Here is a 1,089,679-nt window from a genome sequence, read left to right as displayed (position 1 = left end):
CTGCAGGAAGACGCACGTCCCCGGGTGCAGCAGAGTCACTCCCCTCTGGGCTGCCTGGCGTCCTCTTTGTCTGAAGAGAAGCTCGGGGACGTCGCCCTTCTGGGTTTCTCTCGGGCTCTCCAGTCTCCGCTTCGTCGTCCTTAGGATGGTGATCGTGAGGTTAAATAAAGCGAGCGGTGTGAATGATGAAGCGCTTCACACGCTCCCAGGGGCTCGACCGCGGGGCTGTGGGCCACGGCCGCAGCGCATGTCCTCTGCCTCCTGCTCTGACTTTCCCTCCAGTACCAAGAACTGCAGGTAAGTCTGGAAACGTCCTGTAAGTCAGAGGGAAGGGCATTTTGGTTGTGAGAACGGGTGGAGACAGATAGCAGATGGTGTTGGCTGGCCGGCTTGGTGGCCCCGGGGCCGTCAGAAGGGCCATCCGTGGCTCTGCCACATCGTTCTGCAGACGACAGCTACCCACTGAGGCGTTCGACCCTGTCCACGTTGGCCAGGAGAAGCAGTAAAGAAGGTGAATACGAGCCTGCTCACAACCTCACCCTCTGTCTTTCTCCAGCTCCATATATTTTAACAGTATTTTAATTAAAGAGTAATTTAAATAGAGAAAAGGGCACATGAACATTGAGCTTTCTGAATTTTTCACGAAGGAGCACACTCATGTCACAGGCACCCAGCCTCAGGGACAGGACAGCACCAGCACCCCAAAAGTCTGCCTGGGGCCCCTCCTAGCCACTGCTTCCCCAGAAGGGTTACAGCCACCCTGCTTGCCTTTTATCAACTTCACTGAGATGTAATTCACACAGAGTAAGAACCTGCTGAGTGAACAGCTGGATGACTTTCTTCAGACGTGTGCGTCCAGTTCCCCATCAGCCCCCACACCCGCCGAGGCAGCCGCTGGCCTGGTCTCCTGCGCCGTGGATCTGGTCTCACACGCCAGGTTGCTTCTGGAACTGCTGCATGCACTCTTCTGTTTCTGGCTTCTTTGACTCGGTGATGTTTTGGGATATCCGTGTTGTTGCGTCATCAGGATTTGTTCTTCTTTATTTCTGATGATGCTCCGTGGTCTCACAGCCAGGTCACCTGTCACCTGTTGGTGGATGGCACATTTGAGCTGTTCTCAATCTGGTTATTATGAATGAAGCCGCCGTGGACATTTGTGTACAGGTACACGTGTTTCCGTTTCTCGTGGGCGAACAACTATGAGCACGCTTTCTGGAACTTATGGTAAGTGTTCAACTTTATTAAGAACTGCCCAGCCGTTTTCCGATGTAGTTGTACCATTTTACCCTCCAGCCAACAGCACATAAGCCTTCCTGCTGCTCCACATTCTCACCAGTATTCGGCACTGTCAGTCTTTTATAATTTTAGACTTTCTAGTGAATATGTGTTCCGTCTCATTTTGTGTTTCTTAATGTACAGTGATATTGAGTGTCTTTTCCTATACTTACTGGCCATTTATATATCTTTCCTGGGAAATCTCTGCTCACATGTTTTGCCCTGTTTAAAATTGGGCTGTTTGGGAATTCCCTGGCGGTCCAGTGGTTAAGGCTCGGCGCTTCCATTGCCGAGGGCACAGGTTCGATCCCTGGTCAGGGAACTAAGATCCCTCAAGCCATGTGGCATGGCCAAAATAAATTAATTGGTTAATTAATTAAATAAAATAAAATTGGGCTGTTTATCCCTGTGTTGGGTAGATAGGAATTCCCTCTGTGTCCCAGATACTAGTCTTTGTCAGATACTTGTTTCCCACACATTTTCCCCCAGTCTGGGGCATGGCTGTTCATTTTCTTAACTGCACCTCAGTGTAATTTTATCTGAAAAATTGGTGGAGAGATTGTTGTGATTGGAACTTCATTGGCTTTATAGGTCAGTTTGGGGAGAACAAATATCTTCAGAATGTTGAGTCTTAAAAACATGAACTTAATATATCTCTGTTTCTTTATATCTTTAATTTTAGTAATGCCATGCTGTTTTCAGTGTAAATAAGGATCTTAAACATCTTTTGTTAGCTGTATTCCTGTTCTGTGTTTTTGATGCTATTATGTTTTAAATTTTTCTTTTTTAATTTTATTTATTTATCTTTTGCTTAACCTAGGTGTGACATATACTATTTTCTATTCTATTTTTTTAATTGAATTATAGTTGATTTACACTGTTTCAGGGGTACAGCAAAGTGATTCAGTTATATATATGTAAATATATATATTCTTTTTTTACATTCTCTTCCATTATAGGTTATTACAAGATAACGAGTACAGTTCTGTGTGCTCTACAGTAGGTCCTTGTTGTTTATCTATTTTATATATAGCAGTGTGTGTATCTGTTCATCCCAATCTCCTGATTTATCCCCACACACACACACTTTCCCCTTTGGTAACCGTAAATTTGTTTTCTAAGTCTTCATTTTTTTGGATTCCACATGTAGGTGATATCATGTGATACTTTTCTTTATCTGACTTAACTTCACTTAGTACTATAACCTCTAGGTCCATTCATTGCTGCAGATGAAATTGTTCAATTGTTGGTGGCTCAGTACATAGAAATGCAGTCATTTACACTGTGTCCTTGGTGGGTCCAGCCCTTTTCTGTCTCTGTTCACCTGCCCCATCCTGGAGTGATGCACTCCAAACTCCGGCCCCAGCCAGCCCCTCGTGCTGTCCGTTCATGCAGCAGAGGGCAGGACACAGCAGCCGAAACCGAGTGCAGGTGCCGGACACTGTCTGCCACCCTCAGGGCAGTCGGGCTCAGTCTCTCTATTTGGGGCTCCCCTTGCTGGGTGGGGCTGACGGCCATCCTCTCAGCCCAGGTCTGACCAGGTCTGTGTACCAGCAATGAGGGCTGCACATCTTTTAAAACTTTTAAATCATACTTGACTTTAGTTTGTTATCTTGATGAATTTGACAACAAAAACAGTCTTTCCAGTTATTTTCCCCTCTGGGGGAAGAATGTGCTTTAAATTTACCCAGACATTTTTAGGCATTGACTTCTTTTTAAAAATTCGTCTTTTTTTATGGCACAAGTGTGCAAGTGGTGCACATACACTGAAGAACATTAGAAAATACAGCCAAGTCAAAAAAATTTAATTGCCCCAATATTAGGAACAAGACAAAGATGCCAGATTCACCACTTAACATTCAACGTAGGACTGGAAGTTCCTGCCAGAGCAGTTAGGCAAGAAAGTAAATTAAGGGCCTCCACGTTGGAAAGAGAGAAGTAAAGCTACTTCTATTCACAGGTGATGTGATCTTATACATGGAAAATCCTGAAAACTCCAGAAAAACTGTTAAAGATAATTAGGAAATTCAGCAAGTGAATAAACAGAATGTGGTGTGTCCACACCGTGGAATATTATTCAGCCATTAAAAGAAATGAAGTACCGACGCATGCTACAACACGGATGGCCCTTGAAAACATTAGGTTGTGAAACCAGCCAGACACAAAAGGCCACAGATTGTGTGATTCCACGTGGTTTTGTGATTTATAATAAGAAACAGAAATTTGGTGTCCTCCCATTCCTGGTACAGAGCTCTCAGAAACCTTGGGATTTCCTGGGAGACGAGAGAGACACCGGTGTCCTTCGGAATTAGTTCTTAACAAGCTCCTTTCAATGGCACCTGATTTTATGTTAATGAGGAGAGTTTGGGGACTGGGGCTGGTCGCTAGAGGAACTGCCCGTGACTACAGGGTTGGGACTTTGATCAGTCGTGCCTACGCAGTGGTACCTCCATAAAAACCCACACAGACAGGGTCCGAGCTTCCGGGTTGGTGGGCGCGCGTAGGTGCTGGGGCACGCCCGGGGCATGGCCGCTCCACACCCCTTCCCACACGCCTTGCCCTGCACATCTCTTCCTTCTGGATGTCCCTGAGTTCTGTTCTTGTAATAAACTGTTCTTTTAATAATAATGAAATCTAATAAGTTAAATGTTTTCCTGAGTTCTGTGAGCTGCGCTAGCAAATTCATGGGACCTGAGGGGAGGGTCAGTCTATGGCAGCGGTAGCACAGGTGATGGTGCCATTGGCACTGGAGAACAGGACAGCCTGTGGCTGAGCCCTTCGCCTGGGGGGTCTGATGCTGTCTCCTGGTAGATGGGGTCAGGACGGCGTTAAATTGCAGGGTACCAGCTGGTGTTGCAGAATTGCTTGGTGTGGGGAAAACACCCACATGTTGAGAGACCAGAAGTGTCAGAAGGGAAATATTGTGAGTAAAGTGTTGTAAGCAATGTAAAGTAAAACCAAAGTTTTTTCCTTTACATTCTATTTATAGGAAGTGTCCAGAATAGGCACATCCCTAAAGACAGAAAGCAGGTCAGTGGTTGCCAGGGGCTGAGGAGGAAGAGGGAGCGACTGCTTAATGGATGCAGCGTTGCCATCTGGGGTGACGGAAGATTCTGGAACTAGGTAATGATGATGGCTGTACAACATGGTGAATGTACTTAATGCCACTGAACTGTACACTTCAAAAATGGTTGATTTTGTGTTGTGTGTATTTTACCACGATAATAAAAAGTATCAAATGTCTTATTAAAAAACATTAGGTACCTACTTATGTAGGGGGATGAATGGTCACCCACGGTGTCTGCAGGAGTCCAGGGGACATGTAAGTGGGGACAGGTGACAGCAGGTCCTGGGTGGTCTGCACCGCGCAGCTTCATTCCGGCTCTCGGTACCCCTCCTTCTAGGCCCAATCACAAAACTAGCCCCTCCCAACAGCATCTCATCCAGGGCAAAGCCTCACTCTCAGTCCCTCCCCCAGATCCTTCTTTCACCCAAGAAAGAACTGGCGGCTCCGCCCTTGGTTTTCTCTGAAGACATGCGAAGGTCAGCAAACTTTTTCGATAAAAAGCCAGACAGTATTTCAGGCTTTGCAGGTTGGATATGATCCCCGTCGCATTATCTTTTTTTTTCTGTTTTGACAACCCTTTAAAAATGTAAAAACATTCTTAGCTCACTGGCCAGTAGAGTGTGTTTATCTTTTTAAATTATAATCAGACTGTGTCTCTCTCACACACACACACACCACCCCTACCCCGCTCATAACCTCCAAAGGCTTCCTGGCACTTAAAATAAAATATTAGAATTCAGACTCCTCCAGGGCCTGGCATGGCCAGACCTGCCAGCTCCCTACCATGGCTCTCTGTCCCCCTCCACCTCAGCCACACGGGCCTAGAACATTCCGGGTCATCTGAACCTGCCAGCCTTTGCCTTGTGGCCAGCCATCACCACAGCCAACTTCAGAACACTTCATTGCTTCCGAAAGAAACCCTGCACCCCTTACCCATCCCCCTCCACCCCCAGCCCCTGGCAATCACGACTCCACTTTCTGGCTCCAGGGATTTGCCTCTTCTGGATCTTTCCATACAAACGGAATCACACAATGTGTGGTCCTCAGTGTCATAATGTTGTCAGGGGTCGTCCGTGTTGTAGTATGTTTCAGTACTTCTTTCCTTTTTAATTTTTTTTTTTTTAAATTTATGGCTGTGTTGGGTCTTCGTTTCTGTGCGAGGGCTTTCTCTAGTTGCGGCGAGCGGGGGCCACTCTTCATCGCGGTACGCGGGCCTCTCACTATCGCAGCCTCTCTTGTTGCGGAGCACAGGCTCCAGATGGGCAGGCTCAGCGGCCATGGCTCACGGGCCTAGTTGCTCCACAGCATGTGGGATCCTCCCAAACCAGGGCTCGAACCCGTGTCGCCTGCATTAGCAGGCAGACTCTCAACCACTGCGCCACCAGGGAAGCCCCCTACTTCTTTCCTTTTTAAATCACTAAGTAATATTCCATCGTAGAGATAGACCACAAAGTCTCATCAGTTGATGGACATTTGGGTTGTTGCTGCTGTTTGGTTCTATGTATGAATAACGCTCCTATGGAAGTTTGTGTATGAGTTTTTGTGCAGACTTATATTTTTATTTATCTTGGGTATATACCTAGGAATGGAGTTTCTGGGTCATATGCTAATTCCATGTTTAACCATTTGAGAAACTGCCAGAGTACTTTCTGAAGTGGCTGCACTATTTTACATTTTCATTAGCAACGTATAAGCATTCCAGTTTCTCCACAGCCTTGCCAACACTTGCCGTCTTCCCTTTTCCTAGCCCTGTCCTAAGCCCTGGGGGCCCAGGAGTGAGCAAAGCAGGTAAGAAAATAGTACATCTGTGGCCCCTCTGGTCTGCTGTTGGAAAGTCCAGCCAGACCAGAATGTCATAAGCCCAGTTCATTCCAGTTGATAATCAAAATCCAAACTCTTATCCGGTTTGAAATGTTTCTCCTCCCCCAGCTTAGACTGGATGTGGAAGCCTGGAGCAGGGCAGCCCCTGACATCTGGGAGCTGGCGTGGCCCTCACAGCACGGCCTGTGTTCTGCTGAACCCCAGCAATTTCACAGGATGTGGACATCACACAGGTCAGTCTGTGACTGTGATGGACCAAGACAAAAACCATGAGTTGTCCAAACAGCAAAAGTGGCCGACCATTCCCCCCACCTGCCCCCTGCTGACCTGAGCGATTCCTACTGCTTTACCACCCACGGCTGCCCTTCCCTCCCGACAAGACCGATAAGATGCCCAGTCACAAAGCTACCCCCGCTTCCCAAGAGCGTCTAATGCGGAGCAGACCCCACTTGCTCAGCCCTCCCCCAAATGACCTCAGCCCATCCCAGGTTCTCTTGTGCTGGGCTGAGTGACGGCCCCAAAGATGTTCACGTCCTGATCCCTAGAACCTGTGAGTGCTCCCTTTTATGGCAAATGGGACTTTTCGTGCGATCAAGTTAAGGATATTGAGTTGGGGCTATTACCCTGGACTGTCGGGATGGGCCTGGTGTAACTCAGGGGGGCCCTTACAAGAGGGAATGTTTGTCTGCAGAAGGGGAGAAGGCAGTGTGACAATGAAGGCAGACATTGGAGTGATGCACCCACAAGCCAAGGAATGTGGGCCAACTCCAAAAGCTGAAAGAGTCGAGGAGTGAATTCTCTCCTAGAGCCTCCAGAAGGGGCCGGCCCTGCCAGCCTCACCTTTAGTCCAGCAAGACTAAGTTCAGACTTCCGGCTTCAGCTGTAGGAGGAAGCATGTGTGTTGTTCTCAGCCAATGGGGCCAGGACTCTAATGCACACATGTTAAGTCTTTTCTAAAGACGCCCCCTTGGTTCCTCAGGATGTGTGTTCTCCCTCGTTGCAGCGAGCAACAGCCCGACGCGTTCAGCTGCTGCTGTGTTCTTGGTCGTGGGCTGGAGGGCGGCGTCGTGGGCGTGCCCAAGCGGCGTGGGGGGTGGGGCAAGGTGTACTGGTGTCACAGTGTGACCGGGCATTAGTTCTCCCGCACCCGCAGCCCGGCTCCCAGGTGCAGCACAGGTCCAAAGCTAACTCTACTTGGGGGTTACTTTGCAAATTCCAAAGAGCCCCACCTAGCAGGGTCTGGGAGTCCAACTCCCCCGACACAGACCCCTCTCCTCTTCCTCCTCCAGCCGCCTTGTCCCACCTGTGCCATGAGCCCCTCCCCTGGGCTCCTCTGCCCCTCGAGTTGCCCTTGGACCAGCCCTCGCCCTTGGTGAGGGAGAGCGCGGCCCAGCCCTTCCCTCTGTCCCGCCTCCTCCAGGCCCTGCCCCAGAGGGACCAAACCTCTCCTCCCCCAAACCCTCAAGGTCCCCAGTGCTCCTGGGACACTGTATCTGGGACACTCTCAGATACTCTCAAAAGGGACCCCATCTCTGTCCTTCATCTTCCCGTCTCGCCCTCATCTGGCCTCACAGCCCTCCGACAACGTGCCCCGATCCATCAGGGAGGGGCACTGGGCAAGCGGGCCCTCCCTCGGGGGCCTCTGCAGACCCCAGCCTCCCTGGGTCTCTCAGCCGGAGCACCTCTAACTCCCGGTTTCTCTCTTGGACACTGGCTAGTTGGTTGCCCGACCGTGGAAAGTAATCTGGAGAAATCAGCTAATGAGTAACTTCCCAGGAAATTATTACAAATCTGCTGCCACTGAGTGAGTCACAGGAAACAGGGTGGGGGGGATCACCCCCAAACACACACGTGCTTAGTTACTGCAAACCCAGTGCCAGTGGTAAGGCACCAGCAGCTCACCGTCTGTATCTAAGCGGTGCTGTGTTGTACTTGTTGTGTTTTGTTTCTTTTGCACCTTCTCTGCTCCTGATGGAACATTTTATTGGAATTCAAAGTCCCACACGTTTTCTTTTAAGTTCTTTAAGGTCAAAAACAGCATTGATTTTTCTGTTTCCTTATTCTTCCATTACTTTTAGGATATTCCTCAGCTTCAGAACTCCTGCTTGGGATCTTAATTTTTTAAACTCAGTGTGTCAGGTCTTTCCTGGTCTCACTGTGAACATCTTCCCAGAACCCTTCCCTTCCAGTGGTCCTGAGATGCCGTCTCCTGGAGGCTGTGGAGGCTGCTGCCGTGCCTCTCCCCACGCTGGCCCTGCTCCCAGAGGTCTTTCTCTAGGACCCCCCTAAGTGGCGGGCATCTCGGGGCAGGGGAAGGGGCCCTCCTGGGGCCTGTGGGGCACACATTCCCCCCCTCCCCTTCCTCTACTGCTTACAGCTCGTCGTTTCATGTGTGGGGCTCCATCCCTGCCTGGCTTCTGGGGTCCCGCGGGGTCAGGGTCGCGTCTGGAGAGGTGAGTGTCATATGCAGCACACACTGCTCGAAGATGGGGGGCTTAGCCACCTGGAGACTCCAGTGCACTGGGCAGACAGGACCAGACTTGGGTCCCGGCTCCTCCGGGCGAGACCAGGCCAGGCCTAGCCTAACCATGACTGTGGACACAGAGCAGGCCACCCCGCTCTCACTGGGCCTGGGTTCCACTCTCAGAGACGGAAACCTTGCTTTGTAACTTTTTGAGCCACGTCACAGCAGGAACGTCCCTGACGCCTAGCACACCAGGTCTTATTAGTAACCGACACCTTAATAAGAAATGATGGGAATCCCGGCTCCTTGGGCTGAAAGAGACCCAAGCACTCAGCCTGGATTGTTCGCCAATGTTTACCCTCAAGGAGGCCAGAGAGAGAGACCGCAGAGCTGGGGCCCAGCTGGTCCCAGCCCCAGGATGGTGCCCTCGGCCTTGCTGGAGGGGAGAGCCGGAGAGCTGGGTTCCTGGGCTTGTGACAGGGTGATGGGCTTTGGGTGCTGGGACCCACCTTCACTTCTGCCACAGTTGCACCTGGAAGCCAGCAATGGGCATGTTACCCTAGATAAAGGGAACCTCAAAATGCAGGGGATCAAAATTATGCTCAGTGCAAGGAGCCAGACACACAAGGCCACACACTGCATGACTCCATGTGCACGAGCTGTGCCGAGTAGCAAAGCCACAGGCACAGAGCGCAGAGTGGGGGTTGCCGGGGCTGGTGCGGGGAGCTGCCGAGTACAGGCTTTCTGTCTGGGGTGATGACACGTCAAGTCTGGGACTAGAGCAGACGTGATGATAGCGCAACTTTATGAATGTACTGGGATGGCCAAAAAGTTCCTTCGGTTTTAAAGTAAAAGTGAAAGGCACATTTTTCATTTTCACCAAGAACTTTATTGAACAACGTATTCACCATTTTGTTCCACTACCTTCTGCCATTTTCCAGGCAACTTCATAATTCCATCTTCCCCAAACTTTATCTTTTTCAGCAAAGAACTGTTCCAGGTGCCTTTTACAGTCTCCCAGGGAACTGAAATTTTTTCCATTAAGAGAATTTTGTAAAGACGTAAATAAATGGAAATCCGAAGATGCAGTGTCTGGTGAATACGGCAGATGAATCAGAGCTTCCCAGCCAATCTAGCAGTTTTTGCCTGGTCATCAAAGAAACAAGCGATCTTGTGTTATCCTGATGGAAGATTATCGTTTTCTGCTGACTAATTCTGGATGCTTTTTGTCAAGTGCTGCTTTCAGTTGGTCTAATTGGGAGCAGTACTTGTTGGAATTAATTGTTTGGTTTTCCAGAAGGAGCTCATAGTAGAGGACTCCATTCCCACCGTATACACAACATCACCTTCTCTGGATGAAGACGAGCCTTTGATGTGGGTGGTGGTGGTTCATTTTGCTTGCCCCACAAGCTCTTCCGTTCCACATTATTGTACAGTATCCACTTTTCATCGCCCGTCACAATTTGTTTTATTTTATTTTGTATTTATTTATGGCGGCGTTCGGTCTTCGTTGCTGCTCGTGGGCTTTCTCTAGTTTCGACGAGCTGGGGCTACTCTTCATTTCGGTGCGTGGGCTTCTCATTGTGGTGGCTTCTCTTGTTGCGGAGCACGGGCTCTAGGCACACGGGCTTCAGTAGCTGTGGCACGTGGGCTCAGTAGTTGTGGCTCACGGGCTCTAGAGCGCAGGTTCAGTAGTTGTGGCTCATGGGCTCTAGAGTGCAGGCTCAGTAGTTGTGGCACATGGGCTTCGTTGCTCCGCGGCATGTGGGATCTTCCCGGATCAGGGCTCGAACCCGTGTCCCCTGCATCGGCAGGCAGAGTCTTAACCACTGTGCCACCAGGGAAATCCCCACAATTTGTTTTAAAAAAACAAATGTTTCGTTACATTTAAGTAGAGAATCGCATGGGGAAATACAGTCAAGGAGTTTTTTTTGCCACTTATGTGGAACCCAAACATCAAAACGATTAACATAACCAAGCTGGTACAAATGATTTTCAACACTTGATTTGCATATTTTGAGTATGTCGGCTATCTCCCTCGTGGTATAATGTTGACTGTTCTCAATTAATGTCTCTATTTGATGGCTATCAAGTTCAACTGGTCTACCCGACCGTGGAACATCGTCCAGTGAGAAGTCTCCAGCACGAAACTTCACTTTTGACACATTCGATCCGTTACAGCACCTCCTCTATTCACTGCACAAATCTTCTTTTGCGTTTCTGTTGCATTTTTACCTTTCTTGAAATAATAAAGCATAATATGCCAAAAATGTTGCTTTTTTCTTCCACGTTCAATTACACAAAAATTCATCAATTTTGATAAGGTTTTTTAAAATGCATGCTGGTATGACAGCTGTCACATACAATCTAACAAAATTGTTTCGAATAAAGTTAAAGACAACTAAGTGCTGGTAGAGCCATCTTTCAGGAAAAAAACGAACAAACGTTTTGGCCAACCAAATACTTAATGCCACTGAACCACATACTTTAAAGTGGTAGCTTTTATGTTATGTGCGTTGTGTGTTATGTGCATTTTACCACAATGAAAAAGGAAAACAAATGTAGGGGACTGCTGCTAACAATCCTTAGTGTCCCATAGGAACTCATTAGGGAACTGACCCATCTAAGCGGCCCTGACCAGGCCCCTCATCTGTCCTGTACCATCTTGGAACCACTCGGCGTAGCTGTCCCAGCCCTTTCCTATCCTGTGCATAAAGTTATAGGCCGAAACTTACCGTTTACATTTCCCGAGGTGCCAGTCGTTGTAACACACAAGTGCCCTTTCTACGTCTATGTGGAGGACACGGACCACGTTCCCTTCCAGCAGCGATGCAGGAATGGATCAGAAGCCTGCATCTCGCATGCGTGGCTCCGGCGTTTCCTGACTCGGAGCCCCGTCCAGCGTCTCCAGGTCAGTCGGTCTGAGTCCCAGAGCGCGGATGAACCTTGGTCTCCAAGCTGGGGAGGAGCCCCTGGGTCCCCAAATCACCAGGGAGCATGAAGAGCCCCGAGGGTCCCTTTCCAGAGGCCCCACTTCTCCAGATGTTTCTCCCTGTGAGGAAGGAAGGCCCCTCACCTGTCCGAAGTCCACCTCAGTCCTGGACCTGAGCTTGGGAGCTCCATGGCCAGGCCAGGACCGTGTGCCCTGGGGCCCAGGCTCTGGGCGTGTTGGCTGTTGGGATGTTCTGAATTCGGGGAGTGGGGCTGGGGGCGGGGTGACCTAGACTGTTCCCCTTGTGTCCCCAATATGCATCAAAGACAAGAGCGGCCATGGAGTCTCATGAGAGCAAAGCAAAGACGTTGATAAGAAATAGTAAATGCCAAAAATACATTTTTAGATATATGCAGCAATTCTCTTTTTTTGCTAACCTCAGGACTCATCCTGGATGGCCTGTCATTAGGTGGAGAGAGAAAGACCCTTCACAGAGCTGAAACAGTGACGGTGACCATGACAGTTCTGTGAAATCGAACTGGAGTGTTTTCTGGAACTATCCCAGTTTCCAAGCTACATTGGGTAAAACCCAGATGAAACTTCCGCACAGTCTCTTTCACCATGGATGAGCATTAATCAGTGAGGTAGTTAAAACCCATTTTATTAAATCATTTCAAGCACTCTAATTTTGATCAATCCTCATCTTACTTCATCTTCTCAAATGCTTAGTATTTCCCACTCCCAACAACAGAAAGTAAATATGACATGTGAGCTGTCAGAGTGATTGTTTTTAAGCAGTATATGCCTTTCTCTTTAAATTCATTAAGAAAATCCAATTGTGATGTTTAACAAAAATGAGTGGAATTATTTCTGATTTTTATACTTGATTCTCATTTAATTAATCTCAAAAGCCAAAAAACACACATCAGTGCACACATTCACACATATTTACCAAAGGAATACCGTGCTTCCCATCAAGCCCCTTGCTCCATAAGTGCCTTATCATGCTGGGTACATGCTAAACTGTATTATTATAAATTAAGTAATGTTAAAGAGCGTATCTATTTATTTTCTTGCTCTTGAAACACATTGTAATATAGATGCATTAATTACTTTAGACCTTTAGTTTAATTTTGACTGCTTTTAATAATCTGTCTTACAAAATGCATTCCTTGATTTAGTTCTAAGTGGATTCTATAAAATTCCTGGAAACACGTATTCACATTTGAATTGTAAAACGAAGTCACCTTCTGACAGGAGCGTCTCTGGCTGAGAGGTTTGACAAGGAAGAGAGGCTCTACAAATCAGATTCTATGCCATATTTTTGCATAAATTGAATAAACTAAGTCTGTGGCTCTAAGAGTTTGACAAAAAAAATTTATTTAAAGAAGTGATAAAAACTTTCATTTTAAAAACATTTTATTGGCAGAGGTATAAATGAATGAACAATATTTTATACCCCTTAAACCTTGAGTTAAACTTGGTGCCTCTAAGTGAAAGAATATTAGACATCAATCTCAGGGAAGTACTTTTCTGCCCAGACCACACCACCTTGATGACTGTCACTTTATAATCAGTCTTGAAGTTGCCGGTGTGAGTCATCTAACTTTGTTCTTTTTTCAAGATATTTTCTTTTTGGCTCTTCTAACTCATTTGCAGTTATACATAAATTTTGAGGGAATTCCAGTGGTTAGGACTCTGCGCTTTCACTGCTGAGGGTGCCAGTTCAGTTCCTGGTTGGGGAACTAAGATCCCACAAGCCACACGGCCAAGAAAAAGCATAAGTGAAATCAGTTTGTCAATTTCCCTTTTTAAAAAAAGCCCCTTGGGGTTTTGAATCAGCTTTCGCGGTGTAACGTCGCTTACTCATTTCACTGTGCTTCTGTGCACCAGCTGGCAGCCGGCTGACCCAGCTACGCTTGGACTGGAGGCTCCCCGGTCACCCAGGGTCCAGGACGAGGAAGGTTCCTCTCGGTGACATGTGTGGGCCTTGGGGAGGGGGCCAGGTCCCGGGCCCAGCCCCACAACGGCACCTAAGGCCTCTTGGGGCAGCTCTGCTGACATCCTAGTGGCCTACACAAGTCACATGGTTGAGCCCAGCGGGCTTCTTCCAGTGGGAGAAGAGGCAGGAGCCATGACTTTTGGGTAGCGATCGGATCCACCACGCCTTTCTTGCAGACTCTATTGGGGTCATAAAAGATCCTTGTGAAAGCCAGGTGATTTCCAGCATGGGACTTTCCTCACCCTGAAGGCAGAGCTCGTTGAAGGGTCAGCCTTCAGCCTTCAGCCTTCGGTCGTCACACGTAATTGTCAGGGGAGGTCACTATGCGACTTCGGCACGTCACTAGGAAGGGTCAGAGCTGCCGTGCTGCAGTGACACAGCCCCTTCCATTCCCACCACCACTGATGTGAACACGGCCCTCGGCACTGACATCTCCAGAAACCAGCCTTGTCTCAATCCGGCCAGCAGTCCTTCCCGGGCCCCCATTCCTTATTTTAAAAGACGCATTTCTGGGCTTTCCTGGTGGCGCAGTGGTTAAGAATCCGCCTGCCAATGCAGGGGACACGGGTTCGAGCCCTGGTCCGGGAAGATCCCACATGACGTGGAGCAACTGAGCCCATGCTCTGCAACTGCTGAGCCTGCGCTCTAGAGCCTGCGAGCCACAACTACTGAAGCCCGCGTGCCACAACTACTGAAGCCCGCGTGCCACAACTACTGAAGCCCGCGCACCTAGAGCCCGTGCTCCGCAAGGAGAAGCCACCGCAATGGGAAGCCCGTGCACCACAACAAAGAGTAGCCCCCTGATCGCCGCAACTAGAGAAAGCCCGCGCGCAGCGAGGAAGCCCCAACGCAGCCAAAACTAAATAAATAAATTTATTTAAAAAAAGAATGAATATTAAAAGATGCATTTCCAACAGAAGTGTACTTTTCATGGCTGAGAATTATTCCTCCAAATGTGTCATATATTTGTGTTTTGCTCAATTGTGAACTGATAATCATAGTGATAAGTAAATCCAGAAGAATTATTTTTAACACTTAGAGCATTGCAGGAAATAAAACAAATTTTCAAAATTTCAATTTATTTACACATTTTTGTTGTAGGGAAGTATGTTGTAGAGTGATCCATAAAACTTTCAAATGTAAAAATACTATTTTAGGATAAGTACCTGGCAGCAGTCAAAGGAAAAGATGATTTCTGTGGGTAACAGAAAGATGTGTCTAAGCATTAGAGGTTCATCCTGTACTGCTTGTCACGGATCGTGTTGGATATCAAATCGATATGGTATTTATACTCCATCTGGTTACATTTTAAAGTGATATGACAGTTTTATCTTTAAGTGTCAATATTTACAGTATGCCAGAAATTGTATTCTTTGTAGCTATTTAAACTTATGAAATATTTTAGGTGTCAACTTAATGTGTGAGGGAGATAAAACATATTTTAAATTACTTTAGGGAGTATGTGAACAAAACTGGGGACCAGCAATGCCAAGTGCATCAGTGAACTTCACAGAAGAAACCAAGAGATCAGCTGTGGAACCCTTGGTGTGACAGCCCCCCTGCGCCTGTTGGGAGGTGGCTGGTGTCGAGGTTGGGACCAAGCTGCGCGGGTTCAAAGCCGGGCTCTGTGCTCACGGGCTGTGTGGTCCCCTGCCTGTTTCCCATCTGTAGCCTGAGGAATGAATGAGGAAATACACGTGCAGTGCTGAGAACAGGCACTTGGGCCGGAGGAAGCTCACGATGCCAGTGTTCACGGTCCGCACGATCCTGGGGGGGCAGGAGGTTATTCCTCTCCCGGAGCCACTCTCAGCTCTGCCTTTGGAAGAAACATAGCACGAGACTCTTCGCTTCTCAACTTGAGAGCCCAGTAAGAGGATGGAAGCGGCAGCCCCCTCCGCCCCAGATGGATTCACGTCGTTCTCTGCTGTGACTGCACTGGATCCGGATGTGTCCCAGCTCTGATCGCCCTCTGTATGCTCGGCCATGGGGAAAGGACAGGATCTTGAAACAGAGGACCTCGGATGGGTGTTGGGGCACCATTACAGAGCACCCGCTGGAGTACCACACCCCCTAGTAGGAATGAGACGTGTACCCTCACGTCTGACCACACCCAGCCCGGGTTGTCCCAGTGGGGACGGCACGCTAACCCCAGCAGGTGCGGGGGACACAGGACCCATCCCAGAGCAGCGAGGCTCCACCCCCTGCCTCTTCAGAGAAGTGAGGCCATCTAGCTTCACCAGGATGGTGTTTATGGGACAGAAACCCAAGCGCAGCATAAGTGGTAGCTGCCCTTCCTGTCTTCCTCAACGCCCCTCGCGTGATGCCATTCAGAAGGGCAGGTGATGTTCTGGGTGTGGGCAGAAGACAAGCATGTTGGTCTCTGACTCCCTCCAGTGTGGACACCTGGGTTTACCTGTGGGTTTGCTCTCCTAACAGCCCTCAGCCCTAGGCTCAGCAGGGACGGAAGGGCAGGGCTGTTCCCAAGGACGCAGGCCACACCAGGCTGTGTCTCTACCCCACGAGCAACAGGATGGCGGGGACGTTTTTCAAGAAGTGACAGCACCTAACGTGCTTTGAAAAGAGAGGCGAGTAGACTAGAGTGGGCCAAGGGGAGCCAGCTGCAGCAGGAAGGGCAGGGCCTGGGGGAGCTGGACGCTCCAAGGCGCTGGAGAGGCAGTATCCACGGTCATGGGGAAGGGTTGGTAGGTGACGGAGAGGGACTTACACAAAATATTAGGGGAACTTCCTGGAGGTCTGGTGGTTAGGACTTGGTACTTTCACTGCCGCAGCCCGGGTTCAATCCCCGGTTGGGGAACTAAGATCCCGTGAGCCGTGCCGTGTGGCCAACAAAACAAAAGAAGAAAGAAAAAAGATAAGGCCTCCTTTTTTATTGACATAATCGAAACACGATTATCACAGCTTTAAAATTTTAATAATTATCCCTTAATATCATCAAATATCCAGTCAGAATTCAAATTTTCCTAATAATCTCATGGTTTTTTTTAGTTTTTAAAAAATCAATTCCAAATAAGGGGCACGCTTATGGTGTCTTCTGATGAAAAGAAGTGCTTGATTTAATGAAGTTCAATATTTCATCATTTTTCTTCATGGTAGTGTTCTTTTGCCTTATTTAAGAAATCTTTCCCTACCTCAAGGTCATGAAAACAGTCTCCTATATCGTCTCTTTTGTCTTTTTTTTTTGGCTGCGTTGGGTCTTTGTTGCTGCACGCAGGCTTTCTCTACTTGTGGCGAGCGGGGGTACTCTTCGTTGCGGTGTGCAGGCTTCTCATTGTGGTGGCTTCTCGTTGTGAAGCACAGGCTCTAGGCACACGGGCTCAGTAGTTGTGGCACGTGGGCTCAATAGTTGTGGCTCGCGGCTCTAGAGCCCTAGACTCAGTAGTTGCGGCACAGGGGCTTAGTTGCTCTGCGGCATGTGGGATCTTCCCGGACCAGGGCTCAAACCCGCGTCCCCTGCATTGGCAGGCGGATTCTTAACCACTGCGCCACCAGGGGAGCCCTCCTGTCTGTCTTATAAAGTTGTTATTGTTTGCCCTTCCACGTTTAGTCTAGAGTCCCCCTGGAGTTGAGTTTTGAGGCATTTTTCCCATATGGACACCTAATTGTCCCAGCACTACTTAGGAGGAAGCCCGTCCTTTGCCCACTGCTCTGAGGCCCTTCTTCATAAGTCAAGTGCCTGCGTACGTGGGGTCACGTTCTGGCCTCTCTCTTCTCTTCCATTGGTCTCTGTCTACGGACAGGCAGTGCCATTCTGTCTTAATTACCGTGGCTTCATAGTAAGTCCTGATCCGGCAGAGCAAGCTGTGCCACCTGGTTCTGCTTCTCAAGAGCGTCTCGGCTACTTCTGCCCTTTGCATTTCCATACAGATTGTAAAGGAAGCTTGTCGAATCCCATCCCCTGCAGCCACCCCACAAAAACAAACAAATGTATTGGGATTGCGTTGAATCTATGGATCAGTTTGGGGACAAGTGACATCTTTACACTAGTGAGTCTCTTCCTCCATTTATTTAGGCCTTATTAAATTGCTCGGTAATGCCTTACAGATTTCTGATGTGTTTCGCACATCTTTTATTACATGAATTCTTAGATTTTTGATGTTTTACTCTTTACATTTAACTTTTAATTGTCACTAGTATATAGAATTATGGTTAATTTAAAAATATTGACCTTATAGACAAAAACCTTGCTGAATGATAGTTCATCGGTAAATTATTTCAAAGGAACATCATGCTCGATGATAAAAAGGACAGAAAGGGATCATTGTGGAGAGTTAAAAATGAACACTTGTTTACACTTTATATGCTTTATTCCTTTCATAAATAGTATAATGTTTACTTAATGGTTTCTCCCTCTGTGAAAAGTAGCCTTTATTTCTTTTGACTCCAGGAAATGCTACAGGTTGCATACACCACATCCACATTCACCCCCAAGAACTATGAGGAACATATATTTGGATGAGTTTGTAACTCTTGACCTTACAACATAAACAAGTTCTTTGTGGCGTTGGCACGTGCTTGGTGGGGGCTGGATGGTCCTCACCCTGTGCTCCAGAGACCTGGGCTGTCCCCAGGCTGGGAACAGGGGAGGCAAGGCCACCCACACCTTGCAGGTAGGACCCCAGTTCCTTCAAGGAGGAAACGGACCTTGAGTTAAGTTTAAGGGTCATCAAGTAAGTGTGCCAGCCTGAAAGGTGGAGATCAATGCCTGTGTGGAAAATGCAGCAGTTTGAGGAGAAACAGTTAATAAAACCGAAAAGGACTTATCCTTGTCTGGAAAAGCAGAAGGTGTAGCCAGTATTCAGACGAGCTCACAGAGGACAGAATGTGACGTGCAGGCCCCTCTACCCCATCCCGCTAGGGGCCAGGCCATCAGGCTGGTAGAGGATGGTGGTGGCAGATCTGAAAGACGTGGCTGTCACCATGTCACCACAACACCACGTGGTCACCTCCATGGCCTTTCTGATGGCTCACCTCCAGGCTCTGTGGGGTGGATGGAGCTGGGGGCTGGGGGGTGGACAGGGGTCTGGATGGCTCCCGTCACTGCCAACCTTCTCTCCTCTGGTCGGATGAGGAGGATGTCTTTTGGCTGCTTCTGTGGCCCCCTAATAAAGGCAGCAGTCGTGAGAATACAGCCTGCACAGGATACTAACACCGCGTAACACCTTGGGATGCTATGTGTAAAGGCACGTGCCACATGTCACCTGAGTCACCGAGCAACTCGGCTGCTAACTTAGTTCTTCCAGGAGAACACGGCATCCCGGGGGTGTTTCAGCTCTTCTTTTCAGATTACCAACAGTTCGCTTTTGATGGGTAATCCCATGAGATATCCAAAGTGTACATTTACTATTTCAATGACAGATGAAGGAAACAAACAAACAAACAGGTGGCACGTTCCCAGTGCACATCTGTTCCTAATATTTTTTTCTGACGGTCCCTGATGGTGGCAATGGAACTGTCTACTGGAGCGGTGGACGGGGGTGGGATTCACAGAGAACATGGAAAGTACAGGGGTCGCTGGTTGAGCTACAGCCCTCGTGCATGAACCTGAGGGCGACCACACAGGTGAGTCTCCTCACTTACGTAGCTTCAGAGGTAAGTGACCTGGTTGGGAGGTTGGATTGTGTTGTAACTCCCCGGAAAGCAGTTTTGAATGTCCTAGGAACTGTTTCTTAGAGTTTTAAGCCTGGGACCTGACTTCTCCAGGCAGTAAAGAGACATTTCTTGCAAGGTACATTGGCATTAATCTAATAATTCTGTCCTAGGGTGTGTGTGTCTGTTTGGGGGGTGTGGTTCAAAACACACGAGAGTGTTTTGGTTTTTTTTTTTTTTAGTATTATTAACCTGTTTGTTTTGAGATAATTGTAGATTCACATGCAGTTAAGTAAGAAATAAAATGGAGGGATCCCAGGTACCCTTTATCCAGTCTCCCCAATGGCAATATATTGGAAAACTACCATACAATATCACAACCAGGATATCAACATTGATAAGGTCGGGACTTCCCTGGTGGTGCAGTGGTTAAGAATCCGCCTGCCAATGCAAGGGACACGGGTTCGACCCCTGGTCCGGGAAGATCCCACATGCCGCGGAGCAGCTAAGCCTGTGTGCCACAAATACCGAGCCTGCGCTCTAGAGCCCGTGAGCCACAACTACTGAGCCCACGTGCTGCAACTACTGAAGCCCACGCGCCTAGAGCCCATGCTCTGCAACGAGAAGCCACCGCAATGAGAAGCCCACGCACCGCAACGAAGAGTAGCCCCTGCTTGCCGCAACTAGAGAAAGCCCGCGCACAGCAACGAAGACCCAATGCAGCCCCAAATCAATCAATCAATCAATAAAAATTGAAAAAAAACCCCAACAACATTGATAAGGTCAAGATACAGAACTTTTCTACCACCAGGAGGGCCCTTCGTGGCATCTTTTCATAGCCCACCATCTTCCCTCCCATCCACCCCCTTTCAGCCTCTGGCAACCACTAATCTGTTCTTCACTTCTATTACTTTGTCATTTCAGGGGTGGCATATAAATGCAATCACACAATATGTAACCTTTAGGAATTGGCTGCTTCTCCCTCTGCACAATCCTTGAGATTCATCCAAGTGGTTGCGTATCTCAATAGTTTGCTCCTTTTTACTACTGAGGAGTATTCCACGGTGTGGACCAACCCCCGTTGGTTTAACCATTCACCCACTGAAGGACATTTGGGTTGTTTCCAGTTTGGGGTTATACAAATAAAGCTGCTATAAATATTCATGTACAGATTTATGTGTAAACACGAGTCGTCACTTCTCTGGGAGAGATGCCCAGGAGTACGATTGCTGGGTCATGTGGTAGCTATATGTTTGGTGTTTTGAGAAACTCCCAAACTGTTTTCCCTAAAGGCTGTACCATTGGACGTGCCCACCAGCAAAGCAAGAGTGATCTAGTTCCTCCACATTCTCCTTAGCTTTGTTGCTGTCACTGTTTTTTATTTGAGCCATTCTTATAGGTGTGTGTTGTTATTGTGGTTTGAATTTGCGTTTCTCTAATGATCGGTGATGTTGAACATCTTTTCATGTGCCTGTTTGCCATCGGCCTCTTCTCTATAGTGAAACGTCTCTCCGTGTCTATTGCCCATGTTCTGAACAGATTTTTTGCTCTTTTACAGTTGAATTTTGAGAGTTCTTTTTATATTCTAGATACTAGTCCTTTGTCAGATATGCGGTATGCAAATATTTTCTCCTACTCTATAGCTTATCTTTTTATGCATTTAACGGAGGCTTTCACAGAGCAAAAGCTTTAATTTTGATGATGTCCAGGGTATCCACTTTTTTTTTTCCACTTTTATTTTTATGGATTGTCCCTTAGAACTGTTTGCCTAGTAGCCCTAGAACCCAGAGATTTTCTCCTATTATTATTATTATTATTATTTTGTGTTACGCAGGCCTCTCACTGTTGTGGCCTCTCCCGTTGCGGAGCACAGGCTCCGGACGCGCAGGCTCAGCGGCCATGGCTCACGGGCCCAGCCGCTCCGTGGCATGTGGGATCTTCCCGGACCGGGGCACGAACCCGTGCCCCCTGCATCGGCAGGTGGACTCTCAACAACTGAGCCACCAGGGAAGCCCATCTATTATTTTTAGTTTTATAGCTTTATGTTTACATTTAAATCCTTCATACATTTTGAGTTAATTTTTCAGTGTCAGTGGCATATTGGCTATTCTTTCCTTATTATACGGAGGAAGGAACACACCCTAGAGTAAACTATGTCTCCTGGACATACGTTAGATGCCCCCTCCCCTGCACTTCCCTGTTCCAGTGGATGACAGCCTCTGTGCACAGTGGTGTCAACACCTCCAGGGTGGTGCAAGGAGGTGGCCCTGGTTGCTTGCATCTTCAGGATTCTCCACTTAGCCTCTGTTGGGTGTACAAATGACAAAGTTATTTATGTATTCAAACTAAGTGGTTTGCATTTATGTTGGGTTCAGTGTGAAGAAGTTGCTTAGGAGTGTCGTTTGTTCCTGATATGAGAGAACGTATCAGGAACATATGGGCTTTTGTCAACTCACAACCATGCTCTTGAGTTTTTAATTCAGGAAAACAGCCAATATTTTTATTCAGAGAATCTTAGAGCTGGAAGGCATCATAGAAGAGCTCTACCACAGTGTTTCCCAAAGTGTGCTCCACGGAACCTGGAACCTGGAGATACCCTGTGATAAAAGGGTTCTGTGGTCAAGTGGGCTGGGACACAACCAGTCTGTTTCCCTCCTTCCTCTTTGTAGAATCACAACTCTTTTTTTTTTTTTCTTTTTTAAATTTTTTGGCTGCCCACGCAGGTATGGAACCTGAGCTCCCTGCAGTGGAAGCACAGAGTCCTAACCACGGGACCACCAGGGAAGTCACTAGCATCATAACTGTTAATACTGTGTTAAAGGTTCTGAGAAGGTCTGCAGCCAAAAACTGTTCACTGTCGTTTAACTCAATGCTTCCCAGCTTATTTGACCTCCTAACCCCTCGTTTATCACATGCAGAACATGTTTTTGGAAACTGTTTTATTTCAGTGCCCACATTTTAGTCTTGAAGAGACAAAGGGCCCCCAACATTGAGCGCTTTGTGGGCCCGATGACCACAGCAGCGAGCTGTGTGTTTTCCCGAGTGTCCTTTGCCTTTCCTGCAGGGTTACTGCTCTGGATCCGGTGCGCCCGACATGCAAACCTGTGGGGTCCCTGGCTGTGCTTACAGCCCTGCGGGCTTAGCAGAGCAGAGGGACCTGTCTGGGATCCAAATACAGAGCAATGAATTGTATCCGAGAGAAAGACTGGGCCCCAGAAGACCCAGCAGTCCTCCCCATGTGGTCAACACCCAAGTGTTGGATGAAGGCCTGGAGAAGCAGAGCAGTGAAGGGCTGGAGAAGGTTCTAGAGGCATTTCCCAGAGAACTGAGTGGACTGGATTAAGTGGGTTAAGTGAACTCACTCCTTGGGGAAGAGGCACAGGGCAGAGGGGCCTGGGCTTTTCTTCGGTGGATGGTGAATGTGGGCAGTGCTTGGGACACCGGTGAAAGAGCGGGTTGGGAGGAGGGGAGAGGAGACGTACGTGGCTTGACGTGGAGGGCCTGGAGCTCGTGGGGGACAAGGCGGGGCGCGCAGAAAGGGGGCGGGATTCCTCGACACTAGCGGTGGAGGGTGATGCCTGGGAGACGCGGGCGAAGGAGGATCCCTGGTGAGGGAGGGCGGGGAGGCGGGGCTTAGGCTAGAGCTGTCTCTGCAGAGAAGCAACGCAAGGAAGCGCTGGGTAGACAGTATCTGGCCAGACTTGCAAAGGAGCCCTTGCAACAAAGTTACCCAACGCGAGCATCAAAGAAGCAGAAGGCGATCTGAAGGGAGGCGGCAATTAGAGCGCCTTCAGGGCGCTCTCTGAGGCTCGAGATTACAGGAGCACGCAGCAGAGCCGTGAGGCCTCCGAGTGATTCAGTGATTTGGAGCGGAAAATAGCGCGGTGGCTGTGTGAGGGAGGGGGCCGGGCGGACGCAGAGCAGCCCTCGGGCGTGGAGGGTCCTAAACAGAGGGATACCATTTATGATTATGATTTTAAAATGTCTTTATGGTGAAATGTAGCAAAGGTACAGAAAAGTATATTTTTAAAAAATGTGCAGCTTAAGAGACTTGCAGAGGGAACAGCTCTGTCATGGGAAGGAGGCTCGTGCCCCAAAACCCCAGGCCTCTCCGTGGTCACACAGCACCCCTATACCCAGCAGTGCCCACCCACCATTCTGACTGTTAGGTAGCCACCTTTTTTCCTCTTCAGCTTTTTACTACTAAATGATGTCTCCCTAAAAAATGTAGTTCAGTTTTGCCTGTTTTAGAAATTTTATACATGGACTCATGCAGTATGGCTTCCGGCTTCTTTCACTCAACCTTGTAGAGATTCCACGTTGTTGTACTTTGATGAAGGGTGTTCCTTTTCATCGCTAGATTCCACTTTATGGGTATATGTGGCTCTCACCACCTATTCTAAGACTGATGGACATCTGGGTGGTACCCAGTCCCACCCTGGTGTGCCTTCTTCCCGGACTTCCTGGGTTCCTAAACACACATTACGGCTGAGTAGCAGCCTAGGATCAAGTGCGGATTTGTGTTCCCACAGCATGAGTGTAAGGTGGAGAGGTGGTCCAGCCCCCAGTGAGGGTGGAGGTGGGGGGCAGAGAATTGGAGAGGGATGGATGGGCGTCTCTGAGGCTGATGCCATGAGACCAACTCCTGTTCATATCAGTGACTTGGTGAAGATCGAAGTCTTTTTAAGCTTCTCTCTGGAGGACAGGCTGGTTCTCCTGCATTTATTTAAGAATGTCCTTGAGGACTGCAGAGACTAGAAATAAACCTATTGGATGCTTGCAAGCAAGACTCCCGTTCATCCTCCTACCATCCTAGGCCGGAGGAACACAGAGTTACTCGCACCCAGTGTGCAGATAAATACCTGCTTATAGGATGAAGGAATGAGCAGGCAAATATGTTTAAAAGACAATGAGCAATTTTGGATTGTATTTCACCTTCTGGTTGCTAATCGCCCACCAATTAGGGGAGAAAGGAGTTGGCCTCTGGCTCACCTCCCTGGAAAAGGCTCCAGAAAACAGCTGGATCCCAAGGGACTTGATCCATGGAGGAGGATTTGGGCTGGAGGGGGACGTTTCCGCACAAGTGGGGCAAATACCGAGAGTCACGGAGGAGCATGAGGGGGTTGGATAAGGACCCAACGTCAAGAAACTGGGGAGGCCCCGAGGACTGGAATGGGGCGTGTTATTTTGATCTGATCACTGACAGCAGCTAAAATTGACCAAAAACTAAAGTTCTTTAGGTGGATTATCTGGGTTCTCGGCCGGGAGGTGGCGGTGTGGTAGTGAGCGAGGACCGGGGCGCGTTCAAGTTCAAGCTGGGTCGGGAGGAACCTTCGCGACATTCCTGTTTCGTTAATAACTTAAAAAAGCCTGGCGGAGATGCCGGGGCGCCAGGACGCGACACGACCACGTCAACACGGTGCCCAAGTTCACCCGGTCCGGCGGGGGCTAAGGGTGGGGAAGGGTCCGGCCCTCGAGCAGCCAGAACGGGCTCGGCGGCGGGGAAACAAGGGGTGTGTTTTCTTTTCTTTCTTCCCGGCCTCCGGTGGCAGCGCCGCGCGGCCCGCTCCGCCCAGTCGGAGGAGACGTCGCTCTTCTGAGTGGCTGCGAGGGCCGCCCCCAAGGCCCCCCCAACCCCGCGCCCGCACCCGCGCCCCGATCCCCTGCCCGCCCCCCCCCCCACCCCGCCGCCGCCGCCGCCGCCGCCGCCGCCGCCGCCGCGCGGACCCGCCCCGCCTCCCCTCCCCCGGCCCCTCCCTCCTCCCCCGCCCTCCTCCCGGCCTCCCTCCCCCCTCCCCCGCCCGCTCTCCCTCGCCCCTCCCCCGCCCGCCCGCCCGCCCGCCGCCTCCGCCCGCCGCCCCGGCCGCGTCGGGTAAACCTGTTTGGCGGCCGCGCCGGGGCGGATCGTGCGGCCGGCGGCTCCCTCGCGGCTCGCGGCGTCGGGGCCCGTGGCGCGCGCGCGGCCGCCCCTCGGCCCCGGAGCCCCTCGGCGGCACCACCATGTACTCGGGAGCCGGCCCCGGTGAGTCCTCGCGCTCGGGGCGCCGGCCCGGCCGCTCGCGCGCTCCTCCCCGCGGCGCCGGCGGCGGTTGGCGGGCTGGGCGCGAGCGCGGCGCGGGCAGCGGGCGGGCGCCGGGGGATCGGGGCTGGCGGGCCGGGAGGCCGGGGATCGGGGCCGCCGGCCGTTTCCTCGGCCCCGCGGCGGACACGCAGCCCTGGCCTCCTCGGGCCCGAGTCGTCGGGGCGCCCCGCGCGGCCTGGGCCCTCCCCGCGCTGCGTTCCCGCCGCGGTCCGGTGGGCTGGGACCGGGCCGGAGCGGGAACTGGGCCGGGCGGCCCGCGTGTAGGCCCGAGGCCCGGGCGCCCGCCTGGCCCGGCCTCCTGCGCCAGGCGCCTTGGCCCTTGCGCCGCGCGGGGCTGGCAGGGCCGACGGGGCTGGCGGGGCCGGGGGCCGAGGCCCGGGTCGGGCTCTAAGCGCCAGAGGGCGTTGAGGCCCGGGCCGGGGGCGCCGAGCTCTGGGCGCGGGCGGCACGGGGAGGAGCGCTGCTGCTCGGCGCAGATCGAGCCGCGGCGAGCCTGGAGCGCTCTCAGTTTCGTTTTTCTTTTTGCCAGTACTTCTGCGGCCCCTTCTCTGAAGGAAAGTCTGGAAATGCTGAATTTTGGCCAATTCGTGCTGGTAGTTAGGGCCGTAGACTGAGAGGGATAGGAAGCGGCACCCTAAAACTGCGTGCGTCTCATTTTCATTCCAGACCACCGGCTCCTTATTCAAGTACTAATTTGCCTTTTGCAGTTTACTAGAGGAAGGTAAGGAGATGTGCTGATTTCCTTAGCATCCCTTCTTACTAGTCAGCCTCTCTTTCTTTAGAAAAGTTCTAAAAAACTTAAAGCAGTAACACGTTTTTTTTTTAACTTTTTTTTTTTTTGATGTAGAGTGGAAGGGCGATTAACTTGCTGGGCCAAGAAAATGGTGAAGTGTTGTGAAGCTCTCTCCGTTTCCCGCCAGGCACGTGGCTCCTAAATTTCCCGCTGGCCCTGCCACTTGGACAGGGCATTTCCCGTCCCCTTTGTCCACCAGGTTCCAGCGGGCTGCAGGCCCTGCCGGCTCGGCATACTGTTGCCTTCTCCCAGGGGCCCTAAGCCCTCCCTGGCCTCCTGCTGATGGGGCCCTGGCCCGACCTGTTCCGGGCTCTCCTGATCCATTTGGGTCCCTTGACGTTTTCCCCCACTGCTGTGTCTGTTCACAAACAGCTCTCTGCCTTGTGAATACTTTTTTTTGATGTCACTTAGTTAGAAAGGTTCTCCAAGGCTGAGCCTGACCAACTTTTAAATCCTTACGGGCCCTCAGCAGTTTGATGGAAGAATGGTTTTAGGCGTAATGGTTTTAACCGTAATCTGGAAGGTGACTCAGCCCCGGTGGGGAAGGGCCGGGGGCTCTGTAGTCAGGGTCCTGGGAGCGGACTTGGCTCCGGGAAGCCCCGGATGGGCAGCGCCCACCCGTGACATGGCAGGGTCGGCCCTCACCTCCGTGAGTGAGAATCTCCCCGCTGATTCCTGTAGAGGAGCCCAGCAAGTGTTAGCCACTACACTCTACATTTTTTTCACATTTTCAGTTTAAAAGTTGAAGGCCCAGAAAAAGCGAAGAACCTTGAGGAAGGTCAAACCTTTGTGTTGTGTCTGACGTTAACTAATCCATCGGACAGCTTGCTAAGTTGGTGGTGGTCATTTTGAAGATGGACAACAGAGGCTCAGAGAGGTTAAGAGCCTTGCGAAGGTCATATGGCCAGCGAGCATTAGGACGATCTGTCTGATCTCCGCTGACTCTCCATACATTCTCCTTAAAGAAGTGGCTCTCAGTCCTTTTGACCTTGACCCCCAATAAGAAACACCTGTTACATGTAGACTGGACCCATGTCCTCGCGTGTTCGGGTGTAATTGAAACTCGAGCTCAGGAAGCACAGCTAACCCATGCTGTGTGCTCTGCACTGGGATATTTTCTGGTCTATTTCATTTTCAAGAAAGCTTTAGTTCTCTGGATCTCCAGGCTCATTTCAGGTCCTTAACGGCTCTTGGAAAAATCGTGCTCTGATGTGGGCCTCTGCATTGTGGCCTGGTGGGGAGAGGGCCGCTTGTTCTCGATTCACAGATAAACCTGCCCTGAAATCGGACAGCTTTGGTTGAAAAAATAAATGGGTAGTTCTTAACCAATGGCAGGATGGGAATGAAACCAAATTTCAGGCTGTGCACGCGTGCTGTCATTATAAGGCTGTGGTGCTGTTTAATTTTATTCTACACACTAAGGTTTTTAATTTTTAAGAGGAATTTTTGGAATAGAGTCTCTTCAATGAAACTCTTTTTAATGTATTTCCTAATTTAGAATAATAAAAAGACATTTGATCTGGATTGTAGAAAAAATTACAAATAGTTTTGCTACTTCCATTTTAATACAATTATTAAGTGACTTACTAAGTAAGTTAATATAAAAAATAGAGTCCACAGTAAGCCTGCGTTATGCCCGTTACAAATGCTATTACATATGTGAATTGGTATGTGGACTCTAAAGTTAGGTATGTTACTATTTCTTAGGTTTTTTTTTTTTTAACTATTCCAAAGAGTTAGTGGTTTAGAATGGGTGGACTCCCCAGTGACCCTGAACCTTCACAGATGATCAGTCAATTTCTTTTTGTAACCACTTAAAGACCTTAAATGGAGTCTCAATGTTGCATGCTCCAAGGGGGTTGTTTCTGTCGGTTTCACGTGCTCAGACTCCTGTGGGTTCCATTCCTCACAGCTTTGCTACAAAGTAACTTCAGCGACATCTAAGGATTACAACTCTGAGAATGACCAACTTTCACTGTGGTTTCTAGTGTCAGTTAACTCCTCCTGCACCCCGCTTCTTCTCCCTCAGTTATCTCAGTGAAGATATGACCGCTCTTCCAATAACAGTGCACTGTTGCCAAGCAGCAGCCGGCCCTTTGCCCGGGTGAAGCTGTGTCAGGCCGGAGGGCGTGGCTGGGTAGTCTGCTGCCCTCTTGTTTTGTGAACACTCAGAATGTATCACTTGACTTTTAAAATAGTTTCTATTGTGAATTAATTTAAAGTACACATGAGTAGACTGAGTGGTATAATACGGCTCCCATTTCTCCATCACCAGCTTCAACAACTATCAAGATTTTCCACATTTGCTTCAAATCTGCCCCTTTCTCCTTCTTCGCGGAAATACTCTTGAGTGAGTTCCAGATCTGTCGTTTCACCCTGAATACTTAAGTACCATGTCTGAAGGATGGGGACATTTACAACTCAGTGCCATTGTCACACTTAACAGTCCGTAATCAATTTTTCTCATCGCAGAAGTGTGTTTACTTCCCGGTTGTTTTGGATCCTGAATTTTATTAAAAGTTCACACACGGATTTGGTTTTATGCTTTTGAGGCTCTTTAATCTCGACTCTACAGCTAGCCCCCCACCCTCACCCCGTAAGACAATGAGGTCCTTAAGATCTCTTCTTCAGGGCTTGCATATCTTTCCCCCCAGTTTTCTTTAATTGTTCAGGTCCCTGTGTTTCTATGGGGAAGGCTGATGAGATCCAGTTGCTCGTAAGTTTAATTCAGACGCACTTATCTTCAGCGATGTTTTGGGACAGGTAGCTTTGCATCTTTAACTTTCAGTGCAGTGGAATCCACTTTTTACGTGGGGCTCTGTCAGCAGAAGGACCACGGTGTGACGTGGAAAACGAGCCTGGTGCTCGTGCCTCTCGTGCAGCTTCTCTCCTCATCCGACTCGGTGGACCCCTCCTTCCCCAGTGTGTGGTAGGGAGACGGCTCTCATCGCCCTTCTGTTTGCTCCCAGTCATTTCTCTCGACTTTGTGACTCACCCCCAGCTTAGCCGCCTCTGTCGATGGCCCGCTGCCAGCGCCCTTGCCTCCCAGGCCGGGGTTTGGTGCTGGGGTTACAGGCCTGTCCTTTTTCACTCTAGGCAGTGAAAAGGTCATTAAGTATTTACCATTCTAATTTTTTGTCTGCATTTTTTTCCCTCAAAATTTAAAACCCTGAAACGTCCTCACTCTTTGCGGCCAGGCCGCTGCACCGTCCTAAGTTATCTTTGGACAGAGCTGCACCCTTGGCGACGCTACAGTTTATCCTCTAAACTGGGAACTTGTGCGAGTGAAACAGGGCACTCTTAATAGCTTCCCTGGGACGACAGGTGTGCACGGACGGTGGCCAATCAGGGTGGATGTCCCCCTAACAACATTCCTTGAATCTTAGCCTCGTAGACAGGCTCAGAAACAAAGGGCTTCAGCATTGCTCACTTGTCTGACGCCTCAGTGCTTCCCACTTACTACTAAAATCCTCATACAACCTGAAGGTCACAGACGCCATCTCAGAGGGCTGCTGCTTTGTGCCGCAGGGGTGCGCTGCATCCCCCTCCTGTGGTTCACTGCAGGTGGAGGAGACGGCCCAGCCCTGCCTGCTGAGAACTTGAAACCCCACCTTTCTCGCCTTTCTCTCACTTTTCTCAAGGTCATGGCTCGAGCAGTGGACAGGCAGGGAGCCTGGTCATGGGCTCCAGCCCTGTCCCCGTCCTGGGCCTCAGGTTCCTTGTCTGGGCCCGGCTGCCTTAGGTTTCCACGTCTTCGTCCTGTGGTGCATTTGTTCCTCTGTGGACCTCTGATGTGACTGGAGCTGAGGAAGGAGCTAGTGGGCCCTGGGAACAGAGGGTGTGAAGGCCCAGCGGCCGGTGGGCAGGTGGCACGTCCCCCCAGGAAAGGCGCCATCTGCTTTGGTGGCGTGTGGAGTGTCATGTGATCGCACGGGTCCCGGGAAGGTAATTCCAGCAGCCCTGCAGGCGGGAGAGGCGGCCCTGGCAGAGCAGCGTGGGGGCAGGTGTGACCGAAGGGTGGGCAGTCAGGGCCTAAGACAGTGACCCCGTCTGGGTGGGATGGCCGTGGGTACAGGGGTGGGTACCCCGTCAGTATGAGCAGCCAGCGGCCGGCACTCTGGCCCTGGCCAGGCTTTGCATCTCGGTGTCTGCACTTACCAGGTAGACTCCACTTAGCGGCGGCATCCAGTAGTATCTGGACTCCAGACCACGCCTCACCAGCTCCGTGACTTTGGCGGTTGTATATCTTTTCTAAGCCTCGGGCTTTGCACTTCAAAAATGGGGGGCGGGGGAGGGGACGGCACCAACCTCAGGGTTGTTGTGAGCATGAAAAGAGATGTGCTGGACCTTCGTCTCGGCCGAGGGTGGGCGCGAGTCTGCACAGTGGTCTGGTCCTGCCTCCTCGTGGGGAGAATTAGGGGCCTGCCCAGAGCAAGAGCCCACGAGGGGGGAGTGGGGAGCTGGCCGCGTCCTCGCCTTCCTGACCCCACTTGTTGAATGTTTGAACAAGGAGGTGCCGTCGCATCTAGCTTTGTTACCACAGAAGGACCAGCAGGCTCCAGGGAGGGGAATCGTGCGTGGCACGTGGACACGTGGAGTTTGAGGTTCTGGAAGGCTGAGGCGTGCGCTGGAGGTGGAGGACAGGGTCTTGGGCTCAGGGGGACATGGGTTCACGGGCCTGCCCACAGCTGGGGCCCTGGGAGAATGCAGCCTGGCGCCCACCCCCGCAGCTGGTCGCAGAATCACCTGAAGCCTTTTCCGCATCTCTGCCCCTGAAGACCCAGGAAATTACATTTTGCAAATGTCCCAGGTGCTTGCTTTTTAGGAGGAGCTTGAGACCCATTGGTGTTGGGAGAGAGGGCGGGGGGAGGAAGCAGAAAAGAGCGAGTGCAGCCCCAGGGAGCAGCTTATGCTGGAAACACACCTTGGAGGGCAGCCCCCGAGAGAGTGGGGCCGCCGGTGGAGGGGGAGGGGTTCTGGGTGGGAGTGTGGGTGTTCTGAAGAGGCCCTTGCGATGCACTGTAAGAAGTTAACTTTAGTTTACCTCTGGTTCCCTTCCTGAGCGAGCTTAGAGGTCTGATTGAATGAAGACCACTCCTTTTCAGTGGCTGTAGTTACGGTTCCATGTTGCTTTGAATACAACTTGTCTGCAGCTTCACTTAGAATTGGGTCAGAAGGGGACTCCTGGGGACTTAAGTGAATTCTCAGTGAAAATTGTTCTGCATCCATCTTTAAGAACCCACAGCACCAAACGAACAGAGCTGTAGCCGGGCTGACGCCAGCCAGCTCATCACCTGAGTCTGTCTCGTTGCGGCTGAAGCCCATCTTGACGCTCCCTACTGCCTCCTGGGCAGTCACTCGAGGGGCACTATTTTTGTGGTTTTCCACGTTATTTCTGGGTGTCTCAGCTCTGAGCTGTAGTACTTAGAGAGTTGCACATAAAAGGTCAAAATGCCGAGGTTCGTAGGTCTGAGTCATTTGAGATGTTTCGTCAGCTTTGACTCCAAGTTAAATAATACAGCCATTGAGAGTAGATTCTTACGATGCCACATGGATGCCGGTGGAGGAGCTTGAACCCGGCGGGCCCGTTCTCGTGGCCCAGGGGTCGGTGGGTGTGCGTTGTGCCATTCGTGTGTGAACCTGGAGAGTGGGAGGCCCCTGCGCTGGGCACTTGCTCACCAGTTTCTCAAACCCCTGCTTTAACCGAGCTCATGCAAGACGCGACCGTGGCAGGGTGTTTGGCGTGACTGGGGTGCTCTGTAGCTGGTGCTGCCTCTGAGTCTCAGGGACCGTGACCGAGGCTCCTGTCCCAGCGGCACTTGTGTTCTCAGAGTCCTTGCCGCTACTCTTGTGGAGCATGGTCCCATCCATGCGGCGGGCTGAGCAGAGCGAGAGAAAACCGAGGACTTCTCCTGGCCTTACGGGTAGCAGGAGGTGGCATCATTTGTTTTTTGTAGGAACAAAGGAACTAACAGAGAAGTACAAGTGAAAAGTGGAGAGAAGGCAAAGGAAGATGCAGAGTGATAAAAAGGATAACATTGGACAAAAACTGGGGTGTCAGAGAGTCTGGAGCTCGCAGGAGCTAGGTGTCGCCGTGACTTGCCAGCAGACCTCCTCTCACTGTGGTGCAAACCCAGACCACGGGCTCCAGGTCAGGCCGACCTCACTTGGATACTGGCTGTGTGGCTGGGCATTCACTCAGCCTCTCTGAACCTCAGGCTCCTTCTCGTACAGAGAATGAACACCTGACGGCGGAGGTGCTCTGATCAGATGATAGAACGCGGGCAGATTGCTGTCGCTTCCCTCTGTGCGTGGCCCCAGGAAGTGCCTATGAGTTATCGTGTCCCTCGGTCACTTTATCTTCGCTCTTTACTCCACACACAGTGCCTTCTCTCCGTCAGATGAGCGCCCCCCTCCTTGACCTCCTGGCTGACCTCTGGCTCTTCACTCTGTAAGCCGTGAGGGATAGAATACATTTCACAGACCACACCCCTGATAAATACCATTTACCAGGTGCTTTGTATCCACGGCTGCCCTGTACGGCTCAGTACCAGGGAAGTGAAAGGTTGGCCTTGATGCTCGGAGCTCACGTTCCTGGCAGAGTCGTTCAGAACAGACCCAGCTGTGCTGTGCAGTGGGGACCCACCTTGCGTGTCACGTGGTGGGAGTGGTGCCGGGGGAGCACCAGATTCTGTCTCCAGGTGATGAGCTGGCACAGCTGGGTGAACCAGGAGACACTTTTCTACCTGCGATTCTACAGGTGCCTGCGGGCGGGGAACATCGCTGGGGACCTTTTGTTCCCGCTGTGGGCTGCTGTTTTAACAAGTGTGCGGTGTGTTCAGTGTGAACACACGTGCCTCACCACAAGAACATCACGTTAGACTTGGAGGGCGTCTCAGTGCCAAGACTGGGAATTACAACTTAACCTTGAGCTGGAGGCATGGAAAGCTTTTGGGGGTGAACAGTCAGAGCATATGCGAGGGGAGATGGAGAATCGAAACAAGTCGTGTACAAGTCACGTGGGCACCTGTGATGGAGAAGCCAGGTGAGCGGGATCGCGGCCCTGCGTGTGGTGGTCAGTGCAGGCGCATTGAGAAGGCACCTTGGAGCAACTTGGACCAGAAGAAGGGGAGGGAGGGAGGTCTTGCTGAGCTTGGAGCCTTTGGCGGGACTTTGAGCCCAGGAGGGGCTGGGCAGAGGAGGGCGTCAGCCGGCAGAGTTTTTACGGCGGAGGGAAGAGCCTGTGTCCTGCCCCCGCCGGTCCCCACAGACAGCCGTGTTTCATCGGGAGCCCCAGGCACAGCCCTGCCCCTCGCGCTTGTCTTTTTTTACGTTTGGCCGCACTGCGCGGCATGAGGAATCTTTTCCCCGACCAGGGGTCGGACCTGCGCCCCTGCCGTGGAAGCGCGGAGTCTTAACTGCTGGACCGCCAGGGCAGTCCCTGCAGCTCATCTTTTTTTTTTTTTTTTTAATATTAACTTACTTATTTTGGCTGCGTCAGGCCTTAGTCGAGGCACATGGGATCTTCGGCACGCGGGATCTTTAGTTGCGACATGCGAACTCTTAGTTGCGGCGTTCATGCGGGATCTAGTTCCCCGACCAGGGATCGAACCTGGGCCCCCTGCGTGGGGAGCTTGGGGTCTTACCCACTGGACCACCAGGGAAGTCCCCCCTGCTCCTTGTCTTGATGCAGACCCCAGTCATCTCATTTAATTTACAGTATGTCTGAAGATACCTCTGTGAGATGAGGATGTCTCTTTTCCTCCCCCTCCCCCCTCACATAGCCCCTAGTTACCAGTGTCCTGGACCACACAGTTAGTCCAGATCTGCTCAGTTTCTCACGTGTCATGGACTGTTAACAACTCATTGAGTCGGGATCCAGGTGAGGCCCACATTGTGATTGGCTGATGTGAGCCTTCAGTATCGTCTTAAAATAAGAGCTTTATTGAGATGTAGCTCACGTACCACACAATTCACCATTTAAAGCGTAAAGCTCCGCGTGCTTTAGTGCCTTCACAGGCTTGTGCAACCATCCCCACAACCTAATTTGGGACATTTTTGTCCCCTCCCCCCAAAGAAAGGCTGTACCCCTTAGCTGTGACTCTTCATCCCTGCTCCCCCACCAGACCTAAACAACCACTCTTTTTTTTTACATCTTTACTGGAGTATAATTGCTTTACAATGGTGTGTTAGTTTCTGCTTCATAACAAAGTGAATCAGCTATACATATGTCCCCATCTCTCCTCCCTCTTGCGTCTCCCTCCCACCCTCCCTATCCCACCCCTCTAGGTGGTCACAGAGCACCGGGCTGGTCTCCCCTAAACAACCTCTCTCTTAATCTCTAGTTTTCGCCGTCTTCTTTCCCACTGCTAACTGTTGGTGGGTTGAAGAAGCTGGCTTGTGTGTGCTGTCTCGTTTGCCCACCAGCTAGATTTCACTGATTGCATCTTCTTGGTGTAATTCAGCGTGTTTGTCTGTCCTGTGTGGATTTCCTGCAAATTAGTGGTCAGACCCAAAGGCTTGATCTGATGCAGGTTCTACTTTTCTGGGCTTTGTTGCTTTTTTTTGGTGTGAATACTAGTCGCTGTCGAGCGGTAATCATTAGGTTCCACTAATTCATTAGGGTTTGTACAGCGCTGATGCTCTGTATCCACAAGAAAAACTTCCCCTGGGCAGCTGTTGGGTCTGGATCTGTCGTGAAGGCAGAGGAATGTTGGTGAACAGCATGAAGGCAGGAGCACCTGTTGAGAAGAGAGGCCGGTCCGGGTAGGCGGGCGCTGAGCGTGATGTCGGGGGTTTGGAGGTGATGCTGTGGGTACCCGGAAGGTGAGCTGAGGGTGGGGCTTTTTTCTCTTCTGCAGGTAACGGGGACCCTCTGAGTATTTGGCAGGTGTGTGACAGGCCGGGGTGGTCTGGCCGGTGACAGGAGTCTTCACCTATGTGTGGTGGGGACGTGGTAGGGTTCCCTGTTGGTGGCAGGTCAGTGCTGAGGGGAGGAGAGTGGAGAGAGCAGGGAGGCCTGTGTCTGGGGCGGGAGGTGAAAACCACTCCCCCCAGCTGACCTGCTGGCGTCAGCGAGGCGGACCCCAGGTAGGGAAGGAGCTGCAGGGGTAAGCTTTCTTTTGTAGATATGCTAAATTTCAGGCGATCCTAAGAAATCCGGGGGGAAAAATCCATGGCATTCACTTTGCATCTTTATAGCACCCAGTGCATTTTGCCTGGTGGGGGCCTGTTTCCTTCATTCTGTTGTAAACCCCATTTGCTTGCCGCCCAGGACCATCTTGGTTATCTTTTGTCTTTCCAGTGTCTACCGTAGTGTTTGCTTTTTACTCGATAAATCCTTATTACGTTTAATTCTTTATTGTTTAAAAGCTAAATCAATTGAGTTGAAACTTGTGTGCGCGTCTGGAAAGCCCTGCCCCCAGCCCGGCGTGGCGCCTCTTCTTGCTTGGCCCTCCCTTACCCCTGGCGCCGTGTGGTTCTCTCCAGCTCCGCCTGGAGTCCAGGGTGCTGACTGTCGGGCAGTGTGGAGGGAAGTGGACCACGAGGCCACTTGCCAACTGACCTACTTAGATAGGTAGTGGATGTCCGTGGGAAGGTAAACGCGTGACCTCTCAAAGGGCCTGCAGTGAAGTCTTCCGCAGCACCCTGCAACCTCTCCACCGCCCTCCTGTGAGTGAATTGGCCCTCAGTGTGGGTAGGTTCAGCGCGGGCAACCCTGAGCCGCACTGCTGCTCTGGCCGTTAGGGGCCAGCTGCCTCCCTCTTGGCTTCCTTAGACCTTGTCCAAAGCTGTGCCCCCAGGAGGCAGGCCTGGAAGGAGGCTGCAGCTAGAAGCTGCCTGGGCACGCGGAGTGGGGAGCCCGAGAGCACCCGCGCCTGTTTGTAGCCAGTGTCTTCACCTGTAAAGTGGGGAGAAGTGCCTCCCTTCCTGTGAGGATAAAGCACATTAATGCATGCAAGTGCACAGGGCAGGGCTGGGCAGGTGTGGTGCTGCGATGGGACTCGGGACCGAGCTGAGAGTTGTGGCCTCACCAGGTGCTGGGGTCCTGTGATACAGGGCTGGCGAGCCACTTTCTCTCAATGATGGCATTCTAGGGGTGAGTTAAGGGAAAAATGCATGTCTTGGGTGAAAATTCTCTGAAAAATAAATGCTGTGGGCTTCCCTGGTGGTGCAGTGGTTAGACTCCACCTGCCAATGCAGGAGACATGGGTTCGATCCCTGGTCTGAGAAGATCCCACATGCCGTGCGGCAGCTAAGCCTGTGCGCCACAACTACTGAGCCCTCATGCCACAACTACCGAAGCCCGCGCGCCTAGAGCCCGTGCTCCATAACAAGAGAAGCCACCGCAATGAGAAGCCCGCGCACCGCAACAAAGAGTAGCCCCTGCTCGCCGCAACTAGAGAAAGCCTGGGTGCAGCAACAAAGACCCAACGCAGCCAAAAATAAATAAGTAAAATAAATACATTTAAATAAACAAATAAATAAATGCTGTGATGTAAATAGATGGTGAGAAATTTGGTTATAAAACTGTAGGAACTCTGGGTGGTAATTTTTTTTTCTTTTGTCTTTAGAAGAGAAACAAAGAACTAGGTTGACTTTTTGAGGGATTTGGATCTCATTCCACCAGGGAAGCATCTCACCGGAGATGGTGGGCGTCCTGGGTGCCTGGAGCCTCGTGTTGAGAAAGAGGCTGAGCCCCAGTCTGGGCTTATCGGACGGAGGAGGGGGAGGGCGCCCAGATGGGTTTATCAGTGTCTGCCACGGGGGCAGTGGGCGCGGGTGGTGCCCTTCTGGCTGGCCGGCGAGTTGCCATCCCAGCACAACGTACTTTAAGGATGAGACACACCCTACTAAGCTATCCGATGGTACCTGGTGTCGTTCCCACAAACATCTATTTGAAGAGCGGTTTATATTTTATTTTTGCATGTTTTTATCAAAATAGGTGTTCTTAAGTCCGTGTCGTAGAATGATGGTTGTTAAAGAATCTTGCAGAGTCATCTTTCAGGTAGGGCATGCTCAGGCTGCTGCTGTGAGGTGGGGTTTTATTCCCCTGGTTCAGGTCCCTGGCCTCCTTTGAGGCAAACCTACAGCGCTTTCCCCTGCTTCTGTTACTTGTGTGGTCTATTCCAAGTGTGTCTGCACGTCAACAAAGGGAGAGAAAAAAGATCGGTGTTTCAGAGAAGGCGGTGTTTTCAAAATGTCACAGCCTCTTTTTTCTTTTTTAATTGAGACGAAATTCACATAACATAAACCATTTTGAAGTGAACAATTCAGTGGCATTTAGTACATTCAGCATCAGGCGACCATCACCTCTATCTAGTGCCAAAACATTTTCATCACCCCAAAAGAAAATCCTGTACCCATTAAGGAGTCACTCCCCGTTCCCCACTCCTTCCCTCCCTCCCTGGCAGCCACCAGTCTGCATTCTGTCTGTGGATTGGCTTCATCTGGATATTTCATGTAAATAGAATCATAAAATATATGACCTTTTACGTCTGGCTTTTTTCACTGAGCATAATGTTTTCAAGATTTGTGTCCTAGTGTGTGTCAGCACTTCATTTTTCTTTATGGTTGAATAACCCATTATGTGGCTATGTCGCAGTTTGTTTATCCATTCATTCTGTTGTTGATGGGCATTTGAGTGGTTTCTACCTTCTGGCTGTTGTGAATAGCGCTGCTGTGAACATTCGTATACCCCATGTTCGTCTATGGTGTGTGGCATATGTCTTCATTTCTCTTGGGCGCATACCTAGGAGTGGAATTGCTGGGTTTCACTCTGTCACTTTGTGAAGAGCTGCTGAACTGTTTCCATGGTGGCTGCACCACTTTACGTTTCTACCAGCAGCGGCTTGTCTCTCCATGCCCTCACCCACACTGATTATTGTCATCACAGCCTTTTAGAAAGCGAAGTTCTTAATGTAATATATCATATCTGGCATATTCTGTTACCAAAGTGGAAAAAGATATTAGATTTAAGCGTGTTTTGCCAAGATCTACCTAATAGCTATAAGGCATATCCATTTCTTTGTGCTAGAGTTTAGAGTACGTTTGGAACCCGGACAATTAGATAAACACAGTAAAGCTAAACAGACTTCAACAGGGTGGGAAAGAATATGAGAGTCCAATACCCAGATCAGGCCTGTGTGTCTAATGTCAAAAATGCTCACTCTGGGGCTTCCTTGGTGGTGCAGTGGTTGAGAGTCCGCCTGCCTATGCAGGGGACGCGGGTTCGTGCCCCGGTCCGGGAAGATCCCACATGCCACGGAGCGGCTGGGCCCGTGAGCCGTGGCCGCTGAGCCTGCGCGTCTGGAGCCTGTGCTCCGCAACGGGAGAGGCCGCAGCAGTGAGAGGCCCGCGTACCGCCAAAAAAAATGCTCACTCTGAGTAAATACTGAGGGCCCACTGTGTGCTAGGCGTCTGCTCAGTGCTTGGGGAACGATGATGGGTGCAAACCCAGGTCGCTCCTGCCCCCGGAGCTCACTGACCGAGTCGTGAACACAGACGTGCGATGCATGGTCACCACAAATCCATGCGAGATGGCGGGTGTTTTAGTGCAGGCGGGAGGGGGCAAATTCCAGAGCGAATGTGGAATGTGGCGGCGGGGACCCTGTCCTGTTGGGGGCCTGGGGTCGGGCTGCACCTGGGATGGGGCTGCATGGGCCCGGGGGCAGAGGCCTCCCTGAGCACAGCGCTTTTAATCCAGTACCCTGGGGAGCAGGTGTGAGAGATGCACGCGTGCCTCATATGTTTCTGAGGAGCCCCTGGCTGCCAGGTGGAGAAGAGATGGGAAGTGGCTTGGAAATGTGCAGCAGTGTCCCGCGGAGGGTGGGGCAGGTGTGGTCTAGGGAGAGCAGGGGGTCCGGAAGGTGTCTGATTTATTTGGGGCTTGGATGGGTGGTGATGCAGCGTACTAGTAGAAGTGGGCAGATTTAAGTTGAGTTTTGCAGACTTTGAAAACAATTTGAAGGGACTTTTTAGTGAAGAAAATCTCAAATGCACATGAAAGCAGAGGGAGCGGTACAGGGAGCCCACGTGCGGCCGTCACTCCGCACAGCCGTCACTCCGCCCGGCTGTTCCGGGCGCCTCGCTCACCTGTCTCTCCTGCTCCCCCACCCTCTGGTACTTGAAGTATCGTGTCATTGCACTCGTAAGGATTCATTTATTTTGAAATAATTTTAGACTTAGAGGAAAGTAGCCAAAAGAGTACTATAAGCGTTCCCGTGCCAGCTCCCCTCAGTGTTATCATCTTATATAATTAGAGGACGGTTACGCAAACCAGGAGGTTGACATTGGCGTAGCACTGTTACATCGCCTAAAGATCTTACACAGATTTGGCTGTTAGTCTGACTAATGTCTGTCTCCCGGACACCCCCTGTCCAGTTCTGGGCCTCTGTCCAGCCTCGGGGGCCTACCGTGCACGTCCCCTCACTTTCTCCAGTCTGTGACACTTCCTCGTTCTTTCCTTGTCTTTTGTGGCCTGGACGTGGAGCTCTTTCAGGCTGGTACTTCCGCCTTTTCAACACACCCCACCATTTTCTAATTATTTCCCTTCTGGACCTACAGGATACTGCAGTCTCTTCTTGTATTTTTCGTGCCCCAGTTCATTGCGTCGAGGAGCCCTGGTTCTTTTTCTTGGAGAAATGGTGTGAGAAGCTGACACCTGCTTGCTGAGTGTGCTCCTAGCCCCCTGGGATGCCCTCGCTTCTGGTTCTCTCAGCGTACACAAGATAATACATGTATTTGTACTCACGTGCGTGTACATACACATCTGTATTTATCTCTCTGTGTATGTATTAGAAGCCATGAGTTCACACTTGCATTTCTGATTCCAATCCAATATCACATGGTTTGTTCTTGCTTTCTTCTTTCCTTATTTATAACTTCTTCATCAGGTAGTGAGAAGTCTGGGTCTCATTATCCACAATGGATTTGCTTATTTGTTCAGACCTAGCATACACAGAAAGTAGTTTTAGAATCACTACCCGGCCCCTGGGAGAAACAAGCCTGCTCACTGGAGAACTGATCTGTGCATGGCCCCCAGCATTTGGCCATGGAGTACTCAGTCAGGATGTTAGCTTCCGAAGTTCCTCCCTCGCTTCTCGTCCACCGCCTTGGGTGGGGTTAGCACGCCGTCTTAGGGCGCCTGCTCTGCTCTGTCCTCCCTTCTCTAACAGTTACTGAGAGCTGTGCAGCATATGCTACATTGCATTAGTGGGTTTTTTATTTTTTATTTATTTATGTTTTTTGCGGTACGCGGGCCTCTCACTGCTGTGGCCTCTCCCGTTGCGGAGCACAGGCTTCAGACGCGCAGGCTCAGCGGCCATGGCTCACAGGCCCAGCCGCTCCACGGCATGTGGGATCTTCCCGGACCGGGGCACGAACCCGCGTCCCCTGCATCGGCAGGCGGACTCTCAACCACTGCGCCACCAGGGAAGCCCTATGTTGTTTCTTTTCACCAATATCTTGAGCATTTCTGAGTGCTATTTATTTGTTGGGGGGGTATGTTTACAACAGTGTTTAAAGTAAATAATGATGGCAGCACGCTTGTGTCAGGTGGTGGTCTCCCACGGGACACAGGTAATGAGCACGGGCAGCTGTGGCCTGATTCCTGGTTAGGTGCCACCCAGCTGTGTGACAGTTCTCATGCCCGTCATACCAAACGGGCATGAGACCGAGGTGCGAGACAGAGAGGACGATGACGTGCCAGTAATTCCCTCAGAGAGTCATTGTGAAGGTTCGGTGGCTTAACTGGCTCGAGCACTCCTGTAGCTGCTGGTTTCACTATCATCCTTACGTGTACTCAGAGCTCACACTCTTCCTTCAGAGCACTTTTTTACTGTCCCCAGTAAAGTGTTGAGGGATGGCTTGGTGTCCTGTCTCTCACTGACCCTAAGCTGCCAGAGGGCAGGACCACATCTCGTGACCGCATGCGCAACACTGTTGCTAGTGGAGATTAGCTTGTCCATTTGGTGGAGGGTGTGTGTGTGTGTGTGTGTGTGTGTGTGTGTCTGTCTGTCTGTCTGTCTGTGTGTGTGTCTGTGTGTGTGTGTGTGTCTGTCTGTGTGTGTGTCTGTGTGTTTGTGTAGGGTGGGGGAGGAGACAGGCTGCTTACTAAAAACACACAGGCACTTAGATAGAAACGGTTAGTGCCAAGGCATGTCTATTCCCTAGGTGTTAATTACACATGCCCTGTGCTAATAAGTCAACTTCATGCATAAGGTGGGCTCCGGGACACCTGCTGAGCACACTCTGGGTGGACGCCGTATCCCAAGGCTGAGAACAGAAAAGAATGGAGCTGCTCCACCCCCTGGGGAGCTCCCCTTCTGGGGGAGCCCAAGGGAACTGGACAGGGGCTCTGCAGCTGCGTCCTGGGTTCACAGCATCACCTCACTCGCCACGTTACTGCTGGTGCCTGTAAAATGGGGGTGGTGATAGTACCAATTTTTATTATAACTAATAACAGTGTCAAATTATGTGTCAGAGGTATCAGGACATTTGTCAGCATGATGTATTTTATATATAATATAGAGATATAATAAATGCTGATTTTACTTATTCATTGTACTTATCAATGTTCTGTGATTGTTAATTACATAATAATTAATATAACTTGTTGTTACAATGATCATATTAACAGTCATTTTATTGTGAAGGTAAAAAATGAGTTAACATGGAAAGTGCCTGCTGATGCCCAGGGTGTGCTCAGTGCATGTTATTATTACAGCGATGATTTTAGCAGGTGGAAGAAATGTTGTGGCTTCTTTAAGGAGTATGCCCTTCTTAGGGGAATCTGAAAATTACACTTCGAGGGACGTTTGTGCCAGTGCTGTCTGGGGCTGGCGAGGGCTGCGTGGGGCAGGTGCGGGCTTGGGGACGTCTTGGGGAGGCTCCTCTCTGGCCTGGGCCACGGGGCAGAGAAGTTGTGCAGGGCTTGGTCACAGGGGTGCCTGTGCAAGGACGTGGACCTCCCGGTGCAAACCCTCTGTAGTGCCCCCAGTACTCCACTGAGCGTGCCCTGCGTGGCAGCACGTCTGTCAGTCCACAGGATCTTCCATTATATTCCAGGAAGGTGCGTCCACTGGGGGTGAGCTTTGGTTTAGAGATTAGAGGCTACAAATTGATATAGATGAGTGATGTAGCATATGTTTCTCGTGAAAAACCCTTCTTCGAATGGGAACAGATTTTTCTTTTTCTTCTAAGTGACCGTCTGGTCTTTGGTCCAAGTTGTTTGCTTGGACATTGTCAAAGTTATTTCTAAACAAAGCCCCAGAAGAAACAAAGCAGACCCGTTAGTGCTGTAACTCAATAGTGTGTTTTAATTTGAAACAGGCAACTGCATGGATGGGATGTGTGGTGCCCGGAAGGGGAACATCTCTGCGTGTAACAAAGCTGTGTGGAGAGCTGGAAAACCGACACTTCCAAGAAGCTCGTCCAGCTTTTTAAACTAGCAAAACCACTCTGAGCGTGTTAAAATTTCATTTAACTTGTGTTTATCTCCCCAAACCATGCCACAGTCCACAGAAACTACTATTTCTGACCTGATGTGTGGCGCCCTTTTATTCTGTCCCTAAAGTGTCAGCTGTTGGCCACTAGTGGAGAGGCCCCCTCTTCATTTTGGCTCTGCCACCACTCAGACGGCTGTTTCAGTTGGTGAAAGCTGGGCCGTGCGCTCGGCAGACTCCCTGGGGCCAGGGCAGCAGCGAAGGGCCACCTGTGGGCCCTGGAGCCTAGGAGCAGGTGTAGACATCTGGTGGCAGCTGACCCCTGGCTGGCTGCTCCTGGGCCAGTAGGACCTGAGTCCTGCGTGGTGCCCTGTCTCCATCCACTTTATTACATTTTTGCTTATTTTGTTTCATTTTTAAACATTTACTTATTTATTTTGGCTGCGCTGGGTCTTTGTTGCGGCACACGGGATCTTTGTTGTGGCACGCGGACTTCTTAGTTGTGGCATGCTGCGTGATCTAACCTGGGTTGTTCCCTGACCCGGGATTGAACGCGGGCCCCCTGCATTGAGAACGCGGAGTCCTACCCACTGGACCGCCAGGGAAGTCCCATTTTTTGCTTACTTTAAAAGTGGTTTGTTTTAAATGTTTGCATTTAGCCAATCAATACCTGTGTCCTTACAGCTAAAAGTGCTATTTACAGCATGATTACAGGACTTAGGAAGCAGTTAATTGTGGACTGTGCTGAAAGCAATGAATGAGTGAATGGCAGTGACCTGCAGGGAGTGGCTACAGGTCCGTGTGTGAGGAGGGCATTAATGAGAATCACACACGTGAAGTTTGAGACTTGGGAAGTGGCTTCAGCTGGCAGGTGTATGAAGACTGCAGGGTGCAGGAGGTCAGTTCAGTGATGGCAGTAGCAGCTCAGTGGGCGTCCTGCTGGCTGCGTGCCACTCTGAGGGTGCTTTTTTTTTTAACATCTTTATTGGAGTATAATTGCTTTACAATGTTGTGTTAGTTTCTGCTGTATAACAAAGTGAATCAGTTATACATATACATGCATCCCCGTATCTCCTCCCTCTTGCGTCTCCCTCCCTATCCCACCCCTCTAGGTGGTCACAAAGCACCGAGCTGATCTCCCTGTGCTATGCGGCTGCTTCCCACTAGCTATCTATTTTACGTTTGGTAGCGTATATATGTCCATGCCACTCTCTCACTTCATCCCAGCTTACCCTTCCCCCTCCCCGTGTCCTCAAGTCCATTCTTTACGTCTGCGTCTTTGTTCCGGTCCTGCAATGGTTCTTCAGAACCATTTTTTTTTTTTTTTAGTTTCCATATATATGTGTTAGCATACGGTATTTGTTTTTCTCTTTCTGACTTCACTCGTACGACAGACTCTAGGTCCATCCACCTCACTACAAATAACTCAATTTCATTTCTTTTTATGGCTGAGTAATATCCCATTGTATATATGTGCCTCATCTTCTTTATCCATTCATCTGTTGATGGACACTTAGGTTGCTTCCATGTCCTGGCTATTGTAAATAGAGCTGCAATGAGCATTGTGGTACATGACTCTTTTTTTTTTTGCGGTACGCGGGCCTCTCACTGTTGTGGCCTCTCCCATTGCGGAGCACAGGCTCCGGACACGCAGGCTCAGCGGCCATGGCTCACAGGCCCAGCCGCTCCGCGGCATGCGGGATCCTCCCGGACCGGTGCACGAACCCGCGTCCCCTGCATCGGCAGGCGGACTCTCAACAACTGCGCCACCAGGGAAGCCCACATGACTCTTTTTGAATTATGGTTTTCTCAGGGTATATGCCCAGTAGTGGGATTGCTGGGTCATATGGTAGTTCTATTTTTAGTTTTATAAGGAACCTCCATACTGTTCTCCATAGTGACTGTATCAATTTACATTCCCACCAACAGTGCAAGAGGGTTCCCTTTTCTCCACACCCTCTCCAGCATTTATTGTTTGTAGATTTTTTGATGATGGCCATTCTGACTGGTGTGAGGTGATACCTCATTGTAGTTTTGATTTGCACTTCTCTAATGATTAATGATGTTGAGCATCCTTTCATGTGTTTGTTGGCAGTCTGTATATCTTCTTTGGAGAAATGTCTATTTAGGTCTTCTGCCCATTTTTGGATTGGGTTTTTGTTTTTTTGATATTGAGTTGCATTAGCTGCTTGTAAATTTTGGAGATTAATCCTTTGTCAGTTGCTTCATTTGCAAATATTTTCTCCCATTCTGAGGGTTGTCTTTTCGTCTTGTTTATGTTTTCCTTTGCTGTGCAAAAGCTTTTAAGTTTTCAGAGGGTGCTTTTCGTATTCGGGCTTGACCTTAGCGGGACCTGTCACACCCCCCATTATGGAAGTGAGGAAACTGAGGCACAGAGTGCAGGGCACACAGCGGGAAGTACTGGATCCCCGATTTGGACCTGGGCAGCCACCTGCCGTCCTAGAACCTGGACCCCCAGTGCCCAGACAAGTGGGTGAAACTTGCTGGGGTTGATGAACGCATGGGAGGGTAGCTGACTGGCTTTGCCATTATTATGCAAATGTGCAGGACTTTGTAAGGGAATTCTTTGTAGTAGCACAAACTTCGTTACGAAATAAAAGGGAAAAATTGACTTAGCTTAAGTGGGTTTGGATTTTCCAGTGTTTTGATTAAAGAACATTCAGTTGATTTTGGTGGGGGGAGGGACGCTGTTTTGAATTAGTGAATACTGACTGAGTTTTACCTTTGCTTTCTTTAAAACCATGGATTTCTGAGTGTTTCGGGCCATGGTGCCCTCCAGTTTGCCCCAGGAGGGGATTTCCATTAACCGTCCTTTGCTGACATCCCAGGCATTTTCTTACCACTCACTGACGTCTGATCATTTTCACATGCTTTTGTGAAGGATGATGACCAGAATGGGGCGATAGGATGAAGGGCCTTGTTAAAGCCCAGCTCCTGGATCCCTGTACCATTTCCCCCCTTTTTACATGAGAATGAAACGGGCTTCACTTGGGGAGGTGGCCCGGGGAGCCACGGCTGTGTGGGTGCTCCCCTTGGCTTGTGAGACGGCCGTCACCGTCACCCCTTAGTCTGTGTAATCGTAGCGTGTCGCCACCTTGAGAGCCGGTTCCATCGTGTGGCGTCTTAGTGCAGCAGTGGGGGAGATGGGGGAGGAGGTGTGGGTTGTTGTTGCTTTTTTTTTTTTTAAGATTAAACTGGAAAATAGGCAAAGGAAAGCATGTTGTGGACTTGGAGAGCCCTCAGGTGATTTCCCCTCTCCTCTTCAGTTTCGTAGCCTATGGAGATCCCAGGGCTGGTGAGGAGTGAGTACCAGTCCGTGACCCTCCAGCATGGTGGCCGTTGATGATGCTGTTTGCTCACTGAAAGTGACGGTGAAGAGCACCTGTTTGCTCACATCTTGTCCCTGGTGAAATTTTATGTATTTTGAAGTGAATGGTGTTTGCTGTCTCTGACTTGAGCACTTGACAAGTAGTTGTTTAAACTGAAGTAACTGGATGCACTTGGAGGTGAAGTGAGGATTTGCCACACCTGCACAGAAGGTGCACGGTACACTCGTCCTTGTATTACAGGGTCCTGAGAGCTCAGTATTTACGCAGACTTTGCGTGCCCACCTTCCTCCGCATCCCTGGTTGTGGGTATCGGGAGAAAACTGTGTTAATGCAAAGACAGTTGGAAATCACTTAACCATTGAGGTCTGCTGTGGATCCGTTCAGTTCCTTTGGAACGAGTGCGGGCTACTGCCATGTTTACTAGGGACTGACTTTGTGTTTATTCTGGTGACATTTTCTGTATGTGTCCGTTTCCCGTTTTGGTGGGTAGTTTCCTAGAGAGAGTGGCTGTGGAGTGCAGTCTTGAATTGCTCACCTCTCGTACCAGCGGGACACAGCACTGGTGGTGAAGCCGTCTCTGGTCGACTGGTCAGGCGAGCCACCAGATGGTGGCAGGAGAGCACGGTCACCGGGGATGGTCAGACCACCCAGCTCCTCCTGTTGCTGTTCTTACCTGTTGGGAACCAGGTCAGAAATGTCTGCAATACCTCCTTTGCTAGTCAGAGTTTCCTTTGGGTCCCTGGCATTTGCCACCCTTGCCCTTATTCCTGGAGAAACGCAAGGCGGAAGCACTCTGGGTGGCCAGCCACACCCATAAAGCCACAGACCAGGCAGCGGTTCTGGAACCTTCTTGTGTCAGGACCTCTTTAGAGTCTCAAATTACCAAGGTCCCCACAGACCCTTTGTTTATGTGGGTTATACACTGTATAAGATCTTAAAATTGAGGGGGTTAAAAAATACTTAATGTGCTGTAATGACGAAGATTTAATGTACTGACAAGAAATCTGATGTCTATTAATATATCATATTCTTATGAAAGAATTGTTTAGAACTAAAAACGCTGTAATGAGAAGAGTGGGTTTCACCTTTTTGTGACTCTCCTTTAGGTTTGGCTTAGTAAAAGCAGCAGTTGGTTTCTGCATTCAGTCTGCTGGGATATGGTGCTTTGGTTGAAGTATACGAAGAAACTGGCCTACGCTGATCTGTGGCTGAAAGGGAGGAGTGTTAGAGGCCTTTGCAGGTTGTGGGTGTTCTTCTTTGCCACCACACCAGAACGCAACAAGTCGTAGTTTCTTACAAGCTAGCTGCCGTGCAGGGTCCGGAACCGCACCCGTTGCGGCGTGAATCGATCTGTAGCCAGGTGACTTTGTGACGTCCCGCGTCGTCATTGGAGGACATTGGTTTGCAGAGTTTTCAGGTCTTTCAAACACAGGGAAGAGTCACACGGGGGGACATCGCATCACTACTGCTCTCGCCACACGTCTAGGTATTTGGAGGCTTTAAGCTCGTGGCGGCGAGCACAAGTTCTCCACAATTCTAATTGTCACGTTAAAGCTTGACTTTTATCAGCGCCACAAATGCTGGCAGCCGTGTCCTTGGAGGGGCAAGCCCACTTGGTTCAGTTTTGAGACGGTGTCTGCCCAACTCCCAGCTCCAGTCTCCAGTTGGAAAAGGAGGTCAGCTCACAGCTCACACTGACACAATCGCTGTTCCTCGGCATTCCATCGTACCTTGGGATACGAACATTTCCTGCTTCTCACACAGGTAGTGAGAAGGCCTGAGAGTCAGTGTTTCATGAACACATTCTACTGCTTTGTTAAGGACATTTCCAGGTAAACTGGGTTTTCCGCATTCTGTGATGGGCCCGGGAAGAGCACAGGTCGGCTCCGCTGCCTTGCTCGGTGCTGAGGCACCTGGCGGTTTTACCTGCCGTTGAACCATCAGTGCAGTTGTCAGCACAGAAAGGGCGAATGACATCTCAGTATTAGATGGACGTAGTTTTGACCTTGGGAATCCCCTCAAAGGGTCTTAGGACCCCCCAGGAGTTCCCAGGACCGCTCGTGGAGAACTGCTGAATCAGGAGAATCCTGAGTTCTGTTCTGTTTCAATCTACCAAACGATCTGTGTGTGAATACTTAATGCCACCATGTGTTAGAAAGATGTTCCACTTTAATTAAATTGTATCATGATTTACAAGCATGTTTTATTAAACTACCCAAGAAGACAGTCCGATTTGGAGTTTGAATTCTTGTTTGTGTGGCCCATCTGGGACTGCAGGAGGGGTTTCGGGCTGGAACAGACCTGGATGGCCTGTTTCTTGGAGCAGGTGTAGGTGGGAAGCCGTAGGATTGACTGTGGGACGGAAAAGGGACCCTCGTCTCTGCTGCGGAAGGAAATGGGGTCAGTGCTTTCTTTTGGGTTCTTGGTGAAGGAGTGTGGCTCTCCCTCAGGTCTCAGAGCTCTTTTTGAAAATAGGCAACTTAAGTGAGTGGCGTCTTTAGTTTGCTGAATTCTATTTGTGCTTTTTGTGAGGTGTTTATAAAAGTTGTCCTGTGAAGAAAGCCTCTGTCTTCGCCAGCAGATGCTGATGGAATTTTCCGATAATCTGAGCACACGTTGAGTTGGGATTTTCTTCTGAGGTTATCAGTCTGGAAGTGCTTCCATTCCTGGCTGGCATCCAGACGGAGTTTAAAACGTTTCTGTGGGCCTAGAGAAAGACCCTGCCCCCTTCCCTGCCACCTGTCCTGCTTGTTCTTTATCACCACTGTATTTAAAAATAAAGTGTGTCCCCCCTCCCTCCCCAGGAAACAGCCTGGGGCCCTCTTGGGGATTTGTTGCCAGGGGTGCTTGTGTGAAGCACCATCGCTTGGCTGCATCTTCGAGTGGTTTTTAGGGGCTTTTGCTCGTAGCTTCTGACCTGCTCTAGAAAAAAATATGAGTGAATGGTGTGACCTACATAGAGGAAGGTATTCTAATTGATTCCTGACGAGCAGGCAAGTCACTTCCCCGTGTGTGAAAAATTGTTGGTAAAGAGTTGTGCTGACTTCCCTGCTGTCTTGTCACAGCCCGGGCCCAGGGACAGGGACAGAAGCCCCATCTATTGTCGGGATCAGCGCCGTGTCCCCCGCTGCCCCCTGCGCTCCTGACCGCTGTCTCTGTACCTGCCTTCCTTCCGTGTGTGGAGTACTGCTCTGGTGCTGGGCCCTGTCCTAGATGCTAAAGAGAAAGTGGGCCAAAGCAGATGGTTCCTACTCTCAGGGAGCTTAGGATCTGGTTGGGGGAGATGGGCAGACAATCAGTGGGTAGCATGTATGCCGCGCTGGGTTAGGGCAGGACTCTGGACAGCGGGTTCCTGCCGGAGCGGGAGCGTGCAGCTGAGGAAGAACCTGCGCGCCGAGGCCTGAGCACGGCGCGGTCCTGCGGGGCTGCGGCCGGGGCCCTGCTGTGGCCACGCTGCCTACCTGGACACAATCAAAGGTTGGCAGCTATTTATAGAACGCGTTCTAAACCCTGGAGCGGGTCAGGACCGGGTCCTTGCCCGCCCCCCTGCCCTGCACTTCTGGCCGCGTGGGTCCCGGCTCCCTTTCCTGTGGGTGGAAGCTCCTTCTTCCCAGGATCTGCTCAAAACGGCTTTCCTGTGAAACCCTGCCGAATAGCTAAGTCAGAATGCCTTGGTGTTCCCCCATGGCCCACAGGCACTCGGCTTGTTCCCCAGCGTCTGTCTCCTTCCCTTCGGGTGGTCCGTGACCAGCCAGCCCATCAGGGAGCTCACGGTCCTGTTGGCCGGCACATGGTTAATAGGGTCTGGTGGGTGTCAGTCCCTGGAGGTGGTGTTGGTGGGACCCGCAGGGAGGTCCCGGTGCAGTGGGAGGTGCCGGGTGGGCAGGAGGGGCACTGGACACTGGATGGATGGACGGGCAGGTGGACGGACAGAGCTGGCAGTGGACAGGGCTCCTCTGCTGTGCTGATCCTGCATGGGGGGACGCTCCTTGAGGCCACTGCAGAGTGCCCGTTTAGGTGTTCAGACGTCAAGAGCCCTCTGTTCTGTGACCCAGCAGGTGACCCTGGTGTCACTCTCTGGAGCGATTGGAGAGCAAAGTCCTGGCAGAGAAGCCCCTCCCTTACTGCTTCCATCTAACCCCTTCAGCATTTAGTGCTCCTGGCGTTTTTTAGGTCTGGTAGATCGCTGGCCCCAAAGCACAGAAGCTCCACTGGCCGAGAGTGCAGGGCTTGGTGGTTTTCCTGGCACCCGTGCCCGCTTGGGTAGCTGCAAGCAGCTCTGCTCGGGTGAGGTTTCCAAATGGCACGCTGTATGCCACCGGCCATGACCTTCCCTCCACCTGTGCTGTGCCCGCCCGGCCTGCGGACGACCTGCCGGACCTGAGCAACTCCCAGGATGGGGGAGAGAGACTGTCTGTTGGGGTCTCCACTGACGATTGTGCAGAGGAGGACGAAAGGGGATACGGCCAGCGTGCCCAGGAGCTGGTGGTGTAGCACTGGAGAGTGGCGGGGCCTTACCAGTGGGCGCGGCTGAGTGAGAACAGAGGTGGTGTATCAGTATTGTCAAAGGAACGTGTCAAAACCCGTGTTCTGATTGGTTGTCTCTGTCTTGTATGACACTAATGTTCAAAAAAACACAACAGCTTTATTTTCTCAAGATATAGCTCATGAAGCCTCAAATTACCACTGTATTTTTATTTTATTTTATTTTTTTACATCTCTATTGGAGTATAATTGCTTTACCATGGTGTGTTAGTTTCTGCTGTATCACAAAGTGAATCAGCTATACGTATACACATATCCCCATATCTCCTCCCTCTTGCGTCTCCCTCCCTCCCTCCCTCCCTATGCCACCCCGCTAGGTGGTCACAGCACCGGGCTGGTCTCCCTGTTCACCACAGTATTTTCGTGTGTTGTTGCTGAAGATCTGAAGAGTCTGCTGGTGCAGTTCATGCAGTGAGTGTGTTCTCCAGAGGAGGCCCCAGTTCCCCTCCATGGGGCTTGGGAGCCCAGTGCCGAGAAGATACATCCGTGAAGTGTGGCGTGTATGTGTATGTATGTATATATTTGTATATATGTAGGTAGGTGCATAAAATACATGTGACATCAAATTTACCATTTTAAAGTCTACTTTTCGGGGCATTAAGTACATTCACGGTGTTTGCAAACCACTACCTCTTACCTAGTTCCAGAACTTTTCATCACCTGAAGAGAACCCTTGTACCCATGGCTGTCCCTGTCCATTCTGCACTCTCCCAGCTGCTGGCAGCCTCCCCTCTTGCTGTCGCAGTGTAGCTGCCTGTTCTGGATGCTTCGTGTGAATGGAATTATACGCGAGGTGGGCTTTTGTATCTGGCCTCCTTCGGCTAACAGTGTTCTCAAGGTTCATCCAGGTTGTAGCGGGTGTCGGTACTGCATTCCTCTTTATGGCTGAATAATATTTCACTGTAGGGATAGACCACATTTCGTTTTATCCATTCATTTGTTGATGGAAACTTGGGGTTGTTTCCAAATATTAAAGTTTTAAATTATAAAATTCTTCATTTGCTGTGCCTTCGAGCCTCACCAGAATTGAAATGTGCGTGACTCTTTTATCAGGGGACACACAGGCCCACCTGGCTCATCTTCCACGCTGTGCTGAGAGCGTTGGCTTTTGGAGAACGTCGCCATTGATCCCCGTTTGCCTTGTGGGAAGGGAGGGCGGCAGTTGGGAGCTACAGGTGCCTGCTTGTGTGTCTCACTGAGCCCCTTCCTTAGGGATTAGAATCTACCTGCTTCCTTCGGGCGAATTAAAATGTAGTTGATGTTCTGAAGAACAGCGTTCTTCCTCTGTGTATATTATTATGGGGAAATCTTACCTAATTTTTAGTAAACCTTTCTGAGCTGTAAGATTTTTGTTTGTTTTTGTTCTGTTCTTTTGGCCGCACTGTGAAGCATGTGGATCTTAGTTCCCCGACCAGGGATTGGACCTGTGCCCCCTGCAGTGGAAGTGCAGAGTCTTAACCACTGGACCGCCAGGGAAGTCCCAGATGTAAGGTTTTTTAAGTCAAACTCAGTGAGCATGACTGAGTTATAAGCATGAAACATATTCTGCATAATTTCTTTATAATATTGGTCATATTTAGTATATTTCACAACTTGAAGGCACGGAGTATTAGACAGAGTGGGGAAGACAGTTATTTTTGACACTCTGCTTCATTTTGCAGGAGTTGATTGACATGTCCCTTTGCTGGGGACTTCTGCAAGCCTGGCGGTTTTCCCTGCACGAGGGCTCTTAACTTGCCCATCCTCGCTTTGCTCCTGGGCTGACTCTGAGGCCTCTGAGCAGGCTTGTAGCTTTCCCCTCCTTTCTGGAAAAGTTCCCTTCACTTAGCTTCGTCAGCCTTGTTTGTGGTCATTCATCTCCCTGGTTGCGCCTGCAGTCAGGAGGAAGCTGCTGGAGGGCCTGTGAGCCTGGACCCGTGTGCAAGGCTGCCGTCAGCCGGTCGGCTGGCCCCGGGGTCACGGCTGACTCAGAGCCCACCGCCCTCACGCAGCAGCTCCGGCACCACCGACGAGCGCTCCTCACCCTTCCCGGGAGAACGCCCGTGTGCTCGCCCACACCATCGCGTGCGGTTCCAGGCACGTGTGCCCTCTGGTTCAGAGCGGTGGCCTGGCCCTCGTGCGTCCCCGCCTGGGAGGGGGTCTTCCCTGCCTGGAGTGCTGCTTCTGCAGCTGGCCTCAGCCCCACTCACTTCTTTCCTCTGGGAATCCCATCCACTGTGATCATCCCCGCATTTGCTGTAATGTCTTTCAAACTTTAAAGGTACTTTTAACTTCTTAACATGTATAAAAGGAAAGTCTAGTGGTCCCTGTGTGTTCATCACTCAGCCTCAAGAAGTACCAACATGTGGCCTGTCTTACTGGTACATTTTGAAAGAAATCCCACATCGCATCATTTATCCACACATCATTCAGTGTGTGTCTCTGAAAGATGGGGACTCCCTCTAGAAACAGGGTCACAACACTGACTCTTGAGGAATGGCCCCTCCTTTGTATCATGACGTATACAGTAAGCGCTCAGATTTCCCAAAGGCACGTTTACTGTTGGTGTGTGTGAATCAGTATTTGTGCACAGAATTAGCTGTTAATTCTACCGTACCTAAACATTTTTGCCTGTGTGATTTTCAGGTTCTTGAGAGTTAACTCCCAGCTACCTGCCCAGCAGAGGCCGAGTCTGCTTCGGACCTTTCCCACAGTGCAGGGCATGCGTTGGCCGCTCACGTTTTAGGGATGTTTTCCATTGTATCATTTGCCTAGCGCTTCCCCAAGCTCTGGCTTCAATTCAAACAGCATCTCCCCTTGGCCTGAGCCTCCAGGCCCGCTGGGTGCGCCTGGGCCACCGCAGGCTGGCTGGACAGCTTTGCCACCTTGGCTGGTCCCCTCATGGGCCTGGACAGCTGGCACCTTCAGCGCTGCTCCCCGCTGCGTCTCATTTCCCCCACCCCACCCCGGAAGGCAGGGTCCTGGAAGAGTGAGTGGCAGAAACACACAAACTCCTTTGAAAGCCCATGTCGTTGTGGAAAGTTGATGGCGGGCCGTGCACCTGAGGTGGGAGGGACCCCAGATACTGGCCATCAGCCCTATCTGCAGAGCTCCTTGTGGAGACGAGCTGCGCCGGGGCTGCTGCGTCCATCTGTAAGAAATGCCGGGGGCAGGGGAAGGGACGGAGGCAGAGCGACCAGTGGTCGCGGGGGCTGAGGGTAGGAGGGAGCGGGGAGGGTTTCTTCTTGGGGTGATGAAAACGTTCTGGAAACACAGTGGCAAAGGTTGCTCAACATTGTGAATGTACTGAAAGCCACTGAATTGTACGCTTTAAAATGGTTAGGATGGTAAATTTTATGTTATGTGAATTTTAATAAGGTAAAAAAAACCAAAAACTGGGCTTTTGATCATTTCATGCGTATTCATGATCCTAGATTTCCAAACTTGGCGTTGAGCTTGAAGGCGGCAGCAGACTTCACTCTGAGGGATGCCTTTTTGGTTGAATCATGACCAACCAAAAGTGACATTTGTGGTTCTACCTGAAGCTCAGTGAGACCCACCAGGGTGCAGGAGACCCCGACTCTTGTCTTCACCAGGCTGCAGAGGGCACTGGGCATGCATAGAGCTCTGGCTAATGGTGGGGCCTGGTGTGGATGGGAAAATGCCACGATTATGTCATTTCAAGATAACAGTCAGCGCTCCGCATCTGGCACCATCCACAATCCAAGATGTGGGCAAGTACCGTTAAATTGTTTTCAGTCTTCTGAAAAACTCAGAAACACATTTCTATTTATTTTCAATTGTGGGCTTGTTTCTCTTATAGAAGAATTGACTGAAGAGGCCCAACAGTCCTGGGGTTTGAGCTGCTTGAGTTTCAAACAATGTGCTCCTGATTAACTATTCTGACTCAAAGAACATTGTACCTCTACGGGATGCCACTCTTTAGAAGTGACGTTTCAAATATCTGGACGTTGTTTGCCCTCCGGTTGTACAGATTTGGGGAATTTTCCGATTTCTGTCGTTTGGTAAATTTGCTTTTAAGTATCCCCTCGGGGAGTTGCTTTCATTCCAAGCGTGGGGATTACAGTCAAATTAATGCTCAGTTGAATTGGATTGAGCCACGGGTATCGGCCACCGGAGCCTTGCTGAAGTGTGCAAGGGAATTTTACGTCTTAAAGCTAAAGCTTATTTTATTTAGTCTTTTCAGGTGTTTGTCTTGGTATGAGGAACATTCTGGGGTCTGTTTGTTTGGTAACAGCACCATGATATTTGCTATTCAATGTGTGCCTTGTGTTATTGACATTTAAAGTAACATCTCTTTTCGAAGTATCATGACTATAGTTAAAAATAAACATGGGAGTATTCTTATAACAAAATCTGAGTTGAAGCGCTTGGTTTCTAAATATATCACTGAGGAGAGGAAGTATTTTTTTCCTTTACAATGGCAGTGTTGCAGACATGACCCTGTAGACATCCAGGCTGGGAATAGTTTGATGTGTAACAAGAAACCGTGTTTATCTCAAAAAAGATATCATAAAGAGAGGCTGAAGTTTTTCCTTTGTAATGTTTATTTTTAACCTCTATTTTATTCTATTAAAAATAAAAAGACTCTGGGGCTTCCCTGGTGGCGCAGTGGTTGAGAGTCCGCCTGCCGATGCAGGGGACACGGGTTCGTGCCCGGTCTGGGAAGATCCCACATGCCGCGGAGCGGCTGGGCCCCTGAGCCATGGCCGCTGAGCCTGCGCGTCAGGAGCCTGTGCTCCGCAACGGGAGAGGCCACAACAGTGAGAGGCCCGCGTACCATTAAAAAAAATATATAAAAAAATAAAAAGACTCGTGTTCATTGTAGAAAAACATAGTGACTACAGAAGGATGCGTTAGTTGGGGCACATGAAGCTCTTAAGTAGATCTAAACCTAACGGCTCCTGTAGGAATCCAAACTCGTGGAGGTTTATTTTTCCTCTGTCTAAATTTCCAGGGGTGGGTGGGGTTCATGCCCTGTTCCGGGAGCATCCTGAGAGCAAGGCTGAGTGCATCTCCACCCTGAAGGCGAGGGGCCTGGAGGGGAGGTTTGTGGGGTCTCCAAGGGTCTGCCCGTAGCCCACCTCCTGCCTACACACACCTAACCCACCATCGCCTGCACAAACCGTGTAGCTGGGCAGCACATGCCCACTTGCCATAGAGGAACAAGCAACCAGACCACGGCAGACAGCCAGCAGACTTTGCCATGGTGAGGGAGCGCAAAGAAAATTAGACTCTACCTGAGCTCGTTCATCACAGCCACTCACACCCGTCAGCGTGCTCTTTGCCGGGTGTTGCTCTAACTGCTGGGGTAGAGCAGTGCACGCTGCCCTCGTCGGGTTTGCCTGGTGCAGGGAGGACTCGATGCGGAACATACCAGGCAGCAGATGCTATGGAGCAGGAGGTGGCGGAAGGGCAGATGCCGTTTTTAACCAGGCGGTCGGCAGTGGTCTCTTCTAAGAAGGTGACACGTAAACAAAGGCCTGAAAGAGGGAAGCAGGCGAGCAAGCCACACGGATCTCTGAGGAAAGAGGGTTTTGAGCAGAAGAAGTGGCAGGTGCAAAGGCCCTGGGGTGGGAGCCTGTCGGGCAAAGAGGGGAGCAGTAGGAGATGCGAGAGAGGTCGGGGCAGTGGCAGGACTCCGCTGTTACTCTGACTGAGATAGCGGGGCCGCCGGGGGTTTGAACAGTGACGTCGTTTGCCCTCCGGTCTCTGGCTGCTGTGTGGACACAGAGGGGTCCCGTTAGGAATTGTGGGGTCACCCACCAGGAGATATGACGGCTTGGACCTGTGTGCCAACGGTGGAGGTGGTGGAGCTGAAGGAGTCTGCACGGTACAGGTGTTGAAAGGCGGAGGGCAGTCGGATTCAGTCGCGGGCTAGGTGTGAGGTGTGAGGGACAGAGTCGGGTGACACCAGCACTTCGGCCTGAGCCGAGGACACCGGCGTGGGAGGCGTCAATGATGCAGGGCCTTGGTGGCCCTGTTACGCGGGTTCAGAGGAGCCAGTGCAGAGGGGCTCGGGGGTCAGCAGAGGGTCCTGGGGAGGGTGGGGCAGGCTGGGATGCGCCGGACCCGGGGTGTCTGTTGGGCGTCCCGGCGGAGGTGTTGAGAGGGCAGCAGGGGGCTCGCGGGACACGTGAGCCAGAGAAGAGCCCCGCGGAGGTCAGGGGGCTGGCAGTGCGCGGCCAGGCTTGATCACCGGGCTGTGCTGTGGCTGGACATGTGGGGCAGAGCTGGCGCGCAGGGCTGAGAGGGCAGGAGGGGAAGGTGGGTGGAACTGGCCGGGGACCGAGGAGGAACAGCTGGGGAGGAGGGAAGGGAAGCTGGAGGAAGCAGAGACTTGATGCGGGAGGAGCGATGGGCTGTGGGGGCAAGCGGGCTGCCTCGGGGCACAGGCCTGACTGGGGAGAATCAGGAGGAAGGAGCAGGCGCAACCGGCTGACGGGTAGCTGGAGGGGGTGGGCGGGAGCCCGAGATTCCTGTGTTCCTCAAGTCTGTTGAGGGCTCGCTGTCTGCGGACAGCTTTGTTCTCATTCTTCAGGGAAAGTTTCTGAGTGCACGTTTACAGGTTGAGGGTTGCTCGCTTTCAGCCAGTCGATATGCTTCCTCTTTTTTGGCCATACATTGTTGCTGTCGAAGTCAGCTGTCTGTGGTTGCTTTATAGCTGATCTGTGTTTTTCTCTCCAGTGCCTTAGAAGATCTTTCCTCTCTCTGTCTTGTTTAAGACGGGAGTCATCGCAGTGTGCGTGTGTGCTGCTGGGAGTGAGCGGGCAGAGGGGGAATCGTGGCGCGGAGAGGAGGAGGGGTTGGGGGGGCGGTGGGCCTCGGGAGCTCCCTCCTGATGGCTGGTATTCCCTCTGCGAAGAGCGGGGAGCTGGGGGCAGGGGGGCAGGAAGGAGGTGGACAGGTGTGGGCGGGAGTGGGCCGTGGGAGTGCGCGGAGGGGTCCTGGGAGGCTGGCGTCACAGAGGGACCGTGGGCCCAATGAGAAGATTTTTTCTGTCCCCCACGGGGCTCCGGTCAGACCAGCGTTGCACAGTCCTGGATCCCAGGAGAACCCGCTTTCTCCGAGATGACCAACTTTGTGGTTTGCTCTGTGCCCTCAGAGACGTCCTTGCCCAGCTCTCAGTCATCGCAAGGCCTGCTGCCTCCAGCCCCTCCTAGTGTCGGGCTGACTGGGCTCTGGGCACCCGGAGCCCAGACTTGTGCCGTTGACCACCATCCCCGCTTCCTTGAACGGGAACATGACCGACAAAGGACCCCCCCCCCCCGCCACCTCGGAACCTGCCTCAGCTCCACGTGTGTTTCTTTGAAGATGCTCGTGTTGCTCGCGCACCACGACAGGACTGAGGAGCGGGTGGCGCTGTTCAGGAATTGGTGTTTGTGCCTGTCGCCTGTTGCTGTCCGTGGACTCGCTGGGTAGGGGTCTGGACCGGGCACGGAGGCTGCAGTGGCTCTGCCCCACGAGGCCGTGGCTGGGAGGGAGCGCGGTGGCTCTGGGCTGGAACCGTCTGGGGACGTCTCCACTCTCGTCTGGCACCTGGGCTGGGGTGACTTGAAGGCCGGCCTCAGCTGGGCTGCCCGCGGGGGCCTCTCACGTGGCCCAGGCTGGGTTCCCCGAGGAAGTGTGTCAGGAGGACGTGTCTGGAGAGCAGACATTTCCAGAGAGGGGGTGGAAGTGCCTGGTCGTTGTGACCCAGCTCACAAGTCCCTGGTGTCATTTCCCCTTCGCACCCCACTGCTGGTCCAAGCCGTCACAAGCCTGTCCGGACTCAAGGGAAGGGGGCGTGGACCCCGTCTCTCAAAATGTTGAAGGATTTGGGCAGTTTGAAAACCACTAATGTGTTGTCCTTCCAAAAAACTTGAAACTCAAGCAGCGTGGCAACAGTTGGCCGTGTTGTTGGAGGTGGCCATCAAATGCCAAGAATTCCTCAGTGACAGCGTGTGGGAACCACTGACCCCATGTGCTCAGCTACACATCAGCCCACGTTGTAGCAGCTAGTAACTCCTCACCCTTCCAGAAGCCCCCTGCCCGGTCCCCACTCAGCCGGGTTGGCTGGAGGAGTCCAGGGCCCGCCTGTGCTGTGTGACCTCGGGCAGGTCACCGCACCTGTCAGTCTCGGCCTCTTCTGCACAGTGGTGATAACCCCTGCCTTGCAGAGGTGTCGTGAGTGTTCTGGAAAAGTGTGAGGTGCCAGTGGTCCAGGCCCTGGAAGGTATTCCCGGGAATAACCTTGTCGTGCTCAGCAGAATTATTCGTAGAGGGTTACACTGGGCACCTGTGTTCGAACGTGAGCCAGCCACCCAGAATCTGGTTTCCTTTTCCTCTGAGCGAGCGCACGCGTCCGGGATCTTTGAGGCGGCTGTGGCGTGTGCCGCAGGGCTCTGAGTGGAGCGGGTGCCTAACCCCGAGGCCCCTGGCGGAGGCGCTTGCCGAGGGCAGTGCTGCTTCGCCGAGCTGTCTTTCAAGTCCGTTTTATACCCGCGCCTCTTTCGTACCTTACAGTTTGATGTTGTTGTTTGTAAGTGGCGTCTTTGTAACCTAACTTTCCTAATTAGTAGTCGCTCACACACGGGGATGCAATGGATATCTGGAATCTTGTTTTCAGCAAGCCTGTCGAGTTCTTTTTAGTTCTGACAGCATGTGTGGATTCCGCCTTAACTTTATGTAGGTGGTCATGTCGTCTGTGCGTGGCAGTTTTGTGTCTTCATTTCCAGTCACGTTGCATATTTTCTTTTTCTTTTGTTACCGCCCTCGCTCAGATCTGTTCAAGTGGTGATTCCAAGCCTTGCTGTTTGGTTCTGTCCTCAGAAGAAATGCTTTGCTGTGTGAGTGATGTTTTCAGAAGGTTTTTATTAGATGATCTTTATCAGGTCCAGGAAGTCCCTTATGCTAAGTTGGAAGGGGCTCTTGTCTGTTTTGTTTGTTTTTATTTTCTAAATCATGAGAGGATCTTGTTTTCAAACAAGTAAAAACTTACAAGCCATATAAAGAACGTCTGTATACGTGCCACCTAGTTTAAAGAAATGGCTCTAAAATGGCTAGAAGCTCTAGGGCCTCTTCTATGTGTGTGTGAAGTGTCTCGGGTCATGGACCTCCAGAGCCCTGGGCAGACGCAGCGCCCCCAGCTGGCTGCACAGCTGCGTCCCCTTTGCTCCTGGCCGGCTTTGGGGGCTGCACTGTCACTGAAGATGCGGAGCCTCAGAGTCCTGCAGGCTTTTGCTTCGAGGCCCAGCACACCTGCCTTCTAACTGCGGGACCCTAATCGTTAATTTCAGCCCACTCTGTCTACGAAATGGAGCCACTGATAGACCACTTTACAGAATTCTTAGCACTGGTTGGGCAAATGAATGCAGTGCACTTGTTCAGATACAGGCTTGCCAGTGGGATTACGGGCATCATTACAGATGCTGAATTACGGTCCAGTTTCAGTGAGCGCTCACCCAGCATTGACGACCTGCCAGGCCCAACAACGTGCTGGGGTGGTGACATGAGTCAGCCTCAGGGTTGTGGGAAGACACATATCTTGGCCTGCGAACTGCCAAAGCACAGGGTAGAACGGACCCTGGCAGTGGGCGCATACACAGTGCGGTAGAAACATCACAAGCGGAGAGGTCAGTTGGGGAAAGTGTTGGATTATTATCGCATTCCTCTAGTTGAGCAAACAGCAACAGCAGAGCCGTGGGGAGACGTTCAGTAAGGCGGGCTCGTGGGTCCAGGAGGTCTGTCTGCAGGATTTCCTGTTTTCAGGGAGGAAGTGAGGAACAACAGCTCACAGAGAGGGTGAGGAACGCTCAGAGCAAGGGAAGCGGAGCTGAGGCCGGGAATGAGGAAGGGCTGAGGCTCGTCTTGGGTGAAATGATTTTAAAAGATAGTAGGTTAAGCAGGAGGAAGTGTAAAGTCACTCCCGTGAAGATTTCAGCAGTTGATTAGAAGGAGCTGCTTTGGAATGTCACACCTCTGGGGACCAACCCACACTTCTGAATGGTTGAGTCCTGCTGCCTTGCTTGGTCCAAGATAGTTCTTTTCGTGCAGCGGCTTCAAAACATCTGGCCATCACCCCCCCGAAGTCATCCTTCAGGCAGGGACGGGCGCTCTGTTCCCATAAGGGTCAGATGTGGAAAGCCTGGAATTCGTCCCTCTCCCGCTGGTGTTGCCGCATGGGGGGCTGAGCTGCGTTGTGGACACCTGGGCCGGTCCGTGCTGCCCCATCTTGTTCCTTCTTCCTCCCCTCGTCGTCTTGTGCTGGGCCACGTAGAATAATTCACTCAGTGGTGGACGGACGCCCTGCAGCCTGGGCCTCCAGGGTCACCTGTCAGTTCCCCAGACGGGCAGATGACATGGCACCTTGATTCTGAGTGACACGGGGTGTGTGTGTGTGTGTGTGTGTGTCAGCGTGTCAGCAGCAGCCCAGCTGGTAGAAATAGACATTTACTCTTTTCAAGGCAGGCGAAAGGCTAAGACTTCCCTCAGCAGCCCTGTGGGACAGAACTAAAATGGTTGTTTCTCATTCTTGATGTCGTTTTTCTTCTTCCTGATTCTCTTTCTCTAAAAATTCATCAGGCCTCACAGGTAATACTGATAGGTCAGGTTTTAGCGGGTTTGCATTAGCTGGAGCTACGTGGATGCTAATTTACCCTTAGTCCGTTACCGAAATTCAACTTACGGCTTGAAGTCAGCAGGTAGTTCCCAGGGAGAAGGCCCTGGCTCGGAAGCCCGTTAGCGGCCAAGCCTTCACCGCCTGAAAAGCTGTTGTGGGGGGGTGGGGGTGGGGCAAGGCCGCCAGCCCCGCTCCTCTGCTGCTCACCTGCGTGTGTGCAGATGGCGCTCAAGTAGTTAACGGAGTAGTACCTGCCCTGAATAGGTGAGGCGCGCCCTCTGTATTGGGTTTTCTTTTCCATTAAAAAAAAAGAGAAAGAAATGCCGTCCATATGTCCACGGGTGGCCCCCTGCCGCTTGGCGTCACTGCCCCAGTGAGTCGTGGGCTTCTCGCGGGGACCTCGCCCAGCATCAGTGCAGACTCGCTCCCCCAGAGTGGGCCCTCCGGCGTCGGGCTCCCCTAGTGCTTGCACGTACAAGGCGGTGGTTTCTTGCCACCTCAGAAGATGATTCGGTGTGTGTGGAGGGAGAAGGGGGACCCCAGCCTGAGTCAGAGCTCTGGGTGGGAGCAGGCCCGCCCCGTGTGCCGAGGGCCACATTCCGAAATGGGCAGAAACAGCGTCTGAGCTGCTTTTTTTCTCGTGTGCAGTTCCAGTATGGGTTCCCCTTATCTGGGCTGTAAAACCCAAACTGTGGCTTTAATCTTGTGTTTCATATAACACGTGTGCAGGCAACAGTGCAGAAGCGCGTGGTGAGCTTGGGGCGAGGACACCTAGGTTTACACCCTGCCCTGGCAGTGGGGTGCCCTTTGGCGGGTCCCCAGGCACTGCCCGGCACCTAGGGTCCTTCCAGCCCTCCTGGCTGCAGAGGGAGGCGGAGGCTGCCCTGTCTTCCAGGAGGTGGAGCTGGGTGCCTGCTGCCTGCCATGGGCGAGGGGCTTGACCTTCTCATCTCACTCTGTTCATCTGTAAAATGCAGACGGAAGTCTTAACAGGCCTGCCACAAATCCTGAATTAGGCAAGTTTTAAAATCAGTGTGGTTATCTATTAAATGGGGGTAATGACTATGCCTGTATCTTGTAGGTTTTTAACAAATCGGCCGTATTATTATTTTTCCAATACTAGATATCATATGCCCACTTGAAAAATACAGAGGCGGAACGAGGACCAGTCATAGCATGACCGTTTGGGAATATTCACTGTTAATATTTTTCTAATCCTTCCTTGAGTTCTCCCATTCATACACCAAGCGTGTGTGTGCGTGTGGACGCGCACGTGTGTAAATAGAGGACAAATGTGATTGCATCAAACGCTGTTTTGGAACTTTCTCCCACTTGGACATCTTTCCATGTAACAATTGTAGATGTGTTGTGTCAGGAAATTACTGTAATGGTTTATTTAACCAGCTGTCTACTGATGGACGTTTTTGTCATTGTCAGTCTTTTATTATGATATACTACGATAAATGCCCTTAGGTATAGGTACCTGGGTATTTTAGGATAAACACCTAGACGTTGAGTTACTAGATCAAAAGGAACATGATTTTAAAAGATTTCTGAAACATACCGTCAAAACCACCTAGTTTGGATAAGAGTGATATTTTCCCCCAAGCTCTTATAAATACCAGATGGGCAAAAAATTACTTACGGTTTTTTTGGGGGGGTGGGGATTTCTTTGTGTAAAGGCTGGATGTATTTTCTACGTTTGTTGGCTACTGGGGTCTCCTACGCACGCTCTCCATTCATAGATGTTGCCCATTTTCCAGTTGGAGTTTTTAACCCTCAGAAATTTAAACTCTGTATCCAGGTTTATATTTTTAGGTTTGTGAGTTTATTATGTCAAAATTTTCTGAGTTTATCCAGTGCTTAGAGAAGTCTTAAAAGATCTCATGTACTCAGGCTCGCCTCTTACGGCCTCTACTTTTGGCTCCCACCCCATAATTATAAAAGTTATTCAATTTTAATATATTTCTTTGGATGTTTTTGTTTCACTTAAAAATGTTTATTTATGGTTTGTATCCATTTGGAATTTTTTTTTAATAAATGTATTTGTTTATTTATTTCTGGCTGCGCTGGGTCTCTGTTGCTGCGCGTGGGCTTTCTCTAGCTGCCGTGAGCTGAGGTTACTCTTGGTTGCGGTGCATGGGCTTCTCGTTGCGGTGGCTTCTCTTGCTGTGGAGCGCGGGCTCTAGGTGCGCGGGCTTCAGTAGTTGTGGCTCGCGGGCTCTAGAGCGCAGGCTCAGTAGTTGTGGTGCGCGGGCTCAATTGCTCCGCGGCATGTGGGATCTTCCTGGACCAGGGCTCGAACCCGTGTCCCCTGTGTTGGCAGGCAGGTTCTTAACCACTGCGCCACCAGGGAAGCCCTGGAATTCATTTTTAATAAAATGTAAGGAAGCTCTCCTTAATTTTTTAATATTCAGAAAGCTGTTCTTGTCCTCCTGTCCCACTCATGGACATGCCACCTTCGCCCACCCTGACCTGTCATAGCGGCCTGCTTCCGGCCTCTCTCTGATGTTTCTGCCCGCCCCCTTCTGAAGGTGGGCACCCCGAGAACAGGGGAGTTGAGGGTACTCAGGTGATGCCCAGTGAGTGAGTCGGAGCCGGTGTGTGGAGGTGCTCGGCGTGGGGCTGGCCATGCGGATCTCGGGGAGGGCACTGAGCGCTGTGCAGTTCGGCTTGCTAGCAAAGCTCTCGTGCCGTGAGGGCAGCAAGACCTGTGTCCGAGTCCCGGCTTTGCCTGTCACTCACCTTCTGGTCACCTTGGTTTTCCGTCTGTAAAGCGGGATCCTGTTTGCCTTACCCAGGGTGAGGACTAGACGAGATGATACACGTGATACACAGCGTACGTGCCTGGTGCACTAGTGGTGGCTGTTACTTCCTGAATTATTATGGGAGCTCAGAATAATAATATACGTATTACAAAGAGAAATCACCCATTTTCTGTAGGTACTGAGAGGTGTTCCAGGTACCTAGGATGAAGTAGTTAATGTAAAAGGGCACTAAATTGGGTTTTCTGAACTTTCCCAGCTGCTTTAGAGGGATGATAGGTTAGATTCCTGAATGTTTGGGGTGATGAAAAGGATCTGGGTTCTTTGGAGAAAAAGACTTTCCTGAAGTATGAGAGATGTCATGTGAACTCTTCCGTAAGGGAGGCTGGAGGAGTCGAGGGATTGCTTTGGCGGAGGGCTCAGCGGGGATTGCTTTGGCGTCGGCACTGCGGTTGGCGGGCATGGTGCCCTCTCTGCCGCCCTGGTTCCTCACCTGTGGAGTGAAGACAGTGTCCGAGAGGGTGGACGTGAGAACGACGAGGAGGCACCTGAAATCTCGTGCCCGGAGCGTAGCAGGTGCTTGGTCAGTGCCGACCTCTTGAGTTGGAAGGGGGCAAGGCTGCTCACCAAAGGCGGAATGGTAGTCCTCGCGAGAATGCCTCATGTTTTTGCCACGAAACACTTGGCATTGAGTTATAAATCAGTAAAGGCATTTCTCCCGACAGTGGGTGTGACACTGAGCTATTCTTTTTTCATCTGTGCACTCGTTTGTTCAGTCATTCATTAAACAGTTGCACCAAACCAGACCTAACCTCTGCCCTGGTGATGCTTATGTTGGTGGGAAAGGCAGTTACTAATCAGAAAGTCACAAGATAACTGTAAAATCAGAACTAGTAAGTGCTGCAGAGAAATGTGTGGGAGAAATGCACGTATGATAGCTTTCCTGTTTTCACGGGGCTTTTTTGTAAAGCGATTCCAAACTTTCTGACAAACGCTTCAAAGAACCCCTAGTCCACAATAATGTCATATCAGCCATTTGGGGGACATTTCTGTAGGAGGTAATTTGTATTTTACAAGTATTTCTTTAATCCTTCCTCGTGTTAATTATAGTATTTCTGATATCGTTGAGTAAAGACAGATGGTGAATCAGAGGGGGCATTTTTAACTTAAGAGGGAAAGTTCATTAAAACATTTTCTATGAGAAAAAAAGTTTTCTGGGGCTTCCCTGGTGGCGCAGTGGTTGAGAGTCCGCCTGCCGTTGCAGGGGACACGGGTTCGTGCCCCGGTCCGGGAAGATCCCACATGCCGTGGAGCGGCTGGGCCCGTGAGCCATGGCCGCTGAGCCTGCACGTCCGGAGCCTGTGCTCCGCAATGGGAGAGGCCACAGCAGTGAGAGGCCCACATACCGCAAGCAAAAAAAAAAAAAAAAAGTTTTCTTTTCACACATCACAGGGGTGGCTTTGGGGACTGTTCCTCAAAGAAGATTGTGTTTTTAATGCTGATGGGAGTTTCAGGTTAACCACAAAAGCCCACTTAAAAACCCACTTAAAAAGCCCACACAAAAGCCCACTTAAAAGCCCACTTAAAAACCCAGACTTCCCTGGTGGCGCAGCAGCTAGGAACCCACCTGCCAATGCAGGGGACACGGGTTCAAGCCCTGGTCTGGGAAGATCCCACATGCCGTGGAGCAACTAAGCCTGTGCGCCACAACTACTGAGCCCACGTGCCACAATTACTGAAGCCCGCGTGCCTAAAGCCCGTGCTCCGCACCCATGCCCCGCAACAAAAGAAGCCACCGCAATGAGAAGCCCGCGCACCGCAACGAAGAGCAGCCCCCGCTCGCCGCAACTAGAAAAAGCACGCACGTAGCAACGAAGACCCAACGCAGCCAAAAATAAATAAATAAATAAGTAAATTTATTTTAAAAAAAGAACAACCAAAAAAACCCCATCGTAGACAAAGTTCTTTGAATTTGCAACAAAAATAGAGACTAATATTAGTCACTGATACGAGGGTAGCTGGGTGCTTGTCTTGTAATGAATCCTCAGTGGTCCGTCTGGCTTGTGGCCTCTTCCCGTGCAAGCTGCATGCTCCCTGGGAGAAGGCTGAATATCTTCAGGGTTTTGGGGCCTTTGGGGCCGGCTCTCACCTGGGCGCATCTGCCCCTGGGGTCACAGCTCCCTGTTCAGGCCGCCTTCGGGGCCCTCTCTTTGCATGTTACCAAGAACCAGGTGGGAATTTCCACCGAGAGCGGAAGACGTGAAAGGCTTACAGGAACGGTGGCCCGCGCGAGGGTGACACATTTACAGAGAACAAGTCTGCAGACCACGGCTGGCTGCCTTCCTTGCAGGGCCTGTCCCTATCCCCTCCCCGGTCTGGGGAGGCTGCCACTGTGTCGCCGGGCTCCGCCCAGCCCGCCCTTCCTCTTCATCTAGAGGAGTTGCTGTGCAAGCCTGCCCGAGGGCACGAGGAGGAAGAAAGTCCTCTGGGCTGCTGTGGGCTTGGGGGATGGGGGCTCACGCCCGGGCTGGGACCTGCAGGCCTGGGGGCGTCAGCGGGCTTGATGGTCAGCCTCGTGCTGTGGGGTGTCCCCAGAGCCCCTGCGCTCTGGGCTGACGTTGACTATCCCATCGGAACGCTGGTGGCACCAGATGCTGCTGAGAGCAAGTCCTCCTGCAGTGACCGGGCCTGGGTCCTCCCTGCCCCGAGCTGACTCTGAGCTCGCGGGGCAGCAGGAGCGAGGTCCGGGCCAGGCGGAGGCGTCTGTGTCTCGGCCTGGGTTCCATCCCAGCTCCACCTGGCAGGGCACTCGGGCCGGACGTGCGTGTGGGCGAGCGTTCCTGGGTCCTTGTGTCTGGTCAGACGGTCCCTTTCTCCGGGAACTCAACTGGGTTTGGTTTGTTTCCCTGCTCACAGTTGGCTGTCGGTCGCCTGGGTCTAACGCTGCGGTCATGTTTGACTTGATCTCCAGCTGACAGCAGGCGTGCCTGTCTGCATTCTTAGTGCTTCGTCCTGACACTGCTTCCACTCACTTCAGCAAAGAGGCTGCTGGGATTGTTTAATGCAGTTCAGTCAGTTTTGGTGGCCACAAGCGAGCCCTGCCTGTGTAGGCAGCAGGTGGATTTGGTCCGTGGTAACCGTGTGTCTTGGTTTCAGCGGGAGAGTGCTGGTCTGTCGGCACCTGCTTTCTGGTCTGTGCCTGACGAGCTCTTCTAGCCTATGAGGAGACACACAGCCCCAGGCCTGGCCCGGGGAGCCTGACACGCCACCCATCCTCCACACAGCGAAGCATCAGGGAGCTGATGTCCACACCGGCTTGGCCCCAGGCGTGGCGTGGAAGGGCTGGACAGCCCTGAGCTGTTTTTATCACTTTCTTTTGCCTTCATAGTTTCTGGCTGTGATACCCAATATAATGAAAACAGAATTCTAAAAGGAGAATAGGGGATGCATGGCTTTGAATACTAACGCTTACTTTGAGATTCTGGAAAGAGCTTTACAATGGCCTCCTGGTATCTGGGTGGCAAATCTTTGATCCCAGCCCCACTGAGACATGGGTGCTGGTGTGCTGGGCTCACTTCCTGGAGGAGTGCCCCACCCTCCAGCCTCCCAGCAAGGCTGTGGCCCAAGTTCAAGCAGCACGGAACAGCCAGTGAGTGCAGACAGGAACGTCATTTGGACTTTTCTTAAGGAACATTTCAGTCACCCAGGAGCGAACAGTCACGCAGATCTTTTTGTTTTTGAACGTCAGATAACTCATAGTGCGATGTGGTGGAAGGGGCGGGGCCGGGGCGGGGCCGGGGCCGGGGCCGGCAGCTCTGGGTAGTAAGATGTGGTGGAAGGGGCGGGGCCGGGCCGGGCCGTGGCCGGCAGGCCTGGGCCCCTTCTGGGCAGTCCTGGTGCTTGCTGCTTGGTACCTTTGTGCTGCTTCCTGGGCCTCCCCGAGACCAGGCCCCCAGACCTGCCCAGATCCGGCTCACAGTTGATGGCTTAGAGCAGATGGGGGTGAGTTGCTGTCTCCTCTGGGTCTCCAAGATTGTCCAAGGTGACTCCAGCCTTCAGGTTCTGTGATTTATTTCAAGTCGACCGTGGTCAGGAATGCTCTTCTCGGCCTGATGGTATAAGCTGGCACCCAGACCTTTGCGTTTGTGCTTGTAACAGCAGGTGCGCCGTGAAAGCTGGAGTGAAGGGGCAGGGGCGGAGGCCAAGCGGATTCCAGATCCGGGTGCCTGACCTAATGTGGTTTGCAGTTTTTTGAAAGTTCAGTTCCATGTGCCTAAGTACTTAGAAAACAGCATTTGGAATGAAGAGCTTCTCTGAACAGCTATGCTTGTCCCCTTGCTCACCCTGGGACAGCTTGATTTCCACACTGGTCATCAGGGAGTTTTTGCCTTGCTTCTTCCCAGGATCCGCTCCCATGGCCCTAGGTGCCCAGCGCGGGTAGAGCCGTGGGCCCTGGGGCACTGCTGTCAGGCCTTATCAGGATGTCTGATTTCTGATTCCCAACTCAGCAGCGTGGTAGGCGGGCCCGTGTGATGAGCAGAAGAAGCCTGGAGAGCCTGTTGTCATGGCAGCCGGTAAATCGTGAGCTCACATCACGTCAGGGATGGGTGATCTCAGGGCAGCCATGGAGACAGAGCCCCTGTGGGCCTGCAGGGCGTGGTGCTGTCTGCAGGGCTGTTCCTGGTGGAGGGACGTCAGACCTGCCCACCCTCCACACCGCCACAGAGACCACGGAGGTTTTGTGACGTTATCAGCAGCCGAAACACTCTCCTCTCTGCTTAGAGATGAGGCCACCCTGTGCCCCTAGAGCAGGTGGTTCCCAAAAGTGTGCAGTCATGAGCCTCTTTGTCAGTCTGGTGACGCTTGTGGATGGATCCCTTTCCAGAATAATGTTTTTTAAAGCAAAGAACAAAATACATAGGATGACAAAGAAAACTGGTTGTATTGAAATAGTTATCAAAATACCAAACCAAAAGGGTGACAGAGTAACAAATGGGTCCTTTACCACCTTTAATAACAAGGTCCAGCAGCAGGTCTAATGAACATCATGATTTTGAAGTAGCTTCAGGTTTTAAACGTACATTGTGGCGTCTGTGACCGCTGCCACGTGACAAGACAGCCCTGTGTTTTCTGCTTGTCTGGTACACAGACCTCAGTAAGTGGCAGCTATGATTATGCTCTGAAATGCTAATTGAATGAACTTGGTGAGGCTAGATTATTATGCACTGTTAGTGCATCTCTCTTATTAATTTTGTTTGTTTTTAAATATTTATTTATTTGGCTGCGTCGGGTCTTAGTTGCGGCACGTGGGATCTTTCGTTGTAGCGCGCAGCTTCTCTAGTTGCGGCGCACGGGCTTCTCTCTAGTTGTGGCGCACGGGCTCCGGAGTGCACAGGCTCAGTAGTTGTGGCACGCGGGCTCAGTAGTTGTGGCGCACGGGCTTAGTTGCTCTGCGGCATGTGGGGATCTTCCCGGACCAGGGCTGGAACCCGTGTCTGCTGCATTGGCAGGTGGGTTCTTAACCACTGCACCACGAGGGAAGTCCCCCGAGTGTATTTTAAAATATATATTTATTTATTTGTTTGGCTGCGTGGGGTCTTAGTTGTGGCGCGCAGGCTCTTTGTCGCAGTGCGCGGGCTTCTCTCTAGCTGTGGTGCATGGGCTCAGTAGTTGCAGCGTGTGGGCTCTCTAGTTGAGGGGAGTGGGCCCTAGAGCGCATGGGCTTAGCTGCTCCGTGGCATGTGGGATCTTAGTTCCCCAACCAGGGATTGAACCTGCGTCCCCTGCATTGGAAAGTGGATTCTTAACCACTGGACCACCAGGGAAGTCCCTTGTTTGATTTAAACCTTGTCTACTCTCTCAGAAGGACTTGAGGCAGCTCCGCTTTGGTGGCAAACCTCACATGCTCTGATGACAACAGGACCTGTGTCTGAGTCCCAGCTTTGCCTGTTAGTCAACTTCTGGCATAACAGATGATTTAAATTTTCTTTGTATTTTTCTACATCTTCTGTAATAAGGGTGATAATCAGAGAGAAGACTGCAGTGTAGGAAAGATTCACCCAGTCGCCCGCGTCCACCATCATGGGTAAGGAAACAAGACGGCTTCCTTGAGTGGAAGTTACCCACAGGTGCTGCTTTAGGGAGGGCCCCATGATCTAGTCGGTGAAGAATGGCCCCGCCGTGAGCTCTTGGGTACCTGGCACATTCGGAAGGAGGCCAAACTTCCTTTTCTTGGAGGGGGTCTTAGCTGCCGTGAGGTCGCCTCGTGTCTTGGGGCCCTGCCCGTGCTGGTGCATGTAGGCAGCGGTCTCAGGGGATCTCCTTGGCTCCTCGGGTGTGTGACCTGCGTCCCCAGTTCCGGGTGGGAGAGAGGAGGGGTGAGTGTGTGGGTTTGCGTCCGTGTGTCTCCATCCCTCGCTCGGTGGGGGGGGGGGGGGCGCTGGGACGGGCGAGCAGCGCTGGCGAGGGGCTGCCAAGAGATGGTGAGGGCAGGTGTCCCACAGCCCTGCTCTGGGACCTTCCTCTTCCTCTGACAGGCCAGCGACAGTCCAGACCTTGGGCGTGGGTTTCTGCAGGACGCCCAGTGCAACGACAGGCTCGCCTCCGTGGAATCTCTTGAAAGCTTGCTGGTTTCTATGAGCCGGTTACTCATACAGGAAGCCGGTTACTCATTCACTACGTGTTTCCCTTGCACTGATTGAGCTGTGGCTCTAACGATGGAAATTTTAAACACACCTCGGCAGCAACTCGGCAAACCCGCGTGCCTGCTTTGTCCCTGACGCTGTGCTGGGTTCTCAGGCTCCGGGACTCCTGCCCGCAGCACTCTGGTCAGGAACAGGGGCTGGTGGCCGAGTCACTGAAGCGCTGGGGCTGTGCTGGTAGTTGCTGTGGACGAGTCCTTGCCCGCCGTGACAGCCAGTGTTGCTGGATGAGAAAGAAGCGTTTGCCTCCCGATCCCAAAGGTCTTGCCCCGTGCAGAGGCAAGCCTAACCGCGGGAAATCCATTCCAAACGAAACTGTTGGACGAGTCGCTGGATGGGAAGTGTGGTGTGCGGGCTGCCTGGGGTTGGGGCAGCGAGGCGGTGGGGCTGCCGCCGTTCTCACAGGAAGGTCAGACCGGAATTTCTCCGTGAAGAGGGGAGGAGATGTGAGAGAGCTCGGAAGCTGGGGGGCGCTCGCTCGGCCTGCCAGCATGGCAGGAGCGGGGGAGATGAGGTGGCACCTGAAGGTGGGTAGGCACTTGGGGCTGGGTCCCCGCTGAGCAGGCGGCCGGCGCCACAGCCAGTTGGCTTAACGCCAGCTCCATGAACTCCTCCCCAGACGCTGCCTCGTCTTGGGCTGGGCCTCGGGCTTCCATTTGCTTGTAGGTGTTGGTGGCACGCGCTCCTGGGAGCCCAGGGTAAGAAGGCCGAGCAGGGAGCTTGTGCTCTGGGCTCTCCCCACGTCCCCTCCTCACCCTTTCCCTCCGACGCCCCGCCCGTCCGGTGCACCTGTGCGTGGCAGCCCCCATTCCTGCTGCAGTGCGAGGGGCCGCGGGCCGTGTGAGGGGAGCCCCTGGAGAGCTCAACTCTAGGTGATGTGGGCTGGATTTTCGGTTCCCCTGTGTCACATGCGCGCGTGTGCCCGTTCGTCCCTCCTTTTAGCCTCGGGGCCAAGAGCTGACACCTCCTCCCTCTCCCCTCCTGTCCCGCGTCCCTTCCCCAGCACGGGTGGAGCTCTGCGCTTCCACTGCTCCACTGCTTCCTCTCCGGAGCTTTGTGTGTGGATCTTCCTGCTTGTTCCGGCAGTTCACACTTGGGACTCCCTACGCGTCAGAAAAACAGATCCAAGGTGTCTCAGGACTGAGGCCTGGCGCAGTTTTCATGACCCTCGGTGGGAGAGTTTCCTTCCCAAAGGTATGAAACACAGGTCCTGGGCTTCCCTGGTGGCGCAGTGGTTAAGAATCCGCCTGCCAATGCAGGGGACACGGGTTCAAGCCCTGGTCCGGGAAGATCCCACATGCCGCGGAGCAACTAAGCCCGTGCGCCACAACTACCGAGCCTGCGCTCTGGAACCCATGCGCCACAACTACTGAAGCCCGCATGCCTAGAGCCCGTGCTCTGCAACAAGAGAAGCCACTGCAATGAGAAGCCCGCTTGCCGCAACTAGAGAAAGCCCACACGCAGCAAGTAAGACCCAATGCAACCTCAATCAATCAATCAATAACTCTATATTAAAAGAAAAAAAAAAGCCACACAGGTCCTCACCCTGTTCCCTCTGCTTAGAGGGCTTTAACTTGTGACTCTATATTCCATACGCTCCCCACGAACTGTCGGTATTTTCATTATTAAAATCTAGAAGCAAGGAAGAAATATCTTATGAAATTATATATTTTATAAATAATTTACCATTGCATTTTCCCCATTGCTTTTATTAATACAGGTTAGTGACGCAAACTGGTGAACTGTTCTCCTTCTTTCCCGCGGCTTATTGTGTCCAAGTGGTGGGTGTTGGGGGTATAGGAGGCGTAGGCTCAGCCTGAGAGGTGGGCCCCAGGCCTGACCCTGCCTTGCTGAGAGGTAGGTAAGGCTGGGGACTGACAGCTGGCGGGCGGGGGCGGGGGCAGCCTGGGGAGTGGGATGGAGTGGGCACGCCAGCTGTGTTACTACTCCCTGGGCCTTGGACAGCTTCACAGTTCACAGGCGACCCCTTTGCTCCGTAGCTGTGAGGCGCAATTAGGAAACGTGAACCAGAAGGGACCTACTGTATAGCACAGGGAACTATACTCAGTATTATATAATAACCTATAAGGGAAAAGATTCTGAAAAAGAACATACATGTGTATAAATATGTGTGTGTGTATAATGTATATATATGTATGTATAAAACTGAACCACTGTGCTTTACACGTGAAGCTTACATGATATTGTAAATCAACGGCAAGAAAGAAAACTGTGAAAGCGCTTTGTAGCTGGGACTCCCTTCAGTGTGGCTCGTGCCCGGTTCTTGGGCCAGATTTCTGTGGCTCTGTGGCTGGACATTTCCTGGGACACGAAGGTCTAACCTTGACTCTACATTCACAAGATTCCTCTTGCCGGGTGGGAGTCCACCTGAGAACAGGGACCTCGTGTCAGTGGGCACTCAGTGCTGAGTGCAGAGAGTCTGCATCTGTCCCCAGGGAGCAAGTGGTGTCCGCTCCTTGGCGTGGTCAGGACCCTCAGTGCGAGGACCCCGTGTGACCAGCTGACTCTGGAGAAGTAGACACGGTAATCCACTGGGTGTCCTGCACTCAGACACTCCTGGGAGGTGATGTGTGAGCTGCTTGAGAACTCTGTTTATTTTTGTATCTCTGGTCTCTGGCACGCTACCCAGCACGTAAAGGGCACCCAGGCGTGCTTGTTGAAGGGATGGGCTGTTGTGAAAGGCTGTGAATATGTCATCTATGAAGTCATAGTAGCTTAGTGGAGAGAGACCCAAAGGTCTCCAGATGGTTTAGCTCAATGAGATTAATAACCTTTAGAGCATGTTTGTTTTCTCATAGAAAGAAACCAAAGTATAAAACAAGTAATTCAAAGACTCCCTGAGTTTTACTATGTCAGAAATACAGTAAGAACAGCTGCTATTATTTTTTGTAGAGTAAGTACTTTTGTTTCCAGTGAATGTCAGTAGGGATTGCAGTACATGGAATTTTTTTTAAAATGAGAACTTTTTTGAAGCAAAGATATTTGAGCGAAAATTAAAGGTATACTGTTAATCGGAAATTTTTTTCGTTGGTTCTTTTCCTAAAACGACTTTGAATTTTATTAATGGAATTACTGAAAATTCGAGTTGGGACAAAGTGTTTTTTCGTTTTGTTTTGTTTTTGTTTTTTTTAACTGTTGGGGGTGGGGGGGAAGCACTCCTAGATTAAGTTAATGGATTTAAGAGTCATGGAGGGGGGACACTGTCATGACATGACGGTCTGGGTCCCTTTAATTCCATATGAGTCTCACCCCTTTGGCTTTGTCTCATTTGCTCACAATTCACACTGCCCCATCTTTAATCTCTCATATGCACAGAAAGAGAACAGAAGTGTACGTGGCAAGCATGGTAACCAAGGAGGTATATTATAAAGCACTTTTAAGTAACGAATTGGCTTTACTGCTGAGACTCCTTTGTGGAAAGGTTGGTCTGTTGCAGAGAAGGGGGTGTTGAGTCTTGGCTTCCAGGAGAGAGATGGCAGGGGTAGTTGACTACCATGTTGACGCAAGCACAGCTGTCGGAAGTCCCTGGAAGAGGGACTGTGGTGTAGGAAGTGGTACTCGGGGGCACAGTGTCAAGGTCCGTGTGTGAGTGTTGGTGTTGGGAGGCTACGCGGGCTTCTCGCTGCTGTGGCCCCTCCCATTGCGGAGCACAGGCTCCGGACGCGCAGGCTCAGCGGCCATGGCTCACGGGCCCAGCCGCTCTGCGGCATGTGGGATCTTCCCGGACCGGGGCACAAACCCGTGTCCCCTGCATCGGCAGGCGGACTCTCAACCACTGCGCCACCAGGGAAGCCCACGTTCTTGACTCTTGATGTTGCACACACCTTCCTGCGTGACTTCGGTGGTCCGCGGCAGAGGACACTTTGTAAGCGACTTTGGCAACCTTCCTTTGCCTGTCCGAGCTTGGGCTTTCCCAAGGCTGGATCCAGTGTTTCTGGGCTCGTGTGCGTCAGGTGCTCGCTTAGACCTTGATCCTCAGGCTGCTCGTGGTCCAGCCAGCCAGGCAGAGAGCCAAGTGTGATGACAGCACGGTGCGGCAGACTCGTCCTGGAAATGCCAATGAAGTGAGCTGGACACGCTACAGGGCTACAGGAGTGAACGGATTCTTCGGGATTCTTGGGCAGGAGCTGGCATGTGCAGGGCTCTGAAGTGTGAGGCTGGTTCTTGGTGGGGAGGGTTCTTAGAGCTGCAGAAGGTAAGGCCGAGACGTGAGTGCCTAAATGTCGGGGCCACGTGCTGGGGGGCCACGAAGGTATCTGGCCAGGGTGAGATCAGAATGTGTGGAAAGTGGGTATGGGGCCTGGAAGCCGAGCCCCCACTAGGATGAAATGGGCACCCGAGCTGAGGCAGAGAGAGATGGATAGGAAAGGAGGAGTTAGAGAGAAAAGCGGGTCAAACGATGAGCACTGTTGAGCAACTGGCCGTGAAGAATGTGTGCGAAGGGTCTTGACAGTGGAGTAGACCACAGCCTCACCGGTGGAGGCGCAGGCCTGGGGGAAGGACTTTGAACTGCGGGTGCAGGGCTGGAACTGTGAGGCTGTCAGAAGTGAAGAGGGTCGGTGAGCGAGGAGGGGACCGGGGAGGGAAACCTTTGAGCAAGGAGGGCGAGGTGCAGTGTCGTGGCCGAGGAGGGGTGTGCTCTGGGGGGCCTTGAGCCTGGCACTGGGGCGCTCTGCGATGAGGTGGCCCGGGCGGGGTGGGGCATCAGTTTCGGGGGGGGGAAGGAGGGGGTGGCAGTGCCGGCGGGCCTGGGATGGCGGGGTCCAGCGGGGTGGGGAGGGCAGCGTGTCGGGGGCAGGCGCCAGCCTCTTCTCAGCGTGGGCCCTGGGTAACAGGGTTCTCTTTGCCGTTTCCAGTGCTTGCCCCTCCTCCACCGCCACCGCCACCCGTCCAAGGGTATGCCTTCAAGCCTCCACCCAGACCCGACTTCGGGACCTCCGGGAGAACGATCAAGTTACAGGCCAACTTCTTTGAAATGGACATTCCAAAAATTGACATCTATCATTATGAATTGGATATCAAGCCAGAGAAATGCCCAAGAAGAGTTAACAGGTATTCTGTTTTGTCCTTTATTTTAAAACGAATCAACCCTCTCCGATTCTCAGCAGATCCTTCTGACCTTTTCTCCCCAGAAAGCTTCCGCTGCATTTTTTTTTAAGTGTTCTTGTATTGAGATACAAAGAAATACGCATTGTAAGTGTGCTGCTCAGTGAGTTTTGACGAATGTTTAGCCACGCCCATCACCCCTGAAAGTTGCCTCGTACCCCCGCCCCCCACCACCAGTGCTGGGATCCGTCCCTGGAGGCTCGTTTCCTGCCTGTGTAGATGGACTCGCACGGCCCACGGGTCCATGAGAGCTGAGAGCTGCCCCTTCATCCTGCTTCTCTCAGCATGTTTTTGAGGTTGACCTGTACCACTGTGTGTGTTAATAGCTTCTCATTTTTGTTGCAGAGGAATGTGTTACGATACAGTTATTTCATGGTTCATTTACTCATTCTCTCATTAGGTGCTTAGGCGCTCTGGGCTTTGCTGTTACGAATGAAGCTGCTGTGAACTACTTGTTCAAGTCTTTTGTGAACACACGTTTTCATTTCTCTTAGATAAATACCTGGGAGTGCAGTAGCTGGATCAGAGGGTAGTGTAGGTTCAGCCGTAGGAGACTCTGCCGAGTGGTTTCCCGGCGCGCTCGTACCGCCTCGCGCTCCCGTTGGCAGCGAGACTTCCCGCTGCTCCACATCCTTGACAGCACTTGATATGGTTCGTCTTGTTGATTTTTGCTGTTTCGGTGAGCGTGTATTGGTTTCTTATTGTGGTTTAATTTCATTTCTTGGTAACCAATGAGTTGAGCACCTTTTCATGCATTATTTCCTTTTTTTTTTTTCCAATGAGTTGTTTGACTTTCTTCTTTTAAATTTGTTTGCTTATTTATTTATTTTTGGCTGCATTGGGTTTTCGTTGCTGCGCACGGACTTTCTCTAGTTGCGGTGAGCGGGGGCTACTCTTCCTCGCTGTGCGTGGGCTTCTCATTGCGGTGTCTTCTCTTGTTGCGGAGCACAGGCTGTAGGCACGCGGGCTTTGGGTAGTTGTGGCACGTGGGCTTCAGCAGTTATGGCTCACGGGCTCCAGAGCGCAGGCTCAGTAGTTGTGGTGCGCAGGCTTAGTTGTTCCACGGCATGTGTGATCTTCCCGGACCAGGGCTCGAACCTGTGTCCCCTGCATTGGCAGGCGGATTCTTAACCACTCCGCCACCAGGGAAGTCCCTGAAAGTGGTTATTATATTGTGTGTTCTAAGAAACCTTTGACTTCCTGAAGGTTACAAAAACACTTGTCAATTTTTTTTTTGAACAATTATAGTTTTAGTATAATTCCTTTTGCTACTGTTGGCATGTGTTTTACTCCTATGTATGTTATAAACCCCATGGTACAGTGCTGTTATTTTAAAGAAATTAAGAAAAGAAAATAGTCTATTTACCCACATATTAACCATATCTAGTTCTCTTTATTTCTTTCTGTTGATCTGTGTTTATACTTGCATCATTTCCCCCTCAGCCTGAAGAATATCTTTTATCCTTTCTCATTGTACAAACCTGCCAGTGATGAATTCTCCCACCATTTTTTAAAATCTGCAAATATGTTTATTTTCTCCTCATTTTTGAAATGTTTTTGCTGGATGTAGAATTTTAAATTGACGGTTTTTTCCCTAGCAACTTAAAGATGTTATTACGTCGTCTTTTAATCCTCATTGTTTCTGATGAAACCTGTTTGTTGTTGTTGTTTGTAGTTCTCCCATATCTATCTTTTTTCTTTCAGTTACTTTCTAGTTAATTTTGCTTTTCACCAGTTTGCCTCTGATATGCCTAGCTGGAGTTTTCTTTGTATTTTTCCTTCTTGGGATCTTAATGTTTATGTCTTTCATGTTATTTGGGTGAAGTGCTGGCAGTCATTTCTTTACCTTTTTTTCCTGTCCCATTCCCTCCTCTACTTCCAGGATTGCAGTTATGTGTATGTTAGACCATTTGATACTGTCTTGTGATTGCGATTTAAAAAAAAAAAATTGTTCTCCCTCTTTCCTCAGTTTGGGTAATCTTTATTGATCTCTCTTTAAGATCACTTTATCTCTCCCGCCCCAGACACACACCTTTTTTTGGTAATATCCAATATTCTGTGGTAACCATCCCCAAATTTTTTCATTTATATAGTGTACTTTTTCTAGAATTGGCATTTGGTTCTTTTTCATAGTTTGCATTTCTGCTGAGATTTCTCATCTGTTCATTCATAGCTGCCTTCTTTTTTCTTGATGCTTTGAATGCATTTACAGTAATAGCATATTTATGATAGCAGCCCGTGTCTGCTAATTACAACAGATGGGTCATTTCAGGGTCTGTTTCTATTGGCAGGTTTTCCCTTAGATCACAGGTCACCTTTCCTTGCTTATTCACATGCATAGTGAATTTTTTGTTCATTGAACATTATGTATGTTAGGTTGAGGGAGTCTGGCTTTTGCTATCTTCTCTGGTACCCTCCCCTACAGATTCCTACCTCTTCTGCCCCCATCTCTGCAGCACAACAAGACTGTTGCTCTCTTATGCTCCTTCTCCATTTTGTGATTTGGAAATTGTTCCCAGCAGAGTGAATGTTTGTTTTCCTTCCCTCGGTAGTCACAGTCCTAAGCTGCCTGTTTTCCACTGTCAAAAACAGCTCTCAGGTTTTCTCTAGTTTCTTTAGTTTTTTTAGGGCAGGAGGAGAAGTCTGCTTACTTTGTCATGGTCAGAAACAGAATTCTGAGTTGCAGTTTGATAATAAGTCAGATTGGTTGCCCAGTTTGTGCTGGTGCCCTATAGAGTGCTCTTCGCTGTAAATTTTTTCCTGATCACAGTCTTGGTATGAGAAGGAATGTTTGGGGAGTCATTTCCCTTATTTGTAAAACTAAACAGTTGGATTCACTCAGTGTGGCCAATATACATTGGTCCAGACTTTTTAGAAGGTGGCTTGGTGTATATGTTAAACTAAAAATAGTATATACCCTTTGACCCACTGATTCTACTTCTGAGTATTTATCCCCAAAAGACATGTCTCCAAAGAAACAGTACTTGACAGTAAAATGGGGTCCTTTAACTACGTGCTTACTAAAAAATGTGTTTGTGAACCAGAACTTTGGGCACAACTGGTTTAAACAGCTTTATTTACTAAAGGTCTTCTGAGATCTTTTAATATGCCTTATATGCTCTGAGACGCTCAGTGAATGGGCTTGTTTGATTTTGAGTTTCCTTGGGACAAAATCCTGTGAGGATCTGTGATTTGGATATACTCTTAGAGCTGGAATGAAGGCATGAAAAAGCACATTTTCTGGGCTTTTGATTGGCATGGTGGCAGTGGGCTCTTATTATGCCATCAACCACAGTGTGCAAGAAGCTTTCTTTTATGAAAATAGGCATGACTAAGGCTTTGTCTTCTGGCAACAGAAAAAGGCTGATGGTGACTAAAATGCGATGTTTTCACCTGACTGTGTTCCCACAGTCCTGTGTAGTTATGACTGTAAGGTTCTAAAGATGCCCAGTGTTTAGGAATTGCCTCGTGAAACAGAAAGGAGCAAAGATGGGCTGTAATCTTTTTTTTCAATTTATTGCTAGAATTTTATTTGGTTGTTACAAACTCTGCAAGGGTATGTATATTAAAAGGGGGGCGCCATGAAAGGCAGCCAGAGAGTAAGTTATCTTCAGGTTACCTGAGGTGCCAGGCTAATTTGATACTCTATTTAAACCTTTGCAAGAAAGTAAAATGGCATAGGTAGGCAAAGGAATTGAGAGAGAGAAACAGAGCGAGAAGCATAGGCCATAATGAGGTAAGCGGACACCTTCATGGGAAAAGACTTCATCCCACTTTAACTAAATTTTCATATTTCTAGAAAAAAAACCAAGGTTAGCCAACACCAAGCTGAACATCATCTAAAGAAAAAAACCCAGCCCTTAAATATTTAAGGGTGTTGAGGTGCATTTTGTGGCAAGGCCAGCCCGCAGACTGGCATGCCGTGCTGCTCCCCTGGGTTTTGAGCCAGCCTGAGAGTTGCTGCGTAGTTAAACGTGTGAACCTTCAGGGTTCTTCATTTGACTATTCTGATGGACTTTGACCTAAGGTCCAATCTCAAAGTTATAATCATTCATAATAGCTTAGAAAAATGTTGGAAGTAAGGTTTTTGTGCTGGCAAAACCCACGTGCTAAAACCTTGACTCAGTCCCTCTCGGCAGCCACACTACCAACCGGCCGACATTTATGAAACCTCCGCTGTGTGATAGGCACTGTGCCGGCGGGCGTACGGTGGGGGACAAGGTAGACATGGTTCCTGTCCCTCGTTGGGAGGGGAGAGTCAGAGCAGTGATTGACAGTATCGGGGCAGAGCTGGAAGAGGGGACCCGGAGGGGAAGGGGAGGCGGAAGAGCAGGCAGCTCCGGCCGCAGACTGTCCCCTGCCACTGACCCTGTCCAGACAGTCCTCTACACCCCGTCTGCTTCCACACTGCAGCCTCTGTTAAAGCAGTGCCTTAATTCTGAGTTCCCAAAACCTTGTGCAGGGCACATGGTAGATATTTAATAAATTCAACCCTGAGGCTTCATTCAAGACTGAGAGGAAAATGCCATCTACGGACGTTCTGATGAGTCGTGAATCCCGGCCCGGTGTGCCCTTAGTCTCGATCACCGTTCTCGGTGGCTTCTGTGGGAGGGGTTCCAGTATAAGGCAAGGTCCCTCTTCTCAGGATGCCTCCAGTACCATCGTGGCTGCAGTTGGTCACACACGACAGCCGGTGCCCAGAGCTGGTCTAGGCTGTGCGGGCCTTACAGCCAGCGCCAGGAAACCTTGCCAACGGGTCAGAAGTAGTGGTGCCGTGCTCGGAAGCGCGGGATGGGCTACCGGAAGGAAGGAGGTGTGCTCCTCACCTTTTCTCTGCACTTTCCCCCTTGTTCCTCCTGCGCTCTGTCAGGTGGCCCTAGGAGGGCACCGCACGCGTGCTCACGCTGTGCTTGGGAAGAGCTGGGCGGGGCAGCACGGCTGTGACATTGGCAGCCTGCTGTTATGGGCACTGTCCACCGGGGGAGATGTACGCTGGTCCAGACTTCTCAGAAGGTGGTTTTGTGTATACATGTAAATACAAATAATGCCCCATATACCTTTGACCCACCAATTCTACTTCTAAGTGTTTATCCCAAAGAGAGATATGTACAAGGATGTCTAATATTGTGATGGCGAAAAGCGAGAGAGAAGAGAAGTCATTTCTGTGTCAGCCAATGAGGATGGTTAAGTAAACATACTGTGGAATACTGTGAAACGATGGACAGCAATGGAATGGAGCTTCACAGTATGAATGCCACGTCCGGAAACATAGACAACTACGTGGCTTGTTAACATCACGTTACAGTACATGATACGATAACATTTCTATTTCTAGACTTGCTGCCACTTTGTATATAGTGTCGAGGAAAGGTGTTAAACACGCATCCTGGGAAAACGGCAAGCTCCAGAGCCATGTGTGTTTAAAACATAATACACTGTATTTATTTTATGTACCTGTGTATTTATATCAATGCATAGGTTTAAAAACAATAAGGGTGCTTCTGAGAAGAGAACTGAAATGAAGAGGAGGTCAGGCGGACTTGGAGCACTATCCGTGTTGGAAATTCACAGTGAGAATGTATTAACGAAAAAAATCTGTGTGATTAGAAATTACCAGAAGAATACATTAAAACATGTTCAGTGACCTATTTATTTTATAACTGGAAGTTTGTATACCTCTTAATCTCCCTCACCTATTTCACTCATCCCCCCTGCAACCACCTGTTTGTTCTCTATGTCTGTGAGTCTCTCTGTTTTGTTATGTTTTTTCGCTTGTTAAGTGAAATCATACAGTATTTGTCTGACTTCTTTCACTTAGCATAATACCTTCTAGGTCCATCCATGTTGTTGAAAATGGCAAGATTTTGTTCATTCTTACGGTTGAGTAATACTGCAGTGTATGTATGTATGTATGTGTGTGCGTGTGCGTGCGTGTATGTATGTGTGTGTGTATATATATATACACACACACACACACACACATACACGCACGCACACGCACACACACACTACATCTTATCCATTCATCTATTAGTGGACACTTAGTTTGCTTTCATATCTTGGCTATTGTAAATAATGCGGCCATTAACATAGGGGTGCACGTATCTTTTATATTGTGTATCTAATTAGTGTTTTTGTTTACTTCAGAAAGATATCCAGAAGTGGAATTGTTAGATTGTATGGTAGTTTTTAACTTTTTGAGGAACCTCCATACTGTTTTCCATAGTGGCTGCACCAATTTACATTCCCCCCAGCAGGGCACAAGGGTTCCCTTTTTTTCCACATCCTTGCCAACACTTTTTATTTGTTGTCAGCCATTCTGATAGGCGTGAGGTTATATCTCATTGTTTTGTTTTGCATTTCCCTTATGATTAGTGATGTTCAGCATCTTTTCATGTGTCTGGCCGTCTGTATATCTTCTTTGGAAAAATGTCTACTCAGGTGCTCTGCCTATTTTTAATCGGGTTGTTTGGCTTTTTGATGTTGAGTTGTATGAGTTCTTTGTATATTTTGGATGTTAACCCTTTATCAGATATATTGTTTGCAAATACCTTCTCCTATTCAGTAGGTGGCCTTTTCATTTTGTTGATAGTTTCCTTTGCTGTGAAAAGTTCTTTCGTTGGAAGTAGTCCCATTTGTTTATTTTTGCTTTTGTTTCCCTTGCTTAAGAAGACAGATCCAAAAAAATACTACTAAGATGATGTCAAAGAGCATACTGCTGATGTTTTCTTCTGGGAGTTTTATGGTTTCAGGTCTTAAATATAAGTTTTTAATCCATTTTGAGTGTATTCTTGTAAAAAAAAGTAGTCCAGTTTGATGATTTTACATGTAGCTGTCCAGTTTTCCTCACATTGTTTTTTGAAGAGGCCGTCTTTTCCCCACTGTATATTCTTGCCTCCCTTGTCATAGATTAATTGATCGTGTAAGTTGGGTTTATTTCTGGGCTCTATTCTGTTCCATTGATCTGTGTGTCTGTTTCTGTGCCAGTGCCATACTGTTTTGATTACTGTAGCTTTGTAGTATAGTTAGAAATCAGGGCGCATGATACCTCCAGCTTTGTTCTTAAGATTGTTTCGACTGTTTGGGGCCTGTTGCATTTTCGTATAAATTTTAGAGTTATTTCTTCTAGTTCTCTGAAAAATGCCATTGGTGTTTTGATAGGGACTGCACTGAATCTGTAGAGTGCCTTGGGTAGTATGGTCATTTTAGCAATATTAATTCTTCCAATCCATGAATGTGTCTTTCCACCTGTTTGTGTCATCTTCAGTTTCTTTCATCAGTGTCTTATAGTTTTCTGAGTACAGGTCTTTTACCTCCTTGGTAAGATTTATTCCTAGGTATTTTACTCTTTTTGATGGGATTGTTTCCTTAATTTCTCTTTGTGATAGTTCGTTTTTAGTGTATAGAAATGCAATAGATTTCTGTATATTAATTTTGTATCCTGCCCCTTTACCTAATTCATGTATTAGTTCTAATAGGTTTTTGGTGGCGTCATTAAGATTTTCTATATATAGTGTCATGTCATCTGCAAACAGTGACAGTTTTACTTCTTCCTTTCCAATTTGCATTCCTTTTGTTTCTTTTTCTCATCTGATTGCTGTGGCTGGGACTTCCAAAACTATGTTGTATCAAAGTGGCAGGAGTGGACATCCTTGTCTTCTTGTTTCTCTTCTCAGAGGAAATGCTTTCAGCTGTTCACCATTGAGTGTGATGCTGGCCGTTTGTCATATTATGGCCTTTGTCATGGTGAGGTATGTTTCCTCTATACCCACTTTGTTGAGAGTTTTTAATCATAAATAGATGTTGAATTTTATCAAACGCTTTTTCTGCATTTATTGAGGTAATGATGATTTTTATTCTTCAGTTCATTAATGTGGTATATCACATTGATTGATTTGCAGATATCGAAACATGCTTGCATCTCTGATACAAATCCCACTTTATGGTGTATGATCTTTCTAATGTATTACTGAATTTGATTTGCTTACATTTTGTTGAGGATTTTTGCATCTATGTTTATCAGATATCGGCCTGTAATTTTCTGTTTTTTGTGATGTCCTTGTCTGGTTTTGGTATCATGGTGATGCCGGCCTCATCAGATGAGTTCGGAAAGCACTCTTTCCTCTTCAGTTTTCTGGAATAGTTTGAAAAGAATAGGTTTAACTTTTCTTCAGATGTTTGGTAGAATTCATCTGTGAAGTCATTTGGTCTTGGACTTTTGTCTGTTGGGGTTTTTTAAATTACAAGAATGCATTTTTTTAAAAGAAAACTTCTCAGAATTTTGGTAACAAGGCAGACAAGCTGCCAGGGAGTGTTTCAGACTCTCTGGATTAGCAGACATGTCCCGTTAACCACGAGGCAGTTTCACATCTGGCCACTGACACTGCAGTGTGTGGCTTGTGCCTCTGTGTCCTTGTGTGTAAAATGGAGGTGGTGTTGACCTCCTAGGTTACTGTGAGGACTGAATGAGTTGTTCCGTGTGCAGCCTGGCAGAGAGTAGGTGCCAACACGTTTGCCATTGTCATCTTCACTCTACGTGTTAATATGTGGATCATTCTGTAAGGTACTGAGCACATAATGAGTCTCTAGAATGTGTACAGATGGTATCTGGGGGCTGTTGCCTTTTGAGTGAGGTCAGGATCATAGCTTGAGAATTAGGTTCAGGAAAGGTGTGTGTCCAGGGAGCCAAACTGATGTAGTACAGGAACTTTGCTTTCCAGTGGTCAAACTTGATATGAAGAAAGAACTAAACACAGACACTTGAGGAATGACATGTGCCCAGGTGGTTCTGCTCAGATATCTCTCAACAGTCGCTGGGGAGAATCTGGTCCAAAAAAGTCCTTGAGCCTAGAAAGGGGTGGGGTGGGGGGGCGTGAGGAGAGTTACTGTTTAATGGGAACGGAGCTTCTCTTGGGGAATAAGAAGTAGTTCTGGGCATGGATGGTGGTAATGATTTTACAGCAATGTGGATGTACTTGATGCCCCTGAACTGTACATGTAAAAATGACTGATGACAAATTTTATGTTATCTGTATTTTACCACAGTTAAAACAGAGAGAGAACGACAGGAAGGCACTGGCCAGCCTCTGGGAGTCCGCCTGGGCTGATAGAGGGAAGGGACCTTCACATTTTAGAATTAGTTGCTATCAGGTCATAAAAATTAAGCAATGATCCCTACTAATGTTTTGCAAAAGATGATACAAGGTGATCAAGCGGGCCATCGAGGCACAGGGACATGGTGTGGGTAATGAGGATGCTTTCTCTTAGTCCATGTGGTGGTCAGGGTTGTGTACCATTAGTCACCCGAGCAGGATTGCTTCGTAGTCCCTCAGGGTAACTCCAGAGGTCATGACTGAACAGCCTCCTTCTTTGAACAAATATTTACTGAGCGCCTGGTGTGCCAAACTGCCAGGTGCTGGATGGTCCTGGGTAAGACGTGACTCCCACCTATAGTTTGGTGTGTACGTGGAGTCACCATGCCAACAGTTGAATTCAGCTGAGAACAGTAAGTGTTAGCGTGGATAAACGTTTTGTGTCGTGTGGGCTCCATTTATTGCTTTGAATACTAGATACCTAGTTGCCTCAGCACAAGGTATTGAGAAGTATTCTTTGTCCTCTCTCTTCTCCTTCTGTCATCAATGGAACGTCTGTATGTCCGTGGGTCTTTTTCTGGGCCCTCGATGCTTTCCTGAGTTCTGCTTGTCTGTTCCTCTAGCACCACACTGTCTCTGTCATGGTAGCTTTTACGTCCACCAGGTACCTTTTCAAGAGTGTGCTTACCAGCCTTTATCCTTCGTTATTTCCAAATACATTTTAGAATTAGTTTATTAAATCCCATCAGATAAAAATTAACCCCTCTGGGTTTTCATTGGGCTTGAAGGAATGGATTTGTTTGCAGAATTGAATATTCCTGTCCATGAATATGGTATATCAGTTGGTTGGTTTGTTTCTTATGGTGTTTCCAACTCCCAAATAAAAGAGTTGTGTATGCCACTTGGAACTAGTTGTCCCCTATCCCTTATTACCTACACACTGAACTGTGGGGAAGTCCGTTTCTCATTGCAATGTACTTTACTGGTCCCTTTAGGAAGGACCACGTTGCTTTGGCTGATCTGCTCCAGTCTTGGGAGAGAGGAGCAGTGGAGGGTGGGGCTTCCTCTTATTTTGTTCTGCATCTGTGTTTATAAGTGAGATTGTCCCGCGATCACCTTGTTGCGTTTTGAGATACAAGTTTTTCTAGCCTCATAAAATGAGTTGGGGCGAGTGCCCTCCTAATTCTGTTCATGATAAATTTGAGTTCAGTTGGCGGATTTGTTCTTTGAATGAGGGCGGGACTCCCCGGTGGAGCCATCTGGAACTTGAGTTGACTGTGAAGTCTTGACCAAGAAGATGGGGTCCTTGAAGCTTGGGGGGGAGTGGTCTGGAGACAGCGTGGAGGAAGGGGCCACCTTGTGTTGGGTGGCCCAGAGTAGTGTGTGCAGCAGCAGGTGAGACTGCACCCTGGCTACTGGTCAGGGGCGGCGGGGATGGAGGTCAGAGCTGCACCTAGGGCTGTCCTTGTCCTGCTAGGGCTGTGACCTCCCAGTTGGTGCCTTCTTGGTGAAGCCAGCAAAGCAGAGGCTCCGTCTGCCCCAGGGGCTCCCCAAGCGGTGGGTGTTGGGGCAGGATTAGCTGGGTTCCCGGAGACCCACCTCCTGCAACTAGCACAGTTGAAAGTCAGCTGGGCAAAGCCAGTTTGAATAAGCAAACCCTTCTTAGGCCTGCTTTTCTCATTCAAGGAAAAGAATGGAATGAATTTCTGGTTCTTGCGTCCTGAAAGATGACCAAGGCTGTGTCCCAGAGAAATACCCTTACGGCAACAAGGCTGAGCTCAGATGTGCGTCCCCCTCCTCTGCCCACCTCCTCTTTCCCTGCTGTCAGAATCCATCTCCCTCTTTACCACATCCCATGAGCTGCTGTTTCCTGATAATGACTGAGATTTTGAGCCTCTAACAGTCTGTTTGCTACCAGTCCTTTGCATGTTTCCCTTACGAGGACCTTTGGGGACCAGGCAGGCACCACAGCTTTTCCTGTGTGTACTTTATCAGAGTCGGGTGAGTTCATGGGACACGCTGACAGGGATGTTCCGGGTGGGGCTCCCTTGAAGCACAGAAGTACGGAGAGGGTGGCCGGTGGGCCTGGCACTCCCCTGGGCCTTGGGGCCCGCAGGAGAGCTGAGCTGTCCCTGGTCATCGTGGTGCGTTTCTCTGCTGAGCCGTGGACAGATAGGCAAAACGGGGCGAGGTAGGGCCACTGGTCTGCTCGGTCCTCGGAGCCCCACAGAGAACAGCTGCTTCGTGCTCGCCGGGTTCCTGCCGCTCCCGTTCACGCCCGAGGAGCAGACAGCCCCAGAATCTTCGTCGCTTACAGTAGCAAACCTCCACTGCACGTTCAGGGTCTTCGTGCTGGAGCCCAGACTGAAAGGGCAGCGGTACCCAGGGCGAGCTGTACAGCGAACCACAGGAGCCTGAGGCCCCGGCCGAGCCAGCCCGCGGTGTCGCGGGGTGGGGGGCACTCTGTGTGCAGGTCGCACGTGGCAGCCTGTCCAGCAGCTTCCGGAGCAGGAGCCCCGTCCGCTAGTCTTCCGTGGATGCAGCGTGCGCAGTGCTGGGCGGGGAGGGGCTTCTCCCATGCTTGAGTCACTAAATGAGTGAGCGTAAACCCACGGAAGGTTCTAGTTTGATTTCTTATACAAGGAAGTTGAAAGTCACGTTTTTAAAAGGAGCCACGGGGCTTATAAAATTGCTTAAAAACCAGTGTCAGAAGAATGTCGTCCTTGTGTGCCATTTCCCTGATTTTATTGATGTTTTGCTCGAATTCTGTCTTGTTTCAGGGAAATAGTGGAACATATGGTTCAGCACTTTAAAACACAGATCTTTGGGGATCGGAAACCAGTGTTTGATGGAAGGAAGAATCTCTACACAGCGATGCCCCTTCCAATTGGGAGGGATAAGGTGAGCTCACAGAGGTGGGTTGGATCGAGCAGTGTGCGAGAAGTAAAGTCCGTTGTCCTCTTGTCACACACTGAACCACTTCACCCAGGAGGAAGGAGCCGCTAATTAGTCGTGTGCTTCATCGTGAGATCCACAGAAACTGCCTTCCGTGTGCCGTGGTTTTCAGTGGCAGAGGGTTAAGTTGTCTAAGTGCAGAGAAAGACGTTGAGAACTTCTTGAAACCACTAAACTTTTAAATGTAAAGCACACACGTGCACGCACATGCCCCAAACCAGCACCAGACAGGAGCCTGGATGACAAGGCGGGGCTCTAAAGACCTACGGAGAAGTATGTTTGCACAGGTGAGTGTGTGTGGGACAAAGGCGGTAAAACACACAGCCTTCGTTCAGCCGTAGCCAGTGATTCATCTGAACTGATGCTCATAATTAGTCAGCCTGGGAGTAGCGGTTGGTTTAAGCCTTTCCTTGTTGTCTTTGTCCTTACCGTGGTTTTATTTAAAAAGCAGTGAAATTTCTGCCCAGAAGCTCTTACTTCTTGGCCTATCTTTCAACCAATGGGCTGCTCTGGGATGATGGGCCTTGTTTATAAGAGAGGAGGACCAAGGACGGCTTGGAAATCATTTTTACCCGTACTTTAAAAAAAAAAACCCAGACTCGTAATTTAACAGTTATCCCAACGAGACTGTAGAATCTGATTCCCTTCAAGAATGACCCACGCAGTCAGCTTCTTAGCCCCAGGGTCCCCGAGAGGGAAGACAGCTCAGAGCTTAGAGGGTCTCCTGCAAGTTCTCCACAGACGTGTGTTTGCTCTTGCATTTTAATGACGATCCGTCTGAATGGCCACAGCAGCAGCGGGGCTGGCTGGGAAGTGTGATGAAGTGTGACGCTCAGATAGGAGGAGTCGTTAGGGCCAAGGGCAGGCCAGTGGTGATAAGGGCTCTGTCCCCGCAGGGCCTTGCTGTGATTCTAGGAGATAACAGTGGTGCTCGGCCCAGCCCTGCCTGGCTGGTGGGGGGGGGGTGGGGATTGACAGGGTTTGAATTTGGAGGAGCCCCAGGACCCAGTGCCTGTCAGCTGAGCAGTCACCCCTTGCTAATTCACATGCTCTCCATTTGAAATGTATGAGTTACAGAGTTTTGTGTTTAATTTGCACATTTGTTTTTGTTTAAAGTTCTATAAGAAAGAGAAGCATAAGGGGTTTATTCACAGTTTTGTCTGTACATGTTTATAATTAGATACTGGGAGGGGCTAAGGAGTATTTTTCTTTCAGAAGGGGTGGGGAGGATGTATGGTGTTCAAATTTGAGACACATCGTTGTGGACGTTAACACGGGTTCTGGGGTAATAATAAGTCTGATCCGAGGCCTGGCTTCGCCCTTAACTCGTGGTGGGACCTTGGGTAAGCTGCTCACCTGCCACCCCTATAAAATGGGGAGATGGTATAGACACTACCTCCCAGGGGCCTTGTGACAATTGAATGGGTGAACACACCCCAAGAAAAGCTTCTCCACCTTCAGCGTGCCTCCTGCAGCCCTGGGGCCTCTGCTAAGTGCTGGTTCTGGTTCAGGGTCTGGGGTGTCTGCATCTCTAAGCCGCTCTCCTGGTGGTGCCCGTAGAACACCTGGGACACAGTCCACACTTAGCAGATGCTAATAGGTGCTGTTGCTGGTCCGAGGGTTCGCATCTATCGTCTTGACCCATGTCCGTGTGGACGCCCTGATGCCCACAGCAGCCCTTCGTGCGTATTGCCAAGACTCAGTGGGCATCAGTGTCTCTTAAATTGAGTCCCACCCATCCTCATCCTTTTTTCAGGTGAGCTCAGAGGACCTAGCCAAGGCCACAGCGTTTGGTTAGCGTGGGTCTCCAGATTCCAGACCCCTCCTTCCAGTTGTCTTTAAGGTTCTGTCAAATATTCGTGAGATGCAGAAATTAATCTCTTCCGTTTGAGAGCTAATGTAAGATGTTAACCTTTTCTATTTCCGTATGTTCACATCTTGGAGCAAAGTGTCATCCTTTTTTTTTTTTTCATTTTACGTTTGCTCTCTTTTCTATACAGTACTTTTCTTTGTGTCATGGGCACTTTTGTAGTAAGAGAAGACATCCTTTAATGTCCCGGAAACCCTGTGTCTGCTAGCGGCTGCCCGGGGGCCGCAGGTGGCTCTGCACAGGTCTGTGCACAGACTGTGGCCCCGGGCCCTTACTCAGGGAAGGCAGCTGTTTGCGATCTACTCCTGCTCTCTCCAACTAGCGACCCCCCCGCCACACGCACACGTGCGCGCACACGCGCGCGCCCCTTGATCCCAGCCCTGTCGTGTCTGGAAGACCCGGTGCACCAGGCCAGCCCTTCCCTCCCCACGCGGAGACCGAGGAGTCTGTGAGGGCCGTTCACGGTCTGGGGTTTCACTTCTGGACCCTCTGCAGCAGGAGCATGACATGAGTTGCAAAGGGGAATGTGTGTCATTTGTTGGCCTTGTTGCTGGGTCCAGCCCTCCCCCAGCGGGTCTGCAGCTTCCTGGACCTACAGCCTCTATGCGTTTATTCAGGGAAGGTGTGAGCGTCTCCTGAGAAGGAAGCGCCCCGTGAGGCCAGGCACGAACTCGGATGGGTAGCAGACCCTGCGTGGAAGGCGTTCCAGCCTTCAGAGTCCACGGCGCCCCTTCTCCCCCTGCACCACGCCCCGGACCGCGAGCCGGGCTGCCTGTGCCCCGCTGGCCACTGCTGACCTGGGGTGACGGGCTGGAGAGTCTGAGCAGGGTGGTGAGGCCTCTGCACTTGGAGGGTCGCAGGTCTGAGGAGGGGCAGGAGGGGAGGGCAGAGGCGGTGGGGGCCAGGGAGCCGTCCTTGGGGCCTCCTTGGCGAGCCCACAGGTGGAGGGTCTGCCCGGCCTCGTTTGCCCCTCAGGCAGTCCTGCTGCCTTCGGACTGAGGGTCCCTCCAGTGAACCTGTGGCAGTTTTTTTTTTTAATAAATTTTATTTATTTATTTGTTTGTTTGTTTATGGCTGCGTTGGGTCTTCGTTGCTGCGCACGGGCTTTCTCTAGCCACGGCAAGCGGGGCTAACTCTTCGTCCTGGTGCGCAGGCTTCTCATTGCGGTGGCTTCTCTTATTGCGGAGCACGGGCTGTAGGCACGTGGGTTTCAGTAGTTGTGGCTGGCAGGCTCTAGAGCACAGGCTCAGTAGTTGTGACGCACGGGCTTAGCTGCTCCGCGGCATGTGGGATCTTCCCGGACCAGGGCTCGAACCCGTGTCCCCTGCATTGGCAGGCGGGTTCCTAGCCGCTGCGCCTCCAGGGGGGCCCGGGCCTGCGGCATCTGTCAGCGAGCTTTGGCCTGTTGGCGGGTCGAGGTGCTCGGCAAGCACGGCTCCTCAGCCGCGCAGCCCCTCCCTGGACCTGTCGTTCTCCTGCCGCCGTCACTGAATTCCCGGCCGTCTCCCAACGCTTTGTCCCGGGTCATCTGAGGACGGGCTGCTCGTTGACGGGATCTGTTGCTGTGCCGGTCACAGAAGACCTGCGCTCCCAGCGCCCTGTGCACATGGAGCCTGGCAACCCCGAGGCCCTGCCAGCACTGTCACTCCTTCCTGAGGGATGGATGGCAGCCACATCTGGACAAGCAAAGCCCGCTGGGCGCCGTGGCTGCCGCTCCCTGGCCGCGCACGCCTCTCCTTGCTCTTGTCGGTGCTGCTTCCGAGCTGCACGGCGGCACCAAGCGGGACTCTTCCTGTCCCAGTTCTCATCTGTCGCCCTGGTGGCGTTCAGACAGAAGGGACTGAGTGTGTGGCTGTGGTCTGCCTGGAGACATTGACTCTCACATCTGCCTCACCGTTTTCCAGGCCTGGGGTGGCGTCCCTGCTAACGTTGTCCATATTCAAAAGCTGGCAGTGGTCGCCTTCCTGTGTCGCAGCTTCTGGGCTGCCGGCATCCTCGGTTGGCACAGGCATCTGTGTGGCGCGTGGGCTGCCCTCCTGTCCCGTATTACAGACGGCACCCAAGGGAGCCACAGAGGTTACAGAGCTGGGAGCCCGCACACTGCCCTTGGGTGCTGCGTGGTTGGGACCAGAGCTACAGGGTGCTCAGAGGTTGGAGTGTCTTGGTGTGTGGAGCGCGTCCAGTGGCCGGCAGCCCAGACGGACATGAGGACTGCTCTTGGGCTCGTGTCACAGCTGAAGCCCGGTGCCACCCTGCCCCTGGAGTGACATTTCTGTTGAAATCTCCATCATCCCTAAGATATTAGATGCCTGTACCAGTTGGCCTCTTGAGACGTGACTGACAGAGCATGTTGTAGAGCCTGGAGCTTGTTCTGTTCCCTTTTTATGGGGGCCAAGAGGAGGCTGGTCTAGAATCTGTTTAAAAATAGAGGACTTTGGGCTTCCCTGGTGGCGCAGTGATTGAGAGTCCGCCTGCCGATGCAGGGGACATGGGTTCGTGCCCCGGTCCGGGAAGATCCCACATGCCGCGGAGCGGCTGGGCCCGTGAGCCATGGCCGCTGAGCCTGTGCGTCCGGGGCCTGTGCTCCACAACGGGAGAGGCCACAACAGTGAGAGAGGCCCACGTACGGCAAAAAAAAAATAAAAAAAAAATAAAAATAGAGGACTTCGTGGTGGTGCAGTGGTTAAGAATCCACCTGCCAATGCAGGGGACACGGGTTCGAACCCTGGTCCAGGAAGATCCCACATGCCACAGAGCAACTAAGCCTGCGCACCACAACTACTTAGCCTGTGCTCTAGAGCCCGCGAGCCACGACTACTGAGCCCACGTGCCACAACTACTGAAGCCCGCGCGCCTAGAGCCCGTGCTCCACAACAAGAGAAGCCACCACAATGAGAGGCCCGCGCACCGCAACGAAGAGTAGCCCCTGCTCGCCACAACTAGAGAAAGCCCGCACACAGCAACGAAGACCCAACGCAGCCAAAAATAAATAAATTACAGAAATAAATAAAGAAAGAAAGAAAGGGTGTTTTAAAATAAATAAAAGAAAAATAGGAGTACCTTTTGCTAAAGGAAAATATGCCCCTCTGAATCCCACTCAGTTGGATTATAGAGGCATTTTTAAAGAATGACATTGACAAGCGTCTAATTAGCTCCGGTTCACAGAATTCTTCTTTAGATGCGCCAGGTGCTGCTGGGTGGAGACGTGTGCGGTAGGCGTGAAGTGCCCACTGTACACGTTGGTGTGTGAGAAGGAAACTAGCGTGCGGTCTCCACCCACCTGTTAGCCGTGTCCTTGGTGCACCATGTCTGAATAGGCGGAAGTGCTTACCCCCTCTGCTGACGCACGAGCAGGTCTCTGCTGGTCCACGCTCAAGCCCTCCCCCGCACCCTCCCCCATGGCCACCATCCTGATGACCTGGGTTAAGTGGACCCTTTCTTGACTGGTTTTATCAGCTGTGTGTGCATCTTTAACATGTTTTGCCCTGAGGCGAGTCATACTGCAGTGTGCCCCTGTGGCTTGCCGCTTTTATTCAGTATTAGATGCTTGAAATCCATCCATTGTGAAGAACGTGTTCCTTTTTCCCTGCTCTGTTCTCCCTTCGATGGACCTCGGGCCGTTTCCATTTTGGGGCCGTCAGGCTTGGTGTGTGGGCCTGTGCTGGAGCACACCTAGGACACAGGTGTGCAGGGGGCTTTGGTGCAGTCTGGTTGCTGCTCTGGTGATGTCTGGATGGGCTGTGGCAAGTGCAGGAGGGAGGGAGCCCCTGCGAGTGCAGAGTGAGCAGAGGAGCTGAGCACAGGCTGTCAGGTGAGAGGGGGAAGGAGGGCGTGAATGAATGAGCAAGGCTGGTGCCAGGACCTCTCGCCCCCGCCCCACCCCGGGTCATCACGTGGTGAGTGGAAGGGCCTTTGACATCAGCCCAGCTGGCTCCCAGTCCCACGTCTGCCCTTTCATGGTTGTGTGGCCTTGGGCTGGACTGTCAGCCTGAGGGTCTGTGTTTTTTGTATAACGCATGGTGAACAAGTCTCCCTTGCTGGGATTTTTGGGTGTTTAAGGATAAAGTATATAGTCTGTGCCCTACCAATAGATGTTCCATAAACACAGGGAAGTATTACCAGCAAATATCAGAATTGCTTCAGTCATCAGCTGTGTGTGTGATGCTCAGGGTGCATTAGTCAGTCGCCAAATAATAAGTTACCGTTTCAGTGGTGGAGTGAAGGCACTGGGTAAAGGTGTGTCTGGGCATCGCATGGAGCAGGGTGGGTGGGCGTGGTGAGGGGGCGAAGGACGTACTGGGAGGTGGGGAGAGAAGTGGATTTGCTGTTCATCGAGGGTTGGCTCCAGAGGGCGCACCTTGGACCATTGTCCTGAACACCCGCCACTGGCTGCACGCGGCTGTGTGCACTCAAATCTACTAGAAGTTAATGAAGCTAGAAGTTTAGTTCTGCAACTCCCACCAGCCACGTTTCAAGTGCTCAGTGGTCACAAGTGGCCCGTGGCTTCTGTCCTGGTCAGCTCAAGAAAAGACTGTTTCCATTACCACAGAAAGTTCTGTTGGAAAGGGCTGTTATAAACACTGAGTGCTACTGTGTAAATATTCTGAGGTCTTGCTGAGAATTTTAATTTCTTCCCAGGGAATTCTGATTGGTCTTGTGGTAGCTGAAGGTACTTTCTCCGCCATCTTGTACCTGGCGATGCTGGTACCGCAGCACTTTCCTGTTGCACAGATGGGCATAGACAGCCCTTGGAACAGCATCAGGGCTTGTTTGCCTGGGGAAGAGCCTGGCTTGTCCCCACTGCCCACACGCTTCATTCAGTGCCTGTGATCTGCCCACGTTTTATTGTAACGTCGAGGGAATTGGGAGACGCACGCCCGTCTAGGCTGTTGTAGCGTCGAGGGAATTGGGGGACGCACGCCCGTCTAGGCTGTTGTAGCGTCGAGGGAATTGGGGGACGCACGCCCGTCTAGGCTGTTGTAGCGTCGAGGGAATTGGGGGACGCACGCCCGTCTAGGCTGTTGTAGCGTCGAGGGAATTGGGGGACGCACGCCCGTCTAGGCTGTTGTAGCGTTTTGTTCCGTTTTACCTCATGTCTGTTCTGAGAAGGCTTTTCTTCATGATTTATTCACTGCAAAACTAGCTTATGGACTCTTAAGGGACCCAGAAAACAGGAACCCCCAGAGCCACTGCGGTTTTCTCAGTCCCACTGGAGAAAGAGTAACTCCCCAGGACCCCCAGTGAGCTGCCCACGCCCCCTTCCTCTGTCCCAGGAGCAGCCTAGGCTTGTGCCTGCGCCCTGCTTTCCTCTTCCTGGGGTGCCCTCCTCAGAGAGGCCGACCCAGACCCCAGCTGAGCAGCTGCCGTGCGGCTTCAGGACGCCTTCTCCCGGCTGCCACCGTGTGCAGGATCGGGCTAGGGAAGCACTAGACACCCGTGGCGGGAAGGACTCCCGTTGCGCTTCAGTCACTGGCTGCTGGAGGAGGGGCTGAGCGTGCCCTCTGCTGGGCTTGGTTGAAGGACCGGCTGAATTCCCCTAACCTCGGGGCTCTGGAAGCTGACCCACCACCCTTGACCTCCCTGTAGCTTCTTCAGAGGGAAGCGTGAGTAACTGTGTGCTCTGGATCCCCTCCCAGGTGGAGCTGGAGGTCACGTTGCCAGGAGAAGGGAAGGACCGCATCTTCAAGGTGTCCATCAAGTGGGTGTCCTGCGTCAGCTTACAGGCATTACACGATGCACTTTCGGGGCGGCTGCCCAGCGTCCCCTTCGAGACGATCCAAGCCCTCGACGTGGTTATGAGGCATCTGCCGTCCATGAGGTGAGGACCGTCCATGAGGTGAGGACCGTCCATGAGGTGGGAACCGAGAAGCCTGAATCCTCTGTCTGAGCAGGTGCCGGTTCTCGGGGACAGGGTGGGGACGGCCGTAGGGGTTTATACGATGAAAGCAGTAGCAACGCCAGCTCGGGAAAAACTGTCACGTAAAAAGAAATGGCCGGAGCTCGCAGCCAAGCACACAGAGGTCCTGCCTGTCTCTCGGTGCAGCGGTCGCTCCACCCGGCGTGCGGGCTCGGTCCTGCTTCTCCGTCGCCCTCGCGCTCAGGAGCCCTGTTCCAGCCTCTGTGCTTGCCTGGCCTCCGCCTCGAGGGGGGGCCGCTCGGGACCGCGGGAGCGCCCACGCCCACACACCTCGGCTTTATTCTGTGGGATTCCTTTCACTGATCACCACACTTGAACTTGTTGAGGCAGAGGGTAGGAGGACACTTTGGTGGCTCGTGATTGACCAGATGAAGGCGCAGGGCCGCACCAGCTCCCCATGTGACAGCTGTGTGCGAGCCACACCCACCGCTCGGGTTTCCAGTGTGGGACGCCTCTTCCTTCCCTGGGTGGCGTGCACAGTAGGGCCTCAGGAACTCTGAACGATTAAGTGAGAGGAGGAGAACCTGAAACTGGAACGAACCTCCGTACTGAACTCTCCCAATACCGACCAGAACTCTAAGGTTTGAGGGGAGGGTGTTTTAAGTGTAAGAGGAATCTCCTTGAAGGGCCGTGTTAGATTTAAAGGGGACCCTGGTGTTCTCGAAACACAGGGCAGGCTGTCACTCCTGGCAGGGTCCCCGGGCCCCTGCATGTAGTCTGTCACTGCTTGGAACTGTTGATGTGAGGAAGGCGGGTGGGTGCAAAAGACCCCAGCTCTTAAGGGTTGTTGCCAAAATGTTGAATCCATTTCTTAAAAGAGTGGCAGGAATTACTATGATTTTTTTTTTCTGAATTCCTTTGCATTAATCACCATGTTACTTTTATAATCAGGAGGAAAGTCTTTCATTTGGGGGAAATAGAGAAAGGCTGGGGGAAGCAGAGTGTGTGTGTCCTGGTTGGCGGCTCGGCCTGTAGGCGACAGGGTCTTCCCTCGGGCACCCTCGGTGATGCTGCGGCCGCTGCCCTGGAGAGTGCGGTGGCCTCCGTCTCTGAGCACCTTCAGTCACTCCCCCTGGGAGGGCATGGGTGTTCCCTCACGTGGACCTCACTGTCCCCCGAGACGAGGTCCGAGCTCTGCAGCTCCCGCTCCCCCCCCCCCCCCCATAGAGGAGCCGGGTGGAAAGGGAACGGGGCCTGGGTGCTTGGTCTCCGCGAGGTCCTCGGCCCTCCGTGCCAGACGCCCCGAGGCCCGGGCGGGACCGGTCTGGCTGGCTGACTGTGGTCGCCTGCACCTGCACCCCTGCCCGCCCCATCCTAGAAGGAGGTGAAGTGCTGTGGGCAGACCCGAGGGCTGCGGGCGAGGCATCGCGGTGGGAGGATCGCGTGGGGAACACGAGGTGTAACCAGACCCCTGTGTCCTCGGCTCGCGGGAGGAAGTTCTCCTGCGTGTGCCCCGCGTGTTGGCCGTGGACACAGGCGGACGGCTTGCGCGTCTGCGGGGTGTGTGCCCGCCGGCCTACCTAGACAAGGCTCCCGTTCCAGGTACACCCCCGTGGGCCGCTCCTTCTTCACGGCGTCCGAGGGCTGCTCCAACCCGCTGGGCGGGGGACGAGAGGTGTGGTTTGGCTTCCATCAGTCCGTCCGGCCTTCTCTTTGGAAGATGATGCTGAATATCGACGGTAAGCAGAGCCCCGGCCACCATCGGGGGGTGAGGGGGGCTGCGAGGCCCCTCCACACGCGCCCGGCGCGCCGCACTGCTCGTGCACGGAGGTAGTGGCGCTCACGCTTGACCGTCAGAGCCTCCGCGGGGCCCCCTCCACAGACACAGCCTGTGGCTCAGGAGGCCGAGAGGGGGTTCCCGGCTGCCCCTCTGTGTTGGACCCCACGTGGGAACAGTAAACTTCAGGGAGCCCGAGACCAGAAGGGGGTCAGAAAGTGCCAGAAAACCCAGGCCTGCGGTTATCACCGGCTGATGGGTTTTGTTTTTACACCGCGGCATTTTCCTCAGAGGGTGACTTCAGCCTCTGCCAACCCCTCCACTGCCCCTCGGAGTCCACAAGCAGGGGCAGCAGGGGGAGCCGGCCGGCTGCGGGGGTGGCCTGGCCAGGCAGGCCCGGTCACGTCTCGGCTTTTGTCTCTTCTCTTCCCGCCTGTAGTCTCGGCAACAGCATTTTATAAGGCACAGCCAGTAATCGAGTTTGTGTGTGAAGTTTTGGATTTTAAAAGTATTGAAGAACAACAAAAACCTCTGACAGATTCCCAAAGGGTCAAGTTTACCAAAGAAATCAAAGGTAACTAGCTGCCCGCCGCGGTGGATGAGGGACGCGACCTGCATGGCCCTGAGTTTCCCAAGTTCTTGTTCATTCGTGTTTCCGAGGGGAAGGGGCAGGGGGCGGCGGAGGAGCCAGCCCTCAGAGACACATCAGCGCAGGACAAGGACGCCCGCTTCCCAGAGCAGGAACCATTTCTAAATGATGACTTTCTGCGTGGGGTGGCCCGGCAGTGTCCGAGTGCAGATATGAGGGCCAGGCAGCTGCAGCACAAGTGTAATCAGTTTTCTCGGGACGTTCCGGAACGTTGATTCCTTGTCATTTAACCGAGCCTGGGTTCCACTCAAGAAAACTCAGCCCAGGGTTCAGTGACCTGGCTGTGTCCTTCTGCCCGTCGTCGGAGAGCTGGCAGGCCCTGTAGGCTCGGCCCCTCTGCACCTGTCCTTCCTGGGGGTGTTCAAAGGCCGGCAGCAGTGCTCATTGCTAAAAATAACCCCGAAGGAAGCACAGAAGGCCGTGTCGGCTGACGCCCCGCCCTCAGCCGAGCCCACGTCGCCCCTCGTCTTTGAGGACACACCCTGCCTCTGGCCCGGGCATCCCTGGGGCAGGGGGCGTCCCTGGGGGTGAGATGGCCCAGCGCGAGGGTCACCCAGAAGGCCCTCGCCGTGGGTCTGTGGGTGAGGTTCCCCTGAAAGCTGATGGGCTGACAGTGGGGTGTGCGCTGCAGGCCCGGGCGAGTCTTGATGCTGAAACCCAGCTGCTGTGTGTTCTCAGGTCTAAAGGTGGAGATAACGCACTGCGGGCAGATGAAGAGGAAGTACCGCGTCTGCAACGTGACCCGGCGGCCCGCCAGCCACCAAACGTAAACGGCCTCCCTGTCAAACGCTTACCAGCTCTGACCTTCACTGTCACTCAGATGTCCAAACTCTGCAGCAATCACTTCTGCAGAGGATTTTCATTCCAGTTATAAAATTCCGAAAGCACACTTCACCTTGTGAAATAAAATAATGAAATTCCCCCTGTATGGGGCGGGGGGAGGGGCTCACCGTCAGTTTTCCTTCTTGAATATGACGGGCGAGGGAAGGTCTTTCTGGTTCATTTTCCAGTCCTCCGTACTGAGTGGGGTCCAGGGAGGGAGTGGGGATCGGTTGGCGCTGCCTGGATCCACAAGCGTGGCCCAGCCCAGGCCAATGCTGCGGCCTCTGTCTTGAGCTCCCGTCACTTCACAGACAGCCTGGGGTCCAGGTCCGTGTAGTAAGCGTCCTGGTGCACGGATGCAGTGCTGTCTGAGGTTGTGTGGCCCCCTCACCCCACCTTGAGGCCTCCTGGGTCCAGTGAGGACTCGTTAGTTTCTCTCGCGGTCGCTCCGTGGGAAGTGCCTGGTGTGTCTCTGGGTACTGGTTATACCAAGACGCCCAGGGTCCTGTGCAGCAGTGGGGGGGGCAAGATGAGCCTCTGTCTTTGTCCCCATGACCTCCTCCCACCGGGCAGAGCGAAGGAGTCGGCAGAGGTCCCCTACCCCTGTGCCCAGCGCCCTCGGCCCCATCCTGCATGGGGGCTGCTCCCCCCATGAGTGCAGGATGCCACTGTGCTCTCCCGCCCCTGCAAGTGGGCCTCTCCTGCCTCAGCCCACCACCCACGTGTCTGCGGAGGCCTGAGCAGCCCCAGCTTGTCCCTTTCACTGTCCTGTTCTGGAAGGCCTCAGGTTTTCTGGGGCGGACACTTGGAGCGCTCAGCCGGTAACCGACTTTCAGAGTCAGTGCGAGGTCAGCTGGAACGTGCGCAGGCTGTTCTTTCTGGATTTGTCTTCGTTTGCCCTGAGTCCTTTCCGTGTACTCCAGGTGTATGTGTCGTTTGTCCTGAGTCCTTTCCGTGTACTCCAGGTGTATGTGTCGTTTGCCCTGAGTCCTTTCCGTGTACTCCAGGTGTGTGTGTCGTTTGCCCTGAGTCCTTTCCGTGTACTCCAGGTGTATGTGTCGTTTGCCCTGAGTCCTTTCCGTGTACTCCAGGTGTATGTGTCGTTTGCCCTGAGTCCTTTCCGTGTACTCCAGGTGTATGTGTCGTTTGCCCTGAGTCCTTTCCGTGTACTCCAGGTGTGTGTGTCGTTTGTCCTGAGTCCTTTCCGTGTACTCCAGGTGTATGTGTCGTTTGCCCTGAGTCCTTTCCGTGTACTCCAGGTGTATGTGTCGTTTGCCCTGAGTCCTTTCCGTGTACTCCAGGTGTATGTGTCGTTTGCCCTGAGTCCTTTCCGTGTACTCCAGGTGTATGTGTCGTTTGCCCTGAGTCCTTTCCGTGTACTCCAGGTGTGTGTGTCGCTTGCCCTGAGTCCTTTCCGTGTACTCCAGGTGTGTGTGTCGTTTGCCCTGAGTCCTTTCCGTGTACTCCAGGTGTATGTGTCGTTTGCCCTGAGTCCTTTCCGTGTACTCCAGGTGTATGTGTCGTTTGCCCTGAGTCCTTTCCGTGTACTCCAGGTGTATGTGTCGTTTGCCCTGAGTCCTTTCCGTGTACTCCAGGTGTATGTGTCGTTTGCCCTGAGTCCTTTCCGTGTACTCCAGGTGTATGTGTCGTTTGCCCTGAGTCCTTTCCGTGTACTCCAGGTGTGTGTGTCGCTTGCCCTGAGTCCTTTCCGTGTACTCCAGGTGTGTGTGTCGTTTGCCCTGAGTCCTTTCCGTGTACTCCAGGTGTGTGTGTCGTTTGCCCTGAGTCCTTTCCGTGTACTCCAGGTGTATGTGTCGTTTGCCCTGAGTCCTTTCCGTGTACTCCAGGTGTATGTGTCGTTTGCCCTGAGTCCTTTCCGTGTACTCCAGGTGTATGTGTCGTTTGCCCTGAGTCCTTTCCGTGTACTCCAGGTGTATGTGTCGTTTGCCCTGAGTCCTTTCCGTGTACTCCAGGTGTATGTGTCGTTTGCCCTGAGTCCTTTCCGTGTACTCCAGGTGTATGTGTCGTTTGTCCTGAGTCCTTTCCGTGTACTCCAGGTGTATGTGTCGTTGGTGATTACTGCATATTGTAATATGTATTGCGTATTGCATATTGTGCGGGTGCTTCTCACTTCCCGACTCCAGAGATAAAACGAAAGTTTAGGGACTTGGGAATGTTCAGATAAGCCAGAGGGCATGATCTGGTTTTGACCCCCAGGGAGGTGCTTTGAATCACCCTCCACCTGCTTCAGCCCTAAGAAGGCAGACCCACAAAAGCATCCCTGTGTGAGCGGGCACGTGGGTCTTGGTCACCCACCCCCTGGGGGCCTGGGAAGCTCGGGGCTGAGCCGCCTCTTTCTTCCCCAGGTTCCCGCTGCAGCAGGAGAGCGGGCAGACGGTGGAGTGCACGGTGGCCCAGTACTTTAAGGATAGGCACAAGCTGGTTCTGCGCTACCCTCACCTCCCATGTTTACAAGTCGGACAGGAGCAGAAACACACCTACCTTCCCCTAGAGGCAAGTCCCCCTCCCTCCATCTCTGTGGGCTGGGAGGAGAACTTCCGGGGCAGGGGTCCCGCTGGCACCCCGGGCCCAAACCTTGTTATTCCTGCCACTGGGGGACCTGGGACAGGTTAACAGATGTGGTCCAGCCTCAGTTTCTGCACTAATAAGATGGGTTTGGTAACTTACAGAATTCGTGTGAAGGTCGAGACCATACGTGTGTGCCCAGCAGGCCCCTGGCACCCAGTAAAACGTGCTCAGGAATCACTTCTGGTTTGAAAAATCCTTGCCTGGGAAAAGATCAAATGCTGAAACTAGGACACAAGTTTTTAAGTCTTTTCTGGTAGTGTTTTAAATTCTCGGTATTTGTCCAGTTACTGGAACACCTGGCCCTCGGTTTGGTTTTGCCTGTGCTGGGTGCAGGAGGCAGACTTCCTTCCCATCCCCCGCAGCTCTGTACTACAGCCCCGTGTCTGAGGACGGGGGTCCGCACAACCCAGGGTGAGGACACAGCCCAACCCCAGCCCGCTGCTGGGTGGTGCTGCTTTCAGCGGCGCGGTTCCCGGCTCGCGCTTCTGTTGTGCTGGGTCTCCTCGGGTGGTTTCTGCCTTGGGCCGGAGGCCCTCCGCCCGTGTGCGGTTCCTAGTGGGTCTCAGGAACAGCCTCCACACTGGCGTCTGTGTGGCGCCTCACAGCTCACCCGTGAGGAACAGGTGTGTCACGGGCAGAGCTGGGCGCCAGCTCTCGCGCTTGGCCTCAGACCCGTGCCCGCTTCCCAGCCCGCTGCTGACACCCGGTTCTTGGCGTTTCTTCATAGGTCTGTAACATAGTGGCGGGACAGAGATGTATAAAAAAGCTGACCGACAATCAGACCTCAACCATGATCAGAGCAACTGCCAGGTCAGCCCCCGATCGGCAGGAAGAGATTAGCAAATTGGTGAGCGTCACATCCTCGGGTGGGGACACCCTGGGGACGCCAGCTCAGGGTGCCCAGGGCAAGGCCCCCCGCTGCTTCGGACAGACTGGGCTTCTGGAAGGAAGCAAAGTCCACCCCTGACTCTGTGCCTTTCCTTCTTCCCTTTTCAAGATGCGAAGTGCCAGCTTTAACACAGACCCGTATGTCCGTGAGTTTGGAATCATGGTGAGAGACGAGATGACCGACGTGACCGGGCGGGTCCTCCAGCCGCCCTCCATCCTCTACGGGGGCCGGGTAGGTGGACGGCTGGGCGGGCTGTCTGTGGGTGTTGGGAGTGTGTGTCTGAACGTCGATGTTGGAGCGGCAGCACCTGACCCACACGCACACATCCTCAGGTGTAGACCATGGTCAAGGTAAAGGATTCTTCCTGACCCAGTGTGAACCTGTAGCAGCCATGGGCCTTCGTAAAGGACTGGTTTCCTTGACCCTTTTAAAGTTTTCTGAATCACCCCTTTTCTTTTCAAAAGGTAAACTTTATTATCTCATCAAAATTTTAAAAGCATCATTCTTTGTATGATGGGTACTCTGCCAGTGACGAGTTGCTCTCCAGAAGTTCGTGCCGCTTTTCTGCTTTCTAACTGTTGTTTTGGAGGTATGTGGGAGCAAGTACATCAGTTTAGTCACGGGTACAGTTCTGTCTGTTGGTTCTTGCCCATTTGACCTCTGGTTCTGGTCAGTACGGTCCTGACCCTTGAGCCCCTTAGAACTCATGAGAAGTTCTTCTCTCCTTTCCTCCTGGCACCTCCCCCGTAGCTGCAGCACAGGTGGTGGGGCTCAGCTTCCAGGGTCACAGCTTTGGGAATCCCCTGGCCGTCCAGTGGTTAGGGCTTGGCGCTTTTACTGCCGGGGCCTGGGTTCAATCCCTGGTCAGGGAACTAAGGTCCTACAAGCCGCGGGGCACAGCCAAGAAAAAGAGCGAGCGAGCGAGCGCGCGCGCACGATAGAGAGTGAGAGAGAGAGAGAGAGAGAGAGAGAACGAGAACAAAGGTCATGGCTTTTGTGGGTCAGTGAGCACCTGTGGGAGCCTGTGTTCTACATGACTTGACACCTTTTTACCTGATGGGGTGGGACTCCAGTCCTCAGCGCCTCTGGCAAGCTTTAGTTTTGTTTTTTTGTTTTGTTTTTTCGGCTGCGTTGGCTCTTCGTTGCTGCGCGCGGGCTTTCTCTAGTTGCGGCGAGTGGAGGGTACTCTTCATTGCGGTGCACAGGCTTCTCATTGCGGTGGCTTCTCTTGTTGCAGAGCACGGGCTCTAGGCACATGGGCTTCAGTAGTTGCAGCATGCGGGCTCAGTAGTTGCGGCATGCAGGCCCTAGAGCATGCAGGCTTCAGTAGTTGTGGCTCGCGGGCTCTAGAGCGCAGGCTCAGTAGTCGTGGCGCACGGGCTTAGTTGCTCTGCGGCATGTGGGATCTTCCCGGACCGGGGCTCGAACCCGTGTCCCCTGCATTGGCAGGAGGATTCTTAACCACTGCACCACCAGGGAAGTCCCTTCAGTTTTTTTTTCTTTTTTTTTGCGGTACGCGGGCCTCTCACTGTTGTGGCCTCTCCCGTTGCGGAGCACAGGCTCCAGACGCGCAGGCTCAGCGGCCATGGCTCACGGGCCCAGCCGCTCCGCGGCATGTGGGATCTTCCCGGACCGGGGCACGAACCCGTGTCCCCTGCATCAGCAGGCGGACTCTCAACCACTGCGCCACCAGGGAAGCCCCCCTTCAGTTTTGTTTGCAGGACTTTTTCCTTTCTTATTTTAAAATATAAGTTCTATTTTTTTAAGCGTTTCAAAGTTCAAAAGATACAAAGAATTATAGGGAGAAAAATCTCTTTCTCCCCAGATCCTGGTTACTTTCCCAGGAGGCAATTCTCCTTGTAAAATCGCTCCAGGGATTATTCACATATTTTTTTCACCCCTTCTTGTGCAGATAGCTGCATATTAAGTACACGTTTGTGCCTTGCCTTTTTTTATTTAATATTTTCTCTTCGATCCCATGGAGATCTTGGAATGTGTGTGACCTCTGGCTTGTCGTTTTTGACCGTTGCATGGTATTCCTTTGTGGGGGGAGCCCCACCCTAGCCAGTGGGCATGGGGGCTGCTCCCCGTTCTCTGCAGGGTGCCTTCTAAGCAAGGCCTCCTGGCTCCTTCTCAGCCCACTTGTGCACCTGGGAGCTCAGACGCTGCAGACACAGCACCTTCTTAACCCTCCCTGTGGCCCTAGGAGGGAGAGGTGGATTCCCTTTCACAGGTCAGTGAGGAGATGCCCGAGGTAGTGAGACTTACATAGTGAAACCAAGATTGCATATCCAGCGTCTTTCCACCTTTTAGTAAAGACAGGAGTCATCTGGAAAACAAAGCAGCTCTTGTAATCTAACCTTGCAAGAATGTTAGAATTGTAAGGATCCAAACTTTAAATGCTTCTAAATGAATGAATTTTTCCAGATGTTTTAAACATTGTAATGGGAGCGAACACTTCTCATCACCTGCCCTACCCATTGTCCTGTTAGACAAAACATTAAATGTCCCCCAGGGACATCCGGCAACGTCTGGACTGGAATCTGATGGGCAGCAGCTGCTGGCACCCTCCAGCGCACAGGACTGCCACACAGCAGCCAGCCAGCCACGTGCCCACTGCAGGGCTGAGGCTGAGAGACGCTCCGATAGTAAGCGTGCACTGCAGTGTAAACTGTGCGTGCGTGTGTGTGTGTGTGTGTGTGTGTTTACTTACTGAGTCTGGAACACTACACTTGGTGGTGGCTCTGTCTTATAGAAGGAGGCTCGCAGGAGCTGGGTAGTGGTTTAGAAAATATAGGAAACAAAAACATTCATTTGTGTAATATTTGATTTTTACAATATGCTTATATTATTTTAGTAGGAAAAAAGTGTTTTTCATTAAAAAACACTTTTGCAGAGTAAATGACAGCAACTCAGACACAGCCCTGTCCTTCAGGGCCTGCTGCCCGCTGGCCTGGGATGGCAGCTCTGCCCCCTCCACCCGGCCCTGGCTAAAAAAGGAGGCCAGTGCCAAAGCCTTCTCTCTGACTCAGGCCCAGCCTGTGGGACTCGCGCTTTCTCTGTAGGGCACACAAGGGTCCAGCCAGCACAGCTCCAGTCACAGCGTCCCTTCTTGACTGTCCCTTGTGCTCCAGGATCACTTGAAGGCAGTTCAGAGATTCCTTCAGCGAGTGTTGAGACCTGGCCGTTTCTGGTTGAGAGATGACACAATTAAGTGGATGCGTCATCTGTTGTTTTCCTTCCGAAATGGGAATGGCGTACACAACTGCAGGCAGCGGCGCGTGGAGCCGGGGAAGCGGTGGGCTCGGTCCCAGCTGGCCTGTCTGCTCCGCGTACAGGACTGGGAAGAAACACCTTGCTTCCCTTCCCTTCCCTTCCTTCCCTTCCTTCCCTGGCTGCCCCGCTGATAACGGATGCGGTAGAACGAACGGAAGCCTGTTTATAAGACAAGAAGCCTTCCCGTAACGTCGTGAAGCACTTCTTTTCCTCCAGGCGACCCGTGACATTGGATGGAGCTCTGGGCCCTCCCTGCTCAGCCTTCCGGGCACCCCCCTGCTCCCCACAATCTACTTCTTCACCCCTCCATCCTCCCTCCACCTCTCACCCCTCCATCCATCCTCTGTCCGTCCATCCATCCATCCATCCTGCACACACCTGTGGGACCCCTGCGGTGCCAGGCGGCTCAGAGATGGGGAGTCTACGCAAAGGTTCCCTTCTCAGCCTCAGGAGCTGCCATCTGGTCAGGGGACCAACAGCAGTAGGGACAGTAACAAAATCCAAGGTCAGAGGAATATGTTTTCCGTTTTCTTCTTACTCTAAACTTCTCGCCGTTTGCAGAATAAAGCGATTGCCACCCCTGTCCAGGGCGTCTGGGACATGAGGAACAAGCAGTTCCACACGGGCATTGAGATCAAGGTGTGGGCCATTGCGTGCTTCGCCCCCCAGCGGCAATGCACGGAGGTGCACCTCAAGTAAGGCCCCCAGGGGCGGGGGGAGGGGGCCACGGGGAAGGCCCGCTGCGTCAGGCTGGGCAGGTCGTGGGCTCCGTTTGGAGGGCAGGGGTTGGCAGCCTTTCCCCGTGGAAGGGCACTGCCTGGGGTGGCCGGGCCGGGAAGTGGGGGACCCCGGTGCTGCTTTGCTTCTCAGACTCGCTGTTGGAGCGAGTGTGAAGAGGTGGGGCAGGTTCTGTAAGAAACAAAACAGCAAGTGAAGAGTAAGTGTGCAAAGTGGAGGCAAGGGAGGAGATTGTCTCAGCCCAGCCGGGCCCAGTGTCAGACCCTTTGAAAGCGGCCCCATAAACATGCTCACGCTTCTGTGCCAAACAGACCCAGCAGGGAGAGGAGGGCTTTTGTCTCCTGCCTCCCTGGGGTGGGAGCAGGGGGCGCCCAGCAGGGAGAGGAGGGCTTTTGTCTCCTGCCTCCCTGGGGTGGGAGCAGGGGCGCCCAGCAGGGAGGGGAGGGCTTTTGTCTCCTGCCTCCCTGGGGTGGGAGCAGGGGCGCCCAGCAGGGAGAGGAGGGCTTTTGTCTCCTGCCTCCCTGGGGTGGGAGCAGGGGCGCCCAGCAGGGAGGGGAGGGCTTTTGTCTCTTGCCTCCCTGGGGTGGGAGCAGGGGCGCCCAGCAGGGAGAGGAGGGCTTTTGTCTCCTGCCTCCCTGGGGTGGGAGCAGGGGCGCCCAGCAGGGAGAGGAGGGCTTTTGTCTCCTGCCTCCCTGGGGTGGGAGCAGGGGCGCCCAGCAGGGAGAGGAGGGCTTTTGTCTCCTGCCTCCCTGGGGTGGGAGCAGGGGCGCCCAGCAGGGAGAGGAGGGCTTTTGTCTCCTGCCTCCCTGGGATGGGAGCAGGGGCGCCTAGCAGGGAGAGGAGGGCTTTTGTCTCCTGCCTCCCTGGGGTGGGAGCAGGGGCGCCCAGCAGGGAGAGGAGGGCTTTTGTCTCCTGCCTCCCTGGGGTGGGAGCAGGGGGCCTGCAAAGCGGGGTAAGGTAGCAGTGGGCGTTGCAGCAGAGAGTGGCTCCAGAGAGCTGTGGCTCTCAGGACTCTGGGGAGGGGCGGGGCCTCTCCTCCACGCCACCAGTGGAGAAGCTGGGAGCGCGGGATGTCGGGGGACAGAGTGGGTTAGGGTCCGACCTCGGGGTGCCTCCCCTCTCCGTGTCCTGTCCATGGCCCCCATTTCACTTTTCCTGGAGCCAGATGGCCCCAGGGTACGTGCACGTGTGGGCGTAGGTGTGTGCTGGAGGTCAAGCGCTAACTGGCTGCAGCGGGTCGGAGTGTCCTGACTTTATGGTAAAAGGCGGTGGTGTTTCTATTCCTGAGCTTAAAATAGGAGCCGTGGCTCTGTCTCCCCAGCCCCGCCTGTGATTTCACAGGGCCTGTCGGCCGCAGCTGTCGGTGCTACTCTAACTGGGGGCTGTTTGGTTTTCTCCCGTGATTATGTCATCCGAGTCCAAGTTGCACACACAGGAATAACTGGGGGGAAATCCAAGGGGACAGCCAGCTTACAGTTTTCCTCACCCTGACAACGCTCGGCATCCGCAGGAAAGTGGGCGGCAGCTGCTCACACACGGCTTTCAAAGGACAGCACTTGTCGCTGCCCTGGGAGTGTCACAGCCGGTGAGGGGGCAGCGTGGCCCCGACTTGAAGTCTCCTGTGTCATCGTGACTTTACAGTAACCTGCACGGTTAGCACGAACGGCCGCCTTTGTTTGTTACCATGTTGAAACGGCCTTGTCCAGGGCTTCAGCTCGGATTTGGATCCGACGAAGACGGTTTGGGGTCTGGAGCTGTTAGGACTGTGCCCTTTCCCCAGGGCTTCCGGTTGGTCGGAATCATCGGCGCTCTCGGTGCTTCACGTAACGAACCTCCTCCTCCTTCAGGTCCTTCACGGAGCAGCTCAGAAAGATCTCGAGAGACGCAGGAATGCCGATCCAGGGCCAGCCGTGCTTCTGTAAATACGCCCAGGGCGCAGATAGCGTGGAGCCCATGTTCAGGCACCTGAAGAACACGTACGCCGGCCTGCAGCTGGTGGTGGTCATCCTGCCCGGAAAAACCCCCGTCTACGGTAGGCCTCGGCGCGCGCACGGCCTCTGGCCGCTGCCGGTGGCGCTGTGGGTGTGCAGTGCCGCCTCAGCCCTCCGTGTCTCTACCGCACCGAGGAGCTGCCTGTCTCTGGCTCACTCGAGAGCTAGGAAAGACTGGGTGGCTTCTGATTGCGGCCGCGCACGTGCCCAGGGCTGCCCTTGGTAGTCTTGTCCGGGGCCGCGGTTCCTGGAGGCCGGCGTCCTGCGGTGGCACAGGACTCGACACGTGTGCGGTTACCTACTGCGCCACCCGACGCAGACGTCAGCTGGATGGAGGAGCAGCCAGGCGGCACACACGCAGTCACCCACTCGGGGCGCCGTCCTCAGCTCCGGCCTGGGACTCACTTCTCCACTTGTGAGCTGTGCCCGCCTCAGAATCCTCTGGAAGCTGATCAGAGTCCTTTCTGCCAGAAGGGCGGTTGCACTTTCACATGGCTGAAAGTTACCAGGCCCCTGTGATGGAGTCCCAGGCCCTGGGTTGGGAAGCTCTGGGGCGCTGGTGGTGTAGACAGGTGGCGGCGGCATGGGGAGGTGGGTGCCGGGTGCGTCTGCCGGAAGCCCTCTGGGGACCAGAGGCCCCAGCACGGGAGGTGTGTGGGTGCCCCAGGGCAAAGGGAACAGGTGTGTCGGTGTCGCTGACTGGATCCCCCGTCCGGGCAGCGACGGAGCACTTGCTCCGTGTCCAGGGAAAGGAGGAAAGAGAAAGCCCTCGGAATTCCCATGCTACGCACGCATCTTCTCCCAGGCCCGCCCAGGGAGCGGCTGACCAGTTGCTTCACGAAAGAACCCGGGAGTAGAGGGGGTGTGGGCCCAGAGAGGTCTTGGATGTCGGATCTGCGTTTGCCGAGGGTGTGAGAATGCCAGTGTTTATATTTTTAACGACTCGGGCATTGGCTTGCTTGCAATCCTGAGCACCGTGACGGAGGGCGGCCTTCGGAATGCAAGCCCTGTCTTCCAGCCTGGCTCTGCCCGCACCGCCCTGCAGGCCTGGATCAGTCGCAGAAACGCTCCTGACAGGACTGGGCTGCACCCGCCCGGCCTCTGAGCGGGACACACGCCCCGCAGCTAGCGCAGGCCTGGGCGGCGTGGAGCAGAGCTGGAACCCGGGCTCTGACCCCTTCTTCCACGGGCTTGGCTGCACGTGGGGCGGGCGGAGGGGAGGCGCCAGGGGAGCCATCCTGAGCGCACCGTTCCCTCCGCAGCCGAGGTCAAGCGTGTAGGGGACACGGTGCTGGGGATGGCCACGCAGTGTGTGCAGATGAAGAACGTGCAGAGGACCACGCCGCAGACCCTGTCCAATCTCTGCCTGAAGATCAACGTCAAACTGGGCGGCGTGAACAACATCCTGCTGCCCCAGGGGAGGTGAGGCCGGCCTTCCGCCGCGTGTGCGCGGGGCAGCTGGTGCGCGACTCCCCAGCTGGGGGTGGGGGTGGGGCCCCGCCGGGGCCGGCGTCCGCTTCCCTGGACAGTGGGGTGAAGGAAGTGAGTAGGACGCGGGTCTCGGATACTCTCGGTCCAGGGGACCAGGGCCATCTGCAGGCCACTGAGGACTGGGTGCAGGGGCCCGAGGAGAAGGGACTTCTTACCCCGTCCAGGGCCGGGGGTCCCACACGTGAGATGTGGTGGCTGCCCTGAGCGGGGGTGGCTCTGCCACGAGGGGTCGTTGGACTCGCTCAGTTCACTCAGCGGCAGGTTCTGTGTTTATTGAGCGCCTACTGTGTGCAGAAGCCCTAGCCTTCCAGCGCAGGCCCCGGTGAGAGGGTCCAGAAACGCACTTCCCAGGTGAGCAACAGTGACACAGCGGAAGGGACAGGAGCTCAGAAGGGTGAGGGTTTCACAGGGGAGGTGGCACTAAGCAGACTGCAGCCACTGGAGGGGGCGGGATCACGTGGGCGCCTGGGAGGAGAGCAGTCCAGAGGGCACAGGCCGTGCAAGGGCCCTGTGGTACAGCCTGCCAGGAGTGCGGCACGTGTTCCACTGAGAGACTGAGGGGCAGAGGGCTGCTGGGGGGCCTGGCCCTCCCTCCGGGGGAGCGCATCCATGGGAGGGAGGTTCACGAGTGGAGGTGTAGCTCCGGTGACCTCGTTCTAAAAGGCGACTCCAGCTCCGGGTGGAGTGGGGACCGGGCCCTCCTGCGTTGTCCCAGGAGAGGTGCTGGGGCACGGCTGGGGCGGGGTGGTCTGTGAATGGAAGAGGAGACTCGAGAGTGAGTCCGAGCCTGCGCCTCTGGGGCGGTTAGGCAGCAGTGGATGAGGAAGCTGGGCTGTGCGTCAGCCTCCCAGGGGAGACACTGGGGGTGGGGGGGGGGAGGGGAAACAGAGGCCTGGTGTTGGTGGGGTTTGTTCAGGGATCCTCACGTGGAGGTGGTATTTAAGGCCTCTAGGCTGGAGAGAAGCCCCAGGGCAGGGTGTAGATAGGAAGGACATCCAAGCCCTCGGCCTGGGGAGTCCGGGGTTGGAAAGGCAGCACTGGGGCCTGGTGGGGTCGGGGGAAGAGCCAGTGCGTGGCCGTGTCACTCGGTGCCAACCGGCCAAGTGCGATGAGGTCCGAGGCTCCACCATGGGACTGGGGGACGTGTGCAGGTCGTCGGTGACCTTGCAAAGAGGAGTCTCGTTGCCATGGCAGCACGAGGCCTGCTTGGGAGGCAGTAAAGGGATCGGCTAATTCCGGGAGCTTTGCCACAAGGCGAGCAAGGGAAGTGAGGGAGCTGTGGGAAGAGAGTGGAGTCCGGAGGCAGGTGTGGTTCTGCTGGTGTAAGGTGTGAGTCATAACTGCATGTGTTGTGCTGCGATGCTCCCGGGACCCATCCAGGATTGGGGGAGGGGGCAGCAGGGAAGAGCCATGGGGTGGGGGTGGGGGTGGGGGGCAGGCGCAGGGTGGACGGGAGAGCACAGGCCGTCAGGGAAAAGAGGCGAGTGAGGCACAGAGAGAGGAAGCTCCAGGGCGCACAGCCGGTGAGACTGGGACCCGCCGGCCGGCTCGAGAGCCGTGCCCCCAACGCTGGCGCTTCAGGGTCGTGACCGCTGGGGTGCAGCCGGCGCTTAGAAGACCCAGGGAGAGAGCTTAGAGCAGTACTTCTCACCTGGGGCGGTGTCGCAGCCCTGGGAGTGTGTGGTCATGTCTGGAGGAGATGTAGGGGTGTCGGGACGGGGGCTGGCCTCTAACGGGTAGAGAACAAGGGTGCTCCTGGGCACCCTGCAGCGCGGCTGCAGGTCCAGGGTTGGGTAACAAACCGTGGGACTCTTTGTATGTATAATTATCTTGGAATTTTCAGCCGTCTACGTGGGTAGAACCCTCATGTCCCTGAGCCCAGCCACAGCAGCTGTCAGCACCTCAGCCCTCTCATTCAGTCTACACTCCACCTACACCCTCTCCCCCACCGCCTTATTCTGAAGCAGATCTCACACCAAGCATCTTTTCACCCGTAAGGTTTCTGTACATGTGACTGAAAGATAAGGAGTCCTTACAGACACGGCCACAGTACCCTTAGCACACAAAGTAATGCTGGTGCCAGTACCCTGAGAGGTCCGGGCAGTGTCCCCGAGCCTTGGCCTCTGACGCTCCCGCATCCCCTCACAGGCCTCCGGTGTTCCAGCAGCCCGTCATCTTTCTGGGGGCGGATGTCACACACCCCCCTGCCGGGGATGGGAAGAAGCCGTCCATCGCCGCCGTGAGTATCACCTCCTGCCGGGTCCCGTTGGTCTGTGTTCCTGCGTGATCGGCATCTCCATGCTTCTTGGCCCTTTCCTTGTCTGAGCAGCATGAACAGTGCAGCAGGGTGGCCCCGTGGGGTCATGTCCCTGGCACTCGCTGTCTGGTTCCCTCTGGGCGGCACCTGCGGGCGATTGGTTTCAGGCCAGCTTGCCTTTGGGACACCCGTCACTCTTAGGGGTCGGAATCTTGGAGTGTCGTGTGTAGAGGTGCACATGGCTTTGGGAAAACAGTGTGCTTGAAGGAATTAGGAACACTGTCACTGTCACTGTCGCCAGGTACCTTCTCTGGGCTGATGTAATTCAGCCACATCTAATCACAAGCAGAATTAGGGGTTCAGAACAATTGTTGATTTTCTTATTAGGTCCCTCGGGAAAACCTTTACTCTTTGGAACACGTTTATAAACGCTACAGCCACACATTCAGAAGAATCGTAAAGGTGGTGGGTTTGCATGTGACGAGCCCTCTCCTGGACCCCCTTCACCCCTAGAGCGGGGGCCCTCGGGGCTCCTGCTGACCCGTGTTGCCCCGCAGGTCGTGGGCAGCATGGACGCCCACCCGAACCGCTACTGCGCCACCGTGCGCGTCCAGCAGCACCGGCAGGAGATCATCCAGGACCTGGCGGCCATGGTGCGTGAGCTTCTCATCCAGTTCTACAAGTCCACACGCTTCAAGCCCACCCGCATCATCTTCTACCGAGACGGTGTCTCCGAGGGGCAGTTCCAGCAGGTCGGCCGTCTCCCCCGCGTTTTCCCTGCCCTCTTCTCGGTGTCTTAAACTCCCCTGTTTCTCAGCAGGACGGCTCCTTGGGTTCGCTAATGAAGACGGTGGGGTGGGTTTTGTTTTGCCCCCGGGTTTACTGGTCCCCGTGTGGGCGGTAGTGATGGACTTGGGGTTGTCAGGGGTCTGCTGCAGGTGGGGCGGAGAGGCCTGTCCAGGCGGACCCGGTCCAGAACACGCCAGCCAGGGGCCCTTCCCGGCTCCAGGTTTTGCCTTGTAGGCTGTGGGGGGTCTCTGTGGGGCAGGGACACCACTGTGGCTTGGGGGTCACCTCTGTCTGCAAAGGAGGGGGCGGGCCGGAGTGAGGAGAGCGCAGAGCAGGGTGAGGAAAGTGGCCGGGCGGAGGGTAGGTGGGAGCCCTTTGGAAATAGTCAGTAGGACGCAGCCACTGTTTGGACGTGGAGGGAGAGGCGGCACCTTAGGTGGCGTGTGGGGCATCGCCTTGAGGAAGCGTCTGGAAGGCAGGGGAGCCTCTTGGACACCGGGGCACTGGAGGAGGGGCAGGTGAGGACCAAAGGGGGTGTGTTGCTGTGCTCCAGGTGAAAGCACCCGCAGCACCTCCAAGTCGAGGGGAGTGTGGGCAGCGGCGGATCCATCTGACCCTGGAACTCGGGGGTTGATGCCCTGCGTGTGTCCATGCTTGGCCAGGGCTAATGCCACCTCCACCCCTGCCGCGTCTCCAGTGCACGCTTCGTCAAGAGACAGTAGCGGGGAAGGCAGAAGTATCCGATGCTGCAGGAGACCCACCCAGACAGAAAGACATCCTAAGAGGCACTCCAGTGTGTCCCAAGGCCCCAGGCCACCCTGCTAGGCAGGTGGGGTGGCACGTGACCAGGCACGGGTGCCAGTGCCTTCCTGGTCCAAAGTAGGAGCAGCTGAGGCCACAGCGGGCGAGGGGGGTGGCTTGAGGTTCCTTGACCGCCTGGTAGCTCTTGGCCAGGGCCCCTGATTCAGAGCTTCTGTGGGAACCTGGGTTGGGGGTTCCTGTGCCGCCTCTCGGGTCCAGATCCAGCTTGTGCCAGCCGGCCTCGAAGCCCCTCTTATACAAAACCGTCTGGTTCCCTCCGTTGGGAGATGTTCTCCCCTCTTCTGAGCACCCGTTCACCCTCTGTCATGGGCATTCTTACTACAGAAGAGGGTTTGTGTCATCCTCCGTTTTCTCTCTCGGTGAATGCACTCCACATCTTACAGAATCACCACAATGGGGTTTCTGGACCCAGAACCCAAGACATATTTTTGAGACACATCGCAGCACAATATTTGACAAGGGCAGTTGCTGAAACCTGAGGTGTGTGGTCCCTGTAGCAGCCATCAGCCCCCGTGCCGGGCTGTGTGCCTGTTCATCTCTGCCACAGGTGGGGGAGCAGAGACAGTACCCTAACTCCTGGCGCTTCGCAGGTGACTTTAGTCTTCACTGCAAGCTTGCAAGGTGGGATGTTCCCATTTTAAAACTGAAAAAACTGGGAATCAGACAGGGTGCATGGCTTTCCAGAGCCACACGGTTGCTTAGTGGTAGAGCTAGGATTTGACCTCAGGTCCAGCTCCTAAGCCAGTGGGTTTTTGGGTTTTTTTGTTTTGTTTTGTTTTGTTTTTTACTAGATTCTCTCCATCTTCTCCAATCCAAAAACAAGCTGTTGGATTGATTTGTTCATGTGTGTGTTTCCCACAGTGCCTCATGTCCACGGTGGGTGGTAGCACTTAGAACATTCCAGAGCCTGCGCTCAGCCTGTTTCTCCGTTATCTAACCTAAAACATTTAACCACGAAACCTGGGTATCGTTTGCTCCATGATATTATTGAAGAAACAGGCTCAGAGAGACAGTATCACACAGGTAACAGCAAGCTAGTGGAACTACAAGCCTTAACGTAAACATGTACCAAACATACACACGATTAAGGGATTCATTCTAAGATAGCGAGAGGCCTGAAAACATAATAATGATCCTCAAAAGTGTTCTCCTTGGGCTCCCCTGGTGGCGCAGTGGTTGAGAGTCCGCCTGCCAACGCAGGGGACGCGGATTCGTGCCCCGGTCCGGGAAGATCCCACATGCCGCGGAGCGCCCGTGAGCCATGGCCGCTGCGCCTGCGCGTCCGGAGCCTGTGCTCCGCAACGGGAGAGACCATGACAGTGAGAGGCCCGCGTACCGCGAAAAAAAAAAAAAGTGTTCTTCTTTCTTTCCATAGGTTCTTCACCACGAGTTACTGGCTATCCGAGAGGCATGCATTAAGCTAGAAAAAGACTACCAGCCGGGGATCACATTCATAGTGGTCCAGAAGAGGCACCACACTCGGCTGTTCTGCACCGACAAGAACGAGCGGGTGAGTGTCCTCGACCCTGGGCTGTGCAGCCTCGAGGGACACGGGTCTCACGCCCTGCACCACCTCCCAGGCTCTTGGGAGACCCGGCCCTTCGTGGCGACGCAGCCTGAGATGTTGGAGAAGGGCTCTCCTCAGTTTGGTGAGAAGTCTGAACCTGCAAACCCCACAGGTCCAGGATAGGTCCAGGCAGCTGTCATTTATCCGATAAGGAAATTACCAAAGGTGAGGTTTCAGGGCCAGTTAGCAACCATGGTCATAGACAGCATAGTGTAAAGAACGCGGGAGAATGCAGTAAAGTGGGGAGCCCACGGGGTGGTTGGAGTGCTGGAAGAGGGCCTGGGGAGCTCACTCAGGGGTCTGGTCTGGAGAACACTGACAGACAGCAGTGTCCAAGCTCCTCATCCCTCTCCTGGCTGCTCCAGAACAAGAACCACGAGCATGCAGGAGACTTAAGACTTGTAGTGGTAACTGCTGAGAATTGTCCACAGTTGGAGAAAGATCAGAACCCTTAGGTTAAAAGGCCTCTCCTGTTCCCAACAGGATAAATAAAAATAAATCCATACCTAGACACATTGTCCTAAAACTGCACAGCGTCAAAGTAACTGCATGAGATAAAAGACCTCCCAGAAGGGAAGGACATTCCATCAGACTGTCCGCCAGCGGGGCTGGAAGCCGGGCGTTAGTGTCCACGTGGTGCAGCCCACTAACGCCACAGTAGCACCACAGCACCGAAAATGCTTCTTGCCTAAATGGAAGACAAAATGCAAATTGAGAGTCAATAGCGAGGAAAAGGGGTACTTTGTCATGATCACCGAGAAGACAGAACAGCTGTGACGTGGATGTACCTCACGCCATGACCTAAAAATATGTAAAGAAAAAAAGTAAAGCAAAAACAGGCAGAATTTTAAGGAGAAATTGACAAACACACCATCAAAGAGGTCTGTTTTAACAGACCACCATCAGAAAGTGAAACAGGGACAAGTTAGTAGAAACTGAAAATGGGAAGAAAGGAATGAGCCAGACCTGACAGACAGAACTCTGCCTGTGACAGCTGAGCTCACGCTGAGGGCTTACAGGAGCTGGCGTTGTCCCAGGTCACAAAAGAGGTCTCAGGAGATTGCCAAACCTCAGTATTCTACAAATCACATTTTTTTTAAAAAAAATAATTTATTTTGGGGGGGGGCTGCACTGGGTCTTTGTTGCTGCACGCAGGCTTTCTCTAGTTGCGGCGAGCGGAGGCTACTCTTTGTTGCGGTGTGCGGGTTTCTCATTGCGGTGGCTTCTCTTGTTGTGGAGCACGGGCCCTAGAGTGCTCAGGCTTCAGTAATTGTGGCATGTGAGCTCAGTAGTTGCAGTGCACGGGCTCTAGGGCACGTGGGCTCGATAGTTGCAGTGCACGGGCTCTAGGGCACGTGGGCTTCAGTAGCTGCGGCGCTTGGGCTCAGTAGTTGTGGCTTGTGGGTTCTAGAGTGTAGGCTCAGTAGTTGTGTTGCATGGGCTTAGTTGCTTGACGGCATGTGGGATCTTCCCGGACCAGGGCTCGAACCCGTGTCCCCTGCATTGGCAGGCAGATTCTTAACCACTGTGCCACCAGGGAAGTCCCCAAACCACATTTTCTGTTCCGTAGGAAAATGCATAAGAAAACTTAAAATTTTGATTTCAAGCCCACTGCAGGGCTTCCCTGGTGGCGCAGTGGTTAAGAATCTGCCTGCCAATGCAGGGGACACGGGTTCGAGCACTGGTCCAGGAAGATCCCACATGCCGCGGAGCAACTGAGCCCACGTGCCACAACTACTGAAGCCCGCATGCCTAGAGCCCGTGCCCCGCAACAAGAGAAGCCACCGCGATGAGAAGCCCTCACACCACAACGAAGAGTAGCCCCCGCTTGCTGCAACTGGAGAAAGCCCACACACAGCAACAAAGACCCAGTGCAGCCAAAAATAAACAAATAAATGTATTTATTTAAAAAAAAAAAAGAAAGAAAGCACTGCATTAAAAATGTAAAGAGAATAATCAATTGTGAAATGATTAGAAATGAACAAAAACGAGAATTTCATATCAAACCTTGTGCAGTGCACTAAAGCAGGCATTTACAGGTAAGAGTATAGACATAGGTGCTTTTGTTGTGAGACAAGAAAGAGAGCCATGAATAAGTCTGAAGCTACAGGAAGGATGTCAGTCCCAGTGGTCAAGGGAAAGCTGAGGAGTTGGTGTGCATAGGCCCCTTGCCACCTCAGCCTGCAGACTTCTCTTGCCAGGAGTCGGGAGGGCTCAAAGTCAGCTTATTCCAGCACCCCACTTTCTCTCTCAGAATAGAAAATCGTGAACTAGAAAATGAAGAAGCAATAGAGCATATTAACGCAAGCAAAAGGTACTTCTCTGAAGATAGATAAACCCAGCAAGACTCAACAAAAAGAACACTTGTAATTACGTTGGGAACAGAAGGGGAACAATGGCTGCAGAGGGAGTGTGTGTTATTTGAATCATAATGGAATGATAACAACTTCATGACAACACATTGGAAAACTGAGAAGAAACAAACACTTGTTTGTAGAATTACATAAGTTACCAAAATCAGCTGAGTAAGATAGTCCAGTCATTGTTCCAAAAGGCATCAGGCCCAGAGAGTTTTACAGGCAAGCTTTACTAAGGCTTCAGGAATAGATTACCTTAAAGTGTGGCAGAGCATAGGAAAAAGGGGGAAACTACTTAGCTTATTTTATGAAGTTAGTCCAGAGATTTTTACAGGCAAGCTTTACCAGACCTTCGAAGAATAATCTTGTATAAAGTATTTCAGAGAACGGGAAAAGTCGGGGGGACTCACATTATGAGGTTAGCCTGATAAATACCAAATTTCAAGGATGTGGGTGCCGTGATGAGGAGCAAAGGGTCTGGAGCCGGATAACCTGGCTCCAATCCACCCCCTCAGCATCCTGGCTATGTGACCACAAGCTGTCAGCCCCTCTACCCCCTGGACCACCTTCTGAGGATGTTGGGAGGGTTCGCGAAGCTAACACGCAGAGCACTTAGCACAGAGTAAAGGCATTATTATGAAGAGGACTCTCCTACACTTCAGATGGGAATACAAATGGGTAACCAACTTGGAACGCTGTTTGGCAATTCTAGAGATCTACCCTGGAGGAACTCACACACTTGTGTACAAGAAGACATGTATTCTGTGAGAATATTCTGGCAGTATTGTTTATAATAGCAAAAAATTAATCTGTTAACAGGAGAAAAGGTGGTAATGTATTTATATATTGGCACTTGTACAGCAATGAAAAATAATAAACTATATCTACCAAATGACTACATCTCAAAATTGTAATACAGAGCAAAAACAGAAAGTAGCAAAACATAGGATACATGTATACAGTTTTGTTTTTTTAATAAATTTATGTATTTATTTTACTTATTTATTTTTGGCTGCACTGGGTCTTCGTTGCTACGCATGGGCTTTCTCTAGTTGCGGTGAGCAAAGGCTACTCCTCGTTTTGGTGCGCCGGCTCCTCATTGCAGTGGCTTCTCCTGTTGCGGAGCACGGGCTCTAGGTGCACGGGCTTCAGTAGTTGTGGCTCGCGGGCTCTAGAGTGCAGGCTCAGTAGTTGTGGCACATGGGCTTCGTTGCTCCGTGGCATGTGGGATCTTCCCAGACCAGCGCTCAAACCCATGTCCCCTGCATTGGCAGGCGGGTTCTTAACCACTGCACCACCAGGGAAGCCCCTACAGTTTTAAAATCTGCAAAGTAACACAATATAGTGCTAACGGAGACCTGAATGTGTAGCAGAATAAAGCATGTGCAGGAGTAATAAAGCCTAGGTTTGAGACCGCAGCGTGGGAGGGGTGCAAACGTGGGCACTCTTTCCAAATATTTTACTTCTTTTAAAAATCTGGGACTTCCCTGGTGGCGCAGTGGTTAAGAATCCTGCCTGCCAATGCAGGGGACACGGGTTCGAGCCCTGGTCCAGGAAGATCCCACATGCCACGGAGCAACTAAGCTCGTGCGCCGCAACTACTGAGCCTGCATGCCTAGGGCCCATGCTCCGCAACAAGAGAAGCCACCGCAGTGAGAAGCCCACGCACCGCAACAAAGAGTAGCCCCCGCTCGCCACAACTAGAGAAAGCCCGCATGCAGCAACAAAGACCCAACGCAGCTATAAATAAATGAACAAATAAATACACAAATAAATAATCTGAAGGTATAAAAAAAGGTTGAGAAGAAGTAAAAACACACACACATCTGCAGGTGCAGAGGGGTTACACTGGAGATTCTCTTTTTTGTATGTATATTTGAAATTGCACGAGTAAAAAAAAAAAAATCAATCAGTGACTTCGTGACTGATTGGGAGTTTTGCTGTTTCAGTAGCGTAGCTGGATGTTTGGTGGTTTTTCGATGCTAGAGTGTAAACTGAGAGTTAAGTGGTTTGGTAGAATTTGTAGTCCCTCCCACACCCCAGCTCCTTGGATGGCCTCTGGTGGAGCAACCCGCCCTCCCTGGTGGTGGTGATTGAACCCCTGGTAGAGTGGGGAAGTTCTTGACAGCTGTCAGGGTTTTCTAGCTCTTCTGCCTTGAGTATTGTGTGTGTGTGTGTGTGTGTGTGTGTGTGTGTGTGTGTGTGCGTGCGCGCACACGCAGGCGCACATGGGCAGGTGACGGCTGTCACGTGTCCGTCGTCTGGCCTTAGATTTGTTATGTCGGTGACAGTTTCCATCTTGGCCTCAACAATAATGAAGACCCTTCACGTGGCCCACGCACATGCTTCAGTGAAGGGAAGACTCTGCATTTCCCTCAGGGGCCTTTATGAGATGGCGAAAAATAACCCCAGCCCAAAGAGAACAGGAATTAATTTGATTTCAGTTGTTAGTATATGTTAAATTTTAATGCCATGGCACTGAGCAAATGTATTGGCCAATTTAAAGACGTCAGAGCAGAAGGCAGTGCGGCTGCGTCTTGCCTGCTTGCCTGCTTGCTTTGCCCTGTTGTCCCCTGGGCGTGTCTAATGGGCTCCTGTGTTGCTGAAGGTGGGGAAGAGCGGAAACATTCCAGCAGGGACGACCGTGGACACAAAAATCACCCACCCGACCGAGTTTGACTTCTACCTGTGTAGTCATGCTGGCATCCAGGTAAGGACAGAGGGTCCACTTTGCACAGTCTTGGTTGGTGTCTCTGGGGTGTCGTCCACACATTCGGCAAACACCTGCAGAGCACAAACCTTGTGCCAGGTGCTCCCGTGGGCACTGGGGATGTGGTGGTGAACAGCACGGATGGGGCGCCAGTCCATCCCAAGGGGACGCAGGCGGTTGACCAGTGAACCGTGGAGGCCGGGAACCATCAGGTGTTGCGGATGGAGGACCCACTGGGGTGCTGTGCTGGGCCGGGAGTGGGTTCCCATTTTAGCCGAGATGAGGTCCAGGAAGAAGGAGCAGTGAGCGTGAGGGCCAGGCAGGCTGGCGGGGACAAGTGGCGTCCCTGTGTGCTTGGAGTTCAGCGAGCTGGATGGGGTATGAGAGGTGACGGAGCGGCGGGGTCAGCCTTGCGTGCCCGCCACGCACGGGCACTGGTGTGCGGGGAAGGTCAGCACGTGGCATTCCTTGTCCCTCCCGGCGAAGAGACCCACAGCTTTGCCACAAGTGATTCTGAGAGGATGCTGCCACCTCAGAGGTGCCACGTCCAGCGCACCTGTTGTCAGAGCTGAGCCACCAGCATCTGCGAGGCGGTGCCCCTTGGGACAGGAGGAACTTAGCTCTGGGTGCCCGTCCTGCTTCACCACAGAGGGGCTTTTGGGTGTTTCAAGTTATAAGTGAGGACTTAGATATCCATCCCCAAGGGATTTGAACTTAAACTTGGAGGGCTTGCCGTAAACTTTGTACTTCTGCCACGGGAAATACACCTGCACGTCCTTCACGTCACCGTGGCTCTAGAACAGGACTTGGCAGACTGGCCCGTGGGCCGCACCCAGCCTGCAGCCTGTCAGGGTGCAGCCTGAGGGCTGAGCCGTGTGTACATTTTTAAAGGTTGTTAAAAAGGAAGAAGAGGAACGTGGCTCAGAGAGGACGGAGGCTTCCGCAGTGTTTCCCGGGCACGTCTGTCCCCGCGATGGCTTCCGTGTCGGGCGGGCGCTTTTTCTGTGCAGGCCAGCCCGGCTTCCCTCCTGGTGGGTGGAGCCCTCTCCCCCCCGCCCCGGGGCCTCTGGTTTGTTTAAGGGGTAAACCTGCCTCCCTGCATTTTCTGCACAGGCACTTTCTAATGGGGGAAATCTCACACTGGAGACGTTTAAGTGCTTTGACAAAATGGGCCTCAAGGGGTCCTGCTCTGCTGTGGTTGCCATGTCCTCGGCACACCCTCTGATACAAAATACCCCACTGCCCGCAGGCCCCCGTGACAGCCACCGATTAAATGCTGAAAGTGGGGCGCAGAATGTGTGCTTCATCAGAGGATAAGAGCGTCTGCCGCTCACCAGTCTCCGGGGGCCTGAACACAGACAGAGAGTCAGGAAGGGCCTGCTTGTTGGCTGGCTTGGGTTGAGTGGCAGGGAAGGCAGGTGGGGAGAAGCCAGAGAAAGGCCCTTCCCTCAAGCGCGCTCCTGGCTGACCGGTCATGGGTGCCCCGGCGAGCAGTGCAGCGGCTCTGCCGGCACCTGAGCCCCGGCAGGCATGGGCCAGGCGACCAACCCCACCTCCTTCAGTTTTGAAAGATTCCACACCGCACAAAATAAATATATGTGCAAACTCCCGTTTTAAAGGCGTTAATATGTAACTTATTAGAGATTTCTTCTTGCCTTTATAAATAAAGCATTGTAGAAAACCTAGTATGTACAAATGACATTATCCTCCAAACAACCATCTCTGTATTATATCTTTCCTATGAGTTTTCTCTACACAAATAATTGTGTGTATAGTCTGTTATTTTACCAGTAGGGGGTCATAGAATATGTGGCTCTGATGCCCGTTTATAATGATACATAGTAGGATAATATAAATACCTTCTTGCCACTGAACGTCCTCCCACTGTATCCTCTGTGAAGGATTCTACCGTGGGGTGGAAGCACAGCTTCTCTCGGCAGCACCCTTTGCAGGTGAGTTCTGGACTTCTCTCTTGCATGTTTACCTCTCTGACCCTCTGATCTGCTTTTAGGGAACAAGCAGGCCTTCCCACTATCACGTGCTTTGGGATGACAATCGTTTCTCTTCCGATGAGCTGCAGATTCTCACCTACCAGCTGTGTCACACCTACGTGCGCTGCACGCGCTCCGTGTCCATCCCGGCGCCAGCATACTATGCTCACCTGGTGGCCTTCCGGGCCAGGTACCACCTGGTGGATAAAGAGCACGATAGGTGAGTGGCACGCCCTTCCTGGCTGGGGTCGTTTCTGCAACAGGCTTTGGCATCTGCTTTTCTGGAATGGGAAGCAGTGGGGTCCCAGTGGCTGGAGCCGACCGTGACACAGACACCCAAAAGCTAGCATCTTCACCGCCATTTGTTAGCTGTGTGGCTGCCTCCCCAGATGGCTGGTGCGTGGTCCTAACTTAGCTATCAGTGTGCTGCCTCATGGTGCGTTAAAGGCTGCGCTCTCTCTCTCTCTCTCTCTCTCCTCTCTCTCTCCCTCCCTATCCCTATCCCTCTATCTCTCTCTCTCTCCCTCCCTCCCTCCCTCCCTCCCTCCCTCTCTCCCTCCCTCCTTCCCTCCCTCCCTCCCTCCCTCCCTCCCTCTCTCTCTCTCTCTTTCTCTCTCTCTCTCTCTCTCTCTCTGTCCCCCACCCCCACAGTGCTGAAGGAAGCCATACCTCCGGGCAGAGTAACGGACGAGACCACCAGGCGTTGGCAAAGGCAGTCCAGGTCCATCAGGACACGCTGCGCACCATGTACTTTGCTTGACATGTTTTAGTGTTTACGATTGTGTACCGAGTTGGATTCACATGAGACCAGCTACACTCAGACCAACAAATGCCCAGCCCTTCCGTGACAGCCAGCATCGAACATGAAACGCCATTGATTTTAGTAGATTCTCCACTTTCCAGAATGCCTTCCGTCCCAGATTTCAAACTTGGATTTTGAACTGCAGACCTGTATGAGACCCCATTGTCGTAGGAAATATGGTTTGCCAAAATCTTATAAGCTGCTTATGAAAATAGAGTCCCGTGTTTCCTAAAAATCTCCTAAAACCAGTCTATGAACTCAGGGCTTTAAAACATTTTTAATTTATTTGGTCGTTCGATTTACTTGTTTTTAACACATGATTCTATATGAAATTGATGGGCTCAAACTAGCTGTGAACGTTCTGTGAGAGTGAAAGCAACATAAAACACATTGTGGTTTTAAAGCCTTGAACATTCTGATGCTGTCACTAAAGTTTATTTCAGAGTGACACCTGTGTGCTCCTGACCTGGCTCCCACCAGCTGTCCGGGATCCGAGGGCAGGGGCCAGGCGAGGCGCCCTGGTGTCTCTCGTTCTGCCACTGCCCGCCTTTCACTCAGCCCGAAGGAAGGAGGGGTGGCAGAAGGTGGGCCGTGTGTGTTTACAACATTTATAGGTCCAGAGGGATTGGCAGACAAGTGCCATTTTAATAAAAATTTATTTAAAAAAAGAAAAAAGACAATATGCCGACAGTCTAATCATAAGATTTGTCCTATAGGACTGTGACATTTATTTTCCAAAGTTTCTAAAGAATACGGGTCTGTGGTGATAAATACAGTACAATCCTTTTTCACTGTTATGTCTTTAATGTAAGAGAAAAGTATATATATCTGGTTTGCAGTATTAATGTGATAGATAGATGCTGTTTTTCATTTTACTGACTACGGGGTGCTTTTGTGATCTGTTTAGCATATCAAGAGTGTTTTGGAGCCTGGAGCCTGGACCACCCTTGTGGTTTCTCAGTGCTTAAGTACAGGAGTATGCAATTGACTCAGTGCCCGCGGCCCACCCCCTCGTGTAGACCGCGCAGCCTGGACCCTCAGGAGGACGGAGTGTGCTTCCAGCAGTCACTCCCCTCCCCGCCTCATCCCCGTGTGTCGCTCAGCCAATTAAGCACAAATGGAATGTATGTATCCTTCCACTCCTGGGAATGAGTCTGCGTATCAGCGTGCACTTCTCTCTGCGTGTGGTTTGTTAGACAAGCGTCATAGGATCTATGCACTGAAACACAGAGAAGGCTGTCGGTGGTGGCGCTCTGCGGGCTGCGAGGCCCGCGTTCCGCGAAGGAGCCCAGCCCTCGGGAGGATGGCTGATGGCGAAGCCAGCAGCAGAGGCAGACCCTTCTGCTAGGATTTGCGTGCTGGGCCCCGGACGTGGGTTTGCCAATCTAGAATCCGTTGCACTAAGAATGATACCGTGGACAGCTCGACAGGGCTGACAGCAGAGGGCTCCGTTTGTGCGCAGTGGGCTTTTTGTCCTTGTAGGCGGTTTTCTGAGAATCCAATCCACGTTCAGTACAGAGATTCTAGGAAGGAGATGAGCCTTTCCCTAGTGCTGCTTCGTGCTCTGTAGGTTTCCTCTGGCCCTGCTGACGGCCCTCCCATCCCGGCCTGACATTACCTCTGGCACTGTGGTGGAGTGAGGGTCCCAACCAGGGTGCCTCGTGCTGGGGTCAGCGCCCGCCTCGGTCTTGTGTGAGGGCTCCGCGGGGGCGGGGAAGCGCTGTCATGGACACTCGGCCTGGATTTTGGCGGCAACGACAAAGGGGTGACTATTATTTGTGACAATATATACTCAAGAGTGGTGTGTGTGTGTGTGTGTGTGTGCGCGCGTGCGTGTGTGCGCGCGCGCGTGTGTGTGCATGTGGGTGTCCTATTAATGGCATTAGTCTCTTCTTGCTGTATCTATTTTTTTTTGTCTTTTTAAATGACAGAAGCCTCTGCTCTAAAAATGTTGCAATTCCCTGTCACTTCGTTAGCAAGTGGCACCTTCTCCTGTTCGGAAGGACACCAGTACACTCGTGGCTTAAGTTACCGGGAGCGTTCAAGCTAAGGAGGGAACCTTTTCACTAATACACTTTTAAAATCTGAACTTAGGTTAGTTTTCAGTCATTTTTAGGATCATCTAGAACCGTGTGTCTCGAAAGTATGTTTATACCACTTGCAACAGGATCTCGGTGGTCGGGGCGTTGGCCGTAAAAACGCTGTGACTCCTGTGCTCGCTGCGGCCTCTGGGGTGGCGGCTGGGCATCTGCGTTTTACACCATCAGCTGGGGGTCCAGGGCTGCCTGGAGTCCGAGAACCTCTAATCTAGAGCCTTCTGGAGAGTGTGCTCCCTCAAGCACTGAGGGCCCAGCAGGGAGGGACTCCCCAGCAATGCAGGGAAACGTTTTCTAAGCGAATACACTGGGCAGGATCACAGGCTGGCAGAAAATGAGACCTAAATTTTTGAAAAATCCTTTTGAAGGAAAAGTTTTCTTTCTAGAGGGCCAGAGTACTTTGAGAAAGGTACTTGTTACAGCCCTGCGCTTGTTTTATAAAACTTTTACTACTTAAAAGCATTCATAAAGCAAATGTCTCCAGCTGGGTTAGCTGCATACCTTTGTACATGTCTGATGGTTCAGAATTCAAATGGCTGTAGTTACAATTTCTCAGGTAAAGAACTGTTTTCCCAAATTTCTACCAATCCCGCCCCCCCCCATTATTAGGATAAATTTTGAGACAGCGTAAAACCTCAAGGTGCAGTAGAATAAGTCCAAGCCCTGTTCGCGTGGAAGCCAAGAGGGGCCCTGCCCGTTCTGTGTGGGTCACGCCCGCCCAGGGCAACCTCGTGGCCGCCGGAGAAGGGCTCCGGGCACCTCCGGCCTCTGCCTGCGTTTGACAGGTTTCCTGAGGCCTGTGCGGGGCTGTGCAAATTGCAGAGGTGTCCACTCGCCGGCTTTGCCTGACCCCACTAAGTAAGGTGTGCCTTGCTTTAAGCAAACTGAATGTGAAAATTATGAAGTAGAAATCTGGATTAATTTCAAAGAAAAACTGGGGTTTATCTCTTCAGAAGAGGTCTCCCAATTAGACCCTTATCCTGGTACTCTTCCTAATATATTTTAAAATATTCACCGTAAGAAAAGTTAACATATTCCCATCCCTTCACCACTTCCTATTACGTTCGACAAGCTCTCACCCTAATAGCTAAGCGATGAAAGAAACCCGGGGGAGCTGCTTCAAGTCGCCGTTTTGTAGGAGAGCCCTTTGGCCCTGCTGAGATTCCATCCTGCTGTTTGTGTACTTATTATAATAAGCTCAGATGTTCCTAGTTCAGATAAATGTTGTAAAGCTGGGCATACCTATACTTTTAGAAAGGGATTGTTTTATTTTGGTTTTGGTTTTCTGTTTTGAGAAGACTTCACATATACACTTGATACTACACTTTAGGGTCTGCTTTCTCTTTTCAAGATTGTGTTGCTTTTTGGTAGTGTCCTCACACTCCCGTGCATGGATGTTTGCACTCTAGAACCACGAGCGATCCCTGGCCACTGCGCTGGCTTCCCCAGGAGGGACTTGTTGGAAGTGGAGTGATTTCCGTGCTGTGTGAGTCTGGCCGTAAGCAGTGCTGTTGTGATGTTTACCCCGGCGTGTGCTCATTAGAAGAGACAGTTGAAGTTCAATTCCTGCAGCAGGGTTGTGGGCGGGTGGGTGTCGATGTTATATTGTATGTTATTTTTATTGTTGTTAAATGCAAATGTTGCTATTTATTGTTTCCTTTCTGCTCTGGTTTCATTTGGCTGATACGGATATTCCAGTGCATGTGGTACCTGATGAATATGATAGAAATTCTTTTCCCCAACTTTTATAAATTACCTAATGTTTACCTGCAAGTTTGCTGGATGATTTATTTTTGAAAGCCACAAATGTAATTTTTCTGGATGAATTGTTTTTTCTTATATACGCAGCAATGTAATTTAACATTGATCTGCAGGGTGACTTAAATTTTATTTTTACAAGGCAGTTTTTCAGTCAGATTATATATTTGATACAATATGTTAAGGGTAGACCGGCCAAGCGTTGTGCAGTTGGGACACCAGACTGTCTCGAGGAGGCCTCTGAAGGCTGGGGCGGCTTCTCTTCGTTGCTTGGCGCCGTGGAAGCACTAGGCTGTTTCATGGAGCCACCCGTCAGGATCTGGATGGAGTCCTTGAGTGGGACTTTGATCTGTTGGGCAGTTCAGAGGATTTTTCATGGGCATTTTCTTACACCTAAGGCAGTTCCATTAGGAGGAGCTTTAGACGTTGACATAATCCAGAGAGTGGACAATCCCAGTGGCCCAGACAAGCCATAGAAATTTCCCTGTGACCTCTCTTTAACTCATCTCTCACGCTCATGAGAAAAGGAATGTACAATGAATAGAAACTTCCTCAGTGTTCATACGCCTCACTTTCAGAATGCAAATACTTTGTATTTTAAGCCCTCCCCCAAAGTAACCAAGAATATTCTCTCTAGCTGCCGTGCCAGCAGTTTCGGCTGCTGTGACGTTTCTCAGTGTAGACACAGTGCACGTGTGACTTCGTAATAGGGCTGTCCGTGTTACACACACATGCTGACTTCTTTTGTAAGGAAAATTTTCAACTCGAAATAATTGCACTGATTTTTTGACAGCTTCCTTTTTATTATGTCCAACTTTGCATCTGCTGTACTTGTTTGAAATGACTGTAAATAGATTTAGGATAGCAGAAATGATGTAATACGATGCGTTGCTTTGTTTTAGTGATCCTGCCACGTTTTTCAGTATTATGTGTTAGAGCCGTGTGGGCTGGCCGCCGCCCTTCCCCCTCTACAGCCATGTGTATGTGTGTGTGTTGACCATTCATGAAGGACAGATTAGCCTCGTTGCTGTCTTTTTCTGGAAGGAAGTTTGCAGTGTATTGGAAGAAGAGTGTGCTCTCTCCTTGCGGTCTGAGATTTAATTCTAAGAGGATTAACTGTAAATCCTTTGAATGCTTCTGGTCTGTTTAATTCCTCGTTATTTGCCATGACTCCCTAAAGCATTTGCTGCTAGCTCCCTCCAGCATTTGACAGCTTGGATAGGAAGCATCTGAACGGCCAATGTTACTAGAGAGTCAGGGCCTCCCTTGCTTCTCTTTGGTCACCCGTCATTTGAAAGCCATGAGGTCGCTGTTATGTCAAAACTGTCATTTGTGGCTTAACCCATAGGTGCCAGGCAGACCTGAAAGGCAGGCTGTTCCTTTAGGCCTCGTGATTTGGCCAGATGAGAAGTGTGTGCTCCAGTCCACAGTGTGTAGTTCTGTCTGTGATCAGGTTACACAGTATCAGACACACAAAGGAGCTTTTCCACCCAAACCAGCCATCTGAGTGTGTGTTAGTGTCGCGTCGATGCCACCTCGGTGCCCTCACTTAGTGCTTTTTTGGATCTTTTGCCATTTTATTGTCTAAAGTGAATGTATTGGCTTAGCCATATCACTACAGAAGGTGGTTTCTAATACCTTTTAGTTTAAAAATAAATAAATAAACGCAGATAAAGGCTACCTCTGAATTCTCAATAGATTCATGTTTGCTTTTAAGTGTAGCTATCCACACTGAAAATAGCCAAAATGTTGCCTGAATCAACTGAATTGTGAACATCTCTCTGTTCAGTTCTGGCTTGAAAATGTGTGTGCCATACTGTGACCCACGGGCAGTCCCCTCCTCCCTCTCTGCGTGTCCAGGGTGGACCAGGGACTCCTCAGGGCTGCCCGGCTCCGAGATGTTAGGACTCTCAGTGGCCAGCAGGAAGGAAACACAAGGGCCTTTCTGCACCGTCCTCAGGTGCAGGGCCGTGTGTGGTGGGACCTGGAAGCGACCCACTGTCCTGGCTTTTCACTTTCCTATTTGACATAAGGAAGCACTTTTTTTTTCTGCTTTACTTATGAATGGGTTGAAAGTGTCTCCTTCTACTCCCTTCTCCCTTTTTGTACACTCTGTAAAATCACAAAGGTGCTTAAACACCGACTCTTGTGCAAATAGTACTTCAGTAGCTGCATGGTTTCAAAATGCAGTGCAGATGTCGTTGACCTTTGACTTGGGAGCCTTGAGTTACTAATCACTCTATACTTTAAAGTGAGCTAAGGTTTGAAAGCAAAAGGTTCTGTTCAAATCCAAGGCCCTTTGCTTGAAAGGAGCACAGGGTCCAGGGCGGCAGCGTCTTGAAGTAGGGGTTCCTGCTGCTGGCGCCCTGGACCAGGATGCCAGCCTGCGGGAAGACTGGCCTGGGAGAGCTCGGCATCACGTGTCATGAACCACTTTGCTGTCAGAAATCTCATCTGCTCGCACGCTGCTGTGGGTTGGTCAGTGTCGCCCCCCTGCTCCTTCACGTCTTTTCTTTAGGTTCCTCGTGTTCTCTCGTCTTCAGAAGGTGAGCTTTTGCTCCCGATCACTTGCGCTGGTTTGCTCCTGAGTTCTGGAGGGACAGTTGGGCGGTGCTGCAGTTGCAGGCGTCTGGGTGTGAGGAGGCGGCTCCGCTCTCTTCTGGGCGCTCATCAGACCTTAACTTTGGCCCAGAGAGGTTCCAGGTGTGCCATTACGAGGAAGTCCTGGCCTTCAACGCCGCGTGCTGCGCTTTAATTCCGAAAGCACCAAGTGTCCTTTGCAGTCTAAGAATGTGTAATTCTGCAGTCGTGCTGTCCTATAGACACAGACCACCCTGAGAAGCGTGGACACTGGGGAGCGTCCGCTACCTCTGCTGACCTGCTTCTGGGGTTGCTGGGCTCCGCTGAAGTGGCCTCATTTTCAGCCAGAAACCCATACAGGGCTTTTCGGGGGCCGCTGCGCGGCGGCTGGCTCCTCGCTTTAGTGATGTCAGCCGTTGACTCAGATCTCCCACCTGCTTTCTGCACTCATGTCCCCAGCGTCCCGACGTGGGCCTCCCCCAGCATCTTTGCGTTCATGAAAGATCATTAAAGATGAGGGAACTGAAGATTACTGGTGCTTTTGTTAATACTTTTCTGTCTTATTGGTTGATGTGAAAAATTCAGGTGCGTTAGATCTTTAAACGCCCTTGGTGGTGTGACTGTAGGCTTGGGTCCTCACCTCACCCCCCTTCTTTAGGCGGTTGGAGGAGGCTGAATGATCTCCTAGTTACAACTTCCTTGGCCTCAAGTAGTTCAGAGTTAAAGCTACAACACCAAATATTGACTCCCCCCCCCCCAAGTGTCTCCAGGAGCTCGATGTTCAGGCCAACCTCATTCGGTACTTCCGGAATCTTCAAGGTCCTCAGAACCATGAGTTGATGCTAGGAATGTGCCCCCTCGCCGCCCACCACCACCTACCGGGCTGGGGGGGGGGTGCGATGCGGATGGGCTGCCCGGCCCCGCTGGACGGAACTGGGGGGCCCAGGGCTCCTCTGGACTCTGGAGATGCTGGGAACGATGCTGCGGGGTGGGAGAGGGCAGCCCCTCTGACCCAGGGGGCAGGCGGTGCCCAGGCCTCCCCTGGCCTCCAGAGGCCAGGGGTGCCAGACTGAACGTGTTCTGGAGACCCCGTCTCAGCCTCCGTGCCTTTCAAGTCCAGTCCTCAGTGTCCTTTCGAAACCACGGTGCGGCTGCGTTGTTGGGAAGGAAGCCTGGCCCGGCGCACGCTCAGGCACCGGCGCTCTGCCTTGGAAGCCGCACCGCTCCTCGGCTCCTGGGCACTGGCTCCTGCGGGAAATCGCCGGGTTCTGGCCGCGTGGCTCCTCCCAGGCCCTGAGCACGTCCGTCCACAGGACCCCGCTCCCAGTCGGGTGCTGACCGTGACCGCCGGCAAACCTGGGGGGTTTGTTCTCAAGGTCACTCAATGAGAATGTCGAGCGTAATGGAACTAGATTGTTTTCAAAAAGGAATTGGAATCGGAGTCCTGTCTTTGTAAAATGCGTGGGAAGTCCTCAGATGTCAGGTGCCATTTCAGTTGTCGGAGTGCCCCGCGTTGTTGTTGTTTTGTGACGTGCTGGGAAACTGCTTCCTCGGGAGTGGTGTCACCTGGAGCTGTGCACGGAGGACTCGGGTTTTGATGTCTCGAAGATGCGGGTTTTAGCTCTGACTTTTCCAAGCCAGGTATTGAGTTGAGCAGTTTTCTTGGCCGACGGTCTAGTTAAAAGCCACCCTTCTCTGTCAGTGGATGGTTTTAAGCGGGGGAAATAGCCCAGTGTTACTTATTTTAAACTGTCTAGAAAAGCCTTCAAGGTGGCAGCTCTTGGCCCTTCCGTCTCCCCCATATCCTCTGTTCTGAAAGGCAGAGGCACCAGGCACCGGGGGGGCTGCGGGCGGCTTTGGGGGGTCGTAACACAGCGATGACGTGGGCTCCTCTTCAAAGCCAAATAGACACGCGACTAAAACCCTGGAAGTCTGCGGTTTAGCACTGAACTGAAATTCGCCTCCTGAGTTTGATAGTGGATTTTACATGTAGTTGTTGAAGGTATAAATTCATGTTTTGTAACTGTAGCGGCAAGTGAGTTTTTACTTTTTAAAAAGTTTTAAGGGAATAATTGTAAGTTTCTGTGCAGCAAAGTGGCTAATTATTCATTAAATACAAGAATGTAGTGTCTAAATCCAGATTTTTTCTTACCTCTGGTACACTTCAGATTACTTACCTAATATGTATTGAGGGGTTTTAACCCTGAGTTTTATCGACTTTTCTAGTTTTATTTTATTTTTATAAAATAATTGAAAAAAACAAAAATGAATTCAAAAGTTCCATAGGTAGATCTTGCCCCTTCTTAATTTTCTCCCACAAAAAAAATTTTAGAAGACATTTTGAATCAAAATGTATTATGACCATTTAAAGTTTACTGTTTTCTAAGAAGCTGAGCAGCTAAAGGGCCTCACTTCAGGTGGTACTGTGCGTACTGTCTGCGGACTCGTTTACCTGTGCGGTGGGTCTACGTGACGATGTCTTGTGCTTGCAGTATAGAAGCCGTGCAGTGCTGTTCCTGTATAAACTAGTTCCTGTATAAACTAGTATTTATGTACATTGGCCTCTCTGTATAACTTTTCATTTGCTTACATGAATTGTAAAATTAAATATAAAATTATAGTACCTGCTAAATACAAATCTGAGGCTTCCTGTCCTTGTCTTTAGTTTAACACCATTCTGTGTGTTTTGAGGATGTCCAATGCTTGCATGATGGTAGGTGGTAATGCCACTTTAAATTAAGCCTTAATCAGATGTTAAATTTGTAAGTTTCACAGTATGCAAAAATATTAGGCAGAATGAGTTTAAACTGTTCAGATCAAGATGCTATATCATAACTCAACAAGTCTTTTCTCCAGAGTTATAAAGGGAAACTTTCAGTGATACAGCTCTGTCTCGCGCTCTCTCTCTCTCTCTCTCTCTCGCGCTCTCTCTCTCTCGCTCTCTCGCTCTCTCGCTCTCTCGCTCTCTCGCTCTCGCTCTGTTTCTGGTCTGGCTTGGCTGTTGCCATTGCTTGATGAAAATGGACCATTGTGCATTTCTGTGGCAGTCAGTCAAAAAGACCTGTTCTGAAAGTCTTGAGACTTTTTCAGGGTTATTTTGAAATGTTTGATTTTTTTTCCCTCCAGTCTGAGATGTATTTATGGCTGATGAAGAGCATGATTTAGGCACAAACCTTTGCAAACCTGCTCATGTTCTAAGCTTTCTTCCGGTAGTGCCACCTGTCATTGCTTCTGCATATGATTAAATGGATTTTTGTTTTTGTAAAAGCATCTTAAATTTAGACATAAAATGGAGGGGACCCAGCTTTCTTTACAATGTGGATCTACCTCAGTTAAACAGTTGGGTGCTATTTACTAAGTCTGTCAAATTGAATTGGAGAAAGTAACAAAACAGTGAACTATAACTCCACACAAAGCTTGAAATCATAATTTCCGTTTATTTAATAATATCTATTTATTTTGTGCCTTTTGTGTTGAATCCTAATGCATTGAAAAAATCAGTATGAAATTAAATATTTTATATTGTACATGGGGAGAAAAAGCCCAATTGGCCATGGAATTTGATAGATCACCCCAGCCAACTAAACACTAACGTATACTGGAATCCCAACTGCCCTCTTGTGAAAAGAAACATAGGATTATGTCCAAGAGCAAACTTGACATTTTACAAGCAAATTCCAGACTCTTCTACGCATATATTTGTAGCTATCACTTCATTTTCTGTGCCAATGAAGGGGCGACCAAAAACAACTCACAAACACTCTTGTCATTGCTTTTTCACCACACGTGCCCTCCCGGCCTTCCTCTGGCGTATTTTATAAGTTTATTTCATAAGCAGCGAATGGACTATTGTTGATTTCATCTCTCCCACCCTCCTGGTGTGGGTGTTGGTGACCATAGACAGAGGAAGGGAGGGCCGCTGGCCGTGGAAGGGGGGGGAGGGGAGGGGTGCTGCCTGCAGCAGCAGCCCCAGGGTTTCTGTAAGTTAGGAAAGCTTTCTGGCAGGTGAGAAAATCGGGTAGATCGATGACTTTCCATGCTTTTATATTTGGCAGTTTACAAGTCTAGACTTTTCCTACTATGGCAATCTTTTTTAACTTAATTCTTTGGAGGTAACACAATATTTTGGAGTCTTAAGAATTTGATTTTATACCAATAAGAAATAAAAATTAGGGATCTTTCCTGTAGTATATAGTTTTACTATTTTAAAGAGATCTCTGAATTTTACAAGAGAACCAACATTCCTTAGTGGCATAACTTTGAAAGTTGATTTGGGAGGCTTTTCGCTTCAGGATCTCAAAAAAATTGGGATGATTCTAGTTAAATGTTTTTAATTTTTAAAATTCCATCAGGTCAATACTTAAGCTATATTTTGTAAAGAGTAAATCATCCTTTAGTATGCTGCATGTAAAGATCAGCGTTGTTGCACTTTCTCAATAATAATAAATGCCCTACAATTGGCTCACCAGTAAGCATTTTGTTTTTTACCTAACAAGAGTACTTTGGGGCAGGTGATTAAATTTATATAGGTACCTCAAGAAAAAGAACCTGAATATGCTGCATTTTGTTTCTTTAGCTTTTATACGTAGCATTTTGTTCTGCTCTTATGATTTTGTTTAGATATATGCTTTTTGGACCCCAGTAGACTGTTAAAAGAGATTTTAAAGTTACTCTTGTAGGGATACAGTATCTTTTTTTTTTTTTTTTTTTAACGTACTGCAATATCTGGTTCAAAGGTTGCCCACCAGGAGGTTAACACTTTACACCCAAATACACCTGAGAAAAAGGATACCATGTGTATAAGCAGACAATAATGTTCCCAATCCTTTCTGTTCATGCTGCTTTCTTAATTCTTTCCTCCATATCATCAAGAGGTTGGACGACTTATTTCTAAGGTCAGACTTAAACATCATAGCATCTTAATGTTTTCAACACAGACCTCACAAAATTGCCATTGAGTAAGTAGCATGATCCTAAAGGTATTGCTGGCACTAGGCAGCCGGATCCATCTGGGCTCTGAAGAGCCGGTCTTCACACTTCTCTGTTCCCCAGCACTCACCCCAGACTGTACAGACGGGGAGTGGTCTTGATTGACAAAGATTAAACTGGTGAAGAAAGCTAAAGGCTGAGACACTGAGCATCTATTGTCGTGTTTAAGCTTAGCTGGGTCCTTTAGAGTTTGTTTTACAGCTTACTAGGTTAAGTAGTTTGCACTATTTTTGCAATAAATTCATGGAAAACCTAACAGTTACTTGTTTTGTTTCTTACTGTGTGTATATAAACTAATACTAAAAAGTTTGGCATAGTGTTTTTTTCACCTCCTTACATAACCCTTAACATGCACAGAATGCTGTAAATCTGATACAATATGATGTGAATGATATTTTATAAAGTTATTTTGTATGGTGTCAATTTTGTTTTGCCTCATAGTATGTCAGCAAAAAATAAAATAAAATTCCTCGTATTTACAGCTGCCTCGCCCAGAGATCTTCTGTTTACTCACATATTTATTTGGGGACTTCCTTCCATACGGGTTAAGGTTCCAGGCTTCTGAGGTGGAAGCACGCCTTTGGTGATAGAAGTCTAGAGCCTTATTCCATACGTTGGGCCCCTGAGAATTCGGGGTCTGGGGATAAAAGCATCAGGAATGAATTGAACAAATGTGGTACCTAGGATGAGCTGGGTGTTCCTACTCTAGCAGCCATAAGAAGAAGAAAAGAAGTCATTGAGCTAAACCCCAATCGAGTGCAAAGCCCTGAGCTCCATGTTGCATGGGAATCAAAGCTGACCATATCTGGGATTCTGGGCCTGGTGACCTCCCTCTGGGCGGTGTTTGACTTCTGTCTGTACTGAAAGAATATGTGGTGTTGGGAAAGGAAAGGAGGGTTGGGTTAAGAAAACCAAAAAAATAGCGGAAAATCCCTAGGATGCACATTGTTGCTAAAGCAGGCCAAAGTTCTTGTTTTGTTTTGAAACAGCCAAAGCTATTTTCTGATTTTTACGCAAAATGTTTTTAAGAAAAGAATAGGGCTTCCCTGGTGGCGCAGTGGTTAAGAATCCGCCTGCCAACGCAGGGGACACAGGTTCAAGCCCTGGTTCGGGAAGATCCCACATGCCGCGGAGCAACTAAGCCCGTGTGCCACAACTGCTGAGCCTGCGCTCTAGAGCCCGTGAGCCACAACTACTGAGCCTGCGTGCCACAACTACTGAAGCCCACGCACCTAGAGCCCGTGCTCTGCTACGAGAAGCCACCACAATGGGAAGCACGCACACCACAACGAAGAGTAGCCCCTGCTCACCGCAACTAGAGAAAGCCCGCGCGCAGCAACAAAGACCCAACGCAGCCAAAGATAAATAAGTAAAATAGAGAATGTGTTCATTACAGACAATGTAAAAATTCAGATAAACATAAAGATAGAAACTGTAAATTATCTGTAATCACAACACTGAGAGGTAGTTACTCTTAGCACTCTGGTGTATTCTGTTCCAGGCTTTTTTTTTCCCCTAATAAAATCAAGATGTAGTTCTCTCTTTTTTTCTTTTCCCCTTAATGTATACAGGACCTAGTACTTCTTACTTCTTGGTATCCAAAACCACAAAGCATCTTGGTGCCCACAGGCCTTGGGACATGCTAGCTGAAACGGAAAGAATACACACAAACTGCTGAGAGACCTACAGTATCCTTACTTAATAAATATGGCCTTACGTTGTTACATTCCCGTTATCTCACTATCATTCAGTGGATGGCCAGAGCAGTCATGATCTGACTGTGAAAACCTAAGTGTAAAAACAGCGTACGATGATGTGACGTTATGTGAATTAGGAAAAGATTTCACAAAAGAAAACAGCTCCTTGATCAGAGGACGTACAAGGGATCTTTACGCGCCACAGAGGACAAGGAGCCCATCTCAGCAGGAATGGAAGGTTAATGTAGGAAAACAGTAGGATACAAAGCAGAGTAAGACCAGTGTCCAGGGCCTCGACTGCCAAGTTAACAATTGACCCCGTTGACAGTGCAGAGAAAACCACACTGTTTAAGCTCCAGTGAAGAGTGTAGTCTGGGATTTGAATCCTAGTTCCACCACTTCCTAGGTGTGCCTTGGACTAGTTCCTTAACCTGAGCTTTCATTCTCTTCTTTGCAAAATATGGATACTTTGCAAGTCGTGAAGTTTAGATGAAAGTGCACAATGCACACAGAAGAGGCTCAGCCCCCAATGGCTACTCCAATATCAGCTGTTATTAACGCTTCTTACCAGGAAAAAAAGATTAATCTTCATAAAATTGTTTTGATGATCTGATAGCAGCATGCACGATGGGAAGAGGAAACAGGCTGTAAAGATGGTGAGGAAACCAGTTAGGAAGCTACTGTACTAGACTAGCATGCGGTTTAAGAAGGAACTGAGAAGGATGAACGCTCCCTACATAATTGGATCTGAAGGGCTTATGACAGGTTAAGGATGTTTCAGCTGGTTACACACAAAAACCATTTTTCCTGGGCATTTCTTAAACAGCATCACGTTATTATAGGCAGAGGTACTGAAGGCAGTTCGGCATTTGAAAGACACTGACACAGGAGATCTTTGTGACTCTGGGTTTGGTGACAAGTTTTTATATACAACAAGAAAAGCATGATCCCCAAAGGAACAAAGTGATAAAATGGACTTCCTCAAAATTAAGAATTTCTCAAAAAAATAATTTCTGTTCTTTGAACAATGCTGTGAAGAGAATGAAAAGACAAGCCACAGGCAGGTAGGAAATATTTGCAAATCACATAATCTAGCAAAGGACTTGTATTCAGAACATATAAAACTCTGAAACCCCAACAAAAAGAAAATAACCCAGTAAAAAGATGAGCAAAAGATCTGGACAGTTCAAAGAAAATATATAGACAGTAAACAAGCAAATGAAAAGATGTTCAACATTATTTGTCATTAGAAAAATGCAAATTAAAACCAACACCCACTAAAATGGCTAAAATTAAAGCAATAAAAACTGATGCCGAGTTTTGCAGAGGATGCAGAGCAGCTGAAGCTCTGGTTCACTGCTGGTGGGAATGCAAAATAGTACAGACGCTTTAGAACACAGTTTGGTGGTTTCTGGTAAAATGAAGTATGCAATTCCACCGAAGTGAAATGAAGTCGTATGGTCACTCAAAACCTGTGCCAAAGGCTTATAGGGCTTTATCTGTAATCATCAAAACCGGAAACAAAAAAAATTTTTGAGATTTTTAAAAGGAAAAAAAGGGAGAAAAAGAAAAAACAGGAAACAACACAAATTGGGAATTATCCATTCACCTGTGGAATGGATAAACAAATGGTATATCCATACAAAGGAATGCTACTCAGCAATAAAAAAGAACAGACTGCCAATACCTGCAACAACATGGATGAATCTCAAATGCACTCTGCTAAATATAAAAAAGTCAGATTCAAAGGCTACTACTATGTGATTCCATTTATATGACGCTTTGGAAAGATGGGTGGGCAAACCATGGTCTGTGGGTCAAATGTGGCCTGCTGTGTTTCTGTATGGCCTATAAGCTAATAATGGCTTTTACATTCTGAAATGGTTGAAAACAAGGCAAAAGATTTCATGACACATTAAAATTATATAAAATTTAAATTTCAGTGTCCAGAAATAAAGTTTTCTTGACGTACAGCCACGCTCATTCCTGTATGTGTTGACTGTGGCTGCTTTTGAACTACAACAGCAGAGTTGACTAGTTGTGACAGAGATTATGTAGCCCATAAAACTTCAAGTATTTTCCACATGGCCCTTTCCAGAAAACGTCTGCTGACTCCTCCTCTGGGGGCAGAGAACAGCTAGATCAGTGGCTGCCAAGGTAAAGGGTAGGAAGGAGTTTAACCATGAGGGAATTTGGGGGAGGTGACAGAACTGTTGTATCTTAATTGTGGTGGTGGTTACATGACTCTGCATCTGTCAAAACTCAGAACTGTACACCAAAAAGTGGATTTTAAAATAAATTTTAAAAACAAGAGGGACAGAAAACATCAGTGATTGATTGCCTGGGGATAAGGGAAGGAACTAACTCCAAGGGTATACAGAGGAATGTTTGGGGTGATGGAACTGTTCTATATATTGACTGCTTACACAACCAACAGAATGGACATTAAAGGGTGATTCTACTGGATGAAAATTCGAACTCAATTGGAAGAAAAAAAAGAAAAGGCAAAAGCCAAAATTTACCCTATGTGAAAAAAAATAGGGCTTATGGTTTTCTCTTGTGGACAGTAAAGACAACTACTATAGGTGTAAAGAAAGGAACAGTAAAACGAGATCTTCAATATACAAAATGCTTTATAATTTTTTAAGAAAAACGTGCTTACACAGAGGTAATATTTCTTACTGTATTTGATCTAATAATTTGACTTGAAATTTTTCTCCAGGAATAAAAGTATTAGAAAGTGCTCAGTTTTGGACCTCCCCGGTGGTCCAGTGTTTAAGACTCTGCGCTTCCACTGCAGGGAGTGTGGGTTCGATCCCTGGTTGGATAGCTAAGATCCCACATGCCTCACGGCGCCGCCAATAAAAAGGAAAAATAAAAAGAAGAAAGTACTCATTTTAAAATTTCACAAATGTTTCCAGATAATAAGAAGGGCATTAGAATAATAGAGGGTTCTAAAACTAGTTTCATAAAACATTTCACTATAAAAATATATACAGCTTTTAAAAAAGAAAAATTTATTTCTTTACAGTTAAAAAAAAATGCAGTATTTGGACATATACAAAGCCATAAATTTTCTTCAAATACGAAAATGCAAATGTAACATACTACCCAGGGACTACACACTTAGCTAAAACAGGATCTAGCTGTTCACAAGGACGAATTTCAAAATATACATATGTGAATTTACACACTGATATTTAGAAGTTCTTCAAAATCTATCTGTAAACTAGAAAGTTAAGCAAAGTTGTCTTTGCCCCTATAGCTTACAGCTGCAGGCTGGCTGTGTCTCACGGTACGCAGCCCCTTCTTGGTCCTCTCCCACTCCAGCTGCAGTGTGGGCCTGGGGAAGAGAAGCTGCTGTCTGTGTTCCTTTCCTTTGGGCTATTTATGGCAGAGGTACATTATGCTTGGTCTCAGCCAGGAAAGAACATCATGTACGTGAAGTCTCCGAAGCGTGAACAGACTAATGCCTGCTCCAGAGCAAAGGTGCTGATCCATGAGGGTCCTCACCAGGCTGATCTCTAAAGCACTTCTTTCTGCTTTAGGATTCTGCTTCATCGTCATCAGTCTCATCGTTGTTGTCATTCTCCTCCTCCTCCTCTTCTTCCCTCTTCTCTTTAAGCGTTTTCAGATATTTACTAGCTAAAATCTTCTTTGGTAATATATCTTAAAAACATAAAGCTAACATCAGCAATGCAAATTTCAAACGTGCTAGTTCCTGCTATGACCTCCAAAACAGGTTCCAAGACAAGTCAAAATTCTGACTACATAGCAGGAAACCAGCACTGCCTCTGGACGAAGGCTCAACACCTGTATCTATTCCAGTGGCTGCAAACCACACTGCTCTGTGCCGGCACCCACTAGGAGCAGCCCTGCCCGACCCACCTGACACAGCGGCTGGCCCCAAGGGTCACCGGACGCTCTTTTTTAGCTGTGGTGCACACAGCCTGTTCCACAGCAACAACTATGGGTTTCTGCTTCCCCAGCCAAGTAAGGACGAGTCTGAGGGGGTGGGCTGCCCGGCTCCCACACCCACCCAGACAGCCCCGTGCAGGTGCCAACTTAATTCCTGCTCTAGGTGAACTGCATTACAAACATGCTCCACTGAACAAAACTAAAACTCTCGCCCCATGCCAGGTAAACTCTGACACCTGGAGACAGCAGCAAAATGTCATTTTCAGTGAAAGCAGAAAAAAAGCAGGGAAAAAGCTGTTTTTTAACCAGAATGTTTCAAAGGCTAAGTACCTGCAAGAAACTGAAACGTTTCCGATTCCTCTGCGGTATCTGATAAATCACTGTAAGTGAGTGCTTTCTTTTCTTTTCCACTGCCGTGTCTGTAGGAATAGGTGGCGAGATATTGAACAAAGAGTTCCTAAAACAAAATGAGAAAGTTAAGATGAAAGGTGTGCTTTGAAAATTTACCACAGACCTTACTTTTTAATTACATTAAGTTAAATGATTTCAGATTATCTTGGTTGATCGAATTGCAGAAAATCATTGGAGAAAGGAGACATACGAGGTCGGAAAGAAAGCAAGGCTGAATTAAAATTGGCAGGGCAGCAGGAATTTCCCGAAAGTTTATTTTATTTTGTTTGTTTGTTTGTTTGCGCTACGCGCGCCTCACTGTTGTGGCCTCTCCCGTTGCGGAGCACAGGCTCCGGACGCGCAGCCTCAGCGGCCATGGCTCACGGGCCCAGCTGTTCCGCGGCATGTGGGATCTTCCCGGACCGGGGCACGAACCCGTGTCCCCTGCATCGGCAGGCGGACTCTCAACCACTGCACCACCAGGGAAGCCCTCGAAAGTTTATTTTAGATTTCTAACTTATGAAAAATATTTAAAAGCCATACAACAAGGAATCGTGTTTGTTTAATGCCCAATCTCTAGTTAGAAGGGTTGGCAAGAGACCATCCAAAAATTCTATGCCAGGAACAGACTTTTAGTCTTGTATTTGACTACACTGTGTCTAAGGTGGCCCGCCGACAACTGTAACAGTCACTAGCTTAAAGGTAAAAAATGGTCAGCTTGCCATTCTGCCCGGACACCTTTCCGAGGGCAGCCCACCTGAGCTGAGCCCCTCTCTGTTCTACTTTAACTCCATCGAAGTTAGTCAAGAAGGGAATAAGAAGTGCCTGCAAATCTCTTAATTCCTTAAGACCTACAGAACGAAACTGTACAGCTATCCCAAGACCACGTGATCCCCCCCTCCCTTAGCTCTGACCAACTCACCGCACCGGACACCGTCTACCGTCTACCGAACTAGCCGGCCTGGGAAACAGACTCGAAGGGAAGTTAAAGCAAGTGAGGGAGACTCTGCAGCAGAAACCTGGCCCAGGATAAGAACAGGAAGGTCTGGCCTACCTAGACCAAATTAAGAGACAAAATCATCTATCTGGACCTAGGAGGGGACTAAAACTGAGGTCCCCGAAATTACTTCAATTCTGGCCCAGGAGACTGGGAGAGGGTGGGCGAGCGGCTGGGCCGGGCCGTACCTCCTGAGGGAGCCGCCGGCCCTCTCAATGAGCCGTTTTGAGGAGCTGGGGCCCAAAGCCGCGAAACAGGCCGGAAGCGACAAAAGGAGAGGCTTTGGGGCCCGGAGTACGGTGACTGGAAAAGGCGGGGGAGACACCAAACAAGGCCCGCGCGCCTCCACGCTACCGCCCAGGCCAAACCCGCGCGAGGAAGGGGGGAGCGGAGTGGGCGTGGCGACCAGCTCGCGAGGGAGGGCGGGAGCGGAGTGGGCGGGGAGACGGGCGCGCGAGGGAGGGCGGGAGCGGGGTGGGCGGGGAGACGGGCGCGCGAGGGAGGGCGGGAGCGGAGTGGGCGGGCGGCAGCGGAGTGGGCGGGGAGACGGGCGCGCGAGGCGCCGGATGGGCGGGGCGAAGAGCGCGCGCGGGAGCTGGGGCGCGCGCGGCGTGGGAGGGGAATGAGACGGCTCTCAAAAGGGCGCGCGCGCGCACGCGAAGGGGACTGGGCAGCTCCGCGGGGCCCGGCGGGGCGCGATGGTTCCGGGTGGGCCCCACCGCCGCCCCACGCTCCTCACTCCTCCCCGCCTCACCGTGGCCTTGGCCGTGAGCACCAGCGCCTCCTGGTTGATGCTGGACACCTCGGGGGAGCTCTTCATGATGACCCGGATGCGGGACAGGGGCAGCGACACCAGCCGCTGCTCGCCGCACTTCTCCTTGCCCACGACCACGTCCGCCATCTCTGCGCCCCGCCCCCGCAGCGGCAGCCCCTACCCGCCGCGAGGTGGCCGGCCTACACGGTCGGTGCGGGAGCGGCGTCCCGCTGCCCCGTGGGAGTTGTAGTGTCGGGAGGCGCGTCCGCGGGACGGACTACAAGCCCCGTGATGCCGCGCGACCCCGAGGCTGTGCAGATGGAGCGGAAGGGCGGCCAGCAGATTCGGCGGGGCGGGGGTGGGGGGCGACCGTGGGTGGGGGTTCTACCTGTGTGATGCTGAGAAGTACCATGAAGGAAAACAAAGCAGTGTAAGAAGATAGAAACCGGGTCAGTAAAGGAGAAGGCTGGGCAGCGAAGAGAGAAAAGAGCCCTGTTTATGAGAAAGCGCTTTGCCGGGGGAAAGGAGCGACAGGCAAAGGCCTTTCAAGAAGCTCAAAATGACCGCTGTGTGGACCAGGTGTGCTAGGTGAAGTCTGAGAGGTAGCCAGGGACTAGGTCCTGTTGGATTTTATTCTAAGAAAAATGGGAAGCATCAGAGGGATGATGGGCTGTGTCTTAAGTTTTCGAAAGATCCCTCTGGCTGCTGAGTGTGAATAGACCAGAGGGGAGTCGTGAGGATAGGGAGGTTGTAAGGGTGGAAGCAAAGAGATTGTAGAGTAGAAGGTGATTGCAGGTGATGAATTGGATGCCACTGTGGCTACGACGAAATGAGCTAGGAGAAGAATGATGAGAAGTAGCCATGGGCCAGACCAGATAGGGCCTTGTACGTCATGGAATTCTTTCCCAGAGAGTTGGGAGGCCTGGGGAAGAGTAAGGTGGTCCCACTTAAGTTTTACAAGGAATACTCAGGTTGCCGTGTGTGAATAGACCGGAGAGGGGTGAGAACGGAGGCGGGCAGAGGGTGCAGTTAGGAAGCTGTAACGGGGATGGAGGCAGACGATGGGTTAGACTACAGTCGAGGTGGTAGAAGTAGGGTAGGATTGGGGATCTAATTTGTAGAGCCAACGGTTGTCGACGAAAATTCAATTAACTATCAAATTAAGAAGAAAAGGGATTTTATTCGAGCCAAACTGAGGATTATCACCTAGGAAGCAGATTCTCAGAAAGTTCTGAGAGCTCTTCCTCCCGTTAGAAGTATAGTCTGTACATTTTTGAGACAAAGGATCGTACATCAAAATGACGTACTGATGTTTCCCTTAAAGTTCACCAAGGATACATAGACCAGGTAAGCACGTACAAAGCGGGCAGCAAGTCACCATGACCCCCTACAGAGCTGGGAAAGAACAATGTTCTTGTAAGAAGTTACGTTGCTAGCGTCAGAAGAAAGAAAAAAAAATTGATCTTTATGGTTGAGCAGGCACTGCCATCTTTGAGGAGCGCTAACGCGTAGCGCTAACGCAGATGCATACAGCACATTAGGGAGAGAGGGACGAGGCCCAAACAAACAGAATTTTATGATGAATTTTTTTTCCTTGTCCTTCCCTAAAACAGAAATTTTATTTAATCAGGGTCTTGCTAATGTGATGTGGAGTATGAGTGAAAGGATGGTAGTGCTGTTACTGAGATGGGGAACCCTGCGGGAGGAGCAAATTTAGCAGAGGCGTAGTTTGGAGCAAGTTAAGTCTCAATTGCCTGTGAACCCTCGTGACAATGTTGAGGAGCGAATTGGCTATTCCAGTCTGCAGTTCAGGCTGGAGCAGTGAATTACAAGCCACCCTTGTCTAGGTGGGAATTAAAACCAAGGACCTGAATGAAAGCACCTGGGAGGAGAGTGTGGCTAAAGTAGAAAGATCTAAGGACCACGAACTGGGGTACTGCAGCATTCTGAGATGGAGAGGAGAAGGAAAATCCAGCAAAAGAAACTGGGAGGAAGTGGCCATTGAGTAAGAGGAAAACCAAGAGATCGTGTGTCCATAAAGTCAGTCGAAGAAAGTTCTTCTGAAAGGAGAAACTGATCAGCTGGATTGAATACTGCTAGGAGGTGGAATAAAATTGTCCCACCATTCACAACAGCGTGACCCCGGGCAAAGCAAGTACTCTCTCTGAACCGCTGTTTCCTCATTTGCAAAGATGAGACAGGAGAGTCGCACCTGTCTCGGGTTTGTTAAAAGGTGTGAACATGCCTGGCACATGAAGATTAAAGTCGTCCCCCCCATCCATCCAGCACTGCCTCCCTCACAGGTCATCAGGGAGCATCAAAGGAGCTGAGAATGAGAAAGCTTTTTGTCAACTGTACAGCACCCTGCAAAAGCCTAAACTACTCTGTAAAGTCTCAGGGTTCCTGCTGCAAGGTCCTGTCACTCCAGTCAACTTTGATTTCAAAGTTCATATGAAAGGAGTCTGGAAAATTAAAAATAGATCTTGTTTAACCTTTCTGATTTCCATTTTGTCCATCACTTAGGTAATGATTACAAAATATAAAATGCATACTTGCACAGCGTGTTTCTGCAAGTTTAGTGGGTTCTGAAAATCACTGCTCTTCAGCCTTCCTGAGGAGAGGAGCAAAGGCCAGAGAGCCCAGATGACCCAGATTGCTGACGTTTGTAGTGCCAGAAAAGTTTTCCCATCTACCTTCAGCCGTGATGCCCCAGTCATCTTAGCGCCTGCTGTGTGCTTTGTCACTAGAAGGTGAAGGCCGAGAACGCAGGGACAGTGTCATCTTCACCGTTGTGACCTCAGGTCTTGGTCCAGTAGCACCCAGTACGTGTCAGGCACTTCTAGGCACAAAGGAAAGGTACAGGCAGCGAGCAAGACAGCTATGGTCCTTGCTGTCACGGAGCGGAGCGTAGATTCAAGTACAAGCGAGACAAGAAAAATAACACCTCCTGTGGTAAGTGCTATGAGGAAACAGACCAGTGTGAGTGATAAGACGGCCTCTCTGAAAAGTGAGATTTAAGGTCAGATCTGGAGGACATGCAGAAGGGCTGGGATAAGATGAGCACTCTGAACAGAATAGCCTGTGGGAAAACACCTGAGAAGGAAGACGCCTGGGCAAATCTGAGGAATAAAAAGGCCAGTGTGTCTGGAGCTTAGTGAGTGAGGCAGAGTGCACTGGAGATGTGATGAGCAAGCTGGGCGCCACCCGCTCGGGCAGGCCGGTGAGAAGCTTGGCTTTCGTTCTGAGAGCAATGGAAAGCCACAAGAGGCTTGAAGCAAGGGAGTGGATCTAACGTAAAAGCTCATCCCGCTTGCCGAGGGATGACTGAATGGCACCATGCCCTGTGCAGAGCGGAGATAGAAGGTGCTGCCTCAGCCTCCAGGATTCAGCTCCAAAGCAAAGGAGTGCCTTTCCTCCATAAGCTAGCTGTGCAACAGGGTCCTTGGGTCCACACGAGAAGCAAGCTGACGTTTTTCAGTCTCTAGATGTTTTGCTTCTCTAGCAGGTTACTGATCAGGTTTGTCATTCTCTTCTGGCATGTTTGAGAGCAGGATGGGTTAAGTTTAGGAAAGAGGACAGAAGAGGAAGGCTCAGAAAAGAGAAGAATTCAAGGAGACAAGGAGGGTGAGAAGCTCAGGTTGTGGAACTGCCAGGGCATCTGGTCACTAATCATTTTGAGAAGTAAGGAGTGCGGCAAAGACAAACCTGCAGAAAAGGGGGGAAATGCTCAGCATTCAAAAAAAGGAAACAAGCTTCGAACCTAAGACAGTGGGAGAATGAAGGAATCTATGATCGTCAGAGCTTCCCTGCACTAGAAAAATCACGGTGAGTTAGCCGATCATCCTGTGGTTGGTGCACCTATCCATCAGCCCACTTACCCTCACGACATCTCAGGTGTGCCCATTGCTTCTGCTGCCTTCCTTGTTCCCTGCTGTATCTGTACCCGGGGTGCTGGGAGGCGGGTATCTACACTTCCCAGAATCTTCCGCCAGCTGGCTTCTGGTTAGATTCTGCCAGTGGGAGACCCAGGTGAGAGAGTGCAGTTGTGGATGGAGGAGGAGACATCGTTTTACGGTTGTGTGAAGGCATTGGCAGCAGGTGGGGGGGAGGTGGGGATGGGGGTGGTGGGGGAGTGTGGCTACAGTGAGTCATCCGCACTGGGTGGGGGGCGTCTGCGGGGAGTGTGGGCCCAGCCCCCAGCCAGGAGTAGTAGCAGCGTCCTGATCTCTGAGCAGCACCTCAGCACCGGCCCCCTCGTGCTCCTGCAGCTCTTCCACACACTTGAAGTCAATTCTCGGCATTAAATCCCTCTCTGTTTGAACTATCTAAAGAAGTTTCTGCTTTCCTGGTTGAATGTTGAAACACATGTACTTGGTCCCAGGAAACAGACCCACGAAAATGGGAATCTGGGGCTGGTTATCTGATCTGATTGTGCTGGTGCAGGGATGACCTCCCTGGCAGCATGCCCTGGCCAAACAGTCACTTAAGTTGTCACCTGCCATTGCCTGGATGGACGGCTCGCTGAAGACAAGGCTGCCCCAAGTCGGTGGAGCCTTGTGGGATGGGCTTCTCGTGAGACTGGGAGAGATTTCAGAAAGAAAATTGAAAGCTCGGACTATAAATTCTCAGATCAAGCCCTAAGCCGTTCCTTATCTTTTGTAGCCTCAGGGCTAATGGGGCTAAAGGTCACACCTGCCTTTAATCCTACCTGAGGCATAATTATGACAGAGCTTGAATTCACAGCTTCACCTGGGCTTTTCTGTGAAGTTAGGCTGTTTATTGGGAAGAGAGGGGTCCTGAGAATTAGAAAAGGGACAGTTGGGAGGATACAAGCAAACATTTAACCCCCCATCCCTCTGAGCCCCTTTGTCAGTGGAAATAGCCCCCTGCCTGCCTGAGATCAGTCTTCTCCTGCTTGAAGTCCTATTAATGAGCTCATCTGTGCTTACCTGGCAACAGGGATGCTGAGTCTTCTCAAGAGTCACCCCCTCATTAACTCCAATCCATAACCGGAGTCAGATCCCAGCATGCCCCAGGGAAGCAACAGCAAAGCCCGATTTAGGAGATGTTCACACAGTGAAAGAATTGCAGCATGTTCATGCATTTATCATCAGAAACTTGGGGAGTGTGAGGTGAATGGATTGTAACGGCACCAGTCTAGGTGGACAGAGTTTAATGTAGGTTTGGGCTGAATTTATCAATATAGCCGATTTACCAGAGATTCTGGATTCGGTGTGTGTTCGCTCCAGCAGCTAGGAGGGGCTTGATCAGCTTGCTTAGCTAAGCCAGTGGAGTGAGGTTTGGAGTGACCTGTGCTGGTGGCTCTCTGACTTTTAAAGACTACTTGAACATCATCTCAGTGTGCTGCTCTGACCCATTCACGAGATAACTGCAGTTCTAGGCCAGGGTGTCTTTGGTAAGAAGTTCTGGCAGATCCCAATAACAGTCATAGCACAGACTCTCAGGGGCTTGGAGCAAAGACATATCTTCTGCAAATAACTATTCTCCATTTGAACCACAGCTCCAGATTTTCTGCTGGACACTGGTAGAGACCAAATGCCAGACTCCACGTGAGTGTGTGAGCTGAGCTGGGTGTGACGTGCTCCACTGAGCCACATGCCACACTCCACCATCGCGGGGAGGTCGATGTGGACGATGCTATCAGCCTTGCGCAGGTCCCAGAAGCACAAGTAAGTCACATGAACAGGTGGCTGAGACTCCCAGGGCACCTGCTCCATCCCCCCACACCCCACAACAATGGCCTCAGTGGACTCTCTGTGGGCAGAAGAGTGAAGAAGGAAGACGCAGACCCAGTTCATAGGCTGCTTTGTAAATATGCTGGCACCACGCAGACGTGGAATGCCGTGCGAAACAGCTTCCCCCAGTGTGCCCGAAAGGCAGAGGTGAAGGGCTTCCCCCAGTGTGCCCGAAAGACAGAGGTGAAGGGCTTCCCCCAGAAGCCCACCTGCCTGGGCGGAGAGAAAGCCAGAGGTCCAGGATCTACAGCAGTGCAGGGGCAGCAGCTATCAGATGGTCTGGGAACTTGGAAAGAACAAGACTGGAGGCTTAAAGACAAAAAGGTCTGGGGAAGGGGCTTGTGGATGAACTTCTCAGAATGAGGAGAGATGTGAGGGGAGGTGTAGCCCATGTCCATACTCACCAAAGGGCTCCTACACAGGAGGCCTTTAATAAACAAGCGGCAGGATGCCTCTCTTGTACACGTCATTTGTTCTCTTTCTCCAGCCACCCTCTGGCACTATCCAGTGCTTGCTCTATTGAGCTTATGTATAGTGGCCATGGCCGCATCTGGTGCTGACGCAGCAAGGATGTCATCAAAGACCTTGGGTCTTTCCATCTTTCTGCTCTGTCATTCTTGGCATGTTGGTTTTAGGCCTCATGCTTATTGCCTCATGGTTCCAAAAAGGCCACTGCTGTTCTGGACTTCATCACTGCATTAGACAGGAGCAAGGGGAAAGGGCCGTAGGCAAAAGGCTCTTTCCTCATTAGGTCTCAAGCCTTTGTCTTTTTACTAAGGAAGGGGAGATCTCCTTAGCAGTCTTCCCCTTACATCTCATTTGTCAGAATTGGGACCTGAGACCAATTACTGGCCAAAGGGAATGAGACTGCTAGGATTGCTTTATACCAATTAAGATTTATCCCCTGGGGCTATCTTCCTGAGATCAAAGGGTATCTGATCCCTACGGACAAAAATTAAGGGGGTGGGAGGTGAGGTTTGAGGCAGGGAATGGTTGTAGGTTAGACAATGACCAGTACCTGCCAAAGTTGCCAACATTTAAAATTCTGGAGATTTCACTTATAAATCTAACTGGAAGAGTGGGAGGGGCAGAAAACATGACCCCACATTGCCTCATGGCAAAGCTGGCTGTCGTAGTTAGATGAGTCACGTGCTCTTGGGTTGGCCACCGTCCCCACCACTCTCTATCACTCACCTGTCTGCTTCACCATTTCCACTGCCTGCTTGGCTCCTGTGAACATTTGAGTTTGTGACCCCCGACTTAGGACGTTGTTTTAGAAAGATCTGTTTACTTGTGTGTTTATCCCACTGGGCTGGCACAGTGTTTAGCATGTAAGATGTAAATAAGGCCAAAAAAAAGAAGCCCTTCCTAATAAGCCAAGCTATCACATTACATGAGAGGAGTGGTAAAGGCTTTGCCATCACAAAGACCTAAATTACTAAATGACTAGCTCCCGCAGTCTGACTCTCTTGTTTCTCATCTGTAAGATGAGGCTAATCACATCTGCTCCCCAGCATCACTGAGAAGCTTATATGGTATAAAGTTTATATGCATATAAAGCCCCAGGCAAAAAACATAGAAGTTCCCTGTTCCTTCTCCAGGAAGGAGGAATAACCAAAGTTGAAATGAATTTGGGATGGAATTCGGAAGGGAGATCTTTAAGAGCTGAGGCTACCTCTTATTAGATTTGCATGGCTAGAAGTGCTTAATAAGTATTTTATAATGATAATAATGATCATTTAGCTCAATAGAATGTAGTTATACAAATTGTAAAAATATAATTATGCCAGGTTGTCATTATAGATAATGGCCGGAATACAGGGATAATGTGGGCAACCCAGAGCCCACCGTGGTGATGGCTGCTGGCAGGCAGGCAGCTTGCAGAGATTTTCATGTGGGGAGTGGAAGGGGAGGGGCTGGCATCTGGTGCGGGGAGCAATCTGGGCCAAGGGGAAAGGTTTCCGGGAGCCACACTGTACAGAGCCTCAGGGTCCAGCTTGGAGTAGTGGGAAGTCATTGGAGAGTTTTCAGTGGAAAAGTGACAGATGAGAGCTGATATATGATTTTTTTGGATAAATTTTTTATTATGGCAAAATATAACAAAATTTATCTTTTGAACCATTTTTAAGTGAACAGTTCAGTAGCATTAAGTACATTCACACTGCAGTGCGGCCATCACCACCATCTACCTCCAGAACTTTTTCATCTTCCCAAAGTGAAACTCTGGCCCCATGAAACACTAACCCCCCCTCCCCTCCCCCAGCCCCGGGCCCCACCCTCCTACCTTCTGTCTCTATGAACTTTACTCCAGGTCGCTCATATAAGTGGAATCACACAGCATTTGTCCTCTTGTGACTGGCTTAGCTCACTGAGCATAATGACCTCAAGGTTCATCATGTTGTAGCACATGTCAGAACTTCCTTCCTTTTTTTTTAGAAGGATTTCTTTTTAATTTATTTAATTAATTAATTTATTTTTGGCCACATTGGGTCTTCGTTGCTACGCACGGGCTTTCTCTAGTTGCAGCGAGTGGGGGCTACTCTTTGTTGCAGTGCAGTGGCTTCTCTTGTTGCGGAGCATGGGCCCTAGGTGTGTGGGCTTCAGGAGCTGTGGCACGTGGCCTCAGCAGTTGTGGCTCACGGGCTCCAGAGCTGCGCTCAGTAGTTGTGGCACACGGGCTTAGTTGCTCCACGGCATGTGGGATCTTCCTGGAGCAGGGCTCAAACCCGTGTCCCCTGCATTGGTAGGCAGAGTCTTAACGACTCCGCCACCAGGGAAGTCCTTCCTTCCTTTTTAAGTCTAAATAATATTCCATTTTATGGATGGACCACATTTGGTTTATCCATCCATCCATGGGTGCTTGGGTTGCTGGTGCCTTTTGACTACTGTGACTAATGCTGCTGTGAACATGGGTGTACAAAGATCTGTTCCACTCTCTGCTTTTAACTGTTGGATATATATACACACACACACACACACACACACACACAGACCCAGAAGTGAAGTTGCTGGATCGTATGGTAATTCTGTGTTTAATTTTTTGAGGAACATCCGTAGTTTTTTCCGCAGTGGCTGCACAATATTCATGTTCCCACCAGCCATGGATAAGGGTTCCAGTTTCTCCACACCCTAGCCAACATTTTTGTTTGTTTGGCTTTGATAATAGCTCTCCTAGTCGGTGTGAAGTAGTATCTCATTGTGGTTTGGATTTGCATTTCCATAATTAGTGAGGTGGAGTATCTTTTCTCCGGCTTATTGGCCATTTGTATATTTTCTTTTTCTTTTTTTAATTTTATTGGAGTATAGTTGCTTTAAAATGTTATGTTAGTTTCCACTGTACAGCAAAGTGAATCAGCTATTTGTATACGTATATCCCCTCATTTGTACATTTTCTTTGGAGAAAAGTCTATTTAAGTCCTTTGCCCATATTTTAATCAGTTGTTTGTTTTTTGTATTTGAGTTGTAGTTCTTTATTCTAGATATTAACCCCTTATCAGATACATGATTTGCAAATATTCTCTCCCATTCCACGCCTGCCTTTTCACTCTTGATTGTGTTCCTTGATGCACACAAATTTTTAAGTTTGATGTAGTCCAACATATTTATTTTTCACTTTTGTCACTTCTGCTTTTGGTGTCATAGCCAATAAATCATTGCCAAATACAATGCTATGAAGCTTTTTCCTGTTTCTTCTAAGAGTTTTATAGTTTTAACTCTTAAGTTGTGGTCTTAGATCCATTTTGAGTTAGTTTTTGTGTATAAGGTGAATTCACCCTCATTCTTTTTGCAGGTGGATGTTCAGTTTTCCCAACATCATTTGCTGAAAAGACTGTCCTTTCACCATTGAGTGGTCTTGGTACTTCTGCTGAAAATCATTTGACCGTGTATGCAAGGGTTTATTCCTGGACTCTCTATTCTATTCTTTTTTTTTTTTGCGGTACGCGGGCTTCTCACTGTTGTGGCCTCTCCCGTTGCGGAGCACAGGCTCGGGACGTGCAGGCTCAGCGGCCATGGCTCACGGGCCCAGCCGCTCCGCGGCATGTGGGATCCTCCCGGACCGGGGCACGAACCCGTGTCCCCTGCATCGGCAGGCGGACTCCCAACCACTGCGCCACCAGGGAAGCCCTGTTCTTCTTTTTAAAGATTATTTTTATTCAGGTCCCTTCAGATTCCATATGAATCGTGGGATGAAGTTTTGTTTCTACAAAAACAAGTCATTGGCTGATGCATGATTTTAACTTGGGGGTGTAGTAATCATGGAAGCAGTTAAGAGGCAGTTCAGACAAGAATTGCTGGTGTTTCTGAATGGCATGGTAGCATTGGACATACAGAAACCTGGAGGGCTTTGGGAAGTGTTTGGATGGTGAAATCAATAGGATTTAGTGGTAGATTGGTTGTGGGTAGGAGGGAAAAAGGAATCAAGAATGATTCCTTGGTTGTGGACTAGAGCAAACGGTGGTGTCCATTTCTGGGATGGAAAGAATGGAGAAAGAACAGCTTTGGGAACCAGGGGTGTCAGGAGTTCCTTCAGGGGCACAGATGGCTGGGAGATGCCAGATGGGAAGACAGGCAGCTATACCACGGACGCCCAAGCTCGGGGCACAGGGGAGACTGCAGGGCTGGGAAGAGAAATATGAGTGTCAGTACTGGATGGATGATGTGTAGAGCCCAGAGGCTGGTCAGGCGACCAAGGAAAGAGAGTAGGTGGAGAAGGGAGGTCCAAGGAGCCAGCCAACCTGGTTATTCAGCGCTTGGGACCCGGAGGAGGAGTCCGCAAAGGTGGCTGTGACCTCCTGGGGAGATTGTGCCCAAGCATGGACACACCCAGGGGCCCACCCAGGGGCCGGCCTCCTCCATGACTCTGCGTCCTGGGCCGGTGCCCTGTGGCTGCACGGAGGCGCACAGCATTTGAGGAGGCAGCGGGGCAGCGGGACCAACCGGGCAGCATCCTTCTTAGCCTTGGGGTTGGGAAGTCCCAGACACCTATGAGCCCACTTCTGGCCACCACTGTCCACCAGGCCCCCCGCATGTCCCTTCTTCATGCCTCTCCACCCCCTTGAAGGTTTTCCTCACTGCCTCCCCTGTGTGCCCCCCTCCTCTGGCTGACCCCATGTGTGGCCCCTGTCCAGGCAGCTGGAGCCTGTGGAACCCCTGCAGACAGTCAGTGTGCTTTATTCATCTTTGTTTTCCCAGTGCCCAATATTGAGCCTGGAACATGGGTCTCTGGATGGAGAGATTAAGGGGTAATTTTAAAATTATTTTTTCACTACTGTTCTAATTTCTATACCCTGAGCATGTATTATTTGTGTAATTATTAAAAATAACAAAAGATTAAAAAACACCCAGCACGAGTGTTTTTTCCCTGGTGGCACAGTGGTTAAGAACCTGCCTGCCAATGCAGGGGACACGGGTTCAAGCCCTGGTCCAGGAAGATCCCACATGCTGGGGAGCAACTAAGCCCGTGAGCCACAACTACTGAAGCCCGTGCACCTAGAGCCCGTGCTCCGCAACAAAAGAAGCCACCGCAATGAGAAGCCCGCGCACCGCAATTAAGAGTAGCCCCCGCTCGCAGCAACTAGAGAAAGCCCGTGCAGCAACGAAGACCTCACGCAGCCAAAAATAAATAAATAAATTTTAAAACCACCCAGAGCAGTGGAATAAACATTGGTTTGAAAATGATAACAAAATAACAAAGCAAAGTGCATTCACTCATGCATTCCGTAGTGATCGATTGAGTCCCCTTGGTGGGCAGCATTGGGCCAGGGGCTGAGGATGTGCACTCTGCATGAGGAGGCCCGGTCGGGTGGTTCCCAGTGTTGGAGAGAATGTTTAGCGACCGCCGCTCCCCCACGATACTGCTGACGAAGTAATATGGTACAGACACTTTGGAAAACAGGTTGGCAGCTCTTAAAAAGTTAGCCATATTATTACACGTGACCCAACAGTTCCAGTCCCAATATTTATCCAAAGAAACAAATGCATATGTCCACACAGATGATTGTTCCTGAATGTCCATATCAGCTTTATTCATAATGACTAAAGATGGAACCGACCCAAATGCCCACAAACAGATGGAGTGTAACAAATGGTGGCTCATCCGTACAAGGGACTCAGCAATAAACAAAGAACCACTGAGCCACGCAGCAACCTGGCTGAAGCTCAAAAGCATTACGCTACAGAAAAGAAGCCAGACCCAGCAGAGGACATACTGCGTGACTCCACCCATGTGAAATTCCAGACCAGGCAAAACGAATTTATAGGGACAGAAAACAGACCCTTGGTTGCCTGCCAGGGTGGGGACAGGGCTGGCCGCAGGGAGCATGGTGGAAACGTTGTGTATCTTGCTTGTGATGGTTGGTTACAAGTGTGTATACGTTTGCCAGAACTCATTAAACTACACTTAAAATAGATGTCTTTTATCATATGAAATTATATCACGATGAAGTTGATTTTTTAAAAAAAGGAAAGACACTGTCCCTGCTCTGATGGAGCCAGTGGGGGTGAGAGACGTCATTCAAGTAACAGCAGAAATGCACGCAGTCACGAACCATGATCAGCCTCCTGAAGAAAAGGCACAGGGGGCCCCGAGAAGTAAGAGGCCGAGACGCCTGGTGGGGCAAGGTGAGTTTCACAGTAGAGATGAATCTGACCTGGGACTTGGCATCCTTTTTTTTTTTGGCTGCCCGGTACCATGCGGGATCTTGGTTTCCCGACTGGGATGGAACCCGTGGCCCCCGCAGTGGAAGCGTGGCATCCTAACCACGGGACCGCCAGGGAAGCCCCACTTGGCATCCTCATCGTCATCATTACAAGTAATCCTTTTCTTCCTCAAAAGCAACACTTCTTGAGTATAGAGGAAAATGAGAGGAAGCAGTTCTGTAAAAGGAAAATGAGGTGAGACCTCGTGTGTACAGCCACCACCCTGCCTCACCCCGATTTCGGCCACTGCCCCTCCAGACCTTCCGCCTGGAGCTGGGCCTTGAAGGACAAGCAGGAAGGAGTTCCCCAGCCACGCAGAGAGGGAAAGGCCCTCTGGGCAGAAGGAACAGCCCATATGAAGGCGGGGGTGCCAAGTAAACTCCAGGCGGAAGATCCAACTAGGAATCGTGCTCCCGAGGCCGGCTGCGCTAGCGCCCACGTTGGAGAGGACAGGCAGGACTTGCAGCTGTGGTTAGGGAGGGAGGGCCCTGAGCCCAGATTCCCGATGGTCGGAGCTGGGAGGCGGTGCAAAAGGGTTCAGGGTCCAGCTCTGGTGTAGAAATCTTACCCTTATCCCCATGGCCCATGCCCTCCCTTGGGCTTACACAATTTACCTCTTGATTCACAAACTATATAACTCTTCATTCCACCCGCCAGCGATTAGGCTCAGAAATAACTGGGGGGAGTCAGGTCCCCCAGGGCACGCATGTGTTGCCCACATGGCCAGATGCCTATCCAGGCGGCCCTGCTCATTCTCTCCTGGGTCACTAACACCCCTTTTGTCTGTCTCCTTTTGTGTTTCTCATCAGAACCCAGCACTTTCCTGGGTCTGGGTTAAGGGCAGGCTGGAAACCTGGAGTAGCTTGGTTTGTAGGCGGGCCCTGGGGGGCCAGGAGGCAGGAGCCTGGGGTCTGTCCCGCTGAGAGCTGGCGCGGGGAGGGGGAGTGTGGGGGGGGTTCTCCCTCAGTGAAGGTTGCGTGGAGCTTTCATGTCACAGATCTGCCTCCACTGTGAGCCTTCCGCCCCAGCTCCCGGGAACTGAACTCTGCCCAGGTGGAGGTGTCTACAAAGCTCTCGGCCTCAGACCCAGCAACCTGTTCCGGGGTCTGCATGCCTCACAGCACAGGGTCCTCAGGGGCCCCGGCCCTGGCTGGGAGCACTTTTTGTCCTGCTGCTCATTTGGGTGCCCAGTTTCATTACTTCCCGGCGGAGGGGCAGGGGTTGCTTGTGTGTGTGGCACTGGGCCAGTTGCTTTGGCTCTCTGCCCACCCCCCTCCCCAGCCGTGAAAGAACAGCCCCCATTTGGCGGCTGGTGTGCGTCTCCAGCGAGCCAGCGTGAAAAGACACCTCCCCCGTGCCTGGCACCGAGCCTGCAGTAGATCAATGTCTAACCAGCCATCCATTCATGCATTTCGCCCTGTGATTAACCAGATGAGTGTTTGCATGTGTCCTGGTTTGCAGCGAAGGTCCTGGTTTACATCTTTTGAGCCAGAGTAGTAATTAACAAACTTTCCTTTCACTCTCAAAAGTGTCCTAACGAGGGTGACAAATAATATTGTTGCCATAGCACGAACCAACCACCTTGACCCTTTCTCATCTAGGAAGGAAAAAGGAACCATCGGAAAGCTTGTTTCATGTCATTTTACAGACTGGGAGTGAGCCAGCATCCCACAACAAGAGACAGATTCCAGATATGTGTCAGGGCTAGATTGGTTTGCCTAGAATGCACGCCAATTAGTTTATGTTTCTTATATGACAAGATGTTTAGCCTTTAGGGGAATCCTTAATTTTTTTTTTTAAGAGGTCTTTTGTCTTTCGAGCAATAAGTTTGTGTGTGTGTGTAAGAAAATCTCTCTTGAGAGATTTTGCCTTAATTTCAAGACACGAGCAAACATTCAGGGAACTCCAGCTGGCATAGCGGGCGCATTCAGGAAAAGCCAGTCTGGGGCAAAGAAGGCACTGTTGCCTCCATGTAGAGTTAGGGAAGGGCCACGTCAGCATCTCGAGCACTTGTGTCATCAGGTTTGCCCATCTTCCCACGGGGTCTGAAGGAGGCTTGAGCTGCAGCACAGGGGCTGTGAACCCCGTGAAATGCCACAGACCTCCCTTCAGCCTGGAATTGTGTCAGCTCAGTGTGGCGACCCTGTGGGAGCTCCTGCTGATCGGAAGCTCTTGGGGCGATTTTCAAAGAGTCTGATTAATAAGGATGATGAGATGAAGCAGTGACTTCTTTTTTTTTTTTTTTTGAAGCAGTGACTTCTTAACGAATGTGGCTTGTATGGAAGGGCTCTCAGACACACACCGCGGAGGGTGCAACTGTGCCGACTTACTGAACCGTTCTCTGGCATATGTATCTGAGGCCTTCGAGGGCCTTTGCCTTTGACCCAAGAATTCTGCCCCTGGGAATGTCTCTAAGGAAATCACCCGAAATTTGGAAAGATCATTATGCACAAAGATGTTCATTGCAGTGTTATTTATAACAGTAAAAATGGGACAATTCAGCTGTCCAATGATAGGCATTTGGTTAAGCACACAGTGGCATAACCCTGATGGGATCAAGTATAGTCATTAAAAATGAGATGCAGGGCTTCCCTGGTGGCGCAGTGGGTGAGAGTCCGCCTGCCAATGCAGGGGACACTTGTTCGAGCCCTGGTCTGGGAAGATCCCACATGCTGAGGAACAGCTAAGTCTGTGCGCCACAACTACTGATCCTGCGCTCTAGAGCCCATGAACCACAACTACTGAGCCTGCATGCCGCAACTACTGAAGCCCACGCATGCTTAGAGCCCATGCTCCGCAACAAGAGAAGGCACCACAATGAGAAGCCCACTCACCACAACGAAGAGTGGCCCCCGCTCACCACAACTAGGGAGAGCCCGCATGCAGCAGCAAAGACCCAGTGCAGCCAAAAATAAATAAGTAAATAAATAAATAAATCTATTTTTTTTTAAATGAGATGCATACACACAGAATGAGGCACACTTGTCCCCTGCCCTCCACTATCTCTTGTCATTAGTCTGGCTGAATTTTCTTTCTAGGGTTGTAAAGTGGGGGAGAGAATGGAGTTATTAATGTCAGGAATAAAAACTTTACATAAAGATTTTGAAAATGATCTTTATACATAACTGGCAACAGCATGAGAAATGCTTTTGTTAAACAAGAGCAGGCTATGACGTCATACACGCACTGTGATTATAACCATATTAGCTGCAAACTTCGGGTAGAAAAAGCTTCGGGGAAATAATTTTCCATGGCTATCCCAAGTTTCTTTGTGAGTTCAATATTAAGGAATCAACAAGACATATTAAAGAAAATGTCTTTACTACTGTATATCACAGAAAATTATATTCAATATCCTATGATAAACCATAATAGAAAAGAATGTTAAAAAATGTATATATATGTATAACTGAATCACTTTGCTGTACAGCAGTAATTAACACAACCTTGTTAACCAACTATACTCCAATTAAAAAATAATAATAATTAATAAAAAAGAAAAATTTGGGGCTTCCCTGGTGGGGCAGTGGTTAAGAATCCACCTGCCAATGCAGGGGTCACAGGTTCGAGCCCTGGTCTGGGAAGATCCCACATGCCGCGGAGCAACTAAGCCCATGCGCAACAACTCCTGAGCCTGCACTCTAGAGACCGCGAGCCACAACTACTGAGCCCAAGTGCCACAACTACTGAAGCACCTAGAGCCCATGCTCCGCAACAAGAGAAGCCACAGCAACGAGGAGCCCGCGCACCGCAATGAAGAGTAGACCCTGCTCGCCGCAACTAGAGAAAGCCCACACGCAGCAACGAAGACCCAATGCAGCCAAGAATAAATTAATTAACTAATTTTAAAAATGATAGTTTAAAATTTTTTTTAAAAAAAGAAAAATTTGGGCTTCCCTGGTGATGCAGTGGTTGAGAGTCCGCCTGCCAATGCAGGGGACACGGGTTCGTGCCCCAGTCCGGGAAGATCCCACATGCCGTGGAGCGGCTGGGCCCGTGAGCCATGGCCACTGAGCCTGCGCATCTGGAGCCTGTGCTCCGCAATGGGAGAGGCCACAACAGTGAGAGGCCCACGTACCGCAAAAAAAAAAAGAAAAATTTGCACATTTACAGTCATGTAATATTAACTTCTAGTAATTTTGCATCATGGCTTAAAAAATATGTTTTTAGGGACTTCCCTGGTGGTCTAGTGGTTAAGACTCTGTGCTCCCAATGCACGGGGCCTGGGCTTGATCCCTGGTCAGGGAACTAGATCCTGCGTGCCGCCACTAAGGATCCTGCACAATGCAACGAAGATCCTGCGTGCCGCAGCTAAGACCCAGCACAGCCAAATAAATATACATGTTTTTAAAAGACAAATGAAATATGTTCCGTGAATTAAAAAAAAAGGTCTTTAAACTGAAACACACATAAGACAAAGTTATGTACGGTGGTTATGAAAATGTGACCAGGGGTTCGCAGGAGCCTAGCCCTGTATGTTCCAGAGGAGCAATGGCCCAGGATTTGCTAATTCAGTGTTAACGGTGACTTAAAAAACTACCACCAGTAATGAGTGTCAACTGTATTATAAAGCAAAAGGAAGCAGTGGTGGTCTGGTAGTGAAGTTGCCAAGCCCTACTCCAGGGCCCTTCTGTGAGATGGTGACGTCTCCCTCACTGCCAAACGGGAGCCACTTGCCTACCCTGCAGCTGGCCATGTCCCGCCACCTCCTTGGGCACGTTCCTTAACTCTGTTGCTTCTGCGTGCTCACCTGTAAAATGAGGATCACACGTAGTTAGTGGAGAGACAGTTGTGTAGCCACCCCCATCCCCCAGGTGCCCAGCACTTACTCATGCTCAGTTGGTGTGCCACCTACCACGGTGTCACCTCCAGAACAACGATCCTCTCTCTCTCTCACCAGCTGTCTCAGCCCTACTTTCTAGATGGTGACACAAAGGCTCAGAGCAGCCCTACAGCTTGCCTGGAGTCATGTAACACAGAAGAGGCGGAGTTAAGTTTCCAATTCAGGGTTCGCTGACTCCGAAGACTGGATTCTTTCTACTAGGTGAGTCTTCTTGTTCTTTCTGCATCTTTTTTTGCTGAAAAAAAAACCTCAACACTGAGACAGAAGAACACAGGGCCCAGGCTTAGCTATTAATTTTCTGTGGAAATAACACTTTTTTGAGTGTTCTCTCCTGAATCTATATTGAAGATATCGACTAAAGTAGATTTATTTCAGGAGTGAAAAAATAAGAGCATAAATCCTCCCAGACCCAGGCTTCGAAGGGCTCCAGCCTAATCCCAGGAACCTGTGAATATGTGAGGTTGTGTGGCAAAGGGCAATTAAAGTTGCAGATTAAATTAGGGTTGCTCATCAACTGACACTAATGTAGGGAGATCATCCTGTATTATCCATGTGCCCAATGTAATCACAAGGGTCTTTAAAGGCGGAAGGAGAACTTAGAGGCAGACCACAGAGATGCTGTGGGTTCAGTTGTGGACCACTGCAATCAGGCAGATATGGCAACAACGCGAGTCACACAAACTTTTTGGTTTCCCGGTGCATGTAAACGTTATGTTTACACTGTACTGTAAAAGTCTATTGAGTGTGCAATAGCATTATGTAAAAAAAAAGGTATATATCTTAATTTAGAAATGCTTTATTGCTAAAAGTGCTAACTATGATCTAAGCCTTCAGCAAGTCATAAACTTTTTTGCTGGTGGAGGGTCTTGCTTGGGTGCTGACGGCTGCTTACTGATCGTGGTGGTGGTTGCTGAAGGCTGGGGTGTGGCCATGACAATTTCTTAAAATAAGACAACAAAGAAGTTCACTGCATTGACTGACTCTTTCACAAATGATTTCTTCGTAGCAAGCAGTGCTGCTTGATAGCTTTTTCCCCACAGAACTTCTTTCAAAATTGGAGTCAGTCCTCTCAGACCCTGCCACTGCTTTATCAACTGAGTTTATGTCATATTCTAAGTTCTTTGTTGTCATTTCAACAACCGACTAAGTTTACCATCTTATATGGGAGTGGTTCGTGGTGCCCCAAAACAATTACGATAGTAACACCAAAGATCACTGATCACAGATCGCCATAACGTATATAGTAATGAAAAAGTTTGAAATATTTCGAGAATTACCAAAATGGGGCACAAAGACACATAGTAAGCAAATGCTGTTGAAAAAAGGGTGCCAATAGACTTGCTCTGTGCAGGGTTGCCCCAAACCTTCAACTTGTAAAAAATGCAACATCTGCAAAGCGTAATAAAGAGAAGCACAATAAAAAAAAAGGTGTGCCTGTCATCAAGATCATAGACACAAGTAGTGGTGTTTGCCAGGGGCTAAGGGGGAGGAGGAATGGGGAGTTATTGTTTAATGAGTATAGAGTTTCAGTATTGCAAGATGAAAAGAGTTCTGGATATGGACGTTGGTGATGGTTGCACAACAGTGTGAATATACTTAGTGCCACTGAATTGTACATTTAGAAACGGTTATATACTAAACACTACTGAACTGTACACTTTAAAATGGTACATTGTATTTATGCGAATCATATCTCCATTTAAAAAAAAGAGGTCCGAGACAGAACAATCCCTTTTTCCTGTCTCTGGGTTTGATACATAAGGGTGTGAGGCCTGGAGCTGCTGCGACCATTCTTGCAGCCATGAGGGACACTGGTCACACAAAGAGAAGCCAAGCACAAAGACGGGAGGCCCCTGAAATAACTGGCCTGCTCCCGACTTCTGTAATGTGACGTAGTGGAGGTCCTGACCGTGCAAGCCAGTTCCTAGGCTTTTCTGTTCTTTGTAGCAGAGAGCATCCCTCCAGAAAGTCCTGAGCACCCTGTACACCATCAGGGGTCTCTCCTACCGGAGAAGCAAGTCTCACTCCCAGTGGCTGGGAGGAAGTAACATGTTCTCTTTGTTTTTGATTTCGTTTATTGGTTTTGGTTTTTTTCTTTGTTTTTTTTTTTTCTGTACGCGGGCCTCTCACCGCTGTGGCCTCTCCCGTTGCGGAGCACAGGCTCCGGACGTGCAGGCTCAGCGGCCATGGCTCACGGGCCCAGCCGCTCCACGGCATGTGGGATCTTCCCGGACCAGGGCACGAACCCGCGTCCCCTGCATCGGCAGGCGGACTCTCAACCACTGCGCCACCAGGGAAGCCCTCTCCTTGTTTTAATGCTGCTGTGTCTTCTCCTCTGTTGCTCCTCCCCCACCCACACTCTTCACCCACCAAGGGCCAACACTGCCTCCTTGGTTGTCCTTTCTGCACCCCCTATGAGCCTCTGTTAAGCCCCCGATACAGCACTGGCCTCAGGGATTAGAGATGACTAAATGTCCCTCTGCTCCCTTCCTGGGCGGCAAGGCCTGGGCCTGATTAATTAGGCCTCCTTGCAGAGCCCAACACAGGCCCCAGCACTTAGTGGATCCCCAGAAATTGCTTACTGTGTTGATCACAGAGGTGAGAGTGACTTAGTCAAAGTGCACGTGATGAGATAAAATCAGCCTTGTTAGCAGGTGGGGAGAAGAAGGTTGGGCAGTAGCAGGAGCCCCTCCTGTTCAGGCCCTAAGGCATGACATCTCCACGCAGCCCCTGAGGTCAGCGTTACACATGAAGCAGGGAGGCTCAGACAGCTGGGGTTACGCGCCCGAGTCACACACGCTAGCGAGCAAGCTGGGATTCAGGCACAGTTCTTGCTGACTCTGAGCTCTAAAAAAATAACAGTAACAGCTAACCCGTACGTAGTCGCCACTACTTGCCAAGCTCTGCTTTCCCTCGTTTGCCCTCCTGACAGCTCTATGAGGCGGTGGTGTCATCAGCTCCGTTGTATGGAGAGTAGAAATCACCCAGCAGGTAGGTGGCAGAGCCAGCACTGGAGGCTGGTGGAGACTCCAGAACCCCTGCTGTCCCCACCTGAAGTGTCCTGGTTCTAGGTCAGGACCTGGAACTTTCAGAGCCTGAGCGGGAGCTGGCCATCAGGTAGCGGTGACAGTGACAGGGACAGGTTGTTGGCCAATCGTACACCCCAGCCCACTGCTGGCTCTGGGGTGGGTTGTGTGGACCTCACTGTCTAACTGTAGGCTGACATAACCCCTCTGGTCCTTGAAACCCGACAGCCCTGGGCTCTGCCTCTAACCGGCTCTGGGACCCTGGGCACACTGCTTCCGACCTCCGAGCACAGCCTCCTGGAGGTAATGTGTGCGTGCAAGGCGGGGTAGGGGTCAGGAGAAAACAGGGACAGTCCAAACAAGCTCCCTGATGGTGGCTGTCATGCTGTCACTGAGTCTGCTTCTTCCTTCGGTGGGCCAAACAATGGTCCCCATTCACATTTGCCTGTGAATACGCTACTTTACACGACAAAAGGGACTTTGCAGCCATGATAAAGTTACAGGTCGTGAGTTGCAGAGATTATCCAGGATTATCCTATCCGGGTGGGCCAATTTTTTTTTGTGTGTGTGGTACACAAGCCTCTCACTGTTGTGGCCTCTCCCATTGCGGAGCACAGGCTCCCAACGCGCAGGCTCAGCGGCCATGGCTCACGGGCCCAGCCGCTCCGTGGCACGTGGGATCCTCCCGGACCGGGCACAAACCCACGTCCCCTGCAGCGGCAGGCGGACTGTCAACCACTGCGCCACCAGGGAAGCCCCGGGTGGGCCAATTATAATCACACTGAGCCCTTAGAAGAGGAAGAAGAAGACAGAGAGTCTGTCGGAGAACCTGGAGGACAGAAGAGGCAGGAGAGACTCACAAGAGAGGGCCTCAAGCAGGCATTGCTGGCTTTGCCGCTGGAGGAAGGAGCCTCTGGAAGTCGGACTTCGGTCCCGGCCAACAGCCCACAAGAAAATGGGGGCCTCAGTCCTATGACCGCAAGGAACTGAATTCTGCCAGCAACTCAGATGAGCTGGGAAAACGGACTGGACTTCCAACTACTGTGAACTGTGAGCTAATAACTTTGTATTAAGCCTGTAAACTTGTTGTAATTCGTTATGGCAGCAATGGAAAATGACACTCTCCTCAAACTCCCTATCCACTGGAGTGAGGGTTGGTTCTCATCTTGGCCTTGAGTTGATCCACAAGCGTGGGGCCGCCAGCCCTGTTCTCCTGAATCAACGTGCAGGATCACTTTCCGTGGTCTCCAGCTGGAAGGCAGGCAGGACGGTAGAGCCCTGCAAAGGCCAACTTCACTTGGCTCTGTGCCCAAAATAAAGCTCTGGATATGTGTACTTGTTTAAAAAGAAAAAAAAAAACAACAAATGCTGACCCACTTTTTCCTGACTGCTCTGGCTCAGACATGTCCCTCTAAAAGGCAATTTATTTCCAGTACACGCTGTTCCCAGGGCTGACATCACAACCTCAGCTGGAAGGAGGAGCAGTACTTACGAGAGCTCTCGGGGGCTGGCATCCAAATCTGATAATGTAGCAAAATTCTGCAAAAAGCTGGTGTTTTTTTAAAAAACTGCATCAGCCTGGCAATGGAGGGGCTGGGAGTTTGGCCCTACTTAGAATCTCCAGCCAGGAGAAATGCTCGAGGCGTCTGTACCCTGGAGCTCCAGCCCTCCTGCACAAACCCTGGCAGACCACAAAGCAGCAGCGTGGCCTGGCTTACAGCAGGGGTGCACCCTTGCAGCCTGACATGGGGGCTGCTTTGAGGGTAGACAGCCTCCCTTGGGAGACCGGGCCTTCCCAGTGGCCACACGTCTCTGAGCCACACAATTGACTAAAACATCATAAATATATTATCTAGGGCTTCTCTGGTGGCGCAGTGGTTGAGAGTCCGCCTGCCGATGCAGGGGACATGGGTTCGTGCCCCAGTCCGGGAGGATCCCACATGCCGCGGAGCGGTTGGGCCCGTGAGCCATGGCCTATGAGCCTGCGCATCTGGAGCCTGTGCTCTGCAACGAGAGAGGCCACAACAGTGAGAGGCCCGCATACCGCAAAAAAAAATTTTTAAATAAATATATTATCTATTTTGATAATTATTAAATTAATATAAAGGTAAATTTTATTGGAAATATATCTCTTATTGAAATAGATATTTTTAAGTTATTTTATGGACCTACAAATATTGATATTTATTGTTTGCTTGAATGGGAGAGATTATGCACCAAACGTATCCTGAGTTTTAGCTCTTGTGTGTAAGTGCTGAGACTCTTGTTCACATTAATGTAGATGGGAATAGAGAAAATTTTGTTATAGCAGTGTCTCTCAATTCTCCAAACTTTTATAACAAAAATCAGATGGTGATATAAGATCAAAAATCATTTTGAGTGATTTTCAACTAACAACTCAGCAGGTCTTCCTTTGATTTTGCTGAAAGAAAGCAACTGAAACAGTTAATTTGCAAAATGATTTGTTACCAAGTTGTTAGAATCATTCATGTTCTTAATTTCTGGGCAGTATGCTAAAAGTTCAAAATTCAAGGCAGTAATACCAAGAATTAGCACATGACGCTTAAATATACTTGTTACTCTTTTGCTTAGAGGCACCTCGTTTAACCCAACATGCTCAGAAGAGGCTGGGAAAATGGAAGTATTGTTAATTCCAGTTTACCTTTGCCAAGGTAAAAAAAATTAGTATACATTTACAATACCCAATGATATTTTGGGAAATGGTAATGAAAATAATCATCTTGTGAATCTGAATAATGGTCTTGAAAATTTTTGTAAGGTAAAAGTATGTATGTCCAAATGTAACATTGATTTGTCAAAAGCAAAAGGAAATCTTTGTTTTTTTCAAAAGGAAACTTTTGATCTCTTCCTCCCTCGTTGAAATCATATAAAATATGCAACTGAGTTATAGACTGAGCTGCAGGAAAGTGAAAATACTCACAAATCCTTTCTCATTGCTGAGAACAGTAAAAACGGAGGAAGAGCTTCATAGAAGATTGTTTTTTCCCAGCATGCTTTTTACACATGTCGAGGATTCTAATTGTAAGGAAAAAATGTGCAAATTTTAGATATGAGGCAGAGAGATTACTGTGTCCTGCTGAGTGTTTTGCAGGGTTAGTCTGGTGGTGTAATCTGGGGGTTTTATAAAGTTGTAAGTGTAGGCATTATATTCTAGAAAACTGATTATGATGCAAGATTCTTGAGCTATAGCAAAGCAAATGAATATTATCCTAGAGAGATGCAAATGAGAAGATTACATTCCAAGACTCATAGCTTTATTTTGTATTCATTTTACAGTCTTATTTCTTTCAGGGAATAATATATTTGCTTCTCTCATAGCTTTTTTTTTTTTTTTTTGGAAACAGCTTTATTAGCCTGCTGTTTCCTTCATTAAGGAGTTGAGTTTAATACGGGTTCATTTTATATATTTGTTATCAATTTTATTGAATACATTATTGCATACACTAACTGCCCATTTTAGAAGCAGAATTCAGTGAGGTTTGCTAAATGTATATACCTGTGAAACCACTGCCACAGTCAGAGTATCAACCCAACCACCGTCGACCACCATCAACCCAACGAATCTCGGTGCCCCTTCCGAGTCAGCTCCCGTCTGGGCCCCAGGCAACACTTGATTAGATTTGCCTTTTCTAGAGCCTCATAGAGATGAAGCCACTTACTCTTCTGTGCCAGACTTTCCTTTACCGGCACGTCTAGGAGAGTGTCAGAGCGGGTCCCTGTTCAGTGCTCTCTAGTATTCCCATCTCTCTGCTGGTGGAAAAAGGGTTATTTCCTCTTTGTGACAATTATGAATGAACCGCTGTGAACATTCATGGACATACAGTTCTGTCCTACTTCCTCAGAGGGGAATTGCTGGGTCATATAGTGCATGGATGTGTGTGGAGTGGGAACTGTCAAACCTTATTCCAGAGTGTTTATCCCATGTGACATTCCCACTAGCAATGTTTCTCTCCTTACTCTGTCTTTTGTTATGTAGAGGGCCCCAGCTGGGGAACCTAACGTGGGTAGAGGAAGATTTTTTTCCCCTCCTTTCCACGTGCACACGTGGGTGGGGAGCCCAGGAGCTCACACACAGCTTTGTGGGTTGGCTGCCTCTGGCTCTCTCCTTTCCATTTCCCGTCCGCTCAACTCAGTGACACTGCTGGTCTTTGAGTGACCTCTCTCTGCCATGGATCAGACCTGGACTCCCGACACAAAGCTCAAGTGGCCCCAGAGCTGTGACCTCATTGGTTTCTCTTCCGTCAGGACACGGTCCTGAGCTGGCTGTTGTCCAATGTCTGAAAACCGTTTTCTTTCTCCTCCCAGTTTTCTAGTTGTTCACGGCAGGAGAACAACCTGGATACTGTTCTTCTCCCTACATTTGTTTTTCACCTTTTCAAAATTATACTTTTACATAATTTTAAGTAGATACATAGTTAAGGCATGGGGCTTTGCCGTGAAATTTGTTGTGTGGTGAAATTAATATCTCCACTTTCGATATTATCTGCAGTTTCCCTCTTGGCTCTCACAGACTCTCCCTTAGGTGGGAAAGGAGATTCTGTGCTTCACTGCATATGGAGTCTGAGGTGGATCAGTTTTAGGAAAGACTACGTTGTGGACATTGGGACTTTCGGTGGGGAAAATGAGTTCCTTAAAGCAATGAGACAGTACGTATAGTCCTTAGAACAGTGTCTGTCATATTTTAAGTGCTCCAGAAATGGTAGCTATTATTAGGACAATGCAATAAAGGAGCTTTACATTAAAGACTGCCTCCTTTGTAGCACGCTACTTATTCCTTGAGGCCCCTGGGATCATTATGTTATCCTTTTTTTTTTTTTTTAATTAATTTATTTATTTTTGGCTGAGTTGGGTCTTCGTTGCTGTGCACGGGCTTTCTCTAGTTGCGGCAAGCGGGCTTCTCATTGCGGTGGCTTCTCTTGTTGCGGAGCACGGGCTCTAGGCATGTGGGCTTCAGTAGTTGTTGCTCCTGGGCTCCAGAGCGCAGGCTTATTAGTTGTGGCGCACGGGCTTAGTTGCTCCGTGGCATGTGGGATCTTCCCGGACCAGGGCTCGAACCTGTGTCCCCTGCATTGGCAGGCGGATTCTTAACCACTGCACTACCAGGGAAGCCCCGTTATGGTATCCTTGCCAGCCCAGGGTTCTGATCCAAGCTTGCTTTCCTGGGCTGCGGCCCATATTCCATTATCATTTCTCTTTTTACTCATATAACAGCCTTCCATTGAAGTCCTTACCCCGTCCCCGTCCCTGTGTTGGAGTTGAAACTCATAGAACCGTGAGTGGGTCAGATACGAGAATGGGGTAGAAAGTCTCAGGACAGAGAGATGCAGAGGGGGTTGAGGAAGCCCCGAGGACAAAGGAAATTCCTCTGCTTGGGGAGTCAGGGTGGCTTCGCAGAAGATGAAGGACTGAAATTAAGATTCGAAGAGTAGAAATTTGCCAGATGGGCATGGTAGGGGAGAGAAAGAGCAGAGTATCTGCAAAACTCAGAGGCATGGGAAGAATGATGTTCAGAAAACGGTAGCAGTGCAGCCAGGCTGAACCACGGCATGAGGGTGGGATCGCAGAGGGTGAGGCTGGGCTGGCAGGCAGGGAGCAATTCTTTTCAACAACTTTATTGAGCTGTGAGTCACATGGCACACATTTCACCCATTTGAAGAGCACAATGCATTGGCTTTTAGTATGTTCAGAGTTGCCTGAAACCATAGGAAGCAATTTTTTTTTTTTTTTTTTGCGATACATGGGCCTCTCAGTGTTGTGGCCTCTCCCGCTGCGGAGCACAGGCTCCAGACACGCAGGCGCAGCTGCCATGGCTCACGGGCCCAGCCGCTCCGCGGCATGTGGGATCTTCCCAGACCGGGGCACGAACCCGTGTCCCCTGCATCGGCAGGCGGACTCTCAACCACTGCGCCACCAGGGAAGCCCATAGGAAGCAATTTTTGAAGCCTCTGTATGCTCCTATTGAAGGTGGCCTTCCCAGGACTTCCCAAAGTGTCTTTTGGGGGTTGTGTGGGTGCATAAAGTCTAGGGGAAGCTGGAGCAGTGATGGATCCAGGCAGAAAAGAAAACAGGCAGCAGTCCTTGTGCTGAGCAGATCAGAGCTCCGTCAGGTTGCCTGTGGGTCATGATGGGGGGGAGGAGGCCCCCTGCAGGTCCCCCACCATGAACCAGAGCTTCTGTAACCTGGGGCTGTGTCTTAATAGTCAGAGCAAAGGGGACTGTAAAATACTGAGAGTGTGGCCCTGGAACAGGCTGAGGCTCCCAGAAGTCCTGCTTTCCTGACAGATACCAAATGGAGGCCAGGTGCCCCAGAGCTGATTTGGGAAGTGCACTGAAATGAACACTTTTCAAGAAGTTCTTAGTTTTCTTGTTAAAGGTAGTCCTTTTTTTTTAATGGGAGACAGGGACTTCCCTCGTGGTGCAGTGGTTAAGAATCCGCCTGCCAATGCAGGGGACACGGGTTCAAGCCCTGGTCCAGGAAGATCCCACAGGCCACGGAGCAACTAAGCCCGTGTGCCACAACTACTGAGCCCACGTGCCACAACTACTGAAGCCCGCGCCTATAAGCCTGTGCTCTGCAACAAGAAAAGCCACCGCAATGAGAAGACCGCGCACCACAACGAAGAGTAGCCCCCGCTCGCCACAACTAGAGAAAGCCCGTACGTAGCAACGAAGACCCAACCCAGCTGAAAATAAATTAATCAATTAATAAAAAAACAAAACAGGGTTTCCCTTGTGGCACAGTGGTTGAGAATCCGCCTGCCAATGCGGGGGACATGGGTTTGGGCCCTGGTCTGGGAAGATCCCACATGCCGTGGAGTGGCTGGGCCCGTGCGCCACAACTGCTGAGCTTGCGCTCTAGCGCCTGCGAGCCACAGCTGCTGAGCCTGTGTGCTGCAACTGCTGAAGCCCGCGCGCCTGGGGCCTGTGCTCTGCAACGGGAGAGGCCACTGCAGTGGGAGGCCCGCTCACTGCAACAAAGAGTATCTCCCTCCTGCCCTCCCGTCGCTGTTCGCCGCAACTAGAGAGAGCCCGCATGCAGCAACAGAGACCCGATGCGGTCAAAAATAAATTTAAAAAAACAACAAAAAGACAAAAAAAAAAAAAACGGGAGAGAGGCTCTAGTTTATTGTCAGGAATGGAAAACAAACAGGTCAGAGATGGGTGGAGGCTGATTTTAACCAGTCAACTTGTGTGGAACAGTTTTTTTATGAGCTGCCCCAGTGACTGTCTGGATGAATGGATGAAAGGAAATTGGTCTGCACATACAGGCTGTTCTTCTTCTTCCCGGGCCGCGGGAGTAGCTGCTTTCCGAATCTGGCTGTGTTTTCACAAACACATTTCAAGGCCACACCTCCAGTGTTCTCATTCAGTACCTTTGAGTCAGGCCAGGAAATCGTGGTGTGTTTTTAACCGGTTTGAATTCTTTTGGAATTCTCTTTTTGATAATTTTTAAACAACTGCAAACTTAATTTTCAAGTACAGTACAAATACTTTATGTTCCTTAACTGCTTTAGCGTAAGTGGCTGCCCCAACACCCCTAGCTGAGTGTGGATTTTCCACAAACGAGGACCTTCCCTTGTAGCCCCACAGGCAGCCATCCAAAGTGGGAAATTAACATCGGTACATTATTACCACCTGATCATCAGGCTCCATTCAACTTTCACAGCTGTTCCAATTTTTTTTTTTTTTTGCCGTACGCGGGCCTCTCACTGTTGTGGCCTCTCCCGTTGTGGAGCACAGGCTCCGGAGGCGCAGGCTCAGCGGCCACGGCTCACGGGCCCAGCCGCTCCGCAGCATGTGGGATCTTCCCGGACCGGGGCACGAATCCGTGTCCCCTGCATCGGCAGGCGGACTCTCAACCACTGCGCCACCAGGGAAGCCCTAAGGCTAATTTTTAAAAGGAAAGACTGAGGGCTTTCTTGGTTGGCGCAGTGCCGCTGAGCCTGCGCGTCCGGAGCCTGTGCTCCGCAACGGGAGAGGCCACAACAGTGAGAGGCCCGCAGGTCATAAAGAATAATATAACTTGGGCTTCCCTGGTGGCGCAGTGGTTGAGAATCCGCCTGCCGATGCAGGGCACACGGGTTCGTGCCCCGGTCCGGGAAGATCCCACATGCCGCGGAGCGGCTGGGCCCGTGAGCCATGGCTGCTGAGCCTGCGCCTCCGGAGCCTGTGCTCCGCAACGGGAGAGGCCACAGCAGTGAGAGGCCCTCGTATCACACACACAAAAAAATAATAATAATATAACTTGAATTATAATTACTTGGTATGTAATATATAACATATTTCCAATTGGATTATTATTTATTACCTTATATGTAACATATAAGGCATACAATGTAGTGTCATATACATAAATTGAATTCTCAAGAATTAAGTCACTGCCAATTTAGCTAAATCTCTTTTGTGAATTCCTTTCTAATATCAGTCTACTCTGAATTTGCCCAGAACTGACTGACCCAGGCTCACCTGACAAAGTGACAAAATCCCAGGTCTTGGTGAGAATTGTTGAGGCCATCCTAATTTACACCAGACACGGATGTTTTCCCATAGTAGCTCCTTAGCTTGTTCCGGCATCTGGTGGTCACACATGGGATTGCAGCTACCCATATGTTACCCTTCTCAGGATTTTTCTTTCCCTTTTTGAATTTTTTTCCCATTTAAACTTAAATTTGAGATGTAAGATCCAATTTTAATAAATTGGATATACTATAACTTACAGTTACAAGTTTCTGGCTCTACAAGTGGCCACAATGCATTGGTGAGAACTTATAATTTTTCAGTCTTTGTTTCTTGGGGTGTTTGTGTGTGTGTGTCTGTGTTTGGGGATGTTTTTCCTTTGTTAATTCTAAAAATTTACTGCTAATATGTGGCAGGCACTGAGGTAGATGCTGGCAGGAAAAGAATAATCTGGATGGCAAATTAACCTAGTGCTTCTGATTATACTCCATGAAACTGGAAACCTCTTGCATGTGCATTGTTTGAAATGTAGTAAATAGTAAGTTACAATCGTGACTAGGCTGTTAGGTAATCATTCTTGAGATATCTGTGGATGTTAAATTCACTGGTGAAAGTTTGATGAAGAATAGGTTATTTATGCAATTTCAAAGTATCTTCAAAAGACCCACAAGTTACTTATTAATTACAATGGGAAAAAATAGTGACTTTATAGTGGAGAAACTCGGCAGACTGCACATTAACCAAGGGAACAAAGTTAACATCACAAACCAGACAAACCAACCTCATGTGTCTCCTGAGATGATACACTAAGGACTTACATCACTTCTGTGGTCTGTTTTGCAAAAAACACATAACCTGAATCTAATCATGAGAAAGCATTAGACAAACTCAGAATGAGGAACGTTCTACAAAATAACTGAACTGTATTCTTCTTACATATTAAAGTCATGAAAGACAAAGACTGAGAAACTGTTCCAGATAAAAGGAAACTAAAAAACATATGACAACTGTAACCTGTAATCCTGGACAGGGGAAAAATAGCTATGACGTGCACAATTGGGAACTATTTACCTAGAGAATGATAAAACCAATGAGGCAAAAATGTAAGTAATTGGTGAACATGGATAAAGTGTGTATAAGAGTTCTTGTTACAGTTCTTCATGCCGTTTTTCTGTGTTTGAAATTACATATAAAAAAGTTAACCCAAAAAAGTGTTTCCAAAAGTAACAAGCTCTTTAATGACAAAGAACTGGTCTCTTTTAAAATGATTTATTATTTTTCATTATGAAATCAATGTATGTATGCTTTTTATTTTATTATTATGATTTTAAAATTAATTTATTTAATTAATTTAGTTTTGGCTGCGTTGGGTCTTCGTTGCTGCACGCGGGCTTTCTCTAGTTGCGGTGAGCGGGGGCTTCTCTTTGTTGTGGTGCGCGGACTTTTCATTGCGGTGGCTTTTGTTGCGGAGCACGGGCTCCAGGGACGCAGGCTTCAGTAGTTGTGGCACGCAGGCTCTAGAGCACAGGCTCAGTAGTTGTGGCGCAGGGGCTTAGCTGCTCCACGGCATGTGGGATCTTCCTGGACCAGGGCTCGAACCCGTGTCCCCTGCATTGGCAGGTGGATTCTTAACCACTGCGCCACCAGGGAAGCCCCTGTATGTTTTTTAAAGGAGAAGAAATATATAGAAAAGTTAAAAGAAGAAAAAGCATTAATCACCCACAGGTCTATCACAGACCAACGCTGCCTAGGAAGATTGTTTGAAAGGAGTGCAGTTTCATGGTGCAGGGATGTGCTAGATGGAGGGCATTCTGGACTGAAGGAACAATATAGAAAAGACAGGAAAGCGTGGAAAGGCACGGCTCAGGGGAAAATGAGAAGACAGCATTTGGTTTGCTTTGAGGTGGGGAAGCTGGGGCTAGAAAACGGAGATGAGTAGGTGCGGTAGGACTTCCCAGGAGGACCAGTGCTGGAGGGGGAGATCGTGCAGGTCCGATTCTCCCCCGGGCCGGGGTCCACTATGCCTGGCACATGGCTGGGGTTAATGAAGGAGTGCGCACGAGGCAGGCCCTAGGTCCCTTCCTGCCCCGTAGCGCCCCCTCGCGGCGACTCCCCCGCCTGCTTGCTGCTCGCCATTTTCACTCCGCCGCCTGCGGGCTGCTGACGCAATCGGGAAGCAGGTGCACGGCTCGGTTTCCAGGGCAACAACAGCCGGGCCTCCATCCTTCCGCTCGCACTCGTGCGTCACTTCCGGCCGCTCGCCGCCAGTCGCCGCCGGCCTGTGGAGTGGTTGAGGTTGGGGCTATTTCTCTTCGTTTAGTTGGGGCGCTGTGCTGGGGATGGTGTTGGCAAAAATTATTTTTCGGTTCTGCGGGAGGAGCTGGTAGGGAGGCAGGTGGAGCTTAGTCTCCGTCCCCCAACCAATCGCTTTCAAATCCCTTCCGTGAGCGCAGCGGGGAGAGGGCGTCTCGTCGCTGCCAGACCTAGAGCATGCGCACTCGCACCGAGGCAGTCTCGGGGATCCTGTGTTCCGGGATTTCAGAGCCGCCGGAGGGAATCGAGGGGGCGGGGCAGCGGGGGGGCGGGGTGGGCGAGCGAAGGCGTTGATTGGTCACTAGGAAGCTCGGCTGTGGAGCCGCCGTGGACCCCTGCGGCGGGCTCTGGGGTTTCATTCATTCACTCACTCATTGAATGGATAGACTCACTGAGCCTTCTCGGAGAGTACGCGGAGTCTGAGCTTGTGCTAAGCGCTGGGGATTCGGATCCCACGATTTGGTTGACACTCTGCGGTGTCCCCTCCTTTCTTCCTGTGCAATCTTATCGCGTCTCCTCTCCATTCAAGCCTAGTGTGGTGTACTTCTTGCACAGGGAGGTGACACCCGGCCTCTCTTACTGCAGGCACCTTTCCTTAAGGGTCCCCATCCCTGAAAGCAGCCGCTGAACACTGGAAGGTCTGAGGTGGAATTCTGGTTAGCCGCTCAATTACTGAGGCACTTCCACCACTTGACATTCACCTCTGAAAGAAGAGTATAGTTATTTTAGGAGGGGTTGTGAGGTTTAAAATGAGCTTTGTTGGTTATCTTGGAGTTGAATCCCTGCTTTGACCCTGATTAACCTGTATGACTCTGGGCCATTGCAGGGAGGCCTGTGTCCAGCACTGGCTGATACTCAGGTCTGGCTAATTTTTTTTTTTTAATTGAAGTACACATAGTTGATTTACAATGTTGTGTTAATTACTGCTGTACAGCAAAGTGATTCAGTTATACATATATACTTAAAAATATTCTTTTCTATTATGGTTTATTATAAGATATTGAATATAGCTCTCTGTGCTATACTGTAGGACTTTGTTGTTTATCCATTCTGTATATAGAAGCTTACATCTGCTAACCCCAACCTCCCACTCCATCCCTCCCCTAAACCCCCTCCCCCTTGGTAACCACCAGTCTGTTCTCTATGTCTGTGATTCTGTTTCTGTTTCATAGATAGGTTCATTTGTGTCACGTTTTAGATTCCACTTATAAGTGATATGGTATTTGTCTTTCTGACTTCACTTAGTATGATCATCTCTAGTTGCATCCATGTTGCTGCAAGTCATGTTATTTCATTCTTTTCTGTGGCTGAGTAATATTCCATTGTATATATGTACCACATCTTCTTTATCCATTCACCTGTTGATGGACATTTAGGTTGTTTCCATGTCTTGGCTATTGTGAATAGTGCTGTTATGAGCATAGGGGTGTGTGTATCTTTTTTTTTTTAATTAATTTATTTTTGGCTGCATTGGGTCTTCGTTGCTGTGCGGGGGCTTTTTCTAGTTGCAGTGAGCAGGGGCTACTCTTCGTTGCGGTGTGCGGGCTTCTCATTGCAGTGGCTTCTCTTATTGCGGAGCATGGGCTCTAGGCGCGCGGGCTTCAGTAGTTGTGGCACGCAGGCTCCGTAGTTGTGGCTCACGGACTCTAGAGCAAAGGCTTAGTAGTTGTGGCATGTTGCAGTTTTCTTATGACAGGGCCGAAAGTAAGCTCATCACACGAGATGAATTGTGCCGAAACACAGCAGTAGAGGGCTGCCGCTCGCTCGGGCAAAACAGCGCCGTCTGTCCTGCTGTGGTAGCTTTTATTTAAGCATTATCTATGTTTACATTTTAAGACTTGTTTTCTTAACATTCCAAAAATGCCAAAGCAGCAACATATGCTTTCTTGAAGACATGCCGTGCTTCGTCCTTGAGCGCAAAAGCAGCACAAGGACATTGCCTTGCGTTCCCACCATTCTGATTATACTGAGGACATCTCATGGATCAGTGCCCAAAGCACTCAATGCTTATTCGCAGGGCCTCGGTTTGCCGGGGGTGGGGTGGGGCGCTAAAGCAATCAGGACTGTTTGCAGTTCCGGCTTATTCGCCAGCCCCCAGTTTGCTGGGGTGGGGATGCGGCTCATGGGTCACGTCTCCTTTCCATGTCCTCAGTTATTCCACTACAGTGGCGCAAGGGCTTAGTTGCTCCGTGGCATGTGGGATCTTCCCGGACCAGGGCTTGAACCCATGTCCCCTGCATCGGCAGGCGTAATCTTAACCACTGCACTACTAGGGAAGCCCTCTTTTTGAATTATAGTTTTGTCTGGATATATGCTCAGGAGTGGGATTGCTAGATCATATGGTAATTCTATTTTTAGTTTTCTGAGGAACCCTCATACTGTTTTCCACAGTGGCTATACCATCTTACATTCCCACCAATGTAGGAGGGTTCTCAAGGCTGGCTAATTCTAAGGTGAAGGATTTAGTAAACCTAAACCAAACTTTTGGCTCCAGATCTAAAGCACCCTCTTCAACTGACATATTGTTAATAAAATTGACTTGTAAATATCCATTGTCTGATTCTTTTGTCTTATTTCTCAATTGCTCCACACTCAGGAAGAGAAAAAAGGAGTGTTACTGCTTAGTCCCCTCCATTAGAACAACCTACCTTATAGGGCCATTGTGAGATTATATGAGAAATTTGTACCAAGCACATTGTACTTTACCTGCTGGGTAAATGGTAGCTACCAGGATTTTGTTATTTTGAGGGAATAGATGTGAAAGCCCTGCTCAAGTGGCTGGCTCTTCATGGTGATAAATAAGCAAATCTGTTCCCTATTGGCTTGGGCACTAGAAAGCCCGGGTGAGACATGGCCCTATGGAGAAGTATCCAAGTGGACTGCATGGTAGAAGAGAGCCCTACAACATGGAAAGGAGTAAGGAAACCTTTATAATACTGTTGGTGGATCAGAAATCCTAAGAAGTGATGGGCTTTGCCCAAAGTGGGGTGATCATATGACCCAACCAGAACACTTTTAGCCAGGACAACAGGCATAAACTGGGATTGTCCGAGGCAAATCAGGATATATGATCACCCTATCCCAAGGCCATACAAGTAGCACTTGAAAGAATTGAAACGGAACTTAGATCTATCCCACTCTGTCTCAAAGTGGTTTCTCATACTTGCTTTTATTAATCCTGAGAGTGACCTTATGAAGTGATTATTCCCATTTTATGTGTGAAGATATTTAAGTTATATAGTTAGTGAGTAATGGAGTTTATGCTCTGACCTGCACTTTTGACTGGTTTCAGCGGTAATTCTCAACCCCACCAAGCCTCTTTGGGCATTGGTCTTCATCTTTGAGATTGCATGCATGATTGGATGTTTCAGGGAAGTAGATTTGCCTTATGAGAGAACTTTCTAACAGGGCTCTGTATCATTGTATGAAACTTTCCACCTCTGTTAGGATTTTTTATAGAGGGGTTCTGGTGTGGGTGTGAGGTTGGACTTGATGATTTTAGATGTTCCTTCCAATCCAACTTTAAGTGTCTAAAACTCCTTGAGAGCAGGTTTGGTATATTCGTTGAATTCTCAGCATTCAGAGGAGATGCTCAGGAAACGTTAAAACTATGTAAGCAACATAAATCCAGAAGCAAGATATACCTGGGACAAGTCTGGACACCTCCCTCTGATGGCTGGGGGGCTGTGGCTAGCCTTTACATTCTCTGAGCCTCAGTTTTCTCATTGGTCAGAATGCAGAGTAGTCTCCTCCCTCCCTCCCCCACAGATTTGCTGGGACAATAAAATAAATTAATGTGAGTACATTGTAAACAGAAATATTGTACAAAAATAACAATGTTTCCTTTTGCCAGCTTTCAATCTTGCTTTCCAAATTGCTTCTCTTATCCATTTATAGAGAGAATGAGAACAAAGGACTATGGAAAGAGCGCAGGCGACACAGTCAGACAGCCTGGGATTTGAATCCTAAATAGCACCAGCCACTTGTGTGCCAAGTGGAGTGTTCCTTCTGGACCTCAGCGCTAAGAATAGCTACCTTGTATCGATCTTATGAAGACATCGTGTGCTAAACAGGGAGCTCTATTCCTGGCACTTAGACCTCCATAAAGGGTGGCATCTTTTAATGTCTGTTTTCTGTGTTCTGTAATTGTCAACCTGTACTCTCAGCGCCATGGAGAAGCCACCTTGGGCGGCTTTTTGTAGGGTCCTGGAAGCGTTCTCTCTTAGCCTCTGGGCACCTGTGTTGAAAATCCTTCCTGGCTGTCTTGTGTGCTGGAAATCCGTTCCACCTGTTTTGCCCTGAAGATGTGTTCTGTTTGTAATTCATTCCTACTCTTTGGAAAACAATTCAATAAAAACTCATTTGCTTTTCCACTGGCCCAGGGCAGGTATGAGGGATAGCGTATTATTATTTTATAAAAAATATATAAATAGTAAAGTCATAAAACACCACTGGTCACAGAGCAGAGAGTCAATAAATGCTGGAGTAAAGTAAAAGTGATGGCTCAGTTTTTTCCATGGCTGCTGTATTGGCCGAACTATTCCTGTCCACCATTACACTTTTTTTTTCTTATTTAGAGAGAAATAACATGCATATGGTAAAAAAATTAAAACAGAACACAAAAATACACAAGGGAAAGAAGGTCTCCCTCATCCTCTGTTCTCTCAACCCTCTCTGGAGATGCCACTGTTGACAATTACTTGTGTATTTTTCAAACATGCTATGCACATTCCAACCTATGTATGTGAATTCCTTTTTAAGTTTTATTTCTTTATTTTTAACCTGGATAACCCCTTCTGCCCCTACCTAGCAAGCTGGGCTCTGGAACTAAGGACAGCTGTCCCACACCAGGGGGCCTATTCGGAGCCCTAGACGGGACCCCCAGAGTCAGGAGTGGGTTTCCAAGGAGGAATGGGGACCAAGCACCAGCCCTCGGGCAGTCTGCTTGGGGCTCAGGCTCTGACCTTCTACTTCCCGGCCCCGCCCAGCCCCTGTGGCCTTGCACATAAGGCATGCCCTGGAGACAGGCGGCCTCAGTTTCTCAGCCTGTAAAAGGGGAACTTATACTCTCCCCAAGGTAGTTCAGAGCACTGGCGACAACGCCTGCGGCTGCGCGACACGAAGCCCGGCTCGGCGCGAGGGCAAGGAGTGTGATCCCGTAGTGGTTTTGCAAAGGCCTGGGCTGGAGGGCTGCACCACGGAGGTGAAATTTGAGCTGCGCGCCTTGAGGGCTTGGAAAGGCGCGCGGAGGCAGGAGTGGCATCTCCTTCGGGGTGCGCGGCCCCAGGAGCCAAAGCTTTTCTTTCCTTCTCAGCGGCTCTCCTTCCCCTTTTCTCCCTCTGGGTCCCTCCATCTCCTTCCTCCTCCCTGTCCCTCCCTGCGACCATCTAGCTCCCTCCACTTTTCATCACTCCTCTCCTCCCCCTCCTCCTTCCCTCGCTTCCCCGGCGTCTCTTCCAAAACCGGGAGCGGATCCCCGGCCCGGGACGGGCCCTGCGCATGCGCAGGGGCAGTGCCGGCTCAGCCGCTGGTCGGAAGCTCCCGCTCTGAGCCGGGGTAGCGTCCGAAGAGGCTACTCGGCCCTGCCGCCCGCCAGGCCGTTGGCTCCGGGCCCGGGGGTCCGGCTGTGTAAGTGCAAGGTGGGGGGCTCCCGGGCAGGCAGGGTGTCGGGTCGGCTGCGGGAGGGCTGTCCGTGTGTCACGGCGCTCGAGGGCGCCAGCCAGCGTGTGTCCCGCCGAGGGGCTCGCCTCTGCCCACACCTGCTCGGGCCACTTGCCCCAGCCCCGTTACCCTGACCGGAGCCCGGCCACACCTGTCCACGGCCGCGTCCGCACCTGCCGAGGGCCCGGCCCGCACCTGCCGCCTCTCGGGCCCGGCTCTGGCTCTCCTTAGCTCTCGGCTGTCGTCCCCTTCCCCTCTTTCGCCCGCGGGCCCCCTCCGCCCGGCCTCCCTCTGCTCGGCCCTTTGACCCCGGGCCAGCGGGTCTCGGGACCCGGCTGGGGCCGGCCTCCGGGCGGCGCTGCAGCCCGCGCCCCCGGCCGCCTTCCCCACCCCGCGGTCCCGGGAGGCCCTCTTCTCCTTTTTCCTTCTCCTCCTCCTCTTTTGGTTTCAAAGTGTCTCAGATCCCGCTCGGCGGCGGCAGGCGCTGATTCCCGGGGATGAGCTCCTCGAATTGCAAAGTCCGGCTTCTCCCGGCCAAGTCTCGGGAAGAGAGAGCACAGTGCCTGCCTTGGTCTCCTCCCCCGGCTCATTTGCCCCACGTGAATGCCCTTTAACACGGAGTTTTCTGGTGTTCGGATGGGGTTCTTATGGATTTCACGTGTTTTTATAGAGAGAGGGATTACAGTGTTGAAAGCAGGGCTCGGTTTAGTTAAAGATGAGTTGAGGGTATGAGGCTGTGACATCCTCCATCCTCTCCCCGCCCCAGTTTAAACGCGACTGGCGATTTTTAAGACGTAGTTAATTGTCGTTTCCTAGTCCAGCCCAGATAGTATTCCTTAACACGAAATAGCAGCACTAGAGGCATGATATTGGAGAACCAGGAATATTGCAGTCCTAAAGATGTCCTGGCAAGGTTTTTTGTTTTGTTTTTCTTAAACTGTGGGACAGTCCAATAGTATAGAGGGAAAAATAGTTGTCAAGAAATATTTTATCAAATAACAGCGTTATTGAGATAATGTTCACATACGATGAAGTCCACCCGTTTAAATTGTACATTTCAGTGGTTTTTAGTATATTCACAGTTGTGCAACCATTATTATTCCAGAACATTTTCCTCACTTCAAAAAGAAATTCCATACCCGTTGGCAGTCTCCCCTCCTGCAGCCCGGGGAGCCACAGATCTACTTTCTGTCTCTAAGGAGTTGCATATTTGGGGCACTTCATGTAAATGGAATCATACAGTATGTGGCCTTTTGTGCCTGGCTTCTTTCATTTAGCATAACGTTTTCACGGTCCACCCATGTTGTAGTAGGGTCAGTACTTTGTTCCTTTTTATGGCTAAGTAATACTCTATTGTTATGGATAGATCACATTTTGTTTATGCATTTATCAGGTGATGGACACTTGCGTTGTTTCCACTTTTTGGCTCTTAGGAATAATACTGCTATGAATGTTCGCATACTAGTTTTTGTGTGGACACGTATTTTCAAATCTCTTTGGTATATACCTAGGAGTAGAATGGCTGTTTATGTGGTAACTCTATGTTTAACTTTTTGAGGAACTACCAAGTTGAAGAAATATATTCTTGATGTTTTAATCTTTGTCTTAGATTAGTCTCAGACACCAGAGGTGGCTCAGTGCCAGGGCTTATTTCATCAGATTCTTTCTCCCTTGAAGAAAGTAGTGGAAAAGCATGGACTCTGGAACCTGGCTCCAGTTTACCCCTTACAGATTAGGAGACCTTGAGCAGCTGACTGAGCCTGGTTCCTCATCTGTAAGGTTGAAAATGGGAATGCTTGTTTCTTAGGATTGTTGTGAAGTCTAACTATGATAAGTTGTAAAGTGCCCAGTGCAGCCCTTTTCCTACCTTATATATGAGACAAATTGCCCCCCGTGGTACTTGCATATTTTGAATCTGGGGCAAAAGTGAACAAGAAGTTTGCTAATACTGAGCTGCCTCAGGGAAAAACCCTTGCCTGAGGTTGTAAGGTTTACTGAGCTGTGGCATGGAGTTGATTGCTGGTCTGCTTTTCAGGGCCTAGTTGGAACTGGAAGGGACCCAGAGGGGTCTTTTAGTCCAGGGTGACTTCATTGTTTAGATTTCATAGATTGGTAAGTGCTAAAAAGCTGGAGGGCCAATCATAGGCTTGTCAATTTTTATTTTTGCCCAGATAGAATAATGGAAGAACAAGCGCCATCTCCCCCGCCCCGCCATTGTTTTATAAAAGCAAGAATGTTTGGGAATTCCCTGGCAGTCCAGTGGTTAGGACTCTGTGCTTTCACTGCGGTGGCCCGGGTTCGGTCCCTGGTCAGGGAACTAAGATCCTACAAGCCGTGGGGCGCAGTCAATTAAAAAAAAAAAAAAAAAAGACTTTTAACAGCAAAAGACGAGACAGTTCATAACCTAAAAATAAATGATAACAATAGTAGTTAATATTTATAAAGCACTTACTAAACTTACTTTAGTTTTATGGGAAGCTTAATATACATTGTTCATATTTTTCTCATTTTACTTCAGAGTAGAGAAATTGAACACCTCCTGTCCTCAACCTGTGTCAGACCCACAGGCCACCTGTGCACCTGTAACACACTTGCCTTTTTTGTGCATCAACTTTTTTGCTTATAGAAGAGGGGTGTTGGCAGGGGCAGTAGCATAATCTCCTGATAGATGAGAAGGGTGGGGGCCGGGCCCTGAAACTAGCCAACCTGCTGAAAAATGCACCGTAATTTTGAAGTTCGACCTTCTTCCTTTTTTTTTTTTTTTTTTTTTGTGGTACGCAGGCCTCTCCCTGCTGTGGCCTCTCCCGTTGCAGAGCACAGGCTCCGGACGCCCAGGCCCAGCGGCCATGGCTCATGGGCCCAGCCGCTCCGCGGCATGTGGGATCTTTCTGGACCGGGGCACGAACCCATGTCCCCTGCATCGGCAGGCGGACTCTCAACCACTGCGCCACCAGGGAAGCCCAATGTGGACCACTTTTAAAGTCTTTATTGAATTTGTTACAATATTGCTTCTGTGTTATGTTTTCGTTCCTTGGCTGCCAGGCATGTGGGATCATAGCTCCCTGACCAGGGATGGAACCCGCACCCCATGCATTGGAAGGTGAAGTCTTAACCGCCAGGGAAGTCCCCCTTCTTCCTTTTTTAACTCTTATGTTAAATGTTTAACATGTATGTACAGTTTAAAGAATGGCAAAACAAGCACCGCTGGATCTACCATCTAGCTTAAGAGACAGAACATAACTACTGCTTCTGAAGCCCACTGCTTCCCTTTCGAACTGCATTCCTCTTTGCCACCCAGGTAACCACTATCCAAATTCACTTTTTCTTTATAATTTTGCCATATGTGTAAACAAGATACTGTTTAAGTGTTGCCTGTTTTTGAACTTTACATGAATGGAATGGTGCTGCTTGTATCAATCCACAACTTGCTTTATTTGCCCATCATGTTTTTGAGATTCATCTTTGTTCCTGCAATGTCTCTCTAGGTCATTCATTTTCACTGTTCTAAAGTATTTCATTGTGTTAAACGACCACAGTTTAGTTACCCATTCTCCTGACGGTGGACATTTGCGTTCTCTTCAGTTCTTGCTTCTGTGCACCTGCCAGCCACATGCCAGAATACGTGCCACCTGTCCAACAGGAGAGTTACCTTTGGTCTGCATCTTTGCAGACACGTGGTGTTTTTATACTTAAAACATTTTATCTTTATACCCATGTTCATAATAGTATTATTCATAGTAGCCAAAGCTAGGAACAACCCAAATGACCTTCAATGAATGAATAAATAAAATGTGGTATATATATATACAATGAAATATTATTCAGCATTAAACAAGAAGGAGATTCTGATACATGCTACAACATGGACGAACCTTGAAGACATTCTGCTAAGTGAAATAAGCCAGCACAAAAGGACAAATAGCATATGATTCCACTTATGTGACGTGTCTAGCGTGGTCAGATTCCTAGAGACAGAAAGTAGATGGGGGCGTGCCAGGGGTGGGGGGATGGGCAGTTAGTGTTTCATGGGGACAGAGCTTCAGTGGTGAAGGTGAAAAAGTTCTGGAGATGATTGCACAGCAGTGTAAGTGTACTTAATGCCATAGAACTCTGCATTTAAAAAGGTAAGTTCTGTGTTATGTATATGTTACCACAATAATTTTTTTTTTTTGGTCAATCTGGTGGGTATGAAATGGTCTATTCCTGTGGTTTTAATTTGCTGTCTCCTGATCGCCATTGAGGTGCAGCATCTTACTGTACACGTCTTGGCTACTTGAGTTTCCTCTTCAAAGATGTCTGTTTGTCCCTTTTCTGATTGGGTTATGCATCTTTTTCTTACTCATGGATTACCCATTGTGCCAGTACTGCTGTTGGACAGTCTGCCCTTTCCTACTGTCCTAGAGTGGCGCCTCAGCTGTATTTCAAATTGCCATGCATGTGTGGGTCTGGTTCTGGGCTTGATGACATTTCCATTTTTCTCTCTATCCCTGTGCCAATACTGTGCTGACTATAGGTGTTTTTTTTTCCCTACAGATTTACTGAAATATAATTCACATGCTATACAGTTCAATCATTTAAATATACAGTTCAGTGGTTTTTAATGTATTCACAGAGCTGTACAACCCTCACCACAATCAATTTTAGAACATTTCATCACCCCACAAAGAAACCCTATGTTCCATTAGCAGTTATGTCTGGTGGGACAAATGCCCTTCCCCATTGGTCGTTCCTCAGGAGTTTCTTGGCTATTGACCATAAACTAACTTGTTACATTCCATGAAAAATCTGATAGTAATTCTAATCAGAATTGTGTTGAATCTATATATCAAAATGGGGAGAATGAACATCTTTATGATATAAACTTTTTCTACCCATGGGTATATCTGGGACCCTACCTTTTCCTCTCTACAGAGCCTGGCACGTGGGAAGTCCTCACTAGATGTTGGGGATGTGAATGATGAGGTTTTATATATCATTAGTTTCAACCATAGCCTTGCACAAAAGAGAAAACTAACCTCAGTGAAGCTACGTGACTCACTTATGGTCACAAAGAGTGACAGCCAGTGCTGGAGCCAACCCGACGCACGTGGTGCTTGCAGTGAGTTCTCCGCCGCCTACTGCTGATGGGAGCAGCATCCTTTTTGCGAATGATACATGCTGGTTGGCCGCTTTCACTTTCATTGGTTCCATCTTATCTGTAGGTGTTTTTCTTCTGGTGGGCCTGTGTGTGATGTGTGACATGTTAATAAAGATCTGTGTCTGGGAGAACTCTGGGCCAGGTGCAGGGAGTGCCCACTGAGCACATGCTTGAATTGGGAAAAGACACAGTAGAGGTTGGAATTTCCATTACGGTTCAAACTTCCTGATTTCTATGACCTATTATACCTTGATTTAGCGCACCTTAATTTTGGATGCACAAATATGGAAAAACTTGATGAAACGTGATTGTACGGTATTGTAGAGAGAGGACCTTGTACGATTTTTCTCTTTCTTTTTTCTAACACTTGTTCTCCTGGGCCGCACAGATCCTGCACCCATTCAGCAGTGTCCAGGGCTTGCTCGGTGCTGCACTGAAGCAAAATTTGTTTATAAGGGCCTTTCCTCATCTACTCTGGGCCTCCGTCTTCTTCTCTGCACAATGAAGGCTTAGACTAGATAAGGGTTTTTCAATATCTTTGCCACCTTTTAGAAACAGAAAACTCTCAAATCTCCCTCCCCACCCACCCCAATGCTTAAGATTTTGATACGTCCCCCAAGGGGTGACATCCCTCTTTGTTGAAAGTTGATGTGCTTTTGGTTCTTTCCAGGAGGTGCAGAAAAGACTCTGCAGAGAATTATTGCAGGGAGGGGCCGGGGGCCAGTGTATCACACTTCGCAGTGTGAGTGCCGGGGCAGGGGCTGGGGTGGGGGGTGCGGGAGCGCCTGCCTTTCAATACTGCAGCTGATGTGGCCTCTCTGTGAGCTTGCACAATGTGACCGACTTCTCTTTCCCTCAGTTTCTTCATGTGTAAAGTTGGGGTGATATTATTTAGAGGTTTTCATGAGATAATATACACATAAGCTTTTTGTGTCCTGGGTAGAAACAAGACCAGTTAGCGGGTCAGAGTTTTCTTAAAAAAAAAAAAAAAATCTTTTTCCTGCTGCTCTGTCCAGGTGTGTTGTGAAGCTCCTGGAGGGTGAGGGTTGACTCTGAAGTCCAGCATGGGGTAGGTGGCCCCAGGATCTGCGTGCCCCAAATTGCTCCCACCTCCCTCCCCAGTCCTCTTCCTCTCAGCCCAGGATGAAATCCCTGCCATTGGACTTACTCAGAGGTCTAGTGGAAATGGCCTTTTATTTTTATTGTTTCATCTGGGAGGGCTGCTGTCATGATCTCTGTAGTCAGGTTCTGGTGAACCGAAGGCTATGCAATTTGGTGTTCCTAGTCAAGAAAAAGAAAACACAATTACAAATACAAAATTAGATATAGGGCCATGGAAGGGGCTCTTGCAAGTGGGGGCCATTAGCTCTGTTAGCTGCACAGTACAGCGGCCTCTGGCCGTGAGTACCCACCCCTGTACTCTGAAGTAGGAGAGACCAGTGAGGTCAGTGGAAAGATTTACTGAGTGTATCTCACGGGCTAGGTGTTTCCCTACTTGTATGGTGTATTCCTTATTTGATACAATGAGCTCATTTAATCTCAATAGCCTTTAAAAAAATTAGACCTTTTATTTTGAGATGTAATGTAGATTCCCATGCAGTTGTAAGGGATAATATTGAGAGAACTTATGGACGCTTTGCCCAGTTTCCCTTAATGGTACTTGCAAAGTTATGGTACCATATTAAAACCAGAATATTGACTCACTAACCCTTTGAGGTTTGTGTTATTATCCACATTTTAATTCATGATAAAACTGGGGTTTAAAGAAGCACACAGGCCTGCCCCAGGTCACTGACATTGTTAGTGTAGAGTCAGGGGTGGAACGTGGGCTTCACATTTCTGGGCAGTGCCATTATGATGGTCTGTGGAAGGGGGCAGCATTCATTTGCTTGTTTGTTCATTCATTCAGCAAACATTTATTAACTCCTACGGGCCAGATGCTTTCCTATGGGTTATCTAATTGAATTCTTCAACAGTACTGAGAATCAGGTAATGTTGTTTTCTTTCTTTCTTTTTAAATTTTTATCGAAGTAGTGTTGATGTTGCTTTCTTTTTATATCTAACAAAATTCACTCAGAGAGGTTATTAAAACTCTCCCAAGGAAGCACAGTTCGTAAAGGAGGGATAGTAACCGTGTAGAGCCTCTCCTTCTACGTCAGGCAGTATGCCTGGCACTTCGCATGTGCAGCCTTCCTCAATCCAGATATCTTCTTAGCAAGCAAGTTTTATTATCGCCATTATTTTTCAGTTCAGGAGCTCAAGTGGACTGGAGTTCAAGTCCAGACCATCTGATTCCACTGTGGTTCTTTTCATTCTGTTCTGCTGAGGGGCTGGGGAAGCAGTTCCTTCCGTTGTTCAGTCATTTATTCAGCTTTCTGAGCACTGATTCCACATCAGTGCCTGGCTCCTGGCCAGGAGTTGGAAACAGAAAACAAGAGATGGCCCCTTTTCTGCAGGAGCTCCAAGCCTGGTCCAAGAGCAGGGGATTGTGATAAGAGCTGTGATAGCCATATGCAGAACTCCGAGGACGAACTGTTCCCCACAGCTTTGCTTGGGGCTTACCCTGCCTTCCAGCTGGTGGACGCCAGCATCTCCGCATCCCCGAGTGCGGTGCGCCTCAAAGCCTCTTTTTCTCTCTGGGCAGGGTCTTCACCATGAGTGTCCCTGACTACATGCAGTGTGCTGAGGACCACCAGACTCTCCTCGTGGTGGTCCAGCCCGTGGGGATCGTCTCGGAGGAGAACTTCTTCAAGATCTACAAGAGGATCTCGTCCGTGAGCCAGATCAGCGTGCGCGACTCGCAGCGCGTGCTCTATATCCGCTATCGGCACCACTACCCGCCCGAGAACAACGAGTGGGGCGACTTCCAGACCCACCGCAAGGTCGTGGGCCTCATCACCATCACAGACTGCTTCTCGGCCAAGGACTGGCCGCAGACTTTCGAGAAGTTCCACGTGCAGAAGGAGATCTACGGCTCCACGCTCTACGACTCGCGGCTCTTCGTCTTCGGGCTGCAGGGGGAGATAGCCGAGCAGCCGCGCACCGACGTGGCCTTCTACCCCGGCTATGAGGACTGCGGGACGGTGGAGAAGAGGATCGAGGACTTCATCGAGTCGCTGTTCATTGTGCTTGAGTCCAAGCGTCTGGACAGGGCCACGGACAAGTCCGGGGACAAGATCCCGCTCCTCTGCGTCCCATTCGAGAAGAAGGACTTCGTGGGACTGGACACGGATAGTAGGTAAGTCTCCCTGGAGCCCAGGCTCCTCGGCGTGGGCTGCTTCCCGACCTCCAGAGAGGGAGAAGCAAGCGGGAGCGTAGAAGCAAGGGAGCGGGGGGAAAAGGGTGCCGTCCACTGGTTTTCAGACTTAAAAATGGGACAGCCTTTGGTTCAGGGAAATCCTTTTAGGGTTCGTGTGGACACTTACTGCCCCTTTTCAGCTGGGAGCCCTGGTGGGCCCCCCGGAGCGCTGTCCAGTAGGGTAGCCACTGTCACTGAGACTGTGGAGGAGGCTGGTCTGAGCTGGGACGTGCTGTAGGTAAAATGCACGTCAGATGCTGAGACCTAGTCTAGGAAAAAGAATGTAAACTATCTCAGTATTTCTTTTTTATTGATTACATGTTGAAATAACACTTTACATGTATTAGATTAAATAAAACACGTTATTCAAATCTGCTGCGAGTGTTTGGTTCTCACTGTTTAAAATGTGCAAACTAGGAGACTTTACTTACGTGGCTCACACTGTCTTCCTGTTGGACGGCGCTGCCCTCCGGCACAGTGTGAAGACTGTTATTCAGCCTCATCCCGTCAATGTGCAGATGAGGTGCTGAATGCAGAGAGGCGGCCCAGTGAGGTGCTAGCTGAGCTGGGGGTCGGGCCGTGCCTCCTGCCTCCCAGTCCCCGGGCGCCTGCAGGGCTCAGGTCCTCCTCCTGCCAGAGGGCCACGCCACGGCAGCGCCGCAGCCCCTGCTTATGCTTAGGGTATCAGAAATGCCATGGGGGCTTCCGAAAGAGCGCCCCACGCAGAGGAAGGTGTGTTCATGGTTTCTGTGTCTCAGGGAGTGTCAGACAGAGCAGGGAAAGTTCAGTCCTCACTTTGTCCCTGTGATTAAGTCACCAGAATTGCAGACGAGCTCTGCTGGGCCGTCTGCTTCCCCTCTCTGCCCTCTGCTCAGTTTCCCTGTGTGGCCAGTGCGGTGTCCCTCCTGCAGGAGAGGACGAGATGCACGCCTTTGCCGAGATGTGGTCCCCTTTGCTGGGGAGAGCGCGGGTAGCTGTGTCACTCCTGGCCTTGGGCCCTGGGCCCTGAGTCTGTCCTCCCCGCTCTGTACAGGTCGCACGATGGTCTCCCAGGTGAGGATGGGGGACATGGTGTGGGTGCCGCAGTGCCCGCTGCAGAGCAGGTGCTCAGGGTTTCCTGAATGTACCTAAGGTCAGACCCGACTTTCTGGTTGTCGATAAGTTAGAGGAGAAGATGTCACAGAATTGAGGGAAAAAGTCCAGGCAGCCCTACGAGTGAGAGGCACAGAGTCCCCGAGCCACTCCTGCAGGTGGTGCCTGGCAGGGTCTGGAGGAATTTTCATTTCCTCACCCAGACACGTCTGCGTGGTCTAAGGAAAGGGCAAGGCATGTCGTACCCACGATCCGTACTTAGCTTTCGCATGACCCTGTGATCTACATGCCAGCACTCCCCTTCTCCCCTTGGAGCCGAGGTGGCAAGGGTTAGGAGCCCAGGCACCGCGGAGGGGCAGAGCTGCCAGCACCAGGCCCGCTCCCGGCCGGCTCCTCACCGCACCTGTTGCCTCCTGCTGAGCCCCGGGCGTCAGGTGGGGTGGATGCCGTGGTGATCATCCCTCACAAGGTGGGGCCTCACGGGCACACAGCATCACAGTGCCTGCGGCATCGGCAGGGACTGCCTGCCCCTCCCTGGACAGACTGGTGGGTGAGTGGCTGAAGCCAGGAACCCTGCCCTGACCCCGTGGCCAGTGCCTTATCCTTGCCAGACGAGGCACTGGTGACATTTCTGCTCATCAGCTTCTTGGCTTTGAGGTTGCAGACCCACCAGGGAATGCCAGTTTGTTTTTGCCTTTTGAAATCTGTGCTCGCAATTGGGCAGGAATAGCTAGTTTCAGGATACTGTGCTCGGTGCATGGTGGCTGACCCTATTGCCAAGGGTTTATGCAGAGTGAATGAAACCTCCCTCCTGGTGGGTCCATTCTGTTCTCGCGGTACCGTAAACACTCAGCCATCATGTGCACTTCAGTGAGATAATGATGCCAGTGACCTCAACTCAAACACATTCTACTCCAGTCACTGTTCATCCCTTGTTGCTTTCACTAGTCTCAGTTATCTAATTTTTAAAACAACAGTTAGGTGCAGGGACAGAGCCTAACTCTCCTGCGGCTCTTGGTAGGGCTGATAAAAAGTGTCCAACCTGAAGTGAGATTGCATTTTGTGGCTCGAAAGGAGACGTCTAGATGTAGGTGGAGGTTTGGTTGGAGGCGCTGACAGGCTCCACGGCAGGTGCTGCCAACCTGAGGCCCCAGCCTTCCCAGGGGCGTAGGTGTGGGTGGGCTTTACTGAACGTCCACGTGTGCCCCTGGCCTCATCAAAGCCCACGTCAATTCTTGACCATGCTGTCAAAGTTATTTTTGTTCTGGTGTGTTTCTAATTTTTGCTTGTTCCTCTTTCTTTTCTTTTCCTTTGTTCTTTTTCTCTCATACCGCCCTGTGAGTATGTTATTGGGTCTGAAAAGGTAGGCTCTGAACACATTACATTGAAAATAGCTAGATTTGCCTCTGTGCTGCCTTCTTACCGCCTTCATCGCTTTAAAAAACAAAAACTTAACTGCTGCTTTGATCCATGTATTATCCTGGTCATCATTTTATTTTCTAATTTTTTCGAATTTTCGCTTTTTTTAGCACATAACCCACTGGTGTTTGATAGCTATTCAAACACTTGCTTTGGGGAACCTGTTTGGTCTTCCTTATATTTGGTGACAAATGAGCCCTTATTAATTTTTGTTTGTTTGTTTTGAGGAAGTGAGTTGCTAATTGATTTAAGCGGCTGCCGGCCGAGGGGTTTTCACGGGATATTTTAACTTGGAAGTCAAAGTCTGCCGCACCTTGCTTGATTCTGGCTTTTAAATGAACGCATTAGGCCTGCGGTTCTTGGCTGTCGCTGGCGATGTGCATGGTGGTGCTTACTGGCCAGTGGGTCACCGGTGAAGAGGTGACCGGCTTGGGGGTCTGCTGGCCGTGGAGGGACGCTGTTGGAGGAGCGGACACCAGATTTACTTTTGCTTTCACCTTGACCATGCCATTTACTTTACTTTGTCTGAGCAACTTTTCGTCATAAAGGGGCAGAGGCTAGTCTAAAATCCATGCCAGTCTTTTGCCCCCTTTCTGAGGGCAGGTTTTCTCGGTATCAGAAAAATATGTCCTTCTCCTAGATAGCTGGTTCGTTTGGATCTGGTGGACACAAGGGCCTCTCTAAGTGACCACGGCTTCCTCTCTGCTTTAGCCAATAAGCGTTCAGAGCCAGGTCTGTGGTTTACCTTAGCAGATGTATAGGCCCTACCTGCACCAGCCTTTACTTTTAACCCATGTTGGCAAGAAATAGCTGATTCTTTATTTGTTGAGGCTAATGTCTGCCACTGATGGGCATGTCATTAGTTTGCAACTCCATCGCCCAAGGTCAGCTGTGAAGGGAGATGCTTTGGCTGACCTAGGACCTCGCGTTCTTCCCCCAGGTTCATCTCACCCCTGGGGAAGGGTTTTGCCACACTACCGTGCTGGCCAGGAGGCCTTGTTTCTCCTTTAATGCTCTGGTCCAAATGTGGACCCTTCATCTTTCATCGAAATAGGCCAGACTTTCTGCAAGGGTCCATCTCATTCTGGGGCGGGGGGACAAAACAGAAGTAAGTGTAGCAAGTGCAAGAAGTTGAGGCCATCTGGGTTGGAAAACACAGGGTGGGATCCTGTGATGGCTGGGCTGTGCCCTGGGTGCAGGGCCTTTCCCATGGCTCCCTAGACTCAGAAGCTGGAGTTGAAGTGGCGTGGGAGTGGGGAGAAGATGGGGTCTTCTTTGAGGGAGGGAGGAAGGCCTGGGATGGTGTGGAGCCCTGCGGTCCAGTGGACTATCTTCCCCACGGACACAAGGCAGATCAGACAGGGGATCTGAGGGCGGAGGGGATGAGCATTGGGAGGAGGGGCTGACGTGTGGAAGGACTGTTGGATAGTTCTGGAATAGTCTTTCCCCTCAAAATAGACTTAAAAAAATCCAAATCTCTTAAGAACATTGATAGTTACTATGCAGGAAGCAGCTCTTTTTTGATCCTTCTAAGGGTAAGGCACTACACTGGTGGATACAAAAAATAGGACAGTCTATCCCAGGGGCTTGATACTTATTAGGGGGAATATGCAAGTTTATAAGGGGAGAAGGGTGGGGGAGGGAAACTAGAAAGGCTCTGTATCAGGCACCTGTCAGCCTCCCCACCTACATATTTCATTCATGCCACATCGATGCCATCTGAGGTGGGTGGTAGCAGCCCCCTTTTCCAGATGGGAAGCCTTCTCAGAGAGGTTAAGTCATTAGCCCAGCATCACCGGGCTAGCAAATGCTGTAGCAGGATTCAAGCATGGCCCCGTCAGGCTTTCAAGGATGTGTTCTCACTACTAATTCTGTTACCTCCCTGTTACATCTGGAATGGTAAAGTGGATCAGTTTTGGAGTCTTTCAGAAAAAGTCTCTGACTTAAGTGCTGCAGGTCTATGTCATGAAGCTCAGACTTGTCTGATGGTTAGGAAGCATCAGCGTGCTTTACATCCCCGTGTTGAAGGTCTTCATTTCACTCCAATGATGACATGCTTGCAAATGACGCACAGGTGCAACATCAGACTTAGAAACTTCCGAACTTGTAATGGAAACTGTCCAGCCCTCCCTTGATCTGCTTTCCTCAGCAGAATGTAACTATGCTGCAGGGTAGGCCTGGGCTTTCTCTATGGAGTGAAGGTTAAATATCCAACGTTAGCATAAAACAGTTCAGATGGAGGAAATCGACATTGATGATTTATTGGAAGATTTCATAAGACAAGGTGCAGAATCAGTTAATGGCCCATATACCATCTGAAATTGAGTACAGAACATTGCATTTCTTATTTTCTATTCAGAGCTGTCTTATAATATAAAGTTGTCTACTTTGGAACTTCAGCTCCACCAAAGGGACGCCTGTCAGCGTTTATGCACGATGCACGTAATCTAGGTTTCCTCAGTCCATAAAATGCTAGTGCAAAATCATGGGCTGTAGCTATCACTTAATTATGCAAATACCTTTAAAACTATATAATACCAAAAAGAAAAAAAAAGAGAGATTACCTTTATCCAAGTTCCTTTGGCTTTTAATTGCAAACTGTTGTTGAGCAGCTCTGGTTTTCCTTTGGATTTGAATATACACATTCTTTGCATGTAAATTGGTTTTTGGATTAGAATATACCAAGCCCTTTTTTCCCACAAGCCACATAAATAGTACCCAAATTGCACACATATGAAACATTTTCTTCTTTTATCTGATCATAAGTCATGAGAATAATACAGCGTATATCTGTAGTTGAATTGTCCTTAGTGTAAAGTGCAGTGTGAACGCCTTCTGTGACAGTGCTTGCGGCTGTGTGTTAGGTGTTTTTGCACAGCTTCTAGAAAGGATGCCTTTCCCTTTATCTGGGGAGGCTGCAGGTCTTTGCCTGTGATTTAGGTATGATTGATTTGAGGCCATTATGACTTAGGGGTTATCGGGTTTTTAATTTTTTTATCAATCCTTATTTCCAGTTCCTTTAACCCAGTGGTTATAACTTGTAAGAATACTGAAATAACTCTTTGAAGTATTTAGAGCATATTCACATTTTTGGCTAAGTTCTATTGCTCATGGCTTTGAAATTCACCATTAGTTTTGAAATTTACAACAAATTATGGCATATTTTGAATATTTACATTTTGTGTTAATGTTACATTTATTTGCCACTGTGGCTTCATGTTGTATTTTTCTTTGTTATACTGTTTGCTCGTATGTTTTTTTTCCTTATCCATAAACATATTCAATGGTCACACAATGTGACTATTCTAATAATGTATATATAAGAACTCTGAACTTTTAGAGAGACTTAAAAAACGTGACATTACCATTTTCAAATGATCCGTGAAAGAAGGATCCATGTCTTTTTGGAAAAAGAATTTTGATGAGAAAGCTTATATTCTAAATTCCAAAATTGGCTTAAAATATTTTAGTTTAAAGTATTTTGTAGTTTAGCTAACTACAAATCGAATTGACTTAATTCCTTTATCTGTTTCTTACTGTGTTTTCAAAGGATTGGAACAGAATTGCTCATAATCTTGAGATGACCCAGTCTTGGGACATATAGTACTTCGAGAGTTAAATACTTTATATAAATCTGTGATAGAATTTTGTTTGTATGGTATTTTGGAGATTTCCTCCCAAGTATTAGGGTTCCTTCTATTTTTATATAATTTCGAATATTTTATATTGTTTGTTGAATCGTGTGACCTTAATATGAAAAACTATGAGCATATTTAGCTGCCTGCTTTTTGTAAAAATCCTGTATTTTCAAAACCAACTGTTTCTGATCACAGTGGTTGCACTTTTTATTTTTGAAAATGTTCTGGGCTATATTTTGCTACAGTAGATGTGCACCTTTGTAAGTTCATACGAAGATGTAATAATTTACTTTTTTTGGAGAGTTAAGACAGGATGCTTTAAAGCAAATTTTAGTCTAACAGGATAGGAGTAGAGTCTACTGAAAAAAAGTCTAATTCAAAATCTATTGAGTCAACATCATGGTGGTATTTGTAAACTGAGCCACGTATTAAAAGTCCACAGTCGTGGTCATGGAGGAAGAAAATGTGCATTTGGACGCTGAATTCTTTTCTGGTTAGAGCAGGAGGACACGGCAAGAAAGCAGGCCAAGCACTGCCCACCTTTGGGAGGGAGAGGCCCACAGGTGCAGAGGTTGGAGGCAGGGAAGGCTTCCATGAGAAACTGAGTTGAAATGAGCCCTAAGGTGGGTGGGAAGTAGCTAGACCGAAGGGTCAGGTGGCCCCTGCGGTCACTGGGGGCCTTGGTACTGTGGTAAGGCAGGGGAACGCAGGGGGCAGTGCGGGGGGGTGGGGCTAGAACTGTACTGGGGAAACTTTGAAGGCTTTGAAGTGAGGGAGTGACCTAATCAGATTTGTGCTTTGGGAAGGCCACTCTGGCTGTGTGTGTGTGTGTGTGTGAGAGAGAGAGAGAGAGAGAGAGAGAGAGAGAGGGAGAGAGAGAGTGTGTGTGTGTGTGTGTGTGTGTGTGTGTGTGTGTGTGTAGCAGGGATGAAGGGGAGGGTGGTACAGGGTGGGCGGGTCATTAGAAGACCATTAGAGGGCTGTTGAGGTGACCAGTGGGGGAGAGATGGCAGGGTGTGCTTGGGGATGGCGGGGCAGTTTAGATGCAGTATTTTCTTACGGGGAGGGCTTGTTGGCGGGGGCCATCCTAGCAGTGCCTTGTGGCTGGGAAGAAAACAGATAGAGGACAAGCCGACTTTCCTCTTCTCTCCTTCTCTGTGTTATGTGATGGTCTTAGTTCAGTGAACATTTGGAACAGAAAAGCTACATTCCAGAGTTAGATCTGATGGGATTTAAGTTTGTATTGAGATCTGTACATTCATTTAGCTAGAAACTTCACATCTTTTGGATTAGCATAGGGGTTTTCTTTCCTGATAAGATTGCTTTCTTGGTTAGAGGAAATTTAATACAGCTGCTGTTTTTCTTGAAAAATCTTATCTTTTAAGAAATTTAATATTCAAAAGAATAGGAATATTTAAAAATGATAAAGCAGGATTTTGGTATAGTTTCTTTGGTTTCTGAGTTGATACAGAGTTAGAAGCTTTTGCATTATTTAATAGCACATCCTTGCCAATATTTAAAGAGCTGTTAGTGAGGGTCCCAGGCCCCACCTCTCAGAGTATCATTAAAGCTTGCTCTGAAATAGTGACGATAAAAGTCTTGTTTGCAAAAGCCAAACAGTTGGCTTATAATACGCAGCATAGCTCTCTTTATAAAATAATAATAGGTTTGAGGTTAAGAAAGTGGAAGATAATTGATTTTTTTAAAAAGCTGAAACATAAACTTTCTTGTGCTAATGTTGTGATTGGAAAATTTGAAAAGAGAAAGGCTGCTCTAATATTATCCATGTGAAATCCGTGTATCCTATTAGGTTTAAAAAATAACTTTGCTCATAAACTGGCAATGATGGTGGCTGGCTTTCAATTGTGGAGCCTAAGGTTGCCTTCTTAGCAATTTTTTTGTAGCGAGGGAATTGAAAAGTGCTTAGCCAGTGTGCTTTTGGGGCAGAAGTCGGGCATTAGCAATGATACATTTCTGTGCATTTTACTTTATAGACATTACAAGAAGCGGTGCCAAGGGCGCATGCGGAAGCATGTGGGGGATTTGTGCCTGCAGGCCGGGATGCTGCAGGACTCCCTGGTCCATTACCATATGTCCGTGGACCTGCTTCGCGCAGTGAATGACTTTCTGTGGCTTGGAGGTAAGGTTATCTGATGAAGATGATCACATATGTAATTACAGCAACTGCTACTTGAAATAAGAGAAAACCTAGAAACAGTGGCTCTAAAAACATATGGAGAGGGAGGGGAAGCCGTCAGCTGAGCTGGTTGCAGTGGGGAGTCTTCCGGGGTAACTGCCTCACCTTATCTCCTGCCACTTTCCCACCCAGCCCTGCACTGCAGTCCTGCTGAAGCAGGCATGCACTTTCCTCAAAAACACACTGAATTGCCTTGTTGCTCTGTTTTTTTTTTTTTTTTGAAAAGCACATCTTGCCCTCTGCTTAGAATGCCATTCCCCATGATAGTCACCTCTTACACTCATTCTTCAAAACCTCATCCATAGGTCAGATGATGAATGGATGAACAAAATGTTTCTCCATATAGTGGAACACTATTCAGACATAAAAACAAATGAGATACTGATACCACTACAACATGGACGAACCCTGATAGCATCATGTCAAGTGAAAGGAATCAGACACAAAAGGCCACATATAATATGATTCTGGTTATCTGAAATGTCCAGAATAGGCAAATCTAGAGGCAAAGAGCAGATTACTGGGGCTGGGCAGAGGGGGGGATGGGGAGGGACTGCTGATGGGCATGGGGTTTCTTTGGGGTGATGAAAAGGTTCTGGAATTAGATAGTGGTAAGGGTTGCACAGCTGTCAATATACAAAAGCTCCCGAATCGTACACTTTTACGGGGGTGGGTTTTGCGGCATGTGAATCATATCTCAATTAAAAAACTTAAAAGAAAACCTGCTTCAAAGGACAGCCTCTTCTGACCCCTCCACGCAGCGGGTGCCCGCAGGTCTTGTACAGAATCCTGTCTGCGTGGAGTTTACCCTCTGTGCTGGAACTGCCTGTTTGCATGTTTTTCTCCTTCAGGGGCTATGTCCTGGAGGTGGGAGTGGGAGGCGTGGTCTGTGTGTGTCCATCATCTAGTATATTGTAGATGTTCTGTGAGTGCTTGTTAAATAAATGTGGCGTGAGTGAGGGCTGAAACAGGGTCCTTTCCCGGAAGAGGTTGACAGCTCAGTCAGAGGGCCCGTCAGCCACTGTGGCAAATACAAGTCAGAATGAAGTAACCAGGTTCTTCAGTGGAAGATCAACAGCGTCCTATAGGACACACAAAATATAAATTCTTAAAATGGACTTAAATTTCATAATTTGGCTTCTTAAAGAGGATAGGGAGATAAAAGTGAGAAAGAGAAGGAATAGATGGAAAGAAACAAGAAACAGATAAAGGGTTAAGTAGGAGGGGAAAGGTGAATAGGAGTTTTACTTTGTTTTCTTGAAGGAGAGGTCTATAATGACTTGCTGTGGACTGGTGGAGTAGAGCTGAAGGTTAGGTGCTTATCCGGGAAGAATGCCACCGGGCACCTGACCCACCCAGTGATAATGGGCAGGTCGGGTTCCTGTGAAGGCTGGGTGGAGTGGGTGGTGCCGGGTGCTGCCAGCTTATTTCACTCTTGGTCCCTCAGAAACGCACAGTGGGGTTTCCGGGGGGCTCCAGGATGTGTGACATCACAGCAGATTGAGGGCAGAAGCAGGTGTGAGAATCCAGTACACTTGTCTCAAGCCAGACATGAAAGAAATTTCATGTAAAATTGTAAAAATGCAAACAGTGCCCCTCTTCCACCATATTGTTGTTGTTCTGAAACGTAGTTGTTGTTCATAAAAATTTAACATGGTCGGGACTTCCCTGGTGGCGCAGTGATTGAGAATACACCTGCCAATGCAGGGAACACGGGTTCGAGCCCTGGTCCGGGAAGATCCCACATGCCATGGAGCAACTAAGCCCGTGCACCACAACTACTGAACCTGCGTTCTAGGGCCCGCGAGCCACAACTACTGAGCCCACGTTCCACAACTGCTGAAGCCCTTGTGCCTAGAGCCTGTGCTCTGCAACAAGAGAAGCCACAGCAATGAGAAGGCTGTGCACCACAATGAAGAGTAGCCCCTGCTTGCCACAACTAGAGAAAAGCCTGCACACAGCAACGAAAACCCAACGCAGCCAAAAAAAAAAAACCAAAAAAACATCCCTTAAAAAATTTAATATGGTCAAGATGGCATACTAGGAGGACGTGGAATTTGCATCTCCTCACAACTTGGGCACCTACCAGGCACCGGTGGGGGACCACGGACACCTAAGGGGACGGGAGGAACCTCTAACAACTGGGTAGGATGTGGGGTGTGGGGGGAGTGAAGGAGGAGGAGAAGTGGAGGTGGGACGGGACTGGAGCCCCTGAGGGGTGGCTGGGGGAGGGGAAGGGATCCCACGCCCGAAGGGGGAAATTGGGGAACCATTGGGAGGGCAGAGGATCAAAAGGGAGCGTGGCCAGGTTTCCCCTGCCCACTTGGGCCCCTGGGAACCTGCTGAGATCCCGGGCCTGATCCTCTGCCCACCAAGGCCCCCTCCAGCCACATGGGTCCTGAGGGAGTGGGAGGGAGGGAAGGGGGAGCAAAAGTAAAGGCCGGACCTCTGGGACAGCACTGCTGAGGGGCGGCTGGGGAAGGGGAGGAGTTCCTACACCCAGTGGGACCCATCCACGGTTAGGGGTCCAGTGGGGACGGGGGAGACCTTTGGGGAGACAGTGGGGAAGGGGCACGAAGGAACGGAAAGGAACGCGGCCAGTGCTCACCCTGTCCATCCGGAAGCCTGTTGGGCTCCCAGGCCCAATCCTCTGCTCTCGGAGCCTCCCTCCTGTGGCGCAGAGCCCAAGCCCCGCCCCTACACCTCCACCCAGGGCCTCACCTCTACACTCGGAGACCCCCTCCAACCGTGCTGGGCCTAATCCCCACCCACACACCCTCACTCAGGGCCCCACCTCCAAACTCCTGGAACCCCAGCTCCAGAGACCTTCCTTTCCACGTGCTGCCGCTCCCCTTCTGGCAGGTCCTAAGCAGAGGCCCTGCCCCACGCTTGAACATCAACCCCCAACCCGCCTAGGTCCCGCCCCACCCTAAACCCCGCCCCTGCCTAAGTTCCACCGCCACCTAAACGCCACCCCCAGAGCCAAGAGTTATTTTTTTTCCTCTTTTAGATTGGGGTTCTGTTTCACCGTGTTGATTCATTGTTGTTGATTCTTTTATATTTTTATTTTTCCAAATCTTTTGTTTTTCTAATTTTATTTTATTCTTTATACTTCGTTATTTTTCTCTCCTTTTGGCTTGTTCCCCCCCTTTTTTTCTTCTTTTTTCTGTGTGTGGTTTCATTTTACCTTGTTGCAGTTGTTTCAATTATAGTTTTATTTTTCCTAATATGTTTTTTATCTTTCTAATTTTATTTTGTTTTTTATTCTTTGATATTGTACTGCTCCTTTTTTTCTTTCTTTCTGTTTTTTTTTTTTAATTGTGCCACGAAAATTGCAGGATCTTGGTTCCCAGGCTGGAGGTTGGGCCCGAGCTCATGTGGTGGGAGCTCCGAGTCCAAACCACTGGGCTAACAGAGAACCTCAGACCCCAGGAAATATCAATTGGAGTGAGGCCTCCTGGAGGTCCTCATCTCAGCACCAGGACCCGGCCCTGTCCAACTGCCTGCAAACTCCAGTGCTGGATGTCTCAGGCCAAACAACCAGGAAGACAGGAATACAGCACCACCCATCAAAAAAAAAAAAGAAACGACAAAAAAATATGTTACAGACCAAGGAGCAAGGTAAAAACCTACAAGACCAAATAAATGAAGATGAAATAGGCAAGCTACCTGAAAAAGAATTCAGACTAATGATAGTAAAGATGATCCAAAATCTTGGAGCAGAATGGAGAAAATACAAGAAACAAATAACAAGAATCTAGAAGAACTAAAGAGCAAACAAACAGTGATGAACAACACAATTACTGAAATTAAAAATACTCTACAAGGAATCAATAGCAGAATAACTGAGGCAGAAGAACGGATAAGTGAGCTGGAAGGTAAAATGGTGGAAATACTGCCAGGGAGCAGAAAAAAGAAAAAAGAATGAAAAGAGGACAGTCTCAGAGACCTCTGGGACAACATTAAACACACCAACATTCGAATTATAGGAGTCCCAGAAGAAGAAGAGAAAAAGAAAGGGTCTGAGAAAATACTTGAAGAGATTATAGTTGAAAACTTCCCTAACATGGGAAAGCAAATAGTGATTCAAGTCCAGGAAGCACAGAGAGTACCATACAGGATAAACCCAAAGAGAAACATGCCAAGACACATATTAATCAAACTATCAAAAATTAAATACAAAGAAAAAATATTAAAAGCAGCAAGGGAAAAGCAACAAATAACATACAAGGGAATCCCCATAACATTAACAGCTGATTTTTCAGCAGAAACTCTGAAAGCCAAAAGGGAGTGGCAGGACATATTTAAAGTGATGAAAGGGAAAAACCTACAACCAAGATTACTCTGCCCAGCAAGGATCTCATTCATATATGACAGAGAAATTAAAACCTTTACAGATAAGCAAAAGCTAAGAGAACTCAGCACCACCAAACCAGCTTTACAACAAATGCTAAAGGAACTTCTCTAGGCAGGAAACACAAGAGAAGGAAAAGACCTACAAAAACAAACCCAAAACAATTAAGAAAATGGTAATAGGAACATACATATAGATAATTACCTTAAATGTAAATGGATTAAATGCTCCAACCAAAAGACATAGACTGGCTGAATGGATACAAGAACAAGACCCATACATATGCTGTCTACAAGAGACCCACTTCAGACCTAGGGACACATACAGACTGAAAGTGAGAGGATGGAAAAAGATACTCTGTGCAAATGGAAATCAAAAGAAAGCTGGAGTAGCAGTTCTCATATCAGACAAAATAGACTTTAAAAGAAAGACTATTACAGGAGATAAAGAGGGACACTACATAACGATCAATCCACGAAGAAGATATAACAATTGTAAATATTTATTCACCCAACATAGGAGCACCTCAATACATAAGGCAAATGCTAACAGCCATAGGGAAATCAACAGTAACACAATCATAGGAGGGGACTTTAACACCCCACTTTCACCAATGGACAGATCATCCAAATGAAAATAAATAAGGAAACACAAGCTTTAAACGACACATTAAACCAGATGGATTTAATTGATATTTATAGGACATTCCATCCAAAAACAGCAAAATACACTTTCTTCTCAAGTGCTCATGGAACATTCTCCAGGATAGACCATATCTTGGGTCATAAATCAAGCCTTGGTAAACTTAAGAAAATTGAAATCATATCAAGTATCTTTTCCAACCACAATGCTATGAGACTAGATATCAATTACAGGAAAAAACTGTAAAAAATACAAACACATGGAGGCTAAATAATATGCTACTAAGTAACCAATAGATCACTGAAGAAATCAAAGAGGAAATCAAAAAGTACCTAGAAACAAATGACAATGAAAACACAACGACCCAAAACCTATGGGATGCAGCAAAATCAGTTCTAAGAGGGAAGTTTATAGCAATACAGTCCTACCTCAGGAAACAAGAAAAATCTCAAACAAACTAACCTTACACCTATAGAATTAGAGAAAGAAGAACAAAAAACCAAAGTTAGCAGAAGGAGAGAAATCATAAAGATCAGATTAGAAATAAATGAAAAAGAAATGAAGGAAACAATAGCAAAGATCAATAAAACTAAAAGCTGGTTCTTAGAGAAGATAAACAAAATTGATAAACCATTAGCCAGACTCATCAAGGAAAAAAGGAAGGAGACTCAAATCAACAGAAATAGAAATGAAAAAGGTGAAGTAACAACTGACACTGCAGAAATACAAAGGATCATGAGAGATTACTACAAGCAACTATACGCCAATAAATGGACAACCTGGAAGAAATGGACACATTCTTAGAAAAGCACAACCTTCCGAGACTGAACCAGGACGAAACAGAAAGTATAAACAGACCAATCACAAACACTGAAATTAAAACTGTGATTAAAAATCTTCCAACAAACAAAAGCTCAGGACCAGACTGCTTCACAGGCTAATTCTATCAAACATTTAGGGAAGAACTAACACCTATCCTTCTCAAACTCTTACAAAATATAGCCGAGGGAGGAACATGTCCATACTCATTCTATGAGGCCACCATCACCCTGGTACCAAAACCAGACAAAGATGTCACACACAAAAAAACTACAGGCCAATGTCTCTGATGAACATAGATGCAAAACTTCTCAACAAAATACCAGGAAAGAGAATCCAACAGCACATTAAAAGGATCATACACCATGATCAAGTGGGGTTTATCCCAGGAATGCAAGGATTCTTCAATACATGCAAATCAATCAATGTGATACACCATATTAACATATTGAAGGATAAAAACCATACGATCATCTCAGTAGATGCAGAAAAAGCTTTTGACAAAATTCAACACCGATTTATTATAAAAGCTCTCCAGAAAGTAGGCATAGGGGGAACCTACCTCAACATAATAGAGGCCGTATATGACAAACCCACAGCCAATATTGTTGTCAATGGTGAAAAACTGAAACCATTTCCTCTAAGATCAGGAACAAGGCAAGGTTACCCACTCTCACCGCTGTTATTCAACATAGTTTTGGAAGTTTTAGCCACAGCAATTAGAGAAGAAAAAGAAAGAAAAGGAATCCAAATTGGAAAAGAAGAAGTAAAACTGTCACTGTTTGCAGATGACATGATACGATACATAGAGAATCCTAAAGATGCTACCAGAAAACTACTAGAGCTAATGAATGAATTTGGTAGAGTAGTAGGATACAAAATTAATGCACAGAAATCATTTGCATTCCTACACACTAATAATGAAATGTCTGAAAGAGAAGTTAAGGAAACACTCCCATTTACCACTGCAACAAGAAGAATAAAATACCTAGGAATAAACCTACCTAAGGAGACAAAAGACCTGCATGCAGAAAACTATAAGACACTGATGAAAGAAATTAAAGATGACACAAACAGATGGAGACATATACCATGTTCTTGGATTGGAAGAATCAACATTGTGAAAATGACTATACATCCCAAAGCAATCTACAGATTCACTGCAATCCCTATCAAACTACCAATGGCATTTGTCACAGAACTAGAACAAAAAATTGCACAATTTGTATGGAAACACGAAAGACCCCGAATAGCCAAAGCAATCTTGAGAAAGGAAAACAGAGCTGGGGGAATCAGGCTCCCAGACCTCAGACTATACTACAAAGCTACATTAATCAAGACAGTATGGTACTGGCACAAAAACAGAAATATAGATCAATGGAACAGGATAGAAAGCCCAGAGGTAAACCCAACACATATGGTCACCTTATCTTTGATAAAGGAGGCAAGAATAAACAGTGGAGAAAAGACAGCCTCTTCAATAAGTGGTGCTGGGAGAACTGGACAGCTACATGTAAAAGGATGAAATTAGAACACTCCCTAACACCATACACAAAAAATAAACTCAAAATGGATTAAAGACCTAAATGTAAGGCCAGATACTATGAAATTCTTAGAGGAAAACACAGGCAGAACACTCTATGACATAATCACAGCAAGATCCTTTTTGGCCCACCTCCTAGAGAAATGGAAATAAAAACAAAAGTAAACAAATGGGACCTAATGAAACTTAAAAGCTTTTGCACAGCAAAGGAAACCATAAAGAAGATGAAAAGACAATCCTCAGAATGGGAGAAAATATTAACAAATGAAGCAACTGACAAAGGATTAATCTCCAAAATATACAAGCAACTCATGCAGCTCAATATCAAAAAAACAAACTACCCCATCCAAAAATGGGCAGAAGACCTAAATAGACATTTCTCCAAAGAAGATATACAGATTGCCAGCAAACACATGAAAGCATGCTCAACATCACTAATCATTAGAGAAATAGGAATCAAAACTACAGTGAGGTATCACCTCACACCCGTCATAATGGCCATCATCAAAAATCTACAAGCAATAAATGCTGGAGAGGGTATGGAGTAAAGGGAACCCTCTTGCACTGTTGGTGGGAATGTAAATTGATGCAGCCACTATGGAGAACAGTATGGAGGTTCCTTAAAGAACTAAAAATGGAACTACCATATGACCCAGCAATCCCACTACTGGGCATATACCCTGAGAAAACCATAATTCAAAAAGAGTCATGTACCACAGTGTTCATTACAGCACTATTTACAATAGCCAGGACATGGAAGCAACCTAACTCTCCATTGACGGATGAATGGATAAAGCAGGTGTGGCACATATATACAATGGAATATTAGTCAACCATAGAAAGAAATGAAATTGAGTTATTTGTAGTGAGGTGGAGGAACCTAGAGTCTGTCATAGACAGTGAAGTAAGTCAGAAAGAGAAAAAGAAATACCATATGTTAATATATATATGGAATCTTAAAAAAAAAAAGGTTCTTATGAACCTAGGGGCAGGACAGGATAAAGGCTCAGACGTAGAGAGTAGACTTGAGGACACGTAGAGGGGGAAGGGTAAGCTGGGGCGAAGTGAGAGAGTAGCATTGACATATATACGCTACCAAATGTAAAATAGACAGCTAGTGGGAAGCAGCCGCATAGCACAGGGAGATCAGCTAGGTGCTCTGTGACCACCTAGAGGGGTGGGGTAGGGAGGGTGGGAGGGAGACGCAAGAGGGAGGGGATATGGGGATATACGTATGCATATAGCCCATTCACTTTGTTAGTCAGCAGAAACTAATGCAACATTGTGAAGCAATTATACTCCAATAAAGATATTAAAAAAAAGTTAACATGTTATGGGCTTATTATTGTTTTAAAAGGAAGGAACACATAAATATTTAAATCCTCTTCTAGTTCTATTTTCGAGCATGGTAAATATCTGTAGATGTAACCTGCACAAAAAAAGCGCTCTTTATTGTGGTCCTTAGTGATTTTTCAGCGTGAAGGAGTTCTAAGACCAAAAAGTTTGAGAACCACTGAGCTACTGGGTAAAGATGAACACTGCAGCACGACTTGTGAGGCGAGTAGCATAGCCCAAGTTTCTTAGGGTTTAACTGCCAGTGATAGAAGAATGAAAAGTTGCCGCAACTCAGTGTGGCTGCCTTTGAGAAGGAGACAGGCCTGCTAGGTGTTTGCTCGAAATGGGATAGATGCATTCCGGGTGAGTGATGGGGATAGGTATTCTGGTCCTTCTTCCAGTGGTATGATTTTAAAAATATTTTCGATCCAGGGCACTGCTTCATCTGTCTGCAGTGTCAGCATCTGGCACAGAGCCTGCCACACAGTGTGAACTAAACTGTTGGTTAAATGAATGAATGAACAGCCTGTCTCACATGTGCTCAGCCCCTCAGAGAAACGTTGAGCGTCGCGAGAGTTTTCTGCGCTGCCAGCTTTGACACGGGCCTGCAAAACATAGTAGGGGCCATGTTCCTGTTTGTAACAAAACCAGTGATCTGTAGGTTTGATCTCTGTTTTGTGGAAAAATTGGCATTTCCACATCATCACGCCGTTCAGATCATTCTTAGTCACTGCAATTTTTGCTAAGGATGGGCCACTAACTTTATTAATTGAACTTTCATTTTAATGCCCAGCTGCCCTTGAAGGGTTATGTTCAGCTTCTGTCATCTATCACTATCCTGGTGGAACTGGTGGTAAAACTGGAGCTCGAAGGGTCCAGGGTAGCTCACTTCCTGCTGAAGCAGCCAACAGACATCGACCAGGTAAGCTCTGCTCTTGCCTCCATCCTAGACTCAGTTACAGTCTTTAAGCAAGCAGGAGTAATCTATTACTGTTCCCTCTGAGTGAAGGTTGAGTAATGTTTAAATAAAATATAAAATCCGTTGAGTCAGAAATCCTGCACATAAAAAAAAAAAAAAATACTGCACGTGAGACATTGTCTTCTGATTCTATTGAATATGTATTGATCTTATTGAGTCTTATCAAATGATATTAATGGATTACAATGATGGGTTGATTTCTGGACCAGTTGCATAAAATTTCATGGTAGGCTGCCTTTGAAGTTCTCTGTCTGGGCCCTTGTCATAATTTCTGTGTGTTTGGTGAAGTTAGTCCCAGATGTCAATTTTAACAGCTAATTCAGGGCCCGGGGAGCTGTTTCTTCTTTTTCTGGTTGATGAAGTTCTCTTAATGCGTGAAGTTTGATTTCCTCATGTTTGTTAGCACCTGTGAAGAGTAAAAATGCATCTTTGGAGGAGCAGAACCACAAATGCTTGTTGAATGAACTTGACCCTTTTGACCCTTAATAAGTGAATTTGCCTTAAATGTTCAGGATGTGGTTGTCATACCGCGTAGGTCACAAAGATAATAGCAAAGAATGCAGAGATCAAGGCTATACACAAAACTACTAGGTGTTTTTTGAACCATGAGATTTTTCCGGATTTTTTCCCCCCAAAGAGAAGGCCCACGGCCGTTGATGTGTATTGGATGCGGAAATGCCTTCAATGTCTTTTTCCCCTGAGTTATACCATCCCCGTCACCAGCAAAGACTGCAGAGACCACCTCTGTGAGCCAGCCAGTGTAGCCACTCAGTCTGAATCTGGGTGCACTCTTTGTAGAACTGCTTAGATGAATCTCTGGTGGTCCTTGAAGATGTTTTATCTTCCTTCAGCAGACCGTTCCTGACGGTTTTAGTGGGGTCTCAGTTATTGGAGAGGAAAGTAAAGCAGGCTGAGAAGTGATAGAGAAAGTCCTCAGACTGGGATATCTCTGCTCCCTGCTTTCCTGGGCTTCAGTTTTGACTTGAGATGCCTCCCGTCGGTGCTCACCACCTGTGTTTATCCCGTGTTGTTGTAACTGCTGTCTCTGCTATGAGATTCCAGCATTTCAAGTCCTCTTGTCCCCTTGCGCCAGCGGCCAAGTGCTAAAATATCCAACACACAGGTGACAGCTGTTTATCTTCTCCTTAGAAGGAAGTCTGCTCTCTCTCTGGGGGCCTTTTGTTGAAGGTTGTTTTGTTTTATTCTTTCCCTGCTACTTGAAGAGTTATAAAATGTTGAGACTGTTCTACTCATGGGCTTAGTGAGACTCTGGAGCCTTTGTAGGGCGATGCTTCACTTTCTGCCCTTGCTGAAGATAGGCAAAGCAAGTTTTAGGCCTGAAAAAGGGCTCCGTCTGCAGTAGAGAAGTGGCTTTATTTAGCTGTGCGTAGTGTGAAACACTTGAGAACTTTTTACTGTTGAAGACAGTCTGTGGAGAAGAACATCCAGTGAAGCTTGGATGAGAGCTGAAAGAGCAGCGCTGATGGCATTTAGATCGGAAATGATTTTACCACCTTTCAGGCATTAAAGGGTCCCGAGCCATGAACGGATTTGCTATCGTGAGTATATATGTTGCTTCATTTTGGATATCAATTTCAAGATTAGTCAGTTTGCAGTGGCAGCCTCATCTCACATCAGGAATTTATGGTATCTACTCTTCGAGGTGAAGACCAGACAAACGGATTATTTAACATTCTCCCTTGAATTTATATCTCAGGTTCCTTTTTCACCAGCAAAATAGCAGGCTACAGATGTCATTTAATGCCCACGTGACCTGGAGCAAGTTTAATCTCTCTGTGCCTCAATTTCCTTATTTGTGAAGTGGGGGAGATAATAACTGTACTTACCTTGGAGGGTTCTTGTGAAGGCTGCATGAGATACACATATAAAGGACCTACAACAGTCCCAGCCGGCGCTGGATAAATGTTAGCAGCCATTACTGTTATCAGTATTATTATTGTTGATTGTCAAGTAGTTTTAAGCCTTGGTAATATGAATTCATGAGTACTGTTAAAAGACTCTAGACATCTCAGATCCCCTTTACATAGTTTTCAAGATTTCCTCTGAAAAAAGGGAATTTTCCCCTCTGTTAAAACTGAATTTAGTTTCAAAAAAGAATTCTGTACTCCCTATGTCTTTTTGCTTTAATTCTCCTTTTGTTTAAATTTTTTTAAAAAAAACTTCACTTTCTTAGTATTCAGAGTATTCAAGGTTATTCAAAACTTGGTTTATTAAAAAATCAATAGGACATTCTGCAATCAATCCAAAAGGAAAGGCTTATTGACTTACAAATGTTTCTCCTTTATGGTTATTGGTACTTTTTGGACTAGCTTAATTTATGAATAGTAAGCGTTATCATCCCTAATTATTGAAATAGCTGTGAATGATTTGGCATCTACCCTAGGCCAGGCTGTGCTAAATGCTTTCCTTACGTTTTACCTCATAGCAGGTGTTTGAGGGTAGTTATCAGTAACTCCTTCTTGCAGGTGAGGGATTGAGGTTTAAAGAGATGGGGTAACTTGCCCCAAATCACGCAACTGGCAGCGGCAGACTCGGGGCTGGAGCCAGGCTGGGGTGACTGCACAGTAGGCATCCTTAATTGCTCCTCTAATCAGCCTCCCGTTGACTGGTTTCCCAAACTCCTGTGAGTTCATAAGTGACTGATTTTAGTGATCTCAACCTGATGAGGCCATAAAAGAAGAGGTATCAGTGAGAATACGAGACAGAGTGGCATAGATTAACATTGTACATTTTCACAAATGTTTTATTCTCAGCTAATGACCTAAAAAGTTAGTATTTTTTATTTTAACTCTGGAAGCACTAAAAAAACCCATAAAAAATGATTACAGTGCAAAAGAGAAGTGAGCTTTGAAGATCCAACCATTGCTAATGACTTACCGCTTGTTCTTCTCTAGTGAGGCTTGTCGAGAGAAAAAGTTACAGAGACTGAACTGCTTTTGTGTAGTCTTTAGTACGGAAGAAAAGATCAAGCCACTGAGAATTGAGAGAAAATACAAATCTCTACTCTCTTCTTTCCTTATGATGAATATGTTAAGTTGGTTTTTATGGTTTAAGTATATATTTCCTCATTTGTGAAATTTGAATAATGTTATTTACCTAGTCTGACTGAGTTAGATACCTTGCACAAAGCACCCAAGAGATTCTCAGTAAAAATTTGCTGTCACAATGACAGATAGTTTAGAAGGATCAGCTCTGAATACTGAAGAGGGTGGTTTATTTATGATGCATATTCAGTGTGTATATACATGTGATATATATGAATATGACTTAAAGCGATAAGGATTCGGTTACTTTTTTTAGTGCAGTATGAAGTTTTGATGAGAGTGTCATCCTAGTAAGATAGGGACTAGCTAAAGTGTCTTCAGCTGAAGAACTTGAAGATTGTTTGTACAGAATGTATATTTTTACAACTCAGAATTCATATTGGCTTGTAATCATCCACTAGAACCTTTAAATTGCTAGGAATTTGACCACAGCCTTTACGTTTAGAAAAATCAGTATTAATTATTTGCAGAGAATAAGCTTATCTCTTTTGTGATTGAAGAAAGTTTTGATTTTTTTCCTGTACCCTTAATAGGTTTTATTTATTTATTTTTTAAGAAAGAAAATGGAAAATTTTATTCAAGCCAAATGTGAGGATTTTATAAAACCCGGGAAGAGCATCTCAGAAAGCTCTGAGAACAATTCTGCCTGTTAGACGTCAAGGCGCAGGTATATGAGTTTTTTGAGACGAGAGAGCTGTACATTTAATGACGTGTTGACAGTTTACACAATCCAGATCTGAGCATCATCATGGCGGTGGGTCATGTGTCCTCTTACGACATAAAGACGGAATGTTCTCTTTTAAGGAATTGCCTTGTTGATGCTAAGAGAATGCTGCTTTTTTTTTGATTGAGGTATTTCTGCTGCTGGGGGAGGTAAATAATCAAAACGATTTGACATCTGTCACTTTTCCTTTATAGAGGGAATAGAAGTGGAGCTCAGGGCTTCCCTGGTGGCGCAGTGGTTGAGTCCACCTGCCGATGCAGGGGACGCGGGTTTGTGCCCCGGTCCGGGAAGATCCCACATGCCACGGAGTGGCTGGGCCTGTGAGCCATGGCCGCTGAGCCTCCGTGTCTGGAGCCTGTGCTCCGCAACGGGAGAGGCCACAACAGTGAGAGGCCTGCATACTGCAAAAAAAAAAAAAAAAAAAAAGTGGAGCTCATGCTATTTTATTTATTTATTATTTTTAAATTACTTTTAAATTTTAAAATTTTTTATTTTTTAACATCTTTATCGGAGTATAATTGCTTTACAAGGTTGTGTTAGTTTCTGCTGCATAACAAAGTGAATCAGCTATATGTATACATATATCGCCATATCCCCTCCCTCTTTATTTTAATATATAAATAAGTGTTTTGTATTTCAAGAAAATTGTGTGATTTGTAGTTAAATGCTCTTTGGGAAGTATTTTGCAAGACACAGATTATCTAATGTTGGAAACATGCAGACATGACTTTTATGAATATAGAGCTAGTACAGCTAGCTAGTGTAAAACAAAAGGACTAGGAGAGCTTTGCTGCTGATTGCTAGAAGGATGGATTCTGGGTCTCAGTCTCCCTGTCTGTAAAATGAAGAGGCTGGACTGGATTCCTTCTTCTAAGATTAGTTTCCATGAGCCTATGTCTTTTGTTTATATTCAGGAGTGTTAACAATTTCAGATTACATACTGAATACCACTCCCTTCCCTGAAGCAGAATTCAGTTATGAGCTAGATAAGCTTTTAGTTATAGGCTCTGAGCATCCTATTTTTAAAAACCTTACTGATTGTTTCTTATACAGGCAGTTTATGTGTTGTGTCTTTTACAGCAACCTGGACAGCCTTTTGGGCCATAGGTGGCGCTGTTGCACCTTTTAAAAGTCTTAATTTTCCTGTTTGTGGAAGACGACTTAGCCCACGTTCCTTTAATTTGACTTCTTTGTTTAGTGCTTCAGGATAGCACAATGTCCATTATGTCTGGATACCTGGACAAATTATTCTAGTTATATCTTATTTTTATTCTGTCATCTCAGTGTGAAAATTTCAGACTTGCTGTGCAAACAATGGTGAAATTGTACTTTTCTTCCAGTATTAGAAACCAGTGAGCCATGATTTTATAAAACAGATAGAAGTGGTCCCTGGAGCACCTTAAAGCTGAAAAACGTATTGAACTCCCTGAGTATTGAACCCACTGCTGTGCGTTAATTAGTGGGAGGTGATTTGGTTGCTGTATGAAGGAGCGTAGTTTTTTGACTTGGCTTTGAATGCACATGCTACCACTTAGCCATGCGAACTTGAGTCAGTTCTTTCTGAGTTTTTCCCTTGTCTGTAAAATAGGGACGCTAACATCTGCTTTGTAGAATTGTGAGAATCAGAAATTATGTAAAGTGTTCAGCACAGTGGTTATCTCAAAAGAGCTCAAACCCTTAGCTATTGTTTTGTATGAAGCCATCATTTTATATAGTCTTTAGCAATTACTAAGGAATTAAAATAGAAAAAGCTGGTTTTATGACAAAAGATCCAATTAAGAAATGAGTAAAATATTTGAAGAGGTTCAGTACTTCCTGTACTCATAATTTAGCAGCAGCCTCAGAATTAGGGCTGGTATACAGTCACCCTGAACGTTAAGCCACAGAATTTTTGGCTAATTAGTATATGTTGGGGCTTAAGTGGGCCCAGTAATTACACTCTTCTTTTCTCCACCAGCCAACTGAGAGATGAGACGAGAGAGTAGGCAGCGGGAGCTAAACGTCTCCTTTGTTACTGGTAAAGCCACATTCTCCGTGAACTTTAGGGCTTCAGGGAAATGGGTGTCTTAATACTCTATCCCGGAACTAGAGAGACTCACGCAGTCGCAGGCAGTTCTGGGCCACAGTGGGCCTTCCTATGAGGGGACCTGTCCCCGTCATGCTCAGGGCTGTCATGTCACAACGCTGAGCATCCTGGGTGCTTCCTGAGGGTGGCCAGCACCCGGGGGGGAAGAATGGTTTCCCGTGCCCCACTTGTCTCCCAGACTCCCTGAGCCCACTCCTCACTCCATTTGTGCGAGGAGGGCTAGCTGTGGGCCAGGGGTCAGGAGTGTTGAGGGAGAAGCCCTCCTCATGGCCCAGAGGAGTGGGGAGGAAGCGTCCCCTCCCTCAGTTTGAACAGGTCGTGGAGTGGAACAGAAGGGTGCTCCCCAGGAGTTTATAAATAGGGAAATAAGGATGTCCTCTGTGACTTAAACTAGCAAGGAAACATTAAAGATGATTAGAAGGGAGACAGGCGGGGCATGCTGCATAGTCAACATTTGTTGGGCACCTGAAATGTGCCGCATACTTTGCTAAGCACTTTGCAGAAACTAACTTAATCCTTTGATCCTCACAACAGCCAAGTGAGGTAGGTTTGATTATTTTCCCAACTTTACAGATGTGGAAATTGAGGCACAGAGAGGGTAAGTAATTTGACCAAGGTCACAGAGCTAGTAAGTGGCAGAGCTGGTATTTAAACCCTGGCAGTCTGGCTTCCAGGCTCTCAGAGGTGGGCTTTGGGTTTTTAGAGGTATCAGCCTGTCTGTGGATCTCTTGTACATCTGTCCATTCGTCGGCCTGGAAAGGGTGGGAAAGGGAGAGTTACACAAGTGTTCACAGCTGTGCCTCGGCCACTGTCCATGCACCGTGACCAGCATTCATTGTGGTCTAGGCAGCAGGTCTGTCCCTGTAACAGAAATTTAGTCCATAAGTTAATCTAGGAAATCCCTCTTGCTCTGCATCTGTCCATGCTTGCCATGTGGCCTCCTGCCCATGATTGGGTCGTTGGAGAGAAAATATGCTGATTGTTGAACTCCGATATTTTAGTCTGATCGATAATTTTATGTCTCCTGTTACATTAATAAGTTAAACCTCTGTTTCTTTTTTCTTTTCTTTTGGTCACACCCTGCGGCATGCATGACCTTAGTTCCCCGACCAGGGATCGAACCCGTGCCCTCTGTATTGGGAGCGTGGAAGGGAAGTCCCAGCCTCTGACTTTCTTACACCAATCTCTTATGAATTTGGTTAATGTGACATCAGTCCATTGGAGGCTGATGATGCTGATGATATCATTTCTGAGCACATTGAGGTACTCCTGTCTGTGGAGACCTGGCTGGAGGGTGCTCCTTTTTCTCACTGTGATTTCTTCAGACAGCACCAATTATTATCTCCCCACCCCCTCACACACACAATGAGGTGAGAAGCCTTCTGAGTAGGCCAGATAATCAGACAGCAAAGTCGACTGGTCAGTAGACTGTTGCGTACCTAGAAGTGGGTTTAATAAAAGGAAAGGGCTTCCAGGGAGTCCAATTAGACGTTAAAGTTCATTTGGTAAAAGCTGTCCATTTGTTGTGGTTGAGCTTGTTCTTTGCTGGTCGAAAAGATTGGATTAGATGGATTAGCTTAAAAGGCAGAAAAGGATCGTTTCAGGTGGTATTAATACATCCACACCAGTGAGAAGTGATAGTTGACCGCCTGTGTGAGGCTTGAGACAGAAAGATTTTTACAAGCTTCATTAAACAACCTTAAAAGCTCTGCAGTCTCAGTGTACTTAGCATGGGGCCCGGTTCATCCCTGGACGCCCTAAGAGGTCGAGTAATTGATGATTGTGATTATGACTCTGAGGCATCGAAAAAGTCTCATTCATGTTCCCTATTCAAAGGACAAGGCACAGTATAACATATTTGACCAGGTTTTTCACTGAACAGGATGTTTTTAGCACTATCTGGAAATCTCACATCCCCCAAGTTTCCACACAGCTCAGTGTCCCCTCAGTGCAGATCCATCAGCACTCGTCGTGGGCATGTTGTGGAGTGTGTGATGGTGCCGCATCCCTGGCTCCGCATCCGCCCCGCAGGCTTTCTCATCCTCATCTACCTCGTAGGGTTGCCCTGACAATCACACATGATGGTTGTCAAGCATTGTGTTTGGCATGTAGTCAGTATCCAGTAGGAAGCACCTGTTCTTTAGTATAATCGTGGCTTCTAGATGGCAGTGAGTTTTAGTCTGCATGTAAAAATGGACATTGCAGTACACAGAGTAGCTCTTAAGTAGCATCATGGGACCTATTCTCTATGGACGATTGAAAACATGCTGTTTCAGTAAGAATATATGTTATTGGGACATACCTTTCTGAATCTTGTTAACATGTTTAAAAATGATCATAGCTGGGCTTCCCAGGTGGCGCAGTGGTTGAGAGTCCGCCTGCCGATGCAGGGGACGTGGGTTCATGCCCCGGTCCGGGAAGATCCCACATGCCGCGGAGCGGCTGGGCCCGTGAGCCATGGCCGCTGAGCCTGCACGTCCGGAGCCTGTGCTCCGCAACGGGAGAGGCCACAACAGTGAGAGGCCCGCGTACCGCAAAAAAAAAAAAAAAAAAATCATAGCTAATGATAAGCAGGACTCTTGAACCCAGTTCCTCTTAGGGTGTGTTTTGCCATCATGGGAAATTACATTCTATAGAGAAGGCTAATTGGGTCTCGTTGATATTTGGATGGTTTAATAGATGATCAAGGCTTTCAAAAGCTTCTTGATAATAATGAAGTTAACTGTTTTGTGTTGTAAGCTAACTACAGAGCTACCTTCTAGAAGTTGGAAATCCTTAGCTTGTGAAATGTCCAGTAAATCAGTGTGTATGTGTGTCTGTGTCTGTGTGAATGTGTGTGTGTGGGTGTGTGTGCGCACGCGCGTGTGATTTTAGGAAGGAGAAATAAGTTCCATATAGCCTTCTGATACCTTTCTTCTTCAGGCTAAGGTGTGGGCGTATATTTATACAAATAAATTGATATTCTTCTGTCACTTGGCTTATTTGTGGGAATAAGAAATTCTCATACTTGTTTCAGAAGAGTTAGGGAGTATAAGCTTGGAAAGTGGGAAGGGAGAGAGATAGGGAAGCACTTTGCAGTTTGTGCAGGATATGAGAAATAGTTTTTCTTCTCTTTTTTTCCTTCTAAAGCATAAAGGCACTGAATTGTAACATACTGTTACTCAGAATTACTTTTCTGATCAGATACAAGTGTCTCATTTTTTGAGGCTATGTGAATTATGAAATGTGATTTAGCAGTTATTTTTAAAAGTAGTTTTGTTTTTCAAATAAAAGACCATAATCTGTTCTTTCTTCCAGGGGCACAAGAAGTTCTCATTGATCCAGGTACATGATCTATGTGCTTAGTTTCTTTTGGTTATTTTTTTAAGTGCTTGTTTCATGGTGGTGTGAATGAATGGTTAAAATTTCCGGATTACGATCTTTGGAACATACTGATTTAAGTAACTTTAAATCAGAACTGTTACAAACCTGATTGTTGTTTGTTCCTTGTTTCATGGGGCACCCTATTGATTTATGTTGTTTGTCGAAGAGGGAAATTCTTCCTCTAGCATGGTTAAGTGGATGATTTGCAGTGTGCTTTTAAAATTCTCTGAATGCACTGAGCATGCCTGTCCAGTTAATTTCGAATTTACTCATAGTAACGACTCTGCTCTGATGCTGTGGCTTATGCTCCTCTCAGTGTGAATTTGAATTCTCTGTTGCATTTTGTATGTGTGTTCTTAACAGGGAAAGACATTTTGCATTTTTCACAGAGGTGGGTTTTCCTTTCCCCTCTTAATGCCTTCTGTAATTCATACAGCAAAAAACTCTTTTATTGCAGTGCTTAATTATATCGTAATGAGCTCTACTGTTTTCTGCCTTAATCGGACAATGACAAAGAATAATAATAAAAATGAAAACCCTCCCTTCCTTTGAAGGATGGACAGCAGATGGTCACATGCTTACACACGCTTTGCGACCAACACATTTACTTTCATCTCGTTGTGTATCTTGAGTTTGAAACGAAATTGCTTCAGGTTTGTAGATTTTTGTTTTAACATTTGTGTTGCATTCTTTCTCTAGGCTGACGTTTCCTGATGGAGCTTGTGGAAAGTGTTTTCCTTCCTAGAGGAAGGAAAACAAATGTTTTGCTTTGTTTTTAGGAGACCTGAGTTGCTGATGAGAAAGCAGTTGAGGGCGGGCTGAGGAACTGAATGATACTCCCTCACCTCCCATCCAAAACTGATAAACGATGAAATCAGTGTTAGATGTATTGGTATTTGAGCAATAGAAGTTAAGGAGCCCAGACTGGCTAGTTATGCCTGATGGAAAGTACGGGATTCCCTTGCAGGAGAATTAGGTGCTTCTACCAAGTAGAAGTAGCTTAGAGCTGTCAGAAAAATCAGTCATATGTTGAGATTAAAAAAAGAATAGAATATTTTTTATTTCTGAAACTTTTCAAAATAAGGGTGTATAGAGCTGAAATTGAGTTTCGAGTGCTGGGAGTGAAGTCAGGGTGGTTCTGTGGGGCTTCTGTTCAGGGAGAGGGTGAGACTGGCAGGAAAGGACGCAGAGCCAGGGTTTGGCATCCCAGGACGCCCTCTATTACGGTTCCAAGTGAGAAGCACGCAAACTCTGTCTTCTTCCCCGAGGGAGAGCAAGGAGAGAGTTGAGATTCTGCCCGCCCGCACCCCCCCCTTCCCCCCCAGTTCACCTGGAGCCCTTCTAGCCTCTGCTCACAGGGCTTGTCCCAGGACTGGCCGCAGCCTTCTCTTCACTTGCCAATGTCTCATCTGCCTTTCAGACGTTAGTCTCTTCTTCTCTGCCCTTTAAACCCTGGCACACGTGTTGGTGGGGAATCACTTCACGACTCCTGGGAGCAGTGTGCTGTGACTCTCCTTAGGCTCTGCTAGTGTTCTCTCGGGGATGGCAAAATTGTTCGGCTCTATAGAAAACCCAGCACGAAATTGTATCACTTTCATTTTATTTTTGAACTTTAAATGGATAAATTATTTGAAGGAAACTGTTTCAGAGTTTTTGCTGCCTGCTTTCCCCACAACCATGTCAAAGGCCGGAAGGAGGAGTTTGACCGTCTCGGGAAGAGCTTCTCCAATCACTTCTAGCAGCTCAGCTTCCGAGCCCTTGATGGGCATTTGAAACAGAATGCTTCTTCGTGTCACACTGTTATTTCTTGTCATTTCTGAATGTTGCATGTACATTCAACAGCTGTTTCAAGTGAAGTGATCTTTTGTCCCATTTCAGTTAACTCAAATTTGCTTTTCCCATTTTAATGTTGACAGGAGTTTCTTCTTCCTATAATGAAAATTAGCAATTTGCACTTACTACGTGAAGGCACTGGTCCGAGGTGCTTTATTTTCTTAACAGTTTTAATACAACTTACCCATTAAAATATACAGAGGTTTTTACTCTATGACCAGAGTTGTGTATCACCATCAGTCTTGGACGTTTTCATCACCCCAGCAGGAAGCCCCGTACAGATTATCAGTCACCACCCATCTCCCCCACCCTCCCCCAGCCCCAGGCAACCACTCTTCTGTCTCTGGATTTGCCTGTTCTGGGCATTTCGTATAAATGGAGTCATACAGCTTGTAGTCTTTTATGACCGACTTCTTTCACTTAGCATAATGTTTTCAAGGTTTGTCCGTGTTGTATCACGGATCAGTACTTCACGTTTTGCTTTTGCTGAATAATATTTCACCATATGGATAGACCACTTTTTGTTTACCCCTTCTTCAGCTGATGGACATTTGGGTTGTTTCTACTTTTTGGCTGTTATGAGTAATGGTGCTGTTAACATTCATATATGTTTTTATGTGGATGTATGTTTTCAGTTCTCTCATGTATATGCCTAGGAATTAGAATTACAGGGTCATACGGTAACTAAATGTTTAACTATTTGAGGAACTGCCAGATTGTTTTCCAAAGCGGTTGTGCTGTTTTACTTCCTCAGCAGCAGTGTATGAGAGTTCCAGTTTCTCTATGTCCTCATCAATGCTTGTTATTCACTTTTCTTTTGTTTTGGCAGTTCTATAACTTTGCTTAACAATCAGCAGTTAGTTCTCATCCACATTAACTGTCTTTAGGTTTTTGATAATGGTGGCAGGTACATGGTAACCAACGTACAGAGCTTGTCTGGTGCATCTTCATCTTCCTTATGTTTCTGGACAGCTGCACATGGATACAATACGGGACATCCCTTATTCCTTTGGCGCAGACAGCTTTGTGGAGCCTGGTGTCGATGCGCACATCTGGAGTTCCCATCTCCTTCATGGCAAATTTCCGGATTTCTTTGAGTGCCCGAGGGGCACGCTTCTTGAAACCCACTCCAGGGATGCTCTTGTGAACGTTGAGAGTGTATTTTCTGGTCGTCACCTCGTTGACGGCAGACTGGCCCTTCTTCTTGCCACCCTTCTTTGCGGGAGCCATCTAAACCCTGTCGGCGAGAAGGCTCAGAGTGGAGTGGGACAAAGCCAGGCCAAGTCTTCCCTCCCAGCCAGCCTCATGCAACCGCCCCCGGGGCTCCTGGAGCCCCAGGTCAGGGTGTTATCATCTTTTTGATTATAGATGTTCCAGTGAGGGTGAAGTGGTTTCTCCTTGTAGTTTTTTTTGTTGTCGTTTAAAATGGAAATAGAATTTTTATTTGTATTTGTGTATATTTACTAATGTTAAAATATCATAAAAGTTTGCCATAATATATATATTTTTTCCTTTTTTTAAAATTTTTATTGGATTATAGTTGATTTACAATGTTGTGTTAGTTTCGGGTGCACAGCAAAGTGAATCAGTTACACATATGCATATACCCACTCTTTTTTTAAGATTCTTTTCCCATATAGGCCATTACGGAGTATTGAGTATAGTTCCCTGTGCTACACAGTAGGTTCTTTTTAGTTATCTATTTTATATATATAGTAGTGTGTATATGTCAATCCCAATCTCCCAATTTATCCCTCCCCCCACATTCCCTGGTAACCATAAGTTTGTTTTCTACATCTGTGACTCTACTTCTGTTTTGTAAATAAGTTCATTTGTACCCTTTTTTTAGATTCCACATATAAGCAATATCATATGATATTTGTCTTTCTGTGTCTGACTTTACTCAGTATCACAGTCTCTAGATCCATCCACGTGGCTGCAAATGGCATTATTACAATCTTTTTTTACGGCTGAGTAATATTCCATTGTCTGTATGTACCATCTCTCTTTTTTTTTTTGCGGTACGCGGGCCTCTCACTGATGTGGCCTCTCCCGTTGTGGAGCACAGGCTCTGGACGTGCAGGCTTAGCGGCCATGGCTCACGGGCCCAGCCGCTCCACGGCATGTGGGATCTTCCCGGACCAGGGCATGAACCCGTGTCCCCTGCATCGGCAGGCGGACTCTCAACCACTGCGCCACCAGGGAAGCCCTGTACCATCTCTTCTTTATCCATTCTCTGTTGAGGGACATTTAGGTTGCTTCCATGTCCGGGCTATTGTAAATACTGCAGCAATGAACATAGGGGTGTGTGTATCTTTTCAAATTATGGTTTTCTCCGCCTCCTTGTAGTTTTGATTTGATTTCCCTTATAGCTATTGATATTGAGCATCTTTTTCTTTTTTTTCTTTTTCTTTTTTTCTGGTACACGAGCCTCTCACTTGTGGCCTCTCCTGTAGCGGAGCACAGGCTCCGGACGTGCAGGCTCAGTGGCCATGGCTCACGGGCCCAGCCACTCTGTGGCAAGTGAGATCTTCCCGGACCGGGGCACGAACCCATGTCCCCTGCATTGGCAGGTGGACTCTCAACCACTGCGCCACCAGGGAAGCCCCCTTTTTCTTTTTTAAAAAATTATTTTATTTATTTATTTATTTCTGGCTGCGTTGGGTCTTCGTTGCTGCCTGTAGGCTTTTTCTAGCTGTGGCGAGAGGGGGCTACTCTTTGTTGCTGTGAGCGAGCTTCTCATTGTGGTGGCTTCTCTTGTTGCAGAGCACGGGCTCTAGGTGTGTGGGCTTCAGTAGTTGTGGCACACAACCTCAGTAGTTGTGGCTCAGGGGCTCCAGAGTGCAGGCTCAGTAGCTGTGGTGCACAGGCTTAGTTGCTCTGCAGCATGTGGAATCTTCCCGGACCAGGGCTTGAACCCGTGTCCCCTGCATTGCCAGGCAGATTCTTAAGCACTGCACCACCACGGAAGCCCTTGAGCATCTTTTTCACTGTGCTTATAGGCCATTTGTACAATTTCCTTGAAAAACGTCTTTTCACATCCTTTATCCATTTTTTAAAAAATATCTTTATTGGAGTATAATTGCTCTACAATGGTGTGTTAGTTTCCTCTGTATAACAAAGGGAATCAGCTAAGTGCATACGTATATCCCCATATCTACTCCGTCTTGTGTCTCCCTCCCACCCTCCCTATCCAACCCCTCTAGTTGGACACAAAGCACTGAGCTGATCTCCCTGTGCTATACAGCTGCTCCCCACTTACGTTTGGTAGTGTATATATGTCAGTGCCACTCTCGTACTTTGTCCCAGCTTACCCTTCCCCCTCCCCGTGTCCTCAAGTCCATTCTCTACATCTGCGTCTTTATTCCTGTCCTGCCCCTAGGTTCTTCAGAACCTTTTTCTGTTTTTTTTTTTTTGATTCCATATATATGTGTTAGCTACAGTATTTCTTTTTCTCTTTCTGACTTACTTCACTCTGTATGACAGACTCTAGGTCCATCCACCTCACTACGGATGACTCAATTTCATTTCTTTTTATGGTTGAGTAATATTCCATTGTATATATGTGCCACACGTTCTTTATCCATTCATCTGTCAATGGACACTTAGGTTGCTTCCATGTCCTGGCTATTGTAAATAGAGCTGCAATGAACATTGTGGTACATGACTCTTTTTGAATTATGGTTTTCTCAGGGTATATGCCCAGTAGTGGGAATGCTGGGTCATAAGGTAGTTCCATTTTTAGTTCTTTAAGGAACCTCCATACTCTTCTCCATAGTGACTGTATCAATTTACATTCCCACCAACAGTGCAAGAGGGTTCCCTTTTCTCCACACCCTCTCCAGCATTTATTGTTTGTAGATTTTTTGATGATGGCCATTCTGACGGTGTGAGGTGCTACCTCATTGTAGTTTTGATTCCCATTACTCTAATGATTAGTGATGTTGAGCATCTGTTCATGTGTTTGTTGACAATCTGTATATCTTCTTTGGAGAAATGTCTATTTAGGTCTTCTTCCCATTTTTGGATGGGGTTGTTTGTTTTTTTGATATTGAGCTGCATGAGCTGCTTGTATATTTTGGCGATTAATCCTTTGTCAGTTGCCTCGTTTGCAAATATTTACACCATTCTGAGGATTGTCTTTTCGTTTTGTTTATGGTTTCCTTTGCTGTGCAAAAGCTTTTAAGTTTCATTAGGTCCCATTTTTTGTTTTTATTTCCATTTCTCTAGGAGGTGGGCCAAAAAGGATCTTGCTGTGATTTATGTCATAGAGTGTTCTGCCTGTGTTTTCCTCTAAGAGTTTTATAGTGTCTGACCTTACACTTAGGTCTTTAATCCATTTTGAATTTATTTTTGTGTATGGTGTTAGGGAATGTTCGAATTTCATTCTTTTACATGTAGCTGTCCAGTTTTCCCAGCACCACTTATTGAAGAGGCTGTATTTTCTCCATTGTATATTCTTGCTTCCTTTATCAAAGATAAGGTGACCATATGTGTGTGGGTTTATCTCTGGGCTTTCTATCCTTTTCCATTGATCTATATTTCTGTTTCTGTGTCAGTAACATACTGTCTTGATTAATGTAGCTTTGTACTATAGTCTGAAGTCTGGGAGCCTGATTCCCCCAGCTCTGTTTTCCTTTCTCAAGATTGCTTTGGCTATTCGGGGTCTTCTGTGTTTCCATACACATTGTGCAATTTTCTGTTCTAGTTCTGTGAGAAATGCCATTGGTAGTTTGATAGGGATTGCAGTGAATCTGTAGATTGCTTTGGGATGTACAGTCATTTTCACAATGTTGATTCTTCCAATTCAAGAACATGGTATATGTCTCCATCTGTTTGTATCATCTTTAATTTCTTTCATCAGTGTCTTATAGTTTTCTGCATGTAGATCTTTTGTCTCCTTAGGTAGGTTTATTCCTAGGTATTTTATTCTTCTTGTTGCAATGGTAAATGGGAGTGTTTCCTTAACTTCTCTTTCAGATTTTTCATCATTAGTGTATAGGAATGCAAATGATTTCTGTGCATTAATTTTGTATCCTACTACTATACCAAATTCATTGATTAGCTCTAGTAGTTTTCTGGTGGCATCTTTATGATTTTCTATGTATAGTATCATGTCATCTGCAAACACTGACAGTTTTACTTCTTTTCTGATTTGGGTTTCTTTTATTTCTTTTTCTTCTCTGATTGCTGTGGCTAAAACTTCCAAAACTATGTTGAATAACAGTGGTGAGAGTGGGCAACCTTGTCTTGTTCCTGATCTTAGAGGAAATGGTTTCAGTTTTTCACCATGGAAAACGGTGTTGGCTGTGGATTTGTCATATATGGCCTCTATTATGTGGAGGTAGGTTCCCTCTATGCCTACTTTCTGGAGAGTTTTTATCATAAATAGGTGTTGAATTTTGTCAAAAGCTTTTTCTGCATCTATTGAGATGATATGGTTTTTATCCTTCAGTCTGTTAATATGGTGTATCACATTGTTTGATTTGCGTGTATTGAAGAATCCTTGCATTCCTTGGATAAACCCCACTTGATCATGGTGTATGTCCTTTTAATGTGCTGTTGGATTCTCTTTCCTGGTATTTTGTTGAGGAGTTTTGCATCTATGTTCATCAGAGATATTGGCCTGTAGTTTTCTTTTTTTGTGACATCTTTGTCTGGTTTTGGTATCAGGGTGATGGTGGCTTCATAGAATGGGTTTGGGCGTGTTCCTCCCTCTGCTATATTTTGTAAGAGTTTGAGAAGGATAGGTGTTAGCTCTTCTCTAAATGTTTGATAGAATTCACCTGTGAAGCCATCTGGTCCTGGGCTTTTTTTTTGGAAGATTTTTCTTTTTTTTGCAGTATGTGGGCCTGTTACTGTTGTGGCTTCTACTGTAGTGGAGCACAGGCTCCGGATGCGCAGGCTCAGCAGCCATGGTTCATGGGCCTCGCTGCTCCGCAGCATGTGGGATCTTCCCAGACCGGGGCACAAACCCGTGTCCCCTGCATCGGCAGGCAGACTCTCAACCACTGTGCCACCAGGGAAGCCCCTTGTTGGAAGATTTTTAATCACAGTTTCAATTTCAGTGCTTGTGATTGGTCTGTTTATATTTTCTATTTCTTCCTGGTTCAGTCTCGGAAGGTTGTGCTTTTCTAAGAATGTGTCCATTTCTTCCAGGTTGTCCATTTTATTGGCATTTAGTTGCTTGTAGTAATCTCTCATGATCCTTTGTATTTCTGCAGTGTCAGTTGTTACTGCTCCTCTTTCATTTCTAATTCTGTTGATTTGAGTCTTCTCCCTTTTTTTCTTGATGAGTCTGGCTAATGGTTTATCAATTTTGTTTTTCTACTCAGAGAACCAGCTTTTAGTTTTATTGATCTTTGCTATTGTTTCCTTCATTTCTTTTTCATTTATTTCTAATCTGATCTTTATGATTTCTTTCCTTCTGCTAACTTTGGGGTTTTTTTGTTCTTCTTTCTGTAATTGCTTTAGGTGTAAGGTTAGTTTGTTTATTTGAGATGTTTCTTGTTTCCTGAGGTAGGATTGTATTGCTATAAACTTCTCTCTTAGAACTGCTTTTGCTGCATCCCATAGGTTTTGGGTCGTCGTGTTTTCATTGTCATTTGTTTCTAGGTATTTTTGGATATCCTCTTTGATTTCTTCAGTGATCTCTTGGTTATTTAGTAGTGTATTGTTTAGCCTCCATGTGTTTTTATTTTTTACAGATTTTTTTTCCTGTAATTGATGTCTAGTGTCATAGTGTTGTGGTTGGAAAAGATACTTGATACGAGTTCAGTTTTCTTAAATTTACCAAGGCTTGATTTGTGACCCAAGATATGATCCAGCCTGGAGAGTTTCCATGAGCACTTGAGAAGAAAGTGTATTTTGTTGTTTTTGGATGGAATGTCCTATAAGTATTAATTAAGTCCATCTTTTTTTTTTTTTTTTTTTTTTGTGGTATGCGGGCCTCTCACTGCCGCGGCCTCTCCTGCTGCGGAGCATAGGCTCCGGACGCGCAGGCCCAACGGCCATGGCTCCCGCACCCAGCCACTCTGTGGCATGTGGGATCCTCCTGGACCGGGGCAGGAACCCGCGTCCCCTGTATCAGCAGGCGGACTCTCAACCACTGTGCCACCAGGAAAGCCCAAGTCCATCTTGTTTAATGTGTCATTTAAAGCTTGTGTTTCCTTATTTATTTTCATTTTGGATGATCTGTCCATTGGTGAAAATGGGGTGCTAAAAGTCCCCTACTGTTGTGTTACTGTTGCTTTCCCCTTTTATGGCTGTTAGCATTTGCCTTATGTATTGAGGTGCTCCTATGTTGGGTGCATAAATATTTACAATTGTTATATCTTCTTCTTGGATTGATCCCTTGATCATTATGCAGTGTTCTTTTTGTCTCTTTTGTAATAGTCTTTCTTTTAAAGTCTGTTTTGTCTGATATGAGAATTGCTACTCCAGCTTTCTTTTTTTTTTTTTTTTTTTTTGTGGTACGTGGGCCTCTCACTGTTGTGGCCTCTCCCGTTGCAGAACACAGGCTCCGGACGCGCAGGCTCAGCGGCCATGGCTCATGGGCCCAGCTGCTCCACGGCATGTGGGATCTTCCTGGACCGGGGCACGAACTCGTGTCCCCTGCATTGGCAGGCGGACTCTCAACCACTGCGCCACCAGGGAAGCCCTCCAACTTTTTTTTGATTTCCAGTTGCATGGAATATCTTTTTCCATCCCCTCACTTTCAGTGTGTATGTGTCCCTAGGTCTGACGTTGGTCTCTTGTAGACAGCATATGTACTGGTCTTGTTTTTGTATCCATTCAGCCAGTCTATGTCTTTTGGTTGGAGCATTTAATCCATTTACATTTAAGGTAATTATCTATATGTATGTTCCTCTTACCATTTTCTTAATTATTTCGGGTTTGTTACTGTAGGTGTTTTCCTTCTTTTGTGTTTCCTGCCTTGAGAAGTTCCTTTAGCATTTATTGTAAAGCTGGTTTGGTGGTGCTGAATTCTCTTAACTTTTGATTGTTTGTAAAGGGTTTAATTTCTCCGTCGAATCTGAATGAGATCCTTTCTGGATCACTGAAAGGTCTTTTTAGATCCTTTATCCATTTTTAATTGAGTTATTTGTCTTTTTATTGTTGAGTTGTAAGATTTCTTTTTATATTGTAGATACAAGTTCCTTATCAGATATATGGTTTACAAAAATTTTCTCCTATTCTGTGTGTTGTTTTTTCACTTTGTTGATGGTGTCCTTTGAAGCATAGAAGTTTTAAGTTTTGATGAAGTCCACTTTATCTAACTTTTCTTCGTTGCCTGTGCTTTTGGTGTCATATCTAAGATCTGAGGTATTTTAAAAGCAATTTAATTCTTACAACAGTTCTAGGAGATAGGTACTGCTGTTATCCCCAGTCTGTAGATGAGGAAACTGAGATGCAGAAAAGTTCATTGACTTGTCATGGGTACAGCTAGTTAGCGGTGATGTGGGAATTCACACCCACACATTTGTCTCCAGGTCTGTTCTCTTAACTACTATAGTCTATTCCTTTCTGTAGGAATGGTTAATTAAAAAGCCTTTACTTCTTTGATTTCTTACTATTTTTTTCTCATTAGGGACCTCATCTCTTCCTTTATAATACTTTCAGAACTCAGTGTAGTTTTATTTTAGGTCTAATGTAGGCGGAAGCATTGCTACCAGTTAATACCGCATTACTTACCTTCCAGTGATGATTGTTGCTAATTGACCTAAAAAAGTCATACTTAACTCTTTTCTGGTCATTACACTAAAAGAAGAGTCATGGCTACCGAATGCTCTAAGAAAGTATATGATTTATTTTATTTTGCTAACCAATGAAAGAAAAACCCCAGTGTTGACATAGGTTGTAAATTTTCCAGAATAGGGTCATTGTCTTCCTTATATTTCATTTTGTTTGGTCACAGTGTCAAGATAGTGCCTTATTATCTGGCAGATTAGTTAGAGCATGATGCTCATGAATCATTATAATGACAGAATTTTGACAACAGTATCTGTTGCTTCACAAGAAAAAAGATAGTATAGAAATACTGCTCAGATTTATTTTAAAAGCCTGGAATTTTGAGAAGAGTTCCACAAACCATACAAAGGTATTTTCATTAATTTTAGCTCCATCTTAGACACGTTATGGTTACATAGCAGAGTAAATTTATGAACTAGATTTGACAGGAGAAGTGTAATATTGATTATTTGTTTTAATTAAAATATTGTGCTTTGGGGCTTCCCTGGTGGCGCAGTGGTTGAGAATCTGCCTGCCAATGCAGGGGACACGGGTTCGAGCCCTGGTCTGGGAAGATCCCACATGCCGTGGAGCAACTAGGCCCGTGAGCCACAACTACTGAGCCTGCGCGTCTGGAGCCTGTGCTCCGCAACAAGAGAGGCCGGGACAGTGAGAGGCCCGCGCACCGCGATGAAGAGTGGCCCCCGCTCGCCGCAACTGGAGAAGGCCCACGCACAGAAACGAAGACCCAACACAGCCAAAAATAAATAAATAAATAAATAAAATAAAAAAATATATATTATGCTTTGGATAAAGTAATTTAGTTCCCATGAATGAACAAAAATAAGTTTGCATTTATATATGACGGGGGGCAGCCTTCCTACATATATATGTTTTGATCTGTTTTTTGGAGTATTTTTACAGCTTTTCAACAATGTTCTAACTTTACAATTCTATTTATCTTTTGTTATTTTTTAATATTAATTAAATTTTTATTTATTTATTTTTGGCCTTGTTGGCTCTTCATTGCTGCTTGAGGGCTTTGTCTAGTTGCAGTGAGTGGGGGCTACCCTTGTTCTTCTCCTCTTTTTATGGTTTTGCCGTTCTTTCTCCTGCATCATTTGTCTCTGTTTTATTCCCTCTTATTTCTTTTTTATTTTTTTAAAATTAATTAATTAATTAAATTTATTTTTGGCTGCATTGGGTCCTGCTGAGTGCGGGCTTTCTCTAAGTTGCGGCGAGCTGAGGCTTCTCATCGCAGTGGCTTCTCCTGTTGTGGAGCACGGGCTCTTAGGTGCGCGGGCTTCAGTAGTTGTGGCTCACGGGCTTAGTTGCTCCGTGGCATGTGGGATATTCCTAGACCAGGGCTTGAACCTGTGCCCCCTGCATTGGCAGACGGATTCCTAACCACTGTGCCACCAGGGAAGTCCCATTCCCTCTTATTTCTGCTTCATTTTACTTTTGTTGACTTTCTGGCTTGTGCCTCCTATACTGTCTTGCACATAATAGGAACTCAGTAACTTTCTCTTGAATGAATTATTAAACTGTTGTTGGACTGATACTGGGGAGCCCTTGTGATGATTTTTTTTTTCCAGCTTTTCCCCACTTCTTAACTATGCTCTTTCTTTTCCTTTCCTCTAGCCTGGGTTTCAGCCTGCCTGTGGCATTGATTTTTCCTGTCTATAGACTCCTTGTTTCACTGGTTCACAATAATGTTACATGTGGACTGTCAAAACTTTATAGGTGTCAAGAAAGATCAAATCCATTGCATACTAGTATTTTTAGAGCGTGTTATTCTTTTATTGAGTGAAATTAAATCAGTCTGACCCACTAAGCTCTCCCGTGAGCTATGCTCTTTTTACCTTCTTACAGGTTATATTCTTCCCGGTTTCTGCATATGCTTTTTCCCCCCGGCCTCTGTACTGGAATTAAGTAAATCATTAAGGGAACGCCCATTATCAGTGGTGTCTTTTTTTTTTTTAAATATGGAGGGAAAATTTGTTCCTTCTCCCTGGTTGGGGGCTTCTTGGATGAGGTGAGGTACCATAGGAAGAATGAAGAGCCCACCTCATTCTGATTCCCACTCTTTCCCTTCCATTCCCCAAGGGAAAAGAGTAAAATTCAACAATATGAAGACAAATTATTAGAGCTAATGAGATAAATCAAGATAACCTATCATCTATTAAATATTATTTCATGCCAGAAACAAAGGTATTGTAAACATGAAAAACACACAAAGCAGGATAGTACTGTGGTTAAAAATACAGGCCCGGGGCTTCCCTGGTGGCGCAGTGGTTGAGAGTCTGCCTGCCGATGCGGGGGACGCGGGTTCGTGCCCCGGTCTGGGAGGATCCCACGTGCCGCAGAGCGGCTGGGCCCGTGAGCCATGGCCGCTGGGCCTGCGCGTCTGGAGCCTGTGCTCCGTGACGGGAGAGGTCACGGCAGTGAGAGGCCTGTGTACCGCAAAAAAAAAAAAAAAAAAAAAAAAAAAAAATACAGGCCTGGGTTCAAATCCTGCTCTGGAGTAAACGGCTCTGTATATCTGTATGTCCAGCTCCTACTACTGGAGAGCTAGTAGGAATGCTCACCCTATTTAGGACCTGTTTCCTCCCCTGCAGAAACGGGGCTCACTAGGAGTCCCCCCCGCCACGTAACGCTGCCATGGATTGTAAATGAGGACACGCGTGGATGTCCCCACGTAGGTTCTGATTCCTCGTTAGTGCAGAATAACATAGTTTTTGCTCTGATGGCCTTATGACCACCCAGTGTAGATTCTCAGTGCTCCAAAGGGTTGCCTTGTGGCTTGGAAGTGGACTTCTCAGTTCTGTAAGGACCCAAGGATTGTGTCATTGGGCCTTGCTGATTTGAATCTATTCTTTAGAAAGTAAATATTTTATTCAGGCATGCATGCCCTTTTCTTTTATTATTTATAGTTCTACCCTCTTATCTCTTGCTGTGATTTTCACAAAATCTGTAGAAACACAAAATCCTAAGCCACCTGTCTCTTCCCAGTTCTCTGTTATGGTTCTTTCTTCCTTGACTAGAAGAGGATTTTGCGTAGGAAATGTTCTTTGTTCCTCTTTGCTTAGAGTCTCTCTGTCCGTCTGCCCATCTTTCACCTGTCCATCTGTCCATTTATCTATCCACTCATTCTTCTGTCCTGTTCCAAAAAGCATTTGAGGCAGCATACAGAATAACAAAATACCAAGAGAGCAGGTGAGAAAATGGGACCAAGTTTAGACAGCAAGGCGAGGCAATGAGCTTGCGTGAAGGTTGTGGGCCGTGTGAGACACACCCTTTGCCCCGTGAGTTATAAGATAACAGCACATGTGTGCCTGAGTCTCCCAGTAGACATGAGGGGAACAGAATTTGTTGGATTTGTTCAGTGTCCCTGAAATAAACAAGTGGCTTAGGAGAAGCCCAGCTTTTCCTGCTATGAGGCTAACGAGAGTATTTTTTGAGTGTTCTCTGAAATCAAAGAGTATTTCATCTTTTTCTTGTCAGAGTTCTATGTGTAGTTGGTTACATTCTATAAACGGACATGTCTCCAGAGCTCTTGCCCCTGTGAGTTTGATGGCTGGGGAATTAGGTGGTTCTGCTTATTGACAGGGGTTGGCCAGAAACAGAAAATGACAGCCTCAGAAAGGACGCCAGTATTTGTAAGCTATGTGTTTTTGTGCTGTATAGTTCAGAAAATACTTTCACATAGTTTATCTCCATTTGAGGGTGCAGTCTGGTTTCTTGTAGCGTTAAGAGAAGAGCTTAGTGCTGGGAGATAATGCACACTGACTGCATTGCTGTCAAGGCAACTAAGCTAGTTATTATAGACATGTTACTTTTATATAATGCATTTCATGTTCTTTAATAAAAAGTTTCAACAGGGAGGAAAACTTATTCTGAGTTAATTAACATTTAATACAATGCTTTGATGGTAAGACTATTATAGGGAGTGTATAAGCTGTGAAGACTTTATGGTTTCATTATTTAAATTTCAGTTGGGAATATTCAAGCTTTATCTTATTTGTGCCCTTCTTTTAAAATAACAAAGAAACAAGATGGAAACAGCAAAAGATTATTTCTTTTCTTTCTCTCGGTTTGCAGGTGCCCTCACCACTAATGGCATCAATCCAGATACCAGCGCTGAGATTGGACGGGCTAAGAACTGCCTTAGCCCTGAAGACATAATTGACAAATACAAGGAGGCCATTTCCTATTACAGCAAGGTGATCTTACTCTGTAGATCCTTTATGTGACTGTGTTGTTTTAATCAGAAGTCCCTGTTTTACATTGTGTAATGCTGCTGCCGTATCTCCTAAGCATTTGTTTCTGTAAGTATTCATGTAGTATTCCCCAATGCATAATACTATATGCCTAAAAATGGTTTTTGTTGATTAAAAATCATGTATATTTAATTTAATAAGTCTGAAAATAGGAGAAAAAGAGGCTATCATAGCCCTGCTACTCAGGGATAACGTTTAAAAAATTTTTTAAAAATTTTTTATTTAAAAACTTTTTAAATTTTTTGGCCATGCCGCACGGCATGCGGAATCCTAATTCCCCGACCAGGAATCGAACCTGCGGCCCCCCATTGCAGTGGAAGCACGGAGTCTCAACCACGGGACTGCCAGGGAAGTCCTCAGAGATAACATTTTAAAAAAAAAATTAATTAATTAATTAATTTATTTATTTTTGTCTGTGTTTGGTCTTCGTTGCTGCATGCAGGCTTTCTCTAGTTGCGGCAAGTGGGGGCTACTCTTCGTTGCAGTGCGTGGGCTTCTCATTGCGGTGGCTTCTCTTGTTGCAGAGCACAGGCTCCAGGCGCGTGGGCTTCAGTGGTTATGGCACACGGGCTCAGTAGTTGTGGCTTGCAGGCTCTAGAGCGTAGGCTCAGTAGTTGTGGCGCATGGGTTTAGTTGCTCCGTGGCATGTGGGATCTTCCCGGACCAGGGCTCGAACCCATGTTCCCTACATTGGTGGGCGGATTCTTAACCACTGCACCACCAGGGAAGCCTGGAGATAACATTTTTAATATCTATTTTCTGTTCTTTTTGTCGATGTATATCATCTATATCATAAAATGGTGAGCATTCTGTACTTCTTTACTGTGTGGAGACCTACATTTTTCATTTGCAAATTATGCGTTTTTCTGCGTTATTGAATCTTCACTTTTTCACTCTTAGAAAAAAATGTTTGAACATTCTTGTACATATATTCTTTTCTTCTTGTATGAGTATTCCTTTAGTTAAGATTTCTGGAAATTTAGTCACTGGATATGACATTTACACTTATCATAGGTTACTTTCAAGTTACTCTCCAAATTCCTTCTCCAACAGGGAATGAAAAGATATAGAATTACTCATTTAACCAATTCTCTATTACTGAATATTATTTTCCTTCAATTTTTCTTTCCACCGTTGTAAACAGTGCTGTGATAAATGCCGTGATGGATAAATCTTTTTGGACTGATTTTTTTTTTTAAAAGGAAACAATTCCCAGAAGTGGACTTGAGTCAAAAAGTGTGCATATATTTTTTAGAGTTTACATATACATTGCTGTATCGTCCTCCAAAAAGCTTTATAACAGTTTGTTCTCCCACAAACAGACACTGTCCTTTTAAAATATTTGCCAATATGATGAGTGAAAGTAATTTTTCGTTGTTTTAGTTTGCATTTGATGACCAGTGAGGTATTGAACATTGTTCATGTATTAGCCAATTGCATTTTTAAAATGAATTATCCGTTTTTGTCCTTTGCATACATTTAAATTAGGGAGCATTTCTTATTGCTTTGTGATAGCTCTTTGTAAATCATGGATATTAGCTTCTTTTCTGTCATTGACATATATTACAAATCTTTTTCCTGATGTTGCTTGCCTTTTGTTTTGTTTATGAGGTTTTTCATTTTGGTTGTGGTCAAAAATGTTTTTAATATAGTAAACCTTTTCCTTATGGGTTTTCTCTTTGGTTTTATTCTTAGAAATACCTTCTTACAGAGCTTTTCTGCTGATCTGCTGACACTTCGTAAATAAGACCTAAGAAATTACTGGCTATAAAATCCTTACTGTCATGGTTTGTCCTCGAGTTCCCTACGTATGGGATGCTAAGGCTATATAAGGCTAGATCTGAACAAAGATAGGAGGGTTGTCTGTGGTGCTGGACCCTTCCTAATGGAATGAGATTTCCACCTTAGTTTTGGAGTCAGACAGACCTGAGTTCAAATCCTGCCTTTACCAATTACTAGCTTTGTGACCTTGGGCAAGAAACTTTACTTTTTGGGACCCTATTTTCTTTATCTGTAAATAAGTTCCGTATTCATTTTAGGGGTTTGTTTTAGAATTGAATGAGATAATTCCCTCATTTATTTCTAAAATATTGATTGCATAGTTCTATTCTGGTGCCTTGGTAGATGATTACTAGGAACTCAGCAGTGAAAATGGGGGCCCCTGCATCAGAGAGCTTATGTTCCAGGAGAATGCTTGTAAAAGACTAGGTATGTAGTAGACTTTTAGTAAATGTCCGTTCTTTTCCTGATTCCCATTGATTCTGTATATCTTTCTACTAATATATGAACAGTTTTTTATGATTGCAATTTAAATTTCATTGTAATATTTAAAATATTTAACTATAACCAAAATATGTGAAAAAAATGAGTTGACTTCTATTTTCGCTTCAGTAGAAGTTATTTTAAGAATTTTGAAGGAAAGGAAATAATTATATTTCAATGAAATCAAGTCCCTGTTAGATTCTTTGTGTTGTGTCGTTAAATGGTATATAAAATTGATAGACTTTGACTTCAGTATTGGTAGTTAGGTAAGTATAGTTTCTTTTTGTGCTGTCTTTGATAAATTACATGTACTATATCACAAATTCTGCGCCTGTTACATATTGGAAATGAGGAAACAGTGGAGACCTGCTCTTTCTGGCACAGTAATTTCTTTTCCCACCTTACAAATAATTTTAGTAAGAAACATGGGCAATTGGATATTTTTGCTTCCTAATAATTGAAAAGTGGGCAGACTGCATTTTCATGAGTGGTTATGCCAGGCAGGCCTTGGGGTCTCAGCAAACACTTGCTGGGGGGTGGCTGACTCCACAGCACGTTTAACGCCTCGGTGAGTGTTGGTGGGGGGGCCTCTCAGCCTCGGGCGCTTATCAGGCACCAGAATACATGGATTTACCTCAGAAGCCTCTTCCCCAGCTGCAGGAAGTCTTTTCAGATACATCAGATGAAAACCACTCCAGCTCAGGGTAATTAGGAAAAAAAAATAAAAAGGGCAGAAGAACAGGGAGCATGGAGGGCTTCGAGTTGGGGCCTCGGGAAAGAGGAAGGCACAGAGCAGGGGGGCCTGGGCTCCAGAGCCAGCTTCTGGGCCTGTCCTCACGTCTGAGCCACACAGCTTTCACGTGGGCAAGGCCAGCTCTCCTGGCTGGATGTCACCTCGTGCAGAACCTTGAGAGGTGAAGATGAGATTGGAGAAGTTCTCGCCGGGATCATTACTGAGTGGCTGTGTGAAGCCCACGGTACCTTTTCTGTTCATGTATCTTCATTTGTCCTTCCTCTCAGGATCTGAGAAGCAGGAACAGGTAACTCAGAGAGATAAGCAGAAAGACATCAAACGTGCCAAGAGAGGACAGATACAGTGATACAAGGAGCTAGAACTTTTGTAACAAAGTAACATGAATTGGCAACTACTGCATCAAAGCTGCAGGTGTGAGAGAGTCTAAGAATGTTTTCGAGCAGGAGATTAAGTGGAAGTGAATAGCAAAGTTTCCATTGATAACATTTTGAAATTTTGTAGAATATCCAGCGACTGTTGGTTGTGTTATTTGAATGAACGCAAACATATCTATATGGGCATTTATAGGTTCACTCAATCCCACCAACCCCTTCTGCCCCCTTAAGGGATAGACTTTCTCAAACACAAAGTCCCCCCCTTGGGTGGGGACGTGCTGCTCAGTGTCACTGAGTCCCTGTGGTACCGCCTGCACGACCTGACACAAACACCTCTCCTCTTCTCTTTTGACCCTGCAGTATAAGAACGCCGGGGTGATTGAGTTAGAAGCGTGTGTCAAGGCCGTCCGTGTCCTCGCCATTCAGAAGCGGAGCATGGAAGCTTCGGAATTTCTCCAGAATGCAGTCTACATCAACCTTCGACAGGTGGGTGTGTGTCCTCCTATGAGTGGAAGAATTAACGCGGTTTTCCTGGAGCTTATTCACCAAAAGACCATCTGATTTTGCTGTGCTAGCATTCAGTATGGCACGGTTAAAACTCTGGAGTCAGAACTTGAAACTTTGATTAAGGGAGTTGTTTTACCTCTTTGTATTATGGTCTTTTACCCTCAAAATTCAGAATTCTGTTTTTTCAAAATTTTTTTTGATTGGAGAAACGACTTTGCTCTCACCAGCTTTGCGACCTTGGACAAGCTTAATGCCTTATCACCTTACATTTGTCACTTGTGAAGCTATTCCATTTGTGACCCTATCTGGGTTGTTCATGTTATAAAACACGAAGTGTGTGAAAGTACTTTGTACAGCTCCTAAGGCATTCCACAAATATTACTTGAATCTGGATGTGTTTTTAATAATGTGTTTTTAATAAGACAAAGCCATTAGAACATTTAGTTGCAGGTTGCTACTGCAAAATCCCCAAATCAATAATCTAGCCAAACGTCTACAATCTTTCTAATCTACCTTGGATTTTTATGGCCAGGGCAACCAAGACTCAAAAGTGAAGCAGTTTGGTTAAGGACCCAGGACTAGGGTTACAATACCGGTTACTGTAATCGAGCAGATCTTTACTGAGCATGGCATTGTGCCGGGAGGGGGCGTAGAGGTGGAGAAGGCAGAGTCTTCTCTCATTAAGCTGACAGTTTCGTGGCAAAGATAGACATTCACCAGGTGAAGAACTTGGAGTTTATTCTAAGAACAGTGGTTTTTAAAAGAAAGGTCTTAAAAGCACAGGAATGATGGGATCCCCTTTGTGTGGAGTAGGGTAAGCATGGTGAGGGAGGCCAGGTGGGAGGCTCTCGAGGAGTCCAGGTGGGCAGTGTAGGCGGCTTCACCTGAGTGGTGGTGGGACGGTCAATGGAAAAAAGTCAACAGATCAAAGACATGTTTAGGGGGTGAAAAGGAAGGGATTAATGTTGTATGTGAGGGCAGACAGAATAACGCCCAGGTTTCTGGCTTGATTAATTAGGTAAATGATGGTCATGCTGTGCTCGGAGAAGGGAAAGCTGCAGAGGGAGTTTGGGGGCAACGCAGGTGGATTCAGTTGTGGATATAATGAAAAGACTGTAAAATATGTGGGTCTGGGAGGCTCAGGTGAGAGAGAGGGTAGTGGGTGGAGGGGAGGGGAGAGAGGCTTTACAATCATTTTGTATTTTGAACATATAAGAGAGAATGAGTAATAAGACACACATGCCTCTATCATCTAGGTTTAACGTATTAACATTTTACCATATTGACTGCAGAGGTTCTTAATTTTTTTTCAAATTAATTTATTTTTGGCTGCGTTGGGTCTTCATCGCTGCACGCGGGCTTTCTCTAGTTGTGGCGAGCAGGGGCTACTCTTCATTGCGTTGCGCGGGCTCCTCATTGCGGTGGCTTCTCTTGTTGCAGAGCACGGGCTCTAGGCATGCGGGCTTCAGTAGTCGTGGCATGCCGGCTCTAGAGCGCAGGCTCAGTAGTTGTGGCGCACAGGCTTAGTTTGCTCTGCGGCACGTGGGATCTTCCTGGACCAGGGCTCGAACCCGTGTCCCCTGCATCGGCAGGCAGACTCTCAACCACTGTGCCAGCAGGGAAGCCCAGAGGTTCTTAATTTTTAAAATAGAAATAAAGCAGTGGCGTTAATGAAGGTCTCAGCGTTGATGTGTATGCTGCTCATACATGTTTTGATACCTCGTATGTTTATAACCACAATCTATAAGAAGTTAGCTATTCTAGCATAAGAGTTTAGCACAGGGACTCGGAATACACACTGCTGGGGCCTGAATCTGGCTTAGCCCCTTGGGTAAGTTAGCCTCTCTGTGCCTTGGTTTCCTCTTCTGTGAAGGTTGTTACTGCACCCCCGGGACACTGGGAGGGGGGCAGCTGAAGGGAGTGAGAAGTGGCAGCTGCCAGCCTAACACTGAAGGGAGAGACAAAAGCAGAATCAAGCGAATAAACCGAGTACAAACAAACCAAAACGAGAAAAAAATCCCACAACATTTGGAGCCATTTAGCGTAAGGGAAACAACACTACGTGGACTGAAAGCTGCTGAGCACGGCGGTGTCACGGATGGGAATGCGCCGTCAGGAAAGGGTTGAGAAAAGGTTTTGGTTTCCCTTGACGTTTCTGGTAAAGATGGGCAGGAAAAGTGAAAACCCACCACTTGACGGTGAAGCTTCAGTTTTATGGGAAACTGAGCGAAGGGTGGAAACCAGCCGTCAGCAGTGCTGGCAAATGCACAGACATCTGGGTTGGATCCATCACTCACCACGATTTCCGGGTGACCTGCTGGGTGTGAGCTCTGGGCTGGGCAGTACGTTTGCAGGGATGACCAGGGCGTAATCCCTGGCTCTTAGGCTGCTGGTCCAAAGAGCAGCCCTGGGCACATGCAGATCTAGTGGGACAGCTCGGGATGCGGCCCGGGGACTACTGTGCTGAGGGTGAGAGGAGGGCTCCCCAGAGGGGTTTCCCTGCAGAGAGCAGAAACAATCCACCTACAGGGGCTGAAGAGCCTCTGAGCAGGGACCAGGTGCGAAGGCGTGACCTGGCTCGAGCACGGAGGGCTTGGGGAGCCGGAAGTCGTTTGGTGGCCTGAGCTGTTTTGTTGCTGAGGGACAGTGGATGGAAAAGGTGCTTAAAAGGCAGACCTGTTATAGGTCGTGAGTCAAAGCAAAGAAACGTGGACCTGTCAGGCACGCACGAGGGAACCCTGTGGATGTGGGGATCCAGCTGGGGCGTCATGCTGGAGTGAGGAGCAGAGTCGTGGGCCTGTGTGCAGACCCCGCTTTGCCACTTATTAGCTGCGTGACCTTGAGCATAATCCTCCATATCTCTCGATATTTTCATCTGTAAAATGATGGAATAACGAACTCATGGTGATCAGGAGTAGTTTAGTTCAGATTCTCTGTGTCTAGTCCTGTCTAGTGTTGCCCTGCAGTTACCCAGTAGCCGCTCTTATACTCAGGCCAGAGGGCGTGGAGGGACATCTGGGGGGCGGGGGGATGCATTTAAAAGCATGCTGAAGAACTGCAGGCAGTTTGGTGGAGGGTTGGGTGTGGGAGGGACTTGGAAGACTCAGTGTCCTAAGACTTGCTCACCCTTACGGACCGGAGTTGGCTTTGCAAATTAATGTTGAACATTTGGGCTTTTGGTGAAGCTGTTTTCACAGGTGGGTATATATACAATGTATTTTATAAGATCAGATGCTTTTATTTAATGTGTGGGAATTTGCAGCTGTTGGGAACAGCCCGTTCTCTGTTGGCCTGGTCTTCGTAGAACACTAGGGGTCAGCAGAGCCGTGCGGAGGGTAAGGGGCCCGCCTTGCTGCAGCGGGTGTGGGCCTTTCGAGTTCTCCTCAACTCGATTTTCTGCTGGAGTTGACTCATCTCCGTGTCTGGTTGCCAGCTGAGCAGACAGCAAAATGAGTTCTGGTGGGATTTTTCTTTTTTTTAATTTTTACATTAAAATTTTTTTTTAATTTTATTATTTTTTAATAGATCTTTTTTTTTTGTGGTACGTGAGCCTCTCACTATTGTGGCCTCTCCCGTTGCGGAGCACAGGCTCTGGACACGCAGGCTCAGCGGCCATGGCTCACGGGCCCAGCCACTCTGCGGCATGTGGGATCTTCCCAGACCGGGGCACGAACCCGCGTCTCCTGCATCGGCAGGCACTCTCTCAACCACTGCGCCACCAGGGAAGCCCTTTAACAGATCTTTATTGGAGTGTAATTGCTCCACAACACTGTGTCAGTTTCTGTTGTACAGCAAAGTGAGTCAGCCATATGTATACATATATCCCCATATCCCCTCCCTCTTGAGCCTCCCTCCCACCCTCCCTATCCCACCCGTCTAGGTCCTCGCAAAGCAGCAAGCTGATCTCCCTGTGCTGTGCTGCTGCTTCCCTCTTCAGTAAGTGGTGCTGGGAAAACTGGAAGCTACATGTGAAAGAATGAAATTAGGACACTCCCTAACACCATACACAAAAATAAACTCAAAATGGATTGAAGACCGGACACTATAAAACTCTTAGAGGAAAACATAGGAAAAACACTCTTTGACATAAACCACAGCAAAATCTTTTTTGACCCACCTCCTAGAGTAATGAAAATAAAAATAAACAAATTAGACCTAATTAAACTTAAAAGCTTTTCCACAGCAAAGGAAACCATAAACAAGACAAAAAGACAGCCCTCAGAATGGGAGAAAATATTTGCAAATGAAACAATGGATAAAGGATTAATCTCCAAAATATACAAACAGCTTATGGAGCTTAATATCGAAAAAACAATCCAATCAGAAAATGAGCAGGGCTTCCCTGGTGGCGCAGTGGTTGAGAGTCCGCCTGCCGATGCAGGGGACACGGGTTCATGCCCTGGTCTGGGAGGATCCCACATGCCGTGGAGCGGCTGGGCCCGTGAGCCATGGCCGCTGAGCCTGCGCATCCAGAGCCTGTGCTCCGCAACGGGAGAGGCCACAACAGTGAGAGGCCCGCGTAACACACACACACACACACACACACACACACACACGCACACACAAAATGGGCAGAAGACCTAAACAGACATTTCACCAAAGAAGACATACAGATAGCCAAGAAGCACATGAAAAGATGCTCAACATCACTCATCATTAGAGAAGTGCAAATCAAAACGACAATGAGATATCACCTCACACTGGTTAGAATGGGCATAATCAGCAAATCTACAAACAACAAATGCTGGAGAGGGTGTGGAGAAAAGGGAACCCTCTTGCACTGTTGGTGGGAATGTAAATTGATACAGCCACTATGGAGAACAGTATGGAGGTTCCTTAAATAACTAAGAATTCCTTAAAAAACTAAGTTCCTTAAAAAACTAACAGTATGGAGGTTCCTTAAAAAACTAAAAATAGGGCTTCCCTGGTGGCGCAGTGGTTGAGAGTCCGCCTGCCGATGCAGGGGACACGGGTTCGTGCCCCGGTCCGGGAAGATCCCACATGCCGTGGAGCGGCTGGGCCCGTGAGCCATGGCCGCTAAGCCTGCGCATCCAGAGCCTGTGCTCTGCAACGGGAGAGGCCACAACAGTGAGAGGCCTGCGTACCGCAAAAAACAAACAAACAAAAAAACTAAAAATAGAATTACCATATGACCCAGCAATCCCACTACTGGGCATATACTCTGAGAAAACCATAATTCAGATAGACACTGGTGGGATTTTATAATGACAGTAAAAAAGAGGGATCTATAGTTTTTCTGAACCAGGACAAGGTTTTGGTTCTTGGTCAAGTGTGTTCCATTGTAGAACTGATGAGTTGTGTCTGTTCTGGGACTGATTTTGGCTAATCTGGAAACTTTGAAAGGAACCAAGATGGAATTATTGCAGGTGGCTTCTGCCTTAAGAAGCCCTGTGCAAATGTAAAAAAATGAAAAAGAATACGTTTGGGTCTAGTGGTATTGGGAAGGGTTTGTGCACGTTGCAGGAGCGTTCAAGGCAGAACTTCTCTTTGTGAGCGGGAACATGGATCACCTGTCTTGTCTTTCGTTGTTTACGAGAGTAGTTTATGGTAATTAGCACTGACAAACGGCTGGGCGCCTTGCATTTAACAGCTGGCTGTCTGCAGATTTGTCTGTCGAACACGTAGATTTCACAGGCACGTAGATTTCACAGGTCAGGTAGAAGTGAGAGAGAAGGAACGCGAACCTTGGCAGCCCAGATTCAGGTTTCAACCGCCACTTCCCCTCCGTGTGACCTTGGACTGGAATGTAACCTCCCTTAGCCTGTTTGTGAATCTGTAAAATGGGAATGATAATGTTCACTTCTTCCTGGATTTGTTGTAAGTTGTATCAATAAATAGTATTATAACACACGCAGAGCACTTCACACACTGCTTGGCACTTAGAAAGCCCCACCGGTGACGTGTCAGAGCAATAAAGGCAGCTCGTGTGTGTTGGACCGCTAGCAGACACTTGACTAGGTTGTGAATTTGGTTATTTCCTTCTACCTTTGTAACTCTGTGTGCTAAGTGCTTCATTCCTGTTGATAGAAGAGGAGCCTCAGGGTAAAGAAGATTTAGTAATTTGTCCCAAGTCAGACCATAATTTCGGGTGCAGGGGCCTCATGAAAGCATGCTTGTTTGGGTTTTCCCCTCTCTACGTTCTGTCCTGGAGGCCGGGTGCTAGGCCCTGGGCCCACTGTCTTGTAGCCCGAGAACATTCAACAATGCAGCCAAACAGACAGGGTCCTGCGCTGCTTGAGCAAAATGTCCGGAGGGGGACACAGGTGCTAAGTAGATAAATGTAAAAACAAATGACTAGAAAATGTGATCAGCTCTGCAGAGGAAAAGAACATGCCTTGCCCTGCAGAGCTGGGGAAGTTTCTAGTCGGTGCTGCTCTGGTGGTGTTAATCTCAGTAAAATACGTTGTTACCACAGACAAAACGGCAAAGCATCTATTCTCAGGTAAACTAAAACCCGCTGATGATACTTACGACTAATTAAGCAGCCAGCTCGTTGCCGGCACTTACCTAGGGGTGAACAGGTTGCGGCCATAATCATCACGGCAACTGTGCTCACTGGTTTTATTGAACCCAGTTTTAGAGGTGAGGAAATCGAGGCTGGGGTGTTTGCTGCGTGCCCGTGATTACCTTGTAAATGCTACCACTGGTCTTCAGACCTAGTTCACCGTGGCTCCAAAGTCTGAGCTCTGTGAACTGCGTCGTGTAGCTTCCCCGCAAACAACCCAGATGACTGAAATTAATTTTCTTCATTAGTAGGAAATGTAAGTGACCATAAGAGAAAGAGGTCGTAAGGAATTGTTTGGAAAACTAGAGAAAAGCCCAGCACTTTACCAGCTGTGGGAGCATGCTCTAGGACCAATGTATATTCAACCCAGCACCCGGCACCTCCTGCAGATCTGATGTTCAGGAATGACTGAGCCATTTGATAACGTTTTGGCTCATGACACACTGTTGGTTAGAACCTGCGGCCTCTTTGTCCCTGGTTAATTTTCTCTTCAAAGCCATTTACATTTCCTGCGGGCTACTCCACTCAGATATAAGAATAGCCTCTTTAAACTTCCTGATGCAGTTCCTTAATGAAGCTTGTTGCTAAGGGAACCTAGCAAAAGCCCGGTAGATATGCACATAATAATGGTAACCTCAGAACTTTGTCGATTTAAACTCAGAATCAGAGGGATGGGAGATTCAGGAAAGGCTTTCTGAGATAGAAGGGGGAAAGTGTAAGGATGCAGCCCAGGTTAGACGGAGACATCTCGGTCCTAGCCGGCAGGGTGCCCGGCTTTCAGGATGGTGTGTGGGGAACGCAGAGCTCTCACAAAGAAAACGGTTGGATGGGGAGGGAGGAAAGTCAGGTTCTTTATTGGAGAAGGAAAAAGAGAGAGGGAACTGAAAACTTGCTGGTTGAACAGGAGTCTGGAATATGGCTTGACGTCCTTGCATTTAGGAGAGAGGAGTTTTGTGGGGACCAGTGTAGGAAGGAATCTCTCTTGGTGGGAAGCCAATGCAGCAGAGAAATGGGCAGATCCAGGGGGCCCCAGCTGGGCGAGCTGCCCGCCAAGCCAAGGTGTGGGGCTGCCTCCGTAATCTGGCGCTTCAGGCCTGGGTTTGCAGCCCAGTACAGTGATGAGAGGGAGAGGGCTGGCGGGAAGGGCAAGGCAGAGGCCGGGGCACGGGCTGCGGGCATGTGCTTGTTGCACTTAACATGAGGGGTCTGAGAAGGATGCTCGATGGTGAGGAGGATGTTTTGGATTTTCCGCATGGGACGTACCAGCAGCTGACACAGATGTTTATCCCACAGGCGTTATGGCTCCTGTAGCTCATCCTCTTCTACTTTTTGCTTCAGCTGCCAGGGATGTTGGAGCTGAATCTATAGTCGGCCTCTGTTAATTACCCCTGCCTCATGGCGTGCATTTTTGTGACTTCGCCTGCCCCTTGTTTCATTTAAGTATTAAATCCCCATTTTTGACCCTCGCTTTTGTTTTTTTGTTGTTATTGTTGTTGTGTTTAAAAAATTGATTTAGATCCTCGTTTAGAATGAAGCCAAAAGGAAATAAATGTGTACACAGACTATATCACAGACACGACTTTTAAAAATTCTGAGCTGTTACCTAGTAGTTACATTGCTGGCCTGTAGTCGTGATTAAACAGAAGTTGTTATTACTACATCATGGGGTGGTTGGGAAAATACGGTTAGGTTGTAGATGAAAGAAAAATTTTTGTAAGCCATGAAGTCTTAATTTAAGTCCAAGTTAGGTGTGGTTATTATTAACAGTTCTTTGTCTAGTTACCTGGTTACCTGGTTCTATATATTTTGTGTTTTGAGAAGTTAATGTATTTGATGAAAATCCCTGCCCAGATTCCAGTGTCTTTCCCTTTCTCTTTCCCTTCTCTGCATCTTATGTGCTAGGTAGCAAATACCTTTGTTCCAGAGAATATGGGCCTTCTTAGCAAAAGGACAGGGTGAGCTTGGAGAGGTGGGGCTCAGAGAAGGCCTTGGAGCTTCCATGTCGGTGCTTCTCTGGATCCTGCCCTGTCAGTGCACTAACTCAGCTTCCCTTTTCCTTCATGTTTCATTGGGCCTCTGTTTTATGAAAAAGCTTTTTTGTGTTTCCTTTTGCACTTGTAAGATTCTTTCACATGCTTTTTACTTTCCTCTGTGTGCTTCAGCTCTCCGAGGAGGAGAAGATCCAGCGGTACAGCATCCTCTCTGAGCTCTACGAGTTGATTGGCTTCCACCGCAAATCCGCCTTCTTCAAGCGTGTGGCTGCCATGCAGTGCGTGGCCCCAAGCATCACAGAGCCTGGCTGGAGGGCCTGCTACAAACTCCTCCTCGAGACGCTTCCTGGCTACAGTCTGTCGCTGGATCCGCAAGACTTCAACAAAGGTACTAGAGCTGAAAGTTGCTTCAGTCCAATTAATGGTGCGTCCAATTAATGGGCCCTGCTCTGCCTGTCGGACACGATGACTGCTGCTGGCATGCAAAGGTGACTAAGCTCTCCTGCACTTGGGTACTTTTGATAGATCACAACAGAACGTAGCGGTGCTCTGCATGCGGGCTGGCATTCTTAAATCTGCATGCCGGTTGGAAATCTCCCCTGAGCTCACTGACGTGTGTCCTCCTTGAAACATCTTAAATACCTAATGAATCCTACTTACCTCATGTGATTTAGCCAATTTGCAAAAATCAACCAACCTAGAATAAGTCCTGGGGTATATGTGTACAAGTACAGGTGTGCATTCGGTGATAAATCCTTATCCTGCAATGTTAATGCAGGGTAGTATGTGTTAAACATAGCTCTGAGTCTAATAACAGGTGCACACAAGTGTGATGCCCAGTGTCAGGCAAAGGGTGATTCGCAGGCGAAAAAAAATGGTTGATGGCCGTTTTAGGCAGGACATGCAGAGCACTTTCCTCCAGCTCACGTCCAGAGCCAGCAGGCCTGGCCTGCTAGACGGGGAGAGAACTGAGGGGCTGTCTACCTTCCTGTCCCACCAGGGCAAAGACAGTCCTCTGGCACGTGTTTTCTGTGGTCATGTGTGCCGGCCTGAGGGGCCCGTGGTCCGAGTGATGAGTCTGTTCTGCTCTTGGGTAGTTGTGATTACTGGGTCTCTCCATGAAAGAATTATGAATCCCCTTCCTGCTTGCCTTACCTCTCGGGGACGGTGTGTCCGCTTTCCCTTTGTGTCCACCTCCTCAGTAATGATTTGTCGTGCTCTTGCCTGGTGCCATGGGATGTGTGAGGTGAGCGAGTGGAGCAGTGGGAAGAGGACAACTCCTGCCCTCCAGCGTACAAACAAGCAGTTCTAGCATGTGTCGACCTTCCAGGTATTTGCAGAGAGCTCTCGGGTCCTTCCAGAGCCTTCCTCTCCTCTGTCTCCGTTGCCTAGGTGGTTCTTGATGAATTACTCTGTCTGGACTTCTCCCCATTCTGACCTTCTCCCCAGAGCATCACTTAACATTTGATAGAATCGTACGCTCAGGATGAATTCTGATTAGCGTAGAGCAAGGAGTTGGCAAACTTTTTCTGTCCAGGGGCCAGGGAGTAAACATTTCCGGCTCTGGGAGCCCTCCGGCCTCTGCTGCAGCTCCTCGGCTCTGCTGCTGAGGTGTGAGAACAGCCAGGGATGAAATGTCCGCCGACAGATCTTTACTTATGGTGCGGGTGGGGCCGGATTTGGTGTGCGGACCGTAGTTTGCCACAGCCCTGGCTCAGAGCACAGCGATATCTGAAATCACTTCAGGGGGCCCAAATTACTTAAAAAATGTTTTCCAGAGTGTTTTCCAAAATCATTTAAAAGGCGGGACCTGGGGTTTGGAAGAGCAGAGGGAGACTGAGTGAGCAGCACGGCAGGTGGCCTTTGAGGAGTGGAGGGAAGCTGAGACAGGACACAGCCCTTCATTAGCCCCCGCCTCCTGTAGAAGCCAGAGACCGGCCGCTGGGGGCTTGGCATGTGAGCACACGTGCTCCGGAGGTGTTGATAGGAGCGGGGCAGCGTGGACTTTGGGCTTTACATGTCCTGCCTCTCTGCAGCCACAGGGGGAGGATTGGTGGGCCCAGTGCTGATAGGAGCGGTCTGCATACTTCTCCTGTTTACGTAGCGTTCCCTTTCTAAAGCCATCTCACATAATAGAGCCTGGTCACATGACCTTGCCTGGTCTTCCTCATCCTGTGCCCTTGCTGTTGATCTTTTTAAAAAGTTAAACAAGGGGCTTGACGTTTGTCTCTGCTGGATAGCATCGGTGATGGGGCTCGTACTGTTGATGGAGTGATTTTGAACCTGAACTCTGTCCCTGTCTTCTGTCCCAGCCGTTGGTGATGGTATTAAGTGCAAGGGGTCAAGGGTAGAACTGGGGACCCTCTCTAGGAGGTCTTGCTATTAGCAAATGTTTCTTGCTTCTTGCTTTGTGCTGGACACCGTGCCACATGGTGAGGGTAAATGCATGGACACTAAGCCACGTCTGAATTCATTCAGTGACACTTTCTTCCAGATCTTTCACCATCTCACCCAAACAGAAATCACGACACATTTTTTTCATCTGCCATGTCATCTGCTCTTCCTTTCTCTAATTCCTTTTTCCTCTGTGTTCCCCCAAGAGATGGGATGGAACGTAAGGTTTGCTGAGCACTTGTTTCACGACTGGCGCTTTTGGGCGGACTGTGAGTTCTGGGTAAATTAATACTGGCGGCCTGTGATTTCAGCCCCAGTGTCTCTCTTCTGCAGCCAAGAACCTCAGGGCAGTGGCAGTCAGGTGCTTCCCAGAGACCATTTTAATTTCTTCCTGGCATCTCTTGTGGGCCTCTAACTGGCCTCTAAGGGCTGCTTCTACTCTCTGGACAGCCTTGCCCCAGCTGTGGTCACAGGACTGTCCTTCGTGTTCTGAAACACCGAGACCATGTGGTGTTTAACTGAAAGTCATCTTGGAGCCTGAGGGCTAAAGGGACTCACAGCCAGAAATGAGAACCTTCTGGTGGGCCCCGTCCCTGCAGATGGGATCCCTTGGCTGGCCTTCTGCGTGACCTGTTTGCCCTGGGCCCCCAGCCTGTCACCTCTTGCGGGGGGCGGGGGGGGGGAGGGTTTGTGCAATGAGGCCCGAGCATATATGTTTGGAAAAGTCTCACATGATTCTGAGAAGACTGATCTAGCTCCTTCCCTCTCTTTACAGACAGGAAACTGAGATCCAGAGGGGAGGGTGGGCTTCACTTGGTGGTGTTTCTGCTGGGAGCTCTCATTGCTAATGGAGTCAGGACAGGGATCCTGAGAGGGAGGCTGTAGGTCCAGGTGACCCTGGAGGACAGAGGACAGTTAGGGAAAGAGAGGACAGGTGTGACGCGTGATTCGGGAGGTGCTGGATTCGGGGCGCCAAGGTCAGGCCGAGCCAGGATGAGGGATTCGGGATGCAGGTCACACTTGCCGTCGCCCTTGCATCTGGTGTTGCACAGGGAGCTCTCCCGGGACGCAGCCAAGTGAGGAAAGCAGTGGAGAGACCACGGGGCTTGCGGGGGAGCTTGGCTCCCGGATCCTCGCTGGTCTGCGTTTACTTTGCTCGTCTCCACGGAGTGAGCGGCCGCGTTCCGGGGAGGCCCTTTCTGAATTCCCGGACTCTGTAGCTGCTCTGCAGTCTAGTTGTGAGCAGCCGTCCGCTTCTTGGAGGAGAGGGCAGAGTGCAAACCGGACAGCGCTCTCAGAGGTGCGCTGCGTGCCTGGGGTTTGCTCTCAGGGTGGAGGTGCCGGGAGCTGAAAGGCTCTTCTGACACAGCTGGTGGCTTCCCTTCTCGTCTCCACTCAGCGCTTAATGACGGAAGATGAACAACAGCAAAGGAGCCCCTGGGTGTCGCGCGGTGGCACTGGCGCGACAGGGTGTCCACGTGTGTCCACACGCGAGTCACGGGAAGTGGTTTCACCAGTTCACCCATTTACCTAGGAGCTCGGACGGTGCTTATTCTTCTTCTAAATGTAAATCATGTGATAATGGATTTTATCACGTCCCTCCTACCACCACACTTTCCCCTGTGTGATCTTATTATTGTTTAAGTAGATTTCATTAGAGCAGTTTTAGGTTCACAGCAAAATTGAGCTTAGCCATTTCCTACATACCCCCGTCCCCCGCATCACCCCCCCCCAGCCTCCTTCCTCATCAGCATCCCCGCCAGGTGGTGCATTTGTTACAACGGATGAATCTGCACTGACACAGCGTCACCCAGAATCCATGGTTTACGTTAGGATTTATTCTTGGTGGTGTCCATTCTGTGTTGTTTGTTCGTTTTTCCGTTACCACACTGTCTTGATTTTTGTAGCTTTACAGTACATTTTGGAGTCAGGGATGTCTTTATTTCTTTAAAAAGTTGTCCTTATATTTCCCAGTGTTTTAAGTGACAAATATAGAGCAGCTTCCTTGCCTGGTAGGGTCAGTGCCTGAGAGTGTTGCCTGCACGAGGACGCTGTCCTGGGTGTGGGCGAGGCCTGGAACCCAGAGCCTGCTGCCCAGGCCCAGCTGTGTCCTGGCCCAGGGCTGGAGGGTCAGGTGATGGAGCGCCCCGTCTGCTCCACACGGTCTCTCTCCCAGCACACCTTGCACTTGCACTTGCCTTACGCTGCTTGTGGCCTCAGGGAGAATGGTTTCATACGTGTACCATCATTTCTCATGGCTTGGTGAGCGGATGCAGTGGGCCCTGTACCGCACTTGAGGGAATAGAGGCTTGGGGAGGTTAAATGCTATTCCTCAGGTCGAACAGCTAGTGAGAGGGTGACACCATTACCGACTGGCTGCATGGCCCCCGTCAAGTCCTCTGTCCCTCATCTGTACAGGGAGGTACTTTTACTGTGTCACGGGAAGGTTGTTATAAGGACTGAGAGAGTCAGTCCCCAGAATGTGCTAGGACAGTGCTCAGCAGATACTGTCAGGTGAGGTCTAATTCCATCTGTCCCTCTGAGGCCACGTGGAGGCTGGAATAAAGTGCCCTGCGGGCCAGCGCTTCAGGCCTGGCCCCATTGGGAAGGAGTGCGTGCTGGTGGGATGGCCCCCTGCCTTGGCCCTGGTACCAGTGGTTGAAGTTAAGGGCGGAATAGCTGGACATGCCCTAGAAGCTTTCGGGGTTTACATTTGAAAGGCTGAGAGTTGCTGGTGTGAGAGACGAGATGAGACCTGCAGGCCTGTGGAGGGGACAATTGAGCGTACAGGCTCCGTTAGGCCGTCTTCGGGACAGATTTCGTGGGGTGAGTTAGTGTCTGGGAAGGGGTTTTTCGAGCGGTCACACTGTTGCTCTGCAGAGAGATGGGAAGGGGGATTGAGTTTCCATGTGCGTGGGACCGGGATCCCTGTTAGTGTGCTTCTGACAGACTTCTGGAGAGATCGCAGGTGCTTTCCAGTGACCCCTTTTGTATCCCTGGAACATAACTGCAGGCTGGCTCCAGAGTAAATGCAAGCCTCCTGGGCTCTATGCAGTTACACTGGGCTGCCTTAGCCTTTTCTTTCCGTGCTGGGCCAGTTGTGCACACGCCATCCAGGTGTCCACTGTCGGGTCTCCTGCTGGCTATTGCTTCCTCAGGAATGCTCTTCCCTGCCATTCACCGCTGCACCCCAGGCATCCTTCAGGTCTCCGCTGAGTGGCAGCTCTTCTAGAGGTCCCCCGTCGTCTCTCCACCTAAATGCAGTCCTGTTATTTCTCTCTTTCACGTACTCCTGTTCTTTCTAAACAGCATTTACCATAATGTGTAAGTACCTTAAAAAAACGGGGCAATGATTTAACACTTCTTCCCCGCCCCCCCCCCCCAGGCTGTGTGCCCCGTGAGAGCAGAGACCCTGCCTGTCCCTGTGTCCCCCTTGCTGGCACACAGCAGGCGTGCCTGTAAATACGTGTAACGTGTGTCCACACCTGATGAGCAGCTACGTGGCATGTGCTCATTGCCATTTATTGAACAGAGTTTGTTTCTTGATCTTAATTTTTAAATCACATGGATGAAACATGTTTCTTTTGAAAAATGAAACAAATAAGCACACCTCCATGTGATTTGATACTTTTTACTTAGCCTTCTGTTTTGGGAGGGGACATTCACCATCATTTTGTGAAAGAGGTGGGGAGGTAAGGTAAGAGATCAAATAAGGTAAAAGTGATAAATGTCAGCTGGCTGTATTTCTAACAAGAAATAAAAGTTACTTTAAACCCCATCTCCACTGTTGCTCTGGACTACTTTCAAGATTTCTCAGAGAATTAAATGGAATTCTACTAAATCCCCATACCTGTGAGTAAAAGGGAAATTGTCTGTATTCTCAGGACCTGAAATGTATTTCTCTCTGTTTCTGGAAGTGAACATTTTCCCTAGCTGATTATGGAAAGTCGAGGTAGGAGCACAGAAGTTCACTGTGTGTATTTGCTAGCGTAACGGGCTGCTTATCATCACTTTAATCTTACTTGTGTTCCTATATATGAAGATTTTTTTATCCTACCTTTTGCTTAGCCTTTTTCTGAATGAGAGATTAAATTTTCGCCAGGAACTCTTATGAAAGAGAGTGGTAAGGCACCTAAGTTTGGTAAAAGGCAGTAGTTGAGGTAATACACTCTCACATTGCTGAACTTTCTGAATACAGGAGTGTTGAAAATTTTATCACCGGCTCATATACTGCAAATCTGTCTTAAGAATAAAAAGATTCAGATTTTATAGGACGAGCAGTTTGAATCGCATAGAAATTATGATTTGTACACTATTTGGTGTTAAGAAAATTTATACTCAGTCTTACCGTAATTGCCTGTGGTAGGAACTGGATCCTTATCTATTAAAAAAAAATCTGCAGAGTGATATGTGCCCCATTCTGGGTATGGTGGGGTGGAGATTAGTTAGGTCAGGTCATTTAGAATTCTGGGCTAGGTTAGTCATGACGTTGATTTCAGCCTTATCATCCTTTTCAGAATCTCTTATTTTGTTTTGGCCTTTGGTCTTTTGACATCGTGGAAATACTGCAGGGACTTGTCATTCCTTCCTCTCCTGTCATTGTATGAAAAGATTTCTGTAAGATAAAACTGGTAGGATATCAAGGTTTTTGTGTGTGGGTAGGTTTGGTCAGCTGTAAGAATTTCAATTCATAATTATTAGTAATTGTTATTCAGTTAACAGTTTAAAAATTATTATGAAATAATTTAAATATACACAAATCAGAGAGAATAGTACGATAGCCCATCACCCAGATGAAGTAATTAATAAGATTTTGCCATATCTGGCTTTATTCAGACCTTTCTTTTTCTTTTATTTGTTCTTTGTTGAAATATTTTACAGCAAATCCCAGAAATCATGTCATTTTACCCTATATGCTTAAGTAGGCATGTCTGAAAAATAGGGGCTTTTTCTTTCGTCATGCTTTCAACTTGACCCACGAGGCTGTTAAGGACCAGCTCTGTATTAGGCATCTTACTAGGTAGTAAGGATATTTGGGTGAATAAGACACCATCCTGGCTCCCAAGGAAATTAAGGACTGATGGAAGAAACAAAGACACAAGCTTACAGGTGCCTCACTGTATGTGCCAGATAATGCCTATGGGACAAGATTTGTGCAGGATTCAGTGGAAATTCACAAAAGGGACTTGCCAGCCTTGTAGGGTAGGCAGTGGGAGAGACGGTCAGTAGGCCTATGAGAGGAGGAATGCTTTGGTCAGAGTCTTAAATCCTTTCCCCCAACCTTTCAACCAACCCCCCGGGGCCCCTGGGCACACAGCACTGGGTGGTAACTGTTTTTGAGCCCTGTTTCCACATCTTCATGAAGAATTTTAAGGTGGAAAATATTTAAAAGCAGTAACTGTTGCCAAAAGGGACTTGGAATAAACAACTCTAAAATCCTGTGATCTTAAAAAAATACTTTTCGATGGCTGTGCAGCCGATTTCCTCCACCTCTAATTTCAGACACGCTGAGTTGTTTTGGAGGGAGCAGCCACAGTTTTGTTGGTAACCTTTCTTCTACCTTAGCTTTCTGCTTTTCTGTTCTTATACTTCAGAGAAATGCTGTGCTTTTTAAGTTTATGGCCTTGGTTGTTGATAATGAAGGCTCATCAAATAGTATTTTCTTGAAAAAAAAAGTATGCTGTAATTCAAATACATGCCACTGAAAACATAATATTTTGTTATAACCTTATTATAAGTATTTCAAAGTGGGTTATTTTAAAAATTGTGTCTTTGCAGAAGAGAGAGAATATTGGGTTGGCCAAAAAGTTCGTTTGGGTTTTTCTCTAACATCTTGTGGAAAAACCCGAACGAACTTTTTGGCCAACCCCATATAATATAAAGCATTTTTTAAAAACATAAAAAACCAAAAAACCATGTGAACAGGTGCATCATGTGAGTGTGCTTCTCCAGGATAAACACAGGGGAAATGCTTTGGTTGTGCTTTGAGCGTGGTGGTTGAGGTGTTATCTTGAAATCACGAGTTTTACACATTAGACATGGCTCCAGCGGGCTCATGTGTCGGCCCGGTTGCCAGTGCGCCCCTGAAGCCGTGCTCTGATGCTCTGTGTCTTCTGTCGCAGGCACGCACCGAGGCTGGGCTGCCGTCCAGATGCGTCTGCTTCACGAGCTGGTCTACGCGTCCCGGAGGATGGGGAACCCTGCTCTCTCTGTCAGGCACTTGTCCTTCCTGCTACAGACCATGCTGGATTTCTTGTCAGATCAAGGTGAGTGGATTCAAACTCCAGTTTTCTCCCAGGAAAGATGAATGAGTGCACTCCTGGTGCTGGCCCTCGTCAACACCGGCCCAGGATCGGGTGGTGATGTCCTCCGTGTCCTCACCTCCCTGGGCCCCTCTCAACACACACTACTGGCCCTTCTCGCTGCTCTCAGCCTCCGGCATGGGCTCCCCTTGCCTTTGCCTATGTTTTATAAAATGTAAGTGTCAACGTGTAACACTTATATGCAGAAATGCACGGTTCACAAGCACACTGCTCAGTGAGTTTTCACGAAGTGACCACGTGGTACCCAGCACCCAGATCGGACACAAGACCAGAACCCCAAACACCTCTGTGCCCCTTTTGGTCACTGCTCCCCTCGCGGGCAGCGTCTGTCTTGACTTTCTGAGGGATCGTGCATGTCTTTGCCCACACATCAGGGCAACGTTCTTCTAGGTCCTTGCCTCCGTCACCTTCTCTTCTCACACAGTTCCTGGGTGTCACGTGTTTCTTGGGTTTCAGTCACAATCCGTTTATCTCCAGCCCAGGCCCCACCCTGAGCCCCAGGTGTTCTCCTGCTGCCTGGGTGCCGCACAGGTCCTTGGAAATCAGCCCTCCGCTGCCTGTGTCCCAGCGCCCTGTCTGCCTGTCCCTCCCGCCGGGTTAGCATGTGCTGTGGGTCCCCTGGGAAGCACTCTTGGATGTGATGCAAGTGCGGGGCGTTTATTAGAAGTGCTCTTGGGATCGACACCCACTGAGGGGAAGAGAAGGAGGCAGGTCTGGTTGGGCAGAGGGAAGCTGGGCCTCGGGGCAGAATCTGCAGGGGCCTGGGCAGCCCCCGGGAGCTCCAGGCTGGGGTGACCCTGGAGCCGTCCTGCATCATCCCGCAGGCCGGCCTTCTGCCCCCTCACCGAAAGGTCGTACAGGTTCTCGTGGCGAGGTCCCTATCTCCCTGTGGAGGGCACTGTCTGGAGAGGACACTGCCCAGAGCCTTGGGGGTGAGGCCTCAGCGGGGCCTCTGGCACTGGGATGGCCGCGCTGTGTGGAGAGGAGCTGGGTCTCTGTAATCACACACCCAGGGGATGACGCAGCTGCTCCCAGGGAGGGGAGCACATCCCTTCCCTGAGCTGCTTCCACCTCCCCCTGCCTCACCTGCCTCGTCCTGGACTTTTTTTCTCGCAAATACACATCTTCTTCCTGCAGCGGGCCTTTGCCCTCACCCCTTGCCTGCACCTTGTCAGCCATCTCCCCTGGGTCTGCACTTCCTCTAGGCTGCCTGTCACAAGTCCCAGGGGACCCGTCGTCCCCCTGCTGTTCGGTCTCTCCCCTCACGCACTTCTCACGTTGCACCGACAGAGCTGGTGCCTGTTTAGTCGGTCTGTCTTCCCTGCAGAAGCCCCAGGAGAGAAGGAACTTGGTGGTTATTTAAGGTCATATTAATTAGTGATCCGAAGACGCTGGGTCTAGAAGGAGAGAAACTTGGGATATTTGACCCTGTTGAACAAACCACTGCCTCATAAGGGCCTGTGTGTAATGGTATTTGGTTAATTGGAGTCTTCTGAGAAGAGGACTGAAGTCAGGAGGACCCAGGGTTCCCTCCACTCACCCCAACCTCTAATTACCATAACCTCAGATCAGTAATTAAGTTCTTCCTGGGCCTTCATTTTCTCATTTGTACAACTAGGATATTACAGATTGTGTGGCAGCTTGTTATTATTTTAATGATAGTATTTTAATTGATTGGGTGACCTTTCTCCTGGGGAGCTCCTGGTACCATTCACAGAGTTGATAACTAACATTTCTAAATATCACTGCATTGAAATGAAATACGGAAGAGAGGAGTAGCCTTGTCCTTGGATGGGAACCCGTCTGGGTGTTTGCAGATGGAGGCAGCACAGTCTGGGGGTTCTTGCCTGCCCCTCCTCATAGGTCCCCCCCGCCCGGTGTGTGCCAGTGCGCGGGAACTCACAAGATGGGTTCTGGGGCCAATTGTTTTTTGTTTTTTTTTATGACGAATTTTATTCCAAAGTGGCTCTAGTAGTATCAGAGACATTGATGTAGGGTTTAAATATTGTTTCAGGTAAAGTGACAATGGATAAAAGCAGTATTTCTAGTTAATATGTTTTTAGATAATGGGATTTTAAATGTGTGAGTTAAAAATGTAATAAATATTAATGAACTTATTTACAAAACAGAAACAGACTCATAGACAATAGAAAACTAACCTACGGTTACCAAAAGGGAAAGGAGAGGGGAATAAATTAGATAGACAACAATGTCCCACTGTATAGCACAGGGCACTATATACTCAATATCTTGTAATAAACTATAATGGAAAAGAAATGTAATAAATGTTAAAAATAGGTGTTTTACTATTTTATCTACTTTGAAAGATTTATCAATTCAGAATTATAGGGGAGATTTTTTTTTAAAGGAGAACTACTTTATTTTGAGTAATAAACAAAACTGCATTTATAACATAATAAACAAACCTTCCTTCAATTTCTTCACAGTTAGTCCAAAGAATAAAACCTCTGACTTAATGAGAATTTACATTTAACCTTAAATATTCTAAAATCCATCCATGTCAACTTTGGAATTTTAGTCTTGCCTGATACTATGAAATAGGGCAAACCTTGATCAATGGGCAAATTCCTAATTTTTGCCGTTCAGCCACTTTTCTGGATCTTGCTCTCTGATTCTGTACATTCCAGAGTGTTCGGTGGATTTGTAATGAACTTCCAAGATGAAGGGGAATTTCTTGCTCATTGTTTGCCTGAAACCTTGGCTTGTGTTCATCTTTTTAAACAAAAAATATGCTCCAAAAATGCCCACAAGTTCAGCTAGTAAAACTCCTTTAAACATCTTCTTTGCCAGTGGATCCAGAGTACAGGCCATCCTGAGGCACGTACTCGCGGGGCTGCTGGGACCAACTGTTTACATGAAAAGAATAGGGTGTGGGGAGGATGCCACGGTTAAGCCTATAGAGGAGTCCATAGTAAATGATGGATATGGGAGCATCATGGGGGAATTGACAGTTCTTTTCAGAGGTGGAAGAATGGTTTGGGTAATGTTCCATGAAGGAGGTGACCTTGACCTTGAAGAACAAATTGGTGTTTGCCAGACAAGACTGAGCAGAAGGAATAGCTTCAGGTAGGAGGACTTTCTCCAGTTCTGGTGGAATTAAGAGGGTTTGGTTTATTTGGGGAATGTTAGATACAGTGATTTGTGTGATTCTGTTGTCTGGGATTTTGGGAAGGAAAGTGGATGATCAACAGTAGTGCAATACGATCCTGCAGTTCCACTCCTAGGTATATACTCAAGAGGTTTGAAGACATACACCCACATAAAAACTTGCACATGAGTGTTCCTAGTGGCATCACGCATAATAGCCAAAAAGTGAAAGCGGCGTCCATCAATGTCCATTCACTGATGGATGGATAAAGAAAGTGTGGTGTGTCCACCTGGATTTCTCATTCTCTTCCTCTCCCTCATCCCTTCTTCCTTTCCACTTTCCTTCCTTCTTTTGGCTAACATTTGTTCATCCTTCAGATCTCAGTGTAGATAACCACTTCTGTTGTTTTCTACAAAGCCTTTCTTGGTCCCTCAAGACTACCTTGTGTTCCTTTGGAACATTCCCACTGGAGTATGTGCTTACCCATCGAGCACTTTCACCCACTATATTTCGATCGCTCAATTGATTGACAGGCTCCGCACTCAGGCTGCAAGCTCTCTGAAGGTGTCTGTCTGACTTGCTGTTTTTCTTGTCCCTGTCCACATAGGGCTGAACGCATTAATAATAAATGCTTTTCCTTTTTTAAAAGTAACTTTATTGAGATTTAGTTCGCAGACCACAGTTTAAAATGTGCCCTTCAGTTTTTTAGTGTATTCACAGATATGTGCACCTGTTAACCACAGTCAATTTAAAACATGCATCACTTTGAAAAGAAACCCTATTAGTGGCTGGTTAAAGCCACTGTGGCTGGTTAGTGGCACACTTCAGTACTCACATCCTGTTGAATGCATTAATAATAAATACTCTTTCTTTTTTTGGTTTATTTTCACTGTTACTGGGAAGGCTATGGTGAGCCTCTTCAGCGCTTTGGCTTTTCGAGCAGGAGAGAGATTTTGTCAGGAGAGGGATTACTGGGTCAGCCATTCTGAACACTTTTATTGCTGTTGAGACATATTGGAAATTGCCTTCTGAAAGGATTGTTCTAATTATACCTCTGGCAGCAGTGCTGCTCATTCAGTCTGTAGAAAACGTTGCCTTATTGTTTTAATTTGTATTTTCTGGGTAAGTTGCAAGTTTGGATATTTGTTCTGTGTTCCTGTTTACTAATTGTATCTCTTTTATGTGAGACTCTTTTACAGTCTTCTGACTGTTTCCCTGTAGCTTGTCTCATTTGTTTCTCATTTCTTGGGAGGCAGATAGCATCAGGCCACTGTGCTGAGGTCTGTCACGCTTTGAGATGCTAATGAAGTCCTTTGCCCAAAGTCTGTCAGTTACTATGAGAGATACTCATACCATGAAATGTATCTGGTGCCCGTAACATACCTGGATGGTGTACAGCGGGTTTGAGAGAGTTAAGACACTTCCTGAAAGTGCTTCACTTGTTTTTGAACTAAAGCTGAAAGTAGCAGGAACATCTGTTTTAAACATTTTATGATAGATCTCTTTAGCATAATACGAAACTTGAAACTGTTGCTGGAACTCTGAGAAATACATTTAACATTACAGAGGATCAGCTCAGACCAACACATGTGAATTTAACAGAGTATGAAGCGCTCTACATTTGACCCACATTGGCCATCCTTTGGTTTCTTGAATATGTCAGGATTTTTGCTTTTTGGTGTTTTCTTGTCTCAGGACGTCGGCTACACTCTTGCCAGCCATCCCGCCTTCAGCTCTGGGGTGGGTTTGTGCAGGTGGCCTCCCCATCCCCGCCCTCACAGCGTCTTCTGGTCATGTCCCGACTTTTCTTCAGGGCGGGCAGTTTTTATGGCTGACCCTCCACTTCCTCTCTTGATAAATCCCCCTCTAAGAGAGTTGGGCCCCTCAGGGACAGCAAGACTAAGTTATGGGACGAGGGGCCGAGCTGCCTGGGAAGAGAGGGGTTTCCTCTTTTCTGCCGGGAGAAGCGTGAAGCCCCAGGAACTGCTGGTGACCACACTGGATCGTGTGGAGAAGAGTCTAGGAGTGGAGCGGACTCTTCCTTGTGTGGTCTTCTCCGTCCCAGCAAGCACACCGTAATCCAATCCCTAGAGCCCTAGGGCCTCCCTAACTAGAACGTGCTTTCTAAGAAAGCAGTGACTCTGCTTGGATCACTGTACCTTTTTTTTTTTGCTGTACGCAGGCCTCTCACTGTTGTGGCTTCTCCCATTGCGGAGCACAGGCTCCGGACGCACAGGCTCAGCGGCCATGGCTCACGGGCCCGGCTGCTCCGCGGCACGTGGGATCCTCCCGGACCGGGGCACGAACCCGTGTCCCCTGCATCGGCAGGCGGACTCTCAACCACTGCGCCACCAGGGAAGCCCCTCACTGTACCTTTGTAGCATCTAAAATAGTCGTAGGTGTGCCGGAAATATTTGTGGAATGAGTGAGTGATGGTGGCAGTGATCAGTGACCGCTCAGGAAGTACTCTGGGAGGGGGGTTTTGGAGGGGACGTTGGAGTGCAGTGCTAGGACACTTGTTTTGAAGGTGCATTTAAGTAACATTTTACCATGGTGTTTGTTCATACTTTAAAAGTGATGTGGAATGGCTGATAGGAATTATGAGGTGATTGATCCCTCCTGCTCACCCACCCGTCACTCCTTGTCGGAACCTCTGGCCAGATGATTTACTTGCATGGATTTAGGGTTAAGGAAAACCCAGAAGAAGGAAGAGATGGAGTCTCCCCGGGAGGGCTGAAGAAGCGCTCATCAGGAGGCAGCAGGTGCTTGAGATGGGCCCTGGAGAGTGAGCAGGTACTCAGCAGGTGTGTGGGACACAGGTGAGGGGGAGGTGAAGGGAAGGAGTGTTTAGGGCAGGGCTTGCATGAATGAAAGAGAAGGTGCCGCTGTGCTTGGGCTGAGGGATGCGGCTCAGTCCAGACCTGGGTCTTCTGCTGCTTCGGGCGTGGCAGTGCCTGTCAGGTAACGCATCTCATCCGTAAAGTGGGAATGGATGCCCGGAGGACGGCGTCCTGGCGTTCCTCCCCGGCACCCCTGCGTTCCCGGGCTGCCCGGCTGCAGAAGGCCACAGCCGCGTGAGGCCCGTTGCAGGGGTGAACACGGAGGTCCTGCCTGGTGAAGTGGCCCGTCCCAGCCCCACAGCCAGTGGCAGAACGAGCCTGGACCCTTAGCCTCTCAGCTCCTAATATGGGGGAAGGGGAGCCACTTGCCCTGACCCCTCTTGACAGAGACGTTTTCGTTTAACTGCCAAATGACTGCCTGCTTCCACGCGGCGTTCGAGCTGCTGATGGCAAATGCATTCCGGCACAGTGCTGCTGCCCCCTGGCAGTGGGATGGTGATATGTGTGTATTTCATCAGAGGGAACAACGCTCGCTGAGCTTGGAAACAGCTTCCAGGCAGCCTTTGGTGCACAGAGGACCTTGTTTATGGAAAAGGAAGAATTACCGCTTTGAAAACAATGACAAAGCTGTGAAAACTGCAGTTCAGTTAGGGTTCTGAACGCACGCATGCATACGTAGTACACGCGTACCATTAAAGAGAAATTGTCCCGACACTTGTTAACATGGCAAGGAAGACTGTTCCAGACAGTTGCAGTAGGGTCAGCTCTGTTGCAGTAGGGGAGAGAGACTGGGCTCCCTCCGAATACAAGGACAAGTGGGGATTCAGAGCCAACAGCAAAGGGAGTGGGGAGTGGACAGAAAATTACTCAGAGGCGACGTCGGGCTGGGGGACTCTGGCGCAGTTGGCCTAACAGGATTCTCGCTGAAGGCAAGCCAAGGACTTAGACGTCGGGGGGTGGGGTGGGGTGGTGTGAGGAACTTGATCAGATATTGAGGGTGATCGGATATCAAGGGTGGGGGGACTCTCGCTCACCCAATTAAGTGGGATCCTTGCTACAGCTGGACAAGGCGGGGCGAGGACAGGGCCTATCAGAGAGGCGGTTGGGAAGGGGAGGTGGGTGGGAAGGAAGCACAGACGAGCAGGAACTTGTGAGGCTGAGCTGGACCCCACCCCACGGGGATGGACAGGAACCGTGCTGGTTTCTCAGCACCTCCCAGCCCCCAGCTTCGATGATGGGAGCCCCTGGAGGAGCGGCCACCTGGCCCAGGAGCTGGAGAAGCTGAAGCAGAGGGCCTGGGGGGGGCTAGAGGAGCTGGGGGAGGGATGCTGCCTCCACCCCCCACCCCAGCAGTGTCGGTGGGCGTGCCTGTGCCTTCCAGGTCCCCATGCACGCTGGCTCAGAGTATGCAGGGAAGGGGCTTCTGGGAAGTGTGGATTCAGCTTAGCTAAACGCACACACTGGTGAAGATTTGACTTCGTGGTTTGAAGTGCACGTCCCCTTTCAGGAAGCGGGAGATGAGTTCCCATTGAGAAAAAGCATTCCTATTTTATTTTTGCTTTCCTTGCTATCATAGTTGCCATTTTACTTCTTGTTTTAGTACCGGGAACAACTTTTTGTTTTGATTTCTCTTTGATGAGCCCGTAGTTATACATTTAGATGGGCTAGACAGGAATAATTCCTCCGTTTCCTCCCCCGCTTCTTCCTTCTCTCTTTGAAAACTGTTCATCTGAGATTACATGATGCTTTTTGAACGAGAGTGGATTGTACTGTGAAGAGAATAAGAAAAAGTAGGATTGCCAATTCCTTTAAAAATTTTGGTTTTTACATGTGAAGTAGATAGGTTTTTGAGTTGTGAGTGCAATTGCAGTAGACCCTTAAGGCTCCTGAAGGTGTATTTTAAGGGTTCTAGGAATACTGTGCAGACGATGAAGGACAAGGGAGGGGTAAACGACGGCGTTGGGGAGCTCTCCTTATCTCCTTCCTGGAAGTGTTTATTGATCATCTCCGTGACTTGGACACAATGCTGGGTCCATGCAGTACCAGAGGTGACTTTTGGGTTGAGCTGGAGGCCGAGGGACAGCGGCGGCAAGGCTGTGGGGCGGGGCATTGCGGCAGCTGTGCCGGCGGGGAGCGAGGTGCGAGGAGTTACGAATGCTCCCGGTATCTTGGCCGAGCAGTGTTTAGTGTAACAGGATGCCCGCAAAGCGTGGGGCTAAGGGATGGCGGGAGATGCAGCCAACAAGAGAGACTGGGCGGGGTGAGGAGGCCCTTGGTGCCAGTCCTGTGGGCGGGGTAAAGGGAGGCTTATCTGCACGGTTGTCACACGTCACCTCCTTCTTCATCTAGGGGAAGGAAAGAAGGAGGGATAGAGGATGGAGGGGTTTCGGGAGGAACTGGAGAAGCTGGGTCGGGTATTTTTGACTCAGAAACCAGCTAAAATGGAAGAAGCCAAAGCTTGTTACCTTCCACCCCAATCCCTAACCCTCACCGAAAACAACCTGCAGGGAGTTTTAGGTTTTGGGGGTTCCTTCAGTAGAATGGTAAATTTATGTTCGCTACCATCTACCTTTTATCTCTGAGCATCATTTTTGGAGGGGGGGAGACCCTGGGTTCAAATGCCAGGATTATCACTTCCTGCTTTTGTTTCCTTTACACTCCCAGCCCCTTCGAGTCCCTTTGGGTTGTCCCTTTGAGTCTGCGCCTCCGCCAGGTGTGCCCAGTGCCCCTGGGCTTCAGCTGCTACCTACTTCGTCTCCCAGAGCACCCTTCATCACTCAGCCTCTGCATCTCGACCTTATCCGAGGTCCAGGCCTGCAGGTCGCCTATCGCCTTCAGACTCCTCTCTGTTGGTGTCTGTACTTCCAATCAGGGCTCGTTTCCCATCCCTTCCTGCTCTCATGACCTTCCGCTGTGACCTCAGGAACTCATGGTCTGTCATAACAAAGGCCCCTGTTTCATCTCAGCCTCATTTTTCCCCTGAATGTTCCATTAACCTTGTACTAAGGTAGTGACTCTTTACCACAGAGTTTGCAAATGTGTGGGAATGTTTCTGGTAGAACCTGGACCGAGGGGTGTCGTGTGTTTCGCAGGAAGGAACGAGGCCGCTAAATGCAGGTCTAACGCAGGTGAATAAAGCACAGAAAGCGCCGTCCTGCTCAGGATGCCGGGGGTGCTCCCCGGAGCCACAGTGGGAGGGGCCAGCTCATTCCCCTAGGCGCTGCTTCCCCGGCCACCCCTCAAGATGCTGCTGTTTTTTCCTGCTGCACCCCAAGTGCCTCGGGGCCTAGAGGTGGCAGAGAAGTCCTTCCCTATTGCTACTTCCAGGCAGTCCTCCTTGGAACCCCCAGCTCCTCACAGCAGGTGTGCTTCTCCTTTGGCTGTGGCCACTGACGCGCTCTGGTCACTTCTCCCCGCTCCTGGCTCACCCTGTCCTGCAGCGCCGCCACTGTCTGTGTCCTGGTGGCTTCATCATCCACTTTGAGGGTCCAGTCAACACCATCCTTATCTTCTCCGTCTGTGTTTGCTCCTGGTGAACTCACAGGCCCACGTCTCCAAGAACTCTCTGCACACATGGCTCTTGTATTTATTTCTTATACGGAGCTCCAGACCGGAACACCTGACTGCCTACCCATCCTTCCCTGCCCCGTCTCAGCACGTGGTACCACTCTCCGTCCAGCTGCTCAGACCACAGACGGTGAAGTCAGTCTCCATCCCCTTTCCCCCCATCAGACCCCATATCTAAGTCCTCCTCAGGCAGTCCTCCGGGTTTTACCTCCCAAACATCCCCATCCGGCCCCTTCTCCCCACCTCTGCGCTTAGAGGGGCAGCCTGAAACCACCCCCGCCCCCATCACTCAGCTGGGTGTGGATTTGGTTCTTTGGTTCAAATAAGGCTTAGCCCTGGGGGAAATACATTTTGAAAGAAAGTAACGCTCAGCCCACAGTTAACTCAGAATTTACAGGCCCAGTTCCAGAGCCCCGTCCTGGACCCAAGAACTTGCATTTCACAAGGACCTGGGGAGGCCAGTGCAGGAGGTGTGCTCCGTGGGCTGAGAAACGGGCTTTGATAAGAACAAGTTGTTGGTGGGGAGTTTTTCACTGGGGCCATTTCAGGGTCTTTGCCTCTTTCTGGAAAGCAGCCTCCCTTCTTCCCCTCCGTAGCCACCATTCACTGGGTTTGGAGTAAAATGCATAGAGTCACCGCTGCGGCCCTGGCTGCGCTCAGAGGGGTTCCTGCCTTCTTTAGTGCCCCTGCTCGTGGGTAGCAGGTCCGTGAGTTGCGGGCCAGTGAGATTTCTTTTGGATTCTACAGTTATTCATGTGAAAGCTCACGTAAAGCGATACAAGTTATGTCACATTTAGTTAGAGATGTGCTGTCACGTTTTTATTGGAAAGAAGGACCCTGAGGCTGACGTGGAATCTGAGGGTGCTGATGCCCTGTGTATCAGCCCGACAGCCACCTATGAGGGCGTTGAGGTGGTGACACAGGGCGGCACAGCGTCGGGCGTGGGACGGACTGGACAGATGGACACACCTCCTCCGCGTGCCCCACCGCCCTGCACTTTCACTTACCGTAGTTCTAGACTATTGTGAATTAAAATTACTTTTCTGGCCATCTTTTATAATCCTGGGTTTTAAAATATCTGTTCTTCACATTTTTTTGAATTTCAGTAAATTGTAAAATGGCATTGAAAATAAGAAAGCATTATTTTACTAGATTTTGGTATCAGACATTATGGGTAAAATAACATGGCTATAAAAATTGAAAGTCTCCTACAATATGGACCAACTTGAAAATATGCAGGGTTTGGGTTTAAAGCCCTGTGTGTTGTGTCTTGTTCCCGCTATGAAGAACATACAGGCCTAGATTTGAACTTTTGTCCTTTGGCTTCATAGCAAAGCATAAAGAGCTGCAACATGAACCCTGCCCAAAGATGAAGGCCATAGTTTTTTTTTTTTTTTTGCTGTACGTGGGCCTCTCACTGTTGTGGCCTCTCCCATTGCGGAGCACAGGCTCCGGATGCTCAGGCTCAGCGGCCATTTCTCACGGGCCCAGCTGCTCCGTGGCATGTGGGATCTTCCCGGACTGGGACACGAACCCGTGTCCCCTGCATCGGCAGGCGGACTCTCAACCACTGCGCCACCAGGGAAGCCCAAGGCCATAGTTTTTATATTGTGAAGGCATATGTATTATTCTGCTTCTTGCTTTCCATTCCAGACATGCTCTTTCCCCATTGCATTTTATCCCCAGGTGGTATACGTTGTTTCTTCTGGAGTTTTGAGTTAATATGTTCCATTTTTCACCTGGGTGGAGGAGGAGGCGGTCTGAGCACATGCATTGTTACCTTGCAGAGTCCTGGTGGGAGCTCTTCAGTAAAGAGCTGTCATTTGTCTCTGTCGCAATTTATACAGTCCCTTTTGTTTGTTCAAAAATAGAAGAGGTTGAACAAAAACCCAGCAGAAATGAAGGGAAGCTTTTGACTTCCTTTAAGTTGTGTGTTGACGAGATGAATGCTGTGTAGGGCAACATAATAAGTACCTGCTAATAAAATGCATTCTCAGTAGAGCAACCACACACGTAAAATAATGAGGTGAAGAAAAACTATCAGTATGTCCAAATCCCCAATATATTAACTGCATTTACTAGTTATGGGAAAATACTAATTTGCCAAGTCGTAGGTGAGCCAAAGTAGAGCATCCTGGGGTGGTATCAAAAGGGGCACTCTGCACCTTCTCGAAGAGTTTAGTCTTGTGGGACACCGTGGTCTAGATGGCGTGCGCTATTCAGCAGTGGAGTGGGGCCTGCTTTGCTGCTCACTTGCCCACCATCTGCTGCACGGAGTGCCAGCCTGCCACTCTCTCGGGCAGGCTGCCATTTCTGGTGCAGGATATGGTGACACATTCTAAGGACGCACCTTGTCTCCCAGGTCGTCCTTTCTCATCTCTCTTCCACACAGACTATAAAGTGATCTTCCCAAAGCAGATATTTACCTATAGCAATCTATGTGTGAAGGCTGGACAGCTGGAATTGAGAAAAAAAATTTTTTTTTACCCCCCAAACCCCAGCCTAGCATAAAGTCTGGCTCATAGGGGCTCAGTACGTGCTTGTTAAATCGAATTGCTTGTTTTCTCTGCATTATTTCCTCATCAGGAAGGTGAGGATTATGTCTACCTTGCTGTGCTGGTGTAGGGAGTTGAGGCGCTGTATGGAAAGAGCCGGAAGCGTAATATATGCTCAACACATTGTAATTCTTATTGTCTATATTGATTTGTTTCTGACTTCCGAAGCGTTTCAACACATGCAGGTCTTAAACTGGAGAACCGTACAGTTTTCTATTTTGATGGTATGTGTATCATTCATGGGGTAGTTGAATGGCCTTGGACAAGATGCCGGTGTCCCTGGCCTGGGCTGCTCTGTGTGTAGGATGGAGACAGTACAATGTTGTTTCAGCAAGGAGAACAGTGCAGAGAAACATATGGGTCATGATCCTTGGATTGAGGCAGACCTGGGTTTGCCTCCTGTGTCTTCTGATTAAATGTAGCCTTTGAGAATTTACTTACTTTACTAAGCCTGCTTTCAACTGTAAGATTAAGAAGATAATGTCTGATAGTGTCTGGAGGATTATCAGAAATAACGTGTAGCAGTCACTTGGCATCCTGCCTGCAATAGTAGAAGCTCGATAAAATTAGCATCTTCCCTTACTTCACCCACTTGAAAAGTCAGTGTTTCTCCCCATAATGCTATACAGTTCTTTCCAGCTTAAAGAGCTTTTGGTGGATGTTATCAGAAGTTTCAGCAGCAGAGTAACCTGTTAAAGTTATAAAAAGAGAGTTTCTCTGCAGGATTTTCATAGTTAGGTGGGAACAGATGGGGAGAACCTTTTGACTGTGTCTGACTCTAATCTTTGACCAATTTCCTCTAAAAAATGGTTATCTTGGCAGGTACTTATTTATTGCTAAGGATGACTAGAATGATTAAAATATAGGTTTCTCTGTATCTGGAATATGTCAGAGTAAGAGAAGAGGAATTTCTGAGTATTAAATTCAAGCCAAAATAGAGCAGTACGGTTTTCACATGGAAGTATTGAGTCTGAAATTTGAAGCAACTGGGAAAGAGTGTGCACACTACCTGGACCAGGACCGTGGGTTTGGCGTAGATTTCCGGATAGGAATCAGCACGAGGAGTGGGGGTGGGGGGGGTGGTTGGGTTTCCCAGGTGTGACCTCGGGCCAGTCACTTCTCTGATCCCTGGCCTTCACTTTCCTCTTTGGTAAAAAATGAAGCAGTGAGACCGAATGACCACTCATACGTGTATATTCATTTATCAAATTAGCTCTGTATTAGGTATTGCATCTCAGAATTGATTGAGAATTTTGAATCTGTTAATACTTTCTGTCATGTCAAGTGAGGAGTTGAAGATGTGCTCCAGTAACTTGCTGAGCACCGGAGAGGACAGCTGACCTGGAGCCCTTACAACAGTGGCCCTCAAACTTCTCGATCATGGCCCATAGTAGGAAGTACACTGCGTGTGAAAAAACACACGTTTCATGAAACGACACCCATTCTCACTGTGTGTGGTGTCCCCTATCGGTCAGCTTGGGCCACCGTAACAAAAATACCACAGCCTGGGGGCCTCAACAACAGACATTTATTGTCTCCCAGTCCTGGAGGCTGGAAGTCTAAGATCAAGGTGTCGGCAGGGCTAGTTCTTCCTGAGGCCTCTCCTTGGCTGGCAGATGACCACCTTCTCCCTGTGTCTTCACGCGGTCGTCCGTCTGTGTGTGTGTTGCTGTGTCCTAATCTCCTTTTCTTATAAGGACACCGGTCATATTGGATCAGGGTCCACGCCTACGAGCTCATTTGACCTTAACTACTTCCTTAAAGGCCGTCTCTCCAGATGTAGTCGTCTTCTGAGGTACCGGGTATTAGGACTTCAACAATATAAGTGTGGGGGGTGGGGAGACACAGTTTAGCCCGTAACGTGGAGTATGATCCATCCCACCCCACCCCACCCCACCCCACCCCACCCCGTCCCGTCCCATCCCGTCCTGTCCCGTCCCATCCTGTGGGATGCTGCTCGCTACCCACTAAACTGATTTTTTTAAAAAAATATTTATTTATCAAGCAACCCATACATTGTTAGTATAGACATCGTGCAAGGTTAAAACTTATTCAAACATCAAGATCCACATTCAGGGCTTCCCTGGTGGTGCAGTGGTTGAGAGTCCACCTGCCGATGCAGGGGACGTGGGTTCGTGCCCCGGTCCGGGAAGATCCCACGTACCGCGGAGCGGCTGGGCCCGTGAGCCATGGCCGCTGGGCCTGCGCGTCCGGAGCCTGCGCTCCTCAACGGGAGAGGCCACGGCAGTGAGAGGCCTGCGTATTTTTCTATAAACTTTAAATGGCAGAGCTGTTTTTGTCTTCTTTGTCCAGTGATAACTTTAGACATATTTTCCATTGACAATATCATAAATGCCATAAAGTTCTAAGCAAGTTCTAGAGGCTGGAAGTCTGGGGTCAAGGTGCCAGCGTGGTTGGGCTCTGGTGAGAGCTCTCTTCTTGGCTTGTTGTGTCCTCACGTAGCAGAGAAAGAGAAAGAGAAAGAAGAAGAGGAAGAGGAAGAGGTGTAAGAGAGAAAGAGAGAGAGAGAGAGAGAGAGACTAAACTGATTTTTATGACCCACGAAAAGGTCAAATAGCTTACAGGCTGCTACACCCTTACTTCTCCTTTAGAATCGGCGGCGATGGGCTCCTTTGAAATGAGCCACTTGCAGACCTCCCCAGTGCCCCTTGTGACCTGTGCTCCGCATTTGTTAGCTTCATTTACATGTGTCGCACGTGGGCGGAATCAAGCTGTTCGCCCGTGCAGCCGTCGTCCTGCTGGTATCCTGCTTCACTGATCTGAGAGAGAGAAAGAAGGCACCAGTTCAGGCTTTTCTGGATCTCATTTTTAAAAAGAGATTGAGATAAATTCACATTAATATTTATCAAGCAGCCTCTCAGTGGCAGAGAACTATTTTAGTGGAAGAAATGGCATATTCCTTAGCAAAATGAATGCAGAGACCCTTGGTAGGACGTGCAGGGTTTAGCTCTTCTCTGGGTGATGACCTCTGCAGATAGCCCCCAGCTTTCAGGGAGGAGACCCTGGATGCAGCCCACAGAATACCGACACCAGGGGACAGAGCGCCAGCCCCCGGCTCCTTGGCTTTTTCTGCCTGTGAGCATCCCCAGGGGTCTGTGTTACGTAGGCAACTTGAAGCTGTGCCGAGGCCGGGCTGTTGGATGGTTGGTGCCCACCTGGGCTCACGTGGCTGACGGCCGACCCTGGCCGACTGTGGCCCCTGCACATCGGTGAGTCTGTGTTCCTCTCTAATTGTCCCTGTGTCCATTCCACGGCTCTCTTGACGTATCAGTCATGTTTTATGCACGTAGCGGGGTCATTTTAGTGGCACCAGCGAAGGTACAGAGGTCCAGGGGCCTGTTTCTCCTGATGTCAAGGCTCTGCTGTCTGCATGAATAACCCCAACAGTGGGAGAAGGGACAGCTCTGTGGGTGTGGGGAGAAGGGTGGTGTTTGATGTGGCTGTAGATGGATTTGGAGGAAATAAAACAACTACACACAGGGAATTCCCTGGCGGTCCAGTGGTTAGGACTTGGCGCTTTCACTGCCGTGGCCTGGGTTCAGTCCCTGGTCGGGAAACTTAAGATGCCGAAAGCTGCGCGGGGGAGGGATGCTCGGCTGTGGCTGGGCTCTCCCACTTGCGGAGAGAAGGCGGGATGGGGCCGGCGTGGCAGCAGAGGGGGCGGCACGAACAGAAACAGCTCCTCACCTGCTCTGAGATTGAGTTTGTTCATCTCTAAAGTGGGGATGATTCAATGACGGAACGAGCCACGCTCCATACCCAGCAGAGCACCTGGCATTACAGGAAGGCAGTTAGTGTTGACTCCTTCCTTATTGCTTATCTCAAGCCCCCTTTGTTCTGATGTTTTAGACTCTAGCGAGACAAGTTAACAGCATCACCAGCAGTGCCCTGCATGTTGGCTGATGACCATGTGCCTCGTGCTCACAGCCCCTCCTGTGCTGCTGAGGAAGCAGGCCCAGGTGCGGGGTGGTGGTGGTGGGGAGGGCGGGTGTCACGGGCACAAACCTGTCCAGCGGGAGGTGGGGCAGAGGGAGGTTCAGATGCAGGTGTGTGAGGCTCCAGTCCACGCGCCCTCCTCTCTTATGTGTTCCCACATCTCTGATGGCCTGATCCCCAGTCTGAGTTCTCAGTTCTGCTTTCCAGATGGAACAGTCCTCATCTTCGCCTTTGAGCTGGCGCTCATATGTCGCGATCCCGGACTTCCAAGGCTAGATTAATTCATTTTCTCACTTGCTCAGCCAGTATTTGTTTTTTTAGTGTGTCTGCCTCTTGTATCTTTCCTCAGTTTCAGCACCTTCAAGGTGCAGACACATGACCGGGCTTTGCTTAACAAGGGTTTCTGGGTCCTGAGAGTGTGTGATAGTCGTGGGCGTGCACTTTCTGTACTCTGTGCCCTTACAGGGGTGAACTGCCCTAATCCTCACAGTTGCCCCAAACGGGAAGCTACTGTTCTTAGGCTTATTTTGCAGTGAGACGACTGATGCATAAGGAAATTAGCTAGAATGCCTAAGGTCTGCTATGCGGTATTTGGAGGAGCTGGGACTTGGACCCTGGCCATCTGGCTCTGGAGTCCGTGCTCTTGTCCGCCGCTGGCCTCGATCACCTTCTGTTGCCTGAGTGCATGCATTGACGGTTGATCTTGCTGCCCTGCACTGTGACAAGGAGCCAGACCCGCCAGAGGTTGCATTGGGACATCAGATATCACACTTCTGGTTTGCCTCTGTACCAGGGTTATCTACCAACTTAGATACAGTTGTCATTTATTTGAAAGACAAAGATTGGATGAGATAGAAAATGTTAGATTTAATTTATTCAGTTTCTCCTTCATTTTATCGCCAGCTCATTACTTTGCTGCTCAGCCCAAAGAAAATGCATTAGAAATTTGCCATTGTCAGTGTCAGAGTAGATTGAGCCTTGGCCTGGGAAAGGTGCTCTCCTGGGCGTTTCATCCTGATGGGATGGACCCTCACACTCTCGCTTCACTGTGTCCTGGAGCCGAGGGAGGGCAGGAAATCCGAGAAGTGATGCATTTTCCAAACACTGCCGGTGCTCCTTGTTGTCGCGTTCCCATTCTCTGCCTGCAGTTCCACATCAGCTCTCGTGTGCTGCAGAGCAGACAGTGGGGAGCCAGAGGAGCCTGGGGCCAGGAGCCTCACTGCCCTGCAGCTGCAGCTGCCAACGTTAGGAGTATCTGTAAAAGGAAGTCTTTTGTTGGGCTGTAACTTGTGACTGGTATGTCATAAGATCAAAAAGGTTTTTTTTTTTTTAGTTTAAATGCTGTGATATGGAAGTGCATTTATTTCATGCACATACTTCTCCTTGGGGAAGAAACCAGAGCAGCTGGAAAAGAAACTTTGGCTTAAAAAATTATGAAATTAATGTTACCCCAAAGGTAATTATTTGAGTTATGAAAAACAAGGTTATTAAAAACTAGAAATTACAAAGTGCATCAATGAGGGTGTACATTTAAAAAAATTCTGTGAAGATTTGTGGTGGGGATTTAAGAGTTAAGCTCTTGTTGTATTCAGTATGTACTTGTATTCAAATAAAAATTTGCTATTGATTTCACACAGTTATACATCCGGTCCTGACTTCTGAGCTTCAATTTCTAAGTGAAGGCTGGATGTGTCCTTTGAATGGCCTAGGACCCTCAGTTGAATTAATTCTTTCCCTTGAGGGTGTTACTGTTTTCTTACTCTTGGAGGCTTGAAGCTTTTGGAGTCACCCTCCAATTGTCCTCCTTCTCCTATATCCTGTGAATCGCTTGGGTGTATTCCATATCCGTTCTAATGCTTGAGCTTTTCTCCCATGGGATTCCTCCTCCCCCTTCCGCCATCACTGTCCTGGTTCAGACTTCCCTCCCTCTTTCCTTCCTTCCTTCCTTCCTTCCCTCCCTCCCTCCCTCCTTTCTTCCTTCCTCCCTCCCTTCCTTTCTTCTTTTTAATTTCTAATGTCCATTTGTTTATTTCTTTTACATCTCTTATTGTTTGGCCTGTACTATTTTTTGTTTTTTGTGTTTTTTTTAGAAAAATAGTTTTAATTGCAGAAAAGTTTTCACATAAAAATAAAATAAGCCTCAGACAGAATAATGGCCATACATGCAAAAATGCTGCCTAGTGAGTAGGTTAGATTTTTTTTTTAACATCTTTATTAAAGTATAATTGCTTTACAATGGTGTGTTAGTTTCTGCTGTATCACAAAGTGAATCAGCTATACGTATACATACATATATCCCCATATCCCCTCCCTCTTGGGTCTCCCTCTCACCCTCCGTATCCCACCCCTCTAGGTGGTTGAGTAGGTTAGATTTTAAGGAGAAAATCATTCGATTCATGCCAAAGGCTACAGAAGTATCTTAAATAAAAATTTAATTAATAGAAATTTTACAACCTTTATCTCCTTGAAAACAGCTCACTTTTCCAAGCTGATTTCAGTAATTCCCTCAATGGTCTAAGATTTACAAGATTTACTGGGATAAACTGAGTTGATTCAGACTCATTCTGAATGGGTCCTTTTCTAAAATAGTATTTATTTACACAAGTCTGCTTTTTTTTTTTCTTTAACATCTTTATTGGAGTATAATTGCTTTACAGTGTTGTGTTAGTTTCTGCCATATAACAAAGTGAATCAGCTATATGCATACATATATCCCCATATCCCCTCCCTCTTGCGTCTCCCTCCCACCCTCCTTATCCCACCGTTCTAGGTGGTCACAAAGCACAGAGCTGATCTCCCTGTGCTATGCGGCTACTTCCCACTAGCTATCTGTTTTACATTTGGTAGTGTATATATGTCAATGACACTGTCTCACTTCGTCCCAGCTTACCCTTCCCCCTCCCCATGTCTTCAAGTCGATTCTCTACGTCTACGTCTTTATTCCTGTCCTGCCCTTAGGTTCATCAGAACCTTTTTTTTTTTTTTTAGATTCCATACATAGGTGTTAGCATACAGTATTTGTTTTTCTCTTTCTGACTTACGTCACTCTGTATGACACACTCTAGGTCTATCCACCTCACTACAAATAAATCAATTTCGTTTCTTTTTATGGCTGAGTAATATTCCATTGTATATATGTGCCACATCTTCTTTATCCATTCCTCTGTCAGTGGACATTTAGCTTGCTTCCATGTCCTGGCAATGGTAAATAGAGCTGCAGTGAACATTTTGGTACATGACTCTTTTTGAATTATGGTTTTCTCAGGGTATATGCCCAGTAGTGGGATTGCTGGGCCATATGGTAGTTCCATCTTTAGTTTTTTAAGGAACCTCTATACTGTTCTCCATAGTGGCTGTATCAATTTACATTCCCATCAACAGTGCAAGAGGGTTCCCTTTTCTCCACACCCTCTCCAGCATTTATTGTTTGTAGATTTTTGATAATGGCCATTCTGAGTGGTGTGAGGTGCTACCTCATTGTAGTTTTGATTTGCATTTCTCTAATGATTAGTGATGTTGAGCATCCTTTCATGTGTTTGTTGGCAATCTGTATATCTTCTTTGGAGGAATGTCTATTTAGGTCTTCTTCCCATTTTTGGATGGGGTTGTTTGTTTTTTTGATATTGAGCTGCATGAGCTGCTTGTATATTTTGGAGATTAATCCTTTGTCAGTTGCTTCTTTTGCAAATATTTTCTCCCATTCTGAGGATTGTCTTTTCATCTTCTTTATGGTTTCCTTTGCTGTGCAAAAGCTTTTAAGTTTCATTAGGTCCCATTTGTTTACTTTTGTTTTTATTTCCATTTCTCTAGAAGGTGGGTCAAAAAGGATCTTGCTGTGATTTATGTCATACAGTGTTCTGCCTATGTTTTCCTCTAAGAGTTTTATAGTGTCTGGCCTTCCATTTAGGTCTTTAATCCATTTTGAGTTTATTTTTTTGTATGGTGTTAGGGAGTGTTCTAATTTCATTCTTTTACATGTAGCTTTCTAGTTTTCCCAGCACCACTTACTGAAGAGGCTATCTTTTCTCCATTGTATATTTTTGCCTACTTTATCAAAGATAAGGTGACCATACGTGCGTGGACTTATCTCTGGGCTTTCTATCTTGTTCCATTGATCTGTATTTCTGTTTTTGTGCCAGTACCATACTGTTTTGATTACTGTAGCTTTGTAGTATAGTCTGAAGTCCAGGAGCCTGATTCCTCCAGCTCCCGTTTTCTTTCTCAAGATTGCTTTGGCTATATGGGGTCTTTTGTGTTTCTGTACAAATTGTGCAATTTTCTCTTCTAGTTCTGTGAGAAATGCCATTGGTAGTTTGATAGGGATTGCACTGAATCTGTAGATTGCTTTGGGTAGTATAGTCATTTCCACAATGTTGATTCTTCCAATCCAAGAACATGGTATATCTCTCCATCTGTTTGTATCATCTTTAATTTCTTTCATCAGTGTCTTATAGTTTTCTGCATACAGGTCTTTTGTCTCTTTAGGTAGGTTTATTCCTAGGTATTTTATTCTTTTTGTTGTAATGGTAAATGGGAGTGTTTCCTTAACTTCTCTTTCAGATTATTCATCATTAGTGTATAGGAATGCAAGCGATTTCTGTGCGTTATTTTTGTATCCTGGTACTCTACCAAATTCATTGATTAGCTGTAGCAGTTTTCTGGTGGCATCTTTAGGATTCCCTAGGTATAGTATCATGTCATCTGCAAACAGTGACAGCTTTACTTCTTCTTTTCCGATTTGGATTCCTTTTCTTTCTTTTTCTTCTCTGATTGCTGTGGCTAAAACTTCCAGAACTATGTTGAATAATAGTGGTGAGAGTGGGCAACCTTGTCTTGTTCCTGATCTCAGAGAAAATGGTTTCAGTTTTTCACCATTGAGAACGATGTTGGCTGTGGGTTTGTCATATATGGCCTCTATTAAGTTGAGGTAAGTTCTCTCTATGCCTACTTTCAGGAGAGTTTTTATCATAAATGGGTGTTGAATTTTGTCAGAAGCTTTATCTGCGTCTATTAAGATGATCATATGGTTTTTGTCCTTCAGTTGTTAACATGGTGTATCACATTGATTGATTTGTGTATATTGAAGAATCCTTGCATTCCTGGGTTAAACCCCACTTGATCATGGTGTATGATCCTTTTAAATTGCTGTTGGATTCTGTTTGCTAGTATTTTGTGGAGGAGTTTTGCATCTATGTTCGTCAGTAATATTGGCCTGTAGTTTTCTTTTTTTGTGACATCTTTGGTTTTGGTATCAGGGTGATGGTGGCTTCATAGAATGAGCTTGGGCATGTTCCTCTCTATGCTATATTTTGGAATGGTTTTAGAAGGATAGGTATTAGCTCTTCTCTAAATGTTTGATAGAATTCACCTGTGAAGCCATCTGGTCCTGGGCTTTTGTTTGTTACAAGATTTTTAATCACAGTTTCAATTTCAGTGTTTGTGATTGGTCTGTTTATATTTTCTGTTTCGTCTTGGTTCAGTCTTGGAAGGTTGTGCTTTTCTAAGAATGTGTCCATTTCTTCCAGGTTGTCCATTTTATTGGCATAGAGTTGCTTGTAGTAATCTCTCATGAGCCTTCGTATTTCTGCAGTGTCAGTTGTTACTTCTCCTTTTTCATTTCTAATTCTGTTGATTTGAGTCTTCTCCCTTTTTTCCTTGATGAGTCTGGCTAATGGTTTATCAATTTTGTTTATCTATTCTAAGAATGAGCTTTTAGTTTTATTGATGTTTGCTATTGTTTCCTTCATTTCTTTTTCATTTATTTCTGATCTGATCTTTATGATTTCTTTCCTTCTGCTAACTTTGGGTTCTTTTTGTTCTTCTTTCTCTAATTGCTTTAGGTATAAGGTTGGGTTGTTTATTTGAGATGTTTCTTGTTTCTTGAAGTAGGATTATATGGCTATAAACTTCCCTCTTAGAACTGTTTTTGCTGCATCCCACAGGTTTTGGGTCGTCATGTTTTCATTGTCATTTGTTTGTAGGTATTTTTTGATTTCCTCTTTGATGTCTTCAGTGATCTCCTGGTTACTTAGTAGTGTATTGTTTAACCTCCATGTGTTTGTATTTTTTTACAGTTTTTTTCCCTGTAATTGATATCTAATCTCATAGACTTGTGGTCAGAAAAGATACTTGATACGATTTCAATTTTCTTAAATTTACCAAGGCTTGATTTATGACCCAAGATATGGTCTATCCTGGAGAATGTTCCATGAGCACTTGAGGAGAAAGTGTAATCTGCTGTTTTTGCATGGGATGTCCTATACATATCAATTAAGTCCATCTTGTTTAATGTGTCATTTAAAGCTTGTGTTTCCTTATATATTTTCAGTTTGGATGATCTGTCCATTGGTGAAAGTGGGATGTTGAAGTCTCCTACTATGATTGTGTTACTGTTGCTTTCCCCTTTTATGGCTGTTAGCATTTGCCTTATGTATTGAGGTGCTCCTATGTTGGGTGCATAAATATTTACAATTGTTATATCTTCTTCTTGGATCGATCCCTTGATCATTATGTAGTGTCCTTCTTTGTCTCTTCTAATAGTATTTATTTTAAAGTATATTTTGTCTGATGAGAATTGCTACCCCAGGTTTCTTTTGATTTCCATTTGCATGGAATATCTTTTTCCATTCCCTCACTTTCAGTCTGTATGTGTCCCTAGGTCTGAAGTGGGTCTCTTGTAGACAGCATATATATGGGTCTTGTTTTTGTATCCGTTCACCCAGTGTATGTCTTTTGGTTGGAGCATTTAATCCATTTACTTTTAAGGTAGTTATTGATATGTATGTTCCCATTACCAGTTTCTTAATTGTTTTGGGTTTGTTATTGTAGGTCTTTTCGTTCCCTTGTGTTTCCAGCCTAGAGAAGTTCCTTTAGCATTTGTTGTAAAGCTGGTTTGGTGGTGCTGAGTTCTCTTAGCTTTTGTTTGTCTGTAAAGGTTTTAATTTCTCCGTCGAATCTGAATGAGATCCTTGCTGGGTAGAGTAACCTTGGTTGTAGATTTTTCCCTTTCATCACTTTAAATATGTCCTTTCACTCCTTTCTGGCTTGCAGAGTTTCTGCTGAAAAATCAGCTGTTAACCTTATGTGTATTCCGTTGTATGTTATTTGTTGCTTTTCCCTTGCTTCTTTTAATTACTTTTTTTTGTTTAATTTTTGATAGTTTGATTAATATGTGTTTTGGCGTGTTTCTTGTTGTGTTTATCCTGTATGGTACTCGCTGTGCTTCCTGGACTTGACTATTTCTTTTCTCATGCTAGGGAAGTTTTCGACTGTAATCTCTTCAAATATTTTCTCAGACCCTTTCTTTTTCTCTTCTTCTTCTGGGACTCCTATAATTCGAATGTTGGTGCATTTAATGTTGTCTCAGAGGTCTCTGAGACTGTCCTCAATTCTTTTCATCCTTTTTTCTTTATTCTGCTCTCTGGCCGTTATTTCCACCATTTTATCTTCCAGCTCACTTATCTGTTCTTCTGCCTCATTTATTCTGTTATTGATTCCTTCTAGAGTATTTTTGATTTCAGTAATTGTGTTGTTCATCATTGTTTGTTTGCTCTTTAGTTCTAGATCCTTGTTAAATGTTTCTTGTATTTTCTCCATTCTTTTTCCGAGATTTTGGATCATCTTCACTATCATTACTGTGAATTCTTTTTCAGGTAGGTTGCCTATTTCATCTTCATTTATTTGGTCTTGTAGGTTTTTTCTTGCTCCTTTGTAATATATTTTTTTGTCGTTCCTTTTTTTTTTTTTTTTTTTCGGATGGGTGGTGCTGTATTCCTGTTGTACTGTTTTTTTTTGCCTGAGACGTCCAGTACTGGAGTTTGCAGGCATTTGGATAGAGCTGGGTCTTGGTGCTGAGATGAGGTCCTCTGGGAGGCCTCACTCCAGTTGATATTCCCTGGGGTCTGAGTTTCCCTGTTAGTCCAGCGGTTTGGACTTGGAGCTCCCACCACAGGAGCTTGGGCCCGACCTCTGGCCTGGGAACCAAGATCCCGCAAGCTTGAAGACAATGTGGGCAGTTGAAGTAAGGACAGGAAATTCCTGTACTGTGTTTTTTAATCAATATTTTTTAAAGTTGAAGTATAGTTGATATACAGTGTTGTGTTAATTTCTGCTGTGCAGCAAAGGGATTCAGTTATACATATATATATGCATTCTTTTTTTAATATTCTTTTCTGTTGTAGTTTATCATAGGATATTGAATGTAGTTCTCTGTGCTCTACAGTAGGACCTTTTTATTTATCCATTCTGTATATAAAAGCTAGATTTTCAACACCTATTTCTTGGATTGGTGCAGTAGACTCCTAACATCATGTCCTATTCCTTCCTTTGCTCTTTTGATCCATTCTTCACACTGGAACCAGAATTATCTCCCTGAAGCACAAACTAAATCACATCCTTCTGCCCCTTAAGAAACTTGCAGTGACTGACTGTCCTCCGTCTAGTAAATTCTCAGCTCCATCTCAAGGATGCTCAGATTTGATTCAAACCATCTTTTTAGCCTAATTTCATACTTTCTCTATCTACATAATCTGTATTTCATATATATTGGGACTTGTAATGTCATATGTTTTTTCATGCTGTTCTATGGTAGCTTGCTCTCTCCTTGTACTTTTCCTGTTTCCCATGTTATTAAGAGGGTAATAATTCTTTCCTCTTCACCTCCTCATTACCTTGCTTAGTTCTCAATTAAGCACCATTACATTATGTCCTGAGATCAATTTCGCCATCTGGTTCCCTCACTAGATTGCAGGCTCCTTGGGGATCAGACTATGTCTTACTTATACACCTTTCATCTTTTGTCATTTGGGACAATGCTTTTACCAAGAAGATAGTCAATAAATGCGGAACTGAATTAACTTAACACTACCTTTCCTAAATTATTTCTTAGTATGTATTTGTTGAGACCCCACCAGTCGTAGAAGGAGGCTGAGGAGTTAGGAGATCTTGTTGTCCTTGAAGATGTGGGGATCCTGCTGAGTGCTTTAAGGCTGGGCTTTTCCTTTTATAGGGCAGATACTCGATATTTGTTAAAGGAATGTTGACTGAAATACGACATAGTTTTAGAAGAAAGGGTGCTGGCTGAGCCTGGCAACTGATTACAAATGAGAGCCTGGTGGAACTGGAAGGCACACTGAGCTAGAATAAAACCTTTCTAAGCTTCAGTTTGCTAACCTGTAAAACAGGGAGAGCAGGGGCACCTCTTCCTTTAGGTTTTCGGATGATTTAATGAGATAAGACGTGGAGGGTGCTGCGCACAGTGCCTGGCGTGTAGTAAGTCCTCGTTAAATGTTGGCCGCTGCTGCTGCTCTGGTTTCTAAGCATTGCCGAGGGCAGCTGTGGGGCTGGGGAGGGCTGTACATGTCCCTACAGTAGACACCTCTGTCAGACTGGGGAACCTCAAAAGCTCCTGATTGATGTTGTAGGGTGCGACTTTCTTCACTCCTGTGTAATGTTGATAAATAAGCCCTGGTTTTTCTTTAGAAAACTTCCTGAAAACTCAATTTTGAGTAGTTTTGGAATAATTGTTATTATACAAATAATGTATGTTCCTTTTAGAAGTCTTGAAATGTGTAAGCAGAAAGGAAAAAATTGTGTATAATCCTACATGGGCAAACACACACACTGTTAACGTTTTAATGTATTTCTTTTGTTTCATTTTCTATTTAAAACAAATTGGATTGATTTTTGAAATTTCATTTATTTCAAAAATATTATCTTGAATTCTGATTTTCCATGTATTGTAAGACATTTTTCATATTACTGCAGACTCTATAAATGCCGTTTTTACTGATTGCATAAATTTGCATTATGTTTCTGCACCATGGCTTATCCAACCATTACTTCATAATTGGATGTGCAGATTCTTTCTAATTATTTATTAAGTGTCTATTCTTCAGATCATTTTCCCTTCTGGGAGTTACATTGAGATCTCTAGAGATATTTAAAATTTTTCTAGGTAGCGTTTTAAATAGATGGTTAAGTAAAAGATGACGGCTTAACGTCATTGCCTGTGGTTTTGGTAGAGCGTGTGTATAGACTTGAAAAGAACGAGGGACAATATTTAGTCTCCTTGTCTACTTGAATGATTGCTTCTCCGGGCCTCCGACCTGTCACTATGTAAATTAAGTGAAAAACAAGTATAAAGCAACACTGATGGGAAGCAGTTACTGTGGCTCGGTGCAGGTTTATCTGATTCAATCAGCCTCCTGTTACGGAGAGGCCTGTTTTCTTGGTACATGACAGGGCTTATTCTGTACCTGCTGGTTTGGCAAGATCATTCATCTTCGTGGTGGTGGCACGTGACTCTTTCAACCTTTGTAGTTGGACCGTTATGCTGCCTGGATGTATTTGCAGAGTGAAGAAAAGCCAGGTTGATTTTTCTTGCTTGTCAGGTGCTCAACTTGCTGGATATGACGTTTCAAGATATCTGTGTTTTCTTCTGTATTTTCACATATTGAGGCAATCTGGGTGGGCAACGCAATGAAATGGAAAAAGCAAAAAGTTTGAGCTCATAGCTCTGAGCATGAATATAATTTAGCCACTTATTACTGGCATGACCCCAGGAGAGTTCACGTGACCATTCCAAGCCTCAAATTCCCTATCTGTAAAATGGGCACAGTGATGCCCAAGGAAGTCACTCTGAATGGTGGAAAGAGAACTAGGTGTGAGGACCCCGGACTTGAAATCTCAGCCTGCTCACTGGCAATGTGACCTCAGAAAAGAGATCTGGGGGACTTCCCTGGTGGTCCAGTAGTTAAGACTCTGCTCCCAATGCAGGGGGCCTGGGTTCGATCCCTGGTCAGGGAACTAGATCCCACACACAGCAACTAAGACCCAGCACAGCTAAATAAGTAAATAAATAAATAACAGAGCCCCCAAAAACCAACACCACTATCACAGAAAGAAATGATAATTCTTTAATAATTCATTAAAACATTAAAAAAAAAAGAGAGGTCTGGGATCTTGGCTCCTAAGTGTTCTTATCCCTACAGTAGGGCTAGGGGTAGCATGTTGCTTACTGGGTAAGTGGTACCGTTGAGTGGGACAATGCAGGGGAAGCCCCCTTGGACACGTACCTGGCTTTTATGCTGCTGCCTGTCGGTGCTTTAACTCACTGCCCAGGGGACCAGCCATCGCCTACTCACTTCCCGCCTGATTCTTAATTTGCTGCTGTTGGGTTCCTGCACCCACTAGTTTCTTTTGAAGGTAGCAGATGAGCATGTAACTCCCACATGTGGCGATGGGTTTTTAGTCTCATCCTAATTGACCTTTCTATCCCTTTCACCTCCATTTCTCTTCTTTCCAGAAAAACTCATCTTTGGGCTTCTTGAGTCTCATCCTGAGCTTCTAGGATTGTTTCTTTTCAAACCCATTTACTAGTTCTTTTCTCACTGCGCTTAACCTCTGTGTTCCCCAGGGCGTTGTCCTCAGACCCTCTGTTTTTCTCCTGTCACCTTTACACTTCACCTGGGAAATGTTATCTTTGCTGATTTTTGTGGTGCTTGGGATTCCGTCTTGTTCTGAGTCTACTTTCCTAATCATCGTCCAACAGCTTTTTGGGTCTTTTCATCCTTCTGGGTAGTACCTGCATGCTTCACATTCGACATGTCTAAACCACTGTCTTCAGATCAGAGGACCCCTGACTTTTCTCTTATCCTGGGTTTGCATCTTGGTCAATGACCCTGTCCTCCACCTGTCACTCCAAGCCCTTCTCTTTCTCCTTTTCTGCCTTTATTTAGGAGAATAAAATCTTTTCTGTGTTCTATTTTGTCTTCTCTATTGACTTTAAAGCCACATCTCTATTTTTTTCTTACTTGCTCTAGAGATTACAGTGTGCATCTCTGACCACAGTCTACCTTCAGGTAATATTATACTACTTCCCTTTTTGTACTTGGTGTATTAAAGAACAGTGGAGAGTGAGGTGAATAATACTGACCCTTAGAGAAAGGCGCTGCCTCTCGTGTCGGCTTCACTGTCGGATCCTTGCCAGTCTGATGTGTAGCTGAGCTGGGGGTAGGCTTTGCTGTGGCTCGCTGATAGCTCATGGCGTTTGGAGGGTGGGGTCAGGATTAGACCTTTTACGGGGCGTGGGCTGTGGGTGCAGGGGAGACTGTGGGGGTCCCCCTGTGCTTTACAGCCAGCTGCCGGCTTTCCCACCACAGGCCATCGTTCTCTGCTCTAAGCCAGGCGGCACGGTTGGTGGGTTTAGTGGGGCTCTCTTTGGTCTCCAGTCCCACCTCTGGCTTTCTGCATTCTGTGTGCTTCCTCTCCGCCCTGCCCCAGCTTTCTGTAGGCCACTTTCTTGCACGCAGTGAACGTCCCTAGTGCCTTGGAGGGATTTCTTTCAGCTTCTCTGTCCTGCTCCGGCCTTTGATGGCCTTGGCCTTGGAGGAAGGGGTCCCTCTCGTTCTCCTGCCCCGGGCTCAGCAGACCTCTCTGCTTTCACTTGGAGAAAGTGCGTTGTGCCTCAGTGCACCTCTCAGCTCTCCTGGCTTGCCCAGATTTCTGCGGGCAGCTGCCTTACATCTGGGGAAGGTTCTGAGAACCTCAGGAGGGGGTCTTCCTCTCAGCCCCCAGCCTGCAGTGTGCTACACCCTCTGCGAAGGCCCAGGGAAAGGATGAGTGTGTAGACTTGCTTGGTGGCTGGGTTCCTGTGAGTTGGAATCCATTGTCCCCACCATGGGCAGTTGGGAGTAGTTTGTGAAAAGTTCAGCTCTTTTCTCCTTCCCTTCCTCTTCGTCTGACTCCCCATTTCCTCCTACTGCTCTGCCAGGGACGAAAGCAGCTGTGGGTCTTCTCTCCTGGGAAGGCTTGCCGCCCTCCAGAATTTAGTTCATTTACGTTCCCCTTCTGATGGATTTTGAAAAGGCCCCTTTTATACCTCATGCAGCTGTCCCCGTGGTGTGGCAAGGCCATCTGGTGTCACCCTTTCCACTTGACCTGCCCTCTCTTCTGAGTCACTTTCGGGTGGATTTGGCAGCCTTCAGGCCTGCAGAGCTGACTGGAAAAAGCCCCAGGGGAACCCGTGCAGCGAGTCCGGGCACCCGGCTCCTCCCGGGCACCTGGCTCTGGGCCCGCTGGCTCGGTGACATGCGGTTGCTCTCCCTGCCCCATGAGGAAGCCGCGGGCTCTCCTGGCTGCTCAGCCTTTTGGCGGTGGTTCTCTCCATGCCTAGAATCCACACACGCTCCCAGGGACAAAGTGGATGCAGGAAGGGGGTTCATCTTCATGAGTGCCCCTTCCCTCTGGACTCTCAAATCTTTGTTGTCTTGACAACTCTCCAGTGCCCCTCCTCTTCTGTAATACTTTTGTTGTGGCTCTTTTAGTTCTTGGTGGCAGTGTTGTTTGCTGTGAGCTACTCCAGGAGTGGAAGTTGTCACAGTGGTGTTTGTAGTGGAGATTAACTTTTTCACTGGCAGTGAGGTGCTGTCGGATGAACAGGTGTAGTGTTACAGAGATCCCGGATTGAGGGTGATCCCCACCTCCCCAGACTACTAGTTTTGTAGCTTTGAGCTAATCACTGCCTCTTCCTGAAGCTCACTTATGTCTTAGTAAAATGGCATCACATATACTATTTGTGAGTGGAGAATCATAATCTTCACAATCCCTAATGTCCCTAATGTCCAGTATGCGTAATTGTGGGTAAGGACTGCAAGTATTTCTGCAGCGCTTTGTGCTAAGAACAGTGCTGGCCCCTGTGGACGTGCTGTAGAAGTGAAAACTGCCTGCAGCAGACCTGAGCTTAGTCTGTCATTCTTTGTCTGAGTGTTTCTACATTTCTTCCCTTGGACACGAAGCCTCCTTTTCTGCCCAGCAACTGTGTATTCATCATCTGTTGTCAGTAGTGAAATTTCTACAGCAACTGTCACAAGCCTCTGAGGAGTCCTGTGTTCCAGAGAAGGTCCCGCATTGTAGACCTGTGTGAAGTATCAAGATTTGACAGTCAGTGTACCGCAAAGCCTGTACCGTCCTCGCCTGCGGCAGTCCCGTCGCCGTTCCCATGCAGGTCCCCGTGCTGCCGCACCATTCAGCCCTTGATGTCCACAGACGTTACCAGCCTTAGCCGATTCCCTCTCGCACGTGCCTCAGACAGCTTCTCCGTCAAGTTCTCTTGTGTATGTACAGCTTATAATGATATGTCATTATTCATCCTCTGTCCGTATTTTTGTCATATTTTCCTTAAAACATAGCAAAACGTCCAAATAACGCACTCATTGTTTTTGCTCTGAGTCCCAGGACCCTTGGCAAAGACCAGATGTTGCCTCTTCTATAAAACCTTCTTTGGCCAAATTACATGTCTCGTGTGCTCTTCTCCCAGACTTTGATCCTGCCTCTGTAAAGTCACTGATAAGGAGCCGTAATGTCCTCTTTTGACATTGTGTGCTCTTTCAACTTGGGACACCCCAAAAGTAGAGCCTGTCGTGCTTCTGTGTCCCTGGTGCTCAATGCTGTGGGCGCCTCGTAGGTGTTTGATGAAAGCTGAGTGGATGAGGGCTTGAATGAGTAAAGTCAGGTAAGGTTAAACGAAGAGGAAGGAAAACAGTAACTTGATGAGTGAAGAAAAAGTGATACGAGTAGTAGTGGGTGGTGGAATGCATCACATGATTATTTCAGCTGCTTGTTGAAGTAGAAAATACCTGGAGAAGAATCACCTCGGTGGGGGCCACGGTCCTTAGTATCGACATGTAGCACCCAGAGCTCCTTTGTGGTTCCCACCGCGGTAAGGTGCACAAAGAAAAGGTGAGGAGGTGGTCAGCCTGCACAGCCTGGCTTCTGTTGGTGAATCAATGGCTGTTTCTCTCATTTTATTATTTTATTTTACTCTTGCCCACAGATTGATTCTGTCCTACCTCTTTGGATAAATGAGGCCAGCCGACTAACACATAGCTCTTTAACACCTTTTGTCATCTAAATACTCTTGACAAATTAGGGGAAAACCAAAAAAGGTGACGAGATGCTTTCCCTTTAAGGAACTTGTAGTCCAATGACCTTGATTTTTAGCTGTCAGAACTTAAACAAAATTTAAAGAAAAAAATCACAGTCTCACCACTTAAAAAATTTGGTAAGTGGACCTGTGTTTTGTCAAGACCTAGAGAGACAAGGAGAATCTGGTGGCGTTGAGCACCCAGCCTCCAGATTCCGATCTCTAAACACTGAAAGGATCCTGCGCTCCTTGGAAAATAGATTCTAGACCTGAGGCTGGAAATGAGCTAGAAAGATAGCAAGCTGTTGACAATCTTGGGCCTTCTCTAAAGACATAGGAACCAACCTGCAAGGGCTGCCGAACATGGGACAGTTTGAACATCAAAAAAGAATGTGATGGAAGCCAACTGAAATACCAAATACATAAAAATCCACCAGTGCATAGTGATACTGAGTCATATACGACTTACTGGTCATCTTTGGAGGTGGTAGGGACACCAGTTCTCTCTCCAGTAAATGAAGGGACAGACTCATTTGTCAGCCCTCCTTTCTGTGTCGTCTGTTTCAGGATCACCAAACGGTTGATGAGGGAAAATCCTTTTTAATTAGAGAATTAAAAAATTACCACTTTAGAATCCTTGATAAAAATAGATCTGGGCAACAACATACAGCAGGTGCTCAGCTCTGTCAGGAGGAAGGTTGATGAGAACTTTCTAACGGATGGACCACACTGACAATTGAACATAAGCATTTAACCCTGGAAACCCCACTAAAGTGACAGTGAAGTTGTCAGGTAGTGGGAAGGCAGGGAAGAGGCCCCAGAAGGCAGCGGTGCTCTGGGGGTGATGTGACGAGGGCCGTGACGGTGGGAGAATTAGCTGTAAAGCATCTCATGAGTTGATTGTGTCCCCAGATCTCCTTCTCTGCTCCGGAAGCAGGTGGCTGTCCCTCTGCCGTCTCCGCAGAAGATTAGTATTTCGCCTGACGGAGTAAAAAGAAAGCATATGAGCTGGAGTCACAGGCACAGCTGGAGAGCAGGGCCCTGTTGAAACCGAGGGGACTAAATGCATATGGGGCGCTGACCGCTTCACCTGGCTTCCACAGCCAGTCTTATACCCCACATGGGAAAGTCTTCCAGGGAACAGTGCCCAGAAGAAGAGGCTAAAGTACAGACACGGGAGATTCTCAGAAGGAGATCCTGCAGTGCGTCCCTGCGTGTCCGTCCTGTTCTGTGCAGCCAGCTGAGCAGAACACCCCGGGTACTGTTCCTTCTTGGGTAACTTTGCAGGTGGCACCGGGCATCATTAATAGGTTCATTCCTTTCTTCATTTCAGCAGGGTTTACTGGGAGGGCATAATTCAGCCTTATAATAAGGTACCTAAACCACGAGTGCTCTACCCAACATTAGGCAAATTAGGTCACTTATATGTTATCAGCGGGAGCCCCTTGGGAGATTTGTCACCTGTAAATTGAAGATGATTTGATTATTTAAAGAATTTTGTTCATGCTGCAAATTAACATTACTGTGTCGTATCTAGATTAATTCTGGTTGCTTTTCTGCCCCCCTGTTCTCTAAGGAATGATGCTTAGACACAGAAAAGCCCTGTGGCACAGTTAACCCATTAATGTATGTGCCTGAGATCTAGTCATTCTCTGCCTGGATCTTGTTTTGTATGGTCGCCGGTCAGTGGAGCCAGCAGCCTCACCGCGCAGCCCTGCACCACTCTCTGTGACGTCCTCGAATTCCCTGCAGGCACCGGTATGACAGTGGTGACAGTGCCATCGTTCCTCTGAGCTCAGTCTCATGTCCACCAGCCACTGTTTTTAATTCACCCTTAGAAATTCTTTAGATGGGAGGTTAAGGTTTCCCATCAGGTGGTCACACCACAGATGGGGAAAGACCAAGCCATGTACTGGAACCTGGTCTAACTTCATGGCCCAGAGTCTCGCCCCCATGGCTGTGCCGCTCTGTCCCTCTTCTCTCCAGGTCCTCCACCCTCCCTGCCAGCAGTGACAGGAAACAGGCCAGGAGTGAACCCCCGATCCCTGACTCCTTAATTCTTCCAAACAGTGTGGGAGTGTGGAGATCACAGGCTGAGGGCCAAACACGGGATTTTTGACACGACTTTAACTTCAGTTGGGCTTGGTTTTCTCGTTTGCAAAATGGGCACAGTGATGCCTGCCTTTCCGAGTTACTTCGAGTTTTCCAGCTGGAAGCGCCCTTGAGCTCCGGAGTGTTACAGAGCCCGTGAGCACGTGTCTAGGGTGCGTCACGGGTGATAAGCAAACATTATTCACTATTACCTGCATCCTCTTCTCCTCCCTCCTAGTGAAAGGGACAGGGATGGGGTGGAGAAAACCAGCCTTATCTCACAAAGCTCTACTTTTACATAAAAATACTGGTTTGTAATTATTTGCTTAAATATCTGTTATACAGATGGACTGTACACTCCTTGGGGACAGGGCCTGGCATTTTGCTTGGTACCTAGTAATTGCTGGAAAAATATTTATTAAGTAATAAAATATTCTCCAGTCCTGCCTGCCCATTGACCTTCTTGGAATTTGATAAGGATTTATTATCTTGGAAAATGAAATCTCCTAGAAGATGGTGACTTAATTTCCCTTTTATCCACAGGCCCTTAAATGGAGCAGCTGCTAGTGATTATTTAAGTAAATTGAATAAAGCTGCTATTTTCTTTTTGTCTCTTTTGGTCACTGCCCCTTTATTTCTCTCAGAAGACTGGACTCACTGGACTGTTAAGTATTTGGGTTAAGAATTTTATTTTTGCTCAAAAAAATAAAATAGAGCAAAACAACCCCCCCCCACTCCCCCTTTTCTTTGGTTTAATTAACCTTTATTTTGTTTTTATTTTCTCATCAGAAAAAAAGGATGTGACGCAAAGCCTGGAGAACTATACCTCCAAGTGTCCCGGAACCATGGAGCTCATCACCCTCCCCGATGGCCTCACACTGCCCCCGGTGCCCTTCACCAAACTTCCCATCGTCAGGTAGGACAGGCTGGCCGGGGTGCGGAAGGTGAGCTTCGCTCCCAGCGTCTGTCTTTGGTCTGATCAGGGATGCAGATCTTTAGAAGAGTTCCTGGTTTGGGTTGGCTGTGTATCTGGTCCGTCATCTCGTTAAGTCGCAGCCATCGCCTGTGAAGTGTGTTTTATAGACCAGAGAATCAGGCCAGGGCCATCGGAGAACTGCCATGGTCATGTGCTTGTCTGCCGGCAGAGCCCCGCAAACCCGTGTCTGCCCGGTTCCATGGCCGAGACGTGGCCCTCTGTGCAGTGGAGGCCAACCAGGCCTTGTGGCGCTCGCACTTACCCGCATCCGGTAGGGCCCACTTTCCTAGACTGTTCACCCCTGCGCACGGGCCCGGGGGGGCGCCTGCACCTCGCTTGCTTTGAGTGGCTTACACGACCATCTGCGGCCTGCTCTGTCTCCAGACTGACTGTGAGCCCCTTCCTGGACCCCCAGCCCTGCACGCCCTTCTGGAATCACTGAGTAGGCAGAATGTGCGGGGGGTTTCATTCCTCTGCTCAGGCTCCACCTTCTGCTTGCAGCGCCTTTCCCTCCCTTGCTCTGCCTGGTGACATTCAGGCATCTTTCAAGATGTAGTTCAAGGATTATCTCCTCCATAAAGCCTTTTTCTAGAGCCACCCAGATAGAAGTAATTACACCTTCTGTATAAATTACCAATTATTTCAGTGCAAAGAGTAGAAAACCTAGCAGTGGATCACAAATAAGAGGTGACTTTTCTTATTTATTAAGAACTTGGAGACAGGTGGCCTCTCTGCAACTCTGTCTTTACCCCCTGATGACCAAATGGCTGCTGCAGCTCCAGATAACACATCAACATCCAAGACAGGATGAAGGAGGAAGGGGCAGGGCCAGGGAACCTATCTTTTGTTTACTAGGAAAGCAAAAATCATCTGGACGGATTCATAGTAGGCTTCTGCCCCAGTTTCCTTGACCAGAAGTGCATCTCGTGGCCACCGCTAGTTGTAAGAGAGGCTGAGGAAATACATGTTTAACTCTCCCAGTCTCTGTACTGTAGGTGGGATAGGGAGAAGGGGGTTAGAAATGGTGCTGGGTTAGCCAGCCAGCAGTATCTCTTATGTCTTTCTTCTGTTTCATTTACAGAACTTGGTTATACGATACATCTTTGTTCTTTTTGACTGAGGGCTACCTGAAGAGGGCTTTGTCTTTGTAGCCCTTGGGTGCTCATGTGTGTTGGGTGAATGAACAGGTCTACCCATCAGAATTCTTTGCATAGCAGTTGGCAGAATACTTGGCCCAGACTATCTTAGGCAAAAGGGAATTTATGGCACACACACCTACAAAGTCCAGGAGAGGGATTCGGGCAGGGCTGGGGCCAGGCTTCAGGCCACCTCATCAGAACCTGTCTTCTCTCCCCTCTCAGCTGTGCCCTCTGCAGTGAGGCTTTAGTCTCAGGCCCCAGGTGGTATCAGGGGGGCAGCCGCAGCTCCTCATCCTGCAGTGTCTGGGAGAAGAGAGAGGCAACACCTGTGGGGGAAAGACGAAGCTTCTTTCTTTCAGGAGCCTCCACAAATGCCCTTTGCTCTCCACTGCCTCTGCTGGGGTTATGGACTCAGATCTGAGTCCCTGCTCCCAGCCCTGTGTTAGCCATTTCTTCCAAGAGCCCTGGTCCTTTCAGTGGAGAACAGAGTCTAAGTTAAGATCTGGGTGCTGTGTGTGCTCCTTACCATTGGGGCGTTGCTGCTCGCAGTGGGTAGAACGAGGCGATATCTATTTACGTACATGCGTTCCTCATTGCATGTTCATGTCCGTGGTTATTTCTGCGTCTATTTCTGTGTATTGGAAACCGTGAGTTCATACTGATACCTCCAGTTCCACCCAACGTCTTAGGGGATCCTTCTACTTTCCTGAAATCTGTAACTCCCTTCTCAGACTGGGGGAAACCTGTCTCCCATTAGCCTCAGTATGGTTACTCATTTGGTCAGTTCCCCTGCTGGTTACCAGTGGTTATCAGGTTGACCTCCCTCCCCATGGGGAGCTCTGATGGCCAGGCTGTGCTGCTGCCCCAGCCCCCCAGGCCCCTCTTGCCCCACTCCGGCCAGCGTGCCCTCTGCCCTGTCGCCTGCTCAGATGCGTACCTGGCTTTGCCCTCCGTAATGGACTCAGGGCTGAATTGCCGGGGCGGGAGAGAAAGGGGAAGGAAGCTTCTTTCCCATCTATTCTCATCAACAAATAAGCTTGCCCTTCAGATCTTAGTCTAGCATGAACTGGGCTCGCCCCAGAATGGTTTCAAGTAATTGTGATGCAGGTACACATTTTGCCGTGTTTTCATAAAACATTTGAGGCAGCTCATAGAAATGTTATGTTAAAAATAAAGTCACCAGAGTGAAAGGTAAGTAAGGGTCCTACATAATGGCTGGAGATGGGGGAAAAGCATGATTCCGTTAATCATATGTCAATAATTAACTAACAATGGGTATAGGAGGAAATGTGATTGGTTACAAAACTCTCTGTCTCATAAGCAGACACAAACCAGTCACACTGGAGAAATACACCTCTTCACAGTAAGGAGGCTTGTGGAAACCCCTCTTGTGGGTTCTCTTAAAGGGAACATATTGAATAATGTCCTCAAAAATATCCCTACAAAAATCTGAAGCAGGTTCTCATGGTTGTTTTGTTCGTGGCATTCCTCAGTGCAAACTACAGGCTTGATGCCAGAGGGGGTTGGGTACATCCAGCTCTCCCAGAGGACAGAGCAGCGTGGTCCAAACATGCAGCTCTGCTGTGGACTGTGTCCCCCCCAAATTCATCTGCCAATGACCTGACCCCAGTGGGATGATATTTGGAGGTGAGGCCTTGGGGGGCTGATTAGGTTTAGGATGGGGCCCCCATGATGGGATTAGTGCCCTTATAAGGAGATGAAGGGACCAGAGCTCTTTCTCTTCTCCACATGAGGATACAGTGACCATGTCTGTGAGCCAGGGAGAGGGCCCTCAGCAGAACCCGATCATGCCGGCACACTGGTCTCAGACTTCAGCCTTCAGACTGTGAGAGATGAGTATTGTTGTTTAAGATGCCTGGACGATGGTATTCTGTTAGAGCAGCCTGAGCTAAGACGAGCAGTCTAATACAGCAGTCTGGACTGTCCCAGCCATACGTAGCGTAACGGACGGACTGTTTATACATCAAGCACTCCTTCATGAAGGTGATTTCTCGTAAGTCAGCTTTTGGCAAGAGTCAGGCAGCAGAGAATTCAAAGTTATATTCTCAGGAGAAAAAAAAGGGTAATGGTAGGTGCTCTGTGATGCTGACTGAGGGTGGCAGACCCATATTACTGGTGTTCAGTCAGGACCTGGAGCAGGGTAGGTGACTTTGTGTGGAATGGTTGTGTTCACACTGCGTGTGGGATTGTTGCTCTGTCACACAATCAGTGTTCCTCGTCTCTCTCTGGAGAGGGCTGACACAGTACCCATGGACCCGGCCAATGTTTTTTCTTAGAAAACTAGTCTGGGACTATTTTAATGTTCTAACCAAATGTTTCAAGGACATATGCCTGGAAAACATGGACTTAATGTTTAAGTCAGTTTAATTCAAAACAAAAATTCAAGTCAGTCATTGCAAGACACCCCCTGTAGCTATAGGAAGGGCTTTGAAGACCGAAGCTCCTGAAAAATGTCCATATTCATGAGTAAATGATCAGACTTGCTGAATAGAATTGTTAGACATGAGCTAATTTAATGTTAGTGGTGCCTCATATTTATACTTCTGGTTTTGGAAGAGATGAGTGGAGCCTTTTTTTCTGGTGAGGACTTTCCTTGTTTTTGACAATAAAGGCATTTCATCAATTTATAGGAAAATATTTACTTGTTCTGTGTAGCATGGGAGCATGAACTGGGTTCACCCAAAAGTTGTGTGCAATTTAATTTAAAAAAGGGCCAATATAGATCCCTGTTTTAATTTTGTTCTGAAATTCAACTAATCAGATATTTATAGAGTACCTAAGATGTGCTTGGCTCAATACTAAGGGCCAGGGACTCAGTGATGGTCAACATGCCAAGATCCCATGTGCCAGGAGACTGCCAAACCCATATCAGTTACTACTGTCCAGAGTTAAAGCAGAGGGAAGTTCACGTTACTCCTTACAGAATTCGCAAAAACAATAATGTACGCAAAAGCCACTAATAATCCTGTAGATTGTTCACACGCTACAAATTGTGAATTATTAAAGAAGAAACTGGGGTAGAGTTTAGATGCCATTTACAGGAAACCAGTGGGTCTTTAATTTGGGGTGAGACGGGGGTGGGGTGGGGATGAACTGATTGTTTCTTTGATGAGCTGACCTTGAGCTTCAGCCTGGCAGAGAGCCAGGGTGGATGAGACTGCTTTAATTGATAAGGATCGAAACCCTCCAGTCAGGATGAGCTTGGAGTCGTTTTGAGTGGCCTTGGTACTTTTAAAACTCCAGCTTTTAAGTTAATTGTATTTGAGGAAGGATTTCAGGTGTTTATTCAAAAAGGGGCTTAGAGGCCATGCTATCAGGGCAGTTTTTCTTGGTTTGTGAAGCAGGGAAGCCTTGCACCACTGCCCTGGCTGGCGTACTGGGTCCTCTCCAGCTGTCTCCGTCATGCCCGGACTTGAGACAGTGGATGACCTCACGTTGTTCCAAATGTGGAAGGTGTGGCCAGTTTTGGCCATTGCCCATCTGTACAGAGATATCCAGGAGGTTCTTTTTTTTTTTTTAATAAATTTATTTATTTTATTTTATTTTATTTTATTTATTTTTGGCTGCATTGGGTCTTCGTCACTGCACGTGGGCTTTCTCTAGTTGTGGCGAGCAGGGGCTACTCTTTGTTGTGGTGTGCGGGCTTCTCATTGCGGTGGCTTCTCTTGTTGCAGAGCGTGGGCTCTAGGCGCGCGGGCTTCAGTAGTTGTGGCGCGTGGGCTCAGTAGTTGTGGCTCGCGGGCTCTAGAGCACAGGCTCAGTAGTTGTGGCGCACGGGCTTAGTTGCTCCACGGCATGTGGGATCTTCCCGGACCAGGGCTCGAACCCGTGTCCCCTGTGTTGGCAGGTGGATTCTTAACCACTGCGCCACCAGGGAAGCCCCGGGAGGTTCTTAGATATGTCTCCCCTGTGAATAAGCTTGAGGAATTAAAAACCAAGAAAGAAAAAGTGAGCTGTTTTTTCCTGTGTCATTCTTCCCACCAATATGTTTTATATCACTTTCCTAATTAGTGTTCCACCACTGCTTTGCATGGTCCTAATTAGCCACGGTATACTGAGAAGTCAGATTTTAAAATGTCAACTGTTTCCAAGTGGAATCCCTAAAAATAATCCTTGGTTTGGACACTTCATCCCTGGAATTCTGCTTTACTGTTGGCAGCTTCATAAACCAGATATAATATTATTAGTTCCACAGAAATTTATGCTAAATGAATTATATTTCCTCTAGGTCAGGTGCCTTGAATGATTGTTTTTCTGGGTACATTTTATAAACAGACATTTGATGCTAGATTTTGAGTTATAAATGAATGCCATGACTGCTTGTCGGGTTACTTTTCTGGCTGACCACGCCCTCAGAATTCCTCTGCATATTTTAGTAAGCTTTTATGTGATCTGGAATTTCTGTGCTTGTGTACATGATTCCTAGAATCACAGATGACATCTCATTTTTAGGTGGCGACGGTGGCACAGAGTAGAATGCTATTTGTGTTGCAAGAAAATGGTATCATTTTACAGATGAGTAAACTTAAAGGCTCGAGTGGACGGTGCTGGTCTAAGGTTCCCAGGCTGCTCTAACATCACTGGGACCAACACTTCGCTTCTTTGTCCCGGTGCGGTGTTGTGACCTTTGCGCAGGGACTTGGCTCTCTGTGCCTGTAAACGAGTGTTGTTTTAGGGAGGAAAGAGAAAGGCTTTTGTGCACCTGCTAGGTGACAGGCACTATTACAGGTGCTTGACGCATGTTAACTCAGTCCTCAAAGTACCCTGCGAAGGTACGAAGGTTTCTGCTTCAGACCACTCCCCTTCTCTGCCTGAGTTTGGAATCAGCAGAAAGAAGCGTCTGTCTCAGGTGGATGGCAGTGGCTCGGGGCTGTCCACCTGTGCCCCAGCCTCTGGCAGAGCCGGGTGACGGTGTGCTTTTTTGTGAGACAGGCTCTGTTCTGTCCGTGCAGAGAGCAGGACTGAATACGTGCTCTCGGCAGGGCCTGAGAGGTGCACACGCTGGTTCTCCTTCCAAATTCACCACCTCCCTTGGGAGGAGTGAGGGTGGGCAAGAGCGAGGTTAGGACCACGACCCTAAGGATGTCCCTCCTCATGGAAACATGGAACCGGGGAAAGGAGGTGTCCTCCTTCTGCAGAGCATTATCAGGTGCCGATTATTTTTCCTATTTCATAAGTGAGAGGGTTGAGGTCCAGGGAGATGAAGCCATCTGTGCCCGTTGCCCAGCTGGTAGGTCCTTCAGACTGCAGTCAGGTCTGTGTCTGTTGAAGCTGCTTCTCAGGAGCAGGCGAATCCCCCTGGGTTGGATGTGGTGGGTGTTAGATGCACATCAGACGTGGCATCTCGGCCAGTGTGAAGGCTTGCCCACCCTCGTCCCAGTGCAGCGCAGCTGGTATTTTTTGAATGTGCACAAAGGGCTGGGATTTGCAACTGTTAGGGATAAACTGCTTAGCCTTAAATATACCGTTTTGGAAGATTTGGAAGCTGAGGTTGAAATCCAGCTTTTGGGAGTTTATTCATGCAACATTTATCGAGAGCTCTGCATTGAAGTATTGCACCAGTACTGGAGAGGCAAATGGGGCCCTGGGTACCCCTGTCCTTGGAAAGCTCACAACTGAACTGCAACAAATAGAAAACAAAGTGATTCTGATCCCGCACGAGAAGAGCATGCCGGAGGGGTCTGCAACGACAAGAAGAGTCAGAGAAGGTGTGCAAGATACAACCCTTGTTGAAGGGCTTTGGTGTGCAAGCACCGTCTGCTTCCTTGCATCGTTGTGGGCATAGGTGGGAGTCACGCGCGTGACCCTCACTCTCCCGGGGCCGGGCTCGGGGAGCTGTCAGTGACGGTTGAGTGAGTTGGGGTTGCCTGTGTGCCGGGTAGGGTTGCCCTAGATGGCTGGGAGTCCTTCAGCTGAGAAAGGCGTGATTTTGTGGATTCCGTGAGGGGGTCTCTATAGGGTATATATATAGATATAGATATAGATATAGGTATAGATGTAGGTATAGATGTAGATATAGATATAGTCAGTTATAGGTTAGCCTGTGCTGTGGCAGAGAAATTATCCCTAAAATCTCAGAAAAATTAGCCCTCACTGGAACCCAGATTTAAGTCCCACTCACACAGAGTCTGATACCATTTGGGCAGTGAGTTCTCCAGGGTGGCTGGCCTCCCTGAGGTTACTCAGTGATCCACGCCACGTCCACCTGCGGCCTTACAGAGGAAGGGAGAGAGCTGGAGGCCAGCGCACCGCTTCAAGTGGTTTGTCTCCCTTGAGGGACGTGCGCTGTTTCCCCTCGCCACCCTCCGGCCTTACCTCCTGCAAAGGGGCTGCAGATGGGGAGGGAGGAGCAGTAAGGGTCCCGCCCACCTTCCAGCCCTTCCCCAACCCTGTCCCTTCAGCCTCAGGGCTTTCCAGACCCTGAGCCCTGTCTTGCCCAGCTGCTCCCAAGGGAGGTCACAGGTGCTGGGGTTGAAGGGTGTACTGTCTCCTGCTGTCACCAGTTTCCAGCGGCCCCTCTGGCCGCAGTGCAGTGGCCCGGGGGCGTGGCTGCTGCCCGGCGTGGACGTCTTCTCTCCCTGGGATGGTCTGGAGCGGTTGTGTGCAGCCTTCTTCCGCTTTGTTCTGTGAAATTGAGTACTTTTCCTCCCCTCAGTTTATCTGCTGCTTGATTTACTGTCGTTCTAACATCCGATACCTGGTAGTATTTACGCTGAACCCAAGCGAACAGGCAGCTGAAGTATTTTTGTTCCCTTTGGAACCACAGGCATGTGAAACTGTTGAACCTTCCTGCCAGCCTCCGGCCACAGAAAATGAAAAGCTTGCTGGGCCAGAGCGTGTCGACCAAGAGCCCCTTCATCTACTCACCGATCATCGCACACAACCGTGGGGAGGAGCGGAACAGGAAAATAGGTAGGCCGCCCATGCTGGCTTGCTGGCTGTGCTCTGCTGCCCAGCTCCTGGTGGCTCGTCTAGATTTTAAAGCTTGAGACTTGACTGCAGTTCATTCGTGCACGTGTGTATATACCCTCATCCAGGTTTATTCAGTTTGCTGCCTTAGCCAGGCCATTGCCTATAGACCTGACTTTTTGATATCTATTTCGTAAAAGGCAGTTTTTGTGGAAGTTCTAGAAACCAGAAGACCTCTGTTATCTGAGACTTATGTAAACTACAGAAGAGAGGTACTAGGAGATTAGGGTGATTTCCCAAGGCCTGGAGTAACTTCGGAATCATCAAAGGAGATTAAAGGTTGACTTATGTTCAGGACTGACTGGGGCATAAGGACCTCGTAGCATTTTCCCCTTTGAACGCTGACAGCGCTTGTTTTGTAGCGCACTAACGATCGCCACTTCCGAGATGCCTGGTGACTCAGCAAGGGGAGATGAGATGGTCTTGGGGTTGACCGGGAGCGGAACACGCGTTCCTGAGAATCTCCAGTGTGCCCTTCTGTGTGCTCGGCTCCCCGGCCATGTCCCAGCCCACGGCCACACCTCTCCTTCCTCACCGCGGACCCCAGGGCTCCCTCCGTGTCCTTCCCAAAGCCTGGCCGTGCTGCAGGCCTCATTTCTGGCCAGCTTTCCCCTCCTCGGGCCCCTCGCATTTTGAGATCGTGGTGCCTGCAAGTCGCAGTGACAGAGTTAAAGGACTGAGAGGCCCGTCACTGGTTGGGGTTTCGGTAGAAGTCGTGCGAAGCTTTTGCAAGTCAGCGCTCGCTTCTCCTTCTGTCCTTTTTCCTCCTTTAACTTCTTAGCCCTGATGTAGGCGAAGGCGTCCTGACCTCATGAGGCCCTTCTTCCCAGGATGCACGTGTCCTGTCACGCCCCGTAGCCGGGCGGCGGGCTCTCCTGACAGCGCCAGCCACGCTCTTTCTGCCTTTCCCGCTCACCTCCCACCTTTCCACTCGTGGCCCTCGGCTCCAGCCACACGGCTGCTTTCTGTTCTTTGGACGTGCTGTCTCGTTCCAGTCTCAGGGCTCGCTGCGCCTCTGCCTAGAGCTCACCCCCTGCCCACCTCGCTCACTCTGCGGGCCCCGCTCAGAGAGGCTGCCTCTGACCCGCACCTCATGGGCCACTTCTCCCCACTCTCCCCTCACTGCCGGTTGCCCTTCACAGCACCTAGATGCGTCCCTCTGTTTATGTTCCTGTCCTCCCCGTCTCCCCCTGCTAGAACAGTGTGGAGTGAATGAAGGAGTGGGGTGGATGGTGTGACCCCATTTTACCGACAAGGAAGCTGAGATTCCGGGTGGGTAACTGGCTGCACAGCAGAGCCTTTGCCCCGTACCGTGGAGCTCAAGGCCAGGCACGACGCACAGCCCATAGCCTCGGTGGAGATTCCTTACACTCACGCCAGCAGGAGAGTTTCTTGGAGTCTATGAAGATCTCATAAAAAACCTCATTCACAAGTATTAAACCCCTGAACACCTTGAAAAATGAGTGTTTCTAAGCTGTTCCCTAAGACAGAGGGCATAGTGAGGGCAGGAGTGCTAAAGCGACCCTGTGCTTTCTGGTAATGCTCACCATTTCTTTGATTCAAGTTGTGCTTTGTATAATGCTGTCACATTTTAGCTCAGTTAGTTTTCCTAGTAGTTTTGGAGGAAGTAATTTTTACCTCCCTTTTCCAGATGAAGAAGCAAACTCAGAGAAATGAGAAACTCCCAATTTTTCAGATCAAGTGTGCTATTCTAACCAGGGCCCTCCAGCTTTCCCTAATGTGTGCAGCACGCCTGGCATGGGCCTCAGTCAATGATAACACACAGCTGCCCACCTCCCGCATCCTCCAGGTCAGCTTCGACAGCAAGGCAGTGTAATACCCGGGAAGTTGAATATCCTACTGCTCTGAAACTAGGTCCGCCGCCAGCAGCACCTGGGACTCACCTGTTGAGTTTGGGGAGATCATATGTATGGGATGAGCTGAGACTTAGGAAGGCCTCCCGGGGGCTCAGGAAGCAGAGCTGGCCCAGACGAGCAGGTGGGCTTCTAAGGTGTGGCTCGGAGGGCTCTAGTTAAAACAAGAAAATAAAGGAAGAAATATGGGGTGATGCCCTTAAAAAATAGCATCTGATTGTAAATTCTGGTACATTTCTGAAAGCAGAAGCCCTAAGCATATAGCACGCTACAGCCTCGATGTGCGTGCGTGCGCGCGTGCGTGTCTCTTGGTTCAGTCCTTCATTGGTTCATTGGTTCCTTCTCTCATCCATCAGTGAACTCCCCGAGTTTCCCTGTGTGTGAGGCATGTGGCAGCCCAGCCCTGTGGGTTCTAACGGTGAGAAGTGCAGGCGTGGTCCTTGCTGTCGTGAGGTGTACGTAGAAGTTAGAGGCAAGTGACAGGTAGTAACTAAATATATTTAAAACGACAGATATTGTTTGAACGTTTTCCATTTGCATCCTGGGAAATGATTTTGCTCTTTTGTTCTCACATCCATCACGTAGGCGTGGCTGCCCCTATCACTTATCAGGCATTGTAAGGGTGAAACAAATCAGTGTACACAGATGTATATCGGAGGTCAGGTACTGCCTCTTAGTCCTCGGACCCCTACCCGCCATTCCCCCGGTGCTGCTTGGGCTGAACGTTTCCCTGACTTCCCTGCCAGCCGGCTGCCATGAGGGTCTCCCCAGTGGGGGTGAAGGTGCAGGAGGGCAGGGGCCATTCCACTCCTGGGGGTCCCCTGGGTGGTGGCGGTGGTGGTGGTGCAGGGTGACCACAGCTGTGGCAGCCTGGGCTGCGGTGGTGGCAGTGGCAGGGGCTGTGGCCCCCTCTCCATGGTCCAGCAAAGGGCGAGCAGTAAATGTCCGTGAAAAAGAACGAGTGACCAGCTGCAACTGTTTCCTGGTTGTCAGGGGGGCAGGCCCGCCCCCCGCAGGCACTCTGTTGTGTGAAGGCAAGTCTTTTTTTTTTTTTTACATCTTTATTGGAGTATAATTGCTTTACAATGGTGCGTTAGTTTCTGCTTTATAACAAAGTGAATCAGTTATACATATACATATGTTCCCATATCTCTTCCCTCTTGCGTCTCCCTCCCTCCCACGCTCCCTATCCCACCCCTCTAGGTGGTCACAAAGCACTGACCTGCTTTGACATTCTCATTTCAGTCTGTCGATTTTGAAAGACAGCCGCAGCCTCCCTACTGTTTCTCTGCTCTGGAGAGCATGCTGGGGAGTCTGGGAGCAGGGGAGCCGGGGGGACATCGTGGTTGAGCAGGGAGGCCGGGTCCCGGGCTGCTCCAGCGCATGTTGGCGAGCAGTGCGCGTCTGCCAGTGCGGGTGCCTCCTTTGATCTCTTTGGAGGTGTGGGGGGCTGGGGCTTGTTCCAGTCCGAGTCTCACTGTTTCTTGATGGTGGGCAGGTCACTTTCTGGGCCCCTTTTCCCCTGGGTGGACCTGGACCTGTCATTACAGAGTTAATGAGGCTTGTCTCTTGGACCTCCTAGGAGTCTCTGGCTGGTCTTTTTGGATCTCGTTAGGGTTGATGATAAGCTTTCTCCCCTAAAGGACATTTTAGGAAACTTTCACCCATTTTGTTTAGAGAAACTTCCAGAGACGATTTGGGGGACTGGAAGAGTGAGACTCCTTCCCAGGACCAGCTGCATGATTTGTGGGGCCGCCTTGTTCAAAAATTATGAGGAAATTGGAGACAGGGACAGCGTTAAGCAGAATGTGGCCCCGAGCCTGGCACAGTGTGGCTGCAGGGTCACTGCCCATGCAGCTGGCCTTTCCTCTTGATTTTCTTCCTCTCTGATCTTCAGAAACTGCTGAGGCTTCCTTTTATGAAAAGAACACCCTGCATCTGCTGCAGAGGGCTTCCACCTTATCCAGCGATTCTCATGACCGTGTGATGCTGCAAGTGTTGTGTTCCCAACTTACAGATGAGAACATTACAACCGAGTGATTGTAAATTCCTGCCCTAGGTCAGGTAGCTAGTAAGGACAGAGCTCAGGCTATGTCCATGGTTTGTGACTCAAAGCCCAGGGACCTTTTCCTTTAAATACGGCTCCTCATAACAGTGAGAAAGAAGCACCTGTTCATCTGGGCTGAGGACAAATCCAGTGGATGATGCAAGACTTCTGGGGATATAACAGAAACTTCAGCCAAGATGCATGTTGTTTGTTGAAGACCCATGGGTACGAACATGTAATTTATATTCTGTGGCTTCTAATATCTTTTTATCAACAGACTCATCAGCGAGAACCTGCCTGGAGGTTTGAAGAATCGCACGTCTTTAACCTAGAATCCCAATCTCTATAAATGAACCTTATAATTGGGGGAGTTATCACAGCAAGGGGCACAGAATATTAGAGAAGAAGAAACCCTTGAGGCAGTTCCTGAGACGACCATTTTCCACGCTATCTTGGAATAATTTATCAGTCTTTCCATCTGTGTGTTGCTAGCATCTCTGTCGTCGGAGTTAGACTCCACGCCGAGGTGATGACTGTACATGTCCTGAGCCTAATTTGTGCCAGGGCTTGGTGGTGGAGCTGGGCTTCTCGCCCGGCTCGACAGCTGCCCCGGAGGAGACTTGGTGGCCTGGCCAGGCCGGAGCTGTCAGATGGCCTTGGGCTGCCGCCGGGCCTCCCTGGGCTGCAGTTGTGCCGTCTACAGAGACCGGGCGCCAGAAGCTCACGAGGATTCTTCTGAGGGTCAAGTGAGATAATGTTCTGAAACATCCAGCAGCCTTTCTCAGAAGGCTGTGAGCAGCGCTGTGTGCACTGTCCAAGGTGCTGGGGACGCCGTGAGGAATCAGGAGCGTCACCCGCCAGATGGGTCCAGCCAGTGTGGTGGAAAGAGAGGAGCTTGTCAACAGAAGCCACCGAAAGATGTTGTTTGTCCACGGCTAAGAACACACATGGGGGCTGTGCAATACAGTGTGCAGAGGGCCCGATACAGAGGGTGTTTCATAGCCTTCGATGCTGTTCCTTCCTGTGGTTTCTGGGACAAAATATCGAGGAAGGGGCCCCACCGTGTGCTTCTTTTTGTTTTTTGGGGTTTTTTTGCAATATGCGGGCCTCTCACTGCTTTGGCCTCTCCCGTTGCGGAGCACAGGCTCCGGACGCACAGGCTCAGCAGCCATGGCTCACGGGCCCAGCCGCTCCGCAGCATGTGGGATCTTCCTGGACCGGGGCATGAATCTGTGTCCCCTGCATCGGCAGGTGGACTCGCAACCACTGCGCCACCAGGGAAGCCCCCACCGTGTGCTTTGACACACTAAGGCTTAGGAAGGAGATGATCTCCTCTCAGACAAATAACTATTCCTGTAATCAGGGATTTATCTTAGGTTTACCTTTAGTGACTAGGACTGTGCAAGTATAAACGATTCCTTTCAGAACCCCAGGAAAATGAATTTTGAAATGATGGTTATTTGACCGTGGTAGAGAAGACAAACAGTTCCTTCGTTATCAGGCATAGCAAGCTGTTAAAACAAATGACATTTTCATTGGCAGTGAGGAAGGGCTGGGGTGCTGGCCGCTGAGGCAGTGATGGGCTCAGTGATGCCGCTGAAGATGGGGGTGGGAGCACCGTGTCTCTGCAGAAGGACTTCTGTGACCCCTCCCTCCCGCAGAGGTTCTCAGCCTGAGGCTGGGTGAAGAGAGGTGGGTTCCTGGAGCCAACGGGGGGAGAGCAGCAGCCTGGGAGCAGCAGAGGCTTTGGGGCCAGGCACACGGAGATTGGACTCGGCTGCCTCATTCATTAGGGCCATCGATGGTGGACGGTTCAGTGTTCCTTGTTGGTGAATGGGGGTGATACGTGCTCTGCTGACTGCTTCACTGTATTGTCAAGAGGCTCAAATGGGTACCTGCTTGTGCAAGCACTTTGAAAACTAACTCACCTGGTGGGCTCCTTCTTCACTGCATGCAATTTCAGGATGCCATAGGTTTGGTGCAACCTGTCTTAGTCTCTGTGCAGGGGACCTGGGGTGAAGTGTTTGGGAAAAATGGTGTCTTTATGAAAGCCTGTGAAAGCTGAAGAATTCTAATCAGTAGATCTTAGCGTCTACTGTAGAAAAAACCCTTTAACCACCACTGTCCAGTCTAGATACTTCTCTGAGTTCAAAGACCTGGGCTTGAATCCCTGCTGCCCCACTTACTGGCTGTCTGATTCCCAGCACGTTTATTAACCTCTTTGGACCTTGAGTACCTGCCTTGTAACAGTGGGATTGTAATATCTACCTCACCAGGTCATTATGAAGAGTAAGAGACAGCCTTCCAAGGGCTGGACAGTACCTCCTGCCCAACACGTGTTACTTGGTTCTGAAGCCCCTTCCAGTTTGCCTAATGGAGACTCTTAAGGGGAGGAGAGGGCAGTGGAGTGGGGATGGGGACCGTATTACTTTTCTTTTGTGTGTAACAGATGACCACCAATTTAGTGGCTTAAAGAACACAAGTTTATTTTCTCACTGTTACTGTCATGAGTCCAGCATGTGTTAGCTAGGTCCTCTGCTCAGAGTCTTGCAGGCTGAAATCCAGGTGTCAGGTGGGGCTGTGTTCTCATCTGGAGGCTCAACTGGGAAGGATCTGTTTCCAGTCTCCCTCAGGTTCTTCATCCGTTCCTTGTGGTTGTAGGACTGACGTCTCTGTTCTCTTGCTGGCTGTCAGCTGGACCACTTTCAGCTCATAGCAGCCGTTCTTGGGTCCTGGCCACATGGCCTCCATCGTGCATCCTCTCATGCTTTGAATCTTTTCACTCAGGATGGGTATGTTCCCTTCCAAGGGCTCACCTGAGTAGGCCAGGCTCTCCTAGGATAATCTCCCATTGATTAAGTCAAAGCCTACTGCTTGGGGGCCTTTATCACATATGGAAGCCCCCTTCCCCTTTGTTATATAACATAGCCTATCGTCATCTCCACACTCAGGGGTAGAGGATGACACAGCATGTACACCAGGGGCCGGGAGTCTTGGGGGTTATCTCAGAATTCTGCCTCCCGTAGATGTTGGACTGCAGCTGACCTGGGAGTGGACAGGGAGGAGAAGCCACCGTCTTCTCTCACAAACTTAGGGAGGGGAAAGAGAAACCACGCTATGTGCCACTTAAAATTGACTACGGTGCCACCTTCCTAAGTACCAGCCTCTGGGCCCGCAAAGGTCTGTGTGACGTATGGCTCTACACCAAGAATAGTGCTGTCTGGATTGATTCCAGTTTCGTGCAGCTGCGCTTGGCACTGAGGGAGGGAAGCATCAGTCACAAGGCATCCAAGTGGCAGGGATGATGTGCTTTGCATTGGAGAAAGGTAGCAGTAAAATAGCTTTAAACTGTGTATCTCAGGATGATCGCAGTGCCCACTGCTTCACTGGAAAAATAAATTGCCAGGGAGTAATCTGAAACCATGTGAAACGTGCAGAAACACCAGCTAAAACGTGGACTCTTCTGTGTGTATGTATTTCTAGATTTCCAGTGGGTTCAAGGAGATGTGTGTGAAGTTCAGCTGATGGTATATAACCCAATGCCATTTGAACTCCGAGTTGAAAACATGGTATGTATCATGAATCATTTGACCCTTTTGGGCTAGACATCAACTTACCATTAAAATAACTTTTTTACTTAATATTTCAGGCATACTGCCTACAATCTATGTCTGTTTTTTTCACTGTTGTGGCCTCTCCCGTTGCGGAGCACAGGCTCTGGACGCGCAGGCTCAGCGGCCATGGCTCACGGGCCCAGCCGCTCCGCAGCATGTGGGATCTTCCCGGACCGGAGCATGAACCCGTGTCCCCTGCATCGGCAGGCGGACTCTCAACCACTGCGCCACCAGGGAAACCCTATGTCTGTTTTTAATATTTGTTTTGCCAAAGATTATAATCTTCTTGTGAGTGAAGACTACATCTTGACATTCCCATGTCTTTAGTGCATGGTACGCAGTGAGACGTGTGAGTCAATGAACAGAGATATCTCGGATTTGAACATACACAGAGCTTAGTTGATTGCATATAAGATTTGAAATAATTATATTGAAATTTACATGAGATTAGCAAGGTTACAAACCCTGTATTGAGCCCACCACTCAATATCACTGTTACTGCACTACTACAAGATGATAAGATGATCAAGGCCTAAGGGAAGAGCGAGCTCTTTATTCGTAAGAGAATAAACGGCTACACTGCTAATGCAAAGTTTCCCTTGGGTTTGAAATCTGATGTTCTGTTTCTGTGTTTGTGTACGGCGTTAGAGGCTCACCTTTTGCAGTGCTGTCCATTGGAACTGCTCCCCTAATTCTGCAGTGAGCGGGAAGGAGATTCATACGGCTCACCAAGCTAGACCTAGTGTTTCCAGAGCGGAGCCCTCCGCCATCGGTGGATTCCAGTCCTCAAGTCTTCTCTATGCTTACTATTGTATAGAACCACTTTGTAAATTTTCAGCATTGTGTGAAGGATGGTGCTGAGCTGGGCGATGCCTTCCTTTGGGGTTTTATGACTCATTTTCAGGGTGGGAGGTGGGCTGTCCGTACAGGTGTCCTGCTGAGGGCCCGTGCCACGCGTCAGGCCTGGCCTCTGCCGTGACCTTGGTCAGAGCCGTGGTGGGGTGCATGAGGGGCTGCAGGAGCTGCGTGGAGAGTTAGGGGAGGCCCCACTGAGGACACAGGGTGAGTGGGAGCTCAGAGGCAGACTGGGAGTTATTGAAGATGATGTTTAGGCCTCCGGCGTGAGACATGGTTTTCCCAAATCTGTTGGAGCTCTTAGAAATTCAGCTGAATATTAAGCTTACCACCCTGAGGTCACTCCAAGAATGACCTGTAAGGATGAGTGTTCCCTCCTCCTCCGGTTGCACAAGAATGTGCCAACCTTAGGGTTTAGCTCTTGGTCAGGCCCTTTAGTGACTTTCTGTCTCTTGGCCTAAACCAGGAATAATAGTTGTTTAGAGAATTTCCCCCAAAGTGCTTAAAGTATCATATGCTTGCTATTCTTTCTTATACATATTTTTAGTCTTAAAAAGAAGCTTTCATTTACATCTGGCTGAAAAGTAATATGTGCTTTTTATAAAAAATGAGGAAGAACAAAGAATAAAATAAGTTACTACTAGGAGATAGCCCACAAATCATGTTCAGAATTTAAAAATTAAATTATGGAATATTTCAAGCATATGAAATGTTACAGGGAATAATAAGCCCTTGTACATCCACCATTCACATTTAGCAAATGCTCACAGTTGGCCGTATTTGCTTTAGCTATTTTAAAAAGAAATCAAATGCCAATATATTTTGCCTGGAGACAATAGCCATCTAATTGGTTTCTCTGCTTCCATTCTTGGCCACTACATCTGTTTCACACATGGTTAGATCATTTCATGCTTTTGCTCAGACTCTGGGCGCAGGTGTGCTCATTGTTATTGGAGAGCCTTTGCTTCTGGATACTTTCTGTAGACAGGGTTAGGAAAAGTCTGCATGCATGCACACATAGACACGTGCTTACACACGTACCTACATGCATACACCTGCACGTGTGTGTACATACATATGCATGTGCCCTTAGACATGCATATACACAATACAGACACAGACTTCACACATCTGACTTCACACATCCCTCCAATTCTAGACCGTCTCCGTAGGGTCCTTCTCGCCTTCCTGCCTTCTACATCAGCGTCCTTCCCTCCAGTGGGAGAACCTGGGCGCACAGCAACATTAGCACGCTTCTCAGCTGCTTGCTCCTGGGATAGACCTAAAAGAGTTTCAGGATTGCTTCGACCATAGCACTGCAGAAGACAAGCCCCCTGGGAAGAATCCAGGATCCCTCCTACATTTAGGTCTTCTTTAATGTATCTCAGCCATCTTCTGTAGATTTCAGCGCGGGAATCTCACAGACCACTCATTAGACTTATTCCAAGATAAGGGATGTTTTTGGTCTCTTGTTAATGGTATTTGTAATATTTTATTTTCTAATATGTTTTGTTTAGTGCTAGATTATAGAAATAATTTTGCTTTTTTAATACTGACTTTGTTACTTGGCTAAGTGCCCTTGTTAGTTCAGTTTTCCTCGTAGGTTCCACAGTTTTTGTGTGTGTGAATAATTGTTTTCATGCCGTTTCTTTCTTCTCTTGGCTGTTGTGCTGGATGGGGCCTCTGTTACAGTGTTGAGGAGAAGGTCCTGAGCGCGGAGAGGTCCTGCAATCATGGGGCAGCTCCTGGAGGCCAGGGAGCCTGTCTCGTTCGCCGTCAAGCATACGGCCGGGTGCTTAGTGAGATGAACTGGTAATTCACAGAGGCACTGGTGGAAGGATATTAACTGATGATCTATTTCCACACTTCATGTTTTTCATTTTGTTTCTAAATAAAATATTTTATTTTTTCTTTTCATTTACATTCCAACTTGGTAAAACAAGAAAGCAGAACAAATATTAAAAATACATCAAGCGGGGCTAATATTAAAGATGGAATTGTTGTTCAGGCACCCACAGTGCTGTCCACTTTGAGATTGTTTTGTGTTCATCGCACTTTGAGGACATCTCTACAATTCCCTGTGGACTTTTATAAGAGCCGCTTATGAGCCTTTTCCTTCTGAGAGTCCCGGGGCTCTCCTGTGGGCGAGGCACGATGCTTGGGGGCCGATCGGGACCGACCAAGAGCGGTGGCTTTGGGATTGGGTTAGGGCCGTGCTCATTGCCGTCCTCTGTCACCTGCTCCAGGGGCTGCTCACGAGTGGAGTTGAGTTTGAATCTCTCCCCGCGGCACTCTCCCTCCCGGCTGAGTCTGGTCTTTACCCAGTGACGCTTGTTGGGGTCCCGCAGACGACGGGGACGATTGCTGTGAATGGTAAGCAGGTTCGGGGGCTGCTGGTTCCTGTGCTGCCCGGCATTCCGGTCTTCGCCCGTTAACAGGTCACGGATGGATGGCGGTGCTTTGGGACACGCCATGAACCGTGTAGAGCGGGCGGGATGTGGAGGGCACCCCCCGCGCTCCTGTCTGTCTTCCCCGGAGCCTGCAAACACGCTCCAAGGTTCTCCCACTGCAGTTAAACCCCCTGCCCCCCCGCACCCCGAGCCCACGATTTCCTCTCTCTGTGGCTTCATCTGCTGTCTCTCCTTCCGAGCAGACCTCTTCAGAGAGCTGTCTGGACACGCTGAATCCACTCTTCCACCTCTGTGCTGGTTCTCTAACCCACCGCATCCTGCACATCCAGCCGTCACCTCACAAAAACTGCTGTCACTGAGGCCACTGGCAGTATTTTTCCGGCTAAATCCAGTGCCTACATTTCAGATTTTGTCCAGCTCCACTGCTCAGCAGCCTTGGGCACCGCTGCCTGCCTCCTTCCTGGGTGCGCTCGCCTGGTCACCCTCGCGTCTCTGCTGCCTCTTCTGCCTGTCATCTGGGGCAGTGTCTTCTGCAGACACTTCTTCTTCAGCCCGACCCTTCAATCTGCACCCAGCTCTGTCCTTCCCTCCCTCCCTCCTGCTTCCCCTTGCCTCTCCTCCCTCCCCCACCCCCTCCCGCCCTTCCTCTCTCCTCCCCTCCTTTCTCCACCTGCTGTCTCTCGGCAGCCCCATCAGAGTCATCTACTTTCCTGGCTTCAGGTCCCATCTCCATGCTGCTGATTCCCAGGGCCACGTCTCCTGTCCAGACCCCTTTCCTGGACCTGCACATCCAGCCACTTCCCACCCATCTTCTTGGCTGTCTCGTGGGCACGTCACATACAGCATGTCCCAGCCGGAGCCCGTCACCTCATCCCCCAAGCTCCCCCTCCTGCCGTGGTCCTGTCCCAGCGAGGGCGTTGCCGTCTGGCCAGTTTCCCTGCCCAGGCACTGGGAGTCATCCTTCCCTTCTCCTGTTCCTCCTCACTGCCCCCTACCACATTGACCGTGTCATCCGCACCCTCTCCACCTCCACAGCCGCGCTGGTCTGACAGAACAGGACCCTCTTCTACAGTTTGTCACAGAAGCATCAGGACTGGTGTTTCTGCCCTCACTCTTTCCATATTGCAGCCACGTGACCTTTCCACAGGGCAAGTGGAAGTCTTAGCACCTTCACCATGCGCTTTCCATCAGGGCTCCATGCCTTACCAGGGCTGTGGAGCCCTGTGTGATTGGGCCCTGCTCATCTCTGCCGGCTCATACGACTCCTGTCCCGGAAACACGCCATGCTTTCCTTCTGTTGGTGTGCCTCCAGACTTGTGACCCTGGTGCTTCTCCAGTGCCTAGCGCAGCCTTCCCTTCCCCCTGGAGATCGTCCTCAGCTCCCCTCCGCTGGCTCGGGCCCTCTCCAGTGCCTAGCCCAGCCTTCCTTTCCCCCTGGAGATCGTCCTCAGCTCCCCTCCGCTGGCTCGGGCCCCTCCTTCACGTCATTGATCGCGGTGGCTTTTTGGCCTTTTCCTTGCCAGCCTGGCTGTATCCTCACACCTGGCACGTAGTGGCTCTTAGCTATTCGGTGGCTGAAAGAACAAACATTCACTGGGAAAGGTGCTCTCTCTCTCGAGCAGAGAGGCAACAGCATCCTAGGTGAGGGTGTGTTGCAGGCAGTGCTGAGATGGGCAGAGCCCTGGCTTGTGGGCAGTGGGGGAGGGGTGACCCAGAACGGGAGGTGGGCGGAGAAGGACTTCTCCTGACGAGTGACCCTGAGGTTTGAAGGCGAACTAGGGGTTATCCGAACGAGTGGGATGGAGAGTAAGGGGGATCCAGGCAGGAAGAACATCTGGTCCAGGCTCTTACCTACCTGGTGGTAAGAGAGAACAGGGTGCAGAGGGAGCTGGAGGGGGGCTCAGAATTAACTGGTCTAAGGCAGAGGGGTGTAGTGATGAGGCTGGGAAGGCAGACAGAGGGCCGACCCAGAGGGCCTCATAAGTCTTGCTGAGGGCAGTGTGGGCTGCTGCATTATTTGAAGAGAGGAGAGATATGGTCTGACGGGCGGTTCAGAGCTGCTCCAGGCTGCTGCGTTGGAGAACGGGCTGCAGGCGGGCAGGACTGGAGAAAGGAGACCAACTAGGAAGCTCCAGCCGTAGCCCAGGGAGAAGATGTCAGACATCGGACCCCAGCTGTGGCTGGGAATAGAGCAGAGGAGACAGATGAGGGAGGAAGTAGCCAGGACCGAAAGGCTTGACTCAGAGTGACACACGGCCGAGGACCAATACGTCCACGGATAAGTAGTGAAGCCTCGGTGACAAGAGGTCGCTGGGACAGACTAGTTGGTGTCCGTTGTTTGGGGAGCCTTATGTGTGAAGTATCACTGGACATAACACACAGGATTGTCATCAGATTTTCAGTTTATTTGCAGTCACCTTCAGCAGTGGGTGAGAAAAGGAAAATGATTGATTTTAATTAAGAAACTGCAAACAAAGGTTGCCTCGTAGACAAAGCCACATCCTCTCAGGTTTCATAGAAAGAACAGTATGACAGGGCGTTGTGCCAGCTGTGGGTTTCTGGGGAGGAAAAGGTTCGCAAGTTAATTTAAAGGGGGCTTAGAAGGAACATACTTAAAAAAAATGAAATGCGGGTGCCGTGAATTGGAGTTATTTTACGTTGAGGGGCCAGTTGGAACTGGTGGGAGGTAAAGGGGAGCATTGGTGAGGCTGTACAGGTGCCAGCTTGCTTCTTGTTGGGTATGTAGCCACTTAGTATGAACGCAGAAAAATTGTCACCCTAGGCATTTAGCCATCGAGTATTATTTGATTTTGTTACACAGTGAATGTTGTTTATAATAATTATCTCAGAATTTCAAAAGCCATTTTAAAGCTTTGCTTAAACAATTTCAAGTGCTTATCTAACCCATGGAGGGTTTTTTTTTCCATGGAAATTTTGCTAATCTTACAGTGTAGTACTTGTACACATCGAGCAGATCTGCCGTATCACGTGACAGCTATAAAAACAGTAACTGACTCTTGAACTTTCGTCTCTCAACAGAAGATTTTGAATCATTTTTTTCAAATACTTATTAAGTTACATTATGTCCTGGAAAGGAATACAAACTATCATTTTCATTTTAGAGATGGATAAATTTGAAAAGCAACTTGGTAAAGGGATGAGACACTAATTATTAAGCTCTGTGAGATCTATAGTTTATACACTGTCGCTTGGACGCAGCCAGCCTTGTGAAGTGGGCACGCAGGTTCTGTTCGCACCTCTGCTCAAGGAAACTGAGGGTCTTGGGGTTGAGCGTGGGAGCTGTGGGCAAGCCTGGCAGGCGACGGGGCCTAAATCTCAACTCTGGTCGGAAAGGGACCCTGCGTTCCTGTCACCCCGGGGCTGCCTTGAGGCGTGGGTGTCTCATGAAGCCTTTTCAGGTGGTGAAGCTTTGCGTTTTGTCCCCAGGTTACCACACCACGGTCTTTGGTGTCTTCAGCGACTGTTTGCTGGACAATCTCCCGGGAATAAAGACCAGCGGCTCCACGGTGGAAGTCATCCCTGCTCTGCCCAGACTGCAGATCAGCACGTCTCTGCCCAGGTAGAGCACGCGCAGCCCTGGGTCTGCTTGCTGACAAGAGGGGCACCTAGGAGTGCTGTTCGGTACACCTTCTGCAGGGGCCCCAAGAGTCTGAGCTAACCTGTGATCGTTACGACCAGAATAGAGGCGAAGAGTTTCTTCGAGTTAACCAGTAGGCAGTGTGCTCTGCTTGCAGCAAACTGGAATATAGTTGAAGTGTTTCTTACCAAGATCAGAACAAAATGTGAAATTAGGCTTTGGAATTGTAATTTTGGTGAGAAACAGTTGAGGTTTTAGAGAACTTAAGAAAAAGTCTTATCTTCTAAAAAATAGTCTTTTTTTTTTTTTTCCTTTAGCATTATAGGAAAGCATAAAGAAGAAAGGGAAACCTCAGAGTGAATTACTATTAATGCTTTCTGGTGTTTCCTTCCACTGTTTATCCATGAAAAAAAATGTTTGAATAGTTGAGATCATACTACATTTTATATACTATCATAGATTACTTCTTGCATAAACGTATAACATTAGCTAAACATTTCTATTTTAATTGCTTAAAAAAATACATCATAAAGGTATCTCAGAATCTCATCACCATTCATTTCTTTGCTTTTGGAATTTGGGATTGTCTCAATTTTTGCTCATATGAAAAATGCTTTAATGTTTATCCTTTGGGCTGTTTTTATAAAATGTATCTTGGTATTTTCTGAAATGTTTCAAAAGCTCAGTCACTTACTTGATGGGCCCCTTCTCAGTGCCAGCCTCGTCTCATCCCAGCTCAGGGCTCTGATGGGTGGGACGCTGTGCTTTGGGACACTCAGCGCCTGTGTCTGGGCCAGGCCTGCGGCCAGGCTGCATGGTTCTCTGCTTTCTCCCTCCTTCTTTTCCCACCGTACCAGAGGGGCTGGCATCCTCTTTGCTTGAGAGGCAGAGTAATTTGTGCAGGCTGTGTTTTAGTTTTCCTAAACACCTTCTCTGCAAATTCAAATTGACTACAAGCAGCTTTCACTTGAGAAGGAGAGAAGGACTGCCTGCTAAACTGTGGGAAGAAGTCATTTATAGTGAGGACGGGAGTCACTCTTCCTTTCTTGACAGAGAAAGTTTATTTCTTGACTCATGAACAACTGTCAGGTATAAAATGCAAAGGGATTCACGTTGATTCTTTACGCTGTTATTTTCGGAAAATGTGGTTTGGATGCGCTTTTTAACCCCACCTCCCGCACACGCACCTGCCTCGTTGTTGGCTGGCTTTCATCCCCACTGTGCCTCTAGAGCCTTTTCCCTGTGGTCACTGGTCCCTCCTTGCCCGGAAGTGGGTTTGCTGCCTGTGGGTTGGGAAGGAGACACCAGGGTAATGAGTGTTGTGGATTGAGTGACAGTCAGTAGGACTGAGGCTGGAGCTTCAGACCAGGGCTGTAGTGCCGGAGCCTCAAGGGAGTGTCAGGCGAGGCTCGGGGCCTCTGGTCCAGGGCCCCAGCTGACCAGTGCCGAGGACCCGCCCGCTGCCCTGGGTCCCGTCAGGAGTTGCCAGCGTTGCTCGTCGATTTTACCTGTGATGTGGAGGCTGTTGTATGTACTTTTCATTTTTCTTCATTTTCCTCCACTTCCCACGTTATCATTTGGAATGGTTCATTTAAGTTTTCTTCTTAAATCAGTGGATTTTCCCAGGCCATTTCTGAGCATGAGATTTAAAAAAAATTTTCAAAGAGTGCAGCATGCTCACGGATCATTTGAATTAATTCATTGTTTCACTTTTGTCCTCACCATAATCCAATCATGAAGAATTTTTTTTGCTTCACACACGCTTGAGAAAGTAAGGCCCAGTGAGAGCGATCACGTGGATGACAGGTCAGTGACCCAGGGCGCGTCTGCATGTAGACAGCGCTTATCACGTGGCAATTTGCCCTTGAGTTCTTGGACGCTGGGTGCTGATTCCATGTTAAAGCCAAGGCTCCCTAGTCCCTGTTTCTGAAATGTTTAAGTGTGGTGATGTGAATAATTCTAAAATGCCATTGGTTTCCTTTGTTTTTTTCTGTGTTTCTAAAATTTATTATAATTATTACTATTATTTCAGGTCTGCACATTCACTGCAACCCTCCTCTGGTGACGAAATATCCACTAACGTGTCAGTCCAGCTTTACAACGGAGAGACTCAGCACCTGGTTGTGAAACTGGAAAATATTGGGATGGAGCCACTGGAGAACCTGGAAGTCACCTCAAAAATTCTCACCTCCAAAGGTAGGGAATTTAAGTAGGTTTGACCCAGAAATGTTTATCTTTTTTATTTGCAGAAGAGACACATTAGATAACAGCGTTCAGAAAGCCTAAAAATTTCTTCCAGTTTTTTTTTTTTTTTGGTACGCGGGCCTCTCACTGTTGTGGCCTCTCCCGTTGCAGAGCACAGGCTCCGGACGCGCAGGCTCAGCGGCCATGGCTCACGGGCCCAGCCGCTCCGCGGCATGTGGGATCTTCCCGGACCAGGGCACGAACCCGTGTCCCCTGCATCGGCAGGCGGACTCTCAACCACTGTGCCACCAGGGAAGCCCTCTTGCACTTTTAATTTGACACCACTGTGAAATTTTTGTCCTAATCACGCGTGAAGAGCACGCAAAGGAAGAGAATGGAGCACAGGATGCACCTTCGTATCCCCTGTGCTCTTAACAACGATCAGATCTCGGGAAGCGTATCCTGGAATGAATGAATGAAGAGAAGCATTTGCAGGTTCAGAAGCATTACCATCTAGGATCCATCCAGCCAGCCCAGTGTCTTCCGTGGGTTCAACACTTAGAGCCTGTGCACTCCCTCTTAAAGACAGATTCTGTTTCCTAGTTCTAAGGCACACGTAGCTTGGGTGTCATAAGACCTGTGTTAAACTTTGGCTTCACTGTTTACTTGCTCTTTGTCCTTCACATGCCTCAGCTTCCTCCTGGGTAAGCAGGGGAGGTGGTCCTTACCATGAAAAGTTGTTCTAAGAATTAAGTGAGGCAGCTTGCGGCAGAGGACCTGGTCTGCTCGTGGTTAGTGAATGGTACTGATCAAAGGGGGGATATATTGTGTGTGTGTGTTGCGGGGAGGGCATCGAGAATAGTAAGTGGAAGTAAAATCAGGTCATTTAATAAAGGTAGAGAAATTATACTGTCTGGGGAGACCAAAGACAAAGACAAAACAGGGAGAGCAAGCTGGTGGGATTTCGGGGTGTTTACATGCCTTTGACATAGGAGCGAGGTGAGCCCGGCATCCAGTGGGAGCTTGGGCGCACCTGGGCGCTGCTGAGGACGCTGCTGTCCCGGGGCTCCTGGCACTGGTGGGCCGAGGCTGCCATCTCCGTGAGGGTCTCCAGGATCGGATGCTGAGCCATGGGGCCACAGGCATTCGGCTTCAGAACTACTTTTCCAAAGTCCATTTACACAGTCATCGTGTGAGAGTGACGGCTGCCCCAAGTCCCCTCTGCCCTGTGGCATTGTAGTCATTTTATCCACGGTAGGGAGGTGGGGTGTAATGCTCTTACACCAGGGTTTAATTTGTATTTCCCTGATGACCAGCGAAGTTGAACACCTTTCACGTGGTTTTGGATACTCAGGTCCTTTGTCGTACCAGCGCTTTGTCCTTTTTTCCCGGTGGGTGTTCTGCCTTCTCTCTGTCTCTGTTTCTCTCTGTCTGTGTGTCTGTCTCTCTCGCTGTCTGTCTGCCCCTCTCTCCTGACTTGCAGGGTGTCTTTGATCCTGAGTGTAAGTTCTTTGCTGGAACTGTGTGGTGTGAATATCCCCTCCTACTCTACCCGCTGCCTTTACACTCTCTCAGCCATGTCCTTGGATAAACACAAGTTCTTCATTTTAGTATGGTTCACCTAATCATTCTTTTCTTTTATGGTCATTGCGTTTGTGTCTCTGAGTCTTTGGGGAATTTTGATGATCCTACCTTAATCACATCCTTTCTTCCCTTTCTCTCCTATTTTCAGGAGCAAACCCATATGGATTAGGTAGAAAATGCCTCCCTGACATGAAATACCTTCATCTGGTATTCTGAAGTCAATTAAGTGGTTAAAGGGGTTGGTTGATGTTTGAACAAGCGAACATTGAATGACAGAAAATTGCAGAGTACATAATGGTAAAAATTTTCACATCTCCTGTGATTTACCTTGCCTTCACAGCTTAGCAACTGGAAAATATCTCTTCCTTTTCTCAAATAAACCCAAATGGTAACCACGTGTCCATTATTCATTACAAACTTGCTTCTTTCCGAAGCACAGCTCCTCAGGGTTCTCCTTTGGAAACCCCTGCTGTCCCTGCGCCCCAGGCCCCGTATCCCTGGCCTCTGCCCCAAGCTTCAGCCTCAGCCACCTCTCCCCTTAAACTCTCATCACGTTGACCGTTAGGAGCTAGTTTCAGTTTCCTGGACGTTCGTGCTGTCTCTCTAAACTTGAGGATAAACCATCTCCTCTCACTAGGAGCCGACTTGCTAACTTCTGTTCCTGCCTTTGCCTCCTCTTCTGCAGTTAACGTATCCTGGGGTTTCTGCTTCGTGGTCACTCTGGGAAGCCTTCCTAGACTGGGTGACTGGGGCCCCCCTTTGTCGTCTCAGAGGCCCGGGTGACTTCTGAGGAGCCCCTTTCATTCCGAGTTGTCATTGCTTGTGGTCTGGTCTCCCTCCAACCAGGTGCGAGTCTCTCAAAGGCAGCGAGTGCGTTCCCCTACCTTTGGTGTTCTTACGCTTTTGAACTCTTACGGAACTTATTCTTTGTATCAGCCATTCCCTCCCTCTCGAACCTTTCATTATAAAAATATTCCAACATACAGAAGAGCGGAGAGAATTTTACAGTGAACACTGCAAACCCACCGTCTATTCTATAATGTTTGGCTATCCAGCCTCCTATCCATCCATTGATCCATCTTGGTTTTTTTGCGTCGTTCAAAATAAGTTGTAGATTTCTGTGCATTTTACCCATTAATACTTTAGCATGCATATCGTTAATTAGACTTCAAGTTTGTTTACTTTTCTTTGGTAAGATGTATATGGGGTGAAATACACAAACCTTAAGTTACCATTTGATAAGTTTTGACAAGTACGTGTGTCTCACCCAAACTCTTATCAAGATATATCACAGACCATTCTCATCACCTCAGAAAATCCTCTCATGGCCCTTTCCAGCCAATCCCTGCCCAACCTGAGAGGTGGCCACTCTCCGTATTTACCTGGTCAGCCCTCGCTCATCCTTTACTGGCAGCGATGTGGGAGGTTGGAAACGCTCATGGGAACCAGGCAGAATCCCTGGAGAAGCCTCTGGGGCTGGGTCCTTCCAACACTGTCAGCAGTCACCTTCTCGCCCAGCTCTCAGTTTAGCCTCTTCGAGGGCAGGGGGTCAAGTATTATTACCCTCACTCTATGGATAGGGAAGGTGAAGGCCGAAGAGGTTAAATGACGTATCTGGGATCACAGCTGGTTCCATCATGTATAGCACGGGCTGGCCATTCAAAACAACACGTTTGCAAGTGAAACATTAAAGCTGTCATTCTTTTTTAATTCTCATCCCGAGCTGCCGTACATTTACATGTGGAATTGAAGTAATGAAAATAAACCATCTGCTTCCAAAATATACAAAGGGAATAATTCCTGTCACTTATATTCTGCAGGACCAAAAAGCTGTCAGAATCAATAAATGATGTACTATGAATGTGAAGACAGGAAAATGTCTTAAACCGGGAACACGAGTGAGCTCCTTGTGAAGCTCTTCCACAGGGAATTAAACGCTGCCTCCTCCGGGGTCCGTATTATTTTCTTTGTAGCGCTGTTGGGGTTATTTTATGTCTCAGCAGTAATAATAACTTTTACTTTCTAGCACTCACCACGTGCCAGCTGAGTGGTATTTCAGGTAGTTTTTTCTCATTAGGTAAAAACGACACCTGTAAGAGGCCTTTCTGGGGTAGGGGTGGTCTGTTTACCTCACTGCTGCAGCACCGGGGCCCGGGAGCTAAGAACAGTGCTTGTCACAGAGGAGGTGCTGAGTGAACCCGGCGAGAGTTCCCGCCACACAGGTTGTTGCGCGGCTGGCGCGTTAATGCAGGACACAGGAGCGCTAAGGACGACCCTGAGCATGAAGTGCCCACGTCTTGCCTGCTCCGAGGGTGCTGACTGCTCTCGGTGTTTCTGCCTGCAGGTGGTCTGCGTGCGCGGGGCCTTGGCCACGTGGGAGGCCTGCCTGCGAGCCCCACGTCTTCCCCTCCTCTTCCTGCCACCTGTCAGGGGCCCTTGCAGGTCTCTGGTCATGCCCTCACTCCCCTCTGATTGACCCCCTTTTCTTCAGATAAAGAAAAGTTTCCTGTTGTGTTTTTTTTTTTTTTTTTAATGATGTTTGCTGTGGGTTTGTCATATATGGCCTTTATTATGTTGAGGTAGGTTCCCTCTATGCCCACTTTCTGGAGAGTTTTTATCATAAATTGGTGTTGAATTTTGTCAAAAGCTTTTTCTGCATCTGTTGAGATGATCATATGGTTTTTATTCTTCAGTTTGTTCATATGGTATATCACATTGATCGGTTTGCGTATATTAAAGAATCCTTGCATCCCTGGGATAAATCCCACTTGATCATGGTGTATGATCCTTTTAATGTGTTGTTGGATTCTGTTTGTTAGTATTTTGTTGAGGATTTTTGCGTCTATATTCATCAGTGATATTGATCTGTAATTTTCTTTTTTTGTAGCATCTTTTTCTGGTTTTGGTATCAGGGTGATGGTGGCCTCATACAATGAGTTTGGGACTGTTCCTTCCTCTGCAGTTTTTTGGAAGGGTTTGAGAAAGATGGGGGTTAGCTCTTCTCTAAATGTTTGATAGAGTTCACCTGTGAAGCCATCTGGTCCTGGACTTTTGTTTGTTGGAAGATTTTTTTTTTTTTGCGGTATGCGGGCCTCTCACTGCTGTGGCCTCTCCCGTTGCGGATCACAGGCTCCGGACGCGCAGGCTCAGCGGCCGTGGCTCACGGGCCCAGCCGCTCCGCGGCATGTGGGATCTTCCCGGACTGGGACACGAACCCGTGTCCCCTGCATCAGCAGGCGGACTCTCAAACACTGCACCACCAGGGAAGACCCTGTTGGAAGATTTTTAATCACAGTTTCAATTTCATTACTTTTGATCCATCTGTTCATATTTTCTGTTTCATCCTGGTTCAGTCTTGGAAGGTTATACCTTTCTAAGAATTTGTCCATTTCTTCCAGGTTGTCCATTTTATTGGCATAGAGTTGCTTGTAGTAGTCTCTTAGGATGCTTTGTATTTCTGCGGTGTCTGTTTTAACTTCTTTTTCATTTCTAATTTTATTGATTTGAGTCCTCTCCCTCTTGATGAGTCTGGCTAATGGTTTATCAATTTTGTTTATCTTGTCAAAGAACCAGCTTTTCGTTTTATTGATCTTTGCTATTGTTTTCTTTGTTTCTATTTCATTTATTTCTTCTCTGATCTTTATGATTTCTTTCCTTCTGCTAACTTTGGATTTTTTTTATTCTTCTTTCTCTAGTTCCTTTAGGTGTAAGGTTAGATTGTTTATTTAAGACTTGTTTCTTGAGGTAGGCTTGTATTGCTATAAACTTCCCTCTTTGAACTGCTTTTGCTGCATCCCATAGGTTTTGGATTGTTGTGTTTTCATTGTCATTTGTCTCTAGGTATTTTCTGATTTCCTCTTTGATTTCTTCAGTGATCTCTTGGTTATTTAGTAACGTATTGTTTAGCCACCATGTGTTTGTGTTTTTTACGTTTTTTTCCCTGTAATTCATTTCTAATCTCATAGCATTGTGGTCAGAAAAGATGCTTGATATGATTTCAATTTTCTTAAATTTACTGAGGCTTGATTTGTGACCCAAGATGTGATCTATCCTGGAGAATATTCTGTGCACACTTGAGAAGAAAGTGTAATCTGCTGTTTTTGGATGGAATGTCCTATAAATATCAATTAGATCTATCTGGTCTATTGTGTCATTTAAAGCTTCTGTTTCCTTATTTATTTTCATTTTGGATGATCTGTCCATTGGTGTAAGTGAGGTGTCAAAGTCCCCCACTATTATTGTGTTACTGTCGATTTCCTCTTTTATAGCTGTTAGCAGTTGCCTTATGTATTGAGGTGCTCCATGTTGGGAGCATATATATTTATAATTGTTATATCTTCTTCTTGGATTGATCCCGTGATCATTATGTAGTGTCCTTCCTTGTCTCTTGTAACATTCTTTATTTTAAAGTCTATTTTATCTGATATGAGTATTGCTACTCCAGCTTTCTTTTGATTTCCATTTGCATGGAATATCTTTTTCCATCCCCTCACTTCCAGTCTGTATGTGTCCCTAGGTGTGAAGTGGGTCTCTTGTAGACAGCATATATATGGCTCTTGTTTTTGTATCCATTCAGCAAGCCTGTGTCTTTTGGTTGGAGCATTTAATCCATTCACGTTTAAGGTAATTACTGATTTGTATGTTCCTATGACCATTTTCTTAATTGTTTTGGGTTTGTTTTCGTAGGTCCTTTTCTTCTCTTGTGTTTCCCACTTAGAGAGTTCCTTTAGCTTTTGTTGTAGAGCTGGTTTGGTGGTGCTGAATTCTCTTAGCTTTTGCTTGTCTGTAAAACTTTTGATTTCTCCATCGAATCTGAATGAGATCCTTGCCGGGTAGAGTAATCTTGGTTGTAGGTTCTTCCATTTCATCACTTTAAATATATCATGCCACTCCCTTCTGGCTTGTAGAGTTTCTGCTGAGGAATCAGCTGTTAACCTTATGGGAGTCCCCTTGTATGTTATTTGTTGTTTTTCCCTTGCTGCTTTCAATAATTTTTCTTTGTCTTTAATTTTTGCCAGTTTGATTACTGTGTGTCTCAGCATGTTTCTCCTTGGGTTCATCCTGTATGGGACTCTGTTTGCTTCCTGGACTTGGGTGACTATTTCCTTTCCCATGTTAGGGAAGTTTTCAACGATAATCTCTTCAAATATTTTCTCGGGTCCTTTCTCTCTCTCTTCTCCTTCTGAGACCCCTATAATGCGAATGTTGTTACGTTTAATGTTGTCCCAGAGGTCTCTTAAGCGGTCTTCATTTCTTTTCATTCATAGCAGTGAATTCCACCATTCTGTCTTCCAGGTCACTTATCCGTTCTTTTGCCTCAGTTATTCTGCTATTGATTTCCTTCTAGTGTATTTTTAATTTCAGTAATTGTATTGTTCATCTCTGTTTGTTTGTTCTTTAATTCTTCTAGGTCTTTGTTAAACATTTCTTGCATCTGCTTGATCTTTGCCTCCATTCTTTTTCCGAGGTCCTGGATCATCTTCACTATCATTCTAAATTCTTTTTCTGGAAGGTTGCCTATCTCCACTTTGTTTGGTTGTTTTTCTGGGGTTTTATCTTGTTCCTTCATCTGGTACATAGCCCTCTGCCTTTTCATCTTGTCTATCTTTCTGTGAATGTGGTTTTTGTTCCACAGGCTGCAGGATTGTAGTTCTTCTTGCTTCTGCTGTCTGCCCTCTGGTGGATGAGGCTGTCTCCCTGTTGTGTTTTTCTCCTCCATCTTCCTTGCTTTCCTGTCTTGTTCTAATCCCTGCTCTTACAGACTCACGGAGTGAAGTAAGTCAGAAAAAGAAAAACAAATACCGTATGCTAACACATATATGTGGAATAATAATAATAAAAAAAGGTTCTGAAGAACCTAGGGGCAGGACAGAGATGCAGATGTAGAGAATGGATTTGAGGACCTGGGAAGGGGGAAGGGGAAGCTGGGACGAAGTGAGAGAGTGGCGTGGGCATATATATACTACCAAATGTAAAATAGATGGCTAGTGGGAAGCAGCCGCATAGCACAGGGAGATCAGCTCGGTGCTTTGTGACCACCTAGAGGAATGGGGTAGGGAGGGTGGGAGGGAGACATAAGAGGGAGGAGATATGGGGATATATGTATACGTATAGCTGATTCACTTTGTTATACAGCAGAAATTAACACACCATTGTAAAGCAATTATATTCCAATAAAGATGTTAAAAAAAAGAGAAAAATAATCCTTTTGCATTTGCAGTATATGGTAGGGATCAGGGACACTTCAGAGACACACAGACCTTTGTGGGCCTCTCAGGGGTCTGAACTGCCATCTGGGCACTTGTGGGGCACGTGTGTTCCCCCATCACAAGCTCCTGATCTGGAGCTGAGTATTTACAATCCACCCCATCAGGACAGGGATCACCCGCCCATGTCATGGAGTGATTCTGATTGCAGTCTCTTTGTGAGCACGTCTCTATTTGTAGGTTGTCACAGAGCCAAACTTCTGCCTTTACTTAAGTAATCATAAATTTTATTATAATTAAGCCCAAATTGACATGAATTTATTGTATTTGCTTTTCAACAAATCTTCTGAGATACCCGTGAGTGTGTGTACAAACACAATATACACATACCTGTGTACATAAATACATATACACATCCCTTAATTTCTTTATACTTCCCGCTTAATTTTTTGACAAAAAGCAACGGCTCCATGTGGGTATAATGAACAGCTCATAAGTGTTTTGACTGAGGTGCCGTTCCCTGCTGCTTCCTGCTCTCATCAGCATTGTGGCAAAGTCTCTGCAATTAGAAGCATACATGAAAGGTCCTCAGATGTTGAAGGTCAGCAGCAGTAATGACTCCTCTGGTAGTGTCAGTGTCACATAACCAGTATGACTTGACTGCATGAAACTAAACTCTAGCATTAAAATGATGACTATTATTTCCGAAACCGAATTCCACAGGGGGGAAAATTAGTGACATATGCTACTCTCTTGGTTTATGTTTATCTTGTTATTCCTGATAGCTTATCATTATATAGGATTTTGAAAAGCCCCTCTGGACTTTCCATTTTGTAGCACAGTAATGAAGGAAAGAAGCAGAAAGGCACACTTTTGAGGCGTAAAAACATATTAAATCCGACAATGAAGCTATTCGGTTTTCTGTCCTGCTGCAGCTGGAGGAGAGTCCGTGCGCTGTGAATTCCTCTAAATACCTTAGTGGTTTGGCTGCAGAAGGTGAATAAGCTGTTCCCCATGGGTGGACTTGCCTGTTGTCTGAATGTGTCACTCTTAAGCCACGGAACTTAACACAGAAATAAGCAGTGCAGCTAGCGCCCTTTCTGAGTATACCCTAAGCTTGGAGGCAGTGGGTTACTGAACGCAGGGCTTTGAACCTTATTTAGCTACTGGCCTTTTCTGGGGCTGGGGGCGGGGGTTGGGTGGCATTTTTCAGGTCTCTTCTTGAGCTGTGCCGTTTGCCTGCGCACGTAGCGGGAGCAGCCAGCGCGGTTCCACGCGGCTTGCGTGCCGCCCTTGACCCTTTCCTGTTGCTCTGCTGTTCCCTCTGTCAGGGCAGGTGGTAGCACGGCCTCTCTTCAGCCGGTGACTTGAGAGATGGGTTTTGAAGTCGGATGGGTTTGGCTCCCAGCCCCTTGCTGTTAGTGACCCCTGCGTGGCTGCCCTGAGCAGGCCGCTGAGTGCTTGTGGGTTAGCGTTGCAGCCTGGGCACCCCTGGCCCAGCCCTGCTCTCATCTGGTGATTCCAGAAGGACTGGTAGTGCCTCTGGGGTGCCCAGCACAGTGCCTGGCACGTGGTGGGTGATGGGTACTTGCTAAGTTCCCTTCCCTTTAAGTGGGGAAATGAGCTGCTGCTTCTGCTTGGTGATAGCTGCACAGTGGGAGTGTCTGTGGGGCTGGGAAGCCAGCACTCAGCGTGGGCGGGGCCGACTTGAAATACACAAACTCCCGCTGCGCCTGAGGCAGGCAGGTGCCTGGGTCCACGTTTCCTGGGTTCATCTCTCCTTGAGCTGTTCAGAAGCCATCTTAGCTTTCTCTTTGCTCTCAACTTTTTCCTGGAATGGTGAAATTTAACGATCCCCAGATGAGCAAGGGTGTTCTGGCATCAAACCCTGCTCATCCCACAGCAAACGAAAGCAGAAGAGGTGAGATGGTGAGAAGCAGCCTGGGAGGCCGTGGGCAGCTCTGACAGTGGGGAGCTTGCTGGCTCCTCTGTCCCTGGCCACCCAGGGGAACCTGTTAGCTGATTGACTGTCAGGACCCAAGGGGCTCGCTAAGGAGCCCGCTGAAGGCCCATGAAGGAGTTAACAGTAAGAGTTACCCTCCCTGCCAAGTTTTCTAGTCTTTTTTCGAGTTGCTTGTGTTATGGCATTTTTATGTAATTCTTAAAAAAACCTCACACACACAAACACTTTGTGGCAATACAGGGCAAAACTTAAAAAATAAATCTCGTAAAAAAGCGTTTTTTTTCCTTCTTAGCACGGTCAAAGTGTACAAGTGTCTTGGGGAAAAAAGACTCAGTTTCTTCAATGTCTCCTGCAGCGTTCATGCCGCGCCCCGCCTGCACGTTTGGGTGAGGACAGAAGCAGAGGAGAGCTGGGAGGAGGTGGCAGCGTCGCATGGGGCTGGTGGGCCAGGCACTCCCGGCAGAAGAGGCAGCACGTGTGCGTGGTAGTAGGGGCGCAGCGGGTGAACGTGGGGAAGGGGAGGAGGAAGGGCAGGGGTGAACCTGGACTGTTCTTCCCAAGGCATTTCAGTCCTGTCAGGACCCACGCATGATGGCGCAGCAGGAGACGCGCTGAGAGCCCTCACCTAGTTTCTGCCCGTCCATGGGAACAGAACTGAATGAGAGCCCGGGTCTTGGCGCCTGGGTTTCAGAAGTGGCCCAATAGAAGCTTTGGGGGGGGGGGCTTTGCGGGGCCTCAGTATCTTGGCCGGTATTGCCATTTCATAGAAAGGTTGGCCAGAGCTGCTGTGGCAGATGGAGAGGCTGTTTAAAGAAGTTAGCACGCACTGCTATAGTCCTGGGGCTTCCAGCAAGCAGGGCCCGAACGGTTTTCTGCCCTGGCTTCATGTCGCCTGGTATGTCATATACCCTTCTATCCCAAGTTAGTCTGTGGGATTGAAAAATAAAGACAAAGAATGTATTAACCTGGTTCACACATACTTATAGAATGTGAGTTACTGGGTCATCGAGAGGATTTTGGTACCATTAGTGCTTTGGGAGGGAAGGCAGTAACTTCCGTTGTGGAGTCGGATGCTGGCAAAATACCCAGAGAGTAACATATCCAGCAGGACTAGAGGTCAGGTCAGTTTGTAAAACTTAATCACACGAGGCTCCTGCCACATACTCAAAATCGTCGCCAGCAAACATCTAGAATCTGTGTGTTCCGTACAGTATTCATTCTATAGGAGGAGGGTGATAAGAGCGTGTATGTGAGGAGTTTTGAGTGTAATGTCCATTAAATGGGTCACATGCACAGGAGGGTGTGTAGACACATACACGCCAAGTCCAGAGTCGACCCCCCGGGTCCCACTGCTCTTTAACCTGCCTGGCCTCTCCTCATCTTCAGGTCTGGTCTGATTAGCAGTCTCTCCCGGAGGTTTTCCCTGGATCTGTGCTTGCTGTCAGGTGCCCAAGTGTCCTGGCCTGCAGTGATTAATCGTTCACGTTGTCCTGAAATCTTACCTCCCAGGAACCAGCACTCTCAGCAGTCCCATCACCCTTTTCCCAGCTGCCCCTCTGTGTTTAGATCATTCTGAAATAATGTAGTAATATCAGTCTACTAAAAAATCTGAACACCCTGTAAACTAGTGGAATTGGTGATGCCGCTGTGCACCGGACACTTAATTGAGCACCTATTGTGTGCCAGGTCCTCTACTTCCCAGCTGGATGACCTCCAGCAAGGACGTGCACTTCCTTGGTTTCCAAGGGGAATAAATGACCACAACTCCGCTGGGTTATTGTGAGGATTAAGTGAGATAACTCACATGTGGAAAGTGTCTGGTGTTCAATGAATAACTAAGTAAATAAATGAATGTGATGTGGTTTCTAAACACCTCTCAAGGACGCCTCCCCTGATCTGTTCCTATTTAAGGATACCCTGAGGATAAGTGTGCTCTATTAGACGTGTTCTGAGTGGAACTCAGCCAGTTCTGGAGGGAGCACACCCTGGACAGGAAGACATGAACTTACTTTGCGTTTATAGCACAGTTTGGCCTCGTGTTCTTGCAGTTAGCAAACCTCACAGGTCTTTCTTCTTCAATATGGACCTCGATCAAGCTCCCTGTCTTCCACTGGACTCTTGCAATGTTGATTTCTGGGTCCCAAGAGGGTGACTTTATTTTCTAACCCCACCTTGATGGGCCTTCATGCAGGAAGTGAATGTCATGGCTCTAGAATCATTTGGATCTAGAACTCTGGCACTGTTCCCTAGTTTTGGACCATGGGCAAGTTACTCTCTCTAGGTGTCCGTTGCCTTATTCCGACGGAGGGGATTTAGCACAGAGAGTCGGTTTGTTTAAAGGGAGGTGGTAAGGTAACCCAGAGGCGGGAACAGCAGCAGGTTGCTCCCCTGTCTGGGACTGAGGGACAGCAGGAGGGGGGATTAGCGAGGCGGATTAGGGGACTGAGAAGTACAGCGGGAAGGCCTCCCGTTCACCTCGCTGGTGTGGAGGGATTCCCGCCCCAGGGCCAGGAGGATGGACACACACGTAGTGCCCGATGCTGGATGGATGGGATCACAGCCCGCCATGCAGGGAACAGAGGGAAACCAGAGGCTGCAGGGAGGCAGGCTTTGTATTGTCAACAAGGTGGGGTGTCCCCTGGTTCCCACAGGGGGCTGTGCTTGGCTGGCAGGGAACTGAAACCCGCCCTCAGGGCTAAGCGGGAGCTTCGTCTGGTCCCCAGGATAGGAGGGTTGTTTGTCAGGGGACCGTATCCCCGGGAGCAGAGTCAGGAGGAGAACTTGCAGTGAGGTTGTTCCAGGCCTTCCTGGTTTCACCACATGTCAAGGCAGTGGTAATATTGGACTTGATCCTAGGCCTTAAACACCCGTTCCTCCCGGTCTGTAATGAAGCAGGGATCGTCTGGCAGGAGGGGGAGCCACACAGGTGACACAGCTGCTTCCATTTGACACAACCGGTGCCCCCCCACCCCCACCCCATCTCCTTCCTGGGCTCCTTCCTCCTCTCAGCACATTTCAGCTTTAGTGTATACAGTGCTTTACAGACACCACTTAGTTTAATCTGTAAAACAGCCATGTGATGTAGGAGTTGTCACCCCTACTTCATACACAAAGAAATGTTGACATGGACGAATCATCACTCCCCATCCAGCTCTAGGTGGTCAGAGTCAAAAAGGCGTCAAACCCAAGGCCGTCTGACTCCGCAGAGCTAAGGATGCCCCCCTGCCCCCCCAAAAGGCCCTTTCTGATTTTGTGTTCCTGTTTCCTGAAGAGTGTCTCTCTCCCACTAAACGTGGATCTGTTTCTCTTTAAGGCGATAGAACATAGAAAGTACTGGTTGAGCTCTGACTCTGTTCATGAGAACAAGAGTGCATGGCTCTTGTTGGGGAGAGAAAGCTGCTTCATGGGGGCAGTGCTCATAGAAACAGGCCTTGGAACAGCTGTGATTCTGGAATTCTCTGGTACTTTGATCCATCACTTTTTTTTCTTTTTTTTTCTTTTTTTTTTTTGCGGTATGCGGGCCTCTCCCGTTGCGGAGCACAGGCTCAGCGGCCATGGCTCACGGGCCCAGCCGCTCCGCGGCATGTAGGATCCTCCTGGACCGGGGCATGAACCCGTGTCCCCTGCACCGGCAGGCGGACTCTCAACCACCGCACCACCAGAGAAGCCCAGATCCATCACATTTTAAATGGTTTGCATCTTTCTTTGCTTCTGAAGGTGCATCCGAATTTTCTCCCGGGATAGTTAAGTCTCCTGCTGCCTCAGTTGCATCCTCATTATCACCTTTATTACTGTCATTGTAGAAAAATTATATGGTGACTTCCTGAGCTGGAAACTAGAAGAAACCCTTGCCCAGTTTCCCTTGCAACCTGGAAAGGTGGCCACTTTCACCGTCAGCATCAAAGTGAAGCTGGATTTCTCTTGCCAAGAGAATCTCCTCCAAGACCTCAGTGACGGTAAGTTCCTCCCCAGTTTTGATCAGCACGTCGCGGTCCCCAGTCACATGGTAGCGATCACCTTGCCTCGAGCCCTGCTGCTCTCTCGGTAGCGTGCTTGTCGTTCATTAGCTCTAGCGGCTTGAGACTTCTCCTGGGCACGTACTTAATGAGTGAGTTACTGTGCACAGGGAAAGTGATAAAAGTACTTTTCAGTTGAACGATTTCTTAATTCACACTCTTTACTATTTTGTGCTCATTTGCCAGGAGGTCATCCTAAATTAGTGGAATGTAGGAATTACTGCATTTTTCTTCAAGCATAACTGCTGTGATCCCTTAGACATCTAATTAGCTGTGATTATGAAGTTCTCCTTCAAAGTCTAATGATTTCTATAAGGAAATGGAGTGTGGAGAAAAATGAGAATTTATTTTTGTTATAACATTAGGACTAGCTGATTAGGGGTAAGATTCCATAGATTAATTATGTCCGATGATACAGCATGCATTCATACTTTCATTGGGAGTCATCGTGGGGTGTGTTAGTTAGCTCAGGCTGCCACAAGAGAATACCACAGACAGTATGGCTACAATTACAAACTTCTTTTCTCATAGTTGTGGAGGCTGGAAGTCTGAGATCAAGGTGCCAGCATGGCCAGGTTCTGGTGAGGGCCCTTTCCTGGCTTGCACACAGCTGCCTTCTCACTGTGTCCTCACGCGGCAGAGCGAGCCTGGTGTCTCTTCCCCTTCTTAGAAGGACGCCAGTTTTATCAGACTAAGGCCCCACCCTGTGGCCTCATTTAACTTTTGTTACCTCCTCACGGGCCCTGTCTTCAATTATAGTCACAGTGGAGGTTAGGGCTTCACCATATGAATTTGGGGGGCCACATTCAGTCAAAGGGTGTTATTGGAGACGGTCAACGGATTCTGTTACTAGAACTTAGCAACTATGTGACTTTGACTTCTTTGTGCCTTAATCTGATAAGATGACAGTAATACCCATTTCTACAGTTGTTGTGAGGATTTGCCCTTCACCTGGAACATGGTAAGGGGTCAACAAGTGTTAGTTATATCCCCCCCCCCACCCCCATCACAGATTTATGACATTACAAGACATTTAACCACCTCTTGTTAGAGACAAGCACTTGACCGGGCTCTTGGAAAACAGAGATGAGTGAGTCAAGGTCTGTCCCCTGGGCAGTAGTAATAACAGCAGCTAACATTTAAGAGGTGTGCATAGATCAACTTGCTGAACCCTCACAGCAGCCCTATGAAATAGGTGTTATTAATAGCTCTGTTTTACAAATAGGGACAGTAAGGCATAGAGAGGTTGTGCAGTTTTTCCAAGGTCACACAGCTAGGAAGTGGCAAAGCTGGGTTGTGAAGCCAGGCAGCCTGACTCCAGAGTCTGTCCTCGTAACTACTCTGTGGCCTGTTGTTGCCCAGAGGGTCAGCCAGAAAAATAAATATGTGATTGGAACACCCTGAGACTCGGGTGTAACTGAGATGCAGCTCACTTTGTCAGTAGGGTCCTGCAGGGAGGGCCTCCCAGAGCTGGTGTGTGACTTGGGCCTGAACTGGGGAGTATCCTAGAAGAAGAAAAAAGCCTGTGCTCCACAGGTCTTTCAAGGAGCAGCAGGTACCGAGGCCCGGAGATCTCTGGCCAGTGATGCAGTGGGATTCACCTCCAGAGACTAGATGGACATACGTGTGGACGCAGACCTGATTATTCAGATCTCATTTCAGTTGTCTCCCTGGTGGAGAGGCTACCCGGACCGCGTCGGCTGGGCCAGCACGCCCTGCCCACTGTCATTCTTGTTGGGTCCCCCCACATTATGGACAGCTCCTGTTCCCTGGAAGTGTCTTGTTTGGTTTTTCCTGTCCTGCTGCCTCCGTCCTTTACCTTAGAAGTTTCACAGGGAGAAGGACCTCATCTGTCTTACTCAGGAGGTCCTGTATTCACATTACCTAGACGGTGTACCTGGAGGGAGGGGAGTGGATGAGCTCCTCTTCCCCTCCCCCCTCGGTGTGGAGGCTCCTCCCTCCTGACCTCGTCTGACCCTAATGACCTCCCAAAGGCCCCGCCTCCTAGTGCTGTCACATTGGGGTTAGGGCTTCAACACAGGGATTCTGGGGGGACACCTACTCTAAGTCCATAGCACGCTCCATGAAATTTCTTCTCCTGTACTCTCTAGAGTGTTTAAATAACCATTAAATTTTTCTTTTATATTATTAATGCAGGTAGGAAAATAAGTTTACTGTTGGACACACTAGAAATGGAAAATATCACGTGGATTTAACATTATACCAGAACTCAAAAAGTATCAGATGAAATGGATATTCTTTTCTGTCTCTAAATGGCTTTGTACCACTGGACTGCATCTTTCTATAAGTAGACAGAGGGTTACAGACGGAGTTTCTGACTTTTCTTTTTCCCAGGAAGGGAGTTGAGCAGAGTCAGTGGTGCCTGACACCTGTCCAGGGAATGCTTGATGAGTTGTTATCCCGGGGGTATGTCTGGGCAAGTGGATGCCTAGCTGAGACCATCTGGACGTGAGACGTGAAGGAAAGCTGATCGTTACTTGTGCTGCTGACGTTTGGGGCAGGCTGCTCCTGAGAGGGAGAAGATGGAAGGCCTCCCGGTGTAGGCTGAAGCTGCTTTTGTTTTGGTGGCTCCTTGAGTCTATGTGTGCAACGTGGACATACTTTGTTATGTTTCTGCCTTTAGTTACAGAGCTCTGGAGGGTTGTCTCTGCCCTCTGTGCTGAAAGTAAAATTGCAACTTGGGATTTATAGTCTGAAAATACCTTCTTCTCTCTTTTAAAATAAAACCAAAGAGAGCTCGAAGTAGGTTTACCAAGTGGTTTGTAAATGTAAGGCTGGCCTAGGTTCCTGTCAGTTAGATATAGCACAGGTGTGCAGTAGAGCATGGTTATAATTAATTAGATGCCCTCTTGGGCTTCCCTGGTGGTGCAGTGGTTAAGAATCTGCCTGCCAATTAAGGGACAGGGATACGAGCCGTGGTTCAGGAAGATCCCACATGCCACAGAGCAACTAAGCCCATGCGCCACAGCTACTGAGCCTGCGCTCTAGAGCCTGTGAGCCGCAACTACGGAAGCCCGCGCACCTAGACCCCATGCTCCACAACAGGAGGAGCCACCGCAATGAGAAGCCCACGCACCGCAACAAAAAGTAGCCCCCGCTCGCTGCAACTAGAGAAAGCCTGCCTGCAGCAACGAAGACCCAATGCAGACAAAAATAAAATAAATAAATAAATAAAAATTAGATGCCCTCTTTATTTATTTTTGTACTGATACATGTGTTTTTATTTTTGTAATACAGTATCATAGTTTATGGCATTTATAGTAGAACAGAATCAGAATATACTTTTTTTTTAGAGTTTTTGTTTTTGTTTTTGATGTGGACCATTTTTTAAAGTCTTTACTCAATTTGTTACAATATTGCTTTTGTTCTATGTTTCGGCTCTTTGGCCACGAGGCATGTGAGATCCTAGCTCCCCAACCAGGGGTCCAGGGATTGAACCCGCCTGCATTGGAAGGCGAAGTTCTAACCACTGGACTGCCAGGGAAGTCCCAGAATATACTTTTTTATAGTGTGTTAAAGTAATAGACTTTTACATAAATTTGCATTAATGTATCTAGTGGTCTGGCAAATACAGTATTCTAAGTGAGACACCCTCTCTATTGATATGGTTAATAGACACTCCGGCTGGTCATTTACGTAGCAAATCGTAGAGATTGAGACACAGAATCTTAATGTCCACACCCGGGCAAGCTCTGTAGAGGAAAGAAAAAGTTGGACACCAAGGCCCACAAAGGACTTCTGGTCGGTGGATAATGAATGCATTGCTCCGTGTAGTTCAGTCTGAGCAACCTGGAGCCTGTGGTTTAGCCCTTATTTGGAGACAGCTGTACACTCAGTGGCAGAGGCTCATTTGTGGCCTCTTGCAACTGGGAGATGCCCCACGGGTGGCACTTGGTCTGACAGTTTCAGAACCTCCAGCCGGGGACCCCTGTGGACCCGATTGGCTTTTTAGGCAGGGACTCACATTAACTATGGTTACTGAAACCAGATGCCATTTAAAAACCTTACAGAAATAAATGTAGCTGTCATGCAAAGCAGGACACTGGATCCAGTGTGGGCTGTAGACAGATGGAAGAGAATTAATATTTGTTGAGCATTGTCAGATGCTGCATATCAGGTCTGGACCAGCGACTTTATTTGCATTATTTCCATTTAACCTTCCCAACAACTCTATAAAGTAGATGATTCCATTTTGTAAAGACAGGTGGGAGGACTATTCTGGATTAGAGGACATGGAAGAGATCTAACAATCAAACGCTATGTGCAATCCTTAATCGTATCCCGGATTAAAAAAAGACCCCGAAGACATTTTTGGGACCTCAGGATCCTGGCTGGGGCAAGAGAGAATCGGGTGTCTCGGTACTCGTCCCGCACAGCTGAGGAAGTACGGTCCTCGCTCCCACGTGCACCGCCCCCTGGGAGGAGCCCTGGGCTGACTCTGTCTCTCTGGGCACTGAGCTGCCGCCTTCGGGGAGGGTGACGTGGGTAGAGTCAGGCGGTGTCCCCGACCCTCTTCAGTGCGTCCAGTCTCAGAGTTTTGTGTGCTGGGCCTTCTCTGTTGGACCCCTGGACCTCCACCGAGGCCCTCTCGTGTGTGGGTGATGGTCCAAATTGGCGTTCTTTGGGGGAGAAGATGGCAGAAAACTCTTATTCTGCCACGATGATGATGCCACTCTCTGCAAAAGCGATTTTAAACTGTTTTCAGTGATTGTTGTGGCAGAGATAGTGTTGGTATGCTGAAACTGTGTGTGAATGTGGAATTAAGTAAATGATCAATTCTGTGATAATCTAATTCTAGCATCCTGAATCTGGTCCTGAACGAGGGTTCTCATTTGGAAGAGATAACTGATGTAAGATGATAGAGATGAAGTAAAAACCTTGTAGTTTGGAATTTAAATAAAAGATATCAGTAAGAAATTATGGGATATTTAAAGATCTATCTGTCTATCTATCTACTCCAAGGCCTGGAAACCCAGCAGCAGTGAGCATTCCTAGCGCCCACATCATGGTGTTGAAAGAAACCAGGGCTTCTTGGAGAAGTGGCCACTTGCAGGTCTGGAGCAGGAACTGTCTGTAGTGAGGTGATCTGGGAACATCCTGTGAAACCTACAGCAGGGAAGCTGTCAGAGTGGATTTACTAAAGCTGTGTTAGGAGGACCCAACGTGAAGAGGCTGCCGCTGGCGGTCTGAGCACCAGCAGGGGCGATACCTGCGTTTCAGCCTTGGGTGCTTAGTGCCGTTAGAAAGAATTGCCAACCTTTGGCGAGTGATGGGGAACCAATTCATTATTTTAAAGATGATAGGTAGTGAGCATTCTGCCTTCCATGTAGATGTGCGGTTGGACAACCTAAGAGCTGGTGAGGACAGCTTCTCTTTATGGAAGTATGCCTGCTAACGCTTGAGAAGGGACGATAGAATTAGAAACCCTCCACTTTGCAGCTCCTAATAGATTATGGGTTGAGACCATGAGCATCTACCCAGCAAAACAAGAGACAGGCAGGCATTATGTCCTTCCTGACGGGAGAACACACACCTCCTGTGAGTTAGTGTTGCCCCCGCATCACACCTGAGTCTGATCAACACTCCAGCTCTCATTGCCAGCTCACAGGAATCCTGTCGACAGAGAAACCCGTGAAGCTACTCCATTTCAGACTGCGGTTAACTCTGCAAACAACGTGGTTTCTTCAACGAGTAAATGACAAGAGAATAAAAGGGATGAAGCCCTGGAGATGGATGGTGGGGATGGTTTCTAGCTGTGGGACGCTGCCACCTCTCACAGCCATTCTGAAACAGTGTTTTGGGCCTGCGACGCTGTTGCTCTCCGCTGGCAGTGTCTGTCCATCCTTCGTGGCCTGCCGATCCCCACCTTATCACTTCCTCTCTTTATCACTTCCTCACGGCCCCTCCCTCGTGCTCGCTCATGGCCCGTGTGTCCCCTCGACACCTCTGAATGCTGTCACAGTTTCACGTCACGTCTCTCTACTCCCAATACCCAGCACAGGGCCTGGCTCAGAGAAGATCCTAGTAAATATTTATGGAGTTGAGGGGATGAAAGGAATGTTGTGAAGACAGATTGAGTGGTCCTGACCCTGAGTTCAGGGAGGGGAGAGCCGTCTGGGTGGGGACAGCCAGGTGCTGGCTGCTGGCTGCGGGGTCCTCGAACAGCGCCTGGCTGCGGCGTGAGCTGAACACAGTGGGCAGGGATGGAGGCGGTGGGGTTGGGTATTCAGGAGAAGGAGGGCAGCCTGGTTAGAATGGTAGGTTCAGGCAGCTGTGGAAGGCCTGAAACTCCAGGGGAGTAACTCAGACTTCATTGGAAGATACTGGAGAGTCCCTGAAAGATTTTTGAAAAAAGGTTGATGTGATGGAGAATGTTGGGAGAAGGTGGGTAGGCAGATTGGAGGGGTAGCCCGAGATTCACCTGGTGCGATAGGTGACAGGTGTGAGGGTTCAAGGGTGAGGCACGCAGGTCTTGAGCAAGAGAGAGCCAGGTGGGCAGGAGAGGAAGGGATTCAGAAGACCGGCCGCTGCGTCTCTACCTGGAGGGCGTCCTTCCCGCTCTTCCCCGCAGCTGTCGCTGGAGGCCTCAGGTGTTTGTAGCACAGGATTTAGGAGCTGGTCCAGCATTTGGTGAGCTATTGGAATTTGTTCTGCTCCCCACGGAAATGCTTCTTGCCTGAAATGTCTCTTGTTTGTTAAGCTAAAGACAAACTCTGCCTGTGGGAAGTTCGAATCATTTCAGTTTCTTTGTCCAGAGTTGGAGATTTGGGTTAAAAAAAGCCATGTTTACAATTGGCATTTCGTTATGTTTTACTTCTTCATAATTTGATGATAAGAGATGCTTCGGCTTATCATTGTGGCCTGGGATTGGTTTTATGTGAGAGTCGTCGCTGTGGAATCTTCTGTGTTCCCTTTCCTACCTTGTCTCTCTCCCCGATGACTGTGCCTGAAACCAGGGCATCGCTGAGTGTCTTTGCCCCGGTCTGCCGCTCTCTTCAAAAGGAAATACTAATTTTTGGGAAACTCCGTCTTACTTTTTAAGGAACAGTGACTCATCCTGAATTACCCAGAAACCAAAGACAAAGGTGGTTGGAATCTTAATGTCAGAAGATTTCTCTTTTTCTTTAGAATTCCTACATGCCTGAGGCTTTCATAAACATGTGATTTTAAAGAAGATTTTCTTGAAACCTGGGTTTTTTTCTGAGGCTACAGAGTATGGAGGCTGGAAGGAGACGAAGCTGTACTGAGTGGCCCCCGTGTTTGGGCATGTGATGGAGGTGCTGAGGTTCTCTCCCTAACCCTGAGAAGTGGCTGGATGGTGACCTCCGAGTTTGGGCTCTGTACCCCCAGCTCTGTGGTTCCCCTCGGCTGTACCAGCTCCTAGCTGCTGAAACTGTCTGCATTTTTGGTCTTTCTCACTATAGCACCCCCATCCTGAGGGCAGGGCCAGGGACATCTTTGTCTTTTTTTTTTTTTTTTTGGCCGCACTGTGTGGCAGGTGGGATTTTAGTTCCCCAGCCGGGGATTGAACCCAGACGCCCTGCACTGGAAGTGCGGAGTCTTAACCACTGGACCGCCAGGGAAGTCCCCATCTTTGTCTTTTAATTCCAGCTCCCAGCCTGGAGGCGGCTCCTCCCTCCTCACCTTGCTTTTCCTTCTTCCTCATGGCAGCTCTTGGTCAGTTCCATTTGCTGCTTCCTCCTTTCCCTCTTGACCATTACAGAGTGGAATTGCTCAGGGCTCCAGCCGAGATCCTCGTCTTCTTTCCCTCTAAGTTCGCTCTCTCACAACTTTCTCATCTTCCACATGGAGTCAGTGACTGTCTCCCGCACCCCACCCCCTGGCCACACCTCTTCTCTGTACTCCTGGTCCGCGGATCCGACCGTGTGCTCCGAAGGCTCTCGGTTCTGGGGAAAAAGCGGCAGGTGAAGCTGGGGGGAGGTTTGCTTGGTGGCCGCCGTTCCCCTCCCCCAGCTGTGGGGGGCTTCCATCCCTGTCCTCGTGCTGCAGTCTGTGCTCTTCCCCTGCAGATGAAGGCTTGGACCCCATAGGGAGAGGGGAGGGGCTGGTGTGGGGCAGTGGCTCTGGTCCCCTCCCAACCGGCCCCAAGAGGAGCCCTCAGGATCCTTTTCCTGGGGGAGAAGCCTGCGTGGCGCGGACAGCAGCCCCCAGGGAGACTTCCTGCTCTCATAGCCGGTGCCAGACGTTTAGCAGTTCATTAACAGCGTCTAGCTGAACCTTTTGCCTGGCTTTCAGAACCCACATAGGCACGTGTGCTGGGGTCCTACTTCTCCCTGTAGGTGCCTGTCCACAGATTTCAGGTTAGTTTCCCCTGTGACTTCACTTCTCTGATCAGTTCAGGAAAAGTTAATTTCCAGTTTATTCAGCTTTTTTCTTAAGGATGGAAGCAGTGCTTTTCTCAAATCTCAGCATTTCTAAGCGGTGATCAGAAGCCCACGTCCTTTATTTTAAATCAGCCCTCCAGTCACTTTTGGACCGTGTTGGCCGTTTGTCAGACTGCACACTGCTCTTGTGTTCAGTGGGTTATCTGCTTTTGTTCTGAAGGAAAGGTTAATGGTGCACCTGCCAGCCTGCCCATCGTTATATTTAGCCTGCATCACCCACCAGCCTTCTGACTCACAGACCGTAATTTCACAGCACGGTGGCTCAGCTGAGGGAAAGGTCAGGCTGCTTCTGCTTCCTGGGGCTCTCGGGAGCATATCTGAGTGAGACAGAAAGCTGAGTTCTTGCCCGGCCATCTAATAACCTGTGGAGGGGCGCTGATCCCGTGGTCCCTGTTAGTCTGCAGGTGGGATGGTTGACTCAGCTCTGATTTAAATTCAGGTTGGAAAATAACTTGCTAAGCCACCAGGAGCGAATGAAAATCCAGGTGTTTGTCATTCATCAGCAACAGGTGATCCTATTGCAGGCAACCAGGGCTGAGGTCTTCTGGATCATTGATCTCACTGGTCGCATCACTGCCTTTCCAGTCAAGCTGGTGGTGACTCACTGGGAAACAAATTAGGTAGGTGTTCAGTTGAGGTGATTTAAGAAGGTTTTCCCGCTGCAGAGAGAAAGGGGTGATTTCTGTGGATCGCCGCAGGCTGGTATACTTCGAGCTCATGCTCGCGATTGCACCAAGTCTTAGCAATTTTGTTTTCTAAGTCTCTACACATCCACCATCACTGCTCGGCTTAAAGCCCTGATCATTTCTCATCCGGACCATATGCTGGGAGCCTTCTGACTGGTCTCCCAGCAGCTCATTTTGCGCCCTCTTCGCCATCTTCCATATTTTCCCTGCAGGCCTCTCTCCAGAGCAGAATCTGTTATGTCCTTCTTCTGCCGTGCACCTTCCAAGGGCTTTCCATCGCCCTCAGATAAAGCCTCAAGTCTGGCTTTTGTGGTCTTGCCCTGGCCCGCCTGTGTGGCCTGCTTGCCCACCCGTCTCTTCTCCCTCATTTGGTTTGTATTCCAGAAATACTGAATGACCTGTATTTCTGACTTGCCATACGCCCTCTTAGGCCTCTTGCCTTTGAGTGTAGGCCGATAGATTCAAACTCTGCTGCACATTGGCATCAGCTGGGGATCTTTAAAAGCTCTGCCTGGCTTCCACCCTAGACCTTGTGATTTCATAGGCATGGGGTGTGACCTGGGTGTCAGGGTGTCCTAAAGTGTCCCAGGTGATTCCTATAAGCATTGGAGTGTGGGAACCACTGACATAGACTGTTTTTCTCCCTAAAAAACGTATTCTCTGAATCTCCTGGCCTTCTTCAGGCAGACACAACGGCTGCTTATTTTCTGTTTCCTCTGAGAAGCTTTGCAATCTGGTGGGATATTGCATCACCCCTTAGATGACTGTTCAGGAGCTGTTTGGATATTTTCTGTCCTTTGGTCTTAAATTTTAGAATCAGTTTGTCATGTTCCTCATGGTAGCCTGTTAGAATATCGACTGGGACTGCATTGAACCTGTGGGTCAATTTGGGAGAAGATGGATACTTTCATGAGACTTAGTATTCATAACTATGAATATTGCCTCTTCATATATTTGTCTTCTTTCATGTCTTTCAATAACATTTTCTAATTTTTCTGTGATGGTCTTATAGTATTCTTCTAGAGTTATTCTTAGGTATGTTTATTATAAATGGTATTTTTGAGTCCTTTTCAATGGAAGTATAACTTACATGCAGTCATGAGCACAGTCATGTACAGCTTGGTGAATTTATTTTTATTTATTTAACAGATCTTTATTGGAGTATAATTGCTTCACAATACTGTGTTAGTTTCTGTTGGACAACAAAGTGAATCAGCCATATGCCTACACATGTCCCCATATGCCCTCCCTCTTGAGCCTCCCTCCCCTCCTCCCTCCCCCACCCCTCTGGGTCATTGCAAAGCACCGAGCTGGTCTCCCTGTGCTGTGCTGCTGCTTCCCACCAGCCAACTATTTTACATTCGGTAGCGTATATATGTTGATGCTACTCTCACTTTGCCCCAGCCTCGCCCTCCCAACCCATGTTCTTAAGTCCATTTTCTATGTCTACCTCTTTATTCCTGCCCTGCAACTACGTTTATCAGTACCATTTTTTTTTCTTTAGATTCCATATATATGTGTTAGCGAACGGTATTTGTTTTTCTCTTTTAGACTTACTTCACTCTGTATGACAGACTCTAGGTCCATCCACCTCACTATAAATAATTCAATTTTGTTTCTTTTTATGGCTGACTAATATTCCACTGTATATATGTGCCACATCTTCTTTATCCATTCATCTGTCAGTGGACATTTAGGTTGGTTCCATGTCCTGGCTATTGTAAATAGAGCTGCAGTGAACATTTTGGTATATGTCTCTTTTTGAATTATGGTTTTCTCAGGGTATATGCCCAGTAGTGGGATTGCTGGATCGTATGGTAGTTCTATTTTTAGTTTTTTAAGTAACCCCCATACTGTTTTCCATAGTGGTTGTATCAATTTACATTCCTACCAACAGTGTAGCAGGGTTCCCTTTTCAGCACACTCTTTCCAGCATTTATTGTTTCTAGATTTTTTGATCATGGCCATTCTGACTGGTGTAAGGTGATACCGCATGGTAGTTTTGATTTGCATTTCTCTAATAATTAGTGATGTTGAGCATCTTTTCATGTGCCTCTTGGCCGTCTGTATGTCTTCCTTGGTGAAATATCTATTTAGGTCTTCTGCCCACTTTTTAACTGGATTGTTTCTTTGTTTTTTGATATTGAGCCCCATGAGCTGTTTGTATGTTTTCGAGATTCATCCTTTGTTGTTTCATTTGCAAATAGTTTCTCCCATTCTGAGGGTTGTCTTTTTTGTCTTGTTTATGGTTTCCTTTGCTGTGTAAAAGCTTTTAAGTTTAATTAAATCCCATTTGTTTATTTTTTGTTTTTATTTCTGTTACTCTAAGAGGTGGGTCAAAGAAGATCTTGCTGTGGTTTATGTCAAAGAGTGTTTTTCCTATTTTTTTGTCTAAAAGTTTTATAGTGTCTGGCCTTACATTTAAGTCTTTAATCCATTTGGAGTTTATTTTTGTGTATGGTGTTAGGAAGTGTTCTAATTTCATTCTTTTACATGTAGCTTCCAGTTTTCCCAGCACCACTTATTGAAGAGGCTGTCTTTTCTCCATTGTAGGTTCTTGCCTCCTTTGTCGTAAATTAGGTTCCCATATGTGTGTGGGTTTATCTCTGGGCATTCTATCCTGTACCGTTGAAGTCAGGGAGCCTGATTTCTCCAACTCCGTTTTTCTTTCTCAAGATTGCTTTCGCTATTTGGAGTCTTCTTTGTTTCCATACAAATTGTAAGATTTTTTGTTCTAATTCTGTGAAGAATGCCATTGCTAGTTTGATAGGGATTGCACTGAATCTGTAGATTGCTTTGGGTAGTAGAGTCATTTTCACAATATTGGTTCTTCCAATCCAAGAACATGGTGTATTTCACCATCTCTTTATGTCATCTTTGATTTCTTTCATTACTGTTTTAGTTTTCTAAGTACAGGTCTTTTGCCTCCTTAGGCAGGTTTATTCCTAGGTATTTTATTCTTTTTGTTTCAATGGTAAATGGGAGTGTTTCCTTAATTTCTCTTTCTGATTTTTCGCTGTTGGTGTATAGGAATGCCAGAGATTTTTGTGCATTAATTTTGTATTAATGCACAAAATGCAGCCTTACGAAATTCATTGATTAGCTCTGGTAGTTTTCTGGTGGCATCTTTAGGATTTTCTGTGTATAGTATCATGTTATCAGCAAACGGTACAGTTTTACTTATTCTTTTCCAATTTGTATTCCTTTTATTTCTTTCTCTTCTCTGATTGCTGTGGCTGGGACTTCCAAAACTATGTTGAATAAGAGTGGTGAGAGTGGACATCCTTGTCTTCTTCCTGATCTTAGTGGAAATGCTTTCAGTTTTTCACCACTGAGTATGATACTTGCTGTGGGTTTGTCATATATGGCCTTTATTATGTTGAGGTAGGTTCCCTCTATCCCCATTTTCTGGAGAGTTTTTATCATAAATAGGTGTTGAATTTTGTCAAAAGATTTTTCTGCATCTATTGAGATGATCATAAGGTTTTTATTCCTTAATTTGTTAATGTGGTGTATCACATTGTTTGATTTGCGTATATTGAAGAATCCTTGCATCCCTGGGATAAATCCCACTTGATCATGGTGTATGATCCTCTTACTGTGCTCTTGGGTTCTGTTTGCTACTGTTTTGTTCAGGATTTTTGCATCTGTGTTCATCAGTGATATTGGTCTGTAACTTTCTTTTTTTGTGGTATCTTTTTCTGGTTTTGGTATCAGGGTGATGGTGGCCTCATAGAATGAATTTGGGAGTGTTCCTCCCTCTGCTATATTTTGGAAGAGTTTGAGAAGGATAGGTGTTAGCTCTTCTCTAAATGTTTGGTAGAATTCACCTGTGAAGCCATCTGGTCCTGGACTTCTGTTTGCTGGAAGATTTTTAATTATGGTTTCAATTTCATTGCTTGTGGTAGGTATGTTTATGTTTTCTAATTCTTCCTGGTTCAGTCTTGGAAAATTGTACCTTTCCAAAATTTTGTCCATTTCTTCATGGTTGTCCATTATATTGGCATATAGTTGTTTTGTAGTAGTCTCTTAAAATCTTTTGTATTTCCGCAGTGTCAGTTGTGATTTCTCCTTTTTTCATTTCTAATTTTATTGATTTGTGTCCTCTCCCTTTTTTTCTTGATGAGTCTGGCTAAGGGTTTATCAATTTCGTTTATCTTCTCAAAGAACCAGCTTTTCGTTTTATTGATCTTTGCCATTGTTCTCTTCATTTCTATTTCATTTATTTCTGCTCTGCTCTTTATGATTTCTTTCCTTCTACTGACTTTGGGTTTTCTTTGTTCTTCTTTCTCTAGTTGTTTTAAGTGTGGGGCTAGACTGTTTATTTGAGATTTTTCTTGTTTCTTGAGGTGAGATTGTACTGCTATAAACTTCCCTCTTAGAACTGCTTTTGCTGCGTGCCATAGGTTTTGGGTCGTTGTGTTTTCATTGTTATTTGTTTCTATGTATATTTTAATTTCTTCTTTGATTTCTTCATTGATCTCTTGGTTATTTAGTAGCACACTGTTTAGCCTCCATGTATTTGTGTTTTCTACAGTTTTCTTTTCCTGTAATTGATTTCCAGTCTCATAGTGCTGTGGTCAGAAAAGATGCTTGATACGATTTCGGTTTTCTTAAATTTTCTGAGGCTTGATTTGTGACCTAAGATGTGATCTATCCTGTAGAATGTTCTGTGCACACTTGAGAAGAAAGTGTATTCTGCCACTTTTGGATGGAATGTTCTATAAATATCAATTAGATCTATCTGGTCTATTGTGTCATTTAAAGCTGGTGTTTCCTTATTTATTTTCTGTTTGGATAATCTGTCCATTGGTGTAAGTGGGGTGTTAAAGTCCCCACTATTATTGTGTTAACTGTTGATTTCTCCTTTCATGGTTGTTAGCATTTGCCTTATGTATTGAGGTGCTCCTATGTTGGGTCCATAAACATTTATAATTGTCATATCTTCTTCTTAGATTGATCCTTTGATCATTATGTAGTATCCCTCCTTATCTCTTGTAACAGTGTTTATTTTAAAGTCTATTTTATCTGATACGAGGATTGCTACTCCAGCTTTCTTTTGATTTCCACTTGCATGCAGTATCTTTTTCCACCCCTTCACTTGCAGTCTGTAAATGTCCCTAGGTCTGAAGTGGGTCTCTTGTAGACAGTATATATATGGGTCTTGTTTTTGTATCCATTCAGCCAGTCTGTCTGTGTCTTTTTGGTTGGGGCATTTAATCCGTTTTCATTCAAGGTTATTACCAATATGTATGTTCCTGTTACCATTTTCTTAATCGTTTTGGTTTTTTTTTTTTTTTGTGGTATGTGGGCCTCTCACTGTTGTGGCCTCTCCCGTTGTGGAGCACAGGCTCCGGACGTGCAGGCCCAGCGGCCATGGCTCACGGGCCCAGCCGCTCCGCAGCATGCGGGATCCTCCCAGACCGGGGCACGAACCCGCGTCCCCTTCATCGGCAGGCGGACCCCCAACCACTGCTCCACCAGGGAAGCCCTTGGGTTTGTTTTTGTGGGTCTTTTTCTTCTCTTGTGTTTGCCTCTTAGAGAAGTTTCTTCAGCATTTGTTGTAAAGCTGGTATGGTGGTGCTGAATTCTCTTAGCTTTTGCTTGTCTGAAAAGCTTTTGACTTCACTGAATCTGAATGAGACCCTTGCTGGGTAGAGTAATCTTGGTTGTATGCTTTTCTCTTTCATTACTTTAAGTATATTCTGCCACTCTCTTCTGGCCTGCAGAGTTTCTGCCGAGAAATCAGCTGATAACCTTATGGGGATTCCTTTGTGTGTTATTTCTTGTTTTTCCCTTGCTGCTTTTAATATGTTTTCTTTGAACTTAATTTTTGTTAGTTTGATTAATATGTGTCTTGATGTGTTTTTCCTAGGGTTTATCCTGTATGGGACTCTCTGTGCTTCCTGGACTTGGGTGACTATTTCCTTTCCCATGTTAGGGAAGTTTTCGAGTATAGTCTCTTCAAATATTTTCTCAGACCCTTTCTTTTTCTCTTCTTCTTCTGGGACCCCTATAATTCTAATGTTGTTGCATTTAATGTTGTTCCCGAGGTCTCTGAGACTGTCCTCAATTCTTTTCATTCTTTTTTCTTTATTCTGCTCCTTTCCACCATTTTGTCTTCCAGCTCACTTATTCGTTCTTCTGCCTCAGTTATTCTGTTATTGATTCCTTATAGTGTATTTTTCATTTCAGTTATTGTGTTGTTCATCTCTGTTTGTTTGTTCTTTAGTTCTTCTAGATCTTTGTTAACATTTCTTGTATTTTCTCAATCCGTGCCTCCACTCTATTTCCGAGATTCTGGATCATCTTTACTATAATTACTCTGAATTCTTTTTCAGGTAAATTGCCTATTTCCTCTTCATTTATTTGGACTTCTAGGTTTTTATCTTACTCCTTCATCTGTGAGAGAATTTTTTGCTGTCTCTCTCTTTTTCTTTTTTTTTTAATGAGTGAGAGTCTGTTCCTGTCTTACTGGTTGTTTGGCCTGAGACTTCCAACCCTGGAGTTGTAGGCTATTGGGTAGAGCTGGGTTTTGGTGGGTAGAAGAGGGTCTTAGTGCTGAGATGAGGAATTCCGTGCGACGTCACTCCAATGAATATTCCCTGCAGCCTGAGGTTCTCTGTTGGTCCAGTGGTTCGGACTTGGAGCTCTCACATGCAGGAGCTTCAGCCTGACCCTGGGTTCGTGAAGCAAGATCCCGCAAGCTGCCTGGGGTGGCAAAAAAAGCAAAAAAAAAAAAAAAATAAATAAAATAACAAAGTAAAAAATAAAATTAGACTAGGAGACTAACAGATATGTTAGGAAGAAAATAAAAATATAGATGAATCAACAACCAGAAGGTACATAAGTACCATAACAGTATAAAAGAGGAGGAGGGAAAAGAAAAAAAAAGCGGGGGTGGGGGGGGCGGAAGTCCTTGGCGGTGGAGGACGGGGCCTAAGCAAGGGTGATGTTTGGGCGGTGGGCGGGGCTAATGCTCAGGACCATTCCACTCCGCCTCCGAATTTATTTGTATATTCATATTCACCCTTGCACCCACCACCCAGACCCAGATGGGGGTGATTTTTCCAGCACCCCACCAGTCCTCTCCTGTCTTCTCACTTTTGATGACCTTGCATCAAGGTAAGTAATTATGACATTGATCATCATAGATTAGTTTTGCCTGTTCGTGTCTTTCATATAGAAGAAATAAATACAGTCTATGCTCTTCTGTGTCTTTTTTTTTTTTCTTTTGCTTTAAACAGCACAAATTCCTTCTCTTACAGTTCTGGAGATCAGAAGTCCTGTGTGTCTTTCTTCCCACCCAGCATTGTACCTGAGATTCATGCACGTTGTTGTGTGTTGCATTTGTTTGTTCCTTTTTATTGGTGGGGGATATTCCACCGTGTGAAAATACCACAGCTTATCCAGTCTACTCGCGATGGACATTTGGGTTGTTTCTGCTTTTTGGCTATTATGAATAATAAACTTTCTTGTACAAGTATTTGGTGGACATCAGCCCACGTTTTCGTTGGGTGTGTGTCCAGAAGTGGCTTTACTGGATCATAGGTTATGTGGTGTATGTTGAGCTCTGATAGCTCTACAGTCATCCAGGTTTTCAACCTGCTCATTTTGATTTACACACACCATCTGCGTGCACACCAGTCCTCTGGTGCTCCAGATCGTCACCACTGATCGGTAGGGTCAGTCTTTAAGTTTTAGCTGTTCTTGTTCATGTGTAACCTCATTGTGTTCGAATTGGCTTTTCCCAGATAACTAATGATGTTGCCCAGTAAAAAATGAAAATATTTTAACAGACCCCTCACAAAAGTGTATATCCAAACAGTAAGAGATGAAAGGTGTGCAGCATCGTTAGTTATCTGTTTTGCAGCTTTATTGAGATAATTGACATAGAACATTGTATAAGTTTAAGGTGTACATTGTGTTTATTTGATAATTTGTATATTGCAAAATGATTATCACCTTAGCTAAGACCACCATCACATCACTTAATTACTGTTGCTTTTTTGTGGTGAAAACACTTAAGGTCTACTCTCTTAGCAACTTTCAAATATATAATACAGTGTTGTTGACTATAATCACAATGTTGTGCACTAGGTCCCCAGAACATGCTCATCTTCTAACTGCAAGTTTGTACACTGTGACCAACATCTCCCCATTTTGCCTGCCTCTCGGCCCCTGGTAACCACCATTCTCTCTCTGTTTCTACAGGTATATCTTTTTTAGATTCCACATATAAGTGATATCATACAGTATTTATCTTTCTCTGACTTATTTCACTTAGCATAATGCCCTCAGGGTCCGTCCATGTTGTTGCAAATGGCAGGATTTTCTTCTTTCTCATGGAATTATATTCCATTGTGTGTATATATGTATATATCACATCTTCTGTGTCTGTTCATCTGTAGAGATATGCTTAGGTTGTTTCCTCATCTTGGCTATTGTGAATAATGCTGTAAAAATATGGAGTGCCGGTATCTCTTTGAGATCCTTTTTTTCATTTCCTTTGGATATGTACTCAGAAGTGGGATTGCTGAATGATATGGTAGTTCTATTTTTTATTTTTTGAGGAATCTCCACACTGCTTCCACAGTGACTGCACCAATTTACATCCCCATCAACAGTGCACAAGGGTGCACTTTTTTCTTTGTCTCCTCATTGTTGCCTACACTTATCTCTTGTCTTTTTGAGAACAGCCATTCTAAAGTATGTGAGATGTTATCTCATTGTGGTTTTGGTTTGCATTTCCCTGATGATTAGTGATGGTTGAGCACCTTTTCATGTAGCTTTTGGCCATTTGTATGTCATCTTTGGAAAAGTATCTTACTCGGTTCCTATGCCTATTTTGAAATCAGATTTTTTTTATTGAGTTGTATGAATTCTTTATACATTTTGATATTAATCCCTTATCAAATAGATGATTTACAAATATTTGCTCCCATTCTGTAGGTTGGCTTTTCATACTCTTGATTGTTTCTTTGGCTGTGCAGAATCATTTCAGTTTGATATAGCCCCACTTGTATTTTTGTTTCTGTTGCTCATGCTTTTGGTGTCAGATCCAAAAAATTGTTGCCAAGACCAGTGTCAAGGAGCTTTTCTCCTACGTTTTCTTCCAGGAGTTTCTCAGTTTCAGGTCCTATGTTTAAGTCTTTAATCTTCTGAGTTAATTTTTGTGAGTGATTTATGATAGGGGTCCAGATTTATTTTTCTGCATGTGGTTATCTAGTTTTCCCAGCACCACTTATTTAAGAGGCTGCCTTTCCCCATTGAATATTCTTGGCTCTCTTGTCAAAGATTAGTTGACCGCATATGCAGCGGTTTATTTATGGGCTCTCTATTTTCCATTGGTCTGTGTGTCTATTTTTATGCTGTTTTGATTACTGTATACTATTTTGATTACTATGGCTTTGTAGTATAATTTGATATCTGGAAGTATTCAGTATGATACCTCCAGCTTTGTCCTTTTGGCTTAGGATTGCTTTGGCTATTGGGGTCTTTGTGACTCCATACGAATTTCAGAATTGCTTTCACTATTTCTGTGAAAAACGCCATTGGAATTTTGATAGGGATTGCATTGAATCTATAGATGGCTTTGGGTAATATGGACATTTTAACAATATTCTTCTGATCCACAAATACAAGATACCTCTCCATTTTTGTGTCTTCTTCAATGTCTTTCATCAAAGTCTTGTAGTTTAGTGTTCAGTTCTTTCATTTCCTTGGTTAAATTCCTAACTACCTTATGTTTTTGATGCTATTGTAATGGGATTGCTTTCTTTATTATGTTTCAGATATTTTGTTGGTGGTGTGTAGGAAAGCAACTGATTTCTGTATGTTAATGTTATATCCTGAAACTTTACTGAATTTATTGATTAGATCGTACAGTTTTTGGTTGAGTCTAGGATTCTGTATAAGATCATATAATCTGCAAATAAAGATAATTTACTTCTTCCTCTCTGATTTGGATACCTTTTAATATCTTTTTCTTGCTTGATTGCTCTGGCTAGGATTTTCAGTACTATGTTGAATAGTGGTAAGAGTGGGCACCCTTGTCTTGTTCCTGATCTTAGAGGAAAAGTTTTCAGCCTTTCACCAATTGAGTATGTTAGCTGTGGGCTTGTCACATATAGCCATTATTATGTTGAGGTATGTTCCTTCAACACCCAATTAGTTGAGGGTTTTTGTCATGAAAAGATTTTGCATTTTGTCAAATGCTTTTTCTGCATCTATCGAGATGACCGTATCATTTTTATCCTTTATTCTGTTAATATGTGTATATCACATTTATTGATTTGTGTATGTTGAGCCATTCTTGCATCCCAGGGGTAAATCCCACTTGATCCTGGTATATGATGCTCTCAGTGTATTGTTGCATTTGATGTGCTGATACTTTGTTGAGGATTTTTGCATCTGTATTCATCAGGGGTATTGATGCGTAGTTTTCTTGTCGTTTCCTTGTCTGGCTTTGGTACTGGGGTAATGCTAACCTGGGAAAATGAGCTTGGGACTGTTCCCTCTTCCTTAATTTCTGGAAGCGTTTGAGAAGGATTGGCGTTAATTTTTTAAACGTTTGGTAGAATTCACCTGTAAAACCATTTTAGTTACCTGTTTTAGTCTATAGTTTTTGAGCTAATTTTGTGTGTGTATATGAGGTACTTGTAAGTATTTGAATGGGAGTGGATATTATAGAATATTTGAAGTTATGTCATACAATTTTAAGTTATGGAAGTGTAACTAATTACTAGTATTCTGTTTTAATCAGGTAACAGGACTTAAATAATTTCTTTCTTCTGGGTTTTACCATGCGGTGTGTGGTGTGGTAGAGTTAGCAGTTACGGTGTGTACTTCCCCCCACACCCCCTTCACAGATACTTATGGACTGTCTGCTTTATTCCAGGTACAGGCATACCTCAGAGATACTGTGGGTTCAGTTCCACACAACCACAATAAAGTGAATATTGCAGTAAATCGAGTCATGATTTTTTGTTTCCCAGTGCTTATAAAAGTTGTTTACACTATACTGTAGTATATTAAGTGTGCAGTAGCATTATGTCTGAAAAAAGCAATGCACATACCTTAATTAAAAATACTTCATCGCTAAAAAATACCAAAACAACTACAATAGTCACATCAAATATCACTGATCACAGATCACCATAACAAATATAATAATCAAAAATACTGAAATACTGTGAGAATTACTGAAATGTGAGACAGAGACACCAAGTGAGCAAATGCTGTTAGAAAAATGGCGCCGATAGACTTGCTTCACACAGGGCTGCCACAAACCTTCAATTTGTAAAAAGTGCAGTATCTGCGAAGTACAGTAAAACGAGGTGTGTCTGTACTGTACTTCTCTTGGGATTGTCCTGAGTAAAATGAGACGCAGTCCCTGCCCTCAAGGAGCTTAGTGTCCAGTGCAGTGCTGTCCATCAGAACTCTGTGATAGGGCAGTTCCTGTTCTGAGCCGTCCAGTAGGGTGACCGTGGGTCACATGTGGCTTTGATCACTTGTGATGTGGATGGTGCATCTAAAGATCAAGTATTATTTGATTTTAATTACTTTAAAGGCGCACTATCTTGCGGCCACTCTGTTAGACCACGCAAGTCTAGTGGGAGAGATGGGCAATTTAATAATTGATAAAATAAGTGAAATGAATTTTTTCACAAATAAATGAAAAAGTACAGCTTTGCTAAGTGCTAGGTAGGAGAGGTACATGATACTATGACTGTATCACAGGGAGTGGGGGAAGGCTTGTCTTTGGAGGTGATGATGGAGGTAAAATTTACAGAAAGAGCAGGACCTTAGAGGATGAAAGAGGGAGGGGTGGGGAAATTTGTTTTTCATGCATGTGTAAAAACCGTGGCAGAAAGCAAGTTCCGGTAACTTAGTTTTTGAAAAGTGTGTGTGTGTGTGTGTGTGTGTGAGAGAGAGAGAGAGAGAGAGAGGGAGAGGGAGAGGGAGAGAGAGGGAGGGAGGGAGAGGGAGAGGGAGAGAGAGGGAGGGAGGGAGAGGGAGAGGGAGAGAGAGGGAGGGAGGGAGATTCTAACAGTTATTCCTTAAGAGAGTTTGCCCCATAAGTATCAACAACGAATTTGTTGGAGAGGAAAGGTTTTGGGGGATGATGCTGGCTTGAACTTTTTCTTTAGATAATTCCTAAAATTAGTGTTCTGACTTGAAACTGTCAGCTCTGTGATTTCTGTGATTTGGCTGACTCTTTAATGAAGAAATAATGACTTTCCCAGTCTTTTAGGGATGTGCAGTGCTTGAGGACAGCTGTGAAGAGGGCTCAGACATTCAGACTGTACTTTGAATTTCTTGTTTCTAAAAGAACAAGCATGTGTCATTACTTGGCCTGGGACCATCGCTCTCCCTTTGTTATCTTGTGGAAAAGGCATCCTATTTCCAGTTTCAAATTGGCAGTACTCTGGTTTTGTTTTCCTGATTTTATCCTAAAATAACATATGCTAATTGAGCTATTTCTGTGGCTTTCTTTGGAGAATTGATGTTCATTTATTTGTGTTTCTCTTTAAGTAGAGATGGAATACTACATGTAAACAAGATATAAAAGATGTGTAAGATCCAGAGTGGAAACGTGAGAGCAGCATTTATCAGCGCTGCTGGGACCTTTCCTGTTGATCAGTGATCAGTCTTTCCCAAGGCTGGGGGCGGGCGGGTGGCAGGGCCAGGCTTTTGTCTCCACGTCCAGTGCTCCTTTAAGCACATCGGTTCTGGACAAAGGGAGCACATCTGGGATTTGAACACATGTCCTCACATCTCTTTTGTTAAAAATTTTTTTATTGAAGTATAGTTGACTTGTTAATTTCTGCTGTACAGCAAGGTGATTCAGTTATACATACATATACATATATATATCTATCTTGTTCATGTTCTTTTCCATCATGGTTTATCACAGGATATTGATACTCCCTGTGCTCTACAGTGTGTCCTCAAGTACCTTAATCCTTCGCTTCCTTTGACGATTTCCAAAGAAAAGAAAGTGCCGCTTTTGGGCTCCCAATTCAGGGCTCTGTCGCCAGGGGTCCCTGAGATCCTTTGGCCAAGTGTCACCTGCTTCGGTTTCACTTGTTTCTTTTTTTCTTACCCATCTTTAGAGGGGGAGAAACTCGGGAATGTCCTGAAGCTAAGAGGACCGTCAGATGGTTTAAAAGTCCACTGTAGTTGGCCTCCCGTGTGGCCAGTGACTCAAATGGTGTCGCTTTTCGGCAAAGGTGATCATCAGTAACAGGCTCCCAAACAAGATCTCACTGGACACTGGCTCCTGTAGCATGTTGAACACCTTGTCTGCTGTGAAAAAGTATGGATTTCACACTTAGCCTTGGAGGTGACAGCTGGACGTGACTGTGAGAAAGTGTGCCTTGTGCGCACAGCGTTGTGGAACTAGACCTTTGTTTCTTCTCTCACCTGGGACACCAGAAGGAGATCCTACTCTCAGATTTTAGGGCTGCAACTTCACAACACTTTGTCTGTGTGATGCTGCCTCATTCATAGTATAGCCTTCATGGCAGAATTTCATTCTTCTTTATGACTGAGTAATATCCCATTGTGTGTATGCACCACATCTTCTTTATCCATTTGTCTGTTGATGGGCACTTGGGTTGCTTCCATGTCTTGGCTGTTGTGAGTATCGCTGCTTAAGAATATCGGGGTGCCTGTATCTTTTTGAATTAGTGTTTTCCTGTCTTCTGGATATATACCCAGGAGAGTGGAATTGCTGGATCATATGGTAGCTGTATTTTTCGGAACCTTGTACTGTTTTCCATAGTGATTGCAGCAATTTACACTCGCACCAACAGTGTGTGAGGGTTGCTTTTCTTGCTGAGTTGCTTTAGTGAGGATGTGTTGGTGGTAGGTTTGCTCAGCTTTTGTTCTGAAATGTCTTCATGTCACCAGTTATGTCTAAGAATAGGAAGTTCTGCTGTGTACGTGTTTCTAGATTAGCAGTTAAATTTTCTTAAATACTTTGCAGATGAATTCATACTGTCGAATGGCTTCCATTGCTGTTGAAGTTAGCTCTTGGTGTAATTATTGTTCCTTTGGATACAATCTCCATTTTTCTTCCCCCCCAAGTGTTTATATCCTTTAATTAAAAAAAATTGATACAATTCACATACCATAAATTCACCCATTTAAAGTGTACAATTTAGTAACTTTTAGTATATTCAGAGTTGTGCAATCAACCAAAATCAAAACATTTTTATCACCCCAGAAAGAAATCCCAAACCCATTAGGAGCCATTCACCATCCTCCCCTCCCCTGGTCACTAGAAATCTACTTTCTGTCTCTGTGGATTTACCTATTCTGAACATTTCATATAAATGGAATCATACAATCTGTGGCCTTTTGTGTCTGGCTTCTTCCGCTTAGCATGATGTTTCAGGGGTCATTGGTGTTGCAACCTGTGTCAGCCCCTCATTCCTTTTTGAGGATGAGTAGTATTCTATTGTATGGACAGACGGTTTTTGTTTATCGGTTCGTCAGTTGACGGATCTTTGAATTGTTTCCATTCTGGCTGCTATGATTAATGCTGTTATGAGAATCTGTGTACACGTTTTTGTGTGGACATGTCCCTGTATGGTTTTTTTTTTAGAATTTTTGAATTTTATTTATTTTTTTATACAGCAGGTTCTTATTAGTTATCTATTTTATACATATTAGTGTATATATGTCAATCCCCTGTATGTTTTCAAAAATAACTTTTTCTTATTTCTCGGTATTCTGCAGGTTTACTGTGTCATTTCTAGGTTTGCGTTTCCTTTTATTGGTCCCGTTGAGCTTTTTTGCGCTTTTTGAATTTGAGGATTCACATTTTTCCATTATGAAAAATGTTCAGTCTGTCTCTCTTCAGATACCAGCTTTCCCCAGTTTACTCTCACCTGCTTCCCTAACCCCTGTTCACCTGTGTAGCCTCTCACTCTTCCATGGCCTCTAATGTTCTTTCACATTCCTCATCTTTCTCCATGTGCCACATTCTAGATAATTTCCACTCCTCTTTTTTCCAATTCACTAACTTTTTCTTTTTGCCTAATTTTCTGTTTGGCTCTTTAAGGAGTGTTTAAATTATCCAGTTTGTTTTTCACTTCAAGAGGTGATATTTTGGGAGTTCCCTGGTGGTCCAGTGGTTAGCACTCAGCTCTTTCACTGCCGTGGCCCAGGTTCAGTCCCTGGTCGGGGAACTAAGATCCCCCAAGCCATGTGATGCTGCCAAACAAAACAAAAAACAACCAAAAACCCCCAAAGAGGTGATATTTGTTCTTAAATTGCCTGCTCAGTTTTTGATAGGCTCATCTTCCTTATTTATTCCTTTGAATTCCTTTTTATTGTTTGCAAGCATATTAACGACTCATTAATAACTTTCTTGGAAAATCAAATATACACTTAGCATATGACCCAGCCAACTTATTCCTGGATATTGAACCAGGAGAACTGACAGCATATGTCCATACAAGGACTTGTACACAGATGTTCAGAGCAGCTTTATTTTTGCAATAACCAGAAACAACCTACGTGTTCATCAGTAGGTGAGTGGAAAAACAAATTGTGTTATATCCACTCACTGGAATACTATTGAGCGATACAAAGGAGTGAACTGTTGATATGCACAGTAACTCAGGATGATTCCGAGATAAGGATGCTGAGTGAAAGAAGCCTGACAGAGGAGCGTAGATTAATGTACAATATGTATAATGTGTTAACTTCTGGAAAACGCACCCTCATGTCTGGTGCCAGCAGTGGGTATCTGGCCAGGAGGGTGGCGGTGAGGATGTGCGAGGGTGCACGGGGAACCTGGCAGTAGGTGGGTATGTTCACCGTCTCAATTGTGTTGCTTGTTTTAAGAATGTCAGAACTCCTCCAGTTGTACAGTTTAAACATCTGCAGGTTATGATATGCTAATTGTGTCTCTGTAACGATGTTAAAGTGAGAAGCCCTGGTACTGGGTGAGGGTGCCTGGAATGAGAATGCGCGGAGGAGGGAGAGGCTGCAGACATCCCGGGAGGCCGTTCGTGGGGCGAGAGCAGTGAGGCACCGATTGGGCCCCGCAGGAGGGGTGCTGCTTCCCCCTACTTTAGCAGGAGGGAAGGCCAGGGGGATGGAGGGAGGGCTGTTTCCGTTTGAATGGTATATGAAGGCCACTGTTTCTACATGAATTATTTTTTCTTCCTAAGCATATCCCAAAGTTTCTGAATGAATAAACACACCACTTTCTCTATGGAAATTGAGGATGAGTATTGTCTAATTTCTGAGCCAAATGCTTCTACTTCTTTGGTTTTCTTGAGGATATGTTATGATAACCAGATGGGCTCTTTGGCACCCAGGGACTTTATGAATAATTGAAAAAACATCTTCAAAATATATTCTACCTGGAGCACCATACCCTGACCGACTCCCACTGGGAGATGGTTGTCTCCTTTGGCCTTTGAAATATATTCTACCTGGAGCACCAGACCCCGACCGACTCCCACTGGGAGATGGTTGTCTCCTTTGGCCTTTGTAAATGCATTTTATTCCAGTTTGGTTTATTTCATATACCTGTCACCAGTGAGAAAAGTGTGTATTCAGCCTTCAGCATTTGTGTCTCTTTTGAAAGTGCACAAAAATGGACACATTTCTGGAGTGGCCCCCTCACCGGAGACAGATGCTAAGCCATCGTGAGGGGCCTCGTGGTAGGTTTCGTGGGATGGTGCACTGCAGAGCAGCCTGGCTGGGGAGGTTTCATAAGCTCACGTCAGGGCTGAAGCATGTTGTTTGTGCCAGCTTTGCTGGGTCATCACAAATCCGACAGTACTGACTTCTAGTTCTGGCTGTGCCTCTGATGAACTACAAGTTACTTACCTTCTCGGGACCTCGGCTTCCTCATCTATAGAACGGATAAAATCGTGCCCGCCTGGCAGGGCGTGACGAGCAGCTACGTGACGTGTCCTAAGCGCCCAGTGCTGTGCTGAGCCCGCAGTGAACACGCAGCCTCCAGCCCTTCTTAGTTGCAGTATTTTTATTGCGACTGTGCTTTTTCTTCCCACCACACACATCCCACTTTCAGCTGTCATTTCTACCAGTTGTCACTGTGGCTGTGATGAAGCTGACTTCGAGAGACACGTACTATTTTAGCATATAAAATTGTATTTCTGAATTGCCCACAGAGATGCTCTTAATAGAAAAATTGAGCACTGTAAACAGCAACTGTGAAATTCTCTCTAAAAGCTCCCTTTGATTCATGATGATCTACCAGGCTCGTCCCATTCTCAAATACCCTCTGTCCTCCTAAATCCACTCAACTCTGCGGTCTTCCTACGAGGCTGCCTTCGTCTGTTTGTAACTTTTTTGGTCTTGTCTTCCTATTGCTTGTCATCCCAATCTGTTCTCTGTTCTATTTGTGGTAGCCTGTGTTGGCAGGAAAATTGGCCGAAATGGTTGAACAGAATTTGCTGCCCTCCATCCGCCCAGCTGGGAGCGGCCTCTTCCCTGCTTGCTCCACTGGCTCCGTCCAGCCTCTCGCCACCCTGTGCGGCGGCCTCCTCCTCTCCAGCCCTGTCCTTATGCAGCTTCCGGCCTTCCCAAGGCTGGCTTCTCCCTCCCACCCCTCTGTCTCCCATGGGGACAGAGCTGCTGATCTTCTGTCCCCATTTATAATTTATACATAGCTTGTCTTTTCCATTCTCAATTGGATTAGGGGGCAGAATTCTTTAATCTATAAAGAAGCCGGAGAGTAGCTGTTTTAATATATATTTTTTCCCTGAGCTTGAAGATTACAGGTTTCTGAGGTTTCTTTGAGGCTTTGAAGTCGATGTCAGAAAAGGAGGCACATTTCCGATGTAGTTTTTAGCCTTTTTTGGTAAGTGCCCACAATCCTAGATCCCTCCAGTTCCAAGACACTGCAGATTTGTGCTTTTCACTGATTCCCTTGAGCGGGTCCCCATTTTAGAGTCAAGAAAACTGAGCTCACAGGGTTGTGACTCACTCACTCTTGCAGTGTGGTGGGAGGATGGCTGCAGGAAGACCCAAACCTCTATCTTGAGAACATATGATTCAAAGGAAGATGCACCCCGCCTGCTCCACCCTTCACAGATCAAATCTCAGAAAGACTCAACGAGACCCTTCTGGGGTCTCACGTTCGTCCTGTGGATCAACCACTGTTGATGGGACATTTCCATCTCTCACCACGGCTGGATTAGAGCCACCCCTGATCCCGCCAGAACAACCTGGGGTGGGGCAGGAGCTGTTCCGCGAGGAAGGAGGACAGACCAAGCCGCTGCTCAGGACATTTCCCACTACAGCCCGGAGCCTCTGGACCCCTGCAGAAAGGAGGCCTTGAGCACTGTTACAAGTGTAAAACAGGATCAGTATTTCCAAGGCACAAAAGGACCTCAGGCCTTTGGGAGCTAGCAGCATTTGCATAATATGCTAATGATGGAAACTTTCTCTAGGGAAGAGTGAAGTACGTGGGGGAACGAGAGGTGGCGCTTAAAATCCGTTGGGCACCTGCCTTAACTCAGCAGGGGTGACCCTGGGGCTCACTTGCAGGCTCCACGTGACCTAGTTTCTAGCTGAAGAGTGTGGAGTTTGTGTTTTGCAAATGTCTGTGTTCATAATACTAGTTCCCTCACAGCAGGTACTGTGGTGTAGTGGAGAGGTTTTACAGATTATGCCCATGATGCTGGGAGAACGAGAAAAGGGAGAGAAAAACCCATTCAAATCTCGCAGCTTTGGACTGACTTTTGCAAATGGGTCTTTGCACAGAGACACATGATGAAAGTTCAGTTAACCGTGAGTGAATTGAGTTGATTATTGAACGTGACTTTGGGGTGATGGAATTTTCGTTGACTGTGGCGTGTAAACTACCAAATCTGACCCTGTGATTTATTCATTTACTTAACGTTTACTGTGGGTTTATGATTTGCTAGAGCCTGTGCCAGCTACTGTGGGGGGGTGTATGAGAGTGACATTGATAAGAATTCTGCCCTCAATGAGTTGATAGTCATGGAAGGAATCTGGGACGTGCATATAGGTTGCTATAATAACAATAGCTGTTTTTGCCGAATGTTTGCCAGGTACCAGGTCTTGTGACAAACACTTAATATTCCCTGACCCGTCTGAGTCCCCACCACGGCCCTGCCTCGCAGCCTGTCTTCCTGGATACGGGGCCAGCTGTAGTGATTGCGGGTCTCAGTGTAGACGAGGTGCCCGGACTCGAAGGAAGGGTGGCTGCATGGTGAAGAATTGGGGATATTAGGATCCACAGAGGTGGTTGTCAGAGGTGCACAATGGTGAGAAGACACAGGACAGAGTAGGCGCGACAGGGAATGTGTTTAGGCAGAAGAATTGCCTCAATCCGGTTGCAGGTACTGACCTGATTCACAGTTGGGCGCCGGTCCCTGGGCGGCCGCTTTATTTCCAGTCTATCCTTCACTTAGTGTGTCGTCCTTTCGGGTTCCACCCAAAGCCTCTAGGGCTTACCATCCACTCTTTTTAGGGGACACAGAATGTCACTGCTTTCCCACCTGAGTGTGAAAGGCTCTGCTCAGATTCTCAGCCTCTTGGTCAGTTCTTCAGGGAGCTGCAGGCACCTCTGGGGAAGTTGAATGGCAGGCCTGTGTCCCTGCATCTCCTTCTTCTGCCGGATCGTGGTCCTGGAGTTCCTCCTGCCTTGTTAGCCCTCCAGTGCCTTGTCTGCGTTCTCGAGTTGTTCTCAGCGGCTGGGTTGGTCTGAATTGTCTACCTGCTGTTGTCAGAAGTAGGAGCTCCTGAAGTGCATTCGCTCGTGGGGCTGTTGGGGGTTTGTACTCCCCTGCTTGCCTGTTCGATGATGCGTGGGTGCCTGGTTTACTTGTAACTGAGTTTTGGTGTGGCCCTCTGCTGCTCGGTTGACTTTCTGTTGGGATTCTGAGGGATGCATAAACTGTCCTCTAGCCACCATCTGGAATTGTATTTTGGGTTTGCATTTTCTCTGCTTAATGCAAGTCATTTAAAAATTAGTTTTTGGGACTTCCCTGGTGGTGCAGTAGATAAGAATCCGCCTGCCAATGCAGGAGATACGGGTTCGAGCCCGGGTCTGGGAAGATCCCACATGCCGCGGAGCAGCTAAGCCCGTGCGCCACAGCTACTGAGCCTGCGCTCTAGAGCCCGTGAGCCACAACTACTGAAGCCCTCACGCCTAGAGCCCGTGCTCCACAACAAGAGAAGCCACCGCAATGAGAAGCCTGCGCACCGCAATGAAGAGTAGCCCCCGCTCGAGGCAACTAGAGAAAGCCCGTGCGCAGCAACGAAGACCCAACACAGCCAAAAATAAATAAACAAATAAATAAAATTAACTTTTCATGGCGATGTTCCTAACAAATGTTTCTTCATAATTGGTGGGCACCTCCATCTAATTTAGAAGTGGTTCTAGTTGATAATTGAGTCAGTTTCTTTTGGGGTGCAGAAGATACTTACTTACACTGTTGTCAGCAGTTTTTACAGTCTGAAAACACATTTTTCTTCAACCTCATGCAGCCATTGTGCTGTGCAAAGGGCCCTTGAGTAACAGGAGGCATCCTGGGAGGGGCGTGACCTGATTTACATTTCTGTGGAGGGAAACGGGCCAGAGCGGCATGTGTGTGGGGGCAGCCAGGAGGCCTTGTTCTTAGTCCTGAGGGGCTGATGGCGACCAGACCAGGCTGGTGGCCTTGAAAGCCATTTCTGGAAATACTCTGAGAGCTAACAAGAGCTCCTTTCGGATTGGATGTGGGGTGTGAGATAAAGGACTTAGGAGGAGTCCTGGATTAGACTGACAGGTGAGATCACCAGGTAAGAAAAAGAACAGGTGGCAGGGAGTGCTCTATAGAGGTTTACATACGGTTCTGGACACAGTAGTGGCCTCCTGAAATTGGAAGACGAATGGGCTTTTAGGCTAAGTTCAAGTGGCACGGTGAAACCACCGCGTGAACGGAGGCTGAGGGAGCAGCTCGTACAAAGGCTGGAAGGTAAAGGCGGCTTGGCGCTGTCTGAGCACAGGAAGCTGGGGGCGGGTGCAGGTGACGTGGTGCTGCGGCTGTGCCTCCTGATGATGGTAGGCACCTGGCATGTTTCAGAAGTGGTACGTCCTCGACTTTGACCTGTGGTAGGTGTGACTACGTTCCCGGGAGATTCACTGGGCGGTTGTAGTTAACACGAGGTAGAGTAGTGAGCACACACGGGAGCATTACTCCAGATATTAGCGATTTTTGAATAAAATCTCCTACATTAAAAAAAAAAATCCGGTTAACTTCTCACTTACAATTTTATTCTCATCTTTCAGACAGCATCAGTGTGAGTGGCTTTCCGCTGTGCAGCCCCTTCCGCCAGGTCGTGAGGCCCCGGGTGGAGAGCAAGCCCGTGAACCCAGCTGAGGGCAGCCGGCCTGGGGACCTGGGTCACGTGAAGGTGAGTCGGCCCCCACGGGGCAGCCCGCCAAGGGGCGTGGCGCTCTGGGTTTCTGCCGAGCCTTTCGGAGGCAAAGTTCTGAGTATTTTTCAGAAAGGAAAGGAAGCGTGTATTTGATAACAGATCTGTGTTTGTGGAAAGCTGGTTTCTCAGTATTTCTCCTTCTGTGTGAGGTTCGGGAAGCAGTTACACTGAAGCTTGAGTGCCTCGTGTGGTGGTGGACTCTTAATTTCCTGAAGTTTCGGGAATTTGTGGGTTGAATCTAGGACTGTACTGATGAAAGTAGAATGTCGCCTGCTTTTTTCTCGTTCATTTAAAAAGTTTATCTATCGCATCATTATTCTCAGTTCAGATGTTTATCCCGTAGACTTGTCTTAATCCTTAGGCGACTCCTTCTACTTGTTGGTCTTTGAGCACCAGGGCAGCCGGAATGAATATATAAGTCACGAGTGAGTGTTGGTGCACAGGTGCCTTGGGCCTGGAGCCTGAGCAGAGATGAGCTGTCTCCTCAGAGCACAAGGGCAGTCGGGGCAGAGCTCTCGGTGGTCAGCGACTTGTCAGCACCTGGAAAGCTTGGCTGGGACGCGCCTGCCCAGGGAGCGTGTGTGGAGCGAGGGGACAAGAGGTCCCAGCAGCTGTGACTGGGGAGCAGGCAGTAAAGTCGCCAAGAATGACTTCAATAGGCGTGTGTTCGGGCCCAGCCTTTTGGGGCACTGCTTACATTCTTGGCGTTTAACAGGGTCACTGACTGATTAGACCCATCAGAAGAGCTTGGCCAAACTGGCTGTGAGTCAGTGAGACAACAAATTGTGAGCCATCGGGGCTGCGCTTGACGCAAACAAGATGACGGTGGAAGGACCTGGACGCCGTCTGCCATGAGGCCGTGGCGGAGGGGACGCGCCAACCTGGGTTGATAGAGGTCGCGTCGGTGGGCTGAAGTGCTGAGGAGCTGGGTTTCGGGGGAGAGTCTTCTCCATCTAGGGCCCTGTGGGAAAGAGGAGGGTGGCATAGCTGGGAGTCTCCGTCACTCAGATACAGAAGCTTGATGGCTGTGCGTCAGGGCTGTAGTGTTGGCCAAGGGCCCTGGGATGTGGAAGAAAAGTCCCACCAGAGGGAGCAAAGGCGTAGAGGTTCCGCAAGCGTAGATGCTGTTGGGGTGATTGTTGGCAGGGAGCCGCGGAGGAGAAGCTGGGAAAGGGGCTTCCTTCCAGGCCCCGGATGGTACTTCCCTGCCGTCTCAGGGGTTCCTCCTCCTGGGTCAGGCCCCTCAGCATCGTTACCTTTGCCTCTGCAGTTGGCCTTGTGGCCTCCCCCTCTCCGTCTGCTGTTGGTGCAGCTGTGGCACGATTTTCTTTTTATTTATGTATTTAATTTATTTATTTTTGGCTGCGTTGGGTCTTCGTTGCTGCACATGGGCTTTCTCTAGTTGTGGCAAGCGGGGGCTACTCTTTGTCGCGGTGTGCGGGCTTCTCACTGTGGTGGCTTCTCTTGTTGCAGAGCATGGGCTCTAGGTGCGTGGGCTCAGTAGTTGTAGCACGTGGGCTCAGTAGTTGTGGCTCGCGGGCTCTAGAGCGCAGGCTCAGTAGTTGTGGCGCACGGGCTTAGTTGCTCCGCGGCATGTGGGATCTTCCCAGACCAGGCCTTGAACCCGTGTCCCGTGCATTGACAGGTGGATTCTTTACCACTGTGCCACTAGGGAAGCCTATGATTCTCTTTTATCCACATCCACACACGCCAGTCTCCTTTTAGAGCCGTCAGGAATGCTGTCGGGTGGATGTGCTGACCTCGTGGGAGCCTTTGTGCCGAGAGGGAGTCACCCAGTTTGTCTGAGGTCTGTTGGTGAGGGGTGCAGTGAGTCCAAACCTGTGAAATGTCGCACCTCTCCCTGGTCGTCCAGATGCGTCCTCGTGGTTCAGTTGAACTTGTGAGGTTCGGCACAGGAGTGGCGTCTGTGAGCGGCTCCTGTGCTTCTGGTGCTGTCATGTGGGAGCCTCCTGGCACTGCTGAGCCTATTACATCAGCCTTCTCCCCAGAGCAGGAACGGCTTTAATTGGGAATGTGCTAAACCTGTAAACCTCGCTGAGGAATGGTGTAGTCATGGAAACAAGTAATTCAGTGAAAGTGGCTTCTGGGGAGCCCCTCAAGAAGTGGGAAAAGATAACATGTGTTTCTTCGGATTTCCCAGAAAGATTCCTTCCCCCGTTTGGTTTGCGGCATGTCTGTCTGCATTTATTCCCGGTTTTTCTGCACACCCTGAAGAATCTTCTAGGATTGAAAACAGATTGTGTGAAGTGAGTGCACATTAGACATAATATTCCTGTAAGTTAGACTCTGCAGTAGGGCCTCTCTGACCCTCAGTTTCTCCATCCGTAAAATGGAGTAATCACGCTCCCTTCATGGGGTTGTTGGGAGGCTTAAATAATAGAAGAGCTGGGCAGGGAGGAGAAACAAAGCTGATCAAATCAAGAACTGGTAATGGACTGGGACTTGATTCCTGTATTTTGGGAGAGAAATGAGACTTGGTGAATGAGCCCCGCTGGCTGTTACGGGGGAGCAGCCCCGGCTAGGATGGACACTGGGTGGCCGATCTTGAGTCTCTCGACCAGTTTCTTGGCGCTGCTGAGCCAGCTCCCCAGTGACAGCAAGGCTCGGCCCTGCCTTCTGAGTTAATACTGTGTGCACGAAATGTGGCCGCGTGCCTGGAACGTGGCAGGGCTGCATTGAGAGCCTGCCCGGGAGGGGCTTAGCTTGGGGACCGCCTGTCCTGGGCTGGGGCTGCAGAAATGGGCACGCATGGACGGACGGGAGGCCTCTCGCCTGTTGGCTGTGCTGTGTCCCGCTCGAGGCTCCCTGCAGCTTTGCCTGGTGGAGGCATCCAATTTACAGCCTCCAGGGCCAGACTACCCAGAAAGATGGGAGCTGCATGGGGCCCTGTCCTATTCGGGCCTGGAGCGTAAAGCACTCAGAGAGGCTGGAGGGCCTGCCCCACAGCCAGAGCTAAACCCAGCCGAGGCCCCCGCCGTGTCCGGCTGCTAAATACACCCCAGTTTCCCTCCATCGACAGCAGTGCTCTGTAAAGGCATCACACCCGCTGGTAGCCTGCTGAGAGGTGCTTGGAAATCCCAGCAAAGCCAAAGTTCACCGGCAGGCGGGGCAGCCGGGCCTGCCCTTGGGCTCTGTGCACATGTGCTTCTGGGGAGCTTGCTGGTATGTGCCCACCCTTGTCAACAACACCTTGCCTTTAAAAACATCAGGGAACAGGCCCAGCAGCCTCGGCCATCAGGGTAACAGCTCTATCCACAGGCACCTCCCTTGGGAACCAGTGTCATGTCGGCCGCTTTCCGGATGGTGGGGGCTCGAGCTGAGGCTGTAGGTGCCCCTGCCTCTGCATGTCCTGCCGTCTCCCTGCTGCTCTGACACCTACACAGTCCATCCAGGGGCCTCAACCACTCACTTAAAACACCCGAGCCCCAGTTTGATCACCTGCAAGTTCGGGAGAAAGTCCTTTCTCACAGGTTGTTAGTGAAGATCTACTGAAATAATACTTGGGCAGGTGTTTTATTAAAAACAATACACAAGCTGGGGAGGAGGAACAGAACTGGGGGTTGCCTGAACAGATGAGTTGCAGGGTGTGGTGAAGGCGTCCCTGGTTACAGAGCAGGCAGAGGCCAGGCCTCGTCTCGCCCAGCCGGTGTTGCCCACCCAGCCTGGACCCTGCCTGCCTGTCCCAGATGCGCCACATGGCTGCCTGCGTCCTGTCGCGTGGCCGTGCCGGGGCTGTCTTCCCTCTCCTGCGTGCCTGTTGTGTCAAAATTATAGTTGATGACTGTGTTCACTAATACATGCACCTATGAAAAAACTCAGGAATCTTCAAAATTAAGTAGTCAGTCTTAAATCCAACAAGACTTCTCTAAGTAGATGTTCAGATTGTCTGTGAATAGAAAGATTTACTTCTTCCTTTCCAAGCAGGCTAACTTATTCCTTTCCCTGCTTTATTGTACTAGCCTTGTTCATGATTGTAGAGATAAACCATTCAGTCTTTCATCATTAAGTGTGATGGTAGCTGTAGAGTTTTTATACCTGCCCTTTATCCTATTAAGGAAGTTCCCTACAACCATTAAAAAAAAAGTTATAGCAAATAAGCCAACGAAGGAGGTAGAAGTTGAAGCATAAATAATATTCAGTTAGTCCAAAAGAAGGAATAAAGGGAGGACAAAGGAAACAAAGGAAAATGGGACAGATAGAAGACATAGCAAGATGATGGGCGATAAACTTAACCATATCAGTAATCAGATCGAAAGTAAGTAGTCTAAGTACTCTAATTGCAGGTAGAGAATGTCAGATTGGACAAGAAAAGCAAGACCCAACTCTAGCTACCTCCAAGTAATGAAATTTAAATATAAAGACAAAAATAGGTTGAAACTAAATGGATGGAGGAAGGTATACCATGCTTACACTAATGAAAAATCTGGAGTGGCCTTATGGAGAACGGAGAAAAGTAAACTTCAGAGCAAAGAATATTACCAAGGATAAAAAGGTCTTTTCATAATGGTAAAGGGCTCAATTCCTCAAGAAAATGTAAGCCATAAATATTTATGTACCTAATAAGAGCTTCAAGATACATGAAGCAAAAACTGGCAGAATGGCACGAAGACATAAATAAATTGAGAGAGATCCATATCCTTCAGTAACTGTTGGAAAAAGTAGACAGAAATGAGGACAGATAGTATTGTTCAGATCTCCTCTGTCAATCAGTTTGACGTAATCAACATTTATAGAGCACTCCGCTCAACAACAGTTAGGTACAGAGTACATGTTCTTTTCAGGTGCGCATAGAACGGTTACCAAAGTAGACCATGTTGGGGCTGTGATGGTTAGATTTTGTGTGTGCTCGGGGCTAGGCTGTGGTGCCCAGTTGTTTGGTCAAACACAAGTTTAGATGTTGCTGTAAAGCGATTTTGGAGATGTGATTAACATTTACCACCAGTTACGTTAAAGAGGTTGTTCTTCATAATATGGGTAGGCCTCATCCAACCAGCTGAAGGCCTTTGAGCAAAAATTGAGAATTTTGGGGGGAGAAATTTCCAAAATCCCTTTCTCCAAAAATGGAGAAGGAATTCTGCCTCAAGGCTGTGACGTAGGTCCTGCCTGAGTTTCCAGCCCATCAGCCTGCCCTGCAAATCTCAAACTTGCACACTGGCTAGTTCCTTAAAATAGATCTCTTTGTACATGTGTCCACACAGATATTGCCAACACACGTGCCCTATTGGTTTGTGGTTCTGTTTCTCTGGAGAGGCCTGACTGATACAGAGGGCCACAAAACAAATCTCAAATTTAAAAGGATTCGCATTTTTTTTTTTTTTTTTTTTGCGGTACGCGGGCATCTCACTGTTGCGGCCTCTCCCGTTGCGGAGCACAGGCTCCGGACGCGCAGGCTCAGCGGCCATGGCTCACGGGCCCAGCCGCTCCGCGGCATGTGGGATCTTCCCAGACCGGGGCACGAACCCGCGTCCCCTGCATCGGCAGGCGGACTCTCAACCACTGCGCCACCAGGGAAGCCCCAGGGATTCTCATTTTATAAAGTATATTCTGACAGTAATAAAATTAAATTAGAAGCCAATAACAAAGATCTTTGAAAAACCCTCAGACATTTGGAAACAAAATGACACTTATAATTAACTCATGGGTCAAAGAAGAAATAAAAAATTAGAAAGAATTTTGCAATGAGTGAAAATGTGAAAGCACAATATATCATTTGTGGGAAGCCACTAAAGCAGTAGTTTGGGGAAATTTATAATACTTAATGCCTATGTCAGAATAGAAGAATAGCCTTCAATCAATAAACCTCAGCTTCAGCTTGAAGAAAGTAGTAGAAAAAAATGTGGACGTTAAACCTAGAGTAGAAAAGGAAATAATAAAGACCAGAACAGAAGTCAGTGAGACTGGAAACAAAAAACCCGATATTGACAAACCAAAAGCTTATTCTTTGAGAAAAAGCAGTGAAGTCTACCAACTTCTAGTCAGATGGATCATAGAGAAAAGACATAAATTAAAAATATTAGGAATGAAAAAGGTGGCATCACTACAGGTTCTACACGTATTAAATGCATAACGGATATATCATGAACAGCTTTATGCCAATAAATTTGAAAACTGAGGTGAAATGGACAAATCCCTTTAAAAAAATTTTTATTGAAGTATAATTGATTTACAGTGTTGTGTTAATTTCTGCTTTATAGCAAAGTGACTCAGTTTTACGTACATAATTTTTCATATTCTTTTCAATTATGGTTAATCACAGAATATTGACTGTAATTCCCTGTGCTCTACAGTAGAACTTTGCTCATCCATCCTATATGTAATGGTTTGCATCTGCTAATCCCACACTCCCAGTCCTTTCTCCCCACCCTCATCCCCTTGGCAACCACAGGTCTGTTCTCTATATCTGTGAGTCTGTTTTTGTTTTGTAGGTATGTTTATTTGTGTCATATTTTAGATTCCACATATAAATGATATCATGGTGTTTGTCTTTCTCTTTCTGACTTACTGAGCTTAATATGATAATCTCTAGATCCATCCATGTTGCTGCAAATGGCATAATTTCATTCTTTTTAATGGCGACAAATTCATTGAAAGACTCAAAGTATTAAAGCTTACTCATAGAAGGAAGTAGATAATCTGAATAGCTTTATATCCATTAAGGAAATGGAATTTTTTGTTAAAACCATCCCATAGAGAAAATCCAGGCCCAGGTGGCTCACCCATGCAGCTTACCAAACATAAAGGGAGGAATAATACAAATTTTATGTAAGCTTTTCTTGCAGGAAACTTGAGAAAGAAGGAATACTGCTAATTCGTTCCATGAGGTCAGCATTACCCTGATATCAAAACCAGACAAAGATTATAAAAACAAAAACAAAGACTCCTGAACATAGATAGGAAAATTTTAACGGAATTTTTTTACCATAATATTGGCTGAGTGGCATTTATCTGAGGAATGCAAGGTTGGTTTAACATTAGAAAACCAGCAAATGTAATTCTTCATATCAACAAACTAAAAAAAGAAAATGGTATAAGCATCTCAGTAGATGAAGAAAAAGCATCTGACAAAGTACAATATCTATGTCTAATAACAACTCAGCAGACTTAGAAATAGAAGGGAACTTCCTCAACCTGATGAAGTGCACCCACAAAACTGCTACAGTCCCCTTTGAACTTAAAGGTGGAAAACAGGTTGTGCTTTCCCTAAGGGCAGCCACACTGGGCCACGCACCCTGGCTCCCCAGGTGTACCCTCTCACTGTACTCTTCATTGGCGCCGGCTGTTCACTTTGATTGGAGGTTCTCTCTCCGTTCCTTTGATTCCTGGCATGTTCTCCGGTCCTCCTCCAGGGCCACGCCCTGATGTTACCTTGTCTGCCAAGCTGTCAGTGGTGGCCCTGTGCTCATGTCCCTGAGTTCTCCATAGCTGTGAGCTCCTCACGGCCGTGGCCTGGTCTGTGCCTCCTGGCACAGTGCTCGGCCTTTGGGAAATCTTTCTGGACCCAGATATTCCAGATAGCTAGGTCAGATATTCCCTTTCCACAGGAATTCTCCTTTCTCTAAAGAGGTTCTCTCCATCAGTGAGGCAAAGCAGGGCAGTGGAGTAAGTTTCTTCTCACTCAGAGTAAAGTCTAGTTTTCAGATTCTTCAGAAGCCCAACAACATTCAGATGCTGTCTTATGCCCTGTCAAATATTTTATTTTACTTTAACCTTTACAGTAAAGAACCGTAGGATATTCATGAAGTTCTTACATGCTTTTACGTTTTAACAGTTGTATTTATAAATGGACTGACTGGAAGAATCTGCTAAGAAAACTTAACAGTAAATGTATTTGAGTTAAAAACAAAAAAACCTATGTCATGGAATAGCATATTTTCTTAATCAAGCTGTGTTATTAGGGGAAAATGGTTTCATGAGCCTTTTGGTGCCTCGGGGCAGCAGAGTGAAGGTTCTCATTAGCTTGGAGGAGAAAATGTATTAGACCATTTGTCCATTGATCATTCACACGCTCAAGGATGGCAAGCAGGTGGGCGGCCCAGGCTGGAGACTGTGCTGGCCAGGGAGGCTTGGAACGTGGCAGCAGAGAGATCGAACTTTTTAAACAGTATTTACAGGTTACGTCCGTCATGACTGCAACTTCCCAGTATTTGGGTGGGAGTTACTGAACAGCTCAGAAAGATTAAGCAACATGCCCAAGGTCAAGCAGTTTCAAAGTAGAAGCTAAAATTCAAACCCAGTTATGGCTAAATCCAAAGCTTGTATTGTTTCCACAATGTCATGCTTCCCCTCTCTATATACTTTATAAGTTTCCAAACTTATTATGGAATACAAAACATCCTCTGTTGATTCAAGCCGTATTTATAGAGCAGCGAATATAAGCTTTTCGCCTATCTGACCCTCAGTTTTCAATCTGTGAAATGCAGATCATAAGCCTTCCTCCTGGGCTATTGTAAGGAGGAAAGCGTCTGCTATTAGCCCTGGTAGATAAGAAAAGCTTACAAAATGGCAAATCCAATTCAGTTCCAAATTATTTCTAATCTGTCCCAGGAATAGTTACAGAGACAGTTTAAACTCTACAAAGTTTAAGCATAAAGGCATCAAAAGAATCCTTTAATCTGCTCAACAATTTCAAAACTTAGTAAGAAATGTAGCAGTAAGAGAAGTGGAGAGTCCACCGCATGTGGAATTCTAAACAGATATCAGGGAGAGGGGCCAGAAGAATGCTCCTTGAGGTTCCATGACACGGTGAAGGCTTTTGTCCACCATGATGGTCACTGTTTACCTGAACCCCTGTAACATTTCATCCACTCCACCCATTCGACAAGCCCCTGGTGAGTAACTGTTCAGCGCCCAGTTCTGGGAGCTGGGGCTGTAACGGAGGGCAGGACGACGTCCTGGAGCTCACCTTCCGGCAGAGGAGACGAACAGTAAGCACACACATGTCAACTGGTGAGAGGTGCTGTGCGGGAAGGTCAAGGAAGGAAGAGGATGGGGCCTGCTTGCCCCATCGGCACAGGCCTTTCTGCAGAGGCACCATGGCAGTCTGAGATGCATGTGCACACACACAGTCTGTGTCAGATGGTTTCCTGTATTGAGGTAGGACATGACTTAGAACATCACCACAGCTGCCATAACTATTATATAAGCCAGTTTTCTTCCCAGTGGGGTGTGAGTTGGTCCAAGCTAAGGATGATACCCTACTAATCTTTGCCTTTTCAGCACTTGGTACCAGGGCAGGCACATCACAGGCTCCCGGTAAGTGCTGAATACTGAACAAGAAAGAAAAGGAAATGGCTTCTAAAGGGTTGCTCTGTGCTCTCATTCCTTTCCTATTAATCATATGCTACGTTTGATCACAGCAGGACCTTATCACGTTGGTTGGTACACAGTAGCATGCATCCGGATCACCTGGGGGCTTGTTGAAACAGCGCGCTGGGCCCCACCCTCGATTTCTAATTCGGCAGGTCTGGGTCGGGGCTGGGAGTGCGTTTCTAACAGGTTTGCAGCTGCTGCAGCTGGCTGTGGGCACCATGCTTTGAGGACCGCTGCCTTAGGGTAGGAGATGTTTTCGATTTGTTTAACGTCTTTTACTGTCTGTAGGACGGCACTGTAAGCAGTTCTGGACCTTCCTGCTGTGCCTCATGCCCTGTGATGTAACTCTTAGGTTAGCACATGGGAAGCTCTCTAAGTAGCTCAGTTTGAGGTACCTCAGTGACTGACTTATAGCACCTGGATTCCTGGGACGGCATTTTCATAAACATTTGTGGTAAAATCTTAACATAAACATACAGTTAAAATTAAATCGAGGCATTCAAACGCATATTTTGGGGAAAGTCAAGAGACACCTGTCTAGGACCCCATAAACCCCGCCAGCCCCGCTGCAGCCCAGGGCCCTTCCATGGGATGAGCCTCATGGTGCCACCGTGTGGGGGTCACAGAAGCCCTCAAACCTTTGAGCACCCTGGCCCGTCATGAGAGTGCCTGTTGGTTCACCAGCAGGACTCACGGATTCCCAGGCAGACAGCAGAGGAAAATGGGTACTTTCATTGCATTCTTGCCAAACAGGAAAATTGAGTTAGATCAGCTTTTCAGAACGACTGACAGAAAGCCAATATGTTTGCTTTGGGTAAGGAAATGGAAATTTCACACCACAGACATACGGGGTCCAAGAGCCATTTTACAAAATGTCCTGCCATACAGATTTAGGTGATCTCATCAGTCCCTAAAAAGCCCCAAACTCTTTAAATAGGGGCCACATTAAACAAAAGAATCCTGCCCCCTCTCCCAACCCGGAAACATCTACACTATTGAAACAAGCAAAATGGGGGAAACAATTACTTGTCATCAAACAGCCATGGATAAACCTCAGCGTTGTCTCAGTGGGTGGGTTACTTCACTTCATCTGTGAACGAGAGGTCATCCTTAGTCCTCAGGGGAGTTCTGAGGGTGAAGCAGGTCACAGAACCCAAGTGTGGAGACCCCCCAGCTCCCTCTGCCCTCTGGTTGGCACATCCCTCTGTCATCTCTACATTGCTTGTATGGCGTTGTCGGCAGTAGGCTTGTCTGTCACCCCATGTGACCCCAAGCTCCACGAAGGCAGAAAACGCTCACGTTTCCTTATCCACGCTCTACAGGATATCTAGCGCATGCTGGGTGCCCAATCGATGACCGTTAGACTGGGAGAAACACAGAAAGCTGTGGAGGAGGCAGGCAGAAGGAGGAGCCTTCTTCTTCTTTATTTTTTAACATCTCTATTGGAGTATAATTGCTTTACAGTGGTGTGTTAGTTTCTGCTGTATAACAAAGTGAATCAGCTCTACATATACAGACATCCTCATATCCCCTCCGTCTTGCGTCTCCCTCCCGTCGTCCCTACCCCACCCCTCTAGGTGGTCACAAAGCACCGAGCTGATCTCCCTGCGCTATGCGGCTGCTTCCCACTAGCTATCTGTTTTACATTTGGTCATATATATATAAGTCCATGCCACTCTCTCACTTCGTCCCAGCTTCCCCTTCCCCCTCCCCCTCCCCGTGTCCTCAAGTCCATCTCTACGTCTGCATCTTTATTCCTGTCCTGCCCCTAGGTTCTTCAGAACCTTTTTTTTTTTAAGATTCCATATATATGTGTTAGCATACGGTATTTGTTTTTCTCTTTCTGACTTACTTCACTCTGTATGACAGTCTCTAGGTCCATCCACCTCACTACAAATAACTCAATTTCGTTTCTTTTTATGGCTGAGTAATATTCCATTGTATATATGTGCCACATCTTCTTTATCCATTCATCTGTCGATGGACACTTAGGTTGTTTCCATATCCTGGCTATTGTAAACAGAGCTGCAATGAACATTGTGGTACATGTCTCTTTTTGAATTATGGTTTTCTCAGGGTATGTGCCCAGTAGTAGGATTGCTAGGTCATATGGTAGTTCTATTTTTAGTTTTTAAGGAACCTCCATACTGTTCTCCATAGTGGCTGTATCCATTTACATTCCCACCAACAGTCTAAGAGGGTTCCCTTTTCTCCACATCCTCTCCAGCATTTATTGTTTGTAGATTTTTTTTTTTTTTTTTTTGCAGTACGCGGGCCTCTCACTGTTGCGGCCTCTCCCGTTGCAGAGCATAGGCTCCGGACGCGCAGGCTCAGCAGCCATGGCTCATGGGCCCAGCCGCTCCACGGCATGTGGGATCTTCCCAGACCGGGGCACGAACCCGTGTCCTCTGCATCGGCAGGTGGACTCTCAACCACTGTGCCACCAGGGAAGCCCATTTGTAGATTTTTAGATGATGGCCATTCTGACCGGTGTGAGGTAATACCTCACTGTAGTTTTGATTCCCATTTCTCTAATGATTAGTGATGTTGAGCATCCTTTCATGTGTTTGTTGGCAGTCTGTATATCTTCTTTGGAGAAATGTCTATTTAGGTCTTCTGCCCATTTTTGGATTGGGTTGTTTATTTTTTTTGATATTGAGCTGCATGAGCTGCTTGTATATTTTGGAGATTAATCCTTTTTCAGTTTCTTTGTTTGCAAATATTTTTTCCCATTCTGAGGGTTGTCTTTTCGTCTTGTTCATGGTTTCCTTTGCTGTGCAAAAGCTTTTAAGTTTCATTAGGTCCCATTTGTTTGTTTTTATTTCCATTTCTCTAGGAGGTGGGTCAAAAGGATCTTGCTGTGATTTATGTCATAGAGTGTAGTGTTCTGCCTATGTTTTCCTCTAAGAGTTTTATAGTGTCTGGCCTTCCATTTAGGTCTTTAATCCATTTTGAGTTTATTTTTGTGTTGCCTATGGTGTTAGGGAGTGTTCTAATTTCATTCTTTTACATGTAGCTGTCCCGTTTTTCCGGCACCACTTATTGAAGAGGCTACCTTTTCTCCATTATGTGTTCTTGCCTCGTTTATCAAATATAAGGGGACCATATGTGCATGGGTTTATCTCTGGGCTCTCTATCCTGTTCCATTGATCTACCTTTCTGTTTTTGTGCCAGTACCATAGTGTCTTGATTACTGTAGCTTTGTAGTATAGTCTGAAGTCAGGGAGTGTGATTCCTCCAGCTCCCTTTTTCTTTCTCAAGATTGCTTTGGCTATTCGGGGTATTTGTGTTTCCATATAGATTGTGAAATTTTTTGTTCTAGTTCTGTGAAAAATGCTACTGGTAGTTTGGTAGGGATTGCAGTGAACCTGTACATTGCTTTGGTAGTATAGTCATTTTCACAATGTTGATTCTTCCCATCCAAGAACATGGTATATCTCTCCATCTATTTCTATCATCTTTAATTTCTTTCAACAGTGTCTTATAATTTTCTGCATACAGGTCTTTTGTCTCCTTAGGTAGGTTTATTCCTAGATATTTTATTCTTTTTGTTGCAGTGGTAAATGAGAGTGTTTTCTTAATTTCACTTTCAGATTTTTCATCATTAGTGTATAGGAATGCAAGAGATTTCTGTGCGTTAACTTTGTATCCTGCTACTGTACCAGGTTCATTGATTAGCTCTAGTAGTTTTCTGGTAGCATCTTTAGAATTCTGTATGTATAGTATCATGTCATCTGCAAACAGTGACAGCTTTACGTCTTCTTTTCCGATTTGGAGTCCTTTTATTTCTTTTTCTTCTCTGATTGCTGTGGCTAAAACTTCCAGAACTATGTTGAATGTGAGTGGTGAGAGTAGGCAACCTTGTCTTGTTCCTGATCTTAGTGGAAATGGTTTCAGTTTTTCACCATTGAGAACGATGTTGGCTGTGGGTTTGTCATATATGGCCTTTATTATGTTGAGGAAAGTTCCCTCTATGCCTGCTTTCTGGAGGGTTTCTATCATAAATGGGTGTTGAATATTGTTGAAAGCTTTTTCTGCATCTATTGAAATGTTCATGTGGTTTTTCTCCTTCAATTTGTTAATATGGTGTATCACATTGACTGATTTGAGTATATTGAAGAATCTTTGCATTCCTGGGTTAAACCCCACTTGATCATGGTGTATGATCCTTTTAATGTGCTGTTGGATTCTGTTAGCTAGTATTGTGTTGAGGATTTTGCATCTATGTTCATCAGTGATATTGGCCTGTAGTTTTCTTTTTTTGTGACATCGTTGTCTGGTTTTGGTATCAGGGTGATGGGTGGCCTCGTAGAGTGAGTTTGGGAGTGTTCCTCCCTCTGTTATATTTGGAAGGGCTTGAGAAGGATAGGTGTTAGGTCTTCTCTAAATGTTAGATAGAATTCGCCTGTGAAGCCATCTGGTCCTGGGCTTTTTTGTTGGAAGATTTTTAGTCACAGTCTCAATTTCAGTGCTTGTGATTGGTCTGTTTATATTTTCTGTTTCTTCCTGGTTCAGTCTCAGAAGGTTGTGCTTCTCTAAGAATTTGACCATTTCTTCCAAGTTGTCCATTTTATTGGCATGTAGTTGCTTGTAGTAATCTCTCATGATCCTTTGTATTTCTGCAGTGTTGGTTGTTACTTCTCCTTTTTCATTTCTAATTCTATTGATTTGAGTCTTCTTCCTTTTTGTCTTGATGAGTCTGGCTAATGGTTTATCAATTTTGTTTATCTTGTCTAAGAACCAGCTTTTAGTTTTATTGATCTTTGCTATTGGTTCCTTCATTTCTTTTTCACTGATTTCCTATCTGATCTTTAAGATTTCTTTCCTTCTGCTAACTTTGGGTTTTTTTATTCATCTTTCTCTAATTGCTTTAGGTATAAGGTTAGGTTGTTTGAGGTGTTTCTTGTTTCTTGAGGTAGGATTGCATTGCTATAAACTTCCCTCTTAGAACTGCTGTTGCTGCATCCCATAGGTTTTGGGTTGTCGTGTTTTCATTGTCATTTGTTTCTAGGTATTTTTTGATTTCCTCTTTGATTTCTTCACTGATGTCTTGATTATTTGGTAGTGTATTGTTTAACCTCCATTTGTTTGTATTTTTTACAGATTTTTTCCTGTAATTGATAACTAGTCTCACAGCCTTGTTGTCAGAAAAGATTCTTGATATGATTTCAATTTTCTTGAATTTACCAAGGCTTGATATGTGACCCAAGATATGAGCTATCCTGGAGAATGTTCCATGAGCACTTGAGAAGAAAGTGTATTCTGTTGTTTTTGGATGGAATGTCCTATAAATAGCAGTTAAGTCCATCTTGTTTAATGTGTCACTTAAAGCTTGTGTTTCCTTATTTATTTTCATTTTTGATGATATGTCCATTGGTGAAAGTGGTGTGTTCGAGTCCCCCACTATGATTGTGTTACTGTTGATTTCCCCTTTTATGGCTGTTAGCATTTGCCTTATGTATTGAGGTGCTCCTATGTTGGGTGCGTAAATATCTACAACTGTTATCTCTTCTTCTTGGATTGATCCCTTGATCATTATGTAGTGTCCTTCCTTGTCTCTTGTAACATTCTTTATTTTAAAGTCTATTTTATCTGATATGAGTATTGCTACTCCAGCTTTCTTCTGATCTCCATTTGCATGGATTATCTTTTTCCATCCCCTCACTTTCAGTCTGTATGTGTCCCTAGGTCTGAAGTGGGTCTCTTGTAGACAGCAGATATACGGGTCTTGATTTTGTATCCATTCAGCCAGTCTATGTCTTTTGGTTGGAACATTTAGTCTATTTACATTTAAGGTAATTATTGGTATGTATGTTCCCATTGCCATTTTCTTATTTGTTTTGCTTTTGTTATTGCAGGTCTTTTTCCTTCTCTTGTGTTTCCTGCCTAGAGAAGTTCCTTTAAGCATTTTTGTAAAGCTGGTTTGGTGGTGGTGAATTCTCTTAGCTTTAGCTTGTCTGTAAAGGTTTTAATTTCTCCGTGGAACCTGAATGAGATCCTTGCTGGGTAGAGTCATCTTGGTTGTAGGTTTTTCCCTTTCATCACTTTAAATATGTCCTGCCACTCCCTTCTGGCTTGCAGAGTTTCTGCTGAAAAAGCAGCTGTTAACCTTATGGGGATTCCCTTGTGTGTTATTTGTTGCTTTTCCATTGCTGCTTTTAATATTTTTTCTTTGTATTTAATTTTTGATAGTTTGATTCATGTGTGTCTTGGCGTGTTTCTCCTTGGATTTATCCTGTATGGGACTCTCTGTGCTTCCTGGACTTGACTCACTACTTCCTTTCTTATATTAGGGAAGTTGTCAACTGTAATCTCTTCAAATATTTTCTCAGTCCCTTTATTTTTCTCTTCTTTTTCTGGGACCCATATAGTTTGAATGTTGGTGCATTTAATGTTGTCCCTGAGGTCTCCGAGACTGTCATCAATTCTTTACATTCTTTTCTCTTTATTCCACTCTGTGGTAATTATTTCCACTATTTTATCTTCCAGGTCACTTATCTGTTCTTCTGCCTCAGTTATTCTGCTATTGACTCCTTCTAGAGAATTTTAAATTTCATTTATTGTGTTGTTCATCATTGTTTGTTTGCTCTTTGGTTTTTCTAGGTCCTTGTTAAACGTATCTTGTATTTTCTCCATTCTATTTCCAAGATTTTGGATCATCTTTACTGTCATTACTCTGAATTCCTTTTCAGGTAGGCTGCCTATTTCCTCTTCATTTGTTAGGTCTGGTGGGTTTTTAGTTTGCTCTTTCATCTGCTGTGTGTTTATCTATCTTCTCATGTTGCTTAACTTACTGTGTTTGGGGTCTCCTTTTTGCAGGCTGCAGGTTCGTAGTTCCCATTGTTTTTGCTGTCTGCCCCCAGTGGGTAAGGTTGGTTCAGTGGGTTGTGTAGGCTTCCTGGTGGAGGGAACTGGTGTCTGTTTTGGTGGATGAGGCTAGATCTTGTCTTTCTGGTGGGCAGGACCATGTCCAGTGGTGTGTTTTGGGGTGTCTGTGACCTTATCATGATTTTAGGCAACCTTTCAGAAATGGGTAGGAGTGTGTTCTTGTCTTGCTAGTTGTTTGGCCTGGCGTGTCCAGCACTGTAGCTTGCTGGTCGTTGAGTGGAGCTGGGTCTTATCGTTGAGATGGAGACCTCTGGGAGAGCTTTTACCATTTGAGCTTTCGTGGAGCTGGGAGGTCTCTGGTGGACCAGTGTACTGAACTCGGCTCTCCCGCCTCAGAGGCTCAGGCCTGATACACGGCCGGAGCACCAAGACCCTGTCAGCCACTCGGCTCAGAAGAAAAGGGAGGAAGATATATGAATGAATGAATGAATGTATGTTATTAAAGTAAAAAAAATATTAAAAATAAAAAGATAAAGTGATAGAAAAGAAAAGAAAGAAGAGAGCAACCAAATCAAAGAACAAATCCCCCAATGATAACAAGTGCTAAAAACTATGCTAAAAAATAAAAAAAGAAAACAAAACAAAAAGAACAGACAGGCAGAACCCTAGGAGAAGTAGTAAAAGTAATGCTATACAAACAAAATCACACAAAGAAGCATACACATACACACTCACAAAAAGAAAATGGAAAAAAAATATATATAAAAGGAAGAGAGCAACCAAATCAATAAAGAAATGTACCAATGATAATAAGCTCTAAATACTAAAGGAAGATAGACATAAAACCAGAAAAAAATAAGATGCAGAAAGCAAACCCCAAGTCTACAGTTGCTCCCGAAGTCCACCACCTCAATTTTGGGATGATTCATTGTCTATTCAGGTATTCCACAGATGCAGAGCACATCAAGTTGATTGTGGAGATTTAATCCGCTGATCCTGAGGCCGCTGGGAGAGATTTCCCTTTCTCTTCTTTGTTCGTACAGCTCCCGGGGTTCAGCTTTGGGTCTGGCCCCTCCTCTGCGTGTAGGTCACCTGAGGTTTTCTGTTCCCGCGCAGACAGGAAGGGGTTAAAGGAGCCGCTGATTAGGGGGCTCTGGCTCACTGAGGCCGGGGGGAGGGAGGGGTACGGAGTGCGGGGCGAGCCTGTGGCGGCAGAGGCCGGCGTCACGTTGCACCAGCCTAAGGCGCGCCGTGCGTTCCGGGGAAGTTGTCCCTGGATCATGGGACCCTGGCAGTGGCGGGCTGCACAGGCTCCCCGGAAGAGAGATGTGGAGAGTGACCTGTGCTCGCACACAGGCTTCTTGGTGGCTGCAGCAGCAGCCTTAGCGTTTCATGCCCATCTCTGGTGTTCACGCTGATAGGTGTGGCTCGCGCCCGTCTCTGGAGATCGTTTAGGCGGTGCTCTGAGTCCCCTCTCCTCGCGCACCCTGAAATAACGGTCTCTTGCCTCTTAGGCAGGTCCAGACTTTTTCCCGGACTCCCTCTTGGCTAGCTGTGGCTCACTAGCCCCCTTCAGGCTGTGTTCGTGCAGCCAACCCCAGTCCTCTCCCTCGAGCATTCTTCTTGAGTGGGAAAAAGGCATTTGAAGCTGAGGGACCAGCCTAGGCAACAGCAAGGAGGAATTAGCTTCTTTTACATGTGTGGAGCAATTCTGCTAAAGTATGGTAATAAAAGATGAGCTAGGAGAAGTTCAGATGAGACGGCGCGGTGAGGAGTCCTGAGGCCTCTTGAAACATCCAGCCTGTCTAACGTCGGCAGTGGGAACCACTTTGAGACCATAAGGGAGCCAGCAGTGTCACTGTGACCGGCCTCAACCTGAAATTGCTGGCTTTGTAAACCAAGACTTGCACGTTCTAGGTTTTGTTCCTTGCTCTGCCAAGGAAGTCAGTGTGTGGAGAATTATCTGATGTCCATCTCAGAATAGGCATAAGGTGTATATATATAAACGTAAATAACAGCCCCTGAAGGAAGTTGTGAGAAAAGGAAGCAATGAGCAGAGTACAAGCCTAGATACTTAAAAATAGTTACGAGATGCCGTAGAAAAGGCCTTGCCTGACATTAAAAGCGGCTCCATAACTGAGAGGACTGTTACTTCACCGTTCTGACCCTTCTTATTCCCGTTTTGTTGAGAGTTTTAAAAAAATCAGGACTTTCTCAAATGCCTCTTTGTATGTGCTTTGAGTTGAACATATGGTTTTTCTTTTATAGTTTGTTAATATAGTGACTTATACCGATAGGATTTAGAATGTTAAAGCAACCTTGTGTTCTTGGGATAAGCCCCACCAGGTCTTACTGTAGCATCCTTTTTAGCCTGGAAACATTTGAAATACTTAAGAATAAATCTGACAGATGATGTGAAGGACCTGCGCCCTGAAATAGTCAATAAGGGAGATGATGAAGGTCTGACATCAGAGGAAGTGGGGGCGTGCAGGAAGGTGCCTGTGTTTCAGAGGCTCCTCCAGGGATGTCAGTGCTACTCTGTGATAAGAATCAGTGTTGAGAGCGTGAGGTGAAATCACAAGACTGGCTGCGAGGTTTGGGTAGAGGGTGACTTCCCACCTGAGATGGAGCATGTAGGAGGAAAGGGAGCATGTTGTCCCGACCTACCAGAACTGCTGGGCAGGATGGCCATCAGCCAGGATTGGTCAGGACTCCTGGGCTGGGCCTCCTTTTACTCATCTGTATTCTCCCAAAGCTGTTGGAGTTGTTCTCTCTGATTTTTAAGATAGGACGTAGAGTGCATTCATGGTTTAAAATCTGTTCTCCAAGTAGGCCGTGAAGTGGCAGTCTTAGAATTTATTTACGTTGAAGTTCTTAATCTTAGACTTCCTCTGATCATGGCGTTTGAACGATATTCTGTATTAATGATACTTACATAGCACTGTCTTTCTAAGTGACGCTTTTAGTGACGAATGTTTCCCCTCTTGCTTGCTCGCACGGTCTGGGTTTGTTTTCTTGCAGGGCTAAAAATAAACGAGCGTATTTGCTGGAGCCTTCAGGCTGTGACTTCGTGTGTTGTGTGATACGGCTTTCGCTTTTCAAGTGACTTACTCATGGTTATGATGAGCGTTGTGTCTTCTGAGTACCAGTGATGTCTGATTTAACCCCTGGTGACACTAAGGATTTCTAGGCCGGATAGTTTCGACATTAGAGTCGTAGGTGACAGACCCCAGGATTGCTCCTCAGTGGGATCTCACTTCTGCCTCTGGTTTGGGTTTCCTGCATACTGACGTCTCTCTTTTCCTTTCTTTCTTTTTTGGTTAAGCTGACATCTCCATAGATGATTTTTGATTTCTTTAAGCAAGCTCTTCCTGTTCATTAGTTTTGTTCAGTTTCTTCTCCCTGAACTTAACCTTCTAGCCTCTGGCTTAAATTCTCAGCATGTTGATGAAATAGCTTTCTTTGGGATTCTCTGAATTTTTTTTCTGTTAATGGAATCTAATTTCTTTTCACTGCCCTCATTCCTCTTCTGTCTTTTCACCAGACTTGACACTACTGGACACTGTAATTTCCTTTGTGTACCTCCTGTCATTTCTACTTTGTGTGTGATAGAGGTCTTCTGATTTTCCTTTTTGTTCTTAGTCTTTGAAGCTTAATACCCTGGCCTTGTAAGTGATGCTTCCATTACCCCCAGTACCCAGTGGCCAGGAAGTCCTACGGAGTCTTCTTGATCAATGTCTCTTAGGCCTGTGTGGTCTTTTCATGACCACAAGCACCCACCACCTTAGCTGAGCCCTTCTTGCCTCCAGCCGAATCCTTTGGTCTTTTCCAAATGGGCTTGTCTGTTCCTTTGACTCTACCTTGCTCTCACCTGGTGGCTCAGCCTTCCCCCAAGCACTGATTGAGAGCCTAACATTCTTCAAACGAAGTCCAAAGTCATTGGCACGATTTGTGAGGGGCCCTCACAGAGGTGTGAGCGTTTAGCACTGTTGCTGTTCTGCAACACAGTGCTGACCAGCGCTGGGAGGTCATTGGAACACGGGGACGTTTCAGACTGACAGATATATGTTATCATTAGAGAAGCAGTACCAGCGAAAACTGATTCAATAATACAGTTTACACAAGCAAAAATGAAAGTGAAATTTCACTTTCCCACTGCCCAGAGGTTACCACCAGGAAACCAGAGTGAATGTTCATTCTGGGTCCCCTAGATCGAAATAGTACTGTAAATATTGTTTTATAACTTGCTTTGTTCAGTTAGTGCTCTTCAATTTTATATTTCAGTAAATTTTTATTGCCTTGAATATGCAGATGATACTAAAATTTCTCCCATTTGACCCCCAAATTCTATTATGACAACTAGTCCGCCTAGAGGGGTGGGATAGGGAGAGTGGGAGACACAAGAGGGAGGGGATATGTGGATATATGTATACGTATAGCTGATTCACTTTGTTATACAGCAGAAACTAACACCATTGTAAAGCAATTATACTCCAATAAAGATGTTAAAAAAAACAAAACAAAAACCAAAACAACCCCCCCCCCCAAAAAAAAACAACAACAAAAAAACCATTTAGTCGGAATCAGTATATGCTCTAGGACCACTCATCGCATCTGGGCAGTGTGCCACTTAAGTTTGTTTTAATCTAGCACCATCCTTTGTTTTTTTTGTGTTTTTGTTTTTTGACTCTAACTTGAGGAGACCAGGCCAGTTGTCCTGTAGAATGTCTTATCTTCTGGATCTCCCTAGTTTCTGCCTCACAGTGTTATTTGTTTCTTCATCCACTGATTTCACTTAAACTGCAGATTGTATGTAAAGACTTGATGGATTCAGATGAAAGGTTTTGGCTGGAATACTTAAGAGATGAAGTTGGTATTCTCGTTTCATCACATTAAAGATGCCTGATGTCTAGCTGTCCCATCATCAGTGAGGTTTAGATTGACTGTTGGATAGGGTGGTGATGGTCTGAGCCCACTGTGCTTTTCCCCTTGCAACTAGAGACGATTCCACATGTCAGTACTTTAGCAGTATTACAGAGGCATCAATAATGCATCTAATGTTTTTTAAATCAGTTGATAATCCGGATTGCCTGATTCAAGTGTCATTAAAATTTTATGAAATGATTTTCTACGTCTATTATGTCTTCTGCCTTTATAAAGTGGCCTTCTCCCGTAAAGTGGCACTTACAGCTCAACTGCTGGGGCTGTTTGATTACCCAGAATTACACCACCTGCTAGAAAAACAGAAACAATGCTCTTTTTCCTTTTAATTTCTAACTTTGCATTAAGGAACTGTTTAAAAACTTCAAATGGTGAGAAATTAGGGCTGTTTTCCCTCTTCTTTTTTGAGTCCCATTATAGTCTCGGGTTTTTATTGATTCGGTGTGTTTTGATCCCTTAAAATCGTTATTCTGGTTGCTCCACTTGTCACAGCTTTGGCCAGTGATAGCTTTCTTGTGCCCTTTTGACATGACTCATAATCATTGAAAGATTGATTGCTTTTTGTTACAGGGAGTTGTCCCAGAGCCGGGGGATTGGACCTGTTTTATTCTTTGGGAAAATGGGACTGAGGGAGTTGAATGACCCCCTGGAGCGGTTCTGTCGGGCGGTGACAGAGGGGACACTCACATCCCAGACTCTGTGCCCAGTGGGCTCTCCACTCAGCCCGTCTGTGTTTAGCCTTGATTGGACTAGTCAGTTGTCACTGCTTCCAGTCTGAATTCGCTCTTTCAATTGGACCAGTTACCTGCTCCCACCTTATTCCACGTCGTTCCCTAAACACGCAAGCAACTGGAGTATCATTTCTTCTCCTTGGCAAGCATGTCTGACACCAAAATCTATGTCTACCTTCCCAGGTGCTGCACTGGCTGCCACAGGGGAAGACAAAGATGATGAGGTGTGTTTCTGGCCCTTTGAGAGCTGACAGTCTTGTAGGGGAGGCAGACAGACACACAGGTCACCAGAATGCAGACCAGAGAAGGGAGGCGGAGGAGAGCTGTGGTATTGGCTGATGGTGGCGTCAGCTTTGAGATTCCAGACCAGAACCCTGAGGTCAAGGGGGGCGTACCTTTCAGATATTAATTAAATTAAATTAATTAAATTTGATAGAGTGGAAAGAGTAGGGTTTTGGGGGTCGAAAGCTGGTATGGGTACAGGTCTTGTTCCTTATGCTTTGTGACCTTAGACATACTACTTTACCTCTCTGTTTCTTTAAACTTCAGTAGGGGAATCATAATATCTTCCCTTCTTTTTTCCTCCTGGTATAGTTTTGAGAATGAAGTGATATGAGAGAACTTTTAGTTTAAGGTCCCACCAAATGTAATTAGTTGTTATTCTATTTGTTATTAATACAAACCTCATTGGGCTACAGAGAAGCAGTGGTTAGGAGCATGGCCTTTGGCTCCATAACTTATTAGCTGTGCCACCTAGGGCAAGTTACTTAATCTCTCTGTGCCTCTGTCTTCTCATCTATAAAAGGGGGACAGCAGTAGCACCAGTCTGGTAGGATGACTGTGAGTTAAATGGAGAGCAGCGCTGAGCCTGGCACTTAGAAGTAGGACGTGCTCAGCCTACTCTTATTACTCTGAAACTCAGTGGCAACTCTGTCTCATATTCAGCCCTATCCCTTTGCTCACCTCACCTCTCTCGGTAATTCCATTTCATTTAAAAACTCTCCCAGAAGACAGCATCCGTGCTCACTCTGCTGGGCAACTCTCGGCGCCCAGAGCACTAGACGGGTGTGTGTGTTTGTGTGTGTGTGAAGAAATGCTGCTCCCACACTAGCAGAGTCTCTCTCAGCTGTGTGGCTCAGGACACCAGTTTGCATCTCACTAGAAGTTAGCTTAAAAGTGAGAATACAAGTGAAATTTAGAATTTCTTATGGCAACAATAGAGAACGGAAGAACCGAGACACGTCAGTGTTTTGGCGTGCTCTGGCAGCCGGTACAAACCAGCTCTCTGACGTTTCCAAACACCTAGGAGCTCAGTGGAGAAAAGGTACCCTCTTTGAAACTTGTTCAAATTGCCGTTTCCCCTGGGGAACTATTAGCTGCTAAGGCTGTGGGAATTTGTTAGGCAGCAGTGGAAATTTAATCCAGCAAAGATGGTGCTACGTGCGTCACACAGAATGCGCTCTTGACATCTTGCCAACAACCTGTAATCTGTCAGTATCTCCATTTGAAATGGGGAAACTGAGGCTTAGAGCACACGCTTCCCAACAGTTGATACAGCTGATAAATCGTGTCAGTGCAGGCTGGTCCACACCAGGCTTGTCTGAGTCCACAGTCTTTACCTCCAGTGTTTTGTCCTCAGTGCCCTCCCCGCTCCACCAGTGGTGTCGTGTTGGGTTAGGTGTGTGGACTCCCACTGGACCCAGAGCTCTGCTGTGGGCCTGCGTGCTGGTGTCCCTGGGGGATGTGTGCCCTCACCACGCGAGGCCATCGTCCCCTGAGTCTCACCCCATCCATGGCTGCTGCCTTTTTTCTCTTCTTCCCCTTGGATAAGCTCTTGAGTGGGAGTCAAATGCAATGAGGAAAAATGTCACCAGCATCCAAATGACTCAAAGCATGACTGTATTTTCACAGTAAATATCAAGACCCGTCATCTGACAGAATGTATAAATGACGAGATACAATGTTTGAAATTAGAACTGTTCTGGGGAATCAGAGATCCTCTGTAACAGTATCCACAGTGGGCATTGAACAAGTGAATGGAAACTAAGTCTGATATGTTTTCTGGAAGAGGTGTAAAATAAGATTTGTCAGATATCAAGTGAGTGTTCATGGGGAAAAAAGAAAATCCACGGGAGGCATCCTTACAGGAATCCAGGAGCAGTTTTGCTTTACGTCAAGCCCGATTGTTGGTCAGCAGTGTTTACCTAGAGAATGGGAGACGGGAGCCTAATGAAACTTAGTCCTCAGTTCTCCTGCAGTTTGTGACCATTTCTCAATCTTTCCTTGTTTTGCATGACCTTGACAGTTTTTTTTTTTTTTTTTTTTGGCTGTACGCGGGCCTCTCACTGCCGTGGCCTCTCCCGTTGCGGAGCACAGGCTCCTGACACGCAGGCTCAGCGGCCATGGCTCACGGGCCCAGCCGCTCCGTGGCATGTGGAATCTTCCCGGACCGGGGCATGAACCCGTGTCCCCTGCATCGGCAGGCAGACTCTTAACCACTGTGCCACCAGGGAAGCCCGACCTTGACAGTTTTGAGGAGTGCTGGTCAGATATTTTGTAGACTGTTCCTTAATTTGGGTTCCTTTGATCTTTTTCTTATAATGAAACAGAGTTGACTGGCCCGTCTCGTTGCATGTGTCACTGATGATGTTGACCTCGGTCGCCTGGCTGCTGTAGCGTTTGCCAGGATAGTCTCCATACTCAGTTCTCTGGAAGCAAGTCACCGAGTGCAGCCGATGATCTAGGGGTGGAGTGGGGGGAAGGCAGGGTGGGAATTAAGCTCCACCTTCTGTTGGGGGAGTCGCTCTAGAAATGATCTGGAATCCTCTGTAAGGAGGATCTCCCCTGGCATGGCCTTGCTTCTAGGCCGCTTCAGCCAACAGAGCAAGGAAATGTGTGTGTGGAGCCACCCACATATCTGCATATGTCCGTAATTACTTATGTATTTATCCAGCTGTTTAAGGTAACATCTATTTAAGTTAAACGAGTTCTTACCAATGTCTGACTTAACCCAGCCCCACTGAGTTTGTTCTAGCTTTCTTCTTGTTTATCTGCAGCTTCCCTCCCCAGCAGTGAAACATCTGGCCACACTACCATTTACTGATTTGTTTGGCGCCAGTATAGGTGTAAAGCAGTTAAAGCAGTTTCAGAATTGTTAACTCATACTCCTGAGAAACAGTACTCCCAGCTAGAGTTCCTGTGCGGTTCCTTCTGTCTGTAGCCCTACAGTTTCCAGTCAGAACAGTGTCTTCCAAAGTTACTGTCTCATCTTTTGAATACTTTTTCTTTGGACATTTAGGTTGTTTCCATGTCCTGGCTGTTGTCAATGGTGCTGCAGTGAACACTGGGATACATGTGTCCTTTTGAAGTATGGTTTTCTCAGGGTATACGCCCAGTAGTGAGATTGCTAGGTCGTATGGTAGTTCTATTTTTAGTTTTTTAAGGACCCTCCATACTGTTCTCCATAGTGGCTGTATCAATTTGAAAGACTTTTAAATAGTCCTGTTTGAAATGAACAGGATGTTATTGGAAGAAATGAAAGCACAAGTATGAAACGAAAGCAGGCAGATTTGCAAAAGAACCAAATACATATTATGAAAATTTTAAAATTAAAAGAACATAACTATTGAAGTAAAAAAAACAAAAAACCAAAGCACAGAGGGGACTAGATGCAACTGAAGGCTGAAGAGAGAATAAGTAAATTGGAAGATAGATCTTAAGGAACCTCCCAGAATGTGTCCCCATAAGAAAAATGGAAAATGTGAAAGAGGAGTTAAGAGTCTCCAATATACATCCAGTAGGAGTTCCAGGAATAGAGAACAGGGAAAAATCCTGGAGAGAAAAATATGCAGAGATTATGAGTGACAATTAGCTTAAGAAGCACTGAGCCCTTGATCGAACAAGTACGTCAAGTTTTTAGTTTTCAGGCTTAATGAGAATGATAAATCCTCAGATCCAAGAAGCTTAACAAACACAGGATAAACACAAAGAAAATCATATCGTAATCAAATTGCTGTAACCTGGTTGTGCTGAGAGGAATCTTTAAGGCAGTTGGAGAAAAAACATACATTCCATGGAAACAAAAGTATGATTGTAGACATTTTGTAGTGTACTTAATGTAGACATTAAGTAATGATCGTCAGAAAAGAATGCAGCCAGAGACAGTGGAATTTTATCTTTCACTTGGCAAAAGAAAATAACTGTTAACTTAGGATTTTATATCCAGCAAAAATATCCTCAAAGAAAGAAGATGAAATAAAGATGCAGAGACAAATGTTGAGAGAGCTTATCTCTATTTAAGACTTGCTCTGCAAGAGTGCTTAAAGGAAGTTCTTAAGGTGGAAGAAATCAATGATTCAGATCTTGAAATGTGTTGGAAAGAGTAGAAATATTGGTAAATGTAACAGTAAATATAAAATGCTTATTCCTAGGAATTTAAAAATTTCCTTAAAAGAATATTAACCATGTTTTAAACAAAAACATCTGTTTCATTGTTTCAAAACATATATAAAATATGACAAATAGAGTGGAAGGGAGAAATGGGAATGTATGGTGGTAAATTCTTACACTGTGTATACAAATACATAATATTATTTGAAGATGGATTATGGTAAGTTCAGGATGCACATTGTAACCATAGAAAAACCACACAGCAAAACTAAACAGTACAAAGGGTTATAGCTAAGTCAATAATGAAGACAAAATAGAACCCTAAGAAAAATATTCAATCCTAAAATATAGCAGGAAAAGAGAAGAAAAGGAACAAAAAAGAGATGAGACAAATAGCAAGATGGTAGAACTAAACCCAATCACATCCATAATTACATTAAATATAAAGAGTCGAAAAATTTCAGTTTAATGGTAGAGACTGCCATATTGGACAACAAAAAAGAGACCAAGCTATGTGCTTCTTACAGAAGATTCATTTAAAATATAAAAACAGAGTAAATATGAAAGGATTGCAGGAGATATACCATGAAAACACTTATAAGAAAGCAGGAACACTATATTAATAAGACAATGTAGACCAAGAATGTTATCAGGAATAAAGAGGGACATTTCATAATGAATGGGTAAATTCTTTAGGAAGATGTAACATTTTTAAACGTGTAGGCACCTAATAACAGAGCTTCTAAATATAGGAAGCAAAGAACTGACAAAATTAAAATGATAAATGGACAAATCCATAATTAAACTTGGAGATTCTACCACTCCTATCTTGGTAACTGATAGATCAACTAGAAAGAACATCAATAAAGATATACAAGACTTCAATAATGCAACCAACTTGATCGAGCTGATGTTTATAGCTCATTCCACGCAGCAACAAAATAATTCACATTCTTTTCAAGTACATGTTGAACATTTAGCAAGGTAGACTTTATGCAGGGCCATAGATCAAGTCTCAAATTTAAAAATATTTAAATCATACAAAGCATGTTCTCTGACAACAAAATTAAATTAGAAATAAATAACAATAAGATGTCTTGATTAACCCCAACATTTGGAAATTAAGTAACACATTTCTAAATAACCCCTGAGTTACATGAAGAAATTACAAGGGCGATTTGAAAACATGGTGAATTGAGTAAAAATAAAAACACAGTATATCATAATTTCTGGATGCACCTAAAGGATTGCCTTTAGGGAAACTTGTAGCCCCCATTAGGAAAGGAAAATTGTTTGATTAATGAACTATACTCTATCTGAAGAAACTAAAAGAGAAGAAAAGAAGAATGAATTAAAGCCAAAGTAACCAGAAGGGAGAAAGTAAAGACTAGAAATCAGTGAAATTAAAGACAAACAATAGAGAAAAACCAATGAAACCAAGAGCTTGTTCTTTGAAAAGATCAATAAAATTCATAAACCTCTAGCCCGACTGATCAAGAAATAGAACATAAATTATCAGTATCGGGAATGAGAGTGGGACATCAGTTTTCCCTACAGACATTACTAGGATAATAAAGGATTTTAATGTATATCTTCATGCAACTGAATTTGATAATTTAGATGAAATGGAAAAATTTCTTGAAAGACACAGTACCAAAACTGGTTCAAGATAAAACAGAATACTTAAATAGGCTCTGCCTATTAAAGAAAGTCAATTCATTGTTTTAAAATATTCCCCCAAAGAAAATGTTGGCCAGGCATCATCACTGGTCAATTTTATCACATTGTAATGAAGAAATAGCAATTTTTCCAAAAACTCTCTCAGAAAATTAGAGGAGGGAACACTTCCCAATTTATTTTATGAGAATAGCATTATCCTGATACCCAAATCAGACAAAGACATTACAAGAAAACTACAGACTAGTACCCTTCGTGAACACACATACAGAACCCTTAAAATTATTAGCGAATAGAATCCAGTGATATACTTATTAAAAGATAAAAAATCCAGCAATATATAAAATAGGTAATCATGATCTGGTGGGATTTATTCTAAGAATGCAAGGTTAGTTACATATCCAAAGTCCAATTAGTTTAATTCACTATATTAACCGAATAAAAACCATGATCATATCAATAGAAATATTAAAAGAGCATTTATAAAAATCACACATTTATGGTACAAAAACACCCAGTAAGCTGGATGTTAAAAAATGATGGACTCTTGTTCAATTTGCTAATGGGCATCCACAGAAAAATCTGTCCTTAATGTGATACAAAATGCTGAATGTTTTCCTCCTCAGGTTAGTAAGGAGGCAGGAATGCTTATTCGTACTGCTTTTATCTAACATTGTACTGAAAAGTCTAGCTTGTGCCATAAAGAGTGAAGAAGAACTAAAAGTCCATAGACTGGAAATGAGGAAATAAAACTCTTTATTTCCCTGAAACATTTTTACGTACACAGAAAATCCTAAGGAATTTATAGAAGGTATACTAGAATAGTTAATTTAACAGGGTAATAGGATACAAAGTCAATATACAAAAATCAATTTTATTTCTATATATTATTAAGCATTCAGAAAATGAAATTAAAAATAGCATACCATTTACAAAAGCCACAAAAAAAATCATATACCTAGGAATGTATTCAAGAAAAGATGTGTAAGAACCGCACATTGAAAATTGTAAGATTTATTTTCTTTCAGAAAAACACTCAAATAGAAAGATATTGAGCTGTGCGTAATCGTGGGTAGTAATACCTAGTATTAAGATCACAGTTCTTTCCAAATTGATCTTTAGAATAAGATCCAGCAGGCTTATTTTACGAAGAAATTGATAACTGGATTCTAAAATCTATGTGGAAGTGCGTTGGACCTGACACACCCCAGACGACAAAGCTGCAATAATCAACACGGTGTGGTGTTGGCATAAGGATAAATGCATAGATTAATGGGAACGAAACGAGTCTAGCAATAGACCTATGTATATATGTAAATTCAATTGATTTTGGATCAGTGTGCCAAGGTAATTGAAAGGGGGAAAGGATAAACTTTTTCAACAAATGATGCTGGAACGATTAATTATCAGTAAGCAAAAAAGTAACTTCCCCCACACATGGATAAAAATTAAATCGAAATGGATCATGGACCTGGAATATAAATGGTAAAGTGGTAAAGTTCATCGAAGAAAACATTGGAGAAAAATCTTGGTCTTGGAGTGTGCAAAAACTTCTTAGGACACAAAGCATGAAATGTAAAGGGCGAAATTATAAATCAGACTTTGTGCAAATCAAAAACTCATACTCTTCAAAGTCACTTTTATGGAAATGGAAACATACGCTTTAGCCTTGGAGTAAGTATTTGCAAAACATACGTCTGTTAAAGCACCTGTATCCAGAATATATTAAAAAACTTTTACAACTCAACAATAAGGAGACAAAGAACCTGATTTTCAAATAGGCAAGAGGCTGACCCGCTAATTCATCAAAGAAGATACATGGATGGCAAATGAGCACACGGGAAGCTCAGTGTCATTTGTCAGTAGGGAAATGCCAACTAGAACCGTGATGAGATACCATTATACACCTATTAGATGGCTGAAATGAAGAAAATTGATTATTCCCAGTGTTGGTGAGGAGGTAGGGGAGCTGGAACTCTCCTCCATTGTTAATGAGAATGTAAACTAGTACAAGTACTTCGGAGAACGATTTAGCCAATTCCTACAAAGTTACCTTTAGGACTCGGCAATTCTACTTCTAGGTATTTACCCTCGAAAAGTGAAAACATAGGTCTGCACAGAGACTTGACTCTGTTCAGAGCAGCTCTATTCATAATAGCCCCAAGCTGGGAAAAACACAGCTGTCCGTGATCAGGTAAATGAATGAACAAACTGACGTATCTGTACAATGGACCTATCACTTGACTACAAGAGGTATAAACTACCGATAGGCCCAACAAGACAGATGAATGTCAGAAACCCTCTGCTGATGAAGCCAAACACAAGGACGCATGCTGTATGATTAGGGAATTCGGAGATGTGGGAAACTAAGCTGTAATGACAGGAAGCGGATCTTTGGTTGCTGGGGACTGTGGGTAGGACAGACCCTGGCATTGACAGGGAGGAGACGAGAGCTTTGAGGAGACGTGGAAATATCCTCCGTGTTACTCGTGCTGGTGGTTACACCAGTGAATTCATTTATTAAAGCTGTAGTTCTGTCTACTTAATGTGGCAGCGTTTTATTGCATGTTAATTATTCTCCGTAAAATTGATTAGAACAACTTTGCTGCGTTCAGAGGAGTCGTCTTTGACTTTGTTTCCTCGCCATTCATCCCGCTGTTATGTTCGGTAGCACCCTGCATTTTTATTTATGGAATCACTCAGCTCACACTGAGTTGTAATTGCCTCCTTTCCTGCCTCCCCCACCAGGCGTTCAGCTTCTTCAGAGCAAGGAATGACTTTTATGCGTGTGCCTCCAGAGCGCAGCCCAACAGTGTTTGGCATAGGTACTCACTGCTTCATTGAAGTGTGTATTTAGTATAATAGTGTTAGTTTATTGAATGCCTCCCATGTGCCAACGATAGTGCTAAATGCCTTTCACTTATTATTTCCCATCTGTAGTATGTTTGTTGTGCAAGTGAAGAATCATCAATACATTCCAGAAGTTATAGTAGCATGGTTGCACACTATCGCGAAGTATATTCTCACTAAAAGGCCGAAGTCAAATGAGTTAAATATTTAAGTTCCTTCAGTTGTTTAATGGCAGTGTCATGATTAAAACCCAGGGAAGTCATTTGATTCTGTTTTTTCACCTATAGATCTTCAACTATTGTCTGCATGTATTAAGACTCCAGTTACCTCTCTGTTTCTTAGAATTGGTCTTACCAGCAAGTGGAATTTACTTTGGAGATGCGAACCTTAAATTTTCTAATCTCTTTAACATCAGTTTCTTCTGTTTGGGTGATGGATTTAAAGTAGGAGATATGCTGGAACCAACTCACCTTCAGAGGCTAGCCAGGCATTTAAGTTGAGCAGCATTATTGCTCGCTTAATTGCATAAGAAATGAATTAATTATGCTTTATAAGCCTAAAAACCACTCGTGACAACTCTGGTGCCAATTTCTGTTTGCTCCCTTTCCCTCAAGGAAAAAAATCCCTTACTCTCAGCATAATAGAAATTCATAATTCAAAAACCAGTTATTTTGGAAACTATTGGATCAGTTTTCTTTGGCACCCTTTGGTTGGCTGGTTCTCGCTAGCCGTGCGCTGTTTTTCCATAGGCGTGTGGAAAGTGGTTATATCTGCTGGAAATTAATCGTGTTGGGTGGACCCTGAGCTTTGATGATTGAAACCAGGCAGCGCTAGAACTACTACTGCCACGTTTTTCTTCTTCTGTTAAATTCTAAAGAGATTTAAAAATGTCACTGACTTTAGATTACAGTCAAAACCAACCCCTAGCTGCACTGGAAAACGGTTTGGCAGTTCCTCAGAAAACCAAACAAAGTTATCGTACGACCCAGCAGTTCCACCCCAAGGTACATGCCCAAGAGAATTGGAAACATGCATCTGCACAGAGACTTGTCCCCAAATGTTCACAGCAGCGTTGTTCATGATAGCCGAATAGTGGAGACAACCCAGATGTCCATCAGCTGATGAGCAGAGAACCGAACTGTTGGGTGTCCGTGCGATGGAATATTACGCAGCCATGAGAGAAATGAAGTTCTGATGCATGCTGTGACATGATGAATCCTGAAAATATTTGCTAAGTGAAAGAAGCTAGTCACAGAAGGTCCCATGTTGCATGATTTCATTTATAGGCAGTATCCAGACTAGGCAAATCCTTAGAGACAGATTTGTGGTTGTCAGGGGTTTGGGGAAGGGAGAGGCAATCTGGGGGGACTGCTTCATGGGTACAGGATTTCTTTTGGGGGTGGTGACAATACCCTGAAATTAGATAGTGGTGATGGTTGCACAATTCTGTGAATACACCAAAAGCCCCTGAATTGTACAGCGATTTTTGTTTTTAGTTGTTTGTACAGCACTTTTGAAGGGCGAATTGTATGGCATGAGAACTAACACCTCAATTTAAAAAAATCCCTGAGCTAAACATTTTCTCCCCTTCTCTTGTCTTGCCCGCCGTTGCACCCCATCCCCACTCACGTCTTTTGAATAATAATTATAACAGCGGGCTGCATTTACTGGGATCCTACCGCGTCATCTGCTGTGCTAGGCGCCTCGTATTTGTCATTGTATCTCATGCTCCCCATAACTCCATCTCACAGATGCTGTTACCATCAGAGGCTCAGAGGTGCTGAGCCCCTTACCAATTTCACATGAGTAAGCAACAGAGCCAGGGTTTGGAGCACGTTCTGTCTTCTGGCCCACCATATACTCTTCTGCCTCAATCAAACGTATCTTCCTCGTGTGTATTCTCAGCAAGTAGCTAGCTGAGTTGAAGGCCTGATCTGCAGACACACCCTGGACCAGAGTTAGCAAATGCTTGCAGACAAGCAGTTCTCCTACTGCAGGTGAGTGGAAGACCAGAAGGTCTGTGCTCTGACTAAGACATTTTAATCACTGATTTTTATAAGACAGGGAGAGGCCTAAACAGGAGATGGCTCTAACCCAAGGGTTCTAGTTCTGTTTCCTCCCACTTCCTTCCTTTCTTGCAATTAATTGTAAAGTATTAATCAAAAGTCTCATCGATTAGCTGATGGTGTAAATATAATAAGACTGCAGACTCCATAGAATGTCGCATTATCCTTGCTTGTCCAGGGTGGGAAGTGACTTCTCAGTGTGTCCCTCTCTGCTCTCTCACACGTCAGGGCCCCATGATCTTTGGCGCTAACAATTGTGAGCCTTTTAGCTGCCCCCAGCCTGGCTCTAGGCTCTCCCTTCTGGTCCATCCTCTGACCCGCTGCCAGCAGGCGTAGTGGCTTGGAGGCAGCCTCTGCAGTCAGATTGCTGGGCCCAGCTACTCTGTAGCTGCTGACCTTGGCCTGCAATGTTAATCTCAGTTTAGTTGTCTGTAGAATTGGGAATGATAGTACTTTCCTTGTAGGTTTTTTAAGGGGATTGGCTGTAACAATGGCAGGAGCTCACTTTGTTGCACGCTTACCATAGGCAGGAGACTTCCTAAACTCATGGAAAACAGCACAGTGCTAAGCATTTAGCTAAGTGCCCAGAAAATGTCAACTGCTGTTATTATTATTGTATCTCTTCTAAAACTAAAATCTGATTAGCTTATTCCTTTCTTAAATCTCCTTCCATTGTCTGCCAAAGATAGTTCAAACTGGCATCAGAGGTCTTTTTTCAATCTGATATGATTCTGGTCTCTCAGCATTATCTCTGGTGGCTGTCTTTTCCTCTCTTCTTCATGGAATCCTCTCATCTCAGAATGCTCTGCTGTGTTTTGCAATTTTTCGGATGGACTCATGCTTCCAGGCCCAGCCCAATGTCACTTCCTCAACTTGCCCTTCCATTCCTGAACAAGGAAACACTTCCTCCTTTGTTTCTCCCACAGCAGTTACCGCATTGAGTTCCCATTATTTGTTCGCTTGCCCTTCAGGGAGTCACCCAGCCTTTCTCTAAGTCTGGATTCGAGCCTTTTCCATCTGGCACCTGCAGCAGTTGTCATTTTTGTTAATTTTCTGTCCTCCCGACTAAAGCAGCCTCCTCTTGAAGACAGAGGCTTTACGTCCTGCATCTTTGATCCTTGGCACGGAGTGTCTTGGTTTGGTGTGGTCGTACTCCACACCAAAATCTCCCTTTTAGTATATTACAAGGTATAGATATTGCTTCCTGCACCAGGACACAGCACAGGTGATGTCCCAGCTTGCGCCTGCAGCTGCTGGGATCCCTCTGTCCCCCCAGACGCACTTCCAGGCATCGCCCGGGTCAGGAGTTTGTGTGAGGGGCATCAGAGGGGGTGGGAGAGCCTTCCTGGCGAGGACTTCAGCTCTTTTATGTGCTGTGACTCTGGGGGTTACTTTTATGTCTGGCTATTTATGGTCCTCGCAATTTATAACTCTTAAACGATTTAACAGGACACAGCTGTAAGCACAGATAATCACAATTACCTTCAATGACTTATGAGTAAAGGTTTTTGGATCTATTCCTCCAGAGGAATTCATCTTCAGCAGTTGCCTACTTAATTTCATATATATATATATAGATGGTAAAAATTCAGTGTTTTCAGTGGATGGATGAATAAATGAGTAATGTTACAGTCTTTAGTAATTTTTCTTTATTCTTTTAAAAGAGTATTTTCCCTCTCCTATATATACTACCAGCTACCTATTTATGTCTACTGTTAGTGATACAATTTTATTTGTTCCTGTAATATTTCTGTGTAAGAATGTTGAGATTGAGGAAGGCATTTTGATTGTATAGCCAGAGGCCCAGAATGCCCAGATGGCCTGCTAATCACCTCTCCCTCCCTGCCTTAGGTCCCGAGCAGGCTGTGTAAGCACGAAGGTCCAGACGGGGCTCAGGGAGCCCACCAGTGGCTGTGGGAAGACCCCGTAAGCCACAGGATTGAACTCTGGTGCAGACAGGCTTGGGGCCCAGAGCCTGGTTAGCTGGAGGCCTCAGTTGGGCTCCCGTCCTTTCTGTGCTTTCCCCACTCCTGTCTGGCCCCAGCTCTGTGGAGGGGCTGGGGAACAAATGCCTGGGTCTGTAGGGTGGACCCTGGTGCGTTCCACTCTCCCAGCTGTGTTCCTGGTGGCAACAGACACACACAAAGAGTAGAAGGATGCAGTGTGACTCACCTGCCAGCACGGCCATCCAGTCCATGCTGCAGATGTGCACCGGTCAGGACAGCTTGTCCTTTAGGAGGTGTAGGGAGGCAGTGTGCGTGCTCCCTCGTGTGTGTGTTTACACCTTGTGTGCCCAGGAGGGGTGTGTGTGTGTGTGTGCCTCGTGTGCCCAGGAGGGGTTTGCTCCCACTGGTCCTGCTCTGTCTGCAGCTGTCTTTCCAGTGGCCGTGTACTCATTCCGAGTCCGGATTTCTGGAGCAGGATTCTTGATGCTGTTGATGGCAGAAACCCAGCTCTAAGTGGTTTTCTCAAGAGGTAATTAATCGGCTCATTGCATGGAAAAGCATTGGTGTAGCTTTATTTTCAAGTTTAGCCTTCATCTCTTAACTCCCTCTTCTGTTTCCTGCAAATTGGCACCATTCTTTGCTTCTATGGGGCAGAAACGTGGCTGACCTCACGCTGGGCCTGTGTCAAGATGAGGGAAAGAACGTGCACTTCGCTTTGTTGGCCGAGAAATCTTGTACCTGCCTCCCGGCACCCAGTCACGTGCCCCAGATTAGCGGAGGCTGGCGTGGGCCACGGCTGGGGACGGGTCCTTCCCAGCAGGGCACGTGCATTCGGCTCCGGGGCTGGATGATTCTCCAAGGAAAAGGGGGCTTCATTTTCAGAAGAGGAATGAATGGATGTTGGGCTGTAAAGCAGCCCGTGTATCCCTGCTGTCCTTCAGAGATTCCTTCTGGGTCTGCTTTTCCAAGGCCCCTGACTGTTAGCAGATTTGTCCCAGGGCTCTTTCCCCCACTCTATGGTGTGTTCCTGGAGCCTCTGTAAACTCATTCTACCGTGCATCAAAGTTTGATGTCTGTAGGTTTCTGTAATTGGATTTTGAGTTCCTGAGGGCGAGGATTTTTCCTACCATTTTCCCACACCCCCTGGCACGTGTCAGATGGTCCGCAAACATTTCAGTGGGTCAGAAAGCAGAGGGCGTGGACTTGGAGCCAGACATGCCTGGCTTCCTGCCGGGGCTATTCTGTTTATTAGCTGAGTCGCTTTAGGTAGGTTATTTTGCTTCTGTGAACTCAGTTTCCTCATCTAGAGGACAGGCGTAACGATGTCTCCTTTCGCAGAGTGACATGATGATACATAGAGCGCCTCGCCTGGCATCGAACAAAAATGAAAGACGATGTGGCTCTGAGACGCGTGAAGTAGAGGACAGTCACGGTGCAGCTCCTACTGTCCCTACCCCACTGCCAAGGGACAAATACCGTGTGATTTCACTTATATGTGGAATCTAAAAAAGAAAACAAGCGAGCAAACAGAACAGAAACAGACTCCTAGATACAGAGAAGAAACAGGTGATTACCAGAGAGGGGCGGTCGGGGAGTGGGCAACATAGGTGAAGGGGTTTAAGAGGTAGAAACTTCTAGCTATAAAATAAATCAGTCATGAGGATGTAATGTATGACATGGGGACTGTAGTCAGTAGTGTTGTAATAACTTTGTGTGTTGACATATGGTTACTAGTCTTATCCTGGCAATCAGTTCGTAATGTCATCAATGTTGAATCACTATACAGTACCCCTGAAACTAATAGAGTTGTACGTCAGCTACACTACAATAAAAAAGAAAAAATCCCAGTATTCTGATAGGGCTTCTATTTGTTAAAACATCAAAGAGAATTCATATAGTAACTTTATTGCTTTCAGGAAAGGCTTGATAAAAAGTTATGTAAGATATTTGAGCCATTTTTGTTTTCAAATCTGTTGGGTTCGTCTCCTTCGTTGCTTTGTTCCCGTGTACTTCCAGAATTATGTTCTTTGCTGCTCCTTTTGTTACTCTGCTGAAAAGGTTTCCCAAGTGCTGATCTTAGCACTCCTTTGCCAGCATGGACATGCACCCATGGGCGGTGCTGTTCACCTCAGACCAGGGGCCCCTGGAAATGCTGCAGGAGCAGCTGCTGCTAAGAGTTCCGAGGGCTCCTTGACGCTCCTCGCTTCCTTCGGGGTGGAGTACGTGTTCCTCTGTGTGGCGTTTCTTGCTCTCATATCTGGTCCTCCCTATAAAGCCGGGACAGATGGATTAAGGACCAGGAGGGGAGGTGCTGCCCGAGGGGAAAGCGTGTGGGGGACCCGGCCTGGGGCCAGGCCAACCGGCCCACGGGTGCGTCTCTCTCCTGCTGCACCCTCTGCCCCCGCATGCTTTTTCTGCAGAGCCCTGGACTCTACCTGTTATCTTGGAACATTTCATCGTGGGTCTCCTTCACCAGAATGTAAGTTTTACCAGGGTGAGGACGAGGTCTTGTTCACTGCTGTGCCCCGAGTGTCTCGAGTGGTGCCTGGAACATTAAAAAGAGGCTTTCAGTCAACACCTGTTGAATGAACTACCAGACACTGGAGATACCCGTGCTCACAGTCCCCGGAGGAGGTGGGCAGGTGAGCCGGCAAAGAAGGAGGGCAGCACGGCGCGAGACACGGCTCAGAGCTGCACGTCCCTGCACAACCTGGGAAAACTCATTCGTTTTTAAGTAAGTAAAAATAGCATTACTTGCGAGTGTTTTAAAGTGAATATTGATGAGACTTGTAATCAAAAATAGTTATTGAGTGCAAATCAAAACCATGGCGAGAGGGACTTCCCTGGTGGCGCAGTGGTTAAGAGTCCGCCTGCCGATGCAGGGGATACGGGTTCGAGTCCTGGTCCGGGAAGATCCCACATGCCAAGGAGCAACTAAGCCCGTGCGCCACAACTACTGAGCCTGCACTCTAGAGCCCACGAGCCACAACTACTGAGCCCGAGTGCCACAACTACTGAAGCCCGTGCGCCTAGAGCCCATGCTCAGCAATAAGACAAGCCACCACAGTGAGAAGCCCGCGCACCGCAACGAAGAGTAGTCCCTGCTCGCCGCAACTAGAGAAAGCCCGCACGCGGCAACGAAAACCCAACACAGCCAAAAATAAAATAAATAAATAAATTTGTAAAAAAAAAAAACCCACAGTGAGGTGCCACCTCATGCCCACTAGTGTGGCTGTTATCAAAACATGGAAAATGATTTTTGGGACTAATTCTTTTTTCCTTCTTCACAATTTCATGGCTACAAGATTCAGCCTTACTGTAGATCTTAGCGGCCTCAGCATATGATTTATTTATAAACAGAGAACTTTCACCTTTTTACTTAAAGGAAGCACTTTACGGCGTCTCTCTGGTGTGTCTGAATTGCCAACATCACCACTCCTGCACTTTGGGGTCATTATTAAGTAAAACAAGGGTCACTTGAACACGAGCACTGCTATAGCGGTGGTCCGTCTGACACCCAGGACGGCTACTAAGCCACTAGCGGGCAAGATGCGCTGGACAAAGGGGTGACACCCGTGGTGGGGCGCAGTGGGGTGTGCGAGGTTTCGCCATGCTCCTCAGAGCAGCGTGTGGTTTAAAACTGATGTATTGTTTATTTCTCGAATTTTCCATTTAATATTTTTGGACTGAGGCTGACCGCGGGTAATTGAAACAACAAATAAATGGGGGTGGGGACTGCTGTATGTGGGTGTGTCATTGCCATTGACGTAAATTTGGTATATTCATCCCCTGAACCTGAGTGTAAGTTTTGTTTTTAAGATGAGGAGCTGTCACTCAGATGAGTCTGTCTTGGGTGACCTGGTATCCTTGTGAAAATAAAGGCAGCTGACGGCCAGTACTTGTGTTTGGTTGGTTCAGTGGCCTGCATTTTTGTCTCAAGTGGAGACAGTGTGTGTGGCTTTTGGGTTCAGATAAGCTTGAATAGCAAGTGTTGTAGCTGGGAGATTAAGCACAAGTGGCTCTCGCTCCGCCTGTTGAGTGGAGGTGATGCCAGCGCCTGGCTGAGTGGGGAGGGGTTTGGGAAGCATGTTAAGCACAGGAGTTGCACCTGGACACCCTGAGGCCTGACCCCTGTGCCTGGAGCACAGAAGCGTGTTGTGCAAACGAGTCCAGGCCTCAGGGGACAGGTCTGAGCCAGAGATGGAGGCCTGGCAGTGAGTGCAGGCGGAGGAAAGGGTGCCGTGGCGTTGCGGCCACCGCTCAGGGTATGACCCTGGGGCAGAAGAGCTGGGCCGTGCCAGGGTCTGCACCAGCAATGTCCTAGGGATGATAAGATGGATGGATGTTCACGGAAGACAATGAAGAGGCAGCAGGAGGAAGGGTGGGTCACAGAAACCAAAGGTCGTCAAAACAGGTGAAACAATTGATAGCAAGGAGGTCTGATAGGAAGAATGTGGAAAATATCCCCTGAATTTGGCAACATGGGCGGTGTGGACAACTTCAGGAAGTGATGGAGAGGTTTCGATAGCGAATGTGGGAAGAAGCCAGCCTGTGAAGGGTCGTGGAGTCACTGGGATGAAGGAAGCAGCAAGTGGAGTTACTTTTATGAAGTTTGGTTGTGAAACTTAATGAGAAATGAGTCAGGACTGAGAAGGGAGTCTTGTGCATCTTGTGTCCCCACTGCCTAGAACCCCGGGCTGGTGGGAGCTGCCTGGTGGTGTCTGCTTTTCCCCACTTGTCTCACATACTCAATGAAAGACACAATGATTTTACTCTTTTCAGTTCTACATATGTTTTTCTGGCTGCATTGGGTCTTAGTTGCTACACTTGCGCTTTCTGTAGTTGCGGCGAGCAGGGGCTACTCTTTGTTGCGGTGCACGGGCTTCTCATTGCGGTGGCTTCTCTTGTTGTGGAGCACGGGCTCTAGGCGAGTGGGCTTCAGTATTTGCAGCGCACGGGAGCAGTAGTTCTGGCTCACGGGCTCTAGAGCGCAGGCTCAGTAGTTGTGGCGCACGGGCTTAGTTCCTCCGCGGCATGTGGGATCTTCTGGGACCAGGGATCAAGCCCGTGTACCCTGCATTGGCAGGAGGATTCTTAACCAGTGCGCCACCAGGGAAGTCCCAGTTCTACATATCTTATCTTCACTCAAGGTTTAAGTTAGCAGCTCTTTTATAATTTGAGATAACTTTATTAGGTGAGATAGTTTTAGTTTCTCAAAAAATTTCTTTTTATTTGTTAATTATTCTGGAATCTTCTTTTAAATATGATTTCTAAGTCCATTCTCTTTTCACAAGTCTCCTCCTGGGTCCGGAGCTAACAGGCTCTTGCATTGACCTATCCATTCCTTGATGTCTGAACTGGTAATTGTATTCTGAGCTCTGTCTCTCTCTCCTTTCCCCATCTCCTTCTCCCTCTACTGTTGATTTTCCCTTTAAGATGCAATTTATCAAAACAGAGGCAATGAATTATTGGAAAATATTGAAGTATTATATAAGAATAGATTGATGTGATTTTAAGACTCGATTCCCAGGGTGTGGGCTTCCATGTAAGACGTGCAGTGCAGCTTTGTAAACCCCTCTGGCCCTGCTGCCGGCCCTCTCCATGTCTTACTGAAGCCATTCATTCAGTGCCTCGTTCATTTGTCGGGTCATGCAGCACTGAGGTGGCATCAGTCTTGGATTTGCTTCTCCTTACTGGGAAACAGCAACAGTAGCGTCCAGGGAACTTGACACGCTGTCTCTGCTCTATGTCTGGGGGCTGCTGTCCTTGACTGAACACTTCCTGGGTGCAGGACTCTGCATGGGGTTAGATTCTGGAATGATTTGATTTTGCCCGTCGTTGTGAAATCGATCCACCTGGTGTGCAGGTGGGAGACGCTACCTGCTGAGGGTCCTGGGTGGGGGGCTGCAGCTCTGGCGGGGACAGCACACCTTCCTTGTCCCTCAGCCCTGTCTCACTGCTGGGAGCAGGCAGCTCTGGTGAGCTGAGAGAGTGCAGAGCATGGACCCTGTTCTTTAATAATAATTATTTAGTTTATAAAATTGTGGTAAAATATATGGAACATAAAATTGACCATTTTAATCCCTTTAAGTGTACAGGTCAGAGGCTTGAGGTACATTCACATTGTTGTACCACCGTCACCCTGTCCAGCCGCAGAACTGCACGCTTTTGATTCTACCCTCCTCCCACAACTGAATTATTTTGAAGTGGTGGCCCCACTACATAGAGTTTATTCTTTTATTCATTCGTTAAATATTTATTGAACACCCGCTGTGCCTTATGCAGTGGGTTAGTACTGGGAAGACAGAGCACGAGATCAGTCCTGTCTCTGTGGAACTCAGACTAAGAAGGAGCCCAGCAATAAAAACCAGTCACAGACTAGGTTGGAGTGCATGGAAAAGCCTTCCACTCGGAGGAAACAGCGTCTGAAAAAGCAGAGGACTGAAAACGGCAGGCTAGTCGGGGAGCTCCGAGGGCTCTCACGCGGCCGGGCTGAGGGCGGGCGATGGATCACTAGAGCCTCGCGTGGTGGCAGGTGAGGCCGGCGGCGGGCTGGGCTGTTCTGCATCTTTCATTTGGGTTTTTCCCGCACCAGCAAACAGAACATTTTGATCACTGTCAATTTCACGTGGATCCTCTAGGTACAGTGGAGAATAATGAGCAGTTTGTACTTAGCGGCAGGCCATGAGCTTGGGGCAGGTAGACAGTGACATACGCTGGGGCTGGCGTCATAACAGAGGGCTAGTGAGGGCTGGTGGGCAGCCCTGTGCAGAGAAGGAGGGCCGCAGTGGTGCAGAGGGCGGCGTCTCCAGGGAAAGGCCCCTCTGAACTCCGTGCTGCCGGAGCTCTCAGATTTGGCCTTGGGAGGCTGTCGTGTCAGGAATCAGGCTTCCTTTGTTGGTGTCTCTGCATTGTGGGGTTGCTCTGGACACCCTGGTGGCCTGTTCCAGCCGGACTCACGTCTGCATCCCCCTTCTCCCTGTCTCTGCCCATCGGCCTTGCTTCTCTCGGGTTTAGAGCTCGAGCCCGCTTTCGAGTCTCTGTTGTGGCTGCATGAAGTAGCTGAATGAACAGTTACGTCTGGAGCAGCGGGACAGGGGTGGGTCCTGACTCTGCTCCTTGCCAGCTGTGTCGTCGTGGGCAAGCCACTTTGCCTCTCACAGCCGCAGCTTCTACGTCTGTGAGATTAGGATGAGACTTACTCTGAGTGTGGTGCAGAGTGGGGATCATGCTTGCAGGGTGCTTGGAGCACAGCCAGGGCTCCGTGAAGCCTGCACACGATACTTTATTCTGTGTCATGAAAGGAAAGAGTGGAGGAAGGGTTAGGCCTGCTGCTTCCGATGAGGCCCATCTGGGTTCCAGGGAACTCTAGGGATCCTCAGTTATTAGCTATGAGACCTTTCAGCAAGTCATTAACTCCTCCGGGCCTCAACTTCCTCACCTGTAAAATGCGATGGTAATAGCCACGTATGACCAAATCAGACAGTGATTTAGGCCCTGGACACATAAAACCGCACATCCTGAGCACTCGGTGATTGATGGCTGCTCCTAACGTGTGTTTGTGGTGATAGTACTTGCTCTTGTTTCAAAGCTCGGGATAGTCTGGTTCCCTGGTATCTGTTCCTCTTCCTTGACTATTAAATAGGGCAGCAGTTTCTAGAACAGAGGCCAGGAAACTCACTTGTTAGAAGTTAACGAGGCCTCTGGGCAATGTACAGCATTGCAATTGCTCTGTCTCACCACACAGGGCTGCCCTTTCTCAGCGAAGTGCTGAGCTGCACTGCTGTCCGTGGGCACCCAGACCTGAAAAGAGGATTATCTTAGAAATAGTATCGATAGTTTGATTTGGGTTTATTTGTTGTTGTTTTTTTAACATGTAATGCTTGATTTTCTTTGGAGTTGCAGAGTGGGAGACCTGATTTCCCTCTTTGCTTGAGCTGAGCGGCTAGGATGAGATTCAGAAGAACTTCTGGCATTATCCATGGAATTCTGCTTTATCTAATGGGCAGACTCTTTTCTCTTGCCTAGTATGCCTTCCTTGTGGACATGATGTGGAGGCTGATAGGAGGCAAACCTTTGCGGGGAAGACATCTGCTGCTTTCTGTGTTAAATAGAGTGGGGTGGGGGACTTGCTCCCCTGCCTCCTGGTGTCACCGCTGGGAAGGCAGCTCCACTGAGGGCAGGGACTCTATGATTCACTTCAGTGCCTGGTGGTAGTAGGTGCTCTCTCAGCATTTGTTGAATAGTTAAATAAATAATGAATGTGGGGAAGTCACTTGACCTTCCTGAGGGGTCGTTGTTGAGCTGTACACTCACATTAAGTAGGTCCCTGCTTCCAAGTTCAGGAGCCCGGGCTCCCTCATTCCCAGCCCCGGTGCTTTTCACCTCTCCACACGTTCCTTGTAGGCCACGAGCAAAGGCATTGCCTGCTGTGGTTTCCAAGGTATGCCCTTGAACTTGCAAAGTGCTGGCTCTCAGATAAGCCATTTTCAAGGCTTGCAAGTATATCCAAAAAAAAAAAAGCGAGATGTCTTTTGTTGTTATTATTAGAACATAGCCCCTGTTCCTGTTAAGCGTTGCCAATCAATTTGGCAACTGTCGCAAGAACCAAAGTATACACTCAATTGGTTTAGCTAGCCTGCTTTTTTGGGCATTGACACTCAGGGGTCACGTGTCAATAGATCCACAGAAATTTATCTATTTGGACGAAGGGTTACTCGTTAAAACAAATTGGACTGTCCTTTTAATTTATTATTATTTTTTGGGCTCCAAGGGCCAGAAGCCGTCTGAACAGTCATCTGCAGGCGCCCTGGGGGTGCTGGGTGGGTCTCCTCTGTATCTGTTTCCCTTGTTCCTAGCATTCATGTAATAGGTGTCCAGCAAATATTTAAAATTAAATTAATTTATTTTAAATTAAATAAATTGAATTAAAAGAAAGAATTTCAGTCCAGTCTCCACCAAGTACAGGGCTTTTTTTCTGCAGCATGTGAACAGTGGCTGTGAGCTCTCTGTGTGGTCACGCCCAGTGGCGGGAGCTCAGGTGCTTCCTTACATTGCCCCCCACAGGTCCCAGCCCCGGCCTTCTGGGGCCTCCACCTTAGAGACTCCTAGCAGGAAAGGGGCTCTCCCTTTTCTGAAGCTTTGTATCCTTGAGCTAAACAGTCCCCATTTGGAAACCCATCTAGATCTCCTTGCCCTCGTGTTACCAATGAGAACTTTTGCCCTTTTAAATCGTAGCACCCAGGTCTACCCGTCCAAGGAGTGAGCCCTTCCATCACGAGATATTTCTTGAGCATCAGTTAAGTGTCAGGGATTGTAATGAAAGAGCTTCCTACCACATGGAACGCACAGTCCAGCAGGGGGAGACACATCAATACAGAATCCTAAGAGCACAGCGGTTTAATAGCCTAGCCCGGTGCTGTGCTAGCCTTCCCACGAGGAACAGGGAGCCTAAAGGCGGGAGGAGGTCATTTCTCCCTGAGGGTTGCGATGAGTAAAGATTTCGTGTACATGTACTCACGTAGCAGATACTCAGTGAGCGCCTTCTCTGAGCCAGTGTGTGCTGGACCACGGGGCATAACGCCACAGTCCTTCTCTCACCAGGTTTATAGTCTGTACAATAGCCCTCCGATTCAAATAACTGACACAAAAGCTATGAAGAAAAGGAATGTGACTCTATGAGGTCATGGACTGACCTAGACAAGGGTGTCGGACGGGATTTCCCGAGGAGGCGCTGAGCTCCAAAGATGAGTGGGCGCTCGGCAGAGGGATGGGGGCGGAGTCAATGTTGAAAGCAGGGGAAACAGGGCGAGGAGGTAGAGTGGTGGTCGGGGGAAGCTGGCCATGCAGCCCGTGGGCCGTGGTGAGGTTTATCAGGGTAGCGGAAGCCTTTGGAGGACTGCAGGAGGGGGAGGGACGGGGGGTGAGGTTTAAGATCTGCACCCCGGCTCAAGCTTGGGGAATGGTGTTGGAGGGGAGGCCAGCGTGGAAACGGGTCAATCAGGACACTGTTAACGCTAGTCCAAGAGAAACACAGTGATGGCTTGGATAAGGTGATGGCGTAGAGCCAGAGAGAAATGGATGGATTTCAGAGATATTTGCAAACAGAAAGGCTGGCACTTGGTGGTGGAGGATATGAAGAGAGGAGATGGGGTTTCTGAGATGGGTGTTGGGACTGACAGTGGAGTTGCGGCCGAGCGGGAAAACGTGGGACAGGAAAGGAGTTCTCTTCCTTGGCAGAGGCAGGGCGGACCTGGTCATGGGTTCACGCTCAGATTCGGGGAGTGTGGGTGCCTTTGAAATAGCCAAGCAAAGTAGACAGCTGTGTAAACAGATCTAGAGCTCGAAGGCGATGTTTGGGCTGACTCTTGAAAAAGGGGTTGGCTGGTTTCCAGGTGAGCAGTGGAGAAGGACATTCAGGGCAGTCCGTGCAGGGTATGACCCGGCAAATGTGGGGAGGCTTGAAAGAGCTCTGGTGTTAGGGGGTCGTGATGGTTTTGGGGGGTTTAGGGAGTGGGGTGTGTAGCGGAAGATAGGAATGGAGAGATGTGGGGCTGGGGCACGTCCAGGAGAATCTTTTATGCCACAGGGAAGTTTGGACTTCATCCTGCCAGGTATCAGCAGCTATTGAAGGGATTTTAGCAAGTGAGTATATGATCAAATTTGCACTTTAGAAAAGCCACTCTGCCAGGAAAGTTGAGGATGGGCTTAATCATTCATTCATTCATTCATCACCCAAGGCTGCACGTTACCCGCCCTGTGCTGAGCTCCGGGTCAGATGCTGGTGGGACAGAGGTCAGTAAGGCAGAGATGGTGCTTTAAAGGGTTGATTGTCTGTTGGGGAAGATAGGCCCATAAACATGCAGCCGTAATGTGGTGGCTGTAAGGATGCACAGGCACATAGAGATTGTCGGCGTGGAATAAAGGGAGCTCTCCTAGGCTCTGCTTACAGAAGGTTTCTAAGATGCAATACAACAAAGTTTTAAAAGAATTGCAGCGGAAATGGGTGGTCATAGAAATTGCATTCCAAACAGAAGGAAGGGAGAGCAAAGTCATGGAGGGAAGAAGCAGCAGAGGGTGTCAGGTAAAATCTCCATCAGCTTGTTGCCGGAGGCAAAGAGCACAGCGCAAGTGGTAAGAAACGAGGGGGAGCCGTGCGGGGCTCGGAGCTCCCGAAAGCGCTGGAGTCTGAGATAGAGGCTGTGATTGGATGAGCTCCGCGTTTTAGGAAGATCACCCTGACCTCTGTGGGGAGAAGGGATGTGCAGATGAGATTGTGAGGAACCCTTCGCCATACGAAACAACAACCCCCCAAACAAAACAGCCCCCATCAGGAAGAGAGTGAGCACCCTCAGGCAGGTGAAGGGTGGCCGTGAAAGCTCACTGCCGGGGCCTTCTTCATGGTGCAAGCCAGGACGCTCCCCGAGACCAGGAAGGAGACGCTCTTGCCGTTCCTGTTCAACGTTGTACAGGAAGCTTGAGCCAGATAATTGGGCTAGGGAATGAAATGCAAGGCCTCCAGTTTAGAAAAGAGGAAGTAAAACTACCTCTGCCGGCAGATGACATGATGCCATGTAAGTCATTCACTAAAACACTATTAGAACTAATAAATGAGTTCAGCAAAGTTGCAGGATATTGAGAAAATAATTCTTTTAATAATGCTATTAAAAATAATAAAATAATTAGGAATAAACTTACCGTAAAGAAGTGTTAAGACTTGTGTACTGAACACTGTAAAACATCATTGAGAGAAGTTACAGAAGACCTAGGTGAGGGGAAAGATGTCCCGTGTTCTTGGATCGGAAGACTTAACTACTGTCTGCGTGTGAACCTGCAGGTGGCCACCTCTGGGCCAAGGAGAGGGCGTGGGAGGAGCCAGCCCTACCCACACCTTGTTCACAGACCTGCAGCCTCCAGAACTGGGAGACAATATATTTCTGCTGTTTCAGTCACACCCGTTTTGTTACTTTATTTTGGCAGCCCTAGCGGACTAGTCCGGAGAGGAAGGAAGGGGGCTCAGTAGGAGGGATTATCCACCAGCTGGTGGAATCCAGCCTGTCCGCCAGCTCCTAGCGCCTGAGATCAACTAGCCCTCTGTGCAGGGGCTCCTGTGTGGGTTAACGTGGCCTGAGGGCGTGTCCATCCCCTGTTGGGTGTCCTGGCCCTCCTCCGTCCCGTCATCCCACGTCAATCTCCACCTCCGCTTATCTGTCCCCGTGCAGTTGATTCCTTGCAGCCTAGATGTGGGAGGTCGATGAACCTTTGCTGCACATCATCTCACTGCTTTTGATGCCATATGTAAGCCACTAGAAGTCGCTTAGAATTTCAGCTCTGCTGTCTCTTGTGTTTGCTCTCCCTAGAGACCGTGGTGTCCAAGGGATTGAGATAAACTTGCTTATTCTGTTCTTACTTAAGTCACTGATGGGAAAAGCCTATAGGAGACAGTGCGGAAGGCGAGGCACCACAGTGCCCCAGCCACGCCCTGGGGCCTTTCTCTTGGCTCCAGGGCCCCACGACAATCTCTGCACCCCTTCTACCCTCTTCTTCCTGTGGGGACGGCTGGGGTTTGGTTACCAGCCAGTCGGTCTCAGTCTCTGTCTTGATGGTCTCCTCTCCTGGTCCCAGTTAGCACCTGTGGCCACTGGTGATTTGGGCACCGGTTCCTTTGATCCGGCTGCATCCACTCCAGGAACTCTTGGGCTTCATTTTCCTCATCTATAAAGTGAGGGCCACGATAATCATCGGTTCACATGAGGTCGTTATGATGATTAAAGTGAGGTAGCAGAATGGAGAGCTTGGCAGTAGTGCCTGCTACACGCTAAGCCGCAGTGTGTGTGCATCACTCCCGCTCTGCCTGGGCACGTCTTCCTCACACACGTCCTGCCACACGTACCGCGTGTCATGGCGTGGTGGGCTCTCCTGCTTCCCCCGGTCATCCAGTTGGAGTCTGTAGCGTTATACATGCATACCTACGTAGATACATGCATACTTATGTGTGTGTGTGTAGTATTATACGTGTGTGTGTGTGTGTGTGTATATATGTGTGTGTGTTACATAGAGTCCTCTCATGTAGTTTCCTCAGGCCTCTCGGGGTTCATATTTGTGCTTCACATACTGGGTCAAGTTGAGCAAAAACTTGGATGAGATGAGCAGGGAATTAATAACTGTTTGCCCAGCACCTTGGAAGAAGATGACTTAGATACATTTTAATCAACCCAGCAACGCTGTGTGTAGATACTTTATCCCCGCTTCACAAATAAGCAATATGAAGCCCAGGCACTAATCTGAGAGAATAATACTCTTAATCCTGTTTAAGAGCCCAAGGAACCTGCACTTGGTCTTGACCTTCCTGGTCTGTTTGGGATTGGCTGGCCGTCTGGGATACACTGACCATGCCGGGGGCCCCCACTAGTCTTCGTTTGCAGGGAGACCAGAGCAGTGGGGACGAGATAAGAGGTTGACGGTACCATTACTCTCAGGAGTGGAATAATAATGATAATAATAGTTCCTGCCTCCTGGGAAGCGTTTTCATATATATTACCTTATTTAGCTTCACCAGACAACTGGTTTAGCCCAGCAAAGTACAGATTGAAAATGTAAAAGACTTACCTGTGCACTTTTTCTGTTTTGGAGACTGTGAACTTAACTAGAAAACCACTCCCAAATGGGTCAGCTCCTTCTGGAAACATGATCAAGAGAACGTGGCTGTAAATTAACAATTTGCAGTCCTCATAAAGCACGATCTGATTGCCACAATGAATAGAAAAACTGAGCTCAAAATGAGAATAACTCTATTCATCTTGCTCGTTCCGTCATTCATCTCGTGCTCAGAACTATGAACATACTGGTTCCCAGAACCTCTCCAGGCCTTCTGTTGCAAGGTGGGCATAAGTATTTTTGGATATGAATCACTCATTGAATTGCCTGAAGTGTTCTCTGAATTGCTGCAAGATTGTTGGAAGGTACAGGCCTGAAAGGAAAGCCTTCTGGAGGAACCCCACGGGGTCTGAGTCAGTGTGGACACAAGGTTTACGGCGAGGCAGGTTGGGACGGCGGGGTGGCAGGCACCCTGTCGTCCTGCCATCCTGAGCCTCCTTGTGGACAGTTTGTGGCATCGTGATACATTGGAAGGAGCCTGGGCAGTATGAAGGAGATGCTAAATGGACCATCCTCAAGTTTCTTCCCAGGTAGCGAGTCCATGACAAAAACTGGGGATTCTTTTCTCTGACAGCAGAAAACTTGTTTTAGAAGAGAATTCAGGGTAATAAAGTGGAGTCCAGAATCCAGGTGTGAAAGTCAAGTGAAAATGCGGTTGATGGCTCTGAATAGAGAAGGGACAGCATCATGACAGCGTCACAAGGGCATCATTTTTATTAAGATGGTCTGAGTGTGTCAGTGCTAAGTGTGCAGGTGTCTCTGACCCCCTCCAGCGGTCTGGTTGTTTTCTCCCCTCCCCGCACACACTCCCCTGGCTCTGGGCCTCACGGCTCGTTTGTACGACCACTTGAGGATAGGCTCCCCTAAGCCAAAGCCCAAGGGCAGGGCTTTGGCTGTCTTGTTCACTGCGTGCCCCTGGGACCTGAGCCAGCACCTGGCACAAAGTAGTATCTCGATAAATATTTCCTGATGAAGTGAATGAATGCATGGCTGCTTTTCTTCTGTATTGAACGTTCTATACGAGAGGCTGTGTGTGCTTCCCTCCTGCAGCCCCTGAGCCCGTGGCGCTGTGCACAAGGCGTGTGTCTGGCCCTGGGGGCCTGGGCACTGACTCCGTGTGCTTTTCCTGGATGATGGTGTCACTGTGCCTGTTCCAGCCTCACTGTCCTCTTCTGGAAATGAGCTCGCTGTGGCTTGAGAATCAAGTGAAATAATACATATGAAATGCTTTTTAAAAGCAGGAGGCGTTGTTGGTGATTGAGCTGTCTTTCTGTCTGTCTCATCGATCATTGTAATTATGCTGATTTAGGCCAGAGCCTCAGAGTGATGTTCACGCTTAAGATAAAAATAACTCTGATAATGTTAGTAAGTTCTGCTTTATTCTTTGATTTCCCATCTTCCTGCCATGAAGTTATCCAGCTATAAATAAATATTATGACTCTTTTACGATGAAGGAAGCGCTGTTTTTCTGACACAGCCAGCTTATCTTGACAGTGTTAGCCCAACCAACTGTGTGCCTCCTCTAATTATTGATTATGCCTTGCTGTCTCAGGCCTAGAGTAAGGCATCAACCAAGACATTAAGACACTGATGAGACGTGGACGTCTGTATGTCTGCTGAGACCATATGTGCTGCCCCCACAAAAGGAAAGAATTCATTTACGAATACAGTGAATAAGAGGGACGTGGCATTGTGGCTGGCGTAGGGGAGGGATTCTGATGTAGACAGCTGTTGCCTGTGGAGCATTTATGCGTTATTGGATTTTCTGCTTAGGTTCATCCTAAAGTGGGCGGTTAGCTGTCCACTGCTGAAGGTAGAGTAAAGCATGGACCCCAGAAAGGGGGACAGGGAGGCAGTCATACAGAGAGAAAAGAGGACGTGGATGTTTGAGTAGAAATGTGAGGAAACTTGTCTTTACTGAGCACCTGTGTTACGTAGTGGGTAATTTCACATACTTTATTGCACTTACTTACCAAAATTATACTGCAACATGAGTGCTTTTATCCCCACTTTTTTTCCTGTAAGAAAACTGAGCCCTGTAGTTATTAAGCAACTTGCCCAAGGTTATGGAGTGTATTAATGACAGGGCAAGTGGTTTCAGAGCCTGCTGTGTGAGAAACTACGAGAAGCTGGTTAGTGACTATTCATTATAAAGTAGAAGAGGCATGTAATGTAGGAGAGAGGCTGGCAAGAGCCATGTTATTAAGGTGGAGGTAACATTTAAAAGCTCAAATTAATGCCACAATGCCACAGGGCTGGTCTTTAAAAAAATAATTTTAAATAGAGTTGGTTTCTAAGAGTGTGCTTTTTAAAATATTTATTTTCCTTTTTTTAAAATTTTTTTGGCTGCATTGGGTCTTAGTTGCGGCACACGGGATCTTTCGTTGCTGTGCGCAGTCTCTTCGTTGCGGCGCTCGTGCTTCTCTCTAATTGTGTCGTGCGGTTTTTCTCTCTCTAGCTGAGGCGCTCGGGATCAGTAGTTGTGGTGCGCAGGCTTAGCTACCCCGCGGCATGTGGGATCTCAGTCCCCCGACCAGGGATTGAACCCGCGCCCCCTGCATTGGAAGGCAGATTCTTTACCACTGGACCACCAGGGAAGTCCCTAGGAGCATGCTTTTTTAATGGGGATCCTTACATTGGCTTGACTATAAGTTGAGGGGGAAAATGTGCATATGTATATATGCACATGAGCACACCTCCCCTCCCCCCGCCCCTGGATGCACAGTGACCATCGACATACATTCTTGGAGGTTGAATGTAGAATTTAGCCCTTCACCAAACCCTTGGAACCTGCTCTGGTAGGGGCGGGCAGACAGGTGCCTGCTGTAGCAAAGGGCACACGCGTCTCGTGCCACACAGCTTCCCCTGTGTGTTCAGCGTTGTGTGAAGCAGAGAAGGGATTTAGGAGGTCCAGCACGTAGAAGAATTGGGTAGCTGGTGAAGAATTTACCAAGTATATCCTCATAAATTCCTTAAATATGTAACATTTCCAAATTCTCTGTTCTTGAAGAAAGTTTGTTTTGAAAGTTCAACTAGTGTATTGAACATTTAGCAATTTATTAATTGGATCGAATCAATTCTGTTATTTGCCAGATACCCTACCAGGACCTTTAATATATTTGTGCCATTTAAGGGAATAAGTACTGAATTTAGGTAAAGGTTTAGCAAAGGAGAGACAGTGAAGATGGACTTGCAGACAGGGAATTGGTGTGGAATTCCAGGTCTGGTCAGGTCCTGCTTTGATTCCTTCTTGCCAGAAAAAGAGCTTAGGCAATAACAGAAAAAAACTGAAAGGAGAAATCAAAAATACCTCTGTGAGTTAAAATATAAGGTAAACATTTTAAAAAATACAAATCAAAAAATACGAAGCAGTTAGGTGCGTTCTGGGTCCCAAAGTTTCATGGGTGGCACAATGCAAAAAACCAAAATAAAACATTAGCAAATCAAATTCTGCCGGGTATAAAAGGAATAAAAAGGGCTTCCCTGGTGGCGCAGTGGCTGAGAGTCCACCTGCCGATGCGGGGGACGCGGGTTCGTGCCCCGGTCCGGGAGGATCCCACATGCCGCGGAGCAGCTGGGTCCGTGAGCCATGGCCGCTGAGCCTGCGTGTCCGGAGCCTGTGCTCCACAACGGGAGAGGCCACAACAGTGAGAGGCCCGTGTACCGCAAAAAAAAAAAAAAAAAAAAAAAGCAGACCTGATGAAACCATGCACTGTGTTCCATGTTCGTGGATGGAAAGACTCAATATTGTGAAGATGTCAACTTACTTCCAGGTTTATCTGTGTTATATATCATCCCTAGAAAAATTCCTAGTTTTAAAATCAACCCGACAAGCTGATGTTAGAATTCCTATGGAGGAAGAATGAGCCAGGAATAGCCAAGACAGTTGAAGCATGTGAGCAAGTCGTGGAATCTTGCCCTGTGAGGTACTAAGGCTTATAAACCAAGAGTAAGTAAAACAGTCTGATAAATTGTGCAGGGACAGGTAGACATGTTTTGTAAAAGGGAATAGAAAGGTCCAAATCAGGTCCATAGGTATAGGGAAAATTGACACACCCAGTTTCATTAATTCTAAGAAGCACCTTTGTTTTATCTCTGAAATACAAATTCGTCTTACAATCTATGATGTTTTATAATTGTTGCCAGCCAGATGGCAGACCTAACACAGTTTTATAAAAACGTTCTGATAAGAATTTTAGAGTTGATGGAATATGGAATGACTGGGGTCATCATAAATCAATGGGAGAAAGTCAGAACATTTTCATAAATGATGCTGGAACGTTGGGTTATCCATGTGGAGAAAGAAAGAGAATTGGAATATGATAAACAAAATTGGCATCAGGTAGGATGAAGACACAAGTATGAAAGAGCAACATGTTTACGACTTTACCATTTTAGGGAGCGTTTCTTAGTCTTGGAATATAAAGCACAGACCATAGAGGAAAAGACTGACCAGTTCGATTATATTAAACTTATACAAAATTCTGTAAAGGAGACTATATGAACAAAATTTAAAGCTAAGTCACATGTCATTACATGTTTTGCATCTTTTAGTATGCATGATATACTGCAAGTAAAGAAAGAGTTAAAAACACAGAGAGGGAAAGGAGCCACAGAAAGGGAGGTGTGACCAGCACACACCACCAACAGAGGAGTGGTCCCCAGACTGGAGGAGGGATTTTCATGGATGTGGGAATCAATAAGAAGCCAGAGAAATGGGCAGTGGGGGTGAGCCGGCCCTTCCCAGGAGAGGAAGCCTGAGCTGGCGAGGGTCATGCTGCCGGTGCCCAACCCTGTGATTAGATTCTTAATGATGCTTTTGTAAATACTAGCCAGGGAAATGCATCAGTAGCAGCTCCCTCACCCTCTACCCTGTGGTCCTGCTTTAGTGTTCTCCGTAGCACTCAGGACCCTCCTGACGTTCCATTCATCATCTCTTTTATTTTTAAATTTATTCTTATTTTATTTATTTTACTCTTGGCTGCATTGGGTCTTCGTTGCTGCACACGGGCTTTCTCTAGTTGCGGCAAGCGGGGGCTACTCTTCATTGTGGTGCGTGGGCTTCTCATTGCGGTGGCTTCTCTTGTGGAGCACGGGCTCTAGGTGCGGGGGCTTCAGTAGTTGTGACTCGCGGGCCCTAGAGCGCAGGCTCAGTAGTTGTGACGCATGGGCTTAGTCGCTCCGTGGCATGTGGGATCCTCCCGGACCAGGGCTTGAACCCGTGTCCCCTGCATCGGCAGGTGGATTCTTAACCACTGCGCCAACAGGGAAGCCCCATCATCTGTTTTATTTCTGTGTATTGCCTGCTCCTCCAAAAGGGCAGTGATTTTGTCTGTCTTTTAACTGTGTCTTCAGTGTTTTCAGCAAAATGCTTGGCGTATGACAGTTTAAATATCTGTTGAGTAAGTGACTGGAGGGACAGATGTATGGGTGGGTGGGACAGCTATAGTTTCACAGTTGTAAAATGTACCCATCAGATTGGGAAAATAAAAACAAATTCTTTAATACCAGAAACTGTAAGGACGTAGCAAAAGAGGAACTCTCATACAGCGTTGGCCAAAGTATAAATCTGTACAACCATTTGGCATTTTTAATGAGGTTGAGGCTACGTATGTTTGTGACCCGTAATCCCCACTCCTTGGACGATACATCAGAGAAGCTCCTGAGCGAGGAGGCAAGCACAGGGTTCCCTGCAGCACTGTCTGAGTAGTGAAAATTAGCAGCCGCCCGAGTGTCCATTGATGGGGGCTGTTAAATAAAATGTGTTAACGTCATGTACTGAGACACCGCGCTGGCGACAATGGGCTGAATCTACACTTATCGGCACGTGTAAGTCTGGGCATGATCATATATTGAGTGAAAACAGGAAGTGTCAGAATAAAGTGAGTATGATTACATTTCCATCATGTTTAAAAACATGCAGAACAGTACTGTACCTACATACATGTAGTAAGCATGTAAAAATATCTGTGCGGAACACACGCCAACTTCAAGGTAGTGGCTACCTCTGAGGAGGAAGGCGGGGCACTGGGGGGCTTCACCTGTAAGCGCATATGGCAAAATGTGAAGATTTCTTGCAGCCCCGTGGGTTTGAATGCATGGATGATGACTGTATAGCCTTTACTATTCCCCTCCGCTCATGGGTTCTTAACATTCTTACCATATTGCCAGTCGGCCTGCCTGCCCGCCCTCCTTCTGACGAAAGCAGACGTAGAGTTAGTACAGAATACAAGAAAACCCCTGACCGCACCCCTGTCCCGCCCCCTCACGGGTGTTTGTCCTTCCAGTGCCTGTTGGGATGGCCGTTTGGTTAGCTTGTTCCGGAGGTACAAATTGGAGGGGCGTGTCTGGGAGTGCATGTGTGCGCGTCCGCGTACGTACACATAAAGCACACCTGTAGGCACAGTATGCACGATCGGGGCCTGTTCACCAGGAGCTACTGCTCAGTGTCACACGTGTGTTCCTGCCAAACTCGACCGCGGCTTCAAGGTGAGCTCTGCAAATCCTACACTCACCTCTGAATTCCCTTAGTGAGTTAGTTTGGTTTTGAGGTTTTAGAAGACTTTCTTCTTTATCGTTTATGTCTCCCCTTAGGATCCCATCATAAAAAGGAAAATGACCAGAACTCACTGTATTTTCTTCCCAGTCAGGGGATTGGGGTTGGTTGAAGGGATTTTAAGATTCTTCTTTTTTATAGAGGAGTAGGGATGGGCAAACTTACACAGAGTTTGTAATTTTCAGAGAGCCCCCCAAATCCTAGACATCTCTCTTCCTCTAAGGGGCAGGCTGTAGGGAAGCAAAGGCCAGCGCCTCTGGGGGTCAGGGTCCTAGGGGGGCAGAGCAACAGGCGGCATCTGTGTGCGGGCAAGGCCCTCAGCAGCTGGCAGCAGTGGGAGCTGCCAGCCCCTCTAGGCCTGTGGGGACCGAATGGTGTAACCAGAGCCTTCTGAGAGCTACAGCCATGGAAGCATGGCTGGACAAGGCTCTGGGCACGGGGGTCCCAGCCCCACTGGGCTAGGGAGACACCCAGGCCCCTCTCTCACTGCCCTTGGGTCTGCGGCCTGTCCTTCTTGGGCTGAGCCCAGCCAGAGAGAAGCGTTCTAGGGGTACAGCCCAAGGAGCGGGGGAAGAAGACCCAGTGCTTTCTGCGCTGCTGTATCTCAGATAGCTTCACCACACCCCTGTGAGGCAGGTCCCGTGTCTCCTTCTGAGAGAGGAGAGAGGGAGGCTTTTGCACAAGGTAAGCCAAACCCGCGAGACGGAGAGTCCTTGCGTGGGTCCCCGTTGGTTGAGGGGCCCGGGGCGTGGGGCCCTCAGGTCTAGAGCTCCCCGCTGGGGCCCGAGTTGCTCTTTGAGGGCAGTGGCATGCGTTGACGCTCCCCTCGTTGTCTAAGTAGATCTTTTCCTAGCCATATGCATTCTGCTGCCCACGTCCTTAGGACTGTAGCTAGAACATGGTCTCACCTCTTCCCTTTGACTGATGGGCGGTTGAGGAGTTGCGACAGGTGGCAGCAGAGGGGAGTTAGCTGGGTGGCGGTGCGATTCTGTGCTTGTGTCCTCGGGGCCAGGACGGAGCTACAGTCACTCGTTCGTTTGCTCCCCAAGCAGCTGTCCCTACACGGGGCACCAGGCCACGTGGATGCAGAGCTGGGGTGACGCGGTCCCTGCCTTCCGGAGGGTTGTGGTCTGTGGGAGTAGGTAAGAGAGTGAGGAACGCAAGAGAAGAACTTGCAAGTTGAGTGCCCCCAGGTGCCGGGCGTCTTTCTTTTGCTCTCTGATTGATTCCTTAAATCCCTGGTTTAGGCATTTCATAATCCCTCTTTATAAATGAAGAAATGAAGGTTTGGAGAGGTTGATTTAGTTATGCAAGTAGACTAACAGTGTGGCTGAGCTGAAATTCAAGCCTGCAGCAGTCTGGCTCTGAGCTCCCTGCTCCTATGTGGAAAATGACCCGTATTTTAGGAGCCATGTGGGTAAGATGTCCCTCCAGATAGAAGTAGCAGAAATTAGAGAAGACTGCATGGACATGGCCTCTGACCTGGGGTGGACTAGGGGTAAGGACGGGATACCCCTATTCACGCTGCCCGTCCTCCTGCGTCGTAGGTCATTGTAGGAACAGCCTTCCCGGTGCGAGTGACCTGTGCGGCCCGCTGGGGAGCCGCCCTGCTGCGCAGGGTGCTTGGGCAGTGCCTCCAGTCAGCTGGTGAAGCTGGAGCCCCCTTTCCGCTTTAGGGGCTGCGTTTTGGAATGTTACAGTGAAAGACAAAGGTCATAAAGTGTCACATAGTCTATTGTGTTCCTCCAGTGTTCACTTCTTGGCACTTGGGAAAAAGAAAATTGAAACTCATTCTGTGCGTGTGTGAATATGTGCACGAGATGCAGTGTTTCTGAGGACACGTCTTCAAATGCGATCGTGTGGAGCTATTTTTAGGTATCCCTTCTCCCAACAGCGCTGCTTAAAGATTCAGCTCAGGCTGCTAATAGGTATATTTATAACCGTTCTGTGGACGGCCCAGCATGAATGCTGCTGCAGATGATGCTGTTCCTGGAGGTGGTCGCCATGGCTACCGTTAACCCTTTAGCTGGGAAGAGTCTGTCAGTGGGTGCGCTTTGTTCCCCAGGGCGCTCAGTAGCCTTTGAATGCATACATGGTCTCTGAAACGGAAACAAAAATTGAGTGCATTTTATGCTTAAGCAGTGAATAAACTCGGTAAATGAATGGGCAGCATGAGTGATCAATATTAGTAGAGGCTCCTCCCTTGCCCTTAAAAAAACTAGAACAATAAAGTTAGCTTTGTAGCTATTGCTGAGCACTGGGGTGCTAAAATCATCTTTTTTTTAGAATTTTTTATTTCTTTTATTTTTGGCTGCACTGGGTCTTTGTTGCAGTGCGCGGGCTTCTCGTTGCGGTGGCTTCTCTTGTCGCGGTGCACGGACTCTAGGCGCGCAGGCTTCACTAGGTGTGGCACGCGGGCTCAGTAGTTATGGCTCACCTGCTCTAGAGCGTAGGCTCAGTAGTTGTGGCTCACGGGCTTAGTGGCTCCGCGGCATGTGGGATCCTCCCGGACCAGGGCTCGAACCCATGTCCCCTGCATCGCCAGGCAGATTCTTAACCACTGTGCCACCAGGGAAGTCCCTAAAATCATCTTTTAAATTTGAATACAGACTCACATGTGTGGAGAAAGAAGACTCAGTCCCTTAAGATACATTGTTCCTGCTTCACTACCTGTCATTTCTCTAACTTTACAACTTATTGGTTTAAACAATGCAAGTATCTCTTTATTACTATTCATTCATCAACTGGAACACCACTACAACAAGCTCTAAGACTGGCATCCATTGGGATATAAGTCCAGTCCTGATTTACCTGAAAGGTTTCATAGGTCACTGGGTTCAAAGTACATAGAGATATAATCCGGTGAGTAGACTTATTCCCCCCATTTTTAACCAACCCTCATTGTGCTGTGTTAGATATGGGGCTGCCTCTCCCACCCACAAGTAGCTTATGGTTGGAAGAGGAAGCAAGCAGTTAGTTACTCCGGAGTGAAGAACAGAATCAGTGTTATAAAAAGGACAGAAAGGCTCCATAGAAACAGAACAGCTGACATTTGGGCTGATCCTCAAGGATTAATTATGATTAGCAGAGGTGGAGAAAAATTCTTGGCTGGGGGGAAATGGGCGACAATTCTTGGCCTGTAGGGGCAGTGGTTGTAGCCTAAGTGAATCTTTGGAAGCAATCTAGTGGGAGTTGAGGCGGGAAAGATACCCTTGGCGGGACCGAGGGAGACAGAGAGTGCCAAGCGGAGGGATTGCTATTGACGGAGGACAGAAGTTGGCTTGGTCTGCCTCCTGCTTTATGAAGACAGCTACGTGAATAATGTGGCACGATTCTGGAGGCAGAAAGATAGTGGGATGTGAGGCATTGCTGCGGAATTCTGAAATGCACTGAATTTTTCTTAATTGGCATATAAGAGCATCGTTTGTGGAAGCGAATTGTCTTTCATTCACATTTCTACGCTCTGGTTAAACGCTGGGCACAGTGGGACGCAAGGTGTTAAGTGGACACAAAGCTACACATACCAATAGGAAAAGAGAGATGATCCTCGCTAGTTAGAACTCACGACTTAATTGGAAGACACGCATCTCTGGAGGGAGCAATTTGGCTGAATAAGTCAAAGGTGAAATGAAATTTGGAAGCCTGGAATAAAACTAAGAAATGACGGACGGTTTTTTGGTGGAGTGGGTTTTAAAAAAATTATTAGGAACTACTTGAGATATACCAAAAGGTATAAAGAGTAACGTAATGAGCAATTGTATATCTACCGTCCAGCCAAGGGGTGGATTGTTTTGATGCCTTTGAAGTCCATGTGCACGAGGACCCAGCCAGAGCCTCCCCGCTTTCATGGAGGGAAACCACAGTCCTATGCATCTCTCTGTACTTCCACTAAAAATGTATCGTTCACTTAACAGTATCTAACATTGATTTGTGTGTTTTACCTTTTCATAAATTGAATTGTGTGTGTTGGAGTGAGACCAGCTTCCAGGGAACGTCGCACACATGTTTGGAGGGGACACACGAGAGGCAGAGAGCTGCGTCTTGGAACCGACAGCTCACTGGCAGGAATGGGCCAGGGAAGGGAGCACAACCCAGTGTGGGTGCCCGGAGCCAGGAGGGAGGTGGCACATGTCCGTGTGGTTTAAATCATGAGGAGCCCCTGACTTGGTGCAGAGACTCTGGGATGTACCAGGCACCTTCACATTCGTTCTCTCTTTTCATCTGTATTTGAGAATAAGCATGACAGATACTATCCTTATTCTCTGGAATGAGGGAACTGAAACTTAGGAATATTAGTAACGCAGGAATTTTCATCAGCCACACCTGAAAGCATCCCAGAAAACTGAATTCCCAGAAGCTGAGGAAACGCTGGGCTTTCCGTGGACACTGACTTTGAAGCATAATGCTGTGGACCCTACTTACTCATTTTTATTTGTAGATCAGTCACACGAGTCAGACTTTGCAGTATGGTTTTTGTTATCCCCAAGAAGAAAGAAGCGTGCTGTCCAGTGTGTCTCATCATTGAACACGCTGGTGGACGGCAGCCATGGATTACAGACCTCTGGAGAAGCTTCTAGAAAATAGAAAACACAGCATGGTCTTCTCAAAAATCTTTTATTTAAAGAAAGAAAGAAAAAAAGCTGTGTGCCCTGAGATGGGTTTCTGTTCTCTCTCTTAAAGGATTTTTCCTAGATTGTTTGGTATCAGTTGCCTAGGAAGTAACCAAAATGTCAAACAAATTTCAGAAACAATCTGGCACTTTCCGACAGTACATACTTGAGAAGTGGATTTCTGAGTAAAGATTCCATTTTAAAAATGCCATATAGTTGGTACAGAGACTACACTATCAATCCTTTCTTGGTGTCAGCTTGACTACCATTTCAAGGTGGATTTAGAATAAGCTCATGTGTGCCTTCCTTGTAGGGTGGTTTGGGGGCTCACCGGTTTACCGGCTTACCTAGTTTGAAGGGAGGTAGCTGGCACCGTTGGTTGGGGCATAAAGAAGCCTTTGTTTATGGCATGTCCTACACTGAACGCCCTCGTGGCTGGCGGGGCTTCTCTGGCATTTAAAGCTTCAAAAGAGGAGAAGGTGGAACCAATTTCTACATTAGTTGAAAATACGCCGTAACAGGGAACTATTCACTGGAGCAAGCAGCAACCCGAGGGTTGAAGCGGCTACAAACTTTGGAAGATGCCCCGGACCACTGTGTTCTCAGGACCGTGGTTATTGCCTGGGGTCCTGGGGAATGCAGGAGCCCTTACATTTCATTCATTCTTTCATTCATACATCCAAGCATATGTGTCTTCACCCCCTGCATTTCATCATCAGTAAAGTTGAGGTGGTATTAGTATTGACGTCAGAGTCATGATGAGGATTAAATGAGATACTCTAGGAAAAGCTCTCAGCACAGTGCCTGCCCCTGACTTAGCGCTCCATCAGTCTTGGCTGTTATGTGGTCCCCACTTCTTCACTGTACCATCTGGCCTGTTCTGGGTACTGAGGACATCACAGAGCAGAACAGTAGGCAGGTTACGGTCTGTCAGAGAACTCATGGTCTAGTTAGTGAGGTCATTGGATAGACAGATGCTTACTGGTGTCCACAGTCTAGTGAAACTATCAAACAGGCTTTACTGTGAAAAATCCCTTGGTTTAAATTTTGGTTGCTGAGTGCTGGAGGCCACCCATCACAGTGGCTCTGAGCTGCAGGTGCCTGTCTGGAAGACGACCATGGCACCGACCTGGCAGGGCTGGTGGCGACGCTCGGTGGGATCATGCACGTGGGCACTCTGCCTGACCCCCCCACTGTTCCATGATATTTGCTCAGTAAATGGTAGTTGGTTTTTTTTTTTTTTTTTTTTTTGCGGTACGCGGGCCTCTCACTGTCATGGCTTCTCCCGTTGCGGAGCACAGGCTCCGGACGCGCAGGCTCAGCGGCCATGGCTCACGGGCCCAGCCGCTCCGCGGCATGTGGGATCTTCCCGGACTGGGGCACGAACCCGTGTCCCCTGCATCGGCAGGCGGACCCTCAACCACTGCGCCACCAGGGAAGCCCTATTTTTTTTTCCCTTGAAGCTTTTATTGAATTAAAACTTAAGGTGAGAAAAATGTACGAATCATAAAGCAGCTTAGTGAAATAGTGAATACCCTTGTATAACTGTGAGTTCAGTGTGGGTAACATTGAATCCTTTCATGTAGCCACTTCTCAGATCAGAAGTGGAAGACCAGCAGCTCCCATGGAGGTCCTTGTCATGGGGCCCCTGCTCAGTCCCCACCCCCTTCTCCCCCAAAGTCACCACTATCCCAGAGCCTCATACCATAGATTGTTCGGCCTGTTTGTGAACTTGACATAAATGACTTGGTACAATACGCGTTTTTTTGGTATCTGGCTTTTCCTCTGCATCATGCTGGTGAGATTCATCCACGTTGCTGTGACAATAGTTTATCCGTTTTTCGCCGGGGTGTAGCATCCTCGTGTATGAATATACCGTGACTTATTCATTCTACCGTTAATGGGCCTTTGGGTTTTTTCCTGTTCGGGGCTATTATGTAAGAATGCTGGATGGATTTTCTTGTGTCTTTTTGGCGCACATAGTTACATGTTTTTTGCTGGATATAAACCTCAGAGTAGAAATGCTGGATTCTAAGCTCTGTAGCTGTTTTTGTGAGAAAATTGTTTGGAGCACAGCGTGGTGTAAAGGTAAAACTGGTACAAGGAGGGGAGAGTACCTACCGTCCCTGGGAGGGTGTTAAGGAAAGCATCACAGAATCTGAATGGGCCTCACGTCTGGGTCGGGGTGCGCCAGGAAAGGCGGGGCCAGACCTCCCCAGTGAGGGAACAGGACCACGGGCACCCACCGAGCCTTGACTTACCATCTTCCCTCAGACCCCTGTGCCTGTTGAATCCAAGAGTTGAGGGATGCTCTAGCTGCGCTGTCCTTTGCTTCTGGAGCCCTTTCTTTGGCTGCCCTCCTCTCTAGAGTGTGTGCGCCATGGACTCCTGTGCCTGACCTCTGTCCCTGACTCCTGTCCCCAGGTGTCCTGCATGGCCGCTCCTGGTCTGTGATGCCATCGAGGCTCTGTCTGGGAGTCAGCACGCTGGGCTCCTGTGTGGTCCAGAAAGGCCTGTGTGCCGACCTGTGCTCTGCATCTTCAGACATTGCACCTGGCCCTGTGCCCTGTGCTACAGCCATCACCACCCACCTGGGTCAGGGTTGACTCTGCTGCTGTGTCTGAAGCCAATACCCCCTCCCACTATTTTTTCTCTGAATTGTTTTGTTTTTTGTTTTATCTTTCTCATTAAGGCAGAGCATACTAGCTACATTCCTGTCATTCTATATTTCTGCTTGTTTAGACTCTTAGTGGACAAGGCAGGATGTACTTATTGTTCTGAGCTGCTGTTCTCATTCAGGGCAGCGTCAGCTACAGGGGAGAAGCTGGTCTCTCACCCTCTGGAATCAATCTGGACCTGAACTGAAAACTACCATTAATTCGAACAAGAGCATAGAGGAGCCTGGAGATGCACTGAGAGAATGTCAGGCAGATAACAGAGCTGGCAAAGGCATGGTTCTAGAAAGGGCCTTTAGGGTGTGTGGCGTCCTTTTGGCCTCTCCCAAGCTTTCTTAAAATAGCAGAGAGAGGTTGTGTGTCCAACTGGAGAAACGGTGCCTCCTGAACTGGTCTGTGCTGCCCAAGCATTAGCCGCTATTTTAACTATTGCCTTAAGAATGTGACAGTAATAGTGCCATGTATATGCCAATATTTCAGGGAGATTTGGTGACACCACGTCATATGCTTAAAGCACAGATTTCAGAATCAGACATATGTGGATTTGAAAGTCAACTTATTTGCTGTCTTGGACAAAATACATAATATCAGTAAGCCTCCATTTTTCATATTCAAAGTGGAGTTGCCAATACCTACTTCACAGGAGCTAAAAGAGATAATGCAGTGAAGCAGGTTCTTCCCAGATGTTACTGAGCATGGATCCTCTGAGGGTCCTGTTCAAAGCAGAAGATTCAGCAGGTCAGGGGTGTGGCCAAGGCTGGAGACTGCATTTCTAACAGGCTCCCAGGGGATCCCGGTGCTTCTGGTGAGTGGACAGCGCTCTGGTAGCCTGGGGTGAGGCAGGTGTGTTTGCAGGAGGCGCCCAGAAGATGTTCCGCTGTGTCTGGATCCGTGTGTGGTCCCCGCATCCATACAGCCACCACCGAGATCCTAGCGTGGACCCTGCACTCTGCACTGCCATACCCCGAATCCGAGTATGGACCCGGTGCTCTGCCACCTCCCTGGCTGTGTGTGTGCTTCCTGCCGCGTATAATGCTCCCTTTCATCTGCACCTCGGGGTCCTACCCACCCTTCTAGACTCAACTCAGATACTACTTCTTCCTGAAGCCCTGGCCGCCCAGACCCTTGGCTTTAAGTTCCTGGAGCCCAGGATTAGAGTTGTGATTCATCTCGGTCCTTCCCAAAGTGCCTCACAGATCCTTGCCCGCAGGCACTGAGCGATCAGTGTACAGTAGGAAGCCGCGATGGAACTCGGCGCAGGCACCGAGCCCAGGGTCCATCCTGCCCAGCCCGCCAGGCAGCCCTGCTTTGCCCTGTCCTCCTGTGTGGGCTCCCGCTGGTCACCTGGTTTTGCGCAGCTTTGCTTTCTCTGGTGGGAACCTGATTTATGCAGACCAGGTCCCTCCCCCTGTTCTCCCTTCCAGCCCTGCCCCGCTGGCCTCCTAGCCACCCACCCCCGTCTCTTTAGGGCCTGATGAGCGTAATTGCCTTCCTCTCCACATTATAGAAACATCACAGATAGGAAGGCAGAGAAAGTGATCTATCTCCTTTTCTTCGCCCCCATCTCCCCCCTGCAGTAATTTATAGTTTTCCTGATTGAAATGTAGTAGTTTGTCACTTTTGTTTTATTATCATGATGTATCTTTCCAAAACAGCCGATTCTGTCACTCTTCTCCTTAAAACCCTTGCTTGCAGAATGAAAGACTCCTCCCCTGCCTTCCCAGACGCCCCACCCTACCCACCGCACTGCTTACCCTGCCTGCCGCTCCCACCCCAAGTGCAGCAGCTATTTAGAATTCTGTTTGAAAAATTGTATTGTGCTGAATGTGTGTGTGTTTATATAGATACATGTTTTTTGAAGTAGTACCAGATTGTTTCCCACATTGGTTGCAGCACTTTAATTCCCACCAGCAGCACACAAGGGTTCCACTTTCTCCGCATCCTCGCCAATGTTTGTTATTGTCATTATCATTTTTTGTTGTTATAGCCATCCTAGTAGGTGTAAAGTGGTATCTCTGTGGTTTTGGTTTGTATTTCCCTAATGGCTAACAATGTTGATCATCTTTTCATGTGCTTGTATCTTCCTTGGAGAAATAGCTAAGTCCTTTGGCCATTTTTTTAATTGGGTTGGCTTTTCTTGAGTTGTAGGAGTTCTTTATATATTCTGAACATTAAGCCCTTATCAGATATGATTTTCAAATATTTTCTCCCATTCTGTAGGTTGTCTTTTCACTTTCTTGGTAAGTCCTTTGATGCACAAGAGCTTTTATTTAGTTAGTTAGTTAGTTTATGCTTTTGATGTCAAATCTCAGACTCCATTGCCAAAGTCCGGGCCATGAGATGCTACTGAACATGTGTGCAGGTGAGTGGTTATCTGTGACCCCTGGAATGTCTGGATGGAGAGGACCATGTGGGCAACTAAGTCTGGGCAACCCAACCTCAAGACTTTGTTCCCTAAAGATTTCTGTGAAGGAGCAGTTCTTGGGTGTGATTGCTGGGAGAAGAAGAAGTCAGTTGGCTAGGAGACAAAGTTGGCTAGGACAAAAGGGCCGCAGGTTTCCACTGTAGAGAGTGCAAGTCCTGCGCAGCTCCAACCCTTGCAAGCTTTGGGGCCTAGACAAAACCACTTGACCCACCGAGCTTGACTTTCTCAATATGTAGTTAGAGGTTAACACTAATTTCTTTCCTTCCTCGGAGCATTGTTGCAGAGGCCAGATGAGCTCTGTGTGTCTAGGAGAAAGCCTTCTAAGTAGCTAAGCGCTGGGCAGATGGTGATTGTGTGAAAATCCAAAGCCGTTTTTAGCAGATGCTGTCAATATACTTTGTGTAGTGTAGCTCAGTATAATGTTTCTGTGGGGCAGTTTGGCGGTCCTCCGTGTATCAAGAGCCTTGAAAAAGTCTATATCCTATTACCCAATGATTCCACTTCTAATATACCCTAAGGAGAAAAAAATCCAATACGCAAAAGGCTTTGCGTGCAAAGAGGGTTATTGCAGTGTTATATTTATAACAAAGGAAAAATTGGAAACAATCTGAGTGTGGTATAATAGAGGATTGATTAAGTGAATTATTGAACGACTTTCTAATGGAAGAATATGCAGCCACTGAGAAAGTTGAAGAAGTATTGGTACATTATAAAATATTTTTACAGTATAATTTCAGTTTATTAAAAAATCTATGCATAGAAAAAAGACTGAAAAGCTGCATATGGAATTCATAGCTGTTACCTTAGTGATGGAATAATAGGCTATTTTAATTTTCTTTCCTGTTTTATAAAATTTTAATGATGAGCATTTACTCTGCTTGACAAATTTTTTGTGTAGTTTTTATTTTGAAACAGTCACAATCTAATAGAAGTTTCTAGTACAAAGAACTTTTTTTTCAGAGTTACTTGTCAACCTGATGCCATCACCCCTAAATTCTTGACTATGTATTTCCCGCAAACAAAGACATTCTTTATATAACCACAGTATAATCATCAGAATAAGGAAACCCCCAGCCCGTCCTTAGACCCCATTCCCATTTTGCCAGCTGTCCCAGTAGTGGCCTTTATGACAGAGGGTCCTGCTTTGGAGCACTTGTGTCTTCAGGGTCTCCTTCCCTCTTGCCGTCTGGGTTGGTTTTCCTTAGACTGTCTTTGAGTTTCATGACCTCGATATTTTAAGAGAGTATAATGCAGTGATTTCGTGGGCTGTCCCTCCATTTGGGTTTGCTGTTTCCTCCTGATTAGATTCAGGTTGTGTGTCTTTGGCAGCAACGTCACAAAAATGGTGCTGTGTTCTCACTGTATCCGTCGGTGGCTCACGATTTCTCTTTGTCCCAATTCTCATGTTGTTCATCACGAATAGTTGGTTCAGGTGATGCCTGCCAGAATTCTCCACTGGGGAGCTACCCTGAAGCTCATGGGTGCTTTGCAGGGAGGTCCTGTGAGTCTGTGTAAGGACCCTGTTCCTCATCTCACCCGATCTACTCCCTCATTTATTCGCACCAGTGTGAGCTCACGGTCTCATTCTGCTCCATGTGGTCTAACCCATTACTGTCACTGTTCAGTTTGATGCCCACATTTTCTCAGATTTGACCAGTGGGAGCCCCTTCGAGATGCCTTTGATTTTTTGACACGTGTCCATCAGTTTTTGAGTGCTTCCTTGCTTTCTGGCATAAGATATTCCAAGCTCATGTTGTTCCAGCTCTGTAATCGACTATTTCTCCAGGAGCCCTGGTTCCTTAGAAGCCAAGATTTGAGAGCAAAGTGTGCCCAAAGCTATTGGCGTGTCACTGCTTTGAGGCCCTCTCAGTGGGCAGGTTATATATGTACACATGTGTGCTTATATACACACTTACGTCTATTATGATTTCTCTCTCTCTATTGAGAAACATGAGTTCTTGGCAGTATTGCTGGCTTTATTCCAGTTTTCTCTCTCCGTATTTGTAACTTCTTTTTCTCTCCGGGAGAAGTCTGGCTCTCGTTGTCCTTTGCATATTTACTCATTGTTCAGTCCCCGTGTGGGATCTCCGCACCCCATTTGGGTTCTTGCGCCCTGTGCCAGGCCGTCCCCGTCCCTCCTGTGGGCATCCTTCTCACCCTGCTCAGGCTCCATCCCCCAGACTGCTTCACACCCAGGTGTGGGGACACCCTTTGTAAACGCCCCCCTCAGCCCCTGTTCAGATGCCCCAGCCCACTTTGCCCTCCACTGGGATCCCCTCCTGTCCCAACATGGCCCTTCACATGGGGCTGCTGGGCTCCACCAACCAGGACAGACCACCCCTCCACCTAGAGCCCCTTGTCCCCGCGGGCCGGCCCCACCCACGGATGTCCTCCTCATCGCCTTTGGGCTCTTACTCCTTGCACTGGGCGCACCTTAGTTGGTGCCACTGAGCTTGCTGCCTTCTTGGGCTCAGTCACCCCACACCCAGTCTCCCTTCCTCACCCGGTAACGTCAGGGCCGTACTGCTCAGAGGGAGACGGGATGCCACTTGCTGCTGCTGCTGCTGCTAATGAAACTGGCTCAAGCAGAGAATTTGAATAAGGTTTAGAGGTGACTTAGGAAGGAGGGCTTTGCCTTCTGTTAACTGAAAATCTACCTTGCTGGCAGAGAGGCGGAGATCTACACAGAGGAGGCTTTCGAATGGGGAGCTAGGTGGCTGTGAAGTTGCCTGCTTCCAGAGCCAGCCAGTCCCCTGGGTGCAGATTTCACAGGACAGCGCTGACTCATCGTCAGAAGGACTTGGTGGAGGCAGCGTGGACGGGGGAAAGGGCGACGAATTTCAGACCTGTCCCCAAATCTGAGCTCTGCCATTTGTTGGCTAAATCATGTTGGCCCCTTTGGTGAGTCACACCATCTCCTTGAGCCTCAGCGTCGTCTTGTGTAAAGTGGAATGCTGATGGCCCCTGCCTCGCAGGGTGGTTCTGAGGGTTCACCGTGTGTGACCGCAGTCACCTTCAGTTAGTGCCAGTTCCCTTCTGTCACCGCTTTCAGAGAAAATGATTTTGCCTCCCCCAACTTTCGAGTTTCTCATCCTTCTGGATGCAGAGGCTCCAGACTTGTGATGAGAGGAGGATGGGTGGAGGCACACGTTCCCTGAGACGCTTCCGTAGCACCCCTCAGCTCTGAGGTTACTAGCCCGTGTGCCCATCCTTGGTGTTCAGCTGTGCAGCCTCAGACCCTTATTCACTGTTTCCTACATCCCAACCACCCATTCTGGGTGGGCTCAGGGTGACAGAAGGCCCACCACGATCACTCTGAGCGCCAGCCGTCTCCTTGTGGATAGCGTGCTAATGCCGGAGCTGTGAGTGGTTTCCGTGAAAACCCTTTTTTTCCCCCGTTTCAAAGTAAATGAAGCCATACTTAGGCCGTCTCAGTATCAAGCATAATCTCAACTGAACTATACTGTGGTGGTTGGAAATAAGCAGTGACTAGAGAGCCATAGGAGAGTAAGATGAGCATTTCTTGCCTTTGATGTTGATAAAAACAAATTAAACAGATGGTGAACTCTAACCTTTTCTGTATGTCATGGTCTGTCCCATCTTTATTTTTGGCTAAAAAGTCAATTTAAATCTTCACTGAATCATTTTAGTATGTCGAGTAGATGCTATCTTTTTTGGTTTATTACTCACCCTGCAAAAAATGCAGCATTGCCTATTCTTTCATCATAAAGGTAAATTTGGGCTTTAGCATTTATGACTTCAGGCTAATCTAGTGAAACTGCCTTATCTCTTATTCAGGGCCTTCATTTTTGGCAAGAATCTGGCGAAGCAACAGACAGATATTTGTAAACTTATACGATCATAGTTTTAGACTTTTGCTAGTTTATGTGTAGGAGCAACACTTGTGGATATGGTGGGTCTTTCCCATGATGGGATTGCCTTTGCCACCAAGAACTGTCTCCTTTAAATGTTCACTGATCAAAGGAAATAATTTCTGGAATATGTTTTTTATCATCAGTGAAATCTGTGGCTTAAAGCCTCACACTGTTAAAATGGCTCTTTAAATTGAGGCCAGAAGACTGTTCAGTTTATTTAGCTCATTGGATGTTTATTGAGTGCCTGCTGTACACCAGGTACTAGTCTGTCTGCTGGGGATACGGTCATGCATAAAACGTGGCCACTGTCCTCGAGAGGTTTACTGTCTGGAGAGAGCTGTGTGATGATGCAGTGATGCCTTGTACAGGGTATGGCATGTCATTACGGAATTGAGCTTTTCCTTCCGGTAGCTAACTCACTGAAAATCATTCTAATCCTGCTTCTTCACTTGTATTATATTTCGTTGTGTATGTGTATGCTCAGGATCCTTTTCATTCGTTTGCTTGTTCGTTGTTAATGCACAAATACACACGTATTGAGCCCCTGTCCAGCACGCCGGGAAGCCAGCCACGCTGACTCAGTACATGCCCTCAAGGAGCTTCTGTCTAGACCCTCGTTTGTTCCGAAGGAAACGACTCTGACATCTGCTTTGAGAAAAGCAGCATACTAAACAGTTGTGGTTTTTTTTTTTTTTTTTTTTTGCACGGTACCATCTTTCATCCTCACAGCCTGTTGGAAAGGGGTGTACCTCTCCCATGGTTTACGAATAAAGGACTGGTGGTTCCAGATGTACTTGTTAGGGAGGCACCAACGCGGCTCTTGGGGAAAGGGGGCTCAGCTGCAGACCCGGCTCGGCCCGCCTGCCATCTGGTCTGTGCGCCGTGTGGCACGGAGCCGGGCCCCCAAGTCTGCAGGGCGTCCCTCACATCCTGGCAGTTGTCGGCTGGGCGACGGGGGTTTGGCAAAGTTAGCCCGGCTGAGCCACTTCTCCTCACCGCTACTGCTCTGGCTAAATGCATTGTCCTAATTAAATGGTGCCTTTTCATTTAAAATTCCACGCTGCTGTAATTCAAACGAGAAGGCTGCTATTTTGACGGATGATGTCATTTAATTTGGGGATCATTGTGCTTCTTGTATTCAACCCCAGACTAAATTGGACCCTATCTTGGAGCTTTTATATATTTATAAAACGTCACGTTTCTATGAGTGTCTGCTTAGCTTGACTTGCGGGGTGCTGGTATTCTCTGAGAGACCCCCCTCCACGCAGGTCGGGGCTTGATTACTTAATGTACTTGTTTGGAACCTGGTGCCTCCCAAGTCCAGTTCTGAAGTAGACTCTGGTAAGTTTTCACTTGCCTGGCGGCCGCAGACTGTGTCTCATGCTTAAAATGCTCCAGCTGGGACCCACTGTTTTCCCTCTTCTGTGAGCCTTCTCCCTTCACCCACCTTCTCCTGGCTCACACCCGACCTGGAGCCCAGGGAGGCTCTCATTTCTCTCCTCTCCCCCCGGCGGATAGCCTCCATGTCTTCCCGGCCGGCTCTTTTAGGTCTCCTTCACTGCGGTGTAATTTACGTACAATACAGTAAAATGCTGGTTGAGGAGTCCAGAGGATGACTTTTGACAGAGGCATACACCCCTGAAACCACCACTGCCACCTAGATTTAGAATAATTTCTCCTGCCCGCAGCCCCGGGTCCCACGGCCCCGCCTGCCACTCGTCACTCTCATCCGCAGACCGTTGCCACCTTTGTGAAGCGCAGGTTACATCTGCCTTCTCTGGAGCTCTGTATGCATGAGGCGTGGTCTCTCTCCAGTCTGTTTGGGTCATCGGGTCTCTGCTGCAGTCCTGGGGGTGGGCTCACTTCGTTTCTTCCTGGGCCAGCGCCCTGATCTCCTGCGCGGCTCCCTCGCCTCCAGTCCGCCCCCTCTCCTGTGCATCCCTCACAGCCTCTAGAGGGAGCTTTCAGAGCAGCAGCCCAGCCCTGTGATCCCCGCTCTGGACCCTCTGGGCGGCTGCCCGTTCAGCCTCAGGGAGCGTGGTGTCCTGCCCTGGGCTCTGCATGGCCTGACCCCCTTGTCAGCACCTGCCCCGACCTCCCACTCCTATTCCTGCTTCACGGCCCTCCCAGCCCCCGTCAGGAACCGGCAAAGGGACACCGTCATCCAGTGGTGCGAGTAACAGTGTCAGGATTTATCTAAGGCCGCCCCGCTGCGGAGCGGCGATGCCTCCACCTTTTATCCAGAGCTGCCTTCAGGGTACTTTTGCTCTAAAAATGACAAGATTCAAACCTGAGGATTCTGAACACCTTCCCTTCCAGCTCTGCAGAATATAAAACTGTGTATTCCCTAGAGCCAAATAACGAGACAGTTTTCTCCAAGAGATCGCCCACCCTGTGGATGGCAGGCTTGGTCCTGGGATTTGTTTTGGCCCGTGTGAATGGAAGGGGCTTTGTGGTAAATGAATAGTGTCTCCACAGAGACACTGTTGCCCATGTCCTAACCCCCAGGCCCTGCGAGGTGCGGCCTCACACAGCAGGGGGCTTGGCACATGTACTTAGTTAGGGAGCCCGAGATGGGGGTTACCCGGGGTTGTCCCGCTGGGCCCTTGTCAGAGGGAGGCGGGAGGCTCAGGAAGACGAGATGTGGCGACGGAAATGAGAGGTCGGGGTAACGCCAAGATGGGGCCCTGAGCCAAGGAGCGCAGGTGGCTCTGGAAGCTGAAACTGGCACGGAGCCAGAGTCCCCCTGGAGCTGCAGAAGGAGTGCAGCCCTGCCAGCACCTTGACCTTGGGACTTCCGACCTCTGCCAGGTTCATTAGTGTGTGTCGTTTCAAGCGCTGTCTGTGGTCATCTGTCACAGCGGTCACAGGAGTCTAGCAGGGCACGCGCTGCTTCTGAGCAGCGGTTGAAAGAGCCATCGTGGGCGTGGCCTCTTGCTTGTGCCTCCGCGTGGGGGCAAGCAGTGTTCTGGGCAGGACAGCGCTTCAGCCAGGGTCCAGCGTGCAGACTGACCAGAGCCTGCCCCGTAGGACACTGTTGGAAGCCCCTGAGGTTTGGGTGGGGGGTGGTCACGGGATGACCTAGCCTCTCCTCATTGACCCACTTTCCCAGGGTACGTTACATCCCTCGCAAGAGCGGACGCCTTCCGTTCAGTTAGCAAATGCCTTTCCATGTCGTTTGGCGGCCAGGCCCTGCATTAGCCCCTGGCATACAGCAGGCAACACACAGACATCATTCTTATTCTTGTGAAGCTTGTGGTCTTGGTGGGAGGACAAAAAGAATACATCAGGAGTAAATGTATGTGGAATTATACTTTTTGATGAGTGATAACGACAGAAGTACGTGAGGAGTGATGACCGAAACAGTGGCGTGGTGGGGTGCGGCGAGGGCCCGTGGGAGGCCACCGTGAGGCGGCCCCGCAGGAGGAGGGCAGCCCAGCTGTGCACAGTGGGGTGGGGGAAGGCACCAAACCTGGGGCGACACGGTGAGGAGGGGTCTGGCTGAGCACTGGGGAGGACAGGGAGAAGCGGATGCCAAGGGTCCAGAGCCAGTGGGACCAGGTCGCACAGGGCCCCGTTGGACGTGGGGTCAGGGGCCTGGGTTTGACTAGGAGACTGTGGACGGCAGGGAAGGGTTTTTAAGCAGGGAAGTCGAATTTACAATTTTACTTAAAAAAAAACAAAATAGCCGCTTTGGCTGTAGCGTGGAGAAGTTGAAGAGGGCAAATGGAGCTGCAGGAAGGCCAGCCTCGGGTTCGGGCAGGGGGTGGGGTGCTTTGGATGGCGCTGTGACGGCAGCAGCGGGGGGACGCGGGGGTCTGCAGTCCATTTCGGGGCAGGCAGCCAGATGTGCGGCGGCACAGGGGTGGGGGTAGGGACTGGGGCTGGCAAGCGGTGACCGGGTGGAGGGGGGCGTGTGTGGGGGGGTCAGAATTCTCGGGAAAATGAAAAAATTCATTTGCGGAGGCCCTAACTTTTAGATACTGGGCTGATGTACAAGGGGAGGTCAGGCCGGTGGTTGCGTAGGTGAGTCTTGCCCGGTATGTAAGACGGAAGAAGAATGCTACAGGGCTCAGGACACCTTTTCCAGGTGTGCGTGCAGGAAGCACGCCGTGCGTGCAGACGGTTGAGTGACGCTGGGCTTGCCTGGCTGCAGAAGGCGGCCGCCGAAACCGGTCCCGTCCTTCCAGGCCAGCTCAGCTGCCCCTCCGCGCGGCTCCAGTAGCGGCTGCGCTTGTGCTGGGCTGTGTGCTGTCCCCGGGGACCGGCCCCCTCCTCTGGCACTTGCGGGGAGGGGCGGTGTTCCGTCTGTCTCTTCCTCCTCAGCACCTGGTCTTGCAGGTACAGGAGAGGCCTGGAGTGATAGTTGATGGAGTTCCTCTTTGTGTCTGCTCTAGTCATACACTTCCTAAAAACTTTAATTCTCACGGAAACCCTAGCACGTAGGCATTATTTCTCCTAGAAAGGAAAGGGAGGCTCAGGGAGCTTAAGTGTCTTGTCCCAAGTTGCAGAGCTGATACGTAGCAGATCTGGGAACTGACTTAGGTCTCCCTAGTTCTAAGATTTTTGTTTATCCATACTGTTTCTATTAGTTACCTCTTACTTGTGACAACATACCACAGACTTAGCGGCTTACAGCAGCATATATTTATCATTACACAGTTTCTGTGGGCCAGGAGTCGGGGCCTGGCTTAGCCAGGTCCCCCCAAGGCTGAAGTCCAGGCGTTGGCCAGAGCTGCAGTCTCATCTGGGGCTCTGCTGGGGTTGGGTCATTTGCACACTCCCTCAGGTGGTTGGCACAGTCCAGTTCCTTGAGGTTGTAGGACAGGGAACTTCCATTTTTAGCTGGCTGTCAGGTGGAGACTACCTTCAGCTTCTAGAGGCCGCCCTGCAGGTCCCTGCCACGTGGGGGTTCTCCAAAGGACTGCCTGCTTCCTCAGAGGCAGCATGGGGGAGGGGGAGGGGGAGAGAGCCTCCAGCAAGACGAGAGCCAGTCTCCTGTGACGTGATCGCACACAGCCTGTCACCTCTGCCGTGTTCCCTCGGCCAGAAGCAGCTCACGGGTCCCACCCCCGTTCATGGGGAGGGGACCGCACGGAGTACGAGCACCAGAAGGTGGGGTCATGGGAGCCACCTGAAGCGTCCCATCTGGGGCTGTCATACCGACAGAGGACCTCGTCTTACTTATTACTTTAGCCCCTGCTGGAGGGAGCACAGAGCTCTACAGAGGAGGCCTGAGTAAGTATTGGCCGAAGTGAAGCCCTTGGTTTTCCATCAGAGGACTTACAGTCGAGTCTACAGGAGGATAGGCACACAGTTTTGCCTTTGGTGATAACTTCACAGTGTGTCTATAAATAGAACATTGGCAAGAAAACTGGGGCATCTCCCTTGAATCCATCCTGTGCTGCCGTTGCTGCTCCTCCCAGGGCCCTGCCACTTCTTCCTGGGCCACTGCGACACCTCCCACGGTGGCCTTCCCTGCCTTTGGTCAGGCCCGGCCAGTTACCAGGGTATCCTCCTTCAATGAAGATCTGCCTGTGGCTTCCCCAGGGCCTCTGGAACAAACCCCGAGCTCCTTGGATAGCCAAGCCGTCTCAATCTTTCCCGTTCTTTCTTCTGCAGCCTGTCTCTCGACACCACTCATCTTGTGTCCCAAGGTCCCACAACACCTTGGGTGCCCTCTGGTGCCCTCCAAGGCGCGAGGCAAGGCTTCCTCCTCAGTGGCAGCCTCCCTGATGTCCTCGGGGACAGCTCACGCTCTTCGCTTTACCATGCAGTGCCATGTAGACCCCTCTTCCAGGATTCCATGTGTTGTGTAGTTATTTGACTTCTAAAAAATTTGCCGCTTTGTACGCTCAGAACCTTGCACAGTATTTGTTAGCGTGTGCTCCATTAATTTTGATCGGATTAATGAAAAGGATGAATGAGTGAGTGATGGAAGAAAAGTAGCGCAGTGAAGCTGGGTAGAACTGAAAATCTTAAAAGCAAAATCTATTTGGCATTCTTTTCTGGGAGAGGCACGCTATATCGTATTAATTAACTCAGAAGCTTGCAAATCAGGGCAGTGCTAACGATCTCTTTTTCCAGTTACTGAAGAGAGGAGCTGGCAGAGTCCCTGCTTCATTCATCACTTTGAGCTTAGGTCTGGCTGTGCTTATTTTTCTGGTAAATAAGGAAAAGACATTACACCACATTTTGAGTTGGAGGGAGCATCTTTGGAGTCCAAATTTGCCTTAATCTCTGTTTTGTGGGTGTGTGTGGATGTTACCCAGTTCAAGGTTGGGCCATGTTGCCTCCTCGTGTGGAACCTGTCGTAGCACCTAGACCAGGGCCGCACATCCACGTACTGAAAACCCGGGGGTTTCCTTGAGAAACAGATTCACGTTGATCTTCACCCACTTCCTGAACGTTTACTGAGTATTCATTACATGAAACGAGGCATCAAGGAGGCTGAATAAGGCTCGAGCCAAGGAATCGTGTCTCCATCCATTCTGATCGGATTAATGAAAAGGATGAACGAGTGAGTGATGGAAGAAAAGCAGTGCAATGAAGCTGGGTGGAACTGAAAATCTCACACAGGTTGCTGAGCTGGGTGTGGGGCAAGAGGTGCAGGGAGAGCCGGCAGGGCAGGTACATCAGTTCTGCGGGAGCCCTGCTGAGAGGAAGGGGGGGAGTTCCCATCCCGCTTAAACGAACATGGAAGGACGTGACATTTGGGAGGCCTCATGGCATGAGGTGAATGGATTTGAAGTCAGAAGACCTGGTTAAACACTGATTTATTTCTCAGCCGAGCTACGCTGGAGAAGTTACTGACCTCTTCTTACTGCAGTTCTTAACATCTAAGACGGGGAATATTCATACCTACCGAGATGTGTCTGTGTGGTGATCAAATGACGTGACAGTACCTGAAGGGATTACGTTCATTTAAGTTACTGTGTTGGAGCTGGACCCTAGGGGTCGGGTGGGACCATACGTGAAGAAGCCAGGGTATGGCGGCCAGCGGGGCGGGCTGGGGGCCGCTCTGGGCGGGGCGCTGAGAGTGCCCAGCCTGGTGGGGACCCAGGGTGGAGAGGGACTGAGGACAGGCATCCTAGGGGTAGATCCTGAAAGGACTCCTGTTTTGCCGTATCACGTTTGCATTTTTGCTCAGCCAATTCATCATCCCGATCAGCTTTCTTAGGCTGTGGATAAAATTAGCCTTGGTTTCCTAAACTCATTCCAAATGACAACCCTCCTGCCACGTGCTCGCAGGCTGCAGGCTGACAGCGCCGGCATTGCTGGGCTGGCCTCCTTTTTGCCCTTGCCCCCCCGCCCCGCCTTTGTGCTCTGGCTCCCCGCTCCTCCCCTGTATCTTCCAACACAGCTGTGCCCCCCTGGGTCTCCTGGAGCCCCTTAAACTTCAGACGGCTTTGGTGTGACTGCACCTGGAAGGGGCTTGTCTAAATCAAGACTCTTGATTGCAGTTAGCATAAATCGCTCTCAAGCCGTTCTGAGCAAAAGAGGGAAAGCACTGGGGGACAGACTTGGTGTCTCCCGGCATCCAGGGCAGGCACACTGCGGAGCTGGGCTGCAGGTGGGACCCCAGGCTGGAAAGCTCTGAGACCAGCCTGCCGGGCTTTCGGCTCCAGCGGGCCCCATCCCTCGCTCTTGCTTTCTCGGTGGTCTCTTGCCCCTCCTTGGTCTTTCTCTCTTCACCAGCTCCTCTGCTTCTCTAAACCCACGGTTCCCCGCAGTAGACGTCTAACACGGCCACAGGTGACAGCAGCAGCCCTGACTGATGATTCTCTCAGCCCCGACTCCGTAATTCTAGGAGGAGGCATCTTCTTGGGCCAGCTTCTCTCACGTGTCTTCCCCTGGTCCTGTCACCTGGGGCCAGTGGGGTGCAAGCCTGTTACTGACAAGCGTGACTACTGGTGGCCTTGCCCATGGACAGGAATACAGATTCCCAAGAAAGGGGCGATGGTGGGCCGGGCAGAGACCGCAGACAGTATTGATGAAGGTATTGGAGGTGATCGAATCCTTGGCCTGCTGAGCTGGGGTCCCAGGACCCCTTCGGAGGCTGTAACAGTTGTAATGAAGGAAATTCATTCACCCACCACTTACTAATCTCCTTCAGTGTCAGGTGCTGCCTGGATTCTGAGGGTAGGATGTGTGTGTTTCTTTGGTCACTCTCCAGAAGCCTGGTAGAAATCTGGCTTTACCTGTACTGAAGCTTTGTGTTGGCTCGACTTTGAACTTCATGTCCGGTGCCCACTCCTGGCTACCCTGCTATTCTGGGGACACTTCAGCCATCAGGGTCCTGCTCCTTGGAAGAGGGGAAGCACCTCAGCGCACCACACAGGGCTTCACCCCCAGCAAATCTTGGTTCCTAATTTGTAAAATGGGATTAATAGTCACCATCTCGTGGAATTTTTGTGGGAAAATAGGTTTTTATGAATTTTGTAAGCACTGAAATTATTATGCAGATGTGATTTCAAATTGCCAGTGATTTCAGGTAAATACTGTAGCTGAGTCACAGAGATGAATTACCCACCAGCGCACGCACAGTTGGCCTTTGTAGATCAAAAGCTTGGGAGGAATCTATTTTTTACTTTGTAGACAATGTGCATTTGATGTTGTATCTCTTAGGACAAATATAGTGCTGAATCAGAATCTATTTTCCAAATTCCTTTTAAGAGGAAAGGTATCAAGCCTACCTTTGCTACTCGCTGAGTCCTGTTAAGCGGCATGTTGGAGGCTGTTTCACTTCCTGTAGGGTTATGCTTTTCGCTGCTCGGCCCTAAATAAAGCTGCCACGGTGTTCCGGCTATATGTGCCAAGCACTTCGTGTGCCTCATCTCATCTGACCCTTATGCCATCTTACAAGAACGCGTTCTCTCTCGCCGCTACAGATGAGAAGACTGAGTCTGAGTGAGTAAGTTAACCTGTGTAAGTTAAGTTAGTAAGACTCTCAGGCTCCAGAGACCCCCTTCTCCCCACGCTGCCTCACAATGTAGAGCGAGGGCACGTTACAGCTTCTGGCAAGAGCACAACCCACCCCCTTCTCCTTATGTGGACTCTGGCAGCATCTGAGTGACGTGGGAGAGCCCAAGCCCCGCCTGCGCAGCCCCCCTCAGCCTGTCCTACCTCCAGGGCACCCCAGGAGCCTTTGAGCACACTCCCCTCCCAGCCCACCAACTCACATTTTGTATCCTGGCAGACTGAGTCCGCATCAGCCAGCAGCCCTTCCCCTGAGAGCCAGCACGCTTGTCACCTGCTGCCAGAAGGGTGCACCCCAGACCTGAGCACAGCCTGGGGTAACTTATCCTCACAGTCACAGCAGGCATTATTGTCTTTAAAGAACAGGAGCGTGATGAATCAATTTTTAGTGCCTGAGAGAGAGCTGCGACTCTGTAATGGCTCCCCAGATTTGTAAATTACAGGCATCGGCGTCAGTAAAGTAATGACAAACGCCAGACCAATGACTCATGGGCTCCCTGGGGTTCAGTACAATTCTGCTCTCAAAGCAAGGAGAATGGGGGTTTAGTTGGCTGCTTAACTGGATTGTCCTGAAATTCGCCCAAGGAGAGAGAGAACACGTCATATGTATTTAGGCTAACCTGCCCCCAGGGGGGTGACATTCACTTTTAGGTGTGAATTACCTGCCTCTGAAAGTTGGCCAGTTTCCTCCGACAGGTGCAGAGTGAACCCTCTCCACTTTGCGTCGTGGCCGGCGTGGTCTTTCTAAAAGGCAGACAGGGCTGTACCTCACCCCCGCTCTAAACCCTTTCATTATTCCTCACGACCCTTGGAACAAAAGCCCACTTCCTTCACCCGGGGTGCGTGCGTTCTGCCTGCCTCTGCCTCTTCACCCGCCCTTGACCACATCCACCGCACAGCGGGCCGTCCCCTAACTCATGGTGTCTTGTCACCGCTCATGGCCTGGCGTGGCCTGGCGCTTCCTGCCGCTCTGCCTGGAACCACCTTCCCCCACCTCGTGCACCCCGGGGGCTCCTTCGGATTCCAGCTCCAGTTCTCCCTGCTCTGTGGTCTTTCCTGCCCCCCAATAATATTCATAATCACACGTTTCATGAACACCCCGTCGGTGCCCGGGGTGGGGTGGCTTGTAGACATGTCCAGGCGCTGCCTCACCCAGCCCCACTGCCCCCGTCCCTCCAAGGGTGTCCTCCGAAGGAGGCGGGGCTGAGGGGGCAGCGCACCCCATGACCCCGCAGCCCAGAAGCGTGGGACTGGTTTTTAAACCCACCTTTGAAAACTTGATGCTCTCCTCTCCAGGCTGCTTTTCTTTCTTTTTTTTTTAATTAAAAATTTTAAAAAAATATTTTATTTATTTATTTATTTTACTGGGGGATGTATAGTCGCTTTACAGTGTTGTGTTAGTTTCTGCTGTACAATGAAGTGAATCAGCTATATGTATACAAATATCCCCTCCCTCTTGGACCTCCCTCCCTCCCCCCCCCCTCCCCGCCCCCCAATCCCAACCTCTAGGTCACCACAGAGCACAGAGCTGAGCTCCCTGTGCTCTACGGCAGGTGCCCACTAGCTGTCTGTTTTACACGTGGTAGTGTATACATGTCAATCCCAACCTCCCAATTCATCCCCACCGCCACCCCCCGCCCCTGCCATGTCCACACGTCCGTTTTCTAGACTCCTTTTCTAAGATGGTTAACTAGTCCCTTCTCTGTGCCGTCCCTGTACTTTTTTTTTTTTAATGGATCTTTATTGGAGTATAGCTGCTTTTTAAGGCTACTATTAGTGCTCCACCGTGTTGTGGTTAGTTACTTTCACATCTGTGCCCTTGGTTAGAGTGTCAGGAGCTAGCCTCTCATTCTTCTCTTTCCCTCCACCCCTCGTGCGAGTCTAGCTCCCAGGAGGCGGTCAGAAGACTCGTGGCTGAGTGTAACCGAGTGGACTACATTCAGTGGATGGATATTGCATCTTTTTCTTCAAGTTCTATGTATATGTGGTCGCCTCGCCTGGAAAACAGCCTTATTTCTGGATCATCAGCAATTCCCTCCCTTCTTCTTGCCTCTTGACTACTTTTACTTCCCTCCTGTTCCAGAAGCTTTTTCTGTATCCACGAAGTCTTTGTGGGGGGCACAGTCCTCCAGTCCCCTCCCGTATGCTTTCCTGTCCCTGCGCCTCTTACTTGCTCTCCTAATCACGACACTTCACCGCTTTCTTCCTCCTTGGTCTTTAAGTCTTGAATGTAATGACCCAGTGTGTAAAAGCAATCATGAAACGATTGCATCGGTGACGGATGGTCCCGTTATGATTGCAGCCTGTGCTGGGATTGAAGAGCTTACCGTGAGTGCCAAGAATGACTGCATTAATGTCATCTTTTTGATCAAGCTTAACTCAGATTTTTGTCAATGAGGATCGTCAAATTAATGACACTATGATAACAGATTTCTACTTTAGGCTATGTGGCCCTAAAGGACCATGTGCCTTTTGCAGTGTCAGCTGCTGGTGTTCAGAATATCTTCTTTTTTGGAAAGAGTTTTTTAATCTTTTCATCACTTTCATCCTTATGAACCCAGTGCTGGGCTCGTTTCGGACACGCATGCTTGCTGGATGCACGACCTGAGGCAGCATTCAGTTTGCTCCACACATGGCCGAGGAGAATGTCCTTCTGAAGCCAATGCTGGGCCAGGTGACGGGATGTGAACAGGAACGAAATGCAGCCCTTGCTCCAAAGGAGGGTGCATTCCGGGGAGGATTCACACGACTTAGCAGCAGTACCAGCGGTGGACCATGAGGGTGCCATGGTGCTCGGGGGAGGGCCTGGGGAGGGATGTCGGAAGGGATGGTTACTGCCCGGAGACTTTAGGGCAACTCCTGTGGTCCATATGCCCAAATCAGCCAGTTTGCAAATGAACCAGCAATTCTGCAGATGAGTGGGCCTGACTTGAGGATGTGGTGGAAAGCATGGGCTCTGGTGTGGGGTCTGGGTTGAAGCGCATTCAAAGGTAGAAATGAGTCAGGAGATGAAGATAGCCCCTACGTTACCAGTAAAGTCGGAAATAGAGGTTTGGCTTGGTCCTGCCAGCAACATGGCCTTGCGAAGCCACCCCGTCCTGAGCTGAACTTATCCTCGAGGCCTCCTCCAAGGACCCTGCCTCTTTGTGACGACTTACGGCACAGAAAACGAATGTGTGCTTCCTACCGTCAGAGCTCCCAGGGGGGCAGTGAGTGGGGTCTGTACCGAACAGGCCAACCTTCCTTCTCCACTCGATGCCCACAGGACTCTCTTGGTGACGAGGGCCCTGCCGGCGTTCCTCTGTGGAGCCGCCGCCACCATTTCTAGGGTGGGATGACTTGTCTGAGAGCCATACACATGTTGGGAAGTTACTTCAAGGTTGAGGGTGGAGAAGCAACAGCTCTTCTCGGCAGCAGGCTCTCAGAGGAGGCGGTGAACGCGCGTGTGGGGCCGGCTCAGCTGCGGACCCCGGCCGCCTGGAGAATCCCCCGACATCCAGGCTCAGCTCAGCGGTCCTCTCTACGGGCACACCCCACACCAGCACTGTTCCGACCCCGTGCGTCCTCAGAGGCCCACCTTCCATGCCGCTCGCCCCTGGCGCTATCCTGATGTCCAGCTGGAAGTGCCCTCCATCCTGCGCAGGCCGGGAGTGGCGTCAGCCTCCACCTGCCACGGCACACGCTGCCCGGGATGCTGCTGCTTTTGCCTCGTTGTTCCTGAGACCAAGCTCCTTCCGGGCAGGGGCCGCGTGCTGTGTGTCGTCATGTCTCCGTGGTTCATAACTCAGTGTCAGGCCGTGGTGTTGCCTTTCCCGTCCTCCTCTCTGCTCCCCAGGTGACACTGGGCTTACTCCCCGTCCTGCAGTGGCCTTGTATATACGTATATAACGTTTACTGGCTGCTCAGTAAATACTGCATGAATAAATGACTAGTAAATGATGAACAGGTGAGTGAAAAATTACGTGGAAGAATATGTTTTATTACATGTCAACACAAGAGGAACATAAACACTGAGGATGTGTCTAAGCTACAGCAGAACGTGGTTTTATTACATGTCAACACAAGAGGAACATAAACACTGAGGATGTGTCTAAGCTACAGCAGAACGTGGTAGAAAAGAGGAGGCCTTAGAGTGAGACACCCCTGGGGGTGAGCTGTGGCTCGGCACCTGCCACGGCGGGGCCTCGAGGCAGGATGTCTGCGCCTGTGAACGGGAGGACTGGGGTAGGGGGGAACAGCTGCACCCCCGCAGCTCTGAGTGCGGTTCCACACGTAAAGACGGGGGCAGCCCAGGGCCTGTTGAGAGGATTAAAGATGATGTGTGGAGGGTGCGTAGCTCAGAGCCGGGCGTGAGGCTGAGTGTGGCAGCTATGCCACCATCCAGAATTCTCCATTCCCTCATGCCTGCGAGGCAGAACCAGCCAGAGCTTCCTGTGGCCACGTCAGTTTTATTATTACTTCTCTGTTTATAAAAATGGCCAACTTGAGGAAGGTAAGGACCACCCACAAATGTTCTTTCTAGAGAAAGCTGTGTGAATGTTTCATGCAGCACCACCGAGTCCCCCGTGCTCTCCGCCCCTGCGGAAGGTACCTTATTAAAGTGTCCCCATGATGAAGTGTCCTGCGTGTGCGCCGGGGGAAGCGTGCTGCTTTTCAGCCACTTAAAGTCATAAATATTTTAAGGAGTCTTGTCTGCTCACTGTTTCTGTGTATCCGTCTGTCAAATGGGTCACTTTCAGGACAGAGCACCTTGCCTTTGTTCTTATCAGGGCTTCACAGATACTATCGTCAGTTTCCTTCCTTCTTCTGTTTTACTGCAGTTTTGAAGTAAGTTTCCATGTTGTCCTCATGCATACGTTTGTGACCTTTAGGGAGTGCCTGTCCCGAGGGAACGTGAACGTGGCTGGTCAGGTGTGTCTCGGGGCCTGTGGCTGTGTTCCTCTCCCGCATCACATCGGGTCAGTTCCGCTGCTGCTGAGGGCCTGTGTATCCTAGGCGCCGCCCTGGGGTTGGGAGGGGGGCAGGCTGTCCTCTAGGCTCCCCCGCGGCCCTCCTCTCTGAAATCTCTGAGGCAGCAGCCGGGCAGGAACGGGGCTGGGACTTGGCCCTGGAGCCCAGCCTGGACTGAGGCAAGCCGGGGGAACGAAGAGCTGGGGCGGCCCTTTTGAAGGCGGTGGCCTCGAGCTTGCTGACCCCTCTGGTGCTCAGTTCCCCACCTGTGCAAGGGACCAGGAGGAGGTCCTGCAGGTCACCTTGCTCACAGGTGCCTGGTGCAGGGTGAGCCCAGACCGGGCCTGATTGTAAATGCAAAGGAAAGGGGCTCCCGACGGATGGATGTGTCCTCAGGGTCCCCACGCGAGGCAGGCGGTACCCTTGGGTAACTGGGGGGGTGGGGGTGGAATAAAGGGAGCCTCTGTGCTCGTGTGAGTGAGTGGCAGGGCAGGGGCCGGCGGCGGCGGGAGCCTTGAACGCTCCAGGCGGAGGGGCCAGGAGAGGAAGCCACAGCGAAGAACTGCCCGCTGCGTGAGGGCTCTGGGCTCTTCCTGCAGGACGGGACGGCAGGAGCCCGGCAGGCAGGGGTCTCTGGCCTCACTCCCTCCGCCCGCTCATCTCCTGCTGGCGCCTCCCATCCCTGAGCCCAGCTGGAAGCTTGGGGCGTGGGGCGGCCGCAGCTGTCGTGTGGACCCACCACGTGGGGCACGGCAGGGTGGGCAGTGGACCTGGAGGCTCCCCAGAGCATTTTGGGCATGAAGGGCTTCTGTATAAGGACTTTCCCAAGGCTCTGACGTCAAGTCCACCCAACCCAGAGAGACCTTCCTCCGTACCTGTGAGACCCGGGGCAGACCGGCAGGGTGGACGTCTGGCTGTGTCTGTCTTCTGCTTCTGTGCCGTCGGGGGAGAGGTTTGGACGGGCTCCCGAGGAGACGCGCTGTGGGGAGCTTGGATCAGTTGCCCCGCCTCCCTCAGGATGTATGATGTGGAGTTGGGGGCCCAGCGGGCCTCTCAGTGGCTTCTCACCATGCCTGCCGCCCTCTGTGCACACAGGCTGGAGTCCAGACGGAGTCCCACCACCTTTTCTTCTATAATCTGTAACCCTGTGAGGGAAGTCGCACCGCCTGGACTCAAGGTCACACCGCGACTAGGTGGCAGGTCTGGAGTTCACACCCGGATGTGTTGGCTCCATTGTACCACGGGGCCTGTTTTCTCAGTAGCAGTTTTCTAGTGGCAGCGCATCTCGCTAGACCCTGACCCGGCCCCTGACCAGGTGATCACCGTCCCCTATGTGGATGCGTGGTAGCTTGTACTGAATGAGCTCCAGCTGGTATTACTAGAGTGACCACACGCCCCAGGTTGTCCGAGACAGGCCCTGTCTACTCCCATTGTCCCCTCGCAGAGCTGGCCTGGAGCCCCTCAGGCCGTCCTCGGGGCTCCCCAGGGAGGGCCCTCAGCCTTGTGTCTGTGCGGCCCTCGGACAGTCAGGGACTTGGCTGACCTCGCCTCCCCTCTGCTGGTGATGTGTCCCTTTCAGCACATAATTTTTGTAAAATTTGAACACATATCTCGAGGCATTTTTGGCATCACATTCGCTTCAGAACTGGAAAGGGAAAGTAAAGTATTTTGGGTTGTTATAAATTACCTCTGTTTTGGTTTTTGGAAACTCCTTTTCTATTGTGCTTTCTTTCAGTAAGTATAAAGGCTTCTGGAAATAAGGAAAAGGAAAGAACCCTACCCTCTCAATAGTTGCTTTAGATGTGTTCTTAGCGGTAGGACGTTGTGTCAAGTGAGAATCCCCGAACACAGAGCAGCTGAAGGTGGAGCTGCTGTGGAGGCAGAAGTCCGCGGAAATCTGGGGCTTCGTTAACTCCACACGTGTTTGTGGAGGGTCTGCTGTGAGCCGGGCGTCGTTCTAGGCCCTGGGGACACAGCAGAACAAAACAGACAAAAGCCACGGCCAGGAAGATGATGTCCTAAGGTGGGGAGAGGCTGAGAACCGCTCTTCCCCCAGGCTTGCTCCCTGAGCCCGCCTTCCTGCACGTGCACTTGGGAAGCTGAGGGGCGGGGCTGGGGGGCCGTGTGTTCTAGGTGGGGGGCGGGATGTGCAAGCGGAAAACGCTGTCGAGTCGAACCCATACATGTGCTGAAGCCCCTTCTCTGGGCCGGCGCTGTCTCTCTCCAGAGGCTCAAGACCAAAATAGCTCATGAAAACTGAGGGAGCACTGCCCATTGACCATGAGAAGCCGTCAGGGATGCAGGCAGAATCCCAGAGGGCTGTGCCCCCGGGAAATTCAGGGCTGGGAATGTGCAGACTGGGTTTGAATTCTGGTTTTGCCAATAACCAAGCATCTAATGTGGTAATTGTATAGTTGGTTATCTCTCCTCTCCAGGGTATGGTCTCCCTGTTTGGAAGTAGAGGGCTGGGCTGGATAAACTCCTTACCCTCCCTTTTCCCGATTCATCCTTGTAGGTTTGTGAATCAGTGATTCATCATTAAGTTCAGAATCTACCCAGACGATGTCTTATTTATACATACATACACACGTACGGGCACATATATGTTTCTTTTTCTTCCTGTTTTGAAAACCGAGTGCCTCACACTGGCCCTTTCTGGCCTAGACTGTGGGCGAGATGAAGAGCTCGGGCGTGTCTCAGTCTTAACTTGTCTGCACAGATTCTGTACCCGCGCTGCCGCGAGGAGCCCGGTCACCCCCCCGCCCCCCGCACACTCTCACGTCTCCTCCGGCCACGTGCTGTACAGTCCACACACTTACCTGTCCGGCAGCACGTCTCACCTGGCGGCTTCATCTCTTCTCCGGGCGACTGCGTGGCCTGGCCGGGATGAAATGATCCCATTTCTCTCGCCTGTGAACTCTGGCGAGCGCTTGCCTCCTGCCTGCGGGGCCCTTCCTCTCCCCGCCGCCCGCCCTTTGCCCTTGGTTCCCTCCTTAATTCTCCAGCGTCAGCCAAGTTGTCAGTTCCCTGAACTGAGAGCCCCTCCCACCATACCGTTGGCCCGACCCCCTGGGTGCTCCGGTAGAACCCGAGCTTCCCTTGTAACGTGTGATCATCACTGGGTTACGGCAAATCACCTTGAGCCCGGGGATGGCGCCGTTCTCCCTGCTGTTGTGGCCTCAGCGGGCAGCACTGTGTGTCCATCGTAGGAGCCACAGAGCCGAGTGGAATATTTGAGTGAAGCTGGGAACGGCCGCCGGAGGGGCCCTCCAGTCCCGCCTCTCTGTGTCTGGGAGTCCGCAGTCACTGAGGACTTGTACAGGCGGGAATTGCTGGGATACTTCAGAGGAGGTGGTTGAACTGAACCCGGGCCTGAGGACTTGAGTAGAGGGAGGAACGACTGCCTGATGGCGGCGTCAGTGCCTGTGTGTGGGGGTCCTTCTCTAGTCCAGGTCAGGGGTGCCTTTGCATCTCTAAGAAAAGCCATGGGTCATTTCCTCAAAAACAAAACAAAACTACACACGAGGAATATCTCCCTTATGATGTCAGGAGGATCTTGGACCCCATGGAGTTCAGGATAACAACTGTTTTGGACAGAGGCACCTATGAAACCGATCAGAACTTTTGCAAGTGTTTATTAAGACTGGACTACGTGCCAGGCAGATGAGTTGCTGGGGAGAGAAAGAGACGTAGCACTCAAGGAGGGAGAGGGGAAAGGGATCTATTTCTTGAGAGTCTCCTTGGAGGCTGGCAGGGTCCAAGCCCTTTATATAGATTATCTCATTTAATTCTTATAACAACCCTTAGGCAGTAGGCATTGTCATCTTTTTTTTCATAGGAGGGAACGGAGTCTCAGAGAGGTGAGATGACTTTTCCGAGGTCATCCAGCTAGTAAGGGGAAAATTGGAGGTCACAGTTTTCTCTTGCTCCAAAGCCTGGGCTCTTCGTTCCATCTCACAACTTCCCAAGGAGGTAGCTCACAGTGATTCTCTGGCTCTTTCCACTTACGGTTGCTTTGAGTAGCGATCCCAGCCCAGCTCGCCCTGCGACTTGAGTCCTGGCATCACTCACCTGTAGGCATCGCGGCGAGGCCTACCTTGGCTGCCTTTCTGCAGGACAGACATGGCGCAAACAGACATGGTGAGGACCCAGAAGCCCCCGTTCAGGCGTCTTGTCTGCTCTTCTAGGTCTGACGGTTGGGAAATTCTTCTGATCTTGTGTCAGATCAATTTCCCAGGCACCTGTCTCTATCAGCAGCTTTTCCAGCCTTCTCTGTGAATACTGCCTGGCCCCCAGATGCAAACCTGGTGCTCACTTTGTGGGAGCCGGAGCCTTGGCTCCGCAGGCAGCTCGACCCTTGTCTGGGGGCCGAGAGGCTCTCATGGAAGCGCCGCTGACCTTGCCTTTGTTCTGAAGGTGGAGTGGAGCCCCGTGTGATTCATCACCCAGAACTTTGTCACGTGTGTTTCTTTTTGATCTGAGCAGGAGACATTAAAAAAACTTCATCGTTACAAAATCTGCATCCCGCTTGGTGACTGAACTCGGCTTGGACTTTCCATTGCTCTTTCCCTTCGTTCCTGCTTCCAAAGGGAGGTGAGGGATGTGCCCTTGTGCCGCACGTGTCTGATGTCACGGGCAACCCAGCCCTCAGGGGATGCCGCCTGCTGGCTCTCTGTCCATGGGGAGATCCCCTCGAGGGGGCCTCTGCCTCAGATCACGTGCCGTCTGGCTCCTTCCTGGCGGGTTATGTGGCTGAGACGGACTGGAGGACAGAGGTGGCATGGGCAAGGCCTGGAGAGAGAGATGAGAGATGAGGAGGGACCGTCGCGGTGAAGTGTTGAAGGAGAATGGTGCATTGCCCAGGTGGGTGGGGAGAGGTGGAGGGAGCAGGTTCCAGGAGGTGGACAGGCATGGAGAGAGCGTGTATGTACCCAGCTCTGTGTCCCTTCCGAGCCTGTATCTCTGTGAAGTGTAGCTTGTTCTCTCTGTAAGCTAGGGAAACCGGATAGTTCCAAAGAAGGAAGAGCTTGTACCCAGAACAGGAAGGACTGGGCTGGTCAGCGTGGGAATCACACGCAGGAACAGGACAGGGAGATGGATTCAGTACAGTTAGCCGACGCCGCAGGGAAAGAGCTGACTGTTGAGAGTGCGTGGCCAGTCTGCGCGACAGTCCACCACGGTCGTAGCTCATTGACTGCACGCCACGCGCTGTTTCAGCACAGCCTTGAGGCGGAGCCTCTGGGTGACCCTGCTAATCATAATGCGGTGCTAGCAAAACAGAGTAAGGGAACAGGAGCCGAAGTCTTGGACTTCGTGGTCTTGAGTTGGCAACGGGGAGGCGCCGGGTAAGGGGTGCAGAGGAGGCAAGGCGGGACTGCGTCTGGGTCCGCGTCAACCTGCGTGGAGCCTCGGGGCGTGGAGCCCTGACCAGGCTGTGCCGCCCTTCGTGTCGCATGGGTGCTGGCCATGCGTGGCGGGCATCAGAGGAACTGTGCACATGCCCATCCAGGCTGAGTCGGAGGCCAGGGAGTTGGAGCCCTGGGGTGTGGGTGTGCACAGGGTACTGGCTTACTAGGTTGGGGCAGAGTCGGCCAGCATGCCCGTGACAGCTCATCACTCTGCCCAAGAGGGTTAGAGACAGGCAGGGAGGCTTCGCTTCTCTGGGGTGACTCTGGGAAGCACGCTAATCACGAGAGAGATGTTTAAGAGGTACCTGTGTCAGGTGGGCTGGGCGGAGGGGACAGCCCCTCTCATGGCACCTGGAGCCAATGCTGTCGTCCTCCGGCCTCAGAAACACTGTGTTTCGGTCACCAGGGCCGAAAACCCTTGGCCTTGTCCCTCTTTTTCCATAGCTGGTTCTTGTCTCCTCCCGTCCTGCTGTCATCCGTCTTGCCTATCCTTGGTGTGACCTATCCTGAGCGCTCATCTGTGTATCCGACTGTCCACTAGGTGGTGAGTGTCTCAGGGATCCCAGGGTCTAAGCCACCTTTGTTCCTGAGGGTCCCCCATGCTGCTTCCTGCTCACCCCCTTCCTGGAGTCTGCTCCCTCCTTTGTCTGCCTAGGAAACTCCTCAGTCTTTGAGACCGGTTCAGAGAGGAAGCTTGGGTCCTTTCTCTGGCCCCCGGGCCCTACGCCTGTATGATTCTAGCTCTGGCATTGCATTTGTATTAGACTGTCATTCTTTGTTTACAGAGCGGCCTTCCCTAGACAACTTCATCCCCGTGTCTCCAGCTCAGTACAGTGCTCGGTACACAGGAGAAGTGCTAAGTAAATGTTGAGAGAAGGAAGGAACCTAATGGAGCGAAGGGATGGTCCAGTGCCGGAATTCAGAGATGCAAAGCTAATACATGATTCACTCAGAGCGCGTCATTCACGTGCTGAAAAGCGCCCATTTCTGCAGCTGAGGAGTCAGATGCTGGCGTGCACCGCCTTCCCCTCCCGGACGGTGTGCACCGCCTTCCCCTCCCGGACGGGGCGCGGAACAGTGGGCAGTGGGCTGGCTCTGCCACTTACTTGGCGAGTCATGGCGCCTTTGGGAGCCTCAGGACCTTCATCTGTAGAAGAAGAGCGGCCGGAGCACATCTCCGGCTGAGCTCGCAGCTCTGGGCGCCCTTAGCAACATTGTGCCGGCTCTTTCTTACTGCTTCCTGGTAGCGGCGAGGCACTGACGCTTCACGTGAGGCTTTCTCCACAGCAGCCCCCTGAGGTTTGCTGCTAGGTGGCTGCAGGGGCCACTTACCAGCGTCCTGTCTTCCACTCTCCACTTGCCGGGAGCCAACCCCGCCAGTCAGTTGTGACAGCCCGATTGTCTCCAGATACGGCCAGACGTCCCCTGGGGAGGGCCCCAGCCTTACTGTGTCCCTCCTGGGCCCTCACAAATCTCTGAGGTGAGTCCTGGTGCCAGTCCTGGTCTACAGAGGGGGAAACCGAGGCACAGGGAGGTGAATAATTGCCCCCATGGTGCCGTTAGCAAAGCCTCTGCAGAAGGAGCGTTCCTAATGGCTCTTCTCGCGGCTCACCCTCCTCTGCCGCTGCTGTGCCGACTCCTTGCCTCTCGTCACCTCGGTCCCTCTCTTCGAGGTGGGCTGGGGCAGCAGGGGCTCGGCCAGGCCCCTTCGGCCGTGGAGCCTGCCTTGCAGCTTTGCTTCATTTCTTTCCTGGCTGTGTATGTGGGGATCGCGCTCCACCCTGGCAAGTCAGATACAGTCCTGGCTCCTGGGACACGTCCAGGACGGTCGCTCCACGAACACGGGAGCCGTGGGCACGTGGAGGCCGCTGTCCAGCCCAGGCCACGTCTGCAGGTGGACAGAGAGGCGCACGGGAGCGAGGGGGTTGGAGATGGCCTCAGAGGAGGACCCGGCCCGGCACCCAGAGTCCTCGCCTGTGCTCTCCGCCCCCTCCCTTTGCAACTGCCCCTAAAAGATGGCTCCACTCGCGCCTCCAGTTCCTCTCCTTCCAGCCTCCCTCGGTGAAGTGGGCAGGAAAGAACCCAAACCGAACCAAGAGTGTGTGTTTGAAAGACAGTGAAGGAGCAGAGAGGGACGGGAGACGCTGGGTCCCCGCTCGACCTTGACCTCTTAGCGTAGGAAAGTTCCAACCCCGTCCCGGTCCTCTGCTCCGTCCACACCCACTCCTTTGGTGACCTCGCCCACACTGCAGACACTCACATTCCCTTGCCTTCTCAGCCCCTCTGCTGGACATCTCCTAGGCATCCTAAACTCCACGTACTTGGAAGTGACCTTCCCTTCAAACCGGCTCTGCACACGTCTTAGCGGATGGCAGCTCCATCCGTCCTGTTGCTCAGACCAAACACTTTGGAGTCTTTCTTGACTTTTTCTCTTGAACTTCATACTTAATCCTTGAGTAAATTCTCTCTCTCTCTCTCTCTCTCTCTCTCTCTCTCTCTCCCCCCCCCTCTCTCCCTCTCCCTCTCCCCCCTCCCCCTCTCTCCCCCGCTCCCTCTCCCTCCCTCTCTCCCTCTCTCTCTCTCTCTCTGTCTCTCTCTCTCTCTCTCTCTCCCCCTCTCCCCCCTCTCTCCCCCTCTCCCTCCCTCTCTCTCTCTCTCTCTCTCCCTCCCTTTCCCCCTCCCCCTCTCTCCCTCTCTCTGTCTCTGTCTCTCTGTCTCTGTTTCTCTCTCTCCCCCCCCGTCTCTGTCTCTCTGTCTCTGTCTCTCTCTCTCTCTCTCCCCCTCTCTCTGTCTCTCTCTCTCTCTCCCCCTCTCCCCCCCCCACCAGTTTCTGGTACTTCCCTCCTATTCCACTGTTGAAAGCACCATTAGCTCTCACTTGCATCGTCACAGTGGTTTCCTAACCTATCTCCGTGTTTCTAGCTTTTCTCCCTGTGGTCTGTCTTGAGGGGTCCTGTCACCTGGTGCCTGAGTGAGGTGCATCACTTCTCTTTAGTGGCTCCCTAGCTTCTCAGAGTAAAATCCAGAGCTCACCATTGCCTGAAAGGTTATCCATGACCTCCTCCCCCCAGCCCCAGCCCAGCTTGTTTTTGCTGTCGAAGGAACGAGGCAGGCACACTTCTGCCTTGCTGCCCTCACACAGGCTGTTCCCTTTTTCTGAAATGCTCTTCCCCTGGGCATCCACATGGCTAATGCCCTCACCTCCTCAAGTCTTTGCTGAAATGTAAGCTTCTCCGTGAACAAGGCGTATCCTGAGCCTTCACGCCCCTCTCCTCCTGCCCCCTGCCCCCGCGGCCCACCCCCTGCTTTGCCCCACTGTCTCTTCCTTCCACGCACTTTCAGTCGCCCATGTGCTGTATGACATGTTTATCTGTTACGTCTGTTGTTCACTGTTTTGCTCTCCTTGCTTGAAGTTACGTTTCTTGGGAATGGGGGGCAGCGAGTCTTCGTTTGGCATATCATACCCTTCCTCCTGATGAGTGTCTGGAAGTTCTTTTGTGTTTGTCTTGTCTTCTTCCATGCCGGGGAAGAAGTGCCGCGGGGTTTCTTGGGGGCCCGTCTGGAGGCCTTAAGGGGACGCCGAGCTCATCAGGAGTGGCCCCCCTCCCTCCTGCCTCTCTCCTTTCCTTTCATCTCTGTTCCCTCTTTCTCTATTTGGAAACTGTTGCTTGATAAAGATTCACCTTTTCATTAATGTAGCTATTTCAGAATGACAGCCAGTCGTCAGATTTCCGACAGGTGCCCTGCAGAGCAGCTGGAAGAGCCTTGCGCTTCTGTCGGCTGCCTTGCTGTTCTCTGCCCTGGCCTCGCCCGTTGTGCCGCACGGCCAATGCGCCTTCCAGGCACGGTGCTCAGAGCTGGAAGAGATGCAGATGTGGTAAAGACCAGGTCTTGTTCTTGAGGAGTTCCCTTCCCTTCCTACACGCCTGTCAGGTCACCAGCACATGCCAGGCGTGGGGACGGAGGGTGCACAGCCGAGCTGGGTGGCTCTGGGCAGGCGTCCGCCGGAGCAGCCCTTCCTTTGCACCTCTCAGATGTGGTCGTGGTGGGAGCTGGGAGGGGAATGCTGGCTCCAGGCCTGGAGTGAGGGCGCGTGGCCTCGGAGCTGGCCTGACCTGCCCATACCGTGTCCTTGCCCGAGCCCTGTCCACTGCTGGTGGAGGCCGAGCCCCGCGTGTCCTCTGTGTAGCAGAGATGACACCCCGGGGCCCGGGCCAGGCCTAGCGGTGCTGGGCGGCCGCCCCCTGCATGTAGCAAACACGCCCAGTCACGGCTCTCGGGTCACCGTGGTCCTCCCAGCTGGACAGTGTGGTGGGGAGTGACAGGCCGGTCCACAGGGTGACCTGGCCCGGAGATGATGGACCAGAACGTGCCCAGTGGTGGGAGCGGGGACGAGCAGCTGGGCTGCGCACGAGGGGCCGCGCGAAGCCAGGGTCAGTGTGGAGCCTGTGCTGGCTGGCTTCGTGGTCTGTACAGACATGGACTCCGGGCTGGGGGGGTGTGGAGGAAAGCCGGCACGGTGAGGATGGCTGAGGGTCTGGACAGGGGGTGGCCGTCCCGGTTGGGACTCCGACTGCAGGCTTCGGGTCACTGCCAGGCCACCTTGGGCAGGCGCCTTTGTCTCTAGAGGGCGCGGCGTCCATGTCTGCCCGATGAGCAGGTGGGGTCGGCCTCCCAAGTCTGTGCGGCTTTAGTTCTTCCGTCCAAAGCCTGGCTACTGGCTGCTGGGCTTGTTCTTCAGGTGACAGTGACGTGCCGGTGAGGAACGTGGGCTGAGCTCACGGGGCCCCGGAGTGACTTCCTGCCCAGACTCTACCTCGGGGAGTGAGAAGGACACGGATCTGTGCCGGGGCGTGCGAGAGGTGCTGCCACAGGGGCAGCGGGGCGCGCTCCTCGCCCAGACTCGGGAGGTTCAGACGGCCGGGGTTTGCAGGGTCTGGGCATGGCTTGCATGTGGGCTGATGAGAGAGAAGGGTGAGCCGGAGGACATTTGGAAAATCTCATCGTCTCCATGATGAAAGCAGCGGTAATCACCCGACAGGTGCCGCACAGGCACTGCAGTGAGTACTGTACGCACACCGCCTAAGTTGATTCCTGATGATCTAAGTGTCCTAATCCCATTTAACAGATTAGGGACATAAGGCTTAGGAGTTTCAGTAATCTACCCAAGTTCCCATGACTGCTAAGTGGCAGAACCAAGAACTTTTGACTCTAAATCCCTTACACTTGATGTTCATATACAAAACCAAAAACATGAAAAATATAGAAATACGTTGCAAAGCCACCATTGTTTCCAGCAACCAGAGATGATCCCATTTTGGGGTATTTGCTCTTCGTCACCCCTCCTTTGCTGAAAGGAAGGCAGTGGTCTCTTTGGGGTGGGGTGGGGTGGGGTGGGGAAGGGACGTGCTCGTGATACCATGGTGGGGGTTGCCCAGCCTCTCGGAGGGTGTGCGGTACTCGCTTGTGGAAGGAGATCGGGATGCTTTAGCGGATCAAGTACTGGATAGTCGGTGGCGGAGGGACTGCTGGTAGCAGGGCCTCTGACACCGGTTAGGTGCTCGATGAACAGTGCTCCCGTTATTAACGTGGTAAAGAAGCATCTGATGAGTCTTGGGGGCAGGAGGCCAGAGCGGGGAGGCCCCACTGGACGGAGGAGAGGGCCGAGCCCTGGCAGGCGGGCTGCGCGGAGGCCGGCTCAGGGTCATGGGTCTGAGTCGTAGGGTAGCTTGTGGGGCTGGCAGGAGGCGGGTCTGTGGGCCAGGACGGGCCAGACCTCCGAAGGCCTTGAAAGCCATGCTGGTGGGGGGTCGGCCTCTGTCCCGAGGCTGTGGAGGGCCACTGACAGAGAAGGAGAGACTGCGGGTCAAGCAGTCCCGGGCTGAGAGCAGTGTGTAATTCTCTGTTATTTTTGTAACTGAACCGCAGCGGGCGGGACAGCAGATCAGAGCCCTTTGAAGCCGACTTCAGAGGCCCCTCGTGCCCTGCTTCGCTGCGTCCTGCCTCACGTCTTTCATCTCTACGCTTATCTACATCACGGCAGTTAATTTTCTCCCCCAATAGTAACTCTGCCCATAACTTTATAATGCGATGTTCCGTCGTCTCCCAAAGGAAGCCTGCTGGTTTCTGCAGGTGACACGGTTGGTAGTAATATTTCGGCGCCCAAAAAGCAGAGGCAGCAGAGTGGCTGCCCAGAGGCGAGTGATGCTAAAAGGGGCCTCCTTTGAGCAAACTCGGTGAGAAGCCCCGGCAGACCGTCTGCCTCTATCTGCTCGGTGCCGCGGGCGCCCTCCGCCCCACTTGGCCTCGCTGGTCCGTGCTGCCGTCTCCCCTTCCACGCCGTTTGTTCAGCATTGGCCCCAGGGTTGTGAAGCCGGCAGGGCTGTCACACGTGACGGGGCGCTGACAAGTGGACAGACTCACAGGGGTTGCAGGGCGAGTGACAGGAGAGGGGGCGCCGGGGCCGAGGGCGGGGGCCGGGCACCTGGGCCGCCACCAGGTGCTTCACCGCGGTGCCTGGTCTTCAGTCCGAAGGAACGTCGGCTCTTACCTGGCATTTCAGCGTTAATGACTTATCCCTGTATATTCACGCTTTGTTCCTTCTCCCTCCGTGCTGTCTTCTGTCCAGCCTTGAAGCCTGGCTCAGCTTCTCAGGCTCCGGGACTCCATCCCCTCAGCACTGGGGGAGCTGGCAGCTCTGGGCAGAGCCTCACCGGCCCGGCTCTCAGAGGCCAGTGGGCTACTGCGCCGCACAAGGGGGTTTTGTGTACACGCGCCCTTCCCCTCCCCACCCACACCGCCTTCAGGGCCCGCCCCCGTGAGCAGCTGGTGGGGAGCAGCCTGGCAGCAGAGCTGGGCCGCTGCAGTGCCGGGCTGTGGGCTCCCTGGGGGGGGCTGTCTGCTGCGCCTCGCTCCGAGCGGACCAGACTGAGACAGGGGGCTGAGACAGGGCTTGGAGGGATGCTGTGGGCTTGGTCCTGGTGGTCGTTCCCTCACTGTGTTTCAGAGGGTCGTCAGCCCCTCTTGGGATTAGCTGTATTAACCTAAAGAAAACCACGGCCCAAGTAGAGTGAAATTGTGTCAGCTTGAGTGCGCTCCCTGTACAGCCTCGTGTGGCTCAGTGCGGGTCCACCCGAGAGGGGGTCTCAGGAGGTCGCCTCATTCCCCCCCTGCTTTGAGGTCGCGGCAGTTTTATCCCCACCGTATCCCTGCAGAGGCGTCAGGAAGGAGCTGAACGCGGGCAGGCTCACGGCCCTTGACCCGCCGCTCCGACACCCAGAAAGGGCGCAGAGAGAGGTGTTTTCGTGCAGAGGGCTCCAACCTATTGGCTAGTGAAACCTGCCCTGAATTCGTGTGAGACCGTTTAACGCCTGTCTTTCCTTCACTCAGTAGCCGACTCTTTGCGGATTTTCCTGCGGACTTATCGTGTCTGGTTACAGGGTGCTGCCTAGTAAGTGGTGTGTGTACCTCATGGCCTTTCTAAACCTGAGAAGTCTCTGCTCTGGAAAGCCCCTGGCCCCAGGGGCCCTGGGCCAGTGCCTTTCTAGCTTCCAACATAGAGAAGCTGGCACGGAAGGAAGGGGGAGCAGAGGAGAGAGACGAGTGATGCGGGCGAAACGCTTCAGGAGGCCACGGGGGCTGACACGCACACGCGGGGAGTGTGGTCTCCAAGAGCCACCGGGATGCCTCTGCCCTCCTAAGAGAGGGCAGGGCAGCTGAGGGTTGCAGTGCAGGGGCAGAGGGGTTATTGGTGGGAAGACACGTCACTCTCAGCCTCTCTGCTCTTCACTCTGTCTCCCTTTGTCTTTCTCCCCCTGTCTTCTCTCCCCCAGCTCTAAGCACTCTCTCTTGCCTTCTCTTCCTCTCTTCTCTCCCACCTTCCCTCCCCCTTGCCCCCCACACTCTGAGCCCCTGTTGCGCTTGCCTGATGCGAGCGCACCTGAGAGTCTGCGTGCCCCCCTCGGCCCCCTTACCAGCTACCTCTCTAACACATCGTCCGTCTAAGCCGTGGTTAGGTCACGGCTGAGTTTGGCTGCATCCGTTTAGTCTAAAAGCAGAGGGGAGCTCTGCAGCCTGGCAGGTCATCTTATGCTTCTGGCAGCGGGGGCGTCATGGGTGAAACTGGAGTCTGAGGGTTGCCCCTGTGAGCCTGGGCGGCCTCCTCTTCCAGACACTGCAGCACTTCCCAGGGCGGTGCGGGGAGGGAGCTGTAATGCAGCAGCTTTGGGAGAGAGTTCTGGTAGCACTTTGAAAAAGAAATGTTTATTTTTAACAGTGAATCAGAGGAATAAAAGGCGGTTCATTGACAGAGACAGGCTGGGCTCCCACGTGGAGAGCGCCAGTCGAGGTCATCGTTACCCAGAGCAGCGCTCTCCTCTCCGCTGTGCGGCTCGGGGTGGGTCTCAGTGGGGCCTCGTGGTGAAGGACCTACCCCTTTCCTCTCTAAGTGGACCGGGAACAGGAGAGAGATGTTTGCTTTGAAACAGAGCAGAGTTGTCACCCAGTGAAATCGGAAGCCCTGTGCTTCCCTGGGCACGTCTGCATCCACGGAGTGCTTGGCCGGGTGAGCCCATGGAGCTGCCCTGGTGCTTGCATTCAAGGGACTCAGTGATTCTCACTTTACAACATAAAGACCTTCTGCGTGGAAGAGAAAGGATGGTTTATTTAAAGAGAGATTTTCTTAGAACGTTGAAGGTAGAAGTTGAAATTTATATTTTGTACTAATGGTACAGTCCTAGTGGGTTTCGTACTTAAAGAAAATCTAAACAGCAGCATCCTTTCTGCAAACAAAATATGCAGAGGGAACCTGAGGTGTACACAGTCACGGCTGGCGTCGCCCACTAGAGGTGGGTGTGCGGGTTGTGGAAGAGGCTTCATCGTGGCCCGATTGTTCTGAGCCAGCACCAGCGCCACCAGACGGGGGAGCCCCGTCTTCTAGAAGTCGCGGGCCTTTAAAGGGAAACATGGCTCAGTCTCTCCGTGTCTCTCTCTGTCCGGTGTCCATATTTTGTGGATGACTCAGCTGCAGGTCCTGCCGATGCAGAGCCAGCGCAGCGAGGAGATCGAGAGCACGGCCTTTAGAGCCCAGCCCGGGCCTGACCCCAGCCCTGTCATCCGGGCAAATGACAGAACCTCTCCAGGTGTCTGTTTCCTGTCTATCAAATAGGAGTAACGACCCTAATGGAGGGCTTAGCACCGCGCTTGGCACTGAAGCATGCTTGGTGAGCGCTCCAAGATGGGGAGGGTATCGCCCAGATCCAGTGTGCTCAGCAGGGGAGCAGGTCGTCTGGCTGAGAACAGGCCAGAGTTCCCTGGACCCTGGGCACCAGCTGGAGCCTTATGGGGACCCAGTCCCGCTGAACAGGCAGGGAGCAGCCCCAGTAGAGCTCAGAAGGCAGGGTCAGCCCTGGTGATGAGATACATCGGATTTTCATGTTGGCCTTTGGGAAAGGTAGGTCGGACCAGGCATTCATGGCTTGGATGCAGTGCTGCAGGCCACTTGGGAGGCTTCTAGACAACAGGAGAGGAGCATGATCTCAGCAAGCTCCCCACCGAGTAGCCACCACACGGGATTAAAGCTGCTAAATCAGAGGGGGTCTGAAAGCAAGGGCACCAACGATACTGCTTTTACCTTATCCATTTAAAGTTTTTAGTGGACAGTTTTATGTTTATGGGGATTTGTTTTCATTATAATAGCATAACAAGTTTACTCTAGAAAATGTTAAAAAGAGTAAAATGTTGGAGGAAAAAATCAATCATGGTTCTACCGCCCAGAGTCAATCACTGTTTTTTTTTTTAAATTAAACTTTTTATCTTGAGACAGCTGTGGATTCACATGCACTTGTAGGAGGTAGTACAAAGCGATCCGTGCATCCTTCACCCAGCCTCCCCCAGGAGTGACGTATTGCAGAACTGTGGTACAGTATCACAACCCGGATACTGGCATCATGGTACAGTCAGGAGACAACAGATCCATCACCCCGAGAATGCCTCATGGTGTCCTTTTAGAGCCACACCCACCAGCTTTTCCTTAACCCCTAGAATCCACTATTCTGTTCTCCATTTCAAGAGTGTCATGTAAATACACCATACAGGCCTCTTGGGTTGGCTTTTTTCACTCACATAATTCTGTGCAGAGTCATCCCAGGTTGCTGGGTTCGTTCAGTAGTTCACTCCTTTTCATGGCTGACTATTATTCCGTAGAATGGATGTACCACTGTTAGTTTAACCATTTACCCACTGAAGGACGTGTAGCTTGTTTCCAGTTTGGGGCTATTATGAATAAAGCTGACAGAAAATTTCATGTACGGGTTTCTGTGTGAGCATAGGTCTTCATTTCTCCGGGGAAAATAAGCAGGAGTGCAATTGCTGGGGAATATGGTCATGGCATGTTTAGTTTACCAGCAAAAAAAAAAACAAAAAAAAAAACTGTCAAAATGTTTTCCAGAGCGGCTGTTCCATTTCATATCCCCCCAGCAATCTCTGAGTGATGCAGTTTTCCCTCATCCTCAGGAAAATTTGATTCCATCACCGTTTTTATTCTCTTTCCTACACACTATTGTAACAATCACAGCCACCATTTATCAAGTGCCTACTATATGACAGATGCTGTTCTAAGCTTTTCATTAGAACAACTCCCAGGGAGGGTTTACTCTTCCGCATTTTACACATGTGGAATCTGACGATCAGATAAGTTTGAGAGGCTGGACACTAAGCTGGCACAGCTAGTAAATGGCAGAGGTCAGATGTGAGCCCCTGCCCGTCAGACGCCGTGGTGCTTGCTCTTTCCATTTGCCAAGGTTTATGGAGGTTTTTGTATCCTGGCTTCTCCACTCAGTTAGTACCTTTCAGTCAACAGCATTGTCATTGTCATTTTAATGGCTATATGATACTCTATTGCACAGTGTTACCAGAATATTCTAAATATTTTTTCCAAGCGTTGGATGTTTAGATACTGACCTTTTTATTGTTAATTTTTTAAATTGAAGTATAATTGGTTTACAATATTGTGTTAGTTTCCGGTGTATAGCAAAGTGATTCAGTTATACATATATATATTCTATTTCAGATTCTTTTCCATTATAGGTTATTACAAGATATTGAGTATAGTTCCCTGTGCTGTCTGTCCAGTAGGACCTTGTTGTTTATCTGTTTTATATGTAGGGGTGTGTATCTGTTAATCCCAAACTTCTAATTTACCCCTCCCTCCCTTTCCCCTTTTGGTAACCGTAAGTTTGCCAAACTTGTGGTTACCTTGTATTGTTAATTTAATAGACACTGTTGTGATAAATATTTATCTCCTTGGAAAGATTTTTTCCGAATTCCAGATCATATTCTTAGGAGAGATTCCCAGAAGTAGAATTGCTTTGTCAAAAGACGTGAACATTTGACAGTCCCTTGTTATCTGCTGTCAAATTGCTTTCCAGCAGGGCTGTCCCACTTTATCAGCACCAGCTGTATGGGAGGCTGCCTACCGTGCCCCATGCTCCGTAGCAGTGGACGTTCTCGTTGTTATGACCTCAGACCAATGTGAGCTTAACTGAAACATATTTTGACCTGCGCTCATGTGATCTCAGAGCAAATCAGAGCATTTTGATTTGTTTAACAAGTGCGTTCTTTCTTTTCCTTTTAACAGTCTTTTGCAAAAGCTTTATTTCTAGCAGAAAAGTTAATTTGAACATCAGACTGGAAAAATATGAAGTTAATAACAGTTTGTCAAGCACTGGCCTATTCAAAGCAGTATGTTCAAGTAGAACAGTTTATAATCCTTAACTTCTTAACCCCCTTTCTTTTGTGTATCTGTCACCACCTTAATGTTAATTAGGTTGTTAAAATGCGTGAAAGCATCAAGCCCTGTAACACTCTCCTCTTGGTCTCACCTGCCTTCATTATTTGGCAAATCAGAATGCTCTCTCTGCCAGAGCTTTCAGGGCATCTTGTCACCACGCAGCCTGGGAGCCGCCTCCATTGAGGCAGCCCTGTGTGGAGGAAAACAGTGATGCCCTGGTTCATTCAGGACGTCTTTCATCCAGAGAAGACACACTGCTGGCTAATGTGACGTGTTAGATTCTTTCTTCCTTTGAATCCTGAGAAAAAGATTGCTCCTGGGACTGGGTCATAGGAACACGTGGTGTTCGTGTAGCTGTTGGGTCTGATAACAGAAACAGGAGGCTTTCATGTGAGCTGGATAAAAACTCAAATTTCAGATAAGGGAGAAATGGGTCACCGGATTTTAAAGCTTTTCCTTCCACTGACAGCATCTTTCCCTTGTTAAGCATTCTTCAGTTTCGTTTAGTTTCTGGGCTCGTTGTAAGGACGTGCTGTGCATTAGAGAAAGCTGGGCCCTGAGCAGTACAGGGTGAACAGTGGCGCCTGTGGTCCCCGGGGAGAGGCAGAGCTGTTGCCGGATACCTGGTAAATTCAGTAAGCGCTGTAAGAAACGTTGATGGAGCTCCTCCTCGGGGCCAGGCCTTGGCTTGGGTGTCAAGGATGGAGAGAAGCAGGGAGATGTGCGCGGACTGGGGGATAGGCAGCTGATCTGGCCGGTCTAATGATACGTTTATGACCCCGACCTCTTAGGATGTTTGTAGTGGACAACTTTACGTTTATTTTCATTATAATAGAACATTGAGTGAACACGTGCGTATGGCCATCTTTCCCAAACCAAAAAAAAAAAAAAAAAAAGGGGTGGAGGCGGGACGCCCAGGAAGGAGTTTTCCCTGATTTGTGTCTTTATGTAGAATATCTTACAGCAGCATCAAGCATGCATTTTTGAACGCGTTGATTTTCTTCTTCACCTTGACCGTGTCGGAGTGAACCCAGAATAGGGGAGAGGAGGTCCGGGCAGTCTTCTCAGAGGAGGGCACTTAAGCGGGCTTTGAGGGAGGAGGATTGAATAGCTGGCCATGTGGGTGTCAGGGGAGCGGCAGGTGGGAGCAGCTGCGCGGGGGGCTGTGCCCCGGGGGAGGCAAGCGGTCCGTCCGTCCGCTGGAGAGGCATTTGGGAACAGACAGCGAGGGGCAGTTCCATCTCGATGTTAATCTTGCTGCGCGGTTACCTTCTCTGAGAAACCCCCAGTCACACCCGCAGAGCCAACAGGTGCCTTCCTGGAGGAAGCGGCTTTCCCGGCTGGAAGCGCACAGGAGTCTGGGATGTGACCGTGGACACAGTGGGCCCATCGCAATACCTTCCCCCTGGCCCAACGTGAGGACCTCAGGAGGTGATGGTTGTGGAGCACCTTGGACTTTCTTGTTTGGTGCCTGTTTTGTGGGGGGACCTAGGACTCCTGGCAGGGTCGACAGTCACACGCACGTAACTCATCTATCTCCGGCCACCGCACCGGAAATCAGTCAGGCTTCCTGGTTGTTTGTATTCTTTTGTATTTTTCAGCCTGTCTGTTCTGAATTGCACGTGGAAGGCAAGTTAACTAGCGTGGTTTCAAATCTCGCCAATGCTGAGTGTGGAGTGACAAGGAGAACTATTACGGGCCCGTGCTTGGCACCACTGAGGGCTGGCTCATTGTCACAACCCTTATTTCGGACCATTTATGTACTTTATTTTCACGGATTGTCCGGCGGCACTTCCATTTCTGGGAATTTGGCCTTTTGGTGAAATAGAATTGATCATTAAGGGAGAGGCTTCTTAAAGCAAAAGTTTGACACGTGCAACAACATCTGACCAGGTGAAAGTGGTACCTTTGTGCTGCGATGTGTGTGTAGGCTTTGTGGTTACCTGTCATGATAAAGGGGCGAGGTGGTGTATCCTCGGTCCCCTGGTCTCGGGGACAGCCTGTGATCTGAGGTCCCCGCACACAGGCTGCCGCCCCCTGGGCTCTCCTTCACTCTGGGTCTCCCTCACTTCTCTGGGGCTCCTGAGGTTAAAGAATTTGCCAAATTCACACGCCTCGTAAGGAGCAGAACCAGGATTTGAATCGGGTTTGGCCACACACAGCCTGAACTCTTCTCGGGTTCTTTTTTGTCACTTTTGGCGTCCAAGGCTGAAGAGCTGGACGGTTGCTCCGGGGACCGTGGCGCTGACTTGAGTGTTTGGAGTGTCCTGAGCGATCGTGGGGCAGGCCTCCTGCTGACTGCCGGGGGCCGGGGTGTGGTAGCTCATCTGGTTTGGGGCCCGGCTTCGGAACCTGGGGCTCTGTCTTGCATGTGCCTGGAGGGCCGTCCTCTCCACTCCTAGACGGGCTCCGTGGGGGGCTGCGCGCTCTCCACCCTGAGCTGCCTCCTCTTAACGGGGGCTCAGTTGCTGGATCACACCACCGTGTCCTGTGATTCGGGGCTTTGCCCAGGTGGCGACCATTCCTGGGGGAATTGCCTCTCCCCACCCAGGAAACTCTTTCCTGTCATTGAAACCTCGCGCCAGCCGCTGTCCCACCTCCAAGCCCTCCGTGACCCCAGCCCTTCCCCCACTGAGACCTCGCCCCCATCCACTGCTGCTGTCACCCCTCCTTCCCCGCCATGGCCGAGATTTGGGGTGCAGGGGTGACAGAGTGCTGGAGGGCCTGGGTGGGGGTCGAACTGGCCAGTTTCGTGCCATGCAGCCTGAGTACGAGTGGCGTCTTCCCCACGCCGTCCAGGGAGCCACTGCCGTGAAGGGTCTAGCACTTTTGCAGTTTTCTTCTTGCCTTTTGCTAAATATGATTGTGAAAAATTGTTTTAAAATTCCATAAAACTTTGTACTTTTGCAAGTGACCATATAGAGAGATTTGAAAGCAGAGAAAGCAATAAGGAAACGCTTTGGAATAGGTTCTTCTTGACTGTAGGCTGATTGCGGGACGGTGTTTTTCTTTCTCTGAGAGCAGTTTCCAATTAAATGGAGAGAAACCGCATGCTTTGAAGACATTCTGTGTCAGTGTTTCGACCAGTGTTTCTGGGTTTTCACATGCTTCGTATCTAGTTATTTTAACTCCATGACAGATGAGGATAAAACATTCACTTTTCTGATGGAAAACTGTGTGTTTCTGTAAGGACCACGATAATTGCACAGGTCGGGCTTTTCTCTCCCCATCCGAGGCTGTCACTGGACTTGTCTCCTGTCTCTCCGGGTTTCCCTTCCCCTGGCCTTCAGTCTTACTGCAGCTCTGCTGCCTCTCAGTTTTCTGCACGGTAATTCCTCTGCCTGCCTTAGGAGTTTTGACAAAATGATACATGTAACCACCACCACCAAAATTAAGGTGAAGAACAGTCCCTTTTCCCTAAAAAGTCCCTCATGCTCCCTTGTAGGCAGGCCTGCTCCCTGTGCCACACCCTTGGCAACCACTGATCGGTTTTGTTTTTCCTGAATGTTTCCTGAGCACACGGAATCATAAAGTATGTAGCCTTTGCCGTCAGGCTTCTTTCACGTGGCGTGATGCGTTTGAGATTCATTCATGGTGTTGAGTGTATTGGTAATCTGGTCCTTTTGCTTGAAGAATAGCGTTCCATTGTCTGGATGTACTACAGTTTGCTTAGCCGTCACCAGCTGAAGAACATTTGGTTTGTTTCCGGTTTCTGGTAGTTATGAATAAAGCTGCTTATAAACTTTCTCTCATAGTTTTTGTGTGAACATGTTTTCATTGCTCTTGGGGAAGTACCTAGGAGTGGGGTTGCTGGGTCACATGGCAAATGCATGTTTATCCTTTATGAGAAATTGCCCACCTGGTTTCCAGCGGCTGCACCATTCTGGCATTCCCGCCAGCAGCAAACGAGAGCTCTCGGGGCTCTGCACCCTTGCCAGCCCTCAGTCTCCCAAGTTCTGTTCGTTTTCCAGCGATTCTAATGGGTGCGTGGTTTTAATTTGTATTTCCCAGTTACTAATAACGTTAAACACGTTTTCATTTGCTTATTTACCACCAGTATGTCTTCTTTGGTAAGAAGTAGGTTGCCTATTTTCATATTATTGAGTTCTGAGAGTTTTTTATGTACTTTTGGACACAAAACCTTTACCAGATGTGTGCTTTATAAATACCATCTTCCCTTCTGTTATTTGGTGTTTTTAATTTTCTTAAGTGTCTTTTAAAGATTAGAAGTCTAATATTTTGATGGAGTAAAATTTACCGATTTTGTTTTCTTTTGTGGATCATGATTTTGGGGCTGAATTCAACAAACCTTTGCCTAATCCAAGGTAACAAACATTTTCTCTCATGTTTTCTTCTGAAACTTTTGGAGTTCTAGGTTTTATGTGAGCACCATGATTAATTTTGGTTTTATTTTCTCTTCTTATGGAAGGGATGAGTTGAGACTGACAGGCCGGTCAGTGTATGAATGTCCAGTCGCTCCAGCAACGTTTGTTTAAAAGGCTTTTCTTTCCCTGTTGAATTGCCTCTACACCTTTGTTGAAAAGCCGTTGGCTGACGGGTGTGGGTCTGTTTCTGGACTCTCTTCTGTTTTGTTGATTTATGTGTCTCTTTCGCCATGTGTCTTGATTATAGCAGCTTTAGAGTAAGTCTGGAAACCAGGTAGTGTGAGTCTTCCAACTCCTTTCTCAAAATGTTTTTCTGTTCTCATTCCTTTGCCTTTCCATATCACTTTTAGAATCAACTCATTGATTCCTACCAAGTATCCCTGCCGGAACTGTGACTGTTGCAGGCATCTATAGATAAATTTGGGGAAAACTGATGTCTTAACTCTACCGAGTGCGTCAGTGAAAAAGGATTCTGCTTTTCCCATTGAATCACTTTGTTGTTCTTTTCAAAAATCATGAGTTGGAATCTGGCTCAATCACTTAGTAACTGTATCAGCTTAGAAAAGCTGCACCATTCATCTGAGCCTCAGTTGCTTCATCTGTCAGCTGGAGGAAAAAATCCTTACTTGCGTTTTAGGATGGTTGTGAGGATTAAGTGGGATCATATGGGCAAGGCAGCTGGTGTGGAAGCTGCGGCCCCGACGGAGCCCGTGCGCTGGGACCTGCTCTGGGGCAGGAGCTCTGTTCACGTTTCTCCAGCGCGTTTGCCACAGAGGCCCGCCCATCTTTTTGAAGTCTCATTGTAATTACTTATTGTTCCGATTATTCAAAGAAAAACTCACATATCTTTGAGCCATCATTACATACGTATGTCTGTGTGTATTATGTATGTGCCTACGTATGTATGATGCATGGATTCTTCATGCATGTGTATATGTATATATCAGGTATGTGCATATGCACACACTTTAGGCGTGTATATGCGTATGCGTGTGTATGTGTATGATGTATGCATTAGGCATGTATATGTATTTTGTATGTATGCACATGTGTATGCATAGTCTTTAAAATGTTAGGTCCAGTGCTGGCAACAGTATGTGGAGACTGGTATATTAACATGTTTCTGTTGTCAGTGTAAGTTGGTACAATCTCTTAAGAAGAAGGCCGCATGTCAGTACATATAGTCTGTGCTATGGTGATGACCCTGTCTTTTGCCTCTCTCTTCATATAATTCAGAACTGTGGGAAAAGGCGTGCACGAAGATGTCGTCCCAAGCTTTATCTGTATTAGCAAATGTGAGAACAACTTGACCGCCCACTGACAGGGGACGTTTTTGGTGGTTTCTGGTCCATTTAGGTAATGGTATATGATATGGGCATTAGAAGGTAGATGCATGTGAGTTACCCAAGTTCACTGAGGTTATGTCCGTTTATAAGTTGTGTGTGTGTGGACACGGCCCAGAGGGGACTAACCACAGGAGAGTAATAGTGAGGCCATTTCAGACCGCTTTGCCGAGGCTGGTGCTCTACCCACGTCCACCAGATATCCTCATCCCAGCCCTTCAAGGTGGGTAGCACGATCCTTTCTTTTCAGAGGAATGGACTGAGGCCTTGAGTTGTGAATGTGCCCTGGCTGTGTGGGCAGTGAACCTTGACTGAGGTCTGACTTTGGATTCTGGGCCCTCTGCACCAGTGCTGTACTGGGTGGTGCTGGTAGAATAGCAAGATTGGGCTGCATTTTTATTTCTTCTGTACAATTAAGTGATTCTGCTGTTATGCTCACATTCTTTAAAAGTTAAGTGAGCCCAGTGGCTTCAGGAGGGGAATCGGGGGCTCTATCTTCATAGGCGTAACTATATTCAAAGCTAGGGGCTGGCAGGCATTCTGTGTGTGCTGGGCCCGGACTCTGCAATGGCCAGTTGCCTTGTGCACTTCAGAAAGGAATATTTTCTGACATCATTTTAAAGTCTTGTTTTCCTTCTAGTGTTTTTTTAATCCTCAATATATTGTGAATGCAAGGGAAATTCAAGGATGAATCACTTAATATAGTAACACAGATAAAATAATCATATTTACATTGACAGTGGAAAGGTTCATGCATAATTCAGGTAGTTAATACTCGCTGATTTAATTTATTAGGCAACGCGGTATTGCTGTGCCAGACGCAGCGTCGCTATTTGTTATGAAGGATCGAACAAGTGTCCAGAGCAGCGCTGTTTGCGGTAAACTGATTAGGCTTTGATGGCTGCCTGCAAAATACAAATGGACTAATTAAGGTGTTTTGATTCAAGAGTTTCATAATACAGCTGATCACCCATTCTCGTTTTATCCATTAGCCTGGTTCCATTAGGTCAGCTGAGGTTGACATGTTCTTTTGAGTGAGGAATATTGTCGATGGAAATGTCCTTGAAAGTGAAAATTATTTAATTTATAATTATGTAAAATCTCCCAGTGAAAGTCTCTTCCAAACATAAAATTTTCTGTCCCTTGTGCACCTGCTCAGCAGGCTTTGCCGTGATGTGCAGTGACCGCAGCATCTCTTGCAGGCCCCGCGGGGGTTTGAGTAGGCTCCTTCTGGTTGCATTTGGTGTCTGTGACTGCAGGGCTGCCCTCAGCCAGCAGAGAACAGGGCACAGGCTGTGTGCCTTCACTTGTGCTGTTTCTCTTGCCTGGAAAGCCACCCGTCCTCTCTCCATCCCCTGAGATGCCACCATTTCTTTCTTAAATGGCTCAAATGTCATTTCTCCGTGAAGGCTTGCCTACTTTTCCAGACAGCTCTGTGCTATGACTGAGTGCCAAGTGCAGCACTGGAGGTTTAAAGATGAATCTGTCACAGTCCTTGCTTGCAAGGAGCTCAGACATAGAAGGAGGCTGACAATTCCCATACAAGGTGGTACACACACACACACACACACACACACACACACACACACACACACACACGTAATATTGGTAAGTGCCAAGTACAGGCAACCAAAAAAATAAATGAAGGAGTGCATAAACACACATTTTACTTGCCTGATGAGAAAGCTCTCCCATATGTGCACACAAATACACCTTCCTAGACATTCTATATGTGGATCCTGGTTCTGCTACTTGGTCAGTGTGATCCACGCCTCCCTCCTCTTTCCACATCCTTGAGAGCTTTGAAGATGGCGACCAAGCTTCCCTGGAATTCCCTCCTTCCTTCGTGTCAGAGTTTCCTGTTATCACATGGCTTCAGGCTTCTCACTGATTCTGTCCTTTCTCTGAATGGGCTCGGATTGGTCTGTGTCAATAGCATCTGCTTATTGAAAGAACAGAGAACTTTTGCATTTGATACTCACCTCCTTTAACGTACTGATACCGTCCATGTACTTACTCTGTGACCTTGGTGAAGACACTTTTTTTTCCCGGATTTTCGTCTGCAAAATGAAGACATTGGGAAGGATGCCCTGCACGCGGCCTTCTAGCTCTTCCCGTTGCTTTACCTTAACCCACAGGCCTTGCCCTGTCCTCACCTCAGTGGACTGCGGACAGTAGTTTTCTTACGGAATTTGAGGGAAATCAGACGGGTGGTCTATTGCCAAGAGCCAAATTTGACAGTGAAAAAACTTAGAAGAAAAAGGTCTTTCCTAAGCCACTGCTTTTTTCTGAATGACTCCTCCATTCTGTTGAAAGGTTGTGAGACTAAAATGCTTCAAGGAGAAGAAATATTTTTACACTATTCAAGGTTCCTCTTACCTGTCCTTCTAGATACATATTCCCCAGACTTCCGCCTGGAGCCGCGAAGAGGGTGCCTGTCACCAGGTGGCTTGGATGGCCCGCGCAGGTGCCTTTCTTTCTCTGATAGCTTTCTTGCAAGCGCTCCATGGAGATGACAGAGCAGCCTGTCATCAGGCAAGCCCGTGTGGGAAGTCGTCGGGTGTCGCCTGCCCCCGTCATGGCTCCCTTAGGTTCTCTGTTCCCTTGTGTCGGTACCAGGGAGTTTTGATCTCTGTCTGCTTTTCACACTTTAAAAAAAACAACAAAGTAACTGTTCCCTAGATGTTGGTCTTACATGGGCTCTGCACATAGTAGGTGTTAAGTAAATCCTTGGTAATTTAGTTGAGAATTGCACCGTGCACATAATGACTCATGGATTCATTCCATTTTCATTGACCACCCGTTCTGGTGGTAATTTTCTCAAGGAGACCACCTGTTTTCGGAAACTCGTGGGTCTTGCCCCAGCCCATACGAGTTCAGCTCAGCTCCCTGCAGGTCAGCATGCGTTCTCTGTGCGACCACGGGGCGTCACACTGAACACAGCGAGGTCACCTCATCGAGGAGCTCACAGCCGTCTGAGACCATTCCTGCCTCTTCAGTCTGTCCTCGCCTAGGCCCAGGTCTCTTGTGGCTTAAAAAATGATCCTGCCTTCCCAGTACACCCAGTTGACTCTGTCTCTGAGCTGCCCCCTGTATCAGACCATCGCTCAATGAGTGCTTTCGTTTTACACTGGCTTTCTCTATTTGAAAAGGAGCCACAAGTTAAGTAATCAAAAAGCAAGGCAAGTGAACCAGGAGGCAAGGAACGTTAATTCAAGGTGTGTTGGCCATCCGCACGTCACTTCTTTCTTTTCATCACAGGGGGACGATATCTAACTGCTGAAATCACCAAGCACTGCCTTGGCACAAGGTTGTGCACATTAGAAGGGAGAGATGACAGTTGTGTAAAGTAATGGGATCATTCCCTCCTGTGTGGGGAAGATGTGCTATCACTTTGGGTTCCACGGCAGACATTTCAGTGGGCTCCTATGGGTACAGGCCTTTACAGCCCTGCAGAAAGCGGGGAGTCTTCCATGTACCAGCAGGCACAACCAGACCATAACCTGATGTCCAAACCAGTCCCACTGAAACACTTTGTATAGATCCTGTTGCCCGGGGTTCAAGTTGTTGCCAAAATACATGGGGCAGTGTTTGCAAAACTGCAGGACAAGCATCTACAGTTTCTCTTCTCACCTAGCTTGCTGCCACCCTTTTAACTGTCCAGTGTTCAGGCCCCTAGGACGTGCACATCAGTTTTCCTGTGATCTTTCAACTCTCTCATTTTGCTGAGACCCTATGCTGAGCACAGAGGAAACTGACAAGTCAGACGTGGCTCTTGGCCTCCAGGAGCTCGGGAAGCCTGCGTGGAGAGCCCTCTGCCACAGGTAGCCTCTCATCCTGTGTCTTGTTTTCTTCACTTTTTTTCATCAACGCAAAAATGTCTTCTTGTCCCTCCGTATTTTTCTGCCCTTACTTCTTATTTTGCCATTATAATTGAAATCTCCAACTCATATTACACAGAATTCTAGGTATAGATCAATAAATGTTGCTTTGTAGAATGGGATAAACTAAAAGAAATGCTGAACATTTCACACAACCCATTATTGTGCAAACACGATGAGATGCTGTCTTTTAGGAAAGGGTCATGTGGTTTAGTGTGTACTTGGCACAGGAATTCGTTACTCCTGCCAGATATATCAGCTGAGTTGGGAAAATGGGCTGTTGGATTATGTCATAGAAAGGTCTGCTGTTAGGATGTGCAGAGTCACAAAACCACACTAGAGAAACGGTGACTGAAATACACAGAGAAACAGGAATTCATTTTCCCCAGGAAAGGCCTCACTGAAGGACTGCCATTTCTCCTCAAAAAAGAGTAGAATTTTGGCTGGTAGAAAAGAAGGACATGGCATTAACAGAGGTGCAGAAGCGTGAACGTGGACCAGGATGCCGGGGTGTGCCTTGAGGGCAGGGCGTGTGAGGGTAACCCAAAGGGTAACACCCCACCCTCCGGTTGCTTCCTCTTACGGAGACGTGAGATAATTCTTTGAAAGCAGACATGTTTTTAGTTATTGTTAGTTCAGCGTCCTGATGAGATAAATCTTTTATGAAGAAAGTATGCACTGAACAGTCTAAATACTACTCAGGCATCATTTTTATCCAGTATCAAAATCTAAGTGTCCTTTATGGCCACTCTGCTTGTTCTGTGTTCATCCACCCATTCAACAGACATTTTTCCTGTACCTCCTCTGGCCGGGTAGGGTAGTTTCCCAGAGTTAAGTCACTGTAACTGACTCATGAAGGGTCTGTCAGAATTTACTAGATGGATATGTGAGGTGAGTGCATGATAAGCCAGAGGGCCGAAAGAGTGTGAGTCAAAAATACCATGTTTGCTGACTTGGAGAAGTACCTTGTTATGTTATGGCTGGGCCGCGGGGCGTACATGAGGCCAGATTAGGAAGAGCCTCGAAGACCCTCCATTCATTCCTCAGATGTTCACTGAGCACCGCTGCGTGCCAGGCACCGTTATGAGTGTTCACTGAGTACCTCTGTGTACTGGGCACCCACGCATGTATGTTGGGGCCGGGGCAGTGCACAGGTGAGGTCCGTGTCCCCATGGCATGGCCCCTGGCCACCGCCCTCTTCCCGGCCCTCCTGCCCTCCCACCCAGGCTCCTGGTCTAGTCAGCCTCGTACTCCTCTCGCTTTAGACTGAGAGCACGTGCCAAACGCTTCCACCTCCTTCATCCTGCTGACGCCACCTGAGCCTTGAGAACCCAGCTCAGACACCCGTCTTCTGGGGCGGCTTCCCAGACTGGCTCCCCAGCGTGTCACCAGCCCCTCTCGGAGCGCCCCAAGCACTGTGCTCATCTGCTGCGTCCGTTTGCTTCTCCGATTCCCCCCACCGACCGCGGGCTCCTTGAGGGCAGAGACCAGCCTTGTCTGTGTCCACAGCCCCAGCTCCTCGGAGGGCGACTGTGTGGACTAGGGGTCAGGATTGAAGCTGCGGCCCAGCGCCGAGAGGGCGGCCGGGAGCCCGCAGGAGCGGCCGAAACAGGCTGTCGGACCGTGTTCCTGTGGGCGACTTGCCCCGTCGCGGAGCTTGGGGACGTTTGTGAATCGTTACACCAACTGCCTGATGCGACCGGATGGTAGCCTCGCGGTTTTTGAAATCTTTCGATGGCTCACCAGTGCCCATAGATCTGGTTCTCAATTCTGGCTTCAAATCAGATCTGAATCATCCGGGGATATTAAAAAAAAAAAAAATGCCCGCGTCTCATGCCAGGCTGACCAAATCAGAATCTGAGGTGGGGTTTGTACAGTCTCCCAGGCAGTTGTAATGTGACTGACAAGCGTTGGCCTGTACCATGCGACCTCTCCCTTGCAAGGCCCTGTTTCTCAGACTGGCTCAACATTGGCACCACCTGGTGACCTTAAAAACTACCGACCCTGGGACCTTCCCGTAAATTCTGATTCAGTTGGTCTGGAATGTGGCCTGTGCGTTGACTTTGTTGTTCCAAAGGCTCGCCAGGTGAACGCCAGCTTCTGCCATGATGGAGTTAATTGGTGGCAGGCTTGCCCTCCTGCTGTAAACCGCTAGGAAATTGGGGAAGAAAGGATTTAAATAACAGTTGTCGGACCACAGAAAGACGACCAAAAACGAGCACAGCGCTGTGTGACCCCTGAAGGAAGAGAAACATGAGGTGAGCCCTCTGATTGCCTTGGCGTCCTGCCAAGGTGTGGGTAGCAGGAACCCAAGCCAGGAATATGGCAGCTTTGCTGAGCTGAGGGGATGCAGGTCAGTGTTTAGGAAGGCTGAGGTGGCTGAAACTGCGGGGCAGAGGACCAGGAAAGGATCTAGCAAAGAGAGAGCTCCAGATCTGCATAGGGGTCACTTTCAGCTCACTGCTGAACCCTAAGCCTTCCCCATGGAGGCAGAGACCCCCGGGAGCCAGGACAAGAACCACCAGGGCTGTGAGCTGCACGGCGCCACGGGCTCACTCTCGCGTGGCTGGGGTCATGGTGAACACCTGCGGCTTCTCAGGCGGAGCCACCGCCAGGTGAGGGCCACCCCTCACGCCTCGGGCCAACCCAGCTCGAGACTTGCCCGAGAGAGCTGAAAAACAAGCCTGGGAAAGAGCAGGCTGAGCTCTTTCACCGCCAGCCGAAACCGGCTCCGACACTCTTGGAAGGAAGACGAGAGAGACGCAGACCTCCGGGTCTCAACACAAAACCCACCAACACCTGAAAAGAAGGAGAAACACAGGAAGCATCACGGGGAGGAGAGTCCGTGCCTTGCAACAGACTCGGAAATGATTAGGCTGTGAGCGTGTCGGCATACCCCGATGTGGCCACAGTTATTAGAGCTGTGCTCAAGGATTTAATGAAACATAGAGACAGAATGAGGAAAGAAACAAGAGAAAAAGAACAAATGGGAACTTTTATTGCTGAAAATACCATTGGAGTTGTTTGTAGAATACATAAATACATTATATAACTTAATAAAACCACCCAGTTAAAAAGGGTGCAAAAATTTGGCCCACCAAAAGAATGTATATGGATGGCCAACACACCTGTGAAAAGGTGAGGACGATCATAAATTTTCGGGGGAATTAAAGGCGAAACCACCATGAGACACACCTGCACAACCGCTGCCCTGGATAGTCAGCGAGGAGTGGAGGAAATGAGACACGTGTGCTGCTGGGGACAGCGTAAAATGGTCCATCCACTTTGCAGGACTGTTGGTGGTTTCTTTGCAAGTTAAACCTGTAGTTCCCGTGCAAGGAAGCAGTCTTCCCACTCGGTACTTACCCAGGAGAAATGAAAGCTTGTATCTCCGCAAGACTTACACGTGAGTGTTCATCGCATTTGTTCAGGACAACCCCAAGCGGGAAATAACCCCTGTGTCCAACAGCACATAAATCGATGGTTGTGGGATTGTGGAGTACTCTTGGCGATAACAAGGAACAAGCTGCAACGCACGTAGAAACAGGAATGGGTTTCATTACGCCGCCAGACACAGAAAGCACATGCTGTGTGATTCCACTTGTGTGAATTCTAGAATAAGCAAACCCATCTAGGGTGGTAGAGAGCAGATCTCTGCTTTCCCGAGGGCTGGGAGCGCTGTGAACTGCCCGACAGGGGCAGAGAGGAACTTTGGAGGGGCGATGATGGACAAGCTTTATCTTTTTTGCTGTGTCAATTATCCGAGTGTATATTTGTCAGAACTCTTTGAACTTGACACTTGGATGGGTATAATCTGTCTTCTGGAGATGGTGCTTCGCCGCCATAGATTTAAGAAACGGCACCACTGCCCGCACAATGTCTGGGAGTATTCGGTCTGCAGCAGAGTTTGAGAGCTACTGCCTCGAAGGCCCTTCGTAATCTGGCCTCCGCCTGCCTCTCCATCTCAGTTCCTCCCTCTTTTTCCGTCTGTCGCTCTTTCTGCTCTGGCCGGAAGCCCGCCCGCTATGATAAGCGACTCCCCGATCGGGGCATCCCATGTTTGCTTGCTTTGCCAAATGCAGTTCCGTTTGCCTGACAAGTCTTTCCCCCACACCGTCTGCTCCCCCCCCAGCCCTTCATGGAGACCCGTTGCCGTCTTGCGTGTTTCCCCAGGGCCCTTCCTGCCTGGCTTGTCTCTGTCTCTGTGGCGTCTTCTCCTACCCTTCTGTGAGAACTTGTGGTTCCAGGCCCTGCCTTTCCATCCCTGTATCCTGGTGCACAGCTGGCCTGGAGCCAGAGGTGTCTAGTGAGCAGGAGATGCTGAATGAATGAATGAACGAACGAACGAATGAATAGACGGATGGATGGATGGATGGATACATGGATGGTTGAAGGGGTGAGGAAGCCTTCATGGAGGAAGCCAGGAAGATGGGGCTCAGAGAGGTGAGGGCAGCGTCCTGATACAGGGAGAGAGGAAAGTCGGGAGGGAGCTGCAAGGAGGTCTCAGCAGTGGGTTAATATTCGCATTTTTATGCCCTTGAGTTGACACTGAGCCCTGCGAATGTTTACAGGGCATTTGGAACGAGCCATAAAGTGACATCAGAGTGCACCAGCCCACCCCTCCCCGGCACCTTATATATTAAAGATTCTGAGAAGTGACGGGGGGAAAGGAAATTAATTTTCCATTGACACTGATTTTGATCTCAGCTCATTTAAGGGCTGACCCAGGAATCTTCTACAGCCAAGCAGGGACAGCATCCCGGAGACTGGACTAGACGTGCCCCGTGAGCTGCCACATTTGCCAAGAATTTCCCGTATGCGCTGTGCTTAGGAAGACAAAAGCTGGCACACAGTGTGATGTGAGGCCGCCCACGGCCTGTGGGCCATGGACGTGGCCGCTCCAGGAGACGCGACGCTGCCCTGGACGCGGAGGGTCGGGGGGAGACTCGCTTGCTGGCTCCCTCCACCCCAGCCCCCTGCCCCGCCTGTGGTTCGCTGCGCTCTTCCCAGGCGCCGGGCTAGGCTTGCTGCTCCCGCACGTGGGCCCCTAGACGTGACGCCGCCGGCCCAGCATGCCAGGCCCACCTCTCCACCAGGGGAAGCGGAGGCCAGAGCGGTTGGGAAGCTGGCGCGCCGCATTCGCGTGGTGTGTGGGTGTGGGGCCCGCCGCCTCTGACCGTATTTAAGTGTCTTGAGTATCTGAGCGGTTGTGCTGCTTTGCTTCTCTGTGCTCCTTCTGACCCAGCCTCCTGCTTGAGATGATGTTTGTACCCGACAGCATTTAGAGAAATTATTTTTTGGTAAGAGAATTCTCTCAGTCTAAATGAGGGGGGCTAGATGTGAGCGCCCAGCAGACGGTTGTGGTTGTTTGTGTGTCCCTAGGGGAAATCTGGTGCAATGGAGACACACCTGGCGCTGCTGGGGCAGAGGTTGTTTCCAGCTCCAGCTGCAAGGACTTCGTGCCTTGACCTTTGCAGATCTCTCTTCTCATCTATAAAAAGCAAATGTAATACAAATCTAGTAAGACTTCATGATAATCAAGTGAAAGCATGTGCGTAACCTTTCAGCAGGTGGGTGGGCTTCACATCACCCAGATGCTCAGGGGGTCGTCTCCTTCCCAGCTCTGCTCTGCCCAGGTCCAGTCTCAGTGTTCTCTGCACTCCTGGGGACCTTAAGCTTTCAGCGTCACTGCGGACTGAATGGATGACTCTTTAGTCATTTTTGTGGCCACATTTGGGCCGGTGCCAGCACTCTCTGGCCGGGGTGAAGAGACCCCCAGGATTCCCTTTGAAGGTGAGAACCGAGAGGCGAGGGGCTCGTGAATGGGCCCAGGCAGGACAGGTGCTCAGGCCTTTCCCTGCCTGCGGCTCCCAGCGCCCTCCCGCCTCCCTCAGGGCACGGCCTCACCTTGGGAAGTGCTCCAGGAGCTTTCCTCCTGAGGGCTGTGCAGGCAGAGGCCCTGGGCCACCGTCATTCACCTGTGACGGCAAAGCCAGCCTGTGGTGTTACTGGTGTGGGCGCCTCTCACCTCCCCGTCCTCCTAACCCCGATCCACCGCTCGGCACCTGTGGGACCTTCCTCCATCTGCCTCAGTCTCCTCATCTGTGAAGTGGGCACAGTAGGCTGCAGGTGGGAGTGCACAGGCTGGCGTGGGCCCCGCCATCCGTGTGTTGTCTGCACTAAGAAGGTGCTCAGTGTATCACAGCTGCTGCCGCAGCTGCTCCCTGCTCACCGTTAACCATTTTCAACTTTGTCTTTTGAACCAATTTCAGATTTACAAAAAAGGTGCCAAAAGAGTACAGAGAATTTATTCCTACCCTTCCCCTGGCTTCTCCAAGTGCTAATGTCCTGCGTAACCACGGTAAAGTTAGCGAAGCCAGGAAAGTAACCTTAATACAATGCTCGCAACTCGTAACCCTGTTGTGGTTTTCCGGCCACTTCTCTAGCTTCCATTTTCTGGGTCAGGATTCGGTGCAGGACGGGGCAGTGCGTCTGGGAGTCAGGCATCCTTCATCCCCTCTCGTCGGGATGGTCCTCAGTCCGTCGTTGTCTCCCCTGGTCTTGACGCGTGAGAAGGGTACCGGCCAGCTATCTTTTAGAGTGTCCCTCAGTTTGGGGCTGCCTGATGTTCCTGGTGATTAAATGGGTGTTACACATTTTGGGCAGGAACAGCTCAGAGCAACGCGTGCCTTTCTCAAGGCATCACCCAGGAGGCACTGGTGCCTTTATGTCTCGTTCCTGACGATGGCAACTTTGATCCCGTGGCTAAGGAGGCACCTGTCAGGTCTCTGCTCAAAAGTTGCTAGTTTTCCTCTTATTGAAAACTAAATATAAATATTGGTGGGAGGTACTCTGAGACTCTAAATATGCTGTGGGGTTCAGTGGCTGTGAGGCATCGGGGAAAGTTCCCTCTCACCCTCCCTGTGAGGAGGAGTGGGGGGCAGCATGGCTCTCAGCCTGCCCACACCCGTCTCTTTAGTCTCCCCTCCCAACCCTGGGGGCTTCTTATCCGGGTGTTCCTTAGGTAGAAGGTGGGCTTGCCTCATAATGCAGTCTGGATCCCGCCCCACATTTCAGGTAAAAACAGTCCCCGAATTCCCTTTGCTTCTCATTGCAATTCTACCATTCTTTTGAAAAGGACAACTCATGTCTGGAAAGCCAGTACTGCTAGAATATTAACTATCAATACATTCAAATCGCCATCTTGGTGATAACTGCTTTTCACTTTTCTTGGTGAAGTAGAATAACACTGAGTCAGAGCGACTATTTGGAGAAAGGAAGGAGTCACGGAACACAGTGGATCTGGGGCTCCTGGCTGTGTGGCGGTTGAGCGGGCGGCGTCCTTGCGCTTGGACCGTTGGTTTCACCTCCCCAAGAGGCCGCGAGTGTCCGCCTTCATCTTTGTCAGGAGGGAGGTGTCCTCCCTGAGGAAGCAGAGGGAGCTGAGGCTTGTTAAACCCACCGCCCTTGTTCGTTTTCTCGCTCATTGCTCACAACCGCCCAGCAGGAAGGGGGCCCTCATGGTGTCATCGCGCAAAGGAGCCCGAAGCTGGAGTGAGGCCGCCTGCCCCGGGCACCCCGCCAGCAAGTGCACGGCGGCGTCCGACCGCGCACGGGCCCTCGGGCTCCCGGCTGCCACCTTTCTCTTCCTCAGCCGTGCCCCCGGCAGGGTGGCCAGAGGCAAGGACTCAAGGGAGGCAGGAAACCAAACGCTTGGCTGCGGCTTGGCTCCCATTTGGGGGGGAAGTTCTCTGCCCTCGTTGTGCATCTGTTTTGTTTTTAATACTAATGATCCTTTGCGATGACTTATTGACTCCTCACTAATCCTGGCTTACCTCTGGCTTAATGTTTTCAGCTGACACAGAACGTTACTCCTTTGTCATTTATATTATTTAGCTATTCTTAGCCTTTAGAGTGAATGTGTCTTAGGTGAGTGTAATTAGAAAGGCATATTTAGCACACAAGGGATAATTTTCTCTTATGCAGCTGTGCATTAAGAAAAAAAAGCATCTGCGGGACTATAAGGTTTCCATTCATAATAGAGATTTATTCTCCCAGAGGCTAGGGAGCCGTAATCCTCTGAAAGCTCTTTATATCAATGCTGAAGGTACTCCTTTCATTCATTTATTTATTTAATTGGTAAGCGATGATTGAACTCCTCCATTGGGCAGCGTGCCAGGCTGTGAGCCAGCCCTGGGGGCACCGCCGTGCCTGGAGGGACTCTCAGGGCTGGGCCTGAATTTAAGTGGGTTATAATGACTGTTTCTACAGCGGTGCCATGGCTGTCTATTACAGGGAGTTAGGAGTTGGGCAGGTGCGGCATTAAATTCTGCCTTGGACAAGCTTTGCGACTGGCTGGACAAATCACAAATCCAAGCCACAGTTTCTTTTTTTTTTTTTTGAACTTTTAAATTGTATTTATTTTTCTATACAGCAGGTTCTTATTAGTCATCCATTTTATACACATCAGTGTCTACACGTCAATCCCAATCTCCCAATTCATCCCACCCCCACCCCACCCCGCCACTTACCCCCTTGGTGCCCATACATTTGTTCTCTACATCTCAAGCCACAGTTGTATTATCAGCATGTGGGAGGCTCTGTCGGCCAATGGCCTTGAGAGGTGAGGTCTTCAGAGTCAGTGGCTAAGTGTAAAGCCACGTCTGGGTCTGTTGTGACTTGTTTCTGTCATTGTGGTTCAGCTGCTTGTGGCCCAGCACTCAGTCCCAGGCCCTGAGGGAGCTCTGGCCAGAGCTCGGCGGCTGGCCTGCCAGGGTGCCCTGCTTGTCTCCACTGGTCCGCGTCCCATCTTTCCTGCCTTCATGCAGCTGGGGTCCAACGTCACACTGGCAAAGGGTCAGCCTGGTTTCCTCTTGTCTCCAGCCTCTTCCGGAACAGTCTGACCCCCTCCTCATGCTCTCGGCAGGGCGTGCGGCATGGTGGACAGCCCGGGACGGGGCTCAGTGGACGTCTCTTGGACAGTCGGGGTGGTGGCTTTCCCTGGCCTGCCGAGGAACCGTGGAAGGTGGGTGGTGTTAGACTGTCAGCCCCAGGCTGTCTTCACACGGGTAACAGGGTTTGAGAGGAGCCCAGCTAGCACCCTGCTTGCACAGTCTAAGTTTGGAACATCAGAGAGGTGTGTGCAGGAGTGGCATGGTCAGCTCACCAACCCGGAGAAGCTAGGTGGGAGGGCCGGCCTGGCTGTGGCCACGTGGGCTCCCCAGCGCCTCACCGTGGAATTAGCGTGTCCACACAATCAAAGGCAGAGCTGAAGTCCATGATTCTCACCCGCAGGGCCGGCTCTAGGACTCGGGCCAGCCTGCAGGGCCAGTGGAGGACAGGGAAGGGGTAGAGCCCACAAGACCCATCCTTTCCCATCTCACCAGTCAGGGAGGCTGTCCTCCTCTCCCCATCTGCACGTGGTGGCTCTCAGAGTGTGGTCTCTGGACCAGTAGCTTCAGCATCCTGGGCTCTCCTTAGAAGTGCAAATTCTCGGGCCCCGTCTGGACCTGCAAATCAGAAACGCTGCTGTGGGGCCCAGCACTGTGTTGAAACGAGCTCTCCTGGGGACTGACACGAGTTCTGGGGTAGAGCTCCTCAGTGAGGAGAGGTGCCGGGCAGAGGTGGGCTATAAAATCCAACCAGAGAACCCCGGTATTGGTCTCTCAGGCCTCAGGGTGGCCAGTGGGAGTTGGGGTAGCCAGTGTTTTCCACGTGAACCAGGGCATGGAAGAGTGAGGGAGAGAGTCCTCGGGGAAAGTCCTTCACGTGGAAACAGGAGAACGGAGAACACGCTCTCTCCGCAGAGGGGTGGTCTGGGACATGCTGCTTAATCTTCCTTAAGCCTCCTTCCCTCACCTGCAAAATGGGGCTAATGAGCTCTTCTCTGAAGGATTTTGAGGCTTAAACTACACGATGCATAAAGAAAGTGGAATTCAATGTATAGTAATAGATGGCCATTAAAATGCAGTTTTATTTCCTTAACCTCTTTTCCTGTTGGCCGAGATGTTCTGGAGGATCTCAAAATGGGAGAGCAGATTATAGACCAGAAGAAGAAATTCTAGGTGCCAGAGTCAGCCTTTGCTGTCGGGGACAGAAGCCCAACAGAGGGCTTACAAGGGCGCCCCTCAGTCTCAGCTGCTCAGCTTTCATCCTGGGCGTGGGACTCCTGAGGTCTGGGCAGGACAGGCGGCTCTGGTCTTGGCCTGTTGTACCAACTGAGCTGGAAAAGAATTCTGTAAAGCAGCTGTTAAATTGCCTCCCACTGTGAAGATAAAGGGTGGAGGTTCCGAGGGGGGTGGGATTTACCAGGGTCACCTGCTCCGGGGACCTAAAAGTGCCATGGCTGGCCAAGCGTCAGAAAGTTTGTCTTCTGTTTAGAGAAGGACGTTTGCTGGAGTGAGAAAGGGGCAAAGGCCACAGGCTAGAAGGGTTGTTGAATAACTGAAAACATCAGCAGAAATAAATTAAATCAGGAGCAGCCCAGTTCCAGGGAAAGCAGAGCCTCGTGACACGCGGGCTTTGCAGTGGTCACTGCCCTGTATCCTGAGTAGCCTCGTCGGGCTTCGGCAGCCTCTGATTCTTGTACGTCTCTGGCGTAAAGCCGTAATTTCATCTCAGCCATCTGAAAGAATGAGTGTCCATGCTTCCAGCCCAGGTTAACAGACCATGTGGGCCCAGGCCTATCAAAGAGGCAGCGCACAGCGAAGGGACCTGACTACGGTTCCACACTCGAGGTTGGAATGCCATTAGGCGCTTAACGAAGGTGCCACGGTGTGAGTCTGATGAGATCAAAGGCAGACCTGTTGTCGCGGATTTAACGTTGGATGGGATCTTATAGTGCACTTGGCATTGGGCCCGGAGTCTTAGGGTGGACTTGAGCTCTCTGTCCCGCCCATACCCATGAAGGGCAGGTGCCAGGTCTAATGGTGGAACGCCGGGAGTCCTCTCCCTGTGGGCCCTCGGCTGAGGTGGGGACAACAGGCACTGACTTGTGTCCTGTGGAGGAGGGTGCACGATGCACCCTACGTTTCTCACATTAGAGAAGGTTGTCACAGGTGTGGGAAAATGAGAATGAATCTTGTGGTGTAAATTTGGAACTTGAGGTATCACTCTCAACTCCCTGTTTATTTCTGTATCATATATATACTTATATCCATATCTATCTACAGCAAGGTGCCAATATATATGTATGTATGTATGTATGTACAGACACATATTTCACAGGTTTGTTCACTGGAAAAGCCTTGAAGCAAGAGCATCTTAGTAGCAAAAGAAAATTGTGTTGTTAGAAAATTGTCAATGGATGCTAAGGCTAGTGAGTGAGAGTTTAATGAGGAATAAGGTATTTATCACCTCTCAAAGCATCTCCACACAAATTGCTTGTTAATTACTAATGGAAAAATAGGAACAGAACTTGCAGACACCATTATCGTCATTATTTCATTATCTATCTATCTATCTATGTATCTATCTATCTTCTGTCTCTATCTGAAGAGAGGGAATTTAAAAATGAGAGAAGATGTGAAAAGTTGTTGAGTTGGGTAACGGGGTGGTTTTTGTACTTTCCTTTCAAATTTTCTGTCACTTTGAGATAATATTGAAGTTAAAAGTTTAAAAGATAAACCTTAAAATCATAGAGGAAAACAGGGGAGAATAATATTTTATAACCTTGGAGTGTGGAGAGTGTTTCTAACCATGATTCAGGAGCCATGAAAAAGGTGCAAGGGACATAAAAAAGAAGACTGATGCATTAACTGCAAAAAAATTAAACATTTCTGCAAGGCGAAGAACATCGTAAATAAACCCAAAGATACTATCCAAATGTGAAAAAATATTTTCAGCTTATATCAGGCAAGGAGTAATTTCCTCAATATATAAAACCTCCTAGATATCTGGAAGAAAAAACCTGACAGGTCAATTAAAAAAAAGAATGGTCAAATGATGTGAACATGTGCTCACAACAAAAAAGATGAAACGGCTGCTTTTCTTGGTACCAGAAATCAGACTTTTGGCCTTTTAACAGTCCCCAGACACATCTTCCTCCATCTGGACCTCATGTCCTGACCCTTCTCAGTCGCCAGGGGACTTCTGGGCTTCTTGAGGAGGAGCTGTTTTGATGGTTGGTGTTGCTCAGATCCATTCCTACTAGAAGGGTGTTTTAGTTTATGAATCCAATGTCTTCACTTAGCAGGAGGCTCTTCAGGTTTTCTATTTCTTGTTGGTTCCGTTGGTAACGTGCCCATTTTACCTGAGTTGTTGAATCTATTGGCACTGAATTGTCTACGCTCTTTCCTTACCGTCTTTTTCATGTGAGCACGATCTGTACAGATACTCGTTTTCATTCCTGATGTTAGTAATTAGTTTCTCACTTCTTTTTTCCTTGATCAGCCTAACTTAGAGGATTGTCACTTTTATTGATATTTTCACAAAATAGGTTTTAGCTTAATTGATTTTTTTCTCCCATTATTTGTCCGATTTCTATTTAATAATTGCCCAGTCCTCCCTTCCTTGCTGGGTTGTTTGCTCTTCCTATCCAACTCTACACCTGACACACACGGGCTTTTTTCCCCTGTATCCTTGTATATACTAGGACGCTCCTCTCTGATGTAATATATCACAACTGTCTTAGATATCTAGGGGCTTGTGTCTTTGACTAGACCTGAGCAAGCCCTCAGGGGTGGCATTGTGTCATCTGCCATAGTCCCTTACACTTAGTAGACATTCATTCGGGGTCAGTGAGTGAATGAGTGGGTGGATGAATGAATGAATGAATGCTGTTCTGAGCAGTTTGCATACATGAAAGAGAGAGGGCTGTGCAGCCATGCAGCTCTGCCTTTGAATCCTGGATGTGCTACTCCCTGGGTGTGTGGCATAGGCCAGTCACCTAACTGCTTGTTTGCGAAAACTGGACTTTCCTTGTAGGGCTCTTAACATTAGAGCCCATGTGTGAAGACAACTTAGCATTGCATTTGGCACTTAGTAGGTGCCCAATAAAAGGTAGCTCTTGAAAGATCTTTCATTTTAGCTCAAATAATAAATTATATTGATAGTATACCTAGAAAGTAACTTTTCTCTAATTCTTTGCCCATTTCTGATTTTTATAATCGTCTTCCCTCAAAGTAAAGACCATCGCATGTTCTAAGAAGGGAAAGTCTTATGGCAGAGTACTGCATTGTTTCTCCTTATGTTTTGATGAAGTAAAGCTTGGACATCCTTTGTCTTTTATCACCCCACTTTATGGCTTTATTAAGATATTCTAATTTTGGGGGACTGAGGTTTTTTTTTTTTTTTTAATCAAGGAAGAAAGGCAGTAATACTCAATTTTAGAAAATCTTTTCTGTGCTTGATTTTCATAAATTACATATTTTCCCCCATAATTATATCTTTTCCTTGCTTCTCTACAGAGTAAATAAACAGCCAATTCCAAGAAGATAGAAACACAGACTATTTCTTCTTTGTTATATGGTACTTGACAGTTCTCTATCTCTGTGTATTTTTTGTTCATTTCCCAGGTGATTTCTACTCTATCACTACCTGGAGACAACTTTTAAGTTTACCTTAAAAAACAAAAAAGACAGTGTGACATTTTTATTACTTCACAGATTTTGGCTTTTCAAGGCCATAATTGAGAACCTGTTTATTTCCTTGACCACCATGCTTGCAATTTGTGGAAGCTGCCATGTATGTGTTGGGTGATGGATTGGTTTTATTTGCTTATTTATCAGATAATTTACTCAGACATTCATTGACTCAACATTTAGTGAGCTTTCTGGGATCAGGGACCAGACTGTATTCATTGTTCTAAGCACAGATCCTGGCACTCAGAAAGTACCCGGGAAGTGACTGAAAAGAGGAATGAAAGAATAGACCAAACAGATGAGAGTCAGCTGGACTGAGAAAGTCGTTCCAGAAAGGTTTATTTGGATGTGTGTATGAGGGGGTCTTACCTTCTGCTCACAAACAAGGGTTTTCAGAAGTATAAGACATAAAATTGGCAATCCTTTTGAGATGACGGTACAGTGCTTTATGCTATGGGAAAATTTGGGACTTTGGTGAAACCAAAATATGATCCTTGAGTATTTTTTAAAAATCTGTATTTCACGGAGTCCTTTTAAAGTAAGGCAGTATAGCCATCTTACTGGAGAAGGCATGGCTTTTGAGAGGCCATGAAGTAGGAGTAACATTTATACAGGTTGAGAGAATTAGTAGGACCAAAGTTCAAGGGACCCTGTAAACATATAGGTCTTGAGGAGTGGTGGGAGGTGAGTTGGAACAATGAGCTTTTAAAATGGGACTGAGGAACTTGAATAGACATTTCTCCAACGAAGATGTACAAATGGCCAGTAAGCATATAAAAAGATACTCAACATCATTAGTCGTTAGGCGAATGCACATCAAAACCAAAATGAGATACCCCTTCACCCCCATTAGGATGGTGATTATTAAAAAACAGACCAAGCAAACAGGAAAAAAAAAACAAGTATTGTTGAGGATGTAGAGAGATTGGAATCCTTGTGCATTGCTGGTAGCAATGTGAAATGGTGCAGCCATTGTGGAAAATGGTATAGTGATTCCTTAAAGAGATTAGATACAGAATTATCATGTGATCTAGCAGTTCCACTTCTGGGGATATGCCCAAAGGAATTGAAAGCAGGGTCTCAAACAGATATTTGTACACCCATGTTCATAGCAGCATTATTCACAATAGCCAAAAAGTAGAAGCAACGTAAGTGCTCGTTGACAGGTGAGTGGATAAACAACATGTGGTATATCCATTCAGTGGAATATTATTCAGCCTTAAAAAGGAATTAAGTTCTGATATAAGCTATAGCACAGATGAACCTTGGAAACACTATGCTGAGGAAATAAGCTAGTCACAACAGGACAAAAATGCAATGATTCCACTTACATGAGGTATCTGGATTAGTCAAATCCATGGAGACAGAAAGTAGATGGTGGGTGCCAGGAGCTGGGGGAGAGGGGAGTAGATTTGTTTTGTGTAATTTGTATAGAGTTTCAGTTTGGGAAGATGAAAAATTCTGGAAATGGATGGTGGTGATGGTTACACAACAATGTGAAAGTACTTAATGCACAAAACCATACGCTTAACAATGGTTAAAATGATAAATTTTATGTTATGAGTATTTTACCACGATACGAAAAATGTTAAATAAAATAAATGGCACTGAGGGCTTCCCTGGTGGCGCAGTGGTTGAGAGTCCTCCTGCCGATGCAGGGGACACGGGTTCGTGCCCCGGTCCGGGAAGATCCCACATGCTGCGGAGCGGCTGGGCCCGTGAGCCATGGCCGCTGAGCCTGCGCGTCCGGAGCCTGTGCTCCGCAACGGGAGAGGCCACAGCAGTGAGAGGTCCGCGTACCACAAAAAATAAATAAATAAAAAATAAATAAATAAACAAATGGCATTGAAACACGTTTCACATTTCCTCCTGTTTTAAGCCGTGTTGCCTTAGGGTGTCAGGTGGTGACGTCGCAGAAGGAGAAAGGAACCTATTTAGTGAGTGCATATATGTCCTGCTACTTCGTTTTCTCACTGAATCTTCATTAAAGTCCAGTGAGATAGGTGTTAATTATTGTCCCCACTTAACACTTGAGAAACCGAGGCTGAGGATGGTGAAACACTAGGCCAGGCTGCCTTGCCTGTCTCTGGAACTTCTGTACTCTGGCCTTCCCAGAGGAAAACCACTCTCCACCTAGGATGGCCTCTGACAGCATGCATACACAGGTGGTTTTCTTTAGTTCTAAATAATTGTGTAGCTGTGGCTGCCTCTCTTCTGGAGAGGGGAAACCGGTCAGTGAAAGCAATGACTGAGGGCTAAATGCCGTGTCTTGCCTGGAAGGCTTATTGAAGTGTGACTCTTGAAGCGTAGGGAGGAGAGCAGGAGGACAGGTGGGCAGGCACCTGCTCTGCCGTTGGCAAGTGTGGCTTCTCTTGGCTCTTGCAGGTGGGAATGTGCTTGAGTCCCCACCTTGAACACGTGGTTTTGAGGTTCCCGTCCAGCACTGTCAGCCCCAGACAATGCTCTGAGCTCACCCTCACTCTTCCCTTTCTGGAAGAGGCTTCCACTAGGGTCATTAGTGACCAGTTCATCGCCATTAGTGTGATGGCCGCTTTCTCAGACCCTTTTTACGTGGATTGGCTGCAGCAATGGGCATTCTGGCCCTTCATCCCAGAGCTCCTCCCTCCTTGGGTTTCCAAGACACCAGCCTGTTGTCTCTTGTTGCTTGTGCTTTTGGTGTCATGTCTGCGAAACCATTCCTAATCCAAGGTCATGGAGATTTCCTCCTGTTTTCTTCTTAGTGTTTTATCGGTAAACTTTTTATGTGAGGGACCGTATAGTAAATATTTTAGCTTTGCTGGCTGCCTAGGGTCTCTGTCGCGTATTCTTCTTTGGTTTTGTCGTTTGTTTTGTTTTACAACCTTTTAAAAATGTGAAAACTGTTCTCAGCTCCAGGGCATACAGAACCAGGCTGCGGGCCAGATCTGGCCCTTGGGCCATAGTGTGCTGACGCCTGTTTTAGGACCTTACCGGGGAAGGCTGAGTCATTTTAGTGAGAAGTTGAGCTGGGTTTGAGATTTCCTGTTGCTATGGTTACCCTTGGTGCAGCACAGGCTCCGAATTGTGCTGGGGGAAGGGGAAGAAAGTCGGGGCTGCTGAGGTAGGTACCAGGGGTTTTTCCCATAATGGTCCTCCATCCTCAGCCCTGAGCCCTCCCTGCCCACCAGCACCTGGCCGGGGTCTCTCCACACCTTCACGCCACCCCCAGAGGCTTCTTACTGGGTGCCTGCTAGGTCTGTGCCAGGAGCAGCTGGGGCCCTCTTGCTGTCCTCGTGCTGCCTCAGTCCTAGGTCGGAGCCGTGCCCCTGGATCCTGTGTGTGGGCTCTCGGCGTTCCTGCCCTTCCCCCAGGAGTAGCCATCCCCTGCCTGGTATAGTGGTGGGCAGTGTGTATGAATGGGTTTCCTGCCTCTGTCTCTAGTGGCATTGCTTTAGGATCCTGGCTTGGGACCGGCTCCTGGCCCTCCCAGCAGCGTCTGCCCTCCCCTCACTAGAACGGATGTTTACCCCTGTCTTTGTGCCCTTGGCATTGGCTCCCCCTCCTCCGGAAGCTCAAGATTTTGCTTTAGAGGAGAGAAGGGTCTGGATGGGGTCGGGATGGGGGTAGGGGATTGGAGCTGGGGTTTCTGTTTCTTGTTCTTCCTATGGTGGCTCCTGACCCCTTCTGCCAGGCCTGTACCACCAGGGAGGCTCCCCTGCACTCCTGCCCCTGCCAGTCCTTTGTGTAAGCCCCCAGGGAGGTCCTCGGAGAAGACCCGGAGTGGGTGGGAACTGTCCTTGGGCCTGGAGAGTCCTCACTATCAATAGAGCCCCTACTCAGCCTTTAGCAATTCATTAACGTCTGAGCTGATTCCTTCCTGCCAGCTTGTATGGTGGCTGCCTCTGCCCCTGGTGAGATGTGTCCCCACCCTGTCCCTCCTGGAAGGACCTTGTTCCTCCTTGGCCTTCTGGCTATGTGGTTGCCCTGTGACCTTATCTCTGTGGGTTCAAGGCAGTGTCATGAGTTTGTAGCTTGTCAGCCTTACTCGCTGTTAGCCTGGGAGCCACGTTCTAGCTCCTTGATGGGAGTCCCTCCTCCCCCCTCAACCTGATCTGTGTGTTTAAGTGATGCTGATTGAAATGTGTTTTTCTCTCCCAAATGCTATATCCCATCACAGAGTAATTCTGGAGCTCCTTTCCATTCGTGTTTCCAGGCTGAGAATTGTAGGTGTTAGATACAGGGCATCATGGGAGGAAAGATGGTACCAGATGTCAGGTGCCAGGTGCCAGCCCTGGGTGAGAGTTGCCCGTGGTAATAACGTTACCAGTTGGGATAATCTTCAGCCTTACCTGAGTGAAGTCCGCTGCCTGGGGGAATGGCGGGCAACAGAGAGTACTAACTTACCATTTTTTACATCTTTTTAGACCCTGGAAGCTATCCTGAATTTCAAATACTCCGGAGGCCCGGGCCACATTGAAGGATATTACAGGAACCTCTCGCTGGGGCTGCACGTAGAGGTTGAGCCATCTGTATTCTTCACACGAGTCAGTACGCTGCCGGCAACCAGGTAAATGCACCTCTGCTCTTTGACTGCCGTGTTCTAGAGTCTGAGGGCGCTATGTTTGGAATTCTGACCTTGGTGTTCGTTGTGGTCCCCCTGTCCACTGTGCTGAGTTATTTAGCCTCCCCAGGTCTTCTTCAGGAAGACAGGCAGTGTAGAGCGATGCCGCTTCATTGAGACGCGAGTGCCTGGACTTCGTACCTTTCACGCGCTGTAGTGATACTGTTGGCGGCGCGGTATGCTTGCCTCTGGTGGTCACCGCGCAGGACAGGGCTCCCGCCCGTTGTCCCGAGGCTGGAGCTCACTCCAGTCTGGTTCAGCTCTCCTGTTAGCAGGGGCTCAGCCGATGGCTCTCTGTCTTGGAGACTTCTGGAGGCGTCCAGCACATCTGTCTGTGTCACTTCGGGCGCCCCAGGAGGACTGTGCAGGCAGGGCCAGGCTGCCCAGCGTCTCAGCCCCATCTTTGCGGAGCTCCCAGCCATCTGGAGCGTGGGGTCATTTCTGCCCAGAGCACCCTACTTGCAAGAGGCTTTCTCTCTTGATTACTTCTCCAGGCCTAGTCTTCCTTTAAGGAGAAAGAAACCAGTTTGTCTACTTCAAACCCAGAAGTGGTCAGAGATACTAGAGGTTATTCCTCCCTTAGGTGGGAGGATGACAGTCCCTCACCCCCGAATTTGACCTGTGATGAACTGGGAGCAGTGGGGTCCGAAGCACTGGGTGGGGCTCCAGCCAAATGGAGACCCTCTGGGGTCAGATTCCTGCCCAGGTGGTGAGCCGCCCTGGAAGGCAGGTCCTGATCACCCCTGGGCATGTCCACATTCTCACGTCCAGGGGCACATTACATCTCGGGGTAGGATAGAGTGGGCTCCTATTAGGATAGAGTGGGCTCCTATTAGGATAGAGTGGGCTCCTATTAGGATAGAGTGGGCTCCTATTACTTTGTTTTCTTTTTTAATAAATGTATTTATTTTTGGCGGCATTGGATCTTTGCCGCTGCGCACGGGCTTTCTCAAGTTTCGGAGAGCGGGGCTACTCTTTGTTGCGGTGCGCGGGCTTCTCATCGCGGTGTCTTCTCTTGTGGCGGAGCACAGGCTCTAGGTGCGTGGGCTTCAGTAGTTGTGGCATGTGGGCTCAGTAGCTGTGGCTCGCGGGCTCTAGAGCTCAGCCTCAGTAGTTGTGGCACACGGGTTTAGTTGCTCCGCGGCCTGTGGGATCTTTCCGGACCAGGGCTCGAACCCGTGTCCCCTGCATTGGCAGGCAGATTCTTAACCACTGTGCCACCAGGGAAGTCCCAGTATTACTTATTTTTAATGGAGTTAAGGCTATACTTACCTGTCTATCCTTGACTGTGGGGGAGAGAACATCACATGCAACATCCCTCTCCCCTCCACCAGTGGGCTCTATAGTCCACAGAGTATAATAGAGGGATGTTACTGTCGATATAAAACTCTCTTTAGAGTGATACAGCCCCCAAAAGTAAGGGTAGGAAAGACTTTCATAGGAAAGACTGCCGTTCTCCCCAGCCATTGGAGAATGGCTTCAGCAGGAATTAATGTCTTTGCTTGGGCTTCTCAGCCCAAGCACATTTTGATCACATTCATCATCTATCACTTTTTCAACCCACAGAGTAATGGTCTTTCTTGCCAACGCTTGCCTCTGTTTTGAATTTGTATAAAGCGTCAAAGCACTTGCCGGCGGGAAGCTTTGGCAAGGATGCCTGCCAGGTACCGTTAGAGTTTTTCAGGCCCTTCCTGTGCTTTGGTCCACTCCTGGTGTGCGTTCTTTTTCATCCCCTCACCTCCTGCTGCCACTGCTCATATAAATAGGTCTTAGAAGCCTCACAGGTTGTCACTGAGTTGGATTATTTTCGCCTTATTGATATCTGGCTTCCATGTCATGGCCCCTGCAGTTCTTAATGACGGTTTAAGATGAGAAAAATGTTGCCTTGTGGTTTGGTGCAAATGTATGCTCAGAAGAGTTGGTGGTTAGCTGACGTGCTGTTTGGCGCCCGGTTACCCGCCTGTTGACCTCACTCTCTTTCTTTTGGATCCCTGCTCTGGGGCTTGAGATTTGATTTCCTCTAATCCTCCCTTTCCTTTCCTGCTAAGTCTAACTGAGCCCCAAATCCTGTGGGTTGAGCTGATGTCCCTGCATTCCACTGCACGTCTTTGCCGTCTTTCCTTGGGGCTCTAGAAATACTCGTCTACTCAGTCCCCCTGCCTCTAACCCTGCTCCGGCATCGTCCTGTAGACACACATGAACGTTCCCACGTCACCGTCCGGCTTAAAGACTTCCCCAGTGCCTGCGGGATAAAGTTCAAAGTCCCCACTCTGATATTCAAGGTACTTAAATTTTTGATCTAGGTGTTCCTCTTCAGCTGTTTGTCCCCAGTCCCTCCACAGTTCATGTGAAAGACACTTTGCTTCTCACCATCACCAGGACGTGTCAGGACAGCTTACTCCAGTGTGCCTTTGCATACCTCCTTTTCTAAAACTGTTCTTTTTCTTAAACTATCATTCCTTCACTTAACCTTTTGGAAAATGTCTGTTTGCCATTGATATATGTTACGTTTTTATAAAATTTTCCTGACCATGACCAGGCAGAGTGGGGGTCCTTCTGTGGGTTCCCCTGTACGTTCTTTGTATGTCTAATAAAGCACTTAGCAGACTGTAAACCTTTATACCAACACCTCCAATGTTTTGGGTGCTATGTGAAGCACCCACTGGGATCAGAGATGGACAGAGAACACAGTCCTCGTGTTTTATCAGCCTGGTAAAAGCTCATCAGGCAGAGATAATACCAGACGGAAACTCAGATCTACATTAAGGACTGATGAATCCCGGAAATAAAGTCAGCAGGTTAGGTATGAGAATTTTTATCCTCGCTTTTTGATTTCTTTAAAAGACTACTGACTGTCTAAGAAAGAAATAATAGCATTTAATTTTGTAGTGCATGTCATATAAAGAAGTAGAATATGTAAAAAAAGAAGTCACAAATGGAAAAAGAGGGAGAAATGGACATTTTTATATGCAAAATGTTATATTATTTGAAGTTAGAATGTGATGTTAGAGACCCATGTTGTAAAGCCTTGAGCAATGACTTAAGGTATGGATAGTATACCAGGAGAGGTAAAACAGAACACTAAAAATAACCCCCCAAAGGGGGAAAGAGGTGGCAAGAAAGGAGGAGAAAAGAACATATAGTTAAATAGAGACAAATAGCAGTGTGGTAGATTTAAACCCACCGTACCAAGAATTACATTAAATGTAACTGAACTAAATGCTACATTTAAAATCTTTGCCCCCCGGAGTTACAGAGATACTCTGCCACTTTTTCTTTGAGGAGGTTTATAGTTAAAGTTTTTCCCAGAATCTGTCTCAAATGAAGTTTTGTGCATGATGTGACATATGGATGAAAGACTTAAATAGTTGGGGAGAGATACCATGTTTATTGATTGGAAGTGTCAGTTACTGCTAGGACACCAGTTTCCCCAAATTTGATTATATAAGTTCAATGCAATCCCAATTAAAATCCCAACAGGACTTTTTTTTGGGGGGGTGGAAGTTGACAAGCTGTTTTTAAAATTATTTCACAGTGGAACAGATTATTGCCAATGGAATAAGCATATGACTTGACAAAAAAACAAAGTTGGAGGACTTAAGCTATACGACTTGAAGACTTAACATAAAGTTACAGTAATCAAGAGAGAATGCTATTGTTGTAAAGATAGAGAATCAACGGACCATAATAGATGGTCCAGAAATAGACTCACTCATGTATGATCGATGGATCATGTGACCAGCAAGGTATGAAAACAATTTTCTGTGGAATGAAAATCTTTCCAACAAATGATGATGGAAGAACTGGATATATATGTGGTGGGGAAAAGCGTGGAAATTGTCATACTGTATAAAAATACAAGAGCCAACTCTCTGTGTTTTCTATAAGAAACTCACATTAAATATGGACAGTTTAAAAGCAAACAGATGGGGGGGGAGGGGGGCATGCCATGTTAACAGGGGTCACAAGAAAGACGGCATGGGCACATGATCAAATAAGGAGACTGTCAGGAGAGAGAGAGAGTAAGCAGACAATTTGTAATGACGGAAGGGTCATCAAGAGTACCCGACAATCCTAAATGCAAATGCACTTAGAAACATAACTTCAAAATAAAACCGACATCTGAAGGGAGAGATGGAAAACAGATAATTATAGTTGGATATTTCAGCACTCGTCTCTCAGTTTTTTTTTTTTTTTTTTTTTTTGCGGTACGCGGGCCTCTCACTCTTATGGCCTCTCCCGTTGCGGAGCACAGGCTCCGGACGCGCAGGCCCAGCGGCCATGGCTCACGGGCCCAGCCGCTCCGCGGCATGTGGGATCCTCCCGGACCGGGGCACGAACCCACGTCCCCTGCATCGGCAGGCGGACTCGCAACCACTGCGCCGCCAGGGAAGCCCTTGTCTCTCAGTTTTTGATAGAACAAGGAAAATATAGAAAGAAACGGAAAGATATAGAAAGCTTGCACAGGACTAGTAAACAACTCCAGCTAACTGATATCATAGAACACTAAATGTTTATGCTAGAGGTTGAATGGCTTAAAATCAGTGGTATAAGTGTCTGTGTAAGATAAAGAAGAGCAAAATGTACCCAGAATAAACTGAAGTAAAAGAAAATAAATAATAAAGAGTGAAGAGTGAAAATAAATAATAAAGAGTGAAGTAAAAGAAAATAATAATAGTGGATAGGAATGAAATAGAAAATGAAAAAATAATATGTAAACTAAATGGAACCCAAAATCGATTCTTTGAAAAGATTAATGAAATTAGTAAACTATAGCCAGGATGGTCAGAATTTTAAAAAAGAGAGTGAACATACAAATTACTAATAATGAGAATGAAAGAGGGGGGCATGGCTAAATTCTGCAGACATTAAAAGAATAATAAGAGTGTACTGTGAGAAATCATAGTCCAATGAATTTGACAACTTAAATGAAATGGAAAAAAGTTTGAAAGACATGAATTACTAAAGTTGGTACAAGAGAAAATAGAATCCCTGAGGTAGTCATCTCAGTTGAAGAGTTTAATTTTTAGTTTTAATTAGTTAATTAGTTTTAATTCTTAATTAAAAGTTTTCCATGAAGCAAAGGTTTCTCAGATGGAGTGAGAAACTACTAACCGTAAAATAAAAAGTTGATAAGAGGGTTTTTATCAAAATTAAAAACTTCAGCTCATCGAAAAGCAAGCTCCATTGGGAGAAGATATTTACGATGTGCTTATGCAACAAAGGTCTGTATCCAACATATACCAGGGAGTCCTAAGAATAAATACCCAGGAGACCAAAAGTGGGTGGGATTTAAACTCCGGAGAGCCCTTTGAAGTCAGCATTGCTGTATGGAGATGTTAAATAACTCACCCTGGTTGCACATTAATGAGAAAGAGAGATTCGATTTGCATTCTGGCCTTCTTGGCACCAAAACCCATGCTTCCTGCCACACATACGCTGAACTGGCATTCCAGAGACCTGGGTTTCCCTTGGCCCCCTGGTCTTTGCAAGCATCTCTGTATCTCTCGCAGCTTCAGCCCTCCTGTCCCTCCCTGGAGTGATCACCGGCTCTGCTCACCTCATAGGGCGTAAGAGAATCAAATTAAACAGTAGAGGGCCCAGGGTTTTCTCAAAGCCAAAGCACAATATAGATGGGAGGTGGAATTCTCATTGCTTTTTTTTTTTTTAACCATTCTCCTTCCTTCAGGGGTGTACCTAGCTTTCAGCTGACTTTTATTTAGGAGATCAATTACCATTAAAATTCACTTTTCACACCAAGCTGCCTGGTAATGTTGTTAGGGACCAGATTGAAATGGATTGGGCCACGCCGCCCTGTCTGAGTGCCTGGCCTCCCTCAGCTCAGGAGCAACTTCTTTCTAGGCTGCTAGGGTAAGTGGTCCGATCTTATACATAGCTACTCTGAGCTCTGTGGAAAATACACTCCCCTGAGCAGGGCGTAAGGTGTGGGAGTTGTCACATTCTGAATAAACATCATACAACCTGACACGCCGTGGCGCTTCTCCCCAGACATTTAGAAGAAAAATTCCGTTTCCCCCCGTGGAGTAGGACCGCTCCACGCCGTAGGGAGCCTCTGCTCACAGACATGTAATAAAGGCAGTTTCAATGTCGGATTTCATCACGGTTGATCCTTTTTACGTTGCTGTGTTGATTTAAATTGGTTTTAAATTTAACAACAATTCAGAATTTTAACGAGCACAGGTTTCAGAGCCCAGTGTACCTGTCCTGTATCCAATTTCAGATTTTGATCCTCCCACTTTTTTGCCCTGTGGTCTTGAGTAAGTCGTTCTTGTTTCTTTAAGCATCATTTTTCTTCATCTTGAAATGGAGAGAACACTGATCTTGCAGGGCTGCAGTAAGGTTTAAAGAATGCAATACACAGAGCGTCTAATACAGTGCCTGACACAGGTAGAAAACTGAGAAACGGCGGTTGTCAAGGGCAAGGTCAGGGACTCCCCCTCTTCCGTGTGGAAGTGGCACAGGGACAGCCCAGCTGGGGACTCACGTCTGGGTGGCTGGTACGAAGACCAGGGCTGTGTTACTCAGAGGGAAGCCCTCGCCCGCCCAGCAGCTTCACCCTCTCCAGAGCCCTCACTGAGGCTGGGCTGTGAGGGGCACCCTGGGGAGGACAGAGGAGGGGATGCGGACGAGACCTGCTTCTGTGATGGGAGGGGACTGGGTCTGCCCCAGGGCTCCCATCTCTCTCTAACCCATTCATCGAATCTCTGGTGGAAGGAGCTTAATGACTTAACGCATTTGCTTCATCCCTTCCTGCTCCTGTTGGCTTGTGTTCCCTGAAATGATGAGCACGCTTTTCATCGTCTTTCCAAGTGTTAACATAGTGTAGATCTGCACAGGCAGGAGCTGGGACCCCACCTCCCATGGCAGGAGCAGCTGGACATGTCATTTAGGTTGACACAGCAGTTAGCACCCTCTGGTCCCCAGTGTCACCAGTTAGGAGCCGCCCAGGCGGTGAATCACCTCCCATTTTTCTGTCTTCACTCACACGGCTGTACCTTGAAGGGACCTATTTTATGTCTCAACCATACATATTATTAAAGTATTACAATCAATAATTTTAAGTGATCTGTATTTTATTTTGAACTATTACATTATTGAATGTTATGTTCATTTAAGAATGCTATCAATATTCATTATTTAAAGACAGATTTAAAGATTGTCCTACTTAACAAGTAATGTACACTAATTATGTTAAGAAGTATGATTTATAAATACCAATTAAAAAGGCCCATGCCATACTTGATTTAGGGATTGACATCGTATGTTAAAAGGTAGATTGTCTATCATCAACAATTGGCCAGAGTTTTTTGTGACCTTCCATTTAGAATTTTTGCATTTGGCATTTTCAAAGTTTTAATCATTATAGAGTTAATTGCAAACGATGCTACATTGAACCATGATTTCAAGTTATTTTTAAGTACTTTTCCGTCCGTTTTGAATTGGGCTTGTCTTCATTCCCAGAAAATGAAAAGCCAAATATGACATAGTTGTCATTTTATGTTACCTTTTTAACCTTGGGTTTTGAGGCACAGGTGTCTTGGTGTTCATTTTTGTGCCCCTTTTAACATGTGGTCTTCGTGGTTCTTTTCTCGTACCTGTGGTCCATTATGAGTGCAAAGTAGACAGTACAACAGAGAGTAAATGATGTGTCCGTCAAGACCACGGTGGTGCTGAGCGCTGCGCCCTGGTGAGGTGACGCGGTGCTGTGGCTGAGCCGGGAGCGTGTTGACCTCACCTCCACCACCCCCGGGCACTCTCGCTGCATGTACACGCAAGCTGTGTGGAAACATTGTTTGCATACCACACAATTCACCCACTTAAGCTGTATAATTTATTGTTTTTAGTATAGTCACAGAGTTGTTGTTTTTAGTATAGTCACAGAGTTGTTCAACCATCGCCACCATCTAATTTTAGAACTTTTCATTCTCCCGGTTGAAGCCCTGTACCCATTAGCAGTCCCCCCTCCGCCTCCCCTACACGGCCACAAATCTACTTTCTGTCTCTAGATTTGCCTGTTCTAGATATTTCCCGTAAGTGGAATCATACAAAATGCGACTGGCTTCTTTCACTTAGCATAATGTTGTCAGTGTTCACCCACAAGGAAGTATCAGTATGGCATTTCTTTTTATGCTGAATAATATTTCACTGTGTGGGTATGCTACATTTTGTTTATCCATTCATTAGTTGATGGGTTGATTCCGCTTTTTGGCTGTTGGGAATAATGCTGTCATGAACATCCACATACCGGTTCTTGTGGGGACCAGCGTTCATTTCTCTTGGGCATATACCTAGGAGTGGAATTATCAGATCATGTGATAACCGTCTAACCATTTAAAGGAGCTGCCTGACCATCTTCCAGCTCGGCTGCACCATCTTACATTCCCGCCCAAACCTTCAAGCAGCGCTTGAAGGTTCCAATTCTGCACATCCTTGCCGATGCTTGTTATCCTGTATGTCTTTAGGATTCTAGCCATTCCAACTTGTTTCATCTAAAGGGAACATTTTAAAACATTATTTTAAAACTTACTCATTAAAATATCAGAAACAGAGGCCCTTCCTGCCTTCATTATGTGCAGCCCCCCAAGACCCGTCAGAGGCCGGGTTGTGTGTCAGCCGTCCACAGGGCACTGTACCCACATTTCAGTCGGTCACCAGATCTGTCCTTTCCACCTCAGTAACTCTGCATTGACTCAGGCGTGTCACCTTTGTCCCTTGGGCCAGCCTCTCCCTCCCTTTCTTGGACAGTTGCTATAGCGTTTCGAAGTCTCTTGCGTTCGTTTTCTCTTTCCAGTTCTTTCCCCCAATAGCTGCTGAAGTGTTTGTTCTAAAACACAAGCATGAGTTTGTCCCTCCTTTAGGGTCCTTCCACGAGTCCCTGTCGTCTGTAAGTCATGTTTCGGTTCCAGAGCTCAGCACACAAGGCTTTGCACAATCTGACCCAGCCTGTCTGCCTTGCCTTTTCTTGTCCCCGCCCCACGCGCCTCCTCACTCCAAGGAGACTCCTGCAAGCTCCCCGCACAGTCCGTGCTGCTCCATGCTCTGCTCCGTCCGCCTGCAGTCCTGCTCTCAAGCCTTTGGCCCCTCAGCGAATGCAGGAGCCACTCCCTTCCAGAAGCCTCCCCTGCTCGTCTTCTGTGTCTCTGTGCCACCGCCGCCCACTTGCCTTTCTCACCAGTAAGACTCAGCTTCTTCCAACCCCCGGCCCGGAGGACACCAGAGCCCTGGCTGTGACACCTCCGAGGCGCTGATCCGTCGTCCCCTGCAGAGCCAGGGGATCTGTTTCAGGTGGTCCTCACATCACACTTTGGGAAACCCAGTTCTAATGGCCAGTAAATCTACTGTCAGAGTCTTCAGTAAGATTTAGAAGCTCCATAACCTGTGTGGCAGAGGTGAAGATGAGATAATATCACCCGAAGAACATTCTGATTGTTTGTTCCATTATTTTTTTGTCATTTTAGATTGAATAAGCTCCCTGGCTTTCTTAAGACTTACAAGAAAGCTCTCCATCCTGAAACTGACTACTAATTTTTCAGGAAAGGAGGCTGATTGATAACAGGCAGGCTTGTGGAACTTTAAAAGACCACACGGGTTTGGCCAAAGGTGTATGTGGCCATCACTACCGGTCTGGCTGTGTCTTCACTCACTTTACCGCGCCCCTAGGATGGATGGAACGGTGATGTTTGGACCCTGCAGGGGCTGGGAGAGTGCGGCCAGACTCGGGGAGAAAGAGCCCCACTTAACTTTCTGGGCATGATGCCATGGTTTTTAGACAGACTCAGACCTTGGCGTGGGAATTCCTCATAGTCACTTTTAGCTGAGTCAGTGTTGAGTAATTAGCTGGGATTGCTTTGTTGGCGGGCTGTGTGCTTTCCCTTTTGCCGCTCCACTGACTGCAACCAAGCTAATAATAATCGCCACCCCTCAGATTTATGTAATATTCCGCTTGTAGTTTTACAAAGCACTTGCACTTTTTTTTCCCATTGGAGCCTCCTAATAATTCCATGACATAGGCATTCTTGTCCTCGTTGGGGAAACTGAGACTCAGAGAAATGAAATGACTTACTTATTATAAGTAAGAGATATTATATACCCATTAAGATGTTATATACCCATTAAGCAAAACTGGTGTTCTGATAAGCAATCTTCAGGCTTGGAATCGTTTCCCTTGTACCAGAGCCTTATTCGCTCAGGCTGCTTTCAGGTGGCTTCTTTCCTCTTGCTTCTGAAAGTTTAGTTTGCTTAGGATGTTTCTGGGCCTAGATTTTTAAAAATTTATACTGCTTGGGGTTTGCTGAGCTTCCTGAATCTGTAAGTTTACGTTATTTGCCAAATTTGGGGAATTTTCAGCCATTATTTCTTCAGCAGCTGTGTGTGCGTTTTATTTTGTGTCTCAAACTCCTATGACATGACTTTCAGAGCCTTTCTTGTCTCAGAAGATTGTTTTCATCCCGTTTTTTTCTCTCAGCTGTTTCCATTGGATCAATTATTAATCTGTCTTCAAATATATTAGTTTAATTCCTGTGTGGTTCAAAAAAATACTTGTGTGATTTTTACTCTTTTAAAGTTGCTAGAGGTTTTCATCATGGCCTAGAAGTGGTTTATTTTGGTAGATGTTGCATATAACTTGGGAAGTATGGATATCCTACTTTTGGGGGAGGTGGAATGTTCACTAAGCATCAGTTGGGTCCAGTTGGTCAATGGTATTGTTTGTTTTATATCCTTCCTCATTTTATGTCTACTCGTTCCCTCAATTACTCAGATAATTCACTACCTGGTGGATTCTTCAGTTTTTTCTTTTCTGAAGTGTCTCTTTGCTTCCTCTTTATATCTTCTATTTCTTTGCTGAGATTTTATCTTTTCATCTGTTTCAAGTGTGTTTGCCCTTACTTTGCGGAACGTATTTAAAGTCTTTTTCTGTTAAGACTTTCATTTGGAGGTTGTTGTCTGTTGATTTTACTTTCCTTTGCAAGTTGGCTTTTTCCTGGGTTCTTCCTATGCTGAGTGGTTATAGACTATATTCTGGACATTTCAACTACAGTGCTGTGAGGTGCTGGGGTCTTGTTTGGATCCTGCGGAGAATGCTGATATTTCTGTTCTGGTGGGTGGTCCACACCATGGTCCCGTAGTGCCTTGTGTGGGCTGTGCTGCAGTTCTGGTTTTAGAGTCTGTGGTTCTCCTTGGATCAGTCCTGTGTGCCGCCCAGTGTTCTTCTTTGGAGCTCAGTTACCGAAGCCCGTGGTTTACTGCTCAGGATCCATCCCCTCGTGCTTGCTCCACAGTGAGCCCAGGTCAGGTACCACTTTAGCAAATGGCGCTCTTCATCTCTCTCCTTTCCATAGTCGCCTCCCTTCGCTGTCTGCCCACAACAAAGCCAAGGTCTGAGTTCTTCCTCTGTGTGTCTCTGTGTGGGACTAATTGGTCAGAGGACAGAGAGGGAAATAAAGTGATGGGGACTGGCCCTGTGCTTATGGGACCTCAGTCCCTTGGGTCAGAGAGATGGTTTCCTGGCCTCGGAGTTGTATATGCTGTGCAGCCATGACCCATCGTGGCACTGTCACATAGCAGTGCTGCCCAGGGGCTGGGCTGGGAGAAACGGAGGAGAAAAAAGAAAAAAAGAAAAAGCCCACAGGACCCCCCAACACACCTTCACGGTGCCCTCTCCCACGCCTTGGACCTGGGACAGAGGCAGCTTGCGGAGCTCTGCCTGTCTGTACCTGATGGGTGCCTCTGAGCCGCCTTTTAGGACAGGGAGGACTGAGGGAAATGGAAACTCGCTCTGAAGTTCAGAGAAACTTCGGTTTCAGATCTCCTTCCCAAATCCACCTTCTATAGTTTACTCTTCGAATCTTCCAATAGCTGCTCCATGCATTATGTGTATGACTTATAGTTGGGTTCAGTAGGGGAGACACAGTGGATTATTGGTACTTACGGCATCTTTCCAGAATAGGAACTCGTCATTTTTTAAAAACATGAACCAATTCATGTCGCTCATCTGCTTAAGACTCTAAAGATAGCTTCCCATCATACTTAGAATAAAATTCAAACTTTCTGTCACGACCTTTCCTCTGTCATTAATTTCATACCACTCTCCTCCTGGCTCGTTCTGTCCCTTGATGACACCATGCCTTAAGATTTGGCCTTAACTGCTTTCTCTGGAAAGCGGTCCTCCAAGACCTTCACATGATTGCCTTCTTGTTGTGTGGGTCTGAAATGAAATGCTGTTTCATCAGAGGCCCTCCTTTGCCGTCACATCTGAAGTCAGTTTTTAATCTCTGTTTATGATTTCAGGAGATGCACTTAATTAAAAAAAAAATTTGTTAGCCACGCGTCTTGTTCTCTGCCTCAAGTCCTAGCCCACGTTTTACACCAGCCATCTCTGTGGCAGCCCGATTTATGCAGGGGTAACTTGACAGCACCTCACCTCAGCTGTGCTGCGTAGCTCTCGAGTTCTGGAATGTCTGAAAGCCTTCTCCGGGGCCGCAGCACAGGTGCACATGCCGCACAGTGTGGGGAGTTGGGGAATTGCCCCCTTTCGGGGGGAGCTTGACCAGGGAGGGCGGGGGCTGGTGGAGAAGTAATCCCCTCTCCTCTGCCTGAGGTGCACACTTCAAGGCACAGTCCGTGACTCTTCAGAGGGACCAGCGGGGTGAGCGCCAGCGGTCCACATGGTAGCCAGCTCAGTAAGGCACCGTGGTACTGCGTTCTCGCCGCACCCCGTGCCCCCGCCCTGCTCCCCTCCGCATCCCCTTCCCAAACACCTGCTCCACTCCAGCCCTCTTCTCAGGCTCTGCTTTCCCGGGGGAACCCCGGCTAAGACAACATTCTAAGTGACTTTAAAAATACCTCTTATAAAACATGTCTTACATCTTATAAGCAGCATATAAAGAAAAGTCAAGGGGATGCTAATCTATTCAGCCACACAGATTTGTCATATTTTTACATTTTGCTGTTTTTGCATCTATTTTTCTAATTTAAAGAAAGAAAAATGAAACTGTTAAAACTCTGTGTGCTCCCCTGTGACCCTATTCTCGTCCTCTCTCAGCAGGAGTGACTACTACCCTACAGTTGATTATTATAAGCAATATAGAGTATTTTTAAATATTTTAAACTTGATATAAATATGTAACTATCTCCTGCAACTTGCTATTCACTCAACCTTATTAACACGAGACTTAACCTGTGCTGAGGTTGGTAGTTCTTAATTCATCTTCGCTTATATCTAGGTTTCCAGTGTATGACGGTTACAGATTTATTTGTCTGCTCTCCAGTTGCCTGCGCTTCGTTAAAAGCAGTTCTTTGATTTTATAAATGAGGCTGCAACGCACATTTTAGGAAGCATCCTTGTGCTGAACTCTGAGAGTTGGTCCAAGATACATGCCTACAGGTTGAGTCATTAGATCAAAGGGTTCTCATCTACCACTTGGCCAGGTTGTGCCAACCCGCCCTGTGAAGGAGTTGTACCAGTTTACACCCTTAGCAGCACTGAATGAGGATTCCCATGATTCTTGCTCATCTACATCTTGGCCAACACTTGGTCTTAGAGCACATTTTAAACATTTCCAATAGGTTGGGTGGGAAGTCATACCTGAGGGTTTTCTCTCCATTTCTCTGACTACTAGTTGTATTGAGACTCTGTCCCTATATATTGGCCATTGGATTTCCTCTGCTTTAAATGGTCCAGTCTTGTTCTTTGCTCAATTTTCCATTGGATCATTTCTTTCTTATTGATTTACAGGAGTTCTTTATTAATTCAGAATTCTAATCCTTTGTCAGGTTTATGTGTTGCAAACACCTTTTCACAGCTAGCTTTTCTTTGCTTTGACTTTGATGTTTTTCCTTGTACAAAAGTGCTTCATTTCAGTGCAGCCAAACATTTCAGTCTTTTCCGTTATATATTTTTCCAGCTTGATTGAGGTAAAATTGTATGTATTTAAGGTGTACAGTGTGATATATACGTTGTGAAATGGTTAACACAGTCATGTCACATTTCATTTCATTTCACATTTCAAGCTCGTTAATGTATCTGTAACCTCTCCTAGTTACCTTGTGAGAACACTTAAGATCTAATCTCTTTGCAAATTTTAAGTATACAACGCAGTATTCTTAACTACAGTCACCATGCTGCATATTAAATCTCCAGGATTTACTCATCCTGCGTAACTGAAACTTTGTATCCTTTGACCAACCTCTCCCCCTTTCCCCCACCCCTCTACCTCTGGTTAACCACCATTCTGCACTCTGCTGTTATGAATTCAACTAATTGAGATTGTACGTGTAAGTGAGATCATGCAGTGTTTGTCTTTCCGTGTCTGGCTCATTTCACTTAGCATAATGTTCTCTGGGTTCATCCATGTCAGAAATGGTGGGATTTTTCTTTTTTCTCATGGCTGAATAATATTATGGTGTGTGTGTGTGTGTGTGTGTGTGTGTGTGTGAAAGGGGGGGGGAGAGAGAGAGAGAGAGAGAGAGAGAGAGAGACGAGTTTTTTTATTCACTCATCTGTCAATGGACACTTAGGTTTTCCCATATTTTGGCTATTATGAATAATGCTGCAGTGAATATGGGAGTGCACTTACCTCTTTGAGATACTTATTTCATTTCCTTTGGATATATACCCAGAAGTGAGGTTGCCGGATCATAGGGTAGTTCTATTACTAATTTTTTGAGGAAGTTATACACTGTTCTGTAATGGCTGCACCAATTTACATTCCCACAGGTGCACGAGAGTTCCCTTTTCTCCACATCCTCACCAACACTTATTGGTCTCTTTAATAGCCATTCTAACAGGTGTGAGGTGATATCTTATTGTGGTTTTGGTTTGTATTTCCACGATGATTAGTGATGTTAAGCACCTTTTCATATAGCTGTTGGCCATCTGCACGTCTTCTCTTGAGAAATGTCTATTCAGGTCTTTTGCCAACTTTTTTTTTTTTTTTTTTTTTTTTTTTTGCGGTACGCAGGCCTCTCACCACTGTGGCCTCTCCTGTTGCGGAGCACAGGCTCCGGACGCTCAGCCTCAGCGGCCATGGCTCACGGGCCCAGCCGCTCCGTGGCATGCGGGATCCTCCCGGACCAGGGCACGAACCCATGTCCCCTGCATCGGCAGGCGGACTCTCAACCACTGCGCCACCAGGGAAGCCCTTGCCAACTTTTTAGTTGGATGATGATGATGATGATTGCTGTTGCTATTGAGTTGTTTGTGTTTCTTATGTATTTGGGGTATTAACCCCTTTTGAGACCTACTGTATCCAAATGTTTTTTCTCATTTTGTAAGTTGCCTTTTCACTCTGTTGATTGTTTCCTTTGCTGTGCAGAAGCTTTTAGTTTGCTACAACCCCCCTTAATCTGTTTTTGCTTTTGTTGCCGGTGCTTTTGGGGTTATTTCCAAAAAGTCGTTGCCCAGACCTATGCCAAGAAGGTTTTCCCCTGTTTTCTTCTAGTCGTTTTACAGTTTCAGATCCTACATTTAAGTCTTTAATCCATTTTGAGTTGATTTTTGTATATGGTGTGCGGTAAGGGTCCAGTTTCATTCCTCTCCATGTGACTATCCATTTTATCCAACATCATTTATTGAGGAGACTGTCCTTTTCTCATTGTGCATTCTGGTGCCCTGGTTGAAGATCTCTTTATATTTTGTATGTCTTGTAGCTCATTTGAGAAATCTTTCTCTCTTTCAGGTCAGAAGTTGTTCACCTGTATTTTCTTCTACAGGATTTTAAATATTGCTTTTTACATTTATCTATTCAGTCTGTTTGGAACTTATTTTTGTTTATGGTGTGATGTAGGGATATCATTTTCTTTCTATCTGCATAACCATTTGTCCAGCACTGTTTATTGAATCTCCTTCTTAATAATCAACACTGCTACTTTGGTCATATATCCATTACCTTATTATATTCATGGATCTGCTTCTGGGCTGTTTTTTCCTTCATTGATGTGTTTATCATTGCCCCACTGCCTTCATTTTTACAGTTTTATGACAACTCTTGATATCTAGCTGGCCAAGTCGCTTCCAAAAATTTTCCTCGTTGTTGTTTTGCATGTTCTTGGCCCTTTGATCTTAGATATAAATTTTAGAATCAGTGTATCAAGTTTGACCAACACCAGAACAATGTTGGGATTTTTTATTGAGTTGCATTAAATTTATATACATTTGGAAAGAAGTGAGTTATTTAAAAATACTGAGTTTTTCTATCCTTGAACATAATACATCTCTGCATTTATTCATCCCCTTTAATATCATTTCATAAAACTTTAGAATTTTTTTCATAAACATCCTGCATATATTTGGTTAGATTTTTTCTAGGTACATTACTATTGTAAATATATTTTCTTAAAAATTGTATTTTGTACTTGTTTTTAGTTGATATATAGGAATTGATTTTGTGTGTGGATGTGTGTCTTAACCCTGTATTTAGCAACCTTTTTGAACCTATTTTTCCTCATTTTACCAAATATGACTAAATTTTTTTCACTTTTAATTCCTCTTATCTTTCCTAGCCCTGTCCCCTCACGAGAGTGTGAGTTCCGTGAAAGCAGAGATCCTGCTTCTCCTGTTCACTTCCATATCCCAAGTGCTTAGAATAGTACCTGCCCCACAACAGGTACTCAGTAGATATTTATATTTGTTACATGAATTAATAAATAAAATTAATTGTCCTAATTCTAGATAGGAAATAGTGCGTACTAACTATATAGACGTGGCTTCACACGCACTGTTCGCTGTGCCTGGGCTGTGCCTCTCCTTTCCACCTGGCGGCCTCATCTCCTCCCTCCAACTTCACTCCAGATTCTTTCCTGCTGCTGGGCACTCCCCGCCCCCCCCCCCTGCTCCCGCCCCCCGACCAGGCAGATGGATCTGAAGCCTTACTCTGATCTCGGTTCTTCTAGGAAGCTTTCCTGGGCTTCCCTGTACTTCAGAAAGATGGATCCAGAAAAACCAAAAAAACCAAAAATAAAACCAAAAAGCAAATAAGAATTAAAAGTAAATTATATGCTTAAACACAGATTAAAACTTAAGAGAATCATCCAAAGAGGTATGGAAAGATAACAGAGTAAATGACACGATGGTGGGCGCACAGTGCTACTGCAGTTTGGGAAAGGGAATTAATTTATGAATAATAGATAGAAAGCAAAGATCCACCAGCATCTCATCCTGCCAGCAATTAGGAGGAACAGAAACACTGGATCAAGCGCCCCATACTCAGACGGTGAGTCAGAAAAAACAGAGGACAAAAAAGTATTACATTCCGACGTTGTTCATTCCTGTGCAGTTTTCTAACAACTATATTCCGTGGGTGAAAACAGCATGTATTTGAATCTTTTCTCTCCTGCTTTTAAATATCACTTCAATTTTCTGCCTCTGATAAATGTTTTATGAATTTCCTTTTCTGATGAGAGGTTTTGCTGTGATTAAAGATTTCATCAAGTTATGACAAAGGCAGAATAGATCTTCATTCTCGAAAGCTCATTTTCCTGTGGGCTGAGTGAAGAGGCCTCTCGGAGGCAGCTGTCAGAGCTAATGAATGTTTTTCCAAGTGCTGAACCTCTGGGGAGGACACCCCGACCCACAGAACCCAGAATCAGCTCAAGACGTGGCGTGCGACGTCTCGTAGTGCGTAGCGGGACGATCAGGCTGCTGCTTCCACCATCTCCCTTGAGAGTAAGCGCACGTGTGTGTTTTGAGAATCTGGTATCTCACAGATGCCCAGTGGCCTTAGGATGCTGTCAGTCTTTGTGTATGTGAGCGCGCGTGTGTGCGTGTGTGAACCCCTGGACACGTCACTGCGCCCTCTCCACCTCGGTTCCCTTCTCTGGAAAGAACAGGGGACGCAGTTTGGGTTGGAATATGCGTCTTCATCCGCTGTGAGCGCTACAGGATTTCTAGCTCGATGTCTTGACTCTCGGTCATCACCAGCACTTTTCGTCATCTCCTGAGCCTCCCTCTCCTCTCCTCTCCTCTCCTCTCCTCTCCTCTCCATCAGTGGGTCTCGGGAGGACAACCTTGCAGGGCTTTTGTATGAAATAAGCAATGCAGGCAGCCGGCACGTGTGGGTGTGAGTCCTGTCTCCCCTTTGCTTAACAACCAGCGAAATCTTCCCTTGTCACACTTTGGGAAACACACCTGAGAATTCAGATGCCCTATGGAAGGTCATGTTTTGAAGAAATGCTCAGCTGAAAGAGACCAGAGCACAGGTCCTTTTCTGAGGCTTTTTTTTTTTTCTTCTCTGAAAATCTCCTTACCCTGTTCCTCCAGGAAGGAGGATGGCTGCTGCCTCTGTTGCTGTCTGCTCCTGTCTTAGGCCCGGTTGTCCCGTTTTGATGAGCGGACGCTTATCCATCAGCTGTCATGAGCCAGCTGCGACACTTGGTGTTTGAGATGCTGTGTTAGTTTTAGGCAAGCACTGGACCGTAATGGGGACCTGACAAATGGCAGCTAGCACAAACGAAGCGTACGTGGCTGGAATTTTGTTTTTCACATGTAGCTAATGGGTCTGTGCTATCATTTCCCAGGGCCCCACTCTGCCCTCCATAGCCATGGCGTTCGTCCCCATCGCCCCCTAGAGTCCCTGAGCTTCTTGGCGTCCTGCTCCTCCCCGGGGAGGAAGCAAAGGGAGTCAGGAGGTGGAAGGGTGGCGCCTTCCCCTCTCAAGGACTTGTCTTCTTGTTTGGGATGAAAAGTCTCCAGAAGCCGGTTATTGGCTGGAACTTTGTTCCATGGCGCTCCCCTTGGGGAAGGGGGCGGCGGGAACTTGGTTACTGCAGTTTTACTGTCTGCGGTAGAGAAGGCCAGGGAAAGGAGGTTTCAGGTGGGTGGTGAGTGACCCCAGGTGTCACCCACAGTTCTGGGGGAGTGAGGGGTGGCCCCCATGAGGACTCTCGGTGGACATGTGCACAGACAGCATGGGCACGGCTCTCTGTGGACCCCTGCCCAGCACCTGGCCTGGCACCCGTAGAAATCCAGGGCCATGACGTGGTCACTTATTGAATGACACTGTATGCCGAGTGCTTTCCCACTGGGTCACGCGTCCTAGTGGTCACACGTGTGAGGCTTGGAGAACTCAAGTTACCTTCCCAAGGTCACTCAGTGTGTAAAGGGCAGAGCTGGGTTGTAAGCATGTGTCCCAGGACCAAGGAGGACCTCCTGTCCAAACCCATTGTGTAGAATTCACAATTAGTTCAGAATGCGTCTTCTTCGTAAGCCTTTGTGTCCCGGGGTACATGACATTTTGATAAATCGTACTTCTCGTGTCCTCCAGTGGTGTAAAATCTTCGGGGGTTGGGGGAAGCGGAGTCACCCTCCTCTTTGGCTGCCAGAAGATGCTGAACTTGGCTTTGTCTTTGCACCGCAGTGCCCGGCAGTGCCACCTGCTCCTGGACGTCTTCAACTCCACGGAGCACGAGCTGACAGTCAGCGCGCGGAGCAATGAAGAGCTCGTCCTGCACGCCGGCGAGTGCCAACGGTGAGTGTCGTCACGGCCCCACGTGCTCCCTGGTCCTGCTCTCATCACCCTGCTTGGGAGGTGCTGAAACAGTCCAGCCTCGAGACCTTAGAGGGTGGGCAGTCTGGTCCCCCTTTCAGAGGCATCACAGCCCTTATTCACGTTCAGTGACAGGATCGGTCGTGGTTGCAAATTGGAGCCAAGTGTACAGTCAAGGTAGAAATGAATGGTGTCCGTCCAAGGAAGCAGCTTTCAGGCACCGTGTCTGAGGACGTCCAGACATCTGGGCGAGGCCTTTCACTTCTAAATTCTTAAGAAAGCTGGGCTCACTGGGTGTTGATCTGAGGGACGCATATCAATGTCAATGGGAAGCTCCTTGGAGAAATTAATGTCACAGGAGACAGGCCAGGCAGAGGTGCCTGGAAGAGGTGCTGTGTCACCCGAGCTCAGCCTTTGGAGGGCAAAGAGAGGTGGCCCCCGTGGGCCCTGGCCAGGGTCAGCCGCAGGACGTGCCCTGGTCCAGCAGAGGCGAGCAGGGAGCCAGGGTGGAAGTAAGAGCTGACCAGGAGCAGAGCCGGGGCCACAGGGGCAGGTCCGGAGGCAGGTCGAGCTCGGTGACTCTGGAAAGAAGCTCTTTGCTGTGGTGGGGATCGCTTCCCCAGGGCCTGGCCCACTCGTACTCCTCTGGGCCTCTCTCCAGACCAGGAGCTGTGCCCCCAAGTGCAGCTTGGATGTTAGGGCCACACCCTTATAGGTGGGGGTATAGCTGGAGTAAGATATAGGTGAAATATCATTTTTATTTGTAATTGCAAAATACTTGAAACATATAGAAAATAATTTAGATACTAGCATACCATATCTCAGGTTTCAGCGTTTTGCTATATTTGCTCGACATCTCTCCCTCTCTGTCTCCCTCTCTGTCTCTGTCTCCTTCTATCTTTCTGTCTTCTCTCTCTCTCTCTCTCTCTCTCCCTCAAGGAAATAAAATGTTAAAAAAAAATAGTGGACGTTAACACCATTGGTCAGTGGGGAGGAGGGAATGCAAATTTAAATCGCAATGAGAGAGCACTACACACTCATGAGAATGCTTAAAATGACAGACTGACAATGTCAGGTGTCCACAAGGAACATGAAGCAGCTGGAAGGTTCATGCCTGGGTGGGAATGTGAAACAGTGCAACCACTTTTGAAGAGGCTGCTGCAGTTTCTTATAAAACTAAACATACACGTACTCTGCCCAGCAGTTCCAACTCTAGTTATTTATTCAAGAAAAATTTAAAAACATATGTTCACAAAAAGACCTATAAAGAATGTTCCAAGCCAAAAAGTAGAGCTCAGGTGTCTGTTACAGGAGAATGAATTAACAAATGGTGGCGTTTTCCTAATGGGATATTACTCAACAACAAAAACTGATAAACTCCTAATACATCACCATGGGAGAATCTCAGGAACCTTATGCTGAGTGCGGGGAGCCTGACCCAAAATAGAATGTACCGTGTGGTTCCCTTCATTTGAGATCCCAGAACCAGCAAAACTCTTCTGTGACGGTGGAAACAGAGAATCGGTTGCTTCTGGAGAGGTTGGGATGGGCTTTGACCAGGAAGGGGCACAAGGGGATTTTCTAGGTGATGGCCATGTTGTATAGCTTGACATTTGGGTGTGGGTTCCACAGGTGCTTGCCAATGTTAAAATTTAGCCAACGTGTACTTAAGATTTGTGCATTTCTCTGAGTCGATTTTATATCAAAAGAAAAACTGTAAGCAGATGTTAAACTCTGCCTGTTGAAGGACTTGGGGGTGGTGTATGATATCTGCACTAGTCTTTGAAATGCCTAAAAAACTAGATTCCTGGATGGGTGGAGGGATGGGAACATGGACAGACTGAGTTGATAAAGCAAATAGAATAAAATGTTAATTATAGAATATACCAGTGGGTATATAGAGTATTCTCCGAGGAATTCTTTCAACTCGTAAGAAAATGTTGGAAAAAAATAAGCAACTGAAAAAGCAGCGAAGGGCTTTCCTGGTGGCGCAGTGGTTGGGAGTCCGCCTGCCGATGCAGGGGACGCAGGTTCGTGCCCTGGTCCGGGAAGATCCTACATGCCGCGGAGCGGCTAGGCCTGTGAGCCATGGCCACTGAGCCTGCACGTCTGGAGCCTGTGCTCCGCAACAAGAGAGGCCACGATAGTGAGAGGCCCGTGCACCGCGATGAAGAGTGGCCCCCGCTTGCCACAACTAGAGAAAACCCTCGCACAGATACGAAGACCCAACACAGCCAAAAATAAATAAATAAATAAATAAAGCAGCGAAGCCTGACAGCCCCGCCCCCGGCCCCCACCCCCACCTTCCTTTCTCTTCCTCCTCCCAGAGTCTGTGTGTCTCGGAGGCCATGGCATCATCCACTCCACACTTTACTGCTTTATTGTATTTATTTATAGGCACAACAAGCACTGTATTCAGTTTTTTTTTTAATGTCATTAGTGGTTCCATATCGTACGTCGTTTTCTGCGTGTCTTTATAACTTTAAATCAGCACTGTGCTCTGGAGTCGACTGTGAATCAGGCTTTTGCCTTCTGACTGCTCTTCGTGATTCGTTCGTGAATGCACCGTTTATCCCTCTCCACGCGGATCCACCGCGAGATTGCTTCCAGGGTGTGGCTGTCTAATGTCATTATCGATGATGATGACATATAAATGCACGGTCGTATTTGCTGTCTGGGGCTGGTGCTGGGAGGGCGTTGATGGCCTAACCCTTGAGAGGAAGGAAACACTCCCTCAAGAGCTCCTTGTTCTAGGGGGTTCTTGCTGTGTGGGCGTGTGCAGGGCTCACGTGCTTGTGCACGGAGGCCGTGGCGGCCGTGCTGAGTGTTCTGGCTCCGGGGCGTGAGGACAGGCTCTTTCCTGGGCTGCTGCTGCGTCCCTGGGCCCCGTGCTGGTCCCCAAGTTGTGAAGGAGACCGTCTGCCCCCTGCCTTGTCTGCCTCGTCTAGGTGTTTTGATGTAGCCCGGGATCCCAGAGGACATCCTTCTGGTCGTCTCGTGACACCAACATAAATCCTGCTTTAAAAAAATTACAAACTGCTGAGCTTGTTCTAGGCTTGACTCACTGTCAGCCACAGAAGTCAGCGATGTTAACAACCCCGTTCGCAACTAAGCACAGTTCAGTCTTGTGCTTCCGGCTTCTTCCTTGCTAAGCTTTTTGCTTAAATTCTCGTTTCTTGATGCATCTAACTCATGCATTCTTTATTCATTCATAAAATATTCATTCGATAAATATTGATGCTTTGAGAACTTGCTCTGCGGTGCCTGCGTCAGGCTCCAGGAGCCACAGGATGAGTAAGCAAGGACCCCTCATGGCCGGGAGTTGACGACACTCCCCGGCCGGGGCGGCCCTGCCACTCCTGCCTGATGGGACCTCCTGCTGTTTTGGGTGGGGGGGTAAACCGGAGGTTGTGATGCTCCGTTCTGTCTGAGGAGTCAACTTTGGCTCTGCTCCCACTGCCCCCGCTAACCCAGGGGTGACCACCGGGCATCCCAGCGTTCGCGGGGATGCAGGGAGTCACTGCACTTCCCTTTCCAGACCTCTCCAGCTTTGCCTGGTTTGGACACACGCTCTGCCTCCGTGGAGAGGGCCCAGGTCTTTGGTCTAACGGAGCAGGTCTGGGGGAGGAAGCTGTGGTGGGTGGACCTTGAGCTCAAGGTGGACTCAAGGTGGAAGCCCCTTGAGTCCTGGGCTGCTGTCCCCGTACCTCCAGGTTCTGTCTCCTTGGAGCCCAGTGCCCTCCCGGAGTCCTGAGCTCAACCCCCGAAGGCTGTCACCCGGCACCCCACACACACACCTCAGGCTTCCCTAGGTGCTCGTGAGGGCTGCCCTCGGCCAGGCTCGGCCACTCTGAGGAGAGCAGGGCGGGCCAGCTCTCCCCGGTGGTGAGGGCAGCGGTGGCCCTCAGACTCTGGCTTTATCTCCCAGTGCATGGCAGGCCACCTTCCCACTGCTCCCTGGGGAGTGGGCAGATGAACCACGGCTTCTGCCAGGGTGACACAGACTCACCCTCAGTGAAAAGCCGTATTCCTGGAATCCACGTAGCTGTGATGCTGCTCTTCTCAGAGCCCTGGCATCCTGGGTCACAAGGCATTTGACATCCTTTTAAGGGTGACCTGCAGTCCAGGAGAGGGACCAACTCCAATTAGACTGTTGGGAGCCTGCATCTGTCTCCCCCTCCCTCCGGGTAGAAAGGCGTGCCAAGTACAAGAGAAACGTGTCCTTGGAGTCACAGTTTCTGAGCCCCATGTGTTTGCAGGTCAGGCACTCACTCCTCCTAGTACCCTCACATAGGAGATTCTGTCCGCATGTTATAGACAAGCAGACTGAGTACAGAGGTCAAAGGCACTTGGTGGGACCCAGGTCTGAATGACGCCACGGCTGAGCTTGGAATGGTGATTTAAGATGGGCTGGAGATGCTAACACCTATGTATGGAATCTAAAAAACAAACAAAAAAAAATGGTCATGAAGAACCTAGGGGCAAGATGGGAACAAAAACACAGACCTACTAGAGAATGGACTTGAGGATACGGGGAGGGGGAAGGGTAAGCTGGGACAAAGAGAGTGGCATGGACATATATACACTACCAAGCGTAAAATAGGTAGCTAGTGGGAAGCAGCCGCATAGCGCAAGGAGATCAGCTCGGTGCTTTATGACCACCTAGGGGGGTGGGATAGGGAGGGTGGGAGGGAGACGCAAGAGGGAGGGGATATGAGGATGTATGTATACGTATAACTGATTCACTTTGTTATAAAGCAGAAACCAACACATCATTGCAAAGCAATTATACTCCAATAAAGATGTTAAAAAAAACAGATGGGCTGGAGGGGGTGGGGGGAAGCAGGTTCTGTTTTCTCCTCTTTCTGCTCTGTGCAGCCTTAGGTAAGCTGTGACTAGCGCTGAAGTCCATTGTCAAGTGTACAGGCCGGCAGGAGTCGGGGAGGCGGGGGAGCAGGCTGGGTGTCCGGCTCAGAAGGCTTTCATTCATTCCTTCAACAAGCACCTCCCGAGTGGCGAGCGAGTACCACGCCCTGCCAGGAGATAGCATAGTGAGTAAGGTCCTCACTGTGTCCTCACTGCACTTACGTTTGGTGTGGAAAAAAGGCAGGGATTGTCGCACAGGCTGAGGAGAATCCAAAGCTGAGAGGAAGAAACCCAGCTTGGGGCTGGGAAGGCTTCCTGGAGGAAGTGGTGCTAATACAGAACAGGACACTGAGTAGGAGTGAGGTGGAGCTGGAGTGCAAGGGAGAGCAGCCCAGGTGAAGGGGCAGCACACCCTGGAAAGGGGCGTGTGCATGGGGTGGCGTGAAGGGCCTCTTCACAGGCTGCACATTCGAGTTTTTAAACTGGAAATACCACTCTTATACCCGTATTTCCTAGGGCTATCTATGTCATCTTATAATTTAAGATACAACGTTTCAGCAAATGGATGTAGCAAGTACCTTTTCACCTTCCTCATCTTTTCTGTGAAAGGTCCTTTGGAAATCGGTGACTCATCTCTCTTTCTGTGGCCTGGTTGATGCATCAGTTCTGTAATTAAGCACCATTAGTTAACTTCACTTTTGCCATACACAATTTGTGACGCTTGGTCTGTGCTGATTGCCTTTCCTGGGGCTCCACGCCATCGGTCGTGACATTGAGAATGTCCTCCAGACTTGCAGCTAGATGCCTGTAGTAACATTCATTTTTACCCGAGGGGTGGTGTAAGGAAGAACCCACTTTCACAAGCATCTCTGCCTTTAATCCTCATCCTCAAGCTGTGGGCATTGTGCCCATCTCTGCTTATGTGTAAGAGAGCTCGAACTTGCCAAGGGCCACGCAGTTCGTTGTAACTGGAACCCAGGGCTGCGCAGTTGCCACCATACCCCTCCACGGGAGTTACCTACACTTCTTTAGGCTATGTCCCCAGAACTGGGCATCCCCCCTCCTCCAGTTTCAAAAGATGACCAGAAACAGTAGAACGCTTTTCTGAGTGAAACAGCATGAACTTCCTTAAGAAAATACAGTGTCGCCAGCAGCAAATGTACTGGGAAAATTAAGGTATGACAATTATTGTGTTTTTGCTTAATTATCAAACCATTAAAATTAAATTTCACGACAACCCTCATTTATGCACAAATCTCTCTTAATTTACAGTAACAGATGCCGTCTCATCCCGTGCTTCAGGCTACCCCGCCTTGTCCCGCCCTCACTCACAAGGAGCCACTGCCTGCTTGGCAGGCCTGGCACGTCTGGTCCAGGCGTCTCCTCGCTGGGGAGCCTCGCCGTTGGCTGACTGAGAACAGGTCAGCCCTGTCCAGTGTCCGGATGGTGCACCGCACGGGTCCTAGAATGGCTGTCACGCCAGAGGGGCAGGGACGGGCTCTAGAGCAAGTACAACTTCGGCGCTCTGAGACTTTCCCCTTGACGCCGTCCAGGCCTTGGGGAGGGCCAGACCCTCACATCTGGAGGATCCTGGCAGGGCTCTGGGGCGGCAGTGGGAAGGCCTGGGTGCCCCACGGCATTGTGGTTGTGTTTCTAGGGTTCTCTTGATGGTCCGAGGGGTCCAGCCTGTGGCGCAGCACTGCATTCAGCCCGCAGTTTATTTCCGGTTTAGCTTTTCTTCTTCTGCCTCCTGAGTGGCTTTAGATAAGCCTTTTCCCTCCTCTAGGTTTTAACCTCTTCCCTGGTCCTTTGAGAGGCTCAGACAATGTTTCCTGTAGGAATGAACGAGCAAAAGAAGTGATCACGTGATAAGCGATGACTTGTGATCGGTTACTTGCTGGGCTGCGTGTTCTGTCTTCAACGTGTCTTTTGAGGTCGCTATCATGACCATCATCCCTATTTAGCAGGTGAAGAAACTGAGGCTCAGAGAGGTGACCAGCCAGGTGACCACTGAGGTCCTGTCCTCCTCTCATTTTGACTTTGGTCTCCTGTAACTCCCCGCAGCGGGGTTTGGGGAGCAGCCTGTGCGTCCTCTACCCCCGCGATTGTTCACCTGTGTGCAGGTGCCCCCCCTGGGAACAGTGAGTGTGTCAGCGGTGATTTCTGCGCAGGCCAACCTCTGGTGTTTACCCGAGCCCAGAACAGCCCCAGCCCTAAATGTCTAGCTCCTCCTACCAACTGTCTCCGTGTCTCTCTCTCGTTTAGTTCTGTCGAACGCTTCACGGAATCATGCAAGGAAGCCCTTGTTAGGAGCCCGGTGTTGTTGCCCTTTGCTGTGTAACCGCAGCTGGAATTTGCGCATGGCCTCCTTCCACGGGTGGCCTGCCCTGTCCCCTGCAGTCAACAAGCCTGTGCCCCCAGCCCGGTGGTCTCTTCTGCAGCCGTTATGAGTCAGAAGACTTTGTGGATTTTCTTTGTTCCTTTTTCAGGCTGGGAGGAAAGTGGGAGAGTCCTTCAGAAAGTAAACTTATGGAAACCAGGAGAAAGCACCGTGGTGTGTTCTTGTCCTTTCAGCTGCCCGATGGGGAAACTGAGGCTCGGGTTTGCTTCACAGGCCCCGGGCAGAATGACGCTGGTGCCGGGCGCCTCGCTCCCTGGCCACAGCGTCTCTGCCACCCCACTCTGCATCCCTTCCAGTTAGCGGTTTTGCAAGTCTCCTAAGAGAAACCCGATGGCGCCAGAATCAGTAGGATCCCCTAATGATTCGTAGGCAGCAAGAAGAGGGGCCAGAGCTCAGCCTGGAGAAGCATCCAGGTGGCAGAGGTTCGATACCTGGAAGGTGCTGCAGTTTGCGGACTCCGATGACAGGAGAGAGTCTCTCCTCTTCGTGAGAGGAGAAAAACCAGGTCACTCGCTTGGGCTCCACACGCCAGGCAGCTCTGTGTGGCCTCTGTTCTCCTGAGCGACTGGAGCCTCCCTGGGGCAGGAGGTGGTGCCCCCTGCACCCACGCCCTGGCTGCAGGCTGGTGTTCAGGCGCCCGCCCCGTGGACACGGGGGGCACAGACCTGGGGCCACACAGAGCCCAGGCCCGGTCTCGCTCGGCCACTGGCTGGCTCGGCGGTCTGGGTAAGTCGCCTGGCCTTGTCGAGCTTTCAAGTAAAGTGGGGATGCCGATGCGTGTCCTGCAGGTCGTTATAAGTCCTAAAGTTAGTCCAGGCTGTGTGCCTAGCACTGCACGTGACCCCCGGCAGGTGCCCCATGACGGGCAGGTCGTGTTATTTTCAGCTGTGAGAACGGCTCCCACCGTCCGAGCCGCCAGGCCTAGGGAAGGGCGTGCGCTGGGGGTCTTGTGCTTCCTTTCTGGGGAGATGACTGCGGAGTTCTGCTCAAGTGCTTAGTTATGACTTGGAGCCGCATTGCCCAGGCTTCTGGGCAGTGACTGACGTGGGGACAGAAGGTCCTCCTCTGTCAGGAGCCAGAGGCCACCCAGCCACTTCACAGGGAGGACTTACTATGAGGACTTGTTAACGAGGCCTGACCAGGGAACTGGTAACCAGGTAACTGGAAGGGTAGAGGGCGACACTGAGGCGTCCGCTGTAGCAGACCTGCCGCCCCTGGGTCTGGGGGCCGAGGTTATGGGCAGGCATCATTGCAGTTGGGAGCTGGGGGTTGGCGGGACGCCCGGGGTCTCGGGGGAGGTGCACCCACAGGAATCTCAGGCAGATGACCACCCCTGGGAAGTGACAGGAAGGCCCGGAGAGAGCAAGGCCGTCCCCCTGTGGTCCCTCGACCTTCGGCACAGATGGGAGAGCAGAACGTGGCCTGCAGGGTCAGCACTGCGGGACTTCAAGCCTTGATAGAGCCGCCCCACCGGGTCCTCCCCGATCTCCCCCTGGAGCCGTGTCTTGCTCCTCTGTGTGTCCGTGTGCCACCTGGGCATCGGGACCTGTAAATCTCGCCTGGCGACTCTAGCGTGTGGCCCTGTGCGGGGACCACGGGGCTCGACTGGGGGTTCTTTGAGGGCAGTGTGTGTGTGTTGCTCAGCTCTGAACATCCCTCTAACACCTTGATCCACTGTCAGGCACACAGCAGGTGCTCAGGTAATGTGCATGAGTGAGGGAGTTAGCAGTGGGCGTGCTGAGTGTCATCACAAGTGTTCCCCTCCTCCTTAGGGGTCCTCCTCAGGGCGCCTCCACTCACAGCCTGACTCAGGCAGGCTTTAAGCTGACCCCATCGGGTCCTCCTGGTTCCGTTCACCAGGAAGAGGTGGCGGGTCGTGACACGGGTCTTGTGTTCTCTTTGGTGCTTATCCCTCACACTCCCAAGCCCAGTCTCCCCCAGCCACGGTGCTCCGGTTGGTCTGGAGCTAGAAATTCTGGGAACTCATCTTTCCCTTCATGGGGATTGGAGTCTGGCCGTGGAGCCCCATGTGCAGACCTCTCAGGGCCCCCAAAGGTGTCTGCCCACATGTTAGGGAAAGGGTCTCATCTTATCCGGTGGGAAGAGGAGAGTGCCCTGGACCAAGCCGAGACGTGCGCTGCAACCCCAGCTCTGCTGGTCCTTGGTCGTGCCCTTGGCTGGTCCTTCACACTCTCTGATGCTAACGCCTCATCTGTCAGATGGGCGGGGGGAAGAAGCCCAGCCATGCCCACCTCGGCACTGGGCCACTTCAGTGAAGGTGCCGAAGGGAAGGGGTGTGTCGTTATTCATTCTTTTACTTAAAAAACTTTATGTGGAGAATTCAGATATATACAAGAGGTGCTGTCACAGTACTTCTCACCCAGCTTCTATAACTAGTGACTCATGGCCAATCTTTTTCATCTCTCCTTCACCAACTGCCCCATTTCCTGTGTTATTTTGAAGCAAATCCAAGACGACGTATCGTTTCATCTGCAAATATTTTAATAGTCAACATTGGAGTTCTTTTAAAAAACATAACTGCAATGCCATATCATGTTTTAAAATGAGCAGTTCCTCAATATCAATGTTTAAATTTCCAGTGATCTCGGTGTCATGTTTTGTTTTTTCTTTTTTCTTTTTTTTTTTTTTTTTTGCGGTACGCGGGCCTCTCACCGCCGCGGCCCCTCCCGTTGCGGAGCACAGGCTCCGGACACGCAGGCTCAGCGGCCATGGCTCACGGGCCCAGCCGCTCCACGGTACGTGGGATCTTCCCGGACCGGGGCACGAACCCGCGTCCCCTGCATCGGCAGGCGGACTCTCAACCACTGCGCCACCAGGGAAGCCCACGGTGCCATGGGAAGCCCACGGTGCCATTCCATTTTTTGGAATCAGAATTCAAGAGGTTGATAAGTCTCACGTCCATTTTTAATCTGTAGGCTCCCTGTGCATCTCTTTTTTCTCACAATTGTTCATTGACTAAATCAGGTCCCCCAGTTGGGGATTTGGCCAGTTGGGTGCCTGTGGTGGTGGTGACCTTGCTCCTCTGACTGACTTCTTTTTCTTTATTCCTTATTAAATTGGTAGTAAGCTCTAGAGGCTTGATCATATTCAGTGATAGTTTTCTCTTTTTTTTGCAAAGAATCTCCATCAGAAGGCACTGGTGTCTGCTTATCTACTTTCTGTGATGGAGCCATGATTATTAGATCTTTTCCTTTCATCTAACCTTACACGCCAAATGCATGCCTTTTCATCCCCAGCGGATGAGTAGACATTAAGAAATTCTCTAACTCTTTTTCATAAGCTCAAAATGAAGCACACAAGCATTTTCTGTCTGAGGTTTGGAAAATGAACAGATGAAGAAGCGAAGCCGCTTCCTGTGTCTCTCCGCTCTAAAGCGTCCGGCCCGTCAGATGATTAAGGTTCATTGTTCTCAGCAGCTGCCCACGGGGAGACATCGGGGTAGCGCTGGTGCCGCTTAGGGCTCTCAGAGGCCCAGCGGGATTGGGAAACCTCGTGTCCACCTCTGGTAGCTGACGCAGCCCTGGAGCTGAGTGGCTCCAGGTCTGGCAGGACCAGGCTGCGGCCCACACGGGAGTGGCAGCATCCTGACTGTCCACGGGAACTGGTTTCAGGGGCTGGTGGGGAGGAGGGGAAGTAGAGTTCAGGACGTCTGGGACTCTGCGGCACACGTTAGCCCGAGCAGCATCTGTGTGTATTTGTCATACGTTATGCTGCTTCCTCTGAAACTAACTTAAGCTTGTAAATGTTTGCGTTTTTCCAGGGCAAGGGTTATTTTTCCCATTTGACGAACAGCTCACTGCAGCTCAGGATGGGAGAGCTGGGTGTTTCCTGTGGCCCGAGTGTAGGGGGAGGTCATGAGTGGACAGTCTGGGCCAGATCTTAGCGGACCTTGGAGGCCAATGAGTCTTAATACATTTTTAATGAGGGATACATTTGAAGATGTCTTTGTCTTTTGGGTTTTCCCCGTTTTCACCTTCAGGATAAATGACAGCTTCACCCTGGGCTGAAATCCTCCTGTGAGAGCCATAGTCAAAGCCACGTCTTTGGAGGGGAAGGGTTGGTCACAAGAGAGCTCGAGGCAGGAGAGTGTCAGCTTGACCTTTTAGGAAGTGTCTGGAAGGGGTGACAGCTGGTGAGAGCCTGGGTGGTCTCAGGTAGGTCATGGTGGCTGCGCCTGGGGGCGCCCTTTGGAGTAGAGAGAAGAGTCGGGATCCGGAGACCCTCAGGAGGGAGGAAGGCTAGAGAGTTGGCGGGTGTGGGTTGTGGAGAAGGAAAGGGAAGTTTCTAGTTTGGGCAGCTGGGGGTGGTGTTGCCATTTGCTTGGCCAGCAGATGCATGGCCAGGGCGGGGTGGGGAGGTTCTGAGGGCACAGAGGCTATGGCCGCAAAGCTGCTGTCCTCGCAGGGGCAGCCCACTTCCTGCTGCACCAGAAATGCCACGCTGTGACCTTGGGCAAAGAGCGCAGCATTGGGAGCCGAAGGTCTGGCTTCTAGTTGCGTCTCTGCCAATGCCTAGCTCGTGCCCTTGGGCTTGTCATTCAGGCTGCCAGCAAACTGGGGTCTCAGTTGGGTCCTGTGAGGAAATAGCAGTGGAGCTGACTGCAAGCTGCAGGACACCTGGAAGACTTCACCGCTTTATTCTCCTCCCTCCCAGGAGCGAGACCTTGGGGAAAAGGTGGGGCAGAGGCGTGCTCTTCCCCGTCTCCCGGGACAGGCGTTCTGTATAACCGGCGCCTTTCTCTGGGGCCCCACAAGGGATCTCAAGCTGCTGGCACCCGGTTCTCCTGGCCCTGATCGGGCTCGTAGCCAGCGAAGCTCAGAGAGCCTGCTTGGGCCCCTGAGGGACTCCGGGGGCTGCCCTCTTGTTTGGGCCCCGCTAGCACCTCTGTTCCCCAGCTTAAGGAAGCTCTTCCCGTTCAACCCCACACACCGCCTTTGGGCCTGGGAATGGGACGCAGATCCCACCGTGGGAGGAGAAGTGAAAGGAGGGTCGGGATCCTCGTCCCGGCCAGCAGTGTGGGGCAGCCTGAAGCTGGGCAGGCTGGTCCCAGGGCCCGAGCCTGCAGGGGTCGGCAGGGCTGAGGCCAGTCCAGGGCCCCTCCTCTGGGCTGGGAGTCTAGTCCACGGCGTGCTTATCAGCAGACTGACCGATGGCCCAGAAGAATCGCTGCGTCCTTTCTCGGACTGCCTTACCTAGCGTCTTTCACAGAAGGGAGCACTTCCGCGGTGAAATTGGGCTGGAACTTGGATAACAAGGCAGCCTCACAGCAGAGTATTAGAACCACTGGTGGCAAAACTGAAAGGAAGTGGGTGTTGACATGATGGAGTCGTTTAATCTGTGTCAGTTCAGAAGGTCTCCACGAAGGTACATTGACTCAAAGGACCCGTTAGCCGCTGGAACCTGCCCACGATGGACACAGTAAAACCCGCGCTGGCAGAGGAGCTCCCCTGGGCTTCCAGCGCGTGAGCCCCTGTGCCCCTGGCCTTGGAGGGAAGGGGGCGTCCGAGGCTTCCTCCTGGACCACTTGCTGACGCCTCTGTATTCTACACGGTCACGCTTTCTAGCCCTCCCCGTCAGCAGGAGGCCTCTGGGCCTCTCGTGTCATCCCCCCACCCTTCTGTCATCTCTGCGTGCTCGTTGAGGAGACAGGCTCAGCGGGATCAGGTGACCCACCCCAGGTGACACTGCCCGTGGGTGTCCGAGCCAGGGTTTGAAGCGGGCTCGTGAGAGGCCTACTGCGGTGAGCTCCCTCCTGTCGGCTCCCTGGCTCATTCTGCCTGTCAGTCGAGAGCTTCCCAGGAGCCTCTCCAGGCACCAGAGAGGCAGTTGTTACAGGACAGTGGCTTGGAGGACCCCAGAGTGTGTTGGGAGGGAAGGGCCAACGACTGGACGATCAGATAGATCAAGGGCAAGGCTACATGACAGACCTGCGCAGGAGGGGCGCCATCACCGCGTATCAGTCCCGAGGCCGTGACGCGGAGCATTTTAGCACAATAGCGGGCATCCGCCCACTCAGGGCCATCTTACCAGTTGCCTTCCCTATCTTTCAACTTAAGAATGAATATATTGCATAGGTATCATATGCACACAGTATGTGCACCGTGCATATACACGTGCTCAGGTGTACTTACACACACCTGCACACACGCATAAAACTATGAACGTTATCCTTACTATATTCAAAATACTGTTACAGCTCCGGGGGTTTGTGTGAAGTGCAGCCGTAGCTGAGAATCTCTCCACTTCAGAACTAGTGGAAAAGCCGTGCCTTCAGGGTTGCAGAGACCTGGGCCAGGTCCTCCCTTCTTGACCTCTGCCTGTGGCGCGATCTCGGGCAAGTTGCTTACCCTGCCTTGGCGTCGGTGTTGACATCGGCACACCTGGGCTGATGGCGGTACCTGCCCGGGGAGGGGTTGAGAAGGCTGAGCGAGTAGCTCTTATGTACCTGCAGCTGCTCCAGACATGCCAGTCCCCTTGTGTCACCTCGGAGGTGCGTGGGGTACCCTGCTGTGTCAGTCACGGGGCATCCTGAAGGGAAAGAGGCAAAGGTCCTGTAAGGTGAGGCTGTACAGGGAGCAGACCACGCCTCCCTTCAGGAATGTATCAGTTGTCCACCAGCTGCCCGATTCCAGAGGCCAAGTCCAGTTGCCTCCTTCTGCTGTGTCCTCCCCCCTGACATCAGGGTCGTCTTGGAAATCCCTGAGATTCACGGAAGGCCGGGCATGCATCGCATCCTGGGAAAGAGCTTAAGACTGCTGATAGTAGGAGCCTGTTTCCAGGGCTTGTTAGTGACCAGGGGGCACATAGTCAGAAAACAGGCACCTGAGAGCTGTGGGAATTGTTAAGGCCATGGGGCAAAGGCTGCGAGTTTCTCCGTTAAATGTATATACATATATTTATAAAAAAAAAAGAGAGCGCGTGTGTATGTCATTGTGTACCCTCCATCCGCCTACACCAGCTTTTTATCAGGGAAAGTGTTTTTTGTTTTCTTTTCATTCTTGCTGTTGTATATTCTGTGGGTTTGGACAATGACGCGTATAGTGACGTGCGTCCATCATCATAAAATCCCCCGTGCTCCGCCTGTGCATCCTTCCCTCACCTCTGGCCCCTGGTCATCAGTGATCGTTTTACTGTCTCCTTAGTTTTGTGTTTTCCAGAATGTCATACAGTTGGAAGCATACAGGATGTAGCCTTTTCAGGCTGACTTCTGTTATTTAGTGATATGCACTGAAGGCTCCTCCGTGTCTTTTCATGGCTTGATAGCTCCTTTCTTTTTAGCACTGAATAATATTCCACTGGAAGTACCACAGTTTATCTGTTTACTTCCTGGCGGATGTCTTGGTTGCTTCCAAGTTTTGGCCGTCGTGAATAAAGCTGCTCTAAGTACCCATGTGCAGGATTTTGTGTGGATGTAAGTTTTCAGCCCCTTTGGGTAAACACCAAGGGGCATGGCAGCTGGGTCGTATGCTAAGAGTTTGTTTAGTTTTACCGGAATCATTGTGCATTTTAAAAAGCCAAAAATAATGCATACTTTTTTTACCTCTTTCATCATCCAGTTTCCAAGTACTGTCCCATAGCAATAGGAAAAAGAAAAAGAGGGAAGAAACAGTGCTGAAGTAAAATGACACATAGCATGGTGCGGGCTTGGGGCGTCCCGTTCTCTGTGTGCAGCACCCCGCCCGACCCCGTCGGCCGCATTATCTCCTGATCCTCGGGGACTTAGGGCTTCCCCACTCCTCCTGCCTTTTATCCACGCGTCCCCTACATCTCATGCTGGGGTGTCCTTATTTGCTTGCGTGTCTCTCTCTGCCCTGGGAGCCCACTCTGGGCAGGGATCATGTTCTCATTATCGCAGTGCTGGCTCCTGGCCTAGTGCCTGGCCCAGTAGGAACTGGATTGAATCACTTTCTCTATCATTCAGTTTGGGCTGAGTTTCTCCGCAGTAACAGAAGCCCCAGAACCTTAGTTACTTAGTGCCGCAGGAAGATTTGTTTCTTGCTCACGTTTTGTGTGTATCACAGGTTGGTTTAGCTCTGCTCCATTTTGCTTTCATTCGTGACCCATGTCCTCTGGAGACATCCTGGTTTGGGGCAGAGGAAAAGGGAAGGGTACAGGCCACATGATCGCTCAGGAGCATCCTGCTTGGGTGGGGCCCGGGTCGCTGCCTGCACATTCTGTTGGTCAGAGAAGTCACAGGGCAGCCCGAGATCAAAGAGGCGAGGGTGGGCAATCCTGTAGGAAGGACACCAAGATGTGGACAGTGCTGGAGTCCAAGTACTTTCTTTGCATTTAAAGGGAAACTACCATACTTCTTTGGGTCTTCATCTTTCACTTTTTGCCATCTTTAGAGGATGGTTGCTTTTTTCCTGTATGAACATATAACGTTACAGTTGACTCTGCATTCTTTTGTTCTTTCCTACAGTCGTTCAGAAGGCATTACTGGAATACCCATCGTGTCCTAAGCACTGTGCTGGTGCTGTGTGGAGGAGGGCTCACGGACATACCCACTTAGCCTGGTGTGATGCACATGTGTGCTAGGCGTGGAAGTGAATCCCTTGTTGTTTTAACTGGGGTTTATTGAGCACCTGTCAGACTCTGGCTGGAAGCCCAATCTCTGCTCTCAGGTTTTGTTACACGAGACCAGAAAGGGACTGATGTGTGTGACACCCGGCACGCGCCGGGCACCGTGCTGCCAGCTTTACAGACTTGCATACTGAGCCTCAGCAATTGGAAGAGTGGGCAGCCTGAACCTATCCAGTAAAGCGCGAGACTGAGACCGTGGCTGCCCCATCCCCCGTCAGAGAGATTCGGGTGGGAGGGGCCAGAGTCCTCAAGTGTCCCACCCCGCACTCCCACGAGGCCGAGTGAGGACTGGAATTCGGGGCACCCGCTCTGGGGTCGCATGGCACGGCCTCTCCCTGTGTCCAGCTCCCCTCTAGGACGAGACAGGACCTCATCCCCCCTGCCCAGGAACCCTCTCCTCTTATGCAGGGTCTAGCCTGGAGGAAGTGCTCCTTGATATTGGTTGAAATCAGCTGTCTTCATCACCTCATACTAGCATCCTGTTTAAAGTTGGTTTCGGGGGTTTTTTTGGTTTTTGGTTTTTTTCAGAATTGATATGTACCAAGGACCTTTTTTCTCTTTAAAAACCTCCCTCGGAGAGAACTCGGGGTGTTGTTCTGGAAAGCCTCATGATGGAGGCTGCACGGCCCCCAGGACACCTGTCTGCCTTGCTTCCTCCATGGCTGTGTATTGCTGGTTAGGTTAGAGGGAATTCTTTTATTTCCAGTTAATTATCTCTTGCGAACCTGTTCTGCATTCAGCACACAGCAGACTCTCTACTTAACATGTATCTTCCTTGCTCCCTCCGGGACTCTTCTCTATTTTTTATAAGTAATTGCATTGTTTGTGTTTGCTTCTTGTGTTTTGGAGATGTTTCTGGAAGAGGGAAGCAGAGGTTATGGCTCCTGAATGCTAATGGACACCTTGAGAGGGGTGTCCTGCGACCAGGAGGTGAAGCTGCTTTGCTTTGGGAACCTTTGTTCTTGATAAGTAGTTCTGACGATAAAAAAGGCACTGTTTCTGCTAAACAGAACCTGAGGACCACCTTGTCAGTCCGTATTCCCAGCTCTGTGCCCAAGAGGTGTGTGCAGACCCCAGTCTGTTCACAGGAGACAGGGTGGCGGGTGGACGAGAGGACCTGATGCTTCCCCCAGGTGTTTTGCCTGACAAAAGGCAATTTTCAAGGGTGTCATGTGGGGAGCATCTGTAACCTCAGGAAGCAGACAAGCCAGTATTGCAACTACAAAAGGCATATTTCAGACCACACAAGAATATTCTTAACAAACCTTTCCAAAGGCCCGAATGTCGGAGGCCCTGTGCTAGGTGCTGAGGGTCTGCAGACGAATAAGCCGTACACTGTGCACTGCAGCTACAGGTGGTGCGGGAGGGAGCCCAGATCTGGGGAATGAAGGTGGACAGACTGACAGTTACCGCCAGCCTGGGCAGCTCAGAACAGACACGGCCCTGGGGGGCAGGGGCGCTGAGCGCCCTCACCCTGCCCTGCTTTCCTTGCATCAGTATGACGTGGTGCTTCCGTCTGTGCTCAGTCCCGGGGAGGAAGTCAGTTGCTGTTGGGATAATTTTGGGACAGCTTTCCTCCGCTGCTTTCACTGAATAGTCTTCTCAGGTGCGCCTATTAATAGCACTGGGGTCAAAGTTCCTTGGTAGAGATGTTTCGTATTTTAGGGAAATTAAAAATCTAGCCTCTGTCAAACATTATTTTTCCCAGAATTTGCTGAGTGCTTGAAGTTACACACTCTTGCCATGTTTGTTTACCTTATTTAATCTCTTCGTGTTTTCTTTAAAAACTATTCTTAATATTATTTTGGAGATGCGGTTCTTCTGAATATTTGTAATGATTGTTTTGAAAAATACCTCTTAACTCCATCAAACTTTGGAACCTTGAAGTTGGAAGGGGGGTCTTTGAGATCGTCAGAGCCCTGACCGCTCATTACCGGTGGGGACCCTGAGGCCAGCAAGAAGGCAAAGTGGCCTTTTCAGGATCTCACAGCTGCCTGGAGGGAGAGCCAGGCTAGACTGGGCGTCCTGGCTTCTAGATCCCAGGCTGTGGCTTCCTAGCAGGGGGTTGAGTCAGGGTGTCTGAGAGAGGAAGCACCCTCAGAATCAAGTGTAGGCCGGTGCTCTGCACTGCGCCCTTTCCCTGAGGGAACAGATTCCTCTCTTCAGTCCACCTGGAGAATGTGTGCATTCTCCCAGACCCAGTCTAGCATCCTCTCTGCCGGAGGCCTGCTGAGACACTTCCTTCTTCTCTGTGTCCCACAGTTCCTGGCACCTGCCCTGCTGTTAGACTCCACTCTGCCATGACTGTGTCTACGGGTGTCTCTCCCCAGTGGGTGGTGACGCTCCACTCACCAGCGGCCATGCATTCCTCATTGTCTCTCTCCCTAGGGTCCAGGGCAGTACCAAGGGGTTAACAAGGGCTGTAGGCAGGACAATGCCCCCCGCCTAAGAGACGTCCACGTTCCAATCCTCGGAACCTGTGGATGTGTTCCCTTACGTGGCAGAAGGAACTCTGCAGATGTGATTGAGTTAAGGACCTTGAGATGGGGAGATTACCCTGGTGTCTTCGGGCTGCCGTAACAAAGTACTACAGACTGGGTAGCTTGGAACGATAGAAATTTCTTTCTCATAGTCCTGGAGGCGGAAGTCTGAGATCAGCTGGTTGCTCTGGGAGGGGGGTTTCACACCCAGGTCTTTGTGGCTCCAAGCACTCCTGGCACCTTCCCGGCATCTGAAGCTTCCAGATGCTTCTGCCGGTCCTCGCATTGCTGGAGGTTGTGCCTCACAAAGTGGGCTTTGAGGACGTTGGTCAGGGTCAGCTTTTTTTCCCATTTCCTCTTTGTCCCCTGGTGGGCATGGCCCCCTGTGGTCCACGGGGATTTATGAGCTTTTAGAGGAATGGGCCTCAGGTCTCGTGGGTCCCTCTCCCTTCCACGTCTGGATCTTCTGCCATGAAGTGTTAGGGTTTCCATGAGCATAAACGCACCTTTGTGCTGCAGCCTCACTGCAGAGCCATTTGAGAATCTATAACAAAGAGCCTTGAAAGCTTTTGAGCCAGTGAGCGAGTCCCTCCTGGGAAGCTGTCCTGATGAAAATAAATCTAAACTACAGAGTGAGGGTTGAACACAAGGGTGTTTATTTCTATGTGATTTTTAGAAACCAATATGTCCGACCATAGGGCATGATTAGTGAATTACGGTGCATTTGTATAATTGACTGTTTGCAGCCATCAGAGATTGTGTTTTTATAGAGTTTGTAATGCCGAGCTCCGTTGTCACAACGAGGATTGTGATGCCAGCAGACACAGGCAAGGGAGACACGCTGCTTAGATGAGAGTAAAGCAAACGCCACGTCTGGAGCAGGTGGCCCTGGCGCCGTGGTCCGCGAGGCTGGGATGTCCCCGAGCTGCTGCTGAGACCCGGGGCGGGGGTGTTGGGGAGCCCCGCCCAGGTGCTTGCCGAAGCTCTTGGGCCGTCCCTTGGGATTGTGGATCCTCCTGGCCCCAGTCACTGTACCTGACCCCCTGGCTCTGTGTCTGCCTGTTCACCAGCTGGTGGGCAGCCACCGATGCTTCCACGAGGCTGGGAGAATCTGAAGTCCATTTCCCAGGATCAGGACCGATCACCCCCGCTCCAGGCCCAGACTGCAGAGGAGCTGAATTTCATGCCTGCAGCGTGGATACATGTCCACCGCTTAATGTGTGGAAGAGACAGGACATAAACTGGTATTTGTAGTGTGATACACAATGTGTACAAATCAGCTAACACGCTTAAGTAAGACAAGCACGGCAAGTTCATGTGACTGGAAGGGAATGCAACAGAGTGTGCACGGGAAGAGAGTCGTGGGGGGATCTTTTCCTTCTGTTTTTCAGTGTTTATGATGTGCATGTAATAATATTATTCGAAATATATACAAGTCATTTTTTTTTAAATCCTCACCACATTGCATGACCAGGTGCGCTTCAGTTTTCCAAAGCCATGGTGTTCGCCTACCCATTTTATTGTTGGGTGTGTGCATTCAGACTGTTCACTTTTTGTCCACCAGGAGCGCTGGGTGTCTCTGGGGACGTGGTGGCCTCGTGCTCTCTGGGGCAGATCTGAACTTGACGCTTGCCCCCTCATCTCAGCCCCCCTTGTCCACCCAGGCACCTTCCGGAGTTCGCCGTCTTGGCGGGGAGGCCAGTTCGCCTCCGCTCTGGGAGTTTTTTTTTTTTTTTGTGGTATGCAGGCCTCTCACTGTTGTGGCCTCTCCCGTTGTGGAGCACAGGCTCCGGACGCACAGGCTCAGCAGCCATGGCTCACGGACCTAGTTGCTCCACGGCATGTGGGATCTTCCCAGACCGGGGCACGAACCCGTGTCCCCTGCATCGGCAGGCGGACTCTCAACCACTGCGCCACCAGGGAAGCCCCGCTCTGGGAGTCTTTGTCGGAGACCCAGGCCGCCCGTTCCCGGCCCCCAAAGAAAATCAAGCGTGTCTAGAGAAACAGCATTGGGGTCAGTGCTCCCTTGAGGGGAGGCTGCAGTGCTGCGATGCGCGCCCCGTGCAGCTGGTGATCTCGCTCTTTCACTCCGCTCCCTCCCCCTCGGCAGCTGTGGAGTCCTTTTCACTTGCGTTTGCAGCCACCGAAGCCGCGTCTCTAGCATCCCAGGGCGTCGTAGCCATGTTGACTGGCTTCCTGTGTGTCATCTCCTGAAGCGTCGAGGGTTGCTTAGCCAGCGGCGGCTCCCGCCAGCCCCTTTGGTGTGCGTAGGCGGCTTTCTTCAGCGGTCTCTGTACGGCCCTGCACCTGGTGGCCAGCACCCTGCCTCACCCCTCGCCACCGCTCTGGCCTCTGGGACGTGCTCTGTCTCCAGCCCTCCGGCCGGACCACACGCTCACCTTCAGCCTCCTTCCTTCTGTTGGCTTCACGGGGTGCTCCTCCGCCGGCTCTGCCCTCCCGTTTCAGGGTCATCGTGTAGAGCCTCTCTGCACGTGCAGTGAAGTCTAAACGCCTTCGTGTGGCTCACGAGCTCCCCACCTTCCTTCCCTCCTGTCTGTTCCTCAGACAGGTGTTAAGAGGATACGAGGTGCTCTTATGGACTCAGTAACAGAAGATCCCGTCTCTGCTCTTGAGAACTTGCCGGCTGCTAGGGGGCGGATCGATGCCAGATGTTGGGGTACAGGCTGGAAGGGTCCCCTGGCTTCATCTCTTACATCATCTTCCTCGATTCTTTCCTTGTTCATTCGTTCGTATACGTGTGTTTGCCCCCTTGCGTTTTGCATCCTAGACACACCACAGTGCATCCTGTTCACACACACGTGCGTGCACGCGCACACACACACACACACACACACACACACACACGTGTGTTCCTTCTGCCCATAGCACATGCCCTCCCCTCACCGGCGAGTTCATCTTCCTTCCTACATTCCATGAAGTCTTTCTTCTGAGGGGCCCTGCCTGACAGTCCCAGACACAGTGCATTACTTCATTCTCCCATAACTTGTGAGCATTTTTGTGTTTTAGATGTAACCTTTTACATTCTATCCATTTGTTTCCATGTTTGCCACCTGTACCAGGCCCTAAACTTCTTGACGTAGGGAATTTGAAAAGTTTTTTGTAATCTTCATATACCTGGAGCTCGCTCAGCACGTATTTGGTCCTCAGTATATGTTTGTTGAATGAATGAAGGAATGAGACATACAGCTTATGCTTTTATACCTCTGTGCTTTTGCTTCTGCTTCTCCAGCTCATGGAACATTTGTAACTTCTGTTAGTGTTAAAATGACAATTTCTTCTGCTCCTGATAGCGAAATGAACCCCGTCGGCCATACAGTCCTTAAGTTCAGAAACTGTTCCCACACCTGCTCCCGGCCCCACACAGCGGGCGCATAGTGGAAGTCTGTGGGCTGCAAGTGTGTGCGCTCCCGTGTTCGTCTGTTCTGGGTTTCAATGTGTTCCTGCTGCTCTGTTACTACTTAAATGTCATCTTAAATTATGTTAGGAAGGAGACGGACATTCACTACTAGAATCTGATGTCCCGTAATCTGCCTTGCTTGTGTTTTTGTTTTTGCTTTTCTTGCTGGTCTCTGACTCAGAAGGGCTTATAAAAGGAGGTGTTTTGCTGCTCTTGGCTTGTTTTATAGAACTTGGTTTTGGGAGCAGTTGGACCCAGAAGGCAGATCTTAAAAAGTTAGGGGTTAAGCCTCCAGGCAGCCTGTGCACCTCCTCCCTCCTGCCCACCTCAGGGCATCACTGGGGATGGGTCCCCTTGCCACTGAGCCCCCGGGACATGCAGTCATGCAGCAGGGACAAGCAGGAGTGACAGGCTGGGCCCCAGGCCCAGGCCAGTGCTGTGGGTCCCGCACCGTTGCCGTCCTCTCCACAGCCCTGCATGGAACCTGGTGTCCTCGACTCCCGGTTGAGGAAGCTGAGGTTCAGGGCCACTGGGCAGTAAGGGAATGCGTTAGAAAGAGGCAGTCAGTTGACACCTGGCTTTTCTGGTGCCGCGGACAGTGGCCGTGACGTCGTCTGGCCTTCGGGGAGGCCACAGACACAGGTGGTGTGTGGAGCTGGCCCGGTCAGGTTTAGAGGCGTATGTGGGATGGGCGGGAGAATCCCAAGGGCAGGAGGCAGGTTCAGAACAGGTGCAGAGGTAGAGGCCTCTGCCCGCAGGATGAAAGTGGGCTCAGGGGCCAAGTTCACCCCTCGGATGGCGTCAGCAGGCAGACTCGCCCTGACGGGAGCCTCATGGAGCGTCTCACCACGTGGGTGTCCAGACCCTCAGGAGCTCGGTGGTGGTCAGAGGGGCCTCCTCAGGGGACGGGGTGGGTCACGGGCCTCCGGTGCCGGCGGCTTGCTCATCACAGGCGACGGGGCCAGCCAGAGTGATATTTGAATCCCAGCCCCGGCGCTCATTTGCCACTGGTCTTGGGCAAGACAGCCCCGGACGTCACGATTTCCACATCTGGAAACAGTTTGTTGTGAGTCGTGCATGAGCTAACGTATATGCGTGTCTGCTGGAGCGCCTTACGTGTGCTCGATCCGGGTCCCCTTCCACCACCATCTCCTCAGCTCCATCACCCCACAGCCCCTGCCCTTCATCCACAGGCGAGGGTCTTGGGTTGTGGCTTAGCTTGGGGCTAGGCTGGGACCCCAGGCCTTGGGGGGTCTGCAGTGATGGCCAGGTGGCCTCGCTGTCCTTTTGAAGCCCCACGTCTTGCTGGGGCGAGATCCACAAGGGGTCCCGAGCCAGCTCCTGCATCCCTTCCCCTCTGCAAGGCAGCCAGTGCGAGTTGGCGATGGGGGACGCCACCTGACGGCCAGTACTTGTTTATTGGCTGGGGGCTGTCTCCACTGCAGTCGTGGCTGTGATTGGGCTCCTCCCGTGAGGTGGGGTTTCTCTCGGTGGTGCTGGTCTGTGGACGCTCTGGTCGGCCTTCCCATTCTCCTTTGTTTGTGCCTGCAGTAAAGCTTGCAGTGCCCAGGGGGCCAGGCGGCCAGGGGTGCTGGCTGTGGGACAACGGCCATTGGTGGTGGCGTCCTGTGAGAGGGCAGGCCGGCTTTACTGCCAGACGGTTCTAGGCTCCAGGCTTGGCTTCACCTCTTGCCAGCTGTGGGGCTTAGAGGAAAATCACTAACTCTCAGACCCTCAGTTTTATCTGCCATGAAATGGGGAAGACGACCTGTTCGCAAGCTCTGCCCAAAGGCCGTGGATGTGTGGAACTCGTGGCAGCCGAGAGTCCCTGACACACAGGAAGCGCTCAACGAACACCGGGGGAAGTGGTGTTTAAAGCCCTTGGCGTGTGTCGGCGTCCTTGGGCCAGGCGTTCCTGGCGGACAGGTCACCCAGCGCTCGTGACAGCCGTGACCGGGACGCCCACCTGGCCTCCTCCTACAGGTGCGGTGATGGCGGCTCAGTGGTTTGCTCCTGGTCACCTACCCAACAGGTGCCTCAGCTGGGAGCCACACCCATCTGTCACTCAGACCCGGCATCTGGCCTGTTGGGGCCCTTACGGGCTGGTCACCCGGGGTCGGCTCGTCTTTTCCGTCAGGCACGTGCTCCCAGGGCAGTGGTCGTGGTGTCCAGACTGCTCCGTGCGTCCTTGCAGAGGGGAGAGGGCCCTTCCTTAGGGATGAGGATGGTTACCCTGCAGCTGCCCACTTCCCGGGAAGGTGAGTCTGTGTGTGGAGCATTCCCTGCCGTCTAGAACCGCCGTCTGTGGCTGTGTGACTGCCCCTTCAGGCACGGGGGCCCGAGAACCCATGTGTCCCTAGTGGGGCAGCACTTTTAAAGAGGGGTCCACATCTCTTTCCTTCAGACGGGTTGAACTGTGGGCTGCGGGGTGCTATCGGGGCTGTCAGAGGTTGTTCAGAAGTTGGCCCTGCCCCCCGTAAAGCCTGCTGTCCAGGAGAGGAGACAAAACGAGACAGAAGCAGCAGAGAGAGTGACAGCTGCCTAGAAACAAGTGTTGGCAGGGACTCTGGGTTCCGCGGGGAGAGCCGTGAAGTGCTGAGAGCGAGGCCCTTGCGGGAGCCGCGTGGCGGCATCTGGGCTCGGACTCGTGGAGTGGCCAGGTTTCACCACGTGGAGGGGGTGCGGGGGAGGGGGTCACGGAGTTTAAACAAAGGGGGCTGCTCAGTCACAGGGCTACACGGGTATCGCACAGGCACGCCCACACCGGCTCAAGAGGTTTACGGGCAGGAAGCGGGCGTCGTGGGGAAGCTTCTGGGACGGGGAGGGAGCCATGCGGGCCGGCGATGGCCACTCTTCCTCCCTCTGCCTCGGGCATCCCGTCTTGGTTGCCTTCCTCCCGCCTGCTCTGTTCTCCCCGTGATGGGGTCCCTGCCAACCTGCGGCTGTTCGTGAGCCGCACTTTGGCCTGCGGGGAGCTTCTGCGGCCACGGGCCTGCTCTACTCCCCACCACAGCTGTCTCGAGTCCGTGGTCGGCCGCCACCTGCCATCGAGGACCTGTGTGTTCATAGGGCTCCCCTGGCAGGGCTGTGGATGGAGCTGGAATATTGGGGAAAGCATCGGGTTCGGCGGGGAAAATAGGTCACTTTGATTGGAACGCAGGGCCTTTGGAGGGGACAATAGGAGGCACTGGGACCTGTGGGTGGCGTGGGTGGCTGGCCCTTGGGTGCCAGGCTGGCTCTGCCTGCAGATGGTTCAGCCCACGAGGGCCAGAGAGGTTTGCGGTGCCTGTCGGGCTTCTCCATCCAGCCTAGAAGGTGCGCGAGGGGGCCGTGTGGCTAGGATTGAGCTGCTCTGAGATGCAGCTGACACCAGGCACCTGACGGTCCCTCTTCGTCTTCTCTCGGAGTGGGCACAGCTGGAGGCTGAGGGGGAGCAGCCCTGCAGGACACGGCCCATGGGCACACGATATGCGTTTGTTTCTGAGGAACCGTCTGCCTAGGCGCTCGCGCTCACTGTGGAGGAGGTCTGTGACCCCGCCCGCCGGGCTCCGAGTGCTTGCTCCCCTACACCCCGTGATCTCCTCAGTTATTTTTAAAAGGAAAGGCTGACTTCGATGTTAAAGCATTAGGTCATATGCTGTTCACCTGGGACAGGTGTCTGGAGGGAGCATCTGTCAAGACAGTCTTAGTGCCCCTCCCCCAGTCCGGCACCTGGGGTGGCCTGAGCCCCTGGGGACCTTGCAGGTAGAGGGGCTGAGCCCTTCTTGCACCGTCCTAGCTGTGCTGTTTCTATGGCAACCAGAGTTGCTGGTTGCTGTTGGGACTAATTGGACTTGTGTGTGCTATTTTTAGCCCCCGTGAGGGGAGTCTTTTGACTTAAATTTGAGTGTCACAGGACGGTGTGTGTGCAGGGCGCACCGGCGCCCTCGGTCGGAGCGAGTTTGCTCTCCGGGAAAGCAGGCTCCCGTTGCCGTCTTCTCACACTCAGAGGCTCGCGCCAGAAGTGCCCTTCCGTTTCCCCTGCGTCCCGTCCACTGGCTCTTTTAGCTCAGAACCCCGCACACCTTTTCTGGGCTGACTAGAAGAGGAGGCGATCCTGCAGTGACTTGGTACAGCCCGCTGTGCCCAGCCTGTGCAGACCTGAAGACAGGGTGCTTTCCTCCCAGGGTGAGGGGCCACCTCCCATGCCCCGACGCCAGCCTCTGAGCCTGGGCCACGTGCGGACATGGCCAGCCTGCAGGTTCCAGTGTGGGGATGTCAGGGCCACCACAGTACCGTGTGACCCCCCTGGCCCCGGGCCCCCTGTCACCGGTGAGCTGGGCACAGAGGGCGGGCCTCAGCTGAATCAGGCACCGGCCCCTGCATTCTGTAGAGAGACCTGGAAGGATGTGAAGGCTGTGCCAGGGGGTGGGGCGATGAGGCTGATGGGGAGGACCACATCTTTGGGGTTTCTTTTCCCCAGCCTATTCAAGAGCAGAATTTATTCTTCCTTGAACAAATAACTTACATTTTCATGTTTCATGTGTTTAAGTAAACCGCAGTTCTCTGTGAGTCCTTTAGGCATGACTGAGAGACTGAAATGGTGTGGTTAGCTTCTTCACTGCCACATGTAACCCAGTTTCTGTGTCCAAAGTGGCTCATGGGAGCCATTGGCGCCGGAGCCCACCAGGGACAGGTTCTGGTGATGCTCGGGCGCCTCCCAGATCATCTGGCTCCGCTCCGGTTTGATGGCCACGATCCAGAGTCCTATCTGTACTTACTGGTCCGACCCTCCTGTGGCCACTGGTGAGAAGGGTTCTCGAGGAAGTACCCTCTTGGGCAGCACAGCACCCTCTGCCCGAGCTCCTGAATAAACTACACCTGTTTCTCGCCAGGCCTCTGTGCCAGTCCCCCTCACCCTGGCCCTGCCCTCGGGCTTCCCTGTGCTGCCCCCAGGGCACTCTCCCATGGCATGACACTTGCCATCCTGGGCAGGTCCTCCACAGCAGGTGACGATGCCCAGAGACCTGTTTCTTCTCTCCTAACCCTGCAGTGCTCTGACATGACCTTTACCTCCCTTGAGATCCCTCTACAGAATGCCCGGAATTCAGACCCTTCCCCTTCCAGGGCTCCTGGAGCATCGGGTAAATGAAGTGATGCTCCCGTCTTCTGCACTGTTCACAAGGTGAGGCTCCAGCGAGCTGAACAGAGCTGCACCAGGCACACGGGTCTTGGTCCTTGTCCACAGAAGGGGCCTGTCCTGACCTCAGGCAATACCTGTGAGGTGCTGGCTGCACGACGCCCCACGGTGGAGGATGGAGACACAGGTCGGGCAGAGACCCTTGGGCCAAGGAGGTTCTGCACAAATACTAGAGTAACAAGAATCCACATGGAGTCAAATATATGAGAAGAAGGCAGGTGCTGGGGCGTGGGGGTGGGTTCGGGATGTGTGTCAAGCAAGGAGAGCCCCTCCCTCGCCTGCTCTCTCCACGTTAACCAGTGCCTTCCCTGGCACCAAGCAACAGGAGAAGCAGATGTGGGGGGGGGGGGTGAGGAGGACTCAGATACGTCCTTTACTCCAGGTGCTCAATGCAGTGATGGAGGAGCACATGGGAGGCCAAGGGACCTGGGGGACCACACACAGAGAAGCAGTGGGACCTTGGCAAGTTAATTGACCTCAACGTTCAGTTTCCTCATCTCCACAGCGTGGTTAGCAACAGAGTGTACTCGTTAGGGTTGACAGAACTGATGTGATATTATATCTGATGCTCTCAGCACAGGGTCTGGTTCACAGGAGGTGCTCAGTGAACAGCAAAGGTGATGTCCTTACTGCCACCATCGCCCTGTGCGGTGGATGTCCACTGCCTCAGCTGCCCACGGCCCCTCTCCAGTGTTCTGGCCTGTCTTGTAACATCTTGTCCTCAATGTAGGCACGCCTGAATGTTCATGACTCTCTTTTTATTTCCTCGTGTTCCATTTTCTTGGCACATTGCTCCCCCCGTTCTGTTACCTTGGCACACTCTTTGTTCACTGTTCCTAGGGAGAGCCCTCACGTAATCCCAGCTGCCGGACGCCTGTAAAGTCTCACCACTTTGGGTCCAGTTGTGTTTATTCTACTTTAGCCTTCCATGATTATGTCACTTATGTAACTGTTTGGCTTGTCAAGTCACTTAAACCCCCTGAGCTGCTGCTGCTGCTTCTGCAGTAAGAAGAAAAATAATGATTTCATGGGATTTTGGTGAAGGCAAGATGAGTCCAGGCATGGCGCTCCTGGCTCAGGAAGGGGAGGGAGATGGTCAGTAATAACTATCAACTGGCTACTAAATGCCGGACATTGAGGTAGGCTTTTCACATCCCTGGTCCCGTTTAGCCCCCAAATAATCCCTCAAGTCGATGCAAGTATTGGCCCCATTTTACAGATGATGAAACTGAGGCTCAGAACGATGAAGTAATTCCACAGTGAGGATTCAGTGGAATTGGAATAAAGATCAGGTCTACCTGACACAAATTTTGGTTGGGCCTATTCTTCTATACCAGTAGAATCTTTGACCTCCTGTTCCCTTGAGATCATCCTTAAAAGGGTATGGGGGGCTTCCCTGGTGGCGCAGTGGTTGGGAGTCTGCCTGCCGATGCAGGGGACACGGGTTGGTGCCCCGGTCCGGGAGGATCCCACATGCCACGGAGCGGCTGGGCCTATGAGCCATGGCCGCTGAGCCTGCACGTCCGGAGCCTGTGCTCCGCAGCAGGAGAGGCCACGACAGTGAGAGGTCTGTGTACCGCAAAAAAAAAAAAAAAAAAAGGGTATGGGGTGGGGGTGGTTCTTGAGATGGATAAGTTGGGGAAATACTACATAGCCATTTCCCCCTCTTAGTGAGTTACAATGTACAGTAGTGTTTTAAGTATTCTGAGACTTCCATTTAAAAAATAATTGAATGTTTTCAATTTTTATCATGAAAAATTTCAAGTATATAGAAAAGTTAAAAGAATTTTACAGTGAGTACTGGTATACCCACCACCTAGATTCTATCATTAATATTTTGCTATACTTTATTGCATATATATTTACATTTTTATCTCTTTACCCATCTGTTAATTCATATTTTGTTCATGCATTTTAAAGTAAATTGCACACATTAGTACATTTTCCCCTAAAAACCTTGGCACATATATCATTAACTAGGGTTTAGTATATACTCTGTGTGATTTCAGTCATTTAAAATATACTGAGACTTGTTTCATGGCTCAACATACGGTTCATCTTGGTGAATGTAGTTGTGCACTTGAAAAAGTGTATATGCTGAATGCATACGCTGAAGTTGTTTGCTGTAGTGTTCTCTAAATACCAGTCAAGTGGTTGATAGTACTGTTCAACTCACTTATTTCTTCACTTATTTTTTTTCTTTTTTTTTTTGTCTAATTGTTTGATCAATTCTGAGAGATCTTAAAATGTCCAGTTATGATCGTGGAATTGTCTGTGACCCCTTTTAATTGTAGACAGTTTTTGTTTCGTGTATTTGGAAGCTCTGTTGTTATGCACACTTATGATGATGATGCACTGCTCATGGATTCACTTCATACCATTATGGACTTTCCTCTTTACCTCTGGTAATACTCTTTGTCTTGAAGTGTATTTTATGTGATAGTAATATAACCACTCCAGTATGGTCATATAACCACACTGTTTGCATGGGGAGGTTTTTCAATCCATTTACTTGGACCTACTATGTATTTATATTTAAATTGCATCCCTCCTAGACAACATACAGTTGGATTTTGTGTTTTTGTCTCCTGTAACAATCTCTGAGTTTTATCTCTCTCTATATATGCACACACACGTATAAATTAAATGGATCTGTGGACATTTTACCTCTACCTCTTTATATTTTTTAGTGTAATCTAGGGATTAAAATATAGAATCTTAATTTTTCATGATCTACTTAAAGTGAAGATTGTATCATTTCATATAAAGTGAACCCGTATGGGTTCATTTGCCCCCCTCTGTCCTTCATGCTATCCTTGTCATTGATATTAGATACACTGTTAACCACATGACATGTTAACATTTTTTTAACTTTAAGAAGTCCTATGTATTTAAAAGAAATAAGAGGAAAAAGTATTTAATAGTTGCCTGAGCATTTAGTATTTCTGATGATGCTCACTTTCCCAGGATAACCAGTTCCATCTGGTACTGTCTCCCTTTAACCTCAAGAACTTGCTTTAGCATCTCTTTTTTCTTTTTCTTTTTTTTTTTTTTTTTTGCGGTACCCGGGCCTCTCACTGTTGCGGCCTCTCCCGCTGCGGAGCACAGGCTCCGGACGTGCAGTCTCAGCGGCCATGGCTCACGGGCCCAGCCGCTCCGCGGCATGTGGCATCTTCCCGGACCGGGGCACGAACCCAGTTCCCTACATTGGCAGGCGGACTCTCAACCACTGCGCCACCAGGGAAGCCCTTGCTTTAGCATTTCTTGCAGAAGAGGTGACAGTTTCTTAGTTTTCCTTCATCTAAAATGTTTTTATTTGTTTCATTCCTGAAGGATATTTTCACTGGGTATAGAACTATGGCTGACAGCTCTTTTCTTTCTGTACTTTAAAAGTGTTGTTCAGCACTGTGTTCTGGCTTCCATAATTTATGATGAGAAACCAGTAGTGGTTTAAATTGGTGTTTCTCTGTATGTTTTTGTGTTGTTTTTCTCTGGCTGATTCTAAGATTCTCTTTATCCTTGCTCTTTAGCTGTTTGGTTACGACACGCTTAGATGTGGGTTTCTTTGCATTTGTCCTGCTTGGGCTTCACTGAGATTCTTGAATCTGTAGATTTATGTATTTTGCCAAATTAGGAAATTTTTTGATCATTATTTCTCTCCCCCTCCCCTCCCCTCCCCTCCCCCTCCCCTCCCCCCTCCCCTCCCCTCCCCCTCCCCTCCCCTCCCCCTCCCCTCCCTTCCCCTCCCCCTCCCCTCCCTTCCCCTCCCCTCCCCCTCCCCTCCCCCTCCCCTCCCTTCCCCCTCCCCCTTCCCCTCCTATACCTTATTCTCTCTTTCTTCTCCCTTTGGGGCTCTAAGAACAAGTATGTTAGAATTTTTGATACTGTTTCAAGGTCCCTGAAGCTCTAGTCTTTTTTTTTTTTCATTCTTTATTTTTCTTCTTAAGATTGGATTGCTTCTTTTTATTAAAGATACTTTTCAGTTTCAGCTTTTCTACTTGGTTCTTTTTTGAAATTTTTATTTCTTTGCTGAGTTTTCCTATCTGTGCATTTATTGCCATGGTATTTTCCTTAATATTCTCAAGTATAATTTTTAAAACTTTTAAAAATCCTTGTCTGTTGATTGCAATATTTGCATCTCAAGATGGATATCAGTTTATTGATTGTGTTTTCTCTTGAGAATGTGTCACACTTTTTGGTTCATCAAAAGCCAACTAATTTTAGATTGTATTCTGGACATTGTAATGTTATGTTTTGGAGTCTCCGGATTCTGTTCTAGTCTCTGAAGAGAATCTCTTGTTTTTATTTTATAGCAAGTGTTTATCTTTGTTGGCCTCAAATTGAAAACTCCATCTTCTGGTCATCTCAAATCTTAGCATTTTCTTTTATAGCTGGCTGGACTGCATTGAGGCTGCTCCATGCACATCTGTTTCAGGAGTCAGCCAAAGATTTGGGCAGAGTCTATATACACTCTTTGGCTTTGTCCTTTCCTGCATCCCCTGCTTCACTTTGCAGTTGCTGTGGTTTCCCTGTACTCTGTCTTCGGATTCGTTGGCCAAGAGAGATGTAGGTTCTCTACCAGAGCTTTAGCTTCTATGTGGTGCTGACCTGGGCTCATCCTCAGGCCAAAAGCCATAAAGAAAGGGTCAAATCCATGTTTTTTCCTTCTTCCAGTGGCTATTCTTCTCAGTGTTTGCCTGTTTTCCTTCACCTTCCAGTGGTTTCAGATTGTTGTCTTTAAAAATATTTTGTCCGGAATTTATAGTTGTTATCTATAGGAGCAGTTGGGGCTTACTGAGACATGCTAGAACTTTTCTCTTCTTTAAAATTTCGTGTTTCCCAATGAACAATTAGTTACCCAAATGCAGTGATCCAAATAGGGTCCTTTTTGGTCACTTTCTAAGCAGTCAATAAATGGTAACTATTGTTTGTTCATCCCTTAATTGACCCCAGGAAGATAGGATGGCATAATGGGGGGAAGCCCCAGAGTTGGGTAAACAGATAGGACCACCCTCTAAGGGCTGGAGGAGGGACGGCCAGCACTGTTGCCACCACGCAGTGTCCTCAGCCCTCTTTACTGTTTACACATCAGGGAGGCTGGTCTTTAATTAATAACAGACGAGGAACCCGAGGCACAGTGTTTAAGTGCCGTGGTGGGGAGTTGGGCTCAAACCCGGGTGTGTCTGCTTCTGAAGCCCCTGCTCTTGGTGCCTCCCACCTGCCCCTGTGCTTCCTGCACGCAGGTCTTCATATTGCTTCCTTGAAGCCAAGGAAATGCGCCTTCAGGTCTGCTCTGGCATTTTCTCCGCTTTGCTTTGGGAAGAAGTTTGCTAAGCGTCTGGCAAACGCACGCCCTGAGCCCAGGTGGGCCAGAGACGCCCACGCCCTGAGCCCGGGTGGGCACAGTCTGGCCTGGTGCTGCAGAGCCGCGTTCTGCCACCATCTGCCTTCCGCTCGGCCAGTCTGCCCTGTGACATTCACGGAAGTGGTCACAGTTGGTCACATTAGGGACCACCAGCCTGATGATCTACCCCTGCTCTGACGCCTCCATCTTCACCCTGCCAGAGACACAGGGTCTCTCTCCCTGGGACCCCAATGCATGTCCTGTCTCAGCTGGCAGCCCCCTGAGCAGGGCTGAGGGACACGGGGGATGCCCCTTTCCACCCCCTGGGGACAAACTGATAGCACCCCCCGCTGCCCCCGGGCACTGTGCTGGCCTCCGCAACCTGTTGCAGTGCCCTCCGGGGCTGAGGCCCAGACAGATGTTCCCTTTCGCTGCTCCCCTGCCAAGTAGGCTGGGCCTGCCAGACAACCAGTGATGTGAGTGCCACCTCTGTCATCTCTTGGTGAGGACAGGGCTGGGAAGTGCCACCCCAGGGCCCCTTCACTTGCTGCCGTGAACACCCTGCCTGCACACTTGCCTTTTGTGGGTGCTTGGGGGCAGCCACGGCCTTGGCCCCTCCGTGGTTCCTTTGGCTGCTCAGCTGGGACTCAGCCTCCGTGGACGTAGCACGGAGCAAGTGCCTCTGAGCACCCCGCAGCCTAGAGGCAAGAGGCTCTCTAGAGCTGTGAGGCTGAGGAGGGGAGGGGGCCTTGTTGAGGTGCTCGCCACGCCCCTGGGCTGGTGTGGTCCTGGCTCCTTGGGTGACAGCGGAGCTGCCTCTCCTGCCCTGGGTGTGGAGGCCTGGATGGAGTGTGGTCCCACTGCGTCTCCTCCAGCCATGCGCCCTGACGCAGCAGGGCAGACCACAGCCCCCTTAGCTCGTCGGAACGCGGGCCCGCAGTTCCTCTGAGTCTGGGCTCTCCTTCTGCATCGTCGGATTCATTCACGTTTTTATTTTTTTATTTTTCCCCCCATTTCATTACAGTGTTTCCTGTCCTTCCATCTGGCGCTATGAGATTTTCACAGTATGGAATGTAAAATGAAGGTGATGAAGGTGATAATATTGGCTGGAGTAGAAAATGGCAGCTCCCCAGTTAAACTTTAGCTTTGGTTTCTTCCCCGTCTCTCTGCCCAGAGAGGTGGCAGAGGAGACGCATTAAGAAAAACACGACTGACAGAGCTGTTCAGAAATGACAGACCTCCGGTCAGTAACCGGGCTCCCCGTGCTTTGGTGGAGCCTGCGGTGGGTCCTCAAAGGGGGTCACCTGCCCACCAAGCACCCCGTCAGAGAGTCCGAGGTGGGGACCAGCAGGCCCAGTCCAGCTCACAGATCCATTTGGCCTGCCTCGTGTTAAAAAATCCCGAGCCACCGTTTAAAAAATATGGACATTTTAGATTCAGTCTAGTTTCTGATTCTCCTGACAAGTCGGGAGATCAGGCAGCACGGCGGGAGCCACGTCTTGAAGGCCACCTGTCGGCCGCTGCCTCGCTCCTGTGACGAGTTTCCTGCCAGCTCCTCGCAGGGGAGGGGGTCATCACCCTCAGTCCGCCCCTTGCTGTGACCCTGCCTCCTGGGCCCTGGGGCATCGTCGTTGCCGCACTGAATTTAGAGGTTTCTTTCCAGTTCCAGGATTTAGGACTTGAAAATATGTTGGCAATGCTGATTGAACAGTTACTAGATGTGATCAGACTGGTCTGGAATCAGAGTGTGTGAGCACTGGCCCGCTAGGGGCCACTGTGGGGACAGTGGCCCCGTAAGGTTGGGGTGACATGGGACAGACGGCTGGGGGCTCCCACACCAGCCCGAGTTAGTGGGCCTCTGTCCTCCCTACCCCTGCAGACCCCGAGCCTGAGGAGAAGCCTCCGGGGGTGGGCAAGGCAGACCCACCCTAGGAAGGGGCCTGGGAAGCTGGGTGAGGGTCCTGGCTGGCACACACTTCCTGGCAGCCCCATCTGGCCTCCTGTTCGGCCCCCTGCTCCTGTGGCCGCCCCCGCCTGGCCCCCTGGCTGTCCTAGCACATCCCTCCCCACTTCCCCCTGGGCTGCACTCACTCAGCAGTGTGTGCTGTCCATCCGCGGTGCCCAGCCCAGGCGTGACCTCTTCCAGGCCTTCATCTGGGCTTTGCTCATTCTCCGGCTCTCAGGACTCATCCCCTCCACAGTGTGGCGTCGTCAACTGCCCGCCTGTCCCTCCGTCTCTCTCCCCAGTCCTTTGAGCATAGAGACCATGTTTGATTGGCCTCTCTTGTCCCAGGGCCCAGAGGATGGGGGATGCTCCTTACCTGTACCTAGAGGCTGGAAGTTGCCAAGGGGTGGGGAGTTTGGGGTGAGCAGACGCAAACTGTTATCTGTAGGATGGACAACAGTGTCCTACTGTGGGTGGGGCACAGGGAGCTGTAGTCAGTATCCTATGATAAACCATCGTGGAAAAGAATATAAAGAAAGAATACATATACGTGTATAACTGAGTCACTTTGCTGTACAGCAGACATTAACACAACACTGTAAATCAACTACACTTCAATAAAATTAAAAAGAAAAGGGGCTTCCCTGGTGGCACAGTGGTTGGGGGTCCGCCTGACGATGCAGGGGACACAGGTTTGTGCCCCGGTCCGGGAAGATCCCCCATGCCGCAGAGCGGCTGGGCCCGTGAGCCATGGCCGCTGAGCCTGCGCGTCCGGAGCCTGTGCTCCGCAACGGGAGGGGCCACAACAGTGAGAGGCCCGCGCACCGCAAAAAAAAAAAAAAAAAAAATTAAAAAGAAAAAAGAGGCTGTGGGGGGAGGGAGGGAGGTCTGGGAGACAGGATCCCTCACTCAACTGTAGTATTTCTCCTTTGGCCTCCAAGAAGTAAGGCGGGACAGCACTACATGTCTCAAGGGATTGCATATTTAAGAGCTCTCCCATAAAAACAGACTGTTTCAAATGACCAGCCCCTCTTTGGCGTTCTCCTAGGATTTCCGTGGAGGGACCACTGGATCGAGGCTTGGGGGGCAGCTTTGCTCAGCTCCCCAGAGAAAGACTTGAAGGCGCGTGAGGTGGGGGAAGGGCTCCTGCTTTACTGTTTTCATTCAGGAATTCCTTTGTTGCCCTAATTGCCAATTCCACATTGTGGAGGACTTTCTCCTTTTCGTTTTTTAAATGGCTGTGGCATTTTCAACCTGCAGCCCGACTGCTGAAAGATATTTCTGGCTGAATCGATCTTCCGCAAGGTTGATTTCTGTTTTCAAATCCCCAAAGATGCACAAAGGCCCAGGAAGCCTACCTTTCTTCACGCATCTTCCGAACGTATCTTCGCCTTGTCTTCTTTCTGATCCGCACGGGCACTGAGTCAGATGCCGGGCCGCAGTGCTGACTGCAGCGCTGGCTCTGTCCCCTGTGGTCAGAGGCTCCATCGCCCCACGCCGTGGTCACTTAGAAAATGTAGCGGCAGTGGGAATAAAATGTGACATTTATGTTAACGTTTCCACCTCACACTCTGCCTTCCGAGTGTTTTCGCCCACAGCCCTTCCCGTCTGCCCGGATCTGTCCCAGCATTGCCTCCTTTTTCTCCTCTCCCAACCCGACCGTGTGCGGTTTCCCACGTGGACGATGCTTGTCCCCGCTCGTTTGCACACAGGGGTCCTGTCTGCTTCGACCGTGGCCCTCATGCAAGCCCCCGGCCTGCACCGTCGCCGTCACCCCGTCACCGCGCTCGGGGGCTCGTCCCCTCTGCTGTCATCCCACCCGCTGCTGCTCTCACCCTGCCGTCCAGCTTCCCGGGAACAGGGTTTTCTTTTGAGATAGCCTCCCTTACCCTTACCCCCTACAAAACGAACACATGTTCATTTTAGAAAAGTCTCAAGAAGATGATCTTTAAATTGCACTCATCCCGCCTCCCAGAGATGACACCCTCACCACCCGCATCCTCGTCCACAGTGATGGTTGTGTCTAGTTTACTGACACAAAACCAGGACTGTGTTGTGGCCGCTCTCTTGTAGCCTCCCCTTCCGCCACAGCATCACAAGGGCTTGTTTTGTTACCCTTCAGGAGCACACGTTTCCTTGGTCTCACAATACCCCTATGCCCAGTGTATTAAAGCAGGCCCCCTGCTGGGCGCACAGCACGGTGTCATCTGAGCCTCTCCCACCTTCCCACCCGAGCGGCCCTGCCGCTCTGCGCTCACGCTGTCACTTGCCGAAGTGCCGTGAGTCCCGTGGGTGCCACAGGCTCGCCTCCCCGAGCTCGTCCTGGGGGTGCCCTGCTCTTCCTGCCGGCCGGGGGCTCCCCTCCACCTCTGGGAGCTGGGGTCTGGCGCTCAGCGCTGTTAGCACATCTGTCGCGCGTCTGCAAGTCCCTGTCTGTCTCCCCACTAACCGTTCGCTCCCGCGTGTGTGGCTGCGTTTCATCTGTCTTCGTGTCCCTGCCGTGTGGTCCAGTGCTGTTTACAGGGCTGGACCTTAGCATACCTTTTACCAACGAGGAAATGTACTGCGTCCTCAACAGTGGCCTAGGAAGCGTTTTGGATTGCACGCCTCCGAATCTTCCTCTAGCAGGACTGGCGAGGCCCGGTGCCAGGTGCCAGGTGGTGTGTTAGCCTGTGGCTCTCCTGGCCTCTGCCGGGTCCAGTCTCAGCAGGGCAGCGTCTGGGGATTCCTGAGTCTTACATGTGAGGGACCTGAGCGTCTTGACAAGCCAGCAGCGTGCGGTGAGTGTCCGCGGTGATGGTTGTGGAGTCCCTGTTTCAGACAGAAGATGTGAGAGTCAGAGCAGTCTTAGCTGGGGCATGTCCTCAGGGAAATTCTCCTACAGCGGGAGAAGGAAACCTGGGTCATGAGAACCGTGATGCAGGGGAAAAAAGTGATAAAGTTCACAGGGGGACAGACGAGGGGCTGGGGGTCTTGAGAGGAGAAAGATGGCTCCTGGCTGGAGAATCAGGAAAGCTTTCCAGGAGTGGTGGCCTTTGCACCGCACCCTGAAACTCGGCGTTCATCTGCTGTGGCAGAGTGCACAGGCGTTCCAGGGAGAAGGGCTGGGCAGCGTTCACGGGATTGTGCTGTGGTAACAAACTACCCCGAAACATCACCGCATCAGAGTCAGGCTTGCCATGTGCTCACATCACACGTGGAGGAGAGATCGGCCGAGGCTCGGGGATGCTGCCTCCCACGCCTTTCCCACTGCAGGAATCAGAGCACCCAGCCTCACCTGTGCTCGTGTTTGGGAAAGAGGACTGGCCGGCCACACCGTGGTCCTCGAAGCCCCTGGCCCAGCATGGATGTGTCATCGTGCACAGGGCCAGTAGCCAGGCCTGGTGGTGTGCAAGGCCCCCTACGAAGGCCCGGGGCCGCCGCCCTTGGACCTGCGCATCTGGCTCCCGTGCCTCTTGCGTGTCCAGGCAGTGCTTCCGAGCTCCAGGCCACTGACTCTGGGGTTGCCCCAGACTCAAGCTGTGCATCCAACCTTCTTCAGCCTTTTCTTTCATTTTGAATCACATCGCTGCTCTTAGGTGCTCCTGTAACGCTTGACAAATTCTCTGTGAAGAAAGGAAAAAATGGAAGCATAAATCATCCGGAGAGTAGCATTTTCTAATTTGGATATGTGGCAAAACAAGTCCGGGTGATTTTTTCCTTTATTTTCAGCAGAGTTTCTCTGACGGGCCATCGTCGTCTGCTGTGGAGCGATAGATCGCAGTCATATTTTCCGGGTGAAGCAGGTTTCAGTTCTCATCGTTGCCTTCATGTTTCCCTTCCTCCTCTGCTTCTTGGGACGTGTAATCCTTAGCAACTCTGTGATGAGACAGGATGGTCAGAGCCTCAGTCTTACCACGGAGGGTAGATGAGCGATAGCGATCTGAGCTCCTTGCGTTGGCGGCCTGTGCTGAGCCCACAGCCCCATCCAGACGAGCAGACTCGGGGCGAGGGCACCACCCGGACCCCGGGGCCCAGGGCTCAGGCCTGGGGCTGTGTGCAGCCTTGTGGAAGCTGGGGCTTGGGTTCATTTAATCTGTGCAGAGAGAGGGATGTGCTTGTCCCCTTTCAGATGTAAAATTCCACACGCTGAAGACGGGGTTCTGGGGGCAGCTGTGTGTTCGAGGGGCGAGCCAGACCCGCAGAGGAGCGTCCATCCTTCTTCCTGGGGTTCAAGCCACACGTGGCTCCACTCGTGAAGCCTCGTGTTTGGAAACTGCCGTTGTGTGCGTTTGCCCTGCCGGTAACCCCCGAGGTCCTCGGCGTCGTCCTTTGTGGAGTGGGGGGCGTGGCTGCCCGGGGCTGTGATGTTTGGGGGCAAAGCTGACCTAGTGCAGCCGGCATCCGGTACGTGGCAGTTAGCCTGTGACCGAAACCCTCACGGTCAGGTCAGAAGGCTGAGCCCACGAGGTCGAGGTGGCTTCCAGTCATCTCATGCTTGTAGTTGTAGACGTGGGCTTCCAACTCTCGCCCTCACCCCGCTGGCGCGGCCCGGGAGGTGGGACGGTGAGGGTCGGGGCCTCGGGCTTGCTTCCTGTGCAGGACAGCGGAGCCGTGGAGGGAGCAGGCTCGGCGCCCCAGGGCTGATTCCAGCAGGGCTTTATCCTGCCCGCGCCTCAGTCTCTGCATCTGTGCAAGGGGGGCATGTGCCTGCCGTCCGGTGAGCACTGCTGCTGTCTCCACAGTGGTTTCATCTCAGCGTCACCCTGTGTGGCCTCCTTCGCTCCTGCTTCCTCTCTGAGCCTCTCCCAGGGATGTCGGGGTCTCTCAGGGGCCGCCACTCACCATGGCTGACTGAAAACGAAATCTAAGTTCCCTCCTCCATGGGGCCAAAGGTGGAAATGCCTCTTACTGAATTTGACGGGTCTAGAAGAGTTGAAATTGTCTTTGAATGTGAATCTTGTCACTGTTACCTTTTTGTCCTTTTAATGTCTTGGCTGGAGAAAGGAGGGTATGAATAGCTCTAGTCTTACCTTTTTGTCCTTTTAATGTCTTGGCTGGAGAAAGGAGGGTGTAAATAGCTCTAGTGCTCCCTTAAAGCCCTGCACTGTGTGTGCTGCTTGAAGGCAAAGCAGGAGCTCTTTCCAAAGCTTCGACCTGGTCATTAGCTGCCTGCTTCCCAGTCTGATTCCAGCCCGCATCCACCCGGCCCGCCGTAGCTGCGGTTGCCGGAGAGAGCTTTGGGGGAGCTCTTAGCTGTTCTCGCCACTACTCACCTGAGCTCCGTCCTGCTCCTGGTGATGTCAGCTCCAGGTGGGCTGCGGCTCCTGCCCCCGCCCCTCATGCCTGGCCCATCCCAGGAGTCGGAGCGGAGGGCGAACGCGTGTTAGGGCAGCAGGCTCTGTGGGGCCCGCCCTCCGTGAGTACCGTCCCTTCCCCTACCACGTCTGTGACGTCCAGGTGATCCTAGAATATAAGGGAAGTGAAGTTGTGCTTGTCCAGCACCTGTTACGTGCCACCCACCATGCTAAGTGTTTGTTCACGTCACCTGTGCGCACTGGAGAGGTGTAGAGACACAGGGGACCGCTCACGGCATCGTTTACCTCCGTGGCCGTCGGAGTCAAGTTCTGCTCCCAGGGCTGGGGAAACCCTCCCCCGTGAGGAGGCCGTTATTACCCCATTTTACAAGTGAGTGTGCTGTGGTTTGGACCCTCGAGGAGGTTGGAGTGGGTGAAGCAGAGAGCGCTAGGCTGGAAATGAGGCTGGAAAGGCGGCGAGAGGGTCCTGGAGCCCCCTGCTTGGCTCGGCGTGCTCTTAAACCCCCTCTGCTGACCCCCGCAGCCTTGCTGGGGCCGCGGTTACAGGAAGGGGCACCTCCGACCCCCGCCTCCTGCTCCCCGCGTGTCAGGCCGTGGCTTTGTGTTCCCGAAGCTGCAGACCACGTGCAGAAGCACGGTTTGAGAAGATCAGCGGAATTATGCAGGGCCGCAGAAACCTGCAAATCTGGAAAGAGAAGCAGGCAGGCTGAGGCTTTAGGAGGAGGAAAGCAGAGCGAGGTCCAGTGGCTGCCCGAGGTGTGGAGGGGCCGAGCAGGTTTTGATTGTTTGTCTTTTCCCTCAAATGTGAGACCAGCACCGTGTTTGAGACTGGCTGTGTCGTGGAGTTATTTAAGGCCCCTTAGCTCCGCTCGTGTCTCAGGTGTCGTGCTGTGTTCCGGTGACTCTAGGTTTTAAGCCTGTCGGCTTGTGGGCGGGTGGCTCTGGCGTGTGGAGTGTCGTGGGCTTGGCATCGCTGGTTCCTGAGGACTGGTTGCACTTCCCTGTTTCTTGCATGGTAGGCATTTTACCTTGCTCTTGGACACTGCGAGCATATTTCTTGTAGACTCTGAGGGTTATTTTTTGAGCCTCTGGAGAGCACTGACGGTTTTGTTTTGGCAGGCAGCCTGTCCAGTGAGGTTCCAGTCGTAAACCCTGCCTCGCCTTCCTGGGCTGGAAGTCGAGATCTCTCTTCCTTCAGCTCAGTTCCCCAAGCCTCTGCTTCACTGGTTTGGGTCTGTCCAGCGTGACCTGCTAGGTTGTTAACAGCTCACCCTGGATTGTAGCGTTTGCCAAATTCTGTGGTGCAGATACTTCCCCTGCGGCCAGAGTCCAGCTCCCGACGTGACCTCACTGGATGTGGGGTTGAGAAGAGAGGCCAGCGGCGGCGCCCTGGGCCGCTCAGGGTCAGGCTGAGGTGCCTGTGTCTGCTTGGGGTCCCAGCCAGGCAGCCCTGCGAGCTGGTGCCTGTCCTGTGCGCCCACAGCTCAGGGGCGAACGGAATCTGAGGCCGGCGTGCGGGTGCGGAGGGTCAAATTCCAGGTCTGTTCTTGGGGCCCGTGCCCTGAGATTCACACACACACACACACACACACACAGACACACACACACGCTCTGCCACCTCCAGGGACCCCCTTTCCTGGCTTTCCTGGCCAGAAAGATGGTGTTTCTATCCGAGTTGCATCCACTGGGGCTGCTGCCTGCTGCTGTCTACTGGGGGCGCCCCAGGCCACTCCATGGAGAAGTGAGACGGGATGTGGAGGCCCAGCCCGCGGGGCGGGGGTTGGGAGCCTAGTCTGAGTTACTCCCGTCCCACCTCCCGCTGTGCTCTCCTCCCAGAGAGCTCAGGGGGCTGCCTTTGTGCGGGTCCAGACTTTTCCTCACGGTCAGTGGGAGGGGTGGGCTGTCACACGGGTACAGAGGGCTCCGCGTGACTTTAGTCCCTCTGTCCTACCCCCTGGGGCCCCACAGAACAAAGCTGGCCCCTCATTCTCATCGCATCACTCAGGTTACCAAAGGCAGTTTTCAGTAATTCATGCAGCCAGGTCTTGTTGAACACCGAAGTTGTAGGTCTGTGAAAGATGGGTAAGAATCCATAGTGAATTCACTCTGAATTCATAGCCGTGTGTGTGTGTGTGTGTGTGTGTGTGCGCGCGTGCGTGTGTGTGTGTGTGTGTGTGTGTGTGTGTGAAGCCACCACGGTCATGAGTGTGGTTAACCACCTATTAAACAGTGGGCACAGTGTTCAGGGCAGGGAGCCTGCACTTCCCGTGGGGCGGAGGCGGGAACAGGCCAGGGTAGCCTTCACAGGGCTGATCCCCGAGGCGGAGTCAAGGCCCAGCAGCCCGAGCGCTGCAGGCCCCGGGGAAGGAGGCACGCGGGTGAGTCGGGACAGCTGAGGCCCGGAGGTGCGCGGGCCCAGGCCTTGGGGGTTCGCGTGCCTCCTAAGGAGTTTGCGTGCTCCGTGCCCGCCTGGTTCCCTTCTGCTCCCTGTGGCCGGATCAGTGCCAGGGTGGGTGATGTCCACGGTGGGATATGATTCCAGGTAGCCCCGCCCTTGGAGTGCATCCTCAGTGCTCAGCACGTGGCCCGAGGCCTTTTAAACCTCACGACTATACTCTGAGGGTAGCCTCCTTATCCTTATTTTTACAGCCAGAAAATGCTGCAGAAAGCCAGATGACTTCCCGAGATGGCCCAGACTTGGGGCAGAGCAAGGACGCGAGACCAGGTCTCTGCGTCTCCGCAGCCCTGGCCCCATCCGTCCCCTGCCCTGACTCCGGGGGGTGAGAGGCTGGGCCGCGCACCCCTGTGCCGCCTCTCCCAAGCTGGGCACGCTCGGGACATCTGACCCCTTCCTGTCCCTGTCTGCTTTCCTCATTGACGTTAGGACGTAGGACATTTAACTTAGAGTTGATGAAATACGCAATTAGGTGTAGAAGCACCTGTTTACTAACGGCAGCTGGCTTAGTGTGATTGGAGCATCTTGTTAATAAAATGGAGGCATTCAGCTGCCTTAAAATCCGTCAGCTCGGGGTTCCTTCCGGGCGGGTGACGCTGCAGTCGCACGAAAGGCTTGTGGGCTGACTCTCAGTTCAGCGTCCACTTTCTTCAGCCCCGACTGCGTGCCAGCCCTTGTGCCAGGCGCCAGGACGGCGAGGGCAGGCAGGCCGCGTCTCTGTCCTCCGAGCACGATCAGGTGGGGCGGGAGGTCTTCAGTGTGTGCTTCACCAGGGCGGCTGCTGGAAACACGGGGGCTGAGGGGAGGTGGGTCGAGGGTGAGCCGAGCTGGGTGAGAGGCTGGAGGTGCAGACTGCTGAGCGCAGCGTGGACGCGGCGTGGGGACAGTAAGGGCTTCGTGGTGCCGGCGGCAGGAGGGCGCTGGAGACGGGCGGGGCGGGTCACGGAGGCTGGTGCGGCCCCATCCACGCGGACTCCCTTCGCTGGTGTCGGGCGGCACGTGGAGGCTGCCGTCTTGGTGAATGGCTCTGGGGCGGTCATGTGAAGAGGTTTATCAGAAGAGACGGTTGTTGACGTGAGGACCCGTGTAGGTACCTCTGGAATGAAGGCCAAGGCCCCCACTTCCTCCCGCCCCCAGCATCCCGCCGACTTCCTCGCACTCGGGGCCTCCACCTTTGCTCCCTGACTGTCCCTCTGGAGCCCGGGGGTGGCTTAGGAGCCTCAGTTTCCCCGTCAGTACAGACGGGAATGACAGGCTACACTCAGGGGCTTCACGGGGGTTAGATGAGAGCTGGGTCTCAGAGTGCTCAGCACAGCAGGCGGCCGCGTCTGCGGTGAGCCCTGAGCGATGATGGGACGGAAAGGCTCGAGCACAGCACCTGGTGCAGGGAAAGGCCTCGTACGCGGTAGGGATTCTCACTGTAAAAACTGACTTCCTCCCTGGCACTTAGGCCTCTTGGAAAGAATTTTGACCTTCTGGAAATGTATTCTAATTTTTATTTTCCAAGGGAATCGCCCTTAATTCTATTTCTGTGCTTATAAGTATATCTGTGTGTATACACTGTTTGCTGATGGTCACACTGATGTTATTCGCACACAGATGGTCATTGGGCAATTTCCAATTTGTAAATCCCTTTGAGAATTCCATACCTTAGAAATTTTCTTCTTCTGATGGTGGTTTTGGTTTGGATTTGGGCCACTGCACTAGCCTTCACACGGGCTTGTCATCGGTCTCTTCCCCCCTCCAGCCTTCCCCCCCGGCTGCTGCCTTCCTTCTGCTAAACCTCCTTGGCCCCTTTGTCTAAAGAAAGCCTAGAAGCTCTAGGAAACCACTTAGCAGGACAGTGAGGTCCCTTGCATTTTGCATCCACTTTTCTTAGGCATCATCACCCTCGGCCCCAGTTCTGTTCTCCGGGCGGCAGGAGCCCTTTAGAACCAGGGCAGTTTGTGTACACTGTGATCGAGTTCTGCACACAGGGTGCAGAGGGCAGAGAGGGGAGAGGCTGGGAGTTAGACTGACGTTGCCATCAGGTGGCCCGCGCAGAAGGGAGCAGGAGGCCTGAACTAGGGCGTGGGGACGGGGTGGGTTCAGTCCACGCAGCCTGCTGCCCAGGCCTGGAGGGCGAAGGGAAGGGGGATCGCAGGCCCGGTGTGTGGGGTGATGCGGGAGTGAGATGGGCCTGGAGGGGAGTAGCTGGGAGGTGGTATGCTTCTGGTTTTGGATGTATGGAGCGCTAGGTGCAGGTGGGAAGATATCGTGTAATAACAATGGCAATGAAAGAACTAGGAGTTCTAAAAGGCTTTCTTATTAAGAATACACTGTCCAAATTAATCCACAGATCACCTTTTTTTAGCTAGATCATGTGCTCATTTTACAGATGACAAACTGAGGTCACAGTGTTCAGGACGCTCTCCGGGGGTTACCCTGTCTGCTGGTGAGAGAACAGAGTCCAGCAGAGGTGACTCACCCGCCTTTGGACTCCACCCTGGAGACTGGTTGGCGTCTGCAGGGCGCCTCTGACCCTTTCTGGACATGCTGTGATGGGAGGAGGCTTTGCTCCAAGGACATAGGGCCACGTCTGCCTTCCAGAGCGCCCCTCTCCTCTGCCCCCCAGGGCCACACATGGCTCTGAGGTTTCCTCTTCTAGAGGATTCGGACACTGATCGTGATAACATTTATCGCCGGGGTGGTTGTGAGAATTAAGAGACGTGATTGTAGAGAACCCAGCAAGGAACCTGGCTGTGAGCAAGGTCTCGGCGAGGGGACCACCCCCAGCAGATGCAGATTCAGTGCCAGATGCCCCGTCCCCTACCTGAGACCCTCCCTTCCTCGATCTCCTAGTTAGGTAGAAGCAGGTACGCGTCCGTGGAAGGTGGGAAATCTGTACCCCAACGTAGAAATATTTCTGTCCAGAAAGACTGATACAACACGGTAATGTTTTGTAGGTTCAGCTCCACTCAACAGGGGCGTTTTTATACAAGGGAACTTTAATTTCTGCGGAGGATAATTGAAGTGTTATTGTCCTTCAGCAAATGCAGGATATTTTCACTTACCTTTGACACTGGCAATGTGCCAGGATCCTTGCCCTCCATTCCGATCGTTTGAACTGTCTGATCCGTCTGTAACTGTTCTACCAAAGCTATTTTCGGGTTATTGAACTCTGTGGGTTCTTTCGCTTCTGATGAGCTTGATGAGGGAAACTGCCGTGGTCTGTCTTAAACCCAGATGTCAAAAACCCTTCCACGCATTTCTCTCACGTCCTTTCTTGAGCAGCATCTGCCAGGAAAAAATCTGCCAGCGATGTTCCAGTTTGCTTCCCTCTGTCTCTTCATCTCCCGGGCCTGGGGTTGAACCTGTGAGCGTCCTGGCTCCGCCCCGTGTTTGCCGAGTGGAGTGGGTTTGAACCCCATCCTCCAAACCGCAGCAGCTCCCTGCCCACCCCCCTTGTGCGACCCCAGGGGATGCAGCGAGGAAGGTTGCCTTCTCAGTTTGGAACCCTGGACCCAGGCCCTGGGCTTTGGCTTCCCGGCAGCCTCCCTCCTAGGCGTCACCTGGACAGGAGGGAGGAGCCAGCGCCTCACCTGTGGATGCTCCTATGTGCACAGGAGGCCTCTGGCTGCCAGGGCCAGGGCGGCACAGGGAGGAAGCTGCCATCCCCACCTGGGCTCTGTGGAAGGATGTTTGTGCCCAGGAAGGCCTGGCGCTTGGTGACCACACCATCACCTGTGCCTCGGTTTCCTCATCTGCTTTGTGAAGACAGTAAGACCTTGCCTTTGAAGCAGGGCGTGTGTGCTAACTGCAAATACTCAGTAATCGTTCTCTCTCTCTGTAGTTGCCTTTTCCTCTGCCTCCTTCAGTCTCTCCTCTTTGTACTATTTTTTTAAAATTTTTCCTTTGTTCTTAAAACTAGCCTTTGACACTCCTTGCAGCGTGGGTCCACCTGCCTGGCGCTGTGGCCATCTACTCGGCCATAGCGAGCAGGGGATGTGCACGCACCCTGATGAGGCCATGGGAGCCTCCGTGGTCTGCCCCTGCTTACCCCTCTGGCCTCGTCCCTCCCAGGCCCCTCAGAGCAGTCGGACTGGCGTCCAGGGAGCCGAGCCAGCGTTCACGCTCCATCACGTCGTGCTCTGCCACTTGTGATGTTCCCGTACCTGGAGTGTTCCCTCCTCACCTCACCCCCGACTCCCAGCCCGAGCAGCTTCAGGGCCGGTGGACAGGACGGGTCGTCCCCTTCTACGCCGAGTAGCACCCGAGCATCCCGGTGGCATAACACTTGTCACAGCTCATCACAAACCTCACAGCCCATCTGCCCGAGGTCCGTCTCCCACAGGGAGATGGGGACTGCTTCGGGTTCGCCCATGTCCCTGAATGCTAAGCGCGGGGCCTGCGTCGTGCCGACCGCTCTCTTAGTACCGTCGCGCTGGTCCCAGGTGGCTGGTCCCAGGTTCCCTCCTCAGTCTAGCCCGGCCAGCACCCCGCTGAACCCTAATGTTGCTCACAGCACATCCCACCCTGGCACGTTGGCTGGCCAACGTGTGGAGTAAGGTGACTACGGGACGACAGTGAAGTGTCCCATCAGCTCGTGTCCCTCGGGCGCAGTCACTGACCTGCAGCTGCTGTGCAGGATCCCGACTTCGTCAGGGTGATGGGGTTGCCAGCCGGGACGCGGGCCGGTGCCCTCACCCTTTAGGTAGCGGCCGCCCCATGATGCAGCCACGTCTTCTGCAGGGTGATGGGAGTGAAGCAGGCTCCACGATGGGGACGCTGCTTCCTTAGCTCTCCCTCCCTGGCCAGCACGTTACTCTGGGAGAACTCAAAGGAGCCGGAGGTGCCCGAGCGTGTTAATGCACCCGCTTCTCACTGAAGGACGCATGGCGGCCACAGCCCACCTGCCCCGGCAGAGGCTGCTGCTCTGATCTGAGCGCCTCGGTGGCTTTCCCAGCCCACCCGAGTGGAGCACGGCCTTTGGGGAGGAGCGGGGACTCACTCACTCATACCAGGCAGAGTGCGTCCACCTGCCACTTGAAAGTAGCTCGTTTCCTAATGGTTGGAAGCAGGCGGGAACTAACCCTGATGAGGCACCGGCTGCACCGTGGCCAGACCCTTACTTGGGTTAACTTGCGTGTCCCCTCCCTAGGAAGGGCCCCCGCGCCGGCCCAGGACGGAGGCTCCCAGTGGGTAACTCGCCAAAGACACAACTGATGAGAGGCAGGCCTAGGCAGAAGCCAGGTCTTTCAGACTAAAAGAATAGCAGAAAACCGGGAGAGCATCTGATAGCTATTTTGATCTTCGTACAGACTTCCCCAGAGCAGTCATTGAGGAGCGTTGGAGAAAACCCCAAGCTGCCCCTTAGAGACCCAGCAAATCCAGGGAACTGTTGGAATGGTTTCTGGTGCTCACCGGGGAGGGAAGGCCCTGCTTCAGCCAAGCTCGTCCTGTGCTGGGGGCCCTGTGAGTCCTGCTGTGGAAGGAGAGGGAGAAAGGAGATGAGGGTAGACGGGCAGGAGCTGGTGGGGTCTCCCCGCCAGCCTGTCCTGTGCGGGGCCTCTGGGAGCGGGGGGCGGAGCTGTGGAGGATGCAGGGCTGAGGACACAGCGAGAGGCTCAGGTGCTTTTGCGTTAGCCTTGGTGTAATATTCTTTGTGATTACACGATAGTGAAAAGAAGAAATAAAGTACCTAGCATCTACCTGGCATTTTTTACTTCATAAACGCCATTGTAAATGCTTTCCTGTTTTGATCTCAATCCACTCTAGAACTTTTTTTTACCTCCCCCCCCACAAAGTAATAGCTGTAATTTTGATCACCAATTATATGCCAGGTGGTCCAAATTCCCCACAATCCTGACTAACCCCCATGTCAGATACCCAGTTCCCATGTGAGTTCTTAATCATCACAGGTAACTGGGCTGCCAGAGGGACCTTACAGCCCACCTTCCTGGTCACAGCACATACCCCAGAGGACAAGAAACTGTACTGTGCTCCCTGTTCACATGGCCTAACTGCTTTGCACAGCCTCTGGCCACCAAGCTCCTAGGTGACCAAGCGTGGATTTAGAATCCAGGTCTCTGTGGCTGCAAAAAGCCCGTGCTCGTTCCTCCACACAGTTCTCCATCCCAGAGGGTGCCCTGAAGTCAGGTGACCCGCCCTGGATCCCACGTCCCATCAGGAGCAGAGTCGCGCTTGAACCCCTGCCCACTGGCCTGCCATCCCGCCCCTTTCCACCGCACTACAGAGGCCCCGGCTGTCCCTGCCTCTGCCGAACCCTGTGGCAGGGATCCAGCAGGCCGGCCAGCCCTGTCGAGATGGCAAGGGCCCCCCCCGCAGGAGGCCTAGCAGAGAGAAATCAATGAAAAGTGGCCCCGGAAAGCCGGGATCCAGTCCTCACTCTGCTTCCCGCAGTTTCAGGGGCATCAGCTGGCCGCTCAATGACGTTAGGAGTAAATCTCAATTTATTAATTAAGCACTATTTTCTGCGCCGAGAAAGGTACTTAACGGGTCCCAAAACAATTGTTCGTGTACAGAAACGCAAGGTACGGGGTTGTGCTTCCGCAGAAGCGTTGGCTGAGATGGAAGGGGACACTCCGATGCTTCAGAGCCAGCGCCTCTGGACATTAGAAGCATTGCTTTGTTTCTTTTTCTCTAATACAGAATAAACTCGTATCAGTTTTATACAGGCGGTGTCGGCGTTTCGGGGGTGATTCGGGGGCTGCACATGTGGCTGTGGCGGAAGCAGCCCTGGCCCGGAGATGGGTCGGCAGAGCCCTGGCCGCCCTCGGGGAGGAGGAGGGCAGGACGCTGGGGACGATGGGGGCACAGTGACACGGGGGTGCCCCAGCCGGCCTGAAAGGCAGCATGGGAGGCCGGGAGGCTTCGCAGGGAGGCTGGGTCTTGGAGCGGGGGAGGGGAGTTAGCTGCCTGGAGGAAGCGGTGAGGACAGGCGAGGGGCCCCAGGAGGGCAGGTCCTTGGGGGAGGAGGACTGTTTGCCCTCAGCTTGCCCGTCTGTAAGATGGGGCAGTGCCCTGGGGTCCCCGCGTGTGGACGACGGGGGAGCACGTGTATGGGGGAGTGTGACGGGGGATGTCACGTGGGGTCCCTGGTCCTCTTCTCCTGCGGAACCAGCTGGTCCCTCGCCCATGATCACACCACGCGGTCATTCTTCCGAGAAGCTGTCTCGGCAGCAAGAGGCCATGATCCCCACTCCAGTCCCCACCCTTGGCCTTCGCTGAACTCACAGAGACCCAGGCAGGAGGTCGGTGGGCCCTGGACAGCCTCCAACTCACAGATGAGGAACTGGAGATTCAGACAGGCTGGAACCTCAGAGGCAGACTCGGCGATCAAGAGAGGCTGAGGTCTGTCTGAAGCTGGCATCTCCTCAGCTTTCTCCCCTCCAGGTGGATCCCAGCCTCTGCGTGGTACCAGCCAGAGGGTGGAGCCCTGGCTCCCAGGCCTGTGCTCGTGTCTGAGCTGCACTGACCCTGCCGAGCGCTCTGTCCTTCAGCTGCACCAGCCCTGCGTGTGCCCAGAGCGCGGGGAGCAGGGACACCTCTCCGGACCCACGTCTTCGCCTGCCGCGGGCTTTGGGCCGTCCAGGCCTGGTTAAGAGTCCTCTGCCCCGTTTGCCTTCCCTGTGGCCTTGGGCAGCACGTGTGTGTGATCCCGCCAGGGCTGCCGTGGGGACGGACGTAGGTGGTGGTGGTGAGGCACATGCTGGGCCCCCCGTGGCCACGGGTGCTGCCACTCTTGTGTTTGGTGCGATCCCTGATGGTGCTTTGATTTTTAGAATACAGTTCTCTTCAATTAAAAACAATAATAAGGAAGGTGTTTTTTTTAAAAAACCATAACTGATCTATGAGGCTTAAGGTGAAAATGATCTTCTTGGGTGTGATCCAGGTTGTCAGTGTTGATGCCGTTTTCTTGTCTGCCAAAAGTTCTTCTCATTCAGGATGGATGACTCTGGAAGGTTGGCCGCTTCCCTTTCACTTGGATTGTACTTCATTATAAAACAGAGAAGTAGGCTGGCATTCTGCATAGTCAAATAGACTCCCGAAGGATGCGCCACATAAATTTAGAATACCGTCGTATAACTATCAATTATCTCCCAATGAAAGTTCAATTTAATTATATGTGGATAGTCCTTCTAAATCCGACTCCTTGATTTGTATTTAAATGTCATCATTATGACTTCCCTGGCGAGGTTATCAGCTGTTCAAAGGCTGAATCATATGATACGGTATTTTAAAAACCACCGCTTTTTTATAGACTCTTCAAAAATCACAGCACCTTTTTTTAGTGCCAACTCTTGACTATTATTGTCACATTTGGCCATAAAATTAAACGTGAAAATTGGCATTCAATAGCAGTATTAATTCTATTTCACTCCGATGCGGCAAAGATGAAGAGAATTGAATGGTGGTGGGGCTGTACGGTTAGGAGGCTGGGGAATTCGCTAGGGCGCTGGGTCAGCATCAGAACTTCATTCAGGTCCGAATCTCAGCTCTTCCGTGAGCAGCTCAGGTTATTTCCTTAACTTCCCAGCCCCTTAGTCTCCCCATATGTAAGGTGGGATTGATAATCGTGACAGTGGCCACTGTCTGTAGGATGCTGTGGTGTGCTGGGCACTTGCGGACCGTCTTACTTAATCTGCACAAACTCTTACAAGACGGGGCTTATTAGCCCCAGTTTGGGTGCAGGGTTTTGCACCGTGAGGCAGTGCCACCCTTCCAAGAGGGTTTGTGCTGTGACCGAGCCTTGTGGCGGAGCTGACCTCTGATGGCGTGGTCACTAGCACTGAGTAAGAACGCTGACCCCTCGCCCGCCCTCTAGGTCACTACTGCTGACCGCATTCCGCAGAGGTGCTCAGGGAAGTGGAGGGCCACGGCCAAGGTCATGTTCAAGTCGGGGCAGAGCTGGGGGTCCAGCCCAGGTGGTCTGCTCTCAAGCCGGGGCTCCCTGCTCTGTGCCCTCTGCCGCCTCGGTGCCCATGGGGTGGACATGGGCTGCCGTCCGGGGCCTCAGCTCCCTCCCCTCCGGGGGCCGCTGCAGTAGATGGTCTTCCTCCCTCCCTCCCTCCCTCCCCGCCTCCCCTGGGTGGCTCTGGGTTTCCCGTCCTCCTCCTGGGTTTCCCGTCCTCCTCTCCACAAGGGGCTCCCAGCAGCTCCGCTTCAGTTCCTCCCTAAGCGGCCCTGATGGCCGTGGGGCCGCCTCCTCTTCGAGCAGCTGCTTTGTGATGGGCTCTGGACCTGCTGCGTCACCAGGGAGCACTGCTGCCCCCAGCCAGGGGGCCCCTTGGCACGTCTGCGGGTGCACCTGGAGCAAGGGTGCCTCTCAGGGCACCAGGCTGTGACTCCCCCTCTGACAGTGCTGGCCCTTGGGACCGGTGTGCGTGTCACGGCGGGCGGAGAGCTCACGTGTAAGGACTCGGCTCTGGGAAACGTTTCCCGGCCTTGCTGCTGGGCCCTTCCTGGAGGAGAGGAAGGAGGAGGGCGGCAGGGCTCAGGACTGTGCCCCAGGCCCACGTAGATAGAGACGTAGAGGTGGACAGTGCTCCTCTGGGGTTTGCGGGGCGGTAGTCCTCGGGTCCTGGAGTTGCCACCGTGGCTGCAGGATTTTAAGCAGGGTGCCCCTAGGTGAGCCACTCAACTTCTGGTGCCTCGATTTCGTCATCTGTGGGAGAGGAGGGACACTGCCTTTGGGACATCTGCTGGCAGCACGCGACCTGGGGCTGCTGGGGCAGGAGGGCTGTTGTACGTTTGGGGGTGCGCTGGTTCTTGTGGATGGCAGGCCCGCGGTCACCGGGTCTGTGTCCCACGCCGGCTCTGAAAACAGCACGAGCAAAAACCATTACCTTTTAGGTACACTGCCTAAGCAATGGAGAGCCAGATACAGCAAAAACCAGAGCAGCGCTGAGTCTGAGCGGCCGGCTCTTGACGGGACTGCCAGCTCTGTGACACTGGGCAGGTGGCTTATGCCCACAGAGCGTCATTGCATCTGTAAAAGGAAGCAAATCACACTCATCCTCAGGCCACAGTAGGAAAAAAGATGAATGTGTATTGAAAATACCTAGCCCAGGACTGGGTATGCGATAAGCGTTCGTTGCAATGCATTTTTTTTCCCTCTCCTGTCCTGTGGGCACACCTGGCTACACTTTACTGAAGGGTGGAGATGGGTCATATAGTATGACGCTTATGCAGTCAGAAATTGTTTGAAAGAGCCCCCCCCCCCCGAAGACGGTCACACAAATATAATCCTGGTGTCCAGTGTCCAGTGTGTGTTCTGACCCTAAGGCTGCTGAGAGCCGGGCCTCTCTCCCTTTTTGCATTCGACCAGAAGAGAGCTGGGTATTAGGATGTGTCCACACCCATCTGACAGGTGACAGTTATTAGTTCTTTTTGAGTTATCGGACGATGAGCTGAATTTGGCCTTTTTAGTGAAACTTACGAAATATTCTGACCTTTTGTTTGAAGAGAGCACTAGTTTGCTCCGGGCTAGCTTGGAAGTAGGAAGCGCTTCTGCCGGGTGGGAAATTAGAAGCACTCTGGCTGCACTCACAGGGGAAGAAAGATAAATGGCTAATAAGCTCCTGAAACAATGTGCAGCCTCAGGAGTAATTCAGACAGACCTGCAAACTGAAGCATCAGCGAGGCAGCATTTTGCCTCTTACTAGCACAGATTAAAAATTGATCATCGTCAGTATTGGCAAGGGTGCAGAGAGGCGCGTGCCCGCCGCACTGCTCGGGGTAGTGTACCTCAGGAAGAAGTCTCTGGGAAGGAACTTGGTCCTCTGCCTCCAAACCTCAAAGGTTTTCACACCCTCAAATCAGTAATTCCGCCTCTAGAATGGAGTCTAACAGACAGTCATAAATGCAGAGAACGAATTTAAGCACAAAGATGGTTGTTACGATTTTCTTCACCCGTAAGTTTTTAAAGAATGGAAAATACCTGAAAGTATGAGAAATAGGGATTGTTACGTAAAGTAGAGAATTGTTACGTAAATTATGATGCAGCCATATGATAGAATATTCTGCAGACTAATTTTTTTAAATTAATTAATTAATTAATTTTATTTATGGCTGTGTTGGGTCTTTGTTTCTGTGCGAGGGCTTTCTCTAGTTGCGGCGAGCGGGGGCCACTCTTCATCGCGGTGCACGGGCCTCTTACTGTTGCGGCCTCTCTTGTTGCGGAGCACAGGTTCCAGACGCGCAGGCTCAGTAATTGTGGCTCATGGGCCCAGTTGCTCCGCGGCATGTGGCATCTCCCCAGACCAGGGCTCGAACCCCTGTCCCCTGCATTGGCAGGCGGATTCTCAACCACTGTGCCACCAGGGAAGCCCCAGACTAATTTTTAATGATGCGAAATTGCTCATCCTATATTAAGAGAGGAAAGCAAGTCTTAAAATTATGTGTATATGTATGTGTGGTCACATATATTTAATACTTATATAATGACTTGTATGTATGCTTATATAATGATTTAAACTACATTAAAATACGAGTGCTTAGAAAAAAGACTATAGAATTAATAGATCAACCTTAGAGTATAAGATTGAGTGCTTTTTCTTTCGAGTGCTTTTCTCTATTTTCCAGCTTTTTACAGTGAGCCTATCTACTTGTATAATCCGAAAAGAACAGTAAATGTAATTTGTCGAAAGTGGTCCTTGCTATGAAATGCACTGTTTCTGCGCTTACACAGAAGTGCCTCTGACTCTTCAGTAGCTGACCCTCAAACGTCACGCTCCTGGCCAAATGCTGTGGATTTACCAATGTTCCAGTAGTCCTTTCCAAGCTCTCAAGACCTCTTCCTTGGGTTTAATCTTATGTTTATACACCCTGAATACCAGTTCCTGGTTGTTGAAGAAGCTCCAAAGGCCAATTAGAACATGCTGAGGCTCAGCGGAATATTTTGGCCACAGCACAGACTGTGAAATAAAAGAAAATGCCTACTTTTATGCGTTGAGTGACAGTCATCTTCAGGGCCTGACACGAAGGAGCCCCCCTTTCTCCCCCCCTTTCTTTATCCATCCATGTAACACATTTTTGTGGAGTACCTGCTGTATGCCTGATTTCATGCCAAGAGGTAGGATTTCCAGCGTCAGTAAGACACAGCCCCTGGCTATGCGCCTGTCAGGGGCATGGGAGTGGGAGTTGGAGGCCAGCTGCAGGTGGTTAGCTAGAGCCCTCCTGCCTTCTAGAGACCAGGGGCTGTAGCACCTGGGGACTCAGTTGAACGTGGATACAGGTGTGCGGGCTGGGCAACAGTGGCGGTGGGCGGGAGATAAACGTTGGCCTGGGGTGTTAGGGAAGGATCTTTTTATTTTTTTTAGTTGGAGCATAATTGCTTTACAATGGTGTGTTAGTTTCTGCTTTATAACAAAGTGCATCAGTTATACATATACATGTGTTCCCATATCTCTTCCCTCTTGCGTCTCCCTCACTCCCACCCTCCCTACCCCACCCCTCCAGGCGGTCACAAAGCACCGAGCTGATCTCCCTGTGCTATGCGGCTGCTTCCCACTAGCGATCTATTTTACGTTTGGTAGTGTATATATGTCCATGCCACTCTCTCACTTTGTCACAGCTTACCCTTCCCGCTCCCCATATCGTCAAGTCCATTCTCTAGTAGGTCTGTGTCTTTATTCCTGTCTTACCCTTAGGTTCTTCATGACATTTGTTTTTCTTAAATTCCATATATATATGTATTAGCATACGGTAGTTGTCTTTCTCTTTCTGACTTACTTCACTATGTATGACAGACTCTAGGTCCATCCACCTCATTACAAATAGCTCAATTTCATTTCTTTTTATGGCTGAGTAATATTCCATTGTATATATGTGCCACATCTTCTTTATCCATTCATCCGATGATGGACACTTAGGTTGTTTCCATCCCCTGGCTATTGTAAATAGAGCTGCAATAAACATTGTGGTACATGACTCTTTGAATTATGGTTTTCTCAGGGTATATGCCCAGTAGTGGGATTGCTGGGTCATATGGTAGTTCTATTTGTAGTTTTTTAAGGAACCTCCATACTGTTCTCCATAGTGGCTGTACCAATTCACATTCCCACCAGCAGTGCAAGAGGGTTCCCTTTTCTCCACACCCTCTCCAGCATTTATTGTTTCTAGATTTTTTGATGATGGCCATTCTGACTGGTGTGAGGTGATATCTCATTGTAGTTTTGATTTGCATTTCTCTAATGATTAATGATGTTGAGCATTCTTTCATGTGTTTGTTGGCAGTCTGTATATCTTCTTTGGAGAAATGTCTATTTAGGTCTTCTGCCCATTTTTGGATTGGGTTGTTTGTTTTTTTGTTATTGAGCTGCATGAGCTGCTTGTAAATTTTGGAGATTAATCCTTTGTCAGTTGCTTCATTTGCAAATATTTTCTCCCATTCTGAGGGTTGTCTTTTGGTCTTGTTTATGGTTTCCTTTGCTGTGCAAAAGCTTTGAAGTTTCATTAGGTCCCATTTGTTTATTTTTGTTTTTATTTCCATTTCTCTAGGAGGTGGGTCAAAAAGGATCTTGCTGTGATTTATGTCATAGAGTGTTCTGCCTATGTTTTCCTCTAAGAGTTTGATAGTTTCTGGCCTTACATTTAGGTCTTTAATCCATTTTGAGCTTATTTTTGTGTATGGTGTTAGAGAGTGATCTAATCTCATACTTTTACATGTAGCTGTCCAGTTTTCCCAGCACCACTTATTGAAGAGGCTGTCCTTTCTCCACTGTACATTCCTGCCTCCTTTATCAAACATAAGGTGACCATATGTGCGTGGGTTTATCTCTGGGCTTTCTATCCTGTTCCATTGATCTATCTTTCTGTTTTTGTGCCAGTACCATACTGTCTTGATTACTGTAGCTTTGCAGTATAGCCTGAAGTCAGGGAGCCTGATTCCTCCAGCTCCGTTTTTCGTTCTCATGATTGCTTTGGCTACTCGGGGTCTTTTGTGTTTCCAGACAAATTGTGAAATTTTTTGTTCTAGTTCTGTGAAAAATGCCAGTGGTAGTTTGATAGGGATTGCATTGAATCTGTAGGTTGCTTTGGGTAGTAGAGTCATTTTCACAATGTTGATTCTTCCGATCCAAGAACATGGTATATCTCTCCATCTATTTGTATCATCTTTAATTTCTTTCATCAGTGTCTTATAATTTTCTGCATACAGGTCTTTTGTCTTTTTAGGTAGGTTTATTCCTAGATATTTTATTCTTTTTGTTGCAATGGTAAATGGCAGTGTTTTCTTGATTTCACTTTCAGATTTTTCATCATTAGTGTATAGGAATGCCAGAGATTTCTGTGCATTAATTTTGTATCCTGCTGCTTTACCAAATTCATTGATTAGCTCTAGTAGATTTCTGGTAGCATCTTTAGGATTCTCTATGTATAGTATCATGTCATCTGCAAACAGTGACAGCTTTACTTCTTCTTTTCTGATTTGGATTCCTTTTATTTCCTTTTCTTCTCTGATTGCTGTGGCTAAAACTTCCAAAACTATGTTGAATAAGAGTGGTGAGAGTGGGCAACCTTGTCTTGTTCCTGATCTTAGTGAAATGGTTTCAGTTTTTCACCATTGAGGATGATGTTGGCTGTGGGTTTGTCATATATGGCCTTTATTATGTTGAGGAAAGTTCCCTCTATGCCTACTTTCTGCAGGGTTTTTATCATAAATGGGTGTTGAACTTTGTCGAAAGCTTTCTCTGCATCTATTGAGATGACCATATGGTTTTTCTCCTTCAATTTGTTAATATGGTGTATCACGTTGATTTATTTGCGTATATTGAAGAATCCTTGCGTTCCTGGAATAAACCCCATTTGATCATGGTGTATGGTCCTTTTAATGTGCTGTTGGATTCTGTTTGCTAGTATTTTGTTGAGGATTTTTGCATCTATGTTCATCAGTGATATTGGCCTGTAGTTTTCTTTCTTCGTGACCTCCTTGTCTGGTTTTGGTATCAGGGTGATGGTGGCCTCGTAGAGTGAGTTTGGGAGTGTTCCTCCCTCTGCTATATTTTGGAAGAGTTTGAGAAGGATAGGTGTTAGCTCTTCTCTAAATGTTTGATAGAATTCGCCTGTGAAGCCCTCTGGTCCTGGTCTTTTGTTTGTTGGAAGATTTTTAATCACAGTTTCAATTTCAGTGCTTGTGATTGCTCTGTTCATATTTTCTATTTCTTCCTGATTCAGTCTTGGCAGGTTATGCATTTCTAAGAATTTGTCCATTTCTTCCACGTTGTCCATTTTATTGGCATAGAGTTGCTTGTAGTAATCTCTCATGATCTTTTGTATTTCTGCAGTGTCAGTTGTTACTTCTCCTTTTTCATTTCTAATTCTATTGATTTGAGTCTTCTCCCTTTTTTTTCTTGATGAGTCTGGCTAATGGTTTATCAATTTTGTTTACCTCCTCAGAGAACCAGCTTTTAGTTTTATTGATCTTTGCTATCGTTTCCTTCATTTCTTTTTCATTTATTTCTGATCTGATCTTTATGATTTCTTTCCTTCTGCTAACTTTGGGGTTTTTTTGTTCTTCTTTCTCTAATTGCTGTAGGTGCAAGTTTAGGTTGTTTATTTGAGATGTTTCCTGTTTCTTAAGGTTGGATTGTATTGCTATAAACTTCCCTCTTAGAACTGCTTTTGCTGCATCCCATAGGTTTTGGGTTGTCATGTCTCCATTGTCATTTGTTTCTAGGTATTTTTTGATTTCCTCTTTGATTTCTTCAGTGATCACTTTGTTATTAAGTAGTGTATTGTTTAGCCTCCATGTGTTTGTATTTTTTACAGATCTTTTCCTGTAATTGATATCTAGTTTCATAGCGTTGTGGTCAGAAAAGATATTTGATACCATTTCAATTTTCTTAAATTTACCAAGGCTTGATTTGTGACCCAAGATATGATCTATCCTGGAGAATGTTCCATGAGCACTTGAGGAAAATGTGTATTCTGTTATTTTTGGATGGAATGTCCTATAAATATCAATTAAGTCCATTTTGTTTAATGTATCATTTAAAGCTTGTGTTTCCTTATTTATTTTCATTTTGGATGATCTGTCCATTGGTGAAAGTGTTAAAGTCCTCTACTATGAATGTTTTACAGTCGATTTCCCCTTTTATGGCTGTTAGTATTTGCCTTATGTATTGAGGTGCTCCTGTGGTGGGTGCATAAATATTTACAATTGTTTTATCTTCTTCTTGGATCGATCCCTTGATGATTATGTAGTGTCCTTCTTTTCTCTTCAAATAGTCTTTATTTTAATGTCTATTTTGTATGATATGAGAATTGCTACTCCAGCTTTCTTTTGGTTTCGATTTTCATGGAATATCTTTTTCCATCCCCTCACTTTCAGTCTGTATGTATCTTTAGGTCTGAAGTGGGTCTCTTGTAGACAGCATATATATGGGTCTTGTTTTTGTATCCATTCAGCCAGTCTGTGTCTTTTGGTGGGAGCATTTAATCCATTTACATTTTAGGTAATTATCTGTATGTATGTTCCTATTCTCATTTTCTTAATTGTTTTGGGTTTGTTATTGTAGGTCTTTTCCTTCTCTTGTGTTTCTTGCCTAGAGAAGATCCTTTAGCATTTGTGGTAAAGCTGGTTTGGTGGTGCTGAACTTTCTCAGCTTTTGCTTGTCTGTAAAGGTTTTAATTTCTCCATCAAATCTGAATGAGATCCTTGCTGGGTAGAGTAGTCTTGGCTGCAGGTTTTTCTCCTTCATCACTTTCAGTATGTCCTGCCACTCCCTTCTGGCTTGTAGGGTTTCTGCTGAGAGATCAGCTGTTAACCTTATGGGGATTCCCTTGTGTGTTATTTGTTGTTTTTCCCTTGCTGCTTTTAATATGTTTTCTTTGTACTTAATTTTTGACAGTTTGATTAATATGAGTCTTGATGTGTTTCTCCTTGGATTTATCCTGTATGGGACTCTCTGTGCTTCCTGGACTTGATTAACTATTTATTTTCCTATATTAGGGAAGTTTTCAACTATAATCTCTTCAAATATTTTCTCAGTGTCTTTCTTTTTCTCTTCTGGAACCCCTATAATTCGAATGTTGGTGTGTTTAATGTTATCCCAGAGGTCTCTGAGACTGTCCTCCATTCTTTTCATTCCTTTTTCTTTATTCTGCTCTGCAGTAGTTATTTCCACTATTTTATCCTCCAGGTCACTTATCCATTCTTCTGCCTCAGTTATTCTGCTATTGATCCCTTTTAGAGTATTTTTAATTTCATTTATTGTGTTGTTCATCGTTGCTTGTTTCATCTTTAGTTCTTCTAGGTCCTTGTTAAATGTTTCTTGCATTTTGTCTATTCTATTTCCAAGATTTTGGATCATCTTTCCTATCATTATTCTGAATTCTTTTTCAGGTAGACTGCCTATTTCCTCTTCATTTGTTAGGTCTGGTGGGTTTTTATCTTGCTCCTTCATCTGCTGTGTGTTTTTCTGTCTTCTCATTTTGCTTATCTTACTGTGTTTGGGGGTCTCCTTTTTGCAGGCTGCAGGTTCGTAGTTCCCGTTGTTTTTGGTGTCTGCCCCCAGTGGCTAAGGTTGGTTCAGTGGGTTGTGTAGGCTTCCTGGTGGAGGGGACTAGTGCCTGTGTTCTGGTGGATGAGGCTGGATCTTGTGTTTCTGGTGGGCAGGTCCACGTCTGGTGATGTGCTTTGGCGTGTCTGTGGACTTATTATGATTTTAGGCAGCCTCTCTGCTAATGGGTGGGGTTGTGTTCCTGTCTTGCTAGTTGTTTGGCATAGGGTGTCCAGCACTGTAGCTTGCTGGTCGTTGAGTGAAGCTGGGTGCTGGTGTTGAGAGGGAGATCTGTGGGAGATTTTCGCCGTTTGATATTACCTGGAGCTGGGAGGGAAAGAGAGAGAGAGAGAAAGGGAAGGAAGGAAGGGAAGGAAGGAAGAAGATAAAAGAAAATAAAGTTATTAAAATAAAAAAATAATTATTAAGAAAAAAATGTTTTAAAAAGTAAAAAAAAAAACGGACGGATAGAACCCTAGGACAAATGGTGAAAGCAAAGCTATACAGACAAAATGTCACACAGAAGCATACACATACACACTCACAAAAAGAGGAAAAGGGGAAAAAATAATAAAGCTTGCTCTCAAAGTCCACCTCCTCAATTTGGGATGATTCGTTGTCTATTCAGGTATTCCACAGATGAAGGGTACATCAGGTTGATTGTGGGGATTAATCCGCTGCTCCTGAGACTGCTGGGAGAGATTTCCCTTTCTCTTCTTTGTTCTCACAGCTCCCGGGGCTCAGCTTTGGATTTGGCCCCGCCTCTGCATGTGGGTCGCTGGAGGGCGTCTGTTCTTCCGCTCAGACAGGACGGGGTTAAAGGAGCCGCTGATTCGCGGGCTCTGGCTCACTCAGGTGCCGGGGGGTGGGGGGGGGTGGGGAGGGGCACGGAGTGCGGGGTGTGCTTGCGGCGGCAGAGGCCGGCGTGACGTTGCACCAGCCTGAAGCGCGCCGTGCGTTCTCCCGGGGAAGTTGTCCCTGGTTCCCGGGACCCTGGCGGTGGCGGGCTGCACAGGCTCCCCAGAAGGGAGGTGTGGAGAGTGACCTGTGCTCGCACACAGGCTTTTTGGTGGCGGCAGCAGCAGCCCTAGTGTCCCATGCCCGTCTCTGGGGTGTGCGCTTTTAGCCGCGGCTCACGCCCGTCTCTGGAGCTCCTTTAAGCAGCGCTCTCAATCCCCTCTCCTCGTGCACCAGGAAACAAAGAGGGAAGAAAAAGTCTCTTGCCTCTTCGGCAGGTCCAGACTTCTTCCCGGACTCCCTCTCGGCTAGCTGTGGCGCACTAGCCCCCTGCAGGCTGTGTTCACGCCGCCAACCCCAGTCCTCTCCCGGCACTCCGGCGGAAGCCCGAGCCTCAGCTCCCAGACCCGCCCGCCCCGGCGGGGGAGCAGACAAGCCTCTCGGGCTGGTGAGTGCAGGTCGGCCCTGATCCTCTGTGCGGGAATCTCTCTGCTTTGCCCTCCTCACCCCAGTTGCTGCGCTCTCCTCCGCGGCTCCGAAGCTTCCCCCTCCGCCACCCGCAGTCTCCGCCCGCAAAGGGGCTTCTAGTGTGTGGAAACCTTTCCTCCTTCACGGCTCCCTCCCACTGGTGCAGGTCCCGTCCCTATCCTTTTGTCTGTTTTTTCTTTTTTCTTTTGCCCTACCCAGGTACGTGGGGAGTTTCTTGCCTTTTGGGAGGTCTGAGGTCTTCTGCCAGCGTTCAGTAGGTGTTCTGTAGGAGTTGTTCCACGTGTAGATGTATTTCTGATGTATCTGTGGGGAGGAAGGTGATCTCCGCGTCTTACTGTTCCGTCGTCTTCCCCTAGATCCAGGGAAGGATCTTAATTCACTCATTCATTTCTTCTCTGAACCGGTTACTCCAGTGTGCCCGGCAGGCTTTTTTCCAGGCCTGGGAAACACTGGTAAACAAGACAAGAGGATCTCTGCCCTCAAGGAGCTGAATTTTGGTAGGATTGATAGACAGTTAACAAATCCAGAAGTAAATATTTACAGCTCATGGTACATGCTATTGCGGAAATAGGTTGAATGCCGCAGTGGAGAATGGGGTGAGGGGAGGGATGAGATGGAAAGCTGCTGTGGAGAGGTGGGCTGGGAAGGCCTTTCTTAAGCTCAAATCTAAAGGATGAAAGCCTCCAGCTGTGCCAAGGGTCAGGAGAAGAACATTCCCATGTGGGGAGCTGTGGGCACAAAGACTAAGGGAGGAAGAGCCTGGTGTGTTCTGGAAACTGCCAGAAGGTTGCGAGTGCGGGACACAGCAGCAGTGTGGGAGGCTCTGTAGAGGATGTTGTACTTGCGCCGAGACCTGAAGGGAGGGTGGGGTCCTGGGCTCAGGGGCTGGAAGTGAGCAGGTGGGGAGCTGTGCGACTGGCGGAGCACTCGGCGTGTGTGAGCAAGTCCATCTGGCCAAGGGTGAAGTGCAGCGCGGCAGGCAGGGCTCTGATGACGAGGCTGCAGTTCCCCCTGGCTTTTGGGGGCCCAGGGGTAAGTGGTTGCCAGGTCGCCCCTCTGTGATTTTTCCCTTGCTTCCTCTCTGCCTTACCCTATTCCAGAATTCAGATTTCCTTCTGGGGTTGGACATTCTGACTGTGTCTTCCGTGCTAAACGGTGTTGAGCCAGCTCTGAAGCTGGTACTACCCTGGGAGTCAATTATTTCATTTTCTTGGAGTGAATCGGTTATGAATTACTAACGATAATGATTCATTATCCTGTCTCATGCTGGCATGGGCTGCTTTTCCAGCAGCCCACAGAAGAAATTGCCCTCCTGATTAATTCTCTGCTCTGTTTCGCCCTTCTCTTAGAATGGCTATTCAAGTGGACAAGTTCAACTTTGAGAGTTTCCCAGAATCCCCTGGGGAGAAGGGGCAGTTTGCAAATTCCAAGGAGCTGGAGGAGGAGAGGCAGGAAGCCCGAGGCCTGGAGATCAACAGCAAGCTGGACATCCACTGGACCATCATATCCTTTTCCCGGTGCCCACCCCGACCTGCGGATCCCTGAGGAGGACCCCAGAGGGGTCAGCTGTTGAGCACTAGCCATAGATAACTCACAAACGGCATGGCAGGGAGATAAGGACCAAAGAGTGGGCATTTTCTCACCCTTCCACCACGCCCAGGGCCCCACGAGTGAAGTACAGGTTCAGGATGAGGAAAGGCCTCCTTGGGGCCGGAGCTGCTCTCACTTGGATCACGTGTTTCCTGTCAGCGTTGAGATCTGTGTTAGTGACCGGTTCTAACGGCCACCTATCAACGCTGGGCTTGGGGTCGGGAGGTTCCACATACTGACAGCTGAACACAGGATACGATTGTTGGGGAAACTGAAATCAGGCTGTACAGCTCAGCAAGGCACGCAGATGCCATTTTGCAAAGCCTGGGGTGGGGGCGTTAGGAGGACTGCACAAAAAAGATGGTTTCATAAAATGAGTGGCCCTGCCTTGAGTTTCCGATCAGTGCCTGGCTCGTGGTAGACGCTCGGCTGGGTGAGTGGGGCTCTGGAGAAAACTCAGGTTCACTTATCTATTGACGTGTTTTTTCCAGCAGTCTTTACTCGGTGCCTGCCTTGGGTTGGGTATGCGGCAAGTGGCCTGAGGGACTGCAGTGCGCAGGCGGGGCTTCATGGGGTTGCCCGGTCCCAAAGAGCGTGTGCGTCATCTGAGGATTAAACGGACGGCTGGGGAGCAGGGACAGAGCGTTATGCCAACTGCTGTGAGGTTCAGAGGATGAAGCTGCCGGGGGTAGGGCAGTCAGGGGCGGCTTCACAGAGGGGGTGTCGCCACGGCGGGCTTTTTAAGGGTGAGTAGAAGTTTATCAAGGGGACAGGGGTGGGAGATGCCCCACAGTTCGCACGGTGCGAGAGGATGGCTCGCTCAGGGTGTCTCCCAGGAAGAGGCAACTCTGATGGGAATGTCTGTTGATTACCTTGTTCACACACTGGTTCTGCGGAAGTGGGATAGTCACAGGCTGTTGTGTGGGCTCGTCGCCCTGGATTCTGGAAGCAACCTTAGGCTGCAGGAGGCACAGCTTCCAGGACCGAGGCAAGTTCCTTTGCACCAGCTAACGTGAATCTGGGCTTGGTAGACAAGACCCCTGTCTCCGAGGGGCTTGTGACAGATAAAGCGCTGTAGATGGAAGGCTTTGAGAACCAGACGCCAAAAACTAGAGCGCTCAGGGGCTCACGGAGGGAACCTGGCATGCATGGTGGAGCTAGGCGTTTGTCTTCTGTACAGAGAGAAGTGAAAAGGTGGGGGGCCGCGGGAGGTGCCCTTCCCTCGGTGACCCCACTTCTCAGCAGAGTCAGGGTATAGTCAGCCGGCGCTGCTTGAGTGAGCAGAGTGTCGTAGCATGGAGGAAGGTGGCACCCACGCCGCGCCCCAGGCTCGCTGCATCCGTCACCTCTGTCAACTGTTCACACCTCTCTGGTCGGCGCCTCTCACGGTCCGCTGGGGAAACGGGATCTCAGCAGGGTGAGCTGACTAACCCTGAGTCCAGCCAGGAAGTGGTGCGGCCAAGGACGCACCCAGGGGGGGTGGCCGGCGGCAAAGCGCTTCCCCGCCAGGCCAGGTCCCCATGGGGAGCGTGGTGAAGGTGCTCATATCCTGGGGTGGGGAGGGGGCGGGGGGCGGGCGGTCGTAAAAGGAGGCCATTAGCGCTCAGTCCTGGCGTCTACGTCCTGGCACGAGCCAGGAGGGTCCTTTCTGGGCCTTGGGTTGCGGAGGCTCCGCACCTCCTGCGTGGAGCCACGCTGGGTCCTGGAGCCTTGGCTTCGTGCAGGGGCTCGTGCAGAGCCAGGCAGGCCTGGCTGGCACCCGTGGAGGAGGGGCACTGTGCTCGGGCACCCGGTGGGAAGGGTTCATCCTTCTGCGGGGTCTCATTCTGGGACTGGGGGGGCCCTGCCTCCCCAAGTTTCACGGAGACTGGGCCTCACTGGGAGCCAGGGCGCACGGCAGCACCTGCGAGTGTCATTTCCTGGGTGCTGCCCCCAGGGGTCCCACATGGTCCTCGGCACCGCTCAACAGCTCCCAGGGCGTTTCTCACCACGTCTTACTGATGCAGCTGCCTCTGAGTTCCTGCAGAAAACGGGGAGGAGCCAGCCCTGAACCCCCCGGCCTGCTTGAGCCCACAGTCCTTGCCTTCTAACGGGGTTATATTGACCATCAAAACTCTGAACGTGCTTTGAAAACTATTGAAAACGTACTAAAATGTCTTTGGGTTTCTCTCGTTTTAGCCTTGATTCTTTCAAGAAGCTGACTTCCCTATTTTGTGTTCGATTAATAATTCATGCTGCAAATCCTTATTGAATGCCTACCATGTGCCAGACACACCTGTCTCCTAGTTTAGGGATTGGAAGACTGTCACCAAAGGCGAATTTGAGTGAAGAGAATTAGCATTAAGGACATTCCCTCTCTCCCCACTTCCCCTCCTATCTGGTAATGACATCTGGCATGGGATGGATAGCAGACTTTTGCTATTGTAAACCTAAATTCAAGCAGATGGAAAGACCAAAGATTGAATTGGCTAATTATTTCATTATGCATTTTAATATTTTCTCAATATTTAGACTTCACAAAAAATTTGAGCCTAGTTTGACACCCACCGTAGTAATAAAAATGGCCCGTATGTGGCACGTAAGGCTGGACAGACGTGTTTTAAAGGAAACTGTGGCTCTTGCGGTAGGTGTGTGCACACCTGTCTGGGTCATATCTGCAACATCCAGATACGTGGCAGGGACACCGGGAGCTCCAGACCTACTCTGCACCTGGCTAACAGCCTGTACGTATGCTGTTTCCGTGTGCTGAGCCCTGGAGACGCCCCCAGTCTGTGGGAGGGGCAGACGCAGAGACGGACACTCACGGTGCAGCCCGGGAGGGCTGAGACAGCTTTCCTGCGGTAAGGACCGGCAGGCCTGGAGTATTCTAAGCACATTCCTGACACACACTGGGGACCTGAGTCGTCCCCTGTGACTGGTTGTACAGAATGCAGTCTGGGGCAGCAGGGGCCAGGTGTCTCTCAGGCTGTGCGGAGCAGTCGGGCTGCCCTGCCTGCCTCCTTGCCCCCTTCCCTCCTCCCCTCCCTTCCTGAAGACGAGGGGCCTCCTCCTTCAGGTCCTGCCCACAGCAGCCTGTGAGCATCGACCTCCAGGGCTCTCCAGCAGAGCCCAGCCTCCCTGCAGGCCGTGAAGATCTGTCCCTCCCAGTACAACCCAGCCGAGCTTTCAGGTCCCTCCTCTCGTCTGACCTCCCCCGCCACTCTGTGAAAGATGCAGGGCAGACTTTATTTTTATTTTTACTTTTTAATTTATATTTCATTTTAGTGTAGTTGATTCACAATGTTGTGTTAATTTCTGCTGTACAGCAAAGTGACTCAGTTATACACGTATATTCATTCTTTTGTATATTCTTTTCCACTATGGTTTACCCCAGGATATTGAGTATAGCTCCCTGTGCTGCACAGTAGGACCTTGTCGTCTGTTCATTCTGTATGTAACAGTTTGCATCTAGTAACCCCACACTCCCAGTCCGTCCCTCCCCCCCTTATAATAAAGGGCGGGCTTTATTACAAGGAGCCTGGTAACTGGCCGAGAGCCAACACAGTCCACGGGTCCCCGCAGGCTGCCCGGTGGGTCAGGAGACCCACCTCTGCAGGGACAGGGTGACCTCATGTGGAGGAGGTGGTGGAGGGCACCTGGCCATCCAGGGGCAGTGAGCACCAGGGGCCTAGTGGTGTTTTCAGCCCTGGCGCTCACTGGTTCTGAGGTGGGGTTTACACGCTGGCCCCGCCAAATGAGCTCATGAATTGAATACTGCTTGTTTCCCTTAGATTTACGATACCTGTCTCTTTTCTGTTTATCACTTCCATCATCATCACTGCTGTGAAAACCGCCGCTTGCACGGCTCCTGTGTGTCAGTTACTTAGTGTGTTGTCTGCGGGGCTGGGGAAGGGATGCCGGGCAGCGGAGCTGGACGTGGGACCGGCAGGCGCTCTGCCCCCGCCTCACCCCTCCCTGCCAGCCGCTGGGTCTCAGCCTAACCCCTCTGTTTCCCGTTCCTCCCAGTGTAGTGGGGGGAGGTGACGGTACCGCGAGGAGCCCTGTCGTGTGGCGCCTGCAGGACCAGCGCCCTCCCCGCCATCAGGCTTGCCCCCGTCACACCTGGGGCTCTCCTGTCCTTGCGCTTCGATCCTTATTCCGCCCAGGACGAAGGACTCCTCACAGAGACCTGTCCTGAAGCCCGCCCTCCTCCCTTGCCTATGCCTTGTGCCACCTCAGCCTGGTGACTTTGAAAGGGAATGCCCTCCTGAGTGCGTCCATATCGCGGGAGGAGCTTGCCTGGGGGTGATGTCGGTGGGGCTCCTGGGGGCGGGGAGGGGCGGCCTGCACAGAGAGGCCTGTCCGCGCTTTCCGGATAAACACGCCCTTGCTTTCCATTCTTCTTCTTTGAACCTTCTTCTTCCCTCCAGCTGCCACTGTTGGACCATTGTTACTGAAATTGGGAAACCTTAATACAGCCAGCTCTCCCGGAACTCTGTCAGTAGCAGGTAGTAGCCCCCGCATGTGACCCAGTGACCGTGTGCATTTGCCTTTGGGCTGGGACCAAAGATGCTGCATCGTTGGGGGCCGGAGCCCTGGCTCCGAAGGCCTGGCTCTGCTGTCTCCTGCGTCCAGCAGGGAGGTGGTGACCTGTCAGGCCCGTGTCTCCATCCGTTCAGCACCATGACGACCCCTGGTCCGGGTTGCCGGTTGCCGCTAGGGTCAGTTCTAACAGTTGTATCTGCCCTTCTGATCCCGTACCAGGTGCCAGACGGGATATTAGCACTTTCCCTCAAACCTACAAAACAGGTAATACCTACCCCTTTTTAAGAAGTAAATAAGTTGCTATAAAGCAGAAATTAACACACCATTGTAAAGCAATTATACCCCAAAAAAGATGTTTAAAAAAAAACAAAAAACTGTATGACCTAACCTAAAAAAAAAAAAAAAGAAGAAGTAAATAAGTAAATTTTGGAAATTAAGTAACTCACCTGAGATGGTGCTGGGAGCTGGAGAGCCAGGATCCCAGAACGCGTGTTATTTTCCTGTTGGCTGAAGTCAACCTGAAGTGAGGCCTCACCCTCGTGGTGCCGTCACGGCCCCTGACCCTAGGGTGTGTCAGTACAGGGGACACGCTTCCTGCTGGAAGACCCGGCGCTGCTCAGGCGACCCGGCCTCAGGTGAGGCTTCTCCTGGACAAGGGACGCTGGGCCAGACCTCCCCCACGACTGTCCCCTGGCATCCTCACCTCCACCTCTGCTGGGGCCTGCCTGAAAGGGGCTGGGTTGGCAGTTCTGACAATCACCCAGAGCGTCTGGTTTGGGGACGTATGGAAGCTGACCATATCTGTTTTCACTTTCCACGGTAATTCAGAGACGGAGGAACAAGCATCAGCATTGAAGCAGGTGCGGGTCGTCCTTTATGGTTGGCCTCACGTGTTCCATCTTCCACGGAGCCCTCTCTGCCCCCTCTGCCATCTGGCCCTGGCTGGAACTGCCCCTCCTCTGGGGTCCTGCAATTCTCAGTGCTTAACTCTCGTTTGGAATACTGCTTACAGAGCACAGGAAAGTTTGTTTTCTTCCCAGGACTGTCTCCCTTGCCAGGCTGTGCTGTTCTTGAGGTCAGGTGGTGTCAGCAGCTATTTCCTGATGACCTGCGATGTGCTGCGGTTTGCGCCCAGCGCCGGGGACACTGCGGTGAGCAAGATGGGGTGTGGACTCTGCCCGATGGGGCCCGAGCGCGTGCTCTCTTCCCCGCCCCGGTGCTGCCTGGAATCCTTCCATGTAGCTACTGGAACCTTTTGGTGACTCAGTGGTTTCCATTTGATTGACGCAGCCGATGGTCACCAGCTTGGTTGCACTACGCTGAGTGCTGTGATGAACGTAGGAAGGGAGTTTGCAACCAGCAAGATTCGTCTGAGTGGAAGCCCGTCTCCATTTCCAGGGGGCAGCCCTGCGCAGGCTGTCTGCGGTGGAAACAGATGCGGGAGACGCTAGGAGCAAGCTTGTTGTCAGCGCCCCTTCTCGCTTTCCTCGTTTTTGTTGCAAATCTCTCTTCAGAGAGCATTTCAGGGTTTGCTGAGATGCTTGCTGACCTGTTAGAATCCAACCCCATATAGGTTTCCCGACAAGGACTGGGTGCCCAGCTCAGCTGATCCCCACGAAGCTGGCGGCCTGGACCATCTGGGCTGAGTCTCTGCCAGGTGGTCTGGTCTGGTAAGCACGCGTCTCCCGCCTTCTGTCTGGAGATCGTTTGTAACCATCTGGCTGCTTTGAGGGTGAGGCAGAGGCTCAAGGACCCCAGTGGTACAGTGGGCCTTAGGTGCCGAAGAATCAGCAGCCCGGAGTGGGGGCTGGAATGTCTTCGGGGGACACAGAGGGCACAGAGTCCTTAATAACTGGGAAGGGGAGTGTGGCCGTTCTCTTGAGAGCACGGCTGCGCCCCCGAGGGGCTGCCTTCCCAGGGCTGACCCGGGCCGTGCCGCTGATGGTGCCGTGTTTGGCCTCACAGACACCAGTGGCCCTCTATAAATTCCAGAAGCGCAGCAGCGGCTGTGACGTCTGTCATCAGTCTGTACTTGGGGTCAACCCTGTAAGACTCTAGGCACGACGTCCTCAGTTTGGTTGGTCACCACCAGGACAGGCCACCTGGCATACGGCCACACCTGGCTTCTCAGCTTCCGAGACCGCATCCCCGCCAGTGAGGAGAATTTGCCGATAGCCAAGCCCTCCTCCCTTTAGAGACTGAGGCAGAGCGTTCGCTGTTTGCACCGGATTGCCTGAGATGGCCTCTCAGCCTCTCTAACTGGCTGCTGGCTAACTCTCACAGATGCTTCTGATGGAGCTCCGTCTTCTCATTCCCTGAGAGAAGTTAAGTATTTTTAGATAAGACTCCTTTAAAACAGTGCACTAGGTTTTTCTGATAGTCATGTTAGGAGAGAGAGTTCTAGCTAAATGAATTTTAATACAAGTAGCTCCCTTTATCGGTACAGCTGATTCCTTGATCATCTTCAGTAACATGCAGGGTTGCATCTTGTATTTGTCTTTAGGGAGTGAGTGTTTATAGCTGTGGATAATCCCTTGGTTAGGCCTTTAATCCTCATAGTGGGGAAGCCACGCCAGCCCAAGAGAAGCGTTGCTCCCGACCCTCGATGTAAAGTTGCCCTGGCCCTTTAGCCTTCAGGGGACGGAGGGAGTGAGGTGGGAGGGACACATATTTGATTCTCGACTCCCCCGAACCCAAGTACGTATACCTTGAAGTTACTCCGAATGGAATCAGGGTTTGGCTCACAGAGTGCAGATTTCAGGTTTCGCCGGCTCACGAGAGTGGGGGAGGACTTTTCCCTAGTGTGCAAAGCAAAGTTCCCAATCTGTGTGTGTGTGTGTGTGTGTGTGTGAGAGAGAGAGAGAGAGAGAGAGAGCGCACACGTGCACACGAGTCAACGTGCAGCGTGTTCATGTGGTTGGGTGCACGCTGGGCTTTTACACGTTCTGTGTACTTCCGGCATGACAATTATTGTGAGCATGTGTATCTTATATAATAGAATCATAAAATTACAGAGCTTAAGTAACAGCTAACACCTTATGGCACTTACTAGATGCCAGCACTGTTCTGAGCAATTTACCTAGATTTACTCAGTTTTTACAAAAACCCTGTGAAGTAGTTTTTATCCACAGTCCACAGATGAGAAACCTGAGGTCCTGTGAGTTTACCTAACTTGTTCCGGGTCACCCAGCTAGTAAGTGGCAGAGCTTGGGTTCTCATCCAGCTGCCTGGCTTCAGAGTCTGTGCTCTTATTAGCTCTGTGTTGGGCAAAAGAGCGGAAGAGCATCTGGTCTCTGCCAGGGCCTTCAAGTTATCCCCATTTTTCAGATGAAGCCAAAGAGACGTCGCGTTCCTCGGGCACGCTGCTGATTGGCACACCTACCCCACAGGGCTCTCTCCATGTTGCCTGCCCTCCATCCTCTGACTCGACTGTTCTCCCCCCGCAAGACCTGCAGCCCCGAACCGCGTGCAGACTCTCCCTGGCAGTTCGTGGCGCTGTCCAGGGAGCTGAGCCCAGACACTGGCGGCCCTGCTGGGATGAGAACAGCCCAGCATCAGCATTCTCAAAGTTCGTGAAGCAAATCGGAGGACAGAGTCATGGGAAAGAGGCTCATTAATCACCCAAAGCAGCCTTTCCATTAGCGTAATTTCTAGTTGTGACAATTTGCTAATTGATTTGAGCTGAAGTGGGGCTGGGCTAAGTCCCTGCACCTGGGGTTATCACTCCAGCGCTGGCACATGGGGCGCAGACAACCCATCTTCCTGGCGGGGGTGGTGCCAAGGTGCAGGCCTGCTCCTCAACGAGCTCCCCACTCCGGAACGCTCACCTGGGGGCCCGTTTAGAAACATCTGCATCCGCAGCTCTCACGGGCTGGGTCTCAGTAGACCGCTTATGACAACCGGGTGTTCAGAGCACGGTGCTGCACTCTCCTGTGAGAGGACCCAGGCCTGCCACCCGCCAGGCTGCACATTCCCCAAGGGAAGAGCTGACTGAACAGTCATTTCTTCTAGAGCATCAGGCTGGGTCCTGGTAAACTTCAGTCCCATACACACAGGCAGGATCTCAAAAACTGCTCCGTGGTTTTAAACGGTCCTTTGATTGCAGTGCATGACTGAATATTTCACCGCTAACGGGCTAGCAGAAAATGAAAGGGAAGGTATTTTATTAACTTTCTGCATTTTCCTAGCATCTGGCGTTGTTTTTAAGATTTGGAAGCAAATATCCATGGTTCCCAAGACTCGTAGAAGATTAACTGAGACAATGTGCATGAAAACATTTGTAAACAAAAAGGCTCTGCACAAATATTGATTAATTAAATGTAATTAACAATGATGGGTGACTAATAATACTACGGTATCATCCTTGCACAATAGGCTGGGCTTCTTAAAAGTAGGCAGGATCTCACCTGGTGGGTCTTCTCGTCCCCAGCAGCTACCACAGCCCACGCTGTAGGTATTGATACCCTGATGTGAATCCAGGCCCACCCCCGGCAGGGAGGAGCTCTGCACCTGGAGCTGAAGGGCTAAATTGGATCCTCCCTTCCTGGCTGTGTGGCTTAACATCCCCGAAGGGGTTTCCTCAACCTGAGGTTGCTGTGAGCACTGTGTGAGATGCCCCTTAGGTAAGTAGGTGCTCAGTGAGAAGCCCTGAGCATTGATGGAGCACCTCCTGTGTGCCAGGCGCAGTGCCACTGACGAGGGGCACGTCCCTTACTCTCCTGGGTTTGGAGCCACAAGCAGCCCTCTGAAGTCTGTCTTACTGGTTTGCAAAAATGAGCGGCCAAGCAGTCGTGACGGCAGAGCCGGCGGCTCATCAGCCCGGCAGGTTTGAGTCGGGGATGGCAGTGAGCAAGGGCCAGCCCGCACTGCGAGGCTCGCCACCTCTGAGAGGCGTGAGTGGAGTGCGGTGGCTCCGGGGAGCTCAGCCGTGGCTCTGAGGCAGGAAGTGGCAGGCGCAGGGGGCGCTGTGAGAGGGATGCGTGGCTCCTTGCGGGGAGCCAGAAGCTGCCTGTGGGAGGCTCCAGAGGCAGAACGAATGTGAGTTGGATGCACTGAGCTGGGCACTTGAGTTTTCTTACGTTCCAGGCGCACAGGGGTTGTCGATGATCATTACTTGAGGGTGTGGCTAGGAGACTTGCAAAGCCTGGTTGGCACCCACAGTGGTCTACATTCCCCCTGCTGCAGTGTCACCACCCCTGCCCTCCTAAGGGACAGGAGTATATCTTGGGGGCAAGAACCCATCGGCTGACCTGGAAACTTAATTGCTGCGTCCCAGGTGACTAGGAAGGGCTTGAAGCGGGGAGACAGGTACTTCAGCACCACGGAGAGCTCCCCGTGGGCCTCCCTCAGGGCTGGAGGAAAGAGGCTGGCCACCACGCGCCATGCTGGGAGCAGGCGGTGACTCTGCCCCTGACAGTGCTGGGGTCCTGGCCGGGCCCCGGCCCTGTGCACAGAGGATCCTCGTTTGTCCGGTGGGGATCACGGGTCCTGGCTTCCAGGTTTATTGTGAGGAATCGATACTGTGTTCATAGTAAAGTGTCTGAAAGTGTGGGCTGCAGTGTGGGCTCCAGGGTCAGATGGCCTCAATCCTACCACTTCCTAGCCGTGTCTGCTTTCTTGTTATCCCCATGGGCCTGAGTTTTAAAAATCTCTGCAATGGAAATAACAGTCCCTATTTTAAACCCACCACATACTCAATTTGAAAATAGTATTAAATTGAGAAGATACATGTTAAACACTTAGCACACAGCCTCTCTCATGGGACTCGCTTTGGAAATACTCCTTCTAGCAGAAATAATGATAGGAATTATTGTCCTCATCATCATTCTCTGTTGACCTCTTGCCCCCAACGCCAGAGTCCATGTGTTTAGGAAAGAGAAGCCGCTGCCATGTCCACTGTCCTCGCTATAACATTGTAACCTGGGCTCTAAAAGTGGCTGATAGAGCATCTGCATAGCTGACTGGTCAGCCAGGGTTGCATTCCTGTGTCCAGGCTCAGACACAAGACTGCTTTGGTGGCTCGTGGGGCTGAAGGGGAGGGGATGTGTGTGCAGGTAACTGGCTTTACTAGCTCAGCTGTATAATTTTATGGCTCATGTCCGAATACGGAAATATGCTATTGGAATGGTTTCCAAAGCCCCAGTGCCATTTGGCAACTTTGAAATTACTCACATCCTAACTTGCTCTTCTCACTAATCATTTCAAAGGCTCCTCATCCTGGCCATGTTTGTTAGGCACTCTTTCTGTTCTTCAAGCACCGGGGTGCGATCAGCCTCAAAAGCCTGGCATGATTTTTTTTTTTTTTAACAAGAGGGAGTAATATGCCATATTCTGAAGTCTTAATTTCATACAAGTGAAAATAACCCCCAGAGAGAGTCAGGAAAGAAAACAGAAAGAAACACACACACAGATGTGGCCCCTGCACCGCTTACCTGGGATGTTGACTCATGCCAGCATTCATTTAGTCATCAGCCAGTGTTCATGGAGCGGCCACGATGATGCAGACACTGTTCCAGGCCCCAGAATGAGGGCTCTGCCCTCGCCCAGCGGACAGGCGAGTGATGAAGCCAGACGATGGAAGACACACACATCTAGTGAGGGCTGCCGAGGGGATGCCGAGAGCCTTCGGAGCAGAGACAGTTCAGAGAGGCCTTCCTGGAGGAAGTGAGGTCTGCGGTAAGGGTTAAGGTATGAGTACAGTGAGGAGCGGGAAGAGGCAGGGAAAAGCATTTCCAGGCAAAGAGCACAGAAGGTGGAGGGTATGGAGTTCTGAGAGAGCACACTGTGTTTTGGAAGAATTGAAACAGGGCCAAGGCAGCCAAAGCAGGACCCGGGGCTGGAGAGGCAGGTGGGCGGTGCTCCTGAGCGTCCTGGACGCCAGCAGCTTGGCCTGTGCCCGGCCTGAGGCCCGTTGCCGCGTGCGGCCAGCTGGCTCTCCTGAGCAGCCCTCTTGTCTGAACGGCTCTCCGCGGATGCTCGGCTGGGCTGTTTGAGGGCTGGGTGTCCCTCTCTGGCAGGAGGGACCCGGGAGCTCTGGCCTTCATTCCCTCGGGGCCTTGGCACCCCTCGCTCCCTGCCCCAGCCCGTTCTACTCTGCCTGTGTGGCTTTATCCCGACCCGGCTGTCCTCGGGCTGGGCAAGTGCAACGGTCTGTTCCTATATTGTCATCTTTGTTGGAATGTGAGCCTCTCAAGTTCAAGGTTCACGTCCAGTCATTTCAGTGTCCTCAGTGCTTCTCACCATGCCTGTCTTGTTTCAGACACACTCTGTGTTTGTTGAATGCAATTAACTTGCTAATGGAAGAAAGTAATGGGATTTTCCCCCACTTCCTCAGTCACTAGAGAATGTCAGGAATGACGTTCTTCCCTTTTGATTGCAACCTAAGTACTGGGGCTTTAACGTATGTAGGAAAAGGGAGAGAGGTTTATAGATCTCTCTCTGAGGACCACACTGGCTGTTTAACATTAGCACCTTGGACACGTCTGTTTTCCGCCTTTCTAAACCTAATTTCTTCATCCACCGATACTTGCTGAGAGGCCGTATGACTTCCTCGATTATGAACTCGCGTGAGTCCGTTTGTAATAATATGTGTAATTACATCAAGATGTATAACAGGGCAGACGTGAAACTGGCATGAAACCGACACGTGTAGAGAGACGCACTTGGTTGTATCGAACAGTCAGCCACAGTTTGCATCCTTTTTAGGAAAAACAACCTTCCCTCTTCTTTATTTCCCCCAGCAAGAATAGCTGTTGGATTGAAATTATCCCAGTGGATTTCCCTTCTTCACGTAACAGCTCAATTTACCAGATCTGGGGGAGGGGAGGGGGAGGGGGGAGAGGCCCTTGCCACATTTACGTACCTGTTTCCCACACACTCAGGTGATATCTTGTGGTTGGTTACACCATCCCTGGAGAGCAGGGGGACGGTCACCTGCCGTGGGAGGTTTCCCGTCTGGGAGTCTGTGGAGAAACTTCTAGAACTTCTCCCCCTGGCCCGGGACTCGGAGGCAGCGGAGTTTTCCTTAACGCGGCTCACCCCTCTCTGAAGCGCACAGGTGAGGCGAGTGTGGAAGGACTCCTGAGCCAGCTGGTCCTGGAGCATCTGCAGCTGGCCCCTCTCCTGTGGGGTGAGTACCACTCGTCACCTCGGGGGCATGCGCTCCTTTTCTCAGAATGCGCAGGCTCGCGCTTGGCAGTGTGTGCGGACGTCACAGAGAGCCGTGGGGGGGAGGGAAGCTCACCGCCGGGCCGGCCTCTGCGTGTCTACCGAGCTCTGCCCGGGCACAGCCTCGTGAACGGGCTCGCTGCCCTCTGAGCACAGGTGTGGCAGTGACGTGGAGGGGCCCTCGGGGTCCATTCGCTGCGGAGTCTGCCGTCCTCCGTGGGGGCACTTGGTGTCCGCATGGGCGTGTCTTCTGCAGATGTTTCTGCATCTCCCGTGATGAGGGTGGTGCGCGGGAGCGAGGCTGCCGTTAGCTCGTCTCTCCCGGACTAGCTCGGACAGTTTGTTTGGTAAACACCCTAACTCAGCCTGGCGCTCAGCCCGTGAGCGATCGCCCTGAGGTGGTACTTCGAAAAAGGCATTTGAACGTTCGCTGCCCGTTGCACCTGGAACTCTCACCCCAGTCTCTGCCTTCCTAAATAGCGGCGAAACAATTTTGTTGAGAAACAAAGTAAATGTAGAATTTTTGTTGAAGTGGGAGTCTTTATTATCCTCTGGAAATGGTTCCATCATGTAATCTACGTTGGGTCAGATGCAAACAATCTTGTACGTGTGCCTTCTTCTCTTTACCCCAGAAACCATTGTAAATTAGTATCTGGTGTCTCATCTGCTTAATTAATTAGCTTGACCTCCCCCTTTGGCATGCTAGACACACAGGAAAATTATCCCAGGGGTCTGAAGAGAACAGGCCTTCCTCCTGGCGTTCCTGCACTTCCCCTTCAGTTTGTGAGAGCCCCTCGCGCTGCCCGGGGGCTGCCCACTCTGCTGGGCTCCCTACTCCCGCCCGTGAAGGTTGTTGGGAGTCCTGTGAGGGGCGCTGACACGGCAGCCGTGAGTGGACTGTGTGCTGCACCGGGGGCTCCTTCCGTGGAAGCCGCCGCCTCGCTGGTCCAGCCCGAGTGGAAGGAGGCGGGCGGTGTTTCTGCGGAATGTGTCACTGCTTGCACCTCTGGGGGTGTCCCTCGCTTTCCTAGTTTGGAATGTCTTGTCTCTTGATGACCCGGGCTCAGCCAGCTACTGCCACCGTTATGTGGCAGCTGAGGAGGATCAGACTCCCAGCCCCAACCAGCCCGAGGAAACACAGTGACACAAAACTTGCATTAAGGCATCATGTCAGTCAGAAGAAATTCCCCAAGGCCTCGGCAGTCTGGGAGTGAGCCCTGGAGGGTCTGACTCATTCCAGAGATTGGGGGTGGGGAGGGTACATTGGGAGAGGTCAGAGGCCCTTGCTGGATTTGCACTGGTCTCCTTGCAGGTGTTTTCCTTGTCGTGTGTCACATGCATACCAGTGTGTTGGCAAATAATGCAAGTATTAAAAGATTTTATCCTGGAGAAGATGCATGACGTTTTAAACAATAATACCAGGACCTGAAAGGCGTTTCTGCCAGGAGGTCTCACTGGCAGTGTCCGCGGTGCCAGGCAGCTCGGGGCTGAGCTTTTGGGCTCCCAGCAGCATCCCCGGCAGCCCAGTTCCTGCCCTTGAGGCATCCACGGTCTCCAGAAACAGTGCGTAGTATTTTCCTGTTCAGAGTGTCATTTAACTATTACCATATCTGGCTGCTTCCAAGGAACATCCTAGGTAGACTTTCCTGACTTAGATCAGTTTCCTAGCTTTCGAGTTATCAAGTCAAAAGACGTGCACGTATTTAAGGCTCTTGAGCTGTTCTGTCAAGTGACTGTGTGACTCTTGGTCATTGATCATGACATGGGCATTGTGGGAGTCTGGGTTTCTCGGGTGACTTTCTCACCCTCTTGTGAACGCAGTTCCAGGGTAGTGGCCCGTGAGGGAAGGCGGTGAGTTTCGTCTGCTTCCCTCCTGCCCCAGGCTGGCCTCCCCGGCCCACCGTGCGTGGGGTGGGGTCTTCATCCCTGGCCTCAGCACACGTCACCTCCTACCCTCACTGTCCCCTCTGCAGTGGAGCCGACATCTTGGAGCCACCAGCTCCTCACCCCATAACTTGGGCTGTCCTCCTGGTTCTTCAAAGGCAGCTTTCCACACCCTGGACTCTTGACCCTTCCACTAGCTCACTTCATGAAAGCAATATATTCTCACTGTAGAAAGCCAGGGGAAATCAGAAAAGTTGGATAGAGAAAAATTACCCTTTTCCCACATCCCCCCCCCAAAACAGTCTCTACTTCATTTCATTTGTGTGCATTTCTAAGTCTTTTTCCTGTCCCCCAACTTAAATTTTGTTCATAGAGATGATCATACTGTAGTACTTCTGTGTCCTTTTTTATACTTGACAAAACATAAGTATTTCCCATGTTATAAACATGTCTTAACACATGCTGTTTAAGTCCTCACCGTAATTTCATCAAATGGATACAAGATAACTTAGTACCTGCTCTGGTGTTTGGCTGTTTCTGTTTTTTGGAGGTGTTTGTTGTTATGTAAGTTACTTGCATTGGCTGTACGTAGAGCTTTCTCTGTGTTTTGGGGTCATTCCCTCAGCAAGGATACCCTGAAATTGTTAATACTCTAGGGGGTGGCGGCAGAGAGCACAGCCGTCAGGTTTGCTGCGTGATGGTGGTTACATCACGTGCCACAGGCAGACCTGTGGATGGCACAAACCCACCACGGGTCTCAGTCCTGTCTGCTGCTTCCTCATGGGGCAACTTCTGTGGACGAGTCAGCAAGTTCTCTGGGCCTGGGTTTCTTATTTGTAAACTGGAGATGCTGAGGGCCCCAAATCCTGGGCGAAGGTTTGAAGAGATGCCTGTGACCTTGCGAGAGTGCGTTCCTTCCCTCTCAGTGGGGATGTGGGCCTGGGGCGGTGGGGACCACCAGGACTGATGCTGTGTGGTGGTCGAGGAGGAAAGGAAGCTAGATTCTGGGGTGGATCCAGGACTGCATGCGTTCTTTCTGCGGAGCATCCCAAGGCAAGGCAGGACCGGACAGGACAGAGCCGCGGCAGGGCTGGGGAGGGGCCTGGGACGGGACCCCGAGTCGGCTGCCTCCTGTCTCTGTCCATCCGGGAGCAAAACTGCGAGCTGGGGAGGCTGCACCTCCGGGTGGGAAGACGAGGCTGGGAGGGTGACAGAGCCCTCTGGGTGAAGAGTGGGCTTCCTGACGGCCTGCTTCGAGGTCCAGTTCCAGTCGTTTCCATGGATACTGGGTGGTGGTGACTAATGGGCTAAGCCGTTTCCCATGATGATTTGATCGTCCCACGGCTGTGCCCCTTCTCCCTTCTTCAGCTGACAGCTGAAGCTTTCCTCTTCATAGCTTCGTGGTGCCTGGTCTGTCCTGTCCTTCATCCACAGCCAGTGAATACCAGTCAGGTGTTGGCTCCATCTTGGAGGGGATGCTTTCAGTGCACAGCCTCCAGATCATCACCGAGCAAAGCCCCAGGTCCAGGGCCGAGCTGTGATGTGTGGGCAGCACTTGTAGGCACGAGGGTAACGCCTGTCAGGGAAGCAGCGGCCACGTGATGCCTCGTGTGAGGTCACCCACTGCCCACCCTCACATTTGGGGAGCGTGACGCCAAACTCTCCGTGTGGTTCGTCCGAGCCGCACGAGTCTTGAGGTCATGATTACTGTCCCCCTTTTACAAATAAGGAAACAGACTCATGGGGTTTTTGTTGCTTCAAGTTATGTGGAATACGTAGGTTCTTGGATTGAAGGATTTGTCCATCTGCACCAGGCACTGTCCCAGGTGCTGGGGACACAGAGGTAAGTTAGACTTGATCCCGGCCTTCCAGACACTCCTGGTCCGATGCAGGCAGGGGGCCCAGGTCACTCAGCAGACCGTCCCCATGTAGCCTGGTGCGCTTGCCAGGTGGAAGCTTGGCAGGTGTCCTGGACGTGGAGGCCAGAGGCAGCCCTGGACCCCGACACTGACCACCTGGTCAGTCTCAGAGGAGCCAGCACTGTGCTTGGGATGAGGCACGCAGCCCGCGGAACCAACGGAGCTCACGGGCCTCCCTGGGGACAGAACCACCTGGAAGGCGCTGTGGGTTCATCACGTCTGCGCGTTGCTCCGTCTACGTCAGTGGCCCCTTCTGCACTCTGCAGCTCCGTTCTGGAGTCTGGATCCCGGCGCGCCAGGCAGCCAGACTGTCCTGTGCCTGCGGTCGGGCTGCATCCCGCCCTCCTGGGACTCTGCGGGGAGACGCGGCCCAAGTGCTGCAAAATGTCATTTCATCAAACTGGGTGACGTGGAGGCCTTGGTGGGGGAGACGGTTAGTTTGTTTCTAGCGTGAGATTCGTGAGGACCGATAGCAATACTTGTATCTTGGGTGCGTGTGGCGCAGGCCTCCCTGGCAGGTGAGCTGCCCGTGGGCACCCGCCTCCTTCCCAGGGAGCTTAGCAATGGCGCTGGGCTGTGGATTTCTCCCCCACAGGCTACGTCTCCAGACAGCTGCTCCCGGGCCAGGGTTAGCACTCAGGCCCACGGACCAGGCTGGGTCTGCTGGGCCAGGTGAATCGGGTGGTTTTAGTGAGTCCCAGCGGCTGGTCAGCCTGGTCTGAGGACCCCGCCCTGAGGCCCAGCTGTGGTGAATGGCCATCTGATCTGAGGCCCAGCTGGCCTGGCAATGGGTGCAGGGAAGCCAAGGGGCTGAGTCACCGTCCCTTTGGCACCTTTGCCAAATATATATATATGTATGTAAATTGATTTTAAAAAAAGGAAAAATAATTTATACAGGATATAAAAAAGGAAGGAAAAAAGCTGAAAACAAAAAGCCCATCTAAAATGTATGGACACCAAGGGGGGAAAACGCGGCGGGGTGGGTGCTGGTGTGCTGAACTGTGACATTGGTATTGACGTGTATACACTGATGTGTATAAGATGGAGGACTAATAAGAACCTGCTGTGTAAACAAACAAGCAAACAAAACAACTAATACTAAACTTTCTTTGGGTTATTTGTGTGGAAATACGTTAATATAAATGTGTCAGACATTACATGAAATTTCTAAATATCTTATATGTTCTGGTGTAATGTTGTAGGTCATGATTCTAGTTATTACTTTAAAATGTGTATCTCAGAAATAACTAAAAACAAAACAACAACAACAACAACACAAAAACCCATACAAAGAAAAAGCCCCAGGCCATGATCCCCCGCCAGGGAATGACCCTGTGGGACCAGCCAGTCCCCTCCTGCCCTTTCGTTGGTGGGTGGCAGCCCTGCCCTGGGCCCCTCCGTGCCAGGCCTGTTCTGTGAGCTGCCTTCCCCCTCCTCGCAGCCACTGAAGGCAGGCACCGCTGTCTGTCCGGAGCCCCGAGAGCCTCGGCTGTGCTGGGCCCTCCGGCGCCCCAGAGCCTGTTCCTGCCCTTCTGCAGCACCTCTCCTCTCTCCTCTCCCCTCCCACCACCCGCTCGACCCTGCCCCCCATTCTTCTATTTGGTCCCAAGCATTCTAGTTTTAAAAGCACGTTTGGGAGCCTGCTTTATTGTGATCATCTTTCCCAAAAGAATAGCTGCATTTGGGGAGCATTTACTGCATGCAGCGTGTCCAATAACTCTGTCAGCTCATTTATTCTTCATAACTACCTGCTGGAATAAGCATTATTCTATGTTTTATGGAAGAAACTGCTGAGTGAAAAGATTCCATGACTGGTCCCCCAAACTGCTATTCCTGCCCCCAATCTGCTTCCTGCGACCTGGGGTCCTCCCTGCAGCCCAAGTGACCATCCCAAACGTGACCCCCCCAAACGTGACCCCGATGATGTCACTCTTAAACACTTAAAACAATTCCTTGGCTCCCATTATCACTGAGGATGGACGGGAGCGTCCTTAATGAGGCTTAGAAGTCCCTCCCCAACCAGCACGCCTGCCCCTCCAGCCTCCGTCCCCCGTCTCTCTGGGCTCTCCCAGCGCCATCCTCCCCGCGGTGTGCACCCCGGGCTCCCTCCGCTGCTCTCCCTTCTGCCAGGAAGTTGCCCTCTCTCCCAGGCCTGTCCCTGTGCCCTGTGATCTCTCCTAGTCCTGTCTTTCCTTCTTCGGTCCTCCTGGGAAGCCTTGCTTGCTGCCTACACCTCCATGCCGTCACACCCCACCACCGAGCTGCACGTCCTCCTTTGTGTCCCCTCCTCAAGTTCTCGTGGCCTGTAGATGGTGTCCGCCACTCCCAGTGAGCACCCTGGGAACAGACCGCATTGACCGCACCCGCCGGGTCTCGATGTTTGCTGACCGCGTGGAAGAATCGGTGGATGAAGGCCATCCTCCTCACAGGGTCAAGGCCATCCAAGTCCTAGTCCTTAGACGTCCTCCTTCCACATGACTTAAATGCACATGACTTCCGTGGTGACGTGCCCAGGTACACTTAGGCAATCCCTTCTGGCTGGCTATTAATGGTTTCCAGTTTTTCCATTCATAAGACTAAGGTGGACATTCTTGGCATCTGCCCTTCTGCCCCCGGGTCAGTCCCAGAGGGCCAGTGTCCAGGGCAGGGTTACTGGTGCTTTGTGAAGGCATTGCATGCTTGTGGCCAGCTTGGCCTCCAGGGCGGCCGTACTGATCCACACTCCCCCTGGCAAGGAGAAAACGAATTCACCACGGTCACTCTGGATCCTCTGTGACGCAGCAGCCGGGAGGGCCAGCTCCACCCCAGGCGTGAGGGGCCAGGCTGAGTGAGGCCCAGCCCTGCCCTTGTCCTACCCCCGTGCCAGGAACCCAGGCAGCCTGAGTTGGAGTTTGCTTCTGGGGCCCAAGAGTCAGAACAGGGGTTCTGGTCCTGGGCCAGAGGGTATGTCTCTCTGAGCCAGGTCCCTGGAGAAAGCTCAAGGACAAAGGACAGCATGTAAACCAGGTGGACTGAGTTTCCCTCAGTCCCCAGCTCCTCCAGCTGAAATCACTGTGCTGGACCCCTCAGCGCTCTGCTTAGACATCCTCCCGTCCCGGCAGGAAGCCTTCGCCTCTCAAGTTCCCACCCCACGTTGTCTTTGCCTATTCACTTGTCTGTCTTGCTCCCGAGACTGGGAGCTCCGTGTGGGCAGGTTAAAGGAGGTGCTCAGTAAGCTTCCTGCATCCGATTGAGAGGGACTTGGCCTGGGGGGAACAGGTGCACATACCAGACCTGCAGCCTCTGGCCTCAGGGACAGGGGTCGTGGGCGCCCAGGGAGGCCCACGCCTGCGACTGCCTTGGGGCCCCTTTCCTCGGAGGGAAGGTGACAGGTGGACCTGGAAGCAGTGGCGTGAGGGTGCTGTGGAGAAGGGGGTCCTGCCCAGCCTGGGAGCTGGCCGATTCCCACCAGCTCTGCTGTGGGTGTTCGTTGTTACTCTGGCCTCCAGTGAAGGCCATGGGAGATGCTTCGTCCTTCTCTTTCTACAAAGGGGGGCCGAGAGGCTTTCCATGATGGGAAGGACTACTGCCCCAAAATGGATCCTCTGTGTGGCATGCGGTCAGTGTTAGTGTGATTTGCTTATTTTGTGAAGATAAAACGTGCACAAACTGTGTATTTTCCTCCTCGGGTACCACGGGAGAGCTTCCTGCCACTTTCCCTTCTTACTTAATGACATAGGCTGGGTCCAGCCCCATTCCATATTGCACGCAGAGCTGCCACAGTCTTCTTAACCACAGCGTGAGATGTATCATAATTTATTTACTCTGTATCTTTTGATGGGCCCTTAGTAATCTTTTGCTATTATAAATGTGGTAGCAACAAATACCCTTGTAAGTATGCCAGTCCTCCCAGGAGTGAGTCAAGCTGGAAGATACTTATTTAAATTTAACAATCTCTTTAAAAACAAACAAAAAAACAAAAACTTTGTTTTTGTACCATACTCAGACTTTCCTCATTTAGAGTACATTTTTAAAAAATTCTCTTAATGCTTTCATGGGCTCGGCTGTTTTAACATTTAAATCTTTTATTTATCTGGAATTTATTAAGGTGTGAAGAGTGAGGCATGGATCCACCTTTTCTTTTTCCAGAAAGCTATCTAGTTATCCCCAAGTCACTTAATAAATGATCTATCTTCACTAATAAGCAATGCCATTTTCTCATATGTTTAGGAAAATCTTGGGATTCTCTTCCATTAATCTATCCATGGGCCAGTATCACCCTTGTAAGTATATTATGGGTTTACAATATATTTTAATATTTACTTGGGTAATCCTCTTCAATGTCATTTTCTTACATTCATTCGTTTGTTTATTTAAATATTGTGGTCAAAGCACATAATACAAATTTGCCATCTTAACCATTTTTAAGTGTACATTTCAGTAGTTGTAAGTGTATTTGTATTATTATGCCAAAGATCTGTAGAATTTTTTTATCTTGTAAAATCAACCCTATGCCCATTACACATCTTTCATATTTATTTGTATGACTTCAGAAAGAGCTTGTATAGCTCATTTTGTTAAAAAAGAAAACTTATATAGGTATTTAACTGCCTCTTTAATGGAGGGTTTTTTCCCTGTTTTTGCTTCCTCTTTTATATAAGTTTGCTTCTTCTTCTTGTTTAAGTGAGCTAACACATGATCTACTTTCTTCATTAATTCTATCTCCCTTCTCTTTTCTAATTCAGTGATTCTTCTGTCATTATTAGTTTCTCCTTTCTGCCTTATTTGGGCTTATTATATTATTTTTTCCCTCACTTACTGGGTTGGGCATTTAATTCATTCATTTAGATTGTTCTATTATTGGTATAGTTTTATGGGGCTATGAATTTTCCTATGATTACTGCTTTAACCACATTCTGGCATTTACATTTTTCATGTTTGATATTTTTAGGCATTCTGCGATTCTAGTTTGTTTCATCTTTATCCTAAGAGTTGTTTAAAACATAGTTTTTTGCTTGTTTGTTTTTTCTCATTTTGTTATGACTTTCTAATGTAACAGCAGTGGAATCACTTTAGTACTATTCTCACCTCTTAGAATTTACTGAGATTAGTTAGTTTACTAGTTAGTTTTTGTTTTTTGGATTTTTTTTTTATGACTACTCCATGGACATTTAAAAGGAAGCATATTCCTTGTTTTAAGTGTATTGAGTTGAAATGTATCACTTAGCTATACCTTATTAATTTGCTTAGGTTTTTTAAGATCCTTACCTATTTGATCTACCCATGGACTTTGAGAAGTGAATTACAATTACTGCTAACATGGGTCCTCTTCACCCTGATGGACTTCTGTCCATCGATGTGATAATGTCTGTCCTGTAATACATGCAGTGTGAAGGCTGATGGTCTTTGGTGCATAGATGTCATAATTATTCTCACTTTGTTGTGCCTTTTACCATGTAAAGTGCCTTTCTGTGGCTCCTCTAATGTCCTTTGCCCTTATTTCAATCTGGTCTGATACTGTAGCTCTCATCCCTCCTTTCTTTTGGTTTGGCCCTGATGTACCTTTGCCTCTTGTTTTGTTTTAAACATTTGAGAATTCTTTTTCCCCCTGTGTGGTTCTCTTAGATGAAGCATAGAGTTGAGTTTTGTTTGTGATCTAACTTCATTGTCTTTTTCATTAATAAGTGGGTTTAGACCAGTTACATTCCTTGATATGGCACATATGTTTGGTCTTATTTCTGTCATGTATTCTGTTATGCTTTTTATCTTGACTCTTGTGATCTGTGTCATCTCGGTTTTATTTTGTGTGATGATTTTATTTTTTCTTCCTTTTCCTTTCTAAGCTCTCCTGCTTCTCTTGTCTGACCTCCGCATCCCCACATCACCTTCTAAGGCCTTACCTGCTTTAGTTTTCTTCACAATTCTTCTTATTCTCTGAAAGTTCATTACATATACAGTTTTTTTGTCTTATTTGTCTCTCCACCCCTGCTAGAGTATAAGCTCCACAGAGAAAGAATCTGCCCTTCCCTGTATTCTTAGAACCTGGAACCGTTACCGGAACATTTTAGTGACAGCTGAATACATATTTGTGGAAGGAATTAATAATGTAACCTTCACAGTCTGTCTCTGAAGTAGGTAGTGTTATTCCTGTGCTTTAGGGGAGGGAAATGCAAAGCGTATGCAGGGTTATTCAGCCTGTGAGTGGCAGAGTGAAGACCAGCGCATGGTAACTATGATTCGAAAATCCACGTTTTCCCCATTATTGTGCCTCCCAGAATCATATAATGAGCTAGTGGCCTACAGCTGGATTGGAAGCCTGGGTCTGCTGACTTCTAACCAGAAATTCCACAGTACCATAGTCTTTTAGAAGTAAAGATAAGCAAAAGGAAAGAAGGAAGGAAGTTATCATGTTATTACTCACAGACTTGCAGGAAAGTTGCACGTATAGTGGTTAGAATTTTTTCTGAGCCATTTTAGAGTCACTGCACCATCGTCCCAAATTCTGTGTATTTCCTACAAACAAGGACAGTCTCTTATTTGACCACAACACAGCCATCAAAATCAGGAAATTAGCGTCCGTTCTACCATCCAGTACTGAGACCCATTCAAGTTTTGCCAGTCATCCCAATAGTGTCCTTGGTTCCTAAAGGATCTAGACGTGGTTCAGAACCACTGTTGCCTTCAATTGTTTCATGTCTCTGGTCTCAGTCGATCTGCAACAATTCCTCAGTCTCTCTTTGACTTTTTTTACCTTGGTGCTTCCAGATGTTACCAACCAGCCATTGGTGGAATGCCCCTCAATTTGGGGCATTTGGGTGATGTGTCCTCATGATTAGATTCAGTACCTGTGTCTCTGTCAGTAGTCACAGAGGCAGTGCTGTGTCCTTCTTGCACCTGTCAGGTGGCTCGTGAGTTCTGTTTGTTCCACTACCAGTGGTGTCCACCTCGATCCCTTGACAAGGTGGTGTCTGCCAGCCTTCTCTGCGATCAGGTTTCTTTGTTTCTCTTGGTAATCACTAAGTATTCTGTGGGAAGGTGCTTTGAAACTTTGTAAATACCGATTCCTCCTTAAACTTTCCTTGGTTCGTTTACTCTGAGTGGATTCGTCATTTCCTCTTTTGCTCAGTGGGTTAAAGTATGTGACTGTCATTATTTATTTTGATGCACAGTGGGAGCTCTTTCAGGCTGACTTCTGTGTCTCTCGACACGTCTCCGTCGTTCCCTGGACACTTCCTTGCTTTCTGGTGCTAGGTATCCCAGATTCATCATGAACTACAGCTGTGACAGCATCCATTTTCCCCAAGAAGTCTTGGTTCCCTTTAGTGAAGATCATTATTTAGAAACCAAGACGCAGATGTGAGAATGGTCATTCCTACTGGGCGGGGCGTTGCTACTCCCTAGCCTCAGAGAACACAGCCAGGGAATATACATGTACACATAACTATAAATACACACGCGCACGCTCAGCGTCTCTTTCCGTGCGTACGGACGGCTACCAGTTCTCTCTGATAGCTCTAATTCCAGTCCAACATGGCAAAGCTCCTTCAGGTTTTGTCCCCTTTCCTCAGTTGTACCTCACTTCCTTGGCATTGGGAGATTGGCTTTTGTTATCTCTAATGTGATTACCAATTTGTCAGTCCCCCCACTGTAACCAGTCTTCCATCTCTGCCCCAACCCTCCCCCACTCTCAGCATGTCAACCTCTCACACTGCATGGGGCGGATCCCACATGGGGTGGCTCTGCTGTGCAGATGCCCTTCGCCCTCTCCCTGGTCCCCATGCCCCCCTGTCCCCACTCCCTTTCTGGTCTCCCATACCCCCCTGCCCCCAACCCCTCCCTCATCCCCCTGGTCCCCCAGGTCCCCCCTGCCCCCACCCCGTGGCTTCGGAACTGGATTTTCCAGGAGGGGTGCCCGACATGAGGCCCTGCCTTTGCCCATGGCCCTCCCTTCCTCGCTGTCCCTTCACACCCTTTCCTGGCTGGTTCCCTGTTCTTATTCTCTGGGCCCCGTTCTCCCCTCTGTCTTCCATCCCCATGGTGGCGCTTTCCGATTCCCCTATGAGGATCTGTGCCTGTCTCTCATGCTCCATGAACTCACGGGGACGAGGTCCAAGTTAACGTCCATCTCCCTGTCTCCAGGGCCTGTTCCTTATGTGACCCAGAGGAGGCACAAGGCAAATGCTTGTTGAGTGACTGGTAAATACTAAGCCTTCAACAAACGCCTGTTCTGTGAATGAATGAATGAGAAACAGTCTGTCCCAAAGGAGTTCACGGGCTTGTTGGGGAGAAAGGGTGTGTTCCTACTGGACAAAGATAGATGGGCCAGAAGACTTCCACTGGGGAAAACATCTCTGTCCGTTCGTAAAGGTGCCTCTGGCTCTGGGTTCTGAGAGAAGCTTCTCAAACCTCCTCGTCATCCGCAGCACCGAGGAGCCTTAATCGTGACGATGCTCCTGTCCTCGGGCTGGGCCTGCTTGAGTTCTCTCCTAATCACAGTGGAAAGTGAAATTGGGAGCATCTAGACGGCTGGTTTGAACGGGTGCTAATTAGTGCAGATGTAGGTCAAGTGCAGGTCTCTGCGAGCTTCTTAGTCCCAGAGTTTCACATGAGCTTCCAGGCAGAGCTCACACGCGTTTCCTGCAGCGCTTACTCCGTCGCTCCTGGACCTGTTGACGATCGGCGTCCTAGGATGCTGGTACCCACGGGCCCTCCGCTGGCTCATGTAATGACAGGCACTTCACTGCAGTTGAACAACTGCTGACATAAAGCACTTTGTCCCAGCGTGTGGGACAGCCCTGGTGCGAAAGTGACCCACCTCAATCCAGGCTGCAGGGGTGGGTTCTGCTGGACTGGGTGGTCCCAGGCCCTTTCTGTTTGCTGAGATTTCACCTCTAGGGTCAGGAAGAGAGCAGCAGGGATCTTTCCGGTGCTGTGGGAAGACCCACTGTGTGAGGCTGGAGGCGCTCAGAGCTCTGCAGGTCTTGCCCACAGCACGCCCTCTGCCATCTGCCCTACAAACACTGCCTGCCTTGCCCGCCCCCGCCTCCCGGGGCCCCTGGAGCAGGTGGAGGACCCTCACCTCACAGAGCCGGAGACGGGGCTCTGCAGAGACAGCAGTGAGTCTCCCGGCCAGAAAGTCACAGAGCTGGTGCTTGAATCGACCACAGGACTCAGCTTCTGTCACACTGTTGTAGGTGTTTTCCGTTTCTTAAATAAGAAAGTGATTTCAAGGTATGCAACATGCTAAAAACAAGGGATGGAGGTTTCAGTCGTTCTCTGGTTTTCCCATTGTTTCTTTGCAAGATGAAAACTTTAACCCTAGGGCTTCCGTCTCGCAGGAAATTTGCTCTCTGGATGCTACGCCCTTTTCAAACATAAGTTGTGTTTAGAGAGAAGAGTCGTGGAATGGGGGTCTGGATGTGCCTCAGCTGGGACTCACGGTACTGGTGAATGGGATCTCTTGTTTTTCTTGACGCCTCGTCCAGGGACAGACAGCACAGCAAAGAGCCTCGGGTGCCAGCTGAGGAAACGGCTCCTTGGACGAGCCAGCCCCTGGGGCTTCTGGCCGGGAAGCTCACTCAGGAGGAGGATGCGTCTTCTGACTGAGTCTGCAGCCAGGCGAGCCGTCGGGAGCACGGCTAGCGGAGGCCGTTAGACAGGACCTTGCTGAGCCCCTGGCGTCCGCTGCTCTGTTAATCGGAGCCGAGGCAGCTCAGCGCTCTGGCTGGTGAAGGCCGTCTACCTGATAGTTCACGTCACTGCTGGGCGGGGTGGCCGTGGCTGTTGCAGGCTCCCCCCGGACTCGGCCCCAGGCTGGCTGGGGGCAGCAGCTCCCCCACATCCCAGCCCCGTCTCTCACCATCTGCTGTCCATGGCAGAGGCCTCCCTGCTGGACTGCCACCGCCACCGCCCCTCCTCCTTCCCCTCCAACCACCGCGTTCTGTGCTGCGGGCCAAAGATGTCCTAATAGCAGTGGCCCTTCCCTGTCCCAGCTCATCCTGCCGGCCTGTGTCACCCGGGACAAAGCCGGAACACCAGCATCTGAGGTGCAGACTCCTCCCTCCACTCACCCCGCGGCTTCCTCACGTCACGCAGGGTGCCTCGCAGGCCGCTTCCCATCCGGGGGGGGCGCTGTGGGAGTCCCCAGGGGGGTCACGTCCACTCCCGTGGTGGCCCATCTAAGCAGCCTTGCCTGCCTTTCCTCCGCTTTTCCTCCAAGGCTCAGGTTCCCTTGTGGAACTGTCCCCAGACTGCCCGGCCACGTCATCTTTCCCCTGCACCGGCTACCCTTGGCACAAACGCAGCGAGTGCCGGCCCGTGTGCGTGTGCCGTGCTCCTGTGTATGTTGGCCATGCCAGCTCTGTGCCCTTGGGCTGGTGGTGCCTTATATTCTTCTTAAAGTACCCTCTGTCTCGCCATCTGGGATAGAAGCTCTTTGAGTACAGATACAGGATCAGCTTTTCTCATTTCCCCTGATTCATTTGAGAAGATGCTGGAGGGTGTACATACCTGGGTTTTCAGTTTACCAAGTGCTTGCATGTCCGTGTTGCGTCACAGCCTTGGAAAGGCCCTGCTGGCGTGATAGCGTCACTGTCCCTGCTCTACAGAGGAGAGCCCTGGGGCACACAGCCAGGCTAAGTGACTTGCCCAAGGTCTTCCGCCCAGGACATCAAATCCAGGCCTCTGACTCCCTCTGCTGTGCTCATCGACTCCCTGCAGCTCCTCCCCTGAGACCTTGTACCTGGGCATCAGGCCTGGTGACAGCAGTGCGTCTTCTGCAGGGAGGGAGTAAGGGCACGTGCCAAGATCTGGACTTCGGGGGTGGGGGACGCCCGGTTCCACCAGAGAAGAGCCGGTGAGTGGTCAGCGTGCTTGGGCCGTCTTCACGCTGAGCCGGGAGGCGGGGGGAGCCAGGGAGGAGACCCGCGGTTCCAGCTCACTCGCCTCCACCTCCCTGTGGACTTGGGAGGCAGCTGCCCTGGGCTGGAGTCCTGGCTTCGTGACCCTAGTGACTCTCTTGACCTGAGGCCTGGGCGGTGGCTGTGAGGGCCCGCAGCCAACCCATAACAGCGTCAGCCCGCCGTTCTCCCTTGGCTCCACAAGGCATCTTTTAGGGAACTAAGGCCTGTCCTTGAGTAGTTAAAATCCCAGCCCTGTGCCCCGTGCAGACAGGGGGCTGTGTGTGGCCTGCTGGGGCTGTGCCCGGACGGATGGGTGACCTGGGTGGCGTTTCGACCCCCCCTTGGCAGACGGTGCTGTCCCCAGGGCCTTCGATGCCTGAATCCTGGCGGGGACCCACTGGGCTTCCTGGCAATCCTGGGAATGTCGCTGTTTCCCCACACCCTGGATTCAGTTTCCAGCCTGCCACAGGGAGAAAGCTGCTCGCTGCCCGTGCTGGCAGGCCCCTCCTCGTCTCATTGGCGGCGCACGTATTTTTAGCTGCAGCATTGAAACCAGAGCTGCAAATGAGCCCGTGCATGCGGCGTGCATGTGCTCGTGGTGGAGTGGCTGCCTCGGCCTTCCCCAGGTTGACAGGTTTGCCATCTCAGCCTTTCTCAAAGGCAAAAGCATCCTTCCTAGACGTGCCAGTGGAGGGTCCACTCAGAACAGGCCTGCTGCGGGAGGCATGGATGAAGGATCGCCTTGCCCTGCCCGCCTTCACTGGGTTGGCACTCCAGGCGTTGGGCCGGGCCCAGGTCTCAGCAAGAGCTGAAAGCGACCTTGGAAAGCATCTCATTTATTTATTCTCCCACTTTGCATTAAATTCAGCCAATTCCTGTGGCTTTTTCTCATGGAGAAGATGAGCCACATGACCTTTTATCTGTGTTTTTGGAAGTGTCTGCTGAGATAAAGGTCTAGGCTTCAGGTGAGGTTTCTGGCTTCCCGGCCAGAGGAGGGGCCCTAGACCTGTGCTGCTGGCTTCCGTGCTTCTGGCGCTGCCAGCGGGGGAGGCCTCTGGCAGCCTGTCCCTGCTCAGGGGCGTCCCAGCCCAGATCGGACTGAGTTAGGTCTGCTCAGCACACCCGACTGTGGAAGGAAGGCCGGGCGGGAAGAAGGGGCCACTCTGCACGCGGTTGCATCTCAGGAGGCCGGAGGGACGGTGGGGTCACGCAGAGCTTGGTCCTCCCCGATGGGTGGGGTGGTCAGGAGGCGCAGGATGGGAGGGAGCAGGCACTGGCCTTCTCTGTGCGCTCGAGGCCTGGCATTAGGGGACCACCCAGGGGCACAGGCGTTTCCCTTCGGTGGGTGGACAAACAGCTCATGGTTCTGACAGCTCGCCCAAGATCAAGCATCAGGAAGTAGGGCCGGATCTGGGCCCTGGGCTCACCATCCCAGCAGTCCTCGTACCCCGTCCATCGGCCAGCAAAGAGGAGGAGGTGCCTTTCCCTGGTGGTGGGACAGCTGGATGCCCCACACCGACGGCCTCGCCCGGAGCTGTCCACTGGTCCCTCCGTACAGCTGAGCAGACCAGAGACCGGGCAGGTCAGGCAGCCTGATTAGGTCTCCGTCCAGTCCACGTGGCTCACAGGCGCTGGTGTCTGAGCCCGTCCCACCGCAGCCCAGGAGCCATCAGCAGTGCAGGGCACGTGTCTGGGCACAGGAGCTCTGGCTTCAGCTGTGGGCCTGCGTGACCCTGGATAAGTGATTCTGCCCCCGAGTGCTCCCTTCTCCCTCCGACAGGCCTTCCCCTGGCCGGGCTGAGGGTGGAGTGAGGTCCCGAGTGTGCATGGGCCGTGACTGAGGTGACGCCCTCAGGGGGAGAGGTCACGGGAGCGTGGATGTGGATGGGGCCTCCCAGGTCACCTGGCCTCCCGCATGGGGTCCTGTGTTTGCAGGACCAGAACCAGGTTTGCCTCCTCCTTGTCTGTCCCTCTCCCTCAGCCACCATCAGACAGGGCTGTTGGCCTCGCTCTACTATACCCGCCATTTTTGTGTCTTACCCACATTATTCAGAATGTGCTAAGTGAGCACAGAGCAGATGCTTAAGGGAGAGTGTTTGAAATTAAGCTGTGTCATTTCTTAGCAAGGAAAAGAGGTCTGGAAGCAAATGTGGGTCAGCTTGGGCTGCAGTGCTAAGAGGTTCTGGGGGAAAATAACTCCTTCCCATCTGAGGAATTGACAAAGGAAGCTGTCCTTTAAAAGGTGCTGGCCTTCGGGCCACTTTGAAGCCAGACCTTGAGCCTGACAAGGCAGCTTCCAAGACTCAGCTGCTGACCTTTTCCAGGCGGCCCCTGACAACATCCTTCTCCCCGAGGCCTTGCCTGGTGATTCGTCCCTGGACGGTTGATCCAGTCCAACAGCTGGAAGAAACCAGCCGAGTGACCTTCACTCTTGGAGATGTCAGTTTGTCAGAGGATCAGCCCCTTAGCTTGAAGCGAGTTCACCGGATCTCCCTCGGTGGTGGAAAATACAAAAATCCTGGTGGAATAGAAAAATGCAGGGCACCGCCCCGTCTGCCAAGATCACAGCAGATCAGGAAGAACGTGGGCCTCGGGGCCGTGGGCCCTGGGTCCTCCTCTTCCTTGGGTCCGATGCTTTTCCTTGCAGAACTTTAGTCTCTGGATCTGTAAAGGGACCACACACAGTCCCAGTTTACGTGACTGAGCGGAAGGTTAAATGGCACATGTATCCCCAGCATCTGTCGAGCAGGAGTGTGTGGTGCGATACCTTCTCAACAATAGTGAGCTGTGTCGAACAAACGGATCGGCCAAGCTTAGCCATCACGTCGAGAGCCCCTGGGGACCTAATGATAAATACACTCGAACGAGGCTTTACGGCCCCTTTTGCTAAGAGCCGACCACTTCCTGCAGGTGTTTCGCCCCTGTCCACCCAAAGTGCTCTGGTTCTTGCGGAAGAACGCTGATTTCTCGAGGGTGGGGCAGAATTGCATCGTAACAAGGCAGCTGAGGGCGGGGCAGCGAAGTAGACGCTCCCTTCATTCTGTCACAGAGAGGCCAGGGCTCTGAGGCTCAAAGCGTCAGCTCCCAATCCCCCAGCGTGTAGGTTCCGTAGGACCCAAAGCACATCCCCTCCTCTGGTTTGGAGTGGGCAGAAGCGGCCACTCCAGACATGCGTGGAAACCAGCTCTTCCTGACAGCATATGTGGCTTGACAGGAAGTACCGGAGTGCAGCCGTGGGAAGGTGCCAGAGAGCCACTTCCTGCCAGCCTGCAAGATGCCCGCTCTGCCGTGGCCACGTGGTTCCCGGGATCTGCAGGCTGTGGTGTTTATCTTATTGCAGGCTTGTGGGGGCTCTAAGCGGGGTGGGGGCGGCAGATGGGGGGTGGGGCAGACCCCGCAGCAGGAACCTGCGGCTCTGCCAGAGGCCTGGAGAGAGGCCGCCCGCCATGCCAGGGACTGGATCAGTCAGCACTCGCTTCCTGAGTGCATACTGGGAACCCAGCTCTGGGCCTGGAATGGGGTCCAGGGGCATGGGCTGGTCGAAGACGCTGAAGGCCGTGGGTGTAGCCTGGTGTGATGGGAGGAGCTGGGCCTCAGGTGTCCTGAGCTCATGTCCCAGCCTAGCAGAGGACCTTTAGCGTGTCGTGAGGACTGTTGGAACCTCCGTGTGCTCGGGACACGGCAAGGCACAGGAGTGGCTCAGAGCTTGGCTTCGGGGAGCTGACCCTGTTGTGGAGAGACAGACCCTCACTTACCTGCCTGTCACTCACGTAGCTCGGCAGTGCGATAGCACCAAGGCCTGTGGGCGATCGTGGGGAGGGCGGGAAGGCAGTAGGGGTTGGGTTTCCTGGGGAGGGGGCCGGAGGAGGTAACGTCTGGGCAGAGATCAGTAGAAGAGGCGGCAGCAGTGCGGGCCTAAGGATACGCTGTGCCAGGGTCGGGTGCGCTTTCCATGGGGCTGTGTGCCTGGAGCCCGGACGCTGAGGGGCACCTGGAGAGTCCAGATGTGGTGGGGCGTATGTTTCGTAGCAGGAAGACACAGGGGTCCCACATGTGGCCCATTTTCCTTGTGAAACAGGAGGGGAGATCATGTCACAGGATAGGATTGGGGCGGTTGTGTCGTGGGTGCTGGAAGTTTGAAGAGTATGGAAGAGTTTACCTGTAGTACAGGGCACGGAAGGAGCTTGGCCGCAGTCAGAACTCATGACTCATACGCTGAATTAACGCAGGAGGAGGAGAGGGAGGGAGGGTAATGTAGGGAAAGGGGAGGGAGGCGGTCCCAGCAGGAGCTGAGGCTGTTGAGTGCCACGCCTGACAGACAGAAGCTTCTTCGCCGTCCATCCAAGCTGCCACGAGTGTGTGGGCAGGGCCGGGAAGGACCAGGGAGCAGGAGAGGGGCCTGGAGCAGAGGCGTTTGCCGTGGATTGTGTTTCCAGGGGGCTGTGAACATCCGTGCCTCCAGTTCCCAATTCTCCTTCTTCCCCAAACCTGAAACCTTAGGGGGAATGCGGACAGGTCAGTGCAGACTTTTCAGTGGTGTTTACAGTCAGGGAGACCTGGACACAGCTGGCATTCAGCAGGCGGGTGGACGTGTGGTTCCGAGGACAGAGGTCAGCCCAGATATGGGGCTCCAAGATGGAGCACGGGGCAGGTGTGGGCAGAAGGGACTAGGGAAGCGGCGAGCTGGTGACAGAAGCCCGGAGGAGGGGGAGGGGTCCCAGTGGACACGTGCCCCAGAGCGCTCGGATGACGAGGCGGTGCCGTGCTCTGTGAGCCCCTCTCTTCCTGTCCCTGCGCCCGTCATGCCGGTGTTCTTTGCACCAGGCTCCTCCCACATGGTTCCGTGGTTCCTGCTCACAGCACCTTACCCCTCCCCCCGAGAGACTGACATCTTTCATTTGGGGTGGTAGGTATTCATGTGGGTGTTTCATCCTCCGACGTAATCTTCCTGAGGTCAGAATCCCCCCTGTCATTTGGCTCCCAGCCCCTCTCTGCAACGCCTGTGGCTCTGGACACAGACTGTCACTGTCCGTGGTTTCTGAAGTGCAAGTCAGGGCTTGGGGCTGACGTGGGACCTGGTGCTTCTGGGTGTTACAGGCAGCCTGAGCACTGGAAGGTTCACTGCAGACTTGGAGGCACGGGGTCTTCTGGACATGGAGACACCTACAGAAAATTGGAGCTCAGAGGTCGCCCTGATGTTTGTGAATGAACGAACGGCCAGGGGTGGGGCAGGCAGGGCTGTCCTGAGTTGACGTTGTGTTCTGATGGCAGTATTTGGTGTGGGATAGATTGGTTTGAATTACCTCGGCTGTGTTTTGTTAAAAATCCATTGGAGCTTTTGAGAACCCACAGGGGGGATGTCGCAGCCTGCATTTCACCCTGGGCATCCTCCCCGGGCGCCCCCAGCGCCGGCCCCATGCTGGCCTTCTGTGCGAGTAGAGCTGGGGCAGCCACTCTCCTGAAGCACAGAGGCCTGTGGCGAGCGTCGTCGGGCCAGCCAAGCGCCTGGCATAGGAGCAGACCGGCTGCCTGGGCCATGTTGCCTTCCCCCACTCCTGGGAGCCTGTGACAGTCTCATCAGGACCTGGGTCTGCAGGGAGGGCGCTTCGTGAGCTTGTTCTGCGCTCAAGGAAGACGCGGACCTTTGTCTCCAGCCCATGTGCGCTCGGTTAATGCCCACGCACAGCCTGGCGGGGCGTCGGCGGCGTCACCAGTTCGGTTGTTTGTTCACTCAGCAAGCATCTGTTCAGCGCTGTGGCGTGCACCGGGTGCGGCCTAGACTCTGGAGGCACAGGGACTGCAAAAGGCTTTGTCCTCAGCCACTCACATTCCGCTGAGCAAGTATGTCAGCCGGGGGCTGGCGGTGAGTTGTCCTCAAACGGCGCAAAATTACACACACTGTATGTGGGGATTCGTTTCTCTGGGAACGGGGTCTGTAGTTTTCGTCAGATTTTCAGAGGGTTTTGTGGCCCTACAGGGGCGGGGTGTCTCTACTGAAAGCACTGACGCGGGGTCCCCTCCCGCCTCCCTTTGCTCCACCTGGAAAACTTAGTCCGTCCTTCAGGGCGCAGCTCAGCTGTCACCCGCTCCCGCCGCAGACCTCAGAGCTCCCTGCCTGAGCTCTGGGAGCGCATCCCGCACACGTGTCTCCCATGTCCTCTGGGTCCTGGGCCCAGGCCCCAGCCGGGCTCCCCTCCGTCCCATGCGTTTTGCTGGCTGCCTGGGGGCGGCGCTGGCATCCGGACCCTTCCTGTGGGTGCGAGGCTGACCGCCACAGGCAGCGCTGCCACCAGCCGGGCAGCAGAATCGCCCTCGGTCATTCTCTTTCTCAGACGCGGAACCTGCCAAGCTGTCATTAGGAGGAAGCGTTAATTTCCCTGCTTTCTGAAGCTATGGCACGTTATCACCCACATGCCTTTTCTATTTCTGGAAGCGTGAACTTTATTCTGCAGAAATCCAGCTTTGCTTAGTAAGCAGCAGAAAGCCCTGCTTTCCACTGAATGTCTCTGTGGGTCACGGGGACGGTGAGAGCATTGACGGCCACGTCTAAGCCTGGAAGTGAGGGACGGGCTTGATGATGGGGCACTGGCGGCTGAAGGTGCCCGTGAGCCCTGAGCCAGGGCTTGGACGTCAGGCCACGCAGCCACGTGGGCCACCTGGGCGTCGGTTCAAGTTAGCGTCACCTCTCGAGTTTGACTCGGGCCAGCGATCGGGGCACGGGGTGGGGGAGAAGCTCCCGACCCGGGCGTTCTCACGCGGTGCCGAGAGCACCAAGCAGTGCCTTGTCTGGGCTGAGCGGGGAGAATTCGTGGAAGAAGTGGCGTGTGAGAGAGGGCTGAAGGTAGCGGTAGGATTTCAGCCCGCGAGAGCAGAGGGAAAGGTTCCAGGCCGGAGGCGGCAGATGAGCAGGGCCTGGGTGGGCCGGTGAGGCGGGTCCGCAGGGTGAGGCTGCGGGGCTGATGGAGGCGCGGGCTGGGTGCCCGGCGTTCCCGCCCCCTGGCTCTCGGCCCCGCGGGCCGGCTCTGGCCTTGGCAAGACCACTGATCTTCCTGACTCGTCAGCGTCCACGCCCTGCAGATACAGGGCTGTCCCAGGGGTCACACGAACGGGCTGACCTCAGTACAGTGGGTCCCCGCCCCACACGGACACTTGTCTCCTCCTGTGGAGTCCCTGCACCCGCCCGGCTGCCTACTGTCCATAACACCTGACAGGAGAGCGCAGAGAAAATGAAGAGCAACTGCAGAGTCCATCACAAATCCTGGAGAAGGTGCAGAATTTCCTGAAGTTGGTGAAGTGATCCAGGAGAGCTTCCTTTGGACCCCGAGCCCTGGGCCAAGGAGGACCTGGGGGCAGAGCTGAGAGCTAAGTGTAGGGGGTGACTGGGCCAGCGCGGGGCCCTCCAGGCAGTGCAGAGAAATGCCCCTCCTGCGCTGCCGCCGCCGTGTGGAGTGAAGCCAGCGGGCGCGCTGTGCTCTCGTGCGCGCTCTCAGCAAAGGGCAGGAAAAGACGGTCACAACCTGGCTGTTCCTTTGCTCTTTCAAAGACTTAGTACCTCTGGCAAACATAACCTGGCTTGTGTTAAGCATAACCTAAAGTGAGCTTGTTTTCATACTTCTTTTCATTTTATTTCCAAAGTAAAGCCTCCGTTTTACCTTATTTTCACTATTTGCCATGGCAATTTGGTCCCATTTGTAAGTGGGTTCACTTAAAAGTAGCCTTTTTTCGAGCCGTTCTCCTCAGCGGGCAAGGCCTCCTGTCCTCAGGACAGCTGCCTGTTCAGTGGCCGGTTGATGGCGTTTGAAAGGCAGGGGGGTCCACAGGCCAGGCCACTTGGGTCCGTGGTGCCTTTGTCTGTGGCTCCCTCCACCCGCCGCGGGCTTCGTGGCTGCTAGGGAGGAGCTCACGCCCCCACGGCAGTTCTTCCTGATGGGAGAAGGGCTTCGCCTCTGCCTGGGAGGTGGCAGCCAGCCGAAGGGACCCCATGCCGGCTCCTGACTCTTGCGGGGAGCGGCTGCCAGGCCCCATGGCTTCTCTGGCTGGCGTGTTGCTGTGTGTGGCCGTGAGAGGCCCAGGCCCTGGACCGGCATCGGCAGGCAGGTTGGGGTCCCCACTGCCCTGCTCGCCCACCATGTGGCCTTCAGTCTCCTCAGCTGACAAATGGAGGAAAAGTGGGCACCATCCGGTAGGGCCATGGTCAGGATGCAGTCTGAGGTTGTGTGCAAGTTCTCTGTGGAGACACGGGCAGCAGTGGTGTTCCTCACCCTGCTTCCATGACTAAGGCCCCGGCAGCTTCAAATGCCCACCGGGCCCCCGTTGTGCTCAGAGTACAGACTCCTCGGGCTTCCCTGGTGGCGCAGTGGTTGAGAGTCCGCCTGCCGATGCAGGGGACGCAGGTTCGTGCCCCGGTCCGGGAAGATCCCACATGCCGCGGAGCGGCTGGGCCCGTGAGCCATGGCCGCTGGGCCTGCGCATCTGGAGCCTGTGCTCCGCCACGGGAGAGGCCACAACAGTGACAGGCCCGCGTACGGCAAAAAAAAAGAATACAGACTCCGCCCCATCAGGGCCTTCAGGCCTGGTCACCCCTGCTGGCGTCCGGCCTCGCCCCTCTGCCATGCTGACCCATGTCCGAAACCTCGGACGATCACCCCTCCGTGCCTTTTCCTTCTGCCCTGTGCGCCTTCCTGCTACTCTTTGAAAACGCAGCACAGGCACCGCCTCCCCGTCTGAGCTGGCTGCCCCTACCCTGGGCTCCAGAGCATCTTGCCTGACTTTCCACTGCCCTTCCCGCCTCCTCTCACAGGCTGCGAGCCCTCCTGGAGAGCAGAGGTGTGGCTGAGTCACTTGTGACCCCACGCCGAGCACCGCGCCAGATCCGTGACAGTGCTCGGAGCTCGGAGAACATGTGAATGAAGGATGAGTGGAGGAACAGACGGGTGAATGCGTGCGTGGGTGAGGGCGCTCTCTTCCACCTTGGCTGGCTCTGCCTGCGCTTCCCCTCGGCCGCCTCCCCTTTCCTCCGTCAGTCCTTTCGGGCAGCGCCAGGTTTTGACACGGGAAGAAATTAATGCTGAAAGCAAGCCTGTCACATTTACAGATGAGACCTGCTCAGACACGGTTAATGCAGTTGCTGTTGAGAAAACAGGCCCGCCCGCCCCCACCCCCAAGTCCGGTGCTTTGCTGCTGGCCTGCGTTACAGGGGAGCCCTGGGGAGGCCGCGGTGAGCCTCTGGAGGAGCCCTGGCTGCACAGCCTCTCTTGCTAGAGCTCAGGCTGCCGTCAGGAGTTGTGGGCTCACTTCCCTGCCTCCTGGTCCCAGAGTCAGGGGGCAGAGGAGGGAGGGGGGCGCCCAGGGCTCTCTGAGGTCTGTCTCCTGGGGGAGCAGAGATGGCTTTGGGACACAGGCCCCTGGGAGGCTTGGCGTTGGTCCTGAGAACATTCCGGGTAGAGGTGGCTATTGGAAAAGGCACGTTGAGATGAGGCACTAGGCACATAGCTGCCCCCAAGGTAAGACTCCTCCCCAACCCCCGCCGACCCGACCTGCAGCCCTGCCCAGTGTCTGCACACCCCTCTTCCCACAGACCTCCCCAAAGTCCCAAATCTTTGTGGTGCCAAGGGTATGGTGGAGGGGATTCCCACGCTGGAGTGAGGATGGATGAGGTCACCGCTGAGAGAGGGAAGGACCCACTGCATGTCCTGAGTCCGAACTGAGTCACTACTCTTTGCAGTCACTGTCTCGTTCCATCTTTGATGTAACCCAGGGAGATGGAGAAACCATTCCCATGTTACTGGGGAAAAGACTGAAGGACGGGGACTTGGGGAGCTGGGGTCAAGTCAGACAGCGTGTTTGGACCCGGTTCTGTTGCTCTTCCACCAAGCACACCACCTCCCAGTTCCCTGGTTCTGTAGGAGGCTGTGCTGGCCGGGCCCGGTGATGTGCAGGGGAGGCTTGGAGGTCACCCGCGGGAATTGCCCGTCTTACAGGCTGTATAAACCGTGCATCAGCTGGTGGCCCCAAGGCACAGGGTCAAGCTGGGCCTTCCGGGAGGCGAGTGCTGTTTTCAGGGCGACTTCTGGGTACCCCGCGCCTGACAGGGCTTCTCATCGGCCATTGCCGCAGGGAGGGTGCAAGGTACTGGGTTGGCCAGTTCAGAATCACTGACCCCGTGTCTCCTAAGGCTCCTTATGTAGAAGGTCAGGCGCAGAGCCCAAGTCTGCGTGTGTAACGGACAGCCAACATGATGATTCGGGTAAGCCGAGCTGCGGACCCTGCCCTTCACCGTCCTGGATCCCCACGGGACTCGCAGCTTCGGGGACGCCACTGTCATTTGAAGTTGCCAATCCGAGGCTCAGGGAAGTGACAAGACTTGGCGAGGCACCAGAGCTGGGATGCAGACCCCGCCAGGGCCTCAGAGCCAAGGCTGGCCACCCGGTGACCCAGGGGCCCTGCAGTCCCAGCTTGGGATTCTCAGCAGGATTCTTAGGCCTGGAAAGTCCAGCGCCTGCTTCCCAGGTTCCGAGGAGAGCCAGTACTGAACCGCTGTCTGCTCACCTCCATGCCCAGTGGCTTCATGGTCCCGATTCAGAATCTCTGGGCCTGATTGTTTGTTTGTCTTTTGATCAGCGGCCCAGCTCCTGGTTGCAGGGTAACCGCGTAGGCCCAGTGGTCTTCCAGGCATGTTTGTGGAGGAGGCAAAGTCTCCCGCCTCCCGGAGACGTGAACAAATAATGGTTTAATAATTGACGCTCCCACCTCAGAACACCGTGCCAGCTGCATCTGAAGATGATTATCGCCCAGCGGAAGGAGCCAGGAGCCTATCCAGAGCCCGGGGGCCCCGCTGGCAAGGGGGGGAGCCAGGTCGGTGTGATTTGCAGGGGGAAGGGGGAGGCCAGCGTGCTTCCCAGTGAGGGTCCCAGGGTGCCCAGCACCGGCCTCAGTGCCCACTCGGTGCCCCCTTTGCTGGGCTCTTTCTAGACCCACCACTGCCAACGAGTCTCCTGAGAGATTTGAGCAGGAGAGAGAAAGGAGAGAGCAGTTCATTAGAGTAGCGCTTGTTACGACCTGACTGTGTGCCGGGCGTTACGCCAAGCCCTCCTTGTGAAGGGGCTGCTGTGATCCCTGTGACTCTCGTCCCACCGAGGCTCAGAGAGGTTACGTTCCTCTTCCAGAGCCACACAGCCGGGAGGTGGAGGAGCCAGGTTTGAGTCTTGGTGCCTGGCTAGGCTGCCCTTTACTCGGGGCATCCTGTACGCTGGCCGCTGTGCCAGGTGCCCCCACCACCAAGGGAAGGTGCGCCGGAAGCACTCCCACCTGGGCACAGCCCACATCGCTGAGGGTCGAGTCACTGCCCAGATGGAACGGGACCCCAGCCAGGCCTAGACTGCACTGAGCTCCTAGCCTCTTTCTGGAACTAGAAACGTCATTGACGGCGGCGTCCGTGATCTGAGGCTCCGGGGAGCGGAGCCAGCCCTGTCGAGTCTGACAGGGCTTGACAAAGAGAAGGTGCTGGACGTTGCACAGTCGTCAGGAGGGTGGGGAGAGATTTCTGAGCACAGTGAGCCTCACAGGACCCTCCAGGGATCTGATAAGCTGGTAGGAAGCGATGAGCCTTCCACCCCAGAACGCTCAAAGCCACAGCATGGTCAGAGGCGTTCGTCTTCCTCGTTCTGTTGTTTTATTGCAGTGAGACCATTTGCCCTGAGAATTAAAACAAAACAAAAATCAAGTCAAAATCCCAAATAATAGCTGCACATTTTGCACGTTCATTGTATAGTTGTATATAGTCTGTATATGTGTAATAATTACACGCAATTACAATAATTAGGTGGCATGTGTAATATCAAAATATGAAACATCTCCGTATTTATTTACAAGTAAAAATAAGAAAACCAAAACAAGACCCCTCTGCCTCCTCTCGAAGGTTACCGCTGTCGGTTGGCCATCACCTTGCCACCACGCGCCCTAACCACTGAGGGCGCCTGTCCCCAGGCTCTGCCCCGGGTCCCCAGAGTCAGCGCTCTATGCCGAGTTCCAGCCTCCACCCTTAGCTGTTCTCCAGGTCTGCTCCTCGCCCCTTGGGCTGGCCCTGCCTTCTCCTGGTCCTGACTGTTGCTGACCCGGAGGAAACAGTCACAGTCCCACGGCTTTAGAACTGACTTGCACCCTTGGGGAGACCAGTGGTCGGAGCCCTATTCATTTGCTCGCTGTTCATTCATCTGTTTGCTCGCCCGTTGATTCAGCAAGCGTTCCGTGAACCCCCTGCCTTGTGCTCGGCGTGAACCAGGGTCTGTCCCTTTTGTCCCAGCTCTCCTAATGGTGGGGCAGACAGACTCCTGAGTCACGGAATCCACGGCCCGTGGTGGATGTCGGGAGGGAAGCACAGGGACGCCTTCTTAGCTCTTTCCGCAGTGGAGGAGATTTGGAAGGTGCTTCTGAGTGACGGTGCGCTGATCCCTAGACTGCCCCCTGCTGATCACCCCGAGGGGACCCGGGCTGCTCGGGAAGACCGCGCGTTCCTGTTGCCTGGAAGAGGCCCCTGCCCATGCACGTGCCTGCCACGGGGGGCTCTGCTGGGGGGTGCTGAGTGTGGGGCTCGCTGCCCACACAGCTGTGACGGGCAGGCCTTCCCAGGACGGAGGACGGCACTTCGAGGTGCTGACGGGACAGGAGCGTCACCTCGGAACCTTCCACAAGATGCCTAGGTCGGAACCATTCCTGGGAAGGAAGCCGCAGAGAACGCTTTGGAGCTAAGAGCACGTGTGGCCTGGTCAGCATCTCTCACAGCTGCTCGGAAGGTGGGAGTGGGCAGGGGCCTGCAGACAGCCGTTTCTCTGCTGCCCCACCTCCGAGGATCCCTCCCCCCAGGGTCCACCCACGTTTTGAGAGATTGTGTCCCAACCTGTTCAGTGAAGGACGATGAACTCACTTTTTCGTCTCAGTAATCAAAGCCACACGGCTGTCAAGCGGAGCTGCTGCCGGCGCGTGGTAACCCTTATAACCGCGCAGAGCTGCGTGCCCGAGCCTGGGGAGGAAGTGTACGGTTTTCTTTGGTTTGTGCTGGTTTGGGGTCAGATCTCAGGGACCAGGTGTTCTGGTTCCTGGGCGCTCAGCAGCGCGCTCTCCCCCAGGAGGGCCTCTAGGATGCCAGCTGTGCTTGGTAACCCAAACCAGCATCCTCTCTCCTTCACCCGCTTCACACGCACAGAGGGCAGCCGGACTGTTTGCAGCCTCCTGACCTTGGAGAGCTCTTCCTCATGCCACCGCACAGTCTCCCCAGAATGTTCACAGTAAAATTACTTTCTGCAGCCACTACATATGCTCCAAAATCATTAAGTTTGAGTATTTCCAATAAGTCCATAGGAAGTCCTTTCCTTTCCTAATTGGTTTGCTCGTTGAACATTCAGATTCCTTTTTCTAGCGCTCTCCACGCTTCCCAGGTTGCGTCACCGTGTCTTAGGTAACGCAACCAGGACCCTCTTCATGCTCTGCTTCCTCTGGAGACCTAGCAGTGGCATCTGGCCAGACCGGAGCCCCGGGACCTTCTGCGGAGCCGTCCCAGGTGCCCTTCATTCCAGGACACATTTTCAGGAAATCTGCCTTCTTTTTTTTTCTTTTTTGAGATTTTTTTTGATGTGGACCATTTTTTAAAGTTTTTGTTGAATTTGTGACACTACTGCTTCTGTTTTCTCTTTTGGTTTTTTGGCCACAAGGCATATGGGATCTTAGCTCCCCGACCAGGGATTGAACCCACACCCCCTGCATCGGAAGGCGAAGTCTTAACCAGTGGACCGCCAGAGAAGTCTCGAGCTACCCTCACACAGCTCCTGGAATCAAGATGGGGGGAGCAGCTGGTAGCATTTGGGGGTCAGCATTTGTACTTTCTGAGTTGCTTTGGGCCTGAGCTTCTGTTCCTATTGAAAGCAGATGGTAACATGGGACGGGTGTGAGCTTTTGAATCACACTGACTTAGGTTTGAATCAGACCAATTTCAGATAAGGTACAATATTCTCTGACCCTGGTACAATGTGCTCCCAGCTCCCACAGTACCTTGTTCCTACCTCCCTTTAGGACCTAGTGCGTTGTTGTGTGGAAGTTCCTCTACTTACCAACAGGTTAGACCCCTGAAAGTCTGTTCATAGCCTGTCCACAGTAACACCATGTAAGTGACCCAGTACATCATCTGTCGGTTGGCGGCTGAGCTGATGTGCATTCTCTCCGTTATTTAGCTTCCCTTATTCTCGTGAATGTTCGTAAAGTGAAACGTGTGGATGGAGGAGCTTCCGCAGTTTGCTTTTACGTGCTGGTGTCCTCCTAGCGACTGAGAGTCCTTTGAAGGAGGGAGGATATCTTATTCACCTTGGTGCTCCCGTAACTGCCATGGTTCTTGGCGTGTGACAGGACTTCGATAGGTGATGGTTGGAGAGGTAGGTGGGCCTTTGGGCAGGGAGAGACGAGTGCACAGCTGCGTGGTAAATGCTTGGGTGGGCCGAGGCACAGTTGGGTGAGCGGGTGGGTGAAGAGTGAAGTGACTGGACAGCTGGTGGGTGGAAAGGATGGAGAGCGCATGCCTAATGGACGGGCAGGTGGCTGTGTGCCTCTGTGCATGCGTGGGGGAGCTGGTTGCCCAACTCACTGACAGACCAGAAAGCCTTCCCTGTGTGACTTACATCCCTTCCAACGGTAACTCTCACGGCCCAGCTTTTGCAGATGGGTTTGGGAGGTATGTTAGAGTCTCGCTCTTTCTTTTCTTTGACAGTTATGGTGACTTGTGATGAAAACGCTGTCACAAGTAACCCCGTTTCTCAGCAGGACAGCGGCAGCGCTCCTCAGGGTACTGCTTCTGGGGGCTGCAGGGAGGAGCCCCTGGGAGCCGGGAGCCCCAGGGTCCAGATTTGGCTGTGCCTCGTGAGACCTGCCCCCGCTGCGTGAGTCGTGAATGTGAGGTGGTCACCACTGTAATTGGCACATAGTGAGTGCTCAGAAACTCTAGTTGTTCTTCCATCTTCCCCACGTGTGATGTGTACCAGATGGGGTGACGGAGGCTGGAGCACTGTGTCAACGGTCAAGCCTCCAGAGGTTCAGGCTCCGAATAACTGGGCTCGGGGGTCACTGGGCAGCTGGTACAGGAAGCGGGAAGCGGAGGGAAAACCGTTGGAGGCCCGGGCACTTGTGGGCGAGGAGGGGAAGGGTGCACAGGCCCTCGGGCCGCGGGCTGCAGACCTTCCCAGGCCCCCTCCCCCAGAGGTCAGGGGTTGCTGGCGCTGAGCCGGGGCGGAGCCAGGCGCTCCGGCAGAACGGGCCCTTGACGCAGATGGGCTCAGCGGGGCTCCCGACGGGGGACCCTGAGGAAGCTCCTTCACCTCCTGGCCTGTTCCAGGAGTAGGTGGTGCCCACCTCACAGGGCAGCGTGAGGGTTCAGCGAGGCGGAGGGTGAGGGGCCCGCAGCGGGCCTCCTCGTATGGAACACGCTCAAAAATATTCACCCCCTGGGGATGTGACCACGATCATATTCACTGTTGTGTTGGGTTGGCCAAAAAGTTCGTTTGGGTTTTTCCATAAGGTGTTATCAGGTCACTGAATGCTGTATACCGTAATCTATAACTGGGACTATAGTATCTATTTACTATGGCAAATAACGTGTTTGTATTATATAATTAGAACAATTACTTGGCAGTTCCCTCGTAGTTATTAAGAAATTCTTAACGAGGAGCACAGTGAAGCTGCCGAGCTGGATCAGAGCAGGGTTAGAGGAGACAGCTTGACACGCCCGTCCCTTCCCGGCTCCTGACGCGCTTCTCTGATACCAGAGCAGGCAAGCCTGGCCAGTGGCGAAGATCGCCGACGCTCCTGGTCCGCGGTGAAGCCCTTCCCGCCGTGGGAGCCGCATCCCCGGCGTGGCCCTGCATCGTCTGCTTCCCGTTTGCTCTGTGATCTGCGTGGGGCCCCTTGAGTGTGCCCTTGGGGGCCCCAGGAGATCTGTCTTTTCCTCAGGGATCCTAGACAAGGGCAGAGGAAAGGAGGCCACCCAGGAACCTCCTGCTGGAGACGGGGGCCGGTGGGCACTGGGCAGGTGTGCCCTCAAGTCCCTCGTCAGAGTGGGAGGGGCACTGGCTGAGCCAAGGGAAGGCTACTGAAGGAGAAGAAAGTGGCTCGGCGAGTGGTTAGTCTGGAGCACGGGCACCTGGCTCTGGACTCTTCTGAACCTCTGATTCACCTAAGCACGTAGATTTCTATTTCAGGGCCTTGGAGCTGTATAAACACACGTACGTATTTATATGGGGAGGGCTGAGTCTATACACTTCTGTGTCTACGTATAGAAAAAGATCCGACTTCAGGCGCGTGTGACATGTGGCTTTTGAAGAGATACGTGCGTGTGTGTGTGTGTGTTCCATACAGCACATCCTACTTCTCTAACGTCAGCGGGGGATTTTCTTCCCCAGGTTATTTACTAGGTAATCGGTCAGTGTGTCAGTGGCCCTCTGGTGTATGTGGGTCTTTGTGCACGCGTACAGGCGTTTCACTTACTTTCTCGATCGTTAGAGGCAACGTGGGCTTCAGATCGGGGAGGCCAGATGATGATGTCTCCTGGGAGGGCTGACGGGCAGCTCGTGGAGTGGGTGCGGCACCCGTCCCTCACATGATGCCTGCGCGGGCCAGGGCTGCTCGCCGGCGGTGCAGTGGCAGTTTGGCTGGCGCCCCAGGGGCCCAGCTGTCGAGCACGCTGTCAGCTGCTCTGTTCTCATCGCCTGTTTCTGTTCTCTGCCTCCTCCCTCAAAGTCTCTTGAGAAAGCCATTTCCGTTGAGTGACCTGCCCGAGAGCTTCCCGGGCAGGCCCTGTGGAGTGGCTGAAACTCTCCATGGGGGACCTTGTTCGCTTCCTGGAGACCGAAGTCCAGGCCCCTGCTTAGTGACAGGGGCCCACGCTGGTGGGTCAGGAGGGGCAGCGCTTTGTCGGTGGTGGTCTTTTCTCTTGGAGGGGTCTTTAAACGTGCTCCTCTCCCCGACGCCTCTGAGGGGAGCACAGGCGCTCACTCGCGCTCGTCCCCGAGGTAGTCCGAAGCCGCCATTTCACTTCTTTGCATTTGTATTGAAGGATAACACAGGGCTGAGTGAACACGACCGCTGGCTGCAGGACGCCGTGTCTATGTCGTTCAGACGGAATTGGTCCGTTGATTCCATTCCTCGTCCAGGATGAACACTGGCTCCGTTCTTTCCTCACCTCAGTGCTTTGGGTGTTCATGGAAGAGTGTTTGTAGTGCATGTGTTTCTCCTTCTCAGAAACTTTTTTTTTTTTTCTTCTGTTCACCACGAGCCACATTCAGCTTTCTTGGCAGAAGCCTTGGTTTTGGAAAAGAGGCGCATTTGTTCCTGAGGGGGCCTCTCTGGTCCACTCTGAAAGGTCTGCAGCGTCTTCCTTCCTGGTTGGGGCGGGCTTCATCCTCCCGTGTGCCCGCAGTGACCGGCATTTGGGGACCCTGCCGGGCAGGGACAGTGGCAGGTCCAGATGCTGGCACAGAGTCGCCTGTTAATAAGTAATCATTGAGTGAATGAGACCATGAATGTTTTGATTAACTTGACCAGATAGTTTCAATAGTTTCTTAATGAATTTGGATAATCTGATAAAAATGACATAGATTTGGCGTTGTATTGGACTAACAGACTGCATCGTGTACTCAGATTTCTAACCCGCTGTGCTCACCCGTGGCCTCCCCAACAGGAAGTAGCATCGAGGACCGAGTGGAAGGGGAGCTAGGAAAGCGCCCCGTCCGCGTGCTGCTTGGAGCCTGTCCACGAGGGCCCTTGGAGCTTGGTAGCCTGGAGTCTCTCAGATGTCTGAACGCGTCAGCCAGCTTCCAGTGTGTCTGGAATTGTGTCCTAACCCAGATTAACTAGAACTCAGTGAAACAGTTACATTTTCTCTCCAAGACCATTGTAATTATGTGTGTGTAAGAGAGTTAATTTCTTTAAAGTGCTGTGTAAACATTTGTCTTTGTTATTCAGTGTTCTCATGGTCATGTGTTCATTGCACCTACTCTGCTGATCTAGGATGTGGTTCACCTTATCCCCCCAGAGTCGTGGGGCTTGAAGCCCGAGGTTTGCAGGCTGGTGAGAATTTGGTGGGGCCTGGAGCTGGGCCGTTGATTGGAAACACAGCTGCAGAGGCGAACGAGTGTCATCCCGTCACCACCCTCCTGAGGTGCCGGCTGCTGTCACGGGGATGTAACTAAGAGCTCCGTTCAGTTGAGGATTGATGGTTGGCTTCTGTGGGGGGGCCCAGGGTCTCATCACTACTTGCTGGGACTTTTACAGGACTCCTCCCGGTCTCCTCCAGCTTCAGGCCTTCAAAAACTTTCCTGAACTTTCCTTATGACTCTCAGGGCCCATCACAGCCACTCCCTCGAGGTCTCTCTGTTGGTCAGGTCCTACCGAAGTAGGTGATGTGGTTGCCATGCCTCCGCCCACCGCTTTCCCTGAATTCCCTGTTTGCCCTTTGAGCTGCCGTTGCCTCTTCCATGAAGCCTTCCCCATCCCCTGGTCCTTGGTGTGCCCTCGTCCCAGCGCTCCTTGCCCCGGCCTGCCCCTCGGGGGCTGACAGCTGGCCCGCACCCCAGCCAGCGAGCCCTAGAGAAATGGAGCCGCGTCTGTGACACACAGAAATTGCAGGTTGTGTCCCGTAGTCTGAGGTTTGGCTACCGTAGCAGAAGCCCCCAAATGAGAGCGGCTTAGGTAAAGTTCACACGTCTCAGTCACGCAAAAACCTGGTGGCAGGCAGGCCAAAGCTGGTGTGACGCGCTCAGTGCCAGGGGCCTGGACCCCCGCCACCCCATCCTGTGTGGCCGCGGTAGTGCTGACCGTTGCTGCTGTGGATTTCAGGGGATTTCGGCCGGCGGGAAGGACGAGGGGAGGGAAGGAGGCACTGCCGGCCCCCTTCAAGGAGACTTCCACTCTTTTCATTCCACTGGCCAAAATTCACAGGAAGCTCGGAGGTATGGCTTTATTGACAGTGGCCAAACAAAAACGCTCGCACTCACCTGCCGGGTTATAGGACGTTAGATTAGATGCGGCCTCTCCCAGGTCCCGGCCCCGGCAGGCTCTCCACGGGGATGCTAAGTGTAGATCACAGAGCATCACCCAGCTGACTAGGCTGCGTCCCCAGAGCAGAGGGACGAGCACTTGGAAAACCGTAGACGGGCAGGACTGTGCACTACAGGACGGAGGTGGTGGTGGTGGTGCCTCTCTGTGCTGTGTGTTGAGGACCCTGCTGCGGTGGGGCCGAGCCAGCGCCCACTGCCCCCTCGCAGGGGCCAGCCCTGCGTCCCGAGCGCACCCCTGCCGGTCCCCTGCCACCTCTTGGTGCAGGGGGAGCTGTGATCACGGCCCTGGGCAGGAAAGCAAGAGAAACGGTTGATTCCATTTACCAGCGTGATGGGTTGCCCGCTGACCATGTTTATTTGTCAAGGCTGCAGTGAGGCTGTGTCTGGGGGTGGGTGTCTGCTCTGACAGAGCGGCAGGTGGGTTTGCTGTCCCCTCCAGCGCTCCCTGCTCGCTTTGAGTGAGGCCGGCAGGTGGAGGCCTGGCTGGAGGGCTTCTCTCAGGACAGAGCTGGCTAGCAGCAGATTATAAAGCAGCTTCCCCCAGGCAAGACGCCCCAGGCTCAGGCAGGAGCACTTAAAGGGAGAAGAAGGAGGTGCCCCAAGGCCAAGCAAGAGCGCTTTTTCAGTAGCCAGGAAAGTAGCTGTCCCTGCAGCTGTCCAGAGAGGCTACAGCCTGGCCAGCTTGGTATCAGGCCGGTCTTTTCAAAGCACAGTGTGGCACCTGGGGCTTAGAAGACACCCAGGAAGCGGTAGTTGAATTTGAATTCATCTGCGGGTTTCCTGGGCTCTGGGTAAAGTTCACTTGTGTTTCTCTGACCCCCAGCTGACCAAGGCCCCAGGATCGCACCCTGGATGAGGAAGCTGGTGTGCCAGCCATGCCTCTGGGTTAGAGGCTGAGGGCACGAGGGCTCTGGCCCCGTGGGCGCCAGAGGAGGGCACCGTTGTCTCACAGCCTCGCCAGGGGCCTGTCCCCATGCTACAGGCCTAGAGAAATCAGGTGACTCCCCCAGGGTCACCCCCCTTGTCTGGAGCACAACCCACAGCCAGTGGAAGACCTCAGACAGAGCAGGAGGTGACCTGGGGTCCTTCAGCAGAAAGCAGGGTGTCAGGAGGGCCTGAGGACCCCGCGCACGGCCAGGCCGAGGTCAGCCAGGATCGGTAGTTGCTGCGAATTCCTGCCCCAAGGGCACCCTTGGACCAAGACCAAGGGCAGGAGGGTCGTTTTCAGTTCCCAGCTGGCTCCGCCGCTTGCTCTAGGGCCCTGCAGCCTTGCACCAGAAGGGCCCTCAGGGATTCCCAGGTCGGCCAGCAACACCCAGGCCCCTCAGGCGTGCTTGGGGAGCCGCGCCAGGTTGTCACATCAGTTTTAAGAATCTGCATTCAGGTTTGCCCTGGTGCCATGACTACCACATTAGATGGCATTAAAACACCTGGTAAATGATGACCAGCATTCTCTCGATTATTCATTCAACAAATACTTACCTGGTGCTGTTTGCCAAGCCCTGAGCGTCTAGTAAGTAGTGCGCGGCCCCCTGGCCCGAGGTCCTCCAGGCGAGGAATGGCGGCTGGGAGCCATTCCCAGCACTTCCGCGGTCCGTGGTGTGTGCGTGTCTGTCTCTGGGCTCAGGTGGCCCAGACCAGCTGAGAATTCCATTTCCCTTGCTTTTGATGGCAAACAGCCACCCTGGGGACAGTCACTACAGAAGCAAAGTAATTGTTGATGGCCGCACTGTCTTGGGTGCCCGAGTTTCTCAGAAAGTGGAGTCCGTTGGAGACAGCACAGGGCGCTGCCCTGGAAGCTGTGGGCCCCGGGAGGGAGAGGCCGTCTGCTTTTACCCCGTGTCTCCAGGCCTGGCACGGGGCTGGCACCTCCCATCTCTGGAAGGCACCCCTCCCTCTCCCAGAGCACAGGCTGGCCGTGTGCCGTCCTGGGACGGTCCTTCCTTCCCTCCTTATCGTGTTCACCAGACAGGGGAGACACCCAACAGAGCTGGCGACTTCCTGGGGGAAGTGGCATTGCAGGGGGACCCGCAGGACCGAGGAGTGGGAAGACCCCCCGTGGAGCGCAGCCCACAGGGTGCAGCTGAGGGTGGGTGTGCAGAGTGAGGGACTAGTGTGAGGGGCTCCGCCTCCTCTCTGATGGGTCACTTTCAAGTGGACGCAGACGTGAATCCCGTCAGCACAGGGCCTCGGTCCCTCAGTGGATCTTTGCCCCGGCATCAGCTCCTCATCCCTGCGGTGGGGTCTGTCTGGTCCCTCAGTCCCTCAGTGTGGGCACCGCTTGTTGAGAGCTGTCCCCGGCCCCCGGGGTGCTTGGGACACGCCCTGCCCCAGCCCTGCTCTAGATGCACTCACTGCCTGGCCTGGTGTCTCAGGAGGCCAAGACCATGATGCTCACCTCCCCTGATAACGTCCCCAACATCAAGCGCAGTGTCGGGCAGGTAGCAGGTGCTCCGTGTTTGCCGGATGCATGAGAGAGCCAGTCCCCGAGGCCTTGCTTGTGGGAGTGGCAGGCAGGTGAGGATGCCAGAGCGTCTTGAGGCCAAGGTAACAGCTTGAACAAAGGCCAGGGGTGGACCGCCCATCTTGTGGTGCATTTGGCACTATTTGGTAGATGATGGTACTGAATGGGCCTCCCAGTACGGGAGAGGCTGCCCTCAGAGAACCTGGCAGTGTGTAGTCTTACCAGCCTGGTGTGTCAGCTCCCCTGTCGCTACAAGGCTGTTTGACCCGGGTCTGCAGCTGCCCGCCCACCCTTCAGCTCGTAAAGGTTCTGATCTCCCCATAGCAGGGCTGGAAGCGGGGGAGGAATAAGAGGAAGAAAACTGATGATCAGGTTCCCAGGCAAGCCCTGGACATCAAGCCTCGTCTAAAGGAACCATCGGTCAGAGGCAGCCGTACAAATGCCTTTGATGGGGCTGAGAATGTCCAGTGGTCTCCAGCCCAGCAGCAGCTACCAGGCAGAAATTGCTGTGGATGCCTAGGTGGTGGTGACACGTCTGTCATCACGGCCAGCAGTCTGGTTCTGCAGGGTCCCCGCCCCCAAAAGAAACTAGGCTGGCTCATGCCAGTCACGACACTGGCACCGGGAGGTCTCTGAGGCCACCAGGTCCAGCGGCAGAAGGCAAAGGAGGCTCTTCCGGAGCATCTCCGAGCAGCTGCGGGAAGGAGCCTTCCGTAGCACAGGCCCTCAGGCTTGGCCCCCAGCGCCGCCCCGTGCGCCGGAGGACTCCGCCTTGCCCACGCGCTCGTCCCTGCAGATGTGTTCGCTGTGCTCACAGAGCTCCCAGCCCAGCAGAGAAGAAAAGCTACCAAGTACGTAGGATGTCAACCAAGTATGATAAGGGCTAAACGGGAGGGCAGGTTGAGCAGATGCGAGCACCCGGAGACCCCTTGGAAGACCCACCTGGTGCCATGGGGCCCTCGGGAGGGGTCTGGGCAGCCGCACGCCCAGGAGCGGCACCCGCATCCGGCTCTCCTGGCACGCCTTGGCATCCTCGTCTGGAAATGGCGACGGGACCCCTTTCTTCCCCTGCCGACCTCGGGGCTGTCTCGGGGCTCCATGAAGGCAGAGTGTGATACAGCCCTTCTCACTGTCACTGCCAGCGGGACACTGTACACTTAGACTGTGATAACAAGGACCGTGGTCTGGCTGGCGACCTTGACCAGCCTTTCTGTTCTTCGCAGATGTGTTGTCTTGGGCTTTCAAGTTTACAGAGTATTTGTTCTGTCCACTTTCTCACTGGTTCCCTGTCCAAACCCCACTGTTGGGTAGACACCCAGGGCCCCGCCGTGGCCTCCACCGTCTTTGCTCCTTGGTCAAGGTCTCACGGCTGAATCTGGACTTGAACCCGGGTCTCCAGGCTCTGAGTCCTCATCATTGTTTTTCTTTTTAAGGAGGAAAAAAAAAACCACAGAGGCAGAAGAAGCAGTTCCCATCAGCCTTTCTGACTCTCTGACTCCCTGGGTTCGGTGGGGCTGAACCACAACCTCCTGTTTTTAGTAACAGGAGCAAACGTTGGGGATTTTAGATGATCATGTTCTTTAGTTTTCAAAATAAAACACCTCCAGTTAGAAGCACCCTCCTCAAAGAGCATTTGTTCCTTCTCAGAACAAATGACAGGTGTGCTGAGATTTCTCAGAGCCTTGGTCTCCACTCAGGGGAATTCAGCAGAATGTTCCAGGCTTTCAGGAAGCCCAGCTTCTCTCTCTTCCGGCACCCAGATGAATTGTGAGTTTTCAGTCCTTAGCTAGGTCGTACGCCCTGCAGGCTGCAGCATCTCGACCGTCCAAGTGAATGGAGCAGCTCTGGGATCAGACGGCCTGGGGCTGGGGCCTGGGCCTGGTCCGAACTCTGAGCCCCTCCAAGTCTGTCTGTAGGAGGGGCCTGGCGGCCTCTGGCGTGTCTGGACCTGGGGAAGATTACAGGAGCAGGTGCACGTCCAGCCCAGGGGAATCAGAATCAGAACATCTTCCAGTGTCTGAGAAGGGCGAGCGTTTCTTTGTCCAGGAGCGCTTTTCCCTTGGTGAAAAGTACCATTTACCCCAGAATAAATACAATTTGTCCAAGTGACTGGCGAGATCAGGCCACCTCCCCTGCTGGAGACTGGGGAGTGGGATAAATTCTCGAGTATCGCCAGGCTTTTTCTGCTGCCCCATGAGCTCCATCCTCCCTGTCACTACCTCTGTAGGCTTTCTGGGGAAACTTTTATTGTATTTTTAATCTTCAGCTTCTTATGTCTCAGCAGACCAGTGAGGCTTAGAGTCTCTTCATTTCACTCTGACACTTCTTATCAATCTTCTCCTTAATTAAAGCAAGCAGATGTGGCCACAGTGCCTCTTATCTGCTGTCAGCTGGGACTCGATCAGTTCACAGCAGCAGGGCTGCTGCTGTGTTGGGCCTCTCGTGCTGCCTTCCACTCTGTCCCCACGGTTACGGGTTAGGACGTTTCGTGGATGTAAAATACATGCATAGATGGATGGGTGGGTGGATACATACAGAGAGACAGACAGACAGTGCACAGCAAACAGCATCAACCGCAGGAGAGAGAGTCTGATAAGGACGCTTATCACAGAGCCCTGGCGTGCAGAGCCGGGAAGGGCCTGCAGGATTCTGCTCGGTGCTTTCAAAATCTGCTAATCAGATTTTGAAATTAATTAGCTAATTAATAGCCAATTAATAGTTAAATAGCTAATTAATAATTAAATAGCTAATTAATAATTAGCTAAATCTAATCTACTAATCAAATGCAGTGTGTTTGCAACCCAACATATGAAACAAATCAGCAGCCGCTCTGGTTGTAGGGGGTGAGGAGGCCAGGGGACTGGTCAGGTGGGTGAAGACTTGCCCCACCCACAACCAGTTTAAAACAAAAAAAAAAGCGGTGCTCTAGTGAGCGTAGGGCTCAAAGAGGGGAGATAGGTGCTCACGGGTCACCTTCACGTCAGCAAACCCCCGTCCGCAGAATAGCCTCAACGCCGCAGACTAGAGAGTAGACCCCTCTTCACAGGGGGCACATTTGTCTTTGAAACCCTCCCCTCAGCGTCACCCTGTCCAGGTGAGCCAACCTGGAATAAAGAGCCCACAGCACCTGGAATGGAAAGGCCCTAATGAAACGACTGCTGGGCTGGCGGGCCATCACTGGGCCTGGACCCCGGTAGAGCCAGCCCACGCAGCAGCGCTGCTCCTCGGGCCTGAGACTTACATTGTCAGAGCTGCGGTTTCACGTCTTCAAATAGGGATGCTGATGGCCAAGCCTGTGCCCGATGTGACCTGCCTCGAGCTTCCGCTGCACAGACTGACGGGAGACCTCCGTGTGTGGAACTGGCCACACCAGGGATGGGTGGAAAACATGGCACTTTGTAGCCTGCGGACCTGAGTCCAAGTTCAGGCTGTGCTACCGACTCCTGGCTCAGCCAGACCAGCAGACCTCTCTGACTCCTACTCCCTCAGCTGGAGGTGGGGGTGACGAGAGTGCCTGCTGCTCCAGGCGGTCCCCGGGGCTGGCCAGGTGGCTGGTGGATCCCCACGTGCGCCAAGGCTTTTGCTCTCCATCTTCGTAGAGGAGCCACCTCGCTCTCTCAATGTGCGTGGTACTTAGTGAGCACCGTCAGTCCTCCGTCATAGATTCTCAGCCCAACTATTCCCCACACAGCCCTCTGCCGTCCGTGGGGCTTTTCCCTAGGCATGCATTTGTAGCATGGACTGTCCAGGGTTTCTGCTACCTGTAGATGCACGTGTGCCAGGAGAAGAATAGTGCCTGTTTGGGGGAGTTTCTGCTTCGTATAAGGAGGAGAATTCTTTGCTCTGCTGAGCATGTGCATGGCTGACCTCTGTTTCTAAGCCAGAGTGGTGGAGGCTGAGGATCGCCGAGGAGAGAGGGTCTGAGATGGGAAGGGGAGGGGTCAGCAGCCTGCCCAGGAGCACTCCGTGCTCACCAAACAGTAGGAGAATTCTCTGAAGAAGTTACCTGCTATTGGCAGAATCTTGAAAGCTAAGGAGAGGTCAGCCAAGGGAGCTTCAGGAAAGTTCTCTACTCGGGGTGTCACCAGGCTAAAACCAAGGTGTTCGTTGGGTGGAATTCTCCCCTGGAGGCTCTGGGGAAAAGTCTGCTTCCACGCTCTTTCTTGTTGTTGGCAGAATTCAGGTCCTCGTGGCTGTAGGACTGAGGTCCCCGTTTCCTTGCTGGCAGTCAGCAGGGGTCACTGTCAGCTCCTAAGGCTGCCCCCATTTCTTGACATGTGCCCCCTCCATCCCAAACCTGCAGTGGTGTACTGAATCCTTTTCATGTTTTGAAGCTCTGACGTCCTCTTCTGAGCTCAGCTGGAGAAAATTCTCTGCTTCAAAGGCCTCCCTGATTAGGTCAGGCCCACTTACAACACCTCCCTTTTGCCAGATAACATATGCACAGGTTCTGACCAGACTCAAGAGGGGGCTGCACAAGCGTGAGTAGAATCCTGCCTCCCAGAGGGAGGGAGGGACAGACTGCTTCCTAGAGGAGGCTGCCCTGGGCAGAGTTGTGAACACTGAATGGAGCCTGGTGGGTGCTCCAAGCAGGGGACGGACCCCTTTGCTCACTCCGGTTGGCCTCACTTAGGAACGTTTCCCCAGAGCATCAGGCCCACCCTTAGCCTAGAGCTCAAGTTCAAGATGGCAAAGCTGAGGACCAAGGAAGTCCGACGTAAACGGTGAGGTCAGAGCGCCAGGCCCGTTCCGGCCTCCCCGGGGCACCCCGCCAACCCCGCATCCCAGAACTGACCAGCAGCGGCCCGCGGGCAGGCACGGCAGGTCTCGCCAGCTACTCGCATCCTAGTATCTCGAGCACCTCGTCTCCGTGCGGTGTCAGACCTCGAGTATTAAACACGGCCTTCGAGCTGGATGGCAGTCAGATGTTATCATGTAAATGCTGCTATTTTCACAGGAAGCCCAAGGAAGAAAGAGGCTGTTCTGCACTTTGATTAGGAAATGCGCTCACGCAACAGTAGATTCCACCTGAGGAGACCAGGGCGTCTGGTGGGGCAGAGAGAGACTTGCCCCAGAAGCTCTGGAGCCCCAGTGACCCTGCCCTCACCCCTTTCATGACCTGTTACTGGGTCGGGGGACGCCCGTGCCAGCCTGAAGGAAGGATGCCAGCATGGGCGCCTCTGAGGTGTAGCCAGGACGACAAAGGGCCACTGGCAGAAACCCGATGGGCACGTCGGAGCCTTCACAGAGGCTCCTGCAGGCGAGCTAAGCAGGGGCCCTGGGGCCAGAGCTGGGCCGAGACCCCTCCAGCAAGTGACTGAACCTTTGGAGCCTCAGTTTCCTTCACTAAATTGACAACATCAGTGCCTTCTCTGCCACAACCTTGCTTTGCATAAAAATGAGACTGTTTAAAGCAGCCCTGTGCCCTGCCTGGCCCCTAATCTGGCGGCCCACACTGCCCTTTCCCCCCAGCCTCTCTGAGTTCCGGACCTGCAAGTCCAAAGCCTTGTCCTCCTCCGTCCCCCTGCCCACAGTCCCCGCCCCCAACTCTGGCAGGCCCTCTGCCGTGTGTCCTTCTAACCCAGCACCGCCCCGGACCCATGAGAAGCCCCGCCCACCTTCTGTGGACCAGACCGTCTCTAACTCTCCCTTTCCACCTCTTGTCTCATCCTTTCAACCCAGTGTCCAGGCTGCCACACCCCCAGCCACGCCTCCCTGAGGACCACCCCTCCCTGAGGTTGGCTGGAGCTTGCACAATCAGTACTCAGACTGCAGAGTGTCGGAGGGAGGGAGCCCTTCAGCCTTGAAACCCGATTCCACCTCACGGTCTTGGAGCTGCAGCTGCCCTTCACTTGGCTCCCCAGGACCCTCCACGGGCGTGTGTCAGCAGCCCTGTCCTGCAGAATGCCGAGCTGAAAACAGGCCGAGAAACGCAGTCTCCTGGGGGTGGAAGTGACCTTTTCCTCAGAACTTATTATGGAAATTAAATTTCCATTTTCATGGGAACGTTAATTGATCCCATAGGGATCAAGGGCAGAGATTCTGGGGACAGAGTTTCAGAGGTGCCTGTGCAGCCCCTCCCAGCTCCTGCAGCTCTGCCTTCACGGGCCCACGTCCATCCTGCCAGCACGTCCAGGGACACCTCTGCAGCACTGCCCTGAGTGACGCCTGGCCGGGACAGCAGCCTCAAGGGACTCGGTGCCACCTGCACCAGCCACGCCCCCCGCCGTCGCGCCTCCTTTCGGGAGGGAGTGAGCTTCTGGACCCAGCTGGGCCGTGGGCCCCGGAGGGGAGGCTGCACGTAGGAAGGCCGAGCCGCCCGCCTTGCCGGGCCCTGCAGGCTGCGGGTCTTGCCTCTGGTCCTTCCGAGACCCCAGCCCTCAGTAACATCTTTCTAGTCCCTTCTCGTGGGCTGACCCATCCCAGTGCCCCGCACTCCCCCCTCAGCCCAGGCGACCCAGGTGGGGACACTTGGCCTCACTTGCAGCTTAACAGCTGAGTTTTGCTTAGAAACAAAAGATAAAAGAACCCCACGACCAGTGTTCAAAGTGCCTGTCTGGGATGGGGGAGCTGTGCCGTGGGCCTGGAGCTGAATTCCCGGTTCCCCAGTGAGGGTCCCTGACATCTGCAAGCCGAGGGGCGAGCCCTCACCAGACCTCAACCCTGCCGGCCCCTCAACCCTGGACTTCACCCTCCAGAACCGTGAGAAACAAATGTCCGTCGCGCGAGCCCCCCGGCCCGTGTTGCTCCAGCAGCCCCAGCAGACCAAGCCAGAGGGAAAGAGGCCTTGAGCACGTTTCTGTCACCAGGGCTTCGCGCGCCTTCTCCCTGTGGGGTCATGGCAGAGCCCTGGCCCCGCCTTACAGTTCCCGTTCACACGCCTCCTCTGCGGGGCGGCCTTCTCTAACACCCACGTGGAGCCTGGAGCCTGGCCCCTGGACGCATCCCCTGACAGCGCCCTTCCAGCACTGCTCGGTTTGTAGAGGTACACCAGCGGGGTCGCCAGGGCCCCTCTCCTCCCCCGGGCTCTGAGCTGGGACAGGCCGGGGTCTGTTTTCCCCGTGGGTCCAGCACCTGGTGTCCCTCTGGGCACATGAGTGCTTGCGCTCAACCCTCTTGTTTCACGTGTGGGAGGACTGCCCTGAGAAAGCTGTTGAGCTCAGCTCCCTGTGTGTCACTGGCCCCCACGACTCGGGAGCCTCTGGGGGGCAGGGTCCCTGTGTCTCCCCATGGCTGTTTCCTCGGGGCCCAGCGCTTGGCCTGGATTATGAATAGACGGAAGAAGTCACCTCTGCATCCCCAGGGCCCAGCACGGGTCTGGCCCAGATCAGCTCCAGGCATGGATTTTTAGTTGAACTGACGAACTGGCCTGTCCAGAGCCTCAAGGCTGCAGAGCTGCCAGCAGCTGAGTGTGTGTGTTACGGCGGTGGTGGGGGCTGGGTCTCCTGCGTCCCACGTCCCACGACCCGCATCCTGCCTGGGGCTCTGGCAGCACACGTGGCCCCTGATAGAGCCACGTTGACGAGGGGGCAGGAGTCAGAGCCCGGTGCCGGGGAAGAGCTCTCAAGCCTCTCGGCCTGATTTCTCAGCCCCGCTCGGCTCATTCCCCGAGTGAGGGGCAATTTGGGCCCAGCCAATAGCCGAGCGCGGCGCCGCCATCCGCGCTGTCCCTCGAGCTCCGCGGGGAGGGCTCCAGCTGCTGCCTCTTTGATTCCTATTTACCAGGCTATTACCGTGCCGAGCATCCTTGATCTCTCTACTCGGAAGGCTTAACGAGCTCACAGGCCCTGTAAGCAATGATCACGCTTGGACCAATGACAAGCCTGGGCGTTGGGATTGGTTCTCAATGTAGAAAGCACTTAAAAACCATTTATTAGATTCTTTAAATTATATAAGTAATCCCTGTTCATTTTTACTAGTGAAATACTACTGAATAGTATGAAATGTATTCACCTGCCTACCTTCTCCATTCCTATCCTCTGAGGAGACACCCAGTACCAGCGCCCTGATATAGATGTTTATGTCCTTTTACACGTTTCTCTAGGCTCATGTAGCCGCATACACACATGTTTATATATGAAATGTGTTTGTTCTCCCCAGGTGGGATCCTACTGTTGTTAGACCCCTCTAAGAACCACGTACTGGACATGTTATATGCACCCCAGCCCCCTTGCGCAGAGGGCACTGCTGTAGGAGGTCACATGCCCACCTGCCCACGTCCTGCTGCTTCAGCCTGATGGCTTCCATCTGTACTCTGATGGGCAGAGCACACCATTGTTGCTCTGATTTGCCTTTCCCAGACAAATGGCGAGGTTGGGGATCTCCTCTATTTACTGATCCTGTAGATTCCTCCCCCTGAATTCCCTGTGTACTCCCTCCACCCCTTCTCCTATGAGATCCTGTGTCTCTTTCTTACCCATGCATAGGAAGCTGTAAGCTGGCCGTGAGAACTGACTGTCTGCTGGATGTGCCGCGGGTACCTTTTCCTCGACTGTTGTTTCTTGTGACTTTGCCTTCGTGGCTTTTGCCAGAAAGAGTCCCTTTATTTTCCTGAGGTTCAGTGTCCTCTTAGGAATGCCTCCCCCACTTCCTATTATATACATGTGCTTTCCATTTCTTTTTCTCATTTAAAATGTTAATCCAACTGGAATTTATTTGTGCATATAGAGCGAGGTGGATCCCGGCTTGTCCTAGAGATATTTAGTCGGTTATGCCAGAACCAATTTATTTTTGAAAACCATCCGTTCCCTCTGAACTAGCGTGCCATCTATGTAATATATTTAGTTCCTTTGTAAACATGGATCTACTTCTGGATTCTCTTATCTGTAGTATTGAAAAGATTTGTCCGTTTCTGCACTAATGCCATGCCCTTCTATCATAGTAACTTTAGGATAAGTTTTAATATCTGGCAAAGCATGCCCCCTTCTCCCTATTCTTCTTTTACACTTTTCTTAGGTGTATGTCTGTATGAACTTTAAGAGCATTTTTGTCCAGTTAAAAGTTAACATTCTAATTAGAAATGTAACAGATTCATATATGTATATATTTGAATATGTAAAATATTTTCTTTATTATAAAAACAGTTCTTATAATTTAAATAGTTTTCTTCTGTTTTAAGAGGATTTTGGGGGGGGCGAAGTTCTCTAAATTTTTTTCTATCAAATGACTTTTGGCATTTATTAATGTAATCCTCATTTTTTCCCCTTTTAAATGTTGTGGTGAGTTAGGCTGATAGATTTCTTGGTGTGACCCACCCTTAGGATAAACCATGCTTGGTCATGGTGACACACTGCTTGATTTGACTTGCTAATATTTTATCTATAGTTCTTGCATCTGTAGTCATAAGTGGAATTTATTTACGGTTGTCTCCGAAGTGCTGCCTTCCAGATGTCACCTCTGTGCCCTAATGAGGTGGTCTCTGTCTTGGGGGGGGCTCCCCAGGAACAGTGATGGTGCTCGGGAATAAGTGCTGTGATTGAGACGGGTTCAAGGGGTTGAGGGGTGGGACAATAGTGTGAGGGGCTGTGCCCGAGGAGGGCAGGGGCGGCTTCCTCAGGATGTCGGTGTAGGGGGCCGACCCTCATAGAGTGACTGGGACGTCGCCGAGTGGCAGTAGAAGACTGGGGCTGTGCCAGCGTGCCCGTGGACCCACTCACACCTTCAGGAATTTTGTGAATTCAACTAACTTCACGTTCGTAGCTAGAAATCAGTCAGGTGGAAGTATTTACACCAGGGAAATTGGCCAGTGGCAAGTCAGTTTTGTTTTTCCAAACGGCAGATGGTTAAACGTTGCCCAGCACACCACTTACCCTCAGCTTCTAATCACCCTCCACCCCGAGGGCAGGGTCCTGCCGCTCCTCAGTCTGTGGGCCTGGCGCCCAGAGACGGGAAGTGCTGTAAAGCTTCAGAACTGGAAAAACCTGGGGTCAGTCTCTTTCTAGCCGAGGGCAAGTCACCTGAAGTCCCCAACCCCATAGCCTTGTCCATGAAATGCGAGTAATCCCTGCACGCGTGTGTAAACAGTGGGTGTGGGTCGCTCAGCCTATACTAGTACAACTGGCAGAAAAATAAAACTGTGACACAGATTCTACATTGATTAATGCAGCACGTTGTCGGGATCCCCCTGCCTGCCTGTGGGGACCTCAGGCCCACCGCCGGGGCCGGATCTCAGAGCTCCGTGCGTGCCGGCAGTGAGTCCAGTGCGGCTCTGGTCTGCGTGTGGCAGATGGAATGGGACGGTCCCGTTCAGACCTGCAGCCTTCCGTCCTCCCTCCCCGTGGCCCCCGACCTTCCCCTCCTCTGCTCCCCCGTCTCTGCCTCTGCCTCTGCATGGCCAGCCCCACAGCTCTGGACGGTGCCCCTTGTTGCTGGAGCGAATCCTCCCATCTGTCAGACCTGCTTTCCAGGGCTCAGCATCCCCTCCTTCTGGAAGCTTCCCTGGTCAGCAGGTCTGCCCCGAGTGCCCCACAACTCGTGCAGCGGACAGACTCCAGCCGTGACCGCTCTTGCCAGCTTGGCCAGTGGTCGGGAGCCCATGCTGGGCCGCCCACCGGCATCACCTGGCCCATGTCCTGGGGCCTCCCTGGCCTGTTTCTCCGTCTTGTCTCGAAGGGCGTCTGAGGCAGCTCAGTGAGGGACGGGAGTGGTGATTAATGAGAACGGGGTCCACCATTGCCCTCACTGTGTGTCTCCTGCTGGCAGCTCCCTTGGGGATGCCCAGCGCGGCCTTCTCCCGGCGGGGGCGTGGGGGGCTTCCGGCAGGCAGCCAGCACCCGGCCCGGGGACGTCTAGCAGGTGAATGGGTGTCGACCGTGAGCGGAGTACTGGGTAGTCTTGGTGATCTAGAGATGGAGAGCATTTGAATCTGGGGTCAGCTGTGTGACCTTGAGCAAGTGCTTACCTCCTCTGCACTCCAGTCTCGTCCCTGACATGGGGTGATAATATTTGCCTCTGCGCTGGGAGAGCGAGGACCCTGGAACCTGAGGGGCCATCCAAGGGCTGGAAGCACGGCTGTGGACGCTCTTCCTCCGATCACAGCTGCCTCCCCCTTCTGTTGGCAGGAAGATAAAGCCAGTTGGCAGCACAGCTTTTGCCAGCCTGACCCTGGTTTTGAAGCCGCCCCAGGCCGAGAGGTGTGAGAGCCGCCAGTGGCACCCGGAGCATGTGGGGTTCTGCGGCGCAAGTGGCCCGGCCGCGCCCCCGCAGCTGCTCTCCTGCAGAAGCAGTGGCCGCTTTCTGGCTGTCTCCTGCACCTTTCCACATGTCCCGCGTAGGAACGCTCGGAGTTCTCAGTGACCGTTCTCTGTTTTTCTAGGCCAGCAGCAGAGTTTGGGGGGAGTGGAGTTTAAATTCAGATGTGGATTCAGAGTCTACTACTTGTAGTAATAACTCTGCTACTTGTTAGCAGAAAACCCTGGAAAAGTGAGTGTCTGAGCCTCCGTTTCACGTCTGCCTGGACCGAGACCTGGGAACTGAACGTGGACGTCAAGCTCAGCTCCCGCTGAGGCCCCAAGCTCGATTTACCCCAGGTCAGACAGGTGGGAGAGCTCGTTGGTGTGAGTCCCCACCCGCTGCTTTTCTGTCCTCGCCAAGCTGCACTCCTCTTGTTGAGCAGCAGAGACAGAGAAGACAGCAGGAGTGAGGCCAGAGGAGGGGAGGCGGCCGCCTGCCAGGGACCCGCTCTCCCGCGGTGCCACCACCCAGCAAGGGTCTGTGCAGCCGGACGCGGCAGGCCTGCGGCGCTTCCTTCCCCACTCCCCCAGCTAGCGGGGAGAGGAGCTCATTTTGGTCCCACTTCATGGTTCAGACCAGCGACAACAGGCACCGCAGGGGACAGAGCTCCCCTAAGGATCCAGACTCTAGGCTCTCATTTGTATGTGCCGCTGCTCCCAGAGCAGTGCCCCTGCCGCTGGGCCCGAGGTTGCATTATCCCAGGGCGTTGTTCACTGGCCGGTTCCCGCCGGTCCTCCTGACCCCTTGCCTCCCAGCAGCTGCTCCTTTGTCCTCGGCCTCTGCGGGGCTCTGTCCATCACTCTTCATTTCTCCCCAGGATGACTGCCCTCTTCCCCCAGCTGTCATGGCCTCTTTCCTCGTGGCCTCATGCCATATCTGTTCCATCGCCGTCCTTTCCGTGGGTTTCAGGAGGCAACAGACAATCACTTGTTTTCCTCAGCCCATCTACACAGACCCTCCCACCACCCCTGTCTTTCCAGTTCCCCAGTGACTCTGCACCCAGGGCAGGTGTGCTCAGGTGTCAGTCGCACCTGCGGCAACCTCTGCTCTGGGAGTGCTCGGGGGAGTCGGGCTGTTGGGGGGGCCGGGGTCGGGGAAGGCGGGAGGAATTGGGAGGATGCTCGGTGGTGTCTGTGGGGGAAAGTGCTCGGTCAGCCCTGGGGCTGGCACGAAGGGTGTCGAGCTGCGTGTCTGTGGCTGTGCCGTGCTTGTGGAGGAGACAGTCAGGGCTGCTATGTGCTGGGGGCCGTTGTGGTTTCGGGGATGAGCGTGCTAGTGGGGGTGATGCTGATGACAGAGGAGGGAAGCCCCAGTGGGGAAATGAGGACACAGGGCTGGAACGGCAGGCAGGCTGGTTTGTCAGGATACCGGGTGCCCGCAGGCGAACTCAGATTTGCCCAAGACAGTGGAAGGGCGTCACAGTGGGGAAGAGACAGAAGCGTAAGGCGACGGCCCAGGATTCATTCCCCAGAGCGGCCTCCGCCTGCCTGTCTCATCAGCACCGACCGATTTCACAGCCAGCCTCCCTTCTGGAGCAGGACATCGCCCGCTGGCTCTTGGGGCGTTTAGCGCAGCTTCTCAGCTCCCGCCCTGACACCGCCGGCCTTCAGGCACGCTTACGGTACGGCCTCACTCCCCTCCCTGTGCCCGTTTCGTCCAAATGTTGCTGATGCAACGCGGGGCAGAGTGCTGAGTCCGCCTTTGGAGAAGGCTGTACTGTAAAGTCAATTTTAGAAGCGGCTTCTGTACAATTCGAGGTAACACTTTTTTGCTTTGGGGGTAAATGCTAAGTGGGACAAGTTAAGTAGATTATCTGGGCTTTGCATTTGTCTCCCTGTTCTCAGAGGGTTATCAAGTTAGATGTTTTTAGTGATGAGATATTATAGTCTATAGAGATTTATTCTTGTTTTGAACTAGGTTGGGTACAAGAACACAGGGGTCTAAAGCAGGCACATCCTCTCCTTGGCAAAGAGAAATGAAAACATGTGAAGGACCAGCCAAACCCGTGCATGGGTTGTAACAGCTGAAAGTGGAAACAACCAAGCTAGGTGTCCACCGGCGGATGGCTCAGCGACTCAGGGTCTCCGTACGATGGAACACTGCTCACCAGTAAAAGGAACAGAGTACTGATATATGCTGAAATGTGGATGAGTGTTTAACATATAATGCAAAGTGAAAGAAGCCAGATGTAAAAAGTTATATATTGTCTGGTTCCATTTATGTGAAACGTCCAGAATAGGGAACTCCGTAGAGGCAGAAGGTAGATCAGTGGTTTTCGGGGGAGAGGGGGTGGGAGTGACAGCTAGTGGGTGCAGGGTTCCTGTTTGGGTGATGAGGTAGGTGCTCTGGAGTTAGAGGGTGGTGATGGTCGCACACTGTGAACGTACTAAACACTCTGGAATTATTCACCTTAAAGGGGCTAATTGTGTTGTGTGTGACGTAGGTCTCAAAGATGTTCAAAAACAATAACTTTTTTTAAGGGTCAGGCAGAACCCTGCCTTTACCACCCTCGGCTCTGCGACCTTAGCTAAGCTCCTTAAACTTTCTGTGTCTTGCCCTCCTCTTGTGTAAAATGAGACTCGTGACACCCGCCTGTGCGTGGGGCAATCCCAGCCCATGAGGGCAAAGCCATAGAACTCAGTCCCCACCCGCAGGAGCCACCGACCCTGTGCCGGCACGTCCTCCACCCAGCAGTTCTGCTGCGCACCTGCTGCGGGCTGTCCGCAGCCTGCTTGCGATCACAGGCTTTCCCGGGCATCAGACAGAGAAGAGCTGGGAGACAGGAGCCCTGCTGGGGCTGCTTCACCCAGTCTGTGGGGCCCACCTCAGTCTCCGTGGAACGTTCGTTCTCCAGGCCTCTGCACGGCCTGGAGTTTACACACATTCGGGCAGGAAGGCGGCACGAGCACTGCTACTCCCACCAGCTCCACGTTCCCCAGACCCGCAGAAACTCCCAAGGGAACGCACACCTGTGTGGGGGGGCGTCTGCTCTGCATCTGGGCTGAGAGCCGGGAACCCTGCCCACCTGGCGAGGCCTGGGGGCTTCTCTGGAGGGTTCAGTGGGGGTTCGACAGCTTGAAGGAGGCAGGGAGAGAGCCTTGGCCTGACTCAACCACCTACCCAAGTGTGCACCCAGTTAGGAGGTGCTTCTGGGCCCCCAGCGTGAGAGAAGCCCTCCCTGGACGGGGTGAGGACCTACAGGGATGTTCGGTGCATGATGCGTGAGTTCCCGCATGAGACACGCCGGGAGCGCTACTGCTCCCGATGGGCACAGGCAGGCAGTCAGAGGACCTGGCTGGCGACCCAGCTCTTCTGCCGCCCGGCCGGTGGGGCTGGTCGACACCTTTGCTGGTTGCACTTCAGGCTCCCGCCCTGCACGAGGGGTGGTCTGAGGACTCGGGGTGTGTGTGGAGCACACGTGTGCGAGCCGCTGCTGCCGCCGGGGGCTGGCGGTGCTCTGTTTGCTGACTGGGGCTCCCCGGGGAAAGGCACACGGGCACGTCTTGGCTTCACAGAGGGTGAACCCACTGATCGTTGAGACCACGTTTGGATGGCATTTACTTCAGGTTGTTGCCCAAGCGACTGAGGTAAAAATCCCCACTGAGGTGCGTGCCCCCGGGCGAGGGGTGAAGGGGAGCTGCGGTTCCAAGATGGGGGACTGGAGCCGAAGGGCGTTGCACACGCCTGGAGGGACGGGCCCGGCCTCCCAGAGGCTCGCGGGCCTCGAAACGTCTCCTCTGAGGAGGAAGGGCTTGGAGTTCTTTGGAAGACCTTCCACCAGTGAACGTGGAGGGGAATTAGCCTTTGTCAACGGGTTGAATGTGCAGGTCACGAGGATGGCCCCTGGGAAGGGTGGGTGCTCAGCTGTATCGGGGGGGGGGCCTCGCGTGTGACTGTGGGCCGCTAGAGGGCAGAGGCCACGTGCTCCGGTCCGAGGACCTCTCAGAGAGGATCTGTGGCCTGAGGGTCCCCTGCGTTGGCACCGCCTGGGGGTGGGCTCCTGGGCAAGGTGGCTACGCACTGGCCCTGCGTGTGGTCCAGCACAGATGGGGTGCCCTGGCCACCTCCCCCGGGGCAGCGGAGTCGGTCTCTGCACGAGGGGTAGGGGTCACGGGCAGAGTACGGGCTAGGTGGGCTCAAGCTTCCTCCTGACGCTGCCTTCTAAGAGGCCACGACCTTGGTGAGAGCCTGGGAAGGGCCCTAGCAGCACACACGCCCGCAGAGACACACACCCTCACACAACACAGGTGCGCAAACACACAACACCATGCAGACTGTCACACACACACAGAACAGACAGCTACAGAAACATACACAGCAACACTCAGACACTCATACTCGCACAGATACACAGACCCAACACTCAGACACTCGCACAACACAGAGACAGATACACAGACACGCTACACGTTCTAAACCCTTCTAACACTCAGAGTGCAACGCTTCGGTTCCCAAATCAGAGAACAGCTCCTCACTCTAGAGGCAAAGATAGTCATTTTTTTCCAAACAGGATGTTCTGTTTCTAGTATATTCCCATCATCATCAGAAACAAATACTAGTTGGCATGTTGCCTGTAAAGAAGACTGTTCCTCAGTCTCCCTCCATGCGGCTAATGTAAGCATCCTACAGGATTTGATAGCTTACATATTACTATTATATTTCTTTTTCACAGCAATCCTGTGAATGATATGAGGCCATCCCCATTTTAAAGGTGAAGAAACTGAGTCTGAGGGCCAGGGGCCGCCCGAGGCCTGGCTGGGGAGGGGTGGGAGCCGGGGCGGGGAGGGGCATCCCTCTGACCACACTTGATGTCCTGCGGCTGCCCAGCGGCCCCTCACGTGAGCAGGATCTCATATCACCCTCTTCTCCCAACAACAGCCCCTCTCCCTGTTCCCTCCACCCCTTCCTGAGGGCCAGTCCCCTGCCCGCTGGTCCCGTCAAGCCCTAAAGCCTCACCCAGGGCTGGCCCACAGGAGGCGTGCCCAGAAGCCAGCAGGAGGGCATCCCTGCCCTCCTGGGGTGAGCTGGGCAGTCGTGCTCCGGTTTGTGCATCTGTGCCTGGTGGGAGAATCAGCGCCCGGCAGGGTGGGCGCCCAGCAAGCCCACGTGAGTCTCAACCAGACTGTGGGGTACAGAGTGTCCCAGCAGAGGCCCAGGGCTTGGCGGAGAGGTGTCCATGAGGCACGTCCGCGGGCCTCTGGGGGTTGCCGCTGGGCTCTGCAGGCCGGTGCTGGTTGGGAGGCTGCTGAGATGCTGGTGTTCAAAGGCAGAACTGCCGCTTCCTGCTTGCACGCTCCCAAATCCCGTTTCTTAGCCAGTCGGCACTTGAAAAGTTTCAGGACACAGGACAGAACGGAGGAAAGGAGGCAACGCAGCACAGCTGACGGGGCAACTAGCGTGGATGCCTGGTGGGTCCCTCGGCCACAGCTGGTGGCTGTGCACTTGGGAACCGGGACTCCTGCCTCCATGGTGCTTTCTGGGGGAGGACACCGCCTCCTGGCTCGGACCCCTACGCCATCCCCACAGAGCTTGTCACAGCTCACGGCGCCATCGCACCCCTGCCTCGTTCACCTGATGGTGGGCACAGCCCAGGCCGGGTGGGGGACGCCCTGCAGAGGCACCCCCCGCCCCGCGCACGGCATCCACGCGCTCCTGGTGTCCCAGCCACCTGGCCACGTGGGGATGTGCCTGCCTCTTACGGCCTCTTCACTACGCCAGCCAGACGCGGCAGCCCGGCCTCCTGCGCCCCCTGTGAGAACATCCGGAACCTTGTCCATCCAATCTCATTGAATTCTGTGGCATTAAGCGCGTTCACTTTTTTGTGCAACCGTCACCGCCGTCCATCTGCAGAACTTTTCATACTGTAAAATTGAAACCGTTTCCATGAAACGACTCCCCGTTCCCCCTCCCCCGAGCCCCTGGTGAGCCCCGATCTACTTTAGGGACTTTAGTAAGTGGAGTCATGCAGTGTTTGTCCTTTTGAGACTGGCTTATATCTCACTTAGCCTGTGGTCCTTAAGGTTCATCCACATCATAGCCAGCGTCTAAGGCTTCTAGGCTTCTAACCCTTCTAAGGCTGAATGATATTCCCTTGTACGGATACACTGCACTTTGTGCGTCCATCCTTCTGTGGACACCTGGGTTGCTTCTGCCTTTAGACCAAACACATTTTAGCAAACGTGTGTCGGGTGCCCACTCCTGAGCTGATGAGACTGCCTTCAGACCTTTTCGAAGCTCGGTGGACAGTGTGTCGACGGTGTGTGTGTGTTGATACAGGCATAAGTAACAGACTCTGCCCCTGGACCTCTGTTACATAAGTAACAAACCTTACCCCCTGGGATGGCAGGTGTGGCGTTTGTTAGTTATTTGGATTATTCCAGGCCGTCGTGGTGCCAACCCTGCCAGAGGGTGGCTTCACAGAAGGGGAAGGACTAGGCTGCCTGCACATTCCGTGCCCACTGGGGGCCAGGCGCTGAGCGGAAGGAAAGTGGCCGTGCCCCCGGTGTTACCAGCGCGACCAAGGCCCGGGCGGGAGGGGCCGGCTGGGCACACAGCCAGGCGAGGAGGGGGCCTGCCTCCCCGACACCCACCCAGTGAGCCGAGTCCCTCCTGCTGGTCCTGTGCTGATCTGGCCTCTCAGAGATAAGACGGCATGATTTCTAAGTGTGAGCCTTACTCATCTGACAGCGTTGCTTTCATGCTCTGTTCTTTCGGTGAAAACAACGACGCCCTGAGCGTTCATCTCGGTAGTAAATCCCGCCATCATCCTCCAGCCAGGGAGCCAGCCCTGACTGCGAGTCACTCCCTGCACGCGTCCCCACCGAGGACGGGTACGTTTTCCGTTCTTGGAGTCATTTAATTCATTCTTTTGCTGTGTATTAAACACCTACTGCATGCCAGGGGTAGAGCAGGGAGCACGGCAGGCACAGCTCCACCCTCCGGAGCCCACTTCCCATCGGGGAAGATGGCCCAAGACGAATGCTGGCTGGTGCCAAGAGTCAGGCAGGGGCCGGGGGCGGGTGGGCAGGGAGGGCCTCGCTGAGGGGTGACACCCACAAAGGCCCCAAGGGAGGGGGGCCAAGCCAGGGGATGTTACAGGAGGGACATTCAAGGCCGAGGAGGACGCAGTGCCAGGTGTCTGGGTGGAAACAGCCAACCACGTTCAGGGGCCAGCAGGGGACCCTTGGGCTGGAGCAGAGTCCCGGGGGCTGGGTTGCAGGCCGGCCACTGGGGGCCTCTGAGGATGGGTTAGTGTTCGGGTTTGACTGTAATTCTCCTTCAGCACGTCTCTAAGAGAAGAAGAAGGGGCTTTGGGGCGCGGTGTTGAGAAAGCTCAGCCCGCTGTTGCTGAGGGCCTACTGTGCGCCAGGGCTGAGGGCCTACTGTGTGCGCCAGGGCTGAGGGCCTACTATGTGTGCCAGGTCGGGGCTTCCGAGTGCGGGACAGTCGGATGCGGCTGGGAGGGAGAGAGAGATAGAGAGACAGCGAAACAGCGCTCAGGGGCCCCGGGAGCCCAGAGAGCGTCACCGGTCAGGCCTTCCGGAAGAGGTACTCTTGGCTGCAAGGACGGATGTTGTGGGGATGAAATGAGAGGATTTTCCCAGCAGCCCCGTGTAAGCACAAGAGCTCCCTGAAGGCCTTCGGGCACATTCTTGCCACTCGGCACCGACCACCCAGTCCACAGACAGTGGAGCAGGTGGTCACGAGAGAACAGAGGTATAGAGGTGACGAGTGACATGCTTGAGGCTCCACGGCCCAGAAGGGTGCAGGTGGCGGAGGGCGCTGAATAAGTGGGATTGTACCTTGAGGGTGTCCCTGTGCCCCGCACAGAGCCAGTCTCAGTAAACGTTTGACAGGTGACTGCCTGAGCCCCAGCGCATGGAACTGCAGGGCCTTCAGAGGCTGCCTGGCCCCGCCCTGTCCACTGCCAGTCCCTGCAGGAGGCTCTGCCTGCTGCTGTAAGGAAGAGCCCACAGGAGCCCTCCAGGTCCCTTGTCCAGGACCTCAGTGTGGATGGTGGGAGACAGGGTGGAGCTGCCACGGTGCCGACACGGGACAAGGAGCACAGGTTCTGATAGAGCCCCCTGAGATTGGACAGAAATGGCAACTGTGGGGAAATGGACCCTTTTGGAAGCCAGTGAGGGGGGTGGTTCCAGCAGACTGAGGCTCAGCATCTGATGGACGTGGTTATGAGGATTCCACCTGTCTGCACACACAGCAGGGAGTAGCTGAGAAACGGCTCTCCAGGGAACTCTCTGGTGGCGCAGTGGTTAGGACTCGGTGCGTTCGCTGCTGGGGCCTGGTTTCAATCCCTCCCTGGTTGGGGAACTAAGATCCCGCAAGCCAAGCAGCGCAGCCAGGGAAAAAAAAAAACAACAACTCTCCAAAAGAGATCCAAGTTCTGGTCCCCGGGAACCGTCACTGTGACTGTACATGGCCGAAAGGGGGTCTTTGTAGATGTAATTTAGGGAACTTGAGATTATCCTGGATAATACGCATAGGCCCTAAATGTCATCATGTGTGTTTTTATAAGAGGGAGGCCAAAGAAGATGTGACGTGCAGAAGAGAAGGCCACGTGACCCCATAGGCAGAGACTGGAGCAGAGTGGCTACAAGCCAAGGATTGCCAGCAGCCACCCAAAGCCTGAGAAAACACGGAACAGAACCTCCGCGAGCGCCTCTGGAGGGCGCGGCTCTGCCAGCACCTTGCCTTCGGCCCAGTGATACCGATTTCAGACCTCTGGCTCCAGAGCTGTAGGAGAATAAATTTCCATTGTTTTAAGCCACTCGGTTTGCGGTAATTTGTTCAAGCAGCTGCAGGAAACTCTTCCAAGCAGTATTGCTGGGATCCCATTATGTGTTTCCATATTGGCTGATTGAAGGGACGGCCAGGATCCAGAGTTTCGGAAGATAACATTTGCGGCAGCTCACACAGGCTCCCATGCATCAGAGCTAATTATACCCTTTCCAGAGCACAGATCCTGATGACGCCACACCTTGGGCAGCGCCCCTCCAGGCCTCCCTACCGCCCCTCTCTTTGAAGAAACCAAACAAACAAACAGTGAGAAGCGTCTACCGCTACAGTTCAGGTCCTCGTCTTCTCCTGGGTTAGCACAGCAGCCCTCTTCCGGTCTCCTGTATCTGCAGAAGCTTCTCTTTAGGATGATAAGGTAATATTTCTAAATCCTAGCTCTGATTGAAAGTCTCTGTTTCCACGCACGATTGATATATCAATTATATTTCTATATACTAGCAATGAAAAACCTCAAAGTGAAATGAAGAGCACAACTCCATCTACAATAGCAGCACAAAGAATAAAATATTAGGAATAAACCTAACATGAGAAGTGTATGATTTATATGCTGACAATTACGAAATATCCTTGAAAGAAATTAGAATGTTTAAAAACCTAAATCTTTAGAAAGAAATCCTTTATTCATAGATCAGAAGACTTAATTTTGTTGAATCAGTACTCCCCAACAGATTCAACACAATCCCTTTCAAAATCCCAGATGCTGGGCTTCCCTGGTGGCGCAGCGGTTGAGAGTCCGCCTGCCGATGCAGGGGACGCGGGTTCGTGCCCCGGTCCGGGAAGATCCCACATGCCGCAGAGCGGCTGGGCCCGTGAGCCATGGCCGCTGAGCCTGCGCGTCCGGAGCCTGTGCTCCGCAACGGGAGAGGCCACAACAGTGAGAGGCCCGCGTACCGCAAAAAAAAAAAAAAAAAAAAATCCCAGGTGGTCTCTTGGCAGAAATTGACAAGCTGATCCTAGAATTCAAATTCTAGGTCAAGGGACCCAGAATAGCCAAAATAATCTCGAAGAAGGAAAAAAAAAAAGGAACAAAGTTGGACAACTCACACTTCCCAATTTCAAACTTATTATAACATTACAGCAGTCAAGACAATGTGACGCTGGCATAAGACTGGACATACAAGATCAATGAAATAAAATTGAGTGTTCAGAAATAAACCTTCACATTAATGAATTAATTTTCAGCAAGGGTGCCAAGACAGTTCAATAAAGAAAGAACAGTCTAGTTGACCCTTGAACAACACAAAAGTTGGGGCAAGAAACCCCTGCGTAGCCCAAAATCAGCATAAAACCTCATAGTTGGCCCTCCATGTCCACGCTTCCGCCTCTGTGGATTCAACCAGCCTCGGGTCACGTGGTACCATAACACCTATTTACTGAAGAAAAGCCACACGTGAGTGGATTCAAACCCGTACTGTTCAAGGGTCAACTGTGTTTTCAACAAATGTTGCTGGGACAACTGGATATCCATAAGCAAAAGAATGAAATTGGACCCCTGCTTCACACTATACGTCAGGATTAATTCCAAATGAGTCGAATACCTAAAAATAAAAGCTAAAACTATAAAACACTTAGAAGAAAACGTAGGGGTAAATCTTTATGACCTTAGATTTGGCGATCTCTTCCTAGATAGGACACCAAGAGTACAACAATAACAACAACAAGAAAAGATAACTTGCACTTCATCAAAATTAAAAACTTGCGTGCTCTTCAGGACTCTATCAAGAAAGTGAAAAGAGAAGCCACGGAATGGAAGAAAATAGGTGCGGATAAGGGACTGGTATCCAGAGTGTATAAAGAACTCTTACAATTCAGCAATAGAAAGGATAGGTAAGCCAGTTTAAAAATAGACAAAGGACTCGAGTAGACATTTCTTCAAAGAGATCAAATGGCCAACAGCACACGAAAAGATTTCCAATGTCATTCGTTAGTCATTTGGGAAACGCAAGTCAAAATCACGATAAGATGCCACTTCTCACGCACTAGGATAGCCAGTGTTGACAATGATGTGGGGGAATTGGAACCCAGGTGCACTGCAGGTAGGAGTGTAAAATGGTGCGGCTGCTTCGGAAAGCAATCTGGCAGTTCCCCAAAGAGTTAAACATACCGTTACTGGATGACCCAGCAGTTCTACTCTGAGATGTATATACCCAAGGGGAGTGAAAACATGTTCACACAAAAACTTGTACACGAATGTTCACAGCAGCATTTTCATAACAGCCAAAAACTGGAGACAACACAAATGTCGGTCAGCTTATGAATAGACACCAATAAACGTGGATCATCCGTGCAAGGGAATATTACTCAGCTGTGAAGAGGAATGGAGTCCTGATTGATGCTGCAACACGGGAGAACCTGGAGGACATCGTGCTGGATGAAAGCGGCCAGACACACGTGCTCACCTGTTGTCTAATTCCATTCATATGAGATGTCCAGAATAGGCAAATCTATGGAGACTGCCTGGCCGGGGGAGGGGTGGGGGGGAGGGTGGGAACAGTCTGGGAAGTAACTGCTGTCACCCAGCTCCTGGGCATGTGTCTCAGAATTGGGGCCCCGGGGCTGGAACAGACCTACCAGGTGACTGAGGTTGACTCCTCTCCCTGAGCCCCAGCATCGCTGAGTGACCTGTGGCAACACCCCAACAATGCAGAGCTGGGCTCTGAGCACCCAGAGAAGCCCAGGGCTCTGCTCACGAGCTGACTCTGTGAATGTCACCATGAGCAGCGCGGAAAGGAGAGGGAGCGTCCTGAGCAGGCCTCCTCCCCCATCCATCTCTGCTTGTACTGAGGGTGTCAGGCTCTTACTGATGCAGTTTGGACCCCACCGCCTTCTCCTGTGTTGGGTTTGCTCAGTGACTTCACCATGGCTGGTGACCCTGAGCATCACATGCCGGGGCCCCTGTTCCCTCCCCATGCTGTTTTGCGGAGGGTTCTCAAGCTGCTAACTGGCTCGTGCTTGGCTCGTTTTCAATTCCAGAGGCCTGCTTCCCACCTCTTGCGTCTCCCCGGCTGGGCGAGCATCGTGATCTCTGATCGCTTCCCGACACCTCACTTGTGCACTCTGGGTTTCAGGTTAGTCGTGGATTGTTCTCCACGTAATTGAAAAGGATGCTTTCAGATGCTTGTAAGTGATCATCAGAGTGTCCACTTGCTGGTGGCTTCACCTCTCCCACCGCCTCCACCACTCTCCTACCCAGCGTCGATCACGGATCCTATCAGCCGCATGGCCAGGCAATGAAGCCAGGTGAGCCCCAGGGGAAAGCTGTGTCTGAATCATGAAAACATGGCTACTCAAGCTAGAAGGGTCGGGGAGGATCTGGCCAACTCCCCCATCTCCTAGGTGGTGTTCTGAGATCTCTGTGTCCAGGAGAAGCCTGGCATCTCGCTGAAGGGCCCACGGGGAGGTCACGGCCGACACAGGGTGGCAGCCTCGCTCTTCCAGCTTGTCAGCAGTGGCCTTTCTCCTGCCGCACGTGTTGGGTGGGTGGAGCCACGGGCAGCCTGCAAACATGGCAAAGAAGAATAGGCTCTGCACTGGAGCCAGGACACCTGGGCCCCCATCCCTGTTTCACCATGGCCTGTGGGGACCTGGGCCGGGCCCTGAGTCTCGGGTACAAAGAGCCCGACATGGTGCAAAGAATCAAGTTTTGTGCCTGTCCATAGAGCATCTCACGTCTCCCACCAAGAACCCAGCCGGTTCTGTCTTCCCAGAGCTCTGAGAGGACTAAAGGAGTTAGGGTGTGAGACGTGCTCAGCACATAGTAAGGGCTTCATAAATCCTGGTTCCTGTCTTTTTATTCCCTTGCTGTCTTCGCCCAGGCTTAGGAAAGGAACGATTGCTTTCTCGGGCCACGCGCCTGAGGTCAGATCCCTCTCGGGATGGATGCGGCCTCTGTCACATGAACAGCTTTAAAGTGCGATGAATTCCCAGCAAGCGCTGCTGCTTGTTTGGAACGCGGGGTTGCAGTCAGTTTGCGGGTCTCTATTTAGCACCTGTCCCTGCCAGACCCACCCGAGGCTCAGCCAGGGGAGCCCCCAGGCAGAAGCAGCGTCCACCCAGTGATGTGCATGAGCGTGTCCTCTGCGGCTCCAGCCCTGCCGGAGAATAGGGGGCGGGGGCGGTCTGTGGGCCGTGGGCGAGCTCCGGGGCCGCAGAGGACTGCTGGCTCGTTGTCCTGCTCCTGGGGAGCACACGGTCATCAGGCAGGTTTCACACCGGGGGGGGGGGGTCCCAAAGCGCGTCCCCCGGGTGGGCCCGGCCTGGAGAGCTGTGTTTGGGATGCTGCACGTCGACCGAGCCCCTCGTGGGGACACGCTGCCCCTCCGCACAGTCGTGGCTCTGAGAGGTCCCCCGTGTTGCGAGTGTCGCCCTTTGGCCTTGGAACCCTCTTTTCCTGTCTGCCTGTCTGACAGCAACCTTGGGCAACACTGCCTGGGTCGTGCAGTAGTTTGGGGACGCCCTGGGTGGCGAGAGCCCCGTGGCAGCCATGCTGGTGGGAGCTGCGGGCAGCCGGAGAGGGCAGGGTAGGTTGTGGACAGGGCCTGCTGCCAGCGGAGGCAGGGCTCCCGAACCAGTCTCTGAGCCCCATCTGTGTGGCTCCCGAGCTTGAGGCCCCTCCCCTTGGCCGCCGCCTCCTTAGACGCAAGCTGACCCTCTGCCGTCTGCAGCCTTGAGCGGGAGTGCGGTCTCTTCCCTCCAGGAATCCAGTACGTGGACCCTGTCTGATGGGACCAGCCATAGAGTGGCACGCTCGGCAGCAGAGGGGGCTGGCTGGGCGGCAGTCAGGTGATGCCACCGCCTGGGGCCAGGGGCGCTCTGCAGAGGCGGGCACCACGCGGATGGACGTGGTAGGGATGGAGCAGAGTCGAATTGGCCTTTAGAAAGCTCCTCTGCCCTGGAACCAGCTCTGGGCCAGGAGAGTCACCATCCAGGAGATGCTCCCTCTGTGCTGGGCCCCCTGGGCCATCGCCCCACTTCCTTAGGAGGTGGGGATTTTGACCCATTTTAAAAGGGGAGGAAACCGAGGCTCAGAGGAGTTAAGCGTCTCGCCCAGGGCACACAGCCTAGTAAGTGGCACAGGCTGGTTTTGAACCTGGCTTCTTCGCCCCTGACAGCCTGGCTGCCTTGGACCCCCGGCTGGGCGTGCCGCACACTGCAAAGCCAGACCCAGTGAGTCATTTGGCCAGCAAGCCTGTCCTGTTGGCTCTGAGACTGCCCAGAGCTGCCCCGCCAACAGCCAGCTCCTGTCCCCCTGACACACGACGGCCCAAGGAAGCCCTTTGTCCCTCTGCTTTCCCGTGAATGATGGTTTTATTCAACTGCTGTTGATTGTCGACTCTGGACGAATAGAATTTAAAGTCCCACCAAACAGTGTCACTTTGCCGCAGAGGTGGTACCGGCAGAGGCCCACCCTCGTTGGCCTTTGGATGTCCGCTCCGCAGGGCACTGTGCAGCGGGAGGTGGGGCCCAGGCCTGCATCCACTGAGCTCCTGCACCTCCCAAGTGGGTGCCGATGTGCCGAGCACTTGCTCCCTTGGGGGTCTGGAGTGGGGCATCTTCACAGGAGAAGCAGGGCCCCTGTGGCCAGGCCCTGCGTCCAGGTTCCTGCCAGCAGACCGCTGCTCTGCTCAGGGGCCGTGGCACCTTGTTGTCTGTCCGACACATACACGTCACCACCCGTGAGCACGTGTGCCTGTGGGTGTGCGTGCACGCAGGTTGCAGAGGGTGCCTGTGGCTGGCCAGCTGGAGACGCTGGCGGGCAGCCCCCGAAGGTGTGAGGCCCCTTTCTCGCAGGGTGTGTTGCTGCCCTCCTCCCAGCCCCGTGTCCATCTCCTGTGGCGAGGGCTGCCCACCTGGGCGCTGTGGACGTATGGAGCCATGCGTGTCTTTGTCGGCCGTCCCGCGCACTGTGGCCTCCACGCACCGGATGCCCACGGCACCCATCCCCCAAGTGCGACAACCAGAACTGTCTCTAGACGTTAGCATGTCCCAGGGTGGGGGCAGGTAGAGCCACCCCGTGTCTAGAACCCTCGCTCTGTGCTCCCCGCGCACTGGCGGTGGGGCCTGTCCGCCGGTGGCGCTCAGTGAGTCTTGGCTCCCGGGCCTTTGCACCCCCTCCCCGGCTCCTTCGCTCTCCCCACGTGGCACCTCTTGCTGGAGAACAAAGCAGGCCTCCTGGTGTCATTTATTCTCAGGTCACAGTTTTGAAAATCTAGGCGGTCGATTCGGAACGTCTGAATTTGATTAGCGGAGCTGAGCTCTCTCGCGTCAGCGTTAGCAGAGCTCTTGGGTTCCTGGTTCAAACAGGGCTAACCTTATCTTTGGGAAAATAGAGTGTGTTTGAGGCCTAATCATAGGCATTAAAGCCATTAATTAGTAATAAGATTCAATTTCCCAGTGTCCTTGCCCGTGTGTGTCCTGATGCAGAGATTGTGCTGCGAGCATTTTCCACAGATGCATCGACAAGCACCTGCTGTCCCAGTTCAGTGGCGACACGTCGTAATGTTCCCCAGCCCGGCCAGGCCCCGAATAACCCCATTACCGAGAAAGATGATCCATACCAAATGTGCTGCCTGCAGCGGGAGGGGCGCCGAGGGGAGGAAGCGGGGGCGGCCCGGGCCAAGCCCTCCTTAATCAGATTACCCGCTTCAGTGTTCCAGTTGAGGCCCGTTAGCAAAATGGACGAGCTCTCCCTCAACAAGGCTACCTTTGCGTCCTCCCCCATCAACACGGTTCTCTCCGTTTTGCTAACCTCTGCCACCCACCATCGCCTGCCTCCCTGTGGTTCAGGGTCAGAGGTGTGCTTGCCTTTTATCCCAGCCCCGGACACCAGGGAGCAAATAGCCAGGAGCATGTGCTGTGTCCGGCCAGGGCAGGAGGCCACGTGCACGGTCAAAAGGGGGAGGTCCGGGGCCATCACCCCCAGCACCGCCCTCCCCCCAAGCTGGGTGAGCTGTGGCATGGTACTGACTCACCTCTCGCCTCCGTCTCCGGCCACCGAGGATCCTGATCACGCAGGCGTGCTTCCAGGTCACGTGAGATGACAGACACGAAGTGTGGGGCCTCTAGGAGGCCCTCAGTGAGACACACAGCCTCCCCCGCTTTGAAGTGGGGCTCAGCTGGGCTAAAATTCAAGCAGCCTGGCGATGATGAGGCCAAGTGTGAACAAGTATGTGAGGGCAGGGCAGGTGAGGGCCCCGTGGACTTGGGCAGCGCGCGCAGCCCGGCCACCTCCGCCGGCCCCCAGCCAGCCTGGGGGGCAGGCGGGGGAGACTGTGACCTCACCCAGAGCACCCCAGCTCCCTGAGGGCGGCACAGCGCTCCTACGGTCCTGGGCTCTCACCTCCGTGGGTCTCCCCTCCAGCTGAGGCGCCCACCTGGAGGGGAGAGAGGAGGGGGGTGTGGGGAACCAGTGCTCAAGCGAGCCCTGCGCTTTCCCAGGTGAGAGCCGCGGACTCCGTGCTTCTGGCGCACTTTGACCATTTCACGACATTCGGATTAATGTCCACGCTGATGATCTTAGCTGCGCCGCTCGCCTAACTCCCGGGATTTATTTGCATCTTAGTGTAGAGACAGTTTCTCGTATTAGAGACACTCAGGTGTTTGTCTTTTGGCTCTTTTAAAACAAGGCGCCTTTCACTTGGACTTCTCTTCCAAATCCTTCTGCTCTGACCCAAGACTGCTGGCACAGGGGCCCCCAGGTCTAGTTGTGTCCCTTGCAGAGCCCGGGGTCAGCGCCCCCGGGAGGCAGGCAGCCTGGGTGCGATCTGTGGGTTTGTCTGCTCAGAAACGTGGTGGGTTGACCTTGTGTTGGGCGGGTGCCGTGGGCCGTGAGCTCTGCCTCTAGGCTCAGCGGTTTGAAGCCGCCCTGGGTTTCCTTCCCTCTCTTCCCACTCCCCTCTCTGCCGGGTCTGTTCTTTCCCCAGAAAGGAAGGTGGGTAGCAGACGGAGCCTAGGCCCAGGCTGGAGTGTCCACAGGCACCCCAGGACCTTTGGGGGGTGCCAGAACCCATTTCCACAAGCTCCAGGGACCCTGGTACACGGGAGGCATCGCTACCAGTGACCACAGACCTCACAGACGGGCTGGGTTTGCGGTCACTCCGCCTCGGTCCAGCTGGGTTCCAGCCTGCCCCCAGTGTCTCTGAGCCTCTGTCTGCTCCGATGAAGGTGGGGTCCTTGTAGGCCTTTGAGGGGGAGCGAGGGAGAGCGCGTAAAGCATGCGTCCCTGGCCGGGCAGCACAGGGGGAAGCGTTTGACTCGGGTGGTACTTGCTGTTACCTCCACGGTGGTGGTTGTCTGGAAGTGCCCGTGGCAGGTCCCCCCGGCCTCCCCGAGGGGTGGTCTCGGCCCCAGGACAGCGCGCTGCCCACTGGCCAGCAGCGGGAGGCCTGGAGCTGGGAGTCCTCGCCGCTCCTTCCCCAGCAGCCCGGCGTCTCTGCCCAGCCTGATGGTTAACAGTTCTGACAGGCCAGGCTATTTTTAGAAACCTGTTCCCACATCTTTTCCCGGTGGGAAAAGCAAAGCAAGTTAAATTTTAAATTAACCCACCACCCCGGCCCTCCTGCAGCGCGCCCGGTGGCCACCGGCGGGGGGGGGGGCCTGCAGGAGGGGCTGGGGGAGGGGGCGTTTGCGGAGGCTCCTCTGCCCACCAGGCTCGGTGAGGGGCACCTGCGTCTGAGATTGGGTGGCGCTGTCCTGTCTGGTGCCCACGCATACATCACCACAGTGCGGCTCAAGGACGGGGAGCGGCTCGTCGGGTCACACGGCCGGGAGGGCTGGACCCGGCTGGAACTGGGCTGCCTGACTCTGAGTCCAGGGCCCTGTGTTGCACCTGGGAGTGGGTTGGCAGCAAAGGGGAACCCCGTGGGGATGGGGGCAGTGCCCACTGCAGGTGGGTCCCCCTCTCACTTCTGAGCAGCCCTCTGTGCCTTCCAGAGCTCGTCTGCTCCCTGCCACTGTGGGGCTGACAGTAGCCCTGGGAGCGAGGCAGCGTCCAGGTGTCATCCCCACGTTACCAGCCAACCTTAAGGCCCAGCCACGGGGTCACAGGTCACTCCCAGTCACACCTCAGAGCAGCTTTCCTGTGGGGCCCGGCCAACATACAGGGGTCCCTGGGCGGGAACTGGCGCAGGCGCAAACAGGCAGGGAAGTGTTAGATTCACAGCTTGAACTACAACGGAATTGATTTGAAAAATAAATTTAAAGTGGACATTAAACAGTCACCAATTCTTAGGTGATAACCTGGTCAAGGTTTAGAAAAAAACTTAGACACGTATCAGCGTCTTTGACCTGATCCACCCACACTGCAGTTTTCAGCAAGGCCCTTTCCTGTTTTGGGGGTTGACAGTGAGACCGCAGGGAAGAAGTCGGCTCAGAACCAAGGTCCTCATCGTCAGAGCGGGCCCAGTAGCTCTGCTTTGGGGCTGTGATGAGATGGAAGACACTCCTGACAGCCACGTGCCCGGCGGGGCCCAGCCAATGGCTGGTACCCCTCTCCCCTCTCTGCGTGGGCTGTAACACAGACGTGAAGCAGCTCAATCACTCTGAACCAGAGTTTTCCTCCTCAAACTTCCATTAAGCAGTGACTAGACGTTCCCCCAGGCTGTGACTGTACTCACCCCGTCACTTCAGTGCTCTGCATGGAAGAGCCGTGGCCTTCCAGTGCGCCCTGGTTGAGTCAGTTTCCGGATTTTAAGCAGCTTTGTTTTTTTGTTGTTGTTTTGTTTTTTTTGTTTGTTTGTTTGTTTATTTTGCGGTACACGGGCCTCTCACTGTTGCAGCCTCTCCCGTTGCGGAGCACAGGCTCCGGACGCGCAGGCTCAGCGGCCATGGCTCACGGGCCCAGCCGCTCCGCGGCATGTGGGATCTTCCCGGACCGGGGCACGAACCCGTGTCCCCTGCATCGGCAGGCGGACTCTCAACCACTGCGCCACCAGGGAAGCCCTGAGCAGCTTTGTTGAGGTCCAGTTGACACACAGCAAACTAAACATATCTAAAGTGTACAAGTGTATGCGCTGGTGGAGCCATCGTCCCCCCGAGTTGCCTCTTGCTCCTAGAATGCCTCGTCTCTGGCCCCCCCGCCCCTCACCGGCCCTCCCATCGCTGATCTGCTTTCTGTCACTGTAGGTTAGTTCCATACAAGTGGACTCTTGCACTACGTACTCCCTTGAGACTGGCTTCTTTCATCCAGGATAACCGTGTCGAGATTCCGCCATGTTGTGTACATCGGTAGCTTGCTCGTTTCTGTGGCTGGGCGGCGTCCCATCAGATGCACTTACGTACACTCCTTATCTGCTCACTTCATAGACACTTGGTTTGCTTCCAGCTTGGAGCTGTTAAAAAGAAAGCGGCCACAGCCATTCATGTGAAAGTCTTTGTACGGACGCGTGCTTTCATTTATGTGGCGTCACAGCCTAGGAGTGGAGCTGTTGGGTCACGTGATAGGTGTTTGTTCATCTTTTCACCCTTCTCATTCCTGATACTGATCATTTGCATTTTCTCTGTTTTTTTCCTGATCAGTGTGGCTAGAGGTTTACTAATTCTATTGAGCTTCTCAAAGAACCAGCTTTCGGTTTCATCGATTTTCTCCATTGATTTCCTGTTTTCCATTTCATGGATTTCCACTTTGCTGTCTGTTTCCTTCCTTTTTTTTTTTACTTTGGATTTAATTTGTTCTCCTGTTTCTAATTTCTTAGTGTGGAAGCTGAAATCCTAAATTTGAGATTTTTCTTTTCCTCTAATAGGTGTTTAGTGCTATAAATTTCCAGTAAGCATTGCTTTATTGACATCTCACAAATTTTGCTATGTTTCCATTTTCACTCAGTTCAAAATAATTTCTAATTTCCCATTTAATTTCTTTCTTGACCTGAGGGTTATTTGGAAGTGTGTTGTTTAGTTTCTAAATAGTTGGGGATTTTCCAGATCTCTTTCTGTTATTAAATGCTAATATAATACCATTGTTGTCAGAGAATATACTTTGTATGACAGTCTTCTTAAACTTACAGTTGGGAATATGGTCTGTACTGGTAAATATTTCATGTGCACCTGAAAGTAATGTATGTTCCGTTTGGGCAGTGTGCTCTAGAAATGTTAATTAGGTCAAGTTATTGACAGTGTTGGTCAAGTCTTTTATGCCTCGGCTGATTTTCTGTTCACTTGTCGTGTCAATTATTGAGAAAGGGGTATTGAAGTACACACCTGTAATTGTGGATTTGGCTGTTTCTATTGGCAGCTCTATCAGATTTTACTTTACAAACTCTGAAGCTCTGTTACTAGGTATCAATACATAAACATTTAGGATTCTTATGTCCTTTTCATGAATTGACCCCTTTATAACTGTGAAATAACATTCATAACTTCATAATAGCACTTGCACTGATATTAACATAGCCACCCCAGCCGCTTTTCCATTAGTGATTTCATGATATACCTTTTTCCATACTTTCAATTTCAGTGTGTCTGTTTCTTTGTATTTAAAGCACGTTTCTTTTAAGCAACATATGGTTAGGTCTTGTTTAGTTTGGTTTTATTTTGCTTTTATCCTGGCAATCTCTGCCTTTTATTTGGGTCCATTTACATTTAGTCTATTAACATTGAATGTGATTATTATTAAGTTCAGCCTTAAGCCTGTGGTGTTCTGTTTGCTGTCTGTCTATTCCAACTGTTCTTTGTTCCATTTTCCTATTTTACTGACTTCCTTTGGATTTGTTAAGTATTTTTATGATTCCATTTTTAAAAGTAGATTTTATTTTTTACAACAGTTTTAGGTTCACAGCAACATTGAGTGGAAAGTACAGAGAGTTCCTACATACCCACCATCCCACAGTCTTCCCCATTGTCAATATCCCCCACCAGAGTGGTACATCCGTCACAATCAATGAACCTATGCTGACACTTGAGTATTACCCAGAATCTACAGTTTACATTAGGATTCAGTTTTGGTGTGGTTAATTCTGTGGATTTTGGCAAATGTATAATGACGTATATCCGCTGTTAGAGTATCCTACGGAAAGAATAGTTTCAGTGCCCTGAAAATCTTCTGTGCTCCACCTGTTCACCTCCCCCAAGACTCGTGACAACTGCTGATCTTTTTACTGTCTCCATAGTTCTGCCTTTTCCAGAACGTCATGTAGTTGGAATCGTATGGTATGTAGCCTTTTCAGATTGGCTCCTTTCACTTAGTAATATTCATTTAAGTGTCCCCCGTATCTTTTCATGGCATGATAGCTCATTTCTTTTCAGTGCTGAATGATATTTCGTTGTCTGGATGTCCCACAATTTATGCATTCACCCACTAAAGGGCATCTTGGTTCCTTCCAAGTTTTGGCACTTGTGAATAAAGCTGCTGTAAACACCCACGTGCAGGTTTTCTTTGCACATACGTTTTCACATCATTTGGGTAAATAACAAAGGGCATGATTATTGGATCATATGGTAAGAGTTTACTTTTGTAAGGATTCACCAAACTGTCCTCCAAAATGATTGTCCATTTTGCATTCCTATCAGCAGTGAGTGAGCACTCCAGTCGCTCCATATCCTCATCATCATTTGGTGTTGTCAGTGCTTTAGAATTTGGGTGTTTTAACAGGTATGTAGCTGTATCTTGTTTTAAATTGCAATTCCCTAATGACGTATGACGTTGAGCATCTTTTTATATGCTTATTTGACAAATGTTGTCTTCTTTGGTGAGATGTCGGTTCAGGTCTTTTGCATGTTTTTTGAGTTGTTTGTTTTCTTATCATTGAGTTTTAAGAGTTCTTTGTATATTTTAGATAACAGTCTTGTACCAGATATGTGTTCTGCAAATATTTTATCCCAGGTTTTGTCTTCTCATTCCCTTGATGGTGTCTTCTTCAGAGAGGAGTTTTTCATTTTAATGCATTCCAGCTTACCAATTCTTTATCTTATGGATAGTGCCTTTGATGTATTTTAACATTTATCACCATACCCAAGGTCATCTAGATTTTTCTCTTATGTTATCTTCTAGAAATTGTATAGTTTTACATTTTGTATTTACATGATCCATTTTAATCGAATTTCTGTGAAGGGTATAAGGTCTGTGCCTAGATCCTTTTTTTTTTTTTTGGCATGTGGATGGATGTCCAGTTGTTCCTGCACCATTTGTTGAAAAGACTGTCTTTTCTCCGTTGTATTGCTTTCGTTCCTTTGTCAAAGATTGGTGGACTATATTTACCTGGATCCATTTCTGGGCTCTCTAGTCTTTTCATTGATCTGTTTGTCTGTTCCTTCACTGATACTACACTGTCTTAATTACTGTAGCTTTCAGTAAGTCTTGAAGGCAGGTAGTGTCAGTTCTTCAGATTTGTTCTTTTCCTTCAATATTGTGTTGGCTATTCTGTCTTTGGGTTTTTTGTTTGTTTTTGCCACTCGGTATAAACTTTAGAATCAGTTTGCCAATGTCCACAAAATTACCTTCTGGGATTTTATTTTATTTTATTTTTTTTGCGGTACACGGGCCTCTTACTGCTGTGGCCTCTGCCGTTGCGGAGCACAGGCTCCGGACGCGCAGGCCCAGCAGCCATGGCTCACGGGCCCAGCCGCTCCGCGGCATGTGGGATCCTCCCGGACCGGGGCACGAACCCGTGTCCCCTGCACCGGCAGGCGGACTCTCAAGCACTGCGCCCCCAGGGAAGCCCCACCTTCTGGGATTTTGATCGCAGTGACTCTATAAATCAGGTTGGGAAAAACTGACATCTTGACAATATTGAGTCTATTCACAAACGTGGAATATCTCTCTATATATTTATTATTACTTGGTTTACTTTCATCAGAGTTTTGTTCATTTCCTCACATAGATCTTAAACATATTTTGTTAGATTTCTATCTAAGTATTTCATTTTTGGGGGGTGCTAATTGACTTTTGTATGTTTACCTTGTATCCTCCAACCTAGCTGTAGTCACTTGGTTCCAGGAGGTTTTTTGGTTGGTTTTTTTGGATTTTCTACATAGATGATCGTGTCATCTGTGAACAAAGACAGTTTACCTCCTCTTTTGGCTAAAACTATGACCCTTTTACTGTATTATGTTAGTGGCTGGTTTAGGGTTTATAGTATACATCTTTCACTTATCTTAAAGTGACATTATAAACTTTATATATACTTCAAGGACCTTATAATAGCATGGTGCCAATTCTCCTCTCTGAGTTTTAATACCACTACTATCATGCACCCTATTTGTATATAAATTATAAACTCCACAAAACATTTTTATTGTTTTATAGAGTTTTCAATAAAAACAAAATCTTATCTATTTACCCATGTAGTTACCTTTTCCTGTGCCTTTGTTTCTTATCAATCCACGTGTCCATCTGGTGTTATTTTCTTTGTACTTGGAAGACTTTGTTTTCGCGTTCTGAAAATGTAGGTCTGTTTCTGCTAAATTCTTTCTGCTCTCTGTTTTTCTGAGAAAGTCTTTGTCTTCACCTTAGTTTTTGAAAAAGTTGTTTTCTACCTGGTTTCGAATTCTAGTTTAGCAGTTCTGCGTGCCACCCCATCCAGCATTTAAGATGTTGTTGCAGCGTCTCCTCCTTTACATTGTTTCTGGTGAGAAACCACTGTCATCCTTACCTTTGTTCCTCTAGATGTAGCATTTGTTCTCTGGCTGCTTTTAAGAATTCTTCTCTTTATCACTGGGCTTGAGCAGTACGATTATAGTGCGCCTTGGTGTCATTTGCTTCCTGTTTCTTGTGCTTGTGCTTGTTTGGCTTCTTGGGTCTTGGAGTTCATCGTTTTTTATCAGTTTTGGGAAGAAACTGGCCATTGTTTCTCATTTGCTTCTTCTGTGTCCCTCCATATGCTCCTCTCCTTCAGGGGACGCCAACTGCGGATAGGTTTGGCCACTTGAAATTTTCCAAGAACTTACCAATGCTCTTCTTTCTGTAAACTTCTTAATCTGCATATTTCAGTTTGGATCTTTTCTATTGCTGTGCCTACAAGTACACTTACTTCTTTCTTCTGCCGTGTAGTCTGCTGTGAAGTCCATCCTGTATATTTTCATCTCAGATATTGTACATTTCATTGATAGAAGTTTGAATTGGGTCTCTTTTGTACCTTCCATGTCATTGCTTAACTTTTTGAACATCTGGGATTATTACGATTGTTTTAATGTCCTCATTTGCTAATTCTGGTGTTAGTTCTGGATGTGTTTGGATTGTTGGGGTTTTTTTCTTCTCATTGTGAGTCATACTTTCCTGCTTCTTTGAATGCCTAGTAATCTTCCATTGGGTGGCAAACATGATCAATTTTGCCTTTTCGGGTGCAGGATATAAATACTCTTGAGATGCTGGGACACGGTTTTATTACTTAGAGAAGGTTATATCATCTAGGTTTTTGCTCTCAAGACCTTTTAGGCAAGACCAGAACAACGTTTAGTCTGGGGCTAATTTTCCCCCGCTACGAAGGCAAGGACTTTCCAACCAGGCTAACACCTTATGAATTCTGACGTTTTGTTGTCTGACAGGTGGGAACAGGTCTTGTTCCTGGGTCTATGTGAGCAACAGACACTTTTCCCTATGAGCCTTTTAGGTGCTCCTTTCCCCAGCCTCGGGTACTTTCGGGATGTCGCTGACTCCTTAGGGGCCCCCCTGGACCTCCGCAGTCTCTCGCTTGCCCTTGCTGTCTTCTCGCCAGCGTTCTGTCCGATAAGCTCCAGCTGCCTTCACCTCCCTGGACTCTCAGCTCCGTCTTCTCAACTCGCAGGATCTTCAGGGTCCCCCTAAGGTCCCCATTCCCTGTGTCCTGACCCAGAAACCTCTCCAGGCAGTAAGCTGAGGTATCGTAGGCTCACTTCATCTCTCAGGGGTCACTGTACTTTGTTGCTTAATGATCAGCGTGTTGAAAACCATGGTTTCATGCCTTCTGTCCAGTTTTTGTTGTGCCGCGTTGTGCTGGGGGAGGGTAAACTTGTCCCTGTCGTTCCTTGGCTGGAAGCGAAAGTCTCTTTCACTCTAGCTGTTTTCATGTGATTTTGTTTCACCAAAGTGCACGTTAATACGTAAGAAGTCTCATGGCCAGCGTGGATAACTTATTTGTTATTATCAAGGAGAAAATCATTCATTTGCTCATTCAGGAAATGTTTGCCTGGTCCCTGCAAGGCCGGGAGGAGGACCCAGGAAGAAAACAGGCACACCTGTGGAGCTTATTTGGAACCACTTTTAACAACTGCCTTGGGAAACCTTAAGCAGCATAAAGCCTTCCATCATTCATTCAGCTGACATTTACTAAGTGCCTGGCATCTGCCAGACCATCTCGGCGCAGCCCCAAGGAGCACGTAGGCTGAGTAGTAGATGTACAATCGGAAAACAGTCTGCTGAATGCTGAGACAGAAATCCCGAGAAAAGGTGAAGGTGCTGCTTTCGACCATGGGGGGAAAGAGGACCTTTCCCAGAAAAGGTGGCGGTGGAACTGAATTTTGAAAGATGGTCAAGGCGGGGGCGTTGGAAGGGGAAGGATCGAGGCGGCATGTTCAGGTGGCGGAAGCGGAGCATTCAGGGCTCAGCGGCGAGGCTGGTGGGGGTCACGTGCAGGCTGGGGGTTGGCGTTGCAGGAGCTGCAGAGGGCCCAAGGCATACCGGATCTGTGGTTTAAGAAGACGTTATTGTGTCGTCATTTCATAAGGATTCCAAGGCATGAGGGACTTCTGGTTTTACTGCCAAAACCAAAACCAAAACCAAGTCATTTCTGGTTTCCCTAAAGGAACTTTATGGTAATTTCTTTATGGAAAATTTATAGTTACTTTAGTTGAAGGCAGCACCGCACGTGCCTTTCCATGACACAGACACGTGCCTTTCCACGTATGCGTGCGTGCACACAGGCAGACGGATGGGGCAGACAGGCCCGCCTGACGGAAGCCACTTTGGAGGCCGGGTTCAGGGAGAAGCCGAGGGCAAGGCAGCCTGGAACCCTGGCTGCTGCGTGGTCAGCAGCGCTTTCCTGATCAGGTGATCGATCTGGTAATTAAGATCCTATTTCCCGAATAAGCGGTTATGCGTCCCCTTTCTGTAAGCAAGCCGTGTTGGCGTCCTTACCTCCGTGCCACCATCCTTTCCAGCAGCCCCGCCTCTCCTTGGGCCACAGGGGGCAGTCTGGTCAGCGCTGTGTTGCGAAAATGGGGTGACGTTACCTGGCAGTTGAGTTCCCCTGCTTGGCCTGCTGGCCCCACGTGCTCGCGCAGCTGAGTGATCGTGTACTCCGACATCTGGCCGGCCGGGCCTGGCATGGGCGTGCAGGCCAGTAGCCTCGTAGGGTAGAGGGCACTCCACTTGGGAGCCGAGGACATACGCCTGGATCCCGAGTCCCCCCTGAACTGACTGTGGTCCTGCCGAGGCTTCCCAGCCTGGTCCTCTTGTACTCAGTGAGGCAGTGACCAGGCTGGTGGCCAAAAAACGCCCAAGTCCCCTGAGAGTGCCTGGTTGGGGGAGGGGGGGCGTGTCAGGGGACCGGAGCAGCGTAACTCGGGGGGCAGGGGCCAGGGTGGCTGCATGTCGGGTGCGTGTCGCCAAGACACTGTGGTAGGGAGGGGTCAGGGAGACACTTGTCTTTGGGTAGACCCCAAAGGCGGAGCCGAATGTCAGGGCCGTGAATGCAGAGGATGTTCCACGTGGGCCTCACCGTGTCGAGGCCCAGGCGCCAGGGCCAGAATGACAGACAGCCATGGAGGGCAAGACAGAGCGCTTGGTCCTGACTGGGGCTCCATCTGGTCCCACAAGGCGGGCAGGGGGACCCAGCCTGTCAGACTCACAGCCCAGGCTGTGCTCACACCCGGCTGGGGCCGGGCCGTACTGCCCTCAGGGTGACCCCCTGCCCGCGCCAGCTGCGCCCTCACTCTAAGATGTGACCTCGGCCCTCGACCTGCCAGCACCCAGGAGGGCAGCTGGTAATTTCTAGCCTGCGTGACATTCTCAGTGCCCAGCCTGGGCCAAAGGCCCTCTTCTCAGTTTCTGGGAAAAGCAAATTTATCAGCTCGTGAAAAGGGGAAATGTTTACAGGAAAGGAAGACGCAAAGTGAATGAATAATTGAGGCCCCATCCTGGTCCCCAGAGACCCATATTCTAGCCTCTCGCTTTTATTAGAAAAGTGAACCAAAGAGAGAGCTCCTCTAGAGAGTTGGGAACCGACCCCCCCTACTCCTGGGCTGAGGGGTGGGAAGGGGCCCTCCCTGTAGGATGGGGGGAATCCCAGCTCTCCCAGGAGTCCAGCCCCAGGTGCGGCGGCCACCAAGATGCCTCTGGGCCCACTCTGGCCTTGGGTGTGTCAGGGACAAAGCCCCTGTTGGCCCTTGGATCACAGCCTTCAACCTGCTTCTTCACCAAGCGTTACCCTAAGGTCGCACGATGCCATTGAGTTGTTTCCCTCCGTGCCCAGCGGACTCTGCTGTTAACTGCGTGTTCTCCGTCGCTCCCAGGATCCCCAGAGTGTGTGCCATGGACGGGAATGGGGGTTGGGCTCTAGCAGCTGAGGTCACTTCCCAGCTCTGCCCCTCACTTGTCAGTCAGGCAAATCCCCTCCCCTTACCGAGCCATCCGTGTCCTTACCGGGAATAATCTTCTCAATAATTAATGGTAGTGAGCCGCTACTCTGGGGTTGACAGGAAGACCATGTTCCTTCGGTAAATATTCTGAAGCATTCTGCCTGTTTCTGGCCCGGGGAGACGGGGGAGTGCAGTACTGTCCCAGGGTGGGCAAGGTCAGGGCCCGGGGAGGGGGGAAGCACCCGCCTTGCTGACGGCCCAGGGGGGAGGCGGTGCCCAGCTGGATGGTGACATCTTTGAGTGGACATCAAAGGTCACGCCGGATGGGGCCCTGTGCAGGCAAGAGGGAGAGGCACCCAGTTTGCAAACACACGTGCTCACATGCGCGCGTGCACACACGTGCGGCCCCAAGGCTGGCAGCTTTCCCAGTCGTCACCCCCCCCCCCACCCCCGCCAAGTCCAGGTCGCCGGCATCGTGCTTCTCTTGACCCCTTCTAAGGCCTTCCTCTGGCCTCTTCGCATCACCACCACCATCTCTTCTCAACGGCAGCCGGGTGACCCTCTACACCCGTGCATCAGGCTGTCACTCTTCTGCTGAAACCCGCCGTCACCTCCCATCTCCCTCCAGCCCCCCTCAGGCCTCTCCGGCCACCTCTTGCCCTCCTCTGTCCTGCCTGCCCAGGTGAGCCCTCGCCTGCCCGTCCGGCAGCCCATCCTACAGCCCGTCCTGCAGCTGCCCGCCCTCCCCTAGCACCCTTTCCAGCACAGCCCACGTCCGTCTCCACCTCACCCGTCCCAGCTCCTTCCTAGAGCTGATCCCTCACCAACGCGGGATGTGCTAGCGCAGTGTTTCCGCCCTCCTTCCCCATGAGAACCCGTGCTTCAGGGAAGCAGGCCCTTGGTTTGCCTTTCTATGTTATTTCTTTCTAGAAATTTGTTTCCTTTCTAGAAGACTACCTGACAGGTAGGGGGAGCTGAGTGAAGGGTAATCGGACGAATGAATGCATTAATCGTTTGGTTGCAGGCGACAGGGCTGCCATGGTCACAGGTCCACAGAGAGGGCGGGCATCCAGCCGGGTGGGTGGTGACGGGCACCTGGGGGCACTGGCAAGGCTGAGCTGGGAGAGGGCAACCACGGGGCAAAGGGGTGCGTGAGCGGGAAGCGTGTCCCACCCCCGCCTCCACTTCCCACTGGTGGATGATGCCTTTCGGGTCTCTGATTCCCATCGGCCTCCATCTGCTGCTTTGCCGGATGCCAGGGGGCGAGTTACCCTCAGGACAAACGCCTCCAGTTGTAGTCAGGGCCTCTGGCTGCCGTGGGGAGCTTTATCTTCATTTAATTAGCACTAAGTACTGTCTAGCGTTTACTTTGGATTTTAGTTAAAACCTATGCAAGCCACTAGCACGTGGAAAGACAGAGGCAAGGACCTGGCTGCGCCAGGCCCGGGCTGGCATGGCCAACCTCACCGTGCTGCCTGCCAGGTGGGCACAGAGCGAGCGTGGGCGCTGCTGAGGGAGCCAGCGCTCCATCCAGAGCCGGACCCCGGCCCGTAGCCACAGGGCTCCTGGGGCGTGCCACACTGGGGACGCAGACTTCAGGCTGGGGGAGACGTGGTCACCCCAGCCCCGGCCCTACCTCTTGCACGACGCCACTCTGCAGAGACTCACTTGGGCTCGGCCGTGGCCCTGGGACCCCCCGAGCGTCATCGGGACGTGGGACAGATCCCAGCGGAGCTCACAGGACCCTGGGAGCATGGGGCTGAGATGCGGTGGCCATGGAGATGGCTGGAGTGGAGGGGCTTGGGGACTGTCGGGTGGACCCCTCCTGAGGCCCCGGCCTAGGCTGCCTGGTTGTCTTTCCCGACATCCGCTTTCTTCTCCAGCACGACCATAGCTCCTGGGGGCAAGGACTGTGCCGCGTGCTCTGAGTCCCTGAGCCCCCCGTGGGTGCCCAATCCCTGTCCTTCACCCACGAAGGACACCAAGGCCCCTCTGGGCCCCCGGCCCCCTTCTAGAGCCAGGAGTGGCTGGGCCAAGTTTCTCCTCCCAGAGACTGGCTGTCCACTCTTCTCCTCAGCCACTTCCTGGCAGGGCAGGAGCCTGTGGGCAGGTCACTGAACCCTGAGCCTCCACTTCCTCAAAGCCCCTTTGCCAGGCTGGGTCCCCGTGGGGGGAGGTGACATACACGCAATGCTAGGCCCCGCGAGGGTGCCCCATCGAGTCCTCTCCCCTGTCGCCCGAGTGCACAGACCTACCCGCGGCCGTGCTCACCTGTGCTCGTGTACACGCACGAGGGCCATTTGACTTGATCAACGGTCACTTTCCGTTTGGATCCCAAGTGATTTTATGAGCAGGCTATATATAGGCCTCAGAGACTGGCAGGACAAATCAATAGCCATTAGCAACGTTCGGGCAGCCAGGGCCCCTGCCGTCCCTGCAGACCAGGCTGCAGCATAATTACGTTTCCACCGACGGGGCTGTCACCAATAGCGGAGTCATCTTCCTGCCCAAGCCACCCGGGCAGCCGTCTGGACTCGTGCCCGGGGGAGACTTCCCAGACCCCAGCTCTCGGCAGGCAAGGGGGCTGCGGGAACTGTGTCCCGGGACCCGCCTGGCCCGGATGTTGAAGCTGCAGGGGCAGGTGGGGTCGGCCATGTGCACACACCCGGGCTGGGGTCACTCATGTGCACACGTCACGAATGTCCCGTGGTCCTCACGCTGGGCCCTGGGGTCCGAATCAGGAGACGTGTGCCCTCCTCGCCTGCCAGGCAGTCACCCCACTTCTGGAGGAAGTGGGTGTAAGTGGTCAGCGAGGTCCCTCCCAGCTCCCCCAGTCCAGTCCTCAGTGGCCCGGGCAGAGTTCAGTTTTCTCTCGCTGTGCATGTTTTATTGGAAAGCATGTACTTAAGCCCCTATTTCAGAAGACTGGGCACATAAGGATTGCTGCCGTGCCTCTATTGAAGTCTCGCTGTTACCTTCCCACCCTCAGTGGGGCCTGTGCGGCTCTGAGGCTCAGGTGAAGGATGCCCAGAAGCCCCCGGGTCCAGTTTGGCCCCTGACGTCAGCCGCCTGCTGTTTTTTCAACTGGCGCATAGCTTACTTCCACTGGTCATGCTGGACTGGGGCCCACCCTCAGGACCCCCTTTTAATTTAATCACCTCTTAAGGGCCATCTCTCCAAATAAGTCACATTCTGAGCTCTGCAGGTGGTAGAGTTTCAATATATGAATTTGGGGAGACACAGTTTAGCCCATAGCTCTAGATGTGGCATACATTGGCGTACACTTAGTACAGATTGTACAAAGATAAGAATTAAAGTGGGCTATGAGCTCTCTGTTCAGAGAACCCTTATTGACAAATTAAACAAAAAACGTATGCTCGTTGTAGAGAAATAACAATAATAGGTGAACACAAAGAAGCCACCTGTTAGCAGCAATCCCATCATCCGGGGGTGTGAGCTCTTAACAAGGAGGTTTGTAGTTGTCTAGATTATTTCTTGCGTACATCTTTTATAAAAATGAGATATAACTGAAAACATAGGTACATAAGTACACTTTTCCTCCATGTACATAGGCCTGTCTTTCCGTGCGTACCAAATGGACGTCTAAAACGTGATCTCTCACGGCTGCGTGATGTTCTTTTAGCCCAGTGTCCCCTAACCTATGTAGCCCGTCCCCTCTGGTTTTGGACTGGAGGCAGTTTCTGGTTTCTCGGTGTTATTATCCAAATCCACCCTCACCGATAACCTCCTAGAACTGAAATCACCGAGTCAGAGTGTGTCTGTCTGCTACTTACTTCAAGGTCGCCCTGCATCCACATTACAGCTTCTAGGCGGTGACCAGCCGTGTCTGTAAACACCCGTTGCCCTTGACCCTTGCCAGCAGCGGCTTTCATCTTCCACAGAAGCCCGTGCCAGTCCGCGGGGTCAGCACGGAAGGGCTCCGCGGGCCTCCTCTTCGCTTCTTTGATCGCTGGCCAGGCTCGGCTTCTCGCTGTGTGCGCGTCAGCTGCTCGCGTTTCTTCTTGGATGAAGCCCCGTCGTGTCTGCTCTGTCCCCATCTCTGTGCGGGATCTGGGCCCGGCCAGCTCCTACCACCTGCCCACCTCTGCACTCGGCTCCCGCGTCGCCTCCATATGGAAGCTTCTCCCCGTCCTCCCACCCGCACCCGCCCGAATTCCCACCTGGGTCCGTCTGTCCAGCCCAGCCTTCGTCTCGTGACACCTTGCGTTTCTCCCTGTGTGGAGCTGACTGACCGCACACCTCAGAACACGTGGCCGGAGTGGGGAAACCAGGGCTATGGAATCGGGCAGAGCAGGTGTCGCTGTGTGGTTTGGTCCTGGAGCCTCTCAGAGGCTGCCTTCCATCTGTGATCTGAGGACTCGTCCTTCCCACCTCGTGCCGCTGTTGTGAGAAGTGAGACGGGTGATGTGTAAAGCCCCAGAGGCAGTTGAGACCGTGGTCGTCACCGTGGTCCTCAGCGGCCTCAGCAGTGGGGACAGTGCTGTGACTGTTGGCAGGCTTGTGCCGGGGTCTTGCAGTCGTGTAGGGGACACACACGTGGAGTAGGGACTCAGGACATGTGACAGTGCTGAACAGCGGGCGCGTGGGACGCCCAGGCAAGCCCTTCTGGAGAAGAGGACCCTCCCCGAGGATGTGACACAGGCTCGGCCTTTCCCCTTGGGGAAGGTGCTCTTGGGAGGAGCCAGGTGGGGATGCTGGGCCAGGCAGAGCCCCAGCCCTGAGACCCCAAGAACAAACACTGTGGGTTGAGTGCCTTTGCAGGGACTAGCTTGCAAGTCCCCACACGATGCCAGGTAAGCATGTCACAGAGAAGGAAATGGAAGTGCCCCAGAGTGGCCTGACCTCTCCAAAGTCCAGTTGTTGGTAAATGTGAGAGCCCTGTTTTGAGTGTCTGTCTGATACCAGAGGCCCTGGTCCAGGAGTCAGTACGTATTTGTTGAAGGAAGGATTTAGTTTGCATTTGGAGAAGTTGTCACTTTGGGGACTCACGAGCGTACAGCCGTCACGCTCACCGTGGGGACGGGAGCTCAGAGGTGGGCTGGGGAGGAAGCCTGGCCCAGCCAGGGGCCACCGGAGTGCTGCAGGTGCCAATCCCAGTCTGGTGGAGTCTGGCGGGGCGGGGCCCTTAGGACTCTGGCCCCCCCTGTTCACAGCTGGGGGCAGAGCCTGAGAGGCCACCTGCCCAGGGATAACTGCCCCCCGCCCCGCGGCCCCACCCCCCGTAAGGCAGGGAAGCTCCTCCTCTTTCCCATCGCTATTCCTTGATGTTTGGGACCAAAGGGATTTGGCAGGTTCCCTGGGGCCTTGTGAAAAAGAAGAAAAAAGCAAAACATTCCGCTGTTGAATTGCTTTGTGCGTTAGGTGTTGTGTCTATGAAAATTGCTCCGTGATTATTTTCGTACTTATAACCCTTTTGGGGATAAAGAGTTCTGTGTCCTTAAAGGGGGCCACTGGCAGTTTCCAAGCTCCAGATCAGATGCCGGAGAGCCCGACTACGCGAGTCTCCCACTCCTGGCCCTGCCGGGGTCCCTGCTGGGAGCAGCGCAGGGAGGAGTGTGATCCAGGCGGGTCGTCTTCATCCTGTGGGTACAGATCCACTTGTGGGAAAAGAGCGCTTCTGGGTGTAACTCTCAAGCAGATCGGTGTGGGCTTTGCATCTCGAGGACACGTGCCTCTCGTACCCATGCCCGCAGCTCTTGCATGCAGCTCCCAGCATCTCCCCCGACTCAGCACACAGGGCCTGCCCTCACCCTTCCCCAGGGCCTTCAGTATCCGCCATTTCTCCCGCCAGCACTGGATGGGGACTCTGACCCATGAACGAATCTTGAGCCCTCCTTCATTTTCTTTTCCTGTCTCTCTCTCTTAACTCAGAAACTCTTTCCCTCACCTCTCCTCCTCCTGCCTGGGTCCAGTCCATCCTTTAAGTTACTGGCTGTTAACCCCTTGGGGCCCCAGAGTGTCTCAAGGATCCAGTGGAAGCTTCGAACCATCTGTTCTGGAAAGTGTAAACTCACATAAGTACACACAACATGCCTGTCCTTTCAGGGCGTCCAGGACCCTGCGGAGGTGGGCTGAGCTTTCGGAAGCGCCTCCCTCCCATGGAGTCTTGCCAACTTTGCCTGGCTTTCCCTCCCTCCTGCTCCCAGAACTTGGGCATCTACCCAAGGCCTCATTGCTCCTGGCTCGTGGGGCCGGGCCCGACTGCACCGCATCTGACATCCCCACTGCTCCTGCCTCTCCCCGGGCCGCCCGCGGGAGCCTCCCGACTCACTCACCTCCCGCTTCTTCACTGCCTGCTCCCCAGCAGCCCCAGTGAGCCCGCAAAGCCGAGGCCAGCTGCCCGGTCTCTCTGCCCAGGGCCCTCCGGGGCTTTTCCATCTCACCCAAGGGAAAGGCCAAGCACCTCACCTCCCGGATGCAGCCCGAGTGGTCTCCCAGCACGTCTCTGCCTGGTCCCTCAGGCCTCCGCACCTGCTTGCTCTGCCGGTACTTGCTCTCCAGGTGTCTGTCTGGCTCCTTCGGGGCTCCACTTAAATGCCACCTCGCAGGGACCGTCTGCGACGGCCGACATAAAACAGCCTCCCATCCCGCCCTCATCCTTCACGCCTCAGGACCGCCTGCGACCGACTGAGACGTGTGTGTATGCACGCGTGTGTGTGCACATGTGTGCATGTGTGTTTATTTGTTTGCTGCTTTCCTGTGGGTGCTCAGTGAGAACATCTGAGCTGGATGGACGGATGTGTGGAAGGATGGACCTAAAGGGCTCTCTGGTGGGGAAGACAGGCTGTAGCTTCCATCAGATTCTGTTTCCTCAGGGCGCTGTAAGGGCATTTCGGTGAAGAGTCGTCTTCCTAGATGAATCCACGATATTTCTCATTCTTCTGGGAGACCAGGCCTTAGTGTGGTTTTGGTGAAAGATCATGAGCTGTGTGCTCAGACAGAGCCATGTTTCAATCCCAGCACTACTCGATGGCTTTAATCGAATTACTTAACCTCTCTGAGCCCTGATTTGTTTCCCTCTCTCAAGCCTTGATTACAGGGTTACTGAGAAGACAAAAGAGTTGTTTGAAATATGCCTATTGCCACAGGTCTACGCCCCGTTAGTGTCAGATCAAGGCCCTCAGTAAATATTATTCTCTTTCCTATTTGATCAAGGAATGAAGAAAAGTTTCCGCCAGTCCCGTTACTGAGACCCGTCCTGCTTTCAGAAAGCCAGGTGTTGGGATGGCCCCTGGTGGGCTCAGGGGTCCGCCCCAGCTGTGCAGCCCCATGACCCCAGGAGCCTGGGGCTGGGGTTCTCATCCCCATTTTCCAGGTGGGGTGCAGCTCAGGCCTGCAGGGGAGGCCAAGTCCCACAGAGAAGAGGGGCCGCCCCGGGGCTTCTGGCCGCAGGGACCCTGTCCTGACTTGCCCACCCACTTCCTAAGCAAATACACGCTGCTTAGAAGGAGAAGGAGATGGTGGTGGAGATGATTAAATTATTCAAGAGAACAAACTGTTTTGAGCGCCTTGATTTGCATACCAGATCCTAATGTGCTCATTACAACCATTCTTCTGGGTTCTCTAAAGCAACGGCCCTCCAGCCAGCCCTTGAGGGGGCTGCCCTGTGTGCAGTAGGGGTACCGCAGAGGTGTCCTCAGCCGTAACCCAGCCTGTTCAGACCTGGGTCTCCCCTTCCGATTGGCGTTGTGTCAGGGTGCGGCCAGGAGCCTCCCGTCTGTGGCTCCTCGAGGCTTTGTGCCCGCCGCAGAATCTGTTTCCATCAGTCAGGAACCTCCATCTGAACTTGGTACCAGAGCATAGGCAGAGGGGGCAGGTGGGAAGGGGAGACAAGCAAAGGAAGCAAAGGTGCATGGAGGGGGAGACAGGCAGGGTGGGGAGGGAGGGCGTAGAGCTGGAAACCACAGGGGTGGTGGCCCCCGGCCCTGGAGAGGGGCCGTGCACCATGGGAGCGAGGGCGGAACTCAGCAGCTCTGGGTTCAGGGCCAGGGTGACTGTCGGGGCCTCCCTGTGGAGCCGAGGGGCGGCCCCACCCAGAGAGCAGGTGGGGATTGAGGGCTGGCCAGCAAGTCACCTGGCGGAGGTACAGAGGCCCGGGATCCATGGGTCTGGACTCAGAATGGGGCTCACCAGCCCCAGAAGTGGTGGAAGGCATGGGAGGGAATGAATCCCCTGTGAGGGTGAGCAGGGAGGAGGACCGCCAGGTGCTCTCACGGCATCGTATCCCAGCCCGGAACTCCAAGGGGCCACAATTCTACATGTGGTCTCGGCCTCCCAGCCATGATGGAGGTGTGTTTGTCACGCTGGGAGGATGAAACGTGTCTTATGTCCTTGTTTGTTAGCTTGGTCTACGGCTCCTGAACATCCGGCCCTGTGGTAGGCGGTCGCCGCTTGTGCTCCCGTCCTGAGTCCCACAGCTCAGGACGTGGGTGGGCCCGGCTGGCTGGGTCTCTCCCCAGCCTTCACCAGCAGAGGCCGCCGCGGCCAGCTCCCTCGTGTCCGGAGCCTTGGTCCCCTGCCCCGGGTGCTGCTCTGTGACTGGAATTGCTCTCCTGCTCATGAAGCAGACAACATGGCAGGCAATCGGCTTCCGAGTTGCTTTTAAAAATTCCATTTTTCTCCTGGAAGCGATGCTCTTGGCCCAGAGAGGTATGTGTTCCTTCTCACGTGACGGTAGGAGGCTCATCAGCCAAACCGGGAGGGTGCTGGGTGGGGCAGAAAGGCTGACGTAACCCCCAGCCTCCCCGACTCGGCGGTTCAAGGATCCCACACGGACTCCCTCACAAGCGTTCACTGGCCCGGAAGTCACCTCCTCCGTGCTTCCCCGAAAACCGCCCCCAGAGTCCTCCTGCCAGGGGTCCACGCCCTGCACGGCCTCCTCTCCCACCGCACTTACCCCACCCGGCCCTGTCCCCAGCCTGGGGACTGCACTTACCCCCCATCATCGGGGCCTCTCAAGGTGGCGTGGAGTGGGGCTGGGTGCAGGTGGGGGTGCAGAGGAGCGTCTGCCCATGTCTGCAGGTCCATCACACGCCCATGTGGGGCTGCCAGGGAGGCAGCGGGCTGTGTGAGCTGAGCAGAACGGGGGCTCCTGGAAGGAGCTTGGTGTGGAGGCCAGGCTTCAGAGGGGACGGGCTGAGGGGCTTACAGCCTAGAGGAGGGGGTTCTGCGAGCACATGGCAGCCGTGTCCCTGTCTGGGGTTCGGGTGAGCATGGAGAGCCCAGCGCGGAGGCCAGGTCAGACTTCCCAGAGGGGTGCTGAGTCCGATGGGCCACCGGGACTAAACAAAGGTGTTCCGAGCACAGACGCAGGTGGGGGCCACCCAGGGCTGCGTACCTGGTGATGTCAGCCTTTCCTTAACTTTCCTGAGCCTCAGCTTTCTCATCTGCAGAATGGCAACATTTATACCTTCTCTGCAGCATGGAGACCGGGATTAAAGGAACATGCACGATGTGCCCCCGAGTTTCGAACGGGCGCCTGGAGCAGCAGAAGTGAACAGGGAACCGTGTACCACACTAGGAATAGCGCCAGGATAGTTGGCACGTCAGCCCCGGGGTCTCCAGAGCCCACAGCGAGCTCTGCTGAGTGCCCTCCCCGCCACCCGGACCGATCACCAGGGCCCGGGCTCCAGGGCTCCCCAACACCCAGTGCTGAGCAAATTCGTTTCCCAACTGCTTCCTGGTCTCTCTGGCCCTTTAGACAGTGAGCTGAGCCGGGAAGCACAGGGAGCTGCTTGTCTCTGGGCTTTGGGGCTGAGGGGCTGTGAGTCCGCAGACTTGCTGTTCAGGGTTGAGGGGCTCAGGCTCTGATTTCGGCGGGCCTGGCCCTGAGAGACGCCACCTACCGTCTACGGGAGACAGGGCTCCTGGGGTACCTAGGGCAGACGTGTGCGAAGAAGAGGGGAGCTCTGGGGCCGCGAGGGGGGTTGAAAGATGCAGAGAGGTTTGCTGCGTGGACGGGGTGGGAGCTGGCGGGGCAGAGGCACCATGGGGATCCCCGTGGAGGGCGGTGCCCACTCCTGGGGACTGGGCCAGGGTTCTGGGGCTGAGCCATGCGCGCCTATCCACGCTCTCGAGCTCAGGGGCACGTGTCCAGGACACCCGTCTGGCGAGGGCTGGCATGGGGCTTTGAACCCAGGCTTGGGGTCCCTGGACCCACACCCTGAGCTTCTGGGCCCTCACACCGTGGGGCGGTTGGAGTGAGATTTAGGCCGTAGACGCCGCAGGCCCTGGTGGTGAGGGGTGAGAGAGAGAGCAAGTGACCCGGGTTTCTTCTGTGCTGACCTCTGGATGCTGGTGCCACTCGCTGAACCACTGAACGTGGAGTTTCTCAGGCTCAGCCAGAGCTCACAAAGGGCCCCCCCCCGCCCCCATGCCAGCTCCCAGACCAGAGATCCCCCAGGGAGACAGGGATCTGACAGCCCCTGCAGGTGAGGTGTGAGCCCCAGAGGACACCGGCAGGAGCTCAGAGGTCTAATTAAATCTCCTGGTTGTCACTCCCCCGCAGCTCCCCACAGAGTAGGCTGTTCCACTAACCCCGCCTGTCTCCCGAGCCTGATAGGGAGGGTAAGTGGCCCTGGGCAGGTGGCAACCTGGCGAGCCCCTGGCAGGCGGGCAGATGTGCACCCGCTGCTGCAGGGCAGGGAGGGCCGGGTTGCTGCCCATCAGCAGGGATTTCCTGAGCCCCTGCTGGGCCAGGCCCTCCCTGGGTCCCGGGGACAAAGGAGCAAGCAGACCCGCCCCCGGCCTCACTGGGCCTTTGCTGGTGGGTAGTGAAGGTTGAGGAGGGACACGGCCTGGTGCGAGGGGGCAGGGGTGGAGTCTGGGGGCGTCACACCGGCCTGGCCTTGCTCCAGCCGTGCCCCACCCCGGCTGTGGACCCTGGCACGGGTATAAGGAGGTGACTGTTCCGTGGAGTGGTTGGGACCCAGCCCCCAGGGGGCATCCGCAAGTCCCCCATCCCCACCCCTGCCCCTCCTGCATCTCTGGGGACGTTTTGTCTTTAATTTTTTATTTTCAGTTAATGAGAAACCACTGGGCAAACAGCCAGTGAGGCCCTCACCGGCTTTTACTGCGCGCTCAGCCCCGTTTATTTACTGTACCAAGAGGACTTCTCTTAGGAGCCCCCAGCCTGGGAACGAGCAGCTTGCCCACCGCAAACTTAAATGCACGGCCTGGGGCTAGGGAAAGGCCTGCTGCTTTCCGTGGCCGGGCCACACCTGCAGGAGTCCCAGCAAAAAGTTGAAAAGCACTGTGACCCGGAAGAGATTTGTGTGCTCGTCCATTCCATCAACAGGCACTGATCAAGGCCACCTGGAGGTCTGAGCAGGGACTGAGGGTCAGGAGCTTCCCCCCAGCCCGGGGGTCGCTGGGCCCAGTGTGTGTTCACGGTGCCCTGGCCGACCCTGGAGATGCTCACACCCTGCCTGGTGCTGAGAAAGAAAGTCACGACTTAGAGCTTTGTGCTCAGAGACAGGGCCAGAGATGGGGAGGAGGGGGCTTTGGGGGCTCCTGCTCTACTTGCGCAGGTCCAGGAGGGCTTCTCGGAGGAGGGAGCAGGGGCACAGGGGCCTGCAGGGTGAGGAAGGAAACCCTCTTTCCTATGGGGTCTCTAAGGGCACCCTGGGAGCTTTGCCCAGAAGCTGGTGTCCTTTGGGTGCTGGGCCGTGGGAGCCTTCTGAGCACAAGGCCACTGTCGTGCCTGCCTTGAGACAGATCACCCTGGGGAGGGAGGGGCTGGGGAGAGGGCGCCCAGCCCCCCGAGCCCCCCCAGTAGGGTGGGCCCTCCCTGGGCCGGCTTCCTGCCCCCATCGTCTCCGTCCTTCCCTGCTCTTTGCTCTCTCCATCTGGTACTGCAGGGACAGAGGAGGAAAGGATCCATGTTGACCCCCAGTCCCAAGCCCTGGCCCTGCCCTTCCCGCGCAGGCATGGCCTCCTTTAGCCTCAGAAGCCTCTGGAGCAGATTATGTGAACTCGCCCCACACACCTGCCCACGCGCACACACGTGCAGGCTTCAAGTTGTGAGGAGGACCCGAGGTCAGCCCCGTGCAGCGTGGAGGTCCAGGTGGCCTGCACGTGCAGAGGCTGCGTTGGGAGCTGGACCCCCTCCCAGCATCCCAGAGTGGCTCCGTGTCCTCTCTAGGCCTGGGGACAGCATGCATTAATCCTTCAACCAGCGTCTGCGGTGGGGACAGGAAGCTTTGTGCTGTCAAAAAATGATTCTGACACTTGTTCAAACAGTAAGGGGACTTTATTCAGGACTGTTGTGACAGGGGTCAAGCCTGTCCAGTAGCAAAGAGAGGTCAGACTCTGCTGTAAATGCAGCAAAGACGGCTGGGGGTTTGGAGCCAACGAGCAGAGTGAGGGGTCAGTGGGTGGAAAGTCACTAAGAGGAGACATCAAGGGTGGCGGATTCTTGCTGAAGGCAGGCCAGGCGATCGGACATCAGGGGCGGGGATTCTCGCTGAACCGACTGGGCAGGATTCTTGCCAGAACTGGGGGATGCCGGCCGGCAAGGCCAAGTTCCGAGTATGCTGTCCCAGCGTTCCTGCTGTCAGCGTCCCGGCACTGCCAGGGTGGCCGTCAAGGGCCTGGAGTCACGAGCCTGCAGCTGGCCTTTCGGCCTCTACCCCTCACCTTCCTCACGAAGACAGAACCCAGCTCAGATGACTGTGCGTGGCTTCCATGGGCCCAGACATGGAGACGCCCAGTGCAGCGCCAGGAACACCGTAAATACTCCGTGAGCGCTAGCCGGCATCTTTCCTTCCCTTCCCCATGCCACAGCCTGCTACGAAGGTGTTAAAGAGACGCCTGGGTCCAGCCTCCAGCTCTGCCACTTACTGTGCAGCCTGGACAAGTGACCAACTTCTCTGAACCTCAGTTTCCTCTTCTGTAAAATGAGGGCAGTAAGGGCTCATAACGCAGAAGGTAGCTGTGAGGATTAGAACAGGGCCGGGCCCACGGAAGGTCCTGGTAAACGCAGCTGCTGTCACGGGCAGCGGCAGCTCTGTTCGCTCAGAGTTGGGGCAGAAAGAGGCCCCGCTCGAGAGCGCAGCATCTCGGGGTCAGTCTCCTCCCCAGAACCCCAGGCAGTGACAGCACCACGTGCCAGGAAGCTCTCGGGCTTCATCTCATTGACTCGTTGCAGCCACGCTGTCTGTGCTTAGTGCTCAAGCTCATTTTGCAGATGGGAAAGTGGAGGCTCGGAACCTCCTCCAGCTTTGTAAGTGCTGCAGCCAGGGTTTACGTCTCTCTGACCCGAAGCAGGAGGCCTCTTCAGCAGGGAGGGAGGTGTACCGTTCAGCTCGCGCCACAGGTTGGGGCCCCTGTGAGAGGGAGAGGAGGGGGAGGCCGGGCTGCGACGCAGGCCCCGTGAAGGAGCTCCGGAGCAGGGGTGGCTCGTTGGGACAAGGGGCCTGGGGCTTGATGCCCTGTGTCAGCCGGTCACCGGATGTGGGCCCCCCTGGAAAGGGGCTGTGACCTTGGGCAAGGCAGCCTCTGAAGGGCTGGGGGGCCTGAGGCCTCACTCCAGGAGCGGCCCCCCGAGCAGGCATCACAGCATCCGTGGCAGACCGTCTGCACCCCTGGAGGGGTCAGTCCTGTCTCCACTGAGGGCAGATGCGGACATCCAGGGTTTATGCCGTCAACCAGTCCTTGGTGGCCGTTGCTGCGGATTAGGTGGCTGAGACTAGGCAGTCGAAGGGGAGGTCTCTGGTTTGACTGCCCTGTTTTACCGAGAAGAAAACTAAGGTCCAGAGAGCGCAGGGCAGCCTTGGCTGTGGCGGCTGAGGGTCAGGTTAGCCAGGATGAACTGAGAGTATTCCAGAGCATCTCTCTTCTTGCAGTTCTAGGTTCAAGGGTTCAGACTTGCCATGATGAAGCCAGTTCAATGCAGCAAGTATTTCCTGAATTCCTACTAAGCGCCAGGAGATGGGGTTGGGACATGCGAACCATATGATTGTGCTCCAGCCGAGGAGATGGACCGGCCCACAAGGAACCGTCCTATAAGCCATAACGCAGCGCGAGGAAAGGGGACTGATGTCTGACTCCCCCATGTGCCGAGGGCGGGCCCTTTACGTATCCATGTCCTTTAATCTTCAGTCACCATAGTCTATATTCCAAGGGAGGATTCTGGGGCTCACGAAGTAAGTGGGTTGCCAAGGGGCAAACAGCTCATAAATGGCAGAGGTACCATTTCAGATGGCCTGTTTAACTCCGGCAGCTGAGTGAAAGTTTGGTCAAGTCCCCCAGGAAGTGTGGGGAAATCTGGAAGGAATGGAAGACGCTTGCGGTGAAGACTTTCGTGGGTTTAGGCCTCCAAGGCTGACCGAGAAGTCCGCAGGCACCGGGGCTGTCCCACCATGAAGGAGGAACAGGGCAAATTAGCAAAGTGGGAAAAGGCAAAATGGAGAAACTGTATGGAACGCGAACAGAGGGAGGGAGCGGGGGCAGGGGTGGGCGGAAGGAGGGGCAGGTGGCGGATGGGAGATGCGTGGATGGATGGACAGGTGAGCACGTGGGTAGATAGACACACGGATGGATGTTGGATGGGTGATGTGTCGTCCAGTGTTGGTTGAGTTTGTGGCGGCAGAAGACGAAGTATCTAGATCCCTGTTCCGAGGCTGGGGCACGGGAGCCCAGATAGGTGGGCAGATTAGGAACTGTGGGCACCACCCTTGGCCACGAAGCCAACATCGCCAACTTGAGTAAGTGGAGCGGGGGAGCCTGCCCCTGTTGCCAGTGGTTACAAGCTAGGGTTGGAAGCAGGCGGGCAGTGTGCAGAGACAGAGAAATGAGTCAGGGCCAGGGCGTGGCCCTGGTACCTGAAGCATGGATGCTTACGGGAGACGTGGTTTCCGGAAGGGCCGGGTTTATCTGAGAGCCAAGGCAGAGGTCCATGTCGGGTGCTACGGGCTTGGCCCCTGAGCGTCCCTGGCCTCTGGACCCTCGCGGGGATGTATTCTGTCCAGTTCTGGCTGCTGGGCACTTCAGGGCTGAGGACTCCACTGTGATTTCCATCGAACATCTGACAGAATCGGGCCAGAGATTCAGATGTGCAGCCAGGTAGGCCGACTGGGTGGGCTGCCCTTAACCTTCCCCTGGGCTGGGCCGGGCTGGGCTTGTTTCAAAGGGCATGTGGATCGGCTCCGCGGGCAGCAGGGCGGCCTTCCTCAGGAGGCTCCGCCCCTCGCGCTCGGCCTTCTGCAGCCCGCGAGCAGGCAGCGGCCTGGCCGGACTGCCTGGGGGAGCGGCAGGGGCCCGTCAAGGGGGCCCTGGGCCCTTGACCTCCGGGCTGGGCCCTTGTCCCTCGTGCTGGAGCTGCACTTGGCTTCTCCGTGTCCTCTGGGGTCATCCATCGTGCCGATGTCACTTGCTGCTACTGCAGGGGACAAAGGAACTCGTGTGGAAGGAAGCAGTTAAGAGTGTGAGCTCTGCAGCCAAATCCCGCTTAGGCAAGGACCTGAGCTCTGTGTACCTTGTCCACAAAGTGGGGACAGTAACACCCTTTGTCATAGGGCCCTGGGGAGGAGGAACGGGCCCGTGCGCGCCAAGCACCGAGAACAGTGCAGGCGCACGGGAGGTGCTCAGGGGAGGGGAGTTCACAGTGCTGGCGCTGCGGGTGCCCAGGGTCGCTGGGAGCTGGAAGGCCCAGTGTCGCTACAGAAGGGGCCACCGCCGCTCACCCCGCGCACTATTCATTCACAGACACCCACTGGGCAAGACACAGATAGACCTCAGCCCCTGCCCTCTGGGCTCCCAGCGTGTGGGGGGAGCAGCAGGGACAGGTAGTGACAGCGCAGGGGGCTCCGGGCTGGGTACAGGCGTAGCTGAGGGCTTCCGGGAGGGTGTGCCACCCGAGCTCGCGGCACAGCGCACTCACAAGGGATATCGCAGCGCTCTTGCGCCTTCTATCTTTCAGCATCCCTGCCGGGCAGGCATCACCGTCTCATCTTACAGGTGAGAGACTGAGGCTGGGTGAGGGCCCCGCGAGTTAGTGGCCTGGCAGCCCCCCGTCCCCAGGGCCCCGTCAGCCAGCCTCCTCGCCTCGTGCCGACTCCAGTCCTGGGCCCTCGTGGTGCATCTTTCCTCCTGAGCGTTCCCCCCAAACCTGCACCTGCCTCGGGTGTGTCATCTGTACAGTCACAGGACGAGGGACAGCTGGGGCAGTCTTGATGTCTCTGCAGGAGGCTCAGTTAGGGAAGCCAGGTCGACCTGGAAGGATTCTCCGTGCTTGCTCTGGGGTCAGTGCTCTCTCTCGCTGGCTCTGTGTCGGTTGGGAGGACAGGAGTGCGTGACATGCAGCAGACACCTCGTGTGTTAGGACAGGCCCCCCCCGGGGCACACTGCCCGAGGGTTGCAGGGGACAGGCACCTGGGTGACACGTGCGGTTTGAGTGGCCCCTGGGGACTCATCCCAGGGCCCCTCGATCTGGCCCTCTCGGGCTGGAAAGTACATTTAGAGAAGCCACCAGTCCTTGCAGAGAGGCAAGAGGCCCGTCCCCAAGAGCAGAAGGCCACAAGCCAGCTGCGGAGCCCTGGGCAAGGGCCTTCTTTTCTGGCTCAGGGCTGCCCAGACAGCCCCTCAGCCTGTGCCCGGCACCGCCCCGGCGCCTTTCACACTCACCGTGCGGTGCAGGGCTGCTGCCTCGCCCCGAGCTCTTCCTCTGCAAACAGAGGACCCAGCCAATGCAAAGGCAGCGGCACGAGGGCACCCGTCCCCCGTGCCAGGGGCAGCTCAGGTGGAGGGCAGCACGGAGGGCAGCACACGGGCACTGGCACAGGCCCTGGGCAGGCGGTCCTCCAGGAGGTGCTCCGTCCACACTCGTTTGCAGGGAGCCCGCCTGAGCCCGGGACAGTCTGGACTCTCGTGTGGGTCGGGCCCCCTGGAGCCTCTGCGACGCTCAAGCACAGGTGGGGGTCTCATTCAGCAGGGTCACCTCTGGTGAGGGTCTGTGGGCCCAGTGCACAGCCCGCGCCGCACGGACAGCCGGGGCCCATTTCCCTGAGGCCACTCTGCTCTGACGCCGCCCTCCCGCATCCGACGCCCTGCGCCCAGGGTGGGTGCAGCGGGGGCCGCTCCTCACTCCGTCCTGGGTTTGTGCGGGCCTCCGCCCCACCCCTACCCCGTGCCGTGAGCGTCACCGTGGGGCCTGCTGCGCGGTGCTCGCCCAGGGCAGAGGGGCCCCTTACTGCATCCTTCCAAAGGGCCAGCAGCCAAGTCTCGGCAGGGCAGTGCTCTCTGGGGGCTCAAAGGGTGCCCTTTCTCATGGCCGGGAGTGACCCCAGTTAAGTGCAGGGCAGCGGGCTCATCTCCAGCCTGTTTGTCCAGCTGCCCGGCTCCCGTGGTTCGGGCGTGTGGGCCGCTCGGAAGCTTCTCTCGTGGCCCGTGCCCTTCCTGAGTGATCTGAGTTGCTCTGGGTGCTCCACGTCTATGGGAAGCTTCAGCTGCCACCGCTTGAAGAGTCTGTTTGATGTGGTAAACGTTGACCGAGCACCAGGCAGGTGTCAGGCCCTGGGCTGTGTGTGGCGGGGTGAGGGGACGGTCCTGGCACGGTGTCAGGACGCCGAGGGAGCCAACATGCCACCTTGGATCAGTAGAAAGAGCAGTGTGAGTATGGACTTAGAGGGCTGAGCCCAGGTACGGGCACCATGAAGTAGTAGCCTGTTCTGAAATCATCCAGCTCGTTCCTCTCGAGTTATAGATGGGAAAGCAGAGGCTCAGAGAAGTTAAGTGATTTCCCTAAGGTCACACAGCAAGCCATAGTTGGGCCCTGTTCATTCGTCGGTTAGTTCAGTGAGTGAACCCTGAGCCCTGCCCTCAGAAGAGCTCGCCTCAATCAGGGAGATATTTTGTCAACGGAAAATTCCGGCATGAGGCTGTACATGATACGACAGGGGGCTTGTGCGGGGCTGGGTATGATTCAGGAAGTCTTCCTGGAGGAGGTGCTGCTCAAGCTGAGTTTTGGAAAGGCCTAGAGGAGCTGGCAAGGCAGAGAGTATGAGGGGCATTGTGTGTGGCTGTGAGCGGGTGGTGGATGGAGGGAGGGGTGTCACAGGGTGCTGGGGAAGAGTGAGCAGAGGAGAGAGGCAGATGGCCTTCAATTCGGTCTAGAAAACTCTGGAGGAGCAGTGGAGGGCACCAATCCTATGTCGACATCCTTTTACATTTTCTCTCTGGAAACCCTTTTTCTTCTCCTTGGCTGTCTCCCTGCCTGGACAGACCCCGGAGTCCAGAGACCTGGCTCCTAGGCCTGGCCCCACTACCGGTCAGCAGAAGGTCTGCAAATCCTGGGGGCCGCCCCAGGTACTCAGGCCCTGCTGGGCGCCAGGGGATGGAGGGAGGAGTGCCCATGTCCTGCCCTCCCGAGTCCGTGGTGGTGGCAGGACCCCAGGTAAATGCAGGATGCCGAGTGCAGCCCCCAAGGCACTGGGGAGGGGAGGCTGAGCTGAACAGGCGGAACAGGGCAGGCTCCCAGGCCCAGACAATGAGCTGCCTGTGCAAAGGTCCAGTGGCATGAAACCAACTGCACGGCCCCTTCGCGTGTCCGGTGGGGCCTCCCGTGCTCCTTCCCCTCCGGCCCTCAGCTTCCTCATCTAGGGAAAGGAGGGTCCTTAGGTTCCTGCATATCCTCCTGGTGCCAACAGTGCCAGCGTGTGATCTGACCCTGTGGGGCTGGGGCTGGGACAGCCTTGTGTGGTGAGGACCTGCCTGGACGCAGAGCCACAGGAGCGGCGGAGGGGCTGCCTGGGGGGCAGCAATCTTTATTTAGAAAGTCCTGAGTGAAGAGGAAAACGGAGAGATTGAGAACGTAGGGACACTGCTCGGAGACAGAGAAGTCATTTCAAATTCTCTGCTGTTCTCAGAATGATGTCTTTGCATAATGCTACCAGCCAGCACGCACAGCTTTCATTCTTCCGTTTTTTCCTGGTTTATCTTCAGTTGTCTGAAGTGCTTGTCCAAAAAGAGAAGGTTGAAGCAGAGGGCCTAAGAGAGGCATTGTCTCCACTAAGCACAGTGCTCCCCGTGCAAAAGCAGTTCCGGTCCCTTTGGGAAGGGAAGGGCACCCGGGCTCCAGTACCCACGCCACCGCTGATTCACACCGTGGTCCTGAGCACGTCAGCTCCGCACTGGGTTCCAGTGTCGCTTCTGAAAGGGAGCAGTTTGGAGAGACGAGCCCTGGAGGCCGGTAAACGTCATAGCTAAATGCCATAACAAACAGCCCCAAGTTTCAGGGGCCCAACACGGCAGCCTTACTTTATGTTCTCGTGGTGGTGGTGGTGGTGGGGCCTGTCTGGAGCCCACTGGGGGACCCTGGCCCCGCCTACCCTGGGGCCCTGCCCGTCCCAGAGCTTCCCTTATCCCGCGGCTCCCCCCGGACCCTTCTCAGCTCCTTTAGTTCTGTCAGCAGGCAGATGGGGGATTGTAGGAGGGATGTGTGTGGGGGCCAGCTCTGGGAGGTGTCATTTTCCCCGCTGCTGTCCACTGGCCGGGACTCAGTCCCGTGTTCACGCCTCAGCACTGTGGGCACTGCACTCTGGCTGTGTGCCCGGGAGGCAAGGGAATGGTCTGGTGAACACGCGGCCAGCCTCTGCCACCAGAACCTCCCGAGTTCAAGTGTTCCGTGAGGGAAGAGCAGGGCGGGCCCCTGGGTGGAGGGGCCTTGAGACCTGGGGCAGGGGGACACTGCTAAGGAGAGGACAGCAGAGGGCGGCCACCAGCACGGAACCCTCAGGCGAGACCTGGGTTCGAATGTGGCCGCCCCGAACTCAGTCTCTTCAAACTGAACCGACCTTGTAGCTCCGCCTGCACCGCTGCCTCTGGTCCCCGTCGTGAGCCCTCGCGTTCGTCGGGCACTTCTCTGCCCCGGCTCTGCACACCAGCCCTCTGGCCGCATCACCCCCTTGCGGGCGAGGAAGCAGAGGCTCCGGCTTCTCAAGGGGCTCTCCCGGAACCTGGACTTGGTCTGAGCTCCGCCACCCTGCTCGCCTGGCCCGAGAACCAGGGCGACCGTGGGCAGGGGGACCCCTGACCTGGTGGGTGGTGTTGGCCGTGTGCGTCTCTCCCCGTCGTTGAAGCAGGTTTGCACAGTCCACAGGGCCACAGGATGCAGCCGCCGGGGGCTCCCCTCCACCGGCCTGGTCCCCGCCCGCCCCACAGGTGCTGGCACCCGGGTGGATGTGCCCGGGAAGCTAGGGGACATTCCACGAGTGAGCTGCAAGCCACACGCCTCTCCCCTCCAACTCCAGCTCTCCTTCATTTTAATCTAATTCCCTTAAATCTTTAATGAAAAGTTGTAAAAGTAAATTATTTACCCAGGAGAGACAAACGGCCCCTCAGGAGCTGTTCTCGACTTGAGGGTAATTACACGTGTGTGCCTTGCGCGTTCTCCCTCCCCGGATGCTGGGAAGAGGCATCCTGGCTTACGAACTAGTTATCTACCTCAGTAACTGTTAAAAACGCGCGCCGTTTAGCACCTTGGGAGCAGGGCTCAGGCGTTGTGCGCTGCCGCCTTGATGCGCGCCCGGCCCGGGACCCGGTGGAGCCTGCGCAGCTGAGCCGAGCTCTCGGGAACAGCCCTTCTCCCAGCCCGGCACTCTCCGCTCGTGTCCCCCAGCCGGAGCCAGCGCGGGCGACAGAAAGACCCCCTCCCCCACGGTGCGGGAGGCTCGGAAGGTGGGGGGAGGCAGGAGGCGGCTGTGGGGCCTGATGCCACCTCCCCAGATGCCCACTGCCTCTTCGCGTGTAACACGCTCGCCCAGAACACCATCACTCCCACCTCCGGGGCATCTCCGTGCTCCTGACCTCTTTTGCAAACTCTCTGTCAATAAAGGAGCAAAATAAGATTTGAAACATTTGGACTAAGGGAAACCGTATTTGGCACAGTTGGTCAAGACTTGGAGGAGTGGGCATGCAGGAGAGTCCGTGTGCGCGTGCGTGTGTGTGCGCCTGTGTGTGTAGACTGAAATACGGCCGCTGAGGGCCTGCGTGGTGCCTTAGGTTGGTACACTCTTGGCTCTGAGCTCCCTAACAGCCACAGAGAAAAGGCAAGTTACTTGGCTCTCGTCGGTAGCGAGGGAAAACCTGCCGCCTTGGTTGTGTACCTAGCGACTAGCTACGTTGGCATTAGAGAAAGTTCACCACTTTCTACTGGCTAGTCGGGAATTACAGGGTTTTCTGCGGGACCTGCCTGTGCCTTCTCCCAGAGCACAGCCAGCGCTGGGGGGAGCGGGCAGCACCACCGGGCCGGGGCCCCAGGCCTTGGTTCTCCTCCGCATCCCCGAGCCTCAGCCGTTGTATTTTGTTCCCACTTGAGCTTCTTTTTTGCTTCATTTAAAGGGTGACAAAGCTCCTTGATAAATTCCCGAACCTAGCCTCTCCTGAATCAAATTTGGCTCTAGAATTCAGGCCCCCCGAGACTCGTGTCAACTGGAGAGATGTGTGTCCTGTGAAATCTGAAATTTAAATGTGCTTCAGCTGAAGCAGGCTTGGGGGAGCCTCGAAAACTTGACTCGCTCCGGCAGCTTTGGAGGCTTCACCTCATTAATTCCTACCGCATTGTTCCCAAGTCTTTAAAATGTTTTGTCCAAAATTAGACCCAAAGTCTGCTTAGTCGTCCAGTTTTATCAAAGAAATGAAAGGCAAGGAAGGTGGAGCTCTGGGGTGAGGCCGGGAGGGTGTCCTTGCTGGGGGTTTGGGCTCCGGGGAGGAAGCAGCCTTCCACTGCCGGCCCTGGGAGCTGTGTCCTGAAGAAGCGACGAGCAGGCCGTCCGCGACTCACCCCTCCTTGCCACTGAAAAGCGACTTGCGCGTGACCTTGGCTGGGGCGGGGGGGCTGCTGACTTTTTCCGTGTTTCCTTCAGCCCCAAGGGAACTGTGCTGTGCAGCCTCCACCCAAAGTCCCACCTCACCCGTCTTCCATTGCCTCTCAGAGCGAGACCGTGGCCCGGGATATGCACACGTGCACGCGCGCGCACACACACACACACACACACACGTCAGAATCGACCTAGGAGGCCAGACTCCCGGGAGCCGCCAGGCAGGTCCCTCTTGAAAAGTCCACAGTGGTTTAGAACCACTGGGCTGTCCACAGCCATTTGGCAAGTGTCTCCCAAGTGCCAGGACCATCTGCCCGCCCCTGACCTTCACGCCCTCCCACTCCGTGGACCAGACTAGAGAGACGGCTGTGGACGCCGCAGGGCCGGCCTGACCACTGGCCCATCCGTGACCTGCTCGTCCTCAGGCTCCGCTCTCTACCCGGCCCTCGTCTTGGCCCCAGAGGCCCTGCTCCCACCTGCGCCTCTGAAGTCTGGGTCCTGATGCTCTCTGCTGGCCTCAGACTCGCCCAGCCCCCTATTCTCTGCCATGCACGAGGGGAGAGGAACCCACGCTATGCCCCAGCCCTCTGCCCAGCCGCAGTCTCCAGGAGGACGAGTGGGGTTAAGGGCTTGGGATTCCAGAAGGTTCTCAGCGAGGGATGGATGAGCAAAGAAGACCGGACAGAAGGGCCTTTGCAGACTCCTGTCCCGGCAGGCAGAGGCGCACGTCCACCCTGTGGGGCACTGAGGGCCGCAGCTGCCTGGCCGGGCGTGGGCACAGCAGGGAGACGCTACCGCACCCACACTAGGATGGCGGGGACAGAGCAAGGCAGGCGCTACAAGCGCTGGGAGGGACGTGGAGAACCTGAACGCTGCGAGTAGGGCTGTGAGATAACGCAGCTGCTTCAGAACACAGCCTGGGGGTTCCTCAGCAGGTCAAACGCAGACCCACACGACCCGGCAGTTCTGCCCTGAGGTGTGTGTCCTCGAGAAGTGAAAACCTGAGTCCGTACAGACACTTGTCCTGGAGTGTCCACAGCAGCATTGGTTACGACAGACAAGGGTGGAAGCACCCGAGGGCCCATCCACAAATGAAGACAAGCTGTGGTGTGGCCACGCGCCGGAACATCACTCCAGCGTGAAGAGGAGGGAAGTGCGGGCTCCCACAGGGCAGAACTTTGACAGCGTCACGCTCAGGGAGGGAAGCCAGTCCTTAAAGACCGAATATATATGATGGTACTCATGTGAAAGTCCAGATCTGGGGCGTCTGGAGAGCTAGAAACTCGGTTCGTGGCTGTTCAGGGCTGGGGGACGGGGAGAGAGGCAGGAATGGTGAAGGTGTATGGGGTTTCTTTTTGACGTGATGAAAATGCCCTCACATTGCCCGTAGTGATGGTTGCACAGATCTGGGAATCTATGAAAAGCCATGGAATTGTACACTTTCGTAGGTGAGCTGTGTGGTTTGTGAACTAAATCCCGGTAAAGCTGTTTAAAAAATAACACCAGCCCCTGTGCCCAGAGTTCAGGTGGGAGCCGGGCGCTTAGCTGGGTGCCTCGGGCCGGCTGCGAGCCTCTCCACACCGGGGTAGGTTCACCTGTAAAGTGGTGCAGTGACAGCGCCAGTCTGATGGGGTTGGTCTGAGGACTGCGTGAGGCGGTGCCTGTGAAGCCTTAGAACAGTGGCCAGGGTGCCACTGGGAGCTCCTGTCACTCACAAGACTAATAACAGTGAGAAGTGCAGCGGGCTGGTGCCCGCGGGGGAGGGCGAGGGGGGCGCCTGGGTGCAGAGGGCCACGCCGGGCCCCTTCCACTGCGCTCTCCACCTGCTCCCGGGCTTACGTGGGCCTGGAACCCTCTAGAGTGCAATGGGCATGAGAGGTTGGCAGGTCCCAAGGGCGGTGTCTGCCTGTGTCCTGGGCACCAAGAAAGGCCGGCCCCCTCCAGGCGCAGCGTGCAGTAGGGGCAGCACTTGGCGAGGCCAGGCGGGGCTCTAAACCGGCCCCTCACGGGAAAGCGGAGCTGTTGCAGCCCCTCCTGGAGCAAGAGGGGAGACCTAGGCTGGAGGACAGAGCCGCCCCCTCCAGAAGCAGGACTCCAGCCGCCATGCCGATGCCAAGCCCTGGACGACGGGCACTCTGCTGGGGCAGCGTCTGGGGCGGGCCAGCGGCCCCGGGCCCCGGCAGCCCCATCACTTCCCGGACCTCAGCCTCCCCGCTCAAAACCCGCTAAAGCCTCCCCTGTTCTCACTGCCCTCCAGGAGCACGTGAGGGTGGGGGGGAGGGGCTTGGCCTGTGCCGGGCACCTGAGAGGGTGGGGGGGAGGGACTGAGCAACGGAAGACCCACCTGACCTGGTGGCGCCCTGGGGTGTGGGCACCGCCCCGTTCTCAGCGCACTCTCACTGCGAGAAGCCCCGCCCGCTGTCCGCACGGTGGCTGCCCTTGGCCGGAGCGCAGGCTGGCACCGCCGTCCGCCTTCCCCCAGTGCCTTCCTCGCCAGCCTGGGCCCTGCAGGCCCTTCCCTCGTCGTGCCTTCTATTTATAGCCTGGGCTCCTGCCAGAGCTTGTCAACGTGCTGTAGCATAAACGTGGCAGCCGTTTCAGGAGCCGTTCTGGGCCAGATAAAATTAAGTCCGTGACTCTGGCTGGTATTAAAAGTGAAGGAGAAGCAGGGCCGGGGGCGGCGGGAGAAGATGGACTGTGGCCCAATTTAACGCTTTGAGGGACGAGACTAATCTGCTCCCCGGAGATTTCTTACGATATGAGGTTCTCCCGCATAAATAATGTCCTCCACGAAGGCCGGGCCTGCGAGTCAGGACCAGAGCCGGGCAGTGGCGGCTTGGTCCTAACGTCCTCTCTGCAGGGGCGCTTCGGGGGCGTGGCCCAGTCCCCTCGAGGCCCAGGGGGCCCGAAGGGGGCAGGGCACGGCCGGGATTTGAGCCCAGGTACCCCTGCCCCAAAGCCCACTCACCTACTCTTTCATTCATCCACTCATTCGCTCAACAAATATGAACCAGAAGAGTGCCTGCCTGGCCCGGGTGTTGGGGCGAGGAGGGAGGGACACACAATGGTTAACAAACAAATGGGTAAAGAAGAACTTCAGATAAGATGTTGAGGGTCACGAGAAAATGAAGAGAGTGGAAGAGTGACGGGGCAGGAAGGCTCTTCACTGTGTGGTCAGAGGCAGCGTCCCTGAGGAGAGGGCCAAGGTGGTGCGAACAGCAGGTGCAAAGGCCCTGGGGCAGGGATGCGCTGGGCCTGCTGGCGGAACAGGGAGGAGGGAGGCAACGTGGTAGGAGCGCGGGGATGGGGGAACCTGGCTCAGGGCCGTGCAGGGCCCTGGAGACCAGGGTCAGTGGCCGTAATGTGATCAAAACTCCCTTTTATTCTGGGACCGGGCAAGGGGCAAGCGAGGACGTGACAAGGTGAAACCATGGTTCATGCCGCTGTGAACCGTTGGCTGCCGTGTGGGGAGCTGGCCTGGGCTAAGATAGAGTGGGTCGGGGCGGAGATGGGGATGGCCTCCGGGCGGGCCGGGGGGTTGGGTGTGGGTGCCCGGGGAACACCTTGGTGTGACCCCCCCGGCGCCAGGCAGGCCTGCCGGGTAGGGCCACTTCTGTACGGAAGACCCTGGGGAGGCGGGGTTTCCGGGAGAAAGTGGGAGGGTTTCGTTTGGGCCAAGTTAAGGGTGAGACCCCGCTGGACACCTGGGCGAGGAGGTCAGGGCTGCCCAGAGGAGCCGGTGCCCGGCTGTGGCCCTCAGTGGGTCCTGAGCCCCTCCTGCTTGGTCCTGCAGGGTGGCCACCTTTCCTGTCCAGGAGTCCCTCCCACCTGGAGCTGCTTGAGGGCAGGGCCACATCCAGGATGTTCCACAGACACTCGTTAAGATAACGAGTGCTGTGGCCTTGGCCTCGGGCCTCGGGTTTCAGAAACTGGGGGCTTGGGGGCAGGTCGGGCAGAAACGAACCGAACCTTTGAGCACTTCCCTTTGGCACTTTGCACAGAGAATGTGACACTCGCTGCATTTCCAGATGAGGGACACAGGCAGAGTTCAGACTGCGCACATGGTCCAGCTCCAGGCCGGGCTCTGCCCGCCCTCCCCTTGGGCCTGGGAGGCGGCGGCAGCTCTTTGGTCGCTGAGCGGCAGCCACTCTAACAAGTGAGCGCCAACCTAGTGGCTGAGAACAACACGAGCTACTACTCCACAGTCCTGTAGGCCAGTCTAAGAGGTGGCGGCAGGCTGGGGGCTGGGGAGACCCCGGTTCCCGCCTTCTGGGCTCCAGGGACGCCTGCACCCCTTGGCCCCGTCCTGCCTTCAAAGCCAGCTGTGCAGCAACTCCCAGCCTCCCTCCGCCGCCATGGACACACAGCCTTCCAGGCTCTCTCCTGCCCCCTCTTGCCCTTATAAGGACCTTCGTAACGACATTGGGCCCACCCATATACTCCAAGATACTTGCCGTCTCAAGGTCCTTAACTGAATGTCACCTGCAGAGTCCCTTTAGCGTGTGTGGGAACACACTGCACGGGGTCCAGGTATTAGGATGTGGACATCTTTGGGGGTGTCATTCTGTCTACCACACCACCCCCTCTGGCGGCACAGACTCAGGGTTCCGGGAGCTTCTCGGGGACAAGGCTAGACCTCACAGAGCCAGAGTTCTGTGCCTCCCGCCCACCGCTCCCGAGGAGCCCCCAGGTCGAGGTTGCCCGTGTGCAGCTCCCCAGCAGCCTGGGGGTCAGGAGATGGGCTTCCAGGCTGGGACCCCCCTCCCTGCCTCCCCGGGAGGCTGGGGCATTCCAGGTCGCCATGTGGCCCACCTGCAGGCTGGCTGGGGGTCTGGACAGAGTGGCCAGGAGAGGCTGAAGGGGCTCGTCCTGCTGCCTCGGTCCTCTCTGTCCAGCGCTTCAGCGCCGTGCTGGTCCTCTTTCCCCATCAGCATTCACGGCCAGCCTGCGGGTGAGGAGCGGCCCTGGAGAAGCTATATAAATGCAAAGTGTCCTCCTGGGCTGGGGATTAGAGCTGGTCAGGGGCCTGGCCCGCCCCGCGCATTCTCCACTGCCCAGGGTGGATGTGAGCGTGACGGCGACAATGATCCAGCCGTCCCGCTGCGGCCGCTGTGTGCCCCGCCCCCTCTGCGTGCGTGTTTCCAATTCTCACAAAACCTCTTTGAGGTGGGCTTTCCTATCAGCCCTTCTAAAGGTGAGGAACCTGAGGCTCGGAGAGGGCAAGCGGGGAGGAGTCAAGGAGAAACAACTCAAAAGTGCGCAGCAGCAGGAATCCCTCTACCCCAGCCTGGAGGTGGGCAGGGGGGTCACCACCCCAGGAAGTGCGTAGTGGCAGCGGCCTGACGGGCCGACCCTGGCGGCCAAGGGGAGCAACTAGACCCCGCACACCCGGACATCAGACCTGGGGTTCCCGCGGGGGTCTTAATGAGCCCACCCTGGATGCCGCGGGAAGGCTCCCAGGTGATGGTGAGGAATTCTCGAGGCGGGGAGGCACCAGCTGCACGGGACACACTCGGACTGGTGTGCCCACCCCTTCCTGCAGCTGGCCAGTCTGCTGCGGACACAGAGGGAGTGCTAACCCGCCGTCCCTGACAGTGGCCCCCCCCCGGCCTGGCGACTGAGTGGACGCGGCGCCCACCTTCCCCACCTGAGGGCGGAGGGGCTGGGCCAGGTGGCCCCCAGGGACGGTGGGCGGGAAGCTGAGCTGAGCCCTGCACGAGCAGGGCGGCTGAACTCCCGGCAGTGCCGCGAGGTGGTTCTCTTTCCTCTGGGCAATTTAGAAACGGCTCCAGCACAGCTCGCCTTTGAGAAATTTTTAATTATTTCTCCCCTGCTCCTTCCTGGTGAGTTCTGTGACTCCCTGGTGGATGGCTGGTCTCAGCTGTTCCTTCCAGCCTTGCTCAGCAGGGCTTCCACGCGAGAAGGGTCCCCTCTCCCCGGCATGGGGCACAGCTACCCCGGTCCAGAGTCAGAACCGAATTCACTACAGCAATGGGGTATGCTGGGACATTAGTGCCAGTGGAGTTACAACCCCTGACCTGAGCACAGCCATCACGGTCACCATCAACACTGTTATCTCAGGTGCATTTTCACTAGATTTCTCGCACGGTACCCCGTGGGTCCCAGGAGAGGCCAGCCCTGGCATCCTTTTCAATTCAGGAAGCGTGTCATATTCTCAGAGAAAACGGACCTCTGCTGTTTCCTCCCAGTGAGTGACGTGGGAAGGTTTGGTGCTCTCGGACCCAGGCTGGAGGTGCTGGAGCGGCAGGGTGGGAGGAGACAGCTGCCTGCTGAGCCCAGAAAGTCGTGAGTTTGGCAGGCACTTATTGTGGGCGCCAGGCATGGGTGTGGCGTGACCAACCGTCCCAGCGTGCCTGAGGGGTTCCCGGGACGCAGAAGTTTCAGTACTAAAGCCAGGATGGATAAACCATGACAGTCAGTGTCGCCTGTGACTGGAGACACATCAGAGAGCAAGACAGGCGGGTCCTGCCCCTCTTGAGGGTCGCCCTCCCCCCTGGGGAGGCAGACAAGGAAGCAAGACTGGGGCAGGGCAGCCTGGCTGGGGCCCCTGTCTGCGTCTGGGTCATTACCCCGGTTCTGCAGATGAGGTGAAGGAGGCTCAGTTCGGCAAAGGGCCTCCTCCAGGATGCAGGGTTAGGGCAGAGCCAAGACCCCAGCCCGGCCTGCTGCTCAGCCAGGGGCCAGCTCCGTCCCCCATCCCTGCCACCCTGGCCTGACCTCGGGACATGCCCCTCCCCCCATTTAGAGAATGCCAAGGAAAGAGTCCCACTGGGAACTGTGTCCACAGCCTCATTTCCCCTCTTCATTGCCCCAGGGGCCAAGTAGAGCTGGGCATCAGGGAAGGGTTAAATGGGCACCACCAGGTGAGCTGGGGGCTGCGCTGCAGATGAGCTGTAGGCCAGTGCCTGTGGCCCACGCGGTTCTCTACAAGGGAGAACAGGGGGCAGAGATGCAGCGAGGCGGCCACCCTTCGCTGGTTTGCAGAGAATCCTGTCTTCCCCTTAATGGAACCATCAACCGAGGCTCTCCTACACCTGCTCTCTCCACATGAGGCTCAGACTTGCCTGGCTGGGTTCATTGTTCAGCACGCATCACCGGGGCCCGGCCTGAGCAGGAGAGGGACCCAGGACTGTCATTACGCCCACTTCTCAGGTTTGAAACAGGCCCAGGACAGAAGCCAGTGTCTCTTGTTCCTGATATATCCTCTCAACACACACACACACACACACACACACACACACACACACACACACACACACACACACACACACACACACACACACACACACACACACACTTTCACTCCGAGTCCTGGATGTGCTGCTGCCTTGGAGGGAGGGTCTGCATGGCCCGTCCAGTGCTGGCCACTCTCCAGAGCCGTGCCTTCCAGGAACCCCAGTGAGGCGCTGGCCTCCTCCCGTGGGCGCCGAGGCCCCATAGCTGTTGGGCAGGAGGGTCTTCCGTGCAGTTGCCTGGTGTCAGGAGCAGTGGCAGTGACCCAGGGGCTGTCCCCGACTAGCCTCCACTGCGGGATGCTGGTAATGGCGGGGTCAAGGTTGAGACACACGTGACGAGTCCCTAAACAGCGAGGTGGGCAGGCGTGAGGAAGTACACAGGTTGACACTGTCACATCATTACTCCTGGGCCTGCAGATGTGACGAGGCCAGGGCTCAGGGTCGGCGCTTGGTAGCCCCACGGCCAGTACCGTGTGGTGTGAAGTCCCACTGCAGGTCTAGGACCCCCTTCCCTGGCCTCCATGGCCGGATCAGCAAGCCGGTGACCTTCGGGTGTCAGGAAGGACCCTTCCTGACCGTATCAGCATGCGGCACTGCCGTAGCAAATCAGCACAGACTGGGGGCCTCGAGGCAACAGGGCTGGACTGACTCTCACTGTCCTGGAGGCTGGAGGTCTGAATTCAAGGTGTGGGCAGCGCTCTGGGGGAGGATCCCCCCCCGCCTCTCCCAGCTCCTGGAGCCGCGGCTGCATCACTGCAGCCTCTGCCTCTGTCTTCACAGACAGAGGGCTGCCTCTGGGCTCTGGGCTCCCCGCTGAGTCCGTTTTCTCCTCTTCTGCCTCTTTTAAGGACACTTGTCACTCTCAAATGGCAGCCTCTGCCTTGCACCCATGCTTGAAGGCGGGTCCCCCAGCCTACCCACCCCGCCGTCCTGCTGGGACGTCTGGTGGTCTGAGCAGAGTGGGGGTCACAGCACAGCCTCTCCAGTCGACCTGCCCCATCACCCCACCCCCTTGCTGCTGCCCGTTCCCTGTTCCCTGCCTGGCGGGCGCGCGCGCCCTGCTCCGTGACTCCCAGACCTTCCCCCAGCTAGCGTCCCGCCTCCGTGGTGCCCAGGGCCACCCCGGCCCTCACTGCGGCAGTCTGGGCGGGGCGGTCTGCAGGTGACACAACAGTCCTCGGCCCCGGCCTGTGCACAGTCCCCGCCAGTTCTCAGCCCCTCCCCTGGCTGGCCTCCACCTGCAGGAGCCCCTGGGGTCCAGACCAGAGCTCAACCCTTCCAGGTGGGGGCAGCTAGGAGGCCCTTCAGGACCCCCCAGTGACCCTGGGGCCCTCTCGGCCTCTCCAGCGTGGCACAGACCCCCCTGGGGTACAGCTCCGGCCCCGACGCCTGTCTCCGCTGGCCTGCACGTCGGGAGAGCAGGAACCGGGGCCCTTCCTCTGTTTTCCAGGAGGCAGCCTTGGTGGGTGAAGGAGCGGGAAATGAATGAATGAATGGAGGGAGGGAGGCCGGCTGGGCGGTGCCCTGACAGCCTCGTGCCCCATGTCCCTCGCAGATGTGCTGGTGGACGGACAGCCCTGTGACCGCGAGGCGGCGGCCTGCCGGGTGGGCGACCCCGTGCGCCTGGAGGTGAGGCTGACCAACCGGAGCCCGCGCAGCGTGGGGCCCTTCGCCCTCGGCGTGGTGCCCTTCCAGGACCACCAGAACGGCGTGCACACCTACGACCTGCGCCATGCCGTCTCCTTCGTGGGCTCCGGCACCTTCTACCTGGACAAGGTGCGTGTAGCCCCCGGTCACTGTCCCCCGTCCCACCCCTCCCCCAGTGGCAGACTTAGGGGTTGGTAGACGTGGCGGCCTCACTGCGTTGACCCTCGTTCCCCTGACTCGCCCTGAGACCTCAGACAAGTTCACGTCTCTGTACCTGAGTCCCAGGAGCAGAGCTAGGATGGGGATACTGGCCCCGAGGGTTGTTAAGGAGCTGAGACGAGTGTGCTGGGGGAGCGGCAAGACAGCGTCAGATCTCTGTGCCCCTGGCACCGCTGCCCTGCCCCACGTGGCCGGCTCCTCCCTGCTCGCGGCCGCTGCACGCAGGCCCAGAGGGACTGATGGGGTCACAAGGCACAGTCCTCAAGCTCCACTTACCTGTTGAGATGGCGCCTTTGCCCCAAACGCTCCCCACACTCCCTGACCCCCAAACGGCCCAGGGAGGGAAGTGTGATTAGCGCCATCCTAGGATAGGAGCTGAGGCCTGGAGAGGTGCAGTGACTCGCCGGGGCAGCACAGCAGGGAAGCCCTGGAGGGCCACGGGAGCAAGTCCTGGGGGCCCGCCCGCCCCCACCCCCGCCCCCGCCTCCGTATCTAGGTAGGTTCAGGCTCTCCTGGAGGCTCTGGGGGTCCGCGCTGCTCCCGGCTGATGCCCCTCCTCCCCTCAGGTGCGGCCGTCGGGCCAGTCAGCCTGCCTTGGGGCCCTTCTGTTCCTCTGCACGGGCGACTTCTTCCTCCGCATCCGCTTCCACGAGGACAGCTCCAGCAAGGGGCTGCCGCCCTCCTGGTTCCGCCTGCCCAGCGTGCACGTGCGCGCCCTGGGGGCCCAGGCCTGAGCCGCTGTTCCCGCGGGGAGAGATGACGAGAGGGCCCCCCGGGCAGGGGACAGGCCTTCGCTGCAACTCCTGTCCACTCCTCCCACCCCTCCCCTCCCCTCCTACCTGCACCGTCCTCTCTGGGCTTTGCAGGGGCACCCAGACTTGGCAGCCGTGCCCCTTCCCACACTGGCCATCAGGGCTCCCCTGCAAGAGGCCGCTGCTAGGGTGAATGCTAACCAAGCCCCAAAGTGTGGCCCTGGGTCCCTGCACCTGTTCCTGTGACCTAGGGTTCACAGCCCAGACAGCAGGAAGAAGAGGTGAGCGTGAGGGAGGGGCACAGCTGGGGTGGGTCTGGGGAACCTCCCTCGGCCCCCTCGGCCCTTGGAATCCCCCGAGGGCTGGCTCTTCTCCCCGGGGCCCCGAGGCAGCCCAGCCAGGAGAGGTGGCACCGTGGTTGACCCCAAGAGGAGCCACCTGCCCCCGGTGGGTAGACAGTCACCTGTGCCAGCTGTTCTGGCCCCTGGGCTGGTTCCAGGCTGGGCTGTGGGGGGCCACGGCCTGTGTGCGTCTGCGTGTCGCTGACAGATTCTCCAATAAAGGGCCTGCCTCACTTCTCTGCTGGTCCACCTGCATCCCTGCCTCTGCTTGTCCAGTGTGGTCAGGGGGCCGCCCGCCAGCTCGTCAGACCCCGGCGCAGGTAGGGACTCGCACGACCCCACACAGCACACACGGCTGGTGGCCAGCAGGGTTGGGCCTGTGTCTGTCTGTGCCTGTGGCCCCCCCAGGCCCCTCCCCTGTGTGTGCTCTTTAGGCCTCTATGCCGCCCCTCTCAGAGCACCGCCTCGAGTCCTACACCATGGTCCTCAGCCCCCGCAATGGCTCTGGCCATCTCGGCCTCTCACTTTGTCTCCTGAGGTCCACACACACTCGGGAAGATGTTTGGGGGTGACACAGGTGTCCAGAAGTCGAGGTGCAGATTGGAGGTGGGCATCCTGCAGCCGCCCTCGGACCCACCTACCCACCCACCGCGAGGGCTGCCTCGCCCCTGCTCCCTCCTCTCTGGGTCGCCCAACCTGCTGCCCCCCTGCAGCCTCACTCCCAGCCCTGGAGGTTCAGACCACCTCTGAACCTCTGCCCAGGCATCCTCAGGCCCTGTCTAGTAAACTCCACCTGCTGAGCAGAGTTCTGGGGCCAGAGAGAGGGCGAGGGTCCCAAGGCACAGAGCAGGGTGCGGTGAAGCCGGACGTGTCCAAGGCTCCCGGGTCACCCCATTTAAACGAGGCCCCCGGGCAGCAGGCACATGGCCAGCCCACACCCAGGGACAGAGGAGGATGGGCAGTGAGCGAGCTGCCGTGGGCCTGGGGCGCATGGCCCGTGGGAACCCCACGGCTTCAGAGATGGGTGCCCTTCCACTCGTACCGGCACACCCCGATTAGAAAACATCTCAACGAAAGCTCTGGGCTCAGGGCAGCGAAGAACTTCCCAGGCCCGCCTCACATGGGCTGCACGTGTTCCTGACACGCCTCCCAGTGCCGGGACTTCGCCCTGCTGTGTGGTCCTCAAGCCCTCTGGGCCCTGGGGCACTGCCCCACCACAGGGCCTGGGGGACTGGGTCTCCAGGTGCCCGGAGCACAGAGCCAGAGGCGGCTGCGCAGAATCCCTCTGCCCTGGCGGGGTCACCCCAGGAGACACCTGGGAGGAGCCGCCTTCTCCCACACTCCACCTCTCCGACGATGCGTAAGGTCCCTCGCAGGCTCTCAGGGCCCGAGTCCAGGCCTCGTGGGCCAGGCTGCCACCCGTGGCCGTGCAGGCTGCTTCGAGCGAGGGCCAGAGCCGTCTTGCCCCTCGTGGGGCTGTGTCGCCTGGGTTGGGCAGGGGGTGCTTATTCAAACTGCACGAGCTGCCACGTGGCCTGGGGTGGCCCGTGCCCCCCACTCCATCGGCCTCCACCCTCGCGGACCTTGCTTCTCCCAGAGCCCTGCCCTTAGCCGCCCTCCCTTCTGCCCAGGGCGCACACACCTGGTTCCTCGCAGAGGCTGGCCCAGGGACGGTCTTCGTTTGAGTGCCCCATAGCAAACCCTGAATCTGAGCACAAGTTCATCTGGGAGATGGGGGGTCCCCCGCGGGGGAGTGAGGGGTCAGGGGCGGGGACGAGCCGGGGCGGAAGCATTCTCGGGCCCCTGGGCTGAAATCCTCGGGGAACTTGCGGGGAGTGAGAACACAGCTTCAGACTCCTCCTACCAGCGGCGAGAGCTGGCCTGTGTGTCCCCCACCCCTCGGGGGTTCCGTCCTGCCATGCCAGCTGTTCTCGGACCTGAACAGGTCAGATGCCAGCCTTGGGAGCCCCGGGGATGCTGGACATTGCAAGGAATCTTGGGGGCTGGGAGTGAGGGCTCGTCCACAGCCGTTTTCTGGGACTGGTTGAGTGTAACACAGTAGGTATTTGGTCTCTGCCCTCAGTTCCTGACAGAGCTGTTTCATCCCTTGGAATTTCCTGGGTGACGGGAGCATCTTTTGTTCGAAAAAAGGCGGCTCTGGGTGGGCTCCTAGACGGCTTCAGGATGGGGGCTGGTCGCCAGAAAGGCCCAGCATGACTAGAAGCTTGGGCCTCTCTCTCCCACCCTCATCCTCCGGGGAGCGGAGAGGGACTGGAAATTGAGTTAATTGATCATGCCTACAAGATGAAGCCCCCGTAGAATTCCCTCAGCTGTGGGGTGTGGAGAGCTTCCTGGTTGGTGAACACACCCACAAGCTGGAGGTCGTGCATCCCAACTCCACGGGGACAGAAGTTCCTGCACCCAGGATCCTCCCGGACCTCACCCTGGGCACCTCTTCATCTGGCCATTCGTCTGTATCCTTTATAACGTCATTTATAATCAACTGGTCAGCATAAGCCGTAAGTAAAGTGTTTTCCTGAGTTCTGTGAGCTGTTCTAGCAAATTATCAAACCTGAGGAGGGGGTCATGGGAACCCCATGTGTTTTATAGTTTCCGAAACAAATACAACAGTTGCCAGAGAAGTTACTGAATGCACCGAGAGAGAAGTCTCAAAGGGCTTCTTGGGGGAGGGGGTGTTGGAACTAACCCAGGCACCCTGAAAGGTGACCCACATGAGGCCTGTGTCCCGAGTGCCCCCCACGGTAGAGGAGATGAACTGCATCCGGCCCAAGGACAGCCCTGTGTGGGCTGTGAGCATTTGGAGCTTTCTCGAAGGGTCAGCGGGAGCCCAGGAGCCGTGTAGAGCAGGGGTGTTACTGTTGGCGTTGGCGTGGCTGGATGGTTCCAGCGTGGAGGTGTGTGGTCGAGGCAGAGAACCCAGGCGCAGGTGTCTGGGTGACAGCTCAGCGTCCTGGTCCTTCAGGTCCCGTGCTGTCGGCTCCTGAGCACAACAGTCCTACAGCTGCTGTGTCTGGAACCCTCCTCCCTCCCAAGGCCAGAGGAGGCTAAGCCCAGAATAGACTGTCCTTTTCATTTCACTAGCTGAGCTGGCTTGGTTTTGCCTCCTGACACTGTTCCCTTTGGCCAGGACAGGCCTGCAATGACCCCGTAATCACCCAGCCATCACACTCTTGTCATCCGAAATTCACCAAGCAGAGCCCAGATCCATGGGAGGGGGTCTGAGGAACTGAACTCCAACCCAGCCACAGGTCAACTCTGCGACCTCAGACATGTCACTTAAGACTCGATTTCTTTTCATCCGAATAAATGGAGATAAAAATACTTATTTCATGGGCAGTTTACGCTAAGAGTTTGGTTTGATCTCCTCAACATTCCTACACACGAGGGCAACTCCTCGTGAATACTGGTTCCCTCCTCGTACCCCTCCCGTCGCCCGTGTGCTCCCATCCACATCCCCGGCGTGTGCCTGGAATTCCACCATTCCCCTGGGAAGTTTAACAAGGGATATTGCTGTTTCCCATTAGACCCCTGCACAGGTTAATTTATTAGGTAACATGAAATAATACAAGGCAGGTATTTCTAACACAAATGCTCAAATGGTAAAGGGATTGTCTGACAAAGGAGTGAGCTCTGTGACTCTTTGTAGTCAAGCAAAAGCTGGAACTGTGGATGGTTTCAAAAGATGCCGGTGTCGGATGAGGCCTGTGAGCCCAGAAGCCACTGTCATTAGATGTCTTAAGAGCCAGCCTGGTCCCAGTAAGCAGAGAAGAGAGTGAGGTGCATGTGATCACCTGGCTCCTGGGGCCTCTGAGCAATGTCTTAAGGGATTACGACAAATAATAAGTAAAGATCAAAAGAGGGTGTCAACATGAAGGAGTAGGAGCCCAGACTAAGCTCCTATTGAAAATAACTAAAAATGATGGTAATTATGTAAAAACACATTTGTGAGTGCATCCACAAAGCTGGCAGGGGAGTAAGAAATAGTCCAGTACCTGTGTAGGCAGAATCCAAAAAGGCAAGCAGTGAACTGATGCCAACTTTCATTTTGAGGGTTTTTGCCAAAGCAGGAGCATCAGTTTTTTGCAGTCTCACAAAACAGGAAGGAGGAAGACAAATCCTAGGACCCATCAGGTGGGAAGTCTAATAGAAGGCCACTCCCCAATAACTTGGGAGGCCTACCATACTTAGAGAGTGGAAATAAAACTTCTCTGTCTCAACCCTTTGATTCCAACCCACATTGGCCCTCCCTTGAATCTGCAGTCCCAAGGCACACTCCCTGAAATCCACCCCCAAACTTCAAGTCATTCATTAATTTGAAAATGACCCTAAATATACACACCCCTACCACCACATACCAGACGTCTTACAGAAGTAAATGCATCCTTTCTGGAGGAATCTACTCTTGTCCCAAGCTCCAAGGGTTTCTACAAGGAAAATGAATAATTCAGAGTTTCAAAAGAAAGAAAGTCATTAAATACACAAGGAAACCATGCATCATGTGTGAGAGCCAGAAGAAACAGAAGCAGCAAACTTGGGCTTGAAAAGGAATCGGACATTGGCTTTATCAGACATAGACTACAAGATACGTGTGCTTTATATGTTTTGAGAAACGAAGAAGAAGATTAAAATGGGTAAAGACCTAGAACATCATAAAATAATCACGTGGAACTCCCATAATTGGAAAATAGAGCTGAAATTAAATACTTAACAAATAGGTTGAAAAGCAGATTAAACCCAGCTTGGGGGAGAACCAGTGAATGAAAGATAGAGCTGAAGATGTTAAGGGAAAAAATGCAGCCCAGAAAGACCAAAAAATATGAGACTTAAACACAGAGGACAGAGTGAGACACTCTCTCATACATCTAATCAAGTTCCTGGAGAAGTGGGTAAAGAGAATAGAGAAAAGGCAGTATTCGAAGGGATAATGACTGAGAACTTCTCAGAACTGATAAAGACAAAAGTCCACATATTTTAACAAGCCTGATGAATTCCAAGTAGCATAACACTTAAAAGACACAATAGACACGTCATAATACAATTTCAAGGACCAGATACAAAGGGATGATTTAAAAGGAGCTGGAAAGCAAAGACAGATTACCTTCAAAGAAGTGGCAAATTGATTGACAGCTGACTTTCCATCGGCAAAAACAAAGTCCAGAAGTCGGTGGTATAGCCTCGGAGAATGTGCTGAGTGATGCAAATCTTTTTCAGTAGATGAAATGATTATATTTTCATATAAACAAAAAACAGGGGTTCCACCCCCAAAACCTCATGGAAGGGAGTTCTGAAGAATGAATCTCAGGCAGAAAGAAATTGATGCCAGATAGAAAGTCAGAGATGCGAGGAAGAAGTAACAACAGACTGAGTGGTACACATGCGGGTAAATCTAAACAAACATTTACTGTATAGTAATAATTATCAAAACAGAATTGACATATAGCAAAATAACACATAAGTGTTGGTAAGGGGATGATTGGAATTAAAGTATTCTAAAATGCTTCAATTTCAATTTTAAAGGTTCAGGAGGAGGGTAAAGATATTGAGTAATTTAGACTTAAACTTTGGTGCTTTGTTTATGGAAGTGTCCATTTCTGGGATAAGCACTAAGAAAATGAGAAATAACATGAACAACTTCTAATCTAGATGCTCCAAAAAAATGGAATAAGGAAAGTTAATTATTCAATCAAAAAGTAGGAAAGAAAGGAAAGAAAATGACCAAAGAAATAAATGGTAATGACAGAACAAATAGAAGAAAATGACAACCATAGTGGTATTATCCCCATATTACAGGTGAAAAAAAATGAGGCACAGAGCAATTAAGTAACACCTAGAAGTGGTTATAAAGTGAGTTGTAGAAATAAAGCATATCATACTTAGAGTAAATTAAGCTAAATATCCCACATAGAAGACTAGAGAAAACCCACAAAATCATGTTTATGATATTTATAAGAGACACTACAACCTAAGGATATAGTAGGTTGAAATGAAGTGTTGGAAAAAATGTACCAGAAAAATCCTAATTAAAAGTAAGTCTAAAGCAAAAAATAAATTAAGAAATAAAAACAATAACATCATGATAAAAGTAATAACATCAGGAAGCCTATAATAACTCCAAATATGTATGCAACCAATAATACTGCCTTCAATACATAAAGAAGAACTTGGTAGAACTAAAAGGAGAAATAAACCTCTCACAGTAACTAAAAGATCGAGAAGACAAAAATTGTTAAAGACATACAAGATTTGTAAAATTCCGTCATTAAATTTGATTTAATGGATTTATATAGAATACTCAGCAGCTTAGAAAGTCATTTTTATCAAGGGCATATGTTAAAGATTTGCTTTATGGCCCAGTAAGTAGTTGAAGGACTGTTATCCTACAGATGCATTATCTGAACCCAATATTCTTAACTTAGAAATGAGAAAAAGATGATTATAAAATTTTCATGTATTTGGAATCTAGTAAACACTTATAGGTAACTCAGAGTTGAGAGAGGAAGTAACCATGGAAAGTAGGAAATACTGAAATTGAACAATTAATAAAAGTATATCAGAACTTGTGTGATGCACATAAATCAATATTTAGAAGAAGGTTTTATAAACTTAAATGCTTATATTCAAAAGAAGAAAGTGGGAAAGTTAATGAACAAAGCACCATCTCCAGGAGCTAAAAAAGATGGCATAAGAAATCAAAGAAAACAGAAGAATATAACAAAGATAAGATTGTAAATTAATAAAATAGGAAAGAGACACACAGTAACAAAAAGCCAAAGGTTGTTTCTTGAAAAGGCTAATAAAATTGAGAAACCTCTGAGTAGATTAATAAAGAAAAAAGAAAAGGCACAGATAGCCACACTACAAGTAAAGAGGGGACGTCGGATACTGCAGACAATAATAGGAGACTGTTATAAGAGGAAATGATGAAGAAATTCGTAACAATAAACTTGAAAATGTAAATGAAATATACGTTTTCTAGTAAATATAATAGTTAAAATTTCTGGTAATAAATAGGATGAATAATCCTAAAACCATTAAAGCAATCAAATCTGTAGTTAAAAATCTTTTCAAAAAGAAAACCCCAGGCCCAGATGGTTTTTTACCAGTGAATTCTAATTCAAGGAACAAAAAATTCTAACGCTACACAAAATATTTCTGAACATGGGAAAAGAGGTGAAACACTCAGGTATATTTTATGAGGCTGGTATAACCTTGATATCAAGATCTAACAAACACAGCAGAAGAAAAGAAAATTTTAGGCTAAATCCTAAAATTTTGCATCAACGTAGATGCAAAAAATTTGAATCTAAATGTTAGCAAACAGATTCAGTGATAACGTGTAAAAGAATACCATCATCAAGTGTTTGCTGGCAATCTGTGTGTCTTCTTTGGAGAAATGTCTGTTTAGGTCTTCTGCCCATTTTTGGATGGGGTTGTTTGTTTTTTTGATATTGAGCGGCATGAGCTGCTCGTATATTTTGGAGATTAATCCTTTGTCAGTTGCTTCATTTTGAAAGGGTGATCAGCATCACTAATCGTTAGAGAAAAATGCAAATCAAAACCACAATGAGGCTGAGTAATATTCCATTGTATATATGTGCCACATCTTCTCTATCCATTCATCAGGGAGATCAGCTCGGTGCTTTGCGACCACCTAGAGGGGTGGGATAAGGAAGGTGAGAGGGAGACGCAAGAGAGAGGGGATATGGGGATATATGTATGCATATAGCCGATTCACTTTGTTATACAGCAGAAACTAACACAAAACTGTAAAGCAATTATACTCCAGTAAAGATGTCAAAAAAAAAATAACCCCCAAACCACAAGGTATCACATCACACCTCTCAGAATGGCCATCATCAAAAAATCTGCAAACAATAGATGCTGGAGAGGGTGTGGTGAAAAGGGAACCCTCTTGCCCTGTTGGTGGGAATGTAAATTGGTACAGCCGCTATGGAGAACAGTTTGGAGGTTCCTTAAAAAACTAAAAATAGAATTACCATACGACCCAGCAATCCCACTACTGGGCATATATCCTGAGAAAACCATAATTCCAAAAGAGACATGTACCACAATGTTCATTGCAGCGCTATTTACGATAGCCAGGACATGGAAGCAACCTAAGTGTCCATTGACGGATGAATGGATAAAGAAGATGTGGCACATATATACAATGGAATATTACTCAGTCATAAAAAGAAATGAAATTGAGTTATTTGTAGTGAGGTGGATGGACCTAGAGTCTGTCATACAGAGTGAAGTAAGTCAGAAAGAGAAAAACAAATACTGTATGCTGACACATATAATGGGATCTTAAAAAAAAAAATGGTTGTGTTGAAACTAGGGACAGGACAGGAATAAAGACGCAGACGTAGAGAATGGACTTGAGGACGCGGGGAGGGGTAAGGGGAAGCTGGGACAAAGTGAAAGAGTGGCATGGACATATATACACTACCAAATGTAAAATAGACAGCTAGTGGGAAGCAGCTGCATAGCACAGGGAGATCAACTCAGTGCTTTGTGACTACCTAAAGGGGTGGGATAGGGAGGGTGGGAGGGAGACGCAAGAGTGAGGGGATATGGGGATATATGTATACATATAACTGATTCATTTTGTTATACAGCAGAAACTAACACGACATTGTAAAGCAATTATACTCCAATAAAGATGTTAAAAAAATAAAATAAAAATTATTTTTCACAGCAAAAAAAAAAAGAATACTATAATCAAGCTGTATTTATTCAGAGAATACAAGGTTGGTTTTAAATTGGAAAAGGTAGTAATGAATCCACCCCTCTAACAAATTAAAGAAGAAAAATCATATCATTCTTACAGATGTGGGAAAAGTCTTTGATAAGAGTCAACATCCTCTTATGACTTTCAAAAAAACTCCAAAACCCCGCAAAAACCTCTTAGTAATCTAGGTCTAGAAGAGTTTCTTTAACCTAATAAAAGGATATCTATTAAAAGTATACATACAGAAAACATTATTCTTTTTTTTAGGGTACTTTTTAAATTTTTTTTAACATCTTTATTGGAGTATAATTGCTTTACAATGGTGTGTTAGTTTCTGTTTTATAACAAAGTGAATCAGCTATACACTGATGGGAATATACATATATTCCCATATCTCTTCCCTCTTGTGTCTCCCTGCCTCCCACCCTCCTATCCCACCCCTCTAGGTGGTCACAAAGCACCGAGCTGATCTCCCTGTGCTATGCAGCTGCTTCCCACTAGCTATGTATTTTACATTTGGTAGTGTATATATGTCCATGCCACTCTCTCACTTTGTCCCAGCTTACCCTTCCCCCTCCCGTGTACTCAAGTCTATTCTCTAGTAGGTCTGTATCTTTACTCCCATCTTGCCCCTAGGTTCTTCATGACCCTTTTTTTTTAATTCCATATATATGTGTTAGCATACAGTATTTGTTTTTCTCTTTCTGACTTAATTCACTCTGTATGACAGACTCTAGGTCTATCCACATCACTACAAATAACGCAATTTCGTTCCTTTTTATGGCTGAGTAATATTCCATTGTATATATGTGCCACATCTTTATCCATTCATCTGTTGATGGACACTTAGGTTGCTTCCATGTCCTGGCTATTGTAAATAGAGCTGCAATGAACATTGTGGTACAGAAAACATTACTCTGAATGTTGAAATGTAAGCACTCTCTTTAAGATCAGGAATAAAACAAGGATGCTCATTGTCTCCACTTTTATTCAACATTGTATAATTGGTCCATGCCAGCACAGAAACTTAGATACAAGAGCAAATAAAATGCATAAGGCCTGGAAAGGAAGAAACAGAACTGTCATTATTTGCACATTATATCATCAATTACACTAAAAAATCCTAAAGAATCTTCAGGTTTATCGGAATTAGTAAGTGCTTAAGCAGTGTTGTTGGATACAAAATCAATACAGAAAATCCACAGCATTTTGGTACCACAACAAAAACCAGCTAGAAAATAAAATCATAAACATTACCATTTATAGAACTACGAAAAATATAAAGAATCTGTGGTAGGCAGAATAATGACATTCCAAGGATGTCCACGTCCTAATTCCCAGAACTTGTGAAAATGATGGGTTCGTGGCAAAGAGTAATTATGGGTACAGATAAAATTGAAGTTGCTAATCACCTGACTTTAAAATAGGGAGATTATCCTGGATTAGCCATGTGGGTCCAATATATTCACAAGGTTTCTTAAAAGGGAAAGAGAGAAACAAAAGAGAACCCGAGAGATGACAGCATGAGAAGACTCTAGCCCGATGTTGCTGGCTTTGAAGATGGAGGAAGGGGCCGTGAGTCAAGAGGTGCCTCAACCTCTAGGAGCTGGAAAGACAAGGAAACAGAGTCTCCCCCCAGAGCCTCCGCAAGAACAAAGCCCTGCCCACACCTTGACTTTTACTCAGCAAGACTCATTTTGCACTCTGACTTCAAGAACTGTAAGATAATCAGTTTGTGCTGTTTAAGCCACCAAGTTTGTAGTGACTTGTTACAGAAACAATAGGAAACAGGGGCTTCCCTGGTGGCACAGTGGTTAAGAATCCGCCTGCCAATGCAGGGGATATGGGTTCGAGCCCTGGCCGGGGAAGATCCCACATGCCACGGAGCAACTAAGCCTGTGAGCCACACCTGCTGAGCCTGCGCTCTAGAGCCCGTGAGCCGCAACTACTGAGCCCGTGTGCCACAGCTGCTGAAGCCCGTGTGCCTAGAGCCTGTGCTCTGCAACAAGAGAAGCCACCGCAATGTGAAGCCCACGCACTGCAACGAGGGGTAGTCCCCGCTCGCCGCAACTAGAGAAAAGCCCTTGTGCAGCAATGAAGACCCAATGCAGCCAAAAATGAATAAATAAAATTTTAAAAAAAGGAAACAAACACAGAATCCAGGAATAAATCTTTAATGTGTAAGACCGTTATGGAGGAAATTGTAAAAATTTATTGGAAGACATTAAAGGAGACCTAAGTAAATGGTTGGAAGACTCTCTTTCATAAAGATGTAACTTCTCACTAAATTGATCTATAGGTTCAATGCAACACCAGTAAAAATCTTAATTTTTTTGTGGGGCGGTGAAGCTTGGCAAGGTGATTCTAAAATTCATATATAAATGCAAAGGCCCAATAATAGCCAACATACTCTTGAAGAATAAGCCAAAATGTATTATAAAGCTAAACAAGTACACACTGTGGAATAGAAAAATGGGTCAATGGAAAGCCCAGAAACAGACCTGTGCATATAGGGACATATGATGTATGAAATATTGCTGTCACATGCCAGTGGGAAGGGGATGGAATTTTCCTTAAATAGTGCTCAGAAAGTGAATGAGTAGCCATAGGGAAGGAGAGATACTGGCCCCTGCTACACACCATATGTAAAAATTATTCTAGATTAAGACCTAAACGTGAAAGGCAAAATATAAAATATTTAGAAGACATTAAAGATATCTTACGATCTTGGGGTAGGGATAGATATCCTAAATAAGACACAGAAAGCACAAGCCATAAAAATGATCGATTTCACTATATTAAAACTAAGAACTTTCATTCATCAAAAGGCCATAAAGAAAGTGGAGAGACAAGTCACCCACTGGGAGAAATATGAAGAGGGTCTTACACCGTAATGAGATTATTCACCCTGGAAATGGCCTCGCCTGACTGCAAACGAGGCACGTCTCTTTTAGGGAGGAGGGAAGAATGAGCACCAGAAGTTTCTACCACACCTAGTGAGGTTGAACTGGTCCTACCCGAAGACCCAACGATTCTACTGTCATGTACATAACGTGATGAATGTACAGTGGCTTGTGTAACATGAGCTGTGTGCCAGAATGTTTACAGCGGAATTGTTCATAGCAGGGAAAAAAAGGACATAAGTTCACATTCCATAGTAAGAATGGAATGTACCGATCCGTTTCAGCATATTCATATAGCAGAATAGTATACAATGATGAATATGCAACAATGGATCCACTTCCAAAACATAACGTTGATGGAAGAAAGGCAACAGAAAAGCACGTGCAATATGATTCTAATTACTTGAAGTCCAAAAAACAACTCAGTGTATTTGTTAAGGATACATACCAAGTTGTTACAAAAAAAAAAAAAAAAGACAATAAAGACAAACAAGTGAGTGACACAAAATTTAGCATAGATTCCTCTGGATTCCCTCAGAACTCTCATGGGACCTGAGAGGGCAAACGGGGCTCTGGGAATCAGGTAATGTCCCATTTATTCACCTGGGCAGTGAAAACTTAGTTCTATGCCTCTGTCCAAAAATTGAGATGTTCAGTTCAGGCCCAGGTGATGAGAATTGTCAAAGACATGGCTTTCGGTAAAAAAAAGAAAAAAAAAAGAAAAAGCTCCTTTGGCACAGATTCAGCAAACCAATAAAGAAATTCTTTCCTTCCACCTTTAGTTTGCCATTTCAAACCTGCTGATTAATCACAGTGTGTTCCTGGCAGCCGCCCAGACCAGCTCCTCTGAAAATAGGTGAAGTGGGAGCCCTCGGACAAGAGCACCTTCAGCACCACGGACAGCAACCCACGGCTGGCCCTTCTGAGACCAGCTATGTAGCGATTCAGAATGTTGCAGAAGGGCAGAGGCCTTCAAAGTCATGGCCCAGGAGGCAGAGGATGAAACAGAACCCAGGTCTCCTGATACCTAATCTAGTCTTCATTCCATTGCTCCTGGCTTTGGCTAAATGGACTGAAACTCCTCCCTGAACCAAGAAGTCGCCAGGGGCCTTCCACATGTGGCTTTCACACATGCCATTGAAGGCTTGGGCTTCGCAGTCAGTCTCAGCAGGGTTGAGATCTGACTCTGCCTGCATCATCTGAGTGCCCTCGGAAGTCTCTTCACCTCTCCAAGCCTCAGTGTCAGTCATATCAACTCCCCACAGAGTTGCTGCGAGAATTCAGTAATATTAGATCTTGTGATCTGGTGTGCATTTAGAACCTAGAAAATTCCCTCTCCCTCAGTGGATTTCATATAGAAAAAAAAAATTGGTTCTTTGGAACATTTCAAAGATGCTGAAACAACTAGAGGCTGTTCTGGAAATAAACCCCACAAAATTTCCGTATAAAATCTTGGCGTTCCTAACAGATATTAAGGCTCCCTTAGATGTCGATGTCTTAGCTTTGTCCAGTCTGGTTCATATTAGGCAACGATCCCCTGATCGTTGCCTAATATGTCCTTACTTTTTGTCATGCCAAGAGACGCTCAGAGAAGAGGGGTGAAAATATGCCTACAAAATGTCTCTAAGGCTAAGGGTCCTCAACCACACACTGCTTTCCCACATTGAACCTGAAGGGTAATATATTGTTCTCTTGATTAGTCGCTAGATTCTATTTACTAGTATTTTATTTAGAAATTTTCACCTATACGTGTGCCATCAGTCTATAGTTCCCCTTATTTTGTATTAAAGATATTCTAGATGCATAGAATGAATAAGGGCATTTCTCTCCTATCCTTTTCTATGGCCTCAAATAGTTTAAACAGTATTAAAATGATTCATTCTTTAGAAATTAGATAAAACTCAGCTGTGAGCCTGTCTGGTTCTGCTGTCTTTCCACTGATAGATCTCCAATCACCTTCTAATCTCTTCTATGGTAATTGGTCTATTAAAATTTTCCATTTTTTCTTGGACTGATTTTGGTAATTTACTAGGAAATCATCCATTTCCCTGAGGTTTTCAATTTGTTATCACAGAGTTGCGTGTAATATTCTCTCATAATTAGTTTTATCTCTCCTGTATCTGTAGTTATGTTGGTATGTCTGCCTTCTTACTGCTAATCTTGTCTAATTTTACTGTCTCTCTTCATTCTCCATAATTGGACTCACGAGGGTTTTTTCTATTTTATTAGCCATTTCAAAGGATAAGCTTTTGCATTTACATATTCTTCCCACTGTTTAAATGTTTTTTTCTATTTCATCAGTTTCAGTTCTTTATGAATTCCCCTTTTCTTGTTTCTTTTGTTGTTTCTTGTCCTAATTGCTTGAGACAAGTACTAAAAATGATGTTATGTTTAGCCTTTGCCCCTTCGAATGAAGGCATTTAGGCGGTGTGTTTCCAAGCTGTTATCTTCACTCCGTATGTTTTAACATGAAGCATTTTCTTTTTCTTTGTTTTCCAGATGATATATAACTTCTCCCTTGATTTTTCTCTTTGATCCAAGAGTTATGCATGAATGTTTTAAATTTGCAAGTAAAGTGTTTGGCTCCCATTTTATTATTAATTACTACGTGTGTTGCATATGGCTGGAGCATGAGGCCTGTGAAAACTTCATTCTTGGGTTCTTGAATTTGGTAATGTTTTATTGTCAGCCTATTATATACTGATTTTCCTCGGTGACATTTGGGCACATAAAAAGGGATTCACTATTTAAAAAAAAAATATATATATATATATATATATATATATATATATAACGATATTATATATATGTTCACAGTTATTGGTTGCATTATTCTGTTCTGGTGTTATTACTTTGTTGTTTTTGAATTTCATATATACATAGAAGCAGAGAGATAACGTATACTATACATCCATCATCAAGATTCAGTAGCTGTGTACATTTTGCTATGTTTGTTTTTTACTGAGGTATTTAGAATTAAATTATAGGCTTCATGGCATTTCACCCCTAGATACTTCAGTTTATCTCTTTACTAAAGAAGGATGCTCCCCTACTTAACCATGATACCATTACTGCACCTGAGAAAATAACAGTGATGTTCTATAATCTTCTAAAACTCCATCCATATTCAAATTTCCCTAATTGTCCCTAAGACAGCTTTTAAAAATCTGATTTGCTCAAACTAGGATGCAATCAATGGCCATGCAATAAATTTGATTGCCTCTTAACTTCTAACAGTTTCTTAATTTCTAATACTCTTGTCCATTTCTTACGGAGATCGTGCAATGGTCTCTCACTATAATTATACTTTTATCCGGTTCTCTTTCCTTTCCTAATAGGTTTTGCTTACATATTTAACTCTTTTTTTCTTTTTAAATACAGGCTTATGACTGTATAGCACTTCATTGTATAACATTCTAATTTATCACATATAAATATTTTAAACCTTTTTGAGATTACTATCTACCCGTCCTACTTTATTTTCATTTGCTTTATCCTTGTAGCTATTTTCCCTGCAACTTATTTTATTTTATTATTATTTGTAATGTCTTTTTTTGAACATCTTTACTGGAGTATAATTGCTTTACAATGTTGTGTTGGACTTCCAGCCTCCAGAACTGTGAGAAACAAATGTGAGTTGTGTAAGCCCCCCGGACTGTGGTATTTTGTTATGATCGCCCAAGCAGACAGACTCTAAGACCCCTTCCATTGCACTGATAGCCATTCTCTCTTCCCTGTTTCCCAGATCTCTCTACTTTGAAAATAAGATACCACCTATTCCACACAGTAAGATATTCTATTTTTCCCCTGATTATTCCTCCCCAGTCCAATAAGATGACACTTCTAGACATCTTTTATTTTCTTCCTTTCCCCTCCCCCTCCAAGATGAGATCCTTGCAAAGTTTATAATTGTCCTTCCTGGCCATAACTTGTAGCTGTTGCTGAGCTATGACTTTTATAAATAGACTATCATTACAATGTTTCCTTTCAGTACGGACCTTCAATTTTAGGAACCCTTACTTAGCACTTAGATGATACAGTCTGGGACAGGTCTATCCTTATTCATTTTTATTCAATTTACCACATAGCAAGTTCCACTGCTCACCATTACGTCTTTCCGTTTTCATCGTTCTTCATTTCATGGGCTCTGTTCTGTCTTCTTTATTTTCAGGTTTGGGTCTTCTCTTGAGTCTTTTCTTCAAATGAAGCATGCAGGGGATAGAAGAGAATTTGGGAAGTGTACTCTCAGAATCTTCCTTTTGCCTTGACGGGTGAGTGGGAACTTGCCTAGGGACAGGATTCTTGGGTGAAGGTCTTTGCCAGGTATGAGGGTGGACAGAAGACCCCAGGCTTGGCCATGTGGCCTGCTTTGGCCAACACAGTGCATCCAGAAGTGATGGAGGATGTTTCTGGGCAGAAGCTTTTGGGACCATGGTGAAATCTGTCAGGTTCCGTCTCCCTGTCTGGGATGGTGGAAGCCTAGGGAAAGGGAGCATCTGTCAGCCTAGGTCTCAGGGAGCCAGTGAACAGAGCTACTATCAACTCAACATGGGCAGGAAATAAGCCTTTGTAATTTGAGCCACTGAGTTTTTTATTTAAACAATGTTCTGGTTCTGCTATGTCTCAGTCAGCACAGGCTGCTGCGACAAAATGCTGCAGACAGTGGTGGGGATGGGGGGTGACCAACAACAGACATTTATTTCTCATGGTTCTGGAGGCTGGAGTGTCCAAGACTGGGCACTGGCAGATCCGGCACCTGGCAAGAGCCCTCTTCCTGGTTTGCAGATGCCCTTTCTCACTGTGTCCTCACGTGGCCGAGAGATAGTGAGAGAGAGAGGGCTCTGATCTCTTCCTCTTACTGTAAGAACACTAACCCCATTACAGGGCCACACTCTTATGACCTCATCTAAACGTGATCGCCCCCCGAAGGCCCCACCACCGAATGCCATCACACTGAGGGTTTCAACATATGAACGTGGGGGACACAGACATTCAGTCCGTGACATGCTGTATAATCTATCCCATCCTGACTGATTCAGAAACTGATAGGATGCGGGGTGCTCTCACTCTCCAGGTACAACTCTCCCCGTCGTGTCTGGCTCTGGGCCCCCCTAGATGCCATGATTTTTCTTTGTCAGCTCTTTGGAGGCTCAGATCTGATAGCTGAGTGCCCCTGTGTTGATCTGGGTCCTCCAAGAAGCAGATGTTGAGATGCAACTAAACACACAAGAAATTTACTAGGGAGGACACTTGAGAGGAAACGGGGAGGGAGCTGGGAGAGCCATCACACCGTGATCTGACCCAAGTGAAAGAGGGAGGGAAGGAAGGATGGTAGGGTGGAAACCAAATACTCAGTTAAATTTAGCTGCCAAAAGGCTACTGCTCAGAAAAGGCAAATAGACAGGAGGTGAAGTGAGGCCTGGCCCCAGAGTCTGGCCTGACGCTTCCTTTCCATGGTAGCTGAGGTGCACCCCAGAACACAGGTCAGTATGGCCAAGCACGGGCTGCACAGGAGAGAAAGGGGTGTGGGGTGCATTGGGGACTGAATTGTGGACAGTACTGCTGATGAAGGATCGTGGGAGCCAACATGTACACAGTACATCGGTCTGTGGTGTGTAAGCATCCTGACCTCACCTTTGCAGCCTCCAGGGCCTGGACCAGGAACTGGCCGAGTACATGCTTAACAGACATTCAAGAAAGAATGAAGACCTGTATCTCTACTCTGGTCTCAGATTCTAAGACATAGTCTGGGAGAGAGAGACTTTGGGTGGGAGCACCAAGGAGGTGTGCACCAGCACCAGAGTCAGGGAAACTTACCCTGATCGTCTCATCCCCACCCGTCATCGCTGCCCGCTTCTACCTCGTCTGCACACCACATTCTCCCTCCTCTTTGGTTCCTGCATCTCTCCTTCTTCTCTCTGATCCCCCAGTCTCTCCATCCTTCTCTCTGGTCCTCCACTTTCCCTTCCTCTTTCCGATGTTCCAACTCTCCCGCTCCTGCCCCTGCTCTGCTGGGTTCAAAATCTCAGGACTGTTGTGCAGGAGTCTCCGGTGCCTCTGCATTTGGAGAAGCAACAGGAGCTCATGAGAGAGTGAGGTTCAAAGCTAGGGACAGAGACAAACACAACCAGCTCACCTTCCTTCAGTGCTTACCTGTGCCAGGCACTCTGCTAAGTACAAAACACACCACGTCCGCATTTCACAGATGAGGAAATTGAGACTTGGGTGAAGTGACAGGCCCAAGGTCAATCAGCCAGTATATGGTGGAGCCAGGATTCAAACTCAGGACCATCTCATTCCAAAGCCCACCTGTCTGCACTACCTCCACCCCAAGCTCAGAGACTGTGCCAGTGTGGTACCTGGCTTTTCACCCTCACCACCATCCAATCAGCCAGGAGCCCTCATTCCACCCATTCTGCAAGGGACGGGCCTGAGGCTTGAAGTCCAGGGGTTCACCCAGGAAGTCGGTGCCCAGATCTGAGCCAGGTCGGCCCTAGTGCACACGCAGACTGAGTCCTTGACCATTATGGGCCACCTCCTCACACGAGGTGTCCCCTCCAGCCCTCCTCCACCCCTAGCATCGTGGTCCTGATGCACCCATGCTCCAGCCGGCCTTGATCCGGGGCTGTTCACTTGCGCTGTGTTGGAACTGCACAGTTGTCACATACTCAAGGGATGGAATCTCTGCCTGGCTCCATCCAAGCTGCACAGCGGCAATGGAGTGTGAGAAAAACAGGAGTGCAACCTGTGATGTGGTCCTTCTCAGCTCAGCCTTCTCTCCTGGGCATCCTCCTCTCTAACCGTATCCTCGAACCTTCTTGAACATCCATCCCCTTTGCGTTCTCATCTGCTCCCTTGCACTTGACCCTTAAGGAAGGTCTTACATCAGCATCCGTGGACTTTAGGGTGTAAAAGTCAGCGTTGCCCAGGGCCGGCCCCATTGCTGAAATGGTGCTAACTTCCCTGGGGAAAATCCTTAGGATTTTGTTTCTTTATATTTCTCTCTACTTTTTATATTTTACGCAAAAAGTATTGTTTGTGATCAAGAATAAATAAATTAAAAGGGTACAATGATTATAAAGAGTCAGTAATTCAACCTGCCACCATTAAAGAGATTTTAGGCATCTGAGTGGAGGTGTGTGGGGGATTTGGGGAACTGGGGACTCTTCCTGTTGCTTCGGAAATCGCACCTTGTCCACCAGGCCTGTCCTAGGTCGTTGGAGACCAGACAGCATCGGAAGCTGCAGTGATTTCACCCAACTCACCCCCGGGGCGCCTGGTCCCCTGTGAGTGGACCCCGGCCCCGACAAGAGACGCTCAGCAGTGGCCTCTGGGAGGCTGGGGCCATGGGCTGTGTGCACTGCAGGCCCAGCCCCTTCACAGTCATCAGAGTTGGAGTCGTCATTGTTTTAATTGACCACCCATTTCTTGGGGACCCTTCTTCTTCCAGGTTGGAGAGCTCCCCAGGTGCCCTGTGGTGCTGATTCTACAGGATGTGGGTGCCCCACACTGTGCAATGAAGCGGATGTGCCTTCTCTCCCTCCCCACACAATGCATGCGTGGACTTCCATGAATGCGCAAGTGAAATCCATCTTCCTCCCGTGGGCTGCGAGAACCTCTGTGATCTGGCCCTGCCTCCCGTCCTCCTGGGGGGGCTCGGAGCCCTGACCTCTGACCTCATCTTGTGCCAACTTCCTCTGGGCCAGCATCCCAGCCACATTTGCCTTCTGGCTCTTCCCTGAATAGGCCAGCGCCCCTCCCCTGACCCCAGGGCCCTTGCACAGGCTGTTCCTCTGCTTAGACACCCTTTCCTGGGCCCAAACGTGTCATTCAAGTCTCAGCTCCAGTGTCATCTCCACGGGCTGGCCATCCCTGACCACTGCACCTCAGATCTCTCTCTGCCCAGTACACTTTTCACCGTCCTGTGTTTCTCATCTTCCTGCAATCACCTGTCTCTGGCTTTTCCCTGATGGTTAACCGGTTTACTGTTCATTTCCCAGCAGGACGATTGCTCCGTGACAGCAGAGACAGCTGGCCCCCCAATACTCCTCGAGGCAAGGGCTGGATTGCCAAGCTATGTGGACTCCCTGGAGACCCTCTGGGGGGCCCTGGACCTGGGCTCGGGGGCCTGGGAGGTGGATGGTGTCCCAGCTCTGCAGACGATGATGACTCTGTGACCTCCCATAAGTCCCTGGACTTCTCCGGGCTGCCGTCTCCTTATTCATCGAACGAGGAAGGAGACCTAACTGCCAGTGTACCTTCCGGCCCTGTGGGAAGAGACTTAAACCCCGGATGGGGCCCTACAATGTGTGCATCCTCAGAGTGTGGCTGTGCCTTCTCCACGCCCATAGCAACCAGAGAGCTGGGATCAGCCCATCCCACGGCCTGGGGACTGGCCAGGAAGCCCTTTGGGGTCCCACCGTCTACACTGGTCTGGGCTCCCGCAGCCCCTGTGACCCACGGGTCTCCAGCTCCAGACCTGCCATGGCCATCTCCCATCTATCTTGTGTCACAAACTCCCAGCCCCTGCCTGGCACGGCGGCCCCGAGCCTGGCAGGTGATGTTTCAGGGGCAGAGAAAGCCCCTCTGAAGCCCCAGACCCTTGCAGAGCTCCCATCAGCTCAATGGATGTTTCCTGATCCCTACTCTGTGCTGGGGACACAGACAGGTCGGACAGGCCCTGTCCTAGGAATCTCGAGGCCTGGACCGGAACAGGGGCTGTTCGCACCGGGGCACGTGGGCCAGGCCCAGACCCCACCTGGGCCAGAAGGGTTTCCAGGGGAAGGCTCCCATGGAACAGGAGCCTCTGGAAGCACCCCACCCTCTCTTCCCTCCGCCGGGAGGTGACAGGCCCGTGATTATACAAACGATACACCTGCGAGTCCCAGAATAGCAGCAGTGTGTACAGGGATGCCTGTCTCGCTGCCACCGCGGCTGCATTTGCAGAAATACCTTCTTCCGCACAAAGGTGAACATGACAGAGGCGAGAACCAGGCTTCTGAAAAGGGAAAATATTTAAACACCTTCCGCGGGGATCTGTAAACTCTCGGCACGGGGACAACGATGGCGCCATGTGACTGGACTAAAGTTAGCTCCCACCGGAGGAAGCTGACTCCCCGGCCAGGAAGGTGGAGGGAGGAGGGCAGCGTGTCCTCCGCGGGGCGGGCGGGATGAGCTCCCGCACCGCGTGGCCCTGCCTGCGGGCCAGGCCTCCGCCGGCGAGCCGCACACGCCTCCCCGTGCTTCATCCAGATGGATGGAGAGCCCTCTTCGGCCCTTGCCAACCAACCGGTGGGGTGGGGGGCAGAGGCACGGAGCGGGTCGCCCACTCGCCCACGGTCACGCCGGGTGGAAACGACAAGCTTCGGATTTGGATCCCGGCCGCCTGACTCAGAAGCCGGTACTTATCCCACAGCCCGAATGCCAGTCGGGGTCCGTCTGGGAGAACTGATCTGATGGTGATGGAGAGCCTGGTCACACCCCGTGTGCGCTTTAGGGACACGCTGCTTCGGACCGGGGTGGGGGGGTCCGCAGAACAGCCTCCACGCCCCGGCTCTGCCCCGTGCCCGTGCTGGACAACTTCCAGGTGTTCCTGTCCACAGCCACATCAACAACCGCGGGGCATCCCGTCTCACACCCGAGCGCAAGCTTCCCCACGTCCCACATTTAGAGCGTTCTCCGTAAGCTATTGTTTGTTTTTAAGAGCGGAAGATTTTTTATTTTTAATTATTCTTATTTACATCAGCATTAGTATTACGAAGGAGAAGAGCTGGGTTCAACAAATGTCCCCTCTTTATGGGTGTCTAATTATTTTACGCACTGGGTGGTGAGGAGGTGACTGAGAGAAAGGTCACCAGTGCCATTTCCTGGCCACCGGTACGTCGTTCTTGAATCCATTTCATTAATCTAGTCAGCAAACGCCCAGGAGCCTCTGCTCTGCCAAGCCCCGCGTACCCAGAAGCGGAGGCTGGGGGCAGGATGCCCTCCCCACTGCCCAGGAGTCCCGCTGTGGGTGTGGACATGCTGCCCTCCCATCTCCTGGGCCTGGTTTTCGAACAGCCTCCCTCAGGGGTTGGCCCTGACGCTCCGGCCTCGGTTAATGAGACCCTCCTGCTGGGCACAGGGTTCGTGCCCCTCCAGCAACCCCCCTCAGGAGCTGTCAGCTGGTGAAGCCTCTGCCGATGGCCTGATTGATCCTGGCAGCACTGGGGCTCCGTGGGGAACACGATGGAGCTATTTATGGAGCAGGTGTGGAGCTGGGCAGTGGTTCAGGCTGCGCGTTAAGAAGCCTGAAATCCACTGATCATATTTCCTGCAGTAAAGCGAGGGCTTGTGTGTGTGTTGGGGGGGGTGGGGTTGGGGGCCGCCCTTGGCTCGAAGGAGGGGCCCCTGTCCTTGCCTCTGCCCTCATTCGCATGTCACCCTGAGTCCCAGAGAGGGCTGGCTGGCTCCTCCCCTGCTAGATGAACTTCTTACTCTTAAGAGTCCTCTAACTCCGGGGGCAGATCAGATCCTCCCTGAGCCTCGAACCTGCACACCGATCGTTCCTGCAACAGTTTAGAGTGTGAATCTCCCAGGCGTCTTTGCCCACGTGGTCACAATTGGAGACATCACCACACAAGGAGAACTCTGGGGCTCAGAAATTCCAAGTAAGACCCCCCTTGGGCTTCACATCTCAGGGAGGAGCCCACCCATCTGGGGCTCTGTGTCCTCACATCACCTGATGATGGACTTTTGGGGCAGGTGCAGGTCCAGCAGCCCCAGGTCACAGGCTCTGACTGTCCACCCTATGAACTACTTCCCCTGCCCCTGACATGACATTCTGGAATCCTCTGGACAGACTGAGCCTGGCCAGCCTCAGTTTCCCTTTTCTGGCATTGGCTCTGCCTCTCGTGTCTTGGGAGCCCTGGGCCATTTTCCTGCTCCCCTCCCCCGACTCTCACCACATCAGCCCTGGGACCAGCCTCAGCATATTTGGGATTTAATCATGGAGCCAATGAAACAACTTTTAGCACCTCCTGTGTACCAGGGACTGGGCTGACTCTCCCTCTTCCTTCGCAGCCTTTTCGCCATCACACTGGTCCAGCCTGGCAGCCTGTGCCTGGAGAGGAGGACGCAGCCCCCCAGCTCCCACCCCACCCCACAAAGGATCTGCAGTCATGGTCACTGTCCTAAGCTTAGAGCCTTGGCTTCATCACCGGCCAAGGGGATGATGATGGCCTCACAGAGTCATCATGAATGCTCAATTCCCAGCTCAGGCTGAACACCCAGCAGCTGCTCAAGAAAGGCTCATTCAGGACCAGCCCACCAAGGCGCCATACACCACCATCACGGTGCCACTTGCTCACGGCTCCCTACGTCCTCTCACAATGCCATCTCAGCTGGGGCCAGGTTGGTGATGGCCTTGAAAGGAAACAGGTGAGCACTGAGCCCAGGATGAGCCCTGTGTGGACCCCTGTGTTCAAGATTCTCAGGCTGTAACAGATCTCGACCAAAGACAGGGCTGGGATTGATTAGCAATGTCTGCTGTGGGCCCAGGCCAAGGGAAGGCAGCCTGTGTGCCAATATTGGTGAGCTCACCCTTGGACCCACTCCCCTCTCCAGGCTCACTCCTCACTCCTTCCACTGTCTGAGCTCTTGTTGCTTTCTGCCCTCTCTTCCACCTCTGCGTTTCGTGTTCTTTCTCCTCCTTCTTCATTGCACTCGACCCCCCAGGGACATCAGAGTCAAGGCCTAAACCTCAGAGACTCTCCGGGTCCTGGCAGGCAACCACCTTTGCCATCTGCACAGCTATTTTTTTTTTCTTTCACTCTTCTACATCTACCTCTTCCTGCCTTCCTTTGAGAGATCTCACTTGGGGTGATGACTTCAGACGCACTGGCACGTGAACTCAACTCCGCTCTTTAGTTTTTAACAAACATTTATTGTGCACCTACTGTGTGGAAGGTCCTGCATGACCAAGTTGAGGCCGGCATGGCCCCTGCCCTCAAGGAGCTCACAGTCTGGCAGGGGAGGTGTGACTGGCACCAAAGGGGTCACAGGATAGAAGTATGTGCAGAGACACAGGCGCCTCATCCAGGCTGGGCACAGGGGAAGCTTCTGGAGGAGATGCTGCCAGAGGTGAACCTTGAAAGATGAGGAGACGGGAGCCTGAAGAGGACAGGGAAAGGTATACAGGCAGAGGGAACGGCGTGAGCAAAGGCACGGAGGCGTGACGTGCTGCACTGGGTGGCTGGCCTAGAGCACGGTACCTCCCCGCTTCCCGCCCGCAGCTGAGTCTTTCACAGACACATAGCGCTGATGTAGAAGCAGCACTAGACTGGGAGTGAGATCCACTGACTCACTGAGGGGCCCGAATAAGCTGGTCGGCCTCTCTGGGTAACACAGGGTAGTGATTCTTAGCCCCAGGGGCTACGGACACGCCCACTGTGTGTAAAGAACCTGCAGTCTCAGTACCTGCCTCCCTCCCACTCCTCAAAGAAATTCTTTCCCAGGGTTCTCATTGGTTGAGAGGTGAGCCACGCCCAGCCAATCACCGTGGCTGGGGGAAACCTGGCTCTGATTGGCCACACCTGAGCTCTGAATCCACCTCTAGGCTGAGCTGGAGTTGGTGCTCCCAGACCACAGGGGCAGAGAGGGAAGGTGGTCTCCCCAGACGCACTGCCACCAGCCTAACCGCCTTCTGGACTGTCATGCGGCAGCAACCCGCAGTGCTAGCTGAGCACCTGCCTTGGGGATGAGTGCTGGGGACACAGGGAAGATGTCAAGACCCAGGCTCTGCTTCAACGAGTTCACTTCCACCTGCAGGTCAAGACCATGGAAGGAGAGTGTAGGGTGAGGAGAGGAGTGTGGGTGCTGGATGGACAGACCAGGAAACCCTCCTTTTACCCCCCTCCCCGACCAAGAACCCCCCAGAGGCCCGGCTCCCAGGCTTGTTTCTCTTGAGTCCAAAGGCCATATGTGGGGGGGGGGGCGGGGGGAAGTAAAGGAAGAAACGGCGTTTGGGAGTGGTCTGTGGCTATTCGTGGCACTGTGAACTTGGGGTCAGAAGGCAGCTGGGTCCTTGAAGGAACGCAGGACAGAAGCCAGGAGGAAGTTCAGTGCTGGTTCTGGATCCGAATTGCCTGTGTCCCTGGGCACGTGATCCTCTCTCGTTGGAAGTGTTCCCATCTGTAAAACAAGCGGTTTGGACTAGTTTATCTCTGAGGTCCCTTCCAATCCGCAAAGCTGCTCCGCTTTCCTGCAAGGTTGTATGTAAACTGAATAAAAGTGGCTCCCTACAAAGCTTGGAATCTGTGGGTGGAGAGCACCCCATGCCCCGCTCCCGCACCTGCCGGCGGGGACAGCCTGGACCTTCCTACGAGGCGTTGACTCAAAGCGGGGCGACCTGTGGGTCGGAGTCCAGTGCCCCCTGGTGGCGTCCAGGCGGGCAGGCTGCTTCCGGACGGCGTAGGCCCGACGGCTGTGACTCAGGGGTGGCGCCGCTGCAGGGCGGCGGGAGGCCCGACTGGGGTTCCGTCGTGGGCCGAGCCACGGCGCAATTAATTACCAGCTGCTGGGAATCCTTGTCGCCCGCTCGCGGTGACTCACCGGGCGGCCAGGCTCATTCGCCGAGCGCGGGGGCCTCGGTTTCCAAAATGAATTCTGGGGAGAGCGGCTGCTAGGGGTGGGGCTCCCCGCCCCCGCGGGCGAGCTCAGACCCAGTGGAGACCGGGCGGCCCAGACGTCGCCCACAGCGGGGGCCCCCTTCCCTGGTGCGCCCGGGGCGCAAGCACCTGCGAGTCCCCAAAATGTGATGGAGAGCATCCCCGCCGGGGAGCCTCCGTGGGTCCCTAGACTCGATCGACCCAGACAGAATCCTGTGGGCGGGGAGCCCAAGCACGGGCCGAGGGGGCGACCCAGAGGGATCAGGGCTCCCGGGGCGAGCTGCGCGAGGGTTGAGTATAATTCCCTGGCCTACCCGCCTCATAGTCCATGGCTAGCCTCTGCCCCGTTTTTCAGCCCGCCGCCAGCGGGGGAGGGCGCCCCTTTCCCCAAGTCTCCCATCTCTTTCTTGGCTGGGGTCCAAGGGAGATCGCCTGACCCAGGGAAGTGGAGCCCGGGGGTCTCCGCCACTTGCGCTTGCCCCTTTTGTGCTCCGTTGCTCAAGAGGCAATTAAAGGGGCCGATGGTTGAGGGAAACCCCCTCGACGACCTGAAGGGAGATGGGGGGAAGAGGGCAAAGGAGGCTGAAATAGAAAGGGGGTATAGCCGAGCGAGGACCCCTGTCTGGACTCAGGGAATAGCTACGGCCAGGCCGAGCCTCGGGTTTCCTCCCCAGGCTGGTCCCGAGAGGCGCCGTCGCGCGGTGCGGGGAGCAGGGGGGAGGGTCAGGGTTGAGTTCTGGGTGCACCCCGCGCCCAACCTCGGGGAACCAAGGAGTGTTTCTCGGAAAAGCGACAGGAAGCAGACAGGGAAAGGGGAATGCGGCGCCCTCCCCAGCGGCCCCGATCCCAAGAGTGGCGGTTCCTGCCATCGTCAGCGCCCTTCCAGGTCGGCCGGTGCTGGGCCAACCGGCCGGCGATGCTCTCCGGGTCTGACGCGGCCCTTGGGACCCCAGCACGCGACGAGGAGACGCCCCAGGCCAGTGACATGCACCCGCGCCCGGGCCAGGTGGCTGACCCTGGGGGAGCCGCGTGCGCCGCCGCGCTCCCGGGAGCCCACCGACCCTCCCCTCGTGCTCCCACCCTCCGCCGGATTTCCCCTCTCCCTTAAGCTGCCTGTCTGCCTTCTCCGGCTGGGCTGCATCCCGTTTCTTCTCCTAACCCCGGGTCCCTCAAACTCTCCGCCTCTCGTGGTTGCATGTGCTCTCGGGGAGCTGGCCTAGAACGGCCCAAGCAGCCTCATTTATCCTCCCATCCCCCGCCAAAACCTGCTGGTGGCTCCGCCCCCCACCCCCTCTCGGGCGACACCCAGTCCTCGGCCCGCCTCCGCCCCCTCCCCGGCTGCACCGGCCGCCCCTCCCGAGCTCCCTTCGCGTGCGCCCTGCGCCGCGCTCGGTCTGCAGCGGGAGCCGCCGCGGCAGCCTCGCCAGCTGGCTGGTGACCAGGCGGGAGGTGGCGCGCCCGGGAGGCTGCGGGAGGGAGGGAAGAAGGGAGGGAAGAAGGGAGGGAGGGAGGGAGGCCGGGCCTCGGCTTAGCCCGGCCCCTGCCCCCCGTGGCCCTCCCGCTGGAGCGGGGCTGCCGCGCGCGCGCGCGCACACACACACACACACACACACACACACACACACACACGCCCGCCCGCCCGCGCGCACAGACCCGCGCGCTCCCGCGCGCGCATACACACACACACGCACACATACACACAGGCACACATACGCACAGACACACGCACACACACTCAGGCTCCCTCCGGCGCGCACGCACGCAGCGCTCCAGGCAGAGCGGCGCTGCGGCCGCCTCCCCGGACGCCCGGACGCCGGAGGGCCCCGACCCCCGCGCGGCTCATGCGCCCGCGCCCACCCCGCATCTCCGCGAGGCCCGCGGGACCCCTCCCGCCGCCGCCTCCGCCGCGCCCGCCGCCCCCGGAGGAGCGGGCTGGGCGACCGCCGCCGCGCCGTTTCCCGGCCGCCCCCGAGGCCGCTCCGCCGCGGGCCCTGCCACCCGGGGGCCGCGCCCCGCTCCCGCGCCTCGGGGGCTGAGCCGAGCAAACTTCGTGGACCGGCCGACGCCTGGCTGGGACCCCACCGCGTCCCGGCTCGCCCGGGTGGACGCAGCGCGCTCGGACCTTCGGGCACCCGGCCGCCCCAACCGCTGCACCTGCTCGGCCCCCTCCCCGCTCGCTGGGGACTCCGGAGACGCCGCCACTTCGCAAACTTTTTCACCCCCATCAAAGGGGAACGCGGAGGGGTAAAAGGGGCAGGAGGTCCCGCGGGGCGCGTGCGGACCTGTGGTCTCCTAGCTGGGTGCCGCCTCCCCGGAGCCGACCCGGAGGGGCGCGGGCCCCGGCGGCCGCGCTCCGGCTCCCGCTCCCGCCCCTGCTTTTCCGGCGGGAGCTGGGGGCGGGGTGCGGAGGGCAGCGAGGCCCGCGCGGTGCCCGGCGGGGCCGCCGTGCATGGCCCTGCGCAGTGGGGCGGGCTGTTTCGGCCGGGTCTGGCGCAGGGTGTCGGGGCTCCCGGACGCCTGGCCCCGGCGCTCGAGCAGCCTCCTGTGCCTGTCCGCCTTCTCGCCCGAGCCCGGGCCCGCGCCGCCCCTGCCCCGCCAGCCGCCTCGCGGTGGCGGCGGCTGTGGCGGCCCCGGCGGAGGGGGGCCCCCCCAGCCTCCCCGCCCCCCGCCTCCCCGCTGCTGCTGCTGCTGCTGCTGCTGCTGCTGCTGCCGCCGCCGCTTACAACTTGGAGGCGGCGGCGGCGGCGGCGGAGGAGGCGGCGGCGGCCGCCGGGCGCTGCAGTGGGACGCGCGCGGCTGCGAGCCTGCGGGACATGCCCCCCGCGCCGGCTCCTTGCTGGCGGCCATGAAGAGGCAGAACGTGCGGACTCTGTCCCTCATCGTCTGCACCTTCACCTACCTGCTGGTGGGCGCCGCCGTCTTCGACGCCCTCGAGTCGGACCACGAGATGCGCGAGGAGGAAAAACTCAAAGCGGAGGAGGTCCGGATCAAGGGCAAGTACAACATAAGCAGCGAGGACTACCGGCAGCTGGAGCTGGTGATCCTGCAGTCGGAGCCGCACCGCGCTGGCGTCCAGTGGAAATTCGCCGGCTCCTTCTACTTTGCCATCACGGTCATCACCACCATAGGTAAGGGCTGGGCGCGCCGCCGCCCGGCTCCCCGCGTCCCGGGAGGAGTCCGGGGAGGCGGCTGAGCGCGCGGCGCAGGGCTGGGTGCGGGGCGCCGAGGGTTAAACGCAGCCTGTCGCCGGGGCCCCTCCCGCAGCGCCCCCTCCTCTCCGGGAGCCCCCGCCTCTCCTGCGCCTCCGCGCCGTCTCACCCCTCGCGGACCCCACCCGGTGCCCTCCTCCGCGCCGGTGTCTGGGCCGGGCGTGCGAGCCCGGAGCGAGCGTGCCGGAGCCTGGAGGGCGGAGGCGCCACTTTTGCAAAGAGAGTGGAGCGCTAAGAATAATCCCACAGCAGACACCCACCCACCCACCGCCCCGGCGCGGGCTGGGCTGCGCGGGCCTCCAAGCCTTACACTTACTACCTCTCCGGGAGTTGGAGAGGGCTGGCCTGGCACCTGCGGCGCGGAGACCGACTCAGGTGGCCGCGGACGGCTCTCGGAGCGAGGCAGGCGCTGACCCTCGCCAGCCTCCAGCCTCCTCCGAGCCCAGGTTTCAGTTCTCCTGACTCCTGGCTCCTCTTCTTCCATGCTGGAACCTGGTCGTGCCAGGCCCCTGGGAGGAGAGGGTTTGCTCTTTGGTGACGGGGGCGGGGGCGGGGCGGTGGCGGCCTGGTGAGAGGCTCTAGGAGCGCGGTGGAGAGCCCGTGGGGGGGCAGGACCAGCCCACCCCCAGGCTGTGCCGGTGGGTAAGGCTCGTGTGCGTATTGCCCAGAAGCCGGGGAAGTTCAGCTCCGGTCCAGGGAGAGAGTCCAGTTGGTACACCCTGGGGATTCCTGTGGGTCTGAGCCCGAAGGTGCTGCCCGTGAAGCAGCCTCTGGTGGGCACCTAGGGCAGGACCCCCACTGAGGCCAAGGGGTTCAGGCAACTTGCGTCCATCACCCTTGGAGACCTGTGGGAAATAGAGCAGGTCACTTCATCCCAGTGGATTTGGGGCTGCCCTCCCCACGCCGCAGGAGGCAGGGTGGTGTCTCTGTGGTGTGCACCTTGTCCCAGCGCGGCACCCGGCCTCTCATGGCCACCTCCGTGGACCTGTCAGGGCCACTGTATTGGCTCGGGGCCACCTCTAGTTTGCTCCCCTCCAGTTCTCTGTGCCCCTGTGCCCTGAGAAGAGGCCTCGTCTTCCCCATCCTTCTCTCCGTCCCTCCTGCCTGACTTCTCTGGACCTCCTTCTCTGATTTTCCCCTTGATATTTTTCTCTCTCTGGAAAGCTCTGCGTGCCGAAAACACAGGATTTCTCAGTGCCATATGCAACAGGAAGCACCAGCACAGGACGGCTTGTCTTTCCTTCTTGGTTGAAAAGAGTTTTTAAGAGAGTCATCTTGTTTGAAATGTTTAATTCATTGGTGTAGGTTTTTATGTTTTCAGGAGGAAATTGTCCTTCTGTTGTCTGTGGAACCAGCTTTGCTCCTCTTGCCACACGTCCTTGGCCCAGGGGCCAAAACACAGTAGAGTCCTTCCTTTCCCACCCTGTGCTTCCAGCTCCTGAAAGGGCCAGCCAGTCATAACCATCGTTCCTGTTCTTCACACTTCCAGTGTGAGCTGTGGCCGTGACACACATGCACAGGGCGTCCATCCTGCGGGGCAGGGGCCTGCTTGCGGGAGAGCCAGAGAGCCGGGGATATGCCTCCAGAACTGACCACCCCTGGGGAGGGGAAGCACTCATCGTTCCCTAAAGTGCCTTGAGTGACGTAGACCCAAATCAGATGAAAGCTGCGAGCGTGCTGGCCACCAGTAGTGAAGTGAGCACAGGAAGCCTTTGGCCGGTCCCAAGAGTTGAACTGCAACACTGAAGAGACAGTTGGAGTTAAAATCAAACCTAGAGATGTTCCACTTACCTGATAAGGTTCTTATCGATTGCGTGTATTGATTCTGATTGGCAGTTCTGGGCATATGCCTCTAATGGTTAGGGCTCCAAAGAGGGAGGGGCAAAGCAGGGGGGCCAGGTGGAGCGTGTGGAGGGGCAGCCGATGACCGTGCTGGCTTATTCCTCACTTCTTTTGTTGAGTTTTCAACAGATTTTCCGGAAAGAGAGGGTGGAATATATGTGTAAGGCTAGGAAGAAAAGACTGTCCTAACTCAGCCGCCCTGTGGTGGAAAGATGCTGAACCTGGAGCCCGCTGACCGGGCTTGGAACCTGGGTTCCATGAAGGGCAGGGTGGTGTGCTGACTCCCAGCCTGTTTCCCCACCTGTAGAAGGGGCGTGACGCCGTAACCTCCCGCCAGGGCGACTCTGAAGGGCCAGTGGGATCCCTCGTGCCTGCAGCCGCCTGGTACAGCGCTGTGTGCACTTCGTAGGTGAGAATCCATGAATTTTGACATCAGCTAAGCCTGACTCTGCCCTAGGAAGCTGTTTAGCTCTGAAGAGCTCGAATTCACGGGAAACCAAGCACCTATCTAGTTAATTCTGTTTGTTTTCTTCTATTTTAATATAAATGCAAATTAAGGTGCTCCTAGGCCTAGACCAAAACCCAGCCCCAAGCCAGGCCCTCCAAGGAAGCGCCTCCTATCGGACAGTGATGGTAATGAGTCGGGTGCGTCTTCAGGGGCGCTCTTCTTTTTAATCTAACCTTGAGCGGTTTCTTGAGTGTGCATGCTTCAACTCTGAGCTTGGGTCTCCAAGGTGGGGCGGGAACCACCCTCACTCCCTCTGCTAATGTACGCTGCTTCCCGGATGCAGTTAGTAGCGCACTCGTGAACGGGATTTTAAGAACATGTATAATTACCACTCTGCCTTGGACCTGTGGCCGCCGTTTTCGTCAGAGCCTTTGTCGGGCTCTCACACTGACCGCCGGCCAGCTCTCCCGGGAGCCCGGGCACAGGCACCTTTGTCCTAAGGAGGGACGAGCACAGGTCCCACCGGCTCCAAGCCATCGCTGCTCCAGTTCTGGGTGCCGTCCGTCCCTGCTCTCTGCTTCTGATGTCTGTGCCACTTGTAGCTGCTGCCCAGGAGATGGTATTGTTGCGTTCTAAATTTGGCGAGCCCGAGGCCTTCGGAACTCTCCATCGTGTTCAAGATGAAAACTCCTTCTGCATCCCCTGCCGTGCCCATCTGATTAGCAGGCGGGTTGGAAACCCTCCCACCTGCCTTCCTGAGCTGTTGGTAGGAGTGGTGGCAGTCAGGAGTCCCCGCGGCCAGGGGCTGTAGAGCGCCTGCTCCGAATTGCTCTGCTCAGGGCTAAGGCCTGGGCGGGAAGGAACCCCCAGCACACGGGGGCTCTTCCTACAGGAGGCGCTTGAGGCCAAAATTGTGTCCCGCCATCAGCGACTACTTCTGACAACAGCGGGAATCTCCAGACACTTCTCTTTCGACTCTAACATCTGTGTTCTAAGTAGTTACCACCTTCGGGATCATTAAAGAGGAAACTGTGCTTAGAATTCAGATCTCATTTGGAGGATCTAAGAGGCCGATTTAAAACCTGGGCCTCACAGGGGAAGGAGGGAAGGAAGGGCCCTGCGTTTTGTTTTTGCTGCTGTTTGGAGGAGGAACAGACTGACGTCAGGCCCTTCGGGCCCGGCTGAAGGCGGGGTGGCTGCTCCAGGGCACCGGCTCGGGGTGGGGCACAGTCCCAGAAGGTCTGCGCTCCTGCGGGCTCCCTGCTCAAGGTCCCCCGCCCCAGAATGCAGTGGGGCGCCCCCTTTTCTCGCTCATCCGCAGGACCTTGAACAGACTTCTCACCAAGTGGAAAGCGTCTCCCATGTCCTCCTCTCGCGCTCTGGGGTGCAGGTTTTGATCCACGGTTTACACTCTCGCTGCGTGCCAGACCCTCCCTGGCCTGTGCTGCCTCTGGGGCTCTGGGGACCGTCTAGATGACAAGATAAGGCCTGGCCTTGAGGCAGGAGGGGAGCTGGAAACCCAAACAGTTGGGTGCAGTCCAGCGTGAAGCGTGGGGACAGCTAAGCTCAGTTAACCCTTCCCGGGCCACCGGCAGACAGCCCAGGGGCCGGGCGCGGCTTACCCTCTGCCCCTCACTGCCCCCGAGCTGTGCCCCCTGCCCTCCGCACCTCCCCCAGCTCCAGCATTGTTTCTGCCATTTATTCTGCCCCTGGAGGAACCATGTCTCCTCCCGGCACCGGCGGGACCCGCACAGAGCCCCGCACAGAGTGGTCACCTCCAGAAGGACCGAGGATGGAAGCACCACTTCTACGCACACGCACTCACGTCACCCCCAAGGCGGGAGGAGGTGTTGCCCCAATTTACAGATGGGGAAACTGAGGCCCAGAGGAGGCAGTGCCCACTGAGGCCGAGGGCCTGGAACTCTGCAGTCCAGATCTCCTTACCGCAGGCTCCAAAGATGGATTCCACCCAGGAGCCAGGGATGGGCCTGTGGAATGTTCCATCTGTGTCTTTCTGCTTCTCCCTTTACCTTCACGCTTCAGGGAAGCTGCTCAGCCAGGCCCAGGTGAAGGACCCGGCCGCCCAGCACACCGTGGGCTGGACGGGAGGGCTGGGGTCTCCTTGTGACTTTCAGTATGGCAGCTGGTCGGGTGCAGGAGCACAGGTGCCGTGTTCAGCTCCTCCCAGGCCTGCCCGGACCTGGCCTTGCTCGACGTGGCCCTGGCCCTCCAGCAAGCACGGCCTATTTATAGATGTCCTGGGGGAGGCAAAGGGGTGGGTTACTTGACTCGGGGTGACCTGAGAGAGACGGCTCTCCCGAGGCGTATGAGACACCCCGCTGAGGGCTCTGAGACGGCGGGGATCACAGGAGACCCCGTGTGCAGACATCTGTTGCCTTCACCTGCTCTCTCCGGATGGCCTGGACTTTCATCTGCTGAGTCCGGGGAGGTCAGAGCGGGAGGTGAGCCAGGCTTCCGTGTACATGTCTTCCCCTGTGGACCTGCGTTCGCACCTGCACCCATCCATCCCCCACACTGCCGCTCAGCCAGCCCTCCCTGCGCGTGTATGTCAGCCTCCACACGTCCCCGCATCCGTCCATTCTTCCCTCTGTGCTGTCGTCCACTTGCTCAGCCGCTCACTCCTCGTTGCTCGGAGCACTCACTTGGCTCCGTGCTTTGTTCGTCCTTCCTCCGTCAGTGGGATGTTACCCAGTTCCTCCCATGGGCAGGTTAGGGTGGGTGCACGGCACCCCTGGCAGGGCTCAGTGAGTGTTAACGCCTCGATGGCAGGCGATTTTCACGTTGTTCCAGCCTCATCTCCTTCCTGCCAAATGGTCAGCCGATCCCAGTCACTTCTAATATTTCAGAAAGTAGAATGTTCGTGTGGAGAAGCGCACGTGTCACAAGTGTATCGCTCAGTGATTCCGATAAACGAACCCTGCCATGCAACCAGCACTCAGATCAAGAAACAGAACATTACCAGCACCCACGATCCTGCCTCATCAGCCAGCCTTTTCTTGAACGCCTCTAGTGACAGGGAGCTCATCACTTCACATGTGATGCAGTGTGTGTGCTTAGATGAACGTTGAGGTTATTGTGTGAAGTTCTGACCTGTGGGCTTCCATGTGGAAGGGGGTGTGTGTACTTGGGGGGGGGGTCTTCTCTTAAAGGGCTGGCCAGTCTCTATGGTGGTCACCTGAGGAGCGGCCTGAAGGTCTCCATTTAGAAAGTGGAACTCGGGGGCCCAGGCCCAGGAAAGGAGAGGGAACTCATTACATAGAGTGCAGGTGAGTCTGGAGTGGTCCAGGGTGGGATGGGCTTGGGGAGCTAGGATGGACAGGTGGGCAGCCCCGGGCACCTGCCTCTGTGAGTCAGAACACAGAGCAGCCCCGCACTGTCTTCACACCAGCCGCGCCAGGGGACCAGGGAAAATGCCGGAGGAGATGAATGTAACGCCTGGTCTTGGCAGTGCTCTGGGAGGGAGTTAGGAGGCAAGGACCCTGGAATTCCCCGGTGGCGCAGTGGTTAAGAATCCGCCTACCAATGCAGGGGACACGGGTTCGATGCCTCGTCAGGGAAGATCCCATATGCTGTGGAGCAACTAAGCCCGTGCGCCGCAACTACTGAGCCTGCGCTCTAGAGCCCACGAGTCACAACTACTGAGCCTGTGAGCCACAACTACTGAAGCCCGTGCGCCTAGAGCCCGTGCTCCACAACAAGAGAAGCCACCGCAATGAGAAGCCCACACACTGCAATGAAGAGTAGCTCCTGCTCACCGCAACTAGAGAAAGCCCGTGCGCAGCAACATAGACTCGATGCAGCCAAAAAAAAAGAGTCCATGGGCAGTGGAATCTGGGACGAGAGAGTCTGGTTGAGAATCCTTCCCCTCCACCCCGCGGATATCCTCCTCCAGGCCACCCATGGGCGGGGAGCGGGGGCGGGGTCTGGTGTTCATTTCCTTAAGGGATTTTGTTCAAAGTTCCCTTCTGCCTGTCCCAACTCTGGGACCTCCGTCTGTAGAAGGTTCTCCCTTCTAAGCTGCAGGCACCCACCCTGTGGCTTACAGTTCTCCAGCAGAAGGGCTGAGCAGAGCGTGGTTCACTTCCTGTCCTGTAACAGTCTTGGGGATTTGGAGATGGCCCCAGGGCCCCTGCATTTCTGTTGATAACACCTTTGTAAGCTGGCCGCTCTCCTCTGAGCAGCTCTGGTGCACTCAGTGTGCTCTCCCAGTCGGGTCTGATCACGCAGGGAGAGCAGAGAATTTTCTCACCTCCGCTGGTCTGCACTGTACTTTTGTTCACGCTCCCAGTCAGTACCCCAGCATTTCTGGGCAGCCCCCTCCCTGCATTGACACGTTTCGAGCCTCTGGCTCATGTGAACTTCTCTTATTCTCTCTCTTGGACTGGGGTGAATCCAGGCCCTGACGTTGATCTCGGAGCGCAAAACAGCTCTGTGCTGTGGACCCAGAGAAGAAGGGATGGTTGATGGAAAAATTTGCAGCAGGGGAAGATGAGAAAATTTAGGAGCGTCTGTGAATGCATTGGCCCGGCTTGCCAGGATGCTGTGAGATGTCTGTCCCTGGGCCCGGGAGAAGCAGGGGGTCCCCAGCTGATGACCGGCTGTAGCCCTCAGCCACCTCTGCCACCGTGCTCCTTCCTGGGGTCCTGAGCGATGACAGGCCTGGCCGGGAAACAGCTGCTCAAAGGCAGGGCTGCCCCGTGCGGTGGGCTTGCCCTGAACTGCCCTCACCCTCGTCGTGTCCCCAGCCCTGGGAAGAGCACTGGGTGGCAATGAGGTGAAGGATGGCGCTGTGGATGAGCTGTGGCTGGCGTGAGGGTGCAGGTGCCCTTGGGTGGCAAGGGGCGTGCTGGGCTGGGCGCATGGAGAGCGGAGGGGGCTGGGGCCAGGCCCTACCTCTGGCCTTGGTCTTGTATCCGCAGGAGCGGGTCATGGTGCCGCTTGCCTCCAGAGCCTGAGTCCAAGGGACTCGGGGCCGCGGGCGGCAGGCAGATCACCGGCGGTCCCGTAGCCGTGGGCAGGACTGCTCACGTCTTCCTGTCCTGGAGGCCTGATCCTAGGCACGTCCCTTTAGCCTGGGGCTTTTTTCTCATCTGTGAAATGGGGACGTAGAGCTTGGTGGCTCTCGAGCATCAGAGAACGTGCCAGAACAACCGTGGAAGGCCTCCTGCCACAGCCCCGGGGCTCTGCTGTGCTGACGGTGGCTGCCAGGTGCCTCGCACCTCCTTGCACTCCGCCGGCTCTTGGCAAATTGGAGAGTCGTCATTTGCAGCTTCCCAGCCCTGCTCTCCCGCCCTCCCCCCCGGGGGACATCCCATCCCTTGCCTGTCTCCAGCCCCCGCCCCTGCTGGGTGCCGTGGCCCTGACCCTCGTTGGGGGGCTGCCCCATGCCCACTCTGTACTCAGAGAGCAACCCCGGAGATGGAAAAGCTTCTGACATCCAGCGGAAGGAGGCTCCCGTGGTGGGATGCCAGGCTGGGGGCCTCTGGAGCCGTGGGGTCCAACCCTGGGCAGTAGGTTTTCTCAACCCAGCCCTGTTGAGAAAATATGGCTTTCCGGGAGGCCGGCTTCCACCCTGCAGCCACGGTGACCTTTCTGAAGCCCATGCCACCATCTTCCTCTGCCACCGACACCCCTGCACCCCCAACTTCTCGGGTCAGAGCCAGGCCCACCACGCCTCCTGCAGGGTGCCCCGGGCATGTGTTTGTTCCACAGCCTCCACAGGGGGCAACTGAGTCCCCAGGGCCGCTCAGGGCACCTGCTGGCGGCCGAGGTACGCACTCGGCCCTGAGAGCTGGGGGGACTTTGAACTGAGTGGTTTGGGGCCACTGGGCAGGTGCAGGCAGAGGCCTGGCCTTTTGAACTTCAGCTGTTGGTTTTCAGGGAGGACAGCAGGTTAGGGACCGTCTCGCCAAATGGGCAGCTTCTCACTCCCACGCCTTAGATGTGTGATCTCGGTCCCCAAGGCCATTGCTAGTGACGGGCTCGTGCGAGTCTGTCCGGCACCTGGCGGGAAGAGACACCCACCTGTGAAACAGCCTTGGGCTGTCACCAGCCCTGCTAGACGTGAGGTACAGGAAGGCGAGGGGCTCCCGGCGGGCAGCATCACCAGGCGTTTGCCCGGGGCTGAGGCGCTCAGCGTGTTGTCATGGCACCCAGCCCTCCGCCCTGTTGCCCTGCCCGCCCCTCCCGCCCTGTGGGCCCCCAGACCTCCCTCCACCTCTCCCCACGCCCCCTGGGACACCACTGCCGGGCAGTTCCCACCTGGGACCTTGCCCGTGCTGTCCCCTCCACCCAGCCTGGCCCCGTGCACTCACAAGATGCTGAGACTGCTCGTGTCTGTCCTCTGGACGCTGGTCAGTAGGTGACAGCAGGGGCCTGCACTGTGCTAGGTCTGCTCACATGAAAGGCGCTTGAGGGCTGGGGTCAGGCCTTTTATCCCAGTGTCCCGAGCGCCTGGCACATACCGGGCCCCAGAAGGTGTTTGATGATTGACCCCCCGATGGCCCGTCAGGAACAAGATGTTATACTCAGGGACCAAAATGTCAGTAAACGTGAAGCACGCGGCAGTGGTGTCTTTGGTCCCTGTTGGCCATTTGTTGGAGGCGTGCAGGGTGGCACACATCTGGGGTGCTGTGGGTTTCAGGGGCGGGTGAGGCCTGCTGGGAGTGAGGGGCAGAGCCAGGCGCCGGCAGCCGCTTTGGGAGCTGCAGCCCTGAGGTGTCCAGGCTGGGCACAGCTGCTCCCTGGACCTTCCCCGTGCGCACGCCTGCCCCCCTTGCTGTCCCTCTCCCACACCTTTGCGCACAGGGGAGCTTGGTGAGGACCTACCTGCTGACTCTTGGGGGTTCCATTAGGTACTTCCGTGGTGCCCACTGGCAGTGTCCCCACTTCTGCGGGCAGGAGACCATGATTGCTTATGGCCTACAGTGAGGATCCTGGCGTGAGGGCTGCAGAGATCGCGGGCTGTACGCAGGGCCCCGGCTCTGGTCACCGGGTGACCTCGGGCTGGGGCAGGGTTCTCCCCGTGCACCACTGATATTAGGGGCTGGATACCTCTTTGCAGTGGGGACCGTCCTGTGCATCGCAGGACACGGAGCAGCCTCCCTGGTCTCCATCCTCTGGTTGCCAGTGGCAACCCCCCTCCCCCACCCAGTAGTGACAAATAAAAATGTCTCTAGACGTTGCCAGATATTCCCCGAAGTGCGGAATGTCCCCTGGCCTGGTGACTTCCCTTCCCGGAGCCTCTTCTGCAGACTGGGAGAAAAAGCCACCTTCCGAATCATGGCCAGAGGGGGCCGAGCGGTGTGGCGTGTGCGTGTGCGCAGTCAGTGCCTGGGAGGTGGGTCCCTTCCCTCTCCCTGCCCCCTCCTCCTGCCCAGAGGAGGCCTCACAGCCACACGTCGGGAGGGAGGTGACTCTGGCGTTGAGCTTTCAGGCACAGTCCCATGTGGATGGGGGGTGGGAGCCCAGGTGGGGCTGAGGCGAGCTCGCTCACTCTGGGCAGGTGGGGTGAGCTTGGAGGTGTTGGGGGGAACTGTAGGAGGGCGCTTGGCTTCCCCACCTCACGCAGAAGCTCTAGGCAGCGTTGTTGTGTGTCAGGGAGCACGGAGGGTGTGGTTCCTGCTCCAGCCCAGCGGCGAGGCCCCAGGTACGTCTGGAGGCAGCTCGGTGTCCCACAGGCTGCACCTGCAGTGTCGGGACCTTTTCTCTCTTGGACTCTGGTGGGAGATGACTGCTCGTGATGCAGGGCTGGCCTGGCTGGGCTCTAACCACGAGTCTCGTCTGCGCCCCAGGAAGGGGCCTCGCCCAGGGCTGCTGCAGGCTGCGGGGGAATGTTCCCTTTGAGTCTGGTCGTAATGAAGGGTTTCCCAGTGTGAGCGCCATTTCCAGGGAGATAAAGACCTCTTTGCGCCCCCAGTGCTGAGGGGCCCTGGCAGTTAGCACAGTTGGTCTAGCATCCATTTGGGACAAGTGTTTAGGCCAGAGAGATTCGAGCGCCGACGCAGTGGATGCCCCGTGTGTGCTGGTTCACAGAGTAGCTCCTGCATCACAGAAGAGGGGGAGAAGTGAGCCGTGGCAGAGGTCGTTTTATAAAGAGGGGAGAGCAGTCCCTACCACTCCCCTGTGGGCTCGTGGTCACAAGCAGGAATGGCTTTAGCTTTTCATGTCCCCGCTCTCCTCGTTGCCCAACTGTGCTCACTGTTTTTATCCTTTCATCAGGATGAATCTGTAAGGGACTTAGTTCAGCTGCCGGTAGCAGAGAACCCGGGTAACAGTGACCAAACAGCAATGAAGGAGTCTGAGGCAGGTAGATGGGCTGACAGGTGGCTCCACGATGCCTTCAGAGACTCAGGCTCCTTCTATCTTTCTGCTCGGCCGTCTTAGCTTGGCTTTAGTTCTCAGGCTGGTGCCTCATGGTTCCAAGATGGCTACCCTAACTCCAGCATCACCTCCGGCATCCTTTCCTGGCAGGAAAAAAGAACAAAAGACAAAGGCATGTATCAGCTGAGCCTGCTGCTTTCTAAACAGCTTGCCTGTATGGTCCACCTAAGGACTTCTACTTACACGTCATCGGCCAGGACTTTGTCTTATGGCCAACTCTCTCTGCAAGGCAGTCTGGGAAAATGTAGCATGTTGCTTTTCAAGCCAAATGGGTTCTGAAGGTGGGGAAGGAGTAGAGATAGGTATTGGTAGGCCCCCATGGTGTCTAGGCATCTCAGAGTCTTTTTCTCTTTAAGTTTATACCAAACATTACCTTGTGTTTCCGCAGTCTTAAGGGAAATATATTTTCACAGCTCCATATCCACTAAATGAATGTATGATCATCTATTTAACCACTTCTCTATTTATAGTGTTTTAATGTGTCTTTCCTTTTTTTTTTTTTTTTGCCAATTATAGGTAGTGCTTTATTGAATGTGTGTGTGTGTGTGTGTGTGTGTGTGTGTGTGTGTGTAGATTCTGCTGCGTTATTACTTAAGGGTTTGCTGTGGTGGTGGGATTCCCAGGTCAGAGGGCACGAGCACCTGGCAGTGTTGTGTGTTGTCTTGTAAACAACAGCATATGGTGCAGGGCTTCTAGTCTCACTGCAATTTCAGCAGCCCTCAGCGGTGTTGAAGACATTTTTTGGATGTTCTTACTATTTTAGAACATCTTCTTAGCAATCTTTATGTGGCCTGGACCAGGTCAGGTGGGGTTAGAGGGATGGCGTCCACAGCTGTGAAAACCCATCCTCATCCCAGACTCAGCTAGTCCAAGGGAGTCTTGTGGGGGCAGTTGACACCTGGAACCCACAATCTCCTGGAAACCCCGGAACCAGGTGGAGGCAGGGGAGCCAGTGGGCCTTGGTCTGGCTCCCAGGATCGGAGGTTTTGCCTGGTCAGTTCTGGTCCAGCCAGTTGTCTTGGTCACTGGAACTCTGAGTTGAGAAGCAGTGGGGAGGAGTGCTGTGATCGATTAGTCATGTGTGCCATGGGTATAGAGTGGACAGTGGCAGTGTACCTGCCATGTACCTGCCCACCCCAAGCTAGCGAAAGATGTGACTTCAGAGGTGGAGGGCTTTTCCCTCAATATGCCTGGAGTGACATCTCTATAGAGGACTCTATGGATATGGATCGTTTGTCCCTGCTGTTATCTAGTTCACAAAGCAGGGTCCCATCCACTACCATGTCTCATCCACATAACAACCCTGTGAAATAGGCATGGTTAGGATTAACTCTGTTATGCCAGCGAGGCCAGACACGTCCAGTGGCTTCCCAAGGTCACACAGTGGCGTTTGGGACTTGAACCCAGGTCTTCTGCCCTCAAGCCCAACTTTCTATTCTTTATTCCACTGCTCACCTTCCTGGGATCATGGGTTGGATACAGGGCAGAAGACCTGCCTCGGTGATTATTGTCTGACAGGATTCAAAGGTCATCTGGTTCTACCCTTTCAGGATGGCATCGTTGCTTGACCCTCCAGTGACAGGGAGCTCACTGCCTCACTAAATTAGTAGGGAAAGGCAGATGTGGGACTGATGTTAAAACAAAAGAAGACGAAAGGTCTGTCATCTTGGTCAGGCTGACCAGAGCACCCCAGGACAAGCTTAATCTCTAGTCCCTGTCACAACAATAGAGCTATCACTCATGGGGTTTTGTTTTTCTACAGATAACCATCTCAATTAACTGCATCCTCTCAACAACCCTATCAGATAGATATTTTCATGTATTCCCATTTTACAGATGTGGCTATGGAAGATCAGAGAGGTCAAGCAATTTTCCCAAGGTTACACAGCAAAATAATGTCAGAGTCAGGAGTTACACCCAGGCAGTCTGACTTCAGAGCCTGTGCTTGTTACTGTTTCATTATATACTGCTTCTTTTGACCTTCTATATCAGTTAGCTAGTGACGTGTAACAAATCACCCACAAATATAGAGGCTTCAAACAATGACCATTTATTATTGTTCACAGACTGTGGCTCAGATGGGCTTGACCACTCCAGAGCACTCAGCTGGGCAGCTTTTTTCTCATTGCTGGTCTGAAGCTGACGGGGCAGCTCTGTTCCAAGCCACTGTGTGTTTTCCTCTTGGTGATGGCAGAGGTGCAAGAGGGCAGTGAAAGCAAGTGAAGTGTCTTATGCCATGACCCTGCTACCGTGCTGTCATTTCTTCCACGTAACCGTTGTCTGAGGCAAGTCACATGACAAAGTCCAGAGCGTAAGGGCAGGAGATACACCTGCCCACGATGAGGCCAAGGCAGGGGTGCAGTCTGCTCATCCTCTTGGCTGACCAACAGTTTGTCCATGCCCCTTGCTGAGCCTTTCCTGCTCTCCGTGCTTAGCTGCCTGGTGCAGTGGAGAGGGCATAGCTCTGGACTCTCATCTGGGTTCAATGCTGCCCATTTCATAGCTCTAAGATGTGCCGTTCTCTTATCTGTGAAATAGACAGTGTATCATCTGCCTCTGTATCGAGCTCAGGCTGCCATAACAAAGCACCACGGACTGGGTAGCTTAAACACCAGAACTTTATATTTTTGCAATTCTGGAGGCCAGTAGTCTGAGATCAAGGTGTTGGCAGGTTTGCTTCCTCCTGAGGCCTCGCTCCTTGGCTTAGAGATGTCCACCTTCTCTCTGTGTCTTCACATGGTTGTCCCTCTATGGGTGTCTGTGTCCTAATCTCTTCTTTTTTTTTTTTTTTGCGGTACGCGGGCCTCTCACTGTTGCGGCCTCTCCCGTTGCGGAGCACAGGCTCCGGACGCGCAGGCTCAGCGGCCATGGCTCACGGGCCCAGCCGCTCCGCGGCATGTGGGATCTTCCCGGACGGGAGCACGAACCCGTGTCCCCTGCATCAGCAGGCGGACTCTCAACCACTGTGCCACCAGGGAAGCCCCTAATCTCTTCTTATAAGGACATCAGTCACACTGGATTAGGGCCACCCTACCAACCTCATGTTAACTTAATCACCACTTTAAATACCCCCATCTCCAAATTTGGTCCCATTCTGAGGTGGGGGGTTGGGACTTCAACATATGAATTTGGGGGACACAATTCAGCCCATAGTATCTTCCTAGGACTGCTAAGAGCAGAACAATGGAAATGAAAGTACCTATCCAGGCCTGTCGTGCAGAATTCCCTCCATAAACGTTGGTCTCTGCCCTATCACATGTAAGAGTGTGAGCGTATATCCTTACGGCCAAGGAGCTGCTGTTGCCCCGATGTATTAATTATCCTATCATTATGTTCAAAATCTGGTTATATGTTGGGTCAAAAGGCTACCACGGTAGAGCGGACCCAGCCTGGGATGTGTCATCAAGAGGCCCGGGCTCAAATCCCTGCTCCAGCTCTTACTGGCTAGGAGACGGTGGGCAAACCCCTTCACTGGTCTCAGCCTCAGTGTCCCCATTTGTACACTCCGGGTGATCCTTCAGCATGGTTTGGGGTATATGAGGTCTACTGTGCTTCGTTTAAACTTCTTAATTGAATTTTCTAACAGGTAGCATGTAATACTTCTGTAATGAAACACATACATACTAATGTTAAGTGTTTGGTGTGATTATTTTATCATGGTTATATATAATAAATGAGTCCTTATCTTTTAGAGATATATACTGAAAGGTTTAGAGATGAGATGAGATGTCTGGGATTTGCTTCAAAATTATCTGAATTGCAGGGGAAGTGGGTGGAGGTTTAGATGAAATGAGATTGGCCATAGGTTGTTAATTACTGAAGTTTGATTATTTGTGTTTGGGGGTTTATTATACTTCTAATCTCTACCTTAGTATATATTTGAACAAAACATAAAGTAAAAGTAGAAGTCTCTCGTCACAGTCTAGCCCCTTAGCCCCACTTCCAGGTAACAGCTGCCAGGAGGTTGCTGTGTAGAAGAGGATAAATTGGCTCCTGTGCAGGCTCTGGCCTGCTCACAAGTTCCCTTTGGCCGTTACATTGCTTGAAAATATTTTGAATTAGTTGCCAACATATATTGATCTTTCAAAAGAACCAGCTCTTGGTTTTATTATAGTATAGTAAGGTTATCTATCTTACTGATTTTTGCTTTTGTATTTATTAAATGCTTACTTTACATTCTTTAGTTTTATTTTTCTTTTCCACCCTTCACACACTGACAGTTTGTTTCTTAAATAAATGTATCAAAGGCTATACATGTTCCTCTGCATGCCACTTTGGCTATATCCCATAGGTCTCTCATTATCACTTATTTGTAAATAACTTGAAAATTAGTATTTTCTTTAATCCAAGAATTATTTGAAGTGTGTGTATGTGTTTTAAAATTATGCACACACACAGACACACACATAAAGTTAGCATAGTTGGTTATAAGCTTTGGAGCCAGACTGCCTGGGTATTATTCTTTCTTGGGCATTTGCTAACTGTGACCTTGGGCTTTTCCCATCTATAGAATTGAGGATAATGATAGGAATAATAGGAATAATAGATAATAATAATAATCGCCCTCAAGTTGTTGAGAAAATTGTTAGCTATTGCATTCCGAAAGTTTGAGAGAGCTAATGTTTATTGAGTGTTCACTGTCTGTAGGCACATTTCTAAAGCATAATTTCTATATTCTAAGATTTACTGTAATTTTTCTTTGTAGCTCAGTGATTACTTTTTGTAGCGTTCCACGTATATTTGAAAAGAACTTATCTCTTTGTTGTGCATGAAGTTCTGTATAAATCTAAGTCAAACTTGTTTATTATGTTGTTCACAGCCTTTCAAGGGTTGAAACTAGTGATTATTGGCTAAATCAGCCTGCACACCTGTGCTTCTATACTGTTTTAAATGATCATTATTTTGTTAATTCTCATGCCTTTAATGGAGCACGTGCTCTGTCTGGTTTGCCACAGTCCCCACCATCACATCAGGTCACCTCACTCATTTCCTTCAGCTGCCTGTAGCTCTGTAGACATCTCTGCTTGTGCCCTTGCCTTATCATCATCTGATTGTCATTATTATTAGGTCTACTTTATTTTTGAAAGGGATTGTTAGTGTCTCTTTCAGTCCTTCATCACTGTGGTTTGTCACTTTCTCCTTGTATTTCTGTCCATTTTAGTTTTATGTATTTTGAAGCTATCTGGTTAGATGCATAAAGGTTCGTGTTTCTCATTCCTTCTTGGTGTGGAGATAAGCTTGCCTTTATAAAACATGGTTTTTTTTATTGTGTTTGATATTTTTTGCCTTTTGGGTTCTTTTTTTCTTGATATTATTTCTGTGCCTGCTTTCTTTTATTAGCATTTGTTATATATGTGTGTGTGTGTGTATGTGTGTGTGTGTATATATATATATATATGTATACACACATGTGTTGAGCTTATTTTTACCGTCTCTCTTCTAGGAAGATTTTGATATTGCTTATAACAAAATGCGTAAAAATAAGGTACAAAGGTCCAGGAATCTGGGCTGTGTGCGTGTGTTTCATGTGTATTAACTCTCATGATGGCCATGATAGAAGTTCAAATTTACATGGAGTTTCCTAGGATAAAGGACAAAAAGAAAACATGTCAAATGTTATAACTCCTATTGTAGTGTTTGGCGCTAAATTGCACAAGAAGGGCTCGCTGAGTAATGTGTTGGTGTCACGAGCATCGATGTGGGCTGTGTTGAGATGTGGCTGACCTGGAGACAACCGGAGGACGTGGAGTTCCCAGGGGCGGTCTGGGTGGAACATCAGGGAGTGACCGTGCTAGTCTCTGCGGTGCTCTGTCCAGGGCCATCTGGGCTCCCAGTTCCTTTGATTTTCCTGCTTGGTCTTCTTTACGTGTTGTCATCTATCCCCATGTTGATCATATCTATGTTCCAGGCAGGGAGAAGGGTGGGCTAAAGGTCAGAAGGGGCGTGCCAGCTGAGATTGCCCTTTGAACAAACTTTCCTGGAAGCCCCACCCAGCAACTTTTGCTTCTCCCTCATTGGCCAGGGGTGGATCCTGTGGCCACACTTAGACCAGTCATTGGAAGATGATGGAGAAGGGGGTGTGGCTGTGTGCCCGATTTCACATGTGCCTGAAGGCCTAGGGAACAGGAAGCCCAGACTTCTGGGGTAGAAGGGACCTCCTGGCAGGCTGTTCAGAGGCCTTGCAGATTCCGCCTGTCCACCCCTTGTAACAGGGACAGCTCTCTGAGCCCTCGGCCATGGTCAACTACCACACGTCCTGGTGTGTGATCTGGAGCCGCGTGGTCAGCTCCGACCCCTCGGGCAGGTTTCCCTTCCCTGTCTGGGCTTTAACTCCTGAGTGGGAAGTGAGTCCGCGGACGAGGTTGGCTCTGAGGTCTCCGGCGGCTGGCGACGGAAACCCTTGGACCTGCTGCTGACGACACAGGCCACTGGCTGCTTTGTTTGCTTCTCAGGGTGTCCCGAGAGTCCCATGGCAAAGGCATCCGAAGAGAAGATGGAGCTGAGGTGGGGAATGCTGGCGGCAGGGCATCACCTCGTGTGGGAGAGGCGAGCAGAGGAAGCTGCGGCCCGGGTGGTGATGCTTTCCCTGGCTACCTTCTGCTCACGCCTGGTGTCCAGACCCCTGCTCTCTACCCCTCTGGCAGGGGAGATGCTGGCAGGCCGGTGCCCTCGTCTTACATCTTGCAGGGCCCATCAGTGACCTTTACAAGGTGGGGTGTTAAGTGCTGTTGGTACCTTGTACTCACTTCTTCCTACCCAGGGGGCGTTGGCCATCAGCCAGGACCTTGTCCTGTTACTGTCCCCTCGCCCAGCCCCTGACGCCCCTGGCTGAAGTCGTGCCTCCCACCAGACCCAGGAGACCCAGCCATCGGCAATGTTCTGGGTTTTTTCCTTTGGGTTTTGTTTTCCAGCTCAGCCTCAGTCTTTTCTGGGCACACAGAGGAGCCCTCTCTGATTTTTGGCTTGCTCTGGGGATGACCTAAGCATTTGTTTTTAAGGGGCTGGCGGGGGGCCACGGGGCATTATGCAACACTGCCCTGAGACCACATTACCCACTCGGCCTTGTCCCAATGCATGCATTTCTGCGATGGCTCAAGGCCTGTGCTGATATGCACCAAGCTGGCCACAGGCCATCAAATCAGATCGAGTCACTCCCCTGCTCCAAAGCTGTCGATGGCTCCCAGCTGCCTGCAGCGCACAGGCATTGCCCGCCACGGCCCTTGCAGTCTGAGCTGTTGCCTACCACTCAGCGCCATTCAGCACCACACCCTATGCCATGTAGATGGAGTCCCTAACCACTAAAGACCGCTCCTCTCTGGCTGGTTAGGTGTCCCTCCTGTTGTCCCTGTAGCTCCGGGGCCCCCGCCATCTCAGCCCCTGTCACCCCGTGTCATGCCCAGCTCCTCCCAAGTCTGACTCCTGCCCTGCCCCCTGCCTTCCCAGCAGGGACTGAGGCATGCGTCCGCCAGTGTCTGGCGCTGAGCAAGCCTTCGGAGAATGTTTGTTGAATGAATATAGGCATGGAAATGGAACAGCTTCCACAGGAGTCATATTTAATTGTTCTAGAATATTCTCCAAGTCTTTCAGAAAAGCAAATCCTGGAAAAACCACAGCCCACGAATCTGAATGGCCGGTGTTTGCACGAAGTGGTGGGCAGTCGGTGGGGAGGGCAGCCCCGCTTTCCGTGGGTGTGGGGTTCTCCCTGCACCCCTCACCCTCCTGGCTCACTCAGGAGCCTGCTGATTTCGCAGCTTTTCCTCCAAATCCCAGGGTACCTGCAGGGCCTGGTCTGGTTCCCTTGGGGTTGCTGGGAGCTTTTGGATGAGCAGGCCATGGGAAGGAAGGGGGCCTTCCCTCGTCCACCTGAGGCTGGGCCACTTTTCCAGGTGGCTTGAGCCCTGAGTGCGGCTCTGACCACGGGCCACGCAAGCTGCCAATCAGTTAAATTTCTCCACAGCGTCACTCTGTGGACTGGTCTACGTGCAGACCTCTCTAAGTAGGGTGCTGGGTCCAGGCGTCCACTGCAGGTGGCCGGTGCCCCACCCCCTGACGTAGGATCAACCCACCACTGGCCTCACCACGGAAGCCTCTGGGACTCTAGTACCTTCCAGCAAAGGGAGCAGTCAGCCTGCTGTCCCCTGTGGTGTGGGGTGAGCTTCCTAAAGCCTGTGGCCCTTGTCCCGCCCCCAAACCCTCAGGGGCTCTGGGAAGTCTGCAGGGTCAAGTCCAAACCTCGGAGACGTGTGGACCTCCCCCCACGACTCTACCCATCTCTGCCAGCATCCTCTCTCCTTCACACTGTGGTCTGTGCCTCCTGCTTCCCACCTTGGCTCAGGCTGGTCCCTCTGGCCCACATCGTTCCAGGCTGCCCTGCTGTCTCTTCATCCAACGCGCATGCGTGAAGCAGCTTGCTGGTGAGAGGAGCCCTGCTCCCTGGTTAGAACCACTGTGGACTCAGGCTTTGTCGGTGCTTGTCCTGGCCTTTCTCTTGAGCAGCTCAGTGTTTTCATGTGTAAAATGGGTAGACCAGTGTCTGCTTCTGAGAGGTTTTCTGAGAATTAAGTGAGATAAAGCGGGTAAAGTGCTTGGCCTGGTACCTGGAATGTGGTCCGTAATGGGTGGACCGTGGACGCCGTGATGATGATGTTGATGTGCTGGACTCTGCCGGATGCGGTTGGCTCAGAGGCGAATGAAACAGACACGAAAGCCACGTGTCTGCTCCGGGAGATAGTTGTTAAACAAGTGAAGACACAAATCTGAAACTCCACGTCGTGGGATGTGCTGTGAAGGGCAAGAAGTGGGCGCTATGAGAGTGAGTGCTGGCGACTAAACTCCGATCAGGGGGTCAGGGACAGCGTCCCCCGGTAGTGCCGTTTAAACTGAGACTTGACGTAGGGAGAAGTTACTTGCCCAGGACAAGGGAACCGCGTGGCATGTGCAAAGGCCCTGTGGCAGGAGAGGGACTGAAAGAAGGCTGGGGATGAGGCCAGAGCGAGTGCCCTGGGCTGGATGGGTGAGACCTGGGAGAGTTGAGGGAGGTGGCAGAGCTCTGGAATTGGAGAATTGGGCCAGTGGGGCTCAAATCCTGGCTTAGCCATTTACTAGTGTGTGGCTTTCTTGCCCACGTTACTTAACCTCTCTGTGCCCTCGTTTTCTCAACTCCAGAGTAGGGGTCGTGAGTGTCAACCTCAAAGGGCTGTGTGTAGATTCAGAGAGAGAGTACAAGTGCCAAGCCCGGCACACGGTGAGAGCTCACCTAACTAACTTCCAGACACTACCTCGGCTAAATAAACCACTGCATGCACTTGAGTGCAAGGGGTTGCAAGGTGCACTTGAGAAGGACCTCTGGCTGCAGGGGAAGGGTGGGCTGCAGGGTGTGGAGGGGAGGGGGGAGCGGTGGGCTGCAGCCTTCATGCCTTCTGGGTGCAGAGGGAGGCTCTGGGTAGGGTGGTGGCCTCAGGGAAGGGGAGAGGCCGACCTGAGATGCTGAAGTGGCAGGAGGGAAGCTTCCTCCATGGGGAGGATCCCTCCCTCTGCCCCTCCCCCAGCCCGAGGACTGTCCCCGAGGTGGCCCTCAGTGCTGTCCAACTCTAGCCCCTTGGAGGTATGCAGGGCCCAGCTGGCCTCAGGAGCTGCCATTGCAGGCCCTGGACGAGGCCCTTGCCGATTCCTGAGGCCAGTGAAGCAGGAGGTCAGGGTGGGCAGCTGAAGGGGAGGCTCCTTCCTGAAGCTGGGACCTGCCCTGCCCCCTGTGACACCCCTGCAGGATTGGGCACTGGAACTTCCGGTCCCTCCACCTCTGCCGCTGCTGGCCCAGGCCAGGTCAGGAGCCCGCACTTGGCTGGCCCTGGGCAGAGGCTGTGCCAGCCGGGAGAGTCTCTGCCAGCTCCTGCTGGCCTCGGGCATGACTCCCCAAGTCCCCGCAGGCATGGGTGGGCCCAGGTGCTCGGAGGACAGGACCCAGGAGCTGCAGGCCCCCAGGCCATGTGCCCCAGGCTCACCCCGCGGGGGTCAGTGCATCACTTGGTGAATAATAACAGCTGTGACATGGCTCAAAGCGAGGCTGAGCCTCCGGCTGCGGGCGAAGTGTGGGTTCCAGGGCCAGAGCGGAGGTGGGAAGGTGGTGGGGCTGCGGCCTCTGTCCTTGTTTCATCCTTGTCCCCATATCCTAACTCAGTGCTTGCTTGTTAACGAGTGAGTCCGCCCAGAGTCCTGCTCTGCCCCCAGGTGTGGAGCTCCTTCCCGGCTCTGGCTTCAACCTCCCCTTCTGTGAAGGAGGAAACTGGGCGTCTCGGAAAAGACCTGGGTTCAGATCCTGACCTGTACCCTCACAGGCTGTGTGACCTTGGGCGAGTTCAGTGACCTCTCTGAGCAGTTTTCGCATCTGTAAAATGGGACCGCCAGTGTGAGGACTAATGGAGAAAAGGCTGGTGCGTGGTGAGCTCTTGGTGACTTTGGCTGGTTCCTGCTGACAGTCCCTCAGTCTTATCCAGGCATGTGTGTACCCAGAGATCCTGGGTTGAATGATTGCTACCTGTGTCAGTGAGGAATGGGTTGACTTCTTGTAAAAATCTGACCACAGGGCTTCCCTGGTGGCGCAGTGGTTGAGAGTCCGCGGGTTCGTGCCCCAGTCCGGGAAGATCCCACATGCCGCGGAGCGGCTGGGCCCGTGAGCCATGGCTGCTGAGCCTGTGCGTCCGGAGCCTGTGCTCCGCAACGGGAGAGGCCACAGCAGTGAGAGGCCCGCGTACCGCAAAAAAAAAAAAAAAAAAAAATCTGACCACAGCAGCTTAACCAGTTTGGGATTTTCCCTAGAACAGGAAGTTTGGGTGTCAACAGACTAGCTCCTTGGGGAAGTCATCACGACCCAGGCCCTCTGGCCCCCTGTGCCCCCCATCTTAGCGAGCAGCTTTTATCCTGCCTCCTTGGTAGGAGTAAGGGGAGGAGTGAAAGCGGATGTCTGTTGGGGCTGCCCTTGTGTATCGGGGACACGGGCTCCCCCAGAGCCCTGTCGGCAGGCGCTTCCGCTGTCACTGGGCAGATCAGGGGCCCGTGCCCACCCCTGGTGTTTCTAGCTGGGCCCATGGCTGTTCCAAGTAAAACTGGGGTTCTCTCAATGAGGAGAAAGGGGGTACGGTATGGAGTGGCCAACCCACGTGCAAATTGAATGCTTACTACTCTGAAATGGGCTTAAAAAGAAGAAACTTGCAAATGCGTTAGGGGTAGTCGTTCAGATCAGTGTGGACCCGGGCCTCTGCAGTAGCTGCCGCGTCTCTGCCTCTGTGTGAATGTAACGTGGGGTGTGGCCAGGCCCCATGAGGGAGGGTTCAGCTTTCTTGCCCACTTAATGCCTGGGGAGAGGCTGTTCATTGCTGCATCTTAGAGCAAGGCCCTGGGTCCCGAACGGGAGCCCATATGTCCCTAAAGGCCCAGTGATGGCCCTCAGCCTGGCCACGAAGCCCCCAAGCCAGCAGGCCCCAGACTCCCAAAGGGAATAGTGTCTGTGTGGCGTTGGAAGTGGCCGTGCAGCTGAACCAGTGACCTTCCCAACAGCGGGCTCGGACGCCCTTGTGGACACCAGAGGACATCCCAGGTATGTGAGGACCCTGCTCCCCGGAGCCTCATCCCAGCAGAGCTGGAGGCCCCTGTGGAAGGGCCAAGCTGGCTGCAGACTAAGATCCAGACGCACTTTGAAGTGACGTGGAGGGGGTGTCCGGAGAGCCCGGGGGAACACGGGGCAGTGGTTCCAGAGGGACAGAGACCTCGGCGCTCTCAGCCCACAGAGGGGAGGTGGGTTCAAATTCTGAATCCAAGAGGGGAGGCCCGAGAGGCATACCTGCCAGGAGAGGCCTCTCCGCGACCCTGTGAAATCCTTCCACCTGAAAGAGGGGGGCCCACACTTGGGCAGAATCCCGCTTCCAGAACTTCCCAGGAGTTGTTGCGGCCCTGCAGAGCCTGGGGAGGAAGGTTGGGCGTTCGAGTCCAGGAGGCTCCAGGCCAAGCAGGGGGGCAGCTGGGCGGCCCTGGGCTGGCCAGGGCGCTGGGTCTTCGGGCTGGGGTGCCAGGTAATGCGCTGGACTTCGGAGCATCCCGCTTGTTTCTCTTCTTGTCAGTGGTCGCGACCCACTTTTCCCCCTTTGCTGAGTGCTCAGTGTTTAGAGGAATTATGTTCTCTCTTGACCCCGAGCTGTCTCTTGGGGTTTGAACAAACCAGCAGGCCAGGCGGGCGGGGTGACGAACACTTCTTGGCATTTGGGGTCAGAGTAGCCTGCAGGACCAGTGCTGTGCACAGAGCCACAGGCCCTGGGGTTAGGCAGGCCTGCTCGTGAGCCCAGCGCTGTCCCTCCTCCCCGGCGTGACTCAGTGTCTCGGCCTCGGTCTCCCCATCTGCCACATGGGGTTCGCACACCCAGAGGTGACAGGGAAAGCATCTGACACCCGGCACAGCTGCTGCAGGGCCCGCTGCCCAGCATCAGCCTTCAGCTGGTAGATGTGAGGGATAGGGCAGTGGAGTACAGCATGGCAAGTGAGGGAGTGGCTGTGTCCCAGCTGGTGGGGAGAATGGCGGTGTTTCAGCAACGTGGCCTCCCTGTGTTGGTGAGAAGTGCTAGTGACATGTGGGCCCACCTCGCAAGGGATGGTGGCGTCTGTGAGGCACCTCATGTGTGGAGTGCATTGTCCCTTCTGGTTCCCTTTGGTCTCCGGGCCCCTGGGATAGGTTCCTCTTTCTCAAGCCCAAGTAGGCTCCTGGGCAGGGAGGCCCACTCTCGCGGGCCACTGTCCCTCTCTGATGCCTCACTTCCGCTCAGCTGGGGGACAGTGTCTGTTCCTCTTGACTCCTTTGCCCTGAGTGCCTGGAATTTGCACTCAGCTGATCTGAGGGTGAGCAGCTCACGAGGGCGGCCCTGGGGACGATTGACCCTCAGGCCAGACTGTCATGGCCTGGATCTGTGTCCTCAGCAGGAGGTGGGGCCGGAGGGGGGACAAACACGATGCTGGCCTGCGTCTGGGGGAAGCATGTACATTCCGGGGCCCACGGCCTGGCTTTTATCCAGTTCTTGCAACCTGCCTGCCATGGGCCGTGGACAAGTGACTTACCTCGGTTTGGGGAAGGGTAAAGTGAGCATGTACTTGGGAAGAGCTTAGGACGGTGCCTACACGAGGCTGATCCACAGTCATTGCTTACACTTGGAGAATCAGGCACAGGCTAAGACTGGAAGGCCCTCTGGGAACAAACTTCTTATTTTCCAGGTGGTCCTATTCTGAGGAATTCTGGTGTCTTCATCAGGCAAAAGTTATGGTTGCCCACTCTGCACCAGCCCCAGCTAGGGAAATGGAAATGAGGAAGTGACAGGTTGTACCTTGGTCATAGACCAGCGTGGGAGACAGACAAGAGCCTGGCTAGTGGTGGTTCAGAGGACCGAGGGCCAGGAGGGGGCTTGAGGAGGGAGCCACGACTGGACACGTTTGTTGTTGAGGAGGAGTCGGGGCTGTGTATTCGTCAGCATAGGCTGACTGCTGTAACAGACACCCCCAGGTCCCAGTGACTTAGCACAGTACAAGTTTATTTTGCTCAAGTTAATGCAGGTTAGAGACTCTGCTCCACCAGGTCACTCAGGGCCCCAGGCTTCTTCCATCTTGTGACTGTGCCTTCTTCTAGGTCCTTGGAGTGCTCTCCGTTCAGCTAGCCAATGGGGAAAGAGAGCTTGGAGGTGTGTGCAGAGACAGGGCTGGAATTGGTGTGTTTCATGCCTGCCCACATCCCATTGGCCAGCACACAGTCATGTGATCCTGCCTAGCTGCAAAGAAGTCTGGGAGATGTAGTCCAGCTGTGTGCGGGAGGAAGTGTGTGAGGTTTGCCAGCTTTGGCGAGCACCAGCGGGTCTGTCCCAAGAGGCTTCTGGGAGAAGCTGAGGCTGGCCCGGGCCGTGGAAGATGCCTGGGAGTAGGGAGGGGAGACAGGCCCTCCAGGCAGGGGGGCAGCTTGGGTGAGGGCTGAGAGAGCCCAGCACATTTGGGGGAGACAGGAAGCCCAGGGGATGGGGTGCGTGGAAAGGCGTGCAGGGGATCATGGGATGTCTCCCCTCATCCCCCAGTCCCTGAGGGTTTTGGTGTTCGTTTCCAGTTGAGGCAGTGCCCGTGCCCCGAGCAGGCCCCGCCGTGAACATTATTACCTCATTCAGTCCTTCCACCTCTGCTCCCTTTGGGGCTGGTGGACACCCAGGGCTCCGGGAGATGAAGTAATTTTCCTATAGCTCACTCAGACAAATAGCGTGGAGCCAGGATTTGAATCCCAGTGTGTCTGACTCCGTGGCCAGTGCCATTTCTGGTGCTCCACACGGCATCTGTGTCACCGGGCCAGGAGTGCACACGAGCACCCAGCGTGGGGAAGCCTCTGGGGGAAGGAAGAGCGCGTCTCTGGGTTGACATGCCAGGGGACATGGCCCTTGGGTGTGGCTTTCAGGGAAGCGCGTTCCGTGCACAGGGGCCTCTGAAGGCCCCGCCCTGTGCTGAATCCCCATCTGCTGCGTGGCCTCAGGGCCACCGGGTGTCCGAGCTCTTGTGACCCTGACCGCACGGGTCCCGTCACAGTGTCGTTATTCCCATAAACATGTCGGCAAAGGAGGAGGGCCTCAAGCAGAGCAGAAGTGGGGGAGGGAGGCCGTCTGGCCGGGTGGGGGGGGTGGCACAGGTTTCTGGGCAGAGCTGGGCGCTGGGGCATGAGGTCCTGGGTTCGAGTCCTAGCTCCCTGCTCCATAGCTGTGTGCTTTGTATGAGAAAAAACATCAGCCTTCTCATCCGGGAAATGGGAGCACCGGGTCCCCTGCCTCACAGACATAGTACTGGGGGCACTGCTGTCTGTCCACCTGGCCCTGGCAGCCTGTCTTGGTCAGCTCAGTGACCATAACAAAATGCCTCAAGCTGGGTGGCTTAAACAACAGAAATTTATTTCTCACAGCTCTGGAGGCTGGGAAGTCAGATCAGGGTGCCAGCCTGGTTGGGTGAGGGCCTCCTTCCTGCTTTGCAGATGGCCGCCTCCCCGCTGTATCCTTCTGTGTTGGAGAGAGAGAGCTCTGGTCCCTTCCTCTTCCTATAAGGACGTGAATCCCATCATGGGGCTCCACCCCCATGACCCCATCTATAATCAGTTACCTCCCAAAGGCCCCACCTCCAAATACCATTGCATTGGGTGCTAGGGTTTCAACATATGGACATTGGGGAGACACAAACATTCAGCACATAACACACCCCAAACGGGCCATGGGAAACAAGCTTGGGGTTTTGTCTCCCTGGTGGGCACAGTGGTCTAGAGCTGGAAGGATCCAAAGACAGCCCAGACGGCTGAGGCGGCAGGGAGGGCAGAGCTGCCTTGGGCTGGAGCAGTGGGGCCCAGCTTTGGGAGGAGGGTGCCCCAAATCCAGCCTGGGAGGAAGCTGGGGCACTGGGTGGGCTGTGCACTCAGTGTCATGCTGGAATGGGTTCTCTTCTCTCTGTGGGACCCTGAGGTCCCACCACCACAGAAGGAAATGGGAGGCTGGGCCGCCTCCTGGGTGGTATCTTCACAACCTGCAGAGGTGTTTAGCCCACTGTCTCAAACATGGACGGCTGGCTTTTCGCTTGTCTCCACGAGTTCTCTCTCCAGCCTGTGTTTGCCAGCTCTGCGGCCCTGGTGAGCTCCGGAAGCTCTCGTAACCCCACTGTCCCCACCTGAAAAGTGGGCTACTGGCGTTTAGCAGGTCAGATTATCAGGGCTGTCAAGTGAGACATTGACTGTCGAGGTGATCGGTGGAATGTTTGGTGTCCCCGCTGCTCCCTGGCATCGGCCAGGTCCTGCTAAGGTGCCCCTCCTGATGCTGGCACAGGGCTGCCGGGGTTTCCTTTCTTCTTTGTAGCAGCTTTATTGAGATATACAGTTCATAGACGGTACAATTTCCTCATTCAAGGTGTACAACTCCACGGTTTTCAGCATATTTACAGATTGTGCAACTGTCCACGGTCACTTTTAGAGCCATTCATCGCCTCAAAAAGAAACCCTGTGCCCTTTAACCATCACCCCGTCCCCCTTCCACCAGCTCGAAGCAACCGCTGATCGCCTTGCTGCCTCTTTCAGGCAAGGCTTTGGGCTCGTGTCTCCTGGGTGTTGGTTTGGCTGTTCAGGGGGGTTTAGGTCCTGAAGCCGAGGACCCAGGGCTTCCTCGCTGTCACTCTCTGGGCCCACACTCCATTCTGCAGGGGCTGAGGCGGGGACTCTGTGGCTGGACCCATGGCTGTTTATTTCTCCCTCCTGTCGTGTCGCCCGGCTGGACTGGCCGCTGCCCACCTCTCCCACCCTGTGGGGCCTGGCACCTTGCCTCGTGGGAGGTGGTGCTGGGGACCTGGGCTCAGGGAGGAGCTGTGAAGGTCCTGCAGGCTTGGGCAGCTTCTCCTGTGGCCCGTCCCAGTCCACACGTTCTAGGCTGTTGCTGGAGCCCCAAGCTCCTAACTCACCCTGTCACTGGAGAAGACACAGGACTGGAAAGGGGGCCAGGCCCTCGGCCCCCGAGGTGTGCCGTGTCCCGGAGCGCCTAGAGCCCACCTGCCCCATGTCCATACTCCTCCGGAGGCAGCCCTCAGGCGTGGGGCAGTTGCCATGGGAATTGTGTATTGGGATCTATTTTGAGACCATTTTGTAGCATGATTTTTATTACCGCCTGGTGTTGGCTGTTGGTTTTTCTATGTTTTTCCCAAGTGAGCGGGTTTTGACTGGCCAGTAGGTTGGGCCGGGTTTGTTTCTGGCTGTGGCATTGCTCAGAGCACGGTCTGAGCAATTAGTAACAGTGGGGCAGGGGCCTTGCGAGGACCCCCTTCAGAGGACGCGACGTGGCGTCCCTCCCCCAGCCTCTGGCCAGCCGGGGCATCAGTGGGCGGGGCCCGTGCCGTGTGGGACAGATGAGGAACCCAGGAGGGAGTCATCCCCGGGCTCTGGGAATTCGATGGGAGCCCGGCTGGGGGTGAGGGACTGGCTGTGGCCGGTACTGTGATGAGCGGCTGGGAGGAGGGCAGAAGCATCAGCTGCGGCCTGGCCTGATGCGGGGTCTCGCCCACTGTTGGCTCCCGGGGCCCCCGGCCTCCCCTGCATGGCATTCATCATGCATCAGAGCTTGAACTGTGAGCGGAGAGTGTATTCACTCAACGTCTGCCTCTCCCGCTGGGCTGCGGGCCCCAAGGGGAAAGCCGGGGGCTGTGCCCCTCCCGCCATCCCCGCGGTGTGCCTAGCACAAGGGAACCGTGAATAAATACTTGTGAATAAGAGAATGGATGAAGCGAGAGCCCTCAGGAAGGGGCTCCATGCTGGCCAGGCCTCTTGCCTGCGGGAGCTTCTGGCGGCCTGTCACCTCCCCTGGGCCGGCTTCGGGGTCCTGCCGCTGGGGCTACAGAGCAAAGACCTGAGGACGTCGGCCAGAGGGGGTCCGGGAGGGTGACCCCTAGGAGGGATGAGCCAGGAAGGGGAGGGAGGGACGTGCTGACCGTGGACAGCCTGTCTTTGGGGTCAGGCCACCTGGATCCCAGACATCCTCTGCACGTGGGCTCTCTTTGCTGCCTCTGGTCCCAGGAGGGGCCTGGCAGGTGACCTGCCTGCACGCGTGCGGGCCAGCTGCTGCTCTTATCGGATCTCTTAGTGATGTTGTGATGAAAGCAAACGTGGGTCCAGGAAGGAAGCCCACGGGATGAGCAGGGGACGCTCGCACGCCGGCTCCACGTGGCTGGGCGGGGGCCGGGCTCAAGATGATGCGGCCACAGAGCCCCTGCTCGGTGATGGGGACGTCCCCGGGGCCATCATCCAATCCTGGAGCTGGGGAGATTCTCAGTGGGAGGTCAGGCCGCCCAAACGTGTCCTGTTGCGGGTGTTTCTAACTTTAAAAAGCAAAACATCATAATCAGGTCAGCAATACATGGTCATTGTAAAGCAACGTTAGAAAGTACAGGTGAGGAAAAAGGTCTGATTTCCCACCTGCTGAATCTACGGTTTCTAGTGTGTTGGTCCCCACCTTCCAAGTATGTATGCGGCCGGCATCTGTTTCCCGTTCTTATTCTTATTTTTATTTATTTTGCAAGAAACAGGATTGTACTACACTGACTTTCCTGGACCTTTGGTGTTTGCCATTTAGTATATCCAGAACCTACTCTCATGGACATAAGTATAATCGTGGACATCTCTAGCCCTGCTTTCATGGTCCATCTGTGCGGTGGAATCGTAATAAGTCATAATGAACTGCTCTCCGGTGTTGGAGATTCAGATCAAGTTTTGCTGTTATAAGGAACGCTGTGTTGACTGTCTTGTTCACAGTCCTTTGTACACTTGTCCAGTTGTCCCCTTAGGATGCAGTCCTGTGAGGACAATTGCAGTGTCGTCATCTACAACCCGCTCTGCTCCATCCTCACAAGAGCTGCCTGGGTTGTGAAGGTGGAGCCCGTGCTGGGGGGTCCTTGCTGGAGGGTGTGGACGGCGGCTGACATATGGGGCTCTGCACTGTGCGGGACACCCCTCCCCCTCCCCCAGAGTTGCTAAGCCCTCCTTGCTTACACGGCAATTATGCACGTGACCGAGAGCCTCGGGCTTCTCATCTTTGCAACGGGGATAACGCAGTTCACCTCTCTGGATCTTCGTTTAGGTGAAATCTCATGGTACCGGGTCCCTCGTGGTGTCGGGCGCTGGCCTTTCTAAGGAAATGCATGGATGGTGCCTCTGGCCGGGTGGCGTCTGGGTCTTCATTCTCTCCATCCCTGGGCAGGGCGAGGTCACAGGGGAGCCGCACACGTCAGCAGGACCTACCTGGGAGTGAATCACTTCACTCTCTGGGGCCCGTGGTTTTGGGGATTGATTTTACAAAGGGACAGGGTTTTGTACGGATGACAGAGTGGGGGTGGGCATGAACGGGGCGGGGGAGCCAGTGCCCTCCTTTGCCACTTTCAGGGCCCCTTGAGTCTCCTGCAGGTCGTTGAGGGAGGAGAGGAAATGGGGTCCAGGTGAGTGATTGGCGTAATTGCTAAAAAAAAGTTCCGGCATGGTGGGTCAGAGGTGTCAGACTGAGGGATGTGGTGTGTCTGGGGTCTCTGAGCAGCCCCCCTTCGGGTGGGAATAGTGGGCTGGGGGTTGTCCTGACAAAGGCTTCATCCGTTAGCCTAGCGATTCCCGAAGAGGGGAAGGGCGTCGAGGCAGGTGGGATGTGCCTTGCAGGCGGCAGGGCTTCGTGGCTCCCACGCTCCCTCGGCCTCCCCAGCCGGTGGCTGGCGGCCCTTCACGTGATCCTGCCCCCCTGTGAGCCTGTCTTTGGGTCCTACCTTGCCCAGAACCCAGGAAGGGGGCTCTGGGCACCAGTGGACGTTCTTGTGCCTGAGAAGGCAGTTCAGTTGTGATTTTGGGGGCCAGAACTGTTTTCAGTTGATGCCAGTCGCAGCCCTGCCTTGGGGAAGGGGTGTAGGCAGCTTCGGGGTGATGCTGGGCGGAGGCCAGGGACCCGGGCCCGCGTCGCCTGCCTCGGTCGGTCCACGTGCTGCCGCTCCTGGGACCTGGGCTGAATTCTTGTCCCGCTCAGGTTACGGCGCCAGGGAGGCCACCAGGAGGGCTGCAGGCAGAGATGCAGAGGGACGTTGAGGGCGATGGAGGAGGCGCTTGCGTTGGCTCCGGGCAGGGGGATGAGCGGGGAGGGCCGTGAAGCGTCCCCAAGGGAGTGGTTTCCCTGAACAGCTGCTCACAGGTCGCCTGGGCCTTGGTGGAAAATCCTTTTAATGGAGGTTCCGGAGCGGAGCCAGTGTCTCGGGGTCCACGCAGGCGGGGCGCAGGCTGAATGTGGTCGCGTTGTCTCCCTGGGCGACACCTCCAGAGCTCTCTGGGCCTCCTGGCTCCCTTCGGGGCTGTGGAGCCGGAGAGGTTACGTTAGGATCGTGCTCAGGGCCCCATGGCCATCGACTCCCGCCCGGCGCCACCTGCCGCCCCGCGTGATCCAGAGGTGGCGCTGTCCCCACGCCCCCGACCCCAGCCCAGGCTCCTGAGGAGGAACCCGGTGGCCCAGGCGGCTGCCGCGGGTTGGCATTGGGACCGCCTCGGCTGGCGCATTGTCCAGCGGGTGTGTGTCGTCCATCAGCCTGGCGCAGGCATGGGTGGGGGGACGTGATGGGCAGGAGGGCTGCCGGCCCCGCGGGGCCTCTTTGTTTTTATTTTTTTGCGGTACGCGGGCCTCTCACTGTCGTGGCCTCTCCCGTTGCGGAGCACAGGCTCCGGACGCGCAGGCTCAGCGGCCATGGCTCACGGGCCCAGCCGCTCCGCGGCATGTGGGATCCTCCCGGACCGGGGCACGAACCCGTGTCCCCTGCATCGGCAGGCGGACTCTCAACCACTGCGCCGCCAGGGAAGCCCGGGCCTCTTTGATTTATCCGCAGGTCCGGGCCGGCGTGGGGAGAGCCAGGGTCTGAGTGCTGGCTCGTCTCGGCCACCCCTGGCCGGGGGCCTTGTGGGCAGGACCCTCTGTGTGTCCTCGGTGTTGCCTGCAGGGAATGGACGGGCAGCCGGTGGCTCGCGAGACAGCAGGCTGAGAGGGGTGAGGGACACGTTTTACCCCGTGGCCCAGCACCTGTCCGCCCGCCCCCCTCTCTCCTGGAAAACTGACAGTTCCGTGAAGCAAGGAGGATGGTGCCACCCAAGCCGCGCTGGGCGCCCCTGGACCTGTTTCTCTCTTCCTTCCCTCCTCGTCTCCGCCCTCCTCTCCCTGCCCCTCTCATCTCTTCTCTCTCTTCATTTCTTTTCCATGATCAGGAAAAGATGAGGGTCGCAACCGCGAAATGGGTTCTCCATCCGCCGCCATTGTCTGTGGGTCTCTGGTACAGGCTCTGCTGAGCCAGGCCTCTCCCCGCCCGGCCCCTCTCCCCTTCCAGATGCCCACGGAGACCCCAGCCGAACTGGGAAGACATCCTAAAGATGGAACCTTTATTCGTTTATTTTTTTAAGTCAGTGGACACTCTCCAGGGGCGGCGTCCGAAGGGAGCAGCTCTCTCCAAGGTCCTGGCCTTGGCTTTGGAGTCAGGCTGCCCTGAACGCTTAGCACAGAACCTTGGACGAGCCCTTGGCCTCGGAGGCCTCGGCTTTTCCCAGTCGTGGGGTGTGTACGGGGGCCCCGGCCTCTGGGGTCCTGGCCAGAATTCAGAGAGAGAACACATGTCCCACATGGGGTACAGTGTGGCCCTCGTTCTGGGAGCTTCCATCGCCCTTGGCTGGGCTCCTCCCCCACCTCTGGCCTCTGACTCACCCCGTGTAGGACGGAGAGCCGAGTCCTAGTGAGAGGCTGCACAGCCGGACCCCAGCCGTGTCTCCTCGCCTCTCGCCTGACCCGTTGGAGACCTTTCAGGAGCTGTGGCGTGTTGCTGGTGTGGACAGGCTGCCTAGGGGTGTTTTAACTGGTGTGGACAGGCTGCCTAGAGGTGTTTTAAGGTTTGGAGGTGGGTGTTCCGTCGGTGGGTGCTTCCCCCTCTGCTGTAGATTCATCGTGTCTGAAAGTCCTCGGTCTCCGCGTCAGCAGTGCGGGAACCATCGCGTGCCGGGTGTGTGCTGTGTTCTCTCTCACGTCGCAGGGCTGCTTGTGGAACGTAGGCCTGGGGCCTGACTCCCATCTCACTCAGGCGCCTCTGCGGCTGTGCGGCCTTGGCCTGAGCCAGGCCACGCGTCCCCACTGGGCCCTCGACCATCGAGCCGTCGGGTGCTGGGCTGGGGCGGGGGGGGGGCGTTGCGCCAGCCTCAGATGCAGCCACAGTGATGCTGCCGTGGATGGAGGTGGGGGGGGGGGCTTTGCTCAAGGGCGAGACCCAGCCCTCCAGGCCAGGGCAAGGCCACGGGCACCAATGCCCAAGGAGGCAAGTGGCTGAAAGTCGAAAAACAGGTGGAGGAGACCTAAGTGGGAAGAAATAAAAACCACGCTGCATGTTGGTGAAGAGGTGGTGGGCTTTCAGTCATCAGATACAGTCTGATGTGCATCTGGGCTTTTCTGTGGAGCCTTTTGAGCACCTGCTGTATGCAGTGCTGCTGTGGCTCAGAGCACAGACTCGGGCCGGCTGCCGGGTTCAAGGGCCGGCTGTGCCGCTCGTCGGCCTCCAGAGCTGGCTGGTGAATGGGGCCTCCCTTGCATCAGTTTCCTCATCTGTAAAATGGGATGATCCAGCTTGTAGAGGTTGCCAGCGAGGAGCTGACCCGTTCAAGGTACTCATGTGTATACATTTATTTCGCACTTCATAGAAAGGGCATGTAGCAGGGCTTAAGGTACTACTGCATATTGTTTTAACCACCCTACGCAGCAGGGTTTATTCCCATTTTACACGTAGGGAAACCAAGGCTCAGGGTTATTAGGACCTTGCCTCTGGTCCCGCAGGCAGTACTTGGTGAAAGCAGGATTTCCACCTCTGTTCCTATTAGTTACTGTTATCGGCCCCCAGTTTTCTCTGCTCTAGACTAGGGAGGCCTAACTGCCCCACGGTGCACGGCTGGCAGCCAGGTAGCTGGGATCAGATCCCAGGTGGGTCCCCGGTTCTTCCCTTGCAAGATTCAGCTTTGGGTTACGACTGCTTAGTGCGTCCCAGGTGTGGTGGTGATGGAGTAGAACGTGGGCACTGACGAGCCCAGCTCCGATGACGTGGGGTAGAGCCGAAATCCTGCCACTTGGCCGCGCTCGGTGTCGTTCTGGGGCCAGCAGCGCTGGTCTCACTGGCAGCTGGGCGGACAGGGGAGTCTCAGCCAGACCTTCAGCATCCAAGGCTGCCTTCTGATGAGACCCCCGTCCCCCTCCCCGCCAGGGGACTGTGCACGTTCAGGTTCGAGAAGCCTGGTCTGGATGGTGGGCTGGGGGTCATCCCGCCTTGGTTGTTCTGCAGTCCATCTTGGGGTAGTGCCCCTCGCCCCCCTTTGCACCTCCTCGTCCCATGTCACAAAAGGGCAGGTTGTTAGGGGAGGGGTGGGGGGAAGGATCCAAGCTCCGGGGGACCCCCTGTGAACTGTTCCAGGCGGGGTGGGCACCTGGCAGTTGCAGAATGTGCCCCTCTCCCAGAAACGTCCACACACCTGTGAATATGTTCCCTCGCACAGCAGGGAGAATTAAGGCAGCAGGTGGGGCCGAGGTTGCTAGCCAGCTGACCCTGAGATGGGAGAGTGTCCTGACTGTCCAGGGCCCGGTGGAATCACAGGGTCCTTGAAAGAGCGAGACAGAGGCCCAGAGTCACAGACGGCACGTCGTGACGGGAGCAGAGGTGAGAGAGGGAGAGGTGGGAAGAGGCTTGGAAAGTGGAGGAAGCGGCCGTGGCCTCCGACAGCCTCCAGAAGGAGTGCAGTCCTGCTGGCGCCTTGGCTTTAGTCTAACGAGACGCTGTTCAGCATCTGACCTCGCAAACTGCAAACAAATACATCTGTGCTGTTTTAAACCACCAGGTTTGTGACAATCGTTATAGCCGCCGTAAGAAGCCAATACACAGAGCAGACGTCATCCTGATTACTTTGTTGTTGTTTAAATTTTATTGAAGTGTAGTTGACTTCCAGTGTTGTGTTAATTCCTGCTGTTCAGCAAAGTGATTCAGTCATACATATATATATTCTTTTTCATATTCTTTTCCGTATGGTTTATCCCGGGATATTGACTACAGTTCCCTGCGCTATACAGTAGGACCTTGTTGTTCATCTATTCTCTATATAATAGTTTGCGTCCGCCTGAGTACTTTGTGTAGAACTGTGCTGGTACTGGGGTCTGCCCATCCTTGTTTTGGGAAGGAGACATCCTCCAAACCCCTCAGGTAGAACTGTCGAAGACCCCTGGGCGTGGGGAGGCGGGGCCAGCCTGGTGAGAAGCTGGGGGCAGGGGAGCTTCCTTTTAAACTCCTCACACCGAGGGGTCACCCCACCCATGCTGGCTCCCAACCTATTGCCATGGCGCCCCGTCCCTGTGGTCCAGTCCCGGCCTGCGGTTGGTCCCCTGGCCCCCTCTCCTCCCACTGCGCCAGCGAGTCCGTGCCCACCGTGTCCGGCTCAGCGTAGGCCCTCGTGAGATATTCAGTCGCTGGAACGATGGTGCCCAGTTACGGCCACCCGAGCTTGACCCTTCCTCAAGGCCAGGAGCAGCCGGGTGAGCAGGGCTTGGGGTGGGTGGGGGGCACTGGCCAAGGCCTTAGGCCAGACGTGTGCACACAGCCCCCTGGGCCTGCCTTGGTTGGAAACTCAGGGTAAGGCCATCCCTGACCGCGTGCCTGTGTCACTTGGCCACACCTGTGCCTCTGTCCCCTCCGAGTCCTCCTCCTGGCTTCACTTGCTGAGCCCTGGGCTGGGAGGGGGGACCACCAGCCTCCCCACTCACCCCTTCCTGCCCGCAGTGGGAACTCAGGAGCCAAGGGACTGGGGGAGGCCCCGGGCCGGCCCGAAGAAAGGAGGACACCAGACAGGCCCACAGGGAGTGGGACAGCTCCGTGGTCCAGAGCCCCAGCAGTGGGGAGAGAGGGGGCTCAGAGCACGGCAGGCCCTGGGCCGGCGCTGGAGGAGGGCAAAGGATACTGGCAAAGTATCCCAGCTGAGGCCCTGGTAGCCTCAGCTGGGATACTCCAGACGCTGTGTCCACCCTGCCACTTGGGCAGTGAGGAATTATAAGGTGATTGTCATGGCAACGGGGAAGCAGGGTGGTGGTGGGGGGCTCCCAGAGGTCTGGAGTCTGTGGGCTCAGCCTGCCTGGGCGGTGGGGCCCAGGCCTCAATCCCAAGGAAGACCTGGGGAGCTGGCCTATCGCCATTCTGAGCCTCAGTTTCCCCGTGAAGGAAAACGGCTGTGCCTATGTCTGGGGGCTGAGGCAGCAGCCTGGTGGGGGGACTGCTGCTGAGCCCTGGTTCTGCAAAGGGCAAGTCTGACCTCTGTGTGCCTCGGTTTCCTTATCTGCAAAATGGGAGTGCTGTTAGCAGTCATCCTCATAATTGCCCCACCCAGTGCCTCCAGCAGCTCCCTCCTTGCCTGGGTGTTGGGTCCTCCCTCCTTCCAGTCGTTCAGGCTAGAAAACTCGGCTCCGTTCAACCCAACACCCAGGCTTGTGGCCCACCTGCAGAAGCGACCCAGCATCCAGCCCTCCTCCTGTCACCTTGGCCACACCCTGGACAGGCCACTGATGCTAGCCTGGCCTCCCCTCACCCTGCAGCTGCCCCGCTGGCCCTTCCATCCCCCACACCACAGCTAGACTGAGGGAGATCCGCTAAAGACGGGGTCTGATTGCATGGTTCCAGCTTCCATTTGGAAGGAGATGGAAACTTCTGGAAGATTTGAGTCAAGTCCTCACAGTGGACCACAAGGCCTTAGGTCCCCTGCCCCGCCTTGTACTCCCTGCAGGAAGCAGGAGGAGAGCAGGAATTCGGTCACCCTGCTCCCTGGGACTTCATCTTCCTCCAGCAGAGACGCTGCCCCCTTGGACACCTCTACGTCCTCCGAGATCTGCTCAAAGCCCACCTGGCTGCCTGGCCCCTCTCTCTTCTAGCCCTGACACCCCTCCTGTGTTATCACCGGTGCCCTGGCCCTGCCTCACTCTGTCTCACAAACTAAATGGTCACCTCCCCTCCTCAGGGAGCTCACATTCCAGTGGGAGAGAGGCTGTCCCCAACTCACTGTCCACAGTGGCTAGAACAGGGCTGGCACATAGTAGGAGCTCAGGGCATGTTTGTGGCATGAGTGGTCCCTGCTGTGTGGCTGGAGGCCCGGGCATGGTTGGGGCTCTCTCATCCACCGCCCTCGGCCCCGGCTCTGCCACGTTCTAACTGGGGCCCCAGGAAAGTATTTGGAGCTGAGCATTTTCATTGTGTTTCTACCAAAGATGCATGCAAGGTGCTGGTGCTTGTTGGGAGCTGGGGGTGGAGGATGCCCCCCCCCCGGCAGTGGGGCAGCAATGGGGGTTTTGAAGCTGAGGGAACTGGGCTCCTTTTACTGACTGGCTCTGAGACCTCCTTAGGCAGGTGGATTGACCTCTCTAAGCCTTAGTTTTTCCATCTGGAATATGGGGATGGTCATAGACACAGAAAGTCTCAGAACAGCCTGGGTGTGAGCGACTGTCTCGCGTGCGCTGAGCCCCTTAATGGCAAGCGGCATGTATCATTGATAATCAGTAAACGTCTGTTAACTGAGTGAAAAATACATCCAATAGGTAGGTTTACCCAGTCATTCTTGTGCTTTCTATGGAGGAGTTGGGTCATAATAGCCCCATGCTTCCTTGTCAGTTGTTATCACCAAGTGATTGCTACCTGCGATTTGGTGGTCTAAGTGCTTTTAGAGATTCTCACGTTGCATCCATATAATAATATTACAGAGAGGCTAAGGCTCAGTTTTATTGCTAACACTAGCACCTTCAGAAATGTGTTACTCGCCCAGGGTCACATAAAAATAAATAAAACCACTCCGACCAGCTATCTGATCCAGCGGGTAATATTGATACGTTTCCATCGTTCAGATATTAAGCCACGATACGAAGGTGTTCATCGAAGTAACTCACTCCCATCCTGTTCTTTTCATCCCATCTGCATCTGTTTTTCCACGTTCTTACTAATAAAGTAGGAATCACTTTTATTAATACCTTGTGTTTCTGATGGAGACACAAATACCTATTATCATCCCCCCTTTCTTACACAAAAGGCAGCATCTCGATCACTGTTCTGTCTCTTGCTTTTTCGTAAGAATAAATCCCAGAGGTCTTTGCACACCAGTACATAACTTCCTCTTTCTTTCTTTTTTTTTGGACATAGGCATACTATTCCATTTTGCGAATGTACCAGAATTCAGTGAGGCCTCTACTAATTGATGTTCTATTCCTGATAGCAAAGGACTGGAAACAACTCGTGAATGAATAACTTTTTACCAACATCATTGCATACGTATGCAGGTGTACCTTAGGGTAAATGTGCAGAAGTGGAATTGCAAATGCATTTGTAAACTTGGTAGAGGTAGAAATTCCCCTCCGTGGGGTTGTACTATTGTGCCTGCCCACCAGCAACCTATTAGTGGGAAACGGTAGCTTGGTGTAGCTTGAGCGTGAGGTTGAGTATCTTTTCCTATGTTGAGTGGTTATTTGTGGGTTTTCTTTCCTCAGGAAATTGTCTGTTTGTGTCATTTGCCCAGGCTCTGAGTTTTGAACCCCACCCCCAGGTTCAAATTCCAGCTCTCCAGAACTTGAGAAGAAATAGGGGAATAATAATAAAAAGAGGAGGGGGAACCTTTGAGAACCAGGCCCCCAGGGAAGGAGGCCACCCTCTCCCCTTGCTGATCACTTAGCCACTGCTGTTGGATAGGCAGCAGGCGGGTACCTCGAACCTGGCACCGGGGTCAGGTCTGAGCTTCCAGGGGCTTGGGGCCCAGTGCCAGAGGGTAGGACAGGGCAGCATTCTCCATTTTTAATCAATGTGCCTGAGGCAGAGGGCAAAGAGGAGAGAAACCCAGCCTGTGCCCTCAATCCTAGGCATGAGCTTTGCTTCAGAAATTTGAAGGGGGACCCCTGGGACCAGTAAGGAAAACCTAGCCTGCAGCTGTGTCCCCAGGAGGTGGGGGGCCTTGGGCCAGTCCCCCATGACAGTCAGGGCCCCCATCCACATGGGGCACAAGCACTTTCTGGCCTATGAACTCATTTCGTACCCACGGGGCCCCCAGTGTCTTTTCACGTGCTGTTCCTCGCCCCGGGAATGCCTCCCTCGGTAACTTGCCCTGCCTCAGTATTTTAATTTTTACTTTCAAATCACTTCTGATCTTGTCCCCTCGGAGAGCTTCCCAGGACCGTCCCCTCCACAACCCCCCAGAAAACATTAGTTCTCTCCACGCTGTGTTACCCTCTGAACTTGGGGGTCTCAGCACCTCGGACAGCGCCCGAGTCAGCGGGAACCTAGAGGGCTGGTCCAGGGCCCTGACAAGCCTGGGACTCTGTGGGGAGACGGAAGCTAAGTCACGCAGAGCTCCTGGAACACGGCCTTGGCCTTGCTAGCCGTGACCATGCCGTCAGCTCTGCTTGGCAGGTGGGAGAAGGGCTGTGCTCGCAGACCCACTTGCCCCCTCCTCCTGTGGCGGACGGCAGGGAGCTCATTCCCAGGCTCCCTTGTGCTCTGGTCTGGGGGACTTTAGCCCAGGGCAGGCAGCGGCAGAAGTTCAAACGGCAGGGTGATGAGAGGGTGCACACTGCACCCTCCCTTCCCCCGCATCCCTGGCAGCGGCTCCACTGGAGGACAGTGCCATGGCTCCTGCTCTGGCCAATGACCTGACGCTGGCCTGCCTGCTCTCACAGCCCAAGCCTGGTGGCAGCTTCTGGTCCCCACTCTGGGCTGCTTCAGTTTTCTTGTCACCCCCATGACCGGGTGGAATTCCCTCTGTTCTACATTTTTCAAGTGGGTCCTCGTTTCCTGGTTAGACTCCTAAGAGGATTACACTCAGAGAGTCTCAGCGACCTGCCTGAGGTCGCACAGCAGGTTAGGCGCACCAGGATGCCTGAGTTCAGTCCTAGCTCAAACCAGTGCCTGCCTTTCTGCTGCTCAGTGCAGCCTGGCTTCCCTGGGAACACAAGGGCAGGCTTCCTGGAGGTGGTGACGTTGGAGCTGAGCCCTGGGGAGCAGCAGGACTTAGTCGGGAGGACCTAGCAGGATGGAGACGGCTGTTCCTTGGAGCACACAGCACCTGCAGTGGTGTGGAGGGGCAAAGTGGTGGGTTTAGAATGGATCCTGAGGCCAGGAAGGCTGCAGGAAGATGGGGCTGGAAAGGGGAAGCACAGACTGTGCAGGGGTGGGTCGGGGTGGGGTAGAGCCCTGGCACTGGGGGGGCCGAGGAGGGCTAGGGCATGATCCGATCTGTGTTGGAGAGGACCGCTCTGGCCACTGGATGTTCCGTCCCTTGTGCCAGGGATGGGGAGGCCGTGAGGAGGTTGTGGCCTGTGTCCAGGTGAGAGATGACGGTGGCCTGCACCTGGCCAGTGCGTGGAGCCCAAGAGAAGTGACGGGTCTGGGAAAGGATCATGATTATTCAGGAAGTCTCTGCGGCAGTAGATGGAACATTGTGTGAGTTTGAGCCCCGCCAAAGTTTGGCTTAAAGGAGGAAGTGATCAGCTGTTTCCGGGAAGGTGAGGGCAAGGAGGGTGGAGGCTTCCTGGAGGAGAGGCCGTCTGACAAGGCTCCGTGCACCCGGCCGTTCGCTTGTCTGTGTGCTCCTCGGGGCTGGGAGCCCCTTGGGGAGAACCGGCCTGAGATGGTGAGGGAGAAGTCAGTGTGGTCCCACCTGAGATGTCGGTGTGGGGGGAGCATACCAAGGAGAATGGGGAAGGGCGCTTTGGCCAGGAGGAACAGCGTGGGCGGAGGCCCAGAGGTGAGAACGTGCTTGTTGCCTCTGGACAGCAGGCGTGGCAGGGAGGTGTGCACTGGGGGAGGCTGGAAGGTCAGGGCCTGGGGCCGAGCCACTTCCAGCTCCCCTCTCAGGCTGCTCCCACTTTGCTTCCTGCGCTCTTGAGGGCCAGGCTGGCGGCCGGGAGAGCTGACAACTGCCTCTCAGCTCAGGTCAGAGCCCCAGTGGGGTTCATTCACCTGCACCTGGGGGCATCAGCGGCCCCTGACCTTGGCCCCTCCGAACCTCCCTCGCTGTGCCTGTGAGAAGAGTGGAGCAGAGGGGCCCTGAGTCACCTGAATGTCCACCGAGCCATGTGGCTCAGTGCCCATCAGAGGGCGGCCCTAACTCTTTAGCTGATTTGAACCTTACTCCACCTCCCTCATCTGTGTAATGGGAACAAGAACAAGGGTTCTTGTTCCCATTACACAGATGAGGAAGCTGAGGCTAACAGGGCTCCAGGAACTTTCCCAAGGTCCCCCCAGTGTTGCTCTGCCTTTCATTTGCTGTAGGTTGAAATCCTCTTCTGAATCCTGCCTTCTCCTCCAGGAAGCCCTCCCTGATTACCCTGCGTTGGCCTGCCACATCTGCTTTCTCCCCTCCAACTCTTGGGCAGAGCCCCTGGATGAGGAGGCTCAGGGTGTGGGGGAAGCAGGCTGGTGGAGTTAGCCACACCTGCTTATGCGAGTTTGAGCAGTTACTTCCCTTCTCTGGGCCTCAGTTTACTTGTATGAGAAATGGGGGTCACAGTGCCTTCCTGGCAGGGTGGACTGGGGATTCTCCATGTCGTGACACCACAGCACAGGGCTTGACACCAGTCAGCTTCCTGCTTCCCTTCTAGACCTGGTGGGAGTCCAGCCTCTCCTGCCCCTTCCCTCCCCCATCCCCAGCTCAGGGCTCTAGAAAATCTGCCTAGTCAGGTTTGAATGAGGGAGAGCCAGCCAGCCAGCGTGTCTGGGTGGCGAGAGCGGCTATTTTGGGAACGAGCGGGGAAGGAGTGTTTTGTTTTGTTTGCTCCTTGTGATTACAAGAGGTGGCAGAGTTCTGCCTCTCCTCCCCTGGACACCAAGTGAGGGCTGAGCGAGGGATGGGGAAGGGAAGGAGGGCCTGACTCTCAGCGAGATGGGCTGTCAGACTTCCTGACAACTGGAGGCCACATGGGTCTGCAGCCTCGCCCCCATCACTTGTCACTGTCATCTTGTCCCCAAGCAGTGTCTGAGAGAAAAGGAGTGGAGGAGGGGAGGGTTGAAAAAGCAGGGAACTCAGATCCTGCCACACCAGAGTTTTATTTCCAGCTCTGCCATCTGCTCGTGCGTCCACCCATCCACCCACTGACCTGTCCATTTGCAACAAACCATCCTCTTACGCATTCACCTATCCACCCATTTATCTACCACCCCATTCATCCCCCAACCATGCACCCACCCATCCACCCATTTGTCCATATGAACCATCTCTTCATTGAAACAGTTATCCATCCATCCATCTATCCAATCACTCACCTATCCAATCACTCACCTATCCAATCACCCACCTATCTATCCATCCATTCATCCATCCATCCATCCATCCATCCATCCATCCATCCATGTATCCAATCACTGACCCATCTATCCATCCATCTATCCATCCATCCATCCATTCACCTGTCCAATCACCCACCCATCTATCCATCCATTCATCCATCCATCCATCCATCCACCCACCCATCCATCCTTTTTCAGCAGATACCACAGGTGCTCCATATCTGTGCTTTGTCTTGTACGAGGCTCCAGGATAGAATGGTAAACAGGACACACTATTGCCGCCCGCCTTCCCCACTAGAGGCCATGATTAAACAACTAACCTGGCATTTAGTGTTTATATTTTTGGACCTTACAGTATCCCGAGGGGTCTGGAAGATTTGAACCAGGTACTGTGTGAGGAAACCACTGGGGGCCAAAATGAAAGGCTTCTGGAGGGATGGTGCCCCAGCTTCCACCCAGGCAGAGTCCAGGTGTCTCTGCCCAGCACACTCAGCTGAGTGAGGAGCCAGCGAGGCCCCGAGGTGGGAGGGGCTTGTTGTCAGGGAGCCAGAGGGTCTGCAGCTCAGCGAGGGAGAAGGGGAGGGGCCCTGAGGGCTGGAGAGTGTCTGTCTGTCTGGCCATCTGATATAGTCCATGGCACACCTGGACGGGCCTGGACACATGGGCACGTGCTCCGAGGCCAGCTTCCTATTCAGAAACTGTCTTCTTTGATCAGACAGAGCTGTCCCCAGATGAAGGGGGCGGGGGCAGCTGGCACTGGGGCACCCAAGCGATTTGGTACTTTATGTTTTACAAGTGTTAAAAGCCCTCCCCGAGCTTTCCCTGGCTGCACAAGCTGAAAATTCAGATAAACCTCAGCGATTCCTAGGTTATGCTTGGACTTGGAGTTTTCTTTTTCTTAAGTGAAAGCATCTTCCTTTTTCTCATCAGGTGTGTTAACCTGGAAAGCTCGGTTCCTGAAGAAATTGAGTGGACAAGGCCTTGGGCGTGGGGCCCAGCGTCCTGGCGTGGGCACTGACTTGCTGTGTGACCTTCGAGCACCCACTTGCCCACTCTGAGCCTCCACTTCCTCCTGGCTGAAAGGAACGTGGGGATCAGAGCCTGCCACTTCTGCTCTGAGGCTCTGGGGTTGGGGGACTTGGGGGCCGTGAGGCCTTGGGCAGCACGGAGCAGACGTTCTCGGGAGGGTGCTGCCGAGAGCTGAGCCGGGCTGGCGTGGGGAGGAGTGAGCTTGTGGGCCTCTGGACAGCGTGGAAGGCGGATTCTTTCTGAGCCGATAATACCGCCTTGTGTTTGTAGAGCAATCTATGGATTTTAAAAGCACTTTCCCTTGTGTCCTCTGAGTTGAGTTTTGAGTGTCTGCCGAACAAGTGTTTGCATATAGTGGACAAGGGGAAGCCGGGCCCTGCGGGGTCCGAGAGGCAGTGGGATGGCTCTGCCCCCAGGGGCTCACATTCCCACGGGGGCCGCAGCCCCACCCCAGAAATCTCTGGAGAGAGCAGGAGGAAGAGTAGGTCTCTGGTGGGGGCTTCTGAGTGGAGACCACCAGAACCGTGGACCCTGGGACTGGAAGGAGGGCCATCTGCGGGGGGAGGGGCAGGGGGACTAGATCAGGCCGGGTCTCGGGGTGGGAGACCTCAATGTGATTCAAAGCAGATGTGGCAGACATTGCAGGTGCTCTTTTTTATTATGTTAAGGTAAAGCCGATGTGTATAAAGCATGTCCAAACATTTCTTATTCCTGGCCGGGTATTTGTGATCTCTTATCACAAAATACTTTTTAGAAGAGTGGTCTCAGCTGCTTGGAAACGGGTCTGGGATCAGAGGCCGACAGGGCTGGTGGCTCGTGTGATGGTTCTCCATGGCTTCCTGCGGCGAACGCTGGGCGGCAGGGCACAGGCAGGCCAGCGCTTCTGCACCCCCATCTTCCCCATGTGGAAGGAGGGCCCCTGCGTAGCCCCCAGGGAGCAGCAGCAAACTGCTACCGCGGCACACGTGGTGCCATCCCTAGCCCCCAGGATGCCAAGTTCCGACTCCAGGAGGGAGGGTGAGGATGCATCCGGGGTTGGGAGCCCCTGCCTGGTCTCGGCGGCTTTGAACTCAGAGGGACCCTGGGCTGCTGCCAACCGGGAGCCGGGTGTCAGGGGCACCCAGAGCATGCCACCTGCTGACGGGTGCTCCCGGCAGCCAGCGGCTGACAGCGCTTGGTGTATTTATGGACCCATAAATACTAAATGATCATCACGCAGCACGTTTTCTCCTGAAAGCTCTTTAGGGTGCGTATTTCCCCCATTTGGAAGGCAGAGCAGATACCATTTAATTAACCCCCGGCTCCCGGCACGAGAATCGTGCCTTTGGAGGACTCCAGGGCCGGCAGCCTCCACCTCTTCCCGCCCCTCACCTGCTGCCTATCAGAGGAAGCCTCCCCCCAGCTTTTTACAGGGAGGGGTGCTGATGCAGGCAGCAGGCCAGTGGCAGGACAGGGGCTTGAACCCTGAGCCCCTGAGACAGCCGAGGGACCAGGTAGGGGGGGCGGTTCTCCCAAATCGGCCGCCCCACCTGCAAGTGGTCAGCTCGCCACGCCCAGGTTGCTCAGGTGTCGGTCCTTAAATGCATTTAAGTGGAGAAGCGCCCATTTTCTCACAAACGAGGACGCAGAGCCCTGGAGCCGTCGTGGGCTGAGAAGTGCGTGTCGGGCTTGGAGCCAGGCGAGCTGTGGATGACTCCAGCGTGGTGGTGCCTTCGAATCAGGTCTGAAGCATCCTGTGTGTCTGATCCTGGGTGGTTTTGTCGCTGGTCTACTGGGAGGGCTCGGCGCCGTGTGGAACCTCTGCTGTGGGTGTGTTTTATCTGCTGGCCGCTAGCCTGTGTCCGCCTGTCCTACCATTTCATTTAATTTTGCAGAAAGCTGGGATCATGTTACCCAGGTCACGGGGGTTTGAGAGTAAGGACATTTGAGACTCAAACTGGTGACATGGGGGGTTCACAAGATGGGGAAGTTCAGGCATAGAACGGATTTTAGGTGCGTTGGTTGGGGATCTGAGGGCTCAGGTGACGCTCTCAGAGCTAAGAGAGGAGCCCAGGTGTTTCTCACTGAAGGGGGAGGACGCAGAGGATGAGTGGGGCTCAAACCGCAGCATTAGCCGGAGCAGAGACAGCACCCTTACATGCAACTCCAGGGAAAGACTCGGGTGGAGGGTGGGATTGGGCTGTGATTGGAAGCCCCCCTGCCCCAGGACCCCAGACTGGGTGTGTGGGGTGTATGGTGTAGTGTTGATCCTGGAGGTGGACCAGATGCCTGTGTCTCTGACTGTGTGGTCGTTGGTACCTGTTGATAGAGGCTGAGTTGCGATAGCAGATTATCCCGCATTCACACCCCCTCCAGGCCTCCCTCTGGCTCCAGCCCCTCCTCGAACGTTTGGTGAACTGCTCAGGGGTCATCCAGCCTTGGCCTTGCAGCCAGGAAGAAGTGGAATGGAATTTAAAACGCGTTCTCTTGACCCGCAGCCTAACATTCTTGTTTTTGCGTTCACCCAGAGATTCTGGAACTCTCGATATTAGTAGGAGCAGATGTTCTTGCGGTTGGCTGGGGCTCCAAAGGCCCCCACCCAGCATCACTTGCGAGGGGACGAGGGGCTGGGGGAGTCTCGGTGAGTCTCTGGGCCCAGCCCGTTGAGGGCTGATGGGAGGCCGCTTCGTTCCTCCCCTGCGACAGCACCAGCTATGGCAGGGCTGTGCCCCTCACTGGGTGCAGGCCACCCCTCACCCACATCTTGGGCAGAGTGTTGCCTTTCCCAGGGACTTCTGGTTGTTGACATTCACTCTGGGCCAGTTGCAAACTTTCAGTCTGTATCCAGTCCAAAGCCAGTCCCTTCCTGCTATGGTCAGATGGCAAGGACCTGAGGTGGGGAGGGGACGTGGATCCTCTGTTCACCCTCCTTCCCCTCCCTCCTGGGGGTCGCCTCTCAGTGGGGAGGACGGTGGGGGGGGGCGGGCAGAGCAGCCACAAGCAGCAGGGTGGGCACAGGGCCACCTCGGCTCAGCCCCTTCCCCTGTCCTAAGGCAGCATCTGCCTCCACCGCCTACCCTCGGGCTCTTCGGTGCCCCGTTAACAATCATAATAAGCGCTGAATTAACCAGCGGTGTGTGTGCCGGGCTGCTTCAGGGCTCACGGTGAGACTTGAGGCTGGGCTGGCGGGGTGGGGGGAGTTACTGGTACTCATAGAGCTGCCATGGGGGAGACATGATTAACCAAAGGTGCCCCACCTTTGCCCTCGACAGTCTACGCGTCACACCGTAGCCAGAATGATCCACTGAAGAGTGAACTCAGATTCAGGACTCTGGAGCTTATTCTGGGTGAAATGAGAAGCCGTGGGGAGTTTGTTTTTTTTTTACATCTTTATTGGAGTATAATTGCTTTACAATGGTGTGTTAGTTCCTGCTTTATAACAAAGTGAATCAGTTATACATATACATTTGTTTCCATATCTCTTCCCTCTTGCATCTCCCTCCCACCCTCCCTATCCCACCCCTCCAGGCGGTCACAAAGCACCGAGCTGATCTCCCTGTGCTATGTGGCTGCTTCCCACTAGCTATCTACCTTACTATGGAGTTTTGAGTCAAGCTCCTCCCATGGCCTCGGGACCTTAATTTGCCTGGGTTGGCTGCTTCTGCCCCAGGGCCTTTGTACATGCCGTTCTCTCCGCCCCTCAGGTATCTGTCTGGCTTGCTCTCTCACTGCCTTTCGTAAGATGAAATAGAGGGGCCCTCCCCACACTACCTCTTCCCCCAGTGAACGGAGAGTTTCCGCTCAGCTTCTTCGGATCCTCCGTGCTGGTGGGGAGACTTTATTTTACTGCCTGTCAGCGCTGCTTTGTTCTCTGCTATATCCCCAGATCTTAGAACATGCTAGATGCTCAGTGAATTTTCTCTTAATGAGTGACCGAGGCAGAGTGGTTAAGTAATTTGTCCAGGGTCACACAGCTGAGAAGTGGAAGGGCTGGGATTGGAAGCCAGGCAGCGCAGCCCTGGAACCAGACCCTGGTTGCCTTGCAGGTGCTGGGGAGCCATCAAAGGTACTTGAGCAGGGGGTGCCCCCATGGGCACAGTGCAGGAGGAGGATGGGAGTGGGAGTTGGACCAGGGTGGGATGCAGAGTCCACGGCCGGAACCCCGGGAGCGTGGCCTGTGCGTGGGACGCGTTGGGGAGTGGATCTGGCCTACCTGTGACTCTGTTTTGGCTGAGCCCACCCTCTTTCTACACCCACGATGTCCACTGCTGCCAACCCCCAAATCCAACAGCGAGCTCATCACAGGCCTCCTGCGCCCCCAGCGCCAGCGTTTGCATAATTAAACACACACTTCTGACACGCCACTCCGGCCAATTTTCCAGATCGTGTCTACTTGAAAATCCTGTCATTTTCCACCAGCTGAGTTACAGTGAAAAAGGAGAATTTAACCGGAGCACATCCATCTTCAGTGCAAGTGAGCAATTGGACCCCATCTGCAGTTGAAGGACCTGAAATGCGGGGTGTGGAAGGGAAGAGAGCACTTCTTGGAGGGCAAAGAGCAGCTCAGTCGTCTTTGATTATTTTGGGGGGGGCGGGGGGTGCATTTCACAGAAGTGAATTATGAAAACCCACGGAAAGAAGTCCTGAGGCTTCGGGAGGCTCCTTCCCTCTTATAGGCAGATGACTTCCTGCCACAGGGGAGACGTGAGGTGGAGATTGAAACTGGGAGAGATGGGCGGGGCAGCAGCCAACCCCAGCCCAGTCCCCAGGACAGAGCTCCGGCCAGTGGGGCAGCCCGTGGGGCGTCTGTCTCTCCCATCCACGCATAGCCCGGGGGTGGCTCCCTGGGGGCAGGTGCCCTGTCCTTACCTACCTGCAGGCCAGCATGTGCTTTTCACTGGTTAACCCCGTTTGCACCAGGCTCTGGGTTGAAACACGGCTGCTCTGGATGGGCTGATGCCAGCGGGTGTTTATGGTCACTGGCTGGTGACAGCGAGTTCTTGAAGTTGTGTGCTGAGCTAGTGGCCTCCCCCTTGTGGGGGGAGGGTGTAGGAGGCAGGAGCCCCAAGTGGGGGTCGACACTGCAGCCGCTGCCATCTTGAGTCGGGCTTGTGTGGCCCCCATCTCCAATTAAGGTAAAATACATCCCATAAAATCAGTAACTGTAAAGTGTACAATTCAGTGGCACTTGGTACATTCGGTGTTGTGTCATGTAACCGTCACCTCTGTCTGGTTCCAAAACATTTTCATCCTCCCAGAAGGACACCCCGTACCCATTAAACACTAACTCCATCCCCACTCCTCCCAGCTGTCGAAACCATCAGACGGGCATAACTTGTTTTACTGTGCTTCGCAGATACTGGTTGTTGCATGTTGAAGGTTTGTGACAGCCCTGCTTCAAGCAAGTCTGTTGGTGCTATTTTTTCCAACAGCATTGGCTCACTTCGTGTCTCTGTGTCACGTTTCGGTAATTCTCGTAATATTTCAGTCGTTTTCATTGTTATATTTGTTACGGTGATCTGTGATCTGCGATCTTTGGCGTTTCTATGATAACTGACCATTTGTTTTTTGCAACAACGTATTTTATTAAATACCTTTGGAATTTTTTTTTAGTAATTTAATTAAATTAATTTATTTTTTAGCTGAATTGGGTCTTCGCTGCTGCACGCAGGCTTTCTCTTGTTGTAGCGAGCGGGGGCTACTCTTCATTGTGGTGCACAGGCTCTAGGTGCACAGGCTTCAGTAGTTGTGGCATGTGGGCTCAGCAGTTGTGGCTCGCAGGCTCTAGAGCGCAGGCTCAGTAGTTGTGGCGCACAGGCTTAGTTGCTCTGCGGCATGTGGGATCTTCCCAGACCAGGGCTCGAACCTGTGTCCCCTGCATTGGCAGGTGGATTCTTAACCACTGCACCATCAGGGAAGTCCAACAAAGTATTTTAAAATTAAGGTACGTCCATTTTGTTAGATATAATGTGATTGCACATTTAATAGACGACAGTATAATATAAACATAACTTTTACATGCACTGGGAAACCAGAAAGTTCCTGTGACTGGCTTTATTGCCATATTTGCTCTGTTACAATGGTTTGGAACCCAACCCACAGTCCCTCTGAGGTGTGCCTGTCATCTGCTTTCTGTTCCTATGGCTTTGCCTATTCTGGAAATTTGTGGAATCATCTAGTGCGAAGTCTTTTGTGTCTGTCTCCTTTCCCTCAGCAGAATGTTTTCGAGGTTCATCCACGTTGCAACCTGTGTCAGACCTTCATTCTCTGTAGCGTGTGTCCACGGCTGAGCAATGTGCCATCCTGAGGACATACACACTCGTGTGATGGACACTTGGGTTGTCTCCACCTTTTGGCTGTTGTGAATAGCATTGCTTATGAACATGTGTTTGTCTGAGTTCTGTGGGCAGTTCTTTGGCATACACACTTAGGAGGGCAGTTGCTGGCTCACGTGGTCATTCTAGGTTTAAGGAACCACCAAACTATTTGTACATGGCCGCCCCATTTTATATTCTGCGGTAGCCTCTGGAGAGGGGGCAAAGGTAGGACTTGGAGACCTACCTTTTAGAGTGGAAGCCAGGGCAGAACACTGTGGGTTCAGAACCTTCTAGACCTTCCTGTGTCTCTTGGAGGAAAAACCAAAGCCCTTAAAATGGTCCACAGCCCTGCCCGACGGGTCCCTGCGACCGCCCCTGTCATTCCCTCCTCCCCCTCCCCAGCCACCCTGGCCCCTCTGCTGTCCTCCAGTGGCCGGCATGCCCGTGTCTCGGGGCCTTTGCACGACTGTCCCATAGCCATGGGGGTTGCTGCAGAAGACAGTGACATGTGCCCTTACCACCCTCTCTCCTGTTGTATCATTTACTTATTTATTGTGTTCGGTAATCATTGTCTGTCTCCCTTCTTCCTCTCCCCACAAAAGAATCCAAATGTCTACAGCTGTGCCTACCGGTTAAGCGCTCAGTAAATATTTCCTGAGTGAATGAATGAAGGTGATTACACAGATGAGCTTTTTCCTTAGACCTCCCGCCAGCTTCTCGGGGCTGTGGGTTTGGGGAGACCGGGACCCCCCCTTCAGACTTCTGTCCCTGGGCTCATCCCACTGTGTTAGTGCCCCCTCGAAAACGCACGCTCACCGGGGCACAGCCCTAGCACCCCTTCTCGTGCCTTTGAACCTCAGACTTGCAGAGAATCCTACTGCCAACAGAGGGTGGGAGGGGATGCTTGGTTAGGGGCCTGTGTGCCCAGTGCGCAGAGGAACCGATTCTCCTTTACATGCATAGCACACCTGCTATGTGGATGTGTTAGGGCTGGTGACCAGTTTCAGGGCAGTGAGCCAGGGTCCCCCTGTTAGAGATGTCAGAGATCTCTTTTGGGGCGGTCACGTCAGTTTACTGTATTCAACTAAGAGTTACCCGTTAATGTCAAGTCTATGTTTGCGCCATAAACTTAGAGCCCATTTCTGGGAATTCTTGTTTATCACGATTTATTTTATCTTGTTAGGGTCAAGATTTTAAAATGCTGGAAAGACGGCCAGAACTACCATCCAAAATACCATCCATTCACACAGTCAGTTAGCAAATATCCCTGGAATACCTATTATTCCCATGTCTCAGACACCGCTTGGCACGAAGACATGGTACCGTCCTTGAGGACACCCATCCATTTACAGTGGGCCGTCCCTCATTGCTCTGTGTGGGGGGCTTCTTCTGGGTCATTATCTGAGTCATTAATGAAAAATATTGCTCAGGTCAAGTCCAAGATAGAGCCCTGTGGCCAGCCACTAGAGACCTCCTTCCGTGTTGACCTGGTCACTAGAATCCCTGTTGTGCTATTAGTAACAGAAGTTCAGATGCCACTGCCCCCTCATCTGCACATGGTCACCCGTCTTCTCCACAGGTTACTGGAAGAGATTCAGAAACTGATGAATTTGGCGAAATGTCTCTTGTTATTGGTCTTGGTCTTTGCAAATCGAACCAGCACTGTACATCTGCAGGAGCCCGCACAGGGCCGGCAGGGGAGAGGCCACGAGGCGTGTGTACCATAGGGCTGCATCTCAGCAGGGCTGCCGACGTGCCATGCTCACAGCCTTTCCCGATAGGTGCTGGGCCCAGGCAGGGCTTCCCAGGGGAGGTGACATCCACCTGGGCCTTGAGCACTGGGTCCGGTTCCAACCTGAGAAGGGGGCGGGAGGGATGCTGTGGTGAGCAGCAGGGCCACGGGGTGGAGGTGTCAGGGGGGCAGTGGGGAAGCGGCAGGTTTTTCCCGGGAGCTCTGAGCGTGCCAGGAGGGGCAGGTGGGTAAGAGCTGTGAGCATTTGGGGCGCCAGGCTAAGGCAGTGGGGGGCTAAGCAGTGTTGGGGGAGTCTTTGGGGTCTCCTGCAGGGGTAGGGCAGCATCTGGTCTGAGGCTCAGAAGGCCCTGCTTGCTGTCGCTGGGGGAGGCTGGGGAGTGGGTGGAGTGGGTGGAGGGGTGGGAGGCCCCAGGCAGTGGTAACAAATTCCCCCATATACCCCTCGGGGCTTCAAAAGCAGGTGCTCAGAATGGATGCCTAATTGGCTCCAGGTGATGTGAGAGAGTGTCTGGCTGAAGCTGTCCCCGAGACAAACGTGGACCAGGCTGGCGGTGGCGGGTCCCAGGTGCCAGGAGGCTGGGGGATGGGCAGGAGGGCAGAGGACTGGCTTCCCTGGAGCACCTGCTCTGGGCATCACACGAGTTCAGTGTTTTCTGAGATACCTTCTCTTGTAACGTTTAACACACCCTGTGCGGGGGGCAGTTCAGGCCTTGATTTACAGACAGGGAAGCCCAGAGCTGGGAAGGCTCCCAGCTCTTCCACTGCCTGGCTTTGCCAACCTCCTGAGCGCCCAGGCTGGACTCCGATGACCCCTGCCCTTTCCAGTGCTGAGGGCAGGTGGGCCTGGGTGGGGAGGGGCAGGGGCTTCTGCCCTCTGCAGCCAAATCCTTGAATGGGACGGGCCTTGGGCTTACGGGCAGCCCCAGCCTTTGGAAGGTGAAAGAATCCTGACCTCTTCAGGTAGGTGGTTCCACAAGAGCCCAGAGAGGGTGAGTGAGCCACCTAACGTCACACAGCATCAATCTTCCGCTCAACCTTGATGCTCAGGGCCCATGGGCACCTGTGGAATGCTTCCCTGGGACCCTCTGGAGCCCTCGGGGGGAGCCCCTGCTTGGGGAGCCACGGCCCATGGTTCCCACTCCACGTTCTTAATTCTGAGATGACAAAACGGCCCACGGTGTGGGGAGGGAAGCAGCCTCGTGTTTCAGTCTGGTGCCAGCCTTCTGTTTCTGCAGCCTCCTCCCGCCTGGTATGGGCCCAGGTAGGCACCCTGTGCCCCCTGGGGCCGCGGAGTAGGCCTCCCGAGCCTGTGGCCTCAGCTCCGAATCAGGGGCAGTGATGCCCACGGACGAATGGGAGTCTGAGCGTCTGGACCCACCTGAGTGTCAGCCGCTCGCTCCCAAGCCCACCCCGCCCGCCTCAGGCTGCAAAACCCTGCCCGGGAATATCGTCTGAACCGTGGGCTGTGATCCATTAATGGGTCATGAAATCAAGTTAGTGGGTCACAGCCAGCATATTAAAACACAGACTAGAATAGAAGGGAATCAAATAGTAGGATAGAGAGAGGGAGCCGCGCTGTCAGGAGAGCCTGCTCTGAGACCCAGCTTCACACGCTGGCTGCTGCCACACTGCGTTAAATACATTTCTGGCCACATGGGTTTCAGCCTCGCTGGGTCTGTTGGCCCTGCTACCTGCAAGCAGGAGATGCCGGTTCGCTCCCCCCACTCTGTCCCTCGTCGGTCAGACAGGATAATAAGGGTAATGATAGTACCCACACCCCACAGTCCCCCCAAATCCCTTTACTTGCAGAACGCTTTGCACGGCCCTGGCCCTTCCTAATGGCAAGAGTATTAAAGCTGGGATTACTGTTACTTCAGCAGCAGCTACTAGCTCGCGAGCGAAGATGCCATGGAAGGGTGGGGACCACAGCCACCACCCGGCTGGGGCCCGTGTTGATGCCGAGAACACCCCAGGCCCAGAGAGCTGGAGGCCAGGCTCACCTTTCTGCCTGCTGCACGATGCGCGGTGCCAGGTGGAGGTGTTGTCAGAATTCTCAGGGCCCCTGTGTCCCTCCTCCCTGCTAGGCCCTCTCAGCCCCTGGAGCCCCGGCTCCCCACGCGAGCCCTCTCCTCCAGGGATCTCCCTCCCTAGGCTCCTGGCTCAGGGGGCACAGGGTCCCTGGCCCCCGCTCCCTGCCCCGGCTCTCTAGGGCCTTTCTTAGAAGCACCCGCTTGGTCTCACCCAGGTTTTGGCTCAGGCAGTCCTTCTGTCCGGGACCCAGTTCCCCACTCTTTTCCGCCCCTCCATGTACAGGGTTTTGTCCAGCTGCAGCTGAGTCCTGCAGGGGGACAGGTTTGAAGTCGTCTCCTCCAGGGGGCCTCTCTGGACCCTGGTCCGGGTGAGGGACACCTCCTGCCGGCTCCCAGGGTCTCCTCATCTCCTCCCACAGCCCAGGGACTGACCAGGATGGACCTTGAACCTGGCTTCCGGAGTGGGGGGCCCTGGCTCTTCCCTGATCAGCCCGACTTGTCCACCACAAGCTCTCTGGGCTCCCATGAAACCCGCACAGGGTGGGTGTTCAGCTGTGAGATGAATGAGTGAGGGAAGGGATGCTTCTCCTCCACCTTCTCCCAAGTGCTTCCTCTTGGAATATCAGGAGGACTTCCTGTAAGGGGGGGCTTTGTGGAACGGGAGCAGCTTGGAGACACAGAGGTGGAGGGGATCCAGCGTGGCTGGTTCCGTGGATTCTGAACTGTTTGCTGACCACGGTGCCGGCGGCAAGTCCCTGCTTTGCGGGACAGTGACAGGGTGGGATGAGGGGGCGCTAGGCTCTCCACTTGCCAGATGAGAACACCTGTGACCTTGGCAAGCCGGCTCGCCTGCTGCAAGGATGAGAGGTAGAGGGATGAGGCCGAGGGCGTAGGGGGGCTCTTGGAGGCCTAGACGAGTTTGGGGTGGGTTGGGAGAGCTCTCGACTATTAGGGCTCTGGGCTTGGTTGGAGTGTCTGGGGCGTCCCCAGGGGTATTTGAGCAGGGCGGGGGGATGGTAGTTGTCCGTTTTCTGACCACAGTACACAGCTCACGCTCATCAGCCATCGACCCCCAAACCTGCTCTCCTACCGGACAGAGAGGATCCTGGTGTCCCGGCGTGGATTACATACTCACCCGGGGCCCGGAGCCAGCTGGCTGGCGCCCTCTGCCCACCTGGGGGTGCCACTCCAGGGGCTTAGCTTTTCTCTTTGGGGAGTGGGTACGGCAAGGAAGGAGGCTGGAGGAGGTGTCCTACTTGGTGATCTCACGGTGGGGGGAGCAGTTGGAGCTCGGGGGGGTTGGCATCACCATCACAACAGATTCAGAAACCACCCCTTGGCCTCTGGGGTCCGGGTTCTGGAATGTTCTTTGCTCTCACCCCCAGCCCCCCGTCCTGTGTCCCTCAGGTGTGGGATCCAGCTTGGGGCTGCCGACCTCACCCTCGCTCCTCAAAGCCTTGTGAGGGGGTGGGTTCTACCCAGAGAAAGGAGCTTCTCCCAGGGTCCCTTCTGGGGGGCGACCTGTCGAGAATTGTCTGTGCTCCGGGCCTTTTGGCCACCAGGCTAAGCCAGGTGGGGAGAGATCCCAGTGGAGCCCAGGGAGGGCACGTTGACTTGCAAAGTCACTTGTCACTTCACAAGGCTGGGGGCTAGTTCACACCCATGGCATTCTATAAGAGCCTCACTTAAAAAAAAAAAACAGAAAGAAACCAAACTCAGACTTTTAAAAAAACATGCTTTTAAGCTCACTAAAATTGTTTATTGGTTTTGATTACAGCAAACGAGTGAATTCGAGCTCTTCTTTTTCAATCAATTTAATTGTTTTGGTGCTGTTCCCAATTTTTTCAGCAGGGCTTGAATCGCCTTTGTTCAAGGACCTCTGGTTCCAGCCACATACTTAACATCTCCTGAGTCTGGGCGGCTGTCTCTGAAGGAGCCGCTAAATTTGCACTAAAACCTGCTCTTGGTGGGGGATGGGATTTAGTTGATTTCAATTTTAGGTGGGGAAAGGGCTGTCCCCGAGCCATGGATGTCACTTGGGGTTATAGGAGCACCTGAGCTGGAGTAAGGACACCTCAGCATTCCTTCTCTGATGCAGGGGTCCATTCTGAGCCACCTTGGGTGCGTGGTGGTCCAGCCCTGGCTTCATACTCTCAGCCACGGGCACCTCACTACCTCACCGGGCTATGGCTGGTCCCTGCTGCAGAGCGGAAGTGGACATCTGTCTGGCAGAGTCTGGGAGGAGACCTGTTCGTTGCACAGGGTGAGCCCTGCCAGCGGGACAGCTCCTCCAGTGGGCCCCTCCAGAGTTCTCATCTCTCATCTCCTGCAGCACAGGCCTTGCCCTCAGGGAGCTCCTGGTCAGGTGTGGGCTGGCTGGGGGGATGGGCAAGGAGGGGAGAGAAGCATATCACCAGGGGATCATGGCCCTGACCGGGCGCAGAGGTTGGGCACTGGGCAGAAGCGGCATCAGGAAAGTTGCGATGGATGGGCGGCCAAGGTCAGCTCGTCCTATGATAGGGGGTCAGACCAGACAGAGGGCATGGCAGGGGCAAGGCTGCTGGTGAGGAGGGCTTCCGCCTGCTCACGGACGAAGGGGTAACGTGGTGTATTAGAATTGGGTGTGCAGCCGGGGGCAGGCTGGAGAGGTAGGTGTGGGTCAGAGTGGGTGAGGACACCGTTATTTGGGGTGACCCTCACGTGCCACTCCACCTCCAGGAGAAGAAAGGTCACGATGCCCATTTCCTGGAGGCTGAGGCGGTCTGAGGATGCCAGGGCCCAGTGTCCCTCGGGTAATCTGCAGCAGGCTGTGTGGTCCGTGCCGAGCTCGGCATGCTGACGGGTGGCCTTTCTGCCACAGGCTGGGGAAAGCTGGGTAGTTATAGGAGACAGAAGATGGAGAGGGAAGTACCCTGAGTGTCCTGTGCCCCGAGGGCACCCTGGGGTGGGGCTGGGGTGCAGCTTCAGGGAGTGGGTGAACTCTACCTGCAGGGTGGTCCAGGCATCCACCGCCACCCCCAAAAGTACAGGTCACAGGGTGCCCCAAACCACCAGGAGAGACAGAGCCCCTACCTGGTGTCAGGCCCTGGGCAGGGCGGTTCCCTAGTCATCGCCCTTCATCCTCTCTAGAAACCAGTAAAACTGAAACGCAGGCATGAAACTAATTTTTTAAAGTGGGTGACCCACTGATAAGTGTGCTTTCTGACTGACGCGTTCAGTAACGGGGACCATGGTGGGTCCAGCCGACTACCCTGAGCCCCCAGCGGTGATGCATGTCTGCGACGTCTCAGAATGTCCCCAACTGCACACATGGGAGGGAATCACGTCGCATTTCTGTTGACGTCACAGCAATAGCCACTACTGACCCCTCTTTGGTTTGTTGTGCATGAGTGTCATAGAAGGAATTGCTAAATTTCAGCCAGAGGGTGGCGAAACTGAAGATGGTGTATTTTTCCACATCCAGGTTTCGGACACCCCTGCGTTCTATCCACGGACCCAGCCCGCAGGGTTCAGGGTCCCTGTCCAAGGCTGTCCTCGGCAGCCCCGAGGGCAGATGGGCTCATGGTTTGGGGAGGCCCTGGTGAGCCCCGAGTGGCTCTGGGTGCAGGTCTGTGACCAGGATGAACGGCATTGAAGAAATACATCCTCTGACTGAGGGTTCTGACCGTGGCCAGCACGGGACTGTAGGAGCACGGGAAGGACCCCAAACCAGTTTATTAGGGCCCCACAGATGAACCCTGACTGCCGTCTTGGAGAAAGAGGTGTGAGGTGTCACAGGCTGGGGTACTAGCCTGTCCATCATCCCAGTGGCTGTCAACAACCTGACTTGTTCTGGGAGTGGGAGGTGTACAGCATAGCAGGAGCTTGGCGGGTACTCTGGGGTAGAGCAAAGGAGAAAGACATTTAAGGAGGTGGGTTAGGGACAGACTAGGGTTCAAGTCACCAGCTCGGTTGCTGACGTGCTCAAGCAGGGATGCTTTGCAGATGCGAAGGCCATGGGCGTTATTTCATTTAAGCTGCACACAGCCTCTCTGTGCCGTGTGGAGCTGAGCACAGTGCCTGGGGCCCACTCCTCAGCGTTCGCCGAGCTCGGCTGGTTTGACCGCTCTTCTGGGGCTGGAGGGCGTGCCGAGCACAGGAGGCCCCACCATCTGCGCCTTGCCCAGAGGAGCAGGAGGACGCTGGGCTCGGGATGGATGGAGGTGCGGTTAGCGGGCTCAGAGGCTTCGTGACCCGCTGGGGGCTCGTGCAGGGAGCAGGTGAGGCATGAGGCCGCCACTCAGCCCTGGCACAGGCAGCCTGTCCGCTGATGCCATCTCTGGGATGGATGGGACAGAGCTGGGGTCCTTACCTCTTCTTGCAGATGTGGACGCTGACCTCAGAGAAGTTATGTCTGAGGCCCAGCTGGGCAGCCCTGCGGTCTGGCCACAGCTTGCTGGTGTGGTGCCGGCGAGCCGGGGGCTGGTTGGTTTGGGGGACTCAGCTGGGCTGGCTGTTCCATGTGGTCTCACTCCCGTAGGGAAGCTGGGGTCTTGTCACACACACGGAGGCTGGGCTTCAAAAGCAGTCAGAGAGGCCAGCCCTGAAGCAGAAGCACTTTCCTAGCGTTTTTTGTTTTTTGTTTTTTTTGTTTTTTTTTTTTTTTTGCGGTACGCAGGCCTCTCACTGTTGTGGCCTCTCCCATTGCGGAGCACAGGCTCCGGACACGCAGGCTCAGCGGCCATGGCTCACGGGCCCAGCCGCTCCACGACACGTGGGATCTTCCCAGACCGGGGCACGAACCCGCGTCCCCTGCATCGGCAGGCGGACTCTCAACCACTGCGCCACCAGGGAAGCCCTCCTAGCCTTCCTTGCATCGCATTTTCTACTGTCCCTTTGGCTAAAATGAGCCACGTGGCCAGGCCCAGATTCCACATACTCAGAACTGTGGGGGTGGAGCTACAGGCGAACACAGGGCAAACTGCTCTGTAACTGGGTTCTCATCCTTCCCAGTTGCTTGGCACAGGGCGTTTATTCACCCCGTGGCCTTGGGGTTCGTTGGCACTTTCTGACAGAGAAGGGAGAGTAGCTAGCATTTATTGGTCAACTACTATATGCCAGGCATGGTGCCAGACACACCGGCAAAATGAACAAACGTGTGTAGTCACGCCGCCTGGGGTCAAACCACAGTGTTGCTACTTGCTGGTGGCCTGGCCTCTGGTAAGGTCCTCCACCTTCCCTGTGCCTCCATTTCTGCTTCTACAGAATGGGGATAACGCTAGGACCTGCTAGGGGACCGTGATGAGAGTTAGTGGGCTTATCCATTTAGCATCACTTGGCATGGGAAAAAGTGTTCAGTGCATATTAGCAGCTAATATTTTATGAGAGAAGTGGAGCTCGGAAAGATGAAGTAGTGTGCCCAAGGTGGCACAGCTGGCTACTAGGCTTCAAAGCTCAGGTTTCATCCTCTCCGTGCCCCTCTCACTTATGTTAATTAGCAGCACATATGGTATGCGTCTATCAATCGTAGAGCTCCACGTGAATACTGGGCTTTGATATTTGGGTGCAGTTAGCATGGGAGCAAGTGCCCAGAATACGTCGTCGGAGACAGCTGAGGCCACGGGAGGGAGCTGACTCCCCTCCCCCTGCTCTGCCACTCACACAAGACTGAGTCTACGAGGGGATGGGAGCAGGTGTCTTTGCCAGGCTGTGGGTCCCCTTCCATTTCTCCCTGTTCCCAGTCTGGATCCCAGCTCCATTTTGCACTGGAGGTAGAGGAGGAGACAAGATTTAAATTGAGTTTGAGATGGCACTGTAGACTTTCTTGAGATTTGAAGAACTGAAAGGGACTGGACAGTTTTGGAATCTTCCCCAGGTATCATGAAGGGTTGATGGGACAGGGTGTGGTTGATGGCAGTGGACTGGGAAAAAAATTGAACCCGTCCTTACATCAGTGAAGTTCTGTTTCATGCATTTTGGGCCTCTGTTATTAGGTAAATATATGTTTATAATTATGATGCCTTCCTGATAGATTGAACCTTTTATGCTTCTAAAATGTCCTTCTTTGTCTCTATTAACAATTTTTGTCTTAAAGTTTATTTGGTCTGATAGTATAGCCACACTCCAGCTCTTTCGTCAAGTTTGCATGATCTATATTTTCCATCCTTTTGCTTTAAACCTGTTTGTGTCCTTGAATCTAAAGTGTGTCTTTCATAGACAGCCTATAGTTGGATCGTGTTTTTGTTTTTTGTCCATTCTGCCAATTTCTACCTGTTAATTGTAGTACGTAGTAAATTTACATTTAATGTAGTTATTGATAACGTAGGGTTTAAGTCTATCATTTTGCTACTTCTGTATGTATGTTTTTTGTGCCTTGATTCCTCCATTACTGTGTTTAAATAGATATCTTCTAGTATATAATTTTGATTTTTTTGTTGTTTCTTTTACTATATATATATTTTTATTTATTTTCTTAAATTTCCCTGGGGATTATAATTAACATCTTAACTTTAAAAAGTCTAGTTTTGATGGATACTCACTTAATTTCAATGGTATATAAAAACTGCTTCACTATAGCTCCATTCCCTCTCTCTTCCTTTGCACTATTATTGTAAAAAAAATTACATCTTTGGGAATTTCCTGGAGGTCCAGTGGTTAGGACTTAGCACTTTCACTGCCAAGGGCCTGGGTTCAATCTCTGGTCGAGGAACTAAGATCCCGCAAGCTGTGCAGCCTGGCCAAAAAAAAAAAAAAAAAAAAAATTACATCTTTACACATTATAAACCTTTCGACACTGTTTTATTATTATTGCTTTATTCAATGGTCTTAACTCAGATAGGAGAAGAAAAGGGTTACAAATAAAACACATATGTACTCATATATTTACCTATATAAAGTTGTTAACTTTACTGGCATTCTTTATTTCTTTCTGTGGATTTGAGTTACTGTCAAATGTCCTTTCATTTAATCCTGAAGGACTTCTTTTAATATTTCTTGTAGGGTAGGTCTGCTAGCAATGACTTCTTTGAGTTCTTGTTTATCTGGGAATGTCTAAATTTCTCCTTTGTTTTTGAAGGGTAGTTTTGCTGGGTATATAATTTTTGCTTAACAGTCTTTGTCTTTCAACACTTTGAACATGTCACCAGAGCCTTCTGGCCTCCGTGGTGTCAGAAGAGAAGTCAGTTGTGATCTTATTGAAGATTCCCTGTACATTTTGGGTTGTTATTCTCTTGCTTCTTTCAAGAGGTTATCCTTGTTTATGACTCAATATCTTAACTATTATGTGTCTAGGTGTGGATCTCCTTGAGTTTGTCCTATTTGGAATGTGTTAGTCTTCTTTGATGTGCAGATTAATGTTTTCATCAAATTTTGGTAGATTTGGGTCATTATTTCTTTGTATATTCTTTCTGCCCTTTTTTCTCTTTTCCTTCCAGGACCATAATGAAATAAACAGTAGATCTTTTATTACAGTCTCATGGGTCTCTGAGGGCTCTGTTTATCTTTTCTCCATTTTTGTTTCTGTTCCTCAGACTTGGTAATCTCAATTAATCTGTCTTCAGGTTCACTGTTTTTTTCTTCTGTCAGTTCATATTTGATGTTGGACCCTCTGGAGGACTTTTCATTTCACTTATTGTACTTTTCAATCCCAGAATTTTTATTAAAGAATAATTTCTATCTCTTCACTATTTAGTGAGACATCATTCTCATGCTTTCCTTTATTTCTTTAGACATGGTTTCTTTTAATCTTTGAACATATTTATAAAACCCGATTTAGCATCACTACTAATCTCTGGCTTCCCCAGAGACAGTGTCTACTGACTGCTCTCCCCTTTTTTTTCCCTGTGTATGGGCCATACTGTCCTGTGTCTTTGTGTGTCTTGGAATTTTCTGTTGAAAACTAGATGTTTACAATGATATAATATGGAAACTCTGGAAATCAAATTGCTCCTTAACCTCCAGGATTTAATGTTGTTATTTTTTGTTGTTGTTTTGATGCTGCTGTTTGCTGGCTTAGCAACTTTCCTGGATGAATTCTGTAAAGTCTATATCCTTTGTCACATGCGGCCATGAAGTCTCTGCCTGGTTAGCTTAGTGGTCATCTAATTGTTGGATGGAGATTTCCTTAGATGCCTTGAGCAGATAAGTCTCCCCGTCTTTGCTGAGGGAATCTACGTGTGGGTTGGGGTACACAGTGCTCTGGCAGGCAGTTTCCCGCTTCATCTTAGCCTTCACTTCCTGCTTGGGTAGAGTCTCATGGTCATCCAGAAGTGGGGGATTAGGGCCATCTAAAGTGTTCCCTGGTAATGTGTACCTTCTAGATTCCCAGGAACATGTCAGAGCTTTTCAAAGTCTTCCATTCCCCAGTTTTTTAACTTTTTGGTCAGCCTCTTGTTAGCCCCAACTGGTATCTCCACTTCAGGCAGCTGCACTGTTAAAGAATTTGCCCCTGACTGTTTTCAGCAAATGCCCTGGGTATATGGTTTCTCACGGAGCAGGCTCTGAGTCAGGTCAAATAAAGACTAGCCATGGGAATGGAACTTTTCAGGAAGCTGCCAGACAGGTCAAATAGGGGCAGTTCTCTGGGTATAGGTTTTTTTGGGAGCTCCAACCCTCCTCTGCCCCCTCCCATGGCTGCTGGGATGCTGTTTTCACAGCTGTCACGATTGCTGGGCTATTGGTTTTCAAGGCTACCACGGAGCTGGGGACAGGGAGATGGGACTAGGAAAAGTTAAAATACCATAAAGCTTTCCTTTCTTACTGCAATTTAGTCACTTTTCTTGAATAAACATCTTGGATTATTGAAAGCCTTTTGTTAATTTCCAGAATTTGAAAAAGTTGATTTTGACACTTTTCCCAGGGCTCTCATTGTTTTTCTGGCGGAACAGATATTTGGAGGTCCTTACTCTGCCATTCTGGAAGCTGGCTGTCCAGCAGTGAAGTTCTGTGACCTCAGAAAGCACATTACGGTTTGGGTTCATCAGCAGTAGGTGGGATCCACCTCTGCTGAAAGGAAAGGGCCACAGTGAGGGGAAAAGGGAGACTCTAGATCTGGCCGGGTGAGAGGCTCAGGAATTGGCCCTACCTTGGGGCACAGGGCCGGCCCTGTTCATCCCAGCCTGGATGTCTCCAGCCCTGGCTGTGACCATCAGCATGAGAATAGCTGGAACTTTGGGTCATACTAGCTGTATGACCTGGGGCAGATCACTTGACCTCTCTAAGCATGTGTCTTCATCCAGGAAAATGGGGGTGATTGTTCCTAGAAGATGGGCATGCCGTGGGAAGAAGGTTCTCATTAGACGCTGCCCTCAGGAAAGGGGACAGTGAGGGATCCTTTTCAGCTTTGAATCTCTTGCCGTGCTCAGCCCAGGTTCAGGCATTTCTTTGGTTTCTGGTCTTTTTAATGTGGTGTGAGTAAAATACCAAGGGCCGGAAACAGTGTGTTTTTGGCTAAAACACAAATGGTTATTAGCAACAGAGACAAACTGGAGATCAGTGGATTCCGTATTTAGCCTATTTAGGGGAAGAAATTATGGCACGTCTACTTGAAATTTATGAAGAATTAAAAACAATGTTGATGAAAATTTTTATTGGCAATATAGTGGCATAAGCATTTTCTTATAAGTAGAAGAAAGAAAGCTACATAATTGCTTATATACAGTTTGCTCTCAGCCATGGAAACTGTATTTAGGAAAAGGCTGGAGGAAATATAACGAAATGTTCACAGGGCTGCCTCTTGAGTGGTGGGATTGTGGGTAATTCTTTCCTGCTTCTGTAGACTTTTAGTTTTTAACTTTGCAATGCTCTTCGGTAAGCAAGTATTATCCCTACAATTAGCAATTTACAAAATGGAAAAATCTCAAAAGTAGAAAACAGAAGTGGCTGGAAGTCCAGGAGATAAATTAAGGAGGATGAGGTCGGTGGGGATTTTTCCATCTCTTGTTCTGCATCTCAGTGTTTGACCTCTGCAAGGTTAGGTGACTTGCCCAAGGTCACATGGCTGAGACACGGAGGAGGTGGCGCCGGGACCCGGGTCTTCTCTCATAGTCATGACAGAGTGCTTACGAATGCAGTGCAATCCCACTCAGATGCCAGCCTGCTCCCCTTGCTGGTGGTGTCTGACGCTCCAGCATCAGATGGTGATGGGAATTGATGGTGACAGATTCAGGAGAGAGTCCACCCCAGTGACTGTCACCCTTGGCTTTTTCGGGAAGGGTATTAAGGGCAGTGCTCTGGGTGGGCAGGATTTTCTCCCTGTGGGACTGGTACAGAGAAGCCTAAAACAGTGGCTAACTGCCTTTGGGGGCCCTGCGAGCGTCCAAACCCTTGGAGATCCATCCAACTTTCCCCCTCACGCCAGGCTCAGAAATGGGCACCAAACCCAGCGCCCGGCTCAGGTTAGGGCTGGGGCTCTCAGAACCCGGTTTGGGTAGTTCTGTAAGGTAGATTCCAGGGCCTGCTCCCAGGGTCCTGATTCCATGGGTCAGGGCCCAGAATCTGCATTTTGACCATTGCACTAGGGAGTCCCATGAATGGTCTGTGGCCATGCTTTGCAGAACACTGGGCTGGGGAGTACCTGAATGGTTGGTGCCTCAAGAGGACGGGATGTGGGATTTTGCAGAAAGACACGTCGGGGTGGCCCAGGGCTGGCAGGGGGAGAAGATGACCCACCGTTGGGACTTGTGTGTACCTGGCCCTGGGCAGGAATCACGCACCATGTCCACCCCCCATTTGGGGGGTTCCTTTCCCTTTGACAGATGAGGAAATGGAGGCTCAGAGAGGCTAAGTGACTTGATCAGTCACATGACCCACGTGAGCACTGCAAGTCCAACTTTAGAGCAGCCAGTGCAGGGCTCCCCGAATGTCACCTCCATCCTATAGGCAAAAGGTTGGACAGCTTTCCTGCTGCAATGCCCACCTGGCTCTTCCAGCAGACTGTCCTGGAGGAAGAGTGTTCTGGGGTCAGGTTTTGATTGGGGAAACGATGGGGATGGGAAGGGAGTTGGGTTTCCACTAACATTTGTTGAGGGCCTACTGTGTGTCTGCAATGTCACGTCACGCCAACGGCGGTGTCCTCAGGAAGGTCAGTAACAGATGGTGACGTTGCGTTGTTTTTACTGGTAATGCCCCAATTTCTATATACCTGGCCCTGTCTGATCAGAGTTCAGGTTACCCCACGGAGCCCTCGCAGACACCCCAGGCAGCAGGACCGATCTCGTTCCATGTGGCAGAGGGGAAGCTGGGTCCCAGAGAGGCCAGCACTCTTCCTGTAACCTGTACCCACTGCTCTTCCCAGGCCTGCCCCTTGAAGGCCACCTCTCCCTGTGGCCAGCATCTGGGGATCTCCAGAGGGGTGCGGTGCAGTCGGAAGGGGACCTCACCCAGGGCAGCCTCGGAAGCGGAGCCCGTCCTCATTTTCCCTGGGGGCTGAGTGGGGTGGAGCCCATCCTGGCAAGACCGCACGGCCGTGTAGGCAGGAGGATGGGGCAGTCCTCTCCGGCCTGGCTCCCTGGCTGAGGCTGGGTCTCCAGGCCTGCACAAGCAGCTCCAGGACACCAAGCCACTAACAAGACTGATACGGGGCCGCTCTCACGGTCCAAGGGCCATCCCTCATCCACAGACAGCTGGGCAGGCTCTCTAATTAAAAGGGCTCCGTGGCTCTGGAGAGATGAATTGAGGCCAGCTTCTGTTTGTAAACGCTTCCTGCAGCAGGGCTGGAGGTTCTGGGCAGGCTCTTCTCCGTGGGGATGCGTGGGTGGGTGGGTAGGCGGGTACCCTGCCCTTCTCACATGCTGAGCCCAGGGCTGGCTTCCTCATTGACAGCCAGGGGCCGGGTGGGGGGCTTGGCATGGGAGGTCCTGGGGAAGTGACAGCGTGAACTGAGGCTACAGTAGGCTTATCCGAGAGCCCTTCTGTCTCACATCCTTCACAACACCCTAGTGGCTGCTGTGCCTTCTGTGATGCCACCGACTTACAGCCTTTGGAACAGTGCCCGACACAGCAGCCCCGTTGTCACCGTCATCCTTGTCATCCTTGTCATCACATCACTGCTGTCGTCATCCTCCTCCTCAGCCTCGTCACCACCCTCCTCCTCTTCCTTCCCGTCATCATCCCCATCATTGCTGTCATCACTCTCTTGGCCTTCCCAGGGCCCAGCACATGGGGGGTGCTCAGTAGTTACCTGCTGGATGAATGAAGGGATGAAGTAAGTGCCTATATGTCCCAGGCACTGGGAGTGCAGAGATGAAAGACACAGGCATTTCACCCGCTGTGGCAGGAAAGAAGGAGATGCTCCCACCCTGCACTGCGGCAGTCTGTTCACATAAAGGCAGGTGTCACCCTTGGAGACTTTCGAGCCATTTGGCCTTGATGTCAGAGCCCTCAACCTTCCTCTCGTCCACGTCGCCGCTCCCCACCTGCCTCTTGGCGGCCTTCCCTCCTCCTGCCCTGGCCTCCTTCCCAAGGCCCTGCCCTGTACCTCCCCATGGGACAGGGGGCGCTGCTTTGTCGTATGTGGACGATCTGACCCCACCCTGGCAGCAAGGTGGCCTCGGGGACAGGTTTGAGGGAGCGGGGTTCTGGGTTTGAATTCCCCCTTTGCCATGTTGTCAGCTGGGTTGACCCTGTGCTAGTTACCGGTCCCCGAGCCTGTTTGCTTGTTTAAAATATGGGTGTAGTAACCGTACCTCCTGTGCGTGTTTAGAACCGTGGCCGGCACGTGGCTGACATGTTATATACTCAACAGTTTGTATTTGTTCACTTAGTCATTCGTTTCACAAATGTTTTATTGAGGTCCTGTGTACCAGACACTGGGGATACTTATGGCCGTGAATAAGATGGGCTTTAGAGAGCTGTGTGAGGGCCACCGCCTGCCCCCAACTCTGCCCACAGCCTGGCCGCCCAGCCCCCTCTTCCAGAGCTCTGTATGCCGCAGGGGAATGATCGGATGGTGACCTGAGTCAGGGAGCAGAGCGAGGCTGCCCCTGCCTCCCCGGCCAGCGTTACAGGTGATTCCTGTTCATCCACTGACCAGCCCTGTGCCCCAGGCAGCGCCCCTCCTACAAAGTCCTCGGTAAAACGTGATTCCTGTGAGCACCACGAGAGGCGTGCCTCGGCCAGTTTATGTCTGTATCATCTGCCTTCACCCAAGGATCCCACTGACACCCAGTGTAGGTCCCGAGTGGAATCATACCTGAAAGAGACGCACCAGAGGAGACCTCCCTTGTCTGGCCGTTCGTCATGCCAGGCTTGGTCCTGGGGCTCCAGAAAAAAGTCAGAGGCTGCCCTTGAGGTGTTCCTGCTGGTCTGGGGAGGACAGATGGTCCAGCACGGGTGAGCCAGCCCCTCCAGGGGGTGGGAGGGAGTGGGAAACCTCGAGATACCGGAGAGATGGTACCGTCCTGCAGGGCTAGTGATGGTGGACGTGCCTCCCCTGCAACCCTCGGGCCGAGGGGAGTGAGGGCTCCGGGGAGGACACCTGGCAGACCCCGGGCACCCAGACACCAGCGCCTCCTTGTCAAGAGGGTAGGGAAGACATTGATGAGGCAGGGCTTTGCAAACGTTCGGTCCGTGCATCTGGACGCCTCCCTTTCTGCGAAGGAGGTCAGGCCCCCTGGGCTGTGACCCTGCAGAGCAGTAACTGGCCGGGGCTGCCCACATGCTCTCCCCTTCCTCAGGTCTCCTCCCATTGACCTCTGGGACAAGTCCTGCTCCCTCGGGACTGGCACTTACCCGGTCCCTTGAGGCCACCAGCCTAAGGGAGCCACAAGGCAGGGGCACCTTGGCTCCGCACTGGGTCCCTCCGCTGAGCCATCCCAGCCTGAGGCTGAGGACCCAGGGGTGAACCTGTAGGCAAGGTGGGGCTGAGGAGGGTGCCGGCATCCATGGCTGGCAGCACAGCACGTGCAAAGTCCCTGGGCATAAAGTAGAAGAAAGGAGACTCATGTGCACCTGGGACAAGCTCATTTACAATGTTTGCAGGGTGTCTGGGAAACCAAAAGGCAAAAAAAACAGGCCAGAAGGGTCCAGGGAGAGGCCCCTGCCCTTAGGGAGGCCAGTGCCGGTGTTTTGTGTCTGCCACCTTCTTGAGTGCTCGCAGCATTAAAGGGGGAGGCGCGGGTTTATATCGCCTCCAGGACAGACCTGGGCGCAAGGTGCTGGAGCACGTTCCCAGAGTCCCACAGACGAGCAAGCAGGCCGAGCTGGTGTGGCTCACACCGGGCTGTTTGCACTCGACCTGCAGACGCCTCGGGCTGCCGTTGTGCGAGCGAGGGTCTGGGAGAGCTGTGGTCCGGGCCGTGCGTGCGCGTGCGCGTCTTCCCGCAGGTGCTGGCTGCAGCCTTTTGAAAAGGAGGTGAACACCGGGTGGTTGTATGGCGGCCGCGGTGGCCCGCATATTAGCTGTGTGTCCTTGGGCAAGTGACTTGGCTGGAATCCTTGAATCCTCCCCCCTCCACGAGGCTGGAGCTGTTATGACTCCATTTTCCAACAAGGACCGAGGACAGAGGCTGTGCGCCGAGCACCGCCCCTCGGTTTTTGTAAGGCTCAGTGTGACGCACGTTCACTGTTAATAACTGGAGAAGGAGTGAGGGGCTTGTTGTGTTCCTCAGCTTTATCTTGCTTCTTTTCTCTTGTTCTCCAGAGTGTCTTGGGCCGCAGAGGTGCATATGTGCGTGTGTGCATGTGTGGGCGTATGTGTGTGCCTATATATCTGTGTACGTCTCTGCTTGTGTGCGTGTGTGGGCATATATGTGGACGTCTCTGTGTGCATGTGTGTGTATCTGTGTGTGCATGTGGTGTGTGTCTACATGTGCATCTCTGTGTACCTATGTATCTGTGTATGCCGGTGCGCACACACATACGTGTGCATGTGTGTGCGTGGTGTCTGCATGTGTATCTCTGTGCATGTGTGTGTGCATAGGTGTCTGTATGCCTGTGTGTGCACACATACATGTGTGTGCGTGGTGTCTGCATGTGTATCTCTGTGCATGTGTGTGTGCATAGGTGTCTGTATGTCTGTGTGTGCACACATACATGTGTGTGCGTGGTGTCTGCATGTGTATCTCTGTGCATGTGTGTGTGCATAGGTGTCTGTATGCCTGTGTGTGCACACATACATGTGTGTGCGTGGTGTCTGCATGTGTATCTCTGTGCATGTGTGTGTGCATAGGTATCTGTATGTCTGTGTGTGCATGCGTGTGTTTGTATTTGCATACACGTGCACGGGGGCTCTCAGCATCGTACAGCAGGCTGCGCTGTGTAGTCACGGCCATGTCCCACGCCTCGCCCCACTACATATGGGATGACCCTAAGGTCACGCAGCTAATCATGTCCCGGAGACCAAGTTTCCTCACCTGTGAAATGGACATGGCCGTCCCTGCCCCTGGCAGATGTGGAAACAGGTACAGAAGGGGTCATCCGTGTCTGCACCCGAGTCTGGGGGATCCTGTTGGACAGCAGGGTCGGTGATGATGGCCTGTACGTACCTGCCCCTTGAGTGTGGCCCCTGTGCTGGTAAACCCTGATCTCTACAAGTGCTTGTTGTGAGCGGGGGGGGGGGGGGGGCACAGCAAGCACCTCCCCTCATGCCCGGCTTCGTGCGACCCCAGCTCCTTTACCCCTCGTGTCACAGTCACCGGGGATCAGCAGGGCCTCTGTCATGCACGGTCATTCAGGAACCCGGGCTCCGAACAGCGGAAGGTTCCATCCTCCCCGAGGTCCCAGGTCGGCTCCCTGTTCAGGCAGAGCGGGGAAGAGGAAGGAGGAGAGAGAACGGGAGTCCCGAGGCCGGGTTTACGGGCCAGGCCTGGAGCCCTGCAGGAGGCCCGAGAGCCGTGTGGCCCGCCGTGTGCAGAGCAGGAGAGGGCCCACATCTGGGTGGGCACCAGCGCTCTCAGCTAGAGCCCCCCTGCTTTTGCCGCTGCCTGAGCACATGAGCCTCTCTCGCCACGTGGAGCAAGTCTGCTGCCGTCAGACCCCCAGTGGGTGCCGAGTCGTGCGCGTGACACGGGCTCAGTTCTAACCATCACCGTGCACTTGGGACCAGGCCGGTGACATCCCCTGAGGCCGGGCGCTGACCCCCTCAGCTGCGACAGGCCCCTGCTTCCCTTCAGGTCCCTCCCTAGTGGTGGGAGGATCCAGGGAGCTGGAGAGAAATGCAGAGTCCCAGGCCCGGGCCCCCTGCCTCAGCACCTGCCCTGGAACAAGACCCCGGGGCGGCCAATCCCCGTGAGCACACGGGTGGTTTGGGAAGCCGAGCTGTCTGCCTTTTACCTTCACTGCAGCTCATCGTGTGTCCCAGAGGCAGAGGCGTGCACATTTTAGCATTTTCAGCCGTGAAAGCGGCGTGTCTTTGCCCTCAGCGGCGTGAGTCATGCTCCTTTCAGTGAGAGGGGAGCCAGGCTTGAAGACAGGCCACCTAACGCCGTGTCTCTTAGGTCCCTGTGTGCCCAGAACGCCTTTGGGATTTGGGGGTGAGGAGAAGAGGGCCTCCCTGGAGGAGGTGGCCTTTGAGCCGGGCCCTGAGAGGGGGCAGAAGCTTCCGGGAGGGAAGGGCAGGCCGCACCTGGGGGGCTGGGGGCTTTGGGGAGCTGGCACTCAGAGGCTGAGTACCTTGGCATCCAGGGCTCTCTCTGTTTGGCCCCCACGGATCTTTCCTCCATGAATTCACCTGCTCCCTCCGTCTCCTGCCCTCCAGGCCCTGAAGGAGCGTCTCCACCTCAAACAGAAACAAAGCAGCAGTTTAAATAGTTGTGACTTGGTTTTACTTCTTTAAAAATACAAGTATCAATGATTACCGAATGAGTGGGTATTCTTGGGTATTAAGCCTGTCTTAAAATTGTCTTCTTCCACCCTAGACTTTTCAGAAGTCAGCCCGATTTTATATAATTTTTCTTATGAACTTAATTTTTAAATTTAAGTTTGTTTCCCCAGATTTCCTTGCAGTTTTTGTTTTGGGAAGGGGCGCGTTATGGACTGTGCAGAGAGGGAAGGAGAGTAGAATGGGAGAGAGAGGAGGATTTTCTTGCAAAGGGCTGGAGGAGACAGAAGGAAAACACCTCTTCTTCAGTATGTGGCTGGCTGAGAGCAGGGAGTTAGGATGGGCACCAGCTCCGTCTGACTCTGGGGCTTCTCATCCGTGCCCCCCGAGAAAACACCACTCACTACGCAGAGGGCGTTCCCTCTCCCTGCAGAGCGAATGAGTTGAGGAACGTGAAACATGCTAGCTCGCTCCCTGGCGCAGTGCACGCCCTCTGTAGACAGTGGTTGTGACCACCATCATCTATTATTATGTTTCGTCAGTGATGCCGTTGGTTGGTGGTAACTTATGAGAAGAAGTTCACCACGCGACACACGTCCTCTGTAAAAAAGATGAATGGCTTTTCCCTGACTCCCTGGTTCTGAATGCTGTCCCAGGGGAACCCAGGGCTGGTGGCCCATGCGGCCGAGTTCCGGCTCTGCAGTTGTCCGTGTGCCCGCCAGAGGGCGCCCTTGCATTTTGGTCGCTGACTGGCGGTCCGAGGCTCTTTAGCAAGTGGGCCTGAAAATACTGAGAGCTGTAGGCTTTAACCCTCATCTCAGCCCCTTAAACTCCTTACTGGCCACATTTTACATGACCCTCTTCAAGAGCAAACTTACTTGGCGGATGGAGGGCCTCTAACCTCTTCCAGCAGTGAGGCTCCATGCCTCTGAGGGTCCAAGCTTGAGATATTTGAGGGGCTGGGGTCTGGGTATGCCTTGTCCCAGTCCTGTTCCTGATGTCTCTCCTGTTCGGGTCAGAGCCGGGACCCCTGGAAAATGGGAAGCGTTTGGCTTTAAAAATAATGCTTCCCCCCCCCCCCACTTCTTGAGGTACAATAGGCATAATGTAAACTTAGTCATTTTCAAGTGTACAGTTCAATGGTATTTAGTGCATAAATAATGTTTGCAAACCACCACTTCAGTCTAGTTCCGGGACATTTCCATCACCCCAAAAGGAAACCCCCGACTCATCGAGCAGTTGCCGTGTCGTCCCCTCGCCCAGCCCCGGGAAGCCCTAACTTGCTTTCTGTTTCTGTAGACTTGCCCATTCTGTATATTTCATATAAGTGGAATCATACAGTGTTACCTGTTGTGTCTGGTTTCTTTCTCTTTGAATAATGTTTTCGAGGCTCAGCCACATTGTAATATGTGTCAGAGATTCCTTCCTTTTAAAAACATTTTTTGGGCTTCCCTGGTGGCGCAGTGGTTGAGAGTCCGCCTGCCGATGCAGGGGATACGGGTTCGTGCCCCGGTCCGGAAAGATCCTACATGCCGCGGAGCGGCTGGGCCCCGTGAGCCATGGCCGCTGAGCCTGCGCGTCCGGAGGCTGTGCTCCGCAACGGGAGAGGCCACAACAGTGAGAGGCCCGCGTACCGCAAAAAAAAAAAAAAAAAAAAAATTATTGAGATTTAATTGAACTAAAACATAGTAGTTTCAGATGTATGACATAACGGTTTTATTTTTGTTTGTATTGTGAAATGATCACCACAGTACACCTGGTTAACATCCATTACCACACACAGTTTTTTTTCTTGTGGTGAGAACTTTTAAGATCTGTTCTCTTAGCAACTTTCAAATATGCAGTAGAGTGTAATGAACTACCGTCGCTGCGCTGTACATTATGTCCCCAGGACTTATTTATTTTACACCTGGAAGTTTGCTCCTGTGACCCCCTGCACCCATTTTGCCCACCGTCCCCGAGTCCCGCCTCCAGCAGCTGTCAATCTTTATGAGCTTGATTTTTTTCTATGATTCTATATATAAGTGAGATGATACAGTATTTGTCTTTCTCAGACTCAATTTACTTAGCGTAATGTCTATTTATGTTGTCACAAATGGCAAGGTTTCCTTCTCTTTTATGGGAGTAATATTCCATTGTATACATGCACCAGCTTTTCTTCTTTTTTAATTATTTAGTTTTTTTAAATTGGTTTATAGCATTATATGTTTCATGTGTACAGTGTTATAGTTCTACTTCTGGACACAGCACAGCACGCTCACCCCTGAAAGTTTAGTTTCCATCTGTCCCCACACTGTGGACCCCCTTTACCCATTTCGCCCTCCCTCGACCTCCATCACCCTGGTAACCACTACCCTGGTTCTCAGTATCTGTGTGCTTGTTTTCGTTTGGTCCGTTCATTTATGTTAATTTTTTTAAAAATTTTTATTGAAGTATAGTTGATTTACAATGTTGCGTTAGTTTCGGGCGTACAGCAAAGTGATTCAGATTTTATATATATGTATATATATGCATATATATATTCTTTTTTAGATTCTTTTCCATTATAGGTTATTACAAGATACTGAATATAGTTCCCTGCGCTATACAGTAGGTCCTTGTTGGTAATCTATTTTATATATAGTAGTGTGTATATTTTAGTCCCAAATTCTTAATTTATCCCTCCCCTGACACCCCTTCCCCCTTTGGTAACCATAAATTTGTTTTCGGTGTCTGTGAGTCTATTTCTGTTTTGTAAACAGGTTCATTTGTATCATTGTTTTAGGTTCTATGTATAAGTGATATCATGATATTTGTCTTTGTCTAAATTACTTCACTTAGTATGATCATCTTTAGGTCCATCAGTGTTGCTGCAAATGGTATTATTTCATTCTTTTTTTGGCTAATATTCCATTGCATCAATATACCACATCTTCTTTATCCATTCCTCTGTTGATGGACATTTAGGTTGCTTCCATGTCTTGGCTATTGTAAATAGTGCTGCAATGAACATAGGGGTGCATGTATCTTTTTGAATTACAGTTTTCTCCAGATATATGCCCAGGAGTGGGATTGCTGGGTCGTATGGTAGTTCTATTTTTAGTTTTCTAAGGAACCTCCATACCGTTTTCCATAGTGGTTGCACCAATTTACATTCCCACCAACAGTGCAAGAGGGCTCCCTTCTCTCCACACCCTCTCCAGAATTTATAATTTGTAGACTTTCTGATGATGGCCATTCTGACCAGCGTGAGGTGATACTTCATTGTAATTTTGATTTGCATTTCTCTGATAATTAGCGATGTTGAGCATTTTTTCATGTGCCTGTTGGCCATCTGTATGTCTTCTTTGGAGACATGTCTATTTAGATCTTCTGCCCATTTTTTGATTGGGTTCTTTTTTTTGATATTGAGCCGTATGAGCTGTTTGTGTATTTTGGAAATTAATCCCTTGTTGGTTGAATAATTTGCAAATAGTTTCTCCCATTCCGTAGGTTGTCTTTTCATTTTGTTTATATTTTCCTTTGCTGTGCAAAAGCTTTTGAGTTTAATTAGGTCCCACACCACATTTTGCTAATCCATTCATCCACTGATGGACATTTGGGCCGTCTCCACCTTTTGGCTGTTGTGAATAGCGCTGCTATGAACATGCGTGTATGAGTATTTGAATACCTATTTAAAATTCTTTCGGCTATATAACTAGGAGTAGAGTTGCTAAAAAGAGTTTTTAAAGGAAGTATGTTTTGTTGCTTTGGTCAGCGCTAAGAGTAGAGAACATTCTTGAGCAAACTGTAAAGTCTTGCCTTTTACTTACCCGCTGACTTCTGGGTGGTCACCACCGTCTGCGGTGGGCGTCATTCTCAGCACCCTCAGGGACCCCTGGGATGCAGCTCTGCCTCCATCTGAGGGGTCTCCTGATGCCAGCCTCCCGAGCTCTTTGTGGGACCAAAGGAGAAGCACACGGGGCTGCCCAGGCTCAGTTTCCTCCTCCGTTAAGATAGGGATAACGACATGTGACTGGATCCTCATAGCACAAAGGAAACAGGGCCCAGGGAGGTGCAGCCCAGAGCTGGGAAGAGGCCCACCTGCAGTCTGGACCAGGGTTTCTAGGAGCCCCCGCCGTCTCGTCTGCCAGGTGCTCCTGAGTGATAGCACAGACCAGGCGAGAGATGCCGTGTCCATTTAGCACAAGCGGGGGGAGTGGCGCCAGGTTGATATGAGTGGGAAGGTCCCTGAGGCCGAGCAGGCCCTGGCCTCACCCGACACCCCGCACCCCGGCCTTCCCAGCCCTCCCAGGAAGGGGCTCACCGGGCTCTCCCCAGGGCGTCCTCACAGGAGGCCTCCCTCCAGACAGAAGAGAAAGACCTGTCAGGAGCTGTTGTTAGAAACCTGCGCCTCGTGAGCTTGCATATTTTTAAAACTGTATTTTTAGGTCTTCTTTCCCTCTTAAGACATATCGAAACAATGAAGCGAAACCACAAGGGAACGTTTTGGGAAATTAATGAGGGAATTGCTCTGTCGCTAAATAAAACACCAAATCTGCCAGGTTTTCTTCCAGGGATCACAGTGCCAAACTGGTGACTGAGCAACTCACCAGGCCTCCAGGCGCCTCTGAGAGGGGCCAGGGCTCAGGCCTTGGAAGCCCCGGCCTTGGACAGAAAGCCTCAGGGTTCTCATCTGTGAGATGGGGTCATGGTCCTGTGGGCTGAGTCCCCTTGGGGATGGTGCCCAAGATGGTCACGCTCACCTGGCCGTGGCTCTGCTTGGTGCTCTGAGCGGGGCAGGCGCGTCTGTGGCCTTTATTTGTGCGTCTGTGAAATGGAACAAACAGATGACTTGCAGCAGGGACCTCACTGTGATGGGGGAAGGTGAATGGGGGGGGTGAGATGGGGCTCGGGGGTGGGGAGCCACGGGCCTGGCTGCCCTCTCACTGCCCCCTCTGCTGCCCCCGCCCTCTCTCTCCTCAAGTCCCTTCTGTCCTCTCCTCCCTCCCCTCCAGTCCTTGAGCATCGTGACTTCTCCGTTGGACAAACAGATGGTCAGTTTTCTCTTACTGTGTTTGGCCTGTGCCACGTTTTAAAATGTTTCATTAGATACCAGTTAGATCCCACATTTTCAATATCCAGTGCTTCCAGCTTCTCTTTAAAAAGCAGGACACTGGGTCACCCTGGCCTGCAGCCCCGGTCGCTGGGCTCGGGGAGCAGCTGCTCTTTCGGGGACGTGGGTCTCCAGTTGGCCGCCGGCTGCCCGCAGGCCTGGTTGGCCGCACCTGCCCACTTCCCCTCAGACAGACCTAGTGGCCTGTAAGAGAAACCGTGTGAGGTGCAGGGTGTGTGAATTGCAAAGTGCTTTGTTATCCTTCCCAAACTGCTCTTCATTATTTGTAGCCGTGCTGAGGTGTAGGACGTGTTGAGTGTTAAGCCACTGCAATCGGAGCACTGGCTGAAGCCAGATTACTGGGACACAGACGGGAGTGCCTGAGAAGGGCTGACTGGAGACTGGGCTCGGACCTGGGGATGGAACAATAGCCCCCGTTTCTCAGGATAGTCTCCTGCATGGTTGGGCTCATCCTCATGGTGGTGAAATGACTTCAGAGGCTCCGGACATCACACCCTGGCCCCTTCAAGTCTGGCAGGAAAGAACAAAAGGCTCATTGGTTCAGGGCTTGGCTGGAGACCCAATCGGAGCCCACAGGAAGCATCATCCCCTCTTGGGGGCTGAACGGCAGTCCTGCACATTAGCCCAAGCCCCCGTGGTGGGACCCGGGAGAAATTCAGGTTCGGTCATAATGTGAGAAGCGTGGCTTGACCTGGGGCTGCCACAAGGGGTGGCCCTTTCAGATGAAAGAATGAATGCAGAAGAGCTTTGCAGACTGTAGAGTGCTGTGGAACTAACTGGAAGGGACTCCCTCGTTCCTCACTCCCCTCTACAGAAGAGAGTAAAGGCTTAGAGTCTAGGTGGCTTTCCCAAGGTCATGGTTGGTAGAGTAGGAGATGGAGCCAGATGTAGTCCTTGGGACTTACTGATTTCCATCCAGGAGCCGCTGGAGGACCCTTCCTGCCCACCCTCACCCCCACTCCCCATGCCCCACGGGGCCCATGAATCATTTTCCCTTTTGGTGTCTGCAGACACCTGGGTCTTAATAGTCATGCGGAGCCCATGCGGGGGTCGGAGCCGGGCCAGCACGGTTGGAGGACGGATGAGTGGGATGCTTGTTGCAGGCTGAAGTGGGGAGCCAGCCAGAAAGCACGGGGGGCTGAGGGCAGCCCCCTTCTCCGGCACCTCTCTCCACAAAGCCACCTTGAGTCATTCTCTAATGGAATTTGTGCCTATTTTAATTCCTACAGGCACAAAATCCTTGCGTGTCCTTTATAAATATTTCATTGTCGTCCGGCAGCAAATTCCTGATGCCCAAATGCCTGGGTGGCCATCTCCTTGCCTGGGCCGGGCGGCCTCTGGGCTGGACGAGATGCCCATGACCACTGGCACCCGGCCTTGATAGCTGCTTCTGCGCAGTGAGCAGCAGAGGATCCCTGGGAGGTTGGGACCACTGTGAACTTGACTGAAGAGAGTGAGGAGGCCTGGGCACCCATGGTCCCTAAGGGGCGGAGTCAGGGCTCCAACCCAGGTTGTCCTGATGCCAGGGGCCAACCTTGTCCCGCCCGCTGAAGTGTCCTGGAGGGGAATTCAAAGCTGGATTGCTTGTTTCTGGCACAGGGATCAGGGCAGGCTTCAGGGAGAGGCACTCCACAGTGGGAGAAGCTTTGCAAACTGTGAAGTGCTGTGAGAGTCTGGAAAGGGCTTTTACGGCCAACTATTCATAGGCCTAGATTCCCAGGGAAAAGGAAGGAGCCATGGACAGTCCCAGAGTGTCAGGAGTGAGGCTGGTCTACGACCCACACTACCCAGTCGCCTGATTTACTTCTCACAGTGAGGACAGCCCGCTGGACACCCATGACTTCTTAATGAAATGCTGCCCAGGGCAGGAGCTGGGCCTGGGAACTTCTCGGACCTGGCGGTTGTCAGCTTCTGGGAAATCTAGTAGGAGCCGGGGGAGCACAGGGTGTCTTGCAAGGGAGCGCTGCCTTGTAGCTGCAGCTGGCTCTTTGGGGAGCCCCCGACCCAATAGAAATGATGAGTTTTATTACCCTCCTTCCCTGCCTCATTCCCCTCCGGGAAGACAGAGCCTATTCATTTGTTTTATTTGTTAGCCAGCTGCAGTCCAGAGATGCAGGCCTCTCTTCTGCAAAGCCTCTCCCAAGACAGATCAAAGAGACCCACTAAGTATATTAAAGGGGCCATGAAAATCGGGCTAGATGATGCAGTGTGTTGGGCAAAGCTGCCCTCAGCCGTGCTGGGCTTGGGGATGGGCTAGGACTTCAAGGCAGGCCTGGAAGACGGAGGTCGTATGCATGGTGATGCTGCCCTCTGAATTCTGAGTGCCTGTTCCGTGCTGGGCTCTGGGGTCCACAGGGGTGAGCCAGGGGTGGGCTCTGCCCTCCTGGGAGCTCAGAGTCTGGCAAGAAGGCAGTGGAAGGGAGGGAAGGAGGGAGGGATGACCTCCAAATGTCATCTCACTGGGGGGGTAGGGCTTCAACGTATGAATTTGTGGGGGACGAACATTTAGTCCATAGCAGGGACTTGGTGACCTGATAAGAGGTCAGTTCCCATTGCATCTCTGTCTGTTTATGCTCCCTGTCCTTGGCCCCATTTCACAGATGAGGGAACCGAGGTGTCTTTCTAGGGTGCTCAGGAGTCCAGATCAGCTTTTCAAGGTGGGGCTTGTTACTTGAACAGTTCTACCCCCTTTTGGGATTTGTAGGTTTGGAAGGCCACGCTGGCCTGTGGTGTGGAGCTGGGCTCTGCAGCCCTTTCTGGGTGGGGAGGTTGGCCGGGCTGACTTTGTGCATTCCTCTTAACAAACAGCCTTGCAGCTCTCAGAATGCTCCATCCCCACCCCTGGGCTTAGCGCGTGGGTGCACGGGCTGGGATGTGGGGCTGGGCTTGCGGTCTTCCTTTCTGTTCTGCTAAACTCCTTTACCGCATATGTCCACCTGCCCTGCCCTTAGCGCTTCTGGTGGGGAAGCCAGGGTCCTGGGCTCAGGCGCTAAGCGGAAGCCCGTATGTCCACCTGCCTCTGCCCTTAGCCTGGTCCTGGGCCCTGCCACCTGCTGACAAAGAGAACCCTGGCCCAGGGAGCACAGTGTTGGAGACGCAGCTGCCGTTTGTGCCCACTGGGGGTGGCTTTTCAGGCTGTCACCGCAGTCGCCATCCATGTCAGTGGTCCCCATGGCTGGCCTCACACCCAGGGGCCTGGCCCCTTGTGGCCACCTGAGCAGCCCATCGGGGCCACGAGCAAGTCTGAGTCTCTGGCTCTGCACATGTGGAAAAGTCAGCAGAAAGGGGGCGGCAGGGCTGGGTGCAGAGGGACAGTGTGAGTCACTGTGTCCCGTGTGTAGGGAGCTTCGCATCTGGTGGCTGGTGGCCTTCATGTTCCCCAGTTTGTGGAGGTCTGGGTGATGGTCATGTTGGTCACTGCTGGGCTCCTGTGGGGCTGGGGAAGGATGACCCTGTCTCTTGCAGAGTGGCCGTGAGCTGGTCTGATCTCCCCTTTCCAGCCTCATTTCTCACATCTGTCCAGGGAACTGAATAACTCTGCTGAGGTCACAGAGCAGCAGCCCAGAGGTTTCAGCATCTCTTCTGCACCCCCAAGCACACCTCCTGAGCCCCGTATAAATCAATTTTAGATGTGTCTTTGCCAAAAGGATGAATTGTTTATGATGATGGAAGGATGAGCAGTATGGTCCTAGGTGGGATTCCTGAGGTTTTGTCGGTGGAGGAGAAACTGGCTCCCAGTGCCTGGGAAGATGGGGGGTAGGGGGAGCCCAGGATCTTAAAGGGAAAAACCTGGACAGGGATGTGGCTCTGAGCTCAAGGGACTGGTCCTCACAGGTGGGGTGGGAGGCAACCCAGGAGAACAGGCACCAGCCTGGGAGTCCTCAGTGGCATTGCGACACCCATGCCCTCCACCTAAGGTCCCCTTGTCCAGGCACTGGGTGGGGCTCTGAGCACTGGCTGGCTGGTGCCCCTCTGGAGATCTCGGGGGAAGATGAAAAGCCCCCGTGGATCCCCTGTGCCAGAAACAGGTCATGGTGCATAGTCAAGGCTGTGGATGAGTCTCAGTGGATAACATATGAGTAGATACATAAATCCGGCTCCCAGCCCAGGAAAGCCAGGCTGCCTTCATTCACTCACAGATAAAAAAAAAAACCACCCACAGTCTTCTAGGATCTGAGCTGTCACACAGGTTCTCTGAGAGCATTGAAGATTTGTAGCTTGTTCTCCTCTTTATAACAGGCTCGCTATGCTGTTCCATTGATCTATATTTCTGTTTTTTTGTGTCAGTACCATACTGTTTTGATTACTGTAGCTTTGTAGTATAGTCTGAAGTCAGGAAGCCTGATTCCTCCAGCTCCATTTTTCTTTCTCAGTATTGCTTTGGCTATTCGGGGTCTTTTGTGTTTGTATACAAATTAAAAATTTTTTGTGTGCTAGTTCTCTAAAAAATACCATTGGCAATTTAACAGAGATTGCACTGAATCTGTAGATTGCCTTGAGTAGTATAGTCATTTTAACAATATTGATTCTTCCATTCCAAGAACATGGTATATCTTTCCATCTGTTTGTGTCGTCTTCAGTTTCTTTCACCAGCATCTTACAGTTTTCAGAGTGTAGTAGGTCTTTTGCCTCCTTAGGTAGGTTTATTCCTAGGTATTTTATTCTCTTTGATGTGCTGGTCCATGGGGCTGTTTCCTTAATTTCTCTTTCTGATCTTTCGTTGTTATAGAAATACAACAGATTTCTGTATATTAATTCCATTCTCCTCTTGGGGAGGAGAAGCTGTCTTCTCTCGTGTGTCTGGCATATGTGTATTTTGTATGTTCTCCACTGCGTATGTCTGTTATCTGTAGACATCATGGATGCTACTGAGATATGGGTACGTACAATCCCTGCAGCCCGTGCACACATGTGGTGCACACATCCTGTGTCTTGAGTGCACTTTCCGTGCACATGCACATCCTGCACAAAGTGTGTGACTCTGGGTGTGCGGTGGGTATACCGTAGATGCTTTGTGTGTTGGTCTAATACATGTATGGTATGTGGCTTTTGCCCACGTTTCGCATCCACGTGCAGTTCCTCTACCCAACACATCCATCTTTCACCAAGTTCCAAGCGTATATAGACCATGTGTATCTGTATAAAGCATCCATGCTATGTCTGTGTGTTCCATTGATACTTTATGAATATTCTATATGTAGACTTGATGTGTGTTGACCCGTTTGCATGCAGTGCCCACCGCGTTGCATCATAAGGAGACCTGGGAAGCAGATGCAGTGGAGAATACACGTGGTGTATCAGCCAGGGTCTTGGCAGGAGGTGGCACTCTCAACTTGAACAGTTAATTAATGGCTCTTTATAGTGTGGGAGGGTGGGTAGGTTGGAGGGAAAGCAAGGAGGGAAGGTGTGCTAGCCTGGGATGAGCAACTGTGGAGAGCTGTCGGTCAACATGCCTGGGATGTAGCTGCTAGCACTTGTAGAGTTGCTCCGTGGCGTGAGCCTGCTGGCACATGTAGCTCATTACCAAGTCCTCCTCTTCCTCCGTTCCTCTGACCTCCTGCTGGGACTGTGCGTTGGATGAACTCAGCTGGACACCAGAGGGCCAAGAACCCCTTGAGGTGGCTTATGCAGACTTAGCCTCCCCAGTGGAGAGCAGGGTGGAGATGGGTGCATCTAGATGGGGAAACTGAAGATACCCGGTCAGGCCTCCGTCTTCCTGAAAGGCTCTGCAAGTTGGGCAGCTTCTTTCTCGCTGCAGTGGTAATGGTCCTGTGCCCTGGACCACTGGGGCCCTAGGAGACTTATTCTAGGGCCTGAACTTTGGAAGGTCCTGAACTTTAGGGGTGTTACCAGCCCACACTCTCTTGTGCACGCGTCTTGCTAAGGGATGTCATTGCTGTAACAGATCAGGGAGATATACTGTGGGATGTCAAAATGATGGAGTTCTTTCTGTAGTATGATGGGCCGTGGGAGAATTGACACAACCCCGGGACAGGATACACGGGCATACTGCCATCCAGGCCCTGTGAAGGGACACCACTTCTGATCATTTTTACTTTACAGGAGGGGGGCCTGAGCACCTGGGTTTGAGCCAGCAAATGCTGTGCTGGTTTCCTCCAGTAAATATATCCCATCCGGAACCGTTAGCTAATTTACCGCCTTATTAAGTTGCCAGCAATCGACTGTCTTCCAGCATCCATCTGGGTTTTATATCAGCCACACAGGTGAGCTATACGGCGATGTCGCGGGATTCCCACCCCTGCACTTTGTATAAATATAAACCCACTTGTTTACCAAGATGCACTTCATTCTTTCCTGAAGACCTAAGTCTCCATCTGGTGCCATTTCCCTCCAGGCAGAAGAACTTCCTTAGTAATCATGCTATGCAGAGCAGCAGGAAACAAGTTTTTAGTCTGAAAGTGGATTTGGCCTTCATTCTTTTTTTTTTTCTCACATCTTTATTGGAGTATAATTGCTTTACAATGGTGTGTTAGTTTCTGCTTTATAACAAAGTGAATCAGTTATACATATACATATGTTCCCATATCTCTTCCCTCTTGCGTCTCCCTCCCTCCCACCCTCCCTATCCCACCCCTCTAGGTGGTCACAGAGCACCGAGCTGATCTCCCTGTGCTATGCGGCTGCTTCCCACTAGCTATCTACTTTACGTTTGGTAGTTATATATGTCCATGCCACTCTCTCACTTTGTCACAGCTTACCCTTCCCCCTCCCCATATCCTCAAGTCCATTCTCTAGTAGGTCTGTGTCTTTATTCCCGTCTTACCCCTAGGTTCTTCATGACATTTGTTTTTCCTTAAATTCCATATATATGTGTTAGCATACGGTATTTTGTCTTTCTCTTTCTGACTTACTTCACTCTGTATGACAGACTCTAGGTCCATCCACCTCATTACAAATAGCTCAGTTTTGTTTCTTTTTATGGCTGAGTAATATTCCATTGTATATATGTGCCACATCTTCTTTATCCATTCATCCAATGATGGACACTGAGGTTGTTTCCATCTCCGGGCTATTGTAAATAGGGCTGCAATGAGCATTTTGGTACATGACTCTTTTTGAATTATGGTTTTCTCAGGGTATATGCCCAGTAGTGGGATTGCTGGGTCATATGGTAGTTCTATTTGTAGTTTATTAAGGAACCTCCATACTGTTCTCCACAGTGGCTGTATCAATTTACCTTCCCACCAACAGTGCAAGAGGGTTCCCTTTTCTCCACACCCTCTCCAGCATTTATTGTTTCTAGATTTTTTGATGATGGCCATTCTGACTGGTGTGAGACGATATCTCATTGTAGTTTTGATTTGCATTTCTCTAATGTTTAGTGACGTTGAGCATTCTTTCATGTGTTTGTTGACAGTCTGTATATCTTCTTTGGAGAAATGTCTATTTAGGTCTTCTGCCCATTTTTGGATTGGGTTGTTTGTTTTTTTGTTATTAAGCTGCATGAGCTGCTTATAAATTTTGGAGATTAATCCTTTGTCAGTTGCTTCATTTGCAAATATTTTCTCCCATTCTGAGGGTTGTCTTTTCGTTTTGTATATGGTTTCCTTTGCTGTGCAAAAGCTTTGAAGTTTCATTAGGTCCCATTTGTTTATTTTTGTTTTTATTTCCATTTCTCTAGGAGGTGGGTCAAAAAGGATCTTGCTGTGATTTATGTCATAGAGTGTTCTGCCTATGTTTTCCTCTAAGAGTTTGATAGTTTCTGGCCTTACATTTAGGTCTTTAATCCATTTTGAGCTTATTTTTGTGTATGGTGTTAGGGAGTGATCTAATCTCATACTTTTACACGTAGCTGTCCAGTTTTCCCAGCACCACTTATTGAAGAGGCTGTCCTTTCTCCACTGTACATTCCTGCCTCCTTTATCAAAGATAAGGTGACCATATGTGCGTGAGTTTATCTCTGGGCTTTCTATCCTGTTCCATTGATCTATCTTTCTGTTTTTGTGCCAGTACCATACTGTCTTGATTACTCTGGCTTTGTAGTATAGTCTGAAGTCAGGGAGCCTGATTCCTCCAGCTCTGTTTTTCGTTCTCAAGATTGCTTTGGCTATTCGGGGTCTTTTGTGTTTCCATACAAATTGTGAAATTTTTTGTTCTAGTTCTGTGAAAAATGCCAGTGGTAGTTTGATAGGGATTGCATTGAATCTGTAGATTGCTTTGGGTAGTAGAGTCATTTTCACAATGTTGATTCTTCCGATCCAAGAACATGGTATATCTCTCCATCTATTTGTATCATCTTTAATTTCTTTCATCAGTGTCTTATAATTTTCTGCATACAGGTCTTTTGTCTCCTTAGGTAGGTTTATTCCTAGATATTTTATTCTTTTTGTTGCAATGGTAAATGGGAGTGTTTTCTTGATTTCACTTTCAGATTTTTCATCCTTAGTGTGTAGGAATGCCAGAGATTTCTGTGCATTAATTTTGTATCCTGCTACTTTGCCAAATTCATTGATTAGCTCTAGTAGTTTTCTGGTAGTATCTTTAGGATTCTCTATGTATAGTATCATGTCATCTGCAAACAGTGACAGCTTTACTTCTTCTTTTCCGATTTGGATTCCTTTTATTTCCTTTTGTTCTCTGATTGCTGTGGCTAAAACTTCCAAAACCATGTTGAATAAGAGTGGCGAGAGTGGGCAACCTTGTCTTGTTCCTGATCTTAGTGGAAATGCTTTCAGTTTTTCACCATTGAAGACAATGTTGGCTGTGGGTTTGTCATATACGGCCTTTATTATGTTGAGGAAAGTTCCCTCTATGCCTACTTTCTGCAGGGTTTTTATCATAAATGGGTGTTGAATTTTGTCGAAAGTTGAGATGATCATATGGTTTTTCTCCTTCAATTTGTTAATACGGTGTATCACGCTGATTGATTTGCGTATATTGAAGAATCCTTGCGTTCCTGGAATAAACCCCACTTGATCATGGTGTATGATCCGTTTAATGTGCTGTTGGATTCTGTTTGCTAGTATTTTGTTGAGGATTTTTGCATCTATGTTCATCAGTGATATTGGCCTGTAGTTTTCTTTCTTCGTGACATCCTTGTCTGGTTTTGGTATCAGGGTGATGGTGGCCTCATAGAATGAGTTTGGGAGTGTTCCTCCCTCTGCTATATTTTGGAAGAGTTTGAGAAGGATAGGTGTTAGCTCTTCTCTAAATGTTTGATAGAATTCGCCTGTGAAGCCATCTGGTCCTGGGCTTTTGTTTGTTGGAAGATTTTTAATCACAGTTTCAATTTCAGTGCTTGTGATTGGTCTGTTCATATTTTCTATTTCTTCCTGATTCAGTCTTGGCAGGTTATGCATTTCTAAGAATTTGTCCATTTCTTCCACGTTGTCCATTTTATTGGCATAGAGTTGCTTGTAGTAATCTCTCATGATCTTTTGTATTTCTGCAGTGTCAGTTGTTACTTCTCCTTTTTCATTTCTAATTCTATTGATTTGAGTCTTCTCCCTTTTTTTCTTGATGAGTCTGGCTAATGATTTATCAATTTTGTTTATCTTCTCAAAGAACCAGCTTTTAGTTTTATTGATCTTTGCTATCGTTTCCTTCATTTCTTTTTCATTTATTTCTGATATGATTTTTATGATTTCTTTCCTTCAGCTAACTTTGGGGTTGTTTTGTCCTTCTTTCTCTAATTGCTTTAGGTGCAAGGTTAGGTTGTTTATTCGAGATGTTTCCTGTTTCTTAAGGTAGGATTGTATTGCCATAAACTTCCCTCTTAGAACTGCTTTTGCTGCATCCCATATATTTTGGGTTATTGTGTCTCCATTGTCATTTGTTTCTAGGTATTTTTTATTTTCTCTTTGATTTCTTCAGTGATCACTTTGTTATTTAGTAGTGTATTGTTTAGCCTCCATGCGTTTGTATTTTTTACAGATCTTTTCCTGTAATTGATATCGAGTCTCATAGCGTTGTGGTCGGAAAAGATACTTGATACAATTTCAATTTTCTTAAGTTTACCAAGGCTTGATTTGTGACCCAAGATATGATCTATCCTGGAGAATGCTCCATGAGCACTAGAGAAAAATGTGTATTCTGTTGTTTTTGGATGGAATGTCCTATAAATATCAATTAAGTCCATCTTGTTTAATGTATCATTTAAAGCTTGTGTCTCCTTATTTATTTTTATTTTGGATGACCTGTCCATTGGTGAAAGTGGGGTGTTAAAGTCCCCTACTATGAATGTGTTACTGTTGATTTCCCCTTTTATGGCTGCTAGTATTTGCCTTATGTATTGAGGTGCTCCTATGTTGGGTGCATAAATATTTACAATTGTTATGTCTTCTTCTTGGATCGATCCCTTGATCATTATGTAGTGTCCTTCTTTGTCTCTTTTAATAGTCTTTATTTTAAAGTCTATTTTGTCTGATATGAGAATTGCTACTCCAGCTTTCTTTTGGTTTCCATTTGCATGAAGTATCTTTTTCCATCCCCTCACTTTCAGTCTGTATGTGTCTCTAGGTCTGAAGTGGGTCTCTTGTAGACAGCAAATATATGGGTCTTATTTTTGTATCCATTCGGCCAATCTGTGTCTTTTGGTGGGAGCATTTAGTCCATTTACATTTAAGGTAATTATCAATACGTATGTTCCTATTCCCATTTTCTTAATTGTTTTGGGTTTGTTATTGTAGGTCTTTTCCTTCTCTTGTGTTTCTTGCCTAGAGAAGTTCGTTTAGTAGTTGTTGTAAAGGTGGTTTGGTGGTGAACTCTCTCAGCTTTTGCTTGTCTGTAAAGGTTTTAATTTCTCCATCAAATCTGAATGAGATCCTTGCTGGGTAGAGTAATCTTGGTTGCAGGTTTTTCTCCTTCATCACTTTAAGTCCCTTCTGGCTTTCAGAGTTTCTGCTGAAAGATCAGCTGTTAACCTTATGGGGATTCCCTTGTGTGTTAGTTGTTGTTTTTCCCTTGCTGCTTTTAATATGTTTTCTTTGTATTTAATTTTTGACAGTTTGATTAATATGTGTCTTGGCGTATTTCTCCTTGGATTTATCCTGTATGGGACTCTTTGTGCTTCCTGGACTTGATTATTTCCTTTCCCATATTAGGGAAGTTTTCAACCATAATCTCTTCAAATATTTTCTCAGTCCCTTTCTTTTTCTCTTCTTCTGGAACACCTATAATTCGAATGTTGGTGTGTTTAATGTTGGCCCAGAGGTCTCTGAGCCTGTCCTCAGTTCTTTTCATTCTTTATTCTGCTTTGTAGTAGTTATTTCCACTATTTTATCTTCCAGGTCTGTTCTTCACTCAGAGAGGAGGGGCTTAAAGGAGCCGCTGATTCGGGGGCTCTGGCGCACTCAGGCTGGGGAGAGGGAGGGGCACGGAGTGTGGGGTGAGCCTGTGGCGGCAGAGGCCGGCATGACATTGCACCAGTGTGCCTCAGTTATTCTGCTATTGATCCCTTCTAGAGTATTTTTAATTTCATTTATTGTGTTGTTCATCGTTGCTTGTTTCATCTTTAGTTCTTCTAGGTCCTTGTTAAATGTTTCTTGCATTTTGTCTATTTCCAAGATTTTGGATCGTCTTTCCTATCAATCATTATTCTGAATTCTTTTTCAGGTAGACTGCCTATTTCCTCTTCATTTGTTAGGTCTGGTGGGTTTTTATCTTGCTCCTTCATCTGCTGTGTGTTTTTCTGTCTTCTCATTTTGCTTATCTTACTGTGTTTGGGGTCTCCTTTTCGCAGGCTGCAGGTTCGTAGTTCCCGCTGTTTTTGGTGTCTGCCCCCAGTGGGTAAGGTTGGTTCAGTGGGTTGTGTAGGCTTCCTGGTGGAGGGAACTGGTGCCTGTGTTGTGGTGGATGAGGCTGGATCTTGTCTTTCTGGTGGGCAGGTCCACGTCTGGTGGTGTGTTTTGGGGTGTCTGTGGACTTTTATTATGATTTTAGGCAGCCTCTCTGCTAATGGGTGGGGTTGTGTTCCTGTCTTGCTAGTTGTTTGGCATAGGGTGTCCAGCACTGTAGCTTGCTGGTCGTTGAGTGAAGCTGGGTGCTGGTGTTGAGATGGAGCTCTCTGGGAGATTTTCGCCGTTTGATATTATGTGGAGCTGGGAGGTCTCTTGTGGACCAGTGTCCTGAAGTTGGCTCTCCCACCTCAGAGGCACAGCACTGACTCCTGGCTGCAGCACCAAGAGCCTTTCATCCACACGGTCTCAAAGTCCACCTCCTTAATTTGGGATGATTCGTTGTCTATTCAGGTATTCCACAGATGCGGGTACATCAAGTTGATTGTGGAGATTTAATCCGCTGCTTCTGAGGCTGCTGGGAGAGATCTCCCTTTGTCTTCTTTGTTCTCACAGCTCCCAGGGGCTCAGCTTTGGATTTGGCCCCGCCTCTGTGTGTAGGTTGCCGGAGGGTGTCTGTTCTTCACTCAGAGAGGAGGGGCTTAAAGGAGCCGCTGATTCGGGGGCTCTGGCGCACTCAGGCTGGGGAGAGGGAGGGGCACGGAGTGCGGGGTGAGCCTGTGGCGGCAGAGGCCGGCATGACATTGCACCAGTGTGCGGTGCGTTCTCCCGGGGAAGTTGTCCCTGGATCCCGGGACCCTGGCAGTGGCGGGCTGCACAGGCTTCTGGAAGGGGGGTGTGGATAGTGACCTGTGGTGACACACAGGCTTCTTGGTGGCGGCAGCAGCAGCCTTAGCGTCTCTGGGGTCCGCGCTGTTAGCCGCGGCTCGCGCTTGTCTCTGGCGCTCCTTTAAGCAGTGCTCGTAATCCCCTCTCCTCGCGCACCAGGAAACAGAGAGGAAAGAAAAAGTCTCTTGCCTCTTCGGCAGCTCCAGACTTTTCCCGGACTCCCTCCTGGCTAACCGTGGCGCACTAACCCCCTGCAGGCTGCGTTCACGCCGCCAACCCCAGTCCTCTCCCTGCGCTCCGACTGAAGCCCGATCCTCAGCTCCGCCCGCCCCGGCGGGGGAGCAGACAAGCCTCTCGGGCTGGTGAGTGCCGGTCGGCACCGATCCTCTGTGCGGGAATCTCCCCGCTTTGCCCTCCGCACCCTGTGGCTGTGCTCTCCTCTGCGGCCCCAAAGCTCCCCCCTCCACCACTCGTAGTCTCCGTCCGCGAGGGGGCTTCCTAGTGTGTGGAAACCTTTCCTCCTTCACAGCTCCCTCCCACTGGTGCAGGTCCCGTCCCTATCCTTTTGTCTCTGTTTATTCTTTTTTCTTTTGCCCTATGCAGGTACCTGGGGAGTTTCTTGCCTTTTGGGAGGTCTGAGGTCTTCTGCCAGCGTTCAGTAGGTGTTCTGTAGGAGTTGTTCCACGTGTAGATGTATTTCTGGTGTATCTGTGGGGAGGAAGGTGATCTCCGCATCTTACTCTTCCGCCATCTCCCCGGAAGTCTCCTATTTGTAGTTTTTTAAGGAACGTCCATACTGTTCTCCATAGTGGCTGTACCAATTCACATTCCCACCAGCAGTGCAAGAGGGTTCCCTTTTCCCCACACCCACTCCAGCATTTATTGTTTCTAGATTTCTTGATGATGGCCATTCTGGCTGGTGTGAGATGATATCTCATTGTAGTTTTGATTTTTGCCTTCATTCTTAAAGAATACTTTCCCTGGATAGACAGTTCTGGGTTACGGTCTTTTTAAAAAGCTCTTTAAAGATGTTATCCACTGTTTCCTGGCCCCTGTTGTTTACGATCAGAAGTAAGTGCTGTTCAAATAGTTGTTTTCCTGTATGTGATACACGGTTTCTCTCTGGTGCTTTCAAGATCTTCCCTCTCTGGTGTTCAGCAGCTTGATTCCGACGTGTGGTTTTTGTTGTATTTATCTTGCTTGAGGCTTACCGAGTTTCTTGAATCTGTAAATTTGTCTTCCACCAAATTTTGGTTATTATTTCTTCAATTTTTTTGTCTCATTCTCTTTCTTCTAGGACACCTGGTGACACTGTCCTACGTGTCTCTGAGGCTTTTAAAATTTATTAATTTCTGATCTTTATTCGTCTCTTCAGGTTGGATCATTTCCATTGATATGCCTGTTGTTCTCTCCTTCTTGCTGTTTCGCTGTTCTGTCCTTTCTGGCCCAACTCCAACGTTGACCTGCCATTTCTTCTCTTTCGTAAGGACTGTGGGGTTGCTGAGGGGTCGGAGCTCTGCACTGGCTCAGTGGGACTGAGGGCCAGAGAGGATACAAACGTGTGATGTCATCTCTGCTGTGAAAGTGTGGCCCCTGGGGCAGGCAGGACGTGGCACAAGTTCATGCCAGGGGAAAGGCGGACAGGCTGAACAGCAGTGATGAGTCTCTGGGAGAGAGGCCCGGGCTAGGGCAGTCAGTTGTCTCCCTGGGGGACACAGTGGGCGGGGTGCAGGTCTCTCCTGAGTCCTAGGCCCTGGGCTAGCTGCTCTCTGACCTCAGCGGACCTGCACAACATCCCCACCTCAAAATTATCATCCTCCCACGTAACAGACTGGGAGAGGTTGTCTGGGGCCTAAGGTGGCGCAGCTGGTTAAATGACCATGAGCGTGTGGCTCGGGGAGCACCAGGGAAGCCTTTTGTGACGGGGCAGGATTTGAGACGTTGGAAGGCCACGCGCCTCCTCCAAGTGCTCAGTCCAAATACCGCCCATGATCCTGGTATTTTTCTGGGCAGCATTAGTCCCGGAACTTGAACTAGTCTTAGGTTTCTTCTGCCATGTTGTGCAGACCCTGTCCTGGCTCTGACACGATCACTGACCAGCCAGGTGACACCGGCAGGTAACTCACCTTTCCAGCACCACTGTCCTCATTTGAATGTGAGGAAATACAGGCTCGGTTTTGCACAGTTGATGCAGGGGCTCAACGAAGTGATGGTCTGTGCAGCTGCGTGAAGAGTTTCAAAAGCGCTTACACACACGAGGTCGCTAAGGATTATTCGTTCCGTCGATTCTGACGAGGCCACATTCACACAGTGGCATAAATTTATTCTGTCCTTTGTTAAAGCGGTATTTTATGTGCTCGGTGTTTCTCTAGGTGTGAGGATACAGCAGGGGACAAAACAGGTAAAAATCTTTGCCCTCGTGGTGTTTATGCTCCACCCTGCAATGACCTCTCTCAATTCAAGACGTCTGCTTTTTAAAAAAGTGTCATTTTGGGGATTGGAACCCAGAGTTTTCATCCACCAACTCTGAAGAAACCAAGCTCCCCTGCTATTAAGTAACTGACTCGGTTTCCTTGCCAGTGGTGTCAGATGCATCACGCCTGTTTTATAGGGTCGTCACGAGGGTAGAAGGAGGTGATGTATGACAAGGAGTCCACACGGACTGGCCGTGGGCTGGTGGGTCCCCGATGCCTGAGCTGGGGACACGGGGAGCCTGGGGCAGAAGGCAAGTTGATTTGCTCCATGCCGAGCTTCCTGGCACCACCGTTGAGAACGTGGAAACCGGGGTTCTTTCTCCCCTTCCCCAGCGCACACAGAAAGGACTCTAGGGAATCCATCATCCCCTCCCCCCTGTGCACCCCTCTTACCTTCCGTGGTGTCCCCACCTCCCGGGGCAGCCCCACAGCTCCCAGCGGGGGAGGTGCCAGGATCCACACCTCCTTGGCTGTCCGCCCACCTGTCTGCTCTACCTGGCCCTGGACCGCGCATGTATCTAAGAATAGAATCATGGCGGTCAAAAACAAGAACCACCACTAAAAAACCCAGTTAGCATTCTCTGACTCTTCACTCTTAATGTTGACCCATGTTGGGATATTGAATTTTCTCCCCTGGGCTGGCTACTTTTGGAGTTTTCTGCAAAATGTTACGAGTGAATATGCTGCTTTTCTTTGAGAAAACTGTGTTACTGGAAGAAGAGTGCAATGACCCCCAAGCTCCTCTCGTGACCAAATGCCCCAGACCCCCCCCCCCACAACAAACTTCAAAGGCTATTTCTTCACTGATTCTTCCCTGTTCTTCGCCCCACCCCTCAGGCGCTGGCCCCGCCCCCAGCTCCATCCCCACGGCCGCGCCCACATCCACACCCACCCCGAACCGCAGGAGACCCCAGCTGACTCCGTCTCCCTGTCCTCTCACCTCCTCCCGCAGGTTACGGGCACGCTGCTCCGGGCACGGACGCGGGCAAGGCCTTCTGCATGTTCTACGCGGTGCTGGGCATCCCGCTGACACTGGTCATGTTCCAGAGCCTGGGCGAGCGGATGAACACGTTCGTGCGCTACCTGCTGAAGCGCATCAAGAGGTGCTGTGGCATGCGCAACACGGAGGTGTCCATGGAGAACATGGTGACCGTGGGCTTCTTCTCCTGCATGGGGACGCTGTGCATCGGGGCGGCCGCCTTCTCCCAGTGCGAGGAGTGGAGCTTCTTCCACGCCTACTACTACTGCTTCATCACGTTGACTACCATTGGCTTTGGGGACTACGTGGCCCTGCAGACCAAGGGCGCCCTGCAGAGGAAGCCGCTCTACGTGGCCTTTAGCTTTATGTATATCCTGGTGGGGCTGACGGTCATAGGGGCCTTCCTCAACCTGGTGGTCCTCAGGTTCCTGACCATGAACAGCGAGGACGAGCGGCGGGACGCCGAGGAGCGGGCGTCCCTCGCCGGCAACCGCAACAGCATGGCCATCCACATCCCCGAGGAGGCGCGGCAGGGCCGGCCCCGGTACAAGGCGGACGCGGCGGACCTACAGTCCGTGTGCTCCTGCACCTGCTACCGCCCGCAGGAATACGGTGGCCGCTCGGCGGCGCAGCAGAACTCCTTCAGCACCAAGCTCGCCCCCCAGTACTTCCACCCCATCTCTTACAAGATCGAGGAGATCTCACCAAGCACATTAAAAAACAGCCTCTTCCCGTCCCCTATTAGCTCCGTTTCTCCCGGGTTACACAGCTTTACCGACAACCACAGGCTGATGAGACGGCGGAAGTCCATCTAGGGTCTGGGGAGGGAAACACAAACAAGTCATTTGTCATAGCTGACGTTAAGTCTCATTGGCCCCCCTTGTCTTATTTATTGATTATGGTTATATCCTTTATTGTTATGATTGTTGTCATCATTTTTTCTTTCTCTCCTTCCCTCTTTCTTGGTTTCATTTCTTCCCCACCTTCCCAGCGAGACAGAGCAGGCCAAAGGGAAAAAAGGAAAGGCCCGTCTTCCTGTGAAACTCGCATCTGAGCATGAAGCATGGATTTCTTCCTTCTTCCCAGCAAAGTATGCCTTACATTTCTCCCCAGCCCGCCCCACCTCTGGGGTGGCTTTCCCAGGACAGGTGTGAGACCCAGGCAAGGAGACAGAGCCCAGAGGATACCTGACCCAAAGTTGCACACGCGGCTGAGAGCCTCGAGTGCCCACCCACAGTGGTGTCTCTGACCCAACTCCTTTCTCTTTTCCTCCCCAAGCAGTGGGTGGCCGAATGTGTGTGGTCTGAGTGTGTGTGAATGAGTGCACACACCAGTGTGCTTCTGATGTGACAGAATGGAAAGTATCAGGTATTCATCCTTCTTCTCCGTCACACAATTTTGTTAATAGCCTGCTTTCGGCCGCTTCCAAACAAAACGGGAAAACAAACAAAACCCACGAGGTTTCTGATTTATCATCTTGCCAAATCATGCATGTTCCACAAGCAATCTTTATCCCAGATACGTCATGACCACATTTTTAAAACGCTAGATTCTAAATTATATTAACTTCTTTTTAGGGGGTGGGTGGGCAAGCCGACACGGATCATTTTAGCTTGCCAGTTCAAAAATTTTTTAAACAAGCATGCACTTTGTTAAACTGGTATGCGTTATCAACACAAGAAAACAAAACTAGCAATGGAATAATCAAAAGCCAATAATATTAATTTATCAGAGACATTTTTAATTTCACCACCTCTAGTTCCAACGATTTTCCGTGTAACTGGACGTGTTGGGGAAACTGGAAAACTGTTGCAACCACAGAGTATCTTATTCTCTCTTATTTGTGTGATGACGATGACTTGTGTAGCACCTACCTACATGAGTAAGAACTACAGTTCGGGATGCTTGGGTGAGAATGGGTATTGGTAAGTGGACGTGGTTTCTTTTCCTAATGAAAAACGACAGGGCATTCCTCATTTTAAAGAATATATATAATGTATTTTAAGAAAGATTGTCTCTAACTGCATTTGATTTGTAAATAAGGGAATGTTGATGTTGGTCTCAGGAAGAGTTTGGAGGCAAGGAGCTGCGTCTTGGCCTGCTGGGAACTTGTCAGTCTCGGGGTGATCTTTTTCTGAATAATGGAGAAATTCCTCCCCACTCTCAATAGGGGATGACCCCAAAGGGAAGGCCTGCTAACATCCTTGGGGGGCGGGGCTATAGAACATAGCACGTTGGAGGCCCTTTCCAAGACAGGAATAAAGCAAAGTCTCACCTGCAGATTCACGGGGGGACCTTCATTTCCCTCATCACTGTCTCGGCCATTTCTAAAAATCAGCCATCCTCACTTCCCTTTTTCAAATTCTTCCAGCTCTTGGACAGCAATGGGCTTTGGCTGGGCTGCCCAGGCGCGGATAATCTTTGATCTATAAAAGAGAGAGAGGCACTGAGAGGATGAGTGATTTGCTCAACGTCAGAGAGCTGGTCTTTGCTAGAACTGAGACATTAGTCTCGGTCCGGACCCCAAAAGGGTCCAAGGAGCTGTGACCCCACCACACTATGGCACCCTCATTCAGCCCTCAGATGAGGGAACCTGCATCTTTCTCCACAGCTAAGTGTACCAGGCTTTTAGAGTCAGTCAGAGGTACACGGGTTCAACCCTTCACTCAGAACTGTTCCCCTCACCATGTACAGTGGTCATAAAGTGACCTACTTCTGCTTGAATGCTTCCAGTGACAGGGAGCTCCTCCCTTCGCAGGGAAGTTTAGAAAACATCCCATAATCTCTCTTCCCACAGAGCTGACTCTTCTTTGTAGGATTAAGGATGGTAAGATGAAGTCTTTCCTGTTTGCAGGATGACCACCAACTTAAGTGTCTGAAGCAACTTGGAATTTCTCTTGGTTCCATATCCTAGCCCCCCCCCCCAACCCCCTGCCCTTTGCTACCAGCTCAGCCCCTGAAGGACACGTACCGAGTCTTCTGTTCCAAAGGTAAACATCCTTGTTTATGCTCAGAGCGTTCGGGGGTGGAGGGGAACCTCGGTTTGCTCCCCTTGTGATGTCCTTCTTTTTCTCAGATGCTCGAGCTCTTCCCTACCATGCTGTCTGGCCAAGGAGTCCTCTAGGTGCCTCCAGTGAGGTGCTCTGATGGGGGCACTGAGCCAGGAGTTCTCCAGGGTTCTCGTCTCTTGATAAAGCAGGCCTGGGGCATCTCCAGCTAGAGCTTGGCCCACCCCATCCGCATTGGAATCCTCAAAAGCCAGGGGGAAGCTTAGTCTGAGTCACCTTGCTGAGGTCCCTCATCTTCAGGAAAGGAAATCGAGGTCCAGAAAGGCTGGACATGACTCTGAGGCCCCACAGCCAGAACTTAGGTCTTCCCACTTGTTTATCCTGCTGCTTCGTCACTGCTGTCACACCCTCCAAACAGTCCTCGTTGCTGGACTTCTCAGCGTCTCGGACCCAGGTCTCTCTTCCCCCTTCACAGCTGATGATTTCTTTCTTTCAGCCCAGGTTTCCCACACCTTTCTTCCAGTTGACCACACCCACTCAGGGAGGGGGGAGAAATCTCACCAGGTTGTTTGAATTTGGGCCCCAACTTCCGTTAGAATGAGCTGAAGAAGAGCCACGTTCCACCAGCATCACAGGAGGTTGGCCTGCCACGTGGTCCCTGGTGGGGGTCTAGAAATCAACATGCCACATAGATACTCAAAGGGATTTTGGACTCTCACTTGAATGCTCTCCAACTAGGAGATCTCAACCCATCCCCTCCATCAAAGACAAAAGGAAGGTAGGCAGTGGTACCCGTTAGTCCAGCAGCTCTGAGTGCCATGCTTTCTAGAGACCATCCCATTTTGATCTTTATGACATCCATCCTGGGTGGAAGGTGCTGTCATGCCATTGGTCTACTAGATTCTTTACATAGGAGTGAACCAACCTGTTTGGCTTTTGAGATACCCAGTTAGCCCCAGAGCTGGGATCGGAGCACTTCTTTCCATCCACACCACTCTGTCCTGAAACTCGGGCAGCAGCCTCTTAAACACAGCAGGCTGCCTGGTGCTCGAAATTTAAATACTCTCTCTGAAGCATCTGTTGTGCTCCACTGTGCATCACCAATTGGGAGGAGGGTACCTGCACTTTGGAATGATCACAGCAGATCACTTGCAGCCCAGGAATCCCCACTGGGTCCCTCATCCTTCCAGCAGAGGAAGCAGATGGACGCAGACCGCCGCCCAGGAGGCCTGGCTGTGCAGGTGCTCGTCAAAACCCATCTGTAGGAAAGGGTGAGTTGACTGGTTAATCTCGGTGCACCGTCGTTTGGTCTCTGCACACGGGGCCTCGGCTGGGAGAATATCTGGATGGTGACTTGGAAACCTGCAGATAAGCCCAGGCAGGTCATTTTTCTTTGCCTCCAGATCTGAAAGCCTTGATTCCTAGTGATTCCTGGTCACTAGCGGTTTGAAGCTGGAGGGAAGAATGGTTTGGAGGCATTCGTTGTGCACACTGAGTTGGGAGGGGAAGGTGAGAGAGGTAAAAATGATTAAAGAAGGAAAACCACCCATCGCTGAGGTTTTCGGCCCTATTTCTTTAGGTAAACTTCTTCTTAAATAATAGGCCCTAATTAGGGTACCCGTTAAGGGCATCCACAGAGGCGTGGGGTCTGAGGCCTGTGCCGGACTATGTCCGTTCTCTTGGTGGGACGGGCGGTGTCATCTGTCCAACACTCCGATGAATTGTATCTTCACCCTGAAAGGGGTGGGATGTGGGGTCTGTCACATGCAGGCCTGCTGCCTGGGAGTGGCTGACGTGTGTTTCTTACAGAGTCATGGTTTGTGTGGGAGCCCGGAAGGATCCCGGCAAGGAAAGTTTGGCAGGACGGGGACCCGGTTCTCACCTCCAGCTTCACTGGGCTCCCCTGTAGCTTCCTCATCCACACAATGGGCCAATGTGGGCTGAATTTGTGAGCATGTAGCACAAAGTCAACTTGACCGATGGAGACATCTGGCCTGATGTTCTGGCCACTGGGCACACTTGAGGGTTGAGCCGCAACATTGAAAACCCAAAATCATTTCGCTTGGCAGCATCCTGGGAGCTGGGAAGATGGCGAGTGAGTAGGCAGAGGCGTCAAGAAGGGTGGTCATCGTGCAAACCAAGGCCCCGTGCGTTCTGGGTTCCCCAAGGCCCTGGGCATACATCCATTTTATGTGGTTATTTCTTGAGCACACCTTAGTAGAGGTTGCTGTTTTGCGGGGAGCGGGGAGGGAAACCTATTGCCATGATTCCTCCCTATCGCCCCAACTTTCTGTTGTGAAAATTCCAGATTTACAGAAAACTTCCATATCCCTTTCACCCAGACTCACCAGCCTTCAGAACTTGGCCACATTTGCTTAAACCACCCCCCCCCCCACATTCATACCCAGGGGCATTTGGAGAATGAAGTGACGTCTGCAACTTTTAGGTGGTTTGGCCAAAGGGAAGAATTGTTTCTCTCCCAGGAACAAAAGCCTTCTCTTTGGTAACAATGCTGTTATCACCCTTAAGTTTAGCAGTCATACAATGATATTGTCTGAGACGCAACCCATATTCACATTTCTCACGTCCCAAAAATGTCCTCCAGGGCCTTTTTGTGAATCTGAGAGACAATCCAAGATTGCATCCCACATTGCTTGTCTGCTCACCCCAGACTCCCCCAGTCTAGGATGTTTTCTCCGTTTTTGTTTGTCGTGACGTTGCCACTTTGTTGTCTGAGCCAGTTCTGTTGTGGGCGGGCCCACGACGTGCCTCTGTTTCCTCAGGTTAAGGAATTAAAGGTGATGTTGTTACGATTAATGCGTTTGAGAAATCTGACTCTCTGGAGACCTCTGTGAGAACCTCTTTCGTCCTAGATAAAAAAGGCATATTAAGTGCTGTTCTCCTTTGCTGGAGACACGAACTGAAGCTGTAGGAGAGGCGTCCAGGAGCCCCTGGATGCTGGGTCTCGTCACCAAAGCCGAGCAAGGCTCTGCTGTTTCTAACTTCTCACGTGGATCTCTCTTCTCTGCTGAGAGTCAGCAATCTTTCCCCTAAACACCTGTGGGGATGACGCAGCTATAAATAGACATAAAGCACCAAGACATTCTTTCATGGGTTGTGAAGGGTAGCAGGTGTAGCCCAGTAGAGTAGTTGGAAGGATGCCCATAGGCCAGTGGGGTACTCGGCACCCAGTTGCTTCTCATCTCTGTTTGAGATGTGTGTTTGCACCGGCAAGTTCTATAGCATGGCCTTCTCAGTTCTGGTAACACAGAGCAACCCACTGGCTGAGGCACGGTCCCTTTAATTTTGATCAAGAAAATATGTCCATACAGATTCCCGCCTCTGAGCCTTTGCCCATTCTGTTCCCGCTACCTGGAAGGTATCCCTGCTGCTCTCCAGCACGGAGGTGGAGATGGGAGCATACTTTAAAAGCTCCTTCTGACTATTTGTTCCATGAGGGACTCAATGATGTCCTCCTCTGGGGTCCCCAGTCCTTCTTTCTATCATGGACAAATACACTGGGAAGCAAACCTCCAGTGACCCGGCCATGGGAGCTATACGTTCCGGGCAGCGCCCACAGCAGGGCATAAAGACAATCAGACTTCCAGCATCTTGCCTAGATGGCCACTCGTCACTGTCATCAAGGCACATCTTAACGTCACTGCCAGACTTTGTTCCATCCCTGGAAACCGATGCACATCCACGGGATGAAAACCATCACCCCACCGTTGGCGATTCAGAGGCAGTTGCCTGGCAGAGTTGGGTGGGCCACGTGCAATAGGGCCACAAGCTGTCCACAGCTGGGCATTTCCCATAGAGCAGGAGATCGGTACATCTTCAGATGCCAGCGGCACGCTTGTGACATTTTGCCCTGGAGTGAGTGAGCCCTTGATGCGAGTGTCAACAGGAACCAGGGCAGCACCGTTTTCTCAGGGGAGTACTTCCGGTAGAGGCTGAGTGGGGTGGGGCACACACGGCGAGGGACAGGATCCCCGGCCTCGGCTCTGCACCTGCCCAGCGCTCGCTCTGGGGCCCTGAGACAGGACAGGGCAGGCTCTTCTTTCTCTGCAGAGCAGCGTGAGGGAATAAAGCTGCATGCACACCTGGGACCGGCTTCTGCCGTTCACAGGCAGGTGGTGGTTTTGCCTCTCTGAGCCTCCGTGTGCCAGCCTTTAAAGTTGGAGATTTCAGATAAACCCCACTGCACAGGGTGCCTACAAGAACAGCATGTGGCAGCATCGGGCGCCTGTTCTGAGCAGAGTGCCGAGTAGAGTTCTTCACACCGCTTGCATGTCTCCTAAAGGCCGGTCCAAGGCTCCTGCAAGCTTACTCCCGGGCACTTGACTAAGTCCAGCTATGGAAAGAGGTGATCAGTCTGGTGGAGGAACGCAGGCAGGGCTTCAGGGAGGAATTGGCTTTTGGTAATCTTTGAGGAGAGGCTTGAAGGAGCAAGTGGGCACTGTTGCATGGGCAGAGGCCCAGGCGTGGGAAGGGGCAGGGAGCAGCGATTTCACCCAGTGCTCCGTGGCTTCCCTAACACAGAGCCACACCTGAAAGATGAGTCAGTGAGCTGTCAAGGCCCTTCACAAGCTGGTCACACCTTAAGTCATCCAGGCTACTCTCCTGCTCAAGAACCTTCCATGGCTCCCCAGTGCCCACACATTTTATTTCAAGGTCCTTCGCTCTAACACCCAGAGCCTGAGCCTTGGGCTCTGATGGAGGAGCTATCCATCCTGAGATCCCTACTGGGTTCTCCTCTGATTACAAAAGTCTGAAACTAGATCCTGGAGTCTCATCCAATTTGAATCCTGTGGCGTCCTATTCTTCAGGTGGAGGTTTTCTTCCTTCTTCTGGACGTTAGGTCTGATTTGCATATGGGAATATTTCTGGATAAGATCTACTTGGTCTTTCATTTAAGCATCCTGGGGGCTTGTTCTGGTGCAGACTTCCAACAGCTTGAGCAAAGATTAGCATGAAACCACTAAAAGGAAAATGTATAATTCTTGGGCTTCCTTGGCGTGAAGAATTCGCTGTTTCCCGAGACTCTGGGAGCAACAGATTTTGTGACTGCCTGTGACCAGGAATCAGGGATGGAGAGAGGAGAAGAGGACGCACTTGAGGGCAAGGTAACTTTTTACTTGGAGAGTTTTTATTCTCCACATCATCCCATCACTCTCGGATCCTAACTTCAGCCTCTTGGAGGCTCCAGTCGAGTTGCCTGGGGACCCCTACCATCCAGAGAGCAGCTCTTGATCTTGAAGAGGGAGGTCTTGTGAAGTTTAGCTATAAGCCTCGACCACTACAAACATAAAACCTCAGCTTTGCCCCTTCCAGCTCCTGAGCACTGGGGGGTGGAGGCCTCAGGGCCTTCGTAAGCACCCACCCGGGCAACAGCTTTCTTTCCTTCCTCTTTGTAATCAGGCCAAGTGGCCTTGGGCAAGTCACTTCCTCTCCGACAAAGGATGGAATGGCCAGGGGAGAGGCAGATGCTGGTGAAGATGACAGGAGGTCAGTGTCATTATGTTCCATGCTCTTGGTTGACATTTCTTTGGGGGGGGGGTGCTTTGGAGGCAGGATGGCCAAGTCCTCCCAAGCATAGGGTTCCTGAGCGGGGCCAGCTCCTTCCCCCTGGGGAACGTCACATTTTCCAGGTGGAGTTGTTCTATAGCCCTCCTCGCACCAAAGAATCACGTCTTTACCCAGCTCCTCTGACCCTTCTGTTGACGGGTTCTCCTTTGTGGCCCTGCTCAGTCCCACGTGGACCAAACGCTTGGCGATGGGGGGTGGGGCGGGCATTGCCCAGTGAACCGAAGTCCCCCCTTTGCCTGACAAACCTTGGGGAAGTCCTACCTTTCCTTAACCTGAGAGATCAAAGCAGCTACTGATGTGAGCTGCAACAGTGGCTCTGCAGGGCCCCCTCTGAGCAGTACTCCCTGCTGATTGATTCACTTATCCAGTGATTATTTATAGAGCTTTTGGGCATCTGCCATCAGCCTCAGTGAGAGGCCATTGTGGTGAACTGGACGGTCAAGTTCTGTGGCCTCATAAGGCTAAAATTCCACTGGATCACGTGCTCCCAAGATGCACAAGTTCTAGAAACAGAGTCAGATGAGCACTTCTTGGAATCAGAACCTGGCTCAGCTATTGCTGCACTTTCTTGAGCTGAATTTTAGAAGTTGGGTAGAAAAATAAAAATCGAATGAAAGGCAAAACACGATTAGTGGGAATCCAATGAAGCAGAACCCACAATTAACCAGATTTCTCTATAATTTGATGGCTCCTCAGAGAAGAACATGGTCCTGAAAAAGGCTAATTACATATTTGTTTATTCAGCCCACAAATAGCATTTTGACAGCCGTCTGGGGCTGGAAGGGACCTCCAGAGGCCTCCTCAGTCCACCCTGTGCTTTATCAGAAATCTCCACGGAACAGAAAATGCATTGGATTAGGTGATGCTGTTGGCCTTACTGAGTGAAATTTAAATAGGAAAACAGACTAACCCCACCTGGAAGGTCTGAGGCTCTTTCGCTTGTCCATAATGTTGATCAGAAGGCTTGTAATTAAACAAACAGAGGAGACACAGGAAAGATGTCAGAGAGAATGAGATTTTAAGTCACTGAACCGCTTAACAAGAAGGAAGAATTTCTAGTCTATTCCCAGCAGGCCAAGAAATTGCTGATACTCCCTCTACCATGTACACTTTTTAACTTAGCCAACCGTGTATCCTTGTACCTCAAACATTAAACATTTAAAAAGTGTCATTTGTGACCCTAGGCATAGAAGAAGTTAAGCTTGAATTAGGTTCAAACTCACACCCGTTAAAATGATTGGCCTATATGCACAGGGAGTTCATTCTGGGAGTTGGGGGCACAAAGGTGTGATACTCACTTATTCATCTGGGGCGCGCGCGTGTATGCACTGACCGGGTATCTTTGGGTCTCTGGAGTTTTTTCTTTCTTCTTGTAATCGCTGGACGTTTTCATGACTGCATGCTAAAAGGACCTGGGTTTGTTCTGATGGCGATGCTGCTGCTGGAAGGCCTCCAGAACATTCCCGAGGAGTGATGGAGATCAGGAAGTTTCTAGCAGAAGCTGGGTCAGCCTGGCCACAGGCCAGGAGGATGGAACGGTTTGTCCCGAACCCCTAGCAGGGCTCTCCCTTCCCACGTTGGTGGGCGTTTGGGATTGGATGGCAGGCCCAACTGTGGTCAAGGCATCAGACCTTGGGTGGGAAGCCGCACCAGTGATCCCAACTGGACCACAGTGAACCAGTTTCAAAGAAGCCTACTGTTCCTGTTCGTTTTCCTTTTGTTTATCTTCTCTGGCCTTCTCCACCCGTGGAGAGGGCGCCTTCACAAATGGCCTTAGAATGCCGTTCTGAAGTTTAACAGAATGAGACAACCATCAAATGAATATCAGAGGTATTTACTATCGCAGCTTATCTGAAAAATGAAAAACAAAAACAAAACAAAACTGTATCACCAATGTTTACAAGTCCAAGTAGACATCCAGCCCATGTAAAATATGTAATTTATGCAAGGGATTGCATCTTTCTTTTGTAACGAATGCACTAAGCAACCCTGTATATATTTTACAATGTCTTTACAGAAAAAAGAAAATCATTTACTGTAGTGTTGTAAAATAATGCACTTTTCTAATTTTTTCATTAAAATCTCTATGGCACGTTTGCAAATGTGTTTTGGTCTTCCTTCACTAAGAAAAAGGGGAATTAAGAGGCATTTTTGTCCAGGCTCTCCCGCCTTAAGCCACATTCGGAAAACTTTCTCAAGCAAGGTGGACAGAGTCAGAATTGTCGTTGGTCTTCCTCACTGCAGGCAGGCCCGCTAAGAAGCCTTGCCCCTAAAAACCTCAGCAAGGACTTCAGATCAACCGAGACCCCCCGAATGGCCAATTTTTGTTTTTCTGGCTGAGGAATTTGAGTTCAAAACATGAGACAACCCCTTTTGCCCTTTTCTACCTGTCTCTGCGTGTGTGTGGAAAAAAGCAGAAACAGGCAGATAAAAGATGCTCTGTCATCTCTGCGTCAAACGTAAACTCTGCTTCCGGCAACTCACAGTAGCTGCTCAAAGGTTAGGGGCTTCTGACCTCACTCATGTTGCAGAGGCCTGGGCATCACGGAACTCTGGGGGTGCCAGTGTGGGAGCTTCCTGAAGGGGCGGTATTCTCCGATTTTGCCTGCATCTAGAAGGTTCCTGAAAACACAGATTGCCAGGCCCATCCTCACTGTGGGTCCAGGGCGGGGCCACGACTGTGCGTTTCTAACAAGGCCTCAGGGGTCCTGATGCTGCTGGGGTTGGGACCACACCTTGAGGACCGTGGTCTTCTCCGTGCTGTCCCAACTCTGAGGTTAAGGGGAGATTCTGGACCAAAGCGCATCATGGCCACAGGTGGAGCCCCACGGAAGCCAGGCTCCTCTCTACCGGTCCTGTCGTAAGTGCGCTCATTCATGGGGTACCTGCTGCCTGCTCTGCTCCCCCAGAACAGAGGCTCATACGGGGAAGAGGCCTGACCCTGGGAAGAACCTTGACTCTCAATGATCAACATCACATCACCGCAGTTTGTTCCTCGATAGGACACCTTTTTTCAGGAGTCGGGTCTTCTAAGCCAGGGGTTAGACAACTTTGACAATAAAGAGCCAGACGGTACCTATTTTAGACTTAATGCCATACCCCAACTCTGCTGCTGTAGCAGGAAGGCAGCCAGAGATAATACGGAAATGAACGGGCGCAGCTGTGTCCAATACACCTGTATTTATGGAGACTGAAATTTGAATTTCACAGCAATTTCATGGGTCACAAAATATTCTTCGTCTTTGGTATCCACCCCCTGCACCATTTAATAATGTAAAACTCATTCTTAGCTGGTGGGCCACGCAGAGACCGGGGGCCGGGTGTGGCCTGGACGCCGCAGTTTGCAGACCCCTGTCCTAAGCTCTTCTCCAGATACGGACTCGTTTCATCTTCCCACGACCTCCGAGCTTGGTACCGTTTTCATCACTCAGTGTTCTCATCTGAGCCGGGGTTTCTCACAATAGCAGCAAGGGCTAAAACTCAGCTCACGGGTCCGAGGGGGCTTTATTTTGTCCATCCTTCGTGGACGTCCACCTTTGGGAGGGTTCAGAGAGATCATCAGCCCGGCCAGCCCAGGCCAGCCGCCCCTGACGGTGGTTCCCCTCCTCGCTCCGTACCACCCCAGCCCCACCTGAACATCACGCATCAGCGAAGACACTGCTGGAACCCAGCACGTACAGTTAAGGGCCAGATGCAGCGTCCCGCCCCGCCCCCAGGTGAGGTCAGGGAGCCCAGGCCATTGTCCCTGGCACTGTCGCCCCACAGAGAGCCTCTTTAGGCTGGGTCTCCTCGTCCTGCCTCTGGGAGGTTCCCAAGAAGATCACAGGCAGCATGTGGAAGAGGATTTACAATCTGTGTTGACATTTTAGAGACGAAGGTCTCGCTCTGATCCATGAGCCTCAGTGTGCGGCGACAGACCTCCATCTGGTGTCAGCCGGTCAGGCTGCTGAGAGCACGGGAGGTCTCGGACGGGACAACAGTCGGGTGTGGATTCTTCCTGCTCTGCCCCCTCCCTCCTTCTCCCCTTCCCTCTCTCCCTCTTCCCGCCCCCTCTCCCCTTCCTCCCTTTCTTCCCCACCTCCCGCCCTTCCATCCAGCAACCATTCATTAAAAATCTCCGGTCTGTACATCCACCTGCCTGTGACACGTGTTCACTTGGGTTTCCAACGGGCATCTCCAACTTCGCGGGTCTAACGTGAACTCCTGATCACCTCCCTCCCCCCACCTCCCCAGACCCCTGCTTCTCTTGAAGGGCTTCTCGTCTCAGTGAGTCAGTGCCGTCCTTCTAGCTGGTCAGGCCAAAGAACTCTGGAATTATCCTTGACTTCTCTTTTCCACCCCAAATCCGAGCCCTCAGAAAGTCCCGTTGGTTCTACCTTCAACATTTATCCGGAATCTGACTCCTTTTCACCTCCACCAACCCGCCCTGGGTCCACAGTACCAGGTCTCGCCTGCATTATTGCGTCAGCCCTCCACCACCCCCCACCTCCCCTCCCCCTTTCCTCCCATCTGCTTTCAATAGAGAAGCCAATGCATGCTTTTGCATTTTAAACTCAAGGTTAGTGAGGCATAACTCACATACAAAACAAGTCACCCTTTCTGGCTGTAGGATCTCTGAATCCTGACAACACACAGGGACTTAAAACAATCCTTCTAGAGTGTAAATAAGGTCAGGTCACTTTCCCTGCTCCACCCTCCCTGTTCCCATCCACCCCAGCTGACAAGGCCCTCCCAGAGCTGCTCCCCTGACCCCCTTGCGGCCCTGCTGGCCTCCTGGCTGTGCCTGGGCACCACTGCCCAGCGTGCTCTTCATGCTGTGGCCTGCCGCCCCCAATCAGGAGTCACAGGCCTCTTTGTCACTTTGGTTTCAGCTGCACTGGAGTATATCTGCACTTCCCCCTGGGGTCCTCTTCACAGACCCCCCAAAGTGAATGTTGTGTATACCTGTGTTCAGTGCCAGGCCTTCACAGACATACCCAACAAACTTGGTGAAAATCTAACCACGTGATACAGTAACGGAGCCCATAGTTTACAGTAGGGTTCACTGTTGGTGTTGCACATTCTGTGGGTTCCGGCGAACGTGTAATGACATGTGTCCACCATTAGAGTGTCATACAGAGCAGTTTCACTGCCCTAAAAAGTCCTCTGTGCTCTGCCTAGTCATCTGCTGAGTCCTTCTCACGTAATAACGCATAGCTTCTCCCAAAACACGTTCCATGGAATGCTTGTCCCCAGCCCCACCCGCCAACGCAGGTTATGTGCGTTGCCGTATCCCGTGTCCCCACCCTGGAGACTGACAAGCCACCACACCGCAGCGCCTCATAGCCTTTGCTATATGAAGAAACCCAGAGCTCTGATGGCCCAGCGACGCCCAAGCATGATGGGTAAAGGGGTCCTCGCTCCCCAGCGCACCTGTTTACAACAGTCAGAACCCCACCCCACATGCACTGGTGCACCCGTTCTTCCCGCTTCCCATGCTCCTGGTCCCCTGGGTGGGTGGAATCATGAGACTAGTTCTGGCCAATGAATCCTGAGTGAAGTGACATTGGTCCCTTCTTGGATAGAGCATCAGTTGTCGACGTGAGACCCTCCAGAACATCATGCTGACAGTCAGGTTTCAAGATAGAGGCTGCTGAGTCCAGGTCCTGAAGTGAAGAGGTGGAGCATAGAGTCCCCAGCTGGTCCACAGCGGACACAGAAAGTGAGGGGGAAAAATACCTTTAAACCGCTAAGATGCTGGGGTTCGGACTATCCACAGCCTATATCCTGACGGAGCCGCACCCCTTGGGACACTGGTTTCTCAGGCCTGTGGTGCCCGGCACATGTTTGGTTCATAACGAAACCGAGTCTACCAAAACCAAGTTCCTCTGCCGAGTTTATGGTTAACCGTTGAAACCGTACAATCCGCCATGTCCCTGTCCTTGGACATGAAAGGCTTTTGCTTTAGTCTCTCAGGGCTCCCCTGAGTCTCAAAGGCTGGCTCAAGAGTTAATGATTAGAAATGCGAAGATGTAGAAACCAAGAATAGCTGTTGGGCCGGGAAACTGGTAACAATTTAGACTATAAATACGTCACGCAGCAGAGTGGCCAAACTCCCAGTTCTCTGAAAGATATAGATAAAGGCCTGACACACATTCCTAAGTTGTTTTTTATAGGAACCAGACCCCCACCAGATGACAACTGCTGACCACAAGCACATAGACCCCAGACCATTGAAACCAGAGATCTGACGATACTTGGAAATTCACCTTGATGCCAGCCAACCTGAGAATTGTGCATGAGCTGATCATGAACCCTGCAGCCCCTCCCTCACATTGCCTTAAAACCCCCTTCCCTGAAAGCCATCAGGGAGTTGAGCACGAGCTGTGCCTTCTCCTTGCCTGGCACCCTGCAATAAATGCTGCAACTTCCTTCACCACAACCCAGTGTCAGTAGATTGACTTTACTGCCTGCAGGCAAGTGGACCCAAGTTTGGCTCGGTAACAGTCAAGAATATCTATGAGTTAACGATCAGCCCACAGCATCTTCCTGGAGACAGCTGCATGCACTGAAATCAATTCCACGTCAGGGTCTTACTTATCTGAGTTAAGCGTAAGCCCCTCCAATCCCAGTCCCATTTTTGAGACTTCAAAAGAATCTTTGTCATGTCCAGCTGTCACGTCCAACTGTCTTAGCAGCTCTGATCAACTCAGCCTCAGGCAGACCAAGAATTGCATTGAAAACCAAAACCAAAACCAAAACCCAAACAGCTGAGGATGCAGGGCTCTCTCCCCTGGCCCACCTGCAGGGCTGGGCACAGTGGCAGGGAGGGTGGGAGCTCTGGGGTCAGCCTCCCAGCTCAGCACCCACAGTCTTAGGTAGTAATGCTTAGGTAGCTTACTATACCACAGGTTTCCTGTGTGTAAAACAGGGCTCTTTTGAGGAATTATGATTATTAACATCACCCCCCGAGTCAAGGTACCTACTGAGATAATATATTCAATGCTCATAATAAAAGCTAGCTGTGTGCCAGCACTGGTCCGAGACCCTGATTTCGTGGTTATTGTTTTTGGTTCCGCTGTATGCATTCCACGCACATTCCCTTTGACTATTTGTCTACCGTGGGCTGTGTGTCTACTACGAAAAGGGGCTTCCAGTGTATCTATGCGTCTGGTGCCTGCCCCCTTTTGCTCCTTCTTCTGGTAATTGTCCAGACTTGAGCCAGATTACTGACTCAGAACCCTTTGAATGAAGGGGAGGTCGGGTGCCCTTGAGGATGGACCCGGGCACATCGCCAAAAGTGTGTATTATTAATCTTTCTCCCAGCCTTCTCTGAAAGGACCCATGGCTGTTTACCAGGGTGACCGTGCCGCGGGGAAAGGGAAATAATCAGACTTTTGGGGGGATACCTGGACGCTGGCTCTGAGCTGACACTAATTCCAGGATACCCAAAACGTCACCGTGGTGGCCCCGTCAGAGTAGGAGCCTATATAGGTCAGGTGATCAATGAGATCAAGTCTGTCTCACAGCGGGTCCCCCAAGTCATCCTGTGTTCGTTGTTTCAAGTTCTGGGCTGCATCATTGGGCAGTCACACTCAGCAATGGCAGGGTCCCTGTGCTGGTAACAGACCTTGCTCTCAGCCACAGGTGTGGTCTGTCATCTAGGCTGGGCTAATTACAGCACCATGTCCCTTGGGCCACCACGGTGATTGCTCCAGGGATGACCACGTGACCCAAATCAGCCAGTGGGAGCCCTCCCTTTTTTTCCCCAGCAGGACTTGGTAGGGAAGAGCTGTGTCTGTGGCCTCTTGAAGCAGGTGGGCTGACACATCTCACAGAGCCTAAGAGCACTTAAGTCTTGAATCAAGTTATACTTGAGACCAGATCTACCCTTGCCCTTTCTACTGGCTGATGGTACAAGCTAATCACTTTCAGTGAGCCAGTGAGAGCTTGGATTTGACTCTAGTGTCCCAAGACAAATGCTGTGCTGGGAATCTTCTATTTTCCCCTCCAAATCTCTCTCCACCTTTATCCACTCTGCTCTGTGTCCATGGAAACAAACCTGTGTGGCTTCCACTTAGATTTGGCCAATGGGGAGCTCTGGCACAAAGTCAGGAGGTTTGAGGAAAGGGAGGGGGAGCATTTCTTCCCTCCGTTTGAGTCGTGGAGACCCTGGGGTCTGGGTGTTTCCTAAGCAAGGGTCCCAGCCTCTCCCTGGTAGCCTTCTCTGCACAGCCTCTGCTTCCAGGCTCGGAACTGCCCCTCTTACCCTGGCACAAGGGGTGATGGTGCCCTGACATTATTAGCTTCTTGTACTGCACTACCCTTTACGGTTTCTTTATACTCTAAGTTTTTGCAAATGGTCCCTTCATTAAACTGTTCTCAAATCACCCAATGTGAGTATGCTATCTATCTTGTAGTCCGGCAGACTCCACCAGCTGCATACACTACCTGATTGCTACACCCAGACAACTCAGCCTAAGTGGACAGAACATCACCATGGGGATCATCTCATCCTGAGAGCTGGGTGCACATCTCTGCCCAGGCAAAGATCTTGGGGAAGTTAACTTCTGTTGTCCAGGAAAGGAAAGCAATTGCTTAGTATATGAGCAATGAGGACATGAGGATTGTGACTGATCATCTGTCCAGGATTGTGTGGCCCTGTCTCCTTCAGAACCAGAACCTATTATCTGCTAAGAGAAAGGCGAACAGGCTGAGATTGGCAGTGGGGGAATGGATGGGGGAGGGGGTGGGGGAGGACTGTGGAGAGGACCAGGGGTTTCCTGCAAGATGGGAATAATGCTTCCCCAGCCCATGTGACATGTCTGTTAAACTGAGATGCAGTGGGCACAGGAAGACATGGAAGACAAAATCTCTCCTTCCTTTGCTTGGACACAGAAGCACAACCTGGTGAGCCTCAGCCTTACTTCTACCCCCAGTGGTCCAGCTTCCCCCTAACTTCCCAGGGTTCAGGATGGCCAGCTCCAACCCAGCTCTGGACTAAAGGGACAGGACACCGCTTACGTGGGATCTTTCCTCTACTGCTCTCCTAGGGAGCACCGCCCACCCAGCGTTCTCCTTCACGGGGTAACAGGGTTGATTTTTACCTGGAGGAACACACCTCCCATGCTCTCGGCCCATACAGCCTGCCCCGCTCCTAGCTTCAGCACTAGAACAGGACCCTGGTTTTCTGCATTTCTCAGCCAACCCTTCTATGGCCCCTCTGCCAGGGTCCTTGGCCCCTGGGCTCGATGTGAGGCAAGCTCACTGAAGGGGCGTAGGAAGGGAGGGTGTGTATTCACCGCTCAAGGCAGATGGTGCTGGCTTGTGCAGCTGCTCTGCGAACCGTGAGGTCCCCACAGAACCATCAGAGAAGCAAGCCGGCTTACTGAGCCTCCCGAGTTGCCCTGTTGCCATGGCAATGCCCCAGTGCAGCACCAGGAATAGATGGTTTTTTAAAGGGGGTGGGGTGGGTGGGTGGCATCTTGAAAGAAGTATGAGCAGTTGAGGGGGAGGGACTTCTTTGAGTGGGTGCAGGGGCCTTGGCTGCCCCCCCAGTTCAGGGCTGCCCACTTCCACCCTGTCCTGCCAGCAAGCAGCTCTTCCTTTCATTTTTGAGACAAACGTCAGCTGCTCGCGTGGAGTTCTGGTGGCAAGGCTGCGCACGAGGCGGAGTGAGGTATGAGGCACAGGGGCTGATGGGGGTATAACCAAGACCCACTCATCCCTGAGTCCTGGAGGCCAGGGCCCACCCTGGGCCACATGGCCTTCCACAGTTAAAGGCAAAGCATAGCGCTTGGGGTCAGAGGGGCCTGGGTCTCCACTTCGTGCTGAGCAAGCCCCAGGCAAGTCCCTTAAGCTCTCAAAGGCTCAGTGCTGCAGTCGGGCAGGGATGACCCAGAGAAGCGGAACCAGGAGATGTTACTGCGAGGAGCTGGTCTACGTGATTGTGGGGTCCGGCTCAGGAAGTCTGGAGCCCACAGGGCAGGCCACCAGGAAGGGCAGGCTGGACTTCTCCAGCACCGGCGGGAGCTGCCCTCTGCAGGTGGGATTTTCTTCTTTACCAGGAAGGCCTCAGCTCTGCTTTAAAGGCCTTTCAGCGGACCAAACGAGGCCCACCCGGATGATCTAGGGTGACCTTTCTTGCTTGAAGTCAACCGATTACGGCCTTATTCACATCGACAAAAATACCTTCCCCGCAGCACCTAGATTAATGTTTGGCTGAGAAACTGGGGACCGTTGGACACACAAGAAGACCGTGACAAGTGGCTCCTCTCTAAAGTGGGGCCAGTGGGCCTTTGGGGGAACTTACTACGTGATTTATAAGTGCTTATCTTATTTAAGCCTAATACTAGCGATAATGACAAAAACGTAACTGTAGCCAGCCGGAACCTCACTGTGTGCCAGGCATATCCTAAGTACCTAGTTAATCCTCTCAATGAGCATATCTGGCAGGTGCCGTTCTGATCCTCATGGACCAGAGAGGTTCCTTAACCCGAGTCTAAGGTCTGCAGGATCCAGAAGCCAAAGAAAGGCGTATTTTAAATCAGGTGCTATGCTGACGCTTTACATAGGAGAGTGCTGTGATCTGATAAGAGCGAAGAAATACTCCGCGTTCACTCATTCTCGCCTCCTTCAAACAGGCGGCAGCCCCCACCGCACGCTTTACCTGTCTTCTCCCCTAGCCCTTGGTGCCTCCCCGTAGAGTGACATTATTACCCTTGTGCGGTCATTGAAGACGCAGAGGCCGTAGGTAAGGTGAGGAGCTGAACTGAGGTCTGTGTGACTCCGAGGCTATGCCTCTTGGATACTTGGCATTGTTGGAAGAAGTGTCTGGTTTGGCCCCGGGGCTCCTGAACTCAAGCTTCAAGCCTCGGATCGGGGATACCTTCCTTACAGATGATGTGCTGGACATTCTCCAGACCTATTCTCTGCCCACCCCTTCCCTGCTCTGTGCCCCGGGAGGCTGACCCCGTGAACTGCATCATCCAGGATCCCTCTGGCTTCTCGCTGGACTTGGTCAATGGGAGACACTGGTAGGAGATGGGAGGGTGGGAAGAGAGAGATTAGGACATACACTGACCTTGACTCCTCCCTGCCTTGCCACGGCACCAGCAGTGGCCCATCTCTCTCTGCACCTGGCAACACACCCACCTCCTTTTTCCCAGACCCTTCCAGGCCGCAGAGTGGCAAAGGTTTCCCATAGCTCTCAGACCACTGGGGCCTCACCATCCCTTCCTGGTTCCCCTGACCCTGCCCTCATCTTTACCGATAGTCCCTTCATTACACTCCCTCCAAGGAAACCTCTGGGCACCCCATCTGTCTCCTGCTGGAGCTCTGACAAACCGGTAGATCTGGGAACTGCTAGCTGGCAGCCCACCTTGGGTGATGGAAGGTGTCTGCAGGAATTGAGGCAGGGGGAGGGCAGGGCCACTCCAACCTCTGCAAAAGGACAACATGCTTTAGGAGCCTTTGATCAGCTGAGTCTGGCCCCCTGGATGTGTGAGGGAGAAGCAGGGTGCCAAAGTCATTCCGATTTCCCGGGGACATTCCTGGCTTTAACGTTAAATGTCCCCTTCTTCTCGGACACCCCCAGTCCCAGGCATATGGGGACCGGTGGTCACCCCAGAGTGAAGTTACCCCTCTTTTGCCTTGCACGACTCTCACTGGCATCACTATTCAGGGAGATGCCCAGACTCATCCCCAGGAACCCTAGTCTGGGCTCCACGGAGGAGGTGAGAGCAGCTCAACGTGCGGAGACTGAGGCACAGAGGGAAAGGGGCAGCTCGGCAGGCCCTCCGTCCATCCTGCCTCACCGGGGCGCTCGCAGCCTGGAAGTGTCACTTCCTTCAGCGGTTCTCCTTGAGGCCTGGCTGGGTCTAACTGCTTGGCAGCCGGAACCCCAGGGTCCAGCACAATTACTGAGTATTAAATAATAATTAAAAGAAAATGGGATAAGCTTCTCCTCTGTACCTCTCACTGTGGGGTCTATATTCCCCTAGGCACGCTTAATTGCTGTAATGACAATGTCAACTTACAGGCCACCGCCTCTTAAAGTCCAGACAGGGAAGGATGAGAAGTTTGTGCTGGATCAGTGATGACAGGCAGGGGATGCGGCTGCGTCACCTTCGTTTACACATGTTCCCTCTGCCTGGGCATCCCTCCCCTCGCTGATGAGCCTGGTGCCCACCCTCCCTGGCTCAGCAAACCACCCATAGAGTGCTTACTCCTTGCCGGGCCTCCTTAGGAGCCGAGCACTGAACCAGACCAGGGAGCAGAGCAGTCGTTCCAGGGCTTGCCCTGTGCCTGTCACCCTCCCATTGTCTCCAGCTGGACCAGAGCAATTAGAACAGTGTCACGTGGAGACACCCCTCTTCGGAGGTCCAGGCCCTGAGGCCTGGGGGTGACTTTGAGGCATTTGTCAAACTCTGATCCCACCCATCATGGATGTGTCAAATCTCAGAAGGGAGCCACTGATCACCGTCTGTTCTGAATCAATTCAGAGCCTCTCAACACCCGTGTCCACCTTCCCTAGTTGATGACAACGCCCCACCAGTAGGCTACTGTTGTCCTAAGCCAATGAGAAGCCATGAATAGGTTCTGGGCAGAGGAAGGCCGTTGTCTGCCCTGGACTACAAGACCCCGAAAGTCCTGCCCAGCCTCTCCCTGCTCCCTGCCCTCCAGTTACAGTCGCCTTCTCCTGGCATGCTCAGGGCACCTTGTGTTCTCCTGACTCAGGGCCTGGGCCTCACTCTTTGGTCTGCATGGAAGGCCCCCCTCCTGGGGCTTGGTCAATTCCTACTCATCCTTCAGGCCTCAGAGATGGCTTCCTTGGCCATACCTCCTCTGCCCCCTCAACATAGACTTCAGGTTCCTCTTGTACTCTCATAATGCCCTGGACTTTCCTTTCATAGCACTTGTGAAAAGTTGCAAGAAGACAGTAACCGAATAATTGGACAACTAAATATGCCTCCCCCAGCTCTGAGAGCAGAATCTACAACATTGTCATTGCTGTGTCCTCAGGGCCCAGCATCAGGGTACCTATCACACAGCAGGCTCTCAATAAGTGTTTGCTGATTTAAATGAATAAAGTACTACTTCCTCTTGGAAAAGAAATGTAGACATTTGGGGAATCATCCTCTACAGAAAGTGGGTTTTCCTCTCTTGCTTCATCCACTCCAGAACCTCTTGCAGAGCAAACACTTCTATAGCACTTACTGCGTGCCAAGCACTCTTCTAAGTGCCTTACATACGTCATCTCATTTAATGGTCACCACTCTATGAGGTGGATACTATTATTATCCACAATTGACGTAGGAGGAAACTGGGGCACAGAAAGCTTAAATAATCTTAAGCAGCTAAGGAGGCTGCAGAGATAATCCCAGTGGGATAAGACTGTAATTTCTTTAGGTCTTCAATTCAGCGATCATAAAAATGGAGAAAAGGGGTAGGCTCTTCTTGTCTGTAGACAGAGTCAAAAATCCAAACTTTTTTTGGGTATCTGACTTCTTTAGGAGTTCAGGTGTCTTCTTAGACATGAATCTTTTTTTTTTTGGGCAATTGTTGGATTGCAAATCTCATGTGCTTGCTTTTGGTAGAAATGTAACATCATAAGCCCCAAGTTTCTTTGATTTTATCTTAAAATTTGGTTAAAGCCGTAGATCACAAAATTCACATATTGGTTAATGAGAATACCTTCTAAAAATAACTTTTATAATGAAGCTGATTGCACAAGTGTTTTGAGAACACAAAGCACTGGGTTAGCCAGCCATCAGCTTTTGTTTGGAAAGAAAGAAAAGATTCGGCAAGTATTTGCACAGTAGTGTCTATAACATTTAAATTTAAGCTACACTTGCTCTGTATATGTCATCATAAAGTTCTGAAGGAAAATGACTACATCTCAGAATTCTATACCAAGCAAAACTATCATATGTGATGATATAGTATAAAAACTCAGACAAAGTGTGTCCTGGATCTTACTAATGTTGGCAGTAGGTCTCTTGGTAATGGCAGTTATCAAAACTTTGTCCCTGATTTACTCTTTTCCAGTCCAGACTAACTGCTTGGTACACAGCAGTCATCCTGGATCTTTCATCATTGTATGTTTTTCATCTCTTGCTTCCTCTATCCCACTTCCCCATGTACTCCATTGTTTTGTTGGAGCATATCTTCCAGGAGCTTTCTGCAAAAAGTTTGCTTGGGGGGTAAATTCTTGGAAGAACTTTTCTGTAAAAACCTGTCTTTATTTTACCATTATATTTGATTAATAGTTTGAAAAGGAATAGAATTTTGGTTTGGAAATGATTTTCCTTCAGATTCTTAAAGGTATTGCGTTAGAATTCTGTCTCCTAGTGTTGACGTTGGAAAGTCTAAAGACATTCTAATATCTGGTACTTTGATGCCAGTTTGTTTTTCCTGGAAGTAAAGTATACAATCTTCTTCATCTCTGTTGTTCTTTAATTTCATGATGATGTGTAAGGACTGATACGCAGGGAACTTGGTGATCCCTTTTAGTCTTTAAAGCCAGGGGAAACCCTGAAGCGGGGTGGGGTGAGAGGGGTTTCTAAGGCTGCTTCTAAATTGCTATCATTGAATGCTCCTTATTTTAGCCTCCCGTTTCACCCTCCACCTCTGCAAGTACCTGGTACCATCAATTCCTGAGCCTTCTGAGGACTCTGTACATCCAGTTGGCTCTTGGCTTTCCCCACGGCCTGATTAGTACTTGAATTTCTCAGAGAGGCTGAGATAATAAGTACAACTATCCTGTCTGCTTTCCTGTTACTGAAATTTGTTGCTGTGTACTACTCTTTTCTTCCTGTTCTTCTGGATATGAGATTAAAAATTCCCTTTTCTAATTGGTACAGCCACTATGGAGAACAGTATGGAGGTTCCTTAAAAAACTACACATAGAACTACCATATGACCCAGCAATCCCACTACTGGGCATATACCCTGAGAAAACCATAATTCAAAAAGAGTCATGTACCAAAATGTTCACTGCAGCTCTATTTACAATAGCCAGGAGATGGAAGCAACCTAAGTGTCCATCATCGGATGAATGGATAAAGAAGATGTGGCACATATATACAATGGAATATTACTCAGCCATAAAAAGAAACGAAATGGAGCTATTTGTAATGATAGTGGATGGACCTAGAGTCTGCCATACAGAGTGAGGTAAGTCAGAAAGAGAAAGACAAATACCGTATGCTAACACATATATATATGGAATTTAAGGGGAAAAAAATGTCATGAAGAACCTAGGGGTAAGACAGGAATAAAGACACAGACCTACTAGAGAATGAACTTGAGGATATGGGGAGGGGGAAGGGTAAGCTGTGACAAAGCGAGAGAGTGGCATGGACATATATACACTACCAAACGTAAAATAGATCGCTAGTGGGAAGCAGCCGCATAGCACAGGGAGATCAGCTCAGTGCTCTGTGACCGCCTGGGGGGGGGGGGTACAGGGAGGGTGGGAGGGAGGGAGACGCAAGAGGGAAGAGATATGGGAACATATGTATATGTATAACTGATTCACTTTGTTATAAAGCAGAAACTAACACACCATTGTAAAGCAGTTATACTCCAATAAAGATGTAGGAAAAAAAAAAGGTCTTGCTGTTGAAGTACAGAATCCAAAAAAAAAAAAAAAAATTCCCTTTTCTGCGGTTTTAGTGGAGATTTAGAGAGAATGAAATCAGGTATGTTTGCACAGTGTGTCCTCTTTAGGACAGACAATGTTTCAGGTACAAGAGCCTCACGAGACACTTCTCTTGCCCATATCCGACCGCAGCCAGCTGTGTGACTTGTCTCTCTTTGTCCAGATGAAGAGATTAACTCTGGGGAACTCTGTGCGTTTCTCACAAATCCATGGTGATATAGGTTTTGCCCCCTGGATGGGAACCAAGACCATGGAGGCTTGTGGAGGAAGAGAAGGGTCAACCGAGGGGCTTTAAAAGTGTGTCCAAAAGAGAAAACAGCAGGAACGGTTTGTGCCTGAGGGCTGAAGTCGTCCTGGAGTGCTAAAGCCAATGATATGATGTCAGCACACGATGAGTAAAGCTTTCTAAATACGGCCTCCTAATGAGGCTAAGTTCAGTGATGGCCAAGCTAAGAGACCCGGAGCTCTGCAAGGCCAACGCCTTCACTTCCACACGGGGAGATGGAGGCCTGCAGGGGGCAGCCTCTTCCTCAGACACACCCGAGACAGCACTGGCTAAGGGGCTGTGTGGATGGAGACTTCCGGAAGCTGACCACAAGACAAAGAGAGGATTGCAAGAGGTTATGGGGGATGATGTGTGTGACATAAAGCAGCGAGGAAGCAGCCCTGGGTAGAGGAGGCCATCGGATCATGAGTAGATCTTACAAAGTCTCGGTCAGCTCGACCACGAGCTCCAGAGCAAACATGGCTCCTTAGAGGAAACTGTGTTGGACAGAAATAGCCAGGCCCTGGGACCCGCCCCCTCACACCCCCCGTGTTGTTCAGTCCCAGTGGCTGCCTGGGAAGAGTGTAGACACAGATCAAAAGCTGAGATGGACTCTAAAAACACGAAGAGCTGGAAGCTGCCGGGGAACAGCATTACTGACAGCTGAATGGCAAGTTCTTTCTTGAAGGGAGAGCTCGGGCTACATCTCCCTGTCTCGTGGGGACGGAGGAGACAGGAGGCAACAGGAGCTAGCCTCACAATCCTCTCTTCCCTGGTTGCCCAGCTGAGGGCGAGGGCAAGGCTCTCCAAAGCCCTGCACGTTCCCATTTTCAGGACTGGGACAGCCCTGTACAAAGGCTGAAGGACCTTTCATTGAGAGCAAGGGGGTTAGTTCCTGCTCGTCAGATGATCCTACCTCACAGTGCGAGCCTTTCCCCTCAGGCTGACCAACACCCGCATTCAAGACAGCTTTCACGGAGGCCCTGGAAATACCAGCCAGGAAGAGATTTTCTTGGAGTTTCTTGCCTCTCAGATCCACCTCACTGGCCCTTTGCAGTTTTCAGGAAGGCCTCCTGATCTTGTAGGCAAACCGCAGCCCCAATTCCTGGATGCCCAGCTGTTCCTCAGACCTGAGGATGGTGAGAATGGCAGAGGCAGCCAGTGGGCATGGGAAGCCCCTGTGACCTGCGAGAAGGTCAGGCGGCCTCCCCATCTGTCCAGGGACGTTCACTCATTCCTCAGTTCCCCAAGGAAGTCAGGGTGTGTGTAATCCTGGACCCTGTGTGGCCACTCGTTGGCGAGGGTGAAAGCACAGGATTATTATTATCATCAATATTATTATTATTATTTTAAGCTCTCAATGTAAGCAGAGAAGCAGCGGGAGCCTTGACTTTTATTACTTTGCTCTTTCTCTCCATATGCCCCTAGAAGCCCTGGAAAGCAGAGGCGATCAGGCAGCATGAGAGTGCAGAACCCTCATCCTGGTTCTGGGGCCCGGCCCAGTCACAGCAAAACAGGAGAAATACTCTCACAACCACCTTATGAGGCAGGTGTAGAGGAGGGCCCAGCCTGGCCCATGTGAACAGTCATCCTTGTCTCTAGATGGAAGCATTTGTTCACCACCTCCCCACCCACCCCGGAATGCAAGGCTGGGCTGCCCGAAGCTGAGAAGGGACCAGCCTGTGTATGAACACTTGGTACCTGCCCGCTTAATTGAGGACTTTTCTGGACCGTCTAGATCAGTGGTTCTCATTTGGGGCTGATTAGCCTGCAAGGGATATTTGGTCAAGTCTGGAGACAGTGTTGGTTGCCACAGCTCCTGGATGATGGGGGTGTGGGTGCTACTGGCATCTAGTGAGCGGAGGCCGGGTATGCTGCTAAGCGTCCTATAATGTGCAGGGCAGAGCCCCTACCCCACCCCCCCAAAAAGAACTACCTTATCTGAAACATCAATAACGCCTGCTCTGAAACCCTGCTCTAGAAGATATCTGATCAGAAATCAATCCCTAGCCTCCATTTATCGAGTATCTACTAAAACGAGGCACGTTACGTTCAGTATCTCAACTCCAGACCCAGAGGCTTGTTGCGGTTAATACCTTCACTCTGGAGATGAGGAAACGACCAGAGAGGGAAAAGCAAATTCCCCCTGGTGTCCTGTCCCTAAGGGCCTGGGGCATGGATTCAAACTGAGGTTGGTTTGACTCCAAAGTCCAGGCCTTTGATGCCCAGACCTGGCTGCAAAGCTACAGGGTGGGCTGTGCTTACGATCCGGTGGGAAGATGCTGCTGCTACGAGGATATGATCACGGGCAACTTGGTGCCTGAGACAGTGCGTGGGCTACGGTGTTTCCCTTCGCGCTGGAGGAATCACAGTTTTAATTTTTTGAATAGACTATTTATTCACATGGTTCAGAATTCAAAAGGTGCAAAAGAGGACTCAGTGAAAGTTTCTCTCCCACTCCTGTCCCCCATCTACCTAGTCCCCAGCCACACAGACAGCCAATGTAGACAGTTTTGGGTTTTTTTTAAACATCCTTCTAGAGATAAGGCACTTAAGTTTTCTTAGAAAATTAAGCTGCTTTTTTTTTTTTTTTTTACAGTGAATATGTATTGCTTGTTTAATGAGTATAAGCAAACAGAAACCAAGAGAATAAAATTATCCATAATCCTACCCCACAAAAAAGTCACCATGCATGCTTTGGTGTCTAAATGTCCAGATGCGTTTTCTATTCAAAAATCTATGGAGATGTGCACCGCAATGTTCACTGCAGCTCTATTTACAATAGCCGGGACATGGAAGCAACCTAAGTGTCCATCAACAGATGAATGGATAAAGAAGATGTGGCACATATATACAATGGAATATTACTCAGCCATAAAAAGAAATGAAATGGAGTTATTTGTAGTGGGGTGGATGGACCTAGAGACTGTCATACAGAGTGAAGTCAGAAAGAGAAAAACAAATACCGTATGCTAACACATATATATGGAAACTAAAAAAAAAAAAAAGGTTCTGAAGAACCTAGGGGCAGGATAGGAATAAAGACACAGACGTAGAGAATGGATTTGAGGACACGGGGAGGGGGAAGGGTAAGCTGGGATGAAGTGAGAGAGTGGCATGGACATATATACACTACCAAATGTAAAACAGATAGCTAGTGGGAAGCAGCCGCATAGCACAGGGAGATCAGCTCGGTGCTTTATGACCACCTAGAGGGGTGGGATAGGGAGGGTGGGAGGGAGACGCAAGAGGGAGGGGATATGAGGATGTATGTATACGTATAGCTGATTCACTTTGTTATACAGCAGAAACTAACACACCATTGTAACGCAATTATACTCCAATAAAGATGTTTAAAAAAAATCTATGGAGAACTCTCTCTACATATGGATAGGAAAATAACTTTGGTATAACAATAATATAAAACTTCATAAAAAATAATAATATAAAATAGTAATATAAAAACAACTTTCCAAAAGCAAGACAAGAAACCCAGAAGCTGGACAGCAAGAGAAATTTGACTAAGAAGATTAAAATTTTGAATAAAAATAAGCACTATACAGTCAAAAGACATAAGAGCCTGAGGAAATGTATATCCTTATAACACCAGTTTAATAGGTAGGAGTCTGATGTAACCCATATGAAAGATAAAAATTAGCATTTGTAATATTCAAGCAGCACACTTTTCTGTCCTGCTCAGGAAGGCCTCCAGCACACCAAGCTTATTACATTTTGTCCTAAATGTTCTTTTAGGAGTTTTATTATGCACGTTTGTAATTACTTAAATCTTTACATTTATTTTTCACATATGTACGCTTCAATTTTTAACCTACCTGGTGCTCATTTTTGTATACGGTGTGACTTGGGGGTCTGGCTTTGCTCTGCTCCAAATGGAGAGCCAATTATTCCAGCAACATTTACAAACTAGACAGTTATTTTCTCATTGAATTGAAATGCAGCCTTTATCGTAGAGTGAGCTCTCCAAGGTACGCAAGTCAGTAGATCAGAATTTTCCAAAGAAAGGTAAGATCACGATTCTCATACAGGTATAAAGATAAAACATTAAATATTTTGTTTAAATAATGAGAAAACTGGTGAGGTGGTACAACCAGTTCAAAGGAGAATCCGAAGAACACATATTTATAGATCAGAAATATCGACAGGGATGTGCCAATGGAGCTGAAACGGATTTTTCTGGTGGGTTGGGGGCAGCGGAGGGTTCATTTGCATTTCACAACAAGAATGATTTTGCATTGCTATCAGTTATCTACAACTTCCAGAGGTGTCAAATAGCTTCTATAAACTCAGAATCACACATGGGAGGGAATGCTATAGATACACCATCATTTTCCACTGAAGCATATATTTTTTTCCCCTGTATCCCCACTTTTACTCAAAGTTAAAAAAAATTATTCTTGATCACAGAGTAAGGCTGTTCTCATTAGTTTGGCCCTGATTATGTACATAGGTACACCAAGGGTGTTAGTTTACCATAAAGGCCCTAAGCTTGCTTTGCTAGAAGTTTTCATAAGGAATCTCAGATTGGATTTTTAGCTAAGGAGTCCAGAAGAACTTTGAAGAATGCAAAAGGGGTTTGGATAACAAAAATACCCTCAACACTGCTGCTTTAGGACAAAACCACTCTTCCTTGTGAAACAGAAACACGTGCGTCGTTATATTTCTCTGAAACCACTGCTCCCTAGTCTCAATCACTTATAATAACTAGTATATTAACTATATTAGTTATTTAAAAACAAAGTAGTTCGTAATATTTTACAGAGAAAACTAGGGAGTAATTGAGAACCGTGTGTCACACACCAGCATATGATCTATCAGAGCTCATGGAAACACACAACACAGCTCTCTACAGCCACACATGTTCCTTGCACAAATTCTCTGTGGCAAAATGAAACTGTTCTTAACAGACCCAAAGATATAGCCTCTCTGTAGTGTATAACAATAAGAAGCAAAATCACATAACCTTAAAGTCATGCTTTGTGATCTGGGCTTCACAATTCTATTTCACTTAAAATTTATCCAGGCATCCAGTGGGTATCACTAATGAACTCAATTTAACATTAGTCCAAGGTTTTAAGTTATCTAAAGATCTTGGAAATTATCTCCAAGCTGACAAATTACAAAACAATGTTGACATACAAGTTCGTCACAAGAATAAATTCATTCAGGTAGATGCAAACTTACATTTTTCATAATATTAAACACGTAGGAGTAGCGTTAGCTCGTTTGATCAGTAAACCTGAATCCGTTTAGGAAGAACATCTCCAAGTAGAATAAAAACATATGCTTGTATTATACTTAACACTGACAGATGAGAGAAGATTTAACACTGACAAATCAGAGAAGATACAGCTCTGTTTTCACTGAGCTAAAAATATTAAGCTTATTTGCCAAAGATTTATGTTCAGTTCTGTGTGCTTGAACTCTTAAAATACGAGTTGACTTTTTAAAATAGCCATATTGAGATATAATATGCACCACATAAAATTCAGCTTTAAGTGTAAAATTCAATTTGGGGGGGTATTTTTATAAGTTGTCAAAAAACAAAATCACCGCAATCTAATTTTAGAATGTTTCCATCACCCCTAAAAGGAGTCACTTCCATCAGCCCTAGACAGCCATTAGTCCACTTTGTCTCCATTGATTTGTCCATTATGGACAGTTCATATTACTGGGAACATACGACATGCTGTCTTTGGTGTCTGGCTTCCCTTATTTAGCACAGCGTTTTTTAGGTTTATCAGTGTTCTAGCATGGATCTGTACTTCACTCCTTCTTATTGCTTAGTGGAATCCCAGTGTATGGACAAACCACACTTTGTATTATATATTCATCAGGGGATGGACCTCTGGGTTGTTTCAGCTTTGGGCCTATTCAGATTTATTGTTATTGTGAACGGGGTCTTATTCCAATTTCATTTCTAGCTTTTTATTGCTAGAGAAAAGCTTTATTTTTAAATACACATCTGCTATTCCTCACCTTAAGAAATCAAAAGTTACGTCTTTTACGTTTTTTGTTTTTTTTAACCTATGTCTCTAAGGTCTCCTGGATTTATAGTTGTGCAATTATAGCATCTATAAATGAAGATGTCTCTTTTTCAAACATTTGTTTTGAGTATTTACTTTGTATACCTTATTATACTCATTAATAGCTCTGAAAATATTAAGTAATAGTTTCTGGTGAATAGTCTTAATAATGTCTAATCAAGACATAACATGGAAAAATGTTCTAGATTTTAATGAAAATTCCCTTAATAAGTCGTAGTTTCTATTTAATCCTATTTCACACATAATGTTTATTAGGAACTACTGCTGAATTGTATGAAATGTCAATTTGGTAGCCATTGGTACAATTTTTTAACCTCCTTTATCACGTAATTCATTACTTTCACAGGTTAGAACTCCTGAGGTTGAATTCTCTCTGTATTCTCAGACTAAAACAGACTTGGTCACTGTCTACTGATGCGGCAGGTTGGGTTCCATGGAAACAGGTTCTTAGGTGGAGAGTTATGTGCAGCAACAACGGAGGGAGAGAAGGAACCCGGATTGGACAGAAGGGGATGTTGAACAGCTAACCCCACAGGGAATGCTGGGACCGACTGATGGATCAACAGAGTTGTCTTGGATTGAGGCGAGGTGGTGGGGCCTTTGTACCCCCTGCATCCACCAGGAAGGGAGTATAGCCTTGGACCTTGGGGAGACATTCTGTCCAGTCAAGGTCAATGCCCAGGGAGGGTCTCACCTGAGAGCTATCGGCCACTAACACTCCCATCCACTGGTAGTAATTCCATCAACAAAAGGGGTGGGGCGAGATCTGTGTGGTGTGCTGTATCATCTACTACAACTGATACACTGATATGCCAGCAGGTTGCATGATTTGCATTTATATTCAGAAGACAATATTTTTGGTTTTCTTTTGATTAGATTCTGATATTAAGGTTACATTAGTTCTAGAAAATTAAATGGTGAACTTTCCATCTGTTTCTGGTATTTAAAGTCCTAAATGAGCTCACCTAGGAGGCTGGGTATGAGGAGAGGAGAGGAGCCAGGAGCAGACCCTGGGACTCTGACACTTAAAGGCGGGGTCAAGGAAGAGGACACAGTGAAGGAGACTGAGAAGGGGCAGAGGAGGGAGGAGGAAAGCACCAGGGTGGTGCCGGGTTCCCGAGGCTCCGCAGTGCCTGTCACTTGACTTTCCTCCATAAGATGAACAGTACGGGGGGAACCTTCTTCTTTACGCTAGATGTTTCCTTCTAGGTGGGAAGAGTTCAATTAATGTTAACTCCTGGCTTTGTGCCACCTCTTCATTCATTTTGCATCAGGGAAAGAGAGTAACTTGACCACCTGTCAAGCTCAGGAAGGATAAACTGGGCATGCCCAGCTCAGCCCTTTCCTCTCCTCCTCTGGGTACCAGCCGGCCAGAGAGAACACCACCCTCCTAGTTCCCTCGGGCCAGGCCTGGGCCCTGCATGGCTCTCACAAGAAGTTACGACCCCCAGCTCCACCTTCATCAATAATAAAGCTAATATGTTGGCGCTTCATCTGCCGCTCCTTCATAGGTTCTCTAAGTGTGTTCTGAAACCACAGGAGAATGGGAGGGTCGGGGGCATTTATCAGGTGTGCCCTCTAAAACTTTAGTTTGCTTTTTCTACTCTTACAATGAAACTCAGCGCTCAAGCTTTTGTGATAATAGGATCCAGATCACTTTTTAGATTCCAAATGACTGTTACTAAAACAAGTCCATCTAACAGTATATTCTCTGAACAGTGGATAGAGTTAAAGTCAGTTCAAGCATCAAGGCTATCTAGATTTAGCCCATATATAAGTGGAGTTAAAGCTCATATACATACCTGATCCCACTTAATCTTTGCAACAGTACTATGGTTTAGATGCTGTGATTAATCACACTATAGCAACACTTAACTGGCGTAAATACTTTCAGTCCTTTTGCACCACTACTTCCCTTCTTTGGAGCAAGCTCTCTGGGAAGGAAACCTCTAAGGCCAGACATCATTGAACTTGACTTTCCTTCATATATGAACAGCCAGCATTGAAAGCACCATGTGATATTGCAAAAGAGCCCCATATAAGGAAAGATGAAGTAACTGAAGCTCATTTATTAAAAACGAAAGTGCCCAACTCTCCAACTGGGCTACAAAAAAATTCACCTACATTTTGCTTAACAAGAAACTCACATAAACTTGTTTATCCTTCTGTCTTTAACCTTCTGTTTTTGTTTCAGGGCGATGCAAACAGAAAAGTGGCACGGAGATACTGATCTCAGACACGGTATGAAATGGAACGGTCTATTTTATATCGATAAATGATCCAAGTCACAACGGAGAGAAAATAGTTTGCTTATAGGTTCAGTACACGGGTCCACAATAATTATGCAAAGTTCTAAGAACACCTAATTCGGCTCACATACGTGACTCCTTTTCCCCGAATCCTGCTGAAATGACCAGTCTAATAAAACAGTGAAAATTGTGTAGCGTTAGCGTATTCTTGGGACGAGTCCAATGAAAACAGCAGGAATCACTGCAGAACCAGTGTTGAGAAGGACTTGCTTTTTGTCTGTCTTCTCATCCACATGGACTGAGATTCTTTACAGATATTTGAATGGCTTAAAGTCAAAATAGATAATTAGGGCTTCCCTGGTGGCGCAGTGGTTGAGCGTCTGCCTGCCGACGCAGGGGACACGGGTTCGTGCCCCGGTCTGCGAAGATCCCACAGGCTGCGGAACGGCTAGGCCCGTGAGCCATGGCCGCTGAGCCTTCGCGTCCGGAGCCTGTGCTCCGCAACGGGAGAGGCCACAACAGTGAGAGGCCCGCATACCACAAAAAAAAAAAAAAAAAAAAAAAAAAAAAAAGATAATTAGTCTGAACAAAAAGCAAATACTCTCCGATGAAGTAGTTACTAGGGGAAATTGGAGAGAAGAAACAAGCCTCAAATGTCAAGACCTCACAGGAAAAACTGTAAAAGAAAGGATAGACAATGTGTTTGTGACGATTCTTTTGGTTGTGAGTGAAAAATGCTTAGTGGTCCAGTTACCTACTGCTGTGTAACAACCATCCAAATTCTTAGTGGCTCAAAACAACAATTCAGGGCTTCCCTGGTGGCGCAGTGGTTGAGAGTCCGCCTGCTGATGCAGGGGACACGGGTTCGTGCCCCGGTCCGGGAAGATCCCACATGCCGCGGATCTTCTGGGCCCGTGAGCCATGGCCGCTCAGCCTGCGCGTCCGGAGCCTGTGCTCCGCAACGAGAGAGGCCACAGCCGTGAGAGGCCCGCGTACCGCAAAAAAAAAAAAAAACCAAACAAACAAACAAAAAAAAACAACTCATTATATCTCTCATGGTTCTGTGGGTCGACTGGACTCAGCTGGGTGGTCCTTGCTCAGGAGTGTTAGTGGGATTGTACCGGTGCTTGTGTATTTGTAGCTGTGGTGGATGTATGTGTTACTCAGGGCTCTCCAGAGAAAGAGAACCAGTAGGAGATATATATACGTATATAAGAGAGAGAGAGATTTATTTTAAGGAATTGGCTTATGTAATTACGGAGGCTGGGAAGTCCAAAATCTGCAGGGTGGACCCGCAGGCTGAAGACACAGGGGAGAACTGATACTGCAGTTCAAGTCCAAAGCCTGTCTTCTGGCTGAATTCCCTCTTCTTCGGGGGAGGTCAGTCTTTTGCTCCATTCGGACATTCAGCTGCTTAGATGAAGCCCACCCACGTGACTGAAGGCAAGCTGATTTACTTCAATTCCACTGAGTTAAATGTTAATCTCATCCCAAGACACTCTTACAGAGACATCCAAACATATGGAATAACGTTGGGCCAAATGTCTGGGCACCGTGGCCCAGCCAAGCTGACATGTAAAACATCAATTCTCAGGGCAGGCCAGCATCCTGGATATTCAGGCGAGAGTCGCTGTTGCAGTCTGGAGTCCAAAGGCTGGCAACTCAGGCAGAACTTCTCTACAGCAGCCTGGAAGCAGAATTTCTTCCTTTTTGGGAGACCTCAACTTTGCTCTTAAGACCTTCAACTGATTGGATGACGCCCACCTCTGTCATGAAGGGTAATCTTCTCTATTCAAAGTCTCCTGATTTAAATGTGAATCCCATCTAAAAAAAAAAAAAACGCCTTTATGGCAACATCTAGGCTGGTGTTTGGCCAAACCACTAACTGGGCACCACAGCTCAGCCAAGGTGAAACATGAGATTTACCGTCACATGGAGTCTGGAGTCATCGGAAGGCGGCTCACACACACGGCTGGCAGTGGTTGCTGGCTTAGTGAGCGCTCAGCTCTCCCCTGGGACAGGCACATGGCCCCTTCATGGAGCCTGGACTTCTCACAGCTTGGTGGCTGGGTTCCCAAAAGGAGTGTCCCAAGGGTGAGCAATCCAAGACGCATTTCTTTCATCAAAGGACGATTCCTCTAGATAAGCCCTCTTCTGTTCTGTATTTGGTTTGTCTTGAGCTTATGTTGATGGAGTTCTTGCTCTGCTCTCTAGGTCCCAATGCTGCAAACACCAGAGGACACTAATTTCTGAACAGAACAGTTCTGTTTTGACCTATTCTTCAGAACTGGAGGTAGGCAAGGGAGATCTTAAAAGCAGAAGAGCTGCCTCTTTCTTCTTGCAATCTCTAAATGCCCCAGCTGTGGTTTTCTTGTCTCTTACAACTCATTCGTGAGTTTGTCTACTAGCTGGACCAGGATGGGCTCTTGTAAATGGTTGGAGCTGACTGCAGGCTAGAACCCAAGGAGTCTGTTTAGTTTTTCTTCTCACAGGAGCCTTTGTCTAACAGAGGGTAACAGCGCCCTTTTCTAAGCTAGGTTTAGGCTTGTTATTCAGTCTCTAAGAAAGCTATCCAATTTATTGTTTTGGTACCTTTAAAAAAATTTATTTCTTTTTTATACAGCAGTTTCTTCTTAGTTATATATTTTATACATATTAGCGTATATATATTTTGGTATTCTTATTATATCATTTACATTTATTAAAAATAAGGAAATCGTGATCATATTCCTAACTTTTGTGTTAATCTTTGGGTGCTGGGAGGAAAAGGGGGCGCTGTGAAGGAGGCATGCAGAGGGCTTCTAAGGTATTGGAAATGTTTTATTAATCTGGATGGTAAATGTATGTTTAAAGAAAAATAAGGCAAATACCCTTAAATGTTGTAAACACCCTTCTACATGTATGATACATTCTTAAACTGGTTTATAAAACAAAATCTTCCTGTATAATATTTCAAGAGAAACTTGCAAACTCAATGACGGAAAGGTTTTCTATGGTTATGGGGTTGGTCAAATTTTCTACCTCTTGATGAGTCATCCTTTTTAAACCTTTTGCTAGAAGAGCGTCTGCTTCCACTAGGTTTTCAAATTCATCACAAAGTTGCAAGTATCATTTCCGTTAGATTTTCAAACTAGCTGTCTTGGAGTTGCAAAGTAATTTAATAAGCTCCCATAGAGCTGCAAATATAACCACAGATACAGAAATACAAGAATATCTTCCTTTTAAAATCCGGTTCCTCTATGCATATATTCACATGTACTTTTACATAAATGCCTAAATCGGATGATATACATCATATAGAGTGTTCTGGGCAGAGCAACAGTGCGAAGGGGGACCTCGGAAGGGAAAGCAGCACCAGAAGGTAGCCACATGGCTGAGGCTTGGCTGGTGTGGGGAGAGGTGGCAGGAGATGCAGTCGGGGAAGCGAGCAGGGGCCACGGTACCCAGAGCTCTGTAGGATAAAACGCAAAATCCTTACCTAAGGACTAGGGAGGCCACAGAAAAATAACATATCAATAAATACAAACGTGCCTTCTTATGTTTCATGGCTGTGTGATACTCATACGAGGTAGAAGCATTTGATTAAAATCCTATTAATGGATGTTTTAGCTGGTCAGTTTTTGCTACCTTAAACATAGTGTGTTGAGCATCTGCATATCTACGTTTTTGTAAATCTGTGTGATTACCACCCTTGAATTGGGTTGGGGGGTCAGTTAATATGCGTATTTTATGTGGTCACATTTTATCAGACTGGAAACCGTGCTGGCAGAAGTGTAAATTCGTAACGTCTTTCTGGAGACAACCAACCTCGTGGACCTGAGTGGCACTGGTATTTTATCATCTGTCCATTTTTGTTGTCTGTTGCATTCAGCAGCATTCTTTTCCTCTGACGCTTTTTTCCTCCCTCCTTATTTTACAGGCCTGGTGCCTGGAACCCACATTTTCCAGAACCCCTTTCTCAGTAGCATACTGGTGTAGCCTCTGTCATGATGAGGTCCGCAGGCAAGAGCTGGCAAGTGCCCCAAAGCAGAAGCCATTCTTCTTCTCCCGGAAGTCGGAGGCAAAGGCGTGGCCTTGGCTGACCCTGAGCTTTGCAGTGGCCTCTGTGGGAGGGGGGAGTGGGAGGGGGGAGGCCTCTTTGTTGCCGGCAGCTCTGACCCTTCAGTGCTTCCCTGCTGGTCCAGGCCCGGTGGCAGGAGCAACTTCCAGATTCCTTGGTGGAAAACCAGTGAGCTGGCAGAGGCCCTTCGTCAGTTTCCTGCTTCCAAACTTTTCCAGATGTTTCGTCAACACCTAACTTCCTGTTCTAAATCCCTACCTACTGGAAATGCCAAGAGTGGTTTCTGTTTTCCTAATTGAATCCCGACTGATCCCTTTGCATTTTTTTGTTACTGATGAGGTTATTTTTTCACAGATTTGTTGGTGTTTGTGTTGCTTTTATTAAGAAAGAGCCAATGACACATGCAAGGCCTATTTGGGGATTTTCAAGTATTCATATTTTCTTACTGATTTGTAAGTGTTCCTTAAAATCTATAGGCCTGTTTGTTCGACTGGCACATGGGTTTAAAACATTTTTGTGAGATTAATTTGAGTTTTACTAAAAGTTAAATGTTTTAAAGTAAAAAAAAAAATAACCCTCAGAGATTAGCATAATCAAAGACTTGAAAGGTACCTGGGTTTCTAATCCCCAGTAGGTAACATAGGGCCAGATAATTCTGTATAGTTGGGGCGGATGGGCGGTCCTGTGCATTATGGGTCATTTAGCAGCATCCTGGCCTCTACCCACTAGTTGCCATTAACAATCCACTTGGACTTCCCTGGCGGAGCAGTGGTTAGGAATCCGCCTGCCAACTCAGGGGACACGGGTTCGAGCCCTGGTCCGGGAAGATCCCACGTGCTGTGGAGCAACTAAGCCCGTGCGCCACAACTACTGAGCCTGCACTCTAGAGCCCACGAGCCACAACTCCTGAGCCCGCGTGCCGCAACTACTGAAGCCCGTGCGCCTAGAGCCCGTGCTCCAGAACAAGAGAAGCCACCGCAGTGAGAAGCCTGCACACTGCAAGGAAGAGTAGCCCCCGCTCACTGCAACTAGAGAAAGCCCACGTGCAGCAACGAAGACCCAACACAGCCAAAAATAAATAAATTTATAAAACAAAAACCATCCTCTTGCCCACCTCGTTTGATAACCAAGACTGTCTCTTCAGTAATGGGGTCCTTCTTGCAGTCTGGCCAGTGAGTGACCCAATTCTAGTGTTTAATTAAACTCCATTGCCACGGTGGCGCCCTTAACCAAACCCAAATCTAAGCCTATAAACGCCTCAAGGTTAAAATTGAAACCTGAGGACAACCAATCACAGGCCGACAGTAGGCTTTAAGCTACAGCCAATCGATTTCCTTTCTTCGCCGCTGCGCCTTCTCTGTACGTGCAAGTCTTTCCCCAGCTCCCGCTGGCCGAGGGCTCCAAACACTTCCGGTTTGGTGCTGTGTGTTTCAAATCGATTTTGGCTTAAACAAACCCTTCACATTTTTTTGAACATGCCTGAGTGTAACGCTAGGTTCCCATTCTGAGCATCTGCCTCCTAAGGCCACTTGTAGTAACAGCTGTCGCAGTTATGGTCCCCCTAGAGCAGATCCTGGGGCGAGGATTCAAGTGCAAGTTCACTGCCTTTCTCTCACTTCATCAGCATTTCCTGGGATCATCTTCCCAATCAATGGTACATCCTGCGACAAGTTAACGCTGTGGGAACCAGAGACGGATGCCATAGGAGAACGCTGGGAACCAACCCAGAACATGTGATTTGGGATTAGCCCACCCAAGATGTGAGGGAGGTGAGATATTTACGTACAACTTTCTGTCAGCCCCTGGCTAGGGTGGCTTCCGGGAGGTACAAATTCTCAGGCACCCAGGTCTGCCTGTGTGCAAACAGAGTAGGTTCCAGTGGTCAGAAAAAGCTGAGGGATGGAGAGGGGAAGATGCTGACAGTCACCACACATATTATAACAGGAAGGGAATTACTGGGGTCCTGATTACTACTGGAATCTAGGGCTAAGAGTTTCTGGAACCCCCTGAGGAACCACATGTAGAATGTGTTATACAAGGTATGAAACAGGGGAGTATAATTCTACAATATTCCATTACCCTTGGGCCAAATGGTAACTGCCTTGCAATTCCAGGTCTGTGGATGAGCCACAATGGAGATGTGGGCTCCCAAAGGTATTTATGTGGCAGCACCAGAAGCCCTGGGGCAGAAAGCAAGACAGGTGTGCAATAAAGAGAGATGTCAGACTGCACTTCCATAATTGCCGCAGCAATGCTGGCGCATAATGGTAGACCAGGAGGGTGTGAGATGGGGCATCAAAGATCGCTAAATCCACACTCCAACATCTACATCTTTCCAAGTATTTGGATTCTTCCTTCTACATTTTATGAAAGAAGTTTTGGCATCTTGCCTTCACTTTATATAAGCCAACACTGAACTCCTGTTTAAACCCACAACTTTATTCCTAGCTGCTTAATGCATTAGAGTGCTTACTATAAAGGTTCAGATCTATTGCTGATAATTTTGGACCAATGCAATTTTACATTTCTTCTTCCCTGGTCTAACACCCTTATGGTCTATTTCCACACCCATACCTAGGTTTTGGCTGATAAAAACCACCAAATTTGCAATTCTGACAGTGTGTAAATGCTTGCTTCCTATCTTTCAACCTGTCCCTTGTGTATGTTTAGATCTAACCGTAGTTGCTGATCTGGAAGGAATGAGGGTTGGTGGAGGTGGGCTTTGGAGAGATACTTTGCAGAGCCCTCTGCAAGGCAACTTCCTCAGGTGAAGTCAGTACAGGATCCTATACAAGGGGGCGTCTGAATCCTCAAGACCAGGGAGGAGGAGCTACTGTCTACTTTGGAAGAAATGAAAGTCAGTGGGATGTGGAGGTTCACGATTGATTTTAAAATAGTATCCTAAAAACCGGAATGGGGACATTTGAATGAATCTGACTTTCACAAGTTGAGCCCTGATGTGGATGGGAAGCTAAATTTTGTAATTCTTTTACCACTTGAGGATCAAAATTTGAGTTTGCTGTTATAATACACTGACCCTATAGCTACAACAGATGAGACATTCTTTTAGGGATTTTTACTACCTCTTCAATTCTGACATTCAAGGTTTCTATGCCTTGCACTGAAAACGCAGAGGCCTGAACTTGTCATTTTTGTTCTGTGATATCTTTAGTGCAGTCCGAAGTAGGCAGGCCACCTCATTTTTTTTGGTGTCAGATGCCATATAATTCAGGGTACAGGAAAAGAGAAGAACCACTGTAGGTATTTCAAGCAGAAATGATCTAATTCAGGGAATCACCTACTTATAAAATCACTGGAACAACTAAGGGACAAAAGTTAGAGGAACCAAATCTATCTTTCAGGTTCTCTGCTACAGAGTCAGATGACAGCTGCTACCCAGAATTAGGGTGCTTACAGAAATCAAACTTCACGGCTCTCCAGCCTGAGGCAGGACAACAGGGGATGTCGGAGGGCACTGCTTAAGTTCGAATTTGGCAAGCACGTGCATTAGAGGTGCAGAAATGGATTCTGTTTCAGTTTCCTTTTTCCAGGCTTCCATGAGAACTTCTCATTAGCAGAATGTAAATAACATCTTGGACCCTGGAGGTAAGTGTCCAGCAGATATGGTACCTGGACTTCTAACCTCCATGGCACAGGGGAAAACAGAATAAACTCTGGGTTCTTCCAGTTTGTTCTTTCCCCAAAACAAACTTAAAGAGCCAGCCCCCACACACAAACAAGAAATATGTCCCTGAAATTGTTGGCTTTAAAAATGTAGAGGTTCTGAAATGGTGAGGGGAAAAAAGAATCTCAATTATGGCAAGAGGATTGGATAAGAACAGTTTTTACTAAAGAACTGATTTTGGACATTGATTTGTTCAAATATATGTAGAGATAATTGGGTTGAAATTGGTGCTCAGCATTTGCAAAGTTTGGAAAGTAATTGTTTGGAAAGATGCCTTCTCAACAATCAATTATGATACTTAACTGAAGACACGAAAGTTCCGTTGCTAAATTTGTCAGATGCTTATTTTAGAGTCTATTTATAATAAGCTGTGTCTTGGCCAAGTGGAAAGTTTAATAAATCTTAGAGTTTAACTATTTACTCAGAAAAAAATCACTGATTTACGGTTTGAGTATCCTAGAGCAAACTAAAGGCTGAATTATTGAATATTAGCTATTCGATACAAAGTATATGATTTAACTTTTAATTTTCCGTTTAGGAAAAGGAAACTTTTAATAAAACAATCAGGCTAGGATGACTATGTGCTTAGAAATCATCAAGAGATAAAGATTTGGGATGATTATAAAACAAAATCAAACAAGGAAGAATATGTGTAAGCCTTTAAACTCTGGGGTGAGGCAATTACCTCTCAGTGGAAAGGGAAGGGGAGGTTAACTAGTTCAGTTCTCCTGACTTTTTAGGAGTTCTGTAAAAGGAGTTATTAAATGCCACAAATTTAAATAATCAGAAAGTGGTTGAAAGAAATGTAGTATAATACAAGTGCAAACGTTTAGATTTCACTTTCACACTTGTCAAATTTGGCAAATGTGCTAATTGGATTAGGGAAAATAGTTCTTTATAGTAAAGTGCTAATAGGCTTCAACAATTTAATGGTGATTCATGTTTCACCTCTATAACACCTATGAAATTGCTAAAAATTCAAGATTGGATTGTATGTATATTCTATTATAAACCATGCAAAAATTTAAATAAATGCACACGAAGCGAAATTTAGATATTTGCACTAATGGTGAAATAACTCTGATGTATGTTTCAGGAATTTTGTGACTTTCTTTCTATAGAAACCCCAGCTTATATAGATCATTACTTGGTTTGTTAGTTGGAGTATCTAAAGACAATGTTAATATGCCCTTTACGTACTGACCTAATACTACAAGTGCTATTGGATAATATTGGTTTTTCTGTGGTCCTAATATTATAAGCGGTAAATGGGCATGTGAACTTCGGGCGATTTTTTAGATGGCAAGATTTGCCATTTTTTCCCTTAAAAAGTTTCAATACTGTTCAATTTCTTGATAGTCTTAATTTCTCCATCTCCCCATCTCCCCTCCTCCAGAGAACACTGAGAAATTTTAGTTTAATACTGGAACTTCATGTGGAAAATAACATATTGGAAGTAATAATGTATAAATTTTGTCCATACTATGGGATTATCTATAGATAATTGACCGAGACACTTCAAAGATACCAATGTCATTTTAAAAAGTGAGAAAAGTTGAGACCAAACCAGCCTAAAGAGAGAAGCACTCCTGCAATGGCTGAGGAACGGTCTCGGAAGATTCAATCCTCCATAAAGGCAATGAGAACACCAGCAAAATTTGTAAATCAACTTTTTTAGAACTTTTGAAATTAGCCAGACTTGCAACAATCTGAGGAGCATTTATTCAAGGAAACTGGCCCGATCTCAGTTGTCACAGTGAGCTTCAGTGCATCTGAACTCGCCCCACCCTTTCCCCTATCTCCCCAGCCTCATAGTAGCCCTGAAAACTACAATAGCCTTTTACAACTATGGTAGCTGTGAGAGTCAGCAGCTCAGTCGCCACTGGAAGGAGCAGAAGAGTTTGGAGCTCTTCACGAGCCCCACCCACAGAGCATTTCACTATACTCAGGACTAACTGTGATCAGTCCCACGCCAGGGTGTTTGTTAAAAACAATCAGAGGCAATTGTTTATCATCACAGATGTCTGAGGTAGCATTACCAGTTGGGGATTAAAAAAAAAGGCTGACCCAAAAACTTAAAAGGAGAAAAACTGGGGAATGAGATGTTTATAGGATGATTTGAAAAGGTCCAACATACTCCTGGGAATATAGATGGCCACACACAAGTGAGAGCTGTTGCAAAACCAGAAAAGAAGGCCCTAATATCTCACCTCTAGTTGACCTTGAGGCTCTGTGCTAATGAGAAGCGAAGGCTGAGGAAGTTATAAACCACCTGCCAGGGCACTGATGGCTTGTTCCAACACACACAGATTCACTCAACAAAGCCTGGGTGACTTACAGGCTCAGACATTTAAGGAAGCCCCTGTCCAATCATTAGCTGACCACTGAGCAGACACTTCAGTGGCTGTGCGTGACAAAGAGTACAGGTTCTACAAATGCACCCTAGGAAAACGGAAACAGCAGCCGCAAAAAGCAACAGAACTGGGGGGAGGGGAAGATCCGACTTTCAGTTAAAATGTCTAACTTAACAAAAAGCTGCAAGACCCCTGAGAAATATGGGAGTATGATTTATATAAGAGAAAAGGGCAGCCAGTAAAGACTGTCCCTAAGGAAGCAAAGATGTTGGACGTACTAGATAAAGTCTTTGAATCAGCTATTGTAAATACGTTCAGAGAAAAGAAGCCACGTCTAAAAACTAAAGAAATGAGAACATCTCCCCAAATGGAGAATATTAAGAAAGAGACGAAAATTATGAAGGGAACAAAACTGTGGAGTTGAAACATAGAACCGCTGGATCTGTTCTACTAGATCTGCCATGAGGTCCTGTCAGGAGCAGTTTCTGCTGATTTTTTATCCTTTGAGTGGGCCATAATTTCCTGTCTCTTTGTATGCCTGGTGGTTTTCTTGAACACTGAACATCTGATGATGTGGTAACTCTGGAGATCAGATTCTCCACCTTCCCTCTTCGCTTTTTATTGTTTTGTTAATTGACTCAGTTTTACTGATTATTGTAGGCTGTCTCTGTGCTGAGGATCAGCCTGAGGTGTAAGCCTAGGGGCATCTCAGGGTTTTTCTGGGACTGTATCAGCACGCATGTGTAGTCACTCCCTAATTTTCCCTGTATATTCAAGTTGCTTTTGAATGCCCTGCCCTAGTCCTTAATGCCTGGCTCTGCCAAGGGGAAAAAAGAAAAATAAGGGGAGAAAAAGGGGCACCAGTCTTTAAATCCCCTGGAAGTCACTTCAGCCAGAGGGGGAGGGTCTTGAAACAATGCGGATCAGGGGAGGTGGAAGGACAAAGCCTCTTTGCTGCAGATCACAGAGGTGCAGACAGTGATAAGAGCACAGATCCCTGCTGTTTGGAGGACGGGGTACTTTTTCAAAATCCCAGTAAGCACTGTTGTAGATACTGACAAACTGATTGTAACAAAAATTACAGAACAGCCAACATAACACTGAAAGAGAATGAACAAAGCTGGAGGTCTGATATTCCCCACTTTCAAGACTTACTATATAACTACTGTGATCAAGACAGTGTGGTCTCTGTGGAAGAAATAGACTCATAGATCAATGGAACAGAATAGAAACCCCAGAAACAGATCCACACAAGTACAGTCTATTCATCTTTGACAAAAGAGCAAAGGCAAAGGAGAAAGGGTAGTCTTTTCAACAAAAGGTACTATAACAATTAGATGTTCGTATGCAAAAAAGTAAAATTAGACACAGATCTTACATCTTTCACAAAAATTCAGAGTGGATCACGGACCTAAATGCAAAACTATAGAACTTCTAGCTGATAAAATAGGTGATACTGGGCTTGGTGATGAGATTTGAACAAAAAGCACAGTCCATGAAAAAATAGATAAGTTGTACTCTATTAAATTTTAAAACTGCTTTGTGAAAGTTGCTGTTAAGAGAATGAAGAGTCACAGACTGGGAGAAAACATTTGCAAAACACATCTAGTAAAGGACTTGTATCCAAAATATAAAAACAACTCTTAAAACTCAACAAGAAAGTAAACTCAATTCAAAAATGGGCAAAAGACCTGAACAGATATTTCAGCAAGGAAGACATACAGATGGCAAATAAGCATATGGAAAGACGCTCAACATCACTTGCCGTTAGGGAACTGCAAATTAAAATAATGTGATGCCACTACACACCTATTAGAATGATTAAAATCTAAAACTGACAACATCAAATGTCAACAAAGATGCAGAACATTAGAAACTCTCATTCGTTGCTGGTGGAGGATGCAAACCCGCACACTTTGGAAAGGACTCTGGCAGTTTCTTACAAAGGTTAGCATAGTCTAAACATACGATCCAGCAGTTGGGTTCCTAGGTATTTCTACCCCATTGATTTGAGTGCACACAAAAACCTGCACGTACATGTTCATAGCAACTTTATTCACAATTGCCAAAGACTAGAAGCAACCATGGTATTATTCAATAAATGAAGGAATAAACAAACTGGCACATCCATTCAATAGAATATTATCCAGGAGTAAAAATGAATGATCTATCAAGACACTACAAGTCACGGAGCAAACTTATATGCATGTTGCTAGGTTAAGAAGCCAATCTTAGAAGGTTATAGACTGTATGATTCCAATTATATGACATTCGTTAAAGGACAAGACTATAGAGATAGTAAGAAGATCAAGGGTTTCCAGTTCGGGAGAAATATATGGGACACAGGGGATTGGGGGGAAGTGAAACTATTCAGTATGATACCATAATAGTGGATACACGACACGATGTGTATTTGTCAGAACCTACAGAACTTTAAAACACAAAGAGTAAACCTTAATGAACGCAAATTAGAAAATCACTTAAGAGCCCAGTGAATCCCAGGAAAGAAGGCAGACTGTGACAACAGAATCCAACTGTAGTTTGTGAAACAACCTCTCTGGAGAGGGTGAGGGGAAAGGTGATGCCCCAAATAACATTAGAAATGAATGGGGCCTGTAAGGATAAAGTTAAAAGGAACCACACTTAAGCACCCTCTAGGCAAGAAAGTTGATTCCAGTGGGGACATGCGTCAATTCTAATACGGCTGCATGTGTTTACTGGAATTGAACAATTAAGTAAATGGATGGTGGTTGATGGGAGCCAGATTTCTCACTGTTGGAGTGGAAATTTACAGATCAGTAAGGGGAGGAAGTTGGAATTCTCCACGCGGTAATGAATGGAAGTTGGAGACCTTAGTGTGAATTCATGTTTAGCTTAATGTAAATGCAGATGAATACATAAATACTTGGATATGCATATATACATGGCTTAGCATACACACATACATTTCTTTCCTCCATCAGCTGAGAGGGCCTAAAAGAAACGTCACCCAAGTAGCAACAAGAACCTCTAGTGCCTAGACCTTGGTTTCTAAGACCAGTCTCCAATAAAAGGAACCAGGGCAAATTGGAGAAATGGGTGATCCTGAGACTGGAACAGAAGACGTACAAGATGAGCCTGTAGCACCTTACAGTGTCAGAAAGTAAGGAAATGTACAAAAACAAAGATACAAACAATAACAAACACATTGATGGGGGAACGTCAGAGGGGCATAGGAGCCAACTCAATGAGCTTCCAACGGTCAAAGATGGAACAATTTGGGCAACAAATTTAGTATTGGATTAGAACTCAAATTATAAAATAGATATCCATGAGGCCCCCATGAAGAATTTAAACTAGATTTAAATTTAAACCAAGGTACTTCACACTAAAAGAGATGGACCAGAATTCCTCGCTCCTTAAATGTGGGTTGTGCATAGTGACTTCCCCCAAAGAGGGCAGTATAGAGAGGAGAGGAGAAAGTTTGTAGTAGAGAAACTTGACACACACGTGACCAACCAGCTGATCAGGTCAACATTAACAGTCAAATCATGTTGACAGTACGTACTCCTCATGTGGTAAAGCAGAAACTTACTTTTGTGATCTTCCTCCCCTAAAATCCATAAATCCAGTCAAATCATGAGAAAGCCATCACGTGAATTCCAATGGAGGGACACGGTACAATATACCTGACCTGCTAATGTCCTTAAAAACTAGTACTTTCCACGACTGTCACAGCCAAGAAGAGCCCAAGGAGACATGGCAAATACATGTGATTTATTCTGCATGTGATACTGGAACAGGAGAAGGACAGTAGGTGAAATAAGGAAATCTGAATAAACCATGAACTTTAGTTAGTAGTGTATCAATACTGTTCACTAATTGTAACAAACATGCGATTCTAATGTCATATGTTAATAGAAGGGAAAACTTTGTATGGGAGTATATGGGGACTGTCTTACTATGTGCTACAAAATTCCCATACATAAACTGGCCTAAAATGTTAAGGTCTAATAAAAAAAGTATTTTTATAAGGACAGCTACATAAATCAATTATAAAACTACTGATGAACTTCTAATGTACAAGGATGTGATTTGTATGACAGTAATAGCACAAAGAAGGGAGAGTACAGTTATTTGGAGAAAAAGTTTTGTATACTATTGTGTTAGTCAGGGTTCTTTATAGAAAATATTTTATATATAAATACGAGAGAGACCAAATGCAAGTAAAAATATTGACAATTGGTGATCTGGGTGAAGGATGTATTATTCTTTCCGTTTTTAAAACAGTTTTGAAAGTGTTCAAGAAAATCTAGGGAAAATATATTTTAAAATATTTTAAATACAGTTGAGACTTGAGCAAGCATGGGTCCACTTATACCTGGATTTTTTTTTCAATAATTATACACAAATATACGTGTGGAACATCGTGTGCAAGACTTGCATAGAAGTGGATCGCCTATACTTATATAGGCAGAAGGGAAGTGATATTTAACGTAAAATTAATGTGTCAGTTCTTACCGTTTTATAACTTTGCTTTCAAAGAATTAAATTACTGAACAGTATGCCTCTCTCTTGTAATTGGAGAAACTGCATGTCAGCCTATCATCACAGATAAGTGGCTTTTTAAGAGATGGAACTATGTTTCCAATACTGTATTATAAATCTGACTGTAATACTGTATGCCATAAAGATTTTATAACAGTTCATTCATTCGTGTACAGGCTAGGCTACCTTGAAGCAACTGTTATCGACTACACTAGCTTACCATAAAGCAATCATACTGCTGCTTCTTATCAATGCATGGGTCATGATGCCTGTAAATGAATTTTTCACATTATCTTTTCATTTTTGATATACAGTGTTAGTAACACATATAACATACAGTTTTGGACTGTAGAAGACAATAATGATATAGGTACCGACAGACCACCTTGTAAAGAACAACATAAACTTACGGTACCAATAAATAGAGCACTGTAAATGTATTTTCTTTCATGACCTTAATTTTTTCTCTAGATTACTTTAAGAATACAGTCTATAGGACGTGTAACATACAAAACGTGTTGATCAACTGTTTGCTATCAGTAAGGCTTCTGGTCAACAGTGGGCTATTAAATTTTGGGGGAGTCAAAAGTTATACATGGATTTTTAGCTGTATGGTGGGTCAGTGCCTCTAACCGCCACATTGTTCAAGGCCAGCTGTAAATATTAATGAAAAAGGATCTATATTTTGGCTTGCAGAACAAAGAGCTAAAGGGAAATTTAAGAAAAATTCCAAGAACTGGTTTCTGCCTGAGCTCTCCTTATAGCTTTATCTAGGCGTGTCAATTCTATCTTTTGTTGCACTGTGTTCCCTGGTGAGTCCTGGCACACCTTTGTTTTCAGATGACCTGACTGTTCCCAAATGACACCATCAGAGAAAATCAACTGGACCATTTCACAGCGCAACTGATCGAGGTGGTGATGTTGAGTGCTTACATAAAAATGTTTGTAAGAAGTAAAAAATTAAGTGTAAGGGAACACAGCATCCCCAGGTGAGCTCTACCTATGTACGGCAGGTACTTTTGTGTCATACCCTGTTGTCCCATCTCCAGTTTTTGCTCAAAGGACTGGAGCTATAAATCAGGTCAAATAACTGCAGAAGTGATCAGAATCCCCTTTAGAGAAATAGGAAAAACCTAGTATGCTGCAGATAGTACTTCTTTTGCAATCTATAGGTCTACAGAAAAATTGGAAATAACTAGAGCATTAGTAAGAAAGTTGGAAGATCTATTTTGTGTCACTACAGTCAGCAGGGGTAGACTAGACGATTTATGCTAAATAAATGCAGGCACCAGCTTGGGATCCCCAGCTCTAGCCCCGACAGGTAGACTTCCTGATTTCTGGCCACTAGGGTTACAAGATCAAGGAGCAGTGAGGACAGGAGAGAATCACGTGGGCCCTACCTCAAGGTGTATTTGGTCATGCCTTGCATATTGGAGTATGATGAAGTAAGAAGCATGGAAGAAAGCTGAGTGAGTTTGGGAAAAACACACATAGCCCTAAAGTAAAAAAATTATTGTATTATTACAATATATGGGAATCATTTGAAATAACCCATTGAAAGACGTCCATGAAGAGAAATGCTAAAACACCCCAATTCAGGCAACTGTGGAGGGGCAAAGTCTTAGTTAATTGTCCAGCAGACAGATGAGAAGGGCATCGTGTTGTAAATACTGAATGAAGGCTTAGGAATAATTTAAGGTCCCCAAATTCTTGAAAATTAAGAGGCCTCCAGTTGATTTCTCTGATCCTAGGAGGGATCCTAGAGCCTGGCTCTTCGTATTTTTGTTCCTGATGTTTAAAGTAGGAGTCAGGATACTATTTCACAGTCTAGGGTGGACATGACCGTCCACGTAACCAGCGCCAACTGAACTGTGGGCGTAGGATGACAAATTCCGGGGTGTTAAGGCTTGCCTGGCCCCCCGTGCGGGGGCACAGATGTCACCCATAGAGTCACCGCATCTGTCAGCATAGCCTCTGATCTCAGCAGCCTGTTTATACTTAGAGGCATAAAGCTGTCTGGCTTTATTATTGGTAGAAAATACTAAAAAAATTGGAATATTGGTTCAAGGAAAGCACTGTGTGCAGGCTGAGAAGATCCTAATTGTTTTGTTTTTTTTTTTTGCTTTATTATCTAAAGGTAAGTTTGCCAGAGTTAGCAAATAAAACACAGGATGTCAAGTTTAAATAAGTGATTTTTTAGCATAACTATGTCCCATACAGTAACTGGTATATACACACATTTTTAAAGTTTTTTTCTGAAATTCAAATTTAACTGGGCACCCCTGTGTTTTATCTGGCAAACCTAGAGAAGGTTATATTTCAGAATAGACTGTTTGGGGTAAAATACGCAAAAATCCAGAGATACCATCCGAGTCCGAAGGGCTACGCTAAATTGGACACTTCCGTTGGGAGATTCTGTTAATGTTGATACCAAACCAAACTGCAACTTAATTAGTGCTAACAGAAGTGAATCCAACGTAGCAAGAACATTTAATACAGCCAACAAAGCAAATGTAGTATCTAGATTGGTGACCAATTATGTACAGTCATCAGAAACCGCACTGCTGGAGTGAAAAAGCCCTTTCCAAGCAATCTCTAGACGTTAAGTTACTGGGCTTGGAGCCATCGTCAGGCCAGACATCCAGCCTCTCTATTTTTATTTTTAAAATAGATCCCAAACAGTCAATATGGTATGGTAAATATATTCTTTAATTCCCATGATCCCCAAATAGAAATATATTTAAAAGTGACATAGCAACATGCCAAAAGGTGGGGATGAGGCTGTGGCCTGCTGGGTGTTGAGTTTGGAAATAGGAGGATTTAGCCAGGAGTCTAACATCTGTAGGCAACAGGGCCCTAGACCCTACATGAGTCGAATCCTATAAGCTAGGCTCACCGCATGGAACGGGGCTGTAGGAGTTGCAGGTCTTTTTAAACAAGCACCACGGGGTCCTTTCAACGTTTACACTGGGCCTTAAGAATGTAAGTGGCTGACCGAGCCAGGATATTCTAAGCATTCTAAGTATTCTAATAAAGTATTCTGATGCAAAATCCTTTAAATCAGAGACCTTTCCTAGTGGTTTACCATTCATACAAAGAAGTGGTTTTATTATTTTAAACATCTTTTTTGGAGTAGAATTGCTTTACAATGGTGTGTTAGTTTCTGCTGTATAACAAAGTGCATCAGCTATATGCATAGTATACCCCCATCTCTCCTCCCTCTTGCGTCTGCCTCCCACCCTCCCTATCCCACCCCTCTAGGTGGTCACAAAGCACCGAGCTGATCTCTCTGTGCTATGCGGCTGCTTCCCACTATCTGTTTCCCACTAGCTATCTATTTTACATTTGGTAGTGTATATATGTCCATGCCACTCTCTCACTTCGTCCCAGCTTACCCTTACCCCTCCCCCTGTCCTCTACATAAAAAGAATGGGTTATGGTTGACATGGGCCTGGGAACCAAGGGCTTCAAGTCGGTGTGGCTCTCATTTGCCATCACTCCCAGGGACCCACCTGAGGATCTGTCCCTCTTCCTGACCATACAACTCTGGGCCTTTTAGATTTAGAGACACTGGTTCCCCAAAGGGGCACCCTTGTGCCAGGGGACACGGCAGAAGACCTACTTCAGAATGGCCCACGGTTGATGCCCTAGCACTCAAGGCTCCTTGAGCGAAGGAACTGGCAGACAAGAAAGGACACCATCTTGACCAGGAGGAGGTGGGGGTGCTTTTATACACAGGGGCAGGAAAGAATGTTTCGCACCCAGGCTTCTTGGTTATCCCTTGCTCTGCTCTGATCATTAAGGGGCAAGTGCACAGCATCCCTGACCTGGGAGGAACATGACTTCAGACTCAGGTCCATGAACGATGAGGACCTTGTTCATACCACCAGGAAATCCACCAAGACCAGCAGAGCTATACAAGGGTACAGGAAATCCAGAGGAAGGGGATGCTGTGTATTTGTGGTATCCCCAACACCAGCTGCTTCATGGGATATAGCTTCTCTCTCCAACCTTCTTCTTCTATTCTTCCTTATTCTATATATCCCTCGGCAGAAGACACCCACCCCTCCCTGGAATCCTAGCGGAACTTCTGGAACTTCCACCAAGAAGTAGATCTGGGTGGTGCAGGGGCTGCAGTGCACACTGGCATACACTGCCCAAGCTCCTCTCCAGGAACAAAGGGCTCCTCCCCCGATGCTACCTGAAGTGCTACCTGAGGAAAAGTGCTCCCTGAAGGAAGCCCTGAGCTATCACGGCTCTGTGGCGTTGCCTCATCTGAGGGGAACTTCTTTGTCTAAGCTCATGTACCATGCCCAGGGTGTCAACCCTCTCACGCCCTCTTGAGATGGCTCTGAGTCATCACCCCAGCTCCAGAATTCTCTGTAGGGTCAGTGATGGAATGTGTCATTGGTCAGCTATGCCCCGTCCAATCCTCCTGCAGGGATGGATCCCGTTAGCACTCCATAACATACTACTCACACGTGAACCTCCTTGTACAAAACAGATCCCTGAGGGGCTCAGGATGCAGCAGCTTCTGCCCTTAAGGACTGTAGCTGGGCTTATTCAGCCTCCTGAGCTCAGTCTGTAACAAGTTCAGACTGACAGAAATCTGTGTGATCCCAGAAACACTGCCTTAGATGGCAGGTATCTCTTCAGGAATGATCCATGACAGAGAAATCACAGTGATGGCCACAGAGAATTAATCCCGGAGGACCTGGCAGGAGAGGAGAAATGGACCCCATCCTCAGAGGTTCAGGTGTGGAAAATCATGAGACCATAACTGCTAAGGGATAGATAATCTTCAAGAGGGGCTGGTCTTGCTTTGACAGAAGAGCCAACACAACCCAAAGAAGGAGTAACTCATACCCTGGAAGAAGGTCCACACTTCATCCCTAAATCCTGAGACTAAGCAGATCTGAGGGAAAGATGAACAGGACAGCATCTGACATACACTTTTCAATTACCAGGGATCTTCAGGGAAAGTCTCTCTCAGCCTGGGTCATGACTGCATCCATTTCATGCGGTTATTAAACCAAACTCTACTATTGGCTCATTAAGGTTGAGAGTTGAAGCCGGTTCCACCAAGGCAGCCTAACCTGTGGATATGGGTTGCCAAACACCTCCCAATATTCTCAGCTCTTCCACAGTTAAGACTGTGTGATTCTGACAAACACATCCTGGCTTTGCTGACATGAGCCCCTCTGGAAGTGCACCCGCTCAGTCAGATGGGTCCTACGCAGTTATTCAGTTGATTCTATGTCTCCCAGGAGACTTTTAAATTGATGTAAAATTCCCACAACATAAAATTTACCATTTTAAAGTATACTGTTCAGTGGCATTTAGTATATTCACAATGTTTTACAGCCGTCGTCACTCTCTAGAGTTCCAGAGTATTTTCATCGTCCCGAAAGGAAACCTCAGCAAACCTTGAGTTGCTGTCTAGGGTCCTTTCCACTGAAGTCTGAAGGACCCCTTCCAGCATTTCTTATAGGACAGTCCTACTAGTGACAGACTCCCTCCGCTTTGTTTTTCTGGGAATATTTTAATTTCTTAAGGTTTGGAGGATAGTTTTGCCAGATCTAGAATTCTTTGAGGTTTTTTTTCTTTCGGTACTTTAAATACATCATCCCACTGCCTTATGGCCTCCGTGATCTGATGAGAAATAAGTTATCTTTGAGTCCCTTGTACACAAGTTGCTTCTCTTTGCTGCTTTCATGAGGCCATTGTTGTCTTTCGACTATTTGACTGTAATATGTCTTGATGTGGAGACTTACGCTTTTCATCAAATTTGGGGATTTGCGGGCCATTTTTCCCTCAAATATTTTCTGTCCCTTTCTTCTCTCTCCTATGTGTGTCTTGGTTGCTTAAGCAAAGACACTGTCAGCGGCCAGGCCTCAGGATTCTGTGACCAGATGTTTCCTATGGTTTCCACAGATCCAAGACTGAATTTAGGTTAAGAGATTTCCATGAAGGGCTGGCTTGATCCAAGACAGAACGAGTCCCAAACCACCACCCACCCTTTTCCATCTTAGAAAAGTTCAACTGATAGCTCACATTGAAAGTATTTGAGATAGTAGGAAAAAATATTTAACAGGGAAAAGTACAACCCGAAGCACTTGGATACTGTTAAGGTTTTTAAAATACCATTTTAATGCAAAGAAGATGGAAAAACCCACCTCTGTCTTGACCATCCACTGTCACTAGCTCTCATTCTGCATTACGAACAGTTCTTAAAGCTAAATCTTCATCTTAATACCTGCAACTCCACACGGTCATTCCTCCGCCATGCCCCGTGAAGCCCCACGCCACCAGTCCTGCGCACCCCAGGCTCACTTCCCACAGCCTGCCTCAGAACACCTGCATCTTCTTTGGAAGCTGTCCATAGGCTGGTAGGACCCACTTTGCCTGCAACATAAAAGGCTGAAAGTGCCTCAGAATTAACATCCCCCCAGATACCTATGGGATACCCTAACAAGTGTCAGGAGTATACATAACCCAACTTTCTCAATCTAGGATCATTTTGAAGTACTAGTTCCTAGAGCTTTCCTGAAGGGCTAATCTCTAGTCACGTACTGTAGCAGCTGGCTTAGTAAGATGCCTCTTACTTTCTGCCTTCCCTCCCCCACCCCATCACCTCCTCACTGCCTTGTCAGCAATTCCAAACACTCGAAGTGGACCCTTGTCTAAGGATTTTCTCAAGGTCTGATTTGGGGGGAACCCAGCAAAGACTCCGGGAGAAAATTCCATTGAAACATAGCCAAATATTTGGTCCTGGCCACTGAAGTCCTTCGTCTTAGATACTGCTGTTTTTTTTAAATGTCACATGTTGTGAAGTGACGATGAAGTAGGGAAAGCTATGGGAAAACTGTTTCCGCTAAGGAGCATGGTCACAGCTCAGGTCTGGTTACAAGTAAATCAGAACTGGGCTGGTCCTTAGCTGTGGAGGAAGCAAACTTGGAGGAAGGAGGAGGAAGGAGGAAGCCCACCTCAGCTGAGGTGTGAATATCAGGTTCACCGAATTTGAATAGAGGCAAAGGGAAGTTGAAATTTATGAAGGGAAAGAACGGTGTTAAGGCTAACGGAAGCCCACCCTACTCGACTTCATTAACTCCTGTTGCCCTGACATGCTTTTTTGACAGCTCTGACCAGTCTCTTCCCACTAGAAGCTCCATCAGGCCAGGAACCTTGTCCATCTTGTTCACTGATGCATCCCTTATACCCAGAACAATGCCTGGTACATAAACAGCAGGCATCCACCCTTGGTCAACAGAGGAGAATCTAGAGATCAGTTGTGCAGACAACTGCAAGATGAAAATGGAACTCGCCAGATGGAGGGGAATGCTAGAATCAGCACACCAAGGTGAAGAGGGATGTCGAACTGCTACGTTCCCACCTTTAGAAAAATGGAATTAACTCATTTCAGGGAGGAAGACTGCATATGAGCAGAGAACTCATCACTTCAGCCAGTGGCGTCTCTCACTAGCCCACGGCAAACACACGGCTTTCAAAGGCTCCCCTTGTCCTCTGGAAGGAGATGAGTACAATGTGAAACAAGAAGGTCACTAGCAATGCACCATTTTGCTAACAGCCACGTGGCTTTACCCAGTGACTAGGGAATTCAGTGCTGGAGGCTCTGAGCTTCTAGCATCATGTCTGTCTGTTTTATCATACACAGCACCTACCCGAGGCATTCACAAGGTGACCACGAGCATCTGCTTAGCTACCCTCGTCAGTTCATTCCACCTGTTGACAGCTGGCTAGAGGCGTCTCCTTATTGAGCCAAAGCCTGCCTTTGCTGTAAATACCCACAGATCCTTTTCCTGATCTAGTGACCAGTACCAGCTTATCTCATATTAGACAGTGTTCTTTAAATACGAGTATTCTCACAGTCCCTGAACCTTCAAGACCAAACAGCCCCAATATAAGCTATTCCCCAGAGGGAATAAGTTCTAGAACACTGAATCGTATTCATGCCTGGAGCCAGATGGTTCATTCTTGATTCGATGCTTAAGTGACCAGGAAGTCAATTATCATTGCCTTCCTCATGATTACTTTAATAAATTAAAAAAAAAAGTTGAATTACAATGTTGTATCAGTTACTGCTATACAGCAAACGGACTCAGTTACATATATATATATATATGTATATAATTTTCATATTCTTGATCTGGTTGCCACAGGAGCTTTAAGAATGAACACATGGGGCTTCCCTGGTGGCGCAGTGGTTGAGAGTCTGCCTGCCGATGCAGGGGACGTGGGTTCGTGCCCCGGTCCGGGAAGATCCCACATGCCGTGGAGCAGTTGGGCCCGTGAGCCATGGCCGCTGACCCTGCACTTCTGGAGCCTGTGCTCCGCAACAGGAGAGGCCACAACAGTGAGAGGCCTGCGTACCGCAAAAAAAAAAAAAAAAAAAAAAAAAAAAAGAATGAACACATGACTGTAAGACCACCTTACAGTTTGGTTGTTCCTGGCATTGATCCTAGTATCCTGTTTTTATTCGTTCTTCCCAATGCCTCATTTTAAGTGAACATATACAGTGCTATCCATCATAGTGACAGAACTCATCCTCAGAGTCAAGCTTTGTCACTCCCTAAAATGGTATTAGGTTTACATTCATCTGTCCACCCTGGAGACAAGTGTCTTATGTCAACCTTAAGGGTCAGTTAGCCCCACGGACCCTACAATATAGCATCTTACCTATACTTGATAGACCTCATAGAAAAACACAAGATTCATGTAACATTCCAGAAACATACATGCTCTGTCAATAAGCAGCCTTAGACTTTAGAATTCAAAGCTCAAATGTTTTTAATTTAGGATGAGACTGGATTGTAGACTTATGAGTTAAACTGAATAAATGATACTCTCAGTCTGTCTGAACATTTCAGAACAAGAATGCCAAAAAGTTAAATATTGTTTTGTTTTTGTCAAGAGTCACATGTTGTATTTTGTGGCGTATGAGTGAGAGATTCTTACACACTGGCAGCTGGAAACAAGGATGACTCCTTGGGGTTTTTTCAGATCTCACATCATTTAGGAGATTAGCACAAGGTTACCAGGTTTGCCACAGGGCTCATGTCACCATGAATCACATGGAAACATTGTTCTTGGCTAAGAAAAAGATTGACTAAACACAATTCAGCTAGTCAAATTGTGTCTTAATGGACCAATAACATTTACTTAATTACATTAGCAAACACTGATTCTGAGGTTGCTATTTATTTTTTTACAATAGTACTGTCTGGTACCCAGTCAGTACTTCATGAATATATCCATGAAATTTAGTTGCAAGTTCCCTGGGGTCAAAGACTATAACGGCCTCCTATGTTTCTGCTGAGGCCACACATCCACGTCTTGCATTCTGGGCACAGTTAATGCAGTTTTCTTACTGAAGAGGGGCCTAGAGACAATGGCTTCATTTTAATTCATTTACCCCTGAGGAGAAGAGTTAGCATCAAGAGTTTCAGCTAAGTTTTACTGTAAGCATCTTGCCTTTTGCACTCCCACAGGACACCTGCCACCATATAGGTTTATTTGGATCAAGCAAGTGACACACTGAAGCTTTACACAGATTTCTGCTGGTCGATAAAGCAGTGTCTACCTCCATCACCATTTAATCCTCGGAGATCACAAGAGCTAGTGAATAAAACAATAACATCCCTAGGACAAGGCCTGGCTCTCCATGGGCATGGCCACCGCAGCTGTTTTCCTCATTACGGAGTCTTTAATTAGAGACCATTCTGTATCTTTCCAAATTTTGGATCGATATGACTGCTTTTATTGAACAGAGGACCACACACGGCTTTGGCTGTCTCTACCAACTGCCAGGTTAAATGGAAATTAACAAAGAGAAGTTCTAGACGGAGCATCAAGACGGGCTTCAGTGTGTGGCCCTCCCCCATGCGCACAAGGCTCCACCCCTCCAGTATTTAGCAACCCTCCACTGCTCCCCCTCTAAGCTCCCACCTGGCACTGGTTTCCATGATGATGTAGAATCCCTCAGCTGCTGTCAGGCCAGTCAAGGGTTCAGCCTGTACTTTGGAGCCAGTAACCCAAGCCTCACCCTGGCTTTCTGAACTGGGGGGTAGTCAGTTTCCAAGAGCCTTTTCTGAAGGACAGAGGAAGGTTTCAAAAGGAAAGAAGGGCTCTTCGAAGGGGCCTGGTGCAGGACCTCCTCGTGGTCTCCTTCTGGGTCTCACTGGACAACGGCTGCCCCTCCATTCCCTTAGGGACTTGCATGTCTGCAGCCCTGCCCACTGTCCCCCTAGGATGTGCAAGAGTGATGACAGGAGAGATGGTAAGGGCAGGAGGGAAGGAGGCAGCCAGGGAGCATTGGGACACTGTCCCACAGCTGTGTTCACTGCAGTCTCACAGCACTTTCAGACACCCCTCCCCTGCCCCAAGAGCCTGGACCTTCCAGGCTTTACGGCCCTCCTCTCTGAGGACGGAGCCATTGGACCAGGACAGCTCTCTGAGGAGGGGCACCCTTTGCCTGCTTCCTCTGTCTTTTCCTTCCTCTTCCAATTTACTGCAATGATGAGCAGGTGGACCTGGAGCCCCTTTCTTGCCAGTTGCAAGTTTATGGGTTTCCTAGGATAAGGAATGCCGAGTCCTGGGCCTCTGAGGATTTCTGGAGGGAGGGTACAGTGATCACCTCTGGTCAGGTGGAAGGGAGGAACCCTGAGACAGTTCTGTTTCCTATGTCTTATTTCAAATGAGAAAACTACCCAATACTAGTTTTCATAGTACATTTGGCCTGTAGGTAAACAAGAGGTATCATCCTTTGGGACCTTGCAAGGGTAGAGCTAGGGTTTCAGAGGCAGGAGAAATGATGTCAGCGAAGATTAAGTGTAGGAGTGGCCACTGAAATTGTGGGACCTAGTGGCAAAGGAAAATATGTAGGCCCTCTTGTTAAATCATCAAGAAACCCAAGGGCAGGGCCCTTCTGAGCCCAGCGTGTGTGTGACTCTCCAGGCCACATGTCCATGAAGCTGGACCAGGTTAAGAGACTTGCTGTGAGGCCTGGACGTTTGACCTGGGTCTGAACAATGTCAGTAGAACACAGCATGTCACCACAAGGTCATTTTCTACATTAGAGTATCCCGAGTTTTTCGAAAGTAACTATCGAGCTTTAGAAATTACCTTTAGCTGCATCTACTTCTAGGGAGAACATAGGTCATACTGCTGAAACTAGGAAAAGTTAAATTACCAAAAAAAAAAAAAAAACCCTCACTTTTACAGACATCAGAACCACAGAGACTAAACTAAATTCCAGAGATGGGGAAACTGTTGGGGGTGACTTGCTTACAACCAGCCACATTCTGCTGGTGGCGACTGTCAGTTCTGGGCACGGGCTAAGGATCTGACTGGCTTTGGCTGGGGGCTCTGCTGGGACAAAAAGCAACAGAGCTTTTGATTGTGCAGGGCTGCTGTGACAAACTGGAAGTTTGAAGGGCTCTGAGCATGGGGCCAGTTTTCCCAGGGGACATCTTCTAGGTCTTAGGGCTGCACAGAAGGCTGGGACTTGGGCTGAAAGCTTATAAGCAGTGTTGTCATGCTTGGGACGCAGATGTGCTGGGGAAGGGGCCGCCCCAAGCACATTACTCCATCTCCTCTGAAGACATTTTCCAGGTGTCGAGGCTGTGGAGGGGGATGGGATGCTCTGATGGGCGGAGGGAGATCTCCACCATCCTTCATGGCGAAAGAAACGGACCTCCCAAGCTCTCAACCATAGCCCAGAAATAAGGACAACCCAGAGTCTTACTGACACCTGGCCTTGATCAGCTCAGTCTTTGATGTAGGGTGAGGGGAGACTCTCCTCACCCCACACAGCCAACAGGGAAGATGATCTTTTCTGGTCGGAGATATACTTAGATTTATTTATTCACAATGCCATTTGCTCAAATTGTTAGACATACAAAGAGAATATAGCCAAGAATCAAGAAGAAAGATAACCTAAGTAGACCTGCTGGCCATCCAGATATTAGCTCTATGAAGGATGTCAATGCTCCCCCAGGACCCTCAGACTCCCCCCTCACCATTTGATGGGAACAGTTGCTTCTACTTCATGAGTGTAAGAATGTGATAAGGAGTTAGCAAGACGAGGGATGCTACACCCCAATCCTTCTCATGTAGTTTCAAGCTCCCGAGTTATTTTAGTAAATCAGATCCAGTGATCTATAAAAATAATTTAGCATGATCAAATAGGTTCCCTCCAACCCGGGAATGCAAGAGCTATTTTAAACGTAAAAGACAAAAACTCAGTGAAATCTGCCACATTAACAAAGCGTAAGAAGTCATGATCACTGGGATAGATGTAGAAACAGCATGACAGAAATCACAACACCTTGTCGTTAAATAAAGTAGCATCAGTAGATAAGGAATGAAAAACCCTATGGTAAACATTGTACTTTAATGGTGAAATATTGGAAACATTTCTTCTGAGTTTGGGAAGATGTCCAAAACTACTACTTTCCCTGAATGATACACTGGAGGTATAATAAAATGGAAAGATGTAGAAAGCCTACGGAATCTAAAGAAAGAAAACTTATGCATAGATGACTATATGTATAAAATCCAAAAGCAGCTACAATCTATAAGAATAAATACGGTTTTTAACAAATCGCTGGGTATGAGGTTAATTATTTTTAAAAAACCAAATTGCATTTTTATACACAGAATAAGTGGTAGAAAATGGACTAAGAAGTACTGAGTACATAGGTATGTTTAGAGCTGCAATTAATTTTCAAAGTTCATGTATGGTGTGTGTGCACTTTTCTGAATGTACGTTGTACTTTAAATTTATTTTTAAAATAAAGACATTTTTAGTGAAAATAAAATGGTCACCAGAAGACTTGCACTATGGGAAGTAAGACTGTTGTTCAGGCACAACAAAAACAATCAACAAAATGAAAAGGCAACCTAGGAAATGGGAGAAGATATTTACAAATCATACCTGATAAGGGGTTAGTATCCAAAATGTATAAAGAACCTATACAGCTCAATAGCAAAAAAACAGTCTAAGATGTGGACAGAGACCTAAATAGACGTTTTTTCCCAAGCAGACGTGCAAAGGGCCAACGGTACATGAGAAGATCTCAACATCACTACTCATCGGGGAAATGCAAATCAAGACCACGAGGTATCACGTCACACCTGTTAGAAAGGCTTTCAAGAAAGAAATAAGTGCTGGAGAGAGTGTGGAGAAAGAGGAAGCCCTGTGCACTCTTGGTGGGAATGTAAATTGGTGCAGCCGCGATGGAAAACAGTATGGAGGTTTCTTAAAAAAAAAAAAGAAAAGTAGAATTACTGTATGATCCGGCTATCCCACTTCTGGGTATATAAGCAGAGGAAATGAAAACACTATCTCAATGCAGTATCTGCATCGTCGTGTTTACTGTAGCAGAATTCACTAATGGCCAAGATGTGGAAACAACCTACGTGTCTATTATGGGTGAATGGAGAGATGTGGTACAGATACACACAATGGAATATCATTCAGCCAAGAGGAAGTAGGAAGTCCTGTCATTTATGACAACATGGATGGACCTTGAGGGCATTATTCTAAGTGAAATAAGCCAGAGGAAAGTACTATACGCCATCACTTATACGTGGAATCTAAAAAAGCCAAACTTGTAGAAACAGTGCAATAGTGGTTACCAAGGGCTGGAGGGTCAGGGAAATGGGGAGATGTTTGTCAAAGGGTACAAACTTCCAGTTGGAAGATAAATAAGTCCTGGGCATCTAGTGCACAGCATCGTGATTATAATTAATGTTGTATACTTGGAAGTTGTTAAGAGTAGATCTTACATTTGACTATAAAAAAATGATAATTATGTGAAATGGTGGTGGTATTAACTAGCATTACAGTGGTTATCATTTTGCAATATAAGTATCAAATCAACACATTGTACATTTTTTTTTTTTTTTTTTTTTTGCGGTACGCGGGCCTCTCACTGCTGTGGTCTCCCCCGTTGTGGAGCACAGGCTCCGGACGCGCAGGCTCAGCGGCCATGGCTCACGGGCCCAGCCGCTCCGTGGCACGCGGGATCCTCCCGGGCCGGGGCATGAACCCGTGTCCCCTGCATCGGCAGGCAGACTCCCAACCACTGCGCCACCAGGGAAGCCCCAACACACTGTACATCTTAAACTCACAATGTTATACGTCAATTATATCTCAAAGCTAAAAAAAGGTTATTCGGGAAGAAGTAAATGGTTGCAGATGAAGCGTGAACAAATGAAGGAATGAAGAATGACAAATATAAATACTGACTAATAATGAGAGGTTTAAATATGGATTGAAATGATATAAAAATATGACATTAAAATCAGGACTGAGTACTGTCATAGTAATCTAGACATCTCACATTTTCTGGGAAAGAGGTAAGAGTCCTAATTTATATTAGATTTTGATATCCCTAACATTGCAGAAATCCCTAGGATAACTCCTAAAAGATTAAACATTAGAGCTTGGAGGAGAAATAAGGAAAAATAAAAAATCAACCTAAAGAAAGCAAGAAAGAGAAGAATTGGAACTTAGAACATGTGGGACAAACAGGAAGCACATAGTATGATGTTAGTTAATTATCAGTAATTGACAATTGTATTAAGTTTAAATGCAGTAAGTTCCAGTTAAAAGTAAATTATGGTCTGGATTTAAAAAAGAACACACAAGACATCTCCCACTGGGCGTCCAGATCCAGTCTCCCTGCTTCTCCACTGTTTGTTCCAGGGCCCAGCCTACTGATAGCCAGATAGGCACTAGAGGGCACTGGAGCCTGTTGACAGGTAAGGGGAGACCAAGCAGGATGTCGGAGAAAGGGATGAGTGTGCGGTCCAGGTATTTAAAGGCTGCATCCCTCTGTGATGTTGCAGTGATTGGCTCTGTCTTCCTTTAAAGGCAGATCCTGAGAGGAGCACTTTGGTGCTGTAGTTTATCTGAGAACTAGTTCCAGGAAGCAGAGGTGAGGAAAGAGGAGGAAAGAAAAGGGGAAATAGGAAAAGCCAATAAAGAATCAGCACCATTGGCAACAGGACCTCTCAGAGCCTGCAGGATGCCTCTTGGAAATAGCGACAAAGTACAGGAGTCAGGAGCTTCTATCTGCTGGCTCTGGTTGCCCCTTGTTTGAAGGTCAGAGCAGAGACATTAACACCTCTGCTTGTCTGAACTGGAAGGCCTAGTGGTCTCTGGGCACTGGAGAAGGTACCGATGCAAAAGGGTGTGAGTGTGCTGGATGTGGAAGTTGTCCTGTGTGGGAGGAGCTGTGCAATACAGACGTGGCTGAAATCAGTGTTGGGCTGAGGGGAGTGACTCGAGGTATCTGCCACAGTGGAGGTGCTGGGTAACAGAAACTGCTGTTTCCATAGTTTCTTCTTCAGCTCAGTGACCTAGCCTAGTGGGGGTGGGAGACTACGGGAGTGGGGGATTTGGGGCCTCATGACGGAAGGAGAGTGATGAAGTAGAATGAACTAGATGGAAACACAGACCCCTGTGACTTCAAGGGCTCGATTGTGGGTCACAAGGATTCCTTGAACACCTGAAATGAAGAAACGAGCCTGATGGGTAAGGGAGGGAGCAGATGTGGCCGGAGGGTACTGGCTAACAGGGAAGCAGGGATTTCAAGTGACTCCAACCCACTCTCTGGCCCTACACAATTTCTCAGATGGAAGGAATAGCATATTAAATGCTAATTATCAGAAAGGAACCAAAAAGAGCCCTTTGCTTAAAAACTGACAGGGGTAGGGAGTAGGGAGAATAAAAATCAATGTCAAACTTTGTAAAAAGCTCAGCATAGGGAATTTCTGTACTTTCTTAGAGCTTCTAAGATGTAGTCATAGATTCTGAACATTTCTAAAACAGCAGCGTGCCAAGCTAACGGAATAAGAAGTTAATAGTCTTCCTATAGCATGTTTATCCCCATTAACATCAGCATTAAGTGTAGCATAATTACTACCTACATCTGGGCACTAAACATGTACCCATCCATGAAAAGTCAGTCCATGCACCTGACCAGTGCCAGCCAAGGGACTTGAAGTGGGCTCTGTCTGCAGTGCCCAGCCTGGAACCAAGACACAGGATTCTACCTTCATTCCTGTCACAACCCAAGAGTCTTCCTCTGGTCTTGAACTAGATTCCTCACCAAGCAGTCAAGATACCAATTGTTTCCTGCAGCACTCCCCAGCAGAGCCCCCGAGAGAACAGGTCTGGAGCCCCTCTAGGTTCTCCAGCTTCCTGAAGCCCTGCTAGACTGGACCCCCAACCAGATAGGTGCTATAGCTGGACTCAGCGGTCAACTGGGCTACTCTTGCAACTCTGGTGGAATTATACCGGTGGAATGCTGGGAGCTGGACCTCCACAGCACCTCACTCTCTGTGGCCCAACAACCCTTGAGTCTAGTACCTTCTTTTAAAAATTGGGAAAGAATCAGTGACACTCCAGATAAAGATTCCCCCAGTATCATGAGGACCTTGAACAGGCTGTTCTAGCTCTTCAGGGTCCAATAAAGTCTGAGAAACACATTCTCCATGCCCTACTCAGGTTCTTCCTCCTTGGAGGAGGGTGACTTGAGCTGAGATGGCTCTGAGGCAAGAGTCATCCTCAAGTCTTGCCTCCCTGCCTCTCAAGCTTTCCTGGGGGTTTGGGGCACAGGAGGGCCAGTGAAGTACCAACGATGAAATAGGAGGCAGGATACGCCTGCTGTGGCCGGTGACTCTGCTTCCAGATTATGGTCCATGTTCCACTGGTAGCTCATGAGACAGGTAGTGAGAACATTGGGAACATTTGAATAGTTTTATGTTCTGTTTTTATTAAAAGTTATTATATATTTGAAACAGGCATTCTTATAGCCTATGATATAATAGTTGTACCAGGAATTATAACTTCAAACACTTTTAAAGAAAACACTAATTTAAAATAAACGGGATGTCATTTGGTCTTTTATATTACAAAGGATGCATTCCTCTCCTACACCCACATCAGCACAAAGGAATCCATCAGAAACTGAAAGAAGGCGGATGTGATCGAAGAGAGAAACCATGAATTTGTCTTTCACTCAGTCTCTTTGTGACTATCCTTTTCTCCCCTTCAACTTCCATCAAGGAAGATGGTTAGTGTCAAATTCAGGGCCATATAGAAAGAGACAACCAGCATCACAAAGCTCAGAAGCACCTGGGGTCCCCTCCCCACTTGTCATCCATGTATGTGTGAGGCGGATAGAGGAGGAGGAACTTCAGAGCAGAGAGTCAGATTAGCCTGCGCTCAAGAAGTTTGTAACCTCCTACGCATCCAATTCCAAGGGTGATGCTTTCCTCTGGACCAGACTGCCTCGCCCCCTGCACTTCACCTTCAGGTCAGTGGTCAGATAGGTAGTCCCAGAGCCTGCACCCTGATGGAGAATCAGGTAGAACGTGGCCCATTTAGAGGGGCAGCTGTCCTTGAACCACGCTGTGCTTCCTCGACACCAGAGTTCTCTCTCTCTGCTGCTCTCAAGAGTCTGGCTCCCCTTCTCGGAGCTATTGCTCCATCCAGTGAACTACTTCATTTGGAAACAGGGGATCGTACACCATTTGGTTTGGATGGGAATATTCTCTAGGTGTTCTAGAAGCAGCTAAGGCTGTGGCCGGGGCACATGGGTAGAGAAATCCTCCTGTTTTGGAAGCAAGCAGAACCACCCCCAGGGATGGATTCCTACTCCTGGAACCAGTATCACTGGCCTTTTATTCTCAGTGCACGCGGACTTGCCCACACTCCTCAGCCTTAGTCACCACCTCGGCCTGGCAGGGTTTTCCTTGTGGTGTCCTTACCACCCTCCAGGTCAGTGACTGCTGCACCCTGAAAAGGACCTTCGGTCCAGGCTTGATTGCTCCTAGCCTCACAAAACCATCCTGCGGTTGACCGCAAGACATGTGATCTTCATGGCCAGAGACACTGCCAGGCCTCTTTCCTACTGTGCCCCATTCAGATACCCAACAACATAATAGAATCTGAACCCTCTGAGTAGCATCCACTGAGGACACGACGCAAACACACTGGACCTTCCTGGGGACAGAGTGCTGGTTGTGACCTAAAACGGGTTCCTCTGGCCTGTGGTACAAAGACCTCTACCTGGAAAGTCCAAAAGCATTTTCATCTCTGGACATCAGTTGGCATTGGAAGAATAATTGCCAGGTTTTGCTTTTGAGGGACAAATCAAGGTTCTGTCTTGGTGACATTTTGTCCTTGGAGGATACCTAAAAGTAGGCTGAGGTCACAGACACAGTGTGATTTATTTTGGGAGAAGGTTGCAGCTGAGAAGGAAGCCAGCTCTGTGGGCCTTTTGTGCTTGTTAGGACACGGAAGCAAAGCACCTCTTGCTCAAAGCCACCAGATACAAATGTAGAATATGTGGCGGGGTGGGGAGTGTCTGTGGCAAAACTTCAGTTCATGTTTGACATCACAGAGGCCAACACAGTGAGTTCTGGTGACAACATGGCGATATGGACCCACGGAGTCCCCAGACAAGAACAGGATGAGAGAGAGACGGCAGGGCAGCAAGACAGCAGGCCAGTGGGACTACCAGTGACAAAGAAGAGATCTCTACCCCTTCTTAGCATTTAGAGATTCCAGCCCAGCACTGGACTTTCTTAGAACCGTTCTCTGCAAGGCCATGGTCACCTCTAATGTGGATAACAACGTGCCCAGTGTCTGAGGCCCGAGCTGTGAATGGATCATCTTCCAGATGAAGAGTTACTATTTTATGGACAATTTACAAATACTGTGAGCTACCTTGGGGGCTTGGCTGTGTCTAGGAGTTCCCTTGGGAGGTGCCTGGAGTCTTCAAGGTCACAGCAGAGGGAGGCACTCGTTCATTTCTAACAAGGGGGTGGTGGCAGAAGAGTTCTGGGAAAAAGACTTGAGTTTAAGTACGGTGGGCTATGCCCCAGAGGTCAGAGGGACAAGTAATCAGGACACTAATCACACCAGCCATCCTCAGACTCATTCCATAAAACAAAGCCACAAGTAAATTAACGTGAACCATGCGTGACTCAGATCCCACCAACCACAGCTCCAAGCTGTAAGGTAAGAAATTTCATTTGTTGCAACATGTATAGAAACCAAATCCTTAAGATGGGGAAAACAATCTTCCTGAGTGTTACGTATACTCGATAAGAACCCGTGACAGCCTGTGTCTGACGCCCTCCCCCATCCCACATGGTCTCATACTGTATGACCTGCAACCTTGAGTGACAAGGCTCTAAGCAGCACCGTCCCTGTGGTACGGTGCTGTGAGAAACATACAAGACCAGAATAGACAAGAACTACAAGTTGCATGGCAGACAGAGCTGTGATGCTTGGACCTCCCTTCAAGAATCAATCAAAAATGAATTTGTCTAGAACTACCATACAACCCAGCAATCCCACTACTGGGCACACACCCTGAGAAAACCATAATTCAAAAAGAGTCATGTACCACAATGTTCATTGCAGCTCTATTTACAATAGCCAGGATATGGAAGCAACCTAAGTGTCCATCAACAGATGAATGGATAAAGAAGATGTGGCACATATATACAATGGGATATTACTCAGCCATAAAGAGAAACGAAATTGAGTTATTTGTAGTGAGGTGGATGGACCTAGAGTCTGTCCTACAGAGTGAAGTAAGTCAGAAAGAGAGAAACAAATACTGTATGCTAACGCATATATATGGAATCTAAAAAAAAAAAATGGTTCTGATGAACCTAAGGGCAGGACAGGAATACAGACGCAGACATACAGAATGGACTTGAGGTCATGGGGAAGGGGAAGGGTAAACTGGGTTGAAGTGAGAAAGTGGCATGGACATATATACACTACCAACTGTAAAATAGATAGCTAGTGGGAAGCAGCCGCATAGCACAGGGAGATCAGCTCGGTGCTCTGTGACCACCTAGAGGGGTGGGGTAGGGAGGGTGGGAGGGAGACGCAAGAGGGAGGAGATATGGGGATATATGTATATGTATAGCTGATCCACTTTGTTATACAGCAGAAACTAACACACCATTGTAAAGCAATTATACTCCAATAAATATGTTAAAAAAAAAAAGCTGTTGGGAAGGATCTAGTTTAGGAGAAGTTTACTTTTACTTTTTCTCAGCCCCAGTCATATGAACTACATGACTGTACAAGGTCATCACCAACATGCTCTCCATCCCTAAAATAAAATATTCTGTGAAATCTCATAGATGAGAATGTGTCCACGTTGGAAATCAATGATTGCCCACGAAAACAGCCTGCACCTCTGAAGGGGAAGGTGAATCCCACCTCCCACAGTGACCAACTGATGTGCTCACGGCATACAGCAGCCGTGGGGTTAGCACTGAACAGTCTACACTCCCCGGCATGGGATTCTGGAACGCTCATGTGGTGGTCATAAGGTGACACGTGGAGAATTTACTAACTCCGAGATGCTTCAGTCAGAAATAGAAGGGGGACAGGACCCTGACCCAGAGGGGAACATAGAATATCAAGCCATGAATGTGGAAGAGAAAGTCCTGTTCCATACTTAGATCAGGAATATTCAAACCAAGCCTCCATTTTTGTATAAAAACTCCTTTAAAAGAAAGCCTTAGGTACACAGCTAAATTGAGAGGAAGGTACAGAGATTTCCCATGTGCCTCTCCCCACCACCCTCATGTACAACCTCCTCCATGACCAACATCCCATACCACAGTGGGTATTTTAACATTTGTAATGTTTGAGGAACTGACACTGTCACATCATTATCACACAGAGTCTATAGTTTACCTTAGGGTGTACTCTTCATGCTGTACCATTTTGTATGTTCGGACAGCTGAACAATGACATGTACCTATCATGGTCATACGTGGTATTTTCACTGCTCTAAAAATCCTGTGCTCCCCCAAGCCTCCACTTTTATTTCCTCTGAGTAGTCTCAGTACCAACTTCCACTGGTTTCTCTCTGTCTGGAGGTCTTTGACCCCGAGAACTTATTTGTAGCACCCTCTGGGCTCTCTTGTCCAAGTTCAGGAAGCCTGATGTAAGGATTGTTGCAGGACATGGAAGACAGTGTTCCAGGATGAATGTCAGGAAGCCCTGCCCCCACTCTGGTTGCAGGGGAATCACTGAAGACCCACAAAGGGTCTTCTGTGCCTATGATCACTGAGGACTTTCCCCTCCATTGTAAGAGCTGTGTGTGTCTTCTGAGGCATATGCTCTTCTCTACGGGCTCTGTCCATCTCAGTACTGGTAAGAAACAGCAAAAATAATGTCGCTTAGGGAACCACTTCCTTAGATTAATGTCACCATGAAAATAAACTAATCTACTCATTGGCAGCTTCCACATTTGATGTCTCTGTCCATGAGGAGATACCACAGGAAAGCATCTCTTCAAAATTCCGGGGATGCCTGAGGAAGGCAACTCTCGGTAAGTCCCGGGAGCTGATCTATTTGACTCTTGCTCTGAGCACCTAACCCTCCAGAATTAGGTCAATTCCCTCCATTTACAGAGCCACTGAATTAGCTCTCAGTGGAAGCACCTCTCCTGATCTCTCCCACCACCCAAGGAACACCAACACACATTCTGCCAAATGCTGTGTAAGACCCAGCTCATGGGACAGATTGGCATTCTTCCTGTGAATCAGGTAGGGTAGACACTTTGCAACTGAGAAATCAGGAGCCTTTAGATTTCTTAAAGCGTACCAATACGCTTCCAAGGCAAAGGCATGCGCGTTATTTCCAGAGATCTCATGAACTGTCACAAGAAATGCCACGGGGCAGAAATTCTTCCAGGAAATCTCTGGATCACGTTGGCCACAGTTTGAAGCTAATCAGCTGTACCTCTGTGGTCTCATCCAATTACGGGGAACAGCTCTTCTGGGGCCCTGGTAGCCTTCTCCTTCTTGAGGAGACGAGGAAAATGAACTCAAGAAAAGCAGGACTAGCAGGATGATCTACTCTACATCACTGAAGTTGGTCCCAGAGCCGCAACTGGTATCCATCGTCTTCCTCTTCCACGCTCTGTTCCGAGATCTCCCTGACCCTCAGTTACTACCTATGCTGCACTTGCTGGCGTAGGTGGTTAGAACTCACTTTCATTCCTGAAGGGTCTGAGCCTCCAGCAGACACATCCTCCTCAGGATGGTGGCTACACGCGTCCACTCACAGTCACAACTGGGCGGGGGAAAATCAGTAAGCGTCCAAAGTGGACCGCCTGAGTACCACCTCCCTTCCTCTCTGCCCTCCTTTTATATCAGCAGCTCTACTTCCAACTGATCACCAGGATTAGTCATCCCTGCCAGAAGGGCGCCTTTTCTTGCCTGATGGTCCTGGATACAAGGAGTCTGAAGTGCCTGGGATGCGGTCACGTCTTATACTTCAGGGACCCCTTGCCGTGTCCCCGGCAAGAATGAACCCTACTCCCACCCTCTCCAAGTCTCCACCCTCTTGGGACTGGGACCTCCAATCCTGCAGAGCTGAACTGGAGGTGATAAGCACAAAGTCCTCTGTAAGAGACTAAGAATGATGCTAAGTGAGGCCACACCTACTTCCGCCCCTTGGTGTCTGGACTCACGGGTTCTTCCTATTGGAATAGACCACCACCTAGAGTTCTTCTACTTAGTGTGCATTTGAATCCCGAAGGATAGCACCCACCCTCACGGAGCATTGCCTGAGCTGGTGTTTCAGCTGTACATACAGCAGGCCATCACTATGCTTTATCAGGACAGTTCTCTATGGTGCTGTAAGCAGATGGTCCACCTTGATTTAGAACCCTGGGAACCTGCAGTGTGATTTTTCTCATGGTGGTTTACCACGAGCCCCATGAGGCCCCCTTTCCCACCACTCACATCTCCAACACCCTAGGGTCTGCCTGATCATTGGCCCAAGCGTCAGGGCATTTGCTCCACAGCCCAGACCTGCTGCAGAACCCATTCCTGCTCTCGGCCTCACACAAAGCTGGTGGCCTCTTTCATGTCATCCAGTATACAGGTTGGGACAATGTACCTAGATTTGGAGAATGGCCTCTAGAACCCCAACAGGCTTGGCAGGCACTGTGATTCTTTGCCATTCTAGATGCAAGATACAATGTCTTTTCCTTTGCAGAGATGTCCCAGGATGTCTTGACCTCTTGATTCTAAAGTCATTACTGAAACAGCAAGCTCCCCAAATCCTTGGAGAATTTATCTCCCACCTTCTGAGGTGCACGTGTCTTACCAAGTCCCCCTACGTGCTAGCCCTCTCTTATTCATCATGCATGATGGTTGGCATTGTCGACGTAATGGATTTCTTGTTCTGCAGGATGCTCGGCCATTTCAGTCTTTTCAAACTAGAATATAACAGAGCGGAGAAGTCTACATAGTCTTGGGAGAAAACTGAATGTCTTTACTGAATGCTGAAGAGCAAAGTGCTTCTGACCCTCTTGCCCTATTGGGATATAAGTTAATGCATGTGCCAAGTCAGTGGGCATACAGCACAGAGCTGATGCACCTGAGTGCAATTCCTGCTCTACCAAGGATGCTGTGTCCACCACAGCAGCTAGGATCAGGACTTCTACTTTGAAGCTCACAGTGGTCTATGGTCATTCTGCAGAATCTCTCCAATTTCTGTAGAGGCAAGACAAGTGAACAAACTGGGGATGTAATAAGGACAACCACGCCTGCCTCCTGAGTATCCTTAACGGTGGCATTGACTCTTTGCCATTGCCCTGGGATACAGTATTGTTCAGGATTTGTTATTTTTGCTGGAGAAGGGGCAGCTTAAGCAGCTTCCACTTGGTCTAATGACAGCTTGTTTCACAGGCCAAGGACGATGTGAGGGTCATTCCACATCAAAGATGTCATTCCCAGTTGTGGATCCAGGGACTGGAGAAAAGACAACTAGGTGTGTCTGCAGGTATAGTGGACCCAGAGAAAGCTGGGCCTTGTCCAAGTGCCCATTTAAATCTTGGCCCCAAACGCCTCCTTTTAATTAGGAAACAATGAAGGTAGAGGTTTTGGGGTATCAATGTCATCTAATCTTGTCTCTAAACAATCTTTGAAGTGGCTGGGTTTTCTCTTTTCCTCACAGTATTGTCTTGAATAAATGGCCACAGTCTTCTCAGGAATTGATACTTATGTTGTGGATTATATACTTGTGTTGTCAAGTCACAAGAATATATATTCATGTCGTGGATTCTTTGGGCATCCGGCCACTTCTTTAGTCAATGGGTTCTGGGTCTAAAAACCATCTTAGGTCCAGGAATTGTGCAAGAGATCTTAACCCTTCTATGATGACTGCTCTATCTCCTGCTTTTAATTCTCGCTTCCTTTTGATCATATCTATAGGCTAAAATAGATATTTAGCCAAGAAGTGTACTGCTTAGTATCTGACATTCTATTAAATCATCTCTACTGTTCTTTGAAGGTCATGGCCTCTTGGCTACAATAGTCACCTTTCCAACCGTTAGGTGGTTAGGTGCTGCCCTCTGGCCTCTCTTGCTTGGACTGGGGTGGGGGTGTGAAGTAATCCTCACTGCTGATCAGTGATCTGAGTTCCATGAATGCCTCTGCCATCAGCCCTGCCCTGCAGGGGAGCCTCCAACGCACTTAACGATGCTCTTCTCATCAGTGCATTCCTGGTGGCCTTCATGAAGGTTTTGCAAGGGCATCATCTCGCATTCATCTTCTGGACTCACACAATACACGCTCTTCAACATGTTCACTTCCCTGGGCCTCTTCATCCCCTTCTCTGCTGTCTGCCAGGGCAACTCAAGCATTTCACTTAGAAGCCTGGGAAAGCTCTTTCTGAGCAAGGGGCCAGTGCGATGAGTTTCTACTGTCCCCTGAGGTTCTTAGGGGTGTCCGAAGAGGGAGAGATGATGATTCCTTTGGCGGTCCCCTTCAAGAGTGCCCCAGTCTCCTCTAAGGTATCAGAGATACCACTGGGCTCTACAACCCATTCTGCACTTGCAGCTTCCCATCTGGCACAGGTGAAATGCCATTCCTTGTTAAGCTTCATTTTCCTAGTCTCAACAGTACCATTAAACTTGCTATGGTAGGAACCATTCTGAAACTCATAGAACCATAAATCTGAGATCAATGAAAGTCATTGATTAGAACTTATCACTTTGCCACTGTAGATAGCAAGAAGCCTGCAAGATGGCCCGATTTGCTTGCTCTGATATTCACCATGTATCCAAGGGATGTGGCTAGCACAAAGAGGTGCAGCCGAATGATCAAGTTTTACAGCACTTCTTCCACTGGGCAGGCAGTGGATATAGTTCTGGATGGTGATGAATGTAGTTTTCAATCTCAAATGAGAAGAAGCATTTAGGAAGACTTTAGGCAGATAGAAGGGGAGTTCCTCAAGAGAAAGGTCTTGCTCTTCTTGGGTAACTCACCCCAATTCAGCTCCTAGCCTCACGGGCAGTTGCCTCAACTTGTACCCTCTTGCATCTCTAGAAGTTCATTTCCCCCCAACTTTTTAAAATTTGCATTGCAAGGAGTAGGAAAAAGGAATACGTTGTTTTAACATCTCTTTATTCTTAGTGTAAAAGCAAAGGAAAAGAGTGGCTTAAAATGTAAAGACCAAACTACCTGAGATCTCCTTCATAGAAGAGGTATTTTAAGAGTCAAATGTTATCCTTGCAAACAGATTTTGTGTAGAGATTTTAAGTTCTTTGTACCCTTTTGAGGTTTAGTTACTAATAAGCGGTACTGCAATTTAGCACATGATCTAACTCCATCAGTTAAACTCCTTCAGATTCTCCCAAGCCATGAAATAGCTTGCTTAGTTTGGACCCCCTCTCGTGTTTTTGTCAACCATGGTTATGGAGAGCGGCCGTCTATAGATGTAGAGCTGCAGTCAGGAAACCCAAGAGTTGGAAAAACCCCCATACCAAATTCAAACCAACACATTCATACCCACAATTCCTAGTAAAGAATCCCCAAGGTAATGATTTGAAAAAGAGTTTGTTCAGGTATCCAGGTAGCTCACATTTAGGCTTTCTCTTAGATATTTCACATAGTAAAAAAAATCCTTTTATCTAGTTCTTCAGGTAACAGAAGAGGCATGCCTCTCTGAAATAGCTATGTTATTATGAATAGAGAATTGCATCTGAGTATATAACTTTGTTTAGTGTTTAAGAAGGTCACAACTTTCAGGGAACATTTCCATGAGGACAGAGCTGGAAGAGCTAGTCATACATCTCAAACCATGGACTTTAACGGCACGTCAATTAGAATCCACTTATCTGAGCTGTAGAAGTGGACACGATCTTCCCTTTGAGGATGGGTCCAGGCACCTTTCTGGATTAATGGCACATAGGTCTAAAATCCTCCTGTGTTACTGTGGACATGGCTCTTAGCTTAACCTTTTTTGCAGCAAGAGTGGAGGGATTTCTAGTTTTATAACCTTGCTAAGGCTGCCCTTATTCCCAGGTGGTCGGTCTAATTTCTTTGGGTTAATATAGATTTTTATTTAAATCTTCCATGAGTAGCTTATCCTCTAGCCACTTTTTTAGCTGGAAAGCTGGTAGGGATCAGAGAATTTAATGAACCTAAGAACTTATTGCTGGTTTCAAAGAGAGTAAAATCCATTACAGCTCCTGTGTAATACCACGTGACCTGTTGACCATGGAGACATAATACCCAAGTTCTCATAAGATTTATGTATCCATGAGGGGTTAGTGAATAAGCTAGAAGATTCTAGATGTGTCTTCCTTTAGCTTGGCTGCCTTCAACCAACTCTCACAAATATACCTTTAGTATGGATCGTTCAGCCCCAACTTTTCAATATCTTATTGAAATCTGAGGAAGGAGAGCTCAGTCCACAGTGACCCCTGCCTCTTGCCTCCCAAATTCCATGGGTCACAATCCCCATATTACATGGGAGTCTTCAAGTCTGTCTCCCATGCAGATCAGGCCATAGATGCTCCAGGGAAAGCTGAGAAAAATGTAAGTTCTACTTTTTGTCTTCAATCATTTCGGTCCCCTTGACTTTCCTTTTCATTTCCTAGTTAAGACCCAGCTTCATTTACCAGTACCTCCGGCCCCTAAAAACCTCATAATCTAACAGAACTTATTCCAAGGCTTGGCCATACCCTGAGGGAATCTGGTCTAATTAGAAGACCTGTACCCTGGAGTTCCTCTGGTCTTGGCAAATCACGTTGCTTCATCATGCCCTTAATGTGTGACTAGTTCAGCCAAGTCCTCTCCACGTTTGAATTTCATTTTGAAAGAATAAACTGAGGCCAACATGAAGTGGAAACTTCAAAACACTGGGCATCTAGATTGATCTGCCATTGAGAAACTGCCATTGAGAAACTGAAGCTCTAGAAAGGTTAGTAATATCAACTCTCTAACAATCCCCGAGAAGCCGTTCCCTAGCCAGTGCACAGACCAGTAAGCTCCAGGAGCCCGAATGTCATGAATCTAGATCTTCCTTTAAATAAGGTCTTGCTGCCCAGCTGTGGGCAGTGGGGCTAACAAGCCACTTCCAGATGTCAGCTCCTTCAGGGCTGCCTCATGTGAGCCGCTTTTCCCATGATCATACCCTTCTCAGGGGATCAACAGCCAATGACCCACAAAGGTGGGAGTATAAGGACCTGGCTGCTTTGACCCAAGGATTTGTTGGATCCAGATTCAAGTTCAATACTTCCTCTGCCTGATTCTATGTCTTCCCTCTTCTTCACCCAGGTTCTGTGCCTAGTAGACGTCCTTTCTGTAGGACCATTTCTCAACATCTGCTCATGGAAAATACAACCCATGAGAGAGAGAACAGAAATACAAGATTCAGAGAAAAACCATACCTGTTAGGGAAGAGGAAGACACTTGGTCATTCTGGCATTTTGCACCTGTTCTTTTTGTCTGTGTTCAGACAGAACTGCAGAGGGGTCTTGTTAATGCCTCGTGCCATCGTTGTCATAAAGCAACATTAACGCTGGTATTCTATGAAACTAAGTTTGGCTCCACTACCCATTGAATGCTATCAAAACGCTCCCCACCCATCTCTCTTGTTGTCTCCTTTGGCCAAGGGCAGAAGTCAGACCGTCCAGATCCTAACCAGTGCAGTAATTCCAGTTAGAAGCTTGTCCTGGGCACACAGTCTGTAGTTAGACTTACTCATATTCCTTTTATTGCATGATAAATTATAGGAATATCTGACTTAACAGATGTACTATAGCTCTGAAGATTCTGGAAAGAATTCCTCAGCCAACTGTAATGGCAAAATAGTGCTCATAAACAGGACTAGCTTCTGGTTAGGAAAACATGTCCCAAAATCCAGCTGGGTCAGTTGTGACCAGCCACGTGGCTTTTCTTTTAGCCACGTTATAGACCCTTGTACCTGATTGGTTGTACTCATGTAGTCCCAGCAAGAAGTGTTTGTGCTAGCCCAAATTCCTCCTTGCCCAGTTATGACTGATGAATTTAAACTGGATTGCTAGGTCTCCAAAGAAGAGCTTGTCATTAATGCCTTTCTAGGGTGAGACATTACTGACCACTTTCCATTTGTATTATTCCCACTATGCGAATCCAAACTTGCACAGCATGTGTGAACAGCACGTTATTGGAAATTCTCCTAAGTAGCCCACAGCTGCTAATTTGGGAGGTTTCTGGGTGTCCTTAAGGAGAAATGGTCCACTGGGTGGGAGGTGGCTTTAAGGCTGAAAGTCTAAAAATTACCCCTTGTTCATTCTGTCCACCTCTCCCCCCGAGGGGCCGTGTGTGGCAGTGTCCTCTCCTAGGCTCTGAGTATGTGACAGGTAACCTTCTGTGGCTCTCATCTGTCCAGCTGTAGAGTGGGGGTGAAGAGGGTGATTAAGACACAATTCACAGCAGTTGCCTTAGTCTGAGAAAGAACACCCACCATGGCTTTGTGTTTGCTTAAGTGTCAGAAGACGAACATAAAGGATCAGAAGTAAGAAGCAGGTTTAGCTGGCTGCTAGTAGTAGGCAACAGTAGGCAAGGTTAGTGGATGCCAAGGGAATAAAGAGAGATACTGGGGAAATCAGAAAGCCAGTATTATTTCATTGTCTCAAGAGAAACAGCCTATTCCCTGCAGTCAGCAGCTCGATTTGACAGTTTGGGCTAGAAGCTGCCTACTCCCTGCAGGAGTCACCTACCAGAAGGTTCTGGAAGTAGGAGAGAAGGAGGCATACTGGCTAGGGACCCAGGGATGTGAGAACCACCTAGCAGTGAGTTTCCTGGGTTTTTGTCTGACCTTCTGTACACCCTTGCCTGGCTGGGCACTAGTGAGATCCGAAGCCAGGAAATGCCAACAGGCACAGACGAGAAACAACCCCAAGGGAAGTCTACTCTCTCTGGCCAAAAGCCTGGGGAAAGGACCCCCAACATGACAGGAGCCCTTTCATCGCACCTGCCTGTTCTTTAGTTGAGAAAAGTCAAGCCCCTCCCCCAACTTAGTGAGCACAGCTGCAGCAGAGCTCATGGAGGAAACTTCTCTTCACCCCTGCAGGGGTGAGAGGGTGGCCCTCTCTCCCAGAGCCCGCGGACAGAATGCTGAGATCCAGCTCACTTCCCTCTGGTGGGAGGGAGCTCTCCTTCCCTGCCCCGAGGAGGCCCTGGGGAGAGTCTTGTCATCCGGGTAACACAGGTGGGGAGGGAGCTCTCCTTCCCTGCCCCGGGGAGGCCCTGGGGAGAGTCTTGTCATCCGGGTAACACAGGTGGGATCCACAGAATAGCTTTATTAACTGAACTGACACTTGATCTACAGCTCCTAAGTGCGATATGCATTCTAAACAGGCTGACTACCTGCTAAAATGAAAGATCAATAGGAATCAGCCTTACAGTCCTCAGAAGCCTAAGGTACAGACCGGAATTACACACTCATACCGACATCCAGAAACACTTCAGCTCGAATGAAAAAAGACAGGAGTCGGATATTAAGACAGATATTAGTTCAAGTTCAGTCAAGCTGAGGGAGGAAGATCTCACTGGGCAGAACACGTGCACTGGACTCTGGCATCCCATGTCACTGTTTTGGTTAAAGCCCTGGAGACAAGCAGATGGACCCTTCCTAGCACAGTAATGTCCCTCTTATACACGGAAGGGGAGATGATGAAACATTATCAGGCAGAACAGCTGCAGCTCAGAGGCTCTGAGGGAGGGAGGCCCCTAAGGCAGCCCTGACCACTGGGTCAGGTGCTTTTCCCAGCAGCTCCTGTTCCTGGGCGCTGGTGCCTCTGGCCAGTGACAGTTCAGACCCTGGGTGAGCAGCTCAGACTTTGCTGAGGGCAGGTTGCCTTCTCTAGTCTGAGCTCTGCTTTGTCCACATCGAGAAGCCAGAAGAACCCTGCTTCTAGGGGGTCAGAAAGCCTAAGAACCTGGCTACGCTTCAAGTACGTTCAATGAGGACTCTCTAGGGTGAAGCATGCCCCAGCGTCACTGCCGTGTTCAGTGATCTGAAACCTGTTAGGATATCCTCGTTAAATGAGGCAAGTGGCTGCCTTTGCACTAATGAAGAAAAAGGCATATCCTGGTAGGCATCTTTAGAGTTGGGGGACATCACACATTTGGGGATGCTTCTCAGACGCACGGAACGGTCCTTACAGCTGTCACCATTGAGTTGGACACAAGAAGGCTAGGATGAGCTTCCATGTCACATTGTCCTTACATCTCAAAGGATATCATGACAGAGAAAACTGCTATACAGAGCCACTGGAAAGCCCCAGTTGGATGACCAACAGATTCCTGGAGGAGAAGAGCCATGCCTACTTCTGCCAGCAAGTATTCTACATTTAAAAGCCAACTCCTGGCTTGCTCCTGGGTCCTGGTAATAATGAAATCCTAAAGATGGTTCCCTAAATGCCTGGAACTTTCTAGTGTACTTATGAACTCTACCACAAGCTGGATGTCATCTGTGTCATAAGATTGCACTTCACAGCAGAATAACTAAACTACAGGAATAGTTAAAGGACCAGCTGGCTCAGGTCTAGAAGTCTCAAGTATTTTCTTGCACTTGAGGATTATTCCTGTTTATTCAAAAATCTCTGGTCTGATCTGAACCTTGATCCCATGGGTAACAAATACCTTGACTTGTGCACAGGCAACAGGACTCAGCAGCCAGAATAAGGTTTGAAGCACTTAATGCTAGACTCAGTTGTCTGTGCATATTGGGAGGGGGGCCACCATCTGGGGGGCCCATCAACATCCCTCAAACTAAGGTGAGGAGCTCTTTGCATCCCATCCTTTATCCTAGGCCAGATACACCTCTTTGAAGGAAGACAAATTTAGCCTCGTGTGACTCTGGAATCCAGGCAGCACTGGATCTCCAGAGGCCCATCAGGATCCTCTTTCACTCAAAAGGAGGACTGATCTTTTTTTTTTTTTTTTTTTGGCGGTACGCGGGCCTCTCACTGTTGTGGCCTCTCCCGTTGTGGAGCACAGGCTCCGGACGCACAGGCTCAGCGGCCATGGCTCACGGGCCCAGCCACTCCACGGCATGTGGGATCTTCCCGGACCGGGGCACGAACCCTTGTCCCCTGCATCGGCAGGCGGCCTCTCAACCGCTGCGCCACCAGGGAAGCCCAGGAGGACTGCACTGAAACACTGAGTGCTCTTTAGTTTGAGGTCAAGCTGCCCAGTGTTGGTGCCACAGCCCTGGGAGCCGAGTCCAGCCTGGCTGGGACCTTGGAGGAGGTTCTCTTTGTCCTCACTAAAAGCCCTCTTCATTCTTAGTTTGCTAACGTGAGCCTCCCAGCTCATTTTCTCCAAGTTTCTTGGGGCCTCTGATATGGCAAGTTCCAGCCATCTCCTTCCCAATCAGCTTCCTCTCTCCCCCATTCCAGAGCCCTCCTGCTTCTGTCTCCTGAAGACAGAGCCCTTCAGGTCAGCTCTTGCCTCAGTTGACTCAGCCTCCTGACTCCTTGTCATACCCCCTCACATAACTTTCCTTTCTCTTGGTTCCCTGTGAAACACTGTCAGGTTTTGGTACGTATGCACTTATAAAAATACTCTTGCCTTGACTGTGGTGATGGTATCATGGGTCTATGTATATGTCCAAATTCATTGAAATGTCTACGTTAAGTACGTGCAATTTCTATACATTAAATATACGTAGTTGGGCTTCCCTGGTGGCGCAGTGGTTGAGAGTCCGCCTGCCAATGTAGGGGACACGGGTTCGAGCCCTGGTCTGGGAGGATCCCACATGCCGCGGAGCAACTAGGCCCATGAGCCACAATTACTGAGCCTGCGTGTCTGGAGCCTGTGCTCCGCAACAAGAGAGGCCGCGATAGTGAGAGGCCGGTGCACCGCAATGAAGAGTGGCCCCCGCTTGCCACAACTAGAGAAAGCCCTCGCACAGAAAAAAAGACCCAACACAGCCATAAATAAATTAATTAAAATATATATATATATATAAACATACGTAGTAAAGCTGAACAAAACCCTCTAATTTCTGAGCCTCAAGACCTAGCCGTCTCAGAGATTCCAAGACCTCTCTGTCTTAGATTACGGAGGACCCTCAGATGTCTCAATCACATATTCAGAGCAGGCTCATGACCTCGCACAACGGCCGAGGTCTTTACCTCGAGTTTTACCATGATCACTAAAGTCACCATACCATACGGGCACCCAGATCAACACTCCTTCCCTACACCAAATTAAAGGATCAGGCTCCGATCTTTAAGTCAAAATATTCTTATGCAGAATGATAGTTAAGTGCACCTCTCTGGCATGCAAGTTGGTCCTCAGCTTGCCAACTTCCCTCAGCTACACCTGGGACTCTCCCAGAGCTTCCCAGCTCCTGAGGTCACGTTTGACCTTCATTTGCCATTTGAGGATTGCCCCCCTTCATGCACACGGATGCCTGCAAATTGCGTCCTGTACTCTATTTGTAGGCAAAGTGAGGTTGCAGGGCCCTAAGTACCAAGTCCAGAGTAAGCCATAGACTTTCATTTAAGAACAAGGAAATAGATCAAGTGATCAACTCTGTCCTCATCAGGGTTAAGTCTCTCAGACCAGCTGCCACCACCCCCAGGAGCACGATTGACCTGGAAACAGGTGACATAAGCAAGTTCAGCAGCAGCCGTGCACAGTAGACAGGGAGGACCCCCAAACCTCCTGCAGAAGCGTCAGACAGGGAGGACCCCCAAACCTCCTGCAAAGCGTCAGCACGGCGTGGCTCTGGGACTGTCTTAGGAGTTTCTTCTCACACACATAAGTCACAAACCACTTCTGGAAGGAGATCTAGAGGCCAACTGCTCTTGCACTTGAAGACTAGATGTAGGAAGCTTTCCAACCCAGGTAGATAAGAAGTCTCAAGATGCCCAGTGCCACCAAGGCCACACTGAGCCCATGAACCCCAGGCAGAGGCTGGAGGAGAGTGGCACTCATTGACCCAGCAGACAGTGAGTTCCAGGCCTAGCTCTGAAGTGAAAGGTCCAGTGTGACTCAAGGCTATAGTTATAGGACTGAACCCTGGGAAGGGAAGAGAAAGGACCACAGGAGAGGGAGGCTGGGGAAGAGGGCTCTCCTTTCATCTTCCAAGCTAAACCTGTGCATTATTGCAGACCCACTACCCAGCGGACTCCAGCAGGTCCTGGAGTGGAGATGGAAGGAACAAGTTCAAGAACTGATACACCACCACCTTCTGCCATATCTGTTCCCATAAATATACCCAGATTGATGCCCAAGTGACCACTCTGGGCTATCCTGGGAAACAAAGTAGCAACATGTTAAGAAATATAAGTTGTATCATCTAATGTGGACAAGAACACCTTGCATATTTTAGATACCCAAACAGTAGCTGTACCTGTGACTGAATAAGATGTCAGTAATTTGAAACACTGTAACATACGACTGCCCAGTCACCAGCAGGGCTGAAGTTACAGACTGACATCACTAATCGCTGGTTAGCATGTGAAGCAACTAGAACTTCCTTACATTAAGAATGTACAATGGCATGACCTTTTGGAAGGCCGTTCTGGTGTGTCCCCCAAAGCCAAGCACACGAAGTCTATGACCCAGAGATTTCGCTACAAGGTACACCAACAGGAAGGCACACATACGCACACCACTTGCCACATCCGACGACGCTATGCTAAAGCGACAGTTTTTAACAGTTCCCGAGCTGCCACCTGAGTATATAGCAACACTAGAATGGATAAGCTGAAGTATGTTCATAATGAAATACTACGTAGCAATGGAAATGAGCAAACTACCGCTATATACACGTCTCAAAGATAGTGTGAAAAGACTAGAGTATATACATGGACTCACAGTAAAAGCTTCAAAAAATTTCCCCCCTTTTATCACTGATTTGTTCTTTGAGGACAGTGGGTAGGAGGCAGGCCTTTGGTTTGTTGGTAACATTCTATCTTCCCGGGTCATGGTTTCATAAGTGTGTTCACTTTAACCTTCCCTCAGTCTCACTCTTCAATGTTATTTCATTAAACAGAGTGAAGGACAAGTAAGTTCACAGGTTGGTGAATTCAGTCCATAACTTTGCAAGTCTGTCCCTCAATGTGGCTGCCCTACTCCCAGCGACTGCAAGCTTTCTGGCTGGGTCCTGGAGAATGTGGCTGCAGACTCAGATCTCCCAAAGGGCTCGCTAGTCACCATGGACATGACCTAGGGTGTCTGGCTTGGAGGAAGTGTGGTTGAATTCCTGAGGCTCCCAGACCTGCCAGAGAGACTGTCTTCTTACCACACTCATGTCTATTAGCTTGAAGTAGAACTTGAAGTTCAGTCTTCTGGGACCTGTATATTTGTCCTCTGGCTACTTGTTTGCTGGAAAACTAGAGATTTTGGCGTTTTTGTGAGCTCAAGAAACTGTTGCTATTTGACAAATATCGTATAATAATGCATATATGTGGAATCTAGAAAAAGGGTATGTGATCTTATTTGCAAAGCAGAAATAGAGACACAGACGTAGAGAATGAATGTATGGATACCAAGGGGGAAAGGGGTCGGGTGAGAGGAACTGGGAGGCTGGGATTAACACATATACACTATTGATACTATGTATAAAATAGACAGCTGATGGGAACGTACTGTGTAGCACAGGGAACTCTACCTAAGGCACTGTGGTGACCTAAATGGAAGGGAAGTCCAAAAGGGAGGGGATATCTGTATACGTATGGCCGATTCATTTCGTTGTGCAGTGGAGGCCAACACAACATGGTGTTATGTTATGGTGTAAAGCAGCCACACTCCAATAAAAATTCATAGAAAGAGAAACTGTTGCTATTTGAAAGAATAACAGTAAACACTTCCTGTATATCTAACCCCCATAGCCAGCCAGGCACAGACACTTGAATTAACAATGTTTCTTGGACTCTGTTAGTTTGGGCGTCCAAATTACACAGGAGCAGAAGCAGTGATGACCTGTGCTCCACACACCTGATCTGGCCTGATGAGCCTTCTTTGAGGGTCTGGTGTCCAGACAGCCCTGCAGGAGGAAACTTCCTCTGTCTTCAGTTTCAAGGTCCTGTGAGAGCTCTGATGGCAGAACACACTGCTCATGGCCTCATTCCCTGTTAGACTTAGCCTGTTGGAGCTCATGCTTGCTCCCAGGCCATGCAAGACCCAGTGCCTATCAACTATTCTATTTAGTTTTGCTCTTACCCTCAGCTCCTGCTCTATCACAGACCCTAAGATAACTGTCTCAGGCGCACACTTCCCGACCACCCACCTCAATCCTCACATCATGCTCTCTTCTCACTTAACACTGAGGTTCTGTTCATCCCTTGGATCAGAGGAATAGCGTGGAGGAAGCCCATGGCCTGGTCTGTGCAGATCAAAGTTGTCACAAGCTAACACACACTCACGTGAGAATCTTCAACCAAGGTCCCTAGGCATATTAGGTTTGCTTTGGAGGAAAAACTTACCCACAGAGGAACTTTAGGGCAGTAAGAATGCTGTATGGTATTATAATGGTGGGTACATGTCATTATGCATTTTGTCTAAACCCATAGAATGTACATCACCAAGAGTAAATCCTACTGTAAACTATGGGCTTTGGGTGAAAATCACGTGTCAATATCGGTTCACTGGTTATAACCAAGGCACCCCGTCTGGTGGGGAATGTTGATAATGGAGAGGCTGTGCACGTGTGGCGGCAGAGGTACGTGGGAAATTCTCTACCTTCCTCTCAGTTTTGCTGTGAACCTAAAACTGCTCTAGAGAGAAAACAAAGACTTACACTCAGACTGGTCCAAAGCTACATTCACAGAACTGGGCATCTGGACTGACCCATCAAACTTGACCAGGCAGGTCTCACAGCATTTTCTAGACTAGTCTAACTTAACCCTGATTGATCACTTCAGCAGAATGCTCTCTGGAGGGTGCTGGACCAGAGAGACCCAGAACTGCAGACCTCTGCCCTTAACTCCCTCCTGGACAAGTTTTGAGTCCCATGACAGGTCACCACCCAGCTGTCCCCTTAGCTTGGCCTTTGTACGTGCTTAGTATATAAGCAAAGCATGACCAAGACCCCATGGCATCCAGACATCTCTGGGTCTAAGATGGGATCACTTCTGGTGACAATGCAAGTTAGCTCTTCGAGAGCAATGCGGCAATTGTTACATGAAGACTAATGCTATTTTGATACTCCTTGGTCACTTGATAGTCACTTGCTAAAGTCAGACACATTGAGAGCTTTTTGTAAGAATCTGAGGGGCAATTGGTAACTTCAGTCTCCAGTAGTGAAGTAGACATTCGGGGAAAGTCATTGCAGAACTTCTGGGTACCACTGGAGAAGGGGCACTGCCAGCAGCCATTCTTGAGGTTTAGAGCTTCATAGCTAAAATAAGAGGATGCTGAGACAGTTCTTCTCCAGCATCAAAAGAATTCCGGGCTCCCACTCCAGTCTCAAGTTCTATTGTTTAAGTCCTTCCTAGGGGTGTGTACCCAGCTTTTAAGAGTAAGTACTATGACCAAAAAGCTGGCAGGTCTTAAAGACTGCCATCCCATTAAATCATTGCAAGCTAAGTACCACTTGCCAGGCTCTGTTATCTTATAAAACTCACCACAGGCTAAGTTCATACACTGGGCCCCGCTTCCCTTAGGCCCCTCGGGTTTGGGGGAGAGGCTGAAGAAAGGCTGATACATCTTGGACCCCACTCTCCTCAGCTGCTCATTTACTGTAAATAATAAAACATGAGGCTTCATCTAATCCCTGGGAATGCCGATCCCATGCTCAAGGCCCTCAGTCACTCAGGCATGCATTTCAGGTCTTTTGATGGATGGGGTGGGGGTAGGTGCCCATTAGGAGCTGCCTCTGCACCTAAAAGCAACTCAGGACAGTGACAGCACTGCTCGCTTTAAAACCCAACATGCAGAAAACGCCATCTCCCTTTCAGTCTCTCTTAACTTCAGAATAGCTGGTAAAATGACACACCACCAAGGCCATCAGTCCATCAGTACAATGACACCTGGAAACTTAAGGATTATTTTACTCTCCTTTCAAACATCAGAGTGAGATGGGGAATTGCAGAGATGTAGCCAATTTAGGAGATGATGAATTCCACCTAGAACAACAATCTAAGTTTGACGCACCTGGGAAACTCAAATAGGGACAGGTAGTAGGTATTTGAGTATGCTGGGTTGAGGCTCAGAAGAGCTCCACTAGAGGCGAAGATGGGAAGAGGGGAAAAACAGAAGTCCATAGCTCTTAGTCGAGGCCGTGAAGCTATGAGATGGACTCGGAGCACGAGCAATGGGGGCCAAAGAAGAGCTTGCAAAGGAGACAGGAACAAAGTAGCCAGAGATGTGTCAACCCCTGGACCAGGCAGCATCTGGGCCAAAGCCCTCTCAGCCCAAATCCTCACAGCAGGTCTAGAAGAGAGGTTGGAATCTACTTGTTTGGGGCCGACTAACCATGAGAGCATTCAGACCCCAGAAGTTCAGAGAGACCTTATCAACATGCCATGTCACAAATACTACTTGGGAAACGATTAGTTACCAGGGTGAAGACCCCGGCCTTGGAAGAAGATCCAGGCCTGGATGGAGATGAAAGATTTCCCGGGAAAGGTAAAGGGAGGGAATCCTGCAGAATGGATAGAAAATACCTTTCTCCAGGACAGAGGAAACCCCAGTTAGTGAGACAGACCCTCAACAAGCTTTCTACAACTGAGACGTCATTTTTGAGGGAATCTAAGAGCAACCGAAGTGCTGGCAAAAATACCGATGTGGCCTGGAGGATTCCCACTGCTCCTAGGAAGGAATGCAAGGGCTATGTGTTCATCCAACCCAGAAAGCCACCTTTTAGAGGGCCAACCAGGGAAGGATTTCCAGGTGCAGTGACCTGTACAACCAGCAGTCCCATCAACAAGATGGGACAGACTCCCTAGGCACGTGGGTGCACAGGGAGGCCAGGAAACTAGAGAGGACCCCTGGGGCCAGGGTCTCCTGAGGGTGAGGTGGGAGAATTCAGGCAAATACTTGTAAAGAAAGAGGCAGACAAGCAAGAAGAGCCAAGATTTGTGTGGGTCCCTGGGATTTCGGACCACATCAGACCTGTCCCCTCATCTCCTAGTTTTCCTTTGGAGAGACTATGGCTCCCCCAGAAAGCACTCAGGGTCCCTGTGCCCTGAGAACTCAGTCTTTAGGACCTGATGGCACATAGAGACTTTTCCAAGTTTTGCCTCTGGAACAGATGGTGAAACCCACGTGGGCAGAAGTGTCCAGTTTTCCTTCCACGGGGAAGGACACAGAATCTAGGGCTTCGGCACAAGGCAACAGCCCTATTCTGCCACAATTTTGCCCCAAATCCTCACTACAGGCAGGTTGCCTACGGTAAGGAGGATTTCTCCATGCGTCTGACGGTTCTGGTTATTTCAGATTATGACCCAGTCCTCAATTATGAAAGAGGGAAAAGAGATTTGATTTGTATTAGAGTGTCATGGGCTCAACACTGATTTGGAAAGACTGAAGTACTGGGTTATACGAGGAATACTTTAGGCTCTCTTGTTCCTCATTCACTGCCACGGAATTTTTAAATCTCCTGAGTAACTGATACAACAGATTCTCCTTTTGGTTCCTTCAGGTTGTCTAATGTCACTTCACAGCAGTAATAGTCCTAAAACAGAATCGGAAGCCATCGTGGCTCTTGATAGAGGTCAAAAGTTGGGCTCTCACCAACCATACTGGGGATGGAGGAATCAAAGGAGGCAGACCCACTTTTTCAAAAAAGTTATTTCATGATCTTATCCACTCCAACACCCTCACCCCCCGTTTTAGGACTTTCATCACTGCCAGTGACGCAGAAACTTGAGACGGTACTGTTGACCATGTTAGTACAACCACTTCACTTGGAGGTCCTTCTCACGTTGGAACCTACTCTCCGTTGACTCAAAATTCTCAGGAGCAGAAGCATGCTAATCCTGGCAGATTGTTTATCCCCCACCCCACCCCCCCGACCACTGGGCCACAGGGAGTTTGGTTTGGTTAATTACAGTCTTAAGAACTGGGCACTTTAATCTCAACAGCTCTTGTGTAGAGATGACAGCTCTGGAAGTCAGATATCAGAACAGAGGGTTCAACAAGGACTTTCTTTTTGAAGTTATTCCCCTTATCCACGTCCCACCCCAAAGGTGCCCTCCAGTACTAGGTAGGAAGACGTCACGCTCGTTAAAGAGCCTCATTTCTAGAGCTATCCTGTGATAGCACCAGGGATCTGCTGAGCAGACGTGCATTTCTGCTCTTGAAAGTAAGCTTCAGAGGGAGCTGGAGTCACATTCCCCCAAATCCAGCCACAGGGACACTGTCTGCTGGATGCCATGTCATCTGTGACCTGGACTAAGTGCCCACAGGGACCTTCTGCCCCCCCGCAACTCCCGACTACGTCTTGACCGAAGGCATCTTTCAGAAGCACAGCTGGTGCCTGCACTTCATGTGGCTTGGATTTGCCAGACTTTCCCTTCACTTTGACAAAGTCAAGTCTTTGTGCTACAGCTGGAAGATAGGCTACTCGTTCAGGTCTAATGACCCTGCATCGGAGAAAACGCTGACATCCAGTCTCAGAGAGAGAATACCAGGATTTGGTGTTTTCATTATTTTTGATTTACTTGAAACAGGCAGTTGCCTACCTGGGACACATGCTGACCAAGGTGCAACTAACCCCCAAGTAATGCAGTTTAGTGAATGCCTGGAGCTTCACGTCAGCGTCATGTTTAGTTGTCCACGTGAGAATACTAACCCTCAAATAAGGAAGAGAGGAAATCTCCCTCCCTTCACCCTCCTTCCCAAGGGGGTCTCAGTGTGGATGATCGAGCCGTCTATCGTGTAACGGTTAGGTGTAACCCTAACCCTTACACCCCACATACCCTTTCCACCCCACCTACACGGCTCACAGGATGGAGGTTAGGCTTGGCAAGGTCCAACCCTGTGGAGCTCCAAGGTCAGTGTCCTTCATTATACTTCAAACTCAGTTGCCAACCTCCGACTGCACAAGAGTCAGACAGAACAAAGATGGTCCTATCTGGAGGTTTCTCCGCGGCCCCCCTTCTTGCAGAACTAGGCCACCAGGCCGGCAGATGCCAACCTTTCTTCAGACCACAGTTCACTTGGCATCCCATGCTTCTTGCTCCCAGCCAACGGGCAGCTCTTGGTGATACTCGGGGTGGCTTTCGGTGACTTTTGCCACCTGCATTCAATGTTTACCACTTTTCTCCCTTGACAAACGCAATCCTCATTTGCTACCAGGCGAGACTCAAGCTGAACTCTGAAGCAGCACAAACACAGCTCTAAGGAGTCCATGAATATCTCCGGCTATCACTTAAAAGGAAAGATCAGACACAGGCCACTGGGAGGGGGACGGCAAAGCAGCAACAGCCGTGTGTGAATAACCCCCAAATCCTGGAGATCTGAGCCAAGTCTAAGGGGCCTGCTTCAAGTGCAAAGCGGTTCAGGCCGGTCTACTCAGCTCCCATTCGGATTCCAGTATGAGGCCATCAGACCCTGCCTGCAGGACCACGGTCCATCTGTTTTCTTCCACTGCGAACTTGACATTAGGAATGGACTCTGGTCTCGGAAATAAGCGCCGTTCCTTAAACCTAGGAGCCGAGGCCGGTACCGAGCCATCTCCAGCAAAGCCTGCTCTTCATTCCTCAGGACTCCGGGAGGCCCCGAGTACTCTTCCCGACCTGACATTTAGACCTAATACCTATGTGATGTTTTGGAAAGATTTTGGTTTTTTGCCCTTAACTCTTACATCCTGACGAGTCTCAGTAGGGAATGGAGAAATGAGCAGTTTCTCTGCATCTGAGCCTGTGCACTCAGACCTCTAATCTAGGCGTTGCAGGCATCCCTTCTCCTGGGGAGAAATGAGCCTGTCCTCTGGGCACCTAGACCCTCCCAGTGTCCACCATAGGGGCCACCTGGGCTCACTGGTGTCCTGTAGGCTGACATCTAAGTGGTCCCAGCACAGACATCGTGGGACAGGGTCAGGTCACCAGGGATGTTACCCTGCCAGCTGCACACTGTGGATCTGATGGGCAGCCTCGGAACCCTTACACCTCACATACGCTGATCGTGGCCATTCAAGGCTCAGCTTTATAACCAACCTTTAATACTGTTACTCCACTGAGAAACAGTCACCCACCAACATAAACCCTTAGCCTATTGTTTGGGAATGACTACATGACTGGCAAAGCCCTACAGGGCACTTTTCTCAGCAGACAGCAGAGGGAAGGGCAGCTTGCAGAAGCTGGAATGGAAAGCCAGGCTTGTGATCAACACGGGAGGAGTTTTCCTGGCTTCGTCTAATTAAGCACATAAGCAGTAGAAGGCAGTATTTCCTCACCTTGAGGGGACTTAAAAAGATGTATCGATATTCACAGCAGGACAGCAAGAGCTAGGCAACGCCCCACATGGTTAGTTTGCTCTCCAGGGTGCAGGTTTAGGAGGCATTTTCTAGTCTTGTGCATTTCCACATTCCAGGAGGAGCACTGACCTCACCTCCATTTAAGAGGAGATGCCCCTGTTGGTTACTTGTGGCAGCGTTTGGGGGCTGCCTTGGGCAATCCAGTTGACGTTTCACTGCCAGCTGACTTTCCATTCCTGCACTCACAGTAGTGATTTAGCTGGTGTCCCCCAACTTTAGGCCCCCCTCACACTGAAGGGGGGCCTGTGAAAGCCTCAGAAGCTATTACCTACTCCCTTGTCTTACTAGTTAGGACGCCAGCATCACAGCAGCTGAGGAGCCTAGGTTTACCAGAGTAGAAAGGAGTCAGGCTAGACCTGAGTTCACATGGTTCCCAGCATCAAGAAATAGAAGCCAGCTGACTGGGTGAAACTGGGCCTAAATCTTTTCTCCACCAGTAACTAGTTATGTTGCTTCAAGAAAGACCCAACTGACAAGTATCTCTTCTTAAGAGATGGGGGAGGATGTGTCCTGTAGATGGGGAGGATGTGTCCTGTAGTGGAGAATTAGACACGAATGTGGAAGCGTGTCCCCATGAAATGCTGGAACTGGGATCAGGGTCACTCCCTCTTGGTGACACGAATGCTGACCAGGGAAGTGATGAAATTGACAAGGGGTGTCAAACGCCTGCTGGATTAAGGAAAAAATGACTGGGCTCAATTAACTTTAGTTCATGACCGCTAAGTCTTAGAGTGACGGTTAAACCTGCATGAATACCCAAGCTCTGCAGCTCTAACTTGCTGACAGTCTGGTACCCAGATAGCACTTCTGGGACAGAAGGCAGCACACCTTGTGCCTCGTAAGTTAGGGGATGAGGTCCTAAGGGGTTTCTAGATGCTGAGAACGACCTCTTGCTACTTCTCAGCCCCCTCACTCCAGGAGCATTCGGTCTGATCTAGTTATTAAAGGGGCCTAAGGACCAGAGCCTCTGCTTCAGTCACCCACGGCCTAGGGCAGGGACCAGCACCCTGGCAGCAAGATCTTTGCCCTTCCCAGTTCCAAATACCTTCTTACTGACGCCGCGTGTCCAGCACCTGAGCAGGTGGCTCGCTGCGAGGAGTGGGGCGAGGGTAGAGAGCCTGGGTTGGGAGTCCTCAGCTCTCAGTTCAGGTCTGAGGAGCCCCTTACCCCTCGCACAACCCCAAGAGGAGCTGATGAAGGTCCCTGATGCCCAGGGGCCCTGGAGTCACAGCTGCTAGCCCTATTGTTCGGGGGTGAGGGGAGGGCACGTATCATGGATGTAGGAAGGCCTGGAGCTCAGTTTAGGGCCTCAGGTTCATCTATTTAATGCTCTCGTGTTTCAACTCTCTTTGACCTGATGGTTCACAATAAATCAGGCTGGCCTGATTCTCATGGAAGGCAGACAGCGATAGCCCCAGGCCCTCAGTTTCCCAACTTTCAGTTCCCCAGCTTTTCAGAGGCCCTGCCTGTGGCTCTCCCCCCAACACTGGTCTCTGTGCTGATGTCGGCAGGGGGTGGGAGGGGAGGAGGGAAGCTTCTGAAAGCCCGCTCTACTGTTCTGAGACCAGGTCATTAGGGGCCCAGCCAGCTCCTATCCCGTCTTGTTCTTCTAGATAAGCTAACGGAGCTTCACCTTAGCGCCCTGGACCAAGGATGTGCTGTCCCTAACCCTCTTCTGAGGGGGAAGGAAAGGCCTAGAAAACAAAGGAGGTTCTTTGTGCAAAGTAGAGGCCACAGACGGGCTTTTGCTGGCTACAGCCTCTTCACGCTTTAACGGGAGAAAGAAAGAGAGGCAGGCAGAGCATCTTCAGGAGAGAAAGAGCTGAATCCAGAGAAAGCCGAACTTGCAAGCTTGAAAACAACCCCCAGCAGCCCTACCACCCCACCCGTCAGAGAGCAGCCGGAGCCCCTGCAGCGCACGAGCTGATAGCTCACAAGCTATCCCCGCAGAGGCGCTGCAACCCGCCTCTTTACACACCTGACCTGCGTCCTCCCGCCCCCGTTAACTCAACTCCAGCCACCTGCGCCTGCAGCGCCTCACCTGCCCACCCCCATCAGCCTCCTGTCACGTTTGGGGGGCTGACGAGGGGTAGCTGGGGCCTCCAGGGGCCCAGGCCGTGAGCAGAGCTCAACAGGGTAGAGGGATGAAGCTTGCAAACAGTCATCTGAGGCTCAGCAGGTTACTCTGAACACAAAAAACACTCATGGGCGATCCTCCCGGCCCTGGGGACAGCCCAGGGGAAGGGATCCTTCTTGGAGAGGAGCCAGGGTTCAGGTGGGGTGAACAGCTTGTCCTTGCTGCCTGGGACTGTCTCCGTTTTAGCGCCGAAAGTTCTGCATCCCGGGAGACCCCTCAGTCCCGCGCAAACCAGAAGCTGGGCACCCAAGCAGAGGAAGATGTGGCGACTTCCCCTGGGGTTTGAAGCAAAGCTCCACCACGCAGAAGCACGTGGACTGGCCCCCCACAATTGGCAGGGGCTGGACTGGGAGCTTGAAGGAAACATTCTGCTTTCATGGAATGCTTTTGAGTCTTTCTACACCACTTAGATTTAAAAGCTACCTTAGACCTCGCTCAACTCTGCCTGTGTAAAGACAGGAAGCCTTTCCTATTACTCTCAGTTCAAATTGTTTTAATTTGGGGTAGAAAGGCTAAGAGTTTTGTGAGCTTCGTTAAATGTGTATTTCTGTGTATCAGTTATGAACAAACTCACCGATTTCCAGGGAGATGTTTAAACGAAGTTTGTCTCCTATTTGAGGCATCAGATGTCAGGTTTTTAGCGTTAGGATTCTGCGCACATGAAAGATGTTAGTTCCAAAGGCGAAGGTCCTACAAACAGAATGTAAATGATTAGAGTTAGGAATTTGAAATTTTAACCCTGCCATGGTTGTAAGTTTCTTTATTTCATTTTATTTGTCCTCAGGACTGGGAAATCCAGTGAGTTCAAGGAATTAAATGGTTTTTGTTTCATTGCCAGCTTTGATGATAAAGCAAAGCATCTTGAAATGATTTCATTTGTAAAGTTTTACTTTAATTGATACATATTGGTGATTTTAACGAACATTTTAAACTTTATATATGCGTATATATAAAGATGCTTATTATTGTTTACATGTAGTTTAAAATATTCTGGTAGAAACAGTGTAAGGTGTTTGAACACCTTTAGTTTATATCCTAGGGGCCTTCAGTTAACTTCAAAGTGCAGTAACTTAAAAGAGATTCTCTATCCAGAGGGGACTACCAAGCACTTTACATACCTTGCTCTGGGCTTCCCTGGTGGCGCAGATGTTGAGAGTCCGCCTGCCGATGCAGGGGACACAGTTTCGTGCCCCGGTTCGGGAAGATCCCACATGCCGCGGAGCGGCTGCTGGGCCCGTGAGCCATGGCCGCTGAGCCTGCGCGTCCGGAGCCTGTGCTCCGCGACGGGAGAGGCCACAACAGTGAGAGGCCCGCGTACCGCAAACAAACAAACAAACAAAAACCTTGCTGTGCTTCCAAGGGACATTAGAAGTAATTTCTCTTTGGCACAATGGGCAACGGCCAAGCCACGTGTCTGCCTTGAAAACTGCATGGATGCCACCACCCTTGGGTGGACAGGGTCTGAGCCGCCCATCATCCCAGCACCTTCCCTTGGACGCTGTATTGAGAGCAAATTGCAGGGCTGCGATCTTCCTCCTCAGACTCTCTGCCTTCACGGATGTCTCAAATCCCTCAAGAGATGAAAGGTTTGAACCGTTCTGCCGTGTAGATAACAGTGCCTTTGCCCCTGAAGGAAATTTTCACCCCGTTTTTAGGAAGCTTGGAGACAAAGCATATGGAACTCCCTGAACTAAAAAAATATATGACCGCATGGTCGCTGCTTGATCGCTGGTGAACGCCTGCGCGTTTATCAGAATGGGCTCTAAGCCTCATCTTGGTTGTGATAGGCTCTCTGGTCAGAGGCGGGGTTATGGAGAGGGGAATATCTTCCACCTGACCCTACTGCCGGACTATTGATTAACAACCACAAAAACAACAGATAGCTGACAGCTGTGGAATGGTCAAATTGCTCAGTCATCTTGCAATAGCATTTTTAAAGTCCTACTACCCACCCCCACCCCACGCCCCGACACACACACCCTTGGGTGACTTGGCTTTACCCATTTGCAAAGGAGACGTTTTCTGCAAAAGGTTTTTTAAGCCCTGTCCACAGGGTGACTTAACGCCTTTGTCCACAGCGTGACTTAACGCCTTTGTCCACAGCGTGAACAAACAGTGTCAGACTAGGGCATCTCCGTTCTTTAAACACATTGCACACGTTTGTTGAGCACCTCTTACATCCTGGGAAACTCTATCACTGCTGTGAATAGCAGTGAATACAATACACACAAATCTCTGTGGTCGTGGAACTTGAGTTTTAGCGGGAGCAGGTAGATAATAAGCGGTGATACATTTCTTGCTTGTCAGGTGGAGACAATGCTGCGGAAATCGACACGCCACGTAGATTGGCGGAGGTGGAGCGGTGCAATTTAAAATCAGGTGAAAAGACAGAATTAAGCAAAGGCTGGAGGAGGTAAAGGACTGAACCCCTGTACCTGTTTAGGGGAGACCCGTTTAATTGGGGGGATCTATTTGTGCAAAGGCCCTTGGGTTGGACTGTGCCTGGTTTGTTCCAGAAACAACGGCGCAGCCAGAGTTTCTCGACAATGGAGAGGGGATTAGGGAACGAGTCCAGGGAGGTAACTGCCAGGGCACCTGGGCCCTTGAAAGCCTTTGTCAGGACTTTGGGTTTTCCTTTACGGGACTTGGAAAAGCCCTAAATGATTCTGAGGAACAATCTGACATATTCTTAGAGTATGTAGCACTGTAACAGTGGTTTTCAGCATGTGTGCAGACCCTGGGTCAGCAGAATCAGCTGAACCTGGGAGTTTGTTACGAAGGCACATTCACAGCCCCCACCCCAGACCTAATGAATCAGGAACAGCAGCAAACTGTGTTTCACCAAGCCCTCCAGGGAGGAGATAAAATACAGCATGCCCAGTCAGATTTGTACACATCTGATAAACAATGAACAATTTTTTTTTTTGCGGTACGCGGGCCTCTCACTGTTGTGGCCTCTTCCGTCGCGGAGCACAGGCTCCGGACGCGCAGGCTCAGCGGCCCAGCCGCTCCGTGGCATGTGGGATCCTCCCGGACTGGGGCACGAACCCGCGTCCCCTGCATCGGCAGGCGGACGCTCAACCACTGCGCCACCAGGGAAGCCCATCAATGAGCAATTTTTGAGTACAACAATGTCCCACGCAATACTGCATACTCATATGAGAAAAGTACTTATCTGAAATTCACATTTAATTAGGTGTCCTGTACTTTTACTTGCTAAACCTCTTCACCCTACCTCCAGATGATTCTCACGCACGCTGAAGACTGAGAACCACTGTACTAGAAGCGATGGATGACCCACCCAGGTGCCCTTCACCTGGCCAGGGTCACTACCCCCTACCTCTGTGCGCGCTGATGCAGATGTCCTCTGGGAGCTGAAACAGACAAGGATATGGATTTGCCCCTAAAGCCGCAGAAGGTGGATCAGAGTTGGAGAAGGAGAGATTAGAGTGCTGTGGCCATCAGCCAAAGAATGTGGCCGGGCAGCCTCTAGAAGCCAGAAAAGTTAAGGGAACAGATTCCCCCCTAGAGCCTCCAGAAGGAAGGAGCCTTTAGGACTTCTGACTCCAGAACTGTAAGAGAAAGGACTTGTATTATTTTAAGCCACTACATTTGGAGTAACGTGTTATTATAGCAATAGGAAACAGAGGCAGGAGAAGACCCCCTCAGAGTGTCTTTTCCCACCTGAGGGGAAGATGAAACAAGGACACAGATTCAGGGCACCAGGGCTGCCTCCTGACCCAGAGGCTCTCCTGGACTTTCCAGTTTCGTTTCCCTCTGGAGGAAGCTTTGTTCTGTTGTCTTAATGGGTTGATCTCAGGTTTCCAAGTGGAGACCCTGGGGAGGCTGTTTGACTGTCCCCTGTGTTCATAACACACATTATTTCTGCTTCAGGTACTGCAGAGTTGAACTGCTTCACCTTGCAAGAATTCATCCTTAGAAAAACAGCCAGAATACTAATTATCGCCAATTTCTGAGGAGGACTGTCTGCAAAATAACCCAAGAGGACCTTCCCTTCCTTAACACAGCGTTTCCTCGAGTCTCCTGTAGCCGCACAGCACACAGAGGAATGTTTTAAAGGGCAGGCCTGTTTTCTCACTATTATGGGGTGACAGTGACAAAGGCATCTTGATTTGGAGTCTGTGCAGAATTTGTAGCATGGAAATGTGGCATAGCGGGAAGGAAAAGAAGAATGGAGAACCAAGAGGGTCTCGGCTGGATTTCTGTATCCCTAAGACTCACCAGTGGGTGTTGAATTCGTCTAAGCCACACTTTTCTCATGGGTGAACAAGGAGTACTAAATCCCAGAATGCTGGCTTTCCCCCATTCCCTCCATGTCGGCGATGGGAGTGCGTGGCTCAGGACGCCCTTCGCGAGACAGCCCACCCTGGGGAGTGTATTAGCGGTCAGCCTCCAGCTCCTACATCTTTGGGACCTGCTCCCCCAGCCGCTCCCAGTGATGGAGAGCACAGTGGGAACACGACGGCTGGGCATTTTTGCCCGATGCAGACTCCTCTCACGACGGGTCTTTGCTCTGCTGTATGTACTCTGTTGGCCTGAACGGGACTTTTCCAGACTGTGCTGTGGTCGCTCTCTCTCTCTCTTTTTTTTTTTTTTAAGATACTCAGGTAATGTTTATTAAATCACTGAGTAAGAGATTTTTTTAAAAATTGAAGTATAGTTGATTTACAAAGTTGTGTAGCTGTGTTCACTTTCTAACCAACCTCTCTCCTTCCCCCTTTCCTTTGGACCACATGCCTGCTGGTGTCTAGTATACTATGCTCTTCCCTTCCTGACGGCCTGCCCTACAGACTTCAGACTTGCATAGCCGGCTCCCACAGTTGTGTAACCCAATTCCTTGTGATAAATCGGTCCCAGTCACCCTCTCTGTCTCCCTTCCACACCCACTCTATTGGTTCTATTTCTCTGATTGAGCCTTGACTGATGATACAATTACTCTATTACTGTTGCCAAATCAATTATTCTGCTTGCAATTTCCCCAATGCCTTTGAGCAGATACTTTTATTTTAGGCAAAGTTATACTCTGAGCTGCTGATTTAACAACATGGAGTTGTGGAAAGCGCTACTGTCAGGAGATAGACGTTCCCAGCACACCCATTGTACTACCAGGAGGTACACTCACGGACAGGTCACTTAAGTTCTCCTGGTCTGTTTTTCCTCGTGGGCAGCATCAGTGTTGGCTGAGCCATCCCCAGGCCAGAGTCCGCGAGAGGACAGAGGTGGGGAAAGAGATGCAGTTCTGCCGTTTCACTTGCTTGGTTCAAGACTGCTCTTTCCTTCAATGACCTCTTTCATCCTTCATGTCATTTCAGACCAAGCCAAAAAAAAAAATGGTTTTTTTTTGTTTTTTTTTTTTGCAGTATGTGGGCCTCTCACAGTTGTGGCCTCTCCCGTTGCAGGGCACAGGCTCCGGACGCGCAGGCTCAGCGGCCATGGCTCACGGGCCCAGCCGCTCCGCGGCACGTGGGATCTTCCCGGACCGGGGCACGAACCTGTGTCCCCTGCATTGGCAGGCTGGTATGAGGATGGTAACTGCAGGTCGCTGGGTGGTGATGAGTGATTCATTTAATACGATCGATGACAAAGTTATAGATCTTATTTCATACTTTGGATTCACTTCACTTGCTCAGAGTCTCCAGAACATGGGTAATGACGCTTTGATAGTTTAAGTGTCTAATCTTTATTTGGTAAATGAGATTACATAAAGAATCTTAGGGTTAATTTAAGGGACAAAACAGAAATTTTCATCTAGAGTTGGTGACCCAGGAAAGTGACAAGGTCACCACTCCACGCTCCATTCCTGCTTGACTACCCAGACTTCCAGGAACTTCTTCCCATCTGGAATTTGTCTCCAGCTGTTCCTTCTGGCAGTGCATCCTTTCCTTCCACCCCCACCCCCCCCACCCCCGTCCCCACCGTGACCTTAAGCAAGTCACTTAACATCTCCCGGCCCTGGACTCCTCCTCTGTGAGATGCAGGGCTGAGATAGATGATTCTTAAGTTTCCTTCATTCCAGCTGGGAAACTGTCTGAGCATGAAATTGAAGTATGAAATTTCAGCATCACCTTTCTTTGCAAAATAGAAAACAGAGGAACGAGAAAACTGCTTTGGCTCATTATTTGCAAACGAGGGATTGGGAAGATGGAAGTGTTTGCCTAGAAGAAAAACAAACTTGGATGTAGGGTCTGTAAAGTGTACCTTTTATGAAATTGTGAATTTTTCAAGAGGAAGAAGTTACATACCCTGGGGGTAATTGCTTGCCTTGAGGCAGAGAAGGTATTTCTAGCCCACGTTAGGACTCTGGAAAGCAGTGAGACAGAGGGGCTGGTATCCCGCCTGCACTGCGCCAAGACGCGCACCTTCACCTCCCCTGGCTTCCCGCTGCCACAGCCAGCCTGTTCCATCTCCTTGCCATCTGGGTCAACCTGCTCACCCCGCATTTGACTTTCCATCCCGCGGTTCTTCCCTTTGTCCTGCTGGCTCACGTTCTTCTTGTTCAGGCCAAGGGAATGCTGTCTTTTGCCAAGAACCCCAGAAGTCATGCCATAGGGAGTGAGAAAAATGCCAGCTGAGGCTGCAGAGACGTATAAATGGATTTAGAGTCAACCAGTACTTATCACATGCTCACCTGGAGCCAGCCCTTTGCCAGAGCTTTTAGATACGCAGTATCACAACCACCCTGTAGTTCAGTACAGTGGGCTGAATGGTGATACCTCCTCCAACAACAACCACAGAAAATGTACGACCTATCCTAGTCCCCCGAATCTGTACATCTTATCTGGAAAAGGGTCTTTGCACACGTAATTAAGTTCAGGATTTTGGGTTATGAGATCACCTGGATTATCCAGGTGGGCCCTAAATCCAACGCAAAGTGTCCTCCTAAGAGTGAAGAACAGGGAGAGGTGACACAAAGAAAAGAGGAGGAGGCCGGGTGACCAACAAGGCAGAGATTGGAGGGATGCAGCCACCAGCCCAGGAACAGCTGGAGACACTAGAAGCTGGAAGACGCAAGGAATGGATTCTCCCCTAGAACCTTTGGAGGAAGCATAGCTCTTCTAGCACCTTGATTTTTGACTCTGGCTTCAAGAACTGTGATAAATGTCTGTTGTTTTGAGCCACATAGCTATGACAATTTATTACAGCAGCCCTAGGAAACTAATACACACAGGCATCCTCCCTAAAGGGGATAACAAGAACTTCTGATGTCATTGGGGTCAGTGGTCTCCTAATAGTTATTTGAAATGGGATCTCTTTTTCAAGTCCCACTTTCTAGTGGAAACCTGGTTTTTTACCTGAGTGTCCACCCTTCTCCAGGAAGCAGTGTGCCACAGAGAAAGGGATCCCACTCCAGCTTCAAGGCACGTGTTCGTTTCTTGGGAAGGAACATATGGCCTCGTCCTGGCTGATGAGTTATCAGGTAAAAGTCTGATGAGTCTTCTGGGAAAATAGTCCTTGATCCTAATAAAGAAGCAGGAAGTGACACTCCTTTCTTCCACAAGGTGTCAGTGGATCACATGTGAAGCTTACAGATTATAAGCGATCTTCCTTCTGGCTTGAGAGTGAAATCAGCAAGGAGGGCAAAAATGGAAAGATTAAAAAAGGAACAACAACAATTCTTGCAGATATCTTTAAGGCACTGAAGCCTATATTACCTCTGGACTGAATATTATGTGAGGTGATAGATTTCCTTATTTTTTATGCCGTTTTGTCTAGATTCCTTTCCCGGCTGCCAGCATCTTCCTGACTGGTTGAAGTCTCCCCAGAGGTCTCTTGTCTTCTGTCCCGCTGCCGCTGACCTTCATGTCAGCCCCTAAGACTTCAAGGATCATTTAAGGCTCCAGATAAAAGAGCTTGAAACCACAGACCGAGTACATCTCTTCTTTTTAAGATGCAACAAGATGGAAAAGAACTTCTTCTCTGGGTCCAGAGAACTGTGTAAATTATCCAGCTGTATTTTGTAGAAATTTTAAAGACAATACATGTTGTTTTGCTCTGAGGATAGGACCAATCTCTGTATCCTATGAGACAATTTTTATTTAAGACCGTCTATGCTCCAGGAATTGTACAGAAGCCATTTAATCTTCAAATAGCCCAGCAAGACACTGCCTATTTTACATATGAGAAGATTGAGGCTCAGAACTCAAGTGTCTTGTGGAAGGTCACATGGCTGATAATTTGGGAGATCGCATTCAGATTCCAGGTCTTTCCGATTCCCAAGGCTGCCTGTTAATTAGCTGAATTAAATAAGGTCTCTGTCCTTCACTTTCACATCAAACATCTGCAGTTTATCAATGCTTGTATCGTTTTGAGTATAAATGGAAAACAATTCAAAAGAATTGAACGATTTTGATCAAGTTCAGTATTCTGCTGAAATAAATCAATGAAGACTCATTCAATATCTATTTCAGATTGTTATTGTAAAACAAAATAGTGGCCAATAAATTTTGAAAAAAGATACCTAACAAGGGGCAAGGTCGCACCCTGGAATTAGCTTGTGGTTCAGTGAGTCTTATTTTTCTTATCTGAAAAAGGGTTGGCTACCTATAGTGGTTTCTTCCCAGCTTTGTTCTGAGGATCAAATGTGACCACACATGCAAAAATGTGGGAATTCCCTGGCGGTCCAGCGGTTAAGACTCCGCGCTTACATTGCAGGGGGCACCGGTTCGATCCCTGGTCAGGGAACTAAGATGCAGAAGAAGTGCTTTGTGAATGGTGATGGGAATCACCATGTTAGGGGCTTTGAGTTCTTAATCTGGGATCAGTCAGGAGACAGAAACCACACTAGTTATTTAAATAGAGATAAGTTAATACAGAGAATTGTCAATTAGGTAATAAAAGGGTAGAAAGAATACTCTAAGGGATCACAGAGGTAGCAATTTCAGGGGTAGAGGATCAAAGAGAAAAGGCTAGAAGGATATGTAAAATTTCGACATTTAAAGGAGGGGTCATGGAACTGAAATTCATCCTTCCGAGCAGGGGGCTGTCCTGCTGGTACTGGCGCCCTGAAGAAGCTGGTTCTCTGAGTGTTGAAAAAACTGCAAACTGGATTTCATCACTCCCAGGGAAAGGAGTGAGTCACTGCCAGGGTGGAGAAACCTTGTGCTGTGATGCTCACAGGAACAGGAAGTAGATGGGACCTCCCTGGAGAGCAAACAGAAAGGAGCTTCTTTCTCCTCCAGCACCTGCTCCGGAGTCCCCCATTGCCAGAGCTGAGCATGGAACCAGCTGGCCAAGCAGAAATGTGGTTTGCGGTCCCAGCCCCAGTATCATAGAACAGAGTACTAGAACAGGTGGGTATGGGGCTAAGACCCAATAAGTCTTAGACCCAGTAGCTGGCACTTGGTCCTCATTTCTAAGTCCTGCAAGATCCTTGTGAAGTAGCTATTGTCATTTCCATTTTATGCTGTAGAAAACTGTAGCTGGGAGACATTAAACTTTCCCAGAGTTCAGCCAGAATGTTCCAGAACCAGGATTATAATCTAGTTGTGTTTGACTCTGCAAAATTCTCTGAGGGTTAGCTTCTGACTCATTTTACTTGCTATGCAACTGCAATAGTCAATAAATATTTATCACTCTCCTAGATGCCAAGCACTATTACATGGAATGGGGATATAGTAGTGAATAAGTCATAACACTTCTCCTCCTGGAATTTATAATCTCTATTAAGCATTACAAACACATATACATAGGCACTCTATTTATGGTATGAGTCTCACAATTTTAATGAATTCAATAACATTTTGAACGTATGTGTACAAATAAAAGGTACAATTTCTTTTACAAATGAGAGAAACTAAGAAGGGAATTTTAGAAAAAAATAGTAGTGGACTCAATTCTGAATTTTCCACAGACTTCTTTATTATTTCCTCCATTCCTTTAACCTATTTTTTTCTAGTTCGTTGAACACTTAACTTGCTTATATTTATTCTTCCGTGTGTTTTTTCTCTCTGAGATTTCAAAGCACACTTTTGTTGGATTCTCTTTGTTCTACTCTTTGTTGGTTTCGAATTTAATTTCTGTATGGCAAGAGATCGTGAACTGTTTATCAATTCATTGAAATGTGCTGAAACATTTTTATGAGATTTGTGGGGGAATATGTGTGTATTTGTATACCATTAATTGTGGATTTGTCATTTTTTCTTTAATTTTTATTGTATATATTTTGAGACTATGTTTTGTACACAAAGATGTAAGCAAGGTCCTGCACATGATATCCTTTTGATGGATAGTTTATCCTTTTGTTGAGTGGATCCTTTTATTTTATTTTATTTTATTTTTGCGGTACGCAGGCCTCTCACTGTTGTGGCCCCTCCCGTTGCGGAGCACAGGCTCCGGACGCCCAGGCTCAGCGGCCATGGCTCACGGGCCCAGCAGCCGCTCCGCGGCATGTGGGATCTTCCCGGACTGGGGCACGAACCGGTGTCCCCTGCATCGGCAGGCAGACAGACAACCATTGTGCCACCAGGGAAGTCCCCAATCCTTTTATTCTTTTAATGTTTTTCTTTTGGTTCTTTTTAAAATCTGATACTAAACATTGCTACAATAACTTTCTTGATTATATGACTAGAAAGTTGTTTTCCATATTTATTATCTAATTATATATCTTGAATCAGTAGCTAACCCTTCAACAGTGTGTCTACATGTCAAGCATTGTTCTGAGCACGATTACATATGCAAAATTCATATAATTCTCCCAACTCCCTATAAGGTGGTTATTTTTGTGTCACAGGTCAGAAAACTGAGGCCAGCTCCACGCAAACAAGTCGCAGAGCCGGGTTTCAAATCCATGTGTTCTAGCTCCAGAGTCATGCATTTAACCACTACTTTTCACTGCAAATAAATTACAGCTTAGTTAGGATTAGAATGTGGGGTTGAAAATTACTTTCCTTTGGCACCTTGAAGATATTATTTCATTCCCATCTGCATCAGTTCTCTCGCCGATGAGAAATCTGTTCTGGAACAGATTTTTGGTGAGCGATCTATTCTTTTTGGAAAGCTTCTAGGATTTTCTCCTTTTTCTTTGCATTTTAAAGTCTCCCTAGACATCTATGCCTTTTGCTTACAGCTCAGAATATCATCTTCTAATGTGAGAGTCTATGTCAGAAATCTTCACTTCTGGAATATTTTTGGTGACTATCTCCTTTGTCAGCATCCATCCATTTCCTTCTTCTGGCACCATTAGTACCTGTTGGAGGTTCCCAGTGTAGCCTCTGTGCTGCTTCTCACGTCGTTCATGTTATCACTCTGCATTGCATTCTGGGCAATTTCCTCAGGACTATCTCCCCATGTACCTCCTATTTGTTCTACTGGATCTAGTCAAGAGCTTATCCTAATGGGATTACAAAATCATTTTATTATGACATAATTGAGGTACCGTCAATTCAACCCATTTAAAGAGTACATTTCAATTTTTTTTTTTTTTTTTTTAGTCTATTCATGGAGTTACATAACTATCAGCATCATTTAACTTTGGAACTTTTTCATCACTCCAAAAAGACATCTCTTGCCCATTTGCACTCATTCCCCATCTCTCTGTTCTCTCCAGGCCTTCGATGCCTTGAAGGGAACTACTCTACTTTGTCTCTATACATCTGCCTGTTCTGCGTATTTCACGTAAATGGCATCATACACCATGTGGCCTTTTTGTCTGGCTTCTTTAACCTAGTATAATCTTTTTTACTTGAGGTATAGTTGATGTATGATATTAAATAGGTTTCAGGTATACAACATAGTGATTCATCATTTTTAAAGGTCGTATTCTATTTATAGTGATTATAAAATATTGGCTATATTCCCTGTGCTGTACTGTATATCCGTATTACATAGTAGTTTGTACCTCTTAATTACCTTCATTACTATATCTTTGTAGTAAGTTTTAAAATTGTGAATCATCCAACGTTGTTCTTTTTCAACATTGTTTTGGCTACTCTGGGTCCCTGGCACCTGCAAATAAATTTCAGTATTTTCTTGTCAATTTCTACAGAATAAACCCAGCTGGGATTTTAAAAGAGGTAACATAAAATCCAGAGATTATTCGGGGGATTACTGCTGCTTTACCAAATTACATTTTCTGATCCATAAACATGAACTTTCCTTACAGTTATATTGATGTTTAATTGGTGCCCATAATATTTTATACTTTCAGTGTAGAAATCTTGCATATCTTCTGTAAACTTTATTTTTAAACAGTTTAATCTTATGAATGCTATTGTAGGTGGACTTGTTGTCTTAATTTCACTTTAGGGCTGTTCATTGCTGGTACACAGAAATACAATTGAAGTTGGTGTATTGATCTCGTATCCTGCAATGTTGCTGAACTCATTTATCACCTCTAGCAGTTTTTTAGTGGGTTCCTCTAGATTTCCTATATAAAAGATAATGTCGTCTGCAAACAGAGATAGTTTTATGTCTTCCTTTTAAAGTGCTTCTTGCTTAATTGCGCTAAGTAGAACCTTCAGTAAAACATGGAATAGAGATGGCAAGGGCAGACGTCCTTGTCTAGTTCCTGATCTTAGGGGCAAACATTCAGTCTTTCACCCTTAAGGATGATGTTAGTTGTGGGTTTCTCAAAGATGGACTTCCATCTGGCTGAGAAGCCTCCTTTATTCCTAGATTGTTGAGTGTTTTTAGTATGAAAGGACAGTGGATTTTTGTCAAATGCTTTTTCTGCATTCATTGAGATCACCAGGTGGTTTTTGTTCTTTATTCTATTAATATAGTGTATTCCATTGATTAATAAGTCATCATCCAGACCATAGTTTTATGAGCAGGATTTTTAAGAGGTTGGGAAAAATCCTTTAACAAAGATCAGCTACCCCTGACCTGCTCACTCAGACCCCAGTCCTCAGGGCTTGATTTCTTACTTTGAGCCGAGGAAAATTCTTATCCATGCACTATAGCCCCATCAGCAAGAGTGGCTCTTCCCAGCTCTTGCTTCTGGTCGATGTTGGGTCACCAAGGCTCGCACGGACTAAAGGCTTTACAATGCTGGGCATCTGTCTGCCCTAGACCCTCTGGCGCCATGGACAGTTTATACGCACAGAAGTGAAGCGATCATTCTGGCGGCCATGGAGTAGGACAGCGGTTCTCAAAACGAGGTCCTTAGACCAGAAGCAGCAGCCTCCTCTGGGAACGTGTTAGAAATGCAAATCTGTGGGGCCCACCCCAGACCCACTGCATCAGAATCTCGAGATCTGTGTTTTCAAAAGCTTTCCGAGTACCTCTTGTGTATACTAAAGCTCGAGGACCACTGGGCGAAATGAGGAGAGCAGTAGGAAAGGACAGTAAACAATTATAGGCAAACGCTTTATTTGAGTCAGGGGAGTTGAAACCGAAAAGGAGGAGAGAGGAGTTTAGGAAAGAAAGAAAACAGGCTGTGATGACTGCAGGTGTGGGTGAGGAGAAAGGAGACAAGAACCGAGGATGGCTCTGGATTTGAGCTGGGGTCACTTGGCAATGCTGTGGACCAAACTAGGGAATAAAGAGAGGGAGAGAAATAGGTTTAGAGCAAGAATGGGATGGGCTGTGTACCTGACTCACCCTTGTATTTTGGGGTCAGGGGACCTTGTTGAAAATCCCCAACAAGCCACTCTTGAGCCATACAAATGTTAACTGAGTCACTTTCAGCTCTCTGAGCATCAGCTGCAAGGAGGGACCACTGACAGTAACATCTTTGCATTGTCTTGAAAAATAATCACTGCTTGTGAAAGGTCTGTTAGGTCTACAACACCGTACGTATTTGCTAAGTCTTAAGAGTCGAAAGGAATGGAGATCAGATCCCTACTCGTTATTGGGAGCCTTGGGTCCGTCACTTCCTGCCTTAGTTTCTTTGTATGTTACATGAGGGTAATAGAATCTACCTCAACGGGTGTTGTAAGGATTAAATGAGTTAACCTGTGGAAATCGCGTAGCACAGATCCCGACCCTGCTAAGTGCTTGGTAAATACAAATCATTATTACTGAATATAACCAGTATTCCTTCTGAAAATAACATGGAACACAGTTAGCTTAATATTAAGTTTACAATGTAAATTTCCAAAGCTTTAGTTTTCACCGAAGACTCGAGTTTCAGTTCAAGTCACCTGCTCATTACCATCACGACATTGCTGGTTTTGTGTGTCCTAAGACAAGCACACACAGAAAAAGCTTCAGAGCCCAGAATGGGGCCTTTGCTAATGACTTAAGTCTTCTTTTCTGAGGTGAGTATGCTTTGGGGTCCTATGACATGGGAATGGTAGTGCTAATGCATGAGTTCTATTTTGAGGGGATCCAAACAAAGACCCTAAAATCAGTTACGATTCTATTTGCCAGAAACGGGTGCAGGAGGGATGTTGAATCATGGTGTCCCCTCAGATCTGCATTGCTGTGGCAGAGGCTGCCTTTCTCCAGATCTCTGCCCTCCACGACCCATCCAGGAATCATGTCCCATCGTGACATTGACATTAAAATGCTGTGTTGCTCCCTAAAAATCACCCAGAGAACAAAGCTGGAGCCCCTTGTGCTGAGCCTCTAAGGATACTCCTAATTGGGTCTCCAGCCCTGAAATTTTCATTTAAGCACATTGTTAAACTGTTCGTTCTAATCAACCTCATCAACATAGCACTTCATCTATTATTCACACGCTCCAGCCCATCTCCTGATTCAGGAGAGACAGATAACAAGTGTTCAAGTTGCGCAGTTGGGGAAAGTTGAATTCTGATGATTTTCTCCCCAGGGTCTCGTCTCTCCTCTCCGTTTCCTCCTGCTGTGGGGTCTTCTTGCCTGGACCCTGCTCACGATGCTACTGCCTCCAGTTTCTCTTCCCCTAATGAGTTACACAAGGGGCCGCCAGCATTTTCTCTGAATCCAGTTCTAATTGGGCCACTTCTCCACTGTAACCCCCCGCGGGGATCTATATTCTTTGGAAATCTTTGGGAATCAAGTCAAAACTTCCTGGAGAGCATTCTGGGTCCCAGCAAACTACCTTTCCGTTCCCAGCCCCTCTCTCTTCCTCTTTTCTTTTGTCCTCTGCTTTCACCACCACGGATGACTCATCCCTCCCCAGCACCCATTGCCACGGTCAGCTCAGCACCCTTTCCCTGTGTTTCCTCCCATCCGGATTTCCCACTCTCTCTCTGGGGGATGTGGCAATTCTACCAGCCTTCAAGACTTGGCTTCAATGCCCCCTCATTCCTGAGGTCTCTCTCCGTCTCCATCCCCACCATGGAATTTAAATACTGTTCTCTGCGTTACACTCTTCTTTAGGATACCAGGGAGAAAGCAGATAGGCTACAACATGAATAGCTATGGTCAAGGAGTCCCAGCCTCTTGCCAAAGTTGTTTGGGAACAAGAACCATATTTCCTTCAACTTTATATGGCTTGTAGATCTGGTGACATAGGACCTGTCTGCCCTGCCAAGACCAACTTATGCCATTTATATCAGCATTCTGTTCATTCTCACATTTGTCCCGAGACACCCTTTCTAATGGTTATTTTAATATTAAAAGGAGCAATAAAACAGGCCTGGAATCTGCACTATACATACTCCGCAGTGTGAGACGCACCAGCTCAGATGTTCAGTGGAGGGCGGATTTTGATACAGTACAGGCTGTAGCAGGAAAGCCTGAAGCCCTAACTGGCCACCTGGCCCCAAGGGTTGGCGTTGAGAAAAGGGACTGATGGTGGATATAAACTAATTGACTCGAGGTGCCGGGCTGTGGCCCAGGCTAGCATCAGAGGATTGGGGTTATCCTTTCTAGAAGAACCACCAGTGCCGGCAGTGGGTCCAAACAGTGAGAGCGTCCAGGAAGCAAATGCATAAGAAACAGTGCTTAGGGACGCCCCTGGCAGTCCAGTGGTTAAGACTTCTCCTTCCAGTGCAGTGGGTGCAGGTTCAGTCCCTGGTCAGGGAGCTAAGATCCCACATGCCTTGCAGCCAAAAAAACCCAAAACATCAAACAGAAGCAATATTGCAACAAATTCAATCAAAAACTGTCCACACGAGAAAGGTCTTTAAAAAGAAAAACAGTGCTTGGCACAGGGCACAGTCACTTCCTAATTCTGGGGGGCCACAGAAGAGGGGTTCCAGCAGGAGGTGGGTAGGGCCTCCCCACTCTCTAACCTTGTATTTAGAAGCAGGACTAACTCCATTAGATCAAATAAGCCCCTGGACAGGAAAGAGACGCTACATGTACTGACAAAGCTGCTCTGGGGGCCTCTGGGACTTGCCTTACTCATCCAGCCTCTGCACTACTGGAGGGGTCCCACGGTTTACGTACTTGACTTGGTTAATTTCATGACGCTCCCGCAAAGCAAGTACTGCTGGTCTCCACTGCCTTCCTAAACCTAGGTCTAGACTCTTCCCAAATTCCAGCTTCAGGTGGTAGTAAGGGGTTAAAGGCTGAAGGTTAAGGTGGAACTTAAACAAGAAGCATCCTTCTTGCCCTGATGAATAGAAAATATTCAGAGAGGAGTAGGCCTGACCTGCCTGAAATGCAAGGGAACAAGCAGAGGCATGAAGGTCTGCCGTTGGGTCCGTGCAGTCCGAGCCGGGGAGGGCTCTCCCGCTCTGCGGAAGCGCCTTCTTGACTCTAGCGAGGCGAGTCAGCCAGCCGCAGAAGCACCAGAAGGGCTGCAGTCTGGCCCGGATGCTGCAGAGGAGGCTTTGGCGCCTGACGTCTGCCACTGGCAACAAGATCTGTGTTTGCGTCAACGGGATCCCTTTGCTGAGCGCGAAAGACGTTTCAAAGTCATTTCTCAGTCAATCATCCAAGCGTTAGAACTGCATCTTTTCCATCAGTGAGTTGGGTGGTATGTCTACCTCGCCACTCATCCGGGCCTCTGGAAGCTGACTTTCTGGGCTGGGACCCGTGTTCCAACAACGACTAGAAGGGAGGCCTTGAACAAGTGACTTAAGCTCTCCTCCTCGCCTCACTTTTCTCATCAATGAAACGGAGTTGTTTTGAGGATTAAATTAGAAAATACAGGTAAAGGGCTCACGATCGTGCCTGGTCTATTGTAAGTTTCCAATAAATACCAGCTTTTACTGATAAGGTCGGATGGGTGTAAGATGTACCTGGGAAGGCACATGTGGAAACGTTTTGCAAACACATGTCAATAACGATTGTTATTATGACTTGTTCTGTCTTCCTCTTATGTAGGCCTGGCACAGATGTGACAGGTAATGTTTCTACATTACACATGAAGTACCTGCACACAGAGAGATGGATGAAGGTATCTGGTATCTGATGGAAGGGTCATTCCTGTTGTTGTAGGTTCTCTTAGGGCCTAATTATGGGGCCCAGAAGTGACACGGGGCCTCCCCGAAGGCCTGAATCTCCCACGTCAGAGACTGGGTGAGGCTTGTAGCCTCCCCCCATCTGGCATGTCTTACCATGTCTTCCACGTGGACGCCTCTGTGCTCATCTGTGTGTGTCTGTGTCAGTTACTCTAAGTGAGCTGGTACACAAACTCCAGCCCTTCACTATTTTTCTCAATAAACACAATTTCCTTCAAGACTTGTGTTGTTGGAAACTTTCCTGTGGGCCTGAGGAGTCGGTGGGGATGATCTTATAAAGGACCCCAGAGGTGTTTCCCACCCTGTGGCTCTCCAACCTTACGCTGGGCTGCCTTTCCCACGGTCCTTACTGGGTAAGCAGTCCTGCCCCATCGCCCCACCTGGTTAGAGGTGGATGACAAAATCATGGCTACTAGCCTGAACTCTGGTTCCAGACACTTTGGGTTCAAACCAGGCTCTGCAGCTTCCTAGCAATCTCCATGAATCTGTTCTCTTATCCGATAAAAGGGATAATAATGGAACAAAAACCACAGGATAGAGATACAACCGTGCTTTCCTGATACTCTACCTCTGCTTTTGATTGGAGACCACCTGGTATCCCTTTCATAATCTGCTGTTATCTTATAAGCAAAATCCCATTTCACTGGATGACACAATATGAAGGTAGATACTATTCCTATTTTATAGGTAAGTTTAATTAAATTCAGAGTTTGTAGCTTGTTCTCAATCACATAAGTGTTATATGATGCAATCACAACCGGAAATCCAGACTGCTAACTCCTAACTCCAAGTCTAGTACTCTTTCCACCAAAGCTGCGTAACCAGCCAAGCTAGGAGCAACGCAACAGGCACATTTCTAGCTGTGGTGGGACAACTACACAGACAGACAGAAAGACAGACACACACGCAGATATACACATAGACATATGTGTGTATACATACACACCCTTCACTTCTATAGGGGACGAGAGAGTCCAGTTTGGAGAGTATTAGTTCACCCAGGGTAATGCCTCTTACCTCCTGAGCTTATTTAAAAGATAAGTGGTTTTGCTTTTGGAATCCTAAGATTCCAACTAGCTCAGACTAGATGCTCAAAGACTTTGATTTCTCATTTGCTTTTCTGTTGGAATTTTATCAACTGACTTTTTTTCTTAAGTGAAAATCTCATGAAAATAACCCACACTTATTGGACCTATTATACCTGGGGCTAGTCCAAGTGCTTTACGTGAATCAAATTAATCCTGACAACAACCCTTGGAGTAGGTATTATTATCCTGATTTTGCAGGTTTGGAAAAGAAACAAAGAACTTTTAAAGAGGTTGCTTAAGGTCACGTAGCTTCAAATCCATGAGGTCGGGTCTCCACTACCAAGCAGAGTATTCATGATTGCTTGTGACGTGATACCTGGCATTTTAAGTAGATACATTCATATATTAACTTTGTAACTGTACAAAAAGCCAGAAAGGCATTGTATCAAGGGGTATAAAACCAGGAAAGCAGACACCATCCTGTGTGGCAGGAGGTCACTGAGAGGATGTGACCTCCAGCTGACCCACGGGCCGGACCCACGCAGTCGGAGGCTCCTCGGCCCCTCCCCTGTCCTTGGAACATAAGCTGGGCCCACAGGCTCCACAGTGGGAGCCCTGTTCAAGGACGCAGCCTCGAGAGAGCGATGTGGTACTGTGACCATCTGGATGGGGTGCTGAACCCCCTTAAGGCCTCTCTATAACCTTTGAAGATCCCAGTGGGTGAATGCAGAGATCTGCTGTCTTGAGGTTCAAGGCAGGCCTTGCGAGTAAGTTGCCTGCTTATTCGACCGGCCGCCTTCCCATCTGGACTGGCTGCCCCTTTCTTCCATCTCTTCCTCCCCTCCATGCACAGGGGCCAGTTTGCAAGCCAACAATTTTGAGTATTTTGAAAGACAGGGAATTTGATGCAGGGAGACGGTTAAACAGGTAATAGAAAAGCTGACAAATGAATAGGTGATGTTGAACTAGTGCAGATTCAGTAACGCCACAAATCCACTACCTCCATGCTTTTGGCATCAGGAGGTACTGTTACTGGACCCAGTGGCCAGCATTCCTTGACAAGAGTGGGAACCACCACGGACCCTCTGCTAGGAGGTGGAGCCCTGTAAGATGTGGGGCTGCTCTGGAAACACTGCCTGAGCCATGTCACAGAGAGAAGAAATATCGGGGATCAGATTAGCTTTTATAATCTAATCTTCTCAGTTTTGTCACTCTAGGATAGACAGGAGCACTTTCCTGATGGTCTACACTGGGCCACGGGGAGTATGGGAATCAGTGCGGTGGCTTCCAGCCCTGATCTACGACTCTGAAGAACGGAGTTGGGCTGGTGGTAACGGGGTCAGGCGTTGAATCGGTAGGAGATGTGCCTTTGCATGTGTCTGGAGGCTCAGCTTTGGATGGGGTGTGCGTGTGCGGCCACATTACAAAGCTCTAAGCAAGTCTCCCTTCTTGTCCATTTGCTGAGCTTCTGTTTATACCTTTGATAAAGAGCAGATTAGTCCTGTTTGCACATCTCCCCCTTCGCTTTGAACCTCAGCCAGCATTTGTTAAGGCCATGTCTTGGAGTAAACAAGAGATCCTTTACTGAACCATCAAAGCTGCAACATCTTTTTTTTTTTAATTTTTAAGATATATAACTTTTATTTTTAATTGAAATATAGTTGGTTTACAATGTGTTAGTTTCAGGTGTACAGTAAAGTGATTCAGTTTTTTATATATATATATATATATATTTTTTTTTATACTCTCTTCCACTATAGGTTATTACAAGATATTGAATATAGTTCCCTATGCTATACAGTAGGCCTTGCTGGTTATCTATTTTATATATAGGAGTGTGTATATTTTAATCCCAAACTCCTAAATTATCCCCCCCCCCTCCCCTTTGGTAACCATAAATTTGTTTTCTATGTCTGTGAGCTTCTGTTTTGTAAATAAGTTCATCTGTGTAATTTCTTAGATTCCACATACACATAAGTGATATCATGTGATATTTGGCTTTCTCTGACTTACTTCATAGTATGACCATCTCTAGGTTCATCTGTGTTGTTGCAAATGGCATTATTCCATTCATTTTCATGGCTGAGTAATATTCCATCACATATATGTACCACATCTTCTTTATCCATTCCTCTGTCGATGGGCACGTGGGCTGCAAACATCATATCAGGTAGGAGAGTCTACTAGTTCCTCCTCTGTCCTTATTAACAGCCCTGGTCTTTCAGCACCACGTTTACTTATACGTTTTTGAGTGCTTGTTGGAGGTGATATGTGTGCGTGGTCCACATGGCAACTGGAGTCTCCCTGCCCCTAAGATCCATGAGATGGGCTAGAACTCTATTTGCACACTTTGGAAGCCCCATATGTAAAATTCCACACATTTCCGATGATGAGGTGGGGGGGGTAGACTCATGTTTCCATGGTCCTCTCTGGTTCAATGCTCCTGCTTCTGCTGAGTTTACTTTATGCCACTGCCTGCTCGATATTCTCCCACGTTGGTCCAGGTGTGGAACTCAGCCCCTCTCTCAGTTGCCACACGCATGCTCACACATACTCACAATCGCACAGTATTTATACGTGTGGTCAACTTTCCTGAGAGCTTGAGAGGAAGGAGGGGGGTGTTTACGCTGACACAGTGCGATCACGATCACACTGGATAGTCGACTCCCAGACTGCGAGGCGCGCTGGCCACTCAGCCGCACCGCTACGTAAGCCCACTCTTCGCCTTCTCTTCCAATAGCCCCACGTGCTCTGCTCTTTCCTAGGACTGAGCATCTTAGCTTTCTCATGTGCTCGACTCTGCCCACTCAGGACTTCAGTGCCTAAGTGTTGACTCAGGCAGCTCATCAAGGTTTCTTTTTGAACAGAGAGCCTTTATTTTGGGGTGCCAGCTCTAAGGCCCTCCTCTCATGGATGTTTATAATTAAGTTGGGGAGGGAAAAGCAGAGGGAGGGAGGGAGGGCCAGGAATCTCCACTGATACTATGGAAGCACGCTCCTAACTACGGGGAGAGGGGACTCGTAGAAAGCTAGAAAAAAACGAGTTCTGTGATGGTGGTGTGTGCAGAGTTTTGGGCAAAGGCAGAGGAGAGACAATCACCCAAGTTTGATTGGTTCTAAACAAGTGGAAACACATTGGAATGGAATAGATAAGCTTCCTGATCCTGTTTATTCCATTTATTTTAAGAGAGATCAGAATTCTGGTGTAGGAGGGAAGGGAGAAAGGGTAGAAACGGATGTGGAATAATACACATGTTCCTGTGTACATTCTGAGAATGTTCAGAAGCTCCCAGCTTGTGAGAGACCAAAACAGGAGGGTAATGGCCACAAAATCAGACACACAGACCAATGGGACAGAATAGAGAACCCAGAAATAAACCCATGCATATTTGATCAATTAATTTTTGATGGGAAAAGACTAGGCTCTTCAATAAATGGTGCTGGGAAAACTGGACATCCACACGCAACAGAATGAAACTGAATCCTGTCTTACATCGTACACAGAAATCTATTCAAAATAGATTGGAGACTTAAACATAAGACTTGAAACCATAATATTCCTGAAGAAAACAAAGGGCAAACTCCTTGATGTTGGTCTTGGCAATGACTGTGGACTTGATACCAAAATCAAAGACAACAAAAGAAAAAATAAACAAATGGGATTTGTTTATTAAACGTCTCTCTGAGGGTGACTGCGGTCGAGGTGGTGAGAAGTAAAGTGCTGTGTCTGGGGGTTAGTTTTGAAAATAGAGCTGGTGAGACATGCTGACAGATTGCACAGGGGGTATGAGGAAAAGAGAGTGGTGGAGGATGGCAACTAAGGTTTCGGCTGGAGTAGATTGCTGGTGTCAATGACTGACTTGGTAAGCCTCTAGGAGCAGGCAAGGGAAGGAGGAATCGGGAGGTGTACTTTGTGAAGTTTGCTTTGACTACTAGACATCTAAACAGATATCGAGCAGACAGTGGCATAGAGAAGTTGGAGTTCATAAGTTAGCAATGTACGTACATATAAATATGGAAGTTGTCAGCAGAGCAATGGTGTACAAAGCTGTGGGGCTGACAGAGAGCACACTGCAAGTGTTTAGAGAGAAATGAACTTTCAGGGATGAGCCCTGGGTACCAACATTTAAACAAGGAGGAGCAATAAGCAAAGGAGTGACCAGAAAGGCAAGAGGAGATGTCAAGGGAGGCTGTTATCCCAAAAAGTAAATTCAAGAAGGGCGCCATGTTCAGCCGTGTCCAATGCTGATGAGAAACTGAGTATGATGAGTTCTGAAAGTTGGCCGCTGGCCTTTGTAAGGTGGGGAGAGGTTGGGGTACTGATGGAGCTAGTTGAGAAGAGAAGCAGAGGTGAAGAAATGGAGATGGTCATAACAGACACTGATGTTGAGTTTTACTATAAAGAGGAACAAAAAAGTATCTGTGCCTCTTCCAGAAATGATGAAAATATTAATGTTTTCAATTAAGGATCCATCCTTTCATTCTGAAATAATATTTTATTATTTTAATTTAAATTCACTGCTGAGTTCTATTTGTCTGTAATTTATTATGGAATTTTATAGCAATATTTCAAAGTTAGACTTTAATTTTTTTTCTTATGCTGTCTTCATCAGAGTCTGGAAACAAGCTTATATACTGGATTTATAAAATTGAGAGCGTTTCCATATTTCTGTGTTCTAGCACTGATTATAAAGAGAAAAATTTTTGAAAAAATATTCATTCATAAACTGCCTTGGCTGAGAACTTTTTCATAAGTAATTCTATAATTACCTGTTTTCCAGTTTGGTCCACGGTTACTGTCCTATTCAGATTCCTCTGTTTTCTAGTTATTTTATTATATTTTATCTCATTTTTCTATTATAAAAACATTTATATCCAGATGTCTTAGTTAAGGCAACATTTTAGTATTTTAATATCCTCTGAGCCCATTCTTGTATCTTTGTTTTAAGATACTCATTTATACTAGTTTGAATTTTTGTGTCTTCCTCTTTATCCTCTTCCTCTGCAATGTGGGATGGATTGGCAAATGTATCAGCCATGTCATTGATTTTATTCTATCCATTTTTATATTCCCTTTAACAATTATTTCTATAGACTCTGGTATGATTTTAAATATACTTGTTGTGGGCTTTCCTATTTCATCTCATCCACTTTCTTTTCCATTCTGCCTAGTTGCCTCAGCTTGTTTTATCCTGTGGTTTTCTGGTACTCTTTGCAGGGGGATAGCTCTCACTGTACCTTTTGAAAATTCCAAACAGCATCCTGGAATTTTCCACTTCACTGAAATAGATTATTTTCAGTGCAATACTCTATGGATAACCTTGATTTCCCTGCTCATGCCATACTTCATAGGACCAATATATATTTTTTTCTCCATATTTACCATGGAATGAGGTGGGTATCTTTTAGATTTTTACATTTTTGCCAAAAGACAGGGCGTTTACGGAGTGCTCTTCCTGGCATATACTGAAGTGATGGTCAGAGACTCCTCAGAGCTGCAGCTGGATGTTAGAGTGATGTATTTCTAGCAAGTAGGTCCTCGGGCGCTGTCTGGTCCTCTTCTGCCTGACCTTCTCTGTTTCCCTTGGCCAGAGCCCTAAGTCTCCATGCATGCCTCCCCTCTCCCTCTTTAAGTCAGACCTCTGTCCCTACCTGCAGTCACCCTAATTATCCTTAACTCTGTTGAACCTTCCTTCGTTTGCCGCTGTGATACTGAAAAACTGAAGTTTCAACTTCCTGCCTAGACCCAGGAACTGTTAATCCTGAACATCCTTTACGCTAGAAACCGTCCCTCATCAACTTCCTGAATAAAAAACTATTTCAGCAAAGCCCACTGTATTATAAAAAGCAAATTAAACTAACACGTGATGATCATATCCCAGTGCAGAAGTCCATTCCATTGATTAAATGCCCAGTGGGGATGTCTTAGCATTTCCTACTCTATCACAGAGTCTTGAATTGTGATACGTATACCTAGTACTTCAAAAGTCACATAAACATACCAATTCATATCCTGCCTCCTACAGGAAGCCTTCCAAGATTACCCCATTCTAATTTTTCATGCCTCAAACCTCTAAATTCCACAGTTTTATCCCCTTAGGGTGATATTTATATTGGACATATTAACTTTTGTTTGGCATTCTATCAGGTACAGAGCGGATTCTGCATACATTATTATCTTAACACAGCATTTCTGTGGACTAAATAGTATAAATTGTATTTTGCATTTGAAGAAATCAAAGATGAAGAAATTGTCCACATTTACACTGTTAGTAAATGGCTGAGGGAATGAAACGAAGTAACTTCGTCAGTTTCTGTGTTATTCACATACCTGTTCTGTAAATGAGGATAGACTCACAGGAGTTACATAAATCACTCAGACATCGATAATTAGCAATGAGAGCTAGCATTTGAATCTTGGTCTGCGTGAATCTAAAACCCATGCTCTTTTCTCTCTATTAGCAAGAACTAGGTCACACTTAGAGCAGTGCCGTTTGGGGTTTCCCTCATGGGTGTCAGTCTTCTTCTCTCAAAAAAAAAAAATCTCAAGAACTCAAAACGTTGATATCATTATTAACATCACTATTAATTACTCCACCACCACCACCACCACCACCATCGGTTTCGAGGCTAAAGCTACAATGTGCCCACTTCGGGTTTCGTGCTGTATCTCCAGTCCGTCCACCTCCTCCTGGGTCTCTGTGGTACTTGGCATTTACACAGGCTTCGTTTCTCACGGTCAGGTTTGCGCACGGTTATTTGCATACGTGTCTCCTTCGGCAGACTCCTGGAGATCAGATTCCGTGAGTCGTGTCTTGGTTCAGTACCTTGGACATCCTAAGGGCTCACTCAGTGTATCGTGAGAGGATTTTTACTTATAACTTGAAGAAGGGCCTGGCACACTCACCTTGTGTTTTAAACCCCAGACCTAAACACCATTTTGATCGATGCTGTCATATACTGGAGCTCTGACTACCAATATGATTTTTTATATATATATATATATATATATATATGTATGTATGTATTTTAATTATTCTCAACTCAGATTGTCGTTACCCATTAATGAATTGGTCAAGTCCCCGTAAAAAGAAATAGACTCAGGCACTGGCCAAGTAAATGTGTTCCTAATTTGGCATCTGAATATCTGAGACCATTTTTCTTTGCTTTTATATGAAAATAGTCTCTTTGCTTGACCCAAGCTATTAACCTCAGTGGGTAAGAATTCCTTTTGCTTCAGGGCTAAAATGTTTTCTATCCAATCTCTGACTTGCTGAACTAACTACTCTGTCTTTTGAGGCTGGAGCTGCCATGGGAGACGTATGTTTTCTTGTCAGGAATGAACCCCCTGCTGCATTGTTAAGACGCTCCCTCATCTGCTCTCCTTGTAGGGCTGCAAATTCCTTGATGATTCTCTGTATATGATCAGTACTTTTTACCCCTACGCTGGGTCATGTGCTTCCTATATACTCTAACTAGACCCAGGGAAGATCGTGACCAAAAGTTCTAACATAAACATGCATCCTTATCAACTGGGGTGTGTGTGTGAGAGAGAGAGAGAGAGTGTGTGTGTGTGTGTGTGTGTGTGTGTGTGTGTGTGTGTGTGTGTGTGTGTGTGTGTGTGTGTGTGTGTGTGTGTCTAGGTAAAGTTTTCTTTCTTCGTACAGTGCATGATATGTAATAGATCAATAAATATTTTTGAATGAATAAATGAATGGGCAGATGACTGTACGGTGGCCTGAATGATCCCCCCCTGCAGATGTCCTTGTCCTGATGCCCAGCACATGTGAATGCTCCCTTATATGGCAAAAGCTACTTTGCGGGTGAGATTAAGTTAAGAATCTTGAGATGGGGAGATTATCCTGATTGCCCAGGTAGGCCTGATGTAATCACAATAGTTCTTATAAAAGGGACCTGAAGGATCAGAGTCCATTGTAGCGTATACAGTGATGGAAGGAAAAAGGTGCAGTGAGGTAAGGAAGGAGACAAGGAATGCACGCAGTCACCAGAGGCAGAAAAAGACAAGGAAGCGGACTCCCCTCCCAGAGTCTACACAAGGAACTCTGCCTTGCCAACACCATTGACCCTATCTGACTCACTTCACACTTCTGACCTCCACAACTGTGCAAGAATAGATGTGCGTCGCTTTAAACCACTACCTCTGTAGCACTTGGTTCCAGCAGCAACAGGAAATGAATACAGGCGGGATGAACGAGCCTCTTCTAATCAGCATGTTTATTCCCCAAGTCATCTGCTTACTCATGCCGTTTGCTCCATCTGGATGACCTTCCTGCATCCTCTCTATCCACCTTCTTCATCCTCAAGACCCAGCGCAGGAAAGACTTTGCTTCTTACCCAGGCTCACAGTTTTCTCTCTCATCTGAGGCTCCAAACACATTGTCTCCACCAGGCTCCACCATAAGCTGTAATAAATACTCGTTGAATTGCACTAATGTAGAAATCATTTTCTTTCTGGGTTCTTATTCAGATTAGGTTGCCCTCTCCAGTATCGTTTGCTGCATTTCGCACTGGATGATAATCGCTCCTCCTATACCCTCCGTGAAGAAAAGATTTCGCACAGCAGCCCTGGGATTGCTATGCTAATAAGAAAGGCCTTCTTGCCAGCCTGATCCTGGGATGGAGATGGGAACCTGGGTTTGGGGAGGGTTTCCACCACTCCCGGGATGAATGAGAGGACTTCCCTGCGCCTCAACCGTTGGTACAGGGTGGTTCATGCTGAAGTCCTGCTTTCTCCCTGAGAATCTGGAGCTTGGTTACGTGCTAGGTAGAGTGCCTACAACACCAGCCCCGAGTGAAAACCTTCGGTGCTGAGTCTCCAATGAGCTTTCCCGGAAGACGGCGTTGGACATGTGCTTCACATCTCATTACTGTGGAAATGAAGTCCATCTTACGTGTCTCCCCTGAGATAAGACCCTTGGAAGCTTGCACCTGGTTTCCTTTGGATTTTGCCCTGTGTACCTGTTCTCTTTGCTCCTTTCACTATAATGCAGCGTAGCCATGAGTATGACTATAAGCTGAGTCCCATGAGTCCTCCTACGAGGTCATCTTATGGACCTCAGATACATCTCTGTTCAGTTGCAAAGCTCACATCGGGAGGGACCATAGGTTTGGCACCTCCCCTACTTATTACCCAGCAAAGGTTACATACAAGTCCTACTGGTTTCTTCCATGTTTGGTTCAAAGAGTGGAGTATTACTTATTGTCAAGGGGAAGACTTGCACCCCTGGGAGGACTGTAAGTGAAGAAGGGGTGCGTTGAAAGGTTCAATTTGCTTACCTCCTTCTGTGTGTCCCTCTGAGGAGAGTCGTTATGTGCTGAACACGTCACGCATACTCATACTCCACACTTTTGCTCATGCCACCCTTCTGCCTGAAATGCTCTTCTCTGTTGGCTTCCATTCTCAGCATTCCCACCAGGACAGAGTTTGTGGGTGCCTCACCCCTTTTCCCACATTAGAACTAATTACTGACCATTTCCAAAAAATTGTGAGGCTTTAGGTGAGGTGGCATGAAGAGCATTTGTCGATTACAGATCATTAATAGATCGAGTTCTGTTCCAGGTAGTATAAGTCTTAGGAAATGAGGTCACTGAAGAATCTGGGCAACTAGAAAAACTGTGAAGTGTCCACAAGGTAATTCAATGTGCCTGTGATGAGTTACGTCTCCTTAACAAAAAATTTTAAATTGGATTGAAGGCATTCAAAGCTTACGAGACTGAGTGCAGAGATGAACTGTTTGGGCTCATTGTAGATGAAAGGGGGACGTACTGCTGCATCTGTTCTTTCCAACTCATTATACTATCTCCTGCAAGTTCAACAAATTAAAACTTGGCTGGTTTCCATCTCATTAGGGATCAATTTGCATGAATTATAGGTTTGCATTATTTACGATCTGTGTTTAACTACAAGAATGGCATAAAAAAAGAAGAAAAGGAAGTAACAGAAGAAGTAACCCTCACCTTTAAGGTTTTTATGTCGGTTTCACATTTGGCTTTATTGACAAAGCACAGAAATTATTTTTAGGGTTACAAGCTGCTGAAAAACACGAGTAGGTAAGTCTTTTCCTTCGTTTAGAGCATATTCTCCCCACCTGAAACCCCCGCCCATCTTCCTTCTGCTGTTCAAACTCTGCTTGTCTCTGGAGCCCTGGGTCAGGGGCCTGGTCCTCAGTGGGAAGCAGGATGTGAGTGTGAAAGAAGCAAGAGCTTCCAAGTTAACTGGGCTGGAGTCTCACTCCTGGCTGCAATCCTAGTTGATAACAAGTACTGTTCTAGGTGTTTTCACACGCGCTCTACTACTTCATTATATCCTCTCAGCAAGCCTGCAGCGTGTGGACTATTATTCTCACCTTGGAACTCGAGGCTCAGAAAGAGAAGTGGCTTTCCAAGGTCCCTGCGTTGGGAAGCAGAGGTGCCCAGATGAGACCTTCGCCTGTCTACGTGAAGCCAAGTTTTCAGATCTTGTCCGTAGAAGACAAACGGGTGTACCTGGTTCTTGTGAATACAGCCCCTTCGTATCGCCTCTAATTCATACCCTGAACTGCCTATGCTTCTTCCCTGTCCTCGCCTGCCACATCCCCACTCTCTGTTCTACTGTTACCTTCCTTCCTGTCGCCCTTCAGACTTGGCCTTATCAATGAGAAGAGTGAAATAAAAGCTTTCCTGTGTCTGGTGGTTAAAAGCCAGATGGAAGCAGCATCAAATGTCAACGCCATAGTTTACTTGCTGTTCAACCTCGGGCAAGTAAACGCTTTCAACTCTCCTAAGCCTCAGATATTACATCTGTACTTTTGGGTAATGAAACCTACCTTGCTGGGTTTCAGTTATTTCACTGATTGAAATAATACATACAAAGTACTCAGCATAGGAACTGGGCAGTAAATTACAGTCAGAACTGTTAAGTACGGCATTTGAGCTTATCCTCCAAACATTACTGGTAAACGGTGCTATCATCTCCATCTTACAGATAAAGAAAATGAACCTAAAGGGAAGTTAAGTCACTGATCCAGTGTCATGTAGTACGTAGGTGGTGGGGCAGACATACAGAGTCGGGCTCCTAGGCCTCACAGCCTCTACTATTCCCTTATGTTTCCTGTGAGACTTCTGAAGTACTTTTCCAACAAGGCCCAGCTCCTCCTCCTTCCTGTGCAAGAGCAGCTTGCGACAATGAAGAACTGACCTTATCACCCCCTTATTCTGTGGCCTCAGGATTAAGGCTGAGTTTATGCCATTTGGAACAATGACAGTGTGGGGCGTGCGGGGGGTGTGTGTGTGCGCGCGCACACACACACTTATATAAGCAGACTTAGTGACACTGAAATAAAAATAAACATCTCCACAAATCAGAAATCAAACAAGGATATCCTGCAGTAAATAAGGACTTGCTATGCAAACCTAGTGGACACTGGGCCAGAGACACACACGTGCAGCTACGTGTTCAAACCTTGCAAGATCTAACAATGAGGGAGATTCAGGTTCAGTGCATGATAACACGAGATCCGGGATCACTGCATGAAGTAAGGGGCTCAAAGTAGGGACTGAACTTGCCCTTGAAAAGAGGCAGATAAAAGTTGGGATCAAGGTCCAAGGCTGTGGCCAGAAGGATGCTGATTTCCCAGAGGGGCAGAAATGAGCAGAGGCAGCCCAAGTTGAGAAGGGGGAAAACACCAACCTGACTCAGGGACCAGATCAGGAATATCCCTGTGAGCTAGGAGTCCTGAGCTGACGATATTAGATGTGGTTTTAAAATGGGGACTTAGGAGATAATAGAGACCAAAACTAAGAAAAAACTGCTGAGTATATATAATATAATTACTTATATCAATATATTGCATATAATGTATATATACATATCTGTACATATACATGTATGCTTGTATATTTATATGTATGAAAACAAAAATATATGAAAACAAAAATGAAAGTGCAGTTGTCTGGAAGTAAAGTAAGAGTAAACCAAAGAAGAAAAATTCTGTAAAACTGTGACGTGTTAACTGACAAAAACAACAGAGAAAAGTGAGAAACAGGTGGGTAAGAAATCAAAGCATTTAGAAATTCTAGAAGAAAAATTTTAAATTGATAACATCAAAAGTCAGCAACTCTAAACTGGAAACAATCAAGAGAGAACTGAGAATTAGAATAAAATTGTGACAAACTCCCTAAGAACAGACAGGAGGATAAAATAATGACAGATATGAAAGAGATTTTATAAGACTTTGGGGACAGATTGTGGTGTTTTAGTATACATCTAATATTATTTCCAGAACTAGAAAATAGGTGGGATGGCCAGTGTAGCAATATTCTAAGAGAAAAGTCACATCTCAAACAAAAGCAGCAAAGACAAATAAAGCAGTTGAAATTAAAATGATGAGAAATAATATCAAATATGAATGTATCAACGTTATGATCAGATAATGTGAAAAGGGGTACTACATAATGATAAAAAATTTGCCAAGATATAATAATGAACTAGTACGCACATAATAACACAGGCTCTAAATACATATAGCACAGCAAGAGTCAAGCCCTTTAATGTGGCCCACAATATCCTCTGTGAGCTGGCCAGATATAACCTGTCCAGTTTTACGTCTTTATGCACCGTCCATACTCCACACATAGAAATGCTTGAACACATCAGATGTTTCTGCCTCTCCCTAGTATGTGAAGGCCTCAAACTGCCAGGCCACCTAAAACACTCAGATCCCTTTCTCTGTGAGAAACTTCCTTTAGCCATCAAACCCTCTCCTCTCTCTATGTAAAAACTTCTTCGGAACTTGATTATTCTACAGAGCAGTAGGGAGTGGCCCATTTGTGGCAGGAGAGAGAGACCCCTGCTCACTGGCCCTTTAAGCCATCTGTGAAGTTACTCCTGATCAGAATACTCTAGAGCTAAACAAAGAACCATTGATCTAGATCAATCTTCTTATTTTACTAAAGGTGGGACCAAGACCCATAGAGGAAAGTGAATTTCCCAAGTTCACTCTGATATAGGGACCAACATGAGGATTAGAACTCAGATCTCTTGCTACTCAATGTTCTTTCCTGCCCACCGTTTCCCAGTCCAACCTACTGGGACCATGGAATGTAGACATTTACAAATGAAAAGGCCCGTACATCCTCTCAGCCAGACCCTTCATTCTGTAGAGAGGAGCACGGAGGTCCTGGGAAGGGGACTGGGGACACCCCACCCCCCAGGAAGGAGAGTTCCTATAACTCAGCCACCCAGTTTTAGTATTAAACTGGGCGAGCATGGGGTCTATATAGCCTTGTTTATATAATGAAGTGCAAAATGGCCCTTGGTACATACACCTCCCTTTATTGTTTTAAAACATTTCATTCTTTTCAATACAAATTAATGTATTTTCATGATAAGAAATCGAGAATGAAGACTTTGTATAAGAACCAGAAGCCAAAGTCCCCCTTTACATCTTTTCTCCAAAACCACTTCCCCAACCTAAAGGCAAGTGCTATTAATTAACAGTGAACTTTCCAAACATCACTTTATGCGTTTACAGACACACCCTCACGCTTTACAAGCACACACGCTCACACGCATGGACGCTCTCTACATCTGCAGCATTGATGTCGGTTATGGGCTGCACTGTGAACTCCAAGATCCGTAGAATCTTTGAGATTCTAACCCCCAGTACTTCAGAATGTAACTAGTTGAAGATAGGGTCTTTAGAGAGGGAATTAAGTTAAAATGAGGTCAGGAGTGTGGGCTCTAATGCAGTAACTCAAGTCCTTAGAAGAAGAAGAAATTTGGACACAAACAGGCCCAGAGGGAAGACCACGTGAAGATATGAGGAGAACACAGCCATCTACACACAAGCCAAGAAGAGAGGCCTCAGAAGTAACCAACCCTGAGGACACCTTGATCTTGGACTTGTAGCTTCCAGAAATGTGAGACAATACATTTCTGTTGTTTGAATCGTCCGGCCTGGGGCACTATGTCATAGCAGCCCTAGCAAACTAGTCTAACGTGATTTGAAAACAAACGGTATCATGCCACGCTTGTTTGCTAAGGCTTGCTTTTTCACTTTACTTTAGCAATGACATCTACGGTGGACTTCTAAATCTATGTTACATTGTTCTTTTAAATACGTCAGTATGAGTGTAATATATTAAAGTCTCTATTTTATAGCAGGACAACTGCAAGGATTTTGAGGCCAGCATGTCCAGTGAACTTGTTTGTTATTTCATCTAGAATGTTCTTTCCATTTGTTTATCTTAGACCAAGTGGCAAGAACAAGGGATTCTGGAATCAGAAGAGCTTGGTGCTATGGACTGAACTATGTCCCTCCAACAAATTCGTATGTTGAAGCCCTAGCTTCCAATATGATTGCACTTGAAGGTAGGGCTATTAGGAGATAATTAAGGTTAAATGAGATCATAAGAGTGAGATCTTAATCCAAGAGGACTGGCGGGCTTATAAGAAGAGGAAGCGATCTCTCTCTCTCTCTCTCTCTCTCTCTCTCTCTCTCTCTTTCTCGCTCTCTCTGTCCACACATGTGCTTTGAGGAAAGGCCAGGTGAGGACCCAGCAAGGAGGCAGCTGTCTGAAAACCAGAAAAAAGGTCTCTATCAGGAGCTGAATTCGCCAGCACTGTCATCTTGGACTTCTCAACCTCTAGAACTGTGAGAAAATACATTTCTGTTGTTTAAACCACCCAGTCTGTGGCATCTTGTTATGGCAGCTTGAACTAAGACACTTGCTTTGAATTATCCTGGCTCTTCCAATATGAGACAAGGTACTAAGCTTGAATTTCCTCATCTGTAAGATGGAGCAATGCTATCTACTTCTCATGTTTCTGTGAAGTGTCTTAAATCAGAAATGGCAAACAAAGTTCCTTGCATTTCAGAAGTCTGCAAAGACAGCCAGTGAACACTTCTCCCACTATGAGAAACTTATCTCCTCCCAACAGACTTTAAACCCCCTGAAAACAAGGAATGTGTACAAAAATCCTTTTGCATCCTACAGTGTATCTTGGGTGGGGTGATACATTTAATACATCACCTACATTTCCAGATCATTCGTTCTAGTATTTAACCTCACACCAGTACACTGCTGTTCATCCTCCTTGACGTGCCGATTCCTGAAAAATCATTATCAGCACTCTCTTTCTGTATCCCCTCCCAGTTCTCTTGCCCTTTCTTGCTTTGTAGTACTCTCTTGGAAAAACCCCAGACCTATAAAAGAGTTCTTGGGCTTCCCTGGTGGCGCAGTGGTTGAGAGTCCGCCTGCCGATGCAGGGGACGCGGGTTCGTGCCCCTGTCCGGGAAGATCCCACGTGCCGCGGAGCAGCTGGGCCCGTGAGCCATGGCCGCTGAGCCTGCGCGTCCGGAGCCTGTGCTCCGCAACGGGAGAGGCCACAACAGTGAGAGGCCCGCGTACCGCAAAAAAAAAAAAAAGGAAAAAAGAAAAAAAAAGAGTTCTTCCCTGCTGTGTGCCTGCATCCAGGTAGCTAAATATGGCAGGAGAAACCCAGAACGACCACGATCCTACTTAAAATGTATGACTGAATCTCTAAGGTGTGGCCCTTTAATGTAATCTCACACCTTCCCCAGGTCACTCTCCCATGCCCTGCACAGTGGCATACTGTCCCTCTCAGACCAACAATCTCTCCCTCATTCTCACTCTCAGGTGCTGGTGTTGCTTCTAGATTGAAAAACAGAATTGATAAGAAATTCCACATGTTTTCACGCCCACACCTCCCCACCTATCAGCTTCTGTCCCTGCACCTTCTGCCCTCTCTCCAGGTTCCGTAGATAAATTCTCTAAGTAACACATCGGGGCCAGCCAGCCCCTCCTCTTGTGCCTGCGGTCGCACCCCTCTCTTCTACTCAAGGACACGGAGACTGTAATTTCCCACCCCTTTCTGCATCACCACTTCCCCACTCAACTAGATCACTTCCCTGAGCATGAAAGCCAGCTATTACTTCTCCCATCTTAAAAACCCAGCGTCGATCTCACGTTTGCTTCCTAGATCTGTTCCATTTTCTGCTCCTGTTTTCAGAAAAACTCCCTAAAATAGTTGTCTCCTCCTGCTTTTTCAAATTTTCTTCTTCCTTTTCTCTCTTGAACTCTGAGCCTCTGTCACCTCTTTTAAAGACATGACTTGATAAAATCAGCATCTATTCCTTGCTGTGAAACCCGGTGGTCATTTCAGAGTCTGCATCTTAGCTGAACTGTGAGTAGCGCTGTTGATTTCATTTTTCTCCTTCAAACTTTAAAAATTTTTTCTTTTCTTCCAGGACAGCACATACATTAGTCGGGGTCTTGGCAGATACAGAGGAAATAACAGGGATTTTTAAAGAGACATTTTCAGGAATGGACTGTTGAGAGAAGTGTGACAGAGCAAAGGGACGTTATTCACCCAAGAGAATAACCACCGCAGGAAGCTGTCGGCGATTCTCAGACCTGAAGGGGCGAAGGGTGCAAAGGTTGTTACCGGGACCTCCTTGGGAGTTGAAGCCAAAGAAGGCGGTGCGAGGCACACAGTGTGGTCCTAGAGGGATGCTGTCCCTGCCAGAACTGCTCCGAGGAAGGATGCAAGTGCCCCCTCGGCTCTCTGGCTGCACCTCTGACATCCTGACAGTGACGCCCACTGGCTAAACCCAAAGGGAAGCCAGAGGGCAAGGCAGCCCACGGGGTGCATCAAGTGGGTGACAGCCTTCCAGGGCACGTGCAGCTGGAGAGGACAAGGAAGGAATCCAGGGTGGTGGCAGCAACTGGAGAGCAGACAACACACCGACTGCCCCTCCCCATCTGTGCTGGGTCTCCCGGCCTCAAGCTGAGCTAAGCCGCAATTCAGTCCTCAGACCTCTTCTCCCCCTTCTCTGTCTACATTTCCTTAATGATATTTTACCTTCTCTTGATCTCCAATACCATCTATAAGCTGATGACCTTGACATTTATACCCCAGATCAACCTTTGCTTGGAAACCCACCCTTGTATATTCAACTGCCTGCCCGACAGTGGCCCTTGTTCCCAGGTCCACGATGAAAGCCCTGAGCATCCGCCCCAGATCTGCTCCTCCAATGGTCTTCTCCCTCCCGGGTCATGGCAATTTGATCTTTCGAGTTGCTAGGTCAACAGTCTTGGCTCATTCTGGCTTAATTTTTTTTTAATCACACACCAAATATCCAATTTATCAAAACATAATTTTTACTCTACGTTCAAAACGGTTCAAGAACGCAGCACTTCTCCCAACCCTGACTGCTAAGGTCCTTGGCCAAGCACCGATGCCAATTACACAGACCGTTGCAGTAGCCTCTGTGGAGGGTGCTGTGGTGTGCTGCCCAGACCCCTTGCCCCCTCAGAACTGAGCCCACCTTCCCTCTCCCTCTTGAGTCCCTCACTGGGAACTGTCCTCCACTGAAGAAAGCTGCCTAGTACAAGTTACTTTTTCATCTTGGAGTCAGAATGCATCCAGTGACTGGCCACTGTGAGGCAGAAAGACCCAGCCCTGTTATCTCAAGACTGGACAACACTAAAGGGCCATCCCAGCTTCTGAGTCCCCTGGGATCAGATAAGGCTTTTTCCACCTGCATCTCTGATCAAACCCTCCCTCTGCTAAATCCTATTTTTTTTCCCTCCCCACATAAATCCAATGTGATCCCTGGTAAATTTTCTGCATGCAGATTTCCATCTTGGAGTGTGGCAGGGAAACATCTAAGAAGGCTTCTCGGTGACCTCCCTGACATCACCCTTGTCCTCCTGTTGTCCATCCCTAAACACTGCAGCAAGAGTGCCCTTTTAAAGCTTAATGCCACACCATGGACAACAGTACAGTAGTTCCTCAAAAAATTAAACATAGAATTGCAATACAATCCAGTGATTCCACTTCTGAGTATATATCCAAAAGAGTTGAAAACAGGGTCTTAAACAACTGTTTGTACACCCACGTTCATAGCAGCATTATTCACAATAGTCAGAAGGTAGAAACAACCCAAGTGTCCACTGATGAATAAATGGATCAACAAAATGTGATATATACGTACAATGGAATATAATTCATCCCCAAAAAGGAAGAAAATTCTGACGCATGCTATACCATGGATGAGCCTTGAAGACATTTGAAGCAAAATAAAGCAGTCACAATACCACAAATATTGTATGATTCCATAATACGGAGTACCTTGTGTAGTCAAATCGATAGAGACAGAAAGTAGCATGCTGGTTGCCAGGGGCTGGGGGAGGGGGAAATGGAGACGTGTTGTTTAATGAGTACAGAGTTTCGGTTTTGCAAGATGAAAAGCGTTCTGAAACAAAATTGAGTTATTTGTAGTGAGGTGGATGGACCTAGAGTCTGTCATACAGAGTGAAGTCAGACAGACAAAAACAAATACCGTATGCTAACACATATATATGGAATCTAAAAAAAAAAAAAAAAGGTTCTGAAGAACCTAGGGGCAGGACAGGAATAAAGACGCAGACTTAGAGAATGGACTTGAGGACACGGGGAGGGGGAAGGGTAAGCTGGGACAAAGTGAGAGAGTGGCATGGACATATATACACTACCAAACGTGAAATAGCTAGCTAGTGGGAAGCAGCTGCATAGCACAGGGAGAGCAGCTCGGTGCTCTGTGACCACCTAGAGGGGTGGGATAGGGAGGGTGGGAGGGAGACGCAAGAGGGAGGAGAGATGGGGATATACTATGCATATAGCTGATGCACTTTGTTATACAGCAGAAACTAACACACCATTGTAAAGCAATTATACTCCAATAAAGATGTTAAAAAAAGAAAAAAAAAAAGAAAAGAGTTCTGGAGATTCTGAAAAGAGTTCTGCACAACAATGGGAAAGTACTTAATCCTACTGAACTGGACACTTAGAAACGGTTAAGATTGTAAATATTATGTAATGTATATTTTATCACAATTAACAAAACAAAACAACTCAAGTCATATCATGTCATTTCTTGCTCAAAGCTTTTTAGGGATTCCCACATTCACTCAAAGCAAGATCAAAGTCCTTATGGTCAAGGCCCTCAGGGATCTGGCCCCATTAACTCTCCGAGTCTAGTCTCTTCCTTAGCCACACGGGCCTCCGTGAAGCCCCTCCAATATGGCAGCCCTGCAGCTGCTCTGTGCCCGTCCTCACTGTTTCTCCTGCCAGAAACTCCCTTCCCTCAATATTTGTGTGGCTCCTCTCCTTCACCCAATGCTCAAGTTCACCTTCTCCATGTGGGCTTGCCTTATCTATTTGATTGCAGCCTTCCCTCTCTTGGCATCCCCTATCTCCATCCCCTACTTCACTCCTCTCCCTAAAATGGAGTATTTTCTCCTATACTTTAACACTTACTTATTTTAATTATAGCAGACCAGCTCTGTGTCCACTAGAATATCCTCTGTAAGGACAGGAATGCTTGCCTCTTTTTTTCATTGCTGTATCACCAGTGCTGCAAAAGTGACCAGCACATAGTAGGTGGTCAATAAAAATTTGTAGCGTGAGTGTTAGGAGTTGGATATGTATTTTAGTAATGAAATGTAATTTGTTTGCCCCCTTCTCCATCTTTAGGAGAGTTAAGAAGAGGTTTCTAAAAACACAATACTCTTTGGAACATGTTTTTTTTTTCGTAGATTTAGTTTAATTCAGGAAGGATTTAATCAACAAATAGTTTATTTTCAAGACGAAATGCTCTTGAGGATGGACGCTTCTGTACCTGGGAGGAAGATGCTCTTTGATTTTGCCTCGTGTGATTGAAAGAACATAGCTTGAAATGTTTTTGCCCCACTTTTGGATGCATTTGGGCTACGTTCCTGGAAAGGGAGATGGCCTAGTTAAAAAGGCAGGAGTGATGTGTCTAGCAACGTGGCAAGTTTTCCAAATTGAACGATCCAAGTAGGTCTCCATACAGTAGAGGAAAGTGAAGAGGCAGCAGGGGTGTAGAGCTTCAGCTCTTACCTCTGGGGCCACTGCAGTACCACAGATCTATGCTTACTCATCTATTTGGCAAATGTGAGAGTACAGCGCAATGGTACCTTTTAGGAGCCATTCCGGTCATGCCTTTAAGCCTGGAATCCCGTAAAAGGAGCCGCTGAAGACTGCACCACGATTTCAGCTTATCGTATATCTTCCAAGCTGTCATGCTGAGGGAGAAAGGAGGATGAATTATTTATTTGAACTTCTAATTATTGGACCATTTATCAAAATAAATTTAAAGTCATGATCCATTATGCATTCCAGTTTATTGCATGCAAAGGTGTTAATCGGTTTCCCTGGATTCAGAGAATTTCAGCTCTGTTGGCTCCAGCGTTCAGCCCTAGTTTCTGAAACATTCAGGATTCAGCTAGCAGACCTGTGCAAATAGGACGTGCATTTATTAAGGTGGTCTGCTTTCACAGTACAAAGCTTTTCAGGAGTGTTGAGTGATAAGATCCTAGATTTTGGCCCAAATCTTACCTTTATAATTTTTTAAAATTCAGATAAAGGAGAAATTGATCTTTTTTAAAACTAATAAAGGCATCTAATTTATCAATATTCCAGACCCTCTTGTTCTAGTCCGTAAGGATGAACATGGAAAATGAAGGTAATGAACAAATCCATCACTTTCCCCCAAGTTTTCCGCGTCTCCCTAAGTGGTCTCTGCCTTACATGCTTCCTCATATTGTCAGGTTCCCAGGCAACCACCAATCTGCTTTCTGTCATCCTAGGGTAGTGAATTTTTAAAATGGAACCATGCAGTATGTACTTCTTTCATTTGGCTTTCCTTCACTGAAGATAATTCGTTTGAGATTCATCCGTTTCTTTCTCTTTCTTCTAAGGGCTATTTCATTGCGTGGACATATACCAAATCGTGTCTATTCATTCACCCACTGATGGACATTTGGGCTGTTTTCCAGTGTTTGACTATTACAAACGAAGCAGCTAGGGGTGTGTGTGCACAAGTCTTTGTGTGGACACAAACTTCCATTTATTTGGGGTTGGGGGGCAACCTGTGGGTGGAACAGCTAGATCAAAAGGCAGGTGAATGTTAATCTTCTTAAGAAACAGCCTGTTTTCTATCATGATTGTACCATTTTACGTTCCCACCAGCTTTTCTCTACCAGGTGGAGGCACAAGTTCAAGATCCCCCCTGACACCCGAGGTCTCCTACTTACTGCTGGGTGGGGATGGGAGTTCCGGCTGCCCATGTGGCCTCCACTGACCTGGGGAAGGGGGACTTGTGCCTCATTACAGGTGGGCAGGGATGACAGCCCTGGCTCTTCATCCCAGTGAGAGGGAGGGGAACCTCATCACAGCCTCCAAAGGGTAGAGGAAATCCAGCTCCACATGTTGGCGTGGGTGGGTGGCCAGTTTTTTCCTGCGGTGTTTGTATAGTGTTGGGTGGTTATTTTCTAAAAGGTTTCTGTCTTGCTAGGCTGCCTCTTTCCTGGCCCTTTGGCTAAAGAGAACAGGCTTTCGTTGGGGTTTTTTGGTTGCAGCCACTAGGGTGTCTGAGTTGCTATGTTCTTCAGCTCCAAGTCTGGGATACATGAGGTAGAAAGAAAGCCCAGGGAGATCACTACCTTGTCATTCCTGGAGTCCTGAGGTTCCTAACTGGTCTGCCTTCTCTCCATGGTTCAGAGTCCTTCTGTTTATCTTGCATATAATGTCCAAGTGTTTCTGTTGTACTTAGTGGGAGGAATAGGCAAAAACTCATTCTCCATCTTCCTGGAAGTGAAAGACCCAATAGTATTTTTTTTTTTTTAATTACAATTTTTGATGGTTCCTTGCTAGTATATCGAAATGGAGTTTTTTCAGGGAGTAGCTATGGGGATATATGTATATGTACAGCTGATTCACTTTGTTATATAGCAGAAACTAACACACCATTGTAAAGCAATTATACTCCAATAAAGATGTTAAAAAGAAAAAAAAAGAAATGGAGTTTTTTTTAACATTGATCATGTATCCTTGTAACCTTGCTAAACACACGTTCGTTCCCAGGTTGAAAATGTTCTCTTCTATTTCTGATTAGTTGAGTGTTTTTATCATAAAACGGTGTTGAATTTTGTCAGATGCTTTTTCTGCATCTGTTGCGGTGGTCACGTGGTTTTTGTCCTTTATTCTATTAATATGGTGTACTACATTGATAGTTTTTGAATGTTGAACCAATCTTGTATACCTGGGATAAATCCCACTTGGTTGGCTTGTATAATCCTTTTTATATGTTGCTGGATTTGGTTTGCTAGTAATTTGGTGAAGATTTTGTATCTATATTCATAAAGGATATTGATCTGTAGTTTTCTTGTGATGTTGTAGTTTGATTTTTGTATCAGGATAATACTGGCTTCACTGAATGAGTTGGGAAGTGTTCTCTTCTATTTTTCTGCAAGAATTCGAAAAAAATTGGTGTTAATTCTTTAAATGACTGGTAGACTTCAACAAGGGTGCTTGTCCTGGACTTTTTTGTTCGAAGTTTTTAAATTACTGATTCAATCTCTTCTTGCTAGAGGTCTATTCAGATTTCTATCTTCTTGAGTCAGCTTTAGTGGGTATGTCTTTTTAGGAATTTGTCCATTTCATCTAGGATGTTTAATCTGTTGGCATAAACTCGTTCATAGTACTTCCTTTTAATACTTTTTATTTCTGTATAGTCTATAGCAACACCTCTTTCATTTCTGATTTTAGTTATTTGAGTATTCTCTTTTTCTTGGTCAGACTACCTAAAGGTTGTCATTTTTTTTGAATATGTGTAGGTTTTTTTTTAACATCTTTATTGGAGTATAATTGCTTTACAATGGTGTGTTAGTTTCTGCTTTATAACAGAGAAGGTTGTCAATTTTGTCGATCTTTTCAAAGAACAAGTTATTGGTTTTCTCTATCGTTTTTGTGTTCTCTATTTCATTGATCTCTGCTAATCTAATTTCCTTCCTTTTGCTTGGTTCAGGTTTAGTCAGCACTTACTTCTCTATTTCCTTAAGGTGGGAAGTTACCAACTTGAGGGATCTCTTTTTTTAATATAGCAGTTATAGGTATAAATTTCCCTCTAAACACTGCTTTAGCTGAATCCCATAAGCTCTGGTATGTTGTACTTTTGTTTTCACTCATCTCAATGTATTTCCTAATTCCCCCTGTGATTTTTTTCTTTGACCTCTTGGTTATTTAGGAATGTATTGTTTCATTTCAACATATCTGTGAATTTCCCAAATTTCCTTCTGTTATTGATTTCTAATTTCATTCCACTGTGGTCAGAAAACATACTTTGTATGATTTCACTTCTTTTATTAAATTTATTCAGATTTGCTTTATGGCCTAATGCATGGTCTATCCTGCAGAAGGTGTGCTTGAGATGGTGGTGTATCTGCTAGGGTTGGAAGGAGTATTCTACAGATGTCTGTTAGGTCCAGTTTTGGTTAACCATGTTCAAGTTTTCTACTTCCTTGTTACCTTCTGTCTAGTTGTTCTCTACGTTATTGAAATGTGGCATTAAAGTATTCAGCCATTTTTGGTGAATTGTCTATTTCTACCTTACATTCTGTTGGTTTTGCCTCCCGTTTGATTTTTGTCTTACCCTCCACTGCTTAATGAGATTTTCTGGAGAGGAAGCTCATAACTATGCATTTTAATCAGGTTCACTGAAGTTTGAGAACCACAGTTCAAGTTAGAGTATTTTATTTTAGTTATTGACTGAAGCCCAGACAAGGGAAGAGATTTCCTCTGTCTGTTGGCATCTAATCCAGGTTATCCCACTGAATCGTATCAGAAGTGGGGTTAGCAGAGTTAAAGGCTCTGCTCTTACTTTGAGAGAATAACAAACTCCCTAACACAGCAACAGAAACAAAGAAAATTTATAAAGCAAATACCGAAACCACAAGAAAACACTGAAATTCAAAAGGATAACACTAGTATGATAGATGCAGTTCTTTTGCTGGAATGAAATGCTGATTGTAACACCGATGATCCCAGCTGCTGTAGGACAAGTCTTGTTGAATTTTTCATGCCTTTACTTCTCTTTGCCACATGGAAACTTAATTTCCTCTCGCGTGTCTCATTCTAAACTATTGAAAAACCTTGTACCATGCAGCGTACTATCATTTTGTCCTACTGGTCCAGACATAAACACGTTAGTCACACGATAATCTGCTTTATCAGTCCGAGACAATTAATGCAATATCATTAGCCACTCGGTGCCAATATGGTCATAAACAAAAATGATTATGCCTTGATAACAGGTTCTAGTAGATTAGGTATTTCAAAATCATGCCTGTATCCCCACAGTATATCTGGGACGAAGAATCTAATCCTCTCAAGTATATTCATGCAATCAAATCAGACATCAAAGCAGGAGAAGCTAGTTAAGCAAAGAGGTATTAAGAACAAGTGTACAAACAAAAGCACAGTTGATTTTCTAATTGTTCTTACCTTTGGAAAATCTACATTGTGAAATAAGTTTGTTTCACATGTTCAATGGCAGAATGGTTTTAATCAGCTGTTACTACATACAAATCATCCCCAAAATGTAGTGGTTTAGCCTAACATCACTTGTGGACGTTATGAGTCTGTGGGTCAGTACCTGGGCTGGGCTCCGCTAGGTAGTCTGCTTATCTATCCAGGCTTAGCTGACCTTGACTGGGGCTTATTGGTGAATTCGTTCAACTCCCAGAATGGCTGGAGGCCAGCAGAAACTCAACTGGGGCACCAGCGTTCTCCTCCACATAGAATCCTCCAACAAGGGAAACTAGACCTGTTGCCATGGAAACTGAATTCTAAGAGTGACAGAAAAAGCTTGCAACTCCTCTTAGGGCCTAGGCTTAAAATGACGTGACATCAAAGCAAAGCAAGTCAGAGGGTGGGATAGTAGACTACACTCTTGTTGGGAGATGCTGCAAAGAATTGTGGCCCCTTTTTTTTTTTCTTTTGTGTGCAATCTACCACGGAGTTCTACCTAAGAAGTCTGAAAAGTTCTGAGTTCCATGACAATTGTACATGCGTGTAACTGAATGCTAGATTTTGAGCAAACACCAGGGGTGGCAAACTACAGTCTGTGGGCCAAACGGAGCCTGCTGCCTGTTCTTGTAAATAAAGTTTTATTGGAACACAGGCACACATTTTATATTGTTTATGGCAGCTTTCACGCTACAAACAGCAGAGTTTAATAGTTTCAATGGAGACTGGATAGCCTACAAAGTCTAAACATTTATTATCTGGCCTTTGACAGAAAACTTCGCTGACCCCTGCTCAAGACCATTGTGCAATATTAGGGCCTGATACGCACTTTGTTTATGACCGTATTGGCACCAAGGGGCTAGTAATATTGCATTACCATACTGTTCAAATTATCTTAGATTCATTACAGTTGCTACCTGGAGGGGCAGCTTCCACCCAGGGTTTTTTTTGTTTTGTTTTGTTTTTTTTGCGGTACGCGGGCCTCTCACTGTTGTGGCCTCTCCCGCTGCGGAGCACAGGCTCTGGACGCGCAGGCTCAGCGGCCATGGCTCACGGGCCCAACCGCTCCGCGGCATGTGGGATCTTCCCGGACCGGGGCACGAACCCATGTCCCCTGCATCGGCAGGCGGACTCTCAACCACTGCGCCACCAGGGAAGCCCCAGGGTTCTTTTTTAAAAAATATCTTGGATAGTATCCTATGTTTCCTTTTTTCCAGATAAACTTTAGAAAGTGTTTGTGAAATTTCAAAATGTCCCACTAAGATTTATGTTGGAGTTGTATAAACATAAGTTAATCTGAGAAGAGCTGATAATTCTACACTATTAAGTGTGTCTAGTTGGGAGCAGGTAACAGTTCCCTGTTTATTCACATCTTCATTGTGTCCATCAATAAAACTTCGGCAGATTTTAGTGCGTGGTGGGGGGCGGCTCCTGGTTTTCATTATTTTGTTTGTTTTCAAGTCAGTTGTGTCCATTTATCTGAAGCTCATTGAGGTGCTTCATCCTCTTTGTTGCTCTCATGAGAGAAAAAAGGTTTTAATGTACTTCGTAGTGAATGTTCAGGCACATTCGAAGAAGCCATTAAGAAACACTTAATGGGGGAATTTAATTAAAGCCAGTTCTCTGAGACTCTTCACTCTGCATCTCTTTATTAGTTTTCTTTGCATATTTGCATGCATTTGAAAGTAGAAAACTATATCTAGCGTAAAAGTATTTGAAAATACACATCTCTCCCAGGTCTTGGCATCAAATAGCCACAACTGATATTATGTTCCTTAAACGCCTGCACGGCAGTCACGCAAACTCTTCTTTTCTGCTCGGCACTCCTGACCATTTTCAGTGTATCTTTTGGCCCCGGGTTGTACCTTCTGGTCCTTTGGCTCAATCGAGTCAAAATTCTTCAGTGATGTTTACATAACCCCTGTGGTCACTGGTCGCACTTTGGGCTCCAGCCTAGCTCAGAGAGCATCACCCTTCCTTCCCTCCTTGGTGGGGACCTTGACATGGCCTTGACAACTATCTGGAATGTCTTGAACCTTGGAGTTGAGGGGATGACAGCCAGGGAATGGGAAAGATGGAAAGGCTGCCACACGTCCCTCCCCACTGTTAGAGCATCCCAGCCAGAGCCAGCGTTCCCGGGAAATCCAGCACCACGCTGCACACTCCCCCGTCCATGCCATGTGCTGGAGTGCATGGTGGGGATGGAGCTTCCTACGGGACTCTTCCTCACTGTGGTTTTTGCAGGCGCCCATCTCATGGCTCTGCATTGAGACAAGCCACTTCCTCCAGGCTCCTCTCAGGGGCTCTCATTTCCACTTAACAGATGGTGGTTTTTACTTCATTGCTTCATCCATTGGCAGCCCAAGTCCATGCTCCAGGTCACTCCCAATATGTCTTTGGCTCAAGGAGAAGGCAAACTGGTGGTGAATAATTTCCTGTGCCTCTGAATTGGTAAGGATGCCAAATTATACTCATTTCAAATCATGCTTGTCCATTTTTTAAGGATGGTTTGACTAACGGGACTAGGCAACTCTCTGGTGACCTAATTTTAGTGTTAGAAAGAAGGAATTTGGAATTATTGTCATATGAGGATGCTTTCATGATACTGTCATTGCTTTGTTTTGAGAAGAGAGAGACAATATGGATATAACTGCCCTGTAATGGAACTTGAAGCACTTTCCAGGGACACAACGAAATACTTCTTCCATGCTGCTCCAAAGAGAGAGATGTAAAGAACTGAGTGAATATTCTAAGATGACATTTATTTCCCACATAAAGAAGATTTATTTTTACATGCTCAGATGTTCAAAAATGGAAATGGGGCTTCCCTGGTGGCACGGTGGTTGAGAATCCACCTGCCAATGCAGGGGACATGGGTTCAAGCCCTGGTCCGGGAAGATCCCACATGCCGCAGAGCAACTAGGCCCATGCACCACAACTACTGAGTTCACGCTCTAGAGCCTGTGGACCACAACTACTGAGCCCGCGTGCCACACTACTGAAGCCTGCGCACCTAGAGCCTGTGCTCCGCAACGAGAGAAGCCACTGCAATGAGAAGCCCATGCACCGCAACAAAGAGTAGCCCCCGCTCGCCACAGCTACAGAAAGCCTGCGTGCAGCAATGAAGACCCAACGTGACCAAAAATAAATTAAATAAAATAAATAAAATTTAAAAAAAAAGGAAATGGCTTCTCTACTAGGTGGTGAGCTGTCTAGCAATGGAGGTATTCAAGCAGGGATGGGATGCTTACTGAGGGAATAATTTGCTCAAGGTTCTCAGCTCCTATTATTTCCTACAGTTGTTGAACATGGTATCCTGCACTTAAGAAGCAGCACAGAAGAACAGAAATAGTACAGGCACTAGAATCAGACATACTTCGTTGAAAGCACTTTCATCATTTACCTTGGGGCAAATCACTTTATCTCTTCAAGGCTTAGGCGCCCCTTCTGTCAAAAAAGGTTGCCCAGATGTCACTTCTCCTCTGTATTCATGTGCTAGGGCTGCCGTAACAAAATACCAAAGACTGGATAGTTTAAACAACAGAAGTTAATTCTCTCATAATTCTGGAAGCTACAAGTCCAAGATCAAGGTATCAGCAGGGTTGGTTTCCCCTGAGGCTTCTCTCCTTGACTTGTAGATGGCCGTCTTCTCTGTGTGTCCTCGCAGGGTCTTTCCTCTGTGTGCCTGTGTCCTAATCTCTTCTTATAAGGACACCAGACAGATTGGATTAGGGCCCACCCTGGTAGCCTCATTTTAATTTAATTATCCCCTTAAGATTTCACGGGGGAGATGGAGGACGGGCCCTAGGATTACACCCTCTTCGGGGCAGGATTTAGAATCACGAGTCAACTTTTCTCTTTTTGAAACAGGTGAATCCCAAGCCAATTCCACCTCAAAGACTAACCCCTCGCTGCTTAAATGCCTCCATTACTGGAGAGCTCATCACCTCTCCAAGTAGTAACTTTCATTTTTGAACTTGTGAGTGTATAAAAATAAATCTCCCTTATATGAAAAATAAGTGTCATCTTAGAAATTTCACCCAGTTCCTTATAGCTCACCCTTTGGAGCAGCGTGGAAGAAATATTTCTTTCGAGCATCTGTACCTCTTCTGGGATTGTTTAGTTGTTTGTGTTTTCCCTCTGTTCTCTCCACCTGCTCCCTCGGTAACATCAAGCTTCTAAGTCCCTCTTTCTTTGGAGATTCCGGCACCTATTCTATTATCAAAGTCTCCCCCACCTCCATCATTAAGCAAAGATGAGCATGTCTCCCCAAACTTACCTGTACAGATCCACCTGGTGCTCTGCAAACAAAGGGGCCACCTCCTAGCAGGGCACCTCCTTCTTAGAAGGCAATTTACAAGGACCTTTAGAGACGGGTCCCCTGCCCAGGAGCCTTACCATAGGATTTCTCCTGACTACACACAGGGCCGCCTCACTGTCTTGCTGGGAGGAATTCTGCGTAACAAAATTTTCTCCATCTTGCTTCAGCATGCTACTAATTGAATGCATCTCATGTGGGAGAGAGGGAGGGGTGGGCGTCTTAGCCACGTTAGATAAGGCTTTTTTTCCCCTGAATGAATGTGTGAATAGATGACTGCTATAAAAGAAATTCCAGGATTCAAAAGAGTATTGTACTACGTGAGCTGACCCTGAAATGACTTTGATTTTCTTTTCCCAGGGGGGCTGTATAATACAGGATTGCTAATTCTGACTTTCTTTACATTTCTACATAGCTCTATTTTTAATAGTGAACGTTTGTCGAATGCTCACAATGGGCCAGACACCTGTTCAAGTGCTTTAGTTATGTTGACTCATGGAATCTTCACAAACACTCTGTGAGGAGGGGCTCTTGTTTTTTCCCTTTTATCCTGGCGAAACGGAGGCAAAGGAGGTTAATAACCTGCCCAAGGTTGTGAGGCTAGTTAGAGGCAGCACTCGTTCAAGTTCAGGCATCCTGGGTCCAGCGCCCACAGGTGAAGCCAACAGCACTCTTCCCCAGTGACGGCACATCCTGAATTCACCCCAAGGTCTATCTATGATCAGGGTGTCTTGAGTCCCAGCTGAGTGACGAGCTGATTAAATGAGTCAAGAGGAAGCACAGCTGCCCTGGAGAAATAGATTAGAAGTGGGAGCTGCTTGAGCACCAAGTCCGCAGAATCCCAGGGTTCAAAGGTACCGTTAGGTCACCTGGTCCAACCATCGACCAGCTGCTTGGTGCAGTTTGCTCAGCATCTTCTTGTAGATTGTGATCAATTCAAATCCCAAGCTCCACACTTCCAGCTGTGACCTCAGGATACTACTTATACCACTAAGCTTCGGCCGCTCATCATTAAGCTGGTACATTGATGCCTGCCTAACGGTCCTGGTGAGGGTTAAATTAATTAATGGAATAAAGCTGTCAGCACAACGTCTATAGAATACAGCATGCAGTTAAGTCATTGCTGGCTGTGGTCATCAACAACATCATCATACGGTCAGCACATTGCAGTCAACATGGAACTTTCACATCTTCCAGTCTTGTTGGAGGTAAAGAATAAATCAATCAAAAAGCAATACTAAAATGGGCAGAAGACCTAAATAGACATTTCACCAAGGAAGACGTACAGATGACCAAGAGGCACATGAAAAGATGCTCAACATCACTAACTATTAGAAAAACACAAATCAAAACTATAATGAGGTATCACCTCATGCTGGTCAGAATGGCCATTATCAAAAAATCTAGAAAACATAAATGCTGCAAAGAGTGTGGAGAAAAGGGAACCCTCCTACACTGTTGGTGGGAATGTAAATTGATACAACCACTATGGAAAACAGTATGGAGGTTCCTTAAAAAACTACAAATAGAATTACCATATGACCCAGCAATCCCACTACTGGGCATATACCCTGAGAAAACCATAATTCAAAAAGAGACATGTACCACAATGTTCACTGCAGCACTATTTACAATAGCCAGGACATGGAACCCACCTAAATGACCATCGACAGATGAATGGATAAAGAAGATGTGGCACATATATACAATGGAAGATTACTCAGCCATAAAAAGAAACAAAACTGAGTTATTTGTAGTGAGGTGGATGGACCTAGAGTCTGTCATACAGAGTGAAGTAAGTCAGAAAGAGAAAAACAAATACCGAATACTAATGCCTATATATGGAATCTAAAAAAAAAGAAAATGGTACTGATGAACCTAGTTGCAGGGCAGGAATAAAGATGAATACATAGAGAATGCACTTGAGGACACGGGGTGGGAGGGGCAAGCTGGGGCGAAGCGAGAGTAGCATCGACCTGCATATACTACTGAATGTAAAGTAGATAGCTAGTGGGAAGCAGCCGCGTAGCACAGGGAGACCAGCTCGGTGCTTTGCAATGACCCAGAGGGGTGGGGGAGGGAGGAGGGGAGGGAGGCTCAAGAGGGAGGGCATTTGGGGACATGTGCATGCATATGGCTGATTCACTTTGGTGTACAACAGAAACTAACACAGTATTGTGAAGCGATTATACTCCAATAAAGATCTGTTAAAATAAAAACATTGTAAAAGCAATACTGTGTGTGAATACTTTCCCCATTGCAAGTAGCAACACTGAGTCTCACAACATTAATTGTTTTTCCCAAGGAAAACTAAGCTTATGAGTGGTGGAGCTGATGTGATTCTAGGGCATCTCTTTCAAAATCTGAGCCTTTTTCTCTGTATTGAGTCCTTCATTTGTCACCTTGCTCATTCATTTATCTGCCAGATATTTAGCGCCAGGCACTCTTCGGACGTCAGCAACACAGCTGTGAAGCTATAGCTGTGAGAAGACCTGGGCAGAGAGAATCTTAAGTTGAGTGGAAAATGCCTGCAAAAGTCCTTGAGCTTTTGAGGCGCAGAAAAAAATGCCTGTCCTGGACTTGGGTGAACAAGACGAGCTCAGAGAGCTGGAAGGGCTCGGAGAACGCAGAACCTTTTAACTAAACACAAAGGACCAATCTAGCTGCTAAACCGTGTATATAATTGTCAGTGCTTCTTTTCAAGTGTCAGGACCCCGAGTCAAAGTAATTTAAGTCTAAAAAAAAGAAAAGGAATTTACCATTCCGTGGTTTGGAAAGCAGTCTGGGGCCGCTCAGAGAATCAGGGAAGGGCAGCGACCACCTCAGGGACTTAATCTGAGGACTCGACACCCACCTGACCCTCCTCTCTGTCCACCTGGGAAGCTCTGCTGGTCTCTGCACAGTCAGTGGCCTCGGCGTCTTCCTCCTCTTCGCGGGGCAAGTCCCAGCTCTGCACTCTTAGGGGAAAGGAGCCCCTCCTCCAGCACCTGAAATAGCAACCCCCAAGGACGAATTCGGATTGGCCGTTTGGGTCATGTGACCTGTCCTCCGCCAAACCCCGATCCCAGGATGTAGGTGATCGACATTGATCAACCCCACCTGTGCAGAGCTCTTTGGTGAGAGGAAGGAAGGGAGTCAAGGTGTGTCCTCAGAAAAGGAGGATGGTCCAGCTTGCTGGACCGTTGTTGCAGTTGTTAAAAACAAGACGACAGGCCCAGAATGGAGTCACTTATGCTAAGTCCTGCATCACCAAACGGAGACTCACCTTAATTACTCACTCAGAAATGGAATCATAAATCAATCAGGAATCACCTGATGAGCACTAGTGAGGTCATCTGCCGGACTGATCCCTGTCATCCCCTAAAGGAACGTGACCTTGACACAACCAGTCTGCTGTTTTGTCTAGTATAACATCCATGTCATGCTCCCTTCTGCCCGTAAAAGTCTTTCACTTTGTACAGCTCCTCAGAACTCCTTTCCATTTGCTACATTGGATGCTGCTGGGTTTAATCATTGACTAGAGCCAATAAGATCTTTAAAATCTACTCAGTGGAATTTTGGTATTTAAGACAGTCCAGGATGACTACAGACCAGAGGAAATCCAAGCCACAAAAAGACCGTGGCTCAGATGCTCAGAACCATGGCCTGTCCACTGGAGGGAGGGTTTGCAAGTCACAGGAAGGGAGGAGCTGGGCCTGCCTGTTCCCTCTCCCGCCCCTGAAACTGGCACAGAGGGAGGCCAGGTGTAGAAGGAAGAGACAGGAGAACGTGCGGAATGTGAATGGGAGTTAAATCAGTCCCTTTCCTGTAGCTCCTCTTTAAGCCTTTAATATGTAAATTTCTCTGGTGGGGCTCCCGGAGGGAGTCTGAGCTCCAGCTTAAGGGAGAGGGAAAGACGGAGAGTTCCAGAAAGGAAATAGCAGGAGGATAGGCACAGCACGTTCAGGAAATCATAAACAAGCCAGGGTTTGCAGTACTCCTGGTGTAGGTTGGAATGGTTGATGGGGCCAGATGGCGGTGGCCTTAATCAGGTCATTCTGAGGACCACGCACTCTGCTAGGCAAGGGGGACCTAGGGCAGGTCTGTTGGTTTCAATGGGATTTGCTCTGTGGTCAGCAGTGTTTTAAAATGTTGTTTTCTCTTCCCTGAAGCCTTCCCTGATCAATGTTTTTTATGCCGAATTCTTAATTCTCTCTCTTCCAGGGATGTGTGATTTGCCTGAAAGTGGAGGAGAAAAATTTAAATGCCCATCTGTGGTTAAGAAAAATCCACACCATGGGATTGGTGGGGCATTAAAAATAGTAGATGGAGGGCTATTACTGACAAGAGAAGGTGGCCAGGAAGTATTGTAAAGTGAAAAGAGGACAATGGGAATGGTGGGAACAGTAAGCTCCCACTTACTATTTTGGAAAGAAAATTCCAGAATAGGGAAAGGTATGGAAGGGGATGTATAAACTGTGCATGGTGAGTGGTGGGGTCCAGACAGGTCATGTCAGCTGCTGACACAGTAGGGCCAGGGGTCCAGGGATGGTCTCCGAGGGGCCATGAACTCTGGAAATTGACTACGAATCAATGCACACATGTGCATTTTTGGGGGGAAAGAGACCTTTACATCCATCCCAGCTTCGAAGATACTAAGAGAGGCACAGACTCACCGAAGGGCTCAGAAGTACTGCTGTCCGAGGAAGATGCCATCGTATTCCAGGAGGCTGACCCCGTAGGATGCTGAGAGGGTAGACTTTCTTTTCTCTGGGGACGAGGATTTGATTGTGACAGTCTGTGGCTGCTATTCAGTGCCCCATAATCGGGTTATTTCAGCAGAAGGATACCTCACGGCTAATTGGCATAGGGAGAGGGCCAGGAGCCGAGGTGTCCCACCAGAGGAGGGAGAGGGAAAGTTAGAGAAGGCTGGAATACTGAGGGGGGCCTTCGGAGATGTTTAAATGGGTTTGAGAGGGAGCCTGTCACATCTGGTTGTTGTGATAATTAGATTAGGAAGCAGACAGATGGAGACAGAAGGTGTCTGCTGCCCCTGCACATTCTACACGAGTAGACCTGGGTGTGGCCCCAGGAGTCTGTAGTTTAGACAAGTTCCTGGGTGATTCTGAGGCTTGTTCAGTTTAGTAGTCACTGGCCTAGTTCAACGTTGGTGTTTGAGAGCCCTAGAAACGGGGTAAGGACATTCACCCGGGATCACAGCATAAGCGTATCGGCACCCACGCCGCACCATGCACTTTACATATGATGTATCTCATTTAACCTTCCTGGGCAGCCCTGCAGTTGACAGATAAGGATACCGAGGTTCTGAGGGGACCAGAGACATGGCCAAGGTCACAGAGCTAGTGAGTGATGCCCAGGAGACAGCATCACTGCCTCCAGGACCCCACAGGTCATTGTTGTCCGGGCTTCCTAACACGGTCCACAGAGCCCCAACCCATGAAATGGCACCTAGCTGTATCAGGATCTCCCAGCTGACCCCTGCCCACCCAGGATCTCAGCTCTTGACTCCAGCTTCAACCTTCTCCTCTATCATCACCTCCTTACCCATGTAGCTGCTAATGTTTTGTTTGTTGGGAGAAGAAATGGAAACCTGAAACTCTTCATTCCTAGTTCCTGGTTCTCTCCATTAAATCATGCAGCTGCCCATCCACAGTGTTTTGACCCAACTCCCATGCACAGCAGGGGCTCGCTTTCGGTCTACGCTGTTGGCAGGTGGGGGCATTCACAAGTGACTGCAGCCAGACTGGCTTTGATGAGTTTAAGTCCATGTCACTGAGCCCATGCATAATCTCCTTTCCTGCCGCCATGCCCTGTGTCCATGGGCCCATTTGTTAAAGACAAGCTGACTGGGGAAAGAGGTCAACAGACATCCAGAGAATTGGGTCATTTCATCCACCTGATTATTAAGACTCTCCTCTACTGAGGTTGCTCTTTGGGGCGCATTCACACATGACACAAACACGTTCATGGCTGTGCCCATTCAGAGAGGTCTATCCACATAGCTCTTCCCCAGACCTCCTAGTGATCAATTTCCCAAGCATCTTACTTTTAAGTCCTTGACTCTCCAGCCAAACTGTTAGTCAACGTTCATGAGCCAGTGTAGATGTAGACCTCTGATCGTCTCTTCTTTTAGGCCAAGTGGATATAGCCAGAGGTTCACTGCCTGAGGCTCTGGCCCCTGCAAGCATTTCCCTTTATTGCCTTGACTTTCCTTTGGGTCTGCTCCTGAACGTGGCTGAGGCCCTGCCTCTGTCCATTTTTGGCTAGTGTCAGAATCTTAACTTGTGCAGAACTCTCTGTAAACAAGGCTTGCCTGTTTTCTTCCTCAGTTAACTGGTCATGGGGAATTGCCCATGAGGCGATGGGTACTAACCTGAGAGAGGGGAGGTGATGTAGGCAGAGGATGAGTCATGGGAATCATTGCCACTTGCCCATGCAATTTCCTCGAGCCTTCAGTTCCCATTAGTCCAATCTTGTACACACCATTTCCGCTGGATGATGGAGTGCTTCAGTGCATGACACACTTCACAACGTACTGGATCAGACAACACCCAGTTCATGATGGGGGCCTTAGGTTGCCTAGTAATTTGGTGGGTTTTGCCCAAGCATTTGCTATACACTAGGGCTTGTAGAAAGCCAGGGACTCTCAGAAGAAGAGGACCTGAAGAGGATGGCATAGAGTGCTAAATCCTTCAAGGTTTATGTGGTGATTCTTCCGTGGGGCCTGCCAATGGCTCCACAAAGCATCTGTACCTATTGGAGACTTCGAACACCATCAGATCTGCTGCTTACCTGGCCACAGGCCCAGAGCAGCTTGAACGACAGCTTTGACCTGATCCAGTGCCTTTTCTCCCTCTGGTTCTTAATCAACATGGGCAGCCTTCATGTTACTTGGAAAATGGGTGAGAGTAGCCTGAAAAATTAGGCATACGTGGCCTCTAAGATCCAAAGAGGTCCACTAGGCATTGTGCCTATTTTATGGTCGTAGGAGGGACCAGATGCAGCAACTGTCGTTCACCTTGGAAGGAATATATCAACATGCCCCAGACCACCAGACCCCTAGAAATTTCACTGAATTTTCTTGAAATTTAAGATTCTGTCGGTCAGCAGTTTGGAATGGGCTCAACTGGGCGGGTCTCCCGATGTCACTCCCAAGTTCGCTCCTCCTGTTGCATCATCTAGCAATTCACCTGGGGCAGGATAGGCTCAGGTGGCCTCACCCACATGTCTGGCAGTTGGTGTTGGCTCCCGGCCGGACCTCTGTCTCCGTTTGATCTCTGATTCTCAGGGAAGGGAGCCCAGGCTTCCTCATATGGTGCTGTCGGGTTCTAAGAGAGAGCAGAAGTTTAAGGCCTTTTCAGATCCAGGCTCAGAACTCCCACAATTTTACTTTTGCTCTATCCTAAAGGTCAAAGTCAATCACAAGCCAGTTCAGACTCTGGGGGCTGAGGGAGGAGAGGTAGGTGGAGAAATAGACTCTACCTCTTGATGAGAAGAACCACAAAGCCATGCTGTAAAAGGGTATGGATACAGGGAGGGGAGGGATGTGTGGCTACCGCTTGCAGTCTCCCACAGAATCCATTGATGTGTGAAATTCAGGTCAGCCTCTGGGGCACAGAGCAAGCCCCAGGATGTGGGTGATATCCGACATAACACTTTAAGAAAACCTATAAGGATACAAGCAAGAGGGATGCTTTCACAGATGTAACCTTGAATTTTCCCCCAAGTTATTTATAAAGTACATCAGTTATTGAATGGTCATTAACCTCAGATTGCTTGTGCTCACTGAGATACACCAGAGAGTTGACACCAGATTTGAGACCAGCTCTTCTAAACAACAGGGAATATCCATGAAGGAGCGAGAGAAGATGATTTTTCCTGGAAATCTTGTGTCCTGCTCTGCTCTGGACAAACAATATTTCTAAAGTTTAGACCTATCAGTTTACAAGAGGGTTTAGTGATCTAAAATTAAATTAGATGATTTAATCATCTAGGTATATTCTCACGTCAGCTAGATATATTCTTTTCAGTTTTCCTTTTACTATAGGAATTAAGAAATGATGTGTTGACCTAGAAAACAAAGTTATGGTTACCAATGGGGGAAGGAGGCAGAGGATAAATTATTAGTTTGGGATTAGTAGATACACACTACTATATATAAAATAGATAAACAACAAGGCCCTACTGTATAGCACAGGGAACTATATTCATGGTCTTTTAATAACCTATAATGGAAATGAATCTGAAAAACAATATGTGTGTATACATATATAGATAGATATAACTGAATCACTTTGCTGTACACCAGAAAACAACACAACATTGTAAATCAACTATACGTCAATTCAAAAAAAAAATGTTGCGTTGAACATAGACATATACTATTACAAAGTAATGTCTTCAAATGATTGTTATCTACTGAAACATTTAAATGATTCTGAATAGTCACAATGCTTGTGAAACATGCAAGAACACTGCAGTGCTATTGGTTCTATGTGATGTGACCCGTGTGGTATGTATTGCATGGACATTATTAACCAATCACACACAGTTCTCTTGATACACCCTTGCCATGTGCCACAAACTACAGGTGATGGATTTTGAGTCAGGAAATCAGGTGTTTTTTTGTTTGCTTGTTTGTTTTATGACATATAATATGGATCTGGAGATGTGTGAGTCCTGCTTGACGTTTTGCGTTCCTTTGTATGTGATTTATTTTTTCTGCTTGAACCTTATATTTTTTTTTAATTGTTGAGTTCAATACATCAACTAAGAAATGCCATGGAGTTGAAAATTTTGAAACAGTTCCCTGAGTTACAGATTCATGTCAATCTTCATATGTTATTTTTATATTTTAGAGAAATTCCCTTGTATTTTACCTTTAAATTTGTCTTCTGTACCTTTGTTGGTTTTTCTACTTTAGAGCTACCAATTATACTTAGTTTGGCTTGTTTTTGTCCTATATATCTATTAGCTCACCTTTAATTGCTTTAATATTTCTCCTTTCCATCAGAAATCATTAGGTAAAACCCATCCTCTATGTTGATAGTTCAACAGTCAACCATGTTTATTCTGCTTAATAAAACTATGAGTTCTATAATGTCAATTTAATAAATCTTCCATATACCTTAAGACAAAGAATAAAATGGATCAATCATTTAAAAATCTCTGTACATAAAAGGGGGAAGATAAAGATAATTCCAGAGTCTTCTTCCATAGAGATATAGCTGCTGACATATATTCAAATATTACAGATTTAAGTCAAATACTGTTACCAGGCCAACTCAGTTGCGTAATCTGCCTCTGTGCCTCCAGACCCACTTCCTATACTTTTCCACCCTGCACTGTGTTCCAGTAGGCTACCCTCTGTTGTCCATGTCTCATTGGCTCCAAGGGCCCTTTCTTCCAGTTGCATTCAGGAAAAAGAGGCACTAGCAGGAGATTGGAAGGGAGCAGAGGGAGGTCTGGGTCCTTGTTACCAAGACTCTCTACAGGCTGGACCACAGTTGGGCAGTGGTTGGGCTCCTCTCCCCGTATCACAGCTCTCATCAGACAGCCCTTTCCTACCGTTCCGATTCTTACTGGCTTCCAGCATCAGCTTCTTCCCTGTGTCCCCTCAGGCCCCGGGTCATAATGACCTCTTGCTGTTGCTTGTACCTTTGTGCTTCACCATCTCATGCTGATCTTCCTCAATGCTTCCCTCCCCTTTGCTAATAGGCTATTTGCTCCGTTATTTTTATTCACCCCTTTTGAGTATGCCACATCTGTTTCCCATTTAACCTCGACTGCAATGATCTGTAAGCATAAAATCCTTTAGCGATTAAAGTTTATATTCCTCAGGAAACGCATTAAAACCTTGAAATCCAGATGTCTGGGAAAAACTTGTTGTGTCTGTGTGTGTGCCTATTTTTGCTGCCTCCCCTCCGATGGTCTGCCTGAGTGGCTTACGTGCCATTTCTTTTCATTCTGATCATCGCTAGATGGCTCAATCCTTTCCATTTGCTGTGATGTAGTGAGAATACTTCATGACTCACTGCTCATCATATGTGAGGCAATGCTTTTTCTCTAATGGCTACAGTTGGAGAACAGATTCTGTCTACTCTTCTGACTTCGGGAATTGCTAGAGGTGAGTTGAGAGGTTGTTAAGTCAGCTGAGATCGATTTGGGGTTAACGTTAGGAAAAAAAATGTTCAGCACCACCTTTCGGGATTTGATTAAATCTTTGGTGCTGGGTATTACTCCACCTGTTTGGAGATAGTAACCCATTCCATGGGGGATACCTTTGAGCTTCATATTTTCCTGCCAATGTAGCTTTGCTATCCTCATTTCCACCAGAGACAGACAAGAGCAAGTCACCTCCGTGGCAGGTTAAAGATGAACAAAGTATCTGATACTCTTCCCATTGAAAATGGGGTCTGCTTCCTCTCTCCTTGAATTCAGACTGGCCTGGGACTGCTTTTACCAATGGATTACACAGGTTATAATCCGACGCTTGCTCTGAGACTGCCTGCTCAGTTTGGCAACTTCTGCCTTGTTCTCCTGGAAGACAGCCACCAGAGAAGAAGGACAACTATCCTGATATCACCATGCTGTGAAAAGCTCAAGCCACGTGGAGAAGCCCTGGCAGAGGACATGTCCCGTGGACACAGAGGGGCCAAAGAACAGAGATGCTGAACTTGTGTGTAGAGAGGCCAACTTGGAAGTGGGTCCTCCAACCCCAGCTGCACCCCTGGACACCCAGTGGATAAGAGTCCCCAGCCCAGGCCCTTCTGAATCTCTGACCCACAAAACTGAGAGCAAAATAAATCACCAAATTTGGGGATAGTTTGCGATGCAACAATAGAAAACTAGAATAATCTCTTACAATGATTTTGCCCCAGTGACTTTTTCTAGTACTCTTCCGTCAGATGAGAAAATTTTCCATTCAGTTTTGTTTCCCTCTGGATTTGGGGTTGACTCATCAGTTCTGCTTTGTGGATAAAGGTGGGATTAGAAGTGGTACCATGCTGCAGTTCTCTTTATAGGACGGGCCCAGGGGGAGATGGCAGGATATCATGGCTTGGAAATTGGGTGAGCATGAGGGAAACACGGGTACCAAAACGAAGGTGGGAACATCTTTTATTTACTCCTTTCTTAGATGGCCAGAGTTTATGTGCCACCTGTCATGTGCTAGACAGTGTACTAAACATGGGGATAAATGAATGAATAATGAAGAGTGTATGCCTTTCAGGAGTTTAGAGATTAAGGAGCAGAAACTAACGACTAGGGAATCATGTAAGTGCTTTTTTGTAGAGATGCAGAGAAGGATCCTGTAAGTGCTTCCTTAGGGGATGAACATTGAATTGAGTCCGGGAGGAGGTGCGTGCAGATGGGAGAGGAAATGCCCAGAAACTAATGACTAGGGAATCATGTAATTGCTTTTTTGTAGAGATGCAGAGAAGGATCCTGTAAGTGCTTCCTTAGGGGATGAACATTGAATTGAGTCCGGGAGGAGGTGCATGCAGATGGGAGAGGAAATGCATTATAATCAGAAGGAAGGTACTGCAAAATCAAGGAAATACAAAAGTTCTGGGAACTAGGTTTGACCAGGGCACAAGGTAGAGAGAAACTTGATCATGGACTGTAGTCCTTATGTCATGGGTAAAGGAGTATATTCAGTGATGTGCTGGAAAATTGGCCTTCAAAAAAATTCACTGATTTGTAGTATTTGCCATTTTTTTTCTGGAGTGAATAATCCCACCATGGTCAATTTCAAGCTAACAACAATTTAACAACTGACTTGTGAAATTCCCGAGTATTAACAATTGACTCTCAGAAGATGGTATGAACAGACTCCAGCACACCACTGGGCCAAATGAAGGATTTTAGAGTGGCATAAACCAATTTGTATTTTACAACATCACCATGTAACTGTTTTGGAGCCCATTGCCACGATCTAGATGAAAGATTCTTAGTTTAGTTACTATATATATATATATATATATATATATATACATACACATACACACATGCACATATAGATTTATTATATATTATTAAATATATCATATATTAATAATATATTAAATATTACTAAAATATAAAATATATGTTAAATATAATATAATATATATGTTTTAAGAGGAACGTTAACAGGCTTTGATGCCAGGTTAGATGCAATGAGCAAAGGAAAGATGCCAGAGATAAGCAGAGAATTTGGAGATACAATTTGAGGATCATGTTATGCAGAACCTTGCATGTACATCAAAGGATCTTGTCTTCAGTAGGCAATAGAGAGCCATTGAAAGATTTAAATTGAGGAATGAGATGACTGGATATGTGGTTTTATCTTGAAGACAAATGATACCTCTCAGAAAATACATATAAAGGCTCTTGACATAACCATATATTATAACATGTTAGGGTGATTGGCTTTAAAATTTTCTTTAAATAAATTTCAAATGGCAACATCTTATCCCAGAAAGATTGGTTTACACCAGAGCATTCACTAAGGCAATTCAAAACCTCAAAATATTTAAGGAAGAAAAGATATGGTTATATCACTTGGCATGGAAAAAAAGTATTAAATAAAATTCAACACCTATATATGATAACAGCTCTTATAGAAAAAAATAGAAATAAAAGGGAGACTCCTTAATTGATTGAAGAGTATTTTTTAAATTACAGTAAACATCATACTTAGGATGACCTGTTAGAAGCATTTCCATTATATTAAAAACAGGACCAAATATTTCCTACCAGCATGTCTATTTAACATTTTTACTGGAGATCCTACTTAGCACAGTAAGACAAGAAGAATAAAAAATGAGACATAGGAATTACAAAGAAAGAGAAAAATTGCAAACTAGTACAAAGGAAGAGAGAAATTCCCCCTTATTTACAAGTAAGTGAATAAGGTTGTCTACATGGATAGTCTAAGAGAACTCTTAAAGGAAAGTAGAACTAATCAAAGGGGTGCTGGATACAACATGAACCCACATATATCAATGGCATAGCTATAATAACTTCTTAGAAACTGTAATGGCACAAAAGACCTAGTAATATGATTAGATACCTTGGAAAAATATGCAAGGCCATTATATAGAAAATTCTGACATATTATTAAAGGATGTAATAGAAGACAGAATAAATGGTTATATATACTATGTTCATGGAAGGGTAGATTCGCTGTAAGATTCTGATCATGCCTAAATTAACCTAAAATTTTAGCTCCAAATAGCCTAATTTTTTTCTCTTGGAACTTAAGCTTATTCTAAAATATATATAGAAGAGAAAAAGGCAGAATTTCAGATACTAAAGTCTTATTACAAAGATAGGGCAATTAGGACATTGTGCTATTAGCACAGAGATAGAAAAATAGACAATACACATCTCATACCATTAAGGGAGATAATACAGGTAAGTGCTTAGAAGAGTGACTTTAAGTGGGACTTAAACTATAGCTAGAGATAGACTGACTGTCTAAGACTCTCTATCCACCCATCCTCCACCCATCTATCCATCATCCATTCATCTATCCATCTAGCTATCTCTCCATCCCCATAGCTTAATAAAATCTTTAGGTTGTCCACCTAACCACCCATGTGTCTCCCTTGACTGTATTCCACTTCCTCCTCCTCCACCCCCAGCTCCTGGGCTCACTGCACTTGGGCCTCTGCTTTTACTAAGGTTGTTCTTGGGAAAGTGGCCCATCACTTCCCCTCTCCAGCCCCATCCTGCCTGACATCTGTGCTGTGCTTTTACTTTGTGGGTTACTTTCTCTTTCTTGAAAACCCACCTCTGCTGGCTCCTGGGCTGCTACCCTCACCTGTCCTCACACCTGCCTGGCCCTCACCTGTCCTCACACCTGCCTGGCCCATTCGCTACAGTGTGTTGTTTTTCCCCTACTTTCACATTCTTAAAATGTCAGCGTCCTGGTGCTTCTTTCTGCAAAATCCTTTTCTTCTCTGAAACTCTTTTTTGATTGCACGCTTAATTATTTGGCTGGTCATCTCTCTGGGTGACCTCATACATCCCTCTAGGAATAGTTCCTTCTAATACACCGTCGACTTTCAGATCCCTAATATCTCTATCCCACCTGGACAGTGGCTCCAGACCTGTCTGCCTCCTGGGCAGACCCCCTCCTCTCCCTGCAAACTTGGTCCTCCACTTCCACACCTGGTCTTTATGAATGGCCCCACTATCCTCCTCAGCAAGTGTACCACGTGTCACCACAGCCTCTTAAATAATTGCAAACATCTCTGTAAACGTAATGAAAATAATAAGGTTTAGTGAAGAGGTATTATTTACCAGGCATTGTGCAAAGCATCTTATATAGTTCTTCTCTCTTCCTTCGTATAGAAACCCTATAAGGTGAGTACTATTACCTCTCACAATTTTTCCGACCTGGATGAGGATAAGTAACTTGCGTGACTGCAAAGAGGTGGAGCCCTTTAATAAGGCATCCTCTCCTCTGCTTCCCTGTTGCCTGCATCCTCCTTGCAGTCAGAAAACTTCCTAAAACCCATTAAATGCACCACTTTCTGGACTTCAAACCACTCGGGGATCTCCCAACAGCTGTAGGGTAACACCCAACTACTTTGCGTGACATACCTTCTTGTAATCTGGGTCCCACCCTTCTATCCCTTCTCAGATTCTGCGGCTGATGGCTCAGTCTTGGGCTTGCTTGGGTTCCCCTGGGCACTCTGCAGTTCCTTCCCAGGTGATGCTGTTCACCAAGCTCCTACCTCACCTTACTGCTCCAGAGTCACACCTGGAAAGCTCTTTGCTGCCCCCTACTGGTCCTCATAAACTATTGGTGAGCGCAAGCAAGTCTATAGCCTTCCCCCATGCTAATCACCCTCGGGACTCCATGCTTCCTGTGGATTTTACACAGACGTTCCTGTTGTGTTCTCTGCCCCGATCCCCCTTCATCACCAAAGGACCCATTTCGCCAGCTGGGGAGGCTACCTTCTCCACTCTGAAGAGGGCTACCCGGCCCTGGGTCACATCCTCCACACGTTCCAGGCCAACTCACACCTACTGGTTGCTCAAGAAGTGGTGTAAGGTGTGGTCCCCTTCTTCCAGCTCAGGCCAGTTCTGAAGGGGTATCCCAGCTTCAGAGTTTCCAGTAGGTTCCACTGAAGCCTTGTCATGACTTATTACTGCCCGACATGCACCCTTCCCTACCCCCATAGGTGCGGACCCTGAGACGTCTCCCCACTGAGTGTCTGGCACCTTCTTTCCACCTGCTTCTGAGGAAGTGGGCCAGGGGCCCCTACCCTGAGGCAGATGGGCTGTGCTCATCATTCCCAGACTTGAATCAGCCGGCTGAGCTCGGGCCTCCAGAAGCTGCATTCTTGGTGAGCATCTTAGGTGACCCTAATGTTCAGGAAGGTTTGTGAACGCCCAGCAGGTTGATGTCAGCCAGACCCACGTCCCAGTACCTGTTCTGCCACTGTCTTGCCACTCTTGGCAAGACAAATGCCTAGCTCTCTTTTTACCTGAAAAAATAAAATAAACAACCCCCCCACCCCCCGCAAAACGAGATTTCTTAAAACCTGCCTCAGAGGACTGTTGTCAAGTTTGAATAAGATAAATGCTTGCTGATCATATATGTTTAAAAACTTAGCAACGTGCCACACACAGCTGGAGGATTCAGTAAATGCTCGCCCTCTTGAGAGACGAAGAGAGATGTGGGTGAATAAAAACTGGAATCTGAGGGCCACAAAATAGGACACACCAAAACCCTCCTGTCCCACAAGATCTGGGCTCAGACTGCTTGAAATTTTTTTCTTTGGCTGAAGGCATCTTCTTTCACCCTTGTTAACATGCGTATGCCCTCTGGGTAAGTTCAATTGTCACTGAAAAAATTCCTGAAAGTTTTGAAAGTCCTTGCTGTAGCCCAGGCTGTGTTAATCAGATTCTCTCTGGGGCTGGTTTGAGATCTAGGGGGAGGAGGGGAGTGTGGATGTGGGGCCTTGAGGAAATCTCTAGAAAAGGAGACAAGACAAATACCCCTATGTCTGCTTTCTTGGTCCTTGGTCCTGGGGACTCTGGACGCTACTTCTTGGAACTCTTCCCCCATTCCACCTCCTCCTGACCCCCTGACCAAGTCCGTCCCGGAGAACCTGTGCTCCAGATTAAACCTCAAGAAAATGACTTCAGTGCCTAGAGGGTCATCATCACCTTGAAATGAGAATGGAGTTGGCAAAGGGAAGCTGACAGCAGCCTCCCGCTGCTCGGTGACATGACCACCTGGTTTTCATTTTCGATCCTGAGATTACATCTCCGTACCTCCCTAAAGTCTCAGCTCGCCAGCCCCTCCCTCACTAGAAGGTGGAACTGACCCGCCTGATCCAGTGCCCAGCCCCAGGCGCTTCCTCTCCTGCTGGCTCCCCTCTGCCTTTGCAGAAGGATAAAGACTGCAGAGTGTGGTGGGTTTTCTCCAGAGGGCAGGCCCAGGTCATCAGTTACACCCCCCAGGAATAGAGGGACTGTTCATGAGCTCGATCCCTGACACGCTGAAGCTCTGGGCTGGACTACCTGGAAGGGGACCTTGTACCTCCCCTTTAATGCTTAAATTCCCACCCCAGCTTCATCCCCAGGCAGTTGTCCTGCCTTCCTTGATCTGGATCTGGGTGGAAATGGCCAGAACCCCTGCCCCTGCCATGCTTGGTCATCGCAGGTTGTCCTTCAGGCGTGCAGTACTCCCTGAAGGTGCTCAGTGGACGCTGTCAGGAGACGGCCCCTCGCGGTGGCCAGTCCCCATGCTCTGCACCCTCATCATGGCCACAGAGAGGAAAGACAAGAGGAAAGGAGACAAAATCATAAAAGAGACAGAAATAAGGAAGAGGGAGAAGAAAGATGAAATGGGTGAACAGGGTTAGGCATGATCTAGGAACACGGTTATCCTGAGACTCACTCAGTCAGATTTCAAAGGTTATCAGGCCCCTGAGTCAACTTGAACTCTTCCCTTCAAGAGCAAAAACTCTCATTGGCCACTCAGCTTCACAGTGTTCCCTGGGAATGCGGGAACCCATCATTCCAGAGTTACAATAACAAGATCCAATATATGCACAGTATCTTACACTTTTCCGAGAATGTTCACTTACCTTCTCATACTTAATGACCATTCCATCATTATATGAAGTTAGTTTCCCACTTACGACGTTCTTTTTTCTGTACCATGTTATTTAAAGTCTATCAGAACTCAGAGATGCAAACAGTACCACCACGTGTATCCATTTTCAGGTGAGGGAAATTAGCCAGAGAGATGAAGGAATTTGCTGAAAGCCACACGGATTTTAAGTGGCAGAGCTGGGATCTGAACACAGGTTCTCTTATTAAAAATGCTGAGTTTCAGTTTGTGGGAATAACTGCAGGAGCATATGCTGTACCATCAGGTGAGCCTGTCTGAGCCAAGCATGGTCTCAGCACCTTTCAGGGGCTGACTCTCCCCTCCCAAAGGCACTCTGAAAGCATCAACAGAGATTTATTTAAAGGCGGGGTGGGGGGATCCCAAAATAGGCTTGTGCCTGAGTACCATAAAAAACAGATTTTTCGGTAAAGTAGCAAGTGTTGTATTTCTAGTTCCACATGACAAAAAAATAATAAGACCATGGTGAAAAAAGTCACCCAAGATATCAGATCAGTAAAAAATAGCAAAGCAACTCGAAATAATAACAGCTCCTTAGTGGGGAATCTTAAAAAATATCTCCTGTCTTCATCACACTTCACTCTTTCCAAAAAAGAAATAAAACAGCATCTGATTTTCCTGGAATAAATTTGGAAAATATGTGTTTTCTATGTTTTCCTCCAGCCTAGTAGGATGCCACCTTCTAGTAGATGTCTTCCTTCTACCCCCAGTGAGAGGCACTCTTACCCTCTCCTATTCTCGTCTTCTGCCTTGTGGCACTCAAAGCATTAATTTACTGACTTATCCTGAACCAGACATGCAGAATCTCACTGGCTGTTGGCCAGAGACATCAGTTCCTTGACATGGGGTTGGGGGGCCGCTCTACAGGGCCGCCCCCAGAGTGAGAACCCAGAGAGAGAGAATAAGAAAGGGCCAGCAAGACAGAAGGTACAGTCTTTTTATAACCTAATCTCAGGAGATCCCATCGTTTTTGCCCTATTCATTTATTAGAAGTGAGTCACTAAGTCCAGCCTATACTCAGAGGGAGATTATACTGGGGTGTAAATATCAGGACGTGAGGTCATTGGGGGTCATCTTAGAGGCTGCCCCCCCCACACTGAGTCCTGAACTGAGAAGATTAGTGGAATCCAGCTAAGTCTGAATGAACCCAGAGCTGCAACTGACCTCGAGACCCATAATGGGAAATAAATGATTGCTGTCATAGGTCAGTGAGACTTAGCGATTGGTTACTACTGCCGAGGAAGCTGGCCAAAGCACTCAGTCGAATGGAAACCTCCTCTCCTCTGCTCAGGGCTTCCCGTCCTCTTTTTCGGATTATTCTCCATAGAATATATACTATGTCATATCTACAATATAGTATATATTATACTAAATAAAAAGTACACTATATTTTTCAAATTTTTGGTTTGTTTATTGTTTGGCTTCACCTTCTAGAACGTACATTTTATGAGGGTTGGGACTTCTGTCACTTTTGTCTACTGCTGTATCCCCAGCAGTTATAACAGTTAGAGCAATGTCTGGAATATAATTCCCCCTGATAAATATCTGTTGAATGGGTGAATGAATAAACGTTGTTGCAAGAGGCAGTTCTGGGGAATTACTGATGTCAAAGGGAGTCTATTCTCAGAAAGAAGATTGACTGTAGACAGTTGGGACTGCTGAGGTGGGTACTTTGGGGACACTCCTGGGAACTTTTGTCCTCACTTGGGTGAGATGCTCTGTTCCTCTGTAGGCTTCAAGTACTTACTGTAAACTCAGGGTGGGTGAGAAGTTTACATCAATTGGTCCAGCATCACAGAAGTTTGCATCCAGGAGGAACAACTTAACACGTAGTTGAAATAGTTACAAAAAAACCAAAAGTAAGACAGATATGTGAAGAGGCCCCTCCAGACAGGGCTGGTGGATGCAAGGTCAACAGCCATCACCCTCTGAGTTCCTGATGTTCATGTGGTGTCAAAGACGAATCATAGGTGGGTTCTGTGTTAGTCTGTGAGGGCTGTGTAACCAAGTACCACAACTGGGTGGCTTGAAACCACAGAAATGTATTCTCTTGTAGTTCTGGAGGCTAGAAGTTCAAAATCCAGGTGTTAACGAAGTTAGTTCCCTTTGAAGGGTTTCGACAAGTGTCCCTGGCAAGTGTCAATAGTATAGAGCACATAGAACCATGGACACCATGACCTGCCCTGGGGAGTGTGAGGGCGAGAAAAGCCACGGATAAAAACAAAGGCGTGGGAGTCACCAGCATTTACCTGGAAGACCAAGTATGGCAGAACCAAAACAAGAGGGTCTGGGCATGGGAGAGTGGAGGAGGGGGGCGGGGGAGGGGATCTACTTCCAGGATCTGAGGTACTTTCAGACGGAAATGACTATCTGTTAGAAAGGAGCGACTAAAATAATATATATTATTTACTAACAATGTGTATATATGTTCAATTATAATGTAAATACATATATACTATATATCATGTATAAAAATCATATGTATATAAAACTGTAATTGAACTCTAGTGTTTTAAAAACCAACCCGTCTTGTTCTTGGGCTCAGTTCTGAAATAGTAAATTCACCATGTTCTTAAACAGCAATTCTCAAACACAAGTCCTGGGTGGCTCTCTGGGCCAGTCTTCAGGAAGCGAGGGGTGGTGCGGTCGAGGAGCAGAGAGATCCTCTTGAATCTAGCTTGACCCCAAGGACACCAGCGGTTAAACAGCAGAGAACACAATGTGGGCAGGAGGTGTGCGAGGCTTTGAGGATGGACTGGAATGAAGATGGTACTGGCGCAGAGACCATCAGTCCTCAGCATATCGTTGGCCAACTCCAGTTAGGGAGAGGGCTGGGTAGCCCTGCAGATAAACTTCAGTGGGCTTTCCAGGTAAGGTTTCTAACAGGCTCGCTGGAAAGCAGCACAAATAAATGACGACCACTTGGAAGAGAAGGCTGTCTGATGGGAAGAAAGCCTTGTCAAGGGCAGGAAGTATCAACAGAATGATTGAGAAGACCTGTCCCACCTCCACACCAGGGAAGGGAACTTGTTTAATTGCAGCAATAACCTAATATGATTGTTCTTTAAACTGGTGCCTAAACACCCAAATGCACGTGTCTTTCAAAATACTGCCCTTAGCGCAAACACAGGAGCAGGATAGAAAGCCATGCATCTGTGGTCAATTAATCTTATGACAAAGGAGGTAAGATTACACAGTGGAGAAAAGACAGCCTCTTCAATAAGTGGTGCTGGGAAAACTGGACAGCTATATGTAAAAGAATGAAATTAGAACACTCCCTAACACCATACACAAAAATAAACTCAAAATGGATTAGAGACCTAAATGTAAGACCAGACACCATAAAACTCTTAGAGGGAAACATAGGAAGAACAGTCTTTGACATAAATCACAGCAAGATCTTTTTTGATCCACCTCCTAGAGTAATGAAAATAAAAACAAAAATAAACAAATGGGACCTAATGAAACTTCAAAGCTTTTGCACAGCAAAGGAAACCACAGACAAAATGGAAGACAACCCAGGGACTGGGAGAAAATGTTTGCAAATGATGTGACTTACAAGGAGTTAATCTCCAAAATATACAAACAGGTCATACAGCCCAATATAAAAAAACCCCAAACAACCCAACCAAAAAATGTGCAGAAGACCTAAATAGACATTCCTCCAAAGAAGACATACAGATGGCCAAAAAGCACACAAAAAGATGCTCAACATCAGTAATTATTAGAGAAATGCAAATCAAAATTACAATGAAGTCTCACCTCACACTGGTCAGATGGCCATCATTAAAAAGTCTACAAATAACAAATGCTGGAGAGGGTGTGGAGAAAAGGGAATCCTCCTACACTGCTGGTGGGAATGTAAATTGGTGTAGCCACTATGGAGAACAGTATGGAGGTTCCTTAAAAAACTAGAAATAGAACTACCGTATGATCCTGCAATCCCACTCCTGGGCATATATCTGGAGAAAACCATAATTTGAAAAGATACACGCACCCCTATGTTCATAGCAGCACTATTTACAATAGCCAAGACATGGAAGCAACCTAAATGTCCATTGACGGATGGATAAAGAAGATGTGGCACATATATGCAATGAAATATTACTTGGCCATATAAAAGAGTGAAATAACATCATTTGCATCAACATAGATGGATCTAGAGATTATCATAGTAAGTGAAGTAATTCAGAGAGAGAAAGACAAATATATGATATCACTTATATGTGGAATCTAAAAGAATGGTACAAATGAACTTATTTACAAAACAGAAATAGACTCACAGACTTAGAAAACAAACTTATGGTTACCAAAGGGGAAAGGTGGGGAAAGAGAGAAATTAGGAATTTGGGACAAACATATACACACTACTATATATAAAATAGATAATCAGGGCTTCCCTGGTGACGCAGTGGTTAAGAATCTGCCAGCCAATGCAGGGGACACGGGTTCAAGCCCTGATCCGGGAAGATCCCACATGCTGAGGAGCAGCTAAGCCCATGCACCGCAACTACAGAGCCTGCGCTGTAGAGCCCGCGAGCCACAACTACTGAGCCCGCGCTCCTAGAGCCTGTGCTCCACAAGAAGAGAAGCCACTGCAACGAGGAGCCCACGCACCACAACGAAGAGTAGCCCCTGCTCGCCGCAACTAGAGAAAGACCGTGGGCAGCAACGAAGAGACAACACAGCCAAAAATTAATTAATTAATTAATTAATTAAAAATAAAAGATAATCAACGAGACCTACTGTATAGCACAAGGAACTCTACTCAGTATTCTGTAATAACCTATGTGGGAAAAGAATGTGAAAAAAAAAAAGTATACCAGAATATACTTTGCTGGGCAACTGAAACTAAAACAACATTGTACCTCAACTGTACAACAGTATAAAATTAAAATTAAAATCAAAAACAAAATACTGCCCTTAAGACACTCATCTCTTGTTCCAGTGAAGTGGCCTTGGTGTGAAAGGCCTGGGAAGTCCTTCTCCAGCCAAACATCCCCAGCCTCTGGGCTCATCTTGGTGTCACCTCCTCTAGGAGGTTTTCTGAATGCCTCCAGTGCCTACTTTCCTCTTCTTTCTCTGAAATCTTATGAAACATAAAGTCTGCGACTCAGAACCTATTTTCAAGGAGATATTTAATATGTCTGTTCATCTTTGATTCTATTACAAACCACGAGGATTTGGTGGAGGGTTAGAGTGAGGACTTTCAAGGCCACAACAATCTACTGCTGAACACCGGTTGGAGGTGTAATAACTACCTGACCCTGTTCTACTCACTTGTGCTAACTCAGGCAATCGCTCCAAATACCCTCTGGAGTAGTCAGAGGGTGGTTCCATACCTTGTTCCAAGTCCCAAAGCTGGTAAGTGACAGAGCCAGGATTTGACCATGAGCTGAGTGATTTAGGAGTCCATATTCGTAAGCCCTCCACCATATCTGGGTTGCAGCCTGATACAGTCCATTATGATTGTATGACTTGGACCAGCTTTTTCATGTCTTTGAGCTACAGATCTGTGCCTGGCCTGTCAGTTTGCCTGTGCATCTGACTTCTTTCAGTGTGATTGCCTGTGCCCACGACCCTGGGCACTGAGCCATTTGTTGGGTAGCAGTATGTGAGGAAGAGCTGATGACTTGAAAAAGGCTCTGCCCATGCAGAGAAAACTGGAGCCCTTTCCTTGTGAATTGCAGGAGGAAAGACACAGGGCAGTTGAAATTCACTGCTGGAGCCTATTTCCCTCGATCTCTATGAGCTGAGATAGAAAAGATGGGAGTGAAACAAAGTCTGGGAACCAGAGGCCCACCCTCTCTGCTTTCTGGTACAAACCTCGAAGGAGTCTGAAAATTCTAGATTCAAATAACCTGGTTGGTGGTTATGATTGCGTATTTGTCAATGCAGGAGATTAGAAAACATCTTACGAACAGCTTGCCAGTTTGGCTTGTAGTTTGTAAATACCCAGATTATCACTGGGCCTCTGTTTGCATCCCTGCCCTGGCTCTTGCGCATGTTGGGAGCCGGCCCGAGTAAGAGCCACGAGGACAAATAAACCGGGCTGGGTGGAGAGTAATGGTGGGAAATGGCTATTTTAGACATGGTGGTCAGAGAGGTGCTCTCCCTCTGGGCACAGACCCAGAGAAAGGGAAGGAGTGAGCCACAGAGGGATCTGTAGGAAGGGACCCTGGCAGAGCAAGTTCCAGGAACCTGAGATGTGAGGATGCTTAGCAGATTTGAAAGCAAAGAAACAAAACGAAAGCTGTAGTGAGTACGGTCAGAGCAGAGGAACAAAGGAGAGGGTGGTAGGAGATAAGGAGAGAAATGTATTCAGGGGCCAGATATTATATATGGGCTTGGGAAAGTACTTTTTGCATTTTATTCTGAGTGATGTGGGATGTCACAGGGGTGTTTTTGTTGTTGTTGTTGTTTGTTTGCTTGTTTGTTTTTAACCATGGAGCTTTCTAGTCATAAGTCAATGAAGGAGAGATGAGCAAAGTAAAAGCAAAACCCAATACAATAACAACAAAAAAACCAATTAAAGAATCACAATAGACTTTTGAAACCATGGCTTCAGCAGGCCAGTTTTCAGTGGTTGGAATAGACATGTTCCTACACACATTATGAGTTTAATTTCTTGTATCATGTTTGCTACATTAGGGGCAAGATCTTTGGGGTAAAGTGACTTTTGGATTTCAGTGAGCAGCTGAATGACCTTGGGCCGTGGGACTTGTGAACTTGGCCTCTGAGCCTCAGATTGCTTTTCTTATGAACTATTTTAAACATGAGGGAAAGAACAGAAATCAGCATAAAAACAGGTGTACTCTCACCATCCAGTTCTATTCAGTTCTAACATCTTGCCATACTCTTAAAGAAGACTCTTAAGAAACATTGTAGGTACTGTGATGTAATAAAATAGTAACAATAGACAGCCCCCAGTCACTTGCCCTGTGCCAGGCCCTGCACATCTGCCAGCTTTTCCAACCTTCCCCACAGTCCTTTGAGGGGGGCGGTGAAAGCATCCTCACTTTATAAAGGGGGACCGTGGGGCACACAGAAATCTCGCGATTGCTAAGGTCATGCTTGTCTCTAGGAAGCTGGTATCTGAACCAGATTCTGTGCTCTTAACTGCCGTGCTCCACTGACTTTCAAACATACAGTTGTGTTTTTTGTGTTCTGCATCTTTCCAAACTGTATGAAATTGGTATCATCCTGACCTTACAATGCAAATTACTCTTCCTACTGTGTTTGCGAGACTCCCCCATGTAATGTATTTAGGCATTCATTCATTTTCATACATTGTCTGGTAGGACAGTATTGAACATTTCCAAATGTATTATTAATGTTTCTGTTGATAAATATTTGTACAGTTTCTTTTTTTTTTTATCTCTGTCTTACAGACAGTACAAAGAACATTCTTATCTCCTATGAACGTTTACATGTGTTTCCGCTGGGCAGTGTATCTCAACTCTGGTTATACAGTTAACAGAGTTTAAAAATGAGAGAATTTAAAAGGAGAGAGAATGGATGTGCACTCCACCCCCTGACATTCCAGTTTCATTCATCTTTTTGGTTCGATGTGATTTTTAGAATGCCAGGCAATTCTAAGGTACATCCAGTTTTCAGAACCACCACCGTAAGCCACATTCCTCCATGCAGAATGACAGAACTGTCAAATTTTGTATATATTACCAAACTGCTCTTCAAGGTAGTTTTTCCAATTTACTTTCCCCCATCAGTGACGTATGAAGAGCTGCACTTATTTTCCCCCTTTTATTTCCTGATCTTGGTAAAACATGTTCACTCTTTTTTTGATTGGTATTGCTAGAGAATTACCAATTTTATTGATATTTTCAAAGAATCAATTTTTGGCTTTGATGATTTTCTCTATTTTACATTTTTTTCTATTCTATCACTTTGTTTTTTATTTCCTTTTCTATGCTTCCTTTTAATTTTTCCTTTTTTTTCAATTTTTTTGAGATAGAATTGAATTTTTACCACCTTTCAAATATTGTATGAATTTGAGGCTATATATTTCTCTCCATGCACTGCTTTGGTTGCATTGCAAAAGATTTGCTACCTTGTATCTTTAATGTTCAGTTCAAAACGTTTCTACTTTTTGTTGTGATTTTTTTTGACATACATTATTTAAAAGCATATTGCTTAACTTATAAATAGTTCAGTGATTTTAAATTTACCTTTTGTTATATATTTCTAGCTTAATTTTCCTGTGGTCAGATAATAAGAATGATCGCAATCATTTGAATTTTGTGAAGGCCTTGTTTTGCAATCCATTAGACAGTCAGTTTTGGAAAGTGGTCATGTATACTTGAGAAGAACGTATACATAGGTGCAGTGTTCACTACGTCAAAAAATTTAAGTTTGTTGTTTTGTTTTGATTTTCTTTATCTGTACGGATTTTTTCTTTTCCTGTATGATCTATCAGCTATTGTAAGAAGTGTGGTAACATTTCCAATATCCTTGTGAATTTCTTTACTTCTCATTTTGGTTCTGTCAGTTTTTGCTCTATGTGTTTTGAAGCCTATATATACAGGCTTGGAATTGTTTTTCCTTCCAGGTGATTTGGCTCCTTTTTCATTAAGGAAATGTCTTTTTTTCTGTAGTAACGTTTTTGCCTTAAAGTCTACCTTAACTGCTTTGAGTATAGCTAGACCAGTTTTCTTAGGATTGGTATTCACATGATATGCACATTCCATCCTTCACTTTGTGTGTTTCTGTGTCCTTATAATAAAAGCATGACTCCTGTCTGCAAAAGTAATACTGCATTTGCTTTTATATCTACTCTGATCATCTCAGTGCTTTAAGTGAATATTTAATCCATTCACAATTAAAATAGGCACTAATACAGTGGGGTTCTATCAGTCTTCCTACTATGTGTTCTCCACTGGACCCATCTGCTCATTCTATGTTCCTATTTCCATTCTTTGTACATTTTTTTGCCTTCTTTTAGATTAAAAAAGTTGTTTCCTTTCTCTATTAGTTATACATCTGTTACTATTCTTTTATTTATTTTTTTAAATAAATTTATTTATTTATTTTTGGCGGCATTGGGTCTTCGTTGCTGCATGTGGGTTCTCATTGTGGTGGCTTCTCTTGTTGCAGAGCACGGACTCTAGGCACGCGGGCTTCAGTAGCTGTGGTACACGGGCTCAGTAGTTGTGGCTCACGGGCTCTAGACCACAGGCTCAGTAGTTGTGGTGCACGGGCTTAGTTGCTCTGTGGCATGTAGGATCTTCCCGGACCAGGGCTCGAACCCATGTCCCCTTCGTTGGCAGGCAGATTCTTAACCACTGTGCCACCAGGGGAGCCCAACATCTGTTACTATTCTTTTAGTGATTACTCAGTGATTAGAATGTGGGTCCCTGAGATGTTATAATCGAAAACAACAACAAAATAAAGGTAATTAGAATTTGAATATTCCAAGGTACTAGCATTGTGAGAAAACTGATAAAAGTAATACTTTGTATTTGATTTGTAGTGAGTCAGGGAGTAACCACTAGATGCTAACAAGTGCCATTCTGCATGGCGGGATGCTCCAAAGAGGAAGGCAAAATACAAATACTTTTGAAAGAAATAAGAGATAATTTAATATCATCAGACCTGCACTAAATACCAAAGGCAGAAGAAAGTGATCCCCTATAAAGTTAAGGGAACGCGGGATGAGATGAAGAACCCAAATTTAATAGATACATAACGGAAATTCCTAAAAACTGTGCAAAAGATGGGAGGGGTAAAAAGGGAGAATTTTAAATTTCTGTGATTGGGCTTCCTTGGTGGCGCAGCGGTTGAGAGTCCGCCTGCCAATGCAGGAGACACAGGTTCATGCCGCGGAGCGGCTGGGCCCGTGAGCCATGGCCACTGAGCCTGCGCGTCCGGAGCCTGTGCTCCGCAACGGGAGAGGCCACAACAGTGAGAGGCCACGCAAAAAAATAAAAGAAAAAAAAAATTCTATGATTATGAGAAAGTGGAATACAAATAATTCAGCATTTTAGCCTCCCCTATCACGCAGCTTCAGAATTCAGCAAATGTCTTGAGCAGGGGTGGCCAGCTTTTTCGGGAAAGGGCCAGATAGTAAATACTTTATTTAGGCTTTGCGGGCCATGTGGTCTCTGCTCAGCTCTGCCATCAGAGCAGGAAAGCAGCCGCAAACAATCTAAGTGACTTGACATGGCTGTATTCCAATAAACTGGCTTGGAAAATATACAGAGATTTCATATCTGAGTGTCTATTTCTGGAGCTTGTAACTGTGTCTTTGGACTCTTTATTTATGCCTTAGTTACTGTGGTTTTTAAATTAATCTTTGTATTTGGCAGATAAAAAATCCTTCCCTTGTTATTCCTAAAAATTGTCTCTGCTATCCTTGACCTTTTACCCTGCAGCATCTATTTTAAGGTCAGTTTGCCAAGTTCCTGAAAAGCCTTGTGAGACTTTTTGGAGTAGTGGAAATGTCCTAAGTCTTAATTGGGGTGGTGGTTACACTGATGTAGGTGTTTCTCAAGACTCATCAAACTGTACCCTTGAAAACAGATCATTTTATTTAATGTAAATTATAGCTCAAAAAATTGATTTTAAAAAGATAAAGCCAACCCACCAATCAACTAACCTTGTCAGGACTTGGCCTGGAATGGCAGGTAAGTTCTGCTTAATGTATGGAAAGGAATGATATATTTCCAATGAGTTCACTTGAACTAGGATAACTGGACCCCCTACTACATGTCAGTCCATTTTGTGGGTCCTGATGGTAAGTCTTCCCATCCTTAACCATGGTATACAGACCCTCATTTGTACAGGTCTTATTTTATGTTTTAATTTTTTTTCTTATGTTCTTTATGATGAACTCGCACACATTTGCTTAGATTTACTCTTAGTTAACCTACGTTTTGTTGCTTTTAGTGACTGAATCTTTTTTAAAAACTTAAATGTCTAATGGGTTATGACTGTTGTTTAGAAGTGCTCTTGATTATCGAGTGGATTTCTCTTTGAAATATCTGTTTCTCAGAGCTTCGTTTCCTGCAGCGGTAAAATACGCAAGTTGGATTATTTGAACTGTAAGGTCCTTTTCAGCAACATGATTCTATTCTTCTCTTTTCTTCGGGGCTGCTAAAACCTTCCAGAATGTCAAGGACACTTCTAAAATTACATCATCAAAAGACCTTTCTTTTTATGTCTAAAGCATGCCCAGACCCAGTATGGGTCACATTAGGGCAATTTCCTTTGCAGTTTATTCCTATTGTCCAAAGAAGGCATTGTCTGCAGAGATTTTGCTTTTAAAAAGGAAAACAAAACTTTATTTTCCTGTCAGAAGAGACAAAATGTACCGATGTAAAATATTTGTAAGATACAGAAATGCATAACAGGAAAAGCAAAATCCTCCCGAAATCCCATCTCAGAGAGATAAACCACTCTAATCAATTCGCTATCCATTTCTCCCACATTTTTCGTGCTTACACTGTTTATGCATATCTATAATTCAACAAGCTATTGTTGATTCCCTCTGAGAGACAGATTGCAGTCTCATTTTACAACACAGACCATCATCGTTACCCTTGCTTAAAACCTCCAGTGTCTTATACAGACGGCCAATAGGCACATGAAAATATGTTCAACGTCACTAACTGTTAGAGAAATGCAAATCAAAATTACAATGAGGTATCACCTTACGCTGGTCAGAATGGCCATCATTAAAAAGTCTGCAAACAAGAAATGCTGGAGAGGGCGTGGAGAAAAGAGAGCCCTGGTAGGTTGGTGGGAATGTATATTAGTACAGCCACTACACTGTTGGTGGGAATGTAAGTTAGTACAGCCTCTATGGAGAACAGTATGGAGGTTCCTTAAGAAACTAAATTATAGAATTACCATAAGATCCTGCAATCCCACTCCTGGGCATATACTAGACAAAACTCTAATTCAGAAGGATACATGCACCCCAATGTTCATAACAGCACTGGCCACAATAGTCAAGACATGGAAACAATCTAAATGTCCATCGACAGGTGAATGGATAAAGAAGATGTGGCACGTATATACAATGGAGTACTACTCCACCATAGAAAAGAAGGAAATAATGCCATTTGCAGCAACATGGGTGGACCTAGAGATGATCATACTAAGTGAAGTAAGTCACACAGAGAAAGACAAATACCATATGACATCACGTATCTGTGGAATCTATAACATACGACACAGAGGAACTTATTTACTAAACAGACTCACAGACACAGAGAACAGACTTGTGGTTGCCAAGGGGGTGGGGGGTGGGGAGGAATGGATTGGGAGTTTGGGATTAGCAGATGTAAGCTATTATATATAGAATGGATTAACAACACGGTCCAACTCTATAGCACTGGGGACTATATTCAATATTCTGTGAGAAACCATAACAGAAAGGAACATGAAAAAGAATATACATAAATGTATAACTGAATCACTTTGGTGTATGGCAGAAATTAACATTGTAAATCAACTATGCTTCAATAAAATAAATTAAAAAATAAAACTCCAGTGTCTTCCCATTGGTTTAGGATGAAGGAAGACATCTTTTCTAAAGCCCAGCACTCAGCTCCCCCGCTTCACCTCACCCTGCCTGTCCTCTCCAGCCTCACTGGCATTCTCTCGGTTCCTTGGAAGTACCATGGTCCATCCCAACACAGGGCTTCTGCACATGTGGTTCCTCTCCCTTGACAACCTCCTTCTTCTACTCCTTCCCCATCACTAACTCATGCCTGTACTTTGGATCTCAGCTGAAGTGCCGCGTCCCCCAAGTCATGCTCTTGTATCCACCTTCATGAGCGGATGCGTCCTTTGATTTCCGGACTCTCCTGGAAACTGCCATCCCTTCCACCCCACCCACCAGCAGCCTCAGCCCTGGACCTCATTCCTGTTGTTACCTGTTAACACATGCCTGTCTGAATGCCACCCCCTTGTAGAATTCCCACTGCTTTTGTCTTTTCTGTACCAGGATGCTTGGTCTCTAGTACAATCACTTGCCTTTCCCCAGGTGCCCCTGTGACTATTAAGCCTGAAGAGATGCATTATAAGACCCAGGAGGGCAATGGCAGATCTACTTTGTCTCATCATTTTTCAAACAGCACCCAATACGTTGTAGGAAATGTTTTTGCAGTATGGAATTAAATCGTAATTGTTTCCTCCCGCAATACTGAGCTGCCACCCTCCGACGGATACATGTAGGGTTAGGGGTAAGCCCTCCCCAGGCCAGCCTCTTTAGTTAACTCTTTATAACCTCCAATAATAGGTAGGACACATCATCTAAAAGCCAGGTGATCTCCAACACTGGCATTGACTGGCATTGGGGGATTTGCCTATGATACCTACACAGGGAGAGGCACAAGGGCACATCTCAGGAAGTCAGAATGACCAAGGTGCAGATGTCTGGGGGTTGGCTGATCATGGAATCATTTTTATACGTTCTGATGACTTTGGAGAAAGGCTGTAGTCTGCACACCCTTCTGGAGTTTAAAAAATTAGTCTAATTGATTTCAGGGGGCAAAGCTAGAGATTATATTAAGTGCATTGCCAAGCTCTTGAGATATTTTTGGATCTGTCTCTATTCTGCAGTGACAAGGGCTTCCGAGGGTCTCGAGGCAGCCCTCCTTCCAGGTCCTCAGGATGGAGGTTTCTGAGGGAAAGCAGCTTCTGTTGGGAGCTGTGCCCAGAAAGGTCTGGAATCCAGTCGTTGGTCTACCACGTAGGAACAGATTCTCCAAATCTACAGCAATCTTAGAAATCATCTCACCTTAGCCTCTCACTCCTTGTGAATAATGATTTGAGAAAGCAGCTTGACAAAGACAGCTGGTTATTTAATGAGAACGCTTTGCAGATCACCATGCTGGAATGGCAGCGGAGGGAAGGGTTTAAGCACATAGATTCTGGAGGTAAAGATTCTGCATTAGATCTTGGTCCCACCATATTCCAGCTGTGTGATATTTTTTTCTTATATTTATCCTTCCTGTCCCATTTGTGGAAAATTTATTCTTCTCTCCATCGAAATGTCAAATAGCAGATGATATATATGATTTGCTCTATTCCTTTGACCCATTATTCATCTGTCTCACGTTACACCAATGCCACACTCTCTTGGATACCATAGCTTTGTATTAAGTTGTGATATCATGTAGTGTGAGAGCTTCACTTTTCTTCAAGATTGTTTTGGCGATTATAGGTCCTTGGCATTCCCCTATAATTTTAGAAACAATTTCTCTCACCTGAATAATAAAATCAGTAGCACCAACTATGAATAGATAACCAACATTCATGGGATGTATTACTACATGTTTGACAATATGCCAGGCACTCCAAATATATGATCACATTTAATCTTCAATAAACCCTAACAATAGGTACTCTTATTAATAAAATTTTATAGATGCAAAAATTGAGAGTTAAGAAGTTTTCATAACTTTCAAGTTTTAAACCCAGTTCCCTCTTTCCCCACATCCAATGGTCCTAACCCCTACTGAAGGATGCCTCTAAAACCCTCGACTTTATCCACTTACAATTTTCACAAGGACTTGATTTTATCAGCCTCAGGTAAATGGAGGGTCACATCCATCAGGGGCAGAGAAAGAGTCAATTCAATTAAACACCTCCAAGGATCTGGAAAAAAGTTATAATAAACAAATAGGTATCAACCTTAGTAATTAGCACACTCATGACTGAAGAAAACTCAATAATGATGGTTTGTTAACTTCACTGTGAAGATAAAACATTTTCTTTTCTTCCCATCATTTACTCAATACGTCTGTTTCTCCATTGCTGCAATTTCTACAAACTTTGAGCCTACATTGAGAATGAATCTTAGTTCTAAATCACGGAGAGTGTTTTGGTCACGCTTCCACGTAAGTTAATGAAGGGTTTATAGAATAAACTGTGGCAGAAAAACAGAATTCTTGGAAATGATTTCAACTTAAACCAGTATGTAAAGATTTGGGATCTCTTTGACCCCAAACCTTTGGCTTTTACCCAGACCTCTGTTCTGTCCAGAGAGAGAGCCGAGTAAGGTCTTTTGGAGAAACAAGTGCTGTCACCATAAGCATATTTCTAATGAGCTATTTTGTAGGGTAGATTTCATTTCCCGAGCTCCATGGAGTGGTAGAGGCCATACAGTATTCTGAAACAGCACACATACTTGTAACCTAAGGAAATGCTCCACTAAAGACTGCAATAAATGAGGGAACCCTATTTCCAAATGCATACCAACTAGACTCGGAGTTTGGAAACACGTGACTGATAGCCAAGAGCTCGCCTTCAAAATAAACCCTAGAAGCCAAGAAGCAGATATTTGAATGTTACCTTGTTTAGAACTTCTGTTTTGGGACAGTTTTCACTGTGAAAAATTTTCCTTTCCATTCATCTGAGATATGCTGTCACACAAAATTCCATCCCTTATTCTGCTCTTTTGGGTGAAAATGGCAAAGACAACTCTTCTTTTATGTGACTGGTCTTCATCGCTGAAGACCATGAGCAGACTTCTCCAAGATATCTGTAGGACCCTTCGTCAAACACCGTCGCCTTTTCCTTTGGGCATTTCATTTCATACCAAAAGCTTATGCGGTGTATAAGTGGTATAATTATTTTCCTATTGTATCGATGGAGGAGGGTGCTTTGGCTTACAGAAAGTTGATGTTTGAGGAAAGTTCTGGATTAAAGAACATAGGGTATAGAAGATCCTGGAGTAACTTGAACTCACCAGCATATATAGACCAAGGGTTTTGAACTCCGTGCAACTGTGATCTGCATTGTCACATAATTGTTTATGGGACTTTTCTTGGTAAAGGAATCAGGTCCTCCAGGGAGGATTCATGACCCCCAAATGGGAGACAAGAATGCAGTGCTTGGAAGCCTGGAGAATCATGGCATCTAAGGATCAGGCAGAGAAAGGGCAACCTATGAATGATACAGAAAAAGCAGTTTCTTTGACCCCAAGGTATTTGTTATTTCCAGGTACATAGGAGCTGGGGGACACAGGGACATTTTTGCCCCTCTCAGCTCCACGATTCTCTTTGTCTGACAGATCCTAGATTCCTGATATCAGGGTTCTCTCTCTCTTGAGCCCTGTTATTTCCTCTTTCTGCCTCCAAACAGCCATTCAAGAAGCAGAATTAAAGTTGGTTTTAGTAAATAACACACAAGAGACTATATCTCACCACTTAAGAGTCATGGAGCTGTCTGGCTTGGGAAGATGGAAACTCTTCCCACCCATCCCCCAGCTGTGCTGGTAGTGATCTCTGCCTCCAGCATCTTTATCCACTGGGTAGCGATTTGGATTGGACTCCATTATATTTCCTCTCACCCCACGTGGCCTGACAGAGACTCATTTGAGGGAAACGAACAGGCTTTGAAGCAGCACTTCATCCAGCTTCCATCTTCATTATTGGCAGCCATGGCGAAGGAAAAGTGTCAAACTGCTGGCTTAGGCTGTCCCTGTGTGTCTAACATTGGCACTTTCTGCAGTGTCGTTTGAGATGTTTACAGTTTAGAGCCCAACGACTTCTGGAATAAGAAGGTAAATGCTTTGCTCTCTTTAGAACTTAGTTTCCTCATCTGTAAGGTCAGAAAGTGGACTAGATGCTTGCTAAGATTCCTTCTCGCTCTCAGATGGTACCTATTCCAGCCACATTATCTTCAAGATACAAAACCAGAGAGGATGAGCAATTTTCTCAAGATCACACAGCAAGTTAGAAAGTGTATGCGTGGTAAGGTGTATTAAGGATAAGTCTGACTTGGGCAAAGAAAGACACTAAGCAAATAACTTTGAGTTTTCAAACCTGCTCAATTGCTTCTATTGTTGCCCTTGCATCCTTGGCATGTGGTTCCCTTTTACCAGGAGAGAGAAAAGGTGTCACTGAACCACAAATCTCAGCAACTAACTTCAAACCTTCCTGTCCACAGACTGTCTTCCCCAGTGAGAGGGGATCATCCCTGAAATTTCATGGAAGTCCTTTATTCAGGTGAGGCTCTGTAAGGTAATTTCTTCTTGCTCACCTGCCTCTAATTCCATAAGTAAGGAGGAACCTTTAATACCTAAATATAGGCCTTTCTAACTATCATTTGTCAAAGCTGATCTCTGCCGGGGCAGTGCTGCCAGACATCCACAATTAATTACTCATCTTAAAGGAAGGGTCTAACGTTGGCTAAGGGGTCTGTGCCAGGTTCTGTGATGGCTTTCCCCGGAGGTGGCCTTGTTTTGTCCTCGTATGACACTGCACAGACCAGTCAGAGCAGAGGCCAATCACACCAGCCACCAGGCCTTACCGGAGGGAACAGGACAGACACTGGGTCTCATCTTCTCCATCTTTCAGACCAGAAAACAAGGCAAGACATGTGAGCAACCTTGGCCAACCTCACATGGAGAGGCAGAGGGAAAACTCAGACTCGGGTCGGCCTGAGCTAAGCCTGTGCTCTCCACCTGACCCTGACGGGCCTTCCATCCCTCCTGACATCTGGTCTCTCTCTGCCTCCTGTCCCTACACTGCTCTGGGCCACCTCCACCCAGCTGCCCACCAGAGTGATCTGCCCAGACTTCTGGAAAACATATCAGTGACACACACTGGAGGAGAATAGTAACCACTCTTAAACTGCACAGCACCAGCCTCAATTTTTTTTAAATTTACTTTTAGCCGCATTGGGTCTTCGCTGCTTTGTGCGGGCTTTCTCTAGTTGTGGCGAGCGGGGGCTACTCGTGGTTGCGGTGTGAGGGCATCTCAATGCGGTGGCTCCTCTTGTTGCGGAGCACGGGCTCTAGACGCATGGGCTTCAGTAGTTGTGGCACGTGGGCTCAGTAGTTGTGGCTCACGGGCTCTAGAGTGCAGGCTCAGTAGTTGTGGCACATGGGCTCAGTAGTTGTGGCTCACGGGCTTAGTTGCTCTGCGGCATGTGGGATCTTCCTGGACCAGGGCTCGAACCTGTGTCCCCTGCATTGGCAGGTGGAGTCTTAACCACTGCACCACCAGGGAAGCCCCAGCCCAAATTTTATTTACTCCACACAACCCCACCTTACAGGAAAGCAGTTTGGCATTACCAGCCTTCAGCTCCCAGCACGGACCTTAGTGCGAGGTACACAGTAGGTACTTAATAAATACTTGCCGACTGCATTTGCTGACTCAACATTTACAATGAGGAGTCAGAAGCTGAGAATAGGGTAGTGATTGGCCCACGGACCTGTGGTGTTGAATGAAATGATGGGACTAGAATAAAAAGAAAAGAAAAAGGGCTTCTCTGGTGGCGCAGTGGTTGAGAGTCCGCCTGCTGATGCAGGGGACACGGGTTCGTGCCCCGGTCCGGGAAGATCCCACATGCCGTGGAGCGGCTGGGCCCGTGAGCCATGGCCGCTAAGCCTGTGCGTCTGGAGCCTGTGCTCTGCAACGGGAGAGGCCACAACAGTGAGAGGCCTGCATACCGCAAAAAAATAAAATAAAATAAAATAAAAAATAAACGCTTAAATGATGTGCTGGGCACGCTTTGTAAATGTTAATTGCTTATTCCTTATAGTAACTCAGTGAGGTGAGTCTGGTGATGTCATCCCTGTTTGGAGGCGAGGACTCAGGCACAGAGAAGGTTATTAATTGCTCAAGGTCACAGAGTGAGCAAACAGCAGAGCCTGAACTTGGCTCCAGAGCCTGAGCCCTGGTCCCTCCCTTTACTGCGGCCACCATTTCTCACTGCATCACAGCCTCCATCCAAGTCTCAGCCACGATGCTCTGGGGCTGATAAAGGGTTAACGGTCACGCTCACAGCAGCTGTTTCCATTGGTGCCAAATTACCGGGCCTGGTAACCTGCGTCGGGGCCACGTGACACGGGCAGCTGTAAAGGTTACATGAGCACCAACCGGCAAGTTGGTGCTGGCCCTGGAATGTGGTCACCCATCGGTGCAGCCCCACTGATGGCTGCCCAAGTCCAGAGCTGCTTGTAAGACACGGCTCCCTGCTGGTCGGCAAGTTCACCTTCTCACCTGGGCCTCTCCTCCTAAAGGCTTGTGTTTGTTCCCTTCTCACACACCTGTGCCCTTCAGGACGGCTGCCTGCCCTTGAAGCCAGTCCTGGACAAAACAGCACCTCAAACTACGATGCCTTCTTTTTCTATTACATTGCAAATAGCTGTGTGGATACAGCAAATTACAGAAAACCTTACAATGGGTGGTATTGGAGGCTGTACTTCATCCTCCCCAAAATGCCCTAACCCCCCAGTACCTCAGAATGTGACTGTGTTTGGAGAGGGGATCCAATTATTAATTAAAGAGGAAATTTAATTAAATTGAGGTCACTAGGGTGTGACCTAATCCAGGATGGCTAGTGTCTTTATACAAAGATGAATTAGGACACAGACGCACATGGAAGAAAGACCATGGGAGGACACAGGGAGAAGCCCATCAACTACAAACTGGTACTTGCCATCTGCCTCTACAAGGATTAATTCATGAGCTGCTATAGCTGCTGACCTTCAACACCCCCAGAAAGGAGTTCTGGGTGGAGATCAGGAATGAGGCTCTCTGTGCTCTGGGAGAAACTGGCAGAACAGGTCATCAGATAGTTAGATCTTTTCGGGAGAAGATTTCATGAGCCCAGTTCTTACATCTCCTCGTATCTAGAAAAGCACTAAAATCCTTCCTGGTGACGTCTGCTCCTCGTGACTAGTAACCTTCACGAGCCTAGCAGCACCTTCTGCAAAAACTACGTGCTTGACGGTACACACTCCCTGTTCACCAGAATCACATCTATACTGGCCTTTCCCCCCTGCCTCTTCAGAGCAGCTCCTCAGAACTATCTGAAATGCTGTCTCTCAGGCTATAGTCCTCATTTTGCCCTAAATAAAACTTAACTTACAACGCTCATGTCGTGCATTTTTTGTTTTCAGTCGACAAAACCAAGGAGAGAGGCCTCAGAAGAAACTAACCCCACTGACACCTTGATCTCAGACTTCTAGCCTCCATCATTGTGAGAAAATTAATTTCTGTTGTTTAAAGCCCCTGAGTCCATAGCAATTGTATTACGGCAGCCTGAGCTAAAGGCAGGCTTAAACAAAGGCAGGCTTATTTTTACCTGAGGGTAGGTCATCCAGGGCTAATGTAGATAGTCATTAAGAACCCAGAGTATTTCTTTCCTTTTAGCATTTCTTCCTAGGGTTGCAGGATGGCGTCTGCTTCCTGGGTGGTTAGAAGGCAAAACACAAAGGAGGATGAATATCTTCGGGTGTGGTTTCTCCCTTTTATTAGAGAAAGTCCCAAGTTTAATTGGCCAGAGCTAAGTCACATGACCATCTTTCTACAAGGAACCTGGAGGATTCCTTTCAGCTGTGCTCATCCTTCCCCAGATTATACAGGGGTCCCGGGCAGCACATGGCTATTGAGTAGACAAATTACAGTGTCTGCAGCCTAAGTTAAGGGCACCTGCTGAAAAGCTAAGCCATAGGCTCGTGTAGCAAGACCTCATCTTGGAGGTAGGGTCCCCTCAGCCAGCAGCACCATCTCCCTAAATAGTGGAGTTGAAACCGAGCAGGACCCTGTGGGGCTCCTGGGCACAAAAGCCTCTCTGTGTCCCCCCATTTCTTTTTGCAGGAAATAAGTTTCATTAATCCTCCATGACCTTCCCCGAGTTCCAAAGGGTAGGTTCAAACAGTTGCTAATCAGGGAAGGGAGGGGATGCAGAGACAAGGGAGGAACAGTCGAAAGAAACAATAGTGCAGCCTTGGGGCAGGGTCCTGGTTCCCCCTCAAGGGATACACACAACTACATCTTTGAGCTGTTTTGCAGATACTGAAACCCTCACCAGGTGGGAGAAGTTAACTGTGTGCCGCGCACAAGCACGCAGACCCCAGACCAGGTGGAACCGGAAGGTTGATGATGCCGACTCCCACTTACCTCCCCACCAACCAATCAGAAGAGTGTCCACAAGCTGATCACGCCCTCTTTGAGCCGTTGCTATAAAACTCCTGGCTACCCCCTCCAGGTTGGGCCACACGGTTCTGAGAGCATTAGCCCGCCGTGGCCCCCTTTGCCTGGCAAAGCAATAAAGCTGTTCTTTTCTACTTCACACAAACCTCTTGTCTCCAAGATTCGATTTGGTACCTGTGTATAGAGGCAGAATTTGGCTACATAGTCAGGTGTTCACATGGCGGGGCCGGGGGCTCACCTAGTAGGGCCATCTGTCCACTTAGCAGGGCCATCTCGCGATTTCTTCCTAACGCTGTTGAGACAGCCAACTCCTTAGGTTGTGTGGGATAATGAGCCATGTTTATTTGCAAATGAGAAATCCAAGCATTCAATCTGCTCTTTAGGAAATGAGACTTCATTCCTCCAGGGCTTTTGGCTGCGCACCAATTTCCAGTTCGGTAAATTATCCTCATGAGGCAGAGCTACCCATACTCTGGCGAGACGGGGGTGACTGCTCAAAAGTAGGTGTTCACCCTGGCAGAACAGTATCTGTCCCTGCCCCTAAGGTGTCCCCAGACCAGAAAATGATCCTCCCCAAGGTTCAGAATCCTCTAAAGAGCCCCTCAGCAGATAAGAGGCATTCGCTTCAGTGCCTGCTGCCAGCCAGGTGTCAGAGTCTGGGGACCCTTCCTGGGTGGAGCGGAGAGGGTCTGGGGGTAGAGACTGGGATTCCTACAAGCTTACCTGGAGGCCAGACTTTGGAGAATTTCTGCTCATTAGCGCTGCTCTTTGGGTTTGGTTAAGACTCATTTAAGTGGTGGTTACCTTGCATGAAGGGAATTAGCTGTCTGCTTGTCCTTTCTTTTTTTTGGGAAAGGTAGACAGAGCTTCTTCATTCTATGGTTTTTTTGTTTGTTTGTTTTGGTTTTTGTTTTTTTTGTGTGTGGTACGTGGGCCTTTCGCTGTTGTGGCCTCTCCCATTGCGGAGCACAGGCCCCGGACGCGCAGGCCCAGCGGCCATGGCTCACGGGCCCAGCCGCTCCGCGGCATGTGGGATTTTCCCAGACCGGGGCACGAACACGCGTCCCCTGCATCGGCAGGCAGACTCTCAACCACTGCGCCACCAGGGAAGCCCCATTCTATGTTTTGATTCTTTTTGTTTGTTCGTTTCTGAGCCTTTATCTTGCCAACAAGATCATCTTTGGGTTGTCTAGTTGTCATCCCATGCAAGTAGTTGGTCTTGTGTCTTAGTCTGTTCAGCTGCTGTAACAGAATACCATGGACTGTTTGGTTTATAAACAACAGAAACTGATTTCTCAACAGTTCTGGGGGCTGGGAAGGCTAAGATCAAGCCACCAGCAGATTCGGTGTCTGGTGAAAGCCAGCTTCCTGCTTCATAGACAGCTGTCCTCTCACTGTGCCCTCACATTGTGGAAGGGGAAGGGAGCTCTCTGGGGTCTCTTTTATAAAGGCACTCATCCCATCCACGAGGGTTCCATCTTCATGACCTAATCACCACCTAAAGCCCTCACCTCCAAATACCATCATTTTGGGAATAAGGTTTCAACATAGGGGTTCTGGGGGGACACAAACATGCATTCCGTGTTCGGCTGGTACATTTTGGACCAGAATTTGCAGTGAGTCCTCTTTTCATAGGTCACTACTGTCTTCCCTGAATCTCCAGGCTGTATTGCCTGCCTCCTTGGTGCTCCCATTAGAGGCCCTCTGTCATAGCACACGCCATGCTGCTCTCACTCTTGGCCGTTACGTGTATCTTCTTTTCTAGACTGAGATTTGCCGTGGCAACCTGGGAGGCTGCAGCCCAGTCATGCCACCTTTAACAGCCCTGGTTCCTTCTTCTCTTATTGGCTTGTTGCGAGGATTAGGTAAGTAACATGGATGCAGATAAGTGGAGAATGAAGTCCAAAAAGACAGGCTTGGTTTCCAATATCAGTGCTTTAGTTTCATAATTTGAAGTTTGGATCCACTCATGTTTCCCACCCTGAGGTCTACATTTCACCCAGGACAGATGGACGTGTCCCAAGCAGTGCTTGAAGCTAAGGAAAGAAATGTCATGTGCGGTTTCATGCTTGGAGCAGCCAACTTTTGTATAGATTTTGATGAAAAAAATTAAATAATTTAAAAATATCACCTCGATGTGAAGAATGGGGGTTGATATATTTGGAGTGGAATATAAAGTGTGTGAGCATTTTTTCAAATTAAACAGCATACTTGCTGAAAAGTAATTTGCTTTGTTGGGTGGGCATCTCGGCATCACTGACCCAGATGCAGGGAGGGCGTGATGGCTCTCCTCTCCCATACGGACAAGGGCCTTGGAGTCGTGCCACGGGGAGCAGTGGAGCCAAAAAACACACCGTCCTCCCAGCTCTTCCTGCCAGGATGCTTCCAGGAGGTCCTTCCCATCTGTCTCTGATTGCTCCCAACCCAGCCTCATGTCTGTCACCACAGCAAGACAGCATCCTAGGAACATGAGAAGAGATAAAAATAGAGGCAGGGGAAGGGAGCTGGGGTACTGAAATGTTGTACCATTTGAAGGTTACCATAAAGACCTGACTTGGGAGAAAAAGAATGCTCTCTCCACTCTTGGGGTAGGAGTGGTGCTTTGCGTTCCCACAGCACGTACTGTCCAAGAGCAAACGTGAACACGTGAAGACCTCGATATGCTCTGTGGCTGCCCAGGGTCACTAGTCTGAGATGGAAGGGGCAGGCGCCATTGCTTGAGCATCTTTCATGTTCCATGCTGGGCACGTTCCTCATCACTACATCATTTAATCATCACACACCCCCCTGAGGAAGTACTGTTGCCTCCACTGGGTAGATGAGGAACCAGAGGCTACAGGAAATTCATTAAATTGTCCGAAGTCACACTCTCATAGATGGTGGGACTGGGATTAGAACACATATTGGCTTGAGCCCAGAGCCCACCCACTTACCTGCCCTCCCGGGGTGTGTCTGGAACTCAGGTCCTTTCTACTCCAACGGCAAGACGAAATGTCCACCATGTGTCTGGCACACGGCAAGCACTCAACCCATATGTCTTTCAAGATCAAATGGAAAGAACAAGGCAGACCTGCCAACGTTCCTAATTCGCTATATCCTGTGCTTGTGCTCACACTTTCCTCTAGGCCAGAACTATTTTTTCTACTCCCTGCCCATACAGTCTTTCCTTCTTTCAAAGTTCTGGTCAATGGTTGCTTTCACCAGGAAACCATTCCAGTTCTTCAGGCCAAATGCACCTCTCTTGATTTCATGTCACGTTTTCTTCTTTCTCCTGGTATCCAGCCATTCGGCACATGTCTTGGGTCTCTTCCTTGTTGCTAAGCACTGTGCTGGTTCCTGTGAAACAGGCTGGAACCTGGGACCTGGGACCCTTTGCTGCAGTACTTGCACCTGGACAAACGTCTGCTCCAGCAACAAAATACAGAGAAACTATAAGGGACTAAAAATAACTGCGTGCATATGCAGTTGGGGCAGATTATGGACAAGACACAAAAAGACCAAAAAAACCCAACTGCCACTTCTGAAGAGCCGGGAGCAAAAGCAGGGGCAGAACACAGAGAGAGACAAGCGGAAGTAAATGCAGGGCACCTGCTGCCCCAAGAAGAGGCAGATGGAGAACGGTGACTTGCAAAGGCGCGAACATTCATCCCATCCACGTTGTGAAGCATTTCAGAGACCCCTTTTTATTGACTCGGACAATGTCATAGGCTTAAGCTTCATGATATCTTTACTGGAGATGAAAGAATCCAGCCTTAACAAAAGGGTCACAAGCTATACCCGGAAGGCGTTAACAATGGCTTAACAATCCGAATCTCTCACGTGAGCAGCAACCCACGTGTTAGAAGAACAAATGGGCAGTTTCAAAAGCACTTGCTCATTTTCTCTCTCACTTGAGCATCACAAAAACCCTTCAAGTCACATGTTATTACTTTTTCCATCAATAGTGAGGCTGGAGGTTGACAGGTCGGAGAGACATTACGGTCACAGCCAGGGTTGGTGGCAGAACTGAAGTGGGTGTGGGGAGGGATTTCAACCCCAAAGCTATCCTCATTTCAGTGCTTGCCCTCATGCTAACAGCAAACATCATGGCTCACATTTCACAGAAAGCTCTCAGCCTTCTTCTTGCACCATCCCTCTGCTGCCTTGACGCTGTTGCTGCCCGTGCAGGATTTTGAAAGTCTCTCCTTCTCAGCTTTCTTCATGACAAGTTCTTCTGTTTCACTCTTTTTTTTTTTTTTTTTTTTGCCATTTTTCTTCTCAGTTTCTTGGATGGCCTTGCTATCCACTTTCTTCCTCTTGAAGCTGGGGTTCCTGGGCCACTGAACTCCTTCTGTGCGGCTGTCCTGGGAGGGAGACTCGTCTGCCCTCATGGCTTCCCTCCTCCCTGGGCGCGGGGCTCCATCTCCAGCCGCCTCACTGCTCACCAGCTCCGGCTCTGCCTCTAAAGCATCCGCCTCTGGTGGTGCTGGCTGTGAAATTAACCAACCACTGCCCTCTCTCCTAGACCTGCTGTCTCTTACCTTTCCTTGGGTACAGGGGTGGGGACCTCCAGTGGGAGGGATGAACACCTTTGGCACAAAGTGGGAAATGAGAAACTATGGGGTTTAAAGAACTTACATTGCAGGTGGAAAAACCAAGGACCAGAAAGGGGAAGTGAGTTGTCCAAAGTCACACAGCAGAGCCACGGTAATGTTGCTATTTTTCAGGCTTCCCATTGAGATGAATTTCAGGTCATTCAATCAAACAAGCATGCAGACATCTCAAACATACAATCACGAGGCATCTACGGATGTGCCGTAGAGACAGAAATGGCCAACAGCAGAGAGAATGAGACATTATTTCAAGAAACTTACGGACTCCTGGGGGAGACAGACACTCACTCAACTAACGACAAACACCATGTGACATGCCCCAGGGTAAGGCACAGGACGGTTGAGGTTCAAATTCGGAGGCTGTTGGTGTCATCTGGACAGCCTTTGAGCAGGTTAGTTCAACCTCCGTGAGCCTCTGTTTTTCTCCCCTTAAAATGAGCCTGGTGTGCTTCCCTGGTGGTGCAGTGGTTGAGAGTCCGCCTGCCGATGCAGGGTACACAGGTTCGTGCCCGGGTCCGGGAAGATCCCACATGCCGCGGAGCGGCTGGGCCCGTGAGCCATGGCCACTGAGCCTGCGCGTCCGGAGCCTGTGTTCCGCAACGGGAAAGGCCACAACAGTGAGAGGCCCGCGTGCCGCAAAAAAACAAACAACAAACAAAAAGCAAATTATGAGTTAAAAAATCTATTTATGAGAGGGATCGTCCTTGGATAGTCGTAAATATTTTTAAAGCAATGAATCAAATTTTCAACAATGTTTGCTGGATCTCCCTCCCTCCTACAGCTCACAGTGGTTTGTTTCAAAATGTCGATATACTTCACTTTCCTGCTGTAGTGGTGGCCCCTGGAGGATCAGCGGAGGAGGAAGGTAAATGGAATGCGGTGCATCCCAGCCTCCAAGACGACCGTCTGTGGCCCTGGCTGTTCTGAGATTGTGAGTTAGGCATCTGTCCCTGGCAGTCACTGCATATTTAGTTTGACCTCAGGAAAATAGCTTTCTCTCAGCTTCTTGGGAAACTTTGCTTTTCTGTTGAATATTTCCAGAATCCCAGCCACGAAGAAGTTAGAGGTTTGGCAGTGGGAACGGACAGCTTCCAGACCATTTGGCTGTAGTGGCCTCATTTAATTAACTGACCTTTTCTGCAGGCTGGTTACACGAGACATAGAAATCAGAGGCTCTTTGTGGAACTTAGGAGAAGAAAACGAATCCGTGATTCAGATTTGCAGGTGTGTCCTTCTCCTTTGCTTGGAGAATGGCTACACCTGTTCCTCTGGGCTGTGTCCGGGTGTGGCCTGCCCCCATCCCTCTCCTGCCTTCTTTCCAGGCACCTCATGCTTTATCAGAAAGAGCCCAGGGATCTGGGGGTGCGCACTGGCTCTGCCTCTAATGAGACACTTGGCCATCGACAAGCCTTCTCACCTCTCTGGGCTCAGTTTCCTCACATGCTCCAGGAAGGAGTTGGGCTCCGTGATCTATAAATTCTTCTTCAACTCTTAACCCTCAGGAGTGTCTTTCCATGCCAGGTTCCAGGCTTGATGCTGGGAGAGTTTGCCGTCATGGAACTTACCTTATCAATGGGGAGACAGAAAATAAAGAAGCAGGTAGGCAGACACAAACAGCATCCTTTCAGGATGTGATAGGTGCCCTGAGAGCCGAGAGAGTATGCATCTGACATCACTCTCCTTCATCTCTCTTAGCTCCTTTCAAGGAGAAGCCAAGGGGCCCTGGGGCCTGTTGCTATGGTCCACATCTGTCAGCTTGCTGGGCAGAGAACAGGGTGGAAGAGGGGTGAATAGACTGGGAAGGGCAAACAGATTTTATCTTTCACATCCTCAAAAGAATCTGAAATTACAACAAGTGTAATTTGAACTCATGGTTCAAAGGGGAAATTGTAATAGAAAATTGTCAGTATCTTGTACCTTGCTAATAATGAAAGTATTATACACCAAACCATGGCATTTTTTGTTGGGAAAAAAGAAAACCTTACAACATAAGTTAAGCATTAAGAAGTTTGAAAAAAGGACAAGACAGTTCTCCCCTACCACCTCCTAATGTACATGAAATACCTAAATATAAGACTAGAATATAGTGACTTAGAAAACAAATATAAAACAGAAGTATTTGTTTCTTTGAAGTGCTAGTAATTTAGATAACATCTGATAATACTCATCAAGAAAAAAATGACAGAGGGTAAACATAAGCATTAGGAATTAAAATGGGACATAACTACAAATGCTAAGACATTAAAGATATGTCTCATGAATGCAGTATCTCAATAAATGACACACATGAAAATTTTCTTGAAAAATAAGACTCAAACGTCTCTAGGGCCCTCCCAAGCATGAGGGAAATATATATATAAAATTCCAATTTTGTACAAATGCTTCCATAGAATAGAACTCATCCCCAACTCATTTGTGAGGTGAATGAATACAACTTCATGTCCAAACCACGTAAGGACAGCACAAGACTGAAAACTTCAGGCCAAGCTATTCACGAATATAGATCCAAAACCTGGAACAAGATCTTCGCAGACTAAATGTAGATGAAGAAGTGAGGCCAAGGGAAGTGCTCTGTCCCAGGGTTCATGGACTGTAAGTGGCTGATCCAGGTCTTACCTTAACCTCTGCCTCTAGAGAGAGGGCTCTGCTTGACTCGCTATTAAGATGGTGTCGAGCGGTCTAAACTTCTGCAAATCGAGAACAATGGGTGTATTCTCCACAGGTAGACAGGACTTTGAGTACCTTTGGGGCTTCTCTTATTGGTTCTCTTCCAGCCTATTTGATGATTGGGGGTGGCGTGACCAGCTCTTCCCGGCTTGCCTGAGACTGCTCCCGTTTTAGCTAGTTTGTTTATTTATTTAGGCCACACCACGAGGCATGTGGGATCTTAGTTCCCTGACCAGGGATTGAATCCGCACCCCCTGCGTTGGAAGCACCGAGTCCTAACCACTGGACCGCCAGGGAAGTCCTTTTTTTTTTTTTTTTTTTTTTGAGCTCCTATTTCAGAACTAAAAGCCTCGCTTCCTGGGAACCCCTCAGTCCTGGGCAAATTGGGACCATCTGTTATCCCAGATGGGGACAACCTTGGATTTCTTGTTTCCCGGATGGCCCCCTCCAGCAAAGAGCGTGGAGGCTTGAGGAAAGATCAGTTTGGTGAGTGACAGCTGGAGACAAGTCTGGCAATTAGAGGCCTGACAGGTGCAAACATCCAGAAACATCAAACCTACTGAGTACTTTCTGGTGGCGGAACTTGAGGCAGGCTCTCACTGACCTCGCCATTTATCATGACAATGACCCGCCAAGATAGGTATCATCACCTCCGTTTTGTACTGGAAAAGAAAAAGCGAAATGGACAGAAAGCGGCAAAGGAGGAAAGTGTGAATGAGTTCACCAATGAATAAAGGAATAACATCATTGCTTCCAGTAAAGGGACAGCCTTGATTAATATGGGGGCATCTGGTCTTACGCCTGCTCACAGAGCCTACTGGAGCTTGAACAACGAGCCCCAGGCCCCCGCAGATGTGGCACGGGCACCCTTCCCAGGTGGGGCTGTCACCTGAGTCCCTCCCCGGAGCTTCCCCTCTGCCCTCTCCTGAAAGCCAGCAGGTGGCCTGGCCCACAGAGAACGATTCCTTCTCCTTGAATGGGAGAGAGGTAGTCAGGCAGCTCTGGTGAAGCTCCAATGTTACTTGGGACACCTGGCAGGAAGGACTTCTGCACTGTGGACTGGAGCCGGCGTTCAGAGGACTCACGGGTACTCTTTGTCGAAGATCTGGACTTGGAATATTCCAGGACCATCAGAATCCCTTGGACACTCAGAATGGTTGTGCTCAGCACACGGCCAGGCACACAGTGAGCATTTCATGGACTTCAGGGCTGTCTGGCTCCAAAGAATTGCTTTTATAACAAGCTGGTTACTCATTTCTTTCTCCTTCTGGGTGGTTAGCACCCAAAAAGTAAGAACCCGCATTTTTGCACCCCTGTATTCTCTGGGCCGAGTACAGTGTCTGGTACCCAGAGATGTTCAGGAAATGCTTCTTTTCTTTTCTGCCCCTCTTCCCCTCCTGATGTCCCTGACTATGCTGGCGTGGTGAGCAGCCTCCACACAATGAGGGTGAGGAGTGAACTTGAACTTGAACTGCCCGTGCAGGCACAGACCCAAGTACGTGCTGCTGGCGTGGCGTCATGGGGCTGGGAGTCAAAGAGATGTGGGTTCAATTTCCAGGGTCACTCCAGGCCTCATTTTCCTCACCTGTAATATGGTGGCTGCCTAGCTGGGAATTTTTATAGTTAAAGGTTGTGTTGAATAGATCTCTTATACTAAATATTCTACAAATGAATTCCATTTTCAAATAAGTCAACTTCGATGACTCTTTTTTTTTTTACAACTGCAGAACTCCTCAGAGCTTCTCATAGTCTCTGGATACCATGAGTCTCTAAGAGGAGTCTGTCATGGGCCTCGTATGTGAAATGTACCCAGTCATTTTGTCAAGGAACATCTTGAAGGTCTAGTGATCTTGGAACACACTTTGGGAAATACTGAGAAATCCCTCCATAGGCACTAAAATTAGTATCTGCTCTTAGTATTATTTTCAGAATTATTACTGTTGTTTCATTACTTATTTACCAGTTGAAATCACACAGGGAGCCCGAATCTGAACAGCAGCCCTGAGACCATGTTTCAAAATTCACAAACAATTTTCCAAACAGAATTTCGTGCTGGATTGAGTCAGGCCCATCTCCCGTGAATTTTGCTCGGTTTAAAACATACAAACTGAAAGTAGACAAATCCTTTCTCTCCTTGCTAATTAGGATGATGGATTGTAGAGATGTGATCCTTCCATGTCACAGCAGAGATGATACCATTGCTTTTAATTAACCACACAGGGATTTGAGGGAAGTGGGAAAAGTGGAGACCAGTCTCCAAATGGGCACAGATGGACTCACACCCCAAACATACCAAACCTTCAAGGACCTGTGACAAAGGTACACAAGGATGCAAACACCACTTAGAATTTTTAATTGTCTCTTTCCACAAGGTAAGGTAAAGAAACACAAACAGAAAACAAATGGCAGATTCCCAGCATTCAACAGTACCAGCCTTTCTACAAGTCTTCCTGGGCAAGTGCTCTTACTTCTTGGGCCCAGCCAGTTCCAAACAGTCACTTAGGTCATGAGTGATTTTCCATAATTTACATGCATATTCTTGTATCCAATGCGTTCTGTTGGTCTTTAGGCCTGTCTAACATCCCCAGGTTTCTTGGAAGCATGGATTCTAGAAACAAGCCCTAGACTGGGAGTCCACCTCTGGGTTCTTATCTAGGGTCTGCTGTTAACTTACAGAGGGCATTTCTGAAGGTCCCTTCACCATGCATCTTTGCTTTCCTAGGAGCTGGATCGCTTCTCCGTGAGAGCATTTGAGCTGTAGCTGGCCCTGACTAATTTCTCTCAATCCAGCAAACGTTTGATCACCACCTGCTGGGTTCTGGGTGCACTGGGGAATATGGAGAAGCCCAAACCCACTTCTCATCTCAAGGACTGAACAGTCTAGTTACGTAAACATGGACACATGAATATCATGTATATCGTTAACTCAAGAGGGGCTGGGTGGTCAGAAAAGTTGTCATAGAAGAAATTCTACCTGAGCAGGGTTCAGAGAATTTACAGGTTTGTCAGGTAGGCTTGATGGAAGGAAAGGCTTTTCGGATGGAGGGAATGGCAATTGCAAAGTAGCTGAGAAATGAAAAAGTATGGTTTATGTAAAGGACAGAAAGCGATAAACCGTTGGGACAACGTGCATGTGCGTGTTTGTGTGTGTATGTGTGTTACACGGACGTCGGTGGTGGGCGATGGTGAGCAGTGGGGTGATCCAGCTTGTATTTCTTTTTTTTAATTTATTTTTCCTTTTTTTAAAATTAATTAATTAATTTTTGGTTGCATTGGGTCTTCGTTGTTGCGCGCGGGCTTTTCTCTAGTTGCGGTGAGCGGGGGCTACTCCTCATAGCGGTGCACGGGCTCTTCATTGCGGTGGCTTCTCTTGTTGTGGAGCACGGGCTCTAGGCGCTTGGGCTCAGTAGTTGTGGCTTGCGGGCTCTAGAACGCAGGCTTGGTAGTTGTGGCGCACGGGCTTCGTTGCTCCGCGGCATGTGGGATCTTCCTGGACCAAGGTGGATTCTTAACCACTGAGCCACCAGGTAAGTCCCCCAGCTTGTATTTTAAGACAAACTTGTCTCCTAAGTTTTTGACTGGAGTGGGTGCCATTGACTGGGATGGGAATGTTAGTGGGGAGCAGGCTTAAAGGTGCTGTGAAATCAAGAGCTGCTTTGACACAAGTCAGAAAAGTCCACAAAATAATTGCATCCTTCCAGAGTTCAATGGACCATCACAGAAGCGACTCATCTGCAGCAAAACCCTCCCCTAGATGAAGCTCACTGGTTCTCCTGTTACAACAGACGCCGTAAGTTTGGGTTTTTGCCTTAAACTCTGCCTCTATTTTGTTTGCCGATTTTGGGGAAAAAGAAAAACAAAAATGAATCAACTTCCCCTGTTTGGTTGAAAAAGCAGTGGGCAGGCAGGAGGGATGCCTGGGGAGGTGGGGATTTAGCTGTACTTTCAAGTGTGGAGACATCAAGGTGACTAAATCAGGAGGGCTGACCTTGTTTTCACAGGGCAGGAGGCTTGGGCTTTTCCCTCCACTCAGCACATTCTGTTCACATGCCTCCAACTCAGTGCTGCAAAGAGACGCTTCCAAAACGCAGTTCTCACCTGTGAGTCGTTTCCCAGGCTTCTTGCTTAAACAATGTTCTTCTAAGCCAGGTCCCCTCTGATCTGGACCCTGACTCCTCTCCCAGGCTCACCCCCTTCTCACCACTGTCCTCTCACTCTTTCCCCAAATGCGGAGGCCCTTTCCTCCCCACGACCCCGCTCTTTGTTCCCTCTGCCGAGTATGTTGTGACCGTCGCCTGCCACTCACCCACCTGGCCACCAAACCATGGCCCACGTTTGAACTAGGACATGGTTTCTCTGGGAGAGTTACCGACGAGTGGTCATGAAGGACCAATGACCCTTCTTCCCCTTCACCGGCGTCCCTGCCAAATTCCCTTTTTCTATGATCCTGCCTGGCAGTGTTCTGTTTATCCGTCTGTCTCTCTCTCCCACTGCCCATTCTGCATGCTCTGGGGACAGAAACGCTGCTCGGGAAGGACTCATCCTGAAAACCTTGTCTGCTGAAGATCTCCTTGAGGAAACTTTATAATATATTCAAGGTGGCAATGGGTGAAAACCTTAGATTCTAAAGTTTAGTGGAAGGAGTATGAAGACCAGACGGAAAGAGTGTGGCATGTTTCTACGTGATCACCAAGGAATGGGGATGTCTCTGCACCCCAAGACCTCCAAGCCCCTACCCCAAGCATCCTCCTCCTGAAGTTAGAGCCCAGTTGTGATTTTCTAGCCTCTTGCCTAGTTTCCTCTGCACCTTGCAGAGGGTCTGGCACACAGTAAGTCTCGATAAATATGTTCTGAATGGATGAGTGGCATGTAAGTCTTGAAAGAATAGCCATAGGTTAAAACTCTCCTGCCCAAATTTGAAGCAGTTTTCTTTCTCCAGGAATGCCTTCCTACTTCTCTCTCATGCGTCAAGACCATCTATCTTTCAGGGCCCCACTCAAGCATCCTCTCTTCCACAGCACCCACCCTGTTTCCCAGAGGCAGAAGTATCACTCCTTCCTCCATTCCCCCATCCCTGCTGCAAAGAGAAGCAGGACCACTCTGGTCCTCCTCCATGGTAACAGCAGACCCCTCTGGCTCGCGTCTGCGTCCCTCACTGTCTTGGTTGCCTTGGGCTGCCATAACAAAATACCATGGACTGTGCGGCTTAAACAACAGTTCTGGAGGCTGGAAGTCTGATATCAAGGTGCCATGCGGTCAGGTTCTGGTGAGGACTCTCCTCCTGGCTTGTAAATGGCTGCCTTCTTGCTGTGTCCTCACATATGGAGAGAGAGGGACAGATCTCTCTCTCCCTTCCTCTTCTCATAAGGCCACAGTCCTATCAGATTAGGACCCTACCCTATGACCTCGTTTAACCTTAATTACCCCCTAGACACCGTATCTCCAGATACAGTCACATTGGGCATTAGGGCTTCCACATATGAATGGGGGCGGGAGGACACAATTCAGTCCACAGCACCCGCAGAGCCTTTGAGGCAATTTGCCGGAGCCCCTTGGGTGCCACTCACTGCAGTCCTTGCGGTGATCACGGTTGTTGTTTACTGAATGTCCTCTGTGTTCATGGCACCTTGCTAAATGCTACAGTTCCAGCATCTTCTTACAAAGGGAAGACTTTTGTAAGTCCCGAGAGCATCTAGGGACACTTGGCATCAGTTCAAGCCTCCCTAAAATCGGTTCTGATCTCTTGATTCATTTTCTGTAATCCTGAGGTTAGAGGTTGTTTCTGGAAGAATGTCTAAGCTTTGTCCATAGGTTTCCATCCCATCCATCGGGTCCCCATCCTTGTTTCCAACAGCCTTCCTTCTCCTGGGGCTGGAGTCTTAGTGCCAACACTGGGCTTTGCTGCCGGCTGGAAGAGTTGCCCGATGCCCTCTCTCCCTCTTCCCCTCTGCCCCTGGCCTTCCCGAGGGTCTGGTCTCCATGACCCTACATTTTAGGCTGTCAGAGATGAAGGAGCGTTGCCCGGGAGGAGGGGAGGAGGTACCAGCCCCCCCTTTGCTCTGGGGGATCTGCTTACTGGGGTGGGGGGCACTCTTACCCCCTCACTAACACTGAACGACATTCTCCAGGTGGCCACATGGAGGCTCAGAGAAGTCACAGACTTGCCTGTCGTCACTCAGCTAACAAGTGGTGGAGAGTGGATTTGCCCCCGGACGTCCCCTCCGTGAGGGATGGCCTTGGTGCTCCACTCAGATCCCTTCACCTGGAGGGTGCACCCAGCCCCCACCTGCCCTGAGTCTTTTCTGCTGAGGGGCTCCCAGTGTGTCCCCTTCTCTTGACATTTATCCTTGATGAAAAGAGCATGTCTCCGCCCCAGGGGACAGCCTGCAGCCAATGGCTGGCTGACAAGGGACACAAATGGCTGACCCCCCCCCCCCCCGCATAAGGGCACCGCCCCGATCTTCCCCTATGGGTCAGGCTCAGCTCTGTCCCCTCCTCTATTCTGCATCCCTTACTCCCTTTCAAGTTTCTCCTGGGGGGATCACTCCCTTAACAAGTTACGTGATTCCAAATCCCTGTCTCAGGCTCTGCTTTAAGGGAACCTGACCCCAAACCAGACCTGTTCCCCAGACCACATCCAGAATGCGCCATTCTCAATCTCTCCCTGTCCTGCTCTGTGCCCTGCAGTACTGGGTGACAATAGTGAGATTGTCATTAGGAGTCACTGCCCCCTGGCTTGCAGGTAAGTTGACCCGTGGCGGCTGGAGGTGAGGGGGCAGAGGAAAGGGTACTGGTGTATTTGCTCCTCTGCCCCTGCCCTGTTTGGGCTCCTGTGCCCACATCCAGCTCTGCCAGGCTCTGGCTTCAAACCCAGTTCTTGATGTCAAGTCCTCCCTTTTCCTTCTTCTTTAGGGGTGGCAACATCTCCCCCCACCCGCTGCTGCTGGTCCCATGACTCGGCCTCGTTTGTTAGGGTCCCTTCCGCACAGACTCGCTTCATTCAGAGTCTCTCCCACATTTCCAGCCGTGGGGGCATCTGTTCCAGCCAGACACCCTCACTGCTTCAGCTTTCGTCTGACAGGTTGAGGCAAATGGATTGTTAATGGCTGCCTGCAGCGCTGTGTTTTGAAAGATGTGAGCATTTAGTCCTAGCCCAACAGAAAAGAGTGCTGTGATCTATTAGTGATGCCTATCAGTGCATAGCATGGGAGCCCTGCCACGAGTGCCACATGTTGGCTGTTCCAGGTGATCAGTCCCTGAGATCCCTTCCAGCTCAGACTTCTAGGACCCACTTACGGACAGAGATGAGCTTCCCTGACCAGAGGGACCTAAAGAAAATGCTGGAGTTAATCAGTCTGGCCAACAGGCTGGCTCCTCATTCAAATAAACCAGTGGTACCTGGGACATTATCTTTCCTGTGTGGCCGGCTGCTGATGGACTCTGTGGATGCCAACGATAGTAGTGGACCACCAGGCAGCAGCCTTCCACAGGCTGTTGGATGCCAGGTAGAAAAAGACCAGGTGGTTCATTGACTGTAAACATTTCCAGTTACAGGTGGGCCGATTTAGACCCCTGAGCACAGACTGATTTGCTCAAGGCAACGGGAAGGTGGTGTGATATCATCGCAAGAGCACAAGACTGGAACCAGAAACTTTTTTTTTGAATCTTACCTCTACCTCAACTCTCTGTGACCTTCGTAAATTCATGTTTTCATTAAAGTACTTTTTGATCAGTTACTGCCGGCCAAATTTTTGGTATATTCTGTGAGTTCCCTCCGAATAACTCCACAGCGCTAGGCCTATGAAGGTAGGTAGGAGGCCCTAAACAATAACCACATGGATCAGTGTGTAATTTCTGAAACTGATTCAAGTTATAAAGGTGATGAATGCGAATGGGGAGTGAACTTTAGGTACAGGGACGTTTGGGCTACAAAAGACCTGAGCTGTAAGTGGTTAGGAGCAGGGGAATTACTGGTCCAGGCAGTGGGGACAGTAGACACCAGGACCCCAGGAAGAAGGAGGGATTGGAGCATTTGGACTCTGATGGCGATGAGGCAGCTCACTGGGGAAGAAGGAGAGGGGAGGCGGGGCCCGATCAGGAAGGGGTGAGGCCAGGAACACCCAAGGGAGGCTGACCTAGCGCGTCCAGCGCAGCGCTCCCCGAAGCTGGGGGCTGGATGGGCAAGCAGGGGCAGGCGAGTGTGGAGCTGGGGAAGGGGTCCAGAAGGAGCAAACCAGGAGCCGTGTGTCCTCGTCTGCACAATGCAGGCGTCACACGTGTCTGAGGGCTGCCGTGAGGCTCCAGTGGGGTCTCAGTGGGAATGCATTTTGTCAACCGTAAGGGGCGGTGGGCGTGGCCACGTTTTCCCCACTGTTGGCGAGCTAGCATCAGTCATCTCCTGAGTGGCAGTAAGTGCACTGCTGCTAGTGCTCGCCCGTCCTCTCGAAGCCCTGGGGGCCAGAACCCCTGTAATCCAGAAAGGAAGGCGTTTCCCTCTCTCTCTCCCTCCCAACCTGGCTCCATCTTTTGACTCCCAGCCCCAGCCTCTCCTTCAAACCGCCCCCCCCACCCGCCACACTCTTCCCTCCTCAACCCGCCTCCGGCAGTGGCTTTAAACCCCCACTTTGGGGTCCCTGATCTGCTCCCCTCTTTAGGACCCTGTAGGGCTCCATCTGCCCTGGATGCAAACACAGCTTGAAGACTCTCCATGGAGACTGAAGGCCACCCGGGAGGGACGGGGGTGCCGAAGCCCCCCGGTTCCATCCAATCCCACTCCACCCTTACCAGCATCTGCTTCCTCCCACGTGGCACCTGCTGGCTCCCAGGCCCCCTTCTGGAGAGCCCTTGCCCTCTTCTTTACCCCTGGACTTCTATATGCCCTTCAAAGCTCAGTAAATGGACCTTCTCGGAATCCCTAGGACGATGGATCTGTCCCTCCCCTCCCCCCAGCCTCCCACAGCCCCTGTTGCCACATCCTGTAGAAAATGCATAAGGCTGTGGGGCCTGGTTCTCTCCTCCACGGTCAGCTCCCTGCGGGCTGGGGGTGTCCTGTCCCCCACGGGGCCCAGCACGGGGCTCCTGCTTAATAGGGAGTCTGCAGAAGTTCATCAAAATATGAATATGTGAGTCAGGAAATAGGTAACTGAACACAAGTCTATGGGACATTTCTCCTAAAAATACACCTTGAGAGTAGCCACACCCTGCCCCCCTGCCGGAGTGCAGCAGACTGCGGGGTGAGCCCACCACATCCTAGGAAGGGCCCCTCATACTGCAGAGAAAATAATAAAGAGATAAAAGTATTGTTTTGTCTTCAGCTCTCTGTTCCTTTATGAGACAGCCACAGAGAATAAACTCAGACTCCAGTTGGCAGCCGGAGCCCAAAAACTGAAGGATGGTTCTTCCCCGCTGCCATTGTGAGCAAACCAACCGGCAATAAATTCCCAATTAGCGAGGAGGGAAATTGATTGAACCTGATTCTCTCCTCCTCCACTTTTGTTTGGTGCTCCTTGTAAACAGGCTGTGTGGCTGGCATTCAAGAGGAAAGAAAATTGAATTTAATGTCATTTTAAGCTTGCCGTGATTAATGTTATGCCAGGCGAGCTATGCAAAGGAACATTAAAAGACTACAAAAATAATTCTACTCCTAAACCAGCAGAAGTTATCTTCCTATATGCAAATGTATATATCGTATAGATCCCTATCTTAGTCAGCTTGGGCTGCCATAACGAGAATACCATAGCCTGGGCAGCTTAGACAGCAAACATTTACTTCTCACAGCTCTGGGGGCTGGGGAATCTGAGCTCCAGGTGCTGGCGGATGTGGCGTCTGGTGAGGGCCCTCTTCCTGGCTTGCAGACAGGTACTTTCTCACTGTGTGCTCATGTGGCCTTTCCTCAGTGTGTGCTCCTGGAGAGATCTCTCTCTCTTTCTCTCTTCCTCTTCTTATAAGGGCACTAATCCTGTCACGGGGTGCCCACCTTCATCACCTCATCTCAAACCGCCTACCAAAGGCCTGACAGCCAAATACCATTCATCACACTGAGGGCTAGGGCTTCAGCATAGGAATTTTGGAGGGAAACAAACGTTTAGCCCATAACAATCCCTTCGCATTAAACAGATATGAAAGCATGAAGCCTACATGCAGATGGTAGCACACTATCTCTACACACACGTATGGATTCGTCTATAACATTCCCATACTCCTGTAACTGCACTGCCTTCTGGGGCTCTTCCCATCCCAGCTGCAGGGATGCACTATTAACAACAAAACCTCAGTGAGAGAATTAAAGGGGACCTACATATGCGAGGGCCATGCCATACTCACAGTCATAAAACTCAGCATCGCCAATCCCCGTTGATCTAGAGACTCAATGCAATACCACTCAAAATCACAATTCACGTGAAAGTGCAAAGAACCTACAATAAAGCAGGACAAACTTGAAGAACAGTAAAGTTGAAGGACTTATTCTAAGCTATAAGATATTTTAAATCTCTAGTATTAAGGACAGTGTGATGCTGGCACAAGGGTAATCAAATATACAAGTGGCAAGGAAGGGAGTGTCTAGAAATAGACCCACACACACGTCATCAGGATTTCCTACAGAGACAGCCCAGCGTTTCAGTGGGAGAACGATTATTTTTTCAATAAGTGGTACTGGGAAACAACAAACCTGGACTCTTACCTCACACCGTACATGAAGGTAATTTGAAATATATCATAAGATGTAACATATTAAGAACAAACTTCTGGTACAGGAAATTCCATGGAAGAATTTCACAGCCACTGTGCTGAGTGAGCATGATGGACGCTTCCAGGCTACAGGGTGCCCGTGACAGAAATGTGTCCACATTGTAAAAATTATCGAGTTTCTAACTTATGGTATGTGCACATGTGATGAATGACTGTCACAAGTTGAGTCCCTCATAGTCTGAGGCTGAGATGCAGTTGGACAGAAGATGTGTATAAGGGACGAGGCCTGTGAAAGGGAGGGAGAGAGAAAGATTAAACAGAGGCAGGAGTTGAACAGCGGTGCAAGCCCAAGAAAGCCTCCATCAACCCCACGGAAATTTCCAGAATGTGCACTGCTGGACGTGGTCATCCACGCAGGGGTGGGAACCCCTCCCACATCCCTCCCACGTCCCTCCCACGTCCCTCCCACGTCCCTCCCACATTCCTATTTCATTCACTAGCAGCTCTCTGCAATGGCCCCTGCTGAGCGGAGTTGGGAAGCTGGGATGGTCCCTCCCACATCCCTATTTCATTCACTAGCAGCTCTCTGCAATGGCCCCTGCTGAGCCGAGTTGGGACGCTGGGATGGTCCCTGCCACATTCCTATTTCATTCACTAGCAGACCTCTGCAATGGCCCCTGCTGAGCCGAGCTGGGACGCTGGGATGGTTAACTTCACGTGTCAGCTTGGCTGGACCATGCCGTGATGTCTCAAACATCATCCTGGGTGTTTCTGGGAGGGTGCTTTGGCAATGAGATTAACGTTTAACTCGGTGGACTTTGAGTAAAGCACACTTGCCTTCCATAATGCGGGTTGGCCTCGTCTAATCAGTTGAAGGAATAGAACAAAAACTGACATCCCCACAGCAAGAGCGGATTCTGCCGCAGACGGCCTTTGGAGTTGAACTTCAACATCATCTCTGCCCTGGGGCTCCAGCCTGCTGGCCTACCCTATGGATTTTGGACTTGCCAGCCTCTATAGTCATGAGTCAATTCCTTAAAATAGTTCTCTCTCTATAGAGAGATAAGCATCCTGTTGGTTTGTTCCTCTGGAGAGCCCTGACTACTACGAATGCCAAGCCCAGAAATCGGGCGAAGCATTGTGACAGCCTCCTGGTCATTCATCCTGATTTGTTCTGCTGGTACAAGCTGGATGGTACCTTTAGTGGTGCCAATCTCTTGCTCCCCGGGATGCCAGGTTCTATCAACCATCGCCATAATCCTCTGAGGGTCAGGCCCCTTGGAGGCCAGGCCAGCCTTGCCAGTAATTGTGATCATTGTGCCCCCCACCCCCCTCTCATGGTGTGAAGGGCTGCTGTCTACTCCCTGCTGTTTCAGGGCTCTTGTCATCACCACAGCTCCAGGACACCCCTCTCCTTCCATCAGCCCTGGCTTAGAGAGGAGAGCCACCCCTGACATTTTTTAATATACTGATGACCCTCTAGCTGTCACATTCCTTATGGCCTTAGTAATCGCCCTGTCTTCTGGGTTGGCTCTTGGGAGGTTGAGACCTGGCGAGTCTTCCGTCCACGTACAGCACATCCATTCCAGCGTATGCCCCCTTCCTGAGCCATTGAACCATTTCTTTCTCTGTCAGCTGTGACCATTCTGACACTTCAGCTGGTTGAGTGCAGGTCATCATTTTCCCTGGGCTTCTGAGAGACATCCTTGCCGGGCTATGCTGTGACTTAGCCCTAATTATAGGTCCAGTGACCAGAACAGGAGATGGGGGGTAGATCCTGAGGGCAAATGTGAAGCCTTGGAAGCACAGGTCTCCGCATTGCCTTCCAGCCTTGGGGCTGCCATGTCCTGATAGGGAGGGGTGCCATGTCCTGATTGATAGGGAGGGGTGCCGAGTCTGCGGCTTCAGAAGACCCCGAGTAGTTTGGAAAGGTTGAATCTTTGAGGGGCATCCATGGGCAGGGTCCCAGTTTTTCCCAAAGATCTTGGAAGTTCAGCCGCTCTATGGTGTCTTGGTCCTCAGCTTTCTCCACACTTCAGCTGCAGGGGATGAGAACTTCCGGGCTCACAGAGAGCTTCCTGTCATTCACCTGCCACTCAGCTGCCTCGTTCTGCTCCCAGCCGTTGTTCTCCTCCTGCATTGCCCAGCAATGACCAACCAACGCTGTTATCCTACGAGTCCTTCACAGTTGCAGGTGACTGGAGTGGGAAGGGGCCAAACTGCAGTGAACACCCCGCAGGGCCTCGGCTGCCTCTGCAGGGAGCTCCAGAGTGAGGCTGCCCATCAGCGGGCCTCTCGGCTGCCTCGCTCGGTCACCAGGGGGCACTGTCCCCAGAGGCGTGTGGCCTCTGACATGGAGGCCCTCTGCAGCTGAGCCGGGCCCTGAAGGAGCTGAGAGCTGGAGGCTGCCTTCTGAGGCTACTCCCCCGTGCAAGCAAAGGTCTGGGCAGTAAGTCCGGCCCTGAAGGGGTCTGGTGGTGGAGTTCCCAGTTTCCACAATGATGTATATCGTTGTGGTACCGGGCGTCTAGAATACAAGGCACACGTGGCCTGGGACATGGGTGCTTACAGGCTTGAGTCTGACTGATGCTCTCTTGGGTGGAGACTGGAGGTGACACTGTGTTTATAGGAAGGGAGGGAAGACTCGCTGCAGACTCTGGGGCCCCTTCTGCACTCCTGGCCATCATTATGGAGGTGTCGACGGACAAAAAATACACAACCTAAAAGCTGAGTGTTATGTTTTATTTGGAAGACTTTCTGAGGACTTCCAGCCCAGGAGACAGGCCTCTCAGACAGCTCTGAGGGACTGCTCTGAAGAGCTGAGGGAGAAGTCAGGATATATCCGGGTTTTGTCACAAAACCAGGTAGTCGGAACATCAAAAGATTACTGTTAAAGAAAACCAGACATCTCTAGTTAATGAATTTAGCAACTTTCTATATACGGGAAGATGCAACAATCTGGGCTCAGGGTGCACCAGTGGGGGGCGCTGCAGTGGCTGAGGGCCTGATGCTGCCGTCAGGGCTGCTGTGATGTGATGGCTTGATGACTGCAACATCCTTTGTTTACTGATATCACAGGCAACGCTTTTCATTTACAGAATGAATGGAGGAAACTCTGAGGGTATCAAGGGCAGACAGAAATCTGTGGGCATGCAGAAAATTCTCCCTCCTTCCTTCCTCCCTCTCTCCCTTTGTCGTCTCTTCCTCTCTGCTTCTCCTTCTTTCTCCTTCCTCCCTTCCTTCCTTCCTTGTCCCTTCCTTGAAAGGAACCAGTGCCAAGGTTAGAGGCCATGAGAAGATAGGCAGGGGCAAGAGCCCCAGCTAGGGTGAAACATCACAGGAAACATCCTCTCTGACTGCATCCACCCCCCACACACATACACACAGCCCACTGCTGCCAGGGGTGGGTGTTCTGTGCTGCACGTTCTGGGGTCCAGGAAGATGGCAAAGCTCTTTGGAGAGAGGCTGGATTTGAATAATGCCTCATCTACATGCAGCAGCAGCATGTGGGGTAATTATCCACCACCTGAGCGCTCTTCAGCCCCCAGGCCTTGGGCACAGAAGCGCCAGGCTGGCAGAGAGAAGGCTCTGGGGCCGCACGCACAGCCCGCGTGTGGCTCTGGGTTCCCGAGTGGACAGTCCGGAGCCGCTGTCTGGAATCCAGCTTGAAAACTTTTTTGGAAGCGTGTCAGAGCCAGAGGAGCTGCCAACTCTGCCCATCAAACGTAGAATTGACCGCAGGTGGCTCAGATGTGGTGGGCATAGTGCCAAAGATTTGGAGCAAAATGCTAGTAAAGCTGATATGATGCAGAAGCAGCCCTTGGTCTACGCCAGGCTCTGCACGCCAGGCTCTCTCTATGAGAGCTGTGTTGTGAATGTTGTTCAGCCCATTTTGAGATGAAAAATGGCCAGTTTATTGAGTGTTTACTACTAAGATGGGCTGTGCTAGCACTGAGAGGGGTTATCTCATCCAACACTCACGGCTCTGTGATGTGGGTACTGCTATGACCCCCTTTCAACGAGATGAGGAGACTAAGGCTGAAAGATGTTGTGTCTATAAGTCAGCAGCTTGTGATTTTATGCAATTGGCTGGAAGAGTGGGGCTGGAAGAGTGGAGGTGTCAAGGAACGTCATGCTCCGTCCTACGATCCTGTGGAACCCTGCTATCTGAGAATGGCAGGTGGAGCTTTGCTTTAAAGGGAGGCCTTGAGATAGTCAGTTCACCCCATGGCCTCCTTACTTGTTCAGTGGGAGCTATCACATTGACCCTGACATCACCAGACTGCTATTATGCAGAGAAGGAATAAAAATATGGTGAACTCCATCCCAAGAGCAATTGTTGGTCCCTCTAGGTGTTCATGGCAGTGATCTGAGCGCTTTGAAAGAAGCAAAGACCAAACAAGTAACGCCCCAGAGGAGAGTGGGGATCAACAGGGAGACCGATGCTGTCGCAGCCTCTGCTCTGGGTCAGCCGACACGCAAGGTGCTTTTCCACATTAGTTTCCCCAATGAAAGCTGGGGGAACCAAGGGTCAGTGTGCTGAGTGACTCGTCTTAGGAACATTTTCACCGTAAGGCACCTGCGACAATCAAGAGTTCATGTGCCGAAGCAATGTAGAGGGATCCAGGGTTGTTTATTACCATTTATAAGAAAATGATGATGTTGATGATGATGATGATTGTGGACAAAGAATGACATCTGCCATATTAGCAAACAAAGGATACTGCAGCTGTCAATCCATCAGTCACTGCAATGTCCCCAACAGTGCACCCTGAGGGGATTCAGGACAGAAAAGAACAGGATACTGGCCCTAGATAGTTCAAGTGCATATCAAAGGAATGATTTCAATGAGCCCAGACTCTTGCATCTTCCCATACATAGAAAAGTGCTAAATTCATTAACTTGAGATGTTTGCTTTTTCTTTAATTAACAGTAATCTTTTGATGTTCCAACCACCTGGTTTTTGTTGCAAAAACTCCTCTATATCCTGGCTCCTCCCTGACCTCTTTGGAACAGTCCCTCAGAGCATCTGAGAAGCTGTCTCCTGGGCTTAAATCCTCAGTATGTCCATCGAATAAAACAGAATTCTCAACTTTCAGTTTGTGCATTTTTTTTCAGGCAGCATGATGAAGATGTTAAAGATTCTGTTGTTGATGGTGATGATGATGACGACGATGAATCATTAGCTAACAGAGAAGTCATTTTATGCCAGGAACTCTTATAAAAACTATACCGTACATGTATTATCTAATTGAATCATTGTGAAAACCCCATAGATGAGTATTCTTATTATTATCCCAGTTTTCCTGATGGGGAAATTCAAGCTCAGAGAGGTTAAATGTCTTGGCCAAGGTCACAAGCTATGCCAATCCTCAGAGAGAGGTCTGGGAGAGGGAGGTTATTTGTAACGTGCAAAGGAAGGATCTACCCGAAGAGTGTGTAGCAGATGTGCCCTTCAGAGGGGAGGAGAAGGACAGGGATAGAACTGGCAGAAGCACTTCGTTTTTTTTTTTTAAACAAAAGACAACAGTCTCTGGCAGCTGCAGTTGCCCAGTGTGATCATGGTCTTTCAGGGAGTGGGGTGGGCACCCCATCCCTGGTGGAGATGAAACTGAGCAGGACCCTGCGGGGCTCCTGGGCACAAATGCCTTTCTGTGTCCTGTGTTTTTTTGTTTGTAGGAAATAGACTTCATTCGGCCTCCATGGCCTTCCCTGAGTTCCAATGGGCAGTTTCAAACAGTTGCTAATCAGGGAAGGGAGGGGATGCAGAGACAAGGGAGGAACAGTCAAGAAACAATAGTGCAGCCTTGGGGCAGGGTCCTGGTTCCCCCCTCAAGGGATACACACAACAACACCTTTGAGCTGTTTTGCAGATACCGAAACCCTCACCAGGTGGGGGAAGTTAACTGTCTGCTGCCCACAAGCACGGAGACCCCAGACCAGGTGGAACCAGAAGGTTGATGATGCCGACTCCCACTTACCTCCCCACCAACCAGTCAGGAGAATGTCCACGAGCTGATCATGCCCTCCTCTTTGAACCAACAGGATAAAACTCCTCACTACTCCCTCCAGGTCGGGACAGACAGTCTTGAGTGCATTAACCCGCTGTGGTCCCCTTTGCCTGGCAAAGCGATAAAGCTGTTCTTTTCTACTTCACCCAAAACTCCGTCTCCGAGATTTAGTTCGGTGTTTGGCGTCAGAGACATGCATGCAGAAGGTGGAAGCAAATGAGCCGGCTGGGTTGCTGAGGACGAGGCTCCATAGAGAGGAGATAAAAGTCCCTGTGCTTCTCACTTTCTGGGATTCTCTGGTAATGTTTCAGCACCTTCATCTGAACTGTGCTTTTTGCAAGAAGCAAGACTGGGGTTAATCTGCTAGCAGGTAAAGGCAACCGCTTGCTTGTTCTCTCCAAGAAAAGGCAAGATTTTCAAAGTCAGCTCTGATTAAGAATCACAGAACTTCTTAAGGAAACTGTGATTATGCATCACAATGAAAGGATAAACAGAGCCCAGGATGGAGAAGCTGCCAATTGTTCTTCCCAGCTGGGAGCACCAGTCCCCCTTTGATAGCAAGCTTACTGTCTGTGTGTATAAATTTTCCAAATTCTCCCCCAGTGGCTCAACAGAGAAATAAAGAAGAGCCATTTTTTAACCTTCTGGAATGAAAAGGAGTCCCAGTCCTGCTCTGAATTCTGGCTGAGCAGACACTCCTGTCTAATGACCACATTTGTTTCTCCAGGATCTCCCTGGGGAGTCAGGTTTACTGCTGAGGAACTCACTGTCTGCAAAAGAAGAGAAACAGGAACACGGACTTACTTGGGAAATGGCTGTCAAATCAATTATGCCCCGAATTTGATGAGCAGCCCCAGAATTCTCACAGGCGGTGTGTTCATCCTTTATCCCTTACGAGGACCACGTTTCAAAACCCCTGGCACAGGGAGAAGGGACAGGGAACAGGAAGGGGACAAAGGTATCCCATATCTTTGTCTGTGCCATTCCTTATTTGGTCATTCTATAGAGCTTGGAAGTCCTCACCACCAGAGTGCTTTAAAGGTCAGAGGAGAGAGAGTTTTGTGTGCCAGAATGTTTCTGGAGATACCGTGTGGACCTTGAAGGAAAAGAATTTGTGAAAATGGCATTTTCCATGTTTATGTGTCATGCACCAGTCTCACCACACTTCTGATTTCTGGGCTGTGGTTTCCCTATCTATTAAAAGAGGAGATTGTCTTCAAGGGCAGGTTACAAATTCAAATGATAAAAAGGTTAGTTGGGTTATAGCTTTGAGAGAAGCAGCCCTGGATATGGGTGTTAGATATCAAATGACACTCTGGGTTGGGAGGGGAAGGGGAGGTGGCAAATGGGAGCATCACGCGCCCCTTTTACAGAGGCAGCAACTCCAGCTCACGGTGGCCAAGTGGGAAAGTACAAAGAGTGTTCCCAGAGAGTCTTGCTTCTAAAGACAAACTTGGCATCTAGATTCTTCTGAGAAATAGTTTCACCATTAAATATCAGTCACTAAATCAATTTATCTTTCAATACCCAGGACAAATGAGACATAATCTGGGAGGCTAGTTTGACCTTCAGGCTGCCAGTTTTCAACTTCTGTCCTAGAGGATGAGAAATGAGATTCTGCTAAGGTGATAATAAGGACTGCATGCTTTGTCCTCCCAAATCCATATGCTGAAACTCTAACCCCCCATGTGATGGTATTTGTAGGTATGACCTTTGGGGGGGGTGATTAGGGTATGTGGGTGGGGCCCCATGATGGGATTAGTGCCCTCATAGAAAGAGGAAGAGAACTAGCCCTCTCTCTCAACCACATAGGGACACAGCAAGAAAGTGGCCATCTATAAATGGGAAGGGGGCCCTCACCAGAACTGGACCATGCAAGCACACTGATCATGGGCCTGCAAGCCTCCAGAACTCTGAGAAATATATGTTTGCTGTTTAAGCTGGCCAGTCTGTGGCATTCTTTTATAGCAGCCTGAACTAAGACAGATGAGTCTGCTTTGGGGACAGCAGATCCCTCGATGACCCCCACTTGTCCACTCTGCCTGTGGCGAGAGCCTCATCTGTTCTCTGTCTTTGCCCTTCCAGAATGTTGTGAGCAGGGGTGTACATGTGTCTCTATGTATATATAGTCTCCCAAGAGGTCAGTGCACAGACTCAAGCTAAAGAGATTTTGGCTTTTCCCTGTGTTTACCGTAAGTGCCACAGTTAGTTTCCAAAGAGCTGTTTAATTACTCTTTTGGTCACTCCAGAGAGCATATGGGGGGAGGGTGAAGGGGGCTGACACTAGGAAGACCTTTAAGAGGGCTACACACAGGTACCCCCTGCTTTTTGAAAGTTCATTTTACACCATTTCGTTTTTATGAAAGACTTACAGTAGTACCTGTTTTGGCTAACAGAAGAGGATTTTCACTTTTCCGAAAAAAGACAAGTGAAAATCACATTCAATGTCTGTTTGGCAGGCAGCTAAGCTGTTACAGAGGCAGTGAGTACACAAAGCAGTGAGAACAGCCCCGCCAAGCTCCCTTCTTTCCCGGGAACCACACTCGGTATCTGATCATCGAGCCGCTGTAAGCTTTGAACTGTCTGTGCTTTACCTTGATTTATGTTGTGCATCCGTTAGCAAGATGTGTCCTAAGGCAACTGCTTCTTTGCTTTACACCGTTTCGGCTTAGGAAAGATTTCATGGGAACGCTGTGCTTTCACACAGTGGGGGACGTCGTGTACTGAGATCAGATGGATTTTAATGGTGCTGCTCCACTCAGTATATCACCCTGGACTCTGTGTGATGTAGGACTGGCACCCAGGAGGGAGTGAGTTAGTTAACAGGGAGCAGATCAGAGGTAAGGGCAGGGGGCAGGTGGGCGCAGGTAGCCTGATGTGCTTACCACCAGCTCCCCCTCGCTATGGTGAGGAGGCCAATAATTCCAACAGGAATCAGACCAACATCTTCCGTGACTGACTGCCTCTGTGTGTCCGTGCTTGACAATGTTATCGGAATAAATCTTCACAACCACCCCCAGAATGACATGGTATAATTTTTTCCTATTTACTGAGTCTATTATTGGCTTGTGCCCACATATGAAGCCAAGTGACCCACGAAACAGCTTGGTCACTTTCTTCCTCCAGCACGGGGCTCTGGGCCGGCCACTCGAGCTCCTGGCTGTGCCTGCAGCCCTGCTCATCTCACCTGGTGAGAGCAGGGTGTGGGGGAAGGGGGGGAAGGGGCGGGATGCCATGCATCGTGCTGCTCTTATAACACAGCTTACTAATATCTGCTCTTCCGGAGGGTAGGAGAGTTGATGACGTGGATTGTGTAAAGTGCCCCTACACAATACGTCATAGGTACATTTTAGGGAACCTCCACCTCAATATTGTCTTAAACAGATGAGTGAACTGTGTGAGTCCACACTAGGGCCAACAATACACCTAGAATTGATCACCTGTTGGCACCAGGACTAGGCAAATAGGGACCCAGTCCTAGAAACAGACATGACTTCTTGATGGACCAGGTCAAGGGGTACACAAGCCTTGACGTCAGAGCACAGAGCAGGGGTCTTCTGGCCAGCAAAGTATGCATGTGGATTAGCTTTTTTTTTTAGGTTCACCCAAAAATAAACATCTAAAACCTCGGTGGCTTCAAGCTGCAAACATTTCTATTTCTCATTTGTAGGGTTGGGGTCAAGTTCAGCTTTGCTCCAGTGTCACATTCTCCTGGGACCAGTTGCCTCCCACAGCTGAGTCTGCTCCTTGTGGCGGGAGCATCAAAGGAGCAAAGGATGATGGCCATTCTGACTGGTGTGAGATGATATCTCATTATCTAGAAACAATAAATGCTGGAGAGGGTGTGAAGAAAAGGGAACGCTCTTGCACTGCTGGTGGGAATGTGAATTGGTTCAGCCACTATGGAGAACAGTATGGAGGTTCCTTAAAAAACTACAAATAGAACTACCACATGACCCAGCAATCCCACTACTGGGCATATACCCTGAGGAAACCAAAATTCAAAAAGAGTCATGTACCAAAATGTTCATTGCAGCTCTATTTACAATAGCCCGGAGATGGAAACAACCTAAGTGCCCATCATTGGATGAATGGATAAAGAAGATGTGGCACATATATACAATGGAATATTGCTCAGCCATAAAAAGAAACGAAATTGAGCTATTTGTAATGAGGTGGATAGACCTAGAGTCTGTCATACAGAGTGAAGTAAGTCAGAGAGAAAAAGAGAAATACCATATGCTAACACATATATATGGAATTTAAGAAAAAAAATGTCATGAAGAACCTAGGGGTAAGACAGGAATAAAGACACAGACCTACTGGAGAACGGACTTGAGGATATGGGGAGGGGGAAGGGTGAGCTGTGACAGGGCGAGAGAGAGTCATGGACATATACACACTAACAAACGTAAGGTAGAGAGCTAGTGGGAAGCAGCCGCATGGCACAGCGATATTGGCTTGGTGCTTTGTGACAGCATGGAGGGGTGGGATAGGGAGGGTGGGAGGGAGGGAGATGCAAGAGGGAAGACATATGGGAACATATGTATATGTATAACTGATTCACTTTGTTATAAAACAGAAACTAACACACCATTGTAAAGCAATTATACCCCAATAAAGATGTTAAAAAAAATAAAAAATAAATTTAAAAAAAAAGGAGCAAAGGAAACAAAGAAAAGGGGCAACTCTGAACATTTCATGCTGAAATGGGTCGACATCCACTCCTCAGCATTCCAAAGGCCAAAGTCCGCAAGTCCGTAGGAGGGCAAAACTATTCCCAGGCCAGTGGGCAGTGTTGGCAAGGCCCATGACCAAGAGCAGGATGCATCACTCTGGCTCGGGGTGGCAGGTGAAAGTCAAGAGCAAGGGCACCTTCCCCAATATCCTAACATGCGAGAAGAACAGACCCACTTTCGAAAGGACTCCGCTGTCGGCTCCCTCCCCAGCTCCTCTGTTTCAATCCTCCATCTTGCTATCCATCTGGCGGGTCTTCCAGGCAGAAACTCGTATTGGAGAATTCCTCTCTCTGGCCCCAGGGTCCAGCATTATCCCTGGGAGAGGCCAGTGTTCTGAGCATTGCAATTATGCCCACAAACCCGCTGGTTGTACTTGCCTGTTTCTTTTTCGTTTTCCCTCCAAACTGTGAGATTTTTCCCCTTGATGCCCATATTCTGAATTACCTACTTGAAAGGAAATTCTTCTTGCCCAGATCTATGGATCCTTATATGATACCTAAACCCAAACAAACAAAAGAGCAAAACCCTGCAAAGATGTATTTTTAATGACTTGGCACTCCTTGAAAGAAAGCCCTGGGCATGCTGCCGCTGCCTGCTCCATGCTTTTGCTATGAGCAAGCGCCCACAGGAAGTAATAGTGCATGATGAATGCTGTAACTCACAGAGGCGGTGACTCTCAGGGGTGTCACGGCCACTTATTTACCAACTGCTGGAAGCCTCTACCTCCTCATCTGTTAAAAGGGAGCAGTGCCTATGATGCTGAATTAAAGGCGGCGCAGCAGCGCTCTGAGAGAGTGGTGTTGGAATCACATACAGAATATGAATCTGGGTGGGCACTTACATTGCTTCACCACGCCTCAATTTACTCATCTAAAAATAGAGGAGAACAGCTCCTAACTCATAAAATTACCCCGAGGACACAATGGCATGAGAGACTTGGAAGGGATTTTGTAAAGCAATGAGTGTGAGGCACTTCTGATAGGGTTGGATGCCATTGGAATAACTGTCCCTATTTATTTTTTAAACCGAACAATAAACTGTGGTTTGCTGATGTGTGGTGAGTGGTGGGGAATTTATCGTGTTTATTGACTCAGCTGCTGGAGCAACCTTGCACCAGGTGGGGACTGCCAAAAAGAGTGTGCTGAAGTCTGCTGGCTTTCAGTCACCCAGCTCAGAGCCTGCTGTCTCTCACTGCCCTGTCCTGTGACGCCAGGCTCCTGGGAGCTCCTGGTGTCCCAGTGGGGTAGGTTATAAAAATGGCTGCAAATTCTTCCCTTCCCTGTATCCATGCCTAGCAACGTTTCGATGTACAGAGTCTATTTCTCTGCACCTAGAGTCTGGGTTGGCTGTGGGACTAGCTTTGGTCAGTGGGATATTAGCAAACAGGAAGCACGCAGAGACTCCAGTGCTTGCCCACTGGGGCTCTGCCTTGGAGCAATTGGAATCCTACTGCATGTGACAAGCCTCTGGATGAAGAGAGACACACCGTCCAGTCTCCCCCACTGCCCTATCTGGCATCCAACCAGCCCCTGAAGCAGAACCACCAGCTGATTTGTATTTGACCACATGAGTGAGCCCAACTGAGAGCAGAACAACAGGCTGACTGAGACTAATCCAAATTGGAACCTACAAAAGCATGACTACGTAAATAATTGTGTGAGCCACTAAGGTTGGGATTCTTATACAGTTAAAGCTCACGGACAAAATCAGTGCCCTTGGTCCAGACCATGCTCTGTCCATCTGGATACGACACCCTCAACATGTGTGCAATATGTTGATAAACAGAGTAGGCTGCTGTATCCGGCTCCCCCAAGACCACCCTCATGTTCAACGGTTCACTAGAAGGACTCACAGAACTCAGAAAAGCTGCTCTACTCATGGTTACAGTTTATTACAGAAAAAGGATGCAGACTGAGATCATCAAATGAAACGAGAAACACACTTCCTGTTCACTCCTGGTGGGGTTGCGTGGGCCACAACTGGCTCTCTGAAAAGCCCTGTGTGACAGTGTGCAAATTGCCGCGCCCTATTTAAAGGTAAGAGACCTTTTCTGGCAGAAGAATAACTCAGACAGAAGGGGGAGAAGGTTCGTGGCCCAGATGACGTCAGACCTGTGCTGTGTGTAGAAGCTTAGTGTGGTTGGTGCCCAGGTGGCTGTGAATGTCACAGAACGCTGTCATTTACGTGAGAGCTAGAAAACCAGCCTCGGGCACAGTGCTTTTTAAAACTCCTTTGGTCAAGTTTCCTCTCCCCTCGGCCTCAGCCTCCTCCAGTATAGAATGAGCTGGTCCGATGAGATCACTTCCGAGGCCTCATTTAGTTCCATGATGTTCTGACCCTCCAAACTTGAAATGTCACTTGGAGGAGTCAGTGACTTGGGGCCCGGATTCAAACAGTGTCCTTTAAATGTCAGAGATTGTATATCCTTAGTCATTATTCTAATGATCTTCTTGTCTTGTTCATTCCAGATGGAGATGTAATCTATTCCCAGTTCCCAAGATAATCGAGCTTTTAATGCAATTGTGGAAGAAGGATCCCAGAGCATCAATAACTCCACAGCTCTGCCATCCCTTGAAAGTATGAGTGACGTGAACCTTGCGTTCATTCACTCATTCATTCATTCAGTAAACACCTCTTTAGCCCAGTTTTGCTTTAGCTCTGAAGCCTCCTAGGCAAGAAATTCACACTTCAGGTGAGCAGTGGCAAAGGCCATACAGTTGTCTCTTGGTATCTATGGGGGATTAGTCCCAGGATCTCTGCAGACACCAAAATTCATGAACGCTCCAGCCCCTCATATAAAATGGCATAGTATTTACATATAACCTATGCACAACCTCTGTACACTTTTAATCATCTCTAGATTACTTATAATACCTAATACAATGTAAATTCTATGTAAACAGTTGTAAATACAATGTTAATGCTACATGAATATCTGCTGACTCACAAGTTTTGCCTTGTGGAACTTTCTGGAGTTTAAAAAACATATGTAGTTTTGATCCATGTTTGGTTGAATCCACAGATTCAGAACCCATGGATTCAGAGGGTCAACTGTATCTGGAGTAAGGCAGAGGCCATCCACCTCCCCCAGGATCTCCAGTGAGCTTCCAAACCCTGATGATGGACTATGGGGGGGTAAATTGCAGACACAGGGAGCTGGTCCCTCCTGGCTAGGTATTCACCTAGGCTCAGATCGAGACACGCCCTGCAGGACACAAGAGGGTAACAAGTGAGTCACGTGGAAACAGACATTGTTTCAGTGTTTACTAAGTGCTGGAAAGGGATCCGGGCTGTAGGTAAAAAAGATAGCTGCTTAGTGAACATCGATCCCATCTCCTCCTTGTTTGCAGTACCTGGTGTTAATAGATGCCCCCTCTCCCCTACATTCCTGGGCGCTTAAAGAGATGCTGACCCCACTCCCAGCTCCAGGGCAGACACAGGTTATTCAGGCTAAAACCATACATTTTGCTAGCGATTCGTTCATTCAGAAAGGACTCAGCCACAGGTGATGTGATTCCTCTGGTCATAGGATTTGTCTCATCGGAACAGTCAGCTGTGAGAGGGAGCTTTGGAGGACATTTAAAAAAGAATTAAAAAAAAATTTTTTTTTTTGGCCGTGCCGCATGGCATGTGGGATCTTAGTTACCTGACCAGGGGTCGAACCCCATACCCCCTGCATTGGAAGCACAGAGTCTTAACCACTGGACCACCAGGGAGGTCTCTGAGGGGTACTTTTGAGAAAGGAGCATCCCAGCTCTTAAGAGAGATCCCACAGGGCCCAAGAGTTGTTCTTTCTTTGGATTGGAGGCCCAGGGCTGCTGCAGCAAACTTCTACCCTCAGGGATAAAGCGTCACCTGGAGGAGGCCAGGGCTGGGGAGAATGACAGAGATTCCAAGCCAGAGCCCTTCCCGACCCAAGCCTGACCACCGAGCTGTCTCCCGGTGCATTCACTCCTGTGGGCCAGTAATTCTCTCTGTGGGATCAGGAAGACTGAAAAGCACTTAGCAGTTAAGGAGGAACAGAACTGAGTTTGTACAAAGCCAGAGAGATGTGAATCTTGAAGTAGTTTGAGGGAGGGAGTGAAAAGGGGTGAACCTCGAGAGGCAGACAGACTGGGCACTCAGAGCTTGTTGGAGAAATGAGCCTTCAGCTCGTGCTCATCTCGCTGAACCTCAGTTTTCTCATCTGCAAATGGAGATCTAGTCCCCGCTTCATACCACAAGCGTGTAAATACCTGGGTTGACCAGGCATGCAGGTGAGCCCTGGGTGGTGGCCATCTACACCTGTGCAAATGGGGCCAGGTGCTTCCAACACTAGTTTCTTTAATCAATTTTTTTATTCAAGTACAGTTGATTGACAATGTGTTCACTTCTGCAGTACAGCAAAGTGATTCAGTTACACACATATACACTTTCTTTTTTTAATATTCTTTTCTATTATGGTTTATCATAGGATCTTGAATATAGCTCTCTGCGCTATACTGTAGGACCTTGTTGTTTATCCATTCTGTGTATAATAGCTCACATCTTCTAACCCCAGCCTCCCACTCCATCCCTCCCCCACCCCCTCCCCCTTGGCAACCACCAGTCTGTCCTCTATGCCACGGTTCTGTTTCTGTTTCATAGATAGGTTCATTTGTATCATATGTTAGATTCCACGTATAAGTGATATCATATGTCGACTCCAGTTTCTGGTCTTGGGCAGAACTCAGTCGTTGCAAGCTAAGGCTCCTCTACGGTTTGCATCAGCGGCACATGTTTAACGACTCTTTAGAAAAATAAAAAAGGCTCTGCTTTCTTGCATCTGCCAATTGTCATGAAGTAAATACTACCGCCACGATCAAATGCTAGCTCCGAGTGGGATGCTGTCACTGAGGAAGTGGGAAGAGGAGCTCACACTTAGCCCTTATGAGCTATCATAACTGGCTCCAAATCTCCACCGGTTTCTGCAGCTCTATTACTTTTCACGCTCTGAATGTTAGTTAGGAGGCTTTCCCTCTCCTGGCAAAGGTGGGGAAGTGAGAAGCCAGGCAGGAGATGTGAGCTTTTGCGATTTGTCAGATGATTGATACCGCCCAGCCAGAGGGCCGGGGCAAAGGATGCTTGTACAGCAGACGGGGAAGGAAGAGGGATACCTATAACACAGAGAGGGGCATGCGATTTACGAAAGTGGATTTATCTTTGTTCTTAAACAAGAGGGACAGGGAATGCCACTCCATAGCCAGGACGTTATCGCTCTGTCCTTGCTTTTCCAGCTTTTCCTCTAAGACTTCCATCCCAGCAGGGCAGCACTGCAAACAAGTCCTCACTCATCTCCCGGCACCATGCTCCTTACCTCTGACCTGTCCTGCAGGGGGACGCGGTGACCTCTGGGCGGCAATCCTGTCGCTGGCAGGCTGGGTGGGATTGAACAAGGTTCTAATCCCCTCGGCTTCACCCGCAGAGTGGGGATCACAACATCTACCCCACATGCTACTCAAACATTTTTTGACACCTGTCATGTTGCTTCTTGGGAAACACAGTTGTAGAGAGGGAAACATTTGCTGATCGATGGAACATGTCAAGTATGGCGTATGTTCTCCTTACACCGTGGTTTTCTTCCTTTTTTTCTTTGCTGAGATCCACTTTACAAACTGACTTGTCTGTTCTGAAATCTCCGTCAGCTTCTTCCTCTGTGCTGGAAAAAGCTCACATTCCTTTACTGTTTGGACTCTCACAGTTAAGATGTCCAGGAAACAAATTCTATCGAAATTGAAGCTCTGCTTACTCTCTGGCCAAGTAATGTCATTTCTAGGAATTTAGTCTAGAGACACACAACAGAGCAATACACACACACATGGAAATCTGTTGCAGTGTTGTTTGTAACAGGAGAAATAAAAGAAAAATATTAATCAATGGAGGAAGAGAAAAGTAAAGAACAGTACACTCAACTATCTGAGAAAACTTTCTAGTGCTTAGCACGGCACCCGGCATGTAATAGGCTCTCAATAAATGTTGAATAAATAAATAAAATGCAGTGTGACCATTTCAACAGAAAGGAAAGATCTCAATCAACGGAAATTGACTGATGCTCAAGATTAAGTGAAAAAAGCAAGTTGCAGAACAGCATATGCAGGGTTTTTTTTTTCTATTTTATTAAACAGATTTATTCTCCTTTGCTCTCTCTGCATCTGAATTCCTTCAAATGCCCAGAAAATATCTGTAAAGCTGTAGAAGAAACACTTTGGCATTAACGTCTAGAGAACGAGACGGGAGACTGGTTGTATAATCTGCTTTTTCCATTCGACGATACTCATTAGGCAAATTTACATGAAAACCAGCATCGCTCTGCATCACCATTCCTCACGACTGCCTAATATTTCATTACATGGAGTTTTCATCGCTTGTTTGTGTTGCTATTTAAGGTTATTGCCAATTTTTCACAATTATAAATAGTGCCAAGACGAACATTCTTGTGCACACATCTTTGCCCATAGAGACTGTATTCTAGGTGCCCGGGAAAAACAAGTCTTTCACGTTTACATTGAATGCTCTGTTTCTCGATTAATTTTGAAGGCGTGACATGGCTCAGCCACTCACCCGCCTCAAGGCCGCAAACCAGAAAACCTCTGAATCTCAGTAAATCTCAGTTTCCTCATCTTGAGATAGGAGTTTCCAGTCCCAAGGGGTCATTACAAGAATAAGACACGATCAATGAATGGAAATTGATCAGCTCACGCAGGTTCACAGTAAGCTCACGACATTCAATAAGTAGCAGGTACGATTCTTACTTGAAGTCAATGGGACGAGAAGAACGAGGCGACGGGAACAAGCCGTGTTTGAGGGAGCTGGGAACTCAAAGGCAGGTGAGAGCGAGGTCAGGTACTGCGGCCCGGCCCCAGAGGGGCACATGGACTGGAAGAGGGCAACGGCACAGATGGCGGTCACTTGTTCCTCCTCTCTTCTAAAGAGAACATTTTCCAAGAGTCTCTCTCGATTCTAAAGACACAGGCCCATGAGGATCATGGGGATATTTCTGTCATCGGCAGCAAAGACTGAATCACCCACTCAGTGAAAAACAAAGCCAGGGCAGCCTGACTCGTAGAAGCCGCAGCAGAGCCAGACTGGCCCTTACGGGGAAGCCACAGAGGTCTCACGGTCAGGTCCTCGGCATTGGGTCTAGGGGCCTGTGGAGGCCTGAAGCTGCCCACTGTGATGGCAAGAGGAACAGGGTCGATCCATGGACGTGGGTCACCTCCCACCTTCTGAGGATGCCCAGAGATTCTAGAAGAGGGGAACTTGTTCAAGGGCAGGAGTGGGCAGGGGGCTCAGTGGATTTGAGATTCAGTTATTGAAGCACCTGCTTCTGTCCTCTTTAAAGCCTGGGGAAAGAAACCGATGCTGCGTTTGCCCAGGTGGCTGGATGAGGCACTTTGGGCTCAATTGAATTGAAATTCAAATTGCTGAAGAACTGGCTTCAGTGTCTCCTTTGTCTCTATTGCTCAGGGGTGTGTGAGTATCAGACACCGTGAGAGCAAGGCACCCAGCACATGGGATGTGGGTGTGATGATTCTTTTTTTTTTCAATATCTTTATTGGAGTATAATTGCTCTACAATGGTGCGTTAGCTTCTGCTGTATAACAAAGTGAATCAGCCATATGTATACATATATCCCCATATCCCCTCCCTCTTGCGTCTCCCTCCCACCCTCCCTATCCCACCCCTCTAGGTGGTCACAAAGCACCGAGCTGATCTCCCTGTGCTATGCGGCTGCTTCCCACCAGCCATCCATTCTACATTTGGTAGTGTGTATAAGTCCATGCCACTCTCTCACCTCGTCCCAGCCCACCCCTCCCCCTCCCCGTGTCCTCAAGTCCACTCTCCATGTCTGTGTCTTTATTCCTGTCCTGCCCCTGGGTTCTTCAGAACCATTTTTTTTTTTTTTAGATTCCATATATATGTGTTAGCATACGGTATTTGTTTTTCTCTTTCTGACTTCACTCTGTATGACAGTCTCTAGGTCCATCCACCTCACTACGGATAACTCAATTTTGTTCCTTTTTATGGCTGAGTAATATTCCATTGTATATATGTGCCGCATCTCCTTTATCCACTCATCTGTCGATGGACGCTTAGGTAGCTTCCATGTCCTGGCTATCGTAAATAGAGCTGCAGTGATCATTGTGGTGCATGACTCTTTTTGAATTATGGTTTTCTCAGGGTATATGCCCAGTAGTGGGATTGCTGGGTCGTATGGTAGTTCTATTTTTAGTTTCTTAAGGAACCTCCATACTGTTCTCCATAGTGGCTGTATCAATTTACATTCCCATCAACAGTGCAAGAGGGTTCCCTTTTCTCCGCACCCTCTCCAGCATTTACTGTTTGTAGACTCTTTGATGATTCTGACTGGTGTGAGGTGATATCTCATTGTAGTTTTGATTTGCATTTCTCTAATGATTAGTGATGTTGAGCAGGGTGTGATGATTCTTATCGGTTTCTTCCCCCAACGAAACTTGAGACTCTCAGCAGGAGACAGACGTAGGCTGTATGGACTTCATTCATTCAACAAGTGTAGTGGTTAGCGCCTTCCAAGTGTCAGGCACCGTTCTAGGTGCTGGGTGTACGGCGTCTGCTCTCAGGGATTTCATATTTGAGTGGGAGATTTTGATGGGAAAGAGCATATTGCAAAGGAGTGATGATTGCTAGTAAGAAAAGACATCCAGGGCGAGGAGATAGGGTGTGATCCCGTTGTTGGCTTAAAAAGGATGGTCAGGGAAGGACTATGGAAGGAGGTGAGTTTGGAGCAGAGACCTGAAGGAAGTGAGGGTGCAGGACGTCTGAAGAAGTGCAGCCTGTGATGCCCCGAAGTGGGGGAACTTCGGGTGTTTTGGAAGAACAGCTGGCTGGAGCACAGCGAGTGGAAAATGGTTGAAAATGGGCCCTTGGACAAATCGCTAGGAACTCAAAGGACATAGCAAGGACTTGAGATTTGATTTTCTGTGTGAAGAAAAGGCTTTGAAGGCTTTCCAGGAAGGGTGATGCAATTGTATTTATATTTTTACATGATCCCTCCGGAGGTGGCTGAAGGGAGAAGAGCCTGCGATGGGGAAGGGGGCTGACCCAGAATCTCCTTAAGTAGATCATGCATTCCAGACACCCCACCCCCTCCTCCCAGAGGAAATTAAGACACTTGGGCCCTTTTTATTCCATTAAGGTGAAGGCAGAAAAGATGACCGTCCCAGCTCCATGGGGGAAATCACTTATTCAATTTGCAGTCATAACCGCTTTTGCCCAGACGTCATCTGAAGACTGATACATCCACCCTTGTGCGGCCCTCCGGTGAAACACTTGACGAGGTTCCCCCAGAGCCAGGCTGGGACGACTTCACCATGGCCGACCCCTGTGTAGTGCCACCCAGGGCCCAGATATGAGTGAGGGCCGGGGCAGGGGAAGGCTGGCATCACAGAAGACCAAGGACTCCAGGCAACTGATCATTTGCTGCTAACTGAAGAGTCTGGGTTCCAGGAACAGAGAGACATTGCGAATCCTACTTCATGTTTGGCTAGACACAGATGTCGTTTCTTAAAAGAGAAGTCTGCAGTTTTATGAAAAGGAATAAATGGATTCTAACCCTAAATCTCATCTTTATGTGCAATTTTCTCTACTCTTGAAACAAAAAGAAAATGGAGCAAAGAGGAAGCGGATATTATCAAGTGAAGTGTTGAAATAACGGGTCTTTGAAGGCTTAAAAATCCTCCATGTGACATCCATTGTTTAAAAGTGACATTACCTTTGTGGAAGACCCCATACAAAGATGACCAGGGAAACTGGTGGCCAGTCAAAGCTCGGCTTGGTACGAGCATACCCTCTGGATGCCTCAGAAAGGGGGCTGTTCACCTGAGGCAAGAGCGAGTCTTACAGTGTTCGGGGCACAGATGGACTAGGATTCGTGAATGAGATAACTAGCAAACCTGTGGTCTTCTCTCCAGAATGATGAGCCCAAGCAGAACAATTACTCCTGTCATCTTACTGTGACACATATGGTAGGGGAGGAGTGGCTACGACAGCGATCTATGCTTTGATGCTTTGTGTTGTGAACATTCGTGCATACAGACCCTCTGTCTTGACAGTAAAGGTACAGGTCATTCACAAAGTCTGGTTTTCAGTTCATTTTGCACGATTTTAGCGAGACTCGTTCAAGTGATTTCTTGGTTTTCCTATCTGTAAAACAGGCGTGAAGGATGATTTTGTCTGATGATGAAGCAACTACGCATCCTAATATTCTATAAGTTAGCCAAAGGCAGTCATTTCCAAGCTTTTAGGAAACACGTGTGTTTGTGACAATTTTGTTAAATGTTCTGGGAGATATACATCACCCTTCTACATAGTTTATAAAGTTATCGGCATATATACATACATACACACACGTATGCATGCAGGGTATACTATGTTGCCAAATAAATACTCTACTGATTCAATCAGAACCATTGCACGGGGCCCACACGTGGAACCTGTCTTCCTAAGCCACAAGATTTATCCTTCCTGTGTCTTCTTCCCTTGGAAGCCCATTAAGTGTCTTAGGTTCATCTTAGAATCTCTTTCTGACCCAGTTGTGAATAGCTCAAATGTAATTTTCAGCTAAATCCTGGAGAAGACCTAGATTTTTAAAAGGACTGCCTCGGGACTTCCCTGGTGGTCCCGTGTTAGGACTCTGTGCTTCCACTGCAAGGGGCACAGGTTACATCCCTGGTCGGGGAGGGGAACTAAGATCCCACATGCCTCATGGTGTGGCCAAAAAAAGAAAAAAAGGACCGCCTCTCTCCAAGCAAATTTAATGCAAAAAAACCCCCAAAATAGAGAAGGGCTGTGTTCAAAATACTGATTTATTTTAGGTGATGGGACGAAGGGTGATTGTTTCTTTTTTGCTTCTCTATCTACTGTTTATAATACATTTATCTGTCTCTTACTCTTTCTTTGAAATTGACCTTTACTTGCTTAGTTATTATTAATTTTCTAAGCTATTTCTTTCTGTACCCCTGTTTTGGAAAGTACTTATTGGAAATCCTCTCAAAAGGTGGAACTGCTGATCTGGGGGGTTAAGTATGTGCTACCAGGAGACCCCCCAGGAGGAGGGCTGCCCGGGGCTGACATTTCTCGAGGACACCTCCTGCCAGGTAAGACCTCTGGTTCCCTTCTCTGGAGGAATGGGCTGGGAAGTTACACTGTTTTACGGGTTTGTCCCCGTCATCCCCAGGCTGAGCACGCTCTGAGCTGACCAGTACGCACCTCCCAGAAAGTTCATACGGAGCCCAGTCTGTGGAAACGCACCTGTCACTTCCGGTCCCACAGAGCACTTGAATAAAGTGCTAGAAGCCCCGGCAAGAGCTTTGGGCTGAGCAGCTTGTTTCAAATGGTGAAGCGTGGTTTGGGAGTTGCTACTTTAATAATTGGTAACTGACACCACGTGCTTCCTGAGATGAGCACCTTGTCAATACTTAAGAAGTGCAACTCAGATATATACCGGCCTCTTCCATATTTCTGGTAAGAAATTTGTTGTACAGTTTGGAGAGTTGTGCAAAAAAGGAGGATGGCCTCCCAAGAAAAGGAGGTTTCAGGTTTATTTCAACGTGTTTAGCCCACTTTGTCTAAATTGAACTCTTACCTAAGAGATCGTCCCGGGCTTCCCTGGTGGCGCAGTGGTTGAGAGTCTGCCTGCCAATGCAGGGGACACGGGTTCGTGCCCCGGTCCGGGAAGATCCCACATGCCGTGGAGCGGCTGGGCCCGTGAGCCATGGCCGCTGAGCCTGCGCGTCCAGAGCCTGTGCTCCGCAACGGGTGAGGCCACAGCAGCGAGAGGCCCGCGTACCACAAAAAAAAAAAAAAAAAAGAGAGATCGTCCCAACGGTGTCTCAGCCAGATAGCTTTCCTGTCCTGTTTCTGTATGGTCGTCACAGCAATTGATTAGATCCCTATGATGGTGCGTCAAAGGCACAGGATGCTTGCTCTGCCTGTCTTCTTCCCACTCCCGCTGAGACTTGAGAAGTGACCTTCAGGGTCTGGGCACAGCAAGTTCCTAGGGCTGGTACCTCACCTGCCTCTCCAGGGCAGAACTTAATTGGGCCACTGTCACAGCACCTTTGTCTCCATCAATCATCTCAGTCTCAAACCAATCTGACCACAGTTGGTTTTTCATCGAGAATTTCTATCCCAGCAGAATTATAGAAAGCCAGACTTCGGCCTGTTAGAATCGCATGGCTTCATGTTCCGTTGATCCATTCCAGTTTAAATGGAAGAGTTATTTTGAGAAAGCTTTACATTTCAGGGCTGTCTTTTGGTTGACAAGCTTCTAAATGGTGCTTCCAGCTCCAATGCGTCGCGCTCACCGTCAAATGAACGTGAAGCTGGCTTCCAGCTGGAATACTGCCATTTGCCGGCTTGGGACCTTTGCCTCTGTGAACCTCACTTTCTTCAGCTGAGAAATGGAGGTAATAATCTAGTGAGCAGGGGAATTGAAAGTTACAACTGAGGGCACACAGCGGTTGTACAGCAGATGTTATTTTCTTTATGATTAAAAAAACCTGAGAGTCGCCTCAACAAAGAATATATACAGCTAGCAAACAATCATAGGAAAAGATGCTCACATCATACATCACCAGGGAATTGCAAATTAAAACAACAAATTAAAGCCACTATACACCTATCAGAATGGCTAAAATCCAAAACACTGACAACACCAAATGCTGACGAGCATTTGTGGAGCAACAGGAACTCTCATTCATCGGTGCTGGGAACGCAGAAAAAATGGTAGTCACCATGGAAGAGAGTTCGGCAGCCTCTCACAAAACCAAACATGCTCTTACCATACAATCCATCAGTTATGCTTCATCGTACCCACCCAAATGAGCTGGAAACTTACATCTGCAGGAAAATCCGTACACAGATATTACTACAACTTTTTTCATAATTGTCAAAAATTGGAAACAACTAAGATATCCTTCAGTAGGTGAATGGATAAAAAATTGTGGTCCATCCATAGAGTGGAATATTATTCAGTGCTAAAAAGAAGTGAGCTACCAAGGCATGAAAAGGCACAGAAGAACCTGTAAGTTATGTTACTGAGTAAAAGAAGCCAAACAGAAAAGGCTACACATTCTGATCCCAACTATATGAGACTTTGGAGAATTAAAACTAGGGAAACAGTAAAATCATCAATGGTTGTCAGAGGAGTGGAGAGTGAAAGGGATGAATAGGGGAATCACAGAGGATTTTGAAGGCAGTGAAACTGCTCTGGAGGATACTGTAATTGTGGACACATGTCGTTATACATTTGTCCAAACCCAGAGAATGTACAGTGAGTGAACTGTAATATAAAATTTGAATTTGAGTGATAATAAAGTGTCTATGTAGGGTCATCAATTGTGACAAATGTACCACTTTGGTGGGGAATGTTGATGGCAGTGCTCTGGAGATGAGGTGTGTGGGATCCCTTCATACTTTCCCTTCAATTTTACTCTGAACCTAAAACTGCTCAAAAGGAAAAGTCTGTTAATTTAAGAAGGAAAAAGAACGAACCCTGCTCGTTTAAGCCACCTCATATGTGTTCATACTAGAAAGTTTATTTTTTTAAAAAAAAGAATGAGAGAAAAAGAAAGGGAAAAAAAGCAAACATTTTTTAAGGTATCAACTTAACATTAAAAATTATTTAAATGATAAATGGTTTTAATTTTCAGAAAGTCTATCAGTAAGGAGACAAATTCTGTAAGACCTAAAGTAAAGAAGAAAGCTATTAATCATTTAGGGTTTAGACCACCAGACAGACAGCCAGTCTGAACTTTAAAAATGTAATCAGCTCAAATATCAAATGAAAAATTCATTCACAAAGCTGAGTAAATGGCTTTTATGGGGTAGTATGGTTCCTTACATTTTGGAACTGAATCTAAGAGGCAAATGTCATTGTTTCATGTTGATATCATAAGCTCAAAATCCAACTAAAAAAAAAAATCAGTGTCCTAATTGAATGTGTATCCACTTCACCACCACAGCTTTTTATAAAATCTATGGCTGCACAGTCAGCAACCTAGTTATGAAAGGATTTATTATGACCAGAATTTGTGGCTAAATAATAATCACCTGGTGAATAGACAAATGGCGGCAATTCATAGAATAGGATACAACCTGCCAATAAAAATAGAGGGAGCTACTGACATACACACTCCAGATGAATTCCAAAACCATTATGTTGAACAAAAGAAGCCGGACACAAAACGATACTGTATGATTCCAATTATAGGAAACTCTAGGAAAAACAAATCGAGCCCTGAAGTAACAAAAAGCCATAGTGTTTGCCTGGGCTGGAAGAAGTGGAGGAGAAACTGTACCAGTTATACGATTTTGTAACTATATCTTGATGGTGTACTTACTTATCAAGACTCTTCAAACTGTACACTAAAATGTACCTTGTAAAGTTTATTTTAAAATAAGTAGAAAAACCTCTGAGAGTGATGAATGCCATCAGTGACCCCCCACTCCCCACCCCACTCGTTGATTCTGCCGGGGGTTTGCTCTTTTTCTGGGTTTTCTAGACTCTTCTCAATTGTATTCAAAATTTGGCATAATTTTGAGAATAATTTTTCCACTGGCAGTTGTTCAAAGCTGTCACCAAGGAGTAGATGTGCTCCTCTACCCCAAATAAGAACTATTTGACTAAAATAGGGAGAGTCTGATGACTTTACATAGGGTTTGAGAATTTTTTGAGTAAGTTGCCAATATGTGAAGTTCAGGAGATTTCTCATTAAAAAAAAAATGAAAGCAGAATTTCTGACTTCTCTGGAAATATCAGGTTGGCATCATGGTGCTCTAATTTCTCAAAGGCAGCGAGCAGCCCACTGGAGCTGAGGAGCAGGTCTGCATTAGTTGAGACCATGTGCTCTCCATTAGCCACAGTCCCCACCCCTCCCTAGTGTCTTACACCAAGCTCCTTTACTGGTTGATATTACCAGCTTTGCCCCTTTAAGCAATTGAGTTTGCCACCTCTGGACTAGATGATCTGGGCTCTGTCTTTCTTTCTGGTGAAGTCATTCCATGCGGTGATAGAAGAGTTTGGTGAGAGGATACAGGATATCATAGGGGGTATAAAGTGAGAGGGTGAGAGTGTGGAGAAGGTGTAACTGAGCTCTGTGGGGCTCCTGTGCATAAAAGCCTTTCTGGGTCCCCCATTTCTTTGATTATAGGACATAGGCTTCATTCAGCCTCCATGACCTTCCCTGAGTTCTAAGGGGCAGATTCAGGGGGTTGTTAATTAGGGAAGGGAGGGGATGCAAGACAAGGGAGGAACAAACAGTCAACAGAAACAATAGTGCAGCCTTGAGGCAGGGTCCTGGTTCCCCCTCAAGAGATACACACAACAATATCCTTTGAGCTGTTTTGCAGACACTGAAACCCTCACCAGGTGGGAGAAGTTAACTGTGTGCTGCCCACAAGCGCGCAGACCCCAGACCAGGTAGAACCGGAAGGTCGATGATGCCGACTCCCACTTACCTCCCCACCAACCAGTCCACAAGCTGATCACGCCCTCTTTGAGCCGTTGCTATAAAGCTTCTCACTACCCTCTCCAAGTTTGGATACAGTTTTGAGGGCATTGGGCCGCACGTCCCCCTTTGCCTGGCAAAGCAATAAAGCTATCCTTTTCTACTTCACCCAAAACTCTGTCTCCAAGATTTAATTCCATGTCGGTGTGCAGAGGCCAGATTTGGCTTCAAAGGAAAAACTTCTCAGGGCTCCTTGGACACGGCTGTCATGGGATGAGGGGCTGTCACGCGGATGATTTATTTTCTGAGGCCCCATCTTAGGCGGGTTTCCTGAGGCTGAGGCTGAGATGGGGACTTCCGTGAAAGTAATCCATTGGTGGAGAGCTCAGAGGAGCCAGGAAGGGGGAAGTGAGGTTACAGAATAGGGTAGAGCCAAAGCTAAGGCATTTCAGCTGAAGCGTGTCCTCAGTTTGATCCCGGGGGTAGCTGGGAGCATGAATGGCACACAGGGCCGTCCCAGCTGTGGCGATGGGGCCATGTGTTTGAACTGCTATGTCAGTGAGCCACTGGCTGTGGCCGCCCACGCCTCTGGGGTGGGGACATGACCTCCTAGCTCCTTCCAAGCCAGGTAGCTCTTATCAACGAAAAGCATCCCCTAAGAAGGGGGTGATACTCTCAGGAACTGGGGGAAGGAGGGCACCAACTCTGCCAAGGGGGTCTGAGCACAGAGTAACTGCCTCTCCTTCAGTCTCCAAGGAGAACCAAGGTAGCATCTGGAGGTTATTGGCAACACACTTGCTCAGAAGATGAGAAATTTCCAAGGGGAACTGTGGGTGTTTGAAGGGACGGCCTCATAGGGCAGGGAGGCTTCCATAACTAGTGCTTAAACAGAGGCTGCATGGTGGCCTGGAAAGCTCTCCTGTGCCAGGTGTCCTTTTAAAGTTCCTTCCAAAGCAGAGGCACTGTGATTCTGCAAAGAGCTGCCTTTCCCACTCATCTCTTCCTCTTCTTGTAATTGAAACAAGGATGGTGTGACAGCCAAAACTGATAGCGCAGTTACCACGTTCCAGGCCCATAGCTCCATCCCATTCAGCCCCGTGACAGTCCTATGATAAAGAAATTGGGACCCACACTTTTCAGATGAACTTACTAAGGTTCACAGAGGTTGAGCGTCTTGCCCAGGAGCACCCCTTGAACACGAGGAGCAGAGGCAGAACCAGGTTTGAGGGATGCCTGATTCTTCGCCCAGAAAAAGCTAGTACTTAAAACAAATGAAACCAAGCAAGCAAACAAAAGAACATATAAGTTCACCAAAGAGAAGAAGGACAGAAGGTGATAGAAAGGGCCATGAGGATTATCCGAGGGAAAAGAATAAAATGAAGATGAACAGACTAAGACAAAAACAATGCAAAGCTGAGATTGGCATCTCGTCAGGGAAGGAAATCACAGGGTGGGTCCAGGAGGGGATCAGTCAGGGGTTTCTAGGTGCTTCGGGGGGTGCGGTGTTCATGGTGGTTATGCTAATCAGCTGTGGAGTCCGAATTCCAGACAGGGCCGAATGAGTCCATAGGTCTGAGCAGGACAGGTGGAAACGAGCCCCATGTCCATGGGTCAGGAAGGAGTTCCTTGAAAACGAGATTGATTTTGATGCCCCTTAGGCAAGCCCAGCTGAGGCGGGTAATTTCCCTGTTTTAGAGACCACCCCACGTCTCAGAATCGATGGCCTGATGAAATTGGCTGCAATTGTCAGGAACACAATTGTTTGAGGTGATGGGAAGGTCCAGTCCTCCCATCTTCCAGAGGAAAAAACTGAACCCCAGAGAGGGGTGATTTTCCTGAATCGTGTGTCACAAACAGAGCCAGGACCATAACGCAGGTCTCCCAAGACCTCAGGACTGAGGTAGGCTGTTCCTCCAGCATCCTCGCTTGAGGGGAGGGTCCTTGGAGCCAGAGGGCAAACCGACATCTCTCCCACTGTGGTTCGCCCAGGACCCAACAGTTGTTGAATGGAGAGAGGATGAACCAGTGGATAAATGGGTGAGCGAGTGAACGGGTAGCAGGGCAGGACCGAGCTCCAGCTGGCAGCTGGTCCGCAGCCCATCTCAGGACATATGTTTCTGGAGCAGTATGCATGCCATGATGTTTAGATTTCAAAGTGATTCCTCTCTCAGAAATCATAATCTCCAACACAAACGGCTTCCACGATCCTTCCTGATGCGATGATGTAAAATTGGAAGGAATATTTTATTTGAGACTGCCTTGCCCTAACCCCAAGAATTGCTGCTTTTATGGCCTTTTGTTCATTCCTAGACCACGGGTGGAAGCTGACGAGGCTCATTCAGTGATGACCAGGAGATGAGGGCTGATGTCTTACACGGAGCCCTGTTGATGCAAGAGAAGAGACCTTGGATGCAAAGGGATTAGCTCAGTGGTTCTCAGCCAAGGTGACTGTGTGCCCCAGGGCACCCCTGGCAATGCCTGGAGACATTTTTGGTTGTCACAGTTGGAGAGGAGGTGCTCCAGGCATCTAGTGGGTGTAGGCCAGGGGTACTGCTCACCACGCTGCAGTGCACAGGGCAGCAAAGAATGATGTGGTCCCCGAAGTCAATAGTGCTGAGGTTGAGAAATTAGCTGAAGAGAGTTGAACTGGAGGTGGAAACATAGTTTCGCTGTGAATACTATTTATGTCTGACTATGGTTGTCTTTCCGTCAGTGGTATCGGAAAACCGATATTTTTAAAAAATTACCTGTATTCCCACCACCCTATTTCTCGGTATGTTTTAGATAACACAGTGGGAGGTAAAATAAGGGCTTTTTATTTTTAAAAGTCCGAGGGCACTGAGTTCAAATTATGCGGCGATCACGTGGTAACTGAGGGGCCTTGGGAAAGTCGGCTTGCCTCTGTAGTCTCAGATTTCCCTGTTTAAGACTCTGACAGCTCTCATTTCTGAAGGCAGCCAAGTGGTGGCAGCAGAACAGCTATTATGCAGAGCACGGTGCACATAGTAGGTGTTCAAATGTTAATTTCCAATTCCTAGCCACAGACATCCATGGCTTTAATAGAATTGTCTTCACAACACTGATGCAATCTTTCAATGCCATCTGATTACATAGCAATATTAATTATGCTTTTAGGGTGAATAAACACCATTTGCAATTGCTTTGTAACATCCCAATTGGAAAATCCATACTTAACGAAGCCCCTCTTTTTACTGTAATGAACATACGTATTGTGTGTACGGCTTTCCGCACTGGGGATTCTTCCCCTCAGGTAAATTCTGGATGAGGGGTGGGGGTTATTGGGTTAAAGGACGTAGACAGTGTAACGGTCTCGGGAGTTTTAGGACACAACGTCAATGAGGAGCGAGAAGCCAGGGTAGGAAGCACCAAACAGGAGGAAGGACCGACAATCACCTGAGATCTTGAGGAACACGGACCAGCCTCCACCACGTCTGTGAAGCTCTGCTTTGTCAAGTTCAATCAAGTTAACACGGGTGCAGTATTTTAATCTATTCTGTCCCCTTCCTTCCCGTTCTGTAAGTTGACCCCAAAATGTCCTTTATAGCAGTTTCCCCTCCAGGATCCAGTGTAGGGTCAGGTATTGCATTTGGCTGTCAGTTCTTGCTATCTCTTCGACTTACTAGATTGAACAATAACTTTGTTGCTGCCCGTATGTCTTTACCCATGTGCTAACCACCATCTCTATAGCTCTCTGAGGGGTCACAGAGACAGCTGCCACTCTGATCCGCTGCTTATTTTGGTCAATGTTCCCACCTTATTTATAACAGTCCAGCTCTGCCACCTGGCCTTATCATTTTTATCTTATTTTAATAGATCTTTATTGGAGTATAATTGCTTCACAATACTGTGTTAGTTTCTGTTGCACAGCAAAGCGAATCAGCCATATGCCTACACATGTCCCCATATGCCCTCCCTCTTGAGCCTCCCTCCCACCCCCCATCCCACCCCTCTGGGTCATCGCAAAGCACCAAGCCGATCTCCCTGTGCTGTGCGCCTGCTCCCCACCAGCTACTTTACATTCAGTAGCGTATATATGTCGATGCTACTCTCACTTCGCCCCAGCTTCGCCCTCCCACCCCATGTCCTCAAGTCCGTTCTCTATGTCTACCTCTTTATTCCTGCCCTGCAACTAGGCTCACAGGATACAAAATCAATGGCCTTATCATTCAAGGATCCTGTTATTTCTTCTGTAGTGTGCCAGCATTGCCACTGTCATCCTGCCCTTGAAGACAACCACAAGCTCCTCGAGGACACTGGTGCTTTTCTTACCAGTGAGTGTCTCACGGTGGCTGTGTGAACTGAAATGCCCTCCAGCCCCTTTTGCGAGCGTAGAGAGCTGGTGACATATCACATGTCCACCGTAGCGCCCACTTCCCTGAACCTTGGATCCTATTTCCAATGTCTGCCATGACTTTTCCTCGTCACCCGTGGGCACCACTTTCTCCAGGGTTCCGAGAGTTATCCTAGCAGTGTGTGGGGTCTTTGCAAGGGGATTGACCACTGTATTGTGAGAGAATGTTCTGTGCCTCTCCACTCTCCTTACCTAGTCTTCTGTTTCATCCTTCTTGGGCTGGTACCCTCGGCATCCGGTTCCGTACACGTTGGCAGGTCCTGTAGCTCCTTCGGGGAGGAGATCCTGTCCTCAGCCAGCAAATCTAGCAATTTTCCAGCTGTGACTTAACGCTAGCTGTTGGTCCGGTAGCCATCATGGGAGGTAACTGTAATTATTGTTTGTGATGCAGAGACTCCTGCGTCATCTTCAATGACTTAAGGGGTAGTCTTATGTAAGAAGGAAGGGGACAAGCCTGACAGCCCAGAGGTTTTGAGCAATTCTGAGATGAAAGTTTTTCAAGTACCCCAGCCAGGATCTCCACATCCGCATAGCACTGCGGCCTCCCATTTCTTTCCAGTCACAGCCCCAGCACTGGTGCAGAAGTCGGTCCGAGATTGAGAACGAAAGCCCCTCTGGAGCTTTGCTACTCTTGAAAGTAAGTCCTGTGTATGATCCTTAGTTTTTATCCCCATGTCTGTGGGAGAAGGGAGTCTATCTACATACTGTTATGAATGTTCTTGATCTTAGCTTTTGTATAGAGAAAAAAGTATAACAATTTTATGGCTTCATGCTGTTGTGAGGATCTAAGACAATTGGGCTTGTAAACAGCCTGTCTCAGAAGCTGTTATATAGTAGATTTTTGATATAAGTAAATAGAATCAATTATGATTATGAGATTCAGGCTGAGAATGAGTTGGACGTAGGGCAAGTTTTCAATTACTCGCAGCTGTGTCAATCTGATTCAGAGTCAATAACATTGAACTCCCTAAACTCAGTACCTGACAAGTTGGATAAATTATATTTCTCCCCAGTCTCTGCTTTCCACCATACTTGCTCAAATTATCCTTCCCATTTTTGTACAAACCTTGGACACGTTCTTTGGCTTTCAGGCCACTTTTGGTTATTAAAAAGTCTAGTCAAGTTCAGTTCAAATCTAAACTCTCCCATTAATATCTCATCTCTCTCCCTGCAGTATCTAGACCTGACCCCTGCCCTGAGGGGCCTGGGGCGAGACGAACATAGGACTGACTCTATCCTACCTCTTCCCCCTGCCCCTCCTCTGCTGGCACCAACTTCTCAGGGGGCTGGAGGGAGGGAGGCATGGAAGAAGAAGGACAATTGTTCCCTCCTTCCTTGGAGACCATGGTGTGGTCCACTCCTGGCTGTCTCACTTTGATCAGACATTCAGCTGCTGCCTCTCTAATGGGGCTTTTGTGACATTTTCCCCAGGCCTTACAGGACCCCCTTCACTGAACATCCCCCTGGCCGTGGAGTGCCATTCTGCCTGGATCTCTCCCAAGCCCCTCTCAGCTCCTGTCTCTGATGATATGTTTCATCCTCTTACTGCAGAAGTTTTCTTGCTCTGCAAATGGGCATCTTGTCTGGGTCCCAGCACAATGCCTAGATCCTTCTCCCCACTTTGTTTCCATTGGCACACTGGACCACGGAGCACAGGCAGCCCCACGGCAGCCCTCTCTCCACCCAGGAATCCCTCCCCAGGTCTCCTCTCCACGTTCATAGGGACCCAGGGTGGGGAGAGTGTTGTTAGATTGGAGACTTTACTGAACCTGAGTGTATTATCTCCTGGGGCTGCTGTAACAGAGTACCTCCAACAGAAGTCTATTCTCTCACAGTTCTGGAGGCTGGAAGTCCAAAATCAAGGTATCAGTAGAGCTGGTTCCTACTGGGCAGTGAAGGTAGTTCAGGCCTCTCTCCTACTTCCTGGCGATGTGCTGGCATCCCTGACATTCCTCAGCTTGTAGCTGCATCACTTCAATCCTCTGTCTTCACACGGTCTTCTCCCTGTGTCTCTTCACATCATCTTCCCTCTGTGTGTGTCTGTCTCTGTGTCCAGATTTTCCCTTTTTCATAAGGACACCAACCATATTGGATTGGGGCCCACCCTAATGACCTCATTTTGGCCTGGCTACCTCTGTAAAGACCCTATTTCTAAATAAGGTCACATTCTGAGCCTATGGGGGGCTTATGGCTTCAACACATCCTTTGGGGGATGGGGGGCACAGTTCAATCCATAACACTGGATCTTTCTGACTCCAAAGCCTATGCTTTCCTGAGGTATAAATTAGGGGGTGACAAATTCTATGAGGAGAAGAAAGAGATGAGTCAGCGAAGTCCTAACGAAGGAGGTGACGCTGAAGTAGTGGTTTGTGAAAGATTCAGGAACCCCTGGCAGAGGACGAAGAAGGGCTCTGCTCATCCCTTCCAAGCAGCCAGACTTGCATGTCCTCCAGCTTCCCCTTCCTTCTCACGGGCCTCTGTACTCCACGTGAATCTGACCCTGCAATTCCTTGGAAACACCCGTCCCGACTGGCACCTTTGAAATAAGGTTGATGGGCCTTTGGGACAAGGTTATCTGATCACACTCAATCCCAAAGCGTAATATCTCTTACGGGAAATGAAATGAAAAGCCTTCATGATCACTGGTTGCCCCTCTTGAATGTTTCCCAGTATAAATCCATTTCCATGCTCTTTAGAATGACAGAGGAGCCGCTGGGTTGTTTCTATTTCTGAGCCAGACAGAGACGTACGAGGGAACCCTGGGAGACAGATGAGGCTATCTTTACCCTGTTCCTACGTTGTTCATTACACACACTTGGTGAATGATGACCAGGCCGCAAAGAAGTCTGAGCCAGCTTAGTTCTGTTGCTAATTTGGCTGTAATTTGCAGCATAGTGACAGATGTTATGGCTCAAAAATCCCGTTTTCCTGTTGTGGCTGTTCATTTAAGCCCATCCGTCCATCCACCCATCCATCCATCCATTCACCCATCCAATATGGCGGTAGGCAGTGTGTGCTGAGCACGGGGCTGGGGAGAGGAGCACACGCCCCGCCTCACAGGACCTGTGTCATGGTCTTTCCTCCTGGAGGGACTTCGGTGATTAAATGAAGTAATGTGTGGAAGTGTCGGCAGGCACAGATTTTTTTAAACATTTTTATTGGAGTGTAGTTGTTTTACAATATTGTGTTCGTTTCAGGTATACAGTAAAGTGAATCAGTTATACATATACATATATCCACTCTTTTTTTAGATTCTTTCCCATATAGGTCATTACAGAATATTCAGTAGAATTGACTGATTTTGTCTCTCTGCCCTTCCCCCGTCCCTTCTTGGGGCTCTCAAACCTTAGCTCTGTGACCTTGAACAAATTACTTGCCACCTCTGAGCATTAGTCTTCTAAGCTGGAAAGAAGGGGTGATGCTAGCCGTCTTGCTGGATGCCTCCTAAGGGTATTAAATGAGCTTACCTACCTGGGTAAACCTCCCAGTGCGGTGCTGAGGACCAGAACGAAGAATTATGAAAATGGCCTTCCCTGGTGGCGCAGTGATTGAGAGTCCGCCTGCCGATGCAGGGGACACAGGTTCGTGCCCCGGCCCGGGAGGATCCCACATGCCACGGAGCGGCTGGGCCCGTGAGCCATGGCCGCTGAGCCTGTGCGTCCGGAGCCTGTGCTCCGCAACGGGAGAGGCCACGGCAGTGAGAGGCCCGCGCACCACAAAAAAAAAAAAAAAAAAAAAAAAGAATTATGAAAATGATTCTCCACCTGCGCACACCCTGTTCTACTCAGTATTTTATGTGTGTCAAAACACACTGCACTGTACTCTCCACCATAAAAGTCAGTGGAAAATCAGGGAAAGAAAGTGAATGATGGAGAAGAAATGTAAGCTTTCCCTGGGTTGGGGTGAAAGTATAGTGAAAATAACCCAGAGACTCCTTCTGGCTTCTCTTCCTCCTCTTCTTTCCCTCGCTGCTTCCAGGCATCCATTGGTATCCTTTATGATAATGTCTCCCAAATCCATCTCCAGCCTAGACTTCTCCTGAAGGACACATGTATGTATTCACCTGCCCTTGGATGGCCGCCCTGGATGTCCCACAGACACCTGAAAATCAAGGTGTCTGAACCTGAACTCGTTACTGCCCTCCACCTGCTCCAAGCCCGTGTTGCCTCCCCTCAGTAACTGGCACCCAGTCACTCAAGCCAGACTCCTCCCCACACATCTTCCTCAACCTACTTCCCACCGCGCCCTGGAGTCTTCTGCTTGAACAGCACCTCTCCCCTTTTCTGTGCCTTTTCTGAGACCGCTGCATCGACCCCCTTACTGGTCCCTCTTCTGTTTTAGCCCGTCCTCTCTAACGTTGCTGTGGCTCTCTGCCTGGAAGCAAATCAAAGGAGGCCCCCGTGCCTGCAGACTTGCCCTGGTCCCCAGAGGCCTTCCCGGTAAAGCACGAGCTCCTTCTCTAAGTCACAAAGGAAGGCTCGGGCTGCCTTGGTAGATGCCTTTCTTCAAATGTGAAAGCCCTCTCTCCCCGTGAATTCCACCTTACCTCTCCAGCCTGAGCTCTCGCCAGCCCATCACCTTCCAATTCTGAGACACTCGACTTCCCTCTGGAATACGCCACGTGCTCTCGCTCGTCCTGTGAGGGATTTAGGAAGAGGGGAATGTTATTACTGGTGCACAACCTTGCCCACCTGCCCACTCCCCAGCCATCCTTCTGAGCTCAGTTCAGGCATCCCCTCTTCCAGGAAACTTTTCCTCTTCTCCCTAGACTGGGTTTGATAACCCTCATCTTGGGCTCCGTACACTGACTCCATCATATTTTTTTGTTTGTTTGTTTTGTTTCTTTTGTGGTACGCGGGCCTCTCACTGCTGTGGCCTCTCCCATTGCGGAGCACAGGCTCCGGACGCGCAGGCTCAGCGGCCATGGCTCACGGGCCCAGCCGCTCCGCGGCAGGTGGGATCCTCCCGGACCGGGGCACGAACCCGTGTCCCCTGCATCGTCAGGCAGACTCCCAACCACTGCGCCACCAGGGAAGCCCTGACTCCATCATATTTAATGATCTTTTTCTGCCTCCATCACTGGACTTCAAGCTCAATGCAGGCCGTGCTTTAGACAGTGGGCCCAGCACACAATAGAATGCCCAGCCCATGAATGAATGAGTGAAAACAAAAAGGACAATTAAATCCCCAGTACCACCACCTGTGTCCATGGTGTAGCTCAGACTGTTATCCTTCTCCATTGTATTCTGTTATAAATGCAAGGACAGCAAACATCACATAGTGAATTTCACTTTGTAAAACATCCCCACCTCCATTTATCTCACGCGATCCTTGCAAACTTGTGAGGTACTTAACAGGTGAAGAAACTGAGGGTTGAAAAATAAGAAAAACAACAGGGATTGCACACTTAGGGGTGCTGGGCACTGTCTAAGTTCTTGTCATGTGATACCTCATATAATTCCTCTGACAACCCTATGAAGTCTCTATTGTTCTCTGTTTAACAGGTGAGGGAGCTGAGACACAGAGAGGTCCAGTGACTTGCCAAGTACTTGCTTGATTTGCACGTAGAAGGGGCAGTGTGCCCCGGAGCCCGGGACTGGAGGGAACTTGCACATTTCTGTTCATCCTCTTAGGGGCCGGCCCAGTGGCCGTGTGAACAAACCCCAGACAGTGCTGGAGAAGAGGGACCACAGTGCAGATACCAGCTAATCCAGCTGAGGCCATCGTGGACCGGCCAGCCCCAGGCAAACTGCAACCGCTACAGAGACGTGTCTCAGTAGAGCTGAAAACAGAAGGGACACCAGCGGAACCCAACCCAAATTTTAGGATAAATGAACAGTAGTTGTCTTAATCTACTAAGTTTTGAGGTAGTTCATTACTGTAGAAAAAAATCTACTGACTCATGAAGAGATACCAAACATCATTATTTATTAAGGGAATGAAGATTAAAACCCCAATGGTATATGACTTAACACCCACTTGGGTGGTAATAATCAAAAAGACACATAAAGACAAGTGCTGGTGAAGATACGGGGAGACCAGAATTCTCCTACTCCACGGGTAGAATGTGAAACAGTGCAGCCACTTTGGAAAACAGTTGGACAGTTTCTTAAAAAGCTAAGTGTAGATTGACCGTATGACCCAGCAGTTCTACTCCTGGGTATCTACCCAAGAGGAATTGAGACATGTCTACACAAAGAGTTAGACAGGAATGTTCACAGCAGCATTATTCCTTGAATCCAAAAGGTGAAAATAATCTGAATGTCCACCAAGGGCTAAATGGATAAAGAAAATGTGGTACATTCATACAATGGCATACTATTCAGCAAGAAAAAGGAATAAAGTGTTGATACGTGCTGCAGGATGAACTTCAAAAACATTATGCCAAGTGAAAGAAATGATATGCAAAGGCTTATTATCTGGTGCTATTTATATGAAATATCAAAAATCTACAGAGACAGAAAGTAGATGAATATTTGCCTAGATCTGGGGATGGAAATGAGAAGTGATTACAATTGGTTGTGAAGGATCCTGATGGGCTGATAGAAATGATCTAAAACTGGATGATGGAGAGAGTTGTGCAACTCTGTAAATATAATAAAATCATTTAATTGTGCTTGTAAAACACGTGAATTTTATGTTACATAAATTATACCTCAATAAAGCAATTACATTTTAAAAAACACCTAATGATTCATTGATGTAACATATGATTCGGGAAAATATTGCAGAAAGAAAACACACACACACGCATTGGTAAGCTCCTTGCTTCTGCCCATGGTTTGCATCGTCACAAGGCCCTGGCCCAGGGTAGCATGTGGTGTGCGAGCCCCCAGGCTGTAGTGTGCTAACTCTCAGTTTGCCTTTGTCATGTATCACTTTGCCCACCTCTCCATCCCCCCATGATGATTTCGCCTGCCTGCCTAATATTCAGTACTTTATCAGAGACCTGTTAGATGAAATTTGCTCTTAACTTAATCCCTTGTCAACCACTTAATATTTTTCTCTTTCTGAAAAGCCTCCAAAAAGATTGTAGGTGTGTTACAAGATCTATTCTAAAGTAAAATAATATTCTGAGATTCTGAATTTTTTCTTTCCTCCAAATTATATTCCTACACTTGTGGAAATGTAGGGCTTTGAGATCACTTAAAACATCATTCTCTCAATCTTTCAAATCATTCAGAATGATTAGTGGCTCTGAGCAAGATGCCCTGATTGGAGCTGCAGGTACAGAGACAGCCAGGCTGGGACCCTGTCCTCAGGGGCCACTGTGAGCGGGGTAGATGACAAAGCTTCCCCTCAGAACTCCAGGGAATACCTGGCTCCGGGGTCTCCTCACCTGGAAAACCTTCCCTGACCACCAGCTTCCACACAAGGGACCCTGTCAGGGCCGAGTTCCCAGACAGCAAAAGCAAAAGGCTGCAACACCTCTTCCAGCCTACGCTCTGGAAGCTGCATGATATCCTACCCACTGTGTTCCACTGGTCCAGAAAGACAGCCTGATTCGCCATGGGAGGAACCTGCACAAATGGGGGTACTGAGGGAGGCATGGTCATTGGGGCCACTTCCTAAGAATCTGTCACAACGCTAATATTCTGAGATTGTTTCCCCCATTCTCCTGAAGTACAGAGATGTTCAGTAGTTTACACAAAGGCACACAGTGAACTGGGTAAAGAACCCAGGGTAAGCCTTCTCCAAGCTCAAACTAGGTCACTTGAACCTCAAAATAAAATACAAGGTCCTCACAGTTATGTACCTTTTACAATTTATAACCTTTTCTGTTGGTGGTGATGATGATGACTTTGGCTGGAGCCTTACAGGAGTCTAGACAGTGAAATCTAAGTTACGTCATGGATTTCTCCCTTTATTAGTTTGTGAGGGCTGCCTACCACGAAAGGGGTGGCTTAAAAAACAGAAATGTATTATCTCATCGTTCTGGAGGCTGGAAGTCTAAGATCAAGGTGTGGGCCGGGTTGGTTCCTTCTGAGGCTGTGAAGGAACCCTCAGCTTCTCCTGGTTTTGTGGCAATCTTTGGAGTTCCTTGACTTGTAGAAACATCCTCATCTCTGCTTTTCCTTTCACACAGGGTTCTACGTGCATGCATGTCTGTGCCTAAAGTTCCCCTTTTTAATGACATTGGATTAAGGGGCCCCCGACTCCAGTATAACCTCAGCTTAACTTTACTAATTACATCTGCAATAATCCTGTTTTCAGTCAAGGTCATATTCTGAGCTACTGGAAGTTAAGCCTCCAACATATCAATTTGGTGGGGATACAATTCCATCCGCAAGGCCCCCTTTAACATGTATGCAAAATGAGGTTCAGTATAAAGCTTCACAAGCCAACTGAGAGAACCCCACCTTCACACTCGGATGCACAGGTGCAGTTTCACACAGTTCTAAGGACTGTCGAAATGATCGTACTCAAACTTGTATTCACATAGTGGAGGAAATGGAGTCCCAGAGGGAGGTGGTGAGTCGTCCAAAGTCACAGGGGCCAGAAGCCAGGACACCTGACAGCTCCTTTTAGAAATGTTTCTGCCACATCACACTTTATTCTCACATACTCACAATTTAGTCCATTCCTGGGCCTTTAGGAGACAATTTTTAAAAGCTACAAAGGGCTCTTTGGTGAGGCCTCCTGAACTCGTAAGCCCTTTGCAGCCTTAAAACAAATTTGCTGTAGGATTACAGCCCCCAAGACTGAGCCCTGCCTGGCCCTGGGCCACAATTATCCTGAAGGCGCTGGAGACGCCATTGCCCTCGAGACAAAAGGACAGGCTTCTGTGTCAAGAAGAAACGCTCCCAAGAAAGATCTCTCGGTCTAACAATTGGGCAAACACACTCAAAATGCTTTTATTCTATTAGTGGCCAGTTCTGCCAAGGCAGGGATTTCGCTCAGCTCAGCAGCGTACAGATTTTTTTTTTTTTTTAAATGAAAGCTTATTTATTTATTTATTTTTATTTGGGGCTGCGTTGGGTCTTCGTTTCTGTGCGAGGGCTTTTTCTAGTTGCGGCAAGCGGGGGCCACTCTTCATCGCGGTGCTCAGGCCTCTCACTATCAGGGCCTCTCGTTGCGGAGCACAGGCTCCAGACGCGCAGGCTCAGTAGTTGTGGCTCACGGGCCTAGTTGCTCCGCAGCATGTGGGATCCTCCCAGACCAGGGCTCGAACCCGTGTCCCCTGCATTAGCAGGCAGGTTCTCAGCCACTGCGCCACCAGGGAAGCCCCAAGAAAGTTTTTCTTTAAGATATAAATATAAGATAAATATAAATATAAGATAAATATAAATATAAGATAAATATAACTATATATATATTTATATATATATTATATATATAAATATTTATATATATTATATATAATATATATAAATATAAATACATTTTTATAGCCACCATTTTAAGAGCTGCCTGGAATTCCACTGTATATGCACGTGTGTGTGTGTGTGGTTTAACCATTCCCATTGCCATATGGATGGTTATTTGGGCTTTTTCATATTTTAAATTTTTGTCCTTAGCAGTATTGTAGTGAACATTCTTATGTCTGTTTTTTTCTTTTTGTTTTCTTTAGTATAAATCGTAAGACTTGGAATTGTTCAAAGGGAAAACACCCTTCTCATAAGGACTTTTACAACCTCCCCAAAGACTGTGGCAGCTGACACACCTTTCTGGTAGAGCATGTGAATACCAGTGTTCTCGTGTCCTCACTCACCATGAATATCCTTAGACTTTTGATCTTTGCTAATTCGGTATATTACTATATTGTTTCAGAGTGTGTGTGTGTGTGTGTGTGTGTGTGTGTGTGTAAGAGCTTTTGCAAGGTGTTTCCAGAGGCTTTGAGCTGCTGTTATGGGTATTATCATGCCCAAGAAAAGGTGAGGCTGGGGCCTCTTCGTAACAAACTTTGATGCCATATCTCTGTGATGTCTTATGAGTTATAACACACTTTCCAATATTATATAATTTAAAAAGCGAATGTGATAATGCCCACCTCACAAGGTTGTCGTGTGAGTGCTGGGAATAAAGAAGAGAATGGTTTTTAATGTAATGCTCTTTCTTACAGAAGCATTGGAAACCACTTGATTTTCAACACCTAGGAATCAGCTCAATAATGTACACCATGCATGTAATAAAACACCTGTGGTCACTGTAAGGCCACAGTAGAGATGAGTTTACTGAGCTGGGAAAATGGTCATGAGAGATTGTTAAGTGGAGAAAAAAGCAGGTTATAAATAGGTATGTGAGCTATGATTCCATTCTTTTGGTAAGTAATCATATTCAAGTAGAAAATTATCTGAAATTACATGTATTTTTATATTCGCATTGATTGTTTCTGGATAAGTGGGTGAACTTTTTATCTTGCCTGTTTCTTCAGACTCTTCTGATGGCCAACGTATTGGTTGTAACAAGAAACAGGCAATTTCACAAGAATAACCAACACCAACATTATTTAAAGTGCCTAATGGGCGCCCAGTAAATGCTTATTAACCTTTGACACTTTCAGCATCTCTGCCTGTGGGCCATTATCTTCCCCACGTGTCGTACAATGGCCGGGGAAGCCGAGGTTCCAGGAGAGCAGGTACTTGACCCGGCTAATGCGAGGCAGCGAAGGCACTTAAACTAGTTCTCTGACCCCAAAGCGGGTGCCTTTCAGCTTCATTCCTCACTGCACAACACGTTTGTCCTGAATCTTCCTTCTCCTCTACCTTCTGGTAGCAAAATTCCACTGCAACGTGGCCCTCATCTTACACCTGTCTCTGCCAGCAGGGGCCAAGAGGACTTGGAGAAGTTCCAGCATGTGGAACTCTTCAGAAAGGACCCAGAGCACCTGCATGAATGCGGGCCCTGCAGGGAAAGCCCCACCCCTCCCCTCCCCCGTAGCCTATGAGCCAGGATGCTTCAGACTCCAGGGAGAAGCCATGATGGTGATGTTCCAAAGAGCAACCCCCCTGTGGGAGTTGCATGGTGGCTGCTGTGACCCATCCCATGGGCCATCAGAGAGGTGGGTGTCGTAGGGCCCCGGAGGAGCAGCCGCTGAGGTCCCTCAGAGCCCAAACCTGCCCACACCCTCCGCAAGCGACCCGGAGTTCAGCACCACTCACACGATGCTGTACGCTTGATGAAAAAGCCTCCCTTTGTGTGATTCTTACTCACCAGCCGACCACCCGAGGGAACTGGGTAGATATTAGCATAGTACCCACTTCACATAGAGGTTAAATCGCTGAGACACAGCCAACAAGCAGTCCAGGTGGGTCGGAACCCACACTCTCCAGGTTCAAATCCGTGAATGCTCAATGGAGAAACACTTAGCACAGTGCCTGCCATCAAGATGTGTCCTCCCTCCTTTGGTCTTTCCTTCCCTGGGAGGCAGAGCTAGGGGACACGGATAGAGGGTTTTGTGTTGCAACCCTAATTCTATGGCTGTGGTCAATGGCTTAATCCTCTCTGAGCATCACCTTCTTCTTAAGCAAAATGGGGATGGAACTCATAGGATGGTCAAACCTGGAGACAGTGGGGCATATGAAGCACCTGTTAAAGTACCCAGTGCATTGTAGGGGAGTAACAGACAGCAGTTCACACAGGCCCATGTGTGAGCAGTAGAACTTCTGTTCCCTGGGGCTTAAATGAGCTCAGGCTCCCCAGGGCTCACTGCTGCCCACTGCCTTCCCAGGGGGGTGTCGTGATTGAGGGTAGAAACAAGCCCCCAACAGTCAGCCAGATCGGCGTGTGAATCCTGTCTCTGCCACGTCCTAGCTGTGTGTCTTGGGTGGGCTGTTACATCTCTCAGCCTCAGTTTGCCCATCTGTAAAATGAGGGTAATTATACCCACCTGGGGAAGTTGAACAAATTAAACTAAATCCAGCAGGTGGAAAGTGACCCTCAAGAGGGCAGGGCTTGCTGTCTTCTGTTTGCTGTTCTTTTCCTAGCAGCCAGGAGAAGGGCTGCTTATAGAAGTTGGATAAATATTGTGTGAACAAAGGGATCCAGTGAGGCATGAGCCAGCGTGGGGTGGGTTTGAGTCTTGTTAAAGAATGGAGAGCACATGAGATCATATTTATTATTACTTTAACCGTCGCCACATCCCAACATGAATGAACGTGAACAGGAATGTCTAGGGTCCTGATGGACACCACCTCTGAATCCTGCTGGCCTGCGATTGGTACCTGGCCGCCACCACCCCTGGCTGTTATCAGAGCGCCACAAGTTCAGCTTAGCAGGGATGATTCACGGCGCCCCCAGAAGCTCCCCCCGGCGGTAGCCTCTCAGAAGAGGTGGCCCCTTCCCCCCACATGGGTGTGGGGTTTCTCCTTCTGCATAAGTGCTCCACGTGCTGGGAAATGGGGGCTTGGGCACCAGTCAAACACCAGCTCCAATTCCGAGCCCCCCACTGCTGAGCTTTGTTACCTTTGGGTGCCTCATGAAACCTCGCTGAGCCTGTTTTCTCCTTGGAATAATGGAGGTACTTGCTTTGCACGTCTGTTGGAGCAAACAATATCTAATGATCCCCGGGATACACTGCAGATCCTGCGAGACCCTCTCCACCATCTGCACCGATGGCGAAGCCTTTGTCTCTGGTGACACCTACTGGTGCCTGGTCCGTGGGGAGGAGGAAACCCTGAGACTTCTGGAATCGCAGGGTGTTGGACCCGGAGCTTATGACACCCCAGTATCACAGCTAATAAGGACAGCGCCCCCCACGGCTGCATGGCTCACCCACCGCTGGGGTGGCCTTCTGCTCCGGCTCGGGCACCGCGAACCACTCTGCAATTCAGCAGCTGGGAGAATCCTTGAGAAGGTAAAAAGCCTGCTGGCTCAAGGCCTGCCCTTGGTTTCCATTTAGCTTAGGATGAATCCAAGCTGAGCACCTCGGTGACAAGACCCCACGTGGCCTGGCCTCTGTCAGTGTCCGCTTACCTGGGCCCCTTCCTCCACACACTCTCTGTTCTGGGACCCACGGAGGCCCTTACTTGTCCTTCTGCCTTGGACATTCTTATCCTGCAGGCTCGTTTCCGTCCTAGGGTCTGTTCACAAGCCGCCTCCCCGCAGGGCTGCCCCAGTGTGTGGCCTCTGCCCCCAAGCCCGCCCCTGCGTCACTCTCCTTAGTTCCCAACAGCGGCCATCAGCTCAAGAAATGAACAAGGACATGGGCCGAAGGCAGGTCCTAGTCATGCCTGTCTCTCGCACTAGAATGGGAGCCCCATGAGGGCAGGGATCCATTTTTCTGCTCTTGTGTTGACACATAGTGAATGCAGGTTTGCAAACTTAGACTTTCATCACTTAGCCACAATGAGGGACACAGACAGGAGATGAGGATCTCCATCCATCCAAGGCCCGGCAGCTACCCAAGTACGGTTTCCTTCCCCCCCTCACCCATTTGGGCGTGTCTGGGAAGAAAGCTGGGAGGGGTGGTTCCCCCGGGCAGAGAATCTCCGGCCTCGTTTTCTCACCAGTCTCTTACACCCTTCTGTCTAGTCTATTGGTCAAGGGTTGCTGCCCAGATGCCACTCCCCGGCCTCCTGCGTTCCCTAGGTCAGAGGCAAATCCAGCACACACCCGTCCACATTTATCAGAACTGCTGTGTGGGACTGTCGTGAGGCTTCAATAGCATAACATGGGTATAGTGTGCGGTTCTGGGTAGCCGGCATGCGTAGCTGATCGACAGCTAGAAGTTGATAATCAAGTGATGCTCGTGGGCTTTCCAAGTCTGTGTGCAAAGGGACCAGAGGGTGGCTTTTAAAATGTGCTCCAGGATGCTCCTTAGAGACTGCGGTGGGCAAGACCGTGCCCCTGCCCCTTGTCTGTTCTACATTTTGGACTTTGGAGAAAGGTTCTGTTTAAGGAAAATCTTTCTCTCCCCTGCAATGCCCCTCCCCATCTCCCCATCCAAAAAAAGAAAAAGAAAAAAGAATGTTTAATTGTGTACCATCATCTGTGCGGAAAGAGGTCTGCACATGACTCAGGGGTCCTGGCTCTGATCCCAGTTCTGTCTCGTCCGGGGGCTGTGACCATGGTCAGCTCGCTTCCATTTTTCTGGGCATCAGTTTTCCTCAAACATCAAAAGAAACTAATTATTTCATCTCCCTCTCTGGCATGTGAGGATTCAGTTCAGTGTCTGACTCGTTAGACAACCATTAACCAGACACTTATCAGAAAGGAGCCGGTTCTAAGGCCAGGAGCCTGGTGCAAACACTCCTCTGCCGCTTCGGCTGTGTGATGGTGGATAAATGACTTCACCTCTCTGGGCCTCTCATTTCGTAGGTGGAAGATCACTAAACTTACAGAGCTGCTGTGAAAATCAGTTGAGCAAGCGGGGGTGGGAGGGCTAGCACCTGAATTCCAGCCTGCGAATCACACCTTGTGCTGAAAGATGTCTTTCCCTGTCTCCCAGGCTCCTACCTCAGCTTCCTAAGGGCTGCCTGGGACGGCCACCCAGAGCCCTTTTCATCCAGGGAAATGTTCTGCAGCTCTCTTTTCTCTTCCTTCATTCACACCAAAGGGCTCTGAGAGGCCGGAGGCGCACAGTGATAATTTGGGGTCTTGACATTCTCTCTCTCAGTGGGGTGGAGTTCCGGGGCTTCATCCGCTCACCAGAGAAGCGCTCGTTCTTCACGCGTCCTGTGCATCTGCAGCTGGACCGCGCTGCGTACGTGGGTGGGAGGAGGCCGAGCTGTCAGCAGGCAGCCCCCGCAGGGCCAGCCCCGGACCCCCTGCCGGGCCCTAACTTCCTCCCATCTCCAGGGTCCTGCTGACGGGTCTGCCATACATGCGGGCAGTGGGACATGTGATGGTCCAGCTGACGGGTTCTCCTCTGTTCCAACACCATGGCGGGGGGCGGGGCTGCCTGCAAAAGGTTTCCCCAAAGCCGGGGCTCTGGTATTTGTTGCTGAGAAAATTCTGAGCTGGGACGTGGTCTCTCCTTTCTTAGCAATAGAAAGAAAGGGCATCAGAAAGCGTCTGCAAGAAACCAAGCTCTGTGGCGGATCCCCATGCACTTTACCTTAATTTCCCCCAGATTTGGCAAATTGTGATCATCATCCCCATTTCTTGGGCACTTCTACGTGCCAGGTTAGAAACTGTGAGTAGTATACTCGTATAAGAGATTTAAGCCCGTGAGCGATGCTTTCTGAGCAAACTTGAGAATGCAGATTAGCAAAATGAAGGTGAAAATCACCCCAAGGGCCACCACTGTCGACATCTTCAAGTGTATTCTTCCGGACCTATTTTAGGAGTTCCCTGTAAGTGGAGTGGTGTGGTGATATGAAGGAGACTTCTGGAATTACACTGAGTTTGAATCCTGTTCCAACCACTTACTAGCTGTTGACCTTGAGTAAGCCTTGCTCTCAGCCTCAATGTTCTTACCTCAAAATGACAGTGTTAGTACAGTGTATCTCGGAGATATTACGGGTCCACTTCCAGACCACTGCAATAAAGCAAGTCACACAAATATTTTTGGTTTCCCAGTGCCTGTACAAGTTTTGTTTCTATTGTATTGCAGTCTATTGAGTGTGCAATAGCATTATTTAAGAAAACAACGTATGTACCTCAATCAAAAAATACTTTATTGCTAAAAATGCTGACCATCATCTGAGCCTTCAGTGAGTTGCAGTAGAAACAAAGATTGCTGATCACAGATCACCGGAACAAACAGAATAATAAAAAAGGTTGAACTATTGAAAGAATTCCCAAAATGTGACACAGAAACATGAGGTGAGCAAATGCTATTGGAAAAATGGCGCTGGTGGGCTTGCTCGACGCAGGGTTGCCACGAAACTTCAATTTGTAAAACAAAAATGCAACATCTGTGAAGTGCAATAAAACGAGGTGTGCCTGTCTGTCTGCAATAGGGGGACCCCGACAGCAAAGGAAATGGATGATACAGGTAAAGTACTGGTTAGTGAGAGCTCAGTAAAAGGCAGCACAGATGTGCAGAGATGCATCCATTCAGAATATTGTTTGAGCCACATTATATGCCAGACATCATGTGAAGACTAGGGTGTAGGGGGTGTGTGTGCGTGTGAATTGTTGATCAAATTTGGATTTGACCCTTCACATTACTTGTCATTCTGCAGGTCTATCCGGGTGAGGGAAGCTTAGCCTGAAGAAAAGGGGACTCTTTTAATCCCTGTCAACGACTTTTGTAAGCGAAAGGGGGCAAACTTGCCCTCCCGTCCTCAGTGTGGTACCCGATGCCTGGCAAGCGTCCAAGAAATGTTTGTTTGGTGAAGAAATGAATGATTGAACAAATGAACAGATTAATTCTGAGAGTGGTATTAGATGAAAAACTCTAAAGGAGTGAGAGGACAGTTTCAAGTTCTCAGAGATCCCGGTCCACGGCAGAGCTGTCCCCGGGGTGAATGGCAGGCAGACAAACTCGTGTTCGGGGGCTGCCTGTGTGACGTCAGGAAGCCTCTGCTTCCCCATCTGTACTGTACCGTCAGATGGGGATCATCTCTGAGCCCCAGTCCCTGGTAGCCATCGTGTGGCTACTGTGATCATCAACACTTCTGACCCTCCTGCCAAGCCCGGTGTTGGCTGGCTGGCCTCGGAGCCGCTGAGGAGGAACTGTGCCGTGAGTCTGCAGGGGGTCTGATTCATCTCTCTCCTCCTCCGCCTCTTCCCCTGCCCACTTGGAATGTCATCATCTCATTTGTGGTTAGCTGCGCTCAGCAGCGACTGCCGGGAGGTGATGGATGGGCATTGACTGCTTCCTGTCTGGTACCCAGCAGGGCCTTCTGGGCATCCTTCCTGAGCTTCTCCTGGCCCTGCTGATCCCCTGCCTGGTCTCCAGCCTGCATGTTGAATGCACCTGAATTTTAAAATATGGCTTTCCACTTGGCAGAATTTACCTAATTCTCTACTGTTTAACCTCCAAACATTTTTTTTTTTTAATTTGTGCAATGAGAAAAGAAACCTACCCCTGTGATGGCTGTTGTCTGGAAAGTACCCATCCCAGTGCTTAGAGGACATCCTCTCAGTGCTGGCACTGCCATGTGACTGTTAGAGGAATATCCCGGCAACTCCGAAACGGGGGCAAAGGACAGACCAGAGGCTGGGTGTGTTTGTCTGCTCTGCAGAAAGACTGTCTAAGGATGACTGAAGGTAGACGGGCTTCAGAGACACCCTGTGCAATGCTGTGCATCCTCCCACCTACACAACATGCACCCTCCCATTTTGCCACCAAGGAAAATGAGTCCCAGGTAGAATGGCTTGCTACAGGTCACACGGTTGACGCCAGATGCTGTAAGAGAGCCGTGCCTCACAGCTACAACAGAATTTTCCTCAGAGCAGCAGCTGTGAACAAAAGGTACCTGACATCTGCTTGATTGCTTCTAGGAAAGGGGAGCTCACTCCTGAGTGGAAGCGTCTTTTTCTCCTCTGGGATTCCAGGAGGGTTTTAGTCATACAGGATCTGAGGGAAAATAAAGTAAGTGGGTAGAGAAAACTATGGAAACTAAAGTAAATGGGTAGAAAACTATGGCCCTAGAAAAGGATGCTTCCTAGCGGCCAAGCTCATGGTAGGCAGGTACTTCCCTTTCATCCCTCATATTCGAAGGAGAAAATTCAACCCACCGAAAACTAATTAGATACAATCCTGAATCCTGATAACTCATCTTTCTCTTGGTAAAAGGATTACTTCTCTGATTGATCCTAAATGATCCCCAGCTGGACCTGAGTCTACTGGATGGCAAGAATATTCTAGTCAGTTCCTTTCTCCTTCACCAGAAAACAAGGCATTTAATTTTACAGAGTCTCATTAACTGGTTCTAGAAATCTGGGAGGAAGGCCAGCACCCAGATCCATTCAGTGGCCTTGGAAGTAAAGGCCACAAAGCTGTTCAGCTGCTAGAAACAGACTCTCAACGTCAGTGATTTAAACAAATAAGTACTGGTAGAAAGAAAGAAAGGGATCTATTTTAAGGTAGTATAAGGTATTGGCTCACATGATTCTGGAGGCTGAGGTTTCTCAGGATTGGCTGTCTGCGAGCCGTAGACCCAGGAAAGTCCTGGTGGAAACAGTGTTCAGTAAAGAATTAACTCAGCAGGTGTCTGCATCCTGCACTTTCCAGTCAGACCTTTGCCTGACTCCTGGGAGGTCGCCTCTAAGCCCTTGGAATGTCTTGCCTAATAAGAACATTTTTGCTTACCTGGGACCCTAGGGCCATACCAGAGAGTCTATGGTAACAATGTGATTTATGGTGGGGCCTTAGCCATGTGATAACATCTTAGTTTCTGGAGGGGCTGGTCAGCCATGCCTACGTCTGGATGGACTCCACAGTAAAAACCCTGGGCGTCAAAGCCAGGGTGAGCTTTGCTGGTGGGCTATAGTCCGTGTGGGTTGTCCTGCCTCGCCACTGAGAATTAAATGCTGTCCACACAGCTCCACTGGGAGAAGACACCTGAAGACTAGTCCTGGAATCTCCTGGACTCTGCCCTACGTGTCTTTTCCACTGCTGATTTTAATCTGTATTTTTTCACTGTACCAAATTGTAACTCTGAGTTACAATTAGTAACTGTATTAAATTGTAACTCTGAGTTACAGTCATGGCTTTGCTGAACTCAGTGAGTCCTTCTAGTGAAACACTGTGACTGAGGGTGGTCTTGGGGACCCCAAAACACAGCTAGTCTATGAGCTCCTGGTGGGTAGCCTATTCCCTGTTCATACGTTACCCCCAGAGACGCCACAGTCAACGTTTAGCAAATGCATGAGAAAGGAAGAGGATGGATAAACATAGGCCTGTCAGCTCCCTCTGCCTTTGCTGTAGGAATAGAATGGTCCTCACAGTGTCTGCTGGGGGTACCTTTCTCAAGGTGACAGTGAGTGACTTTTGTTCATTGATCTGCCGGTTTCCTCTTACTTTTCCCAGGTATTGTTTCCTCAGCATGTGGGTGGACCTCTTTCAGCATGCTGGTGGAGAAACCAAGGAAAGCACAGGTAAGAATCGACAATTCACACATCATTTACGTCCGTATATATTTTTCCTGATTCTGACGTTAATTTTACCTGGATTTAGCATCAATAACCCTTTTCCCATCTTCGCCTTTGTCAGTAGTAATTATAAAACCATAAGTACTTTTCTGTGCGGGCTTTAACTCACTCCAGTGGACCATCTTAGGGTAAGCACAGGTCACATCTTCTGTTCAGAATTCTATAGAAGGTTTGTGTCTTAGGTTGGATTTTCCCAGGTGCCCCTACTCTGCAGGGAGCCTTGATGGTGCTCAGGCCACTGGTATCGGGGTCAGCGTGGATTCTCTACCCAGAGTAGCGTATGGTCGCCAAGCAAATGACCACAGTTCACTTTGGGAAAGGATGGAGATATCATTACTGCAACTACTTGACCTGGAATTGCAGGACCTTCCTTCGTGAGACCTGGCCTCTCCTGTAGTTGATGCGTTTTGGGTCTTTGAAGTGTCTCGGGTGTAAAAACTGGGCAAGAGATTTTGACTTTCCATGGAGGTGGCTAACCCCAGTCTTATGATCATCCATCCTTGACCTTTTGTGATAAAATATATTAAACAATAGTTCTGCTACTGGCCCATCTCTCTGGCCGCCAAGATCATATATCCTTAGAGCCATCTTCGTAGCTTCCCGCAGGTTAGGCGGCTTTATACATTTCCAGCCTCACAGCCCTTTAAGGCAATGCCCAGGTGACTTCTGAAGGCTGATGCGGCCCCTGGCCTCTGCTGCCCTGGGATTCTCTCATCTCTATTGCCACAGGAAGCCTGGCTCTGTACCAGCATCCCCTACTGTCACTCCAGCCTACAGTGGACGGCATCACCCAGGTCTCGAGCTGGGATCCTTCACTTCCCCCCTTGCCTTGCTGATCACAGGGGCCTGACACCCCCTCAGGAACATTGCCAGCCTGCGGATTTCCAAGTCTCGCGGGACCTATTCCTTCCATCATACTCACTTCTCCGAGCCTTTGATCTTTTCCTCTTCATCCGTCACAGCAGTTTTGGTGTCTCTGCTTCATTTAGGTGGGCTGTCAGTGCTTCCAACCTTCCCCGTGGCACTCCGGTAGGATATTAGAATCGTGTCCCAAGTCCCCCACAACGGGGTTACATCCTGTGTTGGCAAATTCTTTCTTAACTAGCCTTATTATCTGTGTCTCTCCATCCAGCACTCCCAGGTGTGTCTTCAGGGCTCCTGCTGATACGCGAGAGCCACGCTCCGCAGCCCCTTTGGAGTAACATAATTCTTCTCATCCATCAGCCCTTGTGGGCTGTGCCGCAGGCTCTACCCTAGAAGTGGGTCTGGTGGCTGGGAGCAGTGGTGGGACCAACCTGGAGAGCAAACATCGTCCCACAGGGGGCTCTGCCTTCTTTGAGTCTCTGGCACAGTTGGGCCATTTCTTCAGGGGCAGATTGTTTAGAGGTTCTGGGAACTCAGGGTTTTCAGTACATCTGCCCAGATGTCCCCACGTCTCAATCTCAACTCCCCCCCCTTCCCCATCAGGGGCCCCCGTTGTCACAGAATTGTCTAGGCTGATTATAATGATGACAGAGAGAAGCTTGAGTTAAATCCCGTGCCTGAACATCAGCTCCGTCTGCCCTCCTGCTGCAAAGCGATGGATGGGTCTTCAAATGCTGCCAAGAATGCCTCTGACTCTCCCGCTCCGCTTTAAGTTGGTTGTAAACTGACCCAAGCCTGTTCCCTGCTCTCTGATGCATCAGTTTCTCCCTGCAACAGCCACGCACTTTTCTTTTTTTGCGGTACACGGGCCTCTCACTGTTGTGGCCTCTCCCGTTGCGGAGCACAGGCTCCGGACGCGCAGGCTCAGCGGCCATGGCTCACGGGCCCAGCTGCTCCGCGGCATGTGGGATCCTCCCGGACCGGGGCACGAACCCGTGTCCCCTGCATCGGCAGGCGGACTCTCAACCACTGCGCCACCAGGGAAGCCCAGCCATGCACTTTAACTTTTTCGTTCATGATTATTTCTCCCAGCAGGTGCACACCTGTCCACCTGCATTCCATCCCACCTCACCACAGGTGAGGCTCTTAGCATCTGCGCCCCTACTGCATAGCATGCCAAGAACCATACTCCTCATTGGCCTGAGGGGTCCTCGTGCCATCTCAGTGGTGGGTGACCCCACCGCCAGAAGCCCATCTCAGTCTGCCTCTTGGGGTCTCTCCTGGTACAGCCATCCTGGGTTTCATCCTCTAGAAGCAGAGCCTGAGATAGAGATTTACGGAGGAAGAACTCTTGAGAAAACAACTTGTAAACTCTTTGGAAAAAAACACATAAGCAGAATATAGAATGGAATGCAGCTGAGGCAGGGTATAAAAGTGGGGGATGTATTGATTCCCAGGGAAGAGTCTAGGCTTCTGACTTTTAGAAGACAACGTCCATCCTGGTGCCCCCTCACTGAGCTGGGGAAATACACAAGGACGATGGCATTGGCGAGGTGAAGGAGGTAACCTTAGTTCTGCAGTTTCTCACCTGCAAAGCCGTTAGACCTCCCTCCCGTCCAAAAGCACTGAAGCTCCCAGGAAATAAATCACAAAGCTAGTGGGCCTCCATCAGCGCATGAAGAGGGAGCCCCGTCTGTACAGCTCCAGGCACACAAAGGGCCTGTCTGGTCCACCAGGTACTCTAATTACAATCCTACTAGAGCAGCGGTCCCCAACCTTTTAGGCACCAGGGACCGGTTTTATGGAAGACGATTTTTCCATGGACCGGGGAAGGGGAGTGGTTCAGGCAGTAATGTGAGCACTGGGGAGTGATGGGGAGCGATGGAGAGCCACAGATGAAGCTTTGCCCACTCACCCACTGCTCACCTCCTTCTGTGTGGCCCGGTTCCTAACAGGCCACGGACCTGGTACCGTCCTCGGCCCTGGGGTAGGGGACCCCTGGACGAGAGAAAGTTCCACCCAGGTTGGGGCCTGGACCAAGGAATGAAAGGCTCTTCCTGTCAATTTAAAGACAATTGCTGGGCTTCCCTGGTGGCGCAGTGGTTGAGAGTCTGCCTGCCAATGCAGGGGACACAGGTTTGTGCCCCAATCCAGGAGGATCCCACATGCCGCGGAGCGGCTGGGCCCGTGAGCCATGGCCGCTGAGCCTGCGCGTCCGGAGCCTGTGCTCCGCAATGGGAGAGGCCTCAACGGTGAGAGGCCCCGCGTACCGCAAAAAGAAGTAAATAAATACAATTGCTAATAGGGGCAGCTTTTCTCCGTTGAATGGAATTCAGTCCCCAGGAGCATTCACATTTAGGTGTTTCCAGTAAATAGTTGAGGCTATTATTAGAATTTCTGTGGCCTGGAATGTAAAGATGGGAGTCTGCCTACTGTAGGAGAAAAATGCCAGACGTGGGAACTTGGAGAAACAGACCTTAGAGTGGGCCCTGCTGCTCACCAGCTATGGGACTGGCCGGCAATTGATCATATGAGGGCAACAGGCCACAGTTTCCTTACGGCCGGGGCTGACTCCGTGGGCGTGCGAGCCTTTGCGTGCTCAGAAGGGCCTGTGGCTGGTTTGACGCCCTGCTGTTGTCTTCTTGATATGTTCTCTGAACTTGTGTTTTGTAACTGAAGTCTGATGGGATAAGGGGACACGGGAGTCAGTAGAGGAGATTTACGCAACATGTCTGCCCACTCTCCTGGCTGTCCCATGGGCACACGGTGTCCACGGTGTCCCACAGGTGCAGAACGCCGGTGGGCCCTGCATGGGGGAGACCTCAGTGCGAATCAAACCAGCACAAGGAAAGCGTGTCCCATCTCCCACTGAGGAACCTGACGCTGGCAGCCTGGAGAAGCCACGCCTCCCCCTGGGACCAGAACTTGTTTGGAATGCCAAAGAAGGCCGTGGTGTTCCAAGACCCAGGAAGAACCAAGGAACCCTACCAGCTCCTTTCTTATTCAAGTGACTTTCCTGTTAATTAGTCAGCCACTTATACCGAAAATGAGGACATGAATGGAAAGGGAAAGAAGACAATCTGTAGTCCCTTTTCCTTCCAATCCTTCCTAACCCATCGGTAAAACAAAACTAGAGAGTGTTTTAAGTGTGTGCCCGTGAAGGAGAGAAATAGAAACAGGTGAGTTCATTTTATGCAGTGTTTTCATGATGCTGCTGTGGACCAAGAACGTCGCCTGCCGCGTCAGTTAAACAAAGGATGCTGCAGCCCTCAAGCCATCGCGTTACAGCTGCCTGCCCTCCACAGCGAGCCCCGAGGGAACTCAGGATGAGAAATCACAGGAGGCTGGCCCCAGATGGCTGAGAGGAATATCAAAGGAATGACTTCAGTAAGCCCAGACTCTTGCATCTTCCCACATACAGAAAAGCCCTAAATACCTTAAATTGAGATACCCAGTTTTCTTTAACAGTAATCTTTTGATGTTCCAACTACCTGGTCTTTGTTGCAAAAACTCCTGAAGATCCTGGCTCCCCGCCTTGCCTATCTAGAGCAGTCCCTCAGAGCTCTCTGAGATGCTGGGTCCCGGCTTAAGTCCTCTGCTTTTTCTGCTGAATAAAACATAACTCTCAACTTTTAGGTTGTGCTTTTTTTTTTTTTTTTCAATTGACACCGGTAAGAATGAAATACATAAGCATCTACAAGCTATGCAATAGCAATTGTGTCACTTTGGTGATTCTGCCTATGAGTTAAATGCTCTGATACTGGCATTTAAAACTAGCATCGCACATTACACAAAGAGAAAAATTCATGCTAATAGCTTACAGTTTTAGTTTTTATTTACCTGGAATGACATAAAAAGCAAGTAACAAACACCATAACAGGAGGAAACTCAGAGTGGAAAAAAGCTTCATTTTAGTATGTTGATTGGCACTTTTTTCCAGTTTGTTTTTTTTTAAACAAGGGGCCCCGTATTTTCTTTTTGTATTGGACCCTGAAAATGACATAGCTGGCCCTGCTCCTGGTACAAATAGGGGGTCAGGTTAAAAGATTCCACTCGAACTAGTCACAGTTCTATGACTTTTAGTTAGTAAACATCTCACACAACTGGTCTGGAATGCTAATTATTTCAAGTTTAATTACAAATGTATATATGGTGCAAGTCTTAAACTTAACCACACACATCCTGGATCTTTCTTACCCCCAACCCCACATCCCATGGATTCTAGTTCATTCTACCCTTTGATCTCTCTCCAAGCCAACTACTTGATACCATTGCCCTGGCCACTGCCCAGGAGAAAGTCACCGTTATTTCACAGGAGCTTCTTCGATGGTCTCCTAATGGTCTGTTTCCAGTCTTGCCTTGAGCACGCCATACCCAGCTGGCAGAATGACGTCCTACAACGTGGTTCTGATCGTGCCTCCTGCCCTTCACAAGCTTAAAATCTTCCCATGGCTCCCCACTGCCTGTAGAGGGTGGGAGTCAAACAGCCCCATCTGGCCCCTCCTCACATCACCCCCAGGTGGTTCTGCCGGCCCTTCCACACCTGCCGTGAGTTCTTGCCATCCAGAAACAGCTGCTATTTCCAGAAGGAACCTGACCCACTCAGGCCCTGGGGTCTTTGCTCACACAGCTACGTAGCATTCCCCTTTACCTGATCAGCTTTGACCTATTCTTCCAAATTCAGATCAGGCCTTTACTCCTCCTGGAAGCCCTCCTTGACTTCTCAGCTGGGTGAGGAAAATAACCCGTGTGCTCCTATAGCATCTTGGACATCCCCAGCTGATCATTTCCCCATTACACCGAAATGATGGATTTATGTATTTGTTTTTCTCTCTAGATATTGAACTCATGGAAAACAGAGATTTTTGTCTTGTTAACTATTGGAATATGAGCTAATACAGGCACACCTCATTTTACTGCACTTTGCTTTACGGTGTTTTGCAATACTGTGGTGTTTTGTGTGTTTTTGTTTTTCATTTTGTTTTTGTTTTGTTTTGTTTCTTACAGCTTGAAAGTTTTGTGGCAGCCCTGTGTTGAGCAAGTCTGCTGGCCTGATTCTTCCAACAGCATTTGCTCACTTTGTACCTCTTTGTACCTCTTGGTCCCATTTTGGGAATTCTCACAATATTTCAAACGTTTTCATTATTATATTTGTGATGGTGATCCGTGATGTTTGATGTTACTTTTGCAAAAAGATTATGACTCACTGAAGGATCAGAGGATGGTTAGCATTTTTTAGCAATAATGCATTTTTAAACAACACTTTTTTTAGACATAATGCTATTGCACACTTAACAGACTACAGTATAGAGCAAACATAATTTTTATATGCACCGGGAAACCAAAACATTCATGTAACTCGCTTTTCAATTTTTTTTTGTCTGCATTGGGTCTTCATTGCTGCACGTGGGCTTTCTCTAGTTGGGGTGAGCGGGGGCTACTCTTCGTTGCAGTGCGCGGGGCTTCTCATTGTGGTGGCTTCTCTTGTTGCGGAGCACGGGCTCTAGGTGCACGGGCTTCAGTAGTTGTGGCTCGTGGGCTTTAGAGTGCAGGCTCGGTAGTTGTGGCACACGGGCTTAGTTGCTCCGTGGCATGTGGGATCTTCCCGGACCAGGGCTCGAACCCGTGTCCCCTGCATTGGCAGGCGGATTCTTAACCACTGCGCCACCAGGGAAGTCCCACGTGACAAGCACTTGTGGTATTCTGGACCTCGAGCCGAGTTGTCTGAGGTGTGCCTGGAGTAGAAGGCATTACTGGATGAGTATCCATTGGGCTCCTTTCTTCTGTCTCCACCTGCTCTCTCTTCTCAATTTTCTTTGAACAAGAGCGCCCAAACAAACAAAAATGTACACTTTTAGGAGCAAATGAAACCCCCTTCCAGCTTACCATCTAGTGAGAGGGAGAGAAATGACCAGTGATGTTTCTGTACACCCTGAGTTGTTACAGATTTGAAGCAACTACCCCTGTGGGGAGTCAGGGAAGACCGTCTCCATGAGGACCTTCCAGGATGAGCGGAGAAGCACACAGTGGTGCCGGTCACAAAGGAGATGCTACCCATCAATAAGCAGTTAAACCTCCCCCAACAGGTCTCGAAGCCACGTGATTTGGTGACTTTGGGGCTTGAGTGAGACGCCTTCTCATCGTTTCTGCATTAAACAACTGCCTCTTTATCTCGCGGTGCCTCAAATCGGGAACATTTTTCATTTTCCTTCCTGTGGCCCATGTTTATTTCAGACAATTCATCTTTCTCTCTGTGCCCTTTGCTGCCACCTCGTTAATTGCTTGTTGTTCAAAGTTTTTCATGTTTAAGTTTACTTTTTTTTTTTTTTTTTTTTTTTTGCGGTACGTGGGCCTCTCACTGTTGTGGCCTCTCCCGCTGCTGAGCACAGGCTCCAGACGCGCAGGCTCCGCGGCCACGACTCAAGGGCCCAGCCGCTCCGCGGCATGTGGGATCCTCCCGGACCGGGGCACGAACCCGTGTCCCCTGCATCGGCAGGCGGACTCTCAACCACTGCGCCACCAGGGAAGCCCTAAGTTTACTTTTTTATTCGGTATCCAGGAAGCACAGCTTGAAAAAAATCTGTGGTAAGATATACTAGAAATACAGCTTTTTTTTTTTTTTTTTTTAATACCTTTTCTTCTCCTCTCCATGAAAATGCTGAGGGGGAAAAATATCAGCCTAAGGTGGGGGTTTCTAGTCCATGCACTGAGGGTGTGAAAGGAAGGGGCCCCTGCTTTGTGATCCCGGGGCCCACAGGCGGGGCCTGGGGTGTGTTTACACCCAGATCCGTAAGGAAATTAACTCAGCCCCTGTTTTGTTTTGTTTGGGGTCTCTGAAGGTCCCAAAGTTATTTAATGTGATGTAATAAGTTCCATCTGAAAAACGGAAAAATCTGGGGAAAAAAGATTATTTGAAAGGATTCCGTATAGTTATTTTCAGAGAATCAGATAACAGACCGAGAGGGGCCCTACAGGCTCCAGTCTGCGATTCCCCAGCAGCTTCACATCCCTCTGCCCTGAACACTCCTCTGGGGACCATCACTTGACCTGTTCCTGAGAGGTTTAGGCCTCTGTCCAAAGCTCCCTCCCCAGTCAGGTCCACCTGACCGTATGGTCATTCTCACCTGATCAATCTGCAAACCCCACTCCCACTGACTGAGGTGGCTCTTGTCCCTGCTTGAAATTACATATATATATTTTTTTATAACCATGTTCACTACTGGTCTCCCCCCAATAAATTCTAAACGTTCCATGAAAGCAGGGACTTTGTGCTGCTGCCCACTTCTTCTCCACGGTGGGCACTCAGAAACATCTGGTGAATAAGAAAGCAAAAGAATGATGTCTCGGTTGGAATTTCGCATTCGCAAATACCTCCCTATGTGAAAATGACAGTGATACTGAGAATAGTAAAATAATCATTTTTAAACTAGGACTTATTGGCTATTAACCAAGTCTCAGGCACTACGTAAAGGGATTTGTGTGTGCCATCCGACTTCAGCTTCATCACAATCCTATGAGTTTCACATCACTATTTCTCCCATTTTCCAGATGAGGAAACTGAGGCTCAGCAGAGTCTGGGGACTCACCTGAGTTAACACAGATATGAAGTAATGGGCACGGACCATAACCCACACCTGACTCCAGTGCTCCAACTTTTCACCCCAATGCTAGACACAGCTGCTGCCGGCCCCCCATTTCTTACACGGAGCGTAGCATGAGCCCTGCGCCTTAGAGCAACCTCCCGGAACTGTCCACCAAAAGGGCTCATTTCACTGTAAAATAATATGTCTCAAAGGTCTCATCAAGTGCCCTCTAAGCTACAAACAGCATCAGAAGGGGGTTTCGTGGGGAGGAAGCACTCAGGAGACAAAGCTGAATGGACTTCAGCTTGTTCAAGGGCAGCCTGCCCACCCCCCTGCCCTGGGAAGGTCAGGACGGGTCTGGCAGATTTTGCAGCCCATCAGATGTGAGGGGGGTAATGATGATGACAGGAAGGTACAATCATAAGAAAAGCAATGCACTTTTGACTTGTGTGACGTTAGGTGCTTTATGTACCTTATATCAGTGGAATCTCCCGACAGCCCTGGGAGGTAGGCATCCTCAGCCCCACATCGCAGTGGTCCAGCCAGTTCGTTGTGTTATGTAACCAGGCCACACCCCCCAGCTAGGAGGAGACAGTGCTTGCATTCAAACTCCTTGCCAACCTCCCCAAAGACTATGCCGCTTCAACTACTCCACTCCCCCAATGCACATCATGTCCTCTATTAAAATTTTTTCTTCATTATCTTTCATTTTATGCAGAACTGTGAGCACAGTTCTTTCTCCCATTCTTCTGTTTAATATAAAATAATGACCCTTAAACTCTGCCAAATAATAAGAAAAATTCAAATGAATTTTTAAAAAAGAAAAAAAGAAAAGGAAAGTGGTAGGAAGGAAAACCACAGATTGTCATTTTGCTCCTACGGCCAATTCTCGCGTGCAAATAAATGTTAACAGGAGACACCTTGACGGAGTAGCATGGCCTTGACCCTGACCCATGACCTCCACCCACTGTTGCCCAAAATTTGTTGGCAAAAGCTCAACTTCTTCATTTCCCCCTCATGGCTTCCTAGAGAGAAATGGAAGTTACGTGGCTTCTCACTGTGTCATTTATTTTTCTCACTGAATGTGCCTTTGAACATGTCTATTTTCTTCATATATTTACAGCTTAACTGAGATCTGTAGAACTGCACGTTAAATATGTACAATCTGAGATTGAACAAGTATAAGTGTCCACGATACTGTCATGACAATCAAGGTAATACACAAACTAACACCTCCCCACGTTTCCTCGCATCCTTTTTCGTTGTTTGTTTGGTTGGTTTTTTGGAAGCACACGTAACAGATCTACCCTCTTAATTTTGAGATGCACAGAATTGTGTCATTAACTGCAGGCACTGCGCTGGCAAATCTCTGGAACTTATTTATCTCGCACGAATGAAACTTTATACCCACTGGACAGCAACCCCTCCCGCCCGCAGCCGCTGGTCAGCACGGTTGTATTCTCTGCTTCTGCGACTCTATTTTAGGTTCCTCTTCTAAGTGGAATCATGCGTTTCTGTCCTTCTGTGCCTGGCTTATTTCACTCAGCGTCACGTGTTCCAGATTCACCCATGTTGTCACTAGTGGCAGGATCTCCTTCTTTTTCAAGGCCAAATTCTTGTAATTGCCAATTTTCAGGTTTATTCTTTTTATTCCATCTGATTGTCTGGTGAAATTCCCCACCTCGTCGTGTGTTTTCTTACCCACAATGATTACAGTTCCTTTGAAGACCTTGTCCCCGGGGATTCCAACCAAGTCACCAGAGTCTGTTCCTATTGTCCTTGTTTTCCCTTTTGATGCTGTTTGTTGACACGCCTGGTGATGTTTCACAGTAACTGTCTGCCTGTGCGTACGGAATGTCATGGAGCCTCCGAGGGTGTCTCCTTTACCAGGTAGACCAGGTGAGGTCAAATCACCTGAGATTGCTCTCTGGTGCTTGTAAGGCGAGTTCAACCTTAGCTTCATCCTGACTCATGGGTTTCAGCTGATGACCTGGCGATTTTATTAGGACCCATCCTCCATCGTGGGCTGTGAACTCCAAGTTTTGTCTTCTCAGCACCTTGAGATCATGCTTAATCTTATCCCATTTCTTCAGTGGCTTGTTCTGCACTCCGTAGACCCTTGCCTGTTCGCTTTAAGAACATCAACGCTTTTAGAGAAACCAGATGAGTGTTGGGCCCACTGCTCTCTGGATCCTAAGTCCTGGCTGCCTCGACAGCCCCAAATTCCATTTTTTCTTTTATCTCTCCTGCCTCGTGAGATTTCCCTTTCTGCTGGCTTCTCTGCCTTCTAGCAGCAACCCTCTGCCGGTTCTTGCATACGGGATCCTCATCTGCTCACCCTGAAGTATGAATCAGCAAATACACAGAGAGAGAGGCAGGTACAGAAGGTGGGCTTACTTTTCTGCGGTTCCCTGCTTGCAAAACTCTTGTTCTTCGATCCTGAGTGCTGCCGTAGCTGTCTGCCACCTGTGAGCAGAGCTTTCAGCATCCTATCTGGATTTTCTATTTGTTCCTGGCTCTCTCACTGCTGTGTCTCCAGCCACTCCTTCATGGCTGGAAGCAGAAGTTCTCGGGAGGATTTCAGTACAGCAGGCGGCATTTCTGATAAGTCCAGAAACAGAGCTGATCCAGGCAGGTCATTGGGCAGCTCCAGAAAAGGAGCCACAAGAGGTACGTGGAGTAAAACCCACAAATCAAATAAGGAGAAATGGTGAGAACTGAGCTGGGAGCAGGATAGTTCAAAATGAATGGAGAAGCTGGTACTTCCCAACGGCCCTTGTAAGGAGCAGGAAATTACACCGGAGAAGTGGTCCATCATCCCCATTGAAGGACCATGAACAACAAGGCAGCGTCTGGGCTTTTCCCCCATAATCAGAAGTAACCAAAGGAGTTTGACCCAAACTGGAATTTCTGGGAATAGTTCTTTTAGCAGAGAGACCCACTGGGCACTTCACCCTCAGAACTGAGATGGGAGAGGCTGGAAGAATTGGGGAAAGTCAGGAGGTTAACACAGGGTTTCGAGAGTTTGCAAAGATGTATTTCAGGGGGTGACAGCAGGACTGGGTAGGAAAGGAGAAGTGGATGGGACCTTGGGGCCCTATAAGCTTTTCCTGAGCTTCACGCCGCACCATCCGTGAGTCGTGTGGGTCTTAGGATGCACGTAACTCCTCCTGCGAGGGAAGGAACTGCCTGGATTTGTGTCCGTGGAGTTTATAAAAGGCAGAGGCACACTCGGAAGGCGACTTCTCCTTTCTCATCAATCAGCAGTTGCTTTCCTGTGGGACAATGGTTCGAGTCTGAAAGCAATTGCCTGATGAATGTGCCTCTTCTCAGGAGAGCCTGGCAGGCAGGAAGCCTTGCGAGGGAGCAGTCACGTGACCAATTCTCCAGCCTCTAGGGACTTGCAGGTTCACAGAGACGGTTTCAACAGCCCACAGGGGGCTGTGTTTTGTCTCAGAGGGGCGCTCACATTAGCTAACCACACAGGAGTGCGTACGTGAATCAAACCCACTTTATTACATTACAGTGAACAACAGCCCTTCACACTGGCAGACTCACGTTAGTGTGACAAGCCCATTACCTCCCTGTAGGTGGAGAGGGAGAAGACTGCCGAAATACCGAGAACCTCTGAACAAAGCCATAGAGACAGAATTATGAATTCAGGAAACAATCAGATACAGGCACAAATGTTTCTTACGGTGTAATTTGTGAGTGAAACTGGAAACCGTGAAAATGTCTTGCAGTGGGGGCACTGGTAAAGTTGTGGTATAACCAAATAGCGGTTATAGCCTGCAATGATTTCAATTTATATTTGGTAAAATAGGTAATGATAGATAAAATGCAGACAATATTTTTATCTTACAAAGCAGACTGGAAAGTCTGTATCAGCATTGAATGTGTGAGGGCGGGCAGGGGAGAGAGAGAAACTGGGGGGAAATATATGAAATTTTTAACATTAGTTATTATCCCAGGGCGACGGTCCTTATATTATTTTAATTTTCTACTTATTCCACAATGAACATATGTTATGTTTATACTTATAGGAAGTATATGTTTATACTTTTATACTTTCTAAAATGCATGTTTACACATTTCATATTAAAATATGACAAAAGGATATTGAAAAAATTTGCGACAGCAGAGTATCCTAAAAAAACATTTAAAACGAGGCAGACCTTGTTTAAATCAACACTCTGCCAATTTCTAACTCTCAGATCTTAGATTTTAAAAGGCAGTTCACCATTCTTTGAGTTCTGTTTATTCAAAAACGGGGAATCATGAGAAGCCCCTTACGCAATTTTTGTGAGATAAAGTGCGAAAGCCCTTAGCGCATCATCAATGCGCAGATAGGGAGCTGTTATTATTACTGTTAGAGAACCATGAGAATACTCCAGTTTTCTTCTCTGCAGGGACTCATGCAGATGTGACTTGTGACTCACAGCGAAGGATGCTGATTGGGTGGCCTGGCCCCAGGGTGTGAGGCTGCTGGGGTCCCAGGGTTTGGGACACCGAGGCCCAGGGAAGCACCCGCTGGCAGGGCCACGGTTGGCCTCTACAGCTCTGCTTTCCCTGTGTGCTCCGTGGACCAGCCTCTCCTGCTCTGAAAGTTCTTTCCTGTGCATGAAGATGATGACGATGATGACTTGAGTCGAGATAGGCAGGCATCGTGTCTCCTTCAGCCGAAAGGGTGGTCTCTGTTCTCCTCCATTCTCCATTCTTGGGGACGACTCCCTGAGGACCTCAGATCGCACCTTCTCACCACATTCAAAACCCAGTAACGCAAACATGGCGCCGCCTCTGAAACCCCCCACAGGAAGAACATATTCTGACCCAAGTCCTGGCAGGACTGGCATTTGGACTCCCTCTGTCTTCCAGCCCAGTCCTCAGCAACCCTCTCTCGCAGCTGGGCATCTACTTAGACAACGTTTAAACTCAAGCTCTGTCTAGTCTTAGCTGATGATTTGGGGTGAGTCACTTCCCGGGGCTTGGTCTCTCCCGAGTCTCAGATCTCCCCGCCTGGCAGGGCCTTTACGCATCATCTGGTCCAAACTCCTCATCTCGTCAGGTGAACAGTCACTCTGCCCCCGGCCCCATCACTCTGCAGCCCCATTGATCAGCCTTGGCCCGCCCTCACCCCTCTGCCAGGGAAGTGGGGGCTGGAGCCTCCCAGGCCAGGAGAGGCAGTGGTGACTCATGAGTATGGAGGGGGCCCCCCTTCGCTGAAGAGTCAGAAGTCCTCTCTGCCGAGGAAATTCATCGGCGTGGAGTCTGACTCCCCAAGAAATTATATTTCTGATTTTAGTTTTCTGTTATCAACCTTTATTTTGCTAATTTCAGCTATGAGTATCATGTATGGGATCCCCACTCTATGCTAACCAAGGGCAAGGTATGCTATTTTTATCTAATTCCTATATCAATGCTTCAGGGATATTAGTGTTATCCTTATTTCAAGGAAGAGGATATTTACTTTAGAGATGGGATTGAGAGATTTAGAGACGCCAGCTGTCAATGCAGCTAGTAAGTGGGCTGTAAAATGCAGTTGATGATGATTATTGAAATAAGCTGGAACTCTTTCTAAAGGCCACGGTTTTCCTATTACAAGTGAGGAAACCGAGGTTTCAAGATGGTACGTAAGAGGTCTGAGGTTCTCACATTTGAAGAGCAGTTCTAGGACTTAGAGCTGCGCTTCCAGGTCCAGGAGGGATGCTGCCTCTCCCTGGCATCTTTCATCATGTGCTCTGAGACTACTGTTTGAGGCCATGTCACTGGGCCTCTGCCCCTCGTTTTCAAAACTAGCCTCCACTATGTTCAGCAGTGTCCACAGATCTAGGCGCGTCCATCCATCATTACAAGGTTTCATAGGAGAAATCTGCCTGAATAGCAAGATCAGGGAGTGATCCCCAAAGAGAGACTTGCAGCCTGAGCTGGGGATGTGGAAGCAGAGGAGGAGAGTGTGGATCCAGGCGGACTTGGTGAGAGAGAGGGAGGAAGAAGAGGCAGGCTGCTTTCCCGCGTACGTGCAAAGCAAGCTCAGGTGTTTGTTTTTTCATATCTTGTTATTACTGGTCACCTCCCTTGCCCTCATCGCCTGTCTGTGGGAGTTACTCTCTGTCTTCTTGGTTTCCGACTAGAGTACCTGGAACAAACTTGGTGTGAGATTCGCCATAGTTCAGATCAGACTCCACGTCCGATTATATTGTCTGTATATTCAGAGTAAATGGGCGTACAGTAGGTGCTAACAAAAGCAGTACTAAGAGGAAAGTTATAGCCATAAAGGCCTACATTAAGAAAGATATCACATAAACACGCTAACTTTATACCTCAAAGAACTAAAGAACAAACTAAGCCCAAAGTTAGCAGAAGGAAGAAATAAGATTAGAGCAGAAATAAATGAAATAAAGGCTAGAACAATAGAAGAGATCAATGAAAATAAGAGCTGGTTTTTAAAAAAATGATAAAATCAAGAAAAAATTGATTCACATAAATAAATTTAGAAATGAAACAGGAGACATTAGAACAGATGCCACAGAAATACAAAGGACAATAAGAGAACACTATGAGAATAGAGTGGTGGAGGGAGGGGGGACTGTTCTTCAATGGGTATAAAGTTTTTGTTATGTGAGATGAATAAATCCTAGAGACCCACCGTACAGCATAGTAACTTTAGTTAACAATAACCACAGGTTAAAAGTAGGTGCACTTTAAAAATATGTATGCTTTAAAATATGTTTAGAGGAGAGATCTCATACTAAGTGTTCTCACCAGAACAAAACCAAAATGCACAAAAGAACACAAGGACACCTTTGGAGGTGAGGAACGTGTTAGTACTTTGGTCATGGTAAGGGTATCACAGGTGTAACCATATGTCCAAAACTCATCAAGATGTACACATTAGATGTATGCAGTTTCTTGTATATCAGGCATACCTCAATAAAGCAAATGAACAATGTGTTGAATAAACGAGCAAATGAAAAAGAATCCCTGCTTCCATATATCCAGATTGTGAGCTGAGGACCAAAAGGCAGCTCCATTCAGTATAAAGACCGCAGATTAGCACCAGGCAGACTTGACTTCAAATGCTGGCTATAAATGCTGGCTTTGACTCATATTAGTGGCTCAACTCTTTTGAGTCTGTTTCCTTTTCTCTAAAAGAGGATAATAATCGTTCTTACCAATAAGATTGTTGGGAAGATAAACGTTAGCTCTTGTGTATGCTATTCTGTGACTAGGATTTTCAGTATCATGACGACAGTGATTAAACCTGGCCAACAGTCCTGGCCTGAGTGGCTGAGTCCGTCAGAGGGGCTGGGAGAGGGGCCAGGGGCTGCACTGGCCCGCACTAGACCCTCTCCAGATGCCTAGTCTTTGACCTTCAGAAATACAACCGCATAAGCAGAGGTGGACGTTGGTGGAAGCCTGCCTCCTGGGGGCAGCTGACTCATCTGGGTTACAGTGATGTGGAGGGAGGATTCCACCGGGCTATGCAATCTGTGAGTAGAAAAGGACGTGGGTGGTTTTGTTGCCTTTTCTAAATTGTGCGATTTCCACTGAGTTCTAATTCACTGAATCCTGAGGGACCCTCTGCTCTAGAGACCAGAGCCAGACTTGATGGAAGAACGCAGGCGGGGAATGCCCGTGGCTGCTGCTTCCTGGGCATGCAGCGCCCTCTGGTGGCCTAGAGCCCAAGCGTTCACTCCGCTTCCTTCGTGCAGGTGCTGCGGCTGAAGGGAGGCTCCTGAGATTTCCGCCATCCTCTGGGCTGTCTTGCTTCCCTTGGGAGCCTGGAGATCTATGAGGGAAGGAGGACAAGGGGAGCCCTCTCGTTGTACTCAAATGTGGCCTCATGTAATGGCTCTGGGCTGTACCATGAAGTTGCTGGGTGATCCACAATTATGTGCCTGGGCTCTTAGAGTCAGTTTCCTCGGAATTGTGTTGGTGAGATTAAAGAGGACAGATAGTGCATGTGGAAGCACCCTGAGCAATTCCTAACACCCAGTAGATTCACATCAAACAATTAGTTACCCTGACTTCAACATTTTCCTCTCTCGGCTAGATGAAATTGCTACAGTCCAGAAAAAAGTCTCAATCTTTCCATAGATGTTAGCTAAGTGCTGAAGAGTGAGGGGTTCACAGATCTCTAAAACCTGCCCCCGCAGGAGCTCATAAACCTGACGGAGAGAAAGAGCTGTGCAAGAAAATAACTTTGTTTTTAAGATGGTTGCGTGAAGGTTAATCTTAATGTATCGTTAAGCTCGCTAGGCTATGTTCTCAATATAGTCCCATCCTTGCTTCAGAGATGGAAGAGAAGCTAATAGTCCTAATAACCATACCCGGTCCATAGGGTACCTGTGAGAGGGACGTGGCAGCAATCGTCACACGAGCAAAATCCCTCAGGGGTTAACCTGAATCTACTGCATCTCGAAAAGAACCATTAGGGAATTAAATTAGGTATGCCATGGCCTTTGACCCAGTATTACACTCCCAAGAAATTATTCTAAGCAAATCATTTTGATAAAAAATTTAAAAAGCAATTAAAGTCACATACAGAGGATGTTGTTAACAGGACTTGGTAAAGAACACAAAAAGATGGACATAATCTAATGGTAAATAGAATTACATCAGTCAGAGGGACTATTACACAACCATACAAAGTTAGAACTAGGAAGACACTGAAAGAAATATGTATGCAATTAAATACAAATAAGAGCAGAGTATAGGGCTTCCCTGGTGGCGCAGTGGTTGGGAGTCCGCCTGCCGATGCAGGGGACGCGGGTTCGTGCCCCGGTCCGGGAGGATCCCACATGCCGCGGAGCGGCTGGGCCCGTGAGCCATGGCCGCTGAGCCTGCGCGTCCGGAGCCTGTGCTCCGCAACGGGAGAGGCCACAGCAGTGAGAGGCCCGTGTACCATAAAAAAAAAAAAAGAGCAGAGTATAAAGTTGTACATATTTACACCTAAAAAGGATGTATATACAATGAAAGAAACTAATATATTAGGATAATGTGATTTGGGACATGGTCTTGTACTAATAATATAAAAATTGAGGCTCGTACTTTTATATAAAGATGCATACAAATTTTATGTAAAGATCCTAATCCTAAAACAAAGTGAATAATTTAAAAATACAGTTTATTCTCAATTGTGCAAGAGTGAGGACAGAATGTGACGTGACTTCAGAATGGTGAGAGAGCCCTTCTGGACTGGGTGGTTTGTGCTGCCGTCTCGGAGTTGGTGACACGTCTCCTGCATAATGAAAGTAGAAAAGCTGTAGTCATCCCTGGACGTGGAGCAGCCCACGGGTTAAGAACACAGGCTTTGGAGCCCAAACGCCTAGACTTAAGTCCCCACCTGGTCAGCTGTTCCACTTTCAGCAATACTTATACCCTTGTGACTCAGCGTCCTTCTCGGTACTGTTAGATCATAATAGGACTTGACTTAAATGGTTCTTGTGAAGCTTACAGAAGTTAACATTATACACGGAAAGAGCTTGTTATGTAGAGTTAGCGTTATTTGATGTCTTAGTATCGTCACCGTAATTTTCTCATCATCACCGTGTAGTCTGAGTTGAGTGAGGGCTAGGGGAGGCTTTACAGACTGAAAAGGCTTGGATGTGGGACAGCGTTAGCTTTTAACCAGTCCCAATTTCCACGGAGTCGACAGTAATAGGTGATGTTACGGAGCAGGTCTGGGAGGTGTGTAAGTGCCCGAGTGCCTGGATTTTATCCCGTAGAGACCTTTGAGATTCACAGGGAAGTTGTGGGGACAGGAGGCAGCATGTCCCCTAAAGACATGCTTATGTAAGCCATCAGCAACTCAGATGTGGCTGGGGGCAGCATTACCAAGAAGCCATTTCTTCAGCATCTTCACTGAGCTGCGTGGAGCAATAAATAAAACCTCATATGGATTTTATGCTCCAATTTCACGCTTGTGAGGCTGGAAAAAGTTCAGTAAGCAAATAAAAGAAATTCAGCTGAATTTTATTGAGTTAGTTGACTCAGCAACTGAGTTAGCTGGATTGCACATCCCTGAGTTCACTGTCCTTTATAGGACCATAAACATGGCAGGGGATGAGAGTGGGGAAAGGGGAGTCTCCAAGCTGAGACAATAGCCAAGGATGTTCTATGTTCAGAGGCAGCTACTTTCCTATGGCTTTCCCGAATGCTCCAAAACAGAGTCCCAGAAGCCTGGTGCAGCAGGAATCAGCATGTGTGTGTTCTGCAAGCAAGCACCAAGGCCCAGTGCAATGGCTCACCACACAGGTAAGGGGCTACGTATGGGCTGGCCAAAAAGTTCATTCGGGTTTTTCCGTATGATGTCATGGACCAACCTGAACGAACTTTTTGGCCAACCCAATAGATGATCAGGAAAGAGAACCCAAGGCTCAAATTAGGAAGGCTGTGCAAGACATGGATTCATATCCACCAACTGAGCATGTGTGGGACAACCACCGGGGCCTCAGGCAGGTCTGGTTCTAAATCCAGGTCTCCCGAGGTCCCTGACACTGCTTTGTCCATCGAAAGTGTTGCTTCGAAATCTTCACGTTATGAGAAGCAAAAAAGGATCCTTCCCACGCTGTCACGGACTTCGAGGCAGGTGATCTTGCAGAGGTGTGGTGACCCAAGTTCAGCCACTGGTTTAAGTAGAAGCCTGTACCTGAGAGCCTGAACCGGTACCTGCCTCAGCCCTGCCCCAAATCCATGCCCCACAGCAGGGGAGAGTCCTGCAGTTTTCAGGGCACCAGATGTCTTTTTGAACTTTGTTTTTCATGCCAAGCAGTTGTAACAGGAAAACTAGTGTTACAATCTTTGGAGTTACAATCTCCGGATGTACCACTGATGGGATGAATATTATCTACTTGCTGTCAAACCTTTGTTAGATGCTGTGTAGACCAAGGAGGGTAAGTTCTATTAACTAGTTGATATGATTAACTCACCACTCTGTACCTGAGGTTAAAAAAACAAAAGGAAAATGACCTGATCCTAGTTCTTTCCTGGAAGGACCTCCCCATCTGTAAGAGGAAACAGTGACCAGGAGCCACAGTTAAATGGATGTAACAGGGTGAGGGCTCTGATAGCCTCAATGGAAGCCCAGAGCAAGAGCACGTACATCCCCTTGGGGAAGCAGATGCAGGCCTGGATGCTTCCTGGAAGAGGCAACACTATAGCTCAGTAGAAGTTAAGCTCAGGGTTTCGCAATTTTAGCAGTACTGACATTTTCGACTGGATAAATCTTTGTTGCAGGGGGCTGTCCTGTGCATTGTAGGATGTTTAGCAAGCAGCATCCCTGGCCTCTACCCAGTTGTGAAAACCAAAAATGTCTTTAGACATTGCCCAGTGTCCCCCCTCCCACTGAGAACCACTGATGGAGCTCCAAGAAAGCAGGTGGGAAAGTGTCTAGAAAACAGAACTGAGTTTTATTCGTAGGGAGTCCCTGTGAGGTTTTAGAGCTCATCCTGCCATGAGGCTCACCTGGCAGAGGCAGTAGCTAGTGGTGATGTCCCCGCTCAACTCAGCATCTAATCAGGCAGGAGGTCTCGGGCCAGTCACTGGTCTGATCCTGCCTGAGGTGGCTTTCCTCGAGAACAGCCGTAGCGACCCCTGGGGCTTCCTGAAAGCCCCACGCGGCCACATGGCTCTATGACATCAACGTCTCCGATTTCAATGTGACATGGGCTTCCACTTACAGTGTAGACAGCATGTGAGCAAAGGGACTTTGAAAAACAGAAAAATCCAGGTTCTGGTTCAAAGTGAAGTTATGTTTGAAATGCTGAGGTTCAAAGACGTTTGGGAGCCGGAAGTCGACCGTGGAGGCTATCTGGTCCATTATATGGGTGCGTGATGGAGGGAAGGGAGGAGCTCAGACAACAGTCTTTTCCTCAAAGACCCTCCGCCCCTCAGAGGTGAATCTGTTTGGGCTCCAGACACCAGAAGAGGCCTTATACTTCCCTGGGTAACAGTACAGGCAAAATAAATGGTATGCCAGGGACAAGTGACACATCCTGTTTCTCCCATTCTTTCTGAAAGCACACAATGGAGGCACTGGCAACAGCAGGACAAAGACCTGCGGACCATCAAGAATTGGTTGGGGGCTTCCCTGGTGGCGCAGTGGTTGAGAGTCTGCCTGTCGATGCAGGGGACGCGGGTTCGTGCCCCGGTCCGGGAAGATCCCACATGCCGCAGAGCGGCTGGGCCCGTGAGCCACGGCCGCCGAGCCTGCGCGTCCGGAGCCTGTGCTCCGCAATGGGAGAGGCCACAGCGGTGAGAGGCCCGCGTACCGCAAAAAAAAAAAAAAAAAAAAAAGAATTGGCTGGCCAACGCTTTGATGTTACGTGGTAGAAAACAGTGATTTCTTGCTTAAAAGAAGGCACTGTATGGAGACAGTAACTGTCATGGAGCCATTACTACGTGACATTCCAACCTGAGCATCAGCAGGCCTTCTCCTGAGCTCCCAACAACTCTAGAGAAGACGTGACTTGCCCAAGGCCACACAACTAGCAGGTGACATGAGTGGGACTGTCCTGACCCCAAATCTGCCACCCCTAACCCCTGTGCTGGCCAGCACTGTTTCCTCCCATTCCCCAGATACTTTAAGGTCTGGTGAAATTGCTGACACATGAAGTCAGCATTTGAAATAAAACCGTGACTCTTAGAACGTCAGACTCTCCTGGGGGACTTGGTAAGGCAGACTGCTGGGCTTCCCCACACCCCCCGAAGTTCACTCCAGGTGCTGGTCCAGCCTATTTGATGTATCATGTGGCATCAGCATCTGAAGATACGGGTGACGTGCGTTCGGATGAATATCGTAGAAGTCCCACACGTACAGTTTACCCCGATCCTGGCTGCTCACGGCTGGCTTAATCAGCGCCCCCGACTCCTATCCTTAGCCTATGCATTAATGTACATTATCCATGGTTATCAAGTTGGATGACTGCGGTTGAGAGCCTTCTATTCTTATCAGAATTAAAGAGTTTAGGGGAAAATAAGTTTAGCTGCTACGTGCCCTCACACAGTCTTTCAGGGTTCGGGCAAAATTCTGGGAAGTAAAGTTTAACAGGTGCCCTAGGCCTGTCCACCATGACGAAGGCCATGGAGTTTTCAGTTCAGGATCTCACGGCCCCAGGCACACGAGGAACAGGACAGTCTGCACTTTCCCTCCAGCTCTGTCTGATGCTCAGGTACTTTTGCCAAGGGACTGGGGCCAGGCCCCCAGGGGCAGCTGGGCTCCATGCTTCAGTTTCAAGGGCAGCGCACAGAGAGATGACCCAGAGGTGCCCAGGGCTGAGGTCAGGTCAAAGTCACTGGCCATCACACCCCAGTATGCAGGCCCTTCTGCTTCCTTCGTGGCTGTCAGGGTGCCGAACCAGGAGGCACAGCAGGGCAGCCTGAGCCTGTGGACTCTGAACCTGGTAGGTTTATCCAAACCCAGCTGTGGAGCCCATGAGACCATAACCCCGTAAGCCTTGGTTTCATCATCTGTGGGTTGGCCATTATAATTGTTCCTGCCTTGGTGTTCACGTGAGGATTAAATAAAGGACTATCCCATATGGAAACACTCACGATGAGCTGTAGCTGTGCTGACCCTGGAGAACTACTGACATTTATGTACACCTAAGGGCATCGTCTGCACCCTCCGAGTCAATGCATTTTATTCCCAGAGGCTGGCCCAGAACTGACCAAGTCCTAGCTCTCAGAGTCACCCCAAGGATTCCTTCTATTATAACGCCCACAGCTTCCTGAGATGTAGCACAGAGCTTCTCAATGGGCATACAAACTGCATGGGTCTCTTGTTAAAATGCCCTCACTATTCAAAGTATGGGCCGTGGACCAGAAGCCTTCACATCACCTGGGAGCTTATTAGAACTGCAGCATCCCAGGATCCACCTCAGCTCTATCGAATCAGAATCTTCCTTTTAACTAGTTCCCGCGGGTAATTTGCATGTTCACTAAAGCTTGAGAAATCCCAGCTTGGAAAATCCTGTTAGAAAATATGCTTTACTCGGGGTGTTTTAGAAGCACATCCCTCCCTGGCTCACTGTATGTATGTCTAATCCTTTCTTCCACAGTCATTTACTTTACATCTAATAATACTGTTTCTTAGCATTTACTGTCTGATTACATACAGATACATATATTCATGACTTTAACCTTTGTATGACTCCGTAAGGTAGATATTGCATTCTACAGACGAGCAAGCTAGGAACTGGTGACTAGGTGACCCGAGGCAAGCAGTATTAGCTCTCCAGGTAGTAAGAAAGACCTGGGCTCAGATCCTGACCCGGCTGTCAATGCTTCGTTACCCAGAACTTACCAAGTGGAGGACCTTCACATCTGCACAAATTGTCGCTCAAGACTGTTTGTATCTTCTTCCAAACAGATGAAACAGATTCTAGCGTAATAATGTAACTGCATACAAATAACAGAGCAATTTCTTCATGAAAATTCAATAATGAAAACTGATAATAAACTGAGAGACACCAAGAAGTCTTCACCTGACATTTCTAGGTCTTGCCCCTTCGGTGCAGGCAGTCCCTGGACCCCCAGGTGCTGAGAAGTGGGGTGGCTGGTGAATTTCTTCCTTGATGTAAACCCTCCACAGGGGGAACAGTGGGGGGAATTTTTGGATGGCTTCTCAGAACCAGAAGGTGCCTGGGAAGGCCAGTCAATCTCACTGAAGAGGCTATGTGAGCCTGCGTTACCCCTGGAGTTAACGTAAGTGTTTTCCTATACACTTACCCAACTCTTTAGTTTTCAGAGCATTTCACATTCATTATCTGCTTCCATCCTCTTAACCTCAGTAGTAAGCCACGTTCGAGATACTGATTTCTGTTTTACAGAAGAGAAAATGCGGGCCCAGGATCCTCCCCTAAAGAGTGATGCCCAGTGTCACTTATGTCAGTATCCGAAACATTTTCACAAGCAAACTCTGGAAACATCACTAACTCCCTTGTTACAGGTATAAACCTGAGGGCTGGGAGGCCGAGTGACTTATTCCACTCACCTAATCTCTTCAGATTCAGAGCAGTTAGGTACTTTTTAAATTAACCACACGTGAGTCAGTCAGACCACACCGTTAAGTGAAAGGTTTGCGTTCAAAGTATCTGTCTGAGCCACAATCCCTGCCATCAGCCGTGACTAACTTGGTCAGGCAGCTCCCCCCGAGGTCCTTCCTTCTGGCCCCAGCCGAAGGGGTCTGTTCAGACCCGTTTCCAACAGGGAGATGGAGCCATGACTCACCCTCTGTGGAAACAGCTGACGTTTTTACCATGTGCTTTACAATCCCTAATAATGATCGTTTGAAAACAACGGTAAGCCAAGTCTTATTGAGGCTGAAACTCAGAGACCTAAAGTGACCTGCCCAGGGGCACAGAGGTGGAAGGTTAGAGCTCCAGCTTGAACACAGTTGTTCTGAGTGCATGTGTCCACAGCAGGATTTCTCAGAGGACAGTCCACAGGCTCATCACCTCCAAAGCATGATTTCAGATGCTTATGAAGCTACTGATTCCTTGGTACATACAAGATACTTGAGAATCTCTGGAGTGCAGCCTGGGATCTGCTTTTTACAAGCTCGCCAGCATCTTCCTGCACTCTCAGTTTTGAGAAACACCCTCAGTACCATTTAGCGCTTCTGAGTAAATACAGCCCATCACATCAGGTTTCTCTCCAACGTTCTTCCTCTCAAGGCTTCTCCCTGCAACAACGTTCAGGAAGGCCGATGTCCTTTATTCCACTTGATTACTTCCTAGTACTCGCTGTGCCATTCATACGTGGCTGGCCTGAGATGATATCACCCTAGAGTCTCATTCGAGGCACCGGTGTTCCCAGTGAACACAGGTGACAACAAAGGCTGAGGAAGATGAAGGAACTCCCATTAGGCATTGCAGCAAGCAAGAGGTGGGCCAAGCCTGAATTCGAATGCAGGAGGATCTGATTTCTAAGTCCAGTGTTTCAGTTCAACAGTCCCAGTGACAGTACAGAACAGTAAGAACAGTATTTGGCACGTGGTGTATGCTCGATGTTTACTGAATGACTGAGTGAGTCACTGCATCCTTGGTGAACTCACTTGTTCTCTGAGCTCCCGCATCCCCACGTTAGAACACGGGGAGGGTAGTATCTGCAGTGGGGCCGGGAGTGGAAAATGCCACGTGGTGAGGAGGGTAGTGCAGGGCAGCTGCCCACTAAGTGTTAACTCCCTTTCGTCTCCTGGTCAGGGGCTGCATCTGGCTGCTTCCAAAGGTGTTTAAGCTGAGGCGAATCGCACTCGAGAGTGACAGAAAAGCCTGAGACCTCGGGATACAAGCATCATCTCCTGGAGCCGAGAAGCAGGCCTGGGCAGGCTCTGCCTCCTTTTCTAAGACACGGCCCCCACCCCCGCCACCGCCGGCATACAGGGGAAGCAGGAGGGAGAGGATGCCCGCTCCCCGCACCCCCCACCCCACCCCGAGCTCACCGCAGCCGGTGGTGGTCACACCTCTCCCACAGGGGCGGCACCTGCTGGCAGCCCGGCGTGTGGGCACCTGCCCGGGAGGAGCTGTGAGCCACGGCTATGTCGACTGCTCGTCAGGGCACCTCTCGTGTGTGTGTCTTGCATCCTTGCACTGCAGGCCAGGAGGGATGCGGGCTCCTGATCTGCTGTACTTAGGTCCCAGGCAGCAGGCTCCGGGCGGAGCTGCTCAAGGCTCTGTTTTGGAGAATAGAGTCGGGGGACCCCAGACCAGAGACCAGCATGAGGAAGGGTGGTGAGGGCCCAGTGGGGATGAGGCTCCACAGTGGCTCCTGGAAGGAATGTCCAAGAATGTGGAGGATGGTGTCCCCAGAGCCCAGGCTGGGGCCCAGGGGTGTCTCTGTGGCCGATTTCCCACGGCACGTGGACAAAGTTCTTGACTAACTGTGCCTTTGTTTCCTCAGTTCTCAACACAAGCAGATGCAGACGAGGCACAGCCCAGAAGCTCCCTAAAAGCCTTGGGTAGTAAGAACTGCTGGAAGAATTACATTATTACAAAAGTGACTTTAAAATATATTATTATTGTCTTATTTCTTAAGTAAGCACTAATATTGCTATAAAAGTTTTTATATGGAATTTATGTCAAATGTTGATAGAAGTTTTCTTCAAACCTGATTCAACAATTTTGTATAGAAATAAACCTCCTTTGTTTCTTCTGGTTAAAAAAAAAACAAAACAAAGCCTTGGGGACCTAAGCTTCCTGGTTACTGGCTCATAGAAATAGCCGGGTGGCCACTGTCACTGCCAGCCCATCACCGAAGCCACCGCTAGGCTCTCTAGTGGAGTGGGTGGCTTGGACACGCGTCTGCTGGGTGCCCCTAGTTGTTCGTCGTGTTAGCTGATCCAGCCATGCCTTGCGTGAAAGGTTAACTGGAAGTCAAAACAATATTCCGGAAATAGACCTATGTTACCCTTTTGGTCAGCATCAGACAGCGAGAGTTCTTCTACCCCACACCAGACACGGGGTCATTGCATTAGTTCTTGAAGGTGGCAAAACAAATTGACACAAACTGGGTGACTCAGAAACTTGAATCGTGGCTCTGGAGGCCGAAGTTGGAAATCCAGGTGTCCGCAGACTTGGCTCCTTCCGGAGGCCCCGAGGGGTCTCGTCCACGCCCCTCTCCCAGCTGCTGGAAGTTGTTGCCGGTCCTTGGCTTTTACACGATTCCCTCCAATCTCTGCAGCCATCTTCACATGGTTTTCGTCCCGATGTACCTCAGGGTCTGTGTCCAAGTTCCCTTCTTCTGAAAGGAAAACGGCCATCGAACTAAAACCTTGAACCTTAGTTCACGGAACCCAGCAGGCCCTCATCCTAACGTGACTGCACTGGAAGAGATCTTATTTCCAATAGGGTTACATTCACAAGTACTAGAGATTAGGATCTGAACATGTATTTTCACGGCCTTAAATCAACCCATGACGGTCACTTAGGGATCAAACTCTAGTTGCCCTCCCTAAGGATTCAAGCTAGAGAGTGTTTAAGTTCTTTAACTGGGCTTGTGCAGCGTGGATAACTATTTAGAACATCTTTGGCTATACATCACGGATCCCACCGATTTCATAAGAGGGTCTATTTCCCATATCCAGCACGTTAATTAGAAAAACACTTAGTATTGATCAAAGGTAAAGCTTCCCAAGCACCCACACCTGGAGGTGTTTTCTGATTGGAATGCTTCTCGACCAACTCTGAGATGTGATGTCCTTAAAGCAATAATTTCCCTTTGAATTTCAGTGTAAACTCACCAGGGCACACATTTATGACTGTTTATGATGAAGTATAAGTGAACTACAGACGCTATAACATCAACTGACAGTCACATCTACTTCGCCTGGTTGCCAAGATAAAAATGAAGAAATACCGTCTATCGTCTCTGGTTAATAAACAAGCAACCTGAGGAAGAGAGCTGGAGCCACTAATTTAACAAACACACAGTTAATACACTGCAGAGGGGAAGTGAAAATATAGTCTGCTCACCCCAATTTCTCACTGAACTTAGGCTCACTTTTCATTCCTTCTTAACTTACTCACTTGAAAGTTGAGTGACCTTGGATGGGTCACTTGCTCTCTCACAGTTGTAGTGTCCCCAGTAGTATAAAGACTGAGAAATTGTTTTCTCTGACAGAATATTTGTATGTCATTGGAGGTAAAAGTGCTCTGTGGACTCTAAGCTGATAGACATGTACCAGGAGGGTCGTGATGGGAATTTTCTGCTTCCAGAGTGGTCTGCTGTCTTAGCTCTTTTAACAAGCACTGAAACAGTTATGGAAGATGAGGCATCTAGCTCTAAAAATAGCTTCTCGCAATTGCTCAAGGAAATGCAATGGAAGTTACTTTTTTAAACAACTTTCTGGCCGAGTCTTATCACAAGGAGGTTAGGCGGGACTTTTTCTTAGAGACGAATTTTAGCCAAGACATGGGTCTCCCTGCGTAGCCAACGCCAAATCTGCTCTAAGAAGGATGGTCATTGAAACGTCCAGATGTTTCTCCAGGGAGTAAAACTTTCCTCTTATCCCCTTAACTCAGCCATCCCGCAATACGTATTTCTAAATTTAATTACAAGGAGTTTTACCATTTTAAAGTAATACAGCTGCATGTTAGATACTTGAAAACCAGAGACTAGCCTACAACATCCTTCCCTCTTCCCCCGCCCCCGGCCATCACAAAGCTTATGTTATTTGTAGTGGCCTCAGGACATTCTTACATATTTCAACTTTTACATAGATAAAATCATACTGTATATTTTTTTAATCCCATTTTTTTCCTGCTTACATCATGGTGTAAGTATCTTTCCATGTCATTTTAGAGTTTTCTTAACTCATTTAAAGGAGCTGAGCGTATATAATTTATATACCTATTTCCCTGTTGTTGATTATTTAAGGCTCTTTCTAGTTTCTCCCCATTAAAAATGCCTCAGGGAATATATTTATACACAGATGTTGCTTTCTTTCGCAGACAAGGAATTACATCCTTAGGCTCAGTTCCCAGAAGTGAATTATTGGGTCAAAGAATATGAATATTTCTTTGTGTCTGGAAGTCTTTGCCAAATTGCTTTCCAAAATAGTCATTACAATAAATGAGGGACAGGAGAGTTCTACCCTAACTCCGGCAATTTTGTGTTTTATTTTCTCCTTCAGCCACTGATACTTGAACAGGCAGAAAACCCTCCTTGTTTGGATTTGGGTTTCTCTGTATGTGAGACTGGCCACCTTTATGTATGTATCTGCTTCCTAGTTGTAACTTCCCAAGCCCTATGCTCTTCTTTACACGTGGAGACCCCCAAGTGGTATTAGGCGGCACTGGAGATTCAGACACGAGGCAGCCTCGAGTGACTGCACAGACACGGGGTCCGAGTAGTTGGGAAGGGATTCAAGCCTCATGCTCAGTCATGACCAGGGTTTGGGGAACTGGTGGGTTACAGAGAGTCAAGAGAAGGGCTGCGATCCGGGGTCTAACAGGCTGTGGTGCTCAGTTGTAATTCACACACCAGGTGCAAGAGAAAGGCTGGGAGCGAGGGGTCAGACAGCGGCCACCGTCCGAAGGTGCAGGCCCATCCCCTAGCCTGGCGTGTGTCACCGGGGCCGAATCACTCAGTCTGGGATGTGTGTGCCGAGCGCCTGGCCCCAGTGGTCAGTACCCGGTTACGAGCAGCCCCTATTCCTGAGGGACAAGCCCTGCCATCAGGGCCTAATGACTTAGTGGGAGCAACTGACATCCTCAAAGGAAATGTCACAAATGGTTGCAGGGGCCACGTCCGAAGTCCCCAGAGCTCAGCACAGTGCTTGCAACACAGCAGCCCTTGCTGGGTGTCATCACGTTAATGAGCAGGTAACTGACAGTTGAATGGTTAGCACGTGTGCGATGTTTAACATCTTGGAACCAGACCCATACGGCAAGGAGAAGGAACCAAAGGTGTCAGGACTAGGGAAGAGGCCTGTAATGTGACAGACCATTTGGGTTTCAGCAGCTCAAGAGAATCCCGAAGGAGATGACAGCGGAAGGCTGTTGCTGGCAGGATTTCTAGGAGCTGCCGTCACCAGGTCTTCGCTGAAGGAAGAGCTGGGTGACACCTGCATGTGTCTAGTACACGATGACAGTTCAGTACATATTCCTTCTATTTCCCCTCTTGTCCTTCAGCAGGAATTGAGTCTACGCATATATCATTAATTGGCAAAGCCAGAAGTTTACCTTGAAGCCACACATCAGAGCATGACAGACCTGATAGGGATGTGAAAGACAATCCAATAAGAATCCCACATTTTAGAGATGGAGGAACTGAAGCCCAGAACGTTCTGCTCGCCTTCTATGGCCAGAGCATGAAGCGTTAGATTGGCCCCGAGGTCATCTGTCCCCTCATACCCGTGGTATCTCCTCTGCCGTCCCCAAATGCACTTGAGAAGCCCAGGATATTTATTTTCTACATTTGGCCTCCGGCTCCACAGTGGTTCTAGGGAAGCCCAGACTCCCTCTAAGAGTGAGGAAGGCAGGAAGTGTGTGCAGTAGAACAGCCATGCCTGTTTGTGGTCCACTGAGGGGGATCTGGTCAGTGGCCCCGACTGCACGTGGGCATCTCCAGGTTAGGACACTCCCTGCCTGCACCTTGGGCAGCAGGGTTAGGGTTAGACACACTCATAGTGACACAGGGCAGGAGCTGTGGCTGCATGAGATCTGGACACACCCTCAGCTGTACACTTAGTGTGCCCTGTGATCCAAGGAGAGCCATTCCCCACTCTACCTCAGTTTCCCCATCTGTCAAATGGGGAGACTAGAATAGGGAGGATCTATTTCACGTGTGATTTTCTCGCTCTGAAGAAAAAGTCAGTATTTTTCTTGCATGTGCTTCCTCAAGTGCCTTTAACGCCAAACACTCAACGTGCCAGAGAGACATATTTTGGGATGGCGGGTTCTGAACTCCTACAGCATTTCCAGATGTTTGTAGCGAAGGGAACAGAGCCCAGCTCATGTGTCAGGCTCTTTAAAAAGATGCAGCCCTGGACACAGCTAGAGGGGCAGGGGGTTCTTTGGAACAGGTGATCTTGATTTGAGGGACTACAGCGTGGCAGGTGGCCTAGAGGACAATAGACTGCGTCAGCTGATAGACCTGAAATATCGCAAAAGCTAACTTTGTGAATTCAAGTGTGGCTGGTATCACAGTGAATGGTCTACTCATTAGTCGGGCTAGACGTTGTATGCTCAAGTCTCTACTCTGTCGAGGAAAATACGTTCTGTCCAAAAAAGTTTTGCTGGTTGGTGAGTAGTCAGTTTTACAAGAAACGAGATTTTCCAAAGTGTTCTGCGTCTGACTTGGTGATAGGAAAAGCTCGGGGAATAGGAATCAGGTTTTGGGAAGTTCCTTCCTATACTAGATAGGAAGTTCCAGTAAAACGCTAAGAGCCTTGGCTTTCAAGTCAAAACCTGGACTCCTACCTTGATTTACCGCTTACTAGATCTTAGATTGTTCAAACACTCTTAACATGTCTAGTCTCCCACCTCAAAATTAGGGAGAATACTAACCTCTTAGAGATGTTTTGAGGATTAAATAAATGAATGAAAATAACAGTTGGCGCCCAGTAGATGCGTCGTAAGAATTCAACAAGCATCACTCAGGTTTGAAGGGACTGCACTCGTGACCCATGCGACCGGTGTGGGGACACCCTCATCTTTTCCATTTTGATTCTAACTGTCATATTTCATCAGAAGGGCCTTCATATCCAAACAACAATTCTGAGTCTTGGCAGGGATTTCAAATGAGTCTTAGTTCAATTAGCATTTATTAAGCAGCCTTTCCTGGGTGAGGGGCTGGGTACTGAGGAGACACATTCATTCATCCATTTATTAAATACCTGCTGACCCAGAACCTACCATCGTAAACAATGGGAGAGTCTAGGGAGATCCCCCCTCTTCAGCTGTGGATTCCACATCTCAAGAACCAAGAGAGGGTTAACAACTTGAGCTCTCAAATGCCGAGCTGTGAAATCCTGGCTATCTATTCATGAAAGATTACTTTTATAAAGTGGGTTGTTTACATCTTCCACTGAGAATAACAAAGCTTTTCTTACGACACCATGCCGTTATTTGGAGGGCGCTGGTCCTGGACATGGATTTTTGGTGACATCTGGAGAGCAAGGCTAACCAAGGTAACTTTGGGTGACACAACTACTTCTTCTGAAAGAACCCTCTGGGTTCATCCTTAGACCACCTGGAAAGAGCACAGACTTCTTGCTCTGCAGTGTGGGATTGTAATTGGGTCTGTGTGGGCTCTGCTGATTGAGTTGTCTCTGAGTCATTATTGTAACCCCAGAGGATTTTGAGCAGAATTGTTGCTCAAGCTATGCCTGTGGAATGACAATCCCATAGTTGTAATGGAATCAGCCAAAGCAATCCACTTATTTGTTCATCTCTTGAGTGTTCATTGAGCCTTTCCTGTCTGCCAAGCCCTCTGGAGAATATAAAATTGAATCAAATGAGAATTGTGCTCACAGTGTAATAGAGAAGGCCAGACACGCCAAGTGCAGGGTAGAGAGAACTGAGACCTGGGGGAAGAACGGATGAAGTTATTGGGTTTTAAGAGAGATTATTTTGGATGAGATGAGAGATAGAATAGGAGATCTGGACCATCTTTATAATGGCAGTTGAACTGGGTTATAATAATTATTTGTACACACCACGCACTGTTATCTATTACACACCTGGCAATTTTCCTATGGTAGCTTATAAATTCTGACCCCCAAACCCTCAAGTAGCCACACACATGACTCATTTTACGAGTAAGAAGAGCTCAGGATGTTAGCAGTTTGTCCAATACCACTACGGACCTCACAGAACTTGAAACAAGGTTAATCTGTCCCCACCTCAAACTCTCCTCCCAGTACTGTGCTGCCTACCAGTTATGGTTGGCTGATACTAAAACTGAACATGGACGTGGCCAGGCAGGGAGGCAGGATATGTTTGACGGATGGAAAGCAGCAACATTTGACGGAGGCACAGCGGGGGAGGAGTAGAAGGTGTGCACGCAGCCCAAGAGGACCCTCCCTGCCAGCTGGAGAGCCTGGACTCTATCTTGCAGGCAGCGGGGAGCCACTGATTGTAGAAGCGGAATAGCTGAAACAGAAGATGGAGAGACCACTGGAGGTAAACGGACATCGCAGCAATGATTTAAGCTGGATTGTGAGAACTTATAAAGAGAAGCAAGAGGACCAGACGTGCTTTCCTGCGCCCTAAAGCCTCAGTTAGGATGAGGGTGAGCGCAGCTGATTTCTGGTGAAGGGGTTCAGAACATGCCGCCCCAACGTATGCCACCTCAGCCTATTATTTTGAGCTGCAAGCACTTGAGAAACAGCAGACGCAGGAAGGACTACTGACCTACCCCTTTCTGCCCTAAATGCAGTCCACAAAATTTTCCTGAGAAAGGTACCTGCGCTACAGCAGGAAAAGAACATTCTTATCACCAGAGATAGGGCGACAACACCAAAATGAGCCTATATAAACCAACCTACTAAGACAGCCCTCATCTTCCATTTCTTTCCCCCGTATATTTCCTGCCTGTTGCCCACAGTTTGCTGCCCTAAGACCAAGCCCCTTTGTCGGCTCACATCCCCACAATCATTCTGTGTGTAAACAGATGCGAAAGGTTTTTGGACTAACAGCTTCTTCGGGTGTTCACTTTCCTTCTGAAGACTCCCATGTATGTGTAAAGCTATTCAATTTGCATGTTTTTCTCCTGTCACTCTGTCTTAGGTTCTAAGAATTAAACTGACGTAAGAGGGTAGAAGAAGTTTTTCCCAACCCACAGTGGGGAAGATGTAAGGCATGTCTTCACTAACATGCTGATGGTTGCCAAATGCCCGAGTTTTATTATCACGGGCTTGTATGTGGTAGGGAAGGTGGAGAAACAGACACACAGACCCCCTCACGCGTGATGCTCACGTACAGGCATGACCCTTGCTCGTACACGCACAGGAGGCTCACACAATAGGTGTTCAGATCACAGGACGCTCCCCAAATTCAGAAACATGGGAAAATCCAGCAATGTGCACCTTGAATGCAGGCACCAAAGCTGACCGCTCCACGTGGCCCGCGAGCTCCCTCTGCTGAGGGAGTCACAGATTCAACCAGCAGACCTACTGGACCTCTGCTGGTGGACGGCACCAGAACCACCACTCACTGGCCTCCAGCCTGAGGCTCAGAAGGGTTAAGAAGTATGTTCAAGTCCACACAGCTGGGAAGAGGCAGAGCCAGGATCGATTGTTCCAATCCTGTCAGTTTCCTTCTTCTGTAAAAATAGGACTTATTCTTCTCAAGACTGCTGTAAGAATTAAATAATGCATGCACACTGCTGAGAGCTGGCACCTGGCAGGTGCTCAAGGCACAGGAATTCATTTCAGTTTACTGCACAAATACCGAGCTTCCTATCAATTGTAAGACGTTGGAATCAGTGATACCATAGCAGTCTTACAACCCAACTTCCTTGCTGTGCAAAGAGGAAGCTGAGGCTCAGAGATGGGGGGTTGCTCTGGCGGGGCCAGGGACTGACCAAACCAGAGCGAATATTGAGGTCTCCCACCTCCAGGCCAAGAAATTAGCATTTGAATTGGTGGAGTAAAGCCTTGGCCGATTGATGTAAGCCACCCCCTGTCACTGGCCACCCCATTGCCAACATGGAGAGCACATGAACCAAATGACCGCGGAGACAGGGACGGAAGTTATGCATTTGGCCAAACAGCATGGGCTCCCACTTACCAAGGCTGATTTAACTACTTTGAACCTCTGACAGGGACCAAAGTCGAGGCCCTGGAATAACGCCATTCCTCTAGGAGCCCAACTTGGAGGTAAGCGGACTACACTGGGCTCCGTCCACCGTAGAAGGGGCAGTGACTTATCCTGATGGGCAAACCTCTCATCTATGAAAAAACTAAACTCAGAAAGTAAATTGTTCAGCTAGTAGGTGAGGACCACAATGGAAGACCAGCTCTGGCTCCATCGGAATGTATACCCCCCTCCAATTATTTTTTCGCATAGCGAGTGAATGGCTAACTGTTAGCTAATAAGCCTTTAACTGCGCGTAGAATTTTACAAACCATAAATCTGACTCATGGGTTACTTCCTTTGATCCATACAGAAATCCGCGAGGTAAGCAAGGCTCCTTCAAGCTCACGTTACAAATGAGCAATTGGCAGCACATTCTCTCCTATATCCCTCCTCTACCTCCTGCCAGAGCAGCGTTTGAAAAGTGATGGCCTAGGATGTTAACTCTAAAACCCTACTCACTCCTTAGTGAACTCAAGAAAATATTCATACTGTTCATATATTATAGCACAGTTCATTTAAGAGAAAATTTAATGAATTAGCTACCTAAAGGTTCTGAACCTCGGCTAAGATAACTCTGTGTAAAAATCGTTTACACCAGGCTTCCCAGGTGGCGCAGTGGTTGAGAGTACGCCTGCCAATGCAGGGCACGCGGGTTCGTGCTCCGGTCCGGGAAGATCCCATGCCGCGGAGCGGCTGGGCCCGTGAGCCATGGCCGCTGAGCCTGCGCGTCCGGAGCCTGTGCTCCGCAACGGGAGAGGCCACAACAGTGAGAGGCCCGCGTACCGCAAAAAAAAAAAAAAAAAAAAAAAAATTGTTTGCACCCTGTAAAGGACCATGCCAGTGGGTTGACAATGAAAACCTGAAAATACAGGGGCATTCGTCAGCATTCTGGAATTCCTAAGTAATCTTGATTTTCAAGAGAACGGGGCAATAAGAAGGTATAATATCGTGCTCAGTATCATAACGGGAATGGGTGGTGAGATGCAGACCTGTGTCTGAGTACCAAAGAATGATGTTCTCCCAGGTTCATAGGCACTTTAGGAGAGATTCAGCACCGTAGGTTAGAGGATAGTGTGGAAGATGGAAGGGAACTCGGAGCAGGAGGAATCCAGGTCAACTAAGACAGGTGAGACCAGAGGCACAGCACTGTTATTCAGCATCACAATGCAGAGCTCAGGTGAAGGCCACTGCCTGACTCAGACTAATCCCAGCACATCCTGGAAGTAAAGGAAAAAGAAAAGGCTGCTTCTGGGCTTCCCTGGTGGCGCAGTGGTTGAGAATCTGCCTGCTAATGCAGGGGACACAGCTTCGAGCCCTGGTCTGGGAGGATCCCACATGACGCGGAGCAACTAAGCCCGTGTGCCACAACTACTGAGCCTGTGTGTCTGGAGCCTGTGCTCCGCAACAAGAGAGGCCGCGATAGTGAGAGGCCCGCGCACCGCGATGAAGAGTGGCCCCCGCTTGCCGCAACTAGAGAAGGCCCACGCACAGAAACGAAGACGCAACACAGCAAAAACAAACAAATTAATTAATAAACTCCTACCCCCAACATCTTCTTTAAAAAAAAAAAAGAAAAGTCTGCTTCTGACACTTTCTGGAAGGAGACAGGATATACGTTATAAATAAATATTGTCCGTACCTGCTGAAAAAGCTCAGCTCAGGAATGAGGACTGAAGGATGTTATCCTCCTAAACTCCCTCCCTCCAACTCACCTCTGGGGGAGCAATGCTTCTCTCTCCCAGGTTTCCCTTGCTGTTTTATGTTACTGTTTTAAAAGTAGCTCTTAAACCGGAAGGCACAGGATACGCCTGCAAACGTGTATCAGGATTATGATGTATTCCACCTATTAACTGGCAGGGCAAGGTGGTGGTAAATCCAGACAGGGTTTCACTTGAAGCTAGATTTCCTGTTAACTGCTGTTGAGGGTGTGCGCGTGCCTGTGTATTTCGCACGTGTGTCTAAATACAATCTAACCACGTTCCCTCATGTATTTCACATCGCTCCTACTACTTAGGAAACGAATCAACGCATCATAAAGAACAGGCAAGGATGGGAGTGTGGGGTAAGTGAGGCTTATTTTCCTGGGAGAGTTATTAAAATAAGTAGTTTTAGAAATGCCCCTGTTAACTCCTTCTGAGAGAAGGGAAAAATCTTAAAGGCCACAAAATATAGAAAAAGAGTAGGCACCTTACAGCTCATCTACCCAAATCCCCTCCATTTTTACAGGTGAGAAGGCTGAGGCATAGAAGGCCCAGGTGACTGACCCCAGGCTGCCCAGTGGATGACTTTACAGACAAGGGCACAGGACTCAGGTTTTTACCTGGATGAGGTGGGAAGCACAGACCCAAATACTGGGCTGCCCACGATTTTGTGCAGCGTTAGGTTACCTCCACAGGTACCTTTTCATAGCGATCAGTTACCTCCTACATAATGGGAATGAAAGTATTCAAGGAAAAATATTCTGGCCTCCAAACTGACTAGCAGTGGGACCTTGAGTAGGTCGCTTAACTTCTCTGCACCTTGGTTTCCTTATCTTCTTATCTCTAAGTAGGAGACCCTACTGCTCCATTTCAGAATCAAGTGAGCTCATTAATGGGCATCGGACTCTCCTCTTTCCCATCCTGGGGGCAGGAAAGCCCCTTTGCCGAAAGGTGGGATTGCCACACAATGGCTAGAGAAGACTGGCCAAGAGGACGTGACACCCTCCCGAAAGCGAGGGGGCTTCCAACCTCCAGCACAAGTTCGTCACTGGCTATGATCACCCCAGGGAGATGTAAACTTCCGGGCACTTCTAGCTACCTGGATAGAATCAGAGCAGCCCAGGCAGCCCAGCATTCACGGTGAGGATGCCCACCGTCATATGTAGTGATCCACTTCGCTTCTGAAGAGGTCAGTTTGGAGCTATGATGGACCCAGCAAATCCTCCACCTCTGAGTGCACCCATCATCTATCTCTTCCACTCCACAGGAGGCTTGGCTAGAAGTGGGGACTATTTTATGCTTTCCACTGGGCCTTTCCTGCTGTGATAGCTTCCAACCCACTGGTCAAGAAACTAGTAAGCATTTGTCCAGTTGCTTTGTTCATCCTGATTATGCATTTGGTAACTGGGGACGTGACTAACAGATGGGCAGTGGACCATTCAACTCTATTATTGGTCAGAGCTGGGTCAGATCCATTCATCCCCTGACCTCCAGAAGTCCTTACTCTCATGGGGGGCTTTGGGACCGCTGGAATCATGTCAGTTCACTCTTACATCCAGAATCCCTAGAAGTAAGTAGGTCTTTCCCCACTGTCCAATTATTTGCAAAGATTACAGGATCCTTCGAGGAAGAACTGAAAAATCACTACAGGTGATCTCAGGTTTTACTTAACTCCAGGAGTTACGCATTGCTAGATCCATTCTGAAGGTGAACCTATTTCTCTCTCAATAAATACGTCCTCAGAACCGGCTCGGTTCTGAAAATTGAGGGATTAAGACTTTCCATGGGCCTCGGCTCACCCTCCCTTTCTCTTGATGCACACGTGTGCATTTTCACACATACATATGCAATTATTTGTTGGCTGCCTATCTTGTATTATATTTATATATATTTACACACAGTTCCTTTGTCAGCTGCCTATTCATCTTGTCCTAATGAACTCCATGGCCCGTTGGACTCCTATGGGTAAAGGCCCCCGGTTGCCGTTACGATCGTGCCGTCTACTCAGTTATTTGATCCTTGATTTTGCTCATTGGTCGTGGTCCCTCCATGGTCTCTGCTCTTCTGCAATCCTATCAGCTCACTGACACTAGGGGACCCAGCATCTCCTAACATCACCCTCCTCTGAGAACTGACAGCACGGCTCAGTGGCAGGGCCCTCCCCCAGCACAGTCAACTGAAACCTGTTCTCTGGGAGGGTCCAGAGAATGCTATGGGTGGAGGGGCTCTCTGATCTCATAGAGTAGATTCTTCCCAGTATGCCTTCTTGCCTGAGCCTTTCCATTGCTTCCTGAAGACAGTTTTAGCAACTCTTCATTTGAGAATTTTTCCCTCATAGCTTTCATAATCCCTCCTAGCACGTAGTAGAACTGTCTCCAAGGACCCTTGCCAAGGCATCAAATCCCAAGCCATGGGAGAATGCCCCATGTCAACACTCATTCATCTTTTCACCTTTCTCTTCTCGAGGGCCCTGAAGATCTGTTCTCAGGTATACTCTCCCAGTTCCTAAGAGTACATTTGGGTCATATCTTTGCAGCTGCTTTGATAAATAATTCTGCTATTCTTTGAACACTGTTAGCATTACCCCAATCCGGTCATGATGAAACTGACCCCAGTTAGTTGTTACCATGTACAACTCATGGCAAACAACTTCATCACCTAGAGCACAGTGCTTACGTACATTGCCTTTTGCCGTTAGCCTTACAGACTCCACTCAGTTACTTAGTTTGGGATTTTATTCCTCTGCCCCCCTTAGTGAAATTCGTACTTGTGTAATACGTTTATATTCTTTCATCACATTCTGAACTGAATTTGATCCTGGGATCTCCCAAACTCCTAAATATTTTTTTCTAAGTCTTGAATATTAAGGTTTAGTCCTTTATGCATTTGTCAAATGCCCAATAGAAACTTAAAGCATAATATCTTCTATTCACCATTACATGTGATACAGAATAACTGCTATTGCACCATATCCCCAGAGCTTCATCTATTCTGCCTTTCTCTGGTTTTGATATTATCTGGCCAGTAATTCTAGCCTTATAGCATGAATTAAGTGTTACCTCTGCTTCTAATTTCTGGAATAGACTAGCGAATCAATACCATTTCTCCCCGAAATGTTGACAAGAATTCAAAGCAATCTGGGTCTGGAACACTTAGATTGTAATTATTGGTTCTATTTTATAGATGTAGGGCTATTCAGGTTATCAATTTTTCCTTTTCTGAGTTTTACTAGTTTGTCTTTCAAGGAATTTGGTAAACTTCATCTAAGTTATCATAACTGCGGGCCTAGCATTGTTAGTCTTTTTTTTTTTTTTGCGGTACGCGGGCCTCTCACTGACGTGGCCTCTCCCGTTGCGGAGCACAGGCTCCGGACGTGCAGGCTCAGTGGCCATGGCTCACGGACCCAGCTGCTCCGCGGCATGTGGGATCTTCCCGGACCGGGGCACGAACCCGCGTCCCCTGCACCGGCAGGTGGACTCCCAACCACTGTGCCACCAGGGAAGCCCCTGTTAGTCATTTTTATATTATTCTTTTAGCGTCTATGGGTTCAGTAGTGATGACCCCTGTTTCATCTGAGACTGACAATTTTTGTCTTCTTTATTAGTCTGGCTAGAAGTTCACTTTTCAGATAACCTGCTTTGGGTTTGAATTTCTGTTTTCTTAATTTCCATTTGTTGATTTTTGCTCTATTATTTTAGTTTCAATTTGATCTTATTCCTCTAGTTTAACGCATAAGTTCAGGTTATTGACTTCAGACTCTTTTCTAATATGTTTATTTAATGCTGTAAGTCTTCCTCTAATCATGGCTTTTGCTTCATCCCACAGTTGATATGCAGAACTTAGTTCAAGGTCTTAAAGCTTATCTTGATACTTCTTTGAACCATGTGTTTAGAAGTACGTTTAATTTGCAAGTGTTTGGAGATTCTCCATGTACCTTTGTTATTGATTTCTAGCTTAATTTTATCATGGTGTGAGAACATTCTTTTATGATTTGTTCTTTTAAATTTAAGGTGTATTCTATACCCAGAATTCAGTCTATCCTGGTGAATGTACCATGCAAGCTTGAGAAAAGTGTATTCTTTTGCTGTTGGAATATTCCATAGATGTCCATTAGACAAGCTGATTTATAGTGCTGTTCAGGCCAACTTTAAACTTATTGGTTTTCTGCTGCTTTGTTTTTCCTTTCAGTTCCTTGTCTGAGGAATGTCCAGGTTCTCTTCTTTAGGCAAATGTATTTAAAATTATGACTTCATGAAGAATTGACCTTTTATTATTGTGTAATGCCCGCTTTTATCCCTGCTAAATTTTTCTTGTTCTGAAATCTGCTTTGACTGAAATACAGCTATTCTAGCTTTCTTTTGAGTAGTGTTAGCATGGTTTTTCTTCATCCCTTTACTTTTAGCCTTTCGGTATCTTTATATTTAAAATGTTCGCTTCATGTAGACCACTTACTTGGACCTTTCTTTAAATCCACTGAAAATTTCTATCTTTTAATTGGAGTCTTTACGGCATTTACATTTAAGTTAATTGATATATCTCAGTGTCTCTTAGTCTGCATAGGCTGCTATGTAACAAGATGGTGTATACCGGAGGATGGGAAGGCCAAGTCTCAGCCCAAGGTGCCAGCTGATTTGGTTCTTGGTGAAGGTGCTCTACCTGGCTCGCAGACACCCAAACTTTTCACTGTGTCCTCACATAAGAGAGCAGAAGTGAGCTCGCTGGTGTCTCTTATAAGAACACTAATCATACGGGATTCGGTTGTATCTCAAGGGTCTTTGTTCTTTATACTATTGTGTCTTTATACTATCCTTATAACCATTCAGGGTGTGTTATTATCCCCCAGTTTATACATGAGAACTGAAGCTGGCTCTTCAACGTTTTACAGTGTTTAAAAATTTTTAAGTTCCCCCAAAGTTGCCCTGTTTAAATAGAACTTACCTATATAGTATAGAGCCAATAAGAATTAAGGACCCTAACATCTGAGAGTGTCACACTCTGCCAGCTGGTTTCTGCAACATCATCGCATTGACTCCAAGGGTGCTATGAAGTGGGCATTACTGATCCAGCTCTGCTGGCGAGGAGACAGAATCAGGGAAGTAAAGCGATCACCCTGTTTCATCTACAATGGGTAAGTGGAGGTGTTGATGTTAAAACTTGGCTCTGCTGGACCGAAAACCTTTCTGCTATGGGCCACCAGCTCTGTTAGAGTGTGTTTCTTGCACACCCAAACTCTAGCTGGAGGGGATCGGTGATGCTTGGATTCCCTGGCGGGATCTGGGGCTGGCTGGCCACTGCAAGGCCCTGTGGCATACTGGGTTCATGCTGGTTTCATCTCTACCTCACGCCCCCCTGGGCACTAACAGGGAGAGCCGCCAGGGCTGGTGGCTTTCAACAATGGGACCCTCCACACCCAAGGAGGGTCATGGGAGTCTTGCCATTGGCAGCCGATGCTGAGATTGTTTTACTTCCTCAGTGTTTAGCCCTCTGCTCTCTTTTCCTGCTCCAGATGGTGACAGCATAACCTGGAACGTGTAGGGTTGAGGCACTTGGGGACACGGTGCTGGACTTTATGTCAGGACGCCCCATGAGTCTGAGTGCCTGGCTTCTGCTCTAACTAGCAGAACACGATGCTTTCTGACTTTTAAAAGCATGAAGAGCAGGAACCAAGCAAAAGATGAGGCAGCTCAGACCCTCCCATGCAAGCCGTTTGCTAACATGGCCCCCTCTCGACCACGGGAACTCCCCCGGCTTGGGAGCTGCTGGGAGCTGCTGCCTCCATTTCCTGCGTGCAGACAGGCTGCTTCTGAACTATCAACTCCACTTAGCACGCCGTCAGGCTGGGAGGATAAAGCACACCCTCATGAGAAGTCACAGATTAAGCTGCTCCCCTACAAAACGTTTGGTTAAACAAGAAGAAAAGGCAAGGAATATATGCCTCAGCCTCGAAAGAGTTCTTTACTTTTGCAAAGCTTGCTTTAAGGAACATGTAACAGATCACCACAGCCAACTCTAGGAATCCAAGGAGACCAAAATTAACACTTTCCATCATTAATGTTATGACTTCCACAAGTAGGGTTACTATCCTTACAATTTTTTGTTATGTGCCCAAACAGCTAAGCACTTTGCATGCTGTCTTAGCCAGTCTGGGATGCTGTAATGAAATGCCACAGCCTGCAATGGCTTAAACAGGAATTTCTCACAGCTCCAAGATCAAGGTGCCAGCATGGTCAGGTTCTGGTGAGAGCCCTCTCCTGGCTGGCAGAGGGCCTCTTCCTTGCTGTATCCTCACATGGTGGCTCTTCCTCTTCTAAGGGCACTAATCCCATCATGAGGTCCCACCCTCATGACCTCATCTAAACCTAATCACCTCTCCAAAGCCCCATTCTCCCAACACTATCACATTGGAGGTTAGGGCTTCAACGTGAGTTTGGGGGATGAGGACACAGATATTCAGTCCATAACACATGCATTACCTTTTCATTGAATCTTCACAATAGTCCTGTGAGATTAAACTCGGCCCTATCATTCCCATTTTACTGATGAAACTCAAACTTAGAAATTTAAAAATTCATCTCGGTTTATACAAGTAAGAGGCTGACCAGAGTTTCAGATCCAGGTAATGAGTGATACCAAGTCTGTGCTGGGTTACACTACAGGAACCCAAAGGGGCCAAAATAACACTACAATCCTTTCTTTGTCTGTCATTACGATGCTCCTTTTCATCGTTGTCTATTTGTAGAATCATTTATTATCATTTACAGGCGGCTCTCACAGCATTTTCCCCTTTATTTCTACTTTTAGAAATAAAGTAATTCCACCTGAATTATAATTCAAAGACTCAGTGAGATTAAGTGGCTTTCTCTTCCTCATCTCAGCAAAATGTCAATCTTGAACCTGGAAACTTGTATTACTCACGTTACACAGGAAAGTAGAGGAGCATGCACTGATAACTGCTTAGGTTTCCATGAAATTCTATAGCCATATAAGTATTTACTCAGAACTTTAAGATTACTGCACCAGATGACTACACTTTTCCTTCACATTTTCTGGAAAAGAATCTTAAACGTAACTTGCATCGGGACTTGAGCAGACTGATTAACAGATTCAATCTGGCACCGTGGACTGAGCATCTCCTTTGTGCCAGGTGTGGGTGGCGTCCTTGGGGAAGACGGCAGAAAGTGCTCATCTGTCAGGAGCTGAGAAGCCAGGGAGAGTGCAGGTGCGTACATGTCCACAGTGCAAAGCAGAACGGGGCAGGCCCTGTGGGGCCCCTGAGGACAGGCTATTCCCCCCTGGACAGGCAGGGTGAGGCTTTGGGAGGAACAGAGACGTTGGGGCCAGGCACGCCTGGGTTCAATTCGCCTTGACATCCACAGTGAGGTCTGGGGCATGTCACTTAGACACTTTACTGCCTCTCCTGGTGGGTTAATCCCACCATAACCATTTACTCATGTGCCAGGTTTGACACTGGTCTCTAATTTATCTGCAATCTAAGATCACTATTTCTGCAATCATGCCAATTATCACAGTCACCTGGGGAGATTTAAAATTCGTATCAGCGGTTCCCAGCCATTTTGGCACCAGGGACCAGTTTTGTGGCAGACAATTTTTCCACGGACCAGGGAGCAGGGGATGTTTTCGGGATGATTCAAGCGCGTTACATTTACTGTGCACTTTATTTCTACTATTATTACATCCGCTCCACCTCAGATCATCAGGCATTAGACTCCGGAGGTTAGGGACCCCTGCCATAGATCTATATAGCTTCTCACGCCTCATTCCTGGCGGCTCTGACTTCATGGCACCTGGGAATCAGCAATTTTAGCTTGTTTTGTTACTGAGGCTTCCTGGGAGAGGAACACTCCACTTGGGAAGTAGCATCATACAGGAAAATGAACAGGCAAAGCCTCAGACGGAAAGTTGAGGCAGAGAGAGAGAAAGCCATCACTACAGCCCAGGCAAGATAACACGGTGACTTGCATCGGAAGAGTAGGCAAGGGTTGGAAGTGGTTTGCTTGACAGTGGAAGGGAGGATGTTCTAGAAGGGTCAGGATAGAACCAGCTTCCTAAAACAGAAGTTAGAGCAGGTTATCTGACCAATTAACGTTTTACTGGCTCAGTGACTCCCATGACTGAGAGATGCCCAAGGCTGTGTGTGACCACACCCCCCCACCATCACCCAAACTTTCCTGCCTCATCTTCAGAAACTCTGAATGGGATACAGTTCCTTACATATGCAGATGTCTTAGTCCTCTGAGCATTTGCACATGCTGTTCCCACTTTGTGGAACACCCAGAAATCCACATCTAACTAATGTCTTCAGTGATCTAAACATTCAGAGAATTCAGACTCAGAGCTGTTAATAGCACATGTTATGGACTGGATGTTTGTGTCCCACTAAAATTCATATGTTGAGAACCAGTGTGGCTGTATTTGGAGATGGGACCTTGAAGGAAGTAATAGGGTTATATTAGGTGATAATGGCGGACCTCTGGTCTGATAAAATGAGAGTCCCTATCAGAAGGGACACCAGAGAGCTCATTCTGTCATGTGAGGAC

The 1,089,679-nt window shown here is 49.4% G+C and overlaps 5 protein-coding genes, 2 long non-coding RNA genes and 1 pseudogene across 16 annotated transcripts; 4 read left to right on the top strand and 4 right to left on the bottom strand.

Moving 5' to 3' along the window:
• The first annotated feature begins 75,342 nt into the window (after positions 1-75,342).
• Positions 75,343-126,527, top strand: AGO2 (argonaute RISC catalytic component 2). The gene is made up of 18 exons (XM_030875900.3): positions 75,343-75,522; positions 87,449-87,569; positions 95,130-95,311; positions 96,953-97,089; positions 97,567-97,701; positions 98,455-98,542; positions 100,965-101,112; positions 101,915-102,034; positions 102,185-102,307; positions 105,914-106,047; positions 107,938-108,122; positions 109,344-109,503; positions 111,721-111,811; positions 112,387-112,581; positions 114,816-114,950; positions 119,973-120,074; positions 122,086-122,285; positions 122,717-126,527. Exons 1-18 carry the CDS (start codon positions 75,446-75,448, stop codon positions 122,823-122,825), a joined length of 2,442 nt encoding a protein of 813 aa, XP_030731760.2. The 5' UTR covers positions 75,343-75,445; the 3' UTR covers positions 122,826-126,527.
• Positions 126,528-138,981: 12,454 nt separating this feature from the next.
• On the bottom strand, positions 138,982-142,288 carry CHRAC1 (chromatin accessibility complex subunit 1). Its single transcript, XM_030875896.2, has 3 exons — positions 142,047-142,288; positions 140,236-140,362; positions 138,982-139,656 (listed from the first exon to the last, which is right to left on the bottom strand). The coding sequence occupies exons 1-3, from the start codon at positions 142,191-142,193 to the stop codon at positions 139,532-139,534; spliced, it is 399 nt and encodes a 132-aa protein (XP_030731756.1). The 5' UTR covers positions 142,194-142,288; the 3' UTR covers positions 138,982-139,531.
• Positions 142,289-142,448: 160 nt separating this feature from the next.
• TRAPPC9 (trafficking protein particle complex subunit 9) lies at positions 142,449-682,285 on the top strand. Of its 7 annotated transcripts, XM_060287241.2 has the most exons (24): positions 142,449-145,871; positions 147,568-147,736; positions 186,604-187,197; positions 195,401-195,546; positions 205,090-205,218; positions 214,448-214,474; positions 229,178-229,299; positions 233,107-233,232; positions 241,942-242,158; positions 250,287-250,430; positions 284,319-284,445; positions 292,432-292,577; positions 300,039-300,124; positions 303,271-303,397; positions 306,883-307,015; positions 309,066-309,229; positions 322,774-322,926; positions 353,394-353,518; positions 480,815-480,957; positions 500,385-500,495; positions 562,802-562,955; positions 575,604-575,694; positions 681,147-681,367; positions 682,024-682,285. In XM_060287241.2, exons 2-24 carry the CDS (start codon positions 147,663-147,665, stop codon positions 682,189-682,191), a joined length of 3,528 nt encoding a protein of 1,175 aa, XP_060143224.1. In that variant the 5' UTR covers positions 142,449-145,871; positions 147,568-147,662; the 3' UTR covers positions 682,192-682,285. The 7 variants fall into 7 exon arrangements, with proteins under 7 accessions (XP_060143224.1, XP_060143225.1, XP_060143227.1 ...); XM_060287242.2 differs by lacking the exon at positions 214,448-214,474; XM_060287244.2 differs by lacking the exon at positions 322,774-322,926.
• Positions 217,204-217,576, bottom strand: LOC115863271 (large ribosomal subunit protein eL31-like; annotated as a pseudogene).
• Positions 253,077-253,326, bottom strand: LOC115863273 (protein CEBPZOS-like). Its single transcript, XM_030875894.2, has one exon. It carries the CDS (start codon positions 253,317-253,319, stop codon positions 253,077-253,079), a length of 243 nt encoding a protein of 80 aa, XP_030731754.1. The 5' UTR covers positions 253,320-253,326.
• A 9,530-nt stretch (positions 682,286-691,815) lies between the features above and the next one.
• On the top strand, positions 691,816-707,612 carry LOC115863274 (uncharacterized). Of its 3 annotated transcripts, XR_009559634.1 has the most exons (4): positions 691,816-697,840; positions 697,954-697,994; positions 698,380-698,479; positions 702,209-707,612. It is a non-coding gene; the product is annotated as an uncharacterized lncRNA (long non-coding RNA). The 3 variants fall into 3 exon arrangements; XR_009559632.1 differs by having other exon boundaries at positions 691,816-697,994; positions 702,209-707,611; XR_009559633.1 differs by having other exon boundaries at positions 691,816-698,479; positions 702,209-704,857; positions 705,270-707,609.
• On the bottom strand, positions 706,111-711,663 carry LOC132593787 (uncharacterized). Of its 2 annotated transcripts, XR_009559631.1 has the most exons (3): positions 711,374-711,653; positions 710,754-711,272; positions 706,111-707,378 (listed from the first exon to the last, which is right to left on the bottom strand). It is a non-coding gene; the product is annotated as an uncharacterized lncRNA (long non-coding RNA). The 2 variants fall into 2 exon arrangements; XR_009559630.1 differs by having other exon boundaries at positions 710,754-711,663.
• Positions 709,888-812,327, top strand: KCNK9 (potassium two pore domain channel subfamily K member 9). Its single transcript, XM_060287553.1, has 2 exons — positions 709,888-710,982; positions 801,608-812,327. The coding sequence occupies exons 1-2, from the start codon at positions 710,304-710,306 to the stop codon at positions 802,447-802,449; spliced, it is 1,521 nt and encodes a 506-aa protein (XP_060143536.1). The 5' UTR covers positions 709,888-710,303; the 3' UTR covers positions 802,450-812,327.
• The last annotated feature ends 277,352 nt before the right edge of the window (positions 812,328-1,089,679 follow it).

Source organism: Globicephala melas, chromosome 17, assembly GCF_963455315.2.
Source record: "Globicephala melas chromosome 17, mGloMel1.2, whole genome shotgun sequence".
In the NCBI taxonomy this organism is placed as follows: Eukaryota; Metazoa; Chordata; class Mammalia; order Artiodactyla; family Delphinidae; genus Globicephala; species Globicephala melas.
This window is presented reverse-complemented; position numbering and strand designations above follow the sequence as displayed.

Coding starts and splice junctions, on each gene's coding strand:
- AGO2 (XM_030875900.3), top strand. CDS start 75,446: ATGGACATTCCAAAAATTGACATCTATCATTATGAATTGGATATCAAG. Junction 87,570..95,129: donor TTCCAATTGGGAGGGATAAG/GTGAGCTCACAG, acceptor ATCCCCTCCCAG/GTGGAGCTGGAGGTCACGTT. Junction 111,812..112,386: donor AGAAGCCGTCCATCGCCGCC/GTGAGTATCACC, acceptor GTTGCCCCGCAG/GTCGTGGGCAGCATGGACGC.
- CHRAC1 (XM_030875896.2), bottom strand. CDS start 142,193: ATGGCGGACGTGGTCGTGGGCAAGGAGAAGTGCGGCGAGCAGCGGCTG. Junction 140,363..142,046: donor TGCTCACGGCCAAGGCCACG/GTGAGGCGGGGA, acceptor ATTTTGTTTTAG/GAACTCTTTGTTCAATATCT. Junction 139,657..140,235: donor AACGTTTCAGTTTCTTGCAG/GTACTTAGCCTT, acceptor TATGTTTTTAAG/ATATATTACCAAAGAAGATT.
- TRAPPC9 (XM_060287241.2), top strand. CDS start 147,663: ATGCCACACTCCACCATCGCGGGGAGGTCGATGTGGACGATGCTATCA. Junction 205,219..214,447: donor AGCCAACAGACATCGACCAG/GTAAGCTCTGCT, acceptor TCTTTCTTCCAG/GGGCACAAGAAGTTCTCATT. Junction 500,496..562,801: donor CACGCCGGCGAGTGCCAACG/GTGAGTGTCGTC, acceptor CCCTTCTCTTAG/AATGGCTATTCAAGTGGACA.
- LOC115863273 (XM_030875894.2), bottom strand. CDS start 253,319: ATGGCCTGTACTCTGGATCCACTGGCAAAGAAGATGTTTAAAGGAGTT.
- KCNK9 (XM_060287553.1), top strand. CDS start 710,304: ATGGCCCTGCGCAGTGGGGCGGGCTGTTTCGGCCGGGTCTGGCGCAGG. Junction 710,983..801,607: donor CACGGTCATCACCACCATAG/GTAAGGGCTGGG, acceptor CTCCTCCCGCAG/GTTACGGGCACGCTGCTCCG.